The sequence below is a fragment of the Phocoena sinus genome, chromosome 1 (assembly GCF_008692025.1).
Source record: "Phocoena sinus isolate mPhoSin1 chromosome 1, mPhoSin1.pri, whole genome shotgun sequence".
Taxonomy (NCBI): domain Eukaryota; kingdom Metazoa; phylum Chordata; class Mammalia; order Artiodactyla; family Phocoenidae; genus Phocoena; species Phocoena sinus.
The window spans coordinates 160,273,741-161,233,440 of NC_045763.1; the positions used below are offsets into that span (position 1 = coordinate 160,273,741).

Consider the following 959,700-nt stretch of genomic DNA (forward strand, 5'->3'; position numbering starts at 1 on the left):
GCCAATATCACTGATGAACATAGATGCAAAAATCCTTAACAAAATCCTAGAAAACAGAATCCAACAGCATATTAAAAGGATCATACACCATAATCAAGTGGGATTTATCCCAGGAATGCAAGTATTCTTCAGTATACACAAATCAATCAATGTGATACACCATATTAACAGATTGAAGGAGAAAAACCATATGACCATTTCAATAGATGCAGAGAAAGCTTTCGACAAAATCTAACACCTATTTATGATAAAAACCCTCCAGAAAGTAGGCATAGAGGGAAGTTTCCTCAACATAATAAAGGCCATATATTGCAAATCCACAGCCAACATCGTCCTCCATGGTGAAAAACTGAAGCCATTTGCACTAAAATCAGGAAGAAGACAAGGATGCCCACTCTAACCACTGTTATTCAACATAGCTTTGGAAGTTTTAGCCACAGCAATCAGAGAACAAAAAGAAATAAAAGGAATCTAAATCGGAAAAGAAGAAGTAAAGCTGTCACTGTTTGCAGATGACATGATACTATACATAGAGAATCCTGAAGATGCTATCAGAAAACTACTAGAGCTAATCAATGAATTTGGTAAAGTAGCAGGATACAAAATTAATGGACAGAAATCTCTTGCATTCCTATACACTAATGATGAAAAATCTGAAAGTGAAATTAAGAAAACACTCCCATTTACCATTGCAACAAAAAGAATAAAATATCTAGGAATAGACCTACCTAAGGAGACAAAAGACCTGTATGCAGAAAACTATAAGACACTGATGAAAGAAATTAAAGATGATGCAAACAGATGGAGAGATATACTATGTTCTTGGATTGGAAGAATCAACATTGTGAAAATGACTCTACTACCCAAAGCAATCTACAGATTCAGTGCAATCCCTGTCAAACTACCACTGTCATTTTTCACAAAACTAGAACAAAAAATTTCATAATCTGTATGGAAACACAAAAGACCCTGAATAGCCACAGCAATCTTGAGAAAGAAAAATGGAGTTGGACGAATCAGGCTCCCTGACTTTAGACTATACTACAAAGCTACAGTCATCAAGACAGTATGGTACTGGCACAAAAACAGAAATATAGATCAATGGAACAGGATAGAAAGCCCAGAGATAAGCCCACGCACATATGGTCTCCTTACCTTTGATAAAGGAGGCAAGAATATACAGTGGAGAAAAGACAGCCTTTTCAATAAGTGGTTCTGGGAAAACTGGACAGCTATATTTAAAAGAATGAAATTGGAACACTCCCTAACACCATACACCAAAATAAACTCAAAATGGATTAAAGACCTAAATGTAAGGTCAGGCACTATCAAACTCTTAGAGGAAATCATAGGCAGAACACTCTATGACATAAATCACAGCAAGATCCTTTTTTTTTTTTTTTTTTTTTTTCCAGTATGCGGGCCTCTCACTGCTGTGGCCTCTCCCATTGCTGAGCACAGGCTCTGGACGTGCAGGCTCAGTGGCCATGGCTTACGGGCCCAGCTGCTCCGTGACATGTGAGATCTTCCCGGACCAGGGCACGAACCCGTGTCCCCTGCATTGGCAGGTGGACCCTCAACCACTGTGCCACCAGGGAAGCCCCGCAAGATCCTTTTTGACCCACCTCCTAGAGAAATGGAAATAAAAACAAAAATAATCATATGGGACCTAATAAAACTTAAAAGCTTTTTCACAGCAAAGAAAAACATAAACAAGACTAGAAGACAACCCTCAGAATGGGAGAAAATATTTGCAAATGAAGGAACTGACAAAGGATTAATCTGAAAAATTACAAGCAGCTTATGCAGCTCAATATCAAAAAACAAACAACCCAATCCAAAAATGGGCAGAACAGCTAAATAGACATTTCTCCAAAGAAGACATACAGATTGTCCACAAACACATGAAAGAAAGTTCAACATCATTAATCATTAGAAAAATGCAAATCAAAGCTACAATGTGATATCATCTCACACTGGTCAGAATGGCCATCATCCAAAAATCTACAAACAATAGATGCTAGAGAGGGTGTGGAGAAATGGGAACTCTCTTGTACTGTTGGTGGGAATGTAAATTGATACAGTCACTATGGAAAACAATATGGAGGTTCCTTAAACAACTAAAAATAGGACTACTATATGACCAGCAATCCCACTACTGGGCATATACCGTGAGAAAACTGTAATTCAAAAAGAGTCATGTACCAAAATGTTCACTGCAGCTCCATTTACAATAGCCAGGACATGGAAGCAACCTAAGTGTCCATCAACAGATGAATGGATAAAGAAGATGTGGCACATATATACAATGGAATATTACTCATCCATAAAAAGACACGAAATTGAGATATTTGTAGTGAGATGGATGGACCTAGAGTCTGTCATACAGAGTGAAGTAAGTCAGAGAAAAACAAATAACCATATGCTAACACATATATACGGAATGTTAAAAAAAAAAAGGTCATTAAGAACCTAGGGACAAGACGGGAATAAAGACACAGACCTACTAGAGAATAGACTTGAGGATACTGGGAGGGGGAAGGGTAAGCTGGGACAACATGAGAGAGTGGCATGGACATATATACATTACCAAACGTAAAATAGATAGCTAGTGGGAAGCAGCCACATAGCACAGGGAGATCAGCTAGGTGCTTTGTGACCACCTAGAGGGGTGGGATAGGGAGGGTGGGAGGGAGGGAGACGCAAGAGGGAAGAGATATGGAGACATGTGTATGTATAACTGATTCACTTTGTTGTAAAGCAGAAACTAACACACCATTGTAAAACAATTATACTCCAATAAAGATGTTTAAAAAATCCCAATAGAAATAATGGTTAATATATTAGTTTACTAGGGCTGCAATAATAAAATACCACAGGCTTAAATAACAAAAATGTATCTTCTTAGTGTTCTGGAGACTGAAGTCCAAGATCAAAGTGCTGGCAGGGTTTGTTTCCTCCAAGGGCCTCTCCCCTTGGCTTGCAGATGCCCACCTTCTTGCTGTCTCTTCACATCACCTTTTCTCTGCACACATCCCTCTGGTATTTCCTTGTATGTCCAAATTTCCTCTACTTTTAAGGACACCAGTCAGATTAGATTAGGGCCCATCCTAATCGCCTCATTTTAACTCAGCCACCTCTGTAAAGGCCCAGTGTCCAAATACAGTCATATTTTGAGGTACTGGGGGTTAGGATTTCAACATATGAATTTGAGGGGGAGACAGAATTCAGCCCATAATAGTTATGTTCTTCACTGTCCTGACTCCTCTCTCCTGAGAGTCAAATACCCTCTATTTTCTGGGGATTGGCAATGAAGAGTCTCTAGAAGGCTCATTCCATGTCTTCAGCACCCAGGAGACGGGTACTTAGTGACTGAAAATCACACATTATTGTTTTGCCTGCTCTGTGTCTTCATTACTGGACAGTGAGCTCCGATGGGCTCTGCAGTGTCTGTTTCCCGGTACCCAGCACAGGGCCTTACACAAAATAGATATGTTTTCACTGGGTAAGTGGGTTCAGTAGTCACATAGCAGTTAATCTGAAGTGTTTTAAGAAACCAGAACAGCAAAGAACTAGATAATATTTAACCTTTTATAGTAGTTAGAAATGCATATTCTATACAGAGGCAGTACAAACACATAGAATGAGCTCCCAGAGCATGGTTTTCACATGTGCTTGAAATGTGATGAGTCCGTGTTCCCCCAAAACTCATAAAAATCCGGTAATAGCCCAATATTTAATGTATGAAAATGCTACCTAAATCATAGGGGAATGTTGCACAATCAGTAGGGGCACAATCAATTTTCATATCTAATTCTTGTTTTTGTTTCACATTTTTTATTGTAAATGCATGTGCAGCCATATGAACATCAACATCAATATGTGGTTTCTATAGGAGATTTTCAAAAGGTAGGAAGCCTGTCTGTCTTACTAGCATTTTGCAAAACTCAGCACACTGCTATGTGCAGAGGCATTCAAATCATGAAATATCTCAGAAATTAGTCTATGGGTGATGCTTGTTATTTTCATAGGTTTTGCTTAGTAATTATCCACTCTAATTTTCTCACACTCTGTTATTCTAGAAGCACTGGTTTATTAAATGTGAGGAGTAAAATGCCTGCAGTAGAACTAAAACAATCAGAATGGTTGATGCAACAGAGAGAGAAGAGAAGAGAAGAAAAGAAAAAGAAGGGTGAGTAATTCCAATTTACTCATAGTGGGTCATGCTTCTTAACTCAGCTACAGGGAAATCCCAATTCATGCAAAAATAATTCTGCCTTTATTATTCCATAATCTAGGGGTGTCTATGGTGATTTGAGCCCTCCTTTTCTGAAAAGAAAAGATCAGCACACGTGTCTTAACAATACATTCCTCTTGTTCCTACTGAAATGTTATATTAGTGACCACATTTGATTGCAGTATAACCTGGCTCAGGCCCCCTGCTGGGATCTTACAGACCGTTGTTAATGCGGACTCCTTCAGGGGCTGTAATTTGGGACTCAATTTGCTGTAAAATTGTCCTAAGTGTCACCTTAGTAATCGAAGATCATATGACCCGTGAAACACATTGAACTGAAAGATGGCACCTCATGGAAATTAATGTCAAATTGTCTCCAATAGTAAAAAGGCCCTAGCCATTCATTGTATGTGAAGTGAATGTTGCTGTATCTGAGATGGTAAGGGGTGAAGAGGAGGGTTCTCCACCCACATGCCTTGAGCTGGGCCTACAGGGTCTCAGAGAAGAGCCTTCCCCAATAAATATCTCAAGGCTCAGCACACAGACAGGTCAGCCCAGCAAACCCCCTGGTTGATTTTGATGGCCCGTACCTTCTTTTTAACCAAAAATACACATGTGGTTTAGCAAAGGATTTTTATTCTCATTGTACATATAAAGGCTGTTTAAATGTCAAATCTGGCCAAACAAAATGCAGTTTGGCTAATCACTAGGGAAATGCAAATCAAAAGCACAATGAGATACCACTTCTCACCCATTAGAATGGCTAGTATTAGAAAGGAAGGGAGGAAAGGAAGGAAATAACAAGTGTTAGCAAGAATATGAAGAAGTTGGAACCCTTGTGCATTGCAGAGAGGAATGTAAAATGGTGCAGCTACTGTGAAAAACAGTACAGCAGTTCCTCAAAAAATTAAACATAGGATTATCATATGTAACTCCACTTCTGGGTATGTACACAAAAGAATTGAAAGGAAGTACTTGAAAAGACATCTATATGCCAATGTTCATAGCAGCATTATTCACAATAGCCAAAAGGTTGAAACAACCCAAATGTCCATTGACTGAAAACCAAAATGTGATATATATGCAACACACACACACACACACACACACACACACACACACACACACACACACACACTGGCATGTTTTGTTAGCCTTAAAAAGGAACTAAATTCTGATACATGCTACAACACGGATGAACCTTGAATATGTGCTAAGTGAAATATACCAGAAACAAAAGGACAGATATTGTATGATTCTATTTATACCTAGAATGGTCAAATTCATGGAGACAGAAAGTAAAATGGTGTTTTCAGGAGGCTGCAGGGAGAGAGGAATGAAGGGTTATTGTTTAATGGGTATAGAATTTCAGTTTTGCAGATGAAAAGAGTTCTTGAGATTGGTTGCACAATTGGAATGTACTCAATGTCCTGAACTTTACATTTAAAAATAGTTAAAATGGTGAATTGCTTGTTATATAGATTTTACTATAATTTCTTTTTTAAAGTGGTAATTTGGTTGTCAAAATATTAGAGTTGTTTATGTGGGCAAAAAAATAAACGTGTGGAATCTGCCCTGGAAAAACCTAGGCATTCAGATAGCCCCCTTGTAACTGTGTTATAGGTAAGACAACTCAAGACCAGGAGACCCTGGGGAGAAACAGGCAGAACATAGAGATGGAGAGAAGGGTGGGGGGGTGTCTGTCTCTGTCCCTAGCATCGTGTGCAGTGGTGACTTGCTCACCTTTACCTGATGGCTCTGGCTCCAGAGAAGGCCAGCCCTAGTGTCTTTGTCTATCCCAGAGGCTCTTTTGGAAACTTCAGCCAAATCAGTCCTTTGCAGCCTTATTCTACCACAGGTACTTTTGTTGTTCCTTCTTTTCATGGTGACTCTGTTGATTCTGAATTTAGCCAAGCCGAGTGGGATGGCCTGCATAAGGGCCCTTGAATACATTGTCTTCATTCTCACATATGTCTTCCCCCACACTCTCACCCCAGTACAAGGCACAGGCAGCAACATTCCCCCATGTGTTCTACAGCAGAGATCAGAGCCAAACTTACCCTGACAGTACTAGAACTTATAAGCCATAGCATACAGGCACTCTTAAGTGATTCTACTATAAAAAAATTCCAATGATTTATCTCATCACTTGGAGGGACCAGATACAGTATGATATAGATCTTTCTACAAATGCAAGAGTACTTTTAATGAAGCAAAATCCCCTTGAGCGGAGATCAATATTTTTTATCCCATTATTCAAGGTATTTTATACTTTGGCTTCAACTCTTCCCACTACACTGATATCAAAAGAGACTATGAGAAGCTGAAAAGCTGAGCAGCACTTTGGACAGCTTCATGGGAATATGGGACAAAAACTGGGTCTAGGGCTCAACAACAGGGACCTGATAATCCCCTCTGCTTTGGGTTGTGACCCCAAAGGGCTATACCCTAGGAGTAAGGGTGAACTGGGGTAGACTGAAACTCAGCACAAATCATCTCAGTTTTTGAAAATAGACTAAAGTTATCTAAGATTGCTACTTTGCATAGCCAAGATAACATTTTTCTATGTCTTATTTTTATAACTTTTTATAACAATGTTAACACTCAATTAAAATATAATCAGGCATACAAAGATAAAAACAACTTGAAGGAAAACCAAAAGAAACAACATATACTTCAAACAGACGGTTACCTGGAGGCCCAGATAATGGCATGATCAGATACAGAGTTTAAAATAAATAAGCTTAATATATTCAAAAAGAAGAAAAACAAAATTAAGAATTTGTGCAGAAACTGGCTATTCTAAAACAGAACTTATGTAACTAAAAAATAAAGTAGCGGAGAGTAAGAACTAAGTAGTTAGGTTTAATGGCAGATTAGACTCAGAGAAAGAAAGAACTAATAAACTGGAAAAAAATTAATGGAAATTTTCAGGATGAAGTGACATAGTCAAAAGAAAGGAAAATACAAGAGCAGGTAAGAGACAAGGGGGACACAGAAAGAAGGTCTTAACATATACAGAATTGGAGTCTCTGAAGAAGCAAGATAATGAGTCAGAAGCAATAGTTGAGCAGATATTTGCTGAGACTTTTCTGTAACAGATGAAAGACATCAAACCACCACTGGTTCAAGGAGACCTACAAACTCCAATTAGAGTAAATGAAAAGAAATCCCAAATTGGACACATCACAGTAACACTGCTAAAAAGGAAAAACAAAGAGCTGTATGGAGAAAGAAAACATTATCAAAGAAGCAACAATAGAACAATATATGACTTCTCAACAGAAACAATGGAAATTGAAGACAATAGGATAAAATACTCAAGTGCTGAATGAAAGTATCTGCCACCTAGAATTCCAGTGAAAATATACTTCAAAACTGAAGGTGAAATGAAGCCATATTCAGACAAACAAGAACTGAGAGAATTCATTATCAGCAGATCCACCATTCAGAAAATACTAAAGGGAATTTTTTGCAGGAAAGTGACCTCAGATGGAAGTTCAGAAATGCAGAAAGAAATGAGCAAGAAATAGAGTAAACATGTGGAAAATCTAAGTGAACATTGATGCTATAAAACAACAGTCTCATGGGATTTAAAGTATTTAAATAATACAAATACACAACAAAGATAGCATGCAAATCAGGAGAAATTAAATGAACATAAATTCTAAGATTATTACATTGTTTGGGAGGCAAGTAAAAGTACTAGGAAATATTAGACATTGGTAAGTCAAGGACACATTTTGCAATTTTTAAGTAATAACTAAAAAATAGTACGAGGGAGAGGGCAGGCAGCAGAAGCAAGAAAAGTGGCAATTCTGCAGCCTGTGGAAAGAAAACCACATTCACAGAAGGATAGACAAAATGAAAAGGCAGAGGACATTGTACCACATGAAGGAACAAGATAAAACCCCAGAAAAACAACTAAATGAAGTGGAGATAGGCAACCTCCCAGAAAAAGAATTCAGAATAATGAGAGTGAAGATGATCCAGGACCTTGGAAACAGAATGGAAGCAAAGATCTAGAAGATGCAAGAAATGTTTTAACAAAGACCTAGAAAAATTAAAGAACAAATACCTAGAAGAATTAAATAAAAAACACCTAGAAGAACTAAAGAAAAACACACAGAGATGAACAATTCAATAACTGAAATGAAAAATACACTAGAAGGAATCAATAGCAGAATAACTGAGGCAGAAGAACAGATAAGTGACCTGGAACACAGAATGGTGGAATTCACTGGTGCAGAACAGAATAAAGAAAAAAGAATGAAAAGAAATGAAGACAGCCTAAGGGACCTCTGAGACAACATTAAACACACCAACATTTGCATTATAGGGGTCCCAAAAGGAGAGAGAGAAAGGACCAGAGAAAATGTTTGAAGAGATTATAGTTGAAAACTTTCCTAACATGGGAAAGGAAATAGCCACCCAAGTCCAGGAAATGCAGAGACTCCCAGGCAGGATAACCCCAAGGAGAAACATGCCAAGACACATAGATAATCAAATTGACAAATATTAAAGACAAAGAAAAATTATTGAAAGCAGCAGGAGAAAAACAACAAATAACATACAAAGGAACTCCCAAAAGGTTAACAGCTGACTTCTCAGCAGAAACTCTACAAGCCAGAAGGGAGTGGCATGATATACTTAAAGTGATGAAAGGGAAGAACCGACAACCAAGATTACTCTACGCGGCAAGGATCTCATTCAGATTCAACGGAGAAATCAAAAGCTTTACAGACAAGCAAAAGCTAAGAGAATTCAGCACCAGCAAACCAGCTCTACAACAAATACTAACGGCACTTCTCTAAGTGGGAAACACAAGAGAAGAAAAGGACGTACAAAAACAAACCCAAAACAATTAAGAAAATGGTCATAGGAACATACATATTGATAATTACCTTAAACATGAATGGATTAAATCCTCCAACCAAAAGACACAGGCTTGCTGAATGGATACAAAGACAAGACCCATACATATGCTGTCTATAAGAGACCCACTTCAGAACTAGGCACACATACAGACTGAAAGTGAGGGGATGGAAAAAGATATTGTCCATGCAAATGGAAATCAAAAGAAGCTGGAGTAGCAATACTCATATCAGATAAAATAGACTTTAAAATAAAGAATGTTACAAGAGATGAGGAAGGCACTACATAGTGATCAAGGGATCAATCCAAGAAGAAGATATAACAATTATAAATATATATGCACCCAACATAGGAGCATCTCAATACATAAGGCAACTGCTAACAGCTCTAAAAGAGGAAATCGACAGTAACACAATAACAGTGGGGGACTTTAACACCTCACTTACACCAGTGGACAGATCATCCAAACAGAAAATAAATAAGGAAACACAAGCTTTAAAGGACACAATAGACCAAATAGATTTAATTGATATTTATAGGACATTCCATCTAAAAACAGATTACACTTCTCAAGTGCACACGAAACATTCTCCAGGATAGATCACATCTTGGGTCACAAATCAAGCCTCAGTAAATTTAAGAAAATTGAAATCATATCAAGCATCTTTTCTGACCACAACACTATGAGATTAGAAATCAATTACAGGGAAAAAAACGTAAAAAGCACAAGCACATGAGGCTAAACAGTTAATTACTAAATAACCAAGAGATCACTGAAGAAATCAAAAAATACCTAGGGACAAATGACAATGAAAACATGACGATCCAAAACATATGGGATGCAGCAAAAGCAGTTCTAAGAGGGAAGTTTATAGCAATACAATCCTACCTTAAGAAACAAAAAAAATCTCAAATAAGCAATCTAACCTTACGTCTAAAGGAACTACAGAAAGAAGAACAAACAAAACCCAAAGTTAATAGAACAAAGAAATCATAAAGATCACAGCAGAAATAAATGAAAAAGAAATGAAGGAAACAAAGGCAAAGATCAATAAAATGAAAAGCTGGTTCTCTGAGAAGATAAACAAAATTGAGAAAACTTTAGCCAGACTCATTCAGAAAAAGAGGGAGAGGACTCTAATCAATAAAATTAGAAATGAAAAAGGAGAAGTTACAATGGACACCACAGAAATACAAAGCATCATGAGAGACTACTACAAGCAACTCTATGCCAATAAAATGGACAAACTGGAAGAAATGGACAAATTCTTAGAAAGGTATAACCTTCCAAGACTGAACCAGGAAGAAATAGAAAATATGAACAGACCAATCACAAGTAATGAAATTGAAACTGTGATTAAAAATCTTCCAACAAACAAAAGTTTGTAGTACATTGCTCTACTATTTACAATAGCCAGGTCATGGAAGCAACCTAAATGCCTATCAACAGACGAATGGATAAAGAAGATTTGGTCCATATATACAATGGAATATTACTCAGCCATAAAAAGGAATGAAGTTGGGTCATTTGTAGAGACGTGGATGGATCTAGCGACTGTCATACAGAGTGAAATCAGAAAGAGAAAAACAAATATCGTATATTAATGCATATATATGGAACCTAGAAAAATGATACAGATGAACCAGTTTTCAGGGCAGAAATAGAGACACAGATGTAGGTAACAAACATATGGACACCAAGGGGGGAGAGTGGCAGGGCGGGGGTGATGGTGGTGGGATGAATTGGGGGATTGGAATTGATATATGTACACTATTATATATAAAGTAGATAACTAATAAGAACCTGCTGTATAAAAAATAAAATTCAAAACAAAATAGTATGAGGGTATTAACTTCTAGCTAATGGAGGGGATAAAAAGTATAAAAAATTTAAATGAAGACAACAAAGGAGTATAGATCAATTGATACAAATGAAAGCACATAGTAAAATGGTAGATTTAAACCCAAATAAATTAGTAGTTATATTAAACAAACTAAATGCTCCAATGAAAAAATTTATGAGAAAGAATTTTTAAGAAAAAACAAAAACCATCTATGCTATGTTGTTTATAAGAGATCTGAATGATTAAAAAAAAGTTTGAAATCAAAAGATTGGGAAGAGATAGCTTTAACATTACTGGTTAATTAGAAATTGCTTATCAAAGTGCTAATATACATTTTATTCCCTAGTATAGTAGTTCTTGTCATCTGTGGCCTGCTCAACACTTGTACTATCAGATTTTTAAAAAAACTATCCAGTCTGAGAATGCATAGTAATGTTTTATTGTGGGTTAAATTTGGATTTCTCTGATTACTAATGTTGTTGAGTGCAAGATCATATGCTTTTTTCAGCCCCTTGGATTTCCTCTTTTGCCTGTTTAGATTTTCTGCCATTTGAATTATTTGCCTTTCTTTGTTGGTATGTATTAATGAGTTTATTAAACGTGCTAGTCTTTTGTAACTTCATGGCTTGAATTTACATTTTTAAGTGTGTTTTTCCATCAAGTCTTCCATAAGAGAATCACATACTGATGACTAATTCAAAGCACAAACCATGGCCATAGGACAATACCCAACATCCTGGGCTTGTCTCTAAATTGGTGTTTTAACTGAAACTTCATTAGACCATCCACTATTCTGTCAGCTCAGTTACTTCTGGAAGATAAGGGTACATGATAAGACTGGTATATTTGATGGACTTGAGCATGTTACCATATTTCTTTTGCTGTAAAATGAGTTTCTCAGAAGCAATTTTGTGTAGGATACTGGGAAAGTAAGACATTCTATGAGTTCATGGACAGTGGTTCTGACAGAGACATTGTGGAGAAGGAAGGCTAATCATACAGTTACACACACATGTATATTTTACACATATGTATATAAATATATATTTACATAAATATAGATTATAGTATATATACTTGTGTGGAATATATATATTCTATTCCAGTAAGAACAAATAATTTTACCTTCATAATGAAAAATATCCAATATAATTAACTTCAATTTGTCTCCAGATGACTGCCTGGTCTCTCTAGGAAATGGTGGACTTTTGGGGTCTCTGGTATATTTATATATATGATACACTTATATTCATTTATATAAATATAATTGATATATTTATATCATTATAATGACTATATTTATTATATATTGTTATATAATATATTACATATTATAGTTATATAACAATATATTATATAACAATATATTATGTAATATATAATATATAATCATGTTTATAATTATATATTTTAAGTATAATTATAAAAATAATATTATATTATGATATAATATGTTATGTAATATAGTATAATATATTATTATATAATAGTATTATATCATATCATATATATTATATAATATGTAATATAGTTATTACTATATAATTTTAATGATTATAATGATATAGTGATTATAATGATTCTTAAATCTTTTTTTCTTTTTCTTGCCTTATGACACTGGCTAGAAGCTCCTGTACAATGCTGGGAAAATATTTCTTGATAGAATATTTCTTTTTTTAAATGAAATATATTTGACATATAACATTGTGTAAGTTTAAGGTATACAAAATATTGATTTGATATATTTATATATGAATGCCATTGTAGTGCTAGCACCTCTATCACATCAAATAATAATCATTTCTTTTTTGTTATGGGAAAAATTAAGATTTAGTCTCTTAGCAAGATTGATGATTACAATACAATATTTTTGTCTATATTCACTGTACTGTGCATTAGATCTCCAGAACTTATCTACTATTAAAGGCACACTTTCAGTGTTCACTGTTAAGTATAATGCTTGTTATATGTTTTTGTAGATATCCTTCACCTTTTAAGAATTTTCCTTCTATTATTAAGTTGCTGAGATCTTAGTTAATCATGAAAAGATGTTGAATTTTATCAAATGCTTTTTCTGCACATCCTAAAATATTCACATGATAACATCTCTCTAATGTGTTAATGTAGTGGATTTACTGGATGTGTTATCTCTTCTATTTGTGCTAACTTTGGCTTAGCAGTATATTAAGTATTGCTAACTTTGATTTGCTAATATTTGTTTAGGATTCTTACACCTATATTCTTGAGTGAAATTGGTTTGTGCTTTTCCCTTCTATACTGTCAGATTTTGGTACTAAGGCAAAAACGTGTAAATTAGTTGGGAAGTATTCCTTACTATTCTCTTCCTTGGAACAAAATTGTGAAAGGTTGAATTTTTTTCTTCCTTGAAAGTTTTGGTGGAATGCGCTAGTGAAACCAACTCAGCTTTCATTATCTTTTTAGAAAGAGTATAAAGTGTTCATTGTTATTCATTAGTGGATATATAATTTTTCAGATTTTCTTTTTTGGTTATTCGTTTTATTTATTTATTTATTTTTTAAAATAGATTTATTGGAGTATAATTGCTTTACAAGTTAGTTTCAGCTTCACAACAAAATGAATCATATCTCTTCCCGCGTGAGTCTCCCACCCTCCCACCCTCCCTATCCCACCCCTCCAGGCGGTCACAAAGCACCAAGCTGATCTCCCTGTGTTATGCGGCTGCTTCCCCCTAGCTATCTACCTTACGTTTGGTAGTGTATACATGTCCATGCCTCTCTCTTGCTTTGTCACAGTTTACCCTTCCCCCTCCCCATATCCTCAAGTCCATTCTCCAGTAAGTCTGTGTCTTTATTCCTGTTTTACCCCTAGTTTCTTCATGACATTTTTTTTCTTAGATTCCATACATATGTGTTAGCATACGGTATTTGTCTCTCTCTTTCTGACTTACTTCACTCTATATGACAGACTCTAGATCTATCCACCTCACTACAAATAGCTCAATTTCGTTTCTTTTTATGGCTGAGTAATATTCCATTGTATATATGTGCCACATCATCTTTATCCATTCATCTGATGATGGACACTTAGGTTGTTTCCATCTCCCGGCTATTGTAAACAGAGCTGCAATGAACATTTTGGTACATGATTCTTTTTGAATTATGGTTTTCTCAGGGTATATTCCCAGTAGTGGGATTGCTGGGTCATATGGTAGTTCTATTTGTAGTTTTTTAAGGAACCTCCATACTGTTCTCCACAGTGGCTGTATCAATTTATATTACCACCAACAGTGTAAGAGGTTCCCTTTTCTCCACACCCTCTCCAGCATTTATTGTTTCTAGATTTTTTGATGATGGCCATTCTGGCTGGTGTGAGATGATATCTCATTGTAGTTTTGATTTGCATTTCTCTAATGATTAGTGATGTTGAGCATTCTTTCATGTGTTTGTTGGCAGTCTGTATATCTTCTTTGGAGAAATGTCTATTTAGGTATTCTGCCCATTTTTGGATTCGGTTGTTTGTTCTTTTGTTATTAAGCTGCATGAGCTGCTTGTAAATTTTGGAGATTAATCCTTTGTCAGTTGCTTCATTTGCAAATATTTTCCCCCATTCTGAGGGTTGTCTTTTGGTCTTGTTTATGGTTTACTTTGCTGTGAAAAAGCTTTGAAGTTTCATTAGGTCCTATTTGTTTATTTTTGTTTTTATTTCCATTTCTTTAGGAGGTGGGTCAAAAAGGACCTTGCTGTGATTTATGTCATAGAGTGTCCTGCCTATATTTTCCTCTAAGAGTTTGATAGTTTCTGGCCTTACATTTAGGTCTTTAATCCATTTTGAGCTTATTTTTGTGTATGGTGTTAGGGAGTGATCTAATCTCATACTTTTACATGTAGCTGTCCAGTTTTCCTAGCACCATTTATTGAAGAGGCTGTCCTTTCTCCACTGTACATTCCTGCCTCCTTTATCAAAGCTAAGGTGACCATATGTGTGTGGGTTTATCTCTGGGCTTTCTATCCTGTTCCACTGACCTATATTTCTGTTGTTGTGCCACTACCATACTGTCTTGATGACTGTAGCTTTGTAGTATAGTCTGAAGTCAGGGAGCCTAATTCCTCCAGCTCCGTTTTTCGTTCTCAAGATTGCTTTGGCTATTCGGGGTCTTTTGTGTTTCCATACAAATTGTGAAATTTTTTGTTCTAGTTATGTGAAAAATGCCAGTGGTAGTTTGACAGGGATTGCATTGAATCTGTAGATTGCTTTGGGTAGTAGAGTCATTTTCACAATGTTGATTCTTCCCATCCAAGAACATGGTATATCTCTCCATCTATTTGTATCATCTTTAATTTCTTTCATCAGTGTCTTATAATTTTCTGCATACAGGTCTTTTGTCTCCTTAGGTAGGTTTATTCCTAGATATTTTATTCTTTTTGTTGCAATGGTAAATGGGAGTGTTCTCTTGATTTCACTTTCAGATTTTTCATCCTTAGTGTATAGGAATGCCAGATATTTCTGTGCATTAATTTTGTACCGTGCTACTTTACCAAATTCATTGATTAGCTCTAGTAGTTTTCTGGTAGCATCTTTAGGATTCTCTATGTATAGTATCATGTCATCTGCAAATAGTGACAGCTTTACTTCTTCTTTTCTGATTTGGATTCCTTTTATTTCCTTTTCTTCTCTGATTGCTGTGGCTAAAACTTCCAAAACTATGTTGAATAAGAGTGGTGAGAGTGGGCTACCTTGTCTTGTTCCTGATCTTAGTGGAAATGCTTTCAGTTTTTCACCATTGAGGACAATGTTGGCTGTGGGTTTGTCATATATGACCTTTATTATGTTGAGGTACGTTCCCTCTATGCCTACTTTCTGCAGGGTTTTTATCATAAATGGGTGTTGAATTTTGTCAAAAGCTTTCTCTGCATCTATTGAGATGATCATATGGTTTTTCTCCTTCAGTTTGTTAATATGGTGTATCACGTTGATTGATTTGCGTATACTGAAGTATCCTTGCATTCCTGGAATAAACCCCACTTGATCATGGTGTATGATCCTTTTAATGTGCTGTTGGATTCTGTCTGCTACTATTTTGTTGAGGATTTTTGCATCTATGTTCATCAGTGATATTGGCCTGTAGTTTTCTTTCTTTGTGACATCCTTGTCTGGTTTTGGTATCAGGGTGATGGTGGCCTCGTAGAATGAGTTTGGGAGTGTTCCTGCCTCTGCTATATTTTGGAAGAGTTTGAGAAGGATAGGTGTTAGCTCTTCTCTAAATGTTTGACAGAATTCACCTGTGAAGCCACCTGGTCCTGGGCTTTTGTTTGTTGGAAGATTTTTAATCACAGTTTCAATTTCAGTGCTTGTAATTGGTCTGTTCATATTTTCTATTTCTTCCTGATTCAGTCTTGGCAGGTTGTGCATTTCTATGAATTTGTCCATTTCTTCCAGGTTGTCCATTTTATTGGCATAGAGTTGCTTGTAGTAATCTCTCATGATCTTTTGTATTTCTGCAGTCTCAGTTGTTACTTCTCCTTTTTCATTTCTAATTCTATTGATTTCAGTCTTCTCCCTTTTTTTCTTGATGAGTCTGGCTAATGGTTTATCAATTTTGTTTATCTTCTCAAAGAACCAGCTTTTAGTTTTATTGATCTTTGCTATCGATTCCTTCATTTCTTTTTCATTTATTTCTGATCCGATTTTTATGATTTCTTTCCTTTTGCTAACTTTGGGGTTTTTTTGTTCTTCTTTCTCTAATTGCTTTAGGTGCAGCGTTAGGTTGTTTATTCGAGATGTTTCCTGTTTCTTAAGGTAGGATTGTATTGCTATAAACTTCTCTCTTAGAACTGCTTTTGCTGCATCCCATAGATTTTGAGTCGTCGTGTCTCCATTTTCATTTGTTTGTAGGTATTTTTTGATTTCCTCTTTGATTTCTTCAGTGATCACTTCGTTATTAAGTAGTATATTGTTTAGCCTTGATGTGTTTGTATTTTTTACAGATCTTTTCCTGTAATTGATATCTAGTCTCATAGCGTTGTGGTTGGAAAAGTTACTTGATACAATTTCAATTTTCTTAAATTTACCAAGGCTTGATTTGTGACCCAAGATATGATCTATCCTGGAGAATGTTCCATGAGCACTGGAGAAAAATGTGTATTCTGTTGTTTTTGGATGGAATGTCCTGTAAATATCAGTTAAGTCCATCTTGTTTAATGTATCATTTAAAGCTTGTGGTTCCTTATTTATTTTCATTTTAGATGATCTGTCCATTGGTGAAAGTGGGGTGTTAAAGTCCCCTACTCTTACTGTGTTACTGTCAATTTCCCCTTTTATGGCTGTTAGTATTTGCCTTATGTATTGAGGTGCTCCTATGTTGGGTGCATAAATATTTACAGTTGTTATATCTTCTTCTTGGATCGATCCCTTGATCATTATGTAGTGTCCTTCTTTGTCTCTTCTAATAGCCTTTATTTTAAAGTTTATTTTGTCTGATATGAGAATTGGTACTCCAGCTTTCTTTTGGTTTCCATTTGCATGAAATATCTTTTTCCATCCCCTCACTTTCAGTCTGTATGTGTCTCTAGGTCTGAAGTGGGTTTCTTGTAGACAGCAAATATATGCATCTTGTTTTTGTATCCATTCAGCCAATCTGTGTCTTTTGGTGGGAGCATTTAATCCATTTACATTTAAGGTAATTATCGATATGTATGTTCCTATTCCCATTTTCTTAATTGTTTTGGGTTCATTATTGTAGGTCTTTTCCTTCTCTTGTGTTTCTTGCCTAGAGAAGTTCCTTTAGGAGTTGTTGTAGAGCTGGTTTGGTGGTGCTGAACTCTCTCAGCTTTTGCTTGTCTGTAAAGGTTTTAATTTCTCCATCAAATCCGAATGAGATCCTTGCTGGGTAGAGTAATCTTGGTTGCAGGTTTTTCTCCTTCATCACTTTCAATATGTCCTGCCACTCCCTTCTGGCTTGCAGAGTTTCTGCTGAATGATCAGCTGTTAACCTTCTGGGGATTCCCTTGTGTGTTATTTGTTGTTTTTCCCTTGCTGCTTTTAATATATTTTCTTTGTATTTAATTTTTGACAGTTTGATTAATATGTGTCTTAGCGTATTTCTCCTTGGATTTATCCTGTATGGGACCCTCTGTGCTTTCTGGACTTGATTAACTATTTCCTTTCCCATATTAGGGAAGTTTTCAACTATAATCTCTTCAAATATTTTCTCAGTCCCTTTCTTTTTCTCTTCTTCTTCTGGAACCCCTATAATTTGAATGTTGCTGTGTGTAATGTTGTCCCAGAGGTCTCTGAGACTGTCCTCAGTTCTTTTCATTCTTTTTTCTTTATTCTGCTCTGCATTAGTTATTTCCACTATTTTATCTTCCAGGTCACTTATCCATTCTTCTGCCTCAGTTATTCTGCTATTGATCCCATCTAGAGTATTTTTCATTTCATTTATTGTGTTGTTCATCATTGTTTGTTTCATCTTTAGTTCTTCTACGTCCTTGTTAAATGTTTCTTGCATTTTGTCTATTCTATTTCCAAGATTTTGGATCATCTTTACTATCATTATTCTGAATTCTTTTTCAGGTAGACTGCCTATTTCCTCTTCATTTGTTAGGTCTGGTGGGTTTTTATCTTGCTCCTTCATCTGATGTGTGTTTTTATGTTTTCTCATTTTGCTTATCTTACTGTGTTTGGGGTCTCCTTTTTGCAGTCTGCAGGTTCGTAGTTCCCGTTGTTTTTGGTGTCTGTCCCCAGTGGCTAAGGTTAGTTCAGTGGGTTGTGTAGGCTTCCTGGTGGAGGGGACTAGTGCCTGTGTTATGGTGGATGAGGCTGGATCTTGTCTTTCTGGTGGGCAGGTCCATGTCTGGTGGTGTGTTTTGGGGTGTCTGTCGACTTATTATGATTTGGGGCAGCCTCTCTGCTAATGGGTGGGGTTGTGTTCCTGTATTGCTAGTTGTTTGGCATAGGATGTCCAGCACTGTAGCTTGCTGGTCGTTGAGTGAAGCTGGGTGCTGCTGTTGAGATTGAGATCTCTGGGAGATTTTTGCCGTTTGATATTATGTGCAGCTGGGAGGTCTCTTGTGGACCAGTGTCCTGAAGTTGGCTCTCCCACTCAGAGGCACAGCACTAACTCCTGGCTGCGGCACCAAGAGCCTTTCATCCACATGTCTCTGAAGAAAAGAGAGAAAAAGTAGAAAGAAAGAATTAGTAGAAGTAGAAAGAAAGAAAGAAAGAAAGGAGAGAGGGAGCAAGGAAGGAAGGAGAAAAGGAAGGAAAAAAAGAAAGAAGATAAAGTAAAATAAAATAAAGATAAAATATAATAAAGTTATTAAAATAAAAAAATATTTATTAAGTGGAAAAAAAAAACCCCAAAACAAAAAAATGGATGGATAGAACCCTGGAACAAATGGTGGAAGCAAAGCTATACAGACAAAATCTCACACAGAAGTATACACATACACACTCACAAAAAGGGGAAAAGAGGAAAAAATCATAAATCTTGCTTTGAAAGTCCACCTCCTCAATTTGGGATGATTCGTTGTCTAAAGGAGGGAAGGAAGGAAAGAAAGAACGAAGATAAAGTAAAATAAAATAAAGTTATTAAAATAAAAAGTAATTATTAAGAGAAAAATTAAAACAAAAACGGACGGATAGAACCCTCGGACAAATGGTGGAAGCAAAGTTATGCAGACAGAATCTCACACAGAAGCATACACATACACACAAATAAAGGAAAAGGGGAAAGAATAATAAATCTTGCTCTCAAAGACCACCTCTTTAATTTGGGATGATTCGTTGTCTATTCATGTATTCCACAGATGCAGGGTACATCAAGTTGATTGTGGAGCTTTAATCCACTGCTTCTGTGGTTGCTGGGAGAGATTTCCCTTTCTCTTCTTAGTCTCACAGCTCCCAGGTGCTCAGCTTTGGATTTGGCCCCACCTGTGCGCGTAGGTCGCTGGAGGGCATCTGTTCTTTGCTCAGACAGGACAGGGTTAAAGGAGCCGCTGATTGGCAGGCTCTGGCTCACTCAGGCCGCCGGGGGGGTAGGGAGGGTCACAGAGTGCGGGGCGAGCATGCAGCGGCCTCCAGAGGCCGGCGTGACGTTGTACCAGACTGAGGCGCACCGTGCATTCTCCCGGGGGAGTTGTCCCTGGATCCTGGGACCCTGGCAGTGGCGGGCTGCACAGGCTCCCCGGAAGGGGGTTGTAGATAGTGACCTGTGCTCGCACACAGGTTTCTTGGCGGCAGCAGCAGCCTTAGCGTCTCATGTCTGTCTCTGGGGTACGTGCTTTTAGCCGCAGCTCGTGCTTGTCTCTGGAGCTCCTTTAAGCAGCGTTCTTAATCCCCTCTCCTCGCGCACCAGGAAGCACAGAGGTAAGAAAAAGTCTCTTGCCTCTTCGGCAGGTCCAGAATTTTCCTCGGACTCCTTCCCGGACAGCCGTGGTGCACTAAGCCCCTGCAGGCTGTGTTCACGCCGCCAACCCCAGTCCTCTCCCTGCGCTCCGACCGAAGCCCGAGCCTTAGCTCCCAGCCCCGCCTGCTCCGGGGGGTGAGAAGACAAGCCTCTCGGGCTGGTGAGTGCCGGTCGGCCCTGATCTTCTGTGTGGGAATCTCTCCGCTTTGCCCTCCGCACCCCTGTTGCTGTGCTCTCCTCCGCGGCGCCGAAGCTCCCCCTCCGCCACCCGCAGTCTCCGCCCGCGAAGGGGCTTCTAGTGTGCGGAAACCTTTCCTCCTTCACAGCTTCCTCCCACTGGTGCAGGTGCCGTCCCCATCCTTTTGTCTCTGTTTATTTTTTCTTTTGCCCTACCCAGGTACGTGGGGGGTTTCTTGCCTTTTGGGAGGTCTGAGGTCTTCTGCCAGCGTTCAGTAGGTGTTCTGTAGGAGTTGTTCCACGTGTAGATGTATTTCTGGTGTATCTGTGGGGAGGAAGGTGATCTCTGTGTCTTACTCTTCTGCCATCTTCCCGAAGTCAATTTTTTAGATTTTTAAACATTTTTTTGAGTCAGCTTTGGTAAGTTGTATTTTCTAGGAATTTGTTCATTTTCATATCTTTTCAACAATTTTGGTATACAGTTGTTAAAAATTCTCTTATTTAATGCTGAGGCATCTGGATTGCTGTTCCCTTTCCATTTTGAATACTACATATTTGTAGCTCCTCTTTTTTCTTCATTAATTTTGCCAGAGGTTTGTCAGTTTATTAGTGTTTTCAAAAAATAGACTTTTTATTGTTATTGATCCACTCTATTTTGTGCTTACTTTGTGTTTTCTCAAATTCTGCTCTGATCTTTATCATTTCCTTCCTTCTACTTTTGTTCGGTATATTTTCTGAGCTTTTTCTAAGCTCTTGAGATAGGTTCTTAGCTCATTTATTATTGGCCTAATTTTCTCTTTGAACAATACAAGGACCTTAGAACATTTCTAACATATATATTTATGACTATTTATATCTGATTAACTATGACTGATCATACAAGTTTTTGTTTGTTATCATTCAGTTAGAATATGTTTGTATTTCGATTGTAATTTTTTCTTTGATCTTTGAGTTAATATATCATTATCATTGTTGATATGTCTATTCCATTAATAATTCTGTTCATTTCTACTTTATATATACTAATGCTATATTATTATGTGTCTACAAATTTTAGAATTGTTGTATCTTCCTGGTCGATTGAATATTTTACCTTGATTAATGTCTCTGTGTTTAATAATACCTTTTGCCTTAAAGTCTATTATATTTATTAATTATTAATAGCCACACCAGATTTGTTTCGGTTAGTATGTGCATAGCATACCTTTTTCTTTTACCTTAAAATTCTGTACCCCTATGTTTAGATGTCTCTCTTTAAGAGCATATAGTTGGACTTTTGAAATCCAATCTGATATTATTTTAGTGGAAACATTTACTATGTATTTACTCTGTTTACTAAATTACATTTAGTGTAAATACTGATATATTTAGACTTAAATCTAATATCTTATTTTGTGCTTAAAATTTCCCTCTTATTTTAAAATTTCTGCCTCCCTGCTTCCCCCTCCCCTACTCTTTTGATAAGAGATGTCTGAGTCTTTTTAAAAATAATTCCCTTTTCTCTTCTAAGAGTTTGTAAGTTATACACTCTGTCCTGTTGGTGGCTACCCTAGAAATTAAAACATGCATAATTAATTTATCAAGGTATAAAGTTAATCAAAATCTTTTTCCTTGTATGGTTTGGACCATACAAGGACCTTAGAACATTTCAATATTATTTACTCCCTCCTTGTATACTTTTATTGTTATCTAGTGTTTATGTCTCATTTTGTAACCCTAGTAGACATTATTATTACTCTTTTGTAAAAATACAAACCTCATTTGTATTTGTCCAAATAGTAGCCATTTTCCTACTTTTCCATTTCTTTTTGCAACTCTGACCTTCCATCTGTGATTACTTCCCTTCCGCATCATGCACATCTTTTAGGATTTTTTTTTACCAGTAAGGAACTTTTAATAAGTTCTCTTGGATTTTGGTTTTAAATGTCTTCATTTCACCTTAGTATTGAAAGATACCTTTGCAGGGTTTAATATTCTAGGGTGACCATTATTTTCTTTCATCAATTTCATTGATCAGTTTCATCAATGGAAAACAGCATTCCATTCTTTCTGACTTCTAGTGGTGCTGATGAGAAATCACCTGTGACTCTAACTGGCATTCTTTTGAAGGTAATCTGCCTTTTTACTTTGGTTGCTTTTAAGATTTTCTCTTTTTTCATTTTTCTTAAATTCACAATGATGTACCTGTTGTGAATTTCTTGTTATTTATCATGCTTGAAATTCATTGGATCTTTGAATCTGTGGATTAATGCTTTTATCAGTTTTGGAAATTTTTCAACCATTATGTGCTGCATACTCTTACCCCTCTATCCTTATGGGTCTTATTAGATCAAGTGTATGGTAGACCTGATTACTATTTCCTCCTCACCTTTTCACTTATTTACTATATTTTCCATGTTTTTCTCTCACTGTGCTGCATTATGAGTAATTTCTTCAGACCTATCTGCCAGTCCATGAATGTTTTCTTCTACTCCGACCAACTGGCTACCAAGGGTATCCACTGCAGTTTTCATTTCAGTTATTGTATTTTTTATCTCTAGAATCTGTATGATTCTTTTCCAGATATACTGTTTCACTTCTTATTATTCCTTATTCTCTGTAGTTTAAAAATCTATCACTTATTAATTTAAGTAGTGAATGTAATTGTTTTAAAATACGCCTATGATATTCCTGTACATACTCATGTCACCTCTGTTCTTGAGTTCCTGATTACCATTGACTGGTCAGTCACTGACCTTGAAAAATGACTTGAGGGCTTTCCCAGAGGCCAAGGATGAATGTACCCTTCTCCAGTGAGGTTTTTCATTTGTTTCTGCCAGAGATTAGGGGACATTATCAGCTGAGAATCATCCCAAGTCAGTTCACAACCTGAGGCTCTTTGGTCAGCCCAGACTTTGCCTGCTTGGATAGTAAATTCACATAAGGACTAATCTTTAGGCACTAGAGTTACAGAGTCTTCTTTTTGCCTCCCCTTTCCTTTCATTTTAAATTTATTATTCTTTTCAACATGAAGACATTCCTGAGCCTATCTCCCCTTACAATAAGTATTTAGCCTTTTGGGGTCCCAGTTCAGTATAAACAGAATCTCTCTTAAGTCTTACCACTTTAGGGATTTCATGAGACTTAACTTCTGTCCCCCTTTCCCCATACAGCCTCTGAAATCCAAGTATGTGGCACTGACAAATGCCTTTCATGGGCAAGCAGCTTTGGTTCTGATATCTAATAGTTCACTAACCTCTCTGTTAACAGGCTTTCATCCAAAAATTAGCCTCGAGGTTCCTCAGCGTTTCTTAATCTCTTCAGTGTTTTGAACGTTTTTCTTGTGTTTTCCCCCTGGCATTTTTCATTGTTCTTGATGAGAGAGTTGTGACACAAAACCCAGCATTCCATAATCAGAAGCCATAAAGTGTCCAATCAGTTTTTATGGAATCTTATTCTAAATTATGAGTGGATAGCCAGTGTTCACCAGATATTTGAGAAAGAAGTATTATATGAATGATAGAGAATAAAACAAACAAAAAGAAAAGGTAATTTGGTAGAGACAAATTATGCAGAGAAAAATAAATTAACCTTCTCCCCACTATCATTATCTTTTTATCCTTAGAGAGATAAGATACTGAATCTGTAAAACAAGAACAAGATGCTATTTTAAAAGAACACTGGAGAATAAAACAAGAGCTCTTGAAAGTTAAAAAAATAATGCTAGCAGAAGTGAAAAAATTCCTATAAAAATTTGAGACTTAAAATGGAGAGAACCTTGCATAAAGTAAAACAAAAATAGAAAAGATGGAAAATAGGAAAGAGAGAGAGAGAAGATATTAAAGATATTAAAGTATTAAAATCATTCAGTAGCTTCCTAAGAAAGTATTCATAGGAAATATAATTTGGGAGACTTACAGTCCTTATTCTACATTTACTTTTTTTAAAAAAATTATTTATTTAATTTATTTATTTTTGGCTGCATTGGGTCTTTGTTGCCGTGCATGGGCTTTCTCTAGTTGTGGCGAGCGGGGGCTATTCTTCATTGCAGTGTGTGGGCTTCTCATTGTGGTGACTTCTGTTATTGCAGAGCAGGGCTCTAGGCACGCGGGCTTCAGTAGTCGTGGCACGTGGGCTCAATAGTCGTGGCTCACAGGTTCTAGAGCGCAGGCTCAGTAGTTGTGGTGCATGGGCTTAGTTGCTCTGCAGCATGTGGGATCCTCCCAGACCAGGGCTCGAACCCGTGTCCCCTGCATTGGCAGGTGGATTCTTAACCACTGTACCACCAGGGAAGCCCTGCATTTACTTTTAATATACTAGGTTGGCATTTATCTTTCAAATTTGGGGTTGTAAATAATTTTCTCTCACAGTTACAGTTAATAATGCATTTGCAGATTTTTGCTTCCTACTCCTGTGACTTTTGGATCTGCTGGCTTAAATGTCTTTCTAAGGGAGGAATGATTCCTCAGGGAATGCAAAAGTGGCTCCATTATTATGGGAACTGAGACTGCCATGTGTTCATTTGGGGCTCTTCATGCCTCTGAGTCAACAGGGGAAGAGCGGATTACTGATCTGGTTGAACCGACTGATCTCAGTATCAAATTGCTGCTACACAATGGGGTGAAGGAGGACCATGTCTGAACCCAGGGGATTCTCTGAAGTGCATCTTAGCCGTTGTATAACCAGTTTAATGAAGATTGACGCAACCCACAAAGGCAAAACCACTAAGGACCCGGACAGTTCAGGAATGAAAATCTGAATCATTTCACCAGGTCAGCACCTTGACAAGGCAAGGTGCTGACTGAAGACAAGAAGATCATAGAATGGGTAGAAGAAGAATGAATTTTAAAATATCAACTCAACTCATGAAGTTTTAAGAGTCAAGAACCTATGCAAGGAAGGTTGGTAGTGCTTACTTTTATAACTGGAGGCTGGATTGTCATGGAATAGAGTTCTTAAGGAATGTTTTTGAAAATCCTATGCAAAGGAACTCAGGGCAAAAAATTAAAGCAAAGTCAAAAAGCAAATGTCAAGCTGAGAGATTAAATATTATAAAGGGAAAATCTCCCTAATATATAAAGTTCAAGAGGAAAAAAACCTTTAAAAATCTGGTAGAAAAATGGACAAAAGACATGTAAGGATAGTTCACAAAAGATAGGCAAAAGGCCTTTAAATATTTGAAGACATCCAACTTCACTAATAAGAAAAAGGCATTGAGATACCATTTCTCACCTATCAGCTTAGAAGAATCCGCTCTGTTGGCAAGGCTGAGGGGAAACAGGCATTATTATATAATCCCTCTCAAGGTAAATTTGACAGTACCTAATAAAATTACATATACATTTACCCTTTGACTCAGCAATTCCACTTTTAGGAAATTATCCTGAAGGTACATCTCTAGCAATATGAAAAACATACGTACAAGGTTTTCCATTATGGCATTATTTGTAATAGCAAAATATAATCTATATTAATATGTATTATATTGATATTTATATACCAGCATAAGTTAATAATGGGGCAAACGCTAAAGTTGAATAAAAAAAGAAACAAACCTAATTGGATATCAAATTACATAATCACAGAGGAAAATTTAATTCAAATAACTTAAACATAGTATTCTGAAAATACAACCTTTTTTTGCCTAAGAACAAAAAGCACTAGAAAAGAATCTTAAATTTCACTTAGTAGGTTTGCTGTTAGTAATGGTTGTAGTCATAATTTCAGAACTATTTTGTGTGTATGAGAGAAGTACAAAGATGGAAGGAGAAAGAGGAAGAATACCCAGGATGCTGGATTTTAATTGGTGGTATCAGTGTGAGCTCACAATTTTAAAGAGGCCTAGAAAGCAGTCACTCCCTAGGAGCAATAAGCAAACACAGTGCCTGGATCAGGGCTTCTAAATACCATTCCTCAGTAAAAGAAACCAGAGCTCCTTAGAGAATGGTTAGTTCCAGGTCTAGAGTGCAAAAGTGTAAGGTGAGCCTGGAATATCTTGCTGCACACCAAAGCAAAAAAGTGTTTCCCAATCACAGCATCACAGGACACAGGATCCAGCTTGAAGATGATCCCAGTAGCCAAGGCTGATACAACTTGAGCATCAAAGAAGATGTGGCACATATATACAATGGAATATTACTCAGCCATAAAAAGAAACAAAATTGAGATATTTGTAGTGAGCTGGGTGGACCTAGAGTCTGTCATACAGAGTGAAGTAAGTCAGAAAGGGAAAAACAAATACCGTATGTTAACACATATATATGGAATCTAAGGGGAAAAAAAAAAGGTCATGAAGAACCTAGGGGTAAGACGGGAATAAATACACAGACCTACTAGAGAATGGACTTGAGGATATGGGGAGGGGGAAGGGTAAGCTGGGACAAAGTGAGAGAGAGGCATGGACGTATATACACTACCAAACGTAAAATAGATAGCTAGTGGGAAGCAGCTGCATGGCACAGGGAGATCAGCTCGGTGCTTTGTTACCACCTAGAGGGGTGGGACAGGGAGGGTGGGAGGAGGGAGACACAAGAGGGAAGAGATATGGGAACATACGTATATGTATAACTGATTCACTTTGTTATAAAGCAGAAACTAACACACCATTGTAAAGCAATTATACTCCAATAGAGATGTTAAAAAAAAAAAGAATTCTGGTTATAGACTATAACATATCTGAATGTTTTTTAAAAAAGAAAAAGGAAGAGGCTTGGGCTAGACCTTTGAGAATGAATTCAATTTAAATAGATGGAGAAGAAAGGTGGTTCAGTCAGTATGAACAAAAGAAGGAAGTGATGAAGAAGACGGCATAATTCAGGAGCTCGGAGTCGGGGGCGGGGCACTTGGTCCAGCTAGGTTGTCAGGGACACATAGGGATCAGTAAGTGTAAGATTTGGTAGTTTAGACCATCACTGCCAATCTGAAGATTAGACTTCGAGTGCGGTGGCAATGGGGAGCCGCTGTAAGTTTCTGAGCAGAGGAGTTACATGAGAAAATGACGGGATAGGCGTTTTGGGGAGATGACTGGCAGCTAGATGGAGGCAGGGAACAGAGGGATGGCAAGCAAGGAGGTCAGCGAGGAAGTCTTTGCAGAGGTGCTGGGGGCCTGCAAAGAGCCTGGAAATGGATAAGGATAAAAATGGCTGAAATTTAAAAAAACATTTCAGAGGATGAATAGACAGAACTTATTCCTCTGATAAGGGACAAGGGACGAGTCAGTGGCTCTGAGTTTCCGTGCTGAAGGGGAGAAGGACAATGACGGAGCTGAGCTAAATATGAAGAGCAGAGAATTGAGTTTTGATATATTTTGAACTGGTTTTGAATATAGTGACTGTGAACCAATCGCATTTTGATGTTTACAAACCTCAAACAGGTCACGTGTCCCACATTGGGGGTGGTATTGCTGGGCTTTCTCAGTCAGCTTGATCTCTTACAGAGCTCAAGTGAAAGCAGGGCTCTGGTGTTTTCCTGAAGCTGCTGCCAGTGGTAGGATTTTGTGCTGCTTCACAGACAATGCTCAGAACCATGTCCCGGTGGAATCCCAGTGGGCTACTCTGAGTGAGTATAACATCACCTCCTGGTTGGGCCAGAAAAGAATTTTCAAGGCATACCTCGAGGCGGGGGACTCCCACGTATGAAATTGCTCTTTCATCCCTGCAGTGAAGCTTGAATGAGGGGACTCTGTGCTTTGTGGCTGTCTGGCTTCATCAGAGGATGGCTGCCGTCTTCACCCACCCGGCGCTCTTGCTTGGCTAGAGGAAGCCTGTTCTGAGCTCTCATAGTGAACAGGCTTCCCAGGCAGCCTTCCTCCCCTGCACTCTTGGCATTCACATGGCATGGCCATAAATTATGCCCAGCGTGTTCATTTTCAGTTTGAATGTGTTCTCATCCCAGAGGAGCAACTAATGGCGTCAGGTTACTGATGTGAAAAAAGCCTGCCGCTGCAGTGACTATGGATTAATGAAATAGCAGTCATGGAGGCTGGGGCAGCAATAAATTGTCAGCCACCGGTGACATGGATTTTAAATTATATTCTCCATCTCCTTTCCCCTTCTCCAAAATTATTTAGCTGTAGAGTTGTTTGTTAAATGTTTACCATTGCTTAAATGTTTGCTTTCTGTTAGAAGTTGGTGCAGGCTGGGCCCCTTCCTTTAAAGGGGCTTTTCTCAGAAAACTGGAGGTGGGCTGAGAGGGATTTAAAAGCCTATCATGCTTTTTCTCTAGGAGGCATGAAGGCAAATCTCTTAATCCAGGATCATCACTGACTGATAACTTTCATTCAGAAAATTGGCAAACATGGAGCTCTATCGGTGAACTCTGCTCATTTGGCACGTAAGTTACTACCTCTGCCTTCTGTTATGGCCTTTTTCTTTTCCTAATGAGTTAAAAATTAGGAACCAAGACAATTCACAGTGTTTTTGAAAGGCAGCAAGTCTATTTTTCATTAGATGAAGGACCCCAGGGAATCCATTGATGGGCCGTAGGGAGTTCAAGAATCCCTGATCCTACAAGCAAATGTGAACAAGCAACTTGCTCATATGTATATGTTTTTCTAGAAAGAAGGTCTGTGGGTTTCATCAAATTCATTAAATGTTCCGTAACACCAAGATAGCTTAAGGGCTGCCATGGGGGACTGCATAAATGTCTACAACGTCTTGCTCTCCCAAGATCTATGTCCTTGTAATAGACTTTGTGGCTCCTCTGACTGAGAGAAGTCTATCCACCCTTGATTCTGGGCTGGCACTGTGATTGGCTTTGGCCCACGGGAGATGAGTAAATGTGATCCAAGCAGATTGGAAAAGTGCTTGCACTTTGGGGCTTGCCTACTTACTGTTCCTGGGACCCTGCTGCAATGTCAACAAGGCTGGGCTAGCCCAATGAGCTACATGGCCCCAGTCACCTTGTTTCCCCAGCAGACCCACCAGCAACTGCAGACAGCGAGTGTGCCCAGCTGAGACCAGCCAAGCCAACCAAGGTCTATGGATTTCATTAAAATCACTAAATGTTCCGTAATGCCGAAAGAGTGCAAGGGCTGCTATGGTGGACTGCATACATGGCCACAACTTCTTCCTCTCCACACATCCATGCTCTTGCAGTGGGACTTTGTAAGGGCAGGGGTATGTGGAGCCTGGGCCAAACCAGAAGCAATTGTCCAGCCAAATTGCTGACATACAGAATAGTGAACAAAATAAGTGTTATTTGGGGATAGTTTATTATGCAGTAAAAGCTAACTGATATAAATACCATATCACACAGTGTGCATTTTGAGGATGAGGGGCACACCTTATTCAGTCTTTATATCTCTTTTTCCTAAAAACACAATAACCATTCAATATGTAGTTGTTGAATTGGGTAGAACTGGTCTCTCAAAAAGACTGAGATTCAGCCACTTTCTCAAGGTCACAATAAATGAGGAGAGATCCCAGAGCATCTAAGAACTCCAGGCCTCAGTTTCCTTACTTATAAAATGGGCTTCAGAACACCTACCTTGTTGGGCTACTGTGGCTGTTAGAGATGCTGTGTGCTTTAGAGGTGCCTGATACTTGATGGACAGTAGCCCGAGCCAAGCACGCTGACGAAACGGCTGCAGAACGCGTCAGTGTGCGCGAGATCAGGCACGTTTCAGTGATCACAGTGCCCACCAGGTGTTCACGTGGATTCCAGTTTCTAGGCGTCAGCTTTCTCTGCTGCAAAATGAGGTTGGTTCCTTCTGGCTCGACCAGACGTCCATGTGTCATTCTGACATGGCTGCCGCCGTAGTGCGGCCACGTGGCCGGAGGACGTGCCACTCCTCCTGGGGTGGTGGGGGAAGCTCCTGAGTTGCTGCCCTGGATTCTGCCATCACTCCCTGTATCTCATTTTCTTGCTTGTAAAATAAGGTGTGGGTGACAGGAAGCTCTCTGAGACTCCTGTCAGCTTCAGTAATACTCCTGGAGTCTTCTCTAAGCCTGAGGGACTAAACTGCTCACAGGATCACGGAGCCATGAAAGAAGTTATTATTTGCTAGAGGAAAAGAAAAGGTTTCTGTATTTGTCTAAAGCAGAAAGTGGAAAAGCAGGCCGTAGAATTGGGGAATAACAGTAAGAAAAAAGAAAAGAAAGCAAACCTGATTTGAGCTGGGATGCTAGAACCCTGCTTCCTGCAGGATAATGGAGCCCCACGCTATGTAGATCACAGGGTCGAACCTTACACATAGAGATTTATAGAAGAAAATTCCCCTTCCAAAAGCATGACATACACAAAGGGTTATAAAATGCTCAGAATGAGTTACACAAAGAGCCGTGAGACATATGAAAAACAGTTTTCTTTTTTTTCCATTAAGACCTCCTGTCCTTTTCTAATAAAACCTAACATGACGTCTTTCTAGGATTTAGAGTAAAACTTCTTGTGTTGCAGATGTATTTGGAAGTGAATCATGGACATACATATCGTTTACCGCAAGCAGTGAAGATATCTGAAAATCTTGCTTCTTGCCAAAATGGACATTAAGATTTTGCTTGGAAGCAAATATGAAAACATTGATTTTTATCCAACTATCCCTCCGTTTATCTAAGGAGAAAGTTACAACTTATTCTGTTATGCTTTTAATAGGATTTTCTATCTTTAATGCTGAGATCTTAAACATTACCAGTGAGTAAGCAAAGCAAACAATTAGCAGATGGCATTTTCAACCAAATTTTTTATATTTATTATAATTGTGCTTCTCTACAACTAAAGATTCATGTGGTGTGCAAACCATATGTCTGACTTTATTTACCAAAGTAAATACAGAACAGCATTTCCAATAGGGGAGGTTCACACAACAAACAAAATAGAGAGTGTGTGACCTCAATAAGGCATTCAATAAAGGTATAAGCTGTCTCTCCCTCTATGGGGGGGCGGGGTTCCCTTAGGGTGCTCTGATGTTGGCATCACATTCTTCTAAGAGCAGAATCAAATCTTCAATCAGGCTGTGCTCCCTGCCATGTGTCACTCTCATAATATCAAAAGCCTAAAGGGAAGAGAAAGAAAACGGATTAGAACCCCAAATTAGGCAGGTCCCTGCCTGCTCCTCGTCTTTTCCCATGACACCAGGAGCCCGAAGAAGCCCAGAGTCTGCAGTATGAGCAGCTCGGTGGTTCTCCACACTAGCAATGACGTGACAAGGGTGATTCTGTAACGTGGTGCTTGGAAGGCAGACTTACTACTTGAGTCGTGCTGGGCCTGCTGTGCAACAACAGTCTTCAGGGATTATTAGAGCTTAGGTTTGGTGTAGGTAAAGAGGTTTGAGAAGAGTTACTAAAATGATTAAGTAATAGTAAAGATGAACTACTATGCTGCTATCGCCTTAAAATATAATTTTCATTTTTGCATGCTGCATTTAATTCTCATCTAGATGCACTGTGATACATATAATGTATACATACAATTTTTGTATTCTTTTCATGTCCTATGACATTAGAACACTGGCATTTTGACAGTCCCTGCCTTCACTCCCCATGTTCAATCTTCACTAAATCTTGCTAATTCTACCTCCAAAATATTTCTGAAATCTGGATGGGTTTGTGACCACTTCAGTAATAGAGTGTGATGGAATTAATGCTGCTGACTTCCAAAGCTAGGTCAGAAAGGCCATGCAACCTTTGCCTCGTTCACTAGTGTGTCTGCTCCTGGAACCATGAGCTTCCACGCTGTGAGGAAGCCCAAGCCACACGGGGAAGCCAAGTGGAGATGCTCTGGTTGAAAGTCCTAGCTGAGGCCATCTTTCAAGTCATCCTAGCCTAGACACCAGAAACGTGCATAAAGAAGTCTCCAGATGATTCCAGCCATCAGCCAGAAGATTCCAGTCTTCCAGCTGACACTGTGGAAAAGAGGCGTTATGGAAAAGAGGCGAGCCATTCCTCGTGTGATCTGTTTGAATTCCTGACTCAGATCATCGGTGAGCATAATCACAGGGTGGTTATTTTACTCTGCTAAGTTTTGGGGATGGTTTGTTATCGAGCAATAAATCAGAGATAAACAGTACCATCCTGCACTGCCCAAACTGGGGGCTCCCCGACGTGGGGGGGGGGGCACCAGACCCCACTGTCTTCAATACGAATGTGCCTCGAGAGATAGGTAAAGAGACTCTGGGGGCTGTCAGGCACCCAGAAAAGCACCTGCCTCTCAGTACCACACTCTCAGCCTTGGCTGCGCCCAAACCCCACACGTGGTCAACTGAAGCCTGTTCTCTGGGGGTGAGGCCTGGGCTCAGGAGTTTCTAACGTGCCCTCAGGGTTGAGAACGACCGATACAGTGAGCTCTCACCAAATAATAACAACTATTTATTATTCAGTGGTGACTTACAGCCAACATAATTACCATTTTACTGGCTGTGTACAATTCTACTCTTAGAAATTTAGATCACTACCAAGTTTTTGTTACGATGTAGCTCTTCTAGCATAGGACTCTTCTGCCTTTGCTGAATATTTGCTTAAGATAAATCTCTGGAGGTGGGATTCTTGGGTATGAAAGCCATAGAGACTTCAGAGCTGCGGAGCACCCCTTCATTCTACTGGGTGTTCAGGGCTAGGAGTGCTTTTGGCCTGTGTTCCTGGCTTTTTGGCCTCTTTAAAAATCTTCCCAGGCTTCCCTGGTGGCGCAGTGGTTGAGAGTCCGCCTGCCGGTGCAGGGGACACGGGTTCGTGCCCCGGTCCGGGAAGAACCCACATGCCGCGGAGCGGCTGGGCCCGTGAGCCATGGCCGCTGAGCCTGCGCGTCCCGAGCCTGTGCTCCGCAACAGGAGAGGCCATAGCAGTGAGAGGCGCGTACCGCAAAAAAAAAAAAAAAAAAAAAGTTCCCTTTAGCTGGGATAAAGGAAAACAGGCAGACAGATGGGGTCTAGATTTAGCTACTGTGAGAGGAAAAAAAGGGAAAGGCCCGCCACCTCAGGCTCTGGTGTCCCAGCCTGGAAAAGAGCTCTGTCTGTGGAGTTGGCTGTCATCCTGCACTGGCAGGCCCATCACCTGTGACATCCCAGCTGGAAAACCAGAAGGGGGCTGTGATGAGTCAGGGCCGTGAGGATCTGGTTCTTAGTAACCTGAGTGGGGCTGCCCTGTGGGTGCAGAGCATCTGCAAGCAAATCCCGAGGTGCAGTGGGGCAGGGTGAGGGGTGTACGAGATCGAGGGGAGGAGTTGGGAGTAGCCTCCACCTTGGAGGCAGCCAAGCTCGGTGACATGCCTCGGGGCAGAAGATCAACAACAAATGTTTGATGCCATTCAGGGAACAAATGTCTCCCGTCTCCCTCCCGCCCTACTCCCCAGGTCCTCTGTTGTTCGAGACATCTCAAGGTCCCAGGCAGGGGCCTGCATGAGAGCGCGATTGTAAAAAGAGACTGGAGAGATGCTTCGAGCCCTTCATGGGAAATTCTCTCACTCGAAAGCTGCTTAGATGTTCTCTTCCCTTCCACTCGACAGAGGACCAGCTGTACTTGTGATCTGACAAAGGAGGGTGAATGGGCCAGGAGAATCACCTGAAAAGCTCTTTGCAGAAAGAGAAATAACGCTCCTCCAAGCCCCATGGACAGGTCGGCTGGAGAAAGGCCTGCCTGACCTGTGAGGGCTCTCGCCCTCCTGGCCCCTCACAGCTCTCTGCTGGGTGAGGGCCTGGCCTCGTTTCTCAGGAGAACTCCCAGACCAGCTTCTCTGTGTCCTCCTGTTTCATTTCTCCAGGTTCCTCATCTGGAGAATGTTCTGTGCTTCTCAGGGACTTGACTCAGAGGCTACGTGACAGTCGTCTTCATACCACTTTGAAGGGTAAGGTCGATATGCACGTTTTCAGACATATTATAGCTCCAGCTTCCTTCCTCACTGCCTTTCTTCCAGTCATACGTTTCACTTTCTCCTCCCTTCCAGCTTTAAGAATAAGGCCTACGGGGCTTCCCTGGTGGCGCAGGTGCTCCGCAACGGTAGAGGCCACAGCAGTGAGAGGCCCGCTTACCGCAAAAAAAAAAAAAAAAAGAATAAGGCCTACTCCTCAAGAGACAGAGTTAATTGTGGCTGATCTGGAGTCTTCCTGTTCATTCCTGCTCATCCCACAGCACGGCAGGTGCCTGAGTGTCAGAAGGAGGCTTCCGGCCCTGCAACCCTTCACGAACTGCAGAGCCACGGCCAGGAAGGGAAGCCACCTGGCCTTCCCCAGGCCTCACTTCCATACCTCCCAGCCTGCTTCCTTGCGGGAGGGCCATAAAGACCATCTGGTGCAATGTCCTCATGTTTGGCCTGAGAGGGAGCTCAGGGTGAACCCAGTGTTCATTCCATGACGGCACTGTGCAGCCTCCACCTGCAAACAGTCTTCAGTGACCAAGGAGAGGGCCTGCAGGGTCTCTGAGGTGTGGCTTCTGAGACACCCTGAGGAGCCACGAAGGTCTTCCTAGTCAAGATGCTGCTGGTTGTGACCTACGTTCTCTTATTTGGTGGTGAATGCAGCACTGGTAGCAAAAGTGGGGCGGGGGCAACCCCTGGGTGTGTATGTGTAGGATTTGAGATACTAAGGTTAGAGGATCCTATCCACAGGGGTGGCTAGAAGCAGAGAGGAAATGGGCATAGCTGGGTGCAGAGGACCACATTGAAGAGACTGGAAAAAATCCATACCATTTGTCTAGAAGGTAAAACCAAGTATAAATAGGATTAACAAGTAAACACTGTAATTTTCTCTCAGTGATGGGTGGGGTAGAAGAGAAAAGGAGAGAAAAAAAGAAATAGGATTTAGTAATGTGCAAACTGTGGTGATGACTATGTTGTCTGTGTGTGTGTGCGTGTGTGTATGTGAGAGTAATATGGCAGGTTGAGTATACAGGACGGGAAGCCAAAACTCAGACTTGGTCCGGCGGGACGTCTGGTCCTTGTCTTTGACATCACCTGGGCCTACAGGTGAGCTGGGGCAGCAGTTCTCAGCGATGTAGGAAGGCAGCCCTACGTAGCTGTCAGCACAGGCTGCCTCTGCATGGCGGCCACAGCCCCTCAGCCCAGCAAGAAGATGAGGAGGTCCTTTTTTCCCCCAAAAACAAAGTTACAGTAAATCTCTGACAAACCAGGACAATTGTTTCCTGTAGCTCTGTGTCTCCCTTCTCTCAGCCCGTCCCAACTGCCACACGTGCACATGTCAGAGAGAACAATTTTGATTTAATTTCCTGCAGCAATATGTAAAACAGATTAAGGAAATATAAAATCAGAGCCAGCCTGTGCTGGGAAAAGCTTATCTCTTTCCATTAAATTTTATTTTTTTAATGGTAGCATTTAAAAAGAGCCTGCCTGTAATCTTCCACAGAGGACCTATTTGAAGCCTTCAAGGGGGTGTTGCTGCCCCCCGTGTACTGACTCTAAATGTCACATGAGAAATGGAAGCACAGATCGTCTGCCACATGACAGGCATGGCTCACTCAGGAGTAAAGATAGGTTCTTTGAAAGATCGGGTCCCCAGAACTGATTTCAATCTCATCACAGCTTTTTTTTTCTTTTAAGTAATTGTAGAATTGTGGGTCATATATTAAATAAAATGAATTAAATTATGATTTAAAGTTGCAAACAATATAGCTTTCTTATTAATTTTTAATAAAAATATATTAAGCTTATCAAGGATCTCATATACTCTCTACAAAAAGCCTGAGGGAATTCAATAATGACTTCTCCAAGCAGGATTTAAATATGGATATAAATCAGAGGGAAAAGAAATGTATGCATGATAAAAACCTCTGGAATCAGATCACAAGAGGGGAAAATGCAGGCAAGTTTTCTTACTCTGCCCACCTCAGGATGAAAGCAGAGTAGAGGGGTGGGAGGTGGTGGGCGTGCGCTGGGGCATCCAAAGCAGGACACGTAAGAAGACAGACCTACAACCCATCAAGCAGCTCCAGAGCCACGGCAGCCCTTCACAAGGGGCAGCAGGAAATCCCAAAGCCTTGGATGACTTTCCTGAGCTCACAGCACCCCTGCTAACTCCATTGTGCTCTACACCTTGTACAGAATCCACTGAGAGGACCTGTCCTCCCGGGAGGCAAGATTCCTTAAAGAAAAGATCTATCCATTCATACACTAAATATCGGCTAAGCAGCTGTCATGAATAAGACTTGGTCCTTGCCCTGGGAGGAGCTCTGGCACAGCCAGAAATCAGGGTTCTAGCAGGACAGTGTGTGATAAAGGAAGATGTAAGGTGCTGGGGTTCCAGAGGAGAGACCCTAGAAGGGGTTACAGATGTGGTGAGCTCAGGTCTGTGCCTTCCAGTGGAAGTAGCTATTCCAGAAAGAGTTGCTGTTGTGTTATTATGTTTAACTTAACTAATCAATCGATCCAATGCATATTTATTGAGCACCTGAGAGACCCTGAAGACATCATGTCTCTTCCCTGAGCTCCGGTTTCCTCACTTGAATAACGAGGAGATTGGACTAGATAAATTCTATGGACAAAGCAAGTCCCAGACACAGAGCTAGGAGGTGCAGGTTTGGTTTCATTTCAAAATGTGTTATTGATTTCTAATTTAACTCCACTGAGGTCAGAGAATTTACTTTGTGTGACAGGAATCCTTTTACATTTATTGAGACTTGTTTTATGGCCCAGAATATGGTCCTTCTTGGTATACATTCTGTGGGTACTTGAAAAGAAGTGTATTTTGCTACTGCTGGGTGGAGTTTTATGAATGTCAACTTGTTGTTGAATTCTTCTATATCCTTGCTGGTTTTCTGTCTAGTTGTCCTGTCAGTAGTTGACAGGGAGTGTTGATGTCCCCAGCTATACTCGTATCCATAAGTCTATTATCTATTTCTTCTTTTAGTTCTATCAGTTTTTGTTTCCCACATTTTGCAACTGGGTTGTTTGGTGCATACACATTTAGAGTTGCTATGTATTTGTGGTAAATTGACCTTTTTTCCCCATTATATAATGTCCTTCTCGGTCTTTAGCAACATTTTCTTTGCTCTAAAATCTACTTTATCTGATATTAATATAGCCACTCCAGCTTTCTTCTGATGAATGGTGTTTTCATGATATATCTTTTTCCATCATTTTACTTTCAACGTGCCTATATCACTATATTTAAAGCGAGTTTCCTATAGACAGCATATAGTTGGGTCATTAAAAAAATCCATTCTAATAATCTCTGTCATTTAATTAGTATATTTTAGACAATTTATATTTTTTACATAGATCACTTGCATAATTAATGTGGTTATTCATATATTAGGGTTTTAAGTTTGCCATTTAAAATTTTTTCTCGTTTTTTCTTTTTTGCTTCTATTTTCTTTTTCTTGCATTTCTGGTGGATTACTACTTTTTTTTAGAATTCTGTAATGTTTTTGAGTGTATTTGTTTGTGTGTATATATATATATAGACATAGACATATAATTGTCGAATATAATTGACCTAAATATTTCCACTATATACATGTAGAACCACAGGAGACAGTGTTATAAATTTTGTTTCAACTGTCGAAGATTATCTAAAAAACTCAAGAGGAGAATGAAAGTCTATTTTACTTACCCTTTTGCTTACCATGTTCTTTCTTCCTGATGTTCAAAGATTCCTGCCTTTTTTATTTACTTTCTGTTTAGAGAATTCCTTTAGCGATCCTTTTAGAATAGGTCTGCTGGTGACAAATTCTCTTACTTTTCCTTCGTCTGAGAATGTTTTGACTTTCCCATAACTCTTGAAGACTATTGTGCCGAGTATCGGTTTTTGGCTCAACAGTTCTTTTCTTTCAGTGCTTGAAAAACGTGCCACTTTCATCTGACCTCCATGTTTGTTTGTTTGTTAATATTTATATATTTGGCTGTATCGGGTCTTAGTTGCAGCACGTGGGATCTTCAATACTGCGTGCAGGATCTTCACTGCAGCATGCAGGATCTGTTTTTAGTTGCGGCATGCGGGATCTTTATTGTGGCACGAGGGATCTAATTCCCTGACCAGGATCGAACCCAGGCCCCCTGCATTGGGAGCACAGAGTCTTAACCACTGGACCACCAGGGAAGTCCCTGGCCTTCATGGTTTTTAATGAGAAAGCCACTGTAACTCAAATTGTTTTTCTCCTATAAGGAAGATGTCATTTTTCTCTTGCTGCTTTTTAAAAAACATATTTTAATTTTTAAAATTTTTTGCTGTGTTGGGTCTTTGTTGCTGCGCGCGGGCTTTTCTCTGGTTTTGGTGAGTGAGGGCTACTCTTGCGGTGTGCAGGCTTCTCATTGTGGTGGCTTCTCTTGTTGTGGAGCATGGGTTCTAGGCGCGTGGGCTTCAGTAGTTGTGGCATGCAGGCTCAGTAGTTGTGGCGCACAGGCTTAGTTGCTCTGCAGCATTTGGGATCTTCCTGGACCAGCACTTGAACCCGTGTCCCGTGCATTGGCAGGTGGATTCTTAACCACTGCGCCACCAGGGAAGCCCCTCTCTTGCTGCTTTTAAGATATTTTTGTTGTCTTTAGTTTTCAGAAGTTTGTCTAGGATGAATCTTGATGTGCATTTCTTTGGATTTTTCTTATTTGGATTCACTTAAGTTTTTTTTTTCCTTTAAGTTTTTGTAGGTTTTTTGTTTAATTATTTTTTTATACAGCAGGTTCTTATTAGTCATCAATTTTATACACATCAGGGTATACATGTCAATCCCAATGTCCCAATTCATCCCACCACCACCACCAACCCCCCGTGGCTTTCCCCACTTAGTGTCCATATGTTTGTTCTCAACATCTGTGTCTCTGTTTCTGCCTTGCAAACCGGTTCATCTGTACCATTTTCCTAGATTCCACATATATGCATTAATATACAATATTTGTTTTTCTCTTTCTGACTTACTTCACTCTTTATGACAGTGTCTAGGTCTATCCACGTCTCTACAAATGACCCAATTTCGTTCCTTTTTATGGCTAAGTAATATTCCATTGTATATATGTACCACATTTTCTTATTCCATTCGTCTGTCAATGGGCATTTAGGTTGCTTCCATGACCTAGCTATTGTAAATAGTGCTGCAATGAACATTGGGGTGCATGTGTCTTTTTGAATTATGGTTTTCTCTGGTTATATGCCCAATAGTGGGATTGCTGGATCATATGGTAATTCTATTTTTAGTTTTTTAAGGAACCTCCATACTGTTCTCCATAGTGGCTGTATCAATTTACATTCCCACCAACAGTGCAAGAGGGTTCCCTTTTCTCCACACCGTCTCTAGCATTTGTTGTTTGTAGATTTTCTGATGGTGCCCATTCTAGTTGGTGTGAGGTGATACCTCATTGTCGTTTTGATTTGCATTTCTCTAATGATTAGTGATGTTGAACAGCTTTTCATGTGCCTTTTGGCCATCTGTATGTCTTCTTTGGAGAAATGTCTGTTTAGGGCTTCTGCCTATTTTTTGATTGAGTCGTTTGATTTTTTAATATTGAGCTGCATGAGCTGTTTATATATTTTGGAGATCAATCCTTTGTCCGTTGATTCGTTTGCAAATATCTTCTCCCATTCTGAGGGTTGTCTTTTCGTCTTGTTTATAGTTTCCTTTGCTGTGCAAAAGGTTTTACGTTTCATTAGGTCCCATTTGTATATTTTTGTTTTTATTTCCATTCCTCTAGGAGGTGGGTCAAAAAAGATCTTGCTGTGATTTATGCCAAAGAGTGTTCTTCCTATGTTTTCCTCTGAGAGTTTTATAATGTCCGGTCTTACATTTAGGTCTCTAATCCACTTTGAGTTTATTTTGTGTATGGTGTTAGGGAGTGTTCTAATTTCATTCTTTTACATGAAGCTGTTCGGTTTTTCCAGCACCACTTATTGAACAGACTGTCTTTTCTCCATTGTATATATCCTTGCCTCCTTTGTCATAGATTAGTTGACCATAGGTGCCTGAGTTTATCTCTGGGCTTTCTATCCTGTTCCATTGATCTATGTTTCTGTTTTTGTGCCAGTACCATATTGTCTTTATTACTGTAGCTTTATAGTATAGTCTGAAGTCAGGGAGTCTGATTCCTCCAGCTCCATTTCTTTCCTTCAAGACTGCTTTGGCTATTTGGGGTCTTTTGTGTCTCCATACAAATTTTAAGATTTTTTGTTCTAGTTCTGTAAAAAACGCCATTGGTAATTTGATAGGGATTGCGTTGAATCTGTACATTGCCTTGGGCAGTATAGTCATTTTCACAATCAGTTACCTTCTTGAATCCCCAGGTAGATTTCTTTATGTTCAGTGGCATTAATTACATTCACATTGTTGTGCAACCACTACCACTATCCATTTCCAGAACTTCTGTGTTATCCCAAACTGAAACTGTGTACCCACTAAAGAATAATTCTCCATTCCCTTCTCTCTCCAGCCCCTGGTTATCACTATTTTACTTTCTCTCTCTATGTTTTTGACTACTCTACATACCTGATATAAATGGAATCATACAGTATTTATCCTTTTGTGACTGGCTTATTTCACATAATGTCTTCAGGTTTCATCCATGTGGTTTCATTTTTAAGGCTGAATAATATTGTCTGTATATTCCACATTTTGTTTATCTATTCATCTGTCCATGGACATTTAGGTTGTTTCCACCTTTTAGCTATTGTTAATAATGCTTGCTGTGAACATTGGTGTACAAATATCTGTTCAAGTCCCTGCTTTCAATTCTTTCTTTTGTGTTTATACCCAGAAGTGGAATTGGTGGATCAAATAGTAATTCTATGTTTCATATTTTTGAGGAACTGCTATACTATTTTTCCACAGTAGCTGCCCCATTTTGCATTCCTGCCAGTAATACATAAGGGTTCCAGTCTCTCCACATCCATACCAATACATGTTGTTTTCTGGGGTTTTTTTCTTAATGATAGCCATCTTAGCAGGTGAGAAGTAGTATCTCATTGTGGTTGTGGTTTGCATTTCCCTAATGATTGGTGATGTTAAGCACCTTTTTATGTGATTTTTAGCTATTTGCATATCTTCTTTGGAGAAATGTCTATTCAGGTCCTTTGCCAATTTTTGGATTGGGCTGTTTTGGTATTGTTATTGAAGTTTAGGCATTCTCTCTGTATTCTGGAAATTATTCACTTATCAGATACGTGATTTGCAAATACTTTGTTCCATTTTGTGGGTTGCCTTTTTACTCTGTTGATAACATCCTTTGATGCACAAACATTTAAAATTTTGATGAAGTTCAATTTGTCTATTTTTTCTTTGTTGCCTGTGCCTTTGGTGGCATATCCAAAAAAGTAATTGCCAAATCCAGTCTCATGAAGCTTTTCTTCTAAGAGTTTTATAGTTTTAGCTCTTATATTAGGTCTTTAATCCATGCATTAAGTTTTAAAAATATAGTGTTAGGTAAGGGTCCAACTTTATTTTTTGCATGTGGATATCCAGTTTTCTCAACACCGTTTATTGAATGGACTGTCCTTTCCTCACTGAGTGGTCTTGGCACCCTTGTCAAAAATTATTTGACATATATCTGAGAGTTTATTTCTGGCTCTCTATTCAATTTCATTGGCTTATATGGCTGTCTTTATGCCAGTACCATGTTGTTTTGATTACTGTAGTTGTGTAGCAAAATTTGAAATCATAAAGTGTGAGTCCTCCAACTTTTTTTTTTCTTTTTCAATATTGTTATGCTATTGGGGTCTTGAGGTTTCATATGGATTTTAGGATGGATTTTTCCATTTCTAAAAAATGTCAGTGGGATTTTGACAGATTGCATTGAATCTATAGATTGCTTTAGGTTGTATTGACATCTTAAAATGATATTAAATCTTTCAGTCATGAACATGGAATATTATTCTGTTTATGTCATCTTTAATTTTTTTCAGCAATGTTTTATAGTCTTCAGTGTATAAGTCTTTTACCTCCTTGATTAAGTTAATTGCTGATTATTTTATTCTGTACAATGCTATTAGAAGTGGAACTGTTTTCTCAATTTCCTTTTGGGATCATTCCCTATCAGTGTATAGAAACACAACTGACTTTTGCATGTTAATTTTACATCCTCCCACTTTGCTGAATTTCTTAGTTGGAACAACTTCTTTTGTGGTATCTTTAGGGTTTCCTACATATAAGATCATGTCATCTATGAAGAGAGAGAATTTTACTGTTTTTCAATTTGAGTGCTTTCACTATTATTTCTTCAAGTACTTTTTCCACTCTTCCCTCTTTCTCTTCTCTTTCTGGGACTCCACTGTTAGATCTTTTGTTATAGGTACCACGGGTCCCTGAAGCTCTGTTCAATTTTACCTTTTTTAGTCATTTTATCTCTGTTTTTTAGATTGGACAGCTTATATTGTTCCAGCTTCAAGTTCATTATTTTTTTATCTTTTATTTTTTTGCGGTACGCGGGCCTCTCACCGCTGTGGCCTCTCCCGCCGCAGAGCACAGGCTTCAGACGCGCAGGCCCAGCAGCCATGGCTCGCGGGCCTAGCCACTCCGTGGCACATGGGATCCTCCCGAACTGGGGCACGAACCTGCGTCCCCTGCATTGGCAGGCGGACTCTCAACCACTGCGCCACCAGGGAAGCCCCAAGTTCATTATTAACTCATTCCTCTATCCTTTCCATTCTGTTGTTAAGCTCCAGTCTGTATATTTTGGTAATTGTATTTATCAGTTCGTAAATTTCTGTTTGCTGCTTCTTTCTATCTTCTATTTCTTTGCTGAGGTGTTCTATTTTTTCATTTGTTTTGAGGATGTTTGTAATTGCTTGTTTGAGCCCATGTATGATTGGCTTTAAAATCTTTGTCAGATAATTCTAAAATCTGTTATCTTGGAGTTGCAATCTGTCGATTGTCTTTTTCTCCATGAAGATTGAGATCTTCCTTGTTCTTGGTATGATGAGGGATTTTCAGTTGAAACCTGGACATGTTGAGTATTATGCTGAGATTCTGAATTTTATGTAAACTTTCTGTTTTAGCTGGCTCTCTCCAATATTGCTCCAGCAGGAGTATGGCAGATGACACCATGTTACTGCCAGGTGGAAGTACAAGTCCAGGTTCCTCACTTGGTTCCTTGTCACTGCTGGGCTTACACTTTCTGGTAGGTAAATTTATGCTTGTTTCCTATAATGTAACTTAATCACTATGTTTTCATTTTATGATTATTCTCTTAGTTATATTCTCTTTTTTTGGTTCAGAAACATACTCTTGAAACTGATATTCTCTATTTTAAGTCAGTAGGGGACAGTCATAAATATCAGAGCCAGGGACTGCCAAACAACTCTTTGAAGGCACTACTGATGATTATGGCGCATCACCTCTGCATGCGCTCTTGTCCTCCCCCTCTCCCTCCCATCTGTCCACATGTTAAGGTGATGTTATGCATTTAGACGAGAGCTTTTTAACGTTGAGACCACGGGCCTATAGAAAGTCCATGGAGAGGCTTCAGGTGGTCCCTAAATACCTTCCCCACCAAATATAAAAAAAAATGTTGTGCAGTGTGGATACGGGGTGTGGGGCAGGGAGGTGGGATGAATTGGGAGATTGGTATTGACGTATGTGCACTGCCATGTGTAAAACAGATAGCTGGTGGGAACCTGCTGTATAGCACAGGGAGCTCAGGTCGGTGCTCTGTGATGACCTAGATGGGTGGGATGGGGGGGTGGGGTGGGAGGGAGGTCCAAGAGGGAGGGGATATATGTATACAGACAGCTGATTCACTTTGTTGTACACCAGAAACTAACACAACATTGTAAAGCAACTATACCCCAATTTTTTAAAAAAATGTGTGTATGTGCATTTTCTCTGGTGAGTCAGTGGTCCTCACACAATTCCTAAAAAAGAACATGACCAAAGAGGTTAAAAATCATTGTAGCAAATTAAGAAATGGGAGCAATAGACTTGCAGGCTCTAAATCATCCATTTAGAGGGGCTTGAAATCAGGGTGCAGGCTGGAGTAGAGACCAGCATGTGCTTGGAGCTTTGCCTGGATGAGCTGGAATAGCTAGTAACCATGTGGGTATGAGAGGAGCTGTGCTGGGGACTGGGCCTGAGCTCCCTATTTAGGTCCTCAAAGTGTACAATGCTTCAACATAATGAAGTGAGAAGAGAAAAAACATTACAGTGTAATATAAGAAATTTACATCTAAATAAAAAAGGTTATTGAGGGGGAAGAAGTTTGACTTTTTCCAGCCTGACTTGTTAACAGGGCACTACTAACAAAGCAGCTAGTGTAGCCCAGGGTGAGGGAGCTGGCAGCACGCAGAGCTCACAGAAAAGAAGCAGGCTCACTGACAAGACAGGCCAGATGAGAATGGTTGCCCCTGAGGTCCAAGAAGTCAAATTAGCGGCTAACAAAATTCTTCTAAGAAATAAATGGAAAGAAATGAAAAGAGATTAGAGACAGGAGAAAGCAAGAGGGAGGTACGGTGAAGGGAGCCCAGGACTGTCCTGTGGCAGCAATCACAAGAATTTCAGCTGAGCCCAGGGGAGATGGGAGCCTAAACCAAATCAGAACTGGGCTAAGAGGATTCCTTTCCTGGAGGAGGCCGGGCCTAATTGAATCTGTACCTAATTTTTGTTTCTGAAGCTTTTCTCATTTTTGTTTCAAACTCAGCCTCTGAAACCCTTATTCAAACTCGTTCATCCCGTTATTTCCAGAGTTTCTAAGGAAGAATGTCTGGGGGTGCCAGTCTAAAGAGAACACCAGTTTAAAAAAGGCAAGAATATATCTTCCCTTGCCCCTCTCTGGGTGACCTGAGCCCTGAGAAAGCTCGGGAGGAGAGGTTATCTGCAGAACGAAACTGCCCTGCTTCTAGACTCACAGGAGCTGTGAACTTGCAAAAAGATGGAGGTGTGCAGCCTGTCCCTCTGTGTGATATTGGGATATACAATAAGAAATATATACTTGGTCTTCATCTCTATTTCTGGCACTGAGTTCCTAAAACCCTTGGAATTTCCTAAGTGATGAAAACGATCAAGGTGTCTTTATTATTTTAATAAGGTGACTTTCAGAAGCACCTAAGGATGGGGGCTGGTTGCTAGGATAACCAACCATATGATAAGACGGTTGGAACTTTCAGGGAAGAGGAACTGGAGGTTGAATCAATCACCAATGGCCAGTGATTTCATCAATCATGCCTCTGTAGTGAAGCCTTCATAAAAACCCACAAGGACAGAGTTTGAAAGCTTCTAGGTTGGTGAACACATGGAGATTCGTGGAAAGCGGTGAACTCGGAGAGACGCCCTATGTGCATCTCTTCCATCTGGCTGCTTCTGATTTATAGCCTTTTATAATACACTGGTGATCTAGTAAGTAAGTAAAATGTTTCTTGGAATCCTGTGAGCTGCTTTAGCAAATTAATCAAAACCGTGGTGGCATCCTCGGCACCTCTAAGCTATAGCCAGTCAGTCTGAAGCCTATGTGACAACCTGGGCTTGTGACCGGCGTCTGAAGTGTGGAAGGTGATCTAGGGGGGGCAGTGGGATCTGATGCCATCTCCAGGTAAATGGTGTCAGAACTGAGTTGAACCGTAGGACACCCACCTGTGTCTGAGAATTGCTTGTTGAAGCGGGAAAACCCCTGCCACACATTGGAATTGGGTGAGCAGAACCTTACCCTGCTAGTAAATGGTCAGCATATGTCCTGAGAAGATCTGGTCCACTAGCCACATACGTAGTACATATACACATTAGCTAAAAGAACAGGGCCAGGGTGGTGCTTTTAAAGACCTCTCCTCATTAAAAAATCCATTCATTCAAGTAGGTACTTGATAGAACTTGCTATGTTCAGGGCATGTGTCTAGGTTTGGTAGCCCCAGGAGATACAAAAGGTATCTTGTGGAATTCCCACTCACCTCCAGGAAATGGAACACACCCATGTGAACTGCTGGGGAGCAGGTCTATAATATAATTGTTCAACAGGGGAAACACTGTATAACCCCAAACTCCAAACGCAAGTGCTAAAGGGACTGGGTAGTGAGGGAGTGATCAGAACAAGGGTTCCTACACAATAATAATCCTTTATACTCTCCACACACTTGGGACTCAGCCAAACACACCCCTTACGCACTACCTTATCTACTTCTAAAATAACTCAATGGGGTAGGTATGATCCTCATTTTTAAAATAAGAAAATTATACTCAGAGGGATTGAGACTTGCTTCAAGTCATAAACGTAGTAAATGACGGCACTGGAACCTGAACTCTGAATACGAGTGTCTTCCTACTGCGTGACACTGCCGGGGTGAACATCTGCTTTCTGGTCGATATCAGAATCCAGGAGACTCCGTGTCTTTTCCAGGGCCAAGCAGGAAGTTTGGGTAAGGCCATGACTAACGCCAGGCCTCACAGGACAGACGTTCTGATGCCGCTCCGAGGTCTTTCATTTGGCAGCTGTCAGGGTCCATATGTGGGCTTATCTTTGGTACCAGGAGCAGAAGATGCTAAAACAATCACCAAGGGAGGCTTCTGGAGGAAATGAGGCAAGCTCACAAGAAGGACATGAGGAAGACAGGATGGAACAGGGCACGAAGGGTATAAAAGGGCGATAAGAGTGTCACAAGAAGGACTGGTGATCCACCTGGCCCACATATGTCCCGTAAATCTGTATCTAGACGTCAGTGTGGGTTCGTTCACACTTGTCTTTGCAGCTGAGGGTATGAGATGCCTCCATCAAGAGTCCTGCGTGCAATGGCAATGATAAAGCCTCATGTGAAGGGTAGAAAAGATCCAAATCCCCTCAGATTTCTCTTGCACATCCTCCTCTGAGTTGGCACCAGGAGCTCAGCGGGATCTGAAGGGATTTCTACACTGAGTCTTACTAGAGAGTCTCAATTATTTGCTGGGCCAGTCTAGAGCCTCGGATTCCAGTCTGGATCTGATGACTTGTTCACGTGTCTGTCTCCTCCACTAAACTGTGAGGACAACACTGGGCCTTATTCAGATTAATAGAAGCATTTAATCAACACATGTTAGATTAAATCGAACAGACTGGACCTGGCTCTGGTTCAGTGTGACGCCAAGCCTCCTTAGCTCCTTCAGTTTTCAAATGGACACGGAAATGCTTGGCCCACTGGCCTCAGATGGCTGTCAGCTGTCATGAGGGCCAGATCAGTCATGTACGTGTGAGCAGTATTAATACTTTCTAGTCCCATAAAACATCAAGGACTAATTTGATCACTTATAAAATACCTACTTGGAGGTGACCCTGGGTTGGGTCCATGATATATGTGGGAAATTTCCTCCACGTTGTTTTCCTGTCAGAACATTCACAGAGTAGACCCTCAATGAGTCTTTTCTGCCCAACTGATTTGACTGGTTGACAACCATTAGCCAGACCAGAAAAGAAAAGTTCTCCTGAGACCGCAGGAGCCTTCCAGTGTTCTTCCATCAGTCTGGTAAAGACGTCAGACAAGGCAAAGAGAACAGGAAGCGCTGGCCACCTTCAGCCATCCTAGTGTTCTCCCTGTTGACCATGGGCTGATTTCAGTTAGAGACCAGGAAAAGGCAACAGGGCTAGCAATCAAACCAGCATTAGGGAATCTCACTTGTAAGAATCCCTTAGGCATCTGTTATTTTTCCCATCTAAATGTGGATCAGCCAGCCCCTAGACACTCCCTGAGAGATCCTGATTCAGGGCCCGGGTCTCTCCACTCTTCTGCGGACAAGGGCATCGTGGCCCAGAGGACCCGCGAAAGTGCCAGGTGCTGCCCGTGAAACCCCACACACCAGCTCTCCATAGCCGCCACCAGTGCCTGGACCAGACAAGCACCTGAGTTCTGCCTTTGGAAGCCACGGTTTGGGTGAGGGGGTGCTCTGCCAGGGTGCAAAGGCCAAGACAGCAGAGAGCCCTGGGCCCTAGTGGCAGAGGAGACTCATTGAGAGGGTGAGGACAGGCGTCACTCTTTTTTTTTTTTGCAGTATGCGGGCCTCTCACTGTTGTGGCCTCTCCAGTTGCGGAGTACAGGCTCCGGACATGCAGGCTCCGCGGCATGTGGGATCTTCCTGGACCGGGGCACGAACTCGCGTCCCCTGCATCGGCAGGCGGACTCCCAACCACTGCGCCACCAGGGAAGCCCAAAATTCACTCTTTAACACTGCATTCCAACACAGACCCAGTTCTCCCCCTTGAGTTTCTCCGCACTTGTTGCTAGCACTGTACTGACCTCTCGCCCTCGCTCCCTTCCTCCCTTCTTCCAACAGTGGATACTTGCTAAGTCCCAGACCTCGCAGCCTCCTGGGGGGCGGGGCAGCAGGTATTCCTGCTGCCCTGTGGTGAGTGCTCAGGGGGCAGGGAGGACACAACATTCCAGCTGGGCCTTAAAGGGTCAGTAGAGTTCTGCCGGGCCCAGGGGCTGGGGTCGGGGGAGGGCATATAAGGCAAAGGAGACAGCTTGGAAAGGACCATGCCTGGGCAACGGTGAGCGGCTCAGTGTACACCAGCTCTGTGTGTGTGTGTGTGTGTAGGTGGGCGGGGGGAGGCTGGAGGTGACGAGGCTGCAAAGGTGGTCTGCAGACAGGTGGTCAAGGGGCTGGGAATGTGGATTCTGTTCTGTGGGTGGGGAGGCATGGACAAGGGTGGCCTGTCCACGGTGGAGAAGGGCACAGGCGCAGTGGTGTCTGAGGCCAGTGTGCACCAGTTAGTAGGAATTGATTGTTAAATTTTACTGATTCTTGTGAACTGGTTGATTTGACATTGGGAGTTTAAAATCAGCAACGGTGGGCATGTTTATACCAAAGACATCGGCAAACATCACAAATCATTCTTTTTTTTGAAGCTGGTTTTTAACATTTATGGGTACGTGTTTGTGTACAAATACGTGTTTGTGTACATATGTGTGCTTGCACATGTGCATACACACGTGTGTAGAGTTGCTAGAAATCACAAGGAAGAGGCCTAGCAACAACCAGGAAAAGGTATTCCAGGCAGAACTACATGCGATCTTGGCACACTCACCAGCCTCAGATTCTTCATCGCTTGGGGAAACATGCCTTGATGTAACTGCAGTTTGCCAACTTTCATTACCTGCACGCCTCTGACGGGATGGTTTCCTGGGAAAAAAATCCTGGAAGAAAACAAATGGCAAACAGTGTCAGTAGCTCTCACTGGTGCAGTCAGCACAAGTCAGGAGACTATGAAAGTGGGAGCAAATGCTGGGTGTGAATGTCAGTGAGCCACTGAGAAGAATCAGCTCTGCAGCCGGGAGAACGTGATACCGAGGGAAGAAGCACACTATTGGTCTCCTGTTCCCCAGAATGCCTTTTGCATTGGGGAAAAAATGACAGGAGGAATACCTCTCTAATAAACACTAAAAGAAGAGAATCTGGACCTCTGCGTTTATATTTGGTAGGGGGTGTAGGGACCAGGTGCCAATCTTATCCTCCAACCTCCCCCGTGAAGCTCCAACACCCAGGATAGCCTTGGACCAGAAGCTGGCCTCTCAGTGTATAATTGTTAAGTAAATGAATTTTCATTTACTTTCAGGACTCCCCATATAGAAACGCCCACACGTTCCTTTTAACCGCAAAGCTCCCTGAGTCTCAGTGCAGAGTCCATCATTCATCACAGAGTCCACCTTTCTTACAGGCCCCGTGTATTTATTCTGTCATCACTGGACTCTGTTTTTTTTTTTTAACATCTTTATTGGAGTATAATTGATTTACGATGTTGTGTTAGTTTCTGCTGTATAACAAATTGAATCAGCTATGCGTATACATATATCCCCATATCCCCTCCCTCTTGCATCTCCCTCCCACCCTCATCACAAAGCACCGAGCTGATCTCCCTGTGCTATGCGGCTGCTTCCCACTAGCTGTCTATTTTACATTTGGTAGTGTATATATGTCCATGCCACTCTCTCACTTCGTCCCAGCTTACCCTTCCCCCTCCCCCTGTCCTCAAGTCCATGTCTGCGTCTTTATTCCTGTCCTGCCCTTAGGTTCTTCAGAACCTTTTTTTTTTTTTAGATTCCATATATATATATCACTGGACTCTTTGGATTCAGACACCCCATCTGTGTTTGCTACCGTGTTGCATGTAGGAACTCTGTACATACTTGACCTCTTTCATACACAACAGAATAGTACAGGGTGTTGCAGTGGACCGAAGAATGAAAACCCAGGACTATGTTTCAGACCCAGTGTTATTTCAACTCGATTCAACAAGAATGTATTATGTTAGATTCAACAAAATGTGTACAGTTTGGCCCCTCTGCCCCCCACATCCTCTAGCCTGGTAAGTCTCCTGACCTCCGGCTGTATGTGCAAGATCGATCCTGAGGCCGGGGGACATACTATACTGTATATATATGACCTTTCCCCTCAAGGCCCAATAATCCCATGAGACACGAGGCAAACATTCATACCACAGTTTAAAAATATCACAGAATAGAGCATGATTTAGTGTCCCGATGAAGCCTATGTTAATTAGTAGATGGCAATGCTCAGTTCAAGTGTGTGGAATGGACTGAGAAAATGATACAGGAGTTATGAAAAGGAGAGTTATGATGATTGGTTGGACCAGGGAAGGTTTCTTGGAAGAGGGTAAGAGGACTTAACCTGGCTCCCCAGGATCTGGGAAGGTTTGTCTTGGTGGGGAGAACGGAAACACATCCAAACTGTTGCATGGCATGAGCGAGGGTGCATTCCAGATGCTTCCCGTCCAGAGAACATAGGTGCCTGCCTGTAGGCCTGAGTCATGACTTATACGGGGCTTACCATGTGCCAAGCACTGTTCCACTTTTCATTTATGAACTAGTCATGGAACCCACATTTAGGCTCTACTGTGTAATAGAGATGAGGTAGCTTTATCGGGAGAGACATGTATGTTCTCTGATTAGTATACTATCTTCAAACCATTCCCTCTCCCTGAACCTCAACTCTTCCCCACATGAAATGTGATATAGAAACTTTTTTCATTCAGGCTCTTAAAGAAGCGGAAAGCAGTACCTCAGAGAGAGGTATTTAAATTAATAGAAGGTCGGCCATGCTTCTCTTAAAGAACTGAAAAGGGAGGGGAGGGGGGAAACAAAGGGGACACCTGGGTCCTGGATTTTCCGTCGTCTTCTGAGCATGCCAAGAGATCAGTCACTTCACCTCTCCCCATGAACAGCATTATCTACTTGTGTGGAAAAGATTTTAAGATCCCCAGACAAAAGGCTTAAATATAGGACGCCACTGCCCTGTACTTAATTGCCTTGGACACTTTCCTTGAAAAGCACACCTGCATTTGGAACTTTATTTTATTGCTGTGAATGTGGCATAATTAAATTTAAAGGCCAAAATGTAATTTCATACTAATAATCATTCCATTAAGTGGATGTCTGTCACATCAGTTAGCAGAAGGAAAGAAAATCTTTGGTTCTATGGTGGCAGAGAAAGTGGTGCATAATTACTCCATGAAAGGTACTTGCTCTGGTTGCTTAAAGATATTAAAAAATGAAGTGGAGTTTAATCAGGAGAGGATGAGGAAGTGTCTGGGAGGGGGACTTCCACATAAATATTTACGGAGCAGCCTAACAGCTCTGGCCGGGGTGCTGAGTGTGTGCCTGGGTTGTTTCTGGAGGCCTCCCAGCTGACATATGGAATAAGCATCACGATTACTTGCTGGAATAGCACCCCAAGGAAAACCGGTGAAGCTCACTCCTGCTGGGAGAAGTTCTCTACCCAGGGCGTGGGCTTTCATCAACTTTACCGTGTGTGACAGTGATGAGAGGAGGCCTGCAAGAGGTCTTCAATCACAGACTGTCAGGAATCAAGGCCAGGCTGAGAGCCTGAACCAGAGAAGGAATCAGGGATGCCTGAGGACTGCAAGGACTAAAACAGGAGTCTGAGTGGGAAGGTGTAGTAGCTAGGAGAGGCCAGGTACTGTGCCCAGTGCATAAAGGATGCAAGAAGCCCACGGTGAGTCCCTGCCCTTGCTTAGGATACAGTCTAATTGCAGATATGAAGCAATTGAGCTATGATACAGAGAGGACTGTGAGAGCTGCCAGACCACGGCACAGACAATGGGTGCTCCAGAAGCAGTGGAGACCGCAGTGATCAGGGAGATTCCTTGGAGCAGCAGAGCTCGAGCTGGTTCAGATTGGAAGAGGCGATGGGCTGCTAGGACAGCATGTGGAGCATGGGAATGGCGGGAGGCTCTGGCAATGGTACAGGAGGCTGGAGACAAAGGGCCAGTGAATGCATGATCTGACCGGCAGCGAAGGAGAGCGGGAGAGGAGGTGCACCTGAGGCCAGGCTGTGCAGAGGCATCCACGCCCAGCTAGGAGGTTCAGACGTTGCTTGCAGGCAGCTGGGCCCTACAGAGGGGCTGAGGGTGTTTCACCAGAATAGGAAACAGGATAAATTGGAAAAGAGACTCTAGAGGCAGAGAGACCTGAGTCAAGATGTGGTAATGAGAACAGAAAAGAAGGATCTGATGCAAAAAATGGCCTACAGCTGATTCAACAGGACCTGGAGACTTGCTGGGGTCTGGCAGTCAGAGCTGACTCCAAGATTCAGAAATTGAAATGCCGCCACAAAAAACACAAGCAAACTATGTAATAACAAAATCATTCAGCAAGGCATTCTACTTGCTTGGGTGTTATAAATTTTCTTTTCATGGGTACACTGCTAACAATCACGTGGTCCAGGACGCTGGGCCTAGAATGGAAAAAGTGCCCTTGGTGTTTCTGAGGTGAATAAGTGTATAGGAAGAAGGTGTTTAAACAAGCAGAGAAAAGCAGCAGCACACATGCTAGTTTAATTCAGACCCATAAGCACCAAGATCTTGCTGCCCTATTCTACAAGGAGGCTGAGGGTCAGGGAACTGGAATGTCTCAAGTTAAAAGGGGGTAGAGAAAAACATGGCAGGACCTATGTTGGCAGGACCTATGTTGTTGGTCTTGCTGAGGTTCTTCCACGTGATTCAATTACCAATCACATTGCTTCATTACAGGTAGCAGTTTTGACATTTATATGACAGGAAAAAACATTTATTGTTAGGGTTATTTTTTAGAACTGATATAAAATACATCACTGAATTTAAAATGAGAGCTTAACTTGACTGTATAAACTGTATTGTAGAGTAACCAAATAGCTGTAATGCATGAAATTTGGCTGATAAATGTGAATTTTAGCTGATTAATGTGAAATCTAATCCTAATGATGGAATTAGAAAAATCAGCATTTTGCAACTCTTGAAGAATCCATGAAAAAAGTGTCACTAGATGAAATCAGCAGATCAAAGAATGATGGAAAATTTTTAAACGGATAAATCAGGTTGTTGCCATCTGAACCCACTGACCAGTCTCAGCATCACTAAAGTGGGACAGCCAGATATTACATGCCATCTGACATGATGCAATAAGAAGGACTTTACACCACCTATAAAGGATCCTTGCCAAAACACAAAAACAGAAACAAAGAAACCAAATTTAATCAAGCCCATAAAGTTAAATTCCATTTCATAGGAAAAACAAGTGGTAGAGGAACAAATAAAAGCAGCCAGCTAAATTCGAGATATGGGAAATTCTACAGGACCTTCACCCAGGATCTTCAACAGGTCAATGGCGTGAAAAGAAAAAGATGGCAGGGGAGAAGAACACTCTAGATTAAAAGAGACTTAAGAGATACAACAGTCAAATGTAATTTGCAGACCTTTTGCATCTTAAAACAACTGTAAAAAGACATTTCTGATTCAATCTAGGAAATTTGAATATGATATGGCATTGTGGGTAAGAAAATGTCCACATTTTTCAGAGGTACAAACTGAAGTATTCATGGATAAAATGATGTAATGACTGAGTTTTGATTTAAATTTCTTCAGCATAATTTCTCTTTCCAGCAATGGTGGGTTACCTTGTTTCAGACCAAACTCTGTGCTAAGAACAAGAAACGTTAGACAGAATATTTATAAAATTCTGTTTGGGGCTTCCCTGGTGGCATAGTGGTTGAGAATCTGCCTGCTAATGCAGGGGACACGGGTTCGAGCCCTGGTCTGGGAGGATCCCACATGCCACGGAGCAACTAGGCCCGTGAGCCACAACTACTGAGCCTGCTCATCTGGAGCCTATGCTCCGCGACAAGAGAGGCTGCGATAGTGAGAGGCCTGCGCACTGCGATGAAGAGTGGCCCCTGCTTGCCACAACTAGAGAAAGCCCTCACACAGAAACGAAGACGCAACACAGCAAAAATAAATTAATTAATAAACTCCTACCCCCAACATCTTCTTTAAAAAAAAAAAAATCTGTTTGAAGGTGTCAAAGAATCACAGAGGGATAGGGGTCTGGATGTGGCAAAATGGCAGAAAGAGCAGAAGCTCAAGTAGGTGATCCTTACATTTGTTGCTGCTTTTCCCTTTGCTGATTTGAAAGTAGAGGCAGATAGGCTAAACAGCTGAGCAGAAATTTTGGCAGTCTCAAGGATATGGAGACACAGAACTTGGAGTTCAGGGCTTAGCAAAGATCCGAAGGAGCTCCAGTAAACATCCCCAACTTTCATTTGTGAGCCCCACCGAAGGGCTACAATCCAGGAGTAGTGGTAAGCCATAAACAGACTGGCCCTCCCAAAGACTGAATCATTTCAAACCCTGACTGGAGTAAGGTGATCTGTTTCTACCCTGACTGCCAAAAGCAAAAGTAAATTCTCTCTGAAGGAAGATAACATAATCCTGAATCTCAATTATCTCTCTAATTTTTCTATACAATGTCCTGCATTCAGTAAACTTATAACCAGGCATACAAAAAGATAAGAACTGTCTGAAAAGCAAGAGAAAAACATAGACAATGAAACAAACCTACAGGTTTGCAGATATTGAGGCTCTAATAAATCAATTAAGAAACAAGTATAAAAAGTATGTTTGCAAACTTAATAATAGAAAAGAACTTTAGCAGAAAATTGAAATTATATAAAACAGAACCAATGAAAATTCTAGAACTGAAAAATAGAAAACTGAAATTAAGATCTCAATAGTTTAACATCAGACTTATCACAGCCAAGGAAAGAATTAGAGAACTGGAAGGCAGGTCAAAAGAATATATCAGTTGCAAAACAAAGAGAGATGAGGAAATGGAAAATAAAGGGGAACACAGGTCTCATATAGGTAAACTGGAATCTCAAATGAGAGATGGGAGAGGATGGCAGAAGCAATATCTAAAGCCATACTGGCTGAGAATTTTCAGAAGTAATGAAAGCTAAGAACTGCAAAAAGAATAAAATAATTCAAATAAGGGGAAAAGAGGGGGAAGTAAGGTGAGAGATAAACTACGTGTTGCAAAATCTTGATAATTATTGAAACTGGATAATAGATATATGAAGGTTCATTATATTATTCTATTTTCGTGTATGTTTGAAATTTTTCATAATTAAAAAAGCAGGACACTGGATTTTACTTTTTCACCTTCAGAAGTTATGGACTCTGGTAGATAACTGCCCCAAGTTTCAGAAGATTTTGGAATTTTACTTAATTCTAAGTCTTATATAGAAATGAAATGATACACACAATGAGTGGCATACAGTGGCCTTCCACACTGTCAGGACATCAGATCGACACTACTTGATAGCTAGAAGAACAGCAGATGTAACAGCAGCTCACACTCAGCATTAAGAAGCTTTGCTCTAGGTCTTAAATCAAGTGTAGAAACTCACTGTCAAACACCATGGGTAACTGAGACAAGGAAGCATGAAAAGGCAGATAGAGTCATAGGATGTTCCTTAGGGTCTTTTTGAGTTAAACCAGCTGCTGTATGGAAGTTATTTATGCCTTTGTGGTAGGGTAGCTTTATTTGGAATATGATACATTTTTGTTGTTGTTAGTTAAAAAAAAAAAAAAGATCCTAACATTGGGAAACAAAACCAAAGAAAAAAGGACAGACTATACTGGGAACTTCAGAACAAGGAGAACTATTTCTTACCATTTCTTAATTAATTCACACAGTCTGGAGAGGTGCTGCTCTCCAAGTGGGGTGATGAAGCCTTACTTCTCCATTACCTCTACAGCTTGGTTCTGTTGGTGACAGGAGGATCAGGGCCATGAATTCTCACTTGTTTCCAAAAGAAAAAGGTCCTGGCTTCCAGCCTAGATTGAACCCTCACCTCTTGCTCCATCTGTGACATGTGCTGTCAGCCCCACAGCATTGAGAAAGATGGCTCTGCCACACACACCCCACCTCCTGCCACCTGAGTATAGGAAAAGAAATTCATAGTGCTTCTTATAATCCCACCACACATCACAATGGGATTTTACAGTGTTACATTGAGACTTTGTCTCAATGCAATGAGATTTTTCTTGGGTTTATTTTATGCCATAAAATGAGTAAGCAGGATCATTTCCTTACACAAAGAATGCATTTCTGCCTCTCTTAATTTCCACCAAATAGGTCCTTCACTCACAAGGCAGAGCTTTCTTACGCTCAGAAGTTTGACAATGTATAATTATTTGTATATGATCCATTGTTTGAAAGAATCTCTAAATCAGATAATAAGTACAAGAGAGCTTTTTGTTTATTTTAAATGCTCATGTAATTCAGCCTCTGGAGCAGAGGTTTTATGGTAGATAAATTAGAATGAGGGAGTTTGAGGAGATTTGGATTTAAGACCTGGTTCTTCCAAGCAGTTAGCAGAGTGACCACTTCACATCACAATTAACCTGATGGTAAGAAAACAGATGGGAGAATGTCTGTCTGTCAATCACATATAAACACAAACTAGTATTATTAAGTTTCCAGGGATAGTGGATGTAACGTAATTAGTTGCGACGCGCTTTCACATCCATATTGAGATAAACAATGGGAAAAAAAATCACTCAATTTCGTTGCAAAGTGTAAAAAGATAGCCTAATAGCACCAAAATAGTTATATTCCAACAGCCAAAAGACCCACCTGGATCACCTGTATGTTTGCCTGTTTCTTTTTAAGTGAAAGTTGAATATGTAGCAACACAAAGAGAAGCCTGGTGGGGTCTGGAGAAACTGAGAAGATACTGGCTGAGTAGCCAGGAGCTGCCTCCTTAAGGAAAGACTTATGATGCAGATAGGGTTGTGTCCAATTTTGAACCTAAAAGTTTGAGTTTAGATTTCTTTTTAGAAAAATGAACAGAGAAGACATTGCCCATACTTGTAACTTTCAACTGAGGTGTGCTTAGTTTCATTTAATGCGGATTTGTGCTCAAATTTCCTCATGCTCTTTCCAGACCTGCTCATGTGCTGCGTGGCCCACTGGCAGTTTGGCTAACAGCAGGGAGACATCATAGGCCAGTCCATGCGGTTGGCCTTGCATGCAGCACAGTGGAAAGAACTGGTCAGAATCTTCCAGGCAGGCAGGATGGTACTCCACTGTATGCAAATAGTCCTTTTTAATACTCATAATGGTGAGAGTACTGTCCTTTGTCTGGCTTTTGCCTGTCTCATATCTTACAGCATTTTTTTTTTTAGGGTGTGGAATATTTAATACTATTTTGAAATATTTCAAAAAGGCCAGCCAGTATGACTGAATTATACGGTAACTATAATTTAGTTATTAAGTCCTTGGGAAAAAAATGGCAGTGAGATTTTCATTAGAAAAGTTCCACTTGGGGACTTCCCTGGTGGTCCAGTGGGTAAGACTCCACGCTCCCAATTCAGGGGGCCTGGGTTTGATCCCTGGTCAGGGAACTAGATCCCACATGCATGCCACAACTAAGAGTCTGCGTGCTGCAACTAAGAAGTCCGCCTGCCGCCACTAAAAGATCCTGCATGCTGCAACAACGATCCTGCACACAGCAACTAAGACCTGGCACAGACAAATAAAAATAAATAGTAAAGTTTTAAAAAGTTTCTACCTTAAAAAAAAGAAAAGTTCCACTTGTCCTGTACAAGGTCTATTTGTCCACTTATATGGGCAATAAAAGACACCTCTGAAGTTCTGGATAGGTGCTCTAAATCCCCTAAATATCTGAATACACAGATGATCATATCACTCTGAGATCATTTCCCAAAAAGAAGCCCTTGAGTAGAAATTTTAAATTTATTTTCATAAATTATTTATTCATTTGGGCCTGTTCAGATTTATGAAAACTGTTTTAATGCTGTTTCTGGTAATATGGCAAGCTTAATAGCCATATTGATTATCTCACTGAAAACAATGTAAAATGATAGATAAAATATTTTTAAAAGTAATAACGTGCTGGCAAGATAGTAAAGAACTCTCAGGCCAAAATCTAAATGAAGAGGTACCCTTGAGAAGTAAGCAGGATTGCGAAACCACTGCTATACTGGTGTGCTGAAACCTCTGGCTTCATCTGCTTTTTGGAGCTTGCGGGGCAGAAGAGCAAGCTCAGTGTCTACCCAATGGTGAAGGGTCTAATAGGGAAGCTTCCCCTCTTTCCAATCATGGGAGAAGATTATATTCAAAAGAGTCACAGTAAGGCTGACAGTGAAAGCCAGAAGCCAGTAGAATGATACCTTCAATGTGCCTAGGAAAAATTATTCCTAGTCTAGTATTCTATATCCTCAAAAATATCTTTCAAGAATCAAGTTGGAGAGGTAAAGGTTCAAGGTTACTTTTAGAGGTGATGAAAGTGTTCTAGAATTGACTGTGTGGATGGTTGCACATATCTTTGAACATAATAAAAAACCAATGAATTGTACACTTTAAATGGGTAAATTGTATGGTAAGTGAATTAATTACATCTCAACAAAACTTTAACAAAAAGAATGAGACACTAGCACCCACAAAATGAAATACTTAGGTATAAATCTAGCAAAATATATAGAAGATCTATATAAGGAAAACTACAAAACTCTGATGAACAAAATCAGAATAAATGGAAAGATATTCCATGTTCACTGATAGGAAGAGTCAATAATTGTCAAAATGTCAGTTCTTCCCATCTTGATCTATAGATTCAATGCAATCCCAATCAAAATTCTAGCAAGTTATTTTGTGGATGTCAACAAACTGATTCTAAAGTTTTATGGAGAGGCAAAAGACCCAGAATAGCTAGCACAATACTGAAGGAGAAGATTAAAACTGGAGGACTGACACTACCCAACTTCAAGACTTAATGTAAAGCTACAGTAATCAAGACAGTGTGGTACTGTATTTGTGAAAGAAAAGACAAAATGGATCAATGGAACAGAATAGACCCACATAAATACAGTCAACTGATCTTTGACCAAGAAGCAAAGGCAATACAATGGAACAAAGGCAGGTTTTTTTTTTTAACAAATGTTTCCGGAACAACTGGACATCCATATGCCAAAAAAAAAAAAAAAAAGAATCTAGACACAGATCTTAACACCCTTCACAAAAAAGAATTCAAAATTGATCTTGGGTGTGGTGGTGCCTTTTTAGTTACAACAACAAAGACATGATCCATGAAAGAAATAATTGAGAAGCTGGACTTCATTAAATAAAAAACTTCTGCTCTGTAAAAGACAATGTCAAGAGAATGGGAAGATAAACCACAGACTGGGAGGAAATATTTGCAAGAGACACATCTGATAGAGGGTTGTTACCCTAAATATACAAAGAACTCTTAAAATGCAACAATAGGAAAAAAACCAATTTAAAAAATGGGCCAAAAACCTGAACATTTTACCAAAGAAGATACACAGATGGCAATTAAGGATATGAAAAGATGCCCCATATTATATGTCATCAGGGAAATGCAAACTAAAATAACAATGACATATCAGTATACATCTATTAGAATAGCCAAAATCCAGAACACTGACAACACTAAATGTTGGCGAGGCTGTGGAACAACAGTTCTCATTCATTGCTAGTGGGAATGCAAAAGGGTACAGCCACTTTGGAAGAGTTTGGCGGTTTCTTGCAAAACTAAACGTGCTAAACAAACTAGATCACAGTACCCAGAAATTGTGTGCCTTGGTATTTACCCAAAGGTGTTGAAAACTTAACATCCACACAAAAACCTACACATGGATATTTACAGCAACCTTGTTCACAACTGCCCAAACTTGAAAGCAACAAAAATGTCCTTCTGGAGGTGAATGGATAAATAAACTATGGTATATCCAGAAAGTGGAATATTATCCAGTGGTAAAAAGAAATGACCTATCAAGCTATGAAAAGACATGGAGGAACCTTACGTGTATAATACTAAGTGAAAGAAGCCAATCTGAAAGGGCTACATTCCAACTCTATGACATTCTGGAAAAGGCAAAACTATGGAGACAATAAAAAGATCAGTGGTTCCCAGGAGTTTAGAGGTGAAGGAGGGATGAAGAGGCAGAGCACAGAGGATTTTTCAGGGCAGTGAAATACTCTATATGATACCATAATGATAGATACATGTCATTATACATTTGTCCAGACCCATAAAATGTACAACACCAAGAGTGAACCCTAATGTAAACTATGGACTTTGGGTGACTGTGATGTGTCACTATAGGTTCGTCAATTGTAACAAATGTCCCACTCTGATGGGGAATGTCGATGATGAGCAAGGCTATGCATGTATGGGGTAGGGAATATACGGGAAATCTCAGTACATTCCACTCAGTTTTGCTGTGAACATAAAACTGTTTTCTAAAAAACTAAGCCTTAATTTATAAAAAGGAATGAAGTTGAAATAACGACATTTTTGGACAAAGAAAAACTGTGAATTTGTCACCTCAGATCTTAACAAAAGGAATTTCTAATTATGTACTTCTGGTAGAAGGAAAGTGAGCCAAGACGGGAAGTCTAAGGTGCAAGAAGGACTGAAGAGTAAAGAGAATGCTTACATGGGTTAACCTACAAACACTGACAAACAAAACAATTTTAGGGGGTTAAAAATATGGTAAAAATAAAAAATACAATAAGCACATCATATATGTCAGTAGGGAAGAAAACAGGATTCAAGAATTCTAAATTCCTTCTAAATCCAGGAAGAACCTACAGTGGTTACATGCATATTTACTTTATATTTCTTTAAGTAGTTCATCTATAATTTATATACCTTATGGAAGGTAGTATATATTTAATAATAAAATAGTCTTAAATAACTGATTTAACATTCAGTTTTAATTTCTAGATATAAAGCCATTGTGTAAAGAACAATTAAATTAATTATAACATATGAACTTAATGATCTCAAAAGATTGAGCATTAAATCAAGAAGGGAACACTGTGGTTTTTAAATTTTTTTTAAATTTATTTACTTATTTTTATCTTTGGCTGTGTTGGGTCTTTGTTGCTGTGCACGGGCTTTCTCTAGTTGCAGTGAGTGGGGGCTACTCTTCGTTGCGGTTTGTGGGCTCCTCATTGTGGTGGCTTCTCTTGTTACAGAGCACAGGCTCTAGACACGCAGGCTTCAACAGATGTTGCACGCGGGCTCAGTAGTTGTGGCTCGTGGGTTCTAGAGTGCAGGCTCAGTAGTTGTGGTGCACAGGCTTAATCGCTCCATGGCATGTGGGATCCTCCCGGACCAGGGCTTGAACCTGCATCCACTGCATTGGCAGGCGGATTCTTAACCACTGAGCTACCAGGGAAGCCCGACACTGTGGTTTTTAAAATGTACATACTTTTCCTTTGTTTGGAAGGAAAAAATTAGATTTACAAAAAATTAACCACCAGTAAAAAGTTGTACAATCTAGTTTTAAATAGAAGATGAAATATAGTTTGCCATCAATAAGCTTAACCAAGTTGTATGTCTGTATTTATAATACAGTGTGTCTCTAACAAAACCGAGAGTGTTACTGTTGACATTTATTCCAGAAGTGACAGGTGCTTTTACTGAAATTAGCTGATACAGATGCTAAGCACTCAAGAGCCCCTAGCACTTGAAGAGATCTTAGGCTCCCAGAGCACAGGTGTTGGGAGGAGCTGGAATGTGTGCTGAGAAGCAGAGATGTTCTCTTTTGCAGTGATTTCCAAAGGAAAATATAGTCTCTTGGGGCAGAGCATATGGCACTGTTTAGATGTAGAATTGTGAGACAGTGAGTCTGTGGCAAGGGTTGGCAAACTACGGCCTGAAGGCCAAATCCTACCTGAAGCATGTTTTCATAAATAGTTTTATTGGCATACAGCAACACCTATTCATTTACATATTGTCTATGGCTGCTTTCGGTCAACAGAGCAGAATTGAGTAGGTGACTGTACAACTTGCAAAGCATAAATATTTACTACCTACCCCTTTACAGAAAAAGGTTGCAGACAGTTGGTCTAAATAGGAGTTTCTAGAAGTAAGAGGCTGGAGAGAGGATCTCATGCAAAACACACTCTACACAGATGGCAGACAGCAGAAGCAAAAAGAACTAAAATTCAGCAGCCTGTGGAATGAAAACCACATTCACAGAAGGATAGACAAAATGAAAAGGCAGAGGACTATGTACAAGATGAAGGAACAAGATAAAACTCCCAAAAAACAATTAAATGAAGTGGAGATAGGCAACCTTCCAGAAAAAGAATTCAGAATAATGAGAGTGAAGATGATCCAGGACCTTGGAAAAAGAATGGAGGCAAAGATAGAGAAGATGCAAGAAATGTTTAACAAAGACCTAGAAGAATTAAAGAACAAACACCTAGAAGAATTAAAGAACAAACAAACAGAGATGAATAATACAATAAATGAAATGAAAAATACTCTAGAAGGAATCAGTAGGAGAATAACTGAGGCAGAAGAACGGATAAGTGACCTGGAAGACAGAATGGTGGAATTCAAGGATGCAGAACAGAATAAAGAAAAAAGAATGAAAAGAAAAGAAGACAGTCTAAGAGACCTCTGGGACAAGATTAAACGCACCAACATTCGCATTAGAGGGGTCCCAGAAGGAGAAGAGAGAGAGAAAGGACCGGAGAAAATATTTGAAGAGAGTATAGTTGAAAACTTCCCTAACATGGGAAAGGAAATAGCCACCCAAGTCCAGGAAGTGCAGAGAATCCCAGGCAGGATAAACCCAAGGAGAAACACACCAAGACACATAGTAATCACATTGACAAAAATTAAAGACAAAGAAAAATTATTAAAAGTAACAAGGGAAAAATGACAACATACAAGGGAACTCCCATAAGGTTAACAGCTGATTTCTCAGCAGAAACTCTACAAGCCAGAAGGGAGTGGCGCGATATATTTAGTGATGAAAGGGAAGAACCTACAACCGAGATTACTCTACCCAGCAAGGATCTCATTCAGATTCGACGGAGAAATAAAAAGCTTTACAGACAAGCAAAAGCTAAGAGAATTCAGCACCACCACACCAGCTCTACGACAAATGCTAAAGGAACTTCTCTAAGTGGGAAACACAAGAGAAGAAAAGGACCTACAAAAACAAACCCATAACAATTAAGAAAATGGTAATAGGAACATACATATTGATAATTACCTTTAATGTGAATGGATTAAATGCTCCAACCAAAAGACACAGGCTTGCTGAATGGATACAAAAACAAGACCCATATATATGCTGTCTACAAGACACCCACTTCAGACCAAGGGACACACACAGAGTGAAAGTGAGGGGATGGAAAAAGATATTCCATGCACATGGAAATCAAAACAAAGTTGAAGTAGCAATACTCATATCAGATAAAATAGACTTTAAAATAAAGAATTTTACAAGAGACAAGAAAGGCACTAAATAATGATCGAGGGATCAATCCAAGAAGAAGATATAACAATTATAAATATATATGCACCCAACATAGGAGCACCAATACATAAGGTAAATGCTAACAGCTATAAAAGAGGAAATCGACAGTAACACAATAATAGCGGGGGACTTTAACACCTCATTTACACCAATGGACAGATCATCCAGACAGAAAGTTAATAAGGAAACACAAGCTTTAAATGACACAATAGACCAGATAGATTTAATTAATATTTATAGGACATTCCATCCGAAAACAGCAGATTACAGTTTCTTCTCAAGTACACGTGGACCATTCTCCAGGACAGATCATATCTTGGGTCACAAATCAAGCCTCAGTAAGTTTAAGAAAACTGAAATCATATCAAGCATCTTTTCTGACCACAATGCTATGAGATTAGAAATCAACCACTGGGAAAAAAACGTAAAAAACACAAACACATTGAGGCTAAACAATACGTTAGTAAATAACCAAGAGATCACTGAAGAAATCAAAGAGGAAATCAAAAAATACCTAGGGACAAATGACAATGAAAACATGACGATCCAAAACCTATGGGATACAGCAAAACCAGTTCTAAGAGGGAAGTTTATAGCAATACAATCCTACCTCAAGAAACAAGAAAAATCTCAAATAAGCAATCTAACCTTACATCTAAAGGAGCTACAAAAAGAAGAACAAACAAAACCGAAAGTTAGTAAAAGTAAAGAAATCATAAAGATCAGAGCAGAAATAAATGAAATAGAAACAAAGAAAAGAATAGCAAAGGTCAATGGAACTAAAACCTGGTTCTTTGAGAAATAAACAAAATTGAGAAACCTTTAGCCAGACTCATCCAGAAAAAGAGGGAGAGGACTCAAATCAATAAAATTAGAAATGAAAAAGGAGAAGCTACAACAGACACCGCAGAAATACAAAGCATCCTAAGAGACTACTACAAGCAACTCTATGCCAATAAAATGGACAACCTGGAAGAAATGGACAAATTCTTAGAAAGGTATAACCTTCCAAGACTGAACCAGGAAGAAACAGAAAATATGAACAGACCAATCACAAGTAATGAAATTGAAACTGTGATTAAAAGTCTTCCAACAAACAAAAGTCCAGGACCAGAAGTTCTGGTGAACTCACTTCACAGGTGAGTTCTATCAAATATTTAGAGAAGAGCTAACAACCATCCTTCTCAAACTCTTCCAAAAAATTCCAGAAGAAGGAACACTCCCAAACTGATTCTATGAGGCCACCATCACCCCAATACCAAAACCAGACAAAGATACTACAAGAAAAAAAAATTACAGATCAATATCACTGATGAATATAGATGCAAAAATCCTCAACAAAATACTAGCAAACAGAATCCAACAACACATTAAAAAGATCATACACATGATCAAGTGGGATTTATCCCAGGGATGCAAGGATTCTTCAACATATGCCAATCAATCAATGTGATACACCATATTAACAAATTGAAGGAGAAAAACCACATGATCATCTCAACAGATGAAGAAAGAGCTTTTGACAAAATTCAACACCCATTTATGATGAAAACTCTCCAGGAGGTGGACATAGAGGGAACCTACCTCAACATAATAAAGGCCATCTATGACAAACCCACAGCCAGCATCATTCTCGACCGTGAAAAACTGAAGGCATTTCCTCTAAGATCAGGAAGAAGACAAGGATGTCCACTCTCACCACTATTATTCAACATAGTTTTGGAAGTCCTAGCCACAGCAATCAGAGAAGAAAAAGAAATTAAAGGAATACAAATTGGAAAAGAAGAAGTAAAACTGTCACTGTTTGCAGATGACATGATACTATACATAGAGAATCCTAAAACTACCAGAGCTAATCAGTGAATTGGGTAAAGTTGCAGGATAAAAAATTAGTGCACAGAAATCTCTTGCATTCCGATACACTAGCAACAAAAGATCAGAAAGAGAAATTAAGGAAACAATCACATTCACCATTGCAACAAAAAGAATAAAATACCTAGAAATAAACCTGCCTAAGGAGGACCTGTACTCAGAAAATTACAAGACTCTGATGAAAGAAATCAAAGAGGACACAAACAGATGGAGAGATATACCATGTTCTTGAATTGGAAGAATCAATATTGTGCAAATTGACTATACTACCCAAAACAATCTACAGATTCAATGCAATCCCTATCAAATTACCAGTGGCAGTTTTCTTTTTTAAATACAAATGCTCTAGTTTATTCATTTGAATTGCCATATAGCATTCCACAGACATTCTCTCCCTTATGATCATTCAGGTTGTTTATAGGTTTCTCCTACTACAAACCATGCTGCAGTGAACATTCTTGCACATGACTCTTCATACATGTGGAGGATTCACTAGGGAATATAGTTAGAAGTGGGATTTCTGGGTTGCAGAGTATACATATCCTCTATTTTACTTTGTGTGTGTGTGTGTGGTTACAACATTTGACATGAGATCTACCCTCTTGACAAATTTTGAAGTGTCCATTTTTGTTGACTATAAGTACAGTGTTGTATAGTCACATCTCTAGCGCTTATTTCTCTTGCTTGACTGAAACTTTTTGCCCATTGATTAATAACTCACTGTTTTCCCCACCCCACCAGTCCCTAGCAACCACTATTCCACTTTTTGATTCTATGAATTTGAGTATTTTAGATATTCATATGAGTAGAACTGTGCAGTATTTGTTTTTCTGTGACCGGCTTACTTCACTTAGAATAATGTTCTCAAAGTTCATACGTGTTGTCACATATTTCAGATTTCCCAGTGGCAGTTTTTACAGAACTAGAACAAAAAATCTTAAAATTTGTATGGAGACACAAAAGACCCCAAATAGCCAAAGCAATCCTGAGGGAAAAAAATGGAGCTGGAAGAATCAGACTCCCAGACTCCATGACGTACTACAGTAATCAAGACAATATGGTACTGGCACATAAACAGAAATATAGATCAATGGAACAAGACAGAAAGCCCAGAGAGAAATCCACGCACCTATGGTCAACTAATCTATGACAAAGGAGGCAAGGAAATACAATGGAGAAAAAGATTGTCTCTTCAATAAGTGGTGCTGAGAAAACTGGACAGCTACATGTAAAAGAATGAAATTAGAACACTTCCTAACACCATACACAAAAATAAAGTCAAAATGGATTAAAGACCTAAATGTAAGACTGGACACTATAAAACTCTTAGAGGATAACATAGGAAGAACACTCTTTGACATAAATCACAGCAAGATCTTCTTTGACCCATCTCCTAATGGAAATAAAAACAAAAATAAACAAATGGGACCTAATGAAACATAAAAGCTTTCGCACAGCAAAGGAAACTATAAACAAGATGAAAAGACACCCCTCAGAATGGGAGAAAATATTTGCAAACAAATCAACAGACAAAGGATTAATCTCCAAAATATATAAACAGCTCATGCAGCTCAATATTAACAAAACAAACAACCCAATCCAAAAATGGGCAGAAGACCTAAATAGACATTTCTCCAAAGAAGACATACAGATGGCCAAGAGGCACATGAAAAGCTGCTCATCATCACTAATTATTAGACAAATGCAAATCAAAACTACAATGAGGTATCACCTCACACTAGTCAGAATGGACATCATCAGAAAATCTACAAACAACAAACGCTAGAGAGGGTGTGGAGAAAAGAGAACCCTCTTGCACTATTGGTGGGAATGTAAATTGATGCAGCCACTATGGAGAAGAGTATGGAGCTTCCTTAAAAAACTAAAAATAGAATTACAATGACTCAGCAATCCCACTACTGGGCATACACCCAGAGAAAAATGTATTTCAAAAAGACACATGTACCCCAGTGTTCATTGCAGCACTGTTTCCAATAGCCAGGTCATGGAAGCAACCTTAATGCCAATCGACAGAGTAATGGATAAAGAAGTTGTGGTACATATATACAATGGAATATTACTCAGCCATAAAAAGGAACGAAATTGGGTCATTTGTAGAGACGTGGATAGACCTAGAGACTGTCATAAAGATTGAAGTAAGCCAGAAATAGATAAACAAATATTGTATATTAATGCATATATGTGGAATCTAGATAAATGCTGCAGATGAACCGGTTTGCAAGGCAGAAATAGAGACACAGATGTAGAGAACCAACAGATGGACATGAAAGGGGGAAAGTGCGGAGGGGTGGTGGTGGTGGGATGAATTGGGAGATTGGGATTGACATATATACACTAATATGTATAAAATAGATAACTAATAAGAACCTGCTGTATAAAAATAAATAAAATTAAATAAAAGATCCTGTATATATATGAAAATACATTTAGTTTATAAAAAAATACAATGGTTAACTATGAATATGTATTAGATATGTGACTATATAGTTGTCTCTGTCAATAAGAAGAATAATGATAATTATACCAAATACTGTTAGAGTCCTTGCTACATACCAGGCACTGTTCTAATGACTTTGTTTGTTTCAGCTAAATTTATTCTAAAATAACCTATGCAAGTAAACTTTGGTAATGATGATGTGATCTGAGAATCTCCTCTGTAAAAACAAGTATGAAGCTGGACAAAATTGCCAAAAGCAACCACTTCAGGGCATGAGAAATTGACCAAAGTTAAACAACAAATTGAGAAGCTTTTATTCTCCAAGAAACTGGTAGAGCTTAGAGGAAGAAAATCAGAAGTCTATAGCCTGCTTGCCTGGGGCTGTTTGCATCCACCACCCCGACCTGAATGAGCCACAGGAGGACTGAGACAAGCTCTCCATATCACCTGGGTACCTGGGAAAGTTGATGTACATAGGGAGACATGAGAAAGCCTGGCGAAAAGTAAAAGCCAGGGGAGACTTGAGACCTGGCTACAGCTTTGAATGCATACACCTTCCCACACACAGCAGCAGGTGGAAGGAAGCCTTATAGGTTCAAGACCTTTGAGCAACACCTCTGCCCGCATCACTGACTGACCACTAAGCTATCCAGTAAATGGAGAAGCTGAGTTCAGAACCCAGCACTTTGCTTCTTGAATCTGTTCTCCTTCCAGTCTACCTCACTGCCTCGCCAAACCTCCCCAATCTAAGTTTTGCCTTAGATTAGCTCTGTGCACTTTGTTAACTTCTCATAGTGCACCTAAAACATCTCCAATCAATTTCAACAGCCCCTAACACACAACTCTGATTCCACTGAGTACAAACATGCCAGCAGCCTGACATCACCTCTCGCCAGCAGAAGCCTGCGGGTGAAACCAAATTCATCACTTAACTGAAAAAAAAAAGTGTTGAAAAAATGTGAAACCAATGAATCTGCCAACATGGTTGTTTCACCTAGAGAACCGGGAATCCAGCATCTAAATAAACAGCAGAATACTGTTGCTACTAGCTGTGTTTCCATTTAAGATGCCATTTGTGGAAAATATTTATCACAGTCTTCCATTTTCTCTGTGCAAAATCAAAGAGAATTGAGAAATGCCAAATTACATTGTCGTCACAAATCCTGCCATAGAGCATCTCAGCTCTTACAAGCTCTTCTCCAAAGACATTACTGATGTTCTACCAAGTTGATGGAATGATATAATTTGCTAGCAGGAAGAAAGGCTAGCGAACAGAACTGCGTTCATTAGAGCAATATCTTTACAATGCCTTATTCCATTCTCATTATTTTTCAAGATCACACATCATATCACAGGGCAGAACGGGCACCTTGCTATGCCCTAGATTTTTCAGTATTTTTACAGTTGGAAGTAGATTTTTTACACTTCTTCAAATTACAGCTATTCTTGCTTTAAGGGGCTCTTTATGTTGCTAGGGAAAAGAACTCTCTCTAAAAGCCTATGTGGCCTTTGTTTACAGGCAGCTACCATCATTTTAGACTCGTAAGTTCCTGTGGGGAGCAAGCTCTTCCATAAGCAATTCATCAAGCCCAGTCCTGGTGCTGGACCAGGTCTAGAACTGACAATAAAGTTTTGCAGTAAGCACATTTGTCTTCACTCTTTTCATCTCTCCTACTTCCTAGAAACTTTTCGTTTTTACCCAGGCTGGAGGACTCACCAGTGGTCTTCTCAGTGGTGCCTCACACACACTGCCTTCCCCAGTGCACCCCACTCCCCCAAAAAGGATCCCTCTTCACCCAATCAAAACTTGTCAGCTTCCTTTAGAAAAGTCTGATCTCATCAAGGTGTTAAAAGAAAGCAATCTTATTAGATTAAATTATAGTTGTTAATGATGGATAATTTCAGAGAGGCATTTGCATTTTGAAGGAGAAATTTTCATTAACTCGAAAGAATTTCAAATGGGTAAAATTCAAAACAATGTAACCAAGTGAATTTTCATCAGTGAGATGGATGAGTATTTTTGGGCACAAGGACCTCCCAGGATTTTAAAAAACCATGGTGAGTTGAGGTTCACAAGCGTGGTAGCTGACAACCAAGCATGTGGTACAGTCAAGGTAAGCAATGTGCTGGTCACACCCTCAGCCTTGCTGCTGAAATGTCCATTTGATTGCCTAGTCCTGTGGGGTAAATGCAAGATGCCAGGAAGGGCTTAAAACCACCTGACCAGACTCCACCACAGTGAATGCCAACAACTACTTTCTAGTTGTCAGTATCTGAGAACTTAATACCGTGAGCCCTGTCATCTGCACTCCTCCCCTTCTACCAATCTTTCATAGGATTAGGATGCCAGATGATATTCTTGGTACATGCCTGAGAGAGTAAAGGGGTGGGAGGTGCTTTGCTTACAATTATTAAAATGAATCATAGACTGTTTAGAGCTAGAAGGAATCAGAGATCACCTACTTCAACTCCTTCAATTTAAAGATGCTGTAACAGCCTAGAAAAGTTACTCTAAGTCCACTGACCTGCTCTAGGTCACGTCGCATGATAAGGTGCCATCCTTTGGGAACTGAAGGATATAACTCCTTTTAGAGATATTTTTGTAGGCAGCTCCCTAATGAAGCAAATGCCCCCATCACCACTCACCTATAAATGGAAAGTTGTTGCACAGAGGGGATGAGGGCCTTCTCAACCAAGCGCAGGGCTGGAATGGCAGGAACCCAGTGCAGTTTAGCATAGACCTGGTATTACTAGTAGTTTGCAACTTTGCAACCTATGGGCAAGCAAGGATTCCAATGAACAAAAAATCTTAGACCAATGGAAAATCTGTAGTCAACATTCAGTTATTTAATTCAATGGACAGAGAATAAGTGACTAGGGTAACAGGGAATGACCCCCAATCTTTTATCGAAAGCCCAAATCTTTTATCGGCTATAGAATATTATTTTTATTTATATTTGAGTAGAATTGTGTGGTCTGTGTTTTGGAAATTTCCTTCAAACTAAATACTGGTGCCAGACAAGTGAGGTCTAATGTAAAGAGGATTTCATAAGCTTTCCATTGTACCTGTTTCCACCATTTTCCAATTCCACTCAACACTATTAGCTGGCTTCTCTCAGCCTCTCTCAGAATGTTGCTGGCACAAGGACTCTCAATTGGCTAATGGATTTCCCTGCTCAGGGGTTTGAACTTTCTAGCTGGAAAGCAAAGCTCCTCATATATTCTTCAAGTAAAGTCCCCATCATTGATGTGGCATATACCCTGGGGGAGACACACCAGGAGAACCCACTTATCTATTTGTTCGTTAGTTCATTCATTCATTCACCATTTACTGAGCACCCATTATATGCCAGGCATTATACAGATAAAGTGGGAAATAAGGCAGACAGTGGCTCCTGTCCTCATTGCTGTGGATGGGCCAGACACTGAGAAGTATTGACAGGTCTAGTGAGTACCAGGTAGGCTTCTATAGGGGTCTACAGCAGGGGATCTAATGTAAACTGGAGGGTCAGGAAAAATTTCTGAGAAGAGGAAACATTTTAGTTGGTGGATGATATATTCTGGGCAGAAGGAACAGTAGGTGAGGTCTTTGGGCACAAAACAACACTACATGTTCCAGGAACTGATAAAAAGTCAGTTTTATCAGTTGAAGGTGATATAGATAATATTGATTTGCAGTGAGGAAGAAAGGGTGCACTACTCTGCCAGCCAGATCAGCTCAGTCAACGCTGGTGGTGAGTGAGGCAACATAAGGCAGAGCCCGCCCTCATCCAACTACTCATGTGTCGGCTCCAGGCAAGGGAGCCTCGCCAAAGTCAGGGTCACAAAGCTCTTAGAGGGCAGGGCCTGGGGCTCAAGGGCGACTGTACCTCTCACACCTAGCTTCAAACCAGGCCGGCACCCAATAAATGTGAAGTCTTCAAAAAAAGGGAGAGAGAGGCACAAGCACATAATTAAAGACAGAGCAGCAGCTAAATGTTTGAAGCAGGAATTGCCACAGACAAGCCACAGTGGGAGGTGAGTGTGCTCCGTGATCCTCCGGCACCGCTGCTTGAATCATTTGCATTGACGTGATTAACCTGAAGAAAGACATTTGAGCATCTTTATGAATCAACCAAAATTTGAAACTTAGCAAGAGGGCTGAATTTGAATCCAAGACTCTGGATGGCTCTCTGTTCCATCTTAACCATCTGGCCCCATTGTTTTCCACTATGGAATAATGAAGTTTTTGCCTAATTCACTGTATATTCCTGAGTAAATTTTATTTTTCAGTTGAAAAAGTACTACACCTACCTCAAAAGCCCAGGGAATATAAACACAGCTGACACAAAAGAATCCATTCTGTAATTAGGGTCATGAATTTGGTCTTTGTCATTAAGAAAAGATGCACGGGACATGGCAAGAAAGGAGGCAGCTGCAGTGAGCTATTCAGCCAGCCTCTATGTCTTCAGTGAGCTGTGCCATTAAAAAGTGATGTCCCAGGCTTCCTTGGTGGCGCAGTGGTTGAGCGTCTGCCTGCCGATGCAGGGGACACGGGTTCGTGCCCCGGTCCAGGAAGATCCCACATGCCGTGGAGCGGCTGGGCCCGTGAGCCATGGCCGCTGAGCCTGCGCATCCAGAGCCTGTGCTCTGCAGCGGGAGAGGCCACAACAGTGAGAGGCCCGCGTACCGCAAAAAAAAAAAAAAAAAAGTGATGTCCCTATCAGACAAGCAACTCCTCCCCAGCATCTAAGAACTCAGTCATTTCCTCAAACTGGCCTTTTTTTTTGCTTATCCACAAGGGACGTCCTTATGGAACTGTTCTGGGCATTTTGCAGGAAATGAAATCAGCTGGGCAAAAGACAATGTGTTATTTCACCTAGGCAAAGAGGTCTGGTGAGCACAGCAAGAACCTTTCCAGATCCCTCTTGGGCACCAAAGTACTACTTGCAACACTTGTTAATGCAATGGATCAGTTTATCCTGCTAACTCCGTGACACTGCAAGACGGCATACAGAACCAGCTGCAGTCCCAGCTCGGGGCACCGTGACACGTGTCTCTGTTGGTAACCAACGTTTATGTGCTTACTGTCTATGTTTTCCTTGAGTAGGGCTGTGGAGCAGGGCTCAGCCAGATGGATTATCATTTTCTATAGTTAGTGAGTTTATCTGTGTCTTAGGAAAGAAATGGAGAGAGAGACAGAGACAGAGAGAGACAGAAAGGCGGGGGGAGGGAGGGAAACGGAGAGAATGTGTCCCCGCTCCTCTGAGCATGCTGGTCTTTTTTAGCCTCCAGCCAGGTTGCTTCTGATAGCCAGAGGGTCACATGTGTTTGGAAGCCACTGAAGAAGTGACACTGAGCGGCTTCCGCCGGACAGGCAGCCTCCTCCCGTCCCCTTGTTTCTTTCTCCAGAATTACTGCCTGACTCCTTTTTCTCCGAGCCGCTGCCTCCCCCCATCACCAGCTCTCCTCTCATTCTTTCTGATTAGTTCTCATTGTCAGGCCCAATGACAGCTGATTAGATTTTTAAAAACATTCTAATCTTAAACACGTATATGTGTGTGTGTGTGTGTGTGTTAGTGGCATATGAAATTTCTTCCCCAGAAGACTGCTCTAAGGAATTCTGTTTATGTAACCGTTCTTGGCTTTTTCTCAAAATATGGATAAAAGAGTGCTATGTGCCTAGAGGCTTTACATCCCTCCCTCCCCTCGATTCCTTGCCCCACCGCTTCCTTCCTTCCTGGAATATTTATTGAGTACCAACGATTAGCCAAGCACTGTTCTAGGTGCTGGGTACTTTTCTAGAAAAGCGTTACCTCAGTTAATCCTTACAATAATGTGTGGTTAACATTATTATTTCCATTTTACATATAAGAAAACTGCAGCTCATAGAGGTTAAATAATTGTCCTAAATCACATAACTAGTACCGTGCAAAACTGGTCTGTCTCTAGCTGGTAATCGTTTTGTGGTGCTATAAGCTATTAGCAGACAGGCCTCTCTCTTTGTGCTCAGATCTGGTAAATTAACATGCCACAGTAGACTCCAAAAATTGATTTGTTGATGACAGCCAATGGGCAAGACCCTGATCACTTTGGGAACAAGTCAAGAATGAGTTTCTAAACCTCTTCGCTTCTCAATAAGCATGGAATTTTGACATTCCATTTGCTTTTCCTTTCGGGGGTACCAAGCTCATGGGAAGTCCAGTGAGCACGTCAACACGATCTGCAGGCCACGACTTCAGAGATAGCTGAAAATTGTCTATAGTTAACATACAGCTTCTTTACAAACAGTGGCCCTAATAAACAGTTAAGAGTGCAGGAGCAGTCTGCAGGGTAGGGTTAGAGTGGAGGTGGGCTGGGTAAGAGCCGGAAATCAAAGTTCAAAGACAATGAAGTCTTCGCAGGACTCCAAGCAGGCTCAGCTCGTTAATCTCAGCAGCTGCCCAGCGGCTACTGTCATCCAGTGCCATAATGATGACAAAATCTGCTTCCTTACGTTACAAATACTGCGTTAAAAGTAACAGCCTCTGATAAAGGCTTGAGTTTCAGAACAGTCACCTCATGCCTTTTGCTGCATTTCTTGTCAGTAACCGTCTTCCACCTAGAGTCTCACTGTGCATCTTCTGGGGGTGACAGACACGGTGCAGCACTAATTTGGCCATGATTTCCAGACCAGACTCAGGTGGGAATGACAAAGGTGGTAGCAATTTCCTTCCTACTGGCGAGGCTTCGGCTTCCTCCAAGCCCTCTCAAACCCCCGTGCTGTCACACTGAGTGAATGCCACCCAGAGGTCCACACCTCTGCAGCATGCACTAGCTTACCAGCCCTCTTTCCTCCATGAGACACACCTCTCGAGCCCTCAGCACTGCTCGCCCCCGCCCCCCCGCCCCAATCTCTCAGCCTCTGCCCTGCTCTCCACACAGCTCATCTGAAGTGACTGCCCACGGAGGTCAGGCTGACATGCAAACCCCTAACCCTGGCCATGGGCCCCAGATGCCCTGGCTCACTCCTACCTCTTATAACTACACAGAATTTTATCCTTACTAATGCTTTTTTTTTTGCATTAAACCTGCATTGCCTGATGATAGTTACCCTGCTTTCTTCGGGTTAGTGTTGTCATGGTATCTCTCTTTCCATCTTACTACTTTTAGCCATTTGGCATTGCTTTCTCCTTAAGCAGCATGTAACTTTGTTTTTATTTTTAAACCTATCTGATAATCTCTATATTTTAATATTTAAATTTAATTACAATCCATTTATATTTACGGTGATACATGTGGATTTATAACCTTCTTGTCATTGTTATCTAGAATTTTGCTTTCACCTTTTGAGAGAAACATGGGGAAAACAGTTACTTTGGTGGTCATTATTAATTATATTTCCTGACATTTCAATAATTTCTATACTCACTATTGTTCCATGCATCCTACAACTTCCCTCTGGGATTACTTTTCTTCTTGTAATATACATCATTTAACGATTCTTTTAGTGAGGTTCTTTGTACTTCCTAAAATATCTTTATTTCATTCTTGCTCTTGAAAGATAGTTTACCTACAGAGAATTCTTTCTCAACAATTATTTTCTTTAGCACGTTGAAGATATTCTTCCATGTGTTCTGGCATCAATGGCCGTTGCTGAGAAATGGCTGTCAACCTAACTGATATCAGGCTTTAAGATCCTTTATCCTTGATGTTTTTCAAGTTTCACTACAATATGTCCAAGTTTGGATTTCTTTTATTGATCCTACTCAGTACTGGGAAGTATGCTTTAAATTTGAGGACTCGTGTCTTTTAAAACTTCGGGCAAAATAAAAATTTGCTGGCTCTTTGTTTAGAACCTCATATTAGAAGTCTATTGGAGAGTCTCCAAAATATACAGTCAGCTCATACAACTCAACAACAACAAAAACAAACAACCCATTCGAAAAATTGGCGGAAGACCTTAAGAGACATTTCTCTAAATAAGACATACAGATGGCCAGTAGGCACTTGAAAAGATACTCAGCATCACTAATTATTAGAGAAATGCAAATCAAACCTACAATGAGGTACTACCTCCCACTGCTGGAGAGGGTATGGAGAAAAGGGAATTCTCCTACACTGTTGGTGGGAATGTAAGGTGGTGCAGCCACTATGGAAAACAGTCGGGAGGTTCCTCAAAAAACTAAAAAAATAATTACCATATGATTCAACAATCCCACTGCTGGGCATATACCTGCACAGAACTGTAATTCCACAAGATACATGCGGGCTCAGAGTTAAGATGGTGGAGTAGAGGACGTGGAGTTTGCATCCCCTCACAGGGTACAGCAGGGAGGCATTGGATCAGTTCTCGAGGAGCGCCTGCTGGGTGCTGCTGGGGGACCTCAGACACCTGGGGGGACAGGAGGGGGCCCCCGTGCAACCTGGGGGGACAGGAGGGGTATGGTAGGGAAGGAGGAGGGGAAGAGGGTGGAGGCGGGATGGACCAGCAACCCTGGGGGTGGGGGCTGAGGGAGAGGAGCTGTTCCCACACTCGGGGGCATCCACTCATGGCGGGGGATCAGCAGGGATGGGGGGACCTTCGGGGGCTCAGGGGGATGGAGAGGAGTGTGGCGATTGGTCTGTGGGGACTGGGAAAAAGTGGGGCCTGTGCACGTAGTCCAGGCTGCGGAGCACTATGGCCTGGGTTGTGTGCCTCCTGGTAGGGAGGGGAACTGGGTGCCAGACAGTAGGTTTTGGAGGGTGGACCCCAGGAGGGAACAGCTGTTGGCGGTGAGGAGACGGCCTGGAGTAGCAGAGGGAAGGGTTCCACGGCGGGAAGGTTGGGGGCGGGCCCGGGCCACCAGGGAAGCAGGGCACCTGTGTTGAGTGGTGTGCAGAGAGCAGGGCCACCGTTGTGGTGCCCCTTGCTGCCCACCCTCCTTGGGCAGTGGTGGAGGCATACACCTGAGCAGGCTTGCCCACCCCTCAAGCCCTGGCAAGCCTGCTAGGGTCCCTGGCCTGAGCCCCGCCCCTGCCACGGCTGCCTCTGACCACGAAGGTCCCAGGCATGGGACCTGACGCCGCCAAAGCCTCTGTGGGGCCGCATGGGTCCCGGTCCTGAGCCCTGCCCCCACCAAGGCCTCCTCTGGCTGCACGGGTCCTTGTAGACCCAAGCAACACCCACCCAAAGGCTCTGTTAAGAAAACGGTAATAGAAACATATGCACTGATAATTACCTTAAATGTAAATGGATTAAATGCTCCAACCAAAAGACAGACTGGCTGAATGGATACAAAAACAAGACCTGTATATATGCTGTCTACCAGAGACCCACTTCAAACCTAGGCACACATACAGACTGAAAGTGAGGGGATGGAAAAAGATATTCCATGCAAATGAAAATCAAAACAAACCTGGAGTAGCAATACTCACATCAGAAAAAATAGACTTTAAAATAAAGAATATTACAAGAGCTGAGGAAGGACACTACATAATGATCAAGGGATCAATCCAAGAAAAAGATGTAACAATTATAAATATATAGGCACCCAATGTAGGAGCACCTCAATACATAAGGTAAATGCTGACAGCCATAAAAGGAGAAATCGACAGTAACACAATAACAGTAGGGGACTTTAACACCTCACTTACACCAATGGACATATAATCCAGACAGAAAATTAATAAGGAAATACAACCTTTAAATGACACATTAGACAATATGGACTTAATTGATTTTTATAGGACATTCCATCTGAGAGCAAATTGACATTTACAGGACATTCCATCTGAGAGCAGCAGAAGATACTTTCTTCTCAAGTGAGCATGAAACATTCTCCAGGATAGATCACATCTTGGGTCACAAATCAAGCCTTGGTAAATTTAAGAAAACTGAAATCATATCAAGCATCTTTCCCAACCACAACGCTATGAGATTACAAATCAATTACAGGAAAAAAAACCTGTTAAAAATACAAACACATAGAGGCTAAACAATATGCTACTAAATAACCAAGAGATCACTGAAGAAATCAAAGAGGAAATAAAAAAAATACATAGAAACAAATGACAATGAAAACATGACAACCCAAAACCTATGGGATGCAGCAAAAGCAGTTCTAAGAGGGACTTTTATAGCAATACAATCCTACCTCAAGAAACAAGAAAAATCTCAAATAAACAACCTAACCTTACACCTAAAGCAACTAGAGAAAGAAGAAAAAAAAAAAACCCCAAAGTTAGCAGAAGGAAAGAAATCATAAAGATCAGATCAGAAATAAATGAAAAAGAAATGAAGGAAATGATAGCAAAGATCAAGGAAACTAAAAGCTGGTTCTTTGAGACAATAAACAAAATTGATAAACCATTAGCCAGACTCATCAAGGAAAAAAAGGGAAAAGACTCAAATCAACAGAATTAGAAATGAAAAAGGAAAAGTAACAACTGACATCGCAGAAATACAAAGGATCATGAAAGACTACTACAAGCAACTATATGCCAATAAAATGGACAACCTGGAAGAAATGGACAAATTCTTAGAAAGGTACAACCTTCAAGACTGAACCAGGAAGAAATAGAAAGTACAAACATACCAAACACACGTAATGAAATTACTGTGATTAAAAATCTTCCAACAAACAGAAGTCCAGGACCACCTGGCTTCAGAGGTGAATTCTATCAAACATTTAGGAAAGAGCTAACACCCAACGTTCTCAAACTCTTCCAAAAAAATTGCAGAGGAAGGGACACTCCCAAGCTATTCTACGAGGCCACAATCATCTTGATACCAAAACCAGACAAAGATATCACAAAAAAAGAAAATTACAGACCAATATCACTGATGAACATAGACGCAAAAATCCTTAGCAAAATACTAGCAAATGGAATCCAACAACACATTGAAAGGACTACACACCATGATCAAGTGGGATTTATCCCAGGGATGCAAGGCTTTTTCAATATATTTGAAATATATTGAAAAAATATATTTTTCAATTATTCAATGCAAATCAACCAGTATGATACACCATATTAACAAACTGAAGAATAAAAAACATAGGATCATCTCAATAGATGCAGAAAGCTTTTGACAAAATCTAACACCCCTTTATGATAACAACTCTCCAGAAAGTGGGCATAGAGGGAAACTACCTCAACATAAAAAAGGCCATATATGACAAACCTACAGCAAATATCATTCTCAACAGCGAAAAACTGAAAGCTTTTCCTGTACGATTAGGAAAAAGACAAGGATGTCCACTTTCACCACTGTTATTCAATATAGTTTTGAAAGTCCTAGCCATGGCAATCAGAGGAGAAAAAGAAATAAAGGAATCCAAACTGGAAAAGAAGAAGTAAAACTGCCACTGTTTGCAGATGACATGATAATATACATAGAAAATCCTAAAGATGCTACCAGAAAACTACGGGTGCTAATCAATGAATATGGTAAAGTTGCAGGATATAAAATTAATGCACAGAAATCTCTTGCATTCCTATACACTAGCAACAAAAGACATGAAAGAGAAATTAAGGAAACAATCCCATTTACCACTGCAACAAAAAGAATAAAATACCTAGGAATAAACCTACCTAAGGAGGCAAAAGACCTGTATTCAGAAAACTATAAGATACTGATGAAAGAAATCAAAGAGGACACAAACAGAGGGAGAGATATACCATGTTCTTGGATTGGGAGTATCAATATTGTGAAAATGAATATACTACCCAAGGCAATCTACAGATTCAATGCAATCCCTATCAAATTATGATGGAATTTTTCATAGAACTACAACAAAAAATTTTACAATTTGTATGGAAACACAAAGACCCTGAATAGCCAAAGCAATCTTGAGAAAGAATAATGGAGCTGGAGGAATCAGGCTCCCTGACTTCACACTATACTACAAAGCTACAGTAATCTAGACAGTATGGTACTGGCACAAAAACAGAAATAAAGATCAATGCAATAGCATAGAAAGCCCAAAGATAAACCCACGCACCTAGTCTCTGACAAAGGAGGCAAGAATAAAATGGAGAAAAGACAGTCTCTTCAATACGTTGGGCTGGAAAAACTGGACACCTGCATGTTAAAGAATGAAATTAGAACACTCCCTAACAGCACACACAGAAATAAACTGAAAATGGATTAAAGACCTAAATGTAAGGCCAGACACTATAAAACTCTTAGAGGAAAACATAGAAAGAACACTCTGACAAATCACAGCAAGATCTTTTTTGACCCACCTCCTAGGGTAATGAAAATAAAAACAAAAATAAACAAATGGGACCTAATGAAACTTAAAAGCGTTTGCACAGCAAAGGAAACCATAAACAAGACGAAAAGACAACCCTCAGAATGGGAGAAAATATTTGTGAATGAAGCAACTGACAAGGGATTAATTTCCAAAATATACAAAGAGCTCATGAAGCTCAATATTAAAAAAAAACAACCCAATCCAAAAATGGGCAGAAGACCTAAACAGACTTTTCTCCAAAGAAGACATACAGATGGCCAAGAGGCACATGAAAAGCTGCTCAACATCACTAATTATTAGACAAATGCAAATCACAACTATAATGAGGTACCATCTCATATGGTTCAGAATGGCCATCATCAGAAATCTACAAACAATAAATGCTGGAGAGGGTGTAGAGAAAAGGGAACCCTCTTGCACTGTTGGTGGGAATGTAAATTGATACAGCCACTATGGAGAACAGTATGGAGGTTCTTAAAAAACTAAAAATAGAACTACCATATGACCCAGCAATCCCATTCCTGGGCATATACCTGGAGAAAACCATAGTTCCAAAAGATACACGCACCCCAATATTGATTGCAGCACTATTTACAACAGCCAGGTAATGGAAGCAACCTAAATGCCCATCACAGAGGAATGGATAAAAAAGATGTGGTACATATATACAATGGAATATTATTCAGCCATAAAAAGGAACAAAATTGTGCCATTTGCAGAGACGTGGCTGGACCTAGAGACCGTCATTCTGAGTGAAGTAAGTCAGAAAGAGAAAAACAAATATCATATATTAACGCATATATGTGGAATTTAGCAAAATGGTACAGAAAACCTATTTGCAAAGCTGAAATACAGACACAGATGTAGAGAACAAATGTATGGACACCAAGGGGGTTGGGGGGTGGGTGGGATGGATTGGGAGATTGGGATTGACATCTGTACACTACTACATATGAAGCAGATGACTGGTGAGTGCCTACTGTATAGCACAGGGGGGAAAAAACAGGAAGATACGATCTGTTTGCAAGACATATATGAAGTTAACCTTAAAAATGCATTCCAATATACATTAGGTGCAGACAAATACTATTTGATTCCACTTATACGAGGTACCTAGAATAGTCAAATTCATAGAGTCAGAAAGCACATCGGTAGATGCCAGGGGCTGGGGGTGGGGGTGGGGAAGGGGGAATGGGAAGTTAGTGTTAAAGGGGACAGAGTTTCAGTTTAGGAAGGTGAAAAATTCGAGAGATGGATGATGGTGAGAGTTGCACGACAACATGAATGTACTTAGTGCCACTGAAATGTACAGTTAAATAAATGTACATTATATGACTTTTACCCCCCCAAAATTTTAAAAAATACATGCACCCCTATGTTCACAGCAGCACCATTCACAATAGCCAAAACACGGAAGCAACCTAAATGTCCATCGACAGATGAATGGATGAAGAAGATGTGGCACATATATACAATGGAATATTACTCAGCCATAAAAAAGAATGAAATAATGCCATTTGAAGCAACTTGGATGCAACTAGAGATTATCATATTAAGTGAAGTAAGTCAGAAAGAGAAAGACAAATACCATATAATATCATTTATATGTGGAATCTAAAATATGGCAAAAATGAACCTATCTACAAAACAGAAACAGACTCACAGATAGAGAATAGACTTGTGGTTGCCAAGGAGGAGGGGCTTGGAGGAGGGAAGGACTGGGAGTTTGGGATTAGCAGATGTAAACTATTATATACAGGATGGATAAACAACAAGGTCCTACTGTACCACACTGGGAGCTATATTGAATATCCTGTGATAAACCATAATGGAAAAGAATATTAAAAAAAGAATGTCTCTATGTGTATAACTGAGTCACTTTGCTGTACAGCAGAGATTGACACAACATTGTAAATCAACTCTACTTCAATAAAATAAGTAAGTAAATAAATGAATAAATAAGTTTATTGGAGAGTCTCAAAATATCTTTCATGCTTCTTAGCTGCTTTTTCATGTGTTTAAAAATTTTTTTTCTCTCTGAGCTGTATTCGTTAAAATTTTTTAAATTAATTAATTAATTTGGAAATATAGTTGATGTATAATGTTATGCTAAGTTTCAGGTGTACAACATGGTGATTTGACATTTAAATACATTATGAAATGATCACTACAATAAGTCTAGTAATGATATGTCCCAATAGAAGTTATTACTGCATTATTGATGATACTCCTTAAGCTGTATATTACATCCCCATGACTTATTCATTTTATAACAGCACTTGGTACTCCTTAATTCCCTCCGATTTTGCCCCATCCCACCCTTCCTCTCTGGTAACAAGCCATTTTTTCTCTGTATCTATGAGTCTTATCATTTTGTTTCACTTTGATTTTTTAGATTCCACATGTGACTAAGATTACACAGTATTTCACTTTCTCTGTCTGATTTGTTCACTTAGGTCCCAGAACCAATACCCTCTAGAAGCATTCATGTCATCACAAGCTGCAGGATTTCCTTCTTTTTTATGGCTGAGAAATATTCCATTGTGTACATACACATACACACACACACCCCTCCCACATCCTCTTTATCCACTGATTTATTGTTGAACACTTAGGGGTGCATATATCTTTTATAATTAGTGGTTTTGTTTTCTTTAAGTAAATACTCAGAAGTGAAATTGCTGGATTCTATAGTAGTTAAATTTTTAATTTTTTGAGGAGTCTTCATACTGTTTTCCATAGTGGCTACACCAATTTACATTCCCACCAACAGTGTATGAAAGGTTCCTTTTTCTCCCCAACCTCACCAAAATTTGTTATTCGTTATCTTTTTGATAATAGCCATTCTGACAGATGTGAGATGGTATCTCCTTGTTTTCACTTGCATTTCCCTGATGATTAGTAATATTGAGCATCTCTTCACATGCTTCTTGGTCATTTGTATGTGTTCTTTGGAAAAATGTCTATTCAGGTCCTCTGCCCATTTTAAAAACTGGGTTATATGGTGTTTTTTTTGTTTTTTTATGCAGTACGTGGGCCTCTCACTGTTGTGGCCTCTCCCGTTGTGGAGCACAGGCTCTGGACGTGCAGGCTCAGTGGCCATGGCTCACAGGCCCAGCTGCCCCACGGCATGTGGGATCTTCCCGGACCAGGGCATGAACCCGTGTCCCCTGCATCGGCAGGCGGACTCTCAACCACTGCTCCACCAGGGAAGCCCTGGGTTGTATGGTTTTTTTGACACTGACTTGTATTAGTTCATTGTATATTTTGGATGTTAACCCTTATCAGATGTATATAGTTTGAAAATATCTTCTCCCACTTGGCATGCTACCCTTTCATTTTGTTGACAGTTTCCTTCACTGTGCAAAGCTTTTTAATTTGATATAGTCTCATTTGTTTATTTTTGCTTTTGTTGCCCTTGACTGAGGATACATATTCAAAAAATATTGCTAAGACCAATGTCAAAGAATGTACTGCCTATGTTTTCTTCAAGAAGTTTTACAGTTCCAGGTCTTACATTTAAGCCTTTGATCCATTTTGAGTTTATTTTTGTATATGGTGTGAGGAAATGTTGTAATTTCATTCTCTTACATGTGGCTTCCCAGCTTTCCCAGCACCACTTCTTGAAGAGACTGTCTTTTCTCCATTTTATATTCTTACCCACTTTGTCATGGATTAATTTACTATATAAGTGTGACTTTTATTTCTGGGCTCTCTATTCTGTTCCATTGATCTATGTATCTTTTTTTTTTTTTTTTTTTTGCCAATACCACACTGATTTGATTACTGTAGCTTTGTAGCATAGTTTGAAATCAGGATGCATGATACCTCCAGCTTTGTTCTTCTTTCAGAAGATTGCTTTGGCTATTTGAGGTATTCTGTGGTTCCATGAAAATTTTAGGGTTATTTGTTTTAGTTCTGTGGAAAATGCCATTGGTATTTTGATACGGATTGCATTGAATCTGTAGATTGCCTTGGGTAGTACAGACATTTTAACAATATTAACTCTTCCAATCTATGAGCACAGTATATCTTTCCATTTGTTTGTGTTGCCCTCAATTTCTTTCTTCAGTGTCTTACACTTTTCAGTGTACAGGTGCTTTCACCTCTTGGTTAGATTCATTCCTAGGTATTTTATTCTTTTTGATGTAATTGTAAAGAGGATTTTGCCTTAATTTCTCTTTCATCAGAAAGAGAAATTATTAGTGTATAAAAAAAGCAACAGATTTCTGTATATTAATCTTGTATCCTACAATTTTACTGAATTAATTAGTTCTAATAGTTTTTTGGTAGTGTCTTTAGAGTTTTCTATATATAGTACTATGTCATCTGCAAAGTGACAGCTTTCCTCCTTCCTTTTCAATTTGTATCCTTTTAATTTCTTTTTCATGTCTGATTGCTCTGGCTAGGACTTCCAAAACTATGTTGAATAAAAGTGGTGAGAGTGGGCATCCTTGTCTTGTTCCTGATCTTAGAGGAAATGCTTTCAGCTTTTCACCATTGAGTATTATGTTGGCTCTGGGTTCGTCATATACAGCCTTGATTATGTTGAGGTACGTTCCCTCTATACCCAGTTTAAGAGTTTTTTTTTTTTAAATCATACATGGATGTTGAATTATGTCCAAAGCTTTTTCAGCATCTATTGAGATAATCACATGATTTTTATCCTTCATTTTGTTAACGTGGCATATGACATTGATTGATTTGCTGATATTGAATCATCCTTGCATCCCTGGGATAAATCCCAGTTGATCATGGTATATGATCCTTTTAATGTACTGTCAGTTGCTAATATTTTGCTGAGAATTTTAACATCATGTTCATCAATGATACTGTTTATAGTTTTCTTTCTTCTTCTTTTTTTAGTGCCTTTGCATGGCTTTAGTAACAGGGTGATCCTGGCCTTGTAGAGTGAGCTCAGAAGCATTCCTTCCCCTTCAATTTTTTGGAATGTTTGAGAAGGGTAGGTATTAACTCTTCTGTAAATGTTTGGTAGACCCCACCTGTGAAGGCACTCGGTCCTGGACTTTTGTTTGTTGGGACTTTTTTGATTACTGATCCTATTTCATTAAAGTTATTGGTCTCTTCAGATTTTCTATTTCTTCCTGATTTAATTTTGGAAGATTATATGTTTCTAAGAATTTATCCTTTTCTTCTAGGTTGTCCAATGTGTTGGCATATAATTGTTTGTATTACTCTCTTGTGATCCTTTGTATTACTGTGGTGTCAATTGTAACTTTTTTTCATATATGATTTTATTTATTTGGGCCCTCTCTTTTTTCTTGATGAATCTTGCTGGAGGTTTATTAATTTTATCTTTTCCAAGAACAGCTCTTAGTTTCATTGATCTTTTCTAATGTTTTTTTATTTGTCTTGTCTCTATTTCATTTAGTTCTTCTCTAATATTCATTATTTCCTTCCTTCTACTAGCTTTGCATTTTGTTTGTTCTTTTTGAGTTCCTTTAGGTTTAATGTTAGATTGTTGATTTGAGATTTTTCTTATTTCTTGAGGTTGGCCTGTACTGCTATAAACTTCCCTGTTAGAACTGCTTTTGCTGCATCCCATAGATTTTGGAACATTGTGTTTCCATTTTTATTTGTTTCAAGGTATTTTTTTGATTTTCTCTTTGATTTCTTCAATGACCTATTGGTTGTTTAGTAGCATATTGTTTAGACTCCATATATTTTATGTTTTTCCTAGGTTTTTTTCTTTTTTCTTGTAGCTAATTTCTAGTCTCACACCATTGTGGTTAGAAAAGAAGCTTGATATGACTTCAATCTTAAATTTACTGAGACTTGTGTTGTGGATTAGCATACAATCTATCCTGGAGAATATTTCATGTGCACTTGAAAAGAATGTGCAGTCTGCTGCTTTTGGATGAAATTTTATGTATATGTCTATTAAGTCTGTTGGTATAATGTGTTAAGGCCAGTGTTTGTACACTGATTTTTTGTCTGAATGATTTGTCCATTGAGGTTGGGGTGTTAAAGTCCTCTACTGTTACAGTATTACTGTCAATTTCTCCTTTTACAGCTGTCAACATTTTCTTTATGTATTTAGGTGCTCCTATGTTGGGTGCATATATATTTACAATTGTTATGTCTTCTTCTTGGATTGATTCCTTAATTGTTATGTAATGCTCTTCTTCATCTAATGTTACAGTCTTTATTTTAAAGTCTATTTTGCTCTATATAAGTATTGCTACCCCAGCTTTCTTTTGTTCCCATTTGCATGACATATCTATTTCACACAGTTTGTGTGTGTCTTTAGCTCTGAAGTGAGTCTCTTATAGGCAGCATCTCTATACGGGTCTTGTTTTTCTAATCCACTCAGCCACTCTGTGTATTTTAATTGGAGCATTAAGTCCATTTACATTAAAGTAATTATTGATAGGTATGTAGTTACTGCCATTTTGTTAATTGTTTTCTGGTTGTTTTTGTAGTTCCTTTCTTCTCATGCTCTCTTCCTTTGTGATTTGATGACTGTCTTTAGTCTTATGTTTTGATTCCTTTCTCTTTATTTTTATTTACCCATTGTCAATCTTTGGTTTGTGGTTGCCATGAGGGGTGTGTGTGTGTGTGTGTGTGTGTGTGTGTGTGTGTGTGTGTGTATAAAATTATTATATGTATGATTATTTTAAGTTGATGATCTCTTAAGCTTGAACACATTCTAACAGCCCTATATTTTTACTCCCTCGGCACATTTTGTTTCTGATATCATATTTCACATAATTTTTTGGTGTATCCCATAACTACTTATTGTAGCTACAGATTGTTTTACTACTTTTGTCCTTTAACTTTCCCACTAGCTTTATAAATAGTTGATATACTATTTTTACTGTATGTTTGCCTTTACCAGTGAGATTTTCCTTTTCATAATTTTTTTATGTATATAGTTGTGGCCTTTTTTTCCCCACATAGAAGAAATATTTAACATTTCTTTTAAGGCCAATTTACTGGTGATAAACTCTTTTAGCTTTTGCTTGTCTGTAAAACTCTTTTATTTCTCTTTCAGTTCTGAACGATAACTTTCTGAGTAGAGTATTCTTAATTGTAGCTTTCTTTTTTTCTTTCAGCACTTTGAATGTATTGTGCCACTGTCTTCTGGCCTGCAACATTTCTGCTGAAAAGTCAGGTAATTGTCTTATGGGAATTCCTTTGTACATAACTAGTTGCTTTCCTCTTGCTGCTTTTAAAATTCTCTCTTTATCTTTAACTTTTGCAATTTTAATTATAGTGTGTCTTTGTGTAGGCCTCTTTTGCTTCATATTGTTTGGGACTCTCTTTGCTTCCTGGATCCGGATGTCCATTTCATTCCCCAGGTTAAGGAAATTTTCAGCTATTATTTCTTCAAAAAAGTTCTCTGCCTCCTTTTCTCTCTCTTCTCCTTTTGGGACCTCTGTAATGTGGATGTTTATACACCTGATGTTGTCCCAGAGGTCCCTTAAACTATCTTCTTTTTTCATATTCTTTTTTTCTTTTTCTGTTCAGCTTGATTTCCATTACCCTGCCTTCCAGATTGCTGATCTGTTCTTCTGTATCATCAAATCTGTTATTGATTCTCTCCAGTGATTTTTAAATTTGAGTTATTGTATTCTTTAGCTCTGACTGGTTCTTTTTATATTTTCTCTTTGTTGAAGTTCTCACTGTGTTCATCCATTCTCCCAAGATCAGTGAGCATCTTTATGATCACTACCCTGAACTCTTTATCAGGGAGATTGCTTATTTCTGTTTTGAATAATTCTTTTTCTGAGATTTTTGTCTTGTTCCTTTGTTTGGAACATATTCCTCTGTTCCCTCGTTTTGCTTAATTCTCTGTGTTTATTTCTGTGTATTAGGTAGGTCCATTATGTCTCCAAGTCTTGTCTTGGAGAAGTGGCTTTATGTTGGAGATGTCCTATTGGGCCCAGCAGCATGCTCCCCTGGCCACCCAAGCTAGGTGTTTCAGGGGTGTGTGCTATGTGGGTCGCATGTACCCTTCTGTTGCGGCAGGGCTGATTACTGTGGGCATACTGGTAGGTGGGGTTGACCCCCAGCCCAGTTGGCTGCCAGGCCCTGCCTTGTGCGGTTGTTGCTAGTCTTTAGGTCATTGTCACAGATAGCAACTCTGTAAGTAGTTGTGATTTTGGCATATCTGTGGGAGAGGCGAGTTTGAGGTCTTCCTATTCTGCCATCTTAGTACCGCCCCCACCTCTAAACTGCATTCTAAACAAATTCCTAAGTACTATTTTTAAATTCAATATATTTCTATGGTTTCCTAATTTTGGGGACTATAGTTTTTATTCCTAGGGTCTATAATTGGTTCTTTTCCTCTTCTCCTATCCTATTTCCCCAACCCTGGTAGATATTTTCCCCTTTAAGGATTCATAATATATTTTAAACTTTTATTCTATGATTTTATTTCCATATGGATTGAATTTATCTTCTGACTGTGGATTGGTTCACTTTCTTGATGTTATATTTCCTCATGTGTTTTGGAATTTTGGTGTGTAAATGCATTCTCAATGGGATGTTCCCTCTCATCTGTCTCTGTCCCTGTCTCTGTTTGCACCATGTTCCCACAAGTGCCTGGGCCCCCATCTTGAACAGAATCTTAAATGATGCCTCAGGGATCCTACTCTCAGTGACAGAAATATTGCAAATCCAGCCACCAAGCCAGCAGGTAGTTTGGCTCAAGACCTGGTCAGGATCCTGTGTCCGGGATTCTATACATCTATAGAGATACAAGCTTCATTTAAGCCATCCTCCTAGGCATTGGTTAGCAGTCACTTTTGTCAGCCTCCTGTCATATAAGTGAGGATGCCCTCTCTCACTTATAAACAGCCCTGGTTTTAAGCAGTGAGCCTGACTCTGCTTCCCACTTCATAGAGAACATATCTAGCTTTTGATACATTGCAGGAGTCAAATTACCAGTCTTTCTGCCTGCTTTATCCCAGAGCTGGGCTGCCAGTGGCTTCAGCTCTGTACCTGCTTTGCATCTCCCTTCTTTTTCTGATCCACAGATCTTGCTTTGACACTGGCAATAACATTTAAATTTCCCCTTGTTATATTTTGTCTCTTGTGGCTTAAAGCATGATCTAATAATGCCATCTTACCAAGAAATTCCCTGACTACCTTTATAACCTCATTTCATGTCCTTGGCCCATGGCCCTTGGCCCATGTGTTCCAGTGTTCCAGTCACCTACTCCGGCATCTCCTCAGCATCTCCTCAGTTATCTGGTCAACCAAGACTTCTTCCATCTTAGGACCAGACACATGCCAGAGAGGAACAGCCAAGCACCAAAACCTCCGTGTTCCTCCTCTCCCCAAATGCCATTCTCACCTTTCCCATTTCAGCTTGAATACATCTTCTCAAAGAGTCGTTTTCTGACCACTGTATCTTAGACACTGCCCCCGCCCCGCCAACATATTTATTATGGTATCCAGTTAATTTTCTTCACAGCAAAGTTGCAAACAGCCATAAGATCTCTAAAACAGTAGCCAAAGGCCACACTTCTGTCTTCTTGGCCAAACTTACCTATACAACTCACACTGACAGTAGTGCTATCTATGAATATGAAGGTCAAGATTATACATAGGAATGTCCTGATGTGAAAGGAAACATACTTCTTGGGTTGGGAAGCCTGATTTTCTTTTTAGCACTTAGATGATGGAATTATCTGGAAGTGGGTATTATGTTTAATAAGCAAAGATTCTGTTGTTTCAACATTTTACAGAAAGAAAATATAATAAAACTTTATTTGTTAGGACTAATTGGGCTGACGAAGCAACTTATTTATTAGAAATTTTAAATTCTGGATTCTTTCAGTAAAATAGAGACTGATTTTTTATAAGTCTGTATAATAACAGAGTAGTGGTTAATAGACCACTTCCAAATATAGACTCTGCCAGGACCTACTTTAATAAATAGTGAGAAACTGCCTGTGATTAGTAATGTTTATTTGGGATAGCATGCTGTAAAGATAGCATGAATATTTCCCCTATAATTTCCTACATATTCATCATTTGCTTTTTAGGAAAGATTTTTTTTTTCTTCTGTAGATACTGGAAATGTGAACATCAACCCAAGTCCTCTCTAAATGACCATAAATTCAAAACCAGTGAGGTCAGATCACCGGGATTTGATTTGCACAAAACTCTTGCATATTTTGATCTGAATTTGGAAGGGAATACAGTGTAGTCACTGCATGTATAGGGAGCTCTTTTACTACAGCTCGATCATTGTCCCATTCTGCCAGTTTCAATCAGGCAGCAAATATCAGTGAAGTGAGGAGACTCAGTGTTTCTTTCTCCTTCTTTCTCTACAGAAGGCATCGCTACTCTGATGAGTTGAAAAGGAAAGGCCACGATTATAGTGCAAATCCCCTGAGAAACAATGATGGATTTGGAAGGACAGGAGAAGACATATCTACACCAGCTACTGCACTCAGGAGTCAGATGATGGAGGAAATTGCTTCTTTGTTAGTATGAGTGAAAGTTTGCAAAAGGAACTTTCTATTCGAGTACCAAATTGCCGGGCACAGAATATGAGGGGATTTGGTGTACTTTTCTTCTGAACAGGGCCTTCCTTCAAATGGCTGCTGAGGCCAGTACAGGAAATGGCCAACTCTAAAGAGATTTCAGGTCTGCTGCAAATGTCCACTACTGGTAGCTTTTCAAAACTGTGCCAAGATGTGTCTCCTCATTTGCTTCTAGGTTCCAAAAGAGAGCTGAACCAAGAGATTGCCAAGGCTCGCTACTAGTGGTCTGTTTCCTGTGTGTTCTAGGGAATTCATTTTCAAAATCTGTAAGACTTTTCACGATATGGGTTCAAGGATGCTCAGCATTTGAGATTAGTAGCTTGGGGCATAGAAAACAGATAAAGATTAGGCATAAATGTCCAATGTTTCCCTATGTAAATGAATCACATTTCAGAAAGTAGAAATAATCTTAATTTTTTTTTTAAGAAATTATCTTACCTTTAAATATATATACAACTCTTGGCTGTTACTGGGTAATTCAAATTTCAGGAAACCACATGTGAGGAGTCTCACATCAAGTGGTTGCAGGTGAGCATGGCAGCCCCAGCTGCCCCACCCCTGCCCCGCCACCCAGCCCAGGCTGTTACATCCCTGAGCAGAGCTGGTGCCGGGCTTGGCTTCAGCCCCTCAACCCTGCACAGAGGAGGCAGTTCCCAGCGCAAGCCAGACGGGCCCCAGCCTGCAGGGAGCTGCAGTCTGAGAAACCTTTTGAGTCGGGAGCCTTGACTGTTCAGTGTGCACACACATGCACGTGTGCACACCTCGAGCCTTCTCCATGCTGAAGTGTCACCAGCTTCTCAGCCTCCCCACTCCAGAGCAAGCGAGAGAGGGGCAAGTATCAAGGGTCTCGGGCTACCTGTTTTCTCCAGGCTGGGCTTGTCCCATGTGAGGGCTGAACAAGAGTAGGGCAGGCAGGCTTCCTTACTCTGCCACTTCGGGACTTGCGGTCGCCCCTGTGTTTCCATCTCTGGATTACCACTTCAAGCTTCACTCCTCACTCTTGCTGTTCGAGTCTTCAGATCACCATCCTGCCTTTGCTCCCTATTTTCTTACTTCTCCTGATTCTTTCTCTCACCTCCCTGCAAGAACGCAGCCAGCCCCTGAGTCCCGTTGTTCTCTCCCTCCCTCAGCCTGTGCCGCAGGGTCCCCCTCCCATCACGTCCTGCTCCCTCCACTTCCAACTTCTCTCCCTGACGACGTCCTTGTGACATTCCCACAACCCACATGTCCATACATCCAACACCGTGCTCCCCGTGCCCCCAGACTCCCGGCGCGCTCACTACTCTGCAGAGCGCCCCGGCCCTTCACGGTCAGAGGCCCTTCCGCCCCTCGAAGAAACAGCAGCATCCAGGAAGCAGGGCTGCGTGCGAAAGCGCCCCCTTCAGGTTAGATGCAGAGCGCGACGGGAGGGTGAGCATCCTCTGACACAGGTGCGCAAAGAGCACAGCAAGGAGGACACAGCGCGGGGCCGAGGCAGCTACGGCTCAGCCGGAAGGTCCACCACGTCCTGCCTCATCCAAAGACTCGGTTCTACACATTCTGCTTCTTACACCCAGACCCAACCTCAGCTGTTCAGGACCCCAAAACTAGTTTCTCTGAACGGTCTGCGAGCAGCTCGTGCACCAGAACCAGCAGGTAGTGTTGTCCTAGGCTGGAGGCACTATCTTCCACTCTAGAAGTCCCTCTCCTCTCCTGTCCAATGAAATGACAACTTTATGGGCTTGAATGCACGGAGTCTGGGATTATTTATGACGAGAAGTAGATTTAGTGGCCCTGAAGCAGACTAAATGATGAGTGAGTTTATGCAAATGAACATTTCCAGGCTTTGTCGGAACGCGTAAATAACGTTAATCATGGGAGTAAACTGTGCTCCACACGTTGCTCTGCCTGCATCCTGGCGGCAGCGCTGACACGAGGCATCCATCCTGCGCTGGAATAGGTTCTCTGTGATGTCTGCTCGTGAACCAGTGAGCCAGAGAGGATTCCTGTGGCACCTCCAGCCCCGGGCTGCACCTGCCCACCTCGGGCTGCAGAGCAGGAATTCACACCAACCGCATAAGCAGCTGGCATCAACTCCAGACACCCCAAGGGGGCATCTGCACTTAATAACAAAATCCTGAGACACCTACCAGGCAGCAGCTGGCCTAAGGCACGAGCCCACTTTACCAGCCTCATTCGGGGCCATTCGTTCCTCCCCATCCTTCATCTCCCCGTTGCCCCCAAGCACACTAGCCTTTGCGCGAGTTCTTGAGTATCCCATATACCTCCTGCCTCAGGACCTGCGAGCTTCTCTCCAAGGCTGGCCCATTGCCTCGGCTAATTCACATCACTTTCTCAGAACAGTGTACGTACCCTTCCTAACGCCACCTCTCTCCACCCCAGACCACGTCAGGTCCTTCCATCTTAAGCTCTCATAACAGTGTATCTTCCCTTCATAGCTCTAACACAGTACCTAACTACATGCTGTCTTTTTAGACTCATGTCGTTAAGGTATGCCTCTCACACAGGGGTGTGAGCTGCTTGGTGGCAGGATTCATATATGCTTTAAAAAAAAATACTATATCTAAGAGTGCTTGGTACATGGGAGATAGATAATAAACAGTTAAATATTTAAGAAGCTGATGAATGAATGGTAGTAAGAATGCACCTTAGGTGAGACAGAGAGCCCTATCGTGCCTGTGTAAACAAGCAGTGGACTGTTGTAGGGCATACTGGCTGAGAACAATGAAATCTATGGATAGCAGTGGATGAAAACCTTGTTCTTAAAGACTATATTTTGTATAAAGCATAAGGAAAGACTAGGATTTTTTCTGTAATTAGTAATAAGGATCCTAAAACAAGCAGTAGACAACCCAGCACCACCCATGGGAGAATGAGAGACGCCCAGGGGCAGGTCCCCAGGACCTGGGAGAAGGGTTCAGTCTGGCTGATGAAAGAGACTCTTTCCTTGGACACTGTGGCTAAACATTAGCACTACCTTCCCGATGGGGAAGAGACAGAAACTAAGAACAGGGCACATTTGTGGTTAGCTGTACATAATTGAATGAATTTTATGTAGTTCTCATTACACAGCATGGGACTTAGTGATTCTCGACAAATTCTTTGTTCATCACATAAAATCCTGTGTTGAAGAAGCCCTCTAGATATTATGATGTAGGGGTGCCAGGACTCACTAGGTCCAATTTGGCTTTTAAAGTCAAGTTTCTGGTGGACAAACCAAATAAACAGCCCCACTTGGAGAATTCGATCTTAAAGAAGTTTATTTTTGTCTGGGCGTGCTACATATTATACCAGAACCAATTACAAATGTTTAAAATAGCTAAACTTTAAAAAATGTGTTTGATGCTTTTATATGTAAAAGCATTTTCAAAAACAATAATAATGCCAATAAACAGAGTATCAGATTTGACAAGGTAGATCACTAAGTGGTTGAAAAACTTCTCCCAGAGGATGTTGATTAACATTTCCCTCCGTCCTGGAGGGCACTGGAAACAGGCCATCCTTGGCCTGGATTTACGCAACGTCTGTAGCCATGATCTGGATAAAGATACTTAAGACATGTTTATCAAATCTGCGGTTGCTAGAAAGTTCAGAGGTAGGGATAATAGCTCTCTAATCTTGGCCATGTTACTTAATCCACTGGACTCTCCATTTCCTCATCTATAAAATGGGGATAATGATTCCTTTCTCAGAGAGTTATTGTGAAGCATTAACGAGCTAAAAGTATGTAAAGTTAGTTATCCTCCTTCATATGCAGAGTGGTGGCATCGGGATTAAAAAAAAAAAGTCTCAAGTTGGAAAAACAGGCTGAAACTAACAATTATTATACCCCAATAAAAGGGGAATCCTACATTTAGTTTTCCAAAAAAATGACTTTAGGGAAGGATCCACACAAAAACAATGGCACATGAAGAAAACAAATGAGTGGCAGACAAACAAACAAAAACAGAAGATCAAAAAACGAACTTGGAATAATATCAAATCATGTTCTTCCAAAATATTACAATGTCATTTAGCCTTGATCAAGGCTTTGCTATAGCAGTCAATCAGTCCCATCCGTTAAAGGAAGGTTGTGTGTTGTACGGTTCAGTCCAATGATTCCTGGAGAACTGACTTCAGGAATGTCTAAACATTGCTGTGAACATATTCCACTGTGTTTTATTTTATAATCGTTTGATTTATTTAAAATATTTGAGTTACTTTCAGAGTACCCCTGCATATAAGCAAAAACTTACTGAAAACTCACATAATGGGAGAGATCTGACCCAACAGTGTTCCTGGGATGGAGTTCTCCAAGTTTTCAGGGCCACTAGCACAGCAGGCTCCTACAAGGCCACCACAGGCCTCAGCTACATGAGTCCTAGGGTCAGAGTCAAATACTAACCTCCCCTTCTCCCCAGATCATGCATTGACTCTTTCTTCTTCTTTACTATAAATTGTAAAAATAGCTACTTGATAGTAAGATCAAAACGAATTTTATTTATTTATTTAATTTCTTGCCAAATGATTAGTTGTTTTTAAGATGAGTTTTTAAAAAAACTTCTTACACCTCCCAAAGCAGAAGGATTGCTATATTAGAGATGGAATTTGATCACGCTTTGGATACCCCAGGTCAGTGGCTACAGACTGTAGTCTAGGGCCTGGCTCTGGGCTCTGTAGGTTTCTGGCTTCTAAGGTGGTTCCAGCTTCCAGTGTTCCCTCATGGGCCTGTCTGTGACCTAAAATCCCATAATTAAACAAAAAAGTAACAAAAGTCAAGCTGTGAAGAGGGCGGGGAATGGACTTGACTCCCCACTCTGGAAGGCCAGCACTGCTCCCTGAAATGATAGAATAAGAGGAAAAAGACAGGACCGGGAAGCCAGAGCCATGGGCCTTGTCCTAGTCTGACCCTGGGCAAATTTCTTAACTCACTGAGATATGATGCGCTCATCTGTAAAGCGAGTGGCTGCAGCTAGATTGTCTTTAGAATCCTCTCCAGCTCTGAAATTCTATGATCTGTTAACGGCCTTAGCACATAGGTAGATTGGCCTTTTGGGGATTTATGGATTCCCCCCAAGAGTGGCAGAAATGAGTTAGGGAGCATGAATGTTTAAGACTCACAGGGCTGGCAGTGAAGCTCTACAGTTTCTAAAAATGCCTCCTATCTTTCCTCATTATCTGATTCACAGAACCTAATTTAATGGTGAAATTCCGGAACGGCATGCCAGAACCTCCGACTGTGACATGAAAGATGGTCATCCTGGGCATGGGGCTCAGTTACGAATGACTTGCCATATGCTCAAGCACTCTGTCATTTGCCTCCAGCTGTTTATACATCACACCGAGGCCAGGAGAAGTGCCAGTAACAAACCATCGGCAACAACAAAAACAGCAATTTATGCAAGGTTTTTGAGACACAGTTGCTGCTGCTGCTGTAAAACATGTACCACTCCAGACTGGTATTTTAGGTTGAACTGTATGAACTTGCCAATTTCATAGATAAAAAATGATCAACTAGCAATATTTTCATATGGTTAAATCTACACAAAGATCCCTGATAGCTGGGGAAAGTAGAGTTCTCCAGGCCTCCCTCTCTGTGCAGAACAACAGAAGGAAGACAGATGACAGTCCAAACACAAAGCCAGGGCACGTGGAGGCTAAATGGTTCTTATACAACAGAAGGACAATTATGGAGATGCCTTCTGGAAGCAGCGGAATTAGGTGAGGATTCAAGGAAAAGAACAAATTCACTTTTTCTAGAGTTAACAAAAATGAATAGAAAAATGACAGAGTCACAAAGTTTCAAAAGTTTTTAAAAATTTGATGTACCTGATTATGAAGGCAACACAAGGGGAAACAGAGAGCTGGAGAGAAACACTGTTGTATCCTTGGAGCCCTGGATCCAGCTATGCCTGAAGCTAGATATTCCTGGACTTTTCAGTTACATGAGTCTTCCCGTTACAAATCATACTCACACATACACACAAGTAAGAATTACGATCTACACAAAAGCTTACGATGCTAATGTCTTAAAATGTTGAAATGAATCACAGAGAGGCAGGCCCCACTTCATATCAAAAATTCAAAAAAGCTTAGGCTTCTAGTCTGATTCACAAATCCACGGGGTCAAGCCCCAGGTAGCTGAAAACTACAGAGATGAATTGTTTATCTAAGATTCTGGGTAAAAGAAAAAAGAATATGTTTCCTGTCAAAACAGGAGAAATGAAAGAGAAGCTTCTCACATCCATAGATTCGGCCAGTGTGTTAGCGTCTAATGCAGAGCTGAGAAGGAAAGAGTCAGGCTATTTCACGGTTAGGTCTTCAGAATATAAGACAGAAGCAAGCTTGTTAATGCCCTCATTCATAGGCAAGAAGTTGGAGGTGAGGTGAAAATTACACAAGCCAAGAGCTAAGATTCGATTAAAATTATCAAATTATTAGATTAAAACTATTAGGATATTCCCATATTATTCTAATAATAAAAATATTAGAATGGTACTCAATGTTCCAAGTCAATTTTGTCTCTTTCCTGAGCTGGTTAAACATTTGCAGACGTGCAATGCAGAAGGTAACAGCCCCGCTGCTCGCTTGTGTCCTAAGTCTTCCTGGCTACATGCTGCTCTTATAATTTACTGTTTTAGGCAAATGAAGATTGATTTTAATTTACTGCCAAAGTTTCTGGCACGGGCAAAGGATAAGCTGGAATCAAAAACGTATTTTGCTTTTTCCCCTCTATTAGTCACCATTTGAAAATCAGTACTCAGTGTTCACCCCATTCGTGGCTCCAGACCACCAAACGAAAACTGTGTACTCTTCCCAATTCCGACTGATGATGCGCTGTGCCATTATCCTGTGAGCTAATATGAGATTCAGTAGCTGCTGTCCCACCTGACAAATACGCCTTCAGAATCCAGGCTCGAGCACATTACTTGAAGGACCTGCACCTAGGAGTTTAACATAACGTATACCCTCGGGGTCCCTCACTACAGCTTCGGCATGCAGCATATGACTCGAGATACAAGAGTAAAGAAACCAGAGAGTTTTTTTTTTTTCTTTCTTATCCCATCATCACATTGGTTTTGGACATTCCTTCCATCCCTGTGGCCATCTATTACATATTGAGGGCTTCCTATACGCCTTGGAACAATTTAGCTGCTGGGAAGACGGTGATGAGTAAGACAGTCTTTCCAGTGGTTCAGCTTCTTTGTTATTCATAGGGATGATCAAAGGAAGAGACAGAGAAGAGGAAGAATTTTAGTCTGGAGAGGTGTGAGAAAGCATTCTAAAAGTACTCCAAAGTGGGGATGCAGAATTAAAATGTACCCAAAAAAGAATGCCAACGCACCACCCCATAGGTCAGTAATTAAAACATTAGCAGCTAATATTTGTTGAGTGCTTATTTTGTACTGTGCATTCTGCTAACGTTTAACTCCTTTAATCCTTATTACAATAACCCTGTGAGGCGGGTACTGTCAATATACTCACTTTAGAGACGGGAAGAATGAGGCCCAGGAAAGCTAAGAAACCCACGTCTAAAATAAGGGACCCCAAGGCAATGGAGCTGCAGCACAGCCCTATTTGACTCCTATCTAAACTCTTAGCTGCTATGCTATACTGCACTAATTTACTGGTAAACTTATATCCTGCCAATTTGGGACACGTGGTATTTCTCAAGATGAGTTTTCAAAACGGGTTAAAAAAAAAAAGCCATGTCTTCTCAAAAGTTAGAAATGAATCTGATTGAGGACAGGGCCTGAAGGTGGGCCTCTGCTACAAATCACGAGTGGGCTGTGGTCCAGCCTCTGCGGCCCACATCGAATCCCCTCCCAGCCAGCACCTGAGCACGTCCTGCTGCCGCAGCCGGGCTGCGGGCAGGTGGGAGCTCTGCTCCGGGTGCGCTCCTCTCCTCAGCACAGAGACCCGGGAGCGGACCAGGTCTCCGTGGGAATGCTGGCCTCAGATCAGAAGTCAAGAAATGACTTATGAGCACAGCCCTGCAATGCAAAGACATTTTTACCAACAAAGAGAAAAAAATTAGGAGAGCGATGAAGGGAAGGAGAGAGGGAAAGAACACTTGGCCAAGGCCAGACAGGGTCAACCAATTAAGCCTCCCAACTTCTGGCCAAATGCTGCTTCCTTGTTCACTGGTGACAAGTCAGGAATGGACTCTAAATTGTTCAAGTCTATTTGAGGGAAGCGAGGCTGGCAGTGGCGATATCAGTGCTGGCACGTGTTAATGAGAGCAGTAAGCCAATTTGAAAATGGCCTTTCGTTCCTGGACTGGTAGTATTTTCTGGTCTCTAAGAAACCAAATAAAATTAAAACGCACCATTAATAACAAAACAATACTATCCCCCTTCCCTTTCAGATGTGACTGCATCTGATCAAAGCTGAATTATTAAATGTCTATAGATTAATCCCATAACTCTCAAGGGCCTGGAGTTTGTAATTTCCCTGAAAACACAGGCACAATCTATACCGTGAAAAATTTAATTGCACTTTAATTACCAGTTAGGCTGACTAGCATGAGATATGGGTGCCTTCAAGTTCTAACAGTCATTATGATTCCAAGAGAATTCTGAAGGGAAATAATTGAATCTCTGGGGAGTATTCTCTTCTTCTGCCACTGCCAAAATCAAAATGAGAGCAGGAAAAGATGTAAAGGGTGATCCAGATTCTTCCAGATCATAACCCAGGACGGCCCCCAGCAACAACAAGCTGGCCGTTCCCAGGCAGCGGCACTACACGTTTGGTAATAGGCTAAGACAGAAATCGCTCTCCTGCGGTGGAGTTCTGGTACGTTAAACAGATAAAGGCTCTGGGCTGGGGTGTTTCTTTTTGTTTTTAAAATCAGATCCAAGATAGCATACTCGTTTCTCGGTTTCTCGGCGCCGGGCCCCCGTGTGGGCACGTGCCCTCCACCTCCACAGCACACGCGCACACACAGGCTCCTCTCCCACCTGTTTCCATGACGTTTCAAAAACATGATTTCTAAAGGAACAAGGGAAGAAAGTAACACTATCACGGAAGTCTCTAGCAAAAATGGAAAAGGGAAGAATTCAAGAGGATACAAGTTTAGCCTTCTAACGCTTTCACTTTATCAGAGAACCGACTGCCGGGGGAGAGGGCAGCCTCCTGAGAGCTGGTGCAGGAGGTGAAGGGAGGTGAAGCCGGCCACTCCTCTCCTGTTCTCAAGCCCATGCTGGCCTCCTAGACGCCCCAAGGTTCTTGAGGTGTTTGCCGTGTGTGTGTGTGTGTGTGTGTGTGTGTGTGTGTGTGTGTGTGTTTCCACCTCGATTGCAGAATGCCTCGGCCTCTTCTTGGGGGCACTGTCCCACGCCAGCACAGGACTTTTTATAATGGGAAGAAATGTGGCTGTGCTTTTTAAAAGTCAGGCTGGGGTCAAAATATGATTTTTCACAAGGTCTCCAAGCAGCTTGGAGCTCTGTACTGACTGCAGCTGCTCTGTGCTGCTGGGTTCATCACCTCGGTGTTAGCAATCATTTGGTAGCTGGGTTACAATTCTGTCTGCCAGGTAAATGTTCAGATGCTCAGAGTCACCTGCCACTTTCCTCTTCTCCAACTGTGCATCCGTCTTCCTTCTCGGAGCCTCTGTGTCAAACCTGCACCGACAGTGCTGCCCTGGGCTTGGGCGGGATTTGCATGTCCCTCTCTCAGGGACCCAATAGCTGGGTTGAACAGCTCCCATCCCAGCCACGTGGGTCCCAAACTACAGAGGAAGCACAGGCCCTTTCTTACGGAGCCCCATGGTTCAAGAGGAGGAGGTAGCAGAGTGTAACTCTGCCATCAATACTTAGAGGTACCCCTTCTCGGAGCACCGGCCGTTGAGTTCCTTGGGGTGGCAGCTCGGCCCACAGACACAAGATACTCAGGTTAGGAACAAAGAGGGGGACAACGTCAGAACGCCATTCTACAGATCACCAAGTAAAGACTGCGAGCTCGTAGCATGAGGCAGTGAGACGCAGCAGACCTCCTAGCTCGGGCAAAGTGGACAGAAGGACAGCAGGGACGCCGAAGACACCTGGGCAGAAGGAGGCTTTCCTCCCTCCGTTCATGCTCCGTGGGTGGAAGCCAGGATAGCACAGCTCCTGAGTTCCGAGTCTCCCCCAAATGTTCCGCACTCCATTTCCAGAACTGTAAAGGTCCTCGTACAGACAGGACTGGAACTGACAAATGAGTATGAGTGGTCAGGAGGTCATTCTGCGGCATCGCCTCCCCCGTCACTCACCGAAAGCTGTATCTCCACTCGAGTCACTCCTTCCAGGCCCGGTGGGCCGGCTTGAGAACTGATCGACGCTCTGAGCTGCACTCCCGCTGGTCCGCTCTCTTCGGAGCCTTGAGGGGCTGCACGTCCGTGGACCTGATCGGCAGCATTAGGTTTGAAGAGGCTGGAAAGGGAAAGCCATCAGGGCTTCTGTGTCTAGCCCGTCTGAGCCCCGGGGGTCTGCATCAGAATGCTGCAATTTGAATGACGGAACTGAACTGGGAGCTGGGGAGACAGGACCAGTTTCCAAAGAAGTCCTCAATGGAAAACTGAAATACGATGGCATCAGGATGCTACAAATGGATCCAGCTGCTAAAGCCACGTGGCCTGGGAGCCTGAGGAAATGCTGTTGCCACATGGAGGCAGACGGAAAAAAAAAATTACCAGGGAAGATTTTTTAGTAGCTACCGAGATTATCAGATATTCTGGCCAAAGTCCCCGATGCTTGTTGTCCTTCCGATATTATTCTCTCGCCTCCCTTCAGGCTCACTGGTGCATCTTCCAATTCAACAGGGCCTCCTGTCTCTGAACGGAGAACTAGTCCCTCTCGGAACTTAAAAGTCTGAAGGCTGCATTGCAGCTGCCACATTCGGGCAGATCACTGATGCAGACTCCTCCGGCCTTCCCAATATCCTGGTGTGATGTGAAAGAACACCGTGCAGCAGGTAAACAGAGCGCTAAAGTGCAAAGCACGGCTCTTATTTATAGATCAAACACCTGCCATCAATTTAAACAGTAGTTATCTGACTTGAAAGTTGAGCAAGAGACTGAATGCCCCCTTGAAGCAAGCAATTTTGAAGCAGCAGTTCGTGTATACAGATGTGTTTAAAGCCTACTTCAGAATGCTGTAATTATCATCAAAAAGACAGATTCCATTAGAGATCTGTTATGCTTTTAGTATCTGTATCTCCCAGACAGATTTGAACAAATGGTGAAAGCCTTGGGTTTCTTAACACTATACTTTTAACATTATTTTCAGAATTTGGAAAAGCATCTGATCAGAGGTTTTTGGAACAGATGATGATACAGTTTGGCTGTTCCTGTCATTTTGCCTTTTCAACCACAGTTCTATGTCCAGCCTCTCTCTCTACCAGGTACATAACAAACTTAATATTTAGAGCAAGCTATCTTCCTAAACACAAATCAGTGAAGAGTGAAGGCATCTCTAATCACAAGCAAATAGTGGGGGGGGCGGGGTAGTGGTGGTGCGATGAATTGGGGGATTGGGATGGACATACATACACGAATATGTATAAAATAGATAACTAATAAGAACCTGCTGTATAAAAAATAAAAATAAATCACAAGCAAATAATAACCATCATTTCTTGAATGTTAAAAATTAGGTGATATGCGGTACAGGTGCACCATGGATATTATTCCATTAATACTTCTGATGAGCTCTTGAAGGTTGGTATTATTACCTTCACTTCACAAATAATAAAAACTGAGGTTCTGAGAGGTTAAGTACACTGCCTGAGATCACCTAGCTAGTAAGGGGAAGAATTTGGATTTGACCGTGGGTTGGTCTGGCTCCAAAGCCCTTGTTCTTTCCTCTACATCATACTAGCTTAGAAAAAGGCCCTTCTTTTTTGCATAGATTGTCTCAAAATTGATTTTCCATTTACAGGGATATGGAACGTCCTTCTGGAAGTAGGTGATGACTATGTTCAGTGGCTGGAAATCGGTTTGACCTCTGGGACATGAGTCAGTCCAAGAATAGGATTTGGCTGCAGGCCACATCAGTCAGGCAGGTCATTTCCCTCAGTGATATTTCTTCTCCCCCAGGAAATCATAAGAATGGATTGGAGACCTTTTACATTCCTTAGAATTCTAAAGTTCTATGTGTTTCTGAGTCATGACTGCTTTACCCTCTGCACTGATGAGGACAGGCTTGTGCCCAGAAGGACCTGTACTATTTCAGTTCCTTCAATGTGCCAGCCCTCCTCAAGCAGGAGCTGTTCCCGTGGACTGTAACACCCTCCCCGCTCCACCAGGTACCTCGACAGCTGTGTGATGAATGGACAAGGCAAGGCGTGAATGCAGACAGGTCTTCGCTGTGCTCTGTGGACGGTGTGCCTCCCAGTTTCCTCCTTTATGGCCAACATAACACCTACAGCCTGAGTCAACCCTGAGTGAGGGAGGTACGTTGTCTGGGAAAACATGCTTGGGGGTAGGTCTAGGGAACCATCCCCTCATCAGGGTAACCTACAGAGAACATTCCCAGTCACCTGCCATGCATGAGAAACTCACCCAGTAGCAGGAATAAAAAAAGAGAGGCAGCCACTCAAAGGGGCGGGGTGATTGATAGAGAAGCACTACCTTGTCTATCAGGATATAATAATTAGCACCTCTTTTTTCTTTTTTGGTACAAGCTACTGTGAGTGAGTGAGTGAATCTGAGAAATGGGCAAGCCAGAGAGTTTGGTTTCAGCAAGGATGGAGAGGCAGCTGGGTGTGGAGGCAGATGAAGATAGAGTGGCAGTAATGGTGATGAGATGCTTCTTTCATTTGCAAAGGTCCCTGAGATAAAATTTACAAGGGTCAACACACAGCCTGAGAGGCAAACCTCCCTCCCCCAGGTGCAGGCTCAGCAGCTGGCCTCAGAATAAGATTAAATGAATCCAACCCTTGAAGGAGGGAGGCTGCCCAGGCAGAAGAATCACACCTTAGAGATGGCAAGAAAGGAAGCTATTCCCTAGCCTGACGGCATTTGGGGAGAAGGCCGTGAATAGTAATTATCTGAAAAGGGATAACCAAAAAAGATTTCCAAGGCCAAGCCCTAGTCAAACTAATCTACTCAACCTTTACAGCAAGGCTAAAGACTAGGTGGGTAACGGCCTACCCATCAAAGAGCTTATTATGATTTCTAGACGCTCCACAGAAGGGCTGCAAATAAGACCAGAGCTGGAGAAGGCTCTGGAAACCACAAAGTAGAAGTGGAACTAGGAGTAGCTGTCCTCAGGAGAAAGGCAACATTTAGAGTTTAGATGTCATCAGAGTATTAGCACCGAAACTGTTCTTTCATTTGGGTTACCTCGTGGGGCCTCATCTGTGCGTAGATGAATCACTGGAATGAAATGAGCTAAAATATTAATTGTAGCTGCTTTTAGGTGATGGGGTTGTTTGGAGGAGTCCATTGTTGTACCTTTTTAAAAATACAATGATAGTATAACTTTTATAATCAGAAGGGAAAAAAGGGAAAATAAACAGCTGTCCTTAAATCCTGTGAAAGCTGCAGAAAGGAAGCTAAGTCCAGGTCAGCACACTTACTGTCTAGCAAAGGAGTAAAACATAACTGTTACATGAGCTGTTAAATACGGTTTGAACTGCAGTTCCAAGGGAAAGCACTCGAATTTCTGGGATCCTCTTGCTTTGAACAGAAACAATTTAATAATGTCATTTATAGCCATGTCCGACTGTCCAAACCATTGTCTTCACAGAAATATTAGAAAATTAAGGTGGAAAAATTTGTGAGGCAGCAGCAAGTGTAAGGACAGATACAGCTCAGCTTTTTAAAAGAAGGTTCCTTCTTTCTTGATCTTCTCATTTAATTGGGGGCATTGTTACCCCACACACTTGTTCCAAAGCCTTGTCCTTCTAGTACTGAACACGTGCAGCCCCAGGGACCTGTGAAATGGAAGCTGCTGTAGGATTTTATTTAAATGACATGTTTGATCTCCTGTGCTGTGTAAGTGGCACTGCTGAGGAGCTGCTCTTTCCAAAGGATTTGAGGTCACGTAGCTTGTACCGGCTCTGCCAGGAGCTCCAATGAGGAGGACTTCGGGACGTTCCACCTGACAGAACTTTAGAATTCGCAGCAGGTATATGTTCCTCAGCTTCCGGATCCTTGGGAATGACCTTATACCATGGATTCCATCACACATACAATCTCTTCACTGAAGGCTCCCAGGATATCTTCGTCACAAAAGGGCCTCGGTTAGTGCTTGAGATGGAGTGTAAACCAAGCTCACAGGGGACCAGGTTGGACAAGGCCAGAGCAGGACAACGGTCTTGATCCTTTCTCCACATCTCCAGGTACAGCCTCCAAGGAAGACAACTTTAAGGCAAGCCAGGCAACTGTTGCTACCAAATAGCGGGATCTTCAGTGTAAGAAACAGAAGATAGTCTTATATCCGTGACGCCCCCACTATGCCCCAAGGCTCCTTCCCAGACGCGCAGGGATGACGACTCCATTTGTGGCTAAGCATTCCCACTGACTTGCCAGGGGTTGGGGCTCTAGTTTGGGATATGCTCCAGTCTTCCTTCTAAAGTTATAAACAGATTCAAAACTTAACGGAAATCTGGGACCCAGGAACAGAGAGGAGGCTCTTGTTGACAAATGGAACATCATGGTGGCAGAACCAGAAGAGCTGCTGGTTAGCTCAGCATGAAGTGTCCCTTCCTCCCACCCAAGGGTGCACGTGGACATCACACCTGTGTTCCCCTTCTTCCCTCGGTCACCCAGTCCCAGCAGCGCGCTCTAATTTTTCTTGAAGTGTAGCTTATGGATAACCTGCATCAGAATAGTTGGGGCCAACCAAGGAGATATTAGAGAGTTGGGGCCTAGGGAATCTGTATGCTTAACCCCCGAGCCATCCTGATGCATATTAACATTTGAGCGTCACACCCAAGGAAGTACTCAGATCCTGTTGCCAACAGCAACCTGGTGGGTGGTGGCAGAAGCCACTGGGTCCCTGCAGTGCCTCCTCTGTGTGGTTGCTGTCCTGCTCGATGGCATTAGAATACCCTTCATGGATAAGGATGGTGACAAAAGGTAATATCTTTAGCACTTTGTAGCCTACAAAGTTTCTCCATAGCCACTGTCTCGTCACATCAACCCCTCTGAGGTATGAATTAGAATATCTATTTTCACAAACTCAGAAATTATGTGCCCTAAAAATACTGCACAGCCTTCTGCTAAGTAGCTGATTTGAGGCTGTGGACCTGGGTTTGGTGATTCTAAAGCCTATGATCCAGCCATTCATTAGCATTGCCCTTCAAGTGTCCACAGTGGCTGCCCTGCACCGTTTACCTTCTCTGAGTGAGTGGGTAAGATGTGGCTCACGGTTCTTTCAAAAGAGCAGTGCACCTCTGCGGAAGAAGATGGGCCAGGGTACCTCAAAGAGATTTGGGGCAAAGCCTTGGGGTGTGGGGAGGGGTCAGCATGTCCAGTGAAGCTTAAAGGGGACAAAACAACAGATCCAGGAGATCCTTCCTACAGTCAGCCACTACCAGATATCTACGCCAAGAAACCAAGATTTTCTCCCAATGGATTACAGTTGAGCAGAAGAGAAAATCAAGTCTGTTTCCTTGCAGACCTCAGTGGTAAACGCCCCACAGAGAGCGTTCCTTGGGGGCACAGCACCCTCACTCTATCCAGACAGGCCAGGGCTCACTCTGGCGTTGGCTGTAATCACACTCAGCTAAGCAGGGTCCTCAGACACACTTCGGAATGGGAGACTGAAACAATGCGATATTCAGCTGAGCCAGTGCAAGGCCAGATATCACGTAATCCAAGGCGACCTCCACTGTTGTGGCCTCTCCCATTGCAGAGCACAGGCTCCGGACGCACAGGCTCAGCGGCCATGGCTCACGGGCCCAGCTGCTCCGCGGCATGTGGGATCCTCCCGGACCAGGGCTCGAACCCATGTCCCCTGCATCGGCAGGCGGACTCTCAACCGCTGCGCCACCAGGGAAGCCCCCTCCTCTACTTCTTCAATCAAAAGACATTTGTACACATGTGGCATAAGGCCCATTTTAAAAAACTCCTCCAGTGAGACTGTCCTCAAATCTACCAGAACAGGACTGAACCAAAGTGAGTGTTTAATAAACAGAACTGGAGGGTGAGCAAGACATGCCCTGCTCCATCGGCCCAGGGCGGGTGCCTTGAAGCACCTAGATGCTGTGAGAGCAAAGGGGTTTTCATTCTCTGTCTCCCTAATTATTACAGTCTCTGTCTGCCACCCTCAGGCACTAGGGCCCTGCAGAGGGAGAGTTCAGACCTTTGGTGTGAAATACAGAGTGACAGAGGCCTTCGGCTTTAGAAGAAAGGGGCTAGATAAGCAAGTACAAAAGGGAACACAGGAGCTTCCCAGGTGGCGCAGTGGCTAAGAATCCGTCTGCCAAGGCAGAGGACACAGGTTCGAGCCCTGGTCCGGGAAGATCCCACATGCCACAGAGCAACTAAACCCATGTGCCACAACTACTGAGACTGCGCTCTAGAGCCCGGGTGCTGCAACTACTGAAGCCCGGGTGCCTAAAGCCCGTGCTCCGCAACAAGAGAAGCCACTTCAATGAGAAGCCCGCACACCACAAGGAAGAGTAGCCCCTGCTCGCCACAACTAGAGAAAGCCCGCATGCAGCAACAAAGACCCAACATGGCCCCCCCAAAAAAAAAAACTTCAAAAAAAAAAGGGAACACAGGAATGGCATTTAGAGGACCTGATTCATATCGTCTTCCTTTTCCATCTTCTTTAGGACAATTTTAAAATCCATTTTCTTTCTCTCTTCCTCCCTCTCTGCCCCTTCCCTAAGCTTTTCTGTGCTTGAGCTCTCCCTCCCACCCACCCCCCGCCTCCCCCAACACACAGAAGTGTGGGTGCACTCCTGTTTCCGAGGCTGTAGCACCTGTGCTCAGAGAAGCATACATTAGAAAGGCAGGGAAGGAAGAGGGGAAATAAAAGCAAGTATCCTTTAAACTTCAACCATCTAAATCCTACCATCAGTCTCGGTAGGATTTATCAAATTCAGCCACATGGCCAATTTTCATAGATGCTCATTCAAGAAGCTCTCACCGTGCCCACGTGAGCTTTATTGACTCTCTCATCTGTCCCCCACCCCCCCTCCCCAAGTCGTTCACTTAGGTGGTCGGGCGACCTTTCAGAGAAGCCTGGACGCGGGATTTCTGCTCTCCTTTTCCGCTGAAGAGGGGACTGGCACAAGAATGCCAAACGAGAAAAGCAACTTGGAATGACTTCCCCGATTCAGTCCCAGTCTTGCCCCGGGAGGAAACCGCACTGGCGCGGAAGCTCTGGCGGAGCCCCAGGCGCCGCGGGCCAGGCGAGGCTCCGTTCCGCTGACTGCACTGCCGGGGACGGGCGAGCGCGCGCCCAAATCACGGCGAGATGCCAGCCCTTCGCCGCACGGAGGGACCCAGAGGCCCGGGGCCACGCTTTCCGTGACGCGGCGGCCTCCGCGCCCACTCATGTCTACAAGGGAGGCTCCTACCCGCCTTGCTTTCGGCGCAGCCATATGATGAGCAGCGTCTGAAAGCGCCCGGGCCCAGGCCACTCAGCACTGCTCCCGACGTGGGCGAAGACCGGGGGGAGCCTGCACAGCCTTGGCCCTGGGGCGCTGCACACAGCTGGCCACTGACCAAAATATCTGTCACCATTTAGGCAAATGGCCTGAAAGAAGAGATGCTTCATAGCGGGGTATCGCCTCCATACTGGCCACCACTAAAGGTTTCCTGTATAAATGAACGGGGAGATGAAGGGGTGACAGGGCCAACAAAACGAAGTCATGGCTCCGTCAAACCGCAGGCGGAGCTTCCACTGAGGAACCTCTGACAGTGAAGACCCACCAAGTGCTCAGCAGGGACCTGGATATGTCACCCTAGGGAGGACCCCCGAGAAGCGACCCCAGACACACGAGAACACAGCTTTGCCGTAAGGCAGGCATTAAAGGAAGAAGTGCTACCACGGCTCCTGACAATTTGTGCCAGCACCTCCTAGCCATCACCCCTGGGAAGCCTTTTCTATTTCCCCACCTTTTCCTAGACTCAGAGCTCTCAGGGCAGCTCTCAATGACCTCCTCTAGAAGGCTTTCCACCTGCCCGTCGTCTAAGCCCTTCTCCAGTTGTTCCTGCCTGTCCCAGGCCCAGATCTAGAAGGAGATTCTACCGCTGGTAGTCACTGGGATGAGATTTCTAAGTGGCTGTGTTAGTCTGCTGCGACCGCTACACCAAAATACTATAAACTGGGTGGCTTAAATGACAGACAGTTACTTCTCACAGTTCTAGAAGCTGGGAATTACAAATTCAAGGTGCCAGCTGATTCAGTTCCTGGTGAGAATCCTCTTCCTGGCTTGCAGACAACCCTCTTCTTACTGTGTCCTCACAGCAGAGAGAAAGAGAGAGCTAACTTTCTGGTCTCTTCTTATAATCTCATCACGAGGACCCCACTCTCATGACCTCATCTAAATCTAATACCTCCAAAGGCCCACCTTCCAACACCATCACACTGGGGGTTAGGGCTTCGACATATACAATCTGGGGGGACACAGACATTCAGTCTGTAACAGCTGCCCCTTCATCTAGTCTGCTTCCTGATCTCCAGGCCAGGAAGTGCTAAGAACGTGGGATGAGGCCACCCTTGGTCTTCCCTGAACACCTCGTCCCTCCATCCACTTTTCTTACTGCCTTTGTGGCTTCTGTTGTGTGCTCACCTCTCCCATGAGAGTCGAAGCCCCCTTGAGAGAGGAATTGATGATAAAAGCACTTATTGAGCATGCACCCACTGTTCTAAATACACTGTCACTTAATTCTTACGGCAATCTGTGAGAGAGACATGAATTGTTCCTATTTCACATCCAGAGAAAGCTCAAGTTTGGAAGAAGTAAGTAACTTGCCCAAGGTCATGCCCCAGCAAAGGCTTATCTCAGACTAGAATTGAAGTCTCTCTACAAAACTCTCGGTTACTTCTTCCCCTGAAAGCAGGAACCTCCTTTTAGTTATCTTTGTATCCCTGCTCCCGCTTGTAGCACCTAGCACAGTGCTGTATATGTTGTATTTACTTATATACTCATTAAATAAAAATGAAAGAATGTGGGCTTCCCTGGTGGCGCAGTGGTTGGGAGTCCGCCTGCCGATGCGGGGGACGTGGGTTCGTGCCCTGGTCCGGGAAGATCCCACATGCCGCGGAGCGGCTGGGCCCGTGAGCCATGGCCGCTGAGCCTGCGCGTCCGGAGCCCGTGCTCCGCAGCGGGAGAGGCCACAACAGTGAGAGGCCCATGTACCGCAAAAAAAAAAAAAAAATTAAAGAATGTGCATCCTACATTCACTCCATCAGATTTTTAAAAAGTGTACAGTTGAGCAATATTAAGTATATTCACATTGCTGTGGATGAGATCTCCGGAAGATTTTTTCACCTTGCAATACTGAAACTCTGTACCCATTGAACAACTCCCCATTTCCCCTTCCCCCAACCCCTGACAGCCACTATTCTACTTTCTGTTTCTATGAGTTTGATTACTTTAGGTGCCTCATCTGAGTGGAATCATGCAGTATTTGTCTTTTTGTGACTCTCTTATTTCACTTAGCATAATGTCCTCAAGGTTCATCCATGTGGTCACAAAAGCAAGATTTCCTTCTTTTTTATGGCTGAATATTATTCCGATATATATTCCACTAGGTTTTATAAATGCCCTATCTCATCAAGTTGCTTTCTTAACACCCCTTCTTAATTTCACTTCACTCACAGAAGAGCTTTAATAATACGACCACTACCCCCACCAGCTGTTGAGCTCTGGCACTGTGCTAATTGAGCCTCTCACTCTGTGCTCACGGTAACCCTTGAAGGTCATTGTTGTGATCTGCAGATGAGGAAACGGAGGCCAGGGAGATGAAATAACATATTCAAGGTCACAGGACTTCAAAGTGCAGCAATCTGGATCTCTGATGCTCTTCCGGGCTCCTCTGACTCTACAGCGTGCTGTCCTCCATTCATCTGTACTTCCTCTCAGTGAGTGACATAACAGAAAGAGACACTGAGGACCAGACACATGAGGTGACACCAAGGGTGCTCTGCCCATTAGCTGCAGAGGTGGGGTGGACCCCTGAATTCATGACTCCTGGCCCAGGGCTCTCTTCCCTACTCACCTGCCACCCACCTCACCAGGCCATTCCCAATCTAGGTGACCTGTGGGTGTGACTGCTTACTCAATCCAAATGCCATACCTTCCTCAAGGCCCAGATCAAGACTCACTTCTTCCTGACCAAATGCTCCCACTGACATTCCTCGTACTTTGCTTCCCCTTTGCTTTGCATGGACAAATCCAGTACATTCTCGCAGGTAGTGTTATATACTGCTTTACGATCCTCCAAGGAAGGCTGCATGCTTTCCTTCCCACCATACCACCTAACAGCATCCTGGGGATGTGGCTGGCCCTTGATAAATGCTTTCTGACCGGATGCACCATAGAACTATGCAATTTAAGAGCCTCCTTAGGGAACATCTGGCTTAACACTCTCATTTTCCAGTTGAGAAACTGGGTCCCAGAGACGTGTAGTGACTTGTCCGGTTACAGAGCTAATTAGTGAAGACTCGGGCCCGGAACCCAGTCTTCTGTCTCCTGATTGGTGCTCTCCTGCTACTCTGGGTGCCGGGCCCCATCTAACCAGGAGACTTTCGCATTTCTCTGCATCAGAATTGTGTCCTAAGGCCCTAAGTGGGCAAACACAAGGAAAGAGAGGTTAAATCCTACATTCAGTCATTTTAAGGGGATATGAAAGTATTACTTTTTAATTTCTAGAGGAGAAGAAAAAATGAAGAGGAATACTGAACAGAGAAAAATAAAGACTAGTGAAAAGTTCCCAGTTCTTATACAGATATTAAATAGCTGAAAGACAAGATAGTCTCTCACGGTCCTTCTTCCTCTGCCCGCTCCCACCCCAATATTGCTTGCTTTTAAGGAAGGCCAAGGAGAATGCAATTCCCTCCGGGGTAAAGTGTGAAAATCTAGAGGGGACGTTAACATTTTATGACCTCAAAATTTTTAATAAATTAGCTTTATTAAAGGATCGCTCGTTTTTTAGTACCTTGAAAATGAAACGTACTACACCTTCTAGAAAATATATATTCACCTCATTTGCAGGTTTGCTGCATTCTTACACCTACCCACATCTCTCTTTCCACTACAAGGAAAGGAAATCATACATTTCTGTAGCATTTTATAGTTTATAAAATATCTGAATGCCTTATTTTTTTAAATGCTTATTCTTATAATAGACTTGGGGGATTATATAATGGAGGTATTATTTATTTAATCCACAAATGATTTTTGAGAGCCTACTGTGTGCTGGGCACTATTCTAGGCCCTAGGGATACAGGATTACACAAAGCAGAGGAAGTTCCTGCTCTCCTGGAGATTATATTCCAATTAGCTCCCCTTTCATGGATGAGACAACTGAGCTTTAGAGGTTAAGTGATTTACCCCTGGCTGCCTGGTTAACGAGCAAGAGGGCTGGGGCTGGGATCAAGGCTGAAGAGGCCAGCTCTAGCTCTCGCGGTTCCAGAATACTCCTGCTTTATATGAGCAGGGGGTTGTTTTCTCTGAAGTCAAGAGTCTCTATGTTCTCTATGTTCTTTCCCTCAACTGTGGGATACAGCTGTGCACAGCAGCTGGTCCTTAACACAACCAGAGTGACTGCCCAGAAAAGGCTTCTGTTTTTCTCTCTTAAAAGATGATATATACCAACTGGCTATCTACATGAGGTAGGTTGGGCCCCTACACCTCATTCCATATAGAAAAATTAACTCAAAATGGATCAAAGACCTAAATATAATAGCTAAAACTATAAACCTACAGGCATAAATCTTCATGGCTTTGTATCAGGCAGTGGTTTCTTAGATATGACACCAAAAGCACAGGCAACAAAAGAATACCTAGATAAATTGAATATCATTAAAATTAAAACTTCTGTGCCTCAAAAAAAGAAAAGAAAAGATAACCCATAGAATGGGAGAAAATACATGCGAATCATATATGTGGTAAGGAACTTATCTCTAGAATATATAAAGAACTATTGTAATAATAATGTAATGACAGTAATGTAAAGACAAACAACCCAGTTAAAATATGGGCAAAGGATACGTGAATAGACATTTCTCTATAGAAGAAATAGTAATAGGCAAATTGAAACCACAGTGAGATACCAATGCATGCCCACTAGGTTGGCTAGAATCAAAAGACAGATAATAGCAAGTGGTGGCGAGGATACGGAGAAAGTGGAACCCTCATATATTACTGGTGAGAATGTAAAGTTATGTACCCACTCTGGAAGACAGTTTGACAGTTCCTCAAAATGTTAAACACAGAGTTACCACATGATCTAGCAGTACTACTCTTAGGTATATACCTGAGAGAAATTTAATAACGTCCATATAAAAATCCGTGCAAATATGTTCATAGCAGTATTACTCTTAATAGCCAAAAAGTAGAAAGAGCCCAAATGTCCATCAACCAATGAATGGATAAATAAAATTTGGTATATTCATAAAATGGAATATTTCTCAATAAAAAGAAATAGAGTACTAATACATGCTACAATATGGGTGAACCTTGAAAATATGCTAAGCGAAAGAAGCCAGTCACCAAAGGCCACCTACCGTATGATTCCATTTACATAACATGTCCAGAACAGGCAAACAGAGAGAGACGGAAAGCAGATTGCTAGCTGCCTAGGAACTGGGGACTGAGGGGATTGTGGTGTGACTGCTAATGAAAATGTCCTAAAAGTGCATAAAAAAGATAGTTGCATTTTATAACCTGTAAATACACTGAAAGCCATTGAGTTGTACACTTTAAATGGGTGAATTGTATGCTATGTGAATTACTCTCAATAAAACTATTTAAAAAAGAAAAGATGATGCATAACCTAGTATGAAGAAATACTGAGAGCTGGTGAAAGATGACCCCAATAGCTAGGTGTATAAATGAGCAGGCAACTAGCCTGGGCACCACCTTACCTTTTATCTCCTGTAAACCTACAGAGAATGATCCTCTGGGGAACTTTCTGAACCAAAAAATTTGTGACAGAGTGTAGTCGGCAAATATGGCCCAGACTACCACAGAAGGTAGAAAGCTTAGAGATGACTGATTTTCCTGGCAAAACCCAGCCACTGATAAGGTTTACAGCTCACTATGGTGGCACAAGCTGTATGCAGATTCACAAATCTTTCATCTGAGATTGCCAACGCCTGTCTTTAAACTAGAAGAGAAAGATATTTCTTTCTTCTTCCTCTCCAAGTGTCACCCCCCAGCCTCGCAATGCCTGGACTGAGTTTCAGAATTGTCCTTTAGAGTAAGATGTAGATTCTTGGTGGGTGGCCTCTTAGCCCACTTCCCTGCCCTTCTTTCCCTCTTTACATCACAAGAGTTGGTCTGGTTTCTCTCATCACAAACAGCGGTATCAACAACCCCGTCCAAATTCCACAGCTTCTTAACCAAACTTGAGCCAATCCCAAGTAAACAGTACTTGAACTTCAGAAGTCTGGGTCCATAGGTTTGTGTGAATGACACACTTCTCAGTATTTGAGGCCCACCCTCAATTACTGTTTTTCTGTAATGACAGTACTCTACCTTATTGAGGGTAATAAATGCTTGTCCTCAACAGAGCTACACACAGGACCTCAAATGATGAATTGGCTAAAATATAGCTGCTCTGAAAAAAAAAAAAAAATATATATATATATATATATATAGCTGCTCTGTATAGAGTGATGGAACTCTAACCATGACATATACAAAGAAACTAAGTGTCTTTCCTCATCTTCACCAGTGGGAAGGAGTTAGCATTTAGCTAAGACATCTACCTGGTAAGTACCCTCCATCCATGGCTATTTTGGGGCAAAGCATGTGCCTCAGTAACTTTCTCTCTCGTTTGTTATCCTGCCACAGCAGGGGCCAATGCTGCCCTTACCATCTTGCCCCAGAAAAGCCATTAATTACCTGAGGCTTCCATCAGCTAGAAACATACCTGTCATGAAGCCGCTTTACTGCGTCACTCACGCAAAGGTCGCCAAGGTCTGGACCGAGTCCAACAGAGTATTTTTCATTTGGTTGAAGTTGTTTTCAACGTTTTCTTGTTTTCCAGTGATTGAAGGTCAAGTCTGGAGCAGGGGACTGGATTAATAAAGCCCTGTGAGGGGAACTACGGCAGTGACATGTTAACCCTTCATTCACCAGAGAAGAGAAAACCGCCAAGCAAGGCCCTGAGGACAAACACCTTCAAAGGGGCCCCTCAGTAAACTGGTGCTGATTCTGGAGAAGGCCAAGGTTTATGAATGTGTATGTGTCTGTGATGGAGGCTCACAAGTAGGGTGTCTTGAATTGAAAACCTTGCCAGACATCACCCAAGCCAGTGTTACGGGAGCAGAGATTGTTTCTTCCCTCAGTGATGGATGTGAGTTTCCTAGAGCTCACTGCTTTCCTTGAGGGAGGGAGGAAAGGCCTTGTCAACTCTGTGTACCTCCATGTTTTTTAGCCGTATTGTATAATGAATGGGCAGGTCTGGGGCACCCTTACCACATTCAAAGAAGCTGAAAAGGATCTTTATGTCTCATCTGACTTAATGCCTGGCTCAATAATCAGCCAAGAGGTTGGGTCTCACTTTTTAGGGGTCATTTACATGCAGAGCCCCTCTGGGTTCAGAAACTCTCAATAAATCAGTGTGTGTAGCACACTCATTCCCAAACTTAACAGCTATAGTTTTGGTAGCCTTTGGGCTGAGAATTCATCCTGTGTTAAATGGACAGGCAGTAAATAGGGTAGAGCACTTTTACCCAAGTATTCTCCATGGAACCCCAGGGTTCCATGGGCAGTTAAGTTTGAAAAAATGTACTCCACCTCTGCTTTATTCTGGGATCCTAAGGCATCATCAATGGTAAGCTCTCCATTGATTTAACAGCAGTTTTTTGAAGGTATGGGGAGAAACACCTGATTACAAGAACGCAGTTTTGCTTTTAAATTATAAGAGCTTACATTTAGCTATACAGGTACTTATAGACTCCCTTCTTCAATATCTCAGTAACAGTTTGTATCTAATCATTTTTGCCTTCAGATTCTAAAGGTTTTCTGAATCACTTTTGACCTATCATGGTGATGAACTGCTTTTTATAAACTTTTCATGATCTTGATTTCTTTTGTACCTTTAGGATAAACAACATAACTCTGAATCCTATAAAGGAATATTAGATTCACGTGGCTTTTCTTTTTGATAAGTTTATAGTTTCCTCTTTTCCTTAACTGAATAACATGTCACTAGAAGGTATCAACTTCCTTAAGTGTCAGCTGGAAGCTTTTGATAGATGCTTGGAGATGGAATTAGGGTTCTTCATAATGAAGGAATCATCGTTTCAAGAACTGTCACACCGTCTTCTCATTTCGAAACTTCTATGATCCATTTCTTGAAATATGGCAATTTCTATCACCTTTAACTACACTACCTGGGGTGTGGCAGAAAATTTGTCTTTACAATGCTACTTTATAACAGTCTTTTCTTTCTTTTTTTTTTTTTTTATTATTTTTGGCTGCGTTGGGTCTTCATTGCTGCACGTGGGCTTTCTCCAGCTGCGGCGAGCGGGGGCAGCTCTTCGTTGCAGTGCGTGGGCTTCTCATTGCGGTGGCTTCTCCCGCTGAGACGCACGGGCTCTAGGCGTGTGGGCTTCAGTAGTTGTGGCACGTGGGCTTCAGTAGTCGTGGCTCGCGGGCTCCAGGGCACCAGCTCAGCAGCTGCGGTGCATGGGTTTCGTTGCTCCGCGGCATGTGGGATCTTCCCGGACCAGGGCTCGAACCTGTGTCTCCTGCATTGGCAGGCGGATTCCTAACCATTGCGCCACTAGGGAAGCCCAGTCTTTTCTTTTTAAAAACACATTTTTTGTTTGGGGATAATTTTAGATTTATAGAAAAGTTGTAACGAAAGTACAGAGTTCCCATAAACCCTTCTCCAGTTTTGCCTGTTGTTAAGATCTTACATTACCAAGGAACATTTGCCATAACTAAGAAAGCTATGTTGGCATACTACTGTTAATTAAGTTCCAGACTTTATTTGGATTTTTCTAGTGCTTCCACCAATGTCCCCTCTCTGTCCTGGAATCCAATTCAGGGACAACACTGCAGTCAGTTGTCTTGTCTCCCCAGTCTCTTGTGGTCTGTAGCAGTTTCTCAATCTTTCCTAGACAGTCTTAAAGAGCATTGGCCAAGTATTCTGTACAATGTACCCGGATCTGGGTTTTTCTCATGACTACATGGGGCTTATGGGTTTCTGTAAACAGTATCAGAGGGGGCATGATAGGCACATGGCATCACTGATGATGCTAATCTACTTGGTTAAGGCGTTGTTTGCTTGGCTTTTTCCACTGCAAGTAATAGCCTTTCTTTCGTTCTTTCTTTTTTATATAACAGTCTTTTAAAAGGCATTTTAAAAGTCAGTGAAAGGATCTAAGTTAAAATTTAACCTTGGTGGGCTATTTTAAGAACTCACTCAAGGGGCCATGAGATGAACAAGGTCTCTGGGAAGAGTTAAGTCTCGACATTTTGTGCAGGTGGGGCAGCCTCAGCACATCCGCACCCCCTGCTGGGTGCCAGGCAGGTTGTTCTGACCTGGGCCAGGAGGAGGCTGAGGCGAGGAGGGCTCTGGGCACACTCACTCCTGGGTCTTACCTGCAGGACCCTGAGAATGAGTGCCTCCTTAAACCTTGCACCCTACACAGTTCACTTGCCTCACCCTGCTTCTGACACTAAGATTTACTCCAAGTTGAGACACTAGAATGTAAAAAGATGTACTCTTTATTTCAGTTATTTTATTATTATTTTTTTTTGCAGTACACGGGCCTCTCACTGTTGTGGCCTCTCCCGTTGCGGAGCACAGGCTCCAGACGCGCAGGCTCAGCGGCCATGGCTCACGGGCCCAGCCGCTCCGCGGCATGTGGGATCCTCCCGGACCGGGGCACGAACCCGTGTCCCCTGCATCGGCAGGTGGACTCTCAACCACTGCGCCACCAGGGAAGCCCGTGCTCTTTATTTTAGGATGAAGTATACTGTACAGGCTCTGGGATGTCCTGCAGTAACTTGTTTAACCCACTGTTTCTCGAATTAATTTGATCGTTGAGTCCTTTTTTTCACTTAAGAGGCGTTTCTTCACCTAAACCTTGAGGACATGAGAATAGAGGGGAAGGCAGTGGACTCGGTCCAGCCACTTGGGTTCTGGACCGGAATCTGCCTCTAGTCCCACCTGCCCGATGTGACCAAGTTTCCTCATAAAGAAACGCTGTTCAGAGCCTCTGCCATCCTCAGCCGCATTTCTGATGCATTTAAATGGATTTCTTTGACCTCTCACTCACCCCAGGAAGGCTGTGCTTGCACTTCTGTGAGCTGTGGATGGTCATGAAGACAGTCCTCTGGGAGTGGCTGACCCCTGTCACCATGTTGGGGAGTAAAAACCATCTAGATGGACAGCCGAGCACTCAAAGGCTGACCCCTGCGAGACTCGTTATCAGAACCACTCACCGTTCCACCGTGAAGGCCGGCGGGCTGCAGCTAAGCCCCGCCCTGCACCCCAGCCCCCCATGAACCTCTCTGTCCTTTAACTGCCGGGACTCATACACAACTTTAATAGAATGCACTCCTGTTCTCTGATACAGGATCTTTAACATTTTCTGAAGAACACTGTACTGGCAGGCTACTGGGCTGAAAATGAAGGAAGCAAATTACGATAGCCAACCTCATTTCGCAGTTTTGAGTAGCCCCGATGGAGCAATCTTCCCTTTCAGAAGATCACAGCAACGTCCTGAGTAATGATCGTTCAGCCCACAAGCGGGAGACCAAAGAAGGAGATCTAACGTCAGGCTCTGTCTCAGCTACCGACAAGGACTTTTAGGACACGGGGTTACATTTTTCCTACTAAATGACAGTAGCATTTAGCAGCATGTGTACGTGCAGAAACAGGTGTAGAGGGCCATCCATCAAATGAGTACCTCACACAGGGAGTCTCTGGGGGAACATCCCACATTATGGGAATGGGAACATTTTCAGCTATGTGACAAGGTGAGCTTAGAGATCAACAAGGGCAGGTATTCACTTTATTTTTTAAAAATCTGTCATCTTTTGTAAAAAGAAGAACGGTATGGTAGGAAAGGTGCGAGACTTGGAGTTGGAGGGGCCACGATTTAAATCCTGTCTCCTGAGGCAAGTTTCTTAAATTCTCTGAGTTTCAGTTTTCTCATCAGTAAAATGGGGATAAAGACATCCTATCGACAATGATACTGTAAGGATCGAATGAGGTAACTTGTCTAAACTGTTTTAGCCAGTGCCTGGCACAGAGAAGGTGAGTAGTAAGCACGGAGTTTCCTTGCACTGCAAGCTTCCTTTTCACTGGGGATTAGCTCATGGTTGACATATACGGTATGGCCTCAATTCTGCACAAGCTTGATACTCCAATGCCCCAGCTTTGAGAAGGTCTCAGAGACAACCCGGAGAGGCAGGACACCATTTAAAGCAGTCTCTGGACTGTGCAGCTTGATAAGGACAGACACCAGTGCCCTGAAGCAAGTCCATCGGAACAACCCGATATCACCCAGAGCTAAGGTGTCTCGCTCTCTCTCGACATTATCGAAGGCTCTCTCTCCCTCCTTCTCCTGTTCTCTCTCTGCCCACATTTTGCTAGCATTTATACTGCTCACGGGCAGGAATCAAAAGGGCAGCTAAGACTTGTATTTCCATTGTAGTCATAGCCAGTCTGCTCTGAGCGAGGCGGGTTTTAAGCACAAGTGGGTAGATTAACGTGCATAGATTTCAAGGTCCAAGATGGTCCAGGGATCATTGCTCTGCATGGCGCCTGGTGACTAGACTGTGATCAACAATTAGCTTGAGGCTTTGATTTCTGCTAAATACAGGTGTCCTCGGGAAAGCCAGCTCACAGCTTGCCGGTCAACAGACACCAGTGGGGCTGGGGCAGAAAGATCTGAGAGTGGGTTTAGAAGGAAAGGGCTATAGGGAGACAGCAGCGAGGCCTTGGCCCCTTAGGGCTAGAGGAGCCACCAGTGCGGGGAGAGGGCAAGGGGTACAAGAGGAATGGCATCACATACGAAGGCGGGGATGCCACAGCCTAAGTTTGCTGCACAGACGCGCCCAGCACCAGGATCAATGAAACTAACTCCTGCATTAACCTTCGGGGGAAGTGACAGACCTCGGTTCTTCATCCTTTCTGTTCTCTCTCCAGGACTGCGAATGTAGGTGGCTTCTTGTTAGGCAGGGATGTCTCCCTATTTTCACTGGTTTGGTCCTCTACACGGCATCTAGGAGGTGCCTTTGTAGCACAACACCTGAGCCCATGTGGTCATGCTGCTTTGGGCCAGATCAGAAGCCCCCGGCTCCTGCCAAACACTGGCCACCGTGCAGGGTGTGACCCTCACAAGAGTCTCTAAAGCTACTGGGAAAATACCTTCTGTCAAAACCCAATTCTGGCCCATTTGGTTAGCTTCGATACTGCCGTGGCCAGGGGACAAGGGTGACACCATTTGGGTAACATATCAACAGACACCGGAGACTTAAGAGGTGAGACGGGATAAAGCCAAAGCCATGACTCAGTCCAGGATGGCCTGGCTTACGTGGAGCTGAGGAGTGAGGCTGGATCTGAATCCCTGCTGCTCCCTTACCTCGGCCCCTGGACCTTCTCCCTGCTGCCCGGCCTTGGACGCCACACCCTGCAGCGTTCAGGGGCCGGCCCCGAGGAGTGATCTTTTCTCGCAGGGCATCTTGAGAGAGATGTTTACGTGTTTATGAAGGTTAATTCCAGGCTCATCCAAAGGCCACGCTAAAGGTGCTAACGCTCTGAGTCGGTGGGCTTTACACGTACCATCTGCTGCTGAGCACCTCGCCGTGGTGCACACTTCCAGTCAGGGGACCGGCCTAAATATTTTCAGCTGCTGACAGATGAAAGCTGGCCTTGCTGGCGGCGTACATTCTTCGGTTCGCACACATGCTCTTATAAGGAAGTGGAGCTCAGCGCACACTCACTCATTCACAGCTGGGGGACCGCTACGGTGCTCGCAAGGATGCTCCAACTTGGACCCATGCGTGACTCCAGTGCCTCATTTTGTGTTTTTACTGTCACCAGTGTTAATGAAATCTTGACAGAGCAAAGCCAAGAGAAAGGTGTGCCTTGAGAGAAGCCCTGAGAACCAACCTTTAAAGGGGCAACTTTGCTACTGATTTGCAAGGGAACTGGGGCGTCAAACAGGAGCCTATTACCCAATTCGACCCCCATCCCAAGTGATCAGACTTTGTCAGGAACTGAGGTGATTTTTCAAAATATTTAATAACCTGCAATATGGCGCAGTCCCTAACCCATGGGAGCGATGCCAGCCTTAGCGACGGAGCAGGTCCCAGAAGGAGTGTAGTGCACCCCCCTTTTTGGTTCCTGGATGATGGGAAAGTTTCAGGACAGGAGCCTGTGTAGCTGCACAGAGGTTCTGGGGCAGTGACTGCTTGCCAACTGGGAAGAAATTATTTTAATGCTATTACGAGCACTGGTCAGCACCAAGTCGAGGTGATTCTCGGGCCTATTAAGGGTTGGGGGTGAGGGTGTGGACACAAGGGAAGAAGCACCGAAGGAAGAAAGTCTCCATAACCTTCGCCTTTCTGATTACACCATGGTATTACCCACGGGAGCTTGGTCCCCGTAACTTGCTACTGGATCAATAATTTAAGAATAAGGAAGTTCTAGGGCTTCCCTGGTGGCGCAGTGGTTGAGAGTCCGCCTGCCGGTGCAGGGGACATGGGTTTGTGCCCCGGTCCGGGAAGATCCCACATGCCGTGGAGCGGCTGGGCCCATGAGCCACGGCCGCTGAGCCTGCGCGTCCGGAGCCTGTGCTCCGCAACGGGAGGGGCCACAACAGTGAGAGGCCCGCGTACCGCAAAAAAAATAAAATAAAACAAGGAAGTTCTAGAGAGAATGAAACTCCCCCCCAGAGCCAAGTCTCACATTATTAGCCTGGGGGCTGGCAGGCCATCGGAGACTCAGACCTGAGACACGGGGAGATTCCTTCTCTGTCTCCGGGGAATTCAGTTCAATCTTCCAACAGAGGCATCGCCAGCTTAGATTTCTACTCAGAACACATACACTTGTGTCTGGGGAAAGGCAAGCATGAAGTATATACTTCAGTGAAAAGTTGAAAAGCACGGAGGGTAAGTCAATTTTCAAAGAAGCAAGTCAGTGGCACAACACGACGGAATGCGTGATTCACCTTTGCAGAGCAGACACTGACTTCCACCTGGGAGAACCACCAAGATAGTTGGCAGTTGAAAATATGATTTCTGACTTTTCATCAGATCTTCCATTTTATTTTAAGACTGTGAAACAACACGGGATTAAAAGTCTTATTCAGAAACAGAAGTGAAAAGGAGAATTCGGCGTTTCTCTTTGTTCAGAGAAAATACTTTCAAAGGTACTTCATAACTAAAACTTCAACATGTAGGTGGAAGGTGGGGGGAATGCATGGCTTTCCTTGCTTGGTTCCTGTTGGATAGAGAGACAGCCTGTGAGCTTGGGGGCAACAGACACCTCCCATGTACAGTGCTCACCAGTTGCCCAGGGCCCAACCCTTGCTGACAGATATTTGCAGAACGCTCAGGTCTGTACGGCTCCCTATGACTGCTGTCCTGGGAACAGGCACCAATCAGAAGCCATACCTCTTGGGGGGGTGGGATGGGGGGGCGAGAAGTAGTGGGAGACATCATTCAAGTATGAAATATTCTGCCGCTTACCAGATGTGGGACCTTGGGTGAGGTACCCAGCTCTCTCAGCCACAGCTTTATAGCTATAAACTGGGGCTAATCACTTCTGCTGTTACCTAGAGAGGCAGATCTAGGTTCAGGTTTTCTCATGCCTGACACTACAAAATATAATTTTGTAGGCCTACTTTAAGGAAAAGAATGTAAAGTTAACAAATACAGAATTGAGAACAGGGTTTTAGAAGGGGCTCATGCAAGTGGAGGATCCTACAGTTTCAGCCTCATTAGCTCCACGGTAAATCCACTTTTGCATACCTGCCTATCTTACTTGAGATAAGAGGTGAGGATACAAAAGTGCCTTGCAAATTGTAAGGCATTATATAAACAAACGACACTGAATTCTTCTACAAATAAATAATGCGTATCGTGTGCTAAGTAGTATGCCAAGTGTAGGAGACAGAGCTACGAACAAGACAGACATGTTCCCCCCCTCCCCTTACGGAACCCAGAGTCCAGAGGCACTGCATCGTCATCTGTGGCAGGATGTCCTCTGAATCCTGAATACATAAGTGAAGCTCATGAATACAGAAGGTCTGACTGCTTCCCTTCAACACTAGCCCCTCTCAGGGCTCTCCAAGGTCCTGATTCCTACACCCAGCTTTCTGGGACTTGGGTTCTACTCAGTCTCAGCCTCTGTCTTCTCCTCCTTCCCAACCATCGTCTTCTTACCGACTGCCATTTTGAAACCCCCAGAGCAACAAGCCAACCTTTCTAACCCCATATTTTCAAACGTGGATGGACAGTGGTTGCTAAGGGCAGGGGGGCAGTGGGGGTGAGTGAGATTACAGGATAGAGAACAACTAAGGAGCGTAGGGTTTCCTTAGAGGGAGACAGTGAAAATGTTCTAAAATTGATGGTAGTATTAGATGTACAACTCTGTGAATATACTAAAAGCCACTGAATTGTAAACTTTAAATGGGTAAGTTACATGGTACGTGAATTATATCTCAATAAAGTTGTAAAAAACTATGAATGGAGAACCATTCAAGAAAAGTTCAGAACACAGAAAAAGACCAGAAAAAATAAACCGAAGAAAAAAAACTTGAAGAAACTGAGATTATTCAGAAAATAGGAGAGCATTTTTTAAAAGACCAATATTACCCTTAGATTTGAGAAGATGTTGGGTTCAAAAAAATAAGAATCGGGAGCTATGAAAAAGAAAATTTTCAAGAACCAGTTCTTATAAATTTATAAACAAAAGTTTTGCTGAGATATAAAAATTCCAATAAAGGTCTGGAAGGTTAAGTCAAGGATAAGTCTCAGAACACAAAGCAAAAGGCCCAGGACACTGGAAACAGAAGGTTAACATCTGACTACCAGGACTTTCAGGACAAAAGAACAGAGAGGAGAGAGGAAAGGGAATTAAAAAGGAAAAAATAAAGAAAAGATTTCCCAGAGATAAAGGAAGACAGGAGTCTTTAAAATGAAAGGATCTAGCATAAATGAAAACATACCCATGCCTAGATATATCAACGCAAACTTTCAGAACATCAAGGAGAAGAGCAGAGCCTAAAAACTTACAGGAAGATCAAATGGTGATCAGCAAAGAAACCCGAATCCAAGTAGAATCAGAAATGATAGATCTCAGAAGACAGGGTAGCGGGCTTTTAAAATAGCCATTGAAAGTGATTTTGAACTGAGAATTTTATATTCTAATTCTCCATCGAGAACAAGAGTACTAAATCTCCATCGAACGTAGTGGGAAATCAAGGGACATTGCCTGAAGTTGACCGAATGAGAAACAGAGATTTCAGTATGTTGTTTGAAGTTTCACAGTTAGCCATTAAATGAATTAAATAACCTTTATAATTTTTTAATGGAAAGGAAGAGGAAGGAGAGAGAAAAGAGGATAGTATAAGCTAGAGCTTTATTTTACAAGATTCTTCTCATTCTGGTCACTCGTAGCTAGGAACTCTCTAGACACAGTGCCATGGATGCGTGTATCCAGTCTCTTACAATTACCTACAATCCTGCAGCATAAAGTTGCATTATCTTTCTTGGTGACTGCGCTGCACTAGTCTCCTGCAACCCCCCAAGTATATCAGTTAGGAGTCTTTATGTTGTATGAACCAAGAAATCCAGTTCACACAGGTTGATAAAAAATGAAATTTATCAGCCTAAGTGTTGTGTAACTCAATACTACAGGGCTGAATTTGGTTTCAGGCAATTCTTGAACAATGGGACCAGGATCTGTCTCCCTTCCTTACCTCTGCTTCCTGAGTTTCATCTCCATTCTCACTCTTTGTGGTCCCAAGAGACCTAACAGCCTGCATCTCCTGTGGCCATATGCTTCCTCTATCGTGAGCCATAGGAATGGGCTGTTTACTTTCCTAATATTGCGAATAGAAGTCTAAGAATAGACCATCATTGGTTCCAACTGGTCTGGCTTGAGTCAGGTGACCAGGGAAACATGATTCTCTAGCTTAAGCTAATCATGCACTGCCCCTGTGGTCAATCAATCACATACAAACTACACGGCTAGGACATTTGAGGTTCTATTAAGAAAGAGGACGGAGGAATTAACGCTAGTGGGACATCCAAACATAATCCACTACTACAAAACACTAGAAAAATTCTCCAGCCTGTTAGTGAATTTTTAATCACCAATGCAGACTTTTCCATGTATCCCTGTTTAAGTTCATCTTGTTGATATTGGCCAAATGTTTCTAATTAAGGAGATAATTTTGAAGTTTGGTTTATTCCCCCAAAGTAGTAGTTATTCTTCTCAGCTTTGCATCCCTTGCAAATTTGATATACATAACGGCTATGTATTCATCTCATTAAGTCTTTAATAAAAATGTTGACTCAGAACCGAAAAAGTGGAGCTTTGAGGCACATACCATTACATATTTCCCCAAAGGAGTCTATCAATCTGTTAATGGCTACAGTTCAGAAACAGCTGTTTAAAAAGCATAAACAAACCTTACTAGCCCAATTTTTCCATCTTTAGGAAATGTACCAGAAGACATTGTCAAATACCTTGCTGAAATCAAGGTGCACTCTACCTGTAGCATTTCCAAGACAAATGCAGTCTTCTGGCTATGTTCCTTAGTGCCTACAGCCTGAAATAGGTAATGCACACCGGGACTGAAAAACCTTCCCAAGATGTATCCCACGCTGCTCTCAGGCACACTTTCTTACACAACTTCTCTGCCTCAGGTAGGGCCTCACCGGCCTCCCCATCCATCCTCTCCTCTTACAGCGAACAGACTTCTTCTCAAGAAGCTTAGCTTGTGTCCTGGTCCAAGTGAAACCTGCGGCTCCCTTTAAAATTCCAGGAATCTGCTCTTGCAACACTTCATTCCTCACGCATAACTCTAACGGTACAATGCTGCTTTTTCTTTCTCTCCCAAGTCATAGCTTTTTACTTATCAGCCTTTGGACTCTCTTTACCACCTGTGAATTTTTTTCTTTCCAGAATTTTTACTAGACTATCTGAGTAGACTAGTGCAGTGGACAGCATTCTTCTGCTTTGTCCATCATCCACCTACCCTCCATCTTTGGAACACCTTCCATCCATTCCACACCTTGTTACTGGTAGGGCTGCCAGCATGTCATCTCCCTTGGCCCAGGCAGCGGTGGGCATGAGACCCAAAGAGGCCAAAGAAGTCCATCCAAAACACATATTTTAAAATTTGGAGCTAGAGGAACTTCCCTGGTAGTCCAGTGGTTGAGACTCCACACTTGCACTGCAGGGGCACTCAGGTTTCATCCCTGGTCAGGGAGCTAAGATCCCACATTTTGCATGGTGTGGCCAAAAAATTAAAAATTAAAACAAAAAATTGGAGCTAGAGGAAACAGAACCTTTTGTTTTGTCACAGAACTAGGAGAATGTGAACCGGAGGCTGCTGGAAGCCACCTTCTCTACCACATTGCGGGGAGACCACCTGTGTGGTAAAGAACGAAAACAACATAGAGGAATGAGTGGAGCAGAGAGAAACAGATCCAGGGAGAGGAGGAGGGAAGGGCTGAGAGGAAGAGAGACTGTATCCCTGAATTCTGTCACACCAGTTTTGTCCCTGGCTGTGCAGTTTCGTGGGCAGCGAACCCCCTTTCATGCTCAGGCAGTCTGAGGTGGGTTTCTGTCACCCGTAACAAAAAGAATCTTGATACACTCATGTAGTAGGAAGGCGGGGGGTAGCTGGAAAGACCACTCAGCCCACTATAGTGCAGTAACAATCCAGACCTTTATAACTGAGCAAACCTGGGTTCAAGCTGACTCAACTGCTCTTTTGGTAAATTATAACCAAAATAAAATAAATAAGCCTAGGGCTTCCCTGGCGGCTCAGTGGTTGAGAGTCCGCCTGCCGATGCAGGGGACGCGGGTTCGTGCCCCAGTCCGGGAAGATCCCACATGCCGCGGAGCGGCTGGGCCCGTGAGCCACGGCCGCTGAGCCTGCGCGTCCGGAGCCTGTGCTCCACAACGGGAGAGGCCACAGCAGTGAGAGGCCCGCGTACCGCAAAAGAAAAAATAATAATAAAATAAAAATAAATAAATAAGCCTAAGGTTTGAACCCCAGCTCTGCCACATGCTTCTCATCCTCAGTCCCCTCACATGGAGGACAGGACAGGCTAAACCTCCTCCTCACTGTTCTGGGAGGGTTAGAAGGCCAAGCGAGCTGCCTGGTCCACAGGAGGCTCTTAATAAGTAATAGCAATTACTTTTCAGTTGAGGAAAGCTGAAAGGTAGAGGAGAGCTCTTACAGTCCTTTCGCCCATTCCTCTCAAAAGAAAATGCTAACAAAGAGCTGACAGATGCTTCTGCAGTGGCTGAACCCGATTTATCTTACTTTGGGAGGATATTACGGTGATGGTGCCCATTACAAGTGAGAGCAGATTTGTTCCTCTTTAACTCTGAAGGGCAGCGTGACAGCGTGATTGGCGTTCTTTGTGCGGGAAGAGCCATTTCCAGCAGCCTTGCGTTCTCTGCAGAGTGAGCGCTGTCTCCACTCCCCTCGCTGCTCCCAGGGCCCCGCCCTCTGCCCTGTTCAAGGCCGCAGCCCACTGCCCTGTTGCACTCCGGTTTCCTAGTCCCTGACGGGGCCACTTCCCTTGAACATATTACACATTTTTTTCCAGCCTGTGTGCTCTCATGAGCTAAGAGCTTTGTGCTATCTGGGCCGAAGGACATTTTTCGAGCTCAAAATAACTTGGTTCTCTCAAAAATTGGGACCTATCATTTTCGGGGCCATTTATTCCCCACCTTTCATTTCTTTGAAGGACCTCTTACTGTTCCTTACAAGTGCTATCACCACTCCCTATAAGTGATCAAAAGCGTGAGGCTTGATAAATCAGCTTTACTTGTGCAAATTGGAGGTCCATTCATCTATCCTTGGAGAAGTTCTGAAAACACAGTATGGACTTCACTCAAAATACACAAATAGCATGTGACCCAAAAAAATTTTTTTAATTACAAAAACATGTATTTACGTGAAATTGAAGTTGGTTTTAATCAGTTCTTTTTGAGCCTTTCAAAGTTATATCCATCATTTCCCATTTCTCAGGCCTGCCTGATTTTCTACTGGCTCCCTGCAGGGGAAAATGGGATATTTTTTTCTCTACTTTCTCTTCCAAGAGCTGAGAAAAAGGAAGAGATGGCAGCTATGTAGCTTCAGGGGCAGCCAAGCAAGAGATTGATTCAACAGGAGAAATTTAATGCATCCCAGAAGATTCCCTAGGATTTGATATCCTGCCGCTTAGGGTACAATCTGTTGTAATAAGAAACCGAAGATGTTCTGTCAGGAAAGTCAAAGTACTCAGAGATGGCTTGTGAAAGTTAAAAAAAACAAAAAGTGAAACGTCACAGGAAATGTTTTTATTCTGGAAATGCTTTCTTAAATAGGAGGACAGAGGGTTTCCCTGGTGGTGCAGTGGTTGAGAGTCCGCCTGCCGATGCAGGGGACGCGGGTTCGTGCCCCGGTCCGGGAAGATCCCACATGCCGCGGAGCGTCTAGGCCCGTGAGCCATGGCCGCTGAGCCTGCGCGTCCGGAGCCTGTGCTCCGCAACGGGAGAGGCCACAGCGGTGAGAGGCCCGCGTGCCACAAAAAAAAAAAAAAAAAGAAAAGGAGGACAGAAGACCATTTCTCAGAGAATATACATGGGTGAACACAGAAGGTGAAATGCCTTCCTGTGCAGGTACCTAATGCCAGGGTGGAGGGCGGCTTTCATCTTGCTCCCCAGGGAGGTTGTTTACCGGGAATCAGGCAAATGCAACCGACAAGAAGTATGTCCTGTGCCCCGACCTAGCCTGGGGTGTCTAGAGTCAAGGTAAGTGTGGGGATGGATGACGCTGGCCCACGGCTATGGGGTTTTCTCGTCTGAGAGGAGGAATGTGGCTCTGGGCAATGTGCTGACCTAACAATCCTAGCACAGGGGGAGTGGGCGGATCAACACTAGATCCAGGGTCTCTGAACGATGGTCAGGTGGTGGCCCTCCGGTAGCCAGGAAAGACAAACATACAGAGCTGTGTGGCCAGGAGACAGCAGGAAGCACGGGCTTCACATGTGTCCTGCTGTGCACAGCATGTTGGGGGCAACGTGTGGGTCATCTTCCCCTCCCCAGCAGGGGCTGTACATATACCAGCAGCGCCCAGTCATCTGTGCCACCCTTAAGTCAGGTGGGAATATCCAGGCTGGATTAAGGCTTGGTCTGTGAAGCTGTCACCTAGGCCCGTCTGCTGTCACCGGGAGCTCTGTCGCCATCTGCAGCTCTTGTTCAAGGGCCAGAGGCCTGGGGTGGTGGCAACGGGCAGAGGAGCTGCGGCATCCAGAATGGGTGGGCTCGTGGCCGCCCCTCCCCTCTTCCAGAGGGGCTGGAGGGTCAGAGCCTCACGCCAGTTCCATGCACAGACTCCCCTTTATTTCTCTTTCGGAACGAAACCCACACAGCTGGGTCATTCTCATGCAACTAGTGGGGTCAGGGCTGGAACCACCCAGAACACTGGTCAATAAATGTCTTTACCCAAACACACAGGTGGCATCTCCAGCAAGATGGTAAGAGCGAAAGGGAAGTTAGGGTGTCTTTAGAGGAGTGGACCACTGAAGGCAAGACGGTTTCATTTCTCCGCTGCCCCAAGGAAAGTGCAGTCAGAGAAATTAGTCATCTTGCTCTTCTTTATTCTCCTACCAAAAGCCTCACACTAGCTCCAGGTTATCTGGACCTGGAAACACGAGTAACTGGGGATGAGCTCAAGTCGGTTGGTTTTTTTTTTTTTTTTTTTTGCGGTAGGGGGGCCTCTCACTGCTGTGGCCTCTCCTGTTGCGGAGCACACGCTCCAGACGCACAGGCTCAGCGGCCATGGCTCACGGGCCCAGCCACTCCGCGGCATGTGGGACCCTCCCGGACCGGGGCACGAACCCGCGTCCCCTGCATCGGCAGGCGGACTCTCAACCACTGCGCCACCAGGGAAGCCCTCAAGTCGGTAGTTTAGGTAAACACACGTGCACCTGAACTGCGGCATCTCATCATCTGCGCTGTTCTCGCCCCCTTCCTCTTCCTCTTTTCTCTCCTTTGCCTTCTTTTTCCTTTTGTTGTATTTCTAGATTCTGAATTAAAAGAGCCCTTTGGAATTAAACTAAGGGGCTGATATTAAGCAGGTTAAATTAAGAGTGCTTGGGCCTCGACGGGCCCCTACCCCAACTGCCAGGCCGGTGGTCATTGTCATTGCCCCAGTGTTAAGACGAGGGGCCATGACTAAGAAGTCAATCTCACAGAACTGGCAGCAAAGAAAGAGAGGCCCCGATTAGAGGCATCAGGTAACTCGGTATTTTACACAAACATGCACACAGAGCTCAAACTCTCATAGAGGGGTTTGGCCACCAAAGATACTTTAATTGAAAATTACAGTGTGGAAACAAAATGATTAAGTGGCTAAGGGATTATTGTCCACATCAGTAAGCAGAGAGTAAAACATTTGTTCATTCATTGAGTGAAATAATTCTGTAAACCTCACCATGGAAGACAGATTGCAAACAAGGTGCATGAACAGTACGCTGGGTGAAGCTCCGATTCTCATGTCCCTCCTGGCTGGACACCCAGCTCTGCCTTACCTCTGGGTCCTCCTCTGTGAGTCTGGAGAAGTCCTACAGCTGATACCCCCAGCCAAGACCTTGCCCTCTAGGAATGAGCTTCACGGACAGGTATATGGACACAAGCATCCTCCTGGAGCAGCCTAACAAGGTCTGTGACACGGAGAGACGAGGCAACAGCAGAGCAGGCCCAAGTAAGTGCCGAGTGAGTGAGTGACTGCGCCCCGGGGAACGTGCACCCACATATGCTCTGCTGGCTCTTGGACTAGACAAAAACCCACAGAAGACCAATTGTAAACGTCTTCAGAAGAAAAGCCAGCTTGAAAACAGTCGTAGAAGGTACTGCTGTGATGAAACCTTACACTTCATCAACTTATCTGCTAAAGCTTCTGAGGGAAGAGTCAAAAAATCACTGGCAAAATCAAAACTTAAATGGCTGCTATGTAATTACTGGCAATCTCTGAGTTACAAACACTTACTCGTAACTACGTCATGTACACAAACCACCAGCTGCATTTTACTGCCATTCTTCCCACCATTTTTTTTTTCTGACAACAAAGCACAGAAAATGACGAGAAAAAATCTTACTCTTTCACGATTTCTTCCCCTTGAGGAGGACTTCATACCCCTCGCGCACTCACGTGTAAGACCCTTCGTCATTCCTGTTCTTCTGCCTCTTTCCAGGTAACTTACAAAACGTCATTCCCAGCACTATTTTTGGATGAGTAAATCAATACAAGCAAACCTCACTCTATAAGAACAGACTTTGATCAGGAAAAGGCCCTCATATATTATGAAATGAATTTAAATCAGACATAATCAAGATCATGCTATCCATTCTTAATTCTTTTGGGAAAAGAGGAACACTTTGGTGGACGGGGGACACAATTTGATAATGGTTATCTACATTGAAAATGTACATAACTTTTGATGCAGCAAGTTAGCATTTAGGAATTTATCATAGGGATTCACGCTATGGCTTCAGTCACATCAGAACACAAGGATGCAAGTATGTGGTGGCTGTTAACCATAGTACTGTTTGACATGGTAAACATACACGGAGACCAGAGGGACGCATGGACAAATTACGGTACAGTCCTGAGATGATATACTAGGTATCTGTTACAAGGAATGAGGTAGGGCTTCCCTGGTGGCGCAGTGGTTGACAGTCCGCCTGCAGATGCAGGGGACATGGGTTCGTGCCCCGCTCCGGGAAGATCTCACATGCCTCGGAGCGGCTGGGACCACGAGCCATGGCCACTGAGCCTGCGCGTCCAGAGCCTGTGCTCTGTGGCGGGAGGGGCCACAACAGTGAGTGGCCCGCGTACCGCAAAAAAAAAAAAAAAGAATGAGGTAGACATGCAGGTGTCGATCTGCACAGATGTCCACACTTTGTCATAAAGTGAAAAAAGCAAGTTATGGAACATGAGACAGAGAGCGACCCTATTTTTTCCTTCTCTCTCCCACTAAGGAGAATTCTTGGCTTCTCCATCCCTTTTCTCCTTGTCACCTTTCCTTCCCCACCCACCACGCCAGTGGGCATATTTAATAGATCAGGATTGGGACCGAGTCTCTCCCCAAGAAAGACAAGAAGAAGACAGAAAGTGAAGGAAGGAGGGAAAAGTGGGGCTTTGGAATATATTCAGACGAGTCCCTCACACATGGAAAAGTTCAGAAAGAAACTTACCATGGCTATCTTTAGGGAGTGGGACAGGATGTGAAAGATGAGGATGATTTTTACCTTTCGTCGTTTTGAAAATGTCCTTTCCTAGGAGTATGTATTATTCTTACAACAAAAATTACCAGAACGTGTGAATATACTGAAATGGACTTGAGGTCACGGGGAGGGGGAAGGGTAAGCTGGGATGAAGTGAGAGAGTGGCATGGACATATATACACTACCAAACGTAAGGTAGATAGCTAGTGGGAAGCAGCCGCATAGCACAGGGAGATCAGCTCGGTGCTTTGTGACCACCTAGAGGGGTGGGATAGGGAGGGTGGGAGGGAGACGCAAGAGGGAGGGGATATGGGGATATATGTATATGTATAACTGATTCACCTTGTTATACAGCAGAAACTAACACACCATTGTAAAGCAATTATACTCCAATAAGGATGTTAAAAAAAAATTAACAGAACGTGTGAATATATTGAAAGTCCTCCTCGAAGCCTTAAGAAGCCTCTGTACCTTCGTATCAGCCTCTGGCTCCTAAAGAAAATCAACTTTAATTTGTATTCAATATAATTTAAATCTTAGTTTTTAAAACTATGTTCAGTTTTGGTTTTCTTTCTCCTTTTTTTAAAAAAAATTATGGCCTACATTGACTATGCTGAGTAGACTTTCACGGGCTAGTCCAGGGGACCTCAGCATGATCTGTAACACCTTCTTCAATAAGAAAATGCTTCCCACGTTCTAAACTACCAACTGGCAAACTAACTTTTGAAACCCAATTCGTCTTACAGCTGAGATTTGACTGAATTGTATTTTTAAGTAAAACTTGGGAAATACCTTTAAATTACTTAATGTTGGCAGTGCTAACAGACAGATGACTGCATATATAATCACAGATACACACATAGATACTCTCAGGAGAAGTACTATGATCTAATACTAAAGACTGCACATTTTGTTGTATGTGAGTTAATTCCAAATTGCTTTATGAAACATAAAGAACTTAATATTTTATGTTGCACCATAAAAGGAACTTCTATTGAGTAAAAATAAATGATGGAGTGACAAGAAGGGAGCCGAGGGCAACGCGGTGATTTGGATAAAAATGGAATAATGGACGCCTTCTCCTCTAAGGTCAGCAGTTAAGATTTAGCCAAGGTCAGCATGACAAAATCATCACTAGAGTCCTGACCTCAATCTACTTGCTGAAAACAGTATATTAACATTGTAAAACTGTTACGGCAGATGGCAATCCAGTCACCTCTCAGTAACAAATGCCTAACTACCCGTGTCCTTGGCTACAGGTGGACAAAAAACCCACCCGGAGCATTTGCCGGGAGACCGTGTAGACGGGGGAGGCCCACAGCGTGAGTTCCCTCGTGCACACCTGCGGGGTGAAAACCACTGCCCACCTCGGATTCCTACCTCACACTCTAAGATTGTTAAAGGGCTTGCAGGGCATCTGGCCCGTTAGTTCTTTATTTTCACTTTTGCCTGAGCTAAAGGGAAAAAGGGCTAAGTCTGTTGGCATCCATCCCTCTCATTTCTCTTAACCCTGTTGGATTACTGATAGCCCTTTCCTCTGCTACAACTTTGAAAGCAAATAGTTCAGATCTCACTCGTTTGAAGTGGATCATTGCAGATTTAATTTCTTGAAATACAGACCACCACAGAGCAACTCCTTAATAAGCTCCAGGGAGGAGAAACGGAGGGAAGCTTGGAAATGTGTCACCCAGCGTAAGAACAGAGGGTACATTTACAGAGAGATCGTGACCTGCCCAATACCAGGGAAACATAACCAAATGTATTCCAAACAACATGGAGTACATTCCGTGGACTTGGCCTCGCTTACAAGAAAGGCCTCTTTGTTTGATTCCAGTTTAAGTCAGTGAAACCGCCAGTTAAGAAAGGGGGTAAGAAGGTCCTTCAGGGAAGCCTTGGGGGCCATGGAGAAAAGCGGATTCAAAGGTACATGGAGAACGAGCTCCCTCAAAGGCATGCGGCTTTCCTAATGAAGCCGGGGGACCAACATATATTCCTGCGCCTGGGCGGCGGGCCCAGTGCCCTTCCAGCCCCAGACGGCAGCGGGCGAGCCGCCGCCGAGGGGGTCTGGAGGAAAGAGGATTTTCCGTCTTTGTCTCCTGGCCAGATTCCATCTGCTCACTGGGCAGCCTGGGGTTTGGCGTCGTGAGCCCGAGCCCTGAGTTCAGAGGGGTAACGCCAACTGTCCCCAAACTGCCTCTCACTGCAACACGGAGAACGAACTAAGCCTTATCTCTCTGTATTCAATTCATATTTTCTGAGAACCCACAAGATTCATCATACCTAACAGACATTTCACGCTCATGGGAAAGTCTACAGTCCCAGCCCTCAAGGCAATCTCTTATAAATTTGATTAAAGCTGACTCACAGTCTGGATTCCGAAGCTGTTCAACCACAAGGCACTGGGAGAAACCACCTAGAGAAGTTCTGAAAAACACCCTCAGGGTCACCCTGGTGCCGTGGCTGGCCTATGGACTTCTGCCATGCACCTGGCTGGTGGGTCTATGCCATCTTTAGGCCCTTCTCTGTCTGCACCGTGCTCCTGGCTTCCTGACCAAATGTGTCACTTTTTTTTTGGCTTCCTCCCTTTGCCCGGACTGATATACCAGACCCTGGACTTGCTTCTGTTCTTATCGTGTTGATCTTGGGAACTTCCTAGCTCCTGTGTCTTCTGAGGCTCTTCCTCAAGTGGGGACAGGCGGCGCCCTGGGCTCTGCCTCCCTTCCCTCCTTCCCTGAGGACCACTCCCCTGCCTGTTGCCCATGTTGCATAGGTCTAGACCTGGATCTTCACTCTGCTCAGCCCCTTAGGGCTGACATCATGTCTGCATGGTCTTCAGAGCTGGGAAACTCAGTATCTGCCTGGAATGGTGCCCCTCCTCCGCAGGGGCCTCCCCCAACCTCCCCAGGTCCCAGATGCTTTCAGGGCACCTTCCACACAGTGAGTGACCTTGTTCTGTGCTGGAGGCGGCTATTCCAACCTCAGATGATGGTATATGCGTCTCTGTGCCCTTTCTTCTGGACTGATCTATCTCATCTTCCAAACTTACGTTCTTAGCCCGCTGCAAACCAGGGTCCCACACCCACCAGCACCAAATTCTCAGCACTAGACTTCAACACTGCCCTCCCTCCGGAAGCTCCCCTGAGTAACCAGAACCTCTAGGGGCAAAACACGCACGGGTCTGGAGGAGCTGAGGCCGGTCAAGAAACAATTCATTACCAGTAGTTCCTTCCTCTGACTCAATGACATGTTTGAGCAGGGCTGTCTCCCTGCTCTCCTGCTTGGGTCATAAGGTGATTATGAGGTCAGAGGGTTCGAGTGAAGGCACCCTGGGAACCATAAAGCCCTGAGAAATGGAAGAAACCAGCACTGCTGTCAGCCAGGTGGAGGGTCCTGTACCGGTGTCCTCACCTAGATCAGCAGGGCTAAGGCCACAGGCCGCAGCCCCCAGGCTACGTCTGTGCCGAGCCCCTCTCTGCTCCCGCAAACTCTGTCCTTGCCTCTGCCATCGCGAGCATTGCACCTTATTACAAGCACTAGCTCCACGTGCAGACAGCATCTCATCAGTCCCTGCACACCCACAGTGCCTGACACACGGAAGGAACTTTACAAATGAAGAACGAACGCATAAATGAACAAAGGTGTGGTTTTACACGCTGTGAGAAGCAGATGGAACGCTTTTACAAAGCAGCAATGATCAGGATGATGTCAGGCTCTCTCGAGCCTCTGCCCCAAGCAAAGACACTGTAGCCCTTACTTTAGCCCCTCCCCGGGACTCACCTGTACGGCTCCATGGTCCGAATGCCGTAGAACAATGCCTCCTCCAGCAGCCCGAGGTTGATGCAGGCGTCCATGGCACAGTCGAGCACCTTCAGCTGGTAGATGTTGATATCAGGAAGCCGCTCTGCGTTACTGCTTAGGATCGTCTGGCACATGGCCAGAACCTGTTCCCACTCTGTTATTAACCTTAGTTAAGGATTCACTGTCTTCATCAAGAAAAAACAAAAGTAAAATGAGATTCTCGAAAAGGCTGAAGAGCTCCCAGGCACAGGAGGGAAGGAAGCGCCCATTATTTAGCCAGATGAGCTGCCTGAAAACACACTTGAGAAACAAAAACATGTGAGTGGCGTCTCAGAGAAGGAAATTCTGTTTACATCAACAAACCATCTTCCAACCAAGCCTGTGCTTTGAGGGATTAGATTTCCAGAGAACCATTCTTCCTTCCTATTCCTACACGGATTCTCTTTAAACCTAGCCATGAAATAAATGCAGCTGTTTATTAAATGAGCTAAAGACTAAGTTAGTTCAGTTTAAAATTGTTTACTCTTTTAGTTTCTGTTTCAAAAATGATCTGAAATGAAAGAAACTTTAGAGAGACTCCTTTTAAAAAAGGAGGAGCTCATTTTTGCTTCTGTGTCATTTGAACCTTGGCCGTATAAGAAACCAAAAACACAACCCCAGGCACACACTAGGGGAAACAACTTAAAGAAATCCATTTCCAGTGGATCTCTAATTTAAGGTTTTTGATTATAAAACAAAAGTGATTCCAGTCTATGCTTAACCAAATAAAGGTATTCTTATTTTAAACCCCCAAAGTAAAAGATAAATATTAAGAACACGTGGCTTATGTACATAAATTGCAGGCAGGGGGAAAGGATGCTTTGAAAAGGGTGGGGAGAAGACCCAATATTCACTTCGGAGCCACAGTGACTTTCCGATTAACCGGAAGTCCATAACTTACTCTCATGGAGCCCAGTGCGACCTTACTTTTTAAAACTGACAAGGCAGTCAGAGCACTGAGGACATGGTGCATGCAGCATTCCTCGAGTCCTTCAGGTGAACTCCCTCAGAAGCACAGCTGCAGGTGGAGAGAAGGCAGGCCCCAGGGACCTGACACAGTTTCTTCCCTTTCATGCTGTGTTAGGCAAGGCCGAGGCCTAGGAGGATGCTGGGCTGGAGCTGCCCGGCCCCGGCTCCTCCCTCACCTTCAACCCGTGTAGCTCTGAATTCATCTGCTTCCATAGGCTGGAATTCCACAGGGCGCAAGGTTTGCAGATTTACAGAAATGGCATAGCGCTGGACCGCAGAAAAAGCTGGATTTAAATCTAAGTTAGTGCTGTCACTGGTCAGATTTGAGGTTCTGAGGACGTCACCTGTGCTCTGAAGTAGGCCAGAAATAAAAATGCCTAATGTCGCTGTAAGAATTAAATAAGATACCGTATGTAAAGTTTTTAAAAACGCTTCACGTCTTCTCTCCTGAGCCAGGCAGAACTGTGTACCTGGGACACAGCGGGAGAACATTTAGTGTCTTTCACAAGATCATACTGCACAAGTATCAGTGCCTTCCACCTCCTTTTACTGTGTCATGACCTCCGAGCGTGACCAGCTTAAGGAAGATGGTTCAGTGGAGTAAGGGTTGATGGCATTTCCCTGCCATACACCCACACCCTGCCCGACTCTCACACAGCCCAGGGCTCTCCGCCCCGCCTCCAACTCAAAGCCTTTTCCTCAGGTCCTAACACAGCATCCCCCGTCCTGGACACATGGCCCACCTGTCCTTTGCCCTCCCTCCGGCAAAATCTACCTTTTCCACAGTTCAGACTCTCAGGGCACTGCTTTCCAACACATCAGTGAACACTTTTGATAAACCAATCAAGCCACTTGCGTGAGTGGGAGCTCCTATTTTAAGTAACCCTCGCAGGAAATATATTTTTCTTTCAGCGGGGGCCCCTGGTGGCATAATACCTTACCCCACAGGCCCGACTTCCTGGTTAGAACTACAGGCCCCCTAACACATGGCTGAGGGCCTTTCTGTACATAACACTGTGTAATTTCAGGACGAGTCCTGTCTCTGAGGAGTTGCCTCTGGTCTCGGAAGAGGCACATTTATTGAAGAAAAGTGACTTGATGACTTCCTGTGGTATCCACCTGACGTGCATGTTTAAAGTTTGCGGCATGTGACCCCCAGAGGCTGGGGGAAGCAGAATCTTAGGCAACGCACTGGTTTCGTAACAGACTGCCAGGCTAGCCTCTGTGGCTTTTCATCCTAGGATTAGATATTTGATGGATTGTCAGGAGGAATGCCTGTCTCTTACACAATGCCAGACATTTCTGCGGCAAGACTTTGACTCTATTTTAACATCATGTTGCATGACCTCCATAATTATTTGCCTGTTCATTTACATATGCTCCAACTCATTTTAAAGAGGTTTGAGGTGACAAGCCTTAGAAGTAAAAACCAGATGCAGCCGCTGACAGGAATACATCTACTTTCTCCCCCAGCAAGCTGGGAGGGACCACATGACAACTTCCCTTCGAAACACTGGCAACAGTCACCTGGCAAACAAGGCAAACCTTTCCTGTAAAACACATCAGTGAGCAAAAAAATGGAATAATTCTAACTAAGAGGCTTTTCTCCCAAGCTAATGCTGACCTGTATTTGCATTTTCTGGGTGTTTACCACAAGTCACTCTGCTCCAGTGAGGGGAGCAGGGAAGACAGCCCACCCAAAGAGAACAGACTATGGATGACAGAACAGGCACCTTTCTGCAGACTTTTCCATGACCATAAGACGATTGGGGGAAAAGAGAAAGGGGAACACAGTGAATCCACTTGGGAGTTAATCAACTCCTTGAGACTCAAAGGCTGACAGACCACGGGCTCTTACAGTCCTCCAGGGTTGACAGTCCTCCCGAGGTCCCCTCACTATTTACACCAAGAAAATGTATTATGAAGCAACTCCCATTGCCATTGCAGTCATGGTTGACTACAGTCATTAAATTATAAGGATTCCAAGTTCTACTTTTTAGAGATGTAGGTTACGGGAGGAAGGGAATCCAGAAATTTGCTACCTTGTACATATAAAGAGAGTACTACTTACTGTCCCACTAATCCTGCCTATAAATTTGGATTACCATCTAATGGTGGAGAGGAATTCATGCTGACCTTACCATATCTTCCCTAGCCATTACTGAAATTGTTGGCTGGGGTCAGGGACGCAACCTGTGACCACGGAAAAGAATGAAGCTCTTTGGCTCGTGGAGAGGTCAAACCCTGGACATGGATTCATTAATACTAGGCTCCAACCAGTAAGGAAGCAATCCTACAAAACAACTCAATGCACAGGTAAAAGGATACTCCAATGTGCCTTCAGTTCTTCGATTTTTTTCAGGGATTCTTGAACCTCCTTCCACACTTGTTCGTCACCAGTTAGCATATCAGCATCCTGCTCAGGCCAAGTGAAAAGAACAGAGGAAGACAAAGTCCTCGATTAAAAAACGGGCAAAGGATCTGAATAGATATTTCTCCAGAGAAGACATACAGATGGCCAATAAACACATGAAAAGATGCTCAATATTATTGGCCATCAGGGAAATGCAAATCAAAACCACAAGGAGATATCATTTCATAACTAGGATGGTTATAATCAAAAAGATAATAACAAATGTTGGGAAGGTTGTGGAAAAATTGGAACCCTCGTGTATTACTGGTAGGAATGTAAAATGGCGCAGCCACTTTGGAAAACAGTTTGGCAGTTATTCTAAAAGTTAAACAGAGTTACTATACAATAATTCCACTCCATAGATGTATATGCAATAAAAATGAGGATATATGTTCACACGAAAACTTGTGCATAAATGTTCACAGCAGCATTATTCATAACAGCAAATAAAGTAGAAACAACTCAAATGTCCATCAACCAATGAATGGATACACAAAATGTGGTATAGCCATACAACGGAATATTAGTTGACAATAAAAAGAAATGAAGTACTGGGCTTCCCTGGTGGCGCAGTGGTTAAGAATCTGCCTGCCAACGCAGGGGACAAGGGTTCAAGCCCTGGTCTGGGAACTTGCCACATGCCACGGAGCAACGAAGCCCATGCGCCACAACTACTGAGCCTGCGCTCTAGAGCCCGCGAGCCACAACTAGGGAAGCCCACATGCCTAGAGCCTGTGCTACGCAACAAGAGAAGCCAACGCAATGAGAAGCCCACGCACCTCAATGAAGAGTAGCCCCCGCTCGCCGCAACTAGAGAAAGCACGCACACAGCAAGGAAGACCCAACGCAGCCAAAAATAAATAAATTAAATAAATTTAAAAAAAAAAGAAATGAAGTACTAATACATGCTACAACATGGATGAACCTTAAAAAACATCATGCTTAGTGAAAGAAGCCAGTCATAAAGGACCATATATTGTATGATTCCACCCATATGAAATGCTCAGAATAGATAAATCCATAGAGACAGGAAAGTAGATTAGTAAATGGCTAGGGCAGGGGGTGGTGGGTAGGGAGAATGGGGGAGTGACTACTACTGAGTTTTATGGGGCTGATAAAAATATTCTAAAATCAATCATGTTGATGGTTCCATAACTCTTTGAATATATGAAAAGCTATTGTACACTTTAACTGACTAAATTGTACCATATGTGAATTATATCTCAATAAAGCTTACGTATATACATATATGTATGTATGTATTTATCAGGAAGGGGAACAGAGGCAAGAGAAAGAATCATTTGTCAGGAGACCCATGGATAACACTTAAAAAAAAAAATTTATTTATTTATTTTTGGCTGCATCAGGTCTTCGTTGCTGCACGCGGGCTTTCTCTAGTTGCGGCCAGTGGGGGCTACTCTTCATTGCGGGGCATGGGCTTCTCATTGCGGTGGCTTCTCTTGTGGCAGAACATGGGCTCTAGGTGCGCGGGCCTCAGTAGTTGTGGCTCAAAGGCTCTAGAGCGCAGGCTCAGTAGTTGTGGTGCACTGGCTTAGTTGCTCCGCGGCATGTGGGATCTTCCTGGACCAGGGCTCGAACCTGTGTCCCCTGCATTGGCAGGCAGATTCTTAACCACTGTGCCCCCAGGGAAGTCCCTACACTTCAATCAAATATTGAGTTATCAATCAAAATGAAGTTAGGTAAAAGATGAGCGTAACTACACCCACGTGAACCAATGTTGACTTCTGCAAAAACTAAAACAAAAAAACTTAAAAAGCAATTCAAAATGAAGGTAGGAGTTACCATTTATTCATTGTCTGTCTTCCTACTGAGTCCTCTATTTTTCCTGTATGTCCACATTTCAAGAGCTCAGTAGCCACGTGTGGCTGTGGCTACCATATTGGGCAGCGCAGACAGAGAACAGTTCTATCATCACAGAAAGTTCTACTGGATGGCACTGCTTTAAAGAGGCTAACCAAGGGGTAAGAAATTCTCATCAGACTCTACTTAAAACCAGGTGTTCCATATCCACTAGATTCTCAGGAGATGTCAGGGAGAAGAACCATTCTAGAAAGTGATATCAAATCACAGCCACTGTGGGGTGATGGTAAAGGTGAGGGAGGGAAGACTTTTTCAAACTATATGTATCTCCCTGGAGATTCTTACATGCCTACTAGGGGTGTTTTATAGAATGACCCCTGTGAGAACCACTGCCAGAGTAAGCCCTATGTTACTGGTGGGAAGATACATGTCACTCAAGTGTGCCAGGGCAGAAAAGAAGGAGGGCCACCAAGTACCACAGAAAAGAGATCTCAAGAACGGGAGAGGCAGTGGGTGTGTGTAGGAGGAAATGTGTGCATTTGTGTGAGTGTGTCTGTGTGACAGGGCTTTATGAGTCTCTGTGTACATGTGTTGTACATATGCGTAATATAATAGGGTGGTTTTTAAAAAGAAACAATAAGTGGACCCTACTTCTTCTAGGAAATTCCAAGTAAGAACCTAGTGTTTTGTGTGTATAAGAGGGAAATAAAAATCACTTGCGTTTAAAAGGTTAAACATCAATCTCCCTCCAAATACCTGCTCTAAGTTCATCTCCGTCTCCTGAAGCCACAGTCCCACCACATCACAAAAGCCTTTAGTAACTTCCTAGTGCCTCCTAGTTGAAGCCCCCATATTAAAACTTGACAACCATTCAACAGAGAAATTAAAACCTTTACAGACAAGCAAAAGTTAAGGGAATTCAGCACCACCAAAACAGCTTTACAACAAATGCTAAAGGAACTTCTCCAGGCAGGAAACACAAGAGAAGGAAAAGTCCTACATAAACAAACCCAAAACAATTAAGAAAATGGTAACAGGAACATACATATTGATAATTATCTTCAATGTAAATGGATTAAATGCTCCAACCAAAAGAGACAGACTGGCTGAATGGATACAAAAACAAGACCCATATATATGCTGTCTACAAGAGACCCACTTCAGACCTAGGGACACATACAGACTGAAAGTGAGGAGATGGAAAAAGATATTCCATGCAAACGGAAGCCAAAAGAAAACTGGAGCAGCAATTCTCATATCAAACAAAACAGACTTTAAAATAAAAACTATTACAAGAGACAAAGAAGGACACTACATAATGATCAAGGGATCAATCCAAGAAGAAGATATAATAATTGTAAATAGTTATGCACCCAACACAGGAGCACCTCAATACATAAGCCAAATGCTAAAAGCCATAAAAGGGGAAATCGACAGTAACACAATAACAGTAGGGAACGTTAACAACTCACGTTCACCAATGGAGAGATCATCCAAAATGAAAATAAATAAGGAAACACAAGCTTTAAATGACACATTAGACAAGATGGACTTAACTGATATTTATAGGACATTCCATCCAAAAGACAACAGAACACACTTCCTTCTCAAGTGCTCATGGAACATTCTCCAGGATAGATCATATCTTGGGGCACAAATCAAGCCTCAGTAAATTTAAGAAAACTGAAATCATATCAAGTATCTTTTCCAACCACAAGGCTATGAGACTAGATGTCAATTACAGGAAAAAAACTGAAAAAAACACAAACACATGGAGGCTAAACAATACATTACTACATAACCAAAAGATCACAGAAGAAATTAAAGAGGAAATCAAAAAATACCTAGAAACAAAAGACAATGAAAACACGACAACCCAAAACCTATGGGATGAGGCAAAAACAGTTCTAAGAGGGAAGTTTATAGCAATACAATCCTACCTCAAGAAACAAGAAAAATCTCAAATAAACAACCTAACCTTACACCTAAAGTAACTAGAGAAAGAAGAACAAATAACCCCAAAGTTAGCAGAAGGAAAGAAATCATAAAGATCAGATCAGAAATAAATGAAAAAGAAGGAAACAATAGCAAACATCAATAAAACTAAAAGCTGGTTCTTTGAGAAGATAAACAAAATCGATAAACCATTAGCCAGACTCATCACACAAAAAAGGGAGAAAACTCAAATCAACAGAATTAGAAATGAAAAAGGAGAAGTAACCACTGACACGGCAGAAATACAAAGGATCGTGAGAGATTACTACAAGCAACTCTATGCCAATAAAATGGACAACCTGGAAGAAATGGACAAATTCTTAGAAAAGCACAACCTTCCAAGACTGAACCAGGAAGAAATAGAAAATATAGACAGATCAATCACAAGCAATGAAATTGAAACTGTGATTAAAAATCTTCCAACAAACAAAAGCCCAGGACCAGATGGCTTCACAGGCGAATTCTATCAAACGTTTAGAGAAGAGCTAACACCTATCCTTCTCGAACTCTTCCAAAATATAGCAGAGGGAGGAACACTCCCAAACTCATTCTACGAGGCCACCATCACCCTGATACCAAAACCAGACAAGGATGTCACAAAGAAGGAAAACTACAGGCCAATAACACTGATGAACACAGATGCAAAAATCCTCAACAAAATACTAGCAAACAGAATCCAATGGCACATTAAAAGGATCATACACCATGATCAAGTGAGGTTTATCCCAGGAATGCAAGGATTCTTCAATATATGCAAATCAATCAATGTGATACACCATATTAACAAATTGAAGGAGAAAAACCATATGATCATCTCAATAGATGCAGAGAAAGCTTTTGACAAAATTCAACACCCATTTATGATAAAAACTCTCCAGAAGGTAGGCATAGAGGGAACGTACCTCAACATAATAAAGGCCATATATGACAAACCCACAGCCAACACTGTTCTCAATGGTGAAAAACTGAAACCATTTCCTCTAAGATCAGGAAGAAGACAAAGTTCCCCACTCTCGCCACTATTATTCAACATAGTTTTGGAAGTCCTAAGCATGGCAATAAGAGAAGAAAAAGAAATAAAAGGAATCCAAATCGGAAAAGAAGTAAAACTGTCACTGCTTGCAGATGACATGACACTACACATAGAGAATCCTAAAGATGCTACCAGAAAACAACTAGAGCTAGTCAATGAATTTGGTAAAGTAGCAGGATACAAAATTAATGCACAGAAATCTCTTGCATTCCTATACACTAACAATGAAAAATCTGAAAGAGAAATTAAGGAAACACTCCCATTTACCACTGCAACTAAAAGAATAAAATACCCAGGAATAAACCTACCTAAGGAGACAAAAGACCTGTGCACAGAAAACTATAAGACACTGAATAAAGAAATTAAAGATTATACAAACAGATGGAAAGATATACCATGTTCTCGGATTTCACAATCAACATTGTGTAAATTACTATACTACCCAAAGCAATCTACAGATTCAATGCAATCCCTGTCAAACTACCAATGGCATTTTTCACAGAACTAGAACAAAAAATTCCACAATTTGTATGGAAACACAAAAGACCCCGAACAGCAAAAGCAATCTTGAGAAAGAAAAACGGAGCTGGAGGAATTAGGCTCCCTGACTTCAGACTAAACTACAAAGCTACAGTAATGAAGACACTACGGTACTGGCACAAAAACAGAAATATAGATCAAGGGAACAAGACAGAAAGCCCAGAGATAAACTCACGCACATATGGGCACCTTATCTTTGATAAAGGAGGCAGGAATGTACAGTGGAGAAAAGACAGCCTCTTCAATAAGTGGTGCTGGGAAAACTGGACAGCTACATGTAAAAGAATGAAATTAGAACACTTCCTAACCACGTGCACAAAAATAAACTCCAAATGGATTAAAGACCTAAATGTAAGGCCAGACACTGTAAAACTCTTAGAGGAAGACATAGAGGAACATTCTATGACATAAATCACAGCAAGATCCTTTTTGACCCACCTCCTAGAGTAATGAAAATAAAAACAAAAGTAAACAAATGGGACCTAATTAAACTTAAAAGCTTTTGCACAGCAAAGGAAACTATAAAGAAGAAGAAAAGACAATGGGAGAAAATATTTGCAAACGAAGCAACTGACAAAGGATTAATCTCCAAAATATACAAGCAGCTAATACAGCTCAATATCAAAAAAACAAACGACCCAATCCAAAAATGGGCAGAAGCCCTAAACAGATATTTCTTCAAAGAAGATATACACAGATTGCTAAGAAACACATTAAAGGATGCTCAACATCACTAATCATCAGAGAAATGAAAATCAAAATTACAATGAGGTATCACCTCACACCAGTCAGAATGGCCATCATCAAAAAATCTACAAACAATAAATGCTGGAGAGGCTGTGGAGAAAAGGGAACCCTCTTGCACTGTTGGTGGGAATGTAAACTGATACAGCCATTATGGAGAACAGTATGGCGTTTCCTTAAAAAATTACAAATAGAACTACCATATGACCCAGCAATCCCACTACTGGGCATAGACCCTGAGAAAACCATAATTCAAACAGAGACATGCACCCCAGGGTTCATTGCAGCACTATTTACAATAGCCAGGACACAGAAGCAACCTAAGTGTCCATCGACAGATGAATGGATAAAGAAGATGTGACACATATATACAATGGAATATTACTCAGCCATAAAAAGAAATGAAACTGAGTTATTTGTAGTGAGGTGGATGGACCTAGAGTCTGTCATACAGAGTGAAGTCAGAAAAAGAAAAACAAATACCATATGGTAACACACATATATGGAATCTAAAAAAAAATGGTTCTGATGAACCTAGGGGCTGGACAGGAATAAAGATGCAGATGTAGAGAATGGATTTGAGGTCACGGGGAGGGGGAAGGGTAAGCTGGGATGAAGTGAGAGAGTGGCACTGACATATATACTCTACCAAACGTAAAATACATAGCTAGTGGGAAGCAGCCGCATAGCATAGGGAGATCAGCTCGGTGCTTTGTGACCACCTAGAGGGGTGGGATAGGGAGGGTGGGAGGGAGACGCAAGAGGGAGGGGATATGGGGATGTATGTATACATATAGCTGATTCACTTTGTTATACAGCAGAAACTAACACACCATTGTAAAGCAATGATACTCCAAAAAAGATGTAAAAAAAAAAAACTTGACAACCATGGCCATTCTTGATTAAATTTTTGTTTTATATTTCACTACTGGCAGCTCAAACCTTTGGCTCTAGGCAAAATATCTCACTTGTTAGACTCTATGGTAGGCAGACACATGCAGCCCCAAAGATGTCCACGTCCTGATCCCCAGAACCTGTGAATATGTTAGCATACATGGCAAAGGCGAATTAAGTTGCCAGTGGCATTCAGACTGTTGGTCAGCTGACCTTAAAATTAAGAGACTGCGGCTTCCCTGGTGGCACAGCCGTTGAGAGTTCGCCTGCCGATGCAGGGGACGCGGGTTCGTGCCCTGGTCTGGAAAGATCCCACATGCCGCGGAGCGGCTGGGCCCGTGAGCCATGGCCGCTGAGCCTGCGCGTCAGGAGGCTGTGCTCCACAACGGGAGAGGCCACAATAGTGAGAGGCCCGCGTACCGCAAAAAAAAAAAAAAAATTAAGAGACTGTCCTGGACTACGTACGTGGGCCCAGTGGAATCACAAGGTTCCTTAAAAGTGGAAGGAGGCAGAAGAGAATGTCAGAGCAATGTGATGTGAGGAGGACTTAACCTGCCTTTGCTGGCCTTGAAGACAGAGGAAGGGACCCACAGAGGAAAGAGTACAGGCAGCCTGTTGAAGCTGGAGAAGGCAGGGAAACGGATTCTCCCCTGGAGCCTCCAGAAAGAACGTAGCCCTGGCAAGACTTTGATTTTAGCCCAGCGAGGCCTGTGTGAGGCTTCTGACCTCTAGCACTGTAGATAATAAGTGTGTGTTAAGTCACTAATTTTATGATAACTGTTACAGCTGCCATAGGAAACTAATACAGTCCCTAACGTGCTTCTGCTCTTCTGGCCACTGGGACTTGGTACATGACCCTCCTGGTACCTGAAGTTAATTAATTCCATCACTCATCTATTCAATTAAAATTTACTGGGTGCCAACTGGGCATTGTTCTAGGCACTGAGGATAGAGCAGTGAAGACATCAGACAGTCACAGCGTTTACGCTGAAGAGGGAGAAGGAGAAATGGGTTGACAGAAAACACACACACACACAGACACACACACACACACACACACACAGAAATTATATTTGTCAGAGGGAAAAATAAATAAACAGGGAAGAGCGATGGGGAGTACTAGTCCCAGGGAGTTTAGTGCGATCGGGGAAGCCATCGCTGAGAAGATGACTTAGAGGCGAAGGGGTGAAGGAGCAGAGGTAAGAGCTCTAGGAAGAGGGAACAGCAAGTCTTGAGGTGCAGAGGCAGGAACAGGCCTGCATGTTCCAGGAACAGCAGGGAGGCTGGTGTGGATAGAGGTCCTGGGCTGTCGTCTGAGTACCATATCATATTGTCCCCAATTCAACAGTAATATAGGTCTTATTCTTCTTTGATCCTACCTCTCCCAAATACCTACCACAGAACCATGTATGTAACAAAAGCTCAGTTAAATGTCTGTAGAATGGATTTGGAAGAAGAAACTAACATTTATTTGATCATGATGTGGATGACTCTTGTATGTATCTCACTTATTCCTCACAACATCCTTGTAGGGCATCAATGCCTACAATTAACAAATGAGGCACAAGACAGTCTTAAAGCCTAAGTAACGGTTACAAATGTCCTTCTGCCCCTAACTGCCAGGGGTAAGATTCAAATTCAAGTCTGTCTGGCTCTGGAGCCCGTGCTCTTTCTACTGTCTTCGTGTTGAATTTGAATTTGTCTTTCTCCTAGGCTTGCTTAAAAGGTGAAACTCATGTTCGTGAGACAGTTAAGTTCAACACATACTCAACTCGTGGCCCCTATGATCTTCCTAGTCTTAGCACTTGGAAAACGGCAATAAAATCCTCCAACGTGGAACCCACAGTGGAACTTGCATTCTTCCACCAAGCGGAGTGAGACCGTGGCCCAAGGCAGAGCAATTTCATATGGGAATTATATTCACAACGAAATCCCCACCGTTATCTAATTAGCTGTTTTTGGGGTTGAGCCTAAGGCTTTATTTACTTAACAGAAGAGCAGGCAAGCTTTGAAATTGTTTCCAAACATTCAGAAACAATAGCTCTTGGGAGCACTTTATACTGGAGCTAGACAAAGCTACATTCACTCACCGCTAGCCATCCACACCAGGAGTGTTTCACCAAGGTGATAGTCTCCACTCGCAGGTTCCCAGAGCACCTTACCTCGCTGCCATGTCCTGACCCTCCCGTCCCATTCTGTCACTTCTTCTGTAACGGTCCCTATAATGGGATCTACCTCCCCTCTTCCCACACCAACCAGGTAAGAGGAGACCATTCACAGGTGTGTGTGTGTGTGTGTGTGTGTGTGTGTGTGTGTGTGTGTAATATATATACACAAACAGAGAAACTACTTAGGGAAGCATAAATTAAATCTTCTAATTTTTCAATTTGCAAATATCAGAGTAAAATGAGTGTGCTCTTTTTCACAGCTCCTGACGTATGAAATTAGTAAATTTATTTCATTATTTCTTATCCAAACGTATCAAAGATGCTTGCTATCATTTAGGGAAAGAATTCCTTTTTGAACTTCAGCTTTACTATGTAAAAGGAGCTTGAATAGGTGAGTCCTGAAATTTGTTTTCAGTAGGGGGAGAACATTATATATATAAAATAAAATGTACTATTGCTGAGTTTTCTACAAACGATCAAAATAATTTGGACTATAAGCAGAAGGGTTCCTGAGAAGGTTCACTCTGCTGGGAAATGATGAAGAGAATGAGGAACGTGTTGGTTGCAACAACAACAGCACCTCTGTCCTGAGCCCTGTGTGTCCCTGGCAAGGCCTCTTTTGCCCTCAGCTTCCTCACTGGTAAAATGAGAAGGTGGTCTCATGACCACTTGAGCCTGGAGCAGTGCACAGCTAGTTCGGCTCTACTTCTGGTGACCACTCCCTCACACAGCTCCAGTAGAGTCCTTAAAAAGTGTGTCTTCATTTTAAACAACAAACACATGGAAGTAGCTCATCTAAGGCAGGACTGTGCAAGCTGTTCTCAGAATCTTGGCAGGAAGGAGTCTCCCTTCTCCCTTCGACCACTCAAGCTCCTCTACCTGTCCCACCCTCCAGTGGCCAGGTGCAAACTCCCCACAACTGCAGTCATTGTTCTTGACACTTGATTCCTTCTCATTCGCCCCCTTTCTTTCCTCTCGCAGCCCCCCGCCCTGCACGAGTCTGACCCATCCCCGGCTCCATCCAATACACCTATTCTTCCAAGTGCAATCCTTTCCCTTTGGATTCTGTCAGGACTAGGATTGCAGTTTCCTGCTCTTTTCTTGGATCTCTATTTCCAATCATTTCTCCCGGTTTCTTCCCATTTGTCCCTTTTGGACACAGTGTCGAATGTTCTCGATCAGGAAGTGTTGTCTATCCGCCCTCCTGAGCCACCATAGCCACTCTGCAAACCTCTCTCTTAGCACCAAGCTGTCTTTAATGATCTACTGTTTCCTCAAATAGCTCAGAACTCCCTGAGGGACCATGACCTAATCAGAACTATTCCCAGTGCCATCATGGTAAGTTATTCAGTAAATGTTTGGGGACAAAGTAGACGAACGAAGGGAGAGGAGTGATCTTCTACAATCCATAGGTAACAGTACTGTAAGAATAAAATACCTTAATTCCACAACAAGGACAATCTCAGCCAAGGAAACAGAAGATTGTTCTCTTCACTCCATACTCCTATCTTGACTTGTTTCTAATATTACTATATCATGATTATGTTGGAAAATGATGTGTTCTCAATGTAACTGATGGTATTTACCAAATGCCCAGATACTGGTCTAGAACCTAAAGGTGACCGCTACCCACAGCATAAGAAATCCCACACAAGCTCAGGACCCGTGCTGTGGGACAGCAGCATCAAGGCTGCCTGGGAGGGAGCTCTGTTCACTCCCCTGGCTTCTATCTCCAGCATCATCCTTAGCTTCCTGCCACTCACCTGGCAGAGAGGTCCCTGCCCCCAGCTACCCGTGGATGGATCAGTGAGGCCATCTGAGTTCCCCCATACATGGCTGCTAAATAAATACCCTAACTTTATTCCCTTAAGAGTAAAAAACAGGTACCAGATGATATGAGATACTCCACTACGTCAAAGGGTGTCCGTCCACACAATTACATTCAATTGGTCAAATGCTTCCTCTAGGTTTTAAAGTAGAAGCATCCCTGCCAGGTGCCAGTTGTTATTGTTAGAATTAGAAATCTTGAGTTTCTTCAATAGGGCAAGGTTGGAATCCAGCAAGACTGGTTGACCACATCCTTGGGAAAGTGACCAGTGGCTCTATCAGGCTCAAACATCAGATGCAGCCATCCAGATCTACTTTGCATCTGGAACACTTAAACAGATGTGTTCACTTGGCTCACAAGTGTTTGAAGTTGAAACTCTTGCACTGGGTTAATTTCAGATGGTTCACATTAAGAGGAAAAGGAGAAAGGCAATCTGCTTTCCAGTACTTCCTGTTACCCAATCCTCATGCAAACTCTAATTAGATTGGATTGGAGAGGGATGAGTACAGGCTAGGAAATAAAATTACTGAACACATAAACTTTTCTAGTAATTCAATAATTCTAGTGTCTTAAAAGGAGGTTTTTTTGTGTTTTGTTTTGTTCTGTTTCTAAAGCAAAATGAGGTTCAAATATAGTGTCTGCACTTCAGAGAGAGATTGGGAAGTCCTGAAATTCAAAATTATGAGGCAAACGAAGTACAATTTGCAGTGCTTTTGACCGAGGTACTCTAGTTCATGGGTAATATACTGGGAACTAATAGATTAATATACAACATCATTGAAAACCCTTATGATTCACAGGAAACATCTCTGCTGGAACCAATTTCCACCTCCTCTGGAAAAAACTGAAAACATTTCAGATTTAACTTGAGGGGGAAAGTGGCTCTTTCATAAAGTGGAAAAAACAGTGGTTAAAAATAGAGCATTCACTATTATATCAACCACAAACCAATCAAGGGGCATTATGGACGGGGAAGAAGAATGTTCTCTCAAGGAAGCAGGTACAACTTGCAGAATGTTCTACTTAGCAATTAAGCAACGGTACGCAATAATTAGAACTTAGTGAAAGGAACACTGGATTGGGTCCTAAAGCGAATCTCTGCTCCATAGCTGTATGACCTTGGCCAGATACTTAACCTCCCTGAAGCTAAGATTTTCAGCAGTAATAATTCTGCACAGATGCACTTTCTAGCCCATTACCTTTGCACCCTCTAGAAGCACTAATGTCATGAAGGGCATAGTGGCCCGAGTTTTCAATAACCATCCTAGAGGGCAGGGGTCTGACTGGAGTCTGCTTTGTTTGGTGGGAGGGAGAAAAACAGGCTCATCCTAATATTAGGAAGAGGAGCAAATTGCAACGTAATCAAGAACCACTCGGCCACGCCCTGCATCTCTGCATATTTCACTCCCCCTGCCTGGAAGGCTCTTCCTCAACCGAGTCATCCAGACAAACTTCTCTCGCGCACCAAAACCCTCCAGTCTTCACAGGCACGATCTGTCGCGTCCCTTCCACTGGGCTCCGTGATAACTGTAGCAATGGGTCACACTGATGCAGATGGATGCCATCCAGATGCAGATGGAGGGCAATCACCTTGCGAAGGTTCTTTCTTTCACCTACTTCATAAAATGGGTGAAATCTCAATGCCTGTGAGTGATGTGCACAAACAGTCTACAGCAGGGCTCAAAACTCTGGTCTCCAAGAGCTCGAAGGAAGCTCCAGCCTCCTGCCCCCTCGCAGCCCCCGAGCTGGCTGACCCCAGACTAGATGTCTTCTTCTCAGGCTGGCAAGCCTTCTCCAGACAGCCATCCTGTCACTGCCTTGGATCCAGGGGAGGAGCATTTGGGCAACACGCAGCACTAAAGCCCAGTCCAAACAAGTGCTGATGCCGTGGCGGGCGGGGGGGTGGTTCACGAAACCACCTGGGCCCCCAGCGGTGCTGTTTCTCTTCACCACCATTGAACTTTCTGTTCCCGCTGCAGCTGTCAGCATTTGTCAGTGCCCATCGAACTTGACTCCTCAGGACTCTACTGCAACTACAGATTGCCACAAGGCCATACACTGGAACCAACTGCGGGGTCAAGGTTAAATGTCCAGGAACACAGAATTGCCAGCAGGAAGGGGAATGCCCCTTCAGGGATTCCAGGAAAGTGACCAAAGCCTCGAGTGTGACTGAGAACCATCAAAGGCCTTTCTCAGCTACGACCTCAGCACCTCCCCTTCCTCTGTGCTGCATATTCCCAAAGCAGAGACTAAAACTCCTTCTCCGAGAATTAAGCTCATTTGCTTATATGAAATCAGGTCCATGTAGAGGAAGTAAAAAGCAGTTGGCATCCACACACTCGGCAGAGTTTGAAAGACTATCCGTGTCCGTGGTGTTTGCTGGAAATCTGCCTTTAGTGCGACAGTGTGTGGATCGGCGTGACTGGCTGACATGCAAAGGCAGGTGAAGATTAAACGAAGACGCTGGGGCAGCAGACACTTCCCACCACCCTCCTCCACGAGAAAGACATGTTCCTGAGGATACAGAATGGGCTTATATGCAGCAGAAGGCTACTGGCTCTGTTTGCAAAGGCACATTTAAAGAGAATCTGTCGCAACTCCCAGCAGAGTCCTGCGGATCTTGTTGTGTAAACACCACAAGGTGGAAGGTTTGAGACTAGGAAAAATGCAAATATTTTATAGGAAAAATTGTTCTAATGGCAACCCTCATTAAGGCAAAGTATACCCCCAAATTTCAGGGCAGGTTTTGTTTTAATGGAGATGCAAACCACAGCCCTCATCTCCTCCTGCCTCTGACGCCTCCACTTCATCTTTCCTTCTTTGGGAACAGCTGCTTTCACTTTTCTCTGCAAACACAGAAGAAAGTGCTTGGAACCGCAGCAGAACAGTTTCAAGTTAGGTATAAGGGGCAGTGTTCTGAGTGCGACGGTTAGCATGACCTGGACGTCGTTCCTGCAGAGACATTTATAAATGGGATGAACAACAGCAGGATGTGGGTTCTCTGCTTGTGGCATATGGGAGTGTGTGACAGGCAGCACCGGGAAATGGACATAAGGAGGCTGGAGCCCCAAGCCCAGCTCTGCTGCTGGCCTGCTGTGCGCCCTGTAGGCTAACAATGCCTCCTGGCTCAGCTACCCCAGGTGAGAACCTGATTAAGGTTACCATGAAGATGGAAACGAAACCTTCCACTCCATTAGTCACCTGTGTATGTAGTGTCTGTTGTGCGCAAAGAGAGACCTGAAATTCTGATGGGAGAGACTCTGGAATCTGTGGTTGTGCAACAGACTGCAAACACCTTCATTCTATTTTAAGCTGATTTTTCTCATGTATAAAATACACCAGTCAGAGCAGAGAGAGTATGCAGAGGACTGAACAAAGACTAGACCCAGCCCAGTACTGCACTCTGCCAACCGAAGAACTTGACGAGGATTATTTAATCCACACGTCTCCTCGAACGCTTGCACGTATAATGATTAGAGTGGGCAACTTTCCAAACTCACACGAGAATACGGTACTCGCTTATCTGCTAACGCAAGCACATCAGATTATTTAATCTGTGGTCTCAAACTGAGGGACTGCTAGTTTAGTTGGGGTCCACACTAACGATTTCAGATAATGAGTCCTGGACAGAAGTCTAGACGCACTCTTTTAGGAGGTAATCGTAAGCGTAACCAAAGGAAACTGTTTAATGTGACGTCAGAATCTGTCCCTTAACACCAGTGAAGGCCATTTCTGCTAGCTTCCCCTACTTTTTCATAGCTGGCTTGCACCAGCCCTTCACCAGTTCTTACCAATACCCTGTAAGGAAGCACTGAAATCCACAGACCATGTGCCAGATGGGCAAAAAGTTCAAAAGAAATACGTCCCGGTTTGAGGGAAGAATTATCTCTAATATCTCAGTCATATTTTCAAAAAGAAAGCGCTCAGGATTGCATTTGTCTCTTAGAGGAGAAACACCGGTGCTACTCCAGTTATTCTAAAACAATTCTGTCATCTGTGAATTAATCCACACAGAGCTCTGTTTCTGGAAGCTGGCGGGAGCAGGGGGGAAGGGTCATTCCAGAGGGCATCACTCATAAGCTGAGGGTCTGGCAGGGAGACCACTCCTTCTAAGGTCTGGGAGAGGAGGTGACCAAATTCCATGGTTCAGCTCTTTTTTTGCCCCACCTCGTACCCATGAGAGACCCTGCCCAAAATCACCAGGACTCAGATGCTCTTCCTGGCAACTGTGCATGCCGTGGAAGTGAAGTACTGGCCGAGGGCTCGGTGAGCATTCCCTGGCGCCCCACCAACAGAAAGCACACGTCTGCATTTTATATTCCAGGAAACTCCAATCTGGCCCTCAGCCAGGGGACCTTTTTATAATGTCAAAGATAAAAGCACTGGCTATGTTTGGTGCCCTGCCTCCACCTCCATTCTCTTGTAACCATGTCAGAAACCAAGCAGGCATTACTGTTAACAGAGTCTTCCAGACAAAAGTCTGATGGAGCTTCATAAACATTACCAGATGATGATCAGAGATGTCCCCACTTCACAGGAAGAGAAAGAGGTACAGGAAGGGGCAAGTGATTTCACAGAGGGCCTGCTGGAAATCCTGGGGAGAACTGGAAACACACACTCAAGTATGTACTCAGAATCTTCCTGCTCCTAAAGAATACTCACTGAGTCATGGGCATCTTTCATGGGGGCCTGGCATGTTGTCAACGTCAAATCTCAAATCTGCCCCCAAATAGTATAGGTATAATCTGTACACTGATGTCTCACAAGGTCCCCACCAAATTTCGGGTGTCCAAAATGTCATTTTGGGTGTACAAGATGGCCTAATTCTCTCTTTTCATACCCCTTGCCCCAGGGAATGCAATGATGCCAGCCACAGAGGATTTATAAAATCATTACCTCTTAATCAGTTTGTATTTTCTTTGTGAGTCATACTCTGTGGGTCAAAGTATACAGCTCCAGCTGTTTTCCTTTAACATTTCTGTTTTATTATTTGTTTAACTTCCCAGATTACTTGAAAGTAAGATCCTAATATTAGTCAATGCTCATCATCAATTAGAATATGCATGGAATTCTTTTCTGGAAGTAGACAAATATGAAAATCCCACTTGCTCTGCACAAGTGTAGACAGAACTTCACTCAGAGAGCTTAACACATGAGAGAACCTGATTTTCATCACCAACGGGAGCTGAACTCTTTGGGATATGCCTATTTTACATCTATCAGAGGCTTTAGCTCACTCTGGGAGGCTACAGAGCGCTGACTTCCTGACACATCCTACCAATAACGCACAAACAGCAGATGCACCAGGAATGTGCTTTAAGGGATACCAAGGTCTCTGACTTTGTTCCAAACTCACACCTATTGTTCCTCCATCTTTGGTCCTCTTCCCTGCTGTCAGGGTCTGATGCAGTGGGTATATTTTTAGAATCACTTGAAGAACTTTTTAAAGTACAGAGGTCCAGGTCTCCTCTGGGCAAATGATAGCAGAGTCCCTCAGGGGTGGGCAGGTGTCTGCATTTTTTATAAGTTCCCCAGGTTATTCCACCACACAGTCAGGACCAAGGACCACACCTGGTCTTTGCTGCCTCAGTCATTGGCTCTAATCTCTTCGATCCTACTTGTCACTTTTCTTCCAAGACTTGCTGCAAGCGTTTAATGGTTTAGGCTTATTTTCCTGGTCTACTCAATCAACAGTTACATCTCCCATGTGCTCTGCTTCTGCACAGATGAGTCTGTTTAGAATAGACACAAAAAGTGACCAAGTCCAGGGCACTATGATTGTCTTTTTTTAAAAACAAATTTATTTATTTGTTTATTTTTGGCTGCATTGGGTCTTCATTGCTGCCCGCGGGCTTTCTCTAGTTGTGGCGAGCGGGGGCTACTCTTTGTTGCAGTCCGCGGGCTCCTCATTGCGGTGGCTTCTCTTATTGCAGAGCACGGGCTCTAGGCACACAGGCTTCAGTAGTTGTGGCAGGCGGGCTTCAGTAGTTGTGGCACATGGGCTCAGTAGTTGTGGCTTGCGGGCTGTAGAGTGCAGGCTCAGTAGTTGTGGTGCACAAGCTTAGTTGCTCCGCGGCATGTGGGATCTTCCTGGACCGGGGCACGAACCCGCGTCCCCTGCATCGGCAGGCGGACTCTCAACCACTACGCCACCAGGGAAGCCCCACTCCCATTTTTAATGCATTTTTGTTTTGTTTTGTTTTGTAACAAAGCAGCCGTAGTCTTGATGAGTCGTCATTAAACTATTGGGAAACTACGAGCTTGTAAAATTCTTGACGGTCGTTTAAGTTCGCGTTTGCTTTATCCAGCTCTACTCACACAATGGCACCAGTTCACCTTCCAGAACAAAATCTGAGAGCGTGATGCTAAAATAGGCGTTAAGCATTTCCCAACAGGAAACAGGACTAGAGGACCAACCTCACAGAGTCGGTATCAGGACTAAATGAAATATAACGTGTGTAAAGTGCTCAGCACAGTAACTGCTACACACACACACACACACACACACACACACACACACACACACACACACACACACACACACAAGCTGTATCATGACAGAAGGTCAGACAAGAGCACACAACCCCCAGACAGTTCGAGAGAGGAGCAGTCACCCATGAGAAGACAGTGAGGAAGGTAATGCTGAATGACTGCGGCTTTGAGAAAAGGTTCCAGGCTCTGTGAACAGGAAGCCAGCACGAAGGCGATTCGCTGCTTGGGGCAAGTGGTACAAAGTTAACAGACAACAGAAAAAACAGGGCTGCATGATTCTGATTTTTCTCCCTTTCCTTTCTCCCAAAAGAAATTATTCTCAAACAGGACAGAGTAGAACAAGGTATTTCAGGAAAGTTCACATGTTTAATTCTAGACGAACTATATCCCAGGGTAATCAAAGAACTTTGCAGAGATAGTCATCAAAGTATTATTATTCCTCTGAGGAATGAGAGAAAGGGAGTGGTAGCGGAAGCCCAAAGTGGTGGCAAATACGGTCCCAAGAAAACATAAAAGTTTGCATAATGAAGCCTCCTCCAATCAGATAACTCAGTGTCTTTCTCTGGCTAAGGCTTACTGCGACTTAAAAAGATAAAGTGCTCTCCACTAGAGGACACCAGCAGGGGAGCAGCGAGAACAAATCCAGCAGTCTACACTCACCTTCTCATAGTGACTGTGCAAGTACACGGGGTGAATATTACTGACGCCGTATATTTCTACCTCAACAAGCGTTTAACAAAGTCTTTCATGATATTCTGTGGGCAAGATAATAAAAATCAGAGACCTACTCTACAGCATACTGCCCGTCACTGACAGTACTGTATTGTATACTTAAAATTTTGCTGAGAGGGTAGATCTTACGTTAAGTGTTCTTATCACAAAAAATTAATATTAATAAAGACAGTAGAAGGAAACTTTTGGAGGTGATGGACATGTTTCTAGCATAGATGGTGGTGACAGTTTCATGGGTGTGTACTTATCTCCAAATTCATCAAGTCGTATACGTTAACTATGTACAGCTTTTTGGATGTCAGTCGTATTTCAATAAAGTGGTTTTTTAAAAAAGGTAATGAAACCTGGTTAGGATGAGAATGCATATGTATATCTGCATGCAACCAGATTCCTGCCTCGGTGACCAACCAACCACGTCTCAGGATTAACTGATGTCAACCTTGAACCACTCCTTGGTAGGAATTCTCCACCTCATTTTACAGATGAGGCTGAATTTCAGAGAGCTGGCTAGCTGCGGTTCAAAAAATAATAACATTTATTGAGGTTTATTGAACTAGTTACTTGAAGTGCTTTATCTCGTTAAATCATTTTGACAAGGTATAAGGTAAAAACCACTCAATCCCTAATTTATAGGTAAGACTGCAGCTGAGAAAGATGAAGTAACATCCTTAAGTTCAAGGAGCTAGAAAGTGGTGGACACGGAGTCGAGCTCCTGGTTGTGTAACTGACGGCCTGAATGCTCTCTGCTAAGCTACGCCTCCTCCAGTACTCAAGGCGGGTGATGTAAGGAAGCTGTTTACTCTCCGCTGCTCCACGAGGCAGAACTAGGACACTGATGTAAGTTTAAAATGGCAGGCTTGAGTTCATGAGGTTATTAACTAACAATCACAGGTGCCAGAGAGAAGAAGGATCTACCCAAAGGCACTGAATGCGCTGAGATCTCCACCAGAACTGTTCACATCGAGCCGGACACCCACCAGCAGGAATACCGCAGAGGAGGTGCCTGCCCTGGTTGGGTGGGACCTCTAAGGTCCCGTACAATCCTGGGCTTATGGGTCCCTATGAAATAACGCTCTTATACTTTATTAATTGTCAAAACACCGATATCCAACAGGATAATGTGAATAATATTTATGCTCCTGATCAGACTAGAAAAATCACATATCTAGGTACACACCACCCCGGGTTACTTTCGAAGTCTGGTTTCACGCACGCTGGAAATGTGTGCTTTCTTGGAGGAAAGCGTGCCAGGGGCACGAACTGCACGTGAGAAGGGGTCTTCTAAGAAGGTCACCGGAGCTATGCACCCCGTCTTTCTGGGTGGTTTATGTGCAGGTTTGTAAGCCTTGGTGTCGGGAACTGGGATAGGTCATGTTCAAAGCTAGACACTGTTGGAGGAAGAAGGGCAAGCACATTCCCTCCTGACAGCCCATCATTTAAACTATTACGAATGAGCAAAAGTTTTATGTTTATGTTGTTTTCTGAGCGAAAGTCATTTCAAAGCTTCCAGTAACGCAGTTACTTGTTATATCCTGTAGCGCTTAACTCAACAGTAGGCAAATAGCTGTACTTATTGACTTATTCATTCATGCAACGCAAATTTGTTAAGAGCTATAATAATTACGGAAGCAGCGTGTTGGGCATTGAGGACACCACAGAAAACAAGACCGATACGGCCCTTCTTACTTTCTTAAGAAGTGAGCAAACAAGCAAATACAAATAATAATAATACGTAATGACTGTTCGCACTACAATGGAGATAAAGAGGGATCAGGAAATAACAAGGAAGGAGGCACCTGCTTTTCACAGGGCAGTCCAGGATGACTTCCTGAGGAGGGGAGGCTGAGCTGAGAGCTGAAGAGGGATAAAGAGCCAGCCAGGAAGCCACGTGCGAGGACCCCAGGGCAGGAAAGAACTTGGCAAGTTCCAGCCAGGAGACGGGGCTGGGACTGGAAAGGTGAGCAGCGGCAGGCCACACAGGGGTCTTGCCAGTGTCGCCCCGTCTCCCCTTTCAGCGTGTGGGGAGTGGCTGAGGTCCCTCCTGAAAACGTCCTTCTGGCTTCCGTGTGAAAGCTAAATTCTGGAGCAGCGGGGTAGAAAGAGGCAGCCCACTTAGTGCACCCCTGCAGTGAAGCGGTCCAGGTAGGAGAGGATGGTGCTGAAGAAATCCCTGGAGAATCAGAGCTGTGAAGGAAAGGAGTGACAACGGTCTGGTGTGGTCACGAGGTCTGGACTTGCCTCACTCTGGCGTGCTGACCAGCAAACACAGCTGCTGCTAAACCTTCCGCAGGTTTGCAACCAAAGTCCCTGTTGGCTTCTGTATTCCCAGCTCTCTTAGTCATCAAACCCTTATCTCATCTGAAAGAGAGCCAACGGGCTCTCTACAGCTTGGAGTTATTACAATAAGCCAAAAGTGAATTGATAATCTCGGATGACTGCTCTAAACCTACTTTTGACCATCGGTGGAGGAGGGGGGAGGTAGCTGTGCAAAAGAGAACAAAGTTTGGGAAATCTGCAACAAGGCCTCTCAGTCAACAGTTTAATGACTTAAAGTAAATAAATAAATAAATGTACTAGAGCACCCCGGGGCCCCAGTTCTTATTCAGATACACATCTGTTCGGCAATAGAATGAGGAAGTTAATTACTTTTCTGTGACATGTATGTATTTTGTGAGACACCACACTGTACCAGTTAATAATGATCTACCTTCTGTTGACACAAAATGTTTAAATTAATAAAAATCTAAATGCAACATCTCATAGCAAAGCATACTTAATTGAAAGGCTGGATGGCAAGAGTAGTAATTTTCTTGGGTAAAAATTATTGGGACGAGCTTATGGTAGCATGAAAAGCTCAACCAATAGAGGGACTTATGTAGGCAAACTGTTTTCAAGCGGCTCTACTTTATAGAAAGGGTAGGCTGGGCTTCTCTAATCGCTAACACAGTGGCACTGGGATTGTTACAGTAAGAAACTGAGGCTGATCGTCAGACATTGCCCATAATGGACAATACTAGTGATTTTACACTTAAACCTGTCTGTTCAGTCTTTAAGGTATGAAATGACAGATGCAGAAAGGGCATAAACAATCCCTTAAAGCTCTGCTATGAATATTGAAAAACCTTCTTCTCTTCACTGAGTACACCCCTGATACTTAGATACTAAACCAACAGCATTACGAAAACAGTTTATTTTTTCCAGACTATAGAACGGTATTAGATTAGCTCAGAAAAAATCCAGATAACATCTAAAGCAGGCTCCCAGCACTAAGACCGAGGGGCATACTCCAAATAAACTTGACAGGGATGTCTTGTCCAAACCCTGAAACCATCCAAAGAAAAGTCTGAAACCCAAGACACTGTGATAATCCTCTTATTTTCCACTTATTTGGGGGTAAAGAACAAAATGGTCTACCACCTTTCTTTCATTTTTAAACTCCCTTTCTCACTTTTCTCTCTTTGCCACTCTATCGTGCTTAAAGAAACAGAAAAAACAAACAAACAAACAAGCAAAAATATTGGGACTGAAGTCCAGAAGTAAACTTTATTTCCTGTGTGCCAATTTGTTTCCTTTTGAGTGTGATGCTGAAGGACCAGGGAGGAGAATAGCTTCCTTCTGACCACCCAGAATCTCTATCCCCGGAAACCAACAGGATATCACGACACACAGATGGGCCCGACATGGTGAGAATATAGGCAAAAACCTAACAGGCTTCACCCTCTTCTCATTCTTGCCTATTTCTGGCCTGCTTCCCGGGAGCTTCAGTTAACAGGGTCTTCTCTTAGCCCTTCGAGTACACGGCGGTTACTCAGCAAATGCTTGCTGATCGATCACGTGTCATGTGAATCAGCAGATAAAGGTGAAATGGCCCAAACCCAGAGTGGGTGATTTTAAAAAAGTCTAATGTTCAGGGTGAAATTCCTTTTTTAGTGGTAGTATGTGTGATTTTTAAAATCCTCCCCCCGCCTCCCCCCATCTAACTTATCCAGGAACCTATTGGAATCAAAGGATTCCGGAACTTGAGGACTGGGAAGTTTCTTGGGAATTCAAGCGACAGACAGATGGGAAAGACTTTGTTCTTAGAAGATGCCCCACAGAGGAAATGCCACCATGTTTAAAAAAAAAAAAGTTCAGAAGGTCAGTACATCTATTCCAAATACCTGCAGTTTAAGTCTATTTCCCCAGGCTTAGTGACAACTAAACACTGCAGGTCACCCTGCCTGGATGCAGTCCCCACCCCTTCCCCTGCAGGCCGGGGAGTCCTAGTTCCCTCATCTTTCCTTAGAGTCTTATTTTTCTACAGCGCTTCTCTGAGCACATGGGAGGTTCTCCTTGTCCTTTTTTTTTTTTTTTTTTTGCGGTACTCGGGCCTCTCACCTCTGTGGCCTCTCCCGTTGCAGGGCACAGGCTCTGGATGCGCAGGCTCAGCGGCCATGGCTCACGGGCCCAGCTGCTCTGCAGCACGTGGGATCTTCCTGGACCGGGGCACGAACCCGTGTCCCCTGCATCGGCAGGCGGACTCTCAACCACTGCGCCACCAGGGAAGCCCCTCCTTGTCCCTTTTTAAGTTACGGGGCTGCTGGACCTGGTGAACTGCAGCTTCAGAAAAAAGCTGCTCAGGGCCTTTTGTTGAGCTGAAAAGCAGGGCTATGGATTCACAGGTTAGTCTGTGCAATTCTTACAATGACTCTAACTGACCTGATTTGTAGCAAGAAGCGGTTGTAAAAAGTAGATATTCACTGATATGATGTCAAACGCAGGGAATTTTTCTCATCTTCTGAGGCTGTGTGCTGTTCCCACTGAGAAACTCTCCATGTTGAATGCGGCTTAATTGTTTAGAAATAATTAACATGCTTTTATTTCATTTGTAGAACACATAATTTATTAACTGGCTGCTACTTTATGTGTTTCAATTTAAGAGGCACAGTAAATAAAGAAATTAGCATAAGAAGGCACTGAAAAAAATGCCAAGATTGACTAAATTCTGAAAAAAGCAAGATGATTCTCAATTAAGGATACGCAAATTTATCGCATAAAGCGATTTAATGACAAATGTGGAGATGACTGTTTTTATGGGCCCTTAGCTGCAGCTTTCAAATTTTAATTTCACAGACAGGAAAGCATTATCAATGCTTTAATAACTCCAGGGTTCCAATTTACATATCAAAATGAGGGACAGAGAAAGCCCACATCCTTCTTTACTTTTTAGAGTGCTCAGGGTCTGAAAATGACTTGGCAATAAAGGTTGAAAGAAAACAGCAGACATGCCGATGTCTGCGTCTGAAACAATACAATATCCGAATTACCAAGAAGTACAATTAGTTCAGAGAACCATCACACCTCTCCTTAGCAATTAATACTCAGCACAATGGATAAACATTCTAGTCTTTAATTGAAGCACCCAGACACAGCCTGTAAGTAGATGAGCATTTGAAACAGACCCGTTGCTATATCCCCTGGTATTAACTGGACCCAGTAACATCTCGTTCATTGGGGCGGCAAAGCGGGGGACGGCTGCCATTACAAATATGCAAAAGCAGCTCTCAAAAAGCCCTTCTGGACGGAATAGTGTGAGAACCTCACTAATTTCCTCGCCTGTTTTTAGAGTGTATGATTCTCCTTCCTTGTGCAATAGTTTCTCACTCTGTTTCTACACACACTGTTATATTTTTTTCTGGTTGCTGCTGGTCAAAAGCCAACCCTCACTTTCTTCAATGGCTTCACACCCCTCCATGATGAAAATCCAAACTCTGCTTGGCATACCTCTCCCCTCGCCCGCAATCACTACCCTTACCAGCCTTTATCCTCCAGGAACACTGAATCATATGCAGCTCCCTGCTACACGATACTCTCCAGACCTCCGAGACATTTCCCGGGGTGTGTCCCCAGTCTGAACTGCCCCCTCTGAACCTACCTCACCGAAAACTCCTATATAATTTCTACATCTCAGGTCAGTGTCTCCTCCTCTGTGAAGTCTTCCCTGACTGTGCAGGGAGACTTTTTTTTCCTCCTCTGTTCCCACTGCACTTAAAACAGGCTTCCGTTAAGATAACTGCGGCACTGAACTGAACTGTGTCTGGTGTCTGTCTCCACACTAGAATGTAGGCCACTTGTGGGAAGGGGAGATCGTTTCATCTTAGGACTCCCATAGTTGGTATATTACAAGCCTCACTTCATTAAATACTTGAGGAAGGAAGAAAGAAAGGAAAAAAAAAAAAATGGAAGGAGGGAAGGAAGCATTCAAGCAGGTTTGCTGAAAGACTGGAGGTAAATGGTGACTGTGGACGAGTGATAGGCAAAAAAAGGAGACTTAGGTCCACTCTTAAGTCCTAAGCAATAGCAGAAGCCTGATTTCCTGAGGGTTAACGCTCAGGCTGGGAATAGAAAAGACCTGCTTGGGAATCACAGTCCTATCTGGGGGTGTGAGTCCAGGCTCCTCGGATGCCCCAAAGTAGCTAGTGGTTTAATCTCTTCTTATAGGCTAGACCTAGTCTCATCCTCCTGGTTGGGCAGTGAAAGCATTAGTGAATGTTAGTCCACGGTCTTGGACAGGCATTCTAATTAGAATATGCTAAATTATCCAGACATTTATAATGAAAATATGCTACTATACACATTTTCTGTTTTTATTTCTGTAGTTCTGTTATCCAAAGGACTTGAGAAATTGGATAAAGACACTATTTTAAGAACTTTAAAATGAGGCGTGAACAAACAGAAATGATCTTTCAAGAAAAACGGTCAAAGGGGAATTTCTAGCCAATTTACTCTTTAACCTTTGCCCCCATGCCCAGGTGCAGTAACCACAGTGCCTCATCAAAAGAGCACTGCCTCAGAAGTAGGACGCCTGGAATTTCTGGTCCCGACTCTCCAATGTCATTCACTGTACAAGTCATTTTTCCTCTCTATACAAGGAAGGTATTGAACCAGATGCCTAATGTTTCTTCCAGCTATTCAAACTGAATTGACTCCTTCTGACATACCGCTTAGCCTCTGTGATATTTACGGATCTAAGTAAAAAGTATGCACTCTTGCTTCCACCTTTTAGGCTCTGAAGGTACGCACTTAACTACATGTAGGAAGAGCCCAATGTGACCATCATTTCAGTAGGTTTTGGGGAGAGAGTGTGGAGAAATGCAGGTGCTCGATATAATGTATTTACCTGGAGCTCTATAGCTACTTTTCAGAGCAAGGGGCTAAGAAAGTGGAACCACAGTTGGTAGCCCCCCATCCCCAATTCACAGACCTGCACTATGTATTCTACTGGAGCTCACCAATAGCACCAATTCCCCAGCTTCACCCCTTCGAGGAGGCAGTGTCACTGCAGGGGCCTGTCTATGACTACGCAAATAGTGAGCCCCAAATAGTTACCATGAAATTCACTATTTAGTTTACTTCTTCCCACATTGCAACAGTGAGATGTTAGTGGAACTTTGTGTGACCGAGACCTGCAGGATTCCAAAATTTTGTGAAGTCGAGCATGTCATATTTTAAGGGCTTTGAGCAGGTACCATGGACCAAAAGTCTCAGCCTTCAAGTCTGCTGTTAAGCCCAGCAAATGTACTTTGCAAGTAGAACAAATAAAAGTTATTTTTGAATGGCATCATCTCCTCTTAATTTCTACACAGATTAAGATCATTGAAGGGATTAGAATACCCCGTCTTCCCACTCCTGATTTCTGGGACATCCTTCCCGTTGTCACTGCTAGGTCAGCTACAGGTTTTAGGCACAGCCCTCGGCTGTCCACTCCCATTGCAGAATGAGCTGGTCTCCACCCACCTCGGAGCCCTGAAGCTGTTACAACCACTAAAGAGGACTGTTCTCAGGCTCAGGGCTGAGGAAGGGTGAGTTACACTCCCCTGCACTGTAGTAACAAATAAATGGCAAAGGAAGCCTTGTCTGATCTCTGCTCCCATGGAGTTTCAGTATTTCTGTTTCATTGTGGGCATTAGACTCTATGGTCACACTCAGAAAGGGAGAACAATTCCCATGTGGTAAACCCTAAAAGGAGCATCATCTCCTTTGGGAGGGAACTTGACGGAAGAGAGTCCAGGATGACATGTACTCTGTCCAGGGATCTGGGGGGAAGGGGAGAAATGGCCTGCACATCACCTGTGCAGCACCGCTCATGCGCTGTCTTCTTACTCGTTCTGAAAGCCCCCGCCCTAGTACACCTCCCCCCCCAACACACACATACCTGGACACCCCTACGTACAGCCTGCCCACACACCCCTCAGTATGAACCATGTCAGGAACTGTAGGCTTGAACAGGGCAGTGATGGAGGGCAGTGAGATACCCCAGTCCGGACACAGGTCAGCTCCCGTCTCAGGACGGAGAGCCCAGGCTGGGGAGGGGTCTATGCCAGGGAGAATACAGGAGTGAAAAGCACCAACCACTGCAACGCAGTCATCACTGGAGCCACAAAGAAGGGACAGAAAAGGGGAAGGAATCAGAGATTACGAAAGGTTGGAGCGCGAAGACTTTGAAAGTTATCAAGAAGATTATGTGAGCAATTCGGAGAACCTGATCAGCAAATGATGGGAACTGAGGATGCTATAATTCCTGGAACTTTCCATATAGACTATTTCCTCAGATCATTCAATAACAATAATGGCTACCATTATTGAGGAACTACCATCTCCCAAGCTAGACTTAACATTACCTAATTGAACCCTCCAAGCAGCTTTGCCAGATATGGATTATTCTCATCTTACAAGAGAAAAAACTAAGGCTAATATAGGGAAACCTGCGAATATCAAATAGTTAGGAGGCAGCAGACTCTACATGTCTCTAAAGCATGTAGAGTTAACTGCCCTGTTACCTACCATTCAGACTCCATCTCTCTGGCTAACGTCATCAGTGTTATTGCTCCAAGACAAGAACCCAACTACTCCTATTATCTAATTCTGCACTTTTTCTATAGTATCCAACTGTCTTACATAAGATATTGATTCAACAAATGGTACTGGAATAATGGGACATCCGTGTGCATAAATAAATAAATAAATAAACCTTGAACCATATATAAAAATTAACTCAAAGATGGATCAAACCTAAAACCTAAAACTATAGATTTTCTAATAGAAGACATAGGAGAAAAACTTTATCCTCTTGGAGTAGGCAAAGATTTTTTAGATGTGCCATCCAAAGACTGATCTGTTAAAAACAGATAATGAAAACTGGACTACAGCAAAATTTAAAACTTCCGTTCTTCAAAATACTCTTTCAAGAGAATGAAAAGCCAAGCCACAGACAGGAAGAAAAGATTTCTGAAACATGTATGTGATAAAAGACTTGTATACAGAATAAAGAACTCTCAAAACTCAAGAAGAAGAAAACACCTTTTTAAAAATAGGCAAAAGATTTGAACAAATATATCACCAAATAAGATAGGCAGATGGTAAATAAGCACATGAAAAAAAATACATCATTAGTCATGAAGGAAATGCAAATTAAAAGCAGAATGTGATATCACTATAAATCTATTAGGATGATTAAACACAAAAACAAAAGCTAAAAAAAACAAAACAAAACAAAACAAAAAACAAAAGCAAAACTGACAAAATCAAGTGATGGAAAGGATGTGAAGTAACTGGCAGTTCCATTCATTGCTGGTGGGAATTCAAAATGGTGCAGCTACTTCGGAAAACAGTTTAGCAATTTCTTACAGAGTTTAACATATATTTACCACACAGCCCAGGAATCCTACTCCCAGGCATTTACTCAAGTGAAATAAAAATTTATATTCATACAAAAGCCTGTATGTGAATGTTTAAAGTGGCTTCATTGATAACCAGCAAAAACTGAAAAAGAACCTAAATGTCCTTCAGTTGGTGAACAGATAAACAAACTGTGGGATAGCCACATAATAGAATACAACTGGGCAATAAAAGGGAACCAAATACTGAGATTATATATTTACACGCATGTAAAAATAACATGGCTGAATATCAAATGCATTGTGCTAAATGAGGGAAGACAGAATCAAATGGTTGTTTGGATCAATTTATACGACATTCTGAAAAAGGTAAAGCTATAGTGACAGAAAGCAGATCGGGGTCAGCAGGGGCTGGAAGCGGGAGTGGAGGCTGAATGTAAAGCGGTATAAAAGAATCTGGGGACGGGTGATGGGGCTGGTCTGTATCTTGTTAGTGGTGGTGATGCAGACTGTACGCATCTGTCAGAACTCACAGAACTGTGCACTAAAAAGAGTGAATTTTGGGCTTCCCTGGTGGCGCAGTGGTTGAGAGTTCGCCTGCCAATGCAGGGGACACGGGTTCGTGTCCCGGTCCGGGAAGATCCCACATGCCGCGGAGCGGCTGGGCCCGTGAGCCATGGCCGCTGAGCCTGAGCGTCCAGAGCCTGTGCTCCGCAACGGGAGAGGCCACAACAGTGAGAGGCCCGCGTACCGCAAAAAAAAAAAAAAAAAAAAGGAGTAAATTTTACTGAATGCAAATTATACTCCGATATTTAAAAACTAAGATAGGGAAAGTGTATAAGTTATTCATAAAATTATAGAGACAGTATAGTGGAGCGGTTAAGAATATAGCTCCTGAAGATACCTCATTTGCAAAGTGGGAAGAAGAGCAAGCACTCCCCTCATAAAATGACGGAGATTAACTGAGACGAGGTACATAATTCCCCAGTTCGCATGCCCAGCACACAGTAAGTGCCCTCGAAGCTCTGGCAGGCATCACGATGATAATATTCTCTGAGGAAGCACACCTCATTCCACAGCACTTGTTGAACACCGTGTGCCATGTGCTGAACGAGGTAATGTGCCTGTTACACAAGAACACATACTTCCATGTCACAGTAGCTGCCATCACTGAATCTGCTCCCCGAGCCAGAGCTTCTTCTACACCAAAAGCCAGGAGAAAAGAATTTTTATGCAACAATTGGAAAGGTTGTGAGTGGAATTCATGTCACCACAAATTAAGGACAGACCCTCTTCTTACCCCTGGTGTGGGCTTTTGGACAAACCAGAGTCACATGAAGCAGCCTGGGGGGCAAAGCTGTCTGCTCTCTGGGGAGAAGAGCGTGTTGAAGCATTGTGTCCTGTGATGTGGGGAACAGCATATCCCAGGGCTAACACGGTAGCTGCAGTGTTTATCTCCCAGCTGACTTTACAGCCCACTGTGTCCACTGTGTCACGCCCAGAAGCCTCGCCCAGTCATTCACAGTGACACTGCAGCTGGGATTATGTGGCTATGAAATCAATAAACCCCTTTCCTCACATTAACGTTAATGACAGCCAGCACTGCACCCACTCCTGGGAAACCCATTCTTCTGGTTGTCTGGAGAAGCATGATAGGTAATACACAGTAATGTTAGGTTTGACTACTTAAAAACTCACCACACACACACACACACACACACACACACACACACACACACATACGCTCTCTCTCTCTCTCTCTCCTTCAATTCCCTGCCAAATCTTCCTAATTTTCCTGAAGATAATGTAATTCAGTTATGATGAAAACTTCAGAAACAGGAAACACATTCTGCTTAGATTGTTAAAACTTGAAATATAAAACAATTCAGAGCTGGCTGGACTCATCATCGCACCACGAGGCATTCCTGCTTACCATTAATTTAGCAAAATAGGGGAAGGCAGCAGAAAAAAATCTTGGTTTTCTAATGACCTTTATACTTAATTGCTCATATTTCAAATAGACTCAAGTTACCATAAAAACTTTTTCTTGGGCAGTAAACTCTCATTTCCTTTGAATACAGCTTTAACCCTACAGTCCTTTACTCCTTCTTCAGACAATCATTGCTCCTTCCTTTGGTTCAACGCTGCCTCCTTTCCCCAGTCTTCCCGGTTTAACAGTGACAGCCTGGGGAAGGTGCAGCACATACAGGAACCGAGGCCCCTCTAGCCAGTACTAGTCGTGTCTCTGAGGGATGCTGGGCTTCTCTGGGCTCCGTCACCCACAGATGTACTGAAGGGCCTCACAGGGACCCAAGAAAGGTGACTCCATGTTACAAAAGAGAGTCTCTGAAAAGAAACTGCAATATTTACCAAAGACAACCATTAACATTGCTTTATTTCTACAAAAGAAAATGAGAGTGGGTGGACTTAGAACTGTAGTAGCATCAAGGAATGAGAAGCTTCTTAGGGCGTTTCCTCCTATTAAACTGTTTTTGAAATGGATACATTTTCAGAATGATTCTACTCAACTCTCCCTCCAAAGAAGGCCCAGGGATACAAGACACAGATCTCTGCTCCACAGACAGACAGGTACTGGGTAAAAGTGCACCCATGCTTGGAAGCCCTCAGGAGAATTAGATCATTGTTTATCCTCGTATTTTCCTCTGCCGCCAAAGACTTGAATTCTTAGCTACGAAAAGCGAACAGCAGGCTTCCAACAAGATGTTGTAAGTTCAGACTTGGAGGTGCTCTCTTCTACTCCAAACCCATAGTAATGATGAGTGAAATATAAAAAGAAAAACCAAAAGTGGCTTTACTAATTCAAAAACAAGATAAACTTCTCCCTGGACCAGTAACAGAACAGAAATGCAGAGCCGTCAGCAAAGCCGAAGCCAGGGCCTCAGGTCTAGAAGCTGGCAGTCACAGGCACGAGTTCAGTTCCAATGCTTAAAAGAGATAAAAATGTTTCACAGAAGAAAGGTGAGTAGAGTCTGCTTTAAAGCTTAAAGGCAGGGGATGAGGTGAGGCTCCCCTGGTTACAAAAAGAGGCTGACAATATAGGTTGATGACACGTTTCCTTGGGATAAACATTTATAGAAACTATTGGACCTGGAAAGGCTAGAAGGCACAGATAGATTCTCTCCAGGTAAGGAGTCAGATGCCCGTTGCCTAAGTAACCAGGTCTGCAACAGCCTCAACATCTCTGTGGTGCAACACCTACAAATGCCATTAAGTCTGGATTCTGAACTGGGGCCTGAGGAGCCTGAGGGAGGCAAGTGCAAAGCTACCAGACAGAGCAGATGCACAGAGAGGAGAAAAAGGAACAAAATAAAAAAAAACTTTCCACTAAAAATGGGCCTGCCATACAAAATTCCAGAACACATAGTGGAATGCGAGGCTAAGGAAGATAACCGACAGAAATCAAAAATCAACAATCAGAACACAATTTCACTCCAGTAAAATAAACTATAGCACTGACTGACCAAGACTTGAAGTATGATTATGATGCTCAAATAGATAAATAACAGAGGAGTATGCATTGGAAGTGAATAAGAAATTATGAAACAGAAACAGGTAGAAATAAAACCTAAACTGGAAGATATGGGCGGAAAAAAGCAAATTTGAAATCCTGGAAATAAAAAATAGTCATTAAACCAACCCAATAGCAAAAAAAAAAAAAAATCCCTAGGATGTGACTTAAGGGAACTTTAGTTTTAGAAACATGGAATAAATACCAGAAGCTGAAAGAGGGCACTCTCTGGGGGGCAGGACTCAGGCAGCAGCAGGAGAGAATGTACCAAAGTTTTCAACTTGGGTCTAGTACTTTGACTTCTCAAAGTGTATACATGTATAGCTTTAATACATTTTTTTTTTTTTTTTCGATACGTGGCCCTCTCACCGCTGTGGCCTCTCCCGCTGCGGAGCACAGGCTCCGGACGCGCAGGCCCAGCGGCCATGGCTCACGGGCCCAGACACTCCGCGGCACGTGGGATCCTCCCAGACTGGGGCACGAACCCACGTCCCCTGCATCGGCAGGCGGACTCCCAACCACTGCGCCACCAGGGAAGCCCCTGATAAAAATTTTTTTAAAAAATTAAAAGACTACAAGAAATAAGGAAGGATTACCTAAAGGACATGCAGTTCTTGCTTTCTTCTATATAGTCTCAGTTTTATTCTTGGAATGAAGTAAACCATCAGAGAGATGAGAACATAGATTACATAAATTTTCACCTTCCTTACTTCTTTTATTAAGTTATAATGTGAAACTATGTCAATCAACCACACTGAAGAATAGTATAAAACTCAGCTCTTCAAGTCATTGCGGATTCTGATAAGGTTATTGCTCATTCAGTCTCAGTGGGACCCTTGGTGAGTGCCTCAGGCCTCAGTTCCAGGAGAAACTGCTTCAGCTGAGGAGCACGTATGTGTCCTGTCTTCCAGCTACTGTGCATTTCGAAATTAGTCTTTAGCTTTGGCTGCTGAGAAATTTAAAGCAAATTTGTGATTTATTTCTTGTCACCGTATAGGATCATATGGCATGCATTCTGGGTTCTAACCTGCTTTTATCTCATTTTTTGCCACTCTTATTTCACCAGTCAATATAAAATTTATTGTTGTTGTATTGCATATATAGGTATATATTGATACATATATGTGTATATGTGTGCATGGGTGCCTGTAAGCCACTTCAGAATCTTTTGGGTGGGGAAATGGTATAATTAGATAAAACAATTTAGGTAAAACGAGTTGCAAAAGAGAGGAAAAAGGAAAAGAGAAAAAAAGAAACAAATATAGGCTGGATCTTGCGGTCATGACGTGCAGGACACTGAACGCCAAGCTAAGAGTCTGAAGTTTATCCTGAAGACTAGGGATAATGCTGAATATTTTAAAAATTCTGAGCAAACAACGGCATGGAAATAGTGCTATTTCAGAGAACTTACTCAAAAACAGTGTGCAAAAGAGATGAAAGGAAAGAAATTGAGTGCCAGGTGACCAATTAGGGGCTATTTCAATAAACTAGGAATGAGGCAAGAGGGCTGTGAGTAAATTGACTGACATCGCGTTTTAAAAGAAGGATCATATGTAACAGACTTAGGAAAGAAAGTAAATACAATCTTTTTTTTGCAATAAAGCATGTGACATTCAAGGAAGCACACTATGTACCATCCACAAACTTATGGAAACAATCAATTCTATTTGGTCTGTTCTGCTTCTATTGCCTTGGATCCTGACCCTCACAAGCCAAATCATCCCCAAACCTCCTCTAGAAGGTAAGCTTTATTTCTTCCAGAAATTAAGTTGTTGCTGATTACAAATGACAACTAACTCCATAAATGCAAATTACACCTGTTATTAAAAGGCCTCTTGCCTTCCTGAAACATGATACCACGCAAGTCCCCTAACATACAGATGTGGCACATAATAAATATTGCTTGATGCAGAAACCTGTTGAGAGGAATTTTCTAGGTTCCAAGAAAAACGGAAAAATAAGCTTGAAAACTTTAAATCTAGGAACTGAAGTAAATTTAATTTTTTTGTTTTGTTTTGTTTTGTTTTGTTTTTTGCGTTACGCGGGCCTCTCACTGCTGTGGCCTCTCCCGTCGCGGAGCACAGGCTCCGGACGCGCAGGCTCAGCGGCCATGACTCACGGGCCCTGCCGCTCCGTGGCATGTGGGATCTTCCCGGACCGGGGCACGAACCCACGTCCCCTGCATCGGCAGGCGGACTCTCAACCACTGCGCCACCAGGGAAGCCCAAATTTAATTTTTGAATTTTTAATGTATGCTGTTTTGGGGATGGGCTAAGTTGAATTTACCTCTGTAGTATTTTTGCAAATCAAAGCAACAGTATAGAGATTTCAGAAGGGATGTTTATATCACTTAATAGAACAAAATTCTCAGATAAATAGAAACTCAAAAATATAACTGATAAACTAACTGAAATCAAGTTTACATTTTCATCTAAATAGATATCCTACCAGGAAACATTTCCACCAGGAAACATTTCACAGAAATATGGGATAATAGAGCTGGAAGGGGCCTTAAGACCATCTTGTCTAATTCCCTTGTATTACAGATGATGGAGCAAATCAGAGAGGCTGAATGACCTGCCCAAGATCACTCAGTCTGTTAGATACAGAATGGACTGGAATCCAGCAGAGTAACTGAGCACTTTTTTTTTTTTTCATAATTGAGATTTTATTGGTTGTTTTGAGGATCGGCACACAGACATTTCAATTTGTACATAATTCTTAAAATCTGAAAAATCACATAGTTGTGATACTTTTCTAAACAGTTATTCCAGTGACTTTCCAGTTTAAAATCTGAAGGCAAATTTTCCTTAATAGGATATCAAGTACCAATATCTTCAAATACTGTTAAGCTGTTACATCATAAATACCACTAATTCACAATTTAATATCGTATACATTACATACTCAAATTTTCAATCTTTTGCAATATATTACTAAAGTTATTAGGGAAACTGCACTACCAAGACCAAAGATGTTATGGAACCCACACAGTTCTGAAAGGGACACCCAAGGTCAAGGGGTTTCTTTAGGAAACAATTCTACCAAAAACAACATGGGAATGGAAGTAATTTAAAATGTCCAAGACAGTAAATGTACAATGTGACTCCAAATTGCCATCTAGTATGCTTTGTATTATAAGATATAAAAACTAATCCCCATCTATGGAATGTTAAGCTGACACCCAAGACAATCAAAGCCTCCTTATTCAATATCCCATTATTTTCTGGTTGTACTAAAAAATAAACAACCAGCAAATGATTTCACCTCTTTAAAAAAAACCCTTTACACTTAAAAAATGTGAGGATGTGGGATTCTCTCCTTAAAAATGTTTCTAGAGCCTCTAAAAACACTTGCATTTACAAAATAGTTGATAAAAATATTCCTCTGGATCATGCAAGAAGGGAGACAGGGGCCACTGATAAGACATAGTAGATGATATTAATCAGACTTGGCTTTTTTTCTCCTGCTTCATCAGAGGCTAGACTCACCTGATTTTTAGTTTCTCTATTTTCTCCAGGTAAATCTTCTTTAGTTTCTTACTTAGCCACTTCAGCCTGTTTTCTCTTTGCTCCCCTTTTTCTCTTTTGTGTGCACTTTTTTGTCTGAAGATATATCCTTTCCTGCTGTCTTTTTTGGCTTCATTCCCACTTTTTCAGGAGCAGGTTTAGCTGACAACCTTGCTGATCTCCTCTTGGGCTCCACATTCACCACCCCCCTCTGTGGAGTTGACCTTCCTCTTGGGCATCATCATGGTTGGGCAGGTGTGCACCAGGTGCCTGTGGGCTACTGCACACACCTTCCCAAAGCGGGATGCTGCCACTCCTCCCACCCTCAACTACTTTTTTGATTATATAGCTTGGCCTACCTCTAACACAATATTTGTGATGGCTAACGGTATGTGTCAACTTGACTGGGCTGCAGGGTGCCTAGACATTTGGTCAGACATTATTCTGGGTGTATCTGTGAGAGTGTTTTTGGATGAGATCAACATTTGGATAAATTGACTGAATAAAGCAGATTGCCCTCTCCAATGTGGGTGGGCCACACCCAATCAGTTGAAGCCCTGAAAAGAACAGAAGGGCTGACCCTACCACTAGTAAGAGAGAACTCCTCCTCCCTGACTAGGTGGGACAACAGTTTCTTCCTGCCTTTGGACTCAAACCAAAACACTGGCTTTCTTGGGTCTCCAGCCTGCCAGCTTTCAGACTGGAACTTACACCATCAGCAATCCTGGGTCTCCTGCCTGCCAAGTGCAGATTTTGGGACTTCTCAGTCCCCACAATCACATGAGCTAAATCCTTACAATCAATCAATCAATCTCTCTCTCTCTCTCTCCACACACACACACACACACACACACACACACACACACACACACACACACCCTGTTGGTTCTCTTTCTCTGGACAATCCTATCTCAAATAAACTTTGAACTCAAAGGAATAAAGAAAACGGTCTTAACGGATATGATAGACACTGTAGATCAGCTACCGAAAAGTTATCCACAGCTTTCTTCTCCCTGGTCTTCTTCTAGTGAAAAGCTAAAATTCTGTTTTCTTGCCTCTTTTACACCTACAGTAGTATGTGACAGAGCTCTGACCCGTAAGATATAAGTGGAAATCCCTAGGAGGATTTCCCTTTGTTCTTTGCATTTTATTACCCTTTCTTTTCCTTTCTTCCTTTTTTTTTTTTTTTTGGTCTAGAGCTTGGATGCACTGACTAGGGCTTGTGGGCAGCAGTCATCCTGGCACCATGAAGACAAAAGCATATGCTAGGGCTAGCTAAGGAGGAACACAGGAGGATTCTGGGACTGTGATGAGACCCATGAGTAGCTGCTCCCATGTTGGACTGCTTCTCTAGAATTCTTGAGAAAAACACATCACACCTACTAAAGCCAGTTTTAGTTAGGTTATCTGTTATTTGCAGCCAAACTCTTTCCTAATATACTATTTTAGCCCAGATTTCAACTGTAACAATAAGCCAAAAGTGAACATGACCCCAGCTCTAATAAAACAATCACTTACTCAAAGAAAAAAAAATTGAGGGTCTGCCATATAGATGGCATATAAGAGGCACTAAATCCAAAAACCTTCCCATTCCCAACCAAGGATGCTGGTGGGAAGTTAGCTTGCTCCCTGCCATTTCAGGTTGTAATCTGAGGAGGAATCCCAGGGGATCCCCTGTGATGCCTGGAATGTTTGTGAACTGCAAAACGGGAACACTAAAGTGGACTGAATCTTGGGGAGCTATTAGCAATGGGTCCAACTTTTCCCGTTCAATTCACTTCTTTCTAAAAGCTCTTTTTAATGAAAAACTAATCATGATCACTGACTCCTGCATCTTTAGAATGAGCTCAGGGTCCTTTCGCATGCAGTGAAAGCAACTACCTCTCTCCATCGATGTCAGTGTCAGAAGTCACAGGTAGTTGTGGTACAGGGGAGGGATCATTAGCTTCATCAAAAGATCTGTGTTTGAGACTTGGTGCTGCCACTTTTCCTTTATCCCCTCCCAGAGGCATATTTCTGAACCTTTCTAAGTTCTGTTTCTTAATTTATGAGTATTAAGTTCAAACGAGATAACGATTACAAAAGAATTCCAACAAATGTAAAACACTCTACAAAAGTTAAGATTTTATTAGATAACCTGATTGTGTGCAAACTAAGAGTAAATAGGTTCAATGTGAGGAAAGTATAAGATTCATATGAGAAAAGTTTATTCATTATCTTTATGGCATTTATTCTGGATCTTCTTCATTTCTCAGAGAGTAAAAGCTGCTAGATAAGTGGTCACCATCTGATAAAGTAGTACAGCAGAAAGGCTTACAGAAGAAATTTGAAAGAAATAAAAAACTAGACAAAACTTGACATGTTCACTACTGAGCAATAGCTGTTACCAATCATAACATACTTAACCCTCTTGCTGCAGGCTCTAATAGCACTCTGGCCTTCAGTGTCCTTTTTTTTTTTTTTTTTTTTGCGGTACGCGGGCCTCTCCCTGCTGTGGCCTCTCCCGTTGCGGGGCACAGGCTCCGGACGCGCAGGCTCAGCGGCCATGTCTCACGGGCCCAGCTGCTCTGCGGCATGTGGGATCCTCCCGGACCGGGGCACGAACCCGCATCCCCTGCATCGGCAGGCGGACTCTCAACCGCTGCACCACCAGGGAAGCCCACTCACTGTCCTTTTAATTACATGTTTTACACCTACATTCCCTCTAGACTCTAAACTCCATGGATCCTTACCTGAGATTAAACCTCTTACTGCCTGGTGGGTGATAAGAGTTCCAGGAAATAAAACATATGCAGCACAATGTATTCTTTTATTTACCTTTGTTTCCTACTATGCACTGAGGGTCATTTACTTCTGGATTAATGAAATAAAAGCAGAGTTCTCTGAAAAACCACGCAGACATTGCCCAGGAGGTGTTCCAAGCTGGTTCCATACAACATACCTTGTCCTGGGTTTGACATCGCAAACAGTCACAGTCAAAGCAGTATTGGTCCCTCAGCTGCTTCCGGCGCTCCTCGCTGGTCATCAGCATATCCAGGTAGCAGATGGTGAGCTGCGGAGGCCAGAGAGGGAGGGGTCACACGGCTGCTGTGATCATTTTCTTTAACCAATGGCTATTATTGTGAATCATTAAAGTAAAACACGTTTTTATTGCACACCAAAAAGTGTAAGTAAGAGAGAAGATACAACTTATGGTCTCTCCACCCAAATAATCACATGTAAAATTGTTAATGCATTACCTTCCAGTCTTTGTTATGTGGTGAGCACACATGTATCATATATTTATTTTAAAGAATTGGGCTCATTAACTCTATATGCTTTTGCACCTTATCTTTTATTCACCAAACAGTAAAATATCAAGAGCTGTTATATGTTTGATATTACTAAGTTTTGGTAATAAATTTTGTAACCACTGGCAATCAGAGAAGCCAAATTTATCCTGGCAATCAAATGGGTGGCAGATTATGTAGCCAGATTGCTCTTAAATCCTAATCAATTCTAAAGCTGCTTCATGGAATTTAGGGTCAACCAGATTTGGAATCTTGGAACTTAGGAGACAGTTCCCTTACTTGTGAGGCTTTTATTTATTTATTTTTACGATACATTTATTTATTTATTTATTTATTTATTTATTTATTTCCCTCTTTGCAGTACGCGGGCCTCTCACTGTTGTGGCCTCTCCCGTTGCGGAGCACAGGCTCCGGTCGCGCAGGCTCAGCGGCCATGGCTCACGGGCCCAGCCACTCCGCGGCATGTGTGGATCCTCCCGGACCGGGGCGCGAACCCGTGTCCCCAGCATAGGCAGACGGACTCCCAACCACTGCGCCACCAGGGAAGCCCTATTTATTTATTTTTGTCTCAAGCCCACACTAAGCAATAGTCTGTAACAACTGGGTTCCTGCCGCTGAGACCACAGCCACTTTTTAATTCCCTAAATCTTTCTTTTGCCTCATGATCTGAAGCCCGAGCTGCCTCTGAGGTACAAAGGGCCACCGTATCAGGCAAGTTCCTCTTAAGTTCCAAATAACCGATTTCTAAGCGCCCTTTTTGAAACAGCCTGTTAGGAAGTTTGGGGCAACATACACATTCATCTTGAATCATCAGGCTCTCAGGGGCCCAGTTTCCTTATATGAGGTGAGATGGTAAAATGCACTGATCTCTGTGTTCCCTTTTGGGTTAACTCTAGGACCCTAATTCTCAATCCAGCCCAATGGCTCTCAGTCATCAGCCCCAGCTATCGGGTCAGATTAATCGGTAGTACTTACCGGGTGATTACAATGGGCCCAGTGTGAAGCCAACAAATCCAGGGCCTGTCACACCAGAGAAATACGCTTGACAAACCTAAGAGTTTATTACAAGGGCCAAAACTCATGAGTGATCATGCCAGGCAGTGAATGGGCAACAGGAGACTAGCTATTTCACTTAATCCCAAAAAGAGACTCCTACGGCTCCCTCAGTGTTCTGTGACTGCCTGGAACCATGACCTGGACTGTGCAATGGCTTTCTAACTGGCCTCCCTGCTGCCGTCAGTCTACATTGCATCTTCTAGGCTGCTTTAAGAGAGATCTTCCTAAAGCTCATATTTGATCATGTCATTTCTCTATGCAAAGAGTTCTGATGGCTTCTCCCTGCCTATAGGATAAGGATACACAAGGCTTCCCCAGAAGATTTTCTGTCTGCCTTTCTAGACTCCGCATCTCTCCCTACACCCTACCACCTGTCACCATTATGTACAATGCTACCCGCTGAAACGATGCACGCCACGCAACGTGTGTGGTGTTGGCCTTTACCAGCCAACGCCCTTTCCTCCACTCTCAGCTTATTCAGAATTCTCTCCTCCTTCAGGCTTGACTCAAATACGCCTCCTCCAATGAAGAATGTCCAGTTCCTCCCATGCCCCTTTCACGCCATCGAAGTCTGCAAAAATACACTGTATCAAAGCTGAAGGTCTCAATGGCAAAAACATTTTATTCATATTTTTTGGGGGGAAAAAAAAGCCGGATTACTAACTAGTAATGACAGCTAAATCATTTTATCAACCAAAGATAAAAACCTTTATTAAAGACTCGTTGACTCACTAGTTTTAAGGGAGAATCTGCTCACTAAATGTAGGGCTCATTTAGTGGGAACATATATATGAAACTTTGCCATTGATCAGTGGATGTTTTAATGGCAAAGAACAAAACTGCATTAAAATATTAATGCTACTGACCGTTGCTTTGCCATTATAGTGCAGCTCTTATGGAAAATGCAGTAAATCAATTCCAACATTAGAGTAATATCATGCAAGGTATTTGCTGGATATTGAATTTGTTGCTTACTTGAAAATTTCAAGGCGAAGTGAACCCCTTTTCCCTGAAGCTCATCTTCTCATTATGTACTTTGGAGTGGATAATAAGATCAAATTAAAATTAGACTTGGTCTTCATTTCTCGAATTACATTGTCACAATTATAAATTTTTCTAATACTGGCTCTCAATTGAAAATAGATTTTGAAAAATCCTCCCTGTCTTTAAAGTCAAACCTGAGTGTTATTCATGTCTCTTCTCTTTGTCACACCCTCAGAGCCAGTCAATTTTCAAATTCTGCTAATTCTAGCTTATAGATATATTCTTCAGATGCCCCATCACAAGCCACCACCTGAATCTCCCGTCTTCAGGCTGCCACTGTCACCTCTTGCCTGGATTACACATATTCTCCCAATCTTGCCTACACACGGAAAAACTCATCATGCCGTTCCTTTGCTTAAACTCTTCAGTGATGCCCCATTTCCTGTCCCCCTCCCTTCCAACAAATATTTAATGAGTGCATCCTATATACCAGGCACTGTTACAGACCCTTCAGGTGAACTGAGATCCTCAATAAGGTCCCCATGGGTTGCTTGGTCTGGTCCCTGCATATTCCCTCATCCGCTGGTCACAACTGAATTTGTCAGTCTATTGATGTCAACAGCTTCCTGTTCCTTGAATTCACCATTCTGTCCCTGGCCCCTGTGTCTTTTTTTTTTTTTTTTTTTTTTTTTTTGCGGTACGCGGGCCTCTCACTGCTGGGGCCTCTCCCGCTGCGGAGCACAGGCTCCGGACGCGCAGGCTCAGCGGCCATGGCTCGTGGACCCAGCCGCTCCACGGCATGTGGGATCCTCCCGGACCGGGGCACGAACCCGTGTCCCCTGCATCGGCAGGCGGACTCTCAACCACTGCGCCACCAGGGAAGCCCCGCCCCTGTGTCTTTGTCTAGAATGCCTGCCCCTGTCTTAGCCAACTTTAACTCGCTGGATCCTTTAAAAGTCTAGGAGCCACTTCTCTGGAAGCCTTCCTTATCCTCTCCCACCACCCCTGATCCTTACCACCACTCGAGTGTCCCTGCTCTGAACTTCTAGAAAGCCCTGTGCCCATTTACACTATTTTAGTTTTCATATTCTATTATTGTGTTCTGTTCTGTGTCAGTTTCCTCAATTACACCTTGAATTCCTGAAGGCAAGGTGAGGTCTTACTCATCTTTGTATTACCGACGGCCACCGCAGTACATGATACCAGTAAGCATGCAGTGAATTTGTTAAATGACTTAGCAGATAGAGATGGCTGGGAGAAGACAAAGACCGTTATGATCCCAAAACATTTTAGACGAAAACTGATACTTGGGGTTACTGATATGCTCAATCTGTGCAAATCACATTTCTCTCAATTGCTGTGGTTCCAGAAAACACCGGCATCCAATGGCATTATTTGTAACAGCTACAATCTCTTCTAGCCAGGAAAAACGAGGAAGCCTGGACTGTCCAGCTTTCTTCCATGATCCACATTCTTGAAGACTGTCAGGTGATAACATGTGTTTCGTAGCTTAACAAAACCCAGAAGAGACAGCCATCGGCAACCCAGCATGTGAGCCACGACTTAAACTATAATACACACATCTCTTGGTAGGAGGTACTGAATGAGAGACAAAACCCCCCACAAACAAACAAACAAACAAACAGAACAAAAAACAGCCCTCACCCCCTGCTAGACACAAAACAGTCCCAGAACTCAACATCACAGTGAAAATCCTTAAACAGCAAAGTGTTATAAGTGGTGCTGGTATGAAGGGAAGTGGTCCAAAAAGTCCAAAGGATGACTTTATGTGGAGAGAAACAAAGGTAAGAAATTTCTGTTATGGTGGAACCCTGTGTAATTTTCCAGATCTCCTTGTCTGAGGTTTGAAATGTTCTCATCTCAAACTGGCAATGCGTTGGCTTTCGTGTTACTTTCTTTCCGGGGCCCATGGGACACACCTGAGGATTGGTGGTAGCTTCAAAATGGGTCTAAGGTTCTATCCCACCTCTGGTTTTGTGTCCAGCAAACCTCATTCATTCACTCAACAAATACAGACTGAGGAGTTTCTATATTACAGGCGCTATCCAGTCTTCTCTGGTGCAGCCTACATTCTGGTACTTCCATCCCAAATAGCACATTTTAAAACTGGGGGCGCCCAAATGAGCAATAAAGCCAAAATGCAAAATTGATGCTATAATACAAAATTTCTACATTTCCTTCTTTATCCAATTTCACAAAAGCCAGTACTTGCACAGTAAAAAGGAATTGTCCCTCTTAATTAACCTCAAAATATCCTTTCTCCCTCTCCACTACCTCTACCACAGGAGGCCGGTTTTAAGTGTGCAGGATGTATTTTCAGTACTGGGGTGGCTACAAGCGTGAAGTGAGCAGGGACTAGACACGGGAGTTCCTCACTGATGCAACAGTCGTACACAGCGAACAGCTGTCCCATCTGGGATGCCAACAGCGCCCTCAGTGAGAAACACTGCTGGTCTTTACACCACGTATGCTCGATTTAACAGAAAGTCAACCCAACGAAGTGTTACTGAATGCCTCCTGGGCTGTAAGGCAAAGTGCTGGTGCTAAAGGAGACACAGTAAGACACGACTGCCTGTCTTCATGAAGCTCACAGCTGAGTGGAGAAGTCACCAAAAGAGCCGGAATAAGTGCCAAAGAAATATTAATAACCGCTGTAAGAGAGAGCTCAGAAGAAAAGATCTTTTAATTTGAGAAAGCAGGAAACGCTTTATAGAAGACATGATGTTTGAGAGGGCCTTGAGGGGTGGATAATGTTAAGACAGGTAGAAACGGTGGGCAGACAGAAGGGGAGCAACTGAGCAGAGAAAACGTCACGCACCAAGACATGTATAATGGTAGGGAAAGAAATTTATTTTCTGAACAAGCTGGTATAAAAAGGACTTATGGGGAGAATCTTCTCTTTGCTGAGAAGCCGCTTTGATAAGGACCATAGGGAAAGATATCTGAGTCTGCAAGGCCTGGTGCTGAGCACAACATTGTGTGTCAGGCAAGAGGAAGGATTTGCTTGTTGCTCCAGAGATGGAAAGAGAAGGACATGAAATAAGCACCAAAAGACAGTGTTTTTTCAACTAAATGAAAAACAACCCAGGAGAAGAACTGGCAGCCAAGCCTAGGCAAAAAGATATAAAGAGATTTCTTTGTTGTTTCTGAAAAGTCCAACTGTTTCCAATAGTTTTTCTGTTTGCTTGTCAAGTTACCTTTTCTTTTTAAATTTAGTAGAACACCACCACCACCATCATTATCAAAAGGCAGCCATCCCTCAGCTCCCAAACTAATGTTGAAATTGGATAGTGGTCCCCCCTTCTTACCTGCCTTGAAGTCACATAGGACCCAAGGAAAAAAATCTAAATTCTATATACTGTTGACAGGTATCCCAGTGTACCAACTACACTGATCCTAAAAATTGGAAATTCAGTAAGTGGCTGTATAAGAGACAGCTTATTCAGTTGAAAATCAGTTTGGACCGAGTCTTATCAAAGCCAAATCCCTGTCTACATAAAATATGGTACCTCTGAGTTTAGGTTTTATTGGCTGAGTGCTGCATAAGTGCAATAAAAGCTTATGATGGTCTGTTTTCCTTGCAATAAATATCCACTTTAGCAAATTGGAAGGTAGAAGGAAACTGGGTTCTAAAAAGCGTAAATATCTATAACCCAGAATTCTGGGTAGTAATTGTGTAAACCCTGTCAGGATCGGGTTCAGCAGCCCTGGAGCAGCCCACCTGCAGCTGCCTTGCGAGACCTCGGACTTCTGAGAAGGCTCCTCTCATCAAAAGAGGTTGGCTGGGCAGCCTGCAAAACTGGAAGGGTCAAGGCCAGTTCATTGCTGGAGGTCATACTTCCTGTCCCCTACTCCCTTCACATCTTTGCGTGGACAGTTACCCAGAGATGCTGACGTTGATAGGTTTGTAAAGGTCCAACGACAACCTGAAAGAGTAAAACTCGTTTACTTTCTTAACACGAAGGTAAAAACGAGTCACCTCTGAAATGCAATTAGGGACCTTGGGAATCAGTAAGCCCTTGGGACCTCATTCACAAGCTGGGCTGCCCTCCCTGCCTATGGAAAGATGACCGCTTGCAGAGATGCGAGGGGCCGCTGAACTGTCATACGCACAAAGCACACACTCTGTCACACACACACCTCCCCCCCCACACACACACAAAAGGAACTGTCATCATCCAGAAAAATGGTGATTATAAAAAACACGCCAGCTCATCTATAATCTGGGAGAGGTGATGGATAAATGAGTCGCTGGGTAGAGGTGTTATACATCTTCTCCTTGGCAGAAGGACAATGAAAAGCTGCCCCTCAGACACAACTGGCTTTAGGGCAGGGCCTTGCTGAGAGGGTCTTTGATGGAAAAGGAGGCCAGCCAGGGGGAAACACGGGTTCCTTACCTCCTCTCCGGCCTCAATGTCTCGGACTGCACGCAGCAAGAGGTGGGGTCCGTTGAACACAATTGAACAGTTGGGGTCACAGCTGTGATTGAGCAAAGACATACTGCAGGAAAGAAAAAAAAGGAGAGACCATCGTGGCCCAGTAGATAGAGTCAAATATCTAAACATAACGACTATTGTGGGCAAAAGACACTTTAGCTTAGGGGCTAGGGGACAGGTAAGGTTGACAGTGTACCAGGGATTGAGTGCTCTGGGGCCTCTAGCCCACTTCCTGTGAAATGAAACGCTCCCCAAGACGGAGCTCATTAGGGAAGCTTGTTAATAAAAACATTCTGAGTCCTTCTGGGGGATGGGTGAGGGGAGGTAGTTGTCTCATTATACCAGCCAGTAAGGCAACCCAACATGAAGATGGGAAAAAAAAACTGACCTGCAAAGGAATAATTCCTGAGATAATGGGATACGGCAGTTAAAACCTCAGCCAAGACACCACTGAGCTTCCCACACAGGACCGCATTTGTCAAGCTCCTTTGGAGGAACTGCCACCTTCACGAGAACATGCACAACTACACCGAAGAATAATTAGGAGTACCTCCTCTGCAACAGAACGCTAGGTTTATCTCGCTAACAAGACCCTCATGCATTCTGGGCCATGGCCAAGTCATTTTATTACCTTGGAGGCACATTTTTTTTTTCCATCTGGGGAGGGAATGGATTTAAGCTGCCACCACATTTACAGATAGAAATAACTGTAAGTAAGCATCGCTATGCAGAAACAACTTGCTTAGCACTTGAGTATGTTTATCAAATTTAACCATCACCGTAATATCCTGAGGGTCATTTACTGATGAGGAAACTGACACATGGAAGTTAAATGACTTCCCCAAGGACACACAACTAGTAAATGGTGACTGAATTTGAACCAGGTGGTCTGAACTCAGAGCCCATGCTCTCAACGAGTCTATGTTACTGCTTTTTGAGGACCCACACCATAGCCATGTACTTGGTAACACGTGAGAAATAAGAAGCTGAATTCTCAGATTCACAGTTAATTATAAGAAAGACCCTATTTGTATTAGGACCCTGACAGCATGAAAACAAAATGAAACTAGGAGTGACCCTGGAGTGCTTGTGGAAGGACAGTCTAGTAGCTCAGTGATTCAGATCACCTCAGAGATAGCTGGAGAGAACGCTTCAGAAGGCCAGAGCCTGAAAGTGTTCTCGCCTCCTGGAGCAACGGGGCTCAGAGTATGCTAAGCCAAAAGACCAAATGAACCAACTGGTGCAGTACGGCAAGTCTGGTGAAACGATCATGTGCACCAGCCCAGAAGGGTGGGGGAATAACAAAATCTCAGCCTGATGGTTTATTAGCACCCACAATCCCCAACTTTTTACCCCAAAGTTCCTGAGAACAAGAATTTAGGTCTGTGGTATGCCTCTTTGTTAACACCATAGCATATAATGTGGGGATATAAAACTTTTTTTTTTTTTAAACTTCACATTTTCCATTTTCTTGTAACTTATCATTACGTTTCAAGAGTGGCTCTTGAAGCAGCTGCTTGTAACAGCCTTTCTAACTACTTTTAAAAGGCTGGGGAGGTGGGTGGGAATTAAAGTTGCTTCTTCCAGTAAATGAAATGCCATCCACCATACCTAGGATACAGGCCAACACCAACTTCCTGCATCTCTGCATTACAGATGGTGAAAGAGTTGCAGATCACCTGTAAAAACAAGGGGGAGACAGGATTACCAGTCACCTAAGAAACTTCATAGGCAAGAGAACAAAAATTTTCAAAATAAAATGTAGGATCCTTGGGACTTCCCTGGTGGCGCAGTGGTTAAGAATCTGCCTGCCAATGCAGGGGACACGGGTTGGAGCCTTTGTCCAGGAAGATCCCACATGCCGTGGAGCAACTAAGCCCGTGAGCCACAACTACTGAGCCTGCGCTCCAGAGCCCACGAGCCACGACTACTGAAGCCCATGTGCCCTAGAGCCCGTGCTCTGCAACTAGAGAAGCCACCGCGATGAGAAGCCCGTGCACCACAACGAAGAGTAGCCCCTGCTCACCGCAACTAGAGGAAGCCTGCGTGCAGCAATGAAGACCCAACGCAGCCATAAATAAGTAAATAATAGGAATGGAGCAGGAAAGAGAAAGAGAAATTTTGAAGAATATGTGTCATGTGTTAGATTTACTTCTCTTCATTATTTTATTTATTTTTGGCTGCGTTGGGTTTTCATTGCTGTGTGCAGGCTTTCTCTAGTTGCAGCGAGCGGGGGCTACTCTTCATTGCGGTGCACCAGCTTCTCTTGCGGTGGCTTCTCTTGTTGTGGAGTGTGGCTTCAGTAGTTGTGGCTCGTGGGCTCTAGAGCACAGGCTCAGTAGTTGTGGTGCACGGGCTTAGCTGCTCTGCAGCATGTGGGATCTTCCTGGATCAGGGCTCGGACCTGTGTCCCCTGCATTGGCAGGCGGTTTCTTAACCATTGCACCAGCAGGGAAGTCCCTGCAGTGTGTTATTTGAAATGTGCTTGCACCCAGTTACCCCAAACCTTCTCTCTTACCTTGTCACTTAGAAACAGAACATGAAAATTATAAAATCTAATCTGACTGGATTTTAAAAAGTAAATGATAGTAATGGTAAACATCAGGCCATGAAACCATGATGCTGTCTAAGGCCAAACCAAAAACATTCATTTAAAAATCTATGTGTTGGGCTTCCCTGGTGGCGCAGTGGTGGGGAGTCCGCCTGCCGATGCAGGGGACACGGGTTCGTGCCCCGGTCCGGGAAGATCCCACATGCCGCGGAGCGGCTGGGCCCGTGAGCCATGGCCGCTGAGCCTGCGCGTCCAGAGCCTGTGCTCCGCAACGGGAGAGGCCACAACAGTGAGAGGCCCGCGTACCGCTAAATAAATAAATCTGTGTGTTGATAAATAATGCTATTTTTTTCGGGGGGGGGGGTACAAAACTAATTTAAAGCAAATTAAACTATGTATATCACTTGTTAAATGGACAAATTAAAATTCTGTCCTTATATGAATATTATTGATTTTGCAAATGTATTTTACTGTACAAGCTAGGTAATAAATAAAATAATCTTACTTAGGGAAACTACTTTATCACATCCCATATCACAATATACTTGGACATGTGTCCTTCTAGACCTTGGTACATTCAAGTACTGTTTCCACAACTTTAAAAGTGTCTGTCACGTTTCAAGCTGTGGTCACAAATAGTGTACACTCGACATATAGAATACTCAGCATTGACTTGCCAAGGCTAAAATCAACATCAAGGCCAATGTCATAACTGAGGGAACAGCAATCATAAAATTGTGCTTCCTATTTTACATGTTTTCCAAGGTCAAACTACCAAATGTTAGCAAATGAGGATTCACAGAATGAAGCCCCTTTAGATAAAATGTTTGCTTTCTAAAATCCACCCATATTTTCATTTTTCTAAGGGCTTTACTCACAGCAGAACTTATTATGTCTTCAACAGTTGTCCTTGATAATCGAAAGCAAAACAGGAATGATATTCACAAATTTGCCCACTGTTATTTCCCTGAGGATATTACCTAGCATTTCACCTCCTTATAAGTCATCTGATGAAAAAAGCACTTACTATAGATGTCTGTCAAGTATGTATAAAAATATAAAGCCCTGGAACATGATTTCCATTGTTTAACTTCCCTCCCACATTCTGAGGCTCAGAACTACTATGATATTCTTAAATTATTGGAGAAGATTGTTGTAGGTTTCCATAGCTCTGACATAAGAGTCTTTTCTGTTAAAAATTTCATTTAGTCATGCTCTTATCCAAAAAGTTTATAATCACAATGAATTCAACTTTTTTCCACAGAGCACACTTAAAGATTCTTTTGTTCAACTCGAATTTCTAAAAATGTTCTCTTACATGATAATCTAGTTTCACCATTCTCTTTCCATGTAATTGGAGCAAAAATCTACCCGTGGGCAGTGCCAGTATTCCTCACTGTAATTTTTCTGAGTTTCAGTACTAAATTCCTAAATGAAACATGCTAGGTGGTATCACCTGACTGAGGGTGAACTGAATATAGCAGAGCATGCCTCAAATCAAGTTCATTGATTTTCCATCAAGTTAACGGAGAAAAGAAAACTGCAGAAAACTATTCCACGTGAAAGATAATACCGAACACTAACCCACTGCTTAATGTAACCCCCAAACGAAAGATAAATTCAAGTGTGAGCTGAGGTTATGCTCACTATGTAGAAATTAAGGTGAATATTCTTTCCAGGAGAAAATTTGGCAGGCGAGGGTTTGTCATACTGATCATACTTGACATCTCAGGGACTGAAACCCCAGAAGCATATATTTCACATTAGAGCACGTGAAGTGTGCATGACTCATCTGCAAGCTGCACGGGCCTGCACCAGGGTGTTTTCGGGACTAGTGCCTGGAGCCGTTTCTGGCAAGCAGTGGCCACAGATGAGGCAGCATCTCAGTGGGTCAATCCTTCTGTGGCTTCCCAAGCCTACCCAATCCCTGGACACTGCCCAATGACCCACGTGAGCGGAAGCCAGGAAAGAAAGGACACCAGACTAGAGAGACACAACTCTAGTTACATAGTCCAGAGGATGCAAGAAATTAAACTCTGAGGTTAGACAGTCCCTCTTGTGATCTCTCAAGGCGTGCTCCTTTATTTTCAGAAATATAGAAGCAAGTAAAAGAGAAAATAAACCATGGATCCATTCCCACCCGCACCCCAACCCTTTCTCTAAGAGGTAATCAGCCCTTCCCCGCTTCCACCAGCCACTCTTACAGACAGACAGATACACAACAGATGGGTGAGACTTCAATGTAAGGACACGATGTGATTATTTGTCCTTTCTTCTGGTACCATATTAAATTAAACAGCATAATGAATACATAAATGGTACTCTTCCCAGCCTCTCTCCTGACCAGGCGCCTGAGTTGGTGATGATAAAACACCGGCACGCACCCTGCACCACTTCAGTAGTGCCCTACAGAGATGCGTAAGGGAAGACCCCTTGTCCCATTCAGAGTTCATCAGAATGTGAAGAGGAGGGGATTTGAAAGGCAGATTAAATACATCTTTTCTTCTATAACGTGTATTGCTGAAAGTAAAGTCTGATAGACTCTTCTTGGCTAGTTAGTGGGACTCCTAGTAGGAAAGCAAAATAGAAGCATGAGCTTTAAAAAGATAGACAAGCCCCGGGCGAGGGAGAGAGGCTGACTGCTGGGCTTGGATCTGGTCCTGATCAAATCTTCCAGTCTCTTCCCGGCCTCTTCTGAAAAGTCTTCTCTCCTGGGAGGCCTCCGGTCTCACCCGGCTGGGGAGGGAGACCCCTCGGCCTTTGTTCCTGCATGCTGTCCACATACTCACTCCCACACTCGGTACAGGATAGTACAGCTATTTCTGTATACTTGACTTCCAAGAGAGTAGAACTTCTACATTATTCTTTTTTTCCTCCTGGCTCAGACAGGTCTGTTTAATATTAGTGACTTTGTTAGCCTCTGTGACTTCTATATAGAATTGTTAATAAACCAAGGCAGAACTTCCCAGGTGGTGCAGTGGTTAAGAATCTGCCTGCCATTGCAGGGGACATGGGTTTGAGCCCTGGTCCGGGAAGATCCCACACGCCGCGGAGCAACTAAGCCCGTGCGCCACAACTACTGAGCCTGCGCTCTAGAGCCCACGAGCCACAACTACTGAAGCCCACGTGCCTAAAGCCCGTGCTCGGCAACAAGAGAAGCCACCACAATGAGAAGCCCACGCACCGCAACGAAGACCCAAGGCAGCCAAAAATAAATAAATAAATAAATTTATTTTAAAAATGTAAAATATAAAATTATTAAAAAATGTATAAATAAACCAAGGCAATCATCACCATACAGCCAAAAAAAAAGTTCTCTTAACACCCTCCTCTCCTTCTCACTTTTCTCTCTCTCCCCATCTCCATTCCTTCCTACAACAAAGTCATAGTTGTAGGAGGTCACAGTGACTTTCACAGACTAGGTTCTGGAACTATAAGAAGATACAAGGTCAGAACCCTGCCCTCAAGGACTCTGAGACCAGCAGGGGAGACAGCTGTATTAGTCAGTTAACAACATTCGAGCTGTACTAGTGCCCAGCAGAGGGGTCACTAGCTCAGCTGGGGCAGGTCAGTGAAGGCTCACTGAAGAGCAGATGCCAGAGGAGGTACCTGGAATCTGGAGTCACGAGTGTAACTCAAACCTCTTATTCCTTATGTGACACACTGGGAGAATATCAACTTAATTATAAACCCTAAAAATCTGGTTCCTTAGATTGAGGAAAACTGGCATAAACCTAATACCTACACAGACCCCTTTGACTTTCAAAAGTTAAAGGTGGTGACATCTGATAATAGTAGCTATTACAAAGTAAACACCAGTAAGTAAAAGGAATAGGGGTCTAGGGTTTTGGCACAGATTGTAGAAAATACCCACCGCATTTCTTTCTTGGTTTAAAGAGACTTACAAACCTCTAAAATGTGTCTTCTTCTCACTCCGTGTTGTGGAGAGGAGAAAGAAAGGCACCGTGGTATTAAAGATAGTAGTACCTAAAGTACCATGATTTAATTGTTTTCTCTGAAGAGCCAGGAAGGATGTACTTCAATTTAAAAAAGAAAGAAAGAAAGAAAGCAAAGGAAAAGAACCAGAAAGGAGATGTAGGAAGGGCTGAACGCAGGTCAGGGTGACTCGGGAGGAGAGCGGCCTGGGTAGGGATGACCTCGACGTTTTCCTCCACCACTTGCTGAGGCTGTGTGAAAATCATACTACTGGACTCACAGTTTTCCAGCACCGAAAAGCCTTTACTAAAGCCACATGTGTAGCCTGAGAGACATCTGACATTTCTGCGGTGCCCTTTGAAGGACTTCTCATCTTATCTTGTCTACTTCTCCAGCCTCTCACCACCAAGCTATTAGTACTTTAGCTTCGTTTTAAGGATGAGGAAAAGCAAGCTAAGAGACATACATGTGCTCTTCTCGGGTACACATTCACCAGCTCTCACAAAGCAGCAGAATTTAGTTTGTCTTAGCAGAAAACTCAGGCCCGAAGGAATTATATACAGGACAGATTGGGAGAAGGGGGTAAACGAAAGGCGAGGTCTGGAATAGTGTTGTAGCCGGGGCCTTCAGAATTAGAGATTTATTCACTCATTTACTAAGGGCCTATTATGCACCAAGGCACCGCCAGCAAGGAGCAAAAACTACCCCTTTCACCACTTTGGCCGGTGACCCAAGTGAAATAAGAATGTAAAAAATGTCACATTTCTCTCCAGTTCTGACAGTTTGGCCTCCCTCAGCCAAAGATTATTTTCCTGACTATTGGCCACATCTCTTTGCGAGTCACTCTGTCAAAATACAAATTGCAATGACGCAGGGCAGCACTCTGATGTGTCAGCTTAATTTAGAAACACATGAGACGGCTGGTCTTCCACGGCCCTGGGTGGCGCACTGGCCCCCCACCCTCTGATCATTCACACGGAGGATTGCTGGGGATTACCGAAGACCAGCTGGGAGACGTAAATCAAAATGGGCGGCCTTTGAAGTTTCCACTCTTCCACTGTCTGACTGCAGCCAGCCGCCCTTACCAAATTAGCGCCACAAAGAAAGGGGTGCTCGCTCCCCAATACAGGCTGAAAAGATCAGTCAGCTACCAAAGAGGAAGCAGCTAAGGAAGAAGGGGAAAATGAGGCCTTGATACCTTGTCACGTGACTGTCACGGTATTTGTAGGCATTCACACAGGGAAGGATCTGAGACAGAATACGGAAAAAACTCTTCCTTCCCACATGGCCCTCCTGCCATCTTCCTCCCAAATAAGCATGATTGTGGTCTCTTGTTTCACGGATCCCTTCTGCCTTCCCACCTGATCACATTTAAAAACATAGGGAATCTGTATTTTTTACGTGGGGTGAAATGTGCTAACTTATGTGCCTGCATTTCTACACTATTGGCCCATTAGTTTAGATTAGGAAAAGCCAGAAATAAAAGACCAGAATTTACCAGAAAGCTATAAACCTGAGGAATTGTGCAGATTAAGTGAGATAATACATGCAGGCCTCCGAATGGCTCCTGGCACACGGGAAGCTTGGTAAATAGTAGCAAAATCATTATTATTACCCAGTTCATCAACTGTAAGACAGACTCAATAGTTAATAAGATGCACCATTATATAATGCACCACTAAGAAAAACCACTAACAAACTATATTATGCTATTAGTCGTAAAACAGAGTCCAATTTCAGAGAGGTAAAACTGTGAAAAATATGAACCTTGGGATTAATGAAATACAGCATCACTATGTACAGCTCCAGGTTCCCGGAAGAATGTAAACAGAGGTCTATACAGCTGGTACTGGAGGACATACAGGATGTCTGTGTCAGCACAGCCACATCAGGCCCTGAGTCTCTGACCTCCCAGAAACCCTCCCACTAACAGACTGGGCTGCTCTGGGTTGGGTGACTCTTAGCATCACCCAAAGGCATTCACCACTGTCAGTTCATTGTTCGCCATCCTCTGAATCAGTCATCATAAAACAGACTATCATAAGTCACTCAAAACCCAAAGTACAACCCCGGTATAAAGTTACATCGCTTGAGCCAAGTCAATGGTCTTGCCAAATCTGGCTACGCTCTGGAGGTGACCTAATGCACATATGTTCCCAGTATCTTCTTTCAATACTCGGTTAAGCAGTGCCATTTTCCCTGGAATGGAATTTAAATTAGTTACTTTAAAACCCAAGTTCACATTTTCCCCCACCTACCACATAGCTCTCTCTAAATAACCAAGTGAAAGCGTTTATGAGGATACATTGGGTAGAGACACTGCAGACGGATTTCAGAGTCACTCATCATTATCCTGACAAGTCATACAGATAGGTATTGTATGCTCCAGAATAGGTATGCTCCAGATAGGTATTGTATGCTCCGGAATCTTAGCTGGCTATTTTTTCAAGGAGAGTACTGGCCTTCAAGACAACACGTAAGGAACTGAAGAAAGACATACAAAGACGTATACAGAAACTACACAGGACCTGAAGAAAACCAGGGCGCGTTGCTTCTGCAACACCCTTGTTACCTAAATGCCAAGGAGTGGGTAATCTTCTATAGCACCAGCCAGAGTCTTTGGTGGCCAAGAGCCCACTGCATTCCTTGGTTATACAAATATCTGAGAGTAAATTGTCCACTCAATGTTCATTTTATCGCAATTTTCATATACTCTTCAGATATCTTTTTAAGAATACCTTTAGATGACCATAGACAAAACCTAACTATTAAAAATCGGAATATGCTGCCTGTGGTCTGGCCATTAAAACTCCCCACTTCCTTTGCATCGTCCTTTATAACGATCACTCTCAGAGCTGCCTCCACAAAGAAGAAACATCCGAGCTTCCTAATTTGTGAGATTCAACAGTCCACCTTCATGATCACAAAAGTGTCAAGCTTTCCTTTTCTTAAGTTATACAGATTTAATTAGATTTTTTAAAATAAAAAATAAAATTCCAAATGATTCTTTCTTTCCCTCCAGCCTATTTTGCATATTCTCTCTCCTCATTTTCCAGCAACATCTAAATGCAAAACAGAACATATTCACTAAAGGAAACAGAGTTGATAATTAAAGCAAATATAAATGAATTTGCATATGTGAGGCTTCCAACTTTGAATTCAGAGACAGTGAATAGCATAACAGTCCAAATGAGAATTAATCTGAAGTTTGCAGAAAAAATTTAGTTAAATCAATGGCAGGAAAAGAAATCTGGTTTCAAAGAAAATAACACACAAACATCCCTAAGTGAAGATTATTACTGTAAAGCATATCTGAAAGGAAAAAATAAACCAAAGCATTATCAGTAAAAGAGAAGTCCAAAAAAACTGAAATGCATGCATCATTTTAGGAAATGGAGCAAAAATGAAATAGAAAAGAAAAAGGCATGAAAAGACGATTAAGGAAACAGTAAGTTGACAATAAACAAGTTTCAAAGACCCACAGTAAAGAGAAGTATAAGAATTACTGATTGCCAGTATGTATTTGGCTTGTCATGAAAAAAATAAAAGATTGACAAGGATAGAAAAAAGATACAATGATTTTACATGGCTGCCTGATAGTAATTCAGTCCAATAAGTCAGAGAGTTTATTTTCAGAAGCAAATCAATAAAGAGGCAGCTTATAGGTAAACGGGGAGAGTATTGGGTGGTGGGCACCACTGTTCCCACTGTTCTACTGAGCAGATTGTGATACAGGCTCCCCAGATGCTCCTGTAATGACTAAAGAAAGGCGTCCCTCCCAGCTTCCACCATGGCTAGCATTCTGTGCAAAAGAAACATTGAAAGTCAACATGCTCTAATGATATGTTTCGTAGTACAGTGTAGACAGAGCAAGTTTTCACTAAGCTAGAGGCAGACAGAGCATTGGCTACACACAACAGCAGAGGGCTGTAAAAACTCTTCCTAAATGAGCCTCAACTCCCCAGATGCCCTCAACCACACATAGCGTGTCATGTCCCAACCAAAGCCTTCTTAATATATCCAACTACCTTTCCTCACGCAGGGGTCAGCACATACCTAGATGCTGTATCAAGGTAAAGACTAAATGTCTTTAGTTTTAGTAAAGCACTAGGATCAAAACAGAAAGCCAGTTATTAGATAGAGTAGGTGGCAATTAGAGGCTGAGCAGGAATAAGAATCTAAAACAAAGGAACTTGGTAGGCATGTAATCATGAAATCCCCAAAACATCCCAGAAAGTGATAAAAATAAATACCTTTGGGTAAAGTGTTGTTTCCCCAAAGAGGAATTCAAGATAGTTAGACCTCTTTGGTCATAATATAAACTATTATCAGTGTATTAGGAGAAAGAAACAAAGTAAGGTGAGATTTTTTTTTCTTCCATATTTAAATTTACTACATTGGGAAACTTGTCTACACATTGATATACTGGACTCCAACTATAAGAAATCTTTAAATAAACTAAAAATTTTTTTCAGGATATTAGTCTGAGCAGAGGAGGTAGGGATAGAAAATTTAAGAAAACTAGCTCACATGTAGGGCTCAGTTTTAAAGAACGAAACTAACAAAAACTCTGCTTATAGTTTCTGAATTATATTCTGTGATTAGTTTGTGGCCTGTTCTTCAACCACAGTGCTACATATCACAAATGAAGCCTAGCAGCTCAACACCAAGTAAGGTTAAAATGTGTTTAGTAAATTGTACCTACTAAGGCCAACAGAACTTTAGAAACATTTTCAACAATGATTTTTGTTGAAATTAAAAAAAAAAGATTTTCTGTTTAATGTTTTTGGAACACAATAATCCTCTTTACCTTGAATAATTAAAAATAAAAGAGCTAATGGATGTAATACTGATCTTGGGTGGCCTTGGCCTGCAGTGGCTTGAAGCAGGGTTTCAGTTCCCGGCCAGAGGTTGAGGTTGGGTCGCGGCAGTGAGAGGACCAAATCCTAGCCGCTAGACAAGTGGTCAGTGACAAAGCCCTGGCCCTTTGGCTTTGCAGAAAAGAATTCCCACAAAGATGGAAAGTTGTGAAACAAGTAAAGTGTTCATTAGGAGAAAAAAAGAGTGTAGTACGTGTGGATAGACACATGGGCAGACTCAAAGAGAGAGTCGCACTCTCCTGGTAGTTTAAATCACTTATATGGGGCATTTCTTCTGGGTTTCCTTTGGCCAATCATTCTGATTTGCCTGGTTCATAGTCCGTATTTGGTAATATCTCAGGATCCTCCCATGTGTGCGAGTACATCTCTCAGCCATGATGGATTCTATCGAAGAGGCCTATGGGTAGTTAGCATCACTTACTGTGGGGTGGCGCCCCCTCCCTTTTTGATCTCCAAGGACCTTTCTAGTCGGGAAGGTCTTCTTGACTTCAAGAATGATAAATATGTGGTCTCTTATCTTCTATCTGGGCAGGGCCCAGCCTCCTCTCTCAATTGTCTTGCTATTCTCATCTCGGAGTATCGGTCCACAGAGAACCAATCTCCAATTGCTTTCCCGGGGGCGGGGTGGGGGACAGACAATCTACCTTCTGCCTCAATACTTTTAAGTGAAAAGAAACTACCATGTAACACATTAGGCATACCTTTACATGTTAATGCAGGGATGTGATTAAATCAGAGATAAGTGGTCAAATCCTGAGAGATCAACACTGTAATTACGAAAAGTATATTTCTCCTTAGACTTTACACATTTGCCCTGGTATAAATACTTGTAGTGGTCACATACTGCTAATCTTTCCCAGACGAGTGTTTTAAAGATGCTAGGTAAAATGCAGTTGGTAACTCGTTCCCTGAGTTGCTGTTCAGTGGCAATTAAATAAATCAAGGATGCAGATCAAATGAGACAGATACAGGAGTCAATGTAGAACCAAGGCAAAAAGGTAAGCTAAGGAAAGTGGTAGTTCATTCCAGATTCAATTACCAATCAGGTCATATCTCTGTATCACCTCTCACATTCATCCTTTTCTTTCCATTTCCACTACTTCTTGGACCTTCAATGATCTTTTTTTTTTTTATGATTTTTTTTTTTTTTTTTTTTTTTTTGTGGTACGCAGGCCTCTCACTGTTGCGGCCTCTCCCGTTGCGGAGCACAGGCTCCGGACGCGCAGGCCCAGCGGCCATGGGTCACGGGCCCAGCCGCTCCGCGGCATGTGGGATCCTCCCGGACCGGGGCACGAACCCGCGCCCCCTGCATCGGCAGGCGGACTCTCAACCACTGCGCCACCAGGGAAGCCCCTTCAATGATCTTTTTTTGGCAACTTTCCAAGGTAGGCTCTCTGCATCCCCTCCCACCCATCGTTTTCCACTCCATTCTTTAAACTGCCACCAGATAAAGAGAAATATGAGATCCACCTAGTGGCTGCAGAATAAAGACAAAATTCTTTAGCATGACATTAAAGGTCCTCAATCTATCCTCATCCCTCCTTTCCACCACTCCCAGCCCTCACTGTCTGTTTCAGTTACACTGGTCTCTTTGTCATCCCTCAGTTGTGTCCTGTACTCAGGTGGTGTTACGTTTTTGTTTCCTCTTTAAACAAATTCTTCCCTCACGATCTAAGCTGCTCATAACTTTATTCATCCTGCAAGATCCAGCTTAAGTGGCACCTCCTTCAAGAAGCTTTCTTATAACCTATTAATTTTATTTCTCTATCCTCTCCTAGCACTTTATTCATACAGCATTTGTCACATTCTACTTTGAATTGAAGCTAATTATGTAAAATCAATCTGTATACTAGACTATAAGCAACTGAATACAACGAGTTACATCTCTTAAGCACTTTGTGGCATTTACTTGCTAATATGTCTTTTCTATTTCAATAATCCATAAATTTCTTGAGGTCATGATCCACACCTCCCTTTAAAAATATTTGAAATAAAAAATTAAATACATATTTAAAATATAAATTTAATATAAATCTATGTCAAGGTTCCATTTACCCACTGAATAAACAGAAATTACCTAGAGCTTCCCATATTGGTAGAACAGTACAATAGCTTTTGTGCTCCCCCCATCTCACTCATTCCCTCTCCATCTTCCAGTGATAATCGCAATCTTAACTTTGTGTTCCTTATTCCCTTGTTTTTATGATAGTTCATCCCATATGCATGTATCCCTAAACAACATATTGTTTATTTTTGCACACTTTTGGTTTCTTATGAACAGAATCATACCGCGTTTACGGTTGCAACTTGCATGTGTTTGTTTTTTTGGTTCAACATTATGCTCCTAAGATTCGCATACATTGAAGCGTGTAGCTGTAGTTCATTCATTTTCACTACCTAAGAGAACCTCCTGCAAAGGAGCTCTGGGAGGCACATATGTGAAAAATGTCCATAGTAACATCCTTTGTAAACGCAGAAACTGCAAATGACCCAAGTGTTCCTTACCAGGAGGCTAGGCAAATAAATCATGATATTTTCTACACTTGCACTTACTAATGTGTCTGGCATACTGTAAGCCTCCATGAGTATTTTCTGAATAGATAAATGGACTTGAGGAAAGACATACAACTGATTCACCATGGCCTCCTCCTCCGAGCCCAACACATGCTTAGAGGCTCAGTACTGAGGCTGGCACTGGAAAATACTCATAAACTGACAACTCAGATAATTTGCGCTGAGCAAGTGAGAGAAGAAAATGGAAACTGTGACGTGGGAATGCCTACCACAAGCTAGGTGGACGGAGTGTTACCTTTGATAGTGTTAATTCTACCCGCTTACTTTTGAGTTCCTACAAACCACTGTGGTTCATAAGTATCCCTCTCTCCCTCTGCAACCCTCCTTCTCCCCCACCTCCTCTATCTCCTTTGCTACTCCCTTCTTCTGGATGAATCTGCTCTGGTATACCTGGGAAGGATTTAGGGATGGTGGTAAGAATTGACTTTCGAATTTCCCTTCTCTGCCGACCCATCTCAAGCTCTGACTCAGTCCAATGATAATTACATTCTGTTGGGCAATGATTTGTCTCTCACTGTGTCACCATTTGAACATTGTATACCCATTTTAAGGCAGTTGAGCTACCCTGCTTATTTCCTTTTTAACATATTTGATGTCAGCTCTTGAGCAAAACCAACCCCCTAGAAAAATGATCACCATCCCAGCATGCTATTAGTCTATTTCTCATTTTACTGAAATAGAAAATACTCTTCAGGATAACACTGCCAGTAAAGATGCCAGGGAAGACAAATTACACCAAACCAAATGAGTATGTGTTTATCTGCAGCGCTTAGTCAATTACTTTCAAAGAACTGGTATAGAAAATAATGAAAAGGAATTAAAGCCAAGACTTTAAAGACAGTAAAGACTGTCAACTACAGACAAGTTTTTCCATGAATTTCAGTATTATTAACGGAAGTTCATCTCACTTTGAGTTGCCTTCCTCATTTTACCATGGTCATAATTTAGACCTGACTATTTAGCCAAAAAAAAAAAAAAAAAGGCAGGGGTGCCTGTGGAAAGAAAGGAAGGGAAAAGGTCATTATTCTGACACACTAGATATACAAATAAATGCTACACATCATCCTTTCCTTCACTTCTGCTTCGTCATTAAATCTCCCTCCTCCCCCTTTCCCATTGCTCCACTAGATTCACTTCCTCTTCCACACTTCCCTTGCCTCTCTTTTTTTTTGTTTTGTTTTGTCTTTTGCGGTACGCGGGCCTCTCACTGATGTGGCCTCTCCCGTTGCAGAGCACAGGCTCCGGACGCGCAGGCTCAGCGGCCATGGCTCACGGGCCCAGCCGCTCTGCGGCATGTGGGATCTTCCCGGACCGGGGCACGAACCCGTGTCCCCTGCATCGGCAGGCAGACTCTCAACCACTGCGCCACCAGGGAAGCCCCCCTTGCCTCTCTTGATAAAGATCCTTGGAAGGGGTTAAAGAGTGGCCGGTCCTTACTCTTTAACTTCAACTTTCCTTTGGGCAAGGCTTTTCCTTTCTAATTTGAGTTATGATTTCACTGCAAATAATTCAACTCTTTCTTTTACACTCTGGATCTTTCCTAGGGTTGCTGTATTTCTTACATGTGCTTTAGCTAATGCACACCCTCTGCTCCCGATACATTGCTACTATATTTGGGTAGGTTCAAAATCCTTCTTCAAACAAAATATATCTGTCATATAAACATTGTCTCCTCCACATACTTCAGTCAAATCTAGTAGCTTCCCTGACCTTTTTGTCTGACTCTCCCAGAAATCCTCCTTATCTAACTCTCTTAGGTAAGCCTGCTAAATGCAGGATATCTAGAAAAGACATAACTTACCTTTCTAATTACTTTCTCTCTCAAAGCCTTAGGAAGTAATAAGGGAAATCTTTACTTTGGATTTAATTTCACTCCAAAATGTAGAATTGTGTGGTTAGGTAAAAATGACAGGATTCCTGCCCCAAAAAAGGCCGGTCTAACGACAGAGTTCACAACAGCCAAGGTAGGGGCTCTGGATGTAATTATTACAGAGACTTTAGGAAAAGAAGGGAAACTAATATTCTGAATAGCTACAGTGAGTCAGGCTCTATGTGAGGTGCTTTCACTCATCCTTCTACCTGTACAAAAGTTAGGGAAAGTTAGTATCAACCTCACTTTACAGATGAGGAGACTAACGCTTAGAAAGGCCTAATGCCGGTGTCAGGATTTGAATCCGGAGTTTTCTGGTCCTCTCACTCTGACGCAGGACAAGTTAAAGTTGACGGCACCTTAAGAGGGGTGAAGGCCTGACAACACAACGGCACACAAGGCAGGCGGCTGCACAGTCTGCTCCCACATTCTTCCCCACCTTCCCTCCCAGCACTTGCCATACATCTCCCTTCCCCCAGCCATAGAGGGCATCACACTGTTCTCTAAAGTGACGTGCCAATGAATGATTCTGTGCCTTCCCGCAGGTTGTTTCTTCTGTCTGAAATGCCCCTGCTTCTTTCTTCATCTACTTATCTCCTATTCCAGACCCCAGCTCAAGGGTCACGTCCCTCAGGAACCTTTTCCTCACCTGGTTCCAGTCTGATTTAGATGTACTTCCTGCATAGCAAGGCATACACCCTTCCAAAGCACTTATCCCGCTGGACCATAACTGCTCATTTATTTGATGGTTTCCCCTAGTAAGCTGTAAAGTTACTCCTGGAGGGGAGGAGGCACATCTTATTCCATTTTGTATCACTAGCATATAGTGAATGCCTGATCCATCAAGGAAGAAAACTGGGACAATTGGACAGAAATCAGAGGGTAGTCCAACTGGGATATGCATACAGAAAATCTGTAAGAGCTGGACTGTCCATCTCACGGACCAGCGTTCAAGCAGAAGCTAGATAATAACCCATCGTGGGTGGTAAAGAACTCCTAACACCACGTGCGGAGTGGTGCAGGTGAGCTAGCACACCCATTCTAGCTCAGATGGTCTGTGGTTCCTGACGACTCCTGACCAAGTTCTCTGATGAAGATGAGCTGACGTCTCAGAAGCTACCATGGCACGATACCAAGAAGACAGACACAGGAGTCAGAAAACCTGGGTCCTAGCCCTGACTCCACTCTGTGACTTTAGGGAGATACGTCATTTCATCTCACTTTCCCCATTTATAAAATCAAAGGTGAAAAGAGAGTTGGGTAAAGGTTCCAACTGGATGGCCTCTCAAATGCCTTCCTTCTCAAAGAAAGGCTTCCTGTTTGTTTTCCCATCATTTGCTGTGTTCTTATGCGACATATTGATACCAGTGCCCAAAGCCCTCTGCCCATCTATCTTGCACCAAAACTTTTTTCTCTGTCTGATAGCTCTTTTTCTAAATAATAAGGTATGATATGCATAGAAAAAACTGAGTAAAACCTACGTATTTTCTTTGAGTGCACTGGACAGGATGACTCCTAGAAAAAAAGTTAGTAAAACAAATGAATGCAGATCAAATCCAAGTCCAAGGGGACACTGGTATTGACTTACAACATTTAATCAGCTGCACTACAGTAGACACTTAGTATTCATGAATTTTACACTTGCATATGTGATGCCGAAGGTACATGATACACGATCATTTGTAATTTTATTGAGAAAGATATTTGACTCCTTGCTTTAAGGCTGATGTCCACAGGAAAAGGTCCATTACCTAGTGACTGATTCATAGGCTCTGTTATTCTTGGCTTTTGTAATGAAAGCAGAAACTTGGGTAAAATGGAACAAACTTTTTTCTGTCTGAAAATGATCCTGACGTGAAAATTAACTGATAGTGTTGGTGACAGAAGTGAATCAGTCTATAGAATAGCCAGAAATTAGCTTTATAAATTACTTTAATGCTGAATTTATGGAATCATTACATATCTGGGTTACTTAACTTTTTCAATTATACTTTACATTTTTCAGGGAGAGAAAGGGAGAATTACATGTTATATGGCATATTTACATTTGGGGATTTGTAACTGCCCTGGGACATATTCCATATGAATGCCAAAGGTCTCCTCTGTGGTATTTAGCCCCTTAAAATGGCAACAGTAAAAAAAAAAAAAAAAATCCCCCCCCTCCCCAAATCAACTCAGTTTAGTGAAATGCTACCAGATGTCTTTGAAAATTACTGAGGGAAGGCAGGGTTAGATAAGGTTTAAGTGTTTGTAGGTATCTGAAAAGAACTGAAGATAATCACAAACTAGGGTGCATTATCTACTCAATTTTCTCTCAGGCACAACAACAAAGAAGTTTCAAATGCTTCTTTGTAGAGCTGCACAGGCTCATTCTAAACGGAGTCAACCCTGATTTCTAAGAACATAATTTTGAACCAAATGATTTTCTTGAGTTTTCCACTTTTCCCCCATCAGCTGGCTAAGAGAAGATATCTGGGCTATAACTTCATTTTTAAAGGGAATGAGTCTTTAGAGAACACTTCATCTTGTCAGCATTTTGGATCTAAATTTCCTTCTCATCCTTTCACCCTACAGTATCAGCTTGCATAAGACACAAAGTAAAACGCACAGCTGTGAACATACAAGATGGCTAAGGAGGGCAAAGCAGACAAGTTGCTAATTAGCTCTCCAAACTGGACACTCAAACATAGCAATCATCATCCTCTCCTACCTGATATTTCTGGAAGAGTTTATGTAAGTAATGGAAAATGTAAATGCCGTCATGTAATTCTACATTTTCCCACTCTAGCTCTGAACAATGTTCCGGCTGTTAAGATGCGTGACCTATGGCAGTGGTTTTCACACTGTGCCCTCAGGAACCCCTGGAGACAGGGAGAGAGAGGAGGTAGAATCAGGAGAGGTCCCATGTCGCCTAAATCCATTTTACTACAATTTATCTTTATTATGAGAATGTAAGCTCCATGAAAGCAAGGATATCTACCTGTTTTCTTCGTTGACATATTCAACAAAAACTTTTGAATGTACAAGTGAAAGGATGGATGAATTGTATGCTTAAGACACCCGGGCACTGTTCTGGTTGGTTTTCACAGCCACCCTCTGAAGCAGGTACAGTGGTTATCTTCCTTTTACAGATGAGGCACCCAGGCAATGTGGTTTCAGAGTCTCAATTCAATCAAATACTACACCACACTATACAGCCTCCCACATAGCCCAGCAGCTTTTTCTCATCTACTTCACATAAGCTATTTCCCAGCACTAGACTAAAGAAAGGGTGGGTGGTAGAGAAAAAATATGCCTCAAAACCATTGACTTGGAAGAGAGATCCAAAGGCTGCAAGTAACAAATCTCACTCTTGCTGTTTTTACCACCACCTTTGGGACTTCAAGCAAGTGGCTGAATTTCTCACTGCTTCAGGTTCCCTCATCTCTCTCCATCATTTATCTTGCAAGGTTACCAGACATGAAGTGATTAGAGAATTCTGATGCTGTCAGAAATACAATTTTGCTAACACTGGTTCCAGAACCGTGAAACAAGGGGAAGGACTAGGTGATCACTACACTCCTTCTAAAGTTCAGTGCCTCCATGATGAAAAGACTTTGTGCAGGGCTGTCCCCATGGTTATTTTATTCTTGAACATCCTTTCTGACTGAGCAAGCCATATGGCTTTTGGTTCGGTTACCAGGCAGCCTGGCCAAGTTCCTATCAACATGTCAAGCAGATGAGGTGGAGGCGGGAGGAGAAACAGAACCCTGCATGTTGGTTGTGCTGAACGCTAAAGAGAAAACAGAGACACAAAATCTTGGGCCAAGGTTTGACCTCAACAGCTGCAAATCCAATCATTTCAGTGTTTCACTATGTTTCTAGAAACGTCCATGGAGGAAAAATCACAGTAGCCTTTAATATATGATAATGCCTCCCATGGGCTTACTTCTGGTATGATGTTTTAAATACATGACAAAACCCAAAAAGCTACAGTTTCAGATCTTGCCAGAAATTGGGATTTTACTTGAACTGTATAAGAGTCATGGGGAGCTTACTGGGTAAGACACGAAGTCCTTCTTTATAAGCTCTTATAAAAGTAGAAACTGTGGGATTGCTATACAGTTCCTGCTGCTGGCATTGTGTTCAGGAAAATAAAATGGTCCAAAGCCTGTTTTATTTATTTATTTCGATGCAGAGATACTTTTATTTTTAATTTTTTAAAATACATCTTTACTGGAGTATAGTTGCTTCACAACGCTGTGTTAGTTTCTGTTGTACAACAAAGAGAATAAGCCATATGCATACATATAACCCCATATCCCCTCCCTCTTGAGCCTCTCTCCTACCCTCCCTATCCCACCCCTCTAGGTGGTCACAAAGCACCAAGCTGATCTCCCTGTGCTATGCGGCTGCTTCCCACTAGCTATCTATTTTACGTTCAGTAGTGTGTACACGTCAATGCTACTCTCACTTTGCCCCAGCTTCCCCTCCCTCCCCATCCGTATCCTCAAGTCCATTCTCTCTTTGTCTGCATCTTTATAACTGCCCTGCCACTAGGTCCAGCAGTACCTTTTTTTTAGATTCCATATATATGCATTAGCATATGGTATTTGTTTTTCTCTTTCTGACTTCACTCTGTAAGACAGACTCTAGGTCCATCCACCTCACTACAAATAACTCAATTTCGATTCTTTTTATGGCTGAGTAATATTCCATTGTATATATGTGCCACAGCTTCTGTATCCATTCAACTGTCGATGGACACTTAGGTTGCTTCCATGTCCTGGCTACTGCAAATAGTGCTGCAATGAACATTGTGGTACATGACTCTTTCTGAATTACGGTTTTCTCAGGGTATATGCCCAGTAGTGGGATTGCTGGGTCATACGGTAGTTCTATTTTTAGTTTTTTAAGGAACCTCCATACTGTTCTCCATAGTGGCTGTATCAATTTACATTCCCACCAACAGTGCAGGAGGGTTTCCTTTTCTCCACACCCTCTCCAACATTTATTGTTTCTAGATTTTTTGATAATGGCCATTCTGACTGGTGTGAGGTGACAACCTCATTGTAGTTTTGATCTGCATTTCTCTAATAATTAGTGATGTTCAGCATCTTTTCCTGTGTCTCTTGGTCATCTGTATGTCTTCTTTGGTGAAATGTCTATTTAGGTCTTCCATTCATTTTATCATTGGGTTGTTTGTTTTTTTGATGTTGAGTTCCATGAGCTGTTTGTATATTTTGGAGATTAATCCTTTGTCCATTGTTTCATTTGCAAATATTTTCTCCCATTCTGAGGGCTGTTTTCATTTTGTTTATGGTTTCCTTTGCTGTGCAAAAGCTTTTAAGTTTAATTAGGCCCCATTTGTTTACTTTTGTTTTTATTTTCATTACTCTAGGAGGTGGGTCAAAAAAGATCTTGCTGTGGTTTATGTCAAAGAGTGTTTTTTTCTATGTTTTCCTCTAAGAGTTTTATAGTGTCTGGTCTTAACATTTAGATGTTTAATCCATTTGGAGTTTATTTTTGTGTATGGTGTTAGGGAGTATTGTAATTTCATTCTTTTACATGTGGCTGTCCAGTTTTCCCAGCACCACTTATTGAAGAGGCTGTCTCTTCTCCACTGTATGTTCTTGCCTCCTTTGTTGTAACTTAGGTGACCATATATGCGCGGGTTTATCCCCGGGCTGTCTATCCTGTACCATTGATCTATAGTTCTCTTTTTGTGCCAGTACCATACTCTCTTGATTACTGTAGTTTTGTAGTATATTTTGAAGTCAGGGAGCCTGATTCTTCCAGCTCCATTTTTCTTTCTCAAGATTGTTTTGGCTATTCAGGGTCTTTTGTTCTTCCATACAAATTGTAAAATTTTTTGTTCTAATTCTATGAAGAATGCCATTGGCAGTTCAATAGGGATTGCAATGAATCTGTAGATTGTTCTGGGTAGTATAGTCATTTTCACAATATTGATTCTTGCACTCCAAGAACATAGTATATTTCTCCACCTGTTTATGTCATCTTCAATTTCTTTCATCAGTGTTTTATAGTTTTCTTAGTACAAGTCTTTTGCCTCCATGGGTAAGTTTACTCCTAAGTATTTTATTCTTTTTGTTGTGATGGGAAATGGGATCGTTTCCTTAATTTCTCTTTCTGAATTTTCATTGTTAGTGTATAGGAATGCCAGAGATTTCTGTGCATTAACTTTGTATCCTGCAACTTTACCAAATTCATTGATTAGCTCTAGTAGTTTTCTGGTGGCATTTTTCGGATTCTCTATGTATAGTATCATGTCATCTGCAAACAGTGACAGTTTTACTTCTTCTTTTCCAATTTGTATTCCTTTTATTTCTTTTTCTTCTCTGATTGCTGTGGCTAGGTCTTTCAAAACTATGTTGAATAAGAGTGGCAAGAATGGATATCCTCATCTTGTTCCTGATCTTAGTGGAAATGCTTTCAGTTTTTCACAAAGCTCTGTTTTAAAAACAGGATGAGATTTCCAGTTTCTGGCCCAACATGTAAGGAGCTTAGAGGTCGCCACTCCATCCTAACAACAAGTAAAAAGTTGAACAAATGAAAAATCCATGATTCTTCTCAAAACTGTCAGAGAAGTGAGGTCACAGGGCAGACTGCTGCCCCAAAACTGGATAGACAGTTGCAGAGAATGATAACCTACAGGAAGCAGAAACCTCCACGGGAACCAGTGCTGGCACAGGAAAACCTAAACTGTAATTGACAAATTGCTGGGGGCTCAATGTGGGCAAATCTGAGACTGAAAAACTCCAGGGGACCCAGTGACAGGGGACCCCATACCTTTGTGAGTTTTACCTCCAAGAGCTCTACCAGGTCCTCACAGTGAATACTGGAGAAAAATCCTTTCAGGGGAAAAGGAACCATGTTGAAAAACACCACGGAATTCTGTTCTTCACAAGGCCTGGCCTTGGGTGAAGCTATTTACCACAGCCTACCACTGCTGGAGTTTTATCAGAGCCTAAATGCTCTGGGGAAGGGAAATACCCTACTCCGTCTTGGCTGAATGCTTTAGCCATCTTGTCCTACCTGGGAGGGGGGATACAACTGAGAAGCACAGTGAAGTCCACAGCCCAGGGTACATGCTCACCCAAAGACTGAGACCTAACCACAGGGCTACAGAACGCTTCCCAGTCCTTCACACCTTGTGAAATGCCTATTTAGAGCAGTTCCTTTTATCCTCTGCATCATGTCTGCCTTTCAACAAAAAATGACAAGGCATAATAGAAAGCAAAAAACACAGTTTGAACAGACTGAACAAGCATGAGAACCAGAATCAGGTATGGTAGCTATACTGGAATTATCAGACAAGGAATTTTAAAATATTGATTAATATGCTAAGGGCTTTAATGGAAAAAGTAGACAACATGTAAGAATAGATGGATAATGTAAGCAGAGAGATAGAAATTCTAAGAAAGAGTCAAAAAGTAATGCTAGAGATGAAACACAATGCAACAAAAATGAAGAATGCCTTTGATGGACACAGCTAAGGAAAAAAAAAAATTTCTGAACTTGAGGATATGACAATAGAAACTTCCAAAATGGAAAAGCAAAGGAAAAAAAAAAAAAGAACAGAATATCCAAGAATTGTTGGGCAATCATAAAAGGTGTAACAAATGTGTAATGGGAACACCAGAAGGAGAAGAGAGAAAGAAACAGACACAATCAATACTTGAAGCAATAATGAATGAGAATTTTCCCCAAATTAATGTTAAACATCAAACCACACCTCCAGAAGCTCAAAGAGCCCCAAGCAGGATAAATGCCCAAAAAACTACTCCTAAAACATACCATATCTAAGCTTGAGAAAATCAAAGAGAAAGAAAAAATCTTGAAAGAGCCAGAAGAAAAAAGAACCTTACCTATAGAGGAATAGGAAAAGAATTCATCTGACTTCTCCTCAGAAACCATGCAAGCAGGACAGTGGAGTTGAAATATTTAAAATATTGAGAGAAAAAAAAATCACCAAACTAGGATTTCTCAGACAAAGAAAAATTTAGGGAGTGTGTTTCCAGTAGACCCATCTTGCAAAAAATGTTGAAAGAGTCTTCAGAGAAAAGGAAAATGATGTTGGTCAGAAAATTGGATCTACATAAAAAAAGGGAGAGTAACAAGTGAAGGTAAAATAAAACTTTTATCTTTCTTATTTTTAATTGATTTAACAAACAAAAGTTTGTTCAAAATAATAACAACAATGTAGTCAATTATGTATACTTATATATAAGTGATGTGAATGACAGCAATTACACAAAGAACAGGGAGGAGAAATCAGGATTATTTTGTTATAAGGTACTCATACTATCCATGAAGTGGTACAGAGTTATTTGAAAGTTGACTTGGATTAGTTGTTAAATATATATTGCAAACTCTAGAGCAACCACTAAAAAAACAGTTTTAAAAGACATATAATTGATATGCTAAGAAAAGAGAGAAAACAGTATCATATAAAATACAGCTTTTTTTATAACTGCCAAAACCTGGAAGCAACCAAGATGCCTTTCAGTAGGTGAGTAGATAAACTGTGGTACAACCAGACAATAAAATATTCAGTGCTCAAAAGAAATGAGCTACCAAGCCATGAAAGACATGAGGGAAAGTTAAATTTGTATTATTTACTAAGCGATGAAGCTGATTTGAAAAGGCAACATGATTCCAACTATATGACATTCTGGAAAAGGCAAAACTACGGAGACAGTGAAAAGATCAGTGTTGCCACAGGTTAATGCGGAGGGAAGGAAGAATAGGCAGAACACGCAGGGTTTTTAGGGCAGTGAATCTACTCTGTATTATACTATAAGGTTTGATACATGCCATTAAACATCTGTCCAAACCCACAGAATGCACAACACCAAGAGTGAATGCTAAGGATGTGTCAATACAGGTTCACTGACTATAACAAACGTACCACTGCAGAGGGGGTGTCAGTAGTGAGGCTGTGCTTGTGTGGGGAACCCTCTGCATTTTCTGTACAATTTTGCCATGAACCTAAAACTGCTCTAAAAAATAAAGTTTGTTTAAAAAAGATGATTTTCAGAAGCATATTCACTAAAGCCTTGACAACCACTTTCCTCCTTCATTCTTCTTCATCACGATGATTATTTTCCTGCATTATTTAGCTATTCTTAGCAGGAAAACAATATATACATATTAAAATGTGAAAAACAGAGGAAAAAAGAAAAATTACCAAGAGTTTTCCAACTAGGACTACAATTATGGATTATTTTCTTCTAAGCTTTTTTCTAGGCATAGATTAAAAAACAATCTGCTTAGCTCTGGCTGCTAAAGATCTGGCCCTTGGGGAGATAGACTTTTAGATAAGCCAACAGCCCTATATCCTCCTCACCCTCAACCTCTGCTGTGCCTGAGGTCTGGGGCTCGCTCCGGAATTCGTAACTGCATATGACGGGGCACTGCCCCTGGTTATAGGGATTAGAGGGGCGGGTTTTATGCAGTCTCTCAAACACTCCTTCTCCTTCAAGCTCCCACGTCAACCCATCCTCCTCAGTACCTGGCTTCTTCAATTTCTGAGCCTTTCCAGAGTTCTGCAGGAAATCTGCTTGCTTCTCTTTGGCAGCCACTGCTTGTAGGCACTTAGATCTCACCGAGCCCTACCCTGTGAGTGCAGCCAGCCATCAGACCTCCGATGGCCTTCTGTCTTCATTGTTGGTGGACCAGTGTTGTAGGTGACTGCTGGTCTCATCAGTTCTACTCACTCTTCCCATCATTGTCGGGGGATGGATGATTTTTGAGAGAAGAGAGAGGCTGAAAGGTCTTTATCCCATCATAATTCTTTTTTTTGCGGTACGCGGGCCTCTCACTGTTGTGGCCTCTGCCGCCGCGGAGCACAGGCTCCGGACACGCAGGCTCAGCGGCCATGGCTCACGGGCCCAGCTGCTCCGCGGCATGTGGGATCTTCCCGGACCGAGGTACGAACCCGTGTCCCCTGCATCGGCAGGTGGACTCTCAACCACTGCGCCACCAGGGAAGCCCCCATCATAATTCTTAATCTTTTATGATATCCTAGTACTATATTCTCTGTATTATTATAGCTTTTTATATATTTCATTGTCTGTTAGGAAGATACCCATTTCAAATATGACTAAATGTTTCTGAAAGTCTTTTTTTTTTTTAATTATGAATAAGTTGCCAAATAAATGAACTGGAAAAAAAGTTCAAAATTCCAAATACCATTTTCATATGTGGAACTTCCTCCATCAGCTCCTAAGATAATGCCAGGCGCATAGCTGGTGATCAATACCTGTTGAGTGATTATGAACAAGCTGTTTGGGAAAAGTCAATAGCGTAGCAGCATTTATGGAAACCTGGGCTTGTCCCTGAAAATCTGTTATACTGTGAATTGTTTCAGTCTGAGAAGCAAAACAGGTTGGCCTGTGACCACATCTGGTATGTATATGTACCTACTATGATGGGTGTTGGGCCATAAAAAATGAAGCATCTGTAACACAGACTTAGTTCATCTGGAGGGCTCACCACTGGGCTGCTTACTGTGTGACACAGACTTCCTGGGGCCCTCAGATCAGGGGCAGGCATAATTCAAGAATTTCTTCTTAATTAAAGCAACAGAGATCAAAGACCTAAACAGAGCGGTAATGACAGGGCACTAAATGCAAAGTAAACGCATCATTCCTTGAATAATTCCAGTTGTGACTAATTTACCCAAATAGCCATAAGGAGAAATCAAGTTTCAATGAAATTGTTGGTGTAAGGCAACAGGCAGGAAGAGTGGCATGAATTAACGTCTTTATATTTCCACAGCTATGCACCACTTCGAGGGAATGTTAAATTTTTAAGCATCTACTTTGTGGCACAAGGGTGTTTCTTAATTTCCCCCAAACCTTGCATCCTGGACCAGTATAGTGTAGTATTTATTCATACCTCTGGGAAACATCTGTGACAAAGTTAATGTTCCCTGAACTCGATAAATGAAAACCCAGATTTCTCTAGCTCCCTAACAGCTTCTATGGATAATGTCACTTCTCCCTCAGTTTATTTCAACACTACTCCAATCTACACACTGCTGTCAGAACAATCTTAGAACACAGTTCTGAGCACGTTAATCCTCCCTTCAGAAATGGCCTCCTTCTGCTTCCCAGCTCCTGGCCTAAAACCCTCACCTACGGATACACTCAGATCTCCTCAAAATGAACTACTCTTTATTCCCTGACTAAGCCTGCAACTTTCTCACCTCCGCGCCTTTGTCCATGCTGTGCCTTCTTCCTGAAATGCCCTTCATCAAACAATTGAAATGGCAATCATCCTTCAAGGCCCCCACTCCTTTTTTAAGAAGGAATGGTTAAGACTTTTCATTTTAACAAAATCATTCAGAATTTGCACTACGTTGAAAAAGGACACTATCTAAAATAGAGGGTAAAAGCAGCTCAAGGCCAAGTACATTTTGTTACCAATACATGTTACACACACCACTCTGAGGTAAAGCAGAAGTACTGGATTTTTTTTTGTTTTGTTTTGTTTTGCGGTACGCAGGCCTCTCACTGTTGCGGCCTCTCCCGTTGCGGAGCACAGGCTCTGGACGCGCAGGCTCAGCGGCCATGGCTCATAGGCCCAGCCGCTCCGCGGCATGTGGGATCTTCCTGGACCGGGGCACGAACCCGTGTCCCCTGCATCGGCAGGCGGACTCTCAACCACTGCGCCACCAGGGAAGCCCCTAAGGTACTGGATTTTGAAGTCAGATACATGTGGGTTTACATCCTGGCTCTGACATCTTTTAATCTCGTGATCTTGTTTAAGTTATTCAACCTTTCTGAAACTGAGCCTTCTCCACTATAGAACAGACATAATGATATCTATGTCACAAGTGGAGATGGTAGACGCAAAACACACATTTCCCGTATGCCAGTGAATAATTCTGTGCTGCCTGTGCCCCTCCTACGTTGTTACTTTGGGGCTTTTCAGGTCTCTTTCTCTTGCCGGTCACTAATGGAGGCTTAGTTCCAAGGGCTAGTGGAAGATGTCTCCACAGGCTGTTGAGGAGACGTCCCCTCCCCTCATCCCTGATCACAAGGGAAGCTGATAATATTCTACATTAGAAAACTCTGAGACTTCCAGACTTCAGGGATTGCTACTGTGTCCTGTGAAAGCAACCTCTAAAAAGCATGCAATTCTGATTCTTTTCTCGGTTAATAACGGGTTACCCTGGTAGTACTATGAAAACTGATCTATTTCCCCCCAAATATAAGTACTTGTGAATTCTCTTCATTAAATCAGAAGGGGAGGCAGGATAAAATAAAAATAAATCTGCAGAATTTATTTCAACTAATAAATTGAGAGCCTTGGATGAATTAAAACGAACACAGGGTCACTGTGAAAATTAATCTCAATAATTAATTAATGACTTCAGTAGACAGAACATAAATCATAGCAACAATGTAACAACTGCAACCACTTCTTCCAACGGTAGTGATGGGAATATTCTGCCAGAGCTTACAGTACACACGCTTTCAAGGCCTCGGCCAAGACCTCTCTCTACTATAGTCAGGGAAAAGCACAAGCAAAGCTCTCTCGTCTGAATCAGCTGAGCTTCTTAGCCGGGGTATCTGCCTGACCCTGTTCTCCCTGCTGAATTTGCCATCCTGTTGTAAATCGGTCAGCACGAACCCAGAAACGTACTCCGTTCATTTACTTAATAGCATACACCTCTTCACAGGGCAAAGGGTTTTGAGGAAATCCAAACTAACGGAGGAGGGGAAAAGGCCGGAAGTATGGATTCCTCTGCTGGAGATAAACGGTACCTATCAAAGGCACACACAAATCCCTGAATAAATACCAAGAGCATTCTTCTGTGTTGTTTTAAAATTCAGACTACATTAAGAAAAGAGCAAGGTGACTTACTTTTCATCACACCGCCAAGTCTTCACTCCGTCAGAACGCTATTAGCATTAATGGGAGATTTTATTACCTCTCAAAGTATGTGTAAAAACCAAGTGTCTCTGAAAAGTATTATTTTGTTGGCATTTATCGTAAGAACTACCAAAACAACATACAAAAATGTCAATGTTTCATTTCAATACCTAGTTGCCCCCCAAACTGGCTATTGCACTATTTTAGTTTAAACAATCTATTAACAGAACACACACTCTAGTCTGATTAGAATGCACTATCCTTCCTGAGGGAAAACCTGAAGCTACTTTGTGGTAGGCCCTTGGCGTACACAGTCCGTGATACTTAAAACGACGCTGTGGGATAGGTTTCACTAACCCCACTTTTCAGAGGAGAAATCTCAAGCTTGGGAAGATTAAGAAACCTGTCCAAGGTGACACAGCTGGTAAGTGATTAAAAGAGATTCAGACTCCAAAGCCCAGCTGAAGTGAGCCACGCGCTGTCCTCTCTGTGTGGTCACCTCCGATCACTGAACCGCTTGGCCCGATGATTGCTGGTCACACGGGGCCTCGGGGCACCACTGACCTCTCACTTCAACAGACCCGAGTGAGCAGGGGGCACTGATCTGAATGTATTCGTGCCCTCGAACATCTTAATAATTCGTGATGTCAGATCGCTTTCTTGTCCTCACCTGTATCTCCTGAAAGCAGAGGTCAAGGAAATCAGATTCCGATTCCTTAGCACTATGCTGTATTTTCATTCCACTACTAGGTCACGGGCACTTCAGCTGCTGGGTAAGTCTGGCTGGAGACATGCTTCTGAAGCCATAAGTGCATTAATGTACATGAAGCTCTACCGTCAACTCCAAAGGGTTCGAGGACAAGGACGAAGCGTTTGATGGCGACGGGATGGTGAGAAGAGCACGGATTTGGGGATCTAACAGTTAGGATCTGCGCCCTCCACCTTACAACCTGGTGATCTCGGGCAAACAGGTTAGCGAACCTCTCAAAGTTCAGTTTCCTCATCTGCACAAGGTACAGAGTGATGCTTACGCCGCAGGCTGTGTTGCTCACCAACATCTGTCCCCAGGCTCAGCACTGAACTAACTTTCCAGGGCCAGGCTCGGTCACGTGGCTAAGCTTCTCCCCAGTGGACCACAAGTGAAAGCCTGGGGAGCTACTTCTGGGTCTAAGCCTCGAGACTGTGGGCTGGCCCCTCTGTGCTCTCTTTTCTCCTTCTTGGTGGATAGAACCTACGACAAGCCCCTAAGGGATGGTGGAGAAACGCCATGGAAGGAACCCAGAGCAGAGCCCCAGCCACCTACTGATGAGAAACAAACAAGTGTCTATCTCCTTCGAGCTGCTGAATTGTTGTTGCGTCCCTTTGTTACAGGAGCCTGGCCTTATGTTAACCAACAGAGTATTACCACCTATCACAACGCCTGGCACAAAGCAGGCACTCAGTAGATAAATGACGACACCACTACTACCTTGACTACCACGCAAAGCACCTTACTGCCCACACAGGTTGCGTGGCTCCACGGCCGCAGACCCCACCTGCTGCCCTCAGCTATGGGAAGGAAGAGTTATGAGATGAGGAAAAACAAAGACAAAACTTCCACCTGCAGAAGAAAGAGCTTTAAGTTGTTTCCAAAGTGCACAGCACTGTGATAAAATAGCTATATGCTTTGCTGCTTTTGCTGGGGTGATCGTCATGTTTTTGAGGTTACAGCAGGAAAGTCTGCAGACACAGCACTAGAAGCAATTTCAGGAGGCCATATAACTAGGGGTGTCTGTGCTGCACACAGGGTATTCACGTAATCTACAAATATCCATTAAACACCAACTGGGCACCAAGTGTTTGCTAAATGATGGAGGAACAGACATTAGTTCCTCCCTCTACTTTCACAAGAGTTTTATCCAAATAAAACCAGGTGAAGGGCTTCCCTGGTGGCGCAGTGTTAAGAGTCCGACTGCCGATGCAGGAGGCATGGGTTCATGCCCCGGTCAGGGAAGATCCCACATGCCACGGAGCGGCTGGGCCCGTGAGCCATGGCCGCTGAGCCTGTGCGTCCGGAGCCTGTGCTCCGCAACGGGAGAGGCCACGACAGTGAGAGACCCGCGTACCGCAAAACAAAACAAAACAAAAAAAGGATATGGTGAAGCCTCAGCCACCAGGACCTCAGAATGTGGCTTTCTTTGGAAACAGGGTCACTGTGGGTGGGATTAGTTACGATGAGGTCACACTGGAGACAGGGAGCCCCTAATGCAATACGAAAGGTGAGCCTTGTAAGAAGGATATATGAAGAGAGATACAGGGAGAACTCCACATGCAGATGGGGGCAGAGGTTAGACAGATGCATCCACAAGCCAAGAAGCACTAAGGATGGCCCACCGTCACCAAGAGAGAGGAGTGGGCCAGCCTCCCCCTCAGAACGCTTAGAAGGGGCTAACTGCTGACACCGTGATTTCAGACTTCTGTTCTCCAGAGCTGTGAGAAAATAAGCTTCTGTTGTTTTAAGCCACCCAGTTTGTGGTACTTTGTTTTTGTTTTTGTATTTTGCTTTGCAGCTGCAGGAAACTACTACAGTGTCCAAATTCAGATGTCTAAAAAACCTGTGTCGGCCAAACAACACATCTGTGGGCTGGATCCAAGCCCCAGCAGCCAGACTGCGTCTAATTCAGTGCTTACTATCCAAGGGGTAGTCACAGTTCTGCTGAAAAACAAAAACGCTATTATAAAACTTTTTTTTTTTTTTCCAGCCAAAATATTCATTCTCCGGATGTTACAAATCAGCATATGTACTTGTAAAGAGCTGAATTATCTTTCAGGGTTTGGAGGTTAGAAGCATGGGTTCAGACTGCCTGGGTCAGCCCTGCCGCCCACCAGCTGTGGGGTTTGGGCTCTCTGCGCCTCAGTTTCCTCACCTGTACTAAACGGGGATGATACTATAACGTGCCTCACCAATGAGTACACAGGGCACGCTGGGCAGCCTTCTGAATGACACAGAGGACGGAAAACTCAGCGGTCCAAGCAGTGCACTTTCTATCACAGGCTGGATCATTTGACTGCGTTTTGCTGTGCATTATTTTCTGTTTGCTTTATTGTGAACTTGTCTAGGACAGGGCCTGTGTCTCGGGCATTTTTACCTTCCTTGCACGTATGTGATAGACAGTCAAACGCGGCTGGGGAAGGGCGGCAGGAATTTATTTCATCTCTTTGACCTCTGTGATTGTGAACTCCTTGAGAGCAAAACCTGAGTTTTGTATCATCCACAGTGTCCGGCATCAGCTAAAAGGTTACGCACAGAGTAAATGGAAATCCTTCTGCAGGAGGGATGTCTGTGGCTGGGTCACTCTGCTCTACCAAGCTGCAAAGGGAGCCAGAATTAAATGCTTCCTTCCAAGTTCAGTGCTTGGAGCTGAGTTTGCCTATTTCCTTTCTGCTCACCGCACACACATAACATGTAGAACAAATCAGGGTGATACTTCCTAACTGAGGACTCTGGGAAAACCTATTAAACCCAAGGCAGAGAAAACAATTTCGAAAACATGACAAATGCAGCGGTCAGTAATTTTGCAATGACCGGCAAATGCTGAGCAATGCGCTTACTCTCTACGGCTGTCTGATGCTGCTCGGAGAGATGCCTTACAGCCTGTGAAACAAAAGCCTAGTCCAGACTGTGTGATATGGATGTTGCCCCACCAGATCGCTGGCATTATCTGGACAAACAGCCCATGATACACCAACCACCTGTTATAAAGTTTTATTGATACTTGGCCCTGCCCATTCACTTACATATTGTCTACGGCTGCTTGTTCAAGGACAGAGTAGAATAGTTATAACAAAGACCAGAAAGCCTAGAAAGGCCCAGAAAGCCTAAAATATTTACTGCCTGGTTCTTTACAGAAAAGTCTGCCAACCTCTAATCTGAACCATCTTGCTGTGATTATACTAAAATTTAAGCTCTAATAGGACAGAAACCTTGCCTGTCTCACACAGACCTCTGTCTCTGATGCTTTGAATACCTGGTTTATAGCAGGTACTCAATAAACCTTTGAGTATAGAATGAACACTTAAGCCAAATAAATGTTGAGATTCTATGACAGGTAGTAGCAACAACACAACAAGTACTAGTGGGATGCCTACAGGGCCAGGCCAGTGTCCAGAGGCTCTGTCCCCTTGAAGGGGGCAAACCATGAGTATCTTGGTGCAGCAACTGGATGTCCCTTGGTTAACTAAGTACCTAGGAGCCCTCTGGCAGCCCAGGCTGGACAAACAACCAGGATGTAATGATTACAAGAATTCAATAATGCTAGCCTGTCAGGACAGATTAAACCTAACTACGAAGAACCTTTCAAAATCCTTTTTCTATATATATACATTTACATTAGAAATGTTTTAAGGGAATAAACACTTGCAAAGCAGTTCAAATTTAAGGGTTCCCTTACACAGTTGAACCCAAAACAGCTGTCAGAAGCCAAACATTTATAAACACAAATGCTCAAGGTACTGAGAAAAAAAAAAAAAAAAAAAAAAGACTCTCAGATCTGAAAGAAAAAGCCCAATTTAACCTGCCATAACAAAAGCAAAGAAAGAAACAGAAAAATCAGACATTTCTGAGTAAGATCCTTTAGCGTTAATATTAAAAGCATGTGCAAGTTCTGGCTCCAATAAAATTGTTCATGGTTAGATTCAAAGTAAGAAAGGGTCCTTTAACTTGGAAAATGATCACATGGAACTTGTTCCATAAGGGAAGATTTTGATATTATTTTCCTCTTTCTATTTTTTTCCTCTCACTCAAAGAACTCTTGCTTCCATGCACGTCCTCAAGGCAGGCTTGGGTGGAAGACTCTCCCAGTCCTGCCTCCAGGGATTTGGGGCAAAATTCATGGTTACTGGGACCCTAAGCACTGTAGTGTCTTCTTTTCGGAAGGCCTATAGAGCTGTAACTCTCTCCTAATCCAGGCATACTCTCCCTTAAAATTTTTTGGGTAATACTGAATTACCATCTTTGAAGGCATTGGAAGTTTTAATTACTGTTATGACAGGATCACATTTAGATTTAAATAAAAGTGGCATTTGTTGTCTCAGTGTCTGATGAAATATGAAACAATCAAAACAGCATTCCGAAGGCTGACCTGACATAACAATTAAAGTATAATTTTAAGTTAAATACTGTATCAAAGAAATCTCAATATAACAAATTTTTAAAATTTAACTCCCTCCTAAGCCCACTTATTTCATATTTAATTCATATCCCCTATAACAAAAATCCAGGTACTATGGGAAAATGTGCATGGTCCATATAAACTGTTTTTACAATGTTAAGAAAATTTACTTATTCCACAGGAGGAGCACAAAATCAGACAAGGATTGACTCACTGGAGTTGCTTTGGGGAGTGTTGTATTCCATTTAGAAGGAGTACAATTTCTTTTGTAGTCACACCATGAGGGATGTGGTCAAGCGTTTCTTACAACAATCTCCAAAGCGCTGGCGCTCTGTGTGATGGTAGATGATGTCCCAATATGACCCTGTTCCCCTGCTACCAGCTGAGAACACCCGGTACTGAAGATCTAACAGACGTAACTTGTCCCCTCTTCCTTCCTTATCTTAATTTGGCATGACCTTCAGGACACTGTTTTCAGTGGTAGATTTTCAGACTCTCACCCTTAAGGGATTCTGTGCCTAGATTAGAATTAATGTAAATGCATTTTCATCAAATGGAAAGAAAATAGCAAAAGAAAAGTAATGGCTAATTACAGCAGATCATTATTTTATCAGGCATGTCAAAATGGTGCTTCTTTGTCAAAGTCCTTCACAATACTGAAAATGGTAAAATGAAAGGACAACCAACCACCTTTTCATAGCCAGCTAAGAAACATATCTGAGGAGATCAAAAGTCCAGCATATATGGGCCACCTGGACCCTTGACCAGACACCCACAGTAGATTTTTAAATTGTTCCACTTCTCTTCTTAAAAGAAAGGTTTAAGGTTTGATCATTTCAAACCTCCTGGGTGGGAGTGTTAATAAAAACTAACATCTGTAAATCTCTCATATTGATATGATGGATCCTTGCTCAAGTTTTCTTCCTTATTCTGATTTTAAGTGATGTGACCTCAGCAATCTCCCAAAGTATCCAATGACTAAGACAATGATGTAAAAGCTCCAATGACATCACAAACAAACAAAAAGCCCCAAACACCTAAAGACATAGTCTCCAAACATAATGGTGTGATGGGACAGTTTTGGTTGGAAGGAATCAGAAACCAGTAAGTAAATTAGCTTGCTCCTGGTGAGAAACGGCCAGGAGAAGAATGACAGAAAGAATAAAGAGATATTTTAGCTTCAAATTAATCATATACTAGTTCAACTAGAAGGCAACACTTCCAAAACTTAAAGGTGTATTACATAAGGATGGACTCAATCAAGCTTCTTCTCATCCCAGATTCTTTCAGTAGACAAAGCCGCTGCCTATTTCTAAAAGGAAACTTATGCCATCAGAAGCAACTTCACAACCATCCACCATGAATCTATTCACTCCTGAACCCTACAGAGGTGCCTCCCCTCCTGTGCAAGCTGTGTGCACCCACTCTGGATCCCACCCCTCCTCTCCCTCTAGGACAGGAGTTCTCAAACTTGAGTGTGTATCAGAATCACCCGAAGGCTTGTTAAAACTGGCTGCTGGGGCCCAAACCCAGAGTTTCTGATTCAGTAGATGTGAGGTAGGGGCTGAAAATGTGCTTTTCTAACAAATTTCCAGGTGATGTTGACACCGCTGGTCCCAAACCAGACTTTGAACAACATTATTCCAGAACCTGTTACACTAATTATCCACTCTTCCCAGATGCTTGAAACTCTCCCTCCATATTGCTTTTTTTCAAATCTCAAATTTCTCTCATCTTAAAATACAAACAAAAATCCTCCTTGACCTCATCGGGAATGGGAGTAGTATATTTCTCTCTCCTTTCTTACACATCCAAATTCTTAAGAGAATGTTCTCCACATATGACTTTCTTCCTTCCCACTTCTCCTCATTGCTCTGCAACCTGACAGCTGTCCTCTCAAGTTCACTGGACCCGCACAGCCTACAGTCCTGCATGCACTAGAGTTTCCAGGTCAATTGGTGCTTCTTAGTCCCCATCTTACTCGATCTTTCCACGATGTCTGGCTTGCTCACCTGCCCAGATGGCATTCCCTTCTCCCTTGGATTCTGTAACACCTCTCTATCCTGGGTCTCTTACGACCTCTCTTGCTGTCCCTGTTTGGTCTCCTTTTTTAGGAATGTGTCCTTTTTACCATCCCCTTAAGTGTTGGTAATCCTTTGGGTCCTCTCCTCTTCTCGCTCTATACATTTTGCCTGTGTTTCAACTATCATCTATATCCTGATGACTCTCGAATCTAGACGTCTCTTCTCAACTTCAAATACATAGAATAGTCACCAACTAGACAATTCTTTCTATTTGTCCAACAGGCACCTCAAAGACATCAATGCCTAAAAGTGAACCCATTACCTTCAACCTCATTCCTGTTCCCCTCCCTTTATTTTCTCATACATCCTCCCACTCCATTACCTAGTCATGCAAGCCAGTCCTTAAGGACAAGCAGGTCCTTATGTCTCATGACCAATCATACCCTAAGCCTGTCCAATCCACCTCCTATCTCAAAACTGGCCATTTGTCCCCATCCCCATCACCTCTGCCCCAACTTAGGTCAACATTATCCAGTCTGGACCAATGTAATGCCTACCATTCAGGCCTCCTTACTTCTAAGCTCTCCCCTTCCAGTCTCTACATTGCAAACACAGTGATCTTTCAACCGTATCTGATAATTCTCTATGCAAAATTATTCAATGGATCCCATTACCACTGAAATAAAGGTTTTTTTTTTTTTTTGTGGGTTTTTTTTTTTTTTTTGGCGGTATGTGGGCCTCTCACTGCTGCGGCCTCTCCCATTGCGGAGCACAGGCTCCGGACGCGCAGGTTCAGCGGCCATGGTTCACGGGCCCAGCCGCTCCGCGGCATGTGGGATCCTCCCGGACCAGGGCACGAACCCGTGTCCCCTGCATCAGCAGGCGGACTCTCAACCACTGCGCCACCAGGGAAGCCCCCCTTCCTCATATTTTAAGCTCTAGCAATACCAAACTATTTAATTACATCTTTGAACGTGTCACGTTCTCACACATCTAAAAACTTTTGTATATCCTATTCCCCCTTCCTGGAAAACCATTTGTCCTTAAAATCCCTGCACCAGTACTCTCTCCTTTGCAAAACCTTCCCCAGTCCTCTTGGATTTAGGTCCCTTTCCTGCTCTCTTTCCATGTGGCACCTGCCCTCCACTAAAGCAATGATCTGTTCTTAAGGCTACCACTGCACCAGACTGTAGGGTTCTCAGAAGTAAATCTTTCAAGCTTCACTGCTGAGGGTAATACCAGGCTTAAAGTATGGTCTTTACTAAAAATAAATTTTAACTAATATATCAATGACCCTGAACAAGGGGAAATGTTCCTCTGCAGAGCCACTGAAATACTAAATTTTAGACCACCAATGTCTTGTATTTATTTCACCTCAATCTCAATGTGTTGATTTCTTGTTCACTTCATTTCTTCAAGGAACTGGGGAAGGAGACACTGAAACTGGATTTGGGGATGGTTAGGAGTCTGTTGAAAGATTTTTTGAAGAGTTTCTCTCATTACAAGAGTTTTTCTCCTCTAGTCATTAGAAGAATGAGGGGAGCTAAGGGAAGCTGGTACTTGGGAATTTTCCATTTTCTGTAAGTACCTGAGTTTGTTTTCTGACACCTGAATCAAAGACAGCCACCTCAGATTACATCTGGGCTGTATGAAACTGGGCTGTTACTCCTGCAGCTGGGCCGAGTATGACAGACTACCTACACAGCCCCTCAGGAAGTCCAACTGCTTTCACACTATTATGAGACCAGAAATAAAATTACAAGAAATTTTAAGGCCAGTCGTAAATGTCCCAACTAACTGACTGAAACTGGTAGCCTCTGGGCACTTTCATGGTCTTCAGTGAAGGCTTTACTACCCTGAAGAGCCCAACCGTGCACCATCAAAGAAGGACGGACACTCTGCACTCTCCACGCCCAGCTCTTCAGTGTGAGGCGCCACACACACCCACAGCAAGGCTGCAGCAGAGCAGCCCTCAGAGAGGGTGAGCTGGGTGCTACCTCCATCCACTCTCAACAGCTACGGTCTTTTTATTTTATTTATTTTGGGCTGCCTTGGGTCTTTGTTGCTGTGCACGGGTTTTCTCTAGTTGCGGTGCGTGGGCTTCTCATTGTGGTGGCCTCCCGCTGCAAAGCACGGGCTCCAGGTGCACGGGGCTCAGCAGTTGTGGTATGTGGGCTTCAGTAGTTGTGGTGCACGGGCTCAGTTGCTCCGTGGCATGTGGGATCTTCCTGGACCAGGGATCGAACCTGCATCCCCTGCCTCGACAGGGGGATTCTCAACCACTGCGCCACCAGGGAAACCCAACAGTTATGGTCTTGCCTTACGGGCATTTTAAAGAAAATCCGTTCAGATGGGCACAGCAAGCAAACATGGATTTGAGGATCAAGAAACAAACATAGGGCTTCCCTGGTGGCACAGTGGTTGAGAGTCCGCCTGCCGATGCAGGGGACACAGGTTCGTGCCCCGGTCCGAGAAGATCCCACATGCCGCGGAGCGGCTGGGCCCGTGAGCCATGGCCGCTGGGCCTGTGCGTCCAGAGCCTGTGCTCCGCAATGGGAGAGGCCACAACAGTGAGAGGCCCGCGTACTGCAAAAAAAAAAAAAGAATAAACGTTCTTTAAAAAAAAAAAAAAAAACATTAAAAAAAAGAAACAAACATAAATAGAACTAAATGAACACACTTGCCTTTTATGTAAATGTCAATGCACACGTTGTGGGGTGAGGTGACGCTGCTGGAGAGGACACCTCATTCTCATTTTGAGTTAGTCGTCACTGCAGCTGAAGAGACAGGCCTACACTAGAGAAAGTGGATCACAGCGGCCTTGGCAACAAACCACTTTTATGATGAAACCAACTCTCATATTATGCCTCCAAACATAGCTGAGGCCTGAAAGTAAGAAGAGTATCCAAAAAATCTTGAAGAATCTAGATGTTCCTGTAATCGTCCACTGATAAATTTCCCAACAGAAGAGAACTTACGCAAGGATGGGAAATTCCCAGATGTTTAATATCCAAAGGATATTTGCACGCAGAGAAATTTTGCACTCAGACCACAGGAAGTCACAGTCCTACTGTCTGCTGATGTGGTCAGACATCTAGAATTTTGTGCTAGCTTCGATGCCCACATTGCTACTCACTTTCTAAAGAAAGTGGAAGGGATCATATTTTAAGAGAAAAATTAAAATGCACCAAAAATTAGGGGTGAAAGATAGGGATCTTGAAAATACATCGTTAAAAAGAGCTGAAGGGGGCTTCCCTGGTGGCGCAGTGGTTGGGAGTCCGCCTGCCGATGCAGGGGACACGGGTTCATGCCCCGGTCCGGGAAGATCCCACATGCCGCGGAGCGGCTGGGCCTGTGAGCCATGGCCACTGAGCCTGCACTCCGCAACGGGAGAGGCCACAACAGCGAGAGGCCCGCGTATCGCAAAAAAAAAAGAAAAAGAGCTGAAGGAAGCAGGGGAGTTTAATAATTATTGATAACTAGTAATATCCGATGAACCCCTTCTGTGTGCCAGCACTGTGCTAAGAAATGTCGTGTGTTTTTTAAACTTATTCCTTGAAACAAATTTTTAAAATATCGACTGCATTATTATTCCCACTTTACAAATAAGAAAACTAAGGCTTAGGGATAATAAGAAACTTGCCCAAAATATATGACTTAGAAACAATGGAGAGGGGATATGAACTCAGTCTTTCTGATTCCAAAGCCCCAGCTCTGAAGCACCACATGAGAACCTGAAGACGCAAATGGCCATGGGAGACGGGACAGCAGTCTTAATATTTGAAGACATGTGATATCGAAGGGAGAAGAAATTGGTTGCGTCCCAAAGTAGGGGTTCCCAAACCTGTCTGTGCCAGAGAATCACCTCTGGAACTTAAAAAAAAAAAAAAAAAAAAAAAAAAAATATATATATATATATATATATATATATATATATATATATATATATTCCAAGGTCTCACCACCAGACTCTAATTCAGTTGAGCTGGCACAGAGGTCAGTGAACTGTATTTTTATAACGTTGTCCCCAAAGGACTCCAACGCTCTGCTGGGCCTGAGAACTACTGCTCTGGACCTCAGAACTGGAATAAATGCAGAGGAGTTACCAAGAGGCAGGTTCGGTTTTACATCATTAAACAGACCAACCAAACCAAATGTCACTCACACACCAGCCTCAAGAACCAGAGCTTCCCCAACATGGTAGCAGGTACCTCCTAGGGGATCATGACGTACGCAAAAGAGTTCAGTCCCTGCAAACACACTCGGCTGGCTCCACTCCTGCTTCAGCTGGTTTCTAGGCGTGCAGTGGTCAAGTTATTTTCTCTCTCTGAGTCTGTTCTCTCAACTGGAAATTACAGAATATGACTTACCTCAAAAGACTCTTGTTACAAATTAGAGACAATCAGGTACACTTCCAAGCACTGTGGATGGCCTGAGGTGGGTGCTCAATAATGACACCCTTAATCTCTCATGAGCAAGTGACGCCTCGGCCCACCTGACACGTAGTCACCCCTGCTGGCTGCTGCAGGGGGCCTCTGCCAGCATCCACTCCCCTTATCCCCACCACCACCCTTCCCGCGTGGGATGCAACGGAAGGGGCTCCAGCCTCAGTTTACTGTGGGCCCTGGTTGGCCCAATCCAATCAGCCGACACCTGGCCCCCTTGCCACAGCGATAGGCAATAAGAAGCCTAAACCAATCAGCAGGTGGTGTTCCTCTGGCCACAGAGGCTGGTTTGGAAGGGAGGCTGCATATGTGCCCTAAATGGGGCCCATCAGAATGAACCCAAAGGATTTTGTTTGAGAGGAGGAGTACTTCCTCTCCCAGACTGCGGGGTATGCCAACACGAGACCTGACACTCAGCAGCTGTTTTGCTACCGAGAGCCTTTATCAAACGATATCTACACCTGAGCTAACTCTGTATTTTTTGAGATCTGTGTGCCAATAAATTCCCTTTTACAATCTGAGCTGGTTTGAGGTTCTTTTTCTATTACTAAGACTGCAAACATTATTATTTATCCAGAATCACCTGCAGGGGAGTGGTGAGATAGAACCACCTGGATCATTTCTAACTTTATGATTCCATGACTTCTTAGACTATTTACATAATTAGTGCCTGTTGTAAAATTCACAACACTTAATGATGACTGGTTTCTGCAGCCTGAAGTGCCCTGCCCCCCTTCTCCTCCTAAAAATTCCTCCACATCTTTTAGGGCCCAACTTAAATGTGACCACTGCCCCAAAGCCTAACACTCTTCCTCTGTACTCCCACAAGCATTTTACTGTTCCTCTTTTATCCCTAATTTCGCTGTGAAGTTTCCTCATGCTGATCTCCCCCTAAACGTAGGTGGTGAGCACCTTGAGGACATCATCTCCAGCCATTATCGGCTCACAGGCAAACTGTGCGGCAAATAGCACAAATCTAGCTCACTGTGTGTGTTCGATGCCGGTACAGGGCTGGACCTGCAGAAGGCAGGCAATAAATTACTGCTGATTCATTAAATGCCAGATGACTGGTTAGCTGGATACAGGAGAGGGGAAAAAAGTGGCGAAGGTTTCTGCCCTAGGCTTCTAGACGCCTTGCCTTGTGCCTTGAAGGAATCAAAGAGAAACATTTTCTACCTTGCACTGCCGATTTCCAATTACAAGTGTCCCCCCAACCCAAGCTTACAGGTCAATTTAGATGTGATAGGGTTGTGCTGATAGACGTGGTTTATAGTCTTTTCCAACCTTATTAAACTCAAGCAGAGCTTAACATGTACAATAAAGGCAAAAAACTCAAGTCTTACAGGGTACCTTGCCTTAAGGTATGAAAATGCAGTTTTTAAAAATAAAATATTATATATGCCAAATAAAAGACATCTATTCAGTGATCTCTGACAGATGTAACGAAACTATCACCTCTTCTGTAAACCGTAAACATCACAACTCTAAATTCTAATATCATCCTGTATTACCTATGTGGGGAGATGCTTCTCCTACATTCGTTGTATTTAAATGAGAGAAGTGTTAAGAGAGAAGAACTCTCTCGTAGTAATAGTCCTAATTCAGTGTGGTCCAGGTCATTGGACCTTATGTGAAATCTCTGGATCTGACATGGTTTCAAAGGGTTATAATCAGGAAGGAAACATGCAACAGAAAGCGGAAGTAGATCTGTTAATCCAACACTCCATCACATCCTCAGTGACTGGGAGATTTCCTGCAACTCAGATTCTTTATTGGCATGGGTCATCTTGGTCTGGAGGAATGCGGCTATAATCTAAGGAATGAGAGTGGTCTTTAGAAGCTGGAAAAGGCAAGGAAGCAGATTCTTCCCTAGAGTCTCCAGAAAGGAACCCAGCCCTGCCTACACCTTGATTTTTAGCCCAGTGTAACTTGTATCAAACTTCTGACCTACCGAACCATAAAATTACAAATGTGTGGTGTTTAAAGCTACTGGGTCAGTGGTAACTTGTTATGACAATATTAGAACACTAACACTTTGACTTTCCCATACAGGTGATTGCTACCTCTTTGGTATTTAGAGCAGCTCCTTTCCAAATTGAGTGCTACTGTTTAAAACAAACTGTTAAGTTTCTCAAACATAGAGCATGGTAGTAAGTCATAATCATAAGTTGAAGTTAGATTAGGAAAAAGAAAATATTGTTAAAATGTATCAAGGATCCAAACAAGAGGAAAATTCAGATAAGTGCCCAGATCTGAGTATCAAACATTCCTCTCATATTTACAAAACAGACTTCAATAAGTAGATACTTTAACTTAAATGCCTTTTCACCCCTATGAGGCGAGCACAGTTTTTACCCCCAAGTGACAGCTGAGGAGACTGAAGCACAGAGAGGTTCATCCACTTGCCCAAAGCTGTATCACTAGGAAGAGGCAGTCAGGATTTGAACCTAGGTGCTTTAGTACCTGAACCCACGTTCTAAGTCACTGTACTCTACTGGTTCTCTAACAGAGAGTATGGAAATAATGCAAGTAAATACACTACTTATAAAACATTAGCAGTACTAAAACTTGAAAAAAAGAAATCACACTTTAAAATTTGGTTCAAAAATAGGCAGTATGATTCCACTTATATGAGGGACCTAGCGTAGTCAAATTCATAAAGGCAGGAAGGAAGGAGAGTGGATGCCAGGGGCTGGGGGACGGAGGGATGGGCAGTTACTGTTTAATGGGTAGAGGGTTTCCGTCTGAGAAGTTGAAAAAGTTCTGGAGCTGGATGGTGGTGATCGTTGAACAGCACTGTGAACGTACCTAATGCCACAGAATTGTATACTTTAAGATGGTAAAGTCTACGTTATGTATATTTTCCCACAGCTAAAAAAGAAACAGACATTAAACTCAGTATCTGACATTCCATTCAGAAACTCACACAAAATGAAGAATCCCACATATTTAAGCACTTGAGATGCTTAGAAAATAGTTTAGTGGTAAAGCACGGAAAAGAAGCCAGAGGATTTGTCTGTTCTGGTTGGTTCATCGTCTTTCTTTCACCCTCTTCTGGCTGCCCTTTCCCTCACACAAAAAATAAAATGTTAGAATAGTTCCCTTTACGCTTATATCTCCCAAGTTGTATAAGCAGGAATTTTAAAGTGAAAATTGCAGCCCAATCCTAAACCCAGGAAAAATCTGCCCACACTATTAATTGCTTCATAGCCTATACTTTAGGAACGACTCTGTGATTATCATTATTTACACTCTTCCCCAGACATCTCCTGTGTGTTTCAAGAGTCACAGACTGGCCCAACAAACTGAAAGCACTGGAGTCAGGAGAGAGGGAGCTGGGAACTTGCGGGTAGAGATGCACAACAATGAACGGGCACCTGGCAGTCAGGGTTTCTTACTAAACTCCTGTTGTGGATGTGTTGGCTCATCAGAGGGGACACGGGAAGGTTACTTTCTTCCCGGGTTGGCCCCTTGGATTAATGCTCTTCCCTTGTCCCCATCCTCTGGCAGAGACACTTTCTCCTAGTGCATCTGGGAGCCCTGGGGCTACTTCCTCACCACCATGGTTGTCCTCCACGTTTGAGCTGGAGTTATCCTTCCACGAGGTGTCTCAGGTCTCATTTGAGAAACAGGGAAGACCCTAGTCATAAATGAAGTTTTATGCCCTTAGTTAAGAACACAAATTTGTAATTCACCAATCACTTCCCCTGTTATCCACCCATAGGCAGATCACAATATTTGGTGGTATGGAGTGAGATAAAGTAAAAGATATAGAAAATTTTTAAAAAAGAAGAAGGTACTGTAAAAAGGACACAGTTTGTAAAACCCAACCTCCAAAAAATTTAAATTCTTAAAAAATACAAATAAACAAATAAGTAAAACAAAGCATATCATTTACCTGAATGTTTCTGATGCCCACTTACCACACTAACTTCTGTGCGTGTGAACGCTACACATTGAAGGTGGCTTCGTACCCCTCAGGACAGCCTGAGAAGCCCTGAGCTGCAGAAAGGTCACTGCCAACTCCTTTACTGTCCCTGTGATTTCCGCTCGCGTGACAGCGTGTAGCCTAAGCCTGTTTACGCACCTGAACAGCGGCGAAAACAGTCACAGCGAAAACAGTCACAAACTCAGAGCCACTCTGAGCATTAAATAGATGGTTTATGCCAACAAGTTTGGTAAATCTTCACAGGTTAGGCAGATAGGAACTGTGGGGCTGGATGACATTTCGAGGCAGTAATCTGTACTCTCCTCTTTCTTTTTCTCCCAGGGAGCAGACTCTGCCCAGGGCCTCAGTGGAGGCGCTGGGGATGAGGGGGGCCGGGAGGTCTGAATGAACAGGGGCCTGGGCCCCGATGCTTGGTAGCGCTGACACCCTGGCAGCACAACTTCCCCGGGAGTAGGAAATGGGTAAATAGAGCCACACGCAACTTCACGTGAGCTTCCTGAGTCCTCTGTGCGGCGACGAAGCGGCAGAGGGCTGCCAGCCCTGCGGCAGAGACGGCCGCGGAAAGACCCGAGCCCCCAACGGCTTGGTCCTGGGGTCACCCCAGGACCTCGGGAGGGGGGCTGTTTTCCACCACACCAGTGGAAAGAGGAATCTGAGCCAGAAATTGGGCAGCTTTAGAGAAAAAGTTTTAAGTGTTATGTCTTGCACACTGTAGCTTTTGGACTGAGACTATACTCATGACAATGTCTAATTTCCATCACCTAATATTTTTCTGTCAGTTAACAATTCTCAATGTAATGAATGTTTAATAAATTTTCTTGCTTTGCTTTATATATATATATATATATATATATGACATCTTGTCTGACTAGAAAGAACATACGCATTATACTGCTTTAACGAAAAGAGCAGTAACTAGCAGGGCATATTCTGAAATGATCTTCTACATGCTGCAAGGTACACAGAAGATGCTCAATGAAAACCTGCTGGCTGATTGGTGACGAACCATCCAGAGCCGCTCCTGACTTCTCCAGATACTTGAGATCAAAAGCACAAACCTGCCAACCAGGTGGCTGGAATGAGGGATGTGGGGTGTTGTGAAGAATGGAACTTTTCTCTATGTAATGCTTATGGGTTTGCATAGACTAGAACTCATGTTATGGACATTACTCTAAACACTGTGACCTAACCACTTGAGAATGGAACAAATAGATAAACCCATATGGGCAAGACCTTGTCTATCTAGTTACCTAATGCATTCACAGGGTCCAGACGAGTGCTAGGCACATAGTAGGAATTCAGTAAATACCCGACACATTTTGACAGGCAGAAGACACAAGACCGCTACCTCCAAGTATGAAATATATATATATATTTCTAAAATATAAATATATAAGGTAGGGGTAGCTGAAATATAGCCAAACCCAGGATTCAAGAGTCCAACAAAATCATGAATAGCACTCAGAACAAGAGCTGGGTGGTTTTCCAGTATCCCCATCCAAACTGGGGACACCTCCCGAGACACAGAAAGCTCAAAGCCTGTGGTTGGGGGGCAGAGAGGGGAGAGGGAAGAGCTATTTATCAGCCGCAGGTTTCAACTTTCTTCAGCTCTTTCCTGTTGTTTAGCAAGATGCCTCTGTGTTTTGGACGAAGCAGTCTGCCCCAGATACTGAAGACCTAACATGACCTACATTCCAGAAAAGTTCTGATTTATGAATTGGCACTGAGACTACATCAGTTGGTGCAGACCGCCAGGGCGTCTATTTTGGGGAGATGTATACATGGAGTGTTTTTCCACAGGTGCAGTCAGCTCTGGGTCTCGGGGCTTCTGAACTCAGTTCAGGGCATGGAGTTTAATCAAAGAAATGACAAAACTGGCCCGACACAACAAGACATTTAGTGAATTTATTTAACGGTGCCAAATATGGGGATCCCCCTTTAAACGGACTAGCACAAGGAACGGGAAGAGAAAGATTGATTTGTTACAAGACATCTCAGAGCAACTGAGTCACCTGAGTGCTAATCAAAGGCAACGGGAAATGTCACTGGGGGTGTGGATCTCTGGAAAACTGACTTCCCTGTGAAATCAGAAGTGTGAGCATCTTTCTTTTGGCTGGGATTTACTGAGCTTATGCTTTGTGCTGTAAGACATAGAAGACTCCATCTCTCCTCAAGAGCCTGTTGAGAGATATTACCAACTAACATTTTTGGTGAGCAATGCACTATCATCTCACATGATCTCATTCAATCTTAGCCGTGAATCAGTAGCGACAGGGATTATTTTCCCTGAGACGTGGGCTGGGGCAGGGCAGGCAGCGTGGTAAGGAACTCTCTCCAGGTCACTTAGCTATGCAAATGGCACGGCATAAGCAAGGGCTGCAGCCCACACTCCTGATTCCCAGCCCCTTCCCAGAACCACAGAGCATCCAGCAGCACCAGGAAAACCATACCCAACTCATGGCAGCTGGGGTAGGTGAGGACACAGGAGGAAGCACAAATGCAACAGGTGAGGACGAGGGCCTGGCAGTCAGGGAGTGAACAGAAGTGCTGCGAGTGGGACTTGCCACTATGAGGTGCATCTCCAAGCCCTCAGCTGCCCTGAAGAGATAGGAGCTTTCTCTGGCAGGTGCTCAGACAAGAGGTCATGCGTAGGCATCATTCTGGCAACGCCCAGACAAACCAACCTCTCTCTGATCCCAGCGGAAAGGCTGGACAATAACATAGTCTGTAGACAAGGAAATCCAAAGCGTGGCATTCCTCCAGGGAAAATGCTGTGCTGGACCTAGGCCAGGGCTGCCAACACCTGTGAGCGAGTGAATTCCAAAACGTACAGTCACAGGCTGGCTCCTCTGAGGCTCAGCTCACAGTGTTTCTTCAAAAGAGAAATGAAGAAGAGAAGGTATCTTTCTGCTAAGAGCCCCACTTAGGTAACATCCAGCCTCTCCTAACTGCCTTTTGGGAGGGTATGGAGATCACTAACCCCGGATAAAAAGTACAATGAAACGTTCTTTTCTGAACTCTCACTGTTTTGAAACCCGATAGCTCTTATCAGGACATGATTCTTGTTGAATAAATAATTGTGAGTCAGGGACCTAACCATGGACTCATGTCTGAAATATAGTTTGATGTTTTCAATTTTTATGATAAATTAGTTTCATTTTATTTAAGAGCTATAATTTTAGTAAGGGACTATATGACAACCACAATGAGATAGCACTTCATACTTATTAGGATGGCTATAAGAAAGAAAGAGACACAGAGAGAGAGAGAGATGGAGGGGGGGAAGGAAGGAAGGAAGGAAGGAAGGAAGGAAGGAAGGAAGGAAGGAAGGGGAAAAAAGAAAAGAAAAGAAAAAAAGAAAAGAAAAAGAAAGAAGAGGAAAGAAAAAGAAATATTGGTGAAAGGATGGCCTGGAGACACCATTTGCACATGCGTATTACTGAATAGTGAAGCCAGCAGCCCCAAGGGCAGGAGAACTGTCTTCCTGGCAGCTGGGTGTGGGGACTAGACATGCCTCAGAGAGGTTGTGGGTTTGGTTTCAGACCATGGCGATAAAGTGGATATTACAATCAAGAGAGTCACATGAATCTTTTGGTTTCCCAGTGCATGTAAAAGGGTCTTGGTGCTCCAGCAGGGTGTCAGGCCTGAGCCTCTGAGGTGGGAGAGCCGAGCCCAGGACATTGGACCACCAGAGACCTCCCGGCTCCATGTAATATCAATCGGCGGGAGCTCTCCCATACAGCTCCATCTCAAGGCTAAGACCGAGCTCCACCCAATGGCCAGCAAGCTCCAGTGGTGGATGCCCCATGCCAAACAACTAGCAAGACAGGAACACAACCCCACTCATTAACAGAGAGGCTGCCTAAAGACATACTAAGTTCACAGACACACCAAAACACACCACCAGACGTGGCCCTGCCCACCAGAAAGACAAGATCCAGCCCCACCCACCAGAACACAGGAACCAGTCCCCTCCACCAGGAAGCCTACACAAAACACTCAACTAACCTCACCCAAACTGGGGACAGACACCAGAAACAACAGGAACTACAAACCTGCAACCTGTGAAAAGGAGACCCCAAACACAGTAGTTAAAATGAGAAGACAGAGAAATATGCAGCAGATGAAGGTGCAAGGTAAAAACGCACCAGACTCAATAAATGAAGAGGAAATAGGCAGTCTACCTCAAAAAGAATTCGGAATAATGATAGTAAAGGTGATCCAAAATCTTGGAAATAAAATGGAGAAAATACAAGAAATGTTTAACAAGGACCAAGAAAACTAAAGAGTAAACAAACAATAATGAACAACACAATAAATGCAATTAAAAGTCTCTAGCCAAATAACTGAGGCAGAAGAACGGATAAGTGACCTGGAAGATAAAACAGTGGAAATAACTGCCGCAGAGCAGAATAAAGAAAAAAGAATGAAAAGAACTGAAGACAGTCTCAGAGACCCTGGGACAACATTAAATGTACCAAAATTCAAATTATAGGGGTCCCAAAAGAAGAAGAGAGAGAGAAAGGACCCAAGAAATGATTTGAAGAGATTATAGTTGACAAATTCCCTAACATGGGAAAAGAAATAGTCAAGTACAGGAAGCACAGAGAATCCCATACAGGATAAATCAGAGAAACATGCCAAGATACATATGAATCAAACTATCAAAAATTAAATACAAAGAAAAAATATTAAAAGTAGCAAAAATATTAAAAACACAAGGGAATCCCCATAAGATTAACAGCTGATCTTTCAGAAGAAATTCTGCAAGCCAGAAGGGAGTAGCAGGACATATTTAAAGAGATGAAAGGGAAAAACCTACAACCAAGATTACCCTGCCCAGCAAGGATCTCATTAGCATTCGATGGAGAAATTAAAATCTTTACAGACAAGCAAAATCTAAGAGAATTCAGCACCACCAAACCAGCTTTACAACAAATGCTATAGGAACTTCTCTAGGCAGGAAACACAAGAGAAGGAAAAGACCTAAAAAAAACCCCCCAAACAACTAAGAAAATGGTAATAGGAATATACATATAGATAACTACCTTAAATGTAAATGGATTAAATGTTCCAACCAAAAGACACATTCTGGCTAAATGGATACAAAAATAAGACCCATATATATGCTGTCTACAAGAGACCCACTTCAGATCTAGGGACACATTCAGACTGAAAGGGAGGGGATGGAAAGAGATATTCCATGCAAATGGCAATCAAAAGAAAGCTGGAGTACCAATTCTCATATCAGAAAAAATAGACTTTAAAATAAAGACTATTACAAGAGACAAAGAAGGACACTACATAATGATCAAGGGATCAATCCAAGAAGAAGATATAACAATTGTAAATATTTATGCATCGAACATAAGGGTACCTCAATACATAAGGCAAATGCTAACAGCCATAAAAGGAGAAATTGACAGTAACACACTAATAGCGGGGGACTTAAATACCCCACTTTCACCAATGGACAGATCATCCAAAATGAAAATATATACGGAAAAAAAGCTTTAAATGACACATTAGACCAGAAGGACTCAATTGATATTTATAGGACATTCCATCCAAAAACAACAGAATACACTTTCTTCTCAAATGTTCATGGAACATTCCCCAGGTTAGATCATATCTTGGGTCACAAATCAAGCCTTGGTAAATTTAAGAAAATTGAAATCGTATCAAGTATCTTTTCCAACCACAACGCTATGAGATTAATATCAATTATAGGGAAAAAAACTGTAAAAAATACAAACACACAGAGGCTAAACAGTACGCTACTAAATAACCAAGAGATCACTAAAGAAATCAAAGAGAAAATCAAAAAATACCCAGAAACAAATGACAATGAAAACATGATGACCCAAAACCTATGGGATGCAACAAAAGCAGTTCTAAGAGGGAAGTTTATAGCAATACAATCCTACCTCAAGAAACAGAAACATCTCAAATAAACAACCCAACCTTAAACCTAAAGCAATTAGAGAAAGAAGAACAAAAAACCCCAAAGTTAGCAGAAGGAAAGAAATCATAAAGATCAGATCAGAAATAAATGAAAATGAAATGAAAGAAACAATAGCAAACATCAATAAAACTAAAAGCTGGTTCTTTGAGAAGATAAACATAATTGATAAACCATTAGCCAGACTCATCAAGAGAAAAAGGGAGAAGACTCACGTCAACAGAATTAGAAATGAAAAAGGAGAAGTAACAATTGACACTGCAGAAATACAAAGGATCATGAGAGATTACTACAAGCAACTATATGTCAATAAAATGGGACAACCACGAAGAAATGGACAAATCCTTAGAAAAGCACAACCTTCCAAGACTGAACCAGGAAGAAATAGAAAATATAAACAGACCAATCACAAGAACTGAAATTGAAACTGTGATTAAAAATCTTCCAACAAACAAAAGCCCAGGACCAGATGGCTTCACAGGCAAATTCAATCAAACACTTAGAGAAGAGCTAACCCCTATCCTTCTCAAACTCTTCCAAATTACAGCAGAGGTAGGAACACTCCCAAACTCATTCTACGAGGCCACCATCACTCTGATACTAAAACCAGAGAAAGATGTCACAAAAAAGAAAACTACAGGCCAATATCTCTGATGAACATAGATGCAAAAATCCTCAACAAAATACTAGCAAACAGAATCCAACAGCACATTAAAAGGATCATACACCATGATCAAGTGAGGTTTATACCATGAATGCAAGGATTCTTCAATATATGCAAATCAATCGATGTGATACACCATATTAACAAATTGAAGAATAAAAACCATATGATCATCTTAATAGACTCAAAAATTTTTTGAAAAAATTCAACACCCATTTATGATAAAAACTCTCCAGAAAGTAGGCATAGAGGGAACCTACCTCAACATAATAAAGGCCATATATGACAAACCCACAGCAAACATCATTCTCAATGGTGAAAAACCGAAACCATTTCCTCTAAGATCAGGAACAAGACAAGGCTGCCAACTCTCACCACTATTATTCAACATAGTTTTGGAAGTTTTAATGACAGCAATCAGAGAAGAAAAATAAATAAAAGGAATTCAAATCGGAAAAGAAGTAAAACTGCCATTGTTTGCAGATGACATGATACTATACATAGAGAAGCGTAAAGATGCTACCAGAAAACTACTAGAGCTAATCAATGAATTTGGCAGAGTAGCAAGATACAAAATTAATGCACAGAAATCTCTTGCATTCCTATACGTTTATGATGAAAAGTCTGAAAGAGAAATTAAGGAAACACTCCCATTTACCACTGCAACAAAAAGAATAAAATACCTAGGAATAAACCTCCCTAAGGAGACAAAAGACCTGTATGCAGAAAACTATAATACACAGATGAAAGAAATTAAAGATGATACAAACAGATGGAGAGATATACCGTGTTCTTGGATGGTTAGAATCAACATTGCGAAAGTGACTATAATACCCAAAGCAATCTACAGATTCAATGCCATCCCTATCAAACTACCAATGGTGTTTTTCACAGAACTAGAACAAAAAGTTTCACAATTTGTATGGGAACACAAAAGACCCCGAATAGCCAAAGCAATCTTGAGAACGAAAAACGGAGCTGGAGGAATCAGGCTCCTTGACTTCAGACTATACTACAAAGCTACAGTAATCAAGACAGTATGGTACTGGCACAAAAACAGAAATATAGATCAATGGAACAGGATAGAAAGCCCAGAGATAAACCCACGCACATATGGTCACCTTATTTTTGATAAAGGAGGCAAGAATATACAATGGAGAAAAGACAGCCTCTTCAATAAATGGTGCTGGGAAAACTGGACAGCTATATGTAAAAGAATGAAATTAGAACACTCTCTAACACCATACACGAAAATAAACTCAAATTGGATTAAAGACCTAAATGTAAGGCCAGACACTATAAAACTCTTAGAGGAAAACACAGGCAGAACACTCTATGACATAAATCACAGCAAGATCCTTTTTGACCCAACTCCTAGAGAAAGGGAAATAAAAACAAAAATAAACAAATGGGACCTAATGAAACTTAAAAGCCTTTGCACAGCAAAGGAAACCATAAGCAAGACAAAAAGACAACACTCAGAATGGGAGAAAGTATTTGCAAATGAAGCAACGGACAAAGGATTAATCTCCAAAATTTACAAGCAGCTCATGCAGCTCAATATCAAAAAACAAACAACCCAATCCAAAAATGGGCAGAAGACCTAAACAGACATTTCTCCAAAGAAGATATAAAGAATGCCAACAAACACATGAAAGAATGCTCAACATCATTAATCATTAGAGAAATGCAAATCAAAACTACAATGAGATATCATCTCACACCAGTCAGAATGGCCATCATCAAAAAATCTAGAAACAATAAATGCTGGAGAGGGTGTGGAGAAAAGGGGACACTCTTGCACTGCTGGTGGGAATGTGAATTGGTTCAGCCATTATGGAGAACAGTATGGAGGTTCCTTAAAAAACTACAAATAGAATTACCATATGACCCAGCAATCCCACTACTGGGCATATACCCTGAGAAAACCAAAATTCAAAAAGAGTCATGTACCAAAATGTTCATTGCAGCTCTATTTACAATAGCCCGGAGATGGAAAGAACCTAAGTGCCCATCATCGGACGAATGGATAAAGAAGATGTGGCACATATACACAATGGAATATTACTCAGCCTTAAAAAGAAATGAAATTGAGTTATTTGTAATGAGATGGATAGACCTAGAGTCTGTCATACAGAGTGAAGTAAGTCAGAAAGAAAAAGACAAATACCATATGCTAACACATATATATGGAATTTAAGGGAAAAAAAATGTCATGAAGAACCTAGGGATAAGACAGGAATAGAGGCGCAGACCTACTGGAGAACGGACTTGAGGATATGGGGAGGGGGAAGGGTGAGTTTCGACAGGGGGAGAGAGAGTCATGGACATATACACACTAACAAACGTAGTAAGGTAGATAGCTAGAGGGAAGCAGCCGCAAGGCACAGGGATAGTAGCTCGGGGCTTTGGGACAGCCTGGAGGAGTGGGATGGGGAGGGTGGGAGGGAGGGAGACGCAAGAGGGAAGACACGTGGGAGCATATGTATATGTATAGCTGATTCACTTTGTTGTGGAGCAGAAACTAACACACCATTGTAATGCAACTATACCCCAATAAAGATGTTAAAAAAAAAAAAAAAAATGGGCAGAAGACCTAAATAGACATTTCTCCAAAGAAGATATACAGATTGCCAACAAACACGTGAAAGGATGCTCAACATCACTAATTATTAGTGAAATGCAAATCAAAACTACAATGAGGTACCACCTCACACCAGTCAGAATGGCCATCATCAAAAAAATCTACAAAGAATAAGTGCTGGAGAGGGTGTGGAGAAAAGGGAACCCTCTTGCACTGTTGGTGGGAATGTAAATTGATACAGCCACTATGGAGAACAGTATGGAGGTTCCTTAAAAAACTAAAAATAGAACTACTATACGACACAGCAATCCCACTACTGGGCATATACCCTGAGAAAACCATAATTCAAAAAGAGTTATGTACCACAATGTTCATTGCAGCACTATTTACAGTAGCTGGGACATGGAAGCAACCTAAGTGTCCATCGACAGATGAATGGATAAAGAAGATGTGGCACATGTATACAATGGAATATTACTCAGCCATAAAAGGAAACAAAATTGAGTTATTTGTAGTGAGGTGGATGGACCTAGAGTGTGTCATACAAAGTGAAGTAAGTCAGAAAGAGAAAAACAAATACTGTATGCTAATACATATATATAGAATCTAAAAAAAAAAAAAAAGGTTCTAATGCACGTAGGGGCAGGACAGAATAAAGACACCGACTTAGAAAATGGACTTGAGCATGCGGAGAGGGAGAAGGGTAAGCTGGGACGAAATAAGAGAGTAGAATTGACATATATACACTACCAAATGTAAAAGAGATAGCTAGTGGGAAGCAGCTGCATAGCACAGGGAGATCAGCTCGGTGCTTTGCAACCACCTAGAAGGGTGGGATAAGGAGGGTGGGAGGGAGACACAAGAGAGGGGATAGGGGGATATATGTATCCATACAGCTGATTCAATTTGTTATACAGCAGAAACTAACAACACTGTAAAGCAATTACACTCCAATAAAGATAGTTAAAAAAAATAAATAAGAGCTATATGGGGACTTCCCTGGTGGCGCAGTGGTTAAGAGTCCACCTGCTAATGCAGGGGACATGGGTTCGATGCCTGGTCCAGGAGGATTCCACATGCCACGGAGTGACTAAGCCCGTGGGCCACAGCTGCTGAGCCTGCACTCTAGAGCCTGCGAACCACAACTACTGAAGCCCGTGCACCTAGAGCCCGTGCTCCACAACAGGAGAAGCCACCGCAATGAGAAGCCCAAGCACCACGGTGAAGAGTAGCCCCTGCTCACCACAACTAGCGAAAGCTCATGTGCAGCAACGGAGACCCAACACAGCCAAAATGAATAAACAAACAAACAAATAAATAAATAAATTTATCGTAAAAAAAAAAAGAGAGAGAGAGACATGTAGCACAATGGTCATTGCAGCACTATTTACAGTAGCCAGGACATGGAAGCAACCTAAGTGTCCATCGACAAGATGAATGGATAAAGAAGATGTGGCCCATATATACAATGGAATATTACTCAGCCATAAAAAGGAACGAAATTGGGTCATTTGTAGTGAGGTGGATGGGCCTAGAGACTGTCATACAGAGTGAAGTAAGTCAGAAAGGAAAAACAAATACCATATGCTAACACATATGTATATGGAATCTAAAAAATATGGTTCAGATGAACCTAGGGGCAGGACAGGAATAAAGATGCAGATGCAGAGAATGGACTTGAGGACACAGGGAGGGGGAAGGGTAAGCTGGGATGAAGTGAGAGAGTGGCATGGACATATATACACTACCAAATGTAAACTAGATAGCTAGTGGGAAGCAGCCGCATAGCACAGGGAGATCAGCTCGGTGCTTTGTGACCACCTAGAGGGGTGGGATGGGGAGGGTGGGAGGGAGGGAGACGCAAGAGGGAAGAGATATGGGAACATATGTATACGTATAGCTGATTCACTTTGTTATGAAGCAGAAACTAACACAATATTGTAAAGCAATTATACTCCAATAAAAATGTTAAAAAAAAGAAGAAATATTGGTGAGCATGTGGAGAAACTGGAACCCTCGTGCATTGCTGGTGGGAATGCAAAGCAGTATAGCTGCTGTGAAAATCCGTTAACATAGAATTACCATATGATCCAGCAGTTCCACTTCTAGGTATATACCTAAAAGAATTAAAAGCAGGAACTCAAACAAATACGCCAGTGTTCACTGCAGCACTAGTTACAGTAGCCAAAAGGTGGAAACAAGCAAATGTCCATGGACAGATGAATGAATAACGAAATTGTGGTACATGCATACAATGAACTATTATTCAGACGTAAGAAATAAAGTTCTGATAGGTGCTACAATAGGGATGAACCTTGAAGACATCATGCTACGTGAAAGAAGCCAGCCATAAAAGGATAAGTAGAATAGTCAAGTTCATAGAGACGAAAAGTAGATTAGAGGTTACCAAGAGTGGGGGAGAAGGCAATGGGGATTATTGATCAATGGGGTTCAGTTTCTGTTTCAGGTAATGAAAAAGTTTTGGAAATAAATAGTGGTGATGGTTGTACAATGTTGTGAATGTCATTAATGCCACTGAATTGTACATTTAAAGATGATTAAAATGGCATATTCTACCACAATAAAAACCAACCAACCAAATATAAAACCAAAACATAAGGGAGAATATAGTGTGGAAATTTAAAAAAATTACAACACAGAGAGTTTACTCAAAAAATATTTTTTTAAAAACAGAGAGACTGTGATAATGACACACTCTGTTGTCATGAAGTTTATTTCCAAAGGTAGAAAAAATATAGGATAATGGTAATATTCACAACAGGGTTATATTAACTAATTTACATTATACTTATTCTATACCAGGAACTGCTTTAAGTGCTATACATATATCAACTCATGTAATCCTCACAATAACCCCTTGATGTACCTTCTGTTATAATCCCTATTTTAAAGTCAGTGATTCTTCTGAGATATCTAATGGTTAAATAACTTGCCCAAGGTCACGCAGCTAATAAGTGGCAGATTTAAACTCAGAAAGTCTGGACCCAGAATCTGTATTTTTCACAACTGTGCCTCTTGCCAGTATAAAAGACATAAGGATGAGGGCGCCCCCCCACCCCACAGAAAAGGAGGTTAAGGATAGGGATGTATAAAAGAATTATAGGCTAACTAAAGTAAAAGAGACAGATAAAGGCTGATGAAACTGACATAGTCCTCTTCTTTCAAAATCAAACATTAACTCTTGAATAAATAGTACAGGCTACTACTGATCTTTTAGGCTCACCCAAGTCCCTTCCAGGAAGAGGAATAATAACACAAAAAGAGCACTGGACTGGAAGTTATAAAATCTGGTTTTAAATCCTGGCTCTATCACTTTACTTATTCATTCAGCAAACGTTTATCAACTGTCTCCTGGGCATGGGGCACAGCGCTGGCCAGTTCACTCAATGTTTTGAATCCTAGCTTCTCAGCCATAAAATGGGAATAATTATACCTACCTCAGAAATCGTTAGGAAAGGTAAATGAAATAAGCTGTGACTGCAATCCCACTACCGGGCATATACCCAGAGAAAACCATAATTCAAAAAGACACATGCACCCCAATGTTCACTGCAGCTCTATTTAGAATAGCCGGGTCATGGAAGTGACCTAAATGCCCCTCAACAGACGAATGGATAAAGAAGATGTGGTACATATACACAACGGAATATTAGCCATAAAAAGGAATGAAATTGGGTCATTTGTAGATGGACCTAGAGACTGTCATACAGAGTGAAGTAAGTCAGAAAGAGAAAAGCAAATACCGTATATTAACGCATATATGTGGAATCTAGAAAAATGGTACAGATAAACCGGTGTGCAAGGCAGAAATAGAGACACAGAGGTAGAGAACAAACGTATGGACACCAAGGGGGAAAAGCGGTGGGGGGAGGATGAATTGGGAGATTGGGATTGACATATATACACTAATATGTATAAAATAGATAATAAGAACCTGCTGTGAATAAATAAATAAATGAAATTCAAAATAATTTAAAAAAAAAGAAAGAAGCTGTGACTGTTCTTGACTCCCATTTACTCTCCATAAGGGATGATTGAAGACATTTTCTCTCGCTTAGCTCCTCAGAATACAGATTCTTGATAATGATCAGCTATATAAATCTTGGTGCTTGTTTTTGCAAGGAAGGAATTGTGTCTGCCAGGCTGCAGACAAATAAGCACAAACAGCTACCTTGTTTCTTTTGCCCCTCCCTGTTTCTTACCCTCAAGCTAGCCAGATGGTGACACGAGGCAGGGCCCTAATAAAAGTGTCAGTATATACTTTTCTATTCTTCCCAGAAGAGGTGGGAAGAAGAGCAGACAGGAAGGAGTGGGGAGAAAAAAAGCACACAGAAGATAAAAAGGAAACAGGATGTGAAGACAGAGATGAGATATTACTTCTTTCCCCGTCCCTCCCAGCAGGGGAGGAGAGGCTGTGGTCTGTAGGAAGCTCCCACTTCCATTTCTCCCTAGAATGTACCATAGCATCAATCATGCCCCCAAACTGAAGATGACAGCAAACTTATCTATACCCTCAAAACCAGACCTGGCTCCAAAGGACTCCTCCCCATATCCCCCTCCCCTGGACACCACCACATGCACATTCACATTATGATTCTTTAGTTTGCAACAGGCCAAAGCAGTCATTAAGGAGTTTCATTTTCTAAGACTCACTAATCAAGATAACAGAGAACTCAAATACCAGGTTGAGAGGCCTTACGCCGATCATTGGTTATTCACTGAGTCCCTTCTCTCTAGTAAACTGTAGGATTCTGGAAGGCAGAGAACATGTCTTACTACAATGTAACTACAGTGAGTATTTCTTAAATTCATCCTTGGTTTGTCCAGTGTTGGAAAACAACAAGATCAAAGAGTTCTTTGAAAACAATATTCTACACGGATTGAGTGCCTAGATAACTTAAACCGAGACTGCCTTATTTCACCTAAGTAAGATTTTATTTAATTTTTAAAGTCCTGTGGTGGCAAAAGAAAAGCCTCCCAGTAAGCAACACATTCATTTACACTACTTCAACCAAGCCTTATGAAATGGGGCCACCGTCCTGCTCCTCTGACGGAGAGGGGAGCAAGGTTCATGGAAATGACACTCCTCAGGCCATCAGACAGAACCACATTTGGGGTCATTATAGGCCAGTTGCAAACACTGCTTTCCAATCTATTCACCTGAACTTCACTGTAATTTGTTAGTGTGAATTAAATTACATCTGGCAAAATGTACTTCTGACTAGTGAGGAAGTTTTACTTCAACAGAAGATGAATTGCACCCAAGAGAAAACATGCCACGCAAGCCCATCCATGTTTGCCCACCTACAAGTTTGATTCCCATAAGCACCTCCTCCTCTTGCCAACCCACCTTCAACCTCACAGGGAGTACAGGTGTTTTGAAAGTTTCTCCTTGCTCTAAGTACTCTAAAGAGACAGGTCTAGCTTCATTCTAGAAACCAAAAGAAATGAGGAATTCATCACATTTTGAAGGTGAGGAGATTTTACATTAGCCACCCTTGCCAAAATCGAAATCTGAGAAGCATGCCTTTTTCCCACCAGGTGATGCGTGGCTTTGCAAAGCTGTGGTTTGAAGCAGGAACCGGCAATAATCCCATACAGCAAAGGCCAACACTTTATGGGGATGACTGCAAATAGTTTAAATGTTTTTCATGATCCTCTTTTGAACTACAAATGATAGTCAAACAGAGGTCAATTCTCTGAGTAATCTTCAGAAATGCAGACCCTACAATAAACAACGTTCACAGATGGTTCCCTTCCTTGCATATCAAGGCTCTTCCTCTTTGGAGCTAGCAGCTACTCAGCATAGAGCACTAAACTGACTAGGAGGGGACAGGATCCTCTGGATTGCCCCTCACTTTAAAATGAGGGGTTTAGACAGAGGCCCTGGCAGCTCCCTTTCGGTCCTGGTTCTGAATGATACCCTAGAAGGTCACGATACTTTGTACGCCTCCCATATTCTACACCCCACGCCAGAGCCTCTATCCTTCTGATTGTATTTGCTAGAACCAAACCCACCGTTCCTGAGAAAGCACCAAATTCATTGTAGGGAAAAGCAGCAAGGTGAGCCCACTGAGGAGACCGTGCAGATGTGAGGAAAGACTCCAGTCTGAAGGGCAAGATGACCATCTCCTTGCAAAGTAGCCCCAGTAGTTGGTCCCACCGCATGGCTCATAAAAGTCTCAGTCTATCACCATACAATGTAAGTGTGTTGTACACCCTCAAATAGAAAACGTGTATGCATAGCAAGGGAGAGAAGAGTGACGGTTCCAAGTAAAGAGGATTGGTGGGCAGGACTTAGGAAGAAATGTTAAAGAGTTAGAGGGAAAGATGGTAAAAGGGCAAAGAAATACCAAGTGAAGACACGCAGACGCACAGAACAACTGGAACCAGAATAAGAAAAGTGGAAAAATTATATTATGTTATGGGGCTCTAATTCACACTCCATTAGGCTTTGAGGCGTCCCAACAGAACAAAGTTCTTACCTGCTTTTCAAACCCATGGTGGGGCATTAGGCATATCCATGCTACCACAGCGCCATCTAGTGGAGTGGTGGGACCCATGATGGACCTAATCATAATTGTCTAGGACTAAGTCCATACTGAAAATATTCCAGGCAATAAATACAGGTGACAGAACCTATTACTAAGAAATATGTACAACTTAAGTTCAAAATTTTTTATGTCCTTTGGGTTACCTCCTCTCACAACAAGTGGAACACAACTTGACATTCCACATTCTGCAAGACCCACCCCTCCTTTTAAAATCAGCTCAGCTATCAATGAAATTTTTAATGGAAAAAACATTGCTATTTTTTCTAATGATATCTATTTTAAGCCTCTAATAAAATTAGATAAAGATATATGTCATAAAACATGTTTATTACATTTAATACAAATATTTCATATACAGTCATTGAATATTAATATACAGTTTTATTGCTTATCTTTCTCCATAGGTTTCCTATGAAGTTTCCTTAAAATTACAACAGTGTAAATCTCAGCGATTTATCGTACAACTGATTATACTAGCGATATTAGGACCCAGGACATGGGGCTCCAGCAGTGCTATTTATTGACTTTTGTGTGGCATCAGGTATGAGTTCTGGGAAGCAACATAGGGTGGCAGTGAAGCACATGCTTTGACTCCGCCCTCGGCCAGAGTTCAGACACCACCACCTACTGAGTGACCTTGGGCTTATTATTGAATTTCTTGAGTCTGTATCATTCCTACCTGTGAAACGGGAACGCCAACATGTACTTCATTGGATTCTTGTAAGGATTCAATGGACACACAGTGCTGACATTTAGAAAGCGCTAAGTAGTTCTTCTCCAGCTGCCCTTTCCTGAAGAGAGCCACCACAGAAAGAGCAAGTCTCATCTTCAGTCGAGCAACCACAGGAAGTGTCCTCACCTCTGACTTGTCTTATAAAAATACAGAGATGAGAGAAAAGAAAAAGCCTTCCGAGATCCTGATACCTCTCGCTGCAGCTTTCAGTTGAGCATCAACCAATTAATGAGCAGTGGGGTGAAGACCGAATTCTGCCAGGCATGGTACCTGGGAGAGTTCATAACACACTTGACGTTAATTCATGTGCACTGTAGTCCTGTGGGTTAAAGGGCCATAAAAGTTGTTCTGTTTTTTCTTACACTTCAAAGGAAGCCATTTAATGGCCATGAATTACAGTTTCCTGATTACAGTGTAACTATGAAACACAACTGTTCTGGTAAGATTTCCAGCCTGGCTCCCTCACCAAAGGAACTTCAAGGAAAGAATTTAAACAAAATAACCTTTCCAGGCTTTCATCCAGCTTCCTCCTGCAGGAGACTCTATCCTTGGGAGCCCAAGAACACACATGCACACAAAGGGTTACGTGTGGGGTTTGGGACTAGAACAGGGTAGGCCATGAAGTGGAGCTGGGGACAACCCATGAAATCGGGAGCAAGCAAATACTGTTCCCTGGGAAAACCCATGTGATGACAGATGTTATCAGAAATAAAATAATGGGATAACAATGAAAACATTTAAAGGGAGGAGGGTCATACTAGGAATGGAAGGAGAGAAAGGCTTCACAAATGGGGGCTCTTCCTATCTTTCTAAGCACTTATTAGCTAGGTTAAGGCAAGCCTAAGAGATTCCCATTGCCCTGAGACCCAGTAGACAAAGTATAGATCTTTTTCACAGCAGCAAAGCAAATGCTTACAGGAGGGAAGCAATCACGCACGGTGGAGAGAAGACTACACTTGAAATTGGATTTAAACCCTGGTTTCTCAGCTAACTAGCTGTCTGACCTTGGACAACTTCCCTGTACATTGGTTTGGTCATCTACGGTTTAAGGATGTAAAGAGGCAACCTTAGAATGATACTGCAAAAGTAAAACATATGTATCTGCTTAGTACAGAGTCCTATGACAACTGCAAAGGAGGTAACGAAAAGGCCAAGTCCCTCAAAGCTCCAGTCAGTCATTCACTATCATTACCTGAGGTCCTCACTGAACCAGCCCTGGCGAGAGGTCAGCACACATCTCTTGATATTTAAAGTTTATCTCCAGTCTGCCTCTATACAGAGCTGACCTCCATACCAGTCGTGGCGTTTGAGAATCTAATTGTCCCCAAGCTCTGTGAGTGGGGTTTACGTACTCTAAAGACACCTGGGAAGTTAGAGGGTAAGGGAAAAAGGAGAAACGGTGGGTCTTGACTGTACTTTTGGGAATCAATTCTACTATAATGTTTTAAGATTAGTTTAAAAAATAAAGATTGTGCATTAGATATTTGCATTAAAAGCACAAACATGCCCTGACTGTTAGAATAAATGTAACTATATGCAGTGGTCCCCCAAGGTAAAGTTTAAAGTTGTTGGCGCACAAATATACTTTGTAGGGAAAGCAAGTCTTGCCATTCTGCGTTATAACTGACTAGAAAGGGAAGGGGAGGGGGAGTTGACGGAGGGGTGCGCGTGCGCACAGAGTGTTGGAGAGGCTGGGGTAGGAGAGGGGAGATAACACGTGTGGAGAGGGACAGGTCAGGAGTGTTCAGGCAGCCCCACCTACGTGGCTCTTCCTACCCAACGGCAGCTAAAGCCGGCTCCCCACCTTCCCAGACGGAAACACTGGGTGATGATACGGAAAGCCCTTCCCTCACATCTGCCTTTCCTCAAAGTTTAAGAAAATGTGTGAGAAAACTGCGCCATGATAAGCAACCCATGCATGATTCTGACTCACTCTGAGAAGATTTCTTGTGCATAAAAGAGATCGTGAACCAGGGACAACCAGCTAGTTTCTATTGTTCTTGGGGGCTGTTCAAGTTTGGCCATTGCCAAAGACAGCAAGGTAAATCAAGGATATTTTAAGGCACCCTGAGGTTTGTTTTCAGGATACCTTAAAAAGGACCAGAAGTAACCTGAATTCAGCTACGGCCTTTCCGGTGTGTGGATCAACGGGTAAAGGCAACAGGTATGGCACACTGACCTGTCTCACATAGCGAAACACCTGTCCTTCCCACCCACAGAACACAGGTGGAACACAGACAGTGCAGCGAGCTGTCTCTGAAGAAGCCCTCCACGTGGATCCCACTACTATGTCAACTGTAATTAACATCACGAACACAATGAACACACAGTGGCAGGGCTGTGGGTGACTTGACAATGAACAAGGCAAAGGATCTGAAACCTCTAGAATATAAGAGCAATTAACACCATGAAACTCAAGAACAGGAACAGCCAGAGATTAAGAAAAGCAAGGGAGGGGAAGAGCTGGATTATTCTTTCCTGATCCAGAGCAAGAAAGGGCCACGTCTTTCCCTTCCCTGCTTCTTCCCTGCTATCCCAGTTACATACTCAGAGGGGCTTTCCCTACTGGTCCAGAACTGAAGCTAGGACAGAATACTAAATTCCCCATAGTCTGAGAAGACTGTTGCAGAAGCTGCCAACAGTTGGTACCAGACATCTTTCCCCCCAGGGCTTACTAAGCAGAACTCTGCTATCAGCTCTCTGTGACCACACTTGTCTTTCCCAGACTGTAGAATGTGAAAAATGTGAGTTTGTCTTTGGCCTTGTTTTCAAGATGAAAAGTGATTCCATGAGGGATGAGAGAGCGTGCTTTCCCTTCCAGAATGGAATGTTCTGGGGTACCTATAAGAAGTGAGTCTAACAGAGAACAGACACATGGCTGCCAAGGGTGAGGGGGGAGTGGTGGGGAAGGACAGACTGGGAGTCTGGGGTTAATAGGTGCAAATTATTACATACAGAATGGATAAACAACAAGGTCCTACTGTATAGCACAGGGAACTATATTCAATATCCTGGGATAAACCATAATGGAGAAGAATATAAAAAAGAATGTATATATGTATATTAATGGAGTCACTTTGCTGTACAGCAGAAATTAATACAACATTATAAATCAACTATACTTCAATAAAAAAATAAATTAAAAAAAAAAAAAAAGAAGTGAGCCTAGTGTCAGTTCCCTGGTTAGGTGTCTACTTGAGCAGCCAATTTCCTGATCTCAGCCCTGCCTACCTGAGCAGGGAATATGAGAAGCGGCGAGCTGGTAAGAAGGCAGTGGCATAGCCTGTATGCTGTCAATTGTTTTGTCACAAATACATATGCGTCCCATGGGACAGGTGGACACCACAGAATATAGCTGAGTTTAAGCCCTCTTGCTACTGCCTAACCCCAGAAGTGGCCAACGAAGCTGGACCAAAGCTTCCACATCCAGCACCTCCACCATGGTGGGAGGAAGACAGGGCAACAGGGTCCTCCAACTTACCCACATGCATGTGGCAACAGTCAATACTTGGATTCTTTTTTTTTTTAATTTTTTTTTGCAGTACGCAGGCCTCTCACTGTTGTGGCCTCTCGCATTGCAGAGCACAGGCTCCGGACGCGCAGGCTCAGTGGCCATGGCTCACGGGCCCAGCCACTCCGTGGCATGTGGGATCTTCCCGGACCGGGGCACGAACCCGCGTCCCCTGCATCGGCAGGTGGACTCTCAACCACTGCGCCACCAGGGACGCCCAATACTTGGATTCTTGCAACAGAGGGTGTTCTAGAGCAGCAGCACCTTTCTCCATGAAAGAAAACAGCACTTGTCTTGAACCATCCCCTGACTGTCCCAGCAGGGCACATGTGCCAAAGCGTATCATCAGAGGGAACGTGACGTAAGGAAAAGAGAGGCTCCATATCCCCTCTACTCTAAGCTCCCTGAGTTTTAAGTCTATCGTGTGATGGGGAGAAAGAGATTTGAATCAGATATAAAACTGGATTTAAACTGGACTGGACTATTTTTAATAACCAAGGGAAAACCAACATAGTTGCCCCAAATCTCACGAAGTTTCAAAAAAAAGGGTGGTGGGGGGGGTGTTAATCACAGAACAACTGTTAGCAATAAACACCTAAAGGAATAAGTAAATACCGTTAAGATTTGGGGCTCCTTAATAAAACAGATTCGTGCATCTAGCACTTTGGATGTTCAATTTACAGAGGGAGAGATGGAAGAATTAGGGGAAGAAAACGTGATAAGGAAAGAATGGAAGATTCCCCTTCTGGGTATTATCCAACAGAATTGAAATCAGGATCTCAAAGAGATATTAGCCCTGTGTTCACTGTGGCATCATTTACAGTAGCCTAGGTGTGGAGACAATCTAAATGTCCACTGAAGGAAAAATGGATTTTTAAAATGTGGTATGTATATACAATGGAATATAATTCAGCCTTTAAAAAGAAGGAAATCCTGTAGTATGCGACAACATAGATAAACCTTGAGGACATTATGCTAAGTAAAATAAGACATTCACAGAAGGCCAACTACTGCATGATTCCACTCATATGAGCTATCTAAAATAGTCAAACACATTGGACTTCCCTGGTGGCACAGTGGTTAAGAATCCACCTGCCAATGCAGGGGACACAGGTTCAAGCCCTAATCCGAGAAGATTCCACGTGCCTCAGAGCAACTAAGCCCGTGCACCACAACTACTGAGCCTGCGCTCTAGAGCCCGCGAGCCACAACTACTGAAGCCCGTGCACCTAGAGCCTGCTCGCCGCAACTAGAGAAAAGCCCACGCGCAGCAACAAAGACCCGATGCAGCCAAAAATAAATAAATAAATTTATTAAAAAAAAAATAGTCAAACACATAAAAGTAAAGAATAGAATGGTGGATGTCAGGGGCTAGGAGGAAGGGGGAATTCTGAATCAATGGATATAAAATTTCAGTTACGGGAGATGAATAAGTTCTAGAGATCTGCTGTGCAATACTGTGCCTCTAGATAACAATACTGTATTGTTCACCTAAAAATCTGTTCAGAGGGCAGATCTCATTGTTAACTGTTCTTACCACAATAACATTCTTTTTTTAAAGAAAATAATGGAAGAAAAGGCAGAAGGGTAAGACAAGAAATACATTCCAGGGCAATCTGTACTCAGAAGTGGGAAACAGGATTAAATTCATTAGAAAAGAATGAAACTGAAATTTTGAAAAATTTCAGTAATTAGTCAATTAACAAGCTATTACCCTATTACCAATGTCAAGGGGGTGATTTTATACCAAAAAAAAAAAAAAAAGTATAAGTCATGGCCACTGTCCATACAACAAAGGTGCCAGGGAAAAAAAAGCCAAGCGATGCCACTAAATGAATGCTGTTCCCAGATGCTGGGTGTCTGCAGGGGGATCATTGGTGCTGTGCTTGTGTGCTTGTGTGCTTGTGTGAAGTCCCTTCCCTTCTCCTGCTTTTCCTTATCTGTAAATAGCACAAGAGAGGAGGGTCAAAACACTCAGGGCATTTAAACTCTGAAGGTAACGAAGAGCCACAGGCTACGTTCAGTAGCTGGTCCAAGTGACCTTAGAGAGACTGGCAATCAGGCCCTTACCCACACGTGCTCAGAGCCCGTGTGGGGAAGACATCAGTCACCACTCCCCTCTGTGATGTCTGAGGGCTCTTTCTATATTCTACAACTGCACATAAATAAGAAATAAGGGTGGGCCTCAGAGAGGCCAGCGCTCCTCTGAGCTGAGAACTGGCTTAGCCTGAATTTCCGGGAACGAGGCTGCGCTCTCGCCTCCAATTCCCTGGGTCCATGAACATTTTCTGTGCTTGGAAGTCCACTGGGATCCTGGAGGGAGTGAGGGCTGTAAGAATGCCACCACTATTTTTCAAACTGTGAACAGCAAATACTAGAAGGTCTGCTGGCAACAACGGTGCTTTGGGAGTAGTGCACCTCTGAACTTTAACTTTCCTTTCTCTCCAGCCAACACGGGGAGGGGGCCGTTTAATGGGGAGTGGCAACCCAGGGAAACAAAGCAGCAGTGTCGACACAAAAAGCAAGGCACTGGCAAGTTTCTAGGCTTCGGTTTTCCATGAATGCCAAAGTCATCTGTTTAGAAAATAAGAGCCCCTCCTTTGCCCTCAGTATCCCTGTTAAAACATTAAACCACAGGATTGACTGTGTTTAGGCTGGCAGATTGTGGGCAAATCCACTGAGACACCACAGCACCTTTTCCAGGTGAGATGGCAGAGGACAGAGGCGAAGAGCTTATTAGACCCTGGAGTCAAAGAGACCCAGGTTCAAGGACGAGCCAAGCCACTTGCTGGCGATGAGACCACGGGCAAGTCATTTAGTCTGTTTCTTCTCCTTAGCTGGAAACTAGGGTTGCTGTGAAATGCCTGACCCCCGCATAGCCCATACATAATACATGTTAACTACATAAAACAGTGGCAAGACGAACAAAATATCTACAGGAGTGTGTAACTTTGCATTGCAATGAGATATTATACTCAAAGCCCTTAACGCACATCCGTCACGATGCTCTGGTGCTCTGGACTGTGGTGGTCAAGTCATAAACACTCTATGGATCCTTGTAATGGGGGAAACACCATACCAACATATAGAAGGTTTAGGTGATATGTCAAGGTTGTTTTTGGTGCAGGACAGCCTGAAGCTAGAGGACTGACTTAACCTCCTTAAGTGTCCTTTCCATTTGTGGGAAGATTCTACAATCCTAACTTCAATGTATTCTCATCTAAGCTAGGAGTTTTCACACTTTTTGAAGTCATGGAAATATTTATGGATACACATGTACATGTGTGTACACACACACATAAACACGCACACATTTATACACACATATACGTGAACAGGTATCAAAGGAGAAAATAACATGGGTTTGTATGTATAACTTAGTGGAAAGAATATTAGATTCCAAGTTAGACCACCTACTTCCAATACTGAGGATGGTAGGAATCTTCAGGCAAGTCTCAACCTTTCTGATCAGGTCTCAGTATTCTCATTATTTAAAAAAGGAAAGAAACATCAAACATGTTTTCTTTTTCATTAAAAATGAAAAAACCTTCAGAATATTGTTGTGACCCCAAGAAGAATAACTAGAATGAAGAGGAAGAAGCTACTGAGCGGTGGTGTTGCCTCATATAAGACCGTGTGTATCACAAAGTTTATTATTATCCCCAATAAGAATAAGAGCTTGAAATAATAATGATAACAATTTTAAAAATAACATTGGAAATGGTATTTGTGGGTGTTACAAGACTCTTCTCTCCTTTTTCTGAACTTCTGATGGGAACCAGAATTCAGAATCATATTTTCTACGTGGAGCAACAATTTGGTTGTAGTCAAAATCTTGAAATGAATAAAAACGGACTTTTAAAAATTGACGTCTACTCTTGTATTCTGCTTCCCTTCACCAGTTTACTACCAGGCCTCACACCAGTGATGAAGCTTCTCCACACAGAAAGTAAGGAGCATGAGGTATTCACCAATGAGAGTCGTGCCCAGCTTTTATCCTTGGACAGAAACGTCCCCTAAAGCAAGCAGCCAGTTCAACATGTATCCAGACTAAGCATAATTTAAGAAACTCCCTCGGGCTTCCCTGGGGGCGCAGTGGTTGAGAGTCCGCCTGCCGATGCAGGGGACGTGGGTTCGTGCCCCGGTCCGGGAAGATCCCACATGCCGTGGAGCGAATGGGCCCGTGAGCCATGGCTGCTGAGCCTGCGCTCCACAGCGGGAGAGGCTGCAACAGTGAGAGGCCGGCGTACTGCAAAAAAAGAAACTCCCTCTATGTTTTCTTCCTTTCCTACTAATTTGGTTTGCTCAAAAATGGGTTCTTAGAGGGAAAATCTGAGTGCATTTTTGGCAAGTAGTTAACTGAATTACCTTTGCCGACTTGTAGAATGAATAGTTATGACAGAGAAAATCCCAATAGGAAAAAGAACAGGAGGTGGGGAAAACTTAATATCCCCCATCTTTAAATAGCCATCATAAAATATTTCTTAGATTAAAAAAAAAATCTTAGCCATGCTTAAGGTCTGGAGGTCTAAAATAACTTCCCAAAATAGCTGTTACGAGGCATCGGATATAAAATGTATGTCATCTATTTACTATGTATTAAAGGCCAAGAATATCAGGCTGAAGAGGGTTAAGGGAAGATGGTGTTTCCCCAAGGAAAGCTGCGTTTATCCTAGTTTATCTGTGAATCTTCTAGGAAAACTTTGGAGAATTTCTGTCACGGAAAACACGTAACTTTCTCCCAGAGTCATGAGGCTAGAAGAGGGCTGGAGAGGTTATCCTGTCACCACACGTAATCCAGGGAAAGTAAAGCCCAGTATTGCAACTGGACTAGAAATCTGCATTTTAAATAGTATTGTAAATTTATATATCTAATGGCATATTGTAAGACAAATTCCAAATACAAACACATAGGTACAAGAAACCTCAAAATCTTCTTATCTGATGGGACTTGAACTGCCCATTTTATAGACAAGGAAATAAAGGCCCTAAGAGCTTAAGAACTTACCCAAGTTTAAAAAGTAGCCCTCAAATGTCTACTGTCTCCCATCTATTACTGTTTCTCCATTTTCTTTTTTTACTACTCTGTCTGAGTTCTGGCTTTCTTGAAAGGCCAAAGGCCAATATGAACACCACTGGTTGGTGTCAATCCTCAATAAGACAACTTAAAGTTTACCACTAGTGGTTTAGCAGGGTCAGAAAGTGAGCACTACACGTCTGGCCCATATGTCTGAAAATTTTAGAAAAGGAGTATGAGGAAGGGGGAGAATTCAGAAAGCCACTTAGGCCACTGTCTATCCTGTGGGTGGGAATCCCCACTCCCCCAGGCTCCAGTACAAGCTCCCTACAATTTAGAAGGTTAAGAAATGGTCTAAAGAACAGCAACAGCCTCAGAGACTGGAATCCAATAAGGTTATGTCCTTCACCTGGCCTTGTGTTGCCTTCTGACCTAAGCTACCCGTTTCTAAACACAGAGTTCTTTCACTCTGTGAAAGCCACTGAATTATACCACGGTAAATTTGTACAGCGGGCATTGGTCTCTTGCAATTCAAGTGGTCTGAAACCTACATGATCACACACCATCTGCCAGAAACTCCTCCTACGAAGTTCACATTTGCTCCACTACATACACTTAACACCAGCTCTTAACGCCCTCAAGAGCTATTCTGTTTTCCCCCCAGAAGGATGAACACACAGTAATGGCAAGTCATCTGATACCCAAATGAGTCCATGTATGGACAGTAGTAAAAGCAACCAGTAGTGGCCGTCACAAACTGTGGATGAGCTGCTTGCTGGACGATAGGACGCGACAGCAGTCTCAAGCACTTTCCTACTTTTTCATCCCATCCATCATTAGCAGCCGTAAGGAAGAGAAATTCCTCTTTTGTTTTTGTTTTCTTAAGGGAAAAAGCACCAAAAGGGAGCGCCTTAAGCTTCACCACGTGGAAGAAAGTGTTGAAAATCACACAACGTGAACAAGGGTCGATGTATGTTTTCAATTTAAATTATCTTCCCATACACTGTGAAAACCCATATTTGATAGCCTACTTTATAAGGAATGTATGAGATTGTAAATAAAGCGTTGGAGTTTCCCCATGAAGAGACAAGAGAAAAGCTCCCCGGTGATCACTCCTAGCGTTTGCCCCCATATTTGTGCAACAGAACTTGAAGCTGTTCCCTGATTTAAACAACAGGTGGCACTGCCATTGCTACATCTTCCCTGGCAAGAAACCTTTGCAGTTTGCGATTTCACCTTCCAGGAGGCATCAACAGTTTTTGTAGTCACCTCTATCGACAGCGTGTACATATGTTCCTATGTGGTAAATGCAAACACGAGTAGGGAAACGTTGGAATTCGCGTAACTGCAGTTTTACCAATTGCCGCCCTCCCATACTCATGCCCCTCCCCACACAATCATCTACACACAGGTGTAATGTCCCTCAAGGATACACCATGGCAGGGAAGAAGCAGAAGGGAAATAGATTCCATCACGTTTGTTCTGATCTTCAATTACTATAGACATGTATATCTCCACCCACCCCGACACCTGCACAAGAGAAGGGCAGCGTCATAAGGTGCTGGGGCACATTCTAGGCAAATGCCTGAGAAACCTAGGACCTGAGAAGTCTGTTAATTAATTCACATCAAGAAGAAACACTCTACTGTCCATTTTTCATAAGCACCTGTCTTCACTCTTCTGCACCAAAAGAGCATGCTTAATATTTAGAAGGAACAAATAGGTACACAAATTGTATTCCTACAAGGAAAACACAGAATTCAGGACTGTTCTCGAATGTGCCAGGAAGATAGATTACATTTCATAGGCTTTTTGTGTCTGCTTTAAATATGAGAAAATTGTTATGTCAAAGAATCTCATTCAACACCTACGGCTCACTTTTTTATTCACGCGTACAATTTTATTATGTAGCAGCAGTTACTATACAATTTCTAGACTATAATGTAACAGTTATTGGTTTGATATATTAAATTTATTTAATTTTGAGTTTGTGGGTTGCTTTTTTTTTTATTAGGACAAGTTAACAATGGAAATCTTGCCAATGAAGCAAGGCTGAGATCAAAACAACGGATGGGCAAGTCATAAGCCTAAAGGGACATGCCAGGTATGAGACAGTTTGGCATGTTTAGCTGCAGAAGTACTAAAAAGTTTATTTTTGTAAAAATGGATGAGTGGGTAAGAGGAATTACAAGGAAAATCATAGGCTGTACTGCAAAAAAATAATGTGCTTTTGTCGTGCTGCCTCTGTCATATAGTATCAAATGTCCATACTCTTGCTTTCCGAGAACAGAGAACCTGAAAATTCTACCTGAGAAGCCTTCTGGTGTACAGTTTACACTATCTTATTAATATTACCTATAAATACAAAAAAAAAAGAGAGAAGAATGCAGAAAAAAGCCCAAATATATCTCCTAGAATTCAAAAGCATTATAGAAATTTGGCTTTCATTAGCAACTTTGTCATGAAGAGAAAGTATGTGTCCTAAGTTACAAACTGTAAAGTTTAGCCCATATGATTTCCTGGTGATCAGGTAACATAACATTTGTGTTTTCTGGAGGAACTGGGGTTTCATGAAACAGCATGAACTTTGAACGAAGAGGTACGGGGCTTACTCCTGACTCTACCACTTACTAGCTGGTTAACCAGTCATATCATTAACCTCTCTAAACCCTGCTTTTCCAGTGTTCAATGATAACATAACAAATCCTTTGTAAGGCTACTGTGAATATTTTAAAAGGATTATTTGTTTATAGCAGATGTTTAATAAAAGTTAATTTGAGGCCTTCTGGACTTCAGTAGGTATCTCCTTTTAATTTCCCATTAAAATACCCCTGAAAATGCATAGACTCTAGCCATAGTACATATCAACTAAAGATAAGAGAAGATTCTTTACTCAACAATCTGAGGGGAGTTCCCTTTGAGGGCAGCACCAGTGAATGAGTGTTCGAGCTTCTAACTGGCTGGCATTTTGAAATCTAAGATCCAGAAGCCCAAGCAATTACCCCGCTCACATGAAAAGCGGGCGTCTTGCGCTGCTCATGGCTGGGCTATCCTGTCTGTCTACCGGCAGATGCAGGTTAGAAAGAGAAAAGCATGAACACGGGTCTATACAGTACAAGGGAAAGAGAACGTAACACTAAAGTCACAGAATAAGAGCACGCGTTTGAAAGTGTTTCAACGCGGGAAACAGATGAAATGCTGTCCTCAGTGAGATGCAAGAAGGGGGCAGGGATAGGCTGAGATGAAGATGGAGTGGGGATGCGGGGGTGGACAGTAAGCTCGCTAAGGTAAAAGAAAAACGAATACGAGGAAACGAAACTACCTTAAAGGAAATAAAATTGTATACTGAAAAAACAAAGTAATGGGAAAACAGCTGAGCCAACGCGTGGCCATTCAGAGCTGCCGTGAGGGGCTAACGCTAAGAATAATGGTGAGGGGTCGTTTCCAGTCTTTTAATGATATTTTTGTACACAGTAAAGAACCCACGGTATGTACTGCTTATTAATAGAACTTTTCCACTTAACACTATAATACAAGTATCTTTCCATTTCTTTCCCCTTTCTTTCCATAGTATAGAATACCAGATATCAGTCAGGATATGAACATTTAAGGCTTTTGATACATATTGTTAATCTGCTATCCAAAGGGTTATGTCAGCAAGGTACGAGACTACCAGCACTGCCATTTTTAATTTTGTTATTTCATTTTTTTATTTCAAAAGAATATCAAACTTAAAGTTGCAAAAACAGGACAATTTATTTGTTCTGAACCCTTTGAGAGGTAGCTGCCTCATCCCCACCAAACTGGGTATTTCCTGTGCACGACAACATCGTCCTACAACAGAGCCATGAAAATTAGGAAATGAACCCTGGCACATTACCGCCATCTAATCCTTAGACTCTATTTCAGGTTCGCCAGTCATTCCGTAACGACTTCTATGGCAAAAGGATCCAGTTCAAAGCATACATTTCCTTAACTTTCATGACGTTGGCCCTTTTGAAGATCAGAGGCCAGATATTTTGTAGAATGTCCCTCACTTTGGGTTTGCTTGATGTTTCTTCATGATTAGATTCAGGTTATGCATCTTTGACTACAGACTATCACAGGAATGATGCTGTGTTCTTCTCATGATAGCCTATCAGGTGGTACGTAAGTTCAATCAGTCCTATTACCGATGCTATTAACTTTGATCACTTGGCTAAGGTGGTGTCTTGCCAGGCTTCTCCACTGTGAAGTCACTCATTTTCCCTTTGTAATGAATTAGTATTCGAGGGTAGAGGAGTTACTTTGAGGCTATGCAACGAATATCCCATTTCTCATCAAACTCAGACTTTAAGCATTGATTTATTTAGATCACTAGGGGATCATGAATGCCCGTTTTATTCAACGGGTTATAATCTATTACTATCATTATTTTTGATGTTCAAACTGCCCCAGATTTGGCTAGTGGGAGCCCCTTTAAGCTTGCTCCTATGTCCTTTTGATGTATTCCCTACTTTTCTTTGAGCACTTCCTTACAAGATATTCCAGGCTCATCTACTTTCTCTGTCTCAGCCCTAGTATCAGCCATTTGACCAAGGAACACTTTTAAGTGTAGACAGTGCTTAGAAACCAAGGTCTAGGACCAGGTGTGCACTAGGTAGCACTGCTCACATAACACAATGATTTACATCCATGTCTATTTCTCCATCTCTCTCTTTCTACTTAATATCATGAGTTCACACCAATACCTTCAATGAACAGAGCTCATTCCAGTTTCCTCCCTCTCCATGCCTCTGTCATGCCTCTGTCGCTCTCCCCAGGTCCTGCTCCGACATGAACCTGTGAATGTTCTCCTCACTTCTCCTGAGTTCTGACACTTGGCTCTGGGTCACTGTAGCTCTCCTCTCTCCCAGGACCCTTTCCTAACCAAGGCCCCTAATTTGCTCTGCTTCATCTAATAACTTTTACACTGCACTACGGAGAAACACTGAGGACAAGAGACATTATGAGTTTTATATATGAGTTTGAACACTTCATGTCTGCCATTACATTTCGGTGTGAAAATGGTTTCATGCGCTTTGCCTATTTCTTCAAATGGATCTTTGTCAATTTCCTGTTGATTAGCGTATGATCTTTGTATGGTAAAGGTAATTTTTTGGCTTAACTGTTGCAAATAATTTCCTGATGCCTTCTTTAGTTCTTAATTTCTTTTACTTTTTAACAAGAACTTTTATTTTGTTGACTTAGAAAATCTGAACCCCTTGCTGCTTTTCTACTGCCTCTGAGTCCCACTTCTTTTCTGAGTTTTTGGCATTTCTGGGATTCTCTATTCCAGTGGTTCTCAATCAGGCGTAATTTTGCCCCATAGGGGACATCTGGCAATGCCTGGAGACATTTTTGGTTGCTGTCACCTGGGGAGGGGAGTGTGATTGGCATCTAGTAGGTTGAAGCCAGGGACGCTGCTAGTCATCCTACAACGCACAGGACGGCCCACAACCAAGAATTAAACGTCAACAGTGCCAAGGTTGAAAGACCCTGCTCTATACTCTCTCCACTGCTTATAGGTAGTCTTCTGATTTCTTCCAAAACAAGATATTGGAGAAGAACGACTAAAAAGGGAAGTATCCTTAATGTGGACAATGGCTTTCTCTAAATTTGATTTATAAATATTGGTCATAGAGCCTCCTATAATCCAAAGTCATTGTGAAAAAAAAAGAAAAGCTGTTATTATTATTTCCACAAAGGATTCTCTTAGCTGAGGTCCTGACATAGACATTCACCTGCTCCATTAAGTCTTGAATCTGTGTTTGCTATATTGTCAAGAATTCATATTGATTATCTGGGTACATTTGCTCTATCATAAATGGCCACAAAAAAGGAAGGAAATGAATAATTTAATTTTTTCAAATCCTATAATGCCAAGGATATTGGCAAGTACTAAAAGAAATACTAATAAACAGATATATTTTAAAATAAAGAGCCGTGTTAAAAATAAAATCCTTGCTTTCTTGGAACTCAGGTCCTTGAAAGAAAATATTTATACAGCAGAATAACAGGAAGAAAGAAAACAAGAGTCAACTATACCTCAATAAAGCCAAGGGGGAAAAAAAAGAAATTTAACAAGATATATAGATATATTAGAAAGAAAGGAGATTTCAAAACATTTTTCTCTTCGCATACACAGCATGTATCTTCTTGCTTATAGAATCGTTACTGGCCTGCCAGAACAGTTTACTATCATTTTCACAAGTATGCAATTCTTAGAACCAAGGGATTTCATGAGCTCCTCTACCCAATCAGAGCAATGTCTTTGTCCCAGATCCATCCGAACATAATCCTATCCTCCTGACAGATTTGACATCTACTTTCTGCCACCACTGCACAGGAATGGAGCAGAGTGCTGAGGCCAATAAGACTTATCGAGAGGCTAACGGCCAAACAAAAATCTATGCGGAATCCCTTTTCTTCAACATAGTACCTTTAAAAAAGTACCACAGGTTAAACAGTATTTTCGAAACTGTGATTTCCAGTGAGAAACTGCTAAACTCGATAGGGAGGCTTCTTGTGGTCTTGATTCCCTAAGGAGCTGTGGGAACTTGCACAATGAAGACAATTCTTCTTAACCTACTACGTAGGTTAAAAGCCTAGAAATTCTGTAACTTCTGTTTCCTCTCCTACAGTCACTAACCCTAGCTTTTGTTCAAATTTTTAACCACTCTATTTTAAATGGTTTGTCCCCTCCCTGACTTGTTACAAGAAAATAGCCTGTGAAAATGACAAATACTTGTTATTTAATAATAACAACAATCATAATAGTAGCTAACATTTATTGAATTGAGGGTTTTCTATGGTGTGACATACTATTCTAAATGCTTTACATGTGTCAGCTCAATCCCATGACAACCTATGAAGTAGATACTATTATTATAATTATTAGTCCCATTTTATAGATAAGGAAACTGAAGTCCAGGGGTTCAAATAACTTTTTCTAGGTCAGAACTAGGACTGAAATCAGAAAGCCTGATTAGAAACATAGTATCAACCACGATTCTGCCTCTCTGATTTCCACCCTCCTCACAGCATTATGGTTTCTCTTTTAGGTTCATTAAGTTATATGCTAAAAGGAATGTTACTTTGTAATGGGGAAAAGAAAAAACTTTCTTCAACTTTTATTTTTGATTGAATCTGAAACTTCAACATTCATTAGAGCATGAAACCCAGAGAGCCCCTTTTTTATAAGGCCTAACTGCATGAGCACCTTTACATAGTTGCCAGTACAAATCTTTATAGGTTTGTCTGAATCAATGGCAAGTTTGACTGCAAAAATAAAAGCTAAAGAGAACATCATTTGCTTTGTTAAGATGACAAGCAACTATTCTCAACGCCTATGGCAGAAACATGTGACTATCACAAAGTAGTCACCAAATTATCTGAGAAAAAGAAAAAACGGAGCGCATCTCCCCAAATGCAGATGAAAGGCCTCTCTATCACCTTCTCTCTCCATCTGGGGCAAAGACTGGGAAGACCCTTCTGCTGCCCTTTCTGCCATCAGCAGAGTTCAGTGAAGACAGAGGAGCTCTGAAGGCTCGTGACATGGGTACAGAATTCCACTATGTCTTTCTATCTCAGTGCAAAATATAACTCCATCAATGATGGGAGGTGTCCAGAGTTAATCCTCCTGTGGTAGGATAGCATATTCTGACTTCGGATCTACCCACACTATCCCACAAGCCCTTGCTACAGGGCAGCCTGTGGTCAGACAACAGAGTGTGGACTGAAGCCTATGCTCGGAAGGACTGCCGCCTATGGATCTGGAGTCCTACAACCACAAAGACACCTGCCTGGCCAACCAGCCACCCGATCTAGTATAAGGATCTGTCGGGTAGATATGAGGGAAGAAAGGTACAGGAGATGCTTTTTGGGAGGCAGAAAATTCACTTATCAGTCATTATATTATTGATCAGCCTCAACATTCTCTGATGTAGTAATGAATCACTGCATTGATGAAAAGCCATCTCAGCTTTACAATTCTGTTGCTTTCTCAGCCATACAGGCAAAAAATTCACAGGCCAAGTTTTGTTTATTTTTTATTCTTTTTTTTAGCAAATCTAAACCCATTCAAATGGAAAGTGGAAAATGAAACTGCACTTTTCAGTGTGGTACTGAAAGACATAAGACATCACTACCTCACTTTGTAAGTGTTGTATTACTTCAATATTCTGCAGGGGACCTCTTTGAAGATTTGACTCCTGACGAGTAAGCACCCCAAATTGTTAGATAATCAGGGTTTCCTCTCCTAGGCTTTGAATGACACTGATAGTTGAAGAAATGGATTCCAGTAGCAACTGGGAGCCATTACCACTGAACACAGCCAAAGGCGGGTAGGCCTTGTATTAGATAAATAAAAATCTAATAAAACAACAAAAGAATTGAAATTCATTGTCATTATCAAGATGATACATTGCTATGCTTAAGGCATCAGCCCCTCTGGAGATAGGCTGTAACCTCTTTGCACAAGTCAATATCATTTAAAAAAAAAAAAAAAAAGAGGTTGGCTCTCAAACATCAAAAGGTACATATCGGGCTTCCCTGGTGGCACAGTGGTTGAGAGTCCGCCTGCTGATGCAGGGGACACGGGTTTGTGCCCCGGTCTGGGAAGATCCCACATGCCGCGGAGTGGCTGGGCCTGTGAGCCATGGCCGCTGAGCCTGTGCTCCGCAACGGGAGAGGCCACAACAGTGAGAGGCCCGCATACCGCAAAAAAAAAAAAGTACATATCAAAGAGAAATATTTCACACACATCTATATACAAAGATGTTCACTATAGAAATATTTGTCATAGTGAAAAACGAGAGACCAAAGTCCGTTAGCAGGGGGTTGGTAACATGAATTACAATGCACACATGGATTCTGGGGCCACACAGCCTTGGTTTAAATCCTGGTTCCACCACATACTGACTGCGTGACCTTGGGCAAGTTACTAAACCTCTCTGAATCTTGATTTCCTCATCTGTACATAAAGGGTTTAGTACAATACCGGACACAGAGTAAGCGCTCAACAAATGTTAGCAATCATTATTATACATTACTATTATGCTATGTATGTGACCATTAAAAAAAGGATAGGTCTGTATCTGTTAGCATATAAAGATGATCTTGAGTCATTGTTGCAAGCTGTAGATGCATGTAAGTCGCATACCTCTGTGTGTGTGCACACGTCTGTGTGTGTGTGTGTGTGCACACATGCAAGTGCACATGAAAGGTCTGCAGGGATACGTACCAAATTGTAACATGGATCCCCTTGGAAAATGAGGAGTGACAAGGCGATAGAAGGCTTTCACTTTTCATGGTGCCAGGGTGATCCCACATCACAGTAGTAAACAGCAACCATAACAACCTTAACTCTAGATTTTCTTATCTAAATTTTAATTCTGTGAAGAATTTTCTGCTTCTTTTTCACATTAGGACAGTAGGACATAATTTAGGAAGAGTGAGGCCACTTGCTAGCCCAGGAATTTTTACAGCAGCAATAAAGTATACCTCTCTACTTCTCTACCAACCCACTGTCTAAAATTCCCAGCCAGGGTTGCCTCTCCGCCTAGGACACAGGCCGATTTTTGCTCCTCTCAAACTCACTGGGTAATTGTCTTGGACTGAGTATAGTGGTGAATGAAAACAGCTAGGACGCACAAGTAATGGGAATTAAAGACGCACCTACTTAAAAAGCAAACTCTTGCTAACCACTGATCAGAGTCTCAAGAAATGATATGCTGAGACCTCTGATGGAAAGCTTTGTTAGAATATGAGTCCAGGAAGAACTGTGGCCCTTTAAAATTAGCAATTAGAAAACAGAAGATTAGACAATATAGCAAGCTCTAACTGATAAATCAAATGTGTCTTGTTACTAGATTACAGAATTCAGATACAATAAGAGCAAGCTGAATCTGTGAAAATGACCAAATGAAGCTGCCCGAATCATTTTCCTCTTTTTCCCTGATGGTTTTCACTAGAAAAGGGTCATGCTTTGTCATTTTCCAAAGTCATTACTATTTTAGAATTGTCAAGAAAAAAGGCTACATGTTTTTTCTTTTCAGGGTATAGGATGATGCTGAGAATGAGCTGCTTCACTTCATTCAGGTCCTGGTCTTGTTTGGAAAATGAAGCTGTGGCTTTCACCTTGAGACAAAGAGAAGCAGATAACATAGAAGAAAAGAGACAACATGCTCAGGAGTTAAACTGCATGAGTGCAGACCCTGGCTCTCCACTTTTTAGTTATTCATGTTGGGCAAGTGATTTAACCTCTCTGGAGCTAAGTTTCTTCATCATGTAAATGAGGAAACTACTAGAATCCCCTTCACAGGATTATTCTAAGGATCACATGAATTAATTCATGTAAAGCACTTTAAAACAGTGCCTGGTTCTTAGTACAAACCAAGTAGCTGTTAGCTATTATTTCAGAGAGAACTTTGTGGATGGTAAATACTGGTCATTTAGCAAAAATAAATAGAGAATAATGACAGATTAACGCCTTCAAATTACTATACATATGACTCACACTATACTAGGTGAGAAGAGATAAAATGAGAAACTACAGAGATCATCAAGTTGACAGACAGTCAAATGTCTTGGTCAGGTCATCTAGGAGTGAACTTGAGCTAAAATCAGGTCTCGTATCACAGTTCAGTATTTTTTCAACCACATCACACCATATTCTGCCTTCTGTGAAGTGATATGGAGGTGAGAAAATAGGAATCTCGGACACAGTAATAGATACACAATATAGCTTAGCCTTTTTCCAGAAAAAGGAGAACCTCAGTATAATCTCTGTCTGAACAACAAAATGCTAAAGACTATATTGATGGACAGCATCTAGAAACGAAATTATGACAGATCTGATCCAAGGGGAAAACAAATAAAGAAATAGAACAGATCACCTTGAATGTAAGAGCGCCATCAGAAAGGATCTGTCCCCTCCATCCAAATGTTTGCCAAACAGATTCCTCCTAACATCCCTCTATAAACCAAAAAGCAGTGCGAGTGACTACACAGGTCAGGTCTCTGGAATTAACTCACTGAGTCATGAAGAGAATAATGTTAGGTCTGAGCCTGTAGCTCAGAAAAGGCTGGCTAGGTATCCTATACACTCTGTTGGCCTAACCCACAGAGAGGACACAGACTCTCCAAGACTCAGAGCCCTTGGAGAGAGAGGGACTTGGGCCTGCCTGAAGCTTAGCAGTATACCATCTTGATAAAGACAGTGAGTATAATTTCTCCTTTTTGTCACCTGAGTAGATTTATGATTACATTATAGGTGGGTAGGTAGATGGGTGGATAGAGAGAGAATGAATGGACATGGTGATGTAACGAAGACGCAGCAACAGGAATTTCAATGAACGAAGGAGCTATAAACATTAAGCCCCAAGTGTTCGAAAGGGAGCCCTGTCCCAGGAATAAGGCTGCCCTTTCCTCAAAAACACAGAGTCCTTCTAACCTTCCCTAAGTTCTACAGAAGAGGTAATAAGGAACTCTTAGATCATGTACTCTCAATTAAATCAGTACTTTAAAATTAATTATCTGTTTATCTATAGGATATACATAGTTTAACCACAGAACCCCGAAACACACACTTGCCTAACAAAATTGTAGTTTTTCTGTTTATCTTTGGGAGAAGACAGGTTTTTTTTTTTATTTTAAGTACATCTAGATTAATCATACAGGTAAAAATCAGAATCTTATAGGACATGCAAAATCAAGCGGATACTTAGAGCACTCTACATCATATTCTAGATGGCCAACCCACTTAAGCAGTCTTTGAAAAAAACTTATAAGCTTCTTCAAAGTTCCACTGTTGCCAAACTTGTCACACAGGAGATAAGGACGTACCCACACACAAATTATGTGTCACTTATTAGGTATCATCGATGACGGAGCCCTAAGAAACCTCATAAAGCATCTTGACTATAATTTTCAAACTTTTTTGCAGTGGAACCCTTACATCAACCAACACATTACATAAACCCCCCAAAACACAGAATCTCAAAATAAAAGTGATCTGATGTGACGGGAGGAAGACGTGTGTATGTGTTTGGGATGCGGGGGTTGGTGCATGAACATGCTGGTGTCTGTGGGGAGAGGACAGGGCTGCTTCGCCAGAATGCTGTTTGAAAATCACGGATGCCGTGTAACTTTCTCATTCCCAGACAAAATTAAACAGGTGATCACACTCCAGGTAAGGAACTTCCTTATACATGAAAGTTTGTTTTCTCCTATAGGCTTCTAGCAATAGTATTTTATGACTCTATGATATAGGGTCCTCATCATCATTGGCGTGATAGTCACTACAATAGATCACGCTAAACAATCCTGGTGGCAAATTACCTATCTGCCAAGAAAAGAGCTCAGACCACCCTGGAATCTCACTTATGTATTTATTATATAGTAAATATTGAGATATGAAACTGAGTGAAGAATTAACTGAGAAAATCTGTTATTATAATAGAAATAATGTTGACCTCTGGAAATAAACATGATTTCAGGTTACAAAGATGTTAAATGTGGAAGAAGCTGACTTCAAAAGCCTTTACTGCTATGAACATAAAATCAGGTCATTTTCATTCCAGCTTCATCATAGTCTGCAGGGACTAAACTGAAATCAGCCATTTTAATTCAGAAACATTATTTAGGTGGCAGAAAGCAGTTATAACCACCCGGCCTTTGTTTAAAATCTCTGAAACAAAAGGGGTATTTCCTGTAATAGTATAAATTACACAGGCTCTGAAGTTATGTGGAAAAGACCCTTTCACTCTTGCAGCAATGTGCAGTTTTGTGGCTGCAAGCTTTTGAAACTGCTTAATAAAACTTCCTCCTTTTTATCAGAAAGAAAGAAAGCAGAGTACCAACAGTTCCATAACAGACGCCCAGGTAACATCACTCTACTTACCCAGAGCATGAAGTATTAATAATTAACTGTTGGTCAGGCACACTGAGTAAGCACTCTTCTCCCAAAGGACAGTTTCCTGTCAAGATGTCACCCAGATCATGGACAAGAAAAAAAGACAGTGGAAAGCAGGCAATATTCAAATAAAGTTAACAGTACTGTATTAACGTTAATTTTCTGGCTTCAATATATATGTAAGATGTTAACCTTAGGAGAAACAAGGTGAAGAGTATTTAGGAACTCTGGACTATGCTTGCAACTTTGCAAAATAAAAAGTTTTAAAAAAGGCAGTGCCTGATGCCAAAAAAAAAAAAAAAAAAAAAAGATGTCATCCAGAAATAACCCTTTAGATTACAGGAAGGGGCTGCAGCTCCCCACAGTGCATCTAACAACCATAAACACTGTCAGAGTTTCAGTACCCGCCACGATCAGATCACCCTGCAGCTGGAACTGTCTCACTCCCCTCCCTCCTTCTTCCACTCACATCTTTCCCACAAACACAGCAATAATTGATGGCATCTGCCTTTCTGAGGATCACCAGTCACCAGCTGCCTGCCCCAGCACTGAAGGATGTACAAGCTGAAAGAGAGACGGCAACCAGACGGAAGAGGGATGGAGAGTTTACATCCATCTGAGCCCTGGCTCTGCCCCTGATTCACTGGACAAGTCCTTCAACCCCTCAGCAAAGCAGGGATTGTAAAAGTTGCTGCCTTTGCATTGAAATGCTAGAAGCTTTAATATAATGATGTCTACCATGGACTGTGGTATCTTCTGTACTGATACTTGCTGTCTGCTCTCATGTACAGTAGCATAACCATTAAATCACTTCCTCATTTTTAGGGATCCAAGGTCAGGTGGAAACAGCATCCTCAGTCTTCCATTCCAAACACTGTTACATGTAAAGACTACGTACTATATTAGAGTCCTTGACTGGAAAAGGCAGGGATTTGGAGAGTCAGACAGACATGAGTTCAAGTCATAGGTCTGCTACTTACTAGCTACGTAAGCTTGGGCAAGTCAACTAACTCCTCTGAGCTTCAGTTTCCTCATCTGTAAATAATTAATACTAGTAGTAGTTGTAATAAACAAAGATAATGCATACTTTAGAGGATCACTGCAAGTTTCATACAAAACGTACAACTACCATACAGCTTGGCAACTGTTCTCCTGAGCATTTATCCCAGAGAAATGAAAACTTATGTTTCCATAAAAACCTGTGCATGAATTTTTATAGCATCCTTATTTGTAACAGCCAGAAACTGGAAGCAACCCAGATGTCCTTCATTGGGTGAAAGGTTAAACTACTTAGTAATAAATGGAATACTACTTAGTAATAAACAAGGAAGTTAACACACACAACAATCTGGATAAATCTTCAGAGAATTATGCTAAGTGAAAAAAAAAAATCCAAAAGGTTACATAATATATGTTTCTATTTATACAATGTTCTTGAAATGATAAAATTACAGAAATGGAGTACAGGTTAGTCGTTGTTCGGGTTAAAGAGGGGTTGTTGAAAGAAAACGGATGAAGCTATAAAAGGGCAACATTCAAGGGATTCTTGTGGTGATGAAATGCTGTTTCTTTCTTTTTTTTAATAAATTTATTTATTTGTTATTTATTTTTGGCTGCATTGGGTCTTCGTTGCTGCCCGCAGGCTTTCTCTAGTTGTGGCGAGCGGGGGCTACTGTTCGCTGTGGTGTGCGTGCTTCTCATTGCAGTGGCTTCTCTTGTTGTGGAGCACGGGCTCTAGGCGCACGGGATTCAGTAGTTATGGAACAAGTGCTCAGTAGTTGTGGCTCGCGGGCTCTAAAGCGCAGGCTCAGTAGATGTGGCACATGGGCTTAGTTGCTCCACGGCATGTGGGATCTTCCTGGACCAGGGCTCGAACCCGTGTCCCCTGCATTGGCAGGCGGATTCTTAACCACTGCACCACCAGGGAAGTCCCGAAATGCTGTTTCTTGGCTGTAGTAACGTCAATGTTCTGGTTGTGATACTGTACTATAGTTTTGTAAGATGTTATCCCTGGAGGAAACTAGGTAAAAAACACAGAGATCTCTCGTATTATTCATGACAACTGCATGTGAATCTACAGTTATCTCAAAATAAAAGGTTTAATTAAAAGAAAATTTTAAAATAATAATGCATATTTCAGAAGATCACTACAAAGATTAAGAAATATATGGAATTAAACAATACTTAGGGCTTCCCTGGTGGCGCAGTGGTTGAGAGTCCGCCTGCCGATGCAGGGGACACGGGTTCATGCCCCGGTCCGGGAAGATCCCACATGCCGCAGAGCAGCTGGGCCTGTGAGCCCTGGCCGCTGAGCCTGCGTGTCCGGAGCCTGTGCTCCACAAAGGGAGAGGCCACAACAGTGAGAGGCCCGCGTACCGCAAAAAAACAAACAAAACTTAAACAATAATTACATAATTATTAAATATTATTAAATCTCCTAGCATGGCCAGTTCTTGGCAAAAACAGAGACTCACTAAATGTTCATTTCTTTCCACTAGGAAGTTGTTCACAGTTAGAATGCGTGTTCTGGTGGATTTTTGTTTGCGGATCAAATGAAAATGTAACTCCATGAAAACGGTCTGATAATTATTGTATTATTGTATTATTAATTGTTTGTAACCTTTCTTGGCCTTTATTTCTGTAAATCCAGACTTGCAGGAAAATGTGTATTATTCCATACCAAACAGAATCAGTCCAATTCCCAGAGCAAAACTGTACAATTCAGAAACCACCAAGTTTTTAAACAAAAATGTGAATAGTGGGGCAGGCGGCAGAGGATTTTGACTCAGTTGGCCAAGAGCCACGGTCAAAAGAGAAAAACCATGGCCGAAAATCAATGTGTATGTTCTGTTACAGACACTGAAGAAAGAAAATGGAAAGGATAAAACCTGGTTTCACATGCTCAAGAGTTCACGTCTACTTAAGGAAGGAAAAGTCTCAACACACGAAGAGTCAGGGAACAAGTAAGTGGGGAACAGACCATCAGTGCAACACACCTGCCAAGAAGGGAGAGGTGAGCACGGTCTGGGGATCTGGGCATGTGGCTGGGAGGCGGCGGGGCATGTCTAAGCAGGACGCTGCCGATTCCACGTAGTGCCCCTCCTGGTACTGCTGGCTGTACCAGGTACCATGCACCTGGTACGTGACCTTGGCCTCCTGAAGGACTGCAGCCATCCTTAGCACTTTGCTGATGTTGCAAAGTAATCCCACCTTTCCCAGAGATCTCTAGCCCCTTTGCCTGATCCTTGCTATATAAATTAGCTTGTATGAAGCTCCTAATTCCAACACAGGCAAAGGAAAACACACACAAAGGCACGTGCACAGAGGATGAAGCATCATAGTGTCCTCGCCTCAAAAATAAAATGAGAAGCAAAGTCTTTGGCAGTGCAAACATTCCCACCTCTTTTCCTCCAGTTCACTGCCTCGGGATGTATCATTACCAGACACCCTGTCTGAACTCTTCAATTCTAAATTAGGGCCTGAAATGCTCTACACACTGTCCAAATCTTTTTCATGCCAAAATTAAGGTGGTAAACATACCTGTATTTCAGTGATCAAAACCTTGCAATGTGTTTTGTTAAACCCCTACTCCATAGCCATGTATTTGAGGGACATATGTTTTCAGAATAGCATTTATTGTATAAATGCCATCTTGTTCCAAGCCTTCCAGCTAGGAGAGTTCCCTGTAAGCCGCTGGTCCTGAGTTGAAATAAATGGAAGGGAATGAGCGTCACAGCCTACAGCAAAGTTCCCGGGATGACTCCTGTGCCACTCACTAAATGAGCCTTTTGACTGACTCCAACTTCAGGACAGTACTGTCATTTCATGAGGTGAGCTATCGGACAGATTCCTCCGAATCACATTAATTGGAACCTGTTGTCTCAAGACAGCAGCATTTCAATTTCTCTGTGGATGCTTGTGTGCTACACGGTATCTGGCAGGTGTAAGAATCTCATCTCTGATTGCCTATATTCTCAATCTACTTTCTCTGCCTATTTTCGTACTGTGAGGCAATTACAGTTGAAAATGCGTTTGCAACATGCGCTCATCCATATTCAGTTCTTTCCACTTCAGGCAAATACTGCCCAGAAAAAAATAAATAAATAAAAGGAGACAGATTTGAGAAATCCAGATTTGTTCCTATATTTTGATCCTCTGACTGTCCAAATGTTTACTTGTTGATAATCCAAAATTTTCTCCATGTCAAAATAAATATTAAAAAGATGTAGCTCCAAACAACTAAAGCATACATCTATCTTAAAGAGAGACAACACATGCACAGAAAAATCTCAATAAATCAGACCAATAGATGGGGGCAGGATGAATTAGTTGAAAGCCCAATGATAGAGAACATTTTAAAAAATAAATAGTGTTGGGCTTTCCCTGGTGGCGCAGTGGTTGAGAGTCCGCCTGCCGATGCAGGGGACACGGGTTCGTGCCCCGGTCCGGGAGGATCCCGCATGCCACAGAGCGGCTGGGCCCGTGAGCCATGGCCGCTGGGCCTGTGCGTCCGGAGCCTGTGCTCCGCAACAGGAGAGGCCCGCGTACCGCCAAAAAAAAAAAAAAAAAAAAAAGTGTTATTGATTTCAAGCATGCTGAGGAAAACAAAGATTTAAGAGGCAGTACCAGGGACCAAGCCCAGCTGGCCAGCGAAACTGGGCTGAGGAGACAAAGCATCCTCACTGAAGCCTTAGGAGCCAGCACATCACACTGGATCTGCCAATCAGCTTCTCAGATCTTGTTTGTGAAATTATCAGAAGTCACAAGTCGGGGACTAGAATTTTGAGATTCTCCTAAATTAAATTTTCAGATGAAAGCTATCTAAGACTGCAACTAACTGGTCCACAAGATTATTCTTACTTTATTTTTAAATAGGTAGGGGACACATAGTTTTTGAGGGCAGGAGCCCGCTGTGGCCCCCTTTGCCTGGCAAAGCAATAAAGCCACTCTTAAAAAAAAAAATAGGTACATACACTGACATGAATCAAAATTGAAAAGGTTCAAAAACACATAAAAGGTCTCCCTGCCCCCAGCACCCCCCTCCAGAGGCATCCAATTTTATCAGTTCATGGGTTTTAAAATTTTGTGCATATGTAACAAAATGTTTATGTATTCTTTTCCTTCCTAATTTTTACGGAAATGGGCATATATACACACCCTATTTTCATTTTCTCTTCATGCTTAACAATATAACTTAGATTTAATTTCATATGAGGACATAAAGAGCTACCTCATTCTTTTTTATGACTTCTTAGTATTCCATTGAACAGATATAGCTTAATTTATATAACCCGTCTATTGGTAGACGTTAGGTTATTTCCATTCTTTTCATGTTACAAACAAGGCTGTAGTGAATAGCCTTATACATATGTCACTTCATGTATTTGCTAAAGTACAAACAAGGCTGTAGTGAATAGCCTTATACATATGTCACTTCATGTATTTGCTAAAGTACCTATTGGAAAAATTCATAGACGTGTAATTGCTGGGTCAAAGGGTATATGCATTTGTAATCTGAGAGATAATGTGTACACACACACACACACACAGCTTGTTTCCCTGTATCCTTGCTAACACAGGGTACTAGCAAACACCTTGCTCTTTGCCAATCTGATTGGTAAAAAAGGACATTTCAGTGTCGATTTCCCTTATACTGCTCCTATTATGAATGAGCTGAGGATCTTTTCATCTGTGCCCCAGGAGGCTGACTCCGGAAGACAGCATCACCTGGCCTCCCTTGCCTGGTGGGGTTCAGTAACCAGGAGGCACCAGGAGGGGACCGGAAGGTGGGAGGAGAGAGGCGTCAGCGTGTTTCTTTCCCATTTCTGTCTCATTCCAATGCCATGTTTCTTATGGTGGCTATATGCCTCCATACTCCCTTTGGGCAATCCGTCATCCCCTGCTGTGGTTCTCTCACTGAGTTCCGGTAACACTATTTTCTCTCTTTGTGCCTTCAATCCAAGGGATGGTAATGGCTTCCTGCCCTTGCTGGTCTGTGAGTGTCTCATCCTGCCTTGTGCATTCCCTTAATCTTGCCCCTTAATCTATGTCTCCTCATTTGAAAACGGTTTGCTGTTTTTGTGTTTTTTGCTGAGATATTAACATACAACCCCTTGCCTATTTTTCTATCTAGTTGTTGTTCTTTTTCATATTGAGTTGTAGCTGTAGGAACTCATCATTCGTTAGAGGAAGTGGGGGCAAACATTTTCTGTAAAGGGCCACACAGTAAATATTTTTGGCTTTGTGTGCCATATGGTCTCTGTTGGAACTGCTCAACTCTGCCACCGTAAGGTGGAAGCAGCCCCAAACAAGATGCAAACGGATGGGCGTGTAAATCAAGTCCTAATAAAACTTGATTTACAAAAGCAGGCTGGATTTGGCCTTGGGGCTGTAGTTACAGACCCAGCATTAGGGAAATTATCCCTTCTCTAGGATATGAGCTGCAAATATTTTTTCCCCAGTTTGGTTTTTAACTTTTCTCATAGGGGTTTTGCTCTGCAGAATTTTTAAAATTTTTATTTTAACATGGTGGAATTCATCTGCTATTTATGGCTTCAGATTTTTGTGTTACGCTTAGAAAAAGAACAAAGAGTTAGTAAAACCACAAGAAACTCAAGGCCGGAAGCCTGTATCTTAAACTCAATCAGGTAGCTTGCGCTACCATCAACAGTCTTATTAATGAGACCACTCAGCCTTCTACGACCAGAGTTGTAACAACATGTCTCAATTAGTGGAACCTAATAAAATCTTCCACGGAAGGAAGGCTGAATCATAAAATAGAGTGAGCGCCATGGCTGAGGCAAACTATCTACTCCCAAGCACCTGAGGGACTTCCCAGGCCACTAGATTCTAGACCTTAGAAGCCACTTCTCTACACGAATACTAAGGACCTTAGAAATCAGAAGAGTTTTCTACATCACGTCCTTGTAACAAGTCCAAGAATTCTCCATTGCACCATGTACAGAGGCAGATGGCATGCCCACCACCTGCTGTGGGTCTCACCATGAAGGCATCTCTCAGCGCTTCCATCTCAGACCCACACAATCCTTCCTGTATAATTTTGCTCCAGGGTATAAGGGTTCTTAGCCTTAGTTTGTAGTGAATTTAGTGTACTGAATTTCTGCCATCTACAAATTAAAAAACAAATACTTTTAGGGAAATTTTGTAAGAAGAAACAGGGCAATTAAAACATTGCCAATTTAAATACTGATTTGCATAAACTAAGATAGGTTTTTCTTGTAGGAAAAAATATTGGACATTCAAGTCTCTACTGGGATTTAATATTTTAAAGCCACAATTAGCTTTGCCTATTTTCTCCTACTATAAAGAAGCAAACACAGTTACAGGTAAAGGGACAAAACGCAAACTGGAAATTTGGAGGTTTCAACATGGATTTGCATTCTAAATAATAATACTAGCAATGAGTAATAACAATCTGAAATTTCTCAGTTGAGTTATAAAAATAATCCTTGAAATTGCGATCGGTTGCTCTGTCCACGGAAGAACAAATTTATTCATATTTAGATGCCCCTCTCTCCAGATACATATATTACATGTTCATCCACATGTAAACATAGATATATGCAGATATATACCCACACCATCTCATTATCTTGCCTACAAAATATATGTTAGAAAATATATATTTACAAAGGCCAACATACAAATCCAAAATGGCCAAGGTAGATATAGGCTTTGGGGGACAAGAAAGACACAGCTCAATAATAAGTACAATACCTAGGATAATCTGAGGCAGGCTTTGAAATGTGACCATAATATCACTATATTCCTCAAAGGAATAACTGATGCTTACCAACTAGTCAGAGACCTCATGTCTCCATTCACTAATTGACTCAATAAATTTTACTAAGCGCCTCATGTGCAAGCATACCACGTGGGATTAAAAGGGTAGGCGTAATTGGTGACAGCTGAGTTGAGTCACAAGCTAACAAACATCAGTTATGTGGCAGTAAAGAGAGGAGAACCCTCAAAAGAAAAGCTGTGGCCCGGAGTTTTCTCAATTGATTAGGTCATGCTATAGTGGAGGCAAGGTCACAGGTTCAATCCTCTCTTTGCCAATTACCTTTTATTGTGCTTCAAAGACACAGCCCAGGCCTGAGACTTCTCAACATCTTACCACAAGATCAAAAGAGATTTGGGAAGAAAAGAGAGTGGCTAAACACAAATCCATCCCAAGTACTAGAAAAGTAACTTATACTAATTCAGGGTGAATCAGTACCATTGCCGTCATCTAAATTACAGTTCACGTCCAACATAATATGTGGCTATGTAAAATTAAGTAAAACATTTCTCCTGGGTAGCATAAAACTGAATTTATTCAATCACCTAACAAGACGCTATAATGAATCAGAAAAAGCATTCACTTTTCAAATGGATGTATTCTAATGCTTTGGTTTACAATTAATTTGGGGCTGCTTTGGATATTTACTGCATCACAATCTGAATGTTATTAACATGCAAAGATTAAAAAGGAGGAGGAGGGCTTCCCTGGTGGCACAGTGGTTGAGAGTCCGCCTGCCGATGCAGGGGACACAGGTTTGTGCCCCGGTCCGGGAGGATCCCACGTGCCGCGGAGCGGCTGGGCCCGTGAGCCATGGCCGCTGAGCCTGCGCGTCCGAAGCCTGTGCTCCGCAACGGGAGAGGCCACAACAGTGAGAGGCCCGCGTATCGCAAAAAAAAAAAAAAAAAAAAAAAAAAAAAAGGAGGAGGATTTATTTAGCTCCAACCTGAGGGGTTAAAGAAATAGGAAAACCACCAGGATTAAAAACTCTTGGCTTTTAATCCATCACAGTTTATTCAAAAATCAACTACTTGTGTTTTGCCACCACAGAACTAAGAACTGCTGTTGCTTATCTTTTCTCTCACACAAACATGAACTTGGGCTTGGAATGACTCTGACACAATGCTTTGCTTCTCTCAGATGAACTACCCCAATAAAGTTGACAATGCCCTCTGAACACTGCTTTCTGATACGAATTTGCCAAATTAATTCAAAACGCAGCTCCCAAAGACAGAAACACTCAGAGTTTAGCCACATTGGCATAAAGTTTTCTGGGTGTCAGGTTTCTCAGCTGGGGCTTATATTAAGCCACTAGTTACAAACTCTGCTTCCAAGAACCTCCCCAGAGTCTGGCAGGCTGGGTAGGGGGCAATCAAGGAAGAGGCGTCAGGCTCCTGGGGACTCCCACTACCCTCAGTAAGCATCTATGTACTCTTACCAAAATGGCGTGGTGGGCTCCTATATCCTCCTTCATTTGAAGAAAGGGTTTTGTGCTAAAACATTTGGACAACTCCCATACCAAGCTGATTCTTAAATTCTTATAGGGCTTTAACACTTTGCCGTCTACATTTCATTGATTCTACTGCATCTTAATATCCTGTTGCTTAGAGTTTTATTTGAAAACTGTTAAATATTACACAAATGGCAAATAACTGAAAGACAGATGGTTGTGCTTTTTCCATTTCTGAAATAAAACTGCTGAAGAACTACACACTTGGAGCTATAATACTTCCTAATTAAGTTTATACCTATCATCCTGAGGGTGGGAATAAAATCTTTAAAGCCCCCACGCAGTGAAAAGATTTGGGGCTCCTTACTTTCTCCCCACAGTGTAGATTTCAAAATAAAAACACTATACATCAAAGGAAAAAATGCTGCCCATGCTGAAATTAACCTACATCTTTATAGAGCATCTAATAGTATATTTCTGGTTAACTTGTTCAGAGTTGACCTTTTTTATGAAAGCAAAGTACACACGTATGTGTGCCTATGCATGCACTCAATGCTGCTGGGGCATTTAGCATGCACACAATAGCCTGAAATCTGCTTAGTGGGCAGTTCAACAATGGTCATATTCTACAAGAAAGTAATCCTAAAGAGAGAACGAGTAAAACATTCACAACTAGAGCGATGAAATACACTGGGTATGTTAGAAAAATCTGAATTTCTGCTTCTGAAAGCCAGTTAGAGAGGTCATGATGTCTTTTCCAGTAGATTCAGATGGAGGTATATCTAGCTCAATTCAGATGGTATGAAATCCTTATTTTTATAATAAAGATTTGACCAAATACATAGTTTGCATTCCTAGATGAAACTTCCAATAAGGATAGCTACTATTTCTTGGGCCCTTATGAGGTACTTTGTAACACTGTCTCTAACAGCCTCTCCTACAAAGTTAGTTTCAGTGTGTTCATTTCATAGTCAAGGAAATTGAGAATCAAAAGATTCAGAAATTTCTCTTAGTGATAAGTGATAGTGATAAGACTGATAAGTGACATTTTGAGGATGTGACACTGGGCCCACCTGATTCCAATGCCCACTTTCTCCCAACTACAACAGGCTGCTGAGGTAGGTTATCTGTGTGATCTATGGAATGCATAGCTAAAAAGACAATGGACAGCCAACTGTTTTCCTCTAAAGTCTATCCTTATGCAGAACTTCCTTTGGATTTCTTATATTCTTCAATGCTAATTAATATTTCTAAGATGTTCCTCTGGATTCCAAGATACAGATTACATATTGTAAGAATGGGAAAAATTAAGATTGGAAACAAATTAATATGACAAGAAAAAATTGGGGGGAATATCTATAGGGAATTTTTGGAAAATAATCATAATTCAAGAACCATATGGTTGTCAGAGGAAGGAGGGTTGGGCAGGGGGCTAACTGGGTAAAAGGGAGCAAGAAGGACAAACTTCCAGTTATAAACTAAATAAGTCATGGGGATGTAATGGACAGCATGCGGAATATAGTCAGTAATATTGTATTAACTTTGTATGGTGACAGATGGTAACTAGACTTATTGTGGTGACCATCTCACAATGTATACAAATGTCAAATCACTACATTATACACATGAAACTAATATAATAATGTACGTCAATTATACTTCAATTTAAAAAGAACCACATAAACTGTCTATAAATTCCTAGTTGCAAGTTAAATAATAAGAACCACAGAACATTCAGTGGCAACAATTTTGCTCTTTGTATTGTGAGATTATCTACCCATACAAAAGAATTTAACATTATTAATGAACCAATTCTAAAACAGGCACCTAGTGTGACATCTTAAGTTCAAAATGTTTCTCCCCGTCCCCCAAGAAGAAATGAAAGCTGTATTCATCAACCAGTCACGTCTGCTGTTTCCTTTGCATAAAGCCCCCCTTCCTCCCTTCTCTGTCAAGTGACCTCCTTCTTAAACTTCAAGACTAAACCCAAGACTCACTTCTTGAAAGCCTTCTTGAATTCCACTCTAGAATGGAGGCTTTATTTTATGCCTTGACCTGGGAACCCTGCCTTTACCAAAGGCTCGACCACATATTTCCCTGCTTTCTCTTCCACTAGACTAAGTTCTCTGAGGCTGTCTCCAGGGCTCTGTATAGTTCCTGCTATATTTATTCCTGCCACATTTATTAGTAGATGCTTAATAAGTGTGTCTTGAGGGATAAAGGAAAAATCAAGTGGCCTAAATGGCTTAACACAATTTCCAGAACACAGTGGGAAATTTTTATCTATTTTTTCAGCAATTCTCACTACTTCTTTATCCTCACTCTTACCTACATACAGATAAATACATGCCGACATATGCACATAAGTACACACACAGAGACACACACAAATACACACACACACACACACACACACACAAACACACACATCATCATCGTCACCCATTCTACCTTCTCCATGGACTTAACACTGTCTCTGCTACCATTATTATCAAAAATAGGCAAAGAGGAATCAAGAAATCTAAGAATTTCTGATAACTCACACAAAATTGTATAATCCATCAGTCTCACCATGCATTACTGCCATTCAATCAAACAAATATTCATCGAGCTCATACTGCTATGTAAAGCAGTAAAAGCAAGTCAATTAAGACACTCACATATTCTGAACATGAAATGCCTGAACATCACAGATAATCAGAAAAGTCCAGAAAAGCAAAATTAGCTACTGCACAGAATTAAAACATATCTTGCGAAAGAACCAACACTACCAAAATAAGATTATTTTATTATGGGGGATGGCCTGAAACACGGGGAATAACTCAATGGGACATCGGGGTAGCTCTCAGCCTTTGGACAGATAGTGGGACAAAAAATAAACACACATTCCCCTGCAGAGCACAGGTTTATGGTGAAAAATCAGTGCTGACTTAGAGTGGATAGTGATTTGATAATTTGATAAACAGTTTACCTTTAAAATGTGATTACAGCCTTTATAATGAACATGCTTAGAAACTGATGAATGATGTATCACATGTACAGTAAAAGGATAATAAAGATAAAATAATTGTCTGAGGGGTTAGTTTTTTCCCTGGCAACTTCCCAAAGCTATGACAGTCTGTTCTTTTCTCAGAAACACTGGAGTTAGAACTCTTCAAGAGGCAAAAATCCTGAACACAGAGAGTAAATTGAATAATGATTCCCACCAAGGATTTCTGAGAAAGTAAAAGTAAAGGAAAACCTGTCAGAACACTCAATATAGGAAGATTCAGGGTTTACTATAACAGCTGCAGTGTCCTCAGGTGGTTCCTGGTGAGAAAGGGCAGACCCTCTAGGTCTGTTTTAATTTTCTCCCAGATCTCAGTGATGTCCTCTTGCAGCCTCTTTTATCTATGACTTGTATTTAAAAAATGAAATCATTCTGCAAAATATGATATATTCAAATTTTCTTTGAATTAGAATGGTTTTGTAAATAATTAAACACAGATCAAATTTCAATTGATACACAGTATATTTTTCTAAATTAGGGGGAGTTGATTGTGCAATAAAAATGCATTACTTGGGTTCAGTTCTTAGTGCAAATTATAAGGATTCATGGTTCAGTTTATAGGGAATAGCTTAAGTCAGTCCACATCCATACACACCAAAATAACATGTTCTAGATGAATACACAGCAGGAAAATGAAGATATCACATGATGTTCATTTTACTTTCAGGGAAATGGGCATAAACCCGTTAATGCTTATGCCAGTATAAAGACTCTGATATGAATGGATCGTTTGGGGTAGAAATCATGTAGGTACATAAAGACAGAACTAATTTAAAGATGACACAGGCTGTCTCATATTTGGCAGAGAGGCCAGAGGTCAGGTCACTGAGAAAAAGCTTCATCAAGTAAACTGATTTCCGGCCCTCCTCACCAGGCACAAAATTTTATGATGAAGAATTCTCTATTTGAATCAAGGTTGCAGAACAGGTAATGAGGTCCCTTATGGAGACCAGCATGTATACAACAAATTAGGTCGATAAATAAGTATATTAAAAATACTTAAATAGGGCTTCCCTGGTGGCGCAGTGGTTAAGAATGTGCCTGCCAATGCAGGGGTCACGGGTTCGAGCCCTGGTCTGGGAAGATCCCACATGCCGCGGAGCAACTAAGCCCGTGCGCCACAACTACTGAGCCTGTGCTCTAGAGCCCACGAGTCACAACTACTGAGTCTGCATGCCACAACTACTGAGCCTGCATGCCACAACTACTGAAGCCCGGGCACCTAGAGCCCACGCTCCACAACAAGAGAAGCCATCAAAATGAGAAGCCCGCGTGCAGCAACAAAGACCCAATGCAGCCAAAAATAAATTAATTAATTAAAAAAAAAAACTTAAATAGGAAAGATGAAAATTACTTAAACATGATAAAGACAATTTGGCAAAATTCAATAGCAAACAATGCTAAATGGTTAAATGTTAAAGCCATTTTTATTAAAATGAGAAACTCAACACTGCTAAATATTTTCCAATATAAAAATGTAAAAAATCGGGCTTCCCTGGCGGCACAGTGGTTGAGAGTCCGCCTGCCGATGCAGGGGACATGGGTTCATGCCCTGGTCCGGGAGGATCCCACGTGCTGCGGAGCGGCTGGGCCTGTGAGCCATGGCCGCTGAGCCTGCGCGTCCAGATCCTGTGCTCTGCAACGGGAGAGGCCACAACAGTGAGAGGCCCGCATACCACAAAGAAACCAAAAAAACCAAAACAAAACAAAACAAAAATGTAAAAAATCAACATGTTGTACACCTTAACTTACACAATGTTATATGCCAATTATAGCTCAATAAAAATGCTTTAAATAATTATTTATTTATAAAATAAATAAAATAAAATGAGAAACTCAACAAGGATGACTGTCATCTCTTTTACTATATTGTTTTGAAGGTGAGGTTGATGTAAGAAAAATTTATATATATATATAAATTTACATATATATATATTTTTTTATATATGCATACAAATAGTCTTTACTTTCAGATAAGATTACACACTTTGAAAATCCAACTCTAATTGAAAAAATAATTAAGCTAATAAGAGGATTTACTAAGATGCACAGATGCAAGAAAAATATACCAAAAAATCATTAATTTTTCACTATAGTAGAAATAAACAGCTAGATATTTAATAAAAAATATTCAACAAAAAGTAGCAACACATATCATACGATACATAGGGTAAATTTAACAAGAAAAAATATAAGGTATATATGAAGAAATATCAATAAGCAATACAAGTTAATTAGGCAGAGGGCAAACAGTGAGTGTGTTAACACAACCAATGGGCAGCCTTTCACAAAATGCATGGAGGTTAGGGCCATAAACTATAAGCCAATGTTCTTTTCACTTCAAAATGAAAGATTAGAGGTTTGGTATAGGCCTTCACTAGACCCATAGTCATGTCTAGAATTTTTATAGCGTTCTTCAGAGGATCACCGAAAAGTCCTAGTCCCACAATGGTCTCTAGACAGGTAAGCCTGGTCCACTACACAAAAAAAATGTCACAGATATAATCTTAGCCAACTATGAATTCAAAGAGCATCCACGTACAATACAGCACTCCCTTGGTATCAGCCACGGATTGGTTCCAGGACCTCCCCAGCCCCCTGAAGATACCAAAATCTGTGGATGCTCAAGTCTCTTATATAAAATGGAATAGTATTTGTATATAATCTATGCACATCCTCCTGTATACTTTGAATCACCTCTAGATTATTGATAATACCTAATACAATATAAATACTATATAAATAGTTGCAAGCACACAGCAAACAAGTTTTGCTTTTTGGAACTTTCTGAAATTGATTATTTTTTTCCTGAATATTTTTGATCTGTCGTTGGTTGAATGTGAGGATACAAAGCCCATGGATATGGAGGGCATACTATATATTTGTTAAGAGATAGCTACCAGGTAAACTAAGAGGAGGGCATCCTGTATCGGAGGCTGGGCAAAAGATAAGGGTCTCAAGAGCAGGCTAGATTGGGTGTGCTGTTCGAATAACCAAAGGTAGTCTACCTGGAGGAACAATATTAATCACTGCTGAGGAAGGCAACAAAAGCACATACAAGAGGTGGTTCTGAATGTCAGGTCCAATGTACATGATGAGATCATAAAAAGCAAAAGGATTCCAAGGCCAAACGTGAAGAAGATCAGAAGCTAAAGGGTATAGAGAAAGAAAACTGGATCTTTGTAAGCAGTTCAAAACTAAAATTATGAATACTGAGAGATGGCTGGAGAATTTGTTATATTGTGCCAGTTCCATAGTGTGTTTGTGTGATTATGCAGGCCACACATGGATACAAACCACCTGGGAGGGAGCAAGGGAAGTGCAGGTTTCGTGGCTTAAAGGAGGTGGGCAAGACCAAAGTTCCAACAGAACATTAACCATCAAAGTATATTGTCTCTTACTGAATATTTTAATATTGTCTCTTACTGAATAATAATTCAGGATTGCTTGGGACCAACCACAGTTAAACTGATAGAATAAATTATCCACGTGGGGAAAAGCTATGCATGTCATTAGGATCCCATGATGAGAGCTAAAAGGATAAGGAAATTCAAGACCACAGACATACCTTGATTTAAAAATATAAAGTTATGGAGAGGAACACATCCCAAGAACAATTCTTTAAAAACATGAGATTTCTGTTAAGCACAGCTTAATATTAATTTCCTTTTTAATGTGATAGACTAGGGAGTCATGCAGAAGTTAGTATCGTATCTAAAACAAATGGAGAGTAGAAGTACTCTCAAACCTTTATACAAATTATGTAACTAAGGCTAACATGAGTCACTTTCCCTTTTCAAATCAATTTCTAGCTTAGATACTTCTCCCTGACACTGGAAAAATTCAGCAGTTAAACTGAAGACCAGAAAACTAACTTCTTCTCCAAAACAAAAAACACAGCAAGCAAGATGTCATTTCTTCTCTTTTTGACCTAGATTATACCAATTACTTTAGATGTTTTATTTCCCATATGTACCAGGATGTTCAAACGATACATAGCCTTCTAAGAAGAGTGTGCATCGTTCCCCAATGGTACTCTCTCTGAAACAACAAGCTTCACTTATTAATCATTCTGAAAATTGTATGCTCACAAAAACATGAGCAAAATTGGAAGCAAGAACCTTTCAAAAATAAATAACGAACTAAATCAGATACGCAGATTTGAAATTTTTTTTCATCAGGCACTGCTGGCATGATCACGAAATTTAAAAGACCCAGATGATTCTGCATAAATCTAACTCATCATCTTTCTTTTCAAAAGTCCAGCTCTAATGAAGTCCATAATGATCTGGATAAAATACATTTAATTAGATTATTAACTGCAACATAAAACAGCTGCACCATGCCTTTCAACATTTTCTTCTCTGAAGATCAGAGGATTGAAAAAGGGTTATAAAACAGCCCATTCATTTTTCTTGTCTTTTTAAAGGAGGAAGAACGAACCATTAGGCACAACCAAAGTTCCAGAAAACTTTTAACAAGTGAAATACAAGTCTGCCATATTCTGAGACCTCACACATAGGGCATGATAGTGGTGCCAGGTGACCAACACGTCAATGGGGTGGCATGCGATTAGACAACTTTCTAAAATTCTAATGATTTCCTATGTGACACTGATAGTATAAGACTTATTTTCTGCTTCCTGGTGTCTAGATGAGATAGACAAGAGAGAAAAAAAATCCAGGCTAATTAATTAAAATGCATTTCAGAGATAAACCTGACATGACTTTCCAGTGGTATACAAGTCCACCATGAGTTTGAGATGGTGGACTAAAGACTTATCTATCCTTCCATGAATGTATCTATCCACTCATATAGCTTATAGATTTACTTTAGGTTGGGAGAAATAGAAGGTGAGAAATAGGCATGCAAAAATTGCTAAGAATATCTTTAAATAAATATCTGTAGTTACCAAATATATTACCTTGACTAAGAGCATGGTCTCTGGAGCAGGCAGACCTCTCTTGAATCCCAGTTCCAATATTCAATAGCCCTGAGACTCTGGGCAAGTGACAACCTCTCTCAGTTGCAGTTGCCCCACTGAACATGGTGAGAACAATACATGATTTAGGGTAATAACGGGGGATTAATTGTAATCTTTGTACTTTGCCTGGCCTAGAGTAGGTGTTCAATAAATTAAATCACAATCAAAAAGACAGACACATTTGAGAGAAATTAAAGATGATTACTAGATGAATGAAGAGATTTACCATATTCATCAGGTTGGAAAATTCAATATTAATATGTCAAATCTCCCCCCAAATGATCTATATTCAATACCATTTCAATTAAAATATCAGCAGGCTTAAAAGAAAAAACCTAACGAAACTGATTCTAAAATTTATATGAAAAGGTAAACAACCTCGAACAGCCAAATCAACTTTTAAAAAAGAAAGAAAAAGTTAGAGGGTGTAAACTATCTGACTTCAACCCTTACTAAAAAGCTATATGAATCAAGATGGTACAATATTGAAGAAAGGATAGACAGAATAGACAATCTAGAAACAGAGCCAAATATATATATATATATATATATATATATATATAAAATCAATTATATATGTGATCATCTTCCAACAAAGATGAGAAGGTAATTCAATAGGAAAAGGAAAGTCTCTTCAACAAATGATGTTAGAACAACTGAATAACTGTACAGAAAATAAACATCAATCTTAACTTCACAACATGTGCAAAAATTAATTAAAAATAGATTATAAATCTGAATGTAAAAGCTAAATTTTAAAACATTTATAAGAAAACCTTTGTGAATTTATGTAGTCCAAGATTTTTTAATAAGATGTAAAAAAAAATAAACCATAGAAGAAAAAACTGTTTCACTGAACTTCACCAAAATTAAAACTTTTGCTCTTCAAAAGATACCATTAAGAAAACAAAAAGGAAGATCACAGATAGGCAGAAAATGTTTGCAATGCATATTTGACAAAGTATTTGTATCCATACTATATAAAGAACTCTTACAATTCAATAACATGAAGAAAAAGATATATAAAATGGGAAAAAGATGTGAACAAATATTTCTCAAAAGAAAATACAAACAGCAAAAAAGCTCATGAAAAGATAATTAACATCATTAGCTAATCAGAGAACTGCAAATTAAAACCATAATGAGACACCACTACACACCCGTTAGAATGGTTACAATTAAAAGATTGGCTGCACCAATTGTTGGCAATGACGTAGAGCAACTGGAACTCTCATATCATGCTAGTGAGAATATAAAATTGTATAACTACTTTGGAAAGTGGTTTGGAAGTTTTTTAATAAAGTTAATCATAAACACCAAGTAACCTAGCCACTATGCCCTAGGTATTTACCTAAAAGAAATGAAAACATAGTCCATACAAAGATTTGTATATGAATGTTCATAGCAGATTTATTCAGAGTAAATATCCACCAATAGGTGAATAGAAAAACAATATGTGGTATGTCTACACAATGGAGCACTACTCATCAATAAGTACGAGTGAATTACTGATAGTGCCAACAAAATGGGTGTATCTCAAGACCATTATGTTAAGCGAAAGAAGTTGGATATAAGGGTATATACCGAATGATTTTGCTTATATAAAATGCAAACTAAAGTACAGAAACAAAAAGGAGATCAGTGGTTGCCTAGGGCTGGGGATGGAGGGAGGGAGGGATGGACTAGAAAAGGGTTCAACTGCAAAGAAGATATACAGATGGTCATTATTATGCACATAAAAAGATGTTCAATATCATTAATCATTAGGGAAATGCAAATCAAAACCACAATGAGATACCACTTCATACCCATTAGGATAACTATTATCAAAAACAAAACAAAACAAAACCCAGAAAATAACAAGTGCTGGTAGGACGTAGAGAAACTGGAACCCTCGTGAACTGCCGATGAGAATGTAAAATGGTGCAGCTGCTGTGGAAAACATTATTGCAATTCCTCAAAAAATTAAACACTATGTGATCCAGCAATTCCACTTCTAGGTAAATTAACTAAAATGACTGAAAACTGAGACTCAAACAGATATTTGTACACCAATGTTCAACGCAGCATTAATGACCACAGCCAAAAGGTGGAAATAACCAAATATCGAACTGATGAGTAGATAAACAAATTGTGGTATATACATACAATGGAATATTATTCAGTAATAAAAAGGAATAAGGTTCTCATAGTTGCTTCAATGTGGAATAATCTTGAAAACATTATGCTACGTGTAAAAACGCCAGACACAAAAGAAAAAATATTGTATGAATCCACTAACATGAAATATATAGAATGGGCAAATTCATTGGGAAAGAAAGTAGGTTAGAGGTTACCAGAAGCCGGAGGGAAGGAGAGAATGAGGAGTTATAGCTTTAAGGGTACAAAGTTTATATTTGGGGTGATGAAAATTGTTGGAAACAGTTAGTGGTGATAGCTGTACAACATGGTGAATATAACTAATGCCACTGAATTGTATACTTAAAATGGCAAATTTCATATTGTGTATATTTTACTGCAATAAAAATTAGTATAAAGAAAAACGTGGCACAGGAAATCTTTCTAGAGTAATGGAAATGTTTTGTATCTTGAGTGTGATTATGGTTTCATGGGTGTATAAAACTGTCAAAACTCATCCAACTAAATAGGTTCATTTAATTGTATAAAATTATTGCTCAGTAAAGTTGATAAGGGAAAAAAAGACACCCACAAATTAGCAAGAATATCATTTATCATGCCTTTCCTCCCTGCCTTCCCTCATTTCATCTTGCCATGCCTACTAGCCCCAACACCTGCCACTGCCATGACAAGCAGGAGGAAAAGGGAGAAAAATTCATTCGTTCAAAAAATATTTGGGGAGCATCTCTTTCATCTGTTACTCCAGTAACAGGTTTATGGATGAGGAAAACTAAGGTTTGGCATGGTAAAGAATTTATCCAGGTCCCACAGAGAGTAAACAGTAGAGCTCAATTTGCAACCACTGTCTGTGATTCAAAGTCTTCACAGATGTGCGCTGCAAAGATTTTCTCCCTGTCTGTGATCTCACCAGGCCCACAGACGTGAGGGGAAATGATGCACAAACAGGATCCTACATAAAGGAGTGGAAGTGATAAGATGCAAAGCCATGACCATCTTGTGTTATCAATCAAAATAAAATGTGTGCAAAACAGGTACTTCTGTTCACATTTAAGAACTTCTTGTAAAGAGTTCAAAACTTCTGTCTTTGGCAATTTCTCCTTACTTAAGTCAACATTTGAACATAGAGGTTAGGAGCACAAGCCCCAGAGTCACTCTTCCCAGGTCCCAATCCTGGTGCTGTGTATTGATATGATCTCTTCCTGCTTCAGCTTTCTCAAAGGCAAAATGCAGATTATGATAGTATCCACCTCAAAAGGCTTTTGTGATGATTAAATAATAGATGTGACACATTTAGCATAATGTTGGGGACATAATGGATTCTCAGTAAATATTAGCCTTCTTCTTCTTCCATAAACTCTACCTGTAATATCTAGGTACAGAAAGAATAGTTACATGCAAAAATGAAGAAGAAAAAGGCAGCTTCTTAGATGGTGGTTTAAATTCACTGGTGCCTTCCTCCCTCCCTCCCTCTCTCCTAATTCACTACTGTTCTTCAAATAAAGTTTTTGCGTTAAAAATGTATGATGGGGGCCTCCCTGGTGGCGCAGTGGTTGAGAGTCCGCCTGCCGATGCAGGGGATACGGGTTCGTGCCCCGGTCCGGGAAGATCCCACATGCCACGGAGCGGCTGGGCCCGTGAGCCATGGTCGCTGAGCCTGCGCGTCCGGAGCCTGTGCTCCGCAACGGGAGAGGCCACAACAGTGAGAGGCCCGCGTACCGCAAAAAAAAAAAAAAAAAAAAAAAAAAAAAAAAAAAAAGTATGACAGAAACTATGAATGATAGAAGCAAACCCCAGTCAGTAACCTAAAGTAGGTTCTTATGAAAGAATAAATGATTCATTTTTCTTTGGCAGAACTGGGTCTTTTCCCTGCCTTTCTCTTTCTAGGGAAATAAAAATTTTACCCTTTCTTAAAAACTTGGGAGATCACTTTTGAAAAGGCAGTGTGAGTAACCTTGAGGAAGTCTTTTGATAGCCCAGTATAACAGCTGGCAGTCTGAAGGGCCATATAAAAACATTTTGCTGTTCTACAGAACTCAAATCCAAGCCCTCACAAAAGCAAAACCATTTTTATTGAGGAAACAATAAAAAATTGTTGGAAAATTTCAAAGTCATGTAGTACAGAAAAGGACTTTTAGTGTAATAAAAATAATGTATAGATAATATTCCCTGTAGTTAACAAAGGTAGCCACTTGCCTAGTCAAATCCTACATTTCTAATGGACTCCAAATTCACTAGTGGTAAAAGTAAACGAGAAAGGCAATAGATCCTTGGGGTATGATGTATAAGCCAAGTCAGGTGGCATGCTGCTGCTAGGTTTCCCAAAGTAGCAGAGTCTGGGATAATAAAAGATAGTCAGTTAGAAAAAGAAAGAAAAAATAAAGAATATTCAGATTAAAATGATTATAAATATTTGATAATAATAGGAAAGATTTTAAAGTGGAATTAATTGTGCTTAAAACTCAACAGCTATTTGACCAACTGTAGGTGTTTCATCTGCTGTGACCCTGGAATTAGGATCCTTGCGCTTACATTTTATTAGCAGGTATGTTGAGCTGACCTTTGTCATATCAGAATGTTGCACAGTCTTGAGAACCAAAACTAAAGGCAATATCTCTCAGAAATTATAAGAAGTAATTTTAGACTTGAGGCTGAGGGATAGATGGATTTAAGAAAAACAACTGTTCCTTTCCTTTTAAGAGGTCTTAAACTTTTATAAGAAGCTTCAGGAAAAAGGCAGATAAGATAGTTATTCTGCGTCATAGTAATATTTCATTTTCGGAAACTCAATTAGGAGAACTAATGAAGAAGAAATGTGTTTCTTGCTTGCAGAAGCCAGCTAAAACTGGTAGAAAGCCTAATTACCAGCAATATTTATTAAGCAAAATCCATTTATGTTAGAAAGGAGGCATATAAGTATTATCATGAAAGTTAAAATAGAGAAGACAGTGCAGAATACTTATGTAATAATTTCAAATTTGGCAGTGCTAACAAACAGAGCTACTCCAGAGATCACTAAATTTACTGCTTTAAAAAAAAAGTTTCTTTAAACAACATATTTCTGACTTGTAAATTTTAATGAATTTTTAGTTGTTGCTCCCATTTCCAGAATGAGTCATAGATCGGAGCTCTGACATAATCACTCAGTTCTCACCAAGAAAGACACTCAGGACCCATTTTATCTTCTTGGCTGCTTTGCTAAGCCAGGCAGTCAGAAGCCTGGGGAGGTGGTCACTTTTACCAGTACTAGGAATAACCATCGGCTTAGTGTACATTACTGGTCACCAACCCGACATCCATTCCTTCTTTTTCATTTCTAACATAATCCTGATTTTATTCAGGTACCTACCCTCATTAGAAATAGATGTTTTAAACTTTTTTAAATGCTTACGGGTAAAATCACAGGGAAAGACAGCTGCAACAAGATATATAAGTGGGGAGTTGGGTACCATATGAGTGTTTCAGCAAATAGGTAACAACTGGAAAAAATGTGCTGATTCATGCTCTTTTAGGATCAAACGTGCGGCAATCCACGTCAAAGCCACAAAAAGTGTTTTCAAATGTTAAATTTGGTAAAATAGAAAAAAAAAAACAACCTAACAAATAAAACCCCATAAACAGTGGTTTGAGTATAACCGTCCTGATCCATTTGCAATAAAAGGAGACCTGCTTTAAGAGCCTGGCTCTATCACAAAGATGTGCGCAGCCTCAGAAAGGTGCGGTACTGCTCAGGCATTTTAAATCAAAGACTGAAGCAGGACAGACTCTTACTTCACCTGCATGTGTTCCACATCACCGACTTAGTGGTAACAGAGAGACCATCACCATACATTGCTCATAAGTGAAAGAAAACATCTGAAGACTATTTCCCTGAGACCATAAGCAGGTCAGTCACTGATTTAGGGGACCTTTGAGTCCACCATCTGAGTGTGACTTGGTCTCTCTTCAAGAAAATATACCCATCAGGAGTAGCCTGAAAATGTGCTGAATTTAGGGAACTTACCTAAAGTAACTACCACTATATACCTCCTAAACCAGTGAAAAGGGCTCTGAATCTTAGTTTTAAATATATCGTGACATCAGAAGAGGAGAAATATTGCTTGAGTGATGATGAATCTGGTACGTGTGGTGTGTCCATTTTGAATCAAGTAAGTACAGGTTTCCTAATTTCATATACTAGTGCCCTGGACCACTAACAGAGGAACACTTAAGGTATTGTTTCTCTCAATGACAAAAATATTTACATATTGAGATATTTCAACAATTCATTTCTGAAATGAATGCCATTTTATTTTTCCAAAGCAAATACCTTATTTTTCCCAGTGCAATAACTTCTTTGAACACTCGACCCATATTCCAAAGCATCAATATGGCCTATGAAATGTCAACCAGTTCCAAACATTCAGCTTTCCACAGATACTTGCTGAATGAATTAATGAATGAAGATATGTTGAAAAACATTAATTTTTCTGCTAAATTAATTTTGAAATAGGCAACCCATAGTCAATAACTAAATGTTAGCTCAAAATAACTCTAAGAAAGCAATACAAGAACTAAACTGGAAAATTTATAGTAGAACTTATCACTGCTCCCACCCCCAAACCTGCTGCTCCTTTCACATTCTTTATCTCTGTGAGAGGTACCACTACATCGAGAGATGACTGTGTCAGGAGGAAGCCAAGAACACCCCTGGTTTCGATGATTCACAGGAAGGACTCACAAGACCGCACGGTCATACTCAAGGCTGTGACTTATTATAGTGAAAGGACACCAAGCAAAATCGGCAAAGCGAAAAGGCACATGGGGTAAAACCAAGCAAGTGTAAGTTTTCAAGGGTCCTCTCCCAGTGGAGTCTAAATTCCTCCAGCAAAGAACTGTGATAACATTGTGAAATGTTGTCAACCAGGGAAGCTTGCAGAGACTCAGCGCCCAGGGTTTGCAATGGGAGCTGGTCACACAGGCAGCCTCTGTCTATTTCAGACTCCCAAAAAGACACTAGGTGCTCAGCATAAACCACAGTGTTTGTACAGACAGCTTATTAGCACAACTGATATAGGGAAAACCATCCTGAAATCTAAGTTCCTGGATGTCAGGACCAACCTTGCAAGCAGGCCTTTCCAAGGACAGCAGTTCAGGCCTGCTACATTAACTCTCTTCTGTGCAGCGACCATGCCCAAAGCCAAAGAGTAATCTCAGTGCCTACTTCTTCCTTGCTGTCCCTCATCTGTTGAAAGCCAAACCCATCAATTCTGCCCCTTAATAACTCTTGCATCCAGCCCCTTCTCTCCATCCTATCACCACTTTGGTCCAGACCTGTGTCACTTCTTACTTGAATCCCTGCAGGAACTCCCATCTATTTCCCTGCCTATGCTCTACTCCATTTGCCACAGGGCTTCCCATGATGAAGAACCTGCTGTCTTCATCTCACTGCTCTCAGCCTCCTGGGCACAGCATCGCAGACCCTTTTCTCTTGTGCCCAAGTTCTCCGTCTCATTTCTCAAGACTTTCTCCCTTTTGTACTCTCTGTTCCAGTCATACTGAATGATTATACACGATTCTCAGAAGGCATCACGCTCTCCTGCCTTTGGCACTTTGTACAGAATACTTGCCCTGTGTCCCTGGAACATTTTCTATTTTTGCCAGGGTTAAGAAGCACATATCCTTTAGCGCTTAGCTGAGGCATTAACTCCTCCAGAAACCCTCCCCAGATACGCTTCCTCTCCCAGGCTGTGTCATGACACCTTATGCCTCCCCCCCGCTCCACAGAACTTATTACACTGTACTGCAATGTCCAAGTCTATTTCACTTTTTTATCCCCTCACACTGTGTACTCCTTAAGGGTATGGTCTGTGCATCCTCGGTGGTCGGCATGGTAACCAACAAATTGTTCAGGTTCAAGAAATATTTGTTAATTGGTTGAATGTTACTCTTTTAGCAAGGTTCTCCTTAGGTCAGCTTTATCTCTGAGCCTTTGGGAGAGGACTCAACTTAGTTCTGGCACAGACACTGGGAGTGCTGCATTATTCATGTTATTCTCTTTGTATTGGCTTTGTTCAAAAGCCAGGAGCCAAATGTGTGGTCTACCTCTTGTGACTGTGTAGCTCTTCACAGCATGGAATTTGTATACTAATCCCCAATCTGCTTTCAACTTATCTTCCTTTCCTAACTTCTCAACCTGATTACTTTACTTATACTTTATCTGTTTTGTTTTTTTTTTAAACTTAAGTTCTTTCTAGATTAAGGGCAGAATGTAAATAAATATGCATAAGTCCCAGAGAGAGGAAACATTATCCCATTTTTCTCTCGAGAAAGTTAGCCCTTGATATTTCTCGGGCGACCCGTTCCTAGCTGAATCCAAAGCACATCTTACCAGAGGAAATCTTTTCCTTCTGGTTCTCAGCTCAGCTTCATGCAATTAAGTCAGTCTAACAAAAGGCGTGCACAGGTGTGCCCATATTTTCCTCAGAGGATTTAGGAACAAAATTCAAAGAAGCGAGTCCAGATGTGCACCTTGCTTTATTCAGTCAACGCACTGCTGAAAAGCTATGTGTAAAATGAGTTGTGTAAACAGAATCAAAATTTAAATTTATTTGAGATGCTCACTTTCTAAAGGAATGCTATGGCAAATCAATGAAGTAACTCTGGGGTAAAGGGAGTAATTACCCCACAATTATACCTATTTCATAATCCCAGATTTATATAATGAGGCTATTTTAAAATGTACTATGAGAAAATCCTCCTCAGATTCTACTGTGTATAAATACGCAATCCTTTTAACTTGTTTCATCACCTCTAAATGTAACTCAAGTTCAAAACCAGCCAGAAAAATCAAATTAATATTAAATACTGAAACACTGTTATCACTGAAGTCACACCAGAAATTATTAGCACCTTAAATGTGAGAATGTGCTCAAAGCCCTGTTAATTTCTGCCCCCTTGACAAACATTCTTTAAGAAAATCCTAAGTAAAACACTGTGCTAAGTGTTGAATGGGATTCAATGCAATTAAGGTACAGTTCTTGCCCTCAAGGAACTTTAATGCCTACTTAATGAGCAAACTCATTCTGTTCCTTCCCACCCCCCTTTTTCCATTATTACAAGAATATCTAACTATTACTGACATCAGACACTTTTTTCCAGGTTTTTTTTTTTCCTCCTTTACATCTGCTTTTGTTTTATAAACACCCAGGCGGGAGATAATTTTCATTAATTTGCTTTATAAAATTCCTAACAAATAACTACAAAGAGAAGGGAAAACAGTACATGCAGAGTTGGAAAAAAAACCCTGAAGAAGACTCAAGGCTTGTCACCATAAAAATATCTAAATTTAATACTAAATCTTACTAGTTTTAATTACTGGATGAAAACTCCTTCTGAATTAATTACAGATTTGAATTTTTAAAGCATTTCAGTTTAATTTGTCTCAAGTACAAAGACAGTAATTCAAACTGGGCTAATCAAAGTGGCTTAGTGGACATCCTAGGAGGTTTGATTTTAATGCATTAATAGATTTGTAATTCCCTTCTCATCAACTTGCGTATAAACAAGACATTTTAGACAGCATCTGAAAACTGTTCTTTACTGTTGGTTACAAATCAGTCTCAGTATGGTGACAGATGGAAACTAAACTTTTGGTGGTGAGCACACTGTACTGTATACAGAAGAAGAACTAAAATGTATACATGAAACTTACATAATATTATAAGCCAATGTTATCTCAATTAAAAAAAAGTTAATTAAAAAGAGTCAGTCTTTTAATATTTTTTACATTTTTAAAAATTATTATTTTTTTTTTTTTTTTGCGGTACGCGGGCCTCTCACTCTTGTGGCCTCTCCCGTTGCGGAGCACAGGCTACGGACGCGCAGGCTCAGCGGCCATGGCTCACGGGCCCAGCCGCTCCACGGCATGTGGGATCTTCCCGGACCGTGGCACGAACCCATGTCCTCTGCATCGGCAGGCGGACTCTCAACCACTGCGCCACCAGGGAAGCCCTAAAATTATTTTTTACAAACAGTGAAAAAAGGTAAGCTTTAGCCAGTTTATGTCCAAAATAACAACTTCTAAAGTACAATCAGATGGAAACTATCTTATGAATGAATTTGACAATGAACCATGACTTAGCAAAAGAAGACACTGTTGTTTAAGCTGCTCAATAAAATTTGAGCTAAATTCTAAATTTACAAGCAAACACTTTCTAGAACATCTGATAGATCAGTGTTTTTAAACCCTTGTTAATTATTTAAAGGTCCCTTATTTTGTTATCTGTCACACTGCATGTACTTAACCTACTCAAAGGTATTTATGCTAATTAATTAGCTCCCTCAGGGTGGGAAGGGCAGACTATATCATCTTAAAGCACTGATGCAGGGCTTCCCAGGTCAGAGACAAATAAATCTTTTAGTATAATTGCATGTTGCTTTATGTGCTGCTGTCTCCCTGCTGGGAAAAATGTTAAAATATTTAAGGTTTACTATCTGGTGTGAGAGTGGTTTGATAATTAAAGTGTGGAATGGGAGGAGAGGATGGCAGAATTTACCACTTTATTTTTGTTGGAATAACGTTTCTTGGAATTAGTAAACTTTCAGAGAGAGAGTCAATAAAAGTAAAAGTTCTGGTGAATAAGAGCTGGTAAGAGTCGTTTTGAGGTCACTGTAAACAGCCATTTGGAGACAGGACAGTTCAATTAGGGCAGAGTTAGAAGAACTGGGGGACTCTGTATGTCACAAAGACCATGATTATTGTCAATGATAAACTAAACTAAACCCTATCATCAGTGCTAGAACACACTAAGCTCTAATACCACAACTGCTCTTACATATCTCCTCCTCCATACTTGTCCATATACCAGACAGCCAGTGGCGGGGCACAGTTTTGTTCTTAATTAGCACACGATTTTGAGCTAAACTACCTGATTGCAGGGGTTCTTAAAATTCTTAACGCTGCTCTGCAGACTCGTATAAATAATAGATACTCCTTCACTCACTAATGCCCTCCCAGGGCCCACAGCCTTGGGGGTCTCCAAGGAAAGGAGAGCTCAATACCATAACCAACTGAGGACAACTTACTACTGGATGTGAATCTAACGAGAATCACTTGACACATTGATTCAATAAATAACTTGATTTAAATCCACTCTATTATTTTGCTTGAATAAAAAGCATATGCATAACAGCAGCCTGGAAGAGAAACTGGAGCTTTCAGATGCCCGCTATTGTATGTGCACCATGCTCAGGAGGGTGTGGCTCAATCAGCATCACGTGGCAGGAAAACCACAAGCAGTTGTAAGGCCACACACTCCAGTGCCGGCTAAGCCGGTGCTGCTGGCAGAGGAGCAAATGGTCCTTAGCAAGACCCTATCTGGGGGAACAAGAGACTGTGTGGAGGGTCCATGAGAATGAATTTGTGCTTTGCAACTGGCTAGTCAATTCTCAACGTAAGTGAATCCAACACATGTGACTGTTGAGAAAGACAATTAAGGACAGGTCAGTAATTCTTGGTTAATTGATTTTCATCTGGAGGTGTGGCTGGAGGAGGGAGCCTCCTGGAAACTAGGATCAGAAAGAAGTGTTTAGTGTGAAAAAAATCACTTCCAGATGATTTTGTTTATATCCAGATTCTTTTTTTTTTTGAACTCAGATCACGTGAGACTTTAATTGTTGAACAATTAATAGCAGTTATACCACTGAAATGTCCTGATCCAGCATCAACGTCATAAACCATATTGCTGACATGAACTCTAGAATACAATTACACAGTCATCCCTAGTAAAGCTTGTTCCGTTGATCAGTGTTTTAGAAGAACAGGTGATAAAGCATTTTGACTAGCTGGTCTAAATTTTAATCACTCATAGGTGGTTTTATTCTCCAAAAAATAAATGTTGCACGGACTCAAGGCACACCGGCTTCAGTAGGTGTGGTGTGCAGGCTCAGTAGCTGTGGCCCCCTGGCTTAGTTGCTCCGTGGCACGAGGGATCTTCCCGGACCGGAGATCCAACTCATGTCCCCTGCATTGGCAGGCGAATTCTTTTTTTTTGTTGTTTGGTAAGATTTTTTTTTTTTTTTTTTTACATCTTTACTGGAGTACAACTGCTCTACAATGGTGTGTCAGTTTCTGCCCCACAACAAAGTGAATCAGCTACACATATACATACGTTCCTATATCTCCTCCCTCCTGCACCCCCCACCCCACCCTATATCCAGACTCTTAAGTCTAGACACTGGAAATTAAACTATAGGTCAGCAAAAAAAGAACACCCAAGAGGTAAAAGGTTGTCATGTCACTTTGCCTTTATTAAAGGGGAGTGCAGTTTGCTTCCTTCAAATCAATGTTTTATAATTCTCTTCTTCATAACAAAACTTGTATTCTGGTGATACAAAGAATTGAAAAAGAAAAATCAAAAGTAAAAATAAAGCAAAACTAAATGCCTAAGCTTAATATGTCTGTGTTGATCAATGCAATGCTCAGGAGGAGGGTACGATTAGGAAGGAACATGAAAGGCTGGGGAAGAACGTACCCTTCAGCCAGTCACACTTTCCTCATCTCTACCAAAAGTGCAATAATGCACATAAGTATATTGTCAGTAGTAATGAATTTCACAAGCATTTGTTACTTACACTAATAGGAACCACAATAATAAATACCACTCATTAGTACCAAATCGAAGAATCTCCTTCATGTGGAATCAGTGTGAATGGCTCTTGGCAGGGAATCAGTTTTACAGGCATAACAGCCATACAATCTGCAAAGTCATCCGTCCAGAATCACCACACGTAGCTCCACAGAGAAAGGGCCAACGTCTAATGTTCATGGTTAATGAAAAGGTGATCTCCTTATCAAAAATAAAACGCCAAAACCAACATGGGAAGAATCACTGACTAGGATATGTCTGAACTGGAAACGAAGTACCACCCATCTGAAAATAGAATGAAAATGATCAACTACATACAGTACCATTTTGACTGTTATCTCCATTTTTCAGATGGTGTAGCAGAGTCACAGAGATGATAACTTGCCCAATGGCAAATTGCTAAGCAAGTGGTCTGGCTCTGGGCCCCCTGTTCTTAATCTTGCCATTGTAGCTGCCTCATCTTGTTCTGCCATGAACAGAAAAATTTTGCAAAAAAAATGTAAATCAAAATGTTTTAATATTTAATAAAAGAAAACAAACTATGAGAATTGGCTAGAGACATGAAATTTTTCTTCTGTGTAAGGAAAGCTTCATGTCAGATACCTTCAACTCAACATTAATATCCAACGCATTTCACATAAACAAAAGATTATTGTCATGGTAATGATCATGCTCCGAAACTGGATAAAAATCTTGAAAACAAGTCTCTCTACAGAGTTAATCTGCTAAATTACAATAATGCACCGTATTTGTTTTTGCAAATAAACCATGCAAAACATTTAAGGACAAGTATGCTGTCAGAAATTAAACATAAGACAAGTTCCTAAATGCATGTATTATTTTCCTAATTGTTTTAATGTAAGTCAAGCAAACAATCTCAACTCAAGGAACAAAGCCAACATAAAGGAGAGGATGGCATTTGTAATCCCAAAAGATATCACCTCAAGCTTTTCATTATGCTATTTCAAACTCATCTCTATCCAACCCCAAAAGTACGTAGAACAGCTTTGTTGCTTCGAAACAAGAATTCAACATTCTCTGCAGGCTCATTTCTGAATCAGAGGCAGCAGTATTCTCTCCCTACTTCAGCCACCTGCTAAGGCCGAATTCCACTTGGAGTTAGCACTGGGCAGGCCCTGCATAGGGTACTGCCTCGGACCCCATCATTCTCCCCACATCCTCACGATGTGTAGCCTCAGTTGTGAGAAGTGAATTATAACACCCCATTTCTCTGTCATGCTCATGGATGTGGTGGTCACTTCTTAGGCCTGAATCTGTGCTCTGAGAGATGTTCACCCTCCCTTTCTTAATCTACTGTAAGGCAATGGGGACTTAAGAGTCACAAAAACCAGAGACGAAGAAAACTAGCAAGGAGTGAACTAACAATTCCTAAATACATGGCAATAGCATATGTCTCAGGTCCTCTTCCTTTCCTGTCCCCCTCCATCCCTGAGGGCTACACTGATAACATCCACCTTACCTCTTTGTGTAAGATAAGAAAACTTGCCACAAGTGAGTTAAATTCTCAAAGAAGGAGAAACAGAAAGTAGTATTTAAAATTGATCAGGTCCAATTATACTTTCTTGATGTTTAGCCAGAAATACAATTGGGTATTTCTGTAGCAATCTGTAAGAGACTTTACAAATGTATCCATTTGAAAACACCCTTTACTCATTCCCATTTTATCTTTTATCCAAAAGATATATCGTTATATCCAAAACGATTTTTAAAAAAAGTTTTAGGCTATTAGAGCACCAGAAGAGAAAGTCTCTGTCTGTATTCCATTCCCGTAACTACCCCAGGGATCAGGCCCAAGGGGAGTACCCCTCACCCAGGGATCTGTCAGAACTCTAATCAGAAAGTAACAGAACCAAGCAAGGCAGTGGGATAAAATGGAAAGTTAATGATTGTGTCTAACTTTACAAAGGCAGAGTTCCTAATTAGTGACAAATCTGACTGTGGAATTATTTTAATGGCATGTACCTTTTATTGCTTTCAAATGCATAGAGTTAGCAGAAAAAGCTACTACTTTGTTAGATAATGAAACATAAAAATTTATATGTAATCGGTACATTTTAAACTACGGTTTAAAAGCAATTTATCTCTTAGTTAGAAAAAAATATTCTTTTAAAGTCATTAATTGGCAACCATAAATTTTAATTCTATTCTTGGCCCAATTATCACAAATTTCAAGAAAGTAGTCTCCAAAACAATGAAGCTTTACTGGTTCAATTAAGAATACAAGTTGAAGGGTTTCCTAAGGAGATTACAATAGGATAAATTAACTCTATCTTATAATAGGATAAATTAACTCTATCTACAGAAACACTGGAGAATAGAATACCAAATGTAGTAGATCTGTATGTGGTAAACATGGAAAGATATCTAAGGCCTGTTAGTGAGTAAAAGTAAGGATGTTACACACATACACACACACACTCACACACACACACACACACACACACACACACACATAATATAATCCTACCTATCAAAACAGCACAGAACAATTCTCTACTTTTCTTATGGGATGTGTGTTGTGTGTGTGTCTGTGTAATCTTGAAGATCAAAATGTTAGCACCTCTGGGAAGGTGCACAGGACAGGTAGAAGGAGGGAAATGGGGACTAAGAACAATGACTAAAAGGGGGTTTTAGCTTTGTACGGATTTTTTTAAATGAAATGATTGTGTTTATATTATTGTTTTGCAACTAAAAATTAATTTTAAGATTTCAGATTATTTATACCTCACTGTAATTAATCACAAGTCATGACTGCTGGGTACTGTAGAAGCCTAGTGCCTAAAGGTACTAGGAAAGCATTATGGTAGATGCTGTAGACATTCCTAAAGCATATTACTCCATTAATGTTCCACCTTTTGAGATCCATGTCTCAGACACAATTTCTGAAGAAGAAATCAAATGTAATGATTGGCAAATTGATTGTGGTCTAGGTCTTTAATACCAGAGAAATATCTAGACAGGATCATACTAAATTAAGAAGTAGTCTGTACCTCCAAAGAATTTACTTTGATACTTCTGAGAATCAGAGTAACTCTGAGTAAAACATATTTTGCAAATAAAAACAGGAGAAGAAAAAATTATCTTCCTTCTTTATTGGCTTGCCAAAAAAGCTGTAAACATGTACTAGAAGTAACAGTTATTAAAAATTATAATAAGGCTTCTGGTAATGATGAAGTAGCTTCTATCATACAAGCCCTCCCAGATATAATGGCTATAAACTCTAGATAAAATATAAAAAAACAACTATCTGAAGGCACTGGAGAGTGATGAAAAGTAGGCAGAAACCGTAGGGGAGTTAACATTTGAAATAAATGAACAACACTTGGTGAGTTTCTTGTTTTAAATGCTTTTTTGACTGAAGGAAGATCTGTGCCAGCTGGGCAACTGAAACTTGAAGAAACAGAAGAAAGTGAGAAGAAACGTCCCAATAAGTGCCACAGAGAGGAAACCCTAAATTGACTGCATTAACTCTACCTGAATCTCTGGTTAATCCCTGCAATCCACTTGCATCAAGCAGATGACAAGCAGCCCAGCTAAGGGCAAAGGAACTGAAAGGCTGCCCTTCACAGAGTTAACAAACTTTGGAGCATGAGTTGAGCCAAGTTAATAGCTTCCTGAAACAAACAAACAAACAAATTCAGTGTTCCTCAGAGGAATAAAACAGAATCCAAAATCCTATAGGAGATTCAAGATGATGGAGGAGTAGGTGGATGTGGAGTTCATTTCTCTCCACGGATGCATCAGGAATACATCTATAGATGCAACAATTCTCACAGAACACTGGCTGAAAACTAGCAGAAGACCTTGGAAACCGGAAAGGACTATAAACATCCCCGTATAACTGGGTGGGACAGAGAACAGACGGGAAAAGGAGGAGGAGAGGAAGTGGGATGGGACCTGCACCCAGGGGTGGGGGAGCTGAAGCAGAGGAGAGATTCCCGAATTTGGGGAAACCCCCTCTCTGACGGGGAAATCGATTGGGACAGAAGGGAAGTATTTGAGGCTGTTGGAAGAAGGTGAAGCGGCCAATCGGTGGCAGATGGGGGAGAGTGAGAAATACACAGCCGGTCCCGGCCCTACGTGCCCCGGACTGGGATGTGTGTTCACGGGTGTGCAAGGCAGCTGGGAGCTGGAGCGTGAGTACTGGAGAAAAGGCCCAGAGCGAGAACTGCTGTTGGGGAGATGGACTGATGGGACGGGAGTGGGGAGATCCACAGCAGAGAATGCCTATGGAGGAGGACCGGACTGCCATGGAAGGGGGGCGCAACTGCTGAGTCCCACTCAAGGGGAGGAGCCACTATTGTAGCCTCTCTCTCCCCACAGGCCAGCGCCTGCCGATGACAATAAAAGAAGCCTGCTCGGGGCTGGCTCTCGTGGGCCATCTGCCAGCAATAAAAAAAAAAGCCCCCTCAGGGATGGCCCTTAAACGCCTGCTGCCGACTGCCAGAAAAAAAGCCCGCCCAGGGCTGGCCCTCACATGCCTTATGCCAGGCGCCAGAACAGGCCCTCACTAGGGCCATATCTCTTGCGCCTGTGGACGATGGCTTCCATGGGCATTTGGTGCCACTGGGGCTCCCGCGATCCAAGCAGTCATACCACCTCTGCGCCCGGTCCTCACAGAGGCAGACCCAAGGGCTCCAAGGCAGCCTCAGGACAAGATTCCTGTGGGTGGACAACATGCAGAGGTGGGGATAAACCAAAGCTGAACCCCAGGGATGGGGTGACTAAGGAAGAAGATCGAAAATCTTTCCATCAGCTGTACAAGTTGCAGATTCATCCCCGCAATCAGCTAGGTAGACCTTGAGTCTATGGAATATCTGAGCAAACAGTGACTGCTCCCACAAATGGAAACGGTCTAGCTCTGGCAGCTGTGGCCTGCGGGGGCAGCACACGTGGGAACTGGGCCACATCAGAGTCTGAGGGGTCCCAACAGGGCCCACAGCAAGTCCAGAGAGCAGCCCAGAGGCACAGGAGAGCCTCTTGGGGAGGCAGAGGTGGAGGTGGGCTGTGGCTCATGGCATGTGCAAGGACACTTACAGCGGAGACCCCAGGGAAACAGAATTATTACTATTAATTTTATTATGTTTTGGTTCATTCTGTTGTTGGTTCTGGCTTTTTCTGTTGTTTTTTTCTTTCTTTCTTTTTGTTTGCAGTTGTTGTTTCAGTATTTTTTTTTTTTAATTTAGTCTTCTGGGATCTTCATAGTCTATAACATTTTTATAAAATATATATTTCTAATTTTACGTTGTTTTTCTGTTGTTCTTTTCCATTATTTTTTTCTTCTTCTTTCTCTTTAACATATATATATATATATATATTTTTTTTTTATTTTTGTTTGTTTGTTTGTTTGTTTGTTTTGTTTTGTTTTGTTTTTCTGCAGTACGCAGCCCTCTCACTGTTGTGGCCTCTCCTGTTGCGGAGCACAGGCTTCGGACGCGCAGGCTCAGCGGCCATGGCTCATGGGCCCAGGCACTCCGCGGCATGTGGGATCTTCCCGGACCGGGGCATGGACCCGTGTCCCCTGCATCAGCAGGCAGACTCTCAACCACTGCGCCACCAGGGAAGCCCAACATATGTATTTTTTATATTTCCATTTCTACTTTGCTTTTCTGTTGTCCTGGGTTTTTTCCCTTTTTATTTTATTTTATTATTTTTTGTATCATTTTTATCAGTTTATTCTGTTTCCTTGCTTTATTCTTCAGCTGGCACACTGCTTTGGTTTTGTTTTTAGGTTTTGTGTTTCTGTTAGTCTTGATCCTAATTGCTTGATTTCGTTTTTGAGTTCTTCTGTTTGTCTGGTCATTCCCTTGTTTTTGTTTTATTTGGTTCTGTTTTTGTCTCTTTTGTGTGTGTGCGCGTGTTTCCTTGTTTCTGTTTTTGTTTCCCTGATTTTATTTTTGACCATTTGTCTGGGCTTTGTTAGTCTTGTCTTTTCTTTTCTTTTTTAATCCCCTTTATTGCCAGGACGAGTGACTTGCAGAGTGCTGCTTCCTCGACCAGAAGTCGGGCCTGAGGCTCTGGGGTGGGAGCACTGAGTACAGGATGCTGGACCACTAGAGACTTCCCGGCGCCAGGGAAGCTTAACTGCTGAGAGCCCTCACAGAGGCCTCTAAATCCAAGACCTGGCTCCACCCAACTGTCAGCAGCTCACAGCACTGGACGCCTCACACCCAAAAACAAGTAAGACAGGAACACAAATCCACCCATCAGCACACAGATGAACTAAAGTCATACTAAGCGCACAGACACCCCAAAACACACCACCCAACACAGCCCTGCTCATCAAAGGGAAAAGACTCAGCTCCACCCACCCAGACTCAGTTCTCTACCCAGAATGCAGGCACTAGTCCCTACCATCAGGAACCCTACGCAAGCCCCTGGACCAACATCACCACCAGCGGCGGAGAACAGAAGCAAGAGGAACTATGACCCTGCAGCCTAGAGAAAGGAGACCTCAATTACTGTAAACTAGACAAAATGAGAAGACGGAGAAATACACTGCAGGCAAAGGAGCAAGATAAAAACCCATAAGAACAAGTAAATGAAGAGGAAACAGGCAAACTACCTGAAAAAGAATTCAGAGTAATGATAGTAAAGATGATCCAAAATCTCAGAAATACAATAAATACAAGAAACGTTTAACAAGGACCTAGAAGAACTAAAGAGCAAGCAAACAGTAATAGACAACAAAATGACTGAAATTAAAAATACTCTAAAAGGAATCAATAGCAGAATCACTGAGGCAGAAGAACAGATAAATGAGCTGCAAGACAGAATGGTGGAAATAACTGCCACAGAGAAGAATAAAGAAAAAAGAAAATAATGGAGAACAGTCTCAGAGACCTCTGGGACAACAGTAAGCATACCAACATTAGAATTATATGTGTCCCAAAAGAAGAAAAAAAAAAAAGGGTCTGAGAAAAGTATTCGAAGAGATTATAGTCAAAAACTTCCCCAACATGGGAAAGGAAATAGTCAATCAAGTCCAGGAAGCAGAGAGAGTCCATATAGGAAAAATCCAAGGAGAAACACGCCAAGGCACATATTAATCAAACTATCAAAAATTAAATACGAAGAAAAAATATTAAAAGCAGCAAGGGAAAAGCAACAGCTAACATACAAGGGAATCCCCATAAGGTTAAGACCTGATCTTTCAGCAGAAACTCAGCAAGCCAGAAGAGAGTGGCAAGATATATCTAAAGTGATGAAATGGAAAAAACTACAACCAAGATTACTCTGCCCAGCAAGGATCTCATTCAGATTCTATGGAGAAATCAAAAGCTTTACAGACAAGCAAAAGTTAAGAGAATTCAGCACCACCAAACCAGCTTTACAACAAATGCTAAAGAAACTTCTCCAGGCAGAAAACACAAGAGAAGGAATAGACCTACAAAAACAAACCCAAAACAATTAAGAAAATGGTAATAGGGACATACATAACAATAATTACCTTAACTGAAAATGGATTAAATGCTCCAACCGAAAGACACAGAATGGCTGAATGGATACAAAAATAAGACCCGTATATATGCTGTCTACAAGAGACCCACTTCAGACCTAGGGACACATATAGACTGAAAGTGAGGGGATGGAAAAAGACATTACATGCACACGGAAATCAAAAGAAACCTAGAGCAGCAAAACTCACAGCAGACAAAACAGAGTTTAAAATAAGGACTATTACAAGAGACAAGGAAGGACACTACATAATTATCAAGGGATCAATCCAAGAAGAAGATATAACAATTGAAAATATATATGCACCCAACATAGGAGCACCTCACTACACAAGGCAAATGCTTACAGCCATAAAAGGGAAAATCGACAGTAACATAATAATAGTAAGGGACTTTAACACCCACTTTCACCAATGGACAGATCATCCAAACAGAAAATAAATGAGGAAACACAAGCTTTAAATGACACATTAGACCAAATGCACTAATTAATACTTATATGACATTCCATCCCAAAACAACAGAATACATTTTCTTTTCAAGTAAACACGGAACATTTTCCAGGATAGATCACATCTTGGGTTGCAAATCAAGCTTTAGGAAATTTAAGAAAATTGAAATTGAATCAAGCATCTTTTCAGACCACAACGCTATGAGACTAGATACCAATTACAGGGGAAAAAAAACTGTAAAAAATAGAAACACATGGAGGCTAAACAATATGCTACTAAACAACCAAGCTTGATCACTGAAGATATCAAAGAGGAAATCAAAAAATACATAGAAACAAATGACAGTGAAAACATGACAACACAAAAAATATGCAGCAAAAGCAGTTCTAGGAGGGAAGTTTATAGCATTACAATACTGCCTCAAGAAACAAGAAAAATCTCAAATAAACAACCTAACCTTACACCTAAAGCAATTAGACAAAGAAGAACAAAAAAACCCCAAAGTTAGCAGAAGGAAAGAAATCAGAGCAGCAATAAATGAAATAGAAATGAAGAAAACAATGGCAAAGATCAATGAAACTAGAAGCTGGTTCTTTGAGAAGATAAACAAAATTGACAAACCATTAGGCAGACTCATCAAGTAAACAAGGGAGAGGACTCAAGTCAATAAAATTGGAAATGAAAAAGGAGAAATTACATCTGACACCACAGAAATACAAAGGATCATGAGAGACTACTACAAATAACTATATGCCAACAAAATGGACAACCACAAAGAAATGGACAAATTCTTAGAAAGGTATAAGCTTCCAAGACTGAACCAAGAAGAAACAGAAAATGTGAACAGACCAATCACAAGCACAGAAATTGAAACTGTGATAAAAAATCTTCCAACAAACAAAAGCCCAGGGCCAGATGGCTTCACAGGCGAATTCAATCAAACACTTAGAGAAGAGCTAACACCTATCCTTCTCAAACTCTTCCAAAATATAGCAGAGGGAGGAACACTCCCAAACTCATTCTATGAGGTCACCATCACCCTAATGCCAAAACTAGACAAAGATGTCAGGATAAAAGAAAATTACAAGCCCAAATCACTGATGAACACAGATGCAAAAATCCTCAATAAAATACTAGCAAACAGAATCCAGCTGCACATTAAAAGGGTCATACAACATGATCAAGTGAGGTTTATCGCAGGAATGCAAGGATTCTTCAAGATACGTAAATCAATCAATGTGATACACCATATTAACAAACAGAAGGATAAAAACCATATGATTGGCTCAATAGATGCAGAAAAGGCTTTTGACAAAATTCAACACTGATTTATGATACAAACTCCCTAGAAAGCAGGCATAGAGGGAACTTAACTGAACATAATAAAAGCCATATATGACAAACCTGCAGCCAACATCATTCTCAATGGTGAAAAAATGAAAGCATTTCCTCTAAGATCAGGAACAAGACAAAGGTGCCCACTCTCACCACTATTATTCAACAGAGTTTTGGAAATCCTAGCCATGGCAATCAGAGAAGAAAAAGAAATAAAAGGAATACAAATTGGAAAAGAAGAAATAAAACTGTCACTATTTGCAGATGACATGATAGTATACATAGAGAATCCTAAAGATGCCACCAGAAAACTACTAGAGCTAATCAATGAATTTGGTATAGTAGCAGGATACAAAATTAATGAACAGAAATCTCTGGTATTCCTATACACTAACAATGAAAACTCAGAAAGAGATATTAAGGAAACACTCCTATTTACCACTGCAACAAATAGAATAAAATATCTAGGAATAAACCTACCTAAGGAGACAAAAGACCTGTATGCATAAAACTATAAGACACTGATGAAAGAAATCAAAGATGATACAAACAGATGGAGAGATATACCATGTTCTTGGATTGGAAGAATCAATATTGTGAAAATGACTATACTACCCAAAGCAATCTACAGATTCAATGCAATCCCTATCAAACTACCAATGTCATTTTTCACACAACTAGAACAAAAATTTCACAATTTGTATGGAAACACAAAAGACCCCGAATAGCCAAAGCAATCTTGAGAAAGAAAAACAGAGCTGGAGGAATCAGGCTCCCTGACTTCAGACTATACTACAAAGCTACAGTAATCAAGACAGTATGGTACTGGCATAAAAACATAAATATAGATCAATGGAACAGGACAGAAAGCCCAGAGATAAACCCACGCACATACGGTCACCTTATCTTTGATAAAGGAGGCAAGAATAAACAAAGGAGAAAAGACAGCTCTTCAATAAGTGCTGCTGGGAGAAATGGACAGCTACATGTAAAAGAATGAAATTAAAACACACCCTAACAACATACACAAAAATAAACTCAAAATGTATTAAAGACCTAAATGTAAGGCCAGACCCTATAAAACTCTTAGAGGAAAACACAGGTAGGACACTCTATGACATAAATCAGGGCAAGATCCTTTTTTGACCCACCTCCTAGAGAAATGGAAATAAAAACAAAAATAAACAAATGGAACCTAATGAAACTTAAAAGCTTTTGCACAGCAAAGGAAACCATAAACCAGATGAAAACACAACCCTCAGAATGGGAGAAAATATTTGCAAACAAAGCAACAGACAAAGGATTAATCTCCAAAATATACAAACAGCTCATGCAACTCAATATCGAAAAAACAAATGACCCAATCCAAAACTCGGCAGAAGACCTAAATAGACATTTCTCCAAAGAAGACATACAGACAGCCAACAAACACATGAAAAGCTGCTCAACATCACTAATTACTGGAGAAATGCAAATCAAAACCACAATGAGGTATCACCTCACACTAGTCAGAATGGTCATTATCAAAAAATCTACAAACAATAAATGCTGGAGAGGGTGTGGAGAAAAGTTAACCCTCCTGCACTGTTGGTGGGAATGTAAATTGATACAGCTACTATGGAGAACAGTATGGAGGTTCCTTAAAAAACTAAAAATAGAACTACCATATGACCCAGCAATCCCACTACTGAGCATATATCCTGAGAAAACCATAACTGAAAAAGAGTCATGTACCACAATGTTCATTGCAGCTCTATTTACAATAGCTGGGACATGGAAGCAACCTAAGTGTCCACTGACAGATGAATGGATAAAGAAGATGAGGCACATATATACAATGGAATATTACACAGCCATAAAAAGAAACGAAATTGAGTTATTTGTAGCGATGTGGATGGACCTAGAGTCTGTCATACAGAGTGAAGTAAGTCAGGAAGAGAGAAACAAATACCGTATGCTAACACATATATATGGAATCTAAAAAAAAAAATGGTTCTGATGAACGCAGGGGCAGGAAAGGAATAAAGATGTAGAGAATGGACTTGAGGATATGGGGAGGGGCAAGGGTAAGCTGGGACTAAGTGAGGGAATAGCATTGACATATATACACTACCAAATGTAAAACAGATAGCTAGTAGGAAGCAGCTGCATCGTGCAGGGAGATCAGCTTGGTGTTTTCTGACTACCTAGAGGGGCGGAATAGGGAGGGTGGGAGGGAGACGCAAGAGGGAGGGGATATATGTATGCACATGGCTGGTTCACTTTGTTGTACAGCAAAAACTAACACAACACTGCAAAGCAATTATATTCCCATAAAGATGGAAAAACAAAAAACAAAATCCTATAAAATATTTAAAATAATCAGGATAAAATTCAAAATTACTCAACATATGAAGACAGAGGAATAGATGATCCGTTCTCCAGGGCAACATGCAACCAGTGGAGACCAACCGAAGATGATACATAGGTTGCAATAACTAGATAGGAATATTTTTATAACTATGCCTAAGGAAAGAAAGGATAATATGCTTGTTATAAATGAACAAACAGGAAATATCATCAGAAAGTTAATTTTTTAAAAACCAGAAAGAATCAAATGGAAATTCTAAAAGTAAAAACTTCAGTATCTCTAATAAAAAATTTATTGGATAGCTTAATAGCGGGTGGCAAATAACAGAAAAAAGTCGGTAAAATCATCCAATCTAAAGAACAGAGAGACTAAGATTCAAAAAAACTTTAAAAAGCCTCAAAGACTTGTGAGGAAATATCAGAAGGCCTAACGTTTAATTGGAGTCCAGAGAAAGAGCAGAAAGAGAGAAAGGGGAATAGGGTGGAAAAAGTTACTTGAAAATGCAATGACCAAAACTTTAGTAAACCTGGCAAAAGAAAAAAAAACACGTTCAAGAAGTTTAGCAAACCACAAGTAGGATAAATACAACACCCCCTGCCCCCCACATTTAGGTATCATACTCCATCTGGTGGTAAAAAACAAACGGAACGAGAAAATCTTGAAGTAGCCAGAAAAAATCATATTACATACATACAGGGAAGTGCTGATAAAATTATTTTGAGGAACTTCCCTGGTGGTACAGTGGTAAAGAATCCGCCTTACAATGCAGGGGATGCGGACTCGATCCCTGGTCAGAGAACTAAGATCCGACATGCTGCGTGGCAACAAAGCCCGTGAGCCACAACTACTGAGTTCATGCGCCTCAACTAGAAAGCCTGCGTGCCCAAAATACAGAGACCATGCGCTCTGGAGCCTGCACGCCACAACTAGAGAAAAGAAAACCCACACGCTACCACTAGAAAGGATCCCGCATGCCTCAATGAAGATTCCACGTGCCGCAACTAAGACCCGAAGCAGCCAAAAAATAAATTAAATAAATAAATCTTTTAAAAAAATTATTTTGAGTTCTCCTTAGAAACTGTGAAGGGTAGAAGGCAGTGGAACAATATCTTTAAAGTGCTGTGATAGGCAAATAATTGTCCCCCAAAGATGTTAAAATTCTGATCCCCAGAGCCAGTGACTGTGTTATGTGGCAAAGAGAATTAAGGCTGCAGATAGAATTAAGGGTGCTAATCAGCTGACCCTAAAATGGGGAGATTATCCTGGATTTTCTAGCTCGTCCCAATATTATCACAAGGGTCTTTATAAATGGAAGAAAGAGGCAGACAAGAAAGAAAAAGAAATGGCAATGATAAAGCATCAGCCTGACATTGCTGGCTTGGATGATGGGGCCATGAGTCTAGAAATGCAGGCAGTCTCTAGAAGCTGGAGAAGCAAGGAAGCAGAGCTTCCCTTAGAACCTCTGGAAGGAACACAGCCCCTGCTGGCACCTTGATTTTAGTCTGCTGAGATCAATTTTGGACTTTTGACTTCTAGAACTGTAAGATAAAAAAATCTGTATTGTTCTACGCCACTAAGTTTGTGGTAATTTGGTACAACAACAATAGAAAACTAAAACATGTGTTGAGAGGGGAAGAAAACCCTGTCACCCGTAATTCTATATCTAGCAAAAATATTATTCAAGAATAGAAATAAAATAAAGACATTTTCATATAAAAGAAAGCTAAGAGAGTTCATTGCCCGCAGACCTGCAAACTACAAGAAGGGCTAAAGAAAGTCTTTCAGGCTGAAGGAAAATGATATCAGATGGAAACTTCAAATTTCATGAAAGAATGAAAAGTACTAGAAATGGTAGTTATGTGGATAAACATAAAAGACTTTTTCCCCCTCTATATTTCTTCAGAATACATATAACTATTTAAACAAAAAGGTAAAACATCGTATTGTGAGGTTTTTTGAAATATGCAAATACTAACAACTGTGAACATTTAAGCATGTGTATTGTAAACCCTAAAAAATAATTCATAGGTATAGCCAGAAGGCCAAAGGGTAATAGTCAATAATTTTTTTTTCCCAATTAACCCAAGGAGAGCAGGAAAGGAGGGACAGGAGAACAAAAAACAATAGGACAAAGAGAAAAATATTGGTGAGATGGTACACCTAAAAGGTATAGTAACTGCAATAAAATAAAGCAGAATTTCCCAAAGTAAGTTGGTATGGACTAAATGTTTCTGTGTCTGCTAAGTTCCTGTGGCGAAGCCCTAATCCCCAATGTGATGGTACTTGGAAGTGGGGCTTTGAGAGGCAATTAGGTCATGAAGGTGGAACCTTCTTAAATGGGATTAGTGCTTTTATAAGAGACACAAGAGAGAGAATCTCTTTCTCTACCATGTCAGGGTATGGCAAGAAGGCAGCCATCTGCAAACCAGAAAGTGGGCCCTCACCAGACACTGAATCCACCAGCTCCTAGATTTTGGACTTCTCCGTCACCAGAACTGTAACAAATAAATATTTGTTGTTTCGGCTCCCCAGTGTAGGGTAATTTGTTATAGTAGCCCAAGCTGACTAAGACATAAGTGATAAGTGAAGAAAGTGTTCTACCATGGTACAAGTTTAAGAAACATAGGGATAAACAAAGTTAAACAAGTTTTTTTTTTTTGAGCAGAACTTCTCATCCTTTAATATGCAAATATACACTGGGACTCTCCAGGCGTTATACCACCCAAGCCCTGTACCTTGATACCATCACTTAAGATTAGTTTTTCATGAAAAATACTATTGTCTCAGCAGCAATGATCTCATTCATCCACTCCTTGCCAATATGGTTATTTGCATAAGAAGTGGTATGAGACACACTGGCAGATTTAAACATGTACACAAACACATACATCCATTAAAATGTCTTAGTTCTCTACTTTTCATTCAATTAAAGAAGAATGAAACCATAGAAAGAGACACCAAAAGGCAAAATAGCAAATCCATCTCTAGTATTGCTGTGTCCATTCACAACTCCCACTTTTTCTTTGAAAAGCTGAAGAAAAGAAACAACTGAGCTGAGACTTCATGTCCTACATATACAGCCAAACAGTGTTTGTTTCTTCAGTGTAATCCACCCACTTACCCACACTGAAAACACCCAGGGTGGAGAAACAGTACGTTAGGTTTCAGTGTCTTTCTAATAGATCCCCTTTTATTCAGGGCAGAATCAAATTTGATTCAGTGTAACTCTTCTGGGTTTAAGACAAACTTCAAAATCTTAGACTTTACTGTATGGTTGATTACTGTATAAACTAATAATTTAAGACCATAAATGGTATTGACTAAAATATTAAAAAATAAGCCAAGAGTATGTCAGTCACTTGCCCTTTTTGGCTCCTTTATTTGAACTGCTTCTACTAGCATCCTATAATTTTTGCCATGGTCAAGGCAGATAAATGATTTGTCTTCCCTTCGGTCGAGGTAAAAACAGATAAAAACACTATGCTTCATAATGAGTCTCCATTTATTAAATGTATTTATTGTAACACTATTTATTGGCAGGTAAGGACAGATCCACAGATGACTAAGACAGCCCTCATCCTCTAGGACTTAAGTGAAATACCTACGCTATATACACAAACAGATAAAAAACAAGTCTGACTGTCATATGGAAGCAGATATGAGGAAACACTGTTTCCAGTCAGAGAATCAGGAGGAGCTGGTCCTTGATGAGTATTTCAGAGGTGAGATCAGAGTGGGGAACCTAAGGTAGAAATAAGAGAGCAGAGAAGTGTAGGGCATTTGAGCAAAAGGCAGCGGGGTAACCCAGTATGGCTGGAGTATACAGGGGACACAGGTGAAAGCTGTGTGAGAGAGAAAATGCTGGATATGTAATTTTGGGTCTTGACGCTGAGCTAAAAAGCTCAGACCTTATTCGACAGGCAGTGGGTTCACTGAAGATTTTTTTTTTTAACTATGAATTAGCATGCTTCTTCATTTACAACAAATATTCTTTGAGAGTCTATTGAGTGCCCCAAACTGTGCTAACAAGTAAGAGTACAAAACTGAATGCCACAAAGTCCCTCAAGAAGACTATGGTCTAGTGTGGGAGCTAACTGTGTAAAGATAAATAATTTCCAAAGCAGCAGTGTGCAGAACAGACTGTAATATGGCTCTGCCCAGCAACTAAGCCAAGACTGGGATTGTCTTACCCAACTCATGCCTTCTGGGCGACATGTAACACAACATGCAAAACTGAGTAATTTAAAATAATAAAAAATAAAGGAGAGACTAGAGGAATCAGTTTTTGCTGTAATCAGAATACCCATCATCTAGTAAAAGGTCATAAACTAGTGCAAAATAACACCACTAGCCTGAGAGAAGAAAGAGATTTTTTTGTGGCAAAAATTATTGCAGAAACCTCTTTTGCACATGCTCTGGTGTTCCCTTCTTGTTCTGGTGATATTCTCATTTTAAAAAAGGAAATAATGGTTTGTCAAATGAAAACAAAAACTAATGTCTTCCCTTCTTTAAGGTTTCAAAATTAGCTCAAATAAAAATCTATATTGCCAGTGCTCAATAAAAGTATATCTCGGCAGCTTCTTTTAAGTGTCCTCCATAAAACAAGCAGGAGATACACTCACAAACATACACACACACTTTTTTTTTTTTTAATTTGAGATAATGTAAGTTTTTTTTTGTTTTGCTTTGTTTTTTACTCTAAAGCATCTGGGCAACTTTTATTTGAGCCATTCAAATATTTCTTCCCCAAAACACTCCTTATTGGGCTATTGTTATCCCAATTTCACTCTTAGAAGACAAGGAGAAAAAAAAAAAAGGAATGAAATGAAATGACTTAATGACTCAAATACCACACAGACCCAGATGCCCTCAATTCCCAGTGTTCCCTAAGATGGTCATAGTTTATTTCTAACAACAACAATAAAATGAACTCTTTTTTAGCTGGTTCCCCTCTACCCTACAACTATGATATTCTCTCACCTCTAATACTATTCAGTTCACTTTAGTTTTGAGAGTATATGAAGTCCATCCATCTGTCAAGTGGGACGCTCAAGTCCCAATGAACTAGCCTTTCACTCATTCACTTAATATTTATTGCACACTCTATGTCAGACCTGTGTTTGCTTCTAAAGTTATAGAAAATTCATAAGACAGGGTCCCCGGCCTCAGAAAAATAAAAGAATACCAGGGGAGGCAGATAAGTAAACAGGCAATTTCAATACCATGGGATAAGCACTCTAATTAAAGAGAGAATCAGGACACTGTGGGAGCATAAAAGTGTAGAAGCTTATGACCCAGACTGGAGAGTGCAAGGAAAGCTTCATAGAAGAGGAGCCAATGGGGGACTTCCTCGGTGGCGCAGCGGTTAAGAATCCGCCTGCCAATGCAGGGGACACGGGTTCAAGCCCTGGGCCGGGAAGATCCCACATGCTGCAGAGCAATTAAATCCGTGCGCCACAACTACTGAGCCTGCGCTCTAGAGCCCACAAGCCACAACGACTAAGCCCGCGTGCCTAGAGCCCGTGCTCTGCAACAAAGAGAAGCCACCGCTGGGAGAAGCCCGTGCACCACAACAAAAAGTAGCCCCCGCACGCCGCAACTAGAGAAAGCCCGCGTGCAGCAACGAAGACCCAACACAGTCAAAAATAAATAAATAAATTATTAATTAATTTAGAAAAAAAAGAAAGAAAAGGAGCCAATGGCCATTGTGGGTGTGATTTCAGACATGCTCCTGCATCACTGAGAACATGAATTTTCTGAACTGTATCAAACTCAAGGACACCACCAGCCGTTCTCAAAACAGTAACTGCTAGTAGCTGCAGCGTTATGGTCTCAAGGTCTCCCCTTCTAACTACGCAACCATTTTGGGCCCCAACTAATCCTAGCTTAACAAGCACCCTTACTTCATGCCAGTTCCAATCCTAATTCTTTTTTTTTTTTTTTTTTTTTTTATGCGTTACGCGGGCCTCTCACTGTTGTGGCCTCTCCCGTTGCGGAGGACAGGCTCCGGACGCGCAGGCTCAGCGGCCATGGCTCACGGGCCCAGCCGCTCCGCGGCATGTGGGATCCTCCCAGACCGGGGCACGAACCCGTGTCCCCTGCATCGGCAGGCGGACTCTCAACCACTGCGCCACCAGGGAAGCCCCAATCCTAATTCTTGACAAACAATTTATCTAACTTTGCGGTTTCTGCCTTTGTAATTCTCTCCCATTTTGTAATCCCATGGAACACAATTCACGTGCTTCTTGAATCTGTGTTTTCCAGGGTATGGTCCTCAGTTTGGCTCAACTAAAACTCCTTTCTGTTCCTATTATAGATTGTTTATTGATTATTTCCACTGACAAATGTGATCTCTAATGACTCACCACAGAGCAGTTTAATGCCCAAATAATTACAAAAGAATGAGAGAGGTAGAATAAGAAAAGGGATGATCAAGTAAGGAAATAGACAGTTTGGGAGAGGGCCTTTTCAGACCTTCTGGGGCAATTTGGAATATTAGTGCTGCACAGGAAAACACAACTGCAATAATCCTTAAATTATCTTTTACTTTCTTTATCAACTCTTAAGTCAGTGCCCTAGCAGAACCTTACCTTTGTAGGAAAAGTCCTTTAAGAAAGCTGGGGGATCTAGAAGGAAAGACAACTATTATAAAAAGAAAGATTATCAGGGACTCTTTTCTTCTTGCCACACAAAGGGGGAAATCCTTAAGATATCTTGAACTTAATGTCCAAGTTCACACACCTTTATTTTACCATGTTTCTTGTCTATCTCTCAACTAGAACTCTGAACTCTGTAAGGACAGGGAGCTACAAAAGAGATAACATTTCTTACAAGCTATAAGCACAGTTAAATGTAGGACTTTTTTTTTTTTTTCCTAGTTTCTGTCTCTTAATTACTAGTGTGCCAGCTGAGAATTGAATACACCTTTCTTTCCCTTTGCTAGAAAAATTTTTAAATAGATGTACTTCTCTCAAGTTGGCCTAAGGGCCAAATTGAGCTCCTGGATTTTTGAAGAGCTCCCTTCATACAGAATAAAAGCGCCAAACCAGTAACACAGCTGGTCTTGCTTACGTTTCAGATTAAGTCAAAACTATTAGCCCTTTCTTACTGGGTTCCAAATTCCACTCCTTGATCCAAACAGATAAACAAACAAAAAAACAGACAAAACACAAAGGTCACAATTTGGTATCTGCTTAAGAATCACATAATTCAATATAAATCAAAGCCAAACTAAACAAAAACCTCTGTTAGGAAAAATTATGAAAAACTTGGAAATAAGGATAACTTTGTGTCCTTTCAAGGTCAGACTGGATCACTTATCTCACAGGCCCAATCAAGGACTATTTAGCAGTGTAGGAAACTGCACCTTGGTTTGGCTTACTATTTATTATCTATCAGGGTCTAGACTGCTGTTACTTGTTAACTTGTAAATTTTTGTCCATAGAGATGCAAATGATTGTTCTGTGGTAGAAAGATAACCCCAAAGATTACAGTTTCATTGCCCTATAAAATAATAATAACCCAATTTACTAATCTTACAAGCTTACTTCGGCATTCTGTAAGTGCATATGTATACTTAGACTCTGGATTTGGGGGAAATCAGCTTTACCATGCTATTTGCCACACTCATTAGGCAAATGAATTTATGACGCATTCACTTTGTATTTGTATGAGAATCTTATTTTCATATATTTTTTGAAAAATACAGTTTGACGTCTTAAAGTTTTGATATACTTTCTTCTCAGATGCCTACAGAATATAGGAAAGGTAAATTGTTACCGCCCTATCAGTGGCAACGAAAGAATGTAAATCAATTGCATTATTCATTCTTCAGCAGGCTGATTATTGATCCTATAGTGCTACTGTTGAATTATTTACTTAAAAAGTCTAGTAAGTAATTACAAATTATCAGTGACTATCTGTATTCTTTAGTGTACACTATTTTACCCCAACGATGCACATTAATATTTTATGATTAGAGTACCCAGAAGAATACATAAAAGAGAGTACATATTGTTGCTAAATGCTGCATTTACCTGTTTTCCTCCCAATGCAGCCTTAAGCTGCATTTACGCTGTACTTACTAAAGTATACTGCATTTTCTCTTTTAAAACCACCCAAGTTTATCTTCCAGCAAAGGCACTGTTACACTTTCTATAGTAACTCTTAAGTACTTCAATACAGAAGTATCACAGTGTGATTTATGTTTTAGTGAGTTTCAACTCACACCCAAAAGGTATTAGTTAACATCTCAAGTACTTTAATGAGGAATTACTCCAGAAGTGGTTAGTTACAACCTGACACTGCTCACTACGCCTCAGAGCCAGAAGTAGCTACAAAAAGGTTTCAAATATCTTTGTCTCTGGTCAACCTTAAAAGGTATGTTAATTTGCATCAAAGATGATAGAAATAATTTTTCCTTGGTGGAAACCATGAGTGTTTAAGACATGCATATGGATAAAAACAGTTTGTAAATAGGTATCTTTGCTTTGCATGAGCAGGGTATGAGAATCTAGCCTGTCCAATGCTAGGATAACCATAGGTTCCAATTTGCGTGGTATAGTCCCGGTTTACACCACTTATCCCAGAATAATTACTAACAGCTCCTCCTTTTGTTCTCAAAAGTATTCTGGCTTGGACAATAAATTATATGGACACTGTACAATACAGCATACGCTTCTTAAAGGCCCCCTCTATTTAAAAATACGTTGGAACCTGAATGGACTTTTGTCAACCAACTAGGTTGAATAGCTGAGTCCTGAAGCTAAAATACCACTGCATCTGCCTCTGGTGAATGGTCGTTGCAAGGTGCTTGTTACAGTACTAAAAGGACAAACTTCAAGAAGTTTACAGAACAGGCAGTGTGACAATTTTTGTGCCTGCTTGATAATAAATGTTCATATTTGCGCATGATCCCATCTGAGACCTGTTTTCATTACAACACACTGCCTGGAACTGCCTGCAGGTGACAAGACCTTCAGTTCTCATTTACCTCTAACTGCTGGAGGCTACAGACATATTTCCAAATAATCAATAACAAATAAATTTGCTTAGGTTAGTTTGCAATAGATATATACCTTGAGGACGTCATGACGTTTGTCACTGCGCACATACCTCTGAAGACCCTGGAAAGAAAGCTGAATGGCAAAGATAGTGACGTGAGAGGACTGTACATTTACAAAAAAGTACAGCGAGGAAGGCAGTAAAATGCTTCAGTCCCTGAAACAACAATACGACAAGGTCAAACAAAAGGAATTAAATACTTTAAAAACTCCAGCTCTGGGAATCAAAGCAACCTCCGAGTTGGAAACCTTGTGATGAGCTGGATAATAACAGACTCAAATACAGCACAAATGACACAGCGGAACTACCGATAAGGTTTATAAAAGGTCATCTAAGGAAATGGGGTTTTCTTTCATGTTAGAGGCTGAAGCGCTTCTCTCCTTCCCTCCTAGGGCTGCAGAACACCTCAGAAGCAGTGCCAGCGGCATCATTCACTCACTTCTCTTTACTCTCCTCTTTGCTATTATTACCTATAAACATGACACAGTTTGTGCAGATGTGTTTTAAAGGCAAAGGTACTTCAGTACTTTTACAGCTTTGGAGCACGACACAGAGAACCAAAATGCATCCAAAAATTCCTCAGTTCCATCAACTTTTAATCACATTCTGTTATGGCAAGTGTATTAAAGCTGTGTGCTGACACAAGGCCTAATCTGACATAAATAAATATGAATATGTGTCTGTGTATAAAATCATTAAGGATATTGCCAAATACAAGAAGAGGAATACTATAAATGCAACTTACTTTTAAAAAGCAAAAAACATCAGAGATATAGCCTAAGAGGCGTTATCATTGATTTCCTTTTAAGTAGATTCCAACCTATGGGAACAACTAAACACAACCTAAAATTCCTCTCAATACACTGATCTCTAGAGATGAACTTTGAGGTGGAAATCTTGTTTACGACTGGCTTAGGCAATAATGACAAGCTCTGACAAGCTTTTTCTGGTCAGGACCCCAAGCAAAGCCTACCAGAGCTGCTTGCCCAACTCTCACCCATGAGACTGGGATCAGCGTCCCCGGGACTGAGGTTGTGGGCACATCCAGACAAAAGTAACCAATCATGTGGAACTAAAACTAAAGGTAAATGGGGTTAGGGAATATATAAGATCCTCAATGGCAAAATATTTCCTATTAATATTTGAAAAGAAAAATTGAGCATTTTTGAGATCTCTCTTAGGAATACCTGCTCAGCACAGACTAGCACAACTTGATGTACTACACTGTATAAAACACCTTTTTCGTCTATCTATACGAAAGGGAAAGAGAGATCAAGAAAAACTAAGTAAGGAAAGAAGGAAAAGTTTATTGAGCATGTACACTTATTAGGCATCTTTAAAATATCTTCTTTAGTTTAATCTCATTTTAAATTAGCTACTTTTGTAATTTATTTCTCAGGCAAATACCATTATCCTCAGCTCCCAAAGAAGGGATCATTAGCCAGAATACCTTAGAAGGATGTCTTTTTCTTAAGAGTTAGTGCTTTCTATAGTGCACACGATGTCAATTTTAACCATTTTGCCAACTTCAAGATCATATAAGCTCTTGAAAATTTCTTATGGCTCAAATGTTTTTAACAAAGGGATAAATCCTCCACATATTTGCTAGAATAAACATAATAACTGAATGAAAATGGAGAGATCCTCAATATCAATACCCTCATATGAATGAACAGTAAGAATTTCTAAGAATATCTGTCTGCCCCTGCCGCGATCCAGACCTTCAGTGAACCTAGGGAAAAGGAAAACCACGTGACTGAGAAGCTCACATCCCCATCCATTCATGGACACCACTCTCAACTAGCCCTAAATTTTGTCTTGCAATTCTAGCCTCTCCATTCTCTCATGACTATTTCAGGTCTTTCTGACTCTCCTCAAATCCATACTCCCCATTTACCCTGCCTGCAATTCCCAGCAGATGAATGCTTGTCCTGTATCTCAGAGCAAATAGAGCTTTTGGCCAGAAGTACCCTCAAATTCTTGCCACCAAATCCACAAGTCCATTTGCCTATTTCCAGATGCATCCTGCTATTCTTGTTTTAAGGGAATTAGAATCTTTTGCTACCTTTTATCACTTGTCCAATATCTTTTTTCCAACACTAGACTATAAGCTCCATAAAGTCAGTTGCGTTGCCTTTCTTAATCATCTCTATATCCCTGGATTCTAGCACATTTGGCATGTACTGATTAGTCAATAAATATTTGTTGAATGAGTAAATAAAAGAAAGATTTCCTGGTGTCTCCTTTAGACTTCAATAGTTGCTTTTCTCCTTTTGAAACAATGGGAAAGCAATGGCAAGGAAAAAAAATCTGAGGATATAGGCTCTTAGAAAGGTTGCAAGGGAAAAAAGTTTAGATAGTAGCTGTTTTCTGTGGCACCCATGACACTTTTCTCTAAACAAGCAAAGAGTTCTATACAAGCTACTTTTACCCACTGACACAGCAACTCTACCTACAAATATGACATGACTGTACCTGCTTGTGCATCTTGATTTTAATTTTTAACATGTAAAACAAACAAAAAAAACCCCTCAATTTGGCAAAGTCGAGTTCCAACACTGCTGTGATTGCAAGGTTAAAGTACCAATGATCAGGTCCAGTCTGGATTCCACATGATGACTTAAACTGGAGCCCCTCCAAATGTTAATCAAAACAGACTCCCAACTCTGACTAGACTTACAGCAAGTATATGTTTAAATTGAAACTTAAAAAATAAAGTATCGTTTCTAATCTGTTTCATACACTGACTTTCTAACTAATGCCATACTCTTGTTCCTCTATGGATCCCTTTGGTACATGAGCTGCCAATTTCTGAAACCTCCAATGCAGACTGTCCCTATCTAAGGGAGGGGCCGTGCACATTTTCAGCAGGAAATGCACATCTGACAAAGCCCAGAAATGCCACAGGAATGTAACCCATGTAAAAGCACATAAATATACATGCACACACATGTACTCTTCAGGAGTTCTCAAAAGTTGAGAGGAATGAGAGAAATTTCACAAAGTAATCTAGTTAAAATTTTATTTTACCCAAGAGGTAAGTCTGAGGAGACTTATGATCGCCCATTTCTGTTTTGAGTATGACATCACAAAATGGTTTTTTTTTTTTTTGCAGTACGCGGGCCTCTCACTGTTGTGGCCTCTCCCGTTGCGGAGCACAGGCTCCGGACGCGCAGGCTCAGCGGCCATGGCTCACGGGCCAAGCCGCTCCGCGGCATGTGGGATCTTCCCGGACCGGGGCACGAACCCGTGTCCCCTGCATCGGCAGGCGGACTCTCAACCACTGCACCACCAGGGAAGCCCACAAAATGTTTTGAAAAATTAGCTTTGTATAGGCCATAACATACTTCCTACATTGCATCCCACTTTAATAATTTCAAAAAAGCTTATAATTTCTACAGGAAGGAGTCACATGTTTATTTTATGAATATGATGACAAACTGAAATTACAATGAGGCAATCGTAGTTCAGGCATACAAAAATGGAGTCGGGTGGCCACTGAGGATCTGTTCTCAGACATGTCCCTGGGCCACTGGGAACCTGAATTTTCTCTGAACTGTACCCAACCAACCCTACCTGGAACAACATCCGCCAACTGCAACTTTATGGTTTCAAGGTCGCCCCCTTGTAACTATGCAACCATTTCAGACCCCAACCAATCCTTGCTTAACAAGCACCCTTACTTCTTGCCAGCTCCAATTATAATTCTTGACAAACAACTTACATAACTAACTGTGGCCTTGCAGCTTTTGCCTTTATAAGTTTCTTCCATTTTGTAGCCTGTATTCATGTGCTTCTTAAATCTGCGTCTCTTGGGCTATAGTCCTAGCAAACCCCAAATATGTGCCTCTTTATTGCAGTCAGGTCTCTATTTCTGAAGTTTTGGTTAACAAATCTATATGTCTGTGTGCATTCATACTACATACATATATGCTATGTCCAGAAGAGCTTTAACCACATTGTTAGTTTCAGAGGTTTTTGAATCCTTGGACAACTGTGTGGGTAATTACCTGACCTTATTTGAAATTTCAGTGCATAAAGATTATATTTCCCTAGTACATTCCTTTCTCCTAGAACTAAACATTAGGCACTGGGAGTTACATTCTCCATGTCCATAAATAATATGATACTATATTTCCTAGTATGTATTTTAATTGTAAATATCTGATCCAGAAAATTATTATTTTAGAAAGGATGTATATCCAACTCTTCTATATTTCTAGTTGGAATCACTTAAACTGCCGCAAATCACTTAAACTGTTCCTTTAAGGCCTCCAGAAAGGAATATTTCCAATCTTCATAAAACTTTCACAGAAGCTCACTGAAGTTATCAGCTTCCAAAACCATTCCCATTTCACCTGATCATGATGTTCACATCTTTTGTACACCCACGAAAATAGGCTTATGACTATTCAACCAAAGCCTCTGGTAGAAAATGCCCCTTCATCTTCAGTAGTAGTAAAGGCGTTGAGGAGTCCAGGAGATGAGTAGACACGATGATAGACTTTTACTGACCACCTGTTCCCACTCCAAATGCCAGTCACTCATACAGACATTGTCTCATCCTCCAAATTGCTGAGTTTCTATGGTGCCGCTATTGAATACCTAACTCTGGATTAGTAGACTTTTTTTTTGGCGAGAGGGGGGGGCGATGTTTGTATAGGGAGATTGGGAGAAATGTGGGTATGGAAAAATTTTAATTTCCAATTCCCAGTGGCCGAGACTAGAAAAAATCTAGTCTGTTTTTTCCCCTTGGTCCTGTAGGAGCTGCACTCAGAGAGTCTACTGTTCCATCTACCATTGGATAAGGAATTATTTTCCCATCAAAGAAAAGGTAAAACTGTTTCAAATCAAGGCTTAAACTGCAGATTGATAAAATATTAAAGTTTAAAAATGTTAGAAAAATGCATACAAACTGCAAAACTGACCAACACACAAGCTTTTGCATGAGCACTGAATGGGTCCTAAAAGAAAGAGAAACCAGTTCTAGAAAAAAAAAGTTAATCACATACAAGAGGCTCTTCTTTTCTAGCCCCTCAGCGACAGCTACAAGCTGGTCATTAAATGGGCACTGGGGAAACAGAGAGGATGCGTGCTCTTTCTGAAGAAAACCCTGACGTCAGCCGAGAACTAAAATCAGTTCTGGCTTCACACTGGGAAAATGTGCTTTTAATTTGGCTGTGGCTGTTTTCTCCAATGGTCAAGGAGAGTATGCTAGTGATTTGTGCTTTGGCATTTCCATTGCACACTGACAGGCAGCTCTTTCTGAACACATACTTGAGTGATTTAGACAAAGCTCTGTGTATGACTGTAGCTTCAGCAGAATCCTAATAGTTCCTGGAAAAGCATGTGCTCACCGAGTGAGATATAGTGGCAGCAAGCATGAGTAATTAGCTTGGTGCTAACTCTGCATCAGGAATATTAATTTTGTGCTTCAAATGCTACTTTCATCTTTAATCTCAAGGGATATTTATATAAACATCAATGTTCACAATACCTGTAACCTTTCTATCGGGCATGGAAGACCAAACAGTGAAGAAAACAGGTGTTTTAACCAAGTTATCACTGTTCATCACCAGCAAAACTGGTAATAATCACAGAAACAGAGATACCTGGATACTTCCTCTAATCATTTAATACATTTTTTTCTTTAAAAGCATATACAGGGCTTCCCTGGTGGCGCAGTGGTTGAGAGTCCGCCTGCCGGTGCAGGGGACACGGGTTCGTGCCCCGGTCCGGGAAGATCCCACATGCCACGGAGCGGCTGGGCCCGTGAGCCATGGCCGCTGAGCCTGCATGTCTGGAGCCTGTGCTCCGCAACGGGAGAGGCCACAACGGTGAGAAGCCCACGTACCAAGGAAAAAAAAAAAAAAAAAAAGCATATACAGTCATTACTCACCTATGTTATACAAAATTCTGTCCTAATTATGCATGTGATTTATTCAAATCTTACTTTAAGCATAAAAGATCAATTTAGATGAAAGGCCATGTGTGTACTATTATACTTTACTTATGATAAAATGTGATTAATTAAACTGCATAACTGTGGAATTCATCTTACTTTTTGGGGGTTGCAGTCATTTTAAATGTTTATTTTTTTCCAAAAGAGAAAATGTTGAAATAACTTCAAAATCCTTACATGGCCCAGTGCAAACTTAAGCTGCTGTTTAAAATTATCCAAGACCCATCAGATAAGAGGAAACCACTGGAGAACCAGGAATAAACACATTCCTACTTTTTGGGGAAAAAAACCTGTACATTAAAAATTTGAAGTTTCTAACACTAGAAAAAAGTTCCTTTGAGCAACAATTTTCTAGTTTACTTTTAAAATTCCAACAGAAATCATATCAGCATGAGGATAAAGTTCTAAAATGTTATCGGAGGACCCTGTGTCTATTTGGATTCACTTAAAACGTAAATAAATCTCATTTACTGGCATTTTCTCCTCCTCCCCCACCCCCAAAATTTTTTAAAAAGAAGAAACACACAATCTGTACAAATTTCTGGTTTATGTAAAGTATGTGTGGTGTGTGCCCTGTCACCCAACATACGTTCCCCATCAGGACAGGGGCAGGATCGTTAAAACACCAAAACCCACTTACTTAACTACAAGGAAGGGAGCTTCCAACAGGTCGGTTCCCACTGGGGAGGAGCTGTATTCTCAAAGCAGAGACTTCTCCAGCCCCCATCACAGGGGCAACTGCCTGGGAGAGAGACCCCTAGGAGTACACAGGGGTTTTAATAGTCACGCTCTTTCTGGCCACAGGAAAAATACTACCACGAAGGCTGGTGATAACCTTATAATGCAACCAAGAAAGAAAGAGAAAGGGACTCAGATGCCAGGCTCTGAGCTGGGGCTTTCCATACGCCGCATCCTTTAATCTCCAATCTAATCCCCACACTGACTCCATGCCGGGGTCACAGCTGTTGGTCCTAAGCAGCCTTCAATATGTTACGTAACGTTCCTAAGCTTACGTAGTAAGAAATGGCACAGCAAAGGCCGGAACATAGGCGTTTCTGCTCACTGCACAACACTGCACCACTTACATCTGCATAACTGTGACTTAGAGTATATGTCTGGATACTTGGGCTTCCCCAGGTCGACCCTCTAGAGAGGGTTTTCCCTCCCACGGTCTGTAACTTTCCATACTTTCAGACCTCTGGTTTGTCTGAGTTCAAAGAATCACCCTTCATGGCTCAGGCAGGTACACAAAGGTCCAGAGTAATTGTGTTTTCTTTTCCAAAACAAAACTTACAGAGCTATTTCTGGCTGTCCCTTGGGAGCTTTAAAGTCATACACCACATGAGCCACACCGCATTTCTTCAAGTCTAAGTATCCCCCCACAAATACCAGAAATTTGTTAACATAGCGCACTGAACACGGTTCCCATTTTTCACATCTAACCAGCACCAAAATCGACTGAGTATATGTACTCCACTCTGGTTCCTCCTTGCCGTACCCCACTCCCTGCCTTGGTTAGACCTTTCTCTTCTTTGGCCTTGGGTGTATGCAGGAAGCGCCTTATTGGTGAGATCCCTCCCCCCATCAACGGCTTCTCCACACTACAGCCAATGATCCTCTTCTACTCGGCACCACCCTCTCCAAACAGCCTTTTCTGGTCTCTCAGTCCTCCCCTGGCCTTCTAAAGCCCCCTGTACACATTATCCTATCACTGATGCACAGTATTGTAATTTGATTCCTTTCTGTCTCTCTGTACACCATGGGCTTCCCGGTGGCTAGCACAAACTTGACATGCCTGTCCTTAACAGGAAGAAAAAAACCTAAAAACATAGGTATGAGAAGAAGGAAGTACCCCACAGTCACTTAGTATCTCTTAATCTTTCTTAGGCTTCAGCTATTTAATAGTTCATTTAACAAGTACTTATTGAACTTAGACTTTATGCCAGACGCTCTGCTAGGCACTACAAGTACAGAGATGATTAAGACACAGTGCCCTACAATATGTACAGGAGCCAGACATGCAAACGTAATTGTAAGATGGTAAGGTAAGCACAAGGTTCTCTGAGAACACAGACTGAGAAGACAAATCATGCCTGAAGATTTGGAGAAGACTGCACAGAAACCTAGATGCCTGGGCTAACGACTGTCACACTGGTAGTTCACCAGCAAGAGACACAGGGAAGGGCATACCGTGAGACCAAAATCACCGGTCAAATCAATCAAGCCAATAACAGAGCCTTGGTGAACCAGCTCTGAAGGAGAAATGACCTGAAACATCAACTTCAATCCTACTGTTATTTTCATACATCCGGACGACCATTAAGACTCCTTTTAAATAAGCTAAACATTCAAAGATAGACACCTTCTATCAAACCATGATTATAGTAGTATTTCCCCAAACTTAGTGGAAATTATAAAATATTTTTCTATATGAATACTAGAAAGGCAATGCTGTGAGGATTGACTAAGCAAAACTTGTGGATATCAAACACCACCTCCTCTACAAATGAGAAGCGGAAGCATCTTCTGTATAAAAAAACACCCCAAAATGTTAAAAAATAATATAGAATATATATATGCACTCATGCTTATTTCTATTGGCTCAAGTGTCCAGAGCTGCTTTGTGTCTAGAGCTTGCTTTCTTCAATCAGCAAACTCTGAGCAAACAGAATAGACAATCTGAAACACTAAACCCTTAACTGGCCTTGCCAAAGGACTTAGCAGAAGCTCGATGGAGATGGCCTCTTATTACCCCCTGGTCAAGGCCTCTTTGCTGGCAAAATGTGTAACTGAATAAACAGAGAGACAAGGTCTGCAATGCCTCAGCACTCAGAAAATTATGACAGCGGGAAGAATGAAGATCTGAGGTCTCAATACTTTAAACAGGAATAATCTTTGAGGAAATCTGGCAACCTCAGTCCACTGCATTTATGGGAATGCTTTCTAGATACTCTGATTAATATGAGTACTCTGAAGCAGGACCACAAAGACCCAACTAGAATACGCTGTAAACCAGAGCCTCAGTCTCCAAATAAGTTAATAGGAGTCTACTGGCCTGAGAAAACAACGTATATGAAAAAGATACCAGAACCAGCTTTTGTTGAACAAAGGATTCATGGCTCTTGCAAGTGTTTATTGTCTAAACCGTACTTCCAATTACATGACAACAAACACAGTTTATGAGAAGAGACACTTATAATAACTGCCACATGACCTGCCCATCTTACCAAAGGCAAGAAAAAGATGGGCTCTCTGCTAGTGCATGAACACTTTTTATCCAAGTCTTTGATTTGTATGTGTTCAATCCGTTTTCTCATGCATAATCCAGGAATCTAAGGAGTTTTATAAGTACCAAGCATAGATATACAATTTAAAGTCGCCCTACTGGGCCAGTTAGACGTTCTTGCATTACAAAGTATTCATTTCTTGAGCTCTTAAATTTGTGGGAAATTTATAAAACATACGAGAAGATAGTTTTTCAAACAAAGAAACATCATTCTGATCTTCTTCTGTTTTCTCCCCAGGAACAGAATTCATTTCAACCCATTTCCTTTAAACCCACTGTTTTCCTAATTTGTGCAAAGCACTGAGCAGAAGTTGGGAGGGGGTGTAAATTATGGTGATTCCCTGTAGTGCGCTGCACTCTGGGTGAGTCCAACCCTCTGAAGGGATAACAAAGGCAGGAAGTGCACAGCAAGCACCAGGCCTGCCGAAATGGTTCCAAGCCGGCTCACACTGGGCCCCAGGGGAACCTCTCCACTTTTCCCAGGCCAGGGTTCTCTCCATGTAAGAAAGGCCCCCCATGTTGCCGGTGTGCCTGTGCAAACTCTACTGGCCTGACCAGAGTCGGCTGGAGAAGCAACAGGTCTTTATAACTCCAGGGTTCTCAAACAGACATGTCTAACTCCCCATCGCTCCTTTCTTCCAACCTTCAAATCCAACTCCCCCTGCACCACAGCCCAGTTCCAACCAGTACTTCCCACTGGGGGGGCGGCTGTGCTACTCCACGGGATGCAGTTACACATCCCTCCCACTTGACCATCCACCTCCTGACCTAGCATATTAATATGAAGTGAAGAAATATTTGGTGTCTGAGACCCAGCTCACCTTCTTAGGCACTTGCACTGACCTTCCTTGGAGACAAGCCTAAGTCTAGTTGGCTTTCCTTAAGAACTTATTTCTTTTTCAAGTAGGCTTCTGTGATTGCAATTATATGGAATCAGAATTTTAGTTTCTATTACATTTTATAGACACTGACTGGCATTAAGTTATACCTACTTGCTTTTCCACCATCCTTATAATTTTGTTTCTTTTTGTTATAATCTTGTTTTTCCTTCCTGTATCTACTTATTTCTAAATAAGCAGTGTTTGTTTCTTTTTGTTATAATCTTGTTTTTCCTTCCTGTGTCTACTTATTTCTAAATTACCATTAGACTCATTTTAATATTTTATTTGCATCAAAAATATGAATAAGTTACAAATATATGCCCTCAAAAAAAAATAAGCAATTGGGGGAAAACTATATCTACACACGCATCCAAACAGACAATATAATTCAGTGCAAAGTTGTAAATCAAGAACAAGAAAGAAGACGGGATTAATTCTCAAACTACTGGTGTTCATATTCATTTACTTGTTGCATGCCAATAAGCATATCTCAAATATTCGCTCATTGCCAACCTAAGAAAGTCCTAAGTTAAAAGCATTGTATGCGTGACTTGAGTTCTTCCAGGTATCCTGCACATTCGAGAACTTACCATCTTAAGAGAGTTCATGAACATCCAGAAACACCAACCATAGACTTTAGAAGAAAATACTTTCTATTTTGTGAACTTAGAGCTCACTGTTTGAACATTCAAATCTTAAAAGCTAATAAATAAGGAGCTATTATTTTCTTTTTAAAATATCTCTTTTCAAATTGCCCTGGAATATTTTGTATGCACCTACAAAATAATAATATGCTGATAACAAAATATTAGAAAAATTTTCATGTTGAGTGGCTTATTTTATCTATATTTTTCTGAATTTTACATTAAGAAAGAAAACTATATTCATCACTTAGAATATAACACTGTATTTCTTTAAACAGCTTCCCTTGTCCTATTAAAATAGTTTTTAAATTATAAAAAATTTATTATACCCAACTTTTTAGGAACATTATTACATAAAGACAGGTATGTGTGTGTATACACACACATCTGAACTTGAACCCTTTGATGAAAATATAAACACATACGCATAAGTCTTATATATAAAAACGTTAAAATATTGAAAAAAGTTCCAAAAATAACTAAAATGCCATTTGCCAAACTATTTCCAGGCAGTCTCTGAGCAAAGAAAAGTGGAATTCCAGCCAACCTCTTCCAACCAGTCTCAGTCTTCAAATAATACTAGAGATCGACAAAAATTTTCAACTAACAGATTTAGCCTGTCTGGTTTTGCGGGACTAGTGCGTTGAGAACAAAAGGCGGTAACCACACAGTTCATGTGCTGTGATGCTCTGGAGACGGACACTGCCCTCGGACCCTCACTGGCCAACAGTCTCTAAACAAACGAGGTGGCACCAAGCCTTCGCTTATCAAAACGTCTGATAAACTACTTTTCAAGCTCTTCATTGATGTGAAAGAGAATCCGTATTCATCATTCACTGCTTGTTACGTAAAGTGTCTCGAAAGAGTGTTGACAGAGCTTTAAACCGTGAATCTAGGTCCAAAACAAGTACTTAAAGACTTCAGCAAAAAGTAGTTCTTATTATTAATATCCTTGGGTCGAATAGGCAAATTATTTCCTCAGAATAACATTCAATTTGATCTTTATTTTGACACAAACAATTATTCTGTCCCACGGCTGGCTGTGAAATAAACAGCTTTCTCTGAGTTACTGGTAAAGGGCTAGCAAAATTCGACCACGTCATCTCCCCATCTGCCTCTCTGTGGCAACAAACTGATCTACGTGCAACAAATAACTACAGCAAAGCCGTCTGTTCAAAAGAACAGAACATGCCTCTAAGAAACAATGGAGCAATTACTGAAAACGAGCACTAAAAACTGTCACCAGTATCCACAATAATAAAGCTTTAAACCCAAAAAGATGTAAAGAAAACCTAAAAGTTATTCTGGTTTGGTCCCTGTGGGGCTATGAAAAACTATTGTCTATTAAACACTGATTCACCAACAAGTGGAGGGAAAAAAATATAAAAATATATAAATTCCAACAATTATGATGTTAATAATAATTTCATCTGCAGGAACATTCAGGAAGTTGATTAGATGATCCTAATGGGTGATTTAAAGTGAAAGGAAAAACACCCTTAGCATAATTTAATAAGTTCTTCAGACTGAAGCATCTTCAAGAGTTTCATGAAAGACCTTCTTTAATAGCTCTTTCCAGGTCCAATTAACTTGTTAAATGCCAATTCTCATTACCTCATCAGAAATCTAAAGCCAGCCCTTTCTGATTAAATCATTAAATAACCATTAACAGCACAATGTCTAGCACGTATTTATGGACAGTCCAACACAGATAAGCAGCTTGTAATTTTTCATGCCAACAGAATAGAAAAGCTGGAGTTTTTCTCCAGTTAATAAAAAAAAATCATAAATTTGTCTTCAATTTTGGGATGCACTAGGTTACATTTACCTAACATGTCATCCTTCCTAACTGTTTAGATTAGCATAACCTTTTTGTAGACCCTCAATACACAGTGCAGAAATGTTGATTAGCAGAGAGTTCATTTACATGAAAACCCAGGTTGGTACTGAAGAAATCAGAAGGCACTTGTCAAGTGTGAGCTGCCATACCTGCCAGTGTGATGAGTAAAGTCACCCCACTTATGAGTCACTCAAATGTCTGCAGACCTCCGCTGGGCAAGCACTACACTGACAAGCACTGCCAGCGTCAATCCTGTATTAACACTCACTGTCTCCACAAACCTGCCTGCAACCTTCACTTCCCCACCTCCCAGGCTGCGTGCTGCCCCTGAGGACTGGAAAAGACTGGCTCAAGGGACCAACAAGCACACCCAGGAGTCTGGTTCAAAGTTCAAGGTTGTGGGTCTTCCCTGGTGGTCCAGTGGGTAAGACTCTGTGCTCCCAATGCAGGGGGCCGGGGTTCGATCCCTGATCGGGGAACTAGATCCCGCATGCATGCTGCAACTAAGAGTTCACATGCTGCAACGAAGAGCCCAAACGCCGCAACTAAGACTCAGCACAGCCAAACAAACAAAAAAACTAGTAAAAAAAACAAAGTTCAAGGTTGTGCCCACCCTCCCAAGACAGAGGACACCTACCCACTGGACTGTGAACAGGTCAGCTCTGCTGCATCCTCTTTCCTTGGACTTTGATTTCTTGTGTTTGTGAGCAACCTCAGACACCGACCCTCTGAGAGGCTGACTCTGAATCTGCAGAGGAGGATCCACAGGTACTCAAACCTCCTTTGCTTACAATGTTATACACAGAACACTTCTGGTCTCTGTGTACCCTTTTTATCCCCATGAAACCTTACAGATATTATCATTGAGAAAACAAAATAAAACAAGATCAATAAAAAGTACTATTTAACTTACACTGTAGGTCACTATGCTGAACGAAGCAAAGGAATTATTAAGTTTCAGTCTCTTCCAAAAACCAGATAAATTGATAAAACTTATTTCAATGAATATGTTACTAATAACATTTTGATTTTTTTAGTTGAAATAGAGTTGATCTACAATGTCAATTTCTACTGTACAACAAAGTGATACAGATATATATATATTCTTTTTTAATATTCTTTTCCATTATGATATGTCACAGAATACTAAATGTAGTTCCCTGTGCTATACAGTAGAACCTTGTTGTTATCCATTCCATATACATTTTGACATTTTTTTATGGATTAAGAAGCTTGTAACGTGACGTCCTGTCAGCTACTTCTTGAGATGTTAGGGTTGGTTCTGCTTAGATTATACTTCTATTCAGAGGCAGCCAAAGATAAGACTGACTGTGAAAAAAAAAAATAATTGCAGGGACTTCCCTGATGGCACAGTGGATAAGACTCCGTGCTCCCAATGCAGGGGGCCTAGGTTCAATCCCTGGTCAGAGAACTAGATCCCACATGCATGCCACACTAAGAGTTTGCATGCCACAACTAAGGAGCCCACGTGCTGCAACTAAGGAGCTGGTGAGCCGCAACTAAAGGAGGCTGCCAGCTGCAACCAAGGAGCCCGCCGGCCACAACTAAGGAGGCTACATGCTGCAACTAAGGAGCCGGAAAGCTAAAACTAAAGAGCCCACAAGCCGCAACTAAAGAGCCCACAAGCCACAGCTAAGGAGCCCTCCTTCTGCGACTAAGACCTGGTGCAATCAAATAAATAAATATTTTAAAAATTGCAATGCCAGTATATCTTTATATCTTCCAATTAAGGGCTAACATCAACAAACAGGAACAAATATAACAGTATCACATTCATATCAATGGTTTAGTGAAGACAGGGTATTATCCTTTAAAAATTGTTAAAAATATTACTGGACTCTGCCTATTTATCCCTACCTCTTCCAACACAAGACCCGAAACAAAGTGGGCTCCTTAAATCTCTGCCAATACCCATCCACACATTCTACAAACTAGCAGGGAATTTCCCTGATTAAATGCTACTTGCAGTATTTTTAACTTACTCTAAATCATCATAGTACTTAAATACTTAGTTTATAGCTGTATCTTTTCATATTTTAAAAATATGGCTTACATAATTTTCATAACGATATTTTATGTGTTAATATATTGTTCCTCTTCTCAAATTATTTCACGCTTACTTTTAAATAAATAAATTTATTTATTTGTTTGTTTTTGGCTGCATTGGGTCTTCGCTGCTGTGCGCGGGCTTCCTCTAGTTGCGGGAGCGGGGGCTACTCTTCGCTGTGGTGCGCGGGCTTCTCATTGCGGTGGCTTCTCTTGTTGTGGAGCATGGACTCTAGGCACGCAGGCTTCAGTAGCTGTGGCACGTGAGCTCAGTAGTTGTGGCTTGTGAGCTGTAGAGCTCAGGCTCAGTAGTTGTGGTGCTCGGGCTTAGTTGTTCCGCAGCATGTGGGATCTTCCCGGACCAGGGATCAAACCCACGTCCCTTGCATTGGCAGGTGGATTCTTGACCACTGCGCCACTAGGGAAGTCCTCATGCTTACATTTTAAAAAATTTCTCTAACTGTACAGTCCCCCCTTTTCTCCTTTAGTAGTTTTGCACTCGTCCTAGTAGATAAGCAAAAGATCAACACCAACAGTTGCACTTAAATTGGCTTCTTTTGTCTTCTGAGGTCAATTCCCTATAAATTTTAATTAAAGGATGGAGCAGTATGATGTTGTTTGACATTCCCTTAGCTCCGCCTGTGAAAACTCCTCCATTACCAGTTTAAACTACCTATTCCTACATGTTGGTGACTCCCTGCTTCTCCACCAAACCCTCGCTGGCTTCAATTTCTCCACAGTCCTCTCTCTGCACATGAATATCTAGCTTCTTGCAGACAGCTCCAGGTGTCCCATACAGTGTCTAAAGCTGAACTCATCGTCTTTCTCCTCAATATGATTGCCCCAGGCTCTTAGTGGTGGTCCCACCACTTACGTAGCTCAAGATCGAACTCGTGTCATCTCATACTCCTTCCCTCTCTCTCACTCTCTGACCTCAATCAACCTCTATCTCCTGTCAATTCTCCTTCTCTTTCTCATATTAACTCCTTATTCTATCCCTGATACTGCCTATCTAGTTCAGATCCTGATCATTTCTCACTTGAGATACTGTAGTGTCTTACAGCTGGTCTCCCTGATTCTGCCCTTGAAGGGGAGAACTTATACCCCGCTCTCCACAGTGGCCAGCATACTCTATCTAAGCCTTAATTTGTTCAGTTAACTCCTCCACTTAAACGTTTCAAAGGTTCTTCCTCACCCGAGCATAAAGTCCCACATGTCATATTGGGTCTACAGGAATCTGGGCCCTGCCTACCTCTCCCTGTAACCTCTACATTCCCGTCTCCTCTTTTTTTTTTTTTTTCAGTACGCGGGCCTCTCTTGTGGCCTCTCCCGTTGTGGAGCACAGCCTCCAGACACGCAGGCTCAGCGGCCATGGCTCACAGGCCCAGCCGCTCCGTGGCATGTGGGATCTTCCTGGACCGGGGCACGAACCCGTGTCCCCTGCATCGGCAGGCGGACTCTCAACCACTGCGCCACCAGGGAAGCCCTATACTCCCATCTTCTTGAAAAGTCCCTCTTACTTCTTTTCACCTAACTTGAACTCATCTCTTAAGACTATTTTCAAAACTCATCTCTTCCAATGCCTTTCATAGTCCTCAGTCTTAGGAGCAAGATTAGCCATCTCTCCTGTGAGCCTACTTGCCCAGACCATATTGCTGTCCCCATATTTATCCTGTGAACTCCCTAAAGGCAGGGCTTACATCCTACATTTATATGCCCAGCTCATAATCCAATGCTTCTCACATGGTAGCCTTCAATAAATACTGAAGAATGAATGAACATGTGGAACTCAAAAGTGAGAGCTAAAGATCTATATCAGAGGGTTTCCCTGGTGACGCAGTGGTTGAGAGTTCGCCTGCCGATGCAGGGGACACGGGTTTGTGCCCTGGTCCGGGAAGATCCCACATGCCGCGGAGCGGCTGGGCCCATGAGCCATGGCCGCTGAGCCTGCGCGTCCGGAGCCTGTGCTCTGCAACAGGAGAGGCCACAACAGTGAGAGGCCTGTGTACCGCAAAAAAAAACAAAAAAGATCTATATCAGAAAATGAAAGTCAAAGATCCTAGCTGCTATATAATAAAGAAATCCCTACTACGTTCTCTAGGTCAAATCTGTATTTTGTTCATTGTCTTCTATTTCAATTTTTACACTGCTTCTCCCATTCCTGAAGTAACCTCAATTATTTTGAGAATACCAAGACCATTGAAAGTGACACTTCTATTCTCTCTCCTCTTTGCTGCAAAAATCATTTGTATTCTCATCCACGGAAAAACGTGTCCCTCTGTGAATCAGTTTATCCATGTGAAGGAGCTCCTGATCCTCACCTAGCCTCTCTCCTCCTGTATTCCACGCCTTTACTTTCACCTCAGATACGGTCCTTAGGTTGTTTCCCTCCTCTAAATTCCCAGAGTCAGGTCTTTAACACCTCTCACTAAAACTATTTTATTTATTTATTTATTTGGTTGTGCCAGGTCTTAGTTGCAGCAGGAGGGCTCCTTAGTTGGGGCAGGGAGGATCCTTAGTTGTGGCACGTGGGCTCCTTAGTTGCGGCTTGCTGGCTCCTTAGTTGCAGTACATGGGTTCTTAGTTGCGGCATGCATGTGGGATCTAGTTCCCTGAACAGCGATCGAACCTGGGCCCCCTGCATTGGGTGTGCGGAGTCTTATCCACTGCGCCAGCAGGGAAGTCCCTCTCTTGGACTATTTTAACAACCTCCTAACTAGTCTCCCCTCCCCTGGCCTCTCCTTTGAATAACCTACTCTTTATACTATCTGATCCCTACCCACAAATCTGGTCATGCTTTAAAATTGTCTCATGTGATCAAGAAAAAAATGTAAACTTCTTAGCCTGAAATTCCAGGCCCTATACCATCTTGCCCCATCCTACCTTTCTAACCTCACCTGCCTTGGTGCATTCTAGAATCACATCCATCTGCCAATCACTGATCACTTCTTATCAAGCTATGGTCTGCCATATCTCTCCAAGTTTGCTCAAATGCTGTTCCTTTGACTTCATCTGTTTGTCAGTTTGAAAAATCCCTACTCATCCTTCAGGAAGACCCAGTTCAAATAAGCTTCTCCTCTATTAAAACTTCCAGCCTGCCCAATTACAAATTGTGACTGTTTTCAGGGTTTCCATAGCATTTAGTTTATACACCTGTCTGGCACACAAAATACTGAATCTATCTCTACTATAAAATGGAAACTCTTTGAAAAACAAAGTCTGTGACTTACACATTTTTGAATACTCACTACCTAAGATAAAGCCTAAAGCAAAACGAGTGCTCCAAAATAATAATAATAATTAAGCTGTCTTCATTACACAGCAAATTCTCGAAGGCAGGAACAATGTCTACTCATCCCTGCATTTTTAGGAGCACCTAACACAGCTCCAAGATCAAGACAAACTTGTGGAATAAAAGAATGACCTGCTTTTGGGTCAAACACACAGAACAGGTAAATGAGCTAATGTGAAATATTTGGAAAACATAAATATTTCCAAAATGATTTAAACACTTTTATTATGAAAGATTTCTGGCATACAAAGCCTAGAGTGTGCCATTGACTAGGAACACAGTTATGGGTCTACTGTGAGATAAGAACTGAAATAAAGAATAATTGTTTAGAAACTTTTATAGCAACTTCACAAGGTTGACACATCCACATACACCATCCATGGGCTTGTCTTAAGGTACTGGCTGGGTCTCATTGAACTTACGTGGTAAGTGGCACATACAGCAAGAGCTGAAGGCTAGTAACGGCTCAACAGGTCTGCATATCGGTCCGCGATGGATTGGAAGTGAAAGGAAAAAACGGTCTTTCACTAGAGACAGTTTGAAAAACACCAGCAAAGACAATAATGTAACAATGTCCCATGTACCACAACCAATTTATATTCACCTTCCATATTCACTTAAAACCTTTTTCCCCATGACATAAAATAATACAGACACAGTTGAAGCCTTCTCTATGTCCTTCCCCAGTCCTTGTGTCCTCCTTTCCTCTCCAAAGACAGCCTCCAATATGACTTTTAAATAGGCTACTAAATCCTGTTTAGTCATGTGAAATTTTCCTGCTGAGGTTTACAGCAATGTTTCACTAAAAAAAATACTAATATTTACCAGTGATCGATGTTATTTTGAAGACTTCTGCCTATTTAATATCACTGTATGTGAAAACCTGTGTTGTGTCTCCTTATCTCTGATCCTCCAGCCACTGACAGACCTGAACTCCAAGTAAAGGGACATCTGCCACCTCAACCTTTAGAGAGAGAAAGACCTTCTTAAAACGCCCACAACTTGAAAAGAAAGGTTAAAGAGCACTGGGTAAGAGTACAGAAAGAAAGAAATCAGTGGGAACACTGATTTCCACTAATAAAACAGGCTTTCTGAGAACACTGGGCTGGTGAGACTTAACTATAAAAGATGCATCTTTCAATGTTAGAGGTCAGCTTGGAGAAGACACAAGAGAGAGAAAAGATGCCTGACGTGACAGGTGGAAAACACACGCTTTCCACGGTTAATCAAATGGGCACTGCCAAGCCAATACACCTCCTGAAATTCAAACCTTTGATTTTTGCACGACTGCCAACTCATTTACAAAGCATCCACAGCTAATCAAACTTGTTTGGCTGCCTCCTTATCGAAACTTCACAAAACTTTAATTTCAGCCTCATGAGCCCTGCAGCTGTAAATTAATTGGATAAAATTTACAAACAGTATGCAGTGAAATAAAGCACTTTCAAAGTCTTTTCCCTGTTTAGGTGACTTAGCTGCCTAGCGCACCAGTTTTGCTTGACGTAAGTTCAGAGCCCCTGGATATCTTCCCATTCCTGCTCTCTAGGCCTTGTGCCTATTCACGGAACCATGTTAACGCATATCCGGAAAATTAATAAACCTCAGATGGGTTAAAACACTCAGAAATATTCCGGATACTTCTTGCCATTCATTATATCTAGGCATCCTTTGCAATGGGAGAATCCTTCTCAAAAGACCATAGCAGCAGCAGATAAAATCCCTGAGGTGGGCTTCCCTGGTGGTGCAGTGGTTGAGAGTCCGTCTGCCGATGCAGGGGACGCGGGTTCATGCCCTGGTCCGGGAGGATCCCACGTGCCGCAGAGCGGCTGGGCCCGTGAGCCGTGGCCGCTAAGCCTGCGCGTCTGGAGTCTGTGCTCCACAGCGGGAGAGGTCACAACAGTGAGAGGCCCGCGTACTGCAAACAAACAAACAAACTGATAAAAAAAAAAAATCCCTGAGGTTATTAGCATGCAACAAAATATCTCATTTAAGACTTCTGTGGTCTAAAGCCAAGGCCAGGAATTAAATTTACTGAAGGTGAAGTCACTTATGCTTTGGTTTAATACAGATATTCTCAAAACTGTTTTCTGAACTCATCCATCTCACAATGAGAGTGCAAAAATTATCATGAGTTTTCAAACAGCAAAGGGAGTAAAACCGCTCCCATGTCTGCCAACAAGCGAGCAGCTCACCAGTGCTTATATGACCCTACATCACACTGACAGAGAAGACAAAAGACTTGATTTCTTAAAATGCACAATCCTAATATACCAGGTACCATAATTAATTTATGATTTACGTGGTTACCAAGAAAGAGTCGAAATGTCCCCCTCTGGTTGATTTTCACAGCACAACTGCCACCTCTTCCAAGGGATGTCAAGTCTTTCAGCTTCTCAGAAGCTTCTGAGATAAGCTTCTCCCTCATGGACGGGAAGACTTGGGTTTGAAACAACCTCTGATAACTGCTAAGGGAGTTTTGTAGATTTCATAAGCTCTCTGAAACATTGTTCTGCACAGTAAAGTGAGGATAACAATAGTGCTCAAGCAGGGTTGGTGTGAATGTGAAATAAGAGAAAGTAATGCAAGAGCTGGGCACAGAACAGGCTCTCAATGAGAAAACTTTTGAAATGTAAATATTTCTATTTTTCCCTTCTTTAGACAACAAACCAAAAATAGAGCCGATTTATCCAACTGGTGATTGTATTTTAAAAATATGGCCCTTGCCAAGGGGTGGGGGGGGAGGGGGATGGATTGGGAGTTTGGGATTAGCAGATACAAACTATTATATATAAGATGGATAAACAACAAGGTCGTACTGTATAACACAGGGAACTATATTCAATATCCTGTGATAAACCATAATGGAAAAGAATATGAAGAAGAATGCCTATATATATAACTGAATCACTCTGCTGTACAGTAGAGATTAACACATTGAATATCAACTATAATTAAATAAAATAACTTAAATAAATATATAGCCTTATACCAGAATCAAGCAAGTACGCAAATTCTTAAAATTTAGTCACAGAAAAGATCAAAATATCAGGTGTTTGATCGCCGTAAAAGTGATACCCCTGCCTCTGCCCTGCCAAGCAAGAATTGGATAGAGTAATTCCTTGCAATAAATGCTCATGACTCCCCTCAAAATTCTGGACAGTGGGAAAATTAGCTAACTCAAACAAAGTTCGTTAAATAAATAAAATTCCAACACTTGTCTCTTTAGACAAAAAACAGATGGAAACAATACAAAAGACGGCTAATGCTTTGGCAAACTAATCATTCTTCCAAATGCCATTTACAAAAGCCCACCAGACCTCCAGCTGTGGTCATGCCATGGGAACCCCCTACAGCGATTATAAGTGTATTTAACTCAAGACCATAAACATAAGACTGTTTTTAAAAAAAACTCCCAAATAAACAAATCTAGAAAAGAATTAGTTTATATCACAGAGTCATAGGTTCAAGTAGCCAACGTTAATGATGAAAAAATATATATATGTATATATTCACACATGTATATTTCAGGTAGATGGAAATCCACCCCCCCACCCGGCCTTTCTTGAGCTCTTGTGGCTAGACTAATAATAAAATTGACACAATACAGATTAACAGAAGAGAAACAAATTTTAATTCATGTGCATGAGGTCTGATGGAAATAGGACCTATGATGTCACCAAAGCAGGCAGTTTTTATACTTTTCAGACAAAGAAACATAAATTTATGAGGAATCAACAGGACAAAGAAACCTAGGCTTTGGATGCTTACTTAGTGAAGAATCTAAACAGAGTTTGGGCTTGGGGTAGTAAATTAAAGAAGTAATAGGTTTGTTTATACAGGACTCTTGGCCCCAAATTCCCTATATCTGGCAATAAGGGGTATCCTTCTACCTTCAGATGTCCGGAGTGTACATTTCACATGACAGATTTATTTCCTGCTTTCAGGGGGACAGAGAGGAGGGTCAGAGTGTCCCTCTTGCATTGGCTGCTTCTTAAGTAACTCTAATTCAAAATAATCAATATGCCATTGAGGCATATTTTGGGGCTGCCTGTCCTGGGCCCCTATATATATATATATATATATATATATATATATATATATATATATATATATATATCTTCACTTTATCATGTAATCTCTAAACAATAAGAACTTTAGTGAGTTGTCAACAAGGAAACAGTCAGATCTAAGAAGCCTGGGCAGTTTCTGGAAAATGCAAGTCCAGAGAAACTGGCTTATACACTGAAAATTATAACTGACTTTTAGAACTAGCTAGTCTTGTTTCTGACAAGAAACAGAAATCTTGGGCAAAGGAAGAATTCAAGAGAGGAATTCCTTATGCAGGCGGCTGATGCATCCATCAAAACATCCAAGTACTTACCAAGCACCTACTACACACCAAACACTGTACCCAGGTGCTGCAGTAACAACAGCAACAACAAAGTGAAACTGGTCCCTGACCTCAAGCAGTTTATGGTCCAGGGGAACAACTGACGATGACAATACAAACAGCACAAGAGCTATGCCAAGGAGGGTCACAGGTTAGCTACGAAAGCAGGAATCCCAGAAACAACCTTAATTACAACCTCAACAATCACAGAGATTATGCCCTCCCATAATTAATGCCATCAACATTAACCTAGTCTCTAAAGTTCACCTCTTCTAAGTTCCTTGCTTTACTGAGTTCCAGATCTCTCTCTAAAACATCATCCAAACTGGTTCTGACATCGAAGCCACCGCCTGCTTCTTAACATATACCCTACACCTTCTGTTATAAATGCTTCTCCACCTGCGCCCTGACTTCCAGCAGACACACCCTTCGTTATTTACTAGTCATCTACTAAAATATTTTCCACCAACAAGAATCTGATTTCACTCCCTTTCTTAAAAGCCTCCAACAGTTCCTGATGGGTAGAGGCTGAAGTTCAAACTAACTAGTACAGCGCAGCCCAACCGGCAAAGCAAATACTGGCTTTATTTCCCCCAAGCAAGCTTCCACAGAAGCAATCAGACTGAACTCAGTATTGACAGACCACCCCACACTCTATCAAGCAGCCAGTGCTTTGTACATGCTGTTCCCTCTCCTTAGAAGGCCCCTTCCCCTCGGCCTTGCCCAGCTAGTTCTTTCTTCTAATGTGCTGTCTTCTGTGTAGTCTCTTCTGTGTAGTCTTCCTTGGCTCCGGGCAGATTTAACATCTGGCCCTGTGCAGCTATAATACTCTGCATATGCCACAAAACCGTATTCAGTATACTGTCGTAATTTTATTTGTCTTTTCTCTTCCTAGAAAAAGGCCATTTCTTAGTCATCTCCCAGAACCTAGCACGATATGCGACACAAAGAATATATTTGATAAAAATCTGCAGAATAAACTAGAAGAATTACTAATCCATCCTAAATACAAGTCTAATAAAGGAAATTACTGCCTATTAGGATGGTACTGTACCACGTTAGAAAGATAAAATTATCCTGGGCCTGATAAAGAAATACTGTTATAGTCCTGGAAAGAGCCGGAATGGGAGGCTGTTTATAAATGGATTCTTTACGATTCACTGCATCAGCCTCTAGGGCTGGCTCCACAGCAGTCGCTTTGCAGTTTGCAATGCATTTGCGGTTTGAAGTTATCTCAACGGAAAACAGGACTGTTTTCTGACAAACTTATTTTTAAGCTTAAGGTCAGCTTTTATTCTAAAAAAATAAATATAATGTGTTCTAAGAAGCAGAAGAATTTGTTTCAATCTCTCTCTTCAGCTGAAATCTCTGTATGGTCAAGAAAACATTAATTGTTTGCTCGCCTCCAGGAAAGTCATTAACCTACACTAAAAAAAATTCAGGTTTCATTGATAGCCTCACACATCCAGCTCTCAACAAACCATGAATAGGGCTCTCTTACCAAGTTCTCACTTACAACCGAACCACTGATTATAGATGCCCAGGTCTCCAAGTTCGTTTTCTTCGCTAAAATAAATGTCTCCTGAGGCTCCAGATGCATACCAGGCTGCTGATCAGGTGGAAAGAGGCCGAGTCTCACGGTGAGGATGTCATTTTGCCACCTGGGAGCACGGAAGAGGAAGCAGAGCCTCGGGCGAGGGCACAGGAGTAAGTGCTTTCTCGCAAGGTCCCAGGACTCCCCATTAAATGCCACAGGAAGGCAGGACTCTTAGGATAAGAGTAGGAGCAGCACACAAAACAAGGGGTGGTGATGCCTTCATATAGTCAGAGCTCCAACTGCAGCCACAACAGGACACACATCCAAGCTGTTTCTCACTCGGCAATGCACACCTACTCCAGGGTAGACAGACTCCCAGAGCTGGCAGACCTCAGCAGCAAGTAAACAGAAACTGCGAATCACACCCCATTGAGGAAGGGTCATGGGTCTAGAAATCAGAAGTCAGGTTCTGTCTTGGCTTAGTCTCTAGACGTGTGGCCTTGGACAAGTCAGTTAGCGTTTGGGGGGCTCAATCTCTTATCCGTAAAATAAGAGTACAGTCAGAGAATCGCTTAGGTCCCTTCCAGTTCTAAACTACTACAATTCCATGTAAGGATTCTAAACTATGAAAATTAAGATGTTATAATATTAGATATTTTTCCAATACAAATTTGAGAGAACCTTTCATTAGGATGTTTCCTCTTTCGTTGTCCAAGAGATAAATCACCATATCCTCTCACAAAGAGAAACAAATATAAAATACAACAGAAATGACAATTAAGCCTCACCAAAGACCCTCACCCAGCATAGCATTTGAGCACAGCATCATATTCGAGGATGGTATTCATATGATAGAGACATGCCTGGAGCTTTCATACCCCCCTATTAGCTCATTAAGAAGTTTTAATGCCCAAAGAAGAGAATCTAGGTGTTTTCACCACTGACGCTCTCTCTAAGTGATCCCAGCCGTAATAACCAGTGTTCTACCAGTGTTACACCCATCTTAAGGTTTCCTAAGTTGAATGCGCTCCCTCTTATTTTGACTCAGGAGCAAATGATCTTGAAGGCAATCCACGTGGGCCAGAGCAGCTGGAAAAAGCCACATTGGGCAAGCAGAGGCTCCTTCCACACCACACAAACAAGGAATGCCTACGGTGACAGAATTCAGGGCAGCCTGAAGAATCTTTTGCTTTTCCTTAACATTCTTCTGGATAGCTTTGCTCAAGAACAAGTTTACTTGAGCTCCATATCTATCATTCCTCTATATAAGCTCCTCTACATCAGGAGGACTGGTTTCCTTCATGTGGGTAATGTCTCTATACAGCTCATGTGTGATCCTTCTTTCTGGGCTCCACTTTTTTTTTTGCGGTAGGCAGGCCTCTCACTGCTGTGGCCTCTCCCGTTGTGAAGCACAGGCTCCGGACGTGCAGGCTCAGCGGCCATGGCTCACGGGCCCAGCCGCTCCGCAGCACGTGGGATCCTCCTGGACTGGGGCACGAACCCGTGTCCCCTGCATGGGCAGGCAGACTCTCAACCACTGAGCCACCAGGGAAGCCCTCAGCGCTCCTCTTGACAAGGAGGAGTGCCCAACAGTCACCAAAACAGTGGACTTCCTCTTTGCATCCCCACAGCATTCTGCTCGTTTATGTAATATCACAATCACAGCCATCCATCTGGAGAGGATCAATGACAGTACTTTTTCCCACATTATTTTACTAGGTAGGGTGAACAATATAGTTAGCAACAGGTCTGCTCTGTTTATGGCTAATACAAGATAGGCCATCAAGAGCTGCTTATTAACCAGCTCTTAATTTATACATACTGCACAGAAATTAGTTTTTGAGGAATATTACTTGTACTATACTATGCTTAGGAAAGGATTCTGTAGTCTTCAATAAGGAATGCTTACCCTGGATAGAGTGGGTGCATACTCCCTACACACTTAAAATTGCTGATTACTAAGTTATCCTAGGATTAAGGCTGTACTGCATTTATAAACACTGCCAAATTTACCTTTATGAGTTTATTCTTCAAAAGATAAGATAGGGGCTTCCCTGGTGGCGCAGTGGTTGAGAGTCCGCCTGCCGATGCAGGGGACACGGGTTCGTGTCCTGGTCTGGGAGGATCCCACATGCCGCGGAGCGGCTGGGCCCGTGAGCCATGGCCGCTGAGCCTGCACGTCCGGAGCCTGTGCTCCGCAATGGGAGAGGCCACAACAGTGAGAGGCCCGCGTATCGCAAAAAAAAAAAAGATAAGATAAATTACCAGGCAGAAAGAGGAGCCAACCCTCATTTCCTTGTTGTTGCCAAAATTTGAGCTGTTTTCTCTAGGATTTCCATTGACTATTGTGAAAAAATTCAAAATTGGTCAATTTTGGAAGCAATTTAAAAGTGGTCAAATGTTCTAATAAATCTATGTTAAATTTTTGGTTCTACAATGACTGTACCATTGGATTACTTTATTTTGTTTCTCCCAAATCAATTCTTTACTAGAGTCTACTAAATTAGGTTAATAATTAGGTTTCTTTAAGAGAAATGACGATATACATAGACTGCTACCAAGAAAAGGATCAGAGCTAAATAGGTCCAGTGTTTCTTCCTTCATGTGCAACGTAAGACAAGGCTACTGAAAAATTTATATTGTGGATTATGTGTGCTTTGAAAACCCAAGCTTTGAGAAGTACTATTTTGTTTGTTTGTTTTGGTATCAAAAGACAAAACAAAGAACATTAAAAGGAAGGTATACTAATGTACTTTTTCAAATATACCTGGAAAAGAAACTATTTCATTTAATAATATCCTGGAGAATAGCAATGCTTCTGTAATGTATTTTTACAGAAATAGTTCTGCTTCTTAAAGCACAGGTTAAAATACCAATGCAAACCCAACATCTCACAGTTGTTTTATAGAAAATAGAAGAGATTTAATAAAAATAGACAATCCTATTTTTTCCACTAGAATTGCTGCCAAAGGGAATACATATTGAAAGATCAAGGCTTAGAAATGCTCCACATGGTAAACAGAATAAAACTCGTCACCAATCTGAAAAATTATATAAACAGCAAATTCTACACAGATGACTACAAATTAGTAAATTGATAAAAAGTGTCACCCAGAGACCGTCTTGGTAAGAAGAAATGTCTAAAATATTTTTTTGCTCTTTGATGGTTTGTTGATAAATGATAAAATAGAGAACTTTGTTTTCACCGAGAAATCCAAAGTACATAAAAGCACCAGGATGGCTGGTATTGTTCAGCTTATGCTAAAATGGTGCAAGGAACGACAGAGACTGTCTCTGTTGCCTAGGTCTTTAAATAGAAAAGCCACAGCTTATCACATTTTATTACAATTGCCTATCTGCGTATTTGTTTCTCCCATAGACAGAGCTTCCCATGGACTAGGACATCTGCTTCTCACTCACCCTGTATCTTCAGCACCTGTACGGTCAAGACTGGCACACAGAGAGACTTTAAAAGTACGGCAACTTACAATCTCATTCTTGAACGTTTTAAAAAGAGTCTGTGGGGAATAATAAACATATTTGCTTAGAAATGACCACCTCCGTCTGCTCTTTTTCAGAATATCCACTCCACGCTGAGTCACTATCAATAGGCAGAGACTTGGCCATCCCCTTGGCACTCCCTGTAAACCTGTTTAGGAACCCACAAAAGGAAGAGGAGTCCACTAGGCAGCATGGGGTTGGGACTTCTTGGGGATGCTGTGTAGTTTTCCATGGTGGGACCTATATCTTAAACTTAGACCACTACTAACATAACTCCATTATCAAGAGGAGAGAAAGAACACTAAGTTCAGATGGGCTCTGAACAGGGGATGGGATTAAGAATTTAGATAGAGAAACTCCACCTACCAGCCCAGATGGAGTAATAAGAATTGGATCTACCCTTCCACATGAAACAATAAAAAACTTGGACAAAGTATACGAAAAATATGAAAAAAAAAAGTTTTCATGACACTGAACATTAGGAGACGAAAACCACAATCACTGAGAGACGGGAAAAGAACAAAAAGATGGCCCCAGTTTACTGAAGAGAGTTATGGTGCAAGAAGAGGGAAGCCTGGTGGATTCCTTGAGAGAAGATGATGAAGTTGAGAGTAGAAGGAGATCAAAAGGGCCAGACCTCCCAGGTCAGAACGCCAGAGAGGAAAAAACTGCACAGTGGGAAATCTACAAATCTGCCACTGCTCACCCTCAGGACTCCACACGGTACTGATCAGCACAGGCACTACCTAGCCTGGGGACACACCAACTGAAAGGACTGGAGATAACAGTACCAGGCAGTCAAACAAGGCCAAAGATCTGTTCCCATCAGCCCAAGGAGAACACCTCAAGATTCACAGGGCACTGGAAAAGGACTCGGAGAGTCTTGCTACAGTAACTTAACCAAGACCAGACATTGCTCTGGTACCACCCTGTAAATCTTGAAAGCAAGACTCCTCAAAATCAGACTGTTTCCAGGTAACTTAACTATGTCCCAGAAAAACAGCTCAAGAATAATTTGAGGGAATACAAATATATCCAGCACTCCAAAAGGTAAAATAATGGATGTCTAGCCTGCATTCAAACGTTATTAGGCATAGATAGAATCAGGAAGATACAATCCATGAGGAAGAAAAAAGCTATCAATTGAAATGGACCCAGAACCAACGCAGATGTTAGCATGAACAGACAAGGACACTAAGAGATATTATAATTGTATTCCATATGTTTGAGAAATTAGACAAAAGGAAGCTATTTAAAAAAAAGACCCAAATCAAACTCCTAGAGATGAAAACCACAACATTTGAAGTGAAAAATGCACTGGATGAGGGGGCTTCCCTGGGGGCGCAGTGGTTAAGAATCCGCCTGCCAATGCAGGGAACACGGGTTCGAGCCGTGGTCCGGGAAGATCCCATATGCCGCAGAGCAACTAACCCCGTGAGCCACAACTACTGAGCCCACCTGTCACAACTACTGAAGCCTGCGTGCGTAGAGCCCCAGTTCCTCAACAAGAAAAGCCACCGCAATGAGAAGCCCGTGCACCGCAACGAAGAGTAGCCCCAGCTCGCGGCAACTAGAGAAAGCTGCGTGCAGCAACGAAGACCCAATGCAGCCAATAAATAAATAAATTTACTTAAAAAAAATGCACTGGATGAGATTCATAGAGGGTAACTTGAAGACACAGCAATAGAAAATATCCAAAATAGAACACAGACAGAAAAAATAATTAAAAAAAAAACTAAAAAGGGAAAGAGCTCAGTGAGCTGTGACTTCAAGAGAGCAAATACACCTGAGAGGAAAGAGCAGTCTGGTGTCAGCACATTTGCACTGGACAGCTGTCCCATAATGTGGTCAAGGATGTGGTCTGGGGTCATAGATGACCACAAAGGTAACAACTGTTCCTTGATGAAGTCAGACCCATTACTTCTGAACACTTAGCTCTTACCAAATGACACCTTCCACACAGGGAGAGAATGAGAAGGACTTGGATCAAGAGGAGATGGACCGGGCTTCCCTGGTGGCGCAGTGGTTGAGAGTCCGCCTGCCAATGCAGGGGACACAGGTCCTGCCCCAGTCCAGGAAGATCCCACATGCTGCGGAGCGGCTGGGCCCATGAGCCATGACCGTTGAGCCTGCGCGTCCGGAGCCTGTGCTCTGCAACGGGAGAGGCCACAGCAGTGAGAGGCCCGCGTGACTCAAAAAAAAAAAAAAAGAGGAGATGGACCAGATGAGCCACTAAGCGCCATCAGTAAGAATGAACTGTAATCCTACGCATAAAGCACCTTGAGATTCAGACACACACACACACCACACACACACACACACACACACTTTCTGTTTGACACTAGGCCATGGTTTACATCGTAACCTTTAGAGCACAACTAACACTTCTCAATTGAGGCCACTTCCTTCACAGTTTAGCTTATAAAATAGGGCTGTAACAACGAAATCAATAGGTTAAATTGACCACAATATAAAAACAGCACACGTAATAGATTTAGAACAGAACTGCAGCTTTATCTTCATTGGTTCCCTTGCTGAGGGAGATCCTGTAAAACTTTATGATTCCTCTTTTCACTTATAAACCAGAGTAAAGGGCTTCCCTGGTGGCGCAGTGGTTGAGAGTCCACCTGCCGATGCAGGGGTCACGGGTTCGTGCCCCGGTCCGGGAAGATCCCACATGCCACGGAGCGGCGGGGCCCGTGGGCCATGGCCGCTGAGCCTGCGTGTCCGGAGCCTGTGCTCCACAACGGGAGAGGCCACAACAGTGAGAGGCCCGCGTACCTCAAAAAAAAAAAAAAAAATAAATAAACCAGAGTAAAGAAGTACTAGTTACTTGTTAAGCACTATATGCTGTTCTTTACCTTAAACACAGAATGCATCAAAATACCAGAGTGATGGTATTTTGATGGTATATCTTTTCTTTCAGAGAGAAGCCCTTAGCTCTGCTGTTTTACTGTCCTTCATCGTAGGGAAAAAATATCAAATATTAATGAGAAACAAGAATAGATTTCATACACAGTAAATAAAACTAGTTAGCTAGGCCCATTGACAGGACTTCAGCCATCCTTTACAGAAAAATAGTATTGCTTCAATTAATTTGGTAACATATTTTCAAAGGTCAAGGGCCTGAAAACAATCAGTCAGCTTAGACCTCATTCCTTGCAACGAATAGGAAAAAAAAATTTTTATGCAGGCAATATTTTTTAAATAAAACAACAAAAAATTAGATCTCTAACTCTAAAAATCAAAATTTGGTCAAACGGCATTAAGTTCCCCTTTGTTTTAACAAGAAATGAAATGGTTTTCCTTAGAAACTCTAACTCCAAAGGATAAACATATTAAAATAAACCACCAAAACCCATTGGAGCATCTGCTTTTCTATAAACACACAGGATATCTTGTGGGAAACAAGCCTCATTGAAAGCAGGACTGCATTAAATAACACACTCCACATTTGCTTGTCAGATTTTAGAACAACAACAAAACCCACAAATATTATATCTACTTTGCAACATCTGTATAACTAAGCTAAAACTGACAAGTAGAAATCTAAATTATGTTATTTTAATTTTTTCTAATAATTTTTAGGTTTAAATAAATAAAAGGTATTAATTTCAACATTCATTTCCCTTCAGCATATTTACATGGTACAACCACTTCTATTAGAAGGAAGCAAACCAGGCTGTTGACTTTCCAACTGATTTCTCTGCTGCCCCCTTCTGCTTCAACAGGACGCAGGAAGCAGGTTCCCCAGATGACAAAAATATCTCGAAGCCAGGTTAACAGAATGCAAAATCCAGACTGGCATTAAGACTTGATTAACTCATTTTTTTTTAAAGGAGTTTTTCATTTTGCCACAGTACTCATTTCATGTACATCCTGAAATCCGATCCACATGTCAGGTTATGCAAACCCAGTGATGACAAGGCACTTATTCTGTTAAGTAGGAAGCAACTTAGGAATCCATTCTGTCACGCATGCAGCTGGCAACTTCACGTTTATAGTAAAAAAAATTACTCTTTAAAAATTGGGCTCCTTTATTCCTAAAAAACAGTGCAATAATAGTATTTCTCACCACTGGTCAAATGTACGTATTCTATGACAGGGTGTCTTTCTGTTAGGGACTTAGAAGCTAATAATTACGATATCATGATTACTTCAAAGGCATGGGGCATGTGCCCTCATTCGCTTCTCTGCCTTCTTCAGTGCAGAAACAATGGCTGATGCTCCAACAGCTGCCTTGAACCATGCAGGTCCTTCAAGAAGAAAGCCAGGTGCAGCACGGCCAAAACCAGACTCAGCCAGGAACTCTGAGGACTTTTAAAGCTGTTACTCCAGCCCTGCAATACTTGCCTGGTTCCTTTTTTTTTTTTTTTGCGGTACATGGGCCTCTCACTGTTGTGGCCTCTCCCGTTGCGGAGCACAGGCTCCGGATGCGCAGGCTCAGCAGCCATGGCTCACGGGCCCAGCCGCTCCAAGGCACGTGGAATCTTCCCGGGCCGGGGCACGAACCAGTGTCCCCTGCATCGGCAGGCGGACTCCCAACCACTGCGCCACCAGGGAAGCCCTGCCTGGTTTGTTTTATGTGCCTATATCTATGTCACTGTAGTTGGGTCTCTGTTGCTTGCAGCTAAGTGTTTTAATGAATACACTCCCTCCTGCATGACTCTCCATTACCCATCAGATGTCCCAAATCTTGCTCCACCTTCTGTTACATACTTCCCAACTTCACCTTCTGTCACATGCTACACCGTTTTTCCTAAGAATTCTATTCCCTATCATGCCCCAAATTTTCACAGATCAGGTTCTTCTGCCTGAAACCAGACCCCAATCCACCCACTATTGGCTTACTAAATTCCTAGCCCCCATCCTAAGCTCAAGGGTCACTCCCATGTGGTCTTTGCTGGCCCTTTCTTCCCCAGCCCAAGTGAGGCTCTCCTTTTCTGTGTCTCTCTTCCCCCTCTGCCAGCATCCCACTCACAGCTCTCCTTGTTGAATTTTAATCATCTGTATATGTATCTGTCTTCTATAAATCCCTGTTTCTGAGAGCAGGGAGTATGTCATGTTCATCTCTATATCCTCAGCATCTGGCACAGTGTGTGGCTCGTGACATTGACTAGAGGACCAATATCTTGATTTATAAATAATGGGTGACAGGCCAGCCAAGCTTGAATGTGACTTATTCTGTGAAATCATTATCCTTAACCCAACCTCTACCTCCTGTGTGCCTCCAGAACACGCTGTACACACTACTGAGTAATGAACTGTGGTTAGCTATTTATATATTTGCCTCTGCTGCCAGACTGGGAGAACCAGAAGGGCAGGGACCATGTATCACACAAGTTGGTACCAACACTGAACCGTGCCTGACTTACAACGCTTGCTCAATAAATATTTACTCAGCCTTGACACAGAATGACTAAATAAGGAATGTCTTCTTTAATCTCCTGTTCACCACACGACTACACTAGGGATACAAAATAATCATATAGAGTCCCTGCTTTGACTGAGCAGAGATTCCTCCCTCACGTTTGTTTGTTTGACTTTACTTTCCAGCATTATCATAAATCTTGAAACCCCTCCCATTTTGTCAAGGACAACTGCTCTCCTAATTATTGTTCATTTTAATGGTAATCTTTTAAGAATGAAAGAGCACATCTCACTCCCTCTAGCAAGAACACCAGAATCAAAACTAGCTGCTGGACAATCATCAACAGGAAGACACTGGAACTCACCAAAAAAGATACCCCACATCCAAAGACAAAGAAGAAGCCACAATGAGATGGTAGGAGGGGCACAATCACAGTAAAATCAAATCCCGTAACTGCTGTGTGGGTGACTCACAGACCGGAGAACACATATACCACAGAAGTACACTGGAGTGAAGGTTCTGAGCCCCACGACAGGCTACGCAACCTGGGGGCCCGGCAACGGTAGGAGTAATTCCTAGAGAATCAGACTTTGAAGCCTAGTGGGAATTGATTGCAGGGCTTCGACAGGACTGGGGGAAACAGAGACTCCACTCTTGGAGGGCACACACAAAGTAGTGTGCGCATCGAGACCCAGGGGAAGGAGCAGTGACCCCATAGGACACTGAACCAGACCTACATGCTAGTGTTGGAGGGTCTGCTGCAAAGGCAGGGGGTGGCTGTGGCTCACCATGGGGACAAGGACACTGGCAGCAGAAGTTCTGAGAAGTACTCCTTGGCATAAGCCTCCCAGTCGGCCATTAGCCCCACCAAAGAGCCCAGGTAGGCTCGAGTGTTGGGTTGCCTCAGGCCAAACAACCAACAGGGAGGGAACACAGCCCCACCCATCAGCAGTCAATCGGATTAAAGTTTTACTGAGCTCTGACCACCAGAGCAAGAGTCAGCTCTACCCACCACCAGTCCCTCCCATCAAGCCTCTTAGATAGCCCCATCCACCAGAGGAAAGACAGCAGAAGCAAGAACTATAATCCTGCAGCCTGTGGAACAAAAACCACATTCAAAGAAAGACAGACAAGATGAAAAGGGAGAGGGCTATGCACCAGATGAAGGAACAAGATAAAACCCCAGAAAAACAACTAAATGAAGTGGAGATAGGCAACCTTCCAGAAAAAGAATTCAGAATAATGATAGTGAAGATGATCCAGAAACTCGGAAAAACAATGGAGGCAAAGATCGAGAATATCCAAGAAATGTTTAACCTAGAAGAATTAAAGAACAAACAAACAGAGATGAACAATAACTGAAATGAAAACTACACTAGAAGGAATCAATAGCAGAATAACTGAGGCAGAAGAATGGATAAGTGACCTGGAAGAGAGAATGGTAGAATTCACTGCTGCAGAACAGAATAAAGAAAAAAGAATGAAAAGAAATGAAGACAGCCTAATAGACCTCTGGGACAACATTAAATGCAACAACATACACATTATAGGGATCCCAGAAAGAGAAGAGAGAGAGAAAGGAGCAGAGAAAGTATTTGAAGATATTATAGCTGAAAACTTCCCTAACAAGGGAAAGGAAATAGCCACCCAAGTCCAGGAAGCACAGAGAGGCCCATACAGGATAAACCCAAGGAGAAACACGCCGAGACACATAGTAATCAAATTGACAAAATTTAAAGACAAAGAAAAATTATTGTAAGCAGCAAGGGAAAAATAACAAATAACATACAAGGGAACTCCCATAAGGTTAACAGCTGATTTCTCAACAGAAACACTACAAGCCAGAAAGGAGTGGCATGGTATACTTAAAGTGATGAAAGAGAAGAACCTACAACCAAGATTACTCTACCGGGTAAAGATCTCATTCAGATTTGATGGAAAAATCAAAAGCTTTACAGACAAACAAAGACTAAGAGAATTCACCACCACCAAACCAGCTTAACAAAAAATGCTAAAGAAACTTCTCTAGGCAGGAAACACAAGAGAAGGAAAAGACCTACAATAACAAATCAAAACAATTAAGAAAATGGTCATAGGAACATACATATCGATAATTACCTTAAATGTGAATGGATTAAATGCTTGAACCAAAAGACACAGGCTTGCTGAATGGATACAAAAACAAGACCCACAAATATGCTGTCTATAAGAGATCCACTGCAAACCTAGGGACACATACAGACTGAAAGTGAGAGGATGGAAAAAGATATGCCATGCAAATGGAAATCAAAAGAAAGCTGGAGTAGCTATACTCATATCAGATAAAATAGACTTTAAAATAAAGAATGTTACAAGAGACAAAGAAGGACACTACATAATGATCAAGGGATCAATCCAAGGGGAAGATATAACAATTATAAATATATATGCACCCAACATAGGAGCACCTCAATACATAAGGCAACTGCTAACAGCTCTAAAAGAGGAAATTGACAGTAACACAATAATAGTGGGGGACTTTAACACCTCACTTACACCAATGGACAGATCATCCAAAATGAAAATAAATAAGGGAACAGAAGCTTTAAATGACACAACAGACCAGATAGATTTAATTGATATTTATAGGACATTCCATCCAGAAACAGCAGACTACACTTTCTTCTCAAGTGTGGAACATTCTCCAGGATAGATCACATCGTGGGTCACAAATCGAGCCTCAGTAAATTTAAGAAAACTGAAATCATATCAAGCATCTTTTCTGACCACAATGCTATGAGATTAGAAATGAATTACAGGGAAAAAAGCGTTAAAAAACACAAACAGATGGAGGCTAAACAATACGTTACTAAATAACCAAGATATCACTGAAGAAATCAAAGAGGAAATCAAAAAATACCTAGAGACAAATGACAATGAAAACATGACAATCCAAAACCTATGGGATGCAGCAAAAGAAGTTCTAAGAGGGAAGTTTATAGCTATACAAGCCTACCTCAAGAAACAAGAAAAATCTAAAATAAACAATTGAACCTTACACCTAAAGGAACTAGAAGAAAGAAGAACAAACAAAACCCAAAGTTAGCAGAAGGAAAGAAATCATAAAGATCAGAGGAGAAATAAATAAAATAGAAACAAAGAAAACAATAGCAAAGATCAATAAAACTAAAAGCTGGTTCTTTGAGAAGATAAACAAAATTGATAAACCATTAGCCAGACTCATCAAGAAAAAGAGAGAGAGGACTCAAATCAATAAAATTAGAAATGAAAAAGGAGAAGTTACAACAGACATCACGAAAGAAAAAGCATCCTAAGAGACTACTACAAGCAACTCTATGCCAAAAAAATGGACAACCTGGGAGAAATGGACAAATTCTTGGAAAGGTATAACCTTCCAAGACTGAACCAGGAAGAAATAGAAAATATGAACAGACCAATCACAAGTAATGTAATTGAAACTGTGATTAAAAATATTCCAACAAACAAAAGTCCAGGACCAGATGGCTTCACAGGTGAATTCTATCAAACATTTAGAGAAGAGCTATCATGCATCCTTGTCAAACTCTTCAATAAAACTGCAGAGGAAGGAACACTCCCAAACTCATTCTATGAGGCCACCATCATCCTGGTACCAAAACCAGATAAAGATACTCCAAAAAAAGAAAATTACAGACCAATATCACTGATGAATATACATGCAAAAATCCTCAACAAAATACTAGCAAACAGAATCCAACAACACATTAAAAGGATCATACACCATGATCAAGTGGGATTTATCCCCAGGATGCAATGGGATACACCATATTAACAAACTGAAGAAGAAAAACCATATGATCATCTCAATAGATACGGAAAAAGCTTTTGACAAAATTCAACACCCATTTATGATAAAAACTCTCCAGAAAGTGGGCAAAGAGGGAACCTACCTCAACATAATAAACACCATGTATGACAAACCCACAGCAAACATCATTCTCAATGGTGAAAAAATGAAAGCATTTCCTCTAAGATCAAGAACAAGACAAGGATGTGCACTCTCACCACTATTATTCAACATAGTTTTGGAAGTCCTAGCCACAGCAATCAGAGAAGAAAAAGAAATAAAAGGAATACAAATTGGAAAAGAAAAAGTAAAACTGTCACTGTTTGCAGAGGACATGATACTATACATAGAGAATCCTAAACATGCCACCAGAAAACTACTAGAGCTAATCAATGAATTTGGTAAAGTTGCAGGATACAAAATTAATGCACAGAAATCTCTTGCATTCCTGTACATTAATGATGAAAAATCTGAAATAGAAATTATGGAAACACTCCCATTTACCATTGCAACAAAAAGAATAAAATACCTAGGAATAAACCAAGCTAGGGAAACAAAAGACCTGTATGCAGAAAACAATAAGACACTGATGAAGGAAATTAAAGATGATACCAACAGATGGAGAGATATACCATGTTCTTGGATTGGAAGAATCAATATTGTGAAAATGACTATACTACCCAAAGCAATCTACAGATTCAATGCAATCCCTATCAAATTACCAATGGCATTTTTTACAGAACTAGAACAAATAATCTTAAAATTTGTATGGAGACACAAAAGACTCCGAATAGCCAAAGCAGTCTTGAGGGAAAAAAATGGAGCTGGAGGAATCAGACTCCCTGACTTCAGACTATACTACAAAGCTACAGTAATCAAGACAATATGGTACTGGCACAAAAGTAGAAACACAGATCAATGAAACAAGATAGAAAGCCCAGAGATAAACCCACGCACCTATGGTCAACTAATCTATGACAAAGGAGGCAAAGATATACAGTGGAGAAAAGACAGCCTCTTCAATAAGTGGTGCTGGAAAAACTGGATAGTTACATGTAGAAGAATGAACTTAGAACACTCCCTAACACCATACACAAAAATAAACTCAAAATGGATTCGAGACCTAAATGTAAGACTGGACACTATAAAACTCTTAGAGAAAAACATAGGAAGAATACTCGTTGACATAAATCACAGCCAGATCTTTTTTGATCCACCTCCTAGAGTAATGGAAAGAAAAACAAATATAAACAAATGGGACCTAATGAAACTTAAAAGCTTTTGCACAGCAAAGGAAACCATAAACAAGATGAAAAGACAACCCTCAGAATGGGAGAAAATATTCGTAAATGAATCAATGGACAAAGGATTAATCTCCAAAATATATAAACAGCTCATGCAGCTCAATATTAAAGAAACAAACAACCCAATCCAAAAATGGGCAGAAGACCTAAATAGACATTTGTCCAAAGAAGACATACAGATGGCCAAGAAACACATGAAAAGCTTCTCAACATCACTAATTATTAGAGAATTGCAAATCAAAACTACAATGAGGTATCACCTCACACCAGTTAGAATGGGCATCATCGGAAAATCTACAAACAACAAATGTTGGAGAGGGTGTGGAGAAAAGGGAACCCTCTTCTACTGTTGGTGGGAATGTAAATTGATACAGCCACTATGGAGAACAGTATGGAGGCTCCTTAAAAAACTAAAAATTGAATTACCATATGATCCAGCAATCCCACTACTGGGCATACACCCAGAGAAAACCATAATTCAAAAAGACACATGTACCCCAATGTTCACTGCAGCACTGTTTACAATAGCCAGGTCATGGAAGCAACCTAAGTGCCCATGGACAGATGAATGGATCAAGAAGTTGTGGGACATATATACAATGGAATATTACTCAGCCATAAAAAGGAATGAAATTGAGTCATTTGTAGAGATGTGGATGGATCTAGAAACTGTCATACAGAGTGAAGCAAGTCAGAAAGAGAAAAACAAATATCATATATTAACACATGTATGTGGAACCTAGAATAATGGTACAGATGAACCGGTTTGTAGGGCAGAAGTTGAGACACAGATGTAGAGAACAAACATATGGACACCAAGGGGGGAAAAAAACGCGGTGGGTTGGGGGTGGGGGTGTGCTGAATTGGGCGATTGGGATTGACATGTATACACTGATGTGTATAAAATTGATGAGTAATAAGAACCTGCTGTATAAAAAAACAAACCAACAAAAAAACAACTAATACTAAATCTTAACCACTGCGCCAACAGGGAAGTCCCAATTATTTTTCTTTCACTTTCTAAAATTAACTGCACCTAACACCAGACTCTTTTAATAGATGGATAAAGACTTGCCCTATAGGGCAGTAACTACAAAATGACTACTGTGGAAAGGAGGAAGTATGCATTCTGGAACTGGCCCTTAAATGAGTATTTAGGGATGTCACTCTGGGATAAAGAACACAGTGTTAATGTCATCTGGGAATATCACCCATGACAGGAGCATCACAGCACAACAAAGAGATTTACTAAAAGATTTCTAATCAAACAAAATATCATAAGCAAATTAAAAATGTCCATGCTCAGAATAAGATACCAGTTAATACAATACCTATATCCTCTTTTACAGTAATGTATATCACCTCCAGTGAGCTACCGTGATACTCGAAAATACTGAATATTTCCATTTCCAAGGGAAAATCCCCCTTTATTCTCTCAAATTTTAAAAAGAAACATATTTTATAGAATGTTTGGGAGGAAAAACTGATACCACAGAGAGGAAGAAATGAAAAAAATAATTTCCAGCATTTTATGGAGCCAAGGAGACACAACATTGAGAACATACATGTTCATCCCAATCACACACATCTACATCCTTATGAAAATGTATTCATATAAGATGTTCCTAAGAATTCTGAAAACTACTCCTTACTGCCAAATGATAAACTGCTAAAGCCCCAAACATCTGTCATGTATTTCAAAAATGATTCACTAAATCCTATTACATGTTAATGAAATATCCCCAGTTGCCAAGTAATTTTCAAAAATGTACCAACCATTACAGAAAAAAATCACATACTTGACTAAAGGACATATTTCATTTAACTCTTACTGAACCTTGTCAATGAACTCTAGGTGGTCATTCTGATAAATCCAGCTTTATGACAGAGCTGGAACGCAGCAACCAAATGCAAGGTGGCAGCGTGTGCTGTGCTGTGATAGACCAAACTCAGCTGATGTCCTAACCAAGGCAATCAAGCAAACATTCTTCCTCCTATCCAGGACTATTTTCATATCTGTACTAAAAAAACGCAGTGTGGAATACAGCAACTACTAACTTCAGGCAAATCCTATGGTTCCCAGAGGAGGCATAATTTTAAATCCATGGTTCATGGAATTTATTCACAGGAAGTTTCTGTCAAGAGAAAACACACTTTGAGTTTTTTGGTTTTTACTGTGATTTCCAGGGAACATCATCTCTATAATACTCAGTGAAATGAAGTTAAAGAGAAAGATTAAAGGGGAGATAGGAGACTATCCTCCACAATGAATTCTCCTCCTTTTGTATCCTGTTCTCTCACCAAAAACTGAATAACTTTAGTCAACTATGGAGTTCAAATCCACAGAAATCCAAAACTCTGAAGTACCAGAACACCCTCCAGATGATAACTCGAGCTGAGTATGTTCAAAGCAATTCAAAACTAAAGAGAACTTCATGCTGCAGGCATTTGAGGGCCCAAACACAAGAAGAGCCATAGATGCCAGTCTGGGCTGTAAAATAATACTTTTCCTAATGGTGACCGTCCTTGGTTTGCATCTTTATATTTTTGTTCTAATAAAACTAAAGCTATTAAAATTGTATTACATGCTTTTATTGTTTTACGTAAGGTAGTATATATACTAAGTCCAAAAGACCTAATAAAACCATCACACAGAATTGTGTGCTGTCAAATGTTCCCAGTTTCTTTTATTCTGGGAAATGTGTTATTTCAGACAGGAACCATCAAGGTAATAGCAGCCCCAACACCAAAGGATGGGCCTAGCTCTCCATCTGCGTTCATCAGCCGTTCTTCCCATCAGTGACTCATGCAGGTCATCTCAGCCACCCCTCTCACTACCCCCTCCGTCACTGTCCATCTATAAATGCATGACGTTTTCTTTATTTTTAAATCTCTCCATTTAAGATCCTTCTCAGAATACAATTTTTGTCTTTGTATATACCTCACTGCTAAAGCCTAATATCATATTTTGTGCATAAAAATGGTCAATACATATTTGTTGAATTAATGATGAACTAGCCTACAACTGTCACTGTGAAAGCAGCAGTCAGTTTTTTTTTTTTTTTTTTTTTTTTTTTTTTTTGTGGTACGCGGGCCTCTCACTGTTGCGGCCTCTCCCGTTGCGGAGCACAGGCTCCGGACGCGCAGGCCCAGCGGCCATGGCTCACGGGCCCAGCCGCTCCGCGGCATGTGGGATCCTCCCGGACCGGGGCACGAACCCGCGTCCCCTGCATCGGCAGGCGGACTCTCAACCACTGCGCCACCAGGGAAGCCCAGAAGTCAGTTTTAATAAGTGAAAAATAATCTCTTTCTGAAGAACTTTAACCTATATTCTTGACTTCTTTCTGTTACTAACTGGCAAAGATTTAGGGCAAGTCAGTAACGTCTCTAGTTTTCTGTTTCCCCATCTGTTAAACATGAAGTTGGCCAAAGTGATTTCTTTTTTTTTTTTTTTTTTTTTGCTGTACGCGGGCCTCTCACTGTTGTGGCCTCTGCCGTTGTGGAGCACAGGCTCAGCGGCCATGGCTCACGGGCCCAGCCGCTCCGCGGCATGTGGGATCTTCCCAGATCGGGGCACGAACCCGCATCCCCTGCATCGGCAGGCAGACTCTCAACCACTGCGCCACCAGGGAAGCCCGAAGGTGATTTCTTTAAGAAATTCTTTCCAGCAATAAAAGTCTACCATTCTATAATTTTTTTAAAGATTACATTAACTGAACCAGTGTCTAAAAGTCTTTGAAAGTGATTAAAGAAACAGTGTAAAATTCAAAGATGCTATGCGACCCCCGAGTTTAGCAGAGCCAATTTCCTAATACGTACTGATCACTGATTAAGTGTAACACACTGTGCTAGGCAATATGAGTGCACAATACCGCATAAGACGATCCCTAGGGCTTCCTATCTAAAGGGGGGATGAATAAGTAAAAGACTAATTGTAATATAAGGCAGGTGTCCTAAGGCTAGGGAGACACACAAATAGCATAATTTTAAAAACAACTGGCTATGATGATGTCTCAAGCTAGAATACGTCCCATGGTCACACACAGAGACCTGGACAGGTTTCATCCCAGGCCACCCATGACACTGCAGTGGAGTGTGATCTTCTACTTAAAATCTGATCGTATTTCCTTTAACGGATTTCTGATGTGTCAACAATTATGAAAATTTCCTCTAGTTGGTAAAGATGATGATAACAGCATATGTAAAACCTTGAATGATCTTCCTTAGTGCTCCATATATTGAAGTAGAATCAACATTCAATTTTTCTCAAAAAAACCCAAAATCCACAAAAAAACCCCTGCAGAATGAATACAATTTACGTCATTAGAATACAACTTTCATCATTTCACTCATCTCAAGAAAATGTACTGACTCTACTGTCTGTCATATCAAATGAAAGACAAGGTCCTACTGTGTCCATGTGGTAAATGTGATAACCATTACATACTAGAGGGTTCTATGACAAAGAAACTAGGGCTCGCTAGATCAACTCTTTTAGATATTTCTTATTCTTGTATAGATAGAATAAAAGAGGAGTAAACAAAAAACAACATGAATTAAAAAAAGCTAATATTAGGGCTTCCCTGGTGGCGCAGTGGTTGAGAATCTGCCTGTCAATGCAGGGGACACAGGTTCGAGCCCTGGTCTCGGAAGATCCCACATGCCGCGGAGCAACTAGGCCCGAGAGCCACAACTACTGAGCCTGCGCGTCCGGAGCCTGTGCTCCACAACAGGAGAGGCCGTGATAGTGAGAGGCCTGCGCATTGGGATGAAGAGTGGCCCCCGCTTGCCACAACTAGAGAAAGCCCTCACACAGAAACGAAGACCCAACACAGCCATAAATAAATAATAGATAAATAATAAATAAATTTTTAAAAATACTATGATCAGACAGAAAATGTTAAAAAAAAAAACTAATATTAAAGAAGCGACCCCCGAGTTTACAGCAACGTTAAGAGTACAGCTGAGGACCATGATACTGATGAGTTGTAAGAAAAGAAATACTCTGATGGAATGGAAACATATCATAAAAGATGCTTTGGTAAAGTTAAGAGGAACGAAAGAAAGAGAACAGCAACAGAGACGACGGTCATGATCAGAAGTGGTGACAGGGATGCTGAGCAACAGACAAATGTCAGTACATGGCTGTGAAACTGAGATGACAACAGAACGAAAAACAGCCCATCGGTCAATAAATCCTCAACAACGACCAGTTCTGTAATCAGAAAGGTGGTGAAAAGGAGTGAAAACTGCCTATCCGTTCTATTCCTTTTATACACAATAACTTTTGAAGAATCTGTAAAATGTATCTGAAGAAAGGGGCTGGGGAATCAGGAGAATTAGAAGCCACCTGAACAGATTTCAGCCTGCCCAGAAGCTATCAGCCAGCCATCTGGAAAGTGCTTCAAGCAGAACAGTTCCAGAGCACGAAGGGGCAGCACGGTGCCAAGCTAAGTCATGAAGAAAAGAGCACTGTAGCTTGGGTAGGACCCCACGTGGCACAAGAAGTGAAGAACAGCTTTAGACCAGTAGTTCTCACTGGGAGTGGTACCACCCCAGGGGCCATTTTGGGTGTTTTCAATTATCACAATGGCATTTGGTAAACTGGAGCCAGGCACGCACGCTAGACAGGACAGTCTTCAATAACAAAGAATTACCCTGCATCCTGCAAGTCTTTCAAATGTCCCACTGGACTTTCTCATAGAAGAAAAAGTCCTGTTTATAATTATCTAAATTTAGAGCCCAACCTCAATTTACTTATAGACACAAAGTTCCTTGCACATTTTCATATCTACTAAATTTTCAAAGACTACAATTTCCTTGAATCTAAATTGAGGAAGGACGGTACTTTGTTTTGTTTGAGGGACGTGTGTCAAGAGACTCACTAGAGGTTACATGAAGGGGCTGCCAGGAGAGGACTCATCTGTTCACACGAGAGGAATAATTTCTCCATCAGGGTTGACGAAGTTCTGAACACATTTCTTTCTCTCTTTTTTGGACTGAAAATAGAGATAATTCCACAGTACCTGTTAGCTGGTAAGGCAAAGACTGTACTAAACCCTTGACATATAAATATTCATGACCCCATAACAGTAAATTCTTCTTTGGTATGCCCTTCACTGAATTATCTCAAATATTTCTAAAACTTAAAGTTCTGGTGAACCACGTATGTGATTGTAGTATGTCTACTCCTATTTAAAGGCACAGAGACTAGGAAACTAAGAACATTAAGTGATACCACAATTCGAAGATAAGTTAAAAATGCAAAAAAAAAGAAAGAGTAGCCCCAAGAAGACAGGTTCTCCAGAAGCAGGTGACCACAGCAAGTTACCTGCAGAATGACTCACGTGTTATTGGGTTTTTCTAGTACCAGAGAATTCATCACATCACTTTGGGATCCTCAACCACTGTGCCACCAGGGAAGTCTAATGCACTGATTCTTATAGAGCGGTCACCCTTTCAAAATCAAAACTGCATCACTCAAAGAAAATTACAACCTATATTTATTATTTATAAAGCAGCTAGAAATTTTAAGTAAAAACGATGCATTTTTGTTTTCAAAAATCCAATTTTTACTCTCCTTATAGAACAGAGAACTTGAATCTCCTCCGAATCACAAGGAGAAAATGCTGTTTGGATTAAACAGCAATTACGTGCCACTCACTGCACTTTAGATGGTTCTGACCTTTTTGAAAGAGACCAGTTTTGCATTTACATTTCTCCTGCCTAAACAATTGCAAGGGCTTAATAGCCGGGCTCCTTCCCTCCAGCACCTTGACTTTCTAATCTATCTTTGACACTATTACCAGAATTATCTTACTAAATCATCATAATCATGTTATTCTCCTGCTTAGAAACTTTAAATAGCTCCCTATTTACTACAGAATAAAGTCCAAACTTCATAAAAGAGCATTCAAGAACCCCACAATCAAAGCTGGTTTCATCTTTCCAGTCCCCTGTATCACAACAAAGCTCAACGGTCCCAGGGTTCCAAGGACTGGGTGCACACCGAGTCCTTTCATGGGTCCCTCCACTGGTCTGCCGCTGAAATTTAACATAAACCTTACTCCACACATATTCTACTTCTTTCATGAAGATGTTCCTGACCCTCGTAGTCAAAATTACTTGTTTCTTCCTTTGAATTCCTACCACACACAGGGTTTATCTCTAGAATGATGCTTAGTTTATCATGATTAGCATTATAGGTGGCTGCCTTCATTGCCCTCTTTCTTGCTACTGTATGAGATCAAAGATCCTGTCTAGTTTAACTGCAGATCATCAGAGGTATCTAACAAAGAACCATGTACATGGTGGTTGCCGTGCAGTGAATGCTTACTGAATGAAAGAAAGAATGAATCATGCAATCACCCAGTCAATCAGTAAGAAGGGGACAAGATGAAGCTTTGAGTCAATGACAGGGCTTTGAACACCTGCACTTACACATGTCATTACCACAGGTTTTTCAGGATGCAAGGTAAACTTACCAAAATGAAGTAAGAGTGTGTGTGTGTGTTTGTGCGCATGTATCTACACAAGAACACATGGACACACAGAATTTTAAAATCAATACCATTTATAATTGCTCAAAAATGAAATACTTAGTTATAAATCTAGCAAAACATATATAGGAGTTGTATGATGAAAACTACAAATTGATAAAGGACATCATAGAAAATCTAAATAAATGGAGAGACATATCATATATCATGTTCACGGACTGGAAAACTCAACATAGTAAAAAATGTAAATTCTCTCCGAATGGAAACACAGGTTTAATGTAATTAGCATCAAAATCCCAGCAAGAAATTTTGTAGATATACACAAGATTATTCTAAAATGTATTTGGGGGGTTTCCCTGGAGGTCCAGTGATTAAGACTCTGCGCTTCTACTGCAGGGGGCATGGGTTCAATCCCTGATCGGGGAACTAGGATCCCACATGCCGCGTGGCATGGCCAAAAAAAAAAAAAAAAATTTATTTGGAAAGGCAAAGGAACTAGAATAGCTAAAACAATAATGAAAAAGAATAAAGGGGGAAGTGTCAGTCTACATGATTTCAAGACACTACACAGCTTACAGTGACCGAGACTGTGTGGTATTGGTAAAGGGATAGACACACAGATCAATGAAACAGAGCTGAGAGTCCAGAAATAATGATAAAGTCTTTTGGATCTAGGACTAGGCAAAGAGCTCTTAGACTCAACACCAAAAGCACTATCCAAAAAAATAAAATACTACTGATAAACTAGACTTCAACAAAATAAAAAGATGAGTTACATACTAGGAGAAACTACTTGCAAGCCATGTATCTGATAAAGAACTAGAATCTAGAATATATAAAGAACACACAAACCTCAACAGTTTGAAAAACTGAACATTTGATTTAATGCAGAAAAGGTAACTTTCCCAAAACATGTCAATTAAGTCAACTTATGTAACCTGACTGAGGGAAAAGCAGCGTAAGCATTCTGCTCCCAGGCTCTGCAGTTACTGAAAATGTCAGTTGGTCCACTTCCTACAAAATCAGGAAAGGATGAGAGTGTTTTCCATAGCATATCTCCATACTTTACTAAATGGAGAAGCTAGAAAGCTTTAAAAAAAAAAAAAAAAGAAAAGAAATACTTTCAAAAGGCCTGAATGTTATTAAACTTGCTATCTGATGATAATAGCTCATTGCCCTTCAGTAGTTTTCAATTTTGTTTCCCTTAGTTGGGAATTTCTACAAAAAGAAGGGCCTAAGGGGCCCATCTGTTATAACCACTTACCTGGTCTAAAACCTGATACTTGACTCATGTCATCATTATTGGCAGCTACTAATAGAGGAGTATACTATACTGGGAGCAGCATGAGGAAACATCTGCTTAAAGAAATTAAAACTTTCTCTCTTTCATGAATATATTTTTTAAAAAAACAGCAGAGAGAGCGAGAGTGAGAACGAAATAAACTCAACTGCTACCAAAATGATACTTGAAAACATTTCATTATTTTATTAACAGCCAAAGCTAAGTTAGCAATTGACACCGCTATGGCTATTGTTATTATAATTAAAATTATACCCTAAGTTTTCATTTTAAACTCCATAATTGAACCATTGCCATCTAAAGTACTCCAAAAGGAACATATTATTGTTATGATCAACTATTTAAAAATGCAGGCTATTTGCACCACAAGAACCCATTTCCATACACACTCAAAGATAGCCCTGGGGAAATGACTAGTGAACATTCAGATAAAATGACATTTTAATCTTCCTTTATAAACCACATCTCCTACCTGGCTTCATAAGCATGTCACCTCACTTTGTCACTTGTTGTATTACATTAAGAAAAATGTTTTTATTTTCTCACCTCTCCTTCTAGAAGTGGCATATGAATGACATTTCAAGAGGAATAGCCTTTACTTGGAAATATTTTCCTTTAGAAATAGTACTCCAAAAGTATACTCCAACCTAAACTCCATTAAGACATAATTTAAATTGGGGCTTTTCATAAAAACATTTAAAAACATGTATATATTCAGCTCAGCTAGATCATTTATATAATTTATAAATAATCTAGATAATTTATAAATGTGGGCAAAATTTAAATTATATATTTATAATATAGTTTTCATAAGATAAATTAATACATACTATTTATGTGCTCCTAGCAGGTCCACTAATGTGCTTCAGGATCCATGAAATACTTGAAATTATATGCAAATTTTGTATGTGTGCTTAGTTTTAAACAGTTTCTCAAAAGAATCTGTGAATCACTGGTTTATTCCCAAATGACCATTATATTATTTAACTATAAGTAGCATCGCTGAACAGGAGACATAACGCCCTCTGACTTTTAGAGGACTTAAATAATGTAGCTTTCCATTTACTTCTACACTTATATGCAATTGAAATGAGTTTGGATTTACCATATTTTCTTTTTTTTCTCACTCCTTTTTAATGACTCATTTTTAATTTCCACTCAAGCACTAAATAATAGCTACCTTTAAAAGATGCTTGTTTGTACATTAAGCAGACCTAAAAATTGTGTCCCCTAGAAAACGTTCACAGTCAAATCACGAAGAAAATTGGGCACATATACTGGAGGGGCTATTTGGTCTCTGGGTAAGTGCTGAAGTAGGCAGTAAGAACTAGAAATGAGGAAGAGCGTCTCTGACTTAAAACTACATCACTATTTGAGTGCAAAAACTTACTATCATTTAAAACTCTAATACGCTCATTAAAATCAAAAAGTACATCTTTCTTCTGCCATGATATATTGAAGAGCTACAACAGTTTGGTAGTCTACCTGAAAGTTTTTCAATTCAAACCTTTTAAAATAGGTCTGTCTACGCTACTCCTCTATGTGCTGCTTAGAGTAGGACCTTTGTCTCATTCATCTTTCTATAGTGTCAGACATAGGGGCTGGTTAACACAGGCAATTAAAATAGTTTTTGTTTTTGTTTTTTTTTTTGCGGTACACGGGCCTCTCACTGTTGTGGCCTCTCCAGTTGCAGAGCACAGGCTCTGGAAGCGCAGGCTCAGCGGCCATGGCTCACGGGCCCAGCCGCTCCGCGGCACGTGGGATCTTCCCGGACCAGGGCACGAACCCGTGTCCCCTGCATCGGCAGGCGTACCCTCAACCACTGCACCACCAGGGAAGCCCTGTTCAATAGACTTTTATTTTCACAAAGGGTGCTTCTTTGCCTGGCATATGATAAGGATGTTACAAGTGTTTGTCAATTAGAACATTAACAGACCATCAATTCATCAACTGTTTAATTAATAACTTAATGAAAGTTATTAATTTTTTCTTTTTTGCGGTACGTGGGCCTCTCACTGTTGTGGCCTCTCCCGTTGCGGAGCACAGGCTCAGCGGCCATGGCTCACGGGACTAGCTGCCCCGCGGCATGTGGATCTTCCCAGACTGGGGCACGAACCCGTGTCCCCTGCATCGGCAGGCGGACTCTCAACCACTGCGCCACCAGGGAAGCCTATTAAAATAGTTTTTGATTAACTATAATACTGCATGACCTGATTAAATCTTATAATTTGAACTTTTGAAAGCTATCCAAATTTAGACAGCTTCAGTATGCTCTAAAATAATGGAGGGTCATAAATAAAATAAGTCATACTAGGGACATGTGTCAGTTTCTTCCATAGAACTATCACTTCTGGTAGCATTCCTTGAGTCATTTCATAACGAGTCAGTGGTAGTAAACATAGAAGTAATTGGGCAAAGAACATAAACTTGCTTAAAATACAGAGACAATAAGTGATTCCAATATCAATCACCCTAAAGCTTCTCAATTAAATGAATGTGGGAATTTTCACCAAAATAATATATGTAAAACCAGAGTAAAAATACACAGTTGAAATTATTTTCATGTTCAAGCCAAAGTGAAATTCTAAATAAAAGAGATGCATATGAGATCACACAAGTAGAAAGAACTGCTAGGAGTTATCTCACTCAAAAGGCGTAAAGCTTTCCAAAATCATCCTTTGTTCACTTATGCAACCAGGAAAGAAAACTGGTTGAGAAAAGCAGAGGGTTCTCAAATCTGGCCGTGCCCACTGATAACAACAGTACTTGGGATTGTTAGATCAGTCACTGGTACTGGTTCCTCTATCATTCATATCCTTAAATCCTCTCAAATATGTCAGGAGTTACACATCTTCCCAAACTACCATCTCAACATAGTTCCGACAGGTTAGAGTTAAGCATATACAGAAAACTGCAGAGTTGAAAGCTTAGGCCAACTCTGATAAATACGCAGATCTTCCTTGATTTGTAGTTACCACACGGCAATAGCAAAAAAACCAGGTGAAGAGTAGCTCTTCATTTTTTAGTTTGATGTCTGTTATCAATTCTAAAAGCATAGGTTCCTCATGCTCAGATCTGAAAGTTGAAAGAAAGGGAAATGTTTGAGATCCCTCATGGAGGAGTCTAGAGACAGCTGGGAAGAATGAATCTCCTGCTGTCTTCATTCCTACTTTGAGACAGAATCTTCTTTTGTTATTTATTGGGCACTTTACACAGAAGAAACACTGACTCTACAGTGGTAAAGAAAAGGAGCAGAGAAGTGGTGGGATGTAAGGAGGGCCTTGAGAATGCCTAGGAGTGAAGAAAAAAGATGGGAAGAGGGCTGGGATGAAGAAAAGAATGGGCTCTGCATCTCAGGCAGAGTGAACATACCAACTAGCAGGCAATTTTAAGATAAGGAATATAGTTTATTGAATGACTGAGTGAATGAATGAATGAAGCAACCAATAAAATAAATAAGTGAATGAGTGAACCCATAAGTGAATGAGGTTGATGAATGGTAGGCTGGAACTAAGATACAGCTAGTCCTAAAGCAATGAGTTTGAAGCTACCCTAAAAAGCAGGTAAGGCACTCCTTAGAGCTGTACAGTACACAGTCTGCCCAATTGCATGCAGACTTGCCAAAACCAAAGAGAGTTCACTGAAAGTTTTTATCACTATGAAATAAGTGCTTGAGGAAGATTAATTAGGAAGCAGTAGGTAAAATATAAGAAACAGAAGATTTACAACAGGTAAAATAACTACAAGCTAAGCCACTACTTTGACTACACAAAACCAACATATGACATGCACATGATAACTAGAAATTTAGCATTAATAATCTCTTAAAAAACTGAGATATAATTCATGTAGTATATCTGCAAAGTTACGCAACCTTACCACTATCTAATTCGAGAAAATTTCATCACTGTACCTATTAACAGTCACTCCCCATTCTCCCTCCCTCCAGCCCATGGAATTAACATGGTGTAATCTCGATATGAATTTCTATTTTTTTAAATATCTCCCCAAAGTGCATATATGGAGATTTGTACTTAAGAGTCTCAGTAGAAGATAAATGATCATTTACTAAAGAAATACTGTCAGAACCGAGGAAGTATCAAAGAAGGAAATTTTCTTTTCTATCTACCTGATGTAGCATTTTTACTTTCACTTGGTAAATAACAATTTTCAAGGTTCATTAAGGTATTTAAAGTATCATTTGGTTTCCCAATTGAAAAAATTTAAGGGTTTTTTTCTCCCCTTTGGATATCATAACAATTTAAATATAGTGGCCAGATCAAAAGATGGTTAAAAGTAGATGGTGTACAACTAATCACCCACTTCAGCAAACCACAGCCTTAGATCATAATTGATTTTTCCTCCAAGCCCCAGAATGAAACTGAAGTTTGTCCAAGAATGCACCGATATTTCTCTGCAAGTCCCTAGATGGAATCAGTGGGTTATAATGTAAACGAGCAGGACCCTATGGGGCCTTCCCAGGACAGGCCTTTCCCCATATCCTCTGCTTTAGCTCCTTTCTGAAGTACCTAGATAACAGTATTTGATGCACATCTCCTGAGTTGTTTTACAGATGTGAAAAACCCCCACCAAAAGGAAGATGTTAACTACTTGATGACCATGAGCACGCTGCCCCCAGGCCTCCTGGAGTCTAAGGGCTGATAACACTAACCCCATTGATACCGCCCTGTTACCTCACCATCAGCCAATCAGAGAACTGTACACGAGCTGATCACACACCCTGAGACCCGCCCCCCTCCCCCTACCATGCCCTTTTTAAAAGCGACCTGGCTTTTAAAAACCCTTGGCAGAAACCCTTCCGGGGAGCTCGGGGCTTTTTAGGGCCTCAGCCACCCGTCTCCTTGTGTGGCCCCTAAAATACATCTTTCTCTGCTCCAAACTCCAGCGTTTTGGTGTTTGGCCTCACTGTGCATCGGGCACACGAACTTGCGCTAACAGTAAGTTTAGCTGAATTCTTTTTTTCCATTTTAAGGTCAACTAAGAACGAACCTCCATTAAATTTTGTACTTATAATTCTACTATTGGGTTTTGGGATTGTTCTTTAGTAGCACATTTTAAAATAAGCAAATCTCCGAATTTCTCTCAGAGATTATTACCATGAATTTTAGAAGAAACCTCATTTGCCTTTATATGCCCCCGACACACATTCTTTTAAAAATGCAAAATATTTTCATTTTAAAAAATATTCCTCAAGTTAATGAAATCAGGCTGAACAAAAGTAATATGGGGTTTTACTTATTTTCCCCATTCTATGAATATGGCCCAAGAGACTGAATTTACCAACAAGACAGGAGTTGTACACAGTTCTCATCTGCCCCATTCCCATCCTGCCTCCAGCTGCTGCCCTCTGAGGACCCACACCCCCTTTACACATGTGCACACACCAGTTGTAAAAGACATTAATATTAAAACAACTGTTTTAATGATATTTGCTTCTGGGACTGAAAAAATAAAACCCAAGCCAAAAAAATATAAAGAATGTGTTTTGGTCAGTTCACGTTTTCCTATCAACTATTAGAAAAAAAAACTGTTTTCTTGTTTTAAAAGTTTAAATACTTCCTACAATGCCTACATTTCTTTGAACAGCTCTCTATAAACGAGCATATGTGAAACATTTTTTCAAAAGTGGTCAGGTCCATTAAGTTTGCTGGGCACAGTTTAACCCTTTATGTCTCTTCCTGGCAACTCCAGATTTTGTAGGCTGCCGGGTGGTTGAGAAAGCAGGGAGCCAGGGGAGGTGGCCTCCACAGGTACCTCGGCCACCAAGCCCTCCTCTGAGCATTCAAGGCAAGAGATTTTATTTTCTCCCTTCACAGTGCCTGAATACCCTGAGGGGATATTCCATCAATAATTCATGAGCAGCAAAAAGAACATGCTTTAATCAATAAAGAGTAATGGTGAAACTCACAGCAGGTTCCACAGGACTGATGGGGTGTTATATTAATATCTGATTAAACTTCCCAGGAAGTTTAATTTTTCAAAAACCAAAGACCTAAAATTAACCTTTTAGCCTTATGTTTATAAAGGATCTTTCCGAAGAGCACAAAAAAATGTTTTAAACACATCTTAACGAAAGCAGGAGGCTAAAAAGAGTATTTTAATACCTAGGAGATTTGCTCAGGATCACACAGAAAAAGAGAATTAGAACTTAGTTTACCTCATACTTACCTAAAACATTCTTAATTGGAGTATTTTTACACACCTTTAATGATTATTTTCAAATGCATGCTACAGGGGTTTTAAAATACACTCGAATTTTTCAATCACCAATTTCCTACATTCAAGAAAAGGACTTTGGAGCACTCTGCACCTTATTCCTCCTTTTCTAATAACTCCCCTGTCCATTCATGGCAAAACAATCAATTCACATGCCTATGTGAATTGTCATGAAGTCAAATTAGTAAAAGTCAACTATGTATAAAATGAATAAACTACAAGGATCTATTGTACAGAACAGCGAATATAGCTGGTATTTTATAATAACTATAAACGGAGGATAACCTTTAAAAACTGTAAATCACCATGTTGTACACCTGAAACTTATATAATACTGTAAATCAACTGTACTTCAATAAAAAAAATTAGTAAAAGTCTAAATTCTCCAGATTTTGCTTATTTATGTTTGGGACCCCATAAGAAACTTCTCCCTGGCCACAATCCTTCTCAAAGTTGCCCTGGATCCCTCCATCAGGTGAGTAAGTCAATATCATTTATCTGCTCATCTGGAGGAACACCCAACTTACATAACCCCACAGAAAGGCACTGGATGAAGATAATGAAATTTGATTTATTGCAGAAAAGGTAACTTTCCCAAAGCTTTCGCAGTGGGCAGTCAGATGTTTTCATCCTCACAGAGCAGCAGCATGGTGAATAAATTGCTTCTAGAAGCTCCTGTAAAGATTTATAACTTTAGCTGGAAGAAAAGCTGGAGATTTCTTTTCCATTCCCTGACTGTACTTATAAACTACTTACTGCAGCCCAGCAAGGCTCTCCTTGCCCAGATCGACAGCATCCTTGTAGAGCTGACAAGTGGTGATGGATATACCCACCGGAGTATTACTGAGGATTTGAGAGGCTGTTACTGCCATGTGTAACAGAGGCTGTTACTCTTCGATGCAATCCTGTGGACTACAGTGTTTCCCCTCAGATACTCAAAATTCTGAGATGAAACCAGCCTTATAATTCCAACCCAGCCCCATCGCGATTCAATTTCTTTTCTGGGTAACACTGAAGGAGCAATGTGTTTTTGGTATTTGAAGCTCATTTTTATGTTTGTAATAGTGTCAGTTTGGCTGACCCATTATTATTAAACTAGAGTTTTTAATGAAACTCCATTTCACCATAGCATCTAAAATACTACAACTGAAATTAATTATACCCTAGAAGAGAGTAGTAACAGACTTCCCTATTTGAAATACATAATGGAAAGCTACTGTTTTATTTATTCTTCTAATCATATAAGAATGGACAAAGTAATACACCCTCCCTATCAACAAATTTCAAGAATCTGCTTTTAACTTTCTCTTTTTTTTCTCCAGTGAGAATTGCTATTAATGACAGGAGCATATCATAATTTAATTAGCTGACACTGACTGGCAATCTATCCATTTCTTTTTAATTGGAACCATTGCACAGAACTATCCATAAAGGCAGATTCTGCATAACTAATAACATTCATAGGTAAGACCTTTAGAAATCTCATAGAAAGATATAAAATATTTGGACATAGTCACTATGTTCCCACATCACTGAAGACTAGGGGCACAGAATTTCCCCACAGCATACCTACATGGCTAGTTGTGAAAGCAAGAAACAGGTGACCTGGGTAGCATAAATCTGCCAAAAAGTTAACTTGGCCACCACCTTACATAAGCATCGCTTAACAATATACAGTGACTCAGAGGTGTGGCTCTGTTTGTGAGTGCCATGGAACGCATTTCAAGAGACTGAGTCTCACTAACCTGTCAAATCGAATTAAAAGGGGAGTAGCTGCATCTTAAAAACATAATGGGAAATGTGGTTACAGCCAAATGTCATTTTCACGGCCTTAAGATAAAATATACACTTAGTCTGCCTGAAAATAGTTTGGAGACAATCTCTAGAGCACATTATTCTGGGTAACTGGTGCTAGGAAAGCATGGGTGTGTGGTCTGTGTGGATACGTGACTCCTGAAAATTGTACAAGTATTTTCTTTTAGGAAACAAAGCCTGTGGAACTGAAAAATAATAAAATAATTTTTAGGTTTAGGCTCACTCCTTTTATAAAATGTCAGGCTCCTTGGAAGTAGATTTTTTTAAACACAAATATCAATAAAATAATTGTTTAAAACATGATTCCATTCTCAATTCACAACATTTTCATCCATCCAAAACTTTGTAGGAATTGGACTAAATCAAACTGGAGTCACCCTAGGCAACAGGGTTTTTCCCTTTATAGGATTACAGTAGTTTCACTGAGAAAGCTCCACACGCCGTCAAATAGGCTGGCTCTCCAGTAACAGTTCTAATTAATTAGGTGTGTGTAGTGGAAAGAACATGGACCTGGGAATCAGATCTGAGTTTCAACCTGCGTTCTACAACTGTAGCTACAATGTGACCTTGATCACTTTTGTTGACTTCTCTGAGCTTCAGGTTCTTATTTGTAAAATGAGTCATGCTATGAACACCTAACTCACAAGGTTGTCATGAACATTAGTTAATTATGTAAAGTGCTCTGCAGTGAGTAGCTGCTCGATAAACAGCAACTTTTATTCTCACGATGATAATACATCAATTTTGGCTAATTATACTGAGTTGTTTAGGATCACAGTAAATAATTTTGTGCAAGTGCTTAGACAATTAAAGATACTGTAGGTATCTCAGCTTCACTGGATCAAGGACAATTTTTGAAGTGTAGTTCCTGCCCTTCCGTTGTTTTGATTAGCAAAGTGTGGTTACTAAGTAACTGCTATATTCTTACCAAACATTCCTACCTTTAAGGAACCTGCAAGCTAAGGAGCACAGGCTCTGGAGTCAGATGACCGAGAATTAGCTTCAAGCTTTGCCACCTTCTATCTGTGTGACTGTGAGTGAGTAACTCAAACTTCTTAAAGCCTTGTCTTTCTCGTCAAAAAATATCAGGTAAAAGGAAAACAATATGGGGCTTCCCTGGTGGCGCAGTGGTTGAGAGTCCTCCTGCCGATGCAGGGGACACGGGTTCGTGCCCCGGTCCGGGAAGATCCCACATGCCGCAGAGCGGCTGGGCCCATGAGCCATGGCCTCTGAGCCTGCGCGTCCGGAGCCTGTGCTCTGCAACGGGAGAGGCCACAACAGTGAGAGGCCCGCGTACCACAAAAAAAAAAAAAAAAAAAAAAAAAAAAAAAGGAAAACAGTATGGAGGTTTCTCAAAAGACTAAACATAGAGCTACCATACGACCCAGCAAGTCCACTCCTGGGTATATATCCAAAAAAATAAAAACCACTAATTTAGAAAAGATATACGGGAGGCTCGGGCTTCGGTCTGAGCGCAGGGAGAGGACTGGCAGCTTGAACAGAGCCTGAAGGGGTTAGAGCACCACGGCTAGCCGGGAGGAAGTCCGGGAAAAAGTATGGACCTGCCGAGGAGGCAACAGACTTTTTCTTCCCTCTTTGTTTCCTGGTGCTCGAGGAGAGGGAATTAAGAGCGCTGCTTAAAGGAGCTCCAAAGACGGGCGCGGACCCCAGAGACGGGCATGAGGCTGCTGCCACCAAGAAGCCTGTGTGCGAGCACAGGTCACTATCCACACCTCTCCTCCCAGTAGCCGGTACAGCCCGCCACTGCCAGGGTCCCGGGATCCAGGGACAACTTCCCCCGGGAGAACGCACGGCGGGCCTCAGGCTGGTGCAACTTCACGCCGGCCTCTGCCGCCGCAGGCTCGCCACGCACACCATACCCCTCCCTCACCCCGGACTGAGTGAGCCAGAGCCCTTGAATCAGCTGCTCCTTTAACCCCATCCTGTCTGAGCGAAGAACAGACGCCCTCCGGTGACCTACACACAGAGGCGGGGCCAAATCCAAAGCTGAGCACCTGGGAGCTGTGAGAACAAAGAGAAAGGGAAATCCCTCCCAGCAGCCTCAGGAGCAGCGGATTAAAGCTCCACAATCAACTTGATTACCTGCATCTGTGGAATACATGAATAGACAGCGAATCATCCCAAATTGAGGAGGTGGACTTTGAGCACAAGATTTATTATTTTTTCCCCTTTTCCTCCTTTTGTGAGTGTGTATGTGTATGCTTCTGTGTGAGATTTTGTCTGTATAGTTTTGCTTTCACCAATTGTCCTAGGGATCTATTCGTCCGTTTTTTTCTAAAAAATTTTTTTTCTTAATAATTATTTTTTATTTTAATAACTTTATTTTATTTTACCTTACTTTATTCTATTTTCTTTTATCCTTTTTCTTGCTTTCTTTCTTTCTACTTTTTCTCCCTTTTATTCTGAGCGGTGTTGATAAAAGGCTCTTGGTGCTACAGCCAGAAGTCAGTGCTGTGCCTCTTAGGTATGAGAGCCAACTTCAGGACACCGGTCCACAAGAGACCTCCCAGCGCCATGTAATATCAAACGGCGAAAATCTCCCAGAGATCTCCATCTCAACACCAACACCCAGCTTCACTCAACGATCAGCAAGCTACAGTGCTGGACACCCTATGCCAAACAACTAGCAAGACAGGAACACAACCCCACCCATTAGCAGAGAGGCTGCCTGAAATCATAATAAGTCCACAGACACCCCAAAACACACCACAAGACGTGGACCTGCCCACCAGAAAGACAAGATCCAGCCTCATCCACCAGAACACAGGCACTAGTCCCCTCCACCAGGAAGCCTACACTGAACCACTGAACCAACTTTAGCCACTGGGGACAGACACCAAAAACAATGGGAACTACGAAGTTGCAGCCTGCAAAAAGGAGACCCCAAACACAGTAAGATAAGCAAAATGAGAAGACAGAAAAACACACAGCAGATGAAGGAGTAAGATAAAAACCCACCAGACCTAACAAAATGAAGAGGAAATAGGCAGTCTACCTGAAAAAGAATTCAGAATAATGATAGTAAAGATGATCCAAAATCTTGGAAATAGAATAGACAAAATGCAAGAAACATTTCACAAGGACCTAGAAGAACTAAAGATGAAACAAGCAACAATGAACAACACAATAAATGAAATTTAAAATACTCTAGATGTGATGAATAGCAGAATAACTGAGGCAAAAGAACGAATAAGTGACCTGGAAGATAAAATAGTGGAAATGACTACTGCAGAGCAGAATAAAGAAAAAAGAATGAAAAGAAGCGAGGACAGTCTCAGAGACTTCTGGGACAACATTAAACGTACCAACATTTGAATTATAGGGGTTCCAGAAGAAGAAGAGAAAAAGAAAGGGACTGAGAAAACATTTGAAGAGATTATAGTTGAAAACTTCCCTAATATGGGAAAGGAAATAGTTAATCAAGTCCAGGAAGCACAGAGAGCCCCATACAGGATAAATCCAAGGAGAAATACACCAAGACACATATTAATCAAACTGTGAAAACATTAAATACAAAGAACATATGAAAAGCAGTAAGGGAAAAACAACAAATAACACACAAGGGAATCCCCATAAGGTTAACAGCTGATCTTTCAGCAGAAACTCTGCAAGCCAGAAGGGACTGGCAGGACATATTTAAAGTGATGAAGGAGAAAAACCTGCAACCAAGATTACTCTATCCAGCAAGGATCGCATTCAGAATTGATGGAGAAACTAAAACATTTACAGACAAGCAAATCCTGAGAGAGTTCAGCACCACCAAACCAGCTTTACAACAAATGCTAAAGGAACTAACCTAGGCAAGAAACACAAGACAAGGAAAAGACCTACAATAACGAACCCAAAACAATTGAGAAAATGGGAATAGGAACATACATATCGATAATTACTTAAATGTAAATGGACTAAATGCTCCCACCAAAAGACACAGATAGGCTGAATGGACACAAAAACAAGACCCATATATATGCTGTGTACAAGAGACCCACTTCAGACTAGAGACACATACAGACTGAAAGTGAGGGGATGGAAAAAGATATTCCATGCAAATGGAAACCAAAAGAAAGCTGGAGTAGCAAATCTCATATCAGACAAAATAGACTTTAAAATAAAGACTATTAGAAGAGACAAAGAAGGACACTACATACTGATCAAGGGATCAATCCAAGAAGAAGATATAACAATTGTAAATATATATGCACCCAACATAGGAGCACCTCAATACATAAGGCAAATACTAACAGCCATTAAAGGAGAAATTGACAGTAACACATTCATAGTAGGGGACTTTAACACCCCACTTTCACCAATGGATAGATCATCCAAAATGAAAATAAATAACGAAACACAAGCTTTAAATGATACATTAAACAAGATGGACTTAATTCATATTTATAGGACATTCCATCCAAAAACAACAGAATACACATTTTTCTCAAGTGCTCATGGAACATTCTCCAGGATAGATCATATCTTGGGTCACAAATAAAGCCTTGGTAAATTTAAGAAAATTGAAATTGTATCAAGTAACTTTTCCGACCACAACGCTATGAGACTAGATATCAATTACAGGAAAAGATCTGTAAAAAAGACAAGTACATGGAGGCTAAACAATACACTACTTAATAATGAAGTGATCACTGAAGAAATCAAAGAGGAAATCAAAAAATACCTAGAAACAAATGACAATGGAGACATGACAACCCAAAACCTATGGGATGCAGCAAAAGCAGTTCTAAGAGTGGACTTTATAGCAATACAATCCTACCTTAAGAAACAGGAAACATCTCGAACAAACAACCTAACCTTGCACCTAAAGCAATTAGAGAACGAAGAACAAGAAAACCCCAAAGTTAGCAGAAGGAAAGAAACCATAAAGATCAGATCAGAAATAAATGAAAAAGAAATGAAGGAAATGATAACAAAGATCAACAAAACTAAAAGCTGGTTCTTTGAGAAGATAAACAAAATTGATAAACCATTAGCCAGACGCATCAAGAAAATAAGGGAGAAGACTCAAATCAATAGAATTAGAAATGAAAAAGGAGAAGTAACAACTGACACTGCAGAAATACAAAAGATCATGAGAGATTACTACAAGCAACTCTATGCCAATAAAATGGACAACCTGGAAAAAATGGACCAATTCTTAGAAATGCACAACCTGCCAAGACTGAATCAGGAAGAAATAGAAAATGTGAACAGACCAATCACAAGCACTGAAATTGAAACTGTGATTAAAAATCTTCCAACAGGGCTTCCCTGGTGGCGCAGTGGTTGAGAGTCTGCCTGCCAATGCAGGGGACACGGGTTCAAGCCCTGGTCTGGGAAGATCCCACGTGCCACGGAGCAGCTGGGCCCGTGAGCTACAAATACTGAGCTCTGCGCGTCTGGAGCCTGTGCTCCGCAGCAAGAGAGGCCGCGACAGTGAGAGGCCCGCGCACCGCGATGAAGAGTGGCCCCCGCTTGCCACAACTAGAGAAAGCCCTCGCACAGAAACGAAGACCCAACACAGCCAAAAATAAATAAATGAATAAATAAATTTATAAAAAAAAAAATCTTCCAACAAACAAAAGCCCAGGACCAGATGGCTTCACAGGCGAATTCTAGCAAACATTTAGAGAAGAGCTAACACCTATCCTTCTCAAACCCTTCCAAAATATAGCAGAGGGAGAAACACTCCCAAACTCATTCTACGAGGTCACCATCACCCTGATACCAAAACCAGACACGGATGTCACAATGAAAGAAAACTACAGGCCAATATCACTGGTGAACATAGATGCAAAAATCCTCAACAAATAATACTAGCAAACAGAATCCAACAACACATTAAAAGGATCATACACCATGATCAAGTGGGGTTTATTCCAGGAATGCAAGGATTCTTCAACATACGCAAATCAATCAATGTGATACACCATATTAACAAATTGAAGGAGAAAAACCATATAGTCATCTCAATAGATGCAGAGAAAGCTTTCGACAAAATTCAACACCCATTTATGGAAAAAACTTTCCAGAAAGTCGGGATAGAGGAAACTTTCCTCAACATAATAAGGACATATATGACAAACCCACAGTCAACATCGTCCTCAATGGTGAAAAACTGAAAGCATTTCCACTAAGATCAGGAAGAAGACAAGGTTGCCCACTCTCACCACTCTTATTCAACATAGTTTTGGAAGTTTTAGCCACAGCAATCAGAGAAGAAAAGGAAATAAAAGGAATCTAAATTGGAAAAGAAGAAGTAAAGCTTTCACTGTTTGCAGATGACATGATACTATACATAGAGAACTCTAAGGATGCTACCAGAAAACTACTAGAGCTAATCAATGAATTTGGTAAAGTAGCACGGTACAAAATTAATGCACAGAAATATCTGGCATTCCTATACACTAAGGATGAAAAATCTGAAAGTGAAATCAAGAGAACACTCCCATTTACCATTGCAACAAAAAGAATAAAATATCTAGGAATAAACCTACCTAAGGAGACAAAAGACCTGTATGCAGAAAATTATAAGACACTGATGAAAGAAATTAAAGATGATACAAATAGATGGAGAGATATACCATGTTCTTGGATGGGAAGAATCAACATTGTGAAAATGACTCTACTACCCAAAGCAATCTACAGATTCAATGCAATCCCTATCAAACTACCACTGGCATTTTTCACAGAACTAGAACAAAAAATTTCGCAATTTGTATGGAAACACAAAAGACCCCGAATAGCCAAAGCAATCTTGAGAACGAAAAAAGGAGCTGGAGGAATAAGGCTCCCTGACTTCAGACTATATTACAAAGCAACAGTAATCAAGACAGTATGGTACTGGCACAAAAACAGAAAGATAGATCAGTGGAACAGGATAGAAAGCCCAGAGATAAACCCACGCACATATGGACACCTTATCTTTGATAAAGGAGGCAGGAATGTACAGTGGAGAAAGGACAGCCTCTTCAATAAATGGTGCTGGGAAAACTGGACAGGTACATGTAAAAGTATGAGATTAGATCACTCCCTAACACCATACACAAAAATAAGCTCAAAATGGATTAAAGACCTAAATGTAAGGCCAGAAACTATCAAACTCTTAGAAGAAAACATAGGAAGAACACTCTATGACATAAATCACAGCAAGATCCTTTCTGACCCACCTCCTAGAGTAATGGAAATAAAAACAAAAATAAACAAATGGGACCTAATGAAACTTCAAAGCTTTTGCACAGCAAAGGAAACCATAACCAAGACCAAAAGACAACCCTCAGAATGGGAGAAAACATTTGCAAATGAAGCAACTGACAAAGGATTAATCTCCAAAATTTACAAGCAGCTCATGCAGCTCAATAACAAAAAAACAAACAACCCCATCCAAAAATGGGCAGAAGACCTAAATAGACATTTCTCCAAAGAAGATATACAGACTGCCAACAAACACATGAAAGAATGCTCAACATCACTAATCATTAGAGAAATGCAAATCAAAACTACAATGAGATATCATCTCACACCAGTCAGAATGGCCATCATCAAAAAATCTAGAAACAGTAAATGCTGGAGAGGGTGTGGAGAAAAGGGAACACTCTTGCACTGCTGGTGGGAATGTGAATTGGTACAGCCACTATGGAGAACAGTATGGAGGTTCCTCAAAAAACTACAAATAGAACTACCATATGACCCAGCAATCCCACTGCTGGGCATATACCCTGAGAAAACCATAATTCAAAAAGAGTCATGTACCAAAATGTTCATTGCAGCTCTATTTACAATAGCCAGGACATGGAAACAACCTAAGTGCCCATCATCAGATGAATGGATAAAGAAGATGTGGCACATATATACAATGGAATATTACTCATCCATAAAAAGAAACAAAATTGAGTTATTTGTAGTGAGGTGGATGGAACTAGAGTCTGTCATACAGAGTGAAGTAAGTCAGAAAGAGAAAGACAAATACCGCATGCTAACACATATATATGGAATTGAAGAAAAAAAATGTCATGAAGAACCTAAGGGTACGATAGGAATAAAGACAGAGACCTACTAGAGAATGGACTTGAGGATACGGGGAGGGGGAAGGGTAAGCTGTGACAAAGTAAGAGAGTGGCATGGACATATATACAGTACCAAACGTAAAATAGATAGCTAGTGGGAAGCAGTCGTATAACACAGCGAGTTTAGCTCGGTGTTTTGTGATCACCTAGAGGGGTGGGATAGGGAGGGTGGGAGGGAGCGAGATGCAAGAGGGAAGAGATATGGGGACATATGTATATGTATAACTGATTCACTTTGTTATAAAGCAGAAGCTAACACACCATTGTAAAGCAATTATACTCCAATAAAGATGTAAAAAAAAAGTACAAACTTGCAACCAGTAGATTAAAAAAAAAAAAAAGAAAGGAAAAGATATAATCACCCCAATGTTCATAGCCACACTATTTATAATTGTCAAGGTATGGAAGCAACCTAAATATCCATCAACCTAAGATGAACGGGTAAAGAAGATATGTGTGTGTGTGTGTGTGTGTGTGTGTATACACACACACACAATAGAATAATGCTCAGCCATAAGAAAGAACAAAATTTTTCTCTGAAGCAACATGGATGGACTTGGAGGACATTATGCTAAGTGAAATGAGTCAGATGGAGAAAGACAAATAGTATGTGATATCACTTATATGTGGAATCTGAAAAATACAACCAACGAGTGAATAAAGCAAAAAAGAAACAGAGTCGCAAATATAGAGAACAAACTATTGGTTACCAGTGAGGGGAGGAAAGGGGGAGGGGCAATATAGAAGTAGGGAAGAAAAAAGGGTTATTATTGAATTATATGAAATCATATGTATGAAACTTCTGAAAATTGTAAAGCACTATAGAATTTAAAGAATCATTCAGTTAAAAAAATAAAGTGCTGAACTTATGACTATACAGACAAATCTATTATAAAACGAGCATACTGCACATAGATAAATGCTAGCAATTCTCTTATTCTTTTTTTTTTTTTTTTTTGCGGTACGCGGGCCCCTCACTGTTGTGGCCTCTCCCGTCGCAGAGCACAGGCTCCAGACGCGCAGGCTCAGCGGCCATGGCCCACGGGCCCAGCCGCTCCGCGGCATGCAGGATCCTCCAGGACCGGGCACGAACCCGCGTCCCCTGCATCGGCAGGCGGACTCTCAGCCATTGCGCCACCAGGGAAGCCCTCTCTTATTCTTTTTATCATTGTAAATAAAGATATCTTTCCTACAAGCAGACAAAAAGAAAAACAGCAGATAATAATAACAGTACTCACCTCACAGACATTGTGAGGGTTGAATGAAACAATCCCTGTAGATTCCTTAGTACAAGGCCTGGCACGTAGTAAGTACCCCGTACATGTCAGCCATTACTATCCAATTAGTGACAATTTGGGACTATACCTGCTATAGAGGCTTAGAAAGGTCCAAGAGTCTTGCTGCTAAGGAGTAGAGGTGGGAATTTTATGGCAGGTCTGTCTGACTTATTATGATAATGAAGAAGATGAAGGGTATACCTGGCCTCAGGGAGCTTACTACATATCCTGGAGAAACAGATAAGAGATTGGACGTTACAAGATAGGGTGCCCTGCGATCTGATAGGAAAAATACACAGGGCTCAGGGAGCACCATAGGGGAGAGACAGGGAAGTGAATAAACATGGGACTTTTTAGGAGACAAGAATACAGGTAATAAAAATGCTTACATGAACTCACACTTGACCTTTTCTTAAAACCAAAATTCCCAGAGATGTCCAGCAGCTCAGGATGTTTGAGTATCAAGGATTCAAGCTGCAGGTGTGCAAAGGCACCAAAAAGAAGGAAAATGCTTATGGATTGAACTCAGTAGGGCAAGTATATGCAGGGTAACATCAGGGTTTGAGAAAGAGTCCCCTGCCAACCTTGTGAAACAAGGGGCAAAACAACTTCTTCTACAACTAAGGAAAAATGTAACAGCACACAGACCTGAGGCATGGCGAGGTATGAATGACTGACAGGAGACCTTTCCAAAAGGTGAGTTTTGAGGAGGACAGAATCAAAGGGCCTGGAAGGGAAGCCGTGTAAAGAGAACTGTAGTGAGAAATAGGATTAACAGAAATGAGGTAAACTAGCTGAGGAATCTAAACAATGGAGCCTCTACAGCAGAGCCACAGACCTACAATTAACCTATAATTAACAAGACAGAAAAATGCATTCTGGGAGGAGGAGAAAGAAGGATTGAGAACCGGGAGAGAAAAGCAAAAGAGGCATCTTAACATTTCAAGCTCCAAACTGTTCCTAATCTAGGGAAGATTCATGGTGTTGTCCATCTATTCACTGAGGTAAACACACAGAGAACCCACAGATGGCCCTGTGTGGTTTTCAAGTTAGATTCGGGCCACTTTCTTGTTAACCTGCACACAAGGATGACAGTGCTTGGCATAGGACAATCTGTTCAAGAATAATTAGATTCCCCCTCACTTCTTGCCTTGGTGGCAGAGGCACCCGGTATATTTACAATACCCCATTTTGCTTCCATCTGAATCCATATGTTCACTGGTGAGGTTAAACCTGGAGTTGCATGGCACATTTTTCACTGTAAACAAACTTTGCTTCAGCAAACCCTAAGGGAAAGTAGGGGATCCTGCTATATTAATTTCCCAGGCCTAGGAAAGGCTCACCTCCAAGAACAGGGGCAGCTCTGCTGATTTATTGCTGGAAAAAGGCCATGCCTCAGAGGATTCATGTCAGGAGCTGCAGGTACAGCCAGGGGAGCAGCCCTCATTTACAGTGAGACAGGAGAGAAAAGCAGGGAAACAGCCCCCATGAAGAATATGCCTTTATTGCATGTTGAAAGCAATGTGAATCAGGATGTGCTCCGTGGTTATAATTCCACGCTATGATTTAGAGGCCAAGACTAAAGGGTGGAGGAAAGATGGAAGGAGGAAAAAAAGATGGAGAAAAATCTTACAGGTATAGAGTGCCTGCTATTCAACTGCACAGTTCTAGGTATGCTACACGGCTGATCTCAAAGCACAGGTTACTTTGTGACATCTAAAGTTAAAAGCACAATTCCCATTTTAGCCTCCAACAACCTCCTGGGATCAGCCCTTCACTTGTGCAGTAAGAGATAACTAATCTGTCACAACTCTGCCATCAGGATGACGTTATGGCAGAGACCCGCACCACCTAAGCAGCCAAGGGCACTTGAAGGCTTAGTCTAGTGTTCTCAGGTGGGTGCGTAGCAAGGAAACCCTACATCCCATGGCCGGTCCTAGGACAAACACATTGGGTTTAGCAATGTGGTTACCTTGACAGGAAGTCTCAGTAGAGTGGCAGGGACCAAAGGGTGATGGAGTGAGTTTAAGAAAAAATGGGAGGACAAGAAGTAGACCAAGGAGTAGAGACATCTCCTTTGAGACGTGTTTCTGTAAAGGAAACTAGGGGCAGTAGCTGGTCAAAGGTGTGGGGTCAGAAGAGTTATGAAAATTAAACAAGGTGGAATTGAACAAAATACCTCCTGTTGCATTTGGATTAAATTATAAAAACAGTTAGCACTAAAAAGAACCTCAGAGATCTAAATCGAAGCCCTTCTTTCTATATGAAGAAACCAAGACTCAGAGAGTGTAAATGACTTTTTGTTCAGAACACAGCCCTGATGAACATTCAGAATTTGGGAGTCCATCACCATCACTTAGCCTCTGCTCCATCCACCACTAGGCCATGCAATGCTACGTCCCTCCCTCCACTGTGATTTTAGTTTTGGTTTTGTTTTCACTAAGATGTTTCAAAAGAGCTTGAAGACAAAGGTATCAGATTAACTAGAAGAAGTGAATTTTTTTTCCTTTCAGAAGGGAAATTTTAACTCCCTTCACCAATAAAGGGATTAAGTCTGCTCTATGACAGAACTGCATTAAAAATAATGAGGCAGATAAAGAAAAGATTTTATTATTTTAATGAATTCAAAAGCTGGAAGCATTAGTGAGATGAGCAATGTGTTCATTGCCCTAATCTGATGTAATCATATTTTAAAAATTATTCTGCTTAGGAATTTTTCTGCTACATCAGACAATCCAAAATGTCAAGTAGACAGAATATCAGAATTAACTTTAGATCCTGAGTGCCTTCAAAACAGAGATCAGTATTCTAAGGGCCATCTTTGAAAGTACCACATAGAAGACATGAAGCTCCTTGATATTCCAAGATGGTCCTACTGTCCACAGTTTAACCCAAAGATTTCTGTCTACCATTTAACTCATGTCCTGAGAAATGTATGATTCTATACATTTTTTTAATCTGAATCAACCATTTACTTCTGTGTATAAGGGAGCCCATTTAACCTCTCTGTTCTTTTGCATCCGCAGCTATCGAAAAAGAAATTCAGTTTTCTGACTCACCTTATCACTGGGATTGATTCTAAAGAAGAAAACACCACAGTAACTTTTAGCATAAACATAAATTTGCTACACAAATGTTTTAATCTTTTAAGTCACAGAAGAAAACATCAAAATCTTTTCTTTCCCAAACAACTTGAATGCCCAAAGAAATGTTATCCAAAGAAAGTATAACATATAGGATAACTATAATAATACTCCCTTCTTTCTCAAAATACATCACATTTCTTGGCTATTAGGTTCTGCTACAATCTTGACACACTGAGCTTAGATATTAGTACTCAGGTAACTGGGGCAAAAATGACTTTGATGAAGCAAAGTTAATTGCATTTCACTTATTTTGAGGTTTTGTATTTTTTACTATAGCTCACTCATGCTGGACATATCAGTTCAACAAAAAAAGTGAGTCACTAATCTCAGGTTCAGCTTTGATTTCAACAAGAGCACAGCAGTAGTTATAATTAAACTTGGAAGAAGAGTTCAATTCATCTTCCTACAGATTTGTGATTAAAACCACTTATTGCAAATTATTCCAAAATTCTGTCCCAGCTATCATAAAATGATTATGCCATGTTCAACAACCCCCAAAACCTCACTAAAAATCCAATCTAGAATACAGCGCATCAATCAGGCAAAATTCTCTATACCCCAAATTTGTAACAGAATATAATATAAACTTCAAAATTAATATAAATATTAAATGAATGCGTGAATTTGTAATTCAGATTTTGTAATTAGGGGTCAACTACCTGGTTTATCATTTCCTAGAATCGCCCATTAACATCTTAACTGCCTATAGTCTGCTAAAGCTGTTGGTCTGAGTTTCCACAGGAATAAGGGAAACAGACTATCCCCACCCTCTAAGTAGCCTCTAAGTAGGGCTAGTAAGAAGGTCTGATGAAACATGTTTTACATCTATTGATTAAAATAATGTAATACTATATTGCTAATTCTAGACATACTAACGTTTCTATCTGCATAAAGCATAAGAAAAACCCATGTGGACAGACTGGGACCCAAACCAAGGATTTCTCCTCTGCAGCCATGGAGGGGACAGACTGAGACTGTTTGTCCAAGAAAGGAAAGGCCTGACCCAACCATGAAAGACAGCAGAGGTGGGGACACAGGGAAGAGGCCACAGGGAGACAGAACCAATAAAATCCTGTCCATGTTACCATGGTTATACCTCAATGGCTTATTTTCCTATCTAGAACCCTGCCATAAAAACCTAAATATTTGGAAAATAATGTCCCCAGTTTACCAACCTGAAGGATATTGGAGAAAAAAGGCTGGTTTAGAAGCTTGGCTCAGGCTAAAATGAAATTCCACAGAAGTTACAACTTAAAATATTGTTTAAGGGAAAATAATAGCCGTATAGCTCCCTATTTTCCATATGTCATTATGTCCTTCTCCACGCAGGATGGAATTTCTATTTGCTGGTGAGTCTTTCTGAGACAGCAGGAAAAGCACAGGGTTTGACGCCAAGCTGTTTAAAATCCTGGCTCTGCTACTTACTAAATACAGTGCAACGAACAAGTAACTTTAATCTCTGATCTTCAGTTTCCCAATTTGTGAAATGGAGATAATAAACCTGCTTTGAAAGACTACTGAAAGAATGAAAAAGTAAAATGAAAAGGACCTAGCCTAAGGCCTACGTTCAACAGACACTCAATAAATAATTATTTGTTCATCTTTTTTCCACAATCTCCATTCTACGAAGAGGTAGGTTCAAACATCACTTGATTAGATAAGCAAATATGTGGCTAGTTAAGAAAATTTATCTTTAAGGTCCATTTTAGCCCTGGAAGTATATTCAATACTATACAAAGATATTTTAAGAGCCTACACCATGTATACCCAAGGATTGAGATACATCTAGGCAGGTTTCACATTCTAGTAGACCTCCTCTCCAACAATCTGCCAGTGAGAAGAACCTAGAATCTTCTGAAAAAAGTAGTCATCCTAAGGGGAAAAGCAGATGCCTACAAATATGGTCAGAGAAGAGTGGAGGAGTAAAGAGAGGAAGAAGAAGGAAATTCTCAGACCTCCAGGTCTGAGGTCAATGTCCTCAGATGTTGGGGGGAAACAACAATAAATGAAGAATTGCTTTACTGAAGGGGCTGTTTCTGGGCGCGCAATACAGCATGACTTCCTTTTGAGCCTACAAAGCAGAATATAATCACCTGAGGTGAAGGGTGAAGCCTAATGGCTGCTGGAGCAGGACATGAAGATAAGAGAGCGTGGGTGATGGAGAGAAGAGGCTCCCAGCAGGTGGCCCACATCTTGACTAGAGAAAAGACAGCTGAGGATGCCTTGCACCTAGAAGCAAGGATGATGAAGCTAGAGAAGTGGAGGGAAGAGAGTGTCTATGAGCACATCCCGCAGGCACGGTGCACTTGACAGCCACAGGACTTGCAGAACTGACGTGGAGGGAGGAACCTGCATTTGGGTATGTGGAGACAGAACATCGCATTTTGTTGCTATTTTCATTCTTAACTCGTATAACCTGGTAAACCCAGAGTTACATGCCTTTAATGTCATCTCAAACTAGGTGCCTATTAAGAGCGGAGTAGGGAGCAGAGGAAGGGAACCAATATTTTCTATGCACTTACTATGTTTAAGCAGCGTGAGGCTTTTTCTCATTTAATTCCATGTAATTTCATTCTAAAGAACTGAATGTCAATTTTATTTGCTTAGATATACTTCTACCATAAGGGCTTTTGAGAGAAAGCAGGTTTAATTTTGATGCTCAGGCTATATTCTTTGAATGCTATTACCAAAAAGATGACTTACCCTGGAACTCACATCAAGGATTTTTATTGATTTATTTGGAAAACATACCTACTATGCACACCAGTGGTTCTCAAAGCAGCTCTCAAAGACCCTTTCAGAGGATCCGAGAGGTCAGAACTATTTTCATAATAATACTAAGATACTATTTGCCTTCTTCACACTTATCATCTCGTGAGTGGACAGAGGAGTTTTCCAGAGGGCACATGTTATGGGAGATCACAAGGGACTGAATGTGCAAGTAGATGTAAGAACTCAACTGTTGTCTATTAAGCCAGACATTAAAGAGATTTGCAAAACCATAAAACAATGTCAATTTTCTTACTCATTTTTTGTTTTTGAAAAGTTATTTTCCATAAAAATATTTTTATTAACATTTAATGGATTGATTATTTTAAATGAATTAATAAATACTTTAAATTTCTCAGTTTTAAATTCTAACATGGTAAAAATTGATAGATATAACTCATATAAAAAAAGTATCTTAGGGGTCATCAATAATTTTGAAGAGTATAAAGGGATCCTGAGATAGAAAGTTTGACAATCACTAGTGTATATCATAGTTCATCTTTTTTTTTTTTTTGCCAATGGTAATGGATATGTAAGGATATTGACAACAACATTGGAATAGCAGAGGAATTGAAAATGCTATACATTGATCAATGGGAAACTAGCTAAATTAATTATATTGCATATACACAATAAAATACCATGAGGAAAGCAAACACATATATAGTCTTTGGTTGAACCATATACCATTCTAAGTGCTCTACATTACATATACTATCTCACATAATTTCCCAAGAATACTACTACTATCCCATTTTACATATGAGACAAGAAGTTAAGTAACATGCCCAAGATGACACATATATATATATTTTTTTCTATGTCATAATATTGACATTCACTCCAGGAATCCTCCACTGTAACAGCTCCTTTACTTTGCAGTGAAAATTGATTTGTATATTTTTTGCCTCTGAGTCCCTGTGGGATTTTTTTTTTTTTATTCAAACAGAAAGTCACAAAAATTATAATCATCCTCATCAGTTCACTCAGTCCCACGTAATTAATTTTTTTTCGTCTTGATCTTTTGTTAGCACTTATATGAATTCATCAGGTTTCCATTAGAGTTCAGAAAATGCTTATTCATTCAGTTCAGCAGTGTAGTCAGTTACCAGAAACCTGTACTTGTCAGAGTCTTTCCCATGAATTCCTTGAAGGTGAAACCCTCTTATAGGAACATTTTTGCGAAAGCATCAGAGTACACCCAGAACTGTCTGTAAATGACAAAAGACTTAAAAATGACCATGGTTAAAGATTTGATGAAAGTTCATAATAATGCAATTGACAAGGAAATTTAGTTATTTCTGAGATATACATTTTAAAGTAATAACTAGAATTATGACTTATAACATTATACCAGAACATGTAAGATTTTTAGAAATTTCATGTAATGTCTAAAACATTTATATTAACACATTTCCATATAAATAACCCAAAGAAAGTTTAGTATTAGTTGTTTTTTGTTTGTTTGCTTGTTTGTTTATACTGCAGGTTCTTATTTAGTCATCAAGTTTGACAATCACTAGTGTATATCATAGTTCATCTTTCTCCGCCCTATCCTAACTACAGGAAATCAAGAAGTGGATGATTCTACCTCAAATCATGCTGACCTTGCCTGGGATGATTTGAAATCCAATTTTCTACAAAGAACAAGGAACACATGTCCTTTCTTCTTCTGCTCTTCCCAACTAAGCCGTATTTCTTTCTGAGTTATGCAGGAAGCATTTTTTAAATGAACAAGCTGTTAGATTTTAAGGGGTCTATATTTTTGCTATGAATTTCTGGGGTTTTTGTGCTGTAGTCATTGAGATTTTCTTTGGCCTAATGCATAATCAAATTTTGTAATTAGTTTTATGATCATGTAAAAGAACAAATGAACTCCTAATTGTTCCTTACTCAAAGCTGTTTTCTCCTTCTCTAGAGATGCAATGTACTCTTGAATCTCACAGAGAAACAGTTTTAAAGTTCTCTCCTATTCCCTCAGTTGCTCTGGAGTGAGTCTGAGGGCTGCCAAGTCTCTTCATGTGTAAAAAGACTTTTTAAAAATGTTGGCCTGTATTGTTTGGTATTGATATGCCCTTACAACCCATGTAAGTCACCGTTCAGTGTTCATACACTGTCCCCAGTAGGGATTCCTGTCTAAAACGGGTGAGTGAAGAAGTCAGCCAGTGCATTTCACTCTGGGGGATCTAAAGGCCAAAAAGTTTTAATAAACTCATCACACAGTCCACTGTGCAACAGACCACATGAAGCAGTGTTATTGCTTACAGTTTGTATTTCCCAACAGAGTGGTACTAGTTAGAGCCAGTACATTTCCTCCCTATTAATGCTGATACTCAGCTCCAAGGCTTTCGGATGGAACTTGAAATATCTCGAGCACTAAGCTCTACTTCTACGGTAGCAAATTGTGCAGCGGCTGATCAGGCAAAAATAGTGCCCACAAGAACACCTAACATGGCCAGAACTTTTTAAGGAAAACCGAATACCTCAGGAAAAGTAGACTTCCAAATGTATATTTTGGATGAAAACCTTACCCCACCCTCCAGACCCACTGTGACTCCCCTCCTATTACGTAACCACTCCCCTTGCATTCTGGTCCCTTGGGTACTCTGTTCTCCAAAGACACTAAACTCCTAAACCCACTCCAGCTCTACCCCCTTTCCCACCTTCCCAGACCCCAAGGGGCATCATTTAATTCCACATAACTTCAACCCTTCTATCACCAGCATCATCAACTCCTTTGCTTTTTGTATTTGTGTCTCATCTACCCAGCAGAATGCAACACGCTGTAGTCCACTGTGCACTTTTCTGCTCTAAGCCAGGAAAGCACAAGCGAGTGCAGGCTCTGAAACAGCACTGCCTGCACTTGGACATCAGCCCTGCTACTTATTATCTGTAGAACATTGAGCAATGTATTTTAACTTTCCAGTCCCATCTGCAAGATACAGATGGTAAAAACAGGAGCTTATTTTATAGTATCGTTGTGAGGACTGAGTTACTACAATAAGGTGCCTGGCACAAAGTAGGCACTCAATAAATGTTTGCTATTTTTATTTGCTATAACACCTGGCTGCTAAGCTGTGATGGAGAGACTCGTGCAACTCTGTGGATTGGTGCTTCGACACATGGATGGTGCCTGGTTGACCCTTATAACTTGCACGTGACCCCGGAATCCTATCACAGGGTCCAGATTCATTCCCTCAGTTCTCTCAGATCTTCAACCCTCTGCTCAAGCCCCAATCCTCTGTGTCTGCTCTTCCTCAAATGACAGTCGTGCTCCCAATTTTACAACCTGCTATCAACTTCCTACCCAGCCCCCGTGAACAGCATGTGTGCCCATCCTTTAAATTCTCCCCTTTTGAGAGAAACAGTCCTCTTCCTACTCAGACAACCCATTCTCCCATGTTCTACACTTCATCCTTCCTGCCTCCTTCCTGCTCCAGCAGTTATAACTTCTACTTCCTACCCTTTACTTTCTTTCTCTCTCCACTGACTACTTCTCCTAAGCCTACAAACCTACTCAGAGCCTTCCATCCTAAAACAAAGTAAAACAAAGCCCTCCTCAACTCCATTCACCTCTAGCTACACTTTATTTCTCCCTTTATAGCCAAGTTGCTAGAAAAACCCTCTACACTTGTTATCTCCATTACCCAAATTTTCAATATTTTATAATATGTACCATGACATCATTAAGCCCTCACTCTAATCTTGGTTTGGTTTCCAATGACCTCCTATATGCAAAGTCAGAGGATTTTAAAGTTTGTACTTTTTGCTTACTCTCCCACCCTTGAATCATTCTTGTATATTTTGGTGGCTTCACTACACTGTAAGTTCACTTGGCAAAGTGAACAATGGCAAAACAACGGCATGGTTTTGTCTCTATATCCAAACATATAATACGGTACCCAGACAGTACTGAATGAATCAGTGAAAATAATCTCAGAGTCTTGGTGGCTCCAAAGCCTTTAGTGTGCTATCTCTGCTGATTCCATCTCCAGTAAAAACTTAAAAAGTGATTCAGTAAATGACTTTGTCGGCAAAGTGAGATATCAAGGAACCAAGGTTCTGCCTGATGCCGCTCTATTCAGCTCTTGGTTTTTTCCTGGTGGGAAACATGTTCACTGGTATAGTGAGTGAGCCAGGGCTTAAGTCTTCAAAGCCTTACCCTGGCTCACCGCACAGAAGGATGCCCAATACAAATTTCAAGGCCATATAGCTTTATCAGTAGTGTTACAATGATCTTGGAAGCTGAAGCCAGTACCCCTCCTACTTAATCTTTCTTTTAATACAGTCTCAGACCTAATGTTTTCTCCTCTCCTTTCTTTTAAAAACAATAGGATGGTACCTAACAAAATTTTGCAAGAAGCACTACAACACAGAAAGAGCTCTTCCTTTATTTTTTTTAACGTTTTTAGACTTTATATTTTTAGAGCAGTTGTAGGTTAACAGCAAAATTGAGGAGAAGGTACAGAGATTTCCCGTATACCCCCCCCACACACACACAGGCACAGCCTCCACCATTATCAACATCCCTCATCAGAGTGGTACATTTGTTACAATTGATGAACCCACAGTGGCATCATAATCACCCGAAGTCTGTAGTTTCCATTACTCTTGGTGTGGTACATTCTGTGGGTTTGGATAAATGTACAGTGACATGTATCCATCATGACAGTATCATACAGAGTATTTTCACTGCCCTAAAAACCCTTTGTGCTTTCTCCATTCATCTCTCCTCAATCCCTCCAACCTCTGGCATCCTACTTAATTTATGACAATGACAGTGTATTAAAGAAATGAAGTTACTACAAAATGAACATTACACCAACCAGCGAAATGAATTAATGAATTAGTATTCTTCATTCCCAAACTCCTTTACACTAAACAAACCATGCAACTGATGAAGAGAGTGAAAGGAACTAAGAAATTTATCTTATTATTATTATTGCAAATAGTCTGGCATTACTTTAAAAAGGAAAAGATTATTGCTTAATATTCAGCTTCTTCTCCATGGCAAATTCCAGTTCTTTGAAGATAATAAAAAAACATAAAGCAGATAATCTTCATCCCTTTCATTCTATAATTTTCTTGATTCAAAACAGTAACCCAGTGGGAATAATCCACTGTTTCTATATGTTATGTTTTGATTAAATAAAAATATAAAGCTTTGAGCCCATCAACCAGCTCTTCTCTACAGTAATCAAAACCTATCTTCACTATAAAGAAAAAAGTTATCAAACCAAATAGCTTGATCAAATAATCTCTCATCAAAGCTGAGAAGGAAATATAATCATTCATTTACTGATTCATCTCTCACCAAACATCCATTACGCTAGATGCTGGCAATATAGTGAATAAGATCCACTTCCTGCCCTCAAGATTGTCAAGAGTCAGTGGGAGAGGTAGAACCCAAACTACAACATGGCAAGAATCTTACCTGTCCTCAGCTATGACAGTTCTGAGGACAGAATTTTTTTTTTTTTAGCGTCACGCAGGCCTCTCACTGTTGTGGCCTCTCCCGTTGTGGAGCACAGGCTCCGGACGCGCAGGCTCAGCGGCCATGGCTCATGGGCCCAGCCGCTACGCGGCATGTGGGATCTTCCCGGACCGGGGCACGAACCCGTGTTGCCTGCATCGGCAGGTGGACTCTCAACCACTGTGCCACCAGGGAAGCCCCAGAATTTTTTTTTAATTAATATTAAGTTCTGGGAGGTTTGCCTTGGCTCTTAACTTCAAATACTTAATTTGACTATTATGTGTTTACTATGTGCAAAAAGACTTCCTTAGGTGTGCTCATCATTTCAAGTAAATTTAACTACGACCCTTTCCTCAGACAGTCCTTACCCTTGGTCCCAGAAATCCAAGAATTGGTAACAAAAAAGTGAAAGGAAATAAAACAACAACATGAAAAGGACTGTGAAAATCCTGCCACTGGGATGTCGTTGGTGAGGGCGACTGGCAATTCACCAGCACACAGAATCAAAATTTTTAAACAGCTTAGATACTAAACTTAACAAAGGAACTTTTAGAATGCCATCTGCTAATACTCTAAAGCTTGTAACCCTAAGTTATTTTATTTTCCCATGAAGGTAAGCTCTACATCATGGTCAGGATCCCAGGTTAACTCACAAAGACCTATTTCTCTGATTCCTTAAATAAATATTAAATGCCTATGAGGTACTGTGTCAAGAATTAGGACTATAAAGTCAAATAAGGCCCAATCTCTGCCCCAATGAGCTCAGAGTCCGGCGGAGGAAATAATGCTTGCAGAAGAATACTCGAAGTGTTTTCTAGAATATTCACAAGGCGTTTTGAAGAAAAGGGCCACCGAAATCAGACTGAAGAGGGAGAGCCCCAGAACACTTCCCTATCAGAGGTCATGTTTGAGCTGAATTTGAAGGTTGAAAAGGAATTGGCTAGTAGGTAAAGACAGAGAACACACCAGACTGGTGGCTGATTGCATGATGGAGGTGGATGACACAAAGGAGTCTGGAATGACCCAGGTGTCTGGTTTGGGTAACTGATTCATGGTGGGCACACTTCATGGAGAAAGGAGTCACAGGAAAGATGAGGGCAAGGATGAAAAGTTCACATGCAGACCATGCAAAGTTTAAACCTCTGCCTTACATCTGTTTGGAACAGCAGGGAATTTCTATTTAGGGCTTATATCAGCGAAGCTGAGGAGTCACCTGGTATGAGGCAAAGGACAAGAGCTGCCCCAGGCACCCCTGCAGTGACAGTGCACAGGTGTTACCTGCCCTCTCCCCCCACGTGGCATTATGGACTCCACTTTTATTTATTTATTTATTTTTATTTTTGCGGTACGCGGGCCTCTCACTGTTGTGGTCTCTCCTGTTGCGGAGCACAGGCTCCGGACGCACAGGCTCAGCAGCCATGGCTCATGGACCCAGCCGCTCCGTGGCATGTGGGATCTTCCCGGACCGGGGCACGAACCCATGTCCCCGACATCAGCAGGCGGACTCTCAACCACTGCGCCACCAGGGAAGCCCTGGACTCCACTTTTTTTTGCCTGTTTGCGATTTGTACTTCGGCCTTGGCAGTAAAGCAGGCCTCAGGAAGCTCTGGCTAGCCACAGTGCACAGATGAGAAAACTGAGGCACAGAGATAGTCAATAACTCGCTCAAGAGCAGGCATGTGGCCCTCTAGCCTCAGGGCCCGAGCTCCTCCCTAGGACACTATACTGCCTGGTTTAAGAAATAGCAGCAATTCCTTCTCTTACGAACTCATGTTTTCCAAAGATGGGCTCTCAGCCACTAAGACACCATGTGTCGTCATCAAGGAAAGAGATGCTAAGAGGCATTCCCTTTCAAATGGTTCCTTCTGATCTCGTCCTTTGCTGCTGTGCGAAAGGCCTGCGTGAATACTAGGACTCCTCTTTAGCCTTACAGCGTCATCTGGGCAGCCCATCCCAAAGGGCTGCGGTCTCTAGTGCCACAGCAATAAGCTTGTCTTCTCTCCACAGGTCTTGCTTCCTTTGTGTTCCGCTACGATCTGCTGTCGTGCTTAATCACACAAGAGATCAGAAACTATATCAATCCCTACGGAAACTGCTTTGAGAATCTGCAAATCAGGCCATCTGTTACAGGGCTTCTAACTTCTCGGTTGCCACAGAACCACATGCTTCCAATCACTGCATTAAGGATCTGGACCCACGGTTCATATAAAAGATGAGCTTTATAAAAGAGACATGTTGCCAGTGAGATCCCAGTAGTTGAAGACTGCAGGAAACTGAGATGCGTAAATTATCCTGGTTAATGGGCTCATTCTCCACTGGTCATGCACTGTAGACTGAACGGACAGTTGCAGGTGCAAACCGAGAGGTAAACAGACTTCTAAATAAGTAAAGAGCCAGGGAGCACTGGCCTAGGAAGCGCAGGTTTCAGAATGAATTATTAATACTTGCACTGGGGCTTCCCTAGTGGCGCAGTGGTTGAGAGTCCGCCTGCCGATGCAGGGGACACGGGTTCGTGCCCCGGTCTGGGAAGATCCCACATGCCACGGAGCGGCTGGGTCCGTGAGCCATGGCCGCTGAGCCTGCACGTCTGGAGCCTTTGCTCTGCAACGGGAGAGGCCACAACAGTGAAAGGCCCGCGTACCGCAAAAAAAATAAATACATAAAAAATAAATAAATAAAATAAAAATACTTGCACTGGTTCACAGTCAAGGGTACGACTGATTTCTAAGTGAGGACATCTTCCCCTGAACGCTGCGACTTTAAGGTAAAAGTAGGCTCAGTTCCCTTCGCTCTCTCTCTCTCTGTCATTGGTGAAAAATGAAATAGCTCCGTTGGTTTGTAACTGATGCGTCTGACACTAAAATTTCATTCTCTGTACTGCCATCCTTTGAAATGCACAGTAAGGGAAGAAGAGTGTCTTGACGTGCAAAATAGCACGTTTTTGACACAAAGCCATTGAGATATATGTGAAAGAGCATTTTCTACTGGGACAGAAATGCAGTTCTATTTCAAAGTTCACCACACATCTCAAACTTCACTTTAAGCAAACACTTTATAATAAACAAATATACAGTGGTGAAAAGAGGAAACTGGCGTTACTTTTGCTTTTTAGAAATACCCAGGCAAGGTAGAGTAAGGTGTACATTTTTATATTTTCTTTTTTTATACAAACTATTTATTGAAAAATATGAAAAGCTAGAAGGCGCTTTAGATTCCCAATCACATAATAAGTGCCCAATTTATTGCTCTGAATTACATAAAGATACGCACAAGCACAGACTATATAAATATATAGATATATAATCAGCCCAATACCATTCATTCTACTTCAATTTATTTTTCCTCTTCTCAACAAACTAAATCAAAAAAGTTGCTCTTTAATCCACATAATACATTTTATATTCACTTAAGAAATATTTACTAGCATCTACTTTGTATCAGACACAGTTCTTCATGCAGACAGAGCAGCGGATAAGATACACTAGGTCTTTATTCTAATTCAGCTTAATTCTACACAAAGTGAGGTGTACAGTACCAAGAAGTAAAGAAACAAGATAATTCCACGTAATGTTAACAATGTGATGATACGAAAACAGTGATGGAACAGGAATGTGAAAGGAAAAGCTATTGATGGGAGGACCTGGGAAGGCCTCTTTGTGGAGGTCGTTTTTAACTGAATCCCAAACGATGGGTAGGAGCTGGCCATACAAATTAAAAAAAAAAAAGTGGTAGGGGAAGAACACATATAACAGTCAATTAAATTCAGCTGTTTACAACAGTAAAACAAATAAAATAGTTCACCCAAACAATCAGTTCTTTTTCTCATAGCTTGGGCCTGCCATTGGAGACCCAAGCTCCCTTTAATGTTTCCTTTGCCACCCCTGGTGTGTATCTTTCCACCTTATGCTCACCCAGAGGGCCGTTCTACCACTTCGCAGGAAATCAGCACCCTGCTGGGGAAGAATGGAGAAGGGTGAAGGGTGAAAGGCCCAGCCAGCCTAGTCAGTCCCTTCATATGGGAAAATAATAGCTTTCTCAGAAGCCCCGCCCGTAAGCCTCAACTTACATCTGCTCTGAACACTGTACCACAGCTACTGCAAAGCAGCTTGGAAAGCTGCATGCCTTTAACTGGCCTGGGCCTTTTGCAGCTCCCAAACCTAGAACTTTGTTAGTAAGAAGAAAGCATGAATGGGTGTTGGCCTGCGAGGAGCTGTGTCTGCTGCGCCTTGCTAGACAGGGCAGCGGCAGGTGCAAAGCCCCTGATACGACAACAGGCTTGGATTGTGACACAGAAGACCAGTGTGTAGGAGTGTAGGGAACACCAGAGCGCAGCCCAGGAACACGGTTAGTAAGATGACAGCCACTGGTACTGAGGGCCCTCAGGTCTTAGATGTGGTGAGCTAGAGAAGTGTTTTTCATACACCATCTCATTTAAGTCTCCCCACAACCCCATGGGATGGGTATCACCTTTGTTTTACAGATAAGGAAGCAAACTCTTAGGTTAAGTGACTCACTTCAATTCACAAAGTTACGAAGGAGAGGAGACACAACTGTAACTCCTAAATTCATGTTTATAATCCTGTCCTCTTCCTCCGCCTTCATTTCCCTGCTTTAACTACGCCTCTGAATACATTGAACTGACAGAATTCGTGCTTCCAAATCCATGCTGGTTATTACCACTGTTCTATTCACTCACATTTATGAGAACTGCTTTTTTATTTGTTCTAATATTTTCATTTATTTGGAATTCTAGATAGATTTCCATGTGATTCTTTACCTATCTAATATGTATGGGAAGAAAAAAAATTCTTAAAAATCGAAACTGATTGGATCTCTTTCTGACATTGAGTTTTAGGGGTATGAAACTCATATTAGTGGGAAAGTAAATCTCTGTACTGCTCCTTTTCACTCTGAGATACACAGGGAGGCAAAAAGAAAAGAGTGAAATTTCAAAGCTCCTGCCAGCTCTTCAGTGCTGTGAAACATTAATGAGCTTCTAGATTTGCAAAGGTGGGCCCAGAGCCTAAGGATGTTTGAGAGTTACATTGCTCTGCATAATGAAATAAAGGTAACTGAGTTTCCCGAGGAACTGGAGAATGAAGAGTTCTGGGAAAATGGAGAGAGCAGGGAGCTAGGGAGGCACGTGTTGTCCAACCTCACATTACACCTTGCAGGATTCCAGCATGACCCGAGGTTCCACAGGAGGGAAGTGGCAGTAGAAAGTAAGGATTCTGCAGGTGAATCCTGTGGGCAGGCACTGGGCAAATGCATAGAGATCACATCACACCTAGGACAAGCCATTATTTAAAAATTGGGAAGATTAAAAGGAGATGGTGAGTCTTAAAGAAGGGCATGAGGCTGGCAGAGCTCCTCTGGTTTCTCCAGGGCAGAGACACACGGAAGGGGGGGCTGTTTGCGTACACCTCTCGCCCAGAATGTTACTGCCCTGCACGCTGAGACCGTGTTCTAGCAATCGCTTTAGGTGAACCTCATTCCTTCCCCCCCGGGCACCGCACCTCCACCCAGGGCCTCCAAGCAGAGTCTTCTGCAAATGCATCTGGCAGGGCACCCGGTGTAGTTGAACCCTGGCGGCCAAGAGTGACAGACTGTTTTCACTGCAGTGCTTAAAAAGCTCTGTTTTCCTCCAGAGACCTCTTCTTCTCTGGGCCCAATGGCTTTCATTGTAAACCTCAAATTCATGTAACTGTGTATGAAAATGCTTCTGAGCGGCCCTGCCTATGCTCCGGCCTCACGTTGTGCTACTCCCCACCCGCCCCTGATCACCAGGAAGACTGAGCTCCTTCTGTCTCCTCTGTGCCAGGTTACATGCTCTCCCACCCTTACACACACAGGCTGTTCCCGCTCTTCCACGCTGCACCTGCTTTCATAAAACTATCTTCTATGGGCACGTCAAAACCCAATTCAGGCATCACTGCCTCCAGCAAGCCTCCCCCAGCCTCCACATCTGACTCAGGTGGCCTCCTTCACCTCCCCTCCCCAACGCCCCCCATCACCCTTAAGTTACTCTATCCCAGCGCATCACGCTCTCCTGAAGTCATTAATTTACTTCCATGCCTCCCCAGTAGCGGTACCCAGAGCCTAGTACTGTGCCTACCACATAGCAATTGTTCAATAAATTCTTGATGATAAATGTATGACCTAAAAGCTTTCATTCCAAAGCCTAAAAAGATAATCAGCTACAGATCTGCCCTAGAAGAGTACACTTCAAATGGCTGTCAGGCAGGAATACGTCTTCCCAAATCCTGAGTTTTCCTTCAGCACATAGCTATGACTCTTCTGGCCTCTCTCCAGACCCTCGTATTACTGTTCCCTAGTTAAACCAATAGCAGCCTTCAAACCAAAAGTATGAATGCTATTTATGAAATGGTAATATTCTTTCATTCAACAAGTGTGTATCATGTGCTTCACACAGGAAGCTCCGGGAATACACTAGCGAACAAAACCGACATTAATCCCTCCTCAATGGAATTAAAGCAATGAATAAATGTCTACAATATTACAATTGTGATAAATGCTTTATGATGAAAATAACAAGGTTATTATGAAGAGTATTAACAGCTTAGTAGGGGAACCTAATCTAGTCTGCGTCAAGAGGTGAGAGGTTTGCCGGTTATATGGATTAGGGTAGGCTTCCTTTCGAAGTAGGAGTTTGCCATCAACAGTGTGTGTGTGTGTGTGCGCCTGTGTGTGTGCATCTGTGAAAAGATGGTTATTACAGAGGTAAAAGCCTGTGTGCAGCCTGGAGGAGCTTAGAAAGTTTCGGGAACGGAGAAAAGGACAGTGTGGCTGGAGCTGTGAGCTCCCGGTATAAGAGTGAGGTTGAACCAAGCTGCAGCGTATCCAGCTGGCTAAGCTAAATTAGCTTTTCCTTGGTGAATCTGTCAGAGAAAGACTAACTGTTCAGGCTACATCTGTAGGAGCAATGTATCTAAAGTGAAAAACAAGCATAATAGTGAAGTAACGCCAGACTGAAAAGATCATCAATTGAAGAGGCAGCATCTCCAAATTGCCTAAATGAAGGGAGAGTCTTACCCCGATTACTCCAAGAGAACCCTCCAGAACTAGGTTAAGCTAGTGAGAATAAGTATATGGGGTTGGGGGTGTTTCTGGGAAAAGGAGTCTGTCAGACCCTGGCACAAGTAACGGCTCAAGTTGCCTCAGACACAGCGTGGGCTAAAGCCCTATATAGACAGAAGTATTTCTGAAGACTGCAGCCAGCTGATCGGAATGCTACTGCCACTCCAGGCACATTAATTCTTTTAAAACTAATAGAATGGTGTGAATGCTGTTGGATCATTTAAAATTCTTATCTCCTACTTATAAGGATCTGGGATTTTGTTTGTGTTACCTCTGTATTCAAATTTATATGAGGCTGAGGAGTCCATGATTTTCAGGCATAATTACAAAATAACCAGCACTTCCTAACAGCTGGTGGCAGCAAAAATCTGAATCTTGAGATCAGATTTCTTAGTTATGATGCCTAGCTATGAACCACTTCAAACGCTCAAGCACAATAACATGTGAGGATTATTCCAGATGTAGAGATTACTAGTATGTCAGGATTCCCTAAAAGGATATGAACTATATAACATATACCTACATAGTGAACGACTTCAACTTCCTATTTAAGTGTTATAATTGCAACTCATGTTGAAGATTTTATGTTACTAGTATTTGCTTTATGCAAGGAAAAATTATTTTCAGCTAAAGTGGTAGGGTGCCAGCAGCTTACTTAATATTATATATATCCTAAATGGCTTAGGGGCTAAGTACATAATCCTTTCAGCTGGATGCCTCAATTCCATTTACCTTATTGTAGCGACCTATTGCACAGTTAATCACCTCCATCTGTATTGTTAACCTGATGCTTTAAATATTCATACTCTCAGAACACATCAATTATTTTTTTTGCCATTCTTTCATTTGAAAAGATGCTTGGAACATTAATGGTTGGTGAGATAATAGATGCCATGTTCCTGGTATTATAAATTATTGTGACTTTTATACTCGGTGACTGGTTGTAAGTTAGAAATTCAAAACCACAACTATATATGACTATAAAACGACAACGAAAATAGGAGTTCATTCTATACTTACAGGCTGCTTGACATTTTCCACCTCGCCCTGATTTTATAAAAAGAAATGACCTTGAAAATAATTAAGCATATCAAGTGGTGGGGCTGCAGCTCACTGAAATATGTTCATGTCTTTATAATGCTGCTAAGCATTCATGAAATAGAACAAAATTTTATTGCTCTTTAACCAATTTATGCTTGTATTTTATAGGCTTATGCATATTCACCACAAGGCCATTCTAATCTTTGTTTACCTATATCTCTCTGAGCTTGGAAATAAAGGCAATCAGGTCTCAGCCTACTAGACTGGGAAAAAGATCAGATTTTCCAAGAGGCATAAGGGTCTGGCTGACATTTTATAAGCCTGTGTTTAATTAGAGTGCTCTCAGTAAAAACACAAATTCAGATTAGCTGCCTTTGCTCAATGTTTATTAATTTAGACACCCTTTACAAGGCAACACGTAAGCATCTTGATAAATAAATTCAGCTGCTGTCACTTTATAAAAGGAACAAGTGCAACAATAACAACAAGAAAAAATGACAGTGAGATGGAAAGAAAAGACCTATGAGACCTGGATGTTATCAGGCCCGCTGTGTCCGACTGAGAGTGCCCCCTGCAGTGCCAGGACGGGCTCAGGGAAGTCACCTTCAGCCACATATCAGGACCTCAGGGTAGAGGGTACTGACAGAAGGTCCTAGGAAAGTCAGAATCACCAAGAATGGAAGACCAAATACTCAGAGATCTAAAGAAGAAATCCTCCAAATAAAAGGAATACTCAGGAGAGAAGGTACTTTCCCTAATTTAGTTCATGTTCTCTTCGGGGGCCTCCTCTTCTACTCCCACCGTAGCAGAGTCAATTCAGAGCACAAAGTTTAAATGTAAACATAGTGTTGAGCTCGTTTTTCCCAACAGGTCCCTTTGAAAAGGGCTTGAAGGAGGATGGTGTAAACATAAGGCTGTTCTCTTGAGGTGAGGGGCTATTTTAGAGATTTTGTGAACAGATATGGTAGGAGGTTCCCAGGGAAAGAGAATCAGGCATGGCTCTCTTGACAGAAGAGAAGCCATTTTTGGCCTAAGCCATTCTGAGATCTAAGCCTGGTCACCATGCTTGCCCTTGAACAGGTCTCAGTAATGAATGGTCTTAAGGGAAGTGAGGGAATGCAGGAACAAAGGAAAAGCAGCCAAGAAACAATCGTTCAGCGATAAAACAGAGTCCTAGCTCCTCCTCAAGGGATATACAATCAGATACATATCTTGACCTCTGCAGGATCTAAGGCCCCCATCCAGGTGGAGGATGATAACTACATGCTGAGACCCCAGACTGGTCAGAACCCAAGGAATGAAGACTGTTTCTAACCTTCAATGACTTTAATCAAGTAAAGCTTGGACTCTGGCAACCTTTGCCCCAATTCAATGCTGAATTCTCCTCTGCTCAGCCCCTTCAGACTATGCATATACCCTTAGCTTAAAGCTTCCCCAATCTTACTGTTCTGGGAGACGTTGCTTTGGAAGGATCTCTGGTGCTCTCCTTACTTGCTGCAAGTAGTAAATCCCTCCTTCTCCTGCTCTTTGGTGTGGTTGTGTCTTTTGGCTTGACACCCACCAAGAGGGGAACCCAGTTTTCAGGTAACAATCTGACATTTTCAAGTGCCATGATGCCCAGGCCCAGTAAGCCAAACACTTTATGCTTAATCCTTTCCTCTTTCCATGTGAAAAAAGTCAGGGGGGCGGGGCGGGGGGGGGGGGCGGGAGAAAGAGAAGGAAAGTTTCTTAGAAAACATTCTGACTTTCTACTTAACATAGGCAGCAGCAGCACTAATGGGACCGGGATGAAAAAAGAGTTCAGGGCTTCCCTGGTGGCCCAGTGGCTGAGAGTCCACCTGCTGATGCAGGGTACACGGGTTCGTGCCCCGGTCCGGGAGAATCCCACATGCCGCGGAGCGGCTGGGCCCGTAAGCCATGGCCGCTAAGCCTGCGCGTCCGGAGCCTGTGCTCCGCAAGGGAGGGGCCACAACAGTGAGAGGCCCTCGTATCGCAAAACAAAAAACAAAAACAAACAAACAAACAAACAAACGGCACAGGGAGATCAGCTCGGTGCTTTGTGATCGCCTGGAGGGGTGGGATAGGGAGGGTGGGGAGGGAGGGAGATGCAAGAGGGAAGAGATATGGGAACATATGTATATGTATAACTGATTCACGTTGTTATAAAGCAGAAACTAACACACCATTGTAAAGCAATTATACCCCAATAAAGATGTTCAAAAACAAAAAAAGGTAATTAAAACACAGGTGAACTTTGGGGATCAGTCACACTTAGACAGTAAATGCGAATTAATGAGGTCGCCCAGAAAGAGTGTGTAGAGAACAAAGGAAGAGTGGAAACGAGCCCACAAACGTGGAAGGTGGTGATGTAGGAAGTAAACTGGGAGAGTATGGTGTCTCTTAAACCAGGAAAAAGCATTTCGAGGAGCCATCCATAGTACACACACAGTCACAAAGTTAAATATAAAAAGGACCCAGCAACATGAAGACTGTTGGTGACATCAACTAGAGTGGTTTCAATGGAATTAACGGACCTGAACATCAGACTGCACTGGGCAGGTGATCCAGTGAGAAGTGAAGGCTAAGAGTGCAGACAATTTCAGTTTTTTGTGAAAGAAGAGACTGATTCAAAGATACGTAGAGAAAGAGGTGGGGCAGAAGAGTTTTTCTTTTTCCCTCCCTTCCTTCCTCTCTCTCTTCCTCTCTTCCTAAAATAACCACATGTAAAGGCTGAAAAGAGAAAATAATGGAGAATAACTTGGTGGAGTGAGGTCCTTGAAAGAATAAAAAACAGTGGAATCTAGAAAGCAGGAGGAGACATCCTTTCCCCTGGGAATTGAGGGACAGGAGGAGGAAAGATGCTGATGGGAGCAATGGTGGGGTGCGGAGCAGAAGTAGACAATTAAAAGTTGAAATACTCTCCTACCTAATGCCTAAGGCCAGGTAAATTCTCAGGCAAGATTCAGTGCAAATATAAGAGGCCCCCAGAGACAGGACATGTACTTTAGGTTAGGTTACTTAACAACTGGTAACAGTGAATGGGAAGTTCCAGAGAGGAGAAGGTGGGTTATAGTTTGATTAATAAATTTACTTAACAGAGGGACATATAAAATTTGTCCAACTAGGCAGAAATACTTGGGTAACACAATGATTCGCACTGATTCGCAATGATTTATTTTTAAATAAAACATTTCCATTTATAACTCCAAGTGTGGGGTAAAAAACCTGGAAATGTAGATACTGCCAAATCAACAAGTTCAGTAACCAAAGAGGACATCCACACGCGTACATCCGAACTGAAGAGGTGAGGAGTTCAGCGAGACCAAGTTCATGCACCGCGAGGCGCAGCCCAGTTACCTAACCTCAGGCAAGTGGTTTCCCCTCGCTGTGTCCTAAGGTGTCGTTCTATTTTTGTTTTTTTTTAAGAAAAGTGCTATCTATTTTCTTTCAACTCCAGGGATACCGTGGAGATGAATGCAGCGTATGTTTAAAGCTTCTACGCAACTTAGCAAAGCACCTGAGAACATCAAAGACCTGCACTGAACAGGAAGGATCTCTGGGCACAAGCTACCCCGGGCCACACACCGGTAGGCTCCCTTCACACTCAGGAAGATAAAGGTACAGATGTGCATAGGGTCATTTCAGGAGCATTTCTCTCACCTGAATCATTTGTCCCAGTATGCATGACTGAAACCTACCCTAATTAAAAGAAAGATAACATCACGCTGTCTGAACATGCTTGAAGCCCTGTGACTCCCTTCTTACTTCTCACTGTGCGAAAAGGCATGTTAGTTCTTTGCTTACCCAAAATGTAAGCCCTTTATTTACCGAGTGTCAGCTCAATAAACGCAGAGTCTTCATATTTGTCCGCCCCTCTGTTAATTCTTGGAGATGGTAGGATCCTAGAGCCTGGGAACCATTGTCAATCACTGTGCCCTGCACATGTTAAGTACTCAACATAATGTGTGCTGGTGACAGTGCTTGCCTGCCTTGCTCTGCCACAGAACATGTGAGCACGTGCTCCATAAAAGCAGCAATAACTGCAGGCCAGGTGATGGCGGATAGCTTAGTCATTTTCATTTAATTCTTTATTAAGGTGAAATCCACATTACAAAAAACTAACATTTAAAAAATAGTGCATTCACAATGTTGTACAAGCACCACCTCTACCTAGTTCTAAAACATTTTCATCACCCCAGAAGGACACCCTGTACCCACTAAGCAGTTGCTCCCGATTCCCCCTTCCCACAACTCCTGGCAACCACCAATCTGAGTTCTATCTCTGTAGATTTATCTATTTCGAACATTTCATATAAATGGAATCATACAATATGTGGGTTTTGGTGTCTGGCTTCTTTTATTTAGCATGATTTTGAGATTCATCCATGTTGTAGCATGCATCAGCACTTCTTCCTTTTCATGGCTGAAAAATATTCCATTGTATGGAAATAACATAACTGATTTACCCATTCATCCGTTAATGAACATCTGAGATGTTTCTATCTTTTGGGAATAGTGCTGCTATGAACATATGTGTAAATATATTTGTTAAGTATTGGTTTTCAGTTCTTTTGGGTATATACCTAGGAGTGGAATCACTTAGTCACATGATAATTCTATGTTTAATTTTTTTAGAGGAACTGTTTTCCACAGTGGCTGCACCACTTTGCATTCCTACCAGGAAATGTACAAGGGTTCTAATTTCTCCATATCCTCACCAACACTTGTGATTTCCCATTGTTTTGATTATAGCCATCCTAATGAATGTTAAGTGGTACCTCACCGCGGTTTTGATTTGCATTTCCCTAATGACTAATGATGTTGAGCATCTTTTCATGTGTTCATTGGCCATTTGTATAACTTCCCTGGAGAAATGTCTATTCAAGCCCTTTGCCCATTTTTTTTTTTTTTTTTTTTTTTTGCGGTACGCAGGCCTCTCACTGTTGTGGCCTCTCCCATTGCGGAGCACAGGCTCTGGACGCGGAGGCTCAGTGGCCATGGCTCACGGGCCCAGCCGCTTCGCGGCATGTGGGATCTTCCCGGACCGGGGCACGAACCCGCGTCCCCTGCATCGGCTTATCCACTGCGCCACCAGGGAAGCCCTGCCCATTTTTTAATTGGATTGTTTGTCTTTTAGTCATTTTTACGTAATGCACTCCAATACTTGTCTCTAAGCATACTGCTTTAAGCAGACAAGATGCAAAACAAAACATTAGCAGTGTAGTAGTTAAGAGGTTATGTTCTGAAATCGGATTGCTTGGGTTCACTCTGAAACTTACTACCTATGTGACCTTGACAAAGCTACCTCTCTGAGCCACAGATTCTCATCTGTAAAATGGAGACAGTAATAGTAAACTTCATGGATGTGTGGTGAGCAGTAAATAATGGAATCGATGTAATATGCTTAACAATAGTGTCCAACACAAAGTAAGAACAATAAAATGTGTCAATAATCAATGTAGTTTGTAGGGATAGCACCTCCATGTAATTACATGTGTATTCCCATAGAGTTGGGGGAAATGCATGAACCTCTTCCACATTCAGCCATGCGAGGGGAAGATGAACTCCAGGGAGGAAGTCAGTATTTTCCCTCCATGTGAAGTATAAAATAGTCTCAAAATAATGAAAAGCGTTAGACAAAATATTGTTTTTAACACCTTTTTAACAACATAGGAAAAGCATTCTTACGCTGTGGCACGGAAGGCAGAACCCACATCTGTGAAGACAGTTTAGTGACACAAACAGTAAACAAGGACCAAACCTTCTGTCCCATCATACATTCCTTAGAACAGAAAAGATGGAGAAAGTTTGCAAGCTGCTGTATTTTACAACTGTGATTTCTTTGAAATGTCTATCCATCACTGTGAGCGAGAACAATAAACCATCATATACGGTTGAGAAGCATCAAGACTCTCTCCTTTCCATACAAAGAGAAACGTCATCGCACCCAGAGGAATCATGTCAAGCAATGCACCTGCTCACATCCAAAAGTCATATGCGTCTTTCTGCCAAGTCTATGTTACTGCTATTATGTTTTGCACACTCTTTAGAAAGGAGCATTCAGTGTAACATGTGACACCAATCCAAAGTCAATGTACAGGGCTTCCCTGGTGGCACAGTGGATAAGAATCTGCCTGCCAATGCAGGGGACACAGGTTCGAGCCCTGGTCGGGGAAGATCCCACATGCCGCGGAGCAACTAAGCCCGTGCGCCCCAACTACTGAGCCTGCACTCTAGAGCCTGCGAGCCACAACTACTGAAGCCCGCGTGCCTAGAGCCCGTGCTCCACAAGAGAAGCCACCACAATGAGAAGCCCGCACACCGCAACCAAGAGTAGCCTCCACTCGCCGCAATTAGAGAAAGCCCACGCACAGCAACGAAGACCCAACACAGTCAAAAAAAAAAAAAAAAAATTCAAAGTCAATGTGCAAAGGCCTCTATGCTCCAGTTCTATCCTAGATTTGATAAATAACGGTTCTTCCAGGATAGGGGCTCAATATCACCTACTACATACTCCGGTCCAATTTCAATTTGTAATATACAATTTCATACCTGTAATTTTTCCTATCGTTTTACATTGCTTTAGTAAGGAATGGAGTCCTGACTTCACCTGAATTCCTTAGGGAGCCCAGGTTTTCTAAAAGCTTATGTATGTCCTTCCCCACATCCCCTGCACCAGCAAATTAAAACCTTGACCTACTAATTAACTTGGATTTCAATCCATGAGCCCTGCAAAGGACAGATGCCAAGGAATTAGAGTCATGGGTAAGTTCATATTTATTCGCAATACTAGAACAAATGAACAGGAAGGAAGGGGTGGTCAGAAATTAGTAACTCAAGAGGAAAAATGCCAAAATTAATTTACCAAGTAGAGAGAAGAGAAATTAGTGAAAGTCTGCAAAAAAACTTTCTTTCTTTGAAAAACCTCTAGCAAAATGACATATGAAATGCGCAAGCTTAATAAGTGAAACTACTCTAAAAAATTATGTTCCTGGAAAAGCAAATAAATAACAATAAGTCCTGGATTAGACATCAAAATATTCTTGCTTGTCCCAGATCACAGTTAAAAAAGAACAGGGGCTTCCCTGGTGGCGCAGTGGTTGGGAGTCCGCCTGCTGATGCAGGGGACGCGGGTTCGTGCCCCGGTCTGGGAGGATCCCACGTGCCGCGGAGCAGCTGGGCCCGTGAGCCATGGCCGCTGAGCCTGCGCGTCTGGGGCCTGTGCTCCGCAGCGGGAGGGGCCGCAGAGGTGAGAGGCCCACATACCGCAAAGAAAAGAAGAACAGAATAGTACAATGCACAGTACTGGGAATCCCAGGTTTGAGCTCCAGCTCTAAAGATATGACAGGTTACTTAAGGTCTAAAATGTACCTAGTAAGCTCATTTTTCATAGATTATTGAAATGAGTTTGAATTTCAAGTTTGATGACAACCAGAATTTGTTGCAGCTTGATTCTGGGTACTGCATTTTGTTTGTTTGTTTGTTTTCTAACCATTATAGAAGATATAGAAATCACAGAATAATATAAAGAAGAAAAAAGATAATCTATATATACTACATATTATAATATATAGTATATATAATATATAGTATATATACTTTATCTTTTCCCTCTAATGCTATTTTTGAGTTATAATCCACAAACAGTAACATGTATAGATTTAGATATAATTTGACTAGATTTGAATATTGATAGGTATTTATGTAACCTACACTCCCATCAGTACATAAAGTATTTCCATGACCATAGAAAGTGTTACAATATTTTAATTTATAATACTATAATATGCCTAATTTTAAAATTAGCAGAGAACCATGGAGTAGCAATCAGAGAAAACCACATTTCAGTTTATTAGGTATTTACAACTTAAGAAAAGGAATATTTTGGGTATATTTCCTAATTATCAAAGGCGATGATTAATTATTTTGTGCCATCCTAAATTAAGAATTTATGTACTATGATTTCCTCCCTCTCAGAAATACCTCTGATAACAAAATATCAGAATGATGTTATATATATGTCATTCAACTAATATTGCACCGTTTTATTAAGTAAGCTTAACGGTTTAAGTAACTTCTTTTTAGTTTTATTTATAATTCATTTAACCACTTCCACATTGCTGAACTTTTTCTTGTTTTGCCATTAAAAAAAAAAAGTACAATTACTAGTTGCACCAAGTAGGATCATTATGAATTAATAATTTTAGACTCGATAAATATTTCTAAATTTGCGTTGTACCAATTATAAATCAATGTACAGAATAATAGTAGTAACATGCAAGTGACTGCCTTACTAAGCTCTTGCTAACATTTCAGCATTAACATTTCTTGTTAATTTCTGCCAAATGGTCTCGCTGTTTGCCTTTCTTTGACTATTAGTAAGATCAATTTTTTTTCACATCTTCATAGGCTACTTTTTTTGTGGATTCTCTGTACAGTACACTATCTTGTCTATTCATTCTTCCACATGAACACTAAACAATCATCTGGAAAAACGTCTCAAAAACATTTAGTTTGGAAAGACTGCCAACTTTTAATGCTTCGTCCTTCATCTATGAACATACTATGTTTCTCTAATTAATCTCCTTCTATCATTTCTTAAAGTTTGCAGATTTCTTTGTATTTTCCTTGTGGTATTTGTGGCCTCTAACGAGCTTATTGAAAGACTTCTCAGAGTTTTTTTGTAAGCAAAATATATAGTACTTTCCATATCACCCTCCAATCTTGTTTCTTTAAACCAGAAAATTTTTATGGTTGTGACATGAGAATGACTATTTTTAAATTATGAATTTCTGAGTACAATTTTGCCTGTTTTCTATAAGTGTTATGATTCTCTATTCTTATTTTCCAAAAACTTTTCATTTCCACTTTGGTCCAATAGTTACATTTTCTTAGTTCCCAAACAATGAGTGCAGTTGAACTAATGTTTAATGTTGCCTATGTTGAAAGAACAATCAATTTTAATAAATGTTTCAAAGATAACTGAATAAACAGCATATTTCCTTTTTGGGGGAATATATGTTAGTTTCAGGTATACTAAGTAATGATTTGACATTTGCATACCTTAATTTCACACTGCATAAGTCTAGTAGCCATCTGTCCCCATACAAAGTTATTACTGTATTACTGACCATATTCCTTATGCTGGATATTATAACCCCGTGGCTTATTTACTATATAACTGGAGGTGTGTGCCTCTTAAATCCTTTCAAGGATTTCACCCAACCCCCCAACTCCCTCCCTCCTAGCAGCCACCCAGATTTATTTCCTTTATGAAAGATATAAAGTTTATTCCATTTAATTCTTTTTATCTTGAATTCTATTTATATGACATTGATACTGTACTCCCTTTCTTTTAGTTTAATGTACCTGATTCACCTTGCCTATTATTTTACTTTAATCACAAATTTTTTTTGAGGGGGGGGTGTAGTCACCTGTAAATATCTTAAACTTCAGAGTATTTTTTTTATTAATAGCAGATCTATTCTAGGAGCTAAAAGAACACCTGCAAATAACAGAGCCTCAACAACTATTAAGTTATTAATTTTAATACATGTTTTTTTCCATCATGCTTTCCTCTGGTAAGTACCTAATAAACTGAAATGAGATTTTCTCTGATCACTACTCCAGGGTTCTCTGCTAATTTTAAAATAGGAATACTATAATTTTACAAATTAAAATATTATAATACTTTCTATGCTCAAGGAAATGCTTTATGTACTGATGGGAGTGTGAGTTATATGAATACCTACACATCAATATTCAAATCTCATCAAATTATATCTAAATCTATACACCTTATTGTCTGTGAATTATAACGCAATTTTAAAAAGAGTATGGGAAAAAATATGAGTATGATTCAAGGAGTCATATAACCCGTGTAGAAGAGACACTGGTGATACAGACATAAACATCAATTTTATTTATAAAATCATATTTGAGTAAAAAATACTATGTCATGGTATTTTGTGACAGGATAACTATCCCTTTGTTGCACCAAAACTTAAAGTTAGGTTTCAAGATGAATTATGATAATAAAATTAGTACTTTTCGACTGATACATGACAGTATCACAAACAAAACAAAAAGCATCCCTGAGAGAAGTTTATGAATCAAGCAAAATAATTGCTTTGGTCTTTGAGATTTAAAAGAACAATTATTCATGTATAAAAAAAAAAGGTTACTTTTTTTTTTTTAAGTAACCTTTACACTGTAGACTTACCCTAAACTCTAAAATCCCTTCACTACCTAAAGATTAAAACGCTATAAATATTTACATCTACCTACTTAAGTTGAACCACACTTTCCATCACAGATCCGGAAGTACTTCATAAGGAAGACAGGGCATTACAGCATGAGCATTCATTCAATCTGTGGAAATAAAGTATCCTTCAGTTCCTTATAATTTTGCTGAATAACAATTGCTAAGGGAAGTTTCAAATATTTATTGGAGATACTCCTGGAAAATAGAGGGCAATTTACTGGTGTGTGTGATTGTCAAGTGGGAGAATATGTCAATCACCTAATTACCAACTATTCATTGAGGAAGGCTTTTAAATACATTGCAAATGAAACATGTAAATTAGCCACAAATTCCAAATGTATTATACTGTATAAAACACAGAATAGAAACCTTTTTCAAATATGTAATTTATTCAAAGGAGTTTCCATCTTAAATACATTCTCCGTGAAAAGCAATTTGCATTGACCCAAGTTACTATATCTTCCGTGATCCTTTTAGAAAAGGTATTTATTCAAAAGCAACATGATAATGGGGAACAAGTCTTCCAGTTTAAGCTGTTAGGCAAAGACACTAAGGAGATCATTTTTTATTCCACTCCAGTACCCTTTCCTTTCAATTGCCGCCTCCAGGACCCTGCACAACCTCCATTAACAGTAACCACAAAATAATCCTTATTTTTTACATGACCCTTAGTCTCAGAAACAAAGTGCAGAATTGCAAAATTGGAGATCAGTAAACAAAATGAGCCTCCCTCAACCACAGTGATGAGTGCCAGTGTATAAAAGTCATTCCTAATTCTTCCCACTGCTATCCAGATCCAAAAACGGAATCAAATTTGGGGCCGTATTTGGCTTTTCAGAGCCCTTGGCAGAAAGAGAAAACATTATTACAAAAAAAAAAAAAGCAGCATTTAAAACTGAACTGGGGGGCTTCCCTGGTGGCGCAGTGGGTGAGAGTCCGCCTGCCGATTCAGGAGACACGGGTTCGTGCCCCGGTCCGGGAAGATCCCACATGCCGCAGAGCGGCTGGGCCCGTGAGCCATGGCCGCTGAGCCTGCGCGTCCGGAGCCTGTGCTCCGCAACGGGAGAGGCCGCAACAGTGAGAAGCCCGCGTACCGCAAAAAAAAAAAAATTTAAAAAATAAATAAATAAATAAATAATAATAAAAAACTGAACTGGGGACTTCCCTGGTGGCGCAGTGGCTAAGAATCCGCCTGCCAATGCAGGGGACATGGGTTCGAGCCCTGGTCCAGGAAGATCCCATATGCTGCGGAGCAACGAAGCCCATGTGCCACAACTACTGAGCCTGCACTCTGGAGCCCACATGCCACAACTACTGCGCCCGCACGCCTACAGCCCGTGCTCCGCAACAAGAGAAGCCACCGCAATGAGAAGCCTGCGCACCACAACAAAGAGTAGCCCCCGCTCACCGCAACTAGAGAAAGCCCGCACGCAGCAATGAAGACCCAACGCAGCCAAAAAATAAATAAATTTATAAAACAAACAAAAAAAAAAACTGAACTGATACTGTGACCAAAAAGTAATTTTTTGTTATTTAAAGCAGAAATTACATACATGGTCTAAAATCAGCAACAGGAAAACATTTTCAAAGCAATGAGAATAACACTTCTATTGGGCTTTTGTCAATGATGCGGGTAACTGCTGGCTCCTCCCCTTAGGTGGTGAGGTTAGCCACTCTTGAGCTAAAAGAACACACAACATGGACCTGCCATATCGCACAGGGAACAACTATATTCAGTAACTTGTAATAACCTATAATGGAAAAGAATCCGAAAAAAATGTGTATGTGTGCATATACATGTGTGTGTGCATACATATATACAACTGAATCACTTTGCTGTACACCTGAAACTAACACAACCTTGTAAGTTAACTATACTTCAAGCTAAAAACAGAAAAATAAGAACACACACATAACAGACGAACATGAGGTATGAATCCCCAAATTACATACTTGAACCAAAATTGGTGGAAATACATAATATTCCTATTTAAATATGAAGTAAAAGGAAGAGAAGTTTTGAAATTTTTGTCAGGCTTATGCTTCGCATATTGCAGGAACCGCTGCGATTCATATTTGGCCTGAGGGTACAAAGATCTCTGCTTATATCCATGACTTAGTCAAACCTTTCATAATATCAGATATACCTATTTATGATATTAAGATATTAAGATCACTGCTTTCTTAAATTAGATCCCATTGCTTACAATCCTTATATCATTTAAGAGTCTGTAAACTTCAAAGAAGAACAAGAACAAAAATGATAACAATTCATTATTATCATTATTATCAAAGGCAGAGTTGTGCCCAGAGGCATGGTGTCAATTTTCTAAATAAATTCTAGACTTATTAGTAGTCTATTGAATAAATAAAAGCAATTCATAATCCTAACGACAGACTAAAATGATCTTCCCAAACCTTGCTGAGTTTTAACTGCCCACACACTACTCACCAAATGAGGTTAAAAGCAGCTAAAAATGATAGCTAGTGGGAAGCACCCACATAGCACAGGGAGATCAGCTCGGTGCTTTGTGACCACCTAGAGGGGTGGGATAGGGAGGGTGGGAGGGAGATGCAAGAGGGAGGGGATACGGGGATATATGTATACGTATAGCTGATTCACTTTGTTATACAGCAGAAACTAACACACCACTGTAAAGCATTTATACTCCAATAAAGATGTGAAAAAAAGAAAGCAGCTACAGACCATCTAGTACTAGCTCTGTTCGCCATTACTACATAATTTAAAAGGCATTCCTCCTATACTCTTTGAATTTACAACTTCAGTACTGCCATTAAGAATTTCTAAATACTAGACATGATAATGCCAGTCTAGACGCTATATTGAGCAAGAAAGGTATGTTCACTCTTTAGTGTACCTCAAAGGCACAACGTAAAATCAAGAGGCCACTCAGGAGAATAAACATTTTCATGGCAGAAGCGCAATGAATAGGTAAGGAATGCACATGGAATTGCCGAAAATTAGATTCTGAAAAGGCTGTGAGTTGCATTCCAAGCAAAGCCTAGCACACAAAATGTCTTGTGACCAGACTGGTGTCCAGTCCTACTTGAAATATGAGGGGAAAAAAAGAGATAAGAAAAATATGTAGGGCCATGAGGAGAAAGCAGATGATGATAAATGCAGAGGAAAGTTGCTTTTTCTAAGGATTTGGATTAAAATGGGGCAATTCAAAAATCAATCTCTCCAATTACATCAATCTCATCCAGACAGATTTTCTAAACATTCAACCTAGCAACTCCCCCAGACCTTACACCAGGCTTCAGGGAGGGGGCACCCTCTTGTTTCCTGCTTTCAAAAGGGGTGCTGCCTCCACTTGGTGATGTTTATAAAAATGGTAGCAGTTTCCTATTTGAATGTTAATTACTGTTATGACACACAAGGTAATTTAACTTGCTTCAGTAATTTATTCTTCCTTGTAATTAGATGTAGTAATTGGAAAATCTTCCAGAGTGTAACAACAGTTCCAAAGGTGAAATGGCAGGGGGAGGGAGCTTTCCCATAGGATCTCAACTATAAATCTGGAGCTGGCTGTTCAATGGGCAGTCACGGGATGAACCAGGCCAGGAATCAGAGAGGGTCCTTCTGGAATCAAGCAGGGGGCACCCACAACCTTTAGGAACTGGATGATTCAAGAGGAAGGCAAAGCTCCAGCAGATGGTTAGAGCTACCCTGTGAAGAATATTAACGACTAAACTTGAATGAGTCCAGGCATGATACCACACAGTGCCTTTTTTTTTTTTTTTGCACAGTATGCGGGCCTCTCACTGTTGTGGCCTCTCCCGTTGCGGAGCACAGGCTCCGGACGTGCAGGCTCAGCGGCCATGGCTCACGGTCCCAGGCGCTCCGCGGCATGTGGAATCTTCCCGGACCGGGGCACGAACCCGTGTCCCCTGCATCGGCAGGAGGACTCTCAACCACTGCGCCACCAGGGAAGCCCACACAGTGCCTTTTTAAACCCTCTGGTCTGGGAGCTATTCACATTCAGTTCAGAGACTCTGTAGAATGAGTACAGGCCCAAAATACCACTGGGGTGTGATGGGCTCTATTCGTTTTACTTGATTTACAGAAGTATTTTAGTGCTTACCACATCATACATGTTCAATAAATATTTACTGAAATAAGTAATAGATTGGATAAATGAATGGGTACATGCATGGTTTAGAAATAATTATAGCCAATAATTCAATTCAAAAATTCAATACATAGAACATACCAGGTAACATGTTAAGCACTTTATATCTCTTTTTCTCCTCTACCAATTTCCTTTTCATTGTACCCAAAGCTTTACTACATATCTTGACCTAAAATTCTTTTTTTTCGTTTGTTTGATTTTTGTCGTTTTGTTTTGTTTTGTTTGGCTGTGCTGCGCTGCGTGGGCATGCGGAATCTTAGTTCCCCCGACCAGGGATCGAACCCGTACCCCCTGCAGTGGAAGAACAGAGTCTTAACCACTGGACCGCCAGGGAAGTCTCTCACCTCAAATTCTTTTTTAACAATATTCTATGACAGATTATTTCAAACGTATACATAATTAGAGAGAATAACCCATGTACTCATCTTCTAGCTTTAATAATATTGACCAATCTTTCTTCATTTACACCCTGTATTATTAGCCTTCCTGTATTATTTTGAAGCAAATCCCAAATATCATATCATCTGTTAAATAGTTATAGATGTAATAACTTCGATGTAATAATTTAAAACTTAAAACTTTGATGTAATAATTTAAAACTTCAATGTAATAATTCCTTAAGTATATTAACAAGAATTCCTTAATATCAGTCAGGCATTGTACCTTTTCCCCAACTGTATTATAATCTTTTACAGTTTGTATAAAATGGCATCCAAGAAAGATCTAGATATTAGGATTAGTTGACATATCCCGTAAATCCTTTTAATCTATAGACTTCCTCTCCATCTCTTTTTTAATTCTGTTGCATTTTTGCTGTTGTTGTTGGTAATGAAACAAAGTCATTTGTCCTGGAGAGGTGCCCAGTGTAGATTTTTTAAATCGTATTTCCATGTTATTTAATTCACTCTGTTCCCCTGCCCTCTGTATTTCCTGTTAATTGGTAGTCAGAGAAAGAGGTCAGATCAGATTACAGTTTGAAATTCTGGCAAGAACACTATAAACTGTGTACTTCATTAGCTGAGATATAATCTCAGGTTGCCTTTCTTTGTGATGTCTATAGCAAAGGGTGTTGACCACTTGGATTCATCAACTCACTGGGGTTTGCAAAATAATGAATTCTGACTTTCTGAATCCTTCCTCTGTTGAGTGGGACTGTCTCTCTAAAAGGAGACTGTCTCATCAACTGTTCGGTTAATACGAGGTACAATTTGTTAAGGAAAGCAAGTTACATACTTGATTCTTTCCTTTTATTTGTCAGTTTTCAAAATAAGGATCTGACTCCCTAATATCATTACAAAAAAAACCAATAAGGGTTTTATTTTTAACCCTGAAATTTCCTTGAGGGGAACATTCAGAAATCTAAAACTGTCCATTACCTAAGTATTTCTAGGGGTTGGAGTAAATAAAGATATAACCTGCTTTAGAACGGTCTGTTTCATTAAGTCCTCTACAGCAAGCAGATCTTTTTTCTTAATTTGAACACCTCCAAGTAAGAAAGTTAAAAAATTCTGCGCCTTCAGTGGTTGAGAGTCCGCCTGCCGATGCAGGGGACACGGGTTTGTGCCCCAGTCCAGGAAGATCCCACGTGCCGCGGAGCGGCTGGGCCCGTGAGCCATGGCCGCTGAGCCTGCGCGTCTGGAACCTGTGCTCCGCAACGGGAGAGGCCATAGCAGTGAGAGGCCCGTGAACCGCCAAAAAACAAAACAAAACAAAAAATTCTGCGCCTTTATTTAAGAATATTAAATATCTAACACCTTTCTCTCAAAGTCATGATGCAGACGCTTGCCACCTGATTATAGAACCCTAAAGGGCAGAAGAGAATAGGGAACAATCAATATATAGCTGTCCCTGGTATCTGCGAGAGACTGCTTTTGGGACCCCCATAGATACTAAAATCCGGGGACGCTCCAGAGTCCCTTATATAAAACGGTGTAGTATTTGCATAGAACTTACACACATCCTCCAGTATATTTTAAATCATCTCTAGACTACTTATAATACCTAAGACAATGTAAATGCTATGTAAATAGTTGCTGGCATGCGGAAAATTACATTTTTACTTTTTGGAACTTTCTGGAATTAAAAAAAAATTTTTTTTGATCCTCAGTTGAATTTGTGGACATGGAATCTGCAGATATGGAACCCATGGATAGGGAAGGCTGACTGCAGCTAGTTTCCAGCAAGAGATGCCTCGCTTTGCAAACATTCCTCAGAAGTGATAGAAACAGAGTCTGTGATGTAAGGAGCCATAAAGAGACGTGATAAAAGCAACCAAATGCCACGCAAGGAACATATTCTATTATGGTATGTACATCACATGGGTTCTATTTTTTCCCTAGAGATAAAGTGATCACTTAAACTATGACAATTACTATCGTCTCTCTCCCCACATGCATTTCCACACTTGAGAAGTGGTAGGAACTATGGGCCTACATGGTGTGCAAACAAATGCTCTTGTGAACAGAGGAGAACTCGTTCCTAGAGGTTCCATTCCACACAGAGGAATAACTACGCAAAACAGTGCCTCAAGAGATCAAGGCCGATGGAGGTCCACCTAGAGTACACTATAAACAATTAAAATATAGCTGACTGCAATGGAGGAAAATGTTTTTCCTGTATTCTTCCTACATCCCACCTTCAAACAGACAGCCTCGTCTCCACTTCAGTGGAAAGGAGAGGTGTCCTTGAAATTATATGCCGATGTGATGTAAGCAGTCTCTCTACTTATAAAATTAATGAAAAGCATTTCAGACTATCAACTGACATTCTCTCCACCCCTCAAAGCTGATACTGCTCAGGAACAGCAGTACATCTGACATCTTATTTGCCACATACAGGACTCAGGAAATTCAAGAAAATGTTCTCAATTATATCAATTCACGAACGGCACTATGGCAACCAAAGATCCTCTCTACACACAAACACAGGAAATCTCAGTATTTCTGTTCCCCGGGGTACAGATATTTTCTTAATCTGTATAATTTTATTTATAAGAGACAGAATTCAAGTTACAGTAAGTCCCCTACATACGAACGAGTTCCATTTTGAGAGTGCGCTTTGTAAGTCCAATTTGTTCATAAGTCCAACATAGTTAGCCTAGGTACCCAACTAACACAATCGGCTATGTAGTACTGTACTGTAATACGTTTATAGTACTTTTCACACAAATAATACATAAAAAACAAACACAAAAAATAAAGAAAACATTTTTAACCTTACAGTACAGTACCTTGAAAAGTACAGTAGTACAGTCCAACAGCTGGCATACGGGGCTGGCATCGAGTGAACAGGCAAGAAGAGTTACTGACTGGAGGAGGGAGGGGAGGTGGGAGATGGCAGAGCTGAAGGATGGCCAGCAATAGGAGATGGAGGGCAAGCTGCCACTTCACTCACGCCTGGCATTGATGGCACAGGTTCTGGCTCCTTGCTGGATTCAATTCTATCTACGCTCTTGAAAAAATGATCCAGTGATGTCTGGGTAGGAGAGCGTTCACATCTTGGAAAGTTGGCAACTTGAAGGTTCGTATATAGGGGACTTACTGTACTGGATTATGAAACAAGGACATAGACTAAGGTGGTCTGGTTTGGGATCCATTCCCAAATATGAGTTCAAGAGGATGAAGGGCTCCTATCTTTTTTTTTTTTTTTTTTTTTTTTTTTGCGGTACATGGGCCTCTCACTGTTGTGGCCTCTCCCGTTGCGGAGCACAGGCTCCGGACGCGCAGGCTCAGCGGCCATGGCTCACGGGCCCAGCAGCTCCGCGGCATGTGGGATCTTCCCGGACTGGGGCACGAACCCGTGTCCCCTGCATCGGCAGGCGGACTCTCAACCACTGTGCCACCAGGGAAGCCCCAGGGCTCCTATCTTTGAGGTACAGTATTACTTCTGCTACCTGTGTGCCAAGCACCCGTTGTCTAAATAATATATCCTCCAGATACCCACACACAGCTGAAAGCAGAGAAGCCTCATAGAGAGAGCTGAAATATTGGATTCTAGCACTAGCATATTTTTTCCCAAATAAATCGCTTAGCCACCTTACACCTTCATTTCTCCACTTTATGGAGATAACTATACGTTTGCTTATTTTGCAGGGGTATTTTTGAATAACAACAACAAAAAAATTCTTTGAAATCTTCAAAGAAAGGGCACAACTTTAACCTAATTAGGAAGGAAACAGAAAGAAAACCTTGAACAAACAGTCTCAAATCCTGCCCTATTAATCCAATTAAAGAGAGGGAGAGATCGACTTCTAAGACTAGGAAGAACCCATTATCGGTGGCCATGAACACTGTCTTCTTATCAATTCCTTACTGAAATTAAAACCTCCTCACCTCGCCTTTGCATCTCCTTCCTTCCTCCTTCTCCTACCACCACAGTCTTTCCCCAGGTACTCCTGCTATCTCTGGGACCCCATATCATTTCCATCTCCCCTATTTTAGCCCCTCAGCAATTATAACCTCCCTCCCACTGTCACCCATCAGAGTGAGCTGAAAGGGATCTGAACATTCTAATGAAGCTCACGCACAGTGAAGATGGAAAGGTGAGTCCTGAAGTGATGTAGGCACAGGCTCAGCATCAGGGAGCCGATCATTTGCAAAGCTGGGTCCTCATCCAGATATCTGCCTCCTGGTATAAGTGCTCTTTCCACTGCACCACAGTGCCACTACCTGGCACTATTGACTCTTACCCAAGAAAGGGATTTGAGGAATCAGTTGATGCATCCCATTGTTTTCTACCATAAGAAGGGCTTCCAGTCACAATTAGAAAAGTAAGATAAAACTGATCACATCAATCAGATTAGAATCCTCTATCTAGAAGAATGCTCCAAAGTTCAGATTTCTTCACCCTTAATCCACCTCATCCAGGGAGTAAGATTTGAGGGTCGATTCCACAGTGACCCTCTCCCAATGGTTCTTTCCACTGTTCAACATGGCTGGAAGGGTATCTTCTACGGGTCAAACCTAAATCCTTCCTGAATGAAGAAACAGCCCTTCGAACTATATTCAATATCCTGTGATAAACAATAATGGAAAAGAATATTAAAAAAAGAATGTCTATATGTGTATAAATGAGTCATTTTGCTGTACAGCAGAGATTGACACAACATTGTAAATCAACTATACTTCAATTTAAAAAAAATTTTTTTTAAAAGGAAGAAAGAAACAGCCCTTGATTCTTAAATGTGACATTGAAGCACAGTCACCATAAAAGGTTGAAAAGGCACTCGACGCAAGCCCCAAAGTACAAGTGGGCATGATTAACAGAGGGAATACAAGGAACTTTTGTAACAACAATGGCTAAACTTCTCCACAGCCTTACCTTTAGCAGGTTAAATAATCTTAGTCCCTTTAACTTTATCAATCCTTTAGTGATATATTTGGCTTTTGTCTAAGGTCGCTTCAAATTGAATACGTTGCTTTCTGGAAGCTAGACTCTAGAACCAAGAACAGGTTAATATAAGGACCAAGGACATCCTTAATATAAGAGAAAAGCCATCAACAAAAGTATTAGAAAATTCGTATAAGTCCAGGGCAATTGATGACACCTCCACGCAAAAGAGGCAGAATTCAAGACAACAGCACTTTTGGGATAGACTAAGTTGTGAACTTAAGGAACAACCAGAAACGAAGGAGGAAACATTACATGAGTCTTAAAAATATTTCCAAGCACAAACTCAAATATAGTCAGTCCATTAGACATTATTTAATCTGACAGCTCTAACCATGTAGCTAAATATGAGGTTAGCCTAAGAGATGAAAGCCAGAAATGTCCTAATCCCTAATCCCTTAAATAGCTACAGAACAAAGTTAGGAAGCAGCAAGGTGAAGAAATTAGGGAAAATGCAAACAGAAATTCCATTTCCTACAAGGAAATAAACAGATAAACAAATAAATACATAAAATTCCTGATTGAGCTAGGGGAGTGTGTTCAGAAAAAAATGAAACAGTATGTATACTCTTGGTATAAAGTCTTGAGAATAATAAGGCTGCTAAATTGCGAGCATCAGGGAAGTGAAGTACTAGCTCAAAAGATTATGAAAATTTAGCTTTCCAAGAATTGAAAAGGAAATGGGTAAAAAGAGGTCAGTGCATCATAGGCAGGGAGGAGTTTCTATTATTTAGCTGGCCATTTCAAATTAATATCCTGGAACATTAGCACGTTAAAGAGCCCTATAAAAACAGAAAGAGAGAAGCAAATGGTGTAGAAACAACAGCATTTACACCTTAGTAATAGAAAGGTATTACTACAAGGATTTATAAGATACAAACATGACATATATCAAAGTCCAAAAGGCGAGCTTTAATAAATGATGAGAAAAGGCATTAGGCATGGAAGTAAAGCCAGAGGACTTGAAATAACTCCATCTATGCACATACTAGATTATTTTAAACCAAGTAAGTCACCCCCAGATCCATGAAAGATCATACTTTATTATTCCCTAAGAGGCAATATTCCCATTGCATCAAACCAGTAAAGGCAGTTAGGTGGAAAAACTAAGAATGAGAAGAATATAAAACACTTGTCCTTTCCCAGATCCTGTTACAAATGCTGAAAGAATCTAAAGAAATACTTTGACCCAAAGAGGTCCCAGCTTTTAAATTAAAAATGAAAGAAAAGCAACTGCATTGCCCTTTTTTTTCTATTGGGAAATACTGGGAAGATAACGGTTGAAAAAACAGATGAGTAGTTATAGGTCAGTATGACTAACAGTTTCCAAGTCAGCACACACACTGGCAGCACCAAACTCATCAAGGCTTGGCTGATGTCCTCAACACTAACCTGGTCACCTCTGAGGACAGTACTTCCTGTCATCTCCCAATCTGTACCTTAGATGTGTGATTTCTGCTTCTAAAAGTATCATACCTTGTGATGTTTGTGGCCTTGCAAAAGTCATATGTTGAAGCCTTGACTCCCAATGTGGCTATATTTAGAGAAGGTGCCTCTAAGGAAGTAATTAAGGTTAAACGAGGTCATACGGATAGGGCCCTGATCCAATAAAATTAGTGTCCTTTTAAGAAGAGACAGCAAAGAGCCTGCCCTCTCTCACCACAAGTACACACAAAGGAAAGGCCATGTGAGGACACAGCAAGAAGGCAGCCATTTGCAAGCCACAAAGAGAGTCCTCAGCAAAAATCAAATCAGCCAGAACCTTGACCTTGGACATCTAGGCTCCAGAACATGAGAAAATTAATTTCTATTGTTTAAGCCACCCAGTCTGTGGTATTTTGTTGTAGCAACCTGAGCTAAGACACACCTACTCTATCGATGTTACTTAGTGACTTCCTAGAAAGCAGGAATGAAATCTTAAATTTATTTCTTATACTTCATAATGCAATGCCCTGTGAGGCTGAGTGCTTCAGAAATGTTTTTTTGAATATAATAATGGTTTAAAAATGCCACTGACTACAATAACACCCACAATTTTCCATAAGCACTGACAGTAATATAAGCCAAGATATCATTTTCACAAGCAAACAAACGTTTCTCCTATTAAAAACATTGTGGAACACTCACCCTCTATTCACTCACTACTGAAAACTGTCAATAGCAATTCAAGTACTATAATTCCTTGACAAGAAATATAAACAGCAAAATAAAGTATCTTCTGTAATGCTAATTTATATGCACATGTGTGCTAAAAATAAAACAAAGAATTTCCGTTTCAGTTTTTACATAAGTAAGATACTTAAGTTCCTTGATTTTTATGCCAATTCACCTAGACATTATCAAGCTTAGGACAGTGCACTTTGGGCTTACAGAACATGAAATCATAAAATCACAAAATCAGAGAGTCATAGACTAGAGATCATTTAGGTCAGCTTCTTTTTTTTTTTAAATAAGAAAACCATAGCTCAGTGGCATGAGTGCCTTATTCAGGGTGACATAAATAGATCCTTTAATTCCCAGAACTGTGTTCTTCTACTATATTGTTAAGGAGTAATTTTTTAAAAGTTAAAATCATGAATCTCAAAAAAAAAGTGTGAAAGATTTTATTTAATTCTTTAATGGGGAACCAATAAGATGTTATAACCTGTTCAAAAGAATCCAAAGAGCAAACAAATATATAAGCATCAGTAGTGCCAGAAAAAAAGGCAAGGAAAAACTGATCACTATACATAAGGGCAATAATCTATTGCATTTACTGATCACAATTAGCTTGTCATGGACAAGATCATTTGCTTTACTACCTGAATTCTACAATATGCAGAGTTATAAAACAGCCCAAAGACAATGAAAGGCAAAGAGAACTAGGTGAGCTAGACAGAACACACACTAAATTTTTTATAATTTCAAAGTCTTTCACAATTTTTCCTCACAGTCTCTTACCATCTATAAATATTATAAAACTAGAGAACAGCATGGTGGTTATGCCAAGAGGCAGAATTCTTGTTTAGTTGTTTAGTCAAAAAAAGGTCCACGTTCATTTCACGTCAGCACAAAGACTTAGAGACAACAACATCTCTACCAGGTTGGCCCAGCATTGTCCACGCTCAGAACTCCTCCCCACAATCCCTGTTAATACAGGCAGTAATTCCACGAGGCCAACAGATTCAGAACAGAAGTTCCTTACCCAAGTAATGGTAAGGCCTGTATGTAAACTCAGGTCTTCTGCTTCCAAGTCCCACTCTCTTTCCACAACATCACAGGTCTCCAAAACCCCTTAAAGTCTATGAAAAGGAGGTCTAGGAGAACAATTTTTATTGTTCTTCAGAAAAAAATATAAAATGAGAGAAGACATGAGAAGAAATAATCTGCTACACAAACATACAAAGAATGTATAATAGGATAAATAAACAAGTGACATGCTGATCAAGTTTAACTGTGACCCCCATTCCACAGCTCTGGTCAGAAAATCTACATTTAAGAAAGGGGAAATAAATGGGGACGAATAGTAGAAAAAGTATAACATGAGGACTCAAAAGTGCAGTGAGGAAAAATGAGAAACGATAGGTATTGCTCTTGTGTGTTGTATCTAGGCAAAGAATCACAGGACATGGACAGGAGGAGAATGCGAATCAAGGGATAATTTCTTTTTTTAATTTGGCACAATTTTTTTTTCAAAATACTCAAGAGGATCACTGCAGAAAACATTCAGAAGACCAACAATAACATAAGTAACTGAAGAGATTTTAAAATAGCTCCACTGTGAAAAAAACAAACACATCTTAAAATTGCAAGCTTTGAAATCTTTAAATACCTTAATTAAAATGTCTCTGGATTCAGTTCATTCTTAAGCAGTACTGATGCTCTAAAGGGACTACCAAATTTCTATCCATTTTTCTTGAAACAAACATGCTTACATTCATTGTTTGAATAGCAAACTATGAATTAAAAGAAAAAAAAGCAAGCAAGCAAGCAAACAAAACACCATAATGGAACCCATTCCCTGGAGATAATAATAGTGCAAAACGAAAGGGAAAAAATGAAAGAATATTCAATTAAGTATTAAGTCACTGAAGACCTATTGATAGAAATTGCTGGTAAGTCTTCTTAAAAAGTCTTTGGGGCTTCCCTGGTGGCGCAGTGGTTGAGAGTCCGCCTGCCGATGCAGGGGATGCAGGTTCGTGCCCCGGTCTGGAAGGATCCCACGTGCCGCGGAGCAGCTGGGCCCATGAGCCATGGCCGCTGGGCCTGCGCGTCCGAAGCCTGTGCTCCGCAACGGGAGAGGCCGCAACGGTGAGAGGCCCGCGTACCGCAAAAAATAAAAATAAAAAGTCTTTGGCACACATTCCTCACATGCACTAAGGATGGCCATGGTAAAAATCATCTAGTAGACCTCAGAGTTCAGTCGTAAACCTTTAACGCATTTCAATATTTTTAAGAATGTTTAATAAATAATAATTTATTCATTTACAATGAAAAGATAATGAGTGAAAGGTTCAGATAGTCATCTTCTGACCAGCATGTTCTCTCCCTGCGTTAGAAGCCAAATTACAATCGGAATATTGTTTTGTCTGACACTGCAGCGAGAGCAGTAAGTTGCATACATAAAACATTGAATAAGAGGCTATTCATTCATTCAGCAGGTGCCTGCCTAGCAGTGAACAAGAGAGCAGATTCCTGGCCTTGTGGAGCTTACAATCCCTGGACTGAACTGCACAAAGAGGGTCTACTTTGCACTGGACCTGTGCAGCATGATACTAGTTCCAGCGTTCCTTGGACTGGATTACACCCCAAGGAACACTGTGAATATTCACCTCACTGATTTTTTTAAATAACAAAAATGTGTCATTTTAACCATTCATAAGTGTTTAATTCAGTGGCATTACCACTATCTCCAAGACTTTTTTATCACCCCAAATGGAAACTCTGCAATAATTACTGCTTTTTTAAAGGGCCACAGGTTAGTAACATTTCTGGTTGACATATTTCTTTTAAAGATATCTATCTTATTAGTTAGATTATAGGACTGCCTAAAATCTGTCCCTTTAGCCTATGTGATACTTCAGCCATTGTGCTTTGATTTTATAATCATTCTCCAGAAGCAAACATAAATTTCTTGAGAAGAGAGGCACCTCATTGCCATGCCGTTTTCCCCACCCAGACACTGCAGAGATGCACTTTCTTGTTTTGGTGTACACTATCTTACCCAAGTCTTACAAATATCTACAGAGACATTATTATCACATTTTCACAGATAAGGAAGCTGAGGCTCAAAGAAATGAAAAAATTTTCTCAAGGCTACTCAGCTAGTAAGGGAAAAATCCAAGAATCAATACCAGTTATTCTATATTGGAGTAATGATGAAAGAAAGCAAAGCGGAGCAGAAAGAGAAGGAAGAAGGGAGGGAGAGATGGAAAGAGGAAAAAAGGAGAGAGGGAGGGAAGACATATGGTTGGTTTGGGTATAGGGTTACCATTAATAATAAATATTCACTAAACCCTGATCCTAAATCTGAATGCTGTGTTATATCTGTTATTAAAATACATATTCATACAAGAAGAGACACATAAGAAAAAACAGGAAAGATGAAAATGATTTTTTCAAAGATACAGGAGAGGCTAAGGAAGGATTTTAAATGGATATGCTTTGGGAGATATTCCCAACTACCTCCCTATAAATGGGTCACCTCAATCACCTAGGGTGGCTGTCTTTTTCTAAAAGCTGCCAAATATTTCAAGGGCAAAATAAAGAAAAAGAGCCTGATGTACCCTCGCAGTTTACTGTTGTTTGTATCATGGTAGCACTCTGTGGTTTTAAGACAAATTGAAAACTCCATCACACACTGCTTTAAAGACCAAATGACTAGAATAAAAACTCTCAGGAACAGCAAAGGCAAGATACTGCCAATTTTGTGTGCTTAAGGGAGAGGCAAATATCACTGAAAAAGGGAGAATTCTTTCCTTCTCTTTACAATAATTTAGAAAAACAAAAGAACTGAGAAATACGAGGAAACATGGAGACAAATTTAAAGTCAGGATGTTGTTTTTTGTGGATCCTAATTTATTTCAAGAAATCTAGATTATTAAATTCAAATATCTCGTCTGAGTAATGGTCTCAAATGGGAAGTAATACAAACTAGTCCTTAAATGCATAAGCTCTGGAGTCCAAAAGGCCTGATTTCAAGACCCAGCTCTATGACATACTCAGTGTGACATCTTGGCCAACTTACATAACCTCTATGACTCTATTTCCTCAAAATCATACCTCATAAGGTCGATGTGAGGATTAAGTATCAATAGAATGGTGCATATAAAGCACCACACAGAGCCTGCCACACATTAAGGCTTAATATAAGTTTTAAGAAGAGTGGAAAGAGGGGAAGAGAGGCAGAAGACCAGAATGAGTTTCAGGTCTGAAAGCACAGTGATTTAAATTCATACTCAATAAGACTAAGTAAAACATACCAAATCTTCCTCTGTCCTACAGGAAAAAAAAAAGACAACAGCAAAATAATAATAATAGAAGACAGTCAGGGTCATGATTTTCAATTTGTTCTCCTTCCATTATTTTTCTCTACTCTTTTTTTTTTTTTTTTTTTGGATTACAAGGGTCCAAGGTCAAAGTACAACAAAAGGAGGAAAGCAAGAGAACACAGAAGGTAGGAACTAGAAAAAACAGTATCAGAAAAGTGCACCAGGGCTTCCCTGGTGGCACAGTGGTTGAGAGTCCACCTGCCGATGCAGGGGACACGGGTTCGTGCCCCGGTCCGGGAAGATCCCACATTCCACGGAGCGGCTGGGCCCATGAGCCATGACCGCTGAGCCTGCGCGTCCGGAGCCTGTGCTCCGCAACGGGAGAGGCCACAATGGTGAGAGGCCCGCGTACCGAAAAAAAAAAAAGAAAAGTGCACCAACATTTGCCTCATAATATGAGAAAAGATCACTAGGCAACATTCAGAAGGCAAGCTCCAAATACCGGGTGACACTAGGTTTGACTTATCATTCTACAAACATATGCTGAATACCCTGAACCAGTTTAGACAGAAATTGTGAGGAAGGGGGAGAAAGCACATGTCATAGTTCATTCTGGATGCCACTGCTCTGCACACAAGAGTTGTGATTTTAAGATTCCTTGTTCTGGATCATTCATGATCCATCCTCATTTGCTACACCCACAAATAGTGGTTCTGCCTAGAACCATCACCACAAATTAGAGTGAAAAAATGCCAGAGCACTAGGCTAGTGGGTAAAAAATTCAACATCTTTCCTTATGATTAAGGGAAGGCCTTAACAAGTTATATCAGCTTGGGTGGCCTTAACAAGTTACATAAGCTTTTTGTTTCTACAGAAGGACTGGCATTTTTCGAACATCTTGAGGGACAAAAATCAGTTATATCTTTAAAGGGGAAGACTACTTTAAACACATATTTATTAAATGTGAATACCAGGGGAGGACATATCTACATAGAAAAATGGGTCTGTATAGAATGCAACAAAAATATCAAACATCTGAAATCAAGAGATTTTTGGGGGGGAACTGAACTTTTGTCCTGATCAGGAGGACAACTGAAAGGTCCTCATGGGTTCTCATCTTTAGTCAACCACTAATTCATTACGTGCCACAGGGAAAATCATGAATTTCTACAAGGCTCAGGTTCCTCGTCTATATCTGCCCAACACCACACTGGGTTCTTGTAAGGATCAAATATACTAACACAGTCATTCTTGAATCGTGGTCCCTGTTACCAGCAGCATCAGGAACCTGGGAACTTCTTCAAATTGCAAAATCTCGAGCCCTATCCTAGGCCTACTAAATCAGAAACTCCAACAATCTGCAATTCTAATGCACTAAAACGTTTGAGAATCACCAGAAATATATATATGAAAACAATCATGAAATTTTAAAACATTAAAGTTACAGTGGAAAAATGAAGAATGTTACATTTGTTCAAAGTTTTAAGGACTTTCATTTACACGTAGTTGGATATAGATAAGCTGTGTGTGTGTTACACCCAGGTTCACATTCCAACAGCTTTTTTAGTAAATGTCACTATAAAATGAAATCTGAAATTATGAAACACCTATCAATGCTAAAAGGTGTATTATTTAGTCCTAACGTTAAAAGGACTGGGGGAAATGAAATCAAATTAATAATCATCACATTTTCCTTAAAAGAGTAACCATTGGACTAAATTGACTTAAATCCAGTTATTAATAAGTTAAAGAATGAATTTGAAATCAGATCTCTCTTGGGGAAGGAAAAAAATAAATCTTACTGAGATCTTTACATTTGCTTGGTAACAGTAATGCATTCATTATTTTTTAAAAAGGTAAAATGTGAAGTCAAAATAAAAAGAACGTGGTTGCAAAGGATGCATTTCAAAGACAATGTAGGCTTTTCATGTACTAACTATAGGAAGTCTGAGGAGTTCTAATAAGTAGAACTAAATTAAGAAAATATGCTAAGAAAACTGAGAGGTGGTATGAAGATTATTTTTTCATTCTACATTCTAGTTAAGCCCAATAAAACAAAATATTGTTAATATGTTAAACAAAAATATTCCTTATTAGAAATATTCTTAGCTTATTTTCATCTTCATATCCCATTTATTACTTCTAGTTAAGGGAATCCAGGGCTGCAGGCCCCGACAAATTGGAGACAACTTGACAGTCACATTGCTAACAATATACGTTTCTGAAGTAAATGAGATGGAAAAGTAAGGAAGGAGAGGGGTGAGGAATAAATTAACATTTAAAATACAATAAGAAATAGGACTAACTAATGAAAAGCTTTGTCCGGAAAGGTGAAATTACCAACTATTTGGAGCTTAGAACCGAACTATACTGTAAATGGAGGACCTCCATTTACACTAGACACATCGCTCGTCACCTCCAGAAGAGAGCCTCCACAATCAGGCTATTGGTACCCTTAGCTCCACAGATACTTCCCTTTCTTATTCTCTTTCCTTAATTCTAGGCCCGTTTTCTTTCCTTCCTACCTCTGTACCCCCTTTCAAACTTCTCCTTTTATTCAAGGAGGGGAAATATATGGCAAAACTAGCAAAGCATCCTACATCATGCTCACCCAGTCCTGAGCTGGGGAACAAAATGAAACAAATTTATCATCTATGTTCTCTTTCATTCTGGGACACACATGATTAAGAGAGGTGTATTCTATTCAGGTATATTTCTCTATAATTCCAAAGTTCTAAGGGTTCCTGATTCTGTCTTGAAATATATGAGATATATGTGCAATGGTGCTATATTTGGAAAGTTAAAATAAGAGATTTATTCTCCCCTAGGATGTCATTTAAAAGAAGTATCATATCGATCTACACACTTTCTAAAGGGAAATTTAACATTTTTTGTGTTCTCTACTGTGCCACAGTTTTTGGACATTATCTGATGAAAAGACGTGACAAACATAACCCTCTAGAGCTGTGCTATTTAAATTAAAAAAAATTAAATTAAATTAAAAATTCAGTTCCTCAGGCACATTCGCCACATTTCAAGTGCACAAAAGATGCATGTGGCTAGTGACCACCATATTGTCCTGATACAGGTCATCTACATCATCGCAGAAAGTTCTATTGGACAGCACTGTTGTCCTTTCTCCTTACTGAAGATTTTCCACAAAAATATCTGTAGAATTACACTTGGTCCCTCTGGCACAATGAAGATGAATTCTCTCACTCCAAAGCTCTTACTAGAACCTGCAGGCTTCTGCATGAGCTCTCTTAGAACTGCCTCATTTTTCACCACTGCAATTTTCTACACTCTACCTGGCCCATAGAGAGCACGAGTCTTCCAATTCTGACTATATTCTAACCTCTCCTGAATGTCTAGCAAAAGTCTGGGCCAAAAAAGACATGAAATCGTGGCACATATTGTTGCACATATGTTCCCAGGGCAGTGGCAGAAGTCAACTTTATGCTGCTGAAGCTTTGCTTCAGCCCAGGAGATTGAAAGGACTTGTGCTACTGTGAAGTAAATAACAGTATATAACTTAATGGGTTTTTAAATGAATGTAAAAAAATTTTTAATGGGTATAATGTCACTTTCAAATAACAAAAGCTATATTTGAAATAGACCTCAATTTTAGTTAGATTTCCTTTAAAGTCTTAGAGCAATACTATAGTGCAGGCCCACATAATCTAATGTGACATTGGGCCTCTGTGACAATACGTAAATTTTCACAAACACTTAAGCGCATCTGGACTCTATTCCAGTGACCTACAAAGTAATACATCATTCTGTCAGTTGTACAGTATATTCATAAACCCAAAAGGATCCAGGAATTCTTAGACCATATGACACACACACACACACACACACGCACGCACGCACACACTGAAACAGCATTATAATAGTTCAACTTTCTCCTAAATTTTACCTTTTGTGATTCAGTCTTTCCCTATTCTGACAAAGAACACCCCTCCCTAAGTTACTACTTTGCAGGTTACTAGAATATATATCATCACATGCTTGGATTATTAAAATGGGTGGATAGTTCTTCCATGTAGCTCTGCAGCAGGTTGGGAAGCTCTATGAAAACTCTGATTTTGCTAAATTTTTAACCAAAGGATTCAGAGACTTTGTCAATATCCGTTGTTGCAGTGGTTGGCTGCCTGTGATAATAGGCTACTTTTTACCTTGAAAGAATGAAGATTTTCTCAGAATAATATATTACCATACAGAGGACAGCACTGTCTTAAAAGCTAGCAAAAATAACTTTTACTGTCATTTCTGGATCTAAAAACAAAAACAACATACTTTTAGAAATATCACTGAAATTTAAAAGATTGTTACTTCGTAACATTTAAAAGCCACAAGATCTCAGACCTTTGGCAATTCTTTAGGCTTGGGCAGGGGTGATATTTGTCCAGAAAACACCTGACGTGATCTCCTCGTTTCTGGCTATCCTGTTCTCACCGATCAATCAGTGCTAGCTATTAAATACTCTGAAAATTACTCTGGGGCACAGATACTGAAGTCTGTCTTTTTTTTTTCCATTATGTAACTAAGATAGTAAATCTCCAGCTTCCAAGTGCTAAATTCAATTGCTGACCTATTTGCATTTCTAATTCTAATCCAAATTAAATAAATGGAAATTCCACTGTAAAAGAAAAGCACAGATGGTACTCTTCACAGTCACTATCCAGGGAACCATTGTTTTAAAAAAATATCTTAAAATCTATAAAGGCAAATTTAAGGAGACAGTTACACAATTCTAAGACAAGAGTGCAAGTTCTTATAAAGTATGTTTTCTTTTTCAATTTTATTTTTGGCAATTTTTGACCATAGCTATAATAGAACATTCTCTCTACAAGGAACAACAAATGAAAACATTTAACATTTTTGGTTACCAATGTTTAAAAGTACTGCTCAGTATAGAAGCTCAGGCAGCTCAAAAAGCCAGAGTTAAAAACTTTTTCTAGGCCCTAGCAGCAAAGACATGCCAGTAGCAATAAACATGACTAGCATCCAGCTCTTGGCTTCTAATACCATTCCACGATAAAAGAAACCAGGGCTCATTGAAGAAATGGATTCAGGGAGTAGAGTGGGAAATATGCAAAATAAGCGTGGAGCATTTTGTGATGCCAGAAAGTAAGGTAATGTTAAAAAGAAACAAACAAAACTCCACAAAGGTGGGGATATGGCAAAGGGACACAGGAGGACTCAACTGAAAGAGCTCCCAGTGACCAAAGATGGAACAATTTGAACAACAGCATAAATGAAGCAGTACTGAATTATGACCCAAAGTGTAAAATAAATATCCATGAGTCCATGTATGATAAATAAATAAATTCAATAAATAAGGGAGAAGAGACAACATTCCTTTGCAGAAGAATCCCAAGCAATTTATGTCAATACTCCCCCTTCAAGGAGATGGGCCATAACTCTCCACTCAAGTGTGAACTGCACATAGTGACTTCCTTTCAAAGAGGACAGAGTGGAAGGGGGAAGTGTAAATTTGCAGAGGAGAAACTTCACAAACACTACACTCAGCCAAGTGATCAAGGTCAAAATCAACAGTAAGTCATTTCATTTTTCTAAAGAAGACATACAGATGGCCAACAGGCACATGAAAAGATGTTTAACATCACTCATTATCAGGGAAATGCAAATCAAAACCACAAGGAGATACCACCTCATACCCACTGGAATGACTAATATCAAAAAAGCAAGAAATAACAAGTGTTGGCTAGGATGCACTTGATGGGAATATAAATTGGTGCAGCCACTGTGGAGTAGGGAGAATCTTCAAAGAATTAAGAAATTGAACTACATACAATCCAGCTATTGCACTTCTGGGTATTTACCCAAAGAGTACAAAACACTAATTCAAAGAGATATATACACCCTAAAGCTAACAGCAGCATTATTTACAACAGCCAAGATATGGAACAACCTAAGTGCCCGTCAACACATGAAGGGATAAAGATGATGTTGTACATATATACAATGGAATACTCTTCAGCCACTTAAAAAAAAAAAAAAGATGAAATCTTGGTGTTTGCAACAACATGGATGGACCTTGAGGGTATTATGCTAAGTAAAATAAGTCAGACGGAGAACGGCAAATACTAGATGATTTCAATCATAGGTGGAAGACAGATGGTAGATAGATAGATAGATAGGCAAGCAAACCAAAACACACACACAGATACAGAGAAAAGAGTAGTGAGCACACTGTACTGTACACAGAAGTCAAAATATAATGTCATACACATGAAATTTATATAATGTTATAATCAAATGTTACCACAATAAATTAAAAAACAAAAACACAATGTCATGTTGAAAGTACATACCCCGATACGATGTGATGAAAGCACTTTACCTCTGTAGTCTTCCTCTCCAAAACCCCAAACTCCACGCTAATCATGAGAAAACTTCAGACAAACCTTACTTTCTTTCCATTTAAGCATCATTCTATAAAAACCTGACTGGTACTTCTCAAAACTGTCAAGATCATCAAAAACAAAGTCTGAGAAACCGTCGCAGAGGAGCCTAAGGCAACATGACGATGAAGGGTAATGTGTGTGGGATCCTGGTACAGAAAAGGGACATTAGGTACAAGCAAAGGAAATCTGCATAAAGTATGGAAGTTGTTAATAACAGCGTATCAGTATTGGTCCACTGACTGTAACAAATGTACCATACTAACGTAAAGTGTTAATAACAGGGAAAACAGTGCAGGAGATAGTGGAATCTGTACTATCTTCACAATTTTGCTGTAAATCCAAACTGCTCTAAAATTAAAAGTTTGGGGACTTCCCTGGCGGTCCAGTGGTTAGGACTCTATGCTTCCATTGCAGAGGGCCCGGGTTCAATCCCTGGTCGGGGAATTAAGATCCCACCAAAAATTTTTAAATTAAAATTAAAAAAAATTTTTAAATTAAAAGTTTATTTTGAAATTTATACTATCTTTTCAACACTAAATCATATTACATACCATTTTTGGTTTGTTTTTACAGTATTTATTTGACATCGCAATTGTGGTGAAGAGTATCAAACTGCTAGGATTTGAATCCAGTTTAACTGTCTAGATTGATTTTTACTAGCTATGTGCTTGCCTTGAACACAGTATATATATAGCTAACTACGGGGCCCAGCCTGACTTCAGTTATATTCAGCACAATCTCTGCTTTCCCACGAGAGAAAATAAGATAAGTAAAGCCCAGTCAGCCATGACCTTCTTACCACGGGGTAACCATGTCTAGCAATGACCCAGGCCAATGTGTTGCTCTGAATAACACTGGGAATAAGCAGATGGCAACCTCATCCCCATTCACAGTCAAGGCAGGTTCTCTTTCCCGAGAACAGATGTAACCAGCAAAGTGATTAATGCCTCTGAGCAAAGTGCAGGACTGATTTTAAGAACCATCAGCAGTTTCACATGATATGAACACTACCTGCTTATTACGTCTAGTACTCAGATGAGGCTAATGAAATCCTATTTTCTTTCCACAAGCAACGCTTATTCTAAGAAAAAGGAGCAAAATGAATTTGATGAAAATACCTGAAGATACTTTGAATAAAAAATGGCCAGGGTTCATAGTGCTGTTTATAAAAAAGTTTACATGTTTTTAAGATTTACAACTTTCCTACAAATGAATGCTTCTCAAATGAATACTCATGCAGCAATTATACTGGCTTTTGCCAGTTAAGATAGTCATTAAAGGCTTGTCTTCTTGGTCCAACAATGCCTCTGGTGCTTCCAAATTATTAGATCTTAGTCTACTGCTTTGAAGGCTATAATAGCAACATAAAACAGAAATTAACTACCAGTGTGAATAATCAAAGGTCACAGTTTTCAGCAAAAGCTCAGAATTTTCTAGTGTCACCTACTTTTTAATATAAAACTATTAAGACACTTTTTCTTCATCAGATTAAATAAATAAAAAGATAAAATTAAGTGAAACTAATGAAAAGGCTGAGTAATAGCTATCCTGTAAAAAGACTATAATTAATGGGAATTAGAGGAGTTTTTTTAACTTAAAACTTCTTAATTAACTTTTTTAGAGTTAGATTAACTGTCACTATACCTAATACTAAATTTAATTTGGGGTTATGCCTCAGACTGTGCGCCACATGAGCTACTGTGCTAGAACCAAATGCCCTCTGTGAAGCCACAGAATTGAAAGCACCGAGGGAGCAGAAACCCAATCTCTGAATACACTCCAGCACCTAGCACTGGATGGATAAAGAGGAAGGTAATCAGTACACAAATGAATGTACCTGCTTGCGAAATTATTCCCAGTCAAATGTACCGGTCAGGGGACTTTGGGTATAAGCGATACAAACAAAACAACCCAGGTAATTTATGTTTAAAAAAAAAAAAGTATTTACTCTAAGGGAACAGAGCAGTTGCGGGGCTCTAAACAGTAGAAACTACTGGTCAGTCACTCCCTTCAGGACACTATTCTACACATTTGCAGAATCATGCCACATAGCTCAAGAATCCGAAGAGCACATCTGATTGGCTGGCTTGGGTTGTATGTTCACCAGGGATCCTGACTGACAGTTGTATCAAGGCTTTATCCAAAGGTGGAGGAGAAGTTATCCAAAGCAAATGTAGGGATGCTGTTCCCAGAAGAGGGAGATACGGATGCTAGGCGGGCATGAACTCGGACGTCCCCTGTGATAGAGAAGGAGCAAGGTATGGGAATAACCAGCTAACCTCCAGGAACTGTAGGAGGCATTCTGCTTTCACATCTAATTCAATTCTCCAAATAACCTTGTAAGGTGGGTATTATCAGCCTCATTTTACTAGAGTTGAAATTGAAGTTCACAGAGTTTAAGTTACTTAGCTGAATTTCCCAAGTTTTATATGCTGGTGACAAAAACAAACAAAAAACTCTAGGTGGGCCAAATAAAGTAGGCCCCAAATCTTTTTTCCCTTACTTTTTCCTTTAATCTCTTACCTTCCCCGTTTCCTACCTGTCATTCATTTCTTCCATTTCTGAAATCAGGTTTCTTTGCACCAAGTCCTTTCCACACATTCCACTCTGAAGTCCCCACAGCTTTCCTGTCATCCTCCCTATCTCGAATGTGAGCTCCTTGAAGGCAGACTGTGTATATTTTATCTCCATATTTCAAATGCTTAACACTGAGTCCTCAATAAATGACTACCGAGTAAAGGACTGGCTTATCCCTTTGGAACAACCAAAATGCATGGAGGAACTGTAAATCAAAGAATTCCACCTTGAATAATTTTGTAAAGGCTCACCATTTATTTTATATACCTATTCGCTTCATTGTTTTAGCAAGATTCCTGCCTATCATGTCATGTATCTACTCCTACATGGCACGAGAGCTTACATGCCCACTTTTCTTCCAAATGGCAAATTTTAGCTTCTTGAGAGGAAAATTCTGATATAATTCTAACTCATGTATTCACAAGGTCAATTATCTATGTGCTTAACATTTTAGAACATAGTCAAGCATCAGGAGATAAGAAGAAATTCTATGAGTTGTCAGAATAGATGGTTAATATTCATTAATTTCACTCATATGGGAACGCTTCAGGCCTTCATTTGGAACCTAATGGCTTTTAATTCTTAAACATAACTTTATTTGGAGGGGAAATATATCTGGCCAGAAGTATGTTCTATTACATTAGCCTGAAATTCAGACTTAATTCCTGAGATATTGGTTTACTGTTCTGTAGAGGTGTCTTTCGAGCCCACTCAGGACTAGACTGAATTTACTCCCTCTCGTCTGCCTCTCTGAAAAATGGTCTAAGTACTCCAGGAGGGTGGGCTCTATGAAGATTACAATAAAGAGGTTTTTTTATTTAAAAGAAGGTGGTGACTTTGGTGGACATCCAGTCCACTAATGCTCAGCCTAACCACATCTCTCCGTGGGAAAAGCGGAATGTGAGTGACCTTACACACTCTCATACAGCTCTGCTTTTGTACAATTCCTGCATAACAGGAATCAGACAAAAATGGATTAAAATACCAGCTCCAGTACTATGTTAAGCCAAGTCACTTAACTTTTCTATATCTTAGCTTCCTCCACTGCAAAATGGGGATCTTAATGTTAAAACCTAGGAAGGTTGAGGAAATATTCAATTTAAGTGATGTGATTAAATACATAACATGCTATCTTCACTTTAATTTCAAAGGGAGAACTAAGGCTCCACATATTAGAATTATCATTTCAGCTGAGGTTTTCATATCAGACTTGGAAAACAGCCCTCATTTACCCTTGATGTGGCTTCCAGGTTAAGAGTCAGATTTTCTATTGAAAATCTTACATGAATAATATTCCTTATTCTTAGGACAATTTCAATCACATATGGAAGTAATAGGAAAAAATACAACACTCTGAAAATACGTTTTGTTAAAAACTAGAAACCATTTAAATGTAAAATGAAAAAAAAGAAAACGCTATAAAATGGCAAAAAAAAAAAAAACAAACCCAGCAAAAAACAAACAAAAAAAACACCTAATTTTATTGGTATTTCTTTCTCTCTTTTTTTTTTTTTTTTAATGTTAGGCCTTCCTGGAAATCTGAATTACGTGTCCTGTAATGTTTACATACTCTCAAAAAAATCAGAAAACTATTTTGGACCCAACCTACCATAAAACAACTATCATAAATTAAAAAACAAAAAATTGGTCTAGATGATAGACCAGAAGATCAAAATAGGGGGTGAAATCTATATTGAAGTCAATATTCCACCATAAAACAACATGAAATCTTCTTATAAGAAGAAGATAAAAGGAATTTTGAACTTCTCTTGAGTAAAAGCAATATGAATTCTGTGGGTAAATGAAGCAGCTGAATATATTAAACAGGCATTTGAGCATGCTGAATGTCAAATACAAGAGAGAAACTGAGTTAGTATCACATGGAAAGTTTCAGTGCTACCAAAAAACCAACAGAGAAAAACTGTGCACAGAACTGGTACGCTTGAATGAAAAATTGCAAGTATTATTTTTCTCTTGCTACAAATGCAAAACAAGCAAAATCAATAACCAATCTTATTCCTAGATTTGTATCCACTGTAGTGCATAAAGGCAATTTGGGCACTGCCTGAACAGAACTCCTAACTCAGCATCTTCTCAGACAAGTAAATTTGTCACTCTGACCAATACATAACTAATCATATAGTGGCAAAGAGAGCACTTTGTATTGTATTTAATGCTTTAATAAAACTCAGAAAAGGCTGGGGGAACCTGAAAACATTGGCTACTTTAAAATAAGTATATTACTTTTTTTTTGGTTTGTTTTTTTTGCGGTACGCGGGCCTCTCACTGTTGTGGCCTCTCCCGTTGCGGAGCACGGACGCGCAGGCTCAGCGGCCATGGCTCACGGTCCCAGCCGCTCCACGGCATGTGGGATCTTCCCGGACTGGGGCACGAACCCGTGTCCCCTGCATCGGCAGGCGGACTCTCAACCACTGCGCCACCAGGGAAGCCCTAGAGTAAGTATATTACATTTTAATATAGTTTTAGAAACTATATAATTTCAGCTGATTTAACAACTCTAAAAAGCCAAATTCATAGTATATAATCTATATTAATTTTTAAATTCACTAACAGAAATAGTGATTTGCCAAAAGTGCTGAAAGACTCAGAAGCTTTCTAAAAAAAAAAAAAACCAAATTGATTTTCCCAAACATTTCATTGCTGGGCATTAGCAGGGCATGCCATTCTATGCCACAGCATATAAAGCAGATATGAGGACTTCAGATTACCTAAAATGAACACCATGAGAGGTCACTTCTGTACAGATAATGGATATTGGACATCAAAATTAGATTGGAATTGTCATATCCAAGCTATATGAAATAAATATTTTACATGAAACATTACAAAATCTGAATTCCTGGGTATGAATCATTCCTACATCTACTCTTCTCTTTTAAATTATTCTTCATCACCATCATATTCTCATACCTATTACCTGGATGTATGTTTCTCTTACTTATTTACATTGCATCTTCTTCCATGTTTTCATGTTTACCACTGGCCCATGCTATTATGTCAATCTTATTCTGTAAGCCTTAAGATCTCCCAGAGTTCCAAGATGGAACATCGTGTCCTCTTATTTCCATCTAAAATATAGAATAAGGAATAGAAAAAGACAATGGTTTGGGTACTACTAAGCAAAGATCATGGGAAAACAAACCATGTCACAAGGAATGTAACCCACGGGAAAGTGCCATTTATGGTAATATTTATCAGGGACACTTGTATGAAGAGTAAAAAGCTGAAAAAGCAATCCAAAGAAAGCTTGAAGAATATAACAAGACAATAAGATAACCCTCAGAACAGAAGAAAAGATTTGCAAATGAAACAACAGACAAAGGATTAATCTCCAAAATATACAAACAGCTAACTGAGCTCAATATCAAAAAAACAAACAACCCAATTAAAAAAATGGGTGGAAGACCTAGACATTTCACCAAAGAAGACATACAGACAGCCAAGAAACACATGAAAAGATGCTCAACATCACTAATTATTAGAGAAATGTAAATCAAAACTACAATGAGGCATCACCTCATGACAGTCAGAATGGTCATTATCAAAAAATCTAGAAACAATAAATGCTGCAGAGAGTGCGGAGAAAAAGGAGCCCTCCTGCATTGTTGGTGAGAATGTAAATTGATACAGCCACTATGGAGAAAAGTATGGAGGTTCCTTAAAAAACTGAAAATAGAACTACCACATGACCCAGCAATCCCACTACTGGGCATATACCGTGAGAAAAACCATAATTCAAAAAGAGACATGTACCACAATGTTCATTGCAGCATTATTTACAATAGCCAGGTCATGGAAGCAACCTAAATGCCCATCGACAGATGAATGGATAAAGAAGATGTGGCACATATATACAATGGAATATTACTCAGCCATAAAAAGAAACGAAATTGAGTTATTTGCAGTGAGGTGGATGGACCTAGAATCTGTCATACAGAGTGAAGTAAGTCAGAACGAGAAAAACAAATACCGTATGCTAATGTATATATATGGAATCTAAAAAAACAATGGTATTGATGAACCTAGTCGCAGGGCAGGAATAAAGACACAGACATAGAGAATGGACTTGAGGACACGGTGCGGGGGAGGGGAAAGCTGGGTGAAGTTAGAGTAGCATCGACATATATACACTACCAAATGTAAAATAGATAGCTAGTGGGAAGCAGCTGCATAGCATAGGGAGATCAGCTCGGTGCTTTGTGACCACCTAGAGGGGTGGGATAGGGAGGGTGGGAGGGAGACGCAAGAGGGAGGGGATATGGGGATATATGTGTGCATACGGCTGATTCACTTTGTTGTACAACAGAAACTAACACAGCATTGTGAAGGAATTATGCTCCACTAAAGATGTATAAAAAAAACAAAAAGAAATAAGTAGCAGTTCAGCTGCTCCTGACTTACCATGTGAGTGTAAGAAAAAAAAAAAAGAAGAAGCTTTACAGTCTACAAATTTATAACTATGGGATATGAAGCATATTTTTCATTTCTAACTAGAAGAAAGAAAAATAAATGACATGTACCTGGTAGGGGAGGATTTGCTTACGAAAGGTTTTAATTTAGAATTTGCTTTTTTTGGGTTGACAGGCATTTTTTAACCATACCTATTATTGAATCTCAGTTTTTCACAGGAACCACATTAATACAACTGAGGCAAGGATAGGACTCCGAAGAGCCTGGGAAGCAGCATACTTTGGGCGGTATAGTTAAATAAGATATGCAAATTACCTCTGATGATACAGATGTAAACTTGCATTCTAAAAATTGTGTCAAACGAAGAGTGATGGGAAAGAATATTCCTCATCCTAACAAAGTCACACTAGGAGAAAGAGTCGGGAAAATGAGTGAGAAGCTAGGTGAAACAACACACTCTTGGCTTAAAATATGAGAAGGATACATAAATAGTGAGAGAACAAAGGGCAAGCCACATATCTGTTTGTTTAGATTTTGAGACAGACTGTGCTTAAATATTTCCTTATGAAAAAAATATATAAAGTAGGAAGCATAGCATGAGCCTAAGAAAACTGCAAGCTTTAGGATAAGGTTCACATTCCTTTGGAGGTACATAGGAAATCATCTTGAAAATGAATTAGTGTGACTATTTTAATGACTTCTGTTTTGTATTCCCAAGGAAACATAAAAACCATGGCTTCAAAAAGAACAACAAACAGAGATGAATATGATATGAAAGGGCCTTCCTGGCGGTGCAGTGGTTAATCTGCCTGCCAATGCAGGGGACACGAGTTCAAGCCCTGGCCCGGGAAGATCCCACATGCCGCGGAGCAACTAAGCCTGTGCACCACAGCTACTGAGCCTGTGCTCTAGAGCCCATGAGCCACAACTACTGAAGCCTGCGTGCCTAGAGCCTGTGCTCCGCAACAAGAGAAGCCACGACAATGAGAAGCACACGCACCGCAACGAAGAGTAGCCCCCGCTCGCCGCAACTAGAGAAAGCCCAGGTGCAGCAACGAAGACCTAACACAGCCAAAGATAAAATAATAAATAAATAAATTTCTTTTAAAAATATGATGTGAAAAGTCAACAGGTTGAGATGTAAAAGGAAAGGTAAGGAAAATGGCTAAGATTTTAGAAGAACAAACGGAAACTTAAAATATACATCCAAGGCAATAAAAAGCCAAACTAACAATACAGAAAATCAATTCTGAAGAACAGAAGACAAGTCTGAGAAATTCTCCAAGATATTAGAACAGAGGTCAGTAAACTATAGCCTGAAAGCCAAATCTGGCTTGCACTCTGTTTTTTTAAGTCCTGTGAGCTGACAATTGTTTTGACACATGAACCTTTGCAATCAATTAATGATAAGAACTTTGAACCCCAATTAACCGAAAGGTTATCTATCCCAAAAAGAATGATATTCTTCTCATTAGTATATCTGTATTATAACAAAACAAAACGAAATAAACTCTACTCAATTATTATTATATTCATCAATAAAAAATTTATAGAAATTTGTTTTCTCTCTTGTTATAGTAGCTACATAATATCCTCAATTTTGCCTCTTTTTCCACAAAGTGTAAAATATTTACTATCTGGCTGTTCACAGAAAATGTTTTCCAACTTCTGCTTTAGGGGAAAGAGAGAAAGAGATCTACATGCTGGGAAAAAGATAATGCCTATGGGGTCAGGGACACGAAAGCCAACCAATGAATAATGTGTATCTCCAAAGAAGAACCAAAGCGAATGAAAGTAATAAACAACGATATAATTCAAGAACGTTTCCTGATCTAAAGAAATATCGCAACCTGACATCAAAACTCAGAATTTTAGGCAAAATTAACTCAAAGTGATTCACCCCTGGACAAACCTTAGTAGAATTTTGGAATTTTAATGTTAAAGAAAAGAATTCTAAGAACATACAGGCAGGTTTGGGGTGGAGAGGAGAGTACAGGTTGCCTATGAAGAAACAAAAATCAGCGTGGCCTCACACTTTCCCTCTGCAACAGGAAAACGATGACATGATGGAGACAGTTGTATTTTTGTCTTGAAGGAAAAAGGCTGTGATTCAAGAATTTCATATTGAACTAAATTGATGTTTTATGTCTAAAGGTTGTAGACACACTCTCACATGCAAAGGTTCAGAAAATTTATCACCCACCCCAAAGATTCTTAAAAATGTATGAGTGTGTATATTTTTCCAGGCAACAGAGGTGAGGCAGCAGGAGTGCAATGTTTCAGAGCATGGACTCTGGAAAGAGACAAAGACAGAGACAGAGACAGAGAGAGGAATTTATCCGGAGTCCTGGCTCCAGAAGATTTGTGACCATGGACAAATTATTTCACCTTTCGGTGTCTCGACTTCTTCATCTGTACAGTGGAGATATTAATGGATCTACCTCAGAAAAATGTGCAGAAGATTAAATATGAGTTAGCTCACTGATACAAAGGGCTGAGCACAGTGCAGTGGCACTTTGTAAATACTTAATAAACTTTGGCTGTTGTTGGCTGCTGTTACTATCCTGCTGACTACCAGATGAAAAGAAATTAAGAACCAGAAAAATTGGGAATTTAAAATATTATAGCACTGATGGACAACATGACAGTTAAACAGTCAAGTCTAGATAATAACTGTAAATGTGTTAAAGTAAAAATCAATTATTGAAGGAGAAAATATATTAAAAAAATTAAAATCCACTAATGAAAAGTTTTAGAAGACTAGTTTTAGAAACTGGGGACAGAAAAGTCATAAGAAAATACATTGTTTTTGAAATATAAGTTGAAAAAGTAAATTTAGTTCTTAGATTTTGTAATTAGATTTAACTTCCAATCACAGAACATAAAAGCAAACAAAACAAAGTTCAGGTTGCAAAATAAGCAAGGAAGCATGGAGTACAGAAAACATACAACATCTGTCAGTTGGTAAAATATATGCAAATAATTTTAACTCTCCTTAACCAGGACAAAGAACTTAAAAAAGGGTGAAGAAACAAAATGAAACGGAAAGATTAAAGATTAGAGAGCAGGCAAAGATATGTCAATCATAATCAAAAGCAGAGTTAACAAATTAAAATCAGATTACAATGGAAATGAATCTAAAAAAGCATATATATATATAACTGAATCACTTTGCTATACACCTGAAATACTGTAAATCAACTATACTTCAATGAAATAAAATAAGATAAAATAAAATAAATCAGATTACAAAAAATTCAGGGCAAAAACCAAGCCCATAAGTCAATTTATACTGATACCAATCCTATAATGAAACAATTGTGAACCTTTTTTCACTTAGTCATGTAATATCAATATATGAAAATCAAAAGCCATTAAAAATGAATAAGAACAAAAACAAAATTATAGGGGAAGACTGAAACACAATGACCAATCCACAAATACTGTTGTGGAAGATTTTACCTACAAGACTGGATTATTAACTACACCAACTCTGTATCTCCAAATAATATTGTACTTTTTGAAAAATGTCCATGAAAGAGTCTGAACAACTAATCATCTATAAAACAAAACAGTAATAAATACATTGAACATATTCTGAAAACTAGAAATTACTGAATGTAAATACAAAATTCCATTCATCTGAAAACTCAAAAGGTAGATGTATAATAACATATTTCTTAGAAAGTAAAAAAAGAAAGTGTGGAGAAAAGGGAACCCTCTTGCACTGTTGATGGGAATGTAAATTGATACAGCCACTGTGGAGAACAGCATGGAGGCTCCTTAAAAAACTAAAAATAGAATTATCATATGACCCAGCAATCCCACTACTGGGCATATACCCAGAAAAAAACACAATTCAAAAAGACACATGCACCCCAATGTTCACTGCAGCACTATTTACAATAGCCAGGTCATGGAAGCAACCTAAATGCCCATCAACAGACGAATGGATAAAGAAGATGTGGTACATATATACAATGGAATATTACTCAGCCATAAAAAGGAACGAAATTGGGTCATTTGTAGAGATGTGGATGGATCTAGAGACTGTCATACAGAGTGAAGTAAGTCAGGAAGAGAGAAACAAATATCGTATATTAACGCATGTATGTGGAACTTAGAAAAATGGTACAGATGAACCGGTTTGCAGGGCAGAAATTGAGACACAGATGTGGAGAACAAACGTATGGACACCAAGGGGGGAAAGCGGCGTGGGGTGGTGGTGGTGGTATGAATAGGGAGATTGGGATTGACATATATACACTAATACATATAAAATAGAAAACTAATAAGAGCCTGCTGTATAAAAAAATTAATTAAATTCAGAAAAAAATAGAAAGTAACAAAAAAGAACTCATGGTATAGGTTGCAGCCAACACTGTGCTTATATTTAAATTCATACCCTTAAAGACTTTCATTATTAATTTAAAAAGAAAAGAGGGGCTTCCCTGGTGGCACAGTGGTTAAGAATCCTCCTGCCAATGCAGGGGACACAGGCTTGAGCCCTGGTCCAGGAAGATCCCACGTGCCGCGGAGCAACTAAGCCCGTGCGTCACAACTACTGAGCCTGCACTCTAGAGACCGCAAGCCACAACTACTGAAGCCCGCGTGCCTGGAGCCCATGCTCTGCAACAAGGGAAGCCACCGCAATGAGAAGCCCACGCACTGCAACGAAGAGTAGCCCCTGCTCACCACAACTAGAGAAAAAGCCCACACACAGCAGGGAAGACCCAAAGCAGCCAAAAATAAATAAATAAATAATAAAGAAAAAGAAAAGAAAAGCAAATATACCAAAAACATTCAAGTTAGCAAGAGGAGGGGGCCTTAAGGAAATCTTTTTGTTCTTTTGGCTGTGCAGCATGTGGGATCTTTGTTCCCTGACCAGGGCTTGAACTGGTGCCCCCTGCATTGGCAGCGTGGAGTCTTAGCCACTGGACCACCAGGGAAGTCCCAAGGAAATCTTGAGTAAAGAAAAAAGAAAATGTACAGTAAATAATGGACCAGGCAGCAAAAAAAAAAAAAAAAAAAAAATCATAACTTTATTGCAATGGTACTCCTATTGGCAAAAATTTAGATATAACCTAAACAATAGAGAACTATATTAATTTTAGCATATCTTTTCTTTTTTTTCTTTTTTTTATTGGGGTATAATTGCTTTACAATGTTGTGTTAGTTTCTGCTGTACAACAAAGTGAATCAGCTATCTGTATACATATACTCCCTCCCTCTTGGACCTCCCTCACCCCCATCCCACCTAGGTCACCACAGAGCACCAAGCTGAACTCCCTGTGCTATACAACAGGTCCCCACTAGTTATCTGTTCTACACATGGTAGTGTATATATGTAAATCCCAATCTCCCAGTTCATCCCACCCCCTCCTTCCCCCCCAACCCATGTCCACACATCCATTCTCTTACGTCTGCATTCTCTGTTCCTGCCCCGCAAGTAGGTTCATCTGTACCATTTTTCTAGATTCCACATATTTGCGTTAATATACAATATAGCATATCTTTTCACTAGGATTTCTTTTGCTTTCTAAAAACCATACCTACAAAGAATTTAATGAAATGCAACGTCTTTAATATAATAAACAAAAATGCAGCATATAAAATTTCATATACAATGTGATACCAACTGTGTAATAACAAAAAGAAAAAACACATAAACACAGAAAAACAACTGCAGTTACCTCTACAGGTTAAAACATGGGTAACATTTAAAAATAGGTTTTGGTATCCTTGGAAGGTCCTGGAACAAATCCCCCGTGGATTTTCCATTGCACCAGGGTTCAACCTTCAACTGTACCATGAAACGATTACCACCAGAAGTCTAGTTAACATCCATCATCGTACATAGTTAGCAACATTTTTTTTTCTTGTGATGAGGACTTTTAAGATCTATTCTGTTAGCAACTTTCAAATATGCAATATAATATTAGTAACTATAATCACCATGCTATACATAACATTCCCAGGACTTATTTTTTTAGTAACTGGAAGTTTATACCTTTGACCCTTCACCCATTTCAGCCACCCCTAACCCCTACCTGTGGCAGCCACCTTATATATCTGTTCTCTATGTCCATGCAGTTCTTACCTTTCATATGAACTCTATTCAAGTTCAAATTTTTGAGTGCTATTAATTATACTTGTACATTTAGGAAAATTGTGAGATTTTTATAAACACTGAATTAGACAGAAAATTGAACTTGAATAATTTACAGAGCAAGAAACACATAACTTTCAAGTTTTCTGACGTGAGTGATCAATAATTGCCCTGTACCTATTTGTTGAGTCAATGCTACGTTTTAAACCACTGTCTCACGTAAACCAGTTAAACCTGTACATTGCTGCATGACACGGGCTCTCAACTCTGTATGAGACTTCCCAGGTACCTCTCCAAAACAGCTCACGGACTCATTTTTCCTTCAGGACACCAAATGTAAAAATAAGCACAGCTATTTGGGAGCTGTCATATTTTATTAGAAAAATTATTTCCCTAGAAATCTGTGATTCCCAAAGTCTCAAGAGATTTGAAACCTTCTTAAATTGCCTATGTCTTGATGCAATGTCTTTTTGCCTAGATGAATATCTACCTATATAAAGAAAATATAAAGGAATATTTATAGAAAAATATTTATACAAAATATTTATAGAAAAATATTTATACAAAAATTCAGGTGACAGGGAACTTTTTAGATGCATCGATTCTATAAAGTAAGATTATACATTTTTGCTTTGTGCCTATATGACATAAAATAATTCTAGAATGACAGTCATCCTTACCTCATAGGTTAATTGAAAGCACAGCTATTACTCTGTGTGCACCTTTTGTTTCTGCAACAGAGCTGCTGCAAGAGCCATTATAATGGCTGCAGATTCAACAAGGGGAGTTGAGAGACCACGGCTTTGTGAACAAGGCTGAGACTATTCCACTGACTCCATGTGGTGAAGGGCATTACCAGGGAGCTGATATGACTGCAAAATGTACATATATACTATTAGGCCAAAATAAATCTAAAGATGTGGATAGTTCCCTTCTCCTAACACTTCACTGACAATAGAGTTAAATATTCTGATTAGTTCATTTCTAAGGGATTACCACACTTCCCCAGTACTCAAAGTCATTTATATCTTTCAACTTATTTGGAAGGTTAAGGAATAACTCCTCAAATATTCATTGCTTGTCATATTCTAAAAACGGAATTTCTGGATGCAAACACACAGGTCCTATTAGTGATAATAGAAGTTATATATTTGTACCTAGGAAAGAACATACATCTAGAAACCTGTTCTCTGCTGCTTAGAGGCAATTGCGCTGCATCTTCTCTTGTGGACAAAATGAAAAGGCATCGCTATTCATGTGGAACCATTCAGGTGTTACAGGCACTTCTATAACATCCAAGAATGCATTAGCCAAAAACAACTAGAGTCATCTATTTGTCCCATCATCATTCAAGCTGAATTAATAATATTAAACAGCATGTGGGATGAGGGAAAATGCATTGCAGAGCAACATTAAAATCCCTTTCCACTCAAGCATAATTCATTTTGATCTTTACTACTTGATTCAGCTAAAGGTCAAACCATATACAATGGTTTAAATGCAGAAAATATATTATTTCACTGTTGAGTATGGTCCAAGATGAAGGCAACTAATTTTAAAATGGAAGCAATTTACAAAATACAAGTGTAATGAAAAATGTCTCTATTACAAAGTATACAGTAATCTATTTGATTACTACCAACGTTTTAAACTTCCCCACACATGTTGGTGATGCCTTTAGTGCAACTTAATTTTCTTCCTATTGTGTTGTATACATTCATTGAACATCATTTTGGTTAAGGGATCAAGAATAAGGTCAGAAATGTTAGTGATGATAAATTACAGACCTTAATAACTTTTGAACAGATTTAAATGTCCAAGTCATCTGTAAATCATTTACCTTGATAGATGAATGGTTAACAAACTACATAAACTAATAAGAACCACGTGTTACTAGTCTATACTACTACATGGCATGAAACCAAGATCGCAAACATGATCTAATTAAGACCAAAACTGTGTTCCGGAGCATACATAACTGAAGAAAGAAAAAAAAGAATTATCCTATTAAAAGACTGTATAAACAATAATTACTCATTAGTTTATGGAAATATAAGCACACAAGATTTTATTAAAGGACTGGCCAGATTCACAATTGACAGACCCTGTAATGTTATCAGCTTTGGGGTTAAAAAAAAAAAAAAGGTAACCAGTCAGTTCAGGTATTTGCTTGTTCATTTGTTTTTTGCTTTCAATGAAAGGCAGTTTGAAAATTTAGTCTTTGGGGTCTGTATTGCAGATTTATACAAAGCACTGCTTGTGTACTTTATATATATACTCCCATTTCTTGCTCAGGTGTGAGTCACAAGCAGTATAACTCTACTGAATCAAAAGCAGTTCTAATATGGAGAGACATAAGAACCGAGTTGGAAGAGGCACAGATTGAACAAGTAAAACCACAACAGGTAGTTTCCATTATTGAATTAAAACTGACAGATGACATCTTGCCCCGTAACAGTGATAAAATCTTCACTAATCCATCTAGTTCGGTATTTCTTAAGAGTGGGACTCCTAGCACCAGTATTGGAATCACTCACAGAGCTTATTTAAAATGCATATTTCTAGCGGAAGCAAGAAGAACTACAATCCTGCAGCCTGTGGAATAAAAACCACATTCACAGAAAGACAGACAAGATAAAAAGGCAGAGAGCTATGCACCAGATGAAGGAACAAGATAAAACCCCAGAAAAACAACTAAATGAAGTGGAGATAGGCAACCTTCCAGAAAAAGAATTCAGAATAATGATAGTGAAGATGATCCAGGACCTCGGAAAAAGAATGGAGGCAAAGATCGAGAAGATACAAGAAATGTTTAACAAAGACCTAGAAGAATTAAAGAACAAACACCTAGAAGAATTAAAGAACAAACGAAAAGAGATGAACAATACAATAACTGAAATGAAAAATACACTAGAAGGAATCAGTAGCAGAATAACTGTGGCAGAAGAACAGATAAGTGACCTGGAAGACAGAATGATGGAATTCACTGCTGCGGAACAGAAAAAAGAAAAAAGAATGAAAAGAAATGAAGACAGCCTAAGAGACCTCTGGGACAACATTAAACGCAACAACATTCGCATTATAGGGGTCCCAGAAGGAGAAGACAGAGAGAAAGGACCCAAGAAAATATTTGAAGAGATTATAGTCGAAAACTTCCCTAACATGGGAAAGGAAATAGCCACCCAAGTCCAGAAAGCGCAGACAGTCCCAGGCAGGATAAACCCAAGGAGAAATACGCCGAGACACATAGTAATCAAATTGACAAAAATTAAAGACAAAGAAAAATCATTGAAAGCAACAAGGGAAAAATGACAAATAACATACAAGGGAACTCCCATAAGGTTAACACCTAATTTCTCAGCAGAAACTCTAAAACCCAGAAGGGAGTGGCACATATTTAAAGTGATGAAAGGGAAGAACCTACAACCAAGATTACTCTACACGGCAAGGATCTCATTCAGATTCGATGGAGAAATCAAAAGCTTTACCGACAAGCAAAAGCTAAGATAATTCAGCACCACCAAACCAGCTCTACAACAAATGCTAAAGGAACTTCTCTAAGTGGGAAACAAAAGAGAAGAAAAGGACTTAAAAAAACAAACCCATAACAATTAAGAAAATGGTAATAGGAACATACATGTCGATAATTACCTCAAACATGAATGGATTAAATGCTCCAACCAAAAGACCCAGGCTCGCTGAATGGATACAAAAACAAGACCCATATATATGCTGTCTACAAGACATAATTCAACCATAATTCAAAAAGACACATGCACCCCAATGTTCACTGCAGCACTATTTACAATAGCCAGGTCATGGAAGCAACCTAAATGTCCATCGACAGACGAATGGATAAAGAAGATGTGGTACATATATACAATGGAATATTACTCAGCCATAAAAAGGAATGAAACTGGGTCATTTGTCGAGATGTGGATGGATCAAGAGGCTGTCATACAGATTGAATTAAGTCAGGAAGAGAAAAACAAACATCGTATATTAATGCATATATGTGGAACCTAGAAAAATGGTACAGATGAACCCGTTTGCAGGGCAGAAATAGAGACACAGATGTAGAGAAAAAACGTATGAACACCAAGTGGGGAAAGCGATAGTGGGCGGGTGGTGGTGGTGGGATGAATTGGGAGATTGGGATTGACATATATACACTAATATGTATAAAATGGATAACTAATAAGAACTTGCTGTATAAAAAAAATAAAATAAAATTCAAAAAAAAATAAATAAAATGCATATTCCTAAATTACCTTCCAGACCTCTGGTAATAGGATCACCAGGAACAAGCTGCCCAGGAGATTTTCATGTGCCCTAAAGCTTGAGTGGTACAGTCCTATGAAGAGGCCCAAGAGGCTCTTCATTATACCACATCTGCGCTGCTGCAATGCCACCTCTAATTTCCTACCATCATACCTACTGTGTACCTGTCAGCAATACAAGACATACCAGACTCTTAACAGCAGGATAGTGCCTTGAATATCAAGCTAAATGAATGTGTGAACATATGCATGGATGAATGGATAAATGCATGAATGGGAAAACTGATAGTATCTCTGAAATAAAATAGGAATTCTGATTCCTTTAGAGTTGGCTCTAACAAATCTATTCACAGCTAGCTCTCTAAACATTCCCAAAGTGTTCCAAATTTTTCAGTCTATATATTTGACAATATGATCTTAATGTCTCAAATACTGATCACAGAAAATTGTGCAGAAAGAGGAAATGCAGGGCCCTGATTCTGATTCCTCAGAAACGTCACAGTGCTGCACTGCTTTCGAGCCTGCGTAGTGTGCTGGCAGACACCACCACTGTCCCCAGCACATCTGCAGTGAAAGCTGTTGCTTAGCAACAGCAATCAATGCTGTATTTCCCCTTCACAATTTTCCTGAAGATTGAGACAGTGCTCCAAGGTATTATTTTCAAATACCTTCTGTTTCACTGACCAAACATGTTTGTTAATTTTTCTATCATGAAAAGAAAAAAAGAAAGAAAAAGTCATGAATCAAATCAACATAAGGATCCAAGAAAGAAGAGTGAAGGAAGGTCAGTATAACACACTGTGCTTTGGGGCTTGTTTGATGAAGAAAAATTCTTTGACAGCTCATTGACTTTATTTGCTATATCCTTTCATTCTGCCATTTTAGAATTGATTTCTGCTACCTCATGGGAGATGAAAGACATTAGCATGAATTATCATTGTAAATGCAGATCGACAAGGTACTGCCATAAAATACAAAAAGCAAATGATTTCCAGAAACTGGTTTAATACACATCTCACATCTCTGTTAAAGTTCACATCTTGGTTACATTCTTACTAACCACTAGCTACACTTTCCAGTGTCTCTCCACTGACAGTACAACATAAGATTCTTTCAGATGGGCACTGCTTACAAGCTAAATTACTTGGCGCTTACGATGCAATTTACAAGCTAAATTACAAATACTCAATACAAACACTGACTTTGGGAGGAGGCGATAAGAATTCTTATTTTAAACATATCATTGTAGGCTACCAATGAATGGATTCTTCATACAGAAACAAGAATGACACCCAGGAACTTTATGTGATGCTTTCCAATAAAGAGTTGATATTTGCTTAAAGCATATGCACAGATATGTTAGTAGGTGGTGGAATCCATCGAGGTGGGTATTATGTGATAATTATTTTCCATGTGTATTGAGCACCTAATATACGCTCACATCTTTATGGGCAGCATAAAGATGAGTAAAATCTGATTCCTGTACAATCTCGTGGTAGAAACAGTCACATCAGTAAGTAATGCAGGAGCTTCCCTGGTGGCTCAGTGGTTAAGAATCTGCCTGCCAATGCAGGGGACATGGGTTCGAGCTCTGGTCCAGGAAGATCCCACATGCCACAGAGCAACTAAGCCCGTGCACCACAACTACTGAGCCTGCTCAGTAGTTTATATATATAAACATATTTAAAATTTTGATAGAGTAATTGTTTATCTAAGAAAATATTTTAAGGAAATAACTAAAGATGTCAACAAAAGACATTTCTTTCAGGTACATTTAAAATTGTAAATACTTAAATGCCCAATATTAGAAGAATGATTAAATGAGTAATGATATAGTTATATGACAAGCACTATTAAAGTATTTTTGAGGAATATTTTATGAAAAGAAATAATTCTTATAATGAGAAGAAAAACAATGAAACAAAATAACCAATACATAAATGTATAGAAAACATAGTGGAGGAAAACATATCAAAATATTAGTTATTAGGGGTGATTTTTTTCCCTTTCTTTTCCTATGCCTTCCTAGTTTTTTCATACTGACAATTACATATTTTGTAATCAGAAAAATGTGCTAATAAATAAAATACATCAGAATTTTATTTGAACGATTAAGAGATCTTTACATTTCAACTCAGAACTTCAACCCTCACTAGTCTCCTAAGTACTGACAAGCTGAAGTACTTAAATTTCAAAAAGTATTTTTAGATCAACAATTTTCTTTTCCATAAATATAGATAAATTAAGTCAATATTATCACAGAGAACAGTTATAATAAAAGCATATAATTTAATTTAATCTAAAGAAAAGCATCCTTTATTTAACAATTCAACAAACATGCACCAAGCACAGGGCATACAAATATGGAGAGGATTCTCTTGAGATGTTAGGGATATATTTCAGTAACCTTCCAGAAGATACAGGGGCTTCAGGCAAGCATTTCTCTTGTACCAGAATGTACTGACTTTTCACAAAAGGAGTTTTTAGTACCATCTGGGGCAGGTGATTATGCTACTTACAACTGCTAACCCCCTTAATCCCCTGCCATCAGAGAGACTGAAGGGTCAAGGATGCAGAGAAACAAATAAAATTAAGAGAACCTTGTCAATGGAAATTAGTATTTCTTTAAATCTTCCTCTAGAGTTCATATTTTATATGTATATACAGATATGGAAGATTTCATATATTCTTTTTCTCGGTGACTATGGGTGCTAACAAAAGCAATTTTCTGAGTCCAAAAACTGAGAGGCAGACTTTTCATTCCTTACACCAGCAGAGAATATATCAATATATCCATTATCAAAGGAAGAAACTGGAGTTTTGAATGGTGAAGTAACTTGGTCAGGGTCACCCAGCTAACCAGCAAGAAGACAAAACTCAAGTCTAGGTCAGCTTACTTCCTAAGTCTGTGCTCCTTCCATCATAGCACATGTGACATTTGGGTAAATGAATAGGAGAAAGGTATGTATTTCAAAAGAACAGCATGGGAGAAACAGAGAGCAAGATATTCTCAGGCCCACACTGCCCCCTGCTCCACACCCAATTCTGCTACAACAGGACAATGGAACACTCAGCTTCCTGGTTCCTGTCAGACTGGCCCTATCATCTACTGCATTTCCAGGCCAGGACAGTGGCCCTGTTCAAATATCACGATCAGTCCTACCCTGATGCACCCATCCAGCTTATTGACTTCCCATGATCCCAAAAACAATTGTAATGGCCATTGGCTTTGAGTAAACCCCAGTTTTAAATCTGCATATGACTAAAGAACTTTTCCTCCTGTCCTGCTGCTTTCTCTTCCTCAATACAGCTCCTCTTCCTTCAAGAAATGCCTTTGGTGGTACCTTGGGTATCCTAGCTTATAACATCTTCTGAACTCCCGCTGTCAAGAGCTCTGCAGAACTGGCTCCCATAACCTGCCCAGTTTGGTGGCTCTCCTGTAACACCAAACTCTACCTCTTAACATCAGAGACAGAAGTTGCAGTAAATTGGTCATGGTTTAATCTAGGTACTAAATTAAATACATACTCTCCTCCCCACCTTCTAGAAGCAGCCAGACTGTTTTTTTCTCTGAAGAAGTGATGGTGTTCACCTAAATGGAACATGATCTTCATAAAGCCAAGCTGTGAATAATGATGTTGAAAAAGACAAGGAAGGGGTCTTCAAATCTAGCCAGAGAATAGATTTCACATCCTAGATCACTAATCAGTAGGGAGGTGATATATTTTTAAAAGATTTATTTGATAGAAGCATGCAAGATGGACTGAAAAGGAAAGAGACAAGTATCAAATGTCATAGCAATCTAGCTAGGAAGCGTCCAGTCTGTGCTTCAACATTAAACCAAGCATGGCAAGAAATCTCAAAGGAAGAACAAACACAACTATCAATTAACCATATCTGGGGTAAAATAAAGGGAAAAGACAAAGAGTTGAGGTTTGAAACCAATGGATTAAAGTTAATAATAACAGCTTATTTATTGTAAGATTAATGAAATACCTTAAGGAGTTAAGATAAAAACCAAGAAATTAAAAAATTAGCATGCTGTAGTAAATAAATAACCATACAATAAACATGCCCCCAAGAAGTAGGGCTAAGAGAGAAACTGTTTTAGACCACTGGGTTCTGGCATGTAAAGAGATGGTTCTGTTCTATCCAACATTCTCCATTGTGGTCACTGAAAATACGTTTAAAACCTTCCAAAGACAACTAATGGGATATTTAGGTCTAAAAATTAAGAAACAGGGCTTCCCTGGTGGCGCAGTGGTTGAGAGTCCGCCTGCTGATGCAGACGACACGGGTTCGTGCCCCGGTCCGGGAAGATCCCACATGCCGCGGAGTGGCTGGGCCTGTGAGCCATGGCCGCTGAGCCTGCGTGTCCGGAGAGAGGCCACAACAGTGAGAGGCCCGCGTACCGCAAAAAAAAAAAAAAAATTAAGAAACAGAACCTTCTGATTACTGAGGAGTGCCAATTTAAAAACACAAACAAAGAAGGATGAAGAAAAGTCATTTTGCAGCTAAACTAACTGAATCCCCAAAATTATATGCTCATGTTTATGTTAGCAGTATTATAAAAGCATATATATTATCTAAGTCATTTTTCCACTATCTAGTAGGTTAAAATTCATGGATATACCTTATTTTCTTTTTCTCTCTCTTTTTTTTAAAGATTTTTTTACCTCTCTAACGAACACTTCTGCTGAGCTTTCTATTTTTTATTCATTCAAATTAAAATGCAATGATTCACCAGTTATTACAAGAATAGCCATACACATGTTGAAGAAAAGCTCATGATTATAATCAGCACAATTACTGACTGCTAGACAGCATGCCTAAACAGTGTTTGAAAAAGCGGCTTCATTTCCAATTGAGATCAGGACAGTAATAAAACAGTTTCACAATCTCTTCACTAAATACATCTTTGTTTGCATGGTCTATGAATATTGTCATAGGGCAGGTGTTGGAAAATATAAAATATAAATATTTAAAATCCTACTGAGCTGCTGTGAAGTCAGTGGCAAAGAAAAATAAAAACATGGGGGCTTCATGTATGTAGCTAAATACATAAATAACTATGAAATCATCAAAAAGAAGCAGCACAGCCATATTTCTTACTTGGTGCTTATTATTATTCAACAGAGATACATATTTTTTTTAATCCTGAGCCATTTAAAAAATATTCCAGGCAACACTAAATTCATCAAGTCTTAAGCCCTAAAGAAAGCTACCAGTAATGAGCAGCAACATTAGGTTAGATTTATATTTAAGAAGAAATCTTTATCCATCTGTCTTCTCCCCATAAAGTAACTTGGATCACTCTTCGTCTTCATCATTCTCTGGCCATCTTCATGCAGTTGGGTTGACCAGCAGCAGGACACAATAGGGTTCAGCAGAATTCAGTTGCCCAAAGAAAAGTCCAATGACAAACTGGTTTTGTTATATAAAGCCAAATGTCTTTTTTTAAAGCACACTCAGGGATGAAATCCTGGGTGAGGTCAGTCCACTTACCTGACAAAACTTAAACCTTATAACTATTTGCATGAAAGTCAGTGAGCTAACCACCTCTGTATCTTTGACTTGAAAGGCGAAGCTCTTTAAAAAGAACATAAAATTATTTTTTTCAACTAAGTTATAGTTCTTTAACTGCATATCCAAATAATCAGCAACTCAAAGGAAAGTGAACAGAGAGCAAAAGATGTAGCACTTCTGGCTACTTGAAAAACAAAAGTCAAGAGCAAACTTCAGAAAAGGGCAAACAATAAAATGTATTTCCACATCTGAAAGCACAGTGAACCAAATAACCCAAAGAGCCCTACTGAAAAATAAATGCATCACTACATTATTTGTATTCTCATTTTAGAGGAAAAAAATATATTAAACATATTTAGGGACAACTGGGGAATTTGAACATGGACTAGGTATTAGATAAAATATTAGAGACTTCTTATTCATTTTCTAAGGTGTGATATGGTACTGGGACTATAAAGGAGAACGTCCTTATTTTCAGAAGATGCATAGCAAAACATCCAGGGTCAAGTGTCATGATATCTGCAACCGACTTCCAAATGGTTCATCATACACACACACACACACACACACACACACACACACACACAGCAAATATGACAAAATACTAACAATTAATGAATCTAGGTAATACACTTCCTACCTTATCCCTTCATCTTTTCTGCATGATTACAAGTTTTTATAATTAAAAAAATAAAGAAAAATTAAGGCACGTAAGAAGTTCCATTAAAAAAGAGAAAACTGAAAAATAAAATTCATCATTCAGATGACAAGAAAGAAAAATATCATTAGATGACTGCAGTGAAGCAAAAGCAGCAAACCAGAGAGGTAAGTAAACTCTGAGGCTGGCTCTCTCACTGGGGACATTTGGCTAACACAGGGACCCTGAACTTCCATTTTGACAGTAGCCAGGGTTACAAAGCACTAGGAACTGTGCTTGGGCCAAACTCCTGAATAGACCTGGGTTCCCAAGGGTCATACCCTTAGAGTGAATTCGAATAAGCCTACCCCACAGAAGGGACAGCAAGGAAGTTGCCAATCTAGATGTTAGCACTGGATAGAGTGGGATAATTTTTTTCCGGAGAACTCATAGCCATAACTTGACAACTGGCCAAGTCTGAAGCCTAAATTAACATTATACTTCTGGCCCAAGAAGCCTCAAACACAGGAATTAACCTTAGAGGGATCGGGGCTGTTATTGCCCTAGTGAGCCACCAGAAAAAAAGCAAATTCACTCTGGATGAAAACACCTTCAACACAGACCTCAAAGAATTTCGAAAGCATATGAGCTTACAGTTTAAAAAAAAAAAAAAAAATCACAAAACAAAGAAACAAAAACTAGTGAGGAAGACTCGGCAGAAATATCATATAGCTGAATTAAACTCACCAAGATCTCATAATTGGGGTTGTCAGAATTTTAAGGAAACGTTTAACATGTTTTAAAAATAAAAGATTACAAAAAAATTTTAAATTTAAATTTTAAAAAAGATTACAAATATGAGGAAAGGTAAAAACATTCTTTAATGTCTAAACCAAAAAATGTCTAGAACTGCAAATTATAATTAAAATAATTAAAAATTGGCAGCAATCCTTAAATCCTACAACGTCTAATGTTAGCAAAGATTTGAAACAACACGAACTCTGATACACAGATGGTTAAGTATAAATGTATACAGTCCCCTTGGAAAATCATTTGACAGTATCTAGTGAAGCTGAGATAAGCATACTCATGGCCCAACAATTCCATTACAAGTTATATACCCTAGAAAAACTCCTGTATATGTTCAACAGGAGATAAGTTTATAAATGTTCATGGCAATGGAGTGTGTAATTGTTAAAAACAGAAAGCAAATAAACTATGATAAACTCACATAATAGAAAACTATACAGTAGTGAAACTGAACGAGCTACAGCTACATTCATCATCATGGATAAATCTCAGAATACCGGGCCAAAAAAGAAAGTAGAAAAAAAAGTAAGTAAGGTTAAAAACATATAAAACGAAACTAAAATATCAATTGTAATACATATGCGAAAAACTATAAAGAGAAGCCAGTGAATGATATATAAGATCTGAGGTAGTGGTTACATCATAGGACAGAGAGGGCGTTAAGATAAAGGAAGTACAGGGAACTTCAAAGGTAGTGGGAACATTCTATTTCTTAGGCTGATTGATTGTTATACAAGTTTTTGTTTACTACTATTTGTGCCTTATACTTATGTTATAAACATTTTTGCTATGTGTTTAGTAATAAAAATTGCTTAACCAAACAAAAAAAGCAATAATATGCATGGGCATCCTGGCCAAAGCACAAAGTTATACTAGTACTGCATGCGAGAAACATGCCTTAGAAAAAAGGAAAATAATAACATTCTTCAAGTTGATCATGGCAAACATCTGTGTGCTTCAAGAATATACTGGATACTGTGGTGAGTAAATGACCAACCTACTCAAGTAGACCTCCATCCTATGGAGCGCCAACAGCCTTCCTTGAGTGCCTAGGAGATGTCAAGTGTATCTGTAATAGAGGCTGGGCTTAAGCTAACTAATTTAGTCTTTTGTTTTCCCCTCTATTTTGTTCATTCAGTTTCAACTCTAATGCTATCTGTAGGTGTAATTTTTGGCATTTGCTATGTTCTTCTAAACCTAGCCTTACCCTCATACGATGGGTATCCTAAAATACCATCTTTCATCTTATATGATGAAAATCTTAAAATTTCCTAGGTGGACACTACCCTTTTCCACATCTGTTGATGAGGATATGACTTATATTCTGTGTGACACTGTCTCATCATAATTCATGTTAGAGCTGAATCTGCTATTTTGACTGTGATGTTTTGGCTAGCAGCTGAACAGATGGATAGTTTTTCCCCAGTATGAATATTTGCCAACAATTGGAAGGGTGTAAAACTCATTCTCAAAGAAACCCAAACATAACCATGAGGAGTCTAACAAATAATTATAATATCCACTGTTGCAGATAGAAGTCTTCACAGAATCACGATGTGTATTCAGAAATGGTGGTATAAAATGACAGTTAATTAAAAGACCACTTTGGTATTGTTGTTAAATTAATGCTACTAATAGTCATAATAGACCTTGGAATTTGTATGGGTATCACATTCATATTCATCAGGTTCTCATGGTTTTACAAAATAGATATGGAGGTATTATTAGCCTGACTTTATATAGACAAGGAAAAAAGCATAGGGAGACACCCATGTTATCACAGAAAATGGGCTGACTTCAGAAATTAGACCTGGGATTTGAGCTCATCTGTGCCTCATTAGCTGCATAACTTTGAGTAAGAACTTAATTTCTCAGAGCCTCCGTCTCCTTGTTTCTAAAACAGGTGCAATAATAGCTATTTCACAAGGTTCCTGTGAGAATTACATAAATTTATAAAAGTTCCAAACAAGAGTACCTGTCATTGAGTAGGTTCTTAATAAATATATCTTTCCATTTAATAATGAAGTCCCAGTTGACAAGAAAAAGTCCAGATTTTCACCTTTACTCCCTTCAAAAGAAGTCTGAGGTACCTGAGATTTAGGACAAGACAAAGTTTACACCTAAAACATCAATATAAACTGAAGGTTGCAAGGAACTCTAAACTTTCTATAATCACACTTCAGTGGCTTCTCACAGACATCCTGAAGGAGTAGACAGAACCTAATAAGTGGGTCATTAAGTAGTTTCCAAGGGACACAATTGCCCTATTAGTAATAATCATGATTCATTTGACACTAAATCATACATGCTGGGCTCCCCTGGTGGCGCAGTGGTTGAGAGTCCGCCTGCTGATGCAGGGGACATGGGTTCGTGCCCCAGTCCAGGAGGATCCCAACATGCCACGGAGCGGCTGGGCCCGTGAGCCATGGCCTCTGAGCCTGCGCGTCCGGAGCCTGTGCTCCGCAACGGGAGAGGCCACAACAGTGAGAGGCCCGCGTACAGCAAAAAATAAAAAAAAATAAATCATACATGCTCTAATATTGTTATTTGACATTAATATATGCATATCTTTTCTATACAGTTAAATAGTATATTCCATATCACATACAGACAGCCCTTGACATTCATTCATAGACTCCCTGTTTCTGATATTGGGGATTTGTAATTTGTAGAATCCTCCCTGAGCTGCAAGCAAACACCCCTCTGCCCAACTCCTCTGGTTCCCAGCAGGGGATGGCAGGCAGCAAGGGTTCAGAAAAGAGAGTCCCCTGTAGCCAGGGAGGAGAAGACAGGTAGGCACAGGGAAGCAAGAGTCTACAGATGCATATCCACCCACAAATGTCTCACCAGGCAAAGAAGAAAGAAGTGTAGCCAGGGAGTGAGACTGGGGGTGTTCTCAGATCAACTACGCAGCCTGAGTTTCCTGTAAATATCTCAGAAACCTTCCAAGATTTTAATTTCTTGTCCCTATATTTTCCTGCTTGAGGGTGACATACCACACTTATTTATTTGCTCATTCTGACATTTTGAAGAAATACTGAAAAGGGAGTCACAGTTATTAGAGACGATGTCCAGCACCCTCTTGCTTCTCTTATTGACCTAACCCTATGCTGGAGCTACTGAAGGCACTCAAAGATCTCACCTAACCTTGATGTCACTTTAGCAGGCCTGCCCCATCTATGTTCCCCTTCTCCTCCGTGCAGCATACCGTTTCCTCTTACCTGATAGGCACACTTGATTGGAACTGTGCATTCTGATTGGTGCTTTAGTATATGGAAAACTTCAGTAATTATAATATGCTGGAATTGCTAAATTCTATAATTTCATTAGATGAACTTAATCAAATCACAGCATTCAGTTTGACTTGTTTCCAAAATCACTTTTGATTATAACCTGAAAAGAACTGAAAAATTCTTTTAGTTGTAAAGACCTCTCATTTGTAAGAGGATTTTAATCCTTCTAGAGTGTTTATTCAAGCATCTTTCATTGAATACACAGGGTTTCTTTCTGTGCACTGCTACTAGACTACTAGTAGCTAGAGTGAACCAGACCAGCAAGGGCTCTGTCCTCATGCAGCAGAAAGACAATAAACAAATAAATAAGTGGACAACATTTTAGACAATGCTATTGCTCCAAAGAGAATAAAATACAGTAGATTTAATGGGGAGCTCCTTTAGATGGAGTGGTCAAGGAGGCCTTTCTGAGGGGGTGACATCTATACTGAGACCCATAGACTTAAAACCATCCCAACCAGAGAACTAGCAGTTACAAGGGCTACAAAAATAGATTGGTATGTTAGAAGGACAGACAGAAGGCCAGTGTGGCTGAGGTCAGTGATTTAGGAAGGGTGTGGAGCAGTATGTCAGAGAGGTAAGCCGGGGTTATATATGTTAGTACTGACTGGCACGAGGAATTCAAATTGTATTCTAAGTGTAATGAGGATTAACGAAAGGTTTGGGGAAGAAGGAGCAAGTACAGCCTAATTTACTTTTTAAAAGATCACTCTGGTTGCTGTGTGGAAAGGTTATAAAGGAGCAGGAAAGGAAGAAAGAAGAGCAGTGAAATCTGGAAGAAAACAGATTTTAGTTGTATTCTGAAGGAAGTGCTAACAGGACTCACTGATGGATGAGACCGGGGGTGGATAGTGATAGAAAGAATTAATCAAAAGTGATGACTACACTTCTGTCCTGAGCAACTGAATGGAGGGTAGTATTAATTACTGAGGTGAGAAAGAGACAAAGAGAGATAGGCGGGAGAGGAGGTGGGGGAGTAAAGAGTTCTGCTCTGGTTCTGAGATGACTTTCAGATATGCAAGCGGAGCTTTCCAGTAGGAAGCTGGATACACAAATCCAAAGTTCAGTGTAGAGGTCAGGGCTGGAGATAAAATTTTGGAGTATATTCACTAAAAGAGGGCATTTAAAGCCATGAAACTAAATGAGAACCCTTAAAGGAGACAGTTTAGTTAGAAAGAAAGGGAGAAGAATGCCCAGAACCTAGCCTTTGGAAATTCCAATATTTAAAGGTTGATAACAGCAGAAAAACCATCAAAAGTTGTTGAAAAGAAATGGCTATCCAGTGACAGAAAATGAGTAGAGCGTGGGATGCTGGAAGCCAAGATGTGAGAGTCTATTAAAGAAAAGGGAGTGGTCAGTTATGTGGAAGGCTGCTGAAAAGTCAGGAGGGCAGAGATAAGACACTAGATTTGGCAAGGTTAAATAAAGCCTTTGGTAACCTTACTATTAGTAGAGTTTCAATGAAGTATGAGGAATGAAAGTCCCCTTAGAATGAGCTGATAAGAGCATGGAAGGTGAGGAAAATGGGCTGGGGATCGGGGGGAGCCTGACTACATTCAGACCTTTTAAAAAGTTTCACTACATTGGCCCAAACATTCATATTCCCTTTGAGTAAGTTGTTGAGTTATCTGAATTTATTCACCCAAACTTTATCCAAAAGAGTTACCTAAAAACAAAAGGTTCTAGGGCTCCACGTATCTACACTTCATGCTTTTGACAAAGGAAGGCAGAGAAAGAAGAGAGGCAGATGATCTGAAAGCCAGGAAAGAATCAGAAATGATAAAATAAAGGCATGTGTGTCTCTTTGCAAAAGCAAGATCTGTTGCAGAAAAACATATCTTTCTTTGGGATGGGAAGGCTGCTCTCATCTTCATATACACAGTTCTTTGCTACCTTGTGATGTTTAAGAATGCGGACACTCTCCACTGAAAACACTGGCCAAAAATAGGGCCAAAGCAGAGAATTCCAACCACAATAAAATTTTAGTCCCTTTTCAAAAATTAAATAGTTTGAATTATTTATTTTTGCTTGGGATATGTTTCCTCACTGTGTCTAAAGCCACCCAGGTATAGAGATGTGCCTGGAGAACCAAAAGAATCAGTAGCAGGTCCTAGAAAAGAGAGGCCAATGCAGACCACCCTGTAAATTGTAACCATATCAGGAAAAAAAGTTTCCCTGTGCTTAGAAACATAGCAGTAACTGCAAAGAATGTTAAGTCAGAAGAAGTGTGTGTATGTGAATGTGCACACGCACTCAAAATAGGTAACAACAAAAGTCGTTGTAAGAAATGGAACATATTTAAAATCCCCTTCCTCGGATTCCCATTCAAATCAACCTGCTGAAGTCTAACTGTAAAGAACCTCTTACTGAATAAATGATGTAGACCCACAACTCATATACCTCTTTCATTCAACCTCTCTATCCATATTTTTCTTCCAAATCTAATCAGGAGTTCTGAGGATGGATTAGGATCCACTACAGTCTTCATTGTTATAAACATGTGCAAATCAGCAGCATTTTGTAAGTATTAAAAGATTGCAAGGATAGACGTACCTCATAGGACACACGAAAAAAGTTTTAAGATTCTCTTCTACCTGGAAATGGGAAAACTCTCTAAAGAAAGTTTGAATCTGATTTTCTACCATTTCCAATAATGAAAGCCAATCTATGTTCCAGTCACCTTTCACAAGATAAGTCTCCATAACATATTTATTTGCTCTTTTTTACACTCTCTGGCCCCCATTTTGTTCTGGGGAGTTTCCCCTTACCTAATATAAACTTCTATCCATCTGCTCTACTAAATTGAACTGAAAGTGTAGCATTTTGATCTCCATAAACAGTTTGGACTCTGTCCTCACAGAGCAAGTACTAAGGGACTAATAACTATGAAAGCCCTGGTACTTGCCTTTTGTGGATAGTGAACTCCTAAGTGTATTGCAAATACAATTTCATAGCCTTTCCATTAACTTGGAGGAGGATCTTTTCTACTAGGCACACTGCATAAGTTAAGAGAAAAATTTTAATTTACATAAAGACCAGTTAATGATGATGCCACATACTGCAGATTTGTTTAGTCTACATGGGATGTATGGTATATTTTCGTCAATGACTATTGCAATGATAATGACAAATTGCATAAAAATTATATTAAAAGTATACAAAAATTATATAAAAATCCAACATTCCATAAGTAGTATAGTTTGCTTAGAGTCCATCTTTGAATGCTGATTATACATATCACTAACTGATAAAAGGTTTCCACTCAAGTCATGGAGTGACTTGTAGCACCATCACCATTTGTGCTACCATTTATACCTGCACAGTACAAATCTTTGATGCAACCAATTTCTTTCAACTATGACTTATTTAGAGTGGAACTGGGAAGCACAGTGATTTCTAGTCCTTCTATAACTTTATTGTTCTGATTTTTTTAATCCATACTTGGAATAAAGAAAAGAAACTCTGTTATAAGATTATCAAACTAACCTTTGAATAAACTGGAGGCATGCAAATATTCCAAAAAGGCAAATATATATATATTTTTTTTAAATGTGAAAAACAGCAAAGCAAATAGTATCTAGTAATCATGATCATTGAATTTTAAAGCTCAGGAAGATCTTATAAATCATGTAGGTTCATCTCCCTTGGTTTCAAAATATATTCTTGGTTTGTTTAGCATCTGATTATTAGGTGAAGTTATTTGTTCTCCCTAATTTTCTTTAATACTAATAATTAACACTTAATAACCACATAGGATAATTACTGACACATTAAATTTTATACCTCAGCAATAAATCTTGGAGAACATTAATCAAACCCAATTTCCCATATATATATATCTCATGGTAAAACGTTAGACCCTGAGGAGAAATGGGGTAATACTTTCATTGGAACACATCACAGTACATGATTAGATGCACTTTCCACTTTTTCTACTATTGGAGAACAATGTTTCTATTTTAAGAAATGTTGATTATATATTCTACCCTTCTATGTTTCCTTACCATCTAATGTATGCAAGAGCCCTCAGAAGGACTAAATAAAGCAACTCCATCCTAAGATGGAAAACTGGGCTGGAGAACTGTGTTCCTTTGGCACTTTATTAACATTTTGAACTTAAGCAGATGACCTCTCCGCCCCCTTTAGCTTTATACATAAAACGAAAATAATACTAGTTTATACATAATCATTCAAGTAACTTTCCAAGGTCCCACCTACCTCCAAAAATCTATGACAAAAGTATTTATAATCTAGATTTGACATCACATGCTGTTATTTACACTTACATAAAAATATTTCCCTTATTTCAAAGTTTACTTCAGAAGACCCTAAAGCAGGGAAATTCAATTGGCTTCCATGTTTAACAAGAACGAAATAGTTTCTCTTATAGGACTCTTAAGTTTATATCTTTTTTTCTTTTGTGGTACGTGGGCCTCTCACTGTTGTGGCCTCTCCCGTTGCGGAGCACAGGCTCTGGACGCGCAGGCTCAGCGGCCATGGCTCACGGGCCCAGCCTCTCCGCGGCACGAACCCGTGTCCCCTGCATCGGCAGGGGGACTCTTAACCACTGTGCCACCAGGGAAGCCCAAGTTTATATCATTTTTAAAGGAAGGCAAAGTTCATAGAATATTGAACTGGGTGGTACTGTTTCTATCCTAATTTCGAATATTTTGAGGCAGAAGAAAATCAAATATGTTGTTCTGAGTCCCACACATCCTTTCTTGCATTTTCAGTACTAGCTGGTGATTCTCGACCTGCCCTCATTCCCATGTCAGGGCCTCCCTGTATTTCCGGCTGAATGGCAGTAAAAAATCCCAAATGCTCATAAGTCTTAATATCTAGATCACATCTTTTACAGCAGCTGAAGTGGCAATTTAGGTTTCAATGGTTAAGAAGTTCAAAAACCTCTATTCTACTGATATTCCTTCATATATGAGTTTCTCAGAGAGAGAAAAACAAGATGTGCGTTGTCTGACAGCAGTCACTTATCTGATTTTATGAAAACAATTAAAACTCTACCATCCAGATACAATATTTCTTCAAAAAGAAGTAAGGCCTCTTTTTAACTACGGATATTATTTCAGATTGCTCCATTGCTTTTAGAAGTTCCTGTTATCCTTGGAAATAGCCATAATAAAACCAAAAATGAATGAAGTGGGATTTTTGAGCCAGATTTAAATTTTTTAGATAAATTTAGAAACTATATTAACATCATTTAGATTGAGAAGAACAATTTTGTGGCCTGAAATAATTTCCACAAGTAAAGCACCAATATTCTTTTTTATATTCATTAATAAAGACAATTATTCTAAGTCTGCAATTAGTAGTTCATAAATTTAAAAGTCATTATAGGAATAATGTTAGAACATCTCCTAATAAATTGTCTTTGCTTATACCCCAAAATTCTACACTATCTTTTTACTGAGAAACTCTACATCTGGTTTTTGTTCATCTTATCATCCTGCTAAAATTCTTTCCAATCAATTTCTCTCACTAATTAAAAATAAAAGGGATAAGTGTCAATTTAAATGAAATAACTAGCAATAACCTGCTGAGTAATTAGCTTAGGTTAATAATAGGTGTTACATTGCTTCAGTCTACCTGCCACAGAACAAAATAATACCAATAATGTATTTAATCCTAAAAATTCTTTTAATGTTAAATCTATAGAAAAATGATTAAAATTGCCCCTTATCCATTTCATAGAGACGTTGCAAAGTTACATAACACACCTTTCAATTATTGTGAGCTTCTGAGAAATTTACATAATATTGAAACTATCTCAATGTCTATGAACACCTACAACAAACATATATATTTTTAGTCCTAAAAATCTGGGTCTGGGTTTTTCCAGGTGTTCAAACAGATGAACCCCCCAAAATGAGGCATTCACATCAAAGTCACTGTCTAGACACATAAAATAATTGCAATATCATAGAATTTAAACACTAATTTGAGAAATTTCTGAGGATTTTTCAGTTTGAAAATGCACCACACCTTTAAGAACCATTGCTTTTCCTACATGGTGTTTTCCAAATATCCATGCCACTCTGCATATTATGTTTTGCATTTTTCCAATTGTTCCCAATGATCAATTCATTAATTCTCACACTATTATGATCTGTGGGTTAGTAATATCAATTCTTTTTTAACAAGTAGGAAAACCAAGCTTGAAAGAGAAAGAAAGGGTCATTTATTTCTAATTCGTACCCCCCTAGAAAGATTTAAAGTGCTTTGCATAAACACAATTAATACAATAGGTTGACAATTTTTTTAAAGGTACACAAAGAAATCATAACCTGGAGGGAGGTCCAGATCAACATGGTGAGTAAGAAGATCCTGAGCTCACCTATTCCCACAGACATGCCAAAGCTACGACATATGGGACAACTGTCTCTGAGAACAACCTGAAGACTAGCAGAAGATTCTCTACAACTAAGGATATAAAGAAAAGGCCACATTGAGACAGATGGGAGGAGTCTCCCGCCTACAATATGACAGTCTAGTCAGAACCCACAACCCTGGTGTGGCAACCCAAAAGCAGGAGGGATACCACAACCACAGAGGTCCCCCCTGGGAAGTGAGGGGTCTAAGCCTCAGACTGGTCTCTTTGACATCAGTCTTGGCTATATTTTTTGGATCTATCTCCTCAAGCAAGGGCAACAAAAGCAAAAATAAATAAATGGAACTACATCAAACTAAAAAGCTTTTGCTGAGGGAAGGAAATCATCAACAAAAAGAAAAGGCAACCTATTGAATTAGAAAAGATATTTTAAAATCATATATGCAATAAGGGGTTAATATCAAAAAATATAAAGAATTCTTACAACTCATACCAAAAAAACCATCTAATTTAAAAATGGGCAGAGAACCTGAACAGACATTTTTCCAAGGAAGACATACAGATGGCCAACATAAACATGAAAAGATATTCAACACCACAAATCATTAGGGAAATGCAAATCAAAATTTATTACCTCACACCTGTCAGAATGGCTATTCCCCCCCAAAAAAGCAAGAAATAACAAGCGATGGAAAGGATGTGGAAAAATAGGGGACCCTTCTGCACTGTTGGTGGGAACGTAAATTGGTGCAGCCACTACAGAAAACAATATGGAAGTTTTTAAAAATTAAAAATGGAACTACCATATGATCCAGTCATTCCACTTCCAGGTATTTATCCAAAGAAACCAAAACACTAATTTGGAAAGCTATCTGCACCCTTATGTTCACTGCAGCATCATTCACAATAGTGAAGATATGGAAGCAACTTAAGTGTCCACTGATAGATGAATGGATAAAAATTATGCAAATTATATATATATATATATAATGGAATATTACTCAGCCATATAAAAGAATGAAATCTTGCCATTTGAGACAACATGATGCACCTAGAGGATATTATGCTAAGGGAAGTAAGTCAGACAGAGAAAGACAAATATTGTATGATTTCACTTCTATGTGGAACCTAAAAAACAAAACACAAGAACAAACAAAATGAAACAGAAACACAGACTCATAGAAAGAACAACTGGTGGTTGTCAGAAGATAGGCAAGTAAGGAGTTGGCTGAAATAGCCTGAAGGAATTATGAGGTATAGCTTCCAGTTATAAAATAAATAAGTCATGGGGATATAATGCCCAGCACAGGGAATACAGTCAATAATACTGCAATAACTTTGCACGGTCACAGATGGTTACTAGACTCATTGTGGTGATCAATTTGTAATGTATATAAATGTTGAATTACTACATGGTACACCTGAAACTAATATAATATTGCATGTCAACTATACTTCAACTTAAAAAAAGAAAGAGAAAAAAAGAGAAATCATAAGCTAAAGAAAATGAGAGAGGGAACAGCAAAGCAGGAGTTAGGCTGGAATACAAAACACATGCAAGGCAGGTTCAAGTTTGGAAAGATACAATAATAGGTCCAAGATACCACAGAGAAGTTTTAGAGCAGAGTTGGGGATAGCTTCATTGTTTATGATTCTCAGGTTGCCATTACGTCCCCAGGCAAAGTCAGCTGCAAAATATATCCTCACCCGTATACCGTTTGGCTTATTTTTATCATTAAACAACAGTATCATGATCCTTGTACCTTTCTTGATTAAGAAGAAATTCTTCTAGAGCAGCATTATCCTAGATAACTTTCTGCAATAATAGAAATGTTCTATGCCTGCGCCATTAAATATGGTAGCCAGTAGCCACATGTGGCTGTTTAACACTTGAAATATGGGTAGTGCAACTGAAAAACCTGATTTTAAATCTGATTTTATTTTAATTAATTTAAACTTAAGTAGCCAAATGTAGCTAGTGGCTGTTGTATTTGACAGTTTAGTTCTAACGCATATATGCATGTGTATAAATTTCTTTGTCCTGGTAGTGTCTTTCTCAGTTACGTAGCTTCCTAACTCAGAAGTATTTTTCATATGAGGTATATTTTCACCTAAATACTTTAATTACTTTTCTAACTAATGCATTTTATTCAAGAGAGTTTTTCAGATTATGAACTCAGTATTCTCTTGCCTCATGAGTTCCCTGGGTTAGTGCTTAGCACGATTTTGAAGCACTCAGATTCTGGTCCTCATTCATTCCTGAAAGCAGTCTTTCATTCTCTTAAACTATCAATCATTCATACCCTTCTCTCACTCCAGCTGACATTCCACTTTCAAAGAGGTGTGCTTTCTCTCCTGTTTCTTGCTTTTTTGATATGGCTTGTGGACACTTGCAGAGTGTAATAAAGATGCTGTCCAGAAAGCAGCTTCTGTGGTCACTGGGCAGTTGACAGCAGCAGCAATACATGGACTTATTTTATAAAGCAAATACATATCCCTACTACAGGGAACAATATAGCATACAAAATGCAGCTGTAGTATTTTTACAGTGCTCAGACAAGCATCAACGTAATAATTCTAAACTCCACATTAAAAACTGATTTTGGGGAGTTTTACTAAAATGCACATCCACACACATTGATATACAGAAAAAACAAAGCACGCTTTAAATGGCAAGGGAAAAAATCAAAATAAAATCTTAGCATATTTCATAAATATCCCGGAGATAATATCCCCGACATTTCAAAACTGCCTTAGTCATCTAGGGCACCAGTTGTTCATCAGATACAGCACTTGACACATAAAGGCATGGCATGAATGACAATTACTGTTTTGGGTACAAATCTGTACAGATCACACACAGGATCCAATACCAGTCAACTTCCCAAAGCAAATCAATTTTTTCAAAATAAAGGGTACACTCAATGTTTATTTTCTGTTAAGGATGGGAAATTAAATGAAAGGGGAACAAGTGACATTAAAATCCTTATGCCCTAGTTTAGTTTTGCCATGGGAGCAATGAACAGATTTTATTAAATTTAACCTAATTTTGCTATGGCAACAGTTGTATCATATGAGATCATAGTCCGGGAGAAACACAGTATTTACTCTCTTATTCTAGCACTTTGAGCTTTCATAGTTTGACTTAAAAGCCATAGATTTTAACACCAATGAGAAAAATATAGGAAGAGAGAGAGAGAAAGAGACATTTAGGATGATTAGAAAACTTACAATAAATGTAATTCATGCACCTTCCTTTGGAAGCCCTTTTGTGACACGAAACTTACTCAGTGGTTAGGGGGTTAATGAATGAAATGGATCACTGGATTAAAAATAAAAATCACTATTAAAAAAAATGCGACACCAAGAGAATTAGACAGTACATAATACTGTAACCACTGAGAATTCTCAACAGTAAAATAAAGCCTTGTAGTCCCAGCATTTTCATTAGTTTTCCAGTAGCACTGGATGCAGGGTGAATTACAATGAGGTAGAAAGCAATGGCTGCTGCCTTCAAAGAACAGGCACTGTACAGAGGGAAAGCACTCCTTCAAGACACGCTGCGATGGTTACTGGCCTCTCTTGCCATATGTGTCTCACATTTTAACACCTTAAATTATCTCATGTGAGGGAATATTGCATTTATCCTGCAAGATGATAAATGCTAAATAGCTAACATAGTGAACCATGCTGCAATGTACATTTTAACTTAAGACTATAGAATTCTATATACCAGTTAAAACTTGTGCACAATTTGGAATTAGAATTATGTTTAAATTATGTGTCTACTTAAGCTGATGCAAAAGTAATGTAAAGAGTGACTGAAACTCATACAAAGGAAAAAAATCAGGTTATCTTACCTATGAGACCATTTCAGTTCAAAAGGAGAAAGGTAGGGGGTGCAGAGATGCACTAACTACTGAAAAGTGAAACGTGACACTAAATCAGATTTTACAGAACAGATTTATATTTTACCCTGCCTAGGTTTCTAGTCTCCCAGTCCTACAAATAGGACTACTTTTGAACTACTAACTTGGAAAAAAATTAAAGGTCAAATATCTCATTAACAGATCTGCTCTTAAGTGTTAAGGCTCAGACAGGAAGATCACAGAAGAAAAAAAACAAGAGTTAACACTTTCATACACTGTAATTAGAAAGTGTGGATCCCATAACCACACTCCCAGTTTGTGAGTCACCCACAAACCCAGTCTGTGGATGACTCACAAACTGGAGAACAATTATACCACAGAAGTCCACCCACTGGAGTGAAGGTTCTGAGCCCCATATCAGGCTTCCCAAATTGGAGGTCCAGCAATAGGCGGAGGAATTCCCAAAGAATCAGACTTTGAAGGCTAGCAGGATTTGATTGCAGGACTTCGACAGGACTGGGGGAAACAGAGACTCCACTCTTGGAGGGCACACACAAAGTAGTGTGCACATGAGGACCCAGGAGGAAAGAGCAGTGGCCCCTGGAAACTGAATAGGAAACTGAACCAGAACAACCTGCTAGGGCTGGAGGGTCTCCTGCAGAGACAGGGGGGGACTGTGGCTCACTGCAGGGACAAGGACACTGGCAGCAGAAGTTCTGGGAAGTACTCCTTGGAATGAGCCCTCCCAGAGTCTGCCATTAGCACCACCAAAGAGCCTGTAGCCTCCAGTACTGGGTCACCTCAGGCCAAACAACCTACAGGGAAGGAACTCAGTCCCACCCATCAGCAGACAAGTGGATTAAAGTTTTACTGAGCTCTACCTACCAGAGCAACATGCAGCTCTACCCACCACCAGTCCCTCCCATAAGGAAGCTTGCATGAGCCTCTTAGATAGCCTTATCCACCAGAGGGCTGACAGCAGAAGCAAGAAAACTACAATCTTGCAGCCTGTGGAACGAAAACCACATTCACAGAAAGACAGACAAATTGAAAAGGCAGAGGACTACGTACCAGATGAAGGAACAAGATAAAACCCCAGAAAAACAACTAAATGAAGTGGAGATGGGCAACCTTCCAGAAAAAGAATTCAGAATAATGATAGTGAAGATGATCCAGGACCTCGGAAAAAGAGTGGAGGCAAAGATTGAGAAGATACAAGAAATGTTTAACACAGACCTAAAAGAAGTAAAGAACAAACAAACAGAGATGAACAATACAATAACTGAAATGAAAAATACACTAGAAGGAATCAATAGCAGAATAACTGAGGCAGAAGAACAGTTAAGTGACCTAGAAGACAGAATGGTAGAAATCACCAGTACGGAACAGAATAAAGAAAAAAGAATGAAAAGAAATGAGGACAACCTAAGAGACCTCTGGGACAACATTAAACACAATAACATTTGCATTATGGGGATCCCAGCAGGAGAAGAGAAAGACAAAGGACCCAAGAAAATATTTGAAGAGATTATAGTCGACAACATCCCTAACATGGGAAAGGAAATAGCCATCAAGTCCAGGAAGTGCAGAGAGTCCCAGGCAGGATAAACCCAAGGAGAAACACGCCACACACATACTAATCAAATTGACAAAAATTAAAGACAAAGAAAAATTATTAAAGGCAACAAGGGAAACATGACAAATAACATAAAAGGAACTCCCATAAGGTTAACAGCTGATTTCTCAGCAGAAACTCTACAAGCCAGAAGGGAGTGGCATGATATATTTAAAATGATGAAAGGGAAGAACCTACAACCAAGATTACTCTACCTGGCAAGGGTCTCATTCAGATTTGATGGAGATATCAAAAGCTTTACAGACAAGCAAAAGCTAACCCAATTCAGTGCCACCAAACCAACTCTACAACAAATGCTAAAGGAACTTCTCTAAGTGGGAAACAAAAGAGAAGAAAAGGACCTACAAAAACATACCCCCCAAAATTAAGAAACTGGTAATAGGAACATAGATATTGATAACTACCTTAAATGTGAATGGACTAAATGATCCAACCAAAAGACACAGGCTCGCTGAATGGATACAAAAACAAGACCCATATATATGCTGTCTATAAGAGACCCACTTCAGACATAGGGACACATACAGACTGAAAGTGATGGGATGGAAAAAGATATTCCATGTAAATGGAAGTCAGAAGAAAGGTGGAGCAGCAATACTCATATCAGATAAAATAGACTTTAAAATAAAGAATGTTTACAGGAGACAAGGAAGGACACTACATAATGCTCAGGGGATCGATCCAAGAAGAAGATATAATAATTATATATATACACACCCAACATAGGAGCACCTCAGTATATAAGGCAAATGCTAAGAGCTATAAAAGAGGAAATCAACAGTTAACACAATAATAGTGGGGGAATTTAACACCTCACTTACACCAATGGACAGATTATCCAGACAGAAAATGAATAAGGAAACACAAGCTTTAAATGACATGACAGACCAGATACACTTAATTGATATTTATAGGACATTCTATCCAAAAACAGCAGATTACACTTTCTTCTCAAGTGCACGGAGAACATTTTCCAGGATAGATCACATCTTGGGTCACAAATCAAACCTCAGTAAATTTAAGAAAACTGAAATCATATCAAGCATCTTTTCTGACCACAATGCTATGAGATTAGAAATAAATTACAGGGGAAAAATATAAAAAACACAAACACATGGAGGCTAAACAATACGTTACTAAATAATTTAGAGATCACTGAAGAAATCAAAGAGGAAAGCAAAAAATACCTAGAGACAAATGACAACGAGAACACAACAATCCAAAACCTGTGGTATGCAGCAAAAGCAGTTCTAAGAGGGGAATTTATAGCAATACAATCTTACCTCAAGAAACAAGAAAATTCTTAAATACACAACCTAACATTACACCTAAAGAAACTAGAGAAAGAAGAACAAACAAAACCCAAAGTTAGTAGAAGGAAAGAAATCATAAAGATCAGAGCAGAAATAAATGAAATAGAAACAAAGAAAACAAGAGCAAAGATCAATAAAACTAAAAGCTGGTTCTTTGAGAAGATAAACAAAATTGATAAACCATTAGCCAGACTCATTAAGAAAAAGAGGGAGAGGACTCAATAAATCAGAAATGAAAAGGGAGAAGTTACAATGGACACCACAGAAATACAAAGCATCATAAAAGACTACTACAAGCAACTCTATGCCAATAAAATGGACAACCTGGAAGAAATGGAGAAATGCTTAGAAAGGTATAACCTTCCAAGACTGAACCAGGAAGAAACAGAAAATATGGACAGATCAATCAGAAGTAATGAAATTGAAACTGTGATTTAAAATATTCCAACAAACAAAAGTCCAGGACCATATGGTTTCAGAGGTGAATTCTATCAAACATTTAGAGAAGAGCTATCACCCATCCTTCTCAAACTCTTCCAAAAAATAACAGAAGAAGGAACACTCCCAACTCCTTCTAACGAGGCCACCATCACCCTGACAACGAAACCAAAGATACTACAAAAAGAAAATTATAGACCAATATCACTGATGAATATAGATTCAAAAATCCTGAACAAAATACTAGCAAAGAGAATCCAACAACACATTAAAAGGATCATACACAATGATCAAGTGGGATTTATCCCAGGGATGCAAGGATTTTTCAATATATGCAAATCATTCAGTGTGATACACCATATTAGCAAATTGAAGAATAAAAGCTATATGCTCATCTCCATAGATGCAGAAAAAGCTTTTGACACAATTCAACATCCATTTATGCCGAAAACTCTCCAGAAAGTGGGCATAGAGGGAACCTACCTCAACATAATAAAGGCCATATACAACAAACTCACAGACAACATTGTTCTCAATGGTGAAAAACTGAAAGCAGTTCCTCTAAGATCAGGAACAAGACAAGGATGTCCACTCTCACCACCATTATTCAACATAGTTTTGGAAGTCATAGCCATGGCAATCAGAGAAGAAAAAGAAATAAAAGGAATACACATTGGAAAAGAAGAAGTAAAACTGTCACTCTTTGCAGATGACATGATACTATGTATGGAAAATCCTAAAGATGCCACTAGAAAACTACTAGAGCTAATCAATGAATTTGGTAAAGTTGCAGGATACAAAATTAATGCACAGAAATCTCTTGCATTCCTATACACTAACAATGAAAGGTCAGAAAGAGAAATCAAGGAAACAATCCCATTCACCATTGCAACAAAAGAATAAAATACCTAGGAATAAACCTACATAAGGAAGTAAAAGACCTGTACTCGGGAAACTATAAGACATTTTTGAAAGAAATTAAAGATGACACAAACGGATGGAGAGATATACCATGTTCTTGGATTCAAAGAATCAATATTGTGCAAATGACTATATTACCCAAAGCAATCTACAGATTCAGTGCAATCCCTATCAAACTACCAATGGCATTTTTTACAGAACTAGAACAAAAAATCTTAAAATTTGTATGGAGACACAAAAGACCCCGAATAGCCAAAGCAATCTTGAGGGAAAAAAAACGGAGCTGAATGAATCAGACTTCTTGACTTCAGGCTATACTACAAAGCTACAGTCATCCAGACAATATAGGACTGGCACAAAAACAGAAATATAGATCAATGGACAAGATAGATAGCCCAGAGATAAACCCACGCACCTATGGTCAACTACTCTATGACAAAGGAGGCAAGGATATACAATGGAGAAAAGACAGTCTCTTCAATAAGTGGTGCTGGGAAAACTGGACAACTACATGTAAAAGAATGAAATTAGAACACTCCCTAACACCATACACAAAAATAAACTCAAAATGGATGAAAGACCTAAATGTAAGACAAGACACTATAAAACTCTTAGAGGAAAACATAGGACAAACACTCTTTGACATAAATCACAGCCAGATCTTTTTTGATCCACCTCCTAGAGTAATGGAAATAAAAACAAAAATAAGCAACTGGGACCTAATGAAATTTAAAAGCTTCTGCACAGCAAAGGAAACTATAAACAAGACGAAAAGACAACCCTCAGAACGGGAGAGAGTATTTGCAAATGAATCAATGGGCAAAGGATTAATCTCCAAAATATATAAACAGCCCATGCAGCTGAATATTAAAAAAACAAACAACCCAATCGAAAAATGGGCAGAAGTCCTAAATAGGCATTTCACCAAAGAAGACATACAGATGGCCAACAAACACATGAAAAGATGCTCAACATCACTAATTATTAGAGAAATGCAAATCAAAACTACAATGAGGTATCACTTCACACTGGTTAGAATAGGCATCAACAGAAAATCTACAAACAACAAATGCTGAAGAGGGTGTGGAGAAAAGGGAACCCTCTTGCACTGTTGGTGGGAATGTAAATTGATACAGCCACTATGGAGAACAGTATGGAGGTTCCTTAAAAAGTAAAAATAGAATTACCATATGACCCAGCAATCCCACTACTAGGCATATACCCAGAGGAAACCATAATTCAAAAAGAAAACATGCACCCCAATGTTCATTGCAGCACTATTTACAATAACCAGGTCATGGAAGCAACCTATATGCCCATCAACAGACAAATGGATAAAGAAGATGTGGTACATATTTGCAATGGAATATTACTTAGCCATAAAAAGCAACAAAACTAGGTCATTTGTAGAGACATGGGTGGACCTAGGGTCTGTCATACAGACTGAACTAAGTCAGAAAGAGAAAAATAAATATCATATATTAACACATATATGTGGAATCTAGAAAAACAGTATAGATGAACCGGTTTGCAAGGCAGAAACAGAGACACAGATGTAGAGAACAAACATATGGACACCAAGGTGGGAAAGCAAGGGGGGGTGTGAATTGGGAGATTGGGATTGACATATATACACTAATATGTATAAAATAGATAACTAATAAGAAACTGCTGTATAAAATAATGAAATAAGATAAACTGCTACAAAAAAAATTTTTTTAGGAAAAAAAAAAGAAAGTGTCATAAGCCATACACTAGTTTCTGTCCTAATCATCCTATATTTAACACCTTCCAGTTCACCGAAATTGAAGAATCATTATCAATTTCTGCTGGAATATGAATAACACATTGTCTTCAAGCCAGATTACAATGCCCTACCTATATACTTACTATTGTGTTATTCAACTGAGGAAGATGCAGAATTATAAAATATAATCCCTGCTCTCAAATTACTTATAGTCTGCTTAGGGATACATAACCATACATGGCTATGTAGGTAAATTAAATACAATTGTGGTCCTCAGATGGGCAACAGCAAGGCTCTGGGGGAAATATACATATAGAGGGAGCCATCTCCACTCATCAGTTTCATGGCAGTGCCACATCCTATCAGAGCTCCCCAACAAGGAAGGAAGTGAAATCACTGTTTGGTTGTAGTCAACATCGAAGTTTATCAGAAGAACAAAATATTTGCTGAACTTAAGGTCCTGAGTCTTTGTGTCTTGGGGTTTGTTCTGGTCTTGGTTTCCTATTTAAATTTTGTTTTCCTGTCCTGGATATTTTTAATGTGCCATATGTACTTTTACTGTAGGCTTTCTCAAACCCTCTATGGAACAAACTGGAGCACAAATATGATTAAACAACCAAATGAAAAACAAATAAATGAGTACATTTAAAAAATTTCGTTATTACCATCACCAAAAACAAATGAATATCTGGGCAGGAAAACATGGTTAAATTAGCAATTGACTGAGACCTTGGCCTTCTATGTTATCTATGATTACATGGTTGAACTTGCACTTACAGAGTTGGAAAAACTGTAGCTGTAACTTTTCATACAGTATTCAGAGTAAAGTCTGACCATGAAAGAATCACCTTTGCAATACTGAGAAATAAGGTCCTCAGTGGGGATGAGTACCACCACTCAAGGGTGGTGTAGAAATGTCATAAGGCTTACTCAGAGCCACAACATTTTTCAAACATTTTCTACTTTAAATCTCAAGTTTTTACCTCTTAGATACAAGTTGCTATTATTTTGTTGAGATGTTTCATTTATAAAATGTTTCACTTCTCTCTCCCTTTGGGGGCTGGGGATTATCCCGAGGGTGTTGAGTGTCTGCTCTTTTCTTAATATAGTAGAAAGTATATACTTTAGCCTGTTCCAAAGTATTTTTGTTCCCAATCTTTATTCTAATTTTTAAGTTTCACTTTATTTGGAGATGAAACCATAAGGAAAAAATAAAAGCTAGTAGCTGTTTAATTCCTTCAGCTACTTTATAGATTCCAGGTTCTTGGTCTGTTTGGCCATAGCAGAATTTATGAAAATCTAAAACATTAACGATGCCTGAAAGGCAGGCTGCCACACAGAGATGAACACATTGCCTGGTCTGATAGGAGAATTATAGAAATTTGAAACCTCAGCATTTTGAAGATCATTAAGCTATCATTTTTGTATGCGTTCAGAATATGTCACGAATAATGTTTAGATGGAGTTCATATAAACCCAATTCATATTAGAACTGAAATATTTTTTCTGTATAGAAAACGTAACTTGACAGTAAAAACAGATGTTTAAATATTTATAGTAGGCAACAGAAAACACTGTGGAAAAATTCAGTAAAAGCAGTGTTAGTAGTGCTTCCTGTCCCTTTTTATAGTACGGAAAAATATGAAGCACAAAGAATGTGATTATATATGCAGAAGATCAGCTCTTATGGTGTAAATTTTATATCTGCCATTACAGACCAACATAGCATCTTTCACTGTCAAATTGAGTTAGCTGTGGAGCATATCATGGATGCCTTTAAAGCTATTTTCCATTAATAATAAGGCATTTAAAAATATGAAAATAAATTATTACAGTATATACCACTGGTACTTTCAGTTTGCTGATTTGCGTGAATTAAATCCTATTTATAGGGTAGCATTATTGAAAGTGAATGGAGGAAAATGATCCAGAAAATCAGGACTTCTTTCACATTCACAAATTGGAAACCTCATTCTCTCCAATGAAGTGAGTCAGCACTTCAGAATTAAAAATTCTACTCTGCAGCTAGTCTCAAGGTGCATTTTAAATGGGGTCACTCAAGAAAGTGAAAAGTGCAATGCAATTGCATTTAAGTTCCTTGGACTCTTTCAGGTGTGGGAGCTGAGTGATGAGTAGCTGATACGTGAACTGTAGCTAACCCCTTTTATAGCATATTTTTAGAGTTCAATAAAACAAAGGAGGGAAGTGTTTTGTGTTAATGTTTCCTGTGTATAAGAGATGATAATAAAATATTTTTTTACATGGAAACTAATTTAGCAGAGATTCTCTTAATGTATATTTTCCTTTTTATCTATTATTATCCTTCTCCTAAACCACTAGGCTAGGCAAAATCTGTAACAGTGGTCGATTGAATCTGCGGTTGCCTGGACATATGTTTTAAATTTGACCCAAATTACGCATACGACCCAAAAGTATGCATGGACAGAGTATAAAGTTTTTATTGACGATAGGCTACATTTCAGGTTGTATTTCACATTAGATTGAGAGGTGAGTTGGCTTTTACCCTTGAAATAATCACCTTTTACCTCCAAGTAAGAGGGAAAAAAATATTTTAAAACCTTTAAAATGTTTCTTTCTGACTTAACGCTCAATCTGTTGTGTTCTCTGTCCATGAACTAAGAATTCTTTCTGCACCAACTTTTCAAGGTAGGAATCAAAACAATATTGAAATAGTTAAACTTTTTCCTAAGAATTGCCCCATGATTTAAAAAAGAAAAAATTCAATATATGGACAAACTAATAGAATAAATATAGCCAAAGACTGACTTTGAAAGTAAAGTTCAGAAAAACTCCCCAAATATGTATGAAAAAAGTCTAAGTAATGGATAATTTCGGAAATAAGACTTTGAGGTTAACATCTAGGAAGATCAAGATCTTTTTATTAGGATTTTCAGAAGCAGATAATAGTCAAAACAGAGGGGAGAAAATAATAAATGAAATCATAGAAGAATTCTACACAAAGCCGATAAAAGCTATACCAGTATTCAGACTGAAAAAACTCACTATGTGTTGGGTCAGATTAAAAAAATAATCTAATAGTCAGATATTACTATTCTCAGTTATAATTCCATGGATTAAAAAATGTGCGTGTGTGTGTGTGTGTGTGTGTGTGTGTGTATCCCTACATACTTCTAGAAAGAAAACTGTAAGCTGAAAAAGATACAAGAACTACACTAAAATTACATTTCTCACAAGCCACACTGGATTCTAGAAGATAATGGAGCAATATTTTCAAAGTTCTCAGGGAAAAAAACTTTAGCCAAAAATCTTTTGTTGTCAAAACTATCTATTAATTAAGGCAACAATAAAAAATATTCAAATATGCATGGATATAAGCCATTTAATACTATCCACAATTCCTATATGAAAAATAAATATTTGGAGAGTTACTTAAATGAAATGACAAAGAATCTAAGAAAAAAGATAACTTGAGATGTCAGAAACAACAGCAGCAGATTGAATCCACTTGACCTTGATTCTTGGAATATTCTCCTTTAAAGAAGACAGGATTAATGGCATTTCCTCTTCTGTGGGTCTGTTCACCTTGCCACCATACTTAGTTCTATGCTTAATAATATTTATATAATTAGAATATTGTAAATGCTGTCTATTGGTTTTTTAGCCTCCTAAACTAAACTAATGAGAAAGTACAGAGGACTGAGTTCTAGTTATGGAAAAGAATTTAATAGTTTATGGCAATGTAAAATAATACTATAAGAAAAATCAAGAAATGTAGGAACATATTATTCAAAACTATGATGGTAGGCATCAGAAGAACAAAAATAATACATTTTAGAAGTGTTTGTTTTTTTTTCAGAGAGAGTAATGTTGGAGGAACATTTTCATTTTATACTTAAAAAAACTATGTGCATATATTACTTTCCTAGTTTTAAGAAAAGCTTAAAATTTAAAGGGCACTTTCATCAATAGGGGATTGTTAGACTATAGTTCTTCTTCATGATGCAGCAGATAAAACAAATGATAATACTAATGTATTGCTGAAATCAATATTTTTAAGGGAATAAAATAAAGTTGCCATATGGATGGACGGCATGACATAATCTAGGTTAAAATGCTTTGATGTTTACATATATTCATGTGAAAAAAAAGTCTAGGAGGCTACAGAGCTGCTCTCACTTCTTCTTCTAGTTCTACAGATATTTAAAGCTTTACAGGGGCTTTTAATAATCACCTTTGCAGTTGTAACACTCAATAAAGACATTTTGAAAAATGAAATTATTTGAAGCCCAGAGAAGGGGAATGACTTGACCCTGACCAGATCAGCCAGGAAGCAAGTGGCAGAATCAAAACTGAAATCCAGTCAGTACTGGGGTTGCCAAGGCTTGGGAAATTTTAGCCCGCCTCTCCAAATTTCCATCAGCCTTCCTAAGCCACCCCTAATAAAAATGTTAACAACAACATCAACAATAATAATGACAAATATATGTGTTAAGTTTTATGTAAAGTGTGAATAAAAGTATCTTCAGGGGAAAAATAAGTCTATATCTCTGCCATCTTGGTGTGGGATCGGGATGATAAGGAAAGGCTTAATAAAGGAGGTGACTGCTGGGTAAAGCCTTGGACAACGGGCATAGTTTGTGACAGACCAAGGTGAGAGCAGAGCTGTGGTCAGAGTCATTCCAGGTACTGCAAGGGCACCAAAAAAGAACTTGTGTGACAAAGGCAGTCTTTTCTGTTACTATTCATGTTTCTTGTGAAATAAAACCACAGGTACCATTAAGATCAAGGATCCCACCACAAGGACAAAGACAAAAGCCAGGTGGTAAATGGGAAGAGAAGAGAAAGATCATATTAAAAATTTTTTTGGACTAAAGAAGGCCATAGTAATTGAATGTAAACCTTAGCCCTGGCTTTCCTAGCAGCTGGAAAGAAAGTGAAATCATTGTCTGGTAGCAGTCAACATCTCAGTTTATCAGAAGAACAAAATAATGCTGTGTGCCTAATCAAAGACATTAGTAATATGCTGTGGGAAAGTAGGAGAATGCTGTAATTCTGACTAGATGGTCAGGAAAGGCATCACAAAGGAGGTAGACCATGAACTGCATTGAGAAGATTTTGCCTGGCAGAGGGGACAAGTAGAAAGAACATCATAAATACAGAGATGAAGATTGGACAGAAGCTGGACTACGGAGCAGTCATGTCATGAGATAATTTAGTTTAACAATCTCCCCTTTTTTAGAAACATTTACCAAACGCTCATTTCTGAGCTATATGGCCCTGCTGACTGATGCCTAACCGAAACCAGTCCAAACAGATTCCCATTCTAGGGTACAAAGGTTTGAAACAGAGACACTCAGAGACAGGACACTGCTGGAGTGGTCGCATCTAACGGAGCATTCCAGAGGATGTGCAAGGTCCACGAGTTCTGACTTAGCTACCAAGGAATTTGTTTGATCTCATGAAATAATCCAAGGTTCTGTCAACTAATTCCCCTTTGACCTAAGCTAGCCAGAGTTGGTTTCTGTTACACTCAATACCAAGTCTCTTAATTAACATACTATCTTGGGGAAATGGCTGTGGCTGCACAGGAAGGAGAGTGATGTCATGTGGTAGGAACTGCTCGAGGCCTTGAATGCTGGATCAAGGTGATCCGTTAGTCCAAAGGGCAGAACTTAGGTCTGGTTTATGAGCCAAGTTTTAATGTAATATGGATCCAGGAACGTAGGGTCTTTTGCTTCCACTAAGCCTACAGCATGTATCTTGACTGCAAAGAAAAATATCTTGCGAAAACTTTTATATTTAGAATTAGTCAGCTGGACTCAGTTTAGATGATCCCAATTTTGTTGGCAACATCCAAAGCGTCACAGTCAGGAGCCAGTCGAACATATGCCTTCTTCTCTCCATCAGGCCTGATTAGGGTGTTGACCTTAGCCACGTCAGTGTCATAGAGCTTCTTCACGGCCTGTTTAATTTGGTGCTTGTTGGCCCTGACATCCACAATGAACACCAGTGTGTTGCTGTCTTCTATTTTCTTCATGGCTGACTCGGTGGTGAGGGGGAACTTGATGATGGCATAGTGGTCAAGCTTGTTTCTCCTAGGGGCGCCCTTCCGAGGATATTTGGGCTGCCTCCTGAGCCGCGGTGTTTTGGGCCACTGGAAGGTGGGTGACGTCTGGATCTTCTTTTTTGTGTGGCTGTGGACGCCTTTCAACGCTGCTTTCTTGGCCTTCAAAGGCTTTGCTTTGGCTTCGGCTTTGGGAGGGGCAGGGACTTCCTTCTTCGCCTTCGGCGCCATCTTCCTGCATCGCTTTTTAACCAAATTTCAAGTGTGCAGCTCTGGGATGATCCCAGTCATACCATACTGTAGGGTAGATCTGCTCACACTTCCCTTTCCTTTACCCTTTCCTTTTCTCCCCTTCCTTTCCCTTCCCTTCATTGATTGAAACATCTAAGTTTCAGTAAGGTTTCTGATTTAAAGGAACACTATGGTGCATCCTCCTGTATCACAAATAATTACATCCTTAATTTATTTTGTAAGTCAAGGGCATTTGTGAATGAGAATTTTCTCTAGCCAGACGTACAAATGGAAATTGATACATACCGAAGTCCTACATCTAATGAACTCATTACTGGGACTGTGCTGTGAAGAAAAGAGAAATAATGGCCATCTCTCCCTCTGATTATGTGTGGTTATCACAAGATCTATAATTTGTAACAAAGGTTTACTCCAGGGAAGTCAGTGGCCATGAGCCTGGCTGACCCCAGTTCACATGGGAACCAACCACTGATATGGCATGTAAAAAAGGACAAGCAATTCAAGAGATGACAAAGCCTGAGAGGTTACCAGAAAATGAAATTGGAGAGTGGGAGGTGACAGCCAAGTTACTATGCTGCCCTTACCAATTTAGTACAAATGAGAAAAAAGTCAAACATACAGCTTCATCCATGACAAAACTGGGTAATGAGCTTTTCATCAAATGTAAGGGACCAGACTGAATTAAAGAGCAATCTTTTTCACTATGCAGGCAACAAATGGCTAAATAATTAAGGAATGGGAGGGTTTCTACTTAATAACCTAAGGGATTTAGGGCCTTCACCTTCTTAAGATCATGTCACAACCTGTGCAGAGTATGAATTACACACTAGTACAGCATTCTCATTTGAGTTGGAGCATTAATATTGACGAGATGTTCTGACCCAAGAGAGAAATGTGACATGAAATCACAGGAATTTATTTTCCAACAGCTTAAAAAAATAAAAAAAGACAATAAATCAGGGTGTGATGCTCACTTGAGATGGAGTTTGGGTGGGGACTACAGAGGGTAAATAGGCACTTTTATTTCTTCCTGATAAAATTACCATCTTGGTGTTAGCACCCAGGGTGGTACCAGGCTGACAGTGGTATACCCAAAATGAACATGCCAAGAACCAGGCAGCTGCCAACAAAGGAGAAGAGGTCAAGACCAAGACTCCAGTTAGCTTGGAGATGTGGAACTTGAAGAAGCCCCACTGATTTAGTGAAAAGAAGGTGATTTCCTTGATAACAATGGCACTTCCAAAACTGTACATCTCCAATTCATAAGCTCCAGCCTACAATTATGATTACCAATGCTGTTTATTTAAAAAAAAACACTTGAATTATAAAGATATTCAAGTATACCTATTACATATAATGTACAAATAAAGAAAAATAGAGAATTTTAAGTATAGTTTATAAAATTTATTGTTCAAAGGTATTCTTTACATTGAATAAATATAAATATGCTTTATTATATTGAATTGGACATCGCTCTAGTTATTCAAATGAGATCCTACCTGGAGTACAAATATACATTTTTCTACTGGACAGTCCAACTGAGTCTCTTTGAGTAGCTAAGGTTCCTGTCATAGTGGAAAGAGCACCAATCCCAAGTAATGAGGTTTCCAAGTGGCATCATTATCATAAGTGGAGAAATTCAATCCATGCTCCAGATTACTTCAGAGCCAGTAAAACTTACGAAGAGTGAATTATTCATGTTATATATTATATATTTGTTATGATCAAAAAAGCTTCATATTCACAAATGAATTCTATCAAATGAAATAAATGGCACTTACTAGGCACTTTATAATGTGCATTAATAGTATAACTATAATTTTTATTTAATCCTCACAGGAGCCCTATGAAGTTGCTATTTTTAGCATCCTCATTTTACAGATGTGGAAACTAAGGCATAGAGAAGATGTCCAAATGACACAGTGTTTCTGCCAAAATTCAAGCCCAACTTGCCTGATTCCAACATTTTAAACTGTTGAATATGATTATAGTATCTGAAGTAGGGATGAAGACATCTGAATTCCAATTATTCAGATAAGTAAATGCTTTTATGGAGAAAATAACATTCAGCATATGTCTTGGTTAGCTACAGATGTCAAATACCCAGATTACACATCCAACCACTAAATGTACTAATAGGCCAAATGCTAAAACAACTTCCTTATTAGGCTTGAAGGTTATAGAGCTGTGAATACACTTGGCTGCTGATCTGAATTCAGGCTGCTACTCCGCTATGTTCGTTGTGTCGTATGACTTTGCACTGAGCCCCCAGAGGAGCCACAATGAAAAATTAGCTGTTCAGTATAACAAGTTGCCAGATGCTGGACTCCAGCAGGTTACGGCATCTCAAAGTCCTTGTGCAGCTTGGGAGGAAATATCTCGAGCCCCAGATCTCGAACTTCATGTGTTATAAGTACAATGCTAAAAACTCAAGTTTCATTTCTTGTGATTAAATACACGACCTTAAAAGGCTTTTTAAAGAAAACAAAAACTACTGTAACACTTTTTATTTTCTAGCTAAGTGTCACCTATTTTCTTCACAGGGATAAATTCAAGTGGGTTACAATGTCTGCTTTGAAAATTTTTAGTAGTCTTTTCCTCCTAAAAGAATCCAGGGGGACTTCCCTGGCGGTCCAGTAGTTAAAGACTCTGTGCCTCCAATGCAGGGAGTCCGGGTTCAATCCCTGGTCGGGGAACTAAGATCCCACATGCTGCGTGGCACGGCCAAAAAAGTAAAAAAAAAAAAAGGTTTGGGTCTCAATTTAAATAGTTATCAGGGGGCTTCCCTGGTGGCGCAGTGGTTGAGAATCTGCCTGCCAATGCAGGGGACACGGGTTCGAGCCCTGGTCTGGGAAGATCCCACATGCCACGGAGCGACTGGGCCCGTGAGCCACAACTACTGAGCCTGTGTGTCTGGAGCCTGTGCTCCGCAACGGGAGAGGCCACGACAGTGAGAGGCCCGTGCACGGCGATGAGGAGTGGCCCCCGCTCGCCACAACTAGAGAAAGCCCTCGTACAGAAACGAAGACCCTACACAGCCAAAAATATAAATAAATAAATGAATTAATTTAAAAAAAAAAAAAAATAGTTATCAGGGAGTGAGGGTATCTCTTTTGATAACAAATTCTGAAGTAAAAGATTAGGACATTGAGTCATTGAGAAAGTGTTTGGGAGTAAACTGTTTCATAAAACTGAAAAATAACCACAAGAAAGCGACGCTTGGGCCAGTAAGACAAAGACTGATGATTTAACGATTTTGCCCAGACTGTTTCCTGACCACATAATCAAATCATGCCCTCTAACCAATGTAATATACACAGGAAAAGTCTGGTCACAAACCAGAAGCTGGGCTCTGACGCACTGATTTTAGATTTTGAAGAGATTTCACAAGATTTAAAATCTTCCTGTCTCATCCAAAAGTTGCTCTTCTTTCCAACTCAAAACTTCTCCAGAGACAATATTTTATTGGAAAGTAATTTTGACGAAATCAGGCCAATTAGTACACACAAACTAATTTCTCTAAGTCTGGAAACTTCACTTCAATTCAGATCTAAGTGCCTGCTTTCACTAGTTCACGAAGGCTGCCTCTTCTGCATGGTTTTCCTGATAAAGCTTAGTCTGAGTCATTTGTTCCACCATCAACTACTGATCAGTATTTAAATACTTCTTTTCCTAAACCAAAGCTGCTCCTGGGTTTCCTTGTGCTTATGTTCTAATCCTTACGTGATAGTTCTGCATTCAAGCTCCGAAAGCCTGGATTGTAGACCCACATCTCTGGGCAAATCATGTAACCAATCTGGCCTCACCTTCCTCATCTAAAGAATGAGGAAACCATCTACCTGCTTCACAGTGTTCTGAGGATCAACTGAGATCATGAACAAGATGTGAAAATTGTAAGGGCAACAAAACATAGGATGATATCACTATTATTGTTATGCAACATTCCACACAAGATGTAGAAAAGATATAAAATTTACATGAATGTTCCCCCAGGTTTTAATTCATGAAAAAGTGCCCAGAATGGACCTTTATACAGTGTTGTTGTTGTTTTAATTTCCTCAGTGCACTGGAAAAAATATTCCTGAAAGAAATGATAGGTTCTGTAAAAGTCTTCATTTAAAGTCATATTTGAGAATCATGGTGCAGCATGATTAAACAGTTTTTATCTAAAGCAACATCAAAATACAGCTTCTCTTTCCCCTTTAAAAAAAGTTTGTCTCTGTGTGTGTGTGTATGTGTGTGGGTGTTGCGTGTTGTGTGCATGTGTGTTTATGTACTTTGAAAACTTGTTTTCCTTATCAGTTAATAATATAAGGTCACATTAAGTCTATTGCCCTTACCTTTCACTGCAATATATCTGCTTTGGCAACTGTTTCTTACATAGGATATTCTATGAACTTGCAAGTTACTTCCCCCTCAGATCAGTGATCTTGTCCTTTTTATATTAAACTTTGTCTCTTTTCTGCTGATAGCAGTTCCCCCAGGTAGTCAAATCTGGTCCATGTTAACTTGCCTCCAAACTGAGCTGCTTGTGGAAATGTGCCATTATGGAGTCCACTAGTCATTTTAAGTGCTTGCAGGGTGAATTCAAACGCATTCCTTTCCATCCCCTTTTTCTTCATTCTCCCACCAACTCTACTTTCCCCTTTCTCTTTCTCTTGATACACAGCTGCAAAATTGTCTCAAAAACTCTTGCTAAGAAATCTACATTTAAAAAATGGACTTCTCTATATTCACATGATATACTGATTCTCCAGTCTAACACTTCTCTACAAATTTGGCAACACTATCTAATCTATCCTCACCTTGTGTCTACTGTGACTCCTTTGAAATTTCATTTTCATAGTCCAATACTCACATCTTCAACTATTTCTTGAGAAATCTGGTTGTCATGGAATGTCTACTGAAAGAAAAGCAACTAAGTTCAGAACACTATTTTCAGTTGACTGCAAAACTACAGCACGCAATGCAGATAATTTTTCTCATAAGCTAGGTGTAAAGACATATAATGTGCAAACTTCATAAGAGAATATTTTATTTTGAAAAATAAATCTTCACCAGACCAAACACATAAGTTTACAGAAAACCAGTAAGACATCATTACACTTATATAACACCTTGAATAATCCAAAAGGAGCCCGCTGGTAACATGAGAAATAGTCAATAGGGTTGTAACACTGACAAAATGGTAGCATGTGTCTAATGGGATCAGAAATTAAATTACAACTGAAGTTCCATTTCTTAAGGCTATTTTCATGCATTTATAATTTTACCAAGAAAAACAAGAAAAAAGTAAGTTTGATAGATACTTTTAAAGATGACTATGAAACTTTAGACTGTAAATACAACTGTCCTAAATCAAACTTTAAAAAGGCAGCCATCTGGCACCAAAAGCAAAGGCAACAAAAGCAAAAATAAACAACTGGACCACATCAAGCTAAAAAGCTACTTCACAACAAAGAAAATCATGAACAAAATGAAAAGGCAACCTACCATATGGGAGACAATATCTGCAAATCATGTATCAGATAAGGGGTTAATATTCAAAATATATAAAGAGCTCCAACAACTTAACAGTAAAACAACAAACAACCTAATTAAAAAATGGGCAGAGGACACAAATAGACATTTTTCCAAAGAAGATGTAAACAGATGGAGATGGCCAACAGACACATGGAAAGGTACTCAACACCACAAATTATGAGAGAAATACAAATCAAAGCCACAGAAAGATATCTCATACCTGTCAGAATGACTATTATCAAAAGGACAAGAAATAGGGCTTCCCTGGTGGCGCAGTGGTTGAGAGTCCGCCTGCCGATGCAGGGGACACGGGTTCGTGCCCCGGTCTGGGAAGATCCCACATGCCGTGGAGCGGCTGGGCCCGTGAGACATGGCCGCTGAGCCTGTGCGTCCGGAGCCTGTGCTCCGCAATGGGAGAGGCCACAACAGTGAGAGGCCCGTGTACCGCAAAAAAAAAAAAAAAAAAAGACAAGAAATTTATTTATTCTCACCAACAATAAATAAATACACATACATATATTGGAATGTTATTCAGCCATGAAAAAGTAAGACATCTCACCATTTGAGACAACAGGGATGGACCTTGAGAGCATTATGCTAAGTGAAATAAATCAGACAGAAAAAGATAAATACTTTATGATCTCACTTATATGTGGAATCTTAAAAAAAAACAACAACAACTGAGCTCATACATACAGAGAACACACTGGTGGTTGCCAGAGGTGGAGGGTTGGGGGAGGACAAAATGGGTTAAGGGGGCCAAAAGGTACAAACTTCCAGTTATAAATAAGTCAAGAGGATGTAATGGACAGCCTGGTGACTACAATTAGTAATGCTGTATTGCATATTTGCAAGTTGCTAAGAGAGAAAATCTTGAAAGTTCTCATAAAGAAAAAGTCTGTAAGGATGTACAGTGACAGATGTTAACTAGACTTATTGTGGTGATAATTTGCAATACACACAAATATTGAATCATTATGTTGTACACCTGAAACGAATATAGCATTGTATGTCATTCATACCTCAATAAAAACCAAAAAAGGTAGCCATCTTTGAATAATAGTTAATAGCTTTAAGAGATCAATAAACTAAAATGAAAACCTGAATGCCGACTACTTTAAGCTCTTCTAACAATTAAAGACACCCTACACGTAGTTCTGGAAGTTTGTTTCAGATGTGATTTCTTAATTCAAAGAAAATCAATAGGTAGAACCAACACAAATTTGAGTTGGGAGTGGGTAGTCTATTTGAGTTGGAGGTGAGGATTGTGTTGCTGGATATGAGGTTTGTGGGTGAGGGAAAGGAACTTCACAGAGGAACAACTTTTTTTCTCATAACGGAAAGTAACCTGAGCTGACTTCAAATAGTAGTGCCTTCCTTGAGATATTTATACGTTGTAGATATAAGACACATCTACAGAATGTTATCACTTTGTGATTGGAGCTCATCTCAAGTGCAACAACAGTCAGCCTGCATTCCTAAAAGGGCCCTTGACAGTGTACTATTTCAGTTGACTTTGAAGCGTTTCATCCTTTATTCCCACTTCCCTACCCTACTCTACATATTATACAATAACAAAAAGATAACACTTACACAGTGTTTGCACAGGTGGGAACTATTATTATACCCGTTTTTCAGGTAAAGAAACTGAAGCACAGAGAAATCAGTAACTTGCCCAAGGTCATATATTCAGTGGTAGGAACAAATCATATGTATAATTACATTGACTCCAAAATATAATGAAATAAATTTGTTCTCTGTTAAAGATTTCTGTTTAATTCTGCTCTGAGTAGTACATTCTATTGTTTTAGATTCATTCCCTTTACTGAAAGCAGATTTCTTTTCAGATTCATTTAGCCAGATTTTACTACCTACATTAAACCTATCACTGGGTACAAAACAACTGGTTTTAATGAGGCCTTGGTTACTGTAAGCAATGTAGTGTATAAGGCAGAGGCATCTTTTCATAAATACTCCTTTCATAGAAGAAACAAAGGCATATTTCAAAAAAGAGAATTTGTGGATTTCAGTTATAGATTGTGTCTGAAATAAATATATTCATACATGACTTACCATATTTAAGTATGCACTAGCAGAACAAATCCTATTAATCCATAGTAAATAAACACTCAGTTCTATTACAATACATGGAAGTCATCAAGCAGACAATACTTTTTTCATTAAACCCTGAATCATTGTGTCCTGCCAGCAGCATGAAATAAATTAATGTTTAATATTTAATACTATATGATGGTAATAATGAACCAAATATGTATTTTAAATTTTATGTTATTTGACATTTCAATTTTAACTCAAAAGTATTTCTAAAAGGGTTGAAAATCTGTGCTTGAAAGTAATAGTTTAAATTTAATAAGTGTTTCTGGCTTTTTAATGCCACCTTACGGTCATAGCATTCGATCCTTTAATGATGATTCAAATCCAGTTTCAGAAAATGTGAGGCATGTTTAGCATTAAAGATATGATAATCTTCAAACGAAGACATCCATAAAATCAAAAAATATAGAAAGGTCATCAAATGACCTATGGGATTTAAAAAATTATGTATAAAATGATCAGTTTAGCAATCAAAGTTTTTAAATGGTTTAATCTAAAGATAGACAAAGTTGTAAAGCAGAAACTAACACACCATTGTAGAGCAATTGTGCCCCAATAAAGATGTTTAAAAAAAAAATAAATAAAAAAAATAAAGATAGACAAAGCACCAAACACATTATTAAAATATGAGTTGACCTTAAGCGAAAACACAGCTTTGCATCTAGTATATTTCACACTAGCAATTCTTCTTAAAAACAGCAACAGGGACCAAAACGAATCAGTTCACTGTTGTCTAAAAGGAAGAACAGATCATTTTCTCTTCCTATCAATAAAGAGAGGAAAAAGTTCTTTAAAATATGTGGCATTCTGTGCAGATGGGCACAAACAGCAGCCTGTGTCACACATACATCACATCCCTTTGGCATCACTAGGCTTTACTTCTGTCGATTTTCAATCACGAGGCAAAAATGCAATAAATCTGTTTATAAGAACCATAAAATGTGTAGAAGTGAGGAAAAAATAAGCTGTTGAAATTTCAATACCTACACATCTCTTTCTGTATCCAAATTTTAATCCAATAATACAATTCTGCTGCTTCTGCTCATTTCCCATGTTCTTTTGTTATTATAGAGGACATCTAAATGTAAAAATATTTCATGGGTTTAAGCAATAAATTTGTGAACAAGAGAAGGAGAATTAAGTATGAGGGCAGATGCGGGGGAGTGTGTGGGTGTGTTTGCATGTGTTTTCTTCTTAGAGTCCCAAATCCCTTTGGATTATTAGTGAAGCTCAGACAGAACTTTAAAGCAAATACAGGGAAATGACAACTAAAGTCCAACTTCATAATGTATAAGAATCCCCTGTCCTAAACCTTGACACGCCTTGAGAAGAGGGAAAGGTGTTCTTTATTTTTCACTATTTTACTAACAATTATTAACCATCTGATATGTGTCAGACACACTCCTGGACACGCTTCCATATTTTACCTCATTTAATATTTTTTTTAAAAATTTTTTAAACATTTTATGTCATTTTTAAAGGTTACTTTCCATTCACAGTTATTACAAAATATTGGCTATATTCTCTGTGCTGTACAGTAAATCCTTGAGCAATTTTACACCCAATAGTTTGTATTAGGTTGACCCAAAAGTTCATTTGGGTTCTTCCAAAAGACTGTGTGGAAAAACCTGAATGAGCTTTTTGGCCAACCCAATACCTCCCACTCCACCACCCCTACACTGCGCCCCGCAACACTGGTACCACTAATTTGTTCTTTACTTGTGAATCTGCTACTTTTTTGTTACATTTACTAGTTTGTTATATGTTTTTAGATTCCAAATATAAGTGATATCATACAGTATTTGTCGTTCTCTGTCCGACTTAACACTTAGCATAATGTCCTCCAGAGTCCATCCATGCTGCTACAAATGGCAAAATTAGTTTTTTTTTTTTTTTTATAGCTGAGTAGTATTCTATTGTGTATATTAACCACATCTTCTTTATCCATTCATCTGTGGATGGCCACTTAGGTTGCTTCTGTACCTTGGAAAATGTAAATAATTCTGCTATGAACTTTGGGATGCACATATGTTTTCGAATCAGTGTTTTTGTTTTTGTTTTGAATATATACCCAGAAGTAGAATTGCTGGGTCATATGGTAGTTCTATTTTTAGTTTTTTGAGGAACCTCCATACTGTTTTCCACAGTGGCTGTACCAATTTACATCGCACCAAGAGTGACAAGGGTTCCCTTTTCTCCACATCCTTGCCAGCATTTGTTATTTGGGTTCTTTTTGATTATAGCCATTTTGACAAGTGTGAGGTGTTATCTCATTGTGATTTTGATTTGCATTTCCCTGATGATTAGCGATGTTGAGCATCTTTTCATGTGCCTGTTGGCTATCTCCATTTCCTCTTTGGAAAAATGTGTATTCACTTCTCCTGCTCATTTTTTTTTTTTTTTTTTTTGAGGTACGCGGGCCTCTCACTGTTGTGGCCTCTCCCGTTGTGGAGCACAGGCTCCGGATGCGCAGGCTCAGCGGCCATGGCTCATGGGCCCACCGCTCCGCAGCATGCGGGATCTTCCCGGACCAGGGCACGAACCCGCGTCCCCTGCGTCGGCAGGTGGACTCTCAACCACTGCGCCACCAGAGAAGCCCCTCCTGCTCATTTTTTAATCAAGTTGTTTGTTTTTTTGATGTTGAGTTGTATGAGCTGTTATATATCTTGAATATAAATCCCTTATTGGTTATATCATTTGCAAATATTTGCTTCCATTCAGTAGGCTGTCTTTTCGTTTTGTCGATTAACTCATTTAATCTTGACAGCAATCCTTCTGATGTGGATTTTATTACCCTTATATTTCTGATGAAGAAACAAACTAAGAACACTAACTAATTTGCCCATTTTAGACCATAATTTCAACTCTGGCCTTCCTTTCAGTTAATAAACATTTCTTAGTACTTTCCGTACATACCAGGCCCTATGTTTAGCTCAGTAACTATCCTAAAAATCCATCTCTCTTTTACTGCACCACATACCCCGTCCCTGACATCCAGCATGGGTACCTAGCCCATATTAGGTTCTTAGTGAAGATTCACTGAATTATTTGGTTAAATAAGTTACTTGTCTCTACAACATAGCATTTAAATAGATATCTGGATCCAGGGTGATTTTACCTTAAAATAGCTTGCTATTCAGCAGTAAAATACATATTTTAAAAATAATTTTTAAGAAGAGGAATTATTTCACTGATTATGAGCATCCAGGCAACCCACATCAGAGGGCAAATACTTGTCCTTCAGACTTACACGGAGAAGGAACTGTGGTGCAGTGTGATACGTGCAGCATGATGAACATTATTACCTCAACCTAGTGTATAAATAAACCATCACACAGTCATCATCTAATTATTTCAAGACTGTGTGATCTGCATACCCAATTCAGTTACAAACATTACATGGGTATCGTCTTCTAATGCATGTTCATAGACTCAGGGCATAATGCATAGTGTTGGCCAAAAAAGCAACATAAGGAAACCACACAATGTGAAGATTACTTTGTAGTCGGACATCAAGGAGTTTGAACGCTACCTCTGCCATTTACAAACTACCTCATCTTGGGCAAGCTACTTTACTTCTAAGCCTCAGTTTCTACATTGTAAAATGCAGGTGATTACAACTGTACCTAGCTTACCCTTCAGAGATTATTGAGGACTAAATGACATGACGTACATAAAATATTTAGCACATGCCCAGGTCAGAGTTACGGTTCATTAAACGTTAGCTTTATATTAGAATAAGAATTAAGCTGGGATGAAGTGAGAGAGTGGCATGGACATATATACACTACCAAATGTAAAATAGATAGCTAGTGGGAAGCAGCTGCATAGTACAGGGAGATCAGCTCGGTGCTTTGTGACCACCTAGAGGGGCGGGATAGGGAGGGTGGGAGGGAGACGCAAGAGGGAGGGGATATGGGGATATATGTACATGTATAGCTGGTTCACTTTGTTATAAAGCAGACACTAACACACCATTGTAAAGCAATTATACTCCAAAAAAGATGTTTAAAACGAAAAAAAAAATTAAGGAAGCTGGGAAATAAATTTTCTGGTAGGTCTGGGGTTGAAGAGACTAGACACCTTTCTACTCTCTGACCTTTAAAGCTTCGTAGTATGTAGGCAAATGCCTGTTCCTGAATCAGCTGATCTCCATAATGTAGGATTCCAGAAAAATCACCTCATTTATTTTTCTTAATTTAACAGCATCCTGCTTAAAACACAAACACATACCTTTTCATACTACCATTCAAAATAACTGCTTATAACTTAATAGTAAAAATGGGAAAAATTACTGATTTCTTTCTAAATTATCCTATACTCCCTCAACAAATTTTACCTTTTAATTCTATAAAGAAAACACTAATTCCTTCCAAAGGCATGATCAAACCCAAAGATTAGTGATAAATCTGAACATTTAAAAACATATGTCTCAGAAAAAGAAATTATATTAGCCACTTATTCACGTATTAAATGAAAAATGTATAAGATTGTAACTGGCTTAGATAATTATGTTCCTCCTTATTAGGTGGTACACAATTAATCTTTTATCTCCAAATTACTAATTACTTTGATGTAAGATGTCTATACAACCAACAGATAGATATATTAAGCTCTTAATTTCTAAGTCTTAGCCAAAAGACCATATTGCCCCAGTAGAATAAAAACAAATGTTTCATTTTGCTTTTTTCATTTTATAACCTACATAGAGGCATGAGGAAACTCAGGTTTAGAATACAGTCCTCTGAGGGAAGCCAGATAGATGGAAACTTTTCCTGTTAGAAGCAAAACCCCTTGTATCTTAACTAATCACTCATTTTATTCTATCATTTGGGTATTCATCTCCTTTTGAATTAGTATATAATTATTCTGGATACAATAATTCAATACAATCATCTTCCAAAGGCCCATTTTCAGTATGTTTTTGAACAAGCAGTAGAAGACAGGAACAAAGCACAAGCTATAGCAGGGCTCAAAACTAATATTATTGCCTACAAAAAAAACAACAACCTGCCCAAACATGGCACAGGTACACTAAATAAGCAGAAGTGATAGGTCTTGACAGCCTGGGAAAGATTTAGTTAGTAAAGTCAGACATCTAGGCATTCAGCTCGGTCACCAGTGTGAAGATTAGTAAAACTGAGACAACAGCTCTGCAAGAAGTTGAGAGAGCACGCAGTAGGAAAAACTGTTCAACAGGATAATCCTTGAAGACTGGCAGTTATTCTGAGGTAGTACAGAAAGAAAATGAAGCAACTAAAAAGGAAATCAAACACCTCCTCTCCAATCTATCTTTCACACTGTTACCAGATGTGAAGCATAATTCCCATCATGTCATTCTCCTGCACAAGAAGGTACCAGCCTAATCTGTCATACACTGATTTTCAAACCTTGCTTCATGACACGCCAACTGTTCTGCTGAGGAGCAAACATGATGTTAATGTGGGAGAGGACTCGCAGGGAGGGTGGGAAGCCAGTGTCTCTATCAACCAAAGCAACTCCATTTTCCTCTTTCGTATACACTGGGGTTTTGTTGTAAAAATGTGAGAAGAAAATTCTGCTGGTAAATAACAATTGAAAATGGCTGTCTTGATACAGTTCCATCTTCTCTGGCTGGTGTTGGGGACATCCATAAACAGATGCTACTCTACCTTTCAAAACTTCTTTCTCACAACTCTTCCAAACACTCCAGCCATTCCAGTCAACACGACTGGGCTCTACATGTTCCATGTACATTACCTCTTCAGCCATTAACCTCACTGTCAAGAATGCCTTTGTGCTTGCCTTCATGTACCTTGTTCAATTCAACATATTCTACACAACTTCTGTGGACAAAATGCTTTGTTAAATTAGACATGTCCCTACCTTTCAGTAGCTTTCAGTCTAGTGGACAAGAAAACAGACAAAACAATTAACACAATGTAAATAAGAAGAGGGCTTCCCTGGTGGTGCAGTGGATAAGAATCAGCCTACCAATGCAGGGGACACGGGTTCGAGCCCTGGTCCGGGAAGATCCCACATGCCACGGGGCAACTAAGCCTGAGCCTGCGCTCTAGAGCCCACAAGCCACAACTACTGAGCCCGTGTGCCACAGCTACTTAAGCCCGCACACCTAGAGCCCGTGCTCCACAACAAGAGAAGGCACCGCAATGAGAAGCCCGCGCACTGCAACGAAGAGTAGCTCCCACTCACCGCAAGTAGAGAAAGCCTGCGTGTAGCAACAAAGACCCAACACAGCCAAAAATAAATGAAAAAAAATTTCTTTTTAAAATATATAAAAAAGAATAAAATCAACATTAAAAAGAAGGCCACCCAAAAAAAAAAAGAAGGCCAAACTCCTACAGCTTCTGAGGGAAAATGAGAAAAAGCAATTTTTTTTCTAGTAGAATCAGAAAAGGTAAGGATATTTGAACTGGACGCTACTGGATGTGGATACAGAATATAGTGGAGAGTAAAATTCCTACAGCATAAACATACAGAACAAAGTTTGTCAAAGTACCTGGCATATTCTGGGGATGTACAGGAAGGTATGTGACTGGAATAGACTGGAGTACACTAAACTGGAAAGAAACCCTGGAATGAGTTCCTTAAAGGCCTAGGATGCTTTGGTAAAAACAATCTCTAATTTGACAAAGCATTTTATAGTTTATAAAATAGTAATTTAAAGCATAAAAATGTAATAATTTTAAGCATAAAAATAATTTATGCTTTCATGTAAATTATTTCCATCAATCGTCAGAGCAATCCAACCAAGTTAGCAGGGAAAAAAAATTATCAACCCTATTTTACAGATGAGGAAACTGAGTTAAGCAAGAAGACTAATATTTACTAAACATCTACTATGTACCAAGCCCTTTGCAAGGTAAATAGCAAACATTATGATCTTCTGAGATAAAGAATTGTTATCACCCCAATCTTATAATTAGGAAAACCAGTTCAGAGAGGCTGACAACCTTGCCCAGGGACATGTGACTAGTATGTGACAGATTCAGGACTGGGACCAGGTCATGCTTCCAACTTGTGCTGTGCCATCACGGGAGGCCAATTTTTAGAGGCTGTTGAAGACAGTGGTATTAAGACCTGACTGTTTTTAAAAGGACTCTTAGAGCATTTCAAAGGGCACGTTAGAGAAGAAGGACAGAGGGAGATTATCAAAGTAATCCAGATGAGAAACCTGGGCCTGAAATAACACAGAAGCAGTTAGGATGGCACAGCAGATGAATGTAAACATTAGCCGCAAAGTGGCAGTGAAGCCAGAGGGTTTGACTGACCCCAGTCAGATACACGGATTACACCCAAGTCCCACGACTGCCTTCTAAGGTCTGGTCTTGACTGTTCTTTTTCTAGATTCTCACTACCCTTCTCATGAGTACCACATGGTTAAGCATTTGTAAGATGTCATCAAATCTAAGATGCCAATGATTTTAAGATGCATTATTATCTATGTTAAAAGAAAAAATGCTGTCGAAGTATATAACATGCCATTGACTTTAAAATGCACACTGATTTCGGGCAAAACAAAATGCGAAAAGAGATCTGCATCTTAGAATTAATGAAACATGGTAACTTTTCTATTTTTTCAGTATGACTTTATTCTCACACCTCAACAAGACCACGCCTTTCAAGGAATAGTTTCTTAATGCCAAGGCCTTAAATGCAATGCAGTGCTTTGTAATCATTCTGTGGGGACTGCAGGCACTGTCTTCACAGACAAAGAGCGTGCAGTCTAGACAAAATCCTTCTCGGTCCACAACGTTTATGGGCTTCCTGAATTCCTGAGATCTGACACCTAACTGGCTATTCCTCATTACCTGTCAGTGACTCTGCAGTAACAGATAACATGAGAGTAAGCATTTACCAAGAATGATGAAGATGGTGGGGGTGGCGGAGGTCCTGGCAGTAGTGACCACAAGAATGATAACTGCTATTTATTCAGTGCTTGCTATGTGCCAAACATTCTACATGGACTCTGTTGCTTAACTCTTGCAATTCTATGATGCATACAGTACCAGCAATCTTATTACTAAAGAAGAAAGTCGGTTTCCAACTGGTAATCTTGAAGAAATAAAAACCTAGAGGAGAGTGATTTTTAAATCAAAGGTACATATGAAGAGAAATACGCCTAAGAAAGAATCCTGCTAGCTTTTGTTTATCCTGATTTTGTGAAACATAAACTCAACTCGTTAATTGTTCTTGCATGGCTCTTTATTGATGATGGATCAGACTGACATTCCTGGTCAGCATATATTTCTTTCCTCTTTTTTTTTTTTAAAGAATAAACCCTCATTTCATAAACATGAGCCAGCAGAAAGGGACAAGATAGACTCCAGAGAACCTGCAGTCCTCATTCTTAAAGAACACATATTTCAGGGATGATGGCTCTTAGGATATTCACATGTTCAGCAGACCTCAATATAAACATGAAACAACAATGAAAAGTCAGCAAATCAGCAGGAGGAATAAACATGTCAGAAACATGATGGCATTCAGTGACCACCACGTATCTTAATAAATGAGCTCATCGTCCAGCTTGTGTAAGTCTTCTCCTGTGGGGCATCTTGATAAACCAAAGAATCAACAGAAAATACTCCCGCAGTGCTTGCTTTTTTAAGTAGGATTATGTGAAAGTAACTGAGAATTACTGCCATCCCTTTACATTGACAATCTTCCAATTAATGAGAAAATGGATTTTTTTCCCCAAAGTATTGGGTTTGAGAATCTTCTGTTCTCCATTAACTAATTTTTCGCAAATGTTTTTAATGCTTAAGGTACACGTATTTGCTATTTATAAAAACGCAGATGCAGTTGACTCACCTCCTTACAATTTTGAATTTGTTCTTCAAGACAACGCTAACTTTTCAGTTCTCCTGTGTGCTGAAAACCTGATTCCAAAAGGGAATCATGCAGATCCCCCCAACAACTCTTCCATTTTAGTCATCCTTAACAGTCATCTCATCAACTTTTTTTTGCTCACCATATATCAACGCTTAAGATTCCTAAAAAGTTCACATTGTTTTTAAAGGACAAGGAGAGAACTCTACTGGAAATGCCATGCCTTTCCCTCTAAACCCCTTCTTCTTTTCAACATCAGGCAAGTTTATATTCATCCTACCAGGACGAGCTCAAATATCATTTCCAAACTGCTCTAACAGAATTAACAGTTCTTCCCTCTGTACTCCCCAACTATTTGTCCATACTACTATTAGAGTACTAACAAATTTATTATAGTAAATTGTTTATATCCCAGATAATGAAGTCTATGAAGACACACAACATCACTTATTCATCTCTGTATGACCAAAACATGCCTGAGCCAGGGGTAGTTATTTAATAATTTTTGTTGAATAATTTTATTAATGTGACTCAAAGTCCTCAGTAATAATTTTATTTTATTTAAGGAAAATATTGTAATATTAGTCTTTGAAACGGCAGTGAGAAAGAGAAAATATCTTTTTAAGTAGTAGAAACACAAAATGGAGTATAATCCCGAGTAAAAATTATAAATTGCAGAAAATAATATTTTTCTTGCAATTCTATGATGCATACAGTACCAGCAATCTTATTACTCAATATAATAAGTATTCATTCATTTTCTATGGTTTCTTAATTCTCTTCCATTAAACATCACTTGGGGAGATTTTTATTTATGAATGGTTATATCTAGTTTTATGAACCTGACAAATGTCTTGCCCCATTATTTAGTACTGAATAAAGCAAAATTCACTTTGCAACTTTTTGTGAGAATATTTGTCTGCCTTTTAGAGATGAAATAAAGCAATATTAAAATGTATATGCATAGCATGAATATAAATCAGCATACAGATAGTTGAATATATGCTTGGTCAAAGGGAAAAGATGGACCACAATTATAAATATAGCCTAGATAATCTAAAAAGCTAATAATCATATGTTGACATACGAACTGAAATTTTATCAATTGATAAAACACCTATGAATCTATATTCTGAGCCCCATTCTAAAAACAGAAAAAATATGGTTTATGTTATTTGATTATTCCCAGTCCATAGCAAATCTCTAAAATCTGACATGAATAATGCTTTGGGGAAACATTTTCAAATTTTCATCTGACCATACTTGACATCATACTTCTCAAATACCAGCAAACTGCTCTTGGCATATTACTCATTCCGCCACTATACGTAGTAGATACACTTAATAACGTAACTATAACCTCTATTAATAACTCAATAAATACTAAATTGAATGACTTCTATGTTATCACTATAAGAATTAGTTTAATATTGTGATGCTGATATTATATTCTTATTTTCTAGGTCAGGAAACTGAGACTCCTAAGTTAAATAACTGGTGGCAAGTGATGGAGCTAGAATTAGAATCCAGATCTAATTTATACATTCATATTCTTTCTCCCATACTACAGCATGATTCTTGCATTTACTCTGTCAAGTATTATTCTTGAATAAGCCTAACAGGGTTGGCTTAGCATTTCTAGTACCTTACTTGTAAAACTGAATTCCTACATAGCAGAGGGCAGGGGAGCACGGCTGAGATGGCAGCTACTGGCTCTCTGTACTGTCAGAGATGCTTCAGGCTGTGTTCCCATGGGCTGTGATTGACTCTCAGGCTGCCTGTATCTGTGATGAGGCATTTTATTTCACAGGGTTTATGGGCGGGCTAGTCAATAAAATTTGGATGAATCTGGACTGGATGGAAGGACTCTCAACCTGAATTAGTGAAAATCCACTGTTGTAGAAAAAACTTTTAAGTCATTATATTGCTTTCAATAATATGCAGTAATTTAGCTACTTAAAAAGAAAAAATAATCATGTGCATTTGGAAAACGGAGTACACAACATTGAGCAGTAGTGGCTTGAAGCAGGAGCCCCAGAATAAAACACTGGGTTGAATGCCAACGTGCTCACATCAGTGTTTTTGTTATACAACTATGTTCTTTCTAGAAAAGTCAGGCATTATAAGACGTCCAGGCGTGAATCTTAGAATAGTAAAACTAAAGGAAGACTACAACAGAGGTTTGTGAAATTTAGATATTATAGAATTAATTAACTATTGGAATCACAGAAACTGTAAAAAATAAGTATGTAACGTTTTAAGCCACTAAGTTTGTGGCAATTTGTCACTCACAACAGAAAACTAATAGAGAGGGAGATACTTAAATGGTTAAAAAGGAAAACCTTAATGCCTCCAATAAAGCAGGCTTTTTCAGAACACAAGGGCTAGGCAGACCACAGAGCCACTTCCTTGTTCAATGAGTAATGCTGCCTTGTGTTCCTTCCTGACACCACACTAGTTCAGCATGTCCAGACCCTAAAGCATTACCATGTATGGATCACAGACCTCACCACAGTCCCTATGAGTGCTGCAGGGAGCATGGTACATACTGCGCTTTCAAGCAGTACCCTATTCTCTTCTGGGAAGACCCATACTCTCTTGGATCTAAGGGGCCCCAGTGGACATGGCTCACAACAATCCTTTAGCAGCCATTAAAGCCAGGATGGGAGATTGCTGTGACCAGTCCTTTTGAGCATGGGGTTCTAGTCTACAACTGAAAAAGAAGGGTGTAAGACAAAGACAGGCTCTTAATTTCTGTAATATATTTAGCATTAAACTCAAAAATACAGAATAGTGAACAAGCAAACACACAGTATGGAGAGAAAAAAGACAGCGTGGTATCATAGAAAAAGAATACTATAAGAAGTCTGAAATGCTCTGACAGCAGCAGCCCTGCCCATGGGTACTAAACGGGAGGCTTAGGACGCCTTCAGGTGTGTTCCAGGTCTAACAGTCCTACATTCTTCAGTCTTCACATAAGAATATGTAGTTCAACAATTATAGTAACAAGCAGCTACTACCTTAGAAAAAAAGTGTACTAAGACATCAAGAAAGCAACTATTCTATCTGCTAAGAGTACTTATTCTCAGTAACTAAGATTAGCAGGCAGGGCTCTGAATTTTAGCACACATTGTATCCTTAGCATTTGAGAGTCTAGTCTTATAAATGTCAACCCATACATCTTGGCTGCAAAGAAAAGGCCATTCAAATCCTCTAAGATAACCTCCAGCTAATTTATATATGTATATATTCCTTTGTTATTCTACTTTAAGTTTAGTGTTCAGAAGTCATTATTTAACGTACAGTTTCTTGCTATAAATATAACTGTGAAATACTGACATTTCATATGCAAGCTATGAGTAGTGCTGGTTTAATGTTATAGCCAGCTAGCCAAAAAATAGGCATAAATTAAAGTATTATGTTATAAAGCCTACCAAGTAACTAAGATCAAAGGGATGTACATGATATTTCCAGGCTTTTTCCGGCATATGCCAACAAAGAACAGTCAGCGAGGAAGATAACTTTGGTTGAAAGTCCTATGCTGCCATGTCAGAAAAAAGAGAGCTAAACCGTCTACTTTCCATCGCTCATCTTGTGTCACTAGTAGTCTTTATCATTCATTAAAAATGGTTAAGTATTCCTACCTAATTTTTTAGCAATTCTCTACTATAGCTTGGTATTAAAAAGCTTACATTTGGACTGTACATTTCAGTTTCTATTCTCATTGCAGTTTACAGAGAAGTAAAAAAGTACTGTATTTGCAACTTAGGCTGGTATTAAACTGACCCCTGCTGGCCTCATCTTTTCTGCATTTGTCAGATACGACAACACCCAACTGCATCCTACTGTTGAAACTGCATTTGATCAGAGTCCCATATCAAAAACATGACAAAGGAAAAGGACGGCTACTCCCACAATTGCAAGTGGAAAGATCCCTGCTTCAGTCTGGCTATTTTATTTGCAAAGACCTAACAATTAAAATCACCCTAGTGTTCCACAGGAGTGTTTCCTAGAACCTACTGACTTATTCTACAAATTCATTCATTTAACAAACACTTACAGATTTCTGGAAGAACACAGAAAAGCAGAGATACTCAGAAGTACAGCACCTGCCCTCCAGGTACTCACAGGCACTTACCAGTCATTAAAAAGATACATTTGAGAATTAAATTCTAGTATATGATTGGATACTACAAAAGTAAGAAGGAAGTAGGGCTACCATAGAGCTGGTGGTATAGCCTGCCTCATGGGCTTGAGTTCACTTAAGATTCTTTACTGAACAAGCCCAGGAAAATTTTAGCTCCTTCTTCTTTAGGAACCCATTGTACTTCATGAATAATAATGGCTGCCATTTACTAACAATCTCCTATGTGCCAGGGACTGAGGCTAGGTGTTTTCCAGACACTATCATATTCACCTCACTTGATAACCCTATGAAACAGTTATTTTTATGTTTATGCTTAGTTCATAGATGAGGAAAGCTGTACACTACACTACAATGCTTTTGTTTTAAACAGATGTTTCTCCTCTACAAGAAAATGAGCATCTTAAGCATAGGGGATTATGTCATTGTCATGTTTGTTTCCCCAGAACGTAGCACATCTCCAGTACCTGGTGTATAGTATGTACTCAAAAATATGTCTGCAGGATATATGAATGGAGATAATATTGAACAAATGTGGCTTCTAAATGCATACTATGAGCATGACCTGTGCTTAAGCTCATAGTATGAGAAAGTAGTGGAAGAAAAAAAGTTTTGATTCCTGAACATAGACACCCATACTCAACTGTGGCAAGAAAAGGAGAAAAGCCCAAGACATTAGTTAAACAGAACGTTATGGAAACAGAGCTTAACACTATCCAGTTAAAAACCAAATAGAAAAAGGACTCCAGCATCAGAAGATGATGACATACACAGGTGCTGGACTTTAATAGAACCTGAAACCTATTAAGAGGAGGGAAAAGAAGCAAAGAAAAAAGAAGAAAACCATGGGAAGAAGAGAATCATGGAAACAAACACAATGTAGAGATTCAAAAATTCTACTATGTTCCCAAGAAGTTAATGTATTTTTTCTTTTCCTACCTCCCCTTATTTTTCAACATCTCTTTTCTTGTCACTTAGAGACAGATGAAGATAAATGAAGTACAGTGGTTAAACTTCCTTGTCTGGATACAAATGATCTTGTGCATCAACATTATTGTTATGTAAGCACTTTTAATACTGCTTCTAGCAGATGAGACTTCTGCTTCAACATATGTTATGGGGAAAAGTGGTAGAAATGTATTCATGACTAAAATAACTGAACAGTCAAAAACCACATAGAAAATATTATACATGAATCTGGTTTGTTGTGCTTGTTAACAATTTAAGGTAAAACCGAGGATGCAATCTCTCTCCCCAAACAGGAATGAATAACCCCAGATTCTCAGTATTGTCAATACTTTCTATGTTGTCCTACCCTACACCAAACCACCGCTGCAAAATCATTCCTTAAGAGGGACTGGAATTTAACCCCCTCTTCCTGCACCTTCCCTGGTACAGGAAAACATGAGACAGAGGAAGTAGGGTTCTTCTCAACAACAGCCACTGTAAAAATCTAAAGTTTGCTGTGGGAACATTAGCTCCCAGAGAATACAAAGCAGTGGTCAAGCCAATGGGCCCTGGGTTCAGATCGAAGTTCCACAACTGTAATTGTGGGCAAGTCACCTACTTTTCTAAATCAAATATAGTAAGATTATCTTTGTAAAACCAAGCTATCACATGCAAAGAGCTTAGCGTACTACATGGTACATAAGTGTTCAATAAGCATAAGCTACAACCATTATTACAACCCCTATATGACTTCCCTCCTAAAGTCTTGCCTTTGACTCTCGATCTTAACAAAGAGATAGGACCTCTGAATCCTCACTCTGGCTAAGCTGGGCTCTGAATGTGTTAAATGAGTCCATTTTACCCTCCTTCCTTCCTTTCCCTTTCTTGCCAATAATCAGCACCTCAGGAAATGTTCCTCTGCTCATACATAAATAAAGCTCCTGTTCATATATAATATTTGTAATTATGTCTTATTTTGGTAACTAGAGGTCTCAAATTAAGCAATGTGGTCCAAATTGTAATATTCTGCCCCATTGGTCCCTAAATGACACCATCTTCTGTGAGACCAGAAAAAAATATAATGGTCACATCTGTAAGATCAAAAGCACAAGATCATTTGTACATAATGCTTACAGCACTCACAGAAATCTACAAAGCTGTCTGCTGGCCATATCTTTAGAATTTATATCTCCCACTCTTCACACTATCCAGTCATTAACAAAGACCAGAGCACATTCCATATTTCAGACCCCACGACAACTGTAACTATACACAACCTTCAGATACACCATTCACAACAGTCCATTTTCCAATAATTGATTAAAAAACAACAAAAGGAGGTGTCTATATCAGATTAATGTCAAGCATTCAAATTCAGCACAACAATATTTAAATAAAATAGCAAAACAACCAGTAGAAAAATCGTTTTAAACATAAATTACTCTTTTTTTTTTTTTTTTTTTTGCGGTACGCAGGCTTCTCACTGTCCTGGCCTCTCCCATTGCGGAGCACAGGCTCCGGACGCGCAGGCTCAGCGGCCATGGCTCACGGGCCCAGCCGCTCCGCGGCATGTGGGATCTTCCCGGACCGGGGCACGAACCCGTGTCCCCTGCATCGGCAGGCGGACTCTCAACCACTGCGCCACCAGGGAAGCCCTAAATTACTCTTGAAGAAGACTACATGTACTTCTTAGAAATGAAATTTTGCTAGAGAGGTACATTCCATGTCACGTGCAGCCTTAAGCATTTCCTCAGAGCCAGTATCAAGAGTGTTGGTGAACATGCTGCACACTGGCATATAAGGCTGTCAGATGCTGCATATCAGCAATACTTTAGCTGTTAGATTAAGGTTTCCCAATAAGGAAATGTTGCAGTACTTCTGCATCTAGCATCTGGTATTGTGTTGTAAATGCAGAACAAAGAGAGCAGCAGACTCAGAAGTCTTTCAGCTTCCTTTTGGCCATCTGCAGCATATTCCAGGAGTCACCTGGTCTACAAGGTGAATTCTCCCAATTTCATGAAATGCGAGCAAATCTTCCATCATCTGGGGTTTCTGCCTCTAAAGTAAAGTCTCTCCCCCACAAAAAGCTTAATGAAGAATAGTAATAAAACCTTGCCTTCTAACACTTGAAAGCACTTTTTTTGTTGTTTAACCTGACCATCATAAATCACCAACCTGCCCCCAACAATGCCTCTTACAAGCAAGTATTTTCCACCATCTTGGGAAGTCCAAATTGATTGAAATTTTGCCATACAAATTAATTCCCCAAGTCTTCACTCAGTGTAAATTTGAGTATAACACAAGACCGATACAAGTTCTGTACTCACGTTCTGAGACTACTAGTGCTTGTTTTCTACCAACTCCTTATATAGAGAGTTGAATAGAAAAAATAGGAATTTGTATGTAGTAATAATGTACCAATATAACTATGAATATGGAGACACTGTTTCTGTTCATCTCAGTACATTCAGTACCTAGCAGATGGCCTGGCACATACCAGACACTCAATATTTGTTGACTAAAGAGTAGATTTGTTGCCTCTCAAATGTTTGGTAGTCAGACTTTTTGAATTACAAATTCAAATGGGAAAATTTGTTACCACTGACCATCATTATAAAAGGGGAATGGTACACCTTTGGAAAATACTTGATCCCAAGATATAATATAATAATATCACATTTTAAAAAGCAACAATCATTTTAGAACTCCATGAATATTAATAAGAAAATATTAATAAAGACAAACCCCAAAAGTCTGATATTTACAGTCCAAAGCTATTCTAACTTAGAAATGTTTTTCTCAGATAAATGCTATTTTGAGTAATGATTAGGTCAGATGAGCTAAAGATTTCATTTTATAGTTTCATTACAAGCCTATGATCTAATCACTAATCTAATAGTTTATAATAGTTTATATTTTCCACAAATGTATTTGGCATCCCATCTGTTGAGTCAGGACACCGGAAGAACTTACTTCCCTGTCCAAACACGGCTGGAAGATATGGTTCAAATTCCAGTTCCATCCCTTGCTAAGTGACTTCGAGCAAGTTACACTAAATCTATCTTTGCTTCAGTTACCACTTTCTTTGCTTCAGTTAGCTTTGCTTTTTTGTGTTTACTTGGACCTGACCCTGCCTGCATTTTGGAATATTTAAGTTTGTTGAATATTAAGGGCATATTAAGGGATATTCAAGTTTGTTGAAACCCGAATACAAAGAGAAAGACTCAATGATCAATTTTGAAACCCAGAAACCATGATTTTAAATCAACCGCAAGACAACGTTCCTGAAAGCTGAGTCTTGTCAGGAGAGACTGTGTTTTCTAAATTCTTTAAACTTCAGTTTTAACAATTAGGGATGAAGAAGGCACAAGAGCCTTAGCACTGGTGGTCACCTGATTCCCTGAGCATTGCTGCACATTAGAACCACCTGGGTCGCCTTCGGAACTTTTTGTTTTACATCTTTATTGGAGTATAATTGCTTTACAATGGTGTGTTAGTTTCTGCTGTATAACAAAGTGAATCAGCCATACGTATACACATGTCTCCATATCCCCTCCCTCTTGCGTCTCCCTCCCGCCCTCCCTACCCCACCCCTCTTGGTGGTCACAAAGCACCGAGCTGATCTCCCTGTGCTCTGCAGCTGCTTCCCACTAGCTGGCTATTTTCCATTTGGTAATGTGTACACGTCTGTGCCACGCTCTCACCTCGCCCCAGCTTCCCCCCCCCACCCCCGTGACCTCATATGCCTGACCGCACCCCCACCCATGTTGATTGGTCTGGGGCGAGGCACTCAGGCATTGATAATATATTTAAAGCACCGTCAGGTGACTCCGATATGTAGCCTGGCTTTGGAATGACAGCTCTAAGAGAAACCTCCCATTTGATTCAAAACTGTGACCAACACAGAACAGGAAGGAAAACCCGGCAGTGCCCTTCTGGCCCCCTACAGCCATGTGTGTAGACTGTGCAGGAGATCTTGTGACCCTGTGGAGGAATGTGGAGACTAGGACAGGATGGCTGCAAGTAGGAGACTGGGGCCAGAGTGGAGAGATCACGAGAACAGGGGCCACGGCCAGTCAGGCACCAGACTATGCAAAGCACCGGGAGCAGAAACAAATCGGTCCAAAGGCAGCCATGTTCCCACAGTCACGGAGAGCGCACGAAGGAGAAGATGCCAAGGGTTGAGCACTTATCTGAAAGAAGCTGGGCTACCCAAGAGAAACGAAACTAGAAGAAACAGAAGCATCATGACTTGCCAAGTTCGTCCTAGTTGTGTGCATGCCTCCACCCTACCCCTACCCCATCCAGGCTGAGGTGGAGGCAAGTGAGGAATTATAGAATATAAAGAAGCCATTGTTATTAAAATTACCCAAAAATTGAAAAAAAGGAAAAGGTGAGAAAGCCACACGTTCTTTCAGTGTCTTATTGGGGTACCATTTAATAGGCTGACCCAGGGTTTATTTAATTCTCTAGAAGAATGTCCCTGCATTTGAGTTTGTCATGTACTCTTCCATTAGAGTGCAGACACTGCGGAACTGCAAGTTACCTGTAGGTTTGGGTCCAAGAGAAATAATAACCCTAAAAGTTATAGTTTTACTGACTGTAGAACATTCCCAGTTTTGTCTCCAACCTAGAAATCTTATTTTTTATATATATATATATATATATATATAAATGTTTGTATATATGTAGATATAATAAGTATATGTAGATACAATATGTATACATAGACATGATGTGTCTCTGTGTGTGTGTGTGTGTGTGTGTGTGTGTGTGTGTGTGTATTTTAATGTTGGAACCAGCAGTAACCTTTACGGGTTCCCTTGTTAGTAAGTTAAAAAATCACTGACATATTTCTTTCTGTATTTCTATGAGTCAAGTTCTTACTTTTTGAAAATTGTACTTTGATACTACATTTTCTTTACAGATCTAACAGTGTTTGTGAATCTACCACCCAATGACCCCGATCTCAAATGGATATTTTACAAGATAATTCAGCACAGTGCATAGCACATAGTAAATGCTCAGTAAATGTGCTATTATTCATAGCTGCTAGTAGTTGGAAGGGATTTTACGTGGCCTCTAGCAGTGGCCACAGACTCACCAACAGGATTTCAAAGCAATAATCGAGGGTGACCCAGGTAAGTAGTTACATGGAAGCCTCCCTCAGTTGGGGCCACTTGCAAATATTATGAATATAGGGAGCCACTCTGCTCAAAATAATTCCCAAACTATCGATGCAGATGATGAGAATCACTTGTATATTTATCACAATAGGTGTGTGGGCCTATGGGGAGAAAACAATGATAACTTACCAAAATCAAGTACACTGATCTAAAAGAAGCCATCTCCTTGGTGACCAAAAGTGCGTTCTTCCATACTTTAAGGGGAAGTTTGAATGATATTCAAAACTTATGTGATTGATCCAGTTACAGAAGAAAAAGCAGTACAGTAAAGTTAACTATATTGGTATGTGAGCAGAGAGGAAACTGGTTAAGGGAGGGAGCAAAAGCTCCCAGAAAGAGAATATATGGTTAATTTCTTAAATTATAAACTCCAAAGGTATGATTTTTCTACAGGAATTTTCTTCACAAATCAAGTGCACCTGTAAAAACAAAAGCTTGTCTAATATTAAAACCGGGCTTATAAGAAACCTCAGGACTTAACTATGACTTTAACTTAAGAGGGTGAGAGTTTCAGATACATCAATACACTGTCAAGGCCATGGCCATTTGGTGATTCTTCATTCCACTGCTTTTCTTTCAAGTGTCAGGAGTTCAGTTTTCCTAATATTAATAAGCAATACCACAACTACCAAGACAGAAGGAACAAAAGCACATACACCTCACAAAATAAAGAAAACTCTATAGTATTCTCTTTTTTTTCCCACTCCATCTTTTCCCTTGCTCAGATTTGGGGTGGGGGGAATCTAGTTTTATTCTGAAGTAAACACACATAATTAGACACACAATCTTCATAATTTACCACCCTGATATCTTCATCATCAACTAACCTATCACCAAATACAGAGCAGTTGAAAGAAAAGTAATAATAAATCTCTGAGGTTATATACTTCTTTTTAAACAGGCAATTTTCCACTTTATAAAATAACTAATTTCCCGTTTAAAAAATAAGACTATTTGTTGCCTTATGATGGTACAATTAAGCAAGCTTTCAAGCACAACAGAAAATATGTAGGTTAATAAAGTGATTTTAATAAAAAGAAAAGAAAGATTTGAGAATTACTGGTGTTTCCATATACTATAGAATATTGACTGTATGGTCAAGGTGAGCATCAGTTACAAATTATGTGTACAGCTTGCTAACAAATTAGGAAAATGTTCCCCTTCGGTTTCTCTTCTGACTACTTGTAAAATAATATTCACACACAAATTTACAATTCAAATTTGATGTCTTATGAGTACATTCTGCAGATCATGCCCTGAGAAGTGAGAGAGTGAACTTAGTTGCACGGAAAGTATAATCTGCTGCTGGCTTTTAGCCAGAAACACTAGACCAAATGTTTAGAGACTGTGAGGCATCTAACAAGCCCAGTGCACGTGTACTTCTCAGTACTAGTTGTTGCTGTTTATATGTGGACCTCCAAATAAAGGGCAAAATAAATTTGAAATTCATGCATTTTAAATTTTATTTATTTTATTTACAGGGGACAGAAAAGGAAGCAACTTGAAGGCCCTTTGGGAACATCTGTAACAGTGTTGACAAGAAGTCCCAATGATTTAAGCAACACTAATAACCATATGTCTGTACCTATGTTCAGCTGTAATTTACACATTACGTTTAAGTTTTTATTTTCATACTTGAGAAAACATGCCAAGTATTCAGTATTTATCATCAGAGTTAACTTGCAGAAAGAGAAAGTGAATTACAATAGAAAGAAGAAAATATTGGTTTTGGGAAAAAAATGAATTTGATTATCATACAGGTAGGTAGTAAAGGAGTCATTACTACCTTCCAAAACTAATCAATATGTCTGTACCTTAAACTTACCATAACTGTCACGTACTAAAAAGATAAGATCACTATATGGGCAAATATATTGCTAAAAAAATCTACTCCAACATACTAGTCACTCCATCACAGTACAATATAATTTTTGCAGGTATGTGCTATAATAAACCATGTGACACGGTAAAAGATATGACATATTACAAGTCTCCCTTACACAAAGTACTGCGAGCAGGTATTGTCAACCTATTTACTTGAGATCACTCAGGGGTAAAAAGGTCAGGCCCAAACAGCAGTCTGCAACCTTATAAGGGGCTGAGCAAAGACAGAGGGTGATCAGGCAGGGAGAGTGGGGGTGAGGGGAAACGAAAAAACAGAAGGAAAGAAGGCAACGGATAACCATTTTCAAGAAAATAATTTTAGTTGATGTTAGGTATTAAGATTGAAAACTGGGGCTTCCCTGGTGGCGCAGTGGTTGAGAGTCCTCCTGCCGATGCAGGGGACACGGGTTCGTGCCCCGGTCCGGAAGGATCCCACATGCCGCGGAGCGGCTGGGCCCGTGAGCCACGGCCGCTGAGCCTGTGCGTCCAGAGCCTGTGCTCCGTAACGGGAGAGGCCACAGCAGTGAGAGGTCCGCGTACCACAAAAAAAAAAAAAAAAAAAAAAAAAAGATTGAAAACTGAAGCCTGAGTTGAGAAAACCTGAAGGCGAAATTGAGGAGGACTACAAAGAACAATTTAGCTGTCACACTTGGTGAGTAACTGCCTGTCTTTCTTACCGCATCTGTGCTAGGAAAGCACTGCAGACAAACTAGAACACATTTGATACTATTCTACACGTGGTGGTAATCATGAGGCCAATCTGCAGCTCCTCACCAGGAAGGAATTGTGAATCCCTAAACTATATCATATCAACCCCTGAAGACAGTCGTGGGCCCACGACCTCGTAGGCAACCTCATCAAGAGGCCCAGCACTGGCAGGCCCCTTCTGAGCTGTGCTGGTTGTCAGTTTGCACAACAAATCATTCACGCCTCTCTCCTCTATACTTACCATGTACTTTTTTTTACCTCTTTATTGGAGTATAATTGCTTTACAATGGTGTGTTAGTTTCTGCTTTATAACAAAGTGAATCAGTTATACATATACATATGTTCCCACATCTCTTCCCTCTTGCGTCTCCCTCCCTCCCACACTCCCTATCCCACCCCTCTAGGTGGTCACAAAGCACCGAGCTGATCTCCCTGTGCTATGCAGCTGCTTCCCACTAGCTATCTATCTTACGTTTGGAAGTGTATATATGTCCATGCCTCTCTCTCGCTTTGTCACAGCTTACCCTTCCCCCTCCCCATATCCTCAAGTCCATTCTCTAGTAGGTCAATGTCTTTATTCCTGTCTTACCCCTAGGTTCTTCATGACATTTTTTTTTCTTAAATTCCATATATATGTATTAGCATACGGTATTTGTCTTTCTCTTTCTGACTTACTTCACTCTGTATGACAGACTCTAGGTCCATCCACCTCATTACAAATAGCTCAATTTCGTTTCTTTTTATGGCTGAGTAATATTCCATTGTATATATGTGCCACATCTTCTTTATCCATTCATCTGATAATGGACACTTAGGTTGTTTCCATCTCCGGGCTACTGTAAATAGAACTGCAATGAACATTTTGGTACGTGACTCTTTTTGGATTATGGTTTTCTCAGGGTATATGCCCAGTAGTGGGACTGCTGGGTCATATGGTAGTTCTATTTGTAGTTTTTTAAGGAACCTCCATACTGTTCTCCATATATACTTACCATGTACTTTTAATGGTTTGCTGGCACCTTAGAGCACCTGGTGCTTCTAGAAGGTTACTTTAATATAAGTGTGCTCAAGGTATACTTTTTATTAAACTGTGATTTATTTTAAGCTATTATCAGAAGGTGAATTAAAAAATTAGGGGGCTGTGACCTCAAAGTAGTATAACATAGGCATATGCACATGTGTTTCCACTTCTGAGGACATGGGGCATTTTAAGGCTCTCCAACTGGTGAGGTCACTCCAGTAAGTTTTCTAACCTGCATAGTGACAACCCACAAGAGTCTCAGAGGGAAAGTGTCTAACCCAAGACTCGAGGCTAATTCCTTTGCTCTCACCTTCTCAGAAATCTCACTTCATCACTAATAACCATCTCCTCCACTTACCTTAAAATATGCATCCTTACTGGCCCCCAAGTTCAAAACTCTTTAAAACAACCAACCAATCAAAAAACTATTATTACCTTTCTAACCCCCATCCTGTTCTTTATTTCTTATTCATAGCCCAATTTCTTAAGATCCAGCACTCATGACTCTGAGGTGCTCTAGCAAAGCTCACTAAAGGATTCTTTACTATTGAAATCCACACTTTTCAGTCTTCATCTTAATTGACTTCTCTACAGCATGAAACTGTTGACTTCAGTCTTGAGATGTTTTTTCTCCCTTGGTTTCTACGACATCTTTCTCTCTAGGTTTTCCTCTGACTCTTCATCTCTATCAATCACCTTTGCCGGCTTCTCTTTTTTTCCATTAGCCTCTTAAATATTCCTGTTCAACAGGGTTCCATCCATACTGTTACTGTTTTCATTGTTTTCACCCTCTCCCTGTATTATTTCTACCTCCACAGAATAAGCGATCATCTCTATATTTTTTGAGAATATATACTATATTCTCAAGTCTTAATTTCCTACCCTAATCACTCCTGAGATTCAGTCGCACATATTCAGATCCCTTAAGAATACATCCACCTGGATGTCCCACAAGCATCTCATACTGAACACATCCAAAATGAAATTCATGATCTACACATGCAACTCCTTCTGCTCTCTTCCCCTACTGTCAACTCCTCTGGCTGTACTCACTGTCTTTCTGAGGTACCACCACTCACGCCTCAAGTCTGCCGAGTTAGAAACATGAGCATCCTCTCTGACTCCTTTCTTTCTTTCTAATACGTCCACAGCTGGCAGTCCCCAAGTGCTAGCAACTCTATCTTCTTCAAACATTCTCATTACTTCCCTCTTCCCTTCGCACAGCCATGGCTACTACTGCCAGAGTACAGGACCACATCATTTCTTTTTTTTTTTTTTTACCCTTTATTTAAATTTTTTTTAATTTTTTAATTTTATTTTTTATATAGAAGGTTCTTATTAGTTATCCATTTTATACATATTAGTGTATACATGTCAATCCCAATCTCCCAATTCATCACACCACCACCACCACCACCCCCCACCACTTTCCTCCCTTGGTGTCCATACGTTTGTTCCCTACATCTGTGTCTCTATTTCTGCCCTGCAAACGGGTTCATCTGTACCATTTTTCTAGGTTCCACATATATGCATTAATATATGATAGTTGTTTTTCTCTTTCTGACCAGAGTGACCCTTTTAAAGTGACCCTTTTAAAAGAGACATTAGATCAAATCATTTCTCTGCTCAAAATCCTGCTTTTCTTTTTTAAACTTAGATAGCTTCATTAACTCAGAAGCTTGGACTGACTGATTTCCCCATTGTTTAGAACAGTGCTTGGCACATAGTAGTGTGAAATAAATAGTTGTCAAATGAATGAATAGAAGTACAGCAAAAGAGGTATGTATATGACATAGGGGGAGCCCAAAGGTAGAAACATGAGTTCCTCGTGGGTAAACTGGGAAAGGCTTCACAAAGCAGTGGATGCTTGAATAGATTTGTGGAATAAACACAAATCGGTCAGGTTAAAGTTCTGAGAGGAACGCACCAAAAACCAATAGCATGACACCTGTAAAGGTAGAGAGAAACAAAGAAGCATGGTGCACTCTGGAACTGCATGGGATCCAGGAGAGCTGAGACGGAAAGTGGAAGTGAGCAGAGAAGACTGAGCTGAAGAGGGAGGCAGGTGCCCCACTGCTTGCTGGCTCTCCTGGCCTCCTGCAACTGTCCAGACCTTCAGGACCACATCATTTCTTGAGCTGATGACTGCAGCAGTCTCCTGGTCTCAGTTTTACTCTCTTCCAAGCATCCTCCAAACTGAGACAGAAAGAGCTTTCTGAAGCACACATCTCACTCACCAAATCCCATGTCCCTTGTCAACTTAAGAATGTGTAAATGGGTCTCCCTCAAGATAAGGCCCAACTCCTTGGCGCCAGCCTATCGTTAGCCTCATTTCTAACCAAGTTCCTGTCTCCTGCACATACCAAATTGCTTGGCAGCTTCCCCAGAGCAACACCTTGTATATCTGTGCCTTGGTATAGGCTGCTTCTCTGCCTGCTAACTTTTGTCCCCAATTTATCTAGCTGCAAAGACTCTCCCAGAGCCTTCCCAGGCACCTACAGGCTGAGTGTAATGCCCTTCCCATGTGCTCTGAGGGCAAGAGACCTCCAATGAAGAGTAGACAGTACTGTGACTTCACATTTGAAGAAATGAACCAATAGTTTATTGGCTAGCACAGCAGGCACTCAAAAAACGGCTTTCAAAGAATGTAAGATGATACCCAGTGATGAAGAAGAAGTTGCTTTTCCTTAGTATTTCATTCTTCATCTTGGTTTTTAGGGCCTAGAGCTGATATTCACAACTGTTAAGTAGCAATAGCGGAATTAAAACATGGGCATCTTTTTTATACTTCTTGTAGATACCAGCTATGATGTTCACCTGTAAAATATGTCATCGCTTAATTCTTATAATTCCTTTTAATAAAGGAAGTTTAAAAAAAAAAGAATGTAAGATGAACAAATAATAATTTGGCTTGAACTCCACAGCTGGCATAATGGCTGGAACACCTGAGAAGTCTATGTCAAACTGTATTTATTCAGAACTTCAGAGTCATATATTTCTTGTTATTTTTATACTAATACTAATAAAAGGTCAAAGAAGGGACCATTCTCTAGGCCTTAATAACAAAGTTGTCTTGATAGAAGTATCATATACGCTTGAAGGAATTCATGTGCCCTCCAAAGGGTCTGACTACCCGAATTATCAACCAGACCACTGGCTACAAAGGCTGTCTTACTCATCTCTGCATATCTAAGTCCCTGACACATAGTACCACTCAAAAGGTCTGATGAAGGCCTAATGAACGGGAGATTATAAAGAAACATATAGAAACAAATAGGGCCTGCCCTGTTGAAGAATTACTAATTTCTAATTTCCTTCAAGAAATTACCTACAAGTGGTCAGTCTTACATTTCCAAGAAGTCTTCAGCTCAGTATTCACTTATTCAACAAATATCCAATGTCAACTATATGCCAGCTACCATGGTAGGCACATGAATTAGCAGGGAAAGCAATGCAACTAGAAAGAGTACTCTTTCTTTCTTCCAAATCCACCTAGATATTTAATAGTTGTGAGATCTATGTGCCAACCAATTAAGCTCTCTGCTTATAAATGTCTTCGTATATAAATTGAGAGTAATATATCTATTTCACAGGGTTATTGTGGGAGTTAAGTGAGATAATACATAAACCCAATATGGTGTAAACATATTAGTTATCCCTATATTCACTATAAATCAGCGGTCCCCAACCTCTTTGGCACCAGGGACCAGTTTGGTGGAAGACAATTTTTCCACAGATGGCGGGTGGGTGTGTGTGTTATGGGGAAGGATGGTGCAGGCGGTAACGGGAGCGATGGGGGCGATGGGGGGCGATGGGGAGCGATCGGGAGCGATGGGGAGCGATGGGCCATGATGGGGAGCGATGGGGCGCGATGAGGAGCGATGGGGCGCGATGGGGCGCGATGGGTCGCGATGGGTCGCGATGAGGAGCGATGGGGCGCGATGGGGCGTGATGGGGCGTGGTGGGGAGCGGTGGGGAGTGATGGGGCGTGATGGGGAGCGATGGGGAGCGACGGGGAGCGATGGGAAGCGGCAGATGAAGCTTCCCTCGCTCACCTGCTGCTCCCCTCCTGCTGTTCGGTCCGGTTCCTAACAGGCCACAGACCAGTAACCCTCGGCAGCCTGGGGGTTGGGGACCCCTGCTATAAATAAGAGGCAGTAATATTTTATGTATTACTTCACATAAGACAAATAAGACAGGAATTAATATTCCCACGTATAATTTTTAAAACCAGCACCAGGGTATCTAAGCCATTTTCCCAAGACCACTAATGCAGTTGGTCAGTGGCAAAGTTCTTTGGTATCAAGTATGAAACTGTGATTCTCTTTACTTACTGTCTCTTACACATCTCACTGGCACCTAATTATGAAAGACCCTACACCAAAGAGTGGGACTACAGCTGAGAAAACATAGGTCTTCCTAACATAGTAGCTGAGGGGTTAATGAGCAAAGAAGTGTTTAAATTAACTGTTTTTGTTTTCTTCGCCGACACAGGGTAGTGCCAACTATAAGAGACACCGTAAAGTTTTTATAGTCAGGGAAAGGTCCCCAATGTCATAAGTTTTGCTTTAACAAGAAAATTCTAATATTAAAAACTGTCGGGTTGCCATGGTAACAATCTATTTGCAATCATGATGCTGGTATTATTCCGTTATATTTCTCTCAAGGAAAAGTAAACTAGATGTAGCAAAGGAATTTAATGAAAGTATCTGCTGGACCAAAAGCCAAGATACGACCATTTTTAGGCAATACAACATGATTTAAATATACAGCAAGAGATCCTCAGGTTACAATAACAATTCCATCAATAAAATTAAAAGATTTTGACCTTGACACCAATACAAGGTATAGCTATATTATCTGGAGAACTCAATTCTATGAGTAAGAAAAATAAATCATTAAACAACTGAGATGACAGCCATGGAACAAGAAAGTCAGAATTCATCAAAAGGAGAACAAAATCAATCCTCAAAGGAAGTATGAATTATCAAGACTAAATTTCTCACAGCAAGCTCGAAGGTTTCATTTTGGTGTTTTGTTTTGTGTGTATGTGTGCGTGTATATGTTGGGGGAAGGGGTATATTTTGAACTCTAGGACATCCTTGGATGATTTAACCTTCTACTTTTATTTAGAAAATGTCAGAAGGACATATTCAAAATAAATTGATTCTAAATAAAAAAAGGAAGGAAGTTATCGTTCTTGAATGGTCTTCAAAATTACACCATTTTGAAGTCTGGACACACAGACTGTTTATGCAGACAGGACAATTTCCACACAATCAGCAAAGCCTCAGCCATGACTATGAACATCATATAGATTTTCTCTTCTGTAAAAGCTTTTCTAATACTTGTTTCTACAACAATCCAAGAAATGATAACATTTTCCCCACAAGTTTAGCTGTGAACAAATCATTTCTTGTCTATTTGTAACGATTTTACAGAAGAGCATATCCATGCTCAATGTCCTCAAAGACAACCAGAATAAAAATTGCACTCCCTCTGCTTCAACAATAAACTGGTTTTGTAAGAAAATATCAGCATGCACAATTAAGGAAATATTTTTCTTCATTGGCCAGCTCTTTCCTTAACTTCAATAGTCAGTGCAGATTTGGTAATATATATTTACATTATATATACTATTATAATATATATTTATATCATATATAATAGCATCTATTTTTACAAATATAAATATTCATATATAAAATAACTAGCTTGTTTTCTGAAATACAATCCTAAAAACTATGTGTAATCAAATTTTCTATATAAGCCATGCTTTCTCTCTACTTTCAATATAAAATTATAGAATGTGTCTCCAGCCTCCCTGAAAAGGATTGGCTAAAGACAACTTTTTAAAAATAACAGTTAGGGAATTCCCTGGTGGTCCAGTGGTTAAGAATCCGCCTTCCAATGCAGGGGATGTGAGTTCTATCCCTGGTCAGGGAACTAGGATCCCACATGCCATGGAGCAAATAAGCCCTTGTGCTGCAATAAAGATCCCACGTGCTGCAACTAAGGCCGAGGCGGTCAAATAAATAAGTAAATAAATAAATCTTTTTTTAATTAAAAAAATAAAATCACAGTTAAGATTTCAGAAAACTCCATAAAATCTAATATCTTAAATTTTATTAAATTCATACAAAATATTAACAACTTAAATAACAACTATAGGTAGCACAGATTACATACTTTTGCTTATTGTTCTTAAAGATTATGGAGATTAAGGTTAAGACCAAAGCTTTCTAGGTTGAGGAACTTAGATGGAGGATAATAACATTAAATGGTAAAGGAAATATATGAGTGAGTACAAATCTTTTTTTTAATTAATTAATTTATTTATTTTTTGGCTGTGTTGGGTGTTCATTTCTGTGCGAGGGCTTTCTCCAGTTGCGGCGAGCGGGGCCCACTCTTCATCGTGGTGCGCAGGCCTCTCACTGTTGCGGCCTCTCCTGTTGCGGAGCACAGGCTCCAGATGCGCAGGCTCAGTAGTTGTGGCTCACGGGCTTAGTTGCTCCGTGGCATGTGGGATCTTCCCAGACCAGGGCTCGAACCTGTGTCCCCTGCATTGGCAGGCAGATTCTTAACCACTGCGCCACCAGGGAAGCCCACGAGTGAGTACAAATTTGAGGGAAAGTGCTAGATAATCATCCTCTAGAAAGATTGAATAATGAGGTGGAGATATGTGGTAAACAGTCAGAAGTTGTTAACAGAGGGCTGGAACTCAGGAGGGCTGTCTGCAATATTGACGAAGGTTCACTCACTTGTGAATGAGCAATAACTGAATGTACAAAAGAGGATGATACCCCTTAGGGAAACATTGTGAAAAGGAGACTAATAAAGAGAAACAAGGATAAACCTTGAGGGAGACTAAATATTTAAAGGTCAGTGGAATTTAAAAAAAACAAGGTGACAAAAGTGTCTTGAAAGTCATGAGAGGAGGGTTTCAAGAAGAGAGCAGTCAGCAACATACGCCTCAAAGAGCTCAACAGAACACAGCAACAGAAAAGGCATATTGGGATCTGCATTTCAGATGTAACTAGGCGTATTAGTAAAGTCATTTTCAGTACAGTAGCTGAGGCAGAAACTAGCTAGCCTCAAAGGGTAGGGTGAGAAAAAGGAAACAATGGATCAATCATTGCAATGTTCTACATGCTTAATACTAAAATCAGAATCCTCAACAAATAAAACTTAGTGTTTCTGGATTATATAATAACCATTCTTATGTGAAAGAAACAATAGCAGATTTGTTTATATAAATTTATTTATTTAATTTATTTGTTATTTTTGTCTGTGTTGGGTCTTCGTTGCTGCATGCGGGCTTTCTCTAGTTGTGGCGAGCGGGGGCTACTCTTCATTGCAGTGCGTGGGCTTCTCATTACGGTGGCTTCTCTTGTTGCAGAGCATGGGCTCTAGGCGCTGCGGGTTGCAGTAGTTGTGGCGCGTGGGCTCTAGAGTGCAGGCTCAGTAGTTGTGGCACACGGGCTCAGCTGCTCCGCAGCATGTGGGATCTTCCCCAACCAGGGCTCGAACCCATGTCCCCTGCATTGGCAGGTGGATTCTTAACCATTGCACCACAAGGGAAGCCCGCAGATTTGTTTTTAAAGGCAAAAACTTGAAATTAGTGACTTGTACTAGGAAGCAGCAATCCATCCTTTTTTTCTTTTTTTTAAATCCCGGCAGTATAAATAAATTTCTTGGCAAAAAAAAAAAAGAATATTTTCTCATGCATCAAATGTCGAAATTTAGTTTATTTTTTCTGATGTGTAAATGCCATAGATACATTGCTACTATTAAAGGATGCTCTGAATCTATCTGAGATTAGTAATGCTTTTAATTAAAAGATTTTTCCTTCCAAGACTCCCATTTCAGTCCTAAATATGTGTTTTCCCCATTCATCCTTGTCTCATAGGACAATGATCTTCATATTTTAGAGGGAGACAGATCTACTTTTTGGTTCCTGTTAACAGAACATCTTGGATTTAATTGCCAATATTATTTATGAATTACAAGTGTAGGAGTGTTTTTCAATATGATGAATATTCCGTCATCTGAAATTTTTAAGAGATGCCAAATATGAAGAGGAACAGGATAGTACAGTTGCTCTTTTCCTCTCTTGCTACACCCTCTTCTGGAAAGACAATAAACAACATATGCTTTTTCCTTTGTCTATTTAAACCTGCAGGTTCAGAGACAGTTTTGTCAAAAGTCAAAGAGAAATAGGAAGGAACTTCTAAGAGAAGTATTCCTAAAAGACAAGAACATGCTTACAGAGGTAAAATATAATAATTAGCACCTATTAGTGCAGGCAAAAAGTGGGGGGAGGGATAAAATATAACTGCATAGTAATATCAAGCACTACAAAAGGTAGTAAATTGAAAAAAGTTTTAAATATTGAATATTAATTTTCTCCTATAACCAAAAAGCATAGTAAAGCTTACAAACTCAAGTAATGCCTAATGGGCTGATTTAAATTCAAAGGACTTGAATGTAAAGAAGAAAGCTGAGAACATTATAGGGGTTCTCCTGTGTTTACAGTACAACTTCAGATATCACATAGGGGCTGCCACATTTAGTTCCAGGTATTCTTTCACAAAATATCAGAAATGAAATGGAAGTTTTGCTCTAAAAGTAAAAGATATACCCCACCAGGTTAAAACATTCTACACCTAATGGCTTTCAAAATAAGGCTGTTCAAAAAGCTATCATAATGTTGTGACAATGACTGGACTATCAAGAATATACAATATTACCTGTATATTAGACTCTACCATGTAAAGAAGGAAGAAACATTTCTACTTTTAAAAGCCAGAGAAAATGTCTAGGCCTGCTTAGAATTGTCATGGCCTCAATTTCACAGAGAAAAAGAGTCAGTCTCAAGGTTTTATCGTGCAAAACTTCAAGATTTAAAATGCAACAGAACTAAATAACATACGAAATTAAAATTACAAAGAGATATTATTTACAGCATTTACAAGATGGACAAGGATTAAAAAGAATGATAATATCTCATGCTAGCCAGGTTGTAAAAGAACAGTGCACTCATACAGTGCTGATGGGGTATAAGTTAATACAATACATACTGGAATACAATTTGACAACATATATAAAAATGCAAAATATGCCTCAGGAAATTCATTTCTATTCACTTATCCTATGCAAAAACAAAAAAACTTTATTTTATAAAGATATATGTATACTGATGTTCCATGCAATGGAAAAAAAAATGGACATAACTCAAAAGGGTACTGGTTAATTACATTTTGACATGTTTCATACCATGGAACAGTATATAACTGTTAAAAGAAAATTATATATGGTATGCATTCAGGACTGTATATATTAGATATAGATACAGACGTAGACCCAACAGCAGTCTGCTGAATGATGGAAATGGTGGTCTCTAAGAAGCAGGGTTTCTGAGGCACTTGAATTTCTGATCTGCACTTTTATTGATTATTTTAATTTTTTTATAATGCACACAAATTATTTTTAAACACTTGAATAAATGTTTGAAATAAGTGATGAAATTTATTACCACAGTTGAAAAATACATATTTGCATATATTATAGACAATGGCTTTGGTTTGTGTCAAAGGATTAAAGATACTTAGAGATATGAAAGCTAATGTGTTGACTATATTCTAGCACTGTTATTACACAAGAGATGAAAAGAAATACACAAAATTGTCATCTTGGGAATACTGGTGAGAAAATTAGTCCAGCAAATGTTTAATATATTACCAGCATGAAGATGCTATCAACCTTCAGGGTGGTGGGAGGGGGAAATGGGTGGCAAGGTATGAATTTGGGTTTTTAAATGCCTCTGTGCTTTTCAGGTGTTAACACCATGGGCTCTGAAATGAGCGATACATGGTTTAGGGGCCCAATTCTGTCAGTGACCGTGGGCAGGTTCCTTCACCTTTCCAAGCCTCAGTTTATCTCCTACAATACAGGGATAATAATAGTATTACCCCCATAAAATTGTTGGGAAGATTTAAAAGATAATATATGCAAGGAACAGTGCTTGGCATATGGCCAGTTTTCAATCTGGGCTCTTATCCTTCTCAAAGCACACCAAGTTTTTTTCATTAGCAATTACAAAAACCTCAGGAAATCGAAGCCTGAATTTTATTGCAGAAAAAATAGAAACGAGGGATGTTAACTTCAGATTGGATAACAGAAAACACCCAGCTAGTCAGTGGAATTCATTTTAACTCTATAATGCTACCCATCCTAAAGACAGCTGTAGCTTTCCAGAGATATAAGTCCTCTCTGATTATTAATACCAACCCTGACTTCGTGACAGGTATTAAAATAATACCAGTTCAAAGTGTACACATAAAAAACTGAATGAAGAACAAAACCCAATGTGCCTGTTAAACATCAATGAGAACTTGAGGGAAAATCTTGACAAAGTCTTATGAACAAATAACTATAAAGAGAGCGAAAAAAGAACTGCAACTGTTTCCCACGATCAAAGCACATACATTTCCACCATTCAACAGAATGAAATCAACAAACACGTATTAAGCAATTCACTGCCCTCAGGAATATCCAGTTCTACTACAGGAGCCAAGATAAACCAACAAGTAACTGTGATACAAGAATTACCAAGCTCCACAGGAGCCTGTCAAAGAGATAGCAGGCTTCTTGCCAGGCCAAGGGAGAAGCATACAGGTACAGTGGGAATGCTTTTCAGGTATGAGTACAGACAAGATGGTCACAAATTGAGATTCATTCATCTAGCAAGTTTGAAGTAATGAAACTATGTTTTAATAAGCTGCATGCACAAACTTTATACTATCTATCGAGAGTCTATTTCGTGGAAAATATTGTAACATGCTATAAGGGAACACAATAATATTTCTGGTATACCCTAAGCTTTACAATCCAGTTGGGAAACAAATGACACATATTGTACTGTGAATTCCCCAAGGCAAACTGATGTGTCTTTTTTATCTTTGTATTCCCATCCCCTTGCACAATGCCTGCAAAATCACTGGCACTAAATAAATGTCTGGCAAATAACTGAATAAACAAATGACTATAATACAAAGCAGAATATTAGAGGTGCTGCTGATCATCAGTATCAGAGAAGTTTAGCAGAGGGGCACAGAATTTGCAATAGGGCAAGCAAGGAAGGTGAAGGTAAGTACCATTTTTGTCATCCAGCATTCATCCCCATATTCCTCTGGTAATCATCTCTTCCCCTTTATCTGTCTCCCTGCTCCCCTGGAGCTAACTGCAGGGGTGGGCATGTGACCTAGGCTGAGCAAATCGAAAATACTGCATCCTCCTGGTTACAGAAAATGGTTCAAAAATGCATTCCTGGGTTTCCCTGGTGGTGCAGTGGTTGAGAGTCCGCCTGCCGATGCAGGGGACACGGATTCGTGCCCCGGTCCAGGAAGATCCCACATGCCAAGGAGCGGCTGGGCCCGTGAGCCATGGCCGCTGAGCCTGCGCATCTGGAGCCTGTGCTCCACAGCGGGAGAGGCCACAACAGTGAGAGGCCTGCGTACCGCAAAAAAAAAAAAAAAAAATGCATTCCTGACCCAAGCTATGCTAATTAGATACAATCATCACTAATCTTGGGAATTTTGCTTAAGCAACCAAAAACACAAGTTCTTTTTCATGCTGGATTTGCAGCTGAGAGGATGAAAACTTAGAGCTTGTGTCTTGCCACCACAAGGGGAGAGCCTATCTGAGAATGGAGGCATCGCATGGAAAGTGAGTCTAGCAATGGAGAGATACCAGATCCTAATGACAGCTCTTGAGCCTCTGGATTTAGTTTAGGAGTGCTTGACGAGGCATTTTTCAGTTCATAGCAAACAAATCCCTTTTTTGCTTCATTCAATATCAAGCCAGATTTTCAATCATATGAAACTTACTGTAAGAGTTTTCGTGCAAAGACGGAATTGGAATTGATCACTGAAGAATGTTTTCAATAGGGAAAGAGGTTCCAAATGGAAAGAACTACATACACAACAAGGAAGAGAAAAGAAACAAGAAGACTACTTCAGTTACAGTGATTTTAAAAAATCTATAGCTCAAGTTTAAGTTTAGATTAAGTCTGAATGGGTTGGGGTTGGCTGAGTGGGCTCAGTATAGCAAACTGAAGTGCTCACACTTCACTAAAAGTAGTAGCTGCTACCCAGCTCAAGCAAATCGTTGTCACGTGGGAAATAACCCAGTACAGCCACATCCATCTCCCTCCCTCTCTCTTTCTCTCTCCCCTCTTGCCCCCTCTCCCCTTCAAATAGACACACACACACACACACACACACACACATACACACGCATACATATAGTTGGTTGTTTCTCTGAAGAGTTTCAAAGATGTAAGGAACTAGGGCAAACAATTTATAGAAATACTTTTATTAATATATGTCTTGAGAGTGATTTTAAAGTGATTTTGTAGGAGGAAAGTAATTGTTTGCTTCATATACTGTAGACTAGAATCCAGTTGGAAATATCAAGTTCAGGATATGCAATGACAGTCTACTAACCTAAAAATAAAATATAGCACCACAAAGTTATTTTTTAAGTATTTTAGATCAACAGATACTTAGCATGGAAAAAAGCATAATAATCTTATTGGTAAGTAAGATCCCATATCACACATACAGTATTAAATAATGGTACTATATTTCAGATGAAACTAGCAACTAACAAAACAGGACCTAATATAAAATACATTTGAATGAATTCCTATAGGCCACATATACAGAAGAAATACAGTAGTAAAAATCTGTACAAAGCAAAATAAATTGAAAAACTTCCTATGGAAGTAACCATAGTACATGTAGAAATATATTTCAGTTAAAAAAAGAAAATAGCTCAAAGCATACAGAAAAATAATGAATTTGAAAAAATACCCCTGTAATGTGCACACATGCCATAAAATCACACATTGCTCTGAATATTAGTAAATGACAAGCAACAGAAAACTGAAAATGTGATTTTAAACAAAAGACTTCAATGAACACATAAGCAGAAAAAAATAGTGAGGAAAAAAGTATCATAAAGATTTTTTCCTTCACCCTCAAAATGAAGTGAATCACAGACCAAAGCCTAAAGGTCACCCACCCACCCACCGATGCTGCTAGAAGTGGGAATATTCTCTTCATCTCCAGCATTCATAGTTAGTCACAGTCATAATTATCTTGAAACTACTAATATTTTCCAGCAAGATCACTGTAGAGACCTGTGACATCAAGATGGAACTTAATGTTCTGTCAATGCCTCTGTTGCTTTTGAGCCCTTGGGTACAAATTAATAAATTTATATCTGAAATAATATAGGAATAGTCCACTGATAAATCTCTGTGGGTTGTGCCTTAACTGTTTACTTAATGAGACATGAAACTTTCATCTTGGTTGAAAATTATTACATTCCTGAGCTCCACCCCTGAGCACAGCCTTGCTGCAGCTCACCCCAGAACCACTGAATCTCTACAATACACACATAAGATGTGGTGTGGAATAAACTCTGATACAATTATTTGGAGTAAGAAACAAGGATAACTTTACAAATGTATATCTATTCCTAACATTATAATTCACTTCTCCTGAGGTTGCTTCAAGCTTTTATCAGAAGTGTCCTAAATCGCTCACAAAAATTGCTGAGTCCCAAAGAGTTCAGAGCTCACATTTTGAGGAGCACAGACTTCATTTACTGAAACAATGATTAAAGATTCCATTTCACATCCGTTTCTAAAATCTTATAAGATATAAAATTGCCTCAAGAAAAAAGTTAAACTCAAACAACAATTTCATAGAATTACAGAAAACCTCATTTCAGCACAAGCCTCAGCATAAGAGCTTCCTTGTTATCTCCAATATAACACAAATCGCCCTTTTAACATAAAATACTAGGGGTCGTGGTAATTTCACAGCCTTATTACATTAGAAAAAAATTTTAATGGTCAAGTCAGACTGCCTCCATTTTATAATATGCATATAAGGGCTACTTTCTCATACAGATGTTAAGAAATGAATATTAAAGAAGGATGATAAAGAAAATAAAACCATTTTAAAAAATAATTTGAAATTAACATATAAGCTTCCATAGTCATATGTATTGAAGGAAAATTCTAACTGAAGTTGGACTTTTATTAATTACCACAGAATTTTTAATTAGAAAATCTACGAACTTCCCTGGCAGTCCAGTGGTTAAGACTGCGACTTCCAATGCAGGGGTGCAGGTTATATCCCTGGTTGGGGAGCTAAGGTCCCATATGCCTTGCGGCCAAAAGACCAAAACATAAAACAGAAGCAATATTGTAACAAATTCAACAAAGACTTTAAAAATGGTCCACATCAAAAAAAAAAAAGAAGAAGAAGAAGAAAGAAAATCTAATATGAAGGAACCAAAAATACTTTAAGGCCCCTTTCTTTAATAAGTATACAAGGTTAGTCTGTCCTATGATTTTTCAACTATTACCTTGTCTTAACAAGTGAGTACGATATTTAACAGCCCAACCCTCCTCTTTAATATGCTCCTGATACCTAATGGCAGCATTCAACCATGACAAACCATGTTACTAAAGTTCTCATTCCCTTCAAGCTTGTAAAGAGCTAGACTTGGTAAGTAAGCCAGGTATTCACACCACTGATTTTGGGAACCTTCTCAATGGCACCACAAAATGTATTTCTGCATTGCGCTGAAAACATGCAAGAGAATATACCTTCAAGCTTTACTTTACCTATGCCATTATTTTCCTTCAAAATATTTTTTTCAAAAACTTTATTGTCTTAACGCTCATGAAAAAAGCCTATATTTTCTATATACAAATATGAACATTTACGGCCATTCAAGCAGCTCCCTATTCAAAATAGAACAATTTGGTTTACATCTCCAACACACCTGCCAGCGAGTGACTCTACTTTAACAGCATGATGGAGCCGTTACCATCATGGCTCTTCAACGGACATGGCTTTTTAATGGATAATCACTTTACTGAGTGCCTTAGTACAATAAGAGATCACACATATACATAAAGATAAACCTACACTTACAATTTAGTAAGTTATAAGTAATCCCCAAATTAAATGTGTGCACCACCTTTAGGGTTAATACTGTAAAACAATGCTTTACAAAGGACTGACTAAAGCAAATGACGGCTCAGATAAGACCATTCTGACTTCCTTGTTCATCCCGGATACTTTCATTACAGAACATAACACGGTCACCAAAGTCTGTAAAATCCTAAATCACCATGACTCTTATAGCTCTTCATGAAATACTTTAAAACATACTGGCTGATTTTCAGGCCAATGAACCAACTTAGCTAGAAGTAATTCCGAGTTCAAATATAGGGGAGGCGAGGGATTTTCTTCTAAGAATGAGAAAGAATAACTCAGTTTTTCATTAGGAGCAATACATCCTGAGAAACAACTTATAATTTTGGTAAAAATACCAAAAGCCTAATCACTCAACTACTATTCCGAAGTAAAACAAAAAAAGCCTTCACACTTTGAGTCTGCATAAAATATAAAAATAGCACTAGTGAATTTCTCTTTTTTTTTTAAGATCCATTTAAATCTAAGACAGACCAATGGATTTCTTTTCTTTTACTCTTTTTTATTTTCTTAATTTTTTTTGAATTTTTTTTTTGGCCGTGTTGGGTCTTTGTTGCTGCACGTGGGCTTTCTCCAGTTGCGGCGAGCAGGGGCTACTCTTCGTTGTGGTGCACGGGCTTCTTGTTGCGGTGGCTTCTCGTTGCAGAGCACGGGCTCTAGGCACGCGGGCTTCAGTAGTTGCAGCATGCAGGCTCAGTAATTGCAGCACACAGGCCCTAGAGTGCGCAGGCTTCAGTAGTTGCAGCGCATGGGCTCAGTAGTCACGGCTCAAGGGCTCTAGGGCACACAGGCTTCAGTAGTTGTGGCACGCGGGCTCTAGAGCGCAGGCTAAGTAGTTGTGGTGCAGGGGCTTAGGTGCTCCCCGGAATGTGGGATCTTCCTGGACCAGGGCTTGAACCTGTGTCCCCTGCATTGGCAGGCGGATTCTTAACCACTGCACCATGAGGGAAGTCCCACCAGTGAATTTCTTTTTTTTTTTTTTTTTAACATCTTTATTGGGGTATAATTGCTTTACAATGGTGTGTTAGTTTCTGCTTTATAACAAAGTGAATCAGCTATACATATACATATGCTCCCATGTGTCTTCCCTCTTGTGTCTCCCTCCCTCCCACTCTCCCCATCCCACCCCTCCAGGCTGTCCCAAAGCCCCGAGCTAATATCCCTGTGCCTTGCGGCTGCTTCCCCCTAGCTATCTACCTTACTACGTTTGTTAGTGTGTATATGTCCATGACTCTCTCTCGCCCTGTCAAAACTCACCCTTCCCCCTCCCCATATCCTCAAGTCCGTTCTCCAGTAGGTCTGCGCCTCTATTCCTGTCTTATCCCTAGGTTCTTCATGACATTTTTTTTCCTTAAATTCCATATATATGTGTTAGCATACGGTATTTGTCTTTTTCTTTCTGACTTACTTCACTCTGTATGACAGACTCTAGGTCTATCCATCTCATTACAAATAACTCAATTTCATTTCTTTTTAAGGCTGAGTAATATTCCATTGTGTATATGTGCCACATCTTCTTTATCCATTCGTCCGATGATGGGCACTTAGGTTCTTTCCACCTCCGGGCTATTGTAAATAGAGCTGCAATGAACATTTTGGTACATGACTCTTTTTGAATTTTGGTTTTCTCAGGGTATATGCTCAGTAGTGGGATTGCTGGGTCATATGGTAATTCTATTTGTAGTTTTTTAAGGAACCTCCATACTGTTCTCCATAGTGGCTGAACCAATTCACATTCCCACCAGCAGTGCAAGAGTGTCCCCTTTTCTCCACACCCTCTCCAGCATTTATTGTTTCTAGATTTTTTGATGATGGCCATTCTGACTGGTGTGAGATGATATCTCATTGTAGTTTTGATTTGCATTTCTCTAATGATTAATGATGTTGAGCATTCTTTCATGTGTTTGTTGGCATTCTGTATATCTTCTTTGGAGAAATGTCTGTTTAGGTCTTCTGCCCATTTTTGGATGGGGTTGTTTGTTTTTTTTGTTATTGAGCTGCATGAGCTGCTTGTAAATTTTGGAGATTAATCCTTTGTCAGTTGCTTCATTTGCAAATGTTTTCTCCCATTCTGAGGGTTGTCTTTTGGTCTTGATTATGGTTTCCTTTGCTGTGCAAAAGCTTTGAAGTTTCATTAGGTCCCATTTGTTTATTTTTGTTTTTATTTCCATTACTCTAGGAGGTAGGTCAGAAAGGATCTTGCTGTGATTTATGTCATAGAGTGTTCTTCCTATGTTTTCCTCTAAGAGTTTGATAGTTTCTGGCCTTACATTTAGGTCTTTAATCCATTTTGAGCTTATTTTTGTGTATGGTGTTAGGGAGTGATCTAATCTCATACTTTTACATGTACCTGTCCCCACCAGTGAATTTCTAATTGCTAAACTGAATGCCGTATTTATGCCCCCTTAACATCTCTGCACTTCCATATACGTTGGCCATCTCCTTTTGGAAACTGTTTTCTTTCATGGATACCAAACAACCTGAGATCACCAAGGCTCCTGAGACACCTAGGTTACTCTTTCTCTTCACGTCTTTTAAAAGATGCTTCTCAGTTTATTTTGAAAAACAAAAAGCAAAACAAACAAAAGTCTACAGCCAAATTTCCCACTTGAGAACATGCCTGTCATGAATTAGGGGATTCCATCAGGGCCAGGAAGAGCAAGTGCACGTGGAGGGCTCACTTAGGGGAAGCGAGACTCACTGGAACCGCCTCAGGTTACGTTTCAAGGAAAATCTTAAAGCTCCTAAGCAAAAATAGTCAGATTCGTTAAACTTAAACCAGAAGTAAAAATCTCCTTGGATTGCTTCCTCCTCTGGCAACCAGAGCCACAGCAGTCTACTTCACAGTGCTGGGGTCTGCACTGACCTATGTGGAACAGTGGCTGCTAAATTCTAGGAAGTCAGCACTGACTCTTCCACCTGCAACACCTTTCATTAAAGGCCTGAATCAAATGATCCCCCGGCACCTGATCTCCATCTCAGGACCTACTACCGTTAGTTTAGTCTGCAGAATATTCTGAGCAACTACAACGTACGGAGTCTGGCATGTAAAATGTTTTAAAAAGAAGATTAAGGCATAGTCCTGCTTTCAAGGAACTTTCAATATAATTATATTTAAGTTATTTATATATTTCTTTTATGTCTCCTACCAGACAAGTCAGAAACGAAGTGTTAATTACCCTTCTTTTCCCACAGAGATAGTATACATTTGTGGAGCTGAAATTTACTAAGTTGGCTCTTTCTGACCCAAAATATCCAAGTAAGAACCCCACGGCTTTGTTTTGACCCTACTTCTCCACTTCTCCAAGATTTTCTAGAAATAAAAGGAGCTTAGGAATGACAAGGCAAACCAATTGTTCCCCACTTCGTTACTGTCAGTACATGACACTAAATACCATGATGACATACAAAGCTGGGGAAAGGGTTTAGTCTCAGAAGAACGCCCTCCTAACCAACTACAACAGCAGTCTCTAGCAAGACAGGCTACCAAACTGACAAATCAAAACAACAATAGCATATGATACTGCAGAGGAAGAATGGTTCACATTTAAAATTTATGATTGCACAAAGGCACTCTAGAATTTTATGTTCAGTGTACTGAATAAAAAGCAGCTGTTAGGCAAAGAACGATTAAATGACTTCAATGTGAAAGAATTAATCACATTTTCTTATACTTGGGATTCTGCTGACACTGAAAATAAAGATGGAAAGGACTGCAACGTCAACATTCTAAAAACAACATCCAAAAAGCACCCAAACTGGTATTCATCTACAAAAACGTAAAATTACTTCCTTGCCTAACATTTTAAAAGCTTAATTACACTAAAAAATTTTTAAGCATTCATTCTATATTAATAAAATAGAACCTCGAAGTTATTTCTAAAATCAATAAGTATTTTTAATTGTTTAAAATTATTTAAGGTTCGGAATTCCCTGGCAGTCCAGTGGTTAGGACTCAGTACTTTCGCTGCCATGGCCTGGGTTTGATCCCTGGTGGGGGAACTAAGATCCCACAAGCTGCACAGCGTGGCCAAAAAATATATATACCTATATATATATATTTTTAATCCCTCCTGGCTGGAGGGATAAAATGATAGACATGACTGTTCTTATTTTTTTAATCCACTTATATTTTGTACTTCAACTTTCTCATTCCTGGCATAATGGGCTATGTCCAAGGAAGTTGAGAAAGACTTCCTAGGAAAGGGGGCATTTGAAGTGAATCTTGAAGAATGAAAAGGAATTTGCCAGGAAGAATGGAAAGAGCTGTACATGCAAAGCTTGGAATTAGGAAAGGAATCTTGACTGTTAGGGGAAATGATAAATGGCAAGAGTTTAGAGTACTCTGAATCCTACGCAACTAACGCTGATAACTATTACTATATATGTGAATTATCACACTCTCTGAGCCACTATATTATTTTGTAATTGAAAACATGAAGTTGTTTTCAAAAGAACTTTCAAATACCAAGATCCTCTAAGTCTAAACACTCCTTGCCATGTAGAAAATACCCTTCTACTCTAATAAGCCGAAAGAGCCCTAACTATAACCACAGAGCATAATGCCTTGCTTCCACAAAATGCAAAGGAATTTGCAAGCTTCTCTTTAGTGACTTTGAGGACATCGGAAGTGACAAAGATCATCCAAACATCACTGATATGAGGAAAGTATTTTCAGCATAGAAAACTTATGTTTAGCAATTGCTCTAAAGAAAAGCTAGAAGCCTGCCTGACAACCATTAGCAAACACATAGATATCTTCCAGGAATGGAATTCCAAAATCTGATCACATCCCTGTAATTCTCTAATTATCAAACCCAGCAGTGTTGACAAAGCAGAAGCCCACTCAACTACTGCTGATAATTTGTATTCAAAGCTAAATTTCCTCTATCAAATCAGAATGACTCCGAGATAGAAGCACACTACCTTAGGATCCAAAGGAACACAATGATTTCCACCTCCTTGCTTACGCATTTACACACACACACACACACACACACACACACACACACACAGCAGCAGCAGCAGCAGCAGCAGCAGCCGTAACCAGGCTTTGCTGATTTGTCACACTGGCTTTGACAACCTCTCCTTGTGTATTCTCATATACATAGGCAGCTTTACAAATTGGCTCAAAAATACCTTAGCCTGTCAAAAATAATTCCATATCCAGAGGACTTAACTTGCCCTGCCTACCTTTGTTTGCTACTGTCATAGCAACAATGCTTCAGATATCATCAAGCTTTGGAAGTGTGAAGAAACACACTGACGATGCAATAATGTGAACGGGGAAAAGCAAAATGCAGGTGACGATGCAACAATGTAAAAGAGCGAAAGCATGCATTGACTGAATCCCTGCAACTTACTATGCAAGGTGCTAAGAAAATGGTTATACCCCTCAAGTTACAATCTATCCAAGCAGTCATCCAGTTCCAGGAAAGCAGTAATGGGATGAGGCCTGCAGAGTCCTCAAATGCTATATTTTAAAACCTTGATTTTATACAACAGGCAGTAGGAAATCAAAATTTAAAGCAGGGGATACAAATGATCAGATTGGTATTTTAAAAATATATTTCTAGGGCTTCCCTGGTGGCGCAGTGGTTGAGAATCCACCTGCCAATGCAGGGGACAAGGGTTCGAGCCCTGGTCTGGGAAGATCCCACATGCCGTGGAGCAACCAAGCCTGAGCGCCACAACTACTGAGCCTGCGCTCTAGCGCCTGTGAGCCACAACTACTGAGCCCGCATGCCTAGAGCCCACGTTCTACAACAAGAGAAGCCACCACAATGAGAAGCCCATTCACCACAACAAAGAGTAGCTCCCACTCACTGCAACTAGAGAAAGCCACGCACAGCAACGAAGAACCAAAGCAGCCAAAATAAATAAATAAATATTTTTAAAAATTATATATATATATTTCTGAAGGCAGTATTAAAAATGGGTTGAGATCCAGGGAAAGAGAGGCAAAAAGATTAGTTAGAGCCAAGTACGCAAGATAAAAAGACTTAACTAGGCCAGAGGCAAAAAATATATAAAACGAAAAGAACAGAGTTAAGAGATATTTCAAAAGCAGCATAAGCAGGGCATATAGAAGGCAAGAGAGAGGGAATATTCAGGGGCATCCTTGACGCTTCTGGTGTGGCTGACTCAGGAGACTGCCATGCTAAGAAAAGAGAAAAGATGGAGAAGCAGCACATCCTACTGAGGATAAGACAAGAGTTTAAGTATTGGATGAATCTGAAGTTAAAACAGATCATGCAAATGAAGATTTTTATTAAGTAGAAAATATGGGATTGGATCTCAGAGGAAACGGCAAGGCTCAGCAAGTCAGGCCATGGCAGTGGAATGCTTGTCATCCAACAGGTAAAAAGAGAACTAGAGAATGCTAATTTTTTTTAAAAAATGGTATGAGACGTAGAAGGAGAATCAGCGGCAGGTCATGCCACAGAAGGCAATTGAAAGATTTCTAAAATTTGGACAATATCACACCTTAAGATCTGCATACTTGAGGTTTAAGTGGGTACTGCTCTATGGACTCTCGGACAAATGGAAAACAAGAAAACCCACAGTCACTTTCTATTACAAAAGACTTCTGAGGCACCAAAACAACATACCTTACCAACTTTCACTCTAAACTTGAAACACCAAGAGCCCATGAACGGCTGTGAAGGATGAAACAGGGGGACTTCCCTGCTGCTCCAGTGGCTAAGACTCCGTGCTCCCAATGCAGGGGGCCCGGGTTTGATCCCTGGTCAGGGAACTAGATTCCACATGCCACAACTAAAAGACCACGTGTGCCACAACTAAAAGATCACACATGCTGCAACAAAGACCCAGTGCAGCCAAATAAATAAATAAATAAATATTAGGGGAAAAGAAAGGATGAAACAGGGCCCAGGACATCAACCAGCAAGTCACATGGGCCTCTTCAGATGCTGAGTTGGCCCTGTATTTCAATAAAATACTGCCACCCATGATGGGGGAGGAGGGTAGGAAAGAAAGTGCTGTAAAGTGTATTTTTAATCCTGTTCCTAATTCAACTGATCCAGTACTTCAAGGTTGTGGAATCTAGATTTCAAAAGTTAGCTTAACTCCATGCAAATTCCATTTCAGTCATCTTTATTTTCACATAGAGTTGTGGCAGCATCAGCTCAGAAATATTTGATATGAAAAACCCACCCTCCCCCGACCCTCCCTGCCAGCCCTTTTTAGATTTGAATATATGAAGCAGAGACATGTAAGACATGATGCACCACCTGTATGAGAACAGAAGGAATCCTAATTAAATAATTTAAAACTTTGCCTATAGTAGTGCTTTAGTATTAGTGATAGAAATCTTATCATACATATTCTCATTTCTTTCACTCTGGTTTTGCTCCTAAGGCTTACAATAGTTCATAATTAGAGCTTTAACACAAAACTAACATAACACCAGAATGCAGTATGGTGGGAATGCAGTATGGTGGGATGGAGAAAATCTAAAATCATGATAGTTAAGTTAAAGCTCTGGTTCCTTTATTTAAAAACAATGTGGAAAAGGAATAGTAACAATAACTCAGAAGGTTGTTGTAAGTAATAAATGTGATTGTATTTGTTAAAGTACTTTGTAGAGTAAAAAAAATAAAATAAAAAATAAAATTGGGTGGGCTTCCCTGGTGGCGCAGTGGTTGAGAGTCTGCCTGCCGATGCAGGGGACACGGGTTCGTGCCCCGGTCTGGGAGGATCCCACATGCCGCGGAGCGGCTGGGCCCGTGAGCCATGGCCGCTGAGCCTGCGCGTCCGGAGCCTGTGCTCCGCAACCGGAGAGGCCGCAACAGTGAGAGCCCCGTGTACCACAAAAAAATAAATAAATAAAATAAAATAAAATTGGGTGAGTGCAGCACTAGGCAACTTGTGATAAATCTCTCAATTATCACTTGATCTGTTCGTGTAAGACAAAGACCAGTGTCTAAATACCCACTGGCTTCCTGGTAAATATGGGACAAAAAAAAATGAGGAATACAAAACAAATCCACATACTGTTAAGTATGTAATAAAGCAGCTCTGTTTGTAACAGAGTTATCTGAAGGGAATGTATCCAGATGGTTTGGAAAGCCACCATCATTTAAACATAGCCATACAGAGTCCCTGAGACTGAAACTCATCATTACAGAGACAATCTAATCTAGGTTCCAATGCTGTTAAGAGTAATCCTATGGTGCAACTTATTCTTAATTTTCTGGCTTTATACTGATAACCTTCAAAATAAGGAATAGAAAGGGGTGGTGCCAGGAAATGGGGAGATGGACAAAGGGTACACACTTCCAGCTGTAAGATGAATGAATTCTGGGAATACTGGATAGCATAGTGATCGTAGCTGATAATACTGTATCATATTTAAAAACCACTACGTGAGTAGATCTTAAATGTTCTCACCACACACACACAAAAATTTGGTAATTATGTGACGTGACAGACGTGTTACCTAACCCTACAGTCAGAATCATTTTGCAATATGTAAGTGTATCAAATCAACACATTGCACATATTAAACTTATACAATGTTATATGTCAATTACATCTCAATAAAGCTAGAAAAAATATAAGGAATAGATATTGTTGAAAAGTTGTTTGTAACGTTAAGTTCTGTTTGCTCTATCACATTTTTACTTCAACTTAGAAAGTAATTCTTGAGCACTTAGGCATCAACTAGGAGAAAGAGCATTTGAGCTCAAACGACCTAAATTTTAGCATCCATCCTGTCATTGGGTGACTATTTTATTAACCTTCTCTGAGCCACAACTGATGTATCATGGAAAGAGGGAGAGGGAAGGAAGTGAGGAGACTACGGAGCTGGATAGTTTCTGTGATCTTTTCAGGCCTAAAATTGTACGGTTGTACTGTGCTTAAGGAAGGAATTGGGTAACATGACTCCTATTCTCACAAAGTTTACCATCTAACTGGGAATGTAGGAAATGAAGACATATAGCTAATTAAAAGAATATTCACCATTGCCAAATGATTGGCATAGAAAACACCAGTGGCTACTGATTTTACAACAAGGAAGGATCAATCCTAGTCAGGTGGACTTCATCAAAGAAATAAGCTGGGGCTTCCCTGGTGGCGCAGTAGTTGAGAGTCCACCTGCCGATGCAGGGGACACGGGTTCATGCCCCGGTCCGGGAAGATCCCACGTGCCGCGGAGCGGCTGGGCCCATGAGCCATGGCCGCTGAGCCTGCGCGTCCGGAGCCTGTGCTCCGCAACGAGAGAGGCCACAACAGTGAGAGGCCCGCGTACCGGTTAAAAAAAAAAATAAAGAAATAAGCTGGACTTGGATAGAGAGGATGGGGAAAGATATACTACATTCTTCCATTATGCACCATGAATACAACAAACACAGAACACTTTACATATCATCAAGCCTTACCTTATTCATGGAGATAACTCATCCTGACATGTGCTTCTAATCTGGCATGAAACACTTCCAGGGACAGGAAGCTCCAAGCTATGCCAGGGCAGCCTGATACATCCTTGGACCACTCTAATGACAAAGCTCTTCCAGATACTGAGCTATAGTCAACTTGCCCAATATGACAGGGCTTTCTGTCCTTCCTTCGTCATACTTTACAAAGAACATTTATCTAAATACATCTCCTTAAATACGTAACACTAGGTACTGAAGAAAAATTTAATGAAAATTGACCCTTTCAGATAGTAGTTGGGCTATTTTCTCTCTTGATCAGGCCACATTTTTTTCTTTTTCATCTGACTTAGAGAAGCCATCCCCAAACTTACCTGCTTACCTTTATAATATACCACCTTGTTTTCTTCATCATATAGCAATGTCTGATTTCTGCCATCAAAACTATCACTCTGTTTCTAAAAACAGTAAAATTTGACAGAGCAGTTTATCACAATTTTTCATTACTATTAGTGTTACACCCCTAAAAGCTGTTTTTTCCTCCCATGAGAGGTCCTTCTCATTCATAACAGAAACAGTCAAATCACAAAGTAAAATCTGAAGGCAATATCCATTATCTAAGAAAAAGATCTGAAGACTCAAACAAAAAATTTCTGAACCCGAGTTACACAGCCAAAATAATTCTACTAGGAAAATGTGTCTTGGGGCTTCCCTGGTGGTGCAGGGGTTAAGAATCCACCATGTCTCCATGCAGGAGACACGGGTTCGATCCCTGGTCCAAGAAGATCCCACATGCTGCAGAGCCAAGTAAGCCCGTGCTCCACAGCTACTGAGCCAGCACTCCAGAGCCCGCGAGCCGCAACTACTGAGCCCGTGTGCCACAACTACTGAAGCCCACACGCCTAGAGCCCGTGCTCCACAACAAGAGAAGCCACCACAATGAGAAGCCCACGCACCACGACGAAGAGTAGCCCTCGCTCGCCGCACCTAGAGAAAGCCTGCGCACAGCAACAAAGACCCAACACAGCCAAAAATAAATAAATTAAACAAATAAAATTTTTTAAAAAAATAAAAATGTGTATTTCTTTTCAAGGCAAAGTAACAAACTATAACATCTGTAGTTAAAGAAAACAAAAACAAAAGACCAAGAATGATAGTTTAAGTATGTAAGACATTAGTAAAGTACACATTTTTTCTATTTAAGAATTTTATTTCTTCCTAATCCTTAGTGAAATACTACATCTCTTCTACTATATTACTGAATTAAAACATTTTAAATTTATTGAATCAAATGTTTTGAGGACAAAAAATAATAAATTCAAAAAACAATTATTGTATACATACTATGCTTACAAATGTCATTGGCAATGTTAAACTGTAGAACCAGTGGCTTGTTAGAAGGTAACAAATAAAATATTTCCTATCTTTTTCTTTAATTAGAGAAGTTTTTGATAACACGTGCTGTCTCCTACTGTGTACAAAAAAATCTTTTGGCTTACAAAAAATAATTTAAGGGTTGGCAAGCAATGGCCCATGGACCAAATCTGATCCACCACCTGTTTTTGCACAGCCTGCAAGCTCAGAATATTTTCTTACATTTTTAAAAGGCTGAGGGAAAATAAAAAGAGGAATATTTGGGTACAAGTAAAAATTATATGAAAATCAATGTTCTGTGTCTGTAAACAAAGTTTTATTGGGAGACACCCACACCCGTTCACTTATATATTATCCATGGATGCTTTCAACTATAATGGAAGAGTTAAGGAGTTGCCACGGAGACCATAAGTAACCATCTCAGCGTGCATTACAAATCGCCAGTAATAATTCATTTTTGCTTCTTGGCTTACAAAGTGTAAAATATGTGGGCTTTTACAGAAAAGGTTTGCCGAACTCTGGAATAATTAATATAATGATTCATTATTCCCTGAAGAATTTATGATAATAACAGCTTCTGTGATTCTGAGCTATCAACTGAACTTCTTGAATTTTACCATAATAAAGATTCCTTTTTACCTAGTGTTGTGTATTTACAGTACTGTAATAATTTTAAAATATATTTAACAAAGAATACACCATAAAACAGAAAAGGTACAGTTTTCATGCATTATTTAACTCAGTCAACAATTAAACCCTACTGAATACAATGAAGATTTCTAGGGATTCAAAATAAATAAAATGTAATTCCTAGCTCTAAGAAAGTCATACTCTAGTGGGGAGACATAGTACTCTAATAAAAGTTTTTGTCACTAAAGGGAAGGCCAAAGCAATGAAAGTAACCTCTACCATTTCATAATGACATACTGTCATTTTTAAAATATTACCTCTATATGAATTAATGGCAAGTTATATACTCAAATAAATAAGGCAACAAGGCTTGGCCAACACGTTTATCGATTAATAGTTTTAATCAGAGCACTAGCCTTATGTACATAATCAACCTTGACCAACACACATGTAAGTAAAAATGCTGATTAAGAATTTACTAATTATCCTTCTGAACTTTAGAAGTTAGTTGGCCATCTGGTCCTTAACTGTGATAAACAGACACCAACTCATCATAGGTTATTTGTACATAAAGGAAGAGAAATAGTAAGTGAAAGGTTAATAACGAAGAACATAATAGATAAATACCATCATTAAAAATACATGAATTGTTTTGTTTTGAAATCTCAAGTGTCCTACAAGTGTCACTTTACTTGGAAGAACACTTCTGAGAAGAACTGTCCCTTGAATCTCCTCAGAGATTCAGTCTATTGTAAAAAATAAATAAATAAATCATAAATGCATCAGCTTTTCATAATTAGAGTGGCAGGATGTGCATGCAGCTACGAATGTTGGCTGTTTGCCTGCTTCACTTAAAACCAGAAGGAAAGTATAATCCCAATAATGAAGTCTTCTAGCAACTGTTGTGAGCAGACGAGAGAGATGTCTCAACTAGCAACTACCTCCAAATGTAGAGATACATGCACCCCGGTGATTGGAGGTTAGCAATCCTGGTGTGTCTCCTTGCTTTTAGTATTAAATATTTAATGGCATATTTTTTCCTTAATGGAATCCAGGCACATCTGATCAGTCACTGGGATTATTTAGTAATGCAGTCAAAGTTATCATACTGCCATCTTATAAGCTTTGTAATTAGACAATTCGTCACTTTACCAAAAGATTGCTTTCTTTACTACTTTATAGCATGCTACGGTAGTGAAATTCAACTAAGCTGATCAACAAAAAGGCTCTAAAATTTGGTCCTATATGAACTTGAAACCTCCAGTGGCAAACACACACACTCCTGACCTTTCAAAACAACAGTGGTAATATCTGTCCCACAAATTAGCCTAACAGCAACAGTGAAGTAATAAAGCACCAGTACATCCAGAATGAGAGGGCTAACTAAAAGAAAAATTTAAGATTAAAAAACTGAATATATCATAAACAAATTTGTTCTTGCCTTTTACTGAGGTACACCATTCTTTGGCAAGCAAAAAGACCCAATAAGGGTTTATTTAGTAATTTTTCCTCCATGATGACTTCTATACTTTACTAAAATTATAAGGCTATGGCAGAATATCACACAGACTATTTATTAACACTCTAATGGCACATACAAGGCAAATGCAAGTATAATCTTAAATATATTATCATTTGTGTCTTATTTCTAACATATCTCAATCAAAAATATTAAATTACTATTTATTTTCATCCTATGAATTAGCAGATTCTCATTTTAACCCATTCTCCACTGTTTCTCCGATAAACAAAAATTCTCCCCCAGTGAAAAAGAATATACTCAGAATGAAACTGAATGTAAACTTTAAGTATCATAGTACAAAAAGCACCTAAAATTCTCACTTTCAAATCTATACAACCACAGTGTATATTGCAAAACCAGCTCCCCCTAATAGCATTAAAAATTAGAGTTCAGAAGGCAAGCTCTGGAGGTCACAGATGTGCCCTAAAGAGCAAAAATAACATTCTACCAGGAAAATTATTATTTTGTTTAAAAGAAAAAAAGAGGGAACATCTTCTCAAACAGATGTGAAATTTCTAATCAAAAAATTCTGTTGCAGTTACATAATATTATCAAGTTAAAAAGTACTTTGCAGAGGTCTGGCAGCACTAACAATGACATCTGTTTTGTGGTCAGGAAGTTCACTTTTATTCTTGTTGCTTCCAATGTGATGTCTGGTTTTGAAACACTTTATGCAACTAGTCCATTTTCTATTATTTTGTTCAGAGCTTATCACATTCTATTCAGTCTACCAAATGCATTTTTAGAAAAGGAAGTTTTAAGTCCAGAAAAAAAAATAAGTATATTGTTCTAGAACTCTGCACAGTGATCGCTAAAAAATACACTCTATGCATAGAAAATAAGCTCAGAACTAAGTCTACTGACATTAAATTTAGAATAACCATTACCAATAATAACCAGTGTATGTTTGGGGGGATGGAATAGAGACATTCCATGTCATTTCAGTGAACTATGACATGACAACTAACAAAACCCTTACAATTTAATTGCATCCTTTTAAGATTCACGTGTGAGAAACATTTCATTCATCACAGTAAGCTTGCTTTTATATTTCCTACATGAAATCCCAAGGAACTACTCTGAAATCATGGAGTTGCGACGAATGTAGTACATAGTACACGATTTCTGTCCACATTAGCTATGGGCTGAAACCAAGCCAGTTACTAGGGGAAAGGTACTATTTTCTGCCTGCAAAATTTTTTTCTCAACAAGATAGGTAATTCTCAGCATGGGCATGGGATACCAGCACTGGGCACAACCGTAAGCAACCATCTGAGACTCTGGTTTACAATCAGTTGCAGATTACACTCTTGGCTACGTGACAACACAGGGAGACATACAACACTGAAGTTTTATACTAGAATACAAATAAGTACGGGAAATAGGCACAGCAGTAGTAGAAATTAATAACGTGTCAGACACTTTAAGTACTTTAGAGTTAATCCTCACTTTAATCTGTAAATATTATTATTATTCCCATTTACAGATGAGGAAATTGAGGTTGAGAGAATTTCATTTACTTGTCTGAAAGAGCAACTTAGCCATCAAACTACTGTTCAACCTCCCATTTAAATTTGCCCTCCAACTGTAATTTTCTCACCTTTTAAAGTTTATAGTCATTATTTGTATATACATTCTCTATATTTGTAGCAAATATTTCAAACTCTATCAACAGATTGAACCACAGGAGTTGTCTTGCCAAGATAAATCCATTTTGAAATCTAACCAGAAATCTTATTTCAAAATAGAAATGGAAGGAAAAAAAGTTAGGGAGTGGGAAGGAGGAGGGGCCTGTGGAGATGGAAACGTACATCTTCCCTTCTCTAAACAATCTGAAAAAGAGCCAGCAGAGATGAGTCTGGCCTCTATTTTTGATGAATATACAAATACACGCGCCTCCACTGTGCTCACTACCAAGTATCCCCAGTACATCTCCCACCCTTTGGCCACCTTCATTATTGTCAGTGATGAACCACCACTTTCCTCATACCTTACGCTTTTATTTCCATTCAGCCACACCCCCAAGTAACATACAATCTAAGTTAAAAAAAAAAAAAAAAACTTATGCAAATAAAGCTTCAAGCAAATCACTCCCACGTTTCCATCCAACCAGATCATCACTCTGCAGCTGGCCAGCTGTAGAAATTCTAGAGGTACTACTACCCTCGCTAATTTCCTCTTACTACCTAAAGCAAACCAAACATTTGAGCATCACGCTTTCATTCAAACTCTTTTTGTAATCACTAAATATAACTGAAACATGTATTCCACTGGTAACAACTACCTTTTCAAATCTTCTCCATAGGAAGTCAACATATTTTTCTTACCCGGGGGTTAGAGGAGTTAGTACCCCCTCACTCCCCACAAGTATTTCTAGACCATTCTCTATAATTGTTTCCCAACACCATCTTCTCTTCTGAAATTCATGCCATTAATTTCTGCTTCCTATGTGAAGTCCTCCTTGATCTCCTCCCCTAGAAAAATTTCTCCTTCCTACTTAACTTTTACAACCAGGCAATAAGTTCAGAAGTCGACAGGATATTTTATACAGCAAAGTACTATCTCTAAATCCCAATTGCCAGTTGCTCTCTGTGTGTGTGTGAATGTGGGGATGGGTAGTGGGAGGCTAATACTGGTAACCAGGAAGTGGAGAAAAAAGGAACACTTGGAAATATAACTGGAAAAAAGGTTACACAATAATGTGTTCAGAGTAGTGAAGGGGGACGGGGGGACATTTTCCAAGCAAAACCAAGTCCTGAGCAACAGAAGCACAAGAGGCACTAAGAACCTAGTCCAACAGGAAATATACACTATTTTTCAACAGAAAACCCCAGAGTGTTCAAAATACAAATTGCTAACTTTTGAGGAATTCATCATGGTCTTCTATGAGAAAAAGCTATCAGCTCAGCAGAGAAGAAATTTGCTCTCAGGACTAAGAACCTTCACATCCTCCACCAACCCCTTTCATTTCCAGGCAGTACAAGTTTGATAAATATATGCATATCCCCAAGTAAAACTTTTGACTTGCTGAGGTTCTTTGCCTTGGTAGATAATTTTCAGAGTTAGAATTAACCATGTATTTTGATAACCCTGGACAAGAGTGCTTGCTGCAAACAAAACAAAAACAAAACAAAACTTGCATAATTTGATCAGTGAATTCACTAACAGACACCTCTCTCAGGAGGCCAAGAGGCCTGATAGCAAAAGAGTAACTGTAAGGAATGTCTGGAAACCCAAATAAAGGAAAAGAACATCTGTGTGACATCTATCAGATATAAAACAAGTCTGAAAAGTATTGAAACCAAGTGATGGAAACATGAGGGTTCATTAGAATTGTCTCTCTACTTTTGTGTGTGTTTGGAAAAGTCCATAGTCAAAGATTCAAAAAAATTAAGATAGAAACAAATCAGCAAAAGCTCTCAGAATTCCTCTTGTCTTAAATGACAATGAGAGGAGCCAAAACACAAGCTTCGCGTGTCTAATACCTGCACAGAACCTGCATGAACATAAGTGAGTGGGAGGAAAAGCAAAACATAAAACAGGCTTTTCTCTTTGAGGCCAGGTGAAGCCAGCTTTCTTTGAAGCGTAAATTAAAAAGTTCCTGAAGGTGAGAAAAGCAGGTCAGCATAGAACCGCTCCTGACAGACTGCACGTGTAGGTGCAGCAAAAGAAAGCAGCACTCTCTGAAGTGCCCATTTCTTCTCTTTGATTAATTCTCTGCCAGTAAGATGGGGCGGGGGCAGTAGATAGGGATAAAATTCCCTGTCCAGCATTCTCCACCCACTTCCAACGCATTTGTCATGATCGGTGTCATCACACACTTGCAAAGTTATAAGCTCAGTGGCTCATCCCTAAGCTTTGCAGGACACTGATTAGCTTAATTTAAGACTATTCTATTCTTTTAAAAAATGAAGGACAAGGAGGGGGGAGGGGTGGAGGAGGGGAGAAGGAGGAGAGTTTTCTCTTTTAAGGACAAATGTATAAGCAGAAAAATAACTACAGTCTATAAAATATAAACAAAACTTTTACAAGGAAGTACAGGAGCCATAGGTTAATGCTGCTTTCCTCTGATTATTAACCTATATTTTAAGACAGAAATCACAGCTCTGAGTCAAATTCCCCTATACACCACAGAAATGTATACGTTTTACTTTTGTAGCAACAACAAATATAAATATATGGGGAGAAGGAAAGCACATTATTAAAATTCTGTCTGCTTAATCATAATGACAGAATTTCCCCCTACACAGCACAGAGAAAAGTTCATTGTAAGATACATGAGATTAAAATTATTTTAAAAGAAACACGAGAAATAAGATAGTAATTTACAATTTACATTAAGCAATGAAAGTATTTTTAATTAGTTATTATGAACACTAATAACTCCAGTAATTAGCACTTGAACATTTTTCAACAATAGGAAACACTAGAAATGAAGTTACAGTCATCATAAGGTATATTTTTATCTTTCAGTAGGTGTTACGTTGTATAGCATGTAACATCAAAAGAGCTTGTATGCACTGTATACGCAGCGTTACTATAGGTCGTAATTTTCAGAAGCATATGAAATAAACATGAGAAACTTCTCAGATGCATTATAAACAACACTTACACTTTGAAATCAATTTTAATTAACAGACAAACCAGAATGAAATGCTAAGATGATATTATCGGAAAATCGTAAGAGCATACACTAAAGAATAAAACTACATTTGGGAAAAACAAGAATAAATCTGTAGCAATCAAACTAATCACATTTAAATTCTTAGAAAATAAGCAGATTATAAAACATACTTTAAAAATATTCACAAGATAAATATATCATTGGATGTGTGCATATAAATTGTAAAATTGACAAAATCACCCTCAAATGTAAAATTTTACTTATTATTAAAAATATGATCAATATTTAAACAAATCCAAACACACAATATGAGAAAGGATAATAACAAAGGATATATTGGTTCCTTTGTCCCTATCCCAGAGTAGATATCAAGAATCAATCAGGGACTTCCCTGGTGGCACACTGGTTAAGAATCTGCCTGCCAATGCAGGGAACACAGGTCCGAGCCCTGGTCCGGGAAGATCCCACATGCTGCGGAGCAACTAAGTCCGTGCACCACAACTACTGAGTCGACACTCTAGGGCCCGTGAGCTACAACTACTGAGCCCACGTGCCACAGCTACTGAAGCCCACACACCTAGAGCCCGTGCTCCGCAACAAGAGAAGCCACTGCAATGAGAAGCCCATGTACCACAACAAAGAGTAGCCCCTGCTCGCTGCAACTAGAGAAAGCCACACACAGCAACAAAGACCCAACACAGCCAAAAATAAATAAATGAATAAATAAATTAAAAAAGAAAAAGAATCAATCAGTGCATTCTTTCTCTCTGGACCCAAACAAACCCTCAGAAGCACTTCCAAAAAGAGCACTCAGGTACCCATTACCAAGAGACCACAATGAAATATTAAATTATACCTATTTTCTATCCCTAATCTAAGATTTTCATGACTTAAAACATTTAAACAAATGTTTTGGCAATTTGGGCAATTAGTTTAAAATCAGAAATGGTTATATTTTCATATCATTTAAAATTCACTTAATCAAGAAACGGATTCCAATGATTTCTTTCACTTCAAGGAAAGTCCCATTGCTGAAACAACCACCACAAAATGAAATGGACTCAATGGCAAACTTAAATCCATTCATAAAAAATAATGGAATATGTTACTTTCTTTTGAGAAAAGAAAGCACACTCTTTTGAGGGTGTGCTTTGAGAGCTGACAATGAACATACTTGGGCCACTAGTAAGAATACTGATAAAGCAGAAAAAATAATACTCTTTTCAATATAAGCAATACACTCTCCCATTCTCTACTCAGTAAAGCAGGGGACTGATAAAGGCATGAAGGGTCCTGGATTTTCACGGATCAACAACAAAATAAGGAGTAAAGGGTTGATTTATGGCATTAGCAAAGATACCAAAGTTAACACTTACTTTTGCAAAGGCTTCAAAAATGTCAAAGGAAGGTGGCAGCTGAGAAGCATCCTGTATTTCTTCTCTCATGAAGTGTTGAAATGTTAATACAAGTTGCCTGAGGCCCTCTTTCTTATCTTCAGTCAGTTTGTTAATATCTTTTTTAAAGATAAAATAAATAGTACAATCACACAGTGAACTTTCAATGGATAATTTTCAGGTGTTCAATGGTAGCTGTTAAGGCAGATATTTCCTACCCTAGATTCCATTCTGACAGAGATCAATGCATCTTTTTATTTTTTGACAACTGCAAATCATTATCATACATTATCAATCAAATTCTGCCAAACGTTATCTACAAAATAAGATCAAACACCTAGCAAAACAAAATAAATACACACACAGATGAAAAAACATTAAAACCAAAATCAGTAATGATGTGTGTTAGCAGATTTTCTACATCCTCCTGCACACATGTTCAAACCACCATACATGCTTATTTAGTTAGTGAATTTAAGTAGACTTTTCCGTGAAACAATTTACAACCAGGTCATAACTAACTGATAAACAGTATCATCTCAAAGACAAAAAAAAAAAACAGAAAGCAAGAACTGAAAAGTTCAGTTAAATTAAGTTCAAATTGGTGAAACTGGTCAAGTAGAAAGTACATCGAGAAAAAAACATGAATCAACCAAAGAAATCTCATTTTCAAGTTCTTTTCAGGTTGAATAAACAAAATATGGTACTGCTTCAACCCAAACGGAGAAAGTTCCAAAGCCAATATCACCCCTTTAAAAACTCAGTTTCACTTATATCATAAAGGGGTGTGAAGACTAGGAGTGCACAGTTCAATTAATAACGTTTGAGAGCACTTCACTTAACGCAGCATGTATGACACTGCTACGGAGCAGGGCTAATGTTCACAGTAAAACTCACTGCAAGAGATGTTATTTACCTAGCAGTAATATAAGAAGAAAATGGGGCTTCCCTGGTGGCGCAGTGGTTGAGAGTCCGCCTGCCGATGCAGGGGACACGGGTTTGTGCCCCGGTCTGGGAAGATCCCACATGCTGCAGCTGGGCCCGTGAGCCATGGCCGCTGAGCCTGCGCGTCCGGAGCCTGTGCTCCGCAACGGGAGAGGCCACAATAGTGAGAGGCCCGCATACCGCAAAAAAAAAAGAAGAAGAAAAAAAAAATGACTAGTTCTCTATTAAAACTTGAAAAGATAGATCAAGATGAAACTACAGCATAACTCTGTTGCTCATGTCAGGTCTACATATTTTCTTTAAATTACTTGTTCAACAGAACAAATTAACCCAATGATTCCTTAAATAATAATTTATTATCATTGGCATTTAGGATTCCATATTTGTCTCCATCTAGAAATATTAAACTGTGTAGCACATTTACTCCATGAGCTCTTGCTACTTTTGACTTAAAAGTCATTTACAACTTCAATGAAGAGGATCTGTGATCTGTGCCAATAGAAAGAAACATAAACCCTACGTTCATTTCACACTCAGATTTGCAAAGCCTCTCAGTATTAAGGAGGTTGGCCACCACCATGGTAGTTCAGGAGAAGAACAACGCTCAATGCTGTCAGAGAGCCTAAGTCATCAGTACTTTCTACTTTCCTTATTATCTAAATGTTCCCTGGAGCCCCCATTCACATTACTGTTCCCTAACATCACAAAGAAACCAAGAGTGGGAAAAAGGGAAAGAAGAGGGAAAAACAGAAGTAAAATGTATTCTGCCAGCTGGACAAAGGGTTATACTCCCCTCACTGCCTAACTTGGACACCTCTACGGCACCTCACAAACTCCTCTAGGGCCAAAGCTACCCTAGAATAAATTAAATAAGCTAATGTGTCTATATAAAAGCATGAAAAGGTTTGCTGCCTCACATAATAAAGAGACAGAAAAACAAAGTTTAAAAAAAAAAAAGGCAACTCATCAGCTCAGCAAATAAATGATAGAACTTAAGATGCTGATAGGGAATCACTTACTTGACTCCAGATCATAAAATGAGTAAAGTTTCTCCGATTCAGAGGGTATTTCTTCCATCTATGAAGAAAGGGGGAAAACACCAAAAACAATTTCAAGTGCTCCAATATATAAATGAATATGTTTGCATATCTTTAAATATTCAAATGGAAGTCCGTTAAAAAGATCATTTTCTAGATTATCCTTCTTATCATTCTTAGAGTTAAATTATTCAATCAGTCACAACTTTAAAATCTGTGTTGCAACTTGACCCACCCATTTAATTTCCAAACACAAAATTCTTTTACAAGAAGTTTCCATTCTTTTCTTTTTTTCCCCAATTCTACCACAGACTTGTATCACTGTAAGGATTTTACTACTAATTATTATAGAAAAGCAAAGATGGATGAATAAAAATAAGAGTTTATTACAAACTGTGCAACCTTGGGCACGTTACTTAAACTTGAGGTGTCAATTTCCTTATGTGAAACACAGGAGTAATAATAGCACTGAGTTGTTGTGGGATGAAATAAGGTATATCATGTAAAGCAATTAGCACAGGGCCTAGAAATAGTTAAGTGCTCAACAGAAAGTAGCTATCATTACAGTTACTTTCTATTAGATTCTGATTCCGTAGGTCGGGGTGAAGACAGAGAACTAGAGCCCTGGGTGATTCTGAAGCAACCCATTTCTGCTCTAACAGTAGTTCCCTATCTATTCAATACTAATAAAGCAAAAAAAAGTTCAGACTCAAATATAATATTATTATACTTTTAATATCCAGTGATTAAAGAAACGCATAATGACAAAGTTGCTCTGAATTTATTAAAGCTTTGAAATAAATTTGTGTATTTTAGTTCAACACAATATGTACAATTTAAAAATAGTAGTAAGTATATGTGACAGATGTTGTATATTCAGTCCAAAGACAATGCCAATTTGGCATTCTAAATCCATTTTTTTTTAGTAAAGATGTAGTTGATATATAACATTACATCAGTTTTAGGTATATACTTTTACATTCCTAAATTCCTCTGTGAAATTTTATTGCCAAAAGAAGTTAACAGACAACAGGACACAAGAGAGCTGAAGCCTGCAATAAAGAGATATTCATTCTAAAGCCTGGCAAAAAAAAAAAAAAAAAAAAAAAAAAAACCCCAAAACTGGAAGGTGTCACCAGAGGGGGATTTCAGGGAATCCACTAGCTGCTTTGGCAGAGTAGGGAAAGGGACTGGAGAAACAATTTCAGTGAATGTTGGCTTAAAAAAAAAAGAAAAGAAAAAAAGATAAGTACCCTTCCTTGTAAGATTAATTATCATTTAATTAAAATCTCACTTGAAGAGGCAACCAAAAGAATTATATACTTGCCCTGTGCATTAGTTCTCAGTAGAAAAGTAATAAAGGCAATGTAACAGGCATCACTAACATCTCATGTCCCAGACATAGGACTTTAGGTTTCTATTCACATGAGATCACACACAGGGTCTTCAAAGAGGGACGGTGCACTTCATCACTGCTGTGATTAATAGGAAAACAACAAGTCTTGTCTTAAGACACTCCCTGGAATAATCCACCTTCTACCTTAACATGGATTTAAATTCAGTCTTAAATATGAATAATACAGGCAATTGCAAGCACTTATGCTAAATTAAAACCCAAGCATATTTCACAAGTTTTATACTCACAAGTTTGAAAACAACTCTGCCAAGAAGTCGGACAGAGTCGGGAGGATATCTGGGTTTGCAGCTTTTAAGGCATTTGCATTCTCGCTTGTGGTCCTGCCAAGCTTTTTTCTGTTAAGACAAGAGTGAGGAGGGCATATAAGACATAAAAATTTAACTTTCATTTACACTGGTTTTGAATGTTGTGAGTCATCAACATTAATTTCAACAGCCTAAATATAACTGCAAATAGAAAATGAAAGCAATATTCTAATACTATTAATGATCCAGGATTCAGTATGCAATTACCAGGCATGGACATCAAGAACTTCCATTTCACCTCTGTCCTTCAATTTGTCCCTTGGTTATTACCTAACTGGTGGAGTCCAAAGAAAGAATCATTATGTCTTTCTTGATAATTTATAAGATAGCCTTTTAGGTGATTAAATAGGATTCAATAATAGACAGTGATTTTGAATACAAAAAGAAAATATCACTCCAAATTAGAAAACAAAACACATGGTTCAAAAAAATCAAAACAGGGCTGATAGCTTTCTGAATTTCTGCGCTATTATAGTAAGTACAGAAATATCAGGAGGGCTAACATAGAAAACCTTTTTGTTTTTTTCAGACAAGATAGAAAGGGGTTATTAGCTAAAATGACCAAATGCCATTTTTACCCAGGACCATCTTGGTTTACTTACGTTGTACTGGCCTAATTATTAATACTGTCCCTTTCCATTCTGAAAAGTGTGGTTTGGATGATAAATTATATAGTCACTTTTCCCAGGATCCTAGCCATGTGCTAGTGGGGCTGAAGAGACCACAGAGCCAGTCACCAATCTCGCAACACGAGGAATAAGAGGACTAAATGGATGGACATTATCCTTGAGTCCGACGTCAGAAATGCCATGACTCCCTTTACCTGGGATTACTTCTATATGGAAATAAAATCCAGAGTATCCAATATTTAACCCTGGCAAGAGGAAGACAGCTAAACCAAATATCTAGTATGTTCTTTTCCAAATGAGAGTTGTTAGTTCAATCACTCCCAAATCCTGGGCCTATAAAATCCTCATAGAAGAGGTTTCCCTTTTCCACTTACAGCACAACATGCAGCACAACCAAGACAGTAGCTGCAGCTGCTTTGAAACTGTGACTCAGATTCAAGTTCAAGACAGCATTTTGCTCAGAAAGACTGCCTGTGTCAGGTTGCTGGGTGAAGGCGTGGTTTGTCTGCTGCTATTTCCTTGTAAACCCAATCTTGGAGACACTGTTTACAAGGGGTACTTCTTTTATCAACTCTATTCACAGTTGCCTCATTTCATTCCTTCATATCCACTAAGGCAATGCTCTTAATGTGATTTTTTTTTTTTTAGTGTTTATACTTTACTCATTTCTAAATAAAACTGAGTTGCTTTCAAAGTAAAGATGAGTATGAAATAAGGTTGCAAAATTAGAACCAGAAAATGTAAAACATATGGAAAAAAAAACTCCTCTAGCATTTACTTAGCATTCTACAGTGTTAGACACATGACTAAGCAATTAAAAAGTATTTTATTTGATTTTCACAATAATCCAAGGGGTAGATACTGTCATCCTTATATTAAAGGTGAAAAAAGTAAGGCTCAAGAGCTGGGATCTAACTACCAAGCTACATAAATATAAAGGGGGAGAGTATAAATTCTTAGTAAGCTAAACAGGAGAGCTAAGCAATTATCGTGCTTGTGTGCAACAATTATTTGAGCTGCCTCACAGGCAAGGCAAAAAGAAAGCATAATGGCGTAAGTAATTCTCATCTTTATCATATACATAATTCTTTACCATGTATATAATTCTTATATATATTATATATATAATTCTTATATATATATATAATTCTCATGTATATCTCATATCTCATATATAATTCTTATATATTATATATATAATATATAATTCTCATGTATATCAGAAGGAAGAAAACCTAATACCACAAATATGGTTGAAAGATAAAGGACAAACTAGGAAAAGAAAATTTTAAATATGTATGTAGATAGTGTTAACTGTCACCAAAATACAAAGAGGTCTTATAAAATAACTAAGAAAAGGGTGAATGTTTCCATAAAAATAGTAAAAAAAAAAGTGAAGGACATGAAGAGAAAATTCATGCCTAAAAAAGAAATGCCAATAAACAAAAACTAAAAACCAAACAAGTGATCAAAGAAATGTTAACAGAAACAAGATAACACAGGTGACACATTAGTATAGCAAAGATAAATGAAAATATTAATTCAGAAGTCTCTAGGGTGTAGGGAAGTGGGGACTTTCTAACCTTGTCCTTGGAATTATAAGTTTCCCTAATCTTTCTGATGGGTGTTTGGTAGTAAATATCACGATTTTCAATGTGCATTTTGCTGGCACAGAAATAATATTTATAATGCAATTAATCATAATTTAACTGATGTACATAAATAAGCTTAAGAATGCTCATTGTAGATGTGCTAAAAATACTGGATATTGGCAATAATTTTCCAGCTTTTCCCATAAGGAAAAGCTACTTTTGTTTTTCTCTTTATACTTTCCCAATACTGTTATCTTTGACTAATATCATGTATTATATTTATAAATAAAAGCAAAACATAATTATCTTTCTTATATCTAATAACTGTGATTCGAGGAGAAGCATTTTTATATGAAAAAGAAAGCAAAATCACGGTTAATAAACAACTTTTTTTTTTTGGCAGTACACGGACCTCTCACCACTGTGGCCTCTCCCGTTGCAGAGCACAGGCTCCAGACGAGCAGGCCCAGTGGCCATGGCTCACGGGCCCAGCCGCTCCGCGTCATGTGGGACCTTCCCGGACCGGGGCACGAACCCGCATCCCCTGCATCGGCAGACGGACCCTCAACCACTGCGCTACCAGGGAAGCCCTAATAAACAACTTTTTAACGTTTGTTTATTTTGGAAAACCTGGTTGTAACTCAAAAAATCTTTTAAATGTATTAATTTTTAAATGTTAAAAAAATGCTTCAATGAATTCTTTTGTAATACCAATGAAATCTTTTGTAACGCAAAGACTTAGTAAACTTTTATCAATTTTTAAATATTATTTTATTTTTAGCTTTGTTTATGTCTGGTTTTCTTAAATAAGTATACTACCAACTAGGCGCAGCATGCGTGTAACAGGTGTTCAATAGATATCTGATGATTTATTCTAAAATCAGTACCATTCAGGAGATATAATTTACTATATATTTACCACTGTTTATTTGAAATTAAGGCCATGCAAAAAGGTCAGGAAAATCCCTAGCAATTCTTGCTTTGGCCAGTCTGAGACGGTTTTGATTGCTTAATTATGAAAGGAGAAGATTGATGAGATGTTACAATAGAAAGAGAAAATCCATTTATTTCTTCTTCCTTACACAAAATAACCTTTACACTATTATTGTAACATTTCCCTCCCTGCCTTGGATACAAAGCCACTACAGCTCAATAACCCATTTAAATACTATTTAACATTGAATTTTAGTTGGATTAAATACTCATTTTAGGGCAGCTTATTATTTTGTGGGATGGAATGTGGGAAGGATCAATACATATTAAATCCAGTTTCAGTAAAACATCTAACTCACAATCAGGGCTCACTAGACGTTTATTCTGTAAGAGGACTGGATTCATTCATATCTAAGGTAGCCTCTCAATGATAAAAATCTATGATTCTGTAATCCCCATTCATAACAAATAATCTGAATTATGTCAAAAAGGCTTGAAACCTCCCCATGTTAGGCTTACAGAGAACTGAAAATTTGGAATGGTATTTTCCTCAGATTTGGGGATATTTAAAAGAAACTGCCTTAAAATATGTAAAAAAGAAATGAATTCTTTTAAGCCAGCTTATTCAACAAGCTCCTTTTGTGATTAATAACCACTATTAATTGAACATTTTCTATGTGAAATACTGTCATGATTTTTTTTTAACCACATATTCATGACTCATTCCGCTCTCAATCAATCATCTACAGATGTCTGCTATAGGCAAAACTTAGGATAGTTGAGTTGCCATGCAACTTGCAGGAAAGAAGAGAGACCCAACAGTTTTCCATTCACTTACAGGCTGCTTAATAGCAAATAAATAATATCTTCTGTATGCGTCAAATGTAGTACACTAATGAATTACAGGTTGACAGATGCATGAAGACCTGAAAAGCTGGAATCTGGGAAAAGAAAACTGGAAAGCTAAGCACGCTGGCTAACAAGCTATAGTTGACTGACAGGTATTGATTAAAATCTTGCGTAAAATCTCCTTAGAGCACACTAGAGACCTAGCGATAGACATTAGACTTGGCACTTTAAAAGCTTTGTGGACGCTGTAACAAATGTAGAACAAGAGTGCCTCCCCACTAGCCTTAATCAAATTAGACAGATAGGGCCAAATATAAAGACAGAATAAGGCAGGAGGATGGTCATAGGGCACGAAGTTGACAAAAGAAACAAGAATAAAGTATTACTCCTTAGGAAAATGGGAATTACACTTTCTTGGTTAATTGACGAACCTTATAATAAATAAAAACATTAGAGTCCCAAAGTAAGTCAATCTGGTACAAGGTTCAGGTCAAATCCATTTTGCCACTTGTTTCTGTAAAGTTGTATTGAAACATAGCCAATTCACAGTATTACACTCACTAATTTCATACTATGACAACAGAGTTGAATAGTTATGACAAATCCTATGGCCCACAAAGCCTAACATGTTTATTATCTGGCCCTCTACCGAAAAAGTTTGCCAATCTCTGATCTAGTGAGAGGTCATATCAAGATGGAATGACCTAATTGATACATTTTAGCTGGAAGGGCAAAATAAATCATTCACCTCTAAGGACTTCTTTGAAAGAAACTTCCATGCTAGATTGATCAAAATGTCAACGCCGAGTTCTAGTGGAACATGGCAGATGGGGCACATGCATTTCATCTCCCCAACACAAGTAATTATCAGGTTTTTAACTCCCAAAGTGAACCAGAAGGGCCATCAATGGATGAGGTGTTTAACCTCATTTCCATTAAGTCAGAAAGTAGGGGTAAGAGAACAGGCTACAGAAACAGGGCAAAGGAGGCCGCCTCAAAGTGGCAGGTAACTTTGGAGGCAGTTACCTGCAAAGTCTTAGACTCCTGCCAAACAGAACTCCAACAAGAATTTAGAATTGAAGACTACATATGGGACAGAGAATGGGATTGAAAAGTGACTGAAAAAGAGACAGTTAACCAGAAGTCTGTTTACCAGAGGGTCCCAAAACGCCTTCTTACTATTGGCACGATTTTGAGTAAGCAGTGGAGTGTTAAAATGGAGACTCTAGTTGAATGTAACGCTAAGAATATCACTGATCTAGACCATTTCTTTAGCCTCCTGTTTGGTCTTCCTTCCCCAATGTCTACCATCTTATAATGGTTCCCTCAAACAGCAGTCTCATTCTTTGAGTGGCTGAAAGGTTGTGATCACTTTATTACAGAGGAAGAAATAAGATCTATGCATACTTAATGGTTCTGCAGTGAGCAATATTTTTTTAAAGAATGTATTCAGATATAAATTACATTACAATAAAATGGACCCATTTTAAGAATATAGTTTTATGTAACCAACACCAAAATTAAGATATAGATTGTCATTACTCCCACAAGTTCCTTTGTGGGCCTTTACTTTCAACCCCTCAATCCCTGGCAACCAGTAATCTGGTCTCCATCATTACAGACTAGTTGTGCCTGTCCCAGAACAGTCCTACTTCTTTCTATCTGGCTTTATTTCCTCCGTATAATGTTTCTGAGATTCACTCATGTTGCTGTATATATCAATAATTCTCTTTTATGGCTGAGTAATAGTAAATTGTGGGTGTATCTATGTGTGTATACACACACACACACACACACACACACACACACACACACACACACTACCTAGGAGTAGAATTGATGGGTTAGTTGGTAAGTGCACATTTAATACTTTTAGAAACTACCAAACTTTTCCAAAGCAATTGTAACATATCACATTCCCACCAGCAGAGTATGAGGTTCCAGTTGTTCTTCCTTCTATGCACTTGGTATAGTCAGTCTTTCTCATTTTAGCCTTTCTAGTGGGTATGTAATGGTATTGCATTGTGGTTTTCATTTTCATTTCTCTGATGACTAATGATGTTAAGCATCTTCTACTGTATATCTTACTGAAGGGTCTATTCAAATCTTTTGTCCATTTTACTGGATAATCTTACTACTGAATTGTAAGCACTGTTTAAAAATTATGGATACAACTCTTTGGTTGGATATATATGCATTACAAATATTTTCCCCAACCTGTGGTTTGTCTTTTCATTTTCTTAGTGATGTCTTCAAAGAGCAGAAGGGTTCAATTTTGCTAAAGTTCACTTTATCAATATGTCTGGTATAGTGAGTGCTTTCTGTGTCCAGCCTGAGAAACTTGACCTAAGTTTCAAAGATTTTCTCCTAAGATTTTCTCCTAAGTTTTCTTCTAAAAGTTTTAGAGCTTTAGCTTTTTTTTTTTTTTTTTTTTTTTTTTTTTTTGCGGTACACGGGCCTCTCACTGTTGTGGCCCCTCCCGTTGCGGAGCACAGGCTCCGGACACGCAGGCTCAGCGGCCATGGCTCACGGGCCCAGCCGCTCCGCGGCACGTGGGATCCTCCCGGACCGGGGCACGAACCCGTGTCCCCTGCATCGGCAGGCGGACTCTCAACCACTGCGCCACCAGGGAAGCCCTAGAGCTTTAGCTTTTAAGTCTGTAATCTATTATGAGACTTCGGTGGGGGAAAACTGTATTTATATCATTTCTTTTCCGTGTGCATATCTATCACAATTTGTTGAAAACACTATCCTTTCAACATTGAATTACCTTGGCACCTCTGTAGAAAATCAACTATACATGTGTGGGGTTGCATTTATATTTTTTAAATTTTCTGTATATTATGATATTCTGACATCTTAAAAACCTTTCTGGCTGGAAAGAGAGACTGCCCATCCCAGAGCTAGGCAATTCTTAGAGACAGCAAAAGGCTCAGCAGGGAGCATGCCTTTGATATGCAAAGTAACCAATCCAGAGCCCTACCTCCCTCCATCTGCTTTAAAATTCATAGAGCCAGGTACCAGGATTGGAGAAGCCACTCCTACAGCTCAAAGCCCTCTGGAATTATTCAAATTAGCCAATCCTAAACTGTTTACCTTACCCTGCCTTGCCTTTCCTGAGGAAACCTTTTTTTTTTAAGTTTTATTGGAGTATAGTTGCTTTACAATGTTGTGTTAGTTTCTACTGTACAGCAAAGTGAATCAGCTATAGGTATACATATATTCCCTATTTTTTGGATTTCCTTCCCATTTAGGTCACCACAGAGCATTGCATAGAGTTCCCTGTGCTATACAGTAGGTTCTCATTAGTTATCTATTTTATACATAGTATCAATAGTATATATATATGTCAATCCCAATCTCCCAATTCATCCCACCCCCCCCTTTGTTCTCTACGTCTGTGTCTCTATTTCTGTTTTGTAAATAAGATCGTCTATTCCAATTTTTTCAGATTCCACATGTATGCGTTAATATACGATGTTGGTTTTTCTCTTTCTGACTTACTTCACTCTGTATGACAGCCTCAAGGTCCATCCACGTCTCTACAAATGACCCAATTTCGTTCCTTTTTATGGCTGAGTAATCCTGCGGCAACCTTAATAAAGGCTCTAGCCTCAGTTTTCCCCTTTCTCCTCCTTTCTGCCTCCAGACCACCCTGAGGCTTCCCACACATGATGCTGTGCGGCAATCCATCGCTCCTGTTTCTAGGATCTCTGAGTGTAATAAACTTTTTCCTGAGTCTCTCTGAGTCCTCTCTTGTGGCCATAGCTAACTATCACATAAAAGAAAACAGAACAGGGCCAATTTCTAGACTCTCTATTCCAGGGGTTCCCACCCCCCGGGCCGCGGACCGGTACCAGTCCACAGCCTGTTAAGAACCGAGACGCACAGCAGGAGGTGAGCAGGGGGGTGGGGCAAGAGAGCGAAGCTTCATCTGCTGCTCCCCATCGCTCGCATTACCGCCTGCACCACCCCCCAACCCCATCCATGGAAAAACTGTCTTCCACGAAACCAGTCCCTGGTGCCAAAAAGGTTGGGGACCGTCGCTCTATTCTATTCATTGCTCTATACGTCTATCCTAACACCACTGTCTTCATTACTGTAGCTTTAGAGTAAGTGTTTAAAACAAGTGGTCTAAGTCCTCCAACTTTGCTCTTCTTCTACATAAGGGACTCACTTTCTAAGTCTTTTGCATTTCCACATAAATTTCAGTCAGCTTATCAATCCGTGGGACTTTAAATGGGACTGCATTGAATCTGAATCTAGAAAGTGATATTTTAAAAATCACATGACTTTTTACTGATTTTGATTTTTTTAAATCATTACGCGGGACTTAGTTTTGTGTTCTAGAACAGCATGTAAATATCACTAACCTTGACAATATAAAAGTAAAGGTACAGCTGGCAAATTATGGAAAACAGAGTGATAAGAGAGGCAAGAGTGGGAATACTAATATCTTCACCTTAAAGGTAGGGAATCAAAAGATACGATCTACAGTTGATAAACACAGATGGAGGCTTGCACATATTGTTTAAAGTTACAGACATGAGAAAAGGAAATTGAACCTAACAGACATATAACAGTTATTGCAAATCTAACACAGCCAAAGCAGATTTTTCCCACCTAAAACTGGGTCTATTACGCTATTACATGGGGGTCTTGTCTTCCCCATGTCAGTAAATGGAATCATCATCTACCCAATTGCTAAAGCCAAAAACCAAGGAGTCATTCTTTATTTTTTTCTTTTTTCGGCCATACTGCGCAGCTTGTGGGATCTTAGTTCCCCAACCAGGGATCAAACCCACGCCCCTTGCATTGGAAGCGCAGAGTCTTAACCACTGGACAGCCAGGAAAGTGCCCAAGGAGTCATTCTTGATTATTCTCTTTCCTTCTCCATCCCCATATTCATTCTTCTTACATTTTTTCATGCAGTACCAGCCCCCATTCTGAGCAAGTATATCCAGTTGCCTATTCAACATCTCCATGTATACGTTTAATAGGCATAAACTAAAAATTTGTAAATTAGAATTCTCTTCTCAGAACCTACTCTTCAATAAGATTTCTTTAAGTCACTAAATAGCACCACCATTCACCCAAAGTTGCTGAGGGCAGATTAAAAGTTCTATCTCTGAGACTTCCCTGGTAGTCCAGTGGGTAAGACTCCACGCTCCCAATGCGGGGGGCCCAGGTTCGATCCCTGGTCAGGGAACTAGATCCTGCATGCATGCTGCAACTAAAGAGTTCGCACGCTGTGACTAAGAGTCCACATGCCGCAACTAAGTCCGCATGCTGAAACTAAAAAAAGAGCACACACGCCGCAACTAAGACTCGGCGTGGCCTAAGTAAATGGAGCTCCATTTAAAAAAAAGTTCTATCTCTGACTTTTTGTCTCACCTCTTACATCTAATCTATTAGCAAACTCTTTCAGTTACACCTGCAAAATACATCTCAAATCCAATAATTTATTACCACCTCTACTGCTACCACTCTAATCCAAGCCATCAGAGCTCTTGACTAGATCAGTGCCTGCATATGCTGAGTTCTCAACTTGAATGAATGAATGCAACCATGAGCAAATTCAGTCAGTTCTTCCTTCAAAAGATACCCCAAATCTAACCAATTCTTTTTGCTGTTGCTACTCTAGTCCTAGCCACCATTATATGGCAACCAGACTAGTGTAACAACCTCCTAACTGGTTTCTCAGCCTCTATCCTTGCCCTCCTATAACCTATCCCCACAGCAGTCAGGAAAATTCCTTTAAAATCTCAGACCATAATACTGATCCCCCCTCCCCTTCCCGGAACCCTACAGTAGCAGCCCATCACACATGGAACAAAATGTTTATTTTTAGCCATAGTACACAATGGCCTCATAACCTGGCCCCTCCTATCTCTGTAATCTATCTCCTACAACTCTCTTTGTTGCTTACTCTGGTCCACTATACTGGCCTTCTTGTCCTTCAGTGAACACACCATATTCATTCCTGCTTTTACATGTGATGTACATCAAACCTGAAACTCCCTTCTCCAATCTTCACACATGTCTTACTTCTTTCAGATCTCCACTCAAATGCCACCTCCTGAGAGGTCTTAGGTAGACAGACAGACAGATATAGAAATAGTTATCTCACTATAGATATAGATACAGATATGGATATAGACACATAGATATATCTTTCTCAATATCTATATATTAGATATATAGAAAGAAGTTAAATATAGATATGTATATGTACATATGTGTGCATATGTATTCACACACATATACATATGTAAAAATAGCCTCCCAATCCCTATCATTTTCTCTTGCTCCCTTTATTTTAGGCATAAAAATAAGACAATATTATATATCTGTCTCACAAGGAAAATGAAAGCTCCATAAAGGCAAGGGTTTTCTGTGTCTTGTTCAATAATATTGTGCCAGAGCCAAGAAAAGTCCTGGCATCAGCACTAATATTTGCTGAGTAAATTAATGGATGGATGAATCCATTATCAAGTCCTTCAAGTCTTAACTCATTGGCCTCACCTCCAACTGCTTTTTTTCCCTATGATTTATTTTTTTAAGACATTAACTTTTAGAGCAGTTTTAAGTTCACAGCATTGAGAGGAAAGTACATAAAGTTCCCATATACCCTCTGCCCCCCACACACGTACAGCCTCCTCTGTTATCAACATCCCCATCACAGTGGCGCATATGTTACAACTGATGGACTTAGGCGGACACATCATTATCACCCAAGTCCATAGTGTATATTAGGGTTCACTCTTGATGTCAAACATTCTATGGGTTTGAACAAATGACATGTATCCACCATTATCCAACTCCTTTTTTTCCCCAAAGAAGTATAATTTAAATTTATTAATAAGTAGTTTTTTTAAATTCTGAGAACCAGGTTTGTAATGAACTAGAAAAAATGTTTTTGACAAAGTCTCAGTTTTGACCACTAAATTTCTCTATTTTCCAGCTAACCAGAAGCAGCTATAACTCAAAAACATGCAGAACACATAATTTCACAATACTCTGTAAAAAGCAGGGCAAGAAAGTTATTTTAGCATTATTTAATTGTAAGTCATTCAGTCATTTTTGTTTGTGGTGATATTTGGTAAAATAATAAGGATACACACTCTGGAAAAAGATTTTTTTCATTTTTTTCATATGAATTTGTGAATCTGTTTACCTCAAACTCCTCTTCATTCCTCTAACATGACAAGCTTTTTCCTCTTCAGTGCCTTTACATTTGCTGTTCCTTTTACATTAAAAAAAAAAAAGAAAAAACGGTTCCGAGATCTTTCCGTGGCTGGGTACTTTTAGACTCCAGCCAAATGTCACCTATACAGGAAGCCCTTCTGTAACCATCTGTGCAATGGCAAGCTCACGCTCATCCAAATCACTCATATAATCATGGCATTTGTTACTGTCTGTCTCCTCACTCCTATAAACTTTACGAAAGCCAGGACCTTGTTTATTTGTTCATTGCTAACCTCCCACCACCACAATCCCAACTTAGAACAGTGACTAGCTAGCAGGTACTCAATAAATATCTATTGGACAGACTTTGGATGAATGGAGGATCCTGATATAGCTATATAAAAAGACAGAGAGGAAGCAGATGCTGACATAGGTGAGCTAAATTCTGTTGTCTGTCAGAGCAGGAAGTTAACAGACAATGCCTATACTGATGCATTAAGACATATTAAAACCTTAAAAATGCATTCCAATATACATTAGGTGCAGACAAATACTGTTTGATTCCACTTGTACGAGGTACCTAGAACAGTCAAATTCATAGAGTCAGAAAGTACATCGGTAGATGCCGGGGGGGGGGGGGGGGGGGGGGGGGGGGGGGGCGGGGGGGGCGGTGGTGGAGGGGAAGGGGGAATGGGGAGTTAGTGTTAAAGGGGACAGCGTTTCAGTTTAGGAAGGTGAAAAATTCGGGAGATGGATGACGGTGAGAGTTGCACAACAACGTGAATGTACTTGGTGCCACTGAACTGCACAGTTAAATATGGTTACAATAGTATGTTTTATATCCTGTGACTACCACAATAAAAAAAATGCTTTTAATTATCTCTCCCTTTTAGAATTTATATTATACACAGGCAAGGATATCTGTCTGTTTTTTTTTCCCCATGGATGCATTCCTGAGTGCCAATAATAGTCACTGGCTCCATAATTTTTGAGTTAGAGAAGAGGATTAAGAAAGTGTCACAATCTAGAAATGCAGCAGACCCAGCTTGATGGCTCTAAATAAACATTTGTTGAATAAAAGAAAACTAAAGACATATTATTATGTCTCACTTATATGTGGAAATCTAAAAAAAAAAACAATTATATTGGGACTTTCCTGGTGGTGCAGTAGTTTAGAATCTGCACTCCCAATGCAGGGGGCCTGGGTTCGATCCCTGGTCAAGGAACTAGATCCCACAGGCATGCTGCAACTAAGAGTTCACATGCCACAACCAAGTAGCCCGTGAGCTGCAACTAAGGAGTCTGCCTGCCACAACTAAGACCTGGCGCAACCAAATAAATTAATAAAATAAATAAAAATAAATTTTTAAAAATTATAGATACAGAGAACAGACAGGTGTTTGCCAGAGGCAGGAGATGGGGGTAAGTGGGGGAAGGGAGAAATGGGTGAAGATGATCAAATGGTTTATAAAAATTAAATAATTCTTGGGGAGGGCTTCCTTGGCAGTGCAGGGGTTAAGACTCTGTGCTTCCAATGCAGGGGGCGCAGGTTCAATTCCTGGTTGGGGAACTAAGATCCTACATGCCATGCAGCATGGTCAAAACAAAAAACAAACAAACAAAAAATTCCTGGGGATGTAATGTACAGGTTGGTGACTATAGTTAACAATACAGTATTGTATATTTGAAAGTTGCTGAGAGTAGATCTTAAATGTTCTCATCACAAGAAAAAATATTATAATTACGTGTGGCAATGGATGTTAACTAAACTTATTGTCGTGATCATTTTGCCATATATATACCTATCAAATCATTATGTTGTATATCTAAATCTAATACAATGTTATATCCCACTTATATTTTCCATCTCAAAAAGAAATATTACTACGGACAGGTTATTTACAGATGATGTAATTTTAAAAATCAAATTCAACAATTATCACTGATGAATGTATTCATTCATTCATTCACTCAACAAATTATGCTACATCTGCAACAGTGACCCATGCACAGAGTATACCTTCAAGGAGCCTGACATCTAACTACAGAAACAGGCAATTAACCCAATTAACTTTCTGTATGATAAAGGAGGGATACAAACTAGTCTCAGGGGGTTAGGAAAATGGGAGTGACATTTAATCTGAGTTCTAAAGGATAAATAGGAGTTCAGTAGCTGGGGGGAGAGGTCTGCTCCAGACCCAGGGACTTACATAGCCAAAGGCCCAGAAGTAAAAACGTGGCAAAATCTGCCAGTTTGAATTTCACCCTGAGGAAAGTGAGGGCCAGGGTTTCAAGCTGGTGAGTGACAGATCATGCTTACATTCTAGAATAAAATAATAACTCTGGTTCCTGTGTAGAAAAGAGAATAGAAGTTTGTAAGAGTTTAAAGACTGCAGCTAACCCAGGAAAGAGATCATGGTAACGTGCACAAGGGTAGTGGTAGAGAAGCTAGAGAGAAGTGAACCAATTCAGATCTTCAGGTGGTAGAATCAGCAGGACGTCGTGATTAAGGGGATGTGGAGCCAGGAAAGAACGTAAATCAGAGCTGATGACACCCTGGCAACTAGCACTGCTGAGTGGCTGGTGAGATTATTCACGGAGGTTGAAAAATGCGAAGGAAAGAAGGTCTGGGGTAAGATAATGTGCTCAGGTATAAATATATGGCATTTCAGATACCGGTGCAACACCCAAATAGAGGTGCCCCGTAAGATATGGGTCTGGTGCTCAGGAGAAAGGAGGAGGCTGGAGATGGAGAACTGAGAATAATTAATATACAGATGTCAACTGAAGCCATGGGAGTAGATGGGATCACTCTGCAGGCAAATGTAAAGCGAGAAAAGCAAAGCTCAGGCCTACAGACATTTGCAGAAGTCAAAAAGTTAAATATGATCAAATAATTTTAACCTTTATACAATATTCCCTTTTTGTTTACAGTTAGATACAAAGCCAACTTCTCTACAAAGCACCAGTACATATTCTATCAGCCTGAAGCCTGGCACAGAGCTATTTATAAAAACCAAGGGCTTGGCTTTCTTCATTATCATCACTTTGGGTATGATACTACAGAAACCAACTTATTAAATCACGCTGTTAAGTGCTTACTAATGTGGAATTCATCAAAAATGAATCAAATCATTCTACAACTAAACATAAAATGCACACTCAAAAATATGATTCACATTTTTAAAGAGGCCTATAATTATCAACATAAAATAGAGCCTCTTTCTGCTAATATAGTACTTTTTAAAAGTATGTAAACTGCAATTTGATGTGGTACCCAGCTGCTTGTTTTGCTCCGTAATTAATTCAATTAGAAATGTACATATTATGAATCAAAGTAAATCCAGCAGAGATGAAATAGTAATTGGTGAATTTGCTTAAAATTGGTTTACTTGCAATCTATATTACAAATTTTGAGAATGTTTTTTCATAAGAAAACTTAGCCTGTTCCTCCTCTTTGATCTCATAATCATCTGTGATGTGCTGATTATGCCAATATAGAAATAAGACTGGATCCAATATATAACCCCTCTATTACATTAAATGACACCTCATAACAAGGTATATACAGAGGAATACAAACAGTTCTGTACATAGCAGTAAATATACACATGTATGTGTATACTACGTATGACACATAGACTAACAGTTTGGTGTGTATCCTCCACTCACAAAACAAACAGAGAGACTACCTCTGGAAAAGAGAAGTGGGAATGGGGGAAGAATGCTGGAGGAAGACTTTTACTTTTCACCCTGCATTAGTCTATACTGTGCTAATTTTTATAATGCAAATGTATCCTTGTATCACTTATGTTTAAAAATGAAGTGTGAAAACTGATGTCACTGATACCTTCCTTATGAGCACAGGGGACATTATACCCTATAACACCTCAGCTTCTTGTGGAGAGCTCATTGATGCTATGGCCCCATACATCAAACGCTAAGCTACTGACAAAAGTTATGTCCCCCTAGGGTAAACGTATTTTGGATTTTATGCTATGAATTCGCATCCTCTATATCAATTTCCATTCCAAGTGCTTTTGTTCATTACTGTTCATAGTTCAGTCTGTCAGTTTAATTTTGTGCTGCTTTGTAGGTATCCACAATAATTACAATGTTTAATGCTGTACCTTAAGGGTGAGCTTAACAGAGCAGTTTAAATGCATATGTTCTGGCCATTCTTTGACTCCCATCCCATCTCCTCTACACACACACCCTATCCCCTGCACACAGACAAGCATGCCCACTAGCTGTGTTATATATGATATCTTTCATCTTACTAGCTATTTTCCCATTACCTTCTACAGTATATCTGACGATGACATTATTATTGATGCTACAGTAAACAGCTAATATATGTGGTAAAAACACATGCACTATAATGAATCAAAATGACATACCTACCCACCAGACTCCCTCTACTCATTCTAATCAGATAATGGGTTTTGTTGGGTTTTTTTCTTGAGTGTACTACAAAAGGAGGAAGTAGCCCTGGAGAAAAACAGTCATAAAAACAAGGGAAAATAAAAGTAAATGTTTAGTTCATTGAGAACAGAAAGGAAGCTCAACTAGAAAATCTGTATCAAATAATATAATTCATTTGGTTCTATATGTAGTCTTCTTAACTTGAAGTTCCCTGAAGCATGGGTGGCAAGTGACACAGACACATACCTTCCAATTAGACTTTTTATTATGACCTAATTCATTAGAGCATAATTAAATTTCTTATTAAATGATTAACCATAAGGTTAGAAGAAAAGGTCATGTTGAATGTTAATTATACATCCTTTAAAGAATTTCAAAGATGTTAACAGCAGTACTCTCATAGACTGTCAGTTGTTGTTAATTAACTCAAACTCTTGGAAGGCAACTGAGCATTCTCTTTAAAAATTCAAAATGCATATATCCTTTTACTAATCAGTACAACGGGGAAGAATTTTTCCTACAATCAATTTGCACAAGTGTGCAAAAATGTGCACAAAAGGATGCCTGGTGCAGTACTGGCAATACCAAACATTGGGAAAAAATTATGCATTCATTAGTGGGGAAATTATGATTGTGGTGCATTCATATGATAGAATGAACACGAGGATACAAAAAGTTCTTCTAGATAGATTATTAAATGAAAAAGAAAATCAAGGTGTAAAAGAATTTGTGCCAGAATAACCTGTATCTGTTTTTAAAAACAAAAGATAAAGATACATGAATGTGTTTGCACGAAAAAAATGCTGCAAAGATACATAAGAACCTTAACAGTGGTTAGCTCTGGGAAATGGGACTGAAGTCAAGAGGACAAGAAGGTGGAGAGGAGTAAACATTTAACTTTTCTTCAGTGATATATATATATATATATATATATATATATATATGTATATATGTATATATGTATATATATATACACACACACACACACACACACTATATGGATAGAGTTTATGTATATATTATGTATATATAATTATTACCATATATGATTTTTAAGTTGAAGGAAAAAAACAAGTTAAAATAAATAAAGGATTATGAAAAAACAGAAATAGTTCAACAGGCATAATGGAGAACAAATTTTATTTATTTTTTTTTTTTGCGATACGCGGGCCTTTCACTGTTGTGGCCTCTCCCATTGCGGAGCACAGGCTCCGGACGCGCAGGCTCAGCGGCCATGGCTCACGGGCCCAGCCACTCCGCGACATGTGGGATCTTCCCGGACCAGGGCACGAACCCATGTCCCCTGCATCGGCAGGCAGACTCTCAACCACTGCGCCACCAGGGAAGCCCGGAGAACAAATTTAAGAGTAGAGAGCTTACATACAGCAGAACCTTCTTACCTGACACTTAGCACTACAGTATTTGGCAACTCGGCATTGAGAGCATCGCATCAGCTTTTCCTTCCTGTTAAAAAATAAAGTTCACATTAGGAAATGAATGAGAATCATATATGGCTGAAGAAAGAAAACGTAAGTCAAGGTATTGACACCAATATGTTCTGCTCACTCTATCTGTATGGTCCATGAGATTTAGATTTTCACAGTGATGAACATCTTCTTTCACCTTCAATGTGAGACATATACCTAATAACTAGTGTTCTTTTTTTTTTTTAATTGTGGTAAGATATATATATAACAAAAAATTTACCACTTTAACTATTTTTAAGTGTATAGCTTCAGTGGCCTTAAGTACATTCACATTGTTGTGTAACAGTCACCACCACTAATGTTCTTTTTAACATAAATTTAATGAAAACACAGAGATTCCCACTTAGGCAAAAAATTTCACTTCATAGAGTTCTTTTTTTCATAGAGTTTTTAATGTCTCCATATGAAATTAAGAATCTAGCTTATCAAAAAAAAAAAAAAAAAAGAATCTAGCCTATCAACTAACTGAAAGTACCCTACACCATTCAAATAGAAAAATTTTACAAGTTTAAATTTATCATGTAGTTTAATTATAATATACTCCTTCTGGGAAATGGTTTTCAATTTCCATTAAATTCAATTACTACTTTCAACTTGCTAAATTGAGATGCACCAAAGTTACGTCCTCCCCAAATCACCTGAGGAAGAAAAAAGCCAAAACAAAGAAAAACTTGGATTATAAAATAAAAACAATAAATCTGATGATGAAATTCACAGTAACAAATATCAGACAGGACTGTAGATACTTTCAAGGCAGCCAAGAGCATTAAAAGTCAAACTATAGTATTAACAACAGTGACAAAACAGGAACAAATCTTTCTAAGCACTTCTGATGTGCCAGGTACTGTTCAAAGTACTGTTCTTTACATCTATTGACTCACACTTAACTTCAGATAGTCCTATAACTAAGCAGTTTTATTATGTCCATTTTAGAGATACTTCAATACATTTTCAAGAGATAAGAAGCAGATGACTAAGGAAACACACCATAAAGTTCAAGTGGCAGGTGACATTGAAACGGTAACAACCGAACCCTGCAGAGAATCAGAACTTGAATATACCAGGTATCTCACCCATAGGAGAGCAGCAGTGAGATATGGAGCTTATAACATGGGGGGAGGTTAAAAGTCTACATAAAGCAAAGTCCAAACACCTCCTACCCCCAAGTGTAGAATTACAGGTGTCAGATACCAACATCCCAGACAACAACCCAAACCCAAGCAACCTGGCCCTAAAGTTATTGCTTTTAACCATCATATTATACTACCACTCTTAGACAAAACTGGATAAAAACAAAATCCACCCATAGACTATTTTTCTTTAATTAATCAATTTTTTAATTTAAATTTTTTTTTTTTTTAATTTTTGGCTGTGCTGGGTCTTCGTTGCTGCATGCGGGCTTTCTCTAGTTGTGGCAAGCGGGGGCTACTCTTCGTTGCAGTGCGGGCTTCTCATTGTGGTGGCTTCTCTTGCTGCAGAGCACGGGCTCTAGGTGCTTGGGCTTCAGTAGTTGTGGCATGCGGGCTCAGCAGGTGTGTCTTGAAGACTCTAGAGCGCAGGCTCAGTAGTTGTGGCACACGGGCTTAGTTGCTCCGTGGCATGTGGGATCCTCCTGGACCAGGGAACGAACCAGTGTCCCCTACATTGGCAGGTGGATTCCTAACCACCGTACCACCAGGGAAGTCCCATCATAGACTATTTATGAGACACACTCCAAATAAAAGGACATACAAAGGTGGAATGAGAAGGATATGCTAGGCAATATTAACATTAATATTAAAATTAATTAAACACTAATAGAAAAAAGCCTGTGTAACTATATCAATATCAGAAAAGGAGACATTAAGGTTAAAAATATTACTAGAGATGAATAAGGTCAATACACAAAGATAAAAGACTCCAATCACTAGGTATTAAGTACCTAGTAACAAATGTTCCCAGTCTAAAAATACATAAAGTAAAAGTAACATCTAAAAAAAATGATCAGTACACAATAAATTAATACAAGTAAGGCCTTAAAAATAATGCCTGGAATATACTAAGTACCATACAAGTATTAGTTATCAAGTCTTTTTCAGGAATTCATAGATCAAGCACATAAAGAATAAGGAGCTCTATAATTTACTTGATCTCATGCAAAACACAGACCCTTGCACCTTTTATATTAATGTGTATTCACATACTCTTTTCAAGCACCCACTGGCCATTTACAAAATATGCCCACACATTAGGCCGCAGAACAAATCTAAAAATCCCAAAGAATCAATATTATACAGATAATTTTCTCCAACCATAAAAGAATTAGATTAGAAATCAGTAAAAAAAAAAAAAAACCCAGTAAAATCTCATATTTACAGAAACTTAAAAGCTTATATAATTCAAGGATCAAAGAGTTGTCATGAAAATTAGAAAATGTATTAGATTAAATAATAAAAAAATCGAAACGTGAGATACAGCTAAAGTAATACTTAAAGGAACATTTATAGCTTTAAATGTTTATGTTGACCGCAGTGGCATAATTTTTTAATCTCCTTAACTTTCCCCATAAAAAAATGACAGAGTAAGTAGGAAACAGGAAAACCTAACCATCACTCCCCACCCTGGAAAATATCTACAACAAACCCAAAAATATTAGCAGGAAAAAGAAAACACACACACATACACACACACACACACACACACACACACACTACTAGCTTCAAGACTTGAATTAAATTAGTATATTTGTGGGAGAAAACAAAGAAGGCAACTTCCAATAGACCTGAAAACAGAAGAAGCCCCAAACTGCCAAAAGATCCCTGGCAGAAAGCCTGTCAAGCCAAACTGAGAACTGCAGCCAAGACTGGGAAAGTATGCTTTCTGCAGGAACACTCCTGAGGATGAGGTCCCTGGGGCTCCCCTGAATCCTGCTTTCCTTAGACCTGGCTCCTCAGATTTCCCCTCATTTCCTTTTTTCTTGTCTAAGTTATTCAGAGGCTATTTCTGTTGCTTGCAAATAAAGATTCCCAAATATACAAAGTGTTTCATCTCCATTTTTAAAAATAATAAGCAGGGCTTCCCTGGTGGCGCGGTGGTTGAGAGTCCGCCTGCCGATGCAAGGGACGCGGGTTCGTGCCCCAGTCCGGGAGGATCCCACATGCCGCGGAGCGGCTGGGCCCGTGAGCCATGGCCACTGAGCCTGTGCGTCCGGAGCCTGTGCTCCGCAACGGGAGAGGCCACAGCAGTGAGAGGCCCGTGTACCACAAAAAGGAAGGAAAAAGAAAAAAATAAATAAACAAATAAAAATAATAAGCAGAATCAAAATACCCAGGAAAATCAGTGATGAAACTGGTAGCAAATATTAAAACTTCGTCTTCTCCCTCCCATAGCTCTCAACCACAGGCTTTAATGAATTTTAACACAGAATTTCAGCAAAATAAATAGCAAGATGATTCAAAGTACTGGGATAATTCAGCTGCCATTTGATGTGTGAAAAAAAATTCCTTAACATGAGTTATTTAAATGTTTGGGGTTACTTTTACATATCAAATAACCAAACAAATAAATTTAAGTTCTCAAGTTTCAAAAAAAAAGGTCAACTGAATCCAAGAGAAAAGTAGTGTGCCTGATTAAAGGAACCACTGAGGCTTTGAAGAGTTACTGCTTTTCCCTGTTGAGTAAGGTTCAGAGTAATAGCCTCCTGGTAAGGTCTCCCTGCAGAGAAAAAATTTGGGTAGCAGTGGGAGAGGAAAATAAGTATTAGAAACATAGCCACCCAGACAGTTCATGAAAACATTCTTTCTCTCTTAAAAAGAAAAATCAACACATCATTTCCAACTGAAAGACAAACCCACATTTTTCTTTAAAAAATCAGAAACGTACATGTCAAATAAAAAACAGAATTAATTAGAAGCCCTAAATAAAAAGGATCACTTATTCTAGGTGGTAGCTCCAGAGGCTAAAACAAGAAATACTGAATGGAAGCGAGAGAGGGACAGATTCTGTCTAAAGGTAAAGAAGATCGTTGTGGCAACAGCAACTGTTCAAAAATCAAAAGAAATGCCCTGAGGAGGTGGAGTTCCAGGTCATTTGACATGTTCAAGGAGAACCTGATAGGTACATTTACAGACATATGTACAGGAAATTCCAGCACTGCAGAGGAGCATGAATTAAATGTTTCCTTCTAATTCCAAAATTATTTGGTTCTGCTTCTCCTGTGTAACAAAAAAATATAAATAAAATTTGAAGATAACAAAATTTGTGCCTATTATTAGGCCAAACATGATAATCTCACAGGAGTAGAGAAGTGAGCAATATACAATTCTCACAGACTCCACAAACATCCTGTTTGCAAAGCGATTATTTCAAGAGTCCATTCAGAACTGGAATTTCTGAATAAAAAGGAATCTAAAGAAACAGGTGAGGAATGTATCAGTAACAGAACCTCTTTTTTCCCCTCCACTTAAGAGACAAATAGTAGCAGTCTACCTCTAAATTACAGAAGATATTAAAATTATTGTATACTAAAATAAATGGAAGTTTTAGGCCCCCATCCCAAAAAAGCAAAAAGGGTTCCCTTATCTCTTGTTCATATAAACTCGGATGTTACTGAACACAATGTCAAATCAGAGAAAATTCTCAGCTTGCTCAGTGCTCCAGATACAGTGATTAACGGAGCATAAGTCCTCTCTTCCAAGTAAAAGTTGGGTCGTAATTAGTTTCTCCAATAGCCTAGGAAACTGAAGTGTGGAAAGGAAATTAAAATAAAGCTAAATTTATTGTTCTGCTGCTATACAAATTAAAAAGTCATACAGTTGACCCTTGAACAACATGGCGCTTAGGGGCACCAACCCTCCATGCAGCTGAAAATCAATGTATAACTTTACAGTTTGGCCCTACATATCTGAGGGTCTGCATCCACGGATTCAACCCAACTCAGATGGTGTTGTACTGTAGTGTGTATTTAATGAAAAAAACTGTGTTTTTTTCACTAAAACATAGTGAAAACTAAAACATAGTGGACCCATGCAGTTCGAACCCGTGTTATTCAAGGGTCAATCGTATATGGATATAGGGGAAACCACTGTCTCTAAGAAATCAAAGAGGAAAGGGGACTAATTGGCTCCCTCAGATCCCAACAACTGGAGTACTATTTAAGGGAACATCTCTCTGTTATCAGAGGTTATCAGAGAGCAAAAGTATCCTACTGTTTAGAAACTCTGCCCTAAAATAATACGGCCAGTTGCCAGGTAGAGAGAAAGAAGTTTTCCTGGAAAGGATATAGAAAATGAACAAATTCTATCCCAAATTTCCCCCAGCCCTGGCACGTACAGAATCCATTTAAAACTTCCTACAGAGGAAAAAAATGCATCTACAACACATTCATAGATAATATACTTATCATACAGGGTTCCTTCCTAGTAACATGCCTCGATCTCCTAGAAGTCTCCCAGTTTGTCTAGCGGTTGAATCTCTCCTTCAACAGCCATCCTCACAATGGAAGGAAACTGGCTCACTGTTGACCAGTCAGATGCAGGCAAAGGCTCAGACACCACAGGGCGACCCTCCCGCTCGCTGAAGCACACTCATCTGGATGGAGCACAGCCCAGCACAATCAGAAGCAACCCCAGAGCCCAGGGTGTGCCTTTGCAGCCTCCTCCTTCAAGGTGAAGATCCCTGCCCAGTGATCTTTTGCACCGTGAATATCTCAAGGACCAGATTTTACTTTGTGGCTGATCAATGAGGAAATTTATTTTGTGGCTGATTTCTTTGGGAAGAAATCTGAGCGGAGAAAAAGACCAGAGCGCATTGAGTAAAGCCTGTACCACTTATAGGTGCTAAGGAAAAAGTGTTGACTTATGGGATGTCTGATTTAGTACCCCAGGCCTTATACAAGTTTTAAGAAAATTCCCTGAGTAGAATTCCTATGAAAGTATTTTTTCACATAATTAAGACCCAAGATGCTCTATGGAGTATGAGAAATACTGAATGTCATGATGGGCAAGCTCTTAAAAATAAAGAATAAAAACTCTCCATTTGTTCTTAAATGGAGAAAGCCAAAATACCTAAGTGAAAGAAGTCTAAATACAATTTTTTAAACAAAAATACCACAGAAATATTTATTTACAGAATTTTTAGGTTTGTTAATATCTTTAAAACCTCAGAATCCTGATTCATTAGAAATGTTAATGTCATGTAACCAAGTACTTGGCTATATTTCCCCCTGGAAATTTCTGAAGCAAAAGAAGTTCTACATTATGAAAAAGAGATTATCCCAAATAGAATCATGTTATTCTATTCAAGGGTAGTGCAACACGTACTCTGGCCAAATAAAATACACTGGAAAATGCTAAAGAACTCCTTTAGGCATAAATATTCATAATAATATATTAAAGGGATCCTCCATTTTTGTTTGGAGATGGTAACTGTGTGGGTTTGGGCCCAAAGGCCTTTTTAAAAATTAAAGAGATTCATATCCACCATCCACCTAACTATCAAATGGTTTTTCATACAAAGCAGCAGATGTGATCAAAATAATATATAATAGATTCATAACACAGGAATATAGAAAGAATTGGTTTGGACTCCTTTTTCTATATTCCCTATCACTTTATTCCCTATTTCTAATATTTAAAGTACAAAACAAGAAAATGCAATGGATAATATTTCAGGGAAAATGAATCTGTGATTCACAGGCACCATAACTTCATGGGAGAAGCACAAGTAATTTAAACCCGCATTAGCACTTAGAGAAAAGCACAGCAAAGTATTTGAGCCAAGTTAGTCAAGAGAGGCAGACCCTCTTACTCGGGGACTTCCCTTTTTCACTGTTCTTGGTCTCTTAAAGCTTCTATACTGGCGGAGACTATGCTACCTGATGAACACAAACTCCAGTAGTTAAATCAACAAGTGTTCAGTGACTGGCCACCGTGTAAGGTGTAAGGTCCTGGGTGGGTGGGTGTGAGGAGGGTGTTACAGTCACTGTTTCTAGGAGCTCATGGTAAAGGAGGACAGATCAACACATACCACTTGCAGAATGAGCTACAATACAAAACCGTGTTCTGAAAAGCGGCACAGTCTACAGGGCCCTAGTTCAGAAGAAGGAAAAGTCACTTTCTGACAGGTAAAGAGTGAATTGGAGAGGGTGTTATAAGGGAAAAGGAAGGCACCGTACCTAGGAGGGAAAATATTTTACCAGTTTAGAGTTCAAAATCTGTAGTCCAAGTGCTATAGTCTGAATGTTTGTGTCCCCCTGCCCTAAATTCATGAGTTGAAATCCTAACCCCCAAAGATATTAGGAGGTGGGACCTTTGGGGGGTGCTCAGGTCTTGACGGTTGAACCTTCATTAATGAGATTAGTGTTTTTATAAAAGAGACCCCACAGAGATCCCTTACCCCTTCTACCACAAGAGGACAAAGTGAGAAGGTACCAGCTATGAATTAGGAAGAGGGCCCTTATCAGAATGTGACCAGGCTAGCTGCTCGATACTGGGCTATCCAGCTTCCAGAAGTGTGAGAAATAAACTTAGGTTGTTTATAAGCTACACAGTCTGTGACATTTTATTACAGCAGCCTGAAAGGACTGAGACACCAAGTCCACTCCCTACTAGCAATGTAATCTTGTAACCTCTCTTAGCCTCAATTTCCTCCTCTGTAAAGTGAGAATAAGTGACTACTCATAAAACTGTTGGGTAGACTATATGAGGTAATCTACATAAAGTGGCTGCTAATAGAGCATCTAAGCATAGAGTTAAAACTGAGGATGCTAAGTATATTTTCAAAGTGCTCAAGATAATGTTGCCTATTTCTGTGCCATATCTGAAAATCCCACACCTCTTCCATGGTTGCTAAAAAAGCAAAATCCACATGTGCCACAAATCTGGTCATCTCCTTGCAAGCACACAGTAAATTCACCACTTTTTTCTTTTTTTTTTTTGAAATCCACATGTTCCCATAATACTTGGCTCTAATTTCAAAATTTGACTAGCATCGTTAAGTGTTTCACTGCTCAATCACGTTCACTAAAGTTTGTATTACTACTATTTTTAATTTGATCAGAATGATTAACTTCAAAGTGGTCTGATTCAAGAAGCTAAAAACATTTTATGAAAGTTTCATCTGTGGAAATTAAAATCAGAGAAGGCTGTTACATCCTCAGTAATATTAAAAGGTAATTACAACTCCTAATATTCTGCTTGCTTTATGTAAAATAATGTTTATTACAAGTTGAGAAAATTAACATTTTTACAAGAGTACAGATTTAAACTCTCCTCATTATATGATACTTCTCTACAAAATTGGTTATTGTGTGCTGTGGGTCACTCTAACAGCTAAGAATTGAAAACTGGTGACTTAAAGGTGTTTCTTAGGCAAAGCACACATAAGTAGACTGAAGAAAGCTGTGACCAAAACGAATTGCTGAAGAGGGATTGTTTTCTAGTGACAACATCTTTGTTTCTAAATAGGAAACCTCTTTAGCCTAGTCGAGTAATACAACTCTGATAAGTCTAAGAGATATATTCGTTTTCCCTAAGTCTTCTTGAAATTTTTTTTAAGTGACGAAGAAGAAAAAAACCTGACTTTGCCTAAAGACTGAAATCAGATACCCTTTAAATATGTTAAGTATTGCTATTATAAATATCACACAGCATACACATAAAAATAAAAGTACCATGGGTAAAATATCAAAGAAGGTACAAGAAAATCTGGTCAACATTTTCATTAATATACTAAAACCTAAGCCTTCAAAATGGCAAAAGCTGCTCACCTTGGTTTCAAATGCAGGGTATACTTTATCACCATGAATGAATTATCTATCATGCTACCTCTAATTAGAAAATGAGGTTATCAGCAGCATGTTTCCATTTTAACTTGAACAGTGAGAAATCCAAAAGTCAAAATCACTATCTAACTATATTTATCTGTTCATTTCAGAGGCCTGGAAGCCATTTTCTCCTGGCTGCTTAAAACTTTGCTCTTCTATTTTATAATTAAGTATATTACTTCGTTTAACCTTTAACTATAAATTTCCTCAAGTCCTCCTGGAAGTAAGCATTAATGAAATCTCAAATAACTCATTCTCAACTTTGGAGAATAAAATGGCACTTTAAGTTTATAAAGAAACACTGTGCTGACCTAATCCCAAAATAAAGAAACCTTAAAAGATGAGTCCTTAGGAGACACAGAATTAAATGTTTCACCTGCCAATGCGTTATAATTAATTGTAAATTCTTAATGATTTTTTTTTAAGGAGAATGATCATCAGCTGATAGCCGCTGAATGAGAGTTAACAGGGGTCGTGCAAGGGTTTTCATGCCTGTGTTGTCCTCCTACAGCGAACAGGTACTATGGCCGATATAAAGTTCTCCCACGGCCCCCCAATGTTACCCTCACATACTCTACTTATCAAACCCCCTTATGAGTTTGATAATATATTGTGATGAAATGCAGACATCACCCCAAAAACCTTATGACAAGTCATTTGCAACTTAGTATGAATTACCTTAATCAGATAATCGCATTATTCTTCTCTAGACCCTTAGCTGTGATTTCTGGCAATAGACATTTTGCTTAGAGTAGGTATAGAAAGGGAGGAGAACTACCAGAGTGTTCGACATCTAAAAGACCTAGGGAGAAAAGATATCAGAAACCATGACAATGCACCAAAATGGAAATTAGAAATGTACAAGAAGACAATTTCATTTGCCCTGAAATGTGGACTCCAGCTCAGTATGCAGACAAGTATGGAATAGAGAAGGTAAGCTGAGCAGAAAAAGTTCTAGGAGAACCATACTTTAAACCTGGCTGCTTCATTTATTGCTCTGCAACTGATAGTAATAAATATACTTCTCTGTCCCTAAAGTTGTAAGTTATTCTAAGTCTATTATAATAATAACAATAATAATGGCTACACCTAGAATGTTGAATGGATTTTTCATACTACATATACTTTGTGAAATTAAGTTCTTGTAATGTGTGAAAAAAAGGTGAAAAGAAATAGACCAAATTGTTGAAACTTTTCTTTGAGTGATATGAATTGGGGTGATTTTCCCTCTTTTTTCTCTTTTCCAATTTTATATAATAATATTTTACTTCCATAATCAAATAAACATCAACTTTAATGAAAAAGCAATATGTACTATTTAACGGCTTTAAATTGCTCTTGGTCTAAGGCAGGACACAGACAGAAAGATCAACAATTTATTCCAATGTTTGGAATAGTAAGCGCAAATGTATGCTTTGTTTACACAAAATTTAAATGAAATTATACTTTATTAATTGAATTTATTTTTAACTGGCATTTGCTACAAATGTAGTGTTAAAAAGTAAAATTGTTTTACTCTTTGATAATATATGAGAACCTGATAATTTAAAATAATGATATCTATCATCATACTATATTTAAAAACTAATATTTCTAGATTTAACATCTTCCAAAATATAAAAAGCAATCATTTCAGAAAAGGAACAATATGAAAAGAAAGAAAAAGTTTTACCACATGAAACTTGGGCTACTTAGCCTCTTTCTGAATACAAGTTTCAACTTCAACTGATGCTTCATTTTTTATTATTCTCTCTGACTTATTTAACTTGAAGTTAATCCATATAAAGTAAAATTTCTTTATTCTCTTACATTAACTTTCACTTTGATTTGGAGTTGGCCAGTCAAAACACCACGTTTTTTTAAAAATTCAGATGCAAATGGAAAATCTTTGAGATACGAGAGAAATCAAAGGCTGTTTCCAAAAATGACCCCGTCATTCATTCACCAATTCATTCTTCAACAAAAAACTGCCAAGTCCCTTCCAATTGCCAAGCACCTGATTAGGCACATGGCAGGCACTGTCCATTGCTTACCCAACAACCACTTCACTCTTCCCTGGCAAGGGTACTGTGATTTGTTGAAATAGCAGAGATCTCTGGATTTCAGGAAGTGTAGGTTGCCGACTCCAGGGGGATAAATCATCACTGGTCTAAACTAGTAAAAAGCTCATGCCCCATGGCTACTGGTTGTTCTAATAGCAGACCCTGTTACCCAGTTCTGGCAAATGACTTGTAAAGAGATACAGCTGACCCTCATTATTTATGGGTTGTTTATTTGAAAATCTGCCTACTCACTAAAATTTATTTGTAATTCCAAATCAATACTTGCACCATTTTTGCAGTCATTCGTGGATATGTGTGGAGAGGCAAAAAAATTTGAGTTACCCAATGCACATGTTCCCAGCTGAGATCAAATGAAGTGACATTCTGCTTTCTTATTTCAGCTCTCATACTGTAAACGAGAACCCTTTTCAAGGTCTATCTAGTGCCACACTTTACTCATTTTTGTGCTTTTCATTGGTGATTTCGCTATTTTAAATGGCCAGCTAGTACAGTGCTGCAGTGCTATCTAGTGTCCTAAGCACAAGAAAGCTGTGATGTGTGTTACCCAGGAAATATGTGCGTCAGATAAGCTTCATTCAGGCGTGAGTTATAGTGCTGTTGGCCATGAGTTCAACGTTAATGAATCAACAATATGTATTAAATAAGGTATCTATAAATAGAAACACACACAAAACAAGGTTATGTATTGACTGGCTGATTAAAATGTGCCCAGAGGCTTATAGGAACCTAACTTTGTATATCCCCTAGGAGTGATGGTTCAGTTTTGGCTAATTCAGTGTTTGTGGTGAATAGCAAGAATCAACTATATTTCTAATGAGAGACACTTTGTCCATTTCAACTTTCTTTGCACAAGAGGCAACAAGAGAACAAATACCATCAGACAGAAAGACCCCGATAACATCCAATAGCCAGCAGCTACCAACCTCCAGCTTTTGGATGGGAAAAATAAGTTCCTATTTGTTTAAGCCATTACAGTGGAAATGTATATATAAAGACATAATAAAATGATGCTTCCATTTCAATAAACACACAGTATACTACTCCTGAAATAAAACAATAAACATGTTCTACATTCCGAAAAACCAAGTCCTATAAATGCTGCTTACTGTGCATTCTAGTCAAATAGAGTAGCTTATGTAGCACTTTTATTTCTACCTTTTGAGGGTAAGGTCAACAAACCTGCAATATTATGAACTAATATTTAATTCTTAATAAACTTTGCACTTATTTTTATCATGTACTTACTTAGAAAAATACATTCTCAAAAATCATTTTATTTGACATATAAGGTAAGGAACATCTGACAAATATATACTGTCTGATTAATATATAATTATGTATGAATGTGTGTGTATGTATGTGTATATATAAAGATATATCACAATTTATTTTGCCATTCCACATTGAAAGAATTGGCATCGTGTCCATATTGATGGACGTTTGGGTCAATTATTTTACGCTTAGAAAACAATGTTACCTGCATTGTACACATATACAATGATTTTCAAAACTATTAGGTCTCAATCTGGACTTAACATATACATACTACTATATATAAAATAGATAATCAACAAAGACTTACTGTATAGCACAGGAAACTCTACTTGATAATCTGTAATAACCAATATGGGAAAAGAATCTAAAAAGAATGGATATATGCATATGTATAACTGAATCACTTTGCTGTACACCTGAAACTAACACAACATTGTAGATCAACTACACTCCAATAGAAAATAAATATTAAATTTAAAAAAATTATTGATGGGGCTTCCCTGGTGGCGCAGTGGTTGACAGTCCGCCTGCTGATGCAGGGGACGCGGGTTCAAGCCCCGGTCTGGGAGGATCCCACATGCCGCAGAGCGGCTGGGCCCGTGAGCCATGGCCGCTGAGCCTGCGCGTCCGGAGCCTGTGCTCCGCAACGGGAGAGGCCACAACAGTGAGAGGCCCACGTACCGCAAAAAAAAAAAAAAAAAAAAAAAAAATTGTTGATGGACTCCAAAGAGGTTTTATTTATGTGGGTTATCTCTATTCATATTTACTATATTAAAGATTAAAATTAAGAAAATTTTAATATATTTATTCATTCATTTAAAATAATAATTCCATTACATGTTGATATAAATAATACATTTTTATGAAAATAACTATATTTTCCAAAATAAAAATAAGTTAGTGAGCAGAGTGGCACTGTTTTACATTTATGCAAATCTCTTAAATATATGGCTTAATAGAATGCAGCTGGATTCTCATTTATGGTTATCATGGAGCTTCTGGAAAACTTCACTGTATACTCATGAGGGAATGAGAGTGAAAAAGGCAAATACTGTCTTAATATTACTATAAAAATAGTTTTCAACTTAGAGGTCCTCTTAAAGTACCTTGGGGAACCCCCAGACATTTCAGGACTCCACTTTGACTTCTGCTGCTTCAGAATACATATTTGTAGAATTGCTGAGTTGTAAGAATGCACATCTTGAAATATTTCACATATTGACAAATGGCTCTCCAAAGTGGTTGTAGGAATTTACACTCCTGCAGCAGCCTAGTGAGAGTTCTCTTAAATCCATATCTTGTCAGCCCTGTTGACAGTCATTTTACTTTCTGCTAGCCTGATGGGTGTGAAACGTTATCTCACTGTGCTTTTACTGGGCATTTTCTTGATAAATAGTCAGAGTTTGAGAATCTTTTCAAGTTCATTCACCATTCATGGTTTCTTTTGTGTGAACTGCCTATTCATATCATTTGCCCATTCTCTGCTGGGTGATCTTTTTTTTTTTTTGCAGTACGCGGGCCTCTCACTGCTGTGGCCTCTCCCGTTGTGGAGCACAGGCTCCGGACGCGCAGGCTCAGCGGCCATGGCTCACAGGCCCAGCCGCTCTGCGGCATGTGGGATCTTCCTGGATCGGGGCACGAACCTGCGTCCCCTGCATCGGCAGGCGGACTCTCAACCACTGCGCCACCAGGGAAGCCCTGGGCTGTCTTTTAAAGAGATTAAACCTACTGAGTTTGATCTCTTGTTGGATGCATGATCTGTAAATTAATTTCTCACAGACTATGTCTGTATTTATTCCTCAATTAGGCACTATAAGAGAATACAATATAGTAGTTAAACCATTGACAATGAAGCCATATGGCCTGGAACTGAATTCCAGTTTATCATTTTGTAGTTGTGTGATACTAAGCCATTTAATCTCTCTAAACCACTGAACGAAAGTGGGAATAATAACAATACCAAAATTATTTGGTTGTAATGAGAATTAAATAAAACGTGGAAAACTTATTGTGCTTGCTTTATAGGAAATACTCCTTATTAACATCACATTATTATTATTACTTTAAGAGATTTTTTAATGGTAAACTCTCAAAAGACGTTTCTAGATATTATTTGAAATACCTCAAGTGCTGGGTCGAAATATATTAATATATTAAAAAGTTTAACTTTCTAGACATTCAGAATTTTATAAACCCTTGAATGTCTCTAAACATTTGGAATATTTTTCCCAGTTATTTTCAAGTCCTTCATATATCTAACTATGAAAAATTATTGAAAAAGTATAATAGCAGTATAAGTAGAAGTCATTTACTGAAATATTCATGGATATAATGAAATGGTAGTTACTTCTTAGCTTAAAAGCAACCACACATGAATACAATAATAATGAAAACTAGTGTTTCTGGAAAAACTGTTGGTCAACATGAGTTTTTTTTTTGTTTTTTATTGTTTTAAAGAAGATGTTGGGGGTAGGAGTTTATTAATTAATTTATTTATTTATGGCTGTGTTGGGTCTTCGTTTCTAGTTGCGGCGAGCGGGGGCCACTCTTCATTGCGGTGCACGGGCCTCTCACTATCGCGGCCTCTCTTGTTGCGGAGCACAGGCTCCAGACGCGCAGGCTCAGTAGTTGTGGCTCACGGGCCCAGTTGCTCCGCGGCACATGGGATCCTCCCAGACCAGGGCTCTAACCCGTGTCCCCTGCATTAGCAGGCAGATTCTCAACCACTGTGCCACCAAGGAAGCCCAACATGAGTTTTAAACGTTCTAGAAAGTCAACATCTGACCCAAATAAGTAGAAAACTTTTACATATTTTTCTCGTATCTCAAAAAAATCAGAAATAATACAGTGGCAACTTATATTTTTATTTTTCTACAGAGATTATAAGAAAGGCTGAGAAAATCTTAACACATCAACTTCCCTCTCCTCTCCACTCATTAGGTTAGTAGTAAAAAGTCTTTCAACACAGAAAAGATAACTAACTCTTTTCAGGTAAGCTGACTCATTTTACTAAAAAGCAATCTCCCTGTTTATAGCTCATTTACAATAATCCTTAGACGATGGAAATTTATAATTGATTAACCTTGACTAAACTAAAAGAATCCCAATGGCAACAATTTATAACATCTATTTTCCCCCAGAGGAAATGAGAAAGAAAACAATTTTTGAAATGTCATTACTCAAATGGCTTTTTAAAACTATGTGATATTTAAATGGTAAAAGTTAATTATCTTTTTTCTTATATAAAGATCTTTTGAAAGCCAAATCCTTCCTATTGTTACTGCTCTTTATTTTACTGGGCCCATAAATATCACTAAGGACCATTTTGTACAATGAACTATGGGAGGTTCTGGAGAAACAGGGCTCATAATAAGATACAGTTCTTGCTTTCAAGGACTGTTGATGCTATAACAGAAGCAGAATAGCAGGAACAGCAACAATACTTACTATACACCTATTATGTGGTGTCAGGAACTGTGCTAGACATCTGTAAGATAGTAGTTGGAGAGTGGGAACCCTGAAATTGAAGTAACAGAAGTAACAGTCACCACCGGTTCTAGAGTATGGCCACAGTAAGAGGTAGCTAAACTGTGATAAAGGCAAAGATAATTAGAAATGGGGATGAAGAGGCCAGGTGCTGGGTGGATATTCCCTTCAGCAAAAATGACATCAAGAGTAATGATGAGGAAAGAAAAAGTGAGCCATGCATGTAAAGGAATAACCGGAAGGTGAGGTGATGGGGATATAATGGCAAATGCTTCAAAGGACCTGGCAATTTCGAGGGAGAAGAGAAATGGTCTAAGAGCAGCATGGTCTTAGTACCTCTCTAGACGCTGAGGTACTTAGGATATGAGAAAAAATAGCCACTACTCAGGAGGATAGGAAGCACTGTCCTTAAAAGGCAGTCAGATTTCAGTTAGAGCAACAAGAAGAGAGTATTCAGAGAAGACCTTCAGGATATAGAGGTTTTGCTGATGATAAAGCACACTCCAGGTGAAAGGATGGGGGCCAGTGTTAAGAAAGGGTGAGGAACTGAGTGAGAATAAGGTAGACACGGAGCCATATGGAGTTAAAAGTCTGGTACGAACAGATAAGGTTGGATGTTACCTGATTTCAAAGGCCATGCTCATTCTACCTACATTCTACTCTTAAAATATCCTTGATGCAAAACGACAAATGTTTTAGTCAAAATATATAACAAAAATCCAGGAAAACTCAAGATTAGAAACAAAGAGCTGTCAGAAGGCAGCTCATTAAAAATGATCAACGAAATCAGAACTATAGAATGGATGAGAATTTCTGAGTGAATAAGGTTAAAAGGGGATGGTGGCACTCCAGACTACGGGAACAGCTAGAGGATACTCCTTGTGAGGATTTAGAGCCATAAAAAGAAATAAATATTGATACATGCTACAGCATGGATGAACCTTGAAAGTATTATGCTAAGTGAAAGGAGTCAGTCACAAAAGATCACATATTATATGATTCCACTGATGTGAAATACCCAGAATCGTCAAATCCATAGAGGAAGAAAGTGGACCAGTGGTTGCCTGGGGCTGGGTCGGGGCGGCGGAGGATTGGGGAAGTGGGAAATGCCTCTAAAAGGCTCAGAATTTCTTTTGGAGTGATTAAATTAGAACATTTAAATTGATTGTGGTGATGGTTTCACCACTTTATGGATATACTAAAAATCACTCAACTGTATACTTTAAATGACTAAATGGTACAGTATGTGAATTATTACCTCAGCAAAGCTGTTACAGAAAAAAAGACAACCAAGAGTGATTCCTCTGATTAGTTCAGCTCTGTTCTGAAGTCTGAGAAGGAGAGAGATTGTTGGGGCAAAGAAAACTCTTTACTCCTAAAGTGAACATAGCCCTTTGCTTCCTTTAGAAATGGAAAGAAATAGAACATCCACACAATGGCTAAATCCCACCTGGGCAGATTCTAACCTCCCCACGCTCAGACCTCACCTCCTGCTGTAGAAATGGGTCAAGCCTGTTCTACCCTTCACCTGAAACATTTTTCTCACCTTCTCTCTCCCTCCACAGCTACTAGAGAACAGAGCAGACTTTTTACCTGACATGAAGAATACATGCAAGATAGATATGAGTTCAGGAAGTCCCAAGAAAGGCTCTCAAAATAAAGAGTCTAAATGCAATCTGAATAAACAGATTTGTTAATTTTGTTAGAGATGAAAGCACTGAAAGAGTTAGTGAACCCAGGATATGCTTATATGCAAAAGAGGAGATATTAAGTAATTCATTTAAATTATTTAAATATAACGTAACAGATACAGGTAATAAAATAAACAAAGGATAACACTGATGAGATTAAAGACATTGCCTGTTAAAAGAGTGGGGAAGAGAGACAAAGTATATCAATGCCTTTCTGTAAAATACCATAGACAAACTGCAATCAAGTCAAAATCAGAAGACTTAAAGATATTCTTATACCAGGAAGGAAGACCAGTGAACACAGACTGATTGATAAGTGCACTGAAGGCTGTGGATTTCCTTAAAAGATGAACGGCATCTGGTACCTCTTTATAATCCCATCAATGTCCCTCACAGTACCTTGCACATTTTACACAGTGAATAAATATTTGCTAAAAGAATAAGTGCACTTACATATAAAAGTACTTTCAACTAGACCACCAACACCAATAATGGTTGAAATCTTTAAAAGAAAATCGGCAAATTTTTCTAAAACGACTTTCCTGGAGGTCAAGAGGCAAGTTTCAGATCGAATAGTCTAATTTTAGCCCTTTGTGTTTCTCAAACCTTGTACTATTTCAAAGATAAAAGCAAAATGGTCTCTACTTCATTCAGATAAACATCCCAACAAACACAATACGGTTTTCAAAATTTTGTTAAATGCTCAGTTTAAGGGCAAACTCAAAATTCTCACCTGGTAATAATGCAAACTACTTACAGATAAAGTGTTCTAGGGGAAAAAGTATACACCACCATGTTTTTCCCAACTATGACTTATACAGCAAGTTTGAAATTTTATAAAATAAGTTCAAAAGTGAAAATATGTGCACATATAGAATAACACTTCTTTTTAAAAAGCCAATAACAGAAACACTAACAAAAATATAAATTAGGGAATAATTATCATTTGTTAAAAAGGAATTCCTTATATTCACTTTTCAAAAAGATTTACTGGAGTATTCTATTAAATGGGACTGTTTCTCCTACACTTAACATTATTAGATTCATTTAATTTTATTTGCACTTGTCATGCCAAGACTATGTCTCCAAGTTAAAATGTGTCTGTCTCTACATATATCATAAACACAAGTTCTGACATTCTTAGGCCAGAGGTCAGCTAAATAAGCAACTCACAGAATGAGTCCAACCTCTCCTCAAGTGAGGTGCCCCTCCTCCCCTCAGGGGTGGGGTCATACAGAGGGAAGGCAAAAGGACCTTACAGGCATGAAAGATGCTTAAGGAATCACTAACCTGGCCTCTATCTTCACAGCAAGATCTACCAGCTGGGAAGACAACTGAATGAGATAGGAGATCTCAGCAATCACTGAAAGAAGACTTCCTGATAATAACCTCCTCCCAAAATGACAGAAGGTGACAACTGCTGGTACCAGCAGCCTGGTTTCATTTGGGAGCTTAACAAATTCCCCACAACTACCGTATCAGAATCTGCATCTATATGCAGATTCTATATCATATCTATATGATATCTATATGAATCAACTCGAGGTGATTCATATTGCATTAAAAGTAGAAAAACACTGGTCTTACCTACAAAGAATAGCCATATCTGAAATGGAATTGTAAGCAATTATTTTGGATATGAAGCCTCTTTGGTTTCAAAATATATTACCTTTGAAATGGTAGGCAGCAAAGTCTAACATATCACATGAAATAAAAGCTGTCATGATGCTTTTTAGAAGATGGTCAAATATCAAGATGATTTAACCCTGGTCCATAAAATTTAGTACAGAATACACACACACACACACACACACACACTACATACAATATTATATATGAATCAACTCGAGGTGATTCATATTGCATTAAAAGTAGAAAAACACTGGTCTTACCTACAAAGAATAGCATATCTGAAATGGAATTGTAAGCAATTATTTTGGATATGAAGCCTTTTTGGTTTCAAAATATATTATCTTTGAAATGGTAGGCAGCAAAGTCTAACATATCACATGAAATAAAAGCTGTCATGATGCTTTTTAGAAGATGGTCAAAACATCAAGATGATTTATCCCTGGTCCATAAAATTTAGTACAGAATACACACACACACACACACACACACACACACTACATACAATATTATGTTATACCAAATTAAGTCAAAAAGAAACTGATCAGGAGAAATACAGAATTATAATCAATCCAAATACTTAACCAATTACCTAACCATTTGAAAATTTAAAATTGGTAGCCATCATTTTACATAAATTTGTTTGAAAAAACACTGATAAAGGAAGGTCTAATTTACTTCACCAACATGAAGCTCCAAATGTAAAATATACACTGTTTCAGTGATGCATGCAATACAGGACAATTACTGGTAAAGGTGATAGTACAGCCTTTTAGTAGACCTAAAAAGTACCCAGACTAAAAGAAAAGAGGTACAAAAATGTTACCAGGAATAGAAGGAAAATTCATGATTAGGGGAAAGGCAAGGAGGAATAAAAGCACAAGTGAGTTATAAAGCGCAATAGTGTTACCAGGACTATAGATAGCATGTGAAACAATTCCTATTTTCTTAATAACATGTTATTCTAAAAACTGTAAATTGATTTTCAAGGCCAATGGAGCAATTCTGAAAGTGATAAGTAAAAAGAGAAGATGCTTTTAAAATATGCCTCACAGTGAATTTCCAAAGTACATCTGTCTTTCCCAAGACACAGCTGCCGTGAAGTCTGGCATCTCTAAATATCCAACTTATAAACTAAAGTAAGTCACAATGGAGTCCTCCACTCACTGGGGGACTATTTCACTGAGTTATATTTAGTGGCTTATTCATGTGTTCTTTACCTCATCCCCCTCCATGTCTTTATTTCATTGGCATCTGGTACAGGGCCAAGCATATAGCAGGTGCTCATTAAATATTTAGTGACTGGATGAATGATTCAGATAGCTTAATCTAATGGTAAAATTTATAAGAAATATATATAGGTTTGTACACACACACACACACACACACACACACATATATTTATATATATATATATATATATGGGTTTGTACATAGAAAAAAAACTGCCAACCCAACAGTCAACCCTCATTCCACACTGAGTACACTGCAAACATTTATCACAAGTTATGGGGAAATGACTGTAAGAAAAAGTAGCAAAACTTGAAGCTTAGTATTATCATCTTAGTATACCAAACATCACTATCAAATGCATTTTGTCCTCTTCAAAGGACAAATCTTTCGAGTGAAAGTATATGTGAAAGATCACCATCAAGTTCAGTCCAAGAAGGACCCCTAGACAGGCACGCCAGCTGCTGCAGGTTCATACCCATCAAGGATAAGCATCTCATTCCACTCATCTTTCTTCCCACTCCTCTGCCCAAGTGTCCCTACTTGGTTAATCTACCAGAATTAACAAATAACTCCTTTCAGCAAAACTCACTCTTCTTCTTAGACCACAATAAATCCCAACACCTTTGTTTCTACTGACCTGTCATACACATTCCAAAGTGTGCTAGCATTTATTCTTTTCTTGTTATCTACAATACACAAAAAGAATGTGAAAGATATGGCAGGAAAAAAACTATGGTTAAGGAAAAGATAAAGGCATTGTTTAAAACTTAAATGATCTGCAACAGTGGGTGTAATTAGTGTCTGAAAGTAAACACCTGGGGGTTCCTGCAGGTATTTAATAGACAAACCTGACATGGAGTCAAAAGGAGAGAAGGAGGGTGGAAAACATGTGGCTTGCTTTCACTATACATGTATCTCATATAAAATATTTTCTTCTGGGTAAATTGGAAAATAAAATGTATCTATTTTAAAGCAATATCATGACATGGAAATATTCAAGAAAATTATCCTGAGAGATAAATCAACCTTCAGATATTTTTTCTCCCATGCTATATGTACTCTTTTTGATTTTCATGGTTTTTTTTAATAGGTTTAATTTTTGAGCACTTTTAGGATCACAGCAAAGTTGAGAGGAAGGTACAGAGATGGCCCATATACTCCCTGCCTCTCCCACATTCATAGCTACTCCCATTACCAACATGCCCTCAGCACCACATTTGTTACAAACTTTACATTTGTTACAAGATACATTATAATCACCCAAAGTCCATAATTTATGTTAGGATTCACTTTTGGTGTTGTACATTCTCTGGGTTTTGACAAATATATAATAACACATGTCATTAAAGGTCATACAGAATATTTTTACTGCCCTAAAAATCCTAGGCTCCACCTATTTACCCCTCCCCTCAACTCAACCCATGGTAACCACTGATCTTTTTCTGTCTCCATAGTTTTGCCTTTTCCAGAATGTGATATAGTTGGCATTGTACAGTACAGAGCCTTTTCAGATTGTCTTCTTTCACTTAGCAATATGCATTTAAGTACCTCCATGTCTTTCATGGCTTCACAGATCATTCCATTTTAGCAGTGAGTACTATTCTACTGTCTGGAGGCACCACAGTTTATTTATCCATTCACCTACCGAAGGACATCTTGGTTGCTTCCAAGTCTTGTTAATTATGAATAAAGCTGCTATAAACATCCACATGCACGTTTTTGTGTGGACATAAGTTTCCAGTCCCATTGGGTAAATACCAAGGGGCAGGATTGCTGGATCATGGTAAAAGTACGTTTAATTTTGTAAGAAATTGCCAAACTGCCTTCCAAAGTGATTATACCATTTTGCATTCCCACTAGCAGTGAATAAGAGTTCGTGTTGCTATACATCCTCACCACCATTTGGTGTTGTCAGTGTTCTGGATCTTGGCCATTTTATAGGTGTGTAGTCATTGTTGTTTTAGTTTGCATTTCCCTGATGACATATGATGTGGGATAGCTTTTAATATGCTTACTTGCCATCACTATATCTTCTGTGGTGAGATGCCTGTTAAGATCCTTAGACCATTTTTTTTTTAGGTGTTACTTCCACTTATTTATTTGTTTGTTTTAATTTTTTTTAATTTTTGGCTGCATTGGGGCTTCGCTGCTGTGTGCGGGCTTTCTCTAGTTGCAGCAAGCGGGGGCTACTCTTCGTTGTGGTGTGCGGGCTTCTCATTACGGTGGCTTCTCTTGTTGCAAAGCACGGGCTCTAGAAGCGCAGGTTTCAGTAGTTGTGGCACGCAGGCTCAGTAGTTTTGGCTCGTGGGCTCTAGCGCACAGGCTCAGTAGTTGTGGCACACAGGCTTAGTTGCTCCACAGCATGTGGGATCTTCCCGGACCAGGGCTCGAACCCGTGTCCCCTGCATTGGCAGGTGGATTCTTAACCACTGCACCACCAGGGAAGTACCTAGACCATTTTTAAATCAGATTGTTTTCTTATTGTTGAGTTTTAAGAGTTCTTTGTATATTTTGGATAACAGTCCTTTATAATATATATCTTTTGCAAATATTTTCTTCCAGTCCATGGCTTATCTTCTCATTCTCTTAACATTGTCTTTTGCAGAGCAGAAGTTTTTAAATTTAATGAAGTCTAGCTTATCAAGTATTTCTTTCACGGATTGTGCCTTTGGTGTTACAAGTTTACTCCTATCCTATCTTCCAGGAGTTTTATAATTTTCCATTTTACATCTATTTTGAGCTAATTTTTTGTGAAGACTGTAAGTTCTGTGTGAGATTGATTTTTTTTTTTTGCCTGCAGATGTTCAGTTTTTCCAGCACCAGTTGTTGAAAAGATTATCTTTGCTCCATCGTATTGCCTTTGCTCCTTTGTCAAAGATCAGTTGACTATATTTATGTGAGTCCATTTCTGTGCTGTCTACTCTGTTCCACTGATCCACTTGTCTTTTATTTTGCAATAGCATACTGACTTGATTACTGTGGCTTGATAGAAATTCTTGAAGTTGGGTAGTGTCAGTTCTCCAACTTTGTTCTTCTTCAATATTGCGTTGGTTATTCTGAGCCTTTTGCCTCTCTATATAACTTTAGAATCAGTTTGTCCATATCCACAAAATAACTTGCTGGGATTATAACTGGGATTGCATAAAATCTACATGTCAAGTTGGGAAGAACTGACATCTTGACAATATTGAGTCTTCCTATCTATGGACATGGAATGTCTCTCCATTTATTAAGTTCTTTTTTAGTTTTGTAGTTTTCCTATATCATTGAGGATTTTTGCATCTATCTTCATAAGAGATATCTGTCTGAAGTTTTCTTCTCTTATAAGGGCTTTACCTGGTTTTGGTATTAGGGTAATGATGGCCTCACAAAATGAGTCAAGAAGTATTCTCTCTGCTTCTATCCTCTGAAAGAGATTGTAGAGAATGGATATAATTTCTTTTTTAAAATTTGGTAGAATTCATCAGTGAACCAAAATGGGCCTGGTACTTTCTGTTTGGGAAGGTTATTAATTATTAATTCAATTTCTTTAACAGGTATAGGCCTATTCATTGTGTATTTCTTGTGTGTATTTTGGCAGACTGTGCCCTTCAAGAAACTGGTCCATTTTGTCTAGGTTATCAAATATGTGGGCATAAAGTTGTTCATCGTATTCCTTTAACATCCTTTAATGTCCATGGGATCTGTAGTGATGCCCCCTTTTTCATTTCTGATATTAGTAACTTGTGTATTCTCTTATTTTTCTCTTAGTTGGCCTGGCGTATTGATTTTATTGATCTTTTCAAAGAACCAGCTCTTGGTTTCATTTGTTTCCTCTATTGATTTCTTGTTTTCAATTTGATTGATTTCTTCTCTAAATCTTATTATTGCTTTCCTTTTGGTTACTTTGGATTTAATTTGCTTTTCTTTCTCTAGTTTCCCAAGGTGGAAATTTATATGACGGATTATAGATCTTTCTTCTTTTCTTATATATTCAATGCTATAAATTTCCCTCTAAGCAGTACCTTCTCTGCATCCCCAAAATTTTAATAAGTTGTCTTCTCATTTTTGTTTAGTTCAAAATATTTTTAAATTTCCCTTGAGATTTCTTCTTTGACCCATGTGTTATTTAGAAGTGTGTTGTTTAACCTCCACATATTTTAGGGTTTTCCAATTATCTTTCTGTTACTGATGTTTAGTTTAATTCTATTGTGGTCTCAGAGCAGACACTGCTATGACTTCTACTCTTAAATTTGTTAAGGAGTGTTTGATGGCACAGAATATGAACTATCTTGGTGAATGTTCCATGTCAGCTTGAGAAAAATGTGTAATCTACTATTGTTGGATGAAGTAGTCTATAAATGTCAATTATATTCAGTTGATTGATACTGTTCAATTATGATTGATGAGTTCAATTATGTCCTGATTTTCTGCCTGTTAGGTCTGTCCATTTTTGATAGAGGGGTGTTGAAGTATCCAAATATGATAGTGGATTCATCTGTTTCTCCTTGCAGTAGTATCAGTTTTTGCTTCACATAGTTTGAGGCTCTGTTGTACATACATGTTAAGAACCGCTATATCTTATTGGAGAAATGACTGCTTCATCATTATGTAATGCACTTCTTTACTCCTGTGGAATTTTCTTGCTTTGAAGTCTTCTTTGTCTGACATTAATATAACTATTCTTGCTTTCTTTTCATTAGTGTTACCATGGTATAGTTTTCTCCATCCATTTACTTTTTTTTTTTAATTTATGTATTTTATTTTTGGCTACATTGGGTCTTCGTTGCTGCGTGCAGGCCTTCTCTAGTTGCTGCAAGTGGGGGTCACTCCTCCCTGCGGTGCACGGGCTTCTCACTGCTGTGGCCTCTCCTGTTGCGGAGCTCGGGCTCCAGGCTTGCAGGTCTCAGTAGTTGTGGCATGCGGGCTTAGTTGCTCTGCGGCACATGGGATCTTCCCAGATCAGGGCTCAAACCCATGCCCTCTTCATTGGCAGGCAGATTCTTAACCACTGCGCCACCAGGGAAGTCCCATCCATTTACTTTTAATCTACATGTGTCTTTATATTTAAAGTGGGCTTCTTGTAGACAACATATACTTGGGCCTTATTTTTTTGATCCACTCTGACAGTCTCTGTCTTTTTAACTGATGCATATTAGATGATTAACATTCAAACTGATTGTTGACAGAGTTGGATTAATATCTATGATACCTGTTACTATTTTCTATTCGGTGCCCTTGTTCTTAATGCCTTTTTTTATCTCCTACTTTTTTTTAAAACTTTTTATAGTGGTTGCCATAGACTTTGCAATGTACATTTACAACTAATCCAAGTCCACTTTCAAATAATATTATGCTGCTTCATGGGTAGTGTGAGTACCTTATAATAAGAAAATAATCCGAATTCCTCCAATCCCTTGTATCACTGCTATGGTTCATTTCACTTATGTGTAAATAAATACATATATATGATATATACATAAGCATAGATTTTGAACAATCAGTTATCTGTTAGATCAATGAAGAAGAAAAAAGAACTTTTTATTTTACCTTCACTTATTCCTTCTTCAATGCTTTTTCTTTCTTTATTAGATGCAACAATACTATATTATTTATATATAATTTTTCTTCTCTCTGAAGAACTTCTTTTAACTTCTTCTAAAGAACTTCTTGGAAGGCAGGTCTACTGGCAAAAAGTACCTGCAATATTTGTTTGTGTGAGAAAGTTTTTATTTCTCCTTCACTTTTGGGTTTTTTTTTTCTTTTTCGGGGGGGGCTGCATTGAGTCTTTGTTGCTGCACACGGGCTTTCTCTAGTTGCGGCGAGTGGGGGCTACTCTTCATTGTGGTGCACGGGCTTCTCATTGTGGTGGCTTCTCTTGTTGCAGAGCACAGGCTCTAGGCGCACGGGCTTCAGTAGTTGCAGCACACGGGATCTGCAGTTGCGGCATGCAGGCTCTAGGACACGCAGGCTTCAGTAGTTGTAGCACGCAGGCTCAGTAGTTGTGGCTTACAGACTCTAGAGCACAGGCTCAGTAGTTGTGGTGCACGGGCTTAGTTGCCCCGCAGCATGTGGGATCTTCCTGGACCAGGGATCAAATCCATGTCCCCTGCATTGGCAGGTGGATTCTTAATCACTGCATCACCAGGGAAGTCCTCTCCTTCACTTCTGAATGATAATTACATAGGGTACAGAATTCTAGGTTGATAAGAGTTTTTTTCTCCCAACACTTTAAATATTTCACTACACTCTCTTCTTGCTTGCATAGTTTCTGAGAAGTTGGATATAAATTCTTATCTTTGTTCCTCTATACATGTGTTTTTCCTCTGGCTTCTTTAGGATTTTTTTTCCTTTGATTTTCTGTAGTTTAAAAATGATATGCCTAGGTATAGTGTTTTGGTATTTATCCTGTAGGGTGTTCTCTAAGATTCCTGGATCTAAGGTTCACTGTCTAACATTATTTGGGGAAATGCTTATTTTTGTTTCAAATATTTTTTCTGTTCCTTTCTCTCTTTCTTCTCCTTCTAGTATTCACATTTCAGTTATGTTACACTCTTTGCAGTCCTATAGTCTTTGTATTTCCTGTTCTATTTTTTCTCATTGCTTTTCAGTTTGGAAACTTTCTATTCAGATATTCTCAAGCTCAGAGATTCTTTCCTCAAGCATGTCTACTAATATTAAAGAAATTCATCATTTCTGTTACAGAGTTTTTTATTTCTAGCATTTCTTTTTGTTTCTTTCTTAGGAGTTCCATCTCTCTGCTTGCATTGTCCATCTGTTTTTATACGTTGTCTACTTTATCCATTAGAGCCCTTAGCATATAGCTGTTTTAAATTCCCAGTCTGATAATTCCAACATCTCTGTTATATCTGGTTCTGAAGTTTTCTCTTTATCTTCAAATTGTGTTTGTCCCCTCTTAGTATGCCTTGTGATTTTTTTTCTCAATAGCTGGATATGACATACTGGGTAAAAGGAACCGCTGTAAATAGACCGTTAGTAATGAGGTGGTGAGCTGTGGGGAGAAAGGAAGTGTTCTACGGTCTTATGATTAGGCTTCAGCCTTCTAATGAGCCAGTGCTTCTGGACTGTGAACATCACAAGTGTTAATCAGGTTTTTTTTCTGCTTCTTTAGGTGAGAGAATGGCTAGAGTGGACTGGAGTTAGGTATTTCCTTCTTCCCACATGGAAGGCAGAAAGGACTGGAGGTGAGTATTTCCCTTCTGTCAGGTGCAATGCTAGAGCTGACGAGGGTGGGTATTACCCTTTCTCCAGGTCAGTTAGGCTCCAGTAATACCCCAGCAGGTTAGGATATGATAAACTAATTTCTCCTCAGGGCAGGCCTTGTTAGGAAGTACAAAGCACTCTGGTGTTTTTCAAAATGGTTCCTCTTCCCCTTCCCCTACCAGAAGCATGAGGGAATTTTTCTCCAATATTTACTGTGAGAATCTGGCCAAGCTCCCTGAGATAAAACTCACAAAAGTATGTACTCCCTCGCATGACTAGGTTCCCCTGGTGTTTTTAACCCTCAGATTTGTCTACACTGAGCCCCCATCAATTCATCTGTTACAGTTCAGGTTTTCCTACTCCAGGACTGGTTTCTGCTCATGAATTTTTGCTCTGGAAAGCTGTGACTCCGTGGATTAACTTGTCTGTCTCTTCAATTTTGGAGATAGTAGGTTGCCCTGTCACCTTACCTCTCTTACAGATCCAAGAAGAGTTGCTGATTTTTCAGTGTCTTTAGCTTTTTATTTTTTGTTAAAATGGAGTGATAAATTCTATGCTCTTTACATGCAGAACTAGAAATTGGAAATATAATGTGTTTTCATCTTCCTCTTAAGGTCAGATCTCATAGACCTTCCAGTTCCAGTTCTATTTATAGTTGAGACTAAATTTAGAAACGAATTCCCATAATGTTCTAAGCAGAGATGAATACAAAGGGAAGAAAATGTAACTGATGAACAAGATAAGACTATACTTGATAGAAATTTTATATGTAACGTATGTGTGTGTGTCTACAAAAGTATCACCACTTACTGTCCTTAAAAAGCCTTAGTTTAGAAAATAAATTATAATGAAAACCATACTTCAACAACTCAGTAATAAAAGACAAAGGTACTTAACTGATTCTTCTATTTATTAGCTGTCAAAAGACATTATTTGTAGTAGCTGAACTGGGCTGATTTTCTTTTCACCTTAAAAATATTTCACCCATGAGACATATATAATATTGCCCAAGACTTGCAGCGTGATAAAAACCTGACCAAATTTCTAATAAAGAAACTTTTCATTTACACATTTAAAAAAATAAGAAGAAGAAAATAAATTGTTTAAGATTCTGAAGGGCAAAGCATTGATATTTTCTGTCTGGACATTTTACTAAACAGAATCTTACAAGACTAGGTTTTCCTATGTGCTCAAATTTGGAAAATTTATTGTTTGTTTCCAGAATGTCTTTTACACTGAATTTAATAGCTAAATTATTTAAACTCTACGTACATAACACAATACCAAAAATTTGAAAATTGATCTGCGTAAATGATGAGCATAAAACGTGTGAGACAGAGAAAAAAATACGCAAATTTCCTAAATATTTCAATATCTCCTCAGTGCTTAAAACTCACATGGCTCTATAAACTTTAAAATTTTTATAAATATTAAGAGCAAATGCCTTACTGCATTTCTGCTTCTACCTCAAATCCTCACATAATAAATTAAGTCATGCTGCTTGGAGAAAAAGGAGCTAGCCTCTGTTACTTAGAATAAACATTAGAAATGTTTCCCCTAAAAGAAAGAAAAGATAAAGAATAACCTAAGTGAAGTGATTCAATGAAGAATACTGTACAAATAGCACTCTCCCATCAAATTGTGTATAATATTCTCCATGAACAAGAAAGAAAACAGACATGGACCAGTAGAAACAGGAATCCAGCAGAATAGTGTTTTTCAGAGAAACCACCTGGGAACCTTGTTAAAAATGCAGATTCTAATTCACTAGGTCTAGAGGGGGCTTCTCTGCGTTTCTAACAAGATTCCAGATGATACTGATGCCGCCTGTCCATGGACCATACTGTGAGTAGCAAGAGAGTAATAACATCCACACCTCATTTGCGGGGGTAAAGTTGTGCCCAAAGACTGCCAGTTAGCTTTATCGGCTTCACCACAAGGAAGGGTGCACGTCTTGGGAAACCGGGCATCTCTATGCGGGAGTTAGAATGAGCTTAGGGGGCTCACAGAATGGGCTCTGGGTTTGTGCTGGGTGATTTGGGACAACTGGCCAAGGAAGTGGAAGGCTGTTCTGGAGTCAAGGCTGTCAAGAACCAGAGATAATTTATTGTCTGGATAGCTTAATAATTTTTATCTAGGAAGCAGGAGGAACAAAGAGGGCTAGAGTAGATAAAGAAGCAATAGAAAGTCACTGGTGTTACGGAGGACATAGAATATGCTCAGCTAGAGAATTAATGGGAAGAACTGTCCACGTTATTACATAATTCCCAATCCCCTTATGGGGATCCTTGTACTGTTATCAGAAAGATCAACTCTTTCTGGGCAGAACCACACAATAAGCAAGAGTCTTGGAGGTACTGACTAGCAAATTAATATCCTTTGGGGCTTGGTGACCAGGGGACTACCCACATTACATGACTTTCACGAAGGACCCATAAGGAAGGCAGGTGCAGAGTAGAGCAAGCAGATTGGCTGGCACAATGCCAAGGACCAGTGCTCAGAAATTACCATCAGCATTTAGAGGCTGCCTTTAAATAAAAAGAAATCACTGGATAAATACCTCTTGTAAACACTGTGTGAGGCAATGTATTGCAGCACTTAGTATATAGTAAGGGCATCAGACTCTTGATTAGAATCTGGCTCCACACTTAATACTTATATGATTTAGGATAATTTAGTTAGCTTTTTCAACTTCCTACTCCTTGTCTATAACACGGAGACAATACTGCTAACTTTATTTTAAGAAGTAAAATTAATAATATATGCAAAACATTTAATGTAGTAAGTAGCCTCATACTTGGTCTTTCATAAAGGGCAGTTCTTACTATCTTCCAAATTATCCTCAACAAAATTTAAGTTAACATATTATCAAACCAGACTCAAATGCTAGGAAAACATAAATTCATTCAACAAATTCTGCTACTATGTGCCAGACACCGTGTATGCAAGAGAAATACAATATTTAAAAAGGTACCTGCCTCCTGGAGTTTACAATCTAGCATAAAGCAACAATTAATCTGACAATGAAAAGAAGTACTGGATGTTACCAGAACACATAGCAGAGAGATCTAAAGCAGAGAAGTAGTATGAGAGAGGGAAGTCTCCTCAGAAAAAGAAAAACCTGAAGGAAAAGTAACAGTTCTGGAGAAACTTCTAGTTATGGCTACGTGAGGAAGTCAGTAATTCAATGCTACACAAAACAAGTATAAAATCGGACAAAATTATACTAAAAATTACAACATTTCTGAGTACTGAAAATAAACCAAAAGCAGATAACAAGTTGGAAAGCATTTATTTTTCAAAATCTGCTAGAGGCTTATTTATATAATCAATATAAAAATTATCAATGAGATATTTTACTTTCTGCATTTCGTACTACGTTGCTGAAACCCAGTTTGTATTTCACCTTAGCATATATCAATTCAGACTTGCCACATTTTGAGTGCACACCAGCCACAGGTGGCTAGTGGCTATGGCATTGGACAAAGCAGCCCCAGAGCCATCACCAGAAGAAATAATCCAAAAAAGATGACTTTTAAAAATTAGCAAATTTTTTAAAAAATTAGCAAATTAAAATGGTACACTCAAAATACATTTACTTAAAGAAAAGAAGACAGTAACAAAGGACAGAGGAATAAAAAAGATGAGACCCACAGAAAACAAACAGCATAATGACAGACATAAACTCAATTACATCAAATATTACATTAATGTGAATGAACTAATAAACATTTAAATCTACAGGGAACTACTGTCAGACTGCATAAAGAAAAAGCAAGGAGCTTCCCTGGTGGCGCAGTGGTTGGGAGTCCGCCTGCCGATGCAGGGGACGCGGGTTCGTGCCCCGGTCCGGGAGGATCCCGCGTGCCGCGGAGTGGCTGGGTCCATGGGCCGTGGCCGCTGGGCCTGAGCGTCCGGAGCCTGTGCTCCGCAACGGGAGAGGCCACAGCAGTGAGAGGCCCACGTACCACAAAAAAAAAAAAAAGAAAAGAAAAAAAAGAAAAAGCAAGATCAAACTGTATGCTATCTAGAGAAGATACACTATACATTCAGATACAAACAGGCTAAAAACAAAACAAATCAGTAACCACAAGAGTGCAGTGGCAACTATATTAAATAGTCTTTAAGACAAGAATATTACTAGAGACAAAGAAAGGTATTTCATAATGAAAAGAAAGACATTTCATAATGAAAATCTGGACATGTTAAGAAGGGGAACAACAAGAATGTTCTGAGCATTGAAGGTTCAGAAGTAAGAAAGGTGTTTCGCTTTCCTGCTGATACTACACTTCCACTGCGTCTCAGCACTGCATAGCGGAGCAGCCCTATAATTCTCATCTTACTATGCATTTAAACACACACTTGCACCACCCAGAACAGTGACCACAACATTGTGCATGACCCAACTCATCCTTCAAATTTCAGGTTGGCTATAAAGCCTTTACTGAATCCTAGGCTCTCACCACAGCTTGCACACCTATATTAAAGCACTCATTACTCTACAATTATCATTTTGGTATCTCTCTCTCCAGACTTTCTGAAAATAAGAACCATCATATTTTTTCTTTGCATTTTCTAATTCTTTCAAAAACTATGACCCATAATAGGTGTTCAATAAATGCTTGCTAAACAAATGAAAAACTGAACATACGTAGCAAAGACCAGTGTTGGTAGAATTGGGAGTTTAAGATCAAGGTTATTTTTCACAATTCCCTCAGGGAAGTTAAAATAGAGTCACTAGGAAGCATGTGGCACATGAAGAAATTGTTGTAAGTGATAACAATAATAATAACCAACATAAAGGAACATTTAGTATGTGTTAAGCACTGCTCTAGGCAGTTCGCATATATTAATTCATTTACCTCAAAATAACTCCATTAGTAAGGTACTAGTTTTGCCACCACTTTAGAGAAGGGTCAACAACAAAAAACTCAATTAAAATAAATGGACATTTCTCCAAAGAAGATATACAAATAGCCAAAAAGCATATGAAGAGATGCTGAAGATCATTAATCATCACGGAGAGAAATATTAATCAAAACCACAATGCTACACCACTTCAAACACCAGGATGGATATAATCAAAAAGCAGACAATAAACAATTGTTGTTGACCAGAGGGCAGACAGCAGAAGCAAGAAGAACTACAATCCTGCAGCCTGTGGAACGAAAACCACATTCACAGAAAGACAAACAAAATGAAAAGGCAGAGGACTACGTACCAGATGAAGGAACAAGATAAAACCCCAGAAAAATAACTAAACAAAGTGGAGATAGGTAACCTTCCAGAAAAAGAATTCAGAATAATGACAGTGAAGATGATCCAGGACCTTGGAAAAAGAATGGAGGCAAAGATCGAGAAGATGCAAGAAATCTTTAACAAGGACCTAGAAAAATTAAAGAACAAACACCTAGAAGAATTAAAGAACAAACAAACAGAGATGAACAATACAATAACTGAAATGAAAAACACACTAGAAGGAATCAGTAGCAGAATAACTGAGGCAGAAGAATGGATAAGTGACCTGGAAGACAGAATGGTGGAATTCACAGCCACGGAACAGACTGAGAAAAAAAAAAAATGAAAAGAAGTGAAGACAGCCTAAGAGACCTCTGGGACAACATTAAATGCACCAACAATCACATTATAGGGGTCCCAGAAAGAGAAGAGAGAGAGAAAGGACACAAGATAATATATAAAGAGATTGTGGTCGAAAACTTCCCTAACACGGGAAAAGAAATAGCCACCCAAGTCAGAAAGTGCAGAGAGTCCCAGGCAGGATAAACCCAAGGAGAAACACGCCGAGACACATAGTAATCAAGTTGACAAAAATTAAAGACAAAGAAATAACGTATATTAACGCATGTATGTGGAACCTAGAAAAATGGTACAGATGAACCGGTGTGCAGGGCAGAAGTTGAGACACAGACGTAGACAACAAATGTATGGACACCAAGGGGGGAAAACTGCGGTGGGGTGGGGATGGTGGTGTGCTGAATTGGGCGATTGGGATTGACATGTATACAGTGATGTGTATAAAACTGATGAGTAATAAGAAACTTCAGTATAAACAAACAATCAAAAACACAACTAACACTAAACTTTCTTTGGGTTATCTGTATGGAAATATGTTAATATAAATGTTTCAGACATTACATGAAATTTCTAAAAATCTTATATGTTCTGGTATAATGTTATAAGTCATAATTCTAGTTATTACTTTAAAATGTGTATCTCAGAAATCAGTAACTTTCCTTGTCAATTACATTACTATGAACTTTCATCAAATCTTTAACCATGGTCATTTTAAAGTCTTTTGTCATTTACAGACAGTTCTGGGTGTACTCTGACGCTTTTGCAAGAATGTTCCTATAAAAGGGCTTCACCTTCAAGGAATTCATGGAAAAGACTCTGACAAGTACAGGTTTCTGGTAACTGACTATACTGCTGAACTGAATGAATAAGCATTTTCAGAACTCTAATGGAAAACTGATGAATTCATAAAAGTGCTAACAAAAGATCAAGACAAAAAAAAATTAATTACATGGGACTGAGTGAACTGATGAGGATGATTATAATTTTTGTGACTTTCTGTTTGAATAATAAAAAAAAAAATCCAACGAGGACTCAGAGGAAAAAAATATACAAATCAATTTACAATGCAAAGTAAAGGAGCTGTTACAGTAGAGGATTACTGGATTGAATGTCAATATTATGACATAGTATGAGTGTGTTTCATGTTTGGTAATTGCAATCATTGTTGCTTTTGTTGTGGTTATCCATTTACAAAGCTTGGTGTCAGTGTATTTCTCTCTTGTAAAAATAAAATACAGTGTGTGTGTGTGTGTGTGTGTGTGAAAAAAAAAGAAAAACAAAAATTATTAAAAGCAACAAAGGAAAAATGACAAATAACATACAAGGGAACTCCCATAAGGTTAACAGCTGATTTCTCAGCAGAAACTCTACAAGCCAGAAGGGAGTGGCACAATATATTTAAAGTGATGAAAGGGAAAAACCTACAATCAAGATTAATCTACCCAGCAAGGATCTCATTCAGATTTGACATAAAAATCAAAAGGTAAGAGAATTCAGCACCACCAAACCATCTCTACAACAAATGCTAAAGGAATTTCTCTAAGTGGGAAACAAAAGAGAAGAAAAGGACCTACAAACACATACCCCCAAAAATTAAGAAAATGGTAACAGGAACATACATGTCGATAACTACCTTAAATGTGAATGCATGAAATACTCCAACCAAAAGACACAGGCTTGCTGAATGGATAAAAAACAAGATCCATATATATGCTCTCTACAAGACATCCACTTCAGACCTAGGGACACATACAGACTGAAAGTGAGGGGATGGAAAAAGATATTCTATGCAAATGGAAATCAAAACAAAGCTGGAGTAGCAATACTCATATCAGATAAAATAGACTTTAAAATAAAGAATGTTACAAGAGACAAGGAAGGACATTACATAACAATCAGGGGATCAATCCAAGAAGAAGATATAAAAATTATAAATATATATGCACCCAACACAGGAGCACCACAATACATAAGGCAAATGCTAAGAGCTATAAAAGGGGAAATCGACAGTAACACAATAATAGTGGGGGACTTTAACATCTCACTTTCACCAATGGACAGATCATCCAAACAGAAAATTAACAAGGAAACACAAGCTTTAAATAACACAATAGACCAGAAAGATTTAATTGATATTTATAGGACATTCCATCCTAAAAAAGCAGTTAACACTTTCTTCTCAAGTGGACACAGAATATTCTCCAGGACAGATCACACCTTGGGTCAAAAATCAAGCCTCAGTAAATTTAAGAAAACTGAAATCATATCAAGTATCTTTTCTGACCACAACGCTATGAGATTAGAAATGAATTACAGGGGAAAAAACATAAAAAACACAAACACATGGAGGCTAAACAATATATTACTAAATAAACAAGAGATGACTGAAGAAAACAAAAAAGAAATCAAAAAATACCTAGAGACAAAAAACAATGAAAACATGACGATCCAAAACCTACGGGATGCAGCAAAAGCAGTTCTAGGAGGGAAGTCTATAGCACTATGATCCTAACTCAAGAAACAAGAAAAATCTCAAATAAACAATCTAACCTTACACCTAAAGGAACTAGAGAAAGAAGAACAAACAAAACCTAAAGTTACCAGAAGGAAAGAAATCATAAAGATCAGAGCAGAAATAAATGAAATAGAAGCAAAGAAAACAAGAGCAAGGATCAATGAAACTAAAAGCTGGTTCTTTGTGAAGATAAACAAAATTGATAAACCATTAGCCAGAGTCATCAAGAAGAAGAGGGAGAGGACTCAAATCAATAAAATTAGAAACGAAAAAGGAGAAGTTACAACAGACACTGCAGAAATACAAAGCATCCTAAGAGAGCACTACAAGCAACTCTATGCCGATAAAATGGACAACCTAGAAGAAATGGACAAATTCTTAGAGAGGTATAACCTTCCAAGACTGAACCAGGAGGAAATAGAAAATATGAACAGACCAATCACAGGTAAAGAAATTGAAACTGTGATTAAAAATCTTCCAACAAACAAAAGTCCAGGACCAGATGGCTTCACAGGTGAATTCTATCAAACATTTAGAGAAGAGCTGTCATTCATCCTTCTCAAACTCTTCCAAAATATGCAGAGGAAGGAATATTCCTAAACTCATTTGAAGTGGCCACCATCACCCTGATACCAAACCAGATAAAGATACTACAAAAAAAGAAAATTACAGACCAATATCACTGATGAATATAGATGCAAAAATCTTCAACATAATACTAGCAAACAGAATCCAACAACACATTAAAAGGATCATACATGATGATCAAGTGGGATTTATCCCAGGGATGCAAGGATTCTTCAATATACGCAAATCAATCAATGGGATACACCACATTAACAAATTGAAGAAGAAAAACCATATGATCATCTCAATAGATGCAGAAAAAGCTTTTGACAAAATTCAACATCCATTTATGATAAAAACTCTCCAGAAAGGGGGCAGAGAGGGAATCTACCTCAACATAATAAAGGCCATATATGACAAACCCACAGCCAACAGCATTCTCAATGGTGAAAAACTGAAAGCATTTCCTCTATGATCAGGAACAAGATAAGGATGTCCACACTCACCACTATTATTCAACATAGTTTTGGAAGTCTTAGCCAAAGCAATCAGAGAAGAAAAAGAAATAAAAAGATATAAATTGGAAAAGAAGTAAAACTGTCACTGTTTGCAGATGACATGATACTATACATAGATAATCCTAAAGATGCCACCAGAAAACAACTAAAGCTAATCAATGAATTTGGTTAAGTTGCAGGATACAAAATTAATGCACAGAAATCTCTTGTATTCCTATACACTAACAACAAAAGATCAGAAAGAGAAATTAAGGAAGCAATCCCATTCACCATTGCAACAAAAAGAATAAAATACCTAGGAATAAACCTACCTAAGGAGGTAAAAGACCTGTACTCAGAAAACTATAAGACACTCATGAAAGAAATTAAAGATGATACAAACAGATGGAGCGATATACCATGTTCTCTGATTGGATGAATCAATGTTGTTCAAATGACTATAGTACCAAAAGCAATCTACAGATTCCATGCAATTCCTACCAAATTACCAATGGCATTTTTTTTTACAGAACTAGAAGAAAAATCTTAAAATTTGTATGGAGACACAAAAGACCCCAGATAGCCAAAGCAATCTTGAGGGAAAAAAACGGAACTGGAGGAATCAGACTCCCTGACTTCAGACTACACCACAAAGCTACAGTAATCAAGACAATATGGTACTGGCACAAAAAAATATAGATCAATGGAACAGGATAGAAAGCCCAGAGATAAACCCATGCACCTATGGTCAACTAAACTATGACAAAGGAGGCAAGGATATACAATGGAGAAAAAGACAGTCTCTTCAATAAGTGGTGCTGGGAAAACTGGACAGCTACATGTAAAAGAACAAAATTAGAACACTCCCTAACACCATACACAAAAATAAACTCCAAATGGATTAGAGACCTAAATGTAAGACCGGACACTATAAAACTCTTAGAGGAAAACATAGGAAGAACACTTTTTGACATAAATCACAGTACAATCTTTTTTGACCCACCTCCTAGAGTAATGGAAATAAAAACAAAAATAAACAAATGGCAAATGGGACGCAATGAAACTTAAAAGCTTTTGCACAGCAAAGGAAACTATAAACAAGACAAAAAGACAACCCTCAGAATGGGAGAAAATATTTGCAAACGAATCAATGGATGAAGGATTAAGCTCCAAAATATATAAACAGCTCATGCAGCTCAATATTAAAAAAACAAACAACCCAATTAAAAAGTGGGCAGAAGGGCTGCCCTGGTGGCACAGTGGTTGAGAGTCCACCTGTCGATGTAGGGGACACGGGTTCGTGCCCTGGTCCGGGAGGATCCCACATGCCACAGAGCGGCTAGGCCCGAGAGCCATGGCCGCTGGGCCTGTGCATCTGGAGCCTGTACTCTGCAATGGGAGAGGCCACAACAGTGAGAGGCCCATGTACCACAAAAAAAAAAAAAAAAAAAAAACTGGGCAGAAGACCTAAATAGATATTTCTCCAAAGAAGACATACAGATGGCCAAGATGCACATGAAAAGCTGCTCAACATTACTAATTATTAGAGAAATGCAAATCAAAACTAAAATGAGGTATCACCTCACACCGGTTAGAATGGGCATCATAAGAAAATCTACAAACAACAAATGCTGGTGAGGATGTGGAGAAAAGGGAACCCTCTTGCATGTTGGTGGGAATGTAAACTGATACAGCCACTATGGAGAGTAGTATGGAGATTCCTTAAAAAACTAAAAATAGAATTACCATATGACCCAGCAATCCCACTACTGGGCATATACCCAGAGAAAACCATAATTCAAAAAGACACACACACCTCAATGTTCATTGCAGCACTATTTACAATAGCCAGGATATGGATGCAACCTAAATGCCCACAGACAGACGAATGGATAAAGAAGATGTGGTACATATATACAATGGAATATTACTCAGCCATAAAAAGGAACAACATTGGGTCATTTGTAGAGACATGGATGGACCTAGAGACTGTCATACAGAGTGAAGTAAGTCAGAAAGAGAAAAACAAGTATCACATATTAATGCATATATGTGGAATCTAGAAAAATGGTACAGATGAACCATTTTGCAAGGCAGAAATAGAGACACAGATGTAGAGAAGAAACATATGGACACCAAGGGGGGAAAACCCGGGGGGCGGGACGGTATGATGAATTGGGAGATTGGGATTGACATGTATACACTAATAGGTATAAAATAGATAACTAATAAAAATCTGCTGTATTTTTAAAAAAAAGTGTTGTCAAGGATGAGGAAAAATTAGAACTGTCACACATTAAAGGTGGGAATGTAAAATGGTGCATCGCTTTGGAAACAATTTGGTAGTTCCTCAAAATATTAAACATAGAATTACCATATGATACACCAGAATATGGAGTGACAGCTAATGGTTAAAGATTTTCTTTTAGGGGGAACAAAACTGTTCTAAAATTGGTGATGGTTGCACAACTCTGAGAATATATTGAAAAAGACTGAACTGTACAATTTAAACGGGCAAACTGTATAGCATGTGAATTGCATATTTTAAAAGCACTAACTTAAAAAAAATCAACTCACCTATTATTATATGCTTATTAACTGGCAGAGCCAGAATTTGAACCCAGGCAGCCTGATTCTGTGCTCTGGATACCTGCATACTTCACAAAGTTCAAAACAGAAGCATTATACTTAGCTCATCTTCAAAAAAGGACTGCATCTAAATATCTAAGCCAAAGCAATAAATTTTAATATAAGCATTTTTCTATTAATGTAATATTTTTTTAAAAAGCTAAGTAGCATAAGAACAAAATTTATGATATAAAAAAATCTAAAGGAAAATTATTTCTAACTCCTTTCTGTACTTTGGTGACATCCTATGGTAAAAAATGAAAGCTAGCTTTAGCTGTTGAAAGAAGATGATTTTTCCATATGGATTCTGTTTTTCTTAGTTTTAGTTATACTTATTTCATATAAACAGAAAACAAGAAAAATTTAAACAGTTATATTATTCCTCCCTAGTGTCATATCCTCAAAATGTTATCCTGTGTTCTTCAGGGAGGGGGTTAGACTAGTAGGCAAATGATATTTGTATTTTGATTGCTCTTTTTAGCATTTTCCTAAAGTATTAATCAAACTAACTCATATAACACAGGTGTGTAAGTGATGAAACCAATGATCTCTATCACATCTGGAAACTGAGGAAGTACTCATTTCCTTGAAGAATGGAATCCAAACGGCTAGTACTAACCAATACACACTGTGAGATCCCTGCCCGTGCACCTCCTCTCCATAATGAAAGGAAGTTTAAACCCACTGTACACAAACCTGACTACACAGACAAGACCTGATGTCAGAACACCACAGAGAGGGCCTTGCAGTATGAACATACAGCACCAGAATGCCTGCTACTTGGCAGATGCAAAGCCTCAATCATTGCTACCAACCTTTAGAATCCTGCTTTGAACTTCACTGCATCACAGTCTTTTGATGTAGAGATTCGAATATCTCCAAACAAGAAACCACCAGTATCAAGTACTCAAGCCTAAATCCTATTGCTGTAAAGAAACTGAACAATAAACAGCAGTAATCAACTCATTAATTTAACTACTCTTTATCATGTAAGAGTGACAATTTGGCCACCTGTTGGATAGAACCACCTGGGAAAACAGCCTTAACGTGAAGAAAAGGGTTCAAACTCCCTCCATTTTAAAACAAAACAGAAGATTGAATTTCTACCATTATCCCCAAGCAAACAATCTATAACCAAGTAACATGGATTTTAAAATATAAATGTTTGAGATGAAACCAACTAAATATATTACCATACAAATCCACACATATATGCAAGTACATGTATAGAGATAAGTCATTTTTCTCCATCCCTGAAATGTTCAACATTGGCCAGATAAGCAACCTCAATACCAACATCACTCATACATTCCTACAGGGAAAGATTTTTTCTATTTCCTTTCAGCCGGAGACAAATTTACTCTTTTCAGAGTCATCTGATTGCCCTGAGGGTTTCTCTACAAGTAGACAGAGCCAAAGCACTGGCTGTCAGTGTGCCTTTGACAAGTTCCCCCATTTTCACAAATGGACCACGTGCATCACCCCTTCAATGGGGACCACCGCCGTGAGGCAGGTAAGGGGGCCGCTATCACTGGCTCTGTGTTCTGCCACCGCCTGAAAAGTATGAGCAAGGACATCACATGCCCAGAGCCTGCAGATGTCAAGACACCTACATCAAGTACATGAGAGGGTAGAGGAGCTTTTAAACCTGATTTTAAAAGTACAAAGTAAGCAAAATGTATGAGGTAGTCTATCACCACAGTCCCCAACCTTTTTGGCACGAGGCACCGGTTTCATGGAAGACAATTTTTCCACTGGCAGGAGGGGGCGGCGGGGGGATGGTGAAGGCGGTAATGTGAGCGATGGGGAACGGCAGGTGAAGCTTTGCTCGCTCCCCCACCACTGACCTCCTGCTGTGGGGCCCAGTTCCTAACAGGCCGCGGACCAGTACCGGTCCATGGCTCGGGGATTGAGGACCCTGATCTATCAGGGAAAAGGAAGATGTCTGGTGCAAATAAGAGCTTGGTGAAGGGTCTGTGTGGCAGTGAGGGTTACTGTATCTCACCATGGAGGGAGCCTTAGGAACACACCCCAAAATACTGGGGAGCCTTAGGAAAATATCATTCACTTTAAGATTGAGATAAAAGTAGGAGATGCTTTTAATGCATCTATTTCATTGAGACATACTGTCTTCTGCAAATCAGGCGTTACAGGGATTTTTGTATCTGTATCTCAATGATACAGCATGTCTACATTTTTCTCAATCCTATACTCTTTAGAAATTTTAGTTTTACCTTCTCAGCTAGTTAATTATTTATTATTCAAAAGTGATGGTTCGCACAGGCTCACTTACTAATTACACCTCGAACTATAAAGCCCTCTGAGCTTCTGCTCCTCTTTACTACCCTATATGGATCATCAGGAAGCTTCTGAATTAGAATTGGATTAATGTCATCATCATATGTGAATATTTTGTGCATACTGGACTAATTCAGGATAGCTTTCATAAAACCAAAGATAAACTATTATGCAATCTCAGTTTATTTTGATATTTATAAGATAACCAAAGCTTTCATATAGTCAGCAAGTATAAAAACTGTACTTAGCCAAGTGAATAACTAGATAGTAATAATATTTCTTTGCAAAGTGTGGCTTAAGACAAAGTAAAAAGTGTGTCACTGTGACCTCAATTTTCCAGAGATTGCTAGGAATCCTTAGAATTTGTGCTCTCTTGGGAAAACTGTTCAATTTCTTATCTGCCTGTTGGACCATGAATTTTTAGGACACAGTCCAATCATATACTAGCTCTGTCATCTTCCTGACTACGTGAGATAGTTGATTCCTTTGCTGTCTGTGCTAGAAAACTGTCTCAGAAGATAGGAGCTATTCTAGCACAAGCCCTAAATCCCTCACTTATCCATTATCAAAAATAATAAATGTTTATTATTGCCAGGGCCCTAAGAAGCTCATGATCTAGTAGGGAAAATATATATATAAACAACCGTTAAAGGTATGATAAAAGTTATAACAGCGGTATGTACAAGGTGCAGTGGCAATGAACTCTGCTTAAGAAAAGCTTTACAGGGCCTCCCTGGTGGCACAGTGGTTAAGAATCCACCTGCCAATGCAGGGGACACAGGTTCGAGCCCTGGTCCAGGAAGATCCCACATGCCGTGGAGCAACTAAGCCCGTGCGCCAGAACTACTGAGCCTGCACTCTAGAGCCTATGAGCCACAACTACTCAGCCCACGTGCCACAACTACTGAAGCCCACGTGCCTAGAACGCATGCTCTGCAACAAGAGAAGCCACCACAATGAGAAGCCTGCACACCGCAACAAAGAGTAGCCCCCACTCACCACAACTAGAGAAAGCCCGCATGCAGCAACGAAGACCCAACACAACCAAAAATAAATAAAAATAAATAAATTTATTGAAAAAAAGAAAAGAAAACTTTATAAATCAAATACTTGACATGGTTCCTAAAGGATCGGTAAGGTTCTCCAGCAGGCTGACAAGAAAAAGGAGGATATTCCAGGCATCAGGAAAAGCACGTGCAGAAGTACAGTGGCATGAAAGAGCACAGTCCATTCACAGAACCATAACTAGCCTAGAATGACTGCCACACAGAGCATAAACAGGGGGACACTGGGGGCTGAGGTTAATTAGATAAGCAGAAGCCAAAAGGAGCAGGAGAACAGAAAACAAAAACTGAGAATGAGATATGCACAAGGGAGGAAGAAAAACAGGTGAGATCACTCTCAGAAGCCAAGGAAATGGAGAATTCAGTCTGGACACAGCTGTATAAAATAGATGGAATCAAACTAGATCTAATACCCAGCACTCTTGCTACTATTCCTAAAAGACTGATTCACACATGGTCAACTGCCTAGCATACCCAGTCATACCATAAAGGAGTAATCTTGAGATGGGTGTAGATTTTCTCTTGTGATTTCAATTATACACATACACATATTTAAATAAACTACCATTGAAAATGGTACTGGGAAAGAGAAAAAAAGATGAGAAAGACAGACACCTACCCCTAAGATCTTATATCCTACCAGGCTATAAAGTCATTTATGCATTTATAGCAATATGTCATCCTGTAAACTTTATTATAGAGACGAGATATGAGACATTCCATGTCCATAAATAAGATGTATTAACATCAACTTTAAAATTATTTGTGTTTATGGATTAAAGACCTCAGTGTAAGGCCGGATACTATAAAACTCATAGAGAAAAACATAGGCAGAACACTCTCTAACATAAATCACAGCAAGATCTTTTTCGATCCACCTCCTAGAGTAATGAAAATAAAAACAAAAATAAACAAATGGGACCTAATTAAACTTAAAAGCTTTTGCACAGCAAAGAAAACCATAAACAAAACGAAATGACAACCCTCAGAACAGGAGAAAATATTTGCAAACGAAGCAACCAATAAGGGATTTATCTCTAAAATATACAAACAGCACATGCAGCTCAATATCAAAAAAACTAACAACCCAATTAAGAAACGGGCAGAAGATCTAACTAGATATTTCTCCAAAGAAGACATACAGATGGCTAAAAAGCACATGAAAAGATGCTCAACATCACTAATTATTAGAGAAATGCAAATCAAAACTACAATGAGGTATCACCTCACACCAGTCAGAATGGCCGTCATCAAAACATCTACAAACAATAAAATGCTGGAGAGGGTGTGGAGAAAAGGGAACCTTCATACACTGTTGGTTGGAATGTAAACTGGTAGAGCCAGTATGGAGAACAGTATGGAGGTTCCTTAAAAAACTAAAAATAGAGCTACCACACCATCCAGCAATCCCACTCCTGGGCATATATATCTGGAGGAAATCATAATTCAAAAAGATACATGCACCCCACTGTTCACTGCAGCACTATTTGCAATAGCCAGGACATGGAAGCAGCCTAAATGTCCATCAACAGAGAAACAGATAAAGAAGACGTGGTATATATATACAATGGAATATTACTCAGCCATAAAGAAGGACAAAATAATGCCATTTGCAGCAACAGGGATAGACCTAGAGATTGTCATACTGAGTGAAGTAAGTCAGACAGAGAAAGACAAAAATCATATGATATTGTTTATATGTGGAATCTCAAAAAGGGCTACAAATGAACTTATATACAAAAACAAAAGTTACAGATATAGAAAATAAACTTATGTTTACCAGAGGGTAAGGGGGAGAGGGATAAATTGGAAGATTGGGGTTGACACATACACACTACTATATATCTATATAAAATATATTTTATATCTATATAGATATTTTATATCTATATAAAAATATATATTTTATATCTATATAAAAAGATATTTTATATCTATATAAAATATAGATTTTTATATCTATATAAAATATAGATACTGTTATCTATTTAGATAACTATTATCTATTTTATATAGATATACATATTTATCTATATAAAATAGATAACTAATAAGGACCTACTGTATAGCACAGGGAGCTCTACTCAATACTCTGTAAAGGCCTATATGGGAAAAGAATCTAAAAAAGAGTAGATATATGTATATGTATAACATTCACTTTGCTGTACACCTGAAACTATCACAACATTGTAAATCAACTATACCCCAATAAAATTTTTTAAAAAAATTATTTGTGTTTAGAAACATAAAATTCAAGGATAAATTCAAGATTCTGATCCACAAATCAGTACATTTTAATTATTAATTTATATAATGCTCTCATGGCATCCAAGTATTAAAAACTCTGACAGTAATAAGCCATTCAACAAAACTAATATAGTATTGTAAGTCAACTATACATCAACAAAAAATAATTTTAAAAAGCCATTCAACAAGATCACTGAAATTACAGTCATATTTTTAAGCAACAATTTTCATCTTTGCCTTTTATCCCCTTAGATTGCTTTTTTAAAAGAAATAAAAGGCAAAGAAACTCCTCTAAGATCAAAAGCTATATATTGGGCTTCCCTGGTGGCGCAGTGGTTGAGAGTCCGCCTGCCCATGCAGGGGACACGGGTTCGTGCCCCGGTCCGGGAAGATCCCACATGCCGCGGAGCAGCTGGGCCTGTGAGCCATGGCCGCTGAGCCCGCGCGTCCGGAGCCTGTGCTCCACAACGGGAGAGGCCACAACAGTGAGAGGCCCGTGTACCACAAAAAAAAAAGCTATATATTTAAGGTACATAATCCTAAAAAAATATGTTCAATTGCTAAGTGACTAATTTTAACATATGTCATCAGTTTAAGAAGTCACTCATTCATTTATTCATCTAACAATTATTTATTAAGCCAGATACCATTTAGGCAGTGAGGAATAAGCACAGAACAAAGCAGAAACAGTACCTGCCTTCACAAAGCTTCACCTGAAGCTGGAAAATAATTTAACAAGGAACTAAAGCACAGTATGTTAAGTGCTTTTTATAAATAAGCTTTGCAGCTACACTAGCAATGACTTGCACTTCAACTTTTCATTTCAAATCCATTTCCTAAAAGTCCTTGAGGTATTTAGGTAACTTTAAGAAACAATAACATGGTTGACATTAGTCATTAATTGTGCTATTTTGTGACTTCTAATATTGATACAGTATAGATTCCTAGCCACTTCCAAATTCTTGCCCCTTTCAACCTACTGCAGTTGAGATGAAAAACTTAAGACTTTTTTTTTTTTAAAACAAAGCAAAACAAATGATACTAGCCATGTAATAAAAGACCTAATACACTAACTTTATTCATTTAGTTATCCTGGGCAGGAAAAAAAACAAAAAGGACTACGAATTACATGGTATCTGTGCATGTATTCTTTGGAAAGTACTGAAAAATAAAAACATTCACATGGAAAGAAATGACTATTCCCATCATTGCCCTTTTTCAGAAACACCTGAAATTCATAAATTTCACAAAATCTGAAATTTGTAAATCAAAAAAAACTGGAAATAGTGAATATGATACTATCTTTTTAAAAAGTGTTTGGGACAGCTGAATATCACAGTATCTTAAGACTTATATTTTCTTAGATTAATTCAATGATCACTTTAAAAGCTAAAAAAAAACATTTCTAGGTAACCAAGAAGAGCCATTAAAATGGAAAACACTGATAATATTAAAATCTAAAAATAAGGTATGTAATAACCATATAAAGTTTTAAAACATCCCAGTAATACTATTTTTAAAGCCCAGAAATGTATTATATTATATTATTATTATAATGCATTCTAGCCTATGATAAAATAACCTCTCTAAGCAGCACATACTACCTTCATCCATCCTTTTTTTCCGACAGAATGGCAAAAACAGAATTCCAATATTTTTATTGTAATCATAGGAACATTAATTCAATATATATGGAGTTAACATATCAAAATACAGATGTTTATTCATCCTATTGAGTAAATTTAAGATTACATTTGCTAATTACTTATTTTCCAAATTTATGAAATATCATAATGAAATGTGGAGCAAAACTGTTCAAAACCACTTAAACTGAGTCCTGATGTGCTAAAATGATTAACAACACCATCTTAAAGATGATCCCACATCTGAGCACATGATACCTCTGTGATTTCAGGGCACAAATCCCTCTATCCATCAAACTAAATGGAAGGTTGGAAAGGTTAATAGAGACAGAGTATCTGTAATAGACTTCCACATTTCATTCTCTACTCAATATACTCCAACGATCATTGAGCTATTTGTAATGTTCTTATGAATCAATGCTCCCTTCACATTCTAGATAGAGACTAGAAGCCGCGGTGTGAAGCGATAAAGCTCACCTTTGCAAATCCTCATCAAGCTGTTCTGATGATTAAATCTATGTGAGGCTTCATAACAATTGAAGCGCAGGCACAACTTTAATTAAAAACTCAAATGGCACTGCTAAACACCTAAATAAAACATGAACAAGAACAACAGTCACCTGCAAAGAGCAACGCCGATTTCCAGCCTCTGTTTACCAAAAGAGATTTTTCTCTATTCACACATTCACCCAGGCTGTGTGATCCCTGGGCTAGCAGTGGCAGTCAATAATTTAAAATTACGGAAATAAATTTTGAATGCATACTTACATTTTATTATGAATTGCACAGTAGCCGTAGAAAATTGTTACAGACAGAAAAAAATGAAGTTCTCTCATTTGCTAAGCTGACACCCAATTCTATCCTATGTTTTCATAAAGATTCACCATTGAAAAAAACACCCCAAATCTTCACATGGCAGACTGCTGATAAATCAAGGTCAATTTACTCTACTTGTGGTTGATTAAGGGTAATCCTGGGACTACACGACTTTTTTTTTACTTCATCCCTGACTGAAGGACAATTTCTAGAAGAGTGAGACTACAGAGCTGGCTGGATGAGTCACAGTCCAAGCCAGAAGGTTGTAGGGTCAGAAAGATTTGGAGAGCTGGAGAGCCCTCCAAATGCTGGAGAGCCATACACACGGCCTGGAACATAAAGTTGCTTTTGTTTTCCTTTATTTGCCTACCTTGAATTCAAATTTCCCTGGTGCTATGCTGACTTTGTTGGTTTAAGCGACAGAGCCAAACTGTAACCTCTTTCCATTTATACTTTGTCTCCCCTCAGGGTCATATAATCCTGACGGTTCTAGCCAGCTCCATGTATAGAGAACATAAAGGATTTGGGTCAGAGGCACCAAGGTTGAACATTTAGCTCCATCTCTTACTAGCTGTGTGATCTTGGAGTAGTTAGTTTTCCTCTGTGTGGGTCCATTTCTTCACTTATTAAATGAAGATAATAAAATTTCTCACATGACTGTTATGAGAAAAAATAAGATGACATATGTGACAGTGCCAGGTACCCAGAAAATAATATATGTTAGTTCCCATCTCTTCTCCCTATTTTAAATATAGCCTATATTCCAGGTCCCTCCTTCCTACTGCTCTCTCCTTCTGAGAGGTGGATAATCTATGCCCTATCCTTGCTACCTTCAAACAATAACGCAACAGAAAGTGTAATCAACCGAAAGAACGTTTAACTAGGAAACAACCCATAAGCCCACTGACAGGAGAATGAATAAAGTGTGATATATTCTATACAGTGGACTATCATATAGCAGTGAAAATGAATGAACTATAGCTACGTGCAATAACAGATGAATCTTGAAAATGCAGAGTACCAAAAACATCCCATAAGACTACATTCAGCAATGATACCACTTTATAGAGCTCAAGAAATAAGAATATCTATGTTTAAGCATACCTACATTTGTGATAAAACTAAGCATAGAAAAACATCTCAGATACCCTGATTCAAAGTCAACGTTTTCACAGAAATTTATTCATGTTTGAATACACACTTAAATTGGAATGTATACTGCACTATTCATGGACACACCAAACACAAACAACCTACTTCTGTTCTAATATTGTTGATTGTTTTTAAATATAGCCAGCAACTCACGCTACCTTTCATTTACCTACCTTGAATTCACATCACGATGATGGCTCTAAATGGCAATTTTCTGATTTTTTTGCCACATACTGTGGCAACCACAGCTGTTGATGTCAGCAGCATCATGGCAACTGTAAAGGGTCAGCAATTTAGTTCTTTCGTATCGAGGTCTCGGCTGTAGATCCCATCTGTGCTGACTTCAGGCTGAAGGGAATAAATTTCCTCCAGCCTGAAAACTGAAACATATGCTGCAATAATTAAAGGTTTCTGGAGCCAGCTCAGCAGTGCTAGGGATGCTGAAGCCGATGACCTGTGAGCACACCAGAGGACTTTACACGGGGCACCCACCTGCTAAACAAAGGACACCTCTGAAGGCATGGCACTAAGGCCTCCGTATCCAAAAAGGCAGAAAGAAGTCAGTCCCACTCCCTATTTTCTATACCTTATAGCACACTCGCTCCTACTGAAACACAGGGTGGTGGTTTTGCAAGTCCAGCATTTTCTCTTTGCGTCCCCTTTACTTACCTAGACCTGCACTAATACTAGCCACATGTGGCTATTTATATTTAGACTAATTAAAATTCAATAAAATTTTAAAATTCCTCAGTCACACTAGCCACATTTCAAGTGCTCAAGAGCAACATATGACTACTGGCTGGTTACCATACTGAACATTACAGAAAGTACTTGTGGACAGCCCTGATCTAGACACTAATGCATGTTTGAAACAAACCAAACCTCCACCAGATTGCTGAACATAAAAATCCTAGAGTCAACTAGAAAATGTCAAGGATTAGTGACCCCGCACAATTATCTGAGATTGTTCACAGGCTTGGACACTTGAGGCTTCTCTTGGGTTCTGTCTGTAATTTGCCCATTTCATAGTTTAGTGTTGCCCAGTGATTCAAAGAACGGACCCTGGAGTTGGATGATTGAGTCTGACTCTAAACTGTGACTCTCAGAGTTAATTACTCAACCTGTCTCATTTTTTAAAATGCTGGCATTTTAAAATGAAGATAACAACAGTAACAACTTCATAGGTTTGTTTAAAAACTAAATGATACAATACCTATAAACCTATTAGTACCATGCCTGGTACATGTTAAGAGCTCTATAATTGTTAGCTATTAACCATTATTATCTCGCCAAAAGGGAGGAAAAGGAAAGAATATGATGAATTTTATCCATTAAAATCTATTTAGAACTCTGGTAAACGTTCTCTATGAGAGAAAATCAAAAATACATGATCTTTGTAATTTTCTGCACTGTATATTTACAATTTAATGATTTCCTTTCTCACCTTTTAAAGCCTGTTCACTATTCTCACAAGTCTCTTTCACACACTGTGTGCATAGTGCTATGTGCAAGAACTACTCAAAGCACATATATGTAGCCGCTCACAACAGTCCCACAAGATAAGTAACTCAATGGACCTATCCCTTTTCAGATGAGAAAACAGAGACACTGAGAGGTTAAGTAGCTCATGTAAGATCCTACAGCTAGTAAGTGGCAGTGACTGGATTGGAATGGAGGCAATCTGGATCCAGAGTTCCTGCTCACAGCCATTATGCAATATTGTCTCTATATGCTGAAAGCTCCCTTCCCAAACAAACAAAGCATTTCCAAACTAGTTGTTAGGTAATATTATCAGAAACAGACACCTTATGTAATGGGTTTGGCAATGAGAGGCAAGGGGAGAATCTCCTGAGATTTGGATGGGACCATAGCAGTAATCACTGTCCCTTGGCAAATGTGGATGGAATCAACCTCCTCTCAGAAGGGTTGGCACTGGTCCCTGGGAGGTGTGGTAGAAAGCTGTGAGGGTCGTTTGGTTTTCACTATGACTGGGGGGCACCATAGGCATTCACTCTGCAGGAGACAAGGGTGCTTACATCCTGCAATATATGTCACAATCCCACACAGCTTTCAAATGTCCAACTAGCACATTTCGGTTTAGAACCAAATTCCTTTTTACATATGGGCAGAAGCAATTCTTGTATTGTTTTAGTATACTTAACATGCAGAATTTTCCAGGATTGCTATTACTAGGTACACTGAAGAAAATTAGTTCTTTTTTGTCCAAAACTTTACCAAGAGGTTTTCATCATTTCAGATGATAATGTCATGCTATCTGAATCACCAACTCAATACATTTCTATCACTCTCAATTAGAGCTGCACATTTACAGTAATTCTTCCATGAATTCTATTAGTACCTAAACATTCATATATGGTAACATACACTATTTTATGATAACTTTCCATTTATTTCTTCTTTATATTATCATTAGGGCATAATGCTGGCATTTTGAAATTATGTGCAGAAGTAGCTATATTAGCTAAGATTTTTTTTCCTTCAGGATAGTAAGTATGTGTGTGTGTTTCAAAATACATGTTTATAAAAAGCGGACACTGTTCTGTGAAACAAGCTGGTGGTACACAGAATGAAGTCATGTGATACCCACCTTGCTGTTTCCTATCAATATTTTACTATCCTCAGAGCTCCATAACCACAACACCAGCTTTCTGGCTGCCCAGGATAAACAAAGGGAAAACTAAAACTTGTAAATTCTCCACAGAGTCCTGGTGCCTCCCTATGCTAATCGCTACCCTGAAGCAAGTCTGAGGAATAGAAACTACTATCCCTCCTCTTTCTTTTATCACTGCCCTCCTGGCTGAGTCAACTTGGTTTGGATTTACCATTCTCAGCACAACCCCAAGAAGCTACAGAAAGGCCCATGATGATCTCAAGTTGATCACCATCAGATCATCGCAAACTCTCAGCATCTTTGGCCACCCAGTGAATAAGAATGACTTTCACAATCCCTTGGGTAGCTCCTACAGCACTCTCCCAGCTTGAATATAGTTTACTAATGTTGCTGATATTTCCATCTCCAAAGACAGAGCACAGGGCTCTGATTTCATTTCCCTGACCTACCAGGCATCTCTTTAGTTTCTTACCCCACAGCTTCTAATGAAAACAAAACAACTGCATTGCCTATTCTTTTATTTTCTATTTATTCTTTAGATATAAAACCTTAAAGCTCTCTAATACTTGATCTCTTCTCAATGCCTTCTACTTGTTTCCTATAATTCAGCCAAAAACTAGGGCAGCCATTAAAATAAGATCCCAATAAAACTAAATAAAACATATTGAATGACAACTACTTACCATGTATTATAAAAGAAAAACTTGCTGGGTTTTTTGGAAAAGGGATGGAGAGTTAAAAGGTTTTCTGAATTTGCAGCATTCCTAAAGCAAACTAGAAAGAAAGGAAGAAGAGAATGACATAGTGTGCAGTTTTACAGTTTTGCTATGTACCAGACCTTCCCAATTATTTGATAAGGAAGGTTACCCAAAATTTTTAGGCTGAAGAAATCAATTCAGAGAGGTTAAACAGTTTGCTCAAGGTCAAGGTCGTGTATAAAAACACCTCCACCCCAACCCCCATCTCAGTGCTACGATTATAAACCCTGTTTGTCTAATTCCACTATACCTTGCTGCCTCTTCACAATAATCATTAAACTAGTGCTAACAACATACCAGGAAATGTGCTATATTTTTTATTTAATCTTTATAATAATCCTAAGAGAGAGGTACCAAATTTAGCCCCATTTTGCAAATGAGAAAACTGAGGCTAGAGAAAATAAGTTGCATTGCCCAAAATCACATAGTAAATAGTGCAGCTTATATTCAAACCCAGGCAGTCAGACTCCAGAACCCATGCCCTTAATCATTAGACTATACTCGCTGCCAAGACTAAAATTCACTAGGCAAAAACTGAATAAAGAGCTAATTTTCACCAGTAAAGATTACTAATGGAATTACAACAATTCTATTCCCAACAGGATGGTTTATTTAACAGGAGCTACATTCATGAGGATGGATTAGCAAATCAAAATTGGATTTTTTAAAGTGCACAAATGATGAAAACTCTTAAAAATCATAACTGTTAACCTTAACGATGAAATATCCTCTTTTGATGTGCTAATGTAAATACTGAACATGAAGTGATTAAAGAATAATTCCCTATAATTGCTGTTTATGGGTGGAAAGGGAGTGGTTGATGTTTAATGGTGCAGCACAGAAATGTCTCCCTATATCTAACCCATTGGAAATCCATTTTTCTCCTTGGACTCTAGGCCCCTCCTATCCCTTGAGCAGTCAGAAAGAAGTGGCTACAAAAAGCAAAACAGAATAGGCAGTGTCTTGAGAGAGAACACAAGGGCTAAGGTATCACACACTGTTATTTATAAGTAAGACCAACAGTGAGAAATGTGAAGGATATACTAATATATTAGAGGAAAGCAAAAGATTCTAAATAAATCATTTTAGTGGCATTTAAAGATTGTTCTTAGAAAATATGTAAGGAAAAACTAAAAACATTATCTAATAAATTAACAAAGCCCTGAAACAAGTATCAGATATCCCAACGAGAACCATTCTCTTCTTCATACAGGTTAAGGTTCAGCACAAGTTTTCAAGAAGAACTGAAATTTATAATGTGTTGTATCATGTAAATAGTCTTCTCACTGTCATCATTCTGAAGGTTTTTATGTAATATTTTATCTGTATAATATACATGTAGACAGGATACATACATATATTTTTTTCACATATATTCATACATACATGTTCACAGATATATACACATATGTAAATGGAAATATATGTCTGAATCAGGTAAGCCTAAATATTGGACTCAGATTTCTGAATCTACATTGGGCAAATCCTGGTGAGCAACACAGCATTTGTAACAAAATGCTGTCTTAATTTACGGCTTACTACTTAGGTTTAGGTATATTTCATATTACTCTAATGAGGATAATATCCAAAAGAGGATAATAAAACTAATAAACCCTTGGAACTTTTAACACAGATATAGTCTCAGTAATTTTTAGCCAAAAACTCCCATGCTAATTTGCAATCTTTTCTTCTCTAAACTCAGATAGGATTTATTGCCTCTAGGCTTAGGATTCCACAGCTGGGAGAAGTGAGACCTGTCTTATAAAAATAGGGATATTTCAGAACCTGGAGAAAGAAAATGGGAAAGTTCATCAAATTCCCACCAAATATGGCTGACTGCCTTCCCAATTAACCATTTTTGCTCTTCTCCATGACTGCTTCTCCTCCCTAAACTATGCTAAAATTTTAGTGGGCACTACCTTCCTGTTAATATTTGCATTTTAATACTCTTTCTGAAGACTTATTATCTTGAAAGCTTTCTGTTGGTGGGAATTTGATATATCAGAGCAAACCAATGGATCAGATATCTGGGGGCAGCTGAATCTTTTAGCTCCTTGGGAAATCATGCCAAGTATGTGAGTATCTTCTCTGCCCATTCATAAGACCAGGTCTGGACAGGATCACAGATTCTTGGAAATGAAACTATAGTTCTGGACTTCCCTGGTGGCGCAGTGGTTAAGAATCTGCCTGTCAATGCAGCGGACACGGTTTGAAGCCCTGGTCCGGGAAGATCCCACGTTCCGCAGAGCAACTAAGCCCATGTGCCACAACTACTGAGCTGCGAGCCACAACTACTGAGCCCACGTGCCACAACTACAGAAGCCCGTGCACCTAGAGCCTGTGCTGCACAAACAAGGGAAGCCACCACAATGAGAAGCCCGCGCACCATAACAAAGAATAGCCCCCGCTCGCCTGCAACTAGAGAAAGCCCCGCACACAGCAAAGACCAGCGCAGCCAAAAATAATTAATATTAAAAGATTATTATAATAATAATTTTTTTAAAACTATAGTTCTTCATGCATCCTTTCCAACCTGTTAAAGTGAATTATTTATGAATGAACCTTAGATGATGGTGATTCCAAATTGACTATAGTCTGAATTATCACTGACTGCAGTGCACTGTAGGAAGTAGGTGCTCAATACATGTTTACTGCATGGCTATGAGGTCACTGTGCCTCTACTGGTTCTCTTTACTTCTAGCCCCAAACTGTAGGAGCAGTCTCATGCATTCTAGAATCCACTTGTGTTTGTTGTACTCTCTGAGAAACTTCTTCAACTTTACCTTCTAACCTTTTTATTTAGCTGTTCATATTAGTTTCTTATTGCTCTTAAAACAAATACCATAACTGTATTCACTTACAGCACTGTATATTTATTATTTTACAGTTTGGAAGGTCTGAAGTAGCTCTCGTTGAGGTAAAATCAGTTGTCACTAGGCAGCGTTCATTCTGGAAGCACTACAGGAGATCTACTTCCTTGCCCTTTTAAGCTTTTTTGGCTTGTAGCCCCTTCTTCAATCTTCAAAGGTAACAGTGTAGTATCTTCAAATCTCTGACCTTGACCTTCTGCCTCCCTATTCTATCCTTAAAGGACTCTTGTCATAAAACTGGGCACACCAGGATGATCGAGGAATAATCTCCTTATTTTAAGGTCAGATGATTAGCAATCTTAATTCCCTCCACATTCTTCATTACCTTTTGCCACGTAAGGTAACATATTCATAGGTTCCAGAATTAGGACACAGACGTCTTTAGGAGGCTATTATTTTGCCCACTACAGTTCATTTCTGCACTTGTGATTTAATTTCCAGGAATACTTGTTTTCTGAGTTTTTTAAAAAACAGGGTTATGGTAAATTTTCCCTAAGGATAACACAACAGGTTTTTGTTGCTTCATTTTGTTTTATTCCTCTTGCATTGTTTCTCTTCCAGAAGGCTCCATTTTTTTATTAACTTTGTTTTCTGTCTTTCATATTAGCACGTTTCCCTCAAAAGTCTAATGATCTTTGACTATCTCCTCTATGGCAGAGTATTTTTTTTTAATTTTATTTATTTTGGGCTCAGTTGGGCCTTCGTTGCTGTGCACGGGCTTTCTCTAGTTGTGGTGAGCAGGGGCTCTAGGTGCGAAGGTCTTCAGTAGGTGTGGCGCATGGGCTCAGTAGTTGTGGCACACTGGTGCTTAGTTGCTCCACGGACATGTGGGATCTTCCCAGAACCAGGGCTCGAACCCATGTCCCCTGCATTGGCAGGTGGACTCTTAGCCACTGCGCCACCAGGGAAGTCCCTATGGTAGAGTATTAAAAGCTATTTTGAAAGCTGAGTGAGCAAGAGCAGACTGTTGCGTAGAAGGCTCCATTACAGAGCAGTGCTGTCCAATAGAAAATACGTAATTTTAAGCTTTCTGGTAGCAACACATTAAAAAGAAATAGGTTAAATTAATTTTAATAGGATGGGGTTTTTTTTGTTTTTTGTTTGTTTGTTTGTTTTTTGCGGTACGCGGGTCTCTCACTGTTGTGGCCTCTCCCGCTGCGGAGCACAGGCTCCAGCCGCGCAGGCTCAGCGGCCATGGCTCATGAGCCCAGCCGCTCCGCGGCATGCGCGATCTTCCCGGACCGGGGCACGAACCTGTGTCCCCTGCATCGGCAGGCGGACTCTCAGCCACTGCGCCACCAGGGAAGCCCAAATAGGATGTTTTATTTAACCTAGTATATCAAGAATATTATTTCAACATGTAATCAGTATAACAATTATTGAGATGTTTTACATTTTTTTCTTATTAAGCTTTTAAAATATAGAGTGCATTTTACTATCTCAATTCAGACCATCTACATTTCAATGCTCCGTAGCCACATGTTGCTCAGTGGCTAACATATTGCACAACAAAGGCCTTGAATGATTTGGCCCAAAGCCTGATTATTGGATCTAGGGCTGGTCAAAATTCTCCAGAAAAACAGAAAAGTGTCCTCCCATATCCTGCTGTGGGAGTATAAGCCTACCTGCCATTGCTTTGGGATTCAAGTGTGCAAAGGATGGGAACCCAGTACTGACTTTAACTTCCCCACCCTGTATTCAGCATGGCACCTCACCCTCAGCTATGCCTGATGTACCCCTCCAGGGGCAGTTCCCAGGGTACGCAACATGAGGGAGAGCTTGGGGGGTCCAATTTATTCTTTGTTATTCTTTCAACAGATCTTTAGCATCTTTCAAGATTATTTCATAGGTTCAAGATGCTAGCAAACACTCACTTTCTGTAGTCTGTTTACACTTCAACATTTGTTTTCCATCTAAGTGAGCCTCTGGCTTCTTAAGTCAGCTTCTAATATTGTTGGGGTTTCTTTCTCCTGTTTTTTACATTGTAGTCTGTTAATGCCAATTCTCCCCCCCTCCCCTTAAATATCTTTCCTTTGTTATTTTAGTTGGATTTTAAGAGGCAGCTAAAGTAAATGCTGGTATTCACTTAGCCATTTTTAACTGTTCCACCCCCTTTTTACTGCAGTTTCCAATGTCTCTCTTGGTGGTCGTTTGGCCTGCTGATTCTGACTGTGGCCACCAGAACTCTGTGATTAACCTTCCCTCAGCCCGGGTACTCGACCCTTATTGACTCACTCACTGAGTCCCTTTCCTGTTCTGAGCGCTGAGAATACAGGGATGGACACGCCCCTTGGCCTCTCAGTCCAGCGGAGGAAGATTTACAAAGGGACGAGCAGCTGTGTGTGCTTGCAGAGCACAGAGGAAACAGCTGTCCAGCTTCCCAAGGCAAGCTGCCTTTCTCCACTGCACATCTGGTCTTGTTTTCTTAGCACCGCTCATCTCATTTTCTTTTTACTCCCTCTTTTCATTCTTCGAAGACTTTAAATTTGCAAACTTTTATTTGTCTCCTACTCCAGGTCAGTCAGCTCCTTTCCCAGCCCCCAGTGTCTCACAAGCTGATCACTTTTAGATTCCTCTGTCTACCTGAGCCACTTCACAGGTCTCTGACATCAGGCACAACCCGGAGGCATTCCAGGCAAGGCTTAGTCACAGGCAGAGAGTAAGCCCTGAGCCAGTGGTGTGACCTGCTTCACTGTGAAATCAGTTACTTTCTTCATTCAAAGACTGCAGAAAATGTTTAAATGTCCATCCTAATAATTTACATGCTTTTTAAAATTTAAAATATCTAACATAAAATTTGCCATTTCAACCATTTTTACGTACAATTCAATGGCCTTCATTACATTCACAATGTTGTGCAATCACCAACATTATTTCCAAAATTTTTAAACCAACCCCCCACCAAAAAAAAAATTCTGTAACCATTAAGCAATGAGTACCATTTCCTCCTCCCAACCAGGCCCTGGTAACCTCTAATCTACTTTCTGTCTCACTGAATTTGCCTGTTCTACATGCTTCATATAACTGGAATCACACCATATTTGTCCTTTTGTGTCTGGCTTATTTCACTTAGTCTGATGTTTTCAAGGTTCATGGATGTAGTAAAATATAACAGAACTTCATCTATTCGTTTTTGATCTAGGCATACTAATATGGATAGTCATACTAATTTTCTCTTGAAACATTTTTATGGTTTTCAATGCAAAAATGAATTTTTTTCTCCTTTTTCTTTCATATTATATGTCCTTAGTAACAGCTTTTCTCTACTTTTCCCAGTGGATACTGTTATACTTGTGAGCTTATTGATTCATGCTGATGAACAGTAATTTCTTGCAAGGTATCCTGGCATGTAGGGTTCATTTTTCATGTGATCTGCATAAAAATAGTGGTGGTGAATATTAATCAAGTAAGAATCCAGATTTGAATGCTAAGCTTCAAAAAACACTTAATTAGCCAGCCCTCTGCAGGAAAAGTATGCTCCACAGTTGTGTAGCTTGTTCCAACCTACAAATTCATAGGTGTCACTGTACGAATAAGAAATTGGGGGTGGGTGGGACAGAACCGTTGTTCTCATATGACATTCTCAAGATTGTTAACTATAATAGGTAGCATATTTTACATCAAATTAGAATTGTTTTCCCAAGGACAAAAATATGGGTTTATTCAACCAGTTAAACCAAGTTTACTTGTTGAAAAATGTATATGTCAAGGTACTGCGCTGGGTGCCACATAGGAGATACAAAGAAATATAAGTTCTCTAGGAACATCCCGTCTAATGAACTTATCTGTGGGAAGTTTACACCCAAACAGATGCAGTTCAAGACATAAATATATTTCTCACAAACATCAGAAAGTTAAAACAGCAACACAGAATTAAAGAATGCATCAAGAGCACAGTAAAAGTGATATCAAAGGATAAGTAATAATAACTAAATGAACTTTGTAGACTAGTGGTATTTAATATCTTTATTTTAAATAGTAAAACCCTTTTGTTCTCCAAATGAAATCTTAAACTTAAACCTGGTATGTTAAAAAAAAAAAGTGAGAAAAAGGCTTTGTAATTACTAGAAGCCAGACTTCCAGACCCAGCTCTGCCAACTAACTACATGACCCTAGACTATTTACCTAAATTCTAGGTCAATTCCCTTATTAACAAAAGGAATTAATAATGGGATTGTTGTAAGGATTAAAAATAACAGAGTATGTAAAGCACTTAAAAGCATCTGGAAGTACTAAATACATTTTTACTATTAATACAGGCATAACTCATTTTATTAAACTTTGCTTTACTGCACTTCACAGATACTGCATTTTTTACAAGGTGAAGGTTTCTGGCAACCCTGTGTTGAGCACCATTTTTCCAAAAGCACTTGCTCACTTCATGTTTCTTGTGTCACATTTTTGTAATTCTCACAATATTTCAAACGTTTTCATTATTGTGATATTTGTTATACTGATCTGTGATCAGTGATCTTTGATGTTACTATTATAATTGGGGGTACCACGTACCTTGCCCAGATAAGACAGTGAACTTGATAGACATTGTACATGTTCTGACTCTTCTACCGACCAGCTGTTCCCTGTCTCCCTCCCTTTCCTCAGGCCTCCCTATTCCCTGAGACACAACAATATTGAAATTAGGCCAATTAATAACCCTACCAAGGCCTCTAAATGTTCAAGTGAAAGGAAGAGTTGAACGTCTCTCACTTTATATCAAAAGCAAGAAATGATTAAGTTTTGTGAAGAAGGCATGTTGATAGCTGACAGAGGCCCAAAGCTAGGCCTCTTGTACCAAACGGTTAGCCAAGTTGTGAATGTAAAGGAAAAGTCCTGGAAGGAAATTAAAAGTGTTACTTCACTGAACACACGAACGATAAGAAAGCGAAACACCGTTATTGCTGATACGGAGAACGTTTTAATGGTCTGGATAAGTAGGTCCAGACCGCCACAACATTCCCTTAAACCTGAGTCTCATCCAGAGCAAGGCCCGAAATTTCTTCAATTCTGTGAACACTGAGAAAAGTGAGAAAGCAGAAGAAAAGTCTGAAGCTGGCAGAGGTTGGTTCCTGAGGTTTAAGGAAAGAAGCCGTCTCCATAACGTACAAGGTGAAGCCGCAAGTGCTGTCATAGAAGCTGCAGCAAGTTATCCAGAAAATGCAGCTAACATAATTAATGAAGTTGGCTACACTAAACAACAGATTTTCAATGTAGATGAAACAACCCTCTATTGGAAGAAGACGCCATCTAGGTCTTTGTTAGCTAGAGAGGAGAAGTCAATGCCTGGCTTCAAAGGACAGGCTGACTCTCTTGTTAGGGGCTAATGCAGCTGCTGACTTGAAGTTGAAGCCAATGCTCATTTACCATCCTAGGGCCCTTAAGAATTATGCTAAGTCTACTCTGCCTGTGCTCTATAAATGGAACAACAAAGCCTGGATGACAGCACATCTGTTTACAACATGGTTTACTGAATATTTAAAGCACACTGTTGAGACCAACCGCTCAGAACAAAAGATGCCTTTCAAAATATCACTGCTCACTGACAATGCATCTGGCTACCTAAGAGCTCTGATGGAGATGTACAAGGAGATTCATGCTGTTCTCATGCCTACCAACACAACATCTATTTGCAGCCCATGGATCAAGGAGTGATTTCAATTTTCAAGTCTCATTATTGAAGAAATACATTTTGTTAAGGTTAGAGCTAGTGATTCCTCTGATGGATCTGGGTAAACTGAAAACTTTCTGGAAAGGATTCACCATTCCAGATGCCATGAAGAACATTCGAGATTCATGGGAAGAGGTCAAAATATGAACACTAACAGGAGTTTGGAAGAAGTTAATTCCAACACTCACAGATGACTTTGAGGGGTTCAAGACTTCAGTGGAGGACTGGTGGAAATAGCAAGAGAACTAAAATTAGAAGTAGAGTCTAAAGATGTGACTGAATTGCTGCCATCTCATGATAAAACTTTAATGAAAGAGGAGTTGCCTTACTGATGAGCAAAGAAAGTGCTTTTGTGAGATGCAATCCACTCCTGGTGAAGACTGCTGAAATGACAACAAATGATTTAGAATATTACATAAACTTAGTTGATGAAGCAGCAGCAGGGTTTGAGAGGACTGACTCTTATTCGGGGAGAAGTTCTACTGTGAGTAAAATGCTATGAAGCAACACTGCATTCTACAGAGAAATCGTTCACGAAAGGAAAGAATCAGTCGATGCCGCCAACTCCATTGTTGTCTCATTTTATGAAACTGACCCAGCCACCCCAGCCTTCAGTGACCACCACCCTGATCAGTCAGCAGCCATCAATATCCAGGCAAGACCCTCCACCAGCAAAGGACTCCGATGATAGTTGGCGTTTTTTAGCAACAAAGTGTTTTTTAATTAAGGTATGCACGTTGTTTTTTTAGATATAATGCTATTATTGCACACTTCATAGATTGCAGTATAGTGTAAACATAACTTTTACGTGCACTGGGAAACCAAAAAAATTGTGACTCACTTTATTGTGATATATTTATTTTATTGCAGTCACCTGGAACCTAACCCACACTATCTCTGAGGTATACCTGTACATGTCAAGACATGGTCTTGTAAAAGTAGGATATCCCACACTGAAATAAACTCTAAACTCCTCAAATATCCATCCTTCTTCCATTTTTACATTGTTATGTCTAATTGGCAAGGGTCAACTCTGCATCATTGACTGACAAGGAGTAATCTAAATTACTAACTATAGGAAGAAGTTTAATTTACATCAAGATTATATTCAATATTACACTGTGATCAAATAAATGAAACTACCAATAAGGCTAAAATAGATATACATTTTGGTGTATCTTACGATAAAGAACAGTAAATGGCTTGACAAATCCCTTCCCTTTTTTAAAGATTCCTTTACGAATATGTGAAGACCAGTAAAAGTTATCCAAAAAATTTGAATAAAAGGATATCAAGAGATGCCCTTTATCTAAAAACACTAAACCAATAAAATGTAATAAAATGATAAAATCAAAAAGGCAACCTGCAAATCCATGAGAGAAATGGGGAAAACTATGACCATAAAACTAAAGCTTAAAGTGATTTTATTTTACTGAAAGTCAGAGAGCCCCAGGGTCTGTATTAAAGGCAATCTTATAGGACTTAAAATACTAAATAAAAAATACTAAAAACAACTCTAAAGAATTTAGACGTACTTGAAAATAACAGAGGATAAGTAAAGGCAATAATATAAAAAGGAGATTTTTAACTCTAAAACGGAGCTAGAGGAGGCTGCTGCTCAGGGAGAGGAAAGCTGGTGCGCAAAGCCCCACTTATCCAGCGCAAAGTGAGAAAGACAACTTAACACTGCAAGAGAGGTCAATGCTCCTCCAAAGGAAAACCGGGGTGGGGTTAAAAAAAACTTCACTGGCTGCACGATTTTTCCTAGAGTCAGTGTTATTGCACTACACCAATATACTTACCTATGTCAAGAAACAATGTGATTATTTAATGTTTTAAATTCAATTAGAAGCTTTTGAGGCCCTATTATCTGTTAAGCATATTCAAATATAATATTTCATTTCAACAGAGTACAAAAGAAGTTCAGATTAAGAAACAATCATTTTTAATTCTGAGCACTGGGAAAGATGTCACAAAGAAGATGGCATTTGATATTAGACATGAAAGACAGAAAGGATTTTGACAAATAGGAATGGGCGGCAGGAAATCCTAACGGAAGGAACAAAAAGCAGCATCTAAAAAAGAAAATGGAGAATATGTATGGGATATAGAGTAGGAATGGTGATATGGAAAACTGGAGACAGGAATGAATGACATGGTGGAAGGCCTTTGATGATGGATCAAAGAATTTTAGGGCAATCAAAAACCAACAAAAGGGATTTCCCTGGTGGTGCAGTGGTTAAGAATCCGCCTGCCAATGCAGGGGACACGGGTTCGATACCTCGTCAGGGAAGATCCCATATGCCGCAGAGCAACTAAGCCCATACGCCACAACTACTGAGCCCGCATGCCACAACTACTGAAGCCTGTGCGCCTAGAGCCTGTGCTCCGCAACAAGAGAAGCCACTGCAGTGAGAAGCCCCCGCACTGCAACGAAGAGTAACCCCTGCTTGCCGCAACTAGAGAAAGCCCATGCACAGCGACGAAGACCCAATGCAGCCAAAATTAAATAAATAAACAATAAATAAATTTTTAAAATAATAATAATAAAGAGGGAGTCTTATTTTAAAAAAACCAACAAAGGTTTTCTGCAAAGAAAAATGATATAATTAATCTCCCTACTGTATATTTAACCTGATTACAATGGATTTTGGCAGGGAAAACTAGGAAGGAGACCTCATTATGAAGTTGTTTATAATGAATGAATAAATAGTTGGAAGGGACTTCAGACATTGCCTGTCCCCGTTCCATCATTTATCAGGCTCAGAGAGTATAACATACTTGTGGTCTGCTACAGAATTATTAACAGAGGCTATAAGGTTTCCACACAAGGAAATGATAAACACCCTCATATTTAATATTATTTTAAGGACAAAGATAGCTATTTTTAATTCCCAAAATTTATACCATCACTTCCTTAATGAACTGAAGCTGCTGACTGTCTTTTCTTTCTTTCTTTGCATGTATATTTATTGAACCCCTATTAAGTGTCAGGTGCTATTCTAGAAGATAAAGAAAATATTTACTTCTTCCCCAGTTGGATTTAAAATTCAACAGAAGAAACAAGACAAAAAGCAAATCAAGACAAAATATGTCACACAGTGATAAGCATTATGGATAAAAATAAAGTATGGTCAGAGGGAAAATAAGTGAAGAGTGGAAGGTATTACTATTATATATAGAGTAACAAAAGAATGCTTTCCTCATAAGATGACCTGCATGAGGTGAAAGCCTGAGTCATAAGAATATCTGAAAGAAGAGTGGACCACAAAAATGGAACAACAAATACAAAAACCCACAGCAGGTAAACACTTAGCCTGCCTGAATGAGGGAGGGAGGAAGGAGGAGGAAATGAAGTCAAAGAGTCAGAAAGTTTGAGATCATGTAGATTTTACAGGTCACTGAGAAGGTTTTACACTGAAATCACCTCAGAACCAAGGCAAACCAGAAGACAATGGAACAGCTATAAAGTACTGAAAGGCAAAAGAGAAAGAAAGAAAGCCAAGCCAGAATTCTCTAACAAGCAAAAACATCATTTCAAATGAAGGCAAAATAAAAATTTCAGACAAACGCAAAGATAATTTGGTACCAGCAGACCTGAAACTTAAAAAATTTTAAGGGAGCTGAAGAAAAAGAACATCAGATGGAAATTCATATAAACACAAAGATATATTAGAAATGTTATATATGTGGCTAAAGAATAACAAACTTTGTTTCACATTTTAAAATTTTACTTGAAAGATCATTTATTGCTTAAAGCAAACATGACAATATACTGTGGGGTTCATAATACATACAAGTAAAATTTATGATAAAATGGGAGGGGGAAATGGAAGCATACTATTGTAAGGTCCTTACATTATATGTGAAGGGTGTAATATTATTTAATAGATGACTATGATAAGTTAGAGATAAATATTTTAAATCCCACAGCAACAAAAAGTAAAGTATAGCTAATAAACTGAAAGAAGAGATAAAATGGAATATTTAAAAATACTCAATTCAAAGGAAGGCAGAAAAAGAAAGGAAAGGAACAACAATAGAAAATAAGTATACTTAATAAAACTTGGCAATAAAAATGACTACCAAGCAACATATTTAAGCTAGTCTGGCTTAGTGTATCTATTGGGAATAAAGGTGAAAACCAACATCTTGACTAATGGATATAAACATCTACCAGTGGGTTTCAGAGACGATATACTGTAATATGCTCATTTTACATATTCCCTTTCAATCTGTCACATTGTGCATGGTTTTCAAAATCAAGAGATATTTTTAATTAGCCAACTAGTTTACTGATAAACATTCTCGTTCAAATAAGCTTTTGGAAATACTAAGCATCATCAAATAAAATTAGCAGTTGAGGGTGCTTCCCTGGTGGCGCAGTGGTTAAGAATCTGCCTGCCAATTCAGGGGACCCAGGTTCGATCCCTGGTCCAGAAGACCCCACAAGCTGTGGAGCAACTAAGCCCATGCGCCACAACTACTGAGCCTGCGCTCTAGAGCCTCTGAACCACAACTACTCAGCCCACGTGCCACAACTACTGAAGCCCATGTGCCTAGAGCCCGCATGCCTAGAGCCCGTGCTCTGCAACAAGAGAAGCCACTGCAATGAGAAGCCCCCACACCACAAGGAAGAGTAGCCCCCGCTCGCCCCAACTAGAGAAAGCCTGCGTGCAGCAACGAAGACCCAATGCAGCCATAAATAAATAAACAAACAAACAAACAGCAGTTGAGGATTTATAAGAAGAAAAATAAGTAAAATACTGAATTAAAATAGTTATCTGCAAAATCCTGAATCTTTGATTCATAGAACCATTACGGATCTCATGCACTATATAGTTCCTTGATCAACATTCAAAAATCACATGAACATATCTTTTTGCAAAATTATGCTTTCTTTATTTCATACTGTGATAATAAGGATCAAGGAACAAATATATTACAATTCATATTGGCAGAGGCAAATCGAACCAAAAAAGTCGCTTTTTAAAAATAAACAATTGTCGATGTTAATTTATCCTATTTCATTAAATTTCATTGGCAAAAAAACACAGGCACAATGTAAAACTGGTCACAGCAAGAACAGCTCTTTCCAAGAGCCAGGCCACACTCTCAGCAGGCCTGGACAGAGCACAGGGGAAGAGAGGCCCTGTGGTGGAGAAGCCCACCAACTCTTTGCAACAGAAAACACGCACAATTTCTCCCTGACTCATTTATAGTCCCACTCAGAGAAGACTACAGCTCTCCAGGTACTGGAGATATGACACTACATAGACAACAAAGCCCACAGAGTACCTCCACCTCCTCAGTTTGGCTTGAAACTGTAATATCTCCTACATCTCAACAGCACAGATCTGAAATGCCACTGCAACATAAGCTGCTGGTCTGCTCAGCACTCACCACTCCCTACATTCTTACAGCTTTCTACTGCTGCCACAGCTACTCTGCCTGAGAGTGTTCGAGGAAGATTGTCGAGGGCAGGCCAGAGTATCAGGGAGAAGCCAGCCACCAAAGCTGGGCAGGAGGTGGTGAATAAATACTCCAGCTTCTTTGCCCTCAGGTGAGAGAACTCTGAGATGAGTTCTATGCAGCTTCACAAAAGCCCCCAGTAGGGTTAAGATCCAGCTGCTAACAGTGGGAGCCCATTCATATAAACACACCCTAACATTGGCTTCATTCCATTTCATCTCATTCCCCACTCCCACTCCCCCACAGGTGCTTCCTTGGATCATCTCTCAAATTAACTCCCTGCACTCAAATCCTTGATTACAGCTGTACAATGCTGTCATCCTGTCCTACAACAAGGCATGACTTTAGTTTTGTGCAGTTCTACCTTTAAGCTTTTCAGGAGTGTTTTAAAGTTTGCTTCATATCAGTTTTGCACATTTTTAAAGTTTCATTCCTGAGTATTTTATCTTTTCTGTTGCTATTATAAATGGGGTCTTCTCTTGCATTATATCTTCTAACTAGCTATTGTTTATGTATATGAAGGCTCTTGGTTTTTTGTATGTTAATTTATATCCTACTATCCTATTGAAGTATTTTACTTTATGAATTAGATTTTTAAAAACACTTATTAAGAAATAATTTACATAGAAGTCACTCCTTTTAAATATATGATTCAATACATCTTAGTATACTTATAGAGTTGTACAGCCAAAACCACGATCTAATTTTAGAAAGTTCCATCACCTCAAAAAGAAACCTTGTGCCCATAGAAAGTCACTCCCCATCCCCACCTCCCAGACCTAGGCAACCACTAACCTACTTTCTGTCTCTATAGATTTGCCTACTGTGAACAATTCACACAAATGGAATCATACAGTATGTGGTCTTTTGTGTCTGGTTTCTTTCACTTAACATAATGCTCTTTAGGTTCATTGAGTCAGTTTTACCATTGATTCACTAGGGATTTCCAAATAAAATACCATATAAGGGCTAAGATGCCTCTAATTGTTTTCTCTTGTCAACTACATTGAGTTTGTTTCTGACCTTAGTGGGAATACTGCTAGTGTTTCCTGTTAAAGTAACATGCTGATTATTTAACAGTTTAACTCTGACAGGACAAGTATATTCCTATATAGGTCACTGTCCACATGTGTGTTAACTAGAGCCACTGTTTCTTCGCCTACAATAGGATAATATGTGTGCCCTATCTACGTCTCAGAAATCCTAAAAAGAAGATAGATACGAAATGCTTTGTAAACAACTAAACTTTCCATACATCTAAAAACCTGTGTTAGATTAGCCATTAAAAATAATTTAGAGGGCTTCCCTGGTGGCGCAGTGGTTAAGAATCCGTCTGACAACGCAGGGGACATGGGTTCGAGCCCTGGTCCGGGAAGATCCCACATGCTGCAGAGCAACTAAGCCCGTGCGCCCCAATTACTGAGCCTGCGTTTTAGAGCCCACGAGCCACAACTACTGAAGCCCGTGCGCCTAGAGCCCATGCTCGGCAACAAGAGAAGCCACCAAAATGAGAAGCCCGCACACCACAACAAAGAGTAGCCCCTGCCCTCCGCAACTAGAGAAAAACCCGCGCGCGGCAACAAAGACCCAATGCAGCCAAAAATAAATAAAATAAAATAAATAAATTTATTTTAAAAATAAAATAAATTTAGAAATTACTGAACTCCTTTGAAAGCATATGTTTTTAGCAACTGACCAAGGAGACAGGGAGAAAGAGGTTAGTAGAAAAGAAACAAGGAGACCAGATCCTTCAGCCTTGCAACTGTGTATAAGAAGGAGGGAAGGGCTTCCCTGGTGGTGCAATGGTTGAGAGTTCGCCTGCCGATGCAGGGGACACAGGTTCGTGTGTCGGTCCGGGAAGATCCCACATGCCACGGAGCGGCTGGGCCCGTGAGCCATGGCCGCTGAGCCTGCATGTCCAGAGCCTGTGCTCCACAACGGGAGAGGCCACAACAGTGAGAGGCCCGCGTACCGCAAACAAGAAGGAGGGAAGCTAATGTCACATTGAGATATTTCGGGTTTTCTGTCTTCCTCACAATGGTACAGTCTCTTTTCCTTGTATTCTTCTGTAAACCAAAGAACAAAGTAATAGATAACTTGTAATCATGATAGGTATTTTCCCCAAAACACACCTTCAGGTCAAATTTTTCTAAAACAAATTTTTTTTAATAAATTTATTTATTTATTTTTGGCTGTGTTGGGTCTTCATTGCTGCTCACAGGCTTTCTCTAGTTGTGGAGAGCGGGGTCTACTCTTCATTGTGGTGCGTGGGCTTCTCATTGCAGTGGCTTCTCTTATTGCAGAGCATGGGCTCTAGGCACACGGGCTTCAGTAGTTGCAGCACGCAGGCTCAGTAGTTGTGGCTCACGGGCTCTAGAGCACAGGCTCAGTAGTTGTGGCACACAGGCTCAGTAGCTGTGGCACACAGGCTTAGTTGTTCCACGGCATGTGGGATCTTCCTGGACCAGGGCTCGAACCCGTGTCCCCTGCACTGGCAGGCGGATTCTCAACCACTGCACCACCAGGGAAGCCCTAAAACGAATTTTTTTTTTAATGCCATAGGGAAGGTTGCTTTTTAAAGGAATGTTTTCAAAAGTAAGTCAATCATGTTATACAGCTAAAAGTAATACGTTATATGTCAATTATATCTCAGTAACACTTGGGGGAAAAAGTCAGTCAATACCCATGTCATTAGACAGTGTGACATATGAGATGTAAGTGAATGTTTACCAAGGGTTACATTTAGTACCTTTGATAAGTTGGACATTATTACAACCAAATGTAGTTTTAAAAGGGGGGGAAAAAAAAGTAAAGGAGTCTGCATTTTCAAGAAGTTAGATTTTAGAGATGTATCTGAAAGGTTAAAAGATTCTTAAATCTTTAACTTATTATATGGGGATTCCAAGAACAAACATGGAGATGGGTATATCAACATGACACAGGAAGTAATTGAAAATATTTGCTTTTCTATTCAAGGGAACTTTCAAATAAATTTTAAAATTTTTATAAGTAGGTGCTAAAGGCTGATATCATTATTAATGCTTATTTGTTAAAGTGAGGGGGAGGGAGAGCCAGTTCAGTTAGCTCTCTTAAAAATGCTAGGACTGATTTTTTTTTAGTCCTAGACAAAAGCAGTCTGTAAACTCATAATTCTCACATTTTTTAAGAATACCTTTAACCTATTATATAAAGTATGTAGTGGTCAGGAAGTCAAACTACTTATTAAATATTTACCTTTAAGCTAAATTCAAATTACTCTCAAAATTCTGAACTTCACCCATATACAGTAGGGTGTTTTTCAGGGGAAAACAACCAAAAGCATCAATCAAACTGCATGAACAAAAATAGCCCAGAGAGGGCTTCCCTGGTGGCGCAGTGGTTGAGAGTCCGCCTGCCGATGCAGGGGACGCGGGTTCGTGCCCCGGTCCGGGAGGATCCCACATGCCGCGGAGAGGCTGGGCCCGTGAGTCATGGCCGCTGAGCCTGCGTATCCGGAGCCTGTGCTCCGCAACGGGAGAGGCCACAGGAGTGAGAGGCCCGCGTACCACAAAAAAAAAAAAAAAAAAAAAAAAAAAAAAATAGCCCAGAGAGAGGGTAAGTTTCAGAGCTGATTAGCAATAATAACAGTAATAGTAACAAAGCAAACACAATGTGCCAGGTACCCCCTCTCCATTTTCCATGTATCATTAATCCTCTCCACAACTTTCTGAGGGTTATTATCCCCATTTTACAGATGAAGAAGTTGAGGTGGAGTGAGATTGTGTTACTTTGCTTGCCCAGAGGGACACAGCTAGTAAGCGGCGGAGCTGGCCTTCAAGCCCAAGCATTATAGTCCAGAGCTACACTCCTAACCGCTAATGCTCTGCTGCTCTTCACACTTTCTCGGGCCGCAGCTCCTTTCTCTTCAATTCTCTTGGCTCTGCCCTTTTCCACAGACAGCCTGAAGCTGAGACTGGCTCCCCTGAGAGGTATTATGGCTGCCAGGAGCTCCTATCGCTACAGACTACCTTGTTCTCAGGCAAAAGGAGAATCAGCAAGTATTTCTTCTCACCAAACAAAAGCTCGGAGTCTTACTTTAATTGGACACATCTAGTTGTTGTTCCCACCACAGAACCAACTACTGGAGATGAGGGGTGAGGTTGCCCTGAGTTATCTATACCAGTAGGAACCCACCATGGGCAGGAGGGTGAAGGGAGTCCCCCCTACCCAACCTGAACAACTACTGTGTAATGTGTCTGGGTTGGAAAGAAGGTTGAATAGAAACTACAATGTTCACTGCAATCAATAACACCCTTGGGTGACACAATCCCATGAATGGAAATCACTATGAAACCACACACTATAATTTACTAAAATTCATCAAACCTAAGGGGCTATGGATTGTGTGACATGCCATTATTAAATATACTACTAAACCTGGTATAACATTGCCAATTGTTATTGTAAGAGGCTGTAAAATTCATGAAGTGTAAAATCCATCCTAATTTCAGAGATAGTAAAATGTGGGGGAAAATGTTCATCTTAAGAGTCAAATAATATGATAAATGAAAACAGCCAGGGTTCAAAAAATCTACAGCTGCTTCCCCACATATATCTAACATGAGTCTAGTCTGACTCCACACACAGGCTGAGAAATGGAACAGGAATCAATCCTGCTGTGGCCAGAACTTATCGTGAATGGTAACTAAGAGCTGTCAAAAGTTAACACTCCTCAACCCCTCTATCAGACACCCCAACAGGCCAGGACATGCCCACCATATGCCAGGCCCAGTGTGTGGGTCCTGTGAGGGAACACGTCTTAACTCCAGCCTGAAGGATATGATAGACTGGTAGGCGAGATAAGGCAAGTACTAAATAATTATACAGAATAATTAGCAGAATGAGGTTATGCCATTAAATGGGTTTCAATAAAATATAGGAGTTCACAAAAAAGAACAGAGAGTAACTGATCAAGGAAAGTTTCAGGATCAAGCCGGCATCAGAACTGTCTGAGCATCTGTAAGAGACGAGGATCTGCTTAGGAGAGGGAGGCAAGAAGCAAGAGAAAATAACAAGGATATGGGCAGGTTCAGGACATACTGGTAGAAAAGCAAGTATTTTATTTCCCTAAAGCAGAGGCACAATGGAAAATGAAGGTAGAAATATAGCTTGAAGCCAGAGCATGGTAGGCAAGAAGAGGCACTGAACGTTTTTAAGGAGAGAGACGACATGACCAGAAAGGTGCGGGCGGAGATCCCCTAAAGAGTTGTTTGGAGACACTAGATTTAAAGGGCTTATGGGACATCTTGGTGATTTTTCTCACTTACTGGAAGTGCCCGGAAGCCAGCTAGATATGAGTCAGGAATGCAGAAGAAAGATCTGGACTGGAATTTTTATTTAGGAGTCATCAGGACCAGATGACAGTCCTAGGAAACAAGACATTTCCCCAAGAGGATGTGACACATAAGCAAAAACAAAAAGAAAAAAAGGAACCCAGAGAAATAATCTGAGGAACATCACCATTAGTGGGATGAGCAGAAGAGCTCACAAAGAATAAGAAGCAGCAATCATATAAGGGGAAAGAAAATCAAGAGAAAGGAAACCAGTACGTAAGAAAGAGAGACATCAATACTGACAAATTTCACAGCAAGATGGAATAAGAAACACATCCCCAGGGATTTAGGCCCTTGATGACCTGGCTGAAAGCAGTTTAAGTGGAGTGGCAGGAATGGGGGTGGAGTACACACTGGGATGTCAGAAAAGACTGCCCTTGAGCTGAGCTGAAATAACCCAGATGAACAGGGAAAGTCATCAGGTGGAAGAAAAGGAAAAGAGCATCTGCTAAGGATGAGCTGGATCCAATTCCAAGATGTTTATCCTAAACAAAAAAAAGCTGTAAAGCACACATAAAGAGATTTTCAAATTTAGCAACAATAATAACTTGTTATTTTGAGCAAAATAATCTTTTAATTGCAACCATAATTTTTTGAGAAAAAGAAACCAATCAAAAATCTGGCAAGGGAGGAACCAAGATGGCAGAGTAGAAGGACGTGCTCTCACTCCCTCTTGCAAGAACACCAGAATCACAACTAGCTGCTGGACAATCATCGACAGGAAGACACTGGAACTCACCAAAAAAGATACGTCACATCCAAAGACAAAGGAGAAGCCACAGTGAGACGCTAGGAGGGGCGCAATCACAGTAAAACCAAATCCCATAACTGGTTGAGTGGGTGACTCACAGACTGCCAAACACTTATACCTTATAACACAGAAGTCCACCCACTGGCGTGAAGGTTCTGAGCCCCAAGTCAGGCTTCCCAACATGGGGGTCTGGCAATGGGAGGAGGAATTCCTAGAGAATCAGCCTTTGAAGCCTAGTAGGAATTGATTGCAGAACTTGGACAGAACTGGGGGAAACAGAGACTCCACTCTTGGAGGGCACACACAAAGTAGTGTGTGCATCGGGACCCAGGGGAAGGAGCAGTGACCCCATAGGAGACTGAACCAGACCTACTTGCTAGTGTTGGAGGGTCTTCTGTGGCTCTGTTTCACCGTGGGGACAAGGACACTGGCAGCAGAAGTTCTGGGAAGTACTCCTTTGCGTGAGCCCTCCCAGAGTTTGTCATTAGCCCCAACAAAGAGCTCAGGTTGGTTCCAGTGTTGGGCTGCCTCAGGCCAAAAAACCAACAGGGAGGGAACCCAGCCCCACTCATCAACAGTCAAGTGGATTAAAGTTTTACTGAGCTCTGCCCACCAGAGCAACAGTCAGCTCTACACACCATCAGTCCCTCCCATCAAGCCTCTTAGATAGCCTGATCCACCAGAGGGCAGACAGCAGAAGCAAGAAGAACTACAATCCTGCAGCCTGTGGAACAAAAACCACATTCACAGAAAGATAGACAAGATGAAAAGGCAGAGGGCTGTGTACCAGATGAAGGAAGAAGATAAAACCCTAGAAAAACAACTAAATTAAGCGGAGACCTTCATTTACCTCCCAGAAAAGGAATTCAGAATAATGATAGTGAAGATGATCCAAAACCTCGGAAAAAGAATGGAGGTGAAGATCGAGACGATGCAAGAAATGTTTAACAAAGACTCAGAAGAAGTAAAAAACAAACAAATAAACATGAACAATACAATAACTGAAATGAAAACTACACTAGAAGGAATCAATAGCAGAATAACTGAGGCAGAAGAACAGATAACTGGCCTGGAAGACAGAATGGTGGAATTCTCTGCTGCAGATCAGATTAAAGAAAAAAGAATGAAAAGAAATGAAGACAGCCAAAGAGACCTCTGGGACAACATTAAACACAACAAGATTTGCATTATAGGGGTCCCAGAAGGAGAAGAGAGAGAGAAAGGACGAGAGAAAATATTTGAAGAGCTTAGAGTTGAAAACTTCCCTAACATGGGAAAGGAAATAGCCACCCAAGTCCAGGAAGGGCAGCAAGTCCCATACAGGATAAAACCAAGGAGAAACACGCCGAGACACATAGTAATCAAATTGGCAAAAATTAAAGACAAAGAAAAATTATTGAAAGCAGCAAGGGAAAAATGACAAATAACATACAAGGGAACTCCCATAAGGTTAACAGCTGATTTCTCAGCAGAAACTCTACAAGCCAGAAGGGAGTGGCATGATATACTTAAAGTGATGAAAGGGAAGAACCTACAACTAAGATTACTCTATCCAGCAAGGATCTCATTCAGATTCAGTGGAGAAATCAAAAGCTTCACAGACAAGCAAAAGCTAAAAGAATTCAGCACCAGCAAACCAGCTCTACAACAAATGCTAAAGGAACTTCTCTAAGTGCGGAACACAAGAGAAGAAAAGGACCTACAAAAACAAACCCAAAACAATTAAGAAAATGGTCATAGGAACATACATAGCGATAATTACCTTAAACATGAATGGATTAAATCCTCCAACCAAAAGACACAGGCTTGCTGAATAGATACAAAAACAAAACCCATATATATGTTATCTACAAGAGACCCACTTCAGACCTAGGGACACATACAGACTGAAAGTGAGGGGATGGAAAAAGATATTCCATGCAAATGGAAATCAGAACAAAGCTGGAGTAGCTATACTCACATCAGATAAAACAGACTTCAAAATAAAGAATGTTACAAGAGACAAGGAAGGATACTACATAATGATGAAGGGATCAATCCAAGAAGAAGATATAAAAATTATAAATATATATGCACCCAACATAGGAGCACATCAATACATAAGGCAACTGCTAACAGGTATAAAAGAGGAAATCGACAGTAACACAAAAATATTGGGTGACTTTAACACCTCACTTACACCAAAAGACGGGTCATCCAAAATGAAAATAAATAAGGAAAGAGAAGCTTTAAATGACACAACAGACCAGGTAGATTTAATTGATATTTATAGGACATTCCAACCAAAAACAGCAGATTACACTTTCTTCTCAAGTGCACATGGAACATTCTCCAGCACAGATCACATCTTGGGTCACAAATCTAGCCTCAGTAAATTTAAGAAAATTGAAATCATATCAAGCATCTTTTCTGACTACAAGGCTATGAGATTAGAAATCAATTACAGGGGAAAAAAAACAGAAAAAACACAAACACATGGAGGCTAAACAATACATTACTAAATAACCAAGAGATCACTGAATAAATCAAAGAGGAAATCAAAAAAAACCTAGAGACAAATGACAATGAAAACACGATGATCCAAAACCTATATGATGCAGCAAAAGCAGTTCTAAGAGGGAAGTTTATAGCTATATAAGCCTACCTCAAGAAACAAGAAAAATCTCAAATAAACAATCGAAACTTACACCTAAAGGAACTAGAGAAAGAAGAACAAACAAAACCCAAAGTTTCCAGAAGGAAAGAAATCATAAAGGTCAGAGCAGAAATAAATGAAATAGAAACAAAGAAAACAATAGAAAAGTTCAATAAAACGAAAGGCTGGTTCTTTGAGAAAATAAACAAAATTGATAAACCATTAGCCAGACTCATCAAGAAAAAGAGAGAGAGGACTCAAATCAATAAAATTAGAAATGAAAAAGGAGAAGTTACAACAGACACCACAGAAATACAAAGCATCTTAAGAGACTACTACAAGCAACTCTACGCCAAAAAAATGGACAACCTGGAAGAAATGGACAAATTCATAGAAAGGTAGAACCTTCCAAGACTGAACCAGGAAGAAATAGAAAATACGAATAGACCACTCACAAGTAATGAAATTGAAACTGTGATTAAAAATCTTCCAACAAACAAAAATCCAGGACCAGATGGCTTCACAGGTGAATTCTATCAAACATTTAGAGAAGAGCTAACACCCACCCTTCTCTAACTCTTCCAAAAAATTGCAGAGGAAAGAACACTCCCAAACTCATTCTATGAGGCCACCATCACCCTGGTACCGAAACCACACAAAGATACTACAAAAAAAGAAAATTACAGACCAATATCACTGATTAATATAGATGCAAAAATCCTCAATAAAATACTAGCAAACAGAATCCAACAACACATTAAAAGGATCATACACCATGTTCAAGAGGGATTTATCCCCGGGATGCAAGGATTCTTCAATATACACAAATCAATCAATGGGATACACCATATTAAGAATATGAAGAAGAAAAACCATATGATCATCTCAATAGATGCAGAAAAGCTTTTGACAAAATTCAACACCCATTTATGATAAAAACTCTACAGAAAGTGGGCACAGAGGGAAACTACCTCAACATAATAAAGGCCATATACTACAAACCCACAGCAAACATCATTCTCAATGGTGAAAAACTGAAAGCATTTCCTCTAAGATCAGGAACAAGACAAGGATGTCCACTCTCGCCACTACCATTCAACATGGTTTTGGAAATCCCAGCCACGGCAATCAGAGAAGAAAAAGAAATAAAAGGAATACAAATTGGAAAAAAGAAGTAAAACTGTCACTGTTTGCAGATGACATGATACTATACATAGAGAATCCTAAAGATGCCACCAGAAAACTACTAGAGCTAATCAATGAATTTGGAAAAGTAGCAGGATACAAAATTAATGCACAGAACTCTCTGGCATTCCTATACACTAATGATGAAAAATCTGAAAGTGAAATTAAGGAAACACTCCCATTTACCACTGCAACAAAAAGAATAAAATATCTAGGAATAAACCTACCTAAGGAGACAAAAGACCTGTATGCAGAAAATTAAAAGACACTGATGAAAGAAATTAAAGATGATACATATAGATGGAGAGATTTACCAGGTTCTTGGATTGGAAAAATCAATATTGTGAAAATGACTATACTACCCAAAGCAATCTGCAGATTCAATGCAATCCCTATCAAATTACCAATGGCATTTTTTACGGAACTAGAACAAATCATCTTAAAATTTGTATGGAGACACAAAAGACCCCGAACAGCCAAAGCAGTCTTGAGGGAAAAAAACGGAGCTGGAGGAATCAGACTCCCTGACTTCAGGCTACACTACAAAGCTACAGTAATCAAGACAATATGGTACTGGCACAAAAACAGAAACATAGGTCAATGGAACAAGATAGAAACCCCAGAGGTAAACCCAGGCACCTATGGTCAATTAATCTATGACAAAGGAGCCAAAGATATACAATGGAGAAAAAACGGTCTCTTCAATAAGTGGTGCTGGGAAAACTGGACAGCTACATGTAAAAGAATGAAATTAGAACACTCCCTAACACCATACACAAAAATAAACTCCAAATGGATTCAAGACCTAAATGTAAGAATGGACACTATGAAACTCTTAGAGAAAAACATAGGAAGAACACTCTTTGACATAAATTACAGCAAGATCTTTTTTGATCCACCTCCTAGAGTAATGGAAATAAAAACAAAAATAAACAAATGGGACCTAATGAAACGTCAAAGCTTTTGCACAGCAAAGGAAACCATAAATAAGACGAAAAGACAACCCACAGAATGGGAGAGAAAATATTTGCAAACAAATCAACAGACAAAGGATTAATCTCCAAAATATATAAACAGCTCATGCAACTCAATGTTAAGGAAACAAACAACCCAATCCAAAAATGGGCAGAAGACCTAAATAGACATTTCTCCAAAGAAGACATACAGATGACCAAGAAGCACATGAAAAGCTGCTCAACATCACTAATTATTAGAGAAATGCAGATGAAAACTACAATGAAGCATCACCTCACACCAGTTAGAATGGGCATCATCAGAAAAATCTACAAACAACAAATGCTGCAGAGGGTGTGGAGAAAAGGGAACCCTCTTGCACTGTTGGTGGGAACGTAAATTGATACAGCCACTATGGAGAACACTATGGAGGTTCCTTAAAAAACTAAAAATAGAACTACCATATGACGCAGCAATCCCACTACTGGGCATATACCCAGAGAAGACCATAATTCAAAAAGACACATGCATCCCAAGGTTCACTGCAGCACTATTTACAATAGCCGGTCATGGAATGCCCATCGACAGATGAATGGATAAAGAAGTTGTGGTATATATATACAATGGAATATTACTTAGCCATAAAAAGGAACGAAATTGAGTCATTTGTTGCGATATGGATGGATCTAGAGACTGTCAAACAGTGTGAAGTAAGTCCGAAAGAGAAATACAAATATCGTATATTAACTCATGTATGCGGAACCTAGAAAAATCGTACAGATGAACCGGTTTGCAGGGCAGAAGTTGAGACACAGATGTGAGAACAAACGTATGGACAACAAGGGGGGAAAACCGCGGTGGGGTGGGGATGGTGGTGTTGCGAATTGGGCGATTGGGATTGACATGTATACACTGATGTGTATAAAATTGATGACTAAAAAGAAACTGCAGTATAAAAAAACAAACCAAAAAAACAACTAATACTAAATTTTCTTTGGGTTATTTGTGTGGAAATATGTTAATATAAATGTTTCAGGCATTGCGTGAAATTTCTAAAAATCTTATATGTTCTGGTATAATGTTATAAGTCATAATTCTAGTTATTACTTTAAAATGTATATCTCAGAAATAACTAAAAAAATAAAATAAAATATCTGGCAAATACGCTGCTCAGCAAAATTTGATGAAAAGGTATATAAATGAGGAGGCCACACTTTTTGTATGACCAATTTCTAAAAGGAGGAAATTTATGTATATCTGCTGTATAAAGTACTTTCCAATTCTGCCACAATCTGTTCAAGCTCAATCTAGGCAACGAAACTTCAATCTTAATCTTCATTTTTACTCAATTCTTCTTTTCTTAAGAAGGAGCCATTTAAAAAACTCAATTTTACCTTTACCTTTTTGAAATTTAGAAAAATCAGTCAGTTCCTAAAACACCATATTTCTGGCTACACTGCAGGAGAAGAAAACGTAGATAGCACAATATATATGTAGATTTTTGACCTCACTGTGTGACTACAGATGCAACACAAGAGTAGTAATGAAAAAGTTATGTCAAACTCAGACTGGACTATAAGTGTGAAAGTACTATATCCACTAGCATTTGCTCCAAGAAAACTATCAGAGCCATTTATTATCAACTGCATGTACATAGCAGAACTATCAGTTATGTGATACCCTATAAAAAGACACAATTATTAATTACATCCATTCCTTCAATTACTCTGGAGAGTGATTACATATTTAACTTGGCTATCTTTAAAAACTAAGTTGCTTTAATGAAAGTATTTCAGATAGCTATGCCACCATACATCAATTAGAAAGTTAATCATTCTCCTTGTTCTCACAAAGAGATTTTAAAGGAGGTGGGGAGGTGGTAGTATTCAGTGTTTTTTAAAAAGTTAATTAGAGGGCACCCAGTAAGAGAGAGATCATCCAGGAAATAAAGTTTATCAAAAACTCAAAATCTGTAATCTGCATAGAGCCAAGAAATAGCAAGAGATTCTCTTTAATGCATTCACTCATGTTCACTTCAGGAGAAAACTTTCACTTCACTGGGTCAGGTTTAGTTTTCAATATGCTGTGAGACTTCACTATGTAATAAGTGACTACTCTAGCATTTTTCTTAGAACATTTCTAAGAGAAAAAAGGTCAACAAAGTCATAATCTATGACTAACAAAGCTCAAAATTAGCTCAAATACATTATAAATTAAACTATAAATAAGAAAGTTTTCATATAATAAAATCTAAGATATTACCAATCAGCAAGTAAATCATGTGGTACATCTGCAGCACACATTTCCCTCATCCTAGATTCATTAATAATAAAGCAACTTACTTCTATAGATGAGTACTCCATCTTTAAATGTAAACTCATTATGATTTTTTGTAGGCAAATGTGTCATCACTAGCATTTAGTGTTAGAGGTAACTTTCAAAACATATACACAACCTTATCTTCCACAGATGTATCAGCCTTCCTGTACATTACTTTATACATATTTTATGCCATTCCTCCACTACCTTCCATAATCCTGTTAGTAGTCCCACACACTTCTCTCAGGACAATTCAGACCACACAATAAAATGGTATTGTGCCCCAGCTATATTTCACAATCTCATTCAACTAAATAAGATCAAACGAAATAAAGCGTATGAAAGTGGATTTTGCACAGTCTACGACATAGAAGACGTTTAATAAACACATGTAATCTGAATTCAGCACAATCCCTCTGACACCAAATCATTAAGAAATAGAAGGTTCACAATTAACATCAAATAGACTAACATCACAGCAACAATATAAGGGCAAATGGAACACATCAAGAATGGAAAGTGGGGGCTTCCTTGGTGGCGCAGTGGTTGAGAGTCCGCCTGTCGATGCAGGGGACGCGGGTTCGTGCCCCGGTCTGGGAGGATCCCACATGCCGCGGAGCAGCTGGGTCCATGAGCCATGGCCGCTGAGCCTGTGTATCCGGAGCCTGTGCTCCGCAAGGGGAGAGGCCACAACAGTGAGAGGCCCGTGTACCGCCAAAAAAAAAAAAACAATGGAAAGTGGAAAGAAGTAAAAGAATTTGATGTAACTGCAGATGAGACACAGGAATAATGTGAAAGATTCCCAGATCTATCATCCTTCAGCTATATTCCGTGCTCATTCCACTGAAGGAAAAAGAGAAGAGCACTCATTTGCTTGGTCTTGGCTACTTAATTGACAGCAGACTATTTCCTAAATCACATTCCTACTCTGAAGGCAGCCTTCTATTTTACAACGATCCTGCTGTATGCCTTCACGGTCATCATTACAAAACATTCCACAGTCCATTTTTTTTTTTTGCGGTACGCTGGCCTCTCACTGCTGTGGCCTCTCCCACTGCGGAGCACAGGCTCCGGATGCGCAGGCTCAGCGGCCATGGCCCATGGGCCCAGCCGTTCCGCAGCATGTGGGATCCTCCGGGACCGGGGCACGAACCCATGTCCCCTGCATCGGCAGGCGGACTCTCAACCACTGTGCCACCAGGGAAGCCCACAGTCCTTTTACTGATATGATAAGAAATAAATCAAGTATCAAGATAAATTGATACTTCATTTTTGCCCCCAAACATGATTCTTTATCTGGGGTCAACAAATAAGCTCTGGTGAGATCTGCTTATCTGAAACTACTGCAAAACATTATGTATACTCTTTTTTTTTTTTTTTTTTGCCCCGCCACGCAGCTCGTGGGATCTCAGTTCCTCAAGCAGGGACTGACCCTGAGCCACAGCAGTGAAAGCTCAGAATCCTAACCACTAGGCCACTAGGGAATTCCGTATACATACCTTTTTCTACAAAGAGGTTTCATAAGTTATTTTCTTATTGCATGAATAACACCACAAAATAAACAAAACAAAGCAGCAGACTTTTAAGTGAAGGCATTTTATTTATACTCCAAAGTTTCTTTGGTAAGAGTAGTCTGTTAAGCAAAAGGCATTCTAAGAAACTGTAGTACTAGACAATGTACAACCAGGACAAGACCTACCACTCTGTTCTGAGTTAGGAAAGCCCTTAGTGGGTTGAAGAAAAGTAACAGTGTTGAGGTGTTCAGATTGTAAACAGGAGAAGAATTCCAAACAGAAGGCATGAAGAGACTGGAGAAATAAAACCATATTGAATAGGATGTCCCACATGACAGTGAAATTTCCTCTACTACAGTGTTTCCTACATGCTCCAAATAACTGCAAGTTATCAAGGGGACAGACCTCCCTTAAAAGTCTTTGCACCATGGGTACCAGCTCAGCACCTGTTACACGGCTGCTACTCAACGTTTCATGAGTCAACAATGCAAATAAGAGTTGGAAGTAAATGCCAAGTTGTAAAAAATTTTTAGGCCTGAAGCTTTTAGTAATAGTTACATGTTCAAATTTCCTGCACACCAACTTAAGAAATAAAATGTACAGAACCTAAAATATTTGAGAGGGAAACTTGCTTATGAAACCTTGTTTTAATAAAACTATATAAAAATAGTAGAGGATTGCAAAAGAACCTAATCTTCCTAAAGTGAACGGAAATTTACAAACTTAAGTCTCTTAATTGGGGATGGGAGCTTTCTTTTTAGAATATCTCAGTCATCAGGCAGCAGTTAAATAAAAACCTACATTTTTTCCCTTAAACTTTTTATCTTAAAATAATCTTAAACTTACAAAAAAGGTGAATAGTATAAAGAATTCCCAAATACTCTTCACCCAACTTCCCCTAATATTAACATCTTACTTAACCATACCATAACTATCAAAACTAAGAAACAAAAATTGATGCGATACTATCAAGTAAACTACAAGCTTTACTCAGACTTTACCCAAATACATTTTTCCACTAACACCCTTGTTCTGTCCAGGATTCTACAATGCATTTAGGATGTATCCTCTGTCTTTAGTCTCCTCCAATCTGTGACAACCCCTAAATCTTTCCTTGTCTTCGACATTTGATAGCTTTGAAGAGTAATCAAGTATTTAGAGTCCATCTGATGTTTTCTCACAATTAAATTGAGGCTATGCATTTTGGCAAGAACACCACAAAGGTGAGGCGCGCTTCTCTTTGCCAGGTTTATCAACAGTAAAGTTACTCTCTTTCCCTTCTAATTAATATCTTGGGAGAGACACACTAAGATTCTCCAAACATCCTGTTTCTTATCAAACTCTGATCCACTAATTTTAGCATCCATCACTGGATCCTGCCTGTGACAATTACTACTGTGGTGTTCTAACGATGATTTTCTACTTCCCTTATCCCTTCTACATTTAGAATTCAAATTCTTCTATTATGCTACGTCCCCACTTATTTATTCATTTATTTTATTTTTTGTATCAGTATGGGTGCATAAATATTATTTTATTCTGTGAGTTATAATCCAAAACTATTGTGACATTTTGTGGTTCAAATTGTTCCAGCTTTGGCCATTGAGAGCTCTTTCAGGTTGGCTCCTGTACCTCTCAACATGCCGGCACGCTTCTTTTAAGAACTTCCTTAGTTCTGGTACCACAAGATGCTCCAGGCTCATCTTGTATTTTCTCTAACCCACTCCTGGGATCAACCACTTCTTGAAGGAACCCTAGTTTCTTTAATTGGATAACGGTATTTAGAAAACAAGATATGGGAACCATGTGTACTCACTGCCACTGGGCTGTCTCTGTTCTAGACCCTTCCAGTGGACAGTGATAAGAAATAATTGTTGACCTTTGAACAACATGGGGGTTAATTCTCGTATAGCTATGGTCAGCCCTCTGTAACCTCAGATCCTCTGCATCCTCAGATTCAACAACCTCGGACCATGTAGTACTGTAGCATTTACTATTGTTTTTTATAAATGTATTTATTTATTTGTTTGTTTGTTTTATTTTTGGCTGAGTTGGGTCTTCCTTGCTGTGCGTGGGCTTTCTCTAGTTGCGGTGAGCAGGGGTTACTCTTCGTTGCGATGCGCAGGTTTCTCATTACGGTGGCTTCTCTTGTTGCGGAGCACGGGCTCTAGGCATGCAGGCTTCACTAGTTGTGGCATGTGGGCTCAGCAGTTGTGGCTGGTGGGCTCTAGACCACAGGCTCAGCAGTTGTGGTGCACGGGCTTAGCTGCTCTGTGGTATGTGGGATCTTCCCGGGCCAGGGCTCGAACCCGTGTCCCTTGCATTGGCAGGCAGATTCTTAACCACTGCGCCACCAGGGAAGCCCTGTTTACTATTGAAAAATACCTGCATGTAAGTAGACCCATGCAGTTCAAACCCATGTTGTTCAAGGGTCAACCGTCTATGTATGTATAATACCCCCCCACACACACATACATCTATATTTATTTCTATATCTATTTACATATATAGCTAAAATATTCAGAATGAATTCTTAATGACATTTCTGATTATACTCCAACACCACAGGGTTCATTCTATCTGTCACTTTCCTTATTTGTAATTTCTCTGACAGTCAGAAAACTGAATCTCCTTACCTACTGTACCTACTTTTTCAACCCTAGTAAACATATATAGTTTCAGAATTGCTAATCCATGCTTCTGTGAGAAACAAATATGCTCACAAGAGTACACTGCTTGTGTGCGGCTCTTTTTCATCTTTAGCCTTCCAATATCCAGTCAAAAGACTATTTTCCAACGTTAATTAGGATAGTTCTTTTCCTTTCCTCTCTCTTTGGTGAAGTTGTGTTATTCATTTGTTAGGTTCATTAGTAATAGTTTGTATTCCATTTTGGTTTCCCCTCACATCCTGGTTGTTTTTAATTTACATAGAGTAAAATATACTCTTTGAGGTATACGGTTCCGTTTTGGTAAATGGATAGAGTCATGTATCCAACACCACAGTCAGAATACAGAATACCCCAAAATTCCCTCATATTGCCCCTTGGAATTAACCCCTTCCCCATCTCCAACCCTGACAACTCCTGATCTGTTTTCCCTTCCTATAGTTTTACCTTTTCCAGTTTAATTTTTTAGTGGTTTACAGTGTTATCGATTGTGCTTACGTTTGATCTGTTGATACCATTCCATAGCTTTTAGAGGCTCTGTTCTGTGTTTTTTCTCCTCTTTTTTCTCTTTTTTGATTTTCTTCTCTTTTTCAGTAATTTCTATTGGCCTATTCACAAGTTCACTGATTCTTCCCTTGGCTGTCAGAACCACTGATAAGCCCACCAAAGGATTTCTTCATTTCTGCCTTTTCTCACTTCTAATGCTTCTAGTTAATTCTTTCTTGCAGTTTCTATCCTTCTGCTAAAACTACTCATCTAATTTATCATATTGCTTAATCTTTTTCATTAGGGCTTTCAGTACAGTAATTATAGTTATTTTCAGTCAGATAGTCCCAAAATCATATCTAAATCTGATTTTGTTGATTGCTCTGTCTCTTGGCAGCTTGTTGGGTTTTTTTGTTGCCTTTTTGTACACCACCTAATTTTTGTGTTGAAAGTTGAACTTATGAAGGAGATTAGGAACCAAGACAGTAGTTTTTATGCATAAAAAGCAGCATACCCTTTTCTTTTGCTATGCCTTTCGGGTGGGGGGTTAAGTTAATCAAGTCAGAAATCAGGATAGGTTTGAGATGTATTACAGATATGGTTACCCTCAGGGCACCACAGTCTTCAAATTCCTCTCCCGGTAACTTGTGTTTAAAGTGTTTAGAGTGGGGACTCGTTCTCAATGTCTGCCGTACTCTCAGCTTTAGGTCTTCCCTCTGTGCTGCGCCTCAGAGAAGTCTGCATGGTCTGGCCACTCTCCCAGCAGTATTCCACTATTACTTGTTACTTGATGCTTACCACTCTGGTGACAGGAGACAGGAATAGGGATTTCCTGCTGTTCTGATCATGCATAAATCTTAGACAGTCACTGCGTCCCTGGGTCTCAGGAATGTGGCCTTCTCAGTGCCCCTGCCCCTTACCCAACTGTGGTTCTCAACCCATCATGCCACCCAACGGTAGCTTTGATTCTATTTCCTACCCTCAAGTGCAATGGGTTTTTACCAGTACCCTAAAGGCAACAGTGATTTTTCTGCCCTTCCCCTGTTTTCATTCAGTAGAGGAGAAAGGAAAGGTGTGGAAGAAGGGTACCGGTGTAATTTCTTGCTTCATCTACAGCAGCTGCTCTTCTCCACAATCCCTGCACCACCAAAAGATGCTTTTTCAGGAATTTCACCTGTCTTTTGGGGGAACACCTGGTAGAGTTCACAGAGAAAAAAGGCTGCAAGTGGATATAAACTACCTGTATGTGCAGCCTGCAGAGTCTCCACATTCAGCATCCATCAATTTCTTTATTCTAGCTAAATTCTTACCAGTGCCCTGCAGTGACTGCCCCAGGTGAGCAAGTGCTCACATCTCTCTCTGTAGGCACCTGTTTCTCCTTAGACCTCAAGCCAGTTGGCGGCCCTGTAACCTAAGTTCTCTGATGTATTCCAAAAAAATCATAAGCTTGCAGCTGTCTGGCCTGCTTTGGGGTGGGGGTGGGGGGGGTGGGTCATGTTTTAAGGGTGGAAGAAATGCTCTTTCTGCACAATTTTGTTTTTATTAATGCATGAACTTATTTGCTAAAAGATAAGACTATGAAACCAAATTTAAAGCGCATTGAAAAGTCAACTTAAAAGCAACATTCCAAGTTAAAATACTCTAATATAATATTTAGTCTTAAAACCTAATTAGAGAGTTTTGGCTGTTCACTGATGTGATTTTTTCCAGCTGTTTGTTGATATAGCAAGAAAACTCTATTTCCCTAACAATAAAATAAATTCAAAACTAAATTACAATAATGCATTTAGACATAAACTACACTAAGGATTCAGCCTAATAAAAAACACATAACAGCTGATAATGATTTCTTAAAAGCATTTACTTTACATTTGACAGAATGCTTTGAGAACACCAATCATGTATTCATAGTCCCTATAATTTTGTTTTACAAAATATTTCCTCAAATCTCTTGGGAGATTACTACAGGGTTAAAAGCTGCCTTAAGATCAAAGATCAAATAGAGGAAAAAACCCTGTAATTCTCCATAGCAGCTCATTGATCTTTCCCATCTGCTATTCAAAAAGAAGGTGTACGTTAAGTTTGAAAAAAGAAAACCTTTTTAACTAGAAATGACAGTAAACTGATTCTGGCAAACGTTCTGAGGGAATTTTTTCTTTATGAGATCCAACTCCCTTTTGCCAAAATATAAACGATGTCAACAATAGGAAAATAAAGTCTAGTCAGTAAAGTACTGTCTCTTATTTATATCTTTCTTCCTGCAAATATATCACATGATTAGATTTCTATTATAAAACCACACATAGTAAATGAATTTTCAACCAAGAAGAGGACTTTATAAGCACAAGCTTATGGGTGAATGATGAGAGACAGCTGGAGCAAGACACTGAAAAATGTAGTTAACTCAGGCCCAGAGAAATTACTTTCCTGGTATAGGCCAACAATTCGTGAGCTTCCCTAGACTTTCCTTTATGTTAAAACCTAGAAGCTCTGTCCTATATCTTCATCTTGGAAACAACCAAGAAATTACCAGAAGACAAACGACATGGCACATTTTTTAGAACAAAAGAAGCACTTTTTGTCTCATAGGCTGTATCTACAATTATAGCCTTTGGTACCCACCAAAGTATTCTAGAAGGGGGTCTGGTTCTTTCCTAATGTGCCTTTACCTTCTCTGTCCTCTCACAATCGTTGAATTGTACACTTAAAGTGGGTGAACCTCATGGTATTTAAATGATACTTTAATAAAGTTGTTTAAGAAAAAAGAAAAGAGAAATATTACTGGATCCATCTTACTGAACCAATGAGTGAATCTACAAACGATCCCCATTTTACCTCCTATATACAGAGGTGTAAATAAAAGACACCTCAAAAAAAGACAGAGGGAGGAAAAAAAATAGGTCTTTTCAACAAATAATACTGGGACAACTGCATAGCCACATGTAAAGCAATGAACCCTTACACCTCAACCCATGTATGAAAATTAACTCAAAATAGATCAAAGAACTAAATGGAAGAGCTACAACTCTTATAAGGAAATGCAGATATAAATCTTAGTGACCAATGCATTAGACAACACTTTCTTAAATATGACACTAAATGCACAAATAACAAAAGGAAAAATAGGTAAGTTGGACTTCATCAAAATTAAAACCTTCTGTGCATCAAAGGACACTATCAAGAAAATGAAGACAACTCACAAAACAGGAGAAAATATATGAAAAATCACATATCTGATAAAGGTCTTCTATGCAGAGTAATGAACTCTTACAATTCAACGATAAAGAGACAAATAACCCAATTTAAAAATGGGCAAAGGATTTGAACATTTCTCCAAAGAAGATATAAAATGACCGATAAACATACGAAAGAATGCTCACATCATTTATCATTAGGGAAATGCAAATCAAACCACAATGACATACCACTTTATACCAACTAGGATGGCCATAATAACTTTTTTTAATGGAAGTAACAAGTGTTTTTGATGATGTGAACAAATTGAGACCCTCGTACATTGCTGGTGTAAAATGGTGCAGCCACTGTGGAAAAGTTTGGCAGCTCCTCAAAAAGACAGAGTTACTATATGACCCAGCAATTCTACTCCTAGGTATATACTCAAGAGAAATAAAAAGATATGGCCACACAAAACTTGTTCACAAATGTTCACAGCAACATTATTCATAATAGAAAGTGGAAATAAAACCCCAAATGTCCATCAACTGATGAATGTATAAACAAAATGTGGTGGTATATGCAGACAATGAAATATTATTCAGCCATAAAAATGAATGAAATCACAATATATACAAATATCAAATCATTATGTTGTACACCTAAAACAAATTTAATGTTGTATGTCAATTATCCCTCAATTTTTAAAAAGGAATTAATGAACCTTGAAAGAAGTCAGTCACAAAAGACCACATATTGTGTGATTCCACTTAAATGAGTTGCCCAGAATAGGCAAATTCATAAAGTCAGAAAATAGACTAGACCAGGGGGTAGGGAAGAGGAAAATTGGGAGCTGTAGAGTTTCTTTTCGGAGTGATAGAAATTTTCTAGAATTAGATAGTGGTGATGTTTGCACAATGCTAAATATGCTAAAAACCCAACTGTACACTTTTTAAATGGTTAAAGTGGTGAATTTTATGTTGTCTGAATTTTATCTGAATTTTAAAAAAATAATAAATGGAGGAAGGGGTGATGGTAGCCAGGCTGAAGACTCTCTGAGCAGAAATGCCTTCACCATGGCTCTTTCCTGGGACCAAAATGAACACCCAGTCCCAGGAGAGTCGGCACACCATAAACCACTGTCAAAGCTTTAAGTAGACATGAGTTAATTAAGAATAGGAAGTGATAGCCACAGGATCTAACAGGTGGTAGGAGTTCACATTTACTAATAGAGGGAGACCTGAATTTGGATAACCAATAGTATCCATGAAGGGGAGCACCTATACCATCAGTCCCACATGTAGAGGAAGGAAGGCAGAGTTCCTCAGTTAGCAACTGCTGAACAATCCTGTAAGAGATTAGAACAGAATTTTCACATAGCCAGCTGCAACCCATTAGTGGGTTGTAAAATCAATTTAGTAGGGCACTTTTTTTTTTTTTTTTTTTTTTTGGTACGCGGGCCTCTCACTGCTGTGGCCTCTCCCGTTGCGGAGCACAGGCTCCGGATGCACAGGCTCAGCGGCCATGGCTCACAGGCCCAGCCGCTCAGGGGCATGTGGGATCTTCCCGGACCGGGGCACGAACCCGCGCCCCCTGCATTGGCAGGCGGACTCTCAACCACTGCGCCACCAGGGAAGCCCTAGTAGGGCACTTTTTAATTGAGCTAAACAAGGGCCTAAAGATGAATGGAATAAAATATATCCCAGATCACAGGTAGTAAGGTGTTATTTACTAGTTTCAGTTATAAATATGAATGTTTGTACTAACTCAAGATATAAAATAAATTTTTGTGAATTCTAATTCCAAAAAATATCTGAAAGAAACTAGTCTTACAATAGCTAGTGAAAGTCTTTGTTGCAGACCATTAACAATACATAGGTATAAAACAATCAATATTTATAAACGTGCTTTGGTTTTCACCATCATCAGAGCCCCAAACTTTGCTTTACAACTGGAAAAAATACTAATAGTTTTATTGTCCCTTTTGGGAAGAGTTTAATCACTCCAACTTGTTATATTCATTTGTTAAATATTTATTGTAATACTAAATCTGAAGATAATTCTGTAAGTTTTTCTTCTTCAGTGTACATGAAACAGATGTTTTGGTGATCTAGAGAACTGGTAATCTCCAGGTTTCTCAAACAGAAGTCTACTAGTGAACAGAGGTAGTAAATACTCAAGAAAGTTTCTCTCAAATATTCACAAATAGTGCTTTTTGTTGCTTCTTATAGCTGTGTCTAATAAAAGATAATTGAAAAACCTAAAAGGCTGTATTTTGTAATTATCCTATTATATGCACTTCAACTAAAATTTTTACATTTTAAAAGCGTTTGTTTCACAAATTGAAGATAGTATTCACTACAGAGGATTGGAGATGCAACCTCAATTCGGGCCTCTCACTGCTGTGGCCCCTCCCGTCGCGGAGCACAGGCTCCGGACACGCAGGCCCAGTGGCCATGGCCCACGGGCCCAGCCGCTCCATGGCACGTGGGATCCTCCCGGACCGGGGCACGAACCCGTGTCCCCTGCATCGGCAGGCGGACTCCCAACCACTGCGCCACCAGGGAAGCCCCAGAGTTCAATTTTTATTTCATAAATTGAAGATGAATGTTCTTGTGATATGGTGTCTCACATTCAGTTAATATTTGGAAGTGAAAATACATTAGTTAGTAAATAAACAAGCTCTGCAATTCTTACAACACCAAAGGAAGAAGGCATATGGGGTGCTGGTGACACTATGGTGTTCAGTTTGTAAAAATTCATCAATCTGTATGCTGTGTGTGTGTGCGTGCATGTGTGCGTACATATATATAATTTATATATAATTTACATAAACATTGCTTTTATATATTGTGTATATATTAAACATATGTATTATATATGTATAAAAATAGTTCAATAAAAATTTTTTAAGAATTGATGGGTATATAAACAAATCCTTTCTGTGGGTGTTTGAGTTTTTTGAAGAGTATATTGTTGCTGTTGCCCTGTTTTTTGGATGGGTTTATTTTCTAATTCTAAATTTTTATCTTCAGATATAAAGAAAACGCTTCTGGCTCCACAGTTCTATTCAGCAAATCATCTCCACAAATGACACATGGCAGTTTTGACACACTTCATGTAGGTCAAACAATAAAGCATAATCACGTTTTAGACCCTCTAGATGGGCACTGCCCAATAGAACTTTCTGCAATGGTGGAAATGCTCTATATCTACAGGAGCCACTAGCCATTACACTTTAAATGTAGGTATGTAGTTAAAGTACTAAATTTTTAAATTTAAATCAATTTAAATTTAAATAACCACAAGTGGCTAGTAGCTATTATACTAGACTCTGGGGCTCTAGATAACACCCAACACTTTCTGCTTTGCAGACATCAAGCTGAGCTTCACTTTTATTAGCCATAGAACATACTGAAGTACTAGACTCACTCTACTACAGGCACAAGAAGTAAGAATCTCTAGACATTTCTCCCTCACATATGAAAAACATCCTTCTCTTTCATTAGTATCAAAAGACTACAATGAATAAGTCTATAAATTTAAGACTAATATAATTAAGATGACCTAAGAAACCACTAAAAAAAACCCAGCTCCCACTAATTATAAGCAGAAGGCTATGGTAGGCACATAGAAAACAAAGGACCTCTTTCACACAGGGAATTAATTGATAGTTAGGGCTTAAATATGTTAAGTAAGGTTATAAATCACTAAGTCTAATAAGACCTTTGAGCTGTAAAATTTTCAGAATGGTAAAATTTTCCCAGGGAATGAGAGTTAAGAAACATTAGTCCAAATCAGTATTTACCAAAGTATGTTTTGAGGAATAATAGCCTAAAATAAGGAGCTAAATCTGCTGCCAAAAGACTGATCATGGTTAAGCTGGGAAATGCTGGACTGAACTAAGAAAAAATAGCTTTGGGGGGACTTCCCTGGTGGCGCAGTGGTTGGGAGTCTGCCTGCCAATGCAGAAGACACTGGTTTGATCCCTGGTCTGGGAAGATCCCACATGCCACAGAGAAACTAAGCCCGTGCGCCACTACTACTGAGCCTGCGCCCTAGAGCCCGCGAGCCACAGCTACTGAAGCCCACGTGCCACAACTACTGAAGCCCTCATGCCTAGAGCCCAGGCTCTGCAACAAGAGAAGCCACTGCAATGAGAAGCCCACGCTCCTCAACGAAGAGCAGCCCCCGCTCACCACAACTAGAGAAAGCCTGCGCTCAGCAACGAAGACCCAATGCAGCCAAGAAAAAAAAGCTTTGGGGAAGTCATTTTTACATACCCTTTAATAAGATAATGTCTCCAAGAGGTAGATTATTGAAGATTTATGAACTTATCTGATCAATAATCACGGAAAATAAAGCTCTAGTCAGTATTTCTCAAATTTGCCTGGTTATAAGAATCACCTGGGGTCAAATACATAGATTTCCAGGCCTGGAGATTCTGATTCAACAGGTCTGGAGCAATCAATCTTACTCCAGGTAAATCTTGTGGTCCAGAAAGTTTGTGTATCCAAGAAAAGTCTGAAACAACATATACACATACAAACTTGCACTGACTGTCACAAACACATGCAACCAGAGTGCATGCAAAAAACAGAAAATAACAAGTGTTGGCAAGGGTGTGGAGAAATTGGAACCCTTATGCACTGTTAGTTGGAATGTAAAATGGTACAGCCACTTTGGAAAACAGTATGGCAGTTCCTCAAAAAATTAAAAATAGAACTACCATATGATCCAGCAATTACATTTCTGGATATATTTACCAAAGAATTTAAAGAAGGTTCTTGAACACCCATGTTCAGAGCTGTACTACACACAATAGCCAAAATGCGGAAGTAATCCAGGTGTCCATCTACAGATGAATGGATAAACAAAATGGTGTGTGTATATATATACGATGGAATATTATTCAGCCTTAAAAAGGAAGGAAGTTAGGACACCAGCTACAACGGGGATGAACCTTGAGGAAATTAAGCTAAGTGAAATAAGCCTGTCACAGAAGGACAAATTCCATATAACTTCACTTATATGAGGTACCTAGAGTAGTCAAATTCAGAGACAGAAGGGGGAAGGGGAAGTTACTGTTAATGGGCACAAAGTTTCAGATTTACAGAATGAAAAGAATTCTGGTAATGGACGGTGGTGATGCCTGTAAAACCATATGAATGGACTTAATGCCGCTGAAGCATATGCTTAAAAATTACTAAGATGATATATTTGATGTTATATATGCTTTACCACAACTTAAAGAGAAAAAAAAAGACAATCAGGATTGTTTGGTTACACAGCTAAAGGTTATTGCTAGAAGCAGCCTAGAGCCGCCTGACTGTCATGCCACTGTCCTTATCACCACATCCCGTCAGTACGAATAGATAGCCAGGTATGGGTCGGAATAGAAAGTCATAGGTCCAGCATATCCTGGGTCTGAGAAGATTTCATTTTCTCCAGTTCTGCTAATTTAGAATTTGTAATAACTCAAGGAAAAACTTCAGTCCACCCGAATTATCTAACTATAAAGTGTTTACTGACACACAGAGGATATATGTAACCTACCTGAGAAATCAAACTTCAGTACTTCCGGTGCATTCATTATGCTTCTAGTCTCAGAGTCTACAGCTACCATTTCTTGCATTATATTATGGGAGTAAAAACAAAAGGTTGACTGTTACCTAAAATTAAATCTCTCCACACACTTCTTAAGTTATTCCAGCAATAATGCATAATTTCCCATTGTTACTACTGAGTCCAGTTTGCATTTTATTAAACATACACTAACAAATGTTAAAAATGAAGCGGCTATATTATATATTCTAAAATTTTTAATATCTTCACATGAAGACAGTCATTACTACTTTGTACTTTTTATGTGAAATTCTGATAGAAATTTTATTACCACAGGATCAGTCAGGATTTTATCTTCTTTTAACCCAAATGTAACACAAGAGAAATAAAAATTTGATTGGCAGATCATCTAATTTTACCTCAGACAGATAAAAACCTACTTTAGAAATTTTTCAAAAAGTCAAAATAGAGTTTGGGAGACGTTTATAATGATCAGCCACCCTATAATTCTGCATTCTTTTCCACCAATACCCTTAGTGCCCCAAACACCAAATGTCATCCATATATCCTACAAAGTAAACATCCTATCCCAAACAGGGTGGAGGTATTCTCAATTTACCCTCCGGCTAAAAAAAAGTTAAACATTATTTCTGCAGGCTGTCACGGCAGTTTTCAACAGCGTTCTGGAAGGAAGGGAGGAAGGGAGGAAGGGAAGAAAAAAGTTTTCACTCTGGCAAACAGTCATGTTTGTGGGGAGTTTTTTAAATTGTAAAAGAATGTGGGACTTCTCTGCAGCGGTTAAGAATCCGTCTGCCAATGCAGGGGATACAAGTTTGATCCCTGGTCTGGGAAGACCCCACATGCCATGGAGCAACTAAGCCCATGCGCCACAACTATTGAGCCTGTGCTCTAGAGCCCGCGATCCACAACTACTGAGCCCACGCACCACAACTACGGAAGCCGGCGTGCCTAGAGCCCGTGCTCCACAACAAGAGAAGCCACCGCCACGAGAAGCTGGCGCATTGCAATGAAGAGTAGCCCCCGCTCACGGCAACTAGAGAAAGCCAGCATGCAACAACGCAGCCAAAAATACATAAATTTATTTTTTTAAAGGCAAAATAGATTTTTTTAATTGTAAAATAATGAGAAAAACCAACATAAGATAATAATGCAATTACCCAGAAAGACAACCACTGTTAATCAATACACACACAAAACATATGTCTGGTTTTATTTTTTAAGACCCGGGATACAGTTTTGTAATTTACTTTTATAACTCAATATGATTATTTGCCCCATGTCATTAAATATCATTAAAAATGAATACTAATAAAAGAGACATACCTACCACATATTAAGTCCTTATGATCTGCCAAGCACTAGACTTAGCACTCTCCGTGATACCCTGGGCTCATTATACTGATGAACAAACTGAGTGTTAAATATTTAGTGACATTTAGGGTCACAGGACAAATGATCACAATAGTACTTTTTTTTTTATTGCAAAGTCAAATCTACATTAGTCTTTTCAGGCAGAACCTAGTGAGGTGGGAACTCTCCTCAAATCATCAAGTGCATGTCTATGAAAAAAAAGTTCAAAGTGCGAAAACTAAATTAAAATAAGAATGCAAACATATTTAAGACAAAGTTGAAAATCTTGACTTTGATGTGACTAAAAAGGAAAGCCTCACATTTGACTACCATATACTATAAGTAGAGGGGGGATTCAAACAACCTGCAGCAGCGTCATGAGCTTTCACAGAAAAAGTTCACAAAATCCCTTTCATAATTACAGGGTTGGACCCTTCTCATCTGTGACCATCTTTCTGAATGCCCTGGTATACCCCTTCCTTTGTATTTTCCTAAGAGAGGAAGAAATCCTTTCATGAATGGAACAATACCCTTGGTGCCATGTGTTGTAAGGCTATCCATGCCTGCTGCTTGGTTTCAGGCCATTCGGAATTGTGCACACCTGTTAATGGGAGAAACATGGTCCTTCAACCTGGTCATACTATGCAGAAGCAAATTATAGGTAACCCTCGATCTCTGTTTTGTGCCTCTCCCCTTGGCCTGCCATTCATACGCATACACATATTACAGACCTATGAGGAAAAAACTTTTCCCCAAGACTTTGAAAGAGCTCACTAGGAAGCTCACAGAAAAATCTCTAAAAAGAATCATTGTAGGTAAAATTCATTCTAAAGTGGTTCTTTCTTAGCTCTCATTCATGGACGTTTACTCGTTAAAGTACTAAAATACCTTTGCTTCAAGGTCACTTCACCTACAGGGCAAACTCATGGTTTGTAACAACGCTGCAGAGTTTGTGATCACAGCTCTCCATGTCATCTCATTTCACCCTCACAAGAACCCTGTGAGGAAAGCACCACCGGTCACTCCTTTTTTGACATCATTGAAACTTCAAAATCTTCAAGAAATTGGAAAGCAATCTAGTGTCTCTGTAGAAACACCGAAACAAGGACAAAGAACAGCTTCTTATTTTCCCTAAATAAACAAGACAAATCTTAGCACCTAAGTAACTTTTAAATCCTACGGAGAATATACTCCCTATTCTCTATTGCTGAGCCTTCTCCTCTGAAAAAGCAAAGACAGCCACAAGTCTGATATTCAAGACATTTAACTGTATAAGTAAAAGTGTCAATTTAAGTGTCAAGCCATTTAATTGTATAGGTGCCAATACATTTAATTGTATAAGTGTCATTTATGATATAAAAATACTTAACATTTAGTGGCTGTTTCCTTTTACTAGGCACTGCCTAAACCCGTTTCAACACATTAACTTATTCGGTACCCACAATAATCACATAAGGTACATTTTATTGTCATCCTCTTTTTGCAAATGAGCAAATCAAGGCACACTTGCCAAATAACCTGCACAGCTAATTAAAGTCAGAGCCAGGATTTGAACCCAGGTAGCCTGGCTCTAGAGCCCATAGTCTTAACCTCGAGGCTATAATGCCACCTAGAGTGGATCAAAATAGACTATAAAAGCTTACTTTGTATTTTCAATTAAGAATGAACCAAAGCTGAGTTTCCAAGCCACTCTCACTTGTCTTTAGTCTGTGAAATAAAATTTGAGAAGTAATTCGTGGAGTAGTTGTGAGGATTCCATGAGTTAGTGCACACAAACATTTTTGAAGTGGGTATTCAACTAGACCAGAGGTTTACAGCTTCCAAATGAATGTATGCTTTAGCTCACTGGTGAAGCAGAATCATTAAAGCAAACACTGGTTTTGGTTTTGGGAGATGAAGCAGGGCAAAAAGGGAATGGATGGATGATCATGGGAGATCAACTCAGGCAGGAATCTAACGCCTTGGGAAGGAAGGTTAGTCTTCCCACTGGGCACCTAACCACTGTGTCCACCTAACCTCAGGCTACCTTCTCTACCCTCTAGGATTCTTGCCTACCAACTTCTGTGAGTTTGACTTTTTGAGATTTCCCATATAAATGACATCATACAGTATTTGTCTTTCTGGGTCTGGCTTATTTCACTTAGCATAATGTTCTCCAGGTTCATCCATGCTGTCTCAAAAGGCAAGATTTCCTTCTTTTTTATGGCAGAATAATATACCCACAGCATATATGTATTTTAAATATATTTTTGTTGTAACCCTGAAACTGTAGATTTCACTCATTAACTTAATGAAATACGTCTACCAAACAATCTAATTGCTAAGCATGTCCTCATTGTCAAATCAATAAACCAAATCTAACCTACTGTCTGCCAGAAAAGCCTGACTTCATTTTTAAATTCAGGTAAATATGCTAATCTGCCTTCTCAGTAAACCCTGCTACCCCTGCCCCCTGCCCCAACACACACACACACACACACACACACACACACACACACACACACATACACACGCAGCAATCAAGCCCAACTCTAAAAGAAATAAATAAGGCATGGAAACCTGTCATGTGTTTGTTACCAAAATAAAATAAGGCTCTGCCCCATCTATGATTCTGGCCAAAGCTATCTCTGCTTTGCTATTTACAAATTCTCACTCAGGAGCCAAGAACTGTTAAATGGTCCCTTCACTGGGAGAACCAGAGGTTTTTACCTCCTAAAGCAGTCAACTACTGAAAGATTCATGCTAGGTGAGAAGCATGAGTGACTGTCTTTGTCAAGTGGGAGAAAAGCAATTGGTGAAGGGGAAGGTAGGAAAGGCGAATCAGCCAACTACAAGTGCTCTCGGGCAACCAATTTCAGGAAAGTAAATATGTGCATTGATCAACTAAATACCATCTAAGCTCTTTTTGTACGCAAAATCTCTGTAAAGTTCCCATGAAAGGCCAGGTATATATATACTCCCGTTTGAAAACTAGAAATCTAAGAACAGCTCCAGAGTGGAACTCAAAATTGAAAGCCAGACACACAAACTAAAAATCATCAGTCATGGGGCTTCCCTGGTGGCGCAGTGGTTAAGAATCCGCCTGCCAATGCAGAGGACACGGGTTCGAGCCCTGGTCTGGGAAGATCCACATGCCGCAGAGCAACTAAGCCCATGCACCGCAACTACTGAGCCTGTGCTCTGGAGCCCACGAGCCACAACTACTGAGCCTGCACGCCACAACTACTGAAGCCTGTGCACCTAGAACCCATGCTCCGCAACAAGAGAAGCCACTGCGATGAGAAGCCCGCGCACCGCAACGAAGAGTAGCCCCCACTCGTAGCAACTAGAGAAAGCCCACATGCAACAATGAAGACCCAACACCGCCATAAATAAATAAATAAATAAATGTTTAAAATCTATTAAAAATATATATATAAGTCATTATGTCCTAAGCAAAGAAGCAGAATCAAGATACAGGGCAGCATGGCAAAAGCTCTAGGATATGTAGGTTCAACATAAGGGTACAGAGATTGGACTCTGGAATCATAATGCTCAGGGTTTGGATTCCAGCTCTACCACTTAAGAGCGCTGTGACTTTAATGTGTTTATTTATTTTTGCTGTGTTGTGTCTTCATTTCTGTGCGAGGGCTTTCTCTAGTTGTGGCAAGCGGGGGCCACTCTTCATTGCGGTGCGCGGGCCTCTCACTATCGCGGCCTCTCTTGTTGCGGAGCACAGGCTCCGGACGCGCAGGCTCAGTAGTTGTGGCTCACAGGCCTAGCTGCTCCGCGGCATGTGGGATCCTCCCAGACCAGGGCTCGAACCCGTGTCCCCTGCATTAGCAGGCAGATTCTCAACCACTGCACCACCAGGGAAGCCCGAGCCCTGTGACTTTAAGTAAATTCCTTTACCTCCTTTTTTTGTTGACCTTTATTGAGATATAATTGACATATAACATTGTATAAGTTTAAGGTGTACAATATAATGATCGAATATATGTACATATTACGAAATGATCTCCATGATAAGGTGAGTTAACACATCCATCACCTCACACAGTTACAATTTTTTGTGTGAGTGATGAGAGCTTTTAAGATCCACTCTCTTAGCAACTTTCAAATATACAATACGGCATTGTTAACTATAGTCACCATGCTGTACATTAGATTAGATTTTGTATCCTGCAACTCTACTGAATTCGTTTATTAGTCCTAACAGTTTTTCAGTAGCGTCTTTAGGATTTTCTATTTAGAAGATCATGCCATGAACAAACAGAGACAATTTTACTTCTTCCTTTCCAATTCAGATGGCTTTTATTTCTTTTCTTGCCTGATTGCTCTGGCTAGGACTTGCAGTACTATATTGTATAGGAACGATGAGAGTGGGCACCCTTGTCTTGTTGCTGATCTTAGAGGAATAGCTTTCAACCCTTCACCATTGAGTATGATGGGTTACATATGCCTGTCAATAAATGTGGTACATCATATTCATAGAATGAAAGATAAAAATGATCATCTCAATACATGAAAAAAAAAGCATCTGACAAAACTCAACATCGACTCATGATAAAAATTCTCAACAGGGACTTCCTTGGAGGTCCAGTGGTTAAGACTCCAGGCTTCCACATCAGGGGGCACGGGTTCAACCCCTGGTCAGGGAACTAAGATCCCACATGCTGCTCAGCGCAGCCAAAAAAAAAAAAACTCTCAACACACTGGATAAAAAAGGAATGTATTTCAATATAAATAGGCCATACATGGCAAGCCCTTTATCTCCTAAAGGCTCAGTTTCCTCACCTATAAAACAGGAGTGATGGTCATCATGTCATGATGATGATGATGACATAACTATGTTACAAGTAACCGTGCGTCACTGAATTGTTATCAAGGTTAGATAAGATAACATGAGGCACTTAGCCAAAGCCTAGCATGTAGTAGACACTCAATAAATGCTAACAGGGCTTCCCTGGTGGCGCAGTGGTTGAGAGTCCGCCTGCCGATGCAGGGGACACGGGTTCTTGCCCCGGTCCAGGAAGATCCCACATGCCGCGAAGCGGCTGGGCCCGTGCGCTATGGCCGCTGAGCCTGCACGTCCGGAGCCTGTGCTCCGCAACGGGAGAGGCCACAACAGTGAGAGGCCCACGTACCGCAAAAAAAAAAATGCTAACATACAATTATTTAGGTTATGAGTAAGAGGGCTATTAACAGCATCAAGTCAACTCAGATAAAATGGAGACGTTATTTTCAACTACAAGCCTGTCCTATGTCTCTAGAATTGACTTTCATGAATCTAAACCCAATCAGAGCACAGTTTAAGGAGAACCTAAGAATTTTCCCTTCTTTCTATTGACCTGAGGGATAAACAGCACTAATAAGATTCTGCTATTTTTTAAGCCATTCTCAAATCTTTATCTGAATTTCAAATTGTGTTTAAGGTGCCCAGAGTCCAACAGTATACGACACAGTTAACAAAGAAAATGAACTCAAGAGAGCTAAGTTAGAAAACCCCTACAGGTGTGAAGAGACAGTCTTTTGCAAACCAAGAGATTAGGAATTTAATTTGTGCAAGTATGGAGGAGACTTCCAGTCATCTGTCCGGGAGAGCTTAGTGCAGATAAGAACTTAATTTGACTGAATGACCTAGACTTAATTCCACAAACATTCTCACTTCTGAAATGGGCCTGGAGCTTTACCTTTAAGTGGACATCCAAAAAAAAAAAAAATCCTAGAAATAAAAGAATTAACTTAGTGACTCATAAAAATAAGGCATTACTAGACATCTGTTAGGATTGAACGACATATGAACATACAACCAATGAAATGCTCCACAGAACAAGTTCATTCACAATCACAAGCAGTTAATTCCATTTCATACTTTTAAAACCTTTCTAGAACTGGTTTGCTTTTTAATCTTTACCTCCCCACTTACTAAGGTAAATCAGAGACCCAGGATGTAATTATATCAATTGCCTCTAAAAACAAAGACCAATACTGAAAGAACAAAGAGGATACTGCATAGTCTCTCAACACTTTTGTGGAAGCAGAGCCCAAAATCATGGCTTATGTTATTAGCAGAAAAACTATGAAACAGAGTACATCACTACGTGTAGCAAGTAGGCAGAGAATCAAGGCATAACAGTGCTACATCCATAAGATAATGTGTTACCTCACTTGTCCTAAAGACAACTCTAGAAATAATTCTGTTTATCTAATAAGAAAAGGCATGACTATTTACTATATATAAACAACATAATCCTTCAAAGAATTTCAAAAATTAAAAGGCTATATTAACCAATAAGCTCTGTGATCTGGGAGAGAAAATGTACTAATCTTTAGTAAATGATACTTTCACATTAGAGATACTATCAAGAGGTGCTGTTTATCTAAACCCATTCAAGCTAACTCTTTGATCTCTGCCTATGAGAAGTTTCACTTCTAGAAATTCAATTAAAACTTATCTATGATGTAGATTGGTATCATATGGAGATAAGTTTTATGAACCTCTAAGTTGAGGCATCTGATGTCACTGCATTATTAAAAGGAATTTTCTATTACTGCAGTAACACAGAAATTTAGAAATGGCATCCTAGGTAATTTTATCACACCATAACATAGAGAAAGTTCTATATTTTAAGCTATATAGCTTTCAAAACCAAATCCTATAAATGAATATGTTATTGAAATGTTAAAAGAATTATTATCATTATAGGGTTTCCTTTGGAAACTAGATTTAATTGTAAGGTAATCTGTGATGTTTTGTCTTTTTCTGAGAAATTGGGTGGGTGATTAAATAAGTGAATTAGAGTGTGCAATATACTTTTTTGGTTCCATAAACTTTATTAATGTTAAGTAACAAAATGCAGTATGAAAAAAAGAACACCTGTAAAATCAATACCGTGATACAAATTGCTTCAAGACAGAAAAATTGATTATTAGCTACAAAAGCCAGAGAGAAATTTCAGGCTTATGACAAGATGAAAACAGTAAAAAAAAAAAAAAAAAAAATTATATTTGAAAACAAATCTAATCTCCATAGTTTCTCTCTCAGAAACATCAGAGAGAGAGACCGACTCATTCATTCACAGGCCACGTACCTGAAGTTGTTGTACCTATCTTTTAAGATTGATTCTCTCAATACAAGGATGACTGTCTTTCCAATATTTCTTTTTCAACCTTATAGTCTACAGAAATACCCACATAAGGAGAGGGAGAAGGACATGCACACATCATAAATCACAGGGAACAGGTCAGCTTCATGCTTAGTCAATTCTTCATTCAACATCCTTTCCCAGTTCAAGGCAGCCTCATCTCCCGTAGGGAATTAATCGTCACGTAATCAGCATGTGGATTACTGAGCTCTACTCTTTTACACCCAGCTTTGTAAGAGAAATGTTTTCCTTGTTTTCTTCCCACTTTTTTCAAACAGAAAAGGGGAAAAAATACAATGATTACTAATATATCCTTCCCCCAGATTCAACATTTGTTAACAATTTGCCATGTCTACTTCATCTCTCTACACATACACAAACGTGTATGCTCTTTTGCTCATCCATTTGAAAGTTGCAGAAATCATAACTCAACCCTAAAATCTCCAGCATGTGATTCTTTTTTTTTTTTTTTGGTGGTACGCGGGCCTCTCACTGCTGTGGCCTCTCCCGTTGCGGAGCACAGGCTCCAGACGCGCAGGCCCAGCGGCCACGGGTCACGGGCCCAGCCGCTCCGCGGCATGTGGGATCCTCCCAGACCGGGGCACGAACCCGCATCCCCTGCATCGGCAGGCGGACTCTCAACCACTGCGCCACCAGGGAAGCCCTCCAGCATGTGATTCTTAAGATTAACATCTCTTATATGATCACAAATTATTACCCCACACAAGAAAATAAACAATAATTACACAATATTATCTAGTATTCAGTCTGTGTTCAAATTCAACCAATTGGTGAAAAGAACATTTGTTTTAACTTCCCCCTTCAACCTAGACCCTGGATCCGATCTAAGTTCATACATCACAACTGGTAATTATGTCTCGTTAGCTTCCTTTAGGCTGGAGAATTCTCTCTCTCTCTCTCTCTCTCTCTCTCTCTCACACACACACACACACACACACACACACACACACACACACAGTCTGCTTTTCATGACAATGACATTTTGAAAAGTTCCAGAAAACTGTCTTATTAAATGTCATGCATTTTGAGCGTATGTGACTGTTTTCCTCTTGGGGCATTTACCTTGTTTCTCTATCCCCCGTGTTTCCTAAAACCTTGAATTTGGTACAGGCTTGATTACAGTCAACTTAAACACTTTTGCAAGAACACTTCACGTTGGTGATGTTCTATCATCTATACCTGTTGGGGGAATTCTTCTGTTTCTAAGGTAGAGCTTTGCTTTTTATTTTTCTCTCTCCTCCCCCGCAACCCCACCACCTTTTTGGACTACCTCTATGGATTAATGGATTGTTATCTATTCAAAATGTTAAAATCAATTAGAGTTATTATTCTTTCTTAAACACTCAAATTGCCCCAAATTTGACAATTAGGAGCTTCTTTAAACTGCTGTTTTTAAAAACCTGAGTCTTAATACAGTACGATTAAAGTCATGTCTTTTTTTTTAAAGGCTTTTTCTCTACTGAAGAAAATCATCTACTCATTTATTCAAATTAATTCAAAAATATCTCTTAAGTATTTACCATGTGCCAGATGCTTTTTTAGGTGTTGGGGATATATTAATGAACAACAGAGTCCCTACTACCATGAGGCTTACATTATTATTATTTATGAAGACAAACAATAGAAGGAAAAATAAGTAATACATCAGATGGGGGTAAGTGCTTAGGAGAAAAATAAAGCAGTGTAGGGGATGAAGAATGATAGAGAGCTGATAGTTTAGAGTAGAAAGAGCCCCTCCAATGAGATAACATTAGGCAGAGACCCAGATGAAGTTGAGAAAGTAGCTTGTAGCATCTGGAAGATGAGAAACCCAGGCCATGCGAACAGAGCAAAGGCCCTGCTTGGAGTGTTTGAGGATCAGCAAGAAGGCTGTGTGGCTGGAGTCCAGTGAGCTGGGGGTAGTTGCAGGATATAAAATCAGAAAAGAATGGATCCTGACATCTGCCATATACTAAGCTTATAAACATGATTTGTTTTGTTTTGTATTTTACCATAAAGTAACAATTTTTCAAGCAAGCGACTGAGCAAGGTTCCTGCAGTAGGTTGAAAGGTGGCCTTATAAAAATATGAACATGGGGCTTCCTTGGTGGCGCAGTGGTTGAGAGTCAGCCTGCTGATGCAGGGGACACAGGTTCGTGCCCTGGTCTGGGAGGATCCCACATGCCGCGGAGCGGCTGGGCCCGTGAGCCGTGGCCGCTGAGCCTGCGCGTCCGGAGCCTGTGCTCCGCAATAAGAGAGGCCACAGCAGTGAGAGGCCCGCATACCAAAGAAAAAAAAAAATAAACATGGCCTAACTCCAGGAACTTATGAATGTGACCTTATTTGCAAAAAGGATATTTGCAGATATAATTAAGTGAAGGATCTTGAGATGAGCTCCATCCTGAATTATCTGGGTAGGCCCTAAATCTAATGACAACTGTCCTTACGAGACGCAGAAGATGAGAAGACAGAGAAGAGAAGGCCATGTGAAGATGGAGACAGAGACTGAAGTTATGCAACCACAAGCCATTGAACACCTCCCAGCAAGCTCCGTTACAGAAACTGACAAACTGACTCTAAAATTTATATGGAGAAACAAAGGACCTGAATGATTTTTACAATGAACAAAGTTGGAGAACTCACACTATCTGACACCAAGATTTACTGTAAAGTTAGAGTAATCAAGACAGTACATTACTGGGCTTCCTGGTGGCACAGTGGTTAAGAATCCACCTGCCCATGCAGGGGACACGGGCTCGAGCCCTGGTCCGGGAAGATCCCACATGCTGCGGAGCAACTAAGCCAGTGCACCACAACTACTGAGCCTGTCCTCTAGAGCCTGTGAGCCACAACTACTGAGGCCCGCGCACCTAGAGCCCGTGTTCTACAACAAGAGAAGCCACCACAATGAGAAGCCCATGCACCGCAACAAAGAGTAGCCCCTGCTCGCCACAACTAGAGAAAGCCCTCGCGCAGCAACAAAGACCCAACACAGCCAAAAAATTTTTTAAAAGACAGTACGTTATTGACATAAAGACAGATATATACATCAAAGGAACAGAAATAGTATCCAGAAACAGACTCCCATATATTGTCAAGTGGTTTTCTACAAAGGTGTTGTAGTGGATTGAATAGCGTGCCCCCAAAATTCATGTCCACCCAGAACCTCAGAATGTGACCGCATTTGGAAATAGGGTCTTTGCAGATGTCATTAGTTAGGATGAAGTCATACTGGATTAGATGGGCCCTAAACCCAGTGACTGGTGTCCTTATAAGAGCACACAAAGAGGACACACAACAGACACAGAGGAAGAAAGCTATGTGACAACAGAGGCAGAGAGTGGAATCATGCAACTATCAATACAAACCAAAAATGCCATGAATTGCTGGGAAGCCACCAGAAGCTCACAAGAGTCAAGGAAGAATTCTCCCCTATAATGTTTAGAGAAAGCCCTGCCAAACCTTGATTTCAGACTTCTAGCCTCCAAAACTGTAAGAAAAGGCATTTTTCTTTTAAGTCATCGAATTTGTGTTAATTTGTTAAGGCAGCCCTAGGAAACTAATACAGTTTTAGTTTGTTGTTGTTGTTTGGTTGGTTGGTTGGTTTTTACTGAGGTAAAATGAACAAAACATAAAGTTCACATGAGCATGAGTTTTATAGTCAGACTGGCCTGGGTTCCACTGCCTCCTCTCTCACTTCCTATACCTTCCAGAGCAAACTGCCAATCTGAAACTCATTTTCTTCCCTATGAAATGGGGATATAGTCTAACCGGCCTCGTGGCTATTAGGATTCCTTGATATAAAGCAGTGGTTCTCTATTTGAGCATGCATCAGAGTCACGCTCGTAGAGCTTGTGAAAACATCAATTGCTGGGTCCCACTCACAGAGTTCCTGATTTAGTGGGTCTGGGGTGAGGCCTAACACATGACATTGCTAACAAGTTCTATACGATGCTGAAGCTGCTGCTCCTGAGACCCCACTTTGAGGACCAATGCACATAGCCTGGGATAAAACAGATGCTCAATAAATGCTCCTCTCTTCTTCCTCTACTTTTTCCTTTCCAGAAGTCCAACAGTCATTACCCTATGAAAAGAAAATATACTTGAATACATATTATACAATCAATCCTTTAGCAAGAAATGTCCATCCCTAACACACCTACTGTGAGAGACCAGATATACAAAAGAACAATAGGCAAACCATATATAAAAACAGAACTCTGACCTACAACCTGCAGCAACAAGCCCAGGAAGCCAACCCGTTATCCACAGTAACCAGTGCAGGAACTCAGAATTCAATCTCTAACAACCGGTCCAAGGAAGCCAAATAATAACTTCTGCAACAATCAGCCCCAAATGGCCAGGAGTCGATTAATAACTGACAGCTCCCCTCATTTTTGCCCCTACTTCAACTTAGGACCAACAAAGAAACCCAAAAATGTACCCCTAACCAATCGCATAGGATGTCCTGCTTCTAATTAGCCTGGTTACAGCTTCCCCATACAAATAGTCTCCAATCCAGGCATACCTGAAGCCTCCCTTCTTTCCACTATCAAGGTTTCCCACTCTACTACCTGCCTTTGAATCTCTGACAATTCCAAGTGATGGTGGCTGATTCCCTTGCTACAGCAAGCTCTAAATGAATAGCCATTGGCTGTCCTAATTTGGATGGCCTTCATTTACTTCCACAACTAGGATAAAAGAAGTTAAGATCCTCATTTTATTTTTGTGGTGTTTTTGCTCTGTAACTTAAAAATTCCTTCTTCTAAGACAGTATGATATAATGGGGGGGAGGGGTGCTGCTTTGGAACCAGAGAGACCTGGGTTTCAAGATCTGACTCCTCTAGCTATGATCTTATAGAAATTCTATAATTTCTCTGAACATCAGTTTCCTCACCAATGTTCCCAACCGAGGGAACAATAACTTTTAGGGCTTATCGCCCTAAAAAGAACGCAAAGAGGAACAGTGCCTGGCACAGAATGAATCCTCAATGAAGTTAGATGCTTTGATTAGGCTACAGTTTTCAGCACGGAAACATTTAATCCTGTGATTCAATAAACCTACTCTTATTAGGGGTGGGAGTTATTTTTTGTTTTGTTTTTAAGCTATATCATTAGCAATACAGTGCTAAGTCCCTCATCTTAGAAAGTAAAGCACGGCAAATGACAGAAAATGACAAATGACAGAAAACCACCAAAACACCAAAACCACCAAAACCAGTTAATGTAAAATCTCACAGACAGATCCAAAGTACATCAAGGAGTGAAAAGGACTGAATGTGAACTAATAAATAACAACTCAAGAAACCAGGTTACTCTCTCAGGAAATGCTTTGTTTGATCATCCCTGTTTTTGTTTGTTTGTTTTTAATTTCTTTCTTTTTGGCTGTGTTGGGTCTTCGTTGCTGCACACAGGCTTTCTCTAGTTGCGGCGAGCAGGGGCTGCTCTTCATTGTGGTACGTGGGCTTCTCATTGTTGTGGCTGCTCTTGTTGCAGAGCACGGGCTCTAGGCGTGTGGGCTTCAGTAGTTGTGGCACACGGGCTCAGCAGTTGTGGCTCGCAAGCTCGAGCGCAGACTCAGTAGTTGTGGCACACAGGCTTAGTTGCTCCACAGCATGTGGGATCTTCCCGGAACAGGGATCGAACCTGTGTCCCCTGCACTGTCAGGCAGATTCTTAACGACTGCGCCACCAGGAAAGCCCCGTTTTTCTTCTAACTGGTTTCCTCTGCTAACTCAGCCCACACATGGCCCATAAAAATAGCCACCCCAAGATGGTAATGATCTATAACTTGATAGGGATTCGGTTTAAACACATGTATGCGTTTGTCAAAACTCATCTAATGGTACACCTAAGACATACACATTTCACTGTATATTTTAATCTCTTTTCATATCTGTCTCTCATCAAAAAGAAAATCATATTCAATTCTGAAACCCCAACACTAGTACAATGCCTAACATATAGCCAAATCTCAATAAACGTTTCATTATTAAACAAAGGAAGGCAAACTTAAGAAATTGAGAAATTTTACTTATTGGAATTCATTCTGACATATATTAAAAGTTCTCATTTTAATTAGTGATTACATCCTAATCAATTAATATAAACAGATTTAAATTTTACTTATTATAAAGAGAAATATATTTACAAGCAAACAATTAGTGACAATTACGGTGCAAACTGCTCTGGGTACATGACACTACCACCACCAAGTGGAAATAAATGCACATTACCATGACTGGAAACTCGTTAAGGAAGAAACAGAATTTCCAAATGGGTTGAGGGGCCGTAAGCAAACACATTTCAACCACATTCACCATGCACCTGCTAGGTTCTGGAAATTATGCCAGGTTCCATGAGGACAGGCATAGCTCATGTCTGTTTTGATCAATGCTGTATCACCAGAGCCAAGAAGAGTGACAAAGTACTTTGTTACCTTTTGGTAAATATTTGTAACTAGATTCTAAGATTAAAAGGAGACTGAGATATGATCTTCAGGAAAGGCATCTGAAGTTAATGACAATCTCAATATATGCCAAAAATGCTTATGAAAAATTGTAAAGCCACTCCTGATTTTTAACCCATAGCAAAATAGCAGATGATTTTTTTCCTTAATATAATTGAAAAATACAAAATGCTCTATCAGTCCATAACTTTCTGATGTTTCATTTGAACCATTATTGAAACGCTAAACCAATGAAACATTAGAAACGTTTCTGTTGAAGTCTAGAAGGAAGCAAGCTCATCTCATTGATCTAGAAGTACTAGCCAATGCAAGGGAAAAAATGGTAAGTTTTTAATCCATCAAACATTTTTATGGAGATTGTGTCAGAGACTGTTCTAAGCACTTTATAAATATTAAATTATTTAATTCATATACTCTTCATATCAATCCTATGAGGTAGTACTATTATTATCCCATTCTACAGATGGGGAGATCGAGGCACAGAGAACACAAGTAACTTGCCCAAAGCCACGCAGCTAGCAAGTTAGGGGAGATGAGGTTACAATCCAAGCAGTAGTGGTTCTATGCTCTTCAACACTACGCTATATGAAACGATATTGCAAAGGAGAAAGCAAAAGCATCCATAAATACAGATGATACAACTGAAGCTAGAAAACCAAAAGAGAAAAAAGGCGAACTGCTGTTAGAAATGAGAATTTACTAGAGTAGTTGATTACAAAATCACGTAAAATATCAACAGTATTTCTATATGTTAACAGTAAAAACTTCGAAAATACTTTTTTTTTTCCTTTTTTTTTTTTTTTTTTGCGGTATGCAGGCCTCTCACCGCTGTGGCCTCTCCCGTCACGGAGCACAGGCTCCGGATGCACAGGCCCAGCGGCCATGGCCCTCGGGCCCAGCCGCTCCGCGGCATGCGGGATCCGCCTGGACCAGGGCACGAACCTGAGTCCCCTGCATGGGCAGGCAGACTCCCAACCACTGCACCACCAGGGAAGCCCAGAAAATACATTTTTTAACAAAGATGCCATTTACACTACCGACCAAAAAAACACTAACAGAAAACAGGAAATATACAGTTCCTATTTGAATAAAAAGTTACAACTTTGCTAGCTTATCCGAGTATGAACTCCACATTTATAGGAAGTGAGGTATTCAAACGGTATGGACTGGCTCAGAGGGCTCCTCCAGCACCAGTTGTCAGGGTAGGAAGCAAACCAACACCCCCTCCCCCACCTACCTGGATCAGGTGATCACAAGGGAAAGCACATGAGCCTTGTCAAGTAGTTTACTTATGCCCAATCTCTCAGACCAACCCGTAAGAAATTTAATCCTTTGCTTTACCAGTCCAAGAGCATGGACAGGATGTGGAGTACTCTTTCCGCAAAGTATCAGTAAACCTCAACTGTGTTCACACAACAGTCCACATTTTTATTACCTAAGTAAGCACCAAATCTCGGAACAAGGAGAGGGAGAGGGAATCTGTTGGAACCAGTAGATCTTCCCATTGGCTCCTATTTCATGAAAGACCTTGACTACAGTTGCGCAGTTTATGCCTAGATGAAGGCAGTGGCTTCCAACCTGCTGACTCACGTTAGGTTCTAAGTGAGGAAACTGTTCACAGGACAAAAATACAAATCCTGTATATACAAATATACAGAAACATGCTCCCTGAAAAGTAAGGGTCATTCAAATATGAAATGAGTTGAGAGAAACTGGGGTTCTCTCTAGGAAATATTTTTTATAGGACAGATATGCAATCATAAAGAAACTGTCAGGCACTGAGATGGGGAAAATGCTTTCTTTGTCAAGGATAGCCCCATAACTAATCAGTCAGCTAAGCAACCAATCAATAATTTATTGAATTCCTACTATGTGCACAACTCTGCAGCAGTTATAATATTAAGTAAAATGTAAGATACGGTTCCATCAAGAGAAGTATTTATTAAAGGGGTGGGGAGGCAGAATAAACACATGAAGAGAACAAAAGCAATACATGAAATGGATAAGGCCAACTAGTAATGGAAGAATTTCTCTCTCTGCTTTCCCACATATGTATTAGGAATAAGAATACAAGAAGCAGTCAATCAGAACAGAATTTTATCTCCTCCAACTTTTCGAAGCTGAAAGGATTTGAAGCTTTTTAAACACACACAGGTAAATAATCCATAGCAACAGTAATAACTGATCAGAGATTACTGAAAACACACTAAAACCTCAAAGAAATCTCAGTAATGTTTATTCTCCTACCTCAACAAAGCATATTCACTAACTAATTTAATTAATCACTACAGTATACACAAGCCACTGTGCTAGGCTCCTACTGAATGAGCCAAAATGAAACAGATGAAAATACTCAGAATTCTCATATAAAGCAACAGGACTGGACGCAAGTTCTGAGGGTAGCTCTTTAACAATGGAAGAACTGGGACTGAAATTCTTGAGTCTGTAACCGAAAATAGCACATTTGGCTGTCTGGTCACCTCTATTTATACTACTAGGATAAAAACTGATGATGAGATTAAATCAATGTCCTCCCATCCTTAAGATAACCTACTTCACAATACCACAAACTTATAACTGAGGAAATGCAGGTGATAGTTCACATTAATTCAATTCAACAAAAATGTACTGAGTCCTAATAGTATGCTCAATGCCTGAAATGTGAAGTTGAATAAGACATGGACCCGGTTTACTGTGTTTTTAAATAAAGATACAGTCAAGTCCTTAATCTAAAAGAGCTCATGTTACACAAAGCAAAGGATTAACCTCCAAAATATACAAACAGCCCATGAAGCTCAATATCAAAAAACTAAACAACCCAATCAAAAAATGGGCAGAAGACCTAAATAGACATTTCTCCAAAGAAGACATACAGATGGCCAACAAACATATGAAAAGATGCTCAACATCGCTAATTATTAGAGAAATGCAAATCAAAACTATAATGAGGTATCACCTCACACCGGTCAGAATGGCCATCATCAGAAAATCTACAAAAAATAAATGCTGGAGAGGGTGTGGAGAAAAGGGAACGCTTATGCATTGTTAGTGGGAATGTAAACTGATACAGCCACTATGGAGAACAGAATGAAGCTTCCTTAAAAAACTGAAAATAGAACTAACATATGACACAGCAATCCCACTACTGGGCATATACCCAGAGAAAACCATAATTCAAAAAGACACATGCATCCCAATGTTTACTGCAGCACTATTTACAATAGCCAGGACATGGAAGCAACCTAAATGTCGATCAACAGAAGAATGGATAAAGAAGATGTGGTACACATATACAATGGAATTACTCAGCCATAAAAAGGAATGAAATTGGGTCATTTGTAGAGACATGGATGGACCCAGAGACTGTCATACTGAGTGAAGTAAGAAAGAGAAAAACAAATATTGTATAGTAACACATATATGTGGAATCTGAAAAAATTAATATAGACGATCTTATTTACAAAGCAGGAACAGAGACACAGAGGTAGAGAACAAACGTATGGATACCAGGGTGGGTGCAGTGGGATGAACTAGGAGATTAGGATTGACATATATACTCTATTGATACTATGTATAAAATAGATAACTAATGAGAACCTACTCTAGCACAAGGAATTCTACTCAGTGCTCTGTGGTGACCCAAATGAGAAGGAAATCCAAAAAAGAAGGGATATATGTATACGTATAGTTGATTCACTTTACTGTACAGTATAAACTAACACAATATTGTCAAGCAACTATACTCCAAATAAAAAACGACGATTTAAAAAAAACACAAATGACTTAGAAGATACAAAGCAATATGTAAGAATAAAAAAAAAAAAACTCACGTTACAGAGTTCTTTCTCTTTGCTGGGGAAAAAATGGCATGCCTTTAAAAAGTAAGGTTCCTTGGGCTTCCCTGGTGGTGCAGCGGTTGAGAGTCCGCCTGCCGATGCAGGGTACACGGGTTTGTGCCCCGGTCCGGGAAGATCCCACATGGCGCGGAGCAGCTGGGCCCGTGAGCCATAGCTGCTGGGCCTGTGCGTCCGGAGCCTGTGCTCCACAGCGGGAGAGGTCACAGCGGTGAGGGGCCTGCGTACCGCCAATAATAATAATAATAATAAACAAATAAATAAAGTAAGGTTCCTTGAAACAGTCGTGTTTTTCCAATCATTAAGTGCCTAACCAAGAGGCTACAAAGCTGGAAAACCACTACACCTGACTTGTAATAAATGAACGGAATATGAATTGGAAATAAAATTAAATATCTCTAAAACTATAATGCTGTACTGGTTCAATATAAAACCATGACATCCTACATCAAGAAATTTTATTTACACTAAATCTATTACACAAAGCAATATATGAACAGCTAATATTTCACTGTGCTATCACCAAGTGTATATTGGTTTCCAAGTAAGAAACGTGCACTACTAAAAGCTCTGGGAACACTAAGCCTCCAAATCCTATAGAAAAGGCAGATACAGCCTTGAGGCAAAAATGCTAGGAAGTGATAGAATACCTTCTTTACAATTTGCAGCTAGGTTATTACCCATGATAAATTGATAACCATTCATTAACTTTGAGAGCAAGAGACAACTGGCAGGCTATTTCATGCCTCAAAGAATTTATGGCAAAAATTACAGGTGACTTTGAATTCAGAAAATAAAATGGATTCTTGGTAATTGTTACTTCTTTTAAATAAACTTGGAGGCAGATACAGGTATTTGCTACTGATAAGAATTAAAGGTCATGATTTTCTACATCAATGACAAAAAGATTAATGTTTATCATTTGCATCAGTCTGTCAATCAACAATATATACATGAATCAGGTATTTAAGGTATCATGAGATAAACAATTCACTCTGGGTCATAAAAGGAAAGAACTACGCAAAATACACATTAATAACAATTAAAACAGGGTACAGGGGCTTCCCTGGTGGCACAGTGGTTGAGCGTCCGCCTGCCGATGCAGGGGACACGGGCTCGTGCCCCGGTCTGGGAAGATCCCACGTGCCACGGAGCGGCTGGGCCCGTGAGTCATGGCCGCTGAGCCTGCGAGTCCGGAGCCTGTGCTCCGCAATAAGAGAGGCCACAGCAGTGAGAGGCCCGCATACCAAAAAAAAAAAAAAACAGGGTACAAAAAAGATTTAGGAATTATGTTTGCAGATTCTCCTTGTCTGGTACATCCTTGCCACATACCACAATGTTGGTGTTCCCTAATTAGGGTTTTTGTCTGGTTCTATTTTCTTCTAATTCTCCCTGTTCCCAAACTGATCTATACCCACGGCATCAGCTATCACTTATATGCCACAATCTCCAGGATTAAAGTGATTGTCAACCCTGGCTGCACATTAGCATCACGCTAGCAGCTTTTAAAACATACCTCCCACTACTGGGCATATACCCTGAGAAAACCATAATTCAAACAGAGTCATGACATTGATGTATCCAGTCCTCTTCATCTTTTCCTCAGTCTTTTTCTATGAGAAATAATTCTGCCATGAAATCTTTTTGAAATTTTCTAAATGTGAGTTCCTAGAAGTAGAATCGTTTAGTCAATTGGCATATGTATTTGAAATGCTGATGTTTATAGTTATTGCGAAAATGACTTGACCAAACTTACTACTTCCCTCACTTTGGAAAATACATTTTTGACTACATTCCAAAACAACAGTGCTTGGCAAACATTTATGTTATATGAAACTCTGATTAAAGAAACTGTCCTATTTGTATACTTTAATTACAAATAAATAAGTTGAATTTGGGCACCTAAACAACAACAACAACAAAAAAAAGAGTCATGTACCACAATGTTCACTGCAGCACTATTTACAGTAGCCAGGACACAGAAGCAACCTAAGTGTCCATCAACAGGTGAATGGGTAAAGAAGCTGTGGCACATGTATACAATGGAATATTACCCAGCCAAATGAAACTGAGTTATTTGTAGTGAGGTGGATGGACCTAGAGTCTGTCATTCAGAGTGAAGTAAGTCAGAAAGAGAAAAGCAAATACCATATGCTAACACATATATGGAATCTAAAAAAAAAAAAAAAAAATTGTTTCTGAAGAACCTAGGGGGAGGACAGGAATAAAGATACAGACCTACTAGAGAATGGATTGAGGACACAGGTAGGGGGAAGAGTAAGCTGAGAAGAAGTAAGATAGTGGCATTGACATATATACACTACCAAAGGTAAAATAGATAGCTAGTGGGAAGCAGCCGCATAGCACAGGGACATCAGCTCGGTGCTTTGTGTCCACCTAGAGGGGTGGGATAGGGAGGGTGGGGGGGAGACGCAAGAGGGAGGGGATATGGGGATATATGTATATGCATAGCTGATTCAATTTGTTGTACAGCAGAAACTAACACAACAATGTAAAGCAATTATACTCCAATAAAGATGTTTTATAAATAAATAAATAAATAAGAAAGACATACCTAGCTGGGTCCCTATCCCACATTAATTAAATTAGAATCTCCGGCTTCCCTGGTGGCGCAGTGGTTGAGAGTCTGCCTGCCGATGCAGGGGACACAGGTTTGTGCCCCGGTCCAGGAAGATCCCACATGCCGCGGAGCGGCTGGGCCCGTGAGCCATGGCCGCTGAGCCTGCGCGTCCGGAGCCTGTGCTCCGCAACGGGAGAGGCCACAACAGTGAGAGGCCCGCATACCGCAAAAAAAAAAAAAAAAAAAAAAAAAAAAATTGGAATCTCTATGAGTAGCACCAGGTCATGGTTTTGTTGTTGTTGAGTTTCCCTAGCAGGCAGTCAAGGTCCAGACCTACTGCTCTTCTAGGTCTATCACACCATCCCTCCTGATGACCCTCACCTGAACATCCCACAGGCAACTCAAACTTGTGTCCTGTCTAACATACTCTTCCACCAGCACTAAGCTAGAGCATTTTCTTCTCTTCTTCCTTAACCGACCCCAGGAGCATTCAGCAGTCCTTCCCCCAAGCTTCCACAGAATTCTGTCCATGCCGCCATTAAAGCATTTATCACCATTTATTGTAACTGACTATCATCCCCGTAAGACTGGATTTTTTTTTCATTTTAGCATCCAAAGCATCCACAAATGGGTGGCACCAGAGGATGAGTGATAGCCAAAAAGACTAACCCAGTGTTTACAGTCAGTTCTAAGAAGTAACTGCAAGACTGGAAAACAGGAGAAACGGCTGAGGGATGATTAACCAGGTAAAACGCAGGGTGAGAATCATGAAGGAGGACACAGAGGGAAGGGGATGGTACACCTGAGGCTCAGTTTTATTAGCCTCCACCCCATACACTGAGTGGACCAGACTGTTTAAATCTGACCCTGTGCTGGAGCGAACAGTCTGAAAAATCCAGCTTCCCAAAGTAGATCATATGTAAGTTCTTTTCACCCTCATTGCTATAGCCTTTAGGTGGAGCCTTCACTGTCTTTTGCCTAGACTTTTAAAACAGCATCTTAATTCATGCCCATACTGCCCATCCCTTGCCACCCCAGGCTAAGACTGACCACAGAGTTACCTTTTAAAAAAGAAATCTCCTCCCATTACTCCTTCATTGGAAATTCTCATGTAGCTCTCAGAGAATGAAGTCCAAATTCTCTACCATCACCTTTGTAAGGCCTTTCTCAACCTGGCTGTAACTGATCTCTTCAGCTATTCTCCAACCATAATCAATGCTACATTCACACTCAATCAGCTCACAACTTAGTTCCTATACACAAGCTGTTCTTACAGTAAAAATGTCAACCCATTACCCACCCATCTTCCAAATTTTACAGATCCTGCAAAAATCAGCTCAAATGTTACCTCTTCAGTGAGGCTATAGCAGATGAACACATTCATTCTGATTTTTTCCAAAAGTTCTTCTGGAGGCCCTACTATCTGACAGCCACTGGTTTAAACCAGTGGTACTGTGTTCAAACTTGAGTTATGGCGGTTATAATGATGTGTTAATAACACTAGTGATTTTATCTTCTCCGTCAGTCTATGCATCTCTTGAAGATAAGAACCATATTTTCTGGTCCATCTCTTTTGTTTTTCTTACTTCGATCCAAGAGAAGCTGAGCATGCCAGGTTATGTATGCCTAGTAAAGATTCCCTTGAGGTCAGTTCATAACTGTGGGGGGCCCTGGATCAGGCTACGAGGACTGATACTGGTCTGAGCCCACATGTAGAATACAAATAGTGAAAATGAAGAAGGGTTAAAGATCTTCATCCCAGATGAAAAGAATAGAAGTAAAAGTGACAAACAGGGCAGGCAGAGATGAAACTGAGGTATGGAAAAATTGAAGACTAATTTTGAACTAACATAATGAATACAGCTCATCAATGCATCACTTCTCTGGAACAGGGCCATAACCTTCAAGGGGCAAAACCATTCTAAATACATTATATTAATCTCTGTAATCATCGTACAGCCTAACCTAGTAACTAGGAATGGATGCTGCAAAAATATGCTGAATTAATTAATACTTTTGCAAGCAATAATTATATACACATGTATACAGTGTGTCTTCATATGACCCAGCAGGTAAAACCAAAGACATTAGAAACACTAATTTTAGAGCAGGATGTCAGAAGAGATCTAATCCGAAACCAGTGACTTGAGATTACTAACATTCATCATACAGTACATATCAAAAGACTAATTTAGGGCTTCCCTGGTGGTGCAGTGGTTGGGAATCCGCCTGCCAATGCAGGGGACACGGGTTCGTGCCCCGGTCTGGGAGGATCCCACATGCCGCGGAGCGGCTGGGCCCGTGAGCCATGGCCGCTGAGCCTGTGCGTCCGGAGCCTGTGCTCCGCAACGGGAGAGGCCACAGCAGTGAGAGGCCCGCGTGCCGCAAAAAAAAAAAAAAAAAAAAAAGACTAATTTATTCTACCATATACAAGTCATATGCAATACAAAGGCTGGACCGAAATATAAAATCAGGAGCCTTGAACATAAACTGTCATGTGGACGGAGCATCAGAGCAAACCATTTTGCAGTAAAACAAACAAACAAAAACCAAAGCAGTCAAGCAGAGAGAAGCAGAGGTGAAAAATGCAGGATAACATGCCTGGGATCTTGAAGCCTTTCCAGGCCCTAGTTTCAATCGCTCCCCAGTCCCTAATTTCATGCCTCTCTAAAGGCAGAGATGCACCCCTGCCCTTCAGTTCTGTGAGACACCCTGAATCCTTTTAATATATTTGTCTTTGCTTAAGCTAGCTCGAACTGGTTCCTGTTACCTGAAAACAAGAAATCTTACACCAAACATTAAAACCACAAGTGCTTTGCCTCTGCTGCCTTGATTACATCCAAAAACTTCATTGCCAAAAACATCTACTCCTTTTATAACTCCTATTTCATTTCTTACACATCTTTCCAACCACCAATGCATTCAATTAGCATCTAATGAGCACCTACTTCATGCCAGGCACTACTAGGACCTGGCAACAGAAAGATGAGGACGCCATGGTCCCTGCACTCAAATTCATAATGTAGTGTAGTACTTCTGTCAAAATGTGAGTCTTGATCAATTTGTAAAATCAATTTAGTTGGTCCCAGGAAGCACTTTTTTAAATTTTGGGGCTTCTCTGGTGGCGCAGTGGTTGAGAGTCCGCCTGCCGATGCAGGGGACGCAGGTTCGTGCCCCGGTCCGGGAAGATCCCGCGTGCCGCAGAGCGGCTGGGCCCGTGACCCACGGCCGCTGAGCCTGCGCGTCCGGAGCCTGTGCTCCGCAAAGGGAGAGGCCACAACAGTGAGAGGCCCGTGTACCGCAAAAAAAAAAAATTTTTGACATATATGAAATAAAAATAGAGATAAGTGGTAAGGTTAAATATTGTTTTCTATAACTTTTCTTTCAGCTACATGTGTGTTTGTAAGGGATAGCTATATAATACATATTTCTTACTGAGTCATGAACAAAGAGTTTGAAAAATACCAGTGAATCTGTATTTCCTAATAACCTCAACAAATAAATACCAGATAAAAGTTGTGCCCTAGAGAATCCACTAGTGCTTAAATTAATAAAAAATAATTTGAATTGGCACAGCCTTAGTTTGTGTTGATTTTACATGCTTGAAAACAGTTATTGGTTTGCCTCAAGTACATTAAACATTCCTCCTTGTTTAGTTTTAATTAGCTAAGCAAATCCTTTTCTCTTTGCCTTAAACAGTACAAAGAAAGTTCAAATCAGCATGTCAGAATATTATAAACTCTTAATTAGCTAAGTATAAATTTAGCAAGTTTCTGCCATACTTCCAATGAATGCTGACTGGGCGAAACCCCAATCATCATCAGGGCAACTACTGAGCTACAAGAGATGACAAGTTAGCCTGGAAAAAGAAGACCATGAGGCAGAAGATAACAGAGTTCAAACATTATTAAAGGCCTACGATGACTCTAAATTGTCTAAGGTAACTTCTGAAAAACACTAATTGAAGAGAATGTCAGAAGAATACATAAAATAAGATGGGCATATTCTGGTATTTCATGTATCTTCCAAGTGACTTGAGGCTAAGAATCTGATTTCATTTCAAGGAAAATGAATTCAAATATTAGAATTAGTAGTCTTTAGTTTATTCTCTAATTTAAAGACTACCAATCTTTATCAGATAGCAGAAGTTATGATACCCTTGATTAGTTAACAAGAATCTTTCCTAAACACACAGTACATGTTGCTCCAGGAATTATACAGAACACCATAAATATTGTGGAATGTCATGAAATACTGATATGTTAAAATTCATCATAGTCAGTCTCCCAAGGCAATAGAAATAAAAGCAAAAATAAACAAATGGGACCTAATCAAACTTATAAGCTTTTGCACAGCAAAGGAAACTATAAACAAAATGAAAAGACAACCTACGAATGAGAGAAAATATTTGCAAATGATACAACCAACAAGGGCTTAATTTCTAAAATATACAAACAACTCATACAATTCAATAACAAAAAACCAAACAGCCTAATCAAAAAATGGACAGATCACCTAAATAGACAATTCTCCAAAGAAGACACACAGATGGCCAATAGGCACATAAAAAGATGCTCATCATCACTAATTATTAGAGAAATGCAAATCAAAACTACAATAAGGTACCACCTCACACCAGTCAGAATGGCCATCATTGAAAAGTCTACAAATAACAAATGCTGGAGGGGGTGTGGAGAAAGGAAACCTTCCTACACTGTTGGTGGGAATGTAAATTGGTGCAGCCACTATGGAGAACAGTATGGAGGTTCCTTAAAAAACTAAAAATAAGAGTTGCCATATGATCCAGCAATCCCACTCCTGGGCATATACCCAGACAAAACAATAATTTGAAAAGATATGTGTATGTGTGTGTATATATATATATATATATACACACACACACACACACACACACACACACACACAATGGAATATTAGCCATTAAAAGAATGAAATAATGTCACTTGCAGCAACATGGATGGACCTAGAGATTATCATACTAAGCGAAGTCAGAAAGAGAAAGACAAATACCATATAATATCACTTAAATGTGGAATCGAAAATACGACACAAATGAACATATCTACAAAACAGAAACAGACTCACAGACATAGAGAACAGCGTTATGGTTGCCAAGGGGGAGGAGGGGTAGAGGAGAAAAGGACTGGGAGTTGGGGATTATCAGATGCAAAATACTTTATATATATATAGGATGGATAAACCACAAGGTCCTACTGTATAGCACAGTGAACCATGTTCAATATCCTGTGATAAATCATAATGGAAAAGAATATGAAAAAATATACACATATGTATAACTGAGTCACTTTCCTGTACAGCAGAAATTAACACAACACTGTAAATCAATTATACTTCAAAAATTTTTTTTAATGTTCATCATAAAAACTTAGGACAATTTTAATGGCAGAAAGTGATCATGTCACAAGCATGTTTCTGTAGAAAAACAAAAAACTATCATACAAAGCACAGCAGTCTATTTCCATGTTTTTTCAAAAACATACATGCTATTTATTCATTCATTTTCTTAGGGTGAAGTATGTAAATGAAAGTTACAAGGGACAAAGAAGGACACTACATAATGATCAAGGGATCGATCCAAGGAGAAGATATAACAATTGTAAATATTTATGCACCCAACATAGGAGCACCTCAATACATAAGGCAAATACTAACAGAAATAAAAGGGGAAATCGACGGTAACACATTCATAGTAGGGAACTTTCACCAATGGACAGATCATCCAAAATGAAAATAAATAAGGAAACACAAGCTTTAAACGATACATTAAACAAGATGGACTTAACTGATATTTATAGGACATTCCATCCAAAAACAACAGAATACACATTTTTCTCAAGTGCTCATGGAACATTCTCCAGGATAGATCATATCTTGGGTCACAAATCAAGCCTTGGTAAAGGTTAGAAAATTGAAATTGTTTCCAGTAACTTTTCTGACCACAATGCTATGAGACTAGATATCAATTACAGGAAAAGATCTGTAAAAAATACAAACACATGGAGGCTAAACAATACACTACTTAATAACGAAGTGATCACTGAAGAAATCAGAGAGAAAATCAAAAAATACCTAGAAACAAATGAAAATGGAGACACGACGACCCAAAACCTAAGGGATGCAGCAAAAGCAGTTCTAAGAGGGAAGTTTATAGCAATACAATCCTACCTTAAGAAACAGGAAACATCCCGAATAAACAACCTAACCTTTCACCTAAAGCAATTAGAGAAAGAAGAACAAAAAACCCCAAAGTTAGCAGAAGGAAAGAAATCATAAAGATCAGATCAGAAATAAATGAAAAAGAAATGAAGGAAACGATAGCAAAGATCAATAAAACTAAAAACTGGTTCTTTGAGAAGATTAACAAAATTGATAAACCATTAGCCAGACTCATCAAGAAAAAAAGGGAGAAGACTCAAATCCATAGAATTAGAAATGAAAAAGGAGAAGTAACAACTGACACTGCAGAAATACAAAAGATCATCAGAGATTACTACAAGAAACTCTAAGCCAATAAAATGGACAACCTGGAAGAAATGGACAAATTCTTAGAAATGTACAACCTGCCAAGACTGAATCAGGAAGAAACAGAAAATATGAACAGACCAATCACAAGCACTGTGAATTGAAACTGTGATTTTAAATCTTCCAACAGGGCTTCCCTGGTGGCGCATTGGTTGAGAGTCCACCTGCCGATGCACAGGACACGGGTTCGTGCCCCGGTCTGGGAAGATCCCACATGCCACGGAGCGGCTGGGCCCGTGAGCCATGGCCACTGAGCCTGCGCATCCAGAGCATGTGCTCCGCAACGGGAGAGGCCACAACAGTGAGAGGCCCGCGTACCACAAAAACAAAAAATCTTCCAACAAACAAAATCCCAGGACAAGATGGCTTCACAGGTGAATTCTATCAAACATTTAGAGAAGAACTAACACCTATCCTTCTCAAACTCTTCCAAAATATAGCAGAGGGAGGAACACTCCCAAACGTAATCTACGAGGCCACCCTCACCCTGATACCAAAACCAGACAAGGATGTCACAAAGAAAGATGATACCAAAACCAGACAAGGATGTCACAAAGAAAGAAAACTACAGGCCAATATCACTGGTGAACATAGATGGAAAAATCTTCAACAAAATACTAGCAAACAGAATCTAACAGCACATTAAAAGGATCATACACCATGATCAAGTGGGGTTTATTCCAGGAATGCAAGGATTCTTCAACATATGCAAATAAATCAACGTGATACACGGTATTAACAAAATGAAGGAGGAAAACCATATGATCATCTCAATAGATGCAGAGAAAGCTTTCAACAAAATTCAACACCCATTTATGATAAAAACCCTGCAGAAAGCAGGCACAGAGGGAACTTCCCTCAACATAATAAAGGCCATATATGACAAACCCACAGCCAACATCATCCTGAATGGTGAAAAACTGAAAGCATTTCCACTAAGATCAGGAAGAAGACAAGGTTGCCCATTCTCAGCACTCTCATTCAACATAGTTTTGGAAATTTTTGCCACAGCAAGCAGAGAAGAAAAGGAAATAAAAGGAATCCAAATCAGAAAAGAAGTAAAGCTGTCACTGCTTGCAGATGACATGATACTATACATAGAGAATCCTAAAGATGCTACCAGAAAACTACTAGAGCTAATCAATGAATTTGGTAAAGTAGCAGGGTACAAAATTAATGCACAGAACTCTCTGGCATTCCTATACACTAATGATGAAAAATCTGAAAGTGAAATTAAGAAAACACTCCCATTTACCACCGCAACAAAAAGAATAAAATATCTAGGAATAAACCTACCTAAGGAGACAAAAGACCTGTATGCAGAAAATTAAAAGACACTGATGAAAGAAATTAAAGATGATACAAATAGATGGAGAGATATACCATGTTCTTGGATTGGAAGAATCAACATTGTGATAATGACTCTACTACCCAAAGCAATCTACAGATTCAATGCAATCCCTATCAAACTACCACTGGCATTTTTCTCAGAACTAAAACAAAAAATTTCACAATTTGTATGGAAACACAAAAGACCCCGAATAGCCAAAGCAATCTTAAGAAAGAAAAATGGAGCTGGAGGAATCAGGCTCCCTGACTTCAGACTTTACTATAAAGCTACGGTAATCAAGACAGTATGGTACTGGCACAAAAACAGAAAGATAGATCAATGGAACAGGATAGAAAGCCCAGAGATAAACCCACGCACATATGGTCACCTTATCATTGATAAAGGAGGTAGGAATGTACAGTGGAGAAAAGACAGCCTCTTCAGTAAGTGGTGCTGGGAAAACTGGACAGGTACATGTAAAAGTATGAGATTAGAACACTCCCTAACACCATACACAAAAATAAGTTCAAAATGGATTAAAGACCTAAATGTAAGGCCAGAAACTATCAAACTCTTAGAGGAAAACACAGGCAGGACACTCTATGACATAAATCACAGCAAGATCCTTTTTGACCCACCTCCTAGAGAAATGGAAATAAAAACAAAAATAAACAAACGGGACCTAATGAAACTTCAAAGCTTTTGCACAGAAAAGGAAACCATAAACAAGACAACCCTCAGAATGGGAGAAAATATTTGCAAATGAAGCAAGTGACAAAGGATTAATCTCCAAAATTTACAAGCAGCTCATGCAGCTCAATAACAAAAAAACAAACAACCCAATCCAAAAATGGGCAGAAGACCTAAATAGACATTTCTCCAAAGAAGATATACAGATTGCCAACAAACACATGAAAGAATGCTCAACATCATTAATCATTAGAGAAATGCAAATCAAAACGACAATGAGATATCATCTCACACCAGTCAGAATGGTCATCATCAAAAAATCTAGAAACAATAAATGCTGGAAAGAGTGTAGAGAAAAGGGAACACTCTTGCACTGCTGGTGGGAATGTGAATTGGTACAGCCACTATGGAGAACAATATGGAGGTTCCTTAAAAAACTACAGATCAAACTACCACATGACCCAGCAATCCCACTACTGGGCATATACCCTGAGAAAACCATAATTCAAAAAGAGTCATGTACCAAAATGTTCATTGCAGCTCTATTTACAATAGCCAGGAGATGGAAGCAACCTAAGTGTCCAATATCGGATGAATGGATAAAGAAGATGTGGCACATATATACAATGGAATATTACTCATCCATAAAAAGAAACGAAATTGAGTTATCTGTAGTGAGGTGGATGGACTTAGAGTCTGTCATACAGAGTGAAGTAAGTCAGAAAGAGAAAGACAAATAACATATGCTAACACATATATATGGAATCTAAGAAAAAGAAAAAAAAGTCCTGAAGAACCTAGGGGTAAGATGGGAATAAAGACACAGACCTACTAGAGAATGGACTTGAGGATATGGGGAGGGGGAAGGGTAAGCTGTGACAAAGGGAGAGAGTGGCAAGGACATATATACACTACCAAACGTAAACTACATAGCTAGTGGGAAGCAGCCGCATAGCACAGGGAGATCAGCTCAGTGCTTTGTGACCACCTAGAGGGGTGGGATAGGGAGGGTGGGAGGGAGAGAGACACAAGAGGGAAGAGATATGGGAACATACGTATATGTATAACTGATTCACTTTGTTATAAAGCAGAAACTAACACACCATTGTAAAGCAATTATACTCCAATAAAGAGGTAAAAAAAAATTCGTCATAAAAACTTAGGACAATTTTAATGGCAGAAGGTGATCATGTCACAAGCATGTTTCTGTAGAAAAACAAAAACCTATCATACAAAGCATAGCAATCTATTTCCATGTTTTTTCAAAAACATACTTGCTATTTATTTTGTTAGCGAGAAGTATGTAACTGAAAGTTAAGAAAAATGAGTGTAAAAAAAGTATAATTGCGGGCTTCCCTGGTGGTGCAGTGGTTGAGAGTCCGCCTGCCAATGCAGGGGACGCAGGTTCGTGCCCCAGTCCGGGAGGATCCCACATGCCGTGGAGCGGCTGGGCCCGTGAGCCATAGCCGCTGAGCCTGCGCGTCCGGAGCCTGTGCTCCGCAACGGGAGAGGCCACAGCAGTGAGAGGCCCGCGTACCGCAAAAAAAAAAAAAAAAAAGTACAATTGAGAAAATGTCCACACAAACATATTTTTTTCTGACACAAAGTACTTCCATTATTTGATTTTTGCTGTGGCACATACTTCTTAGCTCACAGAACACCCATGTTCATGCATTCATTCTTATTTATTCTAAGTTAATTGCATGTCTGCCTAATTCTAGGGACATAAAGATGAAGGTGCTCACTGTTTAAAAAAGGAGCAAACACATAAACCTAACTGTAATTTAATTTGGAAAGTGCAACGGAGGAGGGTACCTAATGCAGTGTGAGGTGGCAGAGAGAGCAAGGAAGGCTTCCATGCAGGAGGTGAATCTAAAACAAAGAGTAGAAGGTACCCAGGTAAGGTGTGTGTGTGTGTGTGTGTGTGTGTGTGTGTGTGTGTGTGTGTGTGTAGATGTGGGAAGCCTGGCATTTTGAGTACAGCCCTAGAGAGAAGTATCAGCCTGCAGGGTGTGGAGGCGCACAGGAGAATCGCCTTCAGGCAACCCGGTCTAGCTGAAACAAGTTCAGGACAGAGACAATCAGATGAGCCCAGAGTTGAGGGAAGGATCAGAACTGCAGGGCTATAGAAACACACTAAGGAGTTTGGACTTGATGTTACAAGAAATCAGGATCCAAAGAAACTTCAGATAGCTTATCCTGGTGGCTAACAGAGGATGGACTGGTGAATAAGAAATGAGGAGGCAGCAAAACCACCTTTAAGAGGCTGTGGCATGGTGGCATTCAAGTGAAATAAGGGAGGCGTGAAGCATGACAGTGGTAGTAGGCATGGAAAGAAGGAGAGTTCAAGAAAAACTCAGTAATATGGACAGTAAAAATAGCTGGAGTTGATTGATTGGAATGAGAAGAAAAGGAAAAGGTTAAGTGGTTCAAGATGAGGCAGGGAGGGGCATGTAGGCACATAAGGATTTTAAACCCTAAATTAAGAACAATAGCTAGAGGGGTAATAAAAATGGGTACAAGGTGACTAATTAGGAAACGATCATAGCAGTTTACGTGAGGGGTCATGGCATGATGGTATGATGGTTTTGACTAGGGTGAGGATAGTGGAGATACTGAGATAAACATATACTTAAGAAATACTTCCAAAAAATTTTAAAGTTAAAAGAAGAAATATTTCATTGCTAAAATCAATAGGATTCACTGGTTATCAGACTTGTGGGGCAGATAGAGGGAGAGAAAATGTCAGAGATGTCTCCCAAGGCATCACAAGGGCAAAATGGTGGTAACAATCACTGAAATAAAGAAAGTGGGAGAAGAAGATTTAAGAAGGAAGACTGAGAATACAGTATTTTAAACATGTTCAGTTCCAAGCACCTCTGAGATATCCAAGAAGAAATATCAAGCAGACAGCTGAATATAAAGATCTCTCAAAAGAGAGGACTCTTTACACTGAAATTATAATTTGGGGAACCACTAGTATATAATTAATTGCAACAATACCTGAGATTACCAGAGGAAATGGAAGAATGTGGACTGAAAAGATGGCCTAGGAACAGGCACTGAAAAGGTCTAAAATCTAAACTTTAGATGCTAGTGGAAGGGAGAACCTACATAGGAAACTGGAGTCTTTGATTGTAAATACAGTTTTGGAGACATTTGCTCATGGAAAAGAGAAGATAATACAGTAAGTAGCCTTAAGAGACAAGAAGCTAAGGTAGAGGGGTGCCGTTTTATTTTTTGATGGAAGACAATGTAACATGTTTAAGTGCTGATAGGAATGAGTCTGTATAGAGAGAAAGGTTAACAATATGAGAGAGAAATGACACTCAATAGTATAAATTCCAAGAAGACTGGAAAATGGGCTCTAGCACCCACGTTGGGGGATTAGCCCCTCCTCTCCCAGATGATGTCTGGCTAAACAAACATTTGTGTGGCTTTAGGATGGTGGTTGAGGAAGCAGTCCACCAGATTCTCAGTTTTTCCAGCCCATTGGTTATGGTTAATCTGGACTTACCACTAAATTGGTGACCACTGAAGTACAAGTGGTCCTGTGTGGCCCTTTTTTTTTTTTTCCAGGGATCTGTGAATGTTTATTTATTGTAAGTAAGGTTTTATTTGGTCTGTATGTTACAGCAAAGAAAGACGACGGTTTTGTTATATAATCTTTTTTTAGCTTGATTTGAGGGATTTGAGATTGTCATTTGGTATATCTTCTTCCTTTAGGAAACAAATTCCTCGAAAGTGAGAAGCACAAAATGCAGGGATAAATTAAATGAAATGAAAGGCTCTCAGCTAAACCTCTTATTTTTGCTTTCCAGATGCTACTATCCTTCACGATGGTAGTAAGGAGAAGATGGAAAACTACCCTCAACAACAACCAAAAAATGGTAATTATGTGAGGTGTGAAGGATATGTTAAGTAACCTTACTGTGGTACACATTTTGCAATATATACAATATATATAATGCCATAACATTATACACCTTAAACTTTCACAATTTGTCAATTATATATCAAAACAGCTGGGGGAGGGGAAATGCCCAAACACCAACTGATGGATTTTTGTTAAAATCTGTCTCATCAAACCCAATGGATATGGCAGGAGATGATATTCTACCAAATCATTTGGATTCTCTATCTAACAATGTGAATTGTTTCAGGAAAAATGGACTAATTCACAAACCTGGTAAGTAATGCATTTGTAGGAACTCTACACTGCCCTCACTCTGTAGATGAATGAAATATGATAGCATCTACTTCTGGAACTGTGCCAAATACACTACTAATAACTCCTCCTATGGCACAGAGATTCAGTGCTGATAATAAAACATAAATTAATGGAAGAAGTTCAGGAGTTTGGGAGAAATATTGAAAGGACATCTAACACTAAAACACTGGGAAGTTGGTATCATTCCATTATTTGGGCCAAGAAATACACAACATTTGACAAACTAGAGTTTTCATATACTGTAGGATGGCTCCTCTTTACCTTGACAAAAAACACCCAATATGCCTTTTTAAAAATTTTACATACTGTTAAATTCACTTTTTTGACATACAATTCTCTAATTTTCATAAATGCATAGATACAGAGAACAGTTCCATCATCCCCCAAATTCCCTTGTGGTACTTCTTTGTACTTATTTAATCCCTCTCTCCATCCCTTATCCCTGCCAGATGGCTTTTTTGGGACACTGTGCTATCACACATTACCAAGGTCCACAAGCACAGTCATCTCCCTTTGTTCCTTAAGTCACGACACATGGCAGCCTTTTCATCCTAAACCCAGGTCAACTGCCTACCCAATGGCCCATTCAGTACCTCCACAGTCCATCACTAGAGCAAAGGGGAACTTCTGGAATCCCAGCATGACAAGTCCATACCATGGAGAACCAGGAGTATTGCTATATTTAGCCAATCTCTTTGGCCACCCACTGGAGGGGCCTCTGCTACTGGCCATCTGCTCTCCACCATCACCACCACCACCTATCAAACACACCTCCCAAACAGGTGCAGTCTTACCAACTACTTCTTTAATCCGGGTCTTTTTCCTCTTCCCACAATTTCCCTTGGTTGGAAAAAGCCCTAAAATATTGTTAAATTTCACTATCTCATAGTCTAAGCTTGGGTGTTAGTATATCAAAAGAAGCTAAAGGACAGATGTAAACTATTACATATAGAATGGATAAACAACAAGGTCCTACTGTATAGCACAGGGAACTACATTCAGTATCCTGTGATCAACCACAATGGAAAAGAATATATATATAAGTGTAACTGAATCACTTTGCCGTACAGCAGAAATTAACATGTAAATCAACTACACTTCAATAAAATTTTTAAAAATTAAAATAATTTTTTTAAGAAAGAAGCCAAAGGAATTCATAAAAACAGCTGATTCCAGACTGGGGAGGGAAGATACTAGACAAACCTAAAACATTTTGTTGTTGCAGAGTAAGTGTTCCAAAAAATATGGAGGAAGATCAAAAATACAGGAGCCAGCTTGAAGGGGCCCCATAGTTAAATCTATGATAATTTCAGCATCAAAACAAACAGAACAGAGCTTCCCTGGTGGCGCAGTGGTTAAGAATCCACCTGCCAATGAAGGGGACATGGGTTCAAGCCCTGGTCTGGGAAGATCCCATATGCTGGGGAGCAACTAAGCCTGTGCGCCACAACTACTGAGCCGGCACTCTAGAGCCCGTGAGCCACAACTACTGAGCCCACATGCCACAACTGCTGAAGCCCACACACCTAGAGCCCATGCTCCACAACAAGAGAAGCCCCCGCTCACCACAACTAGAGAAGGCCCGTGCACAGCAATGAAGACCCAATGCAGCCGAAAATAATAAATTAATTAAATAAATTTATTACAAAAACAAACAGAACAATAATCGATCATACATAACCCATTGAATAAAATAGGTTTTTTACTTTTTTAACTTATCAGTAAGAGTCCACACTGATATAAACAGATAAATAACTGAGAAGGGGGCACTCTTCTTTGAAGAGAAGAAACACTTATAAATGTGGAGAGAGTGAAGGAATTAGAAAATCATTATTTTACAACCATCACAGTTGTATTTTGGTTCAGGCAAGAACCAATCACAAAGAGATGCTAGATATATGGAGAAAAGAAAATGATGAGGAATAGATGTTTGCATGGTCTCAAAGTGTCTTCCCCACAGACTGGCTTACTAGTTACAAGGGGAAAAACAGTAACTACTCAACCCAGGCAGTACCTTGACCAGCTGATCAAAATTTCACCAATGAGCAGCACATGGACATTGTGTGTCTCCTGATGTGACACCCTGAGAAGGACACACCGTAATTTATGTAGTGCTCTGGCTGGGCATGAAAAAGCCAAGTCTTAAGAGGAAACACCAGACAAACCCTATTTTAGGAACACCCTATAAAACAACCATCTTGCATTATTCAAAAATATTAGCATCATAAAAATATTAATGTCATGAAAGACTCAGGAAGGCTGAGGAACTATTCCAGATTAAAGAAGACTAAAGAGTCATAACAACCACATGTAACATGTGATTCTAGACTGGATCTTGGATCAGAAGGAAAAAAATGCAACAAAGAAATTATCGGAACAACTGACAAAATTGGAAATATGGACTACAGATACAAGTATTGTATGAATGTTAAATTTCCTTGATTTTACTAAGTGTATAGTGGTGATATAAGAGAATATCCTTGTTCTTAGGAAACACACACTAAAGCATTAAGGGACATTATGTATGCAGTCTTCTCTCAAATGGTTTAGAAAAAATAAATTGTGTGTGTGTTTGTGTAGATAGAGTAAAAAAGAGACCATAAAATTAATGTAGCAAAATGTTAAAATTTGCTGAATTGGGGTGGGTAAAGGACATGTGAGAGTTCTCTGTACTATTCCTTCACTTTTCTGTAATTTTAAAATTATTCCAAAATAAAGCTTTTTAAGTGGTTTAGCCAATTTAAAAACATACTTAAAAAATAAGAATGCATTTACTTTGTCTTTGATTTCACCATAATTATCAAAATAATAAAATATACCTCCCAATGGAAAAGATCTAAAAATCAATGTGATATAAAGCATAGATAAATACTTTATGAGAGGATTAAAGCTTCAGCTAGCACAGCAATTATGCACTGGTGCTCAGCTTATTGTTTCACTTGGATTTCATTTGGGGCTCATCAGGGATCCCCTGAGTAAGATTAAAACACTTTATCTCTTATCTAGAAATAGATCATTACATTTGGATAAAAAAAGTTTTATAAAAGTGTAGGAAGACAGCTCATAAAGTCAACTAGGTTGAGAACTGCACAGGCACCAAATCTGACTCTTAATCTCATTAGCCTTTAAAAGCTAATTAGCAGGAAGCCCAATTCAAATACAGAAAGTGGAGGACATTCAGACCACTCTTGGGAAATAAAAACTTAAACAAGTTGTTACTTATGAAGTCTTATGCTATGGATGATACTATAAAAACTATGTAAGCACTGAACCAAAGTACCTGATTTTAGTTTTCCAATGACTCCTGATGCTCTTTAAGTAATAAAAATATGGGAAGAATATAAACTAAAGGTTAATTACCCAGCACAAGCCACAAGAGCCTCAGAAAAACACACACACCATGTTTCTACAAACCCACTCACGTAGCACTCATACAGAAGTGCCATATGTAATTACAAGAATCAGAGGCCTTCAACGGTATGAAAAAGAACCCAGAACAGTGACAGGCAGCCCTTTCTGCAATTTAATGAGTGGATTTTTAATCACAGTAATATACAGCATATGGTTAAAAAATCAAAGAGTACAAAGGGCTCCCTTCTCCTGTTCCCAAAAAGCAATCATATTTAACCATTTCATTAGGGGTTTTCTTGCAGTTACTCTCACTTTTCTAAATCACTTTTACCACTATTTCTTCCTTTATCACCTATAGTTATCCAGGAGATACATCTGTTAGGATATGATGCTTTAGTCAACTTACACTTCTCATAAACACCCCTCTCTCTTCCTCTCAATGTGTATCACTAATTTTAATTCTTTTGTTGGTTACTTTTAAGATATACTTCCAATCTCATTTTTTGTTCTATCGAATGCAAAATATTCTGACTCCTCCTTCAAAACAAGACTATCAGAACCTATATCCAGGGCTTCCCTGGTGGCGCGGTGGTTGAGAGTCCGCCTGCCGATGCGGGGGACACGGGTTTGTGCCCTGGTCCGGGAGGATCCCACATGCCGCGGAGCAGCTGGGCCCGTGGGCCATGGCCGCTGAGCCTGTGCGTCCAGAGCCTGTGCTCCGCGGCGGCAGAGGCCGCAGCAGTAGGAGGCCCACATACCGCAAAAAAAAAAAAAAAAGAAAGAAAAAGAAAAACAACTGCCATGTGAATCACAGTCACCTGGAGAACTTGTTAAAACACAAGACTGATGGACTTCACCTGGTGAGTTTCTGATTCTACAGGTCTGGGGTATGGCCTGAGTCTTTGCATTTCTAACAAGTTCCCAGGGGATGCTGATGCTGCTGGTCCAGGGACCCAACTTTGAAGACCACTGGTCTAAAGGATGATTCTAAAGGTGAAAACCAATAAAGAACGTTGCTCAACAAAGGGCCAAATAATACATTAAGATTACATTTCGTTCTCTATGGTTGTAATGTCATGACCCTATTGCTACTAGAAAAAGAATGTTCCTAGTGTCACAATTAAATACAATATCCTTTCTGCCTACTCCCAGTTGCTCCAAAGCACACCAGGCTTTAATTTGACTCATATTTAGATCACAATTTATTGCACTATTTCCCCCTTTGGAATTTGTTTTCCTTTATGTTTTGTGTGCGTGTGTGTGCACTTTTTACTCATTCCATTTATAGCTTAGCTTTGAAAACTAATGGCCTTCTCTTCTAATTTGAACCAAATGCATGCTATAAGCAGTCATTCTGGGATTTCATTGCACTGTAGGGTAGTCTCCTGGAGATCAGGGTAAAGGTTAGGACTGGAAAAATACATTTGAGAGTCACCAATTTACAGGCAATGTTTTAAGAGACAGCCAAGGGTTATCACTAGGGTATAAACTTGGTAACAGATTCTTTACCTTTGGTATCACAGAATGACAAGGAACACTTGCAGATTAAATATACAATCTTACTTATTACTGACTCCCACCCGTCCTTATCCCAAAAGGAGAAGAAAGTGAGGTTCCTGGTTAGAAGGAATGCTCCACAATCTCACTAACCAGTAAAGGCCACACAGAAGGGAGGAAAGTAGGCCACCATCTCTGCAACCTGTCAGTCACCTACGACACTGACTCCTTGAGCCTCTTTTGGTCAGATGAGAAACAGCTCTTCTGTACAGTGAGGAGGTCTTAGCAGGTGAGCAAATTCCCAGGTGCTCCAGCAAAATGCTCAGAATTTCCAGCGCCCAACAAACGTATCCAAAAGCTTCCCTCTCTATCCCCCTACACCATATACACACTCATCTAAAGTTCAAACTAACCCTTAGAATACCATGAGCAAATTTTACCATGCTCACAATTTTAGAACCACAGATTCTAATCTGGTCAGTCACTTGGTGACCATCTTAAGGGAGTCACATTATATCATACCTAAAAGCCAAGGAAAATGAAGGCCTAGAAGGATCGCCTCTGCTATAGAAGGTATTTAAATGCATGAAACTGGATGAAATTACCTAAGAAAAGAGTGCAGAAAGGCAAGAAGACCCAAGATTGTACCTGAGGTACTCCATATTTCATGGGCAGGCAGAAGAGGCAGAATCAACAAAAGAGACTAAGAAGTAGATAGTGAGATAAGAGGGAAACCAAGAAAGTGTTGTGTTATGTGCAAGTAAAGAGAATTAGGTATTTCAAGAATAAGGGAAACATTAGCCATCAGGGAAGTGCAAAATCAAAACCACAAGGAAATACACTTCTAACCCACTATGATGGCTACAATCAAACACAGATTACAAATGCTGGCAAGGATGTGGAGAAATCAGAATCCTCACATATGCTGTTAAGAATGTAAAATGGCACAGCCACTTTGGAATACATACTGGCAATTCTTCAAATGATTAAGCATACATGATTCAGAAATTCCAGTCCTACACATGTACCCAAGAAAAATGAAAATGCCCACACAAAAACTTGTATTATGAATGTTCACAGCAGCAGTATTTACAAGAGCCAACAGGTAGGAACAACGCAAGTGTCCATCAACAGATGAATGGATAATCAAAATGAAATCTATACATACAATAAATATTATCCAGCCATAAAAAGGAATGAAGTTGATATATGCTACCACATGGATGAACCTTGAAAACATTATGCTAAGTGAAAGAAGCCAGTCATAAAAGACCACATATTATATGATTCCACTTACATGAAATATCTAGAAGAGGTAAATCCATAGAGACAGAAATTAGATTAGAGCTTACCAGGGGCTGGGGAAGGGGGAGCGGAGAGTTACTACTTAGTGGTTACAGAGCTTCAGTCCAATACGATTAAAACAGTACTGGAAATAAATAGTGGTGATGGTTGCACAATTTTGTGAATGTAATTAATGCCACAGAGTTACACACAAAGATGGTTAAAATGACAAATTTTATGTTATTTCAACGTAAAAAAAAAGCTGGACAGCTACAGAAAAGTGGTTAAGAAAAGGCAAGAATGTAAGCAGAGAACCAGGAAGCTATTAGAGTTATTGTGGCAAGACATACTGTGACTTGAATGAGGGTAACCAGTGAAGATAGAGAAAAGTATGTGGATTCAATATCTTTGAGAAGTAAAACCAGCAGATTATGCTAGTGGACTGAATATAATGGAGCATGAGAAAGAGAAAGATGGATGGGGATTGTACACTAGGGGCTACTCCCAGTAGTACAGGCATAAGACCTGGGGGGCAGCTCCCTAGGGTAGCACTGGGTTTAGCCTTGGCAGATGCAAGTCGGGGAGTGGTACAATTCTCCAAAAATGATGCCTTTTCAACTACAAGGTAATATCAAGACTTATCAGATGTTCAGACTATAATGAAGACAACAGATGAAGCCCACTCTAAGATATCTATATAGAAAAGCCTGTCCAAAGTTTCCCCTTTTCACAGACATTATGTGGCGCCTGTCAGAACACAAAACCTCCTCTGAAATATTCTTGCAAAACAGTGATCAAGTCTTGATCCAACTATCAATTTATAATTTACAGGGAAAGAAGAACATATTAAATGGCAGTTTGGGTATACAATCAGAAAAAAGAACAGATTTGGGGAAACCCTAGAGGCAAAAAAAAAAAAACCATTTCCTCGAAGAATAAACTGCAAGGAAAAGAAAAAGATACAGAATGAATCAATAGAATTAAGAACCAATATCAAGAGGGGATGGTTGCACAACACCGTTAATGTACTAAATGCCACTGAATCGTTTTTAAAATGGTTAATTTTATGTTCTGTAAATTTCACCTAAATTTTTTTAACATCTTTATTGGAGTATAATTGCTTTACAATATTGTGTTAGTTTCTGCTGTATAACAAAGTGAATCAGCTATACATATACATATATCCCCATATCCCCTCCCTCTTGGGTCTCCCTCCCACCCTCTCTATCCCACCCCTCTATGTGGTCACAAAGCACCGAGCTGATCTCCCTGGGCTATGCGGCTGCTTCCCACTAGTCACCTAAATTTTAAAAGTTTTAAAACTCCAATATCAACCCATTACAATGTCTTCCTTATTTGGATCCTGATTTAAACAAACAAAAAATGAGACAATTGGAGAAGTTTAAACACTGAAAGAATGTTTAGCAATATTAAAGAATTACTGTTAATTATTTATTATGACAAGATTTTGAGTACTCTTTAAAAGAGTCATATAGCTTAGGGTTATATATTAAAATATTTATAGGTCAAATGATTGATACTTGAGACTTACTTCCCAAACTGAAGGGAAGTAGGAAGAGAGTGATCCAATCACACACTAAAACTACTCATGAATAACAGCCTAATGAATGGTGGCTTATTTGCACTGCAACCTCTCCAGTTTCACTTCCACAGAAGCAAGGCACTCTTATTTGGTAAACTTTTCCATCCCTTAAATTGTGCAGCTCTAATCCTACCTGCTTGCCTCCTGACGCCAAGAAAGGAAGGCAGCATGCATTCCCAAAATATCTGCCCTCTGCCTCCAGACATCACCTGTATCTGTACCAAACTTGACTCCCACTCAATCTAATGTGCCCCCAGAAATCAGTCTTTTATTCTCTTGTTACTTGACTTATCTCAAGGATTTACACACTGTGAACCATTCCCCCTCCTTGAACCTCTCCCTTCATCCTGGCATCTATGACCATCTCCTTATTATCTTTCTGTCCCTTGCTGGCTCTCTTCTTCTGCTACTCTTTAACCATATAGTGTTCCCTTAGGCTCAGTCACCACTCCTAATCTCTTCTCACTCTGAGTCTCTCCAGAGTAATTCATCCATCCCTATGACCCCACAAGTACCCATATTGAGCACACGACTGTAACAATGCTCAGCAAAAATTGTTGAAATAAATACACCTACACAAGCAATGCAGAGCTGGCAAAAGAAGGCAGTGACCAAAACACAGAAGTAGTAGCAGAAAGCAGACCTATTTAATGTAAAGGACAAACTCTAATAAAAATACATAAAGGAACATAATTGGGAAAGAGGCATCAACCTCTAAAGAACTTAGTTCTTTACATGCAAAGAACTTAAGTTATATGCTGGTCTTCACAGGAAATGAATGTACACAAAGGATAATTTCAAGTAACAAGCATATCCTTTCATTAGAGCATGTTTTTTTTCCCCACGAGATAAGTGAGTTCAGATGCTTTATTATGCACCAGGGACACTGCTCAGCTTAAAGACAACTGCATATCTGTCTTCGTTTCTCAGTTCCTGGCGCCCTGCATGCTTTAAACATCCCAGAACCTTTTTTAGCTGAAAATGATTTAAATATAAGGATCATTAAGTCCTTGCCAAAATTATAGGAGGGTTATTAAGTTGACTATGTTTTTTATTACAATCACCAACTCCAACCACTTCATTAAACAACACTCTAGCCTCCTGATAATCATGAGGACTTATCATAAAAAAGATGAAATTATTTTTTCACACATTTTCCACTTCAATCAACCTATAAGTATTTATCAAGGAACCACCTTGTGAAAAGCATTGTTTCTAGGGTTAATTAGTACTTCCATATAACTCCAATTGTAATGAAGGTATTAGGAGTCATTTTAAACTAAGCAATGATTATTTCTCACTAATTTGGTTATTATTCTTCCCCAGTTGGATTAGGGCCTCCTTCTCTAACATACACATCTATGACTACTCCAATATCCAGTAATCACCCAGATTCCTGAACTGTACTTATCATCTGTACCACAAAAATTAGCATTAATGATAGTCTGTCATTTGTTTTCTAGCAATTTCATTTGTTTTTACAACTGCAACAAAAGGTCACTGATGAGGTCTGGTACTTGATTTTCCCTTTTCTTATATCCTGCCTGATATCTCACATAGTTCTTAGCATATAGGGGCATTTACTAAAAATTTATTGATTAGATTTATTGATCAAATTTAATTGATTAAATTAAATTTATTGTAGATTATCGTAGATAATAATCTACACCCCTGTCAATATTTTACTCATTTCTTTATTCAAATATTTACTGAGTAGGTACTGTGCCAGTCGCTGCACTAAGAACTAAGAACTCTTCTAGAGAGAGATCAAGATGGCAGAATAGAAGGACATGGAGCTCACGTCCTCCCACGAACACATCAAAAATACATCTAGGGACTTCCCTGGTGGCACAGTGGTTAAGAATCTGCCTGCCAATGCAGGGGACACGGGTTCAAGCCCTGGTCCGGGAAGATCCCACATGCTGTGGAGCAACTAAGCCCGTGCACAACTACTGAGCCTGTGCTCTACAGCCCACGAGCCACAACTACTGAGCCCACACTCTGCAACTACTGAAGCCCACGCACCTATGGCCTATGCTCTGCAACTGCAACAAGAGAAGCCACCGCAATGAGAAGCCTGCACACCGCAATGAAGAGTAGCCCCGGCTTGCCTCGACTAGAGAAAGCCCGCGCACAGCAATGAAGACCCAACGCAGCCAAAAGAAAACAAAAGGAATAAATAAAATAAATTTAAAATATATATATATTACGTGAAGTCAGACAGAGAAAGACAAATATATGATATCACTTATATGTGGATTCTAAAATATGATACAAATGAACTTATTTACAAAACAGAAACAGACTCACAGACATAGAGAAAAACTTATGGTTACCAAAGGGGAAAGGGGGGGAGGGACAGATAAGGATTTGGGGATTAGAAAATACAAACTACTATATATAAAATAGATAAACAACAAGGTGCTACTGTTTGGCACAGGGAACTATATTCAGTATCTTGTAATAACCTATATTGGAAAAGAATATGAAAAAGAAAAAAAATATATATATATACACACATCTGAATCACTTTGCTTTACACCAGAAACTAATACAACACTGTAAATCAAGTATACATCAATTTAAAACGTTTTTTAATTAAAAAAAAAAAAGAACTCCTCCAATAGTACAACATAGTTCCTCATAAAGTTCACAATATGGTAGAAGACATGGATAAAGGAATGGAAAATACCAATATAATGCAAAGTGTGCTATGACAGGAAAAATACAGGAAGCACCTAAGAGGAGCACTTAAGCCATGTAAGGAGGTACAGGAAGGCTGCTGGAAGAAGAGACCTGTAAGGTGAAACGAGAAGGATACGTATGATAGCAATTAGCCAGGCAGAGGGTATAAGGTAGGGGAGGAGACAGACCAAAAGAACAATACAGGCAAAAGCCAGAGGCAAGGAAAAGCATGGACCATTTATGGACCTGAAAGTAATTCAATTTGGCTGGATTACAAAGGTGGAGGGGAAAGAGGGTCAATAGATACAGCTGGAAAGGTAAAGAGAAGCCAGCCAATTTGTCTTACAAATTAACCCAAGAGCAACGGAAAACCATAGAAGAAGTTGAAAACAAGGGAGTGACATGATCAGACTTTTATTTTTAGAAATATCATTCTAGATGTAGGAAAAAGGAACTGTAGAGAGCAATATTGGAGGGAGGAAGGCCAGTTGGCTGTGCACTGATAAAGGAAGAGATGATCATGAGAGCTGAAGTAAGGAAGTAACAGCAGGGGTGGAGCAAAGTGGAGAATTTTAGAGTTATTTATGAAATGGAATAATGAGAATCTGGTAATGACTGGATATTGTGGGCGAGAGAGAGAGGGAAGAATAAGAGATGATACACAGAGTTATAGCTTGATCAGTCGAGATAAGAATAGAGAAGGAGGTTACTGGTTTGAGTTAGAGATAAGGAGTTTGAATCCAAGAAGAGATGAACAATAGTTTACTTGAGATATGGGTATGGAATTCAGGGAAGGCACATGGAATACAGATAAAGATTTAAAAGTCATGGGTTCCCAAGAGTTGAAACAATAAGTCCACACAAATGCTTGTACATGAACGTTCTTAGTAGCATTATTCATAACAGGTGGAACAACCCAAATGCCCAACAACTGATGAATGGATAAACAAAATGTGGTATATTTATACAATAGAAATGATTCAAGTATAAAACGGAATGAGGCAATGACACATGATACAACATGGAGACACCTTGAAAACATTACACTAAGTGAAAGAAGTGAGACACAAAAAGCTACATACTATAAAATTCCATTTATATGGAATGTCTTAGAATTGGCAAATCCGTAGAGATAGGCTCCTGGTGGCCAGGTACTGAGGAGGTTGGGGAGTAAATGCTAAAGCGTACAGGATTTCTTTTAGGGGTGATTAAAATGTTCTGGATTTAGATAGTGGTGATGGTTGCACAATTTTGTAAATATACTAAAAACCACATAATTGTACTTTGAAAAGGGTGAATTTTATGGTATTTTAGTTGCATCTCAATTTTTAAAAACAGGAAAGAACAAAACATGTCATGGGTAATTGCTCCTTTATGGGGCAGTCCTCCTGCACATAACAACTATAAACTCTGGGCAAAATATAAAAAACAACTACCAAAGGCACTGGAGAGCAACCAAAAGCAGAGAGAAAATCACAGGAGAAGGCAGGAGTGTGGGGAAGTCGGGAATGGGGGTTATACTTGGAAGAAGGGAAGGGTCCTGGGTGAATTTCCAGGTCGGCTGGTTGGTTGGTTGGTTTGAATGACTTACTCTGAAGGCAGACCCCAGTTTGTGCTATGCAGGACAGCTGAAACTATGATAAAAATTCAGTCTTAACTTACTGGCTTGAAACACCAGAGTTTGGGGCAACTATAACAGCTTGAAAATGAAGGGGGGAAACCAAAAAGAGAGAGACCCAGAGAGAGAGTGTGTGCCCCAAATTCTAAGTATAATTACTCTACCGAAGTTTTTGGCTGCCCCTCAGACCACACAGGGATAGGGCAAGCTGCAAGCAGCCCAACTAAAGCTAACAGAACTGAACAGAGATTTCGGTTGCTGCCCACTGCAGAGGAACGGGTCTAGAGCTTGAGTCCAGCTACTGTAACTATGATCAAAGATGTGAAGAATTTCACAGTCACAGACATAGTAATGGTATGCAAAGCCTTAGGAGATGAGTCTGCCCAGGGCCCTCACTTATATAAATAAACGGGAAAGGGTTTCATGTTATAATCTATAATCAGTTGATAATGGCCCTGCTAGGAGGAGAAAGGTATTAAGAAAGATTGTGAGGCCAATTCCAAAATACCATAGGAGGTTAGTCACGTCTGCTCAGAGCAAAAGGAGTGCTAGCATGCATGACATGTCTCTGACATTTCTGATCTAAGAGTATCAAAATCATGATTACTGTACACCCGATAAAGCTAATACAGAGGCCTGTACACCGTGGACCTTGCTCTTCTTGAAGACCTAACCACCCCTATGTGTTTTAATGCTTCCTGCTTTCTGCTCTTTGATAAATAGCAAGTCTGGGACGGACAGAAAAATTGTTGTAGGTTTACTTCTCCAAAACCCAAATGTAGTGGCATGCAGTTTTGTCAGACCATTTCTTCTCTTAAAATGCACACATACACACACATGTGTGTTTGGTATGTGTGCAGTTAAGGAGATATAGCTATATAGGTATATGCATGCTTGTGTTGTGTCTGTGCATGTGTGTCTGCTTAGTGTCAGCTACAGTGAAAATAAAGAGAAACGTACAAATTCAAGTTACATTTTGAAGGAACTGCTGACAACACAATGTTTACTGAATGTAGAAAATGAGACAATTCTCTTTAAAGATTTTCCATACCTTTCTACAGCTGATTATTATTAAAGAGTCATACAAGAGTTCTGATCAATCTGGTCTTCTCTGATGAATCTTTTCCATTCCCTTACTTAGCATGTATCTTAAACGTTTTAAGTTAATCTTTTTACACTGCTTAGGTTCTGGTAATAAAGAAAACCAGTAAACTAAGTCTAACTTGTTTCACATCTGGGAGACTACTTTAGCAGTCTGGGTCCAGAATATATTTAGAGTAAATCTGATTTATTATGGTATTACTTATTTTATTATATACATATTTTTAAAACTGGGAAAAGTACCCTGGATCCTTATTATTTTTGTTGATGGGTATTCTGTTCATCTCAGAGAAGAAAACTCTTTTATGACTAGCTCTATAAATTACCACTCTAGGCTTATTTCAGAACCATTCTTCTAAAAACATTTGCTTTGGGCTCAGAATATTACCAACTTTCTAATAGGTTCTTGTAAGGTTCAAAAAACATTTTTCTGTACTAAAATTGCCCCCCTTCCATAGCAGACAGACGCTCTACAACTGACAATCCAAAACCCATTTATGCCTTATATGATTGGTGAGTTTGGGAAGCTGGACACACAGGGCTCAGTCCCTTTAGAGTTCTTTTCGGGGACAACTCCTCCGTGTCATAAGTTGCAGAGAGGCAGGTTCTGCCCCTCGGGAGAAAGCCTATGGTTGTTCAGCGTTGCCAAGAGACTAAGTTTGCCTCTGTTGCCTAATCCTGTGGAGGCCAACCGTTGCCACATACCAAGCCATGTCTTCCAAATGCTCTATCACTAATAAGGCTGAGATTTTGATCTTCAAAACAAAACAAATCTGTAGGGCCATCAAACTCACTATACCTTAAGCCTACCAAAAGCTCCCAAGACTTATTTTTAACCTAATCCTATATATAATCATAACTAATACCTAAATAAATGGAATAGAATACAAAATATTCTAATTCTACATTAGGGTGCTTTCAGCTTTTACTTAAACTTTACAATCTGTATCTTTTCCCCATAGATAAGACAGACGTTCGTTTTACACAGTTCTTATAGAAATTCAGGAGTAATGAGGCTTGACTACTCTTTTTAAAAATTGATGCTAAACAATTATTAACAGCAAACTTAATTCTACATATAGAATTATAATATGTAGGCACTGGGTTTTTCTTCTTTTAATCTCTAATATGTATAGAGGATTCCAACATTTAAAGCACAGGTCAACAACTCTTCGAGGTTAATGGAGAGAAAAGGGTAGACAGGGAGAGGTGGGGGGAGGGAGGGAGGATGCTGTCTACAGGTCATTCTCCCCCTTCCTTTCCACTATCTCTCTTTTTCCTTTCCTCTACCCCCTTTTCCAAGAAAGTGCTCTTTTATGAGGCAATTCAGTCAAGTATCGGGAAGAGTAAGGAGCTGAGCCTTGGACCTAGGATTGGTAAGAAAGAAGTAAGAAAACGGCCTTATCTGTGCTATCAGAATTTAAGGTGCTGCCTTTGGTACTTCTGGCAGAGATGGTCAAATCCTCAACTACAACCTTATGGTGATTTATGGGGTGTGATTATGATTATTATTTATAGGATGATTTAAAAGTTTTTACAGTGAATTTGTACTTAAATTGATTTTATTCATGCTCGAAAGTCATAAGTTATCTAGATTTCACTTTGTTATTCTATGACAAGTAATATTGATACAGAAAGATAATACTAGTATATGTTCCTAAAGCTATTTTTAATAACCTTACCAATAAATTAATAGTGGGGTTCATGGTAAAGAACCTGGGCATTTTATTCTGTAATTACTCACGTACGCTACATCTTAAAACTATATTGCTAATTTTTTTAAAGATTTTTTTGATGTGAACCATTTTTAAAGTCTTTATTGAATTTGTTAACAATACTGCTTCTGTTTTGTTTTGGTTTTTTGGCTGTGAGGCATGTGGGATGTTAGCTCCCCAATCAGGGATCAAACCCACACCCCCTGCATTGGAAGGTGAAGTCTTAACCACTGGACCACCAGGGAAGTCCCCTATCTTGCGAATTCTAATGAAGCACTCACTTCCTATGAACTCCATTCCTCTAAGCATTGCACATATAACATTATTTTATCCCTGTTCTACAAACAAGGAAACTAAGACATGGGAGGCTAAATAACTTGCCCAATGTCACAACATTAGAAAGTGTCAGATTCAGGATTTAAACTCTGTCCATAGCTGATGTTCAATTGGTGCTTCTCAGACTCTGAAATGCACACAAATCACCTGGAAATCTTATTAAAATGTATAATCTGATTAAGCTGGTCTAGGGCTGGGCCTGACATTTTACATTTCCAAAAAGCACCAATGCTGCTGGTCCACAGACCACACTTTTAGTAATAAGATTCTAAATCACTTCACTCTGCTGCCCAACTACACACTAGAATACGATGCTATTTAGCTTAGGATCTAGTGACCTAAGCAAAAAGGCATTTATATCCTAAATTCAAGTACTGAACCAAGGTGCTGTTTTCAATCTATGTGAAGAGTTCCAGTTTACAGTGAAGTTCTAGACCCAACTAAAGTATGCTTGATTTGTGCAACGTCTTTTTTTCTACTCTTAGGACAAAAATCTATTTCTCCCTATTCCCATGCAAATATATAGAAGAAAAACAACTCTTTCTTTGCGGGGGGAGCAGACAAACTCTTTCAACTTGGCATTTGACTGAACATTACACGTGAAAGCAGACATAATTAAGACACGAAACTCATAACTACTCAATTCTCAAATATGCCACAAAAAGCTGCAAAGACAGCTTGTCTCTGGATTCCTCCAGCTCAGCAACTTTTTACAGGAAGGATTACAAAAAGATTTTGTTCCAACTAGTCACGCTTGTCTACTAAAAACAACATGCTTTAAGCCCTTACATTTAAAGACATCTCTGACATGAACTGAAATAGATTTGCTTGTTTGAATCTACACCAACATTAAAATATGGTTAATTACTAACATACTTAAACCTCATTTCTCTTTCTCAAAATCAATCTGTTTTCTAAAAATTATCTTGTACAGTCTCTTTTAAGGACTACTCAGTTTTCTTTGTTCATGCATTCTATTTTGCCTCCTTATGTGATATTTGAATAAATGTAATTAAGGAATTTATTAGATTTTGAAATTAAAAATCTGGTCTTATTAAACAAGTTAACTATAATAACTTTCTCTAACAGGTCACCTTTTTTTTAAAAGGGTACTTTAAAAAAAAGCCCTGCAGGGATTCCCTGGTGGCGCAGTGGTTGAGAGTCCGCCTGCCGATGCAGTGCACACGGGTTCGTGCCCCAGTCAGGAAGATCCCACATGCCGCCACGCGGCTGGGCCCGTGAGCCATGGCCGCTGCGCCTGCCGCATCCGGAGCCTGTGCTCCGCAATAGGAGAGGGCCGCAGGAGTGGGAGGCCCCACGTACCGCAAAAAAAAAAAAAAAAAAAAAAAAAACTCTGCATTCTAAAATCACCTTTCAACATGAATATATTCTAATGCTCTTTTTGAAACCCAGAGAAACTACTTGAAGAAAAAGGGTAGAAGGGACTATTTTTTATGGCATTCCTACAAGCCAAGTAGGCACAAGCTTCGCAATTAGGCAGACCCAGATCTATATTGAGTTTATATTCACTCTTAGTGACTGTGTGACCTTTGGGCAGGTTTATCTAAACTTGCTATGTCATAATTCTTTATTTTATGTATAGTAAATAATTACATAGTTATTTTTGCAACAGATATTATAGAACCCTTTATAAAAGAGGAAGTTAAAGCTCATGGAATTTTTGCAACTTGTTGAAGGTCACATAATAACTGAAAAGGCTGGAATAAGTCCAGCTCTATCTGACTCGAAAGCCCAGGATTTCTCCTGACCCAGATATTGCATTTCTAATGCGGAGTTATTGATTGCTTAACCGAGATAACAAATATTTCTCACGCACTGAGTGGATCTTTAATTTTAAAAAGGCTACAACCTATACTGTATCACAAAATCCACCTACATCTACAGTATTGGTACTAAGACAAACCGATTATCAACTATCAACTCACTGGACGGAAAAAACATAAAAGTGAATCTCAAGTAAACTAATGCATACGTATGTTGCTGAGGACAAAGATGACTGAGAAAATTAGCTATTAAGGGCCCTCCCAGTTTTTTATTCTAACTAACATCTGTTGAAGATCTACTATGAGAACATAGTGCTAGGAGAAGTTATAGTTTACCAAACATTATGAGAGGAATTTAGACTAAAGATAAAGAACAATTTAAAACCAAGAAAAATAAACTAACCTAAACCACACTAAGAGTATATAATAGCTAATGTTTTAAATGATAGGCGATTTAATTTAATTGCATCTCAGCACACTCACCTAAAAGTACAGCTAAATACTAAAGCTCTTCTGTATAAAAGTGTTAGTGGGTGAGAAAGTATCTATGGACATGCAAGTGCTCAGGTGTACACACTTTGTCCTCTATCTTGGAGGCAGTACAGGGTCATAGTTCACAGCATGGACCTGCAGTGGTCACAAAGACCTGAGGTTTAATACCCAGCTCTATCACTAACAGCTGTGTAACTTTGGTCACGTAACCTCTTTAAGCCTCAGTGACCTCAAGTGTCAAATGGAGATAAAAATTGCACTTACTCAAAAAAGTTATTCATTTAACACACTTTCACTGAAGGTATACCTTGCCATCTGGCACTGCGTTAGGCACTGTGGATAAGCTGTGAAAACACATGTAATGTGCTTGGCATGTGTCAAGAACAAAACAGGGATTTTTATCTGTTTTGTTCCCAGCTGTATCCTCAGTACCTAGAATAATGACTGACAAGTAGAAGGCTTGAAATAAATACTGCGATAAATATTGAATAAACTGTTTAGTGCCAGGTGGGTCAGAAACTATTCCCTCCACCAAGACCCTTGTTTAGCTTCAGCCTTCTTGAGCATATATATTTGTAAGCATCGCTGAAAGTGCAGGGTCTCTTCATTTGGGTTTAATAAGATTTAGAAGTCTAGCTCCTAAGACTCCATGTGAGATTTTCTATCACGTGCTTAAAGTATTTTTAATTGAACATTTTGTACAATAAAACATTAAAACCATACAAAGAAGTATAAGGCACCTTCATGTATTCATCAATCACCTTCAACAATAAGCAACCCATTTTTCACTGTATTAAGATGTTTCCAAAATCTTAGCAAGGTAAGACTAATAACTACTTATTCAGACATAACTGTTAGTTCCTAGTCTAACAGAAAGCAGGAGGTGTGTGTTTATGTTCTCTCACACAACTGTGGCTTTCCACATCAGCTCTCTTATAAAATGGCACTGCACAGCTAAAAAAATTTTACTAGCAAATGAGCACTCACAGAAAACACAGCCATCAATCTCCCCTGTGCCTCTCCATTCTGCTATTTTTGGGCCTTTCTGATAAAATGAAAGGAAATCTCAATGTAATCCAAGTAAGGGTTTTTTTGTTTTTTTTTAAAAAGATCCCTTTAAATCTCAATTTTAAAACTAGCCAACAGGGAAGCATTGGTTACACATAAGATTATGGATGAAATAAATCCGCTCCAAATACTTTCAGGTCAGTATGTCATTTTCTTTCTGAGGAGCTCAAAAAACTTGCATAACTTCTCTCATTAAAGTGATCCTCAGTTTGCCATGAGAGGTGATTATGACATTCTAGGTCCGGCACAGGACATATAATCTTTACACAGATGGTCTCACTCAAGGGTTGTTACATGTAAAGCCACGGCAACCCAATCCTCAATGTTAGGCACTTTTTATCACTTTAGAAGTTGATTCATCATGTATCTAGATCCATCACATAACACAAGCAACCATATGATAGAAGCTCCCTCAGATTTCTTTCAACAGCTCCAATCGCTACTGGAACCTACCTCATCCCCGTTCCTGGCCTAGATCAGGGCCAAGTATAAGCAGGAGCAACCAGTGTGGGCTCTCACAGCCCTCCCTCAGAGGCACAAGCACCCACCCTCTCACATGTCCTGGGATAAATAGCTACTCAATCTCAGTACAGCACCCTCTTTTAAGAAGTGGCCATCCGCTGAAGTAACAGACAGAGAAACTTCAGCCAGTAAAATTAAGGTAATGAGCTACATATGTTTTAAAACACAGTAACCTAGGAGACAGTGAGAAACAGGTCTTACTCCAATTTCAAGTGCAGGCAAATGAAAAGCCATATACTCTCAATAGCAGAAATGTCCAATAAGATCCTGAAAAACCGCCAGCCAGGAACAAAGACAAGAAAACATGCACCACAAGCAAGGGTGGACCAGAGAACCTTCTAAGATTCCTAAGAGTCTATGGTTATAAGAAGATTTCCCAAAGAGATAAAACTAGTTACCCCAAATTCTGGGTTTACTGCTGACTTAGACCATACATTCTTATATAACCAGATTGATCTCACTGCCCCTCTCTCTTTTTTTTTTTTTTTTTGGTACGCGAGCTTTTCACTGTTGTGGCCTCTCCCATTGCAGAGCACAGGCTCCGGACGCGCAGGCTCAGTGGCCATGGCTCACGGGTCCAGCCGTTCCGCGGCATGTGGGATCTTCCTGGACTGGGGCACGAACCCACATTCCCTGCATCGGCAAGGCGGACTCCTCAACCACTGCGCCACCAGGGAAGCCCTCACTGCCCCCTCTCTTGAACCTAAACAAAACCCAGTTGGTACACCTAGAAAAAGACTTACTGTTCACAGAAACACAACTGATTTTCTACTGCACCCAGATGACTTCTTTTTCAATGTTCCTTTTTAAGGTAATGAAAGGAGTTCCCCCTTGATGATATGTATACCTCAGTTGATGTGCTTTAACATTAAACTAAGAATTAACCTGTTGATAAGTCCTTGAAATCTGGTATTCTCATAAAAACATTCACATTAATTCAAGCAAAACATTAAAGAGCATTATATAATGAGTCAATACTAAACTGGTGATGAAAAGAACAACCATTAAGACACCCAGGAGCATCAGTTTAGCACAAGTTATCATTCACAGCACAAAATATGTTTAGAGACTAACATCAAAATACTTACTAAGCTCCCAAAGGTACCCTATTCTTCCCTTAAGAATACACAACATTTACCAAGGCATTGTTGTATGCAAACACAAAGATTGCTTTCTCTAAAAATGAAACTAAAGAACTTCTTTGTTCTTTGGAAGAAACAGCCACTAAGTTATCTCTATTGCTGACCTAAAGGCTTAAGGGATCGTTTATCGGAAGGAGGGTTGTATAATTATGTAATTATGTTTCTCTCATACACCTGTGACTCCTCACATCAACTTTCTTACAAGAGCATGGAGCAAATAAGATGGCACAACACAGAAAAATATATTATAATATACCAGCAATGAGCATTCACAGAAACGTAATAACCAGTACCTCTCTCTTCCTTTCTCTCTCTCTCTCTCCCCCTTTCAATCTATTCTGCAATTTGGGGTGCTTTCCTAATAAAAACAAAGAAAATCTCAATGCAGTCTAAGTAGTTTTGTGGTTAACTGCAAATAATATTTCATATTTTAATAAGTGTACCATTGTTTTTTCACTATTTTAACGGACGCCATTCACCAAAAAAAATTTTTAAGATACTGAAGAGCACAAAAATGCATAACTTTCAACCTAAATTTCTAAACTATTAGACTAGCTACACATTACAAGAAAGGGTTTTATATATTCAATCTTGTCTGTACACTTTTTTCTAATCTCTGAGAGATTATTTTATTGTCAATTTTATTGAGTCACAGAATGTATAATTACTATTGACATCTGACAAGTTCAAACAGAAATGAAAAGCTTAATTAGTAATGAAGATCTGGCTCTGACTTCAGGTAGAATTAGCTGCATGACTTGAGCAAGTTAAAACTCATCTACACTTTAATTCCCTTATCTAAAAAATGGGAATCAATAGAATACTACAGAGACTTTCATGAGATTTTGCAAGATTATATAAGATAATGCACATTAAAAACCCTTGGCATTGTTCCTAACACAGCAAGTACTCCAGAAGTGTTAACTATCATCCCTCCTCTATATTTACTACATACATTACTACTTACTTATCAGTCACAAACAATATCTTAGGCATTGCACTGGGTGCTGGACACTTTATCATACGTTTTCTCTTTTTATTCGTTTCAGCAACCTTGTAAAAGTAGTGGTGGTGGTGGTGTAATATTATTACTGACCCCATTTCATCAATGAGGAAACTAGGTTTAGCTAATTGTCCAGGTTCATACAATAGTAAATAGCATAACCAGAACCTAAACCAGACTCTAACAACCAAAGCTACTTAACAGATATGACAAAAAGTATTAAAAGGTTCAAATTCGTCTAGAATGGGTATAGCAGAATTCATTACCCACCCACAAGACATTATAGGTGACATTCATCTACAAGTAACTACACTAACTTCTGAACGTTCCAGCCAAAAAACTGAAAAACCCAATTCCAACTCTAGATTTATTAACTGACCTTTCATTCCTAAAAGCTATTTCAGAGTGATGATTATGATAATATATCACATTTATACAATTCTTTGGATATTAACTAATTTGATCTTCACTACAATCCCATGGATATAGTTAGGAACTATTATCTCCATTGTGTAGATGATGAAAATGAAAGGTCACAAAGCTGACAAATAATGGAAGGACTCAAACCTAAGTCTTCTTGCTCCAAGTACAGAGCTATTTTTTTTACTACACCATGTAGATAGACAGATGAATAAATATTAATTAAAAACTAATCTCATAAAAGAGTAACTGCCCCCCCCAAAAAGGAGCCCACACATCATACTCATTCTTAGCAATTGATCAAAGCCTTAAAGACAAAACATGTTGCAGTTCTCCAAATGACAACATTTAAAGAAAGGTGAAGAAGCATAATACTCTTCAAAAACCATGACCTATAAGGAAGGCAGAGGATCAGTCCCAAGAAAAGAAAAGAAATAAAATTATCTATCTGTACTAAAAGAAAATACAGCTTAGAACTATACTGAGGAATTTAATTTACATAAGGAAGAACCGTCAGAATTGGTATATACTGCAGTACTACAAGACATATTTCTTGCCATAGAGCTTCCAGAGAGACAGAAAATTATACAATAAATATTGGCTCAAATAATCAACTAAAATACAATGTAGTATGCGGGATAAAAAAATATATGCTATGAGTACATGGACGAGCGAGCACCACTTTAAACAAACAGGGTACTCGAGTAATCTGTTGCGTACAGAAAGAAAAAAGGAAAAAAAATAAGAGTGCTCCAAAATACAAGAAAAATGGTTTCAGGAGGTGTCAGTCTGCTGTAGAAAACCAGCTCAGTTTCTTACTTAGTCCTCCACTTAACAGTCTTTTACCATTTCCTATGCCTAATAGCTACATGAATCATTTGACCTCTCAATAAATCAATCTTCCACAAGTGCACTGCTCACTAAATCCTACTCATTAAGGGGTGGGCTCCAAATTATAATTAAATCAAGTTATTTGCTCTGTGACCGATAAATTAATGATTAAGGATAGTTATCACACAGCCAATTTTAGGTTTGTTTTTTTTTTAATAAATTTATTTGGGTTTTTTGTGGGCTGTGTTGGGTCTTCGTTGCTGCGCGCAGGCTTTCTCTAGCGCAGGCTTTTTCTCTATGTTGCGGTGTGCGGGCTTCTCATTGCGGTGGCTTTCTCTTGCTGCAGAGCATTGGCTCTAGGCGCGCAGGCTTCAGTAGTTGTGGGTCACGGGCTCTAGAGCGCCGGCTCAGTAGTTGTGGCGCACGGGCTTAGTTGCTCCGCGGCATGTGGGATCTTCCCGGACCAGGGCTCGAAACCCATGTCCCCTGCATTGGCAGGTGAATTCTTAACCACTGCGCCACCAGGGGGAAGTCACCTGAGTTGTATATCTTGACTGAAAAACAACAGAAGATCTGATATTAACCATAGATCTCCAATATAAGAGGTCAAATTCAGGAAATTCAATCAAAAAGCAAAGTTAAGACAGATGAAAGTGAAGTTTGCTAAGGAAAAAAAAGTCTGAATAAGCTCAGAAAAAAACAGTAAAAATTTTAATCAGGCTGTTACTGAGATTTGCTGCAGATATTCACATTCAAATAATATTTATTTGGCCCTAATATTCTCAAACTTCAGTGCCAATAAGACAAAGTACGCAAAGGGACAGAATCCAAAAGGAAGTGTGTCCTTATCCTGCAGGTAAGCAGGGGCTTAAAATTTGGTGGGTACCAACATCACTCAGGTAGTCCGATAAGAATGTAGCTTACTGTGCCTAAAATAGCAGATATTTTGAGGAGAAACACAGAAAACATTTTAAAATAAGACCCACTTCAGCTAATTCTGATGGTTGTGGGTCATGCTTTGAGAAACAATGCAATATTCCAGGCACTGTACTAGGTACTCTCGAGTGTATTCTTTCATTTAACCCTCATAAAGATCAGGTGACATAGCTATTATCCTTACTTTATGAATGAGGAACAAAAGTCCAGGGGTTAAGATTAACAACTAAAGAGAAAGGGAAAAGGACAAGAGAAATTTGATTAGACAGCAACTTGAGAGTAACCTAAAGAAGCTAAAAATCAAAAATGCCAAAAATCTTTAAAAATAAAAATAATACTAGATCAGAGAGCTTCATTATCTTGTTCACTCAAAGATACAGAGAAGTGAAAGGTCATTATTAAAAATCATAAATAACCATTAAATAATTATTTAAAATTACCTTTGAAGTTGGCTGTGTGTAGGCTGAGGTGGAGAGTAAAAGTACACTGGTATGAAGTTATCTATGTTTAAAATCTACTTTCTTTGAGCTTTAAGTCATCTTTTATAGGTGAATTAAATACTTATCTATGAACATCTCTTTTGATATAAACTTTTTGGTGACTACATAGAATTATAGTTTGATATTAAGAATTCAGCCTGTGTCCCAAAATATAGTAGCTGTCTTAAGCAGTGATACCAATTGACAGAGTGGTAATTAATTAAGGGAAGAAGAAAGTTTCAAAGGATCATGAAAATGTCTCAGGTGTTACCTGTAGACACAGTGCTCTGATAACCCTGCAAATCTCAGAAATGGAGACGTTTATGGAGCATCCCTGTGTGCTCAGCACTGTGCTAATCCCTGGAAATTCACAGAAACATAAGACCTAGGTCCCTGTCCTCAAGGAGGCTAAAACCAAATGGAAATAAAATCTAGTAATAGCCAAGTTAAGAACAAAATTATGTAATATTACCTAATGCCACAGATCATGGAGGAAATCAATGAGAAGCAGAGCAAGACCATTCATTAAGTATGAACGCCTATTATAGACTAACTACTTTTACATGTGTATCGCTTTTAATTCTAAGAATACCCCCTGAGAGGCAGGGTTCAGGATGAAGAAAACAAAGTTCAGAGCAGTTAAGGAGCGTCCTCCAACTCACGTAACTAGCAAAGACAACACAAGGGAAAGCACCTAAGGGAAGGTAAGTATGACTGGGTCACAAGGCACTGATGAAACCAGTCCGACTAAACAGAAGGTACAATGGGTAATAAATCTGGCCAGAGTTGGACCAGATTAGAACAGGTCCACTATTTATGTTTGATGAGATAAGAACCAGTCATTAAAGGACATTTAAGGGAAACTGTTATGTTAGTACTTCAGAATAGAACAAACTTTATTAGGGAAGATCTATAAAAAGAATATAATAGCTAAGACAGGGGTCCCCAGCCCCCAGGCTGCACAGCAAGAGGTGAATGGCAGGCAAGTGAGCGAAGCTTCATCTACCGCTACCCATGGCTCACATTACCGCCTGAACCTTCATATCCCCACCACCACTCCGGTCCATGGAAAAAATGTCTTCCACAAAACCGGTCCCTGGTGCCAAAATGGTTGGGGACCACAGGGCTAAGAACCGGCTCTAGAAAGGAGCTGTCCCTCACTGCCAGAGCAGGCCTGGCAGCAACAGCTATGCTATGGTGTTGCCAGGAGCTGGCTGACACAGCTAGGCAGTGGTGTTCTCCTGTGAACATAAACAATTCCACAAGCATCAACGTCAGACAAAGCTACTCTGTGGCCAGGATGGATCAAGACAAAAAACAAGACTCTCTGTAATCATGTCTGAACATGGACGAAACGTGAACAATGTCCAAGCCACAAAATGATCAAACATTCCATATCCTGGCTAACACAGGTGATCGCTGCTTTACCAATCACAGCTTTAGCCCCGTTTCATTCCTCCAGCCTTCTAGTAAGATTTCAATCATGGAACTGCCCCCACTTCTTCACAGCCTCCAACTCAAAGCAAAGCCCTACTTCCTTGAACCCTCTCCAAATCACCTAACACAAGCTAAATCCTATAATAAATCCTTTCTAACATCCTGAGACACCCCACAATTCCCCCATGATCTGTAAGTTTTCTGTTTGCAACAAGTTAATAAACCCCACTTTGTTCAACTACTAGTGTGTTGGTGGCAGTGGGAATGGAGGAAAGAAAAAGACATTTTCCAGGTAAGAATGAAAAGAACTAGTAACAGACAATTAAAGAAGAAAAAAATAAATCAAGACTCATACACCACTTGGAATACTGAAATATTATGAACTTAGAGTGGATCTAGTTAAATTAGCTCATTTTTTATGAACTGCATAAAAGATAAAGGAAGACAGAAAAATATTTAGTAGGCAATTTAGAGATTAAACAATAATGATGTCACCTCCAAAGACTCTGATTTAATAGATCTTGAGTGTAGCCTGAGCATCAGGCTGTTTGAAAGCTCCCCAGGTGGTTCCAACGAGCGGACAAAGTCAAGAATCACCATCATGAGGATGCTCATGGCTGGGAGGAAAAAGGAAAAGCGATGGGAAGGGTGAAAGAGACCCAAGGAATTACTGGGGCAAAAAGCTAAAATGAAAAAACTGGCTTGAAGACTGAACAGAATTCCAAGGTACAGAGTAATGAAAATGATAAAGGAGACACTGCACTTAACAAATAATACACAGAAACCAGACAGGAATGTGAAGATAGGTTTAGATGACTGGGAAACATGGTCGACTAGTAAAGACAATTTTCCGCATTAGAAAAATCTTCGAGTGGGAGACTTTCAGTCCTCTGAGGCTACCTGCATAACAACTACACCTACTACTACAAACAGATGTAACGAGGTACAGCCTGTTGTAGCTGTGCACAAATAGAGGTGGATTCCTCCAGCCATTTTTCCTACCTGGTGTTCCCACACTGCCATCTAGTGGGTCAGAATGGCAAGGAGCTGATTTGAGCTGGAAGTGATTTCTAGGTGGCTGTGAACTCATTTGGTTACAAGGCAGGTGGAAAAGAGCCTGAATTCAAGGGTTTAATCTTAATGTTTCCCTCTGTTTATTTAGAGTAGAAGACCCACTTAAGGTACAGGGTTTCTTTTGGAGATGATGAAAATATTCTAAAATTGACTGTGGTGATGATTGTGTAACATTTTGATGTAATTAATGCCACTGAATTATACAGTTAAAAATGGATAAGATGGTCTTTTATGTTCCGGCACTTTAAATGGATATGGTATATGAATTATATCTCAATTAAAACTGTTACAAAAAAAGGAGGAAAAACAAAAGGAGGGGCTTCCCTGGTGGCGCAGTGGTTGAGAGTCCGCCTGCCGATGCAGGGGACACGGGTTTCGTGCCCCGGTCTGGGAAGATCCCACATGCCGCGGAGCGGCTGGGCCCGTGAGCCATGGCCCGCTGAGCCTGCGCGTCCGGAGCCTGTCCTCCGCAATGGGAGAGGCCACAACAGTGAGAGGCCCGCGTAACGCATAAAAAAAAAAAAAAAAAACAAAAGGAGGAAGAGGCTGCAAATACAGAAATGATCTCAAGAACTGAAGAAAACTTTTAAAAGGATGTCAGAAATCATTCAATCTCTTCATTTAAAGCCCCTTCATTTCAAAAAATGTAAAAATTGAGGCTCAGAGGATTAAATTACTTACCTTACATAGACAGTAAAACCTAAACCCAAAAAAAGGGGATCTATTACCTTATTTAATAGCCCTCTCTTGTCTCCCAGCCCTGAGAACTGATTTTTCTGAAGCTTGGTCCTCAGCAGGGCTATCTTTTGCTGCATAACTTATTACCTGAAAGTCTCACCCACACCAAAGTCTTCAAATAGCAGTAGTGTCACTACTACTAGTATCATTATTCCAACAATTCAAGCTCAAAACCCTGCACTCATCCTTCACTTCTCCCTCGCCTGACAATCAGAGAATTGGGTCAACCCTTCCCTCAAAAGGACTCATTTTATTGCCAGGCTCTCTACCACCCTCTTAACTCAGGCCTTCACTACTTCACACCCAAAGTAAAGCAAATTTTCTCTTGTCTAGAATCCCCATCTTCAGTCGTTCCACATCTCTCCCCAATCCCATTCACCAAATCAGTACTCCAGCACAAATCTAAATTTTTGTACATTTCACATTGCTACTCAAAATCTTTATGAGCTCCTCAATACCTACAAAATAAAGTGCAAATTCTTTAGTGTGACCATCAAGGCCTTCTGTATTCCAGAATCTATTCCAATCTCATGCCCTGTAATCTTCTACACAAACCACTCCAATGCAGTCAAACTGGTCTATTACAGAATCCATATGCATCTCTCCATTAGTTATACCCCCATAGTTACTATCTATGCCACTTATGTTAACTATTAACCTGTTTGTCTTTTCTTTCCCCCTTTCCTAAAGGTTCTCAGTTCAGGCTATGCAACAGTCTTACGTGTAGGGCTTTAAAGATGTGGCCCAAACACCTGGATATTTTTCAAAGTTCTACAGGTAAATTCTTACAAGGAGTGAAAAATCAATGATTCACAGACTATAAGAAGGTCTTCTGTAAAATGGTTAAGATTTCAGCACCTAAACTGAGTGCTAATATTATACAGTTATTATATTATTAGTTATAATATCTAATATAATAGTTATTATTTAGGTAATAGTTTCTCTGAGCAATTTAATTTTTTATTACCTAAATATCCAAGCATTCTTTTCTTGATCACCTGTACCACATAAATCTTTCTAATTAACATCTGTTTCCTAACAAGAGGTAAACACAGTAGCTGAAAGATGCTAACAAGAATTAAATTTTGATATACTCATCAAATTAATTTGTGAGAAACATCACAACCATTCAAATTAAAAATGCAACTTAATACATGTTTGTCCTACATATGACAATCATTTAAATGTGAACAGAACATGCTAATGTAAGTATCCAGTTTGAAATTAAACAGCATAGTTATGGATATCATAAGTAGCTTGACTGAACCCAGCTGTGCCAATTTCACCCTGGCCCTTGAATTTAAAGACGCAGGAAGGGAGTCAGTTAAGATGAAAAAGAGAGTAGTAGTCAACCCAGACTGCACATTATAGCAACCTGGAGAGTTTTTTAAGTTTCTATGTCCAAGCCATACTCTCAACCAATTAAAACAGAATCTCTGGGTGGGACCCATGCATCAGTATTTTTAAAGCTCCTCAGCTGCTTCCAATGTGTAGCCAATGTTGAGAACCTATGAATCAGAAAATCTCTCACAGAAAAATCTGAAGATCAGAACTGTTCAGAGATTGAGACAAAGGGGGGAAAAAAATCCCAGAAATCAAGTATTACTTTATAAGTAAGTTGCTTTGTCTCATTAATTTATGAATGATTTTTATATATTAAGGATATATGCCTTTTTATGTTGCAAATATTTTCCTGTTTCTTGGCTTTCCTATTATAAGACAGTTCTTTGACATACATGTGTTTTTAACTTTTATGAAGTCAAATCTGTTGATCTATCAATCTATCTTTACTCCTTGTGAGGTTTCTCTTATTTCTGCCGCAATGGTTAATAACAACAAAACAAACCAGAGAACTTTATAACATTATAATTCTCAACCAAAGTAACGAATAAAAAAAATCAATATTAACCTAGGACTATAAATGCCCTTAAATGTTTAAAACTGAGCATGAATAGGCCACGCGTAAAACAGTAAAATGGAAACAAGCTAACTTTATTATTATTATTAATTTGGGTGTATTGGGTCTTTGTTGCTGGGCGTGGGCTTTCTCTAGTTGTGGCGAGTAGGGGCTACTCTTAGTTGCGGCGCGCGGGCTTCTCATTGTGGTGGCTTCTCTTGTTGCGGAGCACAGGCTCTAGGTGCATGGGGTTCAGGAGTTGTGCCTCGCGGGCTCTAGAGCACAGACTCAGTAGTTGTGGCGCACGGGCTTAATTGCTCTGTGGCATCTTCCTGGACCAGGGCTTAGAACCTGTGTTCCCTGCATTGGCAGGCAGATTCTTAACCACTGCACCACCAGGGAAGCTCAACAAGCTAACTTTAAAAAGGATACTTTCTTGATTTTTACTGTATTCAAACAAGTAAAATAATGGCTTTATTTGACAATTTCTACTTTTAAAATAAAATGTCTAAGGTGTTTGTCACATCAGTTATCTGCCTTTTCAGGAACTATTCAGATATATACCTATGCTCCTGGGAAAGCAACCATTCGAGTTCTAAGATTAGAATGAGATATAAAAGACAAGGTTATTGCACACAGTCACATTTGTTATTTTCATTCTAACAAGTAATTATTATAGCAAAAACTGGGGGGAAATCATCTGCACAAAGTATTTCATAGTAATAAATAGAAGTAGATCAACAGGCACAATTTTTCCCCCAGGTCATCACAAATTCAAGTTCAACTACCAGTTTCAGACATGATTTTGTGATTGTTAATGTGAATAACATGATCATTATTAATACGGCACTGTTTGGAATTCCCTGGTGGTCCAGTGGTTAGGACTCTGGTTTCACTGCCGAGGGCCCGGGTTCAATCCCTGGTCAGGGAACTAAGGTCCCACAAGCCACGCAGCACGGCCCCCTGCCACCCCCCCCGAAAAAAAGGCACTGTTACCGTATCAGTTTGTCCAATGCTCTTTCATCATGGTGAGTTTTATAAAGATATTCATGACAAAACTTGATTTGAGTGGGGTTTTTTTGGTTCAAATTCAAAACAAAAGTTATGGTAAATGTCATAGGTTGAGAGCAGTTTGGAAAGGAGAGTCATGAAGGTGATCACTCAGGGATATTAAGTTTTAGTAGCAGAAAACCAAGTCCCTCACTATTCTGAAAAAATGTTTGTGTGCTTTTCATGCCGTTGTCCACCAGAGGGAGCATCACATCTAATTAAGACTGCTTGCAGAACTCTCAGAGGGAAAGGGGAAATCATCTAAAACATTAACCTGCAAAAATTTTACAAGTAGTGTATATAGATTTAAAAGTAAAATACAGAACCCCTCAAAATAATCACAAATGTAATATTTATCCAATAACTGGGCTGCTGAGAAGTTAAAGTTTAAAAGTACTTACAGGACTTCCCTGATGGTGCAGTGGTTAAGAATCCGCCTGCCAATGCAGGGGACACGGGTTCGAGTCCTTGTCCAGGAAGATTCCACATGCCGCAGAGCAACTAAGCCCGTGCGCCACAACTACTGAGCCTGCGCTCTAGAACCCGCGAGCCACAACTACTGAGCCCAAGTGCCACAGCTATTGAAGCCCGCACGCCTAGAGCCCGTGCTCTGCAACAAGAGAAGCCACCGCAATGAGAAGCCCGCACACTGCAACGAAGAGAAGCCCCCACTCGACACAACTAGAGAAAATCCCGCGTGCAGCAACAAAGCCCCAATGCAGCCAAAAATTAAAAAATAAAAGTACTTACAGAAATCAGTTTGTCTCAGCTTAATGTAAATACAAGTTACATAGATATCTTGAAATTATGTACAGAAAATGTATATTCTGATTCAGTAAGTCTGTGGTGCAGCATGAAACTGCAAGCTTCCAGTTGATAAAGGTGCTGCTCATCCACAGACCACATTTGGACTAGCAAGAACTGAAAGACAACATAAACTGAATTTCCAAACTCAACTGTTTAACTCTTACATACAGTTAGGGAACTGATCGTAAGGAGTGGGGCCCCAAATATGAGATGCAAACATTTGGGCAGATACTCATGAAACTTGGTACCCTGAACTCCCAAATTGTGTTGAATTCCTTTTACCAGCAAAAGCACTCTCAAGGTGTTGGTTTCCCTTTGCCTGACGAAACCTGCAAAGGCCTGCCCTATGCCTTATGAAGGACTACTGATTCTCCTCAGGAACTACTTTCACCACCTCTGAGAGTTTCTAGATCTACGGCCAGACTCGAGTCCTAGTAGGGCCCCAAGGATAAAGCTAAAAAATGCGATCCATTCGGAGGTGCATAACATACCAAAAGAACTGCAAGATTTTGCCAATTTATATCAACAAAAACTTGCAGAACACATATGGGAAAGGATGCTAAGAGTGTTGGAGTGTTGGATTCAGGCGGAAAATAATGCTGGATGAAGATGAATTTATTGATACGAGTGGATTTATTGATATGGAGCAGAGACTGCGGATTCAACAGGTTGGCTCAAGCAGCTGGAAATGGCTCTAACAGTCGGCTTGGTTGGTTGACTGAAAGCTGAATCTAGAGGTGACCTACACTAAATGAAGTTGAAATGTCAGAACTTTGGTACACTGAGAAGGAAGTTACCTGATGGCTTAGGGAGACGAGAATACTGAGTGGATTTAATATCCAAGACCTGCTTACCCACCCCTTAACCATGTCCCTGGGAGGACCCAGAAAACATTCCATTCACCAAGCTAAGAGAAATACCTTCATGAGAGGAGCCCTGGCCTCCCTTAAGAGCTCCGTGGTGGCTGTTCTCCATAGGCCAGGAATAAAAGTGGTAACTCCTGCCATCAAACTGGGCTCCCTGAATTGAGGGGGGGGTGGTGGGGGTCCCATGGCAGCAGAGATGATAGTACTTAGGCACCAAAGATAAGGTGGGAGTGGATACCATAAAGGCAGCCAAGACAGTAACCAGAAAGATCTGAACTGCAGAGATCTCTGACCTAGGCTAATTAATCACAGTGTCCCTAGAAATGAAATAGAACAGCAACCTACTAAAGTCTCACTTGATTAGTATAACTGGCAAAGCTCTGGGTCTGGCAAACAGAAGTATGACTTCAATAACCAAAAAAGTAAAGTGCTGTAGTCCCTCCACCAATTCCCAGATTTGAGCCATTTCACAGACCCAGAGTCCCTTGAATGAAGGGAAGGGTCAGGTCCTTGAAGAAGAACTCTACTACAGAGCCAAGTATGGAGAGTATATCTTTTCCTCCTGGGCTTTCCAAAAGCAATCTACAGCCATTTACAAGGCTGACTTTGCACTATGAAGAGGACATAATCCAGACTCTGGTGGGGGGTGGAGGGGTGGGCAGGGATTACTGGACACTGGCTCTGAACTAAAGTTAATTCCTGAAGACCTAAACTACCACTGTGGTCCAATGTCTCAGGAACAGGAGCTTACAGAATTCAGAGGATCAACGCGATTTGGGCTCAGATTCATCTCACAGTGGGCTTTGTAAGCCCCCAAATCCATCTTGCGGTTATATTCTTCAGTTCCAGAATGCATAGTTGGAAAAGAAATCCTCAACAACTGTCAGAGTCCCCTCTCTTGTTCCCTAACCCATAGAAGTAATGGCTATTAAGGTATAAAATTTCAATTGGAAGTCAAACTGCCTTTACCTACCTTGACAGTGAACCAAAACCAATACTGCATTTCTGGAGGGTGTAATGCTAACATCAATGATTTGTGAGATGCAAAGGTGGTGATTCCACCCGCATCCTCATTTAACTTGCCTACATGGCCAATGTAGAAGACAGATGGGTCTTGGAGAATGACATTGATTACAGGATATCAAAGTGGTAGAATATCAAAGGGAGAATGTGATTCAGCTGTAAGAAGAACGAAATCACCCAAAGATGGGTAAAGGGATTTTGTATACTCTTTTTGGAAGAGGGCTAGTGTTTTTAGTTGTGCAAAGGTTAGGTGGGAGAGTGAGCTTGCACTTGTCTCTTAAGTACCTTAAGTACGGTTAAATAAGGTATGTATAGTTGACAAGGGACTGTGGTGGCTTCTGCAGTTTATCGACAGAGCAAACTGGAACTACATTTCCCAAAATTCTCTCTCTGTATGATTCTAGGTGAAGCTTGGCCACAAAAGACATGGGTGAGATTTGGAAGGCAGAAGTGCAGCAACCTTCATTATATTCTGACAGTCTGTGTAGGGTACTGCTGCAGCTTGTGTGCAATGTCGCTGATCTAATGGCTCGCCTTGTTGGCCTGGGGCAGCAGCCAGGCCCTCTCTTCCGACAGCTCCCGCTGTATCTCTTCCTGAACCTTCTCCAAGGCATGGGGCCCAGCACATGAACAGTTTTGTGGCAAAGGGCATTAGCAATTTCTGTAGGCCATCAATGTCACTGAGGGGGAAGGTAGTGACAGATAGACACAGGTTCCAATTGTCCTATTAGTTCCAGTTGGATTCCAACTTGTTCTTGCTTTCTCCCACTTGATATCAGCTCATCTTCCTGCAAGCTCTGCTGACTTATAGTGTCTTCAGGCCTACCCCATAATGCAGAGGCAACAGCATCTCCATCAACTCATGTAAAGTCTAATCTCTATTATCCTTATGCTTCGTCATTCAAGAGTTCTCCTTCTCTGATCAAACCCTAACTGATACAATCCCTTCCCACAAAAACTGACCAGCTCCAGAGAACAGCCGTAACAGTTGGGAGACCCCAGATGACCATATATATAGTCACCTACTGGGCAAATGCCCAGAATTTTTTTAACCTAAGACCTTTTGGTGCCTTGCTTTTAAATATGATTGGCCAAGAACGAGCAGACACTTAAGTACAGCTTTTTTCCTTTTCTTTTATTTTACTTTTTATCATAGAAAATTTCAAACATTCCCCAAAGTAGAGAGAATAGTATAATATACCACCCCCCACAACCAGCTTCAGAAATTATCAACACATGACCAATCTTGTATAACTTAAACCCCACCAACACCTTCCAACTACATCACTTTAAAGCAAACACCAGGGAATTCCCTGGTGGTCCAGTAGTTAGGACTCCAGGCTTTCACTGCCAAGGGCCCAGGTTCAACCCCTGGTTGGGGAACTAAGATCCCATAAGCTGCATGGCACAGCCAAAAAAAAAAAAAAATATATAGCAAACACCAGACAACCTGTCGCTTCATCCCTTATCCATCTCAAAAAGATAAAGCTCTCATTGTTTTTTTTTTTAACTTTTCATTTTGAAATAATTTCAGACTGATTAAAAAAAAGTTGCAAGGAATACTAAAGAATTTCCATATGTCCTTCATAAGGATTCCCCCAATGTTAATATCTTACATAACTAAAGAACAATTATCAAAATAAAAAAATTAACATTGATTCAATACTATTATCAAGACTATGGGGTTTATTCAAATTTCATCAGTTGTCCCACTAATGTCCAATTTTTGATCCAGGATCACACTTTGCACTCAGTTGCCATGCTTCCTTGATCTCCTTTAATCTTGGAGTTCTTCAGTCTCTCCTTGTCATTCACATCCTTGATACTTTTGCAGGGCGCTGCCTAGTTATTTTGCAGACTGTCCCTCAATTTGGTTTTCCTTGAAGTTTCCTCATGATTAAATTCAGGTTACGCATTCTGGCATCTATACATCACAGAAGTGATGCTGTGTCCTGTTCAATGTATATCAGGAAGCACATGATGTCAGTCTGTCCTGTTACTGGTGATACTAACTTTGATCACCTGTTTTACATTGTAAAGTTACTGTATTTTTCCCTTGTACTTAATAAGTATCTAGTAAGAAGACTCTTTGAAATTGTGTAAATATCTATTTCTGATCATACCCTTGCCCACTTATTTTAGCATCCATTGATGATTTTTGTCCAAAGGCACTGGATTAGATTCCTTCTGAGATCCCATCCAACTCAAACATTCTATCCCATGATTTTATTAACATCTTAAATTAAGAATTTCACCTTTATTTGGTGAAACTTGGAAACTTTAGACAGCAAGACTGCAGTGGGGGAGGTAATTTGCATAAACGCCACACTGATTAAAATTTCATAACACTGACACACAGATTTATTTTATTGATGCTCTTTACCTAAGCAAGCAAGCCAGAAATATAAAGAGACTTACATACAAATTGTTTCTATAGTCTCTCTTAAGTAAATGTATGGTGAGATATTCATAACTTTAGAGGAAAATATCATATGAGTCTCCACAGATGAAGGAAATGACTTTGGCAGAACTCAACACCTCTTCTTAATTAAAAACTCATGAGAGAGACTGGGAGTCAAGATAGCATACTAGGAGGATGCAGAATTCATGTCTCCTCACAACTAGGGCACCCACCAGCCACCGGTGGGGGACCACATACACCTAAGGGGATGGGAGGAACCCCCAGGGACCGGCTTGTGGGATCTTGGTTCCCAGGCTGGAGGTCGAGCCTGAGCTCCTGTGGTGGGAGATCCAAGTCCAAATCGCTGGACTAACAGAGAACCTCAGACCCCAGGGAATCTCAATCGGAGTGAGGTCTCCCGGAGGTCCTCATATCAGCACCAAGACCCAGCTCTATCCCACTGCCTGCAAACTCCAGTGCTGGACATCTCAGGCCAAATGACCAGTAAGACAGGAATACAGCACCAGCCATCAAAAAAAGAAAAAAAAAATGAAATGACAAAAAAATTTGTTACAGACAAAGAAGCAAGGTAAAAACCTACAAGACCAAATAAATGAAGATGAAATAGGCAACTTACCTGAAAAAGAATTCTGAATAATAATGGTAAAGAGGATCCAAAATCTTGGAAACAAAATGGAGAAAATGCAAGAAACATTTAACAAGGATCTAGAAGAACTAAAGAACAAACAAAACAAACAAACACTGATGAACACAATTACTGAAATTAAAAATACTCTAGAAGGAATCAATAACAGAATAACTGAGGCAGAAGAACGGATAAGTGACTTGGAAGATAAAATGGTGGAAATAACTGCCAGGGAGTGGAATAAAGAAAAAAGAATGAAAAGAACTGAGGACAGGCTCAGAGACCTCTGGGACAACATTAAATGTACCAAAATTCAAATTATAGGGGTCCCAGAAGAAGAAGACAAAAAGAAAGGGTCTGAAAAATATTTGAAGAGATTATAGTCAAAAATTTCCCTAATATGGGAAAGGAAATAATCAATCAAGTCAAGAAGCACAGAGAGTACCATACAGTATACACCCAAGGAGAAACACTCCAAGAGACATATTAATCAAACTATCCAAAATTAAATACCAAGAAAAAATACTGAAAGCAGCAAGGGAAAAGCAACAAATAACATACAAGGGAATCCCCATAAGGTTAACAGCTGATTTTTCAGCAGAAACTCTGCAAGCCAGAAGGGAGTGGCAAGACATATTTAAAGTGATGAAAGGGAAAAACCTACAACCAAGATTACTCTACCCAGCAAGGACCTCATTCACATTCGATGGGGAAATTTAACCTTTACAGATAAGCAAAAGTTAAGAGAATTCACCACCACCAAACCAGCTTTACAACAAATGCTAAAGGAACTACTCTAGGCAGGAAACAGAGAGAAGGAAAAGACCTACAATAACAAACCCAAAACAATTAAGAAAATGGGAATAGGAACATACATATCAGTAATTACCTTAAATGTAAATGATTTAAATGTTCCAACCAAAAGGGTTAGGCTGGCTGAATGGATACAAAAACAAGACCCTTAAATATGCTGTCTACAACAGACTCACTTCAGACCTAGGGACACATACAGACTGAAAGTGAGGGGATGGTAAAAGATATTCCATGCAAACAGAAATCAAAAGAAAGCTGGAGTAGCAATTCTCATATCAGACAAAATAGACTTTAAAATGAAGACTATTACAAGAGACAAAGAAGGACACTACATAATGATCAAGGGATCAATCCAAGAAGAAGATATAACAATTGTAAATATTTATGCACCCAACAAAGGAGCACCTCAATACATAAGGCGAATACTAACAGCCATAAAAGGGGAAATCAACAGTAACACATTCATAGTAGGGGACTTTAACACCCCACTTTCACCAATGGACAGATCATCCAAAATGAAAATAAATAAGGAAACACAAGCTTTAAAAGACACATTAAACAAGATGAACTTAATTGATATTTATAGGACATTCCACCCAAAAACAACAGAATACACTTTCTTCTCAAGTCCTCAGGAAACATTCTACAGGATGGACCATATCTGGGGTCACAAATCAAGCCAGGGTAAATTTAAGAAAAGTGAAATCATATCAAGTATCCTTTCCAACCACAATGCTACCAGACTAGGTATCAATTACAGGAAAAAATCTGTAACAAATACAAACACATGGAGGCTAAAGAATACGCTACTAAATAACCAAGAGATCACTGAAGAAATCATAGAGGAAATCAAAAAATACCTTGAAGCAAATGACAATGAAAACACGACGACCCAAAACCTATCGCATGCAGCAAAAGCAGTTCTAAGAGAAAAGTTTACAGCAATACAAGAAACAAGAAAAATCTCAAATAAACAACCTAACCTTACACCTAAAGCAATTAGAGAAAGAAGAACAAAAAAAACCCCAAAGTTAGCAGAAGGAAAGAAATCATAAAGATCAGATCAGAAATAAATAAAAAGAAAAGAAGGAAACAATAGCAAAATCAATAAAAATAAAAGCTGGTTCTTTGAGAAGATAAACAAAACTGATAAAGCATTAGCCAGAGTCATCAAGAAAAAAAAGGGAGAAGACTCACATCAACAGAATTCAAAATGAAAAAGGAGAAGTAACAACTAACACGGCATAAATACAAAGGATCATGAGAGATTACTACAAGCAACTATATGCCAATAAAATGGACAACCTGGAAGAAATGGACAAACTCTTAGAAAAGCACAACCTTCTGAGACCGAACCAGGAAGAAACAGAAAATATAAACAGACCAATCACAAGCACTGAAATTGAAACTGTGATTAAAGATCTTCCAACAAACAAAAGCCCAGGACCAGATGGATTCACAGGTGAATTCTATCAAACATTTACAGAAGAGTTAACCCCTATCCTTCTCAAACTCTTTCAAAATATAGCAGAGGGAGGAACACTCCCAAACTCATCCTACGAGGCCACCATCACCCAAATACCAAAATCAGACAAAGATGTCACAAAAAAAGAAAACTACAGGCCAACATCACTGATGAACATAGATGCAAAAATCCTCAGCAAAATACTACCAAACAAAATCCAACAGCACATTAAAATCATCATACACCATGATCAGGTAGGGTTTATCCCAGGAATGCAAGGATTCTTCAATGTATGCCAGTCAATCAATGTGACAAACCACATTAACAAACTGAAGGAGAAAAACCATATGATCATCTCAATAGATGCAGGAAAAGCTTTTGACAAAATTCAACACCCATTTATGACAAAAACCCTCCAGAAAGTAGGCACAGAGGGAGCTTACCTCAACATAATAAAGGCCGTATATGACAAACCCACAGCCAACATTGTTCTCAATGGTGAAAAACTGAAACCATTTCCACTGAGTTCAGGAACAAACAAGGTTGCCCACTCTCACCAGTATTATTTAACATAGTTTTGGAAGTTTCAGCCACAGCAATCAGAGAAGAAAAAGAAATAAAAGGAATCCAAATTGGAAAAGAAGAAGTAAAACCGTCACTGTTTGCAGATGACATGATACTATACATAGAGAATCCTAAAGATGCTACCAGAAAACTACTAGAGCTAATCAATGAATTTGGTAGAGTAGCAGGATACAAAACTAATGCACAGAAATCTCTTGCATTCCTATACACTAATGATGAAAAATCTGAAAGAGAAATTAAGGAAACACTCCCATTTACCACTGCAACAAAAAGAATAAAATACCTAGGAATAAACCTACCTAAGGAGACAAAAGACCTGTGTGCAGAAAATGGTAAGACACTGATGAGAGAAATTAAAGATGATACAAACAGATGGGAGAGATATACCATGTCGTTGGGTTGGAAGAATCAACATTGTGAAAATGATTATACTACCCAAAGCAATCTACAGATTCAATGCAATCCCTATCAAACTACCAATGGCATTTTTCACAGAACTAGAACAAAAGATTTCACAATTTGTACGGAAACACAAAAGACCCTGAATAGCCAAAGCAATCTTGAGAAAGAAAAACGGAGCTGGAGGAATCAAGCTCCCAGACTTCAGACTACACTACAAAGCTACAGTAATCAAGACAGTATGGTACTGGCACAGAAATATAGCTCAATGGAACTGGATAGAAAGCCTACAGATAAACACACACACCTATGGTCACCTTACCTCTAGGCAAGAGTATACAATGGAGAAAAGACAGCCTCTTCAATAAGTGGTGCTGGGAAAACTGGACAGCTACTTGGAAAAGAATGAAATTAGAATGCTTCCTAACACTATACACAAAAATAAACTCAAAATGGATTAAAGACCTAAATTTAAGGCCAGACACTATAAAACTCTTAGAGGAAAACATAGAACACTCTATGACATAAATCACAGCAAGATCCTTTTTGACCCACCTCCTAAAGAAAGGGAAATAAAAACAAAAATAAATAAATGGGACCTAATAAAACTTAAAAGCTTTTTGCACAGCAAAGGAAACCATAAAAAAGATGAAAAAACAACCCTAAGAATGGGAGAAAATATTTGTAAATGAAGCAACTGACAAAGGATTAATCTCCAAAAGATACAAGCAGCTCATGCAGCTCAACATCAAAAAAAAAAAAACAACCCAATCCAAAAATGGGCAGAAGACCTAAATAGACATTTCTCCAAAGAAGATATACAGATTGCCATCAAACACATGAAAGGATGCTCAACGTCACTAATCATTAGAGAAATACAAGTCAAAACTACAGTGAGGTATATCACCTCACACCGGTCAGAATGGCCATCATCAAAAAATCTACAAACAATTAATGCTGGAGAGGGTGTGGAGAAAAGGAAACCCTCTTGCACTGTTGGTGGGAATGTAAATTGATACCGCCACTATGGAGAACAGTATGGAGGTTCCTTAAAAAACTACAAATAGAACTACCATATGACCCAGCAATCCCACTACTGGGCATATACCCTGAGAAAACCATAATTCAAAAAGAGTCATGTACCAAAATGTTCATTGCAGCTCTATTTACAATAGCCCGGAGATGGAAACAACGTAAGTGTCCATCGACAGATGAATGGATAAAGAAGATGTGGCACATATGTACAATGGAATAGTACTCAGCTATAAAAAGATGAAATTGAGTTATCTGTAGTGAGGTGGATGGACCTAGAGTCTGTCATACAGAGTGAAGTCAGAAAGAGTAAAACAAATACCATATGCTAACACATATATATGGAATCTAAAAAAAAAAAAAAAAGGTTCTGATGAACCTAGGGGCAAGACAGGAATAAAGACACAGACGTAGAGAATAGACTTGAGGACACGGGGAGGGGGAAGGGTAAGCTGGGAGGAAGTAAGAGAGTAGCACTGACATATATACACTACCAGATGTAAAGTAGACAGCTAGTGGGAAGCTGCTGCATGGCACAGGGAAATGAGCTCAGTGCTTTGCAACCACCTAGAGGGGTGGGATAAGGAGGGTGGGAGGGAGATGGAAGAGGGAGGGGATATGGGTATATATGTATGCATTTTGCTGATTCACTCTGTTATACAGCAGAAACTAACACAACACTGTAAAGCAATTATACTCCAATTAAGATGTTAATAAATAAACTCATGAGAAAATGTAAATGAATGGATGCCTCCTTAACATGATAAAATATATGTACCTGAGTCGTAAAACCAGCACCTTAATTAATAAGGAAACCCTAATGTCCAGGAACAATACAAGAATGCCAACTATCTTCACGACTATTAAACATTGTTCTGGAAGCATTACTCAAAGTAATTAGCCTAGAAAGAACACTCAGAGGCATAAAAATTGAAAAAGAAGAAACTACGTGTTTGAAGATGACTTAAGAGTACTCCTAGAAATTAAATTATCTGTAATTAAAACAGTGTGGTACCTATGCATAAGTAGACAGATAAACCAATGGAAAAGAGTAGAAAGTCAAGAGTTAGACCCAATTAGTATATGATCTAGAATATGATTACTGGAGCCAATCACTGGGACAAAAATAATCTTCCTAATAAATGGAACAACTGGATATCCATTTGGAAAAAGATAAGATTAAATCCATTCTTTACACCATACATAAGAATAAACTCAAATGAATCAGAGATCTAAATGTAAAGATTTAAAGTATACAAATTCTAGAAAAAAACATGTGAATTACTCTATCACAAGAAAAGTTAAAACACAAATGACAACCAGAAAGAAAATATTTGCAATATTTCTCAAACATAAGACTAATATCTCTAATATACAAAAAAAGTTTTAAATTTGAAGGAAAGAACAAAAGTCTTATAGAAAAACAGGCAAAAGATATATAAAGACAATTCACAAAGAGATATTCATATAATCATGGCCTTTAAACATATGAAAAGATGTTTAACTTTATTGATAATACAATTTAAATGCAAACCGAAAACTATACTGAGATACCACTGTTCACCCATCAGACTGGTAAAAATTCAAAAGGTTGACAGTACACTGAGTCTGCAAAGCTGAGGGAAACCAGCACTCTCATACTGATACATTGCTAGTGGAGTTGTGAAATGGTGCCGCCCCACACATAGGCATTTACACGTTTACCTAACAATCCCACTTCTAGGAATTTACCCTGAGTATATACCGGCAACAATATAAAAACACCTATGCGCAAGGTTATTGATTACAGCACTATTCACAATTGCAAAATACTAGAAATTACCTAAATGTCCAAGCATAGGAAATTAGAAACTATGGTACACACATAAAGTGGAGTACTTTGGAGCTATAAAAACGAATAAGAAAGATCTCTGTAAATACGATATGGAGTAGATTTTTTAAGTGAAGAAAGCAAGTGCAAAAGAGCAAATACAGTATGCTACCTTTTGTGTAAGAATGGAAAATAATAAACACATATATTTGCTTCTCTTTACCGAAGAGAGAGAGACAGAGAGAAGATAAACCAGAAAACAATGAACTTGCTTACCTACGAGGGGTGGCAGGGAGGAACAGTATGAATATGGGAGGGGGGCTAACACTTCTCTTTTTCATAGTTTGAGTTTTAGAAGCATGTGGACGTTCCATATATTCAAAATACAAAATTAAATCAAAAAGGATGAGGGGGAAAAACTAAAACTGAAAGCAAAGTGAAACAAATGAACTCAATTGTATTTCTTTTTTTTTTTTTAATTATTTTTTTTGGCAGTGTTGGGCCTTCGTTGGTGTGCACGGGCTTCCTCTAGTTGCAGCAAGCACAGGATTCTCATTGCAGTGGCTTCTCTTGTTGCACAGCACGGGCTCTAGGTGCATGGGCTTCAGTAGCTGCAGCACGTGGGCTCAGTAGTTGTGGCACACGGGCTCTAGGGCGTGCAGGCTTCAGTAGTTGTGGCATGCAGACTCAGTAGTTGTGGCACATGGGCTTAGCTGCCTGCAGCATGTGGGATCTTCCCGGACTAGGGATCAAACCCGTGTCCCCTGCATTGGCAGGCAGATTCATAACCACTACACCACCAGGGAAGTCGCTCAATTGTATTTCTAATAAATACCAATAAATATAATGAAGGGGAAAAAAAGAAAGAATGTAAAACGAACACAGTATTTAACTGTACATTCTCAGTCTTTGGCAGAGTAGAGGGGAAAGGGAAATTGTACACAAATTCTGTACTGTTTCAAATAGGGTCTTTTTTTTTTTTTTTTTTTTTTTGTGGTACGCGGGCCTCTCACTGTTGTGGCCTCTCCCGCTGCGGAGCACAGGCTCCGGATGCACAGGCTCAGTGACCACGGCTCACGGGCCCAGCCGCTCCGCGGCATGTGGGATCTTCCCGGACCGGGGCACGAACCCGTGTCCCCTGCATCGCCAGGTGGACTCTCAACCACTGCGCCACCAAGAAAGCCCTCAAATAGGGTCTTTTTGGTAATGATGTGGGCAAAGCAATTCTGAAACAATTTTGGATATTACATAGAGTTGAACAAATGAGTAAATACATTTGAGGCTTTTGAGGGCCAGAGTTCTCACTGAGCCAGAAAGGATATACAATTATGGAACCGGGAAAGGCAAGAAAGAACCCTGAGGAGACAAGTCGGAATTGAAAGTACTGATGTGAACTCATGATTTCTAAAATATGTGTATGTATGTGTATATGTATGCATATTTGCATGAACGTGCATACTTCCTCTGTCCTCTGAAAGAGTCAAAGAGCAAAAACATCCCAGGGGCAGTGAGCATATCTAGCGCTCAGATCTTGGTCTCTAATATTATTCCTCACTAAAAGAAACTAGGAATCCTCAGAGAAATACTGATTCCAGAGTTTTGGCAGGATGGGTACAGGATGAGTCTAGAACATCTGTTATTCCAGAAAGCAAGGAAGTGTTAAAGAAAAAAGAAAAGGAGAGAAGAGAAGGAAAGAAAAGGAAGGGTAGGTAGAAAGAGAGAGGGAGAGAGAAAGAGAAGAAGGAAGGAAGGAAGAAAGGAAGGGAGGGAGGGAGGAAGGAGGTAGGAAGAAAGAAAACTTGGGGGCATATCACAAGGACACAGGATCTACCTTGAAAGGTTTCATACTAAAAAAAGATCTGGGACAATGTGAGTACCAAAACAATTAGGTACCTAATTAATTCTAAACCACTGAAAAAATGGAAATACGTGAGTCCATACTGATAATTACAAGATAATTAATAAGGAAGGAGGACAGTCTCTTATGGTAGAATGCTGAACTGAATGTCAACTGGTAAGTGTGGAGGAGTGCTATAGGTGAAAAATGAGTATTTTGCAACTATTATACCAAAGATTCAATCAATAATCATCCATGGATGCATAAATCTCAGGGGAAGTTTTAATGAACAGGATATTTCCATGATCTTACAACGTCTCCCCACAAACTGGTTGGGGGGAAAAATAATACACAGTGGCAAAAATAGGACAACAGCTTGACTGAGTGGTCAGTTTAACACTATCAATGAAAGGACCTTGTTAACCTCCAGATGTGATGCCTAAAATAAGGAATGTTCTGTTAAAAAGAAAAACATGTCTGCTGCAACTACTGAAGCTCGCACCTAGAGCCTACACTCTGCAACAGGAGAAGCCACCGCCATGAGAAGCCCGCGCAAGGCAACGAAGAGTAGCCCCAGCTCGCTGCAACTAGAGAAAGCCCGCGTGCAGCAACGAAGACCCAACACAGCCATAAATAAATAAACAAAATTTTAAAAATAAGTAGATGTTCAAAATGATCTTTAAAATAATTCCAGGTTCTCGTTTCATATTTTCTGCACACATAATACTAAAACTAAATTCCAGTCCATGATACATGAAAGAAATATGCACTTAGGAATCATTTAAACATTTGATTATGTATGTATAGTCTCTAATTCCTTTTCATCTTATTCAGGATGCTCAAATATCCACTGGATAAGTGTTTACTGAGTACTTACGGTAGGCTACAAGTCATTTCATCTACCCTTTTAAATCTGTGCTACGCGTGTGTGATCAGCAGACCAGCAGCTTTAGCATCACCTAGGAGTTTGTTAGAAACGCAGAATCTTACACGCAACCCAGACCTTACTGAAGCAGAATCTGCACTTTAACAAGATCTTCAGGTGATTCTTCTGCACGTTAAAGTTAAATAAGGCCTCCTCTAAGTGACTTAACAGATTTATTTCTAGCTCCTACTAAATCTGGTGCATGTAGAGTGATTCCCCAGAGCAGCTCTCTTCCATGCCATGACTCATACTTCTTGTTTTCTCCATCTCAACTCACTGCCCCCACAGTCATCAAGACAAGGTAAGAGAGAGCAGAGAGCATGGCACAGGATATTTTAGGGTAGACCTGGCAATGGCTTGTGCAACCTCTAGCCCAAACTCCATTGGCCAAAACTGAGTCACAAGCCCCAGTCTAACTGCAAAGAGGCTCGGAAATGTAGTCATCTTACGTATCCACCCAAGGAAAATGAACAAAGTTTACTAATGGATACTGTGATATCTCAGAAACACCATGGAAAGCTGAATAACCAGGCCTGAGCAAAGTCAGAGCAAGGAGAATTGTGATGAGGACCATGAAGAGAAGTTCTACTTCTCTCAGTTCAAATTCTAATGCCAATGTCCAGCCAGTAAACTGGCTCACCTGGCTCACCTTTTATCAAGAGGTTCACTCTTGGTCTAATCAGCTGGCAACTCAAAGAAAAAAAAAAGCAGACATAAACTGGCAAAAATTTCAAAGTCATCTTCATCCCAAGCAGCACCACCCTTTTATACAATTCCAAACGAAACAAAGACTTTCTCAAAGTTTATTCAAATCTTTAATTACAAAAAGTGATACAAGCTTTGAAAAATACAAAATATATAAAGTACAAAAGGATATCTTCCCCCCTCCAAGTCCCATCCTCCGAAAGTAACCGTATTAGAATTCTGGGGTGCTCTTCCAGCCCTCTTCTACACGTACAAGTACGTGCACACAAAAATTTTATTTAAAATACACACATTGTTCTACAACTTTATTCGCCCAACAATGTGTTACTGACATCCATCCACATCCACTGTAGAAACAGATCCACTTCAATCTTAACAGCTACATGGATTCTACAATATGGCTGCACCATAACTTAACCAGTCCCTATTAATGCACATGAAAATTCTCTCTCCTTTTTTCTTAATTACCAAAATGCTATACTAAGTATTCTTGTGCAACCATTGTTATTTTCATTTGTCAGAATCCCAAAAATACGGTCAAGAAAGCACAGTGCTCAATTTTGCTAGGTACTACCAAATTGCCCTCCAACGGAGCATACCAATTTACACTCCTACAAATGTCTGAATGCTCTCTAGTTCATATCTGTGCTTACAAGGAACATAATAGACACTTTAGAGTCATTATGAGAATTAAGTGAAGTACTATTTAAGGTAAAGCGCTTAAAATCATGCCTGTCATTGCTTAGTAAGTGATAATCATATTAGCTACTGAAAAATAATTTTCAGTCATCATATACTGTGGTAACAAGTAAATGGAAAATGGCTCTCTTACTTTCCCTTAATAATCAAGGTTAATCACCATCGCAAGTCCCTTGACTCTTAAACGACCAGAACCAGCCAGAGTTAGAAGATGGGAAGCAAACGTTGAACAAGTCATACTAACAGAGAGGCACTAACTCCATACTTTGGTTCCTGATCCCAGTATATCCTGGCAGGTTACAAGAAAACCAGAACAAATATTGTTCATGGTTCACAACATACACTAGAGAACAAATCTGAGCCTCTCCAAATGTCACAAAAGACATGTACAGTGTTTTATAACGGTGGTTCTCAAAGTATGGTCCCGGGACTCCAAAGCCCTTTCAGGAGGCCCACAAGGTCAAAACTATTTTCATAATAATACTAAGGTATTTTTTGTCTTTTTTATTCTCTTTCTCTCACAATGTACAGTGGAGTTTTCTAGAGGTTAAATGACTTGTGATTTTACAATACACTAAATGCAGGAGCAGTTGTGAGAATCTGAGGGTGTCCTATCAAGCCAGACATTAGAGAGACATACAAAAATGAAAGTAAGCGAATTTTCTCAGCAAATTTTCTTTTGTTTTGCAAATACAGTCTGTGTCATTAAAATCCTTGTCAAAATGCAATGATTCATTATGTTTAAATCCAGCTGTCCCTTGGTATCTGCAGTGGATTGGTTCCAGGACCCTCACAATACTAAAATCCTCAGACGCTCAAGTCCCTTATGTAAAATGGCATACTATTTACATACAACCTACACACATCCTTTCATATACTTTAAATCATCTCTAGATTATTTATAACACCTAATACAATGTAAATGTATGTAAATAGTTGTAAATAAAAGGTAAATGCTATGTAAATAGTTGCCTTTGCACTGCAAATTCAAGTTTTGCTTTTTGGAACTTTCTGGACTTCTTCTGTCCCCTGAATATTTTTGATCCATGGAGGGCCAACTGTATATAATTTCAAAACTTATCAGTTTTAATATTTTAAGCAGTAAAATCAATAAATATAACCACACTGCTTGCATGGTTATGTTTTGTTTAAACCCCTGCCGGGCCCTAAATAACTTTTTTTTTTAAACCCTCCTATGAAATCTTTTTCTATAATTCTTAAGAAGGTAAAGTGGTCCTGAGACTGAAGTTTGAGAACCACGGGTGTATGAAATCAGCTGCCTCAAATGACAGCATATAAGTCAAGAGAAGTCAAACCATAGGTATTAGCCTGCTGCTTCAATTCTCCTTCTGTGACGGTCAGAGCCCACCTTGTAAGGAGTAGCACGGCTTCACAGAAGATTTCAGTGGGTCTCAGAGATGGCAGCACAAGTAGAAAAGGCAAATCCAAGGGCAGGAAAAAATGAGTGTTCCAATGAGAACAAATCAATGATTCCTCCATGACAAAAGGGTCTAAAATAAAAACCTGACACCAGCCGGCCAGGTTCCCAAACATGTGCTGCCATTTGGGGAACTCAGGATCCCTAACAAACTGGGCACTCTGTACCAGTAGAAGCCACAATAGCCACGGTGAGAGGAAGTCTGCACTGTTGAGTTCTAGGCACCAGCCTCCATCCCTGTCCCCATGGTTGCTCTGTTCTTGAGCCCTTGAACAAGCACCAGGCTGTCTGAAGAAGGAGAACTTACTGCTATCCACAAAGCAGGTCATCCTGTCTGATTAAGAACGTCCTCTGCTGTGGCATTCACATGGACCAAATGTTTTCAGGCTCAGGGCTCTGCCATACAGCCCTTCACCAAACTTCCATGCAGAAGAAAAGGTAGAAGCAAAAGAAACAGGAATTATAACTCCCACTTAAAAAGAAAAATGGAAGTCAGATCCAAAGAGTCCTTTCCCAACCCACCTCATTATCAATCCTTCTACTTTATTTTACTCTAAGTCCTTGACCTTCCAGTAAGCCCATGAACCACTGTCCAGGAATGTGCAAACCCTGATTTCAATGCTCTCAAGGTCCTTCCCTTGAGAAGATTTTGCTAGTCTTTCCATCTTCCAAGCCCATCCCCCCAGGAAGAGTCTGCAACACTACAGCAGCTCACTTGCACCTGGTGCTGGAATACTTCACAGAACCAGCTGTAAACCCAGAGAATGTCTTTTATACACTATTTGAACAGAAGTGAGCGCCTCCCTGTCTCCACTTGGCTCTTTCTGGTCAGCCCTTAAACCCCGGGTCAGGAAGCCAAAATGAGAATTCTGCCTTTGTTGAAACCATTCCTTCCAATGCCTAGCATTCTTGGCAACTTCACTTATTTAGAAGATTCATCTAACAGCTCAGCCTCTCAGTCTCCTGATCATTCCAACATTTTTCTTATTCCCTACCTCAGTCACTTTCTGCATACCCTAAACCCTGTGGTACCAAATCACACACTACTTCTAAAGCATATGTATGTCAAGTCACCCCATCCTCTGACCACTCCACCATCGCTCTGAGCACATCAGGTCCTCTAATCCATTGCTTCCACCACATTTCACTGTCCATCACCTTCCTCATGACCTCAGTCCCTAGCTTAGAAATATGGTCCATGATTACACTCTTCCTTGCCCACGACTTCAGCTTCCTGCTTCCTCTCTCCACCCATCATGGTAACCAGGCAGTCCTGGGTGAAACTGCCGACCACTGGGAGAAAAGAGCACTAGTCTGCTAACTGCTCTCACGGTAAATAAATGAACAAAAGTTTTAAGTGGACCCTTAGCACTTCCCAGCAACCCCGCTATATTTTCCTAAGCAATTCACTTTCCTCTCCTAGAAGAATATTTCACACCTTCTCCTCTCTGAGAATCTGTCACTCAGCAGCCGCCTCCCTAGTTGTCCTCAAGCCTTGCAGTCACTGCTGTTACTTTCTCAGGCACCTCTTCTTCCTACCCCAGTATAAGAAGGCATTCCCTCCTGCTTCCACCCCAGGTTCAGTCCTTGGCCAAGACGGATTACATCATCTCACCAGGGTTCTTTTTTTTGCCCTTTACTGCCTGATCATATTTACCCACACTGTAGCTCAAATGTAGTTGCTTTATTTCCTATAATTGATCTACTCTGTCTCATGAAAACAGGGCTGTTTTTCCTATAATTAATCCAAGCTTCCTCAAAAACACTCACCCTAGTAAATAGCCAGAAATGTAATATTTGCCAAATAATATCTCAGTCTCTTCCAGTTAATATTCAGACATTTAAGTTTAACTCCTTACCAGAGCTGGTTTCAACAGTCGCTTTCAGGTAAATATTTCTCCAAGTGGGGCTTATGGGACATCCTTACAGTGGCAAGACCTCAGATCTTGACGTCTCTATGGATCCTCACTGGTCTCTGCTACAAGGCAGTGATCAGGTCCTATGGCTGGACTGGTGCCATCTCACCTTTTGGGATGTCATGCTGCCTCCCACCTCTGGTCTCCATGTTCCTGACCTAGAGTCACACAGTCCTTTGTCATGATGTCTGCTGTTCCAGCAGGCCTCTAAGCTTGTCCACATCCCTGACGTGATATGAGAGCACTTCAGAATACCCTGCTAGCACAGACTCATGCAGCCGGCCACTTTCTCTTACCACTGCTATGCCCTAGCCCCCAGTGTTGGCACAGCAACAGCCTACACAGCTCTCAAGCTTACAAATAAGGAGCAGAGCCAAAGGTCTTCTACTTTTTTTTTTTTTTTTAAGGCCTTCTACTTTTGACTGACCCGTTAACCCATTTAATACCCTTACCCCAACCCCAGAACTTTGGCCAGACAAGGAAGGTCAGAACATATGTTTCTCACAATCTATTTTCCCCCCCCTCTATCCCCTGCTTCTCATAAACCACCAGGGCTGAAAAAAGATGGACTTTCCACTTCCAATTCATTCTCCTTCCTCCTGGGAGGCACTAAGCCTCATACTCGGCTTTAGTGATGGAAGAAATACCCTCTTTACCCTGCAGAAGAAACTATTATTAGAGTTTGCCATGGAAGCTCTTGATAATGGAAACTGCAGGCAACTTGGAACTTTAGAAAACCAAAAACAAACAAAGAATGATTTTAAATTCCCCAAAATATTATCCCTTCACAACTCTAACAGTTAGAATCACTTGTGTACTAGGTCCCAGAGATATAAAGATTAGACTTAGGTCACTAAAGTGGGGAGACCTACAAACAAAATAATTACAATGGAATTTTATGTGTTACATATACCAAAACAAACAGAAGACACAAATAACCCTGTCAATCTTCTCCAGCTCCATCAAATTAAAAATGGATAAGAAAAAGGATAATATAAATTATTTCAGGTCACAATTTCATTGTCATTTAATCTTTCTCCAATTTATATACCTCATTCTTTCCCACTGACAACACAAAAAACCAGGAGCCAATCCTTCATGAAAGGAAAAAAGCAAGAGAAGTCATAAAGCAGGTTTAAGTTTCTCTATTAATAAAAATAAATATGCAAGAACTAAAGCACTAATCAAAACAGCCCAAGGCCAAAGGAAATCAGGTAGAATCTTATAACAATAAATGATCTGGAGAGTAATGAAGTAATTACAATAAATACCTGTTCTTTTATTCTATTTTGGTCCCCCCCCCCCACTTCCCATGGAACTGTTGTTACTCGTTACAAACTAATATTTTCATTCCATTTCTTAATTCAAATGGAAGGCAGCAAAAGGACAAAAACAACCAGAGGAGAATTCTGCAAGATGTTCATACTACAAATTAAAAGCTTACTACATGCCAGGCACTGGAGTTTACAAAAATTGAAAGACATCTACTCTTAAGGACTTCACAACTAATAAGAAACAAATTTTACTTACAAGGTGATAAGGAACACAGAATTGTATCCCCCCATTGATGAGCATTCAATATTGGTAGAAAACTGCATAAGACAACGCACCAAAGTTTGATTTCTCTAACACTACCCTCAGGCTGCAGTGATTCCCAGCTAAGCACTTCAGAAACACAACCACTGAAGCAGAAGTGTTCAACAGAGCTCCTACTACTAGGAGCACTAGTTCAGCACCTGTGAACTATGTCCTAGCAATCCAAAATTAAGTGCAGGGCTTCCCTGGTGGCACAGTGGTTGAGAGTCCGCCTGCCGATGCAGGGGATGCAGGTTCGTGCCCCGGTCCGGGAGGATCCCACATGCCGTGGGGCGGCTGGGCCCGTGAGCCATGGCCGCTGAGCCTGCGCGTCCGGAGCCTGTGCTCCGCAACGGGAGAGGCTACAGCAATGAGAGGCCCACGTACCGCAAAAAAAAAAAAAAAAATCCATTTGTTTGTTTTAGTTTGTTTTGTTTGGATCCTTGGCATTTACTGATATTACCTTTCCTATGTTTATGTTTGCTGATTTCCCCATTATAATATGCATATGGTGGGAAGTAGAACCTGCCTCCTTTCTTAAAAGCCACGAAGGCCAACTACTCACCTTCTCAACTTCCCTTGTAGCTAGGATGCAGGCAGTGACCCAAGCTCAACCAATCCAAGACACCCACTGAGAACTTTGAATCAGAAGCTAATATCCGGAGTTCCCTGGTTGCCTAGTGGTTAGGATTCCGGGCTTCTACTGCCACGGCCTAGGTTCAGTCCCTGGTCGGGGAACTGAGATCCAGCAAGCCTTGCAGCACAGCCAAAAAAATTAAATAGAAAAAAAGAAAGAAAGAAAGAAAAAGCTAATATCACAAAGAAGCATGGGTGGGCTGGCAACTTTCCAGCAATAACCAGTTTCCCAAGCAGCAGTGGCGGCGGCAGTGGTGGCAAGAATAGCAGCAGCAGTAGGGTCCAGTGTCATAGTGCTGGCGATACATGCTGCAGAACCCAGTATTACCAGGCAGCGTCAGAAGGAACGTACTCTCCAGGTCCCAACCCCATCTACTTCTGAAGTGCAATTCTGACTGTGGAACTCCCCTGGTTCCTGCCCATTTTCAGAGCTGGGTTTCGTCTAGACTTTAAAAGGATGCCAAGAACTCCCCAAAACTCTTTCATTAAATTCCTTTTCTAGTTTAAATCGTTACAGTTCTTGTTAATAAGAAAAATAAGTGATAGCAGTAATGGAATTTTATTGGTAAATCAAGAAGTATGCCACATATAAAGGGCTGGGTTTGTGCAGTCTATTTGGAAAGTGGACAATTCCATGTTCCATGTGAACTAAAGTTCAGCTCTGATAATTCAATTAATAATCTGTCATCGTGTATTCATTCCAAAACTTTTCTATTCCAACTAGCTAAATAACTTGGCAGTCTGGTTTCATCTGCAAGATGATCCACATCTTCATCAATTAATGTTGTAAGACTTAAGAAAAAGCAAGTTCTCTGTTCTGGACTACATTCAAACTCTAGAAACACCTCCAAAGGATTTAACAGGATGAACATCCCAGCTTTCTCTCTAATTTGCTTGAATGAGAATCAAAGGTCTATAACTTTCAATGTTGAAGCCTTCAGCATTTCATTTCTTGAAAGGAATGAATTGTTTTCAACCACACAGTTTACAAAAGCTTCAAGGTGTTCACTCCTCAAAGAATTTTTGTTGTTGTTGCTGTTATCATTACTTCAGGAAGCAACAAATACAATTAAGCAACTTTAAAATATGAAAATAAATTCCTCAATTATGAACCAAATAAGGACAAAGTAATACTAATGGTCAAGCTACTGATTTGAGCTTTGCACTTACCCCCTCACCTCCATCCACCCCAATCCCAGACTAATAGGTCTGGAAGAGCAGTCATGGAAAAAAATCATCTCAGCCATCTAAAACAGAACTCTTCTCCTTGACATATAATAGGAGCTCAAGAACAATTGTTGCTTGAATACAATTCCTATGACTGCGCATACATATTACACATTTCCATAAACTGCTCTCCCATAGCACTTTACATTGACCCAGTGCTTACAGGCTTACAAAATACTTTCACATGAATTCTTGCATCTAGATAGGTGGTTAAGAGTTAGACCTGCCTGCAGTCATTAAATGCAAAGCACACGATGGAACCTCAGTAACTTATGCTCCTACAGCACAGTACTGCATCTCTATTTCAGCCCTTCTGATACATTGTAATTAATTATCTCGCTCACTTATCTGCTCCTTAAGGATTCTTAAGGACGTCCCGTTCATCTTTGTATCCCCAGGCCAAACAAAACCTGGACCACAGGAAGTGCTCCGTGAACACCAAGATTCTTCTGCGTCCTGCGAGCCCCGCACTTTCTTGGCGAGGCCTCGGCTGTCAGCCTGACTTACACCATCCGTTCTCCCACTCACCCCCACCTCCGCCAACTGTGATTTCCACAACGGCACCAATGAAGCTTATCGCCTGAGACACAGACTTTTTTGTTCCGCAGCAAAACTACCCACTGCCCAACGTTTCCCCTTAAGTCTGCCCACCGGCTCTCTCCAGTTAATACTACGGCGGGGTGGGGTGGTAGCGGGTCCAGCTGGGGCTGCGTCTGGGGTCCCTCCAACCCCCGCCGCGGCAGCCCAGGGGACGGCCAAGCGGAGTCTGTCAGCTGCGAGGCGCCCCCGGGAGCCTCTCATATGGGGAAGTGCGGGGCTGGGCATCTGGGCAGCACCGGCGAGACCTTGTGCAGCCACAGCCAGGGGGAGTCCCGGGGAGGGCTGCCCCCCTCCGCCACTCCCTCAGCACCCCGGACCCCTCACTGCTCTGGACTCAGGTGGGCGAGGGAGGTACGTACCCGAGGAGGCAGCGGTCGCAGACGACACCACGACTCCCCTTGCACACCGTGTACGCCAAAGGATCCGAGCGGAAAAGCAGCTCTCCGGGGCGCAGCGGCGCCAACGCACGCAGCCCGTTTCCCCTGTCGGCGGTGCTGAACTTTTCCACCTTCGACGCCTCCATCCTCGCAGAGCTCCCGCACCTCAGGCGTCCGCCGCGTTTTGCAGCTGGCGTCTCGCTGGCTGCCGGGAGCCGGGCGCCTGCGCCTTGCGCTCACGTACCCCGAGGGGCGGGGCGGGCGCGACGGAGCCTCTGAGCATGCCCAGATGGAGTCTCGAGGTTGGTCCCGCTGGTTGGGGTGAGGGCGTTGCTGGCCTTCCCACCTGCCCTCCCAACCTTTCGGACCCGAGGCAGTTTCGCGAGGAGAGGCGGTGTTTTTCCCCTCCAACATTTTATTAGGATAATTTTAGTGCAGACGGGAAGTTGAGAGCACAGTGCAGGGAACACCTGTATACCCTCCACCTAGATCAAACAATTCTTACCATTTTGCGGTTTCTGCTCATTTTCTCCCAGTATGGATGTACGTATGTGTGTATGTACGTGTGTGTGTTTATAAAAGTTGTTGAGGGCTTCCCTGGTGGCGCAGTGGTTGAGAGTCCGCCTGCCGATGCAGGAGACACTGGTTCATGCCCCGGTCCGGGAGGATCCCATATGCCGCGGAGCGGCTGGGCCCGTAAGCCATGGCCGCTGAGCCTACGCGTCCGGAGCGTATGCTCCGCAACGGAGAGGCCACAAAAGTGAGAGGCCCGCGTACCGAAAAAAAAAAAAGTTGTTGAACCGCTTGAAAGTTGTTGTGTTGAACCATTTGAGTTGCAGACATCATAACGTTTCATAACTAATACTTTACATCATGACATGTCATAATTAAATACTGTAGCATGCGTTTCCACAGAATAAGAACAATATGCTATGAAACTACAACGGACAGGAACTGGACGCCAGAGCGGCGGCGCCATGAAGTCCCTCCCCCGCCTGCTGCTGCTTCTCCTGCTGCTGTTCCCTGCCAGCCTCTTGCTCCGAGGAGATCCTGGAGGCTCATTGGCAGTGACTTGAGGTCTTACCGAAGATGAAGAAAACAGTGGAAGATTCTATAAATGAAGACGAAGACGATGAAGCAGAGGTGGAAGATGATGAACCCACATATTTGGCCGAAGATAAAGAGGAAAAAGATGTATCTGGTGAACCTGAAGCTTCACTGAGTGCAGATACAACCATCCTGTTTGTGAAAGGAGAGTTTCCAGCAGAGAACATTGTGAAGTTCCTGGTAGGCTTTACAGACCAGATTTTATTGTTGAATCTCTAGACACCTCATTCCGTTATCTTCAGGACTACCAGTTTTACATCCAGAATTTCACAGCTCTTCCTCTGAACACTGTAGTGCCGCTCCAGAGGCAGGCAGTTTTTGAGTACTCCTTCATTCCTGCTGAGCCCGTGGGTGGAAGGCCCTTTGGTCTGGTCTGAACTACAAAGATTTGAACGGCAACATTTTCCAAGATGCTGTCTTCTATCAAACAGTTACAATTATTGAGACAAAAGATGGGTTAGATGGAGAAACAATCTTCAGGTATATGTTCCTTACTGGTCTTGGGCTCTGTGTGGTTGTTGGCCTTCATCAGCTCCTAGAATCTAGAAAGCACAAGAGACCCGTACAGAGGTAGAGATGGGTAGGTCAAGTCAGAATGATGTTGGCATGAGCTGGATTCCTCAGGAAACTTTGAATCAAATCAATAAAGCTTCACCAAGAAGGTTGCCCAGGAGACAGGCAAATCAGTGGGATCTGATGAGTAAATCTTCCTTTGTGCAACAGTTCGGTCTTTACTTAACCTGCACTAGTGTTTTTCAACATGATGGGAATTAGTGCAGAGAAGCCCTATCACCATAGAAAGCAACTACTACTTATGTGTGGACTGAGCAATCAGAGTCAATAATATTGCTGAAAATCCACTGCATTTATTTTTCTAAAGTAACAAATCTGGGGAATTCCCTGGTGATCCAGTGGTTAAGACTCCACACTTCCACTGCAGGGGACACAGGTTCCATCCCTCCTCGGGGAACTAAGATCCTGTATGTCACGTGGTGCATCCAAAAAATAAATAAAGTAACAAATTTGAGGGTTTTTTAACCATTAAAATCTATGTGTGTGCGTGTGAGCAGTTGGTCTTACCAGAATCATAGTTAACTACCTGAAGCATGCCTTTAGAATACTAAATATAATGCTATTGTCTCTTCCTTTTGGATGTTTTCTGACATTTTCCCCCAAAACTCAATATTTGCCCAATATGATTATAGACATCCTGCCTTGGACTGTTTTTAAAGAAAACAATGTTTTTTCCTTAGAATAGCTCAAATCCCAATTGATGGCACACTTTGCATGTTGTTGCTGTTTTACAACTAGTATTCTAAAAGTACAAGCAGGAGTAGCTGCTTTTTAGCAATAGAAGTGGTTTGGTATTTTGCTACTGTTTACTATAATGCGTACCTTCAGAAACCTTCCCAAATGAGTTCAAGGAATTTGGGGATCTCTAGCACCAAAACTGGGAAACATGAAAATTCTGGGTTTGATATATAAAACCAACTTCTCTCTTTTAAAAAGAAAAGGGCTTCCCTGGTGGTGCAGTGGTTAAGAATCCGCCTGCCACCGCAGGCAACACGGGTTTGAGCCCTGGTCCGGGAAGATCCCACATGCCACGGAGCAACTAAGCCCACGTACCACCACTACCGAGCCTGTGCTCTAGAGCCCATGGGACACAACTACTGAAGCCCACACACCTAGAGCCCGTGCTCCCCAACAAGAGAAGCCACTGCAATGAGAAGCCCTCTCACTGCAACGAGGACTCAACACAGCCAAAAATAAGTAAATTTTTCAAATAAATAAAACAAAGGGAGGGAGGCAGGAGGGAGGATGTAGGGAGGGACAGAGGGAAGCAAGGGAAAATGGTACGTTTGTGGAAAGTGAGTTGTCCATTGTTCTATTTCTGACCCAAGAGATAGCTCTAGAATGATTTTAGACCACTCTTTTTTTTTTAATAGGTCTTTATTGGAGTATAATTGCTTCACAATACTGTGTTAGTTTCTGCTGTATAACAAAGTGCATCAGCCATATGCATACATATGTCCCCATATCCCCTCCCTCTTGAGCCTCCCTCCCACCCTCCCTATCCCACCCCTCTAGGTGGTCACAAAGCAGCGAGCTGATCTCCCTGTGCTATGCTGCTGCTTCCCACTAGCTATTTTACATTCGGTACTGTATATATGTCAATGCTACTCTCACTTCGCCCCAGCTTCCCCCTCCCACCCTGTGTCCTCAGGTCCATTCTCTATGTCTAAGGTACATTTCTCTTATAATTAGTGATGTTGAGCCTTGAGCTTCTTTTCACGTGCCTCGTGGCCATCTGTATGTCTTCCTTGGTGAAATGTCTATTTAGGTCTTCTGCCTATTTTTTAACTGGATTGTTTGTGGTTTTTTTGATATTGAGCTCCATGAGCTGTTTGTATATTTTGGAGATTAATCCTTTGCCTGTTTTCTCATTTGCAGATATTTTCTCCCATTCTGAGGGTTGTATTTTTGTCTTGTTTATGGTTTCCTTTGTTGTGCAAAAGATTTTAAGTCCCATTTCTTTATTTTTGTTTTTATTTCCATTACTCTAGTGTTTTGTTTTTGAAGAGATCATTTTTCTCTCCTTAATAGAAGCATCTTGCTTAAGAAAAGTTGCCTTGGTCTACAGACTATTAGTCTACTAACTAATCCTAATCTGTGAAAGAATTGGATAATTGTTGATGGCTAACCAATTGCTCTTTATCTAACCTTTGGGGTATTTTGGTTGTTGATTTTTTTTTTTGAGTTCATCTGAAGAACTCCAAAATTTTAAGCACTTAAGATCTCAGAGTCAAAATTAATTGGACTTCATAAAATTCCTCTTAGTTACCCTTGCCCTAGGTAGTAAATAAATTTGGCATTATTGACAGACTGGATATGTAGTACAGTAAAGTAGTATGAACAAATAAGAGGCTTTTCCCGTCTGTCTTTAAGCCATATTCTCCCACACATATTTTGTAAGGAAATGGTAAATGAAAAAATTTAAAATAAAATTTTAAAATATTTATTTATTTACTTCTTTGCATTGGGTCTTAGTTGTGACGTGACAGCCCTCTAGTTGTGGCACTCGGGCTCCAGAGCACACAGGCTCAGTAGTTGCAGCGCACGGGCTTGGTTGCCCTGTGGCATGTGAGATCTTAGTTCCCTGACCAAGGATCCAAACCCTGTCCCCTGCATTGGAAGGCAGATTCTTAACCACTGGATCACCAGGGAAGTCCCAGTAAGTGAAATTTTAGTAGCTGTTTAGTTCCTGATCTGTCTTCATTATATTGAACTGACCCCTTTTTATTATAATCCCCAGCTGCACCCACGCCCATGCAAAAAACAAGAAAACAGAACACAAATGAAAAATCTTTCCAAGTTGCTTAAGTATTTAAACATCTGAGCCAAAGCTGATGACAATAAAACAAGTTACTGTATAGCTGTTAATCACTTTGCAAGTAGGACCAAGCACTAAGGTGTCAAATTAACTATATTGACAATGCTGAGCTATAAACTTTCTATACCTGTAAAAAAAAATAACAAAAACTACAATATCATCACATCTAAGAAAATTACTCTATAATGACAAGCAAAAAACATATTCACTTTAAGATGGCTTTGGTAACTTTTTCTTAAAAAACTGGGATTGCATTTTCTTTTTCATGACATTGACTCTTTCAAGATTCCAATCTAACAGCCACTATGGAGAACAGTATGGAGGTTCCTTAAAAAACTAAAAATAGAATTACCGTATGACCCAGCAATCCCACTACTGGGCATATACCCAGAGAAAACCATAATTCAAAAAGACACAGGCACCCCAATGTTCATTGCAGCACTATTTACAATAGCCAGGTCATGGAAGCAACCTAAATGCCCATCGACAGATGAATGGATAAAGAAGATGTGGTACATATATACAATGGACTATTACTCAGCCATAAAAAGGAAGGAAATTGGGTCATTTGTAGAGACGTGGATGAATCTAGAGACTGTCATACAGAGTGAAGTAAGTCAGAAAGAGAAAAACAAATATCGCATATTAACTCATATATGTGGAACCTAGAAAAATAGTACAGATGAACCAGTTTGCAGGGCAGAAATTGAGATACAGAAGTAGAGAACAGGGGCTTCCCTGGTGGCGCAGTGGTAGAGAGTCCGCCTGCCGATACAGGGGACATGGGTTCGTGCCCCGGTCTGGGAAGATCCCACATGCCACGGAGCGGCTGGGCCTGTGAGCCATGGCCGCTGAACCTGTGTGTCCGGAGCCTGTGCTCCGCAACGGGAGAGGCCACAACAGTGAGAGACCCGCGTACCGCGAAAAAAAAAAAAAAGAAGTAGAGAACAAACATATGGACACCAAGTCGGGAGAAGCAGCGGTGGGTGGGAGTGGTGGTCGGATGAAGTGGGAGATTGGGATTGACATGTATACACTGATGTGTATAAAATGGATGACTAATAAGAACCTGGTGCATAAAAAAATAAAATAAAATAAAATTCTAAAAAGAAAGATTCCAAGCTAGGATTCTTGTTAAAATGTTCAACATTCTGTATTTGCCTATTGTTTTCTCCTAGTGCCATTTCACTTGTTCCGCTATTCCCTGTATTTCCTGTAAACTTCAGACTAGATCTAGATGTTAGAAACTAGAGGTTTGATTTGATTCAAGTTAAGTGTTTTTTAGTAAGAACACACTACAAATTATATATTGTTCACTTCTTAGTGCATCACATCATATCAGAGTGTGCATAATATCAGGTTGTCCATTAATAGAACTAAGTTTGATCACTTGGTAAAAGTGGCGGCTGCTAAAACTCTTCATTGTAAAGGTACATCTTACCTTGGCAATTGGTAAGTAATCCATGCGGTGATATTCCTGCACTGTAAGAATAGCCTGACTTTCACAACCTGGAGAGGCAAACTTCTGGCACTTCCTGAAATAATCTAGAAGTGGCTGTGCTGTAGTGGAAAGAGCAGTGAGTGAGGATTTCAAAGACATGGATTTGAGTCCTAGTTCTGCTGTGTGACCTTCAGCAAATTTTCCAAGCCTGTTTATTAACTGTATAATGAAGATAATACCTTACAAAGTGATGAGAATAAATCCTATGAAAGTATTCTGAGAAATCTTTAATTCACCTTACAAATGTAAGGAATCATTATTCTGAGTTAAAGCTTTTATGTCTGTAGGGATAGGATAATGCCTGAGCACTCACCAGCACTACTAGTATAATCATCTCATACCACTGCTTAGCATTAAGCATTGTACATCGAAGGAGTTCAGAAACCATTTCCTGAACAAAATAACACGTCCTAAGGAGTTCCAGAGAACCAGGGGCTAATTCTACCATAGAATATTCCCAATTACTAGAGCATGTGAAAAGAATTCTCCAGGGGAACATTAGGCTGGGATCCATTCTCAGAGACGGGATGACCTAGTCTTTCCTATCCTGGGATGTGCTTCCAGCTACCTGGACATGATCCCATTTCCTGTAATGTATGTCTTGTTCCCAAGACCCAGAAAGTCAACCGCCTCAGATCTTAGAGGAATGTCCTAGTCTGTGCATATATATGTTTCTCATTTCCCACTGGTTGGAACTTGGATGCAGGGCTAGTGGTGAGCCATCACCCACCATAAACAAAAAGGCAATATCCCAGAAAATGATGGAACGAGAAAGGAAGAGCCCTACACCCCTGACTGTTCACCTGGTTGGACATTTCCATGGGAGAGACAGCTTGGTTAAATAACCCTTATTTTGGTCTGTGTTAAAGAAACAAAACCAATGTCATCATCTTTAGCCTCTTTCATAGCTAAAGTGCAATACCTGGGCTCTGCCCATCTGGCCTTCCCACTGCAGAGTTATGGAGGCCTTGGGGAGCTCTGGCTGCTAGCAACTACTTTGAAGTGCACCAAAAATAAGATGGATTAATGGATAAATAAAGAAATGGGTAAATATATAGATATGTAGAAAAGCCAGTATAATACAGTAAGTCCCCCACACACGAACGAGTTCTGTTCCAAGAGAACGTTCGTAAGTCCAATTTGTTCGTTAAGTCCAACAAAGCTAGCCTAGGTACCCAATTAACACAATCAGCTATATACTACTGCACTCTAATAGGTTTATAAAACTTTCCACACAAATAGTACATAAAAAACAAACAAAAAATAAAACATTTTTAATCTTACAGTACAGTACCTTGAAAAGTACAGTAGTACAGTCCAACAGCTGGCATACAGGGGCTGGCATTGAGTGAACAGGCAAGGAGAGTTACTGACTGGAGGAGGGAGGGGAGGTGGGAGATGGTAGAGCTGAAGGATCGTCAGCCATAGGAGATGGAGGGCGAGCTGCAATTTCACTCACGCCTGGTGTTGATGGCACAGGTTCTGGTTCCTTGCTGGATTCAATTCTATCTACCCTCTTGAAAAAACGATCCAGTGATGTCTGGGTAGTAGCTCTATTTTCTCATCATAGATGACATGGTAGAACTGCATTGCATTCTGAACTGCTGCAAACTTCGTGTACCTTTCTACTTTTGGGTCCTGTGTGTCAAAAGCTAACAGTGCCTCCTCAGATAAAGAAGATCCCCTTGCCATTTCCTGCATCCTGAATCTCATCAGTTCTTCAGTTACTTCTTCCTCTTGTCTCTCTTCGTCCTTTCTCTGGGCCTCCAATTCCACCAGGTCTTTATTAGTAAGCTCCTCGTGTTGCACAGCAAGGAGTTCAATGCAGTCATCCTCTTGCAGATCTAGCTCCAGCTTCTTGCTGAGGGTCGCTAAGTTGCTGAAGACCTCTTTGGACTCCTCATTCACCTTCTCAAATCCATAAAAATTGTGAACAAACTTTGAGCAAAGGTTCTTCCAAACCCCATTTATGGTGACAGCTGTAACCTCACTTCAAACAATGTCAACGTTTTTTATGGTCTCGTAGATGTTACAGTCCTTCCAAAGTTGTTGCAAGGTTGTTCCTGATTCGTCACTCACCTTTACTGCCTGACAAAAAGTGTGACTTAAATAATATTTCCTTGGACTTGAGGACATGAGGAGGGGGAAGGGTAAGCTGGGAAGAAGTGAGAGAGTAGCATGGACATATATACACCATCAATTGTAGAATGGATGGCTGGTGGGGGGCAGCCACATGGCACGGGGAGATCAGCTCGGTGCTTTGTGAATGTCTAGAGGGGTGGGATAGGGAGGGTGGGAGGGAGACGCAAGAGGGAGGAGATATGGGGATATGTATATATGTATAGCTGACTCACTTTGTTATAAAGCAGAAACTAACGCACCATTGTGGGGCAGTTGTACTCCAATAAAGATGTGGAAAAAAAAAAAAAAACACCCAAGGTCAGCAGAAAAAAAACTTCTTTAATAAATAAATAATTTTTTTCTTTAATAGATCTTTATTGGAGTATAATTGCTTCACAATACTGTGTTAGTTTCTGTTGCACAACAAAGCGGATCAGCCATGTGCATACACTATAACTCCCTGGCCCATAGGTTGGATGAGCAACATAGTATTCAGTGGCAGGTGCACTACTTTGATGTTGGGATTAAAGTTGTCTGTGAATGCGGCGTGGCCCGGAGCACTGTCCAGCAGCAACAGAATGTTGAATGGGACATCCTTCTCCAAGCAATATTTCTCTACCTCCAGGATAAAGTGGTGGAAAAACCAGTCCTGGAATATAGCCTGTGTAACCCAGGCTTTGGGGTAACTCTTCCACACAACGGGAAGAGAGCCCTTGGCTATGTTTTTAAGGGCTCTTGGGTCCTCTGAATGATAAACTAAGAGAGGCTTCAGCTTCATGTCGCGAAAAGCATTGCCACCAAACAACAGAGTTAGTCTAACCTTTGCTGCTGTATAGCCTGATATCAACTTTTCCTCCGTACTTATGTAACTTCGGTCTGGCATCCTCTTCCAGTACAGTCCTGTCTCATCCACATTAAAAACCTGTTCGGGTAAATACGTGTCTACATCAACAGTTTCTCGAAGTGCTTTAGGAAATTCCTGGGCTGCTACCATATCCGCACTTGCTGCCTCACCACTTACTTTTACATTGTGAAGGTTGGCTCTAGCCTTGAACCAATGAAATCAGCCACGGCTGGCATTAAAACATGCGCCCTCTGATTCTTCGCTGTGTTTCTTCTTTAAGTCTCCATAAAGGCTTTTAACTTTCTCTTGAATTGGCATTAAGCTGAGCAGGACTCAGCGCTGATGTTGATCCTGCATCCACACGCTGAGAAGTTTCTCCATCTCCTCCATCACTTTTCCATGCTTCTCCAATATTATTGTCGACATCATCGGCACACCAGACTTCCATGTTCCGTGATCTTGTCCTTGTTCTCTAGAATCGTGCTGATCGTGGAATGATTCATGTTACAAGAATGAGTGATGGCTACCATCTTTCCACCTCACTCCACTCTCTCAATTATTTTCACTTTCATTTCCATCGTTATCTCTTGGCGCTTCTTAGCAGTACCAGCTACATCACTGCTGCTTTTACACTTGCTTCCGGACATCCTGGGCTTGAAATAAAGATACTGTACTACTGTACCCTATACGGTACTGTACAGTAAAGTACACAAAAGCGCAACCACTTGTAGAGGATGCACGCACCTGACAATCTACACCAGACATGTGAACTAACTTACGTGATTGGACATGGGGACGCATGTTCGCATCTTTGAGTTTGCAACTTGAAGGTTCATAGGTAGGGGACTTACTGTAAAATGTTAAAGACAGAATCTAGGTGGTGATATACAGTGTTCACTATAAATTCTTTCAATTTTACTGTATGTTTGAAAATGTTCATAATAAAATGTTAAGGGGAAAATACCATCATCTCACCTTAAAAAAGTATTCTAATAGTCTCATAAATGTTTTTGTTGTTGTTTGGTTGTTTGCTTTGAGAGTAGATTTGTTTAATTCAGAATCCAAATGCAGTTTACACGTGACATTTGGTTAATACCTATCTTCATTATTTTTCTTTGTTTCCTGTTCATTGTCATTGCTGGGATTCAACAGGAGCCAAGGCAGGCAAGATATGCCTGGAAAAAGTGTAAATTATTTCACCAGAGCCAAGAGAATTTAGGAACTCTCATCAAGCTGCTTATACTAGAAGAGGTCATCTATGCTTCCAGAAAAACTCAGTGTCCAAGAGGCTGTGCACAAGAGGTCTCTATTTGGGCTCATATATGGCAACAGGGACTCAAAACTTTTGATCTCAGAAGCAGACATTGGGCATCAGGAAGGTATCTAACAAACATGGGGGACCGTTTGAGGGATGCACACTCCCATCTTCCTGTACTATTAAATGATGCATTGCTCATAATTAGCAGAGATTTGACAGATGAATGAATGGCAGGGTCTCAGTCCCTGTTCTCCTGGGTTGTTTCTCTCATGAATCTGAGTGTAAGAAGTGCACCTACAAGAGAAGGCATGAGCTCCCCAACTGAAGGTTTAAGACACACAAAGAATGTAGGATATCAGTTATTGAGATGGTATGTGAAGCCAGGATAACTCGATGTTGAGTCACAGAATGTTGGAATGACTTAAACATTTCCTGATTTGAGTTTTGTGTACTGACACTGGTGTTGAGGATATTTGGGCCTCAACTGTGAAGAAGAAGAGGGCTTCAAGAATCAGAAGTAGCCTACTCCATGCGTAGCATTTTTCTTACTAAGCAGGTCACCCACAGTCCCTTGCTTGGCCAGTGCACAGAGGCTAAGGAAACTTCATAAGCAGAGTCCCTTACTTGAAAAGCTCCTTTCCAAGGCCCTCAGTTTTCCTCAATGAAAAAAGAAAGCAAGCAGTAGTCTCAGGCATGTGGAAGCCATGGACCACTGGGGGTCATCCTCTATTCCTTGGTGGCGGTCTCAAGATTGTCAGCAGTCCCTCCACATCCACATATTTGACCCCAAGGAGAAAAAGCTAAATGAGTCACTACTTGGGACCACTATGATCCCGGTTTCACTCACCAACCCAAGACCATCCTGGCGGAGGTAGGTTTCACGAAGTGGGGAGGACCAGATACTTCAAGGAGCTGGACTTGGGACAGTGTGGAGGGAGATCAAAGGGCTGGAGCCCCAAGGGGCTCACTCTTAGGTGAGAGGCACCACCAGTGCAAGACAATGCAGAGAAAGTTAGAGGCATGGAATCACGAATCAGTTTAGAGGCTGAAAAAAAAATTTTTAACTATTAATAATCAGAAAAACTTTCAATCAACCAACGTAGAGGGAAGATTGAATTATCTTCTCACTCTCTATATAGAAACTGATACTATAAAACTGTCTTGCTCTCTGGGCTCAGAATTAGTTTGTGGTAATGTGGCTTAATGCACTAAAAAGGTCAGAGTTGTTAGTAAATACGGGACTGTAATGGTGCCTCCTTCAGGAAAATTGTGAAGAAAATTGAAATCAGCCAGCACACCAAGTACACTTGCTCCTTCTGTGGTGAAACCAAGATGAAGAGACAAGCTGTGGGGATCTGGCACTGTGGTTCCTTCATGAATGGTAGCTGGTGGTGCCTGGACCTACAATACCGCCCCTGCCCTCACAGTAAAATCAGCCATCAGAAGACTGAAGGAATTGAAAGTCCAGTAGAGGCTCCACCATTTGAAACATTGCTAGCTTATAATAAATGGGTAAATTTATTACAACAACAACAACAAAAAATTGTTGTCTTGTGAAGAAATGATAAAGAGTATGCAGCCAAAAAATGCAGGGGAAAAAATGTATCACAGGGCTCTATCACAGCTAATAACAACATGTTACTTTTTCTGGATTTTTTTGTTGCTTGTATTTATCAGCTTTTAAAAATTTATATTGTTATTTTTTTCTTATTCCAAATATTCCCTTTTGTACTTATATTTGTTTTTTTAAATTTTAAATTTTATTTTTGGTTGCACTGGGTCTTCGTTGCTGCGCGTGGGCTTTCTCTAGTTGCGGCGAGCGGGGGCTACTCTTCGTTGTGGTGCGCGGGCTTCTCACTGCAGTGGCTTCTCTTGTTGTGGAGCACAGGCTCTAGGCGCGTGGGCTTCAGTAGTTGTGGCACGTGGGCTCGGTAGTTGTGGCTCGCAGGCTCTAGAGTGCAGGCACAGTAGTTGCGGTGCATGGGCTTAGTTGCTCCGTGGCATGTGGGATCTTCCTGGAGCAGGGCTCGAACCCGTGTCCTCTGCATTGGCAGGTGGATTCTTAACCACTGCGCCACCAGGGAAGTCCCCTTATATTTGTTTTGTTTTGTTTTAATATTTATTTATCTGTGCCGGGTCTTGGTCGCGCCTCGCGGGATCGCCATTGCTGCATGTGGGATCTTTGTTGTGGCATGCGGGATCTTTTATATAGTTGCGGCATGAGAACTCATAGTTGCGGTATGCGAACTCATAGTTGTGGCATGTGGGATCTAGTTCCCTGAGCAGGGATTGAACCCGGGCCCCCTGCATTGGGAGTGTGGACCATCAGGGATAGCCACTGGACCATCAGGGAAGTCCCTCCTTTTGTACTTATATTTGTATTCATTGTTTTGTATCCTTTTTCTTAAAAGAGATCCCATTACCCAAAAGAACTGAAAGCAGTGACTCCAAGAGATACTTGCACACCAGTGTTCATAGCATTACTCATAATAAGTCAAAAGGTAGAAACAACCTAAGTGTCCATCTACAGTTGAATGGATAAATAAAATGTAGTATATACATACAATGGAATATTATTCAACCTTTAAAAGGAATGAAATTTGATTATGTTACAATGTGAATGAACCTTGAAAATATTATGCTAAGTGAAATAAGCCAGACACAAAACAACAAGTACTGTATGATTCCACTATATAGGGCCCCTGGAATAGATATGTTCATAGAGACAAAAGCTATGGGCCAGGGGAGAGGCGGAAATGGAAAATTAGTTTAATGGGTTATAGAGTTTCTATTTGGGATGATGAAAAAGTTCTGAAAATATATAATGGTGATGGAAGCACAACAATGTGAATGTACTTAATGTCACAGAATTGAACACTTAAAATGGTTAAAATGGGGGTCTTCCCTGGTGGTGCAGTGGTTGGGGGTCCGCCTGCCGATGCAGGGGACACGGGTTCGTGCCGGTCCGGGAGGATCCCACATGCCACGGAGTGGCTGGGCCCGTGAGCCATGGCCGCTGAGCCTGCCTGTCCGGAGCCTGTGCTCCGCAGCGGGAGAGGCCACGGCAGTGAGAGGCCCACGTACGCAAAAAAAAAAAAAAGGTTAAAATGGCATATATATATTCTTACCATTTTATTTATTCCACAGTTTTAAAAGGGGGTTCCCTAAAGTTGTTTAAGCCTTAGGCCCACAAACTTGGATCTGTTCCTACCAATGGAATAAACAATTCCATAATAACACAAATATAACATTTTAAAATGAGAATCACATATTCAGCAACAGAAGGGTTAAGGGTTTTTTTCCTCTTAGTAAACAAGATTCATCAAACTATTGGAAAATGGGAAGTTCTGCTTTTCAGAAATCCTAAATGATAAATCACAAACATCAGATTCCAGATTTTCTATACAAAGACCACTCAGAAATTAAAGATGGCTGACTCATACTATTCTTTAAAGTTGCCTAGGAGGGGGTTTCCCTAGTGGCACAGTGGTTAAGAATCCACCTGCCAATGCAGAGGACATGGGTTCAAGCCCTGGTCTGGGAAGATCCCACATGCAGAGGAGCAACTAAGCCTATGCGCCACAACTACTGAGCCTGCACTCTAGAGCCTGCGAGCCACAACTACTGAAGCCTGCGCACCTAGAGCCCGTGCTCTGCAACAAGAGAAGCCACCGCAATGAGAAGCCTGCGCACCACAGTGAAGAGTAGCCCCCGCTCACCGCAACTAGAGAAAGCCTGCGCACAGCAACAAAGACCCAACGCAGCCAAAAAAACCCAAAAATAAATAAATAAAATAAATTTTAAAAAATGCTGGTATATATATATTCTAAAAAAAGTTACCTAGGAGGGACCACATTATGGTTTAGACATTTTATAGAAACAGAAGTCCAGAATCCCTACGCACTCATTCCTATCCTGCACTCAACAAATTCTTGTGGAAGTTTCTTTTGTATGAAAACAGTAAAAGAAAAAGTTTATTTTAAAGAGAACTGGAGGATGTTATGAGAGTTTCATGATATGTAGTAGAGATTTCTATACCATAAATAATGAGGAAATCCTGGAGCTGACCTTTTTTCTCAAAGTTTTGGAGAAATCTTCTTTAGAGATTTAATGTTTCCAATAAAAATCCTTACTAATGTGCTTTACAATTAGCTTTCACCAGGAATCTAAGTTGAAATTTAAAAATATACTCTACTTGTTCCATTACTTTCATATCCTCACTTTAAATGAGCCGATAAAAACCAAGAAGAGCGTAGAATGTTGTGCCTTATTCCCCATAAACCCAAACTGAAAGTTTAACACACTATTTTATTAGCAAGAGGTAAATTAAGTAGTAGTTATAATTTTTTTTTCTTTTGGCTGTGCAGCAAGGCATGTGGGATCTTAGTTCCCTGACCAGGGATCAGGATCGTACATGCGCCCACTGTGGTGGAAGCGCAGAGTCTTAACCACTGGACTACCAGGGAAGTCCCTTATAAACGTTTAATACAGAATTACCCAGCAGTTTTAATAATAAACTGAATGAACATTTAACCAAGAATTACTGGATTATTTTTAAAGTCTATTACATATCTCATCAGGTAACTAGAATTTCTCTTTCAAGCTTTAGAATGGTGCAAATAATATACTCACAGGTCATGGAATTAAAGAAACCCTTCCTTTTATACTAATCCAAAGGTCCACACTTGTGGCTTGGAGATCACCAGCCACAGTCATCACTTTAGGAGCATGCTAATTTTTAGTAGTTAAACTCAGAAGAGTCCCTGTATTAATGTAGAAATGCGATGTTATTGATGAGTGTTATTAAGATAGTATTTATATTAGGACTCTGGATTAAAAGTGATAGAATTCCATCCCGAGCTAGTTTAAACAAAAAAAGGAAATTGGTTGGCTTCGGGCATTTTCTTGGCTTTGGACACGTGTATGGCTTCGGGTATGGCTGGAGTCAGGGGTTCAAATATTATCAGAATGTTGTCAACCTATTTCCATGCTTTCTCTATGTTGACTTCATTCTCTAGAAGATTTTCCTTATGTGGTGGGCAAATGAGAAATTTTCTTCCCTATAGGAGATACACTTTGGACAACACATTGTCAGATAATTACATAGGGTATTACAGAGAAGAAGCCCACATAGTTAACTCCTTCTGTTTTGCATGTGCAAAATCAAGACACAGATAAGTAACCTGCTGAATGCCATTCTACTATTTAGTGATACAAGAACAAATGGTAATACTCCACAGTAACAAAGAACATTTTTTTTTACCCTACTAATGTAGAGCATGCATATTTTGGTCCCAATCACTTTCTGAATTTATGCTGACTGCATTCTTATTTATTCTAGAGAAAAACATCTATTTTTTTTCTTTATAACTTTATTCATTTTATTTATTTATTTTTGGCTGCGTTGGGTCTTCACTGCTGCACGGACTTTCTCCAGTTGCGATGGGCGGGGGCCAGCCCTCCATTGTGGTGTGCAGGTTTCTCATTGCGGTGGACCCTCTTGTTGTGGAGCACGGGCCCCAGGCGCACAGGCCTTAGTAGTTGTGGCACATGGGCTTTAGTAGTTGGGGTGCATGGGCTCTAAAGCAGAGCGCAGGCTCAGTAGTTGTGGCGCGTGGGCTCAGCTGCTCCATGGCACGTGGGATCCTCCTGGACCAGGGCTTGAACCCGTGTCCCCTGCATTGGCAGGCAGACTCCCAACGACTGCGCCACCAGGGAAGCCCCCAAACATCTATTTTCTTATCAATATTTCTTACCTACCAATATTCCAAAAACGGACACACAAAAACTTCCTAAATACCACTGAAAGGGTCTCCTGTTGTAATAACTCAAGTTCTTAGCTCTCCTAGCAATCTTTGAACCAACATGATCTTACCTGCACACTCTGGAGCCCGTGTGCCGCAACTAGAGAACCTGTGAACCACAACAAAAGATCCCCACACGCTGCAACAAAGATCTCATGTGCTGCAACAAAGATCCTGCGTGCCACAACTAAGAACCAACGCAGCCAAATAAATGTATTTTTAAAATGAGTTGAGGACTTCCCTGGTGGCACAGCGGTTGAGAATCCGCCTGCCAGTGCAGGGGACGGGTTCGATCCCTGGTGCAGGAAGATCACTGCAATGAGAAGCCTGCACACAACGGAGGGGTGGCCTCCGCCTGCCGCAACTGGAGATAGCCCGTGCATCAGTGAAGACCCAACGCAGGCTCAGTAGTTGCAGCATGAAGGCTTAGTTGCCCCGCGGCATGTGGGATCTTGGTTCCCCAACCAGGGATCAAACCCACATCCCCTGCACTGGAAGGCGGATTCTTAAGCACTGGACCACCAGGGAAGTCCCCATACTCGACCCTTTATCTAGGCTAAGAGCAAAATGTGCTTCTCTTGTACTTTGATCCCATTCCTTTTCTTACGAACATCAGTTAATCCTTCTGAGCTATATTTAATATGTCTTTCTCAGCTGATTTCATTCTTGTAACCTAGTAACATGTTTAAATGTCTCATCTTAAAAAAAATAAACTAAGAAATATAGGAACCCATCTCCCAACTCTGAATTCTTTTTTCTTGCCTTACACAGCCAAGGTTATTACAAATCATACACTCCCACCATCAGGGTTCTGCCTACACCCCCTATTTGAAAGTGGCCTGACCTACTGATTGCTAATGATATTGGCTGTAAATTTTTAGTTAACTTAATTGGCCTTTCCAGAGGCTTCAGTTCCTATTGACGCCTCTGGGTTTTTACTGTGTAACAAGGCTACCTTTAATTCAAAATTCTTGGGTCACCTGACTGCTACCATGAGCAACTACCCCCACATATTAAGCTTCATTAATTACTCATATCTTTCAGTGAATAGACAACTGTAAATTCCTTTTTTTTAAACTCTAGTTTTTTGAATGCAGAATGAAGAGCACAGAGGTCTCTGGCTACCTATATATGAGGGAGTGGGGGAAGATAATGCATTACACCAACACCTATAACTACCACTGTCAGCTTCTACACTAAGCCCTTTTTCGTAAATGATTTACTCCTGACAAGAACCCTAATATATGCCACTATTACCCATTAGGAAACCAAGGCCTTAGAAGAAACTATGGTGAAATAAATGTTTCAGAAAGTTAATATAGCAGTAATAAACAAGATGTATTGGAAGATGAGAGAGAGGTAGTTAAGAAGTCCCAGGAGAAATTTAGGCCTAAGGCATAGGATTGAGAAGACAGAATGACATTATAAAGATTAGGCAGATTATGTAATGGCAGGATAGGAATTACAAGAGAAAAAAGGATTTAGGGCTTCCGTGGTGGTGCAGTGGTTAAGAATCCGCCTGCCAATGCAGGGGATGTGGGTTTGATCCCTGGTCGGGGAACCAAGATCCCACATGCCACGCGGCAACTAAGCCTTCACGCCACAACTACTGAGCCTGCGCTCTAGAGCCCGCGAGCCACAACTACTGAAGTTCACGGGCCTGAAGCCCGTGCTCCGCAACAAGAGAAGCCACTGCAGTGAGAAGCCAGCAGGCCGGAACAAAGAACAGCCCCCGCTTGATGCAACTAGAGAAAGCCCGCGCGCAGCACCAAAGACCCAACACAGCCAAAAAAAATTAAAAAACAAACAAACAAGGATTCAGAATTTCTAGCTGGACTGAACTGTGAACCAAGGACAACAGTAGGGACGTTGGGAAGAACTGGTTTGGCTAAGTGTTATTAAAAACACACGCCTTACAAAGAGTTACTAATAATATGCCTTAGGTATTATGAAGTGTTATAACAGCAAAGAAATCTAACAGAGGAGATTAGATGTCTCAGGTAAAATCTAGTAGCTTTTTCAAAGAGCTAAGAAAATAAATATTCTTAATTCCATTTAGGTTCATGTAAAGGTCTAACTTCAGATGAACTTTCTTGATGGAATGAAAATGCATGAGAGTTTTGAATAACAGACTGAATTACTCACTGAAAGTACATTGACTATAAATGACGGAATTTAAAGTGAATAAGTTAGGGTCAATTTTATGTTTGAACAGATAGGCACAAAATCTTATTACTTAAAATATTTTAATTTCTAAAAAAATTTAAACCATATTAAAATTTAAATAATTTCATTGTACAGTACTTGATAATACATTTCAACAAACTGAAAAGTAAAAAAACCCACTAAATCAGTTTACTTTCCAAGTTTAATTACGTACAAACTCTTCTGCTCCCCCAGGAAGATATAAAAATCGACAGTGAAAATGGAATATTTAAGTATAACGTAAGATATTTGGCCAAAAGAATTTCTAAAACTAAATTTCATCTGCCAATACCCTATAACTACCAGTATGCTTATAGTAGATAGGAATTTAAAACAAAACAAATCCAATTTGATCAAATCCACAATTAACTGAAGTTTTCCTTTTATTCAGTTTGAATAAAATAGCAGCCATTATTTTATCCAATACAGTAATGGTATCAATGGCACAAGAATTGATCTGCCTAGCTGTGCAAAACAAGAAGTTATCTTCTGTTGAAAGGATGTGAGTTTTTCAAACTCAGTTCTTTTTCATTTGTGCCATAATTTCCAAATAAATAAACAGCTCCAGTTAATGTCTTATCAGTCCACTTCTCTATATGATCACATCTTCCATGAAGTCATCATATAGCCACTTATAGTTATCATCTTTGGAACACTCTATGGTTTCAAAAAGGTGCTGAAAGTCTTCAGGGTACATATCTATTACTTTCACATCTTTATTTTTTTTAATTTGCTTCAATATATGCATTGCATCAATTGGACTCAATGAACTGCAAAATAAATACAAAGTAAATGTGCTTAATTCTTTATCATAACAACTGTCAGTTAATATTGATAGAGGTGGCTTCTAAGCCCAATTTAAAATACCTAACTTATTATATATAATTAATCTTATTCAGTTTAATAGCCTGCCTATTATATATAGCTTTAACTATGTCTATTCCTAAAGTTCCATGGCTTGCCTGTAATGAAAAGAGCTGATTTAGGCTTTAACATGTTCTCATCAGTTCTTAGGCAAATTCTAGTTTAACATTGCCCTTAAAAATTCTTCTGCCTGGGCTTCCCTGGTGGCGCAGCGGTTGGGAGTCTGCCTGCCGATGCAGGGGACACGGGTTTGTGCCCCAGGCCAGGAAGATCCCACATGCTGCAGAGTGGCTGGGCCCGTGAGCTATGGCCGCTGAGCCTGTGCATCCAGAGCCTGTGCTCCACAACGGGAGAGGCCACAACAGTGAGAGGCCCGCGTACCGCAAAAAAAAAAAAAAAAAAAAAAAAAAAAATTCTTCTGTCTACCTTTCATCTTTTAATTCTCTGTGCAAAAATATTCTTAACTCTATTGAGGTTCATGTAAAAGTTTAATAAGTAAACATTTAGGTTCATGTAAAAGTTTAATAAACAGCAGGAACTACTGTTTGTTTTCAGAAGAGGAAATAATTTTCACATTTTTATGTAACAATTACTGTGAATAAATTATAAAGCAGAAAACTGCCTTATTCTATTAGCCTAGCAAGAAACGACCAGTGAGCCTCTGACAATAACAAGTAAACAATTATACTAAAATATTTTGGTGGAAAATATTTCCAATACTTTTTGACTGTGAATGGAATCTTGGTCACAGCTGTAAACATCCTTTCAATCCACAGGCTCTCCAAGGCAATTCTTAACATTTTAAACCACAGTTTATCCTATGTGTATTCCTTAATTTCCTACACTCCTGATATTTTCATGCAAAATAGCCACTATCACAAGGTGACAAGATGAAAAACAGATGACTTTTACGGGTCTACTGCCACTTTTAACATTTATTTTTACATAAATATTGTTCAATCAGCAGCTCATTCAGAGTTATACATTAAATGATGATCAAATTAATTAAAATGATTATTTGTTTTGCCCATCCTCTGACAGTACTTTGAATGACTATGGGCTGATGAGTACATGGTAAAATGCATAACTTCCAGAACTGTACACATCAGCCCTACGTAAAAATTATATAGATACAAAGCAGGCAGTAACAGTATAATTTTTATAAGGCTTTAGGTAGAAACATAGAATTTGATCCAGAGCAGGACTAGGGTGGTATAATGATCTGTGCCTACTTTGCCTAGGAAACAGAACCACTAACGACAAGAGGTGGATGGTGGGTATGCTACCACTAATGCCGGGGCAAACAGCCAGTTCTTCATGTAGTTAAATTAATCCTGACAAAGATAAAACAAATTGTAGGCATCCCTGGTTGTTTTTTCAAAGAAGGAAAAAGAAATTAAGCTCAGGAGATTATGTGGAAAATATATTTTCCTCAAAATGTGTACTGGCGAGAATGAAGTATTTTGTACAAATAGATGAGTGAAAACATGGTACCTCACTGTTAATGAAGATATAAAAAATATAAAAAAACAAAGCTCTAACATGAAAGTACAATTCGCACATTAAGTTGCTACTTTTATATTTGCTTTTATTTTTCTTACTTACTGTAAATGGTCTATTAGCTTGGCATTGCGTTTCATAAAACACTGCCTTAACATGTGAAAAAACACATCATAGTTAAAAGGTGTTAAGGTTCCTGTAAATAAATTCCTATGAGGAGTCAGTTGAATAAAACACAGGTTTTGTTCTAATGATTCCTGCAGAGAAAAGAAAAGAAAATGTGTTAGTCATAAAATATTGCCAGTGCAAGACATTGCTCACTTACGCATTCAAGCTACCATTTTGCAGAGGCAATCACAATACACCCTGCGTGTCCCTATAGGTTATTTTGGGATGTGACAAGAATGCAAGGCCCCAACTGCTCTTAACCTGGGCCATTCCTCAGGGTTGTTTGCAGTGAGTCACCTTGGGGGATGAGATAATGTCTCTCTATAGATTGACATTAATGTTTGCTAAAGAGAGGTGGATTCCCCCAGCTCTGTGTTCCTCAGCTGCAGTGCAAACCCACTGCATGCACACCACACAACTACGCAATATCGTATTATTCCACAGGACACAGGAGTCTGTGTCTTTGCCCAGCACCCATGAAACAGTAACAGCTTATTAACTTATAAGCAGGGAAAAATGAAATCCTAAACATGACACTAGCATATGCTGAGTCTCTTCTGTATCTGAGGCATTAACACCAGATCCTAAGCATAAAAAAAATTATTACCGGGCTTCCCTGGTGCCGCAGTGGTTGAGAGTCCGCCTGCCGATGCAGGGGACACGGGTTTGTGCCCCGGTCCGGGAAGATCCCACATGCTGCGGAGCGGCTAGGCCCGTGAGCCATGGCCGCTGAGCCTGCACGTCCGGAGCCTGTGCTCCACAACGGGAGAAGCCACAGCAGTGAGAGGCCCGCGTACCACAAAAAAAAATTTATTGCCTTATAATTTTTAATTGGATTTTTAAAAAATATAGGGTTAGCAAACTATGGTACATGGCCTGCCTGTTTCTGTATAATATGGAGCTCAGAACAGTTTTTACATTTATAAAGGATTCTTAAAAAAACAAACAACAACAAACCCACAAAGAATATGGGACCTGCAAAGCATAAAATATTTACTCTCTGGCCCTTTACACAAAAAGTTTGCCAACCTGCTTTAGTATATAGTATTATACAGGTTAAAATAAAAACTGTATGTGACTTCATGTAACATTAAGATGTTTTTTCCTCTAAAATTATTCCTCAGAACAGAGGGAGCCTTATGTTTGAGTTCTTAGGAAATCTCACGTATTAGCTAGTAACCCCTTATTTACTTTATAATAAATACCTATGTATATACATATTTAAACATAAATACTGTTTGTGGAAGACATGTTAGCCAAAAAAAATTTCAATCAATTCTGGTTTCTATTTTGAATTCCTGTAGCTGAACAAATTAGTAAAAAAGGAAGGCAATAAAATTTTAACATATTTAGCAATTATCAATTAGGGAGAGGAATAACCTCACAATTGATAGCATTATATGTTGTTAACAAGTCTTTTGAAGGTGACTTTATTTTTTAAAATACATTTATTTACAGTAGTTGTGGCTCATGGGCTCTGGAGTGCAGGCTCAGTAGTTGTGGCACACAGGCTTAGTTGCTCTGCAGCATGTGGGATCTTCCTGAACCAGGGCTCGAACCCCTGTCCCCTGAACTGGCAGGCGGATTCTTATCCACTGTGCCACCAGGGAAGTCCCTTGAAGGTGACTTTAAACAGCATCTTGTAAATAGATTTGGAGTTACAGATATAGGTTTACTTGATAAGTAGGGGAAAAACAACTTTCCTGATGTTCAACAAATGGTTATGTGTAGCTTAGGAAAAAAGTTCCAGTGACAGCACAAAAACATGGCTTCAAAAAAGTATAAACCTCAAACCACTTGGATGGAAATGAAGATTATGTGCTTTAAAAAACTGTTAAATATCTAAAAGCACTTCTGTAACAATTATGAACACACCGACATCAGACATGTTAAGTATCTGAATAAAATTTTCTCTTAAAACATAACATTTGGTTATTTCATTTTCATTTTCATCCCTAAAGTTTATGCATTTATGTCGGCCAAAAAAGTGTTTAGCTTTTGACACTGTCATTGAGAAAATGGAAAGTGTCCTATAATGCAGGGTTATTAATTTCAGGATCATTTGGATAAATTCCTACTGGTATCAAGCCAAAATGTATTACCCCTATTCTGTTTTGTGAGGCTACATAAATTACATTTATGGATAGTGAAACAGAACTAAAATCACAATGATCACTGATTATTCTAAAATCAGAATATTTCTAAATTGATAGTTTTCCTTTTTTCCTTTAGCGGCAAGATCGAGAAAAACCAAAGTAGTAAGCAATGGGAAAGTCAGACTGAACTAATACGCTGAGATTAGGGAATCATTAGCATTTAATCCTGAAGTGGAAACTTCTGAATTGAGTCGAAAATTGTTTTTAAACTTCAGCTACTCTATTACAACTTCACTATAAGTAGGCCCTATATAATCTAAATGGAGGATCACTCTATAACATAATCACTTTGGTTCTTTATGAAGGGAAAAAATAAACAAAAATTAAGCCCAACCCCTAGGGTAAGAAACAAGATGTACCTGTTAGTGAAATAAACCATTATAAGTAGTAATATTACATATATGATTTATTAATAAGGTATAAAATCTTGTTTTCAGTTATCAAATTAGATGAATAAACATTTTAATATTCATGTGTTTCCCAAATTTTGAGAGGTATCTTTATTTCAAAAGTTAAAATAGAAGTCAGGGGCTTCCCTGGTGGTGCAGTGGTTAAGAATCCACCTGCCAATACAGGGGACATGGGTTCGAGCCCTGGTCCAGGAAGATCACACAGGCCGCAACTAAGCCCGTGCACTACAACTGCTGAAGCCCGTGCGCCTAGAGCCTGTGCTCCGCAACAAGAGAAGCCACCGCAATGAGAAGCCCGCGCACGGCAACAAAGAGTAGCCCCCACTCACCACAACTAGAGAAAGCCCGCATGCAGCAATGAAGACCCAATGCAGCCAAAAATAAATAAATAAATTTATATATTAAAAAAAGTCAGAATCTGTGTTTAAGCCTATTACTATGCTAGCATTCATTGTATAAACAGCTGAAAAATATAACTCCCTTCCAAAATAACTTGAATATATTAAAATCAATAAGATATGTTTAAAAATTTTTCTAGATATTCTAAAATTAAAAATTTAAATACAGAATACCAGATAATGTAAAAGAAAACAAAGACTGTTACATTAGAGGAAAAAAGGGAAAGGTATTCATTCATTCTTACCCTATGCTTTTGCTTTGCCAGCTGCCCATTTGCGGTATATGTGCCAAATGATAAGCAAGACTCCTTGAGTGAAGATAAACAAAAAGAAAACATTTCTTTCAGTTCTCTTTGTGCAAAGTGCCCCACATTATTACTGCCTTTAAAATTGTCTTGCCTAAACAACATAATGAATTAAAGCCAAGTCTCCAGTCTAACTGAATGTAAGAAAAACAACATGTGACAGTTAAATCATATACATTTCTCTTCTCTCTCATTTTTTTTGGATAAAGAAAAGGAGAGTCAAAGGTCTAGCCAAATACTGGTAACTCTATTACTTGCTTAGATAAAAGAGAGTTGCCCTTAATATAATTATGCAAATACATTCTGAAGTTATTTTTAATAGCCAGCATATTACAGTCACAATCAGTTTAGGGTCTATCAGATCAATTATGGGGATGTTTTTGCCCTACCTTAGTGGAAAAACCACTGATATGAATATGCTGGGACATGTAAGAAGACAGACAAAGAAACTTATGTCAATTTTTAAAAGGATCATTACTTTCTTGTATCTAACTTTTGTACATACAATTTTGTATGTGAAGCAATTTTAAAAGATGACCCAACTGAAAAATTATTGTGTGTGTGTGTGTGTATGTATAAATACATATACACACATTAAATTCCAAATAACAGCATTTGACACAGACTTAAAAGACTAAAACTTATAATATTGGATTAAGGTCAGAAACGATAATTTATTACTAATTGCAGTGGCAACTGACGTAGAATGAAAAATGCAATTGTTGCTCATCTGTGAAACTCCCAGCAGCTCCAGGAATGTCACTAAATGGAGGAAGGCAAAGCAGCAGCAGCAGCGGGCACTGCAGCTTCCCCCACACTTGGTCTATCCACAGCAGTTTAGGGCACTGCAGTGGGCACAGAGAAGACCTCACTCCCATCTACCAAACCCACAGGAGAGGAAGACCTGCAAGACCTTGGGAATTGGATTCAACAACGGACCATCCAGTAGTAGATATATAATGGACAAATGTTAAAAATGCTGGGTCTAGAAAGACCTCTCCTTTCTGGAGGTTAATAAATGGCAAAACTCAACATAGGGCTTTTGAAAACAAATACTGCAGAAAAAGAAAACTATCCTGAAAGCTGAAGTCCTCAGAGGGCCTTCTATCAAGAAACTAGCCAAAAGCCAGGAAGAGAGAAGAGCTGAGATGAAAAGCCAACAGAATGAGAGATCAGTGGGGTTAAGAAAAGATTTTAGGGGAACCAAGAACTACAGTACCAAGATTACAATATGTAGTATGGGCAGAAAGCAGGGTCAGTGCCATGAAGGCTAAATGTGAAAAAGATTTCTGGGAATACAGAAAAAGGATGAGAGTATGACAGATACGAAAGACAAGGAACAAGAGAGCCAACCTAAGAACCTGATACATTCTGGAGGAAAAAAACCAGAATCGGAACAAAAGCTATAATCAAATGAGATAACATTCTAACAACTAAGTATGCACTGAAGATCATAATTTGTTCCTGGACAAAAGCAATGAAGAGACTACATAGAGGAAACACCCTTTTAAAATTAAACCAATATATCCTTGGAAGAACAAGGGCTCATAAAATATACAAACATAGGGCTTCCCTGGTGGTGCAGTGGTTGAGAGTCCGCCTGCCGATGCAGCGGACACGGGTTTGTGCCCTGGTCCGGGAAGATCCCACATGCCGCGGAGCGGCTGGGCCCGTGAGCCATGGCTGCTAAGCCTGCGCGTCCGGAGCCTGTGCTCCGCAACGGGAGAGGCCACAACAGTGAGAGGCCCGCATACCGCAAAAAAAAACAAAAAACAAACATATTCCTTATAAAAACAATTTGAAATATACTCTAGTCTACTAAAATAAAAAAAAGAGAAGGGGTAAATTATGGTATGAAAGAATGGTATTTATTGTTTTTTCTTATGCTTTTAGGCCTCTATTAAAATGGCAGCCACACACACACACACACAATGGTAGATACTAGTCTCATGTGGCTACTGAACATGTGAAATGTGTCCAGTCTGAATTGGTTGTAAGTGTAAAATATACAATGGATTTTTAGTACACACAAAAGAATGTAAATTATGTAATAACTAATTTAAAAAATATTACACACTGAAATAATGTTTTGAATTGAGAAGATTCAATAAAACATAATATTAAAATTAATTTCACCTGTTTCTTTTTTACTTTTCGTAACCTGGCGACTAAAATAAATGTAAAACTACATATGTGGCCTGCATTGTCTTCCTATTAGACAACTCTGATCTTGCCCAAGGAAATAAACTAAAAAGGGGAATGCTCTATAATGAGGTATTATATAGTCATTAAAACTTAAGAAAAATGTTTAGATAGAAGGGAAAAAAAATCTTATAATTAACTATTAGCTATTAAATGAAAAAAAATAATATAATCTCCTCTACACAAAAAAGAAAAAACAGGAAAAATAAAAGACTAAAATTATGCCACAAACATCAATAGTGACCTCTGGGTGGTAGAACTGTAGTGATCATTTTTTAAATTCTTTTCTTTCTTTAACATGTCTCACATTTTTACACTGAGAATATATTAGTTTTACAATGAGAGAAGTATATAAATATTTGTGACAGAAAAACATCAGTATAGTGTTCTATTATCTTAAACACTTGGGAAAAACAATAAAATTAATCTGGTCACAGAAATACAGCCTCTTTGAAAAACCATGAAGTTCTTTGTTGAAATTTAGAAGGATTTTACTCACTGTATGCAGGAGCTTAATCCCGCAAGCTATTTGACAGAGCACACTTAATGCTTGATACAAGCCTGGATTTTGGGGATTTGCCATTATTTTCTAGTAAAAAGAAAACAGAAGTTACATGTTATACATAGCTATAGCCAATCAGTCAAAATCATGTCAGATCTTAATACCTTAATGATATCTAGAAATGAAAGAAAATTAGAATTAAATGCAGAATCTTAACCATTTCAAAGAAAAGAAAGTCTTCTTAAACTTTCATATTGAAATATATCATCATGTACACTTAAAATATCATGTATTTGAGGACTGATTTCCTTTAACCATACCACCTATCAGGGCAAATTCTCATTAAACAAAAAGTGACACAGAAGTGTATAATTACTGTGGTGAAGGGTAAGTGTGATAGAAACGTGCATTAGCTGGGCTATTAAATTTTGAGTCAAGAATTACTTAGGCTGACACTTGAGGATCAGAGGTACCTCACTGAATGAAAGGGCACTACAGAGAGAGAAAACCAAATGTGAAAAGGTCCATGGTAAAAGAAACATTAGAACATTCTACTAGTAGCAAGATGAAACCTGACGAATCATTTCCTATTTCTCTTCCTTTCATTCCTTCACGTATGCACACAACCTCAAGGTTCTGAGTTCCCTACTCTCTTCCAGGGACAGTCACTATTTACTTACTATTTGGATCTTGGTAAGCAAATCATCCTTTCATCTCTTGCTTTCATCTCCCGCCGCCCCCCATCTCAACCCATAGTTCTCTTATATACAAATAAGCATTTCCAGTTATCTTGGATTATAAGATTAGTAACATGAAGCATTCTGGGCAGCAAAGAAACATAACTCTCAAGGACTTCAGGAAGCCCTTTGATTTCAAAGAACAAAAAGTCTAAAACCCTATGTTCACTACAGCATTATTCACAACAGCCGAGAAAGGTATATAACCTCAGTGTCCACTGGTAGATGAATGGATAAAGAAGATGTATATGTTTTACATATACATATATACACACACATATAACTCAGCCATAAAAATGAATGAAATCTTGCCATTTTTGACAACATGGATAGATCTAGAGAGTATTATGCTATGTGAAATAAGTCAGACAAAGGAAGATAAATAAATATGATTTCACTTATATGTGGAATCTGAAAAACAAAACAAATGAACAAACATAAAAACAGAAACCGAGTCACAGATAGAGACAACAGAAGGTTGCTAGAGATGAGGGGGTGGGGGAATAAGTGAAACAGATGACAGAGATTATGAGGCACAATCTTCCAGTTACAAAATAAATGAATCAGGGGGATGAAATGTACAGCGTGGGAAATATAGTCAATAATAATATAATATCTTTGTATGATGATAGATGGTAATATATAGACATCTGTCATCATTTTGTAATATATAGACATAACAAATCACCATGTTGTATAGCAGGAACAATGTTTAGGTCAATTATATTTCAAAAAACAAACTCATAGAAAAAAATCACATTTGTGGTTACCAGAGGCAGGGGTGGAGGGGAGAGGGAACTGAATGAATGTGGTCAAAAGGTACAAACGTCCTGTTTTGTAGTGTACAACTACATAATTAACACTGTGGTATGTTACATATGAAAGTCGTTAGAGAGTAAATCCTAAGAGTTCTCATCACAAGGAGAAATATTTTTTAATTTTGTATCTATGAGATGATGTTCACCACATTTATGATGGCAATCATTTCATGATGTATGGAAGTCAAAACATTGTACTATGTACCTTAAACGTATACAGTGCAACATGTCAGTTATATCCATTGACAGAAATGGATAAACAAAAGGTGGTGGGGTGGTGTCTAATTATATAATGGAATATTATTCAGCCTTAACAAGGAATGACATTCTGACACATGCTACAACTTGGATGAACCCTAAAGACAGTATGCTAAGTGAAATAAGCCAGACACAAAGTGGAATACTGTATGATTCCATTTACATGAGGTATATAGAATAGTCAAATTCATAGAAACAGAAAATAAAACAGTGGTTACCAGGGGCACAGGGGCAGGGGGGAGATGGGGAATTAATGTTTAATGGGTACAGAGTTTCAGTATGGAATGATAAAAAGTTCTGAGAAGAGATGGATGGTAATAATAGTTGTACCACAATGTGAATGTACTTAATGCCACTGAATTGCACACTTAAAATAGTTAAAATGGTAAACTTTATGTTATATATATTTTATCACACAGAAAACCTTTAAAAAAATAATACCTAAAGAATGTTCTATAGAAATTTAAAAACAACCTTAGTACTCTCAAATGTCATGAGCCCAAATTAAAATCACACAGATTAAGACTACTCTGAGAAAAATCGCAGAACATTTAAAACAAAAAATTAGGTACTTGTAATAACCTACCCGGCATTCCTTTTCAGTAATAAACAAATTAGTTCTAGTCGTCCATATTTATATATGGAAGTACAGGAATATAGGTCATGTAAAAGTTTCCAAAGTGCACTTCTCTCATTTTTAGGTGGTAAGATCCCAATTGCTTTTAAAGGGGCACCTGTTAAGAATACAAGCAAAAATATTTAAATAAATTCTTAACACTTTTTTCCTACGACCATATTTTACTGAGTCAAATTAGGTTAACAAACTATATTACTTTAAGGTTATTTCGATCAAAACTATGCCTTAGCATCTTTCCTTGATCTGGAACTTGGCTTCCACAAAACTGCTGATTGTATCTAGGTGAGGGAAAAGCCATATTCAACTTAAGAGCAACCACCCATAAACTGTGTAATATAAACATTTACACAAATCTCAACAAATCTGGTGTACTGCTAGAGAAAGCTGACAAGTTATAAGGTACTTGCTTTACTGAATGACAAAAATCACCTTTTGACCAAGGCTGTGCTTCTATTCCCAAATACTGAAAAAGCATATCTGAAGTCATAACGGGAGGTGTTAGTATTCCACGACTTCTAGGATCCAGTTTAAAGAAGTCACAGTAGACCACTTCTAGTCTTCCATTCACCTTTTTTCCTAAGGACTAAAGAGAGACAGAGAGAACATGTTTAGAAATTTCAGTGTTAGGCAGACCTTGTAACAATTCCAAGATCTACTTCAAAAAGTAATTCTTATAAAAAATATTGCTACCTCGATAAAGAGGCAAAGAAAACATTACTAACATACCCTAAAATGTAACAGTTAACAGAAATGAATTAATGTCTGAAAAGTGAATATAATATTACCAAGAAAAAGCACCCAAAATAGAAACCTTCAACAAATTATTACATATCCTTTTACTTTCTTTACTTTATCTAAATGGTTTTCTGTTATTCAGAGCTGTGATTCATCTGCTAGTCATGGGAAGATGTTTTAACAGAAAATAACAATAAAAATATTAAAGTGAAAGGCAGACAGATTCAAGAGAGCATTTCTTTTTTCCAGAACAGTTTAGTTAGTCCTTCACCAAACGAACTTAGCTCACTGTGTAGGTCACTCTCCATTTTCCTCTTAATTTTTCATTTACTTTTCGTAAAGACAGAGCCAACTACAGAAGGAAAACTCCCTGCACGCTAGAAGATGTCCAATATACCTCAATCTTTTTACTGCCCTGATGTGTTCACCTGGCAGTAGCGCTGGAGAACTTAGTAGTGAGAGGAAGTGTTAGCTACAGACCCTACAAACTTAATTCGAAGTTACAAAAAATCAAATAGAAGAGAGCAAGGTTTTGATGTGCACACTGAGGTTCTCATGCACAGAAAATTCTACTGGTATTTATCAAGGTTTTAATGAATTTGCAATTTAAAGTTATGAGTTAAAAAACCTAAGTTTTCTTAACTGTTTGAATTCAACCTATAAGGATGGTTCTATTCCTAAATTTAGTAAATTTTAATGATTACCTTCAAGAGGACCCTTGAAAAAAACTAGTGAAAGGAACAGACTGGAGGTAGAAACCACATATTTTTGGTCATGTTAATTTTGAGATGCCTATTAGGTGATTAAAGTGGAGATGCAGGTAGGAAGTTATAGACCTGAATACTGAAGTCCAGGCTGAAGACATAAATGTGCTGAAATAAGACACAGTTTACCACAAAAGCTGATGTCTCTTCATCTGAACACATACAGATATTTCTGCAGCAATAGTCTTCACAATTCAAATGAGATATATCATGATTTATTATTATTTTGGATTTTTTTAAAGATATTTTATCTTTTTTAAAAATTGAAGTATAGTTGATTACAATATTGTGATGATTCATTATTACAGAGCACAACTGGCAACATGTGTCTCTCTAGCACATCCAGATAGGAAAACAAACTGTTCCTGCTTGAAACATTGTTAATGTGAAGTCCCAGGAATTTTATCAGGGAAATGGAGTAGGGGTGAGAGGGATTTTTTTTTTAATTAATTAATTAATTAATTTTTGGCTGCGTTGGGTCTTCATTGCTACGTGCGGGCTTTCTCTAGTTGCAGCGAGCAGGGGTTACTCTTCGTTGTGGTGCACGGGCTTCTCATTGCGGTGGCTTCTCTTGTTGCAGAGCATGCGCTCTAGGCACGCGGGCTCAGTAGTTGTGGCTCACAGGCTCTAGAGTGCGGGCTCAGCCATTGTGGCGCATGGGCTTAGTTGCTCCACGGCGTAGGGATCTTTCTGAACCAGGAATCGAATGTGTGTCCCCTGCACTGGCAGGTGGATTCTTATCCACTGCACCACCAAGGAAGTCCATGGGATTTTAAATTTAGATAAAAATCTAGAGTCAAGCATTATCCTTGAAAATAATTTTAGTTCTTAGGAGCAAAACTGTGAGCCTTTGGGTGGCTAGAGGCACTGTCTGCTAAGAGCACCACTTCAAGGCCCTGATTCAGGGCTGCAAAGGTTCTATATAAATGATTACTTCTCTTTTATTCTTGCAAATATACATGAATTCACACAAAACTTTGAATGGCTTTTCACTTTACAATGAGTGAAAGAACGTGTACTAATGGCTGAGCTCAAGTTAGTGTTGTGGGGGAGGGGGGAATAGGGAGTTAGACGTTTAAATTTTGTGCTTACATTAACAGCTTCAGAAACATTTTATGACTGATATTCCTGTAAGAAATACTGTGAGGAATTCTCTAGTCCCTAGTCACTCTATTTCATTGATTCAACTGTTTTTAAATAGAGACTACTGTTATCTTGATCTTATAGAAAAGCAACCATTGTGTTACAGGATAACAATCTGTAAACAGAAGGACATTTTAATACCACCTTAATTACTTTGTGAACATGTAGATTAATCTTCAGAAGTACCCTCCGTTTAAAGACCAAGATAAGAGCTATTTTGTTTTTAATTTCCGGGTTGAAATTACAGATAGCTATGTTTACTAAATCACATTTCATGATCTTGAATCTTTGAATAATTTTATGGGTTCTTTTTCTCTTCATGTTTTTGGAATTCCAGCAGATTTAACATCAATTAAATAATCTGAATTCAAAAACCCTGAATTTTTTCAGTTGTAGAAAAACAACCATCTAATGTGACAGTTATATTTAAAAAAGCAGGATTTTGTATACATTTTCATCATTTTTTGTTGTCATCTTGCACTTTCAGATAACACTATTTTACATGGTTTCAGGAAGCTGGCACAGAGAAGTATGTTTCCTGAATTGAATCAAAAGATTTATAAAGGAGGGAAGAAGAGAAAGATAACAAAAAAGAGGCTGACAATGATGCAAGGAATTTCCACTTTACTGTCATGTGAACTTGTCAGCTATACATGAAGCCAAATTCACTAAAAAATCCATTTGGATAATGCCTTTACTCCATGCAATTTATTCTGAATACACCAAACTTTTCTCGCCTCTGAAACCCTAAGTCCAGAGTTAACACAGTCCCGTTAACCTAATCTTAGCATTCCAATTAGATTCTAAGCTCACTTATCCCCTTCTAAGAAAGAAGAGGCACAGCATAGACTGCTAATACGAGGAAACAAGCCTAGAGATACCAGTTATACATTTTGTTCAGTCACCCATCTGTAGCAGAGCTAGAACCAGAAAAAAGTCTCTGAATCCATCTTTCAGTCCTTCAACAATCATTGATACTGTGTTCTAGTCACTGGGGCTAACAAGATACGGCATAGCCCCTAAAAGTGACTGTTTAAAAATAAACTGTGTGGGGCTTCCCTGGTGGCGCAGTGGTTGAGTCCGCCTGCCAATGCAGGGGACAGATACCACATGCCGCGGAGCGGCTGGGCCCGACGGGAGCCATGGCCGCTAAGCCTGCGCGTCCGGAGCCTGTGCTCTGCAACGGGATAGGCCACAGCAGTGAGAGGCCTGCGTACCGCAAAAAAAAAAAAAAAAAAAAGTGTGCTTAATTTTACTTCCCTAAACCACTCAAAGGTAGCTGATGGAACAATAAATTATTTTTAGAAACAAAAATATACCTTCAAATGTGGAATAAAAGTCTCGTCACTTTCAAGGGCAACCACTTTGGCACCACTTTCAAGCAATGCTCGTGTCAGGATTCCAGGACCTAATGTATTAACAGAACGAAAAGTTTATTTGCAAAAGAAACAACATAATCTTTTTCAATATCAAAGAAATTAGATGTTTTACCTGTATGATATAATTTTAATTCTCACAACATTCCCAAAGTGGATATTACACTCCTGATTTACATATAAGGAAACTGCGGATTAGATACAGTCACTTGACTCCACCATCACAACTGGAACGTGGTGCTGCCTGGCTTTGAATCCATTCCATCAAAGACTGCAAAACCTGCGCTCTTTACAATGTTTCACTACCTCTCAAGAAAAAACAAACAAACAAACAAAATAGTTGCCTCTAGCTTACCACTTACTCATAGACTCTCTGGATACTTTATCATCAAAGATATTGCCAAACCTAAACAGAACTGACTCCCCCTGATAGGAAATGGTGCTTAAAAAAATTATTTTTCAAGAAGTCTACAAATCTTGTGTTCCGGCATCCTGCTGCGGTCTATAGAAGATGCACGAAAGATGCACGAAAGGGTAAAAGTTCTTTTGGGAAGATGGTGAAATCTAAGAGCATGTTTTATCAAAATAGTTTGTAAAGTGCAAACTGCTACGGAAATATCTTGTGGAGTGATGATTAACAGAGGCCATATAAGCTGCTTAAAGGAAGAGGCCATGTTTTACACAGTCTGCAAAAGTGAACATCCAAGAAAATGAAGGCCACGAGGGTCTCACCTGGATTGCATTCCAGGAATAGCTGGCAAGATTTTCGTTTTCCCCGTAGGATCCGCACCAAGGTCTCAGCCACTCTAGGGCTGGTTATGTACCGCTTGGTCTCTGAGCGGCATCTGTAAACACGCGAGGACGATTTTCCAAATCCCACACTGGGCATCAGGTGCGGGTAGTAGTCAGACAAGCCACGGCGGTTCCCCGCCGGGACGTCCATCAGCCTCACCGCTCCCGACTTCAAAATGCAAAAGCGCCCAGCGCGGGTCAAGGCTGACAGCATCAGCCTCGAGAGAAGTCCCACCCCTGGGACCCACATTCTCACCCTCTAAGGCCTGTCCCAGTGTTACCCAGGGTCGTTACATCCTCGACGAACTCCATACAGGGAAGCCCATGTGCTACATCTCCTCGCCCCGGGTCTAGGCCGGCGGAAGTAAACACGCCAAACTCTGCGTGCGAACGACCTCTCCATCTTGCCTTTGCCGTCACTTCCGTTTCCGTACCGGCGCAGACGCCCGAGGACTGTGAGTGGACGGCCGAGGAGAGAGACGGACCATCCAGGCGGTGTCTGAACTCGAACTCTATGGTCGTCCGTCCTCTGCGCCTCCTCTCTAGCCATCCGCGCTCTATGCTCCGCGGTGGCGGGCGGCCGGCCACCAGCCAGCCAGCCAGCCGGGAGGGGTACGCAGAGGGAGGCGGGGCGGGAAGGCGAGAGGTGTCTCCTCCGCTCGAGCGGCGGGAGACCCGAGCAAGCTCTGTGACAGCTGGTCGGCCGCCATGTCAGCAAGCGGGGCTGGAAGCGGATCCGGCGCCCGGCGGTAGCCCTCCTTTCGTCTCCGGTTCCCAGGTGAGGAGAGGAAGAGCGGGTCGCAGCTGGCCGGCCGGCTCGCGTCTAGGGTAAAGCCGTTGGGAACCCCCTCGCTGCTCCCCCGGCGCTGTCTTCCTCCGGCAGCGCCGCCTCTGCCCTCTCGGTGCGGTGGAGCCCTGTTCCCTCACCTCCTCCTTTCTGCGCTCTCCTGTTTCCCTCTCTTCTGTCGCCACCGTGGCCTCTTCCTGCGCAGCGCGCCCATTTCTCCTTCCCTAGGGCACTCGCGCCAGGAGTTGTCCCTCTCCCGGCTCCCCGCAGAGCCTGCGGTTTTCACTGCGCCTCTGTTCGTTTTTGTCCTGTTGCCCACAGCCGTGTCTCTCCACCCCTGTGGGTGGTTTTATTTTCCTTCATACCTGTTTTCTTCCCCTCACCACTTAGGTTGTCAAGAAGCACCTAGTGTCTCCCTTCCGTTCCTCCCTCTGGGCCAATATTTATCTTAGTCTTTATTTTTATTTGCGCGTTTATAAGATTTAAAGTTAAGATGAAAAAAAATAAGATTGAAAAGTTTAAAATTCCTTCCTGAGCTTGAAAACAGTAAGGTCTTAGGATGCTTATTTTGTTGCCTTTGTAAACTTAGTCAAACATATTGTACTGTGAAATACAATTTAAAAGACCGATTCCAAAGACTAAAAATAGGATGCTCTAATGGGAATTTTGGCAGTCTTTTTACCTATTGGATAGTGATAGAAGACTCAATTCTTTGAGAGCGATTTCAGTATTTAAGGATTATACTCAGAAAGAGCTTTACCCATCACCCTTTCCACCAAGGCAGGAAACTGCAGCCATTCAACTTCCTATTTTAAAATGTGTACAGTCCTTTCTGCGTACCTTACTGGGAGCGTAATTGAGCTTGGTATTTTAAATGCACAAGGAAAAGATTCCTAAGGAATGTATCGCCTAGCAAATAGAAGTCTGAAGATTTATTCGGCTGATGAATATCAAATGGATAAAGAATTGATGGCCAAGTATGGCCTTTTTCGGGTTGTAAATTTGTGAGGACACCGTAGAAAGTGTCTTGTCAACTGTTGTGGAAGCCCTGGGAACCCTTTGGTCTTATTTTTTTTTTATTCTTTTAAAAATATTTTCCCCATTGACAACTCTAGAAGTTATTCTTGCATCCTCTGAACGCCTGAGAGAGCTCCATACCCCTGATCCTTTTACTGAACTGTCTCCCCATCTCTCCTTATAAAAATATTTCTGTACATTCAGAAATACACTGGATTTTTTTCCCCAAGAGCCCTTGAGGCCTAAATATTTTAAAAATCAAAGCAGAAAGATCTATTACGGTAGAGGAAGAAATGGTTCACTCATAGAACTGTGTTGTTGAATTTCTCACGTTTAAAATATACTTTAAAAAATTGTGGTAAAAAATACCTACCTTAAAATATACTTTGTTATTTTATATTTGTGGACCAAAGATAACCTACTCAACTGTAGAGAAATTAATGTTTTTAATTTTGCTTTTGAGTGGTGTTATATTCTTTTGATTTTGGAAAAGAGAATTAGGTTATGGTAATTATTTCCCTTTTTATAGTGTTAATGGTTTGTGGTTGACGATGCTTAAATAATAAGAGACAGAATCTTACACATTTTATTTTTCTGAGGTCCCAGGTGCTAGAAATGACAAATATCCATTTCCCTTAAAAGTGAACTTTATAATCAGCATTTAGAGCTACTTCTTTAGAAAAAACCTTGTTTGTATATTTCCCATCTTATTTTTCTAAGAGGTGTAGTTTTTGCATCCTGTGCTATTTTTGCCTTTTTGAAGTAATGTAATATCTGTTTAGTGGTGTCAGGCAAACTGATTCTACTATTTTTACACTATTCTTAAGTTATTTTTTTTACTATCCCCGTTTAATTGACAGAGAAGTCAAAATACTGATTTTTCTTTTGACTTTGATATGGCAGTTGTAATTGGGAAATGCCAAGTGACAGTTTGCTATCAGAATTTAGGCTGTGGGTCTACAGTAGTGCTGCCCAATAGAAATATAATACAAGCTTTATGAGCAATTTAAAGTTTTCTAGTCACATTAAAAAAGTAAAAAAGAAGTAGTAGGTGGAATTAATTTTAATATATTTTATTTGATTTCTATATATATCATTTCAACATGTGATCAGTTTTAAAAGTTAATGATGAGATGTTTTACATTCTTTCATACTGAATCTGCAAAATCTCATGGGTATTTTATATTTACAGTACATCTGAATTCCAACCAGCTACATGTCTTAGCTGGTGGCTAAAGACCTTATTGGGCAGCACATATCTATAGGATTACTGTGTGATTCTTAAGATATCTTCTTACCCTGAGAGTCTGGGGTAAATTCTGTGGAGTAAATTTAAAAATCTTTTTCCTAAAGTGCTGGGATATTCAAACTGAGAAGATTCTAGCAGGATGAAAGTCCCAAAAAGTCTCTTCCTTTTTGTGTTGACTGAGGAGGATTAACAGGTGCCCTGTGCTTGTTTAGTGAGTGTCATAAGATGTATAGAGGGCTCAGTCATTTCCTGGTGTGTCATCGTTACAGTTAATTACATCTGCATGTCAACAGTGTGTCAAGACACTGTATGAGTCATTGTCTACTATATCTGTTGGTATTAAGTAGGGAGAACTTGAAAACATACGAGAAGTTTGAACTCTATGGTAAACAGGTAGAGTACCTACTGTTGGAGGCTTATTTTCTGAATCGGTTTCAGGTATGCCTAAGAGTTCTGTAAATGCACTTCTATATATGATGGTGTTATTAAAGGAAAGATAAAATCTTTTTAGCAAAAACTGGGAAGGAAGAGGGTATGTTTTTTGGCTGTAAAACACTGGGAGCCTGAGTAATAGCAAAACACACACAAGTGTGTGGTGGTTTGGTTAAACTGTAAAGGGAATATGGCAGTTTTTTAGAGAACGCTACTGACATATTGACAAGGAATGTGTTTTAAGTTGTTTTTGCAACAGATGTGGTAATTTGCACCAGCTCTTGTTCAGAGCTGTTATAACTTAAAGATAACCCTCTTTGAAAGGTAACTGCAGCTCACTGACTTCAGTGGGGATCAATAGGACCCATCATCGTTCTTATCTTGATGTCTGTATTCTGATAAGCTTACCTAAATACTATTTTAGCTGTACTTTTACATTTACATTTAATATCAGAATTTACTTGAAGGCCTAATTAATATTCAGTATAATTTAATATGAGAAACATGCCTCCTCCACAACTTTTATGGTATAAAGAAATCTTAAATTACCTGATCAGTCAACAAACTCCCTCTGTAAAACCTAGTCAGTATAAACGTAGCACAGTGTTGGCAGTGTGTGGAGTGTTAAAGGATCAAAGACAGATTTGGGGAAGGGGATAGTTACTGGATGTTGCTTGTTTCGTGAGAGGTGCATACACATTATGTAGGAAAACAGAGCATTTTCATTTTGTCTTTAAATATAGATGGCTATCCATTGACACCATTTTAATTGGATAAGAGAGAGAATACGTTGTTTTGTTGCTTCAAATTAGTCTTAGCAAATTTTTCTTTAGTTATTTAAGGAAGAATAATTGATAGTCTGGCAATTTTCTGTTTTTAAAAAGGCTCAATTTAAGTGGTCTTTACAAGGATTATATTTTTATTGAGAAGTTCTGCACTCAATATGTCCATCTGTCTTGATACAGTTATGAGTGTGTTCTGTTTAGGGCCTTGAAGATTCACATGAATATAGGCTTTTCCTTATTTATGTATCATTCCTTTGGGGGAAATTATATTTCCTTTTAACCAAGGAATACTTTTTTAAATGCATTTGAAGTAACTATTTTATAATATCCTTTAATAAAAAGTAAAAAAAATCATATCTAAACAATCTTCAAAAAAAGAAATACATCATTAAAAAGTTCTGAATCTTATAATAGGTTGAGATTTCTTAAATTGTTTTAGTCACAGTTTTCAGATTCTGCTCTTTAACATATTTGGAGATGAAAACTTTTTGCCTTTATATCACCTCCTCCCTTCCATCTCTTAGGACTTCCCGCTTTTTCATCATCATTAGCCATGTGGAAAGGAAAAATAGTGTGTGTTTGTCAAAATACTGACAAATCAAGAGTATTTTTCCCTTTGACTGTAGGAAGAATTCTGAAGGAGTAAGTGACACATTTAGTCAACTTTATTGACATTTGGGCATTTGATATTTTAATTGACAGTACCTGAGAGATTTTAGTAATTAACAATATTTTGTAATTGTTGTACCTATTAAGTTCTCTTATGAGAATACTAACCTGATTTTCTTGGAAAGCTACTATCTGAATAAATAATAACATTTTTTCTATGTTTGCTGCATTTTGAAAACCCAGTGAATTAGGTGGCTGTGGATTTGTAATTTGAATGAAGGCAAACTAACATTTTGGGGGCTTCCCTGGTGGTGCAGTGGTTGAGAGTCCGCCTGCCAATGCAGGGGACACGGGTTCGTGCCCCGGTCCGGGAAGATCCCACATGCCGTGGAGCGGCTGGGCTCTTGAGCCATGGCCACTGAGCCTGCGCGTCCGGAGCCTGTGCTCCGCAGCGGGAGAGGGCACAACAGTGAGAGGCCCGCGTACCGCAAAAAAGAAAAAAAATAATAATATTTTGAAGCACCTTTTATATATAGGTTTTTAAATAAATAATTTATTTAAAATATGTGAACTTTATAATAAGATAAAGAATGCTGTTGTTCCTGGATATTGGAGGGCATACCACTTGTATTTTTATTTTATGCCTGCATTGTTTTCCTTGTTCACTATTTCTCTCTTCTGCAGGTATTAGCTCTGTACAACAAAATCTTCAAAAAGAATTATTAAATGAACTGAAAAACATTGCTTAAGATTTTTCAACAAGGACTTATTTTTGTGAACATGTGTTTTATTTATTGAAGCCTAGTGGAGTTTTGTTTTGTTTTTTATTTTTCTCCCTTATTAACCACCAAAGATTAGTTTAGATTTTTCTTTTTTCCACTGTGGACATGAAAAAGTTTACTTAAATCAGGTCTCAAAAGGATTCATACCAAGTAGCAGACTTGATTTCCTCCCTCATGTTCAACTCAAAAGAGGAGTGGAATTTTGTAAAATTATGAAGTTTAGTTTCCTGAAAAAAAGGTTTTGTATCCATTTGTGATTTCTTAATCCAAATTCAGTCATTAGGCTTTATATTTTTCAACAATTTACAAAGTAATAACTAGGTTTCTTTTGCTCCAATAGTTTAAGAAAACAAAATTGTTGTGGAGTTCTTTGTCACGCCAGTTAGAGTTTTTAACTATAGCATTGCATAAGCACTGTAAAGAGCCAAAATTAGAAGCAATGTTATGTGACGTCCTTATTTTAATCATATAATTAAATGTTTTATAAGACAAGATGGTTTGTTGTCTTAGTCTTACAGTTGAACTCTAGTTTAAAATTGACCTAATAGGTCTTATGTCCACCAAAGTTCGTATTTTTGCTAGCCAGAGAAAGATCTATTTCAAATTAACCTGAAGTGTCTAATTCAGGAGGTAATTTTTTATTATATCAGGTACCCTCTTGGTTAATTATAATTTTGTGCATTTTGATGCCTATAGGCTTTTTGTCCTCTTTCAGCTGTGTGCCTGGGGAAAACCTAGGGACTCCCTAGTAAACCATGACAGGGCTTTGACCTTTGAGTATTTGGCTTACCTTCCCTGACAGCCTCAAAGAGTATACCTATGTGTGCAGAAAACTTATGAGCAAAAATTCTCCTCCGGGAACACTTATCTATGCTGATGAAACAAATATTCTAAGAATGTCTTAAAACTACAGTTTCCATGTACTTGTATAATACTTTGTATAAAACTATGTATTTTGTATAGCCTTTGCTGGAGAGTTTCCATTTTGTTACAGTGCTTCAGAGTACGTAAAAAGATATCCAGAATAATATCTCCTATAGCTTATTCTGCCTTACCTCAGAATTTGGTTTTTTCCTAAGCTGTCTTCCATGAAAAGTTCAAAAGTCAGAACAGGTCATGGTTTATTATAACCTTGGGGTGGGGGTGGGGTAGGAGTACAACACATTTTACGCCTTCCTTTTTTCCTCTCCTTCCTCTCTATTACAAAAGTAATAGTGCTCCAGAGAGAAAAAAAGGTGGATAAATTTTATTTTATTTTTATAAATTTATTTATTTTTTGTTTATTTATTTTTGGCTGCGCTGGGTCTTCATTGCTGCGCACGGGCTTTCTCTAGTTGCGGCGAGTGGAGGCTACTCTTCGTTGTGGTGCGCGGGCTTCTCATTGCGGTGGCTTCTCTTGTTGCAGAGCGTGGGCTCTAGGCACGCGGGCTCAGTAGTTGTGGCTCACAGGCTCTAGAGCGCAGGCTCAGTACTTGAGGCGCACGGGCTTAGTTGCTCTGCGGCATGTGAGATCTTCCCGGACCAGTGTTCGAACCCATGTCCCCTGTATTGGCAGGCGGATTCTTAACCAGTGCGCCACCAGGGAAGCCTGATATATTTTAACTTAAGGAAAACATGGTTATTCAAAAATTAGAGTTTTTTCCTATAATGAAAGTTGAACAGAAGGTTTAATTTAGCAGTTAGAATCCATTGATCACTGTCATCATACTTTTGATGTCTGGTGGATTTTATTTGCCAGGAAGAAACTTTTGAGTACAAGTGTTACCTATACTGCTCACTGCACAACAGGCCAGTAAATCGGGAGACAAGTTCATGGGGCAAGGAATAGTGAGTGACTTTATTCAGAAAGCCAGCAGACTGAAAAGGTGGTGGACTAGTGTCCCAAAGAACCATCTTCCCCCAGTTAGACTTCAGGCCCCTTTATACTAAAAGGGGTGGGGGTGTGGTTGGTTGCTGCAAACTTCTTGGTGCCAGAATCCTTCATTCTTCCAGCTTTCCAGGTAGGTCCAATCACAGTGTTCCTATAAACCTCCAACAAGACAAATGTTATTTTCTCTTCTGCAACTTTTTATCTCTATGTGAATGGAAAAGTGTTTTACCTTTAAAGGTCAGAGTCTTGAGAATGGGCTATCCTGTATATTTTAGGCTATAGGCAACATTCTTAACTTGTGGCAAAAAGCAATAGAATACAAACGTTAAAGTAGAAGAAGCAGATCCAGTATGATGTCAGACTTGTTCTTCCCTATTACAGAAGGAAACTTTGAGTACACCAATACTAAACTGTGCTAGAGTATATATGTGTGTGTGTGTGTGTGTGTGTGTGTGTGTGTGTAAATACATATATATATATATATATATATATATATATTTGTTTATTTACTTGGCTGCACCACGTGGCTTGTGGGATCTTAGTTCCCCAACCAGGGATTGAACCCAGGCCCTCGGTAGTGAAAGTGCCAAGTCCTAACAGCTGGACCGCCAGGGAATTCCCACTAGAATATATTTAATAGTGTCTCTTTCATCATATGTGTTTTCTTTAGGGAATATTCTCCACTGAAATAAAATATCTTCGGGGAAAAATCGTATTCTGTCCACAGTCTTTCAAAGTATTGGAAGGTATCTTCTTCTGGGACAAATTTTTTCTCTTGGTTTTTTATTCTTTTCTTAGAATTTCTTACCTAGGATAAACTACCTTACTCTGGAATTTTTTCTTTTCCCAAACCCCCATCAAAATACTTTCTCTTGAATGACTAATTATAGGAAAGCATATTCACTTTTACACCTGTCTCCCTTCCTGCCTTTCTATTAACTTTTGTTATGCTGGAGATATAAATTAGTATGTCACTATTGTGTCAAACATCACAGTAAGAATTAATATCATAAATATTTATTTAGATATTATAGGAATAGAAAACAATATCTACCTGTTTGACATGGATAAGATATAATTTCTTGGGAACAATCAGAGTTTTGTTTTTTTTTAATTTTATTTATTTATTTTTGGCTGCGTTGGGTCTGTTGCGGTGCGTGGGCTTTCTCTAGTTATGGCGATCGGGGCCTACTCTTTGTTGCAGTGCACGGGCTTCTCATTGTGGTGGCTTCTCTTGTTGCAGAGCACAGGCTCTAGGTGCGTGGGCTTCAGTAGTTGTGGCATTTAGGCTCAGTAGTTGTGGCTCGTGGGCTCTAGAGCGCAGGCTCAGTAGTTGTGGCACACGGGCTTAGTTGCTTTGTGGCATGTGGGATCTTCCTGGACCAGGGCTCGAACCTGTGTCCCCTGCATTGGCAGGTGGATTCTTAACCACTGCGCCACCAGGGAAGCCCAACAATCAGAGTTTTTAATGTCAGGCCCAAGAATAGACTTCAAGGGGTCTGTGAGCCCCCTGAAATAACATTCATAACTTAGTGGTAGTATGTGTGTATTTTTCTGAGGAGGGAATTCTTAGCTTTCATCAGATTCTTCAAAGGTCCATGACCCAGAAAAAGATAAGAACCACAGAATTAATTTGAGCTTGGTTATAAATCTCTAATCCTTCTCATCAGCGATAGTTTTGTAAGGATCTCTATATATAAGCTTCATTTTTTAGTATTTTATTTATGACAAAAATAATTTAATAGATTATCTTATAGGACAAGACATACTGATTCTTTTAAAAAAACAGATCTTCCTCAAATATCTTACCTATTGTTTAGTATACCTTTAGACATTTCTCAAGTATCCTGCAGGTTACTTTGTTTTTTATCATTTGTTTGCCATCTGTGCATTTTACAGAAAGATGATTAATTCTTGTGACTGAATTTTTCCTGGCACTTCAAAGAGTTGTTCATAGAGTAAGGATTAGGATAAAGGAAAGCTGCATTTTGTGAGGATGCCCTACGCAGTGAGAGGAATGAGTCCATAGGTAGGTTGATTATACACACATGCTCCTGATGAAGTGGAAAAGAGTAAGAAAGGGAAAGAATATCCTTGAACAGCAGGTAGAAACATTCTACTACTGAGATAACAGGGGGAAATACTAGTTACCAACTAACATCTGGTAAGCTCTGTTTACATGTGGCCCAGTTGAGATTGCTGAGCTAGGAATACAAAGAGGACTGGAGGCCAGTGGTAAAGGTTTAGAATAGCTTTGGGGGACGTGGTCCCGGGAGCTCTATGAGGAATGATGTCTGGCCATCATTGAGGCTCCTACCTGAGGTTGGATGGATACTGTTTTTACAGTTACCAATCTGCATAATTGTGATTTTCTTTAGCAACAGATAGCAGCTTGGGTATAAAAGCAGAGAAAGTGGTTAGGTTGATCAGGGCTGGAGTTTTATAGGGTGGGTGCAGAAGAAATATGAGAACTAAGGAGGTAGCTAGAGATGATCCATGAATTCAGTGTTCGATAGGAAAGAAAGTAATGCCAGGAGGAGGCTAATGTTAAAAAAAAAAAAAAAGGCAGAAGTCTGAAGGGTTTTTTTTGTTGTTGTTTTAAAAATAATTTTATTTTGTTTACTTTTTTTTGTTTTTGGCCACGCTGCGCCACTTGCAGGATCTCAGTTCCCCAACCAGGGATTGAACCCTGGCCATGGCAATGAAAGCCTGGAATCCTAACCATTAGGCCACTGGGGAGCTCCTGAGGCTGCAGTTCTCGATGTGGTTGAACTGGGTAATGGTAGTGGGGGTAATGACAGAAGGGGATTGAGAGTTAAAAATAGGAATAGAACCAGATAATGGGATATTGGTAGTGGCATATTGGAGATATTGAGACTTATCTGAAGGAACAGATTGTTTTGATGCTCAGTAAAATCTAAGACCAGGGTGACGCTTGCTAAATTCACCAGACAGTAAGATGTCATAGAACTTTGAGACATGGAGAAATATTCATTCTACAAGTCTATCAAGTCACCGTCTTTCTTATGTAAAACACGAAGATAGTGTGTTTTCTATTTTTGTAAATTTTATTATTTTTTAAAATTAATTTTTACTGGAGTATAGTTGCTTACAAAGGTAGTGTTTTCTGAACAGTAATCTGCCTCTGGCTTGCAGGATGGATTGAAAAGGCCGTGTGAGACAAGAGCCTTAATTAAAAGTAAACATATCAGCCTAAGCTCATTTTGAAATTTCATATCTTCTGAAACGATAGAATTAATAGATTTTTGCTTTTTGTTCAAAAGAAGAATAGAGAGTAAACTAGAGAGCTCCTGGCTTAGGTTTCAAAACTGAAATAGTGTTAAAATTATGTTTGATGCCGTATGGGTTATGTTCTTTTTCCTAGTTGAATTCATAGGTTAATTTTAATTTATTGATAATCCATATGAACCTACACATTACAACATCCATATACACTTCGGTGAATAATTTTGAATTATGGTGGCTTGTCAATGACCTTGAAGCTAGCATTAGTTCCTATTAGTTTATTGGCTAATGTTTGAGCCCATAGGTGATCAGCATTGTACTAAGTACTGTGGGAAATGCAGTAAAAATGAGCCCTTTCATCAAAACATTTGATGAAAAATACAAGTCCCAAATATATATAAGTAGTTTTTTAAGAAGGAAGAAAACATATGAAAACCTTTTTTGGTTTAGTATAATTTATAATTAATTCACTAAATATTTTGTAGAATTTATTTCCTCATTTTACCAGAATTTTAAATGCCACCTCCGCCCGCCCCCCCCCCCCCCCAAGCCCCATATGCGGGCCTCTCACTGTTGTGGCCTCTCCCGTTGTGGAGCACAGGCTCCGGACACTCAGGCTCAGCGGCCATGGCTCACGGGCCCAGCCGCTCCACGGCATGTGGGATCTTCCCGGACCGGGGCACGAACCCGTGTCCCCTGCATTGGCAGGCGGACTCTCAACCACTGCGCCACCAGGGAAGCCCAAATACCACCTTTTTGACTTAGGGTTTGGTAAACATATAGGGAAAAGTTATGTAACAATTCAGATGAGTTGATTTCTAAGATCTGTAGAGTTCCACCATAGAGGTTTCTACTTTGTGCCCTTGAGAACTGGCTTTGTAGGAACTCCTGTTTCTGTAGGTTATTGGCAAATATATCCATTGACTCTTTGATGCTCTAAAATAGTTAGGGTCTTAAGGCAATGGGAATCCTCTGAAATGGTGGATAAACACACCTTACAAAAGAAAAAAAAAACCCACACATTTATTGCATGAGATAACACATGTTAAAGTGACCGCCTTCCACAGTGTTAAGCACATAGAGCAGTTAGTAGATTGGTTGTTTTGTTTTTAATTTGCTAACTTTGTGATAACCTTGTATATATTTGGATTATTTTCTTTGTAAAGAGGTGAACAATATTAATATATAGATTAACTGTAGCATTCTTTGGAGTTTTTAAAAGTATTGTGTCCTTGGTTTAATGCTTTAAACATTTTTTTAAATAGAAAAATATTGTATGTTTAAATATATGCAAAATGCAGAAAAGTACAAAAAAATATTAACTTGTACTTCCATCAGCCAAGAGCAAGAATTGTGAACATTTCTGTATATTTACTTTCAGTATCTCTGGAGTGTGTGTAAACATAGTTGAGATCATATTTATGATTTGTTTTAGATTCTATTTCCCTCATTATAGATTTATAATGTACATCTTTTGTGGTGTTGTAATATCTAGGGTATGAGCTAATTTACTTAATCATTCCCCTATTATTGAACATTTAGATTGTTTCCAATTTTTCACGCATTGCCACAGTGACCTTGGACAAACTATCTGGCCACTTAGTTTTCCCATTTGTAAATGGGAGAAACAGTACTTCTTTGTAGCAATTAAAAGGATTAACTGAGGTAATGTGTACAAAATATACAGAACAGTTCCTGGAACAGAATAAACTTTTAAAATAATGCCTTGCTGTTCATGTTTGTGCATAGAGAATCCTTCCCCTCTCCCTTTTTTCTTTTTTTGCTTGCTATTCAGAATATTTCTTTAGCATAAACCTTCAGAAAGAAACTTAGTAGGTCTTAATTGTTTTAATAGTCTTACTATTTATTATGAAATTGTTTTCTGATAAATTGTGCCAATTTATATTCAAATTGAACAGCATGTGACAAGGCATATCTTAGTAGAAGATTACTAGGGAATAAAGTTAGATGGATTGTTGAGAGATTGTATTAAGGTTTAGGAGTTAGGACTTGAACTGGATTAAGGGCAATGGGAGTTGAAGAGGCAACTTCAGTAGATCTCTAGTTACTTCTTATACTTTTCCTATCCAACCAAGCTGTCACACTCATTTTCCTCTAAAAACTCCTTGTCTATTATCTGCACTGAAGTCTCTATCCTATCCCACCTCTCCTTATTTTCCATCTAATTTTTCCTTCTTAATCTTCTTCTCAATCTTTTCTCCTCTGTCTTTTCCTGTCCAGAGGCCTGCCCAGCTAAACAACAGAGCAGAGCAGAGCAGGGTCTGTTTTCTGCTGACAGGCTCACTCAAGAAAGAAAGGTGGCTGAGACAGTTAAGATCAGGTATTACCAAATTTACCAAACAGATAAATCAATCTACCTCCCCAGAGATGAGTAAAGGAGTACATCAGGAACGAGGGAGGTTTCTTCATAACCCTCAATATTTATAGTAACCTTGCCACATTCTTAGTGATTATATATATTAGCATATATTCAAATGCCTTTTAAAAAGTTTTTTTGAGTGTAAAAATAATGCAACTTACAACTCAATAAATAATAACCCAATTAAAAATTGGGCAAAGGATCTGAATAGACATTTCTCCGAAGAGACAAATGGCCAATAAATACATGCCCCCACCCCCCTCTTCCCCCAACATATGCTGCACTGAGCCTGGTGGTATATATTTAGTAGGCTCTCTGTAAATGTTAATAAAGGGTGTTACCTTTGCCTTCTGAGAGCCATGGAAACTTGGCCTTCAAAATTCAGGCACGGTCCAGAGTGCAAACATTTGGAAGTCTCGTTCTAACCTGGAACAAGTAAAGTAACAGTTTTACGTTAAAAACTTTAAAATATTGATTTTCGGTTCTTGGTGTTTTTTTGGCAGCTTGTGGGATTTTAGTTCCCCAACCAGGGATCGAATCCGGGCCTTTGGCAATGAGAGCATGGAGTCCTAACCCCTGGACTGCCAGGGAATTCCCTTGATTTTGGTTCTTACCTTTTTAGAAACTATCCTGCCCTCTGTTTTTGATGGGTCATTGCCAAGTTATAGCTTTTTTTGAAGATTGCTAAGGTGGACATTTTCCTTTTAGTAAAGAAAAGAGCATGTACTAAAATGATTCAAGTGCAAATGTTTTTGTGGTTAAAACATCTTCAAAATTGACAATTCTTATGAAATAAAGATTTAAGCAGTACCAACAAATCCTGTTTTACTATTATTATGACTTTGCTGTTCATTCCTCTCCCTTTATAGCCTCTTCCCTCTCCTACTTTTACCTCCATATTCAAATTCTCTTTCTAGACCTGACCATTCTCTGGGTCTGTTTTTTGTTTGTTTGTTTTGCTTTTTTTAAAATAAATTTGTTTTATTTATTTATTTTTGGCTGTGTTGGGTCTTTGCATGGGCTTTCTCTAGTTGCAGCGAGCAGGGGCTACTCTTTGTTGCGGTGTGCAGGCTTTTCGTTGTGGTGGCTTCTCTTGTTGCAGACAGAGCATGGGCTCTAGGCGAGTGGGCTTCAGTAGTTGGGGCACGTGGGCTCAGTAGTTGTGGCTCTCAGGCTCTAGAGTGCAGGTTCAGTAGTTGTGGCACACAGGCTTTGTTGCTCCACGGCATGTGGCATCTTCCTGGACCAGGGCTCAAACCCATGTCCCCTGCATTGGCAGGCTGATTCTTAACCACTGAGCCACCAGGGAAGTCCCTGGGTCTGTTTTTGAACTAACTTTGGGCCAAGCTTACTCTGAAACTCAATAGTCTGAGTGATATCCTGTAATCCATCCACTATTTTATACCCATCATCCAAATTTTTTTTTTTCTTTCTTTTTTGGTACGCGGGCCTCTCACTGTTGTGGCCTCTCCCGTTGCGGAGCACAGGCTCCGGATGCTCAGGTTCAGCGGCCATGGCACACGGGCCCAGCTGCTCCGCGGCATGTGGGCTCTTCCTGGACCAGGGCACAAACCCGTGTCCCCTGCTTCGGCAGGCGGACTCTCAACCCCTGCGCCACCAGGGAAGCCCCATCATCCAAATTTTTAACGTATGTCTCCACTTTCACTTGGACCTCTGAGGTTACTCTCTTATTATTTTAGTCTTTTACTTTGAAAATTTCAGGAGAGTCCTATTAGTAAAATAATATATTTTCTTAATTTCAGTAAGAGTGGTCATAATTCTTATTGGAACCAGTTTTATTCCATTTATTTCATAGGTTTCATTTTTGTCTTTTAAATGGGCATGGAAATATCTTTTATGTTTTTCTATAGTAGAGAAATCCAATCTAGAATATGAGAAGGTGAAGCTTTCAGGTAAAATTGTAGTTGAAAAAAAAAAAGGAAAGTCTAGGTTAAAATAAATTTGACCTTGGTCTAGTTCCATTTGTCTCATCTCTATTTTTGAAAGTAACATAAAACAGTTCTTCTGTATGTTCTTTGCATATTTAAATCTTATCCTTTAATTTGCATAGCTTGAGCAGTAAGGATTTATAATTACAGATTCAAAATTTTCTGGATCAGAAAGTAGAGTGGGTCCATTTAATTTAATCTTTGCTTTTTGTACTAATTCATGCTTCTTTTTTCGAATTTGCTGACTTGCCGTTATATTTAATCTTTCAGTGACAAAAGTACTCTCTGTTTTGGTGTTTCCCCTCTATTTCTGTTTCCTACCAGATAATATTTGTGGGATTTTTGTTGTTAAATATATTTTAAACATTATCTTAAGTGATGTAATCATTTTTTCTAAATCTATTTCCTTAGGTAAGAGGAAGTGAAAAAGAGACGTTACTGTTTTAGTTCAATCGAACAAGCATTATTTAGGGCCAATTATGTGCCTAGGACCGTGCTGTGGTAAGGGCTGCAAAAGAAGTAACACATACATTCTCTTGCTTCAAGCACTTGAATTCTACTTGGGAAATAATGTACATGTATGGAATAGCTTGTGAAAAAGCCTAAAGCAATAAATAAGCAAACTTGAAACAGTATCCACTAGATACTTTAAAAAATACAGTGCTTATTTCATTAAAAAAAAAAGTCTTTGTGAATGTTTTAGCATAGATTCTGTGTAAGCTATTGTCTCCATCTGTGATTGGACTTTTCTAAGGTCAAGTAATAAATTTGTATTAAATGCATTGTAAATTGTATTATTACAGTTTCCTTTCCTCCTCCTCCTAATTTGTCCAAACTCTTAATCTTCAGCACCTAGCTCAAATTCTACCTTGTGTATGGCCGACAGAGGCAGCATGGACTCTGGAGCCAGTCAACCTAGGTTTGAGTCCCAGTTTCGACAGCTGTTTGACGTGATGAGTGCTTAACCTGTCAGTGCCTCAGTTTGCTTACCCATAAAATGGAGGTGCTAATAATATCAAAGCTACCTAAGAGGATTATTGTGAGGCTAAATGAGTCAGTATGTACAGGGCACAGAATAAGCACCATATAAATATTTGCTTTTATTCTCATACTTTGTTTTTAATGGTATTCCTAACAGCAAATGTCATCATTCTATGAAGACGTCTATTTGAACCTAAAGATTTTTTGGAATTTTATATATGTATATATTTTTAATGAATTTATTTTTATTTATTTATTTTTTGGCTGCGTTGGGTCTTCATTACTGTGCGCGGGCTTTCTCTCTTTGTGGTGAGTGGGGGCTCCTCTTTATTGAGGTGCGTGGGCTCTAGGCATGCAGGCTTCAGTATTTGTAGCACACAGGCTCAGTAGATGTGGCATGTAGGCTCAGTAGTTGAGATGTGTGGGCTCTAGGGTGTGCAGGCTTCAGTAGTTGTGGCTCGCGGGCTCTAGAGTGCAGGCCCAGTAGTTGTGGCACACAGGCTTAGTTGCTCCATGGCATGTGGGATCTTCCCGGACCAGGGATCGAACCCATGTCCCCTGCATTGGCAGGAGGATTCTTAACCACTGTCCCACCAGAGGAGTCCCAAGAATATTATATATATATTAAAATTCTGCTCTGTAACATCTGTTTGAACATACAAATAGTTAAATAGTTCCCAGCTCAATTTTGTAGTGAATTCATGTTACCAGAAAATGTTCATTTATCATCCTGTGACTTTGCAGATCCCTGGTCAGCTTTTGCTCTTTCCTTTTTTTCTCTTTACTTTTTCTGTTAAATATTTATTCATTATACCTGGCTGTCTAGGTTATACATGTGTGCTCTCCACTAGCTTATAAATTCTTCTCACGGAGGGATTCTGTTTTGATAATGATGACAAATGACAAATGTAACAGTTATTGAACACTTAATGTCCTGCATCTTGCTATCACTAGAAAATTCATGATTTCATGATTAGTCAATAAAACATTTTAATATTGTGATTCAAGTATAAAACATGGCTGGAAGTGCCATCCAACATTATTTCTACTCAGTAGTTTGGGTGATATCCTATAATCCATCCACTGTTTTATACCCATTGTTTCTACTCTTAAAAAATCTGCCAAATACTTAATTGTTCTCGGGGTTTCCAGTAACAGACTTACATACCGAAGGAGAATGTTCATTCAGCAGACAGTCCTTGAGTGGCTACTTTACATCTAGCACTAGCCTAGGCACTAGGAAGAAGTTTTTAAAAGTGGCAGTGTATGGTAATTAACAATGCATACTCAGGCTCAGATAGATCTAGGTCAAATCTCAATTCTGCTTCTTACTTACTGCATAAGCTTTGAGCAAGTTGCTTATCTTGCTTTCTGTCTCCTCATCTGTAAGGTGGGAAAAATAGAAGGGTTTCCATGGGAACGAAATGAAATAAGATATGTAAAGTGTTAACATAGTACCTGGCATTCATTAAATGTTCAACAAATAATCACATATAATCAACAGCTGTTTTAGGAGAACGGGATGGGGGCAGTTATCCAGTGGGCTTGAATTTTAACCACCACATTGGGACAGAAAAGGAGGCCTTAAGACTGAACCAAGGAACCTGAACAGGGCATTGGTATTGAGAGCTGCACATACAGCCAGGACCCTGAAGATCTCAGTTCTCCAGTGATGGATTTGGCGGGGAGGGGGTGTCTGCCTAGGAGCAAAGAGATAAGGAGTTTTTCTGTCTCTGCCTTGATATTCTGTTGAAGAGAGTGACTTCTCTCTGTTTATATTTGTGTTTGTAACCATGAGTCTGTTAACCCTGAGGTTTGGGGTTCATATTAATGCTTTCCTCAGTTGAGAATTAATATAAAAACTGGCCCTAGTTGGTAACATAACCAGGGACACCTGGCAGAAGCAAAACCATTCTGGAAGAAGTGATCCTTAAATCAGCCTGTGCAAGATCCCCACAGATAAAGCCCTTCACTGCAGAGGAGCTCATTATCCAACATTACAAAATAATCCACCGTGATCAGGAGTCGACAGAAACAAACAATAGATTTAGACTCCTAAGAATGAGCATTTTCTTTATCCTTATAATTATATACTTCTAATACTTATCTTTAATAAAATAAATATTAAAGTGGGATAAAAATGGAAAAGGAAAAAGGTACTATCAAAAAATTAAAGCTATTTTAAATAGTACTGTATGACTTCTAAAAATAAAAATCACAGAAATAAACTGAGCAGACAAATTAAGCAACAAATTGTATACAGTTGAAGAAATAAGTTATCGGATGATATCTGTGAAGTTTGATTTGGAACTCAAGCCCCCAATCTCAATACAAAAATATAAAGAGAAGTTATAAAAGAGAAATTAAGTGATGTAGATCAGATAGTAAGGAAATCTAAAGTACATCTAATAGGAATTACAGAAGGAAAGAGGAACATGAGTGGGGGAGAGACAGCATGTAAAGATAAAACTGATTGTTTACCAGTATTGATGAAACATGAGTACTTAGATTTGGAAATCACACAGAGTCCTAAGCAGAACAGCTTAAATTTCTACTTAGAATATATGGCAAGAAATATTTCTGATGAGACAGTTGACTTTTTTTAACTGGAGCATAGGATTTCATGACTGTCTTGACGGATGTCCAGGGACTGTTTGCAATCTTGAGAATGAAAAACGGAGCTGGAGGAATCAGGTTCCCTGACTTCAGACTATACTACAAAGCTACAGTAATCAAGACAGTATGGTACTGGCACAAAAACAGAAAGATCAATGGAATAGGATAGAAAGCCCAGAGATAAACCCACGCACATATGGTCACTTTATCTTTGATAAAGGAGGCAGGAATGTATAGTGGAGAAAGGACAGCCTCTTCAATAAGTGGTGCTGGGAAAACTGGACAGGTACATGTAAAAGTATGAGATTAGATCACTCCCTAACACCATACACAAAAATAAGCTCAAAATGGTTTAAAGACCTAAATGTAAGGCCAGAAACTATCAAACTCTTAGAGGAAAACATAGGCAGGACACTGTGACATAAATCACAGCAAGATCCTTTTTGACCCACCTCCTAGAGAAATGGAAAAAAAACAAAAATAAACAAATGGGACAGAATGAAACTTAAAAGCTTTTGCAAAGCAAAGGAAACTACAAAGAAGACGAAAAGACAACCCTCAGAATGGGAGAAAATATTTGCAAATGAAGCAACTGACAACGCATTAATTTACAAGAGTGTTCTTAATTTGACTTATGGATGGCCTTAGAACTTTCCCATAAATTAGATCTCATTTCATTCTTACAAGAAAGAAAATAAGTCTCATAGAGTTGAAATAATTTGACTAAAATTACACAGGTGGTAAGTATAGGAGCCTGTTTTTGAACTGAGGAGGGAATGACTCCAGGATCAGAGCTTCCCTTTGTCCTGTCTCTGGCCTTCATTCATGTTTTGAAATGGAATGTCTCATACTTAGGAATGATGGGGAATTCTTTTTTTTAATTAATTTATTTTTAAATTTTTGACTGCATTGGGTCTTCATTGCTGTGCGTGGGCTTTCTCTAGTTGCATTGCACGGGCTTGTTGCCAAGCAACAAGTGGCTTCTCTTGTTGCGAAGCATGAGCTCTAGGTGCACAGACTTCAGTAGTTGTGGCACGTGGGCTCGGTAGTTGTGGCTCACGGGCTCTAGAGTGCAGGCTCAGTAGTTGTGGCACACGGGCTTAGTTGCTCCGTGCATGTGGGATCTTCCTGGACCAGGGTTCAAACCCATGTCCCCTGCATTGGCAGTTGGATTCTTAACCACTGTGCCACCAGTTTTTATTTGCATTTCTCTAATAATTAGTGATGTTGAGCAGCTTTTCATATGCCTCTTGGCCATCAGTATGTCTTCTTTGGAGAAATGTCTGTTTAGGTGTTCTGCCCATTTTTTGATTGGGTTGTTTGTTTTTTAAATATTGAGCTGAATGAGCTGTTTATATACTTTGGAGATTAATCCTCTGTCCATTGATTCATTGGCAAATATTTTCTCCCATTCTGAGGGTTGTCTTTTCGTCTTGTTTGTAGTTTGCTTTGCAAAAGCTTTTAAGTTTCATTCGGTCCTATTTGTTTATTTTTGTTTTTATTTTCACTACTTTAGGAGGTGGATCAAAAAAGATCTTGCTGTGATTTATGTCAAAGAGTGTTCTTCCTTTGTTTTCCTCTAAGAGTTTTATAGTGTCCGGTCTTACATTTAGATCTCGAATCCATATTGAGTTTATTTTTGTGTATGGTGTTAGGGAGTGTCCTAATTTCATTCTTTTACATATAGCTGTCCACTTTTCCCAGCACCACTTATTGAAGAGACTGTCTTTTCTCCATTGTATTTCCTTGCCCCCTTTGTCATAGATTAGTTGAACATAGGTGCGTGGGTTTATCTCTGAGTTTTCTATCCTGTTCCATCGATCTATATTTGTTTTTGTGCCAGTACCATGTTGTCTTGATTACTGTAGCTTTGTAGTATAGTCTGAAGTCAGGGAGTCTGATTCCTCCAGCTCCGTTTTCTTCCCTCAAGACTGCTTTGGCTATTCGGGGTCTTTTGTGTCTCCATACAAATTTTAAGATTTTTTGTTCTAGTTCTGTAAAAAATACCACTGGTAGGGCTTCCCTGGTGGCGCAGTGGTTGAGAGTCCGCCTGCCGATGCAGGGGACACGGGTTCGTGCCCCGGTCTGGGAGGATCCCACATGCCGCGGAGCGGCTGGGCCCGTGAGCCATGGCCGCTGAGCCTGCGCGTCCGGAGCCTGTCCTCCGCAACGGGAGAGGCCACAGCAGTGAGAGGCCCGCGTAACGCATAAAAAAAAAAAAAAAAAAAATACCACTGGTAATTTGACAGAGATTACATTGAGTCTGTAGATTGCTTTGGGTAGTATAGTCATTTTCACAATATTGATTCTTCCAATCCAAGAACATGGTATATCTCTCCATCTGTTTGTGTCATCTTTGATTTCTTTCATCAGTGTCTTATAGTTTTCTGAGTACAGGTCTTTTACCTCCTTAGATAGGTTTATTCTTAGGTATTTTATTCTTTTTGTTGCAGTGGTGAATGGGATTGTTTCCTTAATTTTTCTTTCTGTGTTATCTCTTTTCTTTTTGATGATGGACATTCTAGCAAACGTGTGGTGATATCTCATTGTGGTTTTGATTTGCATTTCCTTAATGACACTGGGTACTGGGCATATTTTAATGTACCTGTTGGCCTTTTGTAAATGTTCATTGGTGAAGTATCTTTTCAGGTCTTTTGCCCATTTTTAAATTGGATTATTTGGATTTTGCTATTGACTTGTATGAGTTCTTTATATATTTTGTATATTAACCTCTTAGAGTAAACACTTAAGGACAGGTTGTGTCTTGTCTGTCTCCCTCCTCTGCCACTGTACCTAATAAGTATAGCTTCTTCATAGTAGACCAGATTGATTACATTAACCTGAGGCTAGCTCAGTTAAAGCACTTTACTCCTGAGGGCAAAGTTCAGTCTTCTTGTAGTGATTTATTGGCGTTGTTTTGTGTCCTGATACTAAACCTTTAATGCTGACCAAATGTGTGCTTTTGATCACGGGTCCCCAACCCCTGGGCTGTGGACCGGTGTTGGTCCGCGGCCTGTTAGGAGCTGTGCCACACAGCAGGAAGTGAGCGTTGGGTGAGGCAGTGAAGCTTCGTCTGCTGCTCCCTATCGCTTGCATTACCACCTGAACCATTGCTCACATTACTGCCTGAACCATTGCTTGCATTACCACCTGAACCATACCCCCCAACGCCCTGTCCGTGGAAAAATTGTCTTCCATGAAACTGGTCCCTGGTGCCAAAAACGGTGGGGACCGCTGCTTTTGATTACAAAGAGCACTGGGTGAAAAAACAATGAATTAGCACATGAATTGTATAAACAGTTCAAAACTAATATTCTCTTGGATGTGGGACAGGAGCTTCATATTTCCGTTCAAAGGGCAACCTTATATCATTGTTTTTCAAGATAAGGAAAGGCAGAAGAAAATGTGTGTTTGCCAGTAGCTGTACTTTTTAAGTAGATTACAAGTGATTGCAGCTCACAGAATAATACCCTAGAAAGTAGATGTTTGTTTTAGACTTAATGCAGTAAAAGACAAATAATCGAGAATTTGGGAACTAATAACTAGAATCATCACGTGTTAATGTTTGGAGGAATCTTATATCCCAGGAAATGAGATAATATCAGAACTCAAGTTTTCTGATTCACTAAATCAGTATGTTGATTTTCTTATACAGGCACAAGAATTTAGTCTCATATCTACGTTTGAAAAATCTCAAATTGCTAAGAGGAAATAAGATGAAATTCGAAACTGACTTTAACCAAAAACGTGGCATTTCAAAGATAGGTGTGGGACTTCTCTGGTGGTGCAGTGGTTAACAATCCACTTGCCAGTGCAGGGGACATGGGTTCGATCCTTGGTCTGGGAAGATCCCACATGCTGTGGAGCAACTGAGCTTGTGTGCCACAACTACTGAGCTTGCGCTCTAGAGCCCCTGAACCACAAGTACTGAGCCCATGTGCCGCAACTACTGAAGCCCGCGTGCCTATAGCCCATGCTCTGCAACAAGAGAAGCCACCGCACTGCAATGAAGACTAGTCCCCGCTTGCTGCAACTAGAGAAAGCCCACATAGCAATGAAGACCCAACGTAGACCCCCCAAAAACCCAAAGATATGGTGTTTCTAAACTATGCAGAACATGAGCTTAGTGAATAGCATTTGCAGCAGGTTAAAATGAGGTGCTATTACTTTAAAAAATTTTTTGTTGTACTTTTGAGTACAATTACAGTATAGGTCAGGATTTTAAGAATTCATTTTCTTTAAATGAAATAAACCTGAGGCAAGTATTTTACCAACTGCATTCAGTTGTCTGCATACGAGAGGTAGGAAGAAGAATAGTGAGCTGTGCAGAGGAATACAAATGAAGATAGGTGTTGAGATGGACTGAAGAAATCTCTCTCCTAGTAACCTGAGAAAATTCCAGCATTTCCTTCGATACTTTGAACTCATGTAGAAGGTTAGGTAAAAGAGTCTCCTTTTAGCTGCTTTTCTGTGGTTTGTTTGCGCCATGAGATTGATTTGAAGGCAGTGTATATGACCAAGTAGAATGGAGACTACGAATTTGTAGTGAACCAATTTCAGTGGGCCCTCAGCAGCAGCCCTACAAACTTCCACTGGCTATTTTTAAACCTTCTGTATGTTTCCCAGATCCCTGTTCCCAATACCCCTTTCCCCCATTCAGCAGATATCCTACTCACTGTTTCCCTGAGAAAGATATATTACTAAATGGAAATGCCTCTAACTTAACTCCAGTGTAAACACTATCCCCCACCCTGCTTCTGTCACAAGCCTCTGTCGCAATGGAAAATGTGCCCCTTCTGTGTAAGGATAGTCCCTCTGCCTGTGTCCTGGTTGCCTTCCCACTCCTCAGTCTTTGCACCATTATTTGTCTCCTGTTATCCTTAACTTCTCTCTCTCAACTGGCCCTTTCGTTTCATGTTATTAAAGATCCACACAAGTGATTTTTCTGATATGTAAACCAGATCATGCAACTACTCTGATTAAAAATCTTTCAGAGGATCCCTTCTGATACAGTATGATTAATGATTTGGAGCTATGATTTTATTATAGCTGTTATCTAACTTTTTTGTTTGTTTTTGTTTGTTTTTTGGTCTGCTGCCTCTCCCTCCAAAGTACAGCACAGCATTAATTCATTTGTTAGAAGTTAAAAGCAGTGAAATTTTTTTTCAGAAATTTTGAATGCAATTTCATGATATCCATTGCTGTCAATGAATTCAGTGTTAGTTCTGTTTCTTGTCTTAGTAGCTGCAAAATAAACCATGGGACTCAGAGATAGCAGTTATTTATTAAACACTGAAGAGATTTGAGATAAACAGACAAACAAGACAGATGGACCTTTTAGCAATGTATCAGGTCTTAAGTTACCCAGGACTGTTGATGTTGGCACAAATATATAGGTTGGTGTGCATATGTAAAAGACAGTATATGATTATTATCTTAACGCTTACACTAATTTCGTTATGACTTAGTTGTTTGGGGATATAAATTTTCATTCAATCTAGTATTCTGAAACTACCAAAGAGAAAATATTCATAAATAAGTGTTATATAATATGTAGATATTATAGGTAAAGATTTGTTCATCATAGTAAATTATGCTTAGATAGCCCTAGTGATTGTATTTAAAAAACAAAATAGATTTTAGGAAAGTTACTCTTTGCTTTCCCACTTAGCAACTCATTTAAATGAAATTTTCTTGAATTGGTTAAAAAGTTATTAGATACCTTTTGTAAAGTTTAGCTTTTATTTTTTTTAATTTAAATTTTCTATTTTTTGAGGTATAATTGACATATATTAGTTTCAAGTGTACAACACAGTGGTTCAATATTTGTATATATTGTGAAATGATCACCATATAATTCTAGTTAACATCTGTCACCATACATAGTTATAGAATTTTTTTCTTATGATGAAACTTTTAAGCTCTGCTGTTTTAGCAACTTTCAGATATACAATGCAGTATTAGCTATAGTTGCCACACTGCATTACTTCCCCATGACTTATTTATTTTATAAGTGGAAGTTTGTGTCTTTTAACTTCCTTCACCCATTTTGCCTACTCATCACCCTCCATCTCTGGCAGTCACCAATCTCTTCACTGTATCTATGAGCTTGTTTTTGTTTGTTTGTTTTTAATATTCCACATACATATGAGATCATATGGTATTTGTCTTTGTCCATCTGGCTTATTTTACTTAATATAATGCTCTCAAGGTTCATCCATGTTTTTGCAAATGGCAGAATTTCATTCTTTTTTAAAATGGTTGAATAATATTTCATTGTGTGTGTCTGTGTGTGTACACACATTTTCTTTATCTGTTCATCTGTTGATGAGCACTTAGGTTGTTTCCAAGTCTCGACTAATGTAAATAATGCTGCAGTGAACATGGGGTTGCGGTTATCTTCTGATGGTCGTGATTTTGTTTTCTTTGGATAAATACCTGGAAGTGGGATTGCTGGATCACATGGTAACTCTAATTTTTATTTTTTAGCAACCTCCTTACTGTTTTCCATAGTAACTGTACCAATTTACATTCCCACCAACAGTGCACAGGGTTCACTTATCTCCATATCCTCACCAACACATGTTATTTCTTATCTTTTTGCTAATAGCCATTCTGACAGGTGTGAGGTGGTATCTCGTGATTTTGATTTGCATTTCTCTGATGATTAGTGATATTGAGCATCTTTTCACGTTCCTGTTGGCCATCTGTATGTCTTTAGAAAAAATGTCTCTCCAGATCCTTTGCTCATTTTTAAATTGGATTATTTTGCTATTAAGTTGTGTGAATTCTTTATGTATTTTGGAAATTAACCTCTTATCAGAGATATATGATTTGCAGATTTTTTTCTCTCATTCAGTAGCTTGCCTTTCATTTTGTTGATGGTTTCCTTTGCTGTGTAGAAGCTTTTAAGTTTGATGTAGTCCCAGTTGTCTGAAAAATCATTACCATGATTGATGTCAGGGAGCTTATTGCCTATGTTTTCTTGTAGGAATTTTATGGTTTCAGGTCTTACATTCAAGAGTTAATCCATTTTGAGTTAATTTTTGTGTATGATGTAAGATAGTGGTCTAATTTTTTTCTTTTGCATGTGGCTGTCCAGTTTTCCCAAAACCATTAATTGAAGAGACTGTCCTTTCCCCATTGTGTATTCTTGGCTACTTTGTCATAAATAAATGTGTGCACGGGTTTATTTCTGGGTTCTCTGTTTTGTTCTATAGATTTCTGTGTCTGTGTTTATGCTAATACCATACTACTTCGATTACTGTAGTTTTCTAATATAGTTTGAAATCAGGGAGCATGGTGCCTCCAGCTTTGTTGTTCTTTCTCAAGATTGCTTTGGCTATTTGGAGTCTTTTGTGGTTCCATACAAATTTCAGAATTGTTTTTTCTATTTCTGGAAAAATGACATTGGAATTTTGATAAGGATTGCATTGAATCTATAGACAGCCTTGAGTAGTATGGCCATTTTAACAATATTAATTATTCCAGTCCATGAGCACAGAATGTCTTATTTGTGTCTTCTTCAATTTCTTTCCTCTGTGTCTTACAATTTTCAGTGTATAGGTCTTTCATCTCCTTGGTTAAATTTATTTTGGGGTGTTTTATTCTTTTTGATGCTGTTGTAAATGGGATTTTCTTAATTTCTCTTTCTGATAGTTCATGATTAGTGTATAGAAACAGATTTTTGCCTATTAATTTTGTATCCTGCAACTGTATTCATTTATTAGTTCTAACAATTTTTGTGGTGGAGTCTTAAGGATTTTCTGTATATGGTATCATGTAATCTGCAAAGAGTGTCAGTTTTATTTCTTCCTTTCCAAGTTGGATGCCTTTTATTTTTTTTCTTGCTCTGGATAGGAATTCCAATACTATGCTCAATGAAAGTGGGGAGAGTGGGCATCCTTGTTTTGTTCCTAGTCTTCGAAGGAAAGCTTTCAGCTTTTCATTGAGTATGATGTTAGCTGTGGCCTTGTCATATACAGTCTTTATTATGTTGAGGTATGTTTCCTTCATACCCACTTTGTGGAGAGTTTTTATCATAAAATGATGTTGAATTTTGTCAAATGCATCTTCTGCATCCATTGAGATGGTCATATGATTTTTAGTCTTCATTTTGTTAATGTGGTGTATCACGTAATTGAATTGTGGATGTTGAACCATCCTTGCATTCCTGGGATAAATCCCACTTGATTATGCATGGTGTGAGATCCTCTTAACGTAAGGTCGAGTCCAATTTGCTAATATTTAGTTGAGTACTTTTCATCTATGTTCATCAGGGATATTGGCCTGTGATTTACTTTTCTTGTGTTATTCTTGTCTGGTTTTGGTATCAGGGTAATGCTGGCCTCATAAAATGAGTTTGGAACTGTTCCCTCCCCTTGTATTTTTTAGAAGAATTTGAGAAGGATTGGTAATGATTCTTTGAATGTTAGGTAGAATTCACTAGTAAAGCTGTCTGCTTTTGGACTTCTGTTTGTTGGGAGGTTTTAAGTTACTGATCAGTAAATCTTATTAGTAATTGATTTTCAGTTTTTCCTGATTTGGTCTTGGAAAGTTGTATGTTTCTAGGAATGTATCCATTTCTTCTAGGTTGTCCAGTTTGTTGGTTTACAGCTGTTTGTAGTAGTCTCTTACGATCCTTTGTATTTTTGTGGTGTCAGTCATAATGTTTCCTGTTTCATTTCTGATTTTATTTGAGTCCTCTTTCTTTGTTGGTGAGGCAAGCTAAAGGTTTCTCAGTTTAGTTTATCTTTTCAAAGAACCAGCTCTTGGTTTCATTGATCTTTTCTATTATTTTTCTAGTCTCTATTTCATTTATTTCTGCTCTGATCTTTGTTATTTCCTTTCTTCTACTAATTTTGGCCTTCATTTGTCCTTTTTTTCCCTTCAGATATAAAGTTAGTTTATTTGTTTGACATGTTTCCAGTTTCTTGAGGTGGCATTTATCATTATGAACTTCCCTCTTAGAACTGCTTTTGCTGTGTCTTATAAGTTTTGATATGTTGTATTTCCATTTTTGTTTGTCTCAAGGTATTTTTGAATTTCACTCTTTGTTTCTTTGTGGATCCATTGGTTTTTCAGTAGCATGTTGTTTCCTCTCCACATATTTGTGAATTTTCTTCTCGTAATTGACTTCTAGTTTCATACCGCCGTAGTTGGGAAAGGTGTTTGAGATGATTTCAGCCTTTTTTAATTTGTTAAGACTTTTTGTGGCCTACCATATGATCTGTCCTGGAGAATGTTCCATGTGTACTCAAGAAGAATGTGAGTCTGTTGCTTTTGTTTTTTTTTTTATTAATTAATTAATTTTTGGCTGTATTGGGTCTTTGTTGCTGCATGTGGGCTTTATCTAGTTGCAGTGAGCAGGGGCTATTCTTTGTTGCAGTGCACAGGCTTCTCATTGCCGTGGCTTCTCTTGTTGCGGAGCATGGGCTCTAGGTGCGTGGGCTCAGTAGTTGTGGTGCACGGGCTTAGTTGCTCCACTGCATGCGGGATCTTCCCGGTCCAGGGTTCAAACCCATGTCCCCTGCATTGGCAGGCGAATTCTTAGCCACTGAGCCACCAGGGAAGCCCTGTCTGTTGCTTTTGGATGAAATGTTCTTTATATATCTGTTAAGTCTATCTGACCTAACATCTTATTTAAAGATGATGTTTTTGGATGATCTATCCATTGATGTAATTGGGTTATTAAATTTCTCTACTGTTATTATTGTATTGCTATATATTTCTCCTTTTAGGTCTGTTAGTATTTGCTTTAAATGTTTAGGTGCTCCTATGCTGGATGCATAAACATTTACAAATGCCTTATATTCTTGTTGTATTACTCCTTTATCAATGTATAATGCCCTTCTTTTATTACAGTATTTGTTTTAAAGTCTAGTTTGTCTGATGTAAGTATAGCTATCTCAACTTTCTTTTGGTTTCCATTTGCAGTGAATATTTTTCCCTATTCTTTCATTTTCAGTTTGTTTAGGACCTATGTCTGAAGTGAGTCTCTTGTAGACAGCATATAGATGAGTTTTGCTTTTTTTATCCACTCAGCCATTCTCTGTCTTTTGATTGGAGAATTTATTCTATTCACATTTAAAGTATTGATAGGTATGTATTTACCGCCAGTTTGTTCATTGTTTTTTGACTGTTTTGTAGTTCCTCTGATTTTTTTCTTCTTCTCTTGCTTTCTCCCTTTGTGGTTTGATGGCTTTCTTTAGTGGATACGCTTAGATTCCTTTCTCATTATCTTTTGTGTATCTATTATAGGTTTTTGCTTGGTGGTTATCATGTGGCTTCCATATAACAGCTTCTACTTACGATAGTCTATTTTAAGTTGACAACAACTTAAGTTTGAACACATTCTAAAACTCTCTGTTTGTACTCCCCTCCATGTTTTCTATGTTTTTCATGTCACATTTTTCAACTTTTTTCTTGTTATTAGACACCATTTTGCATGAGTTCAAAAGTTATACTCGTTTCTTCATTCTGAAATATTTTAGAAATTAATAAATTTACCCTTGAGTTCCAGTTCTAGAGTAATTTCAGTTATTGTATTTTTTAGATCTAGAATACTCATTTGGATTTTTAAAAATTCAAATATAGTGATTTGATTAAAAAGCAAAATAAACTATTTGCTTTTGTCGCTATATTGTCAATTCTTTTGAAATTTTCTCACCTATTCATTTAATTCCTTGAACATTTTAATAATAGTTGTTTTAAAGTTTCTTTAAATTAACTCCAACATATGAATTTCTTGTGAACCTGCTTCTGTTCACTGCTTTTCCTCCCAGTTTTTTTGGTCACATTTTGATCTCTTGTATGCCTGGTTATTTTGGATTATATTACAGGCTTTATAGATGAAAATTTGTGGAGGTAATTTGAGCCTTTGTTGGATTTCTTCTTCCAGAGGAGATTTATTCATGTTGCTGGCAGGCAACCAAGTTAGGGCAGATCATCTTAATTCAACCAGAAATGAAGATCATTCTACTGGGCTTTAGTCCCTGTGAAGGCTGGTCTATTTCAGACTCACTGTTTCTTCTGGGGAGTAGCCATTTTAGGTCCCACTTGAAAGCCTAAGGCTCCCTTCTTCTTGGCAAGTCCTAAACCTCATTGTTTGTGCCAGCTTTGTAAGTCTGCTAAAGGCTCTGCTCAGCTTTTTTGGCTTCCAAATTGAAGCTCTCTGCCAGCTTCTCTAACTGCTATCAACAGGAGGGTTTGTCTGAAACGAGCTAGTCTGCACTTCCCAGAAGTAGAACTCATTCATCTTTTCTTTTCAAAAAATATTTATTTTTTATTTTTATTTATTTTTATTTTATTTTGGCTGCGCGGGGTCTTAGTTGCAGCATGTGGGATCTTTGTTGCGGCATTCAGGATGTTTAGTTGCGGCATGCAGACTCTTAGTTGCGGCATGCAGACTCTTAGTTGTGGCATTCAGGCTTCTTAGTCGTGGCACGCAGGCTTCTTAGTCGTGGCACGCAGGCTTCTTAGTCGTGGCACGCAGGCTTCTTACTTGTGGCACGCAGACTTCTTAGTTGCAGCATGAGAACTCTTAGTTGTGGCATGCATGCGGGATCTAGTTCCCCAACCAGGGATCAAATCTGGGCCCCCTGCATTGGGAGCACAGAGTCTTACCCACTTGACCATGAGGGAAGTCCCTTTCATTTTTTCTTAATATGTTTTTGCACATGTTCAAAAATGTGTGTGTGTGTGTGTGTGTATGTATATATATATCCAGTATACGTTCATATAGGTTATGAACAAATATGCATATAGTGGGTATGTGTGCAATTTCTTTGCTCATTAGGGGTATACTATCAAAGTATGAAGACTCTTGTACTTTATTCCCTTTAGCTGTGATGTTGGTTCAGTAAATACTTGTGATTGGCCTAGTAGAAATTATTCTGTGTGTACAAGGAAACATGTCAAATTCTTGATGATGGTCTCTAATGGGGATATGATATAGATTAACGTGTAAACCTAAAGAAATGAGTTCATCACATTTAGAAATTACATTAAGTAAATAGTCTTATTGGTGGGTTTTATTTTATTTTGCCTCAACCTATTTTCTAAACTCTGTAATCTGAAAAACATTTCAAGACACTAGATATTTTTCATGTTGCTGTCTCCTTGAAGCTAGAATTTGGTGTTTACAAAATATACATATAAATGTAGTTGATTTTTTAAATTAATGTAAAAATGATTATAGTGGTCAAGGGTATAGGCTGTGGAGTCAGGTTCTTTGAGTTTGAATCCTGACTTTGTCATGTACTAGCTCTGTGACCTTGGCCTATTTATTGAATCATTTTGTTGCTGTTTCCTTCTCTATAATATGGATGTAATTATAGAACTACTTTGTAGGACCTGTGTGAACATTAAATTTTATATATTAAATTTATAAATGTTTAAATTTATAAATGTAAATTATTTTAAATTCACATATATATTATATATGACTGAAATACTGCCTGATAGTTAGTAAATATTCAATAACTGTTGACTACTGTTAATAATTAGCATTTTATTCAGATAATGCTATTTGGTCAGGCCTCTTAAGGGAAGGTTCTAATGAACAGTTTGTTCTTGCCACTATATTAGCAAGAATTATCATTTTAAAACAAAATATATAGATTTTTTGGTATATTTAATAATTAAAGTGTAGATAGATTGCCTTATGTTACTAGTTGTATAGCAAAGTGCTCAAAGTTTAAAAATTATTAAGATAGTTTCCATGAAGATATATAGTATATATGTAATAGTAAACATAATTTTTGTTTTAAAAGTATTTTAAAAGTTATGGTCTGAACTAAAAAGTATTTTCAAGTTCTTAGATTCTGTTGGTTGTGGCTTCAAAGTATGGTTGCAATCAGTTTTACACCAAAGAAGTATTAAAACCAAAAAAACATAGCTTATGCATGACCCTAGTGAAATGACTCCTTCCCCTAAACTGTGGTTCTCTCAATGCATGTGGTATTAACTCTGTGGAACTAACTGAAAAAAATGCTTGTGTTGCTACTGTAATTTCGTATGCTGTGATTTGCCCACCCTTTATCTTCAAGTGATATAGAAGTTGTTAATTTCTAGGAGCATTTGAATCATAAAGTCAGTCACCCTGAAGTAGGCAAAATTTATAATTAATGATTGTTAAGTGAAAAAATTGTTAGAAATTATTGCTAAAAATACATGTGTCTGGATACCTGAAGATGTCCTTGCATTCACACTATTTTAGAGATTTACTTTTCTGTTTTTTCTTTAAGTAAAATTTATATATGTCTGTATATAAGAGAGAGGAAAGAGAGGAGAGAGATGACTATCTTTGCACTGCTTGGATATACCCCCACTGAGGCTTTTGACATGTCATTTCCATTTATGTAATGGATTTTGAACTTAAAGTCTTTGTTGATGTGTAAGCTATCTTGAACTGAGTCCCATTATGAAAGGGAGGATTGAAGAAAATGAAACAAATTATGCTTCCTTTTATTCAGCTTACCTGCCCCAAGGTTGTTTTGGGTTTATGAGTCACATGGTTTGTGAGTTCCTTTATATTTTAAGAGTACTTTCTCTGCATAAGTAAAATCCATGTTTGTTGTATTCTCCCTTAGAATCATTACCTTCACATTTTACAGTAATTGATTATTTTTCTTGTTTTTCTTTTTTGTATTCTTGTAGTTGTGTTGTATACTTTGTTGCATTTTTATGATTTAACAAATTTTTTTTATTGAAGTATAGTTGATTTACAATGTTGTGTTAATTTCTGCTATATAGCAAAGTGACTCAGTTATACACATATATACATTCTTTTTTATATTCTATTTTATTTTTATACAATTTTTTCATTTAACAATCATTAATTATAAATTTTGTCTACTGACTTTATGACTCAAATGCTCCTAGAAATTAACAACTTTTGTATCACTTGAAGATAAAGGGTGGGCAAATCACAGCATATGAAATTATAGTAGCAACACAAGCATTTTTTTCAGTTAGTTACACAGAGTTAATATTATATTCTTTTCCATTATGTTTTATCTCAGGATATTGAATATAGTTCCCTGTAGTATATAGTAGTATAGTTCCCTATACAGTAGGACCTTGTTGCTTATCCATTCTATATGTAATAGTTTGCATCTATATACTTTGTTATATTTTTATCCTCCTCCTTAAGACATTTTCTATGACCATTTTTTTTAATTAAGAGTAAATTCCTTATTGTGAAATTGTGTTTTTTATTCTTACTAAAGAAATACTAAAACAATCCTGCTTACTTTTGTACATAGTATTATATAGAAATTAAACTATTTAGAAAGATTTCTATAAGGCCATTTTACTAGTTATAATTACCATTCAACATTTCTGAAGTACCAGGAATAATTTGAATATGGCAAAGTACCTAAAGAGGGGTCGACATGATCCAGAAAATAGGATATAAACAAGTACTTACAAATTAATTTTTTAAACTTTTAGTATCTATTTCTTTCATTAGGTGTTTACCTTATTTAATTATAGTAATAATAATGTCTATACCCGGGAAATGTTGACAGCCTAACTAGTATTAGCAAGAAAGAATCCTGAATGGAGTGATTCACTATGAGCCAGGACTTTGGCTACAGTGGCACTATCAAAGCAGTATAATGGAGAGCAACATTGTCTAATAGAAATAGAATGTGAGCCATATATAGAATTTTGTTTTCTAGTAACCACATTAAAAAAGGGTTTTAAAAGGTGAGATTAATTTTAATAATAGGGTTTGTTTAATCCGTTAGATCAAAATATTATTTTAACTTGTAATCAATATTTAAAATTATTAAAGGCCTATTATTTTTATATTCTTTCTATTCCTAATAAGTCTTTGAAATATGGTGTTTATTTTACAAATATAGCACATCTCAATTTGGACACATTTTTTGTTGGAAATGCTTGATCTATATTTAAATTTCCTAAAATTTAGGTGAAAAAGCAGGTTCACATACCCAATTTGTTTCAAACATGCATAAGTTTTTCAATAACTGAATCAATATGTTTCAGAGTTTAAATTAATTAAAATTAAATAAAAGTAAAAATTCAGCTCCTCAGTCTCACTGTTCATATTTCAAGTACTCAGGAGCCATATGTGGTTAGTGGCTACCATATTGGTTAGCATAGGTATAGAATATAGCTGACAACCAAAGATACCAACTAAGGGACCCTGAATCAAGCATAGTATTTTAGCTAAATTTTAATGTGAGGTCAGTGATATAAATTAGCAAAAATTATTTTATTGAGATTTTGGGGATAATATGTTAAGTGAAGTTTATGTCCGAGTTTCATATGATCTGCATCATTTTCAGAAAAAAATTTGGAGATAATTACAAACTTCTCTAGTGCTCAGTTGGTGGTCCTTAGGATGAGACTGTTAATTCCTAGAAACTGCCTTATTGCTGTGGTCAATGCTCATTAGTGAGGTATGAAATCTACCTAGTGGACCTTGATCAGCATTTAAAGAAAATAAGAAATAGTATTGAATAGAATGGAGAATGTATCAGAGTGCTTCATGTGTGTTTAGTTTTGAGAAATCTTTGTTTCAGTTATGTATACGTATTTTGTATGTACATGATTTAAATGAAAAATGAATTCTTTATTTTGGGCTGCAAAATTTTTGAGAATCATTCTTCTGGGGCATGCTTTTTATTGCTGGTATACTGAATATTGCCTACAGGTACATATGTCTAAACAAAGCATTCATCACAGAAAACTATAGATTTAGTAGTATTGGAACATGTCAAGTGAGTAAGATGACGAAATGTAAAGTGATATGTAGTTACCATCATAAACACAACATATGAGTGTGGTGACTTTCTTCCTCAATTCTGAGTTAACTGTGAGTAGCCAGATTTGAATTTAGGGTTAATAGAATACGTTATTTGGTAACTGTCTTCTTCTAAATTTTGGGTTGACTATAAGTCATCAAATTTAAACTTGGGGTTGCATCTTAATTCTTAAGAAGAATCTTGGCTTCTTTTGAAGGTAAAAGTATAGTATTTAGGCCTAATTTACTTGGATTACAGAAAAATGGCACTCAATCTTCTTAAAGCATTTTAATAAAATAATTGAGTAATATTATATATTTAACCATTCCTATAAATTCATTTTTTAATTTCAGTAGCACCTGATGTTTAATCTCACCAGATAATGCATTAAGATGTATCAAAAATGAAGTCAAATCATACCTGGGAGTGAGATTTTTTTTTTGACAAAATGTAGATTTCTCTTTGTTAGTCTGTTACTTTATTATATTTAAATGTTCTTCCTCAAAGTTTTGTTTTTCAACTTTTGTATGAGCCTTACTTGAATAGTTTGCTTGAGATTCTTCAGCTTGAATAGTTTGCTTGAAATTCTTCAGTGTACTAAGTCAACATGTCAAATAACTTTTATACAATGTACATATTTGGTGTGCTATTTTGCCACAAGAGGCTGGAAACTTGGGCAGCACTTACTATCATGCTTTTGAAAGGCAAAATATGCCCGAGTCAGTGTTGTGCAATGATTGTACTGTGTTGCTGTTCTTTTTCATTCTTTTTTAAAAAAATTTATTTTTTTATTTTTTGGCTGTGTTGGGTCTTCATTGCTGCTTGCGGGCTTTCTCTAGTGGCGAAGAGCAGGGGCTACTCTTCCTTGAGGTGTGCAGGCTTCTCATCACGGTGGCTTCTCTTGTTGCGGAGCACAGGCTCTAGGCGTGCAGGCTTCAGTAGTTGTGGCACGTGAGTTTAGTAGTTGTGGCTCATGGGCTCTAGAGCGCAGGCTCAATAGTTGTGGCACACGGGCTTAGTTGCTCCTCGGCATGTGGGATCTTCCCAGACCAGGGCTCGAACCTGTGTCCCCTGCATTGGCAGGCGGATTCTTAACTGCTGCGGCTGTTTCTTTTGTGAGAATTGGTACAGCCATAGGGACTCATAGAATAGACGTACAGCTTAGATATAGCAAATAACTTAGAATGCCTTTTCTACTGTACTTCTAACCTCCAGGTCCCATATAATGTTAGGGCATATTTAAAAATACTATGTATCAACTGGGGCTTCTTTCTCCCTATGATTTTTCTCTTGCCTAGGTGCTTTCATATAGTGAGATACAGGTGTACATGAAGATGAACCTTTTTAAATGCTGTTGTTATAGCATTGAAGGAAAGGAAAGAGGAGGAAGAAGACAAAAATAGTATTTGTTTATAACTGTTTCCAAAAATAGTATTTCCTTATAACTGTTTCCAAAAGCAGTAGGCCTGTACTAATTTGAAATCCCATTAAGAATATTATCCTACTGCTTAAGTTAAAGTGTTCCAATTGAAATGTGTTAGGAATGCAGATAGAAGCCAAATATTGTATAATAGGTTCCTTTAGCTCTCAGAGTAGGGGCAGAGGAGTGTATAGAAATCCATGTGCCTTTCTTCTTTGAAGACAGAAACTGTAGAAAATAAGCCCTCCACTCCTTCATATATATAATAAGTATAAGGCCCAGAGCTAGACATTGTGAAGAATAAAAATTATCTGTGGCTGGGGTTATGGGTATTCAAATGGCTTAAAACTGGTAGGACACATATGCAAATATATATAGTGTAGAGAGTTGTATTTGGGAGGGACTCTATGCGTGGTACAGAGTGCCGTAGAGGAATGCATCATGTCTTTTGGAATGGAGAAGTCAGGGAAGACAAATTGGAGTGACTTTTGAGCCAAGCCATGAAGAATTGGTCAGTGTCTATTAAGAATAATTACAGATTCACACCTATAAGTATTAGTATTAGAAAGTAGTTTACAAAGTAGCCTTTTGAGAATTAAACTAATTACGTCATCACAAAATAATAGGAGGCAAAATGTCTTGAGGCCCAAAGAAAGGAAGACCTACTTTACTGGTAATAGATATTTAACATAAATAGTATATTAGTATGTCTTTTTAAAAAATAGTTCTCAACAGAAGGTGGATTATTTAAGAAATTGTATATTGTTTGGATCTAGCAATTCCCAGGGAAAGAGAGAACTTCCAGGAACTTGAACTTCATGTTTATTAGAGATGTGTCCTCTGTTGTAGGGTAGAGATTCTTCACTGAGGTATACCACAGCTGGAGTGAAATATTCTTTAAGTTATTGATACTTTTACCCCATTGTCCATAAAGCATAATTGTTGAGAGTGTGGCCTCAAGATCACAACTGATCCATGTTCTATTTCTGAACTTACTAGCTGACCCTTGATGAGATATGAGACTTGGTTTCTTCATTACTATAATAGGACTAAAAATTACCCATCTGCTAGAGTAATTGTGAGAATTGAATAAGAGTATCGGTCTGAAGAGTTTAACTGGTACATGACACTCATTAAAGTTGCGAAGTGTGATCTGTAATTTTATACTCACCAAGGAGGCTTAATCACTAATTTTTTTTTTCTTAAATATTTATTTATTTATTTGGCTGGGCCGGGTCTTAGTTGCAACACATGGGATCTTCATTGCGGCATGTCTAGTTGTGGCATGAGGGCTTCTTCATTGCAGCATTCGGACTCTTAGTTGCAGCATGCATGTGAGATCTGGTTCCCCGACCAGGGAGGAACCCGGGCCCCCTGCATTGGGAGCATGGAGTCTTACCCACTGGACCACCAGGGAAATCCCTTAATCACTAATTTCTAGACATCCTCATCATCTGAAATGGTGCACAGAACAGATCATTAAATATTCCAGGAACTTGCTGAGATATCTCTATCATAAATTAATACTTCAGCATTCTCAAATGATGCTGGTTAACATTAGCCTATCATCAGGAACCTAATTATTTCCAGGAGGTCTAGAAAAGCTCAGTTTCTGAACCTTCAGTAAGGCTACAGAGCTGCTTGAATAAACCTACTGGTGTTTAAGACCAATCTGTAAGATTTCTTGGGCAATAATAATGGCTAACTTTTCTTGAGCATTTACTGTGGGCCAAGTACTCTGCTAACTGCTTTACCTGCCATATTGTCTAAGCCTCACAAATGACTCTTCGAGGTAAGCATTACGGTTCTCCATTTTCACAAAGAGAAAATTAAAGCTTGGAGATGCTAGGTAACTTGCCTCAGGACACCACACAGTTTGTTAAATGGCAGAGCCAGAAGTTGACCCTTGGTCTGCCTGTGTTCTCAGCTATTATGCTGAACTGCACAGGATTCAAATCAGGAAGACCTGGTTTCAGATCCAATTCCACTTCTTTCCAAGAATATGATTTTAAACAAGTTATTTTTGCCTCTCCAAGCCTCAGAGTCTTCACCTAAAACACAGTATGAACACCTCCCATGTAGGCTTGTTTGGAGAATTAGAAATAAGGTATGTGAAGTGCCTGGCATGGCTTCTAATACATGACAGAGACTCAACAAGAGGCGACTCTTATTGTTTGGGGCTCTGTAGATTGCTTTCTTCCTTCCCCCTTGGCATGAGATCTCTGTGTCTCTTTCAGATAAAAGTAAAACTTTTATATTTTCAACTGCAAATACATGCTAGAAAATAATTTGGTTATTTAAATCAGAAAACAACTGAGGCTATTGTCAGTTTTAAGGACTGACATTTTTCCTACATAGCCACATAAAATTTTCACTGTTTTTATTGTGATAAAAAATATGTGACAGAAAATATGCCATATTAACCATTTTTAAGTATACAATTCAGTGGCATTGATTACATTGACACTGTTGTGTAACCGTCAACCCTGTCTCTTTCCAGATCTTTTCCATCACCCTAAGCAAAATCTCTGTAACCATTAAGCTGTAACTCCCTCCCCTGCCCTCAGCCCCTCTAATCTAGTTTCTATTTCTATGAATTTGCCTATTATAAAATTACACATAAGTAGAATCATACAGTATTTATCCGTTTGTGTCTGGCTTAATGTTTTCAAGGGTCATCCATGTTGTGGCATGTATCAGAACTTCATTCCTTTTTATGGCAGAATAATATTCCATTGTGTGAATATATCACATTTTGCTTCTCTCTTCATCCGTCAGTGAACATTTGGGGTGTTTCCACCACATTAGCCACATGCACTTTTTTTTTTTTTTTTTTTGCCACATGCACTTTTAAAGTCTCATTTGAATTTGGATTCTCTCATGATAGAGATCTTGAAGACACTTTATTAAAATAATAATTACTGGGACTTCCCTGGTGGCACAGTGGTTAAGAATCCTCCTGCCAATGCAGGGGACACGGGTTCGAGCCCTGGTCTGGGAAGATCTCACATGCCATGGAGCAACTAAGCCCGTGTGCCACAACTACTGAACCAGCACTCTAGAGCCCACGAGACACACCTACTGAGCCTGTGTGCCACAACTACTGAAGCCCATGCACCTAGAGCCCATGCTCCGCAACAAGAGAGGCCACCACAATGAGAAGCCCGCGCACCGCAATGAAGAGTAGCCCCTGTTCGCCGCAACTAGAGAAAGCCTGCGTGCAGCAACGAAGACCCAATGCAGCCAAAAATAAATTAAATAAATAAATTTATTAAAAAAATAATTACTTTTCAATTAAAAATTATACTTTAGTTAGAATTCATTTAGGTCTAAACTAAGTTATTCTAGTCAAGTTAAATCATTTTACTTTTCGTTTTACATACTTCTTAGTGGAGCTTAAATGGTATCATTTAAGGAAAATGATACCAGCCAGATTTAGATATTTTTATATTTGACAAGCAGTACTTTTATGCCTGAACCAAATAAAATATTCCACTTGCAAAATAGTTGAAATCATGTGATACAATCAGTGTAGAGCTCATGTTTTGTTTTATACTTTGTTTTCCAGTTTTTAAAAAAATTTTACTTTACTTAAATATATATTTATTTATATATATTTACTGACTTTCTAAAGAGCAAATAAACATTTCTTTTTATTAGTTTGAAGAATTTACAAAATTGTTTATCACTGAGTTTTTCTCAAAATTGCTGAAATATTATATTTCATTCAAATCCAAAGTAATACTTGGCAAGCATAAAAATATCTAAATCTGGCTGGCATGATTTTTCTTAAAATGTAATATACTTTTGGATGAGAAGAGGGGGTAAAACATGACTGATATAAGGCTTAAAATCTATTTTGTATATCTTTAAAATGTTAGAAGGATTCTTGGAGTAGACTGAGATTTTTTTCCAAGTCTTAAACTAAATAGCCTAGAGTTAATCATGGCCCTCTTTTTTTTTTTTTAATGGTATAAAAGGAATCTGTTGACAATCCTAAAATACTTTTCAGGGCTTATTTTTAGGAAGGATGTAATGAGAATATAGTATAAATATATGCTACCTGAATTTTCCCCCATATACTTTTTAAAAATTTTATTTAAAAACTATTTTTAAATGTTTTCATTTGTAAATATTGCTGCTGTTTGGCCGTATAACGACTTACACAAGTAACTTTCACTTGTTTGTTAAGTGTCCAGGGATAACATGAGTGATTGGTTTTAGCAGACAACCTTTAATTTCTTTCTTCAAGGCAGTGGTCCCAACATGATGCACATTAGAATAATCTAGAGAACTTCAAAAAATATGTCAGTGTTTGGGCTCGATCCCCAGAGATTTAGATTTCAGAGGTCTGTGATAGAAATTTGACAAGCTCCATAGGCAATAAACATACAGCCAGGGTTTAGAACCATTGTATTCAAGCAAGAACTAAGTGAGGTGGGGTAGGGTTGTAAGTGGGTTAGAAGTAGTAGGAATGAGCCTTAGTCATTTCTCTCTTCCCTACTTACAGTAAAACAACCCAGGAGAAGAGGAAAATCAAAGATCACCGAAAATCCAGAGTTTAAAAAATGAATGTTTTTTCTTTTTGTCATTGTAGACATTGAAGGACTTTAATGAAACTTAAACGATTCAACAAAAGATGCTCTAATGGATGACAGCAAAACTCCTACATATAATCTGCAGATAGAACCACAAGTTGGATGTCATCCTGGTGATGGCGTGGAAAGTACTGTAACATGCTTGCCCTCTGCATCAGATGAAAATGAAAATCAACTTGATGGTGATGGGCATGAGCTTCTGACCAGCAGTGACAGTGCAATGGGCAAACCTGAAGTGTTTGAGCCGGACAGTCTCAACAATAATGAAAGCTGCACATCAAGCTGTGAGGTGGCTGCAGGTGAGAACTTGGAAAATGCTGCTTGTGAAGGCCCCAAAGATGGACAGGCCTTCTTGAGAAAGGACCAAAAAATACCTGGAAAAAGTTCAAGAAGCAAAAAAGGCACTGTTAAGAAGATACCACAAGGTATTTTTAAAAAATTATTTATACTATTGTTTAAGAATAAAGTCTTCCCATCCCATACTGTGTGTATTGTCCTGCTTCTTGCTTTTCTTCTCTTAATATATTCCAGAGCTAGTTCTGTGAGAGCACATACAGATACATCTATGTGGTATGCCATGCATGTGACGTATGTCTCTATAGTGTTCCATTATATGGGTGTACCATAAAGTAACCACTTCTTTATGGCTGTTCCCAGCATTCTGATGTAATAAGTGTGCTGAAATTGACATTCTTTGTATGTGTCTTCTCACTAGGTGCTTTAAATATATATATATATATATATATATATATATATATATATAGCCTCCTTCCTTTATATATTAGACCATTTTCTACCAATATCAACCTTAAAAGTTTCCTTCTTTCATCACTTTGGCTTTGATTTCTACCCTGTGAGTTTATGGGCTAGTACAATCTTACTCAACCTCTTTATAGGATCTTTCCATCTCACTTAGTAGGTGAGTGGTAAACATTAACATGTATTAATATATATCATCTAACAATGTTGAATAAGACATCTAGCTTTATATTACTTTGGTTACAAAGTAAATCAGAGTATTTCTCATCTGGCTTATAATTTGGCAGTTAAAATTTGGAGCTATGGACTTTTTTGCCTGAGTCACAGGGCACACTTGGGAAAAGGCAGCCTCTCGTTATTTTTGATCAAAACCATTTGTCTCTAGAGAGTTCTTGACACCCTAGACTGGGACTCTTTAGTGTAGCACCACTTTACCCACACAAGCAGCTGCTCTAGTGAACAAAATGGAGTGTCTCCTCTCTTCTGCTTCTTTGGCTGATTAGAAACATAGCCAGTCTGTCCATATCCTATTTTTTATTTGTATTTGTTTATTTGGAGTAAAATATGAAACTTCCCGGTTTCTACAAATCAATCCTTGTTTATTCAGTCGGGTAATTTGATAACTTTTTAATGTAACTCATTAAACTCATTTGGCTTTCCAATTAATGGATCCCTTTTCCTTTGCTTTTCCTTAGTAGACTTAAAGCAAATTAAAAAAATTTTGACAAGAGAAGTGAAAGCATTTTCTTAAAAGAACTAAGTGTAAACAGATGATATATACAGTGCTATCTGTATATAAATTGATTTATTCAGTAACCATAATTCAAGTGCTATTTGACTGTTCCTTTCTAATCTGATCTAGTGATGTTTTTAAGAACTGACACCTAGTTGCATATATATATAAGGGTCAGTCATAGCTTCAAGATTCATGGCTCCTTTTATTTCTTCTTTCCATGACCTATTCCAGTTACCCTAGGTGTGATTATATAATTTCAAGTTATTTAGTGATTATCAGTGAGCAGATATGTGTAAAATTACTGTCCCCTTATGCATTTGAAATATATGACTTATAAAAGTTAGGGACAGCCTTTATACGATTACTTAAAAAATTATTTTATATATCTTTAATAAAATGAGTTTAAGAGTGTAAGAAAACTGAATTAGGAGTTGTACAACCTAAGTTCAAATCTTACTTCTGGTTCTGGGTCACTTGGTGAGACTTAACCATTCTGTACTTTAGTTTCCTCATCTGTGTAATGATGATATTCATCTATGTATATCTATAAAACTCCTTTCTGAGCTGTGAATTTCTCAGATTTCTGAATAGAGATGGTATAGTCTAAACTCAATTAAAATTTGGTGATTCACCTCCAGTGTATCTATAGAGTTTTTCATGTATAAGCGGTACGTTGGTACATTTTTGTTTTTAATCATCATCTTTAGCTGGAGTACTGCAAAAGCCCCCTAAAGATGTCTCCCATCTTGTTTCTTGCTAATCCATTCTTCATGTCAAAACTAAAAATGCACAGAGTTTATCATTAGAGATCTATGGGCATATTTACTCTTTATTATTTAATTCTAAGATACTAAGTAAATAAAGTTTCACAAAATTAGCAGATAAGTACTTTTCTAATAATAGAGTAGCTTCTCAAATGTGAAATGAAATGACATATAAAACATGATATTCAATTCCAAACCAGAAATAAGTTTTTTGTAGGTGGGTGCCCTCTCAACAGTTTTTTGGAAATATACATTAGAGTGAATTTATTCACTATTATGCTTACCTAGTTTAATTTGTAGTAATTTTTCATGTATCCAAAAGCTAGTACTAGGGGAAAAAAATTGGAGCAGTAGTTTTAGGGGACATGATTATTTACTGGTTTTCTGGAAGCAGCATTTCTGTAAACCTGCTAAAACCTGGAACTTGTCCCCAGGAAAAGTCCAGTTGTCATTATGTTACAAGAATTTTTTTTTTCTTAAGAGAATGGGGCAGGGTTTCAAGCTGCATTACATCAAGTTTTCACTGTGGTTAAATCTGGTGTAGCTTTAGGTAAATGTCCTAAAAACGAATGAAAATGAATCAATAATATTTTTAAATTTTTTATTGAAGTATAGTTGAAACCAATAAATTTTTAACAGCTTGATTGAGATATAATTCACATACTATATAATTCACTCATACATTTAAAGTATACAGCAGTTCAGTGATTTTTAGTATATTCACAAAGCCGTGCAATCATTGCCACAGTCAGTTTTAGAACATTTTCCTCACCACAAAAAGAAATCCCTTACCTATTAACAGTCACTCCCCATTTCTCAGACTGTGCCCTTAAAAAGCCTATGGGAGGGCTTCCCTGGTGGCGCAGTGGTTGAGAGTCCGCCTGCTGATGCAGGGGACACAGGTTCGTGCCCCGGTCTGGGAAGATCCCACATGCCGCGGAGCGGCTGGGCCCGTGAGCCATGGCCGCTGAGCCTGCGCGTCCGGAGCCTGTGCTCCGCAATGGGAGAGGCCACAACAGTGAGAGGCCCGCGTACAGCAAAAAAAAAAAAAAAAAAAAAAAAAAAAAAGCCTATGGGAGCTCTCATGGGCATGCGTTTGTTAAGTTCTCTTGGAGTTTCGTGAGGTTCATTTCTTGAAATGCTTTTTCAGATCTGCTGTATATAAAATCTAAATATTGAGTTTAGGATACTCTGACAAATGTGTGTCCTAACTAAGTGAGCCTTTTATATGAAAGGAGAAAATAAATAATGGTTTTTGAGTTCAGGACAGTCTGGCTGGAGGCAGAGGTGCTTAAATAATCAGGTAAGCTTGTAGAGCTAGACATTGGCTTAGTGTGGCTCATTAAATTTCCTAACGAATAATTAGAGCTCTCCTTCTTTAAGGGTTCAGCAAAGCAAACAAGCTGTAAGAAGTGCTGTTCTTTCCACTCAAGAAAAGTGCCCTTTGTGGCATATGAGAAGAAAATAAGGATAATCTTTTGAATGTTTATATGTCAGAGTCTCCTATGATGGCACATTCCTACTAAAACACTTAAAACATGAGTGATTTAGCTAGTGAAAGTAGTGGTCTTTCATCCTTGTTTGAGTCCCATCCCCCAAAATAGTCCTGAGGTATTAATAGTAATTTTCAAGACGCTGCCTGAAATAAAGTTGTGGCTATTTTGATGTCTTTCCTTCTTTATATTGACATTGAAAAAAGTGCCTTCATTGCTATAATTTCATATTATGATTCTTTGAGCCATTGCATAACTAAATTCCTCAAATCACCTGCATATGCTCATGCGTATCTTGGCCATAAGTTTGGAAAATGGATCAGAAATAAATTTTAATACATGGTTATGTAGTTCCTATGCTAAGACTCTATGTGCTTTGTTCCTTTTATTTTCCTTCCAAAATTTCCTCTCTCAAAGGTTCAAGTTAGTGCCATGAAAATAGAAGAGTGCTCAACATTTAAATATCTTCAGTTGTTGGCTAAACACATTTAAGCAGTTAAAAGGAAATATTCCTTCCTTTTCCTCAACACTACATACTAGTATTATGAGAGATAAAGTTGAAAATGAGCCAGCTTCCTTCTGACCTGACCTGGGGTCAAAGGGATATCTTATGTAATTATAGCATAATTACCATTTGCTTTGCATGGCACATTCTCCTCCTGTGCCCTCAGGTGGCAGCCTCTGCCTTTAGAGGGAGCAGCACAGGGGTCTGTGGTTAGGAGCTCAGGCCACAGTCAAGCTGCCCTGTGACCTAAGGCAAGCGACCTGACTCCTCTCAACCTGGCTCCTTATAAATTAATGGCTAAGGATAAAATGAAGCACTTGGTAGACATTCCAAGTGGTAGCACTGTTTTCTAGATTGGGCGTTATTGTCTGATACGATAATTATCTTTGTCAACTGAAAAAAAAAAAGCACAACCTAAAAGTTGAGAATTAAGTTTTATTTGGCGACAAAACTGAGAACTTAAGCCCGGGAGACAGCCTCTCAGATAGCTCTAAGGAACTGCTCCGAAGAGGTAAGGGAGGAGCCAGGATACGTAGGAGTTTTTGCAACAAAGGCCAGGTAGTCGGAACATCAAAAGATCACTGTTAACTAGAGAAAACCAGACATCTCAAGGAATTTAACGCTTTTCTATGAATGGGAAGATGCAAGAGTCTGGGCTCATTGAAATCATTCCTTTGATATACACCTCAGCTTTCTGGGGCCAGTATCCTGTGCTTTCTTATCCTGAGTCTCCTCTGGGTGCATCACTGGGGTGGCTGCAGAGGCTGACTGTTAGAGGGTGGGCATCCTCTTTCTATCCTCAGTTCCCTCAGGGTTCACCTTCTGGGCAGCTGTACTGTGATGGCTTGATGGCTGCAGCATCCTTTGTTTACTGATATGGCAGGCAACATTTTTTCTTTAACATCTTACTAAGTTCACTGATTCTTTTTCCTGCTTGCTCAAGTCTGCTGTTGAATCCCCTAGTGAAGTTTTCATTTCAGTCACTGTATTTTTAAGTTCCAGAGTTTTTGTTTCACTTCTGTTGATAATTATTATCTCTTTAATTGATATTCTTATTTTGTTCATAACATTGTTTTCCTGATTTCCTTTAGTTCTTTGTCCATGGTTTCCATTAGCTCTTTGGGCATATTTAAGACAGGTGATTTAAAGTGGTTTTCTAATCCAACATTTGGGCTTCCTCAAGGATGCTTCTGTTAGTTTATTTCCTCTGAATGGGCCATACTTTAGTGTTTCTTTGTATGCTGTGTGACTTTTTGTTGTTGAAAACTGGACACTTGAATATAATAATGTGGTAACTCTGGAAATTATATTCTCCCTCTTTCTCAAGGTTGGCTGTTCTTGATTGAAGTCATGGTTTGTATTCCTTTTCCATTCTTTATGGCTCTATGCTTAGGTCCTTCCTTAACACTTAGCCAGGCCATTTACAATTCTGCCTCAGCCTTCACTTCCTGCTGCCACTGAGCTTATTCATCCAGTGGGAAAAGCTTAAGGTGTTCTCGCATCCCTAATAAGCATGCTTCCTGGCCCGGGCATATGTGTAACTTTCTGAATTCCCTAGTATATGCCAGCGCTTTTGAATGCTCTGATTTCCCAAAGAAACTGTATCCCTGGCCTTTGCTCCCTGGTTTTAAGCAGTCTATTGTATGCCTCAGTTGTGAATTTTTTGCCCCAGGTGGCTGCAGATTTTTTGATCGCCTGATAATGTAACAAAGCAAGGGCTTCTGTGGCCCCAGCAGAAACTCCGGCACAAACTCTGAGAGCTGGTGTTTGCAGCAAAATAAGGGTTTTTTGCAAGGCACCAAGTGAGGGAGTGGGAACCAAGTCTTAGATCCAATTCAACTTGGTCTTTAAGTTATGGGGTTTTTTTGTTTTTGTTTTTTGTTTTTAGGGGAAGAAAGAGAGGCTGGGATTGTCATTTTGTGACATTTCTTAGTCAGTGTTTCGGGAGTCAGTATGTCGCTGGTTTACAATTTTCAGGCCAGGTGGTCCACAGCTTGGGGAAATCTATTAGCTTATCTTGCCTTAGAGAAACAACTTGAGTTTGTAGGTTAATGATGATATCTATAATAGTAATTTTAGTACATTAATGATAATGTTATCGACAACAGCAATTTTAGTCATCTGACTGGTATGTTTGTGTTCAGTTAGCACAGGATTGAGGTCAGAGAGGACAAGAAAGGGAATGAAGTTTTGCATAGAGAGATTGATCATAAACTCAGCAAGAGAACTTGGTTTTAGGAGCACTTGGTATAAGTAATGCTTGCCAGCAAAGCCTGCTGCTTTTCTGCTCTGAGGGGGTTCTGAGTTAGGTGAAACAGAGGTGAACACCTTGCATCAGTCCTTCAGGTAGTCCCAGACAGGTTCGAATAGAGAAACAATAATTTTCAAGTAAGGTCTGCCCTGCTTCCTTTGGAACCAGGGACCAGTGTCCCATATAGGGAGGGTGCTGTTGTCTTCAAGACCGTTGCTGAGCTGGAGAGGGCAAGGGCTTTTAATATGCCACAAATCTCGCCTACCAGTTTTACAATGCCTTTTTCTTGATTCAGCATTACTTTGTTGCTGTATATCTGTGACTGTTTTTCCAGAGTTCTGACAAAGTTGATTTCGGTAGTTGTATTTTTTTTTTTTTTTTTTTTTTTTTTTAATATTTCTATGAAGGGATGGGAGTTTGGAGCTGCCTACTCCATGATTTTGCTTATATCACTCAACACCTTTTAATTTTAGGGTTTCCAGTAGCAAGAGCTATGCCCAGATGCATGGATTGAAAATGCTCTGAAGAATACTACTGTTTCATATTTTTGTTTGATAGCACCTTTTTAGATAGGGATGCTGTTGATTAAGAAACATTACCTCAATCTTTGGGAAGTGATATTATCTTTGTTTTAGAGATGGAGGGGGCAAAAAGCTTAAATATTGAAGCCTTATAAGGATACAGTGGTTGAGAAGTTTAAATGCAGTAGAGCTCCAGGAAAACAGTTTGGTAGTTCCTCAAAAAGTTAAACATAGAATTACCATTTAATTCAGCAATTCTACTTCTAGACATATACCCAAGGTAATTGAAAGTGAGGACTCAGATACCTGTACACCAGTGTTCATGGCAGCATTATTCACAGAAACCAAAAGGTGTTAACAACCCAAATGTCCATTGACAAAATGTATGAAACAAACAAAATGTATGGAAAAAAAACATATATATGGAAACATTATTCAGCCTTAAAAGGAGTGATAATCTAATATATGCTACAACATGGATGAACCTCGAAGACATTATGCTGAGTGAAACAAGCCAGACACAAAAGGACGAATATTGTTTGATTTCACTTACATGAGGTATTTAGACTAGGCAAATTCTTGGAGACAGAAAGTAGAGTAGAGGTGTCGACTGAGAAGAAAGAAGGCAGAAACTAGAAGTTGAGAATGTTTAATTTGGCAGACTTTCTGAAGACCTAAACCCAGGAGGCAGCCTCTCAGATAGCTCTGAGTGGCTGTTCCTAAGAGGTAAAGTAAAAGCCAGGAGATACAGCAGTTTTTGCAACAAAAACCAGCTAGTCAGAACATGGAAAGATGACTGTTAATTAAAGAAAACCAAACATCTCAAGTTAATGAATTTAGTGCTTTTCTATGTACAGGAAGATGTGAGAGTCTGGGCTCATTGAAATCATTCCTTTGATATGCATCATACTTATCTAGGGCCAGTATCCTGCTTTTTTCCATCCTGAATCCCATCAGGGTGCACCATTGGGGGGCAGCTGCAGTGGCTGATGATGGTGGCAGGCAACCTGTTTTTCTCCATCCTGAGTTCCCTCAGGGCTCACCATATGGGCAGCTGCAGTGGCTAATGGCTCGATGGCCGCAACCTCCTTTGTTTACTGATGTGGCCGAGGATTCCAGATGTGAAGCAGGAGGGGAATGGGGAGTTAGTGTTGAATAGGTACAGAGTTTTGGGGGTGATGAGGAAGTTCTGGAAATGGTTAGTGGTGATGGCTGTACAACATCGTGAATGTAATTAATGTCACTGAATTGTACAGTTAAAAATGGTTAAAATGGTTTTATGTTACCTATAAAAAAAATCACCAAAAAAAATTCATAGAGCTCCAAACTCACTGGTATGGACATACAGAGTTAATTTGATTGCAGCTTGCTGTGTTTTAAACAAAAGTTCTTGAGTATTTATTGAGCACTTACTGTATGACTGCCACCATGATGCATGCTTTGTATGAAATAGCTCATTTAATCTTCTCCAAAGCCTTACTAAGTACCACAATTAGCCTCAATCTACAGATGAGGAATCTGAAAGCACAGAGATAAGTAAATTGCCCAATATCGTATTGCTCACAAGTGACACTCTCAGAATTTGATCCCAGGCAGTCTGACTTCAGACTGAGCCTGATTATTAAACCATGCTATTTGACTTTTTCTGAATTCTAATGTGTGTTTAAAGGAAAGTTCTGTTTCATGTTTGACTCACCATACTTTGCCTTTTCTCTGAGTATGTTGCCAGCTGTGCTTCTTCAGAACAATTCCTGCTTGCCAGCGTCAGCAAAAAGAAACATAATCAGAGAAAGGGGTGATGGTTCACTCTGAAGGAAGTGGTGGAGTTTGGTTTGTTTCAGTAATTGTCTCTGAATCCTGGTATAACTTTTCCTCAGATTTCGTTATTAGATCTAGTCTCAATATAGTGAAAGGGACCTTCGACAACTGGGTCAAGGAAAGTATTTTTATGAAAGCAGTGAATGTAGTTTTTTTTCCCTAATACTTTTCTTCAAAAAGGTCAGTGTTCTTAGTTGAAAGAAGAGAGGTCATGGAATTGTGGATAAATAGCAGTGTCTCTTACTTTATTTCTTATCTAAATGTAATTTCTGAGGAGAGTCTGTACAGGGCAGTATCCCCGTTTAACAGGTAGGAAAATTAAGAGGTTGACTTGCCTAGAGTTGCAGAACTAGAAAGCAGTCAATTTGGGATTCAAACCCAGGCACCTGACTTCAGAGCCAAGGCTCTCATTTAATCTCTGATGAATTTCAATTGCTTTATCTGTAATTTCTAATACCCACTTTATACTGTTGTGAGAGTCCAGTGGCATAGTGAATATGGGCTCGTAGTATACTCCATGGTACATACTCACATTTAACTAACTTTTTTCCCAAGAAGTATTTTAAGTACCTGCTCTGTGTCAGGCACTGTGCTCAGTATTGATGTCACAATGGTTAATCATACCCCTGCCCTTTAAAAGCTGACAGACCAGGCAGAGGGAACAGCATGAACAAAACGCAGATTGTTTTCTAAAGCCCCACAAATCTGCATATAAGATGGCTTCCTTATACTCTTGAGTAGTAGTATACAGTATATGAAATGCATTAAGCCTTCATTTTTTAAAATTGAAGTATAGTTGTCTTATAATGTTTTGTTAATTTCTGCTGTACAGCAAAGTGATTCACTTATACATATATATACATTCTTTTTTTTAATACTCTTTCCCATGATGGTTTATCCCAGGATATTGAATATAGTTCCCTGTACTATACGGTAGGACCTTGGTGTTTATCCATTCTGTATATAATAGCCTACATCTGCTCACCCCAACCTCCCACTCCATCCCTCCCCCAACCCCCTCTCCCTTGGCAACCACAAGTCTGTTCTCTGTGAGTCTGTTTCTGTTTCATAGATAGGTTCATTTGTGTCATAGTTTAGATTTCACATCTAAGTGATAGCGTGTGGTATTTGTCTTTCTCTTTCTGCCATACTTAGTATGATAATCTCTAGTTGCATCCATGTTGCTGCAAATGGCATTATTTCATTCTTCTTCATGGCTGAGCAGTGTGTGTGTGTATTTGTGTGTGTGTGTATACATACACCATATCTTCTTTATCCATTCATCTGTAGATGGACATTTAGGTTGTTTCCATGTCTTGGCTATTGTGAATAGTGCAGCTATGAACATAGGGGTGAAATGCATTAAGCCTTTAAATAACCCTTCTCCCATCCCCAAACATCCCCATCAGCTTAGTTTACATTATTACTTTCACTATTTTATCCTAAGTATAGTCGTTGCTGCTATCTTTACCTAGGCCTTGATGTCTTCTATGTAGCATCTTTTCAACCCCCATTTTGCCTGTGATAATTTTTCATTATCTTGATTAATTACTACCTAAGGTATGAGATTTTTATCTTTAAATTATCTAGTCACATCATTCTCCCTGTCACGCAGAGAAACAGTTAATATCCCTTCGGTATATTAACAAATGGCAGATTTTAGATTATTAAAGAAGAATACTATGAGTAATTATGTCAGGGTACATTCCTGATGTTTCAGGGTAAAGGATACTAGTACTGTTCTTCCACAGGTGTGTCTCTTGACCACTATCAGAGACAGATTCTAAATTGAATAAAATAACTGTGTCCAAACTGACACAAAACTCAGGTGGTGTGATGAATTGAATACAATCTCTCAGTTAAGGTGATTCCTCTAATCTCTGGCCCAAGGCAGTTACAAGTAGTTTTTTTAAAAAATGTGAAACCTCAATAGGTACATGTAAGCTATGATGTCTATTTTAGAACTTGATGAAGTTGACAGATATTAAATTAAATGAAGGCCTATGATTGACTGTCACCACCTACATATACTTATAAATAGAATCACCAAATTGCTTAATGAGGTGTTTTAACTATAGCCCATTTGACTTTCACAGATGAAGATAAATAGAATTTTTTGCTCCTATGTGGATGTGTAGATTCATATCTAGTAAAAGAAAGCTTCTTTTGTATTGAATGACAATTTGTAATTAAGGTGAAATTATATGTGCTGATACATGTTTTGATTTGGCTTTTCTCAGTAACTATAAATATAGTTTTACCAGAAAACTTTTAATATATTTAGAAGAAATTTTTTTATTAATTGATGATATATTCTTAATTTTTTCAAGCAAAACTTTTGTAAGACCACATGACATGAGAAGTAATGACATAAAAATTATTTTGAAATCTACATGGAAAAATACTGAAACTTCCATGTTATGTCATAAATGCTTGATTACTATTACTTTAAAATGTTTTAGTACATTATAAAGGTATCAATTCACAATATGCTAATCTTTCTGAGTATTCATGGTTATGCTAGTGTTTATTTTCTTTATTGTCTTTATTAAAAATAAGTTTAGTCATGTTCAAACTTATAATATTGGTGACTAATAAATAAGCAATTTAATACTCCAACGTAGTTTTTATAATTCCTATTATTCACCATGACATTAGCAATATGAGCTTCATTAGCTTTACACTTTGCACTGAATGTTTTCTTCAAAGTGAAAAAAAAAATGTAAAAGCACACTGAGAAGTGCTTTATGGTTCCTGTGACCTTTTTAATTCAAGTGACAGTAAAACCTCTTTTTAGGATAAGCTTTGGGAGTACACCTACCTTTTACATTCACTATCTCATTTAATTCTCACAATAACTTTATAAGTTGGTAGAGTGTCCAGATTACAGATCAGGAAACTGGGGGGTGAAGAGATTGACGGATGTGCCGCAGGTACAGCTAATACGTAGTGGAAGTAGGATAGGTACTTAGGGCTGCCCTGATTTCCATCATTCTTCTTCCAACTCTTTGGGAATACATAATTTTCTCAGTATGAGTTCTTTATCCTAGTAATGTGAAATTAATAAGGACGTATTTTAAGTAGTTTAAAAATCGATTATCCAGAATATGGCTAAATACTGTTTGCCTATTGAATATTTTGTGTGCCTAAGACAAAGTATATCCTTGTCATTTAATAACATGTATAATAACAATTTATATGTTTCTTTAAACCATGATAAAATTATTGTCCTTAAAGCTTGACAGCACTGGAAACAGAAACCTGCTTTTTAGTATGGAATGTGGCAGAATTCTTGCAAGGCCATGCACTTATTTTCTTGCATGAAACTCTGATATGCCACTGTTTATGCAATCTACATTTTATGCAGTTAGTCACAGTGGTTAAAAAAATACAGTGTGTGTGTGGGAGGGCAGCTAGAAGATACTTGTATTAGATACTCTTACCTTCAGTTTTCTTAAATAATTGACAACCTTGTTTACAGTGATATTTTACATTTCATTTATTTATTTATTTAAATTGTACATATTTAAGGTGTGCAACATGATGGTTTGATATAGTGAAATGATTACTACAGTCAAGCTAGTTAACATATCTCCTCACATAGTTACCATTTATTGTGTGATGACTGCAACTGAAATCTTCTCTCAGTATATTTTCAGTGTACAATACAGTATTATTAAGTGTAGTCATCATGCCTGTACATTAGATTTCTAGATTTATGTATCCTACATGACTACAACTCTGTACCTTTTGATCAACATCTCCCCGTCTGCCCCCACCAGTCCCTAGGAACCATCATTATACTACTTTGCTTCTATGAGTTTCACTTAAAAAAAAATTTTTTTTTTTAGATTGCTCATGTAAGGTGAAATCATGCAGTGTTTGTCTTTCTCTGTCTAGCTTATTTCATTTAGCATAATGTTCTCCAAGTTCATCCAAGTTGTCACAACAGGCAGGATTTTCTTCTTTCTCATGGCTGAGTAATATTCCATTTTATATGTGTACCACCTCTTCTTCGGCTGTTTATCCATTGATAGACACTTGTATTATTTCCATATCTGGGCTATTATAAGTAATGCTGTAATGAGCCTGGGGAAGCAGATATCTCTTTGAGTCTTGATTTCATTTCCTTTGGGTATATACCCAGAAGTAGGTTAGCTGGATAATATGGTAGTTGTAGTCTTACGTTTTTGAGGAATGTTTGTCCTGTTTTCCACAATAGTTGTACCAATTTGCATTTCCACCAAGAGGGTACAGTCAAATTGTTTTCTTGCTATTCATTTGTTTGAATTCCTTATATATTTTGGATGTTAACCCCTTTTCAGATGGGATGGTTTGCAAATATTTTCTCCTATTTCATAGGTTGTCTCTTCACTTTGTTGATTGTTTCCTTTACTGTGCAGAAGCTTTTTAGTATGATGAAATCCCATCTTCTACTTTTGCTTTTGTTGTCTGTGCTTTTGGTGTCATGTCTGAAACATTATTGCCTAGACCAATGTCAAGATGATTTTCCCCTATGTTTTGTTCTAATTGTTGTATGGTTTCAGGTCTTACATTTAAATCTTCAGTTCATACTGAGTTGATTTTTTTTTTTGATTTTTGTATATGTAGTGAGATAAGGGTCCAATTTCATTCTTCCACATGTGGAAAACCAGTTTTCTCAGTACCATTTATTGAAGAAACTATCCTTTCTCCAATTATTTGTTTCTTGTATCTTTGATCAAGTTCATAATTGTGTGGATTTATTTCTGAGCTCTCTGTTGTGTTCCTTTGGTCTGTATGTCTGTTATTATTGCCAACCATCTTATTTTGAATACTAAAACTTTGTAGTATTTTTTGAAATCAGGTACTGTGATGCCTCTAACTTTGTTCTTTTTACTGAAGACTGCTGTGGCTATATGTGATCTTTTGTGGTTCCATATACATTTTAGGACTTTTTTCTATTTCTTTGAAAACTGCCATTGAAATTTTGATAGGGATTCCATTGAATCTGTAGATTGCTGAGTATTATAGATATTTTAAAATTCTTCCAACCCATGAACATAGTATATCTTTCTTTAGTTTCTTTCATAAATATTTATTGTTTTCAGTGTACAGAGCTTTCCCCTACTTGGTTAAATTTATTCCTAAGTACTTGATCATTTTAAAGCTATTGTAAATAGGATTTTTTTCTTTATTTCTTTTCCAGATGGCTCATTGTTAGTGTATAGCAACGCAACTGATTTTTGTATGTTGATTGTGTATTCTGCAACTTTACTGAAATCATTTATTAGCTCTAACAGTTTTTTAGTGGCATCTTGAGGGTTTTCTATTTTATAAGATCATATCATCTGCAAACAGAGACAGTTTTACTTCTTCCTTTTTGAGTTTGATGCCTTATATTTCTTTTTCTTGCCTAATTGCTCTGGCTAGGACTTCCAGTACTGTGTTGAATAGGAGTGGTGAGAGTGGACACCTTTGCCTTGTTCATGACCTTAGAGGAAACTATTTTAATCTTTCACTGTTGAGTGTGATGTTATCTGTGGGTTTGTCATATATGGCTTTTATCATGTTGAGGTTTCCGTCTGTAACTTCTATGTCAAGAGTTTTATCAGGAAAGGATATTGAATTTTGTTAAGTAACTTTTCTCACATGTACTGAGATGATCATATGATATTTATCCTTCATTCAGTTAATGTGCTGTATCACATTGATTGATTTCTGTATGTCGAACCATCCTTGCATTCCAGAAATAAATCCTGCTTGATCATGGTGTCCAATCCCTTAAATGTGCTGTTGAATTCAATTTCCTAGTATTTTGTTGAGAGTTTTTACATCTTTATTCATCAGAGATATTGGTCTATAGTTTACTTTTCTTGTAGTATCTTTATTTGGCTTTAGTATTGGGGGAAATGCTGGCTTTGTAAAAATGGGATTGGGACTCTTCCCTCTTCTTTGATTTTTGGAAGAATTTGAGAAGGATTGACATTAATTTTTCATTAAATATTTGGTAGAATTCACCAGTGAAACTATATGGGCTTGGGCTTTTCTTTTTTGGGAGGTTTTTGATTACTGATTCAATCTGCTTACTCATTACTGGTCTGTTCATATTTTCTATTCATGATTCATTCTTGGTACGGTGTATGTTTCTAGGAACTTATCCATTTCTTCTTGGTCATCCAATTTGTTGACATATAAATTGTTCATTATAGCCTCTTATGATCCTTTTTATTTCTGTGATATTAGTTGTAATGTCTTCTTTTTCATTTCTGATTTTATTTATTTGAGACTTCTCTCTTTTTTTCTTAGTGTAGCTAAAGATTTGTCAATTTTGTTTATCTTTTCAAAAAACCAACTCATTGTTTCATTGGTCTTTTCTATTGTTTTTCTAGTCTCTATTTCATTTGTTTCTACTCTAATCTTTATTGTTTCTTTCCTTTTGCTAACTTTGGGCTTAGTTCTTTTTCTAGTTCCTTGAGGTATAAGGTTAGTTTAAACGTTTATTTGAGATCTTACTTTTTTTGTAATGTGGGCATTGATCACTATATATTTCCTTCTTATCGTGGCTTTTTCTGCATCACATAAGTTTTGATAAGTTGTGCTTTCATTTTCATTTTTCTCAAGATACTTTTTACTTCCCTTTTGATTTCTTTTTTGATCCATTGGTTGTTCTGGAGTGTGTTGTTTAATTTTCACTTACTTACGAATTTCCCAAATTTCCTCCTGCTGTTGATTTCTAGTTTTATAACATGGTGGTCAGAAAAGACACTGGATATGATTTCAGACTTCTAAAATTTGTTAAGACTTGTTTTGTGGCCTAACATATGATCTATCCCGGAGAATAACTTGATGAGATCCTGTACTCTATTGCTGTTAGATACAATGTTTTATATAGTTCTGTTAGGACCTTTTGATCTATAGTGTTGTTCAAGTCCACTTTTCATTATCAGTCTGTCTGATCTATTCATAGCTGAAAGTGGGGTATTGAAGTCCTCTATTATTATTATATTGCTGTCTATTTCTCTCTTCAGTTTAGTTAATATGTGCTTATATATATTTATATATGTGCTTGGTTACATATCTGTTTACAATTATTATATCCTCTTGATAAACTGACCCCTTTATGTGACCTTTGTCTCTTTTGACAGTTTTTGACTTAATTTTGTCTAAGTACAGCAACTCCTCCTCTCTTTGTTATCATTTGCATATAATACGTTTTTCATCCCTCACTTTCAGCCTATGTGTGCCTTAAAGCTAAAATGAGTCTCTTGAAACAATTGTTGGATCTTGTTTTTTAAATCACTCAGGCACCCTATGTTTTTTGATTAGAGAGTTTAATCCAGTTACACTTGAAGTAATTATCAGTAGGTGAGGATTTACTATTGCCATTTTATAAATTGTTTTCTGGCTGTTTTGTAGTTCCTCTCTTCCTTTCTTTCTGTCTTCATTATTTGATAATTTTTATAGTGGTATGCTTTGATATCTTTATCTTTTGTGTGTCTACTGCAGGATTTTTTTTTTTTTGGTTACCATGAGGCTTATATAAAACATCATATATATACATGTGTGTATATATATATATGTATATACACACACACATATATATATAAAATTGTATTTTTAGCTGATAACAGTTTAATTTTTACCATAATCAAAAAGTACAGTTTAGGGAATTCCCTGGAGGTCCAGTGCTTAGGACTCTGCACTTTCACTGCTGAGGCGGTTCAATCCCTGGTTAGGGAACTAAGATCCCACAAGCCGCAGAGCATGGCAAAAAAAAAAAAAAGGTAGTTTAACTTCTCTTCCCCTGACATTTTATGTTATTGATGTTACAGTTTACATTTTAAATATATGGTTTATCCATTAACACTTTATTGTAGCTATAGTTACTCATAATACTTCTGTCTTTTAACTTTTATACCAGAATTAAAAGTGTTTACGTCAATCACGTGATACATTACATTAACAAAATGAAGAATAAAAATCATATGATCATCTCAATAGATGCAGAAAAAGCTTTTGACAAAATCCGACACCAATTAATGGTAAAAACTCTCCACAAATTGGGTATAGAGGGAATATACCTCAGCATAATAAAGGCCATACATGACAAGCCCACAGCTACTGTTATACTCAGCTGTGAAAAGCTGAAAGCAGTCCCTCTGAGATCAAGAACAAGACAAGGATGCCCACCTTTGTCACTTTTATTCAACATAGTATTTGAAGTCTTCCATCAGACGAGAAAAAGAAAAGGAATCCAAATGGGAAAGGAAGAAATAAAACTGTCGCTGTTTGCAGATGACATGATAACTAAGCATAGAAAATCCTAATGATGCCACCAAAAAACTATTAGAACTCATCAATGAATTTGGCAAAGTTGCAGGATAAAAAATTAGTATATAAAATCTGTTGTGTTTCTATATACTAACAACAAACTATCAGAAAGTGAAATTAAGAAATGGGGTTGCCATTTACAATTGTATCAAAAAGAATACAATAAGTAAATCTAACTAAGGAGGTAAAAGACCTGCACTAAGAAAGCTACAACACTGATGAAAAAAACTACAGATAACACAGATTGAAAGATATACCATGCTCATGGATTGGAAGAATATTGTTAAAATGACTGTAGCACTCAAAGCACTCTACAGATTCCATGCAATCCCTATCAAAATACCAATGGCATTTTTCATAGAAATACAGCAAATAAATCTAAAATTTGTATGGAAGCACAAAAGACTGAATAGCCAAAACAATCTTATGAAAGAAGAAACAAGCTGGAGGTATCATGCTCACTCATTTCAAGCTGTTCTACAAATCTACGGTAATCAAAACAATATGCTACTGGCACAAAAATAGACGCATATACCACTGGAACAGAATAGAGAGCCCAGAAATGAGCCCACACTTATATGGACAATTAAAGACAAAGGAGGCAAGAATATACAATGGGGAAAATTTAACCTCTTAAATAAATAGGGTTTGGAAAATGGGACAGCTACATGAAAGAATCAAACTGAGCCACTTCCTCACACCACAAAAATAAACTCAAAATGGATTAAAGACCTAAACGAAAGACCTGAAACCATAAAACTAGAAGAAAACATAGGCAGTACACTCTTTGTCATTGGTCTTAGCAATAGTTCTTCGGATATGTTTCTGCAGGGAAGGGAAACAAAAGCAAAAAATAAGTAAATCAAACTAAAAAGCTTTTGCACAGTGAAGGAAACTATCAACAAAACAAAAAGGCTGACTACTGAATGGGAGAAAATATTTCCAAATGATATATTTGAGAAGGGGTTAATATCCAAAATATACAAAGAACTCATACAACGTGATATCAAAAAACCAGACAACGCAGTTAAAAAATGGGCAGAGGACCTGAGTAGACATTTTTCCAAAGAAGATGTACAGATGGCCAACAGTCACATAAAAAGATGCTCAAGACTGAGCTCTGCCCACCAGAGCAACACTCAGCTCTACCCACTACCAGTCCCTCCCATCAGGAAACTTTCACAAGCCTCTTAGTTAGCCTAATCCACAGGAGGGCAGACAGCAGAAGCAAAAAGAACTACAATCCTGCAGCTTGTGGAACAAAAACCATATTCACAGAAAGACAACATGAAAAGGCAGAGGGCTATGTACCAGATGAAGTAACAAGATAAAACCCCAGAAAAACAACTAAATTAAGTGGAGATAGGCAACCTTCCAGAAAAAGAATTCAGAATAATGATAGTGAAGATGATCCAGGACCTCAGAAAAACAATGGAGGCAGAGATTGAGAAGATGCAGGAAATGTTTAACAAAGACCTAGAAGAATTAAAGAACAAACACCTAGAAGAATTAAAGAACAAACAAACAGAGATGAACAATACAATAACTGAAATGAAAACTACACTAGAAGGAATCAAGAGCAGCATAATTGAGGCAGCAGAATGGATAAGTGACCTGAAAGACAGAATGGTGGAATTCACTGTCACGGAACAGAATAAAGAAGAAAGAATGAAAAGAAATGAAGACAACCAGAGGGACCTCTGAGACAACATGAAACGCAACAACATTCGCATTATAGGGGTCCCAGAAGAAGAAGAGAGAGAGAAAGGACCCAAGAAACTATTTGAAGAGATTATAGTCGAAAATTTCCCTAAGATGGGAAAGGAAATAGCCACCCAAGCCCGGAAGCGCAGCGAGTCCCATACAGGATAAACCCAAGGAGAAACAGGCCAAGACACATAGCAATCAAATTGACAAAAATTAAAGACAAAGAAAAATCATTGAAAGCAACAAGAGAAAAATGACAACATACAAGGGAACACCCATAAGATTAACGGCAGATTTCTCAGCAGAAACTCTACAGGCCAGAGGGGAGTGGCATGCTATATTTAAAATGATGAAAGGGAAGAACCTACAACCAAGATTACTCTACCTGACGAGGATCCCATTCAGATTCGATGGAGAAATCAAAAGCTTTACAGACAAGCAAAAGCTAAGAGAATTCAGCACCACCAAACCAGCTCTACAACAAATGCTAAAGGAACTTCTCTAAGTGGGAAACACAAGAGAAGAAAAAGACCTACAAAAACAAACCCATAACAATTAAGAAAATGGTAATAGAAACATACATATCGATAATTACCTTAAATGTGAATGGATTAAATGCTCCAACCAAAGAACATAGACTTGCTGAATGGATACAAAAACAAGACCCATATATATGCTGTCTACAAGAGACCCACTTCAGACCTAGGGACACATATACAGACTGAAAGTGAGGGGATGGAAAAAGATATTCCATGCAAATGGAAATCAAAAGAAAGCTCGAGTAGCAATACTCATATCAGATAAAATAGACTTTAAAATAAAGAATGTTACAAGAGACAAGGAAGGACACTACATAATGATCTAGGGACCAATCCAAGAAGAAGATATGACCATTATAAATATATATATGCAGCCAACATAGGAGCACCTCAATACATAAGGCAACTGCTAACAGCTGTAAAATACGAAATTGACAGTAACACAATAATCGTGGGGGACTTTAACACCTCACTCACACCAATGGACAGATCATCCAAAATGCAAATAAATAAGGAAACGGAAGCTTTAAATGACACAATAGACCAGATAGATTTAATTGATATTTATAGGACATTCCATCCAAAAACAACAGATTACACTTTCTTCTCAAGTGCTCACAGAACATTCTCCAGGATGCATCACGTCTTGGGTCACAAATCAAGCCTCAGTAAATTTAAGAAAATTGAAATCATCTCAAGCATCTTTTCCTGCCACAAAGTTGTGAGATTAGAAATCAATTACAGGGAAAAAAAAGTTAACAAAACAAACACATGGAGGCTAAACAGAACGTTACTAAATAACCAAGAGATCACTGGAGAAATCAAAGAGTAAATCAAAAAATACCTAGAGACAAATGACAATGAAAACACGATGATGCAAAACCTATGGGATGAAGCCAAAACAGTTCTAAGAGGGAAGTTTATAGCAATACAAGCCTACATGAAGAAGCAAGAAAACTCTCAAACAATCTAACCTTAAACCTAAAGGAACTAGAGAAAGAAGAACAAACAAAACCCAAAGTTAGTAGAAGGAAAGAAATCATACAGATCAGAGCAGAAATAAATAAAATAGAAACAAAGAAAACAATAGCAAAGATCAATAAAGCTAAAAGCTGGTTCTTTGAGAAAGTAGACAAAATTGATAAACCATTAGCCAGACTCATGAAGAAAAAGAGGGAGAGGACTCAAATCAATAAAATTAGAAATGAAAAAGAAGTTACAACAGACACCGCAGGAATAGAAAGCATCCTAAGAGACTACTACAAGCAACTCTATGCCAATAAAATGGACAACCTGGAAGAAATGGACAAATTCTTAGAAAGGTATAACCTTCCAAGGCTGAGCCTGGAAGAAATAGAAGATATGAACAGACCAATACAAGTAATGAAATTGAAACTGTGATTAAAAATCTTCCAAAAAACAAAAGTCCAGGACCAGATGGCTTCACCGGTGAATTCTGTCAAACATTTAGAGAAGAGCTAACACCCATCCTTCTCAAACTCTTCCAAAAAATTGCAGAGGAAGGAGCACTGCGAAACTCATTCTATGAGGCCACCATCACCCTGATACCAAAACCAGACAAAGATACTACAGAAAAAGAAAATTACAGACCAATATCACTGATGAATATAGATGCAAAAATCCTCAACAAAATACTAGCAAACAGAATCCAACAGCACATTAAAAGGATCATACACCATGATCAAGTGAGATTTCTCCCAGGGATGCAAGGATTCTTCAATATATGCAAATCAATCAATGTGATACACAGTATTAACAAATTGAATAATAAAAACCATATGATCATCTCAATAGATGCAGAAAAAGCTTTTGACAAAATTCAACACCCATTTATAATAAAAACTCTTCAGAAAGTGGGCATGGAGGGATCCTACCTCAACGTAATAAAGGCCATGTACGACAACCCCACAGCCAACATCATTCTCAATGGTGAAAAACTGAAAGCATTTCCTCTAAGATCAGGAACAAAACAAGGATGTCCTCTCTCACCACTATTATTCAACATAGCTTTGGAAGTCCTAGCCACAGCAATCAGAGAAGAAAAAGAAATAAAAGGAATACAAATTAGAAAAGAAAAAGTAAAACTGCCACTGTTTGCAGATGACATGATACTATACATAGAGAATCCTAAAGATGCCACCAGAAAACTACTAGAGCTAATCAATGAATTTGGAAAAGTAGCAGGATACAAAATTAATGCACAGAAATCTCCTGCATTCCTATACACTAATGATGAAAAATCTGAAAGTGAAATTAAGAAAACACTCCCATTTACCACTGCAACAAAAAGAATAAAATATCTAGGAATAAACCTACCTAAGGAGACAAAAGACCTGTATGCAGAAAATTAAAAGACACTGATGAAAGAAATTAAAGATGATGCATATAGATGGAGAGATTTACCAGGTTCTTGGATTGGAAAAATCAATATTGTGAAAATGACTATACTACCCAAAGCAATCTGCAGATTCAATGCAATCCCTATCAAATTTCCAATGGCATTTTTTACAGAACTAGAACAAAAAATCTGAAAATTGTATGGAGACACAAAAGACCCCGAATAGCCAATGCAGTCTTCAGGGCAGAAAACAGAGCTGGAGGAATCAGACTCCCTGACTTCAGACTATACTACAATGCTACAGTCATCAAGACAATATGGTACTGGCACAGAAACAGAAATATAGATCAATGGAACAGGATAGAAAGCCCAGAGATAAACCCACGCACCTGTGGTCACCTAATCTACGACAAAGGATGCAAGGATATACAATGGAAAAAAGACAGTTTCTTCAATAAGTGTTGCTGGGAAAACTGGACAGCTACATGTAAAAGAATGAAATTAGAACGCTCCCTAACACCATACACAAAAATAAACTCAAAATGGATTCGAGACCTAAATGTAAGACTGGACACTATAAAACTCTAGGAGGAAAACAAGAAGAACACTCTTTGACATAAGTCACAGCAAGATCTGTTTTGATCCACTTCCTAGAGTAATGGAAATAAAAATAAACAAATGGGACCTAATGAAACTTAAAACCTTTTGCAAAGCAATCTACAAACAAGATGAAAAGACAGCCCTCACTATGGGAGAAAATATTTGCAAGCGAATCAACAGACAAAGGGTTAATCTCCAAAATATATAAACAGCTCATACAGCTCAATATTAAAAAAAGAAACAAACCAATCTAAAAATGGGCAGAAAACCTAAATAGACATTTCTCCAAATTAGACATACAGATGGCCAAGAAGCACATGAAAAGCTGCTCAACATCACTAATTATTAGAGAAATGCAAATCAAAACTACAATGAGGGGCTTCCCTGGTGGCGCAGTGGCTGAGAATCTGCCTGCTAATGCAGGGGACACGCGTTTGAGCCCTGGTCTGGGAAGATCCCACCTGCCGCAGAGCGGCTGGGCCCATGAGCCACAACTACTGAGCCTGCACGTCTGGAGCCTGTGCTCCAAAAGAGAGGCCGTGATAGTGGGAGGCCTGCGCACCGCGATGAAGAGTGGCCCCCCGCTTGCCACAACTAGAGAAAGCCTTCGCACAGAAATGAAGACCCAACACAGCCAAAAATAAATAAATAAAAACAAACAAAAAAAGCCAAGCATTAAAAAAAAAAAATTACAATGAGGTATCATCACCTCACACCAGTTAGAATGGGCATCATCAGAAAATCTACAAACAGCAAATGCTGGAGAGGGTGTGGAGAAAAGGGGACCCTCTTGCAATGTTAGTGAGAATGTAAATTGATACAGCCACTATGGAAAACAGTATGGAGGTTCCTTAAAAAACTAAAAATAGAATTACCATATGACCCAGCAATCCTACTACTGGGCATATACCCAGAGGAAACCATAATTCCAGAAGACACATGTGGGCTTCCCTGGTGGTACAGTGGTTGAGAGTCCGCCTGCCAATGCAGGAGACACAGGTTCGTGCCCCGGTCCAGGAAGATCCCACATGCCACGGAGTGGCTTTGCCCGTGAGCCATGGCCACTGAGCCTGCGCGTCCAGAGCCTGTGCTCCGCAACAGGAGAGGCCACAACAGTGAGGCCTGCGTACTGCAAAAAAAAAAAAAAAAAAACACACATGCACCTGAATGTTCATTGCAGCACTATTTACAGTAGCCAGATCATGGAAGCAAGCTAAATGCCCATCTGCAGATGAATGGGTAAAGAAGATGTTATATATATATAGATAGATAGATATTTATATATATATCTATCTATCTATATATATATAATGGAATATTACTCAACCATCAAATGGAGTGAAATTGGGTCATTTGTAGAGACGTGGATGTATCTAGAGACTGTCATACAGAGTGAAGTAAGTCAGAAGGCGAAAAACAAGTATATTAACGCATATATGTGGAACCTAGAAAAATGGTACAGATGAACCGATTTGCAGGGCAGAAATAGAGACACAGATGTAGAGAACAAATGTATGGACACCAAGGAAGGAAAGTAGTGGTGGGGTGGTGGTGTTGGGATGAACTGGGAGATTGGGATTGACATGTATACACTAATATGTATAAAATGAATAATAAGAACCTGCTGTATAAAAAAATAAATTCAAAAAAAACAAACACTGAAATGTAAGTCCTCCTCCCTGACCAGAATCATGATTCCTCAGTTCCCTTCTCTATAGGGGAATTTCTTGGGTATCTTTCCAGAAATATTTTAAAGTTCTGGCACCGAGCACTAGCTCAGATCTTAGGGTATGATCTCCTTGCATTCTTTTTTCTGATACACAAATGAGGAGTATACAGTACTATTCTGCTTTTTTAAAAAAGAAAGAAAAGATGCTGAACATCACTAATTGTCGGGGAAATGCAAATGAAGACCACAGCGAGATATCACTTCATACCCGTTTGAATGGCTTGTATCAAAAAGACAACAAATAGCAAGTGTTGGTGAGGACGTGGAGAAAAGGGAACCCTTCTGCTCTGTTGGTGGGAATGTAAATAGGAGCAGTCACTATGTGAAAATAGTATGGAGATTCCTCAAAAAAGCAAAAGTAGAACTACCATATGATCCAGCAGTTCCACTCCTCGGTATTTATCTGAAGGAAAGGTAAACAGTAATTCAAAATGATACATGCACCCCTGTGTCTATTGCAGCATTATTTATAATAGCCACAATATGGAAGCAAGCTAAGTGCCCATCAGTAGATGAATGGATAAAGATGATGTGTTCTATACACACACACACACACGCACACACACACGCACGCAGATACATGCATATACAGTGGAATATTACTGAGCCATGAAAAAGATTGGCATCTTGCCATTTGTGATAACATGGATGGACCTGGAGAGTGTTATGCTTAGTGAAATAAGTCAGAGAAAGACAAATACTGTATGATTTCAGTTACATGTGGCATCTAAAAAACTAAATAAGTGAACAAACATAACTAAAGAGAAACAGTCAGAGAGAGAACAAACAGGTAGTTGACAGAGGGGAATGGGATGGGAGGAGGAGAGAAATAGGTGAGGGAGATTAAGAGGTACAAATTTTCAGTTACAAAATAAATGAGTCACAGGTATGAAATGTACAGTGTGGGGAATATAGTCAATAACTACGTGCTATCTTTGTAATGATGACAGATGACAATGAGATGTATCATGGTGATCACTTTGAAATATATAGAAATATTGAATCACTAGGTTGTATACCAGGAACTAACAGTATTGCAGGTCAATTATACTTCATAAACAAACAAACTCATAGAGAAAGATCAGATTTGTGGTTACCAGAGTTGTGGGGTGGTGGGAAGGGGAATTGGGTGAAGGTGGTCAAAAGGTACAAACTTCCAATTACAGGATAAGCAATTACTAGGGATGTAGTGTATAACATGATAAATATAATTAACAGCTATATGTTATATGTGAAAGTTGTTAAGAGAGTAAATCATAAGGGTTCTCATCACAAGGAAAAATTTTTTTTCTATTTCTTTAATGTTTTATCTATATGAAATCAACTTATTGTGGGATTCATTTCGTGTTTTATGTAAGTCAAATTGTTAGGCTGTACACCTGAAAGTTATACAGTGCTGTATGTCAATTACATCTCAATAAAACTGGAAGAAAAAAATTTTAATAAGTAAGTAAAATAACTTAGAAAATGGATCTAGCAGGAACCGTGACCATTATACATCTATACTGTCTAAATAACCGAGGTAATCATATGGCGTGTTTTCATTTCCATTATTTAACAGGACCCTTCTTAGACCTCCTTTAGATAATGGAGTCATAAATTCTGTCCTTTATCCTTACTTTGGAAAATCCTGCCCTTCTTTGGCCATATCCTTCAAGGGTTTTATTTAAATTCCCTCTACAGAAAATGAGCATTATCAAATTCAATTTTTCAAAGAGGAAATATGGAGTAATATTTGATAATTATGTGGGAAGAATTTAATGAAAAGAAGTATAGAATTTGAGAGGTTAGCCTTATCACAGTCTATATGAAATTAAATAACTTGGGTACAGTAGTGTGGCTGGAGAAAAAGGAAAGAAAACCGTATTTCTCTTAGTCTCTTTGTAGTTCTCTATACAAAGCTTATGTTCCTACATTGGCACTACTACCATTGTGGTTAGAAAATTAGAAGGCAGAAGAATCATCCATGTTTTCACAAATACTGTTCCAGCAAAATAAAATGGCAGGCCATCTCTAGGCCTCGTACTTCCAGAGTCCAAACGACATAAAATTTATAGAAGAGAATTTTCTAAAATAGAAGGAATCACTGTAGGTGATTATCTGTAGAAAGCACAACACTTGGAATTTTAATGCTGAATACGCTACTGGATATAACTGCAATACTATAGTAAGTAAATTAATCCCTGTGCTGTAGGAGTTATGATCTAATAAAGATACGACCCTTCACCAGTCACTGTAATATGATCCTTCACCAGTCACTATAATACACTATAATGCAAAGCCCTGGCGAGCTTTCCATAGACCATATATAGGATTTAGAGGAAAGTAAGTTTACTTCAGGCTCATGTTATAGAGAAATATATGAATTTTTTTAGGGTAGAACTTAACTAGACAGATGGGAGGAAATTTTTTCTTTTTTAATTTTCTTGGCCGCGCTGTGCAGCATGTGGGATCTTAGTTCCCCAACCAGGGATCGAAGCTGAGCCCCTTGCATTGGAAGTGCAGAGTCTCAACCACTGGACAGCCAGGGACGTCCGGGGAGGAAAATTTTTTAACTGTTAGAATTTGTAATTGCTCAGAAAGGTGCAGAGTATTAATACTAGGGAGATGCAGAATTGGCCAGCTTGGCTAGAGCCGTGGATTTATTTAGAAGGCAGTAGAAGACAGGGTTCTGGGCAAACTCCCCAACCTTTTTGGCACCAGGGACCGGTTTCGTGGAAGACAGTTTTTCCAGGGTTGGGGGGTGGTGTTTCAGGCAGTAACATGAGCGATGGGGAGCGGCAGATGAAGCTTCGCTTGCTTGCCCATCACTCACCTCCTGCTGTGCGGCCCCGTTCCTAACAGGCCGCGGACTGCTATAGGTCTGCAGCTCACGGGTTAGGGACCCCTGCTCTAGAGGGCTGGCAGGAGGCAACTTCAGTCATGGTATGCACACGCTAAATTACTGAGAAAGATCCTTTCCAAGCCGGACTAGCTAAAGGTACGTACAGATGCAGACAGTCTATTCAATTTCAATATGAAAATTAGAACTGATGCTGAGATTTCAGTGAAGGGTGAAGTTATAATGTGTAACATTTAAAGTTTAAAACTTTGGTGTGTCATTTCAGGAGCTGTGTGCCAAGGATTTATTCACTGATTTTTTTTCCCCCAAGTTTGTGTTAACTTCTTTTTATTAGGAAAAAAGCTTCTGTGGCCATTAGCTCTGGACATCTGAATTCCTTCTGCTCTGCTGGGATTCAGAAGTAGTTCTAAAGTTATCAGACCAAGAGTTTAGAGGAAGGCTTAAATTCTTTAGCCTTTCATATGATAAATACATTGACCTTCCCATTTAGTTCTTTTATTTTGCGTAAGACATGACTTCAGATTATAGTTAATTCGTTTTTCCTTTGGGAGAAACAAGTTTTTGGTCAGGTTTTAACCTACTATTCTTTAGATCTCTCTTTTTTTATATTCTTAATTCTTAATTAAGAATATAAATTATATTCTTAATTTATAATATAAATAAAAAAGTTATATAGATCTAATAGAATTGCTTCTATTAACTAATCGCTAAAAGAAGCAGTCAGATGTCAGCACAATCTTAATTTATTGAGGAGAATAACTTGTGGTTTCTGTGGGGTTTTTTTTTTATGTAATTAGCTTTATTTGAAAATTTTATGATTAACAGGCATAATTGTTTTAAGGTGTTTACCATGATGGAAATTTATCCTAACATAGGCATTTTATTTACCTCTCAAAGGACTTTCTTCAGGAGATACCACACCCTTTATGCAAGAAAATATATTACATGCAGCCATACATGCTGTTAGTGATGAAGAGTCTGCAGAAGTAAATGCTAATGATCAACTAGAAGCCCCGAAGCTGGTTCTGCAATCTCTGTTCTCACTTATACGGGGTGAAGTTGAGCAGTTGGATTCAAGAGCACTTCCCCTTTGCCTTCATCAGGTATCATGTTAAACACTTCACTTTCAGCCTCACTGAAATTCTGGGACCAATATTTGTAATAATCTAAAATCCTATTCTCTGTAATTGATTCTACCCCACCTGTCATTGGTGAGTCCAAGAGGAGGTGACCCTGGATCAGTGGCTGGTAGGAAATTTGGCATATCACTGACTCGTGGCTGCACATTGGCTTGGCTCATCAATCTATAGTTCATACTGTTGCTAACTTCTTTTGCTTAATGAGTAAGCTGTGTACAAATAAGAGTGAATGTAGTGAGTGCTTAATTAAAATACCAACAAGGTACCAAAAACTAAGCTAGACGCTAGGGAAACAGATTATGTAACAGAGCATGTCCTTAAGAGAGGCACTGTGGAATAGGAGAAACAGTTTGTAGATAACTAACTGTAGAAGTCTGTACAAAGCATTAGAGTAGATACGTGTTTAAGGTTCAGCAGAAGCACAAAATGCATGATTAACTTTGTCCTTTGGACATTAGGGGAATAAAAGGTGATTCTTGAGCTGGGTTTTGCAGGATGTGTAGGCTCTCACTAGATGAACAAAGTGAGCTGGTACAGAAAGAGAGAACAGTCCCTGCAAAGACAGGGATGTTGTTGAAGATTAAGATGTAAAAGAGACAGGAATTAAGACTGGGTAGTTTGTGCCATTAAAGGCTTACTTTTAGAGGCTGAGAGCCTTTTTTAAAAAAAATTTATTTTATTTATTTATTTTTGGCTGCATTGGGTCTTCGTTGCTGTGTGCGGGCTTTCTCAAGTTGTGGTGAGCCGGGGCTGCTCTTCGTTGCGGTGCACGGGCTTCTCATTGAGGTGGCTTCTCTTTGTTGGGGAGCATGGGCTCTAGGCACACGGGCTTCAGTAGTTGTGTCATGTGGGCTCGGTAGTTGTGGCGCACATGCTTAGTTGCTCCGCAGCATGTGGGATCTTCCTGGACCAGGGTTCGAACCCGTGTTCCCTGCATTGGCAGGCAGATTCTTAACCACTGTGCCACCAGGGAAGCCCGAGGCTGAGAGCTTTTAATTATGCAGGTGCCATAATTTGAATTTTAGAAAAATAACTCTTTTGATGATTGGGAGGGTAAGCTAGAAGATGGAGAGCCTGGAGACTGGGAGATCTATAGGACAGTGATGAGGAAGATACACAAGAGATAATTCCAAAAAGATTAAGATATTTATGAGCTGTGTTTTATTTTCTTTTAAAATGAAAATAATTTGTATATGGGTGTGGAAAAAGCTTCACTTTTTATTTCACGCCTCCTGTTTCATTTAACTTTTGCAGTGAGCAGTGAATAATTTGTAAGAAGTAAAACAGCTTTTGTCCTAAGGCAGGAAAACATATATTCTTACAACTTTATGTTACCTCCTTGGTGGACTTGAAGAATGCCTTTGAGAAAATGTGTACTACTTTTTGACCTCTAATGTGTTACTGACATATATGGTGTATGTTTACCATAGTTGAGAACTGTAGTTGAGAACCACCAATATTAAGGCAGCTTTCTAATCTTTCAGCCTTCCTTGAATTTGTACAGTGGATTGAGTTTGTAAAGGGTATTTGCATTAACTGTTATTTCATTCTCCAAACAATCTAGAGAGGTAATTATTATCACCATCTTTACAAGTAGGGAGGCTCAGACTCCCTCACAAAGCAAGTTCCTTATAATTCTAGGGCTACAATTTGTTAGTTCCATTCAATGAATCTGTTTTGGGGACAACTTGGGAGAAATTTGACTATGGACTGTATATTAAATAATACTGTTGCATCAGTGTCAGGTTTCTTGAGATTGATAATGGAATTGAAGATCATGTGGGAGAGTATCTTTATTCTTGGGAGATACATGTGCAAGTAGTACTTAGGAGTGAAGTGATATAATGCCTGCAGCTTAAGATATTTCAGTGGGAAGATATATGTAAGTGAGGGAAAGACAGAGAGAGAAAGCAAATTGGCGAAATGTCAATAATTGACGAATCTAAATAAAAGGTATATGGCTGTTGATTTTACTGTTCTTTGAACTCTTCTATAGAATTTCGATAAAAAGTTGGGGAAAAGGACATTTGGAGTAAATGGAAATAGCAAGTGTAGTCAAATCTTTTCAAGCAGTTTATGTCACTGGGCTATTACATTAAAGGTAAGAAGAATTCTCTTTTCTACAGGCAGGTGATCCTACAGCTGAAGCAGATCTAGTAGAAAATCACATTTTTAGGCAGGAAGACAATAACAGTCTTGATCAGATGAAGATTATTTTTTTTATGTCTCAAAGTAAAATTCTACCTTCATCCCCCAGAAACATGTCAGTTTGCTGGGTCCCGTATGTTATGCTTCTTATATATCTCAGCAATCTGTCCTCTCCTGGCAAAGGAGCTTAGAAAGTATAGTGAGTTTTTTTTTTTTTTAATGCCACTTTTTAAAAATTTATTTAATTAAAAAAAATATATTTACTTAGGCTGCGCTGGGTCTTAGTTGTGGCATGCGGGATCTTCGTTGCGGCATGCATGCGGGATCTAGTTCCCCAACCAGGGATCGAACCGGGGCCCACTGCATTGGGAATGCAGAGCCCTACCCACTGAACCACCAGGGAAGTCCCTGTAGTGATGGTTTTAAAGTATGAGCTTTGTCTCTACCACTAACAAGCAAAGTAGCTTTTAGTTTCTTTTCCTGTAAAGTTGTAGAGGACTCAGTGAAATAATGCAGTAAAAGTACTTAACATAGTACTTGGTACACTTAACATAAAAGCTAAATAAATATTAAGCATTATAACTATATTTCTCTGTCACTACTTCAAACATTGCTTGTTGGAAAGAGATGCTGAAGCCTGCAGTAAGCTGAGACATCAGGGCAACAGGAGTCAGCTGATGGCTGCCTTCCTCAGCCCAAGAATATAAAATATCCTGTCACCTCCCAAGGGAGACACAAATCAGGGAGAAGTGGAGTGAGTTTTTCTTCTTTTCATTATTTAGTAATTCCCACTCTCATACTGTGCCTTTCACTTGGATTGACAGTTGTTGACATTTTGCCAGATTTTCGTTTTCCTCCTACCCCCCAACCCCTCTCCACGCACATATTTTCCACTGACACATTTTAAAGTAATTTTCAGGCATTATATCACTTCACCCTTAAATATCAATACTTGTGCATAAATTCCCCAAGAACAATGATACTCTCCTACATAACCTACAATGCCATTATCAACCCCAAGAAATGAGACATTGGTTTAATATTATTTAACATACAGCCTATATTTGTTTCCCTCAAGTTATTCCACAAATATTCTTTATAAATAGTTTTCCCCAGATCCAGGATCCAGTGAAGGAGCACACAGTGGGAAGATTCTTTAGTCTTTGGTAATCCAGAACAATTCCCTGCCTTTTGTTTTGTTTTGTTTATTTGCTTGTTTGTTTATACTTTTATAACATTGACACTTCTGAAGACTCAAGAATTCTTGTAAAATGTCCCATGATTAGGATCTGCCTGATTATTTCTTCATGATTTGATTCAGGTTAAAATACATTGGCCAAGAATTCTACCTAGGTAACATTCCATACTCAGTTCTTTTTTTTTTTTTTTTTTTTTTGTGATACACGGGCCTCTCACTGTTGTGGCCTCTCCCGTTGCGGAGCGCAGGCTCAGCGGCCATGGCTCACGGGCCTAGATGCTCTGTGGCATGTAGGATCCTCCCAGACCGGGGCATGAACCTGTGTCCCCTGCATCAGCAGGCGGACTCTCAACCACTGTGCCACCAGGGAAGCCCCTCAGTTCTCTTTTGAACTCACTCCAATCTGGCCTTTGTGCCAACTACTCCATCAAAGTTGCATTGTAAAGGCCAGGTGTGACCTCCATGTTGCGTGCCCATGCAAATCTAGTGGTCAGTCCTCAGTTTTCATCTTACTGGAAGTATCAGAATCTCTGACAAGTTGACCACATACTCTATTTTACAGCATTTTCTTTTTTTGCCTTTTAGGACCCCTCACTTTTGGCTTTTATATCTTACCTCACTGGACATAGCTTCTCTGGCTCATTTGTTGAGTCCTCCAAGTTTTACGAATTCTTAAACATTGAAGGGCTTCAGGATTCAATTCTGAACTACAGACTTAAACATCCAGCTTCCTGAGGCATCTCATGGGCATTTCAAACTTAAGATGCCCAAAATCAAACTTTGATTTTTTTTCTCCAAAATCTTTTGCTTTCCTAGTCTTCCCCCTTTTGTTAAATGGCAACTCCATCCCTCCAGTTGCTGAGACCAAATACTTTGAAGTCATCCTTCACTTTACCCCACGTCCAAATCCAGTCAGCAAGTCCTGCCACTCTATTTCAAAATATATCCAGATTCTCACCTCTTCTTACCTTCTGCATTGCCACCATCTCAGTGCAAGATATTATCAAATCTCACTTGGATTCTTGCAGTAAACTAGTTGTAGAAACCTCCTTGCTTTACCTTTACTTCCATTTAGGTTTTTTTCTCTCTACACAGCAGTCATTGTGATTCAGATAAAATGTTACGTCAGATCATGTTACTTCTCTGCTCAAAGCCATCCACTGACTTCTCTTCGCATTCAGAGTAAAAACCAAAATCCTTACCATGGCCTACGAGATCCTACATGATTTGGCCATGTTACCTCTTAGGCCTTAATTCCTAAAACTCTCCTTCTTGTTCACTCCTTTCCAGGTACACTGGCCTCCTAGCAGTTTGTCAGATATACCAAGAATGTTCCTACATCAGGGTCTGTGGTACTTCCTTTCCATCCTTTCTCAGGAAGCCGCTAGATGATGTACTCCATCAAAACAAGGGAGTAAACCAAGGAACAGGAAGATTGAGATATAGGAAACTGGGGATGCTACCAGGAGAGAGGTGAAGGGAATCTCTAGGTGAAGGGAGATTCTAAGATGACAGCTTTGTACCAAAAAGGAGAGAGTAACCACTTCTATTTGAGCAGATCAGAAGGGTCTGGGGAGGAACTTTTATATCGTTTTCCTATTTCTGAATATTTGCGGTATCTGAATGTATTGAGGGAAGATTTAGACTCCTGGTGGACTATTTAGAGTTGTATAAGTGATAAGTGCATGGAAAACTTTTTTTTTAAAAAAAAGGGAAAAAAAGAAACTCCAGGGAAAACAAAAAGTTTTCAGGAAAGGAAAAATAATGAGTTTACTACTTGGCTTAACTCATAATAAGGTAAACATTCAATGTTTATCTACCTATTACTACAATATAATAACATGGGATAGGTGAATATGTGAGAGAAAGTGTGTGTCGTATATGTTTGTAGGGTTTGGATGGGGAGGAGCAAAAGACCCAATCCTCATTTTGTAAAACTGAAAAAAATCAAGAAATAGCAAATATAAGCATAATGTTTAGAGATACAGCAAAAAATATATTTTTAAACAGATAAGAGAAATCTAAGTATGTGCTTGCTCCTGAAGAAAGGAGAATAGGGCAAGAAGGGTAGGGCCTTTTTTAACACACCTCATAGAACTATTTGACTCCTTAAACTATATACATGTGTAATCTTGATAAAATAAGAGCTAGGGCTTCCCTGGTGGCGCAGTGGTTGAGAGTCTGCCTGCCGATGCAGGCAACACGGGTTCGTGCCCCGGTCTGGGAAGATCCCACATGCCGCGGAGCAGCTGCGCCCGTGAGCCATGGCCGCTGAGCCTGCGCGTCCGGGGCCTGTGCTCCACAACGGGAGAGGCCACAGCGGTGAGAGGCCCACGTACGGCAAAAAAAAAAAAAAAAAAAAAGAGCTAAAAGAAGAAATTTATAATTCAGGCATAAGGCTACGATATCCAGTTGAAAGGAATGGTAGTACCACTAACAGAAATAAGGAAGTATGGATGGGAAGAGTTAATTAGGGGACAATTTTATATATATATATATATATATTTTTTTTTTTTTTTTTTTTTCTGTACGGGGCTTAGTTGCATGTGGGATCTTCCCAGACCAGGGCTCAAACTTGTGTCCCCTGCATTGGCAGGCAGACTCTTAACCACTGCGCCACCAGGGAAGTCCCATGACCCTGTCTTTTTGGTTGCACTTATGGTACTAGAACTGGCACAGAAATCTGAAAGCTAATTGATTAACAGTTTATAAAGAGGTGATTGAGTCCATCGATATTGTATGTTGCTCCTGGAAGAATGTTAGATATATAGAATAAATTTTAAGCTAGGCAAATATTTCCTTTAAAACTATCCTTTTTCCACTGTGGGATTTGGGAAAGACCGTTCCTTTTTATTGCTAGCTTATAGGTTTGACAAGTGCTTTATTGCTCTTTGCCTTGGCAGCTACCTGGAAAATGGAGATAGTGATCTATAAATGGAATACCTTTTTCACTAGAGACTTACTAAAAATCAGTGGAAACTGTTTGAAAGTGTAAAGTACTTAATGAAATATTTTAAATATGACAGTAGTCAATTTATGAAAATATTTCTCAGTGAATACTTCCGGTTTTACTATTCTATTTATAAATGGCATATCTAAATGAAGCTCTAAATAAAAGATCCCAAAGTTTTTAGAATCAAAGAATTTTTAAATTTAGAGGTGCCCTAGAATGAATCTGCTAAGTGATAAGCCTCAACTGGGTCCAGATCATGAGTCTCTGGACCCCACCCTCCCATCCAGTGCCCTTTATACTGTGCAGCACTTTGTATATATTCCAAAGATCATTGCTCAACTATTAGCACTTGATCTGTCCTTTTCTGAAATATCAAAAAAGAATGAAAAATCAGTGTCCCATGAGGTAGTTCGTGAAACAGAAATGAAATGAATAGGTTTTAAGATTTCATGTGACATGACATATTTCAACTTTTTAATTTACGATAAAGTCATCCTTTCACTCATAATGTACTTTTATAAGCCTCAGTAGCATTTCCTTCATTGTTTAGAGTTCTTACTTGTAAATCTAATGAATCAGTGATGTTTGCTTTGACTTGAAATAGAGTAGGAAGAATGAGATTGTATATGGACCAAAGAATGTCTATGTTTGCTTTTCTTGAGATAAGTGACTTCAGAAATGTGTCCTGTGCCTACAGTCTGATTTTTTCTGAACTGGCGAATGTAGTTAAATAAGAGTTTTCTTAGTTCAATATAAAAGACTTTGAGAATTTCAAGGTCTTGGTTTCTTCTAAATTTGACTTTTCATCCAAATGTTAATTTAATTTCCTCTGTTTTTTATTTGTTTTTAACAGATAGCAGAGTCCTATTTCCAGGAGGAGGACTGTATCCTTTTCTTAATTACAAGAAGAAATTCACAGATTTCTTAGAGAACTGCCCATTTAAAAAAACTGAGATTTACGTACAATGAAATGTATAATCTGTTGTTTTCACTGGGTTTTAATTGTTGTATGCGCCAGTGTAACCATCTCAGAAAACAAGATGTAGGGAATTTGTCACTCCAGAAAATTCTCTAGAAGCACCCAAATTTGACCTCCCATGAACAAGCCCTAATTTTACCAAAATCTAAATATTTGTGTGTTGGGGAGAGGGGGGAAAGCATGTTACAAAAAAACAAACAAACAAAAAAAACAACCCATTGAATTTTTTTTCTTTTGAATTAAACAGAAGTACAAGTCAAGTAATATTCATATGTTAGGGTCTGTCAAGTGTATTATACATAGTAAATCTCATAACTGTCTTATTATAGCTATATATCAGTAAATGGAAGATTGAGTTCTTCACTAGTAGTAAACAGAATAAATGTTCTCAAAGGAGACTGCATGTTAACTTTTGTATAGGAAAGATTTATTCCCTTAGCTTTTAAATTTTCCTCATTTGAAATTGTTTTTGAAAGATGGCCCAATATATTCTCTAGAAAGAATGTATCCTAAGTATCTCTATTTCCCTATTTGTGTGATTTCTTTTTCCTCCTAACCTTATTGACTTTCACCACAGATTGAGGGATAAGCCGTTATCATCCTGAACCCTATCCAGTAAACTACGAAATGAAACTTCAGACAGTGGCAGTTCATTTCTAAGTATGTAGGAAATCAAATTCTTATGGAAGGGAAGCTAGAGCTACCCAAATAATGAGTATGATGTAGTGCAGTTCAGATCAGCATCAGCATCCCTGGGAGCTTCTCAGAAACGAAAATTCATGGGCCTTAGAATCAGAGCTTCTGGGGATCAGACCCATGAATCTCTATTTTAGCAAGATTTTCAAATACTTTTTATGTTCAGTAAAGTTTGAGAAACATTGATATACTTTTAAGCCATGCACAGAGGAAAATGGAATTGTCTCTGCTTCTCCCTGACCTATTTTATGATTCCTGGCATATCTTTAAGACTACAAATGAGAGAGAGAATTAAACCTCTGAGTGATCATGGGAAGGACAAAAAGCTAAAACAGTGAGTTTTTTCTCTTCCTTCTTTCTGGGTCAACATTTAGAACATGGCCCAAAGGAAGGTAGACAGTTGCACAATTTATTATGACCTCATGTGATGCTAAATGTGTGATACAGATGGAGAAGACAGCAGTTTATAAGAAAATCTACCAAAAAAAGTAGAAGCACATAATTATGAAAATCACTGTGGCAAGTTAATTTTTTTTAAGTGTTCGGTGAAAAATAAGTAAAGGATCACAGGCAGTTGAAATCAGAAACAAACATTTGACTAGAGGGTAACACAGTTGCTTGACAGAAGGTAATTTAAGGAGAGAAAAAAAGGCGGGGGGGAACACTTAGATACAGGATTCCACATGGGTCCTATTTCTAATTAAATTATATTTAATTGACTCTCCTAGAGATATTATTAGCAAGCAGCCATTCCTTGAACGTTAAAACCTTCTTTTTATTTCTACTGTTTGCTGATAGAATAGAACCCAGGTAGCTACTGCATGATATGCTACATTAAAATTTACCTACTTCAAAACCAAGAAACCTTACTTAAGTTTTGTTTAAATTTAAAAGTATTTAGAGTCCTCTCATTTTTTGGTAAGCTTCAAATTTATCAACTGATATAGGACATTATTCTTTAGGCTGGATTTCTATTTTCCTCAAATTTTCTATTCAGATGAGAAAGCAATGAAATTCATTCAGCTCGAACGACTGTATCATGAGCAATTGCTCGCAAATCTTTCTGCCATTCAAGAACAGTGGGGTGAGTACAGACTGACAGAATGTGGAATTATCAATAATCTAACAAGTTGCTCTCTAGAAAGTTAACATATTTGACCTAGTTTTAGGAAATAGACGTTTCTAGTCAAGTTAATGTTGCAAAGAAAGTAGCATTTTTAGCACAAGTTTATGTCACTGTAAGAAAATTTTTCTCTTTGTATTTTGTTCTTCATATCAGTGCCAAGAAAAGAACACTTGCAACTGTTTGCATTTCTTCTGATCCCTTTGTATGCCCTATTGGCTAATTTAGTCTCTGGGATAATATTTACTTAGAATGAAAAGTAATCACTTAGCTATTTCTGTGTTAACTTTGGGGTTGAGAAGATACTTTTGCATGATGATGTTTATCAGTGGTGCCAGTTATCTATTTTTTCCCTCCTAAACATGTTTTGTAACAGCCAGTGACTAACAAATATTTTAAATTTAGAAACAAAATGGAAAACTGTACAACCACATACAGTTACATCTTTGAGGAACTCAGAAAAAGGATTTAATGGTGAGGATTTTGAACGGCTTGCTAAATTTTGCACAACACATCAAGAGTAAGTACTTCAGTATTTGTTTACAATGAGTTTGAATAGAATATTGAAGAAGCACTGTAGCATTGAATACTTGAAATACAAGATTCATTTTCTTTGTTTTGTTAATGCTTTCAACTGGAGAAATTAAAATTGATAAAATGATTAGGTTCCTTTCTCAGCTTTTATCTGTTTCTTACACTAAACTCAGCGAAAGGTCTACTTTACAAAATTCAAAGCACCTTCTAATTAGAAATTTTTAAATGTAACTTCTAATTTTGATTACTTTTTGGTTAAGAGATTAGGCGATTCAGATGGAAAAATTTGTGTTAGGATTTTTTATTATAATTGTTTTTCAATGTTTGTATGTTTGTCAGTGTTTCTATGTTTTTACTATACTGTTATAGTAAAAACACATTTTTAAGAGTAGTCTAATACTGGAAAGCGAATGCACTATGGTATTTAACCAGAATACTGTAGAAGGAAAACTCCATTTACCAGATAATTGTAAATTGTTTGATTTATATCAAAGAGTTGGATTTTTAAAACTGAATATAGCAATAATAAAAACTTAAATATAGGGCTTCCCTGGTGGCACAGTGGTTGAGAGTCCGCCTGCCAATGCAGGGGACACGGGTTCCAGCCCCGGTCTGGGAAGATCCCACATGCCACGGAGCAACTAAGCCCTGTGCGCCACAACTACTAAGCCTGTGCTCTAGAGCCCGTGAGCCACGACTACTGAGCCTGCGTGCTGCAACTAATGAAGCCCACGCGTCTAGAGCCCATGCTCCACAACAAGATAAAGCTACCACAATGAGAAGCCTGAGCACCGCAACAAAGAGTAGCCCCTGCTTGCTGCAACTAGAGAAAGCCCACGCGCAGCAACAAAGACCCAACGGCAGCCAAAATAATAATAATAAATAAATAAAATTTAAAAAAAAAAAAAAAAAAAAAAACTTAAATATATTTTTTAATTCATTATTTGAAGACTCAGAATTTTAAAGGTGAGGGGACATTATAGTGATTAAACAAGTGCAGATTTCTGGGATGTACAATTTTCTTGTGTTAGTCAATTTGAACCTTTGAAACAGTATTTGTATGGATTTTGCATTATAACCTAATTCTTAGTGAGTTAAATAAGTTAACTTTTGACTTTGTAGAGGTTTTAAACAACGGAATCTTTTAAAATAGATAAAGGAGATTGTTTTCTTTTTTTTCTTTTCTTTCTTTTTTTTTACATCTTTATTGGAGTATAATTGCTTTACAATGGTTAGTTTCTGCTTTATAACAAAATAAATCAGTTATACATATACATATGTTCCCATATCTCTTCCCTCTTGTGTCTCCCTCCCTCCCGCCCTCCCTATCCCACCCCTCCAGGCGGTCACAAAGCACCGAGCTGATCTCCCTGTGCTATGCGGCTGCTTCCCACTAGCTATCTACCTTACGTTTGCTAGTGTATATATGTTCATGCCTCTCTCTCGCTTTGTCACAGCTTATCCTTCCCCCTCCCCATATCCTCAAGTCCATTCTCTAGTAGGTCTGTGTCATTATTCCTGTCTTACCCCTAGGTTCTTCATGACATTTTTTTCCCTTAAATTCCATATATATGTGTTAGCATACAGTATCTGTCTTTCTCTTTCTGACTTACTTCACTCTGTATGACAGACTCTAGGTCTATCCACCTCATTACAAATAGCTCAATTTCATTTCTTTTTATGGCTGAGTAATATTCCATTGTATATATGTGCCACATCTTCTTTATCCATTCATCCAATGATGGACACTTAGGTTGTTTCCATCTCCAGGCTATTGTAAATAGAGCTGCAATGAACATTTTGGTACATGACTCTTTTTGAATTATGGTTTTCTCAGGGTATATGCCCAGTAGTGGGATTGCTGGGTCATATGGTAGTTCTATTTGCAGTTTTTTAAGGAACCTCCGTACTGTGGAGATTGTTTTCTTACTTTCACAATTTCAATATAGACACTTTTTCTGCCCTTCCCATGGAACTAATAATTTTTTAATGTGTTACAAACGTTTTAATTATTTAAAAACAAATTTTTTTAACCTAATATGAGCATGACTTTTTTTTTCTTTTCTTTTTTCTCTTTTTAAATATAAGGTAACTTGCCAACACACAATTTAAAAGCTAGTCACATTGCTTCAGATCACTAGAGAATTTCTGGCTAATGAACAGTGGATAGTATAGTAAATAAAACCCCAAATTTTTATGCTTTAAATTTGATAATTTCCCAAAATTATACTCCTAAAATTTTTAATATAAAAAATATTTTTGAGTTATACATACATTAAAGTACCCAGCTTGATGAATTTGTACATGTACAGATAACATAGTGTAACTACCAGTCTGACCAAGATATAGGACAGTCCAGCCCCTCAGAAATCTCCCTAATTTCTGTACAAAGTCAGTACCCATCTCCCAAAGTAACTACTGTCTGAGTTCTATAACAGTGTGTTGCACAGTAGATTTTTTTATCTAGCTTCTTTTGCCCATGGTTATGTTGGTGTTACATATTGTTACATGTTATGGTAACTTGTTCTGCTTTACTGCTGTGTGTATTCATTATATGACTATGCAGCAATTTATTTATCCATTATATTGTTAATAGACATTTGGTTTGTTTCCAGTTTTTGAATAAAATGGCTGTGAACATTTTTGTGTATGCTTTGTGGTGAATATATGCATTCTTTTATCTTGGGTATTTCCTAAAGTATAATATTTAAAGATTACTTTTGTTATCCTTTTCTATGGATAATGCATATAAAATTATCTTCCACCATAATTTTAGACTATAATGACATAAACTAAAATTTTAATAATATCTGTGAAATGCTCTTGAAATACATTATTAGCAAAAGGTTGACACTTTTCCCCCCGAATCTCAGTATTTATAGCTTCTATGGAGGTTTTCATTAGTTATTGGCCATCTAAGGAGATTAACACATGAGATAGCTGCACTTTGAACTATGTGAACCAGTGGTAATGTTTCAGCAGTGGAAATGTTCTGTGCTAATATTAGAATCCAGAGAAGCTCTATTTTTTTTTTTTTTTACAGCCCTTTCAGTGACATTTGTTTGGAAGCATATTGCTGCTGTAATTTTTTTTTAATTCTTTTTTTTCTCTTTTTTTCTACAGTCCTCTTCTATCCAAACATAAGGTAAGAACTTTTCTTTGAAAATGTCTATAGGAAAAATGTGTCATGTTTGTTGTATGGACTGTTTTAGAAAATAATGAGACCTTTCTCAAATTATTTTCAGCTTTCTAATTTAATGTAATAGTTTCCTCCAAAGTTTTATTTTTCTTCTTCTTCTTTTTAAAAAACTTTTTAGATAGCAGCTGTACAGAAGTCCCTGGGAAGGAAATGCTTTACGCAGTTAATAGTATCTGAAGATCCAAAGGAAAGAGGAGCTACAGCCAAAGAGCCGGGTATGTTTTTAAATTACAGGGGGATATAAGAGATATGCCTGCCCCTTATAATAAATATTCTACAAGTGTTAATCTGAGTTGCTGTGAAGGAGTTTTTTTTGCATATACCTCTCCTGCACAAATAGCAAAGCAAGATTTTTTTACATTGTGTAATTCTATTTTTAGATATCTAGTAGTAGGAATGATAAAATCTGAATTCTTGTAAAAACAAAATTATTTCATGTGTCTAACAGAATATGTGTCTAACAGAATATGACAAGATTGTACAAATAAGCTCTGAAATAGAATTGGTTTTAGTGTATTCAGACATCCCTTTCTATTAAAAAAATCAATTTTGTACAAACTTTATCAGAAATTTTTTCTGTAAATCTAGATATTATCAAGATAAGCTCTGTATCCTTATAGTTTATCTATAGTAATTTATTCTTTTCCTTTTTTTGTTGACTAACATATGGTATACTTTAATTTGTACATATATATTTCTATAGCATTCATAGTATATTTTATAGCACTGTGTCTTATGTCAAAAGTTAAAGATTTCTAGAATTTTTTTTTCTTACAGTAGTAATGTATGTTCATTATAAAAACTTCAGAAAATAAAGATAAATAAATATGTTTTAGGGCATTTATTTTTCCTTGTTTATGATTTTAGTACTAATTTATATTCCTGGGCTTTATGTTCCTGGCCCTGAGAGCCCTGATAGTAAACAGGCAGCATCAGGTCTTTTGACTTGAGGTGCCTGAAGAGGTAAGATGACGACGATGATGCCTGCAATTTCACTTGCTTTTTTCTCTTTACATTTTTTTCCCCCTAAATCTTATTTTATCCCCTCTTCTCTTATGAGGCAAATTTGGGTTGCCTTAGGTCAATCCTACTATACTCTGTTCTTCCTGTCTCTTTTTCCCAGTCATTTTTATTTTGGAAATCAGAATACAATGAGCTTCATAAAAATCTTAGGGGAAAAAGTCACAAAATAGTCACCTAGTTTGGGTGTGAATGTGTCTCTTTGCTGTGCACTTTGGGAAGAAGGCTGTTATTACATGCTGATTGTTTGAGTCTGACACTCCCTAGCCCTAGCTTGGCACTACTTCTAGCTTGGCCTTTACTGTGAGATAGGTGGCACAGACAGGAAACTAAGATACCACGTATAAGTCACTTGCTTGGTGCTTTGATTCACAACTGGAACCTGGGTCTTCTGGTTTCTAATTAAATTGCAGCATACTTCTGCTAAGTAAGTTGTGTGGATTTTCAAAGACTTGCACAATGCAGACATTTCATTAATAGCCATTTTATGGGGAGGGTGTGGACTAAATTCTGGAGAAGGAAATCTTGCCAAGTCTGATAAAATAACATCTTTTAAGGAAAAATGTCAAATGTCTCATAATGAGCCTACTCAGATTGGTTATTCTATGAATAAATACATAGAAATGTAAGAAAGAATATGAGAGAAAGAAATATGAAAATATTACTTTAAATGATTTGTATTTAATATATTGTCCTTGTTTTACCCCATATTCCTTATTTCTAATGTCTTACATGTTCTACAGTGTAGACTTTCCCTTTTCTTTCTCTCTACATATCTTGGTCTTAAGCTCCTTATATAATAAGTAACTCGCTTTTTTGTGTGTGTGGTGGTTAAAGACATTGTTTCTGGCACCAAACTTTTCTGGTTTGAATCCTCTCTCCACCACTTGAAGTTGTGTGACCCTAAGAGACTTCCCTGGTGGTCCAGTGGTTAAGACTTCACGCTCCCAATGCAGGGCACATGGGTTCCATCCCTGGTTGGGGAACTAAGATCCTGCATGCTACACGGTGCAGCCAAAAAAAAAAAAAAGTTGTGTGACCATAAGCAAGTTGCCTAATTTCTCTGTCCCTCCCTTTCCTCAGCTCCAAAAGGTGGACATTAATAGTTCTTAACTCATAGGATTCTTATGAGGATTAAATTAGTAATTTCATTAAAGTTTAAAACAGTACCTGGCATAAGGTAAGAAAAATATGTGCTCACTGCTCTCATTACTCTTCCTCCACCACTTCCTCCTCATGTTATCACTACCCCCTACTACTAGTATTCCATTAATGTTCTCTATGTGTTATTCATTGCTACTTTTCTAATTATTCTATCATTATTAAAGTCTTCAAGTAATTTATGTAGTATTTTATATTTTCAAAATACTTTTATGTATATTATCTCATCTTTTCCTCCTAACAACCAATTTAAGGTAGGCTAAATCATTTTAAGAAACTCAAGGAAGGTAAGTGACTTATTCCGGAACAGAACTAATTAGAACACAAAGCTAAACCCTATTTTTCTGACCCTGAAGCCCATGTGTTTTTATTAATTTATATTTTAATTCATTTTTATTAAGTAATATTTTATATGTAAAAATAATATGAAATGTACATACATTTTAACAATTGATAGAAAAATGAAGACCTGTGAACCTTGTACCTAACAAGGGACTAAATTGTCAGTTCTGTTACAGCTACCTTTGTGTTCCTCTCTATCCCATTACCTGCTTCACTCCATTCCTGAGGTAACCATTATCCTGAGTTCTCTATTTATCATTCCCTTCCCATTTTTAAATCAACTTTATTGAAGTACAACTTCCATACAATAAAATGTACCCATTTTAAGTGTATAATTTGATGAGATTTGACAACTGTATACACTCATGTAACTACTACCTCAGTCAAGATATGGAACATATTCATCACTCCAAAATCTTTCTCCCAGCCCTCTTACACTCAGTCCCTCCCACCTCCAGTCCCAGGCAACCCAGTGCTTTCTCTTATTATCAATGGGTTTTCCCTGTTTTAGAATGTAATATAAGTAGAATTGTTCAGCATCCTTTTTTTTTGAGAGCCTCCCATATTGTTGTATGTATCATTAATTCATTTCCTTTCATTGCTGAGTAGTATTCCACTTTTTGACCGTACCACAATTTATTTATCCATACACCTGTTGATAGATATTTGGGTTGTTTCCAAGTTGGAGATATCATGAATAAAACGGTAGGAAGGTTTTTTTGTAGATACATGTTTTTATTTCTTTTGGGTAAAGAACTTAGGGTGGAGTCATTGGGTCATAGGGAAGGTACATGTTTAGCTTTCTAAAAAACTGTCAAATAGTTCTCCAACACTGTTGTCCTATTTTATACCCCACCAGCAGTATATGAGAATTGCAGTTGTTCCACATCCTTGCTGACATTTAATGTTCTCTTTTTTTTTTTTAAGTCATTTAGTGGATATGAATGTCTTTTTTTTTTAAGTCATTTAGTGGATATGAATGTCATTGTGGTTTTACCTTGCTTTTCCCTGATGACTGAGTATGTACATTTGTAGTTTTGAATTAGCCTCTGTAGAAGTTGTACTAATTTATACTATTACCAACAGTTCAGACTTAATTTAGGCACATTTCTTTCCGTCTGCTAAAATAGATATCAACATTGAAAATTTCTTTTTCAAGCCTGATATCACTCAGATGTTTTTACCTGATGATAATTAATGAGATACTCAGAAAATATAAGAAATGTGTTAATTCATGAATGCTTTAGTCTCACATCATGTATTGTATAGGGGATTTTTCCCTAAAGAGAATTCATGGGGGAATGGGAGATGAGAGAGTAACGCAAAGGTATGTGCATTTGTAGAGCATGTGTTAGAACTTAGGTTTAAGTCTAACTTCTCATTTTAGAACTACCTCTTTAATTTGGTATTATTAAGTATCTGTCATACACTCAGCTTTTATTCCATTTTTATTTCATCAGGGTAGAATTTTTTTTTTAGTACATCTTAAGTCAATGCAATAGGGATTAGTAAACTTACCTCACTAGATCTTTGGGTTCAGGAGAACCAATTAACAGAAATTCATGTTAATATTAACAGAAACATTAACAATAAGTTTTGTACTATGATACATACTTGTAGAAAATTCAGAAAATATTTTTGGTTAAACATAGTGGATCAAACATTTACTTCCACTTTTTTTTTGGAACACTATTAAAATATCTGAAGGGGATCCTTAAAGGCAGAAAGCCAGAAGGACAGAACTGGCAAGGACCCAGCAGCAGATATGACATCCAGAAAATTTTGGAAGCTGGAAAGCAGATAGATGGGTGACACCTGGCTTAACATACCAGAGAAAGCCAGAAACTAAGTGTCTACAGGGAAAAGGTTGATTTCTGCTTGGGAAGGTTTGGGGATTGGAAGCACAGAGGGTACCTCTAAATTTAAGGGTTTAAAGTTGGGCTAAAAGACTGTACAAGAAGCATTTAGACCTTTATATTCCCCTTCTACCGAATCGGAGGCCTGTTGGAAGCTAGACACAACACAGCAGTGCCTTCAAAATTGCGAGAGAGCATGATTTCTAACCTAGAAAACTTTACCCAACCAAAGTTTTAGTCAGGGGTGAAGAAGTAAAGACTTTCAGTTGTGAATAACCTTAGAAAGTTTACCTTCCATGTACCTTTTCTTAGGAAATGTTCTACTAAGAGAGAATAAACAAAGAGGAAGACCTGGGATTCAGAGAAAACAAGGTTTCCAAAATAGAGCCAAAATGAATTCCTAGGATCACTGGGAAAGGAAATTCCAGGATGATACCTGTGTAGCAGCCCTGGAGAGGAGTTCCAGGTCAGGGACTCAAGAAGGATATGTTTTAAAACTGATGGATTATCTGTTGGTACATATGCCGTAGTTGTACATCTGTCAGAGTTTGAAGACACATAGGTAAAGTTTTTTTTTTAATGAAGTAATGAGGCAGTTATCAACACCAAGGAAAACAAAGCATAAATGAGAAAGGAAGACAGAGTACATAGTGTGGGTCAGTTGTGAATAATACTTACAAAGCCATAGTAACATAAGCATTTGAATATTGATTTGCCCCAGAATTGTGTTGAATTGTAATGGGAGCTAGAGGAGAAGAAAGAAAACATCATTGTTGGGGAAAGGAACCATGAGAGCTAACTCTCTTCCATAGTAGGAAGTCAGTAGGTGTTCTCTAAAACTGAAAAGTCAATAAATAACAATGTAAGTCTTATCTAGAAATGGAGAGTATGAGAGGAAACAGCTAAAGGAATTGAAAATTGGCTGCCCCTAGAGAGCAGGAATCAGACAGATGGGAGGGTAAGGCAGCAGACTGTTTTTCATTACCTGTAAGGACAGGTTTTAAGTTTTTCCCCAAAAGCATGATTTGATACAACAAATTATAAAATAGCATATATTATGTGTGATTTGGAGACTGAATATGTATTAAAAATATCACTTAGATTTTATATGGCGTCAAACAAACTATAGCTACTCACCTGATCTAGTCTGAAACTCTTGCCCTTTGCATCTTAAATTACTACTTTTTTTCATATTTTATATTGTTTCTAATAGTGGAATGAAGCAACTGTTTTCAGGCCAGTATTTATAAGTAATGCATTGTACCTATGCGTAGTCTTTATTACACACCACTTAAGTGGTATCTTGCTTCATTAGAAACGGTACTTAAAGTGACTTGTATTTTGTCTAAGTAACTGTAGTCAGCCATGTCACTTTCTACTCATGTAATGGCGTCTCAAGCTGATTCTCTAACTTTTCAGTCACTTATAGCTATTAAATAGTCTCATTTTGATTCTTTATGACTTAGTCCTTTTCAATTCCAAACTTTACCATAACACTTAAATCTCATTTTATTCAAAGCTCTTCTCTGTCCACCAGCTCTGCAGGGGCTGGGAGCATGGTCTGCTCTCTGGTGAAGCTAGCTAGATTAGTGCATAGGACGGAATCCAGGCTATGGGGACGTGTGGTGGCTCCGGCAGGACCAACTGAGGAGGCGCTTACTTCCAAGTTGCTCTCCTAGACATCTGTGGTCCTTTAGGTAACTGGCCCTCAGCTAGAGACAGCACACCCCGTTCGTCTGATGTGGGGCCCTCTCCGCCCTGTGTTTATGCTATTTACTCTCTGAATTCTATGGATGTGTTTTGAGGGCCGCCTTCTGAACCTTTGGGTACTGGGAACTTGTGGAGGAGAGCTTGGCCCCCTTTCCATCTGGCAGGGGCCCTCTTTGCTCTGACGTCCCGCATCTTAACAGAGGGGCAGACCAGCAAGCTCAGTGGTGAAGCAGACAACCTAATGGGAATTAAAATGTCCATGTGTTTTTTTTTTTGCAGTCTTCCAAACTTTGAATGATTCCTTGGGGTGAGACAAGACAAAGAATGCTGTACTCTCCCCAAAAGAGACCTATTTTTCCTTGTCCTCTCCTCATCTGATGTTCAAGTTAAGGCATTGGGGGAGGTAATACGAACTCTAATAAGCTCAGCAGTGCAGAGTTGAGGTGGCCAGACTCCATCCCTGATTCTCTGAAACCAGAAGATGGCATTTAAGTTCTGTCTTTTCTTTGGTATGGTACGTGCTGCCATTGCCAATTGGTAATTATTAAAGTACCAATAAATGAAAAACCAGGTAGAATATAATCATCACTATATTTCACCCTTGATTTTAACCTTTGGCCCATGATTTGTATAAATTAAGCAATATATGACAAAAGAAAAAGTTAAAACTCCTGTGGTAGTTAGGAATGCTTAATCGACCAAAAACTCAATCATGGGCAAGCTTCTCTCTTATCTACTAGTTTATGCATTCAGTATATATTTTGTGAAAGTTTTTAATGGTTTAGTTTTAAAGTGGAAGAAAAGTATTTTAAATTGTTTTATTTAAAATAGAAATTGAAAGAAATATTAAAATTCCAAACCCATTTCTGCCTGGTACCAAGACTTATGCCACTACCTTTGACTGCCTCCCTTTAAGAAGTTAAAGTAATTTTCCAACACATTAATTAAGGATGTTATTATTAAGGATATTATGCTTAAATAAATTTGAACAGAACAGACTTATGTTCCTTAGTTTAGTCTTAATAGATCAGAACCAGTATTGTTTTTCTTACACTTTAAATTATGTATTACTATGGTTCATCATGTAAAAATATTTATTTAATATACCATGTCTTAAATACACTGAAAATAATTTTTCTACACTTTAAAATATTCATTTAAATATACACAGCCAATAAAGCTCAGAAGAATATCTTCTAAACCTTTGAAAAAAATGACTTTTTCAATTATAATGAAGATTAAATTATATATTCATATTTTAACATGTTTTTGAATAATCTGTTAATTTTCATATCTAAAGGATTACTTACTAAATGTTTAGGATGTTTCCTCTACCTAAAGACACTATTATCCATCAGGTAGAATTTCCATTTCAGAGGTTTAGAATATCGTTGTGTCCCACATTTTATTCATGTCCTTTCTCTTCCCTCCTGTACAAAGTTGTTTTGAATCTTAAAACAGCTTGCTTTCCTTCATTTTCAGAGAGTGAAACTTGTCTTGGCATGGAATCAGGAAAAGAAAGCCAACAGAAAAGAGAGACCTGCGAGAGCAGTCCCTGGTGTAATCAGATGGACAGGCAGGCAGATCCCCTGAGCCTTCCGGTAACTGCAGGGAAGGGCCACACGGAGGAGCCGCTCTGCCGCGCTGAAGCCACACTGGAGCTCCACGCCCTGCCCTTGGAGTCGGCAGGGAGCAGGTCTGGGCTACTCTCTTCAGGGAATGCTTGTGAGGATGACAGCCGCTTGCAGCTGACTCAGTCAGAGACCAGCCAAGATGTGGCCGAAATAGAGGGCATTGCTAAAGACCCTAAGGTTTCCAGCGAGTCAGTGATAGAGCCATTGATTTTACCAGGCTCTGACCATATACCTCCTGCGTTGATTTCTGAGGGTAAATACTCACAGACGCAAAGAAAGGAACTCCAGTTGCTACTTGAGGATGCTTCTGAGGCGTTGCCCACAGACCAACTTGAGAACAATGAATTAAATGAGCTGCAGCAACCTGATCTTACAGACAGTGATGGAAAATCACCACAGGGGCAGACTGACTCAGAGGGCTCTGAGAGTGTACTTTGTGAAAATAATCAAGTATCTGATTTAAGAACAGTGCTTCCAGAAGTGTATATGGCCCCAGAGGAGCAGGGAGATAAACACGAACAAGTCAGTAAGGAAACAGAAGACTATTTGAACAGCCTTTTAGAAGAATGCTTAAAAGATACTGAAGATTCCCTTTCATATGAAGATAACCAAGAGGAAGACCCTGATCTCCTTCAAGATCTTTCTCCTGAAGAAGAATCCTATAGTCTACAGGAGAACCTGCCTTCTGATGAAAGCTGTCTTTCTCTCGATGATCTTGCAAAAAGGATAGAGATTGCAGAGGTAAATTTGAGATTTAATATAAATATGATTTAATATAAAATACGATTAAAAAGATGAAATTTGAAAGCACATATATGCTAAATATTGCCTTGTTTTTATAAATTTTCCCTGGCCTCAAACATGAGGGGGAAATTTAGTTAACATAAATTTTTAATCATTATGTATAATCATGATGTTTATACCTCAAAAATTATATTGCATGCCTCTAGTATAGTAAGCATTATGTACCTCATTTTTCATATTCTTATGATTTTTATTTGGCAGTCCTGGGAATTATTAACAAAATAAGATTAGTTACATTCTTGTAACGAAATCTTATTTTTCTTCTCATACATCTAGAAGATAAAATATATACTCACTGTTTCTTCTTATTATTAAGTATTTTAAAATTCTTTAAAACAGTATAATAGAATGAAGGAAACATTTTAAAATACAATAAGAGTAGGAGATACTGAATGGATTTATAAGCTCTAGGTTTGAACAAACTTAATACTTACTGCTTGACTAAGTCAAATACTACAAATAATTCAAAGTTTTAAAGTTTCTCTAAACAGTAATTAAGCTAGTCAAAATCCAAAAAAGGGGGCAGGAGAGAATATCAAGATGACCATCCTCCTTTGTTTGATAATACAATTTTTTAAAGTTCGGGGGGGAAAAATAAAGCCATACCAAAACTATAGCGCCTCAGGAAGGCAGCCTGACATAGTGGAAGGAGCAGAGTCTGGAGAGCCTTAGTTCAAATACTGACTCCACCAGTTATCAGCCTTATGGAGTTACTATCTAACTCTCTAATTCTGTTTACTTCTCTGAGAATTAGGTTGCTAATTACTTTTCTTCTTCATCTTATATTATTTTCCAAATAAGCTTTTAATTTAATTTATGTCCATTTCTAATTCTGCATTATCACTGGAAAAAAAAACCCATCAAGTAGAAAATGGAAATGTAACAAAGACAAAATAAACAACAGAATACATATGAAAATGGAACCCTGTGGAAGCTTTCTAAGATGATTACTGTTATATGACTAGCTTCCTTTATTGATATTTATAGTCAATTCTCCATCAACTATGATTTTTATTCTGAATTTTTTTCTTGACAAAATTAGATAAAATAGTCATTCTTTTGTTTAACTAGATCTTTTTATTGCCATTTATAGTCAATCCTCCATAAACTGACTTTTCTTAATTTTTTCTTAAAATTATTTAGTAGTGCTTAATGAGTACAGAGTTTCTGTTTGGGGTGATGAAACTTTTAGAAGTAGTTTTGGTGGTGGTTATACAACATTATGAACATTATGAATGTAATTAACGCCACTGAATAGTACACCTAAAAATGGTTTAAATGACAGTTTTCTGTTTTATATATATATATACATATTTTTAAACCATAATTTTTAAGAATAGTAAAAAAAATTTTTTTTAATACAGCTAATAGTATAACACTGGACCTTCTCTTTTTTATTTTCATCAGACCTCTGGTACAGGGAATTATCAAGGCAGAAGTCACAACCATATTCAAATCTAGCTGTAATAACAAAAAGTTACCACTATCTGACTGCTTATTTTCAAGTTGAATCAAGCTGACCTTATGTATGGTCTAATTTTACTTTTTTAAGTATAAACTGTGAAGAAGGACCAGAGTACTCCTGTTGAGTCTCCCTGCCTTAAAGGACATTTGTGGTGTAGAATTACTGTTAAATTAACATTGTACTACAACTAAATGGAATAGTCCTTCCTCAAACTCGTAATGTCGGTTTTTCCTGTAGATAACACCTAGCTAGAGGTGGAAATTATATGTATGAACATTTTAAAGTTGTCTTTCCTGTGAAGTTACTTTTTATACATGATGGTCCCCTTTCCTAAAAATCTATTGGTCTGTTAAGTTACACTGTTTAAAAAAACCCCAAAGCTACATATGACTAACAAAACTAGTTTACTTTCCTATGATAATGCTAAACAGATTGTTTCTGAATACTTCCTTCTCTGTTCTGAAAAATATACCTTTAATAAAATCTGCCTGTGTCAGGAAAAGTTTTTAAAATTTCAAAACTGGAAATCACTATGCTTACTACTTCCTTAGTACCCTAAGAATGAAGTTTTTGAGCTAAGTAAAATGTCCAGGTAATAGTGGGTTTGCTTATAAGTACAAACTTCTTTTTAATCCAAACACTGTTTATTTCATGCTCTCAATGTAATTGTATTAGGGATCTCTTCATGTGTCAGGTGCTGAGGATAAGTGAGGAATCAGATGAAGTTCTTGGCATTTGGGGACTCTGCTGCCACATTTGTGTATACTTTTGTGAATATAGGATACAGAACATAATTTCTTAATAACTAAATAATGTTCACGAATAATATTTTTCCTGCCCTCAGGAACCACTGAGGCTTGTGAGCCTGCTTTTCTCCACATCACTGTGCTATCCTGTGAGTCCTTCTCTCCCAAATCTATCATTTCTTCCTGTGAGTGACTCTGCCCCTTACAGATTTCCTTACTGCTTTTCACTCTTTCTACCACTGTGTTTATCGTAGAATATAACAGTATGTTCTCTCATTGCCATTTTTCCCCTTTTTTCTTGTATCTCTGCTTTCATTTTCCTGTCATTTCTGCATTGCTCAGCTCTGGCTTCAGTGGAACTTGGCCTTGATAACCATTACCAGCACGGTGGAAGTGTCTGTTGTGTTTTTTCTTAAACAATTAGTTTCATCACATAAAGTGAAGTTTTTGTATAAAATCTCATAGAGAACTGAAAACATGTACACTAATTTAATTCATTAATATAGAGACATGTGGGGGACGTCCCTGGTAGTCCAGTGGTTAAAACTCTGGGCTTCCACTTCAGGGGGCATGGATTTGACCCCTAGTCGGGGAACTAAGATCCCACATGCTGCATGACACGGCCAAAAAAAAAAAAAGACGTATAAATGAAACTTTTCTAGGTTTGGGAAGCTTTTCCAAAACCAGAGTAATTTTGCCAAGTAAAACAATAGCTTAATATCTGAAGCATTGGTGTTTTTTCTTATGTAAAAAAGGTGACATACTGTCATCAAAAGTATAATCTCTACTGTTTTAAAAAAGCATCAAAAACATTTATGCTTATTTCATAGATTTTTGTTTTTTTAATATTTTATTTATTTATTTGTTTATGGCTGGGTTGGGTCTTTGTTGCTGTGCACAGGCTTCTCTAGTTGCAGTGCGTGGGCTTCTCACTGTGGTGGCTTCTCTTGTTGCGGAGCGTGGGCTCTAGGAGCGTGGGCTTCAGTAGTTGCAGCACGCAGGCTCAGTAGTTGTGGGCACGGGCTTAGTTGCTCCACGGCATGTGGGATCTTCCCAGACCAGGGCTCGAACCCGTGTCCCCTGCATTGGCAGGCGGATTCTTACCCAGTGTGCCACCAGGGAAGTCCCCATTTCATAGATTTTTTAAGAAAAAAAGTTTATCACATGTAGAGTGTCAGCAAGTTAGAGAGATTCACTTATTTATCCCCTCATTAAGTAATTTTTATATGAGTAACTTCTGTGTGAGTGCCATGATATTACAGTTGCAGTGATTAAAAATTCAGAGAAGGATGCTGTATGTATGAAACCTCAGTCTAACAGTTGTCTGGTGGCAAGTGTTACCTGTTTGCTGAATTTGAGTATCCCAGTTTTTAGAAAAAGATGAAATTTTATCCCAAAACCCATAATATACTGACATTATTTTTTTTTAATTTTATTTTTTGCGGTACAGGGGCCTCTCACTGTTGTGGCCTCTCATTTTTTGGAGCACAGGCTCCAGATGCGCAGGCTCAGCGGCCATGGCTCACGGGCCCAGCCGCTCTGCGGCACGTGGGATCCTCCTGGACCGGGGCACGAACTCGTGTCCCCGGCATCGGCAGGCAAACTCTCAACCAATGCGCCACCAGGGAAGCCCCTGACATTATTTTAATGTCAGAATCCAAACCCCTTTTACCCAGGAACCTAGTAATGCTAATAAATCATTGACTTGCTGTGTTCTGGAACCTGGGAGGGTTACATTGTCTTCCCTTTAAACTCTTTAGCTGTTCCTAGCATCAAAATCTTAGAGAGGAAATATGTTATACAAGTTCAAGTTGGCATTAGGATCCAACCTCATATTGCTAATAAAAGTCCACTCAGCGTACAGTAGGCTGTTTGTTACATGTGTGGGGGTGAAGGAGTTGTTTTGTTTTCTAAATAAGTAACACGTCAAGTATTGGGTAAATTTTACAAAAAGTAATCTATTCACATTGAAAACAGTCATAGTATGTAATTCTGAGGTCCTTTTATGAGCAGATTTTAGCAACATGATGTGCCATATGGAAATAAACCATTCATTTTTCTTCATTTAACATATGTGTGTGTGATCTGTTTGCAGAGATGTCATATGTTCAGAAAACTATTTTAAATGCTTCAGATTCAAGGAATTTTTGTTTTTAGAAATAATATCCTAATGTGATAGCTGGAGAAGAAGCCACTTTACTACTGCTTGGGTCTTTAAAAAGCTTTCAATCTGAAAGAGGCGCAAAATATGTTCCCTACCCCCTCTGTCTTTATTGGCAACATTTACTTAGATATCTTCAGGTCTACCTGTCTCACAAGAAACAAAATAGGGGAGGACATAACCTAGAACTTTCTGTTGGAGAGAAAGATGAGAGCCCAAAATTGGTTTTGAGTTTGTCTTCAGAGAAGCTGTCTAATCTAAGTGACTTCTGTGCAATATTCATCTTTGTCTCTTGGCCAAGATCAGGAAATTTAAGTTACATTAAGACTAGCCACTGTAGGATTCTCTTACCAAGTTAAGATGGGAGGCTGGGACTAAGCAGTAGGATTTTATGAAATCATATAGTTAGCTGGTCTTTGGATCTTAGACAAAGGAGGGTCTTAGAAACAGCAATCATGGTGTTCTTGAATGGCTCTTTTAAGGGGAGCAGGGGAAGTCCAGCTTCCTCACAAAAGAGGAAATATAGTCTTCCAATAACATAAGAAGGTTCATGGAAAATGTTTGACCCAGGAGTTATGTAAGTGTCTAAATGAACCCCAAAGGATTATCCAGGGATTACCTATCTTTTCTTTGTGCCAGATGGTCTCGTCTTTGCCTTTCTTTTTCATCCTGCCCTCTAAATTTTCTAATTGATGAATGCTTCTCTTATTTGTCATGTCTCTTGCACCCAGCTCCTTTTCTTTCCATTTAAATCATTCTTTCAATTTATATCTTTACTGCCTCTTCCTGGGCTTTTGCAATAGCTACTTAATAAGTTTCCCCATTCCTCATTTTCCTCTCCAAATGGTCTTACATTAGCACTGTATAAACTTAGGGTCTCAAACTGATACCCAAAGGGGCCAGTCAGACAATAGTAGTAGTAGATGAAATGATTTAGTTGTAGGTGATAGGGAGAATAGAATGTTCCCATGCCTTGTCTAGAAGGCTGAATAGCTTTTTGAAATACTGTAGATGAAACCAAACACACCTGAGGGTCTGGGTCTAACACATAGACTGTTAATTTAAACCTCTGCTATAAAATAATTTTTGCTTGTCAGTCTCTTCCCACGACTCCATTTGGCTCCAGGATGAAGGCTGTACTAAGTGGCTTGTTATTCAGGACGGTTGGTAACCTGGCCCACTTTACCTTTCCAACACCATCTCCTGCCGTTCCTTTGTTCTTAACCTATACTGTGGTCAGCCTGGCCTCCCTGCTGCCTTCCGGATACACCTCACATATTGTCACCTCTGATCTTTACCTTCTGTCACAGGTGATGAACTCTTTTCCACATATTATTTCTTCTTAACCCTCAAGATCTAGTTCGTGACTTTTTAGCACATAGAGTGCAAGGCACAGTGCCTGCCATGGTCCGTACTCAATAAATGCTAGCTGCTGCCGTTATTTCTTTTTTTTTTTGCGGTACGCGGGCCTCTAACAGTTGCGGCCTCTCCCGTTCCGGAGCACAGGCTCCGGACGCGCAGGCTCAGTGGCCATGGCTCACGGGCCCAGCCGCTCCGCGGCACGTGGGATCTTTCCCGACCGGGGCACGAACCCGCGTCCCCTGCATCGGCAGGCGGACTCTCAACCACTGCGCCACCAGGGAAGCCCCCTGCCATTATTTCTTGATCACTGAAGTCCATAATGAGGGGGGCGGGCTTGAGCACCATTCCTCATAAAGTCCTGTCTACCTCTAATATTCCCTTGTTATTATAGGACACACGCATGCGTGGGCACATTGCATTGGACACTAAATTGCAGACTCCTTAAACGCAGGGATCTTGTTGAATACCTTCTTGTATTCTCTACAGAGCCAACACAGCCACCTATACACAGTAAGCCTTCCTCCTTGCCTCCCCCTTTTTTCTTTTTCTTTTTTTTTGACCTAGTTCACTTAGAAACATAAATTACCTTTAAGGACAGATTTGATTATTTTAAGGGAAATAGCTATGTTATTCAAATAAGTATAGGCTAGGTGCTGTCTTTATATAAATTGCTCATCTATATATTCATTTGCTCTGGCACATTTCTTGAGCACCTACTGTATTGCAGAAACTAAGAAGGCACCCGTGAACACAGATCAAGTACCTGCTCTCGTCACACTTACTCTTCAGAGGGAGAGACACATAATAAATGAGTTCACATAAAAACAAACAGTACGGTTTCACATATTGGTAGTGGCTCTGAAGAAATCTCAGCAGGTGGAGGGGTGTAGAGAGACTGAAGTGGTGGGCAGGATGGAGGAACAGGCTCTATTAACCAGGGTGTAGGGGAAGGCAATAGGAGGGCCAGCACATCTGGAGCACAGTGGACAGGAGAAGGACAGTCGGAAGTCCAGGTGGAGAAGGCAAGCTGGAGCTCGTTCCTGTAGGGCCTCATAGACCAGGGTAAGGAACTGGAATGCAATTTAAATGGTGCTAGAAGTTTGAAATGGATTTTGAACAGAAGATGTGACTTGATTAGTGATGTTTCCTGCCTGCTCTATGGAGACTAGCAAACTGCAGGTAGGGGCCAAAGAAAGGCAACCAATCCAGTTATTGCAATTATTCAGATGACATATAATGAAGGACTCAGTAGTGATGGATGTGGTGAAGATATATTTTTGAAGGAAGAACTAAAAGGATTTGCTAATGGATTAGATATGAGGTACGGTGGTAAGGAGAAGTTTTGAGAGGAAGAGAATCAGGAATTCTGTTTTAGAATCTACCTATCTAAATGATTTACTGGGGCTTAAAAAGTGGGATGCTATCTTGATATTCTTACCATTTCTTTTCCTATTTTATACTTATTAAATTGTCCCTTTAGGCAAATAAAAGCTAGTTACAAAAACATGAGATAGTACCTAATCTACAGACTTAGGTACATTATAAAACTCATATTTTTATTTTAAAAAACTTTTTTCCTTTTTATCTTTAACACCTTTATTAGAGTATAATTGCTTTACAATGGTGTGTTAGTTTCTGCTTTATAACAAAGTGAATCAGCTATACATATACATATATCCCCATATCCCCTCCCTCCCACCCTCCCTATCCCACTCCTCTAGGTGGTCACAAAGCACCGAGCTGATCTCCCTGTGCTATGCGGCTGCTTCCCACTAGCTATCTATTTTACGTTTGGTAGTGTATATATATCAGTGCCACTCTCTCACTTTGTCGCAGCTTACCCTTCCCCCTCCTCATGTCCTCAAGTCCATTCTCCACGTCTGCGTCCTTATTCCTGTCCTGCCCCTAGTTTCTTCAGAACCATTTTTTTTCCTTTAGATTCCATATATATGTGTTAACATACGGTATTTGTTTTTCTCTTTCTGACTTAATTCACTCTGTATGACAGTCTCTAGGTCCATCCACCTCACTACAAATAACTCAATTTCATTCCTTCTTATGGCTGAGTAATATTCCATTGTATATATGTGCCACATCTTCTTTAGCCATTCATCTGTCAATAGACACTTAGGTTGCTTCCATGTCTTGGCTATTGTAAATAGAGCTGCAGTGAACATTGTGGTACATGACCCTTTTTCAATTATGGTTTTCTCCGGGTATATGCCCAGTAGTGGGATTGCTGGATCATACGGTAGCTCTATTTTTAGTTTTTTAAGGAACCTCCATACTGTTCTCCACAGTGGCTGTATCAATTTACATTCCCACCAACAGTGCAAGAGGGTTCCCCTTTCTCCACACCCTCTCCAGCATTTATTGTTTGTAGATTTTTTGAAGATGGCCATTCTGACTGGTGTGAGGTGATATCTCATTGTACTTTTGATTTGCATTTCTCTATAGATTAGTGATGTTGAGCATTCTTTCATGTGTTTGTTGGCAATCTGTATATCTTCTTTGGAGAAATGTCTATTTAGGTCTTCTGCCCATTTTTGGATTGGGTTTGTTTTTTTTTTTTTTTTGATATTGAGCTGAGCTGCTTGTAAATTTTGGAGATCAATCCTTTGTCTGTTGCTTCATTTGCAAATATTTTCTCCCATTCTGAGGGTTGCTTTTCATCTTGTTTATGGTTTCCTTTGCTGTGCAAAAGCTTTGAAGTTTCATTAGGTCCCATTTGTTTTTGTTTTTATTTCCCTTTCTCTAGGAGGTGGTTCAAAAAGGATCTTGTTGTGATTTATGTCATAGAGTGTTTGCCTATGTTTTCCTCTAAGAGTTTTTATAGTGTCTGGCCTTACATTCAGTTCTTTAATACATTTTGAGTTTATTTTTGTGTATGGTGTTAGGGAGTGCTCTAATTTCATTCTTTTCCAAGTAGCTGTCCAGTTTTCCCAGCAACACTTATTGAAGAGGCCGTCTTTTCTCCATTGTATCTTCTTGCCTCCTTTATCAAAAATAAGGTGACCATATGTGCGTGGGTTTATCTCTGGGCTTTCTATCCTGTTCCATTGATCTATATTTCTGTTTTTGTGCCAGTACCATACTGTCTTGATTACTGTAGCTTTGTAGTCTGGACTGAAGTCCGGGAGCCTAATTCTTCCAGCTACATTTTTCTTTCTCAAGATCACTTTTACTATTTGGGGTCTTTTGTGTTTCCATACAAATTGTTAATTTTTTTGTTCTAGTTCTATGAAAAATGACACTGGTAGTTTGATAGGGATTGCATTGAATCTGTGAATTGCTTTGGGTAGTATAATCATTTTCACAAGGTTGATTCTTCCAATCCAGGAACATGGTGTGTCTCTCCATCTTTGTATCATCTTTAATTTCTTTAATCAGTATCTTATAGTTTTCTGCATACAGGTCTTTTGTCTCCTTAGGTAGGTTTATTCCTAGGGATTTTTATCTTTTTGTGGCAATGGTAAATGGGAGTGTTTCCTTAATTTCTCTTTCAGATTTTTCATTATTAGTGTATAGAAATGCAAGAGATTTCTGTGCATTAATTTTGTATCCTGCTACTTTACCAAATTCATTGATTAGTCCTAGTAGTTTTTGGTAGCATATGTAGGACTCTCTATGTATAGTATCATGTCATCTGCAAACAGTGACAGCTTTTCTTCTTTTGCAATTTGGATTCCTTTTATTTCTTTTTCTTCTCTGATCCCTGTGGTTAAAACTTTCAAAACTATGTTGAATAGTGGTGGTGAGAGTGGACAACCTTGTCTCATTCCTGATCTTAGAGGAAATGGTTTCAGTTTTTCACCATTGAGAACAATGTTGGCTGTGGGTTTGTCATATATGGCCTTTATTATGTTCAGGTAAGTTCCCTCTATGCCTACTTTCTGGAGGGTTTTTATCATAAATGGGTGTTGAATTTTGTCAGAAGCTTTTTCTGCATCTATTGAGATGATCATATGGTATTCCACCTTCAATTTGTTAATATGGTTTATCACATTGATTTGCATATATTGAAGAATCCTTCCATTCCTGGGATAAACACCACAGATCATGATCCCTTTTTTAATTTATTTTTTATTTATATTTTATTTTTTTATACAGCATGTTCTTATTAGTCATCCATTTTATACACATCGGTGTATACATGTCAATCCCAATCTCTGAATTCATCACACCACCACCCCCAACGCCCCGACGCCTTCCCACCTTGGTGTCCATACATTTCTCTCCTACATCTGTGTCTCAATTTCTGCCCTGCAAACTGGTTCATCTCTATCATTTTTCTAGGTTCCACATACTTGCGTTAATATACAATATTTGTCTTTCCCTTTCTGACTTACCTCACTCTGTATGACAGTCTCTAGATCCATCCACATCTCTACAAACGACCCAATTTCGTTCCTTTTCATGGCTGAGTAATATTCCATTGTATATATTTACCAAATCTTCCTTATCCATTCGTCTGTCAAGGGGCATTTAGGTTGCTTCCGTGACCTGGCTATTTGTAAACAGTGCTTCAGTGAACATTGGAGTGCATGTGTCTTTTTGAATTATGGTTTCATCTGGGTATATGCCCTGTAGTGGGATTGCTGGGTCATATGGTAGTTCTATTTTTAGTTTTTTAAGGAACCTCCATTCTGTTCTCCATAGTGGCTGTATCAGTTTACTTCCCACCAACAATGCATAAGGGTTCCCTTTTCTCCACACCCTCTCCAGCATTTATTGTTTGTAGATTTTTTGATGATGGCCATTCTGACTGGTGTGAGGTGATACCTCATTATAGTTTTGATTTGCATTTCTCTAATAATTAGTGATGTTGAGCAGCTTTTCATGTGCTCCTTGGCCATCTGTATGTCTTCTTTGGAGAAATGTCTATTTAGGTCTTCTGCCCATTTTTGGATTGGGTTGTTTGTTTTTTTAATATTGAGCTGCATGAGCTGTTTATATATTTTGGAGATTAATCCTTTGTCCATTGATTCGTTTGCAAATATTTTCTCCCATTCTGAGGGTTGCCTTTTCGTCTTGTTTATGGTTTTCTTTGCTGAGCAAATGCTTTTAAGTTTCATTGGGTCCCATTTGGACTACCAGAGGTCGATCAAAAAAAATTTTGCTGTGATTTATTTCAAAGAGTGTTCTTCCTGTGTTTTCCTCTAAGAGTTTTATAGTGTCTGGTCTTACATTTAGGTCTCTAATCCATTTTGAGTTTATTTTTGTGTATGGTGTTAGGGAGTGTTCTAATTTTACTCTTTTACATGTAGCTGTCCAGTTTTCCCAGCACCACTTATTGAAGAGACAGTCTTTTCTCCATTGTATTTCCTTGCCTCCTTTGTCATAGATTAGTTGACCATAGGTGCATGGGTTTATCTCTGCGCTTTCTATCTTGTTCCATTGATCTATATTTCTGTTTTTGTGCCAGTACCATATTGTCTTGATTACTGTAGCTTTGTAGTATAGTCTGAAGTCAGGGAGTCTGATTCCTCCAGCTCCGTTTTTTTCCCTCAAGACTGCTTTGGCTATTGGGGGTCTTTCGTGTCTCCATACAAATTTTCAGATTGTTTGTTCTAGTTCTGTAAAAAATGCCATTGATAATTTGATAGGGATTGCACTGAATCTGTAGATTGCTATGGGTAGTATACTCATTTTCACAATGTTGATTCTTCCAATCCAAGAGCATGGTATATCTCTCCATCTGTTGGTATCATCTTTAATTTCTGTCATCAGTGTCATATAGTTTTCTGCATACAGGTCTTTTGTCTCCCTAAGTAGGTTTATTCCTAGGTATTTTATTCTTTTGTTATTAATTTCTTAATTAATAATTTCTTAATTGTTATTAATTTCTCTTTCAGATTTCTCATCATTAGTGTATAGGAATGCAAGAGATTTCGGTGCATTAATTTTGTATCCTGAAACTTTACCAGATTCATTGATTAGCTCTAATAGTTTTCTGCTGGCATCTTTAGGATTCTCTATGTACAGTGTCATGTCATCTGCAAACACTGACAGTTTTACTTCTTCTTTTCCAATTTGTATTCCTTTTATTTCTTTTTCTTCTCTGATTGCCGTGGCTAGGACTTCCAAAACTATGTTGAATAATAGTGGTGAGAGTGGACATCCTTGTCTTATTCCTGATCTTACAGGAAATGCTTTCAGTTTTTCACCATTGAGAATGATGTTGGCTGTGGGGTTGTCGTATATAGCCTTTATTACATTGAGGTAGGTTCCCTCCATGCCCCCTTTCTGGAGAGTTTTTATCATAAATAGGTGTTGAATTTTGTCAAAAGCTTTTTCTGCATCTGTTGAGATGATCATATGGCTTTCATTCTTCAGTTTGTTAATATGGTGTGTCACATTGATTGATTTGCTTATATTGAGGAATCTTGCATCCCTGGATAAATCCCACTTGATCATGGTGTATGATCCTTTTAATGCATTGTTGAATTGTGTTTGCTAGTATTTGGTTGAGGATTTTTGCATCTATATTCATCAGTGATATTGGTCTGTAGTTTTCTTTTTCCATAGTATCTTTGTCTGGTTTTGCTATCAGGGTGGTGGTGGCCTCATAGAATGAGTTTGGGAGTTTTCCTTCCTTTGCAATTTTTTGGAACAGTTTGAGAATGTTGGGTGTTAGCTCTTCTCTAAATGTTTGATAGAATTCACCTGTGAAGCCATCTGCTCCTGGAGTTTTGTTTGTTTGTAAATTTTTAATCACAGTTTCAATTTCATTACTTGTGATTGGTCTGTTCATATTTTCTATTTCCTCCTGGTTCAGTCTTGGAAGGTTATACCTCTCTAAGAATTTGTCCATTTCTTCCAGGTTGTCGATTTGTTGGCATAGAGTTGCTTGTAGTGCTCTCTTAGGATGCTTTGTATTCCTGCGGTGTCTGTTGTAACTTCTTTTTCATTTCTAATTTTATTGATTTGAGTCTTCTCCCTGTTTATCTTGATGAGTCTGGCTAATGGGTTATCAATTTTGTTTATCTTCTCAAAGAACCAGCTTTTAGTTTTATTGATTTCTGCTATTGTTTTCTTTGTTCCTGTTTCATTTATTTCTGCTCTGATCTTTATTATTTCTTTCCTTCTGCTGACTGGGTTTTGTTTCTTCTTCTTTCTCTAGTTCCTTTAGGTTTGTAAGGTTAGATTGCTTATTTGAGATTTTTCTTGTTTCTTGAGGTAGGATTGTATTGCTATAAACTTCCCTCTTAGAACTGCTTTTGCTGCATCCATAGGTTTTGGATTGTCGTGTTGCATTGTCCATTGTCTCTAGGCATTTTTTGATTTCCTCTTTGATTTCTTCAGTGATCTCTTGGTTATTTAGTAACGTATTGCTTAGCCTCCATGTGTTTCTGTTTTTTACGGTTTTTTCCCTGTAATTGGTTTCTAATCTCATAGCGTTGTGGTCAGAAAATATGCTTGATATGATTTCTTGAGAAGAAAGTGTAATCTGCTGTTTTTGGATGGAATGTCCTATAAATATCAATTAAATCTATCTGGTCTATTGTGTCATTTAAAGCTTGTGTTTCCTTGTTAATTTTCTGTTTGGATGATCTGTCCATTGGTGTAAGTGAGGTGTCAAAGTCCCCCACTATTATTGTGTTACTGTTGATTTCCTCTTTTATAGCTGTTTGCAGTTGCCTTATGTATTGAGGTGCTCCTATGTTGGGTGCATATATATTTGTAATTGTTGTATCGTCTTCTTGGATTGACCCCTTGATCATTATGTAGTGTCCTTCCTTGTCTCTTGTAACATTCTTTATTTTAAAGTCTCTTTTATCTGATATGAATATTGCTACTCCAGCTTTCTTTTGATTTCCATTTACATGGAATATCTTTTTCCATCCCCTCACTTTCAGTCTGTATGTGTCCCTGGGTCTGAAGTGGGTCTCTTGTAGACAGCATATATATGGGTCTTGTTTTTGTATCCATTCAGCCAGTCTGTGTCTTTGGGTGGGAACATTTAGTCCATTTACATTTAAGGTAATTATCGATATGTATGTTCCTATTCCCATTTTCTTAATTGTTTTGGGTTTGTTTTTGTAGGTCCTTTTCTTCTCTTGTATTTCCCACTTAGAGAAGTTCCTTTAGCATTTGTTGTAGAGCTGGCTTGGTGGTGCTGAATTCTATTAGCTTTTGCTTGTCTATAAAGCTTTTGATTTCTCAGTTGAATCTGAATGAGATCCTTGCCGGGTAGAGTAATATTGGTTGTAGGTTTTCCCTTTCATCACTTTAAATATATCATGCCACTCTCTTCTGGCTTGTAGAGTTTCTGCTGAGAAATCAGCTGTTAATCTTATGGGAGTTCCCTTGTATGTTATTTGTCATTTTTCCCTTGTTGCTTTCAATTTTTTCTTTGCCTTTAATTTTTGTCAGTTTGATTACTATTTGTCTTGGCATGTTTCTGCTTGGGTTTATCCTGCCTGGGACTCTCTGCGCTGCCTGGATTTGGGTAGCTATTTCCTTTTCCACATTAGGGAAGTTTTCATCTATAATCTCTTCAAGTATTTTCTCGGGTCCTTTCTCTCTCTCTTCTACTTTTGGGACCCCTATAATGCGAATGTTGTTGCATTTCATGTTGTCTCAGAGGTCCCTTAGGCTGTCTTCATTTCTTTTCATTCTTTTTTCTTTATTCTGTTCCATGATAGTGAATTCCACCATTCTCTCTTCCAGGTCACTTATCCGTTCTTCTGCCTCAGTTATTCTGCTCTTGATTCCTTGTAGTGTAGTTTTCATTTCACTTATTGTATTGTTCATCTCTGTTGGTTTGTTGTTTAATTCTTCTAGGTCTTTGTTAAACATTTCTTGCATCTTCTCGATCTTTGCCTCCATTCTTTTTCTAAGGTCCTGGATCATCTTCACTATCATTATTCTGAATTCTTTTTCCGGAAGGTTGCCTATCTCCACTTCAGTTAGTTGTTTTTCTCGGGTTTTATCTTGTTCCTTCATTTGCTACATAGTCCTCTGCCTTGTCATCTTGTTTATATTTCTGTGTATGTCTGATCCGTTTAATGTGCTGTTTGATTCTGTTTGCTAGTATTTTGTTGAGGATTTTTGCATGTATGTTCATCAGTAATATTGGCCTGTAGTTTTCTTTCTTTGTGACATCTTTGTCTGGTTTTGGTATCAGGGTGATGGTGGCCTCATAGAATGAGTTGGGGGGTGTTGCTCCCTCTGCTATATTTTGGAAGATTTTGAGAAGGAAAGGTGTTATCTCTTCTCTAAATGTTTGATAGAATTCTCTGGAGAGGCCATGTGGTCCTGGACTTTTGTTTGTTGGAAGATTTTTAATCACAGTCTCAATTTCAGTGCTTGTGATTGTTCTGTTTATTTTGTCCATTTCTTCCAGGTTGTCCATTTTATTGGCATAAAGTTGCTTGTAGTAATCTCTCATGATCCTTTGTATTTCTGCAGCGTCTGTTGTTACTTTCCTTTTTCATTTCTAATTCTATTGGTTTGAGCCTTCTCCCTTTTTTTCTTGATTAGTCTGGCTAATGGTTTATCAATTTTGTTTATCTTCTTGAAGGACCAGCTTTTAGTTTTATTGATCTTTGCTATTCATTCCTTCATTTTTTTTTTCATTTTTTTCTGTTCTGATCTTTATGATTTATTTCCTTCTGCTAACTTTGGGGGTTTTCTTGTTCTTCTTTCTCTAATTGCTTTAGGTATAAGATTAGGTTGTTTATTTGAGATGTTTCTTGTTTCTTTTTTTTTTTTTTTTTTTTTTTTTTTTTTGTTTCTTGTTTCTTAATGTAGGATTGTATTGCCGTAAACTTCCCTCTTAGAATTGCTTTTGCTGCATGCCATAGGTTATGGGTCATCATGTTTTCATTGTCATTTGTTTCTAGGTATTTTTTGATTTCCTCTTTGATTTCTTCAGTGATCTCTTGGTTATTTGGTAGTGTATTATTTAGCCTCCATGTGTTTGTATGTTTTACAGATTTTTTTCCTGTAATTGATATCTAGTCTCATAGCATCGTGGTTGGAAAAGATATTTGATACGATTTGAATTTTCTTAAATTTACCAAGGCTTGATTTGTGACCCAAGATATGATCTATCCTGAAGAATGTTCCATGAGCACTTGAGAAGAAAGTGTATTCTGTTGTTTTTGGATGGAACATCCTATACATATCAATTAAGTCCATCTTGTTTAATGTATCATTCATAGTGTGTGTTTCCTTATTTATTTTCATTTTGAATGATCTGTCCATTGGTGAAAATGGGGTGTTAAAGTTCCCTACTGTGATTGTGTTACTGTCGATTTACCCTTTTATACCAGTTAGCGTTTGCCTTATGTATTGAGGTGCTCCTATGTTGGGTGCATAAATATTTACAATTGTTATATCTTCTTCTTGGATTGATCCCTTGATCATATGTAGTGTCCTTTTTTGTCTCTTGTAACAGTCTTTATTTTAAAGTCTATTTTGCCTGATATGAAAATTGCTACTCCAGCTTTGTTTTGATTTCCATTTGCATGGAATATCTTTTTCCATCCCCTTACTTTCAGTCTGTATGTGTCCCTAGGTCTGAAGTGGGTCTCTTGTAGACAGCATATATATGGGTCTTGTTTTTGTATTAATTCAGCCAGTCTGTGTCTTTTGGTTGGAGCATTTAATCCACTTACATTTAAGGTAATTATCAATATGTATGCTTCTATTATCATTTTCTTAATTTGGGTTTGTTATTGTAGGTCTTTTCCTTGTCTTGTGTTTACTGCCTAGAGAAGTTCCTTTAGCATTTATTGTAAAGCTGGTTTGGTGGTGCTGAATTCTCTTAGGTTTTGCTTGTCTGTAAAGGTTTTAATTTGTCCGTCATATCTGAATGAGATCCTTGCTGGATAGGGTAATCTTGGTTGTAGGTTTTTCCCCTTCATCACTTTAAATATGTCCTGCCACTCCCTTCTGGCTTGCAGAGTTTCCCTTGTGTGTTATTTGTTGTTTTTCCCTTGCTTCTTTTAATATTTTTTCTTTGTATTTATTTTTTGATAGTTTGCTTAATATATGTCTTGGCGTGTTTCTCCTTGGATTTATCCTTTATGGGACTCTCTGCGCTTCCTGGACTTGACTATTTCCTTTCCCATATTAGGGAAGTTTTCAACTATAATCTCTTCAAATATTTTCTTAGTTCCTCTCTTTCTCTCTTTTTTTGGGACCCCTATAATTCGAATACTGGTGTGTTTAATGTTGTCCCAGAGGTCTCTAAGACTGTCCTCAGTTCTTTTCATTCTTTTTTCTTTATTCTGCTCTGCAGTAGTTCTTTCCACTGTTTTATCTTCCAGGTCACTTATCCGTTCTTCTGCCTCAGTTATTCTGCTATTGATCCCTTCTAGAGAATTTTTAATTTTAGTTATTGTGTTGTTCATCATTGCTTGTTTCCTGTTTAGTTCTTCTAGGTCCTTGTTAAATGTTTCTTGCATTTTGTCTATTCTATTTCCAAGATTTTGGGTCATCTTTACTATTATTATTCTGAATTCTTTTTCAGGTAGACTGCCTATTTCCTCTTCATTTATTAGGTATGGTGGGATTTTATCTTGCTCCTTCATATGCTGTGTGTTGTTCTGTCTTCTCATTTTGCTTATCTTACTGTGTTTGGGGTCTCCTTTTTGCAGGCTGCAGGTTCGTAGTTCCCATTGTTTTTGGTGTCTGCCCCAGTGGCTAAAGTTGGTTCAGTGGGTCATGTAGGCTTCCTGGTGGACGGGACTGGTGCCTGTGTTCTGGTGGATGAGGCTGAATCTTGTCTTTCTGGTGGGCAGGACCGCATCCAGTGGTGTGTTTTGGGGTGCCTCTGACCTTATTATGGTTTTAGGTAGCCTCTCTGCTAATGGGTGGGGTTGTGTTCCTGTCTTGCTAGTTTTTTGGCATAGGGTGTCCAGCACTGTAGCTTGCTGTCGTTGAGTGCATCTGGGTCTTAGTGTTGAGGTGGAGATCTCTGGGAGAGCTTTTGCTGTTTTATATCACATGGAGCCAGGAGGTCTCTGGTGGACGAATATCCTGAACTCGGCTGTCCCACCTCAGAGGGTCAGGCCTGACACCCGACTGGAGCACCAAGACCCTGTCAGCCATACGGTATCTATAAAATGTCTGGGAGAAACCACAGCAAGGCTGGCTTCTTAGCAGTTGCAGCCGTAACAGGAAGCTTATTCCTCCCTATGGATGGGGCAACAAGTCTTCCTGCAAGTGCGAGGTTGCCTCCTTGGTCCTAAGGAAGCTAACTTCTTGTCACCCTCACTGTGGACTAGGCGCTGACATTGTGGTAAGACCACGCATGCGCCCTTTTTTCCTTTTTAAATTTATCTTTGAAAAATTCAATATCAATGTACTTCATCATCATTTGTTTTTTACTCTCCATGTTGTCGTGTTCTAAGATGCAGCATTGTAGTGCCAGAGAGCACTGTCGTGTTATTTCTAGAAGATGGCTTTCCTCCATTTAGCCGCCTCCTCTTGCTCCTGCTGTGACTTGTTCTATTAATTTGCTGTAGTAGAAGCCATGACATTAATGTACTTTCGGATTATTGAATGACACAGGATTTTTCATCTAACCTTCTCCCTAGTGTCTCTAGACTGACGGTTTTAGCCATTAGTTTAAGTATCTCTTACTTCAGGTGATATATAAGATAAGGATTTATTGCTATAAAGTGTTTTGGAAAGACAAAAGAAACTTATTAGGTTTATTTGAAAGTTCTGTTCATCTAATTTGAATTGTAATATGTATTATAACAAATGACACTAAGCAAAATTTTAATACTCATAGAAAATAAGATCTTTTCGCATTAGGGAAATGGCAAGAGGTTTAATCTTGAGTTAGTATTCAACTCTGCCCATAACTGGTGCTACAAATGTAAGCAAGTTATTTAAGCTTTCTCAGCTTGGCCTCTTCATCTGTAAAATAGGACTGGTAATGCCTGTATAATAAGAGTTGTAAAGATTAAGTATGAAATATTATGTAAAGGTCTTTACATAAAGTGCAGGTTCACTAAATCATAGTTCTTATTATGGAGCCCAAACCTAAAGGACCAGGCAGAGAACCATGACTTGTTCTTTCAGTGAAGAATAGTACTGGAAAATTTGACATTGAATGACCGGAATTTCATTCTCTACAGTGAAATTGCTGGCATTTAAGCTGTTTATAATATACTAATATGATTTATGAATGTTATTTCTCAAGTTATCTGGAAACCAAGCAAAACTTACCAACCGTGAGTTTCTGGGTTGAGTAAAGTCTTGATCAGTAAAAGAATATTATTTGGTATCTATTTTCTCCTTTAATTTGAGGAGGCAGATCTAACAGCAAGGCCTCTCTGAATGTACCAGCAGAGTTGCAGAATAATTCTGTTTTTTACAAACAGATCATTATTAAAATGCTATTTAAGATGATCATTGCTGTTTGAGGGGGAAGTGCAGAAGAGCTATTTATTTATAAATATACAGGGCTAGGTCGGATGGATGTTTCATTATTTGTTTTAATTCTGCACTTATTCATAGAGTACCACCAGTAACAATTACACTAATTACAGCTTAGACAATCTTTTTGTTCTCAGTGTAAAAGCTTGGTATACTTTGTTTTGGTAGGAAAGGAATTTGGTAATTGAAGTGGGAAACTAAATTTAGTTTGGTTTTTTTTTTAACTTTTTTTTTGGCCGCACCATGCGGCTTGTGGGATCTTAGTTCCCTGAACAGGAATTGAACCCAGGCCCATAGCAGTGAGAGCGTGGAGTCCTAACCACTAGACTGCCGGGGAATTCCCTAAATTTAGTTTTTAAAGCTTTATTTTTTGAGGTTTAAAGTTTATTAACCTTTTAATATTGACATTATGTTAAAAAATTAAAAGGCATAGAAATGTTTTTTAAAAGTAGTTTGGAGAAGACACATTTCTATGTGCCCTAACTCAACTTCCCAACCTACTTAGAAACACTTGGCAGTCTTCTGAATGAGACTGTAGACTAAGACCATGACTTTGTTTTAACTTACTTGCCTTCTACCATAAAATTAAGGTAAACTGTACCAAAGTCATTTCTTTTTGTTTGACCGTCTTGGTATGATAAGTAGGAATTTCTGTACTAGGGATAGGTTCTAAGACGCTTGCCCCAAACTCTTGTCAGAACAGAAAGGACCGCACCCACCTGTCTTCTAAGAGTTTCCCCCTTGGCTTGCATCTCCTATGCCTAAACTTGGTCCCACCATCCCTATAAACTATAGGACAAGAGGGCAGTTAAAAAAAGAAAGATCCCTGGAGAAGATCCCTGAATAAGACTGAAAGGAAATAATGGAAAAGAACACATTCCTTCACTTCAGACACTGGAGCAGGCCTGCTGAAACAAAAGATTCTTGGTGGGAGAGAAAAAGGAAAAGCATGTAAAGGCTGTGGATAGATTTTTTGCCAGGAATTAAGGGTTGAGTGGGGAGGGTGTCAAGATAAAATGTTGGCTCATCCCACACAACTGTAATGTCTCATACTCTTACTTCTTCCCTTTTTCAAAAATTTGCCAAAGTTCATTGCCATCCATAGTAAATAAGATGGGGCCACTTGGGAAGTCTTGTATCCCTTAACTATATGACTTCTGGAGCCCAACACACCAGATTAGGGCAAGCAGGAGGTAAGGTAGGGGCCTAACAGCTGCTGCACTAGGACTAGCTTCTAGGTCTTGGAAGCACATTCTGTGTCTTTCCAGATGATTTTGAGAGTTTCTCTTGGTCTTTCAACATCCATTTATTCATATTTGCAGTGTTTTTGGATTTATTATTGGGTCTGTCTCTTGAATTTATAGATTCAAAACTCAGATCATAAAGACATACAGTTAACAGTAATGCAACTCTGGAGCTTGTCTTTGTAACTATTCTTAATAGGATTGTTTTTTCTAAGTAGTTAAAGCAACTTCAAAACACCTATGGTAGGTGAATTCACTCCTGGTAAATGTACTATTTTATGGAATGAAATAGATAGTGAATGAATCTATGAAAAGTTCCTATTTTTTTTTTACATTTACTAAAAATTTAAAAAGTCAATGATATATCTTTAGTAGTAATATACTCATTAAAATTAATTTCCATTTTCCATGTCTTGCTCTTTAGAAACTTATTAGGATTTCTTTCCCTTCCTCAAGTACCCAGTTTCAGCAAGGTACTTGTAAAATCATTTTTCTTTGCTGTATAAAGATGGTCTTTAATATTGTTGCTTTCTAATGAAAGATTTGAAAAACTATTCCTTTGCATAATTTGTACTTATCATTTTAATGTCACTAAAGTATTTTAGCTTTCTCAGAAGAACTACATCATCTGAAATACATATTTTCTATAAAAAGAATAAATTGCTAACTTATTTTTTTTTTTTTGAGATAATGGTTTCTATAGACCCATGTTCAGGGAAGCCCAGTAGAAGACTATATTGAGTTATTTGGCCCTAAAAGCGTTGAGTTATAAAAAGAACTAATAGAATCTGTAATGTTTATGTATAGCTCATTATCAGAGGTGGCTGGCTGGAACTGGAAGTCATATTAAATATTTTATACCATTGATCCGATAAATGACATTACAGGAAGTCCTCAGCTTACAGTGATCAGATACCAGCAAGTCACTGACATCAGCACAGTGGGCCACAATGCCCACCTATGTCATCACCTACAGCTTGTTCAAGCAGGCAACTCACAAGTCAACTTCAGTGAATCAACCTACTGCCTAGGGGGGCCTATGGTAAGGCCTCCAGCTTCCCAGTTGGCTCTACCAACTGATTCTGTTCTCTTTCTCCCTGTGCCTCAGAGTCTTTTAACTCCTAAATGGCAAGGGTTTCTGTTTTGTCTTTGTTCCTAAATAAAGGGTGGGGTGGAGGCAGAAGATAGGTGTCCCAAGTGAAAACTGGAAAGACAGCATAGAAAGGGGTAGCAGGGGGACTAAAGAAATAATAGAAGTCTTTTTCTATTTCTTTTCTTTTCTAAGGGCCAAATACTGAATAGTTTGGTCTGTACTCAATTCTGCCGTTGTAGCAGCCATACACAATATGTGGATAAGTAACCTTGGCTGTGCTCCAATTAAATTCTATTTGCAAAACTAGGCAGCAGGCCTTTGGCCTAGTGGCCATAGTTTGCCACCCTTTGCATACTACAGGGTAGTATGTTCCTAGTAAACTGGGTCTAAGAGATAATCTAGAAGAGAAGTCCTTAAGACATTTAGAGCACTAGAACATTATTTAGTAAATGTGTAGTTTCTCAGAGGAACTAAGAACAACACTCATTTTGATGTTAAAAGTTGGTATCGAATATATTTTAAGTCTCACATGTTCATTTCTTAAAAATTGCTGATGAATGAAAAAAGCAGCCTCTGTTACAAAGCAAAACCCAGGACTAATGGTTAAGCAAAGAGAGGCCATAAAGAATCACTTTATAGATGACTTAACAGGGATGCGGAGCTATAAATGAGGATAAACTAGGCCTGATTTCCAGTCCATGCTGTGTCACACTGCCTGGCCCTGGAATCAATTCAGGGCTTTAGAAGAGCAGTCAGAGTTTTAGATATGTGTATTTGGCAATGCCTGAAGACAAGAGAAAGTATTATTCTGTTAGATTTTGACGACTGTGATTTTTTTCTATAGGAATTGGTGAAACCTCTAATAGGACTTCAGATACCCCTTGAACTGAATTAGCTTTCTTACCATTACATGTAAAACATCACTGATATGTCCTGCCATAATATAACAAACAGTGCTTACAATCTCTGACAGGTTGTTCATGCTGAAGGATTGGTCTCTATATTAAAGAAGAGGAATAATACTGTAGGAGATCATCCTGCCCAGATGCAACAGAAACCATCTAAGCGAAGAGTGAGATTCCAAGAAATAGACGACAGCTTAGATCAAGGTAAAGTGCTCAGACTGTGTTTAACACAGATTTGATCAGTGTTTGCTGAAAGAATGAATTAATGTACAATAAGGTGTTTGGTAACAGGATTTGTAAAGAATATGTGGACTTAGTTGCTTTATCTTCTGTAAAGAAACACAGAGGATCAAACTATCGTCAGTTCTTAAAAAATTCCTAAGCAATTTGTTTTGCTCAAATAAGTGAGCAAGTTGCAAAATTCATCTCATTGCCTTCCTGTCCCACAGATAGTCCTCAATTTTCAGAGCTTATTTCAGTTTCTTTGTTTCGTGTTTTATTTTCTAGTTTTTGTTTGTTGTTTTTTAGTGAGCCTGCTATTTTTGTCTTCTTTTCAGTGGCAGTTCATACTCCTTGACTGATGTGGAAAATATTTATGGATTACAAATATTTTCTCTTCGGTGATTTCTTCTTGACTCTGTAGAAAGAGGTGTCTCTCAAGAGTACAGTTTAGGGCTTCCCTGGTGGCGCAGTGGTTGAGAGTCCGCCTGCTGATGCAGGGGACACGGGTTCGTGCCCCGGTTCAGGAAGATCCCACATGCCGCGGAGCGGCTGGGCCCGTGATCCATGGCCGCTGAGCCTGCGCGTCCGGAGCCTGTGCTCCGCAACGGGAGAGGCCACAACAGTGAGAGGTCCGCGTACCGAAAAAAAAAAAAAAAAGAGTACAGTTTAACACTGTTGCTATTGTTTGATTTTTTTCCTCCTGGGCTTATATTTAAGGTGGTGGTTAAATTTGTCTAAGGCCTAGGTAAATCAGAGTGAGTAGAAATATAGCCAAGAACCTGTCAGTATGCTTTTCATGTTTATAAAACAACTGCATTGTTAAAATAACAGTGTCAACGTGTAGATATGCTTTCTAAATATGACATAAAGTGATAGCAGTAGAGGTTTCTAAATTTTTACAGTTATAAAGCTGGTAGGAACCTTGGAAATAATCTGTTCCCACCCCTCATTTTACCTCTGCACCTTGCTTGTAACTATCACAGTCCTCTCCAGATAAAGTGCTCAATTCTTTGTTTGTACCAATTGGTATTGAATCATTGCATACATAGTAGGCGGAACCCAGGATTTAGAACTGACAGTCCCTAGTTCCCTTAGTAGCCATCTCGTCTTACACTAAGTCACGTAACTTGTGCTCAGTAGCCGCCTGTGCCTCCTGGCTTCCATGTTGGACAGCACAGCTCTAAATACTATCAGTGCATGTAGTTAAAACAAAATAGATGTTTTAAAATAAATTGTATCTAAATGTTTGTATATAAATATATGAGAATGAAGAAATACCCAGAAAAATACATAAACTAGATTGTTAACAAAGATAAGAGGGTGGGTGGGAATCATGCCAAAAAGAGAAAAGATGGTAAAAATACTGAACTGACCAAAAACAAAAAAAACCCCAAGAAACACAACATGAATGATATGATCCTTTTTATTTGTGTGTATAAAAATTCTGGTAAGTATAAATTATTAAATCTATTAATGTCTATTAACTATTAAAATCTATTAAACTGTAAATGTGTAAATCACAGGACAATACAATTACATAATCCTGTTTCTATAAAAATCCTGAAACCACATGTGTTTGATCTGGAAGGATACACACCATATTTAACAGTGTTTACCTCTTGGTTGAGAGGGGAATATGATTGGGTAGGAGTAAAAGGGAAGAGTCCCTTAGACTCTTAGATACTTTCATGTTTAAATTTTTATGGGGAGAATATATTCACATATTACTGTAAAAATCTTCCAAATAAATTCTATTTGGTTTATATTGGGTTCTGTAAAATTTGTTTTTTAATCATAAAAGTAATATACACTAATCATGAAAAAACTTAGACAATAATGAAGTAGAAAGTTTAAGGCTCCCAACCCTCCCTCCCTTGGGGGTTTCCCCCAGGTATTGATTGAAGTTCTTACCATCCTTTCAAAACACATTCTGTATATATACATGTATATGTGTGTACATACACATGTGCCCTTTTTTTTTTAACATGAATGGTTCATTATATACCGTTGTGTCACGGCTTTTTAATTTAACCATCAATCTTGGACATCTTTCTTTGAACAATGTATTAAATTTACTTCATTCTGTAAAACAGTTGCATAGTATTCCATGATATGAATCTCCCATAATTATTTAACTCTTCCATTGTAACTAGAATAACTAAGTTATTCTCAACTTTATGTTATAACAAACTTTGCTGCAGTGAACATGCTTGTAAATATGCTATTGTGTTTTGTGCAGATCTGTAGGCTTAATTCCTAAAAGTGGATTTGCTAGGCTAGGTGATCAGAACCATATGGACCAGTTGGCCTCAGGCAGTCCTTTCTTGTTTATACCTATTGTCCCAGCACTGCATTCACTTAACACTCTTTCACTCTCAAAAGTTCCCCAGGCTGGATGATAAATTAATTTAAAATGTTAATAGATACTGCCAGATTACCTTCCAAGAAGGTTTTGGTACATCCTCATCATGCTGATCATAAAACTTCTTAGTCTTTTCCAAATATTTTTAATTTTTCTTTAATTAGGAGTGATCATTAAGACTTTCAACAGAGAGTAGTTATTTTCTTCAATATAGGAAGACTTATGTGGACATTTTTATTAAAAACAAGCCTGCCAAAGTTGTTTAAGAAATGAAATTACTGTACTAGCTAGAACTTCACTATTCCACTGAAAGATAAAATTGAGTATTACTAAGATGCAAGATCCCACTCAGACATTTTTGCTTGTTTGTTTAATATCAAATTGACTTTGCTTTAAGGTGGTCCCATGATGTGAACTCCAAAGATACTGTAATAGTGAGGTTATATATAATTTGTACTCTAAAATAATGCTATGAGCACATCAGAGAAGTATTGCCATTTTTTTCTTCTTTTTTTATGGAAATGGTTATATTCATTGTATAAATGAGCTAGTTTTAATTTTAGCATTCACAAGCTCTACAAGTATATATCTTTATGGTAACTAATAGGTCCTTGTATAGTCATTGGTGTCCTAGCTTCCTGTCAGTGACTATCCATAGAGGACTAATATTAGAAACATCTAGTTATCTTAATCAGTGAGCAGACAGCAGATACTAGGCATTAATTTTGTGTCAGTTTTAACCTTACTCTGTTTTCCTGTTTGCAGATGAAGTTGGAGGTGGTTCCTGTATTTTACTGGTCTTGCTGTGCATAGCGACGGTTTTCCTTAGTGTGGGAGGAACTGCATTATACTGCACTTTTGGTGACACGGAGTCACCTGTTTGTACAGACTTTGCAGACAACATGGATTTCTATTACACTAAGTTACTGCAGGGAATGGCAGGACTTAAACACTGGATCTACCTCTCCTAGCAGCATTCAAGAGGGACAGGCATGCTGGCCATGAGAATCAAAGAGTGAAACTATCTAAAATAGCTTTTATTTCAAGAGTTCTGTAACATGCGCCTCCCTTCCCCAGTGAGGAACCACAAACATCAGAAACAGCAGCTTTAACTGGCAAAACAGAGGAACTCAGAATAATCCACATAATGATACAGATATTGATCTGAGCACTGTGGATGGAAGGAATGGTCTTTGGAGAGCATGTCCACCTCCTCCTCGCTGTTTCCTAGTGTAATGAGCTACAGAATTAAACAGGGCAGTGTTGGAGCCAAACCATTTTGGGCTACCTTGTCAGGCTAATGGCTAAGGACACTTGTGGTTTATAACCGTTTGTCCAAAGACATTGCTTCCAGCCATCACGCAATAAGTTTGTGTGTAATGAAAAAGAGTTACCTTACAGTTTCAATGTCTTTTTTTAGTTTACCTTGGGAGCTATGTAATTTAGGCTTTGGGCACTCTCCTGATTTCCATTTGTGAAATGATTATGTTTGTGTGTGTGTGCTTGTGTATTTCAGACAGTTATCATAAGCAAAAACCCAGCGTAGAATAACAAAGATTATTCTTTCAACATGACTATAGATGTGCAGCCACAAAACTTTCAAGAAGGCTTAACTGTGGAACAGGTGAACGGTACAAATCTTGGCCCTGAATTAAGAAACTGTGACAGATCTGTGACAGTTAACTTCATTAACTAGCCAGAAATTAATCACAGGCCTAGAGGTAAAATTAAAGAGCTCCCTCTGAGTGTCAGGCAACCAGCTTCATCGTGGATTCAGTGCTTCCTGATATAATAAATGCTGGATTCATCTCGATTCAATAAATACTTACTGAGCACCTATTATGTTCTGAGAATCTAAGAACCCTTCTATAAAGATAAATAAGGTATTAGTTCCTGCTCTAGATGTTTTAATTCTGGCCTTATGTAAAATAAACTAATACTTGGGCAAATGAAATTAAATCATCATATATAATTCAGTATTAACAGATCATACATTCAGATGCTTGAATGTGCATTCATATCATGGGCTTGATTTAGACCTAATGTGAGGTCATTAGGCAAAAATTCAATCATATCTTAAATAGGCAAATGTCTGATTTTTATTTAAATCTGTCAATTTCCTTTTCTAAGGTACAGTGGTCTAACAATTAGGAAGCCTTGCTTTGGCTTTTTATATCATTGGCAGCATTCTAAAAGAAACAGAACATGTGAACTATAGTTTCCTGGAAATGACTATTATTTCATGTTTTTCTGTGAGGATCATTTGAAAGAAAAAGAGAGTTTTCTTTCTGGTTGTTACTGGCTGGTACAGTACCTCCCTTTGTGTTTCTGCTTATTTATTTAGACTTATGATTTTTAAAGGACTTTTTATAGAAGTTGAAATTGTGTCATTTAGCATGCATCTGGTTATCCCAATGCTAGATATTTAATTACTGTATACTTAGTGTTTTGATTTTCTATAATTTCAGCTCAATGTGGTTTTAGGCTTGTTTATTTTTAAATTGATGTTTTATTTTTACTTATAATACTGTTTGACTTGTCTGTGTCATGTCACCATAAACTATAATATTTTCAAGGATTATAGATCAAAGATATTTATTTAGAAGTGTACAAGATACTGAAATCTAGATTCCTTATACTTAAGGCTGACTTTATTAGAAGATTATTTTAATGTTCTATTATAAATTTTAAGAATTTGTATTCAAATTGTATGTAAATATGTAAAATGTTGATGGTACTATATTATGTGGCTCTGTAAAAGACATTCACAAAGTCTACTGTGAGGGACATCCCCATCAGAGACAAACCTCTTCTGTTTTACCCTCATGATTTCTAGTTACAGAAATTTGGTGATGCTGATTTCTGCCGGTTTTATGTGACAATAAGTCAAAGTTTCCCTCCTGTTCACCTTTTTAGGTCACTATTGAAGTCCTAAAAACTCTATATGTCATATTTTCCTATTGGCCACCAGGACCATTACTTCTGAAACGGAAGGTTTCCTGGGAACCTTCACACTGAGGTGAAAGAACTGAGATAACACTTCGGTACTCTGTGGAGTCCAGTTGAGCCTCAGAAGAAGCACGTGTGTCCTCACTGCTTCCCAGGGAGGGTGAGGTGAGCGCGGGAGCATATTGATGTCTTGATTTAAAATAGGCATGAAATCTCAACTAGAAAAATTAGGACAACTTTTAAAAATGTAATTGTCATTTATTGCATGAATTGGAGTAATTCTATCTGGTGATGAGAGAAATTGTTATCTCTTGCATAAAAAAATCATCCAGTTTTACTATAATGTAATTTTTTCTGTCATTTGAAAGCACTGACAACTATTTGTAACTAATCTTCCTTAAGAACTGTATTTGAGGGTAACAGATCAAGCTTGTAATTTAAAATCTATACCAAAAAAATGTCTCAGAGAGTTTATTTGAACCCCTTGGGTACTGAGAAAAACCGCTTTAAAGTGAAAGTAAAATAACTTCAGAAGTTGGTCCGGCACCATGAGTAGATTACTTTGGGTAGCCTAATAGCTCCCTACGTATACGCTCCTGTGCTTCTAAAACACTTCCCCATCTGCCTGAAACAGCAACCGAAATTCACTCTAAAAATTCATTCCTTTAGATTTAAAAATCAAATCCCTCTGGGAGGTTTACTATATTGAGCTGTGAATTATGCTAAGAGGATTTAAAATTTGAAGGTAGGCCTTATTTTGAAAGGACAGATGTGAATTGGATCTTGCTGGAATGGCAGGGTGGAGAAAAGGGTAGGAATTGAGAAATAAAAGAGGGAAGGTGGGAAAAGAACAAAGAAATCTTTTACCTTTTACCTGTTTTGCTGAAGCTGACTTTGTGACATTTAATCCCAATCCAGAGAGAGACTGAATATTTGTGTTCCCACTAACGTGACCTGTATAACTCTGTTCATTTCTATGGGCTCAGTTAATATTAACTCACCCTTGTATACTTAATTATGAAGTGTATATTGTGTTTTCACATTTATTCATTTGATGCTTACTTAGATCAGTAAACACACATCCTTTAAATCAGGTCTTGTGACTCCTGAAGCCATTATACTTTATCTTCTATCATGTTGCCTCCATCCTCAAAAAGAATAAGAGTGATCTAGGGTTTATGGCACAAGTTCTAGTGCCATCTGCTATTTTAATAACCTCAAGGATAAACATTTGGTGAGCCTCATGTACTAAGGAATTTTCTTTAAGGAATTCTAGTAGCTTTTAAATCTCTCTTGGTATAGGCTACTGGGCGTCTCTTCTTCCTGGTCCTGAGAAGAGTAAGTCCTGAAATCAACCTCTTGTCTCTTGCCCCGAGAGCAGTTCAGAACCATGAGCAACAGTGTTTATTACTCTCTGTACCTTGACAAACATTGGAATGTCTGCAGTGTGCCAAGCACTGAGCTGGGTGCTGGGGCTCTTGAAACAAGAAATGGTACCAGCTTAAAGAAGTTAGTGTCTGGTAAGGTAAATATATTTGTGAAAGGGGAAAAAAAAAATGAAGAAATATAGGATACTACTACTCATGGGGATAGAAACTTGAGCTCATTCCTCCCTACCATGTGTCATGCTTTTTTAGGAGGAAAAGTAAAATTCTCTCTAGGCCACCTGCATAGCAACTTGATAGACAGGAATCTTTTCTCCCAGCCAAAATTCTAGTGAGTATTACTTTTTGCCTCTAATTAGCATTTGTGGCATTAATAGCGGGTGGGCTTTCCAGGAGTAGAAAACTGCTTGGCTAGAGCCTTCGTCAAAATTGAAAGTCTGAATAGCACTAAATAGCACAATTGAAAACTTTCTCACAGAACTGCAGGTCCAGATGCTTCTCCAGTAAATTCTAGCAATCATTTCAGTAAGAAATAATACCCATCCAACAAAACACTCTTCAAAAAGGAGAAAATACTTGCTAATTCATTTTATGAAAACAATATTGATCCATAGACCTGACAACAATCCCTATCAGAATTGCAGCAATTTTTACAAGTTGACAGGCTGATTTTAAAATGTTTGGAGATGCATGTGCCCTAGAAGACAGTCAGTGAACTTGTTAGAACAAAACTGGAGGACTTGTACTTCCAGATTTCAGAACCAAATGCTGCAGTAATCAAACCATGGTATGGCAAAAGGAAATCCACGCGTATGTGTTCAGTGATCTACAAAGGTGCCAAGGCAATTCAAAGGGGGAAAGGAAGTCTTCAACAAATAATTGCTGGAACAACTGTATATCCCACTGGGGAATATAATTACCTTAGACTTTTGCCTCACACAACACAAAACTTAACTTGAAATAAATGGATCTAAGCTATAAAACTTCTAAAACAAAACAGGAGAAAATCCTTGCAACCTTTGAGTAAGCAAAGATTTCTTAGAACTCAAAATACACAAACCATAAAAAAAAAAAGGATTAGCTGGACTTTTAAAGCACATGCTCTTTGAACATGGTTAGGAAAATGAAAAAGCAAGCTGAAGATTGGGGGAAAATTCACAATACGTTTATCTAGTAAAGGCCTTGTATTCAAAATATGTAAAGATCTCATGCAACTCAATATTATGACAACCCATTTAAAAACTTTGAACACCCCTTTCAAAAATATATATATATACAAATGGCTAATGAGCACATGAAAAGATGCTGAATATCATTAGTCATCAAGATGCAAATTAGAACTGAGATACCACCACACACCAGGTAGAATAAAGTTTAAAAGACTGTCACAACCCCAAGAGTGAAAGGGTGGTTCAGCCTACGAAAGTCAACGTAATACCTCACATTAATAGAATAAGGGGGGAAAACTGTATGATTGTTCCAACTGCCGCAGAAAAAAATTTGACAAAATCCAACCTTCCTTAATGATAAAAACTCAGTAAACTAGAGGGGAACTTCCTCAACATGATAAAGGGCATTGGTGAAAAACCCACAGCTAAATTATTATCTCCCAAAGAATCCACAAGAAAGATGCCAGAACTAATAAAATCAGCAAAGTTGGCAGCATTACAAGATCAACCCACGAAAATCGGTTGTTTCTCTATACCAGCAATTAATTAACATTACAGAAAGGAAATTAAGACAGCAATTTCATTTGCAACAGAATCTGATAGAATAAAATACCTAGGAATAAACTTAACCAAGGAGGAGAAGACTTGTACACTGAAAACTACAAATCATTGATTAAAAAATTAAAGAATAAATAAATGGAAAGGTATCTTGTGTTTATGGATGGGGAGACAATATTGTTAAGATGTCAATAATACCTAAAGTGATCTACAGATTTAATGCAATCCCTATCAAAATTCTAAGAGCCTTTTTGCGAAAATGGAAAAGCCAATTATCAAATTTATACGGCATTGCAGGGGGACCCAAATAGCCAAACAAATCATGAAAAGAGAAAGACAAAATTGGAGGACTCAAAAAAAAAAAAAAAAAAAAATTGGAGGACTCACATTTCCCAATTTCAAAACTTACTACAAAGCTTCAGTAATCGAAACAGTGTGATGCTGGTATAAGGATAGACCTATAGACCAATGGAATAGAAATGAGAATCCAGAAATAAGCCCACACCCCTTTGGCCAGTTTATTTTCAATGAGGGTGTCAGGGCCATTCAATGAGGAAGAATTCTCTGTTCAACAAATAGTTCCAGGACAACTGGATTTCCACATGCAAAAGAATGAATTTGGACCCCTGCCTCACACTATATACAAAGATTAATGCAAAATGGATTGATGATCTAAATATGAGGTAAATCCACAAAACTGTTATAAGGGGTACATACAACATTTGGGTACATCTTCATGACTATGGATTTAGCAATGGATTCTTAGATATGACAACAAAGGCACACAACAAAAGAAAAAACATAGGACTAAACATTTTTTTAGGACTTCCTAAAAAAATTTTTTTAATTTGTGCATCAAAGGAAATTATCAAGAGAATGAAAAGACAACCCACAGAAAGGGAGAACATTTTTTGCAAGTCAGATATCTGGTAAGGGTTTAATATCCAGAATGTAAAGATCACCTACAGTTCAACAAAAAGACAACCCAATTTTAAAATGGGCAAGAGACTTGAATACACATTTTTCCAAAGAAGATACACAAATGACCAATAAATACATGAAAAAATGCTCATTATCACTGATCATCAGGGAAATGAAAATCAAAACCACAATAAGATGAATGAAATGATACATACTACAACATGGGTGAACACGGAAAACATGTTCTGTGAAATAGCCAGACTCAAAAAAACAAATAGTGGGGCTTCCCTGGTGGTGCAGTGGTTGAGAATCTGTCTGCTACTGCAGGGGACACGGGTTCGAGCCCTGGTCTGGGAGGATCCCACATGCCGTGGAGCAACTAGGCCCATGAGCCACAACTACTGAGCCTGCACGTCTGGAGCCTGTGCTCCACAACAAGAGAGGCCACCATAGTGAGAGGCCCGTGCACCGTGATGAAGACTGGCCCCCGCTTGCCACAACTAGAGAAAGCCCTCGCACAGAAATGAAGACGCAACACAGCAAAAATAAATAAATTAATTAATTAAACTCCTATCCCCAACATCTAAAAAAAATTAAAAATTAAAAAAAAGAACAAATAGTGTGATTTGACTTGAATGAAATATCTATAATTGGCAAATTCAAAGAGACAGGAAATAGAACAATGGTTACCGGGGGCTAAGGGAAGGGGGAAAGGGAAGTTATAGCTTAACTGTTTCTGTTTGGGGGATGAAAAATTTTTGTAAATAGATAGTGGTGGCAATGGTTGCACAACATTTGTAAATGTACTTAATGCCACTGAATTGTACGCTTAAAAATAGTTAAAATAGCAAATTTTATGTTAAACATTTTACCACACATGCATGTGCACACACACACAAAGACACTACCAAGTGTCTTTGTTGGTGAGGATGTGGACCAACCAAATTCTCACACACAACTAGTGGGAAGATGAAATGGTACCAACTGCTTTAGAAAACAGTTTTGCAGTTTCTTATAAAGTTAAGTACACATCTCTGCATGACCCAGCAATTCCACACCTAGGTTCTTACCTAAGAGATAAAAATGTGTCCACACAAAAACTTTACACAAATGTTCATAGCAGCTCTATCCATAATAGCCAAAAAATGGAAACACCCCAAGATTCATCACTAATAGAATACTATTCAGCAATTAAAAAAGAACAAACTATGGATACACAAACATGGATGAATCTCAAAATAACTGAGTGAAAAGAAGCCAGGAACAAAAGAATACATATTGTATGTTTCCATTTATATAGAATTTTAGAAAATATAAACTAATCCATAGTGACAGAAATAGATCAGTGTTTCCTTGAGGGGCAAACGATGGTGGGAGGGTGGATTGTAAAGGTCACAGGGCAACTTCTGAAATTGATAGAAATGTTATGTATCTTGATTGTGGTCATAATTTCATGGGTTTATACATCTTTCAAAATGCAGTGTACACTTTACATAGATGCAGTTATGTACATAAATTATACCTCAATAAAATTGTTATTAAAAAAGAAGTTCAGGCCTTCCCTGGTGGCGCAGTGGTTTAGAATCCGCCTGCCGATGTGGGGCAGACGGGTTCGAGCCCTGGTGTGGGAAGATCCCACATGCCGCGGAGCAACAAAGCCCGTGCACCACATCTACTGAGCCTGCGCCCTAGAGCCCACGAGCCACAACTACTGAGCCCGTGTGCCACAACTACTGAAGCCCGCGCGCCTAGAGCCTGTGCTCCACAGCGAAGCTACGGCAATGAGAAGCCCGTGCGCTACAACGAATAGTAGCCCCCGCTGGCCGCAACTAGAGAAAGCCCGCACGCAGCAACAAAGACCCAACACAGCCAAAAATAAATAAGAAAATAAAAATAATTAAAAAAAAAAAAGTTCAGTTTGTAGCTACATGGTATCTCAAGGTATCATGAGGGGCAAGAATACTTTATTCCCTTTCACTGTTGTTGCTTAATTGGGCTAAACAAAAATGTTTGGTGACTTCCAAGTACTACCCCTCATTTGTACAAGACCTAACTACTCAACCAGCTCCTTATAAAGTGTCACCTTATAAAGTGTCGCAATGAGGTCACTAGTTCAAAATGCCTTGATTTCAGTCCTAATTCTGTTCACAGCTTTTGGATCTCTCTAGTTCCCTCAGAAACGTTGAGATGGTGATTTAAATCTATGCTCTTTTTCTACTTGATGCAGCAGTCCAAATTTCAAGCCCAATCTAATTATATTCTGTAAGGACAACCTGATCTCCTCTGGCCGGAATGCAGTGATCAGAAGTGAGGTTTTGTGATTTTATTGCTTTTCTTAATTGCCTTGGATCAAGGGTCAGGTAGGAGACATGCACTTAGGGAGCAGAGAAGGTTCACATCATTCATCAGAATGACGACAGCCTATAAATGGCTGGTTCTTATTTTCTAAGTACAAGATTGGGAGTTGACAAACTAAACAAAGAAGAAAATAATCCTTGCCTAAGCTTCTGGTCTGGACAGGAACTTGGTCCAAAAGTGACTGTAAATATAGGCAGTCTTTTTTTTTTTTTTTCATTTCATTTTTTTCTTAATTGGAAAAACTAAATTATTAAGATAAGAATAGTAGTAGTTTGGCCATCGCTGGAGGGGGGACTAGGATATAAGATAGTTTGGTGGTAAATAAAAGGCAAAGAAGGGAGGCAGTCCCCAGAGTTGGAATCTGGATGATGAATGAGATTAACTAGCTGTTTAGCCTCCTTTCTGTACTTCAGTTTCCCCTTCTACACACACACACACACACACACACACACACACACACACGATATATATGGCTGCGCTGTGGCACACGGGCTTACTTGCTCCGCGGCATGTGGGATCTTCGCAGACCAGGGATCCAACCCGTGTCCGCTGCACTGGCAGGTGGATTCTTAACCACTGCGCCACCAGGGAAGTCCCCTCTTCTATACATTTTTAACTTAACTTCAAACTTTAAAATCCTCTGATTCTCTGAACAACCAAAAGCTTTCCACTTCCCATCACTGAGAAAGGACAACTTGGATGTCTTTATTTGCTGGATAAATGCAATAGTTGCATTAGGGTGGATAGGGCTCCTTTGAAGCTGTGCATGGGAGGAAGACGTGGAGTATACTAATCGATTCATAGACTTTGAAGTACCTACTGTGCCCAAAGCCCCTTCGGAGGAAGAGACTGGGCCAGCTGGTTCCTTCTCAACAAGGTGCTAAGCTATGTGTTACATCATCCTGAAACTCTGGCCACGGTTGTTTAGATCTGGGGCTTGGTGCCCTAGCCTGATGCATTTCTTGAAGCCTGAACATGAGGAAGGATAGTGATCTGGACAAATGTCTAGTCTCCAAAACAACATAGAATCAGGAGTTTCAGTAAATAGTATCTGCCTCAGCAGGTCCTCTCTCAGCTCTTTTGAATTTGGGGTCCAGAGTTTGCATGCAGCCCTGGCAAATAGGAAGGAGGAGAAGTCGAGCAGACATCAGGGAGACCGCATAGGCTGGAGTCCCACAAACAGAGCCTGTAGAGCAGAGACCTGGGACGTCCGTCTGGCTCTTGAGAGTCACCAAGACCCATCGCCCAAACAACACTCCATTTCCAGAAGGCTTGGCGCTTAGAAAACATTCTTTATTATAAGTGCTTCTTATACTTGGTGACCTGGGAAAAGGTCTCTTCCCTGCAAATGAAGAGAAACAAGCTATGCAACAGACGCCTGGCTGTTTAAAACCATATTCTTTTAGAGTTATTAGTCAGTGTAGGCACTGTTGTGTCAGAAATGAAGCTGGGATCCAAGGAGTTAGAGTGACTTCCTTAAGGTCAAGATCAAAGGAGTTACAAAAGGTTCTCCACCTGTGAACATGAAGTTGGAAATATCTATAGAGCATTTCTCCTGGGATTGCCACGGGATCCTCCTCCTACTGTTTTTTTTTTACCTACAACTCTGTACCCTAGATCACTGTCACTCTGGGTCTTCATGTGGAAAAGACAGCAGAGGCAGTTACTGCATACTGCAGGCCACAGGCATGGAGCAGTTGGTGTGCGGCCATCCCATGCTTGTGTAAGGGACTCTGGGGGATCCCAGGGACAAGGCAGACCGCCTGTACATAGCCTAGGGATGCCAGATAAAATACAGGATGCCGGTTATTGCACGAGACAAACTTATACTACAAAATTTTGTTGTTTACCTGAAATTCAGATTTAACTGGGCATCCTATATTTTTGTTTGCTAAATCTGGAAGCCCTACCAGTGTCACAGCATAGTACAGACCCTGAGGCCGAGAGGGCGCAGCTCATCAGCATGAGAGAAGCAGAGGGGCTTAGACACGAGGAGCTCTGGGGAGCAGCCTCCAGTCCCCCCTGTCTGGATTCCCTAGGCATCTGCAATGTCTTGGTGTAAAACAGAAGACAGACCATCAGCACAGCTATGAGATCCACGTGTCTACAAAGGGACAGAATGCGGCCAGAATTTGTTGGCATTTATGTCTGTAGAATTTAAAGTGTTTTCAATCCAAGACAAAAATGAGAATTTAATCAGAGCTTAGAATGTAATTTTAAAAATTGATTTAACACTTTACCTGATGTGAAAAACCTTCCAAATGTGGTTCTGTGTGACGGTTGTCTTATGGTGCCCATCTCAGTCAACCATCCAAACTCACAGAATTGTGTTTTACTCCTGGTTTTCAGATGTCACCAGCTAATAACACAGATATAAGATATGGTCTCTACTACTCATTTTGTTTCAACTCCCAGGTCATCTTGTTTTTATTCACCCCTTGTTCCAGATATCTGATTGCTGGCTGTTTCTAGCTGAAACTGGATTATTCATTTCCTCCTCTCATGAAAAAAGACGGCTTTTTTGTTTGGTGTATTCATAGGCTTATCTTTCGATTGCCACTGCTTTTCACCAACAACTTTTCGCTCCTCTGCCTTTTTATTTTCAGTCAGTGAAACCAGCATCTTATGATGAGAGCTTTGGTCTTCTCTGTCTGATCTTCTCTTCAGGACAGCAAACTCCATTTTCTGTTTAAAATGATTACTCATAAATAGAAGTTTATTAGCATTAGCTGTGGCCAAAATCCATCTGGTCGCTTCCCTTCTGCACACAGTGATGATAGCAAGGGGACAGCAAGGGGAGGGTGCAGGGGCAGGCGAGGCTGGTCAGATGCCAGACTCCTTGTGCGGGGTGAGTGTCTCTGTGTCTCACCCTCCCCAGAGCTCCCTGGCCACTGCAGATCTAATATAGGATACAGTAAATGCCATGTTTGCCTACACGTCTGCAAAGCAGCCTGGATTTGTCAGAGGAAAAAGTAAGAATAGAGGGGAAGGGCTTCCTTGGTGGCGCAGTGGTTAAGAATCCGCCTGCCAATGCAGGAGACACGGGTTCGAGCCCTGGTCCGGGAAGATCCCACATGCCGTGGAGCAACTAAGCCCATGCGCCACAACTCCTGAGCCTGCGCTCTAGAGCCCTCGAGCCACAACTACTGAAGCCCACACACCTAGAGCCCGTGCTCCGCAGCAAGAGAAGCCACTGCAATGGGAAGCCCACGCACCACAATGAAGAGTAGCCCCTGCTCGCTGCAACTGGAGAAAGCCTGCACACAGCAACGAAGACCCAATGCAGCCAAAAATAAATAAATTAATTAATTAAAAACAAACAGCACCAGCTTAAAAAAAAAAAAAGAGTAGAGGGGAAAACAATGAAAGTTAACCGAATTTTAGAAATCATGCATTTTGAGTGTGTGTATATATGTTTTTTCCCCCATCTGGTTAGTTACTATTCAGTCTAGCAAGGCATAAGCACTTAAGGGATCAATCATTTAAATAATAATACATTTATATAGATAACATTGAAATGGTAAAAGAAAAAAAATCCCAGATGCAGGCCTGAAAGAGGATAGAGTTAGGAAGAGATCAGGTACCTGTCTGCAAAAGCCTTTGTACAGAAGGTGCTCACACAGCCAACAGACCTTTGCCCAGAACCTGCGTTTCCCTTCCTCAAAGGCCCAGAGGCAGTGCTCCTGGGGAAACTTCCACAGCAACCTTTCTGTGACCTCACATACTGAGTGTTGTCTTAGCTACAAGGTGGAAAACACAGTCAGCCACCACATTACTTCTTGGGTTATGTAGGGGTTAGGACCCCCAGTTGTCCTTCCCTCCTTAAATATTCTAGCTCCTATTTCTAATGGTATTGTTTTTCCCTACATCATTTTCTACAGGATTTTTTTTTTTTAGTTCTTTTGTGGAATACTGTAGTAAAAAATGAAAAGAAAAATTTTCTTATTCCAATAAGGATAAATTGCGACAAGTGAGAAGCTGCAGAAGACCTCAACAGGAGAGAAGCCCCAGTCTTCAATTAATTCCTGGATGCCTTTCTGAGACTTCAGCTCTTGCCTTGCATAATTACAAGGAGGAATGTTTTGTGGGTACACCAATCTGAGCCTGAAGACCCCTTAAAAACACATGGCCCACTGGAGAAGGGGCTGGGAGCTGGGGCTGGAAAGGACGCAGAGCCTGTCTTCAACAATTATTAATGCATATCACCAGAGTCAGTTAAGCCAACGAGAAACCAGGCATTGGCGAGAAAGTCTTTTGTCCTCTTCCGTAATGTTTCTAAATCTACAGATAGTGACAAGGAAGTGAGGTGCATTATTTTTCATATTTTCTAGTAAGTTACAAACAAAATTATTGACATGCTTTTTTTTTTTTTTTTTTTCGGTACGTGGGCCTCTAACTGTTGTGGCCTCTCGCGTTGCGGAACACAGGCTCTGGACTCGCAGGCTCAGCGGCCATGGCTCACGGACCCAGCCGCTCCGCGGCATGTGGGATCTTCGCAGACCGGGACACAAACCCGTGTCCCCTGCATCGGCAGGCGGACTCTCAACCACAGCGCCACCAGGGAAGTCCTTGACATGCTATTTCAATGCATGTCATCTTTCCTGCATCACTGAGTCACCTCGGGTCGTTGAAGCTGATCATTGGGGGAAAGCTTGGCTCTCACCCTTGAAAAAAATGTAGGGCTGGTGGCTTGGAGACGGCCTTCCTTACAACACAGGGAGGCTGACAGCATGGCAGGTGAGGGTTGAGCAGTGCCAATCTGGGATGAGGAGCGACTGGCACCCATATAGCTTCCAAGATGGACCCCGTGCTGGAGGGATGGCGAACTGGGGAGAAGAGGCTTGGAACAGGCAATGAGAATTCTCAGAGGCACAGAGGTGAACCTGGCTTGGACCGGGTGAACTCCCAGACTATCAGAGCATGACTCCCCTCTCCTCTCCACCAGTCAAGGTCTTGCAAGTTGCAGGCTCCCTTACCAATCAGAGCCAGGCCCGCCTCTCCTCTCTTTTCCTCCAATCAGAGCTTGCACCCTCCCCCTTGCCCACCAATTCCCCTGCCAATCAGAGCCAAGCTTCCTACTCTTATCTTCCAATCAAGGCTGTGGACAAAGAAAGAAAGTCGTTTTCATCAAAACCCACGTGAATTCCTTCATCCTCTACACGGATGGTAAACCTCTGCATGAATGCTGTACCTCCAGGGGTTTGTTGTTATGTTACTATGTTTAGAGGAAAGAAGAGGAGAAAAGCAAAGAGAAGGGAGGGCAGGGGAAAGGTAGGGCAATTTTTAGGAGTTAAACTTAGTAGGCTTGTTCTGTTTTTTAAAGATCCGTATGTGTTGAAAACAAGGAACCTCCCTCCCCAAGTGCAGATGTGGCTTCAAGCTCATTGTATCAGAAGGCCCCAGGTTCTCTGGGCTTTGCCTACTTGGCATGGTCCCACTCTGGACCACGTGCTCAGCTATCTGATTCCCCTTGTCGCCTCCTTCATGCCCTTTGGGTTGACGCTGTTTGGGAGTGTTTGCTTGGGCTCCCATTCTACTTCTGCAGGAACCTTGTCTTTCACGTTCCCCTTTGCTCCCATAAAACCAGATTCGTGTAAGGCCCGCCAGACCACTTCACTGGTCAATAAGAGTCTGAAATATCACAGGGATAAATCGAAAACATACGCTTTAACTCAAATGTTCCCGGGACTTTTGACATTACAGGTAAAGAACATTTTTTCTAACCCATTAATTGGAATTTATTGCCCCTTGAAATACAAATCTCTTATTAAAGAAATCAGTCTAGTGCAGTCCCCCGAGTCATTGCCTAATAATATGCTTGTGCAAGCGGGGTTTTATTTGGGAGGAGCTTGATGAGGACAAGGGAAGAACAATGTACAGGTTACAAACATTTACAATTAAAATTTTTTATTCTAAGAAAACCAGTCTTATAAGTGCTTTGGCTCCCAGGACCCTGGAAGGCAGAGATCTGTAATTGTGAAAAAGAATCAAGGGTTTAGTGGACAGTCATCAAAAGCCGCTAGTGGTATGTGACTCCATATGCTAATGACATGCCTTAGACTACATTAATTAAAAATGTACTTTATAAAACCAGGATTGGGTGGTGAGCACAGTGGTGTGCTGCCAGAGCCTGCTTTGCAGGAAGACTTGTTGCCTCAGCTGCTGGGGGTACTGTGGTGAGATTACCTGGTGACCCAGCTCCAGTTCTAGTTGAGCTACAAAGATTCCTGGAGATAGTTGCTCAGGGTAGGTCTGTGGGTTTGTTTCATAAATAAATTCCATGGCAAACTCACATTGTTTATCCTCAAATAAGAGATTCCACAGGCTAGGCCTTGACGGAGAGGCTGCTTTTCTGCATACAGGTGATAGGCATTAGGAATTGCCTCACCTTCTGAGAGCTGCCTCTCCAAGGTCACATACCTACCCAGGGGGCCACATCCATTGATGGATCAAAGCCCGAGGTCCTTGTGGGTTCTCCAAGGCTGCGGTTGAGCCTGTACTCAGGTCCACTTCTCCCTCTGCCCACTCCTGCTTTGGTCCCCTCTCTTCCACAGGTGTTGATCTTGAGGACGCTCCTTTATAAACATCCTGCCCCCTAACTTCCACTTCGGAGTGTGCCAATTCTCTGCTCTGTGCTGGTTATAGCACACTTGCAGAGCTGCCTTCAGAAACTGGACCAAGATTTTATTCAGTCTACAAATCTCGCTGTTAGTCAAAGCTGCCTGAAATGAAATAAGCATCTTGTGAAGGTAAGGAGATCTTCAAAGAGGAGATGTTCAAAGAAAAACACTATTGGAAAGATGAGTGGGATGTGAAGGGGTGAAAGCAAGAATCCTAAGGGTGGATGGACTGGATGTCCTTTAGGTCCCTTCCTGCATCAAGATCTTAGTATCTGTATTCGTTTGCTAGAGCTGCCGTAACAAAATACCACGGACTGTACGGCTTAAACAGCAGACATTTATTTACTTACTGTTTTGGAGTCTAGAAGTCCAAGATCAAGGTGTCAGCAGGTTTGGTTTCTTCTGAGGCTTCTCTCCTTAGCTTAGCAGGTGGCTGCCTTCTCCTGGTCTTCAGATAGTCTTCTTCTGTGTCTGTGTCTTAATCTCCTCTTCTTATAAGGACATCAGTCATAATAGATTAGGACCCACCCATATAACCTCATTTTACCTTAATTACCTCTTTAAAGGCCCTATTTCCAAATACAGTTGCGTTCTGAGGTACAGGGATTAGGACTTCAACATAAGAATTTTGGAGGGCCACAATTCAGTCCATAACAAAATCCCAAGATTTTACTCTATCCCAGATATATAGTACCCTTTAGCATACATCCAGCCCAGTGTTATAAAAGATCAAATTCAGTATTTAGTTACATAAGACAGAGTTGGCCAGGTTATGTTTGAAGGAGCTACAGAATTTAAACTGCTAAACAAGTAGCCAATCTTAGCCTTTTAAAACGATGTTGCCTTCTTATCTAGTAGCTATGAGTATCATTATATCCACTCTACTTCATCCAGGAATCTTAGCACTGGCCAGGCCAGCCAGTGTATTTATACCAATGTATACACACAAACACAAACTCTACACCCAAGAAGGGACAAGGGGAGTTTTTGGACATAATAGGATAACTGGATTTTCTGGGGGTAGTATCTGAGTATAAAAAGAAAAAGGCTACTATGATGGCTTTACCTCTTGTATTCACTCACTATTCATTTATTCATCCCTTCAAACACTAATCATTGGGTTCCAATTACCTGGTAAGCATTGTGCTAATTGATTGGGGAAAAATAACCTTGTAAAAATCAAAATCCCACCTCCAAAGAGGGAATATTTTGGTAAGACAAGCTGTGCTGCAGTAATGATGATGCCATAAAGCATGGGCTTCGTCATCAAAAGGACTGGGCTCCACCTCCTAGAGAAATGGAAATAAAAACAAAAATAAACAAATGGGACCTAATGAAATTTCAAAGCTTTTGCACAGCAAAGGAAACCATAAACAAGACCAAAAGACAACCCTCAGAATGGGAGAGAATATTTGCAAGTGAAGCAACTGACAAAGGATTAATCTCTAAAATTTACAAGCAGCTCATGCAGCTCAATAACAAAAAAACAAACAACCCAATCCAAACATGGGCAGAAGACCTAAATAGACATTTCTCCAAAGAAGATATACAGACTGCCAACAAACACATGAAAGAATGCTCAACATCAGTAATCTATAGAGAAATGCAAATCAAAACTACAATGAGATATCATCTCACACCAGTCAGAATGGCCATCATCAAAAAATCTAGAAACAATAAATGCTGGAGAGGGTGTGGAGAAAAGGAACACTCTTGCACTGCTGGTGGTAATGTGAATTGATACAGCCACTATGGAGAACAGTATGGAGGTTCCTTAAAAAACTACAAATAGAACTACCATATGACCCAGCAATCCCACTATTGGGCATATACCCCGAGAAAACCATAATTCGAAAAGAGTCATGTACCACAATGTTCATTGCAGCTCTATTTACAGTAGCCAGGAGATGGAAACAACCTAAGTGTCCATCATCAGATGAATGGATAAAGAAGATGTGGCACATATATACAATGGAATATTACTCAGCCATAAAAAGAAATGAGATTGAGCTATTTGTAATGAGGTGGATAGACCTAGAGTCTGTCATACAAAGTAAGTCAGAAAGAGAAAGATAAATACCGTATGCTAACACATATATATGGAATTTAAGGGGGAAAAAATGTCATGAATAACCTAGGGGTAAGACAGGAATAAAGACACAGACCTACTAGAGAACGGACTTGAGGATATGGGGAGGGGGAAGGGTGAGCTGTGACAAAGCGAGAGAGAGGCATGGACATATATACACCACCAAACGTAAAATAGATAGCTAGTGGGAAGCAGCCACATGGCACAGGGAGATCAGCTCGGTGCTTTGTGACCACCTAGAGGGGTGGGATAGGGAGGGTGGGAGGGAGGGAGACGCAAGAGGGAAGAGATATGGGAACATATGTATATGTATAACTGATTCACTTTGTTATAAAGCAGAAACTAACACACCATTGTAAAGCAATTATACTCTAATAAAGATGTAAAAAAAAAACAGGACTGGGCTCAAGGCTCAACTCCACCCTGGGTCAGCTGTGTGACCTTGGGCAAGTCACTCAACCTCTGTAAGCATAAGTTTCCTCATTCGTGCAATGGGGATAAGAGTAACACTTACCAGTTGGCCTCTCCGAGTGGTGGGTTGGGAAGTTTTAGTCCCTCTCTTCCATAACTGCCATGAGCATCCTCCAAAGCCACCTTGAATCAGTATGAAATCTAAGTTAAAAACAGCCTGTTTACTTGGCATCTCCCCCTTCCACTTAGATTGCAGCCCTGAAGCCCCTCCTATATAGAAATCTTTGAGCTACCAGTTTGCCTCATATACTGTGAAAGTTAAACGAGGCAATGCATGCAGTATGCTTTCTCGTGTAAATGTCCAGTAAATGTTAGCATTATTAAGGCATTTTGCAGTGAGTAACATAAGGGTAACATGATCAACTCATCCCAGTCCCTTCAACCTTCATCTCAAGAACCCTCCTCAGTGCCAGACAAAACTACATAAGAATGTCCAAGTATGTTACTTGTAAATGATATAAGAATTCAGAGGGATAAAGGGTCACTTTTAATTTTTTTAAGAATGAGGAATGTTCTTTGGAAGATGTAAGATTTAATCTGGTCTCTGAAGCATGGCAAATCCAAGTGGAAAGAATAACATCAACAAAGATATGTAGGTGGTGAAGGGTAAGGCGTGTTCCTGTGACGTGGGTGCCCCTATCAGATGGATCTTTGCTGGGTGAGGTGGAAGTGAAGGCTAAGAGTGAAGATGGGAGCTGAAATCCAAAGTGTTTTTATAAGATAGGCTGAAAAGGTTGAGGTTGGTATTCTGTAGTCAGTGAGGAACTACTGACTAGTGAAAAGTTTTAAGCTGATAATTGAGTTGATCAGAAGTGTTTCAAGGAGATGGCTCTGGTAAGAGCCTTTGGTGACCGTTGGGGCTATGGGCTGATTTGGAGCGGAGAGAGATCAGGAGGAGACCCATAGGAAAGAAGCTAATGAGATTGTCCAGAGAAGGAGCATGAGGACCTGAGCTAAGGCAGTGGCCGTGAGACTGGCAAGAGGGCTGTAGATGGAGAAGCCCACCAGGAAGACGTTCTCCTATGGGGCTTGGTGGACAATTGGTGGAAGAGATAAAGAGGGGAAAAGGAGTCAAGTATGTCATGGTCGCTCTAGCCACAAACAGAAGTAGAGAAAGTAAAGAAGAGGGGCTTAGAGAAAGAGGGAGACATTGAATTTGTTATGAGTTATTGACAGAATTGATGAGGTGGCCAGACATTCAGAAGAAGATGTTGAGCAGACATGGAAACTGTCCATGATTCAGGATTGAGATGTGAAGTTGGGAGTCAGCCCTAGAGATGTGAGCCCCCAGCTGGGGCAGAGAAGGAGACTACTGGTATTGGTGGTGGAGGGGCACAGGGGGCATACATAGTCAGAGCAGGGAAACAGAGGGTATAGGAAAAGCCAGAGACAGGGGAGAGGACGCAGACTTATCATCCATCCATCCATCCAGCCAGCCAGCCAGCCAGCCATCCAGCCATCCATCCATCCAGATGAGGGGTGTATTAAAATCTGCCCCAACAGTCCAGAAGTTAATCTCACGGGGAAAGGCTGACAGGAAGGAGCCTGCTAGAGGGCTGTGGGGACCAGAGCAGAATGTCTAACTTCAGGGCTCCAGGCTGCGTGGACAGAGAGCCTCCAGAGATCAAGAAAATAAAACAAATCAAAGGAACAAGAAGAATCAAGTCTGGAAAAGATTTTTGGATTAGAAAAGCTGTGAGGCCAGAAATCAGATTGCAAAAGATAAAAAATAAATAGGTGGTGAAAACATGGAGAGAGAGAACATTGCTAGATTAGCATTTTTAAAAAATTGAAGGGGCTTCCCTGGTGGCGCAGTGGTTGAGAGTCCGCCTGCCGATGCAGGGGACACGGGTTCGTGCCCCGGTCTGGGAGGATCCCACATGCCGCGGAGCGGCTGGGCCCGTGAGCCATGGCCGCTGAGCCTGCGCGTCCGGAGCCTGTCCTCCGCAACGGGAGAGGCCACAACAGTGAGAGGCCCGCGTAACGCATAAAAAAAAAAAAAAAAAAAAAAAAAAATTGAAGTATAGGTGATTTACAATGTTGTGTTAATTACTGCTGTACAGCAAAGTGGCTCAGTTATACATATGTATACATTCTTTACATATTCTTTTACTGTATAGCACAGGGAGAGCAATTACTTTTTTAAATGATAAGACCCAGTTTGGGGAGGAGGGGTGTCCCCAGGGGATGCTCAGAAAAGGCAAATAGACACAGAGCTGGAAGAATATAAATTTGTGCAAATCTTTGGGTTCATAATCTGATAAAATATCGAAAGCCTTAAAAATATTGACATACCCACATAATTATATTTCTGGGAATTTATTCACATAAATAATAAACGATGGACACATTTATGATGGCAGAAAATAGCAGATATTAGGAAGAGCGCTGGGATGGACCTCTGGCTCTCCCGCATGCAGTCTCCTCACCAGGCTGCCCTCAGCCCGTGCGCCAGCCGGCTCCGTTATAGCGACCTGCAGCCCCTGCGTCGTGATTAGTGATGATGAGCCAGGTTATGACCTAGATTTATTTTGTATACCTAATCATTATGCTGAGGATTTGGAAAAGGTGTTTATTCCTCATGGACTAATCATGGACAGGACTGAACGGCTGGCTTGAGATGTGATGGAGGAGATGGGAGGCCGTCACATCGTGGCCCTCTGTGTGCTCAAGGGGGGCTATAAATTCTTTGCTCACCTGCTGGATTACATCAAAGCGCTGAACAGAAATAGTGATAGATCCATTCCTATGACTGTAGATTTTATCAGACTGAAGAGCTACTGTAGTGACCGGTCAACAGGCGCCTGAAAAGTAATTGGTGGAGATGATCTCTCAGCTTTGACTGGAAAGACTGTCATGATTGCTGAAGATATAATTGATGCTGGTAAAACGAAGCAAACCTTGCTTTCCTTGGTCAAGCAGCTTAATCCAAAGATGGTCAAGATTGCGAGCTTGCTGGTGAAAATCACCCCTCGAAGTGTTGGATATAGACCAGACTTTGATGGATTTGAAATTCCAGACAAGTTTGTTGTAGGATATGCCCTTGACTCTAATGAATACTTCAGGGATTTGAATCATGTTTGTGTTATTAGTGAAACTGGAAAACCAAAATACAAAGCCTAAGAGAGAGTTTAAGTTGAGTTTGGCAACATCTAGGGTCCCATTGAAATCACCAGTAAAATTATTAAATCTTCCAGTTCTGTTGTCAGCTGCTCAGTAGAGCTTAGTGCATGTATCTTCTAAGAATTTTATCTGTTTTGTATTTTAGAAACGTCAGTTGCTGTAGTCCCGAACTCTTTATTTGCACTATGGGCCTACGGACGATCAGTTCCCTTTGGGGGGATTGTTGTTGGACTCGTGAATGAAAATTCTCTTAAACCACATCACTATTGAATAAAAATATTGAAATTATATCTGTGAGAAACATTTAAAGAGAAGAATATATTCGTTTTTTAATTGGTATTTTAATTTTTATTTATTCAAAAAAGAACCGAAGTGATTGAATGTTGTTGATTATACCACTGTGTGTTTAGAAAAGTAGGAAGCCTTAAGTTTCATGTCAGTGACAGCACTTAGAGGTGCTGTTATGTTGGATAAACCATATGTCCTGGAATTATTTTAGTAGGTTTCAGTAATATTAACTGTATTTTCCCGCTTGTTCAGATTATTTCCGGTGAATCTTTGTCAAAATTTCTTTTAAATGCGGATCAATAAATTCCAAAAACCTACTACTTTTTGAATTCTTGAATGTAAAAATCCTTAAAATGAAGGCTGTCTCTTTAAAAGAAAAAAAAGAAAATAGAAAACATTAAATATCTAATAAAGATTGGTTAAATACAGCCATTTTGAGATAGCAATCATCAAAATATATATTTTAGCCACATCATATGACAAAATGTCCGTGATACATTAAATGGGAAATTATAACACAGTAAATGCAACATGCCACCAATTTTATGAAGATGTATATTGTACGCCTACACCCCCCCCACACACACACACAGACACACAAGAGTTTAGGCATCAACAGAACTGTTCATGAATTTAAAAGTGGTTGTCTCGTGGTAGTGGAATAATAGGTGACTTTTCTTTCTGATACATTTTTGCATTTTCCAAATTTCTCCAATATACACGTAATGCTTTTTAAACAGAAAAAAAAGTTTGAACTTAAAAAGAAAGAGGAGGTAACTGGCAGGGACAGCAAGGTCAATGGAAGTGTGGGGATAAGAGAAGGTGTGTGGGGCAGAAGGACTGAGGGTGAGAAGGGGAATGATCGATGCCCTGTGCTCCCTGGAGGAGGAGGGCGAGAAAGAGACCAAGGGCCCAGAGGCAGGCACTGACTACTGCAGAGAAGAGAGGTGAGGGTGAGGGGACAGATAAGAAAGGTTAGAAGGTGCCTGAGGTCATTTTGAGTGACCTAGATCTTCTCTACCAAGTGAGTGGCTGGACAGGGGATGGGCAGGGGGAAAGAAGTAGGTGGAATATGGGGAGTCTTCCAGATATGGCTCAGTGGTTGGCCAAGAATCCCTCAAACCCTCAAGAAAGTAAGTAGACCCAGTTATGTAAATTTATGACCTCCTCCAGAAAGGTCACCTCCCCAGGGAGTACCCTTGGTCTTAGAATCTTATCCACTTATCGGTTAGCTCAGGGAGCTCACTAATCAGCATTTTTAATTGGACAGAGTGAGAGTGAGAGTGTCAACTCTCATTAAGCTCGGCCTTCCACGAGGCATCCCAAAGAGGGGCTCCGATCTGTCTAGGGCAGCACAGAGACAGTGACTGCTTCTCATGCCAGGAGTTCACAGAGTCAGAACAAAAACATGGCCTTGCCCCCCAGATTGCAGCGACTACCACTTTCCAGCACCACCCTGCGTGGCCAGGCAGTTGTTCTCCAGGAGAAGCAAATTCACAGGAGTAAGACCTCAAAGTAACTTAGCAGCTAGACCAGGCCCTCCCTCTTGGCCCCCTCATTTCTTAATTGTCACAGTTGGCATGAGGATTATTTAGTGAATACTTTGGGGTTGTGGGAATATTCTTTCATTTATTCATTTACTCAAATATTATTACTCAGTACCCAGCACTTTGGACATTCAGTGGTCAGTAAGATGGGAAGTCCCACTTAAGGTTTCCAGCATGGAAATGATCTCTCCCTTCCAGCTCTATCACTTCTTTCTCCCACACTATAGCTCCAGAGCTGCCTCTTCCAGTGCAAACCAATGAGGATTCATTCCTCTCCAGTGTCTGGGTCAGTAAGTTGTGTTGAATGCTATTTTCCCTTATGCAAAAATAAATGAAGTGGTCATTTCTTCTGTACAACAAAGTGACTCAGTTATACACACACAGGGAACTATATTCAAATATCCCGTGACAAACCATATATATATACAAAGAATATATTCATATGCTTTTCCATCATGGTTTGTCACCGGATATTGAATATAGTTCCCTGTGCTATACAATAGGACCTTATTGTTTATCCATCCTATATATAATAGCTTGCCTCTGCTAATCCCAGACTCCCAATCCTTCCCTCCCCCACCCCTCTCCCCCTTGGCAACCACAAGTCTATTCTCTATATCTGTGAGTCTGTTTTTGTTTCATAGGTATGTTGATTTGTGTCCTATTTTATTTTCAAAGAATTTTTATTTTGTTTTTTCATTTTTTGATGTGGACCATTTTTTTAAGTCTTTATTGAACTTATTGCAATATTGCTTCTGTTTTATATTTTGGTTTTTTGGCGCCGAGGCATGTGGGATCTTAGCTCCCTGAAGAGGGATTGAACCCACACTCCCTGCATTGGAAGGCAAAGTCTTAACCCCTGGACCTCCAGGGAAGTCCCTGTGTCCTATTTTAGATTCCACATACTTCAGTAAAATTTAAAAAGAAATAAAATTTTTTTTAAAGTGTGCTGTAAAACTGAAAAAAAAAAAAAAAAAGTAGATTTCATGAGAGCTTTGCAAGGCAATTTTGGAATGAGACCCAGTGAGCCCACCACAACTCTGGTATATAGCACCTTCCATCCACCCTAGACTATATATCCCTAGCAGGGAGCCTGGGATGTTTCCATTCATGTTGGCTGAATGAATAAATGATTCAATAAATATATGCTTACGTGGACCCAGCACACACAACCTTGCATGTAGTTTATTTTTCTATGTCTCCTCACCTAAATTAGAGGTTTCTTTAGGTCTGGGAACCTGGCTTGTTTCACCTTTGTAATCTGCTCTCTGCCTTCCCAGTGGATATTTGTTAATAATCTTTTTTTTTTTCCTTTTGCAGTTGAGTTGTAGTAGTTCTTGTGTGTTTTGTATATAAGACTTTTTTCAGATATAGGATTGCAAATATTCCCTCCCATTCTGTATGTTGCCTTTTCATTCTGTTGATTGTTGAAGAGACTATTCTTTCCCATGGTGTCATCTTAGAACCTCGGCGATTATCGTTTGGCCATGTATGTGTCAGTTTATTTGGGGGCTCTTTATTCTGGTCCGTAGGTCTATCTGCCTATTTCTATGCCAGTGCCATACTGTTTTGATTGCTGTGACTTTGTAATGTTTTGATGTCAGGAAATTGTGAAACCTCTATCTTCGTTCTTTGTTGTCCAGATTGTTTTGGCTCTTTGGGGCCTTTTGTGGTTCCCTATGTATTTGAAGAATGTCCTTCCATTTCTATTAAAATGACATTGGAATTCTGATAGATGTTGCAAATGAACCTGTGCATCACTTTGGGTAGTATGGAAATGTCAACAATATTGTCTTCCAGTGTATGAACATGGAATGTCATTCCAATTAATGTGTTGCCTTTAATTCTTTGAGAAATCTGTGGTAGTTTTCAGTGTACAAGTCCTTTACCTCCTTAGGGCCTTTTGCCCCTGCTATCCCTGGATCTTCCAGAGTCAGGGGTGAGCAGGATGGGCTCATGAGGAGAGTGGAATTTACCTCCCTCCCATTTGTACCTGCTCTCTGAATATGTCTAGCAGAGGAACACTGGACCATGCTCTTCACCTCTGCTTACACGTGGGCACCCTGCTGGGAATTCCTCTAAGACTTAGGTGTTGACATTACTGTTTGAGTGTCCCCAAGGCCTCACATAATGCCTAGCACATCTGCATGAGTACAGGAAATACCTACAAATGAATGAACAGATCAGGCCAGCAAACGACTCTGCAGCAAGGAACAGCCAGGGGAGAGGCAGTAACATCTTCCTCCTCTTCGGATCTCTAGAGGTGCTCTGTACAGTGTGGCAACCACTAGCCAGATGGGCCTGTTTATAATTAATTTAATTCAATCTATAATTAACTCAAGCTATTATGATAAAATAAAGCATCCAAATTGCTCAGTCCCACTAGCCACATTTCAAATTTGTCAATACAGTTGGAATTTCAGGTTCGTAAACTTAGAGGTGAGAGCTATAATGGGCCCAAAGAAGTGAGAAGTTGAAAGGTGATTCCTTCAGGATCTTTCTCACATTTGAAGGTCTTGATCGCAAGACATGCGATCAATGTCTTTCTCACATTTGAAGGTCTTGATCGCAAGACATGCGATCAATGTCTTGTTAGAGGGCTCTGACTCCACAGAGCACAGGGAAGGTCTGAGAACTTGCAGGAAAAATCAGGGTGATGCTGTGTGACCTACCACAGCCTCTTAACCCGCTGCCTTTTCTTGCCCCTTCCCCCTTCCCTCTCTCCACTGGTAGCCACTAATTTGTTTGTTCTCAATACCTGTGAATCTTTTTTGTTATATTCATTCATTTGTTTTATTTTTTAGATTCTACATATGAGCGATAACATACAGTGTCTTTCTCTGTCTGACTTATTTCACTAAACACAATACCCTCCAGATCCATCCAAGTTGTTGCAAATGGCAAAATTTCATGCTTTTTCATGGCTGAGTAGTATTCCATTGCATGTATATACCACATCTTCTTTATCCATTCATCTGTTGATGAATACTTAGGTGGCTTCCGTATCTTAACTACTGTGAAAAGTGCTGTTATGAACATTGGGGTGCATGTATCTTTTCCAATTTGTGTTTTCATTTTCTATGGATATATTCCCAGGAGTGGAATTTCTGGATCACATGATAGCTCTATTTTTAGGTTTTTTAGGAACCTCCATACTGTTTCCACAGTGGCTATACCAATTTACATTCCCACCAACAGAGTACAAGGGTTCCTTTTTTTCCACATCCTTGCTGACATTTGTTATTTGTGATCTTTTTGATGATAGACATTCTGACAGGTGTGAGGTGATATCTCATTGTGGTTTTGATTTGCATTTCCCTGATTATTAGCAATGTTGAACATTTATCATGTGCCTGATGGCCATCTGTATGTCTTCTTTGGAAAAATGTCTATTCAGGTCTCCTGCCCATTTTTCAATCTTCTATGAGCTGTTCACATGTTTTGGATATTAACCTCTTATCAGTCATATCATTTGCAAATATTTCATCCCTTTCAGTAGGCTGTCTTTTTGTTTTGCTGATGGTTTCCTTTGCCATGCAAAACTTTTAAGTTTAATTAGGTCTTATTTGTTTATTTTTGTTTTTGCTTCTTTTGCCTTATGAGACATATTCAAAAATATATTGTTATGATTTATGTCAAAGAGTGTTCTGCCTGTATTTTCTTCTAGGAGTTTTATGGTTTCTGGTCTTACATTTAGATCTTTAATTAGTTTTGAGTTTATTTTTGTGTATGGTGTTAGGGAATGTTCTAATTTCATTCTTTTACATGTAGCTGTCCACTTTCACCAGCACCACTTACTGAGGAGACTGTCTTTTCTCCATTGCCTATTCTTGTCTCCTTTGTCGTAGATTAATTGACTATAAGTACATGAGTTTATTTCTGGGCTCTATTCTATTCCAGGAGATATGCGTCAATCCTTAGAATCTACCTATATGATGAAAAGACAAAAACATAAACATACAATACTTTCTAAAGCAATTTGAGGGTTTTAAAAATTAAATTTAAAATTATTCTTAGTAACTAATATTACTCTCCTATTTCTGCACCAACAATACACTTGACATTCAGTTGTAACTCTGCCTGCTCATCTGTATTTCTCCCTAGACTGTAAGATATGGGAGGAGAGAGATAATGTTTGCTAGTTTGCTGTAACATTCCCAAGGTTAAATAACTATTTTTCACATTGTCTATTTTTCACATTGTCTTGTTTAGAAAATATCTATAAAGATCTGAATCAATATACAACAATCTTTATTATATTTTCCATGTCATGTTTCCATGTCATCAGAACCCTGAGGTGGACAGCTGTGAGTCTATGTTGAGATCTCTTCTTTACCTTTTCCTTTTATTTCAATGAAATTATTTCCTGCTCTTCTGTGCAATCCCTATAACCACACATTACAGGGGCTGCAAGTTATTCTCCCTTAACTCCATAAATATTCAGGGAAGTCTCAGTAATCAGTGTGGATTTCCAATCATTTTATAAATGTTTCCTAAGAGCAAATTTCTGATTATTTAAGTCACAACTAAAAAACCCAGAAAGGAATCTAGAGACTTTCACTCATCCAAAAATTCTAATGGTTTTGTAAGTATCAATTCTCTATATTAGTTTTTTTTTTTGCTTAAAGTACTTAAAGAAGTTTTTGGCTTCTTTACAAGACTTGAATAAAATAGAATAGAGAACCAAAAGTGTTTCCAAGAACTTGACCATCAAAAATGGCAGCTGGGAATTGTTTCATCTCTGCAGGTTGTTTTGGAAGGTCCTAAGTGGAAAATATATACTGCCTTTCCATAGTATGAAATTGCAAATAACTCTTTAAATTATCATGTGTGCCTGAATAATGTGCCCTTTGAAGGCAAGGCTTAGTTAGGGAGATGAACTGGCTGTTACAAAAGAAACAGTATGAAGGATTAGTCACTACAAGACTTGATGGTGGACTGGTTGATTTTGTCAATATGCAGTAGCCTGTGAGTGGGAAATTACTAGTTTGGGACTTTAAATTTTCAGCCCAAATGTGATTTAAAAAGGCTTTTATGCATTTTTCAGATGACTCTTAAGTGTTTTTTAAATTTTTTTATAGTAGCAGAACATAGCTGTCTCTAAAAACCAGACCCATCTAATACTTTTGGTTCCAGAATTAAGAGGTGAGTGAACTTAGAGCATAGCTAAGTCTTACATGAAATTTAGAGCATTAATTAGGAAAAAGTATCACCTTTAAATTTCAGCTGAATATATATGGAAGCATTTAGATTGATCTGAGCACTGAGACTGCATACTGGATAGTTTGGGCTTCATGGCTCTGAAATCAGCAGGCAATGGTGTGGGTTATTACCCTGGTTGGAGTGATTGATCCTGCTACGTAATGGCTATAAAGGGATGTGTATCTGGAATCCAGAAGATTTCCAAGGGATACTTCATTGTACTTCCTTGTCTAATTAACGAAGACCCCTGAATCTAATGTAGTTGGAGCTACCAAGAAATTTCCACCAAGTAAATAATCATAAATAACTAAAATGATTTGAAGACAAGAAAGAGATGGACTAGGTAGTGGAAAAATGAAATTAAAAGCACCAACATCTCATGACTAGTTTTAGGCATTTAGAAATAGGCACACTCTTCCCTTTCATTTTAAGTGGCATATAGTAGCCACTATTTCCTTTCTTCCTAAATATTACATGTAAGATGTGTTGGTGGACCTTTACCTTATAATTTTATCTCTGATGATATGATCATAGAACAGTATATTTTCATTAGAAAAAACCAAAACATAACCATCACCCAGAGATGGATATAGTGATTGATTCAACTGTGGATCTCTACCTTGAAAAGAGAGTTTCAGGACATCTTCATGTAAATGAGGAATGGGTTGTGTTATTATAGATCAACACATGCTATTGTTGATTTTGCCATTGTTCAAAAGTTAAAATATAAGTCATTGGGTTGAACTGTGGGAAATAATGGAATTTTGGCAATGACATCAGTTCCAAAATCCTTCTGTGCTCTCCCTTCTGCTGGAAGGACTGTAAGCCTGGGAATTACATATCTCAATTCCCTTGCCTCCAGATTTCTGGATGGGATTTTAAGTTCTACCAATGAGATAAACTTGCATGACGTTCAGAAGGTAGAAAGGAAGTGGATGTCCTATTAATCTTCCTGTACTAGTGGTGAGCAGAAGTGCGTGTTTTTGTTTGTTTGTTTTACAGTCCAGGTCTTTTATTTTCTTTACACCAGCCATGCCATGAATTCACAGGGAATGGATTCCAACAGCTCCGGCTCCTTTCTGTTGGTTCTCACGAAGTGTGCCTCTCTGAGTGGAGCACGCTGGTGCTTCAGTTGAACCCCAAAATCTTCCTCTTTTGCTTCCTTCTTTTTCTGATCACTTTCTTTCACATGTTTCAGGAAGGTATCTCGGCTCTCAGAGTGCTTAATATGCTTTATCACACATTAATTCTCTTGGCAAGAATCTTGCCCTTAACTTGTTTGTTTTTCAACAATGGTAACAGCATTCCAGGTCAGGTAACATCGTAGACTCTTCCAGATTTGCTATGGTGACATCTGTGGGGCATTGCTTTTTGAACAGTGCCTATTCCCTTGATGTCTACAATATCACCTTTCTTGTAGATTCGCAAGTATGTGGCCAAAGGAACAAATCCATGTTTTCTAAAGGCCTAGAGAACATATAACAGGTGCCTCTCCTCTTTCCCTTTGTTTTGGTCATTCTGGTGAATTACTGGAAGATGGCAGTTCCCGCCAAAAGACCAGAAGTATATGCTTTTCTAAAAGCGAGGTTCTGGGGTTTTTTCCCCAGCGACTTTAAGTCATTTTTCATTGCCTTGGCTCTGCAAGCCAGGAATAGTAATGGTGACAGTGTCGTGAAGAAGCAGGGAGATGAGAAGCAGCATCTTACCGATTCTCTGGCTAAAAACTCATGAGTAAAACTGAAACTTACAAATTCTCCCTTTGGCTTTTATTTCTTTAGTACCTAAACAATTTTATAAATGTCTGATTCCCTGTATTTGATACCTGTTGCTGAAAAACTGTTAATATGTCTTTTTTCTACAGTAAATACTGGTTGATTCAGGTAGCCAATCTATCAGTAACTCAGCCAGTGTCTCCTTCACTACAGATCGATACAGTTTTGAAAGTTGGAATATTGGATGGTATTTCTAAAATCTATACCACTCTCATGAATATATTACTGAATTACATAGGAAAATACAACATATCTCTATCTGAATATTTAATGTTACCAATTATTTTTGTTCCATGGGAAAAATTTAGTTTCTAGAAAATGTACATTAACATAATCTTTAAAATATCAAATGAGGATTTATTCTAGCTTACAATCTTTCTGTGAGCATTGATCTCAATGGAACAGTCAGCTTTGCATCTGCCAAGTTAAGTTTTTTAATTGGCCAATTCCTGATTAATTTGCATCAGACAAACAAAATAAATAAGAGGTTTCATTAGACATAGCAATATAAAATGAATAATCAAGTAAAACAATTGAATTAAAAATTTTTTAAAATAGGTTTACAAGTAGGTAAGTGCATAGCTACATGGATATATAGATGTTTGTATAGATTTATATACTAAATACCTTCTGAACATCTCCACGTGGCTCTCTGAGAAAGTTCTCAAACTTAACATGCCTAAAACTGAACTTCTGATCTCTTTCTCTCACTTCAACCTAAAATCAGCTATGACTTTCCCCATACCTATCTTTTTAGTTGCTCAGGACAAAAAACTTGGTTTCGTCCTGCAGTAGGAGGTAGATGGGTCGCTGGGTTGAAAAGCTGGAGTTTGTCAAGTGGAGTGAATTGGAGCTTTGTTTGCCCTGACACAAAGGAGCTTTGTCCTTTTCAAGGACAAAGTTAGTGGCAGAAGCTGAGCTCTGCTGGAGTAAAGAGATAAGGTGACCACATCTATCACTCCTGAGGTCAAGGAGACCTCCCTCACTGCACATGCACAGAAAGACTGCTCAGTGGTCAAAAAGGGAGAGGGTGTTACGCCATAGTAGGTGCTATCAATCTCCCATAGGCCCTCGAGCTGGAATCCATCTTAGCTAAAAGATGTGCACCCGTGTCGGGCAGGGCACTGGGACAGGTCATATGTGGGAAAAGAAGCGATGTAATTGGCCAGAGGAGAACAAAGACTGGGAAGAACCACCCTATATAAGTGATTTAAATCACTTCTCTGGCACTCTTCTCATTAGGTAGGATGCCCATACTCTTCTCTGGGTGTGTATTTCTGCTTTGCTTCTGCTCTAAATTAACTGCATCTTTGTTCCATTTGCACTCACTGCACTGCCAATAAACTCTGTGCCTGCTATACAGTGTTTCTTTGTGGAATTCTTTCTTCAAAGAGGACAAGGACCAAGGTCCTCTCACCTGCCAACGTTAATCCTTGATGATTTATTCAAATACACACCTCAATCCTCCAATAAATCCTCTCAGCTACCATCATTGATTGCCTGGAATATGCAAAAGCTTCCTTATAGATTTCACCTGATTGTCCTTGTCCTTATAAATCTGCCCTTTAAAAATTCCAGGGTGATCTGGTTAAATAGAATCAAATTAATCAGCTCCCTCCTCAAGTAGTCAGCTTCCTCCTGGCTCACAGTGAATGCAATAGCTGGTAATATAGCTTTATGGGGAATCTAACACCTATGCCTCCCTAACAATATCTTCCCAGTAGCCTCTGCGTATGGGGAATCCTTCAGACTGCCTTATTGTTCCTCAAACACTAGAGTATTTGCACTGGCTGCTTCCTCTGTTTAGACACTTTTCCCTGAACTATTTGTATGGTTAGTAACCTCATCTACTTTACATCTATTTGTTTTTTTTTTTGTCTGAGTTGGGTCTTTGTTGTTGCGCGTGGGCTTTCCCTAGTTGTGGCGAGTGGGGGCTACTCCTCGTTGCGGTGCACAGGCTTCTCATTGCGGTGGCTTCTCTTGTTGTGGAGCACGGACTCTAGGCACGTGGGCTTCAGTAGTTGTGGCATGCAGGCTCAGTAGTTGTGGCTCATGGGCTCTAGACCACAGGCTCAGTAGTTGTGGTGCACAGGCTTAGTTGCTCCACGGTATGTGGAAGCTTCCCGGACCAGGGCTTGAACCAGTGTCCCCTGCATTGGCAGGTGGATTCTTAAGCACTGCACCACCAGTGAAGCCCTACATTTTTTTTTTTAACATCTTTATTGGAGTATAATTGCTTTACAATTGTGTGTTAGTTTCTGCTTTACAACAAAATGAATCAGTTATATATATATACATATGTTCCCATATCTCTTCCCTCTTGCGTCTCCCTCCCTCCCACCCTCCCTATTCCACCCCTCCAGGCGATCACAAAGAACGGAGCTGATCTCCCTATGCTATGCAGCTGCTTCCCACTAGCTATCTACCTTACGTTTGGTAGTGTATACATGTCCATGCCTCTCTCTCGCTTTGTCACAGCTTACCCTTCCCCCTCCCCATATCCTCAAGTCCGTTCTCTAGTAGGTCTGTGTCTTTATTCCTGTCTTACCCCAATGTTCTTCAAGACATTTTTTTTCTTAAATTCCATATATATGTGTTAGCATACGGTATTTGTCTCTCTCTTTCTGACTTACTTCACTTTGTATGACAGATCTAGGCCTATCCACCTCATTACAAATAGCTCAATTTCGTTTCTTTTTATGGCTGAGTAATATTCCATTGTATATATGTGCCATATCTTCTTTATCCATTCATCCGATGATGGACACTTAGGTTGCCTCCATCTCCGGGCTATTGTAAATAGAGCTTCAATGAACACTGTGGTACATGACTCTTTTTGAATTATGGTTTTCTCAGGGTATATGCCCAGTAGTGGGATTGCTGGGTCGTATGGTAGTTCTATTTGTATTTTTTTAAGGAACCTCCATACTGTTCTCCACAGTGGCTGTATCAATTTACATTCCCACCAACAGTGCAAGAGGGTTCCCTTTTCTCCACACCCTCTCCAGCACTTATTGTTTCTAGATTTTTTGATGATGGCCATTATGACTGGTGTGAGATGATATCTCATTGTACTTTTGATTTGCATTTCTCTAATGATTAGTGATGTTGAGCATTATTTCATGTGTTTGTTGGCAGTCTGTATATCTTCTTTGGAGAAATGTCTATTTAGATCTTCTGCCCATTTTTGGATTGGGTTGTTTGTTTTTTGTTATTAAGCTGCATGTGCTGCTTATAAATTTTGGAGATTAATCCTTTGTCAGTTGCTTCATTTGCAAATATTTTCTCCCATTCTGAGGGTTGTCTTTTGGTCTTGTTTATGGTTTCCTTTGCTGTGCAAAAGCTTTTAAGTTTCATTAGGTCCCATTTGTTTATTTTTGTTTTTATTTCCATTTCTCTAGGAGGTGGGTCAAAAAGGATCTTGCTGTGATTTATGTCATAGAGTGTCCTGCCTATGTTTTCCTCTAAGAGTTTGATAGTTTCTGGCCTTATATTTAGGTCTTTAATCCATTTTGAGCTTATTTTTGTGTATGGTGTTAGGGAGTGATCTAATCTCATACTTTTATATGTACCTGTCCAGTTTTCCCAGCACCACTTATTGAAGAGGCTGTCATTTCTCCACTGTACATTCCTGCCTCCTTTATCAAAGATAAGGTGACCATATGTGCGTGGGTTTATCTCTGGGCTTTCTATCCTGTTCCATTGATCTATCTTTCTGTTTTTGTGCCAGTACCATACTGTCTTGATTACTGTAGCTTTGTAGTATAGTCTGAAGTCAGAGAGCCTGATTCCTCCAGCTTTGTTTTTCGGTATCAAGATTGCTTTGGCTATTCGGGATCTTTTGTGTTTCCACACAAATTATGAAATTTTTTGTTCCTGTTCTGTGAAAAATGCCAGTGGTAGTTTGATAGAGATTACATTGAATCTGTACATTGCTTTGTGCGGTAGAGTCATTTTCACAATGTTGATTCTTCCAATCCAAGAACATGGTATATCTCTCCATCTATTTGTATCATTTTTAATTTCTTTCATCTGTGTCTTATAATTTTCTGCATACAGGTCTTTTGTCTCCTTAGGTAGGTTTATTCCTAGATATTTTATTCTTTTTGTTGCAATGGTAAATGAGAGTGTTTTATTGATTTCAGATTTTTCATCATTAGTGTATAGGAATGCCAGAGATTTCTGTGCATTAATTTTGTATCCTGTTACTTTACCAAATTCATTGATTAGCTCTAGTAGTTTTCTGGTAGCATCCTTAGGATTCTCTATGTTTAGTATCATGTCATCTGCAAACAGTGACAGCTTTACTTCTTCTTTTCTGATTTGGATTCCTTTTATTTCCTTTTCTTCTCTGATTGCTGTGGCTAAAACTTCCAAAACTATGTTGAATAAGAGTGGTGAGAGTGGGCAACATTGCCTTGTTCCTGATCTTAGTGGAAATGCTTTCAGTTTTTCACCATTGAGGACAATGTTGGCTGTGGGTTTGTCATATACAGCCTTTATTATGTTGAGGAAAGTTCCCTCTATGCCTACTTTCTGCAGGGTTTTTATCATAAATCGGTGTTGAATTTTGTCAAAAGCTTTCTCTGCATCTATTGAGATGATCATATGGTTTTTCTCCTTCAATTTGTTAATATTGTGTATCACGTTGATTGACTTGTGTATATTGGAGAATCCTTGCATTCCTGGGATAAACCCCACTTGATCATGGTGTATGATCCATTTAATGTGCTGTTGGATTCTGTTTGCTAGTATTTTGTTGAGGATTTTTGCATCTATGTTCATCAGTGGTATTGGCCTGTAGTTTTCTTTCTTTGTGACATTCTTGTCTGGTTTTGGTATCAGGGTGATGGTGGCCTCGTAGAATGAGTTTGGGAGTGTTCCTCCCTCTGTTATATTTTGGAAGAGCTTGAGAAGGATGGGTGTTAGCTGTTTTGTAAATCTTTGATAGAATTCACCTGTGAAGCCATCCGTCCTGGACTTTTGTTTGTTGGAAGATTTTTAATCACAGTTTCAATTTCATTACTTGTGATTGGTCTGTTCATATTTTCTATTTCTTCTGGGTTCAGTCTTGGAAGATTACACCTTTCTAAGAATTTGTCCATTTCTTCCAAGTTGTCCATTTTTTTGGCATAGAGCTGCTTGTAGTAGTCTCTTAGGATGCTTTGTATTTCTGCAGTGTCAGTTGTAACTTCTCCTTTTTCATTTCTAATTTTATTGATCTGAGTCCTCTCGCTCTTTTTCTTGATGAGTCTGGCTAATGGTTTATCAACTTTGTTTATCTTCTCAAAGAACCAGCTTTTTGTTTTATTGATCTTTGCTATTGTTTTCTTTGTTTCTGTTTCATTTATTTCTGCTCTGATCTTTATTATTTCTTTCCTTCTGCTAACTTTAGGTTTTGTTTGTTCTTCTTTCTCTAGTGCCTTTAGGTGTAAGGTTAGATTGTTTATTTGAGATTTTTCTTGTTACTTGAAGTAGGCTTGTATAGCTATAAACTTCCCTCTTAGAACTGCTTTTGCTGCATCCCATAGGTTTTCAATCATCGTGTTTTCATTGTCATTTGTGTCTAGGTTTTTTTTGACTTCCTCTTTGATTTCTTCAGTGATCTCCTGGTTATTTAGTAACGTATTGTTTAGCCTCCATGTGTCTGTGTTTTTCTCCTTCTAATTAATTTGTAATCCCATAGCGTTGTGGTCAGAAAATATGCTTGATATGATTTCAATTTTCTCGAATTTACTGAGGCTTGATTTGTGACCCAGGATATGATCTATCCTGGAGAATGTTCTGTGCACACTTGAGAAGAAAGTGTAATCAGCTGTTTTTGGATGGAATGTCCTATAAATCTCAATTAGATCTATCTGATCTATTGTGTCATTTACAGCTTCTGTTTCCTTATTTTTTTCATTTTGGATGATCTGTCCATTGGTGTAAGTGAGGTGTTAAAACCCCCACTATTATTGTGTTACTGTCAATTTCCAATTTTACAACTGTTAGTAGTTGCTTTATGTGTTGTAGTGTTCCTATGTTGGGTGCATAAACATTTACAATTGTTATATCTCTTCTTGGATTGATTCCTTGATCATTATGTAGTGTCCTTCCTTGTCTCTTGTAACATTCTTTAAAGTCCATTTTATCTGATATGAGTATTGCTACTCCAGCTCTCTTTTGATTTTCATTTGCATGGAATATATTTTTCCATCCCCTCTCTTTCAGGCTGTATGTGTCCCTAGGTCTGAAGTGGGTCTCTTGTAGACAGCATATATATGGGTCTTGTTTTTGTATCCATTCAGCAAGCCTGTGTCTTTTGGTTGCAGCATTTAACCCATTTATGTTTAAGGTAATTATTGATATATATGTTCCTATTACCATTTTCTTAATTGTTTTGGGTTTGTGTTTTTAGGTCCTTTTCTTCTCTTGTGTTTCCCACTTAGAGAAGTTCCTTTAGCATTTGTTGTAGACCTGGTTTGGTCGTGCTGAATTCTCTTAGCTTTTGCTTGTCTGTAAAGCTTTTGATTTCTCCATTGAATCTGAATGAGATCCTTGCCGGGTACAGTAATCTTGGTTGTAGGTTCTTCCCTTCCATCACTTTAAATATGTCATACCACTGCCTTCTGGCTTGTAGAGTTTCTGCTGAGAAATCAGCTGTTAACCTTATGGGAGTTCCCTTGTATGTTATTTGTCATTTTTCCCTTGCTGCTTTCAATAGTTTTTCTGTCTTTAATTTTTGCCAATTTGATTACTATGTGTCTCAGTGTGTTTCTGCTTAGGTTTATCCTGTATGGGACTTGTTGTGCTTCCTGTACTTGGATGGCTATTTCCTTTCCCACCTTAGGGAAATTTTCGACTATAAACTCTTCAAATATTTTCTTGGGTCCTTACTCTCTCTCTTCTCCTTCCGGGATCCCTATAATGTGAACGTAGTTGCGTTTAATATTGTCGCAGAGGTCTCTTTTGCTTTCTTCATTTCTTTTCATTCTTTTTTCTTTATTCTGTTCTGCAGCAGTGAATTCTACCATTTTGTCTTCCAGGTCACTTATCCGTTCTGCTGCCTCAATTATTCTGCTATTTATTCCTTCTAGTGTAGTTTTCATCTAAGTTATTGTCTTGTTCATCTGTTTGTTTGTTCTTTAATTCTTCTAGATTTTTTTTTTTTTTTTTTTTTTTTTTTTTTTTTTTTTGCGGTACGCGGGCCTCTCACTGTTGTGGCCTCTCCCGTTGCGGAGCAACAGGCTCCGGACGCGCAGGCTCAGTGGCCATGGCTCACGGGCCCAGCCGCTCCGCGGCATGTGGGATCCTCCCACACCGGGGCACGAACCCGTGTCCCCTGCATCGGCAGGCGGACTCTCAACCACTGCGCCACCAGGGAAGCCCCTTCTAGATCTTTGATAAACATTTCTTGCATCTTCTTAATCTTTGCCTCCATTCTTTTTCTGAGGTCCTGGATCATCTTCACTCTCAGTATTCTGAATTCTTTTTCTGGAAGGTTGCCTATCTCCACGTCCTTTAGTTGTTTTTCTGGGGTTTGTTTTGTTCCTTCATCTGGTACATAGCCCTGTGCCTTTTCATCTTGTCTATCTTTCTGTGAATGTGGTTTTTGTTCCACAGGCTGCAGGATTGTAGTTCTTCTTGCTTCTGCTGTCTGCCCTCTGGTGGATGAGGCTATCTAAGAGGCTTGTACAAGTTTCCTCTGCACTTCCTGGCCTTGATTGACTCTTTCCTTTCCCATGTTAGGGAAGTTTTCAACTCTAATCTCTTCAAATATTTTCTCAGACCCTTCCTTTTTCTCTTCTTCTTCTGGGAACCCTATAATTTGGATGTTAGTGCATTTAATATTGTCCCAGAGGTCTCTGAGACTGTCCTCAGTTCTTTTCATTCTTTTTTCTTTATTCTGCTCTGAAGTAGTTACTGCCACTATTTTATCTTCCAGGTCACTTTTCCATTCTTCTGCCTCAGTTATTCTGCTATTGATTCCTATAGGGAATTTTTAATTTCATTTATTGTGTTGTTCATCATTGTTTTCTCTTTAGTTCTTCTAGGTTCTTGTTAAATGTTTCTTGTATTTTCTTCATTCTATTTCCACTATTTTGTATCATCTTTACTATCATTACTCTGAATTCTTTTTCAGGTAGACTGCCTATTTACTCTTCATTCATTTGGTTTGGTGGGTTTTTACCTTGCTCCTTCATCTGCTGCATATTACTCTGTCTTCTCATTTTGTTTAACTTACTGTGTTTGAGGTCTCCTGTTCGCAGGCTGCGGGTTCATATTTCCCGTTGTTTTTGGTGTCTGTCTCCAGTGGGTGAGGTTGGTCCAGTGGCTTCTGTAGGCTTCCTGGTGGAGGGGACTGATGCCTGTTTTCTGGTGGATGAGGTTGGATCTTGTGTTTCTGGTGGGCAGGGACACGTTTGGTGGTGTATTTTGGGGGTATCTGTGGCCTTATTATTATTTTCAGCAGTCTCTCTGCTAATGGGTGGGGTTGTGTTACTGTCTTGCTAGTTGTTTGTCATGGGGCTTCCAGCACTGGAACCTGCTGGCTGTTGGGTGGAGCTGGGTCTTAACGTTGAGATGGAGGTCTCTGGGAGAGCTCTCGTCAATTGATATTACATGGAGCTGGGAGGTCTCTAGTGGTCCAATGTCCTGAAGTCAGCTCTACCACCTCAGAAGCTCAGGCCTGACATCAGGCTGGAGCACCAAGATGCTGTCAGCCACATGGCCATGTAAGTGGGGATTTTCTTGCCTTTTGGGAAGTCTGAGGTCTTCTGCCAGCATTCAGTTGCTGTTTTGTAGGAGCTGTTTTACATGTAGATGTATTTTTGATGTATTTGTGGGGAGGGAGGTGATCTCCACATCTTACTCTTTCACCATCTTGAAGGTCTGCTCGGAGTTTTTTTTTTTCAATGACTGGGAATTATTTAGAGTGACACTGAATGGGACACATATAAAAACTGTAAAACCAATTTTAATAAAAAACATTTTGATTGCAAACAAAATATGTTTCTGTGTTAGTGGATCAATTGAGAGGATAAAGTGTGGAATGCAGAATTATGGAGAAAAGAGAGAGAGAAAATGTGGGAATGCAAGAAGGGGCAGATTTCTCTGCAAAGGAACAGAGAGAAAAAATTATTTGTCCAAAGAAGGAAAATACCATGCCATAGAATTTGGTAGAAAGAGCATTTTCCCCATTATAAAAATCTGCAACTTAATCCCATGTATAACAAATCTATAAGTTTATGTTCAGTTTCCAACTCTGTTTTTTCTTTAAAGGATAAAGATTAAAACTTAACTGCATATTTGATGTCAATAAACTTTTATTGGCTTGCAAACTTCTTTGTGACTTGTCACCTTGTTACGCAAGCTGAAATAGACAATGTATTTTCAAAGAAGAATACGAAATACACATACATATTATTAGAACTGAAAAAATTGTGAATAATTTTTGGATTGTATTTAGTAGATAATTCTAAGTTATACTCTCCATTATTGACTAAAACTACAATTAAACCTCAATTGGTCATGATTTTGAGTGAATCAAAATGACTAGCTATTAGTGTGAGGTCACAATGGGTTGTGTTTTGGGAAGGATATACATGTGTGAGTATAAAGAAGCAATCTCTGGGAATGGGTTATAATAATTAACCTGGAAACCTTGTTGGAAGGGTTCTGTTGGCTTGGTCTGTGGCCTAATGCCCTTCTGCTAAAGGTGTCCCTTGACAGAGTTAAAAATCATACCTGTGTTGATGTCTGTCTTTCTCATTGACGTTTGGTATCCTCTTAGGCACTTTTCAGTGGGCATGATGTGTGAGCAGCCTGCTTTGCCTGGTACTTGCTCTCATCAACTGCACAAATGCCTCGTGTTTTTTTCCTCTTGTGGTGTGTTCTACTTCATTCTACCCTGTGAACACCACAATCCTAAACGTTTTCAATGTTGACATGCTTGTCCTCATGATGCAGCCTTACCTTCTGTCCTGAAGGAATAAGTTCAGGGAGGAAGGGGAGCACTTGTCCCACAGAGTTTTCTCCTGCTGTGGCCTGGCTCCTTGTAAACACTGTAACACATATCACAAAGAGCATTTGTTGTAGTATCATGAATCTTGCCAAGTAATGGGAAATATTCAATTGAAAGATAAATAAATAAGATAAAGCATTTCTCAGTGATAAAAATTAATAAACTTTTTTATAATTACTATCAAAGTCATTTTGAAATATGCAATATAACAAAAGATTGTTGTAAGTAATAATTCTCATAACTTTACATTTTTTCAAATTTCATCTTTATATGGCTCCATTTAACAAATATTTAAGGATGTGAATAATCAATCCTTAATAATCAAGCTTTCCTGCACAATGATTTTCAGTATCTAAGAATTGTCCAAGTGTGGTAGAAGTGCTCCCATCATATCACACTACTGCTCAAAAGTTACCTGTTGTGCCTTATTTACATTTGATTCAAATCTAAACACAGCAGAAGATTGGTCCAAGATGGTGGAGTAGAAGGACGTGCTCTCACTCCCTCTTGAGAGAGCACTGGACTCACAACTAACTGCTTGACAGGAAGACACTGGAATTCACCGAAAAAAATACCTCACAGCCAAAGACAAAGGAGAAGCCACAATGAGATGGTAGGAGGGGCACAATCACAATAAAATCAAATCCCATAACTGCTGGGTGGGCGACTCACAGACTGGAGAACACTTATACCACAGAAGTCCACCGACTGGAGTGAAGGTTCTGAGCCCCACGTCACACTTCCCAACCTGGGAGTCTGGCTAACGGACAAAGAATTCCTAGAGAATCAGACTTTGAAGGCTAGCAGGATTTGATTGCAGGACTTCAACAGAACTGGGGGAAAGAGAGACTCCACTCTTGGAGGGTACACACAAAGTATTGTGCACATCAGGACCCAGGGGAAGGAGCAGTGACCCCATAGGAGACTGAGCCAGACTTACCTGCTAGTGTTGGAGGGTCTCCTGGAGAGGTGGGGGGTGGCTGTGTCCCATCATGAGGACAAGGACACTGGCAGCAGAAGCTCTGGGAGGTAGTCCTTGGTGTGAGCCATCCCAGAGTCCACCATTAGCCCCACCAAATAGTCTGGGTAGGCTCCACTGTTGGGTCACCACAGGCCAAACAACCAATAGGGAGGGAACCTAGCCACACCCATCAGCAGACAAGAGGATTAAAGTTCTACTGAGTTCTGCCCAACAGAGCAACAGCCAACTCTACCCACCACCAGTCCCTCCCATCAGGAAATTTGCACAAGCCTCTTAGACAGCCTCGTCCACCAGAGGGAAGAGAGCAGAAGCAAGAAGAGCTACAATCCTGCAGCCTGTGGAATAAAAACCACATTCACAGAAAAATAGAAAAAATGAAAAGGCAGAGGACTTTGTACCAGATGAAGGAACAAGATAAAACGCCAGAAAAACAACTAAATGAAGTGTAGATTGGTAACCTTCCTGAAAACGAATTCAGAAAAATGATAGTGAAGAGGATCCAGCATCTCAGAAAAAGAATGGAGGCAAAGATTGAGAAGATGCAAGAAATGTTTAAAAAATATCTAGAAGAATTAAAGAATAAACAAACAGAGATGAACAATACAATAACTGAAATGAAACCTACACTAGAAGGAATCAATAGCAGAATAATTGAGACAGAAGAACAGATAAGTGACCTGAAAGACAAAATGGTGAAATTCACTGCTGTGGAACAGAATAAAGAAAAAAGAATGAAAAGAAATAAAGACAGCCAAAGAGACCTCTGGGACAACATTAAATGCAACAACATTCGCATTATAGGGGTCCCAGAAGGAGAAGAGAGAGAGTAAGGACCCGAGAAAATATCTGAAGAGATTAGAGTCAAAAACTTCCCTAACATGGGAAAGGAAATAGCCACCCAAGTCCAGGAAGCACAACGAGCCCCGTACAGGATAAACCTAAGGAGAAACATGCCAAGACACAGAGTAATCAAATTGGCAAAAATTAACTACAAAGAAAAATTAGTGAAAGCAGCAAGGGAAAAACGACAAATAACATACAAGGGAACTTCCATAAGGTTAACAGCTGAGATCTCAGCAGAAACCATACAAGCCAGAAGGGAGTGGTATGACATATTTAAGGTGATGAAAGGGAAGAACCTATAACCAGATTACTACACCTGGCAAGGATCTCATTCAGACTTGATGGAGAAATTAAAACCTTTACAGACAAGCAAAAGCTAAGAGAATTCAGCACCACCAAGGGAGCTCTATAACAAATGCTAAAGGAACTTATGTAAGTGGGAAACACAAGAGGAGAAAAGGACCTACAAAAACAAACCCAAAATTAAGAAAATGGTCATAGGAACATACATATTGATAATTACCTTAAATGTGAATGGATTAAATGCTCCAACCAAAAGACACAGGCTTACTGAATGGATACAAAAACAAGACCCATATATGTGTTGTCTACAAGAGACCCACTTCAGACCTAAGGACACATACAGACTGAAAGAGAGGGGATGGAAAAAGATATTCCATGCAAATGGAAATCAAAAGAGAGCTGGAGTAGCAATACTCATGTCAGATAAAATAGACTTTAAAATAAAGAATGTTACAAGAGACAAGGAAGGACACTACATAATGATCAAGGGATCAATCCAAGAAGAAGATATGACCATTATAAATATATATATGCACCCAACATAGGAGCACCTCAATACATAAGGCAACTGCTAATAGCTGTAAAATAGGAAATTGACAGTAACACAATAATAGTTGGGGACTTTAACACCTCACTTACACCAATGGACAAATCATCCAAAATGAAAATAAATAAGGAACCAGAAGCTTTAAATGACACAATAGACCAGATAGATTTAATTGATATTTATAGGACATTCCATCCAAAAACAGCAGACTACACTTTCTTCTCAAGTGCACACAGAACATTCTCCAGGATAGATCACATCATGGGTCACAAATAAAGCCTCAGTAAATTAGAGAAAATTGAAATCATGTCAAGTATCTTTTGTGACCACAATGCTATGAGATTAGTAATCAATTACAGGGGAAAAAAACATGAAAAACACAGACACATGGAGGCTAAACAATATGTTACTAAATAACCAAGTGATCACTGAAGAAATCAAAGAAGAAATCAAAAAATTCCTAGAGACAAATTACAATGAAAACACGTCGATCCAAAACCTATGGGATGCAGCAAAAGCAGTTCTAAGAGGGAGGTTTATAGCTTTACAAGCCTAACTCAAGTAACAAGAAAAATCTCAAATAAACAATCTAACCTTACACGTAAAGGAACTAGAGAAAGAACAAACAAAACCTAAAATTAGTTGCAGGAAACAAATCATAAAGATCAGAGCAGAAATAAATGAAATAGAAATGAAGAAAACAATAGCAAATATCAATAAAACTAAAAGCTGGTGTTTTGAGAACATAAACAAAATTGATAAAACTTTAGCCAGACTCATCAAGATAAATAGGGAGAGGACTCAAATCAATAATATTAGAAATGAAAAAGGAGAAGTTACAACAGACACCACAGAAATAAAAAGCATCCTAAGAGAGCACTACAAGCAACTCTATACCAATAAAATGGACAATCTGGAAGAAATGAAAAAATTCTTAGAAAGGTGTAACCTTCCAAGACTGAACCAGGAACAAATAGAAAATATGATCAGACCAATCACAAGTAATGAATTGAAACTGTGATTAAAAATTTTCCAACAAACAGAAGTCCAGCACCAGATAGCTACACAGGTGAATTCTGTCAAGCATTTAGAGAAGAGCTAACACCCATTCTTCTCAAACTCTTCCAAAAAATTGCAGAGGAAGGAACACTCCCAAACTCATTCTATGAAGCCACAATCACCCTGATACTAAAACCAGACAAGCATACTACAAAAAAAGAAAATGACACACGAATATCACTGATGAATATACATGCAAAAATCCTCAACAAAATACTAGCAAACAGAATCCAACAATGCATTAAAAGGTTCATACACCATGATCAAGTGGGATTTAACCCAGGGATGCAAGCATTCTTCAATATACGCAAATCAATGAATGGGATACACCATATTAACAAATTGAAGAAGAAAAACCATATGATCATCTTAACAGATGCAGAAAAAGCTTTTGACAAAATTCAACACCCATTTATGATAAAAACTCTCCAGAGAGTGGGCATAGAGAGAACCTACCTCAACATCATAAAGGCCATAATAAAAACCCACATCAAACATCATTCTCAATGGTGAAAAACTGAAAGCATTTCCTCTGAGATCAGGAACAAGACAAGGATGTCCACTCTCAACACTATTATTCAACATAGTTTTGGAAGTCCTAGCCATAGCAATCAGAGAAGAAAAAGAAATTAAAGGAATACAAATTGGAAATGAAGAAGTAAAACCATCACTGTTTGCAGCTGACATGATACTATACATAGAAAATCCTAAAGATGCCACCAGAAAACTACTAGAGCTAATCAATGAATTTGGTAAAGTTGCAGGATACAAAATTAATGCACAGAAATCTCTTGCATTCCTATACACTGATGAAAAATCTGAAAGAGAACTTAAAGAAACACTCCCATTTACCACTGCAACAAAAAGAATAAAATACCTAGGAATATACCTACCTAAGGAGACAAAAGACCTGTATGCAGAAAACTGTATGATACTGATGAAAGAAATTAAAGATGATACAACAGATGGAGAGATATACCATGTTGTTGGGTTGAAAGAATCAGTATTGTGAAAATGACTATACAACCCGAAGCAATCTACAGATTCAATGCAATCCCTATTAAATTACCAATGGCATTTTTTACAGAACTAGAACAAAAAATCTGAAAATTTGTATGGAGACACAAAAGACCGTGAATAGCCAAAGCAGTCTTGAGGGAAAAAAATGGAGCTGGAGGAATCAGACTCCCTGACTTCAGATTATACCACAAAGCTACAGTCATCAAGACAATATGGTACTGGCACAAAAACGGAAATATTGATCAATGGAACAAGATAGAAAGCCCAGAGATAAACCCATGCACCTATGGTCAACTAATCTATGACAAGGAGGCAAGGATATTCAATGGAGAAAAGAGAGTCTCTTCAATAAGTGGTGCTGGGAAAACTGGACAGCTACATGTAAAAGAATGAAATTAGCACACTCCCTAACAACATACACTTTTTCTTCCAAGGGGTGGCATTTACTTCCTCTTCCTTTGTGTGTGGGCTGGATTTAGTGACTCACTTCATTTTTTTTTTTAACATCTTTATTGGAGTAAAATTGCTTTACAATGGTGTGTTAGTTTCTGCTTTATAACAAAGTGAATCAATTATACATATACATGTGTTCCCATATCTCTTCCCTCTTGCATCTCCCTCCCGCCCACCCTCCTTTTCCAACCCCTCTAGGTGGTCACAAAGCACTGAGCTGATCTCCCTGTGCTATGATGCTGCTTCCCACTCACTAGCTATCTATCTTACATTTGGTAGTATATATAAGTCCATGCCACTCTCTCACTTCATCCCAGTTTACCCTTCCCCCTCCCCATGTCCTCAAGTCCATTCTCTACGTCTGCATCTTTATTTCTGTCCTGCCCCTAGGTTCTTCAGAACCATTTTTTTTTTTTTAGATTCTATACATATGTGTTAGCATACGGTATTTGCTTTTTCCTTTCTAACTTACTTCACTCTGTATGACAGTACACCTCACTACAAATAAAGCAATTTCATTTGTTTTTATGGCTGAGTAATATTCCATTGTATGTATGTGCCACACCTTCTTTATCCATTCATCTGTTGATGGACACTTAGTTGCTTCCATGTCCTGGCTATTGTAAATAGAGCTGCATTGAATCCTGTGGTACATGACTCTTTTGAATTATGGTTTTCTCAGGTTATTTTATGGCTTTTTTTTTTGATTCCATATATATGTCTCAGCATACGGTATTTGTTTTGCTCTTTCTGACTTACTTCATTCCGTATAGGCCCAGTAATGGGATTGCTGGGTCGTATGGTAGTTCTACTTTTAGTTTTTTAAGGAACCTCCATACTGTTCTCCATAGTGACTGTATCAATTTACATTCCCACCAACAGTGCAAGAAGGTTCCCTCTTCTCCACACCCTCTCCAGCGTTTATTCTTTGTAGACCTTTTGGTGATGGCCATTCGGACCAGTGTGAGGTGATACCTCATTGTAGTTTTTTTCTATTTATATATATATATATTTTAACGTTTTTATTGGAGTATAATTGCTTTACAATGGTGTGTTAATTTCTGCTTTATAACAAAGTGAATCAGTTATACATATACATATATCCCCATATCTCTTCCCTCTTGCATCTCCCTCCCTCCCACCCTCCCTATCCCACCCTTCTAGCTGGTCACAAAACACCGAGCTGATCTCCCTGTGCTATGCGACTGCTTCCCACTAGCTAGCTATTTTACATTTGGTAGTGTATATATGTCCATATATACACTACCACTCTCTCACTTTGTCCCAGCTTACGCTTCCCCCTCCCTGTGTCCTCAAGTCCATTCTCTAGTAGGTCTGCATCTTTATTCCCATCTTGCCCCTAGGTTCTTCATGACCAATTTTTTTTTTAGATTCCATATATGTCTCAGCATACGGTATTTGTTTTGCTCTTTCTGACTTACTTCACTCAGTATGACAGACTCTAGGTCCATCCACCTCACTACAATTAACTCAATTTCATTTCTTTTTATGGCTGAGTAATATTCCATTGTATATATGTGCCACATCTTCTTTATCCATTCATCTGTCAATGGACACTTAGGTTGCTTCTGTGTCCTGGCTGCTGTAAATAGAGCTGCAATGAACATTGTGGTACATGACTCTTTTTGAATTATGGTTTTCTCAGGGTATATGCCCAGTAGTGGGATTGCTGGGTCGTATGGTAGTTCTATTTTTAGTTTTTTAAGGAACCTCCATACTGTTCTCCATAGTGGCTGTATCAATTTACATTCCTACCAACAGTGTATGAGAGTTCACTTTTCTCCACACCGTCTCTAGCATTTATTTTTTGTAGATTTTTTTGATGATGGCCATTCTGACCAGTGTAAGATGATATTGCACTCAAGTTTTGATTTGCATTTCTCTAATGATTAGTGATGTTGAGCATCCTTTCATGTGTTTGTCGGCAATCTGTATATCTTCTTTGGAGAAATGTCTATTTAGTTCTTCCACCCATTTTTGGATTGGGTTGCTTGTTTTTTTGATATTGAGCTGCATGAGCTGCTTTTATATTTTGGAGATTAATCCTATGTCAGTTGCTTTCTTTGCAAATATTTTCTCCCATTCTGAGGGTTGTCTTTTCGTATTGTTTATGGTTTCCTTTGCTCTGCAAAAGCTTCTAAGTTTCATTAGGTCCCATTTGTTTATTTTTGTTTTTATTTCCATTTCTCTATGGAAGAAGGAGGTGGGTCAAAAGGATCTTGCTGTGATTTATGTCATAGAGTGTTCTGCCTATGTTTTCCTCTAAGAGTTTTATAGTGTCTGGCCTTACATTTAGGTCTTTAATCCATTTTGAGTTTATTTTTGTGTATGATGTTAGGGAGTGTTCCAATTTCATTCTTTTACATGTAACTGTCCAGTATTCCCAACACCACTTATTGAAGAGGCTGTCTTTTCTCCATTGTATATTCTTCCCTCCTTTATCAAAGATAAGGTGACCATATGTGAGTGGGTTTATTTCTGGGTTTTCTATCCTGTTTCATTGATCTATATTTCGGTCTTTGTGCCAGTACCATACTGTCTTGATGACTGTTGCTTTGTAGTATAGTCTGAAGTCCCAGAGTCTGATTATTCCATCTCAGTTTTCCTTTCTCAAGATTGCTTTGGCTATTCAGGGTCTTTTGTGTTTCCACACAAATTGTGAAACTTTTTGTTCTAGTTCTGTGAAAAATGCCACTGGTAATTTGATAGGGATTGCATTGAATCTGTAGATTGCTTTGAGGAGTAGAGTCATTTTCACAATGTTGATTCTTCCAATCCAAGAACATGGTATATCTCTCCATCTATTTGTATCATTTTTAATTTCTTTCATCTGTGTCTTATAATTTTCTGCATACAGGTCTTTTGTCTCCTTAGGTAGGTTTATTCCTAGGTGTTTTATTCCTCTTGTTTCAATGGTAAATGGAAATGTTTCCTTAATTTCTATTTCAGATTTTTCATCATTAGTGTTTAGGAATGCAAGAGATTTCTGTGCATTAATTTTGTATCCTGCTACTTTACCAAATTCATTGATTAGCTCTAGTAGTTTTCTGGTAGCATCTTTAGGATTCTCTATGTATTGTACCATGTCATCTGCAATCAGTGACAGTTTTACTTCCTCTTTTCCCATTTGGATTCCTTTAATTTCTTTTTCTTCTCTGATTGCTGTGGCTAAAACTTCCAAAACTATGTTGAATAAGAGTGGTGAGAGTGGGCAACCTTGTCTTTTTCCTGATCTCAGTGGAAATGGTTTCAGTTTTTCACCATTGAGAACGATGTTGGCTGTGGGTTTGTCATATACAGCCTTTATTATGTTGAGGTAAGTTCCCTCTATGCCTACTTTCTGGAGGGTTTTTGTCATAAATGGGTGTTGAATTTTGTCAAAAGCTTTTCCTGCATCTATTGAGATGATCATATGGTTTTTCTCCTTCAATTTGTTAATGTGGTTTATCACATTGATTTGCATACATTGAAGAATCCTTGCATTCCTGGGATAAACCCCACTTGATCATGGTGTATGATGATTTTAATGTGCTGTTGGATTTTGTTTGCTAGTATTTTGCTGAGGATTTTTGCATCTATATTCATCAGTGATATTGGCCTGTAGTTTTCTTTTTTTGTGACATCTCTGTCTGGTTTTGGTATCGGGATGATGGTGGCCTCGTAGAATGAGTTTGGGAGTGTTTCTCCCTCTGCTATATTTTGAAAGAGTTTGAGAAGGATAGGGGTTAGCTCTTCTCTAAATCTTTGATAGAATTCACCTGTGAATCCATCTGGTCTTGGGCTTTTGTTTGTTGGAAGAATTTTAATCACAGTTTCAATTTCAGTGCTTGTGATTGGTCTGTTTATATTTTCTATTCCTTCCTGGTTCAGTCTCGAAAGGTTGTGCTTTTCTAAGAATGTGTCCATTTCTCCCAGGTTGTCCATTTTATTGGCATATTGTTGTTTGTAGTAATCTCTCATGATCCTTTCTATTCTGCAGTGTCAGTTGTTACTTCTCCTTTTTTCATTTCTAATTCTATTGATTTGAGTCTGCTCCCTTTTTTTCTTGATGAGTCTGGCTAATGGTTTAACTATTTTGTTTATCTTCTCAAAGAACCAGCTTTTTCTTTTACTGATCTTTGTTATTGTTTCCTTCATTTCCTTTTTATTTCTAATCTGATCTTTATGATTTCTTCTGCTAACTTTGGGGTTTTTTTATTTTATTATTTATTTATTATTATTATTTTTGTGGTACGCAGGCCTCTCACTGTTGTGGCCTCTCCCATTGCAAAGCACAGGCTCTGGACGCGCAGGCTCAACAGCCATGGCTTATGGGCTCAGCCGCTCCACAGCACGTGGGATCTTCCCCGACCGGTGCATGAACCTGTGTCCCCTGCATCGGCAGGTGACCTCTCAACCACTGCGCTACCAGGGAAGCCCTGGGGGTTTTTTTGTTCTTTTTTCTCTAATTGCTTTAGGTGTAAGGTTCAGTTGTTTATTTGAGATTTTTCTTGTTTTTTGAACTAGGATTGTATTGCTATAATCTTCCCTCTTAGAACTGCTTTTGCGCATGCCATAGGTTTTTGGTCATTGTGTTTTCATTGTCATTTGTTTCTAGGTGTTTTTTGATTTCTTCGGTGATCTCTTGGTTATTTAGTAGTGTATTGTTTAGCTTCCATGTGTTTGTATTTTTTACATATTTTTTCCTGTAATTGATATCTAGTCTCATAGCATCGTGGTCGGAAAAGATACTTGATACGATTTCAATTTTCTTAAATTTATGAAGGCTTGATTTGTGACCCAAGATATGATCTATCCTGGAGAATGTTCCATGAGCAGTTGAGAAGAATGTGTATTCTGTTGTTTTTGGATGGAATGTCCTGTAAATATCAATTAAGTTCATCTTCTTTAATGTATCATTTAAAGCTTGTGTTTCCTTATTTATTTTCATTTTGCATGATCTGTCCATTGGTGAAAGTGGGTTGTTAAAGTCCCCTACTATTATTGTGTTACTGTCTTCCCCTTTTATGGCTGTTAGCATTTGCCTTATGTATTGAGGTGCTTCTATGTTGGGTGCATATTTACAATTGTTATATCTTCTTCTTGGATTGATCCCTTGTTCGCTATGTAGTGTCCTTCTTTGTATCTTGTAATAGTATTTATTTTAAAGTCTATTTTGTCTGATATGCCAATTGCTACTCCAGCTTTCTTTGATTTCCATTGCATGGAATACCTTTTTCCATCCCCTTCCTTTCAGTCTGTATGTGTCCCTAGGTCTGAAGTGGGTCTCTTGTATACAGCACATATGCAGGTCTGGTTTTTGTATCCATTCAGCCAGTCTGTCTTTTGGTTGGAGCATTTAATCCACATACATTTAGGGTAGTTATCGATATCTATATTCCTATTACCATTTTCTTAATTGTTTTTGGGTTTGTTATTATAGGTCTTTTCCTTCTCCTGTGTTTCCCACCTAGAGAAGTTCCTTTAGCATTTGTTGTAAAGTTGGTTTGGTGGTGCTGAATACTCTTAGCTTTTGCTTGTCTGTAAAGTTTTTAATTTCTCTGTCAAATCTGAATGAGATCCTTTCTGAGTAGAGTAATCTTGGTTGTAGGTTTCCCCCTTTCATCACTTTAACTATGTGTTGCCACTCTCTTTTGGCTTGCAGAGTTTCTGCTGAAAGATCAGCTGTTAACCTTATGGGGATTCCCTTATATGTTATTTGTTGCTCCTCCCTTGCTGCTTTTAATATTTTTTCTTTGTATTTAATTTCTGATAGTTTGGTTAATATGTGTCTTGGAGTGTTTCTTCTTGGATTTATCCTGTATGGGACTCTCTGTGCTTCCTGGACTTGATTGACTATTTCCTTTCCCATATTAGGGAAGTTTTCAACTATAATCTCTTCAAATATTTTCTCAGTCCCCCCCTTTTTTTCTCTTCTTCTTCAGGGACCCCTAGAATTCAACTGTTTGTGTGTTTAATGTTGTCTCAGGTCTCTGAGACTGTCCTCAATTCTTTTTATCCTGTTTTCTTTATTCTGCTCTGCAGTAGTAATTTCGACCATTTTATCTTCCAGGTCACTTATCCATTCTTCTGCCTCAGTTATTCTACTATTGATTCCTTCTAGAGAATTTTAAATTTCATTTATTGTGTTGTTCATCATTTTTTTTTGTTCTTTAGTTCTTCTAATTCCTTGTTAAACATTTCTTGTATTTTCTCCATTCTATTTCCAAAATTTTTGATCACCTTTCTATCATTACTCTCAATTCTTTTTCAGGTAGACTCACTATTTCCTCTTCATTTGTTTGGTCTGGTGGGTTTTTACCTTGCTCCTTCATCTGCTGCATATTTCTGTGTCTTCTCATTTTGCTTAACTTACTGCATTTGGGGTCTCCTTTTCACAGGCTGCAGGTTCATAGTTCCCATTGTTTTTGGTGTCTGCCCCCAGTGGGTAAGGTTGGTTCAGTGGGTTGTGTAGGTTTCCTTGTGGAAGGGACTGGTGCCTATGTTCTGTTGGATGAGGCTGGATCTTGTCTTTCTGGTGGGCAGGACCACGTCTGGTGGTGTGTTTTGGGGTGTTTGTGAACTTAGGATGATTTTAGGTACCCTCTCTGCTAATGGGTGGGGTTGTGTTCCTGTCTTGCTAGTTGTTTGGCATAGGGTGTCTAGCACTGTACCTTGCTGGTCATTGAGTGGAGCTGGTTCTTAGTGTTGAGATGGAGATCTCTGGGAGAGCTTTTGCTGTTTGATATTACGTGAGGTTGGGAGGTCTTTGGTGCACACATGTCCTGAACTTGGCTCTCCCACCTCAGAGGCTCAGGCCTGATACCTGGCCATAGCACCAAGATCCTGTCAGCCACACAACTCAGAAGAAAAGGGGGGGAGAAAAAGAAAGAAAGAAAGAAAACTAACAAAATAAATTTATCAAAATTAAAAAAGTTATTAAAAATAAAAGAGTAATTAAAAAAGAAAGAATGAAGAGAGCAAGGAAACCAAAAAACAAATCCACCAATGATAACAAGTGCTAAAAACTATATTTAAAAAACACAACAAACAAACAAAAAAATGGACAGACAGAACCCTAGGACAAATGGTAAAAGCAAAGCTATACAGACAAAATCACACAAAGAAGCATATAGATACACACTCACAAAAAGAGAAAAAGGAAAAAAAATTTTTTTTAAAAACGGAAGAGAGCAACCAAATCAATAAACAAATATACCAATGATAATAAACTCTGAATACTAAACTAAGAGAAACATAAAACCAGAAACAAATTAGATGCAGAAAGCAAACCCCAAGTCTACAGTTGCTCCCAAAGTCCACCGCCTCAATTTTGGGGTGATTCATTTTCTATTCAGGTATTCCACTGATGCAGGGTACATCAAGTTGATTGTGGAGATTTAATCCACTGCTCCTGAAGCTGCACAGAGAAGTTCCCCTTTCTCTTCTTTGTTCACACAGCTCCTGGGGTTCAGCTTTGGTTTTGGCCCTGCCTCTGTGTGTATGTAGCCTGGGTGTATCTTTTCCCCACCCAGATAGGACGGGGTTAAAGTAGCAGCTGATTAGGGGGTTCTGGGTCACTCAGGCCGGGGGGAGGGAGGGGTACGGAATGCAGGGTGATCCGGTGGCGGCAGAGGCCAGCATGACATTGCAACAGCCTGAGGCGCGCCATGTGTTCTTCCGGGGAGGTTGTCCCTGGATCGTGGAACCCTGGCAGTGGCGGGCTGCACAGGCTCCCAGGAGGGGAGGTATGGATAGTGGCCTGTGCTTGCACACAGGCTTCTTGGTGGCTACTGCAGCAGCAGCCTTAGCGTTTCATGCCCATCTCTGGTGTCTGTGCTGATAGCTGTGCCGCCACAGCTCGCGACCATCTCTGGAGTTCATTTAGGTGGTGCTCTGAGTCCCCTCTCCTCGTGCACCCCAAAGCAATGGTCTCTTGCCTCTTAAGCAGTTCCAGACTTTTTCCTGGACTCCCTCCTGGCTAGCTGTGTTGCACTAGCCCCCTGAAGGCTGTGTTCACGCAGCCAACCCCAGTCCTCTCCCTGGGATCTGAACTCCGAAGCCCGAGCCTCAGCTCCCATCCTCTACCTATCCCAGTGGGTGAGCAGAGAAGCCTCTTGGGCTGGTGAGTGCTGGTCGGGAGCAATCCTCTGTGTGGGAATCTCTCCGCCTTGCCCTCTGCACCCCTTTTACTGTGCTCTCCTCTGTGGCTCTGAAGCTTTCCCCCTCCCACCCCCCATCTCCACCAGTGAAGGGGCTTCCTAGTGTGTGGAAACCTTTCCTCCTTCACAGCTCCCTCGCACTGGTGCAGGTCCCATCCCTATTCTTTTTTTTTTTCATCCCTATTCTTTTGTCTCTGTTTTTTCTTTTTTCTTTTGCCCTACCCAGGTACGTGGGGAGTTCTTGCCTTTTGGGAAGTCTGAGGTCTGCTGCCAGCATTCAGTAGGTGTTCTGTAGGAGTTGTTCCACGTGTAGATGTATTTCCGATGTGTTTGTGTGTGGGGAGGAAGGTGATCTCCACGTATTACTCTTCCGCCATCTTGAAGGTCTCTCTTCCCCCTTCATATCTAGCCATAACTGCCACACCGTGTCCTCAGGTGGGTCATGCCCACGTCTGCTTTCTGCCTGCTGGGCCCCAAAGTGCCAGCACAGTGCAAGCTGGTTTTCTTCTTTTTTCAGCTTCAAATGGACGCTTAGAACTACCTAGATGTTTCTCTGTCTCTTTCTGGTTTACTTCATCAAAGACGAACAAAGCCAGATATGAGTTAATGTATAAGGACGGAGTTTAATCAGTAATATATTATTGCAATAGTGAAAAGAGTCCAGTGTGAACTGAACTCAGTAGAGTTGTCTGGATATTTTAAAGGGAGCAGGAGGGAATAGGGAGGGAGCTGAGCAGGGGCTCAGTAGAGTCAGGGAAGTGAAAAATTACAAAATGTGGTAAGCGGCTGGTCCATCTGTAACCAATCTGGGCTTGCTAATTGGTGCTTTCTGAAGTTAGGCTCCTACCCTCCCACAGAGGCTGGTAGACAGAGGCCCTATCCTCATGTGTTGGCTGGAACAAACAGTAAATTACTTTGGCAGCCTTGATTTTTCTCCTGCAGGCACTGTAAGGGAGTGTAGTGTCATCCTAGGGCTGCATCCTTGAGCTGTTATAAACTATGTTAGTGTTTGTTCAAGTCTTTATAGGCCAAGGTTGAGGCCTAGCTGTGAAGAGGGCTCAGAGGAGTTTGGCTAGTGTTTGCTCAAGGAGAAAATCTTTGTTACCTAGCAACCACTCACAGCTGATGCTCCAGGAATTCTCCCTTCTCAATCCCCTCCCCCCATTTCCTACCCTTCACCTCTGAGCCTCAGAGGGCTGGGTCTCTGACTTTGTGAAGATGGTGGCTAGCAGCCTTGTCCACAAGTCAACCTATCTTCTCTAGTAGAAGAGGTGTCTTCCCTTCTTCTTTGTACTAACCTTTGGGCTGAAATGAACCTCGATGCTGGTCCCTGGAAAGAAGGAATTCCTTGGAAATCCTTCAGATGGAGGATTACTATAAGAAGAGCCTGAACCCTTCTACACTGTTGGTGGAGTATAAATTGGTGCAGCCACTATGGAGAACAGCAGGGAGGTTCCTTAAAAAACTAAAAATAGAATTGCCATATGATCCAACAATCCCACTCCTGGGCATATATCTGGACAGAACTATAATTTGAAAAGATACATGCACCACTATGTTCATAGCAGCATTATTTACAATAGCCAAGACATGGAAACAACCTAAACATCCATTGACAGATGAACGGATATGGTATATAGATACAATGGAATATTACTCAGCCATAAAAAAGAATGAAATAATGCCATTTGCCGCAACATGGATGGACCTAGAGATGATCATACTAAGTGAGGTAAGCCAGAAAGAGAAAGACAAATACCATGATATCACTTATATGAGGGATCTCAAATAGGACACAAATGAACTTATTTATGAACAGACTTCTGGTTGCCAAGGGGCAGGGCGGGTGAGGGAGGGATGGATAAGGAGTTTGGGTTTAGTAGATGCAAACTGTTATATATAGAATGGATAAACAACAAGGTCCTACTACATAGCACAGGGAACTATATTCAGCATCCTGTAATAAACCATAATGGAAAGGAATATGAAAAAGAATATTTATATATGTATAACTGAATTACCTTGCTGTATACCAGAAACTGACACAACACTGTAAATCAACTATAGTTCAATAAATTAAATTAAAAAAAAAAAGAGCCTGACGTTCTGGGACTGCTCAACACAAGAGCAAATCCTTCCAAGACTCCTGTCACCATAGATTGGTTTTGCCTGGTTTGGAAATTCACATAAATAGAATCATACAGATGTGCTCTTTCTTTGCCTGACTTTCTTTGCTCAAGTTAATGTTTGTGAGATTCATTCGTATTATTGTGTGTTACAGTGGACCAAAAAACCTGCCCTGGTGGCAACAGGAACCTGGCCTCAGTGGCAGGACTGCAAATGATCAGGGGTGATCCCCACAGCTGCTCCTCAACCCCTTCTGCAAAGCCAGCTCCTGCTCCCTTTTTTTTTTTTAAACAACTGATGCCTGGCGTGGCATACTTTTTTAAAAAATTAATTAATTTATTTATTTTTGGCTGCGTTGGGTCCTCGTTGCTGTGTGTGGGCTTTCTCTAGTTGTGGCGAGCGGGGGTTACTCTTTGTTGTGGTGTGCAGGTTTGTCACTGAAGTTGCGAAGCACGGGTTCTAGGTGCATGGGCTTCAGTAGTTGTGGCACATAGGCTCAGTAGTTGTGGCTCATGGGCCCTACAGTGCAGGCTCAGTAGTTGTGGTGCACGGGCTTAGTTGCTCCGCGGCATGTGGGATCTTCCCGGACCAGGGCTCGAACCCATGTCCTCTGCATTGGCAGGCGGCTTCTTAACCACTGCGCCACCAGAGAAGTCCCTCCTGCTCCTTTTTAAAAAGTATGATCATAAAAGTAATGTATACTTGCTGTTAAAAAACAAAAGTTTATACAGTATAAAAAGGTTTAAAAAGTGGAAATTATAAGTCCCTTTCCTGTTCTGTAATTCATACAAACCTACTTCTCAGTAATTATCACTATTACTATTAACAATAGCTAACAATTATTGACTAATATGTGTAAGGTATGTTTTTAAGCATTTTACAGTTCTTTTTTTTTTAACGTAAGGTTTTCTTTTATCATTCACAAAATATCATATCCATAGATTTACTTTCTGTCATATAGCTGAATGTGTTGTGTTTGGAATTCCATCCTTACATTTAAAAGTCAACTGGATTGCCCAGAAGTTTAGATGAATTTGTTTTGTTCTTAATCTTTTCCACATTGAAGATGTAAGTAGGTCATCTGAAAGCATCAGGTTTGGTCTACGGCCCTACCACCCTGAACGCGCCTGACCTCGTCTGAAAGCATCAGGTTTGATTACAACCACATAATGCGTGTCTTTCTTAAGGTAAGTATTGGTGTTACACAAATGGTTCTTATTCAGAAGCAAAGATGACAGGTGGAAGGAAGGAAAGGAGGGAGAGTTCTGTAAATTGCTGAGACCTGGTGACAAAGAGAAAATAAGAGAAGCCGAGGATGGCAGCTATTGAGGAGCTACCTTCTAAGCACACTGCATAGGCCAGCCTGCCCCCAGCCCTCCAGTCATGCTGGTGAGGGTCTGCCTTTTCTGGGGCTCTAGCTGACCCCGAGCTGCTCCCAAGGGGATGAAGTGTGACTCGGGTGCTAAAGAATTTGTTCACACGTAGGTGTTCAAGCTCAAAAGCTACTGCCTAGCTGCCTAGCCTGGGTGAGTGCTGAACTCAGTCAGCACTCATGTGGGAGTGAACGTCCTAAAGCTGGGACCTAGTGACCTCAAGCCGCCTACCAGTTATCTGACAGCTCTGCATAGTCAAATTCTCACTTCATCAAGTGAAAGAGAGTGAAGTGCCAGATTCTAGGCCCATTTTTTCATTCTAAAATTAAGGGATGGTGGGAAGCACATTATCTCATTATCACTTGTATCAGGGAACAGATAAACACGGGGAGTGATGCAGAACACACGGACAACAGGGGTTTGAGAAGAAGCAGGGGCCGCACCGGGAAGTGAGCCCAGCACTGCGCTACCACCTGCAGTGCCCAAAGCACCTCTGCATCCAGAGGAAAGGAAACTAGATAGCAGTTTGCTACATCCAGCCACAGAGGAGCCTCTAAAACGGCGGGTGAAAGAAGGGAACCGGTTTGGACACAGTGTTGAAAGAGCAATAGTAAAGCATGTGAACACAGCAGTGTATTCAATTCATCTCCTATGTGCACACCCCACCAACAGTTCACATTATTCTTTTAGGTTTTGTTACAGCTCTTTTTTAAAAGTAAGATTTGTCATATATTCTTCCAACATTTTGTATGCATACTGCCAACTAAAAATTGTCACTCACCATCTGGTTCTACAAGAATGAGGTCACTAGCCTCAGTAGTCACTGATCTTCAACACACTCAAAGAATTTCAGGGCAGAGATCAGGAATGAGACACTCTGTGCTCTGGGAAAACCTGGCAGAACAGGCCTTCAGATAGTCAGATACTTTTAGAAGAAGACTTTAAGAGCCCAATTTCTTGCATCTTCTCATACCTAGAAAAGCACTAAGATCCTTAACAGAGACATCTGTTCCTCGTGACTAACAGCAACCTTCTGGTGACAAGCAGCAACCTTCTGCCAAAATGTGTGCTTGATTTGATCCCCCTTCACTAAAATCACATAGATACTGACCTCCCTCCTTCCTCTTGGGATCAGTTCCTCAGAGCCCTCTGAGAGGCTGTGTCCCGGACTACAGTCCTTATTAGGCCCCAAATAAAATTTAACTCACAACTCTCAAGTTGTGCCTTTTTTTTTCAGTCAACAATATACACATGTCATTTTCATCTTTTTAAAAAAATTTATTTAATTGATTTAGTTTTTGGCTGTGTTAGGTCTTCGTTGCGGTGTGCAGGCTCCTCATTGCCGTGGCTTCTCTTGTTGCGGAGCCCAGGCTCTAAGCCCACCTGCGTGCTTCAGTAGTTGTGGCTCGAAGGCTCTAGAGCACAGGCTCAGTAGTCGTGGCGCACGGGCTTAGTTGCTCCGTGGCATGTGGGATCTTCCTGGACCAGGGCTCAAACCCGTGTCCCCTGCGTTGGCAGGCGGATTCTTAACAACTGTGCCACCAGGGAAGCCCCATTTTCATCTTTAACAAAGGATTTATGCTCTCAGATTGTTAGGAAGCTTGTTGTTTCCACTTACAATGTATCTTGAACAATTTTCCATGCCACTATACATGGACCTATCTCATTCATTTTACATGCGTAGTTTCTATTAAGTGGATAGGATATTGTGCTTTATTTAACACATCCTCTAATGAAGGACACTACAGTTGTTTCAGTTTCTTATTACAAACAATGCTGCAATGAGCATGCTTGGACAAATAGTTTTGCAAACGTGCATATGTGTAAGATTATTTTTTACTGATAGTCTACTGCACTAGAATGTAAATTTCATGAAGGCAGAGCCTTCGGTTTGTTTATTGCAGTATCCTCAGTATTTTATTCCTAGTGTCTAGCATGTAACAGGTGTTCAATAAATTCTTCAACACGTACCATTTTATAATCACCAGAGGGACAAAAATTCAAAGTCTGACAATTCCCAGTTTTGGCATAGATTAAACAACAGAGAATTCTCATATCCTGCTGAGAGTGTAAATCAGTACATTTGCTCTGGAGAGCAGTTTGATTACATCTCAAATGTGCATATTCTAGGACTATTTTGATTCCTAGATATGTATTAAAATATTCCCTTGCACATGTGCTCAAGGAGACATGTACAAGAATGATAAAACCAAACTGGGGCAAGTGGCCACCTAGGGGGTAGGGAAGGAAATGTGTTCAGGGATGGGTACCCAGAAGCCTCACTCCATGGAATAGTTTTCTTAAGTTGTGTGGTGGGTACATATTTGTTATTGGCTTTACCATTTTTGTATGATTAATATATTTCATGATTTTAAAGGCATCCATCTATTCATATTTTAATGAGCGTTATTAATATAACTTTACTTCAAATTCTGGCCCTGGCTTCTGGATCTGGTACATATGACACACACACACTGAATGTTTATTGGATGAATAAACAAACACCTGTCCTTCTCTCAATCCTTCTATATCTAAGCTCTACTAATTGAAATCAAAGTCAAGCTCCCTTGGAAGGCTCCTTCTTCAGTGAACTGTACCTATGACTGCACACGCAGGGGTCCCTGGCATAGCTGGGCATCATCAACAGCATGTAACCTAGCACACGCTTCTCTTGTTTCTTCTGCCCTAGAGATAGTTCCTTCCTTCATTTGCCACGTGTATTGCAATTAAACTATCCCCCAGTTAGGGAATCACTGTATTCCCAGGATCTATTTCAGAGTTTGACAAACATAAGCTCTCTGGAAATGCTTGATGAATAGCATTAAATGAGATGACATATTTATACGTATCTGATACAAATGCACAAAATTCTTTTTAAGTTATATGTTGGGGCTTCCCTGGTGGCACAGTGGTTAAGAATCTGCCTGCCAATGCAGGGGACACAGGTTCGAGCCCTGGTTCGGGAAGATCCCACATGCCGTGGAGCAACTAAGCCCGTGTGCCCCAACTACTGAGCCTGCTCTCTAGAGCCAGTGAGCCACAACTACTGAAGCCCCTGCACCTAGAGCTCATGCAACAAAGAGAAGCCACTGCAATGAGAAGCCCGCGCACCTCAACGAAGAGTAGCCCCCGCTCACTGCAACTAGAGAAAGCATGCATGCAGCAATGAAGACCTAACGCTGCCATAGATAAATAAATAAAATAAACTGTCTTAAAACCACTCCTATTATTAAAAAAAATTATGTTAAAATTTACAATTGTTTTAGATTTACAGAAAAGTTAAAGACAGTACAGAGCATTCTCTACACCCCTCACCAGTCTTCCCTACTGTTAACATTTAACTCTACTTTGGTACCTTTGTCAGAACTAAGAAACCAATATTGGTGCATTGTGATTAGCTAAACACACTTTATTTGGATTTTACTAGGATTTCTTTCATGTCCCTTTTCTGTTCCAGGGTCCCATCGAGGATACCACATTACATTTAGTCATCATGTCCCTTTAGGCTCCTTTAGTTACTGACAGTTTCTCCTACCACCCTTGTTTTTTCATGACTTTGACATTTTGGGGAGTATTGGGGAGGTATCTTCTAGAATATTCAACATGGTTAGAATGAGGTTATGGGTTTGGCGGAGGAACCCGACAGAGATGAAGTATCTATCATCCTTATCACATCATATTAGGGATGTGTGCTATCAACATGATGTATTGATGATGTTAACCTTGATCATTTGGCCAGGGTAATTTTTACCTGGTTTCTCTTTC

General features: G+C 39.6%; 4 protein-coding genes and 4 pseudogenes across 8 annotated transcripts; 4 read left to right on the forward strand and 4 right to left on the reverse strand.

Annotated features, from left to right (window-relative positions):
• Nucleotides 1–31,158: 31,158 nt before the first annotated feature.
• On the reverse strand, nt 31,159–749,939 carry SMYD3 (SET and MYND domain containing 3). Of its 2 annotated transcripts, XM_032648645.1 has the most exons (12): nt 749,705–749,939; nt 569,152–569,215; nt 552,058–552,165; nt 550,396–550,453; nt 548,414–548,550; nt 186,118–186,185; nt 184,468–184,570; nt 177,661–177,771; nt 139,694–139,781; nt 136,337–136,511; nt 49,331–49,439; nt 31,159–31,490 (listed from the first exon to the last, which is right to left on the reverse strand). In XM_032648645.1, exons 1-12 carry the CDS (start codon nt 749,866–749,868, stop codon nt 31,389–31,391), a joined length of 1,287 nt encoding a protein of 428 aa, XP_032504536.1. In that variant the 5' UTR covers nt 749,869–749,939; the 3' UTR covers nt 31,159–31,388. The 2 variants fall into 2 exon arrangements, with proteins under 2 accessions (XP_032504536.1, XP_032504547.1); XM_032648656.1 differs by lacking the exons at nt 548,414–548,550; nt 550,396–550,453; nt 552,058–552,165; nt 569,152–569,215; nt 749,705–749,939 and adding an exon at nt 507,297–507,342 and having other exon boundaries at nt 31,229–31,490.
• On the reverse strand, nt 483,518–484,027 carry LOC116762023 (60S ribosomal protein L23a-like). The gene has a single exon (XM_032648670.1). The coding sequence runs from the start codon at nt 484,025–484,027 to the stop codon at nt 483,557–483,559; it is 471 nt and encodes a 156-aa protein (XP_032504561.1). The 3' UTR covers nt 483,518–483,556.
• Nucleotides 749,940–750,699: 760 nt separating the features above from the next.
• On the forward strand, nt 750,700–751,603 carry LOC116741488 (annotated as a pseudogene).
• An 8,341-nt stretch (nt 751,604–759,944) lies between these two features.
• Nucleotides 759,945–761,415, forward strand: LOC116741541 (annotated as a pseudogene).
• Nucleotides 761,416–767,977: 6,562 nt separating this feature from the next.
• Nucleotides 767,978–784,095, reverse strand: TFB2M (transcription factor B2, mitochondrial). The gene is given in 9 exon segments (XM_032612392.1): nt 767,978–768,723; nt 770,423–770,574; nt 773,695–773,757; nt 776,456–776,545; nt 778,858–778,889; nt 778,892–779,005; nt 779,338–779,491; nt 782,870–782,958; nt 783,659–784,095. Coding segments are annotated over 9 exon segments (1,182 nt in total). The 5' UTR covers nt 783,969–784,095; the 3' UTR covers nt 767,978–768,545.
• Nucleotides 784,096–784,205: 110 nt separating this feature from the next.
• Nucleotides 784,206–902,914, forward strand: CNST (consortin, connexin sorting protein). 4 transcript variants are annotated; one of them, XM_032638455.1, is made up of 11 exons: nt 784,206–784,496; nt 824,215–824,640; nt 852,049–852,254; nt 859,443–859,473; nt 861,262–861,348; nt 861,793–861,907; nt 865,045–865,066; nt 865,239–865,335; nt 872,692–873,584; nt 896,093–896,228; nt 899,374–902,914. In XM_032638455.1, exons 2-11 carry the CDS (start codon nt 824,265–824,267, stop codon nt 899,577–899,579), a joined length of 2,169 nt encoding a protein of 722 aa, XP_032494346.1. In that variant the 5' UTR covers nt 784,206–784,496; nt 824,215–824,264; the 3' UTR covers nt 899,580–902,914. The 4 variants fall into 4 exon arrangements, with proteins under 4 accessions (XP_032494346.1, XP_032494360.1, XP_032494355.1 ...); XM_032638469.1 differs by lacking the exon at nt 824,215–824,640; XM_032638464.1 differs by lacking the exon at nt 896,093–896,228 and having other exon boundaries at nt 899,374–899,567.
• Nucleotides 902,915–912,746: 9,832 nt separating this feature from the next.
• On the forward strand, nt 912,747–920,251 carry LOC116741580 (annotated as a pseudogene).
• Nucleotides 920,252–928,309: 8,058 nt separating this feature from the next.
• Nucleotides 928,310–928,808, reverse strand: LOC116741636 (annotated as a pseudogene).
• Between the last annotated feature and the right edge of the window lie 30,892 nt (nt 928,809–959,700).

Bases quoted from the DNA above. Each gene is read 5' to 3' on its own strand.
- CNST (XM_032638455.1), top strand. From the start codon at position 824,265: ATGGATGACAGCAAAACTCCTACATATAATCTGCAGATAGAACCACAA. The intron at 824,641-852,048 runs GTATTTTTAAAA...TACCTCTCAAAG, and splicing joins TGTTAAGAAGATACCACAAG to GACTTTCTTCAGGAGATACC. The intron at 896,229-899,373 runs GTAAAGTGCTCA...TCCTGTTTGCAG, and splicing joins AGACGACAGCTTAGATCAAG to ATGAAGTTGGAGGTGGTTCC.
- SMYD3 (XM_032648645.1), bottom strand. From the start codon at position 749,868: ATGGAGGCGTCGAAGGTGGAAAAGTTCAGCACCGCCGACAGGGGAAAC. The intron at 139,782-177,660 runs GTATGTTGTATG...TGGCCTGAGCAG, and splicing joins GATGTCAAACCCAGGACAAG to GATGCTGATATGCTAACTGG. The intron at 31,491-49,330 runs GTGAGTGTGCCA...TCTTCCCTTTAG, and splicing joins CGATGAAGAATCTGAGGCTG to GCTTTTGATATTATGAGAGT.
- LOC116762023 (XM_032648670.1), bottom strand. From the start codon at position 484,027: ATGGCGCCGAAGGCGAAGAAGGAAGTCCCTGCCCCTCCCAAAGCCGAA.